The following is a 1114857-nucleotide window of genomic DNA, read 5'->3' on the forward strand; positions in this document are numbered from 1 at the left end:
TTTAGCAGAATATTTGCCAATTAATCTGTCAAACAATGGCACTAAATTTAATAAGAGCTTTATTTTCAAACTCTGTAAATTTGAGATTCTCAGTCTGTTCTGATGATCGTTTTTGTTTGGGTGAGGAGGGTGTGTCAATTTCCTCACTTTCTATTTCACTTTGTTCCACTTTGAAACGTTTTCAAGAAAAACTCAGAAAAGTCCAGTTGTTTTAGACTTAATTCTACTAGATACTTCCTCAGGAAGATAATCTTTGTCTGTAAGTTCAATATCAAAAAAATCTTCTCTGCTGTTAAAGTAGTGAGGCATCTCTTCCTCAATGTCATTGTGGTCTCTGCTCTTTTCTACTCTCTTCTTTCATTTTTTGCATTGTGTTTTAGTGTTCTGAGAGCATTCATGCCTCCATCTACTGTCACCTCTATCATGCCCAATCATGCCATGCCTACCTTGCTCATATTTCATTATTTAAATTTCATTACCGCCACTGTGACCCGAATCACTGTTGCCTCTCCTCTCCAGTCTTTGGCTAGCAAAGGGGTTCCGTTTTAGCGCTTGAGTTGGTAATTGCGCACCTGCATTATCTGCGTCCTCCATCTTAAGACTCAGAGCGGAAATGGTGGAAGTCATGTGATATGTGACATGTAATGGTGGGTAATAGGGTGCGATAATATCATGTGCTATGAAATAACATAAACATATTGCATGCTTTAAAATATGCAATAAAATATGTCATTGCACGAAAAATAACGACAATAAAATCGCTTCTTAAGTGAGACAAGTGGTCTTTTTGTGAATTGATCGTTAATTCTAAAAATACAAAAAGTGATACTATTTTTAAAGCATGCTAAAAATAACACTCGTTTTTTCGGCCTTTTGTGAATCAGCCCCATTGATTTCTACATGATCTTGACAAGTTTTAGATGGGTTATTCTCTGATTCAGAATTGTTGCAGTTTTGTCTCATAGTAAATCTCAGCTCTTAGAGCTAAAAAAATCAGATTTGTGAATAAAATTTGTTTTAGTAAATGCCCCATCAAGTTCTTTTGCACCAGGATAAAACCATCAAAGCCAATCAGGAGTTGCTACGCTCATCAGCCAACGGTCCCTGCCAGTGACTGGTGAGCCTGGGGTGTGTAGGCATGGGGCCTTCAAATGCATGATGCAGGGCAGCTGGGGCAAGGCCATCAGCCCAGATGCAATTCTCATATTAAAACTTAATCTTAATGAGATCAATGCAGGTATTTGGCCAGTGGATAGTTAGGAAATGGTTTAAACTGATTGGAATCCTTAATCAATAATAAAGCCGCACCATAATGTTTGCAGTGGCAACCTTTTTTTGTCTAACATTAACAACCACTGGTCTATTGGCATGGTGATTAGCCTGGGAGTGGCATCTTTTGCTAGGGACTATATGCAAAGAAAACATCTGTAGATTACTTTGGCATAAAAATTATTAGTATAATTACCTTTCCATTAACAGTGATAATAAGGAATATAAAGCAAAGGGCCATAATTGGTGGCAAACCGCAGGATTGTATACCCATGGCAGATTCTTATGAGCTAACCTGCATAAGCCTGGTTTTCCTGTGCTGAGGATGGTACATGGTTACCTTTAGTACTACCAAAGCAGCAGAGTATTAATATCTGTGGCACTCCTAAAACAGGAAAGTATGGACCTGTTGGCATCTGTAGTCCTCTCAGTCAGTAGGACATGCAATTTCCATATGTCAGCACAGGTCCAGATTAATTTTAATACAAAACCAAACTCCAGTATTATATAATGGCCAGTGGAAGTGGAAAAGTGATGACTTACTCAATCAAGGATATCTCTGACTAGTGGGTTTTTATTTATTGACAGTATTATCTGGATGCTTATGGAGCTCTTGAGCATCAAGTAAGCAAAGAAAAAGTATAAGATAATCTGGTGCACGCTGGTCTTTATCTTAATTTTCTTTTGAGGAAGGAATTTTCAAGCAAGGCAGAGGTAGTGGTATCTTCACAGTGGCTGGGGGGTACTATTTTGTGTGCTTATTTGCTCCCTTATACACACACCAAAAGGATTATTAGGAACACCATACTAATATGGTGTTTGACCCCCTTTCGCCTTCAGAACTGACTTAATTCTACGTGGCATTGATTCAACAAGATGCTGAAAGCATTCTTTAGAAATGTTGGCCCATATTGATAGGATAGCATCTTGCAGTTGATGGAGATTTGTGGGATGCACATCCAGGGCACGAAGCTCCCGTTCCACCACATCCCAAAGGTGCTCTATTGGGTTAAGACAGAGGTCGGCAACCCGCGGCTCCAGAGCCGCATGCGGCTCGTTTTGGCCTTAGGTGCGGCTCCGGTCAGGCTGGTGACTAACATCCTCCGCGGCGAGCAGCGCGCCTGAAACTAACAGGCTGGTGGCTGGTTGAATCAACTTGCTTTCATTTCAACTAAAAAGGGATAAGTATTCTTTACTAACTTTATCAAAACCATTGTGTTTTTTTAACTGTTGGGTTTTATTTATTTTTTTCATAAGTAATTGTTGTTTTGGGAGCTAATTTACAAAGTTTGTGGGATCCATAGGCTTACAGCAGGTTACATTCCCTTGTAATTACCCTCAGCTTGAGGAGGGTGGGGTTTGATTAGTTCACCTTTACAGACTGCATAAATAGAACCACAGGCACTCTAGTGGAGCTTGCTCTGGTGGTAGGTGCTCTGTAAGTGATTGCTCTTTAAGTGGGGGCTCTATAAGTGGAGTTAAACACTAAGGGAGTTAAAAACAAGGTAAAACAAGGTATTTACTACAAGTCCTTACACCTTTTTTTTTTGTTTAACTGTTCTTGTAACTGGGAGTATGAGTTGTAGCAACATTGAAGGTCTGACACAGTGCACAGCCTGCCACATGTATGCAGTTGTGGAACAACAGTTCCAAAGTGCATACCTCTGTTGTGGATGTGAGCGAATTGCCACTTTAGAGGCTCGCGTTAGAGTCCTAGAGGAACACGTTGCAACACTGCGTTCAATCAACAATCTTGACAGGGGTCTCTTGTTAACTGAACAAGAACTAGTGGGGTCAGATAGTAGGGGGGGAGGGGAGCAGCAAAAGGATGATAGGGCAGTAAGCTGGGTGACAGTTAGAAAATCTAGTGTGGGGAAAAGGAAAAGGGAGGCTGCTCCAGGGTTTGCGCATCCCAACAGATTTGCCAGATTGTGTGAAGAAGATGGGAGTGTGAACTCTGGATTGGCGGTTCTAGGTGAGGCTGATCTCTCTAACAGCCGGGAGACCAGTTTCACTAGTAGTGGTGGGGAGGAGAGCAGAGCTAGGCCTAAACAGATGGTGGTTATAGGGGATTCGATCATTAGGAAAGTGGACAGGGTAATCTGTCAAGCGGATCGCTTCAACCGGACAGTTTGCTGTCTTCCTGGTGCCAGGGTTCGGCATGTGGTTGATCGGGTTGACACATTATTGGGAGGGGCTGGGCATGACCCGGCTGTCTTGGTACATATCGGTACTAACGACAAAATGAACGGTAGGTGGGGGACTTTAAAGAGTGAGTTCAGGGATCTAGGCTCTAAGATTAGGCAAAGGTCCTCCAATGTCATTTTTTCGGAAATTTTGCCGGTGCCACGTGCAAGTTTAGGGAGACAGCGGGAGCTTAGGGAGCTAAATGCGTGGCTAAAGTCTTGGTGTAGGAAGGAAGGGTTTGGGTTCCTAGAGCACTGGGCTGACTTTTCCTTGGGGTACAATCTATACAGCCCTGACGGATTGCACCTCAATGGAAGGGGGTCTGCTGTGCTAGGGGAGAGAATGGTTAAGAGGTTGGAGGAGTGTTTAAACTAGACAAGGGGGGGGTGGGTGAGCTAGAATTCCATGGGAAAATTAGTGTAGACGGGGTAGGGGGACTAGCAAAGGGTTGTGGGGGAGGAGTGAGGGGGGCATATAGTTTATCAGATAAGGAGCTTCCGTTACAAGGAAAGCAGTCTCATAATTGCCTTAGCTCTAATTCTCCCTTAGCTAATGTAAACATCAGAGGGAGAAGTAAAAATCTCCGCTGCATGCTGGCTAATGCGCGTAGCTTGTCGGGTAAATTAGGGGAGCTGCAAGCTATTGCATGTATTGAAAATTATGATTTAATAGGTATCACTGAGACCTGGTGGGATGATAAATGCGACTGGGCTGCGAATTTAAATGGTTATACACTTTTTAGGAGGGACAGAGAGATTAAAAAGGGTGGAGGGGTTTGTCTTTACGTAAAGTCAGACTTAAAGCCATGTAATAAAGACATTACCAATGAAAACGTCGAATCTCTTTGGGTAGAAATTTCTGTAGGGCTGAAGGTCACAAAGAAAATGATCATTGGTGTATGCTATAAACCACCCCGTATAGATGAGGGGGATGAGGCCCCGCTATTGTTGCAAATGGAGGAGGCTTCAAAACTAGGTCAAGTTGTTGTTATGGGGGACTTTAATTATCCGGACATTGACTGGAGTAATGGGGTGGCTAAGTCAGAAAAAGCTAGTAGGTTTGTAAATATGCTAAATGACAACTTTTTATTTCAGGCAGTTCAAGAACCCACTAGGAATGACGCTATTTTGGACCTGGTGATTTCTAATAATAATGAACTCATCTCTAACATTTGTGTGGGTGAGCATTTGGGGAACAGTGATCACAACATGGTCTCCTTTGAGATAATGCTGCAGAGACAGCGCTATAAGGGAGTAACTAATACGCTCAATTTTAGACGTGCAGACTTTGCCAGTATAAGGGCATCTCTGCAATGTGTCAACTGGGAAAGGCTTTTCATGGGGTTAGACACAGAAGGAAAATGGAACATCTTTAAAACATTGCTTTGTAGGTATACACAACAGTATATCCCCCTTGTAAGCAAGGAGAGGCATCGCAAAGCAAAACCTTTATGGCTGAATAAAAGTGTTATTGTCGAGGTTGGTAAGAAAAAACCTGCTTTTAGGGCATTCAAGTTAGCTGGGACAGCAGAAACTTTCATCAGGTACAAGGAAGCAAATAAAGCATGCAAAAAAGCTATCAAGCAAGCTAAAATAGAAATGGAAAGGGATATTGCTGCTAGGAGTAAAAAGAATCCTAAATTATTTTTTAATTATGTGAATAGTAAAAAAATGAAGCAAGAAGGGATGGGAACTTTATTATCACGGGGGGGTAAGTTGGTTGATGAGAATGGGGAAAAAGCTGAAATTTTGAACTCTTATTTTTCATCTGTCTATACATCTGAGGAGCCAGATAATGAAGGCTTCCCTTGTAATATGCCCAGTTCTAGTAATTTAGCTATTGGCGCATGGGTCACTCGGGAGGAAATTCAAAAGAGACTTGAACATGTAAAGGTAAACAAAGGTCCAGGGCCGGATGGGATTCATCCCAGGGTATTAAATGAGCTGAGCGCTGTGATTGCCAAACCTCTTCACTTAATTTTTCAGGATTCATTGAGGTCTGGCATGGTGCCAAGAGACTGGCGGATTGCTAATGTGGTGCCGTTATTTAAAAAGGGATCCCGTTCTCAGCCTGAAAACTACAGGCCTGTTAGTCTGACATCAGTAGTAGGAAAACTTTTGGAAGGGGTAATAAGGGATAGGGTACTTGAATACATTGCAGTTCACAATACTATTAGTTTGTGCCAGCATGGTTTTATGCGTAACAGATCTTGCCAGACTAATTTAGTCGCCTTTTATGAGGAGGTGAGCAGGAACCTTGATGCTGGAATGGCAGTTGATGTCATCTACTTGGACTTTGCTAAAGCGTTTGATACAGTACCTCACAGAAGGTTAATGATCAAATTAAGGAATATTAGCCTAGAACATAATATTTGTAATTGGATAGAGAACTGGCTGAAGGATAGAGTACAAAGAGTGGTTGTAAATGGAACATTTTCTAATTGGGCCAGTGTGGTTAGTGGAGTACCGCAGGGGTCAGTCCTTTGGCCTTTGCTTTTTAACTTGTTTATTAATGACCTGGAGGGGGGCATAGAGAGTACTGTTTCTATTTTTGCTGATGACACTAAATTGTGCAAAACTATAAGTTTCATGCAGGATGCTGCCGCTTTGCAGAGCGATTTGACAAAATTAGATAACTGGGCAGCAAACTGGAAAATGAGGTTCAATGTTGATAAGTGCAAAGTTATGCACTTTGGTAGAAATAATATAAACGCAAACTATCTACTGAATGGTAGTGTGTTGGGGGTTTCCTTAATGGAGAAGGATCTAGGGGTTTTTGTTGATAACAAGTTATCTAATGCCAGGCAGTGTCATTCTGTGGCTACTAAAGCAAATAAAGTGCTGTCTTGTATAAAAAAGGGCATTGACTCAAGGGATGAGAACATAATTTTGCCCCTTTATAGGTCCCTGGTAAGGCCTCACCTTGAGTATGCAGTGCAGTTTTGGGCTCCAGTCCTTAAGAAGGATATTAATGAGCTGGAGAGAGTGCAGAGACGTGCAACTAAACTGGTTAAGGGGATGGAAGATTTAAACTATGAGGTGAGACTGTCAAGGTTGGGGTTGTTTTCTCTGGAAAAGAGGCGCTTGCGAGGGGACATGATTACTCTGTACAAGTACATTAGAGGGGATTATAGGCAGTTGGGGGATGTTCTTTTTTCCCATAAAAACAATCAGCGCACCAGAGGTCACCCCTTTAGATTAGAGGAAAGGAGCTTCCATTTGAAGCAGCGTAGGTGGTTTTTCACGGTGAGGGCAGTGAGGTTATGGAATGCCCTTCCTAGTGATGTGGTAATGGCAGATTCTGTTAATGCCTTTAAGAGGGGCCTGGATGAGTTCTTGATCAGAATATCCAAGGCTATTGTGATACTAATATCTACAGTTAGTACTAGTGGTTGTATATATAGTTTATGTATGTGAGTGTATAGATTGGTAGGTGTGGGTTAAGTGTGCTGGGTTTACTTGGATGGGTTGAACTTGATGGACACTGGTCTTTTTTCAACCCTATGTAACTATGAAAAGCCACTGAAAGACTACTGACTTTTAGTCTTTCAGTGGCTTTTCAGGCGCTGCTCTCCGTGGAGGATGATGTGTGTGCTGCCGCTGGCCGGCAGCCTATCAGAGAGGCCGCCGGACCGCGATGACGTCATCGCGCCGCCAGCGCTGAAGAGGACTGAAGCCAGACTGCAGGAGGACCGGGCTGAAGGAAGGCGCGTGATTCGCTCTCAGGAGGTAAGTCACACTTTTAAGGGGGCCTTGCACATTAGGGGGGACTCTGACACATTATAGGGGGGACTCTGGCACATTATAGGGGGGCCTGGCACATTAGGGGGGACTCTGGCACATTATAGGGGGGCCTGGCACATTAGGGGGGACTCTGGCACATTATAGGGGGGGCTATTGGACTCTGGCACATTTTGCGGCTCCAAGTTTTTTTTACTTTTCGAAAATGGGTCCAAGTGGCTCTTTATGTCTTAAAGGTTGCAGACCCCTGGGTTAAGATCTGGTGACTGTGGGGGCCATTTTAGTACTGTGAACTCATTGTCATGTTCAAGAAACCAATTTGAAATGATTCGAGCTTTGTGACATGACATTATCCTGCTGGAAGTAGCCATCAGAGGATGGGTACATGGTGGTCTGACTCTACCATTTGAATGTCTCAACAGAAATCGAGACTCGTCAGACCAGGCAACATTTTTTCAGTCTTCAACTGTCCAATTTTGGTGAGCTTATGCAAATTGTAGCCTCTTTTTCCTATTTGTAGTGGAGATGAGTGGGGTCTTCTGCTGTTGTAGCCCATCCGCCTCAAGGTTGTGCGTGTTGTGACTTCACAAATGCTTTGCTGCATACCTTGGTTGTAATGAGTGTTTATTTCAGTCAAAGTTGCTCTTCTATCAGCTTGAATCAGTCGGCCCATTCTCCTCTGACCTCTAGCATCAACAAGGCATTTTCACCCACAGGACTGCTGCATACTGGATGTTTTTCCCTTTTCACACCATTCTTTGTAAACCCTAGAAATGGTTGTGCATGAAAATCCCAGTAACTGAGCAGATTGTAAAATACTCAGACCGGCCCGTCTGGCACCAACAACCATGCCACGCTCAAAATTGCTTAAATCACCTTTCTTTCCCATTCTGACATTCAGTTTGGAGTTCAGGAGATTTTCTTGACCAGGACCACACCCCTAAATGCATTGAAGCAACTGCCATGTGATTGGTTGATTAGATAATTGCATTAATGAAAAATTGAACAGGTGTTCCTAATAATCCTTTTGGTGAGTGTATATTCTAGAGAGCTCAGACTGAAGGATGGTTATGGTAAGGTTTGGGATTAAGACTTGACTGTCCTACCTTGCTATGAGGTATGGTTTTAGAATGAACTGTACATACCAATTATTAAAACAAATAGAAGGCTTTCTGTAACAAGAAATATAATTAGTGCAAATAATATTTTTATAATTTTAGTTTCCTCTCTTTTGATACTGTGATATACAGACAGTAAGTGGACACTCCAATGTGCATTAATACAGTGCAGAAATGCTTTAGTCCTGGGCATGTAGGTAGGTGTAAGTTATCTGTTACAGCTAATTATTTTAATAGAGTTCCGTTCTGAAATGAAAGAAAAAGCATCGTTTCCATATTTATTTAGCTCAATTATTTTGGTTCGCATTTTTTTAACAGTACCGTTGTATACTTCCTAGACAATAATTCTAATTATGGACTTAATATTTTAAGCATGCTGAGAATTGATGCAGTGCAGTACTAGTGTAAGCAAAACAGGGTTTTAGGCATAAATACTGTACATTTGAGGAAGTTTGCTTTGAAGAACTAAGAGTGAGGTTAGGGAAAAAAATGCTGTCAGAATTGGCAGCTGGACACCATCTGCCTAGAGCATGCACATTCATTTTCTTTTATTAGTAATTATTTATACACACCAATATATTCTGCAGTGCGGTGAATTTAACAACAATAATTACAAACAAACCAGCAAAAATATTTGAGAGCCCCTTGCTTGTGTGTACTTTGGGTCTAGTAGGAGTATACATTAACATAAAACACAAGATAAACTATCTGAAACAATCCTAATGTTAATGCTGACTAGCTAAAGAATGGTTTGGGATTTATCATAAAGGCATGCACTTTAGAAAAGAAACAACTTTATTAGGAAGCAGCAAAATTGTACAAATATAAATGTAAAAAGTGCAATGTTGTGTTTCCAAGGAGTTGACAAGAAAAGCAGCAAAGCCTAAAATGCATGTCAGCAATCCTGACCCTTTGCTGGGATATGTTACCCTGTTGTGATATTTTAGTCCCTCTAGGGTAAATACACCATGCACATACTGTAATATATGCAGGTGTAAGAGCAAGTAGTGAAGGGGGGCAGGAAAATGACATGCACCTCTCTGCATATTTTTCCAGATTGTTAATATGCTTCCTCTGTATTGGGGCCTAAATTTGCTTGACATAATAAAGGTGAAGTCTTACCAAAGAGCTATAAGTAGAATTAAGTTTCATCCTTTGAGTCAGTGCCTTCATTTATGCAAAAAATAACAATATAAGCTTTAGAAGACACTAACTGATGCTGCTCAGAGTTGCACGGTCTGTTATCCTCAATACTTCCTAAATCTTTTTTAATTAAGTAGGTCCCCAATGGAATTCCATTTAGTAAACAACTTTTGAATTTGCTAACATTGCTAAGCATTTATCAATATTAAACTACTTTTTCCAGTTTTCTTCCCAGTCCCCCAAGGTATTAATTCAAATCACCTATTGTTTTGCATAATTTAGCATCATCAGCAAACAGCGAGACAGTCCTTACAATTCCAACACTTAGGTAATTTATAAATCACATGAAAACCAATAATAAATAACAAATAAAAGACCCCTGAGGTACTCCACTAACCTTCATCCATCCAGAAAATTTTGCAGTTATCGCTGCTTTTTAGTAATCAAATTTTCATTCAGATTACCAAGTACAAAATGTATGTTATTAGTTAATCAGTAATCATTTGTTCAATATTGTATCAAAATGCTTCAGTAAATCTGCAACTCTACGGTTTAAGGCATTTTTTCCAGTATCGTATGCCTTGATATTCACTGAAAGGATTCCTGCCATAGACATAAAACCAGTTTAGCCCTAGTATGATACTGCCTCTATCCGTCCTAAAAATGTATTTAGCTGTCTGCATTCATGGCCCAGTCATGTGTTTTAGCCTACCAGATCTAATACCAGTGAAATCACAATTCAATGAACATGCAATAAACTCTGTCTCCTAGGTTTGCCACCTGTCCAGTTTTGACCCGGACAGCAGTTTTCAAAAGGGCTGCCTACCCACTTTTGCAAATTGGGAAAACTGGGCAGAACTCTTCTAGATTTGTCACCACCCTGTGATGTCACTGTCACAGATCACTGCCCAGCTTTCAGGATAGGGGAAAGGTGGTAAACCTACTATCTCCCTCATTTTGCCAAACAAGCTCCATGCATTGGCAGGCAGACAGAAAGTAAGTACTGCCTGTGTAAGCCTGCATTCTTTATCTTTTCCACCACACATGTGCAGTTTGCAGATGTAAATGTCACTGGAGATGGGAAAATGGCTGCTGGGTTAAAGCTGCTATTTGTTTTAGGAAAATGTGCTGGCTAAAAAGAAGGGGATATATGCAGTACAAATGGTATGATTTGGGTGGGGGAGATGTGCCCAACGTTTATACAGTGGAGGAAATAATTATTTGACCCCTCACTGGTAGGTTTATTTTAACAGTGGCAGATAGCACATCAAAAGGAAAATCGAAAAAATAACTTTAAATAAAAGATAGCAACTGATTTGCATTTCATTGAGTGAAATAAGTTTTTGAACCCTCTAACAAAAAAAAGACTTAATACTTAGTGGAAAAACCCTTGTTTGCAAGCACAGAGGTCAAACGTTTCTTGTAATTGATGACCAAGTTTGCGCACATTTTAGGAGGAATGTTGGTCCACTCCTCTTTGCAGATCATCTCTAAATCCCTAAGGTTTCGAGGCTGTCTCTGTGCAACTCTGAGCTTGAGCTCCCTCCATAGGTTTTCTATTGGATTAAGGTCCGGAGACTGACTAGGCCACTCCATGACCTTCTTCTTGAGCCACTCCTTTGTTGCCTTTGCTGTATGTTTTGGGTCATTGTCGTGCTGGAACACCCATCCACGACCCATTTTCAGTTTCCTGGCAGAGGGAAGGAGGTTGTCGTTCAGGATTTCACGATACATGGCTCCGTCCATTTTCCCGTTAATGCGAATAAGTTGTCCTGTGCCCTTAGCTGAAAAACACCCCCAAAGCAAAATGTTTCCACCCCCATGCTTGACGGTGGGGACGGTGTTTTGGGGGTCATAGGCAGCATTTTTCTTCCTCCAAACACAGCGAGTTGAGTTAATGCCAAAGAGCTCTATTTTGGTCTCATCAGACCACAGCACCTTCTCCCAGTCACTCACAGAATCATTCAGGTGTTCATTGGCAAACTTCAGACGGGCCTGCACATGTGCCTTCTTGAGCAGGGGGACCTTGCGAGCCCTGCAGGATTTTAATCCATTGCGGTGTAATGTGTTTCCAATGGTTTTCTTGGTGACTGTGGTCCCTGCTAATTTGAGGTCATTAACTAACTCCTCCCGTGTAGTTCTAGGATGCTTTTTCACCTTTCTCAGAATCATTGACACCCCACGAGGTGAGATCTTGCGTGGAGCCCCAGAGCGAGGTCGATTGATGGTCATTTTGTGCTCCTTCCATTTTCGAACAATCGCACCAACAGTTGTCACCTTCTCTCCCAGCTTCTTGCTAATGGTTTTGTAGCCCATTCCAGCCTTGTGCAGGTCTACAATTTTGTCTCTGACATCCTTGGACAGCTCTTTGGTCTTTCCCATGTTGGAGAGTTTGGAGTCTGCTTGATTGATTGATTCTGTGGACAGGTGTCTTTTATACAGGTGACTAGTTAAGACAGGTGTCCTTAATGAGGTTGACTAATTGAGTAGAAGTGTCTAACCACTCTGTGGGAGCCAGAACTCTTAATGGTTGGTAGGGGTTCAAAAACTTATTTCACTCAATGAAATGCAAATCAGTTGCTATCTTTTATTTAAAGTTATTTTTTCGATTTTCCTTTTGATGTGCTATCTGCCACTGTTAAAATAAACCTACCATTGAAATGATACTGTTCTGAGACTTTTCATTTCTTTGTCATTGGACAAACTTACAAAATCAGTGAGGGGTCAAATAATTATTTCCTCCACTGTACATGGCAGGAACGTGTAGGGATGACATATGCTTCAAGGCATATGGTTTGCATAAAATGTAAATAATGTTAGGAGGAGTTTTTTCAAAGCTGGAACTACTCCAGATTACTTATATTTTGCGACTGTGCCAAATATAAATACGTTTATACTTCTATGCAGCAACCTATACATCAACCATTGGCTGATATTAAACTAACTGGAGTAGCTGGTCACAATGCACATAAAGCACCAAAAAAAACAAAAACACATTACATATCTTTTTTCTTTCATTTAATCATGTTAAATACACAGGAAATCATATAAAGGAGCCAGAGACATAAAGGCAACTAATGGAAACCATTAAGCATTTGAAGACAGATGTTTATCAGGAAACAATGGAAATGGTCTGTGGGAAGATAAACATAAGTCCTTGTTAGTGACACTTCCTTTCTGATATTAGGTATATATATATATATATATATATATTCAGACATATGGCCCCTTGTTAAATTAATAGATAAAAAGAAAGGCTATTAAGGCTATGAGAGTGAAAATTGGTCAAGCAAATGCACACTAGAATAACAAAATTAATGCACGTGCAATAGCTTTACATTACATAGAACTGTCTCTGCTAAAGCATGTGTGACAAATATCAGTATTGTCTATATTGTAGCTGAGACAAGTAGCTCTGTGTGTCATTGCCCTAACTGACAGTTCTTAGAACGTGAGAAGGAGCAGGCTTACTAAGATATTCCTAAGAAAATTTGAAGGAAACCTGTTTATACATTATTAGCTGGCTCACAGGAATTTCCTTAGTGGCCACTACTACCACTAGTGACCACTACTTTATCTGAACCACTACTTAATCTGAACCTTGAGTCTAATATACAGTAGTTTCCACTTCAAATTCTTCCTCACCATTGGCAATAACTGGAGGAGGAGAAAGATTCCTTCTTTTTCAGCACTGGCTTTAAAGATGTATAAAATATAGGATGAATATGCCATGAAACAGAATACATATTCCAGATAATTGGAAAAGGTCCTAATTTAAATTCTGGATCAAAACATCAATTCTTTTTTCCAACTTAGACTTTATTTGTTTTTTAGCATTTTAAACAGAATCACAATCCACGGTGCATTATTTATACAGTATGGTTAAAGTTTGCATTGTATAACAGTATGTGACAATACCTATTGGTTTCTCATAGCTTCCAAGAGCTATTTTTCTTTTGCATAATGTCACAGTTTTATATACTCACATTAAAGCATTGTTGGTACACATAGGTTGTTGTCTTTTGTGTGGAATGCTGTGGGATATGGAGGTATATCATGGGGTTCTCTGTTAGTTTAAGTTTTAGGTAAAACCAGGGGGTGAACTGGGAGTGGGGAGCGGGAAAAGATTAGATTAGGTTAGATTAGATTGGGTTACGGAGGGGTAATAGATTGGATGAGTGGTACATATCTTGATCGTATGCTATTTGGGAGAGGGATATGTTTCATCAAGTCGTAGAGGTGTACAAATCCCATCTGGACCAAGTGTTAGTAAACTTTGGTATTGTCCCTCTTAACCTGGCCGTCATGTTTTCCATTTCCCTCATAAATGCTATTCTGGAGAACACTTCTGCCGTTGAGGGTGGCAGTGGGTTTTTCCAATTTTGTGTGATTGTAAGTCGTGCTACTGTCAGGATGTAGTTCAACAGTCTCTGTTCATTAACCGTTACATAGTCTATGGGTTTTCCAGCTAGCGTAGAGAGAATGTCCAATTTGATTTCCTGGAAAAACACCTTATGCACTAATTCTTCTATGCTTCTCCAGAAAGCATTGATAATCGGGCAGTACCACATTATATGTTGCAATGTCCCAATTTCCCCACAATTTCTCCAACACATTTGTGAGGTATTTGGATATATTTTGTGCAGTTTTTCTGGTGTGTAGTACCAGAATAGTAGGGTTTTGTAGATACTTTCTAGCTGCTTAACACAAGATACATTTCGTCTAACATTATCCCATATTTCCTCCCACTCCTCCAATGATATTTCTATTGCACATATCCTTTCCCACTTAAGCATATAGCTGTGTTTTGGGAAGGGGTCTGTTGGTAAATCATTCAGCATACTATATAGGGTGGAGATTAGGCCTCTCTTGGAAGACCTTGTCTGCATAGAATTTCAAAGCGTGTGAGAGAGGGTCTTTGAATATGCTTGGATATGAAAGGTTGGATAAAGTGGGTTATTTGTATATGCTCATAAAAGAGGGTGTGGGGGGTTTGGTATTTCTGGCAGATTGTTTCAAATGTAAGCGGCTTGTTTGTAAGTGGGTTTAAAAAATCTTGTACTGTAAACAGTGCTTTCTGTTTCCAGTGCGTTTGGAACATAATTGACATCCCTGGGGGAAAAGAGGGGTTAGCCAATATTGGGGTTAAGAGTGGTTTTTGGCTGATTAAACGGTATTTGTTTTTACAGCATTGCCAGATATGCAATGTGAACTTAACTGCACTTAGAGCCTCAGGTTGTGCTTTATGTTGGTTGGATACATCCCAGATGTAAACACTAGGGTGGATTGGCTCCATCCATAGTGATTCAATTTGGGCCCACCTTGTACGTGTATGGAGGGTTGTCCAGCCTAGTATTTGGCGTAGGTGGGTCGCTTCATAGTACTTCAGAATGTTGGGGGCTGCCAGTCCTCCCTGCCTCTTACTTGCCATCATAACCGTCTTGGCAATTCTATGGCTGGACTTTCCCCATACAAATTGGAATATAGACCTTTGTATGTCCTGTAATACCGTCTTTGGGACAGAGATGGGGAGGGTCTCAAACAGAAATAATAATTTAGGGAGTATAGACATTTTTACCGTTGTAATTCTACCTAACCATGAGATTGATTGGGATTTCCATTTATTGAGCAGACTCTTGATACTTTGTATAAGGGGTGGGTAGTTGTGCTGGTATAACTTCTTATACGTATTTGTTAAGTGTATCCCCAGATATTTGAGGGAGCGCTCTTTCCATTTGTAGTGGAATTTTTCTGATAGCCAATTTTTCATTTCTTTGGGCATATTGAGGGGAAGAACTTCTGTTTTATCTATGTTTAATTTGTATCCCGAGATCCTGCTGTATGTCGCTAGTAGGTTATGAAGGTTAGGTAATGAGATTGCTGGGTTTGTAAGGGTTAAAAGTACATCGTCCGCGAATAGGGATATGACATATTCCTGTTCTTTGATTTTGGGGCCTGTGATGTCCGGATGGTTTCTTATTGCTGTGGCAAGTGGTTCAATGCTTAAGGCGTATAAGAGGGGTGACAGGGGGCAGCCTTGGCGTGTGCCATTTCGTATTGAGATAATGCTGGCAGTTGCTCCTGGTAATTTAAGTGTTGCTGTGGGAGTTGAGTATAGTTGTTGGATCGCTGTAAGGAAGGGTCCCTGTAGGCCTATGCCCTGGAGGAGTTTTAGCATATATTCCCAATTAAGCCGGTCAAACGCTTTCTCAGCATCTAGACTCATTATTAGTGCAGGGGCATGTTGCTTATTTATGACTTCTATCAGGTCTATTGCCCTCCTTGTATTATCTCGCGCCTGTCTACCTTGGATGAAGCCCACTTGATCTGGGTTGATAAGTTTTGGCATCATATTTCCTAGTCTATTAGCTAATATTTTGGTGAATAGTTTTAAATCTGAGTTCAGTAAAGCTATAGGGCGATAGCTGCCGCATTTACTAGGATCCTTTCCCTCTTTATGTATGAGAGTTATATAAGATGAGAGCATTTGGTGTGGGATTACCTGTCATGAAGGAGTTAAATAATTTTGTGAGATGGGGTGTTAGGATAGCTGTGAATTTTTTATAGAAGGAGTATGGGAAACCATCCGGACCTGGGGATTTTGCTGTAGGGAAGGATTGGATGGTTTGGTTTGTATTTCCTCAGCTGTTATGGCTCTATTCAATAGTTGCAGATCTTCCTGTGTGAGTTGTGTGTGTGTGTTCTCCCTAATGAAAGTTCTTCTTTGTGTGGCTAGGTCTGTGGGTGATTTCGTTTGTGGTTCTGGCAAATTATATAGGTCATTGTAGTAAATCTGAAATGCCTTTGCTATCTCAACCGGGTCATATACTAGTGCATTATCTGGAGTTTCTATGGCTAAAATAACAGATTGTGTTTGCTGATCCCTGAGTTTCCTAGCTAGAAGGGTATGTGGCTTATCCCCATATTCATAGAATTTTTGTCTGGTCCAGCGCAATGCCTTCTCTATAGCTTCGGAGGTTAATGTCCGGAGCTGTTTGCGTATATTGGAGATTTCTGTCAGGAGTTTTAGTGTGGGTTGCTGGTTAGCCCGTTTCTCTGCTATTTTGAGCCTAGATTTTGTATAGTATGGGATTTCACTTTTTTCCGTTGGGTTGAGATTGCTATGAGTTTACCCCTTAGTACTGCTTTGTGTGCCTCCCATAGTGTGGACTCATTGTTTACCGAGCCAAGATTTTCTCTAAAGTAGTCTTTCAGGTTTTGAGCAATATCTTTACATATTTGTGGGTCATTCAAGAGAGTCTCATTTAAACGCCAGTGAGGGTTCCTTTTGGGAGTATGGGAGAGGCTTATGTCTAGTACAACCGCCGAGTGGTCTGTCCATGGAATAGGAATAATATCGGATGTCGCTGGGTAGGCCAGTAAATCTCTAGAGATTAGAAAAAAGTCCAGGCGGGTGTATAGTTGGTGGCGGGTTGAGTAGAACGTGTATGCTTTTTCATTTGGGTGATGTATCCGCCAGGCGTCTCTGAGGTCTAATCTGCGGATTAATTGCCTAAATCTCCTGCATTGCAAATTATAGTCTTTACAGTTGGAAGGTTTTGAACGGTCTCTAATTTCACAGAACACTAGATTGTGGTCCCCGCCTACAATCAGGGGAACTTGGTAGTTAGCTCAGGCTTTAGTTAGTGCCATAGTAAGGAATCGAAGTTGGTTTTTGTTGGTTGCGTATATATTGGCAATTATGAGGGGTTTTCCCGCTATAGATCCTTCTACTATAAGGAAGCGGCCTTTAGGGTCCGATATAGTGTTGGTAACTGCAAATGGGCAGTTTTTATGGATCAGGGTTATGAGGCCTGCCTTTTTAGTAGAGTTACAGGCCTGGTAAATTTTTGGGTATTTATGGCTTTTAAGGGTTTGGTTCTCAGAGGCTTTGAAATGAGACTCTTGAATTAAGGCTATATCCAGATTAAGTTTACATAATTCTCTCATGAGCATCAACCTTTTCATAACACTGTTTAAACCATTAACATTGAGAGTTAAAATTTTTACCATTGTGCAGATATAATAAAAAAGCTAAGTAAATATACCCTGTGACTCCTGTAGGGTGTCGTTACATAGAGGTAGAAGTGTCCCCAGAGTATGCAACCCAATTGGGAGATCTGTTTCCTATCCTTGAACTTGTCATGTTCTTGGATATGAAGTGAGAGTCTCAACTGGCTTGTACCCCTCCGTAAGAGTATAAGAAAATAAAACATAGTATAACATATCGAACCATAATAAAAATGTATAAGAAAATAACAAGTAACTTTTCCGGATTCTCGTGTGGTGGCTGGCCCATAAAATAGGTAGCCCTCTGGAGATTTAACAGGATATCGATCTGGCGACCTCTGCCAGGTAGTGAAGCGGTGAGGTCTAGTCAGGCCAACCATGCCTGAGTGGGGAGCGTCCAGGCAGCAACGAGGTGGGTATGTGATATTCCGAGGTGTTGATATACGTGGGGTTCTTTTACTTTCCAAGGGGGAGGAAGAGGCCTTTAGCCAAAGGAGACGTCTAAGTAGTGAGCGTAGAAGAAAAACTCCAGGTTAGACTTTAGGCGGGTTGTCATCTTTCAGGTCGGCTTTTTCGGTGTAGTGTACGGAACCTTTTCCAAGGTGGGTACTAATGGTCCAGTTTGGGGTCTCTTGCGGTTTGGAGGCGGTGCTGGTGTTGCTGTAGTCTGGATGCCCAATTCTTTGAGGAATTGTTGGCCTTGTGTAGGATCTTGCAAAATGAATTGGCGATTGCCTTTGGTCGCTACAAGCCCCATCGGTATGCGATTTTATGCTCTCGCAGTGTCTGAGTTACTGGTCGTAAGTCCCGGCGTATGTTTAGCGTTATTGGTGAGAGGTCGTTGAAAATCTGTATTTTGTGGCCCTGGTGTTCCACATAGTTTGTGTTTCGTGTGTTGGCCATGATGCTTTCTTTGCTTTCAAAGTAGTGCATGCACACTAAAATGTCTCTTGGAGTTGTAACGTTGGCCGGTCTGGCTCCGAGCGCTCGGTGGGCTCTATCAAAATGCCATGCCTCTGCCGGTAATTCCGGGTTTATAGTAGAGAATAGGGAGCGAAGAAATGGTCGGATATTCTGGGGTCCTATCTCTTCAGAGATTCCCCGTATCCGTAGGTTTTGGCGTCGCGACCTATTTTCCAGGTCCTCCGCGTGTAATTTCAAAAGAGCCAGCTCATCTTTGAGTGCCTTATTTTCTCCCTCTAGCATATTGTGATTTTGGATAAGCTCATCTAGACTGTTTTCCAAGTGGTCTGTACGTTCTCCCAGATTAATCACATCTGCTTGTATGTCTTTAAGAGCAGTCTTAATGGCGTCTGCAATCGTATTACTGAGTCTCTCATGTAACGCAGTTAAGTGTTGAGAAAGTACCTCTACTGTCACCGGTACGCCGTGGGACAGTGTGTGGTTGTCCATCGTGTCTTGAGGCTGCGGTGCAGGGGAGTCTTGTTCCCTCTGTAGAGGAGAGCTTGGCGCCGATGAGTCTGGCGGCAAATCTGGGTCTGAGTCTCCCCCGCCATCTTGTGTGGGCCGGCGTGCTCCCGGAGTTTTATGCAAGTATGGGGACATCGTCCCCGTGGGTTCTTTCAGTCTTTTTTTGCCCATGTCTTATTCCCTGGCTTGTAGCGTTGCAGGTAGCTCTTTGGCAGGCAAATCTCCCCTCACAGAGCGGAGCTCTCAGAAGTCACGTCCGTCACCTTTCATTGCGCGCATGCGCCCCCAAAACATCAATTCTGATCAAGAAAAATTTAAAATTATGCTAAACTTTAGCCATAGGTACTTTCAAGGTCTCAGTTATTAGAGCAACAGGGACAGATATTTCTGGTGAAACTGTAGGTCATTTTGCTTAATGAAGACCATAGGTAGTGAAAAATGGAGACATTGTAGTAGCATGGTGAGCATTGTTTTGGGCAAATTTTGTTTGTGATTTGCAAAAGGCTTTCCAAAATTTTGAGGTAAACTAAACCTCTATCAGAAAATTACTTAATTAAGCAGGCCATAAAGGCAGGCAATATCTTTAATAACAATCTCAGGCATCAAGGCAGCAGAAGTTAATTTAGATAGATGTGCAAAGTGTGCCATCTTAGAAAGTCAAGAATGAAGCAATGCCACAGATTTAGTTGGGAATCTTTGTATTTGGCAGTGCAAGTCTCAAGTTAACACAAAAATTGCCATAGGCTGCGGCGCAAAGTTAGTGCAACAAGGAGTAGCCAATGCCCTCTAGGTAGAGGTAGGAAACATGGTTCACAGTGTGGAAAACAGTCCAATGATCAAAATAAAAGCAACCAGTGGAGCCAGGTACCAAGCTGGCTCAGAATAAGAGGGTCTGGCAGAATAATACAAGAGACACTGGTCTCTTAGAAAGAAAGCTAACATAACCTTAGCTAAGGTTACTTGTCATCTGAATAAAGACCCAGAGGCCCAATGTGCAGCCTTTTGATCTTTTGAATGGTGTTAATCATCATTATGTAGGCAAAATGGCATCAGTTAGTATTGTAGAAACTTGCTGAAAAACCAAATTCAACCCATGCACGCCATGAATAGGTTCACACAGAACTGGATCACTTCACAGCTGCAGACCTGGAGTTAGATGCATGGCTCAATCTAGCAGGGATTCTGAACCATCCCATGACCACTTACATAAATCAGTTTAGTTAAGGGACCAAGCAAATTTGTAATTTAAAACATAGCACTGCAACTATCTGAAAACAGATCAACACAGTGAGTCATCAGTATTTTTATTTATGTATTAACAAGAAGTACATTGCTGAATTCCTGGAAGGTATTACTATGCATATACAGGAAGTTTACTACAGGAACCACACACCCATTAATGAAACAGATTAATTGCAGCCCACAGTATTGACAAGTCAGTGTGTTTGGGAGATACTCCCTACCTTCTTCTGGATCGGCAGGCAGTCTTTGTTCTCCTTTTTCTATGCTCATGATAGGCCTGTGGGCATTTGTGCAGTATAGGAGGACATATGTGACACTGCCAAAGAAGCAGAATAGGTTAAACCAATCAGCAACAAAAATTTCAAATCCAAACATCTCCAAATCCAGCTAGAAATGCTGCCCTGATTTCAACTTAATTTACATGCAATCACTGCAGCCATGCAACTTGCATTTAGTAGATGTACCAGCACAGGGCAAATACAAACATGGGTAAGGGCTAGGGTTTTTTTCCTCTGCAGTGGACAAGCATTGGAGAATGCAGAAGGGCGCACTACTATACTATATATTCTTCAGCCAGGTGCCTCTGAACATTTCCCTAAAAGAGCTGTGCACTTATTATATTTAATTCAAATCCATTAAAAATTTCAGTAAAAGAGCTTAACACTTTGTCTGTGTTTGTCTATGTGTGTGTGTGTGTGTGTGTGTGTGTGAAAGTATAACTGTGCTTTTGTATCTGTATGTCATTGTGTGTGTCTTAAGGTCTGTAGCGTGTAATTGGTCTTCTGTCATTAAAGCAAAACCCCCAACAACCAACTTCTATCATATGACAATAATCATAATAATCACTCAGACAACATTATTAGTTTTTGGAAAAAACAGGGAGGTCATGTTTATTAAAAATTTTGACCGAATAAAAATGCGGGCCCCAAATCATTCCCATTTAAGGGAGAACACAATTTGCACCGTTGCAAATGGGCAGGCCCACCCCCAGTTGTCATAGTAGATATATAGGCTTCTCCTGTAAGGATAGCTCCTGCCTGGAAGCAGAACCAGTGCCAGTGAGCCCCTCAGTGGTTGCCCCTTCGTTAAAAATGGGCTTTGCTTGGTTTATCCCCAAGGCCAGAAAGCAGAATCCGTGCCAGGTGGATTCCCAGCGGTTGCCCCCACACAGTTCCAGGGCCTGCCAACCACCATATGGGGCCCGCATTGCCGCCACCAACAGAGAGGAGTTTGCCAAAAAACTCCATCTCTGAGCCCCAAAACAAACTAATGCCTATACATGACCTCCAAGTTTTTTTATCACATGCTCCATGATAGGATAAAGAAATCATTCTAATTCAAAAAGGTAGGTGGACACCATGTCATCAACCTCATACAATCCAGGAGCTCATGATATTCTTTTTTTTTTTTTGAGAAACCCCAACCAGAACAAATAAGCCCACTCACTGACTGGTTCCTTTCCCTTCTTGTGCTCTCTGTGGTTACTTGTCAGGTGTCACAGCACCACCCCATGTCAGAATTCCTTTTTTCTTTATTTAAAATTTATTTAAAATTTTCTTTAAAAAATTCTTAAAATACAAAACGAATGCTTGATGTAGGATATAAAAACTGCCTGAGCACTAATGCCCTAAACCTTTTATCTGTGACTCAGATGCCCCATTTTTGGCAGCTTTTTTTTTTTTTTTTTTTTGCTGCTCCTATCCTAAATGACTGTGTAGTTATTCTACTATTAGGGGTGATTCCTCCTGAAGTACTAACAAAAATGGGGCCTTGCACCTTTGGCCTGGTCCTTAAGTGGTCTTGTACTGCTTAAAAAACAGCTTTAAACAGTTGTTACCTAAAAGTGTCACTACAAAACATTTGTAAAACTAAAGTTGCCAGCCTGTCTCTAGTTAAGGGTTTCCTGACCTCTCTGGTTGCACCTAGCTGCCCGGCCCATCCCTTTAATCTGGCAGTCGCTCTGACATCTCTATTAAGTTTAACCACAAACATTTTTGAGGAAAACAAAAATATCTGCCTGCCATATGTGCAGTGACAGATGCCCCGGACATCTCTTTTCCTTTTAAAAAGACTATTTATAGTGCAGCAAATAACTACTGTCACCATTCTTCCCACCACTGCCCGGTTCCTGTGTGAAGGACAGTCAAGCTTCCCAGCTGCTTATATACCTGGTCCAGGTGTTAGTGATCAATGAATCCTTAATGAGATCCTTTACCTGGGAGAGATAATCTGCCAAAAGGGGGTTAGACCACATTTTGCTTTACTTATTAGCTGCTGGGCCCACTATGAAACATCACCATGTCCCTCCTAAATAGTGCCTCTGCCACAACATTTTTTTTTTTTTTATTAACCTCTGGGGCAAGTTTCACTCTAAAGTAAATGCTGTGTCTTGAAGCACCTGAGGACTAGATGCATTAACATCAGTATACTCAGCTAGAAGCTGGCTGACAAGTTGTTGCTGACACTTATCTGACAATAAATGCTACCCACTGTGTCCCAGCTCTGTGACCCATATCTCTACCACCACTACTACTAGGAAAAGCTCAATGCTAGTTTTTCTGATATGTTTTAAAAACACCATTGACCATTAAAATGGGCCCAAAAACCCATTTGTTCCAGCTATGTCTGTGAATAGGTGTGATTTTTGGTTAGAGAGTGAGCTCTCTTGCCAAGTCCCAACCCCATTAATTGAGCTCAGAAAAAAGCTCCCATACTCTGAGATCCTCCAACACTTGGTAATTAAGGTTAATTCCATGGTGTGGAGCAAATCCCCCAGCCAACAGTTTCTCAAACCAGCGATAAAAAAGCCCCCTCTATCACATTGTAGGGAAACTTTCAAAACCTAGTGCTGAACTTCCATAAGATTAGCCCTTTTTATTTATTTATTTTTTAAATTTAATCTCCCATTAACTTTACAGTTTTTCCCTCTGTTAACCTACACAGACCTACTTTGGAACTCTGTCTGTATTCCTACATGTTAACATGGAAGTGGGTTGTACTGACTTATCCTCTGCCATGGGCCCACCCTGACTCCTGTGACTCCTGCAGTAACTCATAGAGAATGCTGCTGAGCAGCTAAGGGCCAACTAACATGAAATAATCCAAATAATGGGCCCTGCATGCTCTTTTAGCTTTCTGCTCCAGACACTAATGTATAGGTGAACTGATTTTCTCAAAATATGAACACGAAATAGAACATCCCATCAGTAAACATTTGTCAATCTAGCAACCTCCATTGAATTTACAACCTATACGGTAGAAAAAATTATTGGATGTAGGAGCAAAAGGCAAAAGAGTGTTTGCCTTTGCTCCCTGTTTAGTTTTTTTTTTTTTTTAATTATTATTGTACAGCTGCCATGTCAAATGACACGCTACCCAATTCCTCCTATGTAAGATTCAGGTTATATTTTCCCACCTTTTCTTTGGGAACTACACCAAGAGGCAATTATAAGATTTCTGATTGGCAGGCTAGGGAAAGGTCTTTGCATTCTACCTAAGAGCAACTCTATTGTAGGTTTTACTTTTGAAGTAAAAGAACTAATGGGTTGATTGAAGATCCCTAATCTTTTTTCTTTTCTTTTAGTGATTTAAATGGTAAAATCAAACCAAGCCACTGTTCCCAGATCCTTATTACCAAATTCCAGGGCCAGATAGCATTTACACTAGGCATTTCTGTTCCCAGATCCTTATTACCAAACGCCAGGGCCAGATAGCATTTACACTAGGCATTTCTGTTCCCAGATCCTTATTACCAAACGCCAGGGCCAGATAGCATTTACACTAGGCATTTCTGTTCCCAGATCCTTATTACCAAACGCCAGGGCCAGATAGTATTTACACTAGGCATTTCTGTTCCCAGATCCTTATTACCAAACGCTAGGGCCAGATAGCATTTACACTAGGCATTTCTGTTCCCAGATCCTTATTACCAAACGCCAGGGCCAGATAGCATTTACACTAGGCATTTCTGTTCCCAGAAGGCTAGACATTAATCATTAAATCAGTATTTGAGTACACTTAAGGAAACTGTTCTAGTCTTTTTAGTAACTAGTATATACCAGAAAAAACTTTTCAGCCAGGGAATCTCCTTCTTTTGCTTATCCTTCTTCCTCTCATCCCCTGTTTATAACCCAATGGCCGCCTTTGAAATCTCAAAGACACAAAATAAATATTCACAACTGCCTTCTTGGACTTAGGGTCCAAGTGACCATGAAGAAAGATGATTACAAAACATGGGAGTACCCTACTATATCAGCTCTTTAGTGGCTCTACTCTCACTATGTAAGGAGTCTTGCCCTTTGGCCATTAACCCTCCTTTACACTGCCTAAATTCCCTCTCTTTGGCAGGACCACTCACTTGTCCTACTGTTTGCTGATGACTGAGGACTTGCTTGTAGCTGCAACTGTTGTCCTGTTAATGCTGCAACCTGCTGTTCTGAATGTTCCTGAGCAATATGTTTGTATGGATTGGACCTGTAATGAGAGTTAGGGAGGGGAAAAAGAGGCACCACTCCAGGACTTTAAAGCCTGACTGCATTCACTGACTGTGTATAAGGGTTCCATACCCAGTGGTGAGCTAAGGCCATTGTGTTCCTTAAGGACCCCAAGCAGCCCAACATGCTGGCAAATAACAAGAAGCCTGACATTTGGAGCAATGCATTTTCCTACTTGGGGGCTAACTAGCTTGATCATGAGGCCTACAAGGCTGGTATAACAAATAAAATGCATAATACATAAATACAAAACCACTGCTGACCTACAAATGTGTTTGTTGTATAAATTCGCCACATCCAGTCCAATATACAATCACTGTGGCCATACGCTTTTGATATCTAATAAACGGAAGTCACAAACTGCTGTACATAGGCCTAACTAGTCCTGTACTGTACACAATGGAGGCAATTATAAAAAATCCTAACTGTACAGCCAACGTAACCTGGCTACACATTTTCAGACATGAAAACCACAGTGACACACATTTTATACGTGTGTAAATAAAATAACTGACTGATTCCTATGTGCAGCCCTAACCAGCCCTCTACTACACACAACTGAGGCGGTTATGAAACCATCCTAACTATATAGCAATGTATAGCATGTAAGCCGACCACACCCATTCTGATATAGCAACTGCCATGGCAAACATTTTGATATGCCTATAAACATAATTTGCCAATTTCTATACAATGGCCTAATAAACCATTCACTACAGAACAATGTAGGCATATAAATCAGTCCAAACTATAGGAAAAAAGTAAGCTGGCACATAAAAACCACAGTTGCACACAAATTCTGATATGTCTAATAATACAAATCACCAACTACCATGCATAGGCTATAGTAATCATTATATTATTTACTGGCAACATCACGGAGTAGGAGATGAACCTAGGGGAAACATATCTCCCTTCAAACTGTTTTCCTGTTACCAGTTCTCATATCCCCCCCTCTGCGGGCTAAGCACAATGAGCCACCTGACAATGCACTCTTGAGAATGCATCTGCATTCCCTTGCAATGCCCCAGATCTGTGCTCCACTGTAAACTTAAAAACTTGTTAAAAAGGGGGTTAACATGATAACTATACTTACACATACACTTTGTACCATATCCTTCTATGCCTACCGGATGGTCTGGTATTCCAGGAGCTTCCTTGAAATGATGGGACTTTCCTGTGTTCTTTATAAGCCACTGTCTTGCTTTTTCCTAAGGAGAATTTACATTCAGCTTCTGTCCATACTGGATTTCTTGCTGTTGCTGCTCCATTCTTCAGGTAGTTTTCACATCTGTGTCGATGCATGTGTCTGCACAGAAAAAACACAAGTTAGTTATGATCCCCTTCTGTGTGCCCCCACTTTACGTACCCTTGATACACCAAATCCCTCCCCCAGATTTTTCCCCGCCTCCTAAACAGCCCATTGTTAAAAAACCTCCAAGACTAGTCTGATTGCTTTAGTGCCTTTCCAGAGGCCTATTGTTTCCTACTCAACAAAGTTAACCTCCCAGACTACTCTGATTGTTTCAGTGCTCCCCCAGGGGCCTATTGTTTTCTAATCAACAAAATTAACCCCCAGCCTAGTTTCCCTATTTTAGTGCCTTACCAGCACCCTATTCTTTTTTAATCAACAAAAAGCCCCCACAGAGCCCACTTCTGGTAGTCTGGTATCTTACCCACACAGCCCTTATGGGGCTTCTTTTGCAGACACTGGACTCAGCCTCTTATTTTCCATCACCCATTGTGCATCCGTTAATAACCCCCCCTCAGACTGATTTCATCCGGCCTATTACCCGCACAGCCCTTATGGGGCTTCTTTTGTATTCACTGCACTCAGCCTTTTCTGTGTGTGTGACTATGTCTCTGAGTTTGTGTCTGTAACTCTGTGTGTGTGTTTGTATGTGTTTGTGTGTGTATGTTTGTGTGTATTGTAAGCGAGATCAGACATACAGACAGTCCTTTAGGGGAATAAAGTCCATTTATTATGTACAGTGACCGACTCTGGTGCTTTTCCTCTTTGTTACCAGTCCCCTACTAGGATTACCGGCTAACCCAAAACATGCACGACTCCATAGAGTCACAGTACCTTGAGAAGGACCTTTTGTTTGGGAGAAATTACTCGCAGCACTCCAAGCTGCTCCAGGCAGGCACAGACCCTCTCACACCAATTTTAGTCCTCAGTCTGAGCCATCCATACTCTCTCACTGGTGGGTAGTCTCAGGCAGATCTAGCCTGCTAATTATTCCCCGGGTGAGACTCCCTTGGGGAATTAACCCACTCAGGACTGCTATACATCACGGAGTAGGAGATGAACCTAGGGGAAACATATCTCCCTTCAAACTGTTTTCCTGTTACCAGTTCTCATATCCCCCCCTCTGCTTAGCCCGTAGGGCTAAGCACAATGAGCCACCTGACAATGCACTCTTGAGAAGGCATCTGCATTCCCTTGCAATGCCCCAGATCTGTGCTCCACTGTAAACTTAAAGTTCTGTAGGGCCAGAAACCATCTGATGACTCGAGCATTCTTTTTCTTATTTTCTGACATCCACCTCAGGGGAGCATGGTCAGTGACCAGTCTAAACATACAACCAGCAGATAGTACTTCAGGGCCTAAAATGCCCACTTAATTGCCAGGCACTCCCTTTCTACAATGGAGTACCTACTTTCAGCCAGTATAAGCTTTCTGCTTAAATAGACTACCAGCTGTTCCTCACCATTTACCACTTGGGAAAGGACAGCCCCCAGTCCTACATCTGAGGCATCAGTCTGTACCAAAAATTCTTTCTTAAAATCTGTTATCAGTACGGGTTGTCTACATAGATAATTTTTAAGCTCTATAAAAGCTTTCTCAGCATCTGCAGACCACTTGATCATCACTGAGTTCTTCCCTTTTGTAAGGTCTGTTAGAGGAGCTGCAATGGAAGCAAATTAATGCAAAAATCTGTGATACTAGCCTACCCCAGGAAGGCACTAACCTGCTTCTTAGTCACTGGTTGGGCCACTTTAGTATTGCCTCTTCTTTATTTATTTAAGTCTGTACTACCCCCTCTTCCAATCTTAAAGCCTAAGTACTTAGCCTCTTCCATCCCTATTGCACACTTTTTAGGGTTGGCAGTAAGACCATCTTCTTGTATTGAGTCTAGCACCACCTGCACTTTTGCTAAGTGAGACTCCCAATCGGTCCTAAAGATGACTAATCATCTAAAAAAAACACAGCTGAAATATGCTCCTGCATGTGCACAATGTGTTCTACCACAGTATTATAGTGGGTAGCCTCCTGTTCCCAAGATTCCTTGGCTTTTTCTAGCAGCCTCCTTGGGTGTCTACCATATAGCAGCTCAAATGGCGAGAACCCCGTTGAGTCTTGAGGTCCCTCGCTGATGGAGAACAACAGAAATGGTAACAGACAGTCCCAGTTTTTCCCGTCTTTGTCTACAGCCTTTTTTAGCATGGCCTTCAGGGTTTTATGAAATCTTTCCACTAAGCCATCAGTTTGAGGGTGGTAAACTGATGTGCGTAAGTGTTTAATACCTAAGAGGTGACACAACTCTTTGGTTACCTTGGACATAAATGGGGTACCCTGATCTGTCAGGATATCTTTTGGTATCCCCATCCAGGAAAACAAATTAAATGTTGGTGCCCTCTTGTGGATTTTGGCAGGGGACCTACCAAATCCATGGCAACCCTCTCAAATTGGACCTCAATGATGGGAAGAGAACCCACGGGCCTCTGTAATGAGGCTTGGGTGCAGTTATCTGACAGTCAGGGCAGGAGTTACAGTACCGCTTAACATCCCCTGCTACCCCAGGCTAAAAGAACCTCTGGAGGACTGTCTGCAGTTTTATCAACTCCCAGGTGTCCCCCAAGCACATGTCGGTGTGCCATATGTAACACCACCCTCCTATATTGCTGAGGCACCACCAGTTGCTCTATAGTTTCACCCCTTATCTTGCTCATTTGATATAACAGATCCTGGTTCAGGACCATGCGTGAGAAAACTGTTTCTGCCCCAGGGAATTGGGGTTCCCCATTTATTACTTTTATACCCTTTCGGGCTTTGCACAGAGTTGGGTCCCTCATTTGGGCAGTTCCAAAATTGTCTCAGGACACCTCTCTAAGTCAGCTACCACATCACCGTCCTGTAGTTCCTCTTCCAGGCCAGCAAACACTTCTAGGGGTGAGGAAATATCAGGGGCTATCCCAACCTCTCCACCACTATCACCAGACGTAAAGGGTTCTGGGGACAAGTCAGGCTCTTCTGCCTCCCTTGGGGACCCCTTTCCCAAGTTACTCCCTCCACCCCACAGCTGCCTAAACAATGGAAAATCTCTTCCTAGTATCACAGCATGCATTAGGGTTTTAACCACTCCAACTTCATACTTAACAGTTCCACACTGGGTTTCAATCATAACCACAGCAGTTGGGTAGTCCTTTGTGTCCCCGTGTATGCACATAACCCCAACACGGGAGTTCAGAGAGTCAGTTGTGTCCACCAAACTGGCATGAACTAATGTTACCAAACTCCCCGAGTCCAGGAGAACTGATACCTGCTGTCCTTTTATGCCTACCAGGCCAAACTGTTTACCAGTCTCTTCCTGTTGGGAAGCAAGACATGCAGGGTTAGGGGGCAATTAGCTGCAAGATGACCAAATTCTCTACACCGCCAGCATTGTAGCCCCCTTCTCTCTCTATCAGAGGCCTCTTGCCCCTAATAGGGCACCACTCTAGGCTTGGCACCTTAATTAAGTCCAGTGGCCATACCGGAGTTTCTGTCCCTGTTACTTTGGGAAACCACCCCTTTAACAAGTGGAACAGTCTTACCAGGATTCTCCTGCAGCCTTTGAGCCCTGCCAGGATGCTGTGGTGAAGTTCCCTCTCCAAAGTAGCCCTCTGTATCCACAAAGTTCTCCACGAGCTCCACCATCTGGGTCATATCTTGGGGGTCCGCCTGGCTAACCCACTGCTGGCGATCTCGGGGTAGAGCTTTCTGGTAATGTTCTACGACGAGCCTCTCCACTATTTGATCTGCCATATTTAAGTCAGGCTGCAGCCACTTTCTTGTGAGATAATTATTCCCCAGGTGAGACTCCCTTGGGGAATTAACCCACTCAGGACCGCTATACATCAGGGAGTAGGAGTTGAACCTAGGGGAAACACATCTCCCTTCAAACTGTGTGTATGTTTGTGTGTGTGTATATGTTTTGTATGTTTTTATATGGTTATTTTGTATATGTACATGTGTATGTCTGAGCATGTTTGCGTATGTGTGTTTCTGCGTGTCTCTGTCTGTGAGTCTCCTTGTGTTATGAAGATTCAGTCAAAAGTTTCTTCAGAATTATTATATTAAAGAGCTGAATACATTAGATGTTTTATGTCGATGCCTCCAAAATCTTCTGGGAACGAATATAGCACATTATATTTTTCGATATAAATGGTAATGTTTCGAGAAACTGTAATAAAAAGGTTAAATACGTTTTATGTGTCTCTATATATGTCTCTTAATTCTTCAATAAAAGAGCTGAACACTTTGGGCCCGATTCACTAAAGTGCGAAATAACGTGCGCTAAAAATTTTACCGCTTCTTAATTTTGGCAACTTTTCGCACGATTTACTATTAGTACACTTGCGCTATTTTACGCGCGGTATTTCATGCGATATTCTTGTTGCGAAAAATAGTGTGCGCGGTATTTTCCGCATGCACGCTATTTATCGCATGCGCTAATTGTCGCAACATTACGAACGCGACAATCGCAAGCATAAAATTGGCGACATTTTGCCCTGGGAGAGCACAGAGTGCTAGAGAGGTGCTGTATAAAAGTTTATTTGCAAAAAAAACCCCAAAAAACAATAAAAATATAAGTAAGAAAAAAGTGTTAGAGATAATAAAATTGGGGGGGGGGGGGGCATCTTTATAAATAAATGTTAAATGTTAATGTAAAATCTAAGAATATTTAGCCAAATACTTAGGGGTCCGTTTGCTAAAGTGGCTTAAATTAAGTAGGAGATTTTAGACACAGAATAAATGGCAAATATGTTATGGGCACTTTATTAAACAGGGACAAATATAATATTGCAATTATTCTGGCAACAAAACATTGGATTGGCAGTTATCACACTCGCCAGAAAATACGCTACGTACTAATTAACGCAAGATTTACTATTCAGCAAAATGGGCTAAAGACAAAATTGTTGGCAGAATATTTGCAAACATTTAACCCATATAGCATATTGATGCTGTTACTGATAAATGTAAGAGTGTAGGGGAAACTACATGAAAGTATAGAATACCATATCAAGGAAGGATAAATAATGACACATTACTCAGTTCAAAAGTTGAAAAATCTGAAATTTTACTATAACAATAAAATATGAAAATAAAAATAAAAAAGGGGGAAGGAAAAAAAAACTTAGGGCTTGCTGCCCTTGAGTTCCTCAAAGTCCCTCCTCAGTTCAGCAACTTCCCCCCGGAGCTGGGCCAGTTCAGCCCTCATATTGTCCAGGTCCTCCTGCATGGACCAATGTGCTGGGCCAGGAGAACCTGGTGGCTGGCATCCGGGGGGCTGGGGGGGGGGAACTCAAGGGCCGGGGGAAATGGGGGCAAACTGGGGGAGGAGTAAAGGGGGGAGGTGTCCAGGGCCTCCATGGCCTCCTCGGCCTCGGCGGCCTCCTCCGCCTCCTCATCCTCGGGGGCCTGGATCAGTCCTGGGGCCTCAGGGGCCTTGCTGGGTCCTGGGGCCTGGCTGGGTCCTGGGGCCTCTGGGGCCTGGCTGGGTCCTGGGGCCGTTGGTGGGGCCACTTGAGGTCGGGCCGCTGGGGCCGGTAGAGCCTGCTGGGCCGGTAGAGCCTGGAGGGCCTGGGGTTGGGGAGGAGGCGCCAGCTGAAGTTCTGTGAAATAGTATTGCAAGATGTTATTTTGTGTAATATATTATATATATATATACATTCATACACCATCATAAATAACAGGGCCCCTCACAACAACATTTTTTGGGCCCCCCTCCTCCCATGCACCCAATGGCCCCTCCCCCTGTGAACCCTCACATCAATACAAAGGACACACAGACATTGTTAGCCAGGGCCCCCTAAAACATTCCTGGCCCTTCCCCAAATGACTCACACTATGGGCCGCTCCCTGCTGCTTTCCCCCTGCTTTAAACTTATTTATGCGTATGTATTTGAAAATAGATGTGTATATATATATATATACACAATAGGAAGTGCTGGGAAGCTGCACACCATAAGGAACAATAATACCCGGGTGCCTGTGGCAAAACAAAATCTAGACAGGCATGGGGTGACAGCACACACAGGATTTTCACAAGGAGTCACAAAGATGTGAAATAATATTCAGAGGTTTATTGTGACCAACGTTTCAGTTCCTCACTGGCATTATGGTTGAACGTGATGGACGTATGTCTTTTTTCAACCCAACTTACTATGTTACTATGTAACTTTCATCATCCCTGACATTTCTTACATTTGTACCTTTAGTTCAAATTACTTGCTAAATCTTTTACTGAACGTATACTTTAAAAGCATAATAAAGTACAATAATTACCTTCCGCAATTTCAGCGACCAGTTCTGGGCTCCTGCGCTTCAGGTCGGACCACAGCCGCTGGAGCTGGCGGGGGCCCACATCAAGGGCAAACTCGGCGAGCAAACCTTCTCTTAGCTCAGCCAGGATTGCCCTCTTCCTCTCGTGGACCCCTAAGTCCCCCAGCGGTGGGTGGTCATATCCTGCACGCAGGAGCACGCTGATTATGTAGCGCCTCTCCCCTGGTAGCAAGTCTGAAACCCCAGGCATGTCCTCTCAGTTTGGTGGCTGCAGGCTCAATGACACAAAATGGCCCCAAGTCGCATATGTCACCAGATTACAAAATCGCCACAAAATGTCCGCAAGTCGCGAGATTACAAAATTGCGATAAAAAAAAAATTGCCAAAATATACATAGTAATGTATTTTGCGCGACAAAATATTCACCGCTATAGTACTGTATATTTTGGCGACAACATATTCACCGCTATAGTACTGTATATTAGTAGCGAAATTCCATACATGCCAAGACTTTAGTAAAATTGAGTAAAAAGACACATACTTGAATAAATAACACTGTAAGTCCATATTTTATTGCCAAAAACTCATTTACTGTACTTTTCTATAATTTTTCGCCTGCCTGTAGTAGTTGTTAATTTTCGCATAGCCGAATGCGATATTTAGCGCGCCAAAGTTATAGTGAATCATGCGATCGTATTCTTTTCAGCGCAAAAATTAACGCATGCGGTAAAACTAGCGCAAAAAATACTGCATGCGAAAATGGCGACTTATCGCACGCGATAATACTATGTTGAATCGCGCGCTAATTATTGCGTCTTTTTTACCGCAAAAAAGCGTGCGATAATTTTTATCGCACTTTAGTGAATCAGGCCCTTTGTCTGTCAATGTATGTGCCTGTGACTTAAGGGCAGGGGTACATGGGGAGATTAGTCCCCCCACGACAAATCTTCATTGCCGCGGGCAACCAATTTCCCTGCAATGCCATCTCACCGGCAAAAACGTAAATTACCCGTGGCGCTACGATTTTCCAAAGTCTCACAAAGTTTCCTTGAGAGGCAACTTCGGGTGACCATAGCAACGCAACGAAGATTTGTCACGGGGCGACTTATCCCCTCACGTGCCACTGCCCAAATCAGAAAAAGCGCTGTACACGTTATGTGTCTATTTGGATTTGAATGTACTGTATGTGTGTGTTTGAGTGTGTGTGTGTTGTTAGACAACATTTGTCTAACAAATTTTCAATATTTTGATCACATATTTAAGCAACCACCATAGATGGTTTGTGATTGGCCCAATCTATTTTGCAATATCATTGCATTTTCTTTTCTTGCTAACAGCGGTGAGTTTTTTAATAAGGCAAGAGTCTTGGCAAATATGCCATACATCAAACTGATGGTTTATGGTTTTAGATTTTGTTTTCATGTACTTCCGTATGCTGCTGTGTCTGTCAGTTGCCAAGACTTTTCCTTCCACTCCTTTATTTTCAATTTTTTCTAGACATTTTTAAAAAGCTATTAGCTCCATGTTACCACCTTTGTTTTCATTACTAATTTGTTCAATTTGAAAGTCCTGACGTCCATCATGCTGTAGATACAATATTTAGAACAATAACCGGGACTATTGACCTCACCATCTCTTGCCAAAATAACAGACTTTTCAAGATTATTTTGTTCTTGGATGCAACTTAAATCTATTGAAGGGAAGATGTAACATATTTGATATGTGTTGTATGTAGTATGAGGAAAAAATAGAATTTTCATTAAATGTAACATTTCCTGCACCTTTGTGAAGGAAGATCAGTCAATAGAATTTTCTAGGCATATTTGTTCTGCCATTGGTTGGGAATGCCCTAATAGGAAGGAGTGTCTGGGAGGACAAGTCATTTTGATTGCTACTTGCATAGGCGGAGGGTGACTTTTTTGTTTGGGGAGGCTAAAGATGGGCCATACAGAGTGTGACCTATAGCTAATGTGAGACTTAGTGGATTTGCTGCTGGTGTAAAAAATGAACCTCCCAACTACCTCTTGTGGTTCCTACTGATTCCCAGGGATACTGCGCAAAAGTGCGGGTGGGAGGGTTTTTTTTACCCTAAAATGCTTAGGATGTAAAAGTATTCATACGTGCACTTCTGTGAGGGGTTCTCCATCCATTTGTGTTTAGGATCAGTTAGCTTAAAGGGGTAGGTCACCTTTAAATTAACTTTTAATATAATGTAGACATTGATATTCTGAGACAATTTGCAATTGGTCCTCTTTTATTTTTAATGGTTTTTCAGTTATTTAGATTTTTGTTCAGCAGCTCTCCGTTTGGTAGTGGTGGTTTAAACAAGAGATTGGAATATGAATAGTTAAGGGGCCTGCATGGAAAATAAGTAATAAAAAATTACAATAATAATAAAATTGTAGCCTCACAAAGCAATACTTTTTGGCTGCCGGAGTCAGTGACCCCCATTTGAAAGCTGGAAAGAGGCAGAAAAGAAAGGCAAATTTCTTAAGAACTATAAAAAAATTAATTAGGAAGACCAATTGCAAAGTTGCTAGGAATAGGCCATTCTATAACATACTAAACGTTAACTTAAAAGTGAACCTCCTCTTTATATGTGTTAAAGTTAGTTTTCTAGAGAGAGAGGCAGTGGGTACTGACATCCCAGGCACATTATATACAGTGAGACACAGTCTGTATTTACAAAACCAGCATATTACATGCCATGAGAAGCAGTGGGTACGGATGGCAGATATTCAAGCCCTGGCAATATAACACTGGCACCAACTGGAACTAGAAATGAACAAAACAATGACAAAAGTAAAAAAACAAAATAGTAATTGCAAAAAACAACAAATATATAAAAGTACAATGAGTTAACTTACCATTCATATGTTAGGGTAGGGGATAGGGATATAATAAATGTCAGATCAGGCAAAAAAAACCTATTTAATTTCAACTAGTGATTCAGCCTTTAGAACTTTATAGTACCTGTGTATAGTGCCTGTGTATAGTGCCTGCGTATAGTACCTGCGTATAGTACCTGCGTATAGCACCTGCATATAGCACCTGCGTATAGCACCTGTGTATAGTACCCGTGTATAGTACCTGTGTATAGCACCTGTGGGAGTAGGATGAAATCTGCAGCAAAAGTTGAGAGTTGGTTCTCAGGTAAAGGTCACAGTCTGTAGATTATTCCTTTCAGTCTTCATTTATGCACTGCCTTCAGTTTGCAAAATCTCCCAATCCCTGTGCACATCTGTGCTTTGATTGGTCAATTTTACTGTCTGTCAAGAAAGCTGTGCTCTGATTGGAGAATCCACAAGAAGACAGATCCAGTCGGAGCACAGCAGAATCGGCTTGCTGGAACAGATGATTTCCAGGACAGTGTAGAAACGGAGTGAGGTTTTTTTTTTATTTGTTTTGTTTTTTTAAGGTGCCAAGACGGTTTGGGGAGGCTTAGCCTCCCCTAGCCTTATTGAAAATCCGCCTATGGCTACTTGAATTTTTTTTCCTATCTCAATAATGGGTGCTTGACAAATTTGGTTCAACTTGGTACTGGCATTTTATTAGATAACACGGTTGATCAAACATCTCAAAAACAAGCTTTTGTTGAGGAATAACCTCTGTTTTGTCACTAATGGTAAAATCCTCCTCAGTTGCTGTTTTAAGCAACTTTCATCAGGTTCATATAGGGATGATAACATAGATCATTCTTTACTGATTTCACTTTCAGATATGCAGGAAAGAATGAATCATCAGCTAGTGAACTCTTGTGAATGTCTTTTGTGGATATTGTAGTAATTTTATAGGTGCAGAAAAGGCTACAGGATAAGGATGATCTTTTAATATTTGCCAAGGCTCTGCTTCAACAGAATCATCACCTTTTTGGATTACAATATTCAGTAGTTTTGATGGATGATCATTTCCACATGCTACTTGTGGTGCTTAAAAAGTGGGGTATCCCCCGAAAGCGTGTGCCACTTATTTTCTGCAATAAATGTGTTAAAAGGCATGGCCGGTATATTGGTGTGCTTCTTCCCTTAGTAAAGTACATGGACTGGCTTGAGAGCAGCCGAGGAATTGAAGCACCCTATGGAAGTATGTAAGTGGTGTGCCAAAGAATCTCTCTATTGTTGGGCTTTTTTACATGAGCCAGGGAGAGAAGGACAATCAGCATGTGAGCAGCAGGAAAGCTTGTGCAAGTGTATGTGGGTGAATGCTTTCAATCCGAGTATAATCAGGGTATAAAAAACAACATCAGACCTATAAAATAAATTTATATGCAGATGGTCTCACATTAACTAAACCTCTCACAAGCCTGCCCAATCTATTCAACCTTCCAGAAAAGTTTTATAAGATTTCAGGTCTGCAAGTCAGGATCTCCAAAGCCGAAGCCTTGCCTATTAATATACCCAAAGCTCAGCTCAAACTTACATAGTAAGTTGGGTTGAAAAAAGACATATGTCCATCAAGTTCAACCATAATGCCTATATATAACCTGCCTAAGTACTAGTTGATCCAGAGGAAGGCAAAAAAACCCCATCTGAAGCCTCTCTAATTTGCCGCAGAGGGGAAAAAATTCCTTCCTGACTCCAAGATGGCAATCGGACCAGTCCCTGGATCAACTAGTACTAAGAGCTATCTCCCATAACCCTGTATTCCCTCACTTGTACTGAGAGCTATCTCCCATACCCCTGTATTCCCTCACTTGCTAAGAATCCATCCAGCCCCTTCTTAACTCTTTTACTGCCAAGCACGTATGGCATACGTGCTGGCAGTAAAAGGGCTTAAACGCCAACGACGTGTCTCATACGTCGTTGGCGTTTAAGCGCTGCCCTCTGCAGCGGCGGCATGTGCCGCCGCTGCAGAGGGCTTCTAACAATGACAGCCCCCCTGGGCAATGTGCCAGGGGGGCTGTCATCAGGGTCCTGCGAACCGATCGCTCGCAGGACCCTCCAGGAAGCAGCAGATGCGATCGCATCGCATCTGCTGCTTCCTGCTTCCTCCCTCTCCCCCAGCGCCGGCCCAAATGACGAAGGAGGCGATCGGTCTTCAGGAACAGGTAAGGACTTTTTTTTTTTATTGCATTTACACACTTTTACACACTTATACACACATTTACATACATTTATACACACTTACATACATTTACACACACTTACAGCACACATTTTAGCATTTTTTTATTTTATTTTATTTTTTTTTTTTTTTCATTTTTCACACTTTTATACACTTATTTACACTCATATACACACTTACACACTATCACACAACTTTTACACATGTACACACATGTATACACAAACACTTTGGTTTTTTTTTGTTTTGCTTTTTTTTTTTTTTTTTTTCATATTACCACTTTGTTTTTATTTTCTTTTACCTAAAAACTGTTTATTTTGACAGCGTAACTATTGGATCAGATATTCTGGCCACTAATTACACTGTCATGTAACTTATTTTGTTGTTTCACTGATTTGCACAATTTTTGTGGTTTTATCACATTTTATCCCTATATAAGTGTTCCTGATCTGTTTTTAGCGTAGCTTTGCCAGGTGTAACTTTGGTGTACAAAAATAACTTTACCTATTTTGAATTCATCAGAATGTGTACTTTCCAAAAATATATGGTTTTCTGGGGGTCACTGTATAGTTAGGGGGGGGGTTACTGCACATAATACACTGACGGGGCTCTGTGTGCAAAAGCTGAGCTGGCAGGCGAGAAATCCTTATGCGCTATTTTCATTTAGGGTTCAGTACATACCGCAGACTTTGGTATATCTATGCATATTGGGCATCAAACTGTTCAGTAGGCCTCTGGTGTTCCTATTTGGGGTGACTTGCCTTTGTACGCAAGAAATTGTGTGAGATAAATGCGGCAAATTGCAACATTTTTAGGCGATTTTCTGAAATCTCATAAAAACCGATAACTTTAGGAAAGCTTTGCGGCTTGGTACTTTGGTGTAGAAAGGACTCTTTACCCTTGTTGGATTTGTCAGAATGTGTACTTTCCAAAAATATATGGTTTTGTGGGGGTCTCTGTATAGTTAGGGGAAGTTTTGGCACATAATACACTGACAGGGGGCTCTGTGTGCAAAAGCTGAGCTGGCAGGCGAGAAATCCTTATGCGCTATTTTCATTTAGGGTTCAGTACATACTGCAGACTTTGGTATATCTATGCATATTGGGCATCAAACTGTTCAGTAGACCTTAGGTGTTCCTATTTGGGGTGACTTGCCTTTGTACGCAAGAAATTGTGTGAGATAAATACGACAAATTGCAACATTTTTAGGCAATTTTCTGAAATGTCATAAAAACCAATAACTTTAGGAAAGCTCTGCAGATTGGTACTTTGGTGTAGAAAGGACTCTTTACCCTTGTTGGATTTGTCAGAATGTGTACTTTCCAAAAATATATGGTTTTGTGGGGGATCTGTATAGTTAGGGGAAGTTTTGGCACATAATACACTGACAGGGGGCTCTGTGTGCAAAAGCTGAGCTGGCAGGCGAGAAATCCTTATGCGCTATTTTCATTTAGGGTTCAGTACATACCGCAGACTTTGGTATATCTATGCATATTGGGCATCAAACTGTTCAGTAGGCCTCTGGTGTTCCTATTTGGGGTGACTTGCCTTTGTACGCAAGAAATTGTGTGAGATAAATGCGGCAAATTGCAACATTTTTAGGCGATTTTCTGAAATGTCATAAAAACCGATAACTTTAGGAAAGCTTTGCGGCTTGGTACTTTGGTGTAGAAAGGACTCTTTACCTTTGTTGGATTTGTCAGAATGTGTACTTTCCAAAAATATATGGTTTTGTGGGGGTCTCTGTATAGTTAGGGGAAGTTTTGGCACATAATACACTGACAGGGGGCTCTGTGTGCAAAAGCTGAGCTGGCAGGCGAGAAATCCTTATGCGCTATTTTCATTTAGGGTTCAGTACATACTGCAGACTTTGGTATATCTATGCATATTGGGCATCAAACTGTTCAGTAGACCTCCGGTGTTCCTTTTTGGGGTGATTTGTCTTTATCTGATCTTTATCAAGAAATTGTGAGAGATAAATGCGGCAAATTGCAACATTTTTATGCGATTTTCGAAAATGTCATATAAATCTGCAAACTTAGGAAAGCTTTACAGCTTGGTACTTTGTAGCAATAAGAAATATTTACCCATTATAGATTCGGGGGGATGTGTATTTTCCAAAAATATATGGCTTTCTGGGGTGAATGTACTTTTTTTGTAGCATTATCCCACATAAAGGATGTAAATGTGTTGATTTTGCAGGAGCTGAAATGATAGATCATATGGGGGTATGTTCCCATTGGGGCCCCTACATGCCACATACTTAGGTAAACCTATACATATTGGGCATCAAACTGTTCAGTGGACCCCTGGCGTTCAAATTTAGGGTGTTTTATCTTGGTACCTAACACTATGTGGGAGATAAGATGCTGCAAAGTGGAAGCTTTGAGGGGATTTTTGGAAATGTCATCAAAATTGCTAACTTTAGAAAAGCTGTGCGGCTTGGTACTTTGGAGTAGAAAGACATGGGTACCCATTTTAGATTCGGGGGAATGTGTACTTTCCAAAAATATATGACTTTCTGGGGTGAGCGTACTTTTTTGTAGCTTTATCCCACATATAATGATGTAAATGTGTTGATTTTGCATGAGCTGAAATGACAGAAATGACAGTATATATGGGGGTATGTTCACATTGGGGCCCCTACATGCCACATACTTAGGTAAACCTATACATATTGGGCATCAAACTGTTCAGTGGACCCCTGGCGTTCAAATTCAGGGTGTTTTATCTTGGTACCTAATGCTATGTGGGAGATAAGATGCTTCAAAGTGGAAGCTTTGAGGGGATTTTTGGAAATGTCATCAAAATTGCTAACTTTAGAAAAGCTGTGCGGCTTGGTACTTTGGAGTAGAAAGACATGGGTACCCATTTTAGATTCGGGGAAATGTGTACTTTCCAAAAATATATGGCTTTCTGGGGTGAGCGTACTTTTTTGTAGCTTTATCTCACATATAATGATGTAAATGTGTTGATTTTGCAGGAGCTGAAATGACAGAAATGACAGTATATATGGGGGTATGTTCACATTCGGGCCCCTACATGCCACATACTTGGGTAAACCTATACATATTGGGCATCAAACTGTTCAGTGGACCCCTGGTGTTCAAATTCAGGGTGTTTTATCTTGGTACCTAATGCTATGTGGGAGATAAGATGCTGCAAAGTGGAAGCTTTGAGGGGATTTTTGGAAATGTCATCAAAATTGCTAACTTTAGAAAAGCTGTGCGGCTTGGTACTTTGGAGTAGAAAGACATGGGTACCCATTTTAGATTCGGGGGAATGTGTACTTTCCAAAAATATATGACTTTCTGGGGTGAGCGTACTTTTTTGTAGCTTTATCCCACATATAATGATGTAAATGTGTTGATTTTGCAGGAGCTGAAATGACAGAAATGACAGTATATATGGGGGTATGTTCACATTGGGGCCCCTACATGCCACATACTTAGGTAAACCTATACATATTGGGCATCAAACTGTTCAGTGGACCCCTGGCGTTCAAATTCAGGGTGTTTTATCTTGGTACCTAATGCTATGTGGGAGATAAGATGCTTCAAAATGGAAGCTTTGAGGGGATTTTTGGAAATGTCATCAAAATTGCTAACTTTAGAAAAGCTGTGCGGCTTGGTACTTTGGAGTAGAAAGACATGGGTACCCATTTTAGATTCGGGGGAATGTGTACTTTCCAAAAATATATGGCTTTCTGGGGTGAGCGTACTTTTTTGTAGCTTTATCTCACATATAATGATGTAAATGTGTTGATTTTGCAGGAGCTGAAATGACAGAAATGACAGTATATATGGGGGTATGTTCACATTCGGGCCCCTACATGCCACATACTTGGGTAAACCTATACATATTGGGCATCAAACTGTTCAGTGGACCCCTGGTGTTCAAATTCAGGGTGTTTTATCTTGGTACCTAATGCTATGTGGGAGATAAGATGCTTCAAAGTGGAAGCTTTGAGGGGATTTTTGGAAATGTCATCAAAATTGCTAACTTTAGAAAAGCTGTGCGGCTTGGTACTTTGGAGTAGAAAGACATGGGTACCCATTTTAGATTCGGGGGAATGTGTACTTTCCAAAAATATATGACTTTCTGGGGTGAGCGTACTTTTTTGTAGCTTTATCCCACATATAATAATGTAAATGTGTTGATTTTGCAGGAGCTGAAATGACAGAAATGACAGTTCATATGGGGGTATGTTCACATTGGGGCCCCTACATGCCACATACTTAGGTAAACCTATACATATTGGGCATCAAACTGTTTAGTGGACCCCTGGCGTTCAAATTCAGGGTGTTTTATCTTGGTACCTAATGCTATGTGGGAGATAAGATGCTTCAAAGTGGAAGCTTTGAGGGGATTTTTGGAAATGTCATCAAAATTGCTAACTTTAGAAAAGCTGTGCGGCTTGGTACTTTGGAGTAGAAAGACATAGGTACCCATTTTAGATTCGGGGGAATGTGTACTTTCCAAAAATATATGACTTTCTGGGGTGAGCATACTTTTTACTAGCTTTATCCCACATATAATGATGTAAATGTGTTGATTTTGCAGAAGCTGAAATGACAGAAATGACAGTATATATGGGGGTATGTTCACATTCGGGCCCCTACATGCCACATACTTGGGTAAACCTATACATATTGGGCATCAAACTGTTCAGTGGACCCCTGGTGTTCAAATTCAGGGTGTTTTATCTTGGTACCTAATGCTATGTGGGAGATAAGATGCTTCAAATTGGAAGCTTTGAGGGGATTTTTGGAAATGTCATCAAAATTGCTAACTTTAGAAAAGCTGTGCGGCTTGGTACTTTGGAGTAGAAAGACATGGGTACCCATTTTAGATTCGGGGGAATGTGTACTTTCCAAAAATATATGACTTTCTGGGGTGAGCGTACTTTTTTGTAGCTTTATCCCACATATAATAATGTAAATGTGTTGATTTTGCAGGAGCTGAAATGACAGAAATGACAGTTCATATGGGGGTATGTTCACATTGGGGCCCCTACATGCCACATACTTAGGTAAACCTATACATATTGGGCATCAAACTGTTCAGTGGACCCCTGGCGTTCAAATTCAGGGTGTTTTATCTTGGTACCTAATGCTATGTGGGAGATAAGATGCTTCAAAGTGGAAGCTTTGAGGGGATTTTTGGAAATGTCATCAAAATTGCTAACTTTAGAAAAGCTGTGTGGCTTGGTACTTTGGAGTAGAAAGACATGGGTACCCATTTTAGATTCGGGGGAATGTGTACTTTCCAAAAATATATGACTTTCTGGGGTGAGCGTACTTTTTACTAGCTTCATCCCACATATAATGATGTAAATGTGTTGATTTTGCAGAAGCTGAAATGACAGAAATGACAGTTCATATGGGGTATGTTCACATTGGGGCCCCTACATGCCACATACTTAGGTAAACCTATACATATTGGGCATCAAACTGTTCAGTGGACCCCAGGCATTCATATTTAGGGTGTTTTATTTGGTTACTTTATGACCTGTAGGAGATAAGATACTATAGACTAGAAGCTTTGAAGCGATTTTTAAAAAAAATCACAAATTTTGATAAAAACCAATAACTTTAGGAAAGCATTGCGACTTGATAGTTTGGAGTAGACAGACAGTTGTGCCTATTCTGTATTCCCCAGAATCTGTTCTTTCCAAAAATGTACAATTTTCTGGGATAAACCTTCTGTTAGTGGAATTTTGGCCTTGAAATCCAAAGTATGCAGTTTTTTTGGAGCAGTGCTTTGGGAATTTGGTAGTGTACTGCTGGGAGTTTTTGACCTATACAAGTGAGAAATCTCCATAAAACTATATATATTTGGTATTGGCACGTTCAGGAGACATGGGACTTTCCAAATCAGTTGTATATTCGTGCATAAAATAATTTTTGTTTCTAGTATGTGTGATTATATTATGGAAAATTTGATTTTTTTTGCATTTTTAGACATTTAGAAGCCTATATCTTGTTACAGAATTGGAATTACACAAAAATTCTACCATATTTTGAAAGCTTAGGTTGTTCTGAAAAAAACGATATATTGTTTTCCTTGGTAAACTAAAAGTCCCCCCGAGGAAAGGCCCCTAAAGTGAAACAGTGCAAAATGTTCAAAAACTGTCTGGCAATACAAGTTCCGCTTTGACCAAAATGGCTGGCAGTAAAAGGGTTAAAGTTATATAATGTATCAGCCAGCACGACTGATTCGGGGAGGGAATTCCAGAACTTCACAGCTCTCACAGTAAAAAAACCTTTCCGAATATTTAAATGGAACCTCCCTTCTTCTAAACGAAGTGGGTGCCCTCGTGTCTGTTGGAAGGACCTACTGGTAAATAAAACATTAGAGAGGTTATTATATGATCCCTTTATATATTTATACATAGTTATCATGTCACCTCTTAAGCGTCTCTTCTCCAGTGTAAACAGACCCAACTTGGCCAGTCTTTCTTCATAACTGAGACTTTCCATACCCTTTACCAGCTTAGTTGCCCTTCTCTGGACCCTCTCTAACTCAATAATGTCCCGTTTGAGCACTGGAGACCAAAACTGAACAGCATATTCTAGATGGGGCCTTACCAGCGCTCTGTAAAGGGGAAGAATAACCCCCTCCTCCCGTGAATCTATACCCCTTTTAATACAGCTCAAAACCTTGTTTGCCCTTGCAGCTGCTGCCTGGCATTGCTTGCTACAGCCAAGTTTATTATCTACAAGGACTCCAAGGTCCTTCTCCATTATGGATTTGCCTAGTGCAGTCCCATTAAGGTTATACGGGGCTTGCATATTTTTACATCCCAGGTGCATGACCTTACATTTATCCACATTAAATCTCATCTGCCACTTAGCTGCCCAGATTGCCAGTTGGTCAAGATCCTGCTGCAGGGATGTCACATGCTGGATAGAATTGACTGGTCTGCAGAGTTTTGTATCATCTGCAAACACTGATACATTACTCATAATACCCTCCCCTAAGTCATTTATGAACAAATTAAACAAAAGTGGACCCAGTACAGAACCCTGAGGGACCCCACTGAGGACCTTATTCCAAGTAGAGAATGTACCATTAACAACCACCCTCTGTACCCGATCCTGTAGCCAGTTTTCTATCCATGTGCAAATGACTTCACTAAGACCAATAGACCTTAGCTTAGAAAGCAGTCGTTTGTGGGGAACGGTATCAAATGCTTTGGCAAAATCCAAATAGATTATATCTACTGCATCCCCACTATCCAGCTTCTTACTTACCTCATCATAAAAAGCAATTAAATTGGTCTGACATGACCTGTCCTTCATAAAGCCATGCTGATTACTGCTCATAATGGCATTCTCCACTACATAATTTTGAATGTGATCCCTTAACAAGCCTTCAAATAACTTGCCCACCACGGATGTCAAACTTACAGGCCTATAATTGCCAGGCTGAGATCTTACTCCCTTTTTAAATATGGGAATGACATTCGCCTTCTTCCAATCCCTAGGTACCATACCTGATGAAAGAGAGTCTGAGAATATCAGAAACAAGGGCCACTGCAATTCTGCCCCTAGCTCTCTCAGTACCCGAGGGTGTATTCCATCTGGCCCAGGTGCCTTGTTTACATTTATCGTGTGTAACCCTTTAAGCACCATATCCTGTGCCAGCCACTGTGTAGTTGGAGCTGAGGCAACAGTGAAGCTATTGGGTGGGACTTGGCCCACTGGCTCCTCTACTGTATACACAGAAGAAAAGAACTGGTTAAGCACATCTGCCTTTTCTGTATCCGCTGTAACCATATTGTTATTATAACTCAATGGGGCCACACCCTCAACCTGCATCTTTTTACTATTAATATACTTAAAAAACTTTTTGGGGTTAGTCTTGGCCTCGGCCGCGATGCGCTCCTCATTTTCTATCTTTGCGTTCCGGATTGCTGTTTTACAACACTTGTTATAGTGTTTATAATCATTAAACGCAGCTACTGTCCCCTCTGACTTATATTTCTTAAAAGCTTTCCTTTTTTTCCCTATTAACTTCTTTACCTCAGAGTTAAGCCACATAGGGTGATTCTTAACACTTCTACTTTTTCTTATTAATGGAATAAATTGAGAACAGTAATGATTTAATATCATTTTAAATGACAACCATTTCTGCTCTGTGTTTTTATCAGAAAACATAATGCCCCAATCTATGCCCTGAAGCGCTGCCCTTAAGGAGCTAAAATTTGCCTTCCTAAAATTCAGTGTCTTTGTTGCCCCCATGTAAATTTGTTTCCTGCACCAAACATCAAATGAAATAACATTATGGTCACTATTACCCAGGGGTTCAACCACTTGCACATTTGCTATACGTTCTGGGTCATTAGAGAACACTAGATCTAGTATAGCATGGTTCCTGGTTGGCTCCTCAACAACCTGTGACATAAAGTTGTCATGCAGCAAGTTTATAAACTTGTTCCCATTTACTGTCCTGGCAGTACTATTGCCCCAGTCAATATCAGGGTAATTAAAATCCCCCATTATTATCACTTGCCCCAAACTAGCAGCCTTTTCTATTTGCAACAGGAGCTGGGCCTCCTCCTCTTCGCTTACATTAGGGGGTCTATAACATACCCCTACAATTAGTTTGGTAGATTCTTTACTATCTGTGAGAAGCTCAACCCATAAGGATTCAGCTCCCTCTGTTAACCCCATCACTTCCTCCTTAATATTTGCTTTTAATTCCTGCTTAATGAACAGACACACTCCTCCTCCTTTTCTATTGCCCCTGTCCCTCCGAAACAATGTATACCCCCCAATATTAACTGCCCAGTCATGAGACTCATTCAACCAAGTTTCAGCAATGCCAATCACATCATATTTCCGCTCCAATGCCAACTTTTGGAACTAAACTTTTTATTTCACTGGAGAAAGCAATCAGTAGGGTACTGATTAGGGATCAAGATTACTAAATCGTACAATACTCTATAACAACTATAATATCTTACCTCTCTCTTTAAATCACTTAGAAAGATGTTAGAGAATTATTCCAAATACTCTATCTCTTGGCTAGGCTGTATTGCAGCTACTCAAATGGATTTCCTCCCTAAACTATTGTATACTTTTAGAGCTCTCCCTATTCACATTAACACCGCAGATATATCTCGATTACAAAGGATGGTCTGGAAATTCATTTGGCATAATATATTCCTTAGAATTAATAAAAACATCTTATATCGATCACATAAACAAGGCAGACTGAAAGTCCCAAACTTATACAGTGGCATCATACCTGCTGCTCTCTTAGATGGGTTGAATTTGAAAATGCAAGCATCCATCCCCTAAGAGTTTCTTCCCTTTTATGGGCAAATTCCACAAGTATATGAATGCATACTATCACAAAAAGTATGTCATTAAATTTCATCTCCGCTTATGGCAATCTGTGAAACATAAAATATTCCCCCACATCCAGGTAGCTATTTACAACCTCTAGTTGGAAATCTGAACTTTGTTCCGGGACTAAGCCACATAACTTAGTAATAATGGACAGACAACCTACTAACCCCTTGTGGGATAAAATCACTATCCCTACTACAGGATTTATATTCTCTCCCCAAATCTGAAATATTTTGCTAAACCCAAATTGTACATTTCTTTAAATCTCAATCCCCACAACAAGCTACACAGCATAGGACCTCGCAATCCTTCCCATTTAAGAAATTCTATTCATTTATTTTATGTTTTACCCCTTTTGTTTTATGTATGTATGTATAACTTTATAAAGCTTTATAATTTATAAAGCGCCACAAGGGTACGCAGCGCTGTACAGTCTTAGAGAATACAAAATTACGCACAGGTAGGACAAGTGATATAATAAATAAATACAATAAATACATATATGTATATATATATAAGTGCCATGTGGTATGAGACACAGTAGGAAGGAGGTCCCTGCCCCGTAGAGCTTACAATCTAAGTGGTTGGGTAACATACAGGCACAAACTGGAAGGTAAGAGTGCACCAGGTATGGGCATTTGCCCTTAAGCTCAGGACTGGGCAAAATAATGTTTTAGTGCTCCAGAAGGTAACAGCTGAGATTTTTCTTAAAGAGAGTGGGTGAGTTTTCCCTACGGAGGGATTCTTCCAGTTCTTATTAAAAACTTAGTATTCTGTATTGTACTAACATTGTACTTAGTTGTACTGATTCAAAACCAAAATAAATAGTTATAAAAAAAAAAAGTAAAGCCCCCCCCCCCTAGTTTTACATTATGTAAAATGTGAGTGAATTTATGGTATGCCTACATACTTGGCACCTAGTTATCTTGTACAACCTTAATTTTATTAAAACAGGTTGAGCTCAGAGCTTAGAAAAATATTAGCTGTTGCTACATTTTTAGTTCCACAAGGGCAAAAGGAACAAGTGTGGACCAAGACTACCCAAAGAAGAAGGCATGATGGTAACACACATCAAGTGCAGGTCAGGACAGGCTGCAGATTAGCATATCCAGTAGGGGGTGTAGGAGCAGGTCAAGACTAATTGTGACTAAGTTTGACTGTTCCGGCAATGTGCAAGACAGTGATTTTGTAAATAAGTAAAAAAAATACATGTAGGTAAACCATGCTTGTGAAAACTTATGGATAAATATTGCAGAAGAATATGCGAATTACATTTTTTTCCATTCATATTTTTGGACACTGATAAAATCTCAAATTGCTTGCTTGAATTGTGAAGATTATTAGGATATCCTTAAGGCACTGGGTCTGGGGAGATAAGGTAATAGTGGAATCAGTGTTGGACTGGCCCACCAGGATACCAAGAAATCTCCCACTGGGCCCAGGTGTCAGTGGGCCCTCCTGCTCACCAAACCATTTACTTTATATGCCTACACCACGGACATCACACAATTCTATATGAAAATAAACAGAAGAAATAGAGAAAAGGATAGATAATAGTATGTAAAAAGAAGTAATTAAGACATTAAAGAAAGTGAATAAACAAGAAAGGTAAGGTGGTCTGGAGAGTGGGTCTGAGGTCTAAGGTTTTCTGGTGGGCCCTTGACACCCCAGTCCGACACTGAGTGGAATTGATAAATGTGATAAATAGCTTTGGGAGGTTATGGGTGATGGGTGGGGGAAAGAGAATCAATTTTGTATTAAAGAGGGTTAATTTAAGGTAGCACTGGGACATCCAAGTAGACATAGCAGACAGGCAGAGAGACACAAGTTAAGCGCTCTGGGTCAAGTTAAAAGCAGATAGATAGATCTGAGTATTGTCAGCATAGAAGTGGTACTGAAAGCCAAATAAGTTGATTAATTTTCCAAGGGAGGAAGTATAGAGAGAAAATAATAAGGGGCCCAGGACAGCACCTTGAGGAACCCCAGCAAGGGGGACAAGGAAAGTCAAAATCAATTAAGCACACTATTCAATAGTACTACTATCGCTATGTAGAAACACTATATTTCTGGCTTGCCTAGAGAAAGATTTACTGAGATACACTTACTACATACTACAGACTCTTTTCAGTGAACAGCGCCGCCATCTTTAATAGGGATGCCCACTTCCTTTACCTCACTACTCTTTACTGCACATGCATCCCCAGCCAGGCTGTGTCTGTCAGCACCCCCCTTCCTCCTGAAGCACTTGCAGGCTGTGTCTTTGTGAGCCCCCGCTCCCCTCTCCTCGCTCCACGCTCCTGAACAGACACCAACCCCCCCGCTCCCCTCCCTTCCCCGCACCTGCTTGCTGCGCCCCCGCTACTGCACAGACTGAAGAAACTCTGTCTCCCCACGTGCGCTCCCCTTCAGTACAAACAGGCACACTTCGGTTGCCATGGCGACGTGCTGCCTGCTTGTGCTGAAGGGGAGCGCACGTGGGGAGACAGAGTTTCTTCAGTCTGTGCAGTAGCGGGGACGGGAGGCGAGCGGGGGGGTTGGTGTGACTGTGCCGGTTGGTGTCCGTGCAGAAACGGGGAGCAGGGGCTGAAGGGGGGCGCCTGCTTGTGCTGCATAAGGTCGTTTGCGCATGCGCCACCTACAGTCCTGGTCACCAAGTCAATGCAGGAGCGATGCATTATGGGAAGCCTCTTTACCCAGCTCAGCGGTTTTTTTTCCTGTTTGGCTTCTGATCAGTTGAACAATTGCAATTTGGGGAGACTTAAGGGCACTATTGAGACAACTGAAGGTAAGCCTGCAGAGATTAACTCTTTGGTAGCCTTTCCTTCTCCTTTAAAGTCCAATTCATAAGGTAAGATGAAAACCAGGACAAGGCAGTGTCACAAAGGTCAAGAGACTAGAGAGACTGGAGGAGGAGAGGGTGATCGACAGTCTCAAATGCCGGTGAGAGATTGCGGATTTGTAAACCTTGGATGGTGTGACGGAGCCTCTACTCTGTAAGAAGAACCCATACACAGCATAAAACAGGATAGGGCTATCTTAAAGTGACATTTGAAGATATACTTTCCATTGTCTGGTATGGTATTTGATTTTTGCAGATTGTGGCTTTTTGCAATTTTGCAGTTTAGCAATTTTGTGGTTATGACTGTGCTTTACGCAAATCACAGTGATCACAACTGATATCCATGGTGTCACTCACTTCCGATTCTGTGGAAAGGGAAATATGTAGTATTTTGCATGGGAAGTGCCTTTCAGCACAGTGAATTTTGACCATTATAGTTCTGCTTAAAGAGCAGCAATCAAAACACCCTGTCTGTTGGACTTCCTGTATGCAGGTTTGGTGAGTGCTAGCAGGCAAGTAGGAACTGTGACTTAATTAAATAAGTGGGCATTTTGGCAGAGAGCCCACATACTCTAAAGAGGTCTTTTGGGGGAACTGAGACTTGCAGCTTAAAGGGCAATTTCATCTGCATTAGCAAAACTGTAATAATATATAAAATGACCCCAAAACCCCCAGAAATGTGTTCAAACTTTAAATAACCTGCCAAATTTAGTAAAATGGGAGTGGTATTTAGGTGTGATCGCAAAAATGGGTGTGGTTAAAAAAAAATTTTCCCTATGCTACACGCATCACTTCATTTTGTCCCTCTTTCCATTTTTCAAATGTTGAGACTTATGTCATTGGATAGTGCTGAACTGGGCAGTTGCAACCTTTTCACCATGCTTCTGATTCTGGGACTGTGAGGCGATATAAATATTATGTGTTTCTGGGGCTCTGATATGGTATGAAAGAGTAATTAAGAAATTGAACCCAAAAAAGAACATGACTAGAATGCTGCATTTTATATTATGAACTTAAAAAGGAACTCCAGGTTCAAAATCAAAATTTGTTAAAGGAATACTGTGTGAGTTTGCGCTCCACAGTGAAACCCACATGAGAGGAAGTGAGTCAACGCATGCCTGCTTTGTGTTGGTAATTTTGACCGACCAGAACCTTATTACACAACAACACTCAGTATATCAAATTATTTATTAATCAAACACAGTCTTGTGGAAGCTTTCAGCAACACAGAACAGCAACTGAAATGTGTCACTAACAGCTTCAAGTGAGACCCTGAAAGTTTGTCTTTTATAGAAGATGATATACCTTATCTCAAAAGTATATAACACCCCTTTTACAACTTTCTGTGTGCTCTGTGGTTACAGCTGTGCAAATAATAAGTGCATGTGGGGTCTTAACTAGTCAGCACTATCATGTCTGGCCCTTGTGATTTTATAAGATGGTATACTAGACTTTTATATTCTATTTTATATTTTTCATATATAACATATTTATATACCTTTATCTCCTACCTCACCTGCCTTGGGTTGTTTTTATAGGGGACACTGGGGGATTTTATGTGTCCCTTTATACAGAACTTACCCATCATAACTGTGAAAACAGCTTACATTATCATATGGATTTGGAACCCCCAGAGACAAAGGAGCATATAGAAATTAGGTGTGGTATAGCTATAAAACATAAGCAATTTAAAGTTAGATGTCAGGGTAAGGACATTCTGACAATGGTGACTAGCTTTATCAAGATAGGGGCAGCAACACTAGGGTCTTAAGTCCCTTAAAAGAGGGAGAGAAAGTAAACAGGAAGATGTCCTTGCTCTGTTCTTTAAATTACTGCATGTGTCCCCAGAATGTGAAACATCTTTGTGCCTAGCTAGTCATGATCACTAGATCATGACTAGCTGGGCACAAAGATGTTTCCCATTCTGGTTTCCAATTCTCTAGTCATAGCTATTCCCAAAAAATGTAATCCTTTAGGTGTAATGTGTTATCATCCCCCCCCCCAACTTAATAAACAAGGCTGATAAAAAATAAGCCTTCTGTGTTTGTAGAAACTATTGAACTTATAGCCTGCAAAAATGTTTTCTTGAACCTAGCGCCAATGTATTTAGTTCACCTAGGAATTAGGTGTTAAGAGCAAGGCTTACAGTCCCAAGAGAGTCCTCTGCTTACCACATGCTTTTGGGACATTCAAATTTCATGGACAATATAATTTGCGTCCATTTATGGCATCCAGCTATATGGCTAATTCCTGATACAACCAACTGGGGGCTATGGATCTGCTTCATGTGTTCTATAGCCTGGTCTGTCTGATTTTAAGGTTGGCAGAATCACTGGTGTCTCTAGCATCTTTTCAGCCTAAATCTTGGTTCTAGATGCTTAATCCATTGGCACCAGTTGGGGTCAGTTGCTTGATGAAGACAGGGAAAAAGCAGAAATTCTGTACTCTTATTTTTTATCTGTCTACACAACTGAGGAGCAAGCTAACCAAGGCTTCCCTTTTAATAGACTCAGTTCTAGTAATACTGACAACTGATGCATGGGTGTAAGGAGGCCTGGGCGTCCAGCACGCGTTCTTACCTCTATGTGTGCCGGTCCCTGAGCTCCTCCATGTAGGTGCACTCCACGGTGTGTCCTTCATCGTGCCATGGCGCGTACTGTCCCTGGGCGTGCACACGCATGCACAGTAACGCGCGTTGCTGTGTCGTGATGTCGGCAGACGTGCTGACATCACTTTCGATGCCAAATTTGAATTTAAAAGTGGTTTCTTGTTTGTTTTGTATTGCCCAAGCTGGTTCTGTGTTTACTGATCCTTGCTAAAGCCTTATTTTGTTTGCCTTGCTGGGTTTTTTTTTTTGTAACTTCTTTTTTATTAAGCATACATAATAATGACAGTTTAAATACTTCCTTTTTAAAACAAAAAAAAAGAGCATGTGATATTGCTGTATTTAACATATATATTGTTAATAACAAAGGATATCTAGAAATAGACAGATAAAAGGGAGAGGTTATTAACTGAGGGGATAAATTAGGGTAAAGGGGGAACACCAGGAAAGTCCGTTGTCTATAAGCCTTAATGCCTTGTTGGGTTTTTTGGTTTTTTTTCCCCTTTTTGGTTAAATATTGTTGTTAGCCATCTTGCGGAGTGGATGCTGTAGTTTCACGGTATGTGTTCCATTGTGCCCATATTTTATTGTATTGCTCCTTTTTATTATTGTCATTCCAGGTTGCCATTTGTTCCATACTCTTACGTCCATGTTTTGTATTGTTTGTTTAATATCATAGGGGCCTCCTGTTTTCCATCCTTTCGCTATAAGTGTAGTAGTCGCGTTTAAAATGTGAAATAGAAATTTTCTCTGAGAGCTAGAAATGGTTTCAGGAAAATGCATTATTAGTGCTGTTTCTGGTGATTTTGGCAAATTAATTTGTAGATCTTCCGTTATTATTTTGAAAACTTGTTGCCATATGTTGTTTACTCTTGGGCAGTGCCACCACAAATGTATTAGAGTCCCTTGGTGGTCACATCCTCTCCAGCACGTGGTGGGGTATGTTTCTGAGATATGGTGTAGTCTATCTGGTGTTAAATGCCACCTATATAATAATTTTTTGGTGGAATCTAGATGGTAAGTGTATCTGGATGCTCCAGTTGTTACAGAAAAGATCTTGTCCCATTGTTCTGAGGTTATTTCCATTTGTAAGTCCAGTTCCCATTTTTGCATAAATGGATTTATAGTCCGGTGGAAGTTCTAATAGGAATCGGTAGCAGTCTGAAAGGATGCCTCTTATCCCTTTTCCAATCTTACTGCAGAGATGTTCTATTCTCGTTGGTTGTCTTTTAATTTTATAATTTGGTGTGTTTTGGTTTAAAAAGTGGGTAATTCTTAAGTATGTATATAGCTCCTTGTTATGGAGTTGAAATTTTTCTTGGAGTTGGTGGAAGGTGCGGTAGTTTGTGATGAAGTATAGATCTGAGATGTTGTTGATACCGTTATCCAACCAGCTCTGTAGCGAGAGGTCTGTGATGAAATATTGCAGATTGGTAATTGGGGTTAACGGTGATGGGAATTTGCCGAAGTCCCCTTTTTTGTTTAATTTATCCCATGTTGTGAAAATAAGTTTAGTTGTGGGCAACAATGGTAAATCCTTGGGTCTGTTTTTGGGTGGCAGCCAAAGAAGTTGAGGTAGTGTCATTGTTTGTATAAGGCTTGTTTCTATTAGGAGCCATTTTTTGTATGTTATAGGGCAATGCATCCTGATGGCTGTTTCTAATAATGAGGCTCTGTAGTAAAGCTGTATATTAGGAACGCCCAGGCCTCCTTTTAGTTTAGGTTGTTGTAACACTTTGAAGGCTATTCTGGGTTTCATGCCTTTCCATATGAAGTTATTCAGTTGTGTTTGTAATAATTTGATGGATCGTGGCGGGAGCTGTATTTGCACTGTTCGGAATAGGTATAATATTCTCGGTAGTGCGTTCATTTTGGCTGCTACTATTCTGCCTAACCAAGATATATTTTGTGTTTTCCATTTTTGGTAATCTGATTGGAGTGTTTTTTGTAGAGGGAGGTAGTTCAATTTGTAGAGGTTTTCTGGGTTTTTTGTTAGTTTAACTCCTAGGTAAGTGATGTAAGTCTCTCTTCAGTCATATATGTAATATGTTGTAATGATTGTAAGTCCCCTTGTGGTATATTTATGGGTAGAGCTTGGGTTTTGCTAGAGTTAATTTTATACCATGAAACTTGATAGAAGTACTTTAATTCTTTAGTTCGGTTAGGTAGTGAGATCTGGGGATTTGTGAGGGTAAGTACTATATCATCGGCATATAATCCTATTGTTTGTGGTCCGTCTGTTGTTGGTATTCCTTTTATGTTTGTGTTCTGTCTAATTTTTGTGGCTAGTGGTTCTACCATCAATGCGAATATGAGTGGGGAAAGTGGGCAGCCCTGTCTTGTTCCATTTGTGATGTTGAAAGCATTCGACAGGATCCCTGAAGCATTTACCTTAGCTGTGGGAAATTAGTATAATGCTTGTATTGCTTTAATATAAGTCTTTCCTAGTTGGAATTTCTTTAGTGTTTGTTCCATATATTCCCAGTGGACCCTGTCGAATGCCTTCTCTGCATCTAGTGAAAGAAGAAGAGATGGGTATTTTTGATTTTTAATTATATATAGAAGGTTGTGAAGTTTTCTTGTGTTCTCTGGTGCTTGGCGTTGTGTGACGAAGCCGACTTGATCGTTATTGATTAGTGAGGGCAAGACCCTATTTAACCTTTGTGCTAATATTTTGGAGTATAGTTTGAGGTCCGTGTTAAGTAGGGCTATTGGTCTGAAGTTTTGACAGCTATCTGTTGTTTTGCCTGGTTTGGGTATGGTTGTGATGTGGGCTTGGAGAAATTCTGGGTTAATTTTCCCTGTGTCCATTATGTTTTGGAGATGTGGTATAAGTAGTGTTTTATATGTTTTATAATAAATATTTGTAAAGCCATCTGGGCCTGGAGCTTTTCCTAATGTAAGTAGTTTTATTGCTTGTTCTACTTCTTCCTGAGTTATTGGAGCGTTAAGGAGTTCTTTTTGTGCAGAACTAGGATGGGGTAAGCATAGGGAATCAAGATATTGTTCTATTTGTGCTTTAGTGGGTTTGGGTTCTTTGTCTTGGTTCTTCAAGTTGTAAAGTGAGGTATAGTATGTTGCAAATTCGTTTTCTATTTGAACTGGGTCTGTAATTTAGGTATTGTTTTGTTTTAGGTATGGTATTCTTGCTTGGGCTTGCCTAGCCCTCAGTTTAGATGCTAAAATCCTATTTGCTTTATTACTTTGAGTATAATAGAATTGTTTTAATAATTTTAATCTATATTCCGTTTTGGCTAACGTTATTTGTGTTAGTTATTTTCTATCTTTTTGTAACTGCTGCTCAAGTTGTTTTGTGGGCTTATTCTGATATTCATGTTCTGCTTGCTTTATGTTTCGTTCTAGGCTGTTTTGCCTCTTTTCTCTTTGGTTTCGTATTCCTTTTGCTATGGCTATTAAGTGTCCTCGTAAGGTTGCTTTATGTGCTAGCCATACCATTTGGGGATCTGGTATTGTGTTTGTATTTTGTTGAAAGTAGTCTGTTATAGCTGTTTTAAGTTGTACTTGGGTGTCTGATCTTGATAATATGGAATCTTTGAGTCTCCAAGGTGTTGAGTGTTGTGTGGGTTTTGTTGTGGTTAATTCTATGCCTGTCGGTGCGTGGTCTGACCAATTCTGTACACCGATCCATGCTTTTTGTATTAATGTCATAGTTTGGCGGTCTGCAAATATGTAATTTATTCTTGAAGACATAGAGTGTCTGGGTGAATAAAAAGTATATTCTCTTTCTTGGGGGTGTCTAGCTCTCCATGTATCTACTAGGGCTAGATTGTGAAACAGATCTCTTATTCGTTTAGCAGTTTTCATTTGTTGTTTGGTAGTGTTTATTTTAATTGTTCTGTATATATCTAGCTGTGGATCCATTATACTGTTAAAATCTCCCGCCACAATACATCTCCCTTTTCTGTGCTCCATCAGATTCGTTGAACATATTAGCATTAAGTATCTACCCAAGGGGTCTGCAAACAACTGGTGCTTTTGAAATATTGTTTTGGCATTGATTAATATTGAGACGCCTTTAGATTTAGTTTTGGAGTAGGCATGAAAGTTATGTGGGTATCTTTTATTCATGAAGTTGGGATGGTTAGATCTTTTAAAATGTGTCTCTTAAAAATAAAATATCTGCTTTGGCTTTAAAGGCCTCGTGTAATGCTAAATTTCTTTTTTGTGGGGTGTTTAAGCCCCTAACGTTTAGGGAGTAGAAAGATACCATAATAGCATTTAGTTGTTTGCCTCCCCTTGAGTAGTAGCATGTACATTACGTTTAGTTTGTTATAGACATTGACCTGGTGTATAAAAATAAACCATATATATATAGCATATAAACTATAAACTTTGTTTAGTAACTTGGTAACATAATCAGCCATAGTAACAATAGCTCAAATATAAATCTGCAAGACAGCAGTTAACGACTGTAAGCAGAGGTTATATTGCTACCGTCTTGTGGCGCAGGGTCGTATTTGGCTTTTCTGCGCCTATGAGGGTGTCCAGGTGCTGAATTGCAGTAGGACTTGGGGGGAGGGGTGGGATTTTCTTTACCTTATCAGTAGTAGAAAGAAAGGAAATGTCAGATTGGTCATGCTTTGAGCCAGTTTTCGGTATTTTCGGCTGTTTGTTTTCTTTTTTGAGTGGATTGTGAGAAGGAATTAACGTGAATGATTTGTAATTGATATCGCTTGCCATTCTCTAGCAATTTTCCGTGGAGATGGAGCGTTGGGGGAGGTACGTCGTGGTGACGTTCTATTTGGTTCTAAGCCCCATTTATGTAGGGATTTTTCGGCCTCCTCTGGTGTGTTGAATATTTGTGGAGCTCCGTTTTTTATCACGATTAACTTGATCGGAAATCCCCATCTATTTGGGATTTTCTTCTCTCTTAGTTTGGCCGTTACTTCCGCGAATGCTCTCCTTTTGGCAAGAGTGGCCTGGGAGAGATCTGTGTAGATTTGTAAATCTGCATATTTAGACGGCCAGTTTTCCTTTTTATGGGCTGATTGTAGCAGCTTCTCCTTGATTCTGAAAAAGTGGATTTTTGCTAACACATCTCTTGGAGCTGTTTCGGGTGCTGCCCTGGGTTTTGGGACCAGGTGGATTCTGTCTATAGTGAGTTCAGTTTCTGTTGCTTCTGGTAGTGTTGCTTGCATTAGGCCTTTTAGATAGGCCTCCAGTTCTTGGGGTTGAACCGACTCTGGAACCCCTCTTAGTTTTAAGTTGTTCCTCCGGGATCGGTCCTCTAGGTCTGCAACTTTGTTGCTTAAGCGTTCTAATTCAGCTTCCATATGAGCCTGAGTGTCTGCTAGCTCATTATGTGCTTGAGCGTATTCACCCATTTTCGTTTCTATGTGAGCGGTGCGTTCTCCCAATTCTTGTACTTCTCTCCTTATGTCCCGAGAAAGTTGTTTAATGTCTGCTTGTAGCGTGTGTTTTAGGTCTAGGATCATCTGTTTGTTGTCCTCTGTTGGTGACAGCTCGTGAGAAGATGCTGTAGTTTTTTCTTGTCTTTCTCCTTGCGGTTCTGAGATAGCTTCCACTTGTGGTGGTGGATCAGTTTGTGTTTGTGGAGTGAAGTATGCCGTCACTTGTTGGGGAGATTTTTTGTTTTGATGTTTTGGTCCCATTTTGGCTTGGAGGTGGTTAGCAAATTATATTAGTTGTATGCTGCTTTGTCTTGGTATTTTTCCACTTTCCACAGGGTTAATATATCAGGTTTCCATACTAGTTAATGGATGTTTTTGCCCCTTCTAGAGTTCTCCAGCTTTAAAATGTGTTGATTTTGTTTTGGTTCTCTGTTAGCTAGAGTCTGAGTGAGTTTGAGTCCAGTGGCTCACTAGGGGTTAATCTTCCATGCCAGCCTGTAAGTAGTTGTAAGTGCTGTTAGGCACATTTCTGTGTGGGGGTTTGATGTATTGTTTGTTATAATACAGGTGAGGGGTAGATATAGTGTCTGTTTTACCTCCTCACGTACCTTTTCCCCTTGTTAGTAGTGTGTTATGGGGAACCGCGCATCTGGTGGGGCCTCCGGTGGGTGCCGCAATCACTCGAGTCCCCGGCTTCCGTCTCTTTTGTCAGCTGGTCAGCTGGAGAGTTCGCTGGGGAGTTCGTTTTGGCCCCAATCTGTGCCTACGAGTCCTCCCAACCCTCCGGACACTATTTTATGGCTTAGTTGCCCTCAGTTCGAGCGGATGGAGGGGAACTGTGTCGGGTTCCTGGGAGTGCTCTCAAATGTGCGTCTACTTCGCGCCCCCGCCTTGCTGGTTTTTGACTTTTGCCTGAATATTGACTCCTGAATCTCTGCTGCCTGCCACCAACTTGTGCCTGACTTGACTACGCCTCTGCCTGATCCCTTCTTGTACCGCGTTCACCAGAATACCTTGCCCATGTGTAGGATCCCTGTCTGCTCCGCAGCAGAAAGTCCGGGGCCCAAAAAAGGGCGCCGGTGAACACCTGGGTCAGCAGGGCTCTCGTGCTACACCTAAAAGGTACTCCTGGCAGTTTACGGGCTCCTCTACCCTACAGTCCATAACAGTTGGTCACTCAGGAGAAAGTTAAAAAGAGACTTGAACATGTAAAGGACCCAATGGTATTTAACCCAGGATATTAAACAAGCTTAGCTCTGTGACTGCTAAACCTCTTTATTCATTCTGCTAAACCTCTTCATTTTAGGATTCATTGAGGTCTGGCATGGTGCTGAGGAACTAGCGAATAGCTTATGTGGTTCCTTTATTCAAAAAGGGATCCCATTCTCAGCCTGAAAACTATAGGCCTGTTAATCTGACATCAGTGGTAGGAAAGCTTTTGAAAGGTGTAATAAGGGGTAGGATACTTTGCAAATCACAATACTAGAAGTTTGTGCAGCATGGTTTTATGTGTAACAAATATTGCCAGACTAATTTAATTGCCTGTTATGAAGAGGTGAACAGGAACCTCAACCCTGGAATGACAGTGGATGTCATCTGCTTGAATGTTTCTAAAGCATTTGATACAGTACCACACAGAAAATTAATGTTTGAGAAATATTGGCCTAGCACATAATATTTGTAATTGGATAGAGAACTGGCTGAAGGATAGATTACAAAGTGGTGGTAAATGGAACATTTTCTAATTGGGCCAGTGTTGTAAGTGGAGTACTGCAGGGGTCAGTCCTTGGTCCTTTGCTTTTTAACTTGTTTATTAATGACCAGGAGGTGGGCATAGAAAGTACTGTTTTATTTTTGCTGTTAATATTAAATTGTGGAAAACCATAAGTTTGATGCAGGATGCTGCACTTCGAAAAGTGATTTGACAAAATTGGAAAACTGGGCAGCAAAATGGAAAATGATGTTCACTGCTGAAAAATGCAAAGTTATGTATTTTGGTAGAAATAATGTAAATGTGAGTTATACACTAAATTTTAGTGTGCTAGAGGATCCTTAACTGATGAGGCTCTGGGGATTTTTGTAGATAACAAGTTGTCTAATTCCAGGCAGTGTCATTCTGTGGCTACTAAAGCAAATAAAAAGTTCTGCCTTGCATAAAAAAGAACAGTGGAATGAAAACATAATTTTAGGTAAGGCCTCACCTTGAGTATGCAGTGCAGTTTTGGGCTCCTGTCCTTAAGAAGGATATTAATGAGCTGGAGAGAGTGCAGTGACCTTGGATCATAAATATGGAATGCATTTATTGAACATCCATCAGTCTTCAGGAAGGCTGTAAGATCATGTAACCACAAATGCATGAAACCCTTATTAGATATTCAGCAGAATTTAAGGCTCTTGGTTACTGTGGACAAACAAATATGTATGTATGTATGTATAACTTTATTGTGCCATGTGGTATGAGACACAGTGGGAAGGAGGTCCCTGCCCCATAGAGCTTACAATCTAAGTGGTTGGGTAACATACAGGCACAAATTGGAAGGTAAGAGAGCATCAGGTATGGGCATTTGCCCTTAAGCGCAGGACTGGGCAAAATAATGTTTTAGTGCTCCAGAAGGTAACAGCTGAGCTTTTTCTTAAAGAGAGTGGGTGAGTGTTCCCTACGGAGGGATTCAGGGATAGAGTTCCAGAGGTAAGGAGCAGCGAGATAGAAAGGTTTAAGACGAGAGAGCGCAGTGGGTGTGGATGGTGTAAAAAGACGGAGGCTCTGAGAGGAGCGGAGGGGACGACCAGGAACATGCAGGGAGACCAGTGAAGAAATGTAGTGAGGAGCAGAATAGTGAAGGGCTTTGAATGTTAGCAGAAGGATTTTGTAAGCTATCCTTTGCTTAACAGGTAACCATGCAAGAGAGCTTAATTGAGACTGAACAGGTTCCCTCTTAGGAGAGAGCAGGAGGATCCTGGCAGCATAGTTTAAAATTGATTGCAGGGGAGAGAGGTGGGAGTCTAGGAGGCCGGTTAGTAGGAGATTGCAGTAATCTAAGCAGGAAAGGATAAGGGCATGGATTAGTGTTTTAGCTGTAAAAATAGGCAGTGCCAGCTAGAATAGGTTTAGAGCATAGGGTACATAGGACTCAGTCCCTCAGATGGGCTTTCGCTAAGTGGAAATATCCTGGGGTATAGTGCGACTACAACTCACTGATGCTGTGTGCAGAGTAAAATAGCGAATTATGGATGCCAGGAGGTTCTTGCTGATGAAACAATAGTAACTGGGTTTATTATCCAAGATAATTTAGTGCACAGGGTTAGCTCATACTCACATCGAAGGATTAGCAGTAACACACTCTGAGGACACTTTGGCACCCCCATGCCCACCGGTTTATCCCACCTCTTTCGAGACTGGGCATGGTAAAGACACCTGGTCAGCACGGCACCACTATGGAGGGCAGACTGGATAGATACCTCAGTCTTCAGGATGAGTACCTTAGCTGTATTAGGATCCCAGCAGCCGACAGGGGTTAGGTACTAGCCTGTTTCCTATGTCTTAACCATGGCCCTGAACTAAGGAATTGCTCTTGCTTCCTTTCCTATCTGCCTCACTTTCCTAGAAAGTGCTCTACGGAGTGTAACTATCTGTTCCTCATTGACGGGGTCTCTGTCCCCCGACTTCTCTAGAGTATAGATGGGTACTCTAGGCTAGGATTGGCTTTTCTGGGACCCTGTTTATCCCAGGCTCAGTGGACCTTCCACCTGAGACACCAGTGGTAGCCAAAGAGGAAAACCCACCCCTTTGCTAAACACTATATTGGAGTGCAAAGGGTGGAGTCAACCTGTAAACCAATAAGGCACATATGCAAAACTATAAACTGGATACATGTGTCTTTGCCCAGCAACAGCATAAACTAAGAAGTGGTAGGGTTTAAAGCCATAGGGGCATGTGAACCCTATGGGTCCCTACACATCTATGAAACACAGTCCAATTTCTGAAAAAGAACGTTAAAGGACAAGGAAAGGCTAAGTCACTTGGGGGTGCCAAAGTGTTAGGCACCCCCAAGTGACTTTAATCGCTTACATTGTACACCGGGCTGGTGCCCCTGTTAGGAGAAAACAGCACCAGCCTGGGGTACCTGTAGCGAGCGCTTCCTCCTTCGTTTTGCCGGCAAATTCCCGGGACCGGCGCATGCGCATTAGAGTGAAAAGCCCAGTTCAGACACATTTCCCACTTACTCCAGTTCAGACAGAAATATCTTAAAGGAGAAGTAAAGGCAAAGTCACTTGGGGGTACTTACATTTTGGCACCCCCAAGTGACTTTGCCTTTACTTCTCCTTTAAGATATTTCTGTCTGAACTGGAGTAAGTGGAAAATGTGTTTTTCCAAGACCTCAGCCTCTGTGTCACAGTCCCTAGCTCCATTTCATTGTACTGTCGCCCACCCACATCATCTGACCCCCTCATCTAACGAGAGGCCACCCCTATAGACTTAAGGAACTGACCTTTTATGTGAAGCAGGGTAGGTGGTTCTTCACCGTGAGGGCAGTGAGGATGTGGAATGCAATGAGATGTATAGATATGAGATGTATAGATAGGTCTGTTTATGTGTGATAAATGTACAATGCAGGTCTTTTGGGGTGATAGACTGTACTATTTTTTACCCAAATTAACTATGAAACTGAATAGCTGGATACAGGGGGTTTTCTGACAACCCTACATTATGCATAACCTTTTACTTTTCTCTTTATTAAAATGCATTGTGCAGGATAAGTTGAAACATATTCAGACCCTTTCATTGATCTGGTATAACATTACTAAAATTTAATGTGTTGTGTAGTTGTACTCTTTTTTTTTTACACAGCTTTTTACACAGCTTCTTTTAGTAGTAACCCCTTTACATTATTCAAAGGTTAATGTTATGTTAAACTTTTATCAGCATCTGTGTGCATTGGGAAAGCTAAACCAACAAATGTAAAGAAAAAAAAAATATGTGTCAATGACAATGACAGACACTTAAATTTTGTACTTATATACAGTATTTATTTCATGAATATGCAAGGGGTGAACTGGAGAAGCTATGCAGAGCAGGGGAAGCTATGCTGAGCAGTAGGGGGTGTAGGAGCAGGTAAAGGCTAATTGTGATTATGCTTGACTATTTTGTGCAAGACTTTACAGTTATTTTTTGAATATGTAAAAAAAAAGAATTACAGATAGGTAAACCATGATGGTTAAAACGTATGGATAAATAGTGCAGAAAAATATGCAAATCACATTTTTTACCATTCATATTTAAGAGAGCTGATAAAATTGCCAATTGCTTGAACTGTGAAGATTATTATGTATTTATAAAGCGCAGCACTGTACAGTAAGTCGGTTTATACACTGGACATACAAAATTACATTACACAAAGTACCCAACAACCATTACAAGAGGTAAAGGGGTTGAGACACAAGGTGTGGGAATTGGTAAGATTAGAATTAAGCAAAGTGAGAGTTTTAGCACAGGGTAATACTTTAAGGAGCGTAAGTTTCTATAAATAAATGTTTTTTAAGAGATCTTTTAAAGGAAGAAAGACTGGGAGAAAGTCGGACAGAACGTGGGACAGAATTTTAGGAAAGTGGTGCAGCCCTTGCAAAATCTTGAATGTAAGTGTGTGAGGAGGTAATGAGAATTGAGGAATAGGTCATTAGATGAGCGATTTGGTGAGTTTCTAGAGATTAGTTCTGAAATGTAGGGTAGGGCAGAGTTGTGAACTCCTTTGAATGTGAAGGTCATTATTTCGAGTTTTATTCTGAATGTTAGTGGAAGCCAGAGCAGGAACTGGCAGAGCATAGCAGAGGAGGAGCGGTTGCTGAGGTACATGAGCCCGGCAGCAGTATTTATTATGGACTGGAGAGGTGACAGTCTCTGAAGGAGAAGGACAACTAATAGAGTTAAGCTGGCCATACACGTGGCGATCTCACGATGTTTCGTACGACCGTCGGTCGCACGAAACATCGTCAGATCCGCCACACACCATTCAGGGCTGAATCGGCAGGTAAGGAGGTAGAAACAATAGGATTTCTACCTCCTTCTGCCGATTCAGCTCTGAAGGGAGAATTTTGGTCAGGCGCCTTCTATGGCGCCCGATCAAAATTTTCTAACTTGGCCGATCGGCGAGCCGACCGATTTCAGCAGCATCCTGCGATATCGGTCGGCTCGCTGACATGCCATACACGCACCGATTATCGTACGAAACGAGGTTTCGTACGATAATATCGGTGCGTGTATGGCCACCTTTACAGTAGTCCAGGCATGAGAGAGTGAATAAGTATTTTGGCAGCATCTTGGGTAATAAATGATTGAACTTTGGAAATATTTCTTAGGTGAAAGTGACACAATTAGATTAGTGACTGGATATGAGGTGTGAAGGACAGAACTAAGGATATCCCCAAGGCACCGGCCTGGGAAGATAAGGTGAATTGTGATAAATACCTCTGGGAGGTTATGGGTGTTTGGTGGGGGAAAGAGAACTAATTCTGTATTAGAGAGCGTAAATTTAAGGTAGCATTGGGACATCCAAGTAGAAATAGACAGGCAGGCAGAGAGACACAAGTTAAGAGCTGTGGGTTGAGATCAGGAGAGAAGAGATAGATCTGAGTATTTTCAGCATAAAGGTGGTACTGAAAGCCATATGCGTTGAAGGAAGGAAGTATTGATAGAAAATAATAAGGGGCTCAGGACAAAGCCTTGAGGAACCCCAGCAGAAAGTGGTGAGGGATAAGATGATGCTCCATTGTAAGAGACACTGATTTGTAAGGTAAGATGAAAACCAGGACAAGGCAGTGTCAAGAAGGCCAAGGGAATGGAGAGACTGGAGGAGGAGAGGGTGATCGACAGTCTCAAAAACAGCTGAGAGATCAAGTATTGAAAGATATACTTCCCATTGACTGGTATGGTATTTGATTTTTGCAGAATGTGGCTTTTTGTAGTTTTTTGTTTGTAGATGTGATTTACCTGTGATTCTTGACAAAATCGCAGTAATCACAACTGTTGTCCATGGTGTCACTCACTTCCCATTCTGTGGGAAAGGAAATATGCAGTCCTTAAAAGCCCTTAAAGTACATTTTGCATGGGAAGTGCCTTTTAGCAGGGAAGAGAATTTTGACCATTATAGTTCTGATTAAGAGGGTTGCATCAATCTAAACACACTGTCTGTTGGCCTTCCTGTATGCAGGTTTGGTGGGTCAACATTTCAGTGAATTCAATATGACCACCCATGTCTTTCTACTCTAAACTATGGAGTCGCAATGCTTTCCCAAAATTGGCGGTTTTGATAAAATACCTGAAAATTTCACCAAACCTTCCACTTGAAAGCATGTTATCTCCCACATAGCATTTGGTACCAAGAAAAAACATCCTAAATATGAAAGCCAAGGGTCCACTGAACAGTTTGATCCCCATTGTGCATAAAATCACCAAAGTAACTGGCATTTAGAGACCACAAAAGGAAGTTAGTTCATACATATTTCATGGCATATAAATTAGTCGGTGTATTTTTTGGTAGTAGAAATATATGTAATAAAAGTGAAAACCTCATATTTTCAGAAAATACATAATGGGTAAATATGTCTTTGTATGGCAAAGCACCAAGCAGCAAAGCTAAGAGTAGCAATTTGTAATTTCTGTAATTTCTGAAAATTGGTCTCAAAGCTTGCATTTTACCCTATTCTATATCGTAAATTTCGTAATGTACCAACATAAACCATTCTAAATATGAATGCCATGGGCCTACTGAACAGTTTGATGCCCAATATGCATAGATTTACCAAACTATGTGGCATATAGAGGCACCCAAAAAAAATAGTGCAAATGAATTTTCACGTCTGACGCTCTGGACGCTGCAATATAAGCTGGAATGGAAACCCATTATCCAGAAAGTTCCGAATTACGGAAAGGCCATCTCCTATAGACATTTTAATCAAATAATTTACATTTTTAAAAATGGTTTCCTTTTACTCTATAATAATAAAACAGTATCTTGTACTTTAGCCCAACTAAGATATAATTAAACCCGATGGGATTGTTTTGGCTCCAATAAGGATTAATTACTGTTTAAATAATTTCATTAGCAGACTTAAAGTAGGAGATCCGAATTACGGAAAGACCCCTTATCCGGAAAACCCCAGGTCCCGAGCATTCCAGATAACGGGTCCCATACCTGTATTATGTGCCATAAGACCCCTAACATGTAGAGATCCTATAAAACCATATATTTTACAAAAGTACACATTCTGACGAAACAAAAATGAGTAAATACATCTTTCTACTGGAAACTACCAAACTACAAAGCTATACTAAACATAGTGGTTTTTATGAAATTTCTGAAAATTGCATTTTACTCCATTATATAGGGAGTCTACTGAACAGTTTGATGCCCAGTATGCATAGGTTTACCAAACTATGTGCCATACAGAGGCACCCAAATCGAAATAAAGCCGACAAAATTTCCATGGGCAAAGACAAGTAACAAGGAACAATGCAAAATGCAATAAAATCACAATAAAATTGCTAAAATAACAAAAAAACACTAAAATCAATATTTTTTTTTTCACCTAGTGTAATCTCTAGTCAGAATCACAGTTTGCGTATTTTGGCTTGGGCAAATTAGTTTTATGGGCCAAATCAAGCAAACAACACCTATGCAGAATTGCATTAAATGGCTAAAAATGTATGTACAAAATGTGTGTTGTGTGCACGTGTAAGTGTGAGAATGAGTGAAACCCCCCACAAAATGTATGTGTGCGTGTGTGCAAGTATAAGTGTGTATTAGTGTAATAAGTGTGTGTTTCTGTATGTGACACCAACCTGGGGACAAGCAGGTTGGAGGTCTGCAGGAGGGACTCAGGAACTGGAGGAGCTGTCTCTTCTGCAGATCCTGTGAGTGGACAGCACCTGGGGGGAGGCAGGAGACTAGGAAACCACAGGCAGGAGCCACTGGTTCCCCACCTCTGCTCGTTGCCTAGGGGCTGGGGAACCAGTGGGGAGCAAAGGAGCAGCTATAAAAGCCGCTCCTCCGCCCTCAAACCTGGAAGTACTGCAGAATGTAGAATCTATGTACTGAGGCACTTCAGTTCTTTTATCCACACAACATAGATTCTATGTTCTGTGGCACTTAAAGGGTTAAAGAGCTCCACACAACCCCTAATATACCCATCACTGTAATCTTTTTCTTCAAAAAGTATAAATAAATAAATAATATTTTTATATGCTGAAATCCCGCTACACTATAGTTCTTCTCTTTCTGTATCATTTGAGATCCTGTCAAGGGAAGGGGGACTAAAACACTGATACTACCAATTGTAACAACTTCTCCACCATTTTCAGACAGCTTGCAGGAACTACATAACCCACAATACATTGCACTGTGGCGTTCCAATTCACCTGCAGGTAATTGTGGGATTTGGAGGATGCAGGCTGAGAACAGTCAACTACTGTTAGTTTTTTGAGTCTCAGACTAGTCAGATCAGCAGGAGAACAGGCAGCTAGACTTAAGACTAGAGAATATACTTTCAATCAGCAGAAAAGAAGCTTCCTTAAGGCTGATGCCAGACGAGGCGTTTTTACGCTGCGTATTTTCTAATTCTCTCGGTGGCTGAAAAACGCATGATATCATCATCCATAGAAATAACTTGAAAAGACTCGAAGGAAACCACACAATTTACATTACATTAACATTTATTTATAAAGCGCCAACATATTCCGCAGCGCTGTACAATAAGTGGGTTTCATACATTGGACATACAGAGTAACATATAAAGCAATCAATAACTAATACAAGAGGTGAAGAGGGCCCTGCCCAAAAGAGCTTACAATCTACAAGGAGAAAGGGTTGAGACACAAGGTGTGGGAATGGGCATGACCAGAGTTGTGAGAGGTGGGGCACAGGGTATTGCTAAACTAGATTAGGGTAAGCCTCTCTAAATAAATGTGTTTTTAGAGATTTCTTGAAGGCAGAGAGATTGGGAGAAAGTCTGACAGTTTGTGGGAGCGAATTCCAGAGAAGGGGATAAATACGCTAGAAAACGCCTTACCACGGATTTTTCAAGCATTTGCCGAAATACGCTGTTATTTGCACAGCAACCTATTCCTAGGCCGAGAAAATACGCAGCGTAAAAATGCCACGTCTGGCATCAGCCTTAAAGGACATGTAAACCCCACTAGTGATGAGCGATTTTTTTCGGCATGGATTCGCAGTGAATTTCCGCACATCACCATTGGTGAATTGTTTCGTGAACCTTCCGCCAAAAAAGACGCAGACAACAAAAAAGACACGGGCGACAAAAAAATTGTGTGATAAATGTGTTTAGCAAATTTTTCCTCATTTCTCAAATTCTCTTGCTGTTTCAAGAATTTTCTTGCCGTTTCGCGAATTTTATCATTATTATTATTATTATCATTATTATTATTTTATCATCATTGCTCATCACTAAACCCCACATGCAAAAATTTAATTAGTGAACAGCCTTTTTGAAATCTTTCAATACCTGCCACACCAGTTGTCCACAGGTTAATAGTAAGGCTGCAACATCTCCTTAATCACTTAGATTTCCTTCTCCTCCTGTAACCCACTCGCCCCCCCCCTTTGGGAATTTGCTTTGACATGCTCAGTTGTTCTAAGCTCAGATTACTAAACACCAGTCTCCAGCCAATGAAGAGATGGCATTGCTGGTTCCCATAGAAACTCAGCTGTAGCTGTCTGTTTAATTTTTTTCTCCTAACTTTCTCTCCTGAGCTCAGCTCAAACAAAGCAGAACTTTTATCAAAGACAGTTCTGCCTGTGTGAGCCTGAATTATTGATGAAATGTATGATGAATAAGGGATTATTTATCAGAGGAAAAATGGGCATCGGGTGAATGCTACTATTTGCTTTAGGAAAACGTGATGGTGCTAGCAAACGGAGGGGATATATGCAGTATAAATAATGCCATTTGGTTGGGAGACAAACAAAGTAAGTCCATACACTCACGGTTCCTTGTAAACTCAGTCCGTTAACCACTGGTGCAAATCCTCCTGATGCACCTGGCCAGGTGCCTATAATAATGAGCACAAAAAGAAAGGGGGAAAAAAGCACACAAAACGAATTGCTGGTGTAAAAAAATACCTCCAACCTGTTTATTGCGGAGTGCACATACAGACCAAACGTTTCAAGAGCTACATGCTCTCTTCATCAGTGTGTACTTTTTCCACTGATGAAGAGAGCATGTAGCTCTTGAAACGTTTGGTCTGTATGAGCACTCCGCAATAAACAGGTTGGAGGTATTATTTAACACCAGCAATTCGTTTTGTGTGCTTTTTTCTCCCTTTCTTTTTGTGCTCATTTGGTTGGGGGAGACATGCCCAACTGATATACATTGTAGGCAAATGTAGGCTTTACACATCCTTTAAGTCTCAGATCTGGGCTGAAACTCAAGACAGGTGTATAATGTAAATCCTAATTCTTAAACCTTTGTTGATCTTAAGTTCTCCTTTAAAGTTTTCAGAGGGACTAATATAACTGGCAGTTATTTGCTCTTTAGGGCTATGGAACACATTGATATTAGTCGCCCGCGACAAATCTCCCTTGTCGCGGACGAATAATCTCCCCGATATGACATCCCGACGAGAATGTAAATCGCCGGTGGGTTGGCATACACAGTGCCGGTGATTTGCCGAAATCATCGCATCGTGCATATGCCATCCCACCTGTGATTTACATTCTCGCCGGTGGGATGTCATATTGGGGAGATTAGTCGCCCGCGACAAGGGAAATTTGACGCGGGCGATTAATCTTTCCTTGTGCCACAGCCCTTAAAGTAAATCAGCAGACTACTGTATCACACTTTCATTCTGTGTTCCATGAGAGTCATTCTCAGCCCTAATAGATATGTGCCCACCTCCCAACAGGGGCTGAACACCTTTGAATAAAACTACAAATATGCAGACTAGTAGAATAAGAACAGAAAAGGCCTGTCTATGTACAGTGGGAAGTTTCCTACCAAATGTATTAACATGTACAGGGGTTGATAACAGGAAAGAAGGAGGGAGAAAACGTAAACATGAATATTCTTGCTCAGTACTTTGAATACCCCAGAACTGGAAACATCTTTGTGCCCAGCTGGTCACAGTCTTTGGATAACTACTCCCAAATGGTGTAATTGTGTTATCCATCTCCCCCCCCCCCCACCCCCAAGTTAACAAAAAAGGCAGGTAAAAATAAGAAACTGCAAAAAAAGATTTATTGTTCCTAGTGCCAATGTATTTAGTTCACCTAGGAATAAGGTGAATTAGGAGTGAGTTAAGAGCAAATCTTACAGTCCAAAGAGAGTCCTCAGCTTATCACATGCTATTGGTCCATTGTGCACTGTGCCTACTTGAGATATGTTTGCTCGTTTGGAATGTTATGGCTTTGTAAAATATGTGTAACACCTATTTGGCCTATTTAAGGACAAATCCAGGCTAGTAGTGTAATGGAGAGCATGGGTTACATGTGACACTTAATACAAAGGAGTGAGCCTCCGCTAATTGGGAGAATTAGGATGGAGCGAGGGTGTAGTTGAACTACAACTAGCTGAGGTGTGTGGTGCAAGTAGTAAAAGATGGACGCCAGAGGATTCTTTATAGTTAACTATAGTACAAGTTTATTGGACAAAGGCACAATGTAGTAGTGCAGCAGGGTATATACTCACAGACACAGCAGTGGATGGTCACAGAGGATAACAGCAGATGTGACCCTTAAGGAACAGTATAACCCACTTGAAAGGATATGCAGAGTATTAGCTGTATACCAGGAATGGATGCCCTTTACTGGAACGGATCCCCTCCAGCCAACTATGGTTCAGGGTAAGGCACTGCCTGAATCCTACGTCTTAACTGTGGTCCCTACAAAGTTACATAGTTACATAGGGTTGAAAAAAGACCATTGTCCATCAAGTTCAACCCATCCGAGTAAACCCAGCACACAACCTATACTAACCAATCTATACACTCACATACATAAACTATATATATACAACCAGTAATACTAACTGTAGATATTAGTATCACAATAGCCCTGGATATTCTGCTTGTTCAAAAACTCATCCAGGCCCCTCTTAAAGGCATTAACAGAGTCTGCCATTACCACATCACTAGGAAGGGCATTCCACAGCCTCACTGCCCTCACCGTGAAAAACCACCTACGCTGCTTCAAATGGAAGCTCTGTTCCTCTAATCTAAAGGGGTGACCTCTGGTGCGCTGATTGTTTTTATGGGAAAAAAGAACATCCCCCAACTGCCTATAATCCCCTCTAATGTACTTGTACAGAGTAATCATGTCCCCTCGCAAGCGCCTCTTTTCCAGAGAAAACAACCCCAACCTCGACAGTCTAACCTCATAGCTTAAATCTTCCATCCCCTTTACCAGTTTAGTTGCACGTCTCTGCACTCTCTCCAGCTCATTAATATCCTTCTTAAGGACTGGAGCCCAAAACTGCACTGCATACTCAAGGTGAGGCCTTACCAGGGACCTATAAAGCGGCAAAAATATGTTCTCATCCCTTGAGTCAATGCCCTTTTTTATACAAGACAGCACTTTATTTGCTGTAGTAGCCACAGAATGACACTGCCTGGAATTGGACTACTTGTGATCTACAAAAACCCCTAGATCCTTCTCCATTAAGGAAACCCCCAACACACTACCATTCAGTAGATAGTTTGCGTTTATATTATTCCTACCAAAGTGCAAGGCATACAAAGCCTGGGTTAGACTAAACCCTTACAGTCTCCTTTGATGGGGCTAATGCTGCCCTTACTAAATAAGCTATCTATGCTCACCACTCCTAGAGGGTGCTATTATATATAACTGACTGTGCTGGCTTGATCTCATTCACGGGGCCCTGTCCCCGACTTACAAATTGGCAGGTTCTCCTTACTGGGGCTGAATGCCTCAGGCTCAGTGACGTGCAGCCTTAGGACAACAGCAGCCAAAGAGGAAGACACTTCCTTGTGCAAGACACTATATAGTCTGCCAAGGGGAGTGGTCAACCTGGCTAAACCTATAGGGGGTAGCCTAAGAACGGTAATCTGAGTGTAGAGGGCTCTGCCCTATAACAGCACAGATAAGATAAAGATAGGGGATAACACCATAGGGAGCTTAAACCTATGGGTCCCTACATTCACCCGGGGGAAGAATCCATTCCGACCCGGCAATGGTAAATAACAATAAATACACTTTTCAAGCAATAAACAGTAGTGCATTGATTTAGTGCAAAAATACAGTACCCTTACATCCATTTTTGATACCCTCTCCTGAGGAGTATCCAGTACATTGGATAGCTGTAAATGAAAATTTTAAGGCACAGAAAATATTAACTGTTTCGTTACTAGTTACGTTTCTGTAAACCATATACATACATGAGTGTTACTATGGATCACTCAGGCACTTACAGAGGTATAACAGGCACAATACTTAGAATATCTTGAGTCACCTTCCTGACCACTAAACAGGGGTGCTCAGGCACACACTTACACATGGAAACGATCCTGCCTTCACTCAGGTGTCCCCAGGCACATGCTTGGCTGTAAAGAAATTGTTATTGAGCACAACTTAAACTGTGACACATCCCCACCCATAAACTTTATTAAGTCCAGGCCTTCCACCCTAACCCAGTGTTCATGAATCTCCCGACATGCACTCCGTAGGTGTGGATTAGGCAATGGGTCCTACCCTTGGTGAGGTAGATGAAAATAGAAGTTGTAGTGGGATGGGGCGCAGCAGTCTTTTGGTTGTTCACCCAACTTGTAACTTTACAGTCTCTCCTGGAGGATTTGGAGAGTCCCAAACTTTAAAAGAAACACAAATCCACCACTGTGGATAAAACTAAAGAACCTGGGTCACACCCTATAGCAGCAATACCGGCAGTCTTTTAGTGATGTGCCCAAAATGCGGTGGGTAATCCCTGTAACAGCTAGGGACCGCACCCACCTCCCACCCGGGGGAAAATCCCATCAGGGAGGGAGCATCCGGAACCGCATGGGGTTTTCTACCCACCTAATGGAGGTTGCGGTCAAACTTGGCCTTTGTAGCCTCATAAGAAATGTAGTAGCCCGGATGGGGCTTGTCGATCTTGCCTCCACTGGGGAGGTCGGATAGCAGTGAAAAATTTCGGTCTTCCTGGTACTTTCCGCAGGACCGGACCCGGTGCTTAAGGACGGTCCGACCAAACCACCACTCTCGGGCGATGTTTGACAGATAGCCCACATCCTGGTGGCGTCTCTGTGGATTTGTGGAAAGCAGGCCTCCGAATCCAATCTTCTCTCTACGGGTCAGTTCCCCGTAGATCCACTCGTCGAGGTGCTTATCCACCTCATCGTATACCCACTCTGGGGCATATGGCATATAAAATTGCCAAAGTTCATAAACTTTACTGTTTATTAGTCTTTGTACCCTGGAAACAGCTCGGTACTTTTCAGGGTCCGCACGGCCCGGAGCCACCCAGCAGGTCTCATCTTTGCTGAAGCTGTAAGGCGGTGGCGGGGTATCCGGCATCCCACTAGTAGCTTCAGGCTCCTGTGGAGGCAACTGTGGAGGGGTATTAGCTTCCTCTCCCTGAGGATTGCTCTCTATGGGGCGCCCGAACTCCATGGCACTCCAATTTGGCTTAGGGTACTTTCTGGTAGAACCCCTAGTTACTGGGATCCCTCCTGGTGACAGACCACCACTGGCTCCTTCTGAAGCCACAGAACGGCCTCTACCTAAACGGGCAGAGAGTCCAAGTAGCTGTAGCTGCTTTTGCACTGTGGAGACCTCAGCCCCCACAGAACTGGCAGTAGATTTGGCCTTCCGATTGTATGACCATATTGCCTCAGAAACACTGTCCAGTACCTCCCCTGAATGGTCAGAAGTGGACAGTAATATATCCCCAGATGATTCAGCCTGGGGTGGTGACACAATCCCTTCTGTCTTTGGTATGGGAATTGGAGTAGTGGGCCTCAAGGGACTCGCACCAGCCCCAGCTCTGAGGGGGGTCTCCACCCTCACTATAGGGTCAGTCCAGCACTTGTTTGTGCATACAGGGCAACTAGCCCTTATGTCCTGCATAGCCTCATAGACCTCCTGTCCGCAGCACCCACAGTGAGGCACCACAATCTCTTCCCCTTCATCTCCAAACTGGACCCCAAAACTTCCCAGCCACATATACCTCTTTTGTGGCTCTGGGCTATCAGCACGGGCCGCCATCTTGAAGCAAGCGAAGCTATGGCTGCAGCCGCAGCAATGTATGTCAAACCCTTTTTGCAATATATCCCACACGGCAATGGCCTCCTGTAGGCGTGCGCGGGGATCAATGATCAGTCTAACGTATGGAGTTTGATTTTGCAGAATGTTATGATAATCCGGATGCAGCCGCGATCCGGTTCAGCAGCAGGCACAGCCGCAGTAGTGTAGGCTGTGTCTCCGATAATTATAGGGTCTCTGCTTGTATAGTTCAGTCGCAGCCACGATCCGACTCGTTATGCAGACAGGGGGGTAAACCACAGCCGTGGGATACTCACTGGTCTTTGCGCAGCTCTGCGCGATGTCACCCAGGCCGCAGCCGCAGGTCCTGGGGTGCGTAGATATCCGTCCCAACTGCAGCCGCAGCGGTCGGTGAGTACTGGGAGGTAGCACAAATAAATCACTGATGGTGCTGGCAGCCGCACAACACTCGGTTTAACAGTTTGCAGGAGCTCACCCACACACGTTCTCCCATCTCAGAGTCTCGTAAAATGGCCACCAAATCTCACAAACAACCCGCCTCTCGTGGGATTTCGTAGGAAAGAGCGCCAAAATTTAGGGGCGGTGATTGACAGCTCCGCCGACCAATGGGATTACACGGGGGGAATCCTCAAGCCCGAACCCAAGGCCAATTAGTTATCTGAAATTACGATCAGGACTGCAGGCGCCTTTTGCCTATCGCGTCCGGCAGTGCCTGTCAGTAAAATTTAAAGCAACACACACACATTTACTCAGCCCCTCAGGTAATGGCTCCGAAAATTTCAAAATGGATTTAACCCTTCTGGCCCCACGTTGGGCGCCAAATGTAACACCTATTTGGCCTATTTAAGGACAAATCCAGGCTAGTAGTGTAATGGAGAGCATGGGTTACATGCGACACTTAATACAAAGGAGTGAGCCTCCGCTAATTGGGAGAATTAGGATGGAGCGAGGGTGTAGTTGAACTACAACTAGCTGAGGTGTGTGGTGCAAGTAGTAAAAGATGGACGCCAGAGGATTCTTTATAGTTAACTATAGTACAAGTTTATTGGACAAAGGCACAATGTAGTAGTGCAGCAGGGTATATACTCACAGACACAGCAGTGGATGGTCACAGAGGATAACAGCAGATGTGACGCTTAAGGAACAGTATAACCCACTTGAAAGGATATGCAGAGTATTAGCTGTATACCAGGAATGGATGCCCTTTACTGGAACAGATCCCCTCCAGCCAACTATGGTTCAGGGTAAGGCACTGCCTGAATCCTACGTCTTAACTGTGGTCCCTACAGCAAGGCATACAAAGCCTGGGTTAGACTAAACCCTTACAGTCTCCTTTGATGGGGCTAATGCTGCCCTTACTAAATAAGCTATCTATGCTCACCACTCCTAGAGGGTGCTATTACATATAACTGACTGTGCTGGCTTGATCTCATTCATGGGGCCCTGTCCCCGACTTACAAATTGGCAGGTTCTCCTTACTGGGGCCGAATGCCTCAGGCTCAGTGACGTGCAGCCTTAGGACAACAGCAGCCAAAGAGGAAGACACTTCCTTGTGCAAGACACTATATAGTCTGCCAAGGGGAGTGGTCAACCTGGCTAAACCTATAGGGGGTAGCCTAAGAACTGTAATCTGAGTGTAGAGGCTCTGCCCTATAACAGCACAGATAAGATAAAGATAGGGGATAACACCATAGGGAGCTTAACCCTATGGGTCCCTACATATGTAATCCAAATAAGGCTACATCCTTTATGGAATGGTACCTGGGGGTACTTGTGGATAATAGTCTTAGCTGTAGCAGTCACATTTACTTCACATTTTCTATCTGTTTTCTTGAACAGGCAGCCATCATTAAAAAAAAAGATATTCTCCCTTCCTTTCCCTCCTTGCTTCATACTGCACATGTGTTTCATCCCCCCCTGGCAGATCTGCTTCTGATTGGCTGGTGGGCATGTGTAGCTCAGAACAGGAGACAGGGTCAAGGTACGCACATGTGCATTGCTACTGAAGGCTGTCGCTGGCAGCCTACAGGAAGGGGGTACTGTAGTCTTCACACTGCTGTAGGTTGCCAGCACCATATCTTAGAGAAGCAAGCTGGGATCTGGGAATTTAGATATACAGTAAGTACTTAAAAAGAATGCCTTTAAACTTACTTTTAATTTATATTAACCTTTCCTTGTCCTTTAAAATGCAAAGAGTATGGGATGGATCATCACAAGGGGGCATAGTACCAGGAGTGAAGTCAGCAGATTTAGTTTGTAAGCATCTTCTCATAAGCTGATGGCATTTTAGAGATTAACTTTGAAGCAGCAACTGACCTAGTTAAGGTTAAAGAAAGATTTTGATGTAAGCAGCCAAGACCCAATGTGTGATTAGATTAAGTTGGGTTATGTTGAAGGAGCCAAGGAAGTCCTATAATGATAAAAATGATGATGACAAAGGACCATTATCTTTATGGAGGAGCTCCTTTGAAGAAAGGCAAATAAGTAATGATAGGAGAAGTTATCTCAGTAGACAGGGGCAGGGCCGCCATCAGGGGGGCACAGGGGGTACAGCCATCCCGGGCCCGGACGATTTTAACTTTAAAAGGGGGCCCGGCGCTGTTACAGTTTTCTTAGCTCGGGCCCCCTTTAATCTGTTCCGGGCCCTGTCATTGGTGGTCAGCGGGCGATCCTATTGGTCGCGCCCCGTGCGTACATGCACGTCAGTACGCACGGGGCGCAACCTTATAAAAGGGCCTGGCGTCGTTCGGCACTCAGAAGTGCAGTGCTGTTGGGAACGAAGAACCTCGCCGGAGGAGCCGTCGTCGAGGAGCCGTCACCGGAGGATTGTGCTGTGCAGTCTTCCAATGTACTAGGGGGGTTTGCTGGCTACCAATGTACTAGGGGGGTTTGCTGGCTACCAATGTACTAGGGGGGTTTGCTGGCTACCAATGTACTAGGGGGGTTTGCTGGCTACCAATGTACTAGGGGGGTTTGCTGGCTACCAATGTACTAGGGGGGTTTGCTGGCTACCAATGTACTAGGGGGGTTTGCTGGCTACTAATGTACTAGGGGGGTTTGCTGGCTACCAATGTATTAGGGGGGGCCCTGCTGGCTACCAATGTACTAGGGGGGGGTTTGCTGGCTACCAATGTACTGGGGGGGCACTGCTGGCTACCAATGTATTAGGGGGGGCACTGCTGGCTACCAATGTATTAGGGGGGGCACTGCTGGCTACCAATGTATTAGGGGGGGCCCTGCTGGCTACCAATGTACTGGGGGGGCCCTGCTGGCTACCAATGTACTGGGGGGGCCCTGCTGGCTACCAATGTACTGGGGGGGCCCTGCTGGCTACCAATGTACTAGGGGGGGTTTGCTGGCTACCAATGTATTAGGGGGGCCCTGCTGGCTACCAATGTATTAGGGGGGGGCACTGCTGGCTACCAATGTATTAGGGGGGGCCCTGCTGGCTACCAATGTACTGGGGGGGCCCTGCTGGCTACCAATGTACTGGGGGGTCCCTGCTGGCTACCAATATACTAGGGGGGCCCTGCTGGCTACCAATGTACTAGGGGGGGGTTGCTGGCTACCAATGTACTGGGGGGGCACTGCTGACTACCAATGTACTAGGGGGGGGCACTGCTGGCTACCAATGTACTAGGGGGGGGCACTGCTGGCTACCAATGTACTAGGGGGGGCACTGCTGGCTACCAATGTACTGGGGGGGCCCTGCTGGCTACCAATGTACTGGGGGGGCCCTGCTGGCTACCAATATACTGGGGGGGGGGCCCTGCTGGCTACCAATGTACTAGGGGGGCCCTGCTGCCTACCAATGTCTCATATCTGTGAGTCCTTTGTATTTGTGGGAGGGGGGCCCAGAATTTTTTTTTGTGAGGGGCCCCGTGATTTCTGATGGCGGCCCTGGACAGGGGTCTTCATCAATCAATGGTTTGGGACAGTTAAATCAGTCAACAAATGCAATAGACGCTCAGTGAAGCAAGTGCTTACAAAGTTGCCCTGTAGATAGTAATTTTGTTTCATTACAGACCACCAAGGCACAGGTGTTCCTTGTGTTCAGTGCACAGCTCTGCATATAATATATCATACCCCCACCTCAGAGATATGAGTGGCTTCAGTTTGCATTGGATTTTTGGGAGACTAAGGAGCCCTTAAAAACATAGCTCTTACATTGGCTGAGTGCCACTCACATTCTTTCTAAGCTTGAAATTCCAAGAGACAGGTGTTCAAACAATAAAAGCCTGCAGTTGAGTGAATAAATACATTTCAATTAAATGATCGTTCATATAACCTTAAAGCCCTGGCCAGAGCTTTGTGATTATAAAAAGGATTTCTGTAACCATCTGAATATTTAGGTTCTGCTTTCTTTAGACCAATGGGTAGATTTTTGCCATTAGTGGATGTTACATATAATAAATCTATTAACTTGGTCTTTCAAAAGATGCTTTTTTGGGTATTATGGGTGTCTCTATTGTTTCTGACTGTTATGCCTTTTCTTTTACTTACATCCTTTTATTTGGGGGTGGATATCAGCTCTCCAACAACTCCATCATAATTTGGTATACATCTTTGTCTTCAGCCTGCACTTCATGTATAGTATTACTTTATTACATATTCCTTTATTATTCTGGAAAATCTCACGCCTCACCCAGTTGTTTTTGATAAGGAGGAATATTTTGTTGTCTTAATCATTCTTGACTCCTACATTGGGGAACTTATAATATCTGATCCAGTGGGATATGCTTTTGGAAACTAGTAACCAATATGCTTATCCAATTGCATCAGCAAGTTCATATAGTCCTTGTCCGATGGGTTTTCATTGGTCTGTTGTGTTAACTGATCATTGGCCATCAGCCCTATTTGGTCCAGTGCACCTGGAGTTAAATCTTCTTCTTTTTGTTAAGTTCGGTGTCAGAGTGGGAACTGTCTCTTCCCACTCTGCCTACCATTGACTCACTCCCTATGTTTCTACTGCTATAAATCTAAGCAGCAGCTTACACTGACTCTTCCGCTCAGCTGTCTCCACTTCCTTATCTGCCTATGCTGGGAGCCAGTTTGCTTTTCAACTTGAATGCAAAAAGTCAGCTGTAATCAGAGCTTGGTCCCTCTCTGCAGTTAACCCCTTTTCTGCCAGTGCCTCTGGGATATAGGCTGTCACTTATTTGGGGGTAACACTTATCTACTACATTTTAGTAATCATCTCCCTCCATTTTGAGAGCTCTGGCATTTGGAATTCGATATGTGGCCTTTTTGCAGGTTTTAACATGCAGTAGAGCAGGGCTGTCCGAATGGCGGCCCACTGGCCCCCTCTGTGTGGCACCCCACCTATCTGGCTGCTGTGACTGCTTACTTTTGTGTAAGATTTAAATGGTATCAGTACTGAGATTAACTGGCCCCCTGCATGGATCACACATCATATTCAGGCTGTAACCCCCTGCATTGTTTAAACATTAAATCCCCTGTACTGTTCACACCTATTAGTGCCTGCATTGTACACCCCCTGCATTGTTCACACCTCAGGCTCAGACTGTAAATGCCCACATTGTTCACGTGTTCATACCTCAGACAGACTGTAGGACCAGTGCCAGCATTGTGTCACTGTATGTTGCCTGGGTGTGCCATACTCTGCCTGCCCTTTGCTATCTGTGTGCTATACTCTGCCTGCCCTATGCTGCCTGAGTGTGCCATACTCTGCCTGCCCTATGCTGCTTGTGTGTGCCATACTCTGCCTGCCCTATGCTGCCTGTGTGTGTCATACTCTGCCTGCCCTATGCTGCCTGTGTGTGCCATACTCTGCCTGCCATATGCTGCCTATGGGAGGTGAACCTGGCAGGGGTTTATCATTATATGGTCCCTAAGGTGTGTAATTATGTGCTGGGGGTTGCTGTGCTATCCACAGGGGAGGAGGAGGCACATGATGTGAGGGTGTGTCTTAATATGACATAATATAATTATTTACACACAAAAGAAAAAATACCTTGACTCGCACACCCTCGGCTCTCCTGACAATTTCACCACTCGGTGCACACTGCTGGAGGGATCGGCACCCTCCCAGAAATTCTGTATAGAAAAATTAGCACTGGCACTCTAGAGCTGTATACAGGACAAGCCCTTTGAATATCTTTATTACGGAAATGCAACGTTTCGAGGCACAAAGTTGTGCGCAACTTTGTGCCTCGAAACGTTGCATTTCCGTAATAAAGATATTCAAAGGGCTTGTCCCGTATACAGCTCTAGAGTGCCAGTGCTAATTTTTCTATACATAATATAATTATTTCACATATGAATGAAGGGTGATATCCCAACAGTGAGCACCAACCGTTTGGGTTTTTCCTGCGCTACCACCATTAATGTGGGTATTTTCTTAAAAGCTCTTGTGAAAACATGTGTGTGGTTTGAAGTGGATGCAGTTTAAACCTATATCTTGTGGGGGCCCTACTTGGCCATTGTGGAAAATGTAAGAAACCAAAAAGCCTCTAACCTATATCTAGTGGGGGGCCCTACTTGGCCAAGGGGAAGTGTGACCTATTCCTGTCTTTAGTTCATATATAAGGTGATCACATGCCTTAATCTATTTTGTCTCCACCTATATAGTGCAAGGGATGGATCTGCTGGGAGCCTGGAGCAAAAGGCCCCAGTACCAAGCTTTGAGAACCAAGGTGATTAACCATATTAGTTAATTCAGGGAGCAGGGACCACAAGCACGAAATATAGGTAATGCTAAAGCAGCTTTGTCAATGCACACTCCTAGGACATAGTGGATTTTGTGGGTATTGAGACAGACAGGCCAGCATAGAAAGATCAATGTGAAGTATTGAGGAGTTGGTACTCCCCAGGTAAGAGGTCCATTTCACTGAAGTGTGATGAGACTGTTTTTTCACAAATTCTTTCTTCTATGGGAAAATGGGTAATTGTAAAACAATTTGTTCTTTGCCATTCCACTAAAGATTTTTCATGCATATGTATAAAAAATTAGGTACCAGTGGTTCTTAACCAAAAAGGTGATTTGTATAACAGATGGAAGACTTTACAGTTTTTTCTCCAACACTTTGTGAAAGAGTTTGCTGTGTAACAGTGCTCTGCAGATAGCAGATCTCTTGCAGCCAGAGATGACCCCAGTTGTGTTCAAGTTGGGCACAGCCTTAACAAATACTTACATAACCATCATTTGTTCACAGTTTAATGAGTACAAATGCCATTTCTGCACCTAGCTTTGTGTGGACCTAATGAGCCCTAATGTTGAGTCCTGTGCAAAACCAATTTTCGAGACCTGTTATCCAAACCCGCAATGGACATTTTAACCTGCTTGGACCCGCGAAGTAACCCACAATTGCCTCATGCACAACCTGATCTGAAATTCCCTCACCACCATTAAACAGTAAGTTCTGTTGCTGCAAACCAGAAGTGACATTATTAGAAGTAGGCGCGGGTAGAAAATGCATTTAAAATAATGTGTAAAGGAGGAAAATATAGATAATATAGAAAATATAATATAAGATAAGGAAAATATATATATAAAGATCCACAATCCTGCCCACAGCCCACGCTTGTACCCACAACCTGAAGGGTACCCACTTTTATTGCAGTTACCCAACCCACTGCAGGACTCTACCCTAATTTCTTTAGAGGCAACTTTGGTCATTTTTAGCATAACGCACTATACTGCTAATATGTTGTGCTCTTTTTAGACATACTCACTTTCTTAATGGGTTAATATGTAATTCTTTGTCACCCACGTCCCATGCTTTTCTTTCTTTTAAGGAAGTGATTTTCCAAATCAGACCGGACACAGACTTGCACATATGACCGGGAATCAGGCATTTCCTCCACTTGAGAGCCATTAACAATTTTCCAACAAGGGATGGGCCCATTTACTAAATTAACTTTGGGTTTTTCTCAGGTCCCAGATCACCAAAGCTTGTGATATTACAGTGAGAGTGATAATAAGAGGGAAGGGAAATGTGTGTGGGGTCGCAGGGTTGACTAAACTCACAGTTTTATAACTTAAATGAAAGCATTTCTGTGTTATAGAGGTTTCTGCCCTTTTAAGCAATTTGCCTACTCAGTGGGATATACAGATTATTATCTTGCTGTACAATGGACAAAATGAGACAGCTGTCAGTCTCTTACTGTAAAAAGAGACACAAAAGGGAAATGTGTGTGGGGTCGCAGGGTTGACTAAACTCACAGTTTTATAACTTAAATGAAAGCATTTCTGTGTTATAGAGGTTTCTGCCCTTTTAAGCAATTTGCCTACTCAGTGGGATATACAGATTATTATCTTGCTGTACAATGGACAAAATGAGACAGCTGTCAGTCTCTTACTGTAAAAAGAGACACACAAACTACAGTATTTAAAGGACATGTAAACCCTACATTTAATATTAATGGTAGATTAAGAAAGAGAATCTGTAAGTTATATCTCACTGGTAGGTCCTGAATATATATATAATCAATCAACAAAGTATTCAGTGAAATAAACAACCATTTATTGGCTGAAAATTAAACAAACAATTAAAGAAATACAAACATACTATACCAAACAATGGATAGGTGCATTCCAGTGCCTCATGGTACCCACTCTCCTAATGCGTTTCGCACCATTAGGTGCTTCATCAGAGGAGGATGATGTAGCACCCAATGGTGCGAAATGCGTTAGGAGGGTGGGTACCATGAGGCACTGGGATTTTTTGTGTTTTTATCCCACAAAAATTGCTGTAAATGTGTTGAACTTTCAAAAGCTGAAGTGATCTCCAGTGCAATAGGCATCAAACTGTTCTGTGGTCCCTTGGCTTTCATATATAGGATATTTTGTCTTGGTACCTAATGTTATGTGGGAGATATGATGCTTGAAAGTGGAAGCTTTGAGTCAATTTTGAGGAGTTCTTAGCATTCTCGTGGGAGGCCGAGGAGGAGAGGGGAAAGAACTGCGCAGACTCTGGCCACGGGAATTAAGGATGTTTCTGAGAGAGGAAGTCAGACACTGGAACATCATGTTTACAAAAAAAGAGACAAGAAATCCCGTGTTTCTTTTGAAAGAGGACTCAATGCAGCTTTACTGTAAGTGCTTATGGCTGTATTTACACAGACCTTTCTGATAAAGCTTACTTAGTGTTTACCTTTCCCTAAAGCCCCAGCTCATTAACATACACCTGAAAGTAGTTCCTTGTTTTAAAAGCTACATAGCAGCTATAAGCAATATTTAGTTACAATTTGTACACAAAACACCTTTGTGCCAGCGCTCGGTCTAACCCACATTCTGGAGTTGACCAGCTGCTATAAACGATAAAAAGCCACCATTTGCACACAAAAAGAAAGAGAAAGATTGCCAGCGTTTAGTTTGCTTTTAAAAGTAATTTTTACAAAAAATGAGGCGTTAGTATCACACTTTGGCCAAAATATGTAAGCTCAGGTGCCACATCAAGGCCACTCATTTTATTTGAGTCATACACTGCCTATTAACCTATTAGTCCCCATTATAAGTCCCCCGGCAAACAATGTCACTGAGTAGTAAGACCCTGTTGCACTCTGACATGGTTAACCATTTCAGTTTTGAAAATATATGGTTTCCCGGGGTAAACCTAATGTTCCAGGATTTTTGACTTTGGAATCTAAAGTATGCCATATTCTGCTGTAATGCTTTGAACATTTGGTAATTTACTGCTAGGAGTTTTGATCTATAGAAGACAAAAATCTCCATAAAATCAGGTATTGGCATGTTAGGAAGGGCACAAAGCTTTCCGAATCAGTTGGATTTGTGTCCATAAAATAAAATATGTTTTTGGTATAAATCCCTATACAGGTATGGGATCCCTTATCTGGAAACCCATTATCCAGAAAGCTCTGAATCACAGAAAGCCTGTCTCCCATAGACTCCATTCTAATCAAATAATTCTGAATTTTAAAACTGATTTCCTTTTTCTCTGCAGTAATAAAACAGTACCATGTAATTGATCCCAACTAAGATATACATAATCCTTATTGGGTGCAAAACAATCCTATTGGGTTTAATTAATGGTCTATTGGCTATTGGTGATTTTTTAGTAGACTTAAGGTATGGAGATCCAAATTATGGAAAGACCCCTTATTCGGAATAACCTTGGTCCCAAGCATTCTGGATAATGGGTCCTATACCTGTATCATGAAAAATATAAATTTTTCTTTTTCTTTTGTATTTAAAGCTCTAAATCTTGTTCCAGAAGTATAAATACACAAAAACTCAGAAACCTTTTTTCCATGAGAACCTGAACTTTCCAAATCTGTCTATCTATAGTTTTTTTTTTTAATAGTTTTCCTACAGTAAACAACCCTAAAATGAGAGAGCACAGATTGTTTACAAAACATCTGGCACTGAGGGGAACTGGAATGTGAAATTTTGCTGGCACCTAAAGGGTTAAAAACTTCAAAGAATCTGTTTACTGATACACTATTTGTGTGGGGGTTTACATGTCCTTTAAGACTTTGAAACTGTTAAAGGAACTGGGTCACCAATCTCCAATTTTTGTCAGCATCCTTTTGATTGTAGGCTGTTTAAATTGTAAGAGCAGGTCCCTTTTATCCCCATTTTTTTATAACAAGGGTTTATGGAACCCTTGCTTGTTATAATATCATTGTATTGCCAAAATCCGGCCCTTTCTTTCTACTGTAACAGCTAGGCTGCTCATACATGCCCTCATCCTATCCCGACTTGACTACTGTAACCTGCTGCTAACCGGCCTCCCTAATTCCCATCTTTCCCCCCTACAGTCTATATTAAACACCGCTGCCAGAATTCTCCTCCTCTCATCCAGGAGAGTTCAGGCCCTTCCCCTGCTAAAGGCCTTATCATGGCTTCCTGTTAAACAAAGAATAGTTTACAAACTCCTTCTCTTAACCTTCAAAGCCCTCCATTCCTCTGCTCCTCACTACATCTCTTCCCTGGTGTCTCCGTACGTTCCTGGCCGACTCCTTCGTTCCTCGCAGAGCAACCGTTTGGTTGCGCCCCCCCACTACTACTGCTGTTTCCCGCCTTAAACCCTTCTGCCTTGCTGCCCCTTACATTTGGAATTCCCTCCCTGATGTCCTCCGGAGAGAATCCTCCCTCAGTCTTTTTAAAACTAAACTTAAAGACTACCTTATGGAGCACTCGCCCAGCACCTGATCTGGAAACTGGCACTTATACTGTAATGTCACCCACTGTGACCTATAGCACTTATATTTGCCTATTTGTGTCTGTTAGTTACCCCTCCCATATAGATTGTAAGCTCTACGGGGCAGGGACCTCCTTCATCTTGTGTTTCTGACTCTTATTGCAACTGCACTTTGTATTTATTGTATTTATTGTTGTACTTTGTATTTATCCATTATCTTTAACCCCCCTGTCTGTATTAATGAATTCTACTGTACAGCACTGCGTACATAAGTAGCGCTTTATAAATAAAGATATACATACATACATACATTGTACTGAGCTGCATAACTTGGCTTTGCTATATAAATAAATGACAATGATGATGATGGCTGCCTCTGTGGCAAAACTTTACAAAAAAGATGATGTATTGTCCATAGCACTTAAGACCAAGACAATTATGAAGAGCCTTGTAAAACAGATGATTAAATACTAGTTGGTGGGCAAGGATATTTAAAAGAGAAGGGACTTACTCCAATGGAAATGACAGACAGCATGCACAATACCAGAGCTAGGTAGATAGGTCCCAAGGAAGGGGGTACACGCTGGTTACCAAGAAAGTAGGGAATTTCTATCAATTTTTTTTCACCCCCATACTAAATACTGAGTGAAATAGAAAATACTTAGTGGGGGTCAGTGCTGACAACTACTCCTTTGCCAAGATTGCTGGACCCAAAAGCAGGGGGCTGTTAAATATTGATCCATGTCTCCCCACCTTCTAGCCAGAGGTGATGTTGATAGGTCTATGCCCCCACCTTCTTATACCAAGGGGTAGAGTTTTCTTGGACTGAAAACAAAAGCAATGGCTGTGTTCCCCTTTAAAAACCCCTTTTATATGATCAGCTGCCATTCATTGGAATTTTAGCCAATCCCAGAAGAGCACCAACATAAGACCACAATTTCTACATCTTCTCATAATAGCCAGAACATGGAATAAAGTCAATAAAGTATCATATTATACATATACTGTAATCAACCAAAAAATTAGGAATGGATGCAAACACATTCATTATACATGACAAATACAAATGTAAAAGTATGATAGAAATTAACAAAATTAAGTTATTCCTTGGTTATTGTTGTATCATTTTCTCATATAAACTATGCATTCTTTTTTTTTTTTTTAAAGGTAAGTTCTTTTTATTAACAACAGACAGACAATTATGCCAAACATTTCTCATTTACATTTCATATCAGCTTAGAATGAATGTATAGACCTGCAGTGCATTTTACATGGAGGGTATACTTATCACTCTGGTTGTAGGACTTATGATTTATGATGCTAGGTTAGTCCAGTAAACTATGCATTCTTGGATAGACTCTTTGTGAAGAACAAAAGAATATTAAGAATTACACTGGGTCTCAAATATTCCTTACCTCCTCACCCAGAGTCTCAGAGTACAACATTGGTGCCAAGCCTGAATCTTAATAATGCCTTTGTACACTGTCTGTGTTTTGTTAAGCCCATCCTTACAGTACTGGCTAACGTAGAGAAAGTGAATTGCAAAGGGTGGAGGTTAAGTGATTGCTATTCTTAAGGGTGGAGAGGAAGTTGGTAGAAGTTTTATTTACATTCTCCTACAAACCTCCTTCCTCACATATTATCACTACAGTTAGTACAAACCCACCCCCACCCTTTGCTGAGAATCTTAAAGGGGCAGTATACCCCCTTGTTCAACTTGAAATGAAAATGGTCTGTATTGAATATACTTTTTTTTTGTTAGAAGGAGTCTGTTATGAAAAGGGATTATCTGTGCACTGGTTATCTAATTATCCACCTCAAGGACCAATTGAGTAGCATCAATCTCTCTGTTTGCCCTGTTTAACTAAATAACCACTTCATTTAGCCCAGGACATTAACTATTGTTCTATTCCCCATATCCAAGATATATATTCCTGATATCCAAGATACATGACTGTATTTTATACAGCAGTTTTTTTTATTACATATACAGTGGCTTGCAAAAGTATTCGGCCCCCTTGAACGTTTCCACATTTTGTCACATTACAGCCACAAACATGAATCAATTTTATTGGAATTCCACGTGAAAGACCAATACAAAGTGGTGTACATGTGAGAAGTGGAACGAAAATCATACATGATTCCAAACATTTTTTACAAATAAATAACTGCAAAGTAGGGTGTGCGTAATTATTCAGCCCCCTGAGTCAATACTTTGTAGAACCACCTTTTGCTGCAATTACAGCTGCCAGTCATTTAGGGTATGTCTCTACCAGCTTTGCACATCTAGAGACTGAAATCCTTGCCCATTCTTCTTTGCAAAACAGCTCCAGCTCAGTCAGATTAGATGGACAGCGTTTGTGAACAGCAGTTTTCAGATCTTGCCACAGATTCTCGATTGGATTTAGATCTGGACTTTGACTGGGCCATTCTAACACATGGATATGTTTTGTTTTAAACCATTCCATTGTTGCCCTGGCTTTATGTTTAGGGTCGTTGTCCTGCTGGAAGGTGAACCTCCGCCCCAGTCTCAAGTCTTTTGCAGACTCCAAGAGGTTTTCTTCCAAGATTGCCCTGTATTTGGCTCCATCCATCTTTCCATCAACTCTGACCAGCTTCCCTGTCCCTGCTGAAGAGAAGCACCCCCAGAGCATGATGCTGCCACCACCATATTTGACAGTGGGGATGGTGTGTTCAGAGTGATGTGCAGTGTTAGTTTTCCGCCACACATAGCGTTTTGCATTTTGGCCAAAAAGTTCAATTTTGGTCTCATATGACCAGAGCACCTTCTTCCACATGTTTGCTGTATCCCCCACATGGCTTGTGGCAAACTGCAAATGGGACTTCTTATGGTTTTCTGTTAACAATGGCTTTCTTCTTGCCGCTCTTTCATAAAGGCCAACTTTGTGCAGTGCACGACTAATAGTTGTCCTATGGACAGATTCCCCCACCTGAGCTGTAGATCTCTGCAGCTCGTCCAGAGTCACCATGGGCCTCTTGGCTGCATTTCTGATCAGCGCTCTCCTTGTTCGGCCTGTGAGTTTAGGTGGACGGCCTTGTCTTGGTAGGGTTACAGTTGTGCCATAATCCTTCCATTTCTGAATGATCGCTTGAACAGTGCTCCGTGGGATGTTCAAGGCTTTGGAAATCTTTTTGTAGCCTAAGCCTGCTTTAAATTTATCAATAACTTTATTCCTGACCTGTCTGGTGTGTTCTTTGGACTTCATGGTGTTGTTGCTCCCAATATTCTCTTAGACAACCTCTGAGGCCGTCACAGAGCAGCTGTATTTGTACGACATTAGATTACACACAGGTGCACTCTATTTAGTCATTAGCACCCATCAGGCAATGTCTATGGGCAACTGACTGTACTCAGACCAAAGGGGGCTGAATAATTACGCACACCCCAGTTTGCAGTTATTTATTTGTAAAAAATGTTTGGAATCATGTATGATTTTCGTTCCACTTCTCACGTGTACACCACTTTGTATTGGTAAAATAAAATTGACTCATGTTTGTGGCTGTAATGTGACAAAATGTGGAAAAGTTCAAGGGGGCCGAATACTTTTGCAAGCCACTGTATATATATATATATATATATATATATATATATAGCAGGGCCTTGCTTTAGCATAGCTTAACAGGTGACCTAAGAGGTTAAAGTAGAAGCAATGCTTTTGTCTATCAAAAGAAAAATGCTTTATAAATTATTTGTTTGCATCTGGATCCACAAATGACACTAGGGGGCACATTTACTAACCCACGAACGGGCCGAATGCGTCCGATTGCGTTTTTTTCGTAATGATCGGTAATTTTGCGATTTTTTTCGTATGTTTTGTGATTTTTTCGGCGTCTTTACGATTTTTGCGTAAAAACGCGAGTTTTTCGTAGCCATTACGAAAGTTGCGCAAAGTCGCGATTTTTTCGTAGCGTTAACACTTAAAAGGCGCAAGTTTTAATGCTACAAAAAATCGCGACTTTGCCCAACTTTCGTAATGCCTACGAAAAACTCGCGTTTTTACGCAAAAATCGTAAAGACGCCGAAAAAAATCGCAAAAAATACGAAAATTACGATTTACCGAAATACGAATTACTGAAAAAGTCGCAAAATTTTCGTTTCCAATCGGAATTTTTCCAATTCGGATTCGAAATCGTGTCTTAGTAAATCAGCCCCTAGGCATGCGCAGTCCCTACAAATATTCTGTCCACTATTTCCACTAATTGGATATTCTGCTATGTTCTCAGTTATTTTTCTGAAGGTGTAATTTCCTCAAGTACCAAGATAAATGAAAATGCTCTGATTTCTTCTTTTCTGAGATTTATCGCTAACACCTTCAACCTTTCCTTGAAATCTGTTAATGTAGCCCAGCTTTGAATTTGCTATATTCAGGTTGTTACCCTTCAGAGGTAAGCTAAGGACATTTGGCACCAAAACCAAATGGTGAGAGGCAAACAGTTGTTATTGCTAGTTCATTGAAGAGGGCAATACATTACACAATAATGTCAACAGCCTCATAAAATGATTGTTGCCGATGGATTAAAAAAAAAGATTTACTAAGGAGTAGATGCCTACTAAGGTTTCTAAGAGTTTTGCTGGGCATTCAAAACAACTCTCCATCCAGTGTTCCCTTCTGTTTACTTTCAAATACTCACACTAAAAACCTGAAGTTTCACTTCATAATTTTGCTTATTTCCATTTGTGGCCCTTGTAAGTGGCACCCCAATGTTTCCACTTCATAACACCAAGTTGCTTAACCACATACCTTTTCTGATTTTTTTTACAGTTAGCTAGACTAAAGATTGAGTCAATATTACCTAAATTAACATTAAGGTAATATTAGGATGGGTAAACTTTAATTTTGAAAGTTCACATGGGGCTTGCCATATTCTTCATTTCCCAGGGTGCCACAACCATGTGACCTGTGATCTGATAAACTTCAGTCACACTTTACTGCTGAGCTGCAAGTTGGGGTGATATCAGCCCCCTCCGAGCAGCCAAACAGCAGAACAATTGGAAAGTAGCAAGTTACATGGTAGTAGGAGAAACAATAGGTTGCCTGAAAGCAGTTCTAATGTATAGCACTAGCTTTCTGAAAGCTCAGACTCAGGCAAAATTTTAAATGGTAGAGTGAATAATTTGCTATGGTAACAGTCTAGATTAGAATTAAAAAGTACACCATAAAAATCATGACAGTATCCCTTTAAGGAGGAGCCTACCTTGGGCGTTGAAGTATTGGAAGGGTTTATAGCAGGGTCGGACTGGGGGGTGCAGGGCCCACCGGGGCTCCCGCCCCAGGGGCCCTGCAGGTGCCCCAGCCGCGTCCCCTAACCCCCCCAAGGGCCCCCCTAACCCCCCCGAAGGGCCCCCGCCTGACGTCCTCCCCGAGCGCGTATAAATTGAACGCGTCGGGGAGGAACAGTCAGTAGCGGGGAGCGCCGGCAAAGGTCGGACTGTGCTGCTGGGGCCCACTAGGGCCGGGGCCCACCGGGATTTTTCCCGGTGTCCCGGCGGCCCAGTCCGACCCTGGTTTATAGCAGCCCCGGAACTGATATATGTCCTGCTGGGGGTGGCTTAGATTTATGTGAAAGGCAGGGACATGTGACACTACTCCTAGGGGGCACATTTACTAATCCACGAACGTCCGAAAAGCGTCCGAATGCGTTTTTTTCGTAATGATCAGTATTTTGTGATTTTTTCGTAAATTGTCGCAACTTTTTCGTAGCCGTCGCGCCGAGTACGAAAGTTTTGGATTTAGTCAAGCTTCAGTATCGTGACTTTCCTTGAGCCAGGTTGGAGCTGCAGAGTGCCATTGAGTCCTATGGGAGACTTCTTCAATGTTAACAGTGACTCTACAGCTACTATTACTGTGTTTTTTTTTTTTAAAGGTTGATTTTTATTGGTTTTTTAAACAATAAAATTAAAGTAAAGGAAGAAAGAAAAGGGAAGAGAGAGAGGGGTTGGAGAGTAACCAGTTATTGTGCCATGGTGGCTGGAGAGTCTATCCAAGGGGACCAGATTTGTTCAAATTTAGCCGGGCAGCCTCTGGCTAGGTAGACAAGCTTATAGAGTTCCAATTGCGAGTTGACCAGATTAATCCATTTACAAAGGGATGGAAGCGTTGGGCCCATCCAATGCAGGGCGATGGTTTTTTTGGCATAAAAAAATAGCAGTCTCAATAATAATTTTGTGTTTCTTCTGTGCATCAGTGTGTCAAGGGTACCTAGTATGCAAGTGGCTGGGTTGAGTATTTGCGGTAGTTCCAGTTCTGTTTCCATGAATTCTGTGACTTTACGCCAAAACTTTTGTATTTCAGGGCAGTCCCAGATTAAGTGTAGAAAGTTGGCCGTGTGAGCTTTGCATCTTATACAATTAGGAGAGTCTAGTTTTCCCATGTTGTGTAGTTTTTGTGGGGTAAGGTATGTCTGATGGATGATTTTAAATTGTATCAGTCTGTCTCTTGTGCTTATCAGGGGTTGGTATAGGTTATCTATGATTTCTTCCCAATCGTCTGGGTTCAGTTGTATCCCTGATGTTTCCCACTTGAGCTTTACCCTAGGCCGCGGGTCATATCTCTGACTAATTAAGAGCTTATAAGCATTTGAGAGCAATTTGGTTTTGGTTGGTTGCATTGTCAAGTGTTCTAGGTCTGAGTGTTGTATTTGCAGTTGTTGTTGGAACTGTGTTTCACATAAGTGTTTTATCTGCGCAAATCTGAGGTCTGACAGGCCGGGTCGGGAGGCAAGTTGTTGCATCTGGGGTAGCGTGTGTAGTTCTCCACTCGAGTAGAGATGGTCTATGCGTTTTATCCCTAATCTAGCCCACGATTCTGCTTCGGGGAAAGTTGAAAAGTGTATTAAATTGCTATTTCCCCATAGCGGGGTATCAGGGGAGATTGAATCTGTCCTATTAGTTAGATGTAGCATGGAGTCCCAGGCTTTCTTTGTGGCATCCATGACTGGTGGCAGCGGACTGATATCTTTTCTTGTCCTATATAGGGCATTGTGTAGGCTTTCTACAGATGTAAAATAGAGAGCCTCTAAAATTGATGCCGGATTCTCAGGGTCGAATACTTTCCAGTTTGCTATGTGTATGCATTGTGAAGCTAGGTAATAGAGCTCATAACTAGGAGATGCTAATCCCAATTGGTCCTGTGGGGCGTTTAGCGTTTTCCTAGAGAGGGTTGGTGATTTGTTTCCCCAGATAAATGTAGATTGAATGCGGTCGATTTCTAATAAGGTCTTTTTGGGTATATGACAGGGGGTATTGCTGAGTTGGTAGAGGAATTTAGGGAGAAAGATCATTTTACATATATTGATTCTGCCTATTAGCGTGAGCGGGAGCTTTGTCCAGAATTTGAGAGTATCCACGAATTTATTGTGGAGCGGGTGCAGGTTATGTGCAAGGAACTGTGCTGACTCTTTATGTATTGTTATCCCTAAGTATTTGAAAGTGTTAGCTATTTTGAGAGTACAATTTGGATCTGTCATTAGGGGGACCTGATTATCTAAAGGAAAAACTATAGATTTTTCCCAGTTAATTAGTAATCCGGAAAATGTGCCAAAAGACTTGATTACTTCTAGGGCTGATTTAAATGAATTGTCGGGGTCCGCAAGGTATAGCAGTGTGTCATCAGCGTACAAAGAGATTTTCTCTTCTACATTCTTGTATATAAGTCCTTTAATTTGTTGGGAGTGTCTAATTTGAATTGCCAAGGGCTCAATAGCTAGGGCAAACAGCAGCGGGGAGAGAGGGCATCCTTGGCGTGTGCCCCGAGTGAGATGGAATGGGGTGGACAGGATTCCATTGACCTTAACCGTTGCTCTGGGCGTGTTATACAGCAGTTTGAGCCATTTAACAAGAGAGGGACCAAATCCAATTCTGGTTATTACCTCCCAAAGGTACGGCCATTCAATGGAATCAAATGCTTTGGCCATGTCGAGAGACATTATTATTCTTGAGCCTTTGTTTTCGTGTGGTAATTGTAGATTACTATTACTGTGTTTAACTGTATTGCATTGTGTACCAGCATATCATAAAATATATTCTGTTTCTTTGTGAAGTAGTTAGGGACCTGAAGCAAGTATAATATGTACATAAAGAGAATGTAAGGAAGTTGTATCATAGGGGAGTTCAATAACTTAACCCACAGCTGTCCAACTGGTGGCCTGTGACCCCCCTCTGTGTGGCCCCCCACCTGTCTGGCTGCTTTGATGGTTTATCTTTGTTTAAACTTTAACCCTTTAAGTGCCATGGGACGTAGATTCTACGTCCAAGGCACTAAAGGACCAAAGTGCCATGGGACGTAGAATCTACGTCCAATGGCACTGTCGGGTTTACAAGCGCTGCGCTCGCTTTTAAAGCAGCGCAGCGCTTGTAAACCCCTCAGATCCCCCTAGGCAACGAGCAGAGAAACACATACTCACCGATCCGGTCCCCCAGCGCCGGCGATCGGGTCCTCCAGCCAATGACAGCAGTGGGCACGCGTTGATGACGTGTCCACTGCTGTCCCTTTAAATATCGCCGCCTACTGTCGGCTCCCTCACTCCTGCTGCGCACGTTGGACCGGATGGAGCTCCCCTGCTGCCTTCCTGCTGGATTTATCGCCCCTGATCGCCTCTGATCGCCTGCCTGCCTTGGGTAAGCTGAACTACAACTCTCTACCACTGTTTATTTTGCTTATTTCTATCTCAACTGTCTAAAAAAAATTTTTTTTTCCATTTTTTCTTCTATCTTTGTCATTATTACACTTTTGTACACATACACACTTATTTACAACTTTCCCAAGCACACACAGACACTTACACACACTTACACTTACACTTTTTTTTTTTTTTTCTTTCTTTCTTTTCTTTTCTTTTCTTTCTTTCTTTGCATTCTTTGGCAGTCTTTTTTTTTCACTAAAACTTTATTTCTGATCTTGCTCTATAATTATCTGATTTATTTGGTTGCATTTTAGTGTTTTTTTGGCATTTTCATAATTGATTTCTGTTTTTGAATTATTCTATTGCACTGTAACTTTTTTATTGCTATTGGGTGCTGAATTTGCAGTGACGTTGGTGGATCCAGGGCTCTGACCACCGATTTCATTGCAATTATTGTTCTTCTGTTGGTTTAGGTGGTTTTATTGGATTTTACTGATTTTTTGGTGTTTTATCTTTGCATTGTTCTTTGTGTGTTTAGTGCCCCCAAAAAGGTTGCTTTTGCAGTGACATTGGTGGATCCAGGGCTCTTACCGATTTCATTGCAACTATTGTTCTTTGATTGCTTTTAGTGGTTTTATTCCATTTTAACTTCATTTGATTTCAGTTGTTCTAGAAAGGTCCAGAGGTGCTAAGATTGTTCTGGTAGTTTCTATTGCCAAGGGTTAGGCTGATGCCACACATGGCGTAGGGCTGATTTTTTCAGCAAGTGGAAAAACGCTTGCCGAAAATTCAGCCCTACGCCTGCTACTTGTGCCTGCACCCGAATGAATGGGATACGCTCGGGTGCAGACACATGTAGCCGATATACGCATGAAAACGCGAGACTTTGCATTCTCACGCGTTTTCATGCGTATATCGGCTACATGTGCCTGCACCCGAGCGTATCCCATTCATTCGGGTGCAGGCAAAAAAAAAGGGGTGCATAGAGTGCAGCCCCAATATTATGCATTTTCAGGTTTGGTGGCCATGTACTTATGTGCAACCAGACATAGGTATCGTTTTATTCAGGGGAACTTGCAGATTGATGGTTAGTAAGTTTTTGGTAGTTGCCATGGAGATTTTGGGGAGAAATCTAGGTTTTTTTATCTGGTTTTTCCTTGATTTCTGACCAAAATCTAGGGTTGTATCTGGTTTTTCCTTGATTTCTGACCAAAGCGCTGACTTCTGCAAGGGACTGCGGCCACAATTTTCCACGTAGAAAGAGGAGAGTGGCGTCTCTGAATAGCTGAAGGTGTGCACTTTTCAGAAATATATAGTTTGTGGGGGTTATTTCACAGGTATGGGGGTGTTTAGACTAAATAACTGCAGGTAGAGCACATAGAGCACAGCCCCCCTTATGCATTGCCCCTGTTTGGGGGCATTTGGTGGCCACGTCTTTATGTGTACCCATACATATGGGGTATCGTTTTATTCAGGGGAACTTGCAGATTGAGGTTTAGTAAGTTTTTGGTAGTTGCCATGGAGATTTTGGGGAGAAATCTAGGTTTTTATCTGGTTTTTCCTTGATTTCTGACCAAAATCTAGGGTTGTATCTGGTTTTTCCTTGATTTCTGACCAAAGCGCTGACTTCTGCAAGGGACTGCGGCCACAATTTTCCATGTAGAAAGAGAAGAATGGTGTCTCTGAATAGCTGAAGGTGTGCACTTTTCGTAAATATATAGATTGTGGGGGTTATCTCACAGGTAGGGGGGTTAACACTGAAAAACTGCAGGTAGTGCACATAGAGCGCAGCCCCCAAAATTTCAACTGAAATTGCCCTTATGCATTGCCCCTGTTTTGGGGCATTTGGTGGCCACGTCTTTACGTGCACCCATACATATGGGGTATCGTTTTATTCAGGGGAACTTGCAAATTGAGGTTTAGTAAGTTTTTGGTAGTTGCCATGGAGATTTTGGGGAGAAATCTAGGTTTTTTATCTGGTTTTTCCTTGATTTCTGACCAAAGCGCTGACTTCTGCAAGGGACTGGGGCCACAATTTTTCATGTAGAAAGAGGAGAGTGGCGTCTCTGAATAGCTGAAGGTGTGCACTTTTCAGAAATATATAGTTTGCGGGGGTTATTTCACAGGTATGGGGGTGTTTAGACTAAATAACTGCAGGTAGAGCACATAGAGCACAGCCCCCCCCTTATGCATTGCCCCGGTTTGGGGGCATTTGGTGGCCACGTCTTTATGTGTACCCATACATATGGGGTATCGTTTTATTCAGGGGAACTTGCAGATTGAGGTTTAGTAAGTTTTTGGTAGTTGCCATGGAGATTTTGGGGAGAAATCTAGGTTTGTATCTGGTTTTTCCTTGATTTCTGACCAAAGCGCTGACTTCTGCAAGGGACTGCGGCCACAATTTTTCATGTAGAAAGAGGAGAGTGGTGTCTCTGAATAGCTGAAGGTGTGCACTTTTCAGAAATATATAGTTTGCGGGGGTTATTTCACAGGTATGGGGGTGTTTAGACTAAATAACTGCAGGTAGAGCACATAGAGCACAGCCCCCCCTTATGCATTGCCCCGGTTTGGGGGCATTTGGTGGCCACGTCTTTATGTGTACCCATACATATGGGGTATCGTTTTATTCAGGGGAACTTGCAGATTGAGGTTTAGTAAGTTTTTGGTAGTTGCCATGGAGATTTTGGGGAGAAATCTAGGTTTGTATCTGGTTTTTCCTTGATTTCTGACCAAAGCGCTGACTTCTGCAAGGGACTGCGGCCACAATTTTCCATGTAGAAAGAGGAGAGTGGCGTCTCTGAATAGCTGAAGGTGTGCACTTTTCAGAAATATATAGTTTGCGGGGGTTATTTCACAGGTATGGGGGTGTTTAGACTAAATAACTGCAGGTAGAGCACATAGAGCATAGCCCCTGTTTGGGGGCATTTGGTGGCCACGTCTTTATGTGTACCCATACATATGGGGTATCGTTTTATTCAGGGGAACTTGCAGATTGAGGTTTAGTAAGTTTTTGGTAGTTGCCATGGAGATTTTGGGGAGAAATCTAGGTTTTTATCTGGTTTTTCCTTGATTTCTGACCAAAATCTAGGGTTGTATCTGGTTTTTCCTTGATTTCTGACCAAAGCGCTGACTTCTGCAAGGGACTGCGGCCACAATTTTCCATGTAGAAAGAGAAGAATGGTGTCTCTGAATAGCTGAAGGTGTGCACTTTTCGTAAATATATAGATTGTGGGGGTTATCTCACAGGTAGGGGGGGTTATCACTGAAAAACTGCAGGTAGTGCACATAGAGCGCAGCCTCCAAAATTTCAACTGAAATTGCCCTTATGCATTGCCCCTGTTTTGGGGCATTTGGTGGCCACGTCTTTATGTGCACCCATACATATGGGGTATCGTTTTATTCAGGGGAACTTGCAGATTGATGGTTACTAAGTTTTTGGTAGTTGCCATGGAGATTTTGGGGAGAAATCTAGGTTTGTATCTAGTTTTTCCTTGATTTCTGACCAAAGCGCTGACTTCTGCAAGGGACTGCGGCCACAATTGTCCATGTAGAAAGAGAAGAGTGGTGTCTCTGAATAGCTGAAGGTGTGCACTTTTCGGAAATATATAGATTGTGGGGGTTATCTCACAGGTAGGGGGGTTATCAATGAAAAACTGCAGGTAGTGCACATAGAGCGCAGCCCCCAAAATTTCAACTGAAATTGCCCTTATGCATTGCCCCTGTTTTGGGGCATTTGGTGGCCAAGTCTTTATGTGCACCCATACATATGGGGTATCGTTTTATTCAGGGGAACTTGCAGATTGAGGTTTAGTAAGTTTTTGGTAGTTGCCATGGAGATTTTGGGGAGAAATCTAGGTTTTTATCTGGTTTTTCCTTGATTTCTGACCAAAGCGCTGACTTCTGCAAGGGACTGCGGCCACAATTTTCCATGTAGAAAGAGAAGAGTGGTGTCTCTGAATAGCTGAAGGTGTGCACTTTTCAGAAATATATAGTTTGTGGGGGTTATTTCACAGGTAGGGGGGGTTAACACTGAAAAACTGCAGGAAGTGCACATAGAGCGCAGCCCCCACATTTTTAGCTGTAATTGCCCTTGTGCATTGCCCCTGCTTTGGAGTGTTTGGTGCCCATGTCTTTATGTGCACCCATACATATGGGGCATCATTTTATTCAGGAGAAGTTTGTCTTTCAAATATGCCTTTGTTAGAAAATTTTTATGAGATTTTTTTTTGTCAAATCCACATTTGATCATGCGTCCAAGTTTACATTTTAGAAAAAAAAAAAAATGTCATAAAAAGTTCCAAATTTCACAATGCACTGACAAAAGGTATTTGGCTTTTGAGTGAAAACTACATTGCACCTAGAAACCTGAAGGTCTGTAGTTTCTAAAGATACCAAACATGAGGGGATATTTTAGATTTACATATAAGTTATGCTGCATTAACTGTTACAAGCGCTTTTCTGCTTTGTTCTGGTGTGATATTGTACTAAGTATTGCTTTAGTTTGGGGGTTACTTCTGGACAGGAACTGTGGGGTACCACCACATATTTGGTATCGTTGGAATTGGGAGTATCAGGGCTTTTATAAACAATAAAAAAAGTGAGTAAAATTAACTTTTCTAATGAAAAAAACCTCAAAATATACAGAAATTTTTCATAATTTTTTTTTTTTTTACATATTTCACCCAAAATACACATCATATCTCCAGAAAAGTTATAAAATTTGGTATGTATGTCGAAGCCCAATTAGTGACGAAAAAAACGATATATAATTTCCCTAGTTTCGTGGAGGTTTTCCTACCAAAAAACATTGTTAAAGTGAATGAGTACAAAATGCTTAAAAAACGTCTGGCACTGGGGGGAACCGAAATGACGAATTCGGCTGGCACTTAAAGGGTTAAGTGGTATCAGTACTGAGATTAACTGGCCCCCTGCATGGTTCACACCTCAGATTGTAAACTCTATTGAGCGTTAGTGGTCAGTATTTGTATGTATTCTGTATATTTGATGTCTACACCTACTGTATCTACTGTACAGTGCTATGGAATATGTTGCCAACTTATAAATATGTGTTGTTAATAATAATAATAGTGAAAGTGAGCACAGAGGTTTAAACAACAAGTTTTGGCCAATTGGGATTACAAATCTACTAAAATGGTGGTATAACATATTTTAGTCCATTTTACTGACTTCCCAAACTTTTTTACTCATCAGCCACACTCAAGTTCTTTGGGCATGCCGTGATGTGGACTTAAGAAGGCTTTGCTTGGACTGTCACTGTGTTTTCAAAACTTGCCTCTAAGCCAGAAGTAAAAATGGGCACCTACTTTGAGGCCACTGGGAGCAACATCAAAGGGGCTAGTGAGAAACATGTTGCTTACAAGCCACTGGCTGGAATTACTGATCTAAATGTATATAGATTCAGCCTTTATAAGTGTCAGTCTTTGAAAAAGTAAATGTCTGTATTTAGGTTCTGGAATAGATTTATGGAGGGTTTCATCCTGGGCAGATGTGCTAGTTTCAGATAAATATAAGCTAATAGGCAGCTGAAAGTCTGTGCCATTTTTTATGAGATCATAATTCAAGACTGACTGATTTTGTGATTTGTAGGCACTTATTTTAGTTTTCCAACATGACACTAAAAATTGTTGATACTATTCATTTTATGTGAATGTGCTTTTTTTCCATGGTGTTTTGTATGAAACTGACCAATAAATGCAGGCACAGCAAAAACGCCCCTACCATGAACTCATGCTTCAGATGGATAAAGCTTGGACTGGGGACAGGAAACTGAGGCCCACCGGTAAGGTCGGCGCTGGTGGATGTTGTGCTAGTTGCCTTGGGCAGGTCAAGCAGATGCTGAGCTGCAAGCTTCCTGTTTCCATGCATGAAGTTTCTGAACACTGGATAAGCTTTTATCACAGGCTCATATATAAACGCCCCTTGCTGACACACAAGGGAGGATAGAGAGGTGTCAGCTTCATGCTAACAATACACTCCTGACCCCATAGAGCCATGGGTTGCATGCTGAGAGCTGCCATATCTATTTTAGGGACGAGGCTTCTTCCTGAAAGAGTTTGGCTTATTTTATTTTTAATGTTGTTTTGTATCAGATGGAAACTGAGCAAACAGACCTGCTGTAAACTCTGACTTTATCTTTTCACAATAGCAGTGGCCTGCTTATAACTATAAGTTCCCTTTCTTTTATTTTCTAAACGTCTGGCACTGCACATGTGAGCCTCCTACTTTCCCTTTAATAAATGTAACTCTATAGGGGGTCATGTACAAGCAATAGCGCAGCTGCAGTCATGCTAAATTCCCTGCTGTCAGTTGCATCAAAAACTCTATTCATTAAAGGTACTTGCGTCAAAGGGCACTCTCTGAAACTAGCATATGGTTGCTGCTCAGTCCTTTCTGCCTCCTGTTTTGAATCAAGTGCGTTTTTACCTATTCACGCAGACCTATTGAGATGATTGACCTAGTCCTAGACCATTGCGGGAGCCCTGGAGCTTCCTCAATGGCCTATGTCAGTCATCACTTTGAAGTTGCTCCAAAACAATACAGGATACACGTCAACTCGCACACCAAATGCCAGAAATGACGCCAAACGGTTTTTGGATCCTGGTGCTACCACGCACCTCTGAACCAGGTTGTGGCTCCATATTTCCCACAATGCACTGCATCAATCTCTGCAGCACAGCTGCACCAAAAGAATAGGGCACACACCTCACTTGTTGGAAATGATGCCCGTTGGACCAACTCCATTGAGTTCAATTGGTTTTGGAGTTACATAGTCTCATAGTTATATAGCTGTGTAGTTACATAGTTAAGTTGGGTTAAATAAAGACCAAAGCCTATCAAGTTCAACCCCAAAAGAATTCTGCGGGGAAAAAGCTGCATTTTGGAAAAAAAAATGGTACTTGAAATTGCATTTTGCTCACTGAATTGTCTTTTCTAAATGAACCCTAATGGCTTGCACCCTGCAATACAATGTCACCTGATTACCTTGGTCTGCAGCATTTTGTACTCAGTGGTAAATGTTATCATTTTTTTCCCTAAGCTATTACTATGTTACAAAATATAACAGAAAAGAAGGTCTGTGCAGACTCCCAGTGCATCTCGTAAAACGTACATATCTTAATGATCTCAAGGCTATTAAATGGCAGAAATGAATGAAGGGTTCATAAGAGTTTTTTGTTTTTTTTGCTAAAGGTATTGTGGTACATGTGAAAATGATTAATAGATAAGGAAAATACAATTTATCAGCAGACAAAGGAGGGCTATAACGTGCGCTATTTACAGCGTGCGTTAAAAATGTTATCGCATCTAAAAAATCGCGACTTTTCGCACGATTCACTATAAGCATACTTGCGCTATTTTATGCGCGATATTGCATGCGTTATTTAACTCGCAAAGACTATTTTCATGCGGTATTTGACGGTACATGCGCTAAATAACGCTCGCGTATAGTTGCTGGATATATATAGTAGCTTATAAATAGTGTATATAAATTGTCGCCGCATATAAATAGTGTATATAAATATTAGCCACATATAAATGGTAGCATATAAATGGTAGCATATAAATAGTAGATGCTTATAAATAGTAGCCACTAGTGATGAGCAAATGTTTTCTGGTTATCTTTGGTGAAAAATTAGCAAATCTTTCGAAAGATCCACAAAACGGCAAAAATGTTGTGCGGGCAAAAAAATTTTTGCCCGCGACTATTATTTTTTTATGCCTGTCTCAATTTTTGGACGTGCGGTGAATTTTTGCGTGGCAAATTTTTTCATGCATTTTGCCATTGGCAGATTGTTTTGCGAAACGCATGAAAAAATTCGCCACGGAAAAATTCGCCGCACGTCCAAAAATTTGCTGCAAATCCATGCCTGGCGAAACATTTCATCAATTGTAGCCGCATATAAATAGTCGCGCGAATAAACGCACGCCATGTTAGCCATACACGCCAATACTTTAGTAAAATTACTGTATTAAAAATGACCATTTCGCTTCAAACTGGAGGTTGCGTCACTCTAGGGCCAACACATACTTGAATAAATAGCACTGCAAAGTCCATATTTTATTGCTAAAAGCTCATTTACTGTTCTTTTCTATAATTATCGCCTGACTCAAGTAGGTGTTATTTTTCGCATAGCCTAATGCGATATTTAGCGCGCCTAAGTGATTGTGAATCATGCGTTAGTCTTCTTTTCCGTGCGCTATTTAACGCATGCGGTTGCGCGAAAAATAACGCATGCGGTATGGTGACTTAACGCACGCGATAATACTATAGTGAATCGCGTGCTAATTATCGCGTCTAATTTAACGCAAAAGAGCGTGCGATAAAATGTATCGCACTTTAGTGAATCAGCCCTAGGGTATACTATCTACACTATACTTCTTGGGCAAATATTGCAGGTTTAATTACATATGGGCGCTTGGGTCCAAGGTTTTTGAAACTTGACTAAAAGCCATTTTTAGGGCTTCTTTTTATTACTTTTGTCATTTGTGTCTTGACACTGGATTCCTAAATAGCTCAGGTATACTCTGTGTGTCATATGTGCCTCCGGCCAACTGAAGGGAGTGGGGGGGAACGTGTGAAAAGCAGCTTGATTATATTACCTGATGTCTGTTTTCTTTCACTTTGCACCTTTTGTAACTGAACCCATATTCACCAAAGTTATTTTTCACCTTATATTATAAAGTGAATGACTGCAATTAGTTGAGCGGCTAGAATGTCAATTCACCATGTGAAAAATTGTTTTTTGGATCAGCAAGCAGTTTAATACGCACACATATATGTTATGTGATATTAAGATATAAAGTAGGTATGGGACATGTTATCGAGAATGCTTCGTTTTTCAAATAAGGGATCTTTCTGTAATTTAGATGTGTAATTTAGATATAACTGAAAAATCATTTAAACATTAATTAAACCCAACCGGATTGGTTTGCCTCCAATAAAGATTAATTATATCTTAGCTGGGATCAAGTACAAGCTACTGTTTTATTATAACAGAGAAAAAAAATCCTTTTTAAAAATTAGAATTAGTTGCTTATAATGGAGTCTATGGGAAATGGCCTTCTGTGGATAACGGGTCTATGGGTCTATAGATAACGGGTTTCCGGATAACAGATCCAATACCTGTGTATACATATATATATATATATGTGTATGGTTATGTATGATAGAAATAAACATAATGTGTGTGAAAGTGACAAGGGCAGTGTCCTACGGTGAGATTAGTCGCCCACGATAAATAATCACTGTTGCGGGCGACACTGGTGATTTACATTCACGCTGGTGGGATGGCATGTCGGGGCAACTAATTTCCCCGTGTGCCACTGCCCTAAGCTCCATTGATGCAGGGACTGATGGGAATCATTTATCAATTCTGTAAAGGGCTGCAGAGTAAGTTGGCACTATATGAATAAAGGATAATAGTGTATATGTGTTAAACTATGTGTTAAACTGTGTTAACTGCAAATTACAATGAACTTGTAAGTAATTAAATATGCAAGGGGAAGAGATTACAGGCACAATTGGCTCAAGAAGAGCCAGGTAGTAAGCCCTTTTGGGAGTGTGTTTGATATCATGAATAAAAGAGCTCTCTAAATATGCCCTTGAGTCCAGATGTGGACACCCCCTGCTCCAGATGTGTAGTTTTGTACAAACTGCAGGGCCATGCTGATGAAAGGTACAAAGGTCTGGTTTGCTTTGGCTTGCTTTCAAAGAGGTTTTCCTTTCAGTCCCTCTGCCTCCCATTTTCTCTGTATATTTCCTGTTTAGATAAAGTAATCAGCATTGTATGGGGGGTTACAAAAATATAATTTGATGTTTGAAAATAAAATAGCGAATTATGTAAAATCCCAGAAAACCTAGTAAACGCCTCAATTTTAGCAAACCAAGTCCTCATATTTCTTAGTGTTTTGCATCCTCTCGAGCATTCAAGGAAAAACAGCAGAGTAGCAATGGTATTAACCATTATTTGTCCCCTAAGGAATACAGTAGTAGCTAAAAGCAGATATGGAATATATGCAATTTTAAGAGCTATCTGGTTGCTAGGGTCCATTTTAACCCAGTAATCAGGCGAATTATTATAGAAAATAATTTCCCAATTGCTACAAAATTATTGTTGTTGTTATTTTTTATAACTATCTATTTAGGCCCTCTCCAATTCCTATTCCTGTCTTTCATTCGCACCACTGCCTGATTACTGGGTTAAAATGGACCCTAGCAAAAAAATTCCATATCTTCCATATCTAATTTTAGCTACTACTGTATTCCTTAGGGGACAAAGTACGAAGATGCACAGTAAGTGATAGCTGCCCCAATAACATAGAACCTTAGTCTTGGTTCTGGATCATCTATACCTTTCCTTGTCCTTTAAAGGAGTTGTTCAATTTTGCAAAATTTAGGGACTCATCTGTTAATGGGACAATATGCCGCCCTTTCACATTGGTGCAAGGGACAGGGCGTGTGGTGAACTTATTTTTTATTTGGAAAATATGTATGGTTTTTGCTATTTTTTGCTCAGGGCAAAATTAAAAAAATGAAACTGAAGTCAATAAAACAATTATTATTTCTGCTGCACTGTTTGAAAGAAATTGAAGGTAAACTATCCCTTTAACAGAGAATAATTTTCTTTTTGAAAACCTAATTTCTTTTTGCTGCACTCTTTCAAAATTAGGCTGAATTATTACAACATAGAAAGAGGTTCCAAAACAAATGACTATTTTAAGAAAATATTGTTGTATTTTTTAGACTTTTTTTTTACACATTTTAAGTCCTTTACAAATAGTGTGGATTTTAAGCAATGCAGATCTTACTTATAATCACAGTGTCTTTATCCACATATAGGAAGCAAGGACGACAAACAAAACAAAAAACATCTTAGGGGGTAAAATAAAATACACATAATCCCACTAAATTGTAACCAGAGCTGAGTTGGCGACAACAATTTTGTACAGCATAAGGTTCACTGACCCATATGCAAGAGCCAACACAAATTCAGTACTGGATATAAAATTGGAAAATATGTAATTTGCTAACATAAAGAAGAGTTCTTATATTAAATGTGCTGATTTGGGGACATGGATATAACAACATTGGGTTGGATTTAATATGTAACAAAAACTGTAGTGGATATTTAATAATAAATAGTCTTTCTTGATTATTTTGTTTTACCTTTTACGAGGAAATTTATTCTAATTATTTCCATTAGCACTTGGTTTCCATAACATACTAGTAAATTAGCATTAAAGTGACTTTGACACCTGAAATACATACGTGCCATTTAAAAGTGTATAAAAGCTTTTTTTTCTTTCTCCCCTTATCTTCTTCTTTCTTCCCTCTTAAAGGAGAAGGAAAGTCATTTTGGCATTTTGCTGCCAATAGATTGGCCACATTAGTGCCACCTAGAACAATATATTTATTCTGCAGAAAGCATTACCATACCATTACCATGAGTAAAAGCTCAGTTTGCTTAATACAGCAGCTGCCATTTTAAGTAGCGTCCTGCTGCAGCTCTATCCGTTATAGCTCAGATCACACATTCCTAAGGGAGGGCAAGGGCATTCTTGTTGGAGGTGGGTGCAGGAAAGAGGAGAGAACTGCACAGACTCTGGCCCCAGGAATGAAAGATTTTTCTGAGAAAGGAAGTCAGACACCCCCGAACAACATGTTTAAAAAAAAAAAGGAAACAAGAAATCCTGTGTTTCTTTTGTTGAGGACTCAGCTCCTCTATCAGCTTCTGTGAGTCCTTATGGCTGTATTTACATAGACCTTTCTGATAAAGCTTACTTAGTTTTTACCTTTCCTTCTCCTTTAAGTTAAACAAAAAGAATAAAACGGTATTTTAAAAGAAAAAGTGTATAAAAACTGCATCTGTAACAATTCTCTGGAATCTGTTACTGAAAGTACTTCTTAGGCAAATATAACACCTATTTGGCTGTGAAAACAGGCAATACCAGCTAGATAGGCTTTATAGCATGGGGTACATAGGACTCTAACACACAAGATGGGCTTTCGCTATGTGGAAATATAAAAGGGGTGTAGTGCAACTACAATTCACAGGCTGTGTGCATGTAATTGAAGAATGGAGGTTCTTTTGCGGTAAAACAGAACTTAACTTGTTTAAGACAAATGATTCACAGGGTTATGCAATACTCACCAAGAGGATTAAGCAGGTATAGGCACAGAAGGTAGAAAGGTATGGTGTCCAACGTTTTATCCCAACTCAGCAGAGTGTGTGCAGGGTAAAGACAGCCAAACAGCACGGCACCACTGTGGAGAGTCTGGATAAGTATCTTGTATCCTTAGGATGAGTACCTTAGCAGTCAAGGATCCCATTAAGCTGACTGTGGATAAGAAATAGGAACTAACCTGATACCTGTGTCTTAACTGCGGCCCTACACTAAGGCAACAGTGCATGTAGGGAAGAATACTTCCAGCTAATCTGTCCTGGTTGGAGCCAGAAACTGCTCTTTCTAACTAGACTAGCTATCTTACTTTCCTAAAAAGTGCTATGAAAGATTTTATCTGCTCTTGCTAATCCTAGTTCACAGGATCCCTGTTCCTCGACTTCGATAGAGTATAGATGGTTCTCTAGGGTAGATGGATTACTGGGGCCCTGTTGAACCCAGGCTCAGTGGAACTTCCACCTGAGTCAACAGATGCAGCCAAATAGGAAGATCCACCCCTCTGCTAAGCACTATATTAGAGTGCAAAGGGAGTGGTCTCCCTATAAACCAATAAGGCACAAAATGCTAATATCAAACTAGATACATGGGTCTTTACCCCAGTAACAAGGAGAAAGAAGGACATGGTAGGGTTTAAAGCCATAGGGGCATATTAACCCTATGGGTCCCTACACAAATATAAAATATACTGATACAGGAAAAGAGCAGCTGGTCTGGTCAATAGCTGGAGCCACCTAGTCAGGTGGCAGTGGAGTGGTTCCTGCAAGCCAAGCACTCCTTTAAAACAAACATTCATTGCATTATGCTACCAGAGCAATCTGCTTCCATTGAGTAAAATGGAAGCTGTTAGCTGAGCCTTTTGCGTCAGATTTATGACAGTGTTAGTTTACCGACATAAATCATGCAACACACAAGGCTTGATGAACAGCCTCCATTACAATTCATTAACAGCAACATTTCTGGAGCTGTTGCTGCCTGAAGCAGTAGTCTTGATTCCACCCTTGCTAATACCCAGATCCCTCAGAGAGGGACAGAAACGTAAAATAGGCTCATTAATTGAGCAGGGGTGGCTATTTAACATCACTAATAAAGAGCCACCTGGGGCCATTGCCTTATGACAAATTTACTGCTGTCCAATGAAGCAGCTGATTTAGTTAACACGGTGAAGGTAATGTTCGTTCTTTGAGAGAAGTACTGAGCTTGCTTTTACTCTTTTCTATCCTAGCATTCTTCTGTCATAGAATCAGTAACAGGGATCATAGCTGGCCCCATAAATATTTCTTTTAAAAGCCAGTTTGTCTTTGTAGCCGACTTTTGGGTTTATGAGTAACAGAAGCAACAGTCTGTAACCCACTGCAACCACAAAGGCATTACACTGACTGTTAGACCAATATAAACTGGATTAGTTGCTGTGAATTTCTGAAGTGAAAAGCCTTGATCTTATTACTATATACACTGAATGTGTCATATTTATGAAATATATTTCTACATGAAATACACATATCGAATCTGTTACTATACATCAGGTCTATACCAAAAAATATTTGTTTTTCATCTGGCAGATTTCACCACTGCATGCCTATGGGGAAGTCAATGCCATAAACTTCTTTTGTGATCGCAGTACCATTAATCATAGCTGGCTTAGACGAAACATAAACAGGATTTTCCTTTACTATAATGGCTCTTTTCTGCTAACTGGCCTACAGATTAACCCTAATGCTGCAGTATACCAGCAGTCTTTGGAAAGTACAGCCTAGAGCCATCATAGCAATCAGTTTAAATGATTAAATTATGCTTTGAACCAAAAAATATAAGGCTACTGTATGTTAAGGTTTGTGAGATGTCACGTGTCATTTATTAATGCTGGCCACAGACAAGATGTACTCAGTGCCCTTATGTTATCTGGGCTGTTAGCACTTTTCGTTTAAGGTGTGGTATTTGTTGGCTATACTCACCGACCGCCTGCCTGTGGTGTGATTGCTGCAAGTAGTCAGTGAGTACCATATGCCCATCTCACCCCTCCTGCCCCATTCAAATCAAACTCTCTGCACAAATAATCCTGGATCTATCATGGCAGTCCAGGTCCCTCCTGCCAACAGGGCCCCTGACTGCAGTCCTGCTTGTCGCAATGGATGCTTCATTGGCTTCATAGGGCTTCATCGGGGCTCATTTACATCTGCAAACATAGTTGTGGTACTACAAAAATGGACACAGTCATTGCAGAAATTGACGCCATTCAATAAAGGTACTTGTGTTCACTTCCCTACAGTGAAGCAGACTGTGTGTCTGTCCCACCTCCTGTTCAGAATCAGGTGCATGTGCGTTGAGAGTTGCCCTGGAGCTACTACCACTGTCAATAATTCCAGGGTCTCCTCTGTGAGCTGTACCAATAGAAAAAGCACACTTGTGCCTAAAGAATCATGTGCAGGTCATTTTGTACACCGTATGTCAGTGATCCCCAGCCAGTGGTTCGTTTGCTCACCAACCTCTTGGTTGCTCCCAGTGGCCTCTCTTGTGTAAATAGTGTAACATAGTAACATAGTAACATACATAGTAACATAGTAAGTTGGGTTGAAAAAAGACATACGTCCATCAAGTTCAACCATAATGCCTATATATAACCTGCCTAACTACTAGTTGATCCAGAGGAAGGCAAAAAACCCCATCTGAAGCCTCTCTAATTTGCCGCAGAGGGGAAAAAATTCCTTCCTGACTCCAAGATGGCAATCGGACCAGTCCCTGGATCAACTAGTACTAAGAGCTATCTCCCATAACCCTGTATTCCCTCACTTGCTAAGAATCCATCCAGCCCCTTCTTAAAGTTATATAATGTATCAGCCAGCACGACTGATTCGGGGAGGGAATTCCAGAACTTCACAGCTCTCACTGTAAAAAATCCTTTCCGAATGTTTAAATGGAACCTCCCTTCTTCTAAACGAAGTGGGTGCCCTCGTGTCCGTTGGAAGGACCTACTGGTAAATAAAACATTAGAAAGGTTATTATATGATCCCCTTATATATTTATACATAGTTATCATGTCTCCTCTTAAGCGCCTCTTCTCCAGTGTAAACAGACCCAACTTGGCCAGTCTTTCTTCATAACTGAGACTTTCCATACCCTTTACCAGCTTAGTTGCCCTTCTCTGGACCCTCTCTAACTCAATAATGTCCCGTTTGAGCACTGGAGACCAAAACTGAACAGCATATTCTAGATGGGGCCTTACCAGCGCTCTGTAAAGGGGAAGAATAACCCCCTCCTCCCGTGAATCTATACCCCTTTTAATACAGCTCAAAACCTTGTTTGCCCTTGCAGCTGCTGCCTGGCATTGATTGCTACAGCCAAGTTTATTATCTACAAGGACTCCAAGGTCCTTCTCCATTAGGGATTTGCCTAGTGCAGTTCCATTAAGGGTATACGGGGCTTGCATATTTTTACATCCCAGGTGCATGACCTTACATTTATCCACATTAAATCTCATCTGCCACTTAGCTGCCCAGATTGCCAGTTGGTCAAGATCCTGCTGCAGGGATGTCACATCCTGGATAGAATTGACTGGTCTGCAGAGTTTTGTGTCATCTGCAAACACTGATACATTACTCATAATACCCTCCCCTAAGTCATTTATGAACAAATTAAACAAAAGTGGACCCAGTACAGAACCCTGAGGGACCCCACTGAGAACCTTACTCCAAGTAGAGAATGTACCATTAACAACCACCCTCTGTACCCGATCCTGTAGCCAGTTTTCTATCCATGTGCAAACGACTTCACTAAGACCAATAGACCTTAGCTTAGAAAGCAGTCGTTTGTGGGGAACAGTATCAAATGCTTTGGCAAAATCCAAATAGATTATATCTACTGCATCCCCACTGTCCAGCTTCTTACTTACCTCATCATAAAAAGCAATTAAATTGGTCTGACATGACCTGTCCTTCATAAAGCCATGCTGATTACTGCTCATAATGGCATTCTCCACTACATAATTTTGAATGTGATCCCTTAACAAGCCTTCAAATAACTTGCCCACCATGGATGTCAAACTTACAGGCCTTTAATTGCCAGGCTGAGATCTTACTCCCTTTTTAAATATGGGAATGACATTCGTCTTCTTCCAATCCCTAGGTACCATACCTGATGAAAGAGAGTCTGAGAATATCAGAAACAAGGGCCACTGCAATTCTGCCCCTAGCTCTCTCAGTACCCGAGGGTGTATTCCATCTGGCCCAGGTGCCTTGTTTACATTTATCGTGTGTAACCCTTTAAGCACCATATCCTGTGCCAACCACTGTGTAGTTGGAGCTGAGGCAACAGTGCAGCTATTGGGTGGGACTTGGCCCACTGGCTCCTCTACTGTATACACAGAAGAAAAGAACTGGTTAAGCACATCTGCCTTTTCTGTATCCGCTGTAACCATATTGTTATTATAACTCAATGGGGCCACACCCTCAACCTGCATCTTTTTACTATTAATATACTTAAAAAACGTTTTGGGGTTAGTCTTGGCCTCGGCCGCGATGCGCTCCTCATTTTCTATCTTTGCCTTCCGGATTGCTGTTTTACAACACTTGTTATAGTGTTTATAATCATTAAACGCAGCTACTGTCCCCTCTGACTTATATTTCTTAAAAGCTTTCCTTTTTTTCCCTATTAACTTCTTTACCTCAGAGTTAAGCCACATAGGGTGATTCTTAACACTTCTACTTTTTCTTATTAATGGAATAAATTGAGAACAGTAATGATTTAATATCATTTTAAATGACAACCATTTCTGCTCTGTGTTTTTATCAGAAAACATAATGCCCCAATCTATGCCCTGAAGCGCTGCCCTTAAGGAGCTAAAATTTGCCTTCCTAAAATTCAGTGTCTTTGTTGCCCCCATGTAAATTTGTTTCCTGCACCAAACATCAAATGAAATAACATTATGGTCACTATTACCCAGGGGTTCAACCACTTGCACATTTGCTATACGTTCTGGGTCATTAGAGAACACTAGATCTAGTATAGCATGGTTCCTGGTTGGCTCCTCAACAACCTGTGACATAAAGTTGTCATGCAGCAAGTTTATAAACTTGTTCCCATTTACTGTCCTGGCAGTACTATTGCCCCAGTCAATATCAGGGTAATTAAAATCCCCCATTATTATCACTTGCCCCAAACTAGCAGCCTTTTCTATTTGCAACAGGAGCTGGGCCTCCTCCTCTTTGCTTACATTAGGGGGTCTATATCATACCCCTACAATTAGTTTGGTAGATTCTTTACTATCTGTGAGAAGCTCAACCCATAAGGATTCAGCTCCCTCTGTTAACCCCATCACTTCCTCCTTAATATTTGCTTTTAATTCCTGCTTAATGAACAGACACACTCCTCCTCCTTTTCTATTGCCCCTGTCCCTCCGAAACAATGTATACCCCCCAATATTAACTGCCCAGTCATGAGACTCATTCAACCAAGTTTCAGCAACTCCAATCAAGTTTCAGCAACTCCAATCACATCATATTTCCGCTCCAACGCCAGTACCTCCAGCTCTCCCATTTTACCAGTCAGACTCCTTGCATTGGTAAACATACATTTAATACTGGTTCCAGCGTGAGAATGACGTGTAAACAACTTATGGGCCTCCCTGCCATTATCAGTATCCCGAAGCAAGTCTCCTCCCCCATTTTCCCTTACTATGCCCACTACCTCATCTATCCTGTCTACCACAGAATTTCCCACTGCACCCTCCCCCCCCCACTCCTAGTTTAAAATCTCCTCCAACCCGCTAGCCATCTTTTCCCCCAAAGCAGCTGCCCCATCATCATTGAGGTGCAGCCCATCCCTGGCAAAGAGCTTGTAGCCGATTGAGAAATCAGCCCAGTTCTGGAGAAACCCAAAGCCCTCCTCCCCGCACCAATCTCTCAGCCACGCATTAATCTCCCTAAGCTCCCGCTGCCTTCTTAATGTTGCTCGTGGCACAGGTAATATCTCTGAGAAAATTACCTTGGAAGTCCTCGCCCTCAACTTCGCACCTAGCTTTTTAAAATCGTTCTTGAGGACTTCCCCCCCTCCTCTAACTTTGTCATTGGTACCTATGTGTACCAAGACCGCCGGGTCTTCACCAGCCCCTCCCAACAATCTGTCCACTCGTTCCACCACATGCCGAACCCTAGCACCAGGCAAGCAACACACAGTTCGGCATGTAGGGTCTTTGCGACAAATTACCCTATCCACCTTTCTAATAATTGAATCCCCTACAAGTACCCTCATTGTGTCATTGTGCCTGTTTGCACCTTGTACCTATTACAGCAAAGCTGATACAATTTAGCAGACAGATGTGTATATATCGATGTAAGCATACCCCCCAACTGTCCCGCTTTTCGTGGGACAGTCCCGCTTTTCATGGCGCATCCCGCTGTCCCAGATAGTTCCATGAATGTCCCGCATTGCGGGACATTCATTGAACTATCCAGCACGGCGGGATGCGCTGGCTGGAGCCGGACGTTCAGACTTCCCCGGCGGCTTTACTCGTTATGCGGCTCCTTATACAGCGCGACAGGCCCTTTCATAAGGTTGCGCCTGTGGGTACGTGTGACGTCATTACGCATGGGCGCAACCTTATAAAAGGGCCTGTCGCCGCCGCACAAGGAGCCGCATAAGGAGAGGAGCCACAGATAAAGGAGGAGCTCCTGTGGGGGGTAATGTGTATGGGGGGTAATGTGTATGGGGGGCTACTGTGTATAGGGGCACTGTGTATGGGGGGGCTACTTGTATGGGGGGGCACTGTGTATGGGGGGCTACTGTGTATAGGGGCACTGTGTATGGGGGGCTACTGTGTATGGGGGGCTACTGTGTATGGGGGCACTGTGTATAGGGGCACTGTGTATGGGGGTACTGTGTATGGGGGGGTACTGTGTATGGGGGGCTACTGTGCGTATGGGGGCACTGTGTATGGGGGGCTACTATGTATGGGGGGCTACTGTATATGGGGGACACTGTGTGTGGCGGGGCTACTGTGTATGGGGGGGCTCCTGTGTATGGGGGGCTCCTGTGTATGGGGGGCACCTGTGTATGGGGGTACTGTGTATGGGGGGCAAAACTGGTACATAGTTATAACTCACTTATAACTGACTGCCTTCTCTCTATATTTGTATTTTAATGTAGGAGTTGCTATATTGTTTTCCTTAGGTAGTACAGTATGAGGGTATAGCACATTTGCGTCTGATCCCGCCTATATAAAAGGAGTATTTAAAAAAAAAAATGGGGTGTGGTAATTGGGGCGTGGCCACAAAAGTGGGCGTGGACAAAAAATGTGCCCCTCTTTTCATTTTTCAAATGTTGGGAGGTATGTGTAAGTACCTTTGTGAATAGCAATTTGACACAGATTTGCGTCAATATTTACAGCACCTGAAATGTTCGCTTCTAAGGGATAACATCTTTTTGAGTAACTGCAATGCAAAATACACATGAAAATAGTTCTTTCAGTGCATCAATTTAGTAATAAAAAATGATCTTGTTAAAAAGTACATTGATTTGTAGACCTCCACTGTTGTTCCAATGCTACCATCTTGTGGAAAGTCAGAATAATGTGCTCCTTGTATTTCCATATGCAGTAGTTGCACGTGGTGCTGCTCAGTCCTTCCTGCCCTCTGCTGTAGCTACTGCTGTCTCTGGATCAGGCGTTAGCTCCAGGGTTCCCGTAGCATTCTGCGTCAGTTGGACACACACATCACTAGCACACACATCACTAATACTAATCACTAATAAGACTCAGCAAATGCCACAAATTATGCCAGGCAGACTTACTTAATATTTAGCGCAATTGTAATAGAAATGCAATTGTGTCAAGAGAATTGTCTGTTTATGTGGGCAATGACACCAGATTTCTGGAGAAAATGATGCATTGTGGGAAAAAAATATGCCAATTGTGGTTGAAGTGGCACTTTGCTCACTGGACTTGCGGACATAAATGAGCCCTAAATTACAAGGTGCAGATGTATAAGGAAGCCCCAGTCACCTTGATGAGGTGTTAGGTCGAAGGCACCATTTGCTTCTACACATAAAATTGACTGACATCTAATGGTAACGTCATTCCAGAGCTCCAATCATCACCGTATTGACAATTGCACAATGCACACCCATACTGATACTGGCAGAAAGTCAGTGCAACTTGACACCAAATCGGACACTAATCTGTATCTGCATTAGTAAACTGCATGCAGGTTGTGGAACATGACATTTTACAGCACCCTACAATTACACTGGAAATCTGGGGAAACAGGGAAATAAATAGGGATGCAGCAAATCCTTCATTTCTGAGTTTTCCATGAAAGATTTGGCAGAACACGGAACTGAATGTGACCCCTGATCTTTACATTCAGATAAGATAAAAAAATTGTATCAATTGTAAGCAAAAAATTAGTGGGGTTCCAGGGGAGCAGGAGGCACACAAAAAGAGGGAGTTGCTTGTGACCTACGACACACACAAAATCGCTGGTCTTTCTTAACCTTGGGGCCAGATAAAAATCTCTTTTGGGGGGAGAATCCCTGTATGTTCACCCCTGACAATTCCATTTAGCGCTGTCGCTGTAAATTATTCCTTCATTCGGTCATTGTGGTCATTCTGTAGTTCTGTATACTCATATTTCTTTTTATCTTCTAGTGTAAGAACTAAAACCATAGTATTCTTCACAGATCATCTGCTATGTGAACATATGCCATATTTCAGCTTAAATGGCCGCCCCCTTGCTTATTCATATAAACTCAAAATATTCTTATTATTATTATTAACATTTATTTATAAAGCGCCAACATATTCTGCAGCGCTGTACAATAAGTGGGTTTCATACATTGGACATACAGAGTAACATATAAAGCAATCAATAACCGATACAAGAGGTGAAGAGAGCCCTGCCCAAAAGAGCTTACAATCTACAAGGAGAAAGGGTTGAGACACAAGGTGTGGAAATGGGCATGATCAGAGTTGTGAGAGGTGTGGCACAGGGTATTGCTTTTAGCAGCACACTGAGGTTATGTTAAACTAGATTAGGTTAAGCTTCTCTAAATAAATGCGTTTTTAGTGATCTCTTGAAGGCAGAGAGATTGGGAGAAAGTCGGACAGATTGTGGGAGCGAATTCCAGACAAGGGGGGCAGCCCTTGGAAAGTCTTGAATGAGAGTGTGTGAGGAGGGAATGAGAGAGGAGTTGAGTAGCAGGTCAGTAGAGGAGCATAACAAGCGGGTTGGATGGTACCTAGAGATACAGTAAGTTCAGAGATGTAGGGTGGGGCAGAGTTATTAACTGCTTTGAATGTGAGAGTCATTAGTTTGAATTTTATCCCGGATGGTAGGGGAAGCCAGTGCAGGGATTGGCAGAGTGGTATGGCAGAGGAGGAGCGGTTGGAGAGGTGTATGAGCCTGGGATATGCTGTTATACCTGAACAGGGTATCGGTACATTATATTTAAATGCCTTTTTGGTGCTTTAAATAAGGATTCTTCCCCACATAGCTAACATAATAACCAGCAGTTTTACTAACAAAATAAACACATTGCTGGGAAATCTATCCCTCCCTCTTAAAGGACAAGGCAACTCAAAATATAATTTTTTGCCTAATAAAAGAAAACAAAATTCTAAGCAGCTTTGCAATATACATTTTTTACAAGTTTGTAATGGTTTTTGAGTTATTTGTATTTATAATTGCTATTAGAAGCAGTGCTTGCCTGTCCTTTTCTATTCTCTGCCCTGGTGGCTCAGACTGTTGAAACATTGTAACACAAGGCAGCAGACTGACAGACCTGTATTGCTGGAGAAGCAAGACCTTTGCAACATTGTTTAAAATGTAACAACCAGGAGTTCAGCAAATGCTGCTTTCAATAGCAATTACATTTACAAATAACGTTTAAAGCACTACAAGTTTTTAATTATTTAAAGTTGCTTAAAATTATGTTTTCTTTCATTATGCAAAACATTATTTTTGGGGTTGACATGCCCTTTAAATCTGTTACATGATGCAGAATTTCCTCAAATATCCTTTCCCCCACATACAATAAATGTATGGAAGATCGTTAGTTCAGGTTTTTGTTAGGTTCAATTTGAGGTGGTGTTGGTTCATCCAACTGGAGATTGCTAGGAGGCAGTTAGAGATTTGAGTCTCAGTGTCAGCTGTTAATGAAGGGGTTGAAAAATATAGGAACAGGATTCCTATATTTTTTTTTTTAGACCCGGGGGGGGGGGGGGGGGAAATGGTGGGATCACCAACGAACGGGCTTGAACCAGCGCCCTCTGGATATTGCTATCCTTTATAGTCCATTGCTCTACCAATGAGCTCCAAAGGGATCACTGGTTGCAACTATGACCTATTTGCATATTAACTAGCAGCTCCCTGCTTCTCGAGAAAAGATTTCAAGATGGCCATCTTGGATTTTTTACATGAGACAGGCAGAGAAAGGCAGCGACAAAGAGGTAAGCAGCATAGGAGAATCAGGAAAGAAGAACTTTGGTGTTGGGATTCTGCTTGTGCAAATGTAGGTGAGGGAATGATTTTAATCTATCCATTTCAGCATTCATCTTACTGGAATGTTAATGAAGTGCTTATTGGCCATTTCTACAGTCATTATATCTACAGTCATAATACTGGCATGTTATACATTTCCTGTAGTAATTAACTGGCATGTCTGGGGTTAAAATGCAGATTGATCATTTTCTGTAATAATTATACTGGCACATCTGGAGTTATCCATTTCATTTAGTGATTATATTGGCTTCCCTAGGGTTAATATGCTCATTATTCATTTTCTGTAGTAATTATACTGGTATGTCTGTGGTATATTTTGGTAAAATGGGTGTGGTATTTAGGGGTGTGTTCACAAATTGCATGTGGACAAAAAATATTCACAGTGCTGTAAGCAGCAGATTTTCATAGTTTATACTCTCTTCTCTTTAAACAGCCCCCCTAGTTATACTATTGTGTAAGTTGTAAGCTACTTTATGGGCTTTGCCAATAAATTGGTTTCCTACAAACTTGGCACCTAGTTATTGTATACAGACTTAGGAGATGTTTCACAAAAGGCAGAAAAAACGTGGGTTAAAAATATTATCAACGATATGGAAATCCGGAGCGCATAAAAAAGGGAACAAAACAAAAACAAAGAAAAAATAATAGTGTGGCAACGTTTATATAAAGTGATTCCTTAACCCCGTATAAAGTGTTACTTGTGCTCAATAGATTAACATTCACACCAGGGTGCAGTACCACTAACTGCTTACCAGATGGCAGTGTTGTTGAAGCAAAACAAACGTGATGTATTCATTTGCAGAATGTAGCCAAATGAACGGATATTGTATCCTTGAAGTGGAACGCAACTGTATCAACGTGCAGACCAAGAATGGTTATCCTCTTGCAGGCTGTGGCTGTAACCTCAATGAGGCACACAAAGAGAAGAACCGCCACTGGTGCAATATTATTTATTAAAAAACAACTGAATAAAGAATAAAACTTACAAAGGTAGTGTGATACAGGAGCTCAATGTCCACAAAATCCCAACGCGTTTCGTGTACTTGCCGGTACACTTCCTCAGGAGAAAAGATCAAATGGACAAAAATATTATCACTTCTTATATTTTAAGAATTAACGATATTAAGCAATATTTTAAAGCATGCAATATATTTATGCGTTATTTCATAGCACACGATATTAGCGCACGCTATTACGCACGTAACCATTACCTTCTGAAAACTACTGTTCTGAAAATGACAGGTTCCCTGAAAACTTGAGGATGCATCACTCTAGGGTGATCACATACCTGATTCTCTTATTCACAATCCAACAAAAATCTGACTGCAAACTCCATCTTGTCTTCACTCACGAACCACAATGTTTTTTTTGTAACGCCCACTCCTAGGAGGTGTTTCACAGTAATTATCGCAACATTTTATGCTTTTAACACTTAAAATACTGTATGTCTGTGAATTATGCATTAGTATTATTTCTATTAGATAATTATCGCAATGCGATGGAGATAGCGCTTTGCGATAATCGAGATTTTTGCTCATGTGATATGATTAGTAACACATGCGAAATGACTTTAATGAATCGTTACTTAATTAAAGAATACTTTTTAACTCAGAAAACTATGGGCCCAATTTACTAAAGGCCGGAAAAACTAGAGTTAGTTTTTGCATGCGCTAAAAATATTATCACTTCTTATATTTTGAGAATTAGTGATCGATTCACAAAAAGGACATTTGTCTGAATTAAGAACAATTTTATTGTTGTTAATTATCTTGCGATATTTGTAAGCGATATTTTAGAGCACGCAAAATATTTATGCGTTATTTCATATAGATATTAGAGCATGCTATTATGCAGTTACACATCACATGACTTCTGCCATTTTCCCCATTTCCGCTGTGAGTCGCAAGATGGAGGACACGGAAAATGCAGCTGCGCAATCACCACCTAAAGCGATTCAAAGAAACCCCTTGGCAAGGCAAACAATGGAGAGGAGGGGCAACAGCGATATTGCAGACAGTGGCGGTAATAAAAAGCTGAAAAAAATTAAGGATCACCAAAGTAGGCTGGGACATGATAGAAGTGACAGTAGATGGAGGCATGAGTGCTCACAGATGCCAAAAAGGAAAGAACACAGTACAAAACACCAGCAGAGGCCACAATCCAGAAAACTCACAATTGCAAACAGAAAGGAAGAAAACAACTTCTATATAAGAGATTTAGCCCAAACCACCAAAGATGGAAGTGTTTTATGTGAGTGTATAGATTAGGAAGTATAGGTTTGTGTGTGCTCTTACTATCACTTTCATACCCTGTCTTGGCTGTATCTACAAGAGTAGCCCGCTCTAAGAACCTTGGATAGGCCAGCCGTAAGTTGTTTTGTGTGTCTCTGTTTTAGTCTGTGTTTAGTTAGTGTGACAGCTGTTCATAACCCCTTACAAAGTGCTCTACCACTGAGCTCTGAAGGGATCAATGTTAGCAACTGTCTCTGACAGGCTTCTTACTATGACAAGTTAAGTAGCAGCTCCCTGCTTCTTGACAGAAAATATGAATGGACACCCATGTCCGTTCTTGATCAAATGTAGATGGGTATCCCAGCTAAAGGTTAGTTAATGTAAAATCTGGGGTGAGAGGTTTGCTGTCCAAGATATACATTTAAGCCAAAACATAATTACTGTTTATGGGACTCCTGGATGATCTATGCTACAATGTTTTCATATATCTGCTATTATGTTGTGGGAGGATTGCAGACCTAATATTAGGTCAATATGCACACCATACTTTTGGCTATAGATTCACACGCAGATGTCATTTTGATGGTGTGAGATGGAAATGATGCAATCCTGACTGCAAAAAATTAAATTGCACTTATGTTTGATTTGTGCTGAAGTGCAAGTAAAACTGCGTGCAATGGAATGCAGCAGATAGTTCCCATGAAACAGATTTAGCAATTTATTTCCTTTGGGGGTTCAGTATATTAGGCAGTGAATTAAGGTTTTCTTCTCCTTTAATTATACAAGTCAGGAATCTTCACAAATCCATACAAAGTGTCATTCACCTCTACAAACACTAAATCAACCATAACTTATAGTCAGTTTTAGACAAAAGGCACGGACTGCGTAAAAGGATTTTTCACTTTCTATGGCAACATAACACTCCAGCTGCGTTTGCTGAACCGACCAATCAGAAATAATGATGTGAACCAGAGAGAGGCTTGGAACACAAACTGCAGAGAATGAAATCCACTGATTCTACCATGCCCCCTTATAAACAAAGGTTTCAGTTTTCACTCTTTGTCCATTCCAATTGGTTGACTAAAGTGCTAAACATGCCATGAAGCCCGCCCATCATTAGTATCAGCAATTGTATTGGCTTGCTGAGAAAAGCAACATTTTTATTGGTTTTTGCCCCCTCCACAGCAAAAATGGTGATGACTGTCAGCATGAGCATATCCCTGACAATCACGCAGATAGAACTGAGAGGTAGCATGACCTTAAAGGGCCTGGCAGACTGGCAAAGCAGAGAACAAACAGAGCCCTGCTGGTGAGAAAGACAAGCTGCAGACTTTCATAGTCTCATAGCACTGCTGGGGCCCTCCCCTGTCACACAGCTATAAAACAGAGGTTTAGTTTTGTTCAGCGACATCTGCTGGGGGCCATCTTCTGATATGTGAAATTGAAGACTGTGATAGCTGGAGGGCAATGTCGTTATGTATTGTTACTTTCCCCAGCATACAATAAGAGCTGGGGCTTTAGCAGTGGACCATTTCCCACAGGAGGCTGTTACACGGTAGAAGAAAAGTGATGGGAATTAGTCCTAAAAACTAGAGCGGACTCCGAGCAGAGAGAGAGGCAGGGGGTGGGACATGGGCTGCTTATTGCACAGAACTGATTGTCACTCACAGATATGACCACTTCCTGTGGGAGAATGAAAAGACATGCCCAGCCCTCATTGCAGCCTAGAGAGAATCTCTCTGCAGCTCTGATATCATGACAGTTTTACAAGGTAAAAGATGATTTTAAGCACTTTTTTCATGGGGCACTATACATTTATAAGAAGGGGCATGTAATACTAGGAGATGAGGATGATGCAATATGTCCCTTCCAAGCTGTATTGAACAGGATTATTTTTGTATACTTGATGTACTGTATACACTTTTCTGCTGTATGGTGCAGCAGAATATGCCTGTGCTTAATAGATACATTCTGATAATATTAATTGTGTTTTCTCCCTCCTGCAGCATTTGTTGTCAGTAGTAATTTAAGATAGAACCAACCATCATTAGAGGGTACATACAGCCCACGATGCGATCTGTCACCCCCAAGGATTGCTCTACTGTCCTACACAGGTATAAATGATTACAAAAAAAAAGCCATTTTCAGTTTTATAATATACTTGTCCAGTTTTGGACCGTTACACCAGTAAATGATGTAAATAAAATTGGTACATGTATGGGACCCATTATCCAGAATGCTCGGGACCTGGGGTTTTTCTGGATAAGGGGTCTTTCTGTAATTTGGATCTCCTACCTAAAGTCTGCTGAAAACATTATTTAAACAGGTATTAAACCCAATAGGATTGTTTTGCCTCCAATAAGGATTCATTATATCTTAGTTGGGATCAAGTACAAGGTACTGTTTTATTATTACAGAGAAAAAAAGAATCATTTCTAAAAATGTGAATTATTTGATTAAAATAGAGTCTATGGGAGATGGCCTTTCCATAATTCGGAACTTTCTGGATAATGGTTTTCTAGATAAGGGGTCCGCTACCTGTACTGCTAAACAGTGGGCAGTTAAGTCCTTGGACTAGGTAAAGCTTGGTTTATTTCTATGGAACATGCTGTAGACACGTTTTCTCCATTGAAATGTTTTATCTTATCCATTTATACCTTAGGCCAGTGCTGTCCAACTTCTGTTGTACCGAGGGCCGGAATTTTTCCGACCTACGTGGTGGAGGGCCGATAATGGAAGCCAGTTTTGACCACTCCCCTTTTTGAAACCGCACCCACATGAAACCACACACATGTTATCACATGACCATACCCATATTAATTGTTGTAGTACAGCAAAAACCTGCCATACTCTGCCTGCCCTACCCTGCCTGTGTGCCATACTCTGCCTGCCCTACCCTGCCTTTGTGTGTGCCATACTCTGCCTGCCCTACCCTGCCTGTGTGTGCCATACTCTGCCTGCCCTACCCTGCCTGCGTGCCATACTTTCATTGTGTGTGCCATTCTTGGCTGGTTTGTGCCATACTTGGCCTGTGTGTGCCATACTCTTCCTGCCCTACCCTGCCTGTGTGTGCCATACTCTGCCTTCCCTACCCTGCATGTGTGTGCCATACTCTGCCTTCCCTACCCTGCCTGCGTGTGCCATACTTTCACTGTGTGTGCCATTCTTGGCTGGTTTGTGCCAAACTTGGCCTGTGTGTGCCATACTCTGCCTGTGTGTGCCATACTGTGCCTTCCCTACCCTGCCTGCATGTGCCATACTTTCATTGTGTGTGCCATTCTTGGCTGGTTTGTGCCAAACTTGGCCTGTGTGTGCCATACTCTGCCTGCCCTACTCTGCCTGTGTGTGCCATACTCTGCCTTCCCTACCCTGCCTGTGTGTGCCATACTCTGCTTGCCCTATGCTGCCTGTGTGTGCCATACTCTGCCTGCCCCACCCTGCCTGCGTGCCATACTTTCACTGTGTGTGCCATTCTTGGCTGGTTTGTGCCATACTTGGCCTGTGTGTGCCATACTCTTCCTGCCCTACCCTGCCTGTGTGTGCCATACAGTGACACAATGCTGGCACTGCTCCTACAGTCTGCACAATAATTATATATTAAAAAACTTTTTAATTGCAGTACCACCTCAGTATATGTTCTTTTTGTAGTATGCAGGGATTATTTGTGGGTTTCTACTGCTCCTGAGGTGTGAACAGGGGAACAGTGGGGGTGATTACAGCCTGAGCCTGAGGTGTGAACAGTACAGGGGATTACATATTTAAACAATACAACCTGATTACAGCCTGAATCTGAGGTGAGAACCATGCAGGGGGGGGCAGTTAATAACAGTACTGATACAATTTAAAGCTTTCACAAGAGTAAGCCATCAAAGCAGCCAGACAGGTGGGGGGCCACACAGAGGGGGGTCGCGGGCCGGCAGTTGGACAGCACTGCCTTAGGCAATGGCCACAACTGTTTCAATTGTAACTATGACCCCTTCTTAAAAGCAGACACACAGTTTGGCCAGGGCTAACCAGAAATGCCAGAATATTTACAGCTGCTGAGTTTCTGTGTAGGGGAGAAAGTCCTGGTTCTGTATAAGCTAATATCTGCAAAATTACTTTTTGCATGTTTCTTTACTTTATAAGCCCAATGGAGCCTCCAGACCCAACATACACAAGAACATTGATGTGCTGGAAGAAGAGAGTGCGTTCAGAATACATACGGCTGCAGCAACTAAAACGTTTTCAGGCCAATACAGCGGCTAGGGTAAGTTTAACTGGTGCCAGTGTACTACCACAATTCTACCAAAGTTGCTACAGTGTACTAGGTCAGTACATTCATTTTAAGTGAATATCATTTTGCTGAATGATTAAAGGACAAGGAAAGTCAAAATCTATTAAGCACACTATTAAATATGACTACTATTGCTATGTAAAATCGCTATATTTGTAGCTTGCCTAATGAAAGATTTACAGAGATACACATACTAGAACCTACATACTTGTTTCAGTGAACGGCGCCGCCATCTTGTCCAGCATGTCTGTATGGGCACCCCCCCCCCTTGCATCCTCACGTCCTATCCAACTCGCCGCTTGTCAGCACCACCCCCCCCCCCGTGCCCCGCTTGCCTTTCAGTGAATGGCGCCACCGTCGGTTTCTTTCATTGAAAGGTGCCTCCCCCCAGCACTTGCCTGTTGGCTGCACTCACCATCCGCTCCGCTCCCGTCACCCCCTTGCTGCTCGCCTCTCCCCCCACCAGCACCTGCCGCTGCTGCATACACTGTTTGTAAGAGTGGCGGTTGCCATGGCAACCAGACGCTAGGGGAAGCGCTCCTGTTTGTGCGCATGCGCCGCCTACAGTCCAAGTCCCCAAGTCTGTGCAGAAGCGTTGCATTATGGGAATCTTCTCTACCCAGCTCAGTGTTTTTTCTCCATGTTTGGCTTCAGATCTTCTGAACAGGTGAAATATGGGGAGACTTAAGGGCACTATTGAGACAACTGAAGGTATGCCTGCAGCTTGAGATTAACTCTTTACTAGCCTTTCCTTCTCCTTTAAGAGCCACAGGCATCTACATTTTATGATTTGCAGCAGGTTTGGTGTAGTTTATCAATGCCATTCTCTTTTAGCTACACACAACTGCAAGGGACCAGCTTAAAGAGTCTTAGTGTAACCAGAACAGCCAGATGTACAGTTACAAAAGGGGGTTTTCTTTGTTAATATGCAGCAGAGATTTATCTAATATCTGGTACCTGTATAGGGTAAAATATACAGGGGTAAGTCTGATTCTGTCTTTGTGTAGAGCATTTCCATTTGTTGTTTGTTTGTTTATTTTTTTGTAACATATTTTTATTTATTTTTTAGGCAAAAAAGTCAATGTATCAGTCACTTACATTTTCTCCCAGTAACATATCTGAAGGGCTCATTAAAGCATATACATTTCAGCAATAAATACTATAAATAAGTAAGAAAAGTAGATAGGGAAAGAAACAAAAACACTGATGAAATTATTTTTATATAGGAAAAATTGCAAGGGAAATTTGTAGCAGTTTCCTTTCCATTAATGTGTTTTATAATGTGTATCTTTCCTTAGGTATGCTGTTGTATGTTTTTTGTTTTATTCTTTTTTAATATGCAGATCAGCCTGGGGGCCAAATGATGGGGTCGCAACGGGCACCTATGCAGGATCACTGGAAGAGCCACATGAAGGAGCCCATGTGATCCCCGTTTGATGGGATTTTAAATCCTGCTTGATTGATATCTTACTGATTTTCAGACAGATATCATTGGGGATAGCCTAAAAGATAAGCTGATGGCTTGGTCTGGAAGGGCCAAATTAGCAGCTTGAATTGAATCTGCCCATGTATGGCCAGCTTTACTATCGACACTTCCTGTATTCAGTTAACCCTTGGGTTGCTGACTCTTAGTCAAACTTAAAGCCTGGTATTAGCATTAAAATTTCTATTTATGCTTTCTCAACTCATCTATTTATAAATAAAATAAATAATTGTCATAATAATCTTTAACTTGCAGTAGACTTGGGTATCTGCACTAGCACAGTCTAGGTGCCTGGCAAGGCCTCAATTTGAGTATGTAGTGCTGTTTTGGGTTCCAGGACTTTAAAATGATAATAATGAGCTGGAGAGAGCGCAGAGATGTGCAAATAAACTGGTAAAAGGGATGGAAGATCTAAAATATGAGGTTAGAATGTCAGGGTCGGGATTGTTTTTCTCTGGAAAAAAATGCTTGCAAGGGGACATGATTACTCTTTACAAGTAAATTAGAGGGCATTATAGACAGATAGGGTGTCTGTGTAAGTATCTGTATATATGTACACTGTGGTTTGTTTGGAGGAGTTGAACTTAATGGACTTTTTTTCAACCCAACTTAACTATGTTACAAGGTTAACTATCTGTCCTTCTCTTTCTAATCATGGCAGATGTTTTACGTAGAAAACCTGACAAAGGCACAAGAAAGGGCACACCTTTTAAATGAAGATTGGAAGAAATTAAGGGTGCAGCCCATTCAGATGATGAAACCTACAAGTGGCCACCCATTCTTGAAAAAGGTATTGGAGAAAGCATGTTTATGTGTGCATTATACAAAAGGACCTAGAAGTATTAGAACTAAGCCATAGCATACCAATACCAGCCAGCAGCAATATTTTCCTTTAATTAAATGGTATAGATCCAGGGTAATTCATACCCTTTAGAAAGCATTGGTAATACAGTATCTAGAATATGCATTCCAGTTTTAGGGTCTTCTGGTTATTAAATCTTTCCTTAAATTTAAACACTGTGTTCCTGCATATCCTTTACTCCTGGCAGGAGATGCTTTGTTAAATTAAGATTTTGCTGGGCAGGACAGCAAGGGACACACCATATAAATGGTATAAGCATTGTAAAAATTGCAATTGAAAATAAACTTGTACTGTGATCTTCATTATATATTTGGTCTATTTTGCTCATAAAGGGTGTGTTTTTATGCTTTTGTGCCAATTTTATTCAGGTAGAAAATGATTAAATAATTTGTTAAATACAGATGTTAAATTGGCCTATAAATAGGCCTATATAGTGGCCTCCTAATTTTTACATTCTTTTCCTGTGCAAGCCACAGAGTATTTTCTTAGGCTAAACCTTTTGTACTGCTACAGTGTATTACTATAGAGCAGGGCTGTCCGACTAGCGGCTCCCTTCTGTGTGGCCCCTCCTTTCTGGCTGCTGTGACTGCTTACCTTTGTGTAAACTTTAAATTGTATCAGTACTAAGATTAACTGGCCCTCTGCATGGTCCACACCTTAGATTTAGGCTGTAAACCCCTGTATTGTTTAAACATGTAATCCCCTGTACTGTTCACACCTTTTAATACCTGCATTGTTCACACCTCAGACTGTAGGAGCAGTGCCAACATTGTGTCACTGTATTACTGCCTGTGTGTGCCATGCTCTGCCTGTCCTATGCTACCTGTGAGGCTTGATAAAGGGCTGGAGTGAAGCCCGAAACGTTGCCTTTGGCACTTGAGTAAAGATTCACATTTTTCAAAACAACCGGAGTGCTGCTGTTTTCATTTTTGAATTTATCTGCCCGGGCAGTGGGTACAGCGTGCACCTGGGGCTGCAAGAAGCTATTTTCACTGTGTAAACTGATTCTAACATTGTGTCACTGTATTACTGCCTGTGTGCTATGCTCTGCCTGTCCTATGCTACCTGTGTGTGTCATACTCTGTCTGTCCTATGCTGTGTGCCATACACACAGGCAGCATAGGGCAGGCAGAGTATGATACAAGTATGTTTGTTGTAGTTCCCCTGTGATACTGGGACCTTTTTTTCGTACTTTTTGGCTTTTACTTTAGATGTGTGAATATCCCTGAGTAACCCTTTTATTTCTTCATAAAAATGGACACTTTAGGAGTGAAACATGGCTTCCTTCCAAGAACTTTAGATTTTTACCTGGATATACTCAATAGTATACTTCTCCAGGAAGCTATAGTAATAAACACCAGGAGCCATTAGTCTTTATATGAGAAAGACACTGCCTTCACCCTTAGTTTATCAGTATTATCTCAATACCAGTCTGTGGATATGGATTTTTAATAAATATGATACCATCCATTTTAACTTCCTTCCCCTGTCACAGACATGCACAAACCCCTATCAGACTTTAACAGCCTATATTTATTCTCTTTTTGATTATTCTCTTTTTGATTGACTCTGCTAATCTCCAGTGTAATTTCCTGATTATTTTTTTTTCACCCCATTTTTTCTTTGCTAGCTCTAAACATAAACTCTTAGCCCTTTTCTCCTGTTTGACATTAGAGAGTGACAAAAATAATACAATTGAACCAAGCTGTCTATTTACTCCTACAGTCCACAGTGGAAAGCAGCTTCCCAGGTTTTGCTGTCCAGACCATATTTATGAGATCCCTGAACACTGTGGCTTTAGTGCCCATCATGTATTCATGGTCACCTCTGCAACAGAATTTCATGGTATGTATGTTTATATATGGTATTTATATATGGTACATGTATCTGTTCTATTAGCTATGTATATTCTGAGTTACTGAATGGTTTCATGCTGTTGTCTACTTTCTTAGCCCTTAGTATTCTTTACTGTATTTTCCTTTGGTGTATTGTGTCCCAGGTGGAAGATGAGACTGTTTTGTGTAATATTCCTTACATGGGCGATGAGGTCAAGGAAGAGGATGAGACCTTTATTGAGGAACTGATCAATAATTATGATGGCAAAGTGCATGGAGAAGAAGGTGGGTTTGTCTCCCACAGTGTGTATCTGTTAGGGAAAAAATACATCTATTTATATTCTTTAAAAATCCAGTTTAACATTGATTGCTTGATGCATAATGCTGATGTTAAAAAGGCAGGCATTTTTACATGTGAACTAACTGTTAAAAGGGTTATTCATCTTCAAGTTAACTTTTCATGTTATAAAATTCCCTATTTTTAGCAACTTTTCAACTGCTCTTTATTTTTTATAATTTTTGAATTATTTCTCTTCTGCTTCTTTCCAGTTGTCAGATCAGGGTCACTCGCCTCGGCAACCAAAAAACTATTGGTCTGTGAAGCTACAATTTTATTGTTAATGTTACTTTTTATGGCTAATCTTTCTATTCAGGCCCTCTCCTATTTATATTTCTTATTCAACTGCTGCCTGGTTGCTAGGGTAAATTGTACCCTAGCTACCAGATTGCTGCTAAAATTCCATACTGGAGAGCTGCTAAATAAAAAGTGAAATTTTTCAAAAACTGCAAAAAAAAATAATTAAAAACCAGTTGCAATAGTCTTAGAATATGAATAGCTACATCATACTGAACCATTCCTTTAAATTCCTCTGAAGCATATTATTATTTGATAGGTGACTGTTTTAAAGGGACACCTTTAAATCCTGCTATATTGTATCACGCACTGGACTGTTACTAGGCTGTCAAGTCGTATTATTTCAGTATTAAGTATTGTGACCACTCAATACAATCTCTGCAGCATATGTTTTTCTTCTATCACTAGTAGTGGTATCCAGGGCAGTATTGAGCAATATGTTTCTAGGCAGAATCTACAGCCAGAAGATTTAATTGGCCATGTCACGGATAAGACTAAATGCTGACCAGACAGAAGAGGAGGCTTATTTTTTTTTATGACGGCACAAGAGTGGAAAAAAATGGCATCCACAGATGAAGGAAGTTTAATTGAGTACTGCCAGCTAGACAGGGGTTTCGTATAAACACAGCACTTAGAAAAATAAATGTGGCATGGCTGCGCAATAAAATATATTTGTGCATGCAACGTGGAAGGTCAAAGTATGGCTGCTGTTTCTCCCCACGACATGTGCCTTTTACTAAGAAACATGTATGTGTAGTTCTTTGTGTAATTTTACTGACAATTTAGTTTGATTTGGACAATTAGGATATGTATTGCAGTATATCAGTCTGACCATTTGTCCCTTTATAGACAATTTCTGTTTACATAACACATGGGTTTAATCTTTTCTAGATATGGAACTGCCTTCGGTAATTTGATTATTGATTTGTGGAGTTTTTAAGTTTGTTAGGCTGCTTTAAAAAAAAAGTTTTATTTTTTTCCAATTTCAGAATTAGACTTGAAATCAACCATGTTATCAAGTCCTCGATTACATGACCGTGAGCGGTTATTCAGGTTTGGGCAGTCCTTCTCCTCTGGACGAAACAGTACCATTAAAACAGGTAATCAACTTTTTTGTTTTACATGTTGGACCAAGGGGACAAAATGTACATTTAGAAACCGATATAATACTTGTTTTTGATTTTTAGCTAACCTATAAGCTTTCTCTAAAAAATCAAGTCAGCTTGAGTTCTTGTGTGCAGGTTCTGGTCTACTGGATGATGCTTCTTTCTTAGAGCTTATGGAAGCCCTTCTTCAATATACCGATGAAGAGGAGAAATGGCTTAGTTATTCTACTGAAGGAAAGGGGGAGGAGGTAAAGGAAGAGGGTCCCATGACCAGGAAGAGGAAACGCATTGCTGAGGAAGGTAAATGGCCAAGTGAAGGCAACTTATCCATTAAGGATATTTTGTTTTACTCAAATTGTTGTATTGGTAGTAGTGGCATCATGTTTTTTCCACAATCCAAGAAAATTGCATGAAACAAATGTGATCTCAATTTTTTTTAATTAACATTTTATTTACAGCCACTTGTCGCAGAGAGTCAGACTTAAGACTGAACTCTGGCTGCCAACAAAGGTGGACAAATAAAATAATGCATAATAACTGCAGATTCATTCTCTCTCACAATCTGCTTCTCACACAAGCATTTCTCACAGAAGCCTCCTGGACCCCTGTCCTATATGGATGCACAGGCAGGGTGCCATTAGCCATTCCAGGTGCTCCCTGCTCACTAGGGACTGTTACCCCTTCCTCTGTGGTGACCGTATTACCAGTGCCTAAGCTTCACCCAAAGGCCCTCCTATGACCTACACCTAAACGCTCAGTTCCCTCTCTGACGCACACTTCACCTCTAAGCACTCCTTGTCAGGACAACTGCTGCCTCTGATGTTAATAGGTGGACTTATCACAACCTGCTGGCTAACCTGCATATTGCTTTAACTAATTACATTACTAAAATAAACTTTTTATTTTAACTCTTTAACAAGCTCCTCCAATAGCCCAATAAATAGTAACTTTACAACAGCCCCTCTGGCATTTGCCAGAATTCATAGATTGCTAGTCCGGGCCTGATAGAAAAGTATATTATCTGTAAAAAGGTGCAAAGTCGCACACTGTAGTGTGAAAAATCCCATTAAAGGTACTTGCAAAAGCAGTTTGCAGTTCCAAATAGTGCTGCTCAGTATGCCCTGCTTCCTGTTCAGAGTCCATATACCCAGCCAACCACTGTAGTGTAGTGATGGGCGAAATGTTTCGCCAGGCATGGATTTGCGGCGAATTTCCGTGTTTCGCCATTGGTGGATTGTTTCGCGAAACGGATGAAAAAATTTGCCGCGGAAAAATTTGGCGCACGTACAAAAATTGGGTAAATAATAGCCGCGGGCGACGAAACAATAGCCGCGGGCGACGAAACAATAGCCGCGCGCGACGAAACAATAGCCGCGGGCGACGAAACAATAGCCGCGGGCGACGAAACAATAGCCGCGGGCGACGAAACAATAGCCGCGGGCGACGAAACAATAGCCGCGGGCGACGAAACAATAGCTGTGCAACAAAATAATAGCCGCGGGCGACGAAATAATAGCCGCGTGACAAACTAATAGCCGCGGGCGCCAATTTTTTTTCGCACGTCATTTTCGCCGTTTCGCGGATCTTTTGAAAGATTCGCGAATTTTTCGGCGAATCGAAACAGAACAGATTCGCTCATCACTACTGTAGTGCTCTTTTGTCTAAGGGTCAAGCACTGACATCATTTGGATGCTAAGAGCTGGAAAGGGCAAAATATGAATCTGAAGATTTTCCATACAGCTGCGTCCATTTGCTGTTGAAGTGCAGTGCATTCTAATGCAACAGCTGCAATTGCATCAGGTGCAATTAAGGTTCTGTTCTAACTGGTTCTAAAATATAATATTTAAGGTATCAGAATCATATAGTGAACTAATATTTAAACTTGCCCTCTAACATTTGTTCTTCCAAGTGCTGTCTTGTGTAAAAAAAGGGCATTGACTCAAGCGAAGAAAACATAATTTTGCCTCTTTATAGATCCCAGTAAGGCCTCACCTTGAGTATGCAGTACAGTTTTGAGCTCCAGTCCTTAAAAAGGATATTATTGAGCTAGAGAGAGTGCAGAGATGTGCAACTAAACTGGTAAAGGGGATGGAAGATTTAAGCTATGAGGTTAGACTGTCGAGGTTGGGTTTGTTTTCTCTGGAAAAAAGGCACTTGCAAGGGGACATGATTACTCTGTACAAGTACATTAGAGGGGATTAAAGGCAGATAGGGGATGGTTTTTTTTCCCCATAAAAACGATCAATGCACCAGAGGCCACCCCTTTAGATTAGAGGAACGGAGCTTCCATTTGAAGCAGCTTGGTGGTTTTTCACAGTGAGGGCAGTGAGGTTGTGGAATTGTGATGTTGTAATGGCAGATTCTTTTAATGCCTTTAAGAGGGGCCTGGTTGAGTTCTTGGACAAGCATAGTATCTATAATGATACTAATATCTACAGTTAGCATTAATATTTGTATATACAGTTTATGTATGTGAGTGTATGGATAGATAGAAGTATAAGTATAGCCATTTTTGTATTTCTAGCTTGGAGACAAGTTTTTGAAGCACAGAGACACATTTTTACCCTAAACAGAGCCTCCGCTGGCTATCAGTCCCCATGGGGCTACTCAATAGCCAATCATAGCCCTTATTTGGCATCCCCAGAGAACATTATTAAATGCTTATGTGACTCACCAACACTTTCTACATCTGAGCGTGGCTTAGAAGTGAAAAAATTTGGGAATCTCTATCCTAGGGTATATTGTAAGCTTAAGGACAATGGCAATTTCTTCAATGCCCATTTACAGTTATAAATATTTTAAGTAGGATCAGTGCTGCTTATACCAGCTGCGAAGTTCTTGTAATTGACGCTACGTAGGAAAAAAAAATGATCCTTCCTAATGTTTATATGTTTTTTATGTCAGTGTTTTTCAACCTTTTTTGGGCAAAGGCACACTTGTTTCATGAAAAAAATCACGAGTCACACCACCATTAGAAAATGTTAAAAAATGTAACTCTGTGCCCAGCAGCAGTGCCCCCCTAGTACATTGGTGCCAAGAGCAGTGCCCCCCTAGTACATTGGTGCCCAGCAGCAGTGCCCCCCTAGTACATTGGTGCCAAGAGCAGTGCCCCCCTAGTACATTGGTGCCCAGCAGCAGTGCCCCCCAGTACATTGGTGCCAAGAGCCAGCCCCCCTAGTACATTGCTGCCCAGCAGCAGTGCCCCCATAAGTCAGTGTGCCCCGTGGCCCCCCCTAATACATTGGTGCCCAGCAGCATTTTACTTCTGCTCTTCGGCGGCTTCTCCGGTGGCTTCAGCAGCATCTTCGTATCCCTCAGGCGCGCCGCCTCTGCACTTCTGCCTACACGCGACGTCACCCGTACACACGGGGCGCAACCAATGACAGGGCCCGGATTTTATTAAAGGGGGCCCGAGCTACTAAGAAAAACTGAAAGTAAAAATTGCGGCCCTGCCACGGCACACCAGTCAACGGTTGAAAAACGCTGTTTTATGTGATATCTGTTTCATTTCAGGTAGCAAGAGAGTCTGTAGGAGCCTTCTGCCAAATGACTTGATCTTCAGTGCAATATCAGCTGTGTTTCCAGAGAGAGGCTTTCCAGAAGAAGTGAAAAAACGGTACTGGTTCTTAAAATAATCATAATTTATGAAGCATACCTAATAGCCATTTATAGTTTAGCACATACTGTTAATGCTGCTGATGTGAATGTTTATTCAAGGCACAGACCATAAACCAGTGCTGATTTCATTTACATTTGCAAATAGCTTTAATAATATTGCAAATGTTTTTTGGGTTTTTTTTTTAAAGATTTTATTTTGCATATTTTGCACACAATTTATAATTAAAACAAATAAACAACAGATAAACAAGAGAGAGAAAGGCAAGAAAAAATAGGTGAGGTTAAGGTAACAGTTATGGATGTACAGGATTAATAGTTTTTCATATTCACAGACTTTATAGGTCCAGGCACGTGCCCCATATGACCTTGAATTTCTCCGGGCACCCCTTGCTAGTTAAGTCAGTTTCTGACTAGGTAGCAAATCATCAACCAATTTTCACCAAAATTGAAGGGGAGGAGGATCTAAAGACTTCCAATGCATTAGAATGGATCTCTTGGCATAGTAAAGCAACTGCAGATAGAACAGTCTAGAATGAGATTGTAGTTGCAGGTCTCCAGTCAGTCCTAGGAGACAAAGTTCTGGAGTACAAAGGCAAGCTTCTCATTAAGAAACTGTAACTAACACTTTGCCCCAGAATCTCTGTATCACTGGGCACTCTATTTAAAAATGTTTTCTGAATATACTGTATCTATTCCTCATGGAAACTGATATTTCTGTAACCAGTTTGAGGACATCAGACCATATCTTATCATTAAGCACTGGAATATCACTGCCATTTAATCTTAGTTAAAATAAATAAATGGGTACCCATGTCTTTCTACTACAAAGTACCAAGCCACAAAGCTTTTCTAAAGTTGGCAATTTTGATGACATTTCCAAAAATTCTCTTTAAAGCTTCCACTTTGCAGCATCTTATCTCCCACATAGCATTAGGTACCAAGATAAAACACCCTATATTTGAATATTTGAATGCCAAGGGGTCCACTGAACCGTTTGATATCCAATATGTATAGGGTTACCTAAGTATGTGGCATGTAGGGGCACCAATGTGAATATACCCCCATATGATCTTTCATTTCAGTTCCAGCAAAATCAACACATTTAGATCATTATACTGTATGTGTGATAAAGCTAGTAAATAGTACGCTCACCCCAGAAAGTGATATATTTTTGGAAAGTACACATTCCCCTAAATTCAAAATGGGTACCCATGTCTTTCTTTAAACTTTTTTAAGTTTGCTGTTTCTTATGACATTTCAGAAAATTGCATAAAAATGTTGCAATTTGCCGCATTTATCTCTCACAATTTCTTGCAGATAAAGGCAAATCTCCCTAAATAGGAACACCTAAGGTCTACTGAACAGTTTGATGCCCAATATGCATAGATATATCAAAGTCACAAAATAAGTCACACGACAGTGTAAACAGTGGTGACCAGACTCAAAAAAATGTCTGGCTAAAGCTGTTTCTTTTTTTCTCTTTCCCTTGCTTTTTAACCAGTTTTTATTTATTTATTCTTTTGGGGGGATTTATAATTCCGGATAGTAGATTTGTCCTCATTCAGTCGCACACAAACACTGCTCGACTTGTCTGGCCTATATAACCCAGTCTGCAAGGGCATTTAATGTAGTAGACAACTTTTTTTCTATAACAACCTGCAACCTGCCTCTGGGGGGAAATGGGTCAGCCCATACCTACCCAACCTGCTGGTTTAGATCGGCCTGCTTATCACTACTGTGCACCTTCGTGGGGTGGTTGTGTGCAGTGACTTGCAGAACATGGTGACAGGGGAGAGGGAATGGGACTTAAGCGCCTTGGGCAAAAATTCTACCTGGCCAAGCTCAGGGTCATTCTGGTTAAATTATTTCCCTGTAAAATTTCATAAAAGTGGATCTGGGCTAGATTGCAATGACTCATAGTAACATAGTAACATAGTAAGTTGGGTTGAAAAAAGACATACGTCCATCAAGTTCAACCATAATGCCTATACCTAACCTGCCTAACTACAAGTTGATCCAGAGGAAGGCAAAAAACCCCATCTGAAACCTCTCTAATTTGCCTCAGAGGGGAAAAAATTCCTTCCTGACTCCAAGATGGCAATCGGACCAGTCCCTGGATCAACTTGTACTAAGAGCTATCTCCCATAACCGTGTATTCCCTCACTTGCCAAGAATCCATCCAGCCCCTTCTTAAAGCTATATAATGTATCAGCCAGTACGACTGATTCGGGGAGGGAATTCCACAACTTCACAGCTCTCACTGTAAAAAATCCTTTCCGAATATTTAAATGGAACCTCCCTTCTTCTAAACGGAGTGGGTGCCCTCGTGTCCGTTGGAAGGACCTACTGGTAAATAAAACATTAGAGAGGTTATTATATGATCCCCTTATATATTTATAAATAGTTATCATGTCACCTCTTAAGGATCACATCCAGGATAGAATTGACTGGTCTGCAGAGTTTTGTGTCATCTGCAAACACTGATACATTACTCATAATACCCTCCCCTAAGTCATTTATGAACAAATTAAACAAAAGTGGACCCAGTACAGAACCCTGAGGGACCCCACTGAGAACCTTACTCCAAATAGAGAATGTGCCATTAACAACCACCCTCTGTACCCGATCCTGTAGCCAGTTTTCTATCCATGTGCAAACGACTTCACTAAGACCAATAGACCTTAGCTTAGAAAGCAGTCGTTTGTGGGGAACGGTATCAAATGCTTTGGCAAAATCCAAATAGATTATATCTACTGAATCCCCACTGTCCAGCTTCTTACTTACCTCATCATAAAAAGCAATGAAATTGGTCTGACATGACCTGTCCTTCATAAAGCCATGCTGATTACTGCTCATAATGCCATTCTCCACTACATAATTTTGAATGTGATCCCTTAACAAGCCTTCAAATAACTTGCCCACCACGGATGTCAAACTTACAGGCCTATAATTGCCAGGCTGAGATCTTACTCCCTTTTTAAATATGGGAGTGACATTCGCCTTCTTCCAATCCCTAGGTACCATACCTGATGAGAGCGAGTCTGAGAATATCAGAAACAAGGGCCACTGCAATTCTGCCCCTAGCTCTCTCAGTACCCGAGGGTGTATTCCATCTGGCCCCGGTGCCTTGTTTACATTTATCGTGTGTAACCCTTTAAGCACCATATCCTGTGCCAACCACTGTGTAGTTGGAGCTGAGGCAACAGTGAAGCTATTGGGTGGGACTTGGCCCACTGGCTCCTCTACTGTATACACAGAAGAAAAGAACTGGTTAAGCACATCTGCCTTTTCTGTATCCGCTGTAACCATATTGTTATTATAACTCAATGGGGCCACACCCTCAACCTGCATCTTTTTACTATTAATATACTTAAAAAACTTTTTGGGGTTAGTCTTGGCCTCGGCCGCGATGCGCTCCTCATTTTCTATCTTTGCCTTCCGGATTGCTGTTTTAAACACTTGTTATAGTGTTTATATTCATTAAGCGCAGCTACTGTCCCCTCTGACTTATATTTCTTAAAAGCTTTCCTTTTTTCCCCTATTAACTTCTTTACCTCAGAGTTAAGCCACATAGGGTGATTCTTAACACTTCTACTTTTTCTTATTAATGGAATGAATTGAGAACAGTAATGATTTAATATCATTTTAAATGACAACCATTTCTGCTCTGTATTTTTATCAGAAAATATAATGCCCCAATCTATGCCCTGAAGCGCTGCCCTTAAGGAGCTAAAATTTGCCTTCCTAAAATTCAGTGTCTTTGTTGCCCCCGTGTAAATTTGTTTCCTGCACCAAACATCAAATGAAATAACATTATGTTGTTTACATTTATCGTGTGTAACCCTTTAAGCACCATATCCTGTGCCAACCACTGTGTAGTTGGAGCTGAGGCAACAGTGAAGCTATTGGGTGGGACTTGGCCCACTGGCTCCTCTACTGTATACACAGAAGAAAAGAACTGGTTAAGCACATCTGCCTTTTCTGTATCCGCTGTAACCATATTGTTATTATAACTCAATGGGGCCACACCCTCAACCTGCATCTTTTTACTATTAATATACTTAAAAAACTTTTTGGGGTTAGTCTTGGCCTCGGCCGCGATGCGCTCCTCATTTTCTATCTTTGCCTTCCGGATTGCTGTTTTACAACACTTGTTATAGTGTTTATATTCATTAAGCGCAGCTACTGTCCCCTCTGACTTATATTTCTTAAAAGCTTTCCTTTTCCCTATTAACTTCTTTACCTCAGAGTTAAGCCACATAGGGTGATTCTTAACACTTCTACTTTTTCTTATTAATGGAATGAATTGAGAACAGTAATGATTTAATATCATTTTAAATGACAACCATTTCTGCTCTGTATTTTTATCAGAAAATATAATGCCCCAATCTATGCCCTGAAGCGCTGCCCTTAAGGAGCTAAAATTTGCCTTCCTAAAATTCAGTGTCTTTGTTGCCCCCGTGTAAATTTGTTTCCTGCACCAAACATCAAATGAAATAACATTATGGTCACTATTACCCAGGGGTTCAACCACTTGCACATTTGCTATACGTTCTGGGTCATTAGAGATCACTAGATCTAGTATAGCATGGTTCCTGGTTGGCTCCTCAACAACCTGTGACATAAAATTGTCGTGCAGCATGTTTATAAACTTGTTCCCATTTACTGTCCTGGCAGTACTATTGCCCCAGTCAATATCAGGGTAATTAAAATCCCCCATTATAATCACTTGCCCCAAACTAGCAGCCTTTTCTATTTGCAACAGGAGCTGGGCCTCCTCCTCTTCGCTTACATTAGGGGGTCTATAGCATACCCCTACAATTAGTTTGGTAGATTCTTTACTATCTGTGAGAAGCTCAACCCATAAGGATTCAGCTCCCTCTGTTCCCCCCATAACTTCCTCCTTAATATTTGCTTTTAAGTCGTGCTTAATGAACAGACACACTCCTCCTCCTTTTCTATTGCCCCTGTCCCTCCGAAACAATGTATACCCCCCAATATTAACTGCCCAGTCATGAGACTCATTCAACCAAGTTTCAGCAACACCAATCACATCATATTTCCGCTCCAACGCCAGTACCTCCAGCTCTCCCATTTTACCAGTCAGACTCCTTGCATTGGTAAACATACATTTAATACTGGTTCCGGCGTGTAAACGTGTAAACGTGTAAACAACTTATGGGCCTCCCTGCCATTATCAGTATCCTGAAGCAAGTCTCCTCCCCCAATTTCCCTTACTGTGCCCACTACCTCATCTATCCTGTCTACCACAGAATTTCCCGCTGCACCCTCCCCCCCCACTCCTAGTTTAAAATCTCCTCCAACCCTCTAGCCATCTTTTCCCCCAAAGCAGCTGCCCCATCATCATTGAGGTGCAGCCCATCCCTGGCAAAGAGCCTGTAGCCGATTGAGAAATCAGCCCAGTTCTGGAGAAACCCAAAGCCCTCCTCCCTGCACCAATCTCTCAGCCACGCATTAATCTCCCTGAGCTCCCGCTGCCTTCTTAATGTTGCTCGTGGCACAGGTAATATCTCTGAGAAAATTACCTTGGAAGTCCTCGCCCTCAACTTTGCACCTAGCTTTTTAAAATCGTTCTTGAGGACTTCCCCCCCTCCTCTAACTTTGTCATTGGTACCTATGTGTACCAAGACCGCCGGGTCTTCCCCAGCCCCTCCCAACAATTTGTCCACTCGTTCCACCACATGCCGAACCCTAGCACCAGGCAAGCAACACACAGTTCGGCATGTAGGGTCTTTGCGACAAATTACCCTATCCACCTTTCTAATAATTGAATCCCCTACAACTATAACCTGCCTTCCCTTCCTAGCACTACTCCCCCCACCTGTATTAGAGGTGCCGGCTCCCAGGGTGCTCTGAGAGTCAGCCTGCTCCATACATGCCAGCTCAGAGCTGCCTTCCCCAGCATCTTCACCTAACGCGGCAAATCTGTTGGTTTGTACAAGCTTTGAACCAGCCCCCCTACCCTTGTGTCCCCTACTTCCCCTCTTAACTGTTACAAATTTGTCTCCCTCATTAACCTCCACTGTCCCTTTCCCCCCCCCCACTACACCGGCCCCTGCCAGTGGTTGCTCAGTGAGCCTCCTGTTCTCCCCCATGCTTGCAGCTGCCCTCAGTGCTGCCAGTTCCCCCCTTAGACTCGAATATTTAAATATCCATAACTGTTCTGGTTATTGGAAACAGTGCCATGTTGGTTTTAGACTAACATTTGAATACCAACATGACCAGTCCAAATTATGTAGCTGGTGTTTCCTTGATTCTGTATTCTTTGGATGTAAAGAACATTACATGGTTTATAAGGCTTCTGTAACAAAGACAAACAATGACATGCTAAGAGAGGTGCTTTGCTCAAAACATAGTTCTTTGTACTTTGTTTCTCTAGAAAACTATGCACATGTTCCTTTTACTTTTTCTTACCAAGGTACAAAGAACTGACAGAAGCCTATGATCCCAATGCATTGCCTCCCCAGTGTACTCCTAACATTGATGGACCATGTGCCAAATCTGTGCAAAGGGAGCAGTCTCTTCACTCCTTCCACACCCTATTCTGTCGCCGCTGTTTTAAGTATGACTGCTTTCTACACCGTAAGTTGAACAAAAGTAACATTTGTGAATGTACAAGACCCTATGTAGCATCAACTAAGCTTGAGCAGAATGTAACATTGATAAAGGGGAACTTACCACTGCAGTCCTTGCTGTGTAGTAAAATGTGCTAAGGGCACTGCATAACTACTGCACAAGAGAGTGTGGATTTAAATGTATATGTGACTACTACAACCTCTTCTATTAAATGAATCTGTTTTATTGCCATTTTTGTGTTTAATAACTTCTTTCTACATTGTTTTTTTTTTTTTTGTTTGATTTCACTTACTGTATAGATATATTATAATATATATAATAATATATATATTTTGTTGCAGCATTCCACGCAAGTCCTAATGTATACAGGAGAAGGAATCGAGAAATAAAGATTGAAACTGAGCCCTGTGGAATTCATTGCTTCTTGTGGCTGGTAGGTTGACCATTCAAACAGTGATATCAATTTATAGGACTCTTTTATGTTTATTGGTAAAATAAATTATTTGTATAGATTTTGGTAAAATTGTTTAATGTATTGGTTAAAAATTATATCTGAATGGTGCAGTAGGTCAAAATATAGGCAATTCAGGGGGCCACCTGTGGCCCATGGCTCTGTAGGGTTGCTCTGTCTGCTCTTTCTGCTTCCTGGATCCCCTTTAGCCATTGGCTAGAAATGCTATAACTACTTAACATTTGTAAATATAAATCCCAGCACCTTTAGATATGCATGAGAAAGTTTTATAAAACACATGGCAGAAAGTTGGTTATTTGAAAACTTGTTTCCTTAACCCATACACGCATTGTCTGCTCATTCTGTAAATAATGTGTATACCAGTGGGTTCTACCAAAGGCTACAAACTGTTGCTTCATTTTTCCGTTCATCCTTATTATTCATGTCCAGGAAGGAGCAAAAGAATATGCTATGATGAACAATCCCAGATCCAAATGCTTGGGAAGGCGTCGCCGGAAAACCACAGCCCTTGCTGCCTCTGGCTCAAACTCTAATGTAATGGAGACTAAAGAGGGGGACAGTGATCGAGACACTGGCAATGACTGTGCTTCTAGCTCTTCAGGTGATGGAAGAGAACCACTCTCATGAGGTTTTCAGAAAGCTTAACCCAAAATAAAGACCAGTGTAACATGTACAGGACTTTAAGTAAAAAAATTATGAATGCAAAGTCTTGTTTGTGTCTAATTAGTAGAGTATATTGTGCCAATATCAAAATAGTAGATGTAGAATGTGGTAAAGAGAAAAGGAAACACAGGAAGAAAAGGGAAGTCACCTTTTAAAAATGGGTTTTCCTGATATTGCAGAAGCAAATTCACGGAGCCAAACCCCTACCAAACAAAGGCAGGGAAGCCTAAGTGGGGAGCTTCCAGATGTGTCTGAACCCAGTGAGCCAGTGGAATGGTCTGGAGCTGAGGAGTCACTCTTTAGGGTCTTCCATGGAACTTACTTCAACAATTTCTGTTCCATTGCTCGTCTAATGGGCACCAAGACATGCAAGCAGGTTGGTGGGAATTATTGCTCTGGGTGCAAATGATCTGCAACAACTTATTTAAAGTTAGTTATACTATACTCCTATGATATAGCTGAGTCTAGGAAATGAATAATAGTGAATATTCTGCCAATTATTCTGCAAACAATATTCTATGAATATTCTGCAAACAAAAGCTTTTGATCAAATATTTTAGCTATGGCTGAGGTTGTCAGTGCTGATTGGCTCTTGTTATTTGAATTGGTTAGATAAGAAGACACTCTAAGAATCTAGACACATTGCACAATAGGTTCTGTGCTTCTCTTGCCTAAAAATGCATAGTATATTGTATATTGTAATAGTTCAGAGAAAGGGCAATATAAGTGCAATTCTTAGATCATTTTCATTTATTGTATCCTTTTCATTTATTGTATCATTTACACAGGGATCTCCAACATCTTTTACTTGTGAACCACACTCAAATGAAAAAAGTGTTTGCAATAAGGGCTGTTATTGGCTATTTGGTCTATTTGATAGCTCTGTGTCCAATTGCTAGCTTGCAGGAGGCTCTGCTTCAAGTAAAACTGTGTCACTGTGCTTCCAAGCCACAAATTTAAAAATTGTGCTCCTACTTTGGGGCCACTGGGAGCAACATTGTTTGGGTTGGGGATCACTAATTTACAAAATTTCTGGGCATACCCCTTCATCAGGTAGGGCGATACGTCCCTTGAAATATTGTAATTGATACAATAAACGCAAAATCACTTCTCTTATTTAAACAAACTGCGTAAAATGAAATCTTCCGGATAACATACTAGAAGTATGTAGATAGCTTGATTTCTAATTCATTCTTATTGGGTTTTGTCAAAGGTTTTCCAGTTTGCTGTGACAGATTCCTTGCTCTTAAAAGTGCCAGCAAAGGAACTAATGAGCACTGCACAAAAAAAGAAACGGAAGCACAGGTACAGCTAAGGTGTTAAAATTGTAAAGTTTTGTAAAACTGAAAGGGGACCTGTCACCTTAAGAAATAATTCCATATTGTTTTCTATTGTGTTTGTCAAGCAAAATAAACTTTACTTACACTATATAAATTATTTTAATCATATTTTCTTCAGCCTTGGAATTCACAATTGCAGTAAGCAGGCAGGCTCCATTTTGTGGACACTGTTATCAATCACTGTTGCAATCCTGCCAAAATCTTGTTTCTGTGCCAGTATGGGGGACCTGATGCCCATATCCATGCACTGGTTACACAATTAAATGGTGCGGAGGGAGGGGGAATGTGAGGAGGGCAGCAACATCTAAGAAGTTCTGAATTGAAAGTGAAAGTATCTCTCTGCCCCACCTCTATGCCTAAGGCATAGAGGCGGGGCAGGCAATATATGATTGACAGCTGGGATTTTTAAATGCTTTTATAATGGGTTTGGATGTGTTAATAAAAAAATGATTTGGGGTTTCTTGTTTAATTTGAAAGGGCTTTTATTATACAGCTTTTTATGTCTGGGTGACAGGTCCACTTTAAGTCAGTGTCCTGTTTGTGATCATGAAAGAAATGCAGTTGTTACATTTGGTATTTAAAGAATTTTATAATCTATAGCAGTTTAATTAAATTGGGGCAATGCAACAATGTTAGATGACTAACTTTGCACCTTGTGTTGTACATAAAAAAAAATAAGAAAATAATGAACAAAAATATGTTTTGATCAACATTTTTCACTTTTTTTGCAATAATGCTATATATTTTATACATTTCTTCAGTTTCCTGTATTAGGCACTGTAAACTGTGGCACAGAAACACAGATCTGTTTCCAATTAGGTTGAAAGGAAGGGCAAGTTATAAATAAGGCAAAAAAAGGAAAATGTTGTTCATACAAAAAATATGTAAGATTCTATTGTAATATACTTTTCTTTCCCCTGTAGATTATGGGCAGCTCACTGCAGAAAGATACAGTTAAAAAAAGGTGAGATTTTTTTGACAATCAGTATTTATTACCTGCATCTTGTATGCATGAAAAGCTGTTAGTATGAAGAAGAGGGGAGACAGATGCGCAACTAGTTCAGCTGATAACTTGTTCCAGGGGACTATATGAAGATTTCTTTATATGAGATTCAGTTTTAATTCATTGCACAACTGTTCAGTTGGATAGAGGTCAGGGCTCTGTGCAGGCCAGTCAAGTTCTTCTACTCCTATTACAGCAAACCTATGATACCCTCTGCCCATGTAAATAAGAGCCTTTTTGTTCTGAAACAGCAAAAAGCCTTCCCAAAACAGTTAGTTGCCTGTGAGCCTTTCCCAAGCTCTAGCCTTAAGGTTTGCTTTTAGTAAAAACTTTAGTAAGGCCCAAACCATGGAAAACAACCCTGAATCATTAATAAGCCTCCACCAAACTTTACTGTTCTCCTGGCATCTGTGAAATCTGCACAGTTAAATGCCATTTATCACCCTTGAGAACACCAGGTTGAGGGTGTGGCCCCATTGAGTTATAATAACAATATGGTTACAGCGGATACAGAAAAGGCAGATGTGCTTAACCAGTTCTTTTCTTCTGTGTATACAGTAGAGGAGCCAGTGGGCCAAGTCCCACCCAATAGCTGCACTGTTGCCTCAGCTCCAACTATACAGTGGTTGGCACAGGATATGGTGCTTAAAGGGTTACACACGATAAATGTAAACAAGGCACCGGGGCCAGATGGAATACACCCTCGGGTACTGAGAGAGCTAGGGGCAGAATTGCAGTGGCCCTTGTTTCTGATATTCTCAGACTCGCTCTCATCAGGTATGGTACCTAGGGATTGGAAGAAGGCGAATGTCACTCCCATATTTAAAAAGGGAGTAAGATCTCAGCCTGGCAATTATAGGCCTGTAAGTTTGACATCCGTGGTGGGCAAGTTATTTGAAGGCTTGTTAAGGGATCACATTCAAAATTATGTAGTGGAGAATGGCATTATGAGCAGTAATCAGCATGGCTTTATGAAGGACAGGTCATGTCAGACCAATTTCATTGCTTTTTATGATGAGGTAAGTAAGAAGCTGGACAGTGGGGATTCAGTAGATATAATCTATTTGGATTTTGCCAAAGCATTTGATACCGTTCCCCACAAACGACTGCTTTCTAAGCTAAGGTCTATTGGTCTTAGTGAAGTCGTTTGCACATGGATAGAAAACTGGCTACAGGATCGGGTACAGAGGGTGGTTGTTAATGGCACATTCTCTACTTGGAATAAGGTTCTCAGTGGGGTCCCTCAGGGTTCTGTACTGGGTCCACTTTTGTTTAATTTGTTCATAAATGACTTAGGGGAGGGTATTATGAGTAATGTATCAGTGTTTGCAGATGACACAAAACTCTGCAGACCAGTCAATTCTACCCAGGATGTGACATCCCTGCAGCAGGATCTTGACCAACTGGCAATCTGGGCAGCTAAGTGGCAGATGAGATTTAATGTGGATAAATGTAAGGTCATGCACCTGGAATGTAAAAATATGCAAGCCCCGTATACCCTTAATGGGACTGCACTAGGCAAATCCATAATGGAGAAGGACCTTGGAGTCCTTGTAGATAATAAACTTGGCTGTAGCAAGCAATGCCAGGCAGCAGCTGCAAGGGCAAACAAGGTTTTGAGCTGTATTAAAAGGGGTATAGATTCACGGGAGGAGGGGGTTATTCTTCCCCTTTACAGAGCACTGGTAAGGCCCCATCTAGAATATGCTGTTCAGTTTTGGTCTCCAGTGCTCAAACGGGACATTATTGAGTTAGAGAGGGTCCAGAGAAGGGCAACTAAGCTGGTAAAGGGTATGGAAAGTCTCAGTTATGAAGAAAGACTGGCCAAGTTGGGTCTGTTTACACTGGAGAAGAGGCGCTTAAGAGGTGACATGATAACTATGTATAAATATATAAGGGGATCATATAATAACCTCTCTAATGTTTTATTTACCAGTAGGTCCTTCCAACGGACACGAGGGCACCCACTCCGTTTAGAAGAAGGGAGGTTCCATTTAAATATTCGGAAAGGATTTTTTACAGTGAGAGCTGTGAAGTTGTGGAATTCCCTCCCCGAATCAGTCGTACTGGCTGATACATTATATAGCTTTAAGAAGGGGCTGGATGGATTCTTAGCAAGTGAGGGAATACACGGTTATGGGAGATAGCTCTTAGTACAAGTTGATCCAGGGACTGGTCCGATTGCCATCTTGGAGTCAGGAAGGAATTTTTTCCCCTCTGAGGCAAATTAGAGAGGTTTCAGATGGGGTTTTTTGCCTTCCTCTGGATCAACTTGTAGTTAGGCAGGTTAGGTATAGGCATTATGGTTGAACTTGATGGACGTATGTCTTTTTTCAACCCAACTTACTATGTTACTTACTATGTTACCATTTTACTTTTTGCACATTGTGATGTTTGTTTGTCTCTGATCACCCATACAAACACCATGCTCTCTATAGTTCTTGTGCTGAAATTGCTTTTGGAGACCGTTTTGATGTGAATGTTTTTTAGCCAGTGTCTGGATACCTTTTGGCAATAAATGTGCCTGGATACTTTTTGTGGTGTATATCTCAAGTAGAGCTTTGGGAGCAATTACATGCATATAGCATGAAAATCATAGCAGGAAACACTTGGTATACCCACACATGCATGTACATACTCACACATAAATTGCCTGGGTGCAGAACCATATTAAGCATGAAGCCAGTAGTTCAAAGGAGCCGCACTCACAGGTCTTATGCAAACAAAGGATGTTTATTCAGAAGTGAAACTGACGTTTTGGCTACTCAAAAGTAAACAATATATATACTGTATATGTGTAGCAACCATCTGCCATCTTTATAAGAGAAATGTATGCACTATATATATTTGGGATATGTGTAGTTAAAATCGGTGATCTGTAAAGTCATTACATCTTACAAATACAGGTAAATAAGGTGACTGATCATCAGCCTGCGACAAAATTATTATTACACAGAACAGTTCAGTCCATCAGATCCAGATTGGCATTATACAGGCGATACTTAATCCATTTTTGAGAGAAGAGAATTTTATTGAACAAGAGCAGTTATTCCGATATACAGCATGGTTAAGTCCTGTGCCAAGATTTCAAATGATGCAAAAAGAGAAGAACTGCAGCTGGATTTTAGCATATAAAAATGGTATTTAATCATACTTTTGAAGAAACAGATTACAGTATATTAGAGGTTTATGTGTTGTGTGTCTCTAACAATTTTGGCTTGGAAGCCAGAGTTTCCCTTTAACTGAGGAATACAGTTGGTTTACAATGTTTAAAAGAGAGACTAGGGAAAATGTAGAGCTTATTGTATCTGTCAAACTGGTCTTTATGAAGTGCTGTAAACCAGGCATAATTTAAAGAATGGAATAGTAAACAGAAGATGGAAATGAATGTGAAGACATGAGGTACTAGGCAGTGTAATAGGAGCAGGTTCAAGTAGAGAAGACAACAACGCTTTGTAATTGGATAGAGAACTGGCTGAAGGATAGATTACAAAGAGTGGTGGTAAATGGAACATTTTCTAATGGGACCAGTGTTGTAAGTGGAGTACCGCAGGGGTCAGTCCTTGGTCCTTTGCTTTTTAACTTGTTTATTAATGACCTGGAGGTGGGCATAGAAAGTACTGTTTCTATTTTTGCTGACGGCACTAAATTGTGCAAAACTATAAGTTCCATGCAGGATGCTGCCACTTTGCAGAGCGATTTGAGAAAATTGGAAAGCTGGGCAGCAAACTGGAAAATGAGGTTCAATGTTGACAAGTGCAAAGTAGAAATAATATAAACGCAAGCTATCTACTAAATGGTAGTTTGTTGGGGGTATCCTTAATGGATTTTTTTTTAGGTAACAAGTTGTCTAATTCCTGGCAATGTCGGTGGCTACTTAAGCAAATAAAGTGCTGTCTTGTATAAAAAAGGGCATTGACTCAAGGGATGAAAACATAATTTTGCCTCTTTATAGGTCCCTGGTAAGGCCTTACCTTGAGTATGCAGTGCAGTTTTGGGCTCCAGTCCTTAAAGAGGATATTAATGAGCTGGAGAGAGAGCTGAGACGTGCAACTAAATTGGTAAAGGGGATGGAAGATTTAAGCTATGAGGTGAGACTGTCAAGGTTGGGGTTGTTTTCACTGTAAAAGAGGCGCTTACGAGGGGACATGATTACTCTGTACAAGTACATTAGAGGGGATTATAGGCAGATAGGGGTGTTCTTTTTTCCCATAAAAACCATCAAAGTACCAGAGGCCACCCCTTTAGATTACAGGAACAAAGTTTCCATTTGAAGCAGCGTAGGTGGTTTTTCACTGTGAGGGCAGTGAGGTTGTGGAATGCCCTCCCTATTGATGTTGTAAAGGCAGATTCATTTAATGCCTTTAAGAGGGGCCTGAATGAGTTCTTAAACAAGCATAGTATCCAAGGCTTTTGTTATACTAATATCTACAGTTAGTTTTAATGTTTGTATATATAGTTTATGTATGTGCTAGTATAGATTGGTAAGTATAGGTTGTGTATGCTGTGTTTACTTGTAAGGGTTAAACTTGATGGACTTTGGTCTTTTTTCAACCCTATATAACTATGTACTATTTGTCATTTATGAGAAAGGGAAAGGTCTCAAGGGTGGTAGAGAAGTGCCTGGGAAGAACTAAAGAAAAATGAGACATCAGTGCTTAGGCTTAGTTCAGGGGTGGAGGAGTTTAATATGGCCTTGGATTTTAGATATGTGGAAGCAATGGAGTAGACAAAAATATCCAAAGAGGAAAGAGGAAAACAGGTCTGTGTTATAATGGAAAACAAGAGAGGATTGAGGTCAAGATTGAGCTGTAATGGATGTGTGTCGTCTTTTCTAATTTCGCTGCTATGTTAAGGCGGTTGAGAACAGGAACCTGTTGTGGAAACTGAAGAACAGCATCACAGCAATATAGATTTCAAGAACATTGTCGCTTACGTTGGAACTGGGCAGACTTTTCTTTAACCCACTCCTCCATACATATTAACCATTATAAATGGTCTTTATATTAACTTAGGGATGTAGCATTCTGGGATACTTATACATTCATGGGCTTCTGTGCAGGATTAATCAGCAAAACTTGATGCCAAATCTGTAAGTACCATGCAGCAAATTTGAATAGCTCTTTGTGAAAATATTCCGTCTTTAAACTACATTCTACAGTTGCTTTCTTGTATAATTTAATTCTGTATTTGATGAACTGAACAGTTCTTTATACATTACATTGACATAGAATGCTGTTTTTTTGCACTGAATTTTTTTTTGTAAATACCATGACTTCGGCATTACTAACTGTTGAACTCATTCTGCCTCGTATCAGATAATTCTGCAAACCAAGTGTACAATTACCAGCCTTGTGACCACCCGGATCACCCATGTGACAGCACGTGTCCCTGCATTATGACTCAGAACTTCTGTGAAAAGTTCTGCCAGTGCAACCCAGATTGTAAGTAGTAGCCTGCTATGGAGGACAAGCTTTAAGTTCTAGAAAGGATCATCTTTTATCTTCCATGTTCCATCTAGATACACAATTGCTTTTAATTTTTTAATTTCAGTAAAACTTAAAAAAGCATCCTGAACAGATATTTTAGTAAAATTGCAGTGCATGTCATCTTATTCAAACTGCCTTTGTCTGTGTTAAGAAAAATCCCTTGTATTTATTTTTGGAAGTTCAGACAGAATTTATGCATTTTTTGCACCCAACTGAATGAGCTAATTTTTTACCCTTTCAAGGAATACCTCTTGCTCTGAAAATAACAATTTCACTGATAGGTCAGAACCGCTTTCCAGGATGCCGATGCAAAACCCAGTGTAACACCAAGCAGTGTCCATGTTACCTCGCTGTACGAGAATGTGATCCAGATCTGTGTCTGACATGTGGAGCATCCGAACACTGGGATTCTAAGGTGGTGTCCTGCAAAAACTGTAGCATCCAGAGAGGACTGAAAAAGGTATGTGATGGTTCCATTAGCTAAGCTGTAAGGGTGCTTTGCAAGCTTAGGATAAAAATGGGAAGTGAATAATCACACATCCGAGGGGAAGTATAATTCCTAGATCTGTTTTTGTTGTCTAGTTTTATTAGGCTGTTTATTCTTCATCTTTGCTCAAAAACCAGATTATTTACAGCAGTCTCCTTGCTCTCATGCACTTTTTCCTCTATGTACTTGCTGAGACTTATCAGAATTTGTGTACAGAACCAACCACATTCTTGATGTGATGAACTTTTAATTGTTCAAATACATTAAGAACAAAGTTTTCAGTATTCGGCATTATATATATATATATATATACTGTGTAGAGATCTATACACAAGACTTAGTGAAAGAGGATATACTTTGGACACTCTAAATACTGCTTTTACACGAGCAGCAGCTACTGATAGAGCTAATCTTTTCAATAGATATAAAAAACAGAATAATATGAATATATCATCAGATGATGCCTCTATAACCACAGAAACAACTTCAATTAAACCTAAAGAAATACCTATCTCCCTATCTTGTATACTTACTTATAGTCCACAGTTCAAAGCAATAACAAATATTATAGATCATAATTTGGTTATCTTGAAAACAGATCCCATATTGAGATCTATACTTAATAACGGCCTAAAGTTTATATCAAGGAGAACTGAAACAATAGGGAACAAACTATCCCCTAGTATGGTTAAATCGAACCGACTTGAAAAAACCTGGCTAAATACAAAAGGAAGCTTTAAATGTGGATCAAAAAGATGTATCACTTGTAACTTTATGGTAAAAACTGACACTTTCTTGTCAACATCTACTAAAAAAATGTACTCAATTAGGCATTTTATAAACTGTAATACAAAATCTGTTATATATCTTCTTACCTGTACAAAATGTGGGAAACAATATGTTGGCCAGACTAATAGAAAATTGAAAGAAAGGATCCGAGAACATGTCTTAAACATTACTGACATTAAGTCCAAAACATCTATAGCTAACCACTTTCAAGATTGTTCAAATAGATCTTTAAGTAACCTATAAGGTCATCCCTAGCCCAAGAGGGGGTAATATAGTTAACACTCTCATAAAGAGAGAAACTAAATGGATTTTCTATCTTAATACTAGACAACCTAATGGTCTTAACTTTGAATACGACGTATCATGCTATGTCTGATATATCCCTGAAAAGTATGATTATACCTATGATTATTTCACTTATATAGTGCGTTTTATCTTCCTACTATAGTTTTCTACTTATAAAGACATTTTATTTCCGTCCTACTATAGAAATCTACCTATAAATGCATTTTATTTACTTAACTATCTACTATAGACTTCAAAATGTGCAAATTTGTGTAAACAATATGTGACTTTGAAAGGTAAACACCACTGTATTCATTTTTACCCTTTTGAATCTGCCTATCTGAATTTTATACACTTGTATAAACTTTGAGTAAATAAGAAGGTAAATATAGTATTCTTTCTATATATACGACTCTATTTATGCATTGTGAACTATATATTATAGACTGCATAACTTTGATTATCCTTCTATTTACCCTTTAATATATATATATTTGTATTTATAGTAAAGACTTCTTTTGCTGAAACACATATGCATTTTCTTTTTGGCCTTTTCATGTGCCTGTTACCTAATTAGCCACCCAAACTTCTGGTTGGTTAATTACACTTACATCAGCTAATTACATTGGCAAAACTATTGGCTCCCTATGTCTTAAATACTGTGTGTATGTTATTTTTCATTTAGCCTATGATTAAGTAACGAAAGGTATGAAACGCGTTAGGCTTAGCTGTAATATGTGTTAAGCTTTAATAAACTTTGCGATTTTACTTCAAATCCTTTTTTTAACAATCGCTTTTTTCACTTGAATACCGGAGTGCCTGCCTTTTTCTACATTTGTGATTATCCATAAATAGGGGCAAGTCCAAAGGTCACTCCCCCAACAATTACTGCATCCAAGTAGGGACATTCCTACTTATAGAATACCCATCGACCAGGGGTTCCCCCTTCAGAAAATAAAAGTGCATAACATGTAACATTCCTAATACAAGCAAATTTGTAACAACAAGAAAAAAGAAATCTTCAATATAGGGTATCCATATTGGAAACAACATGCAAGATGACACATGTGCTTATAACCTCTTTATAAAACCATAGCCATCCCCTTTACGAAAAAATGGTTATATAGTACTGGAAATACTTTCTTTAAGCAATGCTTCCTTTTAGATAAATGCATACAGGTCATATTCTGTATTAAGCTCCCGTGGATGTAATGTCTGCAAATTATAAATCCAACACTTCTCTTGTTTCTGGAGTTGTAGATATAGAATACCCATTGTCCACGGTTCCCTCTTCAGAAAATATAAGTGCATAATATTCCTAATATAAGCAAATTTGTAACAACAAGAAAAACACACAATCTTCAATATAGGGTATCCATATTGGAAACAACATGCAAGATGACACATGTGCATTTATCTAAAAGGAAGCATTGCTTAAAGAAAGTATTTCCAGTACTATATAACAATTTTTTCTTAAAGGGGATGGCTATGGTTTTATAAAGAGGTTATAAGCACATGTGTCATCTTGCATGTTGTTTCCAATATGGATACCCTATATTGAAGATTTCTTTTTTCTTGTTGTTACAAATTTGCTTGTATTAGGAATGTTACAGGTTATGCACTTTTATTTTCTGAAGGGGGAACCCTGGTTGATGGGTATTCTATAAGTAGGATTGTGGAATGTCCCTACTTAGATCCAGTAATTGTTGGGGGAGTGACCTTTGAACTTACACACACCCATAAGGATGCCGGCACTCACATCTACCGAAAAAGTATAGGAGCCTAGGTGCAGGTCCAAGGGAACTAAAGATACAGCAAAAAGAGGATCCGCACTCACAGGACTTATGGAAAAAAAAGTGTTTATTGCAAGAAGACTGATGTTTCGGCCAACACACTAGCTTTTTTCAAAGTGACTAATAAAACAACACAGTGCCTTAAACAGTGGCGGGAAGGAGTGGGGGTGATGTCATCTTACGTCACTGTACGGGGATATCAAATACCAACAACAAAAACAGAAAGAAATATCAAAGTAAAGGTAAACATAAAAACAAAAATAAAAAAGTAAAGGAAATGCACAAGTCCTAATAATTATCAAAGCATACAGAGTTTTACATTGAGACAAAGTCTGTTAGAGGGAGAGCTGAGGTAACAATTAAACATCACAGGCAACATGTAGCAAAGAGTATCTAGGTTGTGCTAGTGGATGTTATGTTATGTTAAAAAAGAAAAATGTATGTATAGAGAGCCTTAGAAATGGGGGCAGTGGATTAACTGGTTGCACGTCAGCAATCGGATCTCATGAATGCATTTACTGTAGCAATACTACTGTTCAATTATGTGTCATTAGACGGTCCGTTCAGTACCTGGAGTTTTTGTCTCTTAAAGGCTTTGACTTAATTATGTTCACCTCATTCACTGGAGCTGCGCTGTATATTGTACATAATACAATGTAAATTTAAAACATCAAGGCCATGCAGTGGAGAGGGCCCTTTTTAATTTTTTTCCCATTACATTTTCTTTGATGGAAATTGATGAATCAAAATGGCTGCCTCTGGGGCCTACAAGGGGGTTATTTATAGGCTTTATTTCTACTTTAAAGGAACAGCATGCATCTAGAAAGACAGTTTATTGCACTGTATAGACAATCCTCTCCCTTCACCCATTTGTTTGACTGTTTTGTTTTACAGTGGTAACTAACTCATGTTATGTTTATTTAACAGGGAATACAACTGTTAAAAACTGTTTTATTCAATTTAATATACTTAATAAATAATTGTTTTTCCTGCCTCTTCTAGCATTTGCTGTTAGCACCGTCTGATGTTGCTGGGTGGGGGACCTTCATTAAAGAGTCTGTCCAGAAGAATGAATTCATCTCGGAATACTGCGGTGAGGTCAGTGCGCACAGAGAAATGCTTCATATTTTTCAATACACCCAAACCGTGTTACTTTTGTAGAGCAGATTATATCAGGAGCATGCTGTTTACCAGTGTGTCACTCTCAGTACACTTCTGCAGGTGCCTCCATGGGATGTGCACAATGGTACCCTTTAGACCAGGGATCCCCAGCCTTTTTTATTCATGAGCCACACTCAGATGTAAATGTTGGTGAGCCACACAAGCATGAAAAAAGTTCTTTGGAGTGCCAAATAAGGACTGTAATTGGCTATTTGGTAGCTGCATGTGGACTGCTGGCCTGCAGGCAGCTCTGCTTGGAGTAAAACGGTGTCTTTTGTGTTTCCAAAACTTGCCTCCAAGCCAGAAATTTAATAATAAGCACCTTTGAGGCCACTGGGAGCAACATAAGAGGGGATGGTGAGCAACATGTTGCTCCTGAGCCACTGGTTGGGGATCACTGATCTAGACAGGCATAATTCATGGGTGCCGAAAAGGTTATGAATGTGACTGGAAGATCAGAGCAGTCCACTATTATCCACAGCTTCACTGGATCACTCTTCTGCGTGTGTCTCTTCAGATTTGAGAAATGGGTGTTGTCCATTTACATACAACACTATCTAAAGTATTACACTATGATGCAATGATATCCTTACCCCCTTAGAATCACTATTCAGGGCTGAGCTTGTGCCACTCCTCCCATCAACTTTGTGCCCAAAACGCCCTGTTTCCTAATGGTCTGCAGAGTTCATGGGAAAGTGTAGGGAGTAAAATCTTTTGGTGCATAATTATCTGTTGATCATCTTATTTTATTACTCCTTTTTTTAATTCTTTCCAACCCTGACCATCCTGTATATTTCCTTTCGTCCATTTTGTTTCTCTACCCACATGCAAAAAATGTCTGCAGCTTCATATTACGGGGCATTTTTATTATAGTGTGTAAACTAACATCACCAATGTTGTTGCCCATAGCAACCAATCAGATATTTGCCTTGTTTTCTAACTTGTAGGTGACCATAATTTCTAATTACTGATTGGTTGCTATGGGCAACCTCACGGGTGATATCTAGTATAAATAAATTTAAAGCAACTGGACTTGTTTGGTAATCATTGAAGACGTTTCACTACTCATCCGAGCAGCTTCTTCAGTTCAACTGACTGGTATGGGAAGTCCTCAGCATATATACTCTTCCACTAATCCAATCACAATGGCACTATGTAACTCTCCAGAAAGGTGACATCTGAAACTCACAGAGGTGTGAATGCTGTGGAGTTACTTTGAAAGGATTACCAAAGTATCATGCAACTCTTCAAACAGCTGTTACTTGTTAGAGTTGCATGAATGGATGTGTGAAGAGTTCTGAAACTGCCGGGGTACAGATGTTAGAACAGCATTGTATGTAGCAGACAGATGGTGTTGAAGTCCCCCGCCTCTGTTAAGGGATGGTTTCTCCACTATGACATGAATGGCCTCTTTTACACCTCTTTCAAACCAGCGGTCTTCTTTGTCCAAAATTTGGACGTTGTTATTTTCAAAGGAGTGTGCCTTGTCTTTTAGGTGTAGAAATACTGAGTTAATGTGTTCCGAAAAGGTCGCCACTTTGTTGGATCTGATTTTAACTCACGGGTGATGTTGGCTTACACACTGTAATAAATATGCCCTTCAGTGTATCCCTTGCAACATTATTGGGGCTGTGGACAAATTAGTACATGAGATGCTAGTAAGATGTTCAGATGACAAAAAAATGTGGGTTTTTATAAAAATCTGGTAGTTTTCTTGCTCGGTATTTATGTATTATCTACTTATTATATTTTTAGCTGATCTCTCAAGACGAAGCAGATCGAAGAGGAAAAGTTTATGACAAATATATGTCCAGTTTTCTCTTTAACCTCAACAATGGTAAATCAGTTATTTTATGTTCCTTAGTCATTCAGCACTTAGTTAGGGTATTCTTAAATGAGCCCTTACATGGTACAGACCTAACCCTGTGGTGTATATATATTTTCAGTTAAAATTGGGTCAGTCTAAATGTTACAGCTGGCAATAAGCATCTAATAATGCAGCACCTGGAAAGTAATCTTGGTATCACACCTTGTGCTTCACTTCTTATATTTTCTTTTTAATGCTTTCTCTTTAGATTTTGTTGTTGATGCTACACGTAAAGGAAACAAAATCAGATTTGCAAATCACTCTGTTCATCCCAATTGTTATGCAAAAGGTAATGTAAAACTGAGGGCATCCCATGCTGGTTATTGAAAAATAGTGACACTTCTGTCTCAGCTTATTGTTTTGTAATCATGTATTTATATAGCAACAGCAATTTATGCAAAGCTTTACAATAATACAGAGATCTGACACATAGGGGCTGATTTATCCAAATGTAGGTTTAGAGCTGAATACATAGTATGCCCTGACGTATTAGGGAATTAGAGATTTGCAATGAAATAAGGCAGGGTCAGCATGTGAGCTAGAAGTTAGTAAGGATTCACTTGGTCAAATCTGACTGCCCTCTTTATAGTGAGTCCTGTTCATTTATAATTTACCTTTTTTAAACTGGAGACCTCCACCTCTATTGCTTTCAGAAAAGCTCAGTACTTATTTTGGTCATTGAGGCAACAAGTAGATAGCAATCTGTTATACAACTAAATACAAATTTTGTTACCATTTAAGTGGTAATGGTGAATGGAGACCATCGGATTGGAATCTTTGCTAAAAGAACCATACAAGCAGGAGAAGAATTGTTCTTTGATTACAGGTAAGATGGTGCTAGATTTAATGGAATGAAATGTACAGTTTATTGATGTTTGATATTTGATATTGTAGCTGCAGATTGGGTGGATTTGGTCTGGAAAATGGACCATGACTTTGAGTGGGGGTTATCACTGCTCAGCTAAAGCACACACAACTTTTTATTTGCATGCTGAGGCTGGGCTTCACCTAGCTAGTCTCTTTGATGTCACCTCTGACATTAGCTAAGAGGGTGGGTTAGGCTTTGGTCTTCAAGTCTCTTCTCAACAGCAGGCCAGGTTGGGCCTGATTGACAAGGGGCAAGTTAGGGTGGCACACATCACCAGTATACAGGTTTTCTAGTGGGTTTCTGTGTTATGGATAATACTGGTTCGTAACGTCTGTTTAAGCAGTGTTTTTTTTCTATCTGATTTGTTTTTCAGATACAGCCAAGCTGATGCCCTGAAATATGTTGGTATTGAACGAGAGACTGACATTATATAATGTCTTCGAAATTTGGTTGTTTCATGTACTTTGTCACTGCACCTTGTGATGATGCTGTTTGTTGTTGTCTCTTTCCATTTTCTTCTTTCCCATCCCCTTTGAATGCATTGGGAATGGATGCCAGAAAAACTCCTGATATTGCCAGGCATCTCTTGTTCGCTCAACCATTTGCTCTTTTATACTGCTACCAGTGAATTTCCCCCTTAATGTAGGAAAGAGAAAAAATGGAGCAAATGAGGAGGAAATTAACAAATGAGAAGAGGTTGAAGGAAAAGAGTAAAAGAAGGAGCATATGACAAAGACTAAAAAAGAACTGAGAACAAAGTAACAGAAGAGGGATAGAAAAGAGAAAACCCAAGCAAGAAAAAACAAGGCATCATTGAAGAAGGACTATTTATAAGAATAAATGAAGAAAGGAAGCAATTACAGAGAAAAGAATAACTTTTAAAGTGTGGACCCGTTGTCTAAAATGTCCTGGTGGGCACATGGGAACTGACACATCAGTCTGACACAGGACTCCATAAAACTGTACTGTTGTGAAAAGAACTCTTTGCTGGCCATTAATTCTGACTATTCTGTTGCTACAATTTTTTTCTGGGTTCAAATTTTATCACAAATGGTAGGCATGCACTTGTCAAAAACATTAGGCTCATTGTTCCTTAGTTACACTGATCATTATGTTTAGGCCACTTCTCTATATGGAAATCACTTGTTTCACCCTCACAGCCAATCCTACACACAAAAACTACACACAGACATGTCCTGGAATGCGTAACAGGGTTAAATGGGAATATACAGGCCCTGGTTTCATAGACCAGGAAGAACTAGTGAATTAGTAAAAAAGTTGGAGGGAGCAGGCTGCCATGTCACTGAATAGGAATGATGGAAGAAGCAGTCCGGTATGTGACCAAAGAGTTGGCTGTCATGGAGTAGCATTGAGCAGTAAGGGAATAGGCAGCCACGTGAGTAGGTAAGAAGGGCAGGAAGTTCAAGTGGGGGAATGGGAATGCCATGTCAACTAGCAGGGAGGGAGAATAAGCAAGCAGGCATATCTCAGAGAGGAATAAAGAACTGGTGGGCATGCCACCAAGCAGGAAGGGAGTAAGTAGCAGACAGAAAGCTGGTGGAAAATAGGGGGTAGACATTGATGGACTGAAGTGTGGGGGACAGGGAAATGTTGATGGTTTGGTGGTGTAGTGTACTGTAAGGAAATGCTGACTGACTAATGTGGATGGATTAATGTATTGGTTTTCATCATACATTCTATGAAAAAGTCAACATTAAAATAAGCTTATAGTTTAGTAAACATTGGTATTCTATGACATATGTAGATATCAGTCTCTGCAGTGTCTGCACTCCAATGCAAAAAACCTTGTATCTTGTGGGGTGTGCAGCCAAATTTAATTATTTAGCAATAAATATGAAAGGTCCTGTTGAGGACCGAAACGTCAGATTTTTTATATAAGATGGTCGCATTAACCTTGTGACAATTTTATAGGGTGTGCCAGTCATGGAATATTTTTTGCTATACAGGTATGGGACCTGTTATCCAGAATGCTCGGGAGCTTTCCGGATATGGGATCTTTCCGTAATTTGGATCTCTGTATCTTAAGTATACTAAAAATAATTTTAACATTAATTAAACCCAATAGGATTGTTTTGCCTCAAATAGGATTAATTATATCTTAGTTGGGATCAAGTACAAGGTACTGTTTTCATAGTACAGAGAAAGGGAAATAATTTTAAAAAATTAGAATAATTTGCTTATAATGGAGTCTATGGGACATGGGCTTTCCATAATTTGGAGCTTTCTAAATAATGGGTTTCCGGTTAACAGATCCCATACCTGTATATATGTATGTATACACCACTAACAATGATTATGGATGTACAAAGGTATGAAACATACCACGGTCCTCAGCGCTTTAGATAAAGTTCCAGTGAAGTGCTGTAATGGCTGTGATACTGCTGCTCCTCTTACGAATATAACCCCTTTGACCGGGTCTCAAGCGTGTCCAGAAAAGTGTGAAGGGAGCGCATGTATAAAGTGAAACAAAAGAACTGATAGTGTGAAAACATTTTGAAACTTTGTTCAAATAACTAAACCAATCACCTTATTGTGTGTGAAACAAATTTACTATATAAAATTTCTGCTAAAAATAAAACTACTTACAGACTGTAGAAAGTAATCAGGCAAATAAAACTCAACGCGTTTCGCGTACCGCGGTACGCGAAACGCGTTGAGTTTTATTTGCCTGATTACTTTCTACAGTCTGTAAGTAGTTTTATTTTTAGCAGAAATTTTATATTAAATGATTTTACACTATTTGGCGTTTTTTCCTCTTTCCGTTTGAACTGGGGATTTGCCTACATCTAACCTGGTCTCCCACTGTTGAGCTTGACTTCATCGCCCTCTGGTGAGCCTTTTCAGTCACTATACACAGTGGTGGATATAGTAATTTGTTTCACACACAATAAGGTGATTGGTTTAGTTATTTGAACAAAGTTTCAAAACGTTATCACACTATCAGTTGTTTTGTTTCACTTTATACATGCGCTCCCTTCACACTTTTCTGGACACAATAACAATGATTATACCTGGGTGCAAGAGCAAATATAGTACAATAAGACAAAAAAGTGTCAGCACTCACAGGATTTAAAATATTTGAAAAAAGATAAATTTTATTACAAAATATGAAAAAGGAACATTACAGACCACTTTTGTCTTATTATATATATATATATATATATATATATTCATGTGTATGGAAAATAAGACATGGGCCAATGATGTTGATGTCAACTGATGCATGTCTAATAATCAGTTTTCACCAAAATAGTTCATTGCAATACAGAAATGAACAAGATATTGCCAAGTTATATGAAAGTTTATCTTTAGTAAGCCTTTTTCAGTTCTTTAGAAAGAGGCCATTAGGTTTCATGCAGAAGATGAGTTGGAATAGAATAAAATAGTGGTTTAAATTTTGTAATTGGACCCTAGATCTTAATTTTGAGGTGAATATCACCTTTGCTGTGTACCTTTAAATGATCCTTAAATAGACAAATATGTGTAATAGCACTGCTCACTGTGAGCTGTGCACAATCTTCTTTCATGCTTACTCAATTAGGAAAAGAATGGTTCTGGAAGGAATAGCTTAATGATTGCCTGATGGGACTTTGGCTTAGGGAGAAGCCTTGTTTATATTCCCAATAATGACATCTGTATAAACTTGTGCACATTTGTTTATTTTCCTGAGCCTCAGGCACCAAAAACTTGTTAGCTGGGCATACATGAGCTCACCAAACAAGCAGGACCACATATGCGCTGGGCCATATTTGTTTGATTCAGTTGTTTGGCTTTGGGTGCATGTTTGACTTATAATTTGGAGTTACACCTGTCTGTTGAAGACCATATGTGATGGCCAATGGTCTTCAGTTATTGGTATTATCTATCAGTCAGATTTTGTCAGACAGGCATCAGAGAGGCCACATACATGGTCCAATAAGCTTGATCCAAGTTAATGCTCTGTTATTAAATAGGAAAATGTCTCAACCATGGCAAGCAAAGGCCTCAGCCATTCATATACTTTTGTGCAGAGAAGGAAGACATGGTCACAGATTAAGTTACACTCTCGTCCATCACTGTTTATTTTAGACAGAATGCATGTAACTCTATACAATAACCTCCATATGTAATAAAAGGCACTAAGTTTGCCCAGGTGCACAGAGGGTCCAAGTATGCCAATATCTCGGTAGCTTTTTGCTTCAAGCATCTCCACTCAGCTATTCTGTCTCTATTGCAAAGGCAAATTTGAATGTTATATAAGACAAAATATATGTATGTTTTAAACTGAAGTTGTCAATAAGAAATCTCTCTCTCTCTCTCTCTCTCTCTAAATAAATCTACAAATCTATACATTAATGTGCTTGTAATTATATGCATGGGTATAACTTTCTGTTTGATGTATTCAGAGCTGTTGTTGTTACGACATAATACACATTAACCATGCTTTCTATGTTCATATTGTCATCCATTTAAATTATAGAAATTAAGAGACTTGGTGCTGTTGTGTATCTTTTAGCATTTCCTCAATCACAGGTTCTTTTTGGCTTTGCATTTGGATAGCAAAATTAAAGGAACAGTAACACCAAAAAATGAAAGTGTATAAAAGTAACTAAAATATAATGTGCTGCTGCCCTGCACTGGTAAAAGTTGTGTGTTTACTTCAGAAAGTCTACTATAATTTATATAAATAAGCTGCTATGTAGTCATGGAGGCAGCCATTCAAAGGAGAAAAGGCACAGGCACATAGCAGATAACAGATAAAACACTATTGTACTCTACAGAACTTATCTGTTATCTGCTATGTAACCTGTGCCTTTTCTCCTTTTTTCCAACTTCAATGGCTGCCCCCGTGACTACACAGCAGGTTATTATATAAATTATAGTAGTGTTACTGTAGCAAACACACCAGTTTTACCAGTGCAGGGCAACAGTGCATTATATTTTTATTACTTTAAAGCTGTTTCATTTTTTGGTGTTACTGTTCCTTTAAGGGTCCTTGCACACTGGCCTGTGAATGTGCGTTTGCTGTGAAAAGTACGGTGTGAATGCAACTGTAATAAAAACCAAACCTGAAGGCTTGTGGGTACAACTGACAGAATAAAGTGCAATAAGTCAGTTGATGTGCTTAGGTGTAGCCAAATCTGCATCTCAAACACCCAACAATATCTCCCTTGGCCCCTACTTTGTTATTGATAGGGCCATAGCAGGGGTACTAGGTTAGTCGGTTTAATGGTTGGCTAGTGTTGCACCATTTTGGGCTGCTATTTGAAAACATGCAAACAAATGTTCTTATTGTAACTGTGCTTGAAATTGCTTAAAGCAGTTAAGATGTATGTGGTTCTTTTCGCTAAGCACTGTTTGGCAATATTGGTCATTTTATGCATAGGAATGGAATCTATTATCTGCGTTTTTGTGGACCCTGCATATTACGGAGACTTCATATATGATGTTACCCTTAATAGAATAAGGTGACATTCAGAGACTGCATCGAAAGTAAAGCTAATGCATAGCTGATAACTTCTATAAACTCTATCCCTAAGTCCTCGTTTGCCCCCCCCCCATGTATCCCAAGCATTCCAAGTAAACTAAGACCTAAAAATCTATCTAGGATTTCAATAGAGTAGCAATCTCTTTAAATAAAATAATGCCTTTGGTTAGGCTGGCATGGTCCTATTTATTTGAAAAAACATGAATAAATGCTGTGGCCATTTTACTCCACCTTTGTCTCCTGGTGTTTCATTAAGGTATGTAAGAAGGGGGTTCAGTGGGGTGCCTCAAGGCAAAGGGTCAATTGAGGAGTCCCCTTTTCATAGCCCTGGCCATGTCATAACAGCAGGCTACCTTGCATGGTTAGATGAAAATATACATAGAGCTTACTGTTCTCTATAGGTGATAGGTACTTTAGATATAACTCAGTTATATTTCAGTCTATTCTCTGACCACTTCAGTTCCTCCTTTACCCGCAATAACGTCTTCCTATCAGAGGTTACTCTTGTGAGTTTTTCCGGGCCTGCTGCAATTCTGTTTTCTATTTAAATTTCATTGATCAATTGCTCCTTTATTGATGGCTGGGGATCCAAAAATTCAGATATTTGATAAAGATCATTGTTTGTCTGTAGAATTAAAGTATTCAATATTAAGGGGCAGATATACTAAAACTCAAATTTATCTCAACTTTATTTTGAAACCATGTATAATGTAGTTTCCACGATTTATCAAAAAATCTAAAGTAAAGAGAACATGCGGGGAAAAAGTTACAAAAAATGCAACTTTTTCAACTTGACGCATGATAACCTTGACTTTTTCAAATTGTTGCACAAAAAATAGCATAAAAAATCTGAAAAACTCGAACTTGCTTTACCCTGTAAGCTCCAGTACTGCTAGTTAACCCTGTAAGCTCCAGTAGTGATAGAAAAGAGGATTTATGTTGGCACTTAATTAAATGGTAAAGTAAATGACAGGCTGCAGGGAATCTTCTCTACCTGGTGAAAAACATAAGCGGTGAATCCACCACATGAGCCATATACAGATATTGTTATTAGACAGGTCCAGACTGGCAATTTGTAGATTCTGACGAATGCCATTGCGGCTGCGCCCTGTAGGGGTTTGTTTGGGCCTCAGTCCAGACCTGTCATTAGATACATTATGTACCCTTGTACCATGTATAGTTTTTATTTAATTGCACTCGTAGTTCTATATAAAAACTGAAGGGCGTTATGCCTGTTTGTGAATTAGACAATAATATCTTTGCATGGCCACCTTTAGGTACACATAGAGATCTAAGCCAGCCTTTACTTGCTGTTGCATTTTGAGTTCTTGGAACTAAAGACTGAAGCGCGAGGGCTGCACTTCTGAAATCTAATTATCAGGAACTTTCCCTATGATGTCTCATGTATAGATTTTCTTCTATCAGTGTGCCAACTGGGCAGTGCATCAACAAAATATAATGTTTCCTAGTGCAACACGGAACAGCAGCAAGTATATAATAATATTAATCAATGCAGAGGGATAAGGAACATTCAGTTGTAGAATTAAGGACTACTTTTGGCAATGTATAGTTGCATGTTTAAGGCTTGAAATGGGAAGAATCACATCTACTATGCTGCCTAACCTCTATCAGCAGAGTCACAAAATGATTCTTACATTATATAATTATAATAGGGCTTTCACAATTACATAAGGATTTCAGTTGTGCAGTAGTTACTCTCTATAATGCTTCAAAAAACTTATACTGAATCCCTAGCTTTCTTGTAAGAAGCAAAGAAAGTTAATACAAGTAAAAGTGTTGCCATTTTAAATCTTTTTATTTCTTTATAGCTGAGCTTGGTCAAACACAATGTGTGTATTTTTCAATACAGAGGGTATTTTTGCCATTCATATAATATATAATACATACATTCTTTAAATACACAGTTAAATAGATCCTATATTTCTCACCCCAATGTGAGTGACCAATTTAAGGATTTATTTCACTCAAAATGCATTGTCTTTTCAGTTAGAAACTCCTGCCATACTGTATGTAGCAGAAATATAGATATTGTGTATATAAACTGCACATACAGACCCACACTATGGTCTTTTTATGTTAAATTCTACAGTTTGGACCCATTTTTTGCACCATTTATTGATGGACAGTCCATTAACTGTTGTCAATCCAGTTACTTGTTTGGTATGTATACCTTAAAACGAGGACCAAAACTACTGGTAGATAGAAGAGGCAGCTGCCTAGGGCATAACAGTGGTAATGGGTGCAATTCAGAAACAAAATGACTGCAAAACATGCTCCGCTTCAACTGCCCCCAATATAACAACGTTTCTAAAAGGGCAAGCAGGAATAGAAGTGGGTGAGCAAGAAACACCAAAAAACTGAAGGAAACCCCCTTCTGAGTTAGTTGAGTGAGCATCGGCCATGATGCTGGTTGACCTGAGCTATATGTTATGTTCACACGACTCATCTTTTGTAGCATTTTATATACTGCCACTCTGGTTGTGCTCCAGTATTCAGCCCACTTTGTGTGACTGCTACACCCCATATTTACAAACCTTTATATCGAAGTATGATTTGCAGTAGCATTTCATTCCAGGGCCGGAACTAGGGGTAGGCAGAAGAGGCAGCTGCCTAGGGCGCAACGATTGAGGGGCTACTTTGTCATTGCCTCCGCCGCTTGTCATTAGCGGCGGAGGCAATGACCGATCTAATCGCCCCGCCCCCCCTGCACCGCCTCCTGTGCTTTGGCACGCATGCGCCGTTCGGGGGGCGGGGAGGTGGGCGGAGTTGGCCAACCAGGTTGCCTAGGGCGCCCGGTCGGCTTGGCCCGCCCCTGTTTCATTCCAAGACTTCATAATCTTTAACAGAATGACCAGGGATGTGGTAGATAAATGTAAATTGTTTGCAGCAGTTCTGTAAATGTATTTTTGTAAAAAAAGAAACTGTTATATATGCATATAATCTTTAAAGGTATATAATAGTACTAATAGTACTACTGTACTATTGAGCAGCATTGTAAAAATCCTATTTCCTGGACTTGCGAGTCATAAATAGGGGACCTTGACAATATCTGGACACTGGGACCAAAGGTGCCCAAGTGGCACAGAATTAGGTCTTTTGCAGGGTTTAACCTGTTTCGAATGCACAGTACCATTTTGGGTGAGGAAGGGATAAGGATGTTTGGAGATAGAAAGGGTTGCTACTCAGACTATGATTTGCTCCATGCCTAAATTGCAGATATTAATACCCCTAGTAATATGAGATCATTGGTTTCATAGTGGTGTATTATGTATGTATAAATAATGTAACTAAAATGAAAATTTACCAGTGTAACAAATTAGTGATTCCCTAGTAGTCCCACCCCACCCCATTTGGGCACACAGTATAACAAACTCATGTTTTGTACCCACCCATTATCTTTTGGGACCCTGCATATTGTAGAAAACCTTACATTTTTCAGCTGCCATCAGTAAGTACCCATAATGCAGCTCATGCATCATATCAGTAAAGCCATAATGGGGTCTTTAGAACAGAGTGCGGGTAGTATATAGGATCTTGCATGAAAAGATTTTTTATAGCTTTTGGAATACAGAACGTATTCTTCACCAGAATCACTCACGTCTGCCTGAGGAGCTTGCTCTTAATTTTATTGGCAACCACCTTTCACCAGTGGTAGAAGCCAATTGTAGTCAGAAAATTAGTTTGAAAGTTTTTGGGCTCAAATTCCCTTGTAACTACTGGGGACAGGCAGTTTCCATTAAAACTAGTAACAGACTCCTTGGCAGGAGCTTCTCCACCGGCTGGAGAAAAGTGAGCCCTGTGTGCCTGAAATAATTGATATGGGTTGAATGTATTTTTTTGGCATACAAGTAAACACAAGGTTACTGGAAATACAATTTTCACCAAGGACATGAAACCAGATGTAAAAATAAAATGAAGTGCAAATTTTGCTCCCCTACTTATGAATACTGTAGACACCTTCAAATAGGTGTTGGCCTTCCTTGGGATAAACAAGAAGTTACACAGGAATGTTCTTAATGAAGTGTTTACCGTGTGCTTTAATAGGCTCGGTCTTTGACCTCAAAAGTATATACAGTATTAATATTTCATAGTGGGTGGAGGGCTATAAGTGACTTTTTTTAACTCTTTGTCCAGTTTTCATGATTTCAATATAAGGGTACTGAAAATAGTGGGGAAAATATTACATAAAGCCATGTATTTATTCTCTCCTTTGTTTGGGGAATGGGGCCATGTTGGTTTGCTGAGACAATACGCAGGCAATAGTAACTGCTGTGACATTTTCATCCTTTATCTTTAAAGATCACAACTCCATGCGTGTAAACATAGGCTTTCCTCAAATCTACCTTGACCGTAGGCTTCCCAGAACCTAAGTTTTTTTACTAAGAGATTAAACGTATCTATGTAGATAGAAAAGGCATTGGTTGAACCAGTTTCCACAACTGGCAGAAAAGACATTGGCAATTAACAGCACCACTAAATGATTTTTGCATTATATGTATGTGCTAATACCAGCACCAGTAACCCATGGATATTATTTTGACAATACACGTTCACAAGTAGCTTTTGGCAGTGTATTCTGACTTCTTGTAATGTCCCCTATGATCAGCAGCCACTAGAATCCACAGAAGCCTCAGGAAAGACCATTTATTGATACTAAATGGGTCAAGAAGTTTCAACCATTGTTTTTATTGTTTTGTGAATCACCTATGCATTTTCATTCTAAACACAAGTTATATAGCCATCCTAAATAGAATATATATTTGTGTGTGTGTGTGTATATATATATATATTTACACACACACACACACTCTGGGAGTCAATACCACTCTGACAACTTTAAGCCTTTTTTGTTCAATATAAAGGATTATGCTAAAAATGCACCATTCAAGCAAATACTGAGATCATATATATTCATACATCTTCTGTTTTCTCCCAAAATGCTAAAATGTCTCACAAAACTGAGACAGACAATGCCACCATTGGTTTTCTTGGCATACTGTAATTTTCTGATTCTTTCTCTTGTCAACCAACCAGATGCTGGAAACTGTATGTAAAAGGCAGTGACCATTATCCTCCTTTTAAATTACTTTTTACATCTTGTTTGTTAAAAATATATATCTTTTCGAAGTCAACTTTATATATTAATGATTTAGAGATTTTTAAGGGAACACCAATTAAAAATATCAATTTTAAAAGGTCAATGACCATATAAGGGTACAAGGCTGTCAGTGAAAGACTTTTATACTGGCCATGGTTACTTCTAATAGTCTTCCATTTTATAGTAGGGGCTACTGTTTGTCATGATACATCACAAAATAAGAAGCTGCACAGGAACAGGATTCTTTATGTCCATCGGTGCATAATGGATAATATCCCTCACTTATTTCTAGGCAGCTACTTGTCTCCCTGGGTGGCATATGGGTTTTAAATGGTAGCCAAGGTCAACATAAAGAGTCATTTGACCAAAATTGGGCGGTAAGTGGAATTTCTGACCTGGATACTTGGATCTATATTTTCTATCTTCTGGCATAGTTTATATATAGATATATAGCATAGATACTGCTCAAGATGCAAAGACAAAAACTGCAAAAAGGGGGGTAAAATTCTGGTCCTATTTCTAAAAATAGAAAATGTCATATTTTAAAAGAAAAGTGAGTGGCAGTAGATGAACGTGTTAGTCTCAGGTTATCCTAACTTTACTCCTTTTTGCCTTTTCTTTTTTTAATTGAAAACTGTTGATCCTTTTCAGTTTCTTGGGCTCACTGTGCAACCAGCAATATTTTCCAAACATTCCCATGACCTGATGGCTGCTGCTTCTTGGTCCTGCTAGTGTGACAGCTATTCTTTTGGCTCTTCCTCCTCAATTTGTGGCAGGGGTTGTTCTTTCCGTGTAGAACCAGGCTTTGACGCGCTTGGAGCGTCTATGGCTTTTGGCTCATTGGTCAGGTAGGAACCTTTGTAACGATGGAAGTAATGGTAAACCAGAAAAAGGGCAGCGATGGCAATGAGGAACAGGAAGATCACAGTAACTGAAAGGAATATGAAGAAGGAGACATGTCAGTTTCTTTGCTGCTGAAAAGAGATGCCAGCCAGACTTCATAGCAATTGCGGCAGATCTGCATAGAAGCACATGTGCAACTGCACTCATTTAAACACATTGGCTGCAACTATTGGTAAAAATATGGCTTTTGCATCTCAAATTGCATTTTGCACATATGTACGTAAATTACTATTTTGATATCAGTTGCTATTCAGGGTAAGTTTGGCTTGTAGGACACAATTTACATAGCAGATAAGCTGTACAAAATTCAATGGTTCTGATACTTATTTTTTCCTGGTATTTTTACAGAAAGATAACCAACTATGCCAACTATAAAATTAAATCATATAGAAGATGGCATTTGATGCAAACAAAAACGAAAAAAACTCACTTTATCTCATTTTTGGAACAAAGAATTTTGCATCAGATAGTAGTACAAACATCTGCCCTGGTTAAGAAATTGCATAAAAAGTGGTTTCAGAGCCACGTATCTTACTTACTGGCTAGTTCAGCAGGTACATAACTTCCTGGCACATGCCAAGAAGATGCTGGTATTGTGTGTATGGCATCTTAATGGCACAAATCTGCATGCAATTTTGCAATTAGCTTCATATAAACTAGCCCTTTCATCCCATAGTAAGTCTTGAAAGTAAGAAATCTACTTACATGCAATTATCCCTGCTAAACCATCATCGTGTACATGAGGGAAAACTGTGAAAAACAAAAGAACAAATTAGTGAGACTCTCAGGGTAGGCAAATGATCAGCAAAGCAAACCCTCATGTAGTACTAGGTCTGGCAGGGAATGACAATCATCTTAACCAGATTCAGAATGATAATATTACTTGGCTGTGGCAGGATATTTGGAAACATTTATGGCTGGGCTCTGGCACAAATGCCAGACAGTGCAGCACAGATTGGAATGAAGGGAATGAAGTTGTATGCAAATATTCATATTTTGAGGTAAGGTGCATTCAATCTCTCCAATTTCTGCTGTGATCTTTCAAATTTGTGGTTAATGTGCTCATTTTCTACTGTATGCACTGATTTTGTTGGCATACCTTATCTGGGTAACTATTACTAAAGGTACTGCCTACGTGAAAGTGGCCTAAAATATTCAGCACATATTTTGGTGGCCTAAGATTTACTTGGGACCACTTCACAGATTCATTGATAGCATACAGGCAGATTAATATCTACAATAAATATAGATAATGGAAAGCTTATGGTATAGATAATGTAGTTTCATGTAGATAACATGTGAATTAATGTATAGATGATGGTGAAGATAATGTACAAATTAATGTGTAGATACACTGACCCTGCATTTGTAATTGTGGCCTTGTTGACCACTAGTACCTTACAGATTAAACCCTATAACAGGTTGCCACTGCCTAGCCTTTGCAAGTCATGCCCTATTTAAAAATAATGTGATAAATGCTAAAGGGTTAATCTGCTTCATTTACTGTGAATTAGAACATTGTAAGCAAAAACATGTTGCATATATATTAGACCTTACTGTAGAACAGGGCAGTTAGATATTGCAGCTTACCTGTACCCATGTACCACGGGTCCATATCATAAGGGATGTGCACAATCTGCATGGGCATAGCTGCGCAGTTGGACTCCACAAGGGAACCTTTCACTGTGATGATGCCCGCTGAGTTAGATGGTCTGAAAATGTCCCTAACGGGGGTAATATTGTTAAAGCGCACATCTGCCAGACATCCTGTAAACCCTGGTGTGTTAAACTTCTGCACTTCGGAATCTATGATGCCAATCTCTAAAAGAGCGGGTAGGAAAGAGTTATTTAGACTTAAAAATATATTCCTGTAGAAGTGACATGCCTCGAATGTATGTATGTACGTACTAGGATCACATAACATGGCATTCCTACCCCACTCTAACTGCGATGTGATTGTATAATTTGACCAAAGGCAGATTTATTCTCATTAAATATTGCTTTATAGTACTATATGGGGTGTACCAGAGCAAAAGAGTTCTCCTTGCTTCTTTGGACTGGATTTGCCCACTACATAGTAAGTTGGGTTGAAAAAAGACATACGTCCATCACGTTCAACCATAATGTCTATATACAGTGGCTTGCAAAAGTATTCGGCCCCCTTGAACTTTTCCACATTTTGTCACATTACAGCCACAAACATGAATCAATTTTTTTGGAATTCCACGTGAAAGACCAATACAAAGTGGTGTACACGTGAGAAGTAGAACGAAAATCATACATGATTCCAAACATTTTTTACAAATAAATAACTGCAAAGTGGGGTGTACGTAATTATTCAGCCCCCTTTGGTCTGAGTGCAGTCAGTTGCCCATAGACATTGCCTGATGAGTGCTAATGACTAAATAGAGTGCACCTGTGTGTAATCTAATGTCAGTACAAATACAGCTGCTCTGTGACGGCCTCAGAGGTTGTCTAAGAGAATATTGGGAGCAACAACACCATGAAGTCCAAAGAACACACCAGACAGGTCAGGGATAAAGTTATTGAGAAATTTAAAGCAGGCTTCGGCTACAAAAAGATTTCCGAAGCCTTGAACATCCCACGGAGAACTGTTCAAGCGATCATTTAGAAATGGAAGGAGTATGGCACAACTGTAAACCTACCAAGACAAGGCCGTCCACCTAAACTCACAGGCCGAACAAGGAGAGCGCTGATCAGAAATGCAGCCAAGATGCCCATGGTGACTCTGGATGAGCTGCAGAGATCTACAGCTCAGGTGGGGGAATCTGTCCATAGGACAACTATTAGTCGTGCACTGCACAAAGTTGGCCTTTATGGAAGAGTGGCAAGAAGAAAGCCATTGTTAACAGAAAACCATAAGAAGTCCCATTTGCAGTTTGCCACAAGCCATGTGGGGGACACAGCAAACATGTGGAAGAATGGAACTTTTTGGCCAAAATGCAAAATGCTATGTGTGGCGGAAAACTAACACTGCACATCACTCTGAACACACCATCCCCACTGTCAAATATGGTGGTGGCAGCATCATGCTCTGGGGGTGCTTCTCTTCAGCAGGGACAGGGAAGCTGGTCAGAGTTGATGGGAAGATGGATGGAGCCAAATACAGGGCAATCTTGGAAGAAAACCTCTTGGAGTCTGCAAAAGACTTGAGACTGGGGCGGAGGTTCACCTTCCAGCAGGACAACGACCCTAAACATAAAGCCAGGGCAACAATGGAATGGTTTAAAACAAAACATATCCATGTTACAATGGCCCAGTCAAAGTCCAGATCTAAATCCAATCGAGAATCTGTGGCAAGATCTGAAAACTGCTGTTCACAAACGCTGTCCATCTAATCTGACTGAGCTGGAGCTGTTTTGCAAAGAAGAATGGGCAAGAATTTCAGTCTCTAGATGTGCAAAGCTGGTAGAGACATACCCTAAAAGACTGGCAGCTGTATTTGCAACAAAAGGTGGTTCAACAAAGTATTGACTCAGGGGGCTAAATAATTACGCACACCCCACTTTGCAGTTATTTATTTGTAAAAAATGTTTGGAATCATGTATGATTTTCCTTCCACTTCTCACATGTACACCACTTTGTATTGGTCTTTCACGTGGAATTCCAATAAAATTGATTCATGTTTGTGGCTGTAATGTGACAAAATGTGGAAAAGTTCAAGGGGGCCGAATACTTTTGCAAGCCACTGTATAACCTGCCTAACTACTAGTTGATCCAGAGGAAGGCAAAAAAACCCCATCTGAAGCCTCTCTAATTTGCCGCAGACGGGAAAACTACCTGCCTTTATATCAGGAAGATAGACAAATGAAATGTTATAGAATAATACATATTCCATAAAACTACACACACTGATGAACTACAGAATTGATGGTTCACTGGCTGACTGCACTGCAGTTATGGGCCCACACATTTATCAGCAGGCAGTTGTGCAAAAAAATCCCATTAAAGAGAGCTTCAGTCAACATGTGCTCCTTGCACTTCTGTATAATTGCACTTGGCACAACCGCCTGCCACCTGTTCTGAACTGAGTCCTGTTGCATCTATTGCAGGCCTTTGTGGGAACTTGGAGCTACTGTCTGATTCAGAGGTGGTGGTAGCTCCAGGGTCCCACAGAGGCCTGTATCAATAGCTGCAGTGGAGATGTGGCCAAAGAATTGGGCATAAGCCTTATTCTCTTGCCAAAAATTACATCTTCTGGACTTTCAGTGCCATTGCATTTAATTTGCAATGAACTACAAGCAATTACATCAATTTTGGCACATTAGCAGATGAAACTTCCCCTGGCGACCACAACAATGCTGAAATGCTGGGGAAAAAAATGCTGCAATTGGGTTAAAAAAACATGTTGATTGTGTTCAGAAATGTACTTTGCTCACAACATCAGTGGATTATGTCAGATTTTGGCTGCAATGTCACAACTACAATTGCACTTGATTTTCAAGAACCATCAGCATCAGGAAAGAGAGAACCAAAAAAGAGAGAACCACATAATATTTACTTTGCATTTTTTAATGGTTTTTCGAAAGCATATTTTTAGATTTTTTTCTGTTATGTATAACTACTATGCCCCAGCACTTACCTACTACCCTTCCTAGATAAAGAGCTTTTGGTGTATCGAACTTCCGATCCTCCCACAGGTAGAACTGATTCTTCTCTAATGGGTAAAAGTCCACCTGGAAGGATATAAATATGTTTTTTATCATATTATATTTTCACTATAATTAAGCATCTGATCAGATCATCCTTTTAACTGGAGGTGCAAGGATGCCTTCAAATTCTAGCTTTCCTAAAGATGGTTTAATCTAAGCTAAGGTTTAATTAAGGGGTCGTGGTGAACGGGTTGACCTGAACCAGGAGTAGAACAATTCATGGAGCAGGTCAAGCAGCTACTGGGGTATACTAGAGTATAGATGGCTTGGAAAAGTCTCAGCTGGCATACAATTTAATAAATGAAATGCCCTTCCCATTAAGAACTTGGTATTAATAACTGCTGGCTTGCTCCAGCCTCTAGAAATACTCTGACACTATCTTACCTGGGTATAAAGGGTGAGGTTTTCTCTGGTGATATTGACTCTGTGGGGTCTGCCATCTGTCATGTTCCTTTTGTTCAGCTGGTAGACATAAGGGGTAATACCAACCTTGTAATTTAGTTGCAACGTTCCTGAAACAGAAACGCATCAGTAGAGTGAGAAAAAATGTAGTTTAAGGTAAAAGAACAAAGAGGCAGAGACAAAGTAGTACAGGTAAGGTTTGGTTACACAACAGACTAGCACTAGTTTTGAAATGCACTGATGTTATAAATAAAGTAGGGGTTACCTACCATCAGGCCTGACGAGTACAGCTATGTAATCAGAGGAGAAAGAGCTGACATAGAGAAGAACAGCAGGGGAGGTTGTGGTTCTAAAACTAAAGGAAATCTCCTCACGGGTAAGGTTGCTCACAAACAGAGGCAGATATGCGACATTGGCAAACTCCTGTGCAGCCACCATGGCTGCTGACAAAATGCTGTGACGAACCCATGTGCCTGCTTCAAAATATGCCCCTATATCTGTAATGTATGTGCGGCAAAGAGAAAGAAAACATGGTAAATGATCATGTAGACCAACAAACCAGTACATTTGTTTCAGTTAAAAAACTTCAATGTACAATTTACCTCTAGTACAGAATGGTCCCTCAAAACCAGTCCCATTACAGTCACAAGTGTAATGACTGTATCGTTCTACACATCGGCCTCCATTCTGGCACTCCAACCGTGGTTTCTCGCAATACCCAGTGCAGTTGGTCCTCAAACCTAATGTTTCATTGGCTTTACCCTCTAAATCCAAAGTCACGCCATTCATTCGCAGTGCGCGCAGGCAACCAAGGAACGGTTTCAATTTGTGCTCTGCAGTGCCTGTATACCACATACAAATTGTAAGAGTACAACAATGTACCTGGATAGGGGATAGTCAGTTTATAACTTTTTTGTTTAATAGGCATTCTGGGTTTTTAAGAATGTAAATAAAGTTCGAGTTTTATCCATTCTCTGGCTGACCATGGTGCTTTGCGAGCCACTTTCTTCAGAGATTTGAGTTTGCTCCCTTGGGCTACGGGTTCGGGGCTCCAAGCACCCAAACCAAATTTCGGCATCGGTGAGTGTGTGTATATTTATGTGATCTTCACTGCATGTGTGCTAGCATTTGAAATATTTGGCAAGGGACCTGGGGTATATACACCCAGGTCAACACCTGTTTTAGGTAAAGATTTTTGTCTTTAACTTTGATCTCTTTTATAAATTGTCTAATTAGACTGTGTTAGTACACTATATATATATAAATTTTACTGAATTGGGTGTATTCTTTGAGGATTTAGGTAGATTTTAGCTATCCTTGACCTGCCCTTAAGTTCCAGCAGCTTATCCTTGTCTCGTCCTTAAGTTCCCACAGCCAATCTTTGTCCTGTCATAAAGACTGCCATGTGCTTCCTCCTGTCCATGTCCACCAAAATGAATAAATGCCCAAGGATTGAAATGAAAACAGCCTTAACCCATCATTTTAAGCAAGTATCTGACCTACCTACATAGAGAGGCTGATCATACGTCATGTTGAGGTAGGTCTGAAGAGGAAACTTGCGGATTGACCATGGAAGTAGGTCCACCTTGAGCCTGGCCAGCTTGACATTCATCTCAGCCTTTACCTGGTGCCATTCATTATCATTGAATTTAAAGGGTGACTTCACAGTAACATTTTCAAAACCATTGCCGATATCGTAGATGAACGCTAGTTCTGTTGTTGCTGGAAAACATTACAGATTACAAAAATCTATTAATTTGTTTTATTCTTCCCATTAAATCTATTATCTGTTGCCCGCCCACTCACAGTTCAACTCGATCCTAATAAAATTCCGGCATCTATACCACATATCCATCCAAAAAGTCTCATATCTCAAGTCCCATGTATGCCGCAAGGGAAAGCCACATCTGTTTCCTGATGTTTCTAGGAAGGTGCCAGAACGGGCGGTAGTCTTGAAGTAGAAGGAGATATCAATGCTGGTGTCTGGTTTGAAAGTTGGAAAAAGAAGGCTTGCTCCTTTCATAAATGTCACTGTGTTCCAGGTGTTTCCTAACAATGAGATAGATTTCCTTATTGGAAGTCAGGTGAACAGGTAACAGATCCCACTATACCGGATGTCCCAACAGATAATTTTCATGGCCTGGTAAGAACTAACCAAAGGTATTTTGAGTTGCAAAAGACCAAGGGCTGAGCATGTGGAACAGTACAGCATGCTGGCACTTTCTCTTTATATTATTATTATTATTGTTAACATTTATGTATAAAGCGCCAACATATTCCGCAGCGCTGTACAATAAGTGGGTTTCATACATTGGACATACAGAGTAACATATAAAGCAATCAATAACCAATACAAGAGAGCCCTGCCCAAAAGAGCTTTATACCTGTACCATATTCTCTCCATTTCTTATACTTCTCTTCCCTGCTTTCCATTTGAAGCCACTTTCCAATCAACTCCCATTCTATCAAGATCCCCCTTTAATTTATGTTCACCATTTTACTTTCTCCTTTGCTTGCCCCTTTTATTCTCTATTATACATTGCTATTCTCTCCTTCTTTTTCTGCTCTCATTCCACCATCACTGCCTTTTACGCTTTTTCCATAATTTTGTTTTGTACTTTTCTTCTTCTACTTCTATTACCTCCTCTCCTTTCTCTCATGCTTGTCTCCCCTTTCCTTTCTCTTTTTATTGCCTCTTGACCTTTTGGTCATAAGGTGTAAGGAACGTCTTGGTTACAAAGACAATCTCGTGAAGTTGGGAGAAACAAAGAAAGGAAGGCAGAAAGGAAGCTTTAAATTCATCTTTAAATTAAATTTTAGTATGATGTAGACAATGATATTCTAAGAATATTTGTTAAAGTTATTTAGCTTTTTATTTAGTAGCTTTCCACTTTGGGATTTCAGTAGCTATCTGGTTGCAATGTTCCAATGTACACCACTAAAGCTTTGCAAGAGAGTGGAATATGAATATAAGTAGGCCTGAATAAAAAAATAAGTTAGAAAAAGTAACAATATCAACAAAATTCTAGTCCCATAGAGCAAGCATTTTTTGACTGCTGAGGTCAGTGACCCCCATTTGACAGAAGAAAAAGGGAGACAGAGCAGTAAAAGAATTCAAAAACTGTAAGAACTAAAAAATGAGGACCAACTGCAGTTGCTCAGAACAGGACATTCTATAAAAGCTAATTTTACCTCATAGAACTACCTATTTAAGGTAGGGATAAGAAATACAAAAGGGTCATTGAGAAAACTCTGTAGTTCCGTATTCATCAGTAGTATATGTGATGCAAGGGAATTCCTAAAGTTTAGAATGCATCTAAAGAGTTTTTACAGTATAATGTACTGTATAATGTATTTTTAATAAAGGTGTTTGGTGCTGAGTGAGAAAATAAGAGAGTTATGTAATAAAAGGCACTAAGTTTGCCCAGGAGCAGTAACCCACAGCAACCAATCAGCGGGTAGAATTTACTGATCACCTGTTTATATAGTAACATAGTTAGGTTAAAAAAGTTCAACCATAATATTTTTAAACGCAAACATCTTATTGGTTGCTATCAGTTACTGCTCCTAGGCAAACTTAATGCCTTTTATTACATATGGGGGATAGTGGAGCTTTAAATCTAATTTCTCTTCACAAAATGACAAACATGTCCCAGTTGGACACAAACTCAAGACACCAGCCCTGCAAAGCAGCAGTCCATGCTCTTGTGCTATCCATATCTAACTACTCTATAGAATGGCAACCATAATAAAAATGACTTACTGTCTCCATAGCAGCGTAATGGCCCCACAGAAAACCAGGCTTCAGAGCCGGTCCTGTTTGTGTCCCCCACAACTACTCGTGTTACTGGTAGATGGTCACGAAACTTCAGCAGCCCTTTGTCATATTTCCTGGCATGAATAAGAACAGTGATATGTTGGTAATATTTTGTTACACAGATAAGCTACAAACTGCTTATTATGACCTCAGTGAACCAAAGGACTACACCAAGGTGGTTTCACTAAAGTAAAGGATTACTGTGAATCTTTTCTCCAGTATTTAGAATCAGTATTTAGAAAGTATCGCCAAAATGATACCAATTGGTGAGGGTACACCTATATATTCTAAACTAGATTTTGCCAATTGTTACCCAGGGGTAGATTCTCTAGGAAACACCTTCTTTCTTATATGTGTACCAAGATGGGCATCACTGGGACTGTCTTTTGACTTATCTTTTCTATTAGAGCCTGAATGGAGTTCCATTATTTGCGTTAATGTACAGCAGAAACCTATGTGGTTTATCAAATATTGTGAAAGAGATGTGGTAATCTGAGGCTTCCCAATATATAAATATATACAGTAGAACATATAGCACAAATGTATAACAGAATTGCAAGTATAATGCATATTGTAAAAAAAAAAAAACCTGCAAAATATGCACAAAATACAAAGCATTATATACAGTTAGCATAAGTCAGATAGTTTAACCCTGAAGAAACTCTATGGGGGGAAAAACTCAATTAGTAAATCTCAAAAAGTTGTAGCAAAAAAATCACAACAGAAAAATGAATCACTGTGAGTGATGGGTGCCTTCTACAGTTTTTAGGTGTAGGATTTAGAACTTGGAATCTTGGAACCAGCGCCATTCCCGGGTGCTTTTAAAAGTGTGCTTTCGGTGATTGTCCTTCTGGAAGAATGAGACCTATCTGACATTGGGTTTAATACTGCACTCCAAATAGTCTTGATAATCTCTTGATTTCATGATGCCAGACACAGACTCAAGGCACCAAGTTTCAGGAGCAGCAAAGAAACCCCAAAACATCAGCAATACTCCTCTTTGCTTGACCATAGGGATTGTGTTGTTTTGTTTGAAGGAGCTGGCTTGTTTAGGTGTGTTTAATAAACTCCTGCAGTACTTTGTCATGTTTCTCTGTCAGCTGTGGGTTGTATATAGTGATGAGTGAATCTGTACTGTATAAAAAAGAGGGATCCTCAATGGATTATTACTTAAAGAGAGACACCAAAACTTTTACAAATTCATTGACAGGGTTTTTTTTAAAAACATAGAAAAAAGTAGAAATACTACCTGTATATACAACCCACAGCTGTCCATTGGCTACATTTTAACAGAAGTAATCAAATAGTAAAATGGCAAAACCATTTAATCAAATACAAACATACATTCAGAATTTTTCAAGAAGACATAATTATACTATACCTTACAGCAGGGGTCCCCAACCTTTCTTACTCGTGAGCCACAGTCAAATGTAAAAAAGACTTGGAGAGCAAAAATAACATCATAAAAGTTCATGGAGGTTCCAAATAAGGGCTAAGATTGGCTATAGGAGGCTTTTTTGGTAGTATATCTTGTTTTTATTTAACCAAAACTTGCCACCTAGTCAAAAATTCAAAAGTAACTCCCTGGTTTGGGGGCACTGAGAGCAACATCTAAGGCATTGGTGAGCAACATGTTGCTCACGAGCCACTAATTGGGGATCACTACCTTACAGTATCATTGCAAATAGCTGTTAAAAATACATATAGCCCCATTATGCAAGTAGGATTCAAATTGTACATTATTCCAAACGTTTAGAATAGTTTCGATTTTTATTTTTAACAGTAGCGAGAAGACTAGGAGGCCAACTTTTACTGTCACGTAGAAGAAATTTTTAGAATTTTAGAATTAGAAGCAAGTAAAGCATGTAACATCGAACTCATAATTAAGACCCAAAGGTAAACAAATGTAAATAAAAAATTCAAAAGAACTCCTTCCTTGCTAATAGACTAAGTAAATCACCCCCAGTCTTACTTTCTCAATGCTTTGTTTCAGGAGCAGCAAAGAAACCCCGAAACATCAGCATAACTCCTCTTTGCTTGACCATAGGGATTGTGTTGTTTAGTTGGAAGGCATTATTTCTGGAAGGAGCCGGCTTGTTTAAGTGTGTTTAATAAACTCCTGCAGTACGTTGTGATGTTTGTCTGTCAGCTGTGGGTTGTATATAGTGATGAGCGAACCTTTTTGATGTGTGCAACTTTTTTGATGTGACCGCACATTTTTTGATCCACCTGCAACCTTTTTTGACCCGACAAAAATTCACCAATGGCGAAATGCAGAATTTCGTACCAAATCCATGCCTGGCAAAATTTGCTTATCACTAGTTGTATACAATTGAGCCACCATTTATTGAGATTTCAAGCTGTTGTCTGACATGATTGAGATCCTTTCACCATCATTAAAACAAACATTCAAAAATCATCCTCTGGAACCTGGATACAATCATCCACATCGTTGGAGAATGTCTACAGCAGTGATCCCGAACCACTGGGTTGTGCAAAAAATTGCTCAGGCCTCCTAGGTGGCCATTTTTACATTTCTGGCTCACCAACAATTTTTACATCTGAGTGTGGCTCACAATTAAAAAAAAGGTTAGGGATCCCTAACCTACAGTGCCACAAGCCTCTATGTTTTTGCTAAAGTTGCATACATTGGACACAAGAGATTTATGGTGTCTGGAGATGGACTTGTATCCTTAAGATTATCCATCCTTTCTTACAATTTTTTGTCCCGCCTCTTTTATTTCCCTCAGTGTAGTTCACACGGATAATTCAAAGGGACTGAATGTGTTCTCCTTACAGTGGATATAAAAAATCTACACACCCCTGGTAAAATGTCAGGTTCCTGTGCTATACAAAATGAGACAAAGATAAATCATTTCAGAACTTTTTCCACCTTTAATGTGACCTATAAACTGTACCACTCAGTTGAAAAACAAATTATAATATTTTAGGTGGAGGGAAGAAAACCAAAAAAACTATAATAATGTGGTTGCATAAGTGTGCACACCCTTAAACTAATACTTTGTTGAAGCACCTTTTGATTTTATTACAGCACAGCACAGTCTTTTTTGGTATAAGTCTATCAGCATGGCACATTTTGACTTTGCAAGATTTGCCCACTCTTCTTTGCAGAAACACTCCAAATCTGTCAGATTGCGAGGGCATCTCCTCTGCACAGCCCTCTTCAGATCACCCCACAGATTTTAAATCGGATTCAGGTCTGGGCTCTGGCTGGGCCATTCCAAAACTTTAATCTTCTTCCGGTGAAGCCATTCCTTTGTTGATTTGGATGTATGCTTTGGGCCGTTGTCATTCTGAAAGATGAAGTTCCTCCTCATGTTCAGCTTTCTAGTAGAAGCCTGAAGGTTTTGTGCTAATATTGACTGGTATTTGGAACTGTTCATAATTCCCTCTATCTTAACTAAGGCCCCAGTTCCAGCTGAAGAAACACAGCCCCAAAGCATGATGCTGCCACCACCATGCTTCACTGTGGGTATGGTGTTCTTTTGGTGATGAGCAGTATTGTTTTTGTGCCAAACATATTTTTTGGAATTATGGCCAATAAGTTCAACCTTGGTTTCCTCAGACCATAACACCTTTTCCCACATGCTTTTGGGAGACTTCAGATGTGTTTTTGCAAAATGTAGCCTGGCTTGATGTTTTTCTTTGTAAGAAAAGGCTTTCGTCTTGCCACTCTACCCCATAGCCCAGACATATGAAGAATACGGGAGATTGTTGTCACATGTACCACACAGCCAGTACTTGCCAGATATTCCTGCAGCTCCTTTAATGTTGCTGTAGGCCTCTTGGTAGCCTCCCTGGCCAGTTTTCTTCTCGTCTTTTCATCAATTTTGGAGGAACGTCCAGTTCTTGGTAATGTCACTGTTGTGCCATATTTTCTCCACTTGATGATGACTGTCTTCAACTGTGTTCCATGGTATATCTAATGCCTTGGAAATTCTTTTGTACCCTTCTTCTGACTGATATCTTTTAACAATGAGATCCCTCTGTTGCTTTGGAAGCTCTCTGTGGACCATGGCTTTTGCTGTGGGATGCGACTAAAATGATGTCAGGAAAGACCAACTAGAGCAACTGAACTTTATTTGGGGTTAATCAGAGGCACTTTAAATGATGGCAGGTGTATGCTGACTCCTATTTGACATTATTTTGAATGTGATTGCTTAATTCTGTGTATCTTTGCAAAGGGGAAGAAGCACTTCAGTGTAGAAGGGGTCACCCCCGAAAGCTTGTGCTTGTTTGTACATTTCTGCAAATAAATTATTTAAAGGCATTGCCGACACACTGGAGTGCTTCTTCCCCTTTGCAAAGATACATGGAAAAAAGGCTTGGGAGCGGCTGTGGAAGTTAAGCACCCTTTGAGAACATGTATGTAAGTGGTGTGCTGAAGATTTTTGTTTATGTTGATTGCTTAATTCTGAACACAGCTACATCTCCAATTAGAAGAGGGTGTGCACACTTATGCAACCACATTATTTTAGTTTTTTTGGTTTTCTTCCCTCCACCTAAAAGATTTCAGTTTGTTTTTCAATTGAGTGGTACAGTTTATAGGTCACATTAAAGGTGGAAAAAGTTCTGAAATGATTTATCTTTGTCTCATTTTTGTACAGCACAGGAACCTGACATTTTACCAGGGGTGTGTAGACTTTTTATATCCACTGTATATTGCTGGCACCTATCACAGGTAAGTTTATCTGTAATAGAATTTTCCAAATTCCACACATTTAAATAGCACAGCATTTTCAGTAATTTTCTGTCAAAACTGGTAGATTATTTACAATGAGAGTAAAGGTGCCAAACTTTTTGGCCATCACTTAAATATATATATATCTATATATATATACACACACACACACATGTGGGATACCCCAGACCTGAAATATCTTAGGCAAACATTTAAGGCAAGACAGCATATACCACTGCGTGTAATCCCCATCACAGTTGCAGAAAAGTTTTGGATCGGCACAGGACTTGTCAATACCGCAACCACATCTCTGGATTCCAGGGCTTGAACCTCCCCAGTAGAAGTGTCTTTCATTATTTCTCCCCATCCAGAAACTGTATGGCAGCCCATCTGTAACAGCCAAATGAAATAAAATGTGTTGCCTTAAATAAATTAAATAAAATATTTTGTTGCAAATTATATGTATATATAACAACAACTTTTATTGTACATTTACAACATGATATGCTGTATCTATAATTACAATGCCTAATTTATACATGCACTCCTAAAGGCATGGTGATTCAAAATATGAAAGATCCCCTTATTTACAGGACCAAAGCATTCCATATAATATATCCCAAATCTGTAAGCCTGGTGATACAGCATTTGCCTTTTCAATTATGCTTTATTGCACTCACTTGGAGTATTAAGGAGCCTAGATCTGTAGCAAGAAAACTCAATTCTCTGCTCGCAGTATTCAGATCCATTAGCGAGTGCGGACACTTCTCCCCAAGTTGCGTTCCAATAATTCACCTCTCCCAAGAACGGCTGGTCCGGGCTGGAGCCAGTGACTCTCGTAGCATAGTATCGATCATGATGCACAATCGTCCACGCTCGTTCCTCTATTGGGGTTTGAGGGCAAAAGGGCTTAAAAATTTATGTCAATAAAGGTTTCAGTGACTGCTTTAAGAAGCTGGTTGCATCTGTAGCCCAAAAAGCTGGTCATGCACATATCTGCTTACGTGGGCATCTCTGTGCCTGATTTGGGCAACCTATGGTGCTTACTTATTGGGAGAACAGCAGACAAGGCAGCCACAGAAATACTTAGTAAGCTGCTTACTTTGTTATATTTTATTGGCCCAATAAAAATTACATGCAAAGGAGAGTTATCGGAAGAAAGCTGACTTCCCAGGGGGCAATTAAATGGCGCATTTCAACTTTTTTAGCACATTGCCTCCCCCCGGTGTGAGAGATGAGACATCAATACCTGATATGTCGCAGTGAACATAGAACGGTTTCATTGGTCCACTGCCATCTGGATCTATAGTGTAATTGCCCGAATATTTACCACTAACCCTGTAGGCATCACAGTTTTCTTTGAAGAGGGCTGATAAAAATATATAAATAAACAAATATAGAATTAGGAAACCAGAGCAGCATGACATCCACATGGGAAGACATTAGTAAAAACAACGATTAATATGTAAAATAATACTTTGGGATATATATTAAATTAAACCTCTCTAAGACTGAATAGGTTCTCTTTCCCCCATCCAACACCCACATTGTTCCCGAGGTATCTATCACAATTAACAATTCTACCATCACCCCATCTTTCCAGGCCCGGTGCCTTGGGGTTATCCTCGATTCTGCCCTCTCCTTCACTCCTCATACCCAGTTACTTATCAAATTATGTCACTTTCACCCAAGAAATATTTTAAAAAATACAATCATTTATAACCCAAGATGCTGCCAAAATTTTTATTCACTCTCTTATCATATCTAGCCTGGACTACTGTAACTCTTTGCTAACTGGCCTTCCCCTTCAGAGACTGTCCCCTCTTCATATACCCCTACTCTGCCATGCCACTCTGCCAATCCCTCTACCAACCAACCCGCTTCTCTACTGACCTCCTCCTCAACTCCTCTCTCATTGCCTCCTCACACACTCAAGACTTTGCAAGGGCTGCCCCCCTTCTCTGGAATTCGCTCCCACAATCTGTCAGACTTTCTCCCAATCTCTCTGCCTTCTAAAAGATTTCTAAAAACATTTACTTAGAGAACTTACCCTAATCTAGTTTAACATAACCTCAGTGTGCTGCTAAAAGCAATAACCTGTGCCATGCCTCTCACCTTGCTTAACTCTTATCTTGCCCATTCCCACACCTTGAGTCTCAACCCCTTTTCCTAGTGGATTGTAAGCTCTTTTGGGCAGGGCTCTCTTCACCCTTTGTAATCAGTTATTGGTTGCTTTATATATTACTCTGTATGTGCAATGTATGAAACCCACTTAATGTACAGCGCTGCGGAATATGTTGGCTTTTCTGAATTTAGCCATTTCTACAATTTATGAAAATTCAGAAAAATCCCCTCAAAATTTTCACTTTGCAAGTTAGCACCTTCCATATAGTATTAGGTACCAAATAAAAACATCCTAAATATGAAAGCCAAGGGTCCACTGAACAGTTTGATGCCCATTGTGCATAGGATTACCAAAGTATCTGGCATTTAGAGACCCCAAAATGAAGTTAGTGCATACAAACTGGCCCAAAGATCACTTCAACTACTGAAAATTCAACACATTTACTGCATTTTTTCTGGAAAAAACATGAAAAAAGCTACATTGACCCCTAAAAAAACATATATTTTTGGAAAGTACACATTTGGGCAAAACTAAAATGGGTAACCACACATTTCTACTCCAATGCTTTTCCAAAATTGACAGTTTTGATAAAATACATAAAAATCACCTTAAAGCTTCCACTTTCTAGCACCTTATCTTTTACATAGCATTAGGCATCAAGAACGCCTATTATTATGTGCACTAATAGTCGCAGCGTATAAATAGTGCATATAAATAGTAGCCACATATAAATATTGCATATAAATAGTAGCATATAAATAGTAGCCACATATAAATAGTAGCATATAAATAGTAGCCGCATATAAATAGTAGCCGCATATAAATAGTAGCATATAAATAGTAGCCGCATATAAATAGTAGCCACATATAAATAGTAGCCACATATAAATAGTAGCCACATATAAATAGTAGCCACATATAAATAGTAGCTACATATAAATAGTAGCATATAAATAGTAGCATATAAATAGTAGCATATAAATAGTAGCCACATATAAATAGTGTATATAAATAGTAGCCGCATATAAATATTTATATGCTACTATTTATATGCTACTATTTATATGCACTATTTATATGTGGTTACTATTTATATGCTACTATTTATATGCACTATTTATATGTGGCTACTATTTATATGCTGCTACTATTTATATGCTACTATTTATATGCACTATTTATATGTGGCTACTATTTATATGTGTAATAAAAATGCCTTACCGGCGCGACGGGGACGCCTGGCGCGCCGCCATCGGCGGGGACGCCCGCCGCGCCGTCTTCTCCCTTCGCCGGCTTCCTCCTAGTGCGCGCGCGCGCACTTCCGCAAGTTAAAGGCGCAATGGCGTGAAATTTAAAGAGACATTGTTTACATTTTCTTTGTCCGTGATAGGATTGATTCCTGGTGCCTTTTCTGAGCTTTGTGCGTTAGTTCCTGTATCCTGCTAGTGTTTTCCTGTGGTTTTGACCCGGCCTGTTCCCAACTATTCTGCTATCCGTATCCTGATCCCAGCTTGTACGTTGACCCTGATTTCCGCCTGATCCTGCTGTTTGTTTATTCGGTTTGACCCTTGCCTGTCTGACGATCCTTGATTTCTGCCTGTCTCGACCCAGCCTGCTTGACTACGAACTTGCCTAATCATTTTGTACCGTGATCTTCGGCCTAACTGACTTTACTACTGTCGTGCCCCTTTGCTTGCCAGAACTCCTCGCCTTGTTCCTCTCGTTAAGTCCAGGTGGCATCTGAGTAGCTGAGGGCTCCTCCCGAAGCCAAAGGCAGTCACAATACTGGTGAAGCCGAGCCGAGTCCAGGGAACTTGGCATCAGTTCTGGTTTAGGGTGCCGACTGTGACAATATGCTACTATTTATATGCGGCTACTATTTATATGCACTATTTATATGCTACTATTTATATGCGGCAAACTGGAGGCTGCATCACTCTAGGGCCAACACAGACTTGAATAAATAACACTGCAAAGTCCATATTTTATTGCCAAAAGCTCATTAACTGTACTTTTCTATAATTACCGCCTGCCTCAAGTAGGTGTTAATTTTCGCATAGTCTAATGCGATATTTAGCGCGTCTAAGTGTTTGTGAATCATGCGTTAGTATTCTTTTCTGCGCGCTAATTAACGCATGCGTTAACATTACCGCATGTGGTTGCGCGCAAATTAACGCATGTGGTAATACTGTAGTGAATCGCGCGCTAATTGTCGCGATTTTCATGTCTTACTCTGGCTTCTGCAACATAAGAACCCCTAACAGTACAGAGACCCTAGAAAACCATATTTCTTTTCCTATATTTTAGGAAACTAAAATAGGTAAATACGTCTTTCTATTGCAAACTACCAAACTGCAAAGCCATGGTAAATGTTACGGTGATAAATCTGGCTATGGAGAGCTAAACCCCAAAATGTAATGAGTAAGTGCATATGATTACTTACACTTGTGGCAGGTCTCTCCCTTGTACCCAGTCATGTCACAGATGCAGAAGAAGTCATCCCAGGACTGGTAGCAACGGCCTCCATGCTCACATGGATTCGGTCTGCATCTGATTTTTTTTTAGAAGAAACAAAAATAATTTCACTGGAGAAAATGTTGTTTTGTACCCCATCGTTCAACATGAGCCATTGCAGAACCACCTAAGGGAGGGATTAGGGGTATATACTAGATGAGGGGTGCCCAGACTTTGTCCCCCAGCGATCTACCTTTGATTCCTCCTCCATACGTACACATCCCATTAAACGCGCTGCACTTCCGCACCCCCAGCTTAGACACGGTCTACTAGAAATCCACGGGGGATCGACTGTTGGGCTGCGATCAACATCTTGGTCACCCCTGTACTAGACCGTTAGCAAAGTTACAAACTTTCAAGCAGATGTTAAAGGGGTTGTTCAGCCCTTTAAATAAATAGGCTCTGACCTCTACCAGCAGGCCTTCAAGCTGATTTATATATTATTATATAATATATACTTCAATATAATGCACACTGTCAGAAAGGCAAATGTTCCTTCACAGAGTACCTTAGCTATGCATTGCACAGTTGCTGCAAGGTGAGGCATTTCCCAGGCATACCAAATAAAATGTATATCTACGGCAGGACAACAGAGTTGGAATTCATTCCACTGGTGCTAAGCTGGATTGAGGTTCAGGTCAGTCAAATTCTTTAACTCCCAACCTAATGTGTTTGAATCTTAATTTGTGCATGGAAAGGACCTCCCCTTATCTATTGCCATAAAGTCATATGCACAAAATTATCTAGGATGACACTGTATAATGTAGCAGTACCTGCATCTACAATGACTGTGGCCCAGATAGCCAATAATTATAATGGATGTCCACATACTTCTAGCCATACAATGTAGGTCTAAAGCAGTGAAACAAAATTCCTAGACACATTTGATAGATCACATCATCATTATCATATGTGATAACATAAGTGTGGTTTGGAGTGGGTGTGGTTTAAAAAGGGGAGTGGTCAAAATGGGCTTCCATTATCGGCCCTCTACCATGTAGTCCAGAAAAATTCTGGCCCTCTTTACCACAGAAGTTGGACAACACTGATTTAGAGAGTAATATTCTAAGACAATTTGCAGTTGGTCTTCGTTTTTTATTTGTACTTTTTTTTTTAAAAAAATATTTAACTTTTTGTTCAGCAATGCTCCAGTTTGGAATTTGAGCAGTGTAGTGTTTAAAAACAGCCCTGTTATGAGATGTTTGTTACGTTTTGTTAGGAATACGAATAGGAGAGGACCGGACTGGAAAAAGAAAAACTAAAAAGTAACGATAACAATAAAATTGTAGCCTTACAGAGCAATAGCTGGAAAAAGTCAGAAGAAGGAAAATACTTTAAATATATGAAGAAAAAATGGAGACCAGTTGAAAGGTTGTCTAGATTTAGTAATCCTATAACATACCAAGGGGCAGATTTATCACAGTGTGAGTTTAGAGCTTAATACATAAAAACTCACCTATGTTCTACTGATTCCTATGGGATTTTTAGAAGCGTATTTATCAAATGGTGAACTTTCATCCAGTGATAAATACACTTCTAAAAATCCCATAGGAATGAATAGGATGTGGGTGAGTTTTTATGTAAATGTACACTTTGATAAATTTGCCCCAAAACACAATTTAAAGGTGAATCACCCTTGTTTGGAGTTTTTTCTAAAAATGTCATTGTCCCCTGCCCAGCCTTTGCCAAATACATCCATTTAAAAGCCACTCTTACTTGAACTTGTGGCCTGTCGTTTGATTCTGTTAGTGTTAGGTTTTATGGGACATCTGACTGAATGTGATGCATACTGTACTTTTACAAATTACAACCTCTTACAACATCTGTGGTTTTATGTATTCACCCAGTTTAAAGTCTTAAAACAAGACAAATCCAATCTTCTAACAAATATCATGTTTTCATTATTTGCACAGCAAAAACTAATTACACATGGAGAATCCCTGTAGGAATAACAAATGACCCTTTTCTTGCTTCAGTATCAGTTAAGAGGTTAATGAGATTCGGCTGTAGAAAATCAAGTGGCTTGATAATTACCAGTAGGGGTAAACATTTCTGTATAGAAGGACTAGTGTTGCCACCTTTTTTGAGATGTAATACCGGAAATAGGATCTGTTATCCAGAAGTTCCAATACAGTAAGGCCATCTCCCATATACAGGTATGGGACCTCTTATCCGGAAACCCATTATCCAGAAAGTTCCCAATTACGGAAAGGCCATCTCCCATAGACTCCATTATAAGCAAATAATTCACATTTTTTAAAATTATTTCCTTAATCTCTGTAATAATAAAACAGTACCTTGTACTTGATCCCAACTAAGATATAATTAATCTTTTTTTTGGAGCCAAAACAATCCTATTGGGTTTATTTAATGTTTAAATTATTTTTTTTAATAGACTTAAGGTAGGCGATCCAAATTACAGAAAGACCCCTTATCTGAAAAGCCCCGGGTTCCCCCCCCTGGATAATGGGTCCCATATCTGTACTCCATTTTAAGCAAATAATTACATTTTTTTACAGCTAATTTCCTTTTTTCTGTAATAATAAAACAGTGCCTTGTACTTTATCACAACTAAGATATAATTAATAATTATAATTAATCGTTGATATTCATAATTATTGGAGGCAAAAAAATTCTGTTGGGTTTATTTTATGTTTAAATATTTTTTTAGACTTAAAGTATGCAGATCCAAGAAAAATCCCCTATCCAGAAAACCCCAGGTTCTGAGCATTCTGTATTGCAGGTCCAACGCCTCCTATGTCACTTTTAGAAAAATAAATTAGAAACAAAATACAAGCAGAGTCATAGTCAACTGCATTTTGATTGCTTGTGGCTGTTTAGGAGTTATAGTATAGGAAAAAGAAAACTCTGGCCATAACAGCCGGCAGTGAGGTAAAACTGCTGTAGCACAACCGCAATTGCCTTATTTTCAACAGCTTAGCTTTGCAGAGTTGCATTAAAATACATCACAAGACAAAACAGGACTACAAATTTTAGGAATGTTAGACAGGGATCTATTTTTTTCTTCTTTACCAGGGGACCCTTGGGTTTTAGGTCTTAAGTAGGCAAGACAATAGCTGGACCCAGTGACATTTAATAAGGGTCCTTAAGCTGGTTATTTTGAGGACAAAGCAATTTAGTTGAATGTGGCCCCAAGATTATAGATGTGGTCCTGTCGTTTCTAGTGCCCTCTGGAAAGAGAGAAACGTGTGGTTGTTTTTCATCTTCACACATAACACTTTTTGGTAAAAGTCTAGTATAGCAAACCACCAAGAGAAACTCATGCCTACTGTCAAGCAGGTTAGTAACTCTTCATTTTTGAATGGCGTGGTTGTTTAAATATTAGCCTTCAACTTTCTCTGCTGCTGGAAATATTGCATGGGTATTACTGACCTGTAAGGCTTTAATTGCATTATGATTATCCTACTGCGTGGTTGCTAGAATAATTACAAAGCATAAGAGTTGTGTAAGGCAGCTATGGGTATGGACTCTACACCAGCACACATGTTTACATATTTGCTCTTCATTAACTACCTATCAGCAATGGCGCAAACGTTGAACATGACCTCGGAGAATCTCCCGAATAACCCCAGCTGCATGCGATGTAAATCCACTGGCTGCCCATCAACATTGATCATCTGCATGCACCCATGGAACGCCGTCTGGTTTGAGTAGCAGCCAGATCCTGCAGCGGGTTTTGGGCAACCTGCAAATATATTGCAGACAAGTGATACAGATATTTAACTTAGGATAATATAATTAATATCACAGAGATGAACCAGTCCTCGATCTGACTGGAAAACCAAGCCTGCCAAATCAACATGGCCAGGTAATAGTCGGGGAGGTTCATCGTACACTGGCAGATAAGCTGCTGAATAGAGATAAGGATCTTAAATCTGTCCATGTATTGCTACCTTTAGGGGCAGATTTACCAAAGTGTGAAGTTAGAGTTTACCACAAAAAAAATGTACCTACTCTCAATGGGGTTAAAGAAAGCAAACTTATCAAATGGTAAACTCTAAATATGCTTCTAAAAATCCCTTAGGAATGAATAGAGTGGGTGAGCTGTTTTGTAGTGAACTATAATTTTACACTTTGAGCAATCTGCCCCTTAATGTTATATACATTATATGGCCAAAGACAGCTGCCTGGCCAACGGTCAGCTGGCTATCCAACATCTTATTCCAAAACCAATGGCATCACTGTAAAGTTGGTCTCGCCTTTGCTGCTTAATAGTTGATAGTGTTCTATGAAGGTTTCCGACTGGATGTTAGAACATTGCTGGTGTGATTTGCTCTCATTCAGCCACAAAAGTTTTAGTGATGTTAAAAAATCAGGCCTGGCTCACAGTTAATTTTTCAGTTTCTCCTACGTATTCAGTGGGGTTGAGGTCAGGGATCTGTACAGACCACTGAAGTTCTTTCATTCCCATTTTGCAAACCAGTTCTGTACAGACTTCGCTACATGTACAAAGGCATTTTCCTTCTAAAACAAAAAAAAAAAGCATTTCCCAAAATGTTGTCACAAAGTAGGAAGCACAAATTCTCAAGAAAATAATTTCTCCCAGTAGTATTAAGGTTCACTTTTACTGGAGCCAGGGGTCCTATTCCAAATCTTATACAATTATTTCACATCCATCAAACTTTAGAGTCAGCATTTCACAATTAGGCAGGCAATGTTTCCCCAGTGACTTTGACATCGCTAGCCATCACTTGGCATTTGCATGGTGACATTAAGGTTGTGTGAAGCTGCTTGCTAATGGAAAGACACCTTCTTAGGTTTCAGATGAATAGTCCTTGTGCTGTTGAGTATTCCTGATGCAGTTTAGAAGTCAGCAATTAGTTTGTCCTTTTTCGTGAGTCTTTGTGGTCTAACTATCTAAGTCTGAACTGTTGTTGCTCCCAAATGTTTCCACTTCACAATGACCAATATCTGTTAACCAGAACATCTCAAGCACAGCAGATATTTAAAGGGATACTGTTGTGATTTTTATGGTATATTTTTTTATTTCTAAATTACACTGTTTACAAAGCAAATAATTCACTCTATCATTTAAAATGTTATTCTTGAATCAACAAATGTATTTTTTTCTAGTTGTAATATTGGTGAGTAGGCAGCCATCTCAGTGCATTGTGCCTAAGTCCGAGCTTTCAGATAGAGTCAGCACTACAAATTAGAACTGCTTTCAGGTAACCTATTGTTTCTCCTACTCCCATGTATGTGGAGGAGTCACAAGCCAGATTTGGATTTCTTACTATTGATTGCTATTCTGATATCTAACGGGAGCTGCTACCTTCCCATTGTTCTGCTGATTGGCTGTTGGGAGTGGGGTGATATCTCTCCAACTTGCAGCTCAGCAGTAAAGTGTGACTGAAGTTTATCAGAGCACAGGTAACATGGCTGTAGCACCCTGGGAAATGAAGAATATGCCTAGCCCCATATGAAATTTGAAAATGAAATATAAAAAAATCTGTTTGTGTTTTTTAAAAAAGGATTTCAATGCAGGATTCTGCTGCAAAAGCTCTATTAAAGGAGAAGTAAAGGTAAAAACTAAGTAAGCTTTATCAGAAAGGTCTATGTAAATAAGCACTCACAGAAAAGCTGCACCGTGTCCTCTATTCAAAGAAACACAGGATTTCGTGTCTCCTTTTTTGTAACATGTTCTTTGGGTATCTGACTTACTCTCTCAGAAAAATCCTTCATTCCAGGGGCCAGAGTCTGCACAGTTCTCTTCTCTCTCCCCTTTTCTGCTCCCCCTCCCACAAGAATGCTAAGATCTCCCTCCCCCTACCTTAGGAATGTGTGCTCTGAGCTATCAACAGCTAGAGCTGTAGCGGGAATCTACTTAAAATGGCAACTGCTGTCTTAAACAAAGGGAGGAAGCTTCTCTACTCTCTACTCAGGTATGGTAATGCTTTCTGCAGAATAAATATAGTGTTCTAGGTGGGACTAATGTGCCAACTCTATTGGCAGCAAAATGCCAAAATGACTTTGCTTCTCATTTAGAGAAAAGGGCATTTTACTTCCAATAGATTAGCCACGTTAGTGCCACCTAGAACACTATATTTATTCTGCAGAAAGCTTTACCACAGCCCTAGAAGCTCCCTCTGTGTGTTTAAGATAGCATCTGCCCTTTTAACTTGGTCTCCTAGCTTCCTGCTGAAGCTCTAGCTGCTGGTAGCTTACAAATTCTGATGGGAGGGGGAGTGAATTCTTATGGGAGGGTGGAGCAGGAGAAGGAAATCATGTGTTTCTTTTGATAGAGGACTCATTGCAGATTTTCTGTGAGTGCTTATGGCTGTATTTACATCTCATTTAACTGATGCGTTTTGAAAAAAACATGTTTTCCCATTATAGCATTCCTTTAACAAACTGACTTGTAAAAGTGACATCCTATGAAAATCACTTAGCTCTTTATTAAGACCCCTTGTATTGCAAATTTATATTTAAAATTACTATAATGGTTGAGAAGTCCTAAAATATGATAGATAAGAGTGTACAAATAGCAGGCTTCTTCTTCTAGTGACAAACCACCAGTGTTTTGTGTTTTGCAGTCTATGCACTCTATAATGCTTTGTGATATTTAATTCATTCACTGTTGTGAGGTGCCTGGTTACTTTTGCCCATCTAGTAACCCATAAGTAACATTTCCAAAGATGTTATGTAAAATGCAATAAAAGTAGAAGACATTATTTAATGAGAATTTTATAAATAAAAGCATATAAATAAGGAATATACAGTAATTGAAATACCTGTACTTGGCTTTGTACCTACCCCCAAAGTAGTAGGTGTCTCCTGTTCCCACTTGAAAATCATAGTTAACCTTGAACTCTGCACCTTCATCTTCATCTATGATAACAACAGCAGAGTTCTCTCTGGCCACCAATGAGACTGAATGCCAGAAACCATCATTCAGTCGGTATCCTGGAGAAAGAGAAATAGTGAGTGGGGGGCTCTGTGCTTAAATAGTATTGCCTAGGCCTGATAGTGATCTTTACAATCCCGCTGGTCATATAGAAGGATTGGGATTTTTTGCAAATTAACAACTGCTGGGTGTACCTTTATGCTAGAAAATTGCCTATAATAGCATGGATCATCCAAAGTAAAAATCCTGTCAACACTAATCTCTCACAAACCCCACCAGGATAACCGAAGTGGAACCTGTATACAAAATAATAAAAAAGGTCACCTTGAGACTAAAACCTCTCTCCTTAGGAGGATTGGACTATTTTAGTGACTCTTTTTGAATTTTCAATTTTTAACTTCCTATTATATATAGAGCATATACAGACTAAAGCAAGGTAATAAATTAATTTGATTATATGTGATCGGGAATGTTGGTAGGCTGGCCAGCCAAGTCTTAATTTGTTTTTAATGTGGTAGATATAATCAATACTAATAAATTGTGCCGGTTAGTAGGAGATTGCAGTAATCTAAGCGGGAAAGGATAAGGCCATGGATAAGTGTTTTAGCAGGAACTTGTGAAAGAATGGGACATATCTTGGCAATATTGCGGAGGAAAATGCTGCAGGTTTTGGCAGTGTTATCAATACGGTTAGAGAAGGAGAGGGACTGGTCAAAAATAACCCCCAGGCAAAGTGCTGAGGGTTAATGGTCATGCCATCAATAGTAATGGTGAAAGGAGTAGGAGGGCCAGGTTTGGGCGATAATACTGAGCTATGTTTTAGCTAGGTTAAGTTTGAGGTGGCGTTGGTTAATCCAGGATTAGATAGCCAGGAGGCAGTTAGCAATCTGGGTTTGAACATCAGTGGTTAGTGCAGGGGTGTCAAAGATATATGGTCTCCTATAGAGAGAGTGTACAGGGAAAAGAGCAAAGGACCAAGTATAGAACCTTGCGGCACTCCCACACTAAGCTGAACTGGGGAAAAGGAATTGTTAGCAAAAGCAACAGAGAAGGAGTGGTTAGAAAGATAGGTAGAGAACCAGGATGCAGCTTGAGAACAGAGAATTTGCATAAGGACAGAATGGTCAACAGTATCAAAATCAGGGGAAAGGAGAACTGAGTAGTGTCCTTTGGCCTTAGCAGTCTGGAGATCGTTTGGTACTCTACATAAGGCTGTGTCAGTGGAGTGAGCAGGCTGAAAACCAGACTGCATAGGGTCCAGCAGATTGTGGGTGCAGAGGAATTAGTGACACAAGAAAAGACAAGACATTCCAGGAGTTTAGAGGCTAGGGGTAGGAGAGAGACTGGACAATAGTTAGATAGACAGGACGGGTCCAGTTTAGCCTTTTTAAGAATGGGTTTCACATATGCTTGTTTGAATAGAGTAGATAGAAAAGTACCAGAAGCCAGAGAGAAATTGAACATACTGTATAAGTCAGAGCTGGAGTTAGGGTAGGGGCACACTGTTTTAGTAGTGATAAGGGCATAGGATCAAAGGAGCTAAATACAGAAAGAGTAGATTTAGTAAGGAGGAGATTGTTGGTGTCTAGAGGTTTTGAAAATTGGTTGTGGATAAAAAAACTGACTTTGCTTTTAAAAAAATCAGCAAAGTCCTGGGGGGTATGTTCAGATGATTGATTCATTAGGAGAAGGAAGAAAAAGTGAGTTAAATATGGAAAATTAGCGTTGTGGGTTTGATTTATTATTATTTACAAGTGTATTATAGTATGCTTGCTTGGCCTGGGATTGGGAAGAATTAAGACATGCCATAAGAAATTTATAATGGAGGAAGTCTGCTTTTGCACGATTTTGCTCAGCAGATTGTGCACAGGAGCGCAGAAATCTTCTGTTAAGCCAAGGACAGGGATTGTGGGCACAACTGTGTTGAGACTGCAGAGGGGCATGGGTGTTTATTGAAGATGATAAAATAGAGTTATAGCATAGGATAAAGAGAGTTAGAGAGAGCCGTTATATCCACCATTCGAGTGCTGCGAATCAGGGTTTTAAGCTGAGAGTTAGTAGAAGGAGGAGACGTGTGAGATAAGATTATGATCTGAAGGAGGAAAATGTTCACTGTTAAGTGCAGATAGATCTAGATTTTTGGAAATGACCAGATCTAGGAAATTACCATCCTTATGGGTATGAACTTGATGGACATACAGTGGTGTGAAAAACTATTTGCCCCCTTCCTGATTTCTTATTCTTTTGCATGTTTGTCACACAAAATGTTTCTGATCATCAAACACATTTAACTATTAGTCAAAGATAACACAAGTAAACACAAAATGCAGTTTTTAAATGAGGGTTTTTATTATTTAGGGAGAAAAAAAATCCAAACCTACACGGCCCTGTGTGAAAAAGTAATTGCCCCCTGAACCTAATAACTGGTTGGGCCACCCTTAGCAGCAATAACTGCAATCAAGCGTTTGCGATAACTTGAAACGAGTCTTTTACAGCGCTCTGAAGGAATTTTGGCCCACTCATCTTTGCAGAATTGTTGTAATTCAGCTTTATTTGAGGGTTTTCTAGCATGAACCGCCTTTTTAAGGTCATGCCACAACATCTCAATAGGATTCAGGTCAGGACTTTGACTAGGCCACTCCAAAGTCTTCATTTTGTTTTTCTTCAGCCATTCAGAGGTGGATTTGCTGGTGTGTTTTGGGTCATTGTCCTGCTGCAGCACCCAAGATCGCTTCAGCTTGAGTTGACGAACAGATGGCCGGACATTCTCCTTCAGGATTTTTTGGTAGACAGTAGAATTCATGGTTCCATCTATCACAGCAAGCCTTCCAGGTCCTGAAGCAGCAAAACAACCCCAGACCATCACACTACCACCACCATATTTTACTGTTGGTATGATGTTCTTTTTCTGAAATGCTGTGTTACTTTTACGCCAGATGTAACGGGACACGCACCTTCCAAAAAGTTCAACTTTTGTCTCGTCGGTCCACAAGGTATTTTTCCAAAAGTCTTGGCAATCATTGAGATGTTTTTTAGCAAAATTGAGACGAGCCATAATGTTCTTTTTGCTTAAAAGGGGTTTGCGCCTTGGAAATCTGCCATGCAGGCCGTTTTTGCCCAGTCTCTTTCTTATGGTGGAGTCGTGAACACTGACCTTAATTGAGGCAAGTGAGGCCTGCAGTTCTTTAGATGTTGTCCTGGGGTCTTTTGTGGCCTCTCGGATGAGTTGTCTCTGCGCTCTTGGGGTAATTTTGGTCGGCCGGCCACTCCTGGGAAGGTTCACCACTGTTCCATTTTTTTGCCATTTGTGGATAATGGCTCTCACTGTGGTTCGCTGGAGTCCCAAAGCTTTAGAAATGGCTTTATAACCTTTACCAGACTGATAGATCTCAATTACTTTTGTTCTCATTTGTTCCTGAATTTCTTTGGATCTTGGCATGATGTCTAGCTTTTGAGGTGCTTTTGGTCTACTTCTCTGTGTCAGGTAGCTCCTATTTAAGTGATTTCTTGATTGAAACAGGTGTGGCAGTAATCAGGCCTGGGATTGACTACAGAAATTGATATTGAAATTGAAAATTGAAATTGATAAACCACAGTTAAGTTATTTTTTAACAATCACTTTTTCACACAGGGCCATGTAGATTTGGAGTTTTTTTTCTCCCTTAATAACGTAAACCTTCATTTAAAAACTGCATTTTGTGTTCAATTATGTTATCTTTGACTAATAGTTAAAGGTTTTTGATGAGCAGAAACATTTAAGTGTGACAAACATGCAAAAGAATAAGAAATCAGGAAGGGGGAAAATAGTTTTTCACACCACTGTATGTCTTTTTTCAACCCAACTTACTATGTATGGGTAGCTGTATTAGTCCACTGCTGGAGATCACAGGAGGTTAGATGGAGAAATCGAAAGGGCCAGGACTAAGAGGGGTCATCTATATGGCAATTGAAATTACCCAAAATAATTGCAGGGATGTCAGAACATAAAAAAAAGAGAGCCGGGATTCAAAGTCAGAGGGAAATGTAGCCAAGGATTTTGTAGAAGGAGGTCTGTAAACAACTGCCACCCGCACAGAAAGAGGGTGGAACAGCTGAACCGCATGCACCTCAAAAAAAGGAACCTGAAAGTGGGAGGTATAGAGATTAGTTTAAAACAGCAATGAGGGGAGAGCAGAACGCCTACCCCTCCCCCAAACCCAGTAATGCAGGGAGTATGAGAGAAGGAAAGACCGCCATAAGAGAGAGCTGCCTCAATAGCATTATCATTCTAAGAAAGCCAGGTCTCTGTTATGGCAAACAGGTGAAAAGACTTGGAGCAGAACAGATCATGAATTAAAGTAGCTAAAGTGAGGCATTGCGTGGACAATAGCAGATACTGTAGGTATGTGGCAGGGACCAGGATTTGGAGAGATATCGCCTTCAGCAAGTAGGAGCAGTAAGGAGAGGAAGAGGAGGTGGGAGAATGATTATTGTGTGTTTGTTAGTTACTATGGGTTAACGCTTAGAGGCATAATTATTAGTAAATAAAAATTTGTGAAGAATAATATACCGTAATCCTTTATAAATATCAGAAGTCGCTAACACTATACACAGAACCAATATAGTATATTTTGTATAATACACAAGTTTCCATGAGTCATGTGACACAATATATTTTACAAAGCCTTAATTAAAACCAATGACATCACAAACTACTGTTTAAAAGGATTCTTTATATTAATAAGGACATATTTTGCATGGTATTCACAGCTCGTTTGTATTATATTTATATATGCAATACTACTCACCAGCAGCAAATACTAGTTTCTTCATGCCCGGCTGGGAAATTGACACATTAATCTGACCTTCGCTCAATGCCATTTCAAGAGAACCCAAGGAACCAGTAAAACTAGAGTAAAGCAGAAGTCCAACTGTGTCCCATGTTCGAAATTTAAAGCTCACCATCATCTTCGGGCTTGCAGGGACACCCGGAACCAGAAGGTAGTTGTTGATACCAGAAAAAGTCACTGGGACGTAGGGCATCTCAATACAGGAGAATCTAACTTTCCCCTGTTTGAATGGCAAAGATGTACTTTTTATAGTGAAGTGGTGTTTTTTTTTATTAAGAAACTGAAATGCTTTTGGACAATCAAGATTATGACAACTGACCAACTGTCAGCAACATACCCAGCCAACCAAGTAAATGCATATGTACAATTGTTGACAAAAAATATCCAAAATACTATGGTAGAGTGGTATACTTCTACCATACTACTACTATTACACCACATTGCAAGTGGCTAAAAAGTTACTAAAGACAAAATAAATCCTTAAATTCTCCTCCAGACATCTACCTTTCTTATTCTGGATCTAGAAACTTTTGTGTGAATGGATTATAACACAACAGGAGAACTATGAGAAGTCATAATGAAGCTTGTGGCCAGCATGCCCCAGAAACAAAGAACACTGAAGGCATGGTGGCCTTTTAAGAGGAAATAGGCTTTAAGGTAGCAGATGCACTATTGGTATATGTGTATATATATATATATATATATATATATGGGTCTGTCATTAAGGTCAGTAGTAGATGGCATGTGTTTTTTTGGGAAAAAATGCTTGGTGTCACATAAGCCAACAGGATGTAATTAAAAGGTTAATACAACCCTACACAATAAGGCAGCCATGTAAGATGTCATTTTTGCTGAACTCTATTCAGGCACTAAGCTGCCTTATGGACAAAGCATGTGTCATAATGAATGATAAGTGTAGGAGTAAAGGACATGATTGGTGCTTTGGCATAAACTGAATTCAATTATGCAGTTGTCTCACCAACTTAAGGTGGCCATACACAGGCCGATTCTAGCTGCCGATAGACCGATTCTGCAGCTAATCGGCCCGTGTATGGGTACTACCGATGGGCCTGCCTGACTGATATCTGGCCTGAAATTGGGCAGATATCGATCAGGCAGGTTAAAAAATGTAGTTAGATTGGGCACCGCATTGGCTCGTTGATGCGGTCCCCGAACCGACTTTGCCTATATCTGTCGTTAAAATTTGATCGTTTGGCCCCAGGGGGGGATATCGGGAGAAGATCTAAAGGTGTATGGGTTCTTCTAACTCAAACATATCAGTGTAAAGTATATACCTTGGGGCACAAGTACTATTTGCATGCTCACCACAAAGGCTATTGAGGATTTTTTCCTTCGTGCCAGGTCAGCAATGTTAATGCCATTGAAGAGAATGTTTTCCAGGCATCCTCTAAAGTTCTGCTTATGGGAGAGGCTTTTTTCTTGATAAACGATTCCAGCAAAAAATATCTGAAACAGAAAATAAACATGAAAACTTCCAAAAGGAAATTGTTGTTATGAGAAGCTACAAGTGTCTGCTTTCTGTACAAGGGCTTGCAGTAGTTGGCCTCTTTTTGGTGGGATAAATCAAGTTATTTAAAAGTTTGTTAAGAGGTCACATTCAAGATTATGTGAATGGCACTATAAGTAGGAATTAGCATGGCTTTATGAGAGACAGTAATGTCAAACAAATTCAACTGCTCTTTATGAAAGTTAGCAGGAATGTTAAAAAGTTGGACAGTGGGTTTGCAGTATATTTTGCCATAGCATTTAATATAGTGCCCTGCATACAACTGCTTTCTAAGGTAAGGTCTGTTGGCCTTGGTAATGTAGTTTGTATATGGATAGGGAGTATAGAGTGTGGCTGTCAATAGAACATTCTCTACTTGAGAATAACCATTAGTGGGTTGCCTCAGAATTCTGTCTTGGGTCCACTTTTATTTAATTTGTTTATTAATGACTTGGGGCAGGGTATTATCAGTAATGTATATGTATGTATGTATCAGTTTGCAGAAGACAAACTATGCAGCAGAATTAATTTAATTCAGCATCAAGGCAATCTGGGTGGCTAAGAGACTGATGATGCACCTTTAAAATTTCAAATATGGATTTATCACTGCAACAAACTCTGCATATTTATAAAGCCGTGTAATGAATTGGGGGCATAAGACTACAGTAAGCTATTTGAATCTTCCAACCAGCATGTAACAGATGTCTTTGTATTTTCTGCAACAATATCCCAGCTATGATAAATCTGAATATAAGCATCCTGTAAATAGCATCCACCTATATGCATGGCAAGTTATTAAAATAAATAAGACACCAAAACAAAATGCTGATGTACATCATTGATAATACATAGACATTATCATTCGAAACACAGAAATTAATGCACAGTCCGCCACATGTATCACCACAACTTATGTAAGTTTTTTCTTGATAGGTAAAATAATGAAACAAACAGATCACAGTATAAACAGATCACAGTATTGCAGGGATCCATGGATATCATTTAATGGGTTGACCTGACAATGAAGAGTATGGCAGCTGTCACTTATATAGACATCCACACTTGGCAAGTAAAGCCACCCAAACTTAAACTTAAATTTGGAATTTAGAAAATCTAGTGTTTTAAAGAAAACCTTTTTCTTTTTGGCTGACATCACTATCAGGCATGTTTTTTTTCTGTAAAAAATAACAAAACCTCCCCCCCCCCCCCCCAAACCACCTAAATTGGCCGAGCTCCCTCCCTAAACCATGTTACAGTCAAAATTAACCCATCTCGATAACTAGTATAAAAAAATACAAAAATGAGTTCCACAGCAAAGCCTGCAAGAGTATTGGCAGTTGAAGTCAATTCAGGACCTTGCTTTAACTGTGTGTGCTCTTGCTGGCAGCTCCAAAAATGGGATTCAAAGCAGAGCAAGATGCTGCCCAAAATATTTTCATATCAGGGTACTTTTGACAGTAAATGGTAGTGGGGGCCTGGGGGTTAGGGTAAGGTTTGGTTATCATTTAAACTGTTCACATTCACTACCAGTTGCTGTTCTGAATTTATCAAATAAGCTATTACACAGAAGACCAGGGGCTGAATTTACTACTGCCAATGCCACAAGTGCCACTAAGGGATGCAAAATTACTTCTCACCTGCACTGGAGCCTTAGATCTTTTACTGCATAAGACATTATTACAGAACTAGTTTAGTAGTCCTACATACCTACAGTGACACATGCAAATTTAGATTTGTATAGCTATCATGGCAGGGCATGTCCAGTTCAGTCCAACAGAAATGTTAGACTTGAAAAGACTTTAAAAAGTGCATATTCATACATTCTGAAAAGAGATTACTGTCAGTGGGTACCTTAACTGAAATAGCAGCCATCATGCAAAAAGAATATAATTTGGTTTAATTGGAAACCACACAACATGAGGAGAAACTGCTTTTATTAGAAATAAGTTAATGGGTGAAAGTTATAAGAAGTATTTTATCAACCAAAAATAAAGATTAGAGATGCCCTTGTCTTGGTGGCAAGTTTTGGGTAAATAAAAACAAGATTTATTACCAAATAAAGCCTACTGTAGCTGCTAGCCAACCGTAACCCTTATTTGGCACCTCCGTGAACTTTTATGATGCTTGTGTTGCTCTCCAAGTCTTTTTACATTTGACTGTGCTTCACTAGTAAGAAAGTTTGGTGACCCCTGCACTAAGGCTTGTAACTCTATCAGGGTTGTCATCGGTCTATTGGTGGCCTTTCTCACTCGTTCTCTTCTTGCACAGTCACCCACTTTTGGAGGGTGGTCTGTTCCTGGAAGATTTTTAGCTCTCTAATACTTTTTATATTTCTTAATGATTGATTTAACTGTACTCCAAGGGATATACCATGGGATATACCAATTTTCGGTATCCATCTTCTGACTTCTTAGCAATCATTCACAGAGTTTCTTTTAGTCATCATTTTCTTTTTGTCATCATATTGACACACCAGAATTAGGACTTTCCAGATACACATTCATTTATCTACAATCACCTTCCTTACACACTGGTGATCTCCATTTCACTAAAGACATGACTTTAGAAAAGAATTTGCTGCACCAGTGAAGATTTAGGAGTATCATTTTAAAGGGCGTGTGTATTTATGTACACTTACTTCTTCCCTAGACACTACCATCCTAAGGTAAAGATGACCTCTTTAAGAAGGTTGATGGTGACATTTGTTTCCAGTAGCCTCACTGGATATTCTGATTAGCTGTGCTCTTGAAAAAAAACCCATCAACTTATATAATGTTTTAAATACATGTACATATTTATCATCATTTTAGCACTAGAAGTCAACCAACCTCAGTATCCAGGTCCAGTTGGTCAAAGTCTCCCTTGCATTTAACTCTTATAGTTTCTCCATCCAAAGTTATATTAAGGTCACGGCCCTGCCGTTCAATATACACAGAATGCCAGTGCTGATCATCTAGCAGGCTTCCTAGCTTTACGACTGTGTGGCTGTCTACTGGGTGTATAGGACTGTTGCCTGGTGTCAAAAGGGAAAAGCAAAAGAGGCAGATTTATAGTTGGTTGGCAGGGTTTCATATCAACACCTAAGATGCAAAGTCAAACTTTCTCGAATACCCAAATTTATCTTTATAAGTCTTTATATAACTGAGATTGTAGTATGTCTAGGTGTGTTGTGCACTTTAATATTTAAATATATTGTGTAGCAGATAAAATATCTAGGGAAATATATAGGGAAATCTTTGGGATTTGGTCAAGATTTGCCCTTTTTCAGCAGGATTCAAATCCATGCCTCTGGCCGAACCAAATCCTTAAAATCATGTCACTTTTTGTCACAAACACAGATGATGAAAAAATTTTGCTGCACGCTTCGCTTTAACCCTTCCTTGTCCTAATTATGGTTCAGATTCGGTTCGGTATTCGGCTGAATCTTTCACAGAGGATTTGGGATTCGGCCAGATCCTAAAATAGTGGATTTGGAGCATCCCTAAAAATCAACTGGCCTAAGCATAATCTGAAGAACAAATACCCAAAGTTTCATGTAGAGAGTGGTAATCTTTGCAACTGGACTCATTGCTTATCTTTTGCCGTTCTGCAATCTTTTGTAGGTATCTGATTAGTAGGGTGCATCTGGTCCTAAAAACCAAAAGGCTAGATATGATTATAACAATGGTGTCCAACTTTCTACAACTAGTTGGATGCATATCTATTATATCATGCTTGAGGACTAAATCATAAAAAAAAGATATCATGTTATACACAAAAGTCAGAGAAATCACTGGAACAGCTGGGGGTCAGAGAAATCGTATTGAGGGCCACAAATTGCTGTAGGCCACCATTAGGGCAGCCAGGCTAGACTAGAAGGTTTACAAAGGCTTGCAAAAGTATTCGGCCCCCTTGAACTTTTCCACATTTTGTCACATTACAGCCACAAACATGAATCAATTTTATTGGAATTCCACGTGAAAGACCAGTACAAAGTGGTGTACACGTGAGAAGTGGAACGAAAATCATACATGATTCCAAACATTTTTTACAAATAAATAACTGCAAAGTGGGGTGTGCGTAATTATTCAGCCCCCTTTGGTCTGAGTGCAGTCAGTTGCCCATAGACATTGCCTGATGAGTGCTAATGACTAAATAGAGTGCGCCTGTGTGTAATCTAATGTCAGTACAAATACAGCTGCTCTGTGACGGCCTCAGACGTTGTCTAAGAGAATATTGGGAGCAACAACACCATGAAGTCCAAAGAACACACCAGACAGGTCAGGGATAACGTTATTGAGAAATTTAAAGCAGGCTTAGGCTACAAAAAAATTTCCAAAGCCTTGAACATCCCACGGAGCACTGTTCCACCGATCATTCAGAAATGGAAGGAGTATGGCACAACTGTAACCCTACCAAGACAAGGCCCCCTAAACTCACAGGCCGAACAAGGAGAGCGCTGATCAGAAATGCAGCCAAGAGGCCCATGGTGACTCTGGGGGAGCTGCAAAGATCTACAGCTCAGGTGGGGGAATCTGTCCATAGGACAACTATTAGTCGTGCACTGCACAAAGTTGGCCTTTATGGAAGAGTGGCAAGAAGAAAGCCATTCTTAACAGAAAACCATAAGAAGTCCCGTTTGCAGTTTGCCACAAGCCATGTGGGGGACACAGCAAACATGTGGAAGAAGGTGCTCTGGTCAGATGAGACCAAAATGGAAGTTTTTGGCCAAAATGCAAAATGCTATGTGTGGCGGAAAACTAACACTGCACATCACTCTGAACACACCATCCCCACTGTCACATATGGTGGTGGCAGCATCATGCTCTGGGGGGGCTTCTCTTCAGCAGGGACAGGGAAGCTGGTCAGAGTTGATGGGAAGATGGATGGAGCCAAATACAGGGCAATCTTGGAAGAAAACCTCTTGGAGTCTGCAAAAGACTTGAGACTGGGGCGGAGGTTCACCTTCCAGCAGGACAACGACCCTAAACATAAAGCCAGAGCAACGATGGAATGGTTTAAAACAAAACATATCCATGTGTTAGAATGGCCCAGTCAAAGTCCAGATCTAAATCCAATCGAGAATCTGTGGCAAGATCTGAAAACTGCTGTTCCCAAACGCTGTCCATCTAATCTGACTGAGCTGGAGCTGTTTTGCAAAGAAGAATGGGCAAGGATTTCAGTTTCTAGATGTGCAAAGCTGGTAGAGACATACCCTAAAAGCCTGGCAGCTGTAATTGCAGCAAAAGGTGGTTCTACAAAATATTGACTCAGGGGGCTGAATAATTACGCACACCCCACTTTGCAGTTATTTATTTGTAAAAAATGTTTGGAATCATGTATGATTTTCCTTCCACTTCTCACGTGTACACCACTTTGTATTGGTCTTTCACGTGGAATTCCAATAAAATTGATTCATGTTAGTGGCTGTAATGTGACAAAATGTGGAAAAGTTCAAGGGGGCCGAATACTTTTGAAAGCCACTGTATATAAGAGGACTAAATAGACAAATGAGTAGTAAATCTAACCTCACAATAAATCTGCTTTCTGCTCATGACTTCTGGTTCACATATTTAACTAAAACACTTAAAAGACAATACAGTTTTATTTTTACCCACCCTTTTAATACAACCACTTTTATAAGTAACATAATAAAACTGTAAAACAGATTACAAAGTATGTGACTGGTATCCAGAACTTTGAAGATCTAAAGTTGAGCTACATCAAGGATTAAGTATATAAATACCCTTGTTTTGGGCCTTATACACCCTTTTTAGAAGGTTAATTCCGACCAAACCAGTTTTTTCTCATTCTCTGGGTCTTACTGCTAGATCCTATCATATGTACAGTATGTAGTAATCACGTATGGGAATTACCTTCCTACCTCTACATCTAGGCAGCTTTCGCATACATGCAAACATCACAGGGTATCCCCCAAATCTGCTTCTTAAATTCTTGCTCACAACTTTTTTTATAGATATTTATTTCATATATCATTTACAAAGCATGTTTTTTGGGGTGTTACTGACTGAAATGAGTCACATCATACCCAAACTCATTTGGAATATTAACCGGGCCTTTTGAAGCTCAAGCGTGATGTAATCTCCTTGCGATCCTTCTGCATGCATTAGCATCCCATTTTTCTCCAAAGTTTTGAAGTTAAAAGATATGCTGTCATTTAAGGTTCGACTAATCTTCCCTTTAAGCTTGTAGGAAAAGAGGTCATCTCCATCAAAGGATAAAACGTCATGCCCTGAGTGTACAGAAACATATTGTCAACATATTATACATAGTGATAAATAAATTCAGACAAAGATGGCCTTAGAGCAGGCTTTCATTTTGGTGTTCAGTGATTGTGCTAAAATCATAAACCACCAGGCTGCAGTTGCTATGGAGTGCCAGCAAATAGTCTACTGCCCCATTGAAATTTTGGGTGCCATAACCAGGATTTCAAACACTTTCAAACAAATTTTATTGAAAAAATAGCATCAGTATCCCAAGTTTAAGAGAATTACCAGAGGTCCACTAGTAGGTGTCCACAATTGTAGTACAAAGAGTGTATTACAAGTAAAGGGTAACCATATGGAAACAGATGGACAATCTACAGTGTTAGAAAAACAAGGGCCCATGCATTTTAAAGCAGCATCTCCTGAAGGAGTGGAAGTGGAATAGAGCTAGAAGTTGATATTAGAATTACCTTGGTATTCCACAGGGCAAAAAACATAGGCATGGATGGAGCGTGCTAAACTGTATTTTACTAGCAACATTTAGTCTTTTCTAAACCAGCCTGCAGTGCTCTACTCCCTTCATGTTCAGAACTATATGCAAGGAGTTTGTTTGTTTTCCCCATGCTTGCATGGGTTTCTTCTCGGTACTTGGTTTCCACCCAAACTCCAAACATACAGACAGGGACTGATATAATTAGTACTGAAGAATATGTTGCCTCTATACAAATAAAGCTTAATAATAGGTTTGATCCAGTGACATAACTAGAATAGACAAAAAAAAAACATTCGAAGGCCCGCAACCCAGAGGATGATGATCCCTTTCATATATATATAAGAAATGGCAGTAAGAATGAAATGGACCTTCTTTACTCCAAAAGCAACCACTGGGTTTGTAAATTTTTATTATTAGGTCACAGTGTTTTCTTTCATAGATACAAAGTTATATAACTTACGGTATGGGCAACCAAACAGACCTACACGAAGGCCAATCTTTCCCTTTGGGTTCCATGCCACTGGGACGAAGCGAACATATCGAGCTTTTACTGGGTAATAAAGGCGATGTTCTTTTACCCCTGATGAATTGACATTGCCAAAGAATGTCTGCACAGAAAGAAATAAAAAATTCTAAACAAGAGGAAACTACAGGAACAATATCCATAAATAAACTGCTCTAAAAGAATGGTTGTTAACACGGTTTAAGCATAAATGTCCTTTTACTAAAATATTTCATTTTATTTTGCAATAATCTTTTGGAAATATTAGGAACTGAACATGAAACAATTTTTGTATGGTTTCCATTCAAAAAAATAAAGGTTGATTCAGATTGCAGTTTTAGTCTTGGGCTGCAAAACTGTTTACAAAAGTTTTTTACCCAATGCCTAATGCAATTGTGGACAATGCAGTATTTGCAAGTGAGTTGAAGATTTTAAAGTGACATACGCACTATATTCACAAGGACTTAATGCAAATGAATGGGATTCTAAAACAGAACTGGATGCACTGCACTTGTGATCGTAAATGACCCCTACTGACTGATTGCTATGATCTAATTTACCCTTAAAAATGGAAACAGGTAACTATAAATACAGGACTGAGGCAACTACTGTCACCAAACCATCAGAGTACTGCTCACCTAAAGGCCAGATCTGCTTGCTCAGCAAAGTGGCCAAACAAGCAGATATGGGCCAATTCGGCCACCCATGTGCAGGTCAGATCATTAACTTAGGCCTATTGTGAGCAGTCATATGAGGACTATATTATGCGCCAATGCAGGCCTTGTTCAATTATATCACTAAGATGAGTCAGACAAGCCCATTGGAGGGTCCCACATGTATAGATCAATAAGCTGCCAACATCCTCTGTAAGGGACTGAGATTTTATTGCCCTAGGTAATGCCAGCTTTAGACCCTGCACACAGCAACTAATTTCTTTAGCTGCAAAACACATCTTTATTCAAAAAGATAAGGGAATAGGATAAAAATCATAGTCGCCCCAGCTCAATATGTACATATATATATATATATATATATATATACAGTCTTTCGAGTGTCTGTACTCTGATGCCTAATAAATGTTTTTGTAGCTGGGTGCTCAGTAAATTAATTACACAATAATAATAGCTTGAGAAAGGTCCTAATGAGGATCAAAATGTTGGATTTTTGTGCGATGTGCTTATAATAAAGGCATTGAATTTTAAGGGTGTGCCATTCTGAAAATATATTTTGTATATATATACAAAACAAAAGTCACCAGTATGCAAAAACCCATCTATATTGAAAAGATTAAAAGCAGTATTCAAAATACATGTGACTTTTCGGGACTCATGTCCCTTTCTCAACCATGAGATATACTCCCAAATCGATTAACACTCTTTATATCCATAAGTCCCTTTGTTCCCCGCTTACAATGCCACCTACCAGCTTCACCTTAAAGATACATGACCTGATTATGTATCAAGGTTCAACTACAACCCCAGTGAAGAGATAAAGTGGAGTGCTGTAGACACATTGGGGTATTGTGTGTGTATATATATATATATATATATATATATTCACACTATATTTTTTTATCTATTTAAAAAACATATAAAACAAGTACAGGTATAGGACCCATTATCCAGAATGCTCGGGACCAAGGGTCTTTCCATAATTTGGATCTCAAAAAAAAATCAATAAAACATTAATTAAACCCAATAGGATTGTTTTGCATCCAATAAGGATTATTTATATATTAATTGGGATCCATTACAAGGTACGGTTTTATTTCTACATAGAAAAAGGAAATCAGTTTTAAAATTCTGAATTATTTGCTTATAATGGAGTCTATGGGAGGCAGGCTTTCCGTAATTTGGAGCTTTCTGGATAATGGGTTTCCGGATAAGGGGTCCAATACCTGTACAATTAAATACAGCACAATGCCAATAGATAATTTTCCTGTATAGGCAAACTTCATGACTATATTTATGGATCCAGTATTCTATTAATCTATACCCATAATGGTGCATGTTACCTTGTGCCATGCTGATATATTTCAGACAAGATATCCTATATCAATAGCTATATCCTATAACAATAGCTATAGAGTATACATTAAAATTTTTAAATATTTTAGTATTAGTATTATTGGCCAGCTACCCTGCTGTTTTCTAGTATACATGTAACTGTTATAATATGAAGCAGTTGTAATACTAAACAGTCTCAGGATGGTCACACACATTACTCAACACTGCCTTCCTATTACATTTTAATTACCGTATATACTCGAGTATAAGCTGATCCGAATATAAGCCGAGGTACCTAATTTTTCCAGAAAACTGGAAAAACGTATTGACTTGAGTATAAGCCTAGGGTGGGAAATGCAGCCGCTACTGCTAAGTTTCAATAATCAAATTATTTAATAAAAGGACACTCACAAGTGTGTACATGACTACCATATTAATAAACACAAGGTGTGGGCTGGAAAATGAGGCGCATCCAACATAAGATAACCACATGCAAGGTTGTACAGGTTAATTGTCCGATCATGCACGCACTAAATATACAAGGAAAGTAGCACCAATTTAAATTGTGTTAAAGCATCGACCTGAGATAAGATCTTCAACTAACAGCATCCATTACCAACTGCGTTCCTGTGGTGTGGCCCAGATCCCCCTTCAGTGCAAGTCCATGGGCACCCTGAAGCCAGTTCTTTCTAATTCCTTTTTCAACAAGTTCAAGGAGTAAAGCCCATCTGCTATCGTATACACAATCTGCCAGACACACTCTTCCAGTCGTGCCGCGCGCACCCCCTCGTCCGTGCACAACGTGCATGCCCCGGTGGCTGCACGGGGGGGAGGAGGTGCGCGCGGATCGACTGGCGTGCACAAGTATTTACGTATACGTAAGTGTATGCGGCAAGTACTCCACCAGTGCCCCTACTTGACTCGAGTATAAGCCGAGGATTCCTTTTTTAGCACATTTTGAGTGCTGGAAAACTCGGCTTATACTCGAGTATATACGGTACCTTCCAAGAAACAAAACCAGAAGCAGAACAAGGTCTGTGGGACCTGAGGGAATTGTTGCCTGTTATGGAATATTCCAGGAACAATATTATATTTAATAAACTTGTGTGATGGCCTGCAGAACTTGTTAGAAGGATTTTACTGTCTAAAACTAAAGGAATCTTTCTTGCAGGTAATTTATTAATATTGTAATGTTATTTATTATTTGATTAATATTTAATGTATTAATATTTTACTTCCAGCAAATACAACAATTCTTCTGTATGGTTATGGATTTGTTTTCACTGTTGTTTAAATAGCTATGATAGAAGACTAATAATATCAAATGCATCATCTTACCCAGTTAGTTCCTTGCTGAAAAAACGGCTTCCAGCTGTCTGGTCTGTCCCCATACAGCAGAACATACTTTGTTACCCAGTCATAGTAAGAATTGTGGGTCCCTTGAGTAGCTACTCCCATGATCTTATATTTCTGCTTTAAATCTATTTGAAGCCAGGGCAGTTTATCCCCAGGGGCTGGAGACCACCCACTGCTGCCTAAAAAAACAGTAAAAAAGAGAAATTAATATTACTGTATGGAATACACATAAAAGTCAAAATTGGTTATCATTAAGCAACACAGTCCCCCACTCCTGCATACCATACTTGAAAGTCATGGGCTTGTGCATCACCACATCATTTAAATAAAAGGCACAAGCCTCTAGTAGATAAAACCAGTACAGGTATAGGACCCATTATCCAGAATGCTTGGGACCAAGGGTATTTCGGATAAGGGGTCTTTCTGTAATTTGGATCTCCATACCTTAAGTCTACTAAAAAATCAATAAACCATTAATCAAACCCAATAGGACTGTTTTGCCTCCAATAAGGATTCATTATATCTTAGTTGGGATCAAGTTCAAGGTACTGTTTTATTATTACAGAGAAAAAGGAAATCAATCTTAAAAATCTGAATTAAAATGGAGTCTATGGGAGACAGGCTTTCCATAATTTGGAGATTTCTGGATAATGGGTTTCCGGATAAGGGATCCCATACCTGTACAATACTTATGCCCGCACAGAGCTCTCAGTCCACTAACCTATGAATTTAAGCAGGATACTGCAGGGACCTATTGCTAATGAACAATAATCTTTGTGGGCACCAAAAATGAAATAGCACTGAAACTAACCATAGGGATGCTTATGAAACACAAAAGCTACATTACCCCTGGAAAAGGAGATCTACAAAATCAACTATGAAGCAATAACCTTTAACACTGTAATGAGTAGGGTGGTGGAGATAAGCACCCAAACAATATGGGTAAACTCCAACCATCCTCTCAAAAAAATCCATCATACCTCAATATTTGCAATAATGACCTATGCAACAACTATGGCGCCCGCACTAAATTAATGGCAACAAGACCTAGAGGTTCCACCAGAACATTCAAATCCTTTAAAGCAGAGGTGCTACAACTGTAGAATCCTCATTAAGTGAGGACTGTCACTACAGCGATGGCAACAGGAACAGCTATACAAGCTTGTCTTCCAAATGGAATTCATTAAAGATGACTTCCTCAAATGGGAGGCAATGCTGAAAATGAAACTGTGTGTAAATGGATGCAGATTCTTTGCTATTATCAAGAAAACCTAGTAAACAGAGAAAGGCAACAAATAAGTCACTAGAACTGGTATAAGGACCAAGTAGAGATCGTATGCAACATATTGCTTTATGACAGACCAATCACAGCTACACAAAGAAAGAGAGCGATAGACATACAGTATGCCTGAGCTAAGGGCGCTCTCTATTTACTGGATGTTATAAAAATTGAAACACAATAGGGCTGTGTAAGGTCCCTGACCGCCGATCTTAGATTTAGTAATCCGTGGGAGCCCTCCTACCAGGACAAAGGCGTATACGGGGACAAGAACAACACAATCCCAATGGAAGTTCAAACTTGTCCAGTTTATTCTTACGTGATCATAGAATTTATACCTCTTTTGTACGTACAGAGACAAAGGAATCATTATAAATTAAAGATGGAGTAGAACCTCATTATCTTCAAGGATGGCCTTCAAGGATGGCTAATGCGGGACAAAAATTTAAAGGAGGATACAAGGAGTAGAAAAGGCGTTAGTGCACAGATAAGATTAAGTTGTTTCTCAAGGTTTATATTTTGTCAGGTGCAAGTTGTGCAAGGTTACTTATTTGAAAAACGACTATTATGGGATGTTCAAACCTTGCTGTTTGCTGTTACAAAATGGAGATCCATTTCTAAAATGGAGTATGATATGCTAAGTATCAAAGTGTATCAAAGTATCAAAATACATGCATATGTGAATATATAATTACATGAATATATGATTGTATGATATTATATCAAACCTTACAGGCTGATTCACTAAAGTGTGATAAATTTTATCGCACGCTTTTTTGCGTTAAATTAGACGCGATAATTAGCGCGTGATTCACCATAGTATTATCGCATGCGTTAAGTCGCCATATCGCATGCGTTATTTTTCGCGCGATCGCATGCGGTAGTTTTAACGCATGCAATAATTAGCGCGCAGAAAAGAATACTAACGCATTATTGACAATCACTTAGGCGCGCTAAATATCGCATTAGGCTATGCGAAAATTAACACCTACTTCAGGCAGGCGATAATTATAGAAAAGTATAGTAAATGAGGTTTTGGTAATAAAATATGGACTTTGCAGTGTTATTTATTCAAGTATGTGTTTCCCCTAGAGTGATGCAGCCGCCAGTTTGCAGGGAAATGGTCATTTTTAATACAGTAATTTTCTGCAAGTATTGGCGTGTATGGCTAACATGGTGTGCGTTCATTCGCACAACTATTTATATGAGGCTACAAGTGATGAATTGTTTCACCAGGCATGGATTTGCAGAAAATTTTTTGACGTGGGGCGAATTTTTCCGTGGCAAATTTTTTCATGCGTTTCGCAAAACAATCTGGCAATGGCAAAATGCATGAAAAAATTTGCCACGCAAAAATTCACTGCATGTCCAAAAATTGACACAGGCGTCAAAAAATAATAGTCGCGGGCAACAATTTTTTTGCCCGCACAACATTTTTGCCGTTTTGTGGATCTTTCAAAAGATTTGCTAATTTTTCACCAAAGATAACCAGAAAACATTTGCTCATCACTAGTGGCTACTATTTATAAGCATCTACCATTTATATGCTACCATTTATATGTGGCTAATATTTATATACACTATTTATATGCGGCGACAATTTATATACACTATTTATAAGCTACTATTTATATCCGGTGACTAAACGCGGGCGTTATTTAGCGCATGTACCGGCAAATACCGCTTGAAAATAGTCTTCACGAGTTAAATAACGCATGCAATATCGCGCGTAAAATAGCGCAAGTATGCTTATAGTGAATCATGCGAAAAGTCACGAAAATTAAGACACGATAAAATTTTTAACGCACGCTATAAATAGCGCACGTTTTATCGCACTTTAGTGAATCGGCCCTAATATGATTTTAATGATCCATATGCAGGGACAAAACTACTGCTGAGGCCTCACAATTACTAATAAAGCATCACACTTATAACTTTTAAATCCAAGGTCAGCACCAGACTGAACTGTGACCTCCCAAAGAGGAAAGATAATTCAGTTAAGCAAACTGCATCACCTTAACCGGAAATATTGTACAGATTACTGTATATACTCGAGTATAAGCCAAGTTTTTCAGCACCAAAAATGTGCTGAAAAACTCCACCTCGGCTTATACTCGAGCCGATATATGCTACGCTGACAGTTGTCGTGCACCCCGCCCCCCATGCGTGTCCACGCCTGCGTCCGTATGTGTGCGCACGTGCGCTTGCGTGTTCGCATGCAGAAATAATCTGCTTGCTGGCTGCAGATTCAAAGCGCAATTTCAGCGTGTGTGTGATAATTTGTGGCTGGGTTATTACACAAGCATCCTGTATCATTCTATACCTCAACTGCTGCAAAACCACTGCTCCCAGCCATCTCTCTGCTGGAGAGCTAGGCATGCTGGGGGTTGTAGTTTTGTCCTGTGTGGTGTGGGTTGAAATGAATTCACCACCGTAGAACAAATTAAAATCCTTGTTGGACATCTGATTCCTGATTCTTGACAGCACTGCCTTGGGAATCCTTGAAATGGATCAGGCCACTTACTCACAGCCCAGGCCTCCTGCTAACTTGACCCTTTTCTTACTATTGCTCTAATCCATCCTATTCTTTCTGGCTGCAGTTTCAAAGCGCAGGGGCTCGGTAAGCACAATAATAACAAACAGTTTGCTCTCTGTTCTGGATGTGGGAAGAAAGGGGATATCAGTTATCAGAGCAAGAGTAGGGTAAATGGGAGCAGCCATACGTTCTATCATTGCCCAACTGGCTTTTTGTTGAAGTGCTCACACTGATGGTTGAAGGCCTCTTTGGGGTGCTGATATTTGTACTTCAACACCATTTGAAGGTCCATAGAGAACCCTACTAGCCCCATAAAGTTTGGTTTGTCCCACCCTAGGTTTATACTCGAGTCAATACATTTTCCCAGTTTTCTTAGGTAAAATTAGGTTTAATCGGCTTATACTCGAGTATATATAACTATGGTCATATAAATTGCATTATTTGAGAGACAGACAACATGCAGCATATTCATCCACAGCAATGGGCTCTCATAGAAACAGTTATAGCTTTAATACAGCCATTTGAGGAATTGACAAGAGAGGTAAGTGCTGCAAATGCTTGTATATCTATTATCTTACCAACAGTGACAATGCCAAAACGTTATACAGTATAATGCATATATAGCATATAAAAGCATATTAAGCATATGAAAAATCCTATGCAATAATCCATTCAGTCAAGGTTCCTGGGTCTAGAAGAGAATAGTCTCTTAGTTGTTGCCACATTATTAGACCCCAGATATAAAGTAAAACTTGGACAGCAGAAACACAAATGTGTAGAGCAAAATTAATGCTGAGCCAGCCTTGACAATTAAAGATGACGGTGATCATTATAATAATAATGATCAGTACTCCTCCTAAAAGCCATGATGATAATAACTCTAAGTAGGGTAAATCGCCAGGTAGAGATGGAGGTCCATCACCTTAAAAAAAAAGTGCAAAGGCATTTGGAAAAATGGGAATTGTTTGGAAACATAAATAATCAACCTATGCCCTCCAATACTGTTAAAATGGAAAAAATACTTTCTATCTAAATCCAAATATTGATCGCTTTCTTTCTGATGAGTGTTACTTAGTTAGTTTAAGTTACCACTACCGGGACGATTTCCACAGATTCAAGCTATGCAAAATTGGGGTTCAATTGCTTGTAACCCTTTTGACAGTTTTACTGTTTTCACTTCTGCATACTACTGCTCTCCAATGTACAATATATATACTTTTATATATATACTGCAACTGCTGTGTCTCAACTCACTGAATAAATGATGTTGATGTGCACATAAAAAATGGTAAAGCTCTGGGGAAAAGCAAAATAATTTTTGTAATAATGCCATTGGTGACTAGTACTATTAGAACTAGTAGTGTAGTGTGTGGTTTAGTTATTACATGATAAAAATGTATTGAAGTCATTAAACTATAATGTCTGGAGCCTAAACAAAGCACCAACTAGAGCAATCTCTCGTCACTACAAATGTCTCCTAAATTTAACCCCAAATCATTCAACTGAATTTAAAGAAAAATGGGAATCTGACTTAAACATCAATATAGAGCTAGATCAATGGAATAAAATAACACAGCTAAACCTTGCAGTAAAATACAAGAACTGAATTAAAAAATATATAAAAAAATGGTACAGGTATCCCTCAACATTAGCAAGAATTTACTGCACAGCATCACCCCTTTGTTGGAGATGTAAAACCGACCCAGGAACACTAACCCATATCTTTTGGAACTGTCCATTACTTAAACTGGGACACCATTAGAGATACCATCAAATTAATAACTAACATTATTACTCCATGACACGCCACTATCTTATTCGCTAATCCCAGTTATGTTGGATGCTGCCAAGATATTAATTCCAATTAAAGTGAGATCACTGAGATAAAGGACTGGCTGTACAAACTGTCGGAAATCTATAGATTTGAGGAGATGAAATCAACATCTGAAAAGGAGGCAAGAAAATTTATACAGAAGAGGTTTTATTGGAACCAATTTAGGTATTCTGAACAATATCAAAGATTGACAACAACTGGCATAGACCCCACCAATCTCCTAAACTGCATAAAAATTAAATATATTCTATGTTTTATCGGCCTCCGACGACTGCACCTCAAACGTAAGAGCACTTATCGTTATTCTTCCTCCAGCCATCTTCTCCCAGTCTGATATATGTAAATGGACCGGACAAGCGGCACAAACATTAGCTTAAATGCTCTCAGTTATATCAATGCAATAGGACCATGGAACCACACTGGAACAATCAACTAAATGAATGAGCAGTGTGCTTTCACAGTTTTTCCTACCTTTCAGTTCTTTTTTTTGTTTACACGCCTTGTTATTCTCCTCAAATCTGTTTGACATGGTAAAACTGGTCAGCACAACATATTTACTTATCTGCTTTTATAAAATGGTAAAGTGGACCTAAGAAGCACTACCAGCATTGAGGGTTACAGGGTTGGCCACACACTAGAAAAATTGTTACCATTAACATGCATCGTCATTCCATTATGATCAATGCTTCGACATATAAAGCAAAATTTGAACTACTTGTACTGTTAAATGTTAATGTATCATAAGTGTGCTGAACCAGATTGTTATTTTACAAATTTCAATAAAAATAAAAATAAAAAAAAAACAAACAAAAAAACCCCTAAAATGTACTGCTACCGTGCACTGGTAAAAGTTGTGTGTTTGCTTCAGAAAGACTACTATAGTTTGTATAAATAACCTGCTGTGTAGCCATGGGGACAGCCATTCAAAAGGAAAAAAGGCACAGGTTACATAGTATATAACATATAAAACACCATTGTATTCTACAGAGTGTATCTGTTATCTGCTATGTAACTTGTGCCTTTTCTCCAGCTTGAATGGCTGCCCCCATGGCTACACAGCAGGGTATTTATATAAACTATAGTAGTTTATATAGTAGCAAACACACCACTGCAGGGGAACAGTACATTTTGTAATTACTTTAAAAAACTTTAATGTTCCTTTAAACCAAACTTCCAATTCACATTAAATAATTACCCCTTGGCAATGCACATGGTAGCCTATCAGAAAAGCCTTTCCATTGATGCAGACAAGCAACAAGAAGTGAGTCCTCTCTTTTCTTATTATGTTCTTCGACTTTTTACAGTTTATTCTTCTCTTCTTCTTCTTAGCACCCCCCATTTTCTAAATGCTACTCCTCCTAGAGTTTTAGGGGTACAACACCCAAACTCTCCAAACTTCTTCGCCCTATAGCGGAGCAGGTTGCTTGTGCTTTTCTAAGTGATCCCGTCCCTTGTCTTTTTGTGGCACCGCTCCGAACCCCCCAATTTCCCCTTTGACTGGGAAGATTTTCAAACTGCTGCCACTTTTTCAGCTTTGAAGCTACACCACCCCCAAACTTGAATAACATAATCATGGGGTCACCCTGAATAAAACAGCAACATTTGTTGGATGATCCAAAGTGGAAGGGGCCAACAACAGCCAATCAAATTTCACACATTGACTTAAATGGGGAATTTTAAACTGCTGCCAATCGTACAGCTTTGAGGCTACACTCCCCAAACTTGAATCACATAGTCATGGGGTCAGCCTGAAAGAAAATATGAGGATTGTTGGATGCCCAAAAGTGGCATCTCCTGGAGATCTGGCTGTAACCTCAATGCTTTAGTCTTTTCTACCTTTCCAAGATTTCAAATGATGCATAAAGACAAAGTGTTTTGCAGCTGGATTTCAGCATAGAAAATTGTATTTATTCATATATTTGAAGGAACAAATTACAGTGATAGGTATATTAGGGGTTTCTGCGTTGTGTAGTTTGTAAGACAGAGTTCCCTTTAAGTAAATTTGCTGACTAGCTGACTGGCTGACTCCAGCATGAGCTGGCAATTTGCCTTACAATACTCGTACTTTATATCAAGTACGATTTCCCTTTAGCAACTGGTCATTCTTACAATCCTTATTTTTAATACAATGTATATAAAATTAATACCAATCTAATACCATTCAGGAATCCACTGGAGGGTTTTGGCATAATTACTTCCCAGTAATGACACTACCATATATGTGTGAGCCATAAACCATAAATTCAATACAACTGCCAAATGACAACCAAGGGGTTGACGACTGAAATGCAATGTTACCCATGCATTTTACCATAATGGTATAAAGATGATCTGGTGTCTGGTAACTGGGTCATTTCCTCATCCTTACCATATAACCGTGCAAAATTAGAGGTGTACATAATGGAATATCTTGAGGAAGCATCAAAAGATGTAAAATAAAGTGGGGAAATCAGATCGTTGTAGCACCATTCTGTAAGAAAAAAAACAAGGCATTTTTAAAACATAATATTAACAGGTAATCTAATAAAAATGTTTTTCTCAACACCCCACTTTCAGACACAAACCTTTAAGCCCCATTCCAGAGGTACAAAGGTTTGTACCTGACCATTTATCCCTTGCAACTGAAATCCTGTCCCTAATCATGGATTACAATTATTATTTATATATAGTGCTGGCATTCCACAGTGCTTTACAGTTCATTGATAAGGGTTTGTGCTAAAAATATTTTCTTAAATAAAGGGGCCGTATACCCCCTCTGTCCACAGTACCGGGCCAGGCCGAATGTGACGCCTTAGTCAACCCGGCCAGCCACCTCACTCCACCCCAACCTTGTTCCGCCCCCAGTGCAAGCACTATGTGCGCACATCATGATAATCCCAACAGGGGGTGGAGAGAGATTGGTGGAGAGCGGCGACATAGGTATTATGAGCTGGACTGCAGAGCCTGCCTACCTCTAGTTCTGGACCTGCTTGTCCAACAGTTCAAAAAACAGGGCTTGCATGTATGTTCTGCACAAGCCCTATTCATTCAAATATGCACAGCAAACCTGGAAAGTAGGCTTGCCACCCGGCCGTTATTTAACTAGCCTAGCTGGTAAAATACTAGGCTGGGGACAGTATTACATATTTACCAGCAATGTATGTGAGGCCCCATGAATACTTGCTGAAGAAGAACCTTGACATTTTTTGGATAATAAATTTGTTGTGTTGTATTCAAAAACAGCAAAGTTCTGCAAGATCTTGTCCTGCATTGTAAGGGCCATAGATTCATGGAAAGAGAGGGTAATTCTGCCCATTTACAGTGGTAATACCAATCTAAAATATGCAGTCCAATTTTGGTTTCCAGTATTTAAAAATGAAATAGAGTGATGAAGCAAATAAAGATAGGGTGGTCAAGCTGAAACTGCCTACATGGTGAGGATATAATTATTATTTGTAATTATATAAGGGGAAATGTGTATATATAAAAAAGATTTACTGATAAAGTAATTAAGGTATTGGAGGTATTGGAGAGTATATATATATATAATATTATTATTATTCGCTTCACATTTTACTGCAGTGGTCACTTTATGGCATGTGATGTTTTAATGACAATTTATGGCACGGATCACTTTGCAGCACTAGCTACATGCTTTACTGCAATAGTCACTTTATGGCATGTGTGCAATAGACACTTTATGTGAGCACTAATTATCTAATGATAATCTATGGCACGGATCACTTTGCAGCATTGGTTACATGCTTTACTGCAATAGTCACTTTATGGCATGTGTGCACTGATGTCACTTCCTATTTGCTGGTTCACTATGGATAAATAGAACATGGGGTTGGTTAGCATGGTTGCCTTGAGAAAGGTCCCGATGGGGACCGAAACGTAACGTTGGCTGTTCATGCGTTTTTAATACACAATTGATTGTTTTTGGAATATAACTCGGTGTTGCTGGTCTTTTTTGCATATATAATATATTATATATACCCCAGCCAATTAACCACCCAATGCCTTAATTAATTTACCAGTAAATAATTTTTACAATGTAGACAGCTTCATATCAAAGATCACCTATAAAACTGTTTCCCCCTCCGGAGGTTTGGGTTAACGGATCCCGAACTCCAGAATTGTGAAACAATTTTATTTTTTTCAGAAAGGCCCCATATCTAGTGCTCTGACTCCTGCACTGGGGAGGAGCTCCTGCTATGGGTGTCTGCGTTTGGAACACACATTTAGGCGACAGATACCTTTTAACATTTTTCAGTTGTTTGGAGGTATGGATTTCTTATCACATTCTGCACATTCTGTATGCCAAAATTGTGCCCATCCATATCTATAACCAGACACTGCTTTCAGTAATTACTGTCTCTTGCACCAATATAATGTTAGGAGCCATCGGTAAATCCCTAAATATTTCTGATATGATTAACTTGTATTTAAACTTTGAAGGTACCTTTTTATACTAATGATGCATGCAGTGATTTATACATATACATATGTATAAATAAATTCACTAGTGGTGAAGTGTGGGTGAAGATTGGACGAATATCAGATGGTTGAGTCAGCAATGACAGATGTTCACAGGCTGTGGAATCTCTTGTATAATCACAGGCATTATTTAATCCTGAATTCATCCTCCAGCAGAGGCTCCTGTTGTGTTTATACAAAGACACTGTTGTTTTTTTGCTCCTATTCTACATTGCCTGATGAAGCAGGAAAAGCCTGCGAAACGCGTTGCAATATTGTTGTGAATAAATTATTATTGAAAATTACCACTTTTGTTGGTATCTGCCTGGAGGAGGTAAGTTCCCTACTACCTCCTCTGAATTACCCATTGGGTTTTTAAGTGTTTTTAGCTAATTTTATCCTTTTGGCGCCTCTGTTTTGTCTTATCATTCCAGCAGCATCTGCATTGCTTTCTCCTTTTTCCCTTGTAGAGTCACACTGTCAAGCATTCAATATTTAAATACGTAAGCCACAGATTTAGGAGGCCGTTACACAAGCAGATGTGAATATACTAAATGCCAAAATCTATAAAATATATATTCCAAACAGGTATATATTCAATTTATCTCATGCAGTGTAATAAGTATGATTTAATTATTTCATGTCAGTGAACCAACAAACCTAAGATTTCCCCATAGCTGTAAACCAAACAGTGTGTGTTAAGGTTGCTAGGCATTACTTACCATAGTACTCATGCAGCCTATGGGAAGTCACAATGGAAGTTGAATAGTGGAGGGTGTGTATAAAATAAATATAAAACACGCCTCCCAACATTTGAAAAATGCAAAGAGGGACAAAAAGAAATAGCACAGTGAACATTTTTGACCACACCCACTTTTGTGACCACATCCCCTAAATACATAGTTACATAGGATACATAGGATACACACAAACCTATACTGACCTATTTATACACTACATACATAACTACTATATATATTCAAAAATGAAAAATTATTGGTGAACTTTGTATAAAGTACTTACGAAAAATGCTTTAGCTCCTAGTTGTTGCTCTGTGCTGCAACCAAATACAACTGCAAAAATCCAAAAATAGGAAAAAAAATAGGAAAAAAAAAAAAGCTCCAGCAGATTAACTGCAAAACATTTATTATGGGTAGTGGTAACACGACATGTTTCGGGTTAATACCCTTTATCAAGTGTCACACTTGATAAAGGGTATTAACCCGAAACATGTCGTGTTACCACTACCCATAATAAATGTTTTGCAGTTAATCTGCTGGAGCTTTTTTTTTCCTATTTTTGGATTTTTGCAACTACTATATATACTAACATCAATACTAACTGCAGATTTTATTAACACAATAGCCTTGGATACTATGCTTGTTCAAGAACACATCCAGGCAGGCACATTAACAGAATCTGCCATTACAACATCACTAGGAAGGGCATTCCATAACCTCACTGCCCTCACCGTGAAAAACCACCTACACTGCTTCAAATGGAAGCTCCTTTCCTCTAATCTAAAGGAGTGACCTCTGGTGCGCTGATTGTTATTATGGGGGAAAAAAGAACATCCCCTATCTGCCTATAATGCCCTCTAATGTACTTGTACAGAGTAATCATGTCCCCTCGCAAGCACCTTTTTTCAAGAGAAAACAACCCCAAGCATGACAGTCTAACCTCATAGTTTAAATCTTCCATCCCCTTTACCAGTTTAGTTGCATGTCTCTGCACTCTCTCCAGCTCATTAATATTCTTTTTAAGGACTGGAGCCCAAAACTGCACTGCATACTCAAGGTGAGGCCTTACCAGAGACCTATAAAGAGGCAAAATTATGTTTTCATCCCTTGAGTCAATGACCTTTTTTATACAAGACAGTACTTTATTTGCTTTAGTAGCCACAGAATGACACTGCCTGAAATTAGACAACTACTGAGATTAACTGGCCCTTTGCATTGCTCACACCTCAGATTTCAGGCTGTAATCTCCCTGTATTGTTTAAACATGTAATCCCCTGTACTGTTCACACTTTTTAATATCTGCATTGTTCACACCTCGGACTTAGACTGTAAGCACCACATTGTTCATTTCATCACACCTATGCTGCCTGTGTGTGCCATACTCTGCCTGTCCTATGCTGCCTGTGTCTGCCATACTCTGCCTGCCCTATGCTGCCTGTGTGTGCCATACTCTGCCTGCCTTATGCTACCTGTGGAAGGTGAAGCTGGCAGAGGTTTGTTCTGGGAGTTTGTTAACAGTTGGAAATAGCCATTGAATAGTCCCTAAGGTGTGTAAGTATGAGCTAGGGGTTGCTGTTCTATCCTCAGGGGAGGAGGCATATGGATTTAAGGGTGTGTCTTAATATGACATAATATAATTCTTTCACTCCTCCAGCATCTTAGCCATTCGCACCCCTAGCACAGCACCCTTTTCCATCGAGGTGCAATCCATCATGTCTATATAGATTGTACCCCAAAGAAAAGTCAGCCCAGTGTGCTAGGAACCCGAACCCAAACCCTTCCTTCCTACATCAAGAACTTTATGCCCAGCCCCACCCAATAATTTGCCAAACCGATCAACCACATGCTGAACCCTGGCACCAGGAAGACAGCAAACTGTTTGGTTGTAGGGGCTTTGGGGTCTTGTTCTATGTGATATTACAGTTTTGCTAATGAAGGTGAAATTGTCCTTTAGGGTAAAGACACACAGAGCTACTTAGTAGCAACTACTTGTGACAGCTACAGAAAATACCATGCCATAGAAAACACTGAGCATTGCCTCTACTAAAATACACATAGAGACAATTATCATTGTCAGTGCTCAACATTGTCTATTTTTGTAGTCTTGACAAGTACCATAGCTGCTACTAGAAGCTCTACCCCACTAAGCTCCTTACATCATGGGGTTGTAGATGAAAACACCATTCAGTGACACCATTGCATTTAAAGGAAAACTATCCTTACTTTTTGACATTGACTTGGCCTTATGTCTGTACAATGCATGAACACTACCTGAACTGCAATAAAGATATATATATTTTTTTTTTTAAAAAAAGGCATACATGACTCCTTATATTGAAATGAAGTCTGCTTCTGACTCGTAAAGACCATTACCCCACCCACCTTGGGCTGGCTCTCTCACCTTATTCCATGGAGAAGTGACCTGAAGACCCTTTACTTTCCTCAGAATGTGTGCACCACTAGTATTCTGGGTGTACTTGACATGCCCTGGCATTTTAAGTACACAGAGGCCACCAGTCCAATAAATAGTGACTGTATTTGGCATCTTACAGCAGGCCCTCTGGCATTTGCCAGAATGAACAGATTACCAGCATGGACCTGTGTATCACCCACCATGTTTTCTACAGTTTACAGCAAGCATGAGTGTTGTGAGCCAATTCAGCAAAAAATGTGTGGGGAGGTGGCAATGGGCAGAGTTCCTTGCTGCATTTCAGTCTATCGGTAAGGGGCAGCTGAAGAAAGGTTTAGTGTTGGGCAGAAATTTAGGCCCGGACTGGCGATCTGTATATTCGGGCAAATGCGGGGAGTTGCCTTAAGAAGTCATAGGGGCCGATTTACTTACCCACGAACGGGTCGAATGGAGTCCGATTGCGTTTTTTTCGTAATGATCGGTACTTTGCGATTTTTTCGTATGTTTTGCGATTTTTTCGGATTCTTTACGAATTTTTCGGATCCAATACGATTTTTGCGTAAAAACGCGAGTTTTCCTATCCATTACGAAAGTTGCGTAAAAAGTTGCGCATTTTGCGTAGCGTTAAAACTTACGCGAAAAGTTGCGCATTTTTCGCGTAAGTTTTAACGCTACGCAAAATGCGCAACTTTTTACGCAACTTTCGTAATGGATACGAAAAACCCGCGTTTTTACGCAAAAATCGTATTGGTAACGAAAAATTCGTACAGAATCCGAAAAAATCACAAAACATACGAAAAAGTCGCAAAATGTTCGTTTTCAAGTCGGAACTTTTCCAATTCGGGTCGGATTCGTGGGTTAGTAAATCAGCCCCATAGACTATATATTTAGCCCGGGAGGGCTATTTGGGCCTCTGTGTTCTTGTAATGCCAGGGCCTATTTTGAGTCTCTGTCCAGACATAGGCATAAGACATGGTCCCGACCAGCAGGAAGAAATGTAAGCTGGAGGAAACATGATGGCACAGATACAAGTCCCAGGATCAAACACCTCTGTATGAAAGTGAGGGAGGAGTGGAAACAGTCCATGTCAGAAGCTGACCATGATAGATTCCTCTCAATCTGAGAAAAAAATATATATATATTTTCGGGGCAGTTCAGATGTATGAAATTAAATGAGCAATGATTTTTTCCCTTTAAGCTCACTGCAGAAGTTACTAAAGGCCCCTAGAAATGGGCAATGTTCCTATAAAGTCTGTTTCTTGAAGAAAGTTATTGGGTATTACTGGATATTTTTACAGTGCATGACATTGAAGGATTCATGAGAGCACAAAGACAAATAATTGAGAGAGGAAAGCAATAAAAGAACATTGCAGCTGTAGTCCCAATAAGAGCATCCCAGAGCGGGCAAAGTGCTGAGTCAGCTCACAGTGCATTCTGCTAATGCAGTCAATACACATATATGCTTCCTGTTAGCTCTGCTTAAGCATATACCATGCCAGGTTGGGGCAAACGGATTAACCATTTTCGCTGGAAAAACAGTATTGTCTGGCAGAGAGAGAAATGTTGTGTTTAATAAATCTGACCTAATTCAAAGACAGCAAACCCAAATATTTAAAGGACAAGAAAACACCTATTAAATAGGGGTTTAATATGTTTGACATCCGCCAGTGAATAAAAATGCTTTTTCTTTAACCTCAGCCAATGCTCCTTTTAGGGTAATAAATACATTGGGATGGAAAAAAATGTAGAGCTTCTCCTCCATTTTCACAGACTTACTCTCCTGTGCATGTTGAAGAGGGATGCCTGAGAAAGGTGCAATAGTGCAATACAATGGTGCAGCACAATGGGCAATTTTTTTCCTGGGTTGCTGCATTTTTCTCATTAAAAGGGAGCACTGGCCCAATTTCATTCAAAGGGCCCAAAATCCATTTTAGGCATTTGCTTTCCACCACTTCTCTGCTGAGAACTATGTCTACTATGACAACAAATCTAAACATCCAATTGGTTGCCATGGGCTTTGCTATGGGCTAGCAGACTTGGTACAAACTTTGCAACTATTTTTTCATGACCTCATATTTGTGCCTTTGTCAATCAATAATATTTTAGCACTGCCAGCAAAGACATAAAAATGTCTTAGATTTGACATTTTGCTATACTGCACGTGCGTGAATCTGAATCTAAAAGAAGAACAAGATGGAAAGCAAGATGCTGACACAGCAAATCAAGCATCCCAGGATTGGTACAGCTTTTTCCTAACATGAGCACCAATCCAGGGAACAAACCAAGATATTCTATTCACTTGGAGGGGGCTAATATTTCAGCTCCCTTGAGTGAATAGGGGTTTCCTTGTCCTTGAAAACTTCACCAAGTTTCTAGAAATCCTTTCCCCAAACAGATGCTGCACCATCATCACCAAGATCCAATTTATTCCAGCTAAGGACACAAATTATACAATCCAGTCCTCTACAACCCAAAATCACATAGTCCTACACAGAAATATTTGCCGCACATTCATCCCCTGTGTCCATGCTATCCCTCCTCTCCCTTTCAACATGTAGCATCACGTCTGTCTCCAAGCAACAAACTCTTTCACTTTGCAGCATTAGTGCTAATGGCACAACAATTAGCACAATGCTCAGGAGCTTAAAGGAACAGTAACACCAAAAAATGAAAGTGTATAAAAATAATTAATATATTATCTACTATTGCCCTGCACTGGTAAAAGTTGTGTGTTTGCTTCATAAACCTTATTATAGTTTATATAAATACCCTGCTGTGTAGCCATGGGGGCAGCCATTTAAATTGAAAAAAGGAGAAAAGGCACAGGTTACTAAGCAGATAACAGATAAGTAGCATAGATTCCCATTGTATTCTACACAGTTATCTGTTATCTTCTTATGTAACCTGTGCCTTTTCTCCTTTTTTCAATTTAAATGGCTGCCCCCATGGCTACACAACAGCTATTTCTATTAACTACAGTAGTCTTTCTGAAGCAAACACACAACTTTTACCAGTGCAGGGCAACAGGACATTATATTTTAATTCTTTTAAAACATTTTTATTTTTTAGTGTTACTGTTCCTTTAAGGCTCTGATTAGTGAAGAAATACCATACCAACACCCAGGGAGCACCAGTATAACAGCAAAAATATAGTGTCAGCCTCTTCAGCTCCCTGATTGATTCATGTATGCACTTTAGGCCTCATCTTGGGATTTAAGTGGATGGATAGGAGTGGACAAAAGGTGGATACATGGGTATATGGATAAGGTGGTGCCAGTGGATGGAGGGAGTGGTACGTTAAAGAAGGGAGTGATTGTGGAAAAAATCAATGGATGGATAAGTAATAGATGGAGAGGTAGAAGAATGGACAGAAGTAGATACATGTGTGGATAATAGTGTGATGGACAGAGGGATTAAGGAACAATGGATGGGTTGTTGATTAGCTGGTGATATGTGGAACTTTAGAGAATGGATAGATAGACAGAAGGATTGATGATCTAATGGGAGTATGAACTAATGCACACATGGATAGAATGGATATATGCATAACAGAAGTATAATATTACAACTCACTCAAAGGAATAATACAGCAAATTAACCATCTTTGATTTGGTATGAGTGAGACCACAGTTAAAGGTCATTAAACCTTCAATATTTATTTTAACTTTGCATTTGTCAACTAGAAATATTAAATAGCAAACTAACCTAAATTCTCTGTGGGGGTGCTTTATAAAATGGTTAGCAAAGAAAAAATCTAACCTTTTGCTGGTGCATCTCTTTCATAAACAATGACTGGTGAGGCTCTGCCATTTAAGTCCCAGGTACTGGGTGCATGCAAACAATTATTATAAGCAAGAATGCGCTATGAATGTGCACCCAAGGCCAGGGACCTAAAGAAGAAATTGTGCTGTGCACTCTCCAGCCAGGCACCTTTGGTTGATTATTTTTACAGAACAACCTCACAAACATGGAGCAAAATGTCAGCATATTTGCATATGGTGCCTAACTTACAGTATCCTGGCACCTACCAGTAAATGTAGGCTTACACAGTAAATATAAGCAAACACCTTTGAAAATGGAATGGTCATTTACTTTTACTTTTCTCCCACCCTTCTTTATAATTGCTCCAGCTTGCAGTTTCAGCCCTCCTTATCATCTCCCATAGCTCTCCATGTGTGTTATAATCCCTAATCAAAAATCCACAAGGAGAGGTCACCTGGTGTCTGAAGGGTTATGCTATAATATCATAAAGAAATGGGGCTGAAAACTGGACTCTCTATAGCAGGGACAACTCTCTAAATGTATCCACAGCATTTACAAACAAATACCATAATACTGCGCATTCAAAGGTATTAAAGCATAATGCTACAGGATTACTATTTCCTTAAAATGAGTGTATTTATCATGATTACATAATTGTTAATCTGACATTTTATAATGTGACTCCATAATGCATTTACATTGAGCAATACAATAAAATGATGCTTAGATTTCAAGTTTGGGTGATTTTCCTTTAACCTTAGAGGTGTCTGACTTTGTGTAATGTCTGTTCTAGTTTTGCACATTCTCCTTATACCTGCGGGACCAGAGATCAATATGGAACCTTCACTATCTCCTAGAGTATTATCTGCATGACTCCCTCCATAAAGTATAGGTGAAATCAATCTGCAGAGAGACCCTGTGCTAAAAGGGCCCAAAATGTGCCACACCTATCATGTACAGCGTCAGCATGCTTAATGCCCATGGGTATAACAATGCAAATCTGGTTCAAGCACCCCTTTTCACTGCCAGTTACAGGGGAGGTTCAGACACTGTAAATTACTCCTTAGCCTTATGATTGCTGAAATAGTTCTTAGCAGGGATATTCCCAAGGACACAGGGTAATAACCTGGCACTGTCCCTTAAAATGAAGGACATGTGCAATAACGTATAAGAGATGAATCATATTTTTTATGCCCTGATGGTTATGGAGCATAAGGGGTTAGTACAGGGTGGGATAGGACTGCAGTAAGGTCATTTAGAAAAACTTCTGCAGTGTGTTTCTGCATGACATTGGCTATTTCCTTTTCCAGCTTCACCCCTTCAAGAAAAGTGGGTTAAACACAATACAAGTTAATTTGGGGCATACAGTTTTTAAGACAAGGTGACATATTCCAATTCCAAAATCCTATCCATCATATCCCTTGATATGAAGGGGACAAACTACTTCCATGGGATTTAGCATTCATTGTTGTTGCTTAGCAATGTTCTAAAAAGGCAGATTCAAATGCATATAAGGGTTCTGTACCAGCAAAAAGATTCTTGGACAAGACCCAAAGTCTCCCACGTTTAAAAGACAGATTGCACTGCAGAATGAGTGCCACCCCACCCCTGCCCACCCTATTTCCCCACATGCCCACAATAATAAAGCGCCAGCTGTGAGATTAGATCTAAATGATGGAATCTGACAGCAAGCGCTTTGTGTAGCGAATAAATTCGGCCGATGTGAAGGTGCAGAGAGTGCGGAGGGTTTGGGATGCTGAGGAGAGAGTTAAGGGCACGGCAGCCGCTAGGTGACTGGCTCAGTGCTGCAATGCAGAGTCAAGCACTTTAGTTTGGCAGCACATGCTCTTATCACTGCATTGCAGCTCCCAACTTTACACCTGGACCAACACCCCCTCCCCAGCCCCAGTACCTGCTGTCATTCAAATTTCTACTCCCTTACCTGAGCGGCACACATGTCGCAGCTGTAGGATCCCAGCCCAAGTAAGAAGCAGGGCGACAAAACGCGTTCCCCCTAAATTAAGCATCTTGGCCGGAAAGCAGACGTCGCCCGGCTCTGGCTAATGAGTACGTGCAGGTGGAAGCATCCGGGATGCTAGATCATGATGCCCCTAATCTGTGTCATATATGCGCCTGTCAGCCACTCAGCGCTGCGCTGTCACTAGCCTTCCCTCCCGGCCCAGCTCACTAGCCTCCTCAGGCTTCATTTGCATTTCTGACGAACACGCCTGACTTGTTCCACCGCCCACTCCGTTTTAGCCAATCAGTACTCGCAAGGGGCGTGTCTAGTTATGCAAGGAGGCGGGTAAATGAGTAGAAATTGCACGGATTAGTGCAACTTTCTTGTGTACTTACATTACATTCCTTCAGAAGTAACTAAAATGTTCTGAAAGCTTGCTATGATTATCTTAGTTAGCCAATGTTATTTTTTATTTCAAAGGGGTTACCCTGTAAACATTTTGACTGGCTAGTGCGTACATCACTTTTTCCTGCATCTACAATGCAGCGCTGTGATTCTGTTTGCCTCAAACTTTTAGGGAGCATATGTGGGGTAGAGTTGTTCTGCTATTGCCTGTTAGAAGTGTAGTAGGGAGTTTATATTGTAATGACATGTTTTCTTTAAAGTGCTGGAGAGGTCTTGTAAATGTGCCACTAGCGGGGTAATTGTGTTGTGAGGAGTTGAGAAGAAACTCTAGTGCGTTAATAGTGTTGGGTGCTGGTTAGTCTCTGTGCCCTGGGGATTTGTACTATGACATGATATGCTGGGAGTTTTGTACCACTGGTGGGGTTACTGTGTGACATGATATGTTGTGGGTACCTTGGCACTGTTGGGGTTACTGTTCCATAGCATGCTGGGGTCGATGGGGCACTGTGCCATTTCATGCTGGGAGTAGGGACACTTAGTTTTGACATGTTGGGGGAGGGGTACTATGCAACTGCAGGGCTCAGTGTGTGACATTATATGCTAGTCTAGGGTAATGTGAAACTACTGGGGTTACTGCTGTATGATATGCTGGGGGAGAGGGACCACTGTGTAATGAATTGTACTGCAGTGATCCCCAACAGTGTCGGACTGGGGTTCCAAGGTCCACTTTCCCTTTCTCTGTTCGCTCACTTTCTTTGGTCTCTTAATTACTTCTTTTTACATACTATTATCTATCCTTTCCTCCATTTCTTCTGTTTCTTCTTGTATAGAATTGAGTAATGGCCATGGTATAGGCATACCAAGGCAAATGGTTGGGTGAAAAGGAGAGCCCACTGACACGTGGGCCCATCTGGAGTTTTCCTGGTATCAGGGTGGGCCAGTCCGACACGGATCCCCAACCAGTGGCTTGGGGGCAACAGGTTGCTCACCAACCCCTTTGGATGTTGCTCTCAGTCCCCCCAAACCAGGTAGTTATTTTTGAATTCCTGACTTGGTGGCAAGTTTTATTTGAATAAAAACAAGATTTACTACCAAATAAAGCCTCTTGTAAGCTGATAGTGTGCATAGAGACAACTTAATAGTCAATCTTAGCCCTTATTTGGCTCCTCCATGAACTTTTATGATGCTTGTGTTGCTCTCCAAGTCTTTACATTTGACTGTGGCTCATGAGTAAGAAAGGTTGGGGACCCCTGCCGTACTGTAATCTGCTGGTGGTGGGACTGTCTGTACGGGAGGTGGTGGGACTGTTTGTATGGGAGGTAGCAGTCAGTGACATACGAAGTTGAAGTTGTCATGAATTTCGGGTCGGTCCCTGCACCACAGGGGTTGATTTTACTTTAACATGTTATGGGAGTCCCTGTGCTATGATATTCTGTGGGTTCTCTAAGCCATAGCATGCTGCTGGTAGTGGCACTTGAGGGTCAGTGCGGCGTACGTCGTTTGGCAGATAAAGGATACGCTCTGCAGAGGCGGCATGTGTTTTTTGTTTTTTTTTTCATTTCACCACTTTGTCTTTAGTTTCTTTTCCCTAAAAGCTTTATTTTAACAGCGTGACTATTGGATCATTCATTCTGACCACTAATTATGCTATTATGTGTCTTATTTTGATGTTTTAGTGATTTGCACAATTTTTGTGGTTTTATTGTATTTTTTTTATTCCTGTATTAGTGTTCCTGATCTGATTTTAGCATAACTTTGCCATGTGGTACTTTGGTGGTCTCTGTATAGTTAGGGGGTGTTACGGCACATAATATGCCGTCAGGGGGCTCTGTATACAAAAGCTGAGTTGGCAGGTGACAAATCCTTTTGCGCTATTTTCATTTTGGGGTCAGTACATATCACTAACTTTGGTATATCTTGGTATATATTGGTATATATTGGGCATCAAACTGTTCAGTAGACCTCTGGTGTTCCTATTTGGGGTGATTTGCCTTTGTATGCGAGAAATTGTGTGAGATAAATGCGTCAAATTGCAACATTTATAGACGATTTTCTGAAATGTCATAAAAACCACTAATTTAGGAAAGCTTTGCAGATTGGTACAGTGGTGTAGAAAGGACTCTTTACACATACTGAATTTGTCAGAATGTGTACTTTCCAAAAATATATGGTTTCTGTGTTTTTCTCTATAGTTAGGGGGTCTTATGGCACATAATACACTGTCAGGGGGCTCTGTGTGCAAAAGCTGAGTTGGCAGGTGAGAAATTCATTTGGGCTATATTCATTTTGGGGGTCAGTACACATTACAGACTTTTGCATAGGCATATTGAGAATCAAAATGTTCAGTAGACCTCAGGTGTTCATATTTTGGGTGATTTGCTTTTGTATGCAAGAAATTGTGTGAGATAAAAGCGGCAAATTGAACATTTTTATGTGATTTTCTGAAATGTCATAAAAACCACTAATTTTAGGAAAGCTTTGCAGATTGGTACTTTAGTGTAGAAAGGACTCTTTACCCATATTGGATTTGTCAGAATGTGTACTTTCCAAAAATATATGGTATTCTGGGTTTGTCTATATAGTTATGGGTTCGTACGGCACATAATACACTGTCAGGGGGCTCTGTGTGCAAAAGCTGAGTTGGCAGGTGATATGTGCTATTTTCATTTAGGGGTCAGTACACACCACAGGCTTTGGTATATCTATGCATATTGGGCATTTACCTATGTTGATTTTTTAGAATGTGTACTTTCCAAAAATATATGGTTTTCAGGGGTCACCCTACATTTCTGCAGCTTCTACCCCTCATAAAACTGCCATGGGTTTATGAATAAGGTAAAGGTAAGCCATGAAATTAGTGCGCACAAGGTATATTTTGGGGTGTACAACTGCCATGTGCTTTGATAAACCTATGCATAGTCGGCATAAAACTGTTCAGTAGACGTCTGGAGTTCATATTAGGGTGTTTATATAGCTACCTAATGTCCTGTAGAAAATAAGATGCTGCATAGTGGAAGTTTTGAGGTGATTTTTGGAAATGTCATAAAAATCTGCAAACTTAGGAAAGCTTTACAGCTTGGTACATTGGAGTAGAAAGACATGGGTACCCATTTTAGATTTGGGGGAACGTGTACTTTCCAAAAATATATTACTTTCTGGGGTGAGCATACTTTTTTGTAGCGTTATCCCACATAAAATGATGTTAATGTGTTACAGTATCTAGTAGAATTAAGTCTAAAACAACTGGACTTTTCTGAGTTTTTCCTTGAAAACCTTTCACCACTCATCCGAGTGGCTTCTTCAGTTTAAATGACTGGTAGGGAATTCCCCGGTATTTAAACTCTTGATGGTAGTACAGTCACAGACATCCAATCACAATGGTTCCATTGAACTTGTTCAGTTAGGTGTTAGCTGAAACTGACAGGTGTAAGATGGTATGATACAATCACAATGGTACCATGATTCTCATTGATGAAGGTGTTAATCCTTCAAAGTACATGACTGGAAGTGTGAACTGTTGTGAAACCGCCGGGGTAAGGATGTAGGTGACAAGCGGTGTCTCAGGCCCCCTCCTCTGTTCAGGGTTGGTTTTTCCAGGCTGGCAGCCTCGGATGAATGGTGAAACGTTTTCAAGGAAAAACTCAGAAAAGTCCAATTGTTTTAGACTTAATTCTACTAGATACTGTATATCATGACCTGAATGAATGAGAATCTTCATAGACATGTTAATGTGTTGATTTTGCAGGAGCAGAAATGATAGATCGTATGGGGGTATGTTCACATTGGGGCCCCTACATGCCACATACTTAGGTAAACCTATACATATTGGGCATCAAACTGTTCAGTGGACCCCTGATGTTCAAATTTAGGGTGTTTTATCTTGGTACCTAATGCTATGTGGGAGATAAGATGCTGCATAGTGGAAGCTTTGAGGGGATTTTTGGAAATGTCATCAAAATTGCCAAGTTTAGGAAAGCTTTGCGTCTTGGTACTTTGGAGTAGATAGACACGGGTACTAATTTTGAATTCAGGAGAATGTGTACTTTTCAAAAATGTATAGCTTTCTGGGGTAAGCCTACTTTTTTGTAGCGTTAGTCGCATAGGCGGAGGGTGACTTTTTTGTTTGGGGAGGCTAAAGATGGGCCATACATAGACTGACCTAAAGCTAATGTGAGACTTAGTGGATTCGCTGCTGGTGTAAAAAATTAACCTCCCAACTACCTCTTGCCATTCCCACTGACTTCCAAGGATTCTGTACAAAAGTGCGGGTGGGGGTGCTTTTTTTTACCCTAAAATGCTTAGGATGTAAAAGTATTCATATACGTGCACTTCTGTGAGGAGATCTGCAAACATTTGTGTTTGGGATCAGTTAGCTTAAAAGGGTAGTTCACCTTTAAATTCACTTTTAATATAATGTAGACTGATATTCTGAGACAATTTACAATTGGTCCTCTTTTATTTTTAATGGTTTTTCAGTTATTTACCTACTCGAGTATAAGCCGATCCGAATATAAGCCGAGGTACCTAATTTTACCTAAGAAAACTGGAAAAATGTATTGACTCGAGTATAAGCCTAGGGTGGTAGCGAGTTTTTTTTTTGTTCTATACCGTACTGTATGTGTATAACTTTGAATTATGGTAATTAATAATAATTAGCAGTATTCACGTGTATTAGCAATGCTGATCACATGATATGGATATACCTGATCAGCATTGCTAATACTGGTAAATACTGTACTTAGAAAACCAATAGAGGCATATTTCAAATAAATACTGTACTTAGTATTGTACTAATTATAGCTAATTATTGATTGAAGTTAAACACGCATTATATGTGTTTAACTTCAATCAATTATGATTAACTATAATTAGGATATATACATATTTATACATACCAGTATCTAGCACTAGGATCCTGGAAATCGATGCCGGGATTATCTGCAGGGGCGCGTGGCGTCACTTCCGCCCCAGGCACTACTGGTACGCGCAGAAGGGGCGCGAACAGGCTGTGGGGTTGGAGGGGGTTGGCGAGACTTGGCGGCGGGAGCAGGAACAGGAACCAGCGCCGGGACCCCCGTTCCCAGGAGAGTAGCGGGGTAGGGGATGGGTTTTGCACAGAGTGGCTGGCTTCTTCCAGAACCAACCGCTTTGTGTGTCCTAAAAACTTATACTTGTTTATAAGCCGAGGGGGCCTTTTTCAGCACATTTTGGGTGCTGAAAAACTCGGCTTTTACTCGAGTATATACAGTATTTTTATTGTTCAGCAGCTCTCCATTTGGTAATTTAGCAGCTATCTGGTTGCTAAGGTCTTATTTACCCTAGTAACCAGGTAGTAGTTTAAACAAGAGATGGGAATATGAATAGTTAAGGGCCCTGCATGGAAAAATAAGTAATAAAAAATGATAATAATTATAATAAAATTGTAGCCTCACAGAGCAATAATTTTGGCCCCATTTGAAATCTGGAAAGAGGCAGAAGAGAAAGGCAAATTATTCAACAACTATAAAAAAAAATTTAATTAGGAAAGACCAATTGCAAAGTTGCTAGGAATAGGCCATTTTATAACATACTAAAAGTTACCTTAAAAGTGAACCACCCCTTTAGATGTGTTTACGTTAGTTTTATAGCAAGAAAGGCAGAGGGTACTGACACCCCTGGCATATTATATACAGTGAGACACAGTCTGTATTTACAAAAAAAGCACACTATATGCAGTGAGATACAGTGGGTACAGATGGCAGATATTCAGGGCACTATAACACTGGCACGGATACACAACATTGGCTCCACTGTAACTAACTAAAAATGAACAAAGCAATGACAAAAAAGTAAAAAAAATAGTAAGTGCAAAAAACAACAAATATATAAAAGCACAATGAGCTTTTTCAGGGGGAAAGAGTTAACTTACCATCCATCTGTTAGGACAGGTGATAGATTATATATTATTATAGATGTTAGCTAGTGATTAAGCCTTTAGACCTGTATAGTACCTGTGGGAGTGGGATGAAATCTGCAGCAAAAGTTGAGAGTTGGTTCTTAGGTAAAGTTTACAGTCTGCAGATTCTTCTTTTCAGTCTTCATTTCTGCACTGCCTTCAGTTTGTAATATCTCCCAAGCCCTGTCTGCATCTGTGTTTTGATTGGTCAATTTTACTGTCTGTCAAGAAAGCTGTGCTTTGATTGGAGAATCCACAAGAAGAAAGATCCAATCAGAGCACAGCAAAACGGGCTTGCAGGAACTGAAGATTTCCAGGACAGTGCAGAAACGGAGTGAGGTTTTTTTTTTTTGTTTTATGTTTTTTTTAATGTGCCAAGCAGGTTTGGAAAGCATTGCAACTTGGTAGTTTGGAGTAGACAGACAGTGAGAAATCTCCATTAACCTATATATATTTGGTACTGGCACGTGCAGGAGACCTGGGACTTTCCAAATCAGTTGTATTTTCGTGCATAAAATAATTTTTGTTTCTGGTATGTGTGTTTATATTATGAAAAATATGTTTTGTTTTTAATTTTTTAGACATTTAGAAGCCTATATCTTGTTACAGAATTGGAATTACACAAACATTCAACCATATTTTGAAAGCTTAGGTTGTCCTGAAAAAAAAATATATTTATTTTCCTGGGTAAACTAAAAGTCCCCCTGAGGTAAGGCCCCTTAGTGAAAGTGAAACAGTGCAAAATGTTCAAAAACTGTCTGGCAATACAAGTTCCGCCAGGCATAGCCCGGGCAAGAAAAATTTTAGCCGTCATCGGAAGAAGCTGTGATCACTTCCGTACCACGACATGAACATTTCCAGGGATTCTATTCCAACCTGTTCGTGGTTCCCAAAAAGGACAGATCCCTTCAGCCCATCCTCGATCTCAAGCGTCTAAATACCTCAATTCGGCCAGCAATTCAAATGCCAAAGAACCCGGAGCTAGAGCTGATAACTCCAGTGAAAATCAGCAAAATGTTACCTTACCTAAGATTGTACCCAGACAAACAGACAGCAGAAATAATTGAATTTGGATTCTCTTTTGGTTTCCAAATTCCGGCTGATGATTTTAAATGGTCTCCTGTTTTGGTCAATAATTTGAAATCGGCTAATTTACATCCGGAAATAGTTGCAAATAAGTTAAAGAAAGAATTGTCAAATAATAGAATTGCAGGTCCATTTTCAGATATACCTCTAAGGAATATACAAATTTCACCTCTAGGGGTGGTGCCTAAAAGAGAATTGGGTGTGTATCGCCTAATTCATCATATATCAGATCCAAAGGGTCTTTCTGTTAATGACGGCATTTCTCCAGAGTTATGCTCAGTAGAGTATTCTTCTTTTGATAAGGTGATTGATTTAGTTTAACAATGTGGTCAAGGCGCATTATTGGCTAAAACAGATTTGCTAATAGTCATGTTAAAGAATGGATAATGGCTAAAGTACAGAATGAACACCAGAAACTAAACACGTTGACACCAAAATAAGCTGGTACATCAGTGCATGTGTTACTCTTACCAAATGGTTAGAGTAACACAAGCACTGATGTACCGGTTTATTTTGGTGTCAGCCAAAATGTCATTGCTTTCCTTTAAATCACCATTCTGCACAAAAATGTACCCCTTTAGTATAACTGTAACTGAATAAAGTAGGTTAATACAAAACTCTGACCATTATTAAAGGGCATGTATCATCAAAAATGCTTCCCCCACTGGAGGTATGCATTAATAGAACCCACTGTAGTTGGAGAAGCAATAGTTTTTTTTTCCAGAAAAATGACCCCAGTGAGCATCTAGCCTCCCACACCAGGAGGGTGCCATGTCAAGGCACAAGCATGCGCAGAATAAAGTGCCGCAGCTTTCTCATTATAAGCATTAGATGATGTAAGATTATGGGGGGGGGGGGGGTGTCCACTGTTTCTATATCACACATATACCCATAATGAGCGAGCTGGGAGACTCGGTGATTATATGAATGCATGTCACCTATCATGGCTGCTCGCATAAGAGGCTTCCTCCAGACGCGGGTGCCTTTGCACTCTGGGGGCAATTTTTTTGGAAAGAAGCAATTGTTTTTCCCAGCTGTTGCGCAGACTCTATTAGCCCACACCTCTCCGGTGGGGGAAACAGCTTTTTGATAAGTAATTTCAGATCAGATGGAGGACATGCTGTTAATAGGATAATTTTTTCCCTCTCTGGTTGTTCCTTTTGGGGAAACTGTGAAGCTGCTTCCATTCTCCATGTAATGTGTCTCCTGTTCTTTCAGGGGAGGCCAGATTCTTCACAGTATAAGGACAAGGGGCTACTTTAACTTCTTATTCTGTGTTTAGAATTTTATTTATCTCCTCTTATCAGAACTAAAGGGAGTCTCCCTAAAAGATGTATTAAATGTCAATCAAAATCTGCCGCTGACTTCTGCATGAAGAGAGAATGAAGACGGATTGCTGAGCAGGCAGCAGCAAAGAGTTACTTGATTATTTCAAAAACTGTACAACATTTTTAATTGATTACATTTACAAAGGTTATGATTTCCATGAGAAAATTTTTCATTTTTGTGTATAGTTCTTTTATTTCTTGAGCAGAGCAGCATCCCAAGACTTCTTCTTTTCGCTCATTATATACGTAGAACTGAAAACAACGTAGACAACTATGTCCAGCAGGTGGTGCTGTTGTTTCAAATCCATTTTAAAGGAACAGTAACAGTAATTACGATATTATGTACTGTTGCCCTGTGCTGGTACAGCTGGTGTGTTTGCCTCAGAAAGACTATAGTTTATATAAACAAAGCTGCTGTGTAGCCATGGGGGCAGCCATTTAAAGGAGAAAAGGCACAGGTTACATAGCAGATAACAGATAAAGCCCCATTATATTCTACAGAGCTTATCTGCTATGTAACCTGTGCCTTTTCTCCTTTTTTCCAGGTTGAAAGGCTGCCCCCATGGCTACACAGCAGCTCATTTATATAAGCTATAGTATTGTTACTTTAGCAAATACACAACTTTACCTGTGCAGGGTAACAGTACATTATATTTTAAATACTTAAATACACTTCCATTTTTGGCGTTACTGTTGCTTTAAGTAGCAGAATAAAAACAAGTATCTTGAAAATTTCTTAGAGCAGCACTGAGCAATTTTACATTAATTCATCTTGTCAATTTCAAGTTATATTTCCGTTAAAAGAGTAGTTTGAAAGTATGTTACATTGGTGATGTAATGTAACTAAAGCAGTTTTTGAGTGCCTTTAGGGTTGCATATACCCTACGTATCTGGATGTGTGTGCAAGGAATGTTTAAATCCATTCTTCCAGTCTCTTGACCATTTCCACCTATGCCCAGATGCAGTACCAAAACCCACTTTTAAGTAAGCCCTGACCTTATAGGGGAAGTTGCAAGGGCACATCGGTGGTCATAGGTGGTCCACTGTGGCAAGACATATGCCCCCCCCCAAAATGTTTCCCTCAAACAGGGCAAGACCTGTACTCACTGCCAACTAGTGCTAGAAGGATACTCCCAATGGTGTTTAACTCTAGAAATCACCTATTCCTGAACCTGACCACTTAACCAGGAGAGTTAGAACCCTTCTGTGTCACCTGCCACCGCAGGGTTTAACCCTCCTGGTCTTCTCATTGGAGCCTCTGACATCTCAACTAACTATCTATCTCTCACTCCTACATCAAACTATTACAGAACATTTTCACACTGTTTTCTTCTAATGAACTCCACCTCCTTCTGTCACCAACCAAACCCTCCAGGAAGTGTGGTCAAAAGAGACAGAACACATAATGCCTCCCCCTTATAAAGACTAGATAAACCTCACACCCCTGGCCAAATACAGACCTGCCATGAAACACCTTAAAGGAGAAGGAAAGGCAAAGTCACTTGGGGGTGCCTAACATTTTGGCACCCCCAAGTGACTTAGCCTTTCCTTGTCCTTTAAGGGGGTTGCTCACCTTTAAATTAACTTTAAGTATGTTGTAGACAGTGCTATTATGAAACAATTTGCAGCTGGTTTTATTTTCTTTACATTACTTGTGCTTGTTGCATTATTTAGCTTTTAATTCAGCTGCTAAGCTATATGGTTGCTAGTGTCCAAATTACCCTTGCAACCAGGAAGTGATTCAAAAGAGAAACTGGAATTTGAAAAGAAATGGGCCTGGGCTGAATAGAAAGAAAAGCTATAAAGAGTAACAATAACAATGAAGTTGTAGCCTCAAAGAGCACCAGTTTTTTTTCGCTGCCGGGGTAAGTGACCCCCTTTTTGAATGCTGAAAGTAGTCAAAAGAGGAAAGCAAATAATTTAAAAACGAAAGAAATATAAAATGAAGACCAGTTGAAAAGTTGCTATGAACTTGCCATTCTACAACATACAAAAGTTAACGTGTAGGTGAGCCACCCCTTGAACCTGAAGAGGGAAACATCACCCCCTCCCAACTGTGAAACATACAAAGCCTTGGCTGTCTTAAGGCACCAGAGCTTTACTGTAGGCCCTGGCATTTCAAGTACACAGAGGCCCAATAAATAGTGACTGTATAGCGGATAACTGCACCCCTCTGGCTTTTTCCAGAATCCACAGATTGCCAGTCTAAGCCTGCTGGGTATTCACTATACCATAAAAGGTTGGTTGTGGCCACTATTAGATAATTATAAATATGATATTGGTTTAATAGAGTCAAATAACAAACAGTCCCAAGGTTCTGGTAGTTTCCCCTTCTGCCAGATTAAAGCCTTTTCCCCTCTGATTAGATAAATCACCAAAGGAAGGCTTTCATTTTCTCTTTAATTACAACATGTTATAGAAAATGTAGTGAAAGTGCAGAAAAGCGAGAGATATATTTGTGGCAGATAATATCATTTAATGCCATAGATTAAACCGTTCACATACTGTACAGATCTTTCAATCATCAAATGCCTGAAGATGTGCAAATAGCAGAACATGCAGTTTCCTTCCACTGTCTGCAAGTCATAGTAATATTTAGGTTTATGCTTCAAAAAAAGTCTAAGCTTTAAATTAATACTGGCAGCAGATAAATACACAGTTTATACTTACCAAGCAAGGACTCTACAAGTAGCAGTATTGTGAATGATAGCATTTTGTTGGTACAAGGATGTCAAGGGTAACACACTGTACTGGAAACCATTGCAGGGATATTATAATAGCCTTTCCAGTGGTTTACAAGATTTCTTTATATGATTTAGACACTGGTATACACCTCTCTTTGTGTGTGCTATACCATTGTTAATGTTTGCACACCGACTGTTGTGCAGCTTAAAATACAATACAAAGTAAAGTACAGCATGGAAAAGGCGGGCTTAAAACAGGAGCACTGGATATGTTACTAAGTACTGAGCTGCTATTCTAGTTGATGCCAGCAACCTATACCAGGGTTCAGTGTGTTGCATACAGCCAGGAGTTGAGTATTATGTATATGCGGGGTTCCTGTAAAATGTATCTTTGCACTAGATTCTTATCTGAATGCATTCAAGATTATTCTAGTAACCAGCAAAAATGTGGGCACCCTACCTATCTTTGTACGGAGTTGCCATTAGGCAACTGTCACTGCTGAATATGCTGCAATTTAGGACCCGCGTCTATAAAATGTGGTAGATTGTGTTAGAAAACATAAAGAGTGGAAGGAACAGGTATAAGTATAGGCATTCTCAGCTCCAGGACTGGAGCATGAAGCTGATAAATATATCTTTAGAGCAGTGGTTTTCAGACGGGGTCCCTTTTAAGGCCAGCGTCCATTGCTGTTTCTAAGACAAGCCTCTTTCTGGCTATTATAAAGGACGCCAGGCATGGAAGTAAGCTTAGAAATTAGTTGCTGTCAGCTAGCTGGGATAACTATGTGAAAACCAGTGCTAGAGAGAGCTATACAATATAGATAAGTAATTTAAATACACATTCTAATGAGAGAATGCGGAAGAGAAAATCCTGCGTTAAGGGGGTTAGGAATGAAACGCCACTCTCCCCCCATACAAGGGATGAATAGCTTCAACAAATACAAACAGGCTAAATGGGGTGAGAGATTACAATGGAACCCATATCAGTAAGAGAGAAGGGCTGTAGACCAGCTACACAGATTAAGGGATATACTTACAAATAGGGCTTAACAGAAGCTAAATGAGAGAATTTTAAGCAGAGGGCTGGTTGGGGCAAGTCCGCAGCCATCTTTGAACGATTTAATCCTTTCAATGCTGCAAGTGGCCCAGCACTGAAGGGGTTAAACTCTTGTCCCACATGGGGCTTACAATGTCACTTTTCCTTCCAGCCACAACATTTGCAGGAAATGATGCCCAGACAGGACTATACAAACATGTTGGGTTCCTTTCCTCCTGGGCTGGCCCCTCAATAGTTATGTCTGGGATCAGGAAGCTTGGATTCTAGGGATCCTCAATGTCAAGGAACTCCTGCTTTGGAGGTGCAACCCCCCGATACCAGGAACAGGAGCCGTCAGTGCGTTTTATGCAAGCGTAGTGTTTTGCCTGTCGTCCGTTTATGTTCTTCTCAGTCACCCAGTCTGTCCAGAGGCACTCATCCTGAGAGGAGACAAGGCAGGGAATGGAGGGGCAACGGGATATCTGCAAGGAAACAGTTGAAGAAAGAGATACTTAAACATTCTTTGGTCTGTTTATAGATAGTATTTATCATACAATTACTTTTTCGTACAATTTAGGGCTCTGGCACATGGGGAGATTTGTCGCCGCAATTTTTTTAAAAATGATTTGGCGACAAGACGACAATGGATACCAAATGGAAATCGCCAGCGTCAAAACATACGAGGCAACTTGAACTCGCCTCCTGTTTCAAATCGCACACAGACCCTTTTCTGAGCGACGAGTAAAATAGCCTTGCCATTCACAAACATTGAAATCAAGTACAGCATAGTACACAAGGAGATTTGTAGCTACGATAGTGGTGACGTATTGACGCTACGCGCTCAGCGTGTTGTCGTTGCGTATTGACGCACGTAATTTGGGCGGGGATTTTGAACAGGTTTTGTCTCCGTGGCATGGCACAATGAGCCATTCGTGCGAAAACACGCTGCGGGCAACACGCGACAACTCGCTGCGGAAAGAGTCCTATTTCTACATTTATTAAATTGCATTTTTGTATTGAGCGCCTCATCAACCTCGTGGAGGAACGGCCAGCTTTATATCAAACGGACTTGGCGACGTATCATAACAAGCAAAATAGGCAGAAACTATGGGAAGAGGTGGCAGAAAAACTAGTTGAAGGCTGGGATTCACTTTCAGAGGAGGAGAAGAATAAAAAAGGTAAATGATTTGTTTATTCTTTTGTTTTTTTACCAAGTCATCGTGTATTGTGTGTAAAAATAATGGAAAAAAAATCTCAGTGCATAGCATATTGTAACAATTTCCCCATTTTATTACTGTTAAAGACATTCAGGTGCGGTGGAAGCACATAAGAGATTGTTACCGCAGGGAAGTAGCTGCCCAGAAAGCTGACTTCCGCAGTGGTGCTTCACCATCAAAAAGGAAGCGGTACTCTTACGCTGACCAGCTGACATTTCTACTACCGTTTTTTTCTAAAAGACGGTAAGTGTTCAATATTTTTCATTAGAAACTCAATGGAACTTCTATTCTTTTATACCATGTAGAGGCCTCCAGTTGGAGGGGGGGGGGGACAATAGACACTGCCACTAATAGGAAAGTAATCCTTTTTTCTTTTCAATTGAAACTCAATGGAACTTCTGTCTAGATTGTTTTTTATACCATGTAGAATGTTGATTCCAAATTGCATTCAAAGGCCTCCAGTGGGGGGGGAAAATAGACACTGCCACTAATAGGAAAGTAATCCTTTTTTCTTTTCAATTGAAACTCAATGGAACTTCTGTCTAGATTGTTTTTTATACCATGTAGAATGTTGATTCCAAATTGCATTCAAAGGCCTCCAGTGGTGGTGGGGGGGGGGTTGGGGGGGGCAATAGACACTGCCACTAATAGGAAAGTTATCCTTTTTTCTTTTCAATAGAACTTCTGGCAATCTTGAAACCATTGATGAGCAGGAGGGGAACCTTCATGATCCAGCAGCGGAAAGTGAGCTAGGTGAAACACCACCATTGGAGCATTCCCCCACAACTATACTGCACCTCCCAACTAACACTCCACCTCCAAGTGAGGACAGTAATGCATCAAGAAGGAAAAGAAAAGCAGACATTTCATCGACTGAAGTTAAAGACATGATTGCCATGCTGTGCAATTCAATGACTGCCAGAAAGGCACCAAACCTTTATGAGGGCACACTGGAGCATTCTTTCCTAATGGGGTTATTGCCTTCAGTCATGATGGTGCCACAGGCACAAAAACAGCTGATGCTGGTGGAAATTATGAAGTTTGTCTGCAAATTAATTCCACAAACAAACCCAGGCATGTCTGTCATGCCTGTGTCTCACCCATCCCACCCTTACCCCATGGCTCCACCGACACCAAATACATGGTACCCCTACTCCTACCCTTCTACTTCCCATGCATGGGATAATTCTCAAATCTCTGCATTCCCTTCTACTTCCCATGCATGGGATAATTCTCAAATCTCTGCATTACCTTCTACTTCCCATGCATGGGCTAATTCTCAAAACTCTGCATTCACAGACCATTAAAATACCTGTTTGCTGATGTTAGCTCTGTTTTGGGGGAAGTTTGCACTTTTAGCTTGTTGGGGATTGTATACACTGTTAAGTTATTTCGGGATGTTAGCACTGTTTTGGGGGAAGTTTGCACTTTTAGCTTGTTGGGGATTGTATATACTGTTTAGTTATTTCAGGATGTTTGCACTGTTAGAATTTTTGGGGAATGTTTGCATGTTAAATTATTGGGGAATGTTTGCACTGTTTTTTCATAATAAAGATTCTCTTTTTTTGTGAAGCAGTGTTTCTGTATCACTTCCTATGTACCTTACTTGTCAAAATTTTGTATAATAGAAATGACACAGATATGTTTTAAAGGGTTTCAACTTTTTTTATAGATATAAAATATAAAAAAATAAAACTTATGTACAAACAATATGTATGAACAAATAGACAACTAGGGTTGTCGTCTCTCTAGGGCCAGCACCCTTTTCTTTAGGGCCTTGACCTCAGCCACCAGCCGAGCATTGTCCCAGCCTTCCTCCTCCTCTTGCCCAGACTGCACATGGTAGCCTATATGGAATTAAGTGCATTATCAAAAAAAGGTATCACAAACAGGAGTGGACAATATACAATATATGCAATTTCATTTACCTTCCTCACTGGCCACTCCCAGTGACGAGCCTCCTCCGCTGCCTCTCCAATAGGCTCTATAGCCTCTTCCTCCTCCCCTTCAGCCTTGTCCTGCTCCTCCACAGGCTGTATGTCTGCCTCATGCTCCTGCCAATCTATATGGAATTAATTGCATTATCTATCAAAAACAGGAGTGGACAATATACAATATATGCAATTTAATTTACCTTCCTCACTGGCCACTCCCAGTGACGAGTCAGCCTCCTCCGCTGCCTCTCCAATAGGCTCTATAGCCTCGTCCCTTTCCTCCTCCCCTTCAGCCTCCTCCTGCTCCTCCTCTGCATGTTGTAAATGGACCCTGGTAGAATATTTAATGTGAAGTTTAGTTATTGTAGGGTGTTTTTTTTTTTAAAATATTTTATGCATGGATCACTTACAATTTTCATGCAGCTGAACTTGCATGATAAACTCTGGCTCCCTCCGCTTCAGGTCAGACCAGAGACGCTGTAATTGGCGGCGATTGTAACTGCTGCCAAACTTCCGCAGCATTCTGCGCCACAAATGCTGCAGAATTGCCTGCTTCCGGGCCCTTTTATTCACCATCCATATGGGAAGGTTATCATAGCTATGCTTTATAAGATAGCCAACTAACTCCCATGCCTCCTGATCTGAAAGTGCATTAATGCCCACCATGATGAAAGTTAGCTAACTAAATGATACTGGGCACGTGACGTGCTGTGCGCACGCAAACGTGTGACGTCAATGCGTGCAACGTCAATGCGTGCAACGTCGTGCAAAAACACGCCACGACAATACACGAGTGGCAATTACGTTGACGTAATTACGCCTGCCTGTCAGACATATGTGTGCATTGACAGTATATATATATGTCTATACTATGTATAGACAGTAAATACATATATAGATAGAGATATATACTATCTATACACATACATCTATGCATATAATGCATATATGGTTGTGTGATAATGTTAATATAAAAATAGATATATAGACCTATGCGTATACATGTATAAGATAGATGTATGTATATATATTTCCATAACCTGTGTTTACTCTCCTTTGTCACTCTCCTGGGCCTTTCTTGCCCTATGTTCTGTACAACAAATGACAGACATGGTATAAAAATCAATCTAGACAGAAGTTCCATTAAATCCCTAAACTCCCTAAAAGGAAAATAGTGACAGTATCTATTTGTACCCCCCTCCCCCCCCCACTGGAGGCCTTTGAATGCAATTTGGAAACAACATTCTACAAATGACAGACAATAGTTTTAATTATGTAATGAGACTTTATTGAACATTTTTATACAAGATGACATGAACTTCAATGGGACTAAATTCTGGACAACTGCCATGGTACTGCTCCATCAGGAGACATAAAGTAATTGGCAAATTGCTCCCTAACTCACATTCCTCCTGTAGGACCTCTAACAGGAGCCCAATTTACCCATCCCGAAGCCTGATAAAATTATGTAGGACACATCAAGCTTTTATTATATTATCCACAAATTCTGGTTCCAGTTGTAGTGCTGTATGGAATACACGCCATTTGTTCGAAAGAATGCCAAAAGCACATTCTACCATACAGCGTGCCCTTGACAATCTGTAATTGAACAGCCTTTTTGGAACACTCCGTTGTGACCCTGGGTACGGTCGCATAACATTTTCAGTAAGACCAAAGGCCTCATCTCCCACAAAAACATAAGGCATTGGAGGTGCTGCAGTTCCAGGCAAAGGTTTTGGCAATGGTAGGTGACGGGTCCCTTCTGATAACTGGCGTCCCAGTGCTGAATTACGGAAAGCACTAGCATCACCAGTGCTTCCATAAGCTCCCACATCAATAATGGTAAAGCAATAGTTTGCATCCACAACAGCCAGAAGAACAACGGAAAAATATTTTTTGTAGTTGAAGTACTTTGAACCACTTGTTAAAAGGCATTGTGACTCTACTATGCTTTCCTTCCACGGCACCCAAACAATTAGGAAAATTGGTTTTCTTGTAAAAATCCTCAGCTATCTCAAGCCATGTATTTTCATCAGGTGATGGCATCACAATCCTTTGTAGCTCAGACCAAATAAGCAGGCAAGTTTCATGCACAATTCTCCCAATAGTTGTCCACCCAATAAGGAATTGAAAGTACAGGGAAGAAAATGACTGCCCCGTTGCTAAAAACCTGAAAGAACAACAAAAACAAAAGGACTGATTAAATTTAAATACAGTGTCATGCACTGTACAATTGTAAAATACCCACATACATACATTCATTCTGACAAACATACATGTATATGCCCATGTATATACCAAACACATACATACAGTCATACATATATACATTAATTCATACATACATTCATTCATACATACATTCATATGCCCATATATGATACAAAAACGTGCATAGATATGAAAATACAGCATACTAACCTTAGCGTTAGGCACAGTCTTTCATCTGGTGAAATAGGATCCCTCATCAACGAGTGGGCACGAGACAGGCCTGGCTTTAAAATGGTCAGAAGCTCATCAAAGCTTGTTATTGACATTCTGAAATATGTCACAAATTTTTCAGGATAGCTGCGTAGTTCACAGTACAGTACATGAAACTGTCCTTTGCTTGGACGCTGATTCGTAATGGGATGTACCTAATATTTTCTAGCAGCAGCCCTCTGTTGTTTTTCCTTTTGTAGTACATAGAAATAGAGTAATATGAGACCCATCAATATGACCATATCATTATCATATGCCATATTACCAAGAATACACCGTTCGAAGACGCTGAGTGAAGACGTGAAACAAAGACGCCGAGTGAAGACGCGAAATGAGCACGCGGAGTAAAGACGCCAATTCTTAAATTGCTACGTTAAGCCGCAGCGTGATGACGCTACGACGTAAGACCGCTGTAAGTTACTCCTCCCATATGGGAGGGCTAACCATTACGTCAGGAAATCGCCTGTCTCTCAACTCGCCTCTCCAACTCGCGTGAAATCTCTTTGTGTGTTTTGTCGCGCGTCTTGTCGCCAAATCGTTTATAAAAAAATCGCGGGCAACAAATCTCCCCGTGTGCCAGAGCCCTTAGAGAGAGAGTCCAATTCAGACAGGAAGTTTTCTTTTTTGGAGGGAGGGGAATTAAATACAAATCCATAAAGCTGTCTAAGGTCCGTGACACACAGGGAGATTAGTCACGCCGCGACAAATCTGCATTGTCACAGGTGACTAATCTCCCCTCCATGCCATCCCACCGGCTAGAATGTAACCTCACCAACCTCGGCAAATCACAGCGCCACGAATGCCACCCCACCACCGATTTACATTCTAGTGGTGGGATGGCATTGCGGGGAGATTAGTCGCCCGCGGCAACTGAGATTTGTTGCGCGTGACTAATCTCCCCGTGTCACTGCCCTAAATTTGCCTTTTTCCCTTTGGTTAAAAAACCCTTTACAGGCAGAGTTAAAAAAAAACAAACAGCTATGTATTAAATCCATCTTTGCTTAAATAAAAAAGGAAACTGTGGGCATATTCATGGATTTCCAAAGGGTTGGTCAGCAGGGAAACATTGTTCGGTAGTGGCAATGTCTGACCCGCCACTATAAAGAGAGAAAGAAAAGATGAATAAGATGAATAAGAAAAGATGAATAGCCAAATACAGAATTTCTATCCACTAACAATGGCTGGAAGGTGCTAAATATTGTAGCTTTCAAGAAGAGAGCCACATTCAGTTCACTTGCCTTCTGCGCAACCTATTTTTCCATTGGTAAGAAATGGACAGTACTGCCTTTTGTATCAGAAAATGAAGCAGGGTGATTTTGGAAGGGTCAGCCAGTACTTAATGGTCTTCATTAGTTGCCACAAGCATTAAATATGCATTGGAGAGCTTAGACAGAAATCTGTATACTCAGCGTAAATGCAGTCATTAATAAAGTCACAACATGTAATTCCACAGGCCCAGCTGGTAAAAAGACAGAGCCAACTCAAGCCACAACTAGGTGCCACATGAGGTAGTTTTGTATGATTTTTGGACATGTGTTGGCTCTGACTTATTGTCTCAATAATTTTTGTGCCATGGCGATTGGTCATTTAGTTGATCAGACAGGTTCGAAAATTTCAGTCAGATAACAATAAAATCTGTGCATTTGTTGTGTATCTGCTGATATCCTTGGGGGACCTACAATGCATTTCTGGGAACTCACTTTCTTACAATTGTTGTCTGCCAATTATTTTATGTTCAGAATATCCTGTGATTTGTTATTTTTAGGACTTTATCCTACAATTTCAATCTGAATGTTAGTTTTAGATCATTGCATTTAAGCATATGATCGATATCCGAAAATTTGGATGTGTATGGACAGGATAGGTTGACTAAGGCAAAAAGTTAAGTTAAAGTTAAAGTTAAGTTAAAGTTAAGTAAGGCAAAATATAGAATGATGGGGAAAAACCATTGGAAAAAATATTGTAATTTGCATATGTTTCTTACCAATTTTCCCAGCACAGAAAATACGCCTGGTTGAGTTAAAGGTTTAGAAAGGCTGAAAATGTCTTGTATATAAATTCTGCAGTGTGCTTCAGAGCCTTACAACATGTATGTATGTATTGAACTGCATGTAAGATTTATGCCACTGATGACTGATGAGTTATTACTGTGCAAATCTGTTACTATACTGGAAATATTACATGCAGGAGGCTGAGATGGACAGAATTCCCAGTAAAAGTTGATCATCACCAAACAGGGCCCTAGTGCTGTACAAAGGACAGATTGTCCCAGAATATCCTTATAAATGAACAGTGGGACCGTATGAAGCCTTTGATTAATCTGCCCTTGTACTGAATTAGGTCACTGTTTGCTAACCACATTTTTAAAAAATGTGATCCCTTTCCCATCAATATGCCAGGGCTGATGCTGCATGTGAGGTGGCCGCTGTAACCCAGTTTCTATTCTTGGATCAGCCTAGGGGCACACTGGCCACACGTACTACTAACTTTTTTAGGGAATTTTTTTTAATGCACGTGCCCTCTCTAGGACTGGAGAGTAGAGTGTGTGAGTGGCAAATCAGATTTGTAATCACATACATTTTGTATGCATTAAAGCACTCAAAGGAAGGATTTGACATTCAACAATGAAAACTCCAGGATCAGGGTTTAGGCTCTTGGGATGAATCTCTCTATAACTATAACTCTGGGTTTCTATGCAGAGGGCAGGCCCGGACTGGCAATCTGTGGGTTCTGGCAAATGCCAGAGGGGCTGCTGTAAGATGCTATAGACAGTCACTATTTAGGGTCACTTTGTACTTGAAATGCCAGGGCCTCATTTTTGAATATCAGGCCTGGCAGAGCAGAGGGAGTCACTCTGCCGTATTTGCTGGACCAACAGTGCATTGAAATGCTAGATCCATGAAATAGAAATTGCAGTGGTCATTGTGTTATAAATTTCTGAAGCCACTTTGCAATAAATACTTGGGTTTCACTGTTATAAACAGCTGGAAACAAAATTTGTCAGGAAATGCTGTGGCCACTGTAAAATATATGTTTGAGCCACATTCTAATAAATTGTTGTGTTTAAACAGGCGTAGCATAGAAATCAGAAAAGCCAATGTTTGGATTGACATTCTCATAAAACTGCATCCTACTGAACCTTGAGCATCATAATACAGCAATGCTGTTAAGAAGCCATGCATATCCTCACCTTACACTCGCAGCCCATTTCATACCGCTGATTGAGACTCTTTTTCTGAGTTGGGCTAAGAGAATCCCATGGCACAATAAAGTCACAGAGGGTTACGTGCATCTTTCCATCACCATCTGCTTTACCTGAAGGGGCAGTAAATGGAAAGTGAAGGGTCAAGGCAGGAGATAAGATGGCATTATCAAACAGATATACAAACTTATCATACCTGCAATCAGATATTCCTTCTTTCCAGCAATTTCCAGTGTCACCCCGCACACTGCTGATGATGGAGCAGTGTAGATAAATTCTATATCCTTATCGGGTCCCTTAAACATCTGCAAGGATAGGCAGAGCAAATCATAATCAGATTTTAAGGACAAAAATGAGACATACAGGGAGGTTTTCAGATAAATAACTGATATATTGTGCAACATAACAACACTACTATTAAATTCAAAAGCAATTATGAGACCTATTTCTTCTTGTACTGCAATATTTTGAATACTTTTACAAAACTCCCATTAAGCCATCCCCATCCCAGTCTTTATAGTTATAGCAATATTTTGCTGGGAAATCTCAGTCACCACAGCCATGTTTTTATTTCTTTGCAGCCTGCCCTGTGGGTGGAAAGCCAAAGCCACAATCCAAATGACATGCAAGCTTGGGGGCAGCCTTCCTAAGCACACAGTGATGTATTTATAGGTGATGGGCAGCAGGTAGGACATCCCCTGTCTTGTAAGGTGCAAGCCAGCTAGAGTGTGCCATCAGCCCAAGGTGCAGCAGAGCCCTGTACTTAACCATGGAGCGATATCTGTCCAGATCATTTGCTCAACACATATGAACTGATTATCGTATGAAACCTTGTACATGTATGACGAACATTTTTGGTTCTTAAAGCTAACGTGGGTAGCCTTTTGGTTAAGTCCCACACTGCCATGTGTAGTTTTCACTTCCTAATGATGTATCCCACAAAATATGTATTCCACTGCAAAAGTCATGTTTGTGGCTAATTAAAATTGGTTACACGCCAAGTGAGTGTGGGCCTTTCCTATCTATTTTGCACTGGGATGATATAGTCACACCCTGTCCTGGGAACCTTCCTTGCTGTGTTTCACACCTTGCCTCATGGCAGGAGCAGGACTCAGGGTCGGTCTGGACCCTGCCAGGAACTGCAGCCACTCCCTCCACCCCCCATCCACATGGGCGAATGCAGTAAGATAGGCGGTACATACGTTCATCGCCATTGTTGGGCTCAGCCCAAAAAGGTGCAATTTATAGCCCCTAGTGCCCTAGTTCATGATTACATGGATTGCTGCTTGCATTGTATGGGTTCTGCTAGTTTGCAGCCTGCCAATGATCTCTGCCTGGTTATCAAATACCATTGTATAATGCCCTTTGGCCTGGACTCCGGTTCTGCTTTCCTTGTACCAGTCACACTGTCTTACTAGTCTGGTGTCTCAAGTGAGGTAGGCTCTCCATACAGTGTCAAAATAGGCAGGAGCTGGAGATTTATCAGCTGGGACGGTCAAATACTGGCTGGATGGCCCCACTGACCCAGGAACTTTGGCCGGTCCACATATATATATATATATTTTTTTATATATTTGTTGGGTTTTTTTTGACAATAATAAAAAAGGCACATTAAAAAAATCAAACCAGAACTTGCATTTTATTGAACTTTATTATTCTGTCATATGAACATTTCTGCATTCACACTCACACAGATAAATACACTTACATTACACAGTTACTCTGCACAGTACTCAGGCATAACACACTGCATCCACATATAAGTAACAGCTACATAAATACTTATAGAAACCTGTCAGCTTGGAGTAGACATTATTTTTCTTATATTTAGGGTTTATAAGGCTAAAAAACATTGATTACTGTATTTTGAGAGAATGTACCTCTGCTAATGTTGATTGGTACCTGAAAATAACTAGCAGATATGGAAAGGAAAATATATATATATATATATATATATATATATATATATATATATATATTATCTGAATTTTCAGATCATGGAACAACAGCCTCTGTATTAATGAACTCTCCCTACCTCCTCCAGCCAACTATACACGGTCATACAAATGTGACATTTCTGTAGTTGTACTTCATGGTACTTGACGCATAAGGAGGTTAGCCCTGTAACTTATGGGTGATGGTGCTGTGAGTGTGCTCTGCAGTAACACAAACAGCATTGGACAGTGGCCTCCTTCACAACTAGAAGTACATGGACCTCTTGCTTGAGTCTGAGAATCTCGGTACTCAGCAGCTTCAGCTTTTATTTATGGTTCCTTCTTCCGCGCAAGTGGGGGACAGTGAATCTACAAAAAGGAGTTTAAAAGGTTAATTTGCATTTATTATGAATTTATAGTGGTATCTCTCCCTGACCAAGGGCCAGAGACATTCCTCATGCACCAAGAAGATCACAAAAATGTCTGTCCTGTTGTTAGTTATGTTTTACAGCTTGAGCAAGAATGAGCAATTTCAACATGGAAAGCACTCCTGAGATAAAAAGCCATCATTAGCATCTTGGCCATAGAGCATACTACAGGATAGCAATGTTTCAAGGCAGACCCATTACCAGCTACTAAAAATTGCCAACATATTATAGCCTGTCTCACAGTGACCCCTTGTGGTTACATTGTAAAAAAAACACAATACTAATGTCACAACCATCAGATAAATATATAAAGTACAAGTATGGGACCCATTATCCGGAAACCTGTTATCCAGAAAGTTCAGACTTACAGAAAGGCAATCTACCATAGACTTCATTTTAATAAAATAATTTTTCTCTGTAATATTAAGACAGTACCTTGTACTTGATCCTAATTAAGATATAATCCATCATTTTTGGAGCCAAAACAACCTGAACATAAAGTTACTAGACCTGACTTTTACATTCTATGGTCATTTGTATCTGGGATCCCTCCTTTGAGCCATCACACTGGGGTTTATTAACAAACATGGCTCGTCTTTAGGACATTTTATCTGTGTAGCCATTAAGACAAGGGAAAATGCCCTGGCAGTTATCCTCCTACATAAACACAGATTACAGTTAAGTCAATAATTTTTACTAACAGTCTCTTAGGGCCGTGACACACGGGGAGATTAGTCGCGGGATTAATCTCCCCGCAATGCCATCCCACTGGCTATACTGTATACAGCTGGTGGGATGGCATACGCGGCGCCGCAATGTCCCGAAGTCGCCCGAAGTTTCCTCTCAAGACAGGATATCGCAGCGGCACGTATGCCATCCCACGGCCGATTTACATTCTAGCCGGTGGGATGGCATTGCAGGGAGATTAGTTGCCCGCGACAACAAAGATTTGTTGCGGGGCGACTTATCTCCCTATCTGCCACTGCCCTTAAGTATCAAATGTAAGAGATTATACCCAGCCAGGGGCGCTGATACCATGAGGAAAACCTTTTACCAGGGGTGGCAAAAAGCTACTTCTGCCAACTTTAAGAGTTGAAGTTCTGGTTATTTAACCAAAATCTTGGCTTTTCTAGTGCCTTCTGCATTAGTGAAGCAGCCCCCCCCCCCCCCCCCCCCCCCATGACCCGCTACAGGGCTGAATTTCTGAGCTGCCTCAGGATGTCCTAAGGCCCAGAAAGGCCCTTTACCTAGCTTTAAGCATGCGTTAAATAATGGGAGCAGTAAAAAAAGGCTTATGCAAAGGACTACCCAGTATGTTGCTTTGCGCAAGGTGCTACTTAGCTTAAGACAGGGCCTCTGTACAAAGATGCAGGAAAATGAAGTGGTATAAGGAAGGCTTGTGTTAAAAAAAGAACATTCCTCTTTTCCTCAGACTGTACCTGTACCTTATACAAAGGACTAAATCTGTATCAGTACCAGATTTGTGGTGGGTTTTAGTAAATAAGAACATGCCAAAAAATGACTTTGGAAACACCATTCCATTAAGGGCCACTATACGTTTAATATTTTTTTTTTTCGTGTTAATAGAATGAACACAAATACACATGAATATAGTTCCTTTGTACATTTGCTATTTTTAATGTGATGAAGACTAGGGAGCACATTTACTAACCCACGAACGGGTCGAAATGAGTCCGATTGCGTTTTTTTCGTAATGATCGGTATTTTGCGATTTTTTCGTATTTTTTGCGATTTTTTCGGCTTCTTTACGAATTTTTCGTTACCAATACGATTTTTGCGTAAAAACGCGAGTTTTTCGTAGCCATTACGAAAGTTGCGTAAAATCTGGCGATTTTTCGTAGCATTAAAACTTGCGCAAAGAGTTGCGCTTTTTTCGTAGCGTTAAAACTTACGCGAAACTTTGCGCCATTTAAGTTTTAGCGCTACGAAAAAGGCGCAACTTTTCGCGTAAGTTTTAACGCTACGCAAAAAGCGCAACTTTTTACGCAACTTTCGTAATGGCTACGAAAAACTCGCGTTTTTACGCAAAAATCGTATTGGTAACGAAAAATTCGTAAAGAAGCCGAAAAAATCGCAACAAATACGAAAAAGTCGCAAAATGTTCGTTTTCAAGTCGGGTCGGATTCGTGGGTTAGTAAATCAGCCCCTAGGTTTAGCTAAACAGCTTTGCGACTGGTCTTAATTTTGTTTTGTAAGGTTCTGAGTGGTTGCTATGGTTACTATTCTCCAGAAAGAAAATTCAAGCTCTGGCTAGAAATCTATTTTTTTGCCATTTTTCTGAGGTTATTTTATGGTATGCTGTACACAACTGTGGAATATGTTGGTGCTTCATAAATACACAGGTGTTAGCTGGCAAATGTTCCATACTTACAGCTAAAAAAAATGAAAACATCCTTATGTCCAAGTAATTTGTAGAGGATTTGAATTAGTTTTGGAAGAATTTTGCTTTCACTTTCTCCCGGAAATGCCTAGACCTAGGGGCTGATTTACTTACCCACGAACGGGTCGAATGGAGTCCGATTGCGTTTTTTTCGTAATGATCGGTATTTTGCGATTTTTTCGTATGTTTTGCGATTTTTTCGGATTCTTTACGAATTTTTCGTTACCAATACGATTTTTGCGTAAAAACGCGAGTTTTCCTATCCATTACGAAAGTTGCGTAAAAAGTTGCGCATTTTTCGTAGCGTTAAAACTTACGCGAAAAGTTGCGCATTTTTCGTAGCGTTAAGTTTTAACGCTACGAAAAATGCGCAACTTTTCGCGTAAGTTTTAACGCTACGAAAAATGCGCAACTTTTTACGCAACTTTCGTAATGGATACGAAAAACTCGCGTTTTTACGCAAAAATCGTATTGGTAACGAAAAATTCGTACAGAATCCGAAAAAATCGCAAAACATACGAAAAAGTCGCAAAATGTTCGTTTTCAAGTCGGAACTTTTCCAATTCGGGTCGGATTCGTGGGTTAGTAAATCAGCCCCCTAGAGTAATTTTAGAGTTTGGTGCAGGATTTAATTTTCCTCTTTTTCACCCTTTGATAAATATGCCTCAATGTCTTGTACCCTTTAAAGTTCTACTGGAGTATGGCGTATGTCTGCAAAACCTCTATGGTAATCAGCGGATTAGAGTTACGTACAGGATATGGTTATTTCCTCAAAAACCCCAGTCAAAAAAACCTTAGGGCACTAATGTTGGCAAGGTGGCTATGTGAATAAAATAACTAGACCTTTTCTGACAGAAGAAAAAATGTGTTCAGGTATATAGGTATCAGTGGGTACAATGGTACCTGAGGCCATAGGCAGGCAGGGGGGGGGGGGGGGTTAAGTCTGTGCCCCAGCTATAACTTGGTAATGTTCATTTAAAGGTATACTGAGAAAAAGCAGAGGACCCTGGTACCCTCCCATTCCCTCTGCCGCGGATTTAAGTATCTGCAGCAGCCTAGAGCATTGTTTTTCTTTGCTTTATTATTTACCATATAGCCAGCCAAGGGCCCACCAAAAGCTGCTGCCCTAGGCACAGGCCCTTGATTGCCCCCTTGGTAAATATGGCCCTGAACAACAGATGTCAGTTTTCCACCAGCCAATATAATGCCTTGCATGCTTTGTGATAAAAAGAATGTTAAAAACAGAAACTGAAGTATGCAAGTTATTATGGGTACCAGAGGGTAGATCAGTGTCGGTAGAAGTATTTACTAAGATACTAAAATTCTACTACTAAATCTCCGACAAATCTATACAGTCCATTCCTTCTATGAAGATAGAAATCAAAATATATTCATATCTATATTTCTATATCTTTTAATTTTCCTATGATCTCGTAATTTGTTTGTGTCGCGGATCTTAATGGTTTTGGGTTTTTTAAAAAAATTCTGGAAACTGGGTTTCCGTGTTCTCTTATGGTTTTTCATTTTATATATATATATAAATCAATAATTGGATTGTTAAAAAAGAAAATGCACTGACATTTTTTTTCATAAGTAATGATCTTTGGCTAACATTTAACCAATTATGGGCACCTAGGAGGCAGACTAAACTTCTGCACTGCAACAGCAATATTTATTAAGGGGGGGGGGGGGGGGAAAGACAATAGTTTTGAAAAAACTACTCTGTACAGGTGAACTGGATCTGGATGCACTTCTATTATTATTGTTTGTAGAATATTGGGTATAACTCTTTATTTCATGACTATGGACCCAGGCTGGACCCAGGCTGGAGGGCACACTTGGCTAATCTCTGAGAAAGAATAGCAATTATAAAATTTTCACCCTGGGGAAAATGTAAAGATAGTTAATAACTTACCTTTAAAACATAATGCTTCTGGAACATCCTCTTGTTCAGTATCTTTGCCTTCCTCGGCCCCCGTTTTTCCTCTGTATAAACTCTGAGATACAAATAAAGGTATAAACTGAACTGATGTTTCAATTTACACAATCTTTTCCTTAATTGTTTTCCTTAAATTGTTTGTTTAACTTACCAGTTTAATCTGTGCCACAGTGTTGGGTAGCAGAAACAATATCCAACACAAGGGTTCCTCTTCATATTCTGAGGGTTTAAGGTCAAGTGGTGGGACCCATACTTGCGATTGATATGGCTTCCTGCAGGTCACGCAAATGTAAGGCATCCTCCCTTTCTTATATCTGACTGTTTACTAGCTTGCCAGGTAGATTATGTTATCTGATTAGCCTTAGCTTCAGCCTTCCTTAGTAACTCAGGTTTCACATACAGTCTAGCATCTCTGGTTTCACTGTTCTAATTCATTGAGACCCAGGTTGTGGTTATAGCCCTGTCCTTATGTTTTCCAGTCCTGCCAGTACTATAGACCATACTGAAATGAATGGTAGAAGAAAAAGTAAGATAACCTGGCGGTATATAAAGGTTGACTGAATAAGTGCCATGATTGAGCATTAATGTTAGAAGACAATACCATTTTCAGTCAAGACAAGACAAATGAAAAAGAAGTGATGATTTGTTTATGTTTCAAATTTTGTTTCTCTTTTTTTAACACCTCCCCTATAGGTGGTGAAGAAAGTGGCAGTGTAGCATTCAAAGAAGCAAACAAAAAAAAGCTTCCAAACTGGGTTTTAAGCATGGATGCGCCATATAAAGTGTTGTGTTTTTGAAGGTATTTTCTGAGTGAACTGGCATAATAATGAATGTCCAGATAAGGTATAATCATTTGCAGTAACTGGATCTCATTTGGCATATATTTCTACAACGAATTTTAAGAGAACTAAAAAGTTTCAGTCATTTATTGATATTAAATAGGACAGTAAGTACAGGTATGAGACCTGTTATCCTGACCTATGCCTGCTCAGGACCTGGGATTTTCTAGTTATGGGGTCTTCCCTAATTTGGATCTTCATACTTTGTCTACTAAAAATCATTTAAACATTATTAAATGAACCCAACAGGACCGTTTTGCCTACAATAAGGATTAATTATATATTAGGTACATTTAAATTCAAGGCACTGTTTTATTATTACAAAGAAAAAGAAAATCATTTTTAAATACTAAAATTAATTTATTAAAATGGAGTCTATGGAAGATGACCTTCCTGTAATTTGGAGGTTTTTGGAAAATCGGTTTCTGGATAACAGATCCCATAACTGTACCAAATAAACTGTTGCTCCAGCTAGCGTTGCCTGCTCCACCACATCTCCATTTGATTGTCTCAACACATCTCATCTGGCCCTGCTGTAGGCGTTATCTATGCTACATCTGCTTGACTTCCTACAGCAGCTCTTTAAGGCTCTGGCACACAGGGAGATTAGTCGCCCGCGACAAATCTCCCTGTTCGCGGGCGACTAATCTCCCCGGATTGCCATCCCACCGGCGAAAATGTAAGTCGCCGGTGGGATGGCACACGCTTTGTTTTCCATGACAGGGGAGATTTGTCGCGGGCGACTAATCTCCCCGTGTGCCAGAGCCCTTAAAGTCTGTTGCTAAAATGCTAATTTTCAAAAAAGAAGGTTGTGGATTAACTTAAAGGAATACTGTTATGGGAAAACATGTTTTTTTTTTTCAAAACACATCAGTTAATAGAGCTTCTCCAGCAGAATCCTGCATTTTTTCAAAAACACAGATTTTTTTTATTTAATTTTGAAATTTCACATGGGGCTAGGCATATTCTTTATTTCCCAAGGTGCCACAACCATGTAACCTGTGCTCTGATAAACTTCAGTCACACTTTGCTGCCGAGCTGCAAGTTGGAGTTATATCTCCCCCCTCCCAGCAGAACAATGAGAAGGGAGCAAGATAGCAGCTCCCTGTACATATCAGAATCACACTCAATAGTAAGGCACAATGCACTGAGATGGCTTCCTACACACCAATATTACAACTAAAACAAAATACATTTGTTGGTTCAAGAATAAAATTTGGTATGTAAACAGTGTAATTTAGAAATAAAAAGTAAGGGACTTGAAAGATGATCACAATGGTACCATGATTCTCATTCATGCAGGTGTTAATCTTTCAAAGGACTTGACTGGAGTGTGAACTGTTGTGAAACCTCCGGGGTAAGGATGTCAAAGTGGCATTGTATGTTGTTGACAAGCGGTGTCACAGGCCCTCTCCTCTGCGCAGCGATGGTTTTTCCAGGCTGGCATAAATGGTCTCTTTCTACACATCTGTCCTCTTGGTAAAAAATATGAACGTTACTGTCCTCAAAAGAGTGTCCCTTTGCTTTGCGGAGTAGATAGACTGCTGAGTCTTGTGCTGAGGAGTTAGCCCTCTTATGTTGGGCCATTCTCTTACAGAGAGGTTGTTTTGTCTCCCCAATGTATAAGTCAGAGCACTCTTCACTACACTGGGTAGCATTAACCACATTACTTTTCATGTGCTTTGGTGCACCAACTTCTGTCTCAGAGTGTTGCTGATGTTCCAGCAACATATGGGATGGTACCACTGTGACTGGATCATACCTTCTTACACCTGTCAGTTTCAGCCAACACCTAACTGAATAAGTTCAATGGAAGCATTGTGATTGGATGTCTGTGACTGTTCTATGCTCAAGGGTTTAAATGCCGGGGAATTCCCTACCAGTCATTTGAACTGAAGAAGCCACTTGGATGAGTGGTGAAACTTTTTCAAGAAAAACTCAGAAAAGTCCAGTTGTTTTAGACATAATTCTACTACATACTGTAAATCATGACCTGGATGAATGAGAATCTTCATAGACATCAATGAGGTATAGTTGTTAGAACAGATTTACAGCAACATTTAAGACCAACAGCACCCATAGTGTTTCTCTGTCAATATATTTCAGCCAGCGAAAAAACACATGAATGGGATATGTAACTGCACAGAGCAGGTGTTTCTCATCCCCAAATGTTCATTTTTGGGGCCTATAACCACTTTTCACGTCAGGGGCCATGGGATGGGGTATTGGATGTTCCTCCTCTGGATGAAATGGACTCTTTATACAAGCTGCAAGTTTTGAATGAATGGGCTATTCTAGCTTAGCCCATAAATCCTTCTTTGTATCTCATTGGTAACTCAGCTCCTATTTAATTGTACCTTTGGCAGTATATGTGAATTATAATGATTGCACTAGACTAGTGAATCTCACCCAGTGGTACCCAAAAAAAAAACAGTTGCTGTAAGCACAGCCAGAATAAATCTTACTTGAAATACATAAGTGCTCTAAGTTGCATAAATGTACAGCCAACCACTGGATTTTGCAGACTAGAAGTTTATGTGGGGCTAACCAACGGCCAAATCAAAATCTTTTTCTGAGCTTGTAATAGTCATATGTATGCCATATATATATTACTGTATGTGGATACAAAAATGTGAGGACCTTAAATTCATTCATTCATTTACTTATTTATTAAAGACATAAATACAAATCAGTGGCGGCCAAGCCAAATGGGCAACCTGGCCAGCTACCTCACCTCCCCCTAAACGTGTCTAACTGCACTGCAGTGTGCAAAGTGCAATTTTGGATGCAACACGTTAATTTCATACAGTGCAGTGTTTTTTTCCCCTATAATTCCACCATCATTGCAGTTTCCAGGGGGATTTCGCCTGAGGCAAATGCAGCTGATGCATTAAAACTAACAAAACTGCACTTGTGTTTTGTCATGAATCACACAGTTGCACTGAAAATGTCTGGCTATTGTTGTTTTCAGATATTCAGTGTGACAGTGATGTGTGCCCACCACAGGCCATGGAGTAAAAAGTTTCACTGGATACCTATAATATTTGCTCTAGGTTAAAGGTACACAGGGTATTTTCTCTGGCATATATTTAATCTGCCTTAGATGCAAATAATTCTCTTCAGGGTCATAAATATAAAAAAACAGGGTTGTCTCAGGTGCCCACTATTTTGGCTAACAAGGCTATAGAACAAGACCTTATGTGAATAAAAACTGACAATATAATTGGATACCTGTGGTGGGAGCTGCAGTGCAAATATATTTATATGTAGCCATAGTGACCTGCGGAATATTTCAGAAGTTTTCTTATGCACCACATCTGCCATATCCCTAGGGGCTCTGGCACATGGGGAGATTAGTCGCCCGTGGCAAAACTCCCTGTTCGCGGGCGACTAATCTCCCCGAGTTGCCTTCCCCCTGCCATCCCACCGGCGAACATGTAAGTCGCCGGCGGGATGGCAGACGCGGCGGCGCGATTTCGCGCAAATCGCCGAAAAAGACTCGCGGGCGACTAATCTCCCCGTGTGCCAGAGCCCTAAGACTGGTACTAAGCTTACAAACCTCTCTCTCTCTCTAAAGGCACTTTTACACCATATTAAGAAGTTGTATACGTTTTTATGACTGTCAACACCCTTTCTGCCTTTTAGACTGTGTCCCAGGCTGATATGTTGAAGAAGGGATTTCAATTCTGCATAGGTCTGTTAAAATCATGTCAGAGGCACACCATTATCCATTTTACATTAGCAAGTGCATTATATTGTAACCAAACACTATGAAAACCAAGCCACGAATGCAGAAAACGGGTGGGGAAGTAGTAGAGGCATTTAATGCAAGGTAACAGATAAGTAGTGAAGGCATTCTATCCACCATAACAGATGAATATATGCAACAGAGGGAATTTATGTAATGGAGTAAAGAGAGTCTAAAATCATTAGAGTCTAAAATCATTAGTCAGACTGTTATTTAGGCAAGTTAAATAAATAAAGCCAACGATCTAAGAGGACAGCGTAAAAAAGTCATTTAAGGATAACATAGACTGTGTTACTCTGTGTACTTCTCCTTACCTTTATCTGTTTGATCTCATATTGGATCCTTTTTATGGGATTTCCATAGACATCATTTCCACTGTCCACCTCTTTTCCAGTAATGGCTTTGGCTCGAATAACTAAAGGAAAAGGCAAGAGAGATTATTATACAATATAGTACACTTATCCTATCTCTTATTTCACAAAAATAACCTCTTTTGTTACAATAAAGAGAAACTGAATTGAGAGCTTATTTTAATTAAAGGGACAGTATGCACCTAAAACCACCTTTGCTAAAAATTAGCACATTAAATAGGACTTGTATTTTCACTAACCGGGGGTTTTAGGAAGGGGGTTCCTTCCTTTATAAACAGGGCAGTTTGTTCAGAGCTCCCTATCTACCTTTGAAAAAACAAACCATTCCTTTCTATAAGCAGCAGCCTTGGAGCAGCACATTATCAGGGGCTTCTTGTGGACTTGTAATTAGTTTTGTCAGCTCTTTTGAAGTTCTTTGCTTCATATTCTTATTTAGTGCTTGAAATAACAGAAACCATAGATATTTCCTAAGTAAAAGAACAGGCGAAAAGTAAGTTGAACATAAGCCCTATTTACCTAGCTCATGTTGAAAGGAGGTGTATTCTATCCCTTTAGGCTAATGCCAGAGGGGGCTCATTTATATGTGTAAGGGGCCTGAGAAAGGCACTGAAAAAGGCCGATGCCAGCATAAGGACTGATTCACGTCCTGCAGACTAATTATGCATTTATGGTGGAAGTTCCGAGCCTAAATAGTAGGAAAGGAGTTTAAGGGGGGAATATTCTATATATCCCCTCATTCCCAATGAAAGGAGTAGAAGCTAAGCTAAAGCAGAAGGAATAAAAAACATTAAATGTGAGCTAATAAAGGAAGCATCCTATCTAACTAGCTCAGAGTGCTGCAGGGTATGCTGCCCTGGTACAGAGCTTCATTTGTTCACAGAGGCCTTTGCCTTCCAGCCTATTAAGGCATAAAGTCAAAGGAGCAGGAGTTCTGTAGACTCTGAGCTCCATTCAAAAGTAACATCGTTTTTTTTGTTTTCATGTACTAACTATTTGTATACATGTCACCAACATATTATTAAAGTATAGGGTCAACTGAGTTGTTGAGAGGGGAAGACAAGCCGTTCTATGTAGTCATGTGATAAGATATCTGTTGTACAGCTGTGCTGTGGTCAGTCAAGGGTGGTAGTTTCATTTACTGCGGTTCCATCATTGAATCAGCCAGTTCTTCTCGTGCTGCTGAATCACAAGAAAAAAATGCACCCAAACTCAGAGGATTTATGGAGAACTGAGCAGTTTTGAGGAGGAAACTGCTACATTGCATTTTCAAAGCCAAAACCAGAGAAGCCCGAGCCAAGATGGACATGTGATGCACGGAATAAAGAGAAAGGAGAGGATGACAGGATGTGAAATATTTGTATTGAAAGGCATAATTACATTCATAGAAGGACCATAAAAGGTTATAAAATCTAAAACAAACAGGCACTAAAAGGATCAAAGGATTTTATACGTATAAAATAAATATTTATTATATGGCTATATAAAGAAATGTGTTAGAGAAAGAGAAATTTTGCAATTATGGCAGGCAGTTCTACAATCTGCTACCCCTTGTCCTTTAATTCTTTGATTGCAAAGCACAAGAGATAGTTTTCTCACCAGAAATGTGCTTTTCCCTCAGAAATAAGAGGCAAGTACAACATGGGATAATGCTGTGTCAGTGCCCAATAAGGAGATCACAGTAGTAAGCAATCATAAGCAACCATAAGCAATCATAAAGCAACATGATCCTACCGTCAAAAAAAAAGTACCAAATCTTTGCCTAACTCTTATCGACACAGAGGTCGGTGCATAAGTAGCAGGGTTTAGCTGGCTATACACGTCAACAACAAGTGGATCTTTACCACATTTTGCCACCTACACTCCCAGCCAAATCATGATGATCCAATTGTTCAGCCCCAGTGGAGATGTCTAGGAGTGGAGGGGCCATGGTAGATGTGCACCCATTGTTGAATTTTGCAATTAAGTGATTGTTACCTGTTTGATTGTGGCCCCATTTTCCCACACATTGGAAAATAAACACATATAGTGTCAGACTGGAGTGCCAGGGCCCCAGAGAACCTTAGACCACAAGCCATTCTTTTCAAACTATTTTTCCTTCAATTACTTTATTCCTTACATATTGTCACCTATCATTTCCTCCATTTCTTCTTTTTATAAAAAAAAAAAAAATAATTGGGGAATGGCCATTGTCATGCCAGGCACCATATGGCCCTGGCATGGCAAAGGGTTAACCTCTAGCCCCATCTGATCTCCTGCAGAGACCCTTAATTAAATATGCACCCAGAGACTGCTGGAAGGTGACAACTTCAGCAGAGGGAGCAGACTATCCGGATCCAGCCATTTGGGGGGGGGTGCAGCAGGGGGGGTGCAGCTATCAGAAAATATGGATTATAGAAATGGATCCATATCTCCGCTGCTTTAAGGTCCACATCCTCATAAATCACATAGTATTTATGAGGAGGCCCCAGGCTTCCCAATGATACCAAACAGGGACTGCCTATACCCGTCAGTGAGGAGGGATGGGTTCTGGGGGACTGGGACATGAGACACCCCCCATGTTTGGTATCATTTTGATCGCCCTCATATGGGTTAAGACAAGCCCCTATTGTCATAATAATATTGGGTACTGGCAAGTACCAATATTATATGACCAGAAACTGGCAGGAGAAGTACAGCTCTCTACAGGGGAGGTCAGGTGACACAACCCTGGGCACTCCCTCCTCATGAATACAGTAATGAGGGAGGGTCCCAGCAGTAGGATAAAAAAGGGCACAGACCCAGGTGCCAGTTAACTCATATTTTGGGGCATCCATGTTCTTTTTGGATTGTGAGTTCACTGTTTCTAACTCCGGCCTCAGGAGGGCACAAGAATATTCGGTAACATACTTAGGATTTCTCCCCTAAGTATCCCCTTTTATTTGACTGTTTTGCATTTATATGTCTCTTTTGTAACATCTGTTTAATGCACTGTTTACCCTTGTAATATTAAATATAAAATGTAATAAGTTCTGTCCTTTGGCTCTATATCAATTCCTACGTAACTTGTATGACTGCTCAGGCCTAGAGGTGTACTAACTGCTTGGCTGTGTGCATGCTAATTAGCTAGTGGACTGTCAGCAGGACAGTGTATATGTAAATTACCCATGGTTGCTGGTGTTTGTGTGTGGAAGTAGTAGAACTATCCCTCACTGCAGTAGGAACGTTTGTGTATGATATATTTGGGTAACTAGGTTTCTATCGCCTGTTAATGATAGATGGTGGCAGCGAATAGTTGTATTTGGGGTGGTGGTTTGTTTGGGGGTGCTGGATGTTAGTCTAACCTGTGTGAAAGGTGACTGCGTGTAACCCCTTGTTCCCCGTCAGGCGTGTCAGGCGCGTCTGTAAGTGGCGTTTCCCTGACAGCCATGATATAGGCATACAATGTAAAAGGGTGGGTAAACAAGAGGGCCCACAAACACCTGGGCCCACTGGGAGTTTTCCTGGGATCCGGCCATATCAATAAGGTGATGCAATATTTTTCCCCAAATATTGATCAGGTTGGCCACTAGAAGGGCCAAATATAGCTAATTTGCTACACTTCTGTGCATTGTCTTGAGCTTTGTCTATATGTGGTACATTCAGATGGGTCTGATACAACTGAAGCTAAACATTGCTGAGACAACACATTACCCACACATTGTTCCATGGCGGGGACTATGAGGAAGCATCTTTGCTGGGATGCCATGCAATCAGAAATCACCTGTCCAGTTGGAAAATATAGCCTGCTGATGCCTTCCAACGTAGGCCACTGGACGATCCCAAATGTAATGGTGGTGTACCTCCTATCCATTTCCCATGTGGTCTATTTGAATGAAGTGTAAAATAGCCATCATACATGCAATTTATTTATTACTGGTACCTTGTCAGCTTTTGTTAGGAACCTGGGATCTGCTTTTCAGTAAACAGTTAAATTCATCCCCTTGTGTATCAGCCAATCATCTCTCAGGAGAAGCCTTTTATAGCTCCTGATCACAGAGGGTTGTTTGCTGTTAGAACTCTGCTGTTTGAATCAGTGATAATCTTGTTTAGTGTTTGAACCTCTAGATTTAATTTTTGGCAAGCTTTTGTTGTTGTTCCTAAGTCATTTCATTTGATACTTTGTTACTAGTTACCAGTGAGCAGTGTTACTTGTTAATTTTGGTTGGTGGGTGGATAGAAATAGTTTAAATAAAACTCCCTACCACTGTTTGTTTTGATTCTCAGCTTTACAGGGAGGTGCTGCATAGGAGGTCTTCTGTTACTGGGCAATTGTTACCCCACCAGTCAAACAGCTAGAGTCACTCTCCCTGTGGGGTGTAGCCCCACCTCTGCTAGCCCATCTGTGCTGTTTGCTCCCTGCCACTGGGTCCATCCTGCCCTGTAGTCGGACCTTTTGGTCCCTAACAGCTTTATGCCACAATCATAAAAACTGTCCTATAAAAAAAAAAATGGTATCTAGAATTCAAAACAAGTTAGTTCTCTTGGTCTGCTCAGCAACTTTAGTCCCCTGATTTACTACTTGTATTATATTATTTGGCTGACACTGAAAGGGTTAGAGAACAAAGAAAGGCAGCAATGTGGCAGGGTGGCATTTTGTAAAGCACTGACTTGTGAACACAGAAGCTAACTCTCTTTAGGAGGCTCTTCTTTGGTAAAAAAAAAAAATGTCTAGCCAAAAACCATCTGTTACCTAACAGTGGCATGCTGACAGAAAAGCTATGGAGTGACATGTAAACAACAGGGTCTGGGCACTGGGCTGTATATTACAATCTGTAATGCTTAATGCATAAGGGCTGTGAGTCAAAACAATAGTTGATGATAGTGAGTTGGAACAGTAGCAAAGTTGCCAAGATGGCAGCAACGTAAGTTAAAAGATGGCTGTATTTTTCCCCAAAGATAGGAGACTGAATTAGATCACTGGGGGTGGGGGTGGGGGGGGAAGCATGGCCATAAATAGAATAAATGTCAAAAAGCAGTAATTTTTAACTGCAACCCTTTATTGGGTAAGCACACAACATGTTTTGGGATGAGATTTCAGAAACATGTGCTTACCCAATAAATACTGTTGCTACATATAGACAAAGGAATAGTCTATAAAATATGGCTTAAATACACCTTGTGTAACTAGCTTTATTTCTAATGAGAGTTATGTCATTTTAGTTGTGAAAAAGGCTTCATTCATCCGAAATGAATTCACATTTCCTCACCAATGTCTATTGTACATGGATAGTAAACTGAGTAAATGATTGTGTACAGATGGTAATTGTTTATTAATGTTTCAAGGGTTGAGCATTGAAAGCAATATGTGTGTTTGCTAATGAAACAAAACTATGTAGGCCAATTAATTCCATTCAGGATGGGACACTGGCAATATATGTGTGGCAATATATACTTATCAAAACTTATCAATGGTTTTGGAAATGTAATTGATATTATATTTGCGTTTTCCATTCTATTCTCAGCACTGCTATTGGTGACTAATGAAACAGTGCAGCAGAAGAGAGCTGATTAACAGCCTTGTGAAGAAACATGCACAGCATTGTGGGAAGCAGAATTTTGGCTTGAGGAAAGCTGGCTTCTGTGGCAGCATTTAAAGACATTGCATTCCGTTGGCGGTAAATTTGTAATACCAGGCTCAGCCCTAGTTGGTCATTTAGGACAGGAGTTCTCTGCCTCTTCCCAACAGTTTCCTGTTTCCAAGCTTCCTAGTACTTACATGGTTAATCAGATGTCCTCCACAAGGCAAGTTGCAATAAGTCTGATTAATACAAATCAGTTTTTGGCTTGGCTTTCTCTTTCACTCTGTGTTTTCTCTGCAGACAGACAGAAGCCGATGTACTCCCCGTGTCTCAGCACTGACAAGTACAATGTTCACTTGTGTGCAGACCAGGGCCAGGTGCAGCATCAGTGGTGCCCAGGGCACACCCCTTTGCCCTTGATTGGCCCCCATTCTGCAGCCACAAGTGACGAGGGAGGGCTGCTGAAGGAGGGGTGGAGGGGAGTCAGAAAGCTTAACTAGGGGTAGAGGAAGAGGTACATGCCCAGAATTTTGCACCCTAGGCATGTGCCTCTTCTGCATACCCCTAGTTATGGCCCTGCTGCAGACATTCTAAGTGGTTATTGTCAAAAAATATAAGATTCACAAAATAATTTATCTGTTCTGTGAATATGGTGGTCGTATACATTTTGGAGTAAAACTGTTGTTTCTGAACCCTACATTCATTAATTTGTGGTGTCATTTGAAACCTCCGAGGCAGTGTGACGAAGTACAAAAAACAGAATTATTGAGCCTGTGTTTTGCACTTTGAACACTGTTTTTGCCTCTTGAAGAACTACATTTGTCAGAGCTATATTCATGAGGGGTAGGAGCAGGTCTGGAAAGGCTCAAACAGCCCCCCCACCAGCCGAATAAATTGTAACTGCCTATAGCATCTTACAGCAGCCCCTTTGGCATTTGCCAGAACCCACAGATTGACAGTCTGGGCCTGGGTGGGAGGGGAAGGACGTCACCCCTCCAGCCCCCTACCCCTCCCCAAACTTGTGTGTCATTTGGACAATCTGCATGTGGATAAAAATAAAAAATCAGATCAGCCCAATTTAGAATGAGGGGATCTCATAACTGATAGCCAGCTTAATGCTTCAGCCTTATGCATTTGATGTTTCTTTAACAATGTAATAATATAATAATGTACCACCTAATTTAAACCAAAATTTATCAGTTGACTTCTACTGAGATTTTCATAAGATAAGCCATAATATACATTTTCCCAGCCAAAATATTACCATCTTTGATAATTGCCTTAACATTAATTTGGCTTTATAGACAATTATAGACAAGAATTTTTGGTGCAATAATTTTTACTGTTTTACACTTGCAGAAATTGTGTGGAATTCAACATAGGATACCTATATTGGTCTTGGGACCTGGTGTTTTCCGGGGAAAGGGGATCTTTCCATAATATGGATCACAATACATTGTCTGCTTAAAAAATCCAAAAAACCTTAATAGGATTATTTTGCTACCAATATAGATTCATGAAGCTTAGTTACCATAAGTTCAATCTACTGTTTTTTTACTACAGGGAAAATATGTAAAAATTATAATTATTTGCTTGTAATGGACTCTATGAGAGATGGCTTTCTAGATAGGGGATCCCATACCTATTCCTTTCCCATCTTCCAAACAATACTTGTCATTGTCATTTCTTAAGTTTACACCACTTTTGCAAATAAATTCCTCCCTCCAAATTCACAAAGACCTGTATCAGAATATTTACACCACCCAAGCCAAAATGTTTTTTGTTACACCAATAACTTGGAGCCAAGGTGTTTTTGTCAATTTAGGCTAATGTGGATTTCGGCTACATGTGCCTTCACCCAAGCATATTCCATTCAATCGGGTGCAGGCACAGGTAGGAGCAAATGGGGTGTATGGCTCGTATTTTCAGCAATCGTTTTTCGTCTTGCCGAAAATATACGCTATACTCATGGTATGGCATAAGCCTTAACTCCATCTTTTTGAAGCTGATAAAAAAGCAAGTGAAATGACACTAATACTGTTTTTCTCCACAGTTGCAGGGTCCAATAGAACCCAATCAGCAATTACTTTTTTCTTGCCCACGGTTTAAAAATGAAAGCACAGGCATGTTTACTTGCTATGGGCAACTACACTTGTGCAGTATATTGTTCTACCAAGAATAGTCTAGAATTCTCAATTTACTTTACCATTTAAAGGGAAGTAAAGCAACTGTCCTTTCTAGAACAGTCCTGTAAAGGCAAAGCTGCATAGTAGGTTTGGCAATCAGCCAGAATGCCAGGGACCAGGAGTCAAGTTGGCACACATGGTATCCACCAAACCCATTGCACAGCTCTACCTTACGAGTTTTGGCAGTGGAAGCAGGGCCATTCTTAAAAGCCTGGTTGTTGAGAAGGGGAGCCATACAGTCTATACATTAAAGAAACAGTAACACCAAAAAATGAAAGAGTTTTAAAGTAATGAAAATATAATGCACCGTTGCCCTGCACTGGTAAAACTGGTGTGTTTGCTACAGTAACAATACTATAATTTATATAATAAGCTGCTGTGTAGCCACGAGGGCAGCCATTCAAGCTGGAAAAAAGGAGAAAAGGCACAGGTTACATAGCAGATAACAGATAAGTTCTGTAGAATACAATAGTGTTTAATCTTTTATCTGCTATGTGCCTGTGCCTTTTCTCCTTTGAATGGCTGCCTCCATGGCTACATAGCAGCTTATTTATATAAATTATAGTAGACTTTCTGAAGTAAACACACAACTTTTACCAGTGCAGGGCAGCAGCACATTATATTTTAGTTACTTTTATACACTTTCATTTTTTGGTGTTACTGTTCCTTTAATTTACTTCTCCTTTAAGGTCAAGGTAACCCTGACCCTGAGAAAGGGATAAAAAAAATTATCTTGGGTGCTCTCTTGCTAAAGAAACAATATGGCTAACATATTGGCACCCACTGTGTTTAAACCTGTGTTTTTATTAGCTCAAACTTCTAGGCCTGAATCATTTTTGAAATGCTTGTCATGTGGGTCATACCCATGGGTATGAATTCCAATGCAAACACGGCTTATTTACTAATCTTGGTAAATAAACACTGCACTATACAAATCTACACAATGACAGTAACCCATGGAAACCAAACTGTAAGTTTAATTTATTCATGGTTGTGTGCAATTTAGGCCAGCATTACTAACTGAGCCCAGCTTCCTGCATTTAATTGGCTAGAACACAGAAATAAATATGACAGCATTGGCACTTGGGGCCCTCTGTGTCAGCACCATAGGATCTACAGTCAAATGCAGAAAAGGGTTAATTGCTTATGTTTTACTATCAAAGCTTACAGATACAGTTTTAGAGCATTGAGCTTGAAATACAGGGTTCAGGCCACCCTTAGCTCACAACTTTAGCCATTCATCCACAGTTCTCAGTTCACAGTAACGCAAACAACCTTGGCTGGACCCAGGTGTAGGGTGTGCAATGGGGCCCTCCAGCAATGCATTTTCTCATTGGCAGAGGCCCTTGCGCAAAAAGCACTTTTAATTCTGCTGCTCTGGCAGGCCCAGAGGGAGAGCAGGTCCAGGTGCAGTCACCCCCACCCTCCACAAGACCGGGCCCCTCTAGCCATTGCTCTGAACTGTTACAGCACCACAGTTCGGTAACCAATGGTTACTGGTATTTTTAACATGAATAACTATATCTTTAAAGGGGTTATTCACCTTTAACCTTTTAGAATAACATAGACATTGATATTCTTAGACAGTTTATTTTCATTTTTTATGCTTTTTCAGTTATTTAGCTTTTGTTCGGCAGCTCTCCTGTTTGAAATTTTAGCAGCTACCTAGTTGCTAAGGTCTCCTTAGCAACCAGGCAGTAGGTTGAATGAGAGACTTGAATATGAATAGGAAGATAAGTAATACAAAGTAAAAATAATAATAAAATAAGATCACAGAGCAAAGTTTTTTTTAAAGCTGGAAAGATGTAGCAGAGGAAGACAAATAATTCAAATACTATAACAAATGAACATTGAAGACCAATTGCAAAGTTGCTAGGAATAGGACATTCTATAACATACTAAGGTTAATTTATAGGTGAATCACCCCATTAAGCCATAAGCTGTAGACAAGGCTAGATAACAAGCCATTTAGGCCTTTTTATTTAGCCATCAAACTGTCTTTATTTGGGGACATCCTGCATAAGTTAACTCTCAAAGTCCTAGTCAATTATATTGGAAAATATTATCAATATTAAAAATCTGCTATCAGAACACAATGGTGGTCATCAACCAACTGAAACAACAGCATTTTTTTTTCTATAAAAATATATGGCACTGACCATACATCCTATGGTACAAAGGTTGTTTTTTTTTTATATAAAAATAGGATTCCTGCAATACAGTACAATAAGGTTTCTTTTGTTTTTTTTACTTTCTAGGCAAATGTAATGACAGTCACATGCGAACCCGGAAATTTACTCACTACACTCAAGTACAGCATTGTATACTCTCTAGTGATCCGGCCAGTGACTCAGTGGCCCCAGCAATATATAACAATTACCATACATCCTTCTTGTTGCTCTTTTTATATATTTAATATATATTACCGTAACCAGGAAATTCACTTATTACACTCATGTACAACCCTGTCTCAGAGTTAGACCCAGTCCAGAACCCAACATTTTAGGTACAAATATAGCTTTTTTGTTATGTTAGTATCCCTTTAAGCATTTATTTTTTTTTAAATAAAAGAAATTATAAAAATGGTACATCATGTGATGATCACATCCCTAAAATTGATACTAAAAAAGTGACATCTAGTGGTAAGAAACTGGTGATAGTCACAGAAAATCATGGAGACTTAAAAATATCATTTGCCTCACATCTGAGAAAAACGAATGGCCAATGCTACAGGGTAAAGATATGCAGATAAAATGTAATAAAAGTCAATTATAATAATTCTCTAATAATCAATACAAAGCAACACATTACCGAGGTCTTACAGGGTCCAGATTTTATCAAGCATAGCACAACTGATCTGCCAGATGTTGCTGAATTACAACATCCAGCAGATGGACTGATCTATTCTATAGTGGTCTAAAGTAAACCCAGGCTGCTCATAACACTGCAAACCACATATCATTCCTGAGCACTGTCAGGTCTAACAGTGCTGCTAGACCATGCGACCCACCATTCACAACAATCCCAACGAGTGTCCTTACTACAATTCTAGCATGAACGTTTTGTCAGAGGGGTGTAAGGATTGCATCACTTTTGGCTAAAACAACCAGACACCAGGAGCAATGATAATGTTCAGGCACAAATGCTCAAAACATAGATCTGTGCCTGGAAAGTACAAAGTTAGCAGCTAGGACAAAAGTCTTTCATTCATGGCTGTGAAGTTGAAGGTCTTTGACTTGGCCTGGGAGGCCAGTACAGGTATCGGACCCCTTATCCAGAAACCCATTATCCAGAAAGTTCCTAAATACAGAAAGGCCATCTCCCATAGACTTCATTTAAGTCAGAAAATTCACATTTTTAAAAATGATTCTCCTTTTCTCTGTAATAATAAAACAGTGCCTGTACTTGATCCTAACTAAGATATAATTACCCCTTATTGGGGGCAGAACAGCCCTATTGGGTTTATTTAATGGTTAAATGATTCCATTTTCTCTGTAATAATAAATCAGTACCTGTACTTGATCCCAACTAAGATATAATTACCCCTTATTGGGGGCAGAACAGCCCTATTGGGTTTATTTAATGGTTAAATGATTCCCTTTTCTCTGTAATAATAAAACAGTGCCTTGTACTTGATCCCAACTAAGATATAATCAATCCTTATTGGGGGCAGAACAGCCCTATTGGGTTTATTCAATATTTAAATGATTTTTAGCAGACTTATGGTATGGAGATCCAAATTACGGAAAGATCCCTTATCCGGAAAACCCCAGGTCCCAAGCATTTTGGATAACAGGTCCCATACCTTTACAACCACTTATATGGGTTACTTTTCAAGTGATGCCTTTTGATATATTTTACATGTTATAATGACTGTAAATCCTATTGGGTTTAATTACTGTTTAAATAATTTTTTTAATAGACTTAAGGTAGGAGATCTGAATTATGGAAAGACCCCTTATCCGGATAAACCCAGGTCCCGAGCATTCTGGATTATGGGTCCCATACCTGTATTACAGCTGATGGCTGGAACATTGCTGCCCATGTCTGTATTCTCTAATGTATCTAATATACCTCCCTGCTGCAGGGCTGGTCCAAAAATGGAACAACTATACAGAGATTCCAATGACACCACCTCAGAAGAGCACAGCAGTAGAGGCTATACTCACTGGGCCTGGTACCAACCTGACTGGCAACAGTGACTATTAACTAACACAGCTATAAACCAAACAACATATAACATGCAGCTTTGAACACATCAACATTTTCTTCCATGTTCCAAGGCCTTACCTATATCTGCGTTACAAAAGGCCTGTTGAGGGTGCACTGGTGAGCAACTGCAGGCTTCAGAAAGCTTCTGTGATGGCCACATAAGAACAAGCATAGCAACAGGGAGCAGCAGGCTGGAAACCGGAGCTGCCAGCATTTTCCAAGGCGTTTGCACAGCCAGCGTTGGTATCGGAATGTCAATGTGCTGCAAACCGCTAGCTTGGATTAGCTAATGTTCCAAAGTACGTCTCTTGTCTGAGCTTTGCTGTGTGTGCACCCAGACTCCTCCTCCTGGGCTGTCAGCCACAGGATACAGAGAGGGCTGGGGGAGATGCTAGGGATGTGTTTCCAAGAGACATCAGGGTCTTTAGAAACACGTGTCATATAGATGAGGGCTAATTTGTGCCACCCAAAAAAAAGCAAAGTAATTGACTTGTGTAGGCCCTGCCTCTGTGAAGGCCAAGAGTTGCTCTGCAGGAGGGAAAAGTTGAAATAACATGCTCTGGGTGAACACATTTACTGTGAGCGTGGCCCCACTCCCACCCCCTCCCTTCCTCAGACTGCAGAACAATAGGTGAAGGGGCTGAGGGCTGCCAGAGGAGGGAAAATTAAGAGTGGGCTTTGGGGGGGGGTGCGACATAATCCAAGGAAATGCAATTTAGCATCAGGCTAAACTTTGGATACAGGGCTCAGCAGTGCTGGCTAAACACTAAAGACTTTTCTTTATTTCCGTTAGGCTTCTTTGAGAACTCGTAGGAAAGTTCTAGTCTATGCCGATACTACTTACATTTCACAGTACTTTTACAGTGATATTACAAACAGGAAACCTGAATTGATAAATACCTATTGCATAAGGAAAGATTGTTAGAGGGCCTTGCTCAACTGAGCAGCAACTGAATCTTTTACTACACACAGAAAGGTATACATTATGTACAGTGTATCATTTTATGTTTGCTGTACAGGTATGGGATCCCTTATCCAAAAATCCATTATCCAGAAAGCTCTGAATTACAGGAAGGCCCTCTACCATAAAGTCTATTTTAAGAAAATCATTTTAGTTTTAAAAACGATTTCCCTTTTCTCTGCAATAATAAAACAGTACCTTGTCCTTCATGGTTACTAAGCTGCGTGAGTCCCTGTTGGTGGCAAAACAATCCTATTGTGTTTATTTAATGTCTAATGATTTTAAGCAGACTTATCTGGAAAATCCCCATGTTCCAAGCATTCTGGAAAATAGATTCTATACCTGTGTATCTAGGGATTTTTCAATGCAATTTTAAATGTAATATATCTCTAATATAGTATAATATAATGTATTAGTTTTTATATATTGAAAAAAATACATATATAGTAAATAATGGTTACTAAGCTGCATGAGTCTCTGTTGGTGGCAAAACAATCCTATTGTGTTTATTTAATGTCTAATGATTTTAAGCAGACTTATCTGGAAAATCCCCATGTCCCAAGCATTCTGGAAAATAGATTCTATACCTGTGTATCTAGGGATTTTTCAATGCAATTTTAAATGTAATATATCTCTAATATAATATAATATAATGTATTAGTTTTTATATAATATTAAAAAAAATACATATATAGTGACTAATGTACCCCCAGTTGTAAAAAATATGGATATTATAAGACACAGAGGACTTCCAATATTCTCACATTTTACAACAGGGGGTACATTATTTATTATGATACACAATATTCAGTGAGTCATGTGACAGAAATTACATCACTAAGTTCTGTTTATAAGGATATCATTTACATACATGTAATTACATACATGTATTATATAAGAATAATGTATATATTGTATAATATATATATTTATATATATAGTATGTTGCAAGAAGACAGGCACTCACGTATAAGTAGGTCCAAGGGAGCCTGGGTGCAGTCCCAAAATAATAGATGGAGTAGCTGTAGAGAGAGTCCGCACTCACAGGTCTTACAGAAAATGTAGGTTTTATTCAAATCAACATCTAACGTTTCGGCTGCATCCACAGCCTTTGAGTCTTTGATAAAGGCTGTGGATGCAGCCGAAACGTTAGATGTTGATTTGAATAAAACCTCTACATTTTCTGTAAGACCTGTGAGTGCGGACTCTCTCTACAGCTACTCTATTTATATATATATATATATATATATAGTACACAGAGAGGAGCACACCCTATACAAGTCCAAATGCCTTCGGTGCAGGTCAAAAATGAAAATATAATAGAAAGAGTACCGCACACACAGGGACTTGATACAATAAGAAAAACTTTTTTATTAAAAAAAAAATGTAATGTAATATTATTAATATATCTGTATATATCTGATGGTGATATGCATTTTTAGATGGTATTTTAAGTGCAGCAGTGCTGAATAAACACTAAAGACTTTTCTTTATTTCTGTTAGTCTTAATTGAGAACTTGTAGAAAAGTTCCAGTCACGGTACTTTTACATTAATATTACAAACAGGAAACCTAAATTGATAAATACCTATTGCATAAGGAAAGAATGTTAGAGGGCCTTGCTCAACTGAGCAGCAACTGAACCTTTTACTACCCTCAGAAAGGTGTACATTATGTACAATGTGTATCATTTTATGTTTGTTGTACAGGTATGGGATCCCTTATCCGAAAACCCACTATCCAGAAAGCTCTGAATTACAGGAAGGAAGGCCCTCTACCATAGAGTCTATTTTAAGAAAATCCTTTTAGTTTTAAAATGATTTCCTTTTTCTCTTCAATAATAAAACAGTACCTTGTCCTTCATGGTCACTAAGCTGCATGAGTCCCTGTTGGTGGCAAAACAATCCTATTGGGTTTATTTAATGTCTAATGATTTTAAGCAGACTTGTCTGAAAAATCCCCATGTCCCAAGCACATATATGTAATATATCTGTAATATGATATCATGTAATGTAATTTTAATATATCTGATGGTGATATGCATTTTTAGGTGGAATTTTAAGTGGTTGGTAGTTCTTGCAAAAACTAGATTTCACATGTTTTATTGTGTATAATGTGTAACTTAAATACTACTTTAGTTTAACAATAGGGTAACACTCTTCTTACTATTTATATAGTAGTGGGAATTAAATATCACAACATGTATGTAAAAATGTATAAAAAGATTGAATGCAAAGGAACACAGTAGCATCGCATTTGAAACCAATTTGTGTTCATTGTCTTATATTCAAGTGCTCAATGCTAATTGTAAGTCTATAAATTATTTTCTCCTAAGAATGACCAAATTCCTCTACTACCCCTGCAGGAAGTCTATTCCGTGTACTTCGTCACTGTTCCCTTTTAATTTTCCTCCCTCCAGTTTTATGGGTATATTCAAATAAACTATGATAATGAAACACATATGTTCCCATAAGGTGGCAAGAAACTATGCTTCATATAGGAGAGGCCAAGAGTATATTCAGGAGCTACACCAGTGCAAACCTGGAGCATATAGGAATTACATTAGTTATTCTACAAGCAAAGCACGCAGGGAAGAAGTATGACCACCAGATGGGGATATGAGAAGTAACAAATGAATATCACATGGCTCAATAAAATAGGTTTGCAATGGGCTCAGCTAATAGGAATGCTTTTTAACTCCCTAACAAAAACTTAACAAGAGACTGCCCTATGTTGACCTTGTAGTTATTCATGCTCGGGTTAAAGAGGCCTGGACTGAGATTCAAAATAAGCCCTGGCTTTTTAATTGCACAATGGTTCCCGAAGGCCCAATAAATATTTACTGTCTATGGCATCCCATCTGGCATTTTCCCAAATCTACAGATTGCTAGTCTAAGCCAGGTACAGTTTTACTATATGGTAACCCCCTGTACTTATCAAAGTCATGTGACACGGCCTAAAAAGAATAATGTAGAAAAAAGTGCAATATGTAACATGGTGAACAATAATAAAGAGACAGAATTGGAGAGGCACTGCCATATCAACCCAAGGTATAGCAAAGGCCGTGGAAAGAATTAGTTGAGCCATGTAGAACTTCTATTTGTTCTTTTGTTTTCTGAAACATGACTAAGTTGAAAGCAAGGAAATGCAGCTTTACAGTGTGGACAAGTTTACTTGATAATAACAAATTATAAAAAATGATATACAGGTATGGGACCTGTTATCCAGAATGCTTGGGACCTGGGGTTTTCCAGATAAAGGATCTTTTCGCAAATAGGATTGGTATGCTCAGGCTCATAGCACACAAAACATATTCTCCAACTGTGCTTTTAGGCCAGTAGAGAAGCACCTGAGCATAGCTGTGCATTTGATTCCATAAATCAGGTTGAAAGAAGGCATTTCTACACCACCAGAGAAAAGTCAGACGAGAATATAATTGGTGCACCATGACCCTAAGACAGTGGCCTGCTTCTTTCCCAGAGTGGACTCTAATTTCATGGAGGTCCCTTTGGTCCCCCTTCTTAGGGAGCAAAACCACAGATAATGGATCTGCCAGAGGAGGGAAAATGAATTGGGGTGGCAGTTTATATAAGGAAAGTACCATTGTACATCAGACTTACCTAGGTTTTCTATTTTTCCCTTTCTCCTTCCCTAGACTCTAAAACAATTACAATTTGAAGGCTTATAAACAGTTGCCATCAGGAGCCAGGAAGGAATATTGCCTTGCTGTATAAAATTGACTTGGGCACATGAGACTGTTCACCTCCTTCTTGATGGTCATTATATATGCTGGAGCCTTAGATTACAAGAGGTGCTGTAGTTTACATGGGGGTTGCTGCTGTTACTTTTGGTGACAAATGGTTACTGTGTTAAGCTGGCCATACACTAAAAGCTCACGCTGAGGTGGGTAATATAGGGCTGATCCAAGCCACTGGGCAAGGACAACATAGCTATCACCCAGATAGGATTTTTTACATGCCTGATCGATATCTTGCCAATTTTTCCTTGACTGCAAATTTATTGGCAACTGGTTGAAGAGAGAATAGACAGATTGTAGGCCAAACTCACAAAGCCTCCTGTGGCTCAGCAAGTGAGTAAACTGGTTAGAAGCAAGGCTAAAGGCTTCCATACACGGGCAGATTTAAAGGGGGTTGTTCACCTTGAAGTTAACTTTTAGTACAGGTATGGAACCCATTATCCAGAATGCTTGGGACCTGGGGTTTTCCAGATAAGGGATCTTTCCGTAATTTGAATCTCCATACCTTAAAGCTGCCCATACACGGGCAGATCCGCTCGCTTGGCGATGTCGCCAAGCGAGCGGATCTTCACCCGATATCCCCACCTACGGGTGGGCGATATCGGGTAACATGTAGGCGAATTCGATCGTTTGGCCCCAGAATTCTAACGGCAGCAATGGGGCAGTCGGTTCGGGGACCACATCAACGAGCCAATGCGGTCCCCGATCCGACTGAATTTTCTAACCTGGCCGATCGATATCTGGCCAATTTCAGGCCAGATATCAGTCGGCCAGGCCCCTTGTTTCTGCCCCTACACGGGCCGATAAGCTGCCGACTTGGTCCAAGGGACCGATATTGGCAGCTACTATCGGCCCGTGTATGGGGACCTTAAGTATGCTAAAAGATTAAACATTAAATAAACGCAATTGGCTTGTTCAAATAAGGATTCATCTTTATCTTAGTTGAAATCAAGTACAGGTATGGGACCTGTTATCCAGAATGCTTGGGACCTGGGGTTTTCTGGATATGGGATCTTTCTGTAATTTGGATCTCCATAACTTAAGTCTGCTAAAAATCATTCAAATATTGAATAAACCCAATAGGCTTGTTTTCCCTCCAATAAGGATTTATTATATCTTAGTTGGGATCAAGTACAAGGTCCTGTTTTATTATTACAGAGGAAAAGCAAATCATTTTTAAAAATTTGAATTATTTTCTTATAATGGAGTCTTTCTGGATAACGGGTTTCCGGTTAAGGGATCCCATACCTGTACAAGTAACTGTTTTATTTGCTTATAATGGAGCTTTCTGGATAACGGGTTTCTGGATAAGGGATCCCATACCTGTACAAGTAACTGTTTTATTATTACAGAGAAAAAGGAAATCATTTTTAAAAATTAGAATTATTTGCTGGAGTCAATAGGAGATGGCCTTCCCGTAATACGGAACTTTCTGGGTAACGGGTTTCCGGATAACGGATCCCATACCTGTATGATGTAGACATTGATATTCTGAGACAATTTGTAATTGTTTTTTATTTTTTGTGGTTTTTCAGTTATTTAGCTTTTAGTTTAGCAGCTCTCCGTTTGGAATTTCAGCAGATATCTGGTTGCTAGGGTCTTGTTTACCTTAGCAACCAGGCAGTGATGTGAATGAGAGACTGAAATATGAATAGAAGAGGGACTAATTAAAAAGCTAAGGAATAAAAATAACAATAAACATTGTAGCCTCAAAGAGAAAAATTTTTTGGCTAGCGGGGTCAGTGACCCCCATGTGAAAGCTGGAAAGATGTAGACAAAGAAGGCAAAAAATTCAAAAACCTTAAAAAAAATAAATAAATAATAATAAAGATAAATTGCAAAGTTGCTAGGAATAGTACATTCTATGACATACTAAAAGTTATCTTAAAGGTGAACCATCCCTTTAAGCTGCTGACTCATTCGGGTGCAGGCACAAGTAGCAGGCGTAGGGCTGAATTTTCGCCAATCGTTTTTCCGCTTGCCGAAACAATCAGCCCTACGCCACGTGTGGCATCAGCCTTACCATACCAAACAGCCCTAGAAGTTCTCTGTTTATTTAAGATAGCAGCTTCCATTTTAGTTTGGTGTGACATACCTTTCCTGCCTGCACACTGCTACCTGGAACAGCTCTCAGATCAGATTACAGTGGGTATGGGAGGGTGGAGAATGAGAAGGAAGGAGGAGAGAGGAGCAAACTGAGCAGACTTGTGCAGTGCCCAGGAAGTCTGACACAGAAGATCATGTGTACAGAATAGAAGGAAAGAAATGTGGTGTTTCTTTTCACAAAGGAACACCAGTTCTGTAAGTGTTTATGACTGTATTTACATAGACCTTTCTGATAAGCCTTACTTAGTTTTTACCTTTCCTTCTCCTTTACACCCTTACATATTAATTTTTTTCCTCCCCCTGCAGTTGATCCTTAATGCAGGGAACACAGAAAAACATCTAGTCCATTCTTCCACGTGCCTGAATGCAGGTGGAATGCATTAAGTGTTCCACCTGCATTCAGAGATTGCATGCATTCAACAAATACAGACAGATCCAGAAAAATGGGCTGCAGTTCTTAATGTGTTCCCCTGCAGTGGAGCACATGAGGCATCAACACGGGGGACACAGGAGCTAAAGCCAATGTGTAAGCACTCTTTGCCTTTTTACTAACCAGTGTCCTCTCTTGCTAAGCCACAGGAGGCTCTGTGAGTTTGGCCTTAACCTGTCTCGTCTGTCTTTAATCAGCTGCCAATAATCTAACCAGGGGAATTCCTAAGCCAGCCTCTTGCTGCAGCTAGTGCAATGAGCTACTGTGTTTAACCATGTAATTATTTAAACTTAAGAAAATTATTATTTTAGTTATTATAGGTCGTGTCCTTGAAAGTCTCTACTGAATATTCTGTATCCCAAGTTTTTCCATAGTTAAATGTCCCAAATGTCTTTCTTTTGCATGGCAATGCATTGTGGGTCATGGAGGAGAGAAGACAAATATGTACGAGACTTGAGCATTTTGATAACTGGTAGCTTGGTATGACTCCAAGTCTGGGCCACAGTACATGTTGCTGATATGCAAGCTTTGTAATGATTGTTTGCTCAGTACTAAACACACTTACTGTACAGTGATAACTTTTCAGTAAACCTGCTTTACAAGCTACAGTATTATTTTATGGAGAATATGCAACCATGGATATGCTTTTATCACTTGTTTTATAAGGTTTATAAAGTTTGTGTGGGGTTTATGAACCAAAACTGTTAGCTTCGATTATAATACTGTATACTTGCAGGTAAAGTTTCCTATACAATTTATACTATAATCCCCTCCCAATATTCCTGTAGGGCCCCAGACTTCTGTACCACCTTACCAGGAATATATGTTATCTTTGAAACTACTGCCAATGCAGAGTACACTGAGGTAGGAAAAATAACATGAGGACATCCTACACCTGACCCACCAGCTATTGTTGAACTACAACTTCAAGATCCCCATCTGAGATCCTTCAAAGAAGACATTTGTGTCCAACACCCACCCCCATGAATAGCGCGATAAAATAGCTGAAAAAACATGCTTGTCCATCAAGTTCAACCCTTTATGTCTAAGTGAAAATAGCCAAACTGTTAGTTGCATCCGTAGCCTCAGAGGTGTAAAAATTCCTTCTTAACTCGTTGTTAAGCTAACATACATAGTAACACAGTAAGTTAGGTTGAAAAAAAAACCATACATCCATCAAGTTCAACCATATATAAGCTGCCTAACTGCTAGTTGATCCAGAGGGAGGCAACAAACCCCATCTGAAGTCTCTCTAATTTGCCGCAGAGGAGGAAAAAATCCTTCCTGACTCCAAGATGGCAATCAGACCAGTCCCTGGATCAACTTTGTACTAAGAGTTATTTTGAGTAACCCTGTATTTCCTCCCTTGCTAAAAAGCCACCCAACCCCTTCTAAAAGGGAGAGAATTCCACATCTCCACAGCTCTCACTGTAGGTAGGGTCTTTGTATGTAACAACTGCCGTTAAGGAATCAATATGGTGGGCTCCAAGCCAGAGCCAAAAGGAAAATACCAGGGACCCCTACTGCAGTCGCCTCCTGAGGCCAGCTCTAATAACCAGGCACAGCAGCTCTACAATTCTAATCTGCTTGCTAGCCTGTATAGTCTGCTTCCTAGTACTGCAGGTTGCGCATAAACCTATATGGTTACGTGCATGATATACATGGCAGTGTAGACACCAGAGAAGAAGGTACGTGTCTGAGAACGTTTTAGCGGTAAAAAAAGTAAAAGTTACTATGGCTGAAACAAAAGCAATTTCTCGGCTTCAACAGGTCATCTGTGCATACATGTGACATGACTTAGAGAAGTGCAGCCCTAATCCCACTTCTTAAAAGTTGACAGTTCTGATCATATAAATGTAGGGACCCATAGGGTTAATTTGCCCCTATGGCTTTAAACCCTACCCTATGGTGTTACTGGGCAAAATCCATGTATCAGTTTAGAGTTTGCCTTATGCCTTATTGGTTATTTGGGTTGACCACACCACTTGCACTCTCAAATAGTGTTTAGCAGGTGTGTCTTCCTCTTTGACTGCCTCTGTGTCTCAGGTGGAAGGTCCAATGAGCCTGGGATCAACAGGGCCCCAGTAAAACCATACTTTACCCTAGAGTCATCACCTACTCTAGAGAAATCGGGGACAGGGACCCTGTGAATGAGGACCAGTTAGATAGTTACTCTTGTAGAGCACTTTCTAGTAAAGTGAGATAGAGAGGGAAGGAAGCAAGAGCAGATTTTGGCTCCACCAAGGAAAGTAGCTGGAAGTACCCTTCCATACAGGCATTGTTGCCTCAGCATAGGGCCACGGTTAAGACATAGGAGACAGGCAGTACCTAAACCCTGATCCACAGTCGGCTGTAGGACTCTCAAGCTAGGGATTATCAACCTGAGGACTGAGGTATATATCCTGACTGCTTCCATGGGGGTGCCAAGCTGACCAGGTGCATTTACCCTGCCCAGACTCTAAAGGGGGTGGGATAAACCGGTGTCCATCCTTTCTTTGCTGTCCTCAGGGAGTACTATCATATAACCTCTATTTGTGAGTATATTGCAATAACCCTGCATATTGATTGTCTCTGACAATAAACTAGTTCTATTGTTCAACTGCAAGAACCTTCTGGCGTCCATTTCTGCTATTCTGCACTGCACACAGTTCAGTGAGTTGTAGTTAAACTACACCTCTGGTTCCGCTGGTTACTTCTGTAGGGACCCATAGGGTTAAGCTCCCCTATGGCTTTAAACCCTACCTCTTCACATATCCACTGTTACTGGCAAAGCCCTTTGTATCAGTTTTCAGTTATGTCACTATACCCTATTGGTTTAGTTTGGTTGTTCACACCCCTTGCAGACTGATATAGTGTCTGACAAGGAGGTGTGGCTTCCTCTTTGGCTGCCTCTGCTTCTCAGGTGAAGGTCCTGGCAGCAGAACTAGGCCCCAGAAAAGCCATTTGCCCCAGAGTGTCACCATCTACTCTGGAGAAATCGGGGACAGGGCCCCGTAAACGAGGATAAGTAAGCATAGCAGACTTTGTCATAGCACACTCTAGGAGAAGTGAGATAGTGAGCCTTAGCAAACAAGGGCAGTTTAATAACCCCACCAAGGAGAATTAGTTCTGGAAGTACCTTTACATCCGGCAATGTTGCATCAGTGTATGGCAACACAGTAGAGATAGGAGACAGGCTACAATAAACCCTGATCCCTACTCACCCGAAGGACTCTCATACTAGGAGTTATCAACCTGAGGAATAAGGTATCTATCCGGACTATCTCCAATGGGGTATCAAGCTGACAGTTGCATTTACCCTGCCCAGACTCTACCAAGAGGTGGGATAAAACGGCGTGTACCCTTCTTTGTTTGTCCTCAAGGAGTGTTATCATCTAACCTCTATATCTGCTTGTATGTGAGTATTTGATCTAACCCTGCATTCCAATTGTCTTGGACAATAAACTTGTAGTATAGTTCAACTGCAAGAACCTTCTGGCGTCCATCTTTAATAATTTGCACTACACAGCTACAGTGAGTTGTAGTTTCACTACACCCTTGCTCCGTCTGGTATGTTCCACTTAGCGAAGGCCCATCCTGTTTAAGAGAATCGAATGTAACCCATGCTCTAAACTTAACACTAGACTGGGTTTTGTCTAAATATAGCCAAACAAGCGTTACACTTCCATTTAGTGAAGGCCCATCCTGAAGGATTGAGTCGCACGTATCCCTGCTCTAAACCTATACTAGCCGTGCTTTGATTGTTTTACAGCCAAATAGGGGTTACATAAACATACAGCCACTGAAAGCTAAATCCAGGGCCAACTCTCCATTTCTATGTGCCCAAAGGAGCCTTTCTTTGTAAGATTCCTTTCACTTGTCCCTAGATTCTGCTCTAAACTGTGTGGTCTTCACAGAGAAACTTCTGCAGGGGAACTCTAATACTTTGTATGCCAGAAGATTAAAAAAGTACTTTTGGTTATCACAAAAAAAAAATTTCCTTCTTGGTCAAATTGGAAATAGGCTCTAATGGCAGCCAGGAAAAAAGTCTTTATCTCGCTTCCTGGTATAAGCAGATGCATATTAGAAGCGGACACACCGCCCCTTACTAGCAGCTTCCAATTGTGGAAAGCTGAGTTAGGCTGTCTGCTCATTTCAAGCAGGCGGCTACGTGCGAGTCACCGCGCTTACGTGGAGTCGTTTGGACAAACTCTCGCGAGATGAGACTTTGTGAAGTCGAAATTTTCTGAAAGGCAGAAGGCAGGGATCTTGCAATGAGCAGCTTTGCGGGACGTGTAAGTAGCGATCCGGAACTGCTGACTGTTGAAGGAAAAGCAGGACTGCCGGGCAGTGTATATGCCCAACATCATTTGTGCCACGTTGTTTTATTATAAGTGGGTATAAAGTATTAACTCAAGTATATCTATCTGGCTGTCATCGCTCAGAAGGAAGGCAAGTTTACAGCTGAACTAATACATGTAAAGTGCCGTATTATATATGTGCGTGTCTATGTACAAACTATTGCTTCCAATCACTCATCTTCTTGCTTTGCTTCTGCCAGGGTGCAAATCCGTAATTGAGTCTATATGAAATCTTCACATGTGGAATGTAAAGATTCTATGAGCCCACTGAGGATCAGTGTGGGTGGTCTTCCAGTTCTGGCTTCCATGACGAAGACAGCGGACCCCCGTTTCAGGCCACGCTGGGGTGCTATTCTTCTCTCGGGGGTCGGTGTTGCATTATTGCTGTTTCTTCTCTGTTACCATCGCTCCTCAGGGCCACGGACGGCAATCTCAAATGCCCACAACTGGAGGATGGGGCATCATGTGGCTGAGGGGCTCTATAATGACACTTACCCACTTACTCCTCCACTCAGAACTCCAGAGGGTCTTCGCTATCTTATTGCAATAATTGCCGATTTGGATACAGACTCTCGAAGTACCAAGGCTAATACTTGGATCAGCTATCTGAAAAGGGGTTATCTAACTCTGTCTAGTAGTGGAGATTTTGTGTCGGTCGAATGGGAGAAAGAGGACATTGTGTTGGAAACGCACCTTGCAGAAAAGGGACGCGGAATGGAGCTTTCAGAGCTGATTGTGTTTAATGGGAAGCTGTATTCTGTGGATGACCGCACAGGGGTGGTTTATAGAATTGAGGGAAGTAAAGCTATACCTTGGGTCATACTCCCAGATGGAGACGGGACTGTGGGCAAGGGTGAGTGTCAGAAGTATTGTAATTAATGTTCCTAAAAACTGGTATAAAATACAGTAGCTTGCTTAGTATCTCTTGTTTATTTCTCTACAATATAAGAAGGCAGTCGCCTACATTATGTGAGGTTTTCTGCTTCAAACCAAATTGCATAAAACATGGTCACAACAGTCACTTTCTTATAGTTACATTTTACTATAAGCCTTCACCCCAAAAACAGCCCTGTTGGCTTTAGATCAGGTTTTTCAGCTTCCTCTGCATCAGCTAGTATTCAGGCAATTTAAACTGGATGGACATGTTTTTTTTCTCTCTTTCTTTTCATGCTTAATTATGTAAACTGTGACTTTCATGCTAATCCCCTCTTCCTTTTCTTCCTTGAGCCACTGATGTATCAAGAATTGGTGGAATGCAGTGAGCAGCTGACACGCCTAATAACGCCTATGTAGATTCAGGTCTAAAGCAAATATGAGACTTTAAGTCACTAATTTGCAGCAATTCAATAACAAACCTTCAATGCACTGAAATTTTAGACTTAAAGTGGATTAGTGCTCAGTGAGGTTTACTGTTGATGGTTATATTTTATATAGTCACAAAGTATTTAACAACCCTAAGCATTTATTTGTCCAAAGCAAAGTGAAAAAACCCACATTTTATTAATTGAACTCAACACCAGGGATGAAAGCTCCTTCCAGACTTTTTAGATTAACTACCAACTTTTTAGATAAAAAAAAAGAAATCTAAAACTACCTTTTACTATGTACCTAAACCTAAAAAGATATAAAAGAGTAATAGTAAGCCCCTAACCTTCCGTTTAACTGTTAGCCCCTTAGCCAAATTATTCCTGTAATTAAACCAAAAAAAAAAAAATCAAAGTATTCACAGTCAATGGTATGATACAGACAACATTTAAAGCAGTGATTCTTAACCTGGGGTTTGACCCAAAAATCTGCATCCCTATGTTCCCTAATATTTAAAATTCATTTTAAACCAGTCTTCGGGTTGCAAACCGTATATGAGTCCCTTAAGGAAAAGGTTGGGAATAGTGATGAGCAAATTTTTTCACCAGGCATGGATTTGCAGCAAATTTCCACCACTGGAATTTTTTTTTTGCAAAAGATTTGTTGCTTATGTTGATTATGTTTAAAATAAATGTATTGAAGAAGCTCTAATATTTACAAATATGTGTAATGTGTTTTTCAGGGTTCAAGGCTGAGTGGCTGTCAGTTAAGGATGAGCAGCTGTATGTTGGTGGTTTGGGAAAGGAATGGACTACTACATCCGGGGTGGTGCTAAATGAAAATCCTGAATGGGTGAAAGTGATTGGACCACGGGGTGACATCCAGCATCACAACTGGGTTTCAAATTACAACTTGTTGCGATCAGCAGCTGGCATCGAACCACCAGGTGAGCATTTGCAGTAAAGGAAGATAAAGGTAAAAATACAGAAAATGCATGTTTTTTGGGTGCATTTGTCACAATAATTATTGGCCCTCACTCTATGCTGCATTCACCCCCATCTGGCTGCCTGTCACATTTTATGTACCTCCCTTATAATAAGTGGCTAGGAAAAATAGTGATTTAACTCTGACCATCTTTTCCACCTTGGTTGGTCAGATCATTGTTCCCTGCAGCTGCTTGTCTAGGAAGGAGTAGACAGTATGACATGCTGTCTAATGGTGGGAGAAAGTGCTCAAATTCTTCAAAATGCATTTACTTGGGTCTCGTGTTTGGTGCCTGGATAGCTCTATAGACCACTGCTGACATGTGGAAACTCTGGAATACTGTAGGCCTGAACAGCCTTGGCAGTTTCCTTGTAAGCAATAACAGCATTTTGTTGTGACTGCTGTAATATTTTAGGTCCTGTTGCTACAGACAAAATGGGAACATTTTTATCTGTAGCCTTCACAGACTGGGCATCTACAAACACCAGTATGTATTTAATGTTGTAGCTGTAGGCACTAACTGCACATTGTAGCCCCTGTAAATATCTAGGTCTGCCCTCACTAATGGAAGTCATTTAGAGTAAATTATTTGCCTAAATTAAGATAATATTATTTGGTACCAATTAATTTAATTATAGTGTGGACGCCTTAGTGCTAGTACCAAAAAATATACAATTTAGTATTAGCCATGCTCACTTGCATTTTTAAATGCTGTTCAATCACACCACACTAGTGTAACAAATAAGACTGCTGGCATCCCAACTCTGAATGTTATATTATGGGTGGGGACCCAACCCAACCCAACCCAACCCCCACCCAGAGCAAATATAAAACATTCCAGTTTCTAAGAAGTGCCGTGCCTTCTCTTGGAATATGGACATTGAACCGAAGGCTGATAGAGTGTAAATTAATTTATTAAATTACACACAGTTACACAAAGGCAGGTGCTGACATTAAACCAGTTGTTATAAGCATTATCAGTAAGTGCACAATCTACTGTTGAAATAAAACTTCAAATATCAGGAGCTCTTAGTGGGCTCTGGGCAGTTGTTGAGAAGCTAAGCTTAGGGGTCATGGCAAATCAACAAGCAGAAAGGAGGTTCGTCTGTCATAGAAGCTGATGCTACAGGCCTCATTAAGGTCCCTAAGCTCAGGTAAGTGACAGCATCACAGAGCCTGTGCAGAGAATTGTCAGAAAAGGAGATGGGGAGCTACTGGGGCTCTTCACTATTGAAGTGCAACATTTCTACACTAATTCTTTTTAAACTTTAGGGCAGGGGCACACATCCACTTTCTTCTGCATTTTGTACACCGGTAGAGGGAAGTGAATCCACTGTCATCTGCACCTTTGTGGGGAGCTGCTTAGAGTAGCTCCACACAGGCCAACGCCATGCTTGTCAGAATGGCTACACAAAAAAGTAGATGCCAGCGGATCCGCTCCTACATACAAGACAGAGGCAGAGGAAAACGAATGATCCACTCAGTATGCCCTTGCCCTTAGTCCTCCTTTAAAGGTGATATCAAAACAGATAAAAATCCATAGAAGTAAAGCAAGTAAAATAAATGCTTAATGCTTGCCATTGGCTTCTGCAGTATTTAACCGACTTATCTAAAATGTTTCACGCTTTCTAAGTGTGAGGAATATTTGACCCCCTCCCACCGACCTATGTGCAAGAAATTTGTTCCTGTGTTAAAAATGTTAGCACTGGAAGAAATTTCTCATAGTATTTCCCGCATAGTCTACCCATCAATATGTGTTTGAATCATTTTACTTATCATTCCATGCCCGATACATGCTTCTTAAATGGCTCCTGGTACTCTCCACTTTTTCGTCTAACCTACATAGGCAAACAGAGCACAGGGTGTGCCTGGAGTGCTGCAGTTAAGCTTAAATTAGGGGTCACCGTAAAATATTAGCAGAAATTAAGGTTTTATATATCAAATAAGCTTATAGCCCAAAGAATTAAAGGAGAAGGAAAGGCAAAATCTAAGTAAGCTTTATCAGAAAGTTCTCTATCAAAAGAAACAGGATTTCTTGTCTCCTTCCTTGTCTCTGTGATTCCTGTGCCAGAGTCTGCCCAGCTCTCTCCTGCTCCCCCCTCCCTCAAGAATGCTAAGAACTCCCTCCCCCCCCCTTAGGAATGTGTGATCTGAGCCATTCAGCATAAGGCTTCCTCATAGACTTACAAACTGCGCATGTACAGGGGTCTTCGTGCAGGAGCTTGGCATTATAGGAATTTTCTTTACAGAGCTCGGCGTTTTTTTATTTTTTTTCCTTTTAAGGCTTCTGATCATCTGAACAGGACAAATATGGGGAGACTTAAGGGCACTATTGAGAGAACTGAAGGTATGCCTGCAGTTTGAGATTAACTAGCCTTTCCTCCTCCTTTAATGTGCCAGTGTCTGTTCAGTTACTAATCTGGTTGCATCTCATGAATCAATGAGTGCATTTTTGAAACCTCCAGTTTTGCAGGGGTTGGTTTTCAGTAACCAGGGCATGAAATAAATACTTGTCTTGTAGGACAAGGATTTTATAGCTGAGTTTTAAAGAGACAGTGTTGCCAGATCTGCTTATTAAAATTTGACATTCCTATAAATGATATGCCAAAGACTCTGTGGGGCCTGTGCATGTAGTTTCCAGTTAACACTGCAAAGATCTGCCTTAAGCAGTTTTAAAGTTATTTGTAAAAATGGTTTGTTACTAAAAACGGTTATCTGCTGTGTTGGATTGGACCATTGAAAAAATTTTGAGAGGTATTTAATCAGCTAGCTTCTGCTACAAGTTTATATGTGAGTAATAGCGTCTTAATATGGCTTTTGTTACAGCATTTCAAGTGGAGTCAGAACCAGTAGTGCTGATAGGGACAGAAAAATACTATTTTTAATTGCAATTCTATTTACAAATAACTTTAAAAACATTGAAAATGTTTAGTGTGTTTGGAATTATTGCTTAGAATTATATTACTTTTCATTAGGCAAAATGTTTTGGGTATACATTAGTATTGTGTGGGTCACATAAACTATGACCCGCACCCAAACCTCACCCCCTTCAATCTATTGAGCTTTGCTTTCAACTGAATCAAACCCTAGGCTGCTCACTAACAGGAAGGATTTCAGTGCAGGGACTCAAAAGTGACCAGTCTGAAAATATCAAAAGCTGCACCCACAAACCTATACCAGGAACACCACTTTGTGATTCAGACCATAGGTAAACCGCAGGTATCATATATACTCTCACATCACTAGTCTACCTCCCTTTTAACCATTTTTCTGTTAATAACTTGATTCTGTGTGGTTGGCATGGAAACCACTTCCATAAAACCTATATGTCCAGGTTTATGTTTTTTGCTAAGGGTAAAAGTGTTGTCCAACAATGTACAATAGTGCAGTATGTTTAGCTCCTATTTCTGTTCTCGCTGAAGGATCTTGTTGCTATAGTAACACCCACAGTGTTGGTTTGAGGTTCAAAATATATATCTGCTACCTTTTATTCTTTAACAATAGCACATTCATCAAGTCATATTGATGAAGTTACTGCTTCAGACACTGCACTGTTGCAGGAAATACCATTGTTGATCTTTGAATGGTTATGTCATCAAATGGAAGCTGGTTTGCTCCTACCTGTAAAGGTATGAAACAGATGTAAAACCACAGACTGTTTTAAGTGTCACATCACATAGACAACTTTATAAAAGGAGCATGGGATAGCCATAGATTGTTTTGGAGATCCAGTGCCATAGCCCCTGCAACTGGTGGCCTGATGCGGCCCGCGACCCCCCTCTGTGTGACTCTCCACGTGTCTGGCTGCTGTGACTGCTTACCTTTATGTAAACTTTAAATCCTATCAGTACTGAGATTGATCACCCCCTGAGACCCCCTGCATTGCTCACATCTCAGATTCACGCTGTAAACCCCTGTGTTGTTTGAACATGTAATCCCCTGTACGCTCTTAAATCCCTGAACAGCCCATGGCACTGTAAAATAGGAACCAATCAGTAGCAAGGTGGGGACCTAATAGGGAACTTGTGTGACTGCATGACTATAAATTGTCTGTCCCCTTTCTACTGTGCTTCTGGCAGAGACAGTTAGGGCTCTGGTACACGGGGAGATTAGTCGCCCGCGGCAAAACTCCCTGCTCGCGGGCGACTAATCTCCCCGTGTACCAGAGCCCTTAGAGGTCCAATAAGTAGCCACTTTTTAAAGATAATGATAATTTTTTTTACCCAGAGTATAACCAGCACTATATAGTATTTATTATTGTCTACAAGATGAAGGGGTTTTCAATTATGCTATATGTGTAGTTTAAACAAAGAAGCTTCTAGATATGACTGTATTTGAGTATACTTTGCATTGTAGAAAAAGTAAATGCATTTAATACTGTAATTATTGTATACAATGAGTTCATTAAACATTAAAGAATGTTTTTTTTTCATAATATTTGCATTTTTTTTTTTGCAGGATACCTGATTCATGAATCTGCAGAATGGAGTGACTCTTTGCAGAGTTGGTTCTTCTTGCCCCGTCGTGCCAGTCAAGAACAATACAGTGAAAAGGAGGACGAGCAGCGCGGTTCCAACATTCTTCTTCGTGCTTCTCCTGACTTCTCAGACATCAAAATGTCCCACGTGGGAACACTGAATCCCACTCATGGCTTCTCCTCCTTTAAATTCATTCCAGGCACAGATGATCAGATCATTGTGGCTCTGAAATCAGAAGAGGATAATGGCAAAGTAGCCACATATATAACTGCATTTACATTGGATGGTAGAATTCTCTTACCCGAGACTAAAATAGGAACTGTTAAATATGAAGGAATTGAGTTCATCTGAAATCTCATCTAAGATTTAATCAATTTAATCAGACATTGGGATCTCCACTAAAGTCAATTATCAAACTCCAATTAAAAAAGGAACACATTATAGTGAATTGGGCGATTTATTTTCTGACAATGATATGAATGAATTCAAGTGGCTATCATGTCCTTCGTTATCAAAAGGAGCCTCGTCGATTTGTCAGGGTGCCTGATATGCTTTTATTAAACAATGTTTTTTTTATTACTTTTTTGTATGTTTGTTTTATTTTATTATGCCATGCTCTGTCATGCAGATTGAAATGTTTTCTTTTTTTTTTTTTTATATATCAAGTTTTTTTTGTTTTTTTTTGCAAAAGTCATTCTTGTTACTGCAGTTTCACTCATTTTAATTCTCAAATGCTGTTTGTCTAAAGGTGGACATACACAGGCAGATTAAAGCTGCTTATTCGAGTCCTTTAGACCAATTGTCTGTGTATGGGGCTCCCCGATCGATATCTGGCTGAAAATCAGCCAGGTGTCGGTCAGGCAGCTTTGGTTTTCCCGCCGGACCGGGAACCGCATTGGCTTATTGATACAGCCCTCGTTCCTCTACCCGTTGTTGTAATTGTTGGCCCTAGGACCAAATGATCAAATTAGCCCAGTATTGCCCACCTTAGGTTTTTGCGTACAGAAGAAATACATAGCAAGATCTAAAAGGCCAGCCCATATCCCAACACTAAGGGCCAGATTTATCAATGGTCCTATTTTTTTTCTGTGATTTGTATTTTTTTGCAGTAAATCAAATTTTTTTTTTACTTAAACAAATTTCCATTTTTTTTTTTGCAATTTATTATGCATCAAAAATGCAAATGTAAAAATATATTTACATAGCTATTTGAGCTATTTAAGTGATGTAAACTTCACAATTTTTTTTTTTTAACATGTTTTTGCATCTGCTTTTTTTTTTTTTATTGCATTTTTTAATAAATAAGGAAACAAACCTTTTAGAAATGTGAGTTGTGGTAGAAAAAACACACAAATTACACACATATGTATTTTGATAAATCTGCCTCCAAATGACAACATTAGAAAGATTGCAACCCCAGGTATACATCAATCCCTCAAGGAAAGACTTTTGGGAATGAAACCTATTAATTTTTAATAATGTCAGTTTTAAGGGAACAGCTATTAAATACACAAGAAGCTACAAAGGTGGAAAAATGATTGGTTATATGTTAACCCCATGTGGCCTGCCACTTTGCAGGCGGCTCTGTTTGGTAGTACAGGTGTGTTTTTATACTACCAAAACTTGCAGCCAGAAATTCGCTGCACAGAAATCGTCTGCAGAATGATGGCATGTGGTTGCAGAGCCTCAAAAATGTCAGGCAGTCCCCTGTTGCAAGGCTGATAACCTATTCTGGCCATTTTTTTTGTTTTATCTTGCCATGTGGAGAGAAGAAGTTACTATTACAAAGTCCAGGACTAGATCATTATCACTTTATTGACATGGGGTTAGATGACCTCTCTGTGATGATTAAAGGGGTGAGATGAAACCCTAAATTAGCTTGATACCAGATTCCTTGTACATGAATGCCTGAAACACCAGGGGTGGGGAGGGACCCAGAAACAGTCAGTTTTGCTTTATTAAATCCTGCATGAGATATTGGAGTCCATTTTTTTTAGATGTACCTATATCCACAGCACTGACTGGCTGCATTTTTCATTTAATCTGTGTTCAGCACTGTGTAGAATGTTGAGTAAATTCCTATACCCCCTGCTTTCACTGGTTATAGAATTTTGAACAGCAGGAGACGAGAAAAAATAAGCCACAGAACCTGTTTGATTGGGTATTTGCTGAAAAGCATTACAATCAGGAGGAGCAGGTTGTTCTAAAAAAGAAATAACATATGTGTAAGCTGCTATATATAGTAAGGTCCATCCCCCTCCCTGAATCAATATTAAAGCAGTTCTAAGAAAGTTTAATAGCCACAGATCACACCTCCATTGCTCATACCCACTACTGTGCAGCCCTGCAGCCCATTATTGCCACTGTGTATTCCTTCTTCGTGCAGGAAGATAAATTAGTCCAACAGAATATGGCCTCTGAATCCTGCAGGGGGTGCTGCTGATTGCCAACCAAAATCAGATGGAGGTACTAGGTTTTAGGGCTGTGTCACACATGGCATTTTTATGCCGATGTACTATTGAATTATAATGAGGTGTAAAACATCTTGTGTAAAATATAATCATTTTCACATTTCTAAATCTACAAACTTACACTAGTTAACATTTCCCGCAAATCAACACAATGTTTTGTCAATTTGAGCTACCATGAACCCCTACAATGAATATGACAACAACAACTAAATGTTAAAATTAATATTTATTACATCCACCAAATAGTTAAAAAACATCTGAGGGGCCCCTCATCATATAACCAAAGTATTGCATTGAGTGATGGCTAAGAAACAGCACAGTGATAGTTAAAGGGAAAATACATAGCCAGGCCAGAGAGGGAATGGCAAATATAATCATTTATACAAACTTACAGTAACTGTACTCCATATGCTGGCTCGCCATTGACACAGATGGTGCCATGACTATTTACACTCCATCATACTGGCCACCAATTAGCTATCAGGGCACACTGGGTTAAAACTAACAAAAACTAACAACTAACAAAAAGAGAACAGACCCAGTTCAAAAGAGTTACCTCGGGGCCTTTTGCAACTGGTGGATACACCACAAGCCCCTCCCCTAAAGTGCAAGTAGCAAAAAAATTAAAAAAAAAAACATTTACAAAATGTTGTTATATACTGTACCCTTAAACATACACATGAATAAACACAGACTGGTGGTACTGGCATAGGATATTGGTAATAGAATGTTTTCCATAGGCATTGAAGCTAATAATCAAAAACTGGCAGAAGCTTTTAGTTTGTACATGCCATGCAGAATGTGGGCAAGTTTATACATATCTCATACTGGCATGCTAAAACAGTTCACCTACTGTGTGGAAGGCTTGTATATCTAGGATATAAAGTACAGGCAAAACATTCTATTACCAATATCCTATGCCAGAATCAGTATTACAGTTTTTTCTAAGCTTCACCGACTAAGATTGCCAACTTTTTTTTAAATTGTTTTACTATTTTTTGTTACTATTATACTAGCCTTTGGGTCAGGGTAGCAGGCAGAGGTGTCACATGGCATGAGGAAATGGGTGGAGTACAGGTATGGGATCTGTTATCCAGAATGCTCTGGACCTGGGGGTTTCTGTATCAGGGATCTTTCCATAATTTGTGTTATATTTGTGCTTACTTCACTTTCAAACACAGAAAGTGCATACAAAACGCACAGTGCAATGCTTCTGCTTTTAGAGATTTTTGTGTCATGTCGCTTTAAAAGGTGTGCCATGACACACATGCAGTAGAAGGAAGACCTTTGTTCCAGAGGAAATACACTTTTTTTTGAGAGGGAGACGGAGTGAGAAAAGGAACCGGGAAGTAGTAAAGAAACACTGGGGGTTAATTATACATTCCCTAGAAGGTGTCAAAATACTGTTTAGAATTTTACAGAGGGTGTGCTGTGGTATTGCATTTTGTCAGACAGGGTAATAGAAATCAACTGTACATGTTTACATGTAAAATATGCAGAGCAAGAGCCTGTGAAGAGGACGAGAGGAGCTAGGCTGATATATAGTGCCATGTGACTACAGTAAGATCACATGACATTCAGTATGCCAGATGGTGATAAGATGTGAACGAGTGTAACGGTTATTATTATTATGATGATGATTATATTTTCTGTCAGCTTTTGTCAGCACAGCAAATTGTGTATGTACATTACAAGAATTAAAATGTAATATATTTTCTCATGGTTATTGCTATGTTCTGTGCTACACCTAACATTATTCCCCTTCTAAACTGGCTTTTTTATGTTTCCCTCTCTATTTTATATTCATTGCTTTCCCATACCTTCCCCTCCCACGCTGTCCCTTCTCCCCCTCCTTTTTCCTCCTCTCAACCCACGCTTACTCTGTTAGATGAAGAGAAAACGTTTGGTAGATGAAGAGAAAGCCCTCAGTGGAAGCTATAACAAGAAGCAGAGACCGCCAGAAAAGCTAGACGAGGACGAGTGTCGTGATGCAGAAAGGTCAGTGTTCGTCATTATCATCCTTTACTTACAGAGTGCCAGCTTTATAATGATTATATAATAAGCAAGAATGAATCTTACATAAAGATTTTCAGAATAAAAAAAAAAAAAATAACACTCGTGTATTAAATGTCCAGTTATATTACATATGCACATCACAGCAATCATCACAGTACTACTTGTGTAGGTAATTAAAACAATGTGCCTATGAATATTATTATCGTTGTTTTCTCTAGTTTAACAATAACACTGGTAATTTCTTTATCATCTAGGTCTGGAATACACAGTTATTTTGGTCAGATTTTGTCACTTTTGGGCCGTGACACACGGCCAAATCTCCCCGCAATGCCATCCCACCGGCTAGAATGTAAATCGCCAATGGGATGGCATATGCGGCACCGCGTATGCCATCCCAGCGGCGATTTACATTCTAGCCAGCAGGATAGCATTGCGGGGAGATTAGTCGACCGCGACAAATCTCCGTTGTTGCGGGCGACTAATCTCCCCGCAATGCTATCCCGCACGTCTAATCTCCCCATGTGTCACGGCCCTTTGGGGTTATGTAGTAATCTATGACAACCAATCAGCAGGTGGAATTCACTTGTCCCCGGTTTAAAGGTAAACATCTTATTGGTTACTGCTCCTGGGCAAACTTGGTGCCTTTTATTACATATGGGGGTTAGTGTCATGGGCAATGTGAATTAACAGCCAATTTAAAGACTTTTCCCGATGTACCCACCTTGAGCTTGGTGATATTGGGCTGATCCAATCATTTGGCTTTCAGGCCAATGATCAGATCATAATGAAGAGTGTTGATGTGTGATTCTGTCTCATATTGCTTCACCAAAAATTTGCAAAGCAACAAAAATTCGCAATGAAGTCAATGGGCTTTTGTTTGCACAACTTTTTATTCACTTTTGAAGTCTATGGGTGTTTTTTTCATGGCAAAACCTGGTGGAAAATTTTGCCCATCACATGAACATTAATTCAGGCCACTGGGAGAGGACCACATCAATGCAGTTCTCACCCCGACTGGAAAATCTGCCCAATTGATATTTGGACAATTTTTCAGTGGAGCAGGCCTGTTGGCAGGCCCCATACACTGGCCAATAAGCTGCCGACTTGGTCTGGAACACAGCTTTTATCGCCCATAGTTTGCAGTTTTCATTCATCTAAGCAGTCTTTTAGCAGTTTTTGGGATAGCAGTTTTAGACAACTAATAGGAAATTAAAGGGGAACAAAACCCCTATATAGTTATTAAAGTACTTTAAAGGGCATTATAGAACAGTATCAACTGTTCTTTCCCTAACTCTCAAATCTCACTGTGCACCCACTTCACATTCCTCTCCCTCCACAATCGCCAACACAGACTTGGTAACTTCTGCCTTTTAAATTTTAGTAGGGGGTATATTACCCTATATTACATAGTAACATAGTAAGTTGGGTTGAAAAAAGACATACGTCCATCAAGTTCAACCATAATGCCTATATATAACCTGTCTAACTACTAGTTGATCCAGAGGAAGGCAAAAAACCCCATCTGAAGCCTCTCTAATTTGCCGCAGAGGGGAAAAAATTCCTTCCTGACTCCAAGATGGCAATCGGACCAGTCCCTGGATCAACTAGTACTAAGAGCTATCTCCCATAACCCTGTATTCCCTCACTTGCTAAGAATCCATCCAGCCCCTCCTTAAAGTTATATAATGTATCAGCCAGCACGACTGATTCGGGGAGGGAATTCCACAACTTCACAGCTCTCACTGTAAAAAATCCTTTCCGAATGTTTAAATGGAACCTCCCTTCTTCTAAACGGAGTGGGTGCCCTCGTGTCCGTTGGAAGGACCTACTGGTAAATAAAACATTAGAAAGGTTATTATATGATCCCTTTATATATTTATACATAGTTATCATGTCACCTCTTAAGCGCCTCTTCTCCAGTGTAAACAGACCCAACTTGGCCAGTCTTTCTTCATAACTGAGACTTTCCATACCCTTTACCAGCTTAGTTGCCCTTCTCTGGACCCTCTCTAACTCTGAGGGACCCCACTGAGGACCTTATTCCAAGTAGAGAATGTACCATTAACAACCACCCTCTGTACCCGATCCTGTAGCCAGTTTTCTATCCATGTGCAAACGACTTCACTAAGACCAATAGACCTTAGCTTAGAAAGCAGTCGTTTGTGGGGAACGGTATCAAATGCTTTGGCAAAATCCAAATAGATTATATCTACTGCATCCCCACTGTCCAGCTTCTTACTTACCACATCATAAAAAGCAATTAAATTGGTCTGACATGACCTGTCCTTCATAAAGCCATGCTGATTACTGCTCATAATGGCATTCTCCACTACATAATTTTGAATGTGATCCCTTAACAAGCCTTCAAATAACTTGCCCACCACGGATGTCAAACTTACAGGCCTTTAATTGCCAGGCTGAGATCTTACTCCCTTTTTAAATATGGGAATGACATTCGCCTTCTTCCAATCCCTAGGTACCATACCTGATGAAAGAGAGTCTGAGAATATCAGAAACAAGGGCCACTGCAATTCTGCCCCTAGCTCTCTCAGTACCCGAGGGTGTATTCCATCTGGCCCAGGTGCCTTGTTTACATTTATCGTGTGTAACCCTTTAAGCACCATATTCTGTGCCAACCACTGTGTAGTTGGAGCTGAGGCAACAGTGCAGCTATTGGGTGGGACTTGGCCCTCTGGCTCCTCTACTGTATACACAGAAGAAAAGAACTGGTTAAGCACATCTGCCTTTTCTGTATCCGCTGTAACCATATTGTTATTATAACTCAATGGGGCCACGCCCTCAACCTGCATCTTTTTACTATTAATATACTTAAAAAACTTTTTGGGGTTAGTCTTGGCCTCGGCTGCAATGCGCTCCTCATTTTCTATCTTTGCCTTCCGGATTGTTGTTTTACAACACTTGTTATAGTGTTTATAATCATTAAACGCATCTACTGTCCCCTCTGACTTATATTTCTTAAAAGCTTTCCTTTTTTTCCCTATTAACTTCTTTACCTCAGAGTTAAGCCACATAGGGTGATTCTTAACACTTCTACTTTTTCTTATTAATGGAATGAATTGAGAACAGTAATGATTTAATATCATTTTAAATGACAACCATTTCTGCTCTGTGTTTTTATCAGAAAACATAATGCCCCAATCTATGCCCTGAAGCACTGCCCTTAAGGAGCTAAAATTTGCCTTCCTAAAATTCAGTGTCTTTGTTGCCCCCGTGTAAATTTGTTTCCTGCACCAAATATCAAATGAAATAACATTATGGTCACTATTACCCAGGGGTTCAACCACTTGCACATTTGCTATACGTTCTGGGTCATTAGAGATCACTAGATCTAGTATAGCATGGTTCCTGGTTGGCTCCTCAACAACTTGTGAAATAAAGTTGTCATGCAGCAAGTTTATAAACTTGCTCCCATTTACTGTCCTGGCAGTACTATTGCCCCAGTCAATATCAGGGTAATTAAAATCCCTCATTATTATCACTTGCCCCAACTGTAATGTATGTCAACAGCGATTTACAGTAAAACGAGAGACGCCAACCTGATTAAATGGGTGCTTCACCTTTAAGTTAACTTTTAGTATGTTATAGAATGGACAGTTTTTTTAGGAATTGGTTATTTTTTATGTTTTATCCAGTTTCTCATTCAAACCACTGCCTGGTTGCTAGGATAATTTGGACCCTAGCAACTATATAGCTGCTAAAATTCCAAACTGGAGAGTTGCTGAATATAAACTTAAATAATTCAAAAATCACAAATAACATACAATGAATACCAACTGCAAATTGTTTCAGAATAGCACTCTCTACCATACTAAAAGTTAACAACTATTGGGTGAAAAATCCATTTAAGTTCTGGGTGCATGCCTAGGGTTGCCACCTTTTTCTGTGACTAATACCGGCTTTCAGGTTGGGGGGCGAGATGTTGACATTTGGGTTGGGGATGGGACATAAGGATCGGAGAAATGGACAGGGAAAAGTTGGCAGGGAAAAGTTGGATGGGGCTGGTAAATGGGTGGGTAAATAATCAGACTGGGTGGGGTTATTGGAGGAGCAGAGGTGGGCCATAGTTTTAAAGGCAGATCGGCAGTGGAGAGATTCAGGGAAGGGTGAGTTTATAGGCAATTACAAATTTACTGCAAAAATATTGCTGGTAAATTTGTAATACCAGTGCAGGCCCTATCTGGTTATTTATCGGCTAGGCCAGTCAAGTAACAGCCAGGTGGCAACCCTAACCATGCCCCCTCTATGCGGTTATGCCCTGTTCTGATCACACCTAGAGCCACACAAGGTTGATGATTAGTCAATCTCTCCATCTGTTTTTCCTCGACAGTGGAAAAAATCTGATATGCTCCCATCTGCTCCTTTTTACAAGTGCACTAATAGTCACAACATGTGCTGGTGTGCAGACACCCAAGAGCGTACTTAGGTGTTAAAATATTTTTTGTTTTATGCTGAAATCCACTGAGTACATGGGAAAATCCTCATGAAAAATCAGGATGCAGGCTAGGTCAGAAACAGTTAATCAGTTAGAGGAAGTGAACTAAGAGGAGTTGAGTGAGCTAGACTGAAAGCTGAGCACACACAAGAGGCTGATATCTCTCAGAATCAGGGAGCTCTGCAGAAAGCAGACACGGATCTGGCAGTCATTATAACAGGACACAGAAACCGAGGCAAAAGAGGCAAGGAAGGAGCAGAGAAAGAGACTGAAAACAACAGAAGTGGGAGGATGTTATGCTGCCGCAAAGGGTGAAACCGGAACTGTAAGCTCAGGGATCAGCAAATTCTGCAAATTCAAGCAGAACCTTAGGTCAGAGCAACACAGACAACTACACTGCTAGCTATGTGTGCCTGTTCCTTTACCTTATAAATGGTGCATTTTAATATCAGAATATTGGTACAGTATGGTGCATTGAAAGATTACCATACTCTAGAATATATACTTGTATATTCCTCTGCCTACTGGCATTAGCTGAAAATGCACACATAGATATGTGCTATGGGCACCATTTTTGGAGAGAAGGCAGCTAAAATTCAGGGCCCGTTTGGAGGTCCTATGAGGACTGTATACACTTTTAGGGGTATATTTATCATGCTGTGTAAAAAGTGGAGTAAAACATTAGCAGTGATATTGCTCATTGTAGCCAATCAGATGCTTTGCTTTGGTTTTCTAACTGTTGAAATCTAATTGCTGATTGGTTGCCTTGGGCAACATCACTGGTAATGTTTCACTCCACTTTTTACACAGCATGATATATATACCTCTTAGTATAAAGGTGCATGTACGGTGGGAGACTAGGTGACCAATATTGGCAAATGGATATTGGTTGTTTTATTGATCGGGCAGAGATGTAAACTCAAAAATAAAAGTTTGCCTTAGTACATTCATTAAACTTTTGTGATGGTTTTAATATTATTTGTAATTGCAATGGAAGCAATATATTTCAGACGGACAAGGGAAGTGAATTAAAAAGGACAGATACTTTCAATATAACTTATACATTTCAAATAGCTTTATAGGCACTGGACATTTGTAATTAATCTATATTAAAAAGCTGTTTTTGCTTTTGTTAGACAAAACTTTTATTTTTGGGGTTACATCCCACCATTACACAAAAATGCAAGTTGCTTAATATGACACAGCTGTTAACACTCCCTTTAGGGCTCTGGTACACGGGGAGATTAGTCGCCCGCGGCAAAACTCCCTGCTCGCGGGCGACTAATCTCCCCGAGTTGCCTTCCCTCTGCCATCCCACCGGCGAACATGTAAGTCGCCGGCGGGATGGCAGACGCGGCGGCGCGATTTCGCGCAAATCGCCGAAAAAGACTCGCGAGGCTTTTTCGGCGATTTCCCGAAATCGCCCCGCCGCGTCTGCCATCCCGCCGGCGACTTACATGTTCGCCGGTGGGATGGCAGGGGTAGGCAACTCGGGGAGATTAGTCGCCCGCGAACAAGGAGATTTATCGCGGGCGACTAATCTCCCCCGTGTGCCAGAGCCCTAAAGGGAGTGTTAACAGCTGTGTCATATTAAGCAACTTGCATTTTTGTGTAATGGTGGGATGTAACCCCAAAAATAAAAGTTTTGTCTAACAAAAGCAAAAACAGCTTTTTAATATAGATTAATTACAAATGTCCAGTGCCTATAAAGCTATTTGAAATGTATAAGTTATATTGAAAGTATCTGTCCTTTTTAATTCACTTCCCTTGTCCGTCTGAAATATATTGCTTCCATTGCATTGCAGGGAGTTTTGCCGCGGGCGACTAATCTCCCCGTGTACCAGAGCCCTAAGTCCAACCATTTACTGAGGATTATTTTTTCAGGGTTATTTTCTTTTGCAAAGAGTTTCAGAATATGAATCACAGACAAATAATAAATTTAGCAATTAAAAAAAATGTCAAGCCATTGCCAATATTGAAAATTGCTGTAGGTAAATGATTCAGATCACATAATAGAGCAAAAATTACTTGATTTACGTTACTATGTGCTCTTTATAACATAAAGGAATTGAATTACAGCTATCAGTGCACTCATTTGAACAGCTCTCACTAGTTCCAGTGTTATGTTATGTGAATTGAATGGGGTGGGTGAGGGTAGTTCCTAAATAAATCAGTAAGGGCAATATAGAAATCTAAAGGGTTAAACTAATTAGGTAATTAAGATATTATGTGTTCAAGGTGATGAGAGATGAAGAGATTAGTTGCCCCGCAACTAATCTCATCTAGCAGTATCGACTAATCTCCGACTGATTTCCTACCTAATCGTGGGGCAAATAATTTCCTCGCCTGTCATCGCCCTTAAGAGCACTGTCCCCCACTTATAGATGTTATCTACGTGGGAGGTAAATACACAATATAGGGGAGGTGGGTACCTGCTAAGGGCAGTGACAGACAGGGAGATTAGTTGCCCCGCAACAAATGTTTGTTGCCGCGGGCGACTAATCTCCCTGCAATGTCATCTCACTGGCAAGAATGTATATCGCCAGTGGGATGGCATATGCATCGATATGATTTACGGAACTCGCCCAAAGTTTCCTCTCAAGGCAATTTACATTCTTGCCAGTGGGATGGCATTGCGGGGAGATCAATTGCCCGCGGCAATGAAGATTTGTCGCGGGGTGACTAATATCCCCGTTTGTCACTGCCCTAAAATTTATGTCCCACAGGGAGATTAGTCGTCCGTGATAAATCTTCGCTACTTCGGCCTAAAGTGGTAACCCACTGGCAAGCAGTGGGTAAGCATCACTAAGGAAAACAAAGTGGCGCGTATGCCTTCCCACTGGCGATTCACATTATTGCCAGTGGAACGGCACTTCGTGGAGATTAGTCACCTGCACTAGCAAAGATTTGTTGCTGGCTACTAATCTCCCGTGGGACGTAAGGATGAGGCTAGTTGCCTGCAATAAATTTTCGCTACCGTAGGTGACTAATCTTTGCAAAATGCCTTCCTACTGGCAAGAATGTGCATCGCCAATGGGAAGGCATACACGCCACTTCGGCTTTCCAGAGTTGCCTCATGAGGAAACTTCAGGCGACTTTGGGAAAACTGAAGCGATGCATATACAATCCCACGAGCGATTCACATTCTTGTCGGTGGGAAAACAGTTCGGGGAGATTAGTCACCGGTGGTATCGAAGATTTATAGTAGGCGACTAATCTCCCCATGCGCCATGTTTCACTGGTCTAACTATCTAATGTCTCTTGTCACAGCTCAGCACAGTTGGCAAATATGAAAGTATACAAGGAAGTGATTAGAGATGACATTGTTCCCCTCTCAGGTGAGAAACTGCAAATGTTAAATACAGCAGATATAAAATGTATAGAGATGTGTAGTGATTGAATGAAATATGTTTCCCTTACCTAACATCATATATTTTCCTTTAAGCATAAAAATACTGGCTTCTGCCAAGAGTGCAGGAATTTCTTTTTCTGTAACAGCTGGAAGGCCACTACCCCTTATGTGTTATTGGATATTGACAGGAAAGCATGTTCATCCATGTGAGCAGGTGACACTACAGCTGTCACAGTGCCCATGCACACCTGCAAATGTTATTTTCTGCCCCCCCCCCCACAGGTTGCCTAAAATTGCAGGTCACCCACAATCCAGTGGTGTAACAACAGCAAGTAGACTTGCCTCGCCTCCCAGCGGTCTGCTTCAACTACATCAATGTTGAAGACAGTTGTAATTCTCTGACAGCTGACCTACTAAAATAAAATTAAATAGCAAAAAAGTATGTTCCTGCCTGTGGCCCTCCAGTTGTCACAGAACTACTGACCACTTTTGAATAGAACCCCTCCAGCTGTAATTAGATCACAATTTGCTCAACCTAAGATTTAATGGAGTTGACAGCAGGAGGGTCCCAGTATACTACAGGGCTAATGTCCCACTAGGCAGTTTTTCTGCCTGTAGGGAAACAACCCAATATAGCAGGTCCACACCTGTTTGCTCCATGTGTTAAGTGCACTGATGTTTTGTCAACCATGCAAAATAGCACAAAAATGATGATGATCCCTTTTCTTCTTGTGTGTTTTCTACACAAGCGATGCCCTCCCATTCACTCCTTTTTACAAGTGCACTGACGGACATAGCGGCAGTCTGCGCGCAGACATACACAGTGAATTTCAGCATGACAATGCATAATTTTATGTTTTCACACTGGTACTGTGCCTTTCAGTGCACTTGTAAGAAGGAGCGGGTAGATAGGTTAGAATAATTGACCATGTATTGTAACTAAAAGCCATTTTTCTGGCCTTGCCTTCTATCTTTAAAATATGAATTGTGTACACTGGATTTACCCCTCTGTATATTTGTATTATTCGAAATGAATGAGAGTTGCCCTCTTTATTACTATGAATAGAGTACTCTAAATAGACTGCATAAAAAATTTAGCAAACAATTGCCATAAAGAGGCAAAAGAAGGAAAAGGAGAGAAGAAGTCTGACGCAGATTAAACCTACCTATAGGATTATTAATGTATAAAAATATGAAAAACAGAAATCATATATGACAGTATATATTATACAACAGAACTATTCTCGTGCAAGAGTAGGTAATTAGCTAGGATTTGATTATGTGATGGCTATCAATTAAACTGCACATACAAAATAAGGTAAATTGGTTTTAACATACATTGTTCCTTTAATGACTTAATTCATTTTAGCAAGACATCATGACAAAAATACATCTGAGCCAATAAGCTTCTTTCTCTCTAACCTGGAGGAGCTCTTTTCCTGGAAACCAACCAATCAGGATGCATTTAATGTTGCTGTTGTACCCATTGCCAAACGACATCCACCAATTGAAAGTCAGAGGCCTAAAACTCTAGTTTGCCATGATATGATGGGAGGTTACCAAGATGACAGGTAATGTTGTTTTTTTCTTTTGTTTTTCATTTTGTGTTTGTATGGCTGGTTATTTGCTGGGACAGATTAAAGTAATAAGTGTTTGCTTCCATGGATGAATTGTGGAAAGAAGCAAGGGCTAGAATTCCTTAGATCCCCATACACAATGCACTTAGGCCCATACAATATGCACCTTGTGGCATAAGGCCAGAGTTCAGCACTGACTTTCACAAAGGAACTCTATGTATAACACCTGCCATACAGAGGTGGTAAGTACCCACACCAGGCCCAAAGTGGCAACCTGTGGATTCTGGCCAGAAGGGCTGCTGTAAGTTGCTTTAGACAGTCACTGTTTAGTAGGCTGGTGGGGCACTGATAGGCCCTGGCATTTCAAGTACACAGAGGCCCAATTTTGAATCACAGCGGCATGTGCTGCTCATAATCAACCTCGCTTGTAGGCAGCCATGCCAAGTGCAAGCAGTGCCACATAAAGAGTGAAGCAATACTTTTTTGGTCACAAACTCCAAAGGAAAAGGTGCTTTTTTTGCACCTTTCCATTGCTCAACAACAAACATATGTTGCATTACCCTTTTAAATTGTGATAAACCACTGGAAACTGCTTTCTAGAAGAAAAAAAAAACTGCCATTCCTCTACTCTGGTTTATGAGTAAGGAAAGTACTATATTTATACAGTATTGGGATTGTACACTCATGGGCTTATTTATAAATTTGTGAATTCAAGTTTGTTTTTCTAAATCAAATAATGAAATGCTCTAAATCAAATGCTCGCTCATTTATTAATAGGGAAAGCTCAAATCTTGAAAATTTGAAAACACTAGACGTACAAATTTTTGAAACATTATTCAAATGAATGTTTTTTAGCACAAAAAAACTTGACCGTTAATAAATCTCCCCCTCAGTGTACATCAATCAAATTATTAATATGTATTAAAGTTTTACATTTTTTTTGTGTTGTGAGTAGGGATGCACAGAATCCACAATTTTAGGATCCAGCCGAAGTCCTTTGCAAACGATTTGGCTGACTATTGAACCAAACCCAAAGGGTTAAATAGAATGACGCATGGTGACAAATTTTCATCTTCCATGTTCACGTGACAAAAAGTCACATGATTTTAAGGATATAAATTAGGCTTTTGGTTCAGCCAAAGGCGTGGATTCGGCTGAATGTTGCTGAAAAGGGACAAATCTTGGCCAAACCCCGAACCAAATCCTGGATTTGGTACATCCCTAGTTTTGAGGAAGTTTTTGAAACAACTTATAGAGCATTTGTCTCATAGTATTGCTAATGTATTAACATAGTAAGTGCTATTTCAAAATCCATGTGCCTGTCTCTTTAACAGTGTCTCTATTGTTCCACAGATTTATTCAAGGTTCAGGTGCTCAGCAGCCATATATCTTTTACCACTGGCAGCATATTGATATCTTTGTGTACTTCAGTCATCGTATGTTTAGTCTTCCGCCTGTCTGTTGGACCAATGCAGCTCACAAAAATGGGGTGTGCGTCTTGGGTAAGCATTTTTATACCAAACTAATTATTCAGTCTTCATTGCTGGCATATTTCATATCCTCATAGATCCCCTTTCTCAAGGCACTCATACCATCACAACCATTCTAAGGAATGCAATGGAGCCATGCAAACTCAATAACACACTCCTATACTAATTCTCACACCAGCCTCATACTGCCTCTCCTTGCTAAGCCTTGTTCTTCCATTGCACACAATTGTACATATGATCACGGGGGGGGTAAGTTGGTTGATGAGAACGGGGAAAAAGCTGAAATTTTGAACTCTTATTTTTCATCTGTCTATACATCTGAGGAGCCAGATAATGAAGGCTTCCCTTGTAATATGCCCAGTTCTAGTAATTTAGCTACTGACGCATGGGTCACTCGGGAGGAAATTCAAAAGAGACTTGAACATGTAAAGGGAAACAAAGGTCCAGGGCCGGATGGGATTCATCCCAGGGTATTAAATGAGCTGAGCGCTGTGATTGCCAAACCTCTTCACTTAATTTTTCAGGATTCATTGAGGTCTGGCATGGTGCCGAGAGACTGGCGGATTGCTAATGTGGTGCCGTTATTTAAAAAGGGATCCCGTTCTCAGCCTGAAAACTATAGGCCTGTTAGTCTGACATCAGTAGTAGGAAAACTTTTGGAAGGGGTAATAAGGGATAGGGTACTTGAATACATTGCAGTTCACAATACTATTAGTTTGTGCCAGCATGGTTTTATGCGTAACAGATCTTGCCAGACTAATTTAGTCGCCTTTTATGAGGAGGTGAGTAGGAACCTTGATGCTGGAATGGCAGTTGATGTCATCTACTTGGACTTTGCTAAAGCGTTTGATACAGTACCTCACAGAAGGTTAATGATCAAATTAAGGAATATTGGCCTAGAACATAATATTTGTAATTGGAAAGAGAAATGGCTGAAGGATAGAGTACAAAGAGTGGTTGTAAATGGAACATTTTCTAATTGGACCAGTGTGGTTAGTGGAGTACCGCAGGGGTCAGTCCTTGGTCCTTTGCTTTTTAACTTGTTTATTAATGACCTGGAGGTGGGCATAGACAGTACTGTTTCTATTTTTGCTAATGACACAAAATTGTCCAAAACTATAAGTTCCATGCAGGATGCTGCCGCTTTGCAGAGCGATTTGACAACTGGGCAGCAAACTGGAAAATGAGGTTCAATGTTGATAAGTGCAAAGTTATGCACTTTGGTAGAAATAATATAAACGCAAACTATCTACTGAATGGTAGTGTGTTGGGGGTATCCTTAATGGAGAAGGATCTAGGGGTTTTTGTTGAGAACAAGTTGTCTAATGCCAGGCAGTGTCATTCTGTGGCTACTACAGCAAATAAAGTGCTGTCTTGTATAAAAAAGGGCATTGACTCAAGGGATGAGAACATAATTTTGCCCCTTTATAGGTCCCTGGTAAGGCCTCACCTTGAGTATGCAGTGCAGTTTTGGGCACCAGTCCTTAAGAGGGATATTAATGAGCTGGAGAAAGTGCAGAGACGTGCAACTAAACTGGTTAAGGGGATGGAAGATTTAAACTATGAGGTGAGACTGTCGAGGTTGAGGTTGTTTTCTCTGGAAAAGAGGCGCTTGCGAGGGGACATGATTACTCTGTACAAGTACATTAGAGGGGATTATAGGCAGTTGGGGGATGTTCTTTTTTCCCATAAAAACAATCAACGCACCAGAGGTCACCCCTTTAGAATAGAGGAACGGAGCTTCCATTTGAAGCAGCGTAGGTGGTTTTTCACGGTGAGGGCAGTGAGGTTGTGGAATGCACTTCCTAGTGATGTGGTAATGGCAGATTCTGTTAATGCCTTTAAGAGGGGCCTAGATGAGTTCTTGATCAATCAGAATATCCAAGGCTATTGTGATACTAATATCTACAGTTAGTACTAGTGGTTGTATTTATAGTTTATGTATGTGAGTGTATAGATTGGTAGGTGTGGGTTAGGTGTGCTGGGCTTACTTGGATGGGTTGAGCTTGATGGACACTGGTCTTTTTTCAACCCTATGTAACTATGTAACTATGATCAGGATGTACACTATCTAATGTGATTTTGCAAAGCTTCCACACAACAATACCTAACTGCTGCTCTGCGGCACAAGTATTCTGACCTGGCTATTTCTCATTGTCAAGACTCGATGGAAGCGATTATTAACGAAAAATTCCTTTATTCAAATTTTCCAATATAGGGTTGCATCAAATCCACAATTCGGTTATTATGAATCTTAATTTCCATATTAAATATTTTGAAAAAAAATTGCAATTGCATCTGTAAATGAAATTGTTGCTTGCAGTTGTATAGAGCTTTAAAGGAACAGTAACACCAAAAAATGAAACAGCTTTAAAGTAATAAAAATATAATGCACTGTTGCCCTGCACTGGTAAAACTGGTGTGTTTGCTACAGTAACACTACTATAATTTATTTAATAAGCTGCTGTGTAGTCACGGGGGCAGCCATTCAAGCTGGAAAAAAGGAGAAAAGGCACAGGTTACATAGCAGATAACAGATAAAACACTATTGTACTCTACAGAACTTATCTGTTATCTGCTATGTGCCTTTTCTCATTTGAATGGCTGCCTCCATGGCTACATAGCAGCTTATTTATATAAATTATAGTAGACTTTCTGAAGTAAACACACAACTTTTACCAGTGCAGGGCAGCAGCACATTATATTTTAGTTACCTTTATACACTTTCATTTTTTGGTTTTACTGTTCCTTTAAAGTCTCAAAACTTAACTAAGGGTCTGGATTCAGTTTAGCCAAATCTTGTTTTCGATAAATCCCTGCTCTAAAATTCACTCCATAAACAGTGCTAAGGCCATTGATTCATTGTCAGACTACGGCACCCAAGAGCCCACCAGACAACCAGATATCAAGGGACCACCACCGGATCTCTAAAACCTTTTGTATTGCTGAAAAAAAACAGTCAAACACCTGATCACAATAAAATAGGGAGGAAGTGGGAATTGGAAAAACATATTTGATGAAGCACCATGTTGCACATATTAGCAAACCATGGCCACTTTTTGAAAGCCATAAAGCCATGCATACCTTAACATCATCAACATAAAAGAGCAAAAAAAAAAAAGAAAAGAAAATCACATGCAAAATGTAGTGGGCACGCCAACCAAAAAGCGACTTCCCATGCAAACACTACAATGTTTCAGTTTGCTAAAAGTTTTGCTGAATGTCAGAAAAATATTGGGAATGTATCCATTTATATTTAAATATATATGTTTTAGAAGTTTTTGTCTACATATTTGTGCACCATATCAGGTCATTGCTATCCAGTACATGCTGTGCAGCCAATGGCACCAAACAATATTTTGATAGGCAAGTAGCTTTAGTAGTTACAGCCATATAGTCAGTTTACTGTTGATATCTGATGCATAAGCTCTTTTTATGCCTCAGGTACCTTTATCACAGAATGGGAGGATGGAGCGAAGACATGCGAGTCTTTTTTGGCAGGTGAAGAATCTACATATCATGCAGTTGCAGATCAGATGGTTCGACTAGCAGAGTACTATAAGTTTGATGGATGGTTTATTAACATTGAAAATGTGCTGAGTGTGAGTAGCAGTCTGACTTTTTTCTTTTTTACTTACTCCTAGTCTTTTTTTCAGGTTATTTATAGGGTAATAATGTGTTAACCGTTTGTTACATTTTCCCAGCCTGTTGCAGTGTCCAATCTGCCACTGTTCCTGAGCTACCTGAAAGAGCAACTGCATGAGCGTATCCCTGGGGGAATGGTCTTGTGGTATGATAGCGTAATCCATGAGGGTGAGCTGAAGTGGCAAAATGAACTCAATGACAAAAACAGGTGTGTGCCAAAGATTTGGACATCATTGATATAAACCTCTGCAGAGGTAGGGGAAACACAATGAAACGTCACCTGTTTCAAACAGTTTAGGAGACTGCTCTACAGAAAATAAAGTCTGCTAAAAAATAATTTGAACATTAATTAAACGCTATATGATTGTTTTACCAACAAGTGGATTGTTGCAGTGGATTTGAGCAGCTTACTTACCATTTATTATTACAGAGAAAAGGGAAATCATTTTTAAAAAATGAATTGCTTTAAAAAATTGTTTGCTTTAAATGGACTCTACTGAAGATGGCCTTCCTGTAATCTGATGCTTTCTGGGTTTTTGGATAAGGAATCCCATACCTGCATATTTATGTGTATTGTTGCTCTCATTTTAGTGTATTGTGAAAAGGAGTCTTTTAGGTTTGTTGTGTAAACAGTTGCTATCAGATGCTTATAGTTACTGTGTCTCAGTTTGTCAGTTTTTTACATAATATGTAATATTTCATAGAAGTTATGTAGTTATTTGAAATTAAAGCTGTATCTTGTAAAGCACTTCTGAGCTCAATGGCTCACTGAACAAGGAACATGCTTGCATTTCTCTAAAACGGAGAAATCAGATAGATAATACTTAGCTAGACCTAAATTTAGCCATCATCAATTGAGCAGATTAAATTTAAGTAGGGACAGCACAGTGTCTACAGAGCAACATGCACAGCCGCATTTACACCTGAAAACGATACATAACCAAATTTGATATTGTACATTGTACATTTTATAAAATGGGACCCATGAGGTTATATTCTCCTACTGGTTGAGAAAGTCCCTGTTACTATAACCTATGCCTCTGGGAGTACAGTTTCCTTAACCGGTCCAGGGATTTAATTGCAAGTTCCTGTCTGTAGTAGAAAGACTGATGGGAGAACATGGCTCTTTTTCTTTGGACTCCACTTGTTCTCATGGGTGGATGCTGCCGGTGAGACTGGAGCAGAATAACTTGTGCCCTGAGAAAAACGAACCCCTTAACGATGTTAGGAAACAGGGACCCCATGAAGGAGGTATTAGATAGTGACTTTTATTATAGTACCCCTCATGGATGTAATATAGTCAGAACGGCCTAGAAAGGACAGCACTGATAGGGACCAGGCCCAGATTTGTGAGTAAACACAGTAAAAGACAGAAAAATTTTGCACTTTCAAAGTGTTGTGTATGTTTTAATGCCAGGTTGTAAAGAATACTTATGCAAGGCACTCTATAATTTAACCCAAAGATAAGCAACTGAATAAGCCCTAAATTCTTTAAATTTTTCTTTTCAATAAAGTCTATTTCTCATAATTTACTCTATGCATTTCCCACCTCCACAGGAACTTTTTTGATTCCTGTGATGGAATATTTACAAACTACAACTGGATGGAGGATCATTTGCAACGTATGGAAGAGGACCCTCGACGGACAGACATATACGTTGGAGTGGATATATTTGCACGCGGGGAGGTTGTGGGAGGAAAGTTTGATACTGTTAAGGTAGGATGTTCCTTGCCCCTCAAAAGCCAATAAAAAATATTACACTTCAATATGTGTTGGGGTGGCTAACACATATCTGAATCCCATGGTGTAAACTCAGTATATGGCAGAGGCTAGTAAAACTAACGGGCTGCAAATCTAGGCAATCTCTGATGATCCCTTATATAAAAGATCCTGCCATGACAGGAACCTCAAATATTTAATGCTCTAAATACAGCAAACATAATTGATATTGGCTCAAAAATGTAACCCAAAAACAAAGAAAATATTGTCTTATGAAGAGCTTACCAAAGACCCCAAGACCCCATGCCTCTCAATGTTTGTACTTCCAACTCGGGCATTATGCCCTCAGGCTCTTCCCAAGTGGGACTATCCCAAATACCTATCCCCTAACAGAAGCTAGCAGTATGAGAATAACCCAGAGGTGCTTAATCAGTAGATTCTACTCAATACTAAATACAGTAGATGTACAAAATCCCCAAAATCCACATAAATACATGGTGAAATTGGCACAATTACTAGACACTCCATACATGGGAATGCATTTGTATGAATGTGTGGTTCTAAAAGAATCTATATATAAAGATACTTTTTACATGGTATACACCACTCATTTTGTCCCGGCTCTTCTAGGCCACTGCTTCGGCAGTCTGCTGGAGATACAGGACTGAAGTGGCCACTTTGCTTCATATGTTCTGGTTCTGTCCAAAATTGACTCAGTTCTGGGACACAGTTCAAAACTGGTTGAGAAGAGTAACCTTATAGATGTTCTTTGGGGCCCACTTATCCGCATACTGGGAGATGAAGTACTCAACGTGCAAAACGTAATGCAGTGTTTAATAAATAGTATCCCACAATCTGTCAGACTTTCTCCCAATCTCTCTGCCTTCAAGAGATCTCTAAAAACGCATTTATTTAGAGAAGCTTACCCTAATCTAGTTTAACATAACCTCAGTGTGCCACACCTCCCACAACTCTGGTCATGCCCATTCCCACACCTTGTGTCTCAACCCTTTCTCTTTGTAGATTGTAAGCTCTTTTGGGCAGGGCTCTCTTCACCTCTTGTATCGGTTATTGATTGCTTTATATGTTACTCTGTATGTCCAATGTATGAAGCAAACTTATTGTACAGCGCTGCGGAATATGTTGGCGCTTTATAAATAAATGTTAATAATAATAATAATAATAATAATAATAGCAAAAGCCTGGAAAGCCAATACACCACTTACAGAATTAGACTTTCTGGAGAGAATAAAATATATACATAGAATGGACTACCTTACTGCTCTTAAACATGATAACATAGGGAATTTCCATAAAATCTGGTCAAACTGTGACTATGTGGATAGTCTAAGATCACATTAAGGGGAAGTAAACCATACGAAATATGACTTGAGAATGATGTAACCTCTGATTTTCTTCATTATTTCATCATTTTTCATCATTAGTACTCATATTATCACCTTTGTTATTTCCTTGATGTTATAATTTTCTTTTCTCCTCTCTTGCACTATATTTTTCTTTATATATTTAAAACTCAATAAAAAGATGATAAAAAAAAAATATTATTCTTAGGGTGAAGACACGGCTACTTAAAAAGACCATGCTGATCATTTACTGATAATTGTCTCTACATGTGTTTTAGCAGAGGCATTTGTTTGGTATTGTCTATTGCAGGGTATTTTCAGGCGTTCAGTAGCTATGAAAAAGTAGCTGCTACTAGTAGCTCAGTGTGTCTTCACCCTTAAAGGTATTGCTCCTCTGGCATAAAAAGCTTTGTCTAATTTCTTCTGTTTATGTTCATGTCAAATTCTGTGACCCCAGCCTTGTCATTATGTTATTTTTATTAGTCACTGCAAATGATACGACAGTATGGCCTCTCAGCAGCCCTTTTTGCTCCTGGCTGGGTGTATGAGTGTTTGGAAAAGGAGCAATTTCTTCAGAACCAAGACAAGTAAGTAATGCACAGGATACCTTTTCCATAAAATTGTGTTATAGCCAACTCCACTCCTAAATAACACCTCCCTGTTTTCCAGGATGTAGAAATTAAGTTATGGTCAAAACTGAGCTTGACCATAAACCCTTTTATTAATTTGTAGCAGTAGCTTTAAAACTGCCACTAAGAAATACAATTGTAAAAACTGCAAAGGGGAAAATGTAGGAAACTTTTTTTTATAGTTTGTGGCGATATGACACTTTTTGAATATTAAATCATTTAACAACTAAAAGCATCTCAAATTTAGCTCACTTTATATTCACCAAACACCGTGTTTGGTATGGCTGTACAGTTCATTTACCTGTGTCTCCTTTATTCTTCAGGTTCTGGTCACTTCTGGATAGTCAGCTTCTCATTCATAGTCTCTGCACCCTGCCCATATGCTCCTCTTTTTGTCTTGGCTATGGAAAGAAAAGATATTCCTTTGGTGAGGTAAGAGTCACAGAGAACAGCATGGTTTAATCCTTCTGTGGGCATATAAACACAACAGGAACTTATTAGCAAATTGTGTGTTTGTGTTGTTTTTGGGATGCACAAAAGGCATAATTTTTGGATTGAGCTTAATGTTAAAGGATTTGGTTTAATAATAAGAAAAGAGTTTATATGTTATGACTTGACTAACCTGTAGTGAATGTGACTCCTAAAACCTCAAATCAGTTACTGTGTCTTTGAAACACTTTTGCAGTTTACATACATTTTTCTAATAAAAAACCGGAAACAACAAATGTTACACCATAAAATAGATAAATATGACGCAATCTGGTCCCCATGGACATCCTGGTGTGTAAATCAAGAAAACTTACCCCAATCAGGAATTAGTCATCAAGGAAACTATTATCAACCCAAATTCACTATACCAGATAACTAACTCTAACAGACAGCCACAATATATGCAACATGCATCTTAAATGTAAGAACAAATCATATAGCGAGAGCCCCCTCAACCCACTCTTCCCCCTTCTTTACTTATATAATATGTTTTTGTTATAAAACTGTTTAACTTTTAAATAAAAATTTTAAAAACTGAAAATTGAAACAGTGACACCTGCTGGTCAGTTCTGATGTCAGATAACGTTCCTCTGGTCTTTTCTAAGCAGGGCAAAATCAAGTTTCCTCTTCTTAAATGTCCTCCTGACTGTCAGCAGAGTTGGCAGAACTGAATTAGAGAAAAATCACAATTGCTGGCTTATTTATGAAAATTTCAAAAACTCAGTAATGTAAAATTATATAAAAGCAACTTGGTTACACTGAAATCACATTCCACTCTCCAGTTTTCAATGAGCATGCTAAAATCTGAAATGTTTCCTCAAAAACTCAAGTTTTTAAGTAATTAAAATTCTCAGCCAGAATTTTATCTGCATGCCCCAATGAACACTTTACTTCCTGTGTTTGATTCTTGAACTTGCACATACCCCCCAACTGTCGCGCTTTTCGTGAGAGTGTCTCGCTTTTAATAGCGCATCCCGCTGTCCCTGATAGTTCCATGAATGTCCCACATTTTGGGACAGCGGGATGTGCTGGCTGGAGCCGGGCGCTCCTGCTTCTTGGGGGGCATCTGCTCCTTATGTGGCTCATTGTGTGGCGGCGACAGGCCCTTTTATAAGGTTGCGCCCCGTGTGTGTTGACCGCACACGTATGCATGGGGTGCAACCTTATAAAGTGGTCTGTCGCCGCTGAAGAAGGAGCGGCTATGGGGGTACTGTCTATGGGGGTACTGTCTATGGGGGTACTGTCTATGGGGGTACTGTGTATGGGGGGGCGTACTGTCTATGGGGACACTGTGTTTGGAGGGGCAAAACTGGTACATAGTTATAACTCACTTATAACTGACTGCCTTCTCTCTATATTTGTATTTTATATGTAGGAGTTGCTATATTGTTTTCCTTAGGTAGTACAGTATGAGGGTATAGCACATTTTGCGTCTGATCCCACCATTTCAACTATATAAAAAGGAGTATTTAAAAAAAAAAAAAAAAAAATGTTGTGTGGTAATTGGGGTGTGGTCACAAAAGTGTGCATGGCCAATAATTTGCTGCACTGTGCACGACAAATCTTTTTGTCCCTCTTTTCATTTTTCAAATGTTGGGAGGTATGCCCTTATAATGGAAGAAGCAGTGTTACTCTTTGAGGCTTTAATATATTGATTTTCTCTTCGCTTCTGTAATAAAAAAAAAGCATTTATCTGGAGTACTGAATATGTGGCCATTCTGCGTTGTACACAAAGTAACCTCACACATTGCTTCCTTTCACTTTCACATGCTCGGGAATGTTCTGCCCCAAACCATTAGATACTCAGAACCTCCATGCTTTCATATGGCCACCTTAAACCCACCTTTTTATTCAAACATATAACCTAACACTTACCATGACTATTCTACCCAACAAGAATAATCACAGTGGTTATCCTCATCATATGTCTCACTTCCACGGACCCTTAAAATGTTATTTGTCGTAATCTAGGACCTCCTAACGATATCCAATTGTAACTGAAATTATTCTGGTCAAATGTTTGTCTGTATATATAAACTGTTTGGTCTTGTATTTGTATCTCTATACTCTGTAAATGCTACGGGAAATGATGCTACTAAATATAATAATATTAAATTGTTTTAGGGAGAAGATTCTGGTCCATGGTTTAATCTGAGTGCTCAAGAAGTACAGCCAATATTTTCAGAGATACAACCCAAAGCTGGGGAGGGTGGCAGGGTGAAATCTCTGATCTGCCAGGAGGATGCTTGGCATGGAGGTGGTTCCCTAGTTATTGAGGCATCCTTGCCATCTGGAATTGAGGGAGTCACAATAAGGTAAGTGTCTGGTAAGGCATAAATTGCTGAAAAACAGTTTAAAAAATAGACATAACGCCTGATGCAATAATTAAGTTTTGGTTACTTTTTGAGTACCTTGTAATTATTGTATTATCCTTTTATAGTATTGTACATTTTGATATGATGCTAGTTTATTTGTCCTATTGTGATAATGTCCTCCAGTGTTCCACTAGGATGCCAGGGGGCCACTCACCAAACTATTGTTTTGCTGAAGAGATATTGCTATTAATATAGGCTAAAGAGACTAATGCTAGCACACTACCAGAGCCACCCGTTTGGTGTGACCGGACAAGTAACTGGCCCATATTCGTATGGAAATCTGTCAGGATGGCAGTCAGGAAGGCCCATATATGGGCAATAAGCCCATATTTAATAAACATGCATAAAATAAGGTGATAATTGCTCAATTGCCTTCAGATGATTTCCACTTTAAAATCATCAATTGCCCCTCTTGTCTTATTAATTTAATTAGCAGTATTTTATGTACAGTAGTAAATAGATCACCTATATGCATTAACATTTTTTTGAAAATATAATGTTCCTTCCTTATCTTTATCGTTTGGAATTATTTCAGGTTGTTTTCTCTGCATGTACCTGCCCCACCTAAGCTCCTACTTGCCTTGGTTTATAAAATGGAGAACTCCTCAAATGTTGCAGTGTCACTGGAGCTCAGCACTCAAGATGCCAAGTCCTGTAATGTGAATAAAGTGGATAGTATCACTCCCCTGTCTGGTAAGAAAACTGAACTGGTTTATATAGTGAATAAAGTCCCCCTATTGTTAAATATAAGGATATTATTCATCACAGAGGAGTTCCATTATCATGTAAAAGAACAAGCCCAAGGGTTGAGTGCTTTTGTATGTATGCATGTATGTATAACTTTATTTATAAAGCGCCACAAGGGTACGCAGCGCTATACAATCTTACAGAATACAAAATTACACACAGGGAGGACAAGTGATATAATAAATAAATACAATAAATTATATGTATATATATATATTGTAAGCGAGATCAGACATACAGACAGTCCTTTAGGTGAATACAGTCCATTTTTATTATGTACAGTGACTGACTCTGGTATCCAGCAGGAGCATAAGCAAAACAAAAGTAAACAAAACCCTTGCCACACTTGGGCTCTAACTAATACACAGGGTGCTTCCCTCTCTATTACCGGTCCCCTACTGGGATTGCCGGCTAAACCAAAAACACAACTCCCCAGAGTCACAGTACCTTTTGAGAGTCCTTCTGTTTGGGAGAAAATGCTCCAAGCTGCTTCAGGCAGGCACAGACCCTCACACAGCAAATTCAGTCCTCAGTCTCAGCTCCAGACCCTCACTCTCTGACTGCAGGCATATCTAGCCTGCTAATTATTCCCCAGGTGTGACTCCCTTGGGGAATTAACCCACTCAGCACCGCTATACATGAGGGAGTAGGAGATGAACCTAGGGGAAATATATCTCCCTTCCACCTGTTTACCTGTTACCGGTTCACAATATATATATATATATATATATATATATATATATATATATATATGTAAGTGCCATGTAGTGTGAGACACAGTAGGAAAAAGGGCCCTGCCCCGTAGAGCTTACAATCTAAGTGGTTGGAAACATACAGGCACAAACTGGAAGGTAAGAGTGCATCAGGTATGGGCATTTGCCCTTAAGCGCAGGACTGAGCAAAATAAGGTTTTAGTGCTCCAGAAGGTAACAGCTGAGCTTTTTCTTAAAGAGAGTGGGTGAGTTTTCCCTACGGAGGGATTCAGGGATAGAGTTCCAGAGGTAAGGAGCAGCGAGATAGAAAGGTTTAAGATGAGAGAGCACAGTGGGTGTGGATGGTGTAAAAAGACGGAGGCTCTGAGAGGAGCGGAAGAGATGACCAGGAACATGCAGGGAAACCATTGAAGAAATGTAGTGAGGAGCAGAGGAGTGAAGGGCTTTGAATGTTAGCAGAAGGATTTTGTAAGCTATCCTTTGCTTAACAGGCAACCATGCAAGAGAGCTTAATTGAGGCTGAACAGGTTCCCTCTTAGGAGAGAGCAGGAGGATCCTGGCAGCAGAGTTTAAAACTGATTGCATGGGAGAGAGGTGGGAGTCTGGGAGGAGATTAGTTAGTAGGAGATTGCAGTAATCTAAGCGGGAAAGGATAAGGGCATGTATTAGTGTTTTAGCTGTTACTTGTAAAAGAAAGGGGCGTATCTTGGCAATATTGCGGAGGAAAAAACGGCAGGTTTTGGCGGTGTTATTAATATGGTTAGAGAAGGAGAGTGACTGGTCAAAGATAACCCCAACGCAGCATGCAGAATTTACAGGGTTGATGGTCATGCCATCAATAGTAATAGTGAAAGGAGGAGGAGGGCCAGGTTTGAGAGGGAAGACCATGAGCTCCGTTTTAGCTAGGTTAAGTTTGAGCTGGCGTCGGTTCATCCAGGAGGAGATAGCCAGGACGAAGTTACCAATCTGGGTTTGAACATCAACGGTTAGTGCAGGGGTCTCTAAATATATCTGGATGTCATCTGCATATAAGTGATATTTAAGACCAAAAGAAGAAATAAGGTCTCCTAAAGAGAGAGTGTACAGGGAGAACAGCAAAGGACCAAGCACAGAGCCCTGAGGCACCCCCACACTAAGCGGAACCGGGGTAGAGGATTTGTTAGCAAGAGCAACAGAGAAGGAGCGGTTAGAGAGATAGGAAGAGAACCAGGATGCTGCTTGATCCCGGATACCCAGAGAATAGAGAATTTGCATAAGGACAGAATGGTCGACAGTATTAAAAGCCTTGGCAGTCTGGAGACCATTTGCCACTCTACATAAGGCCGTCTCAGTGGAGTGTGCAGGCCGAAAACCAGACTGAATAGGGTCCAGCAGATTATGGGTGCAGAGGAAGTTAGTGACACGAGAAAAGACAAGACATTCCAGAAGTTTAGAGGCTAGGGGCAGGAGAGAGACGGGACGGTAGTTAGAAAGGCAGGACTGGTCCAGCGTAGCCTTTTTAAGAATGGGTTTGATACATGCTTGTTTGAAGTGAGAGGGAAAAGTACCAGAAGTCAGAGAGGAATTGAATAAGTGGGTAAGAGCTGGAGTAAGGGCAGGGGCACACTATTTAGTAGGGATGAGGGCATAGGATCCAGTGAGCAGGTAGTAGGCGGAGAGGATCGGAGAAGCTGAGAAACTTCAGACTCTGTTACGAGATTGAAGGAGCTGAATACAGAGAGAGGAGATTTAGGAAGGTTGAGATTACCGGTATCTGAAGGTTGGGAAAATTGATTGCGGATAGAATCGACTTTGCTTTTAAAGAAGTCAGCAAAGTCCTGGGGGGTGTGTTCAGATATGACTGATTCATTAGGTGATGGGTGAAGGATGAAGTAGCGCGTTAAATATGGAGAATAAGCCCCGCGGGTTTGATTTATTATTATTTACAAGTGTGTTATAGTATACTTGCTTGGCCTGTGATAGGGCAGTATTGAGACACACCATAAGAAATTTATAGTGGAGGAAGTCCGCTTTTGCATGAGATTTCCTCAAAATGCGTTCAGCAGATCGTGCACAGGAGCGCAGCTTCTGAGGGTTAAGCCAGGGATGGGGATTGTGGGCATGACTGCGTTGCGGCTGCAGGGGGGCATGGGTGTTAATTGCAAATGATAAAATAGAGTTGTAGGTATTTACCACAACAGGATCAGAGGAAGCACAGAAGGAGGAGAGGCTAGAACTAAGAGAGTTAGAGAGAGCAGTTATATCCACCCTTTGAGTGTTGCGAATCAGGGTTTTAGGCTGAGCGTTGGTAGAAGGAGAAGGAGACGCGTGCGAGATAGAAAAAGAGATAAGATGATGATCTGAAAGAGGAAAAGGCTCACTGTTAAATGTAGATAGATCTAGATTTTTGGAAAAGACCAGATCTAGGAAATGACCATCCTTTTGGGTAGCTGTATTAGTCCACTGCCGGAGATCAAAGGAGGAGGTTAGATGGAGAAATTGAGAGGGCCAGGGATAAGAGGGGTCATCTATGTGGCAATTGAAATCGCCTAAAATGATTGCAGGGGTGTCAGAGCATAGAAAAAAAGAGAGCCAGGATTCAAAGTCAGAGAGAAATGTAGCCAAGGATTTTGAAGAAGGAGGTCTGTAAACAACTGCCACCCGCACAGAAAGAGGGTGGAACAGCTGAACCGCATGTACCTCAAAAGAAGGAAACCTGAAAGTAGGGGGTATAGGGATTAGTTTAAACCGGCAACGAAGGGAGAGCAGAACCCCTACCCCTCCCCCACGGCCAGTAATGCGGGGAGTATGAGAGAAGGAAAGGCCGCCATAAGAGAGAGCTGCCTCAATAGCATTATCATTCTAAGAGAGCCAGGTCTCTTTTATGGCAAACAGGTGAAAAGACTTGGAGCAAAACAGATCATGAAGTAAAGCGGCTTTGTTAGTTACAGAGCGGGTATTAAGAAGAGCACAAGAGAAGAGGAGATAGGAAGAGGAGAGAGTGGGAATTTGAATAAGGTTAGACAGGTTAGCGGTTTGTGAGGGTTTTACCAGAAGAGAAGCATTGCGTGGGTGATAGGAAATGGGTATATGGCAAGGACCAGGATTATGAGAGATATCGCCTGCGCAAGTAGTAGCAGTAAGGAGAGGGAGAGGAGGTGGGAGAACGATTTAAAATTGTTATGCTTTTGCGAGGTATTGGTTGGAGGTGCTAGATTTTTCAAAAATGTATAAAGATTATAAGAGCAGCAGTGTGTAGAATGGAGCAGAAAGGAAGATATTGTTATGGAGTAGGGACAGTCAGCTGGAGGGCTAAAGGAAGACGTTACCTTTGGATGCACAAACATGAAAGATAAAACTAATAAGAGCAATGACATTATGCAGGAATATCCAGTGAGTTTCAGTGAGTTATGTGACAATTACATCACTAAGTAACAATTATAACTGATATATATTGTATAGCACTGGTTGAAAGTATTCTGGCAAATCCTCACCTTCCTAACCCAGCACAATGTCTTCAGCCAGAACCAAGAAGGGTTCATGCCAAACCACCGCACCACAGACCACATCTACACCCTGCACAGCCTCATCAGAGATCATGTCCACAATACAAAACATGGAAAAATATTTGCCTGTTTTGTGGACTTCAAAAAGGCCTTTGCCTCAGTATGGCACTCAGGCCTATTCCTGAGACTACTGGAGAGTGGGTTAGGGCAGAAGACATATGACATCATGAAGAGCTCATATACTGGGAACCAATGCAGCATCAAGGTGAATGGGAAGAGAAGCAAGTGGTTCCTGCAGGGCCGGGGGGTCAGACAGGGCTGCAGCCTGAGTCCAGCTCTCTTTAACATATACATTAATGAGCTGGCAGCAGCTTTAGATTACTCTCCAGCACCAGGACTAAGCCTACATGACACTGAGGTAAAGTTCCTGCTGTATGCCGATGATCTCCTACAGAGAGCGGCCTACAAGCCAACCTGGCAGTGCTGGAAAAGTACAGTGAAACATGGGCACTGCCCATCAACCCAAACAAAAGTCATGATTTTCCAGAAGAAGAACAGCAAACAAAGCCAAGCACCCTCCTTCCTACTAAACAACTGAGCACTAAGTCACACTGACAGGTATATTTACCCCAAGGCCAACCTAGAAATCAACCAGTCAGGAAGCTTTAAACCAGCAGTAGCTGCTCTAAAAAACAAGGCATGCAGAACCTTCTATCAGGAGACACCTGTACCACCTTAAACCCCCAGTAAGAGTCTGGCTTAAAATCTTTGACAGTGTCATTGCCCCAATCCTTCTCTACGGCAGCGGAGTGTTGTGTCCGATCACCTACCTGGACCAATCCAAATAGAACAGAAATATTCACTGCCCAAAATACTCAGCACTGAGAGATACTTACTACCAGAGACTCTCCCATCACATCCCAGACTTCACCTCTATAGAGAAGAGAGAAAACTCTGCATCCTACTGGGAGAAGAGGCACTGACAATAACAATGGCAGCACAACACATAAAAGACTGTCATAGACACAGAGACAGGACTTTGCACTATCCTCATATACTGACCCCATAACCCCACCCATTACACCCCCTATTTCCATACACTGACTCCGTAACCCCTCACATTATACCCTCTACCTGCTTTGGCAATGCTAAATGTATTTGGTCCTGCCAATAAAGAGAGAGAGAAAAAGAGACATATATATATATATATATATATATATATATATATATACTGTATATACAGTATATGCAAATAATATAGCAAAGTGTGAATGATAAAATTCATTTTAATGGCTGTGGTATTTTCTCTGCAGTTGAGAGCACTGTGCACCCTCTACAACCACTAGCAAAGCCTCCATTGCCTGTAACAGACACGCAGCTAAATCCTAAACATGGCTGGGAGCAAAGGTAAGCATGAATATACTTATTGGTATGTAACTTTGAAAGGATTCTCTTTGTACCAAAACAGTTAAAGGCTTAAGGGAGATGGAAAAGCATAATTACATTTAAAGTTTTATTCTTGAACCAACAAATGTATTTTTTTTTAGTTGTAATATTGGTGTGTAGCCACCTTAGTGCATTGTGCCTGAGTCTGAGCTTTCATAAAGAGCCAGCACTACACATTAGAACTGCTTTCAGGGTAACCTTTTGTTTCTCCTATTCTTATTTAAAGTGGAGGAGTCCCAAGCTGGACTTGGATTACCTACTGGGAGCTGCTATCTTGATACCTTCCCATTGTTCTGCTGATCAGTTGATCAGCTGCTGGGGGGGGAAGGGGGTGATATCACTCCAGCTCGCAGCTTAGCAGTGTGATGAAATTTATCAGAGCAGAGGTCACAAGGCTGTAGCACCCTGGGAAATTAAGAATTGGGCTAGCCTCATGTATCCTGTAACCCACTCTGCCCCCTCCCTCAGGAATTTGCTTTTACTTCTGGTTTGTTCAGTTGTTCTAAGCTCAGATTACTAAACACGCCCTCCAGTCTAGCAGCCAGTGAAGAGATGGCATTGCTGGTTCCCATAGAAACTCAGCTCTAGCTGCCTGCTTCAATTTTTTTCTCCTAACCCCCTCTCCTGAGCTCAGCTCAAACAAAGCAGAACTTTTATCAAAGACAGTTCTGCCTGTGTGAGCCTGTATTCTTGATGAAATACTGTATATGCTGAATAAGGGCCTGTGTGTGTATATGCTGTTTACAGATTTAGGGCTCTGGCACACGGGGAGATTAGTCGCCCACGACAAATCTCCCTGTTCGCGGGTGACTAATCTCCCCAAATGCCATCCCACCGGCGAAAATGTAAATCGCCGGTGGGATGGCATACACGGCGACGCGATTTCCCTGAAATCGCAGAGGTTTCCTCTTGAAGTGACTAATCTCCCCGTGTGCCAGAGCCCTTAAATGTAACTTATTATGTATCAGAGGACAAATGGCCACCGGGTGAAAGCTGCTATTTGTTTTAGAAAAATGTGATGGTGCTGGCAAATGGAGGGGATAAATGCAGTACAAATTATGCCATTTGGGTGGGGGAGACATGCCCAACTGATATACATAGTAGACAAATGTAGGCTTTACATGCCCTTTAAAAGATGGCACTACTGTTTTCTTCTTAGGTATTATGTTGTCCATCTGAGTGACTGCTACTTGAACAGCTTGTCTATGCGATTTTCCCAACTGACGCCCAAAGAGCAAGAGGAAACATTTACTTGTCGCATAGGAGAGATCAGGGTAATATACAAGTTCTTTTTTTATCCCTAATGCTAATGAATACTAACCTTCCAAAAGTCTAATCCTAGGCCTTAAAGGGTTGCTCCCCTTGTAGTATGATGTAGAGTGATATTCTGAGACATTTTTCAAGTGGTCTTCATTTTTTATTGTTTGTAGTTTTTTAGCTATTTCATTTTTAGTTCAGGAGCTCTACTATAGTTTGGAGTTTCAGCAACTATTTGGTCACTAGGGTCCAAGTTACCTTAGCAGCCAGGGAGTGGTTTGGATGACAGATTGGTATATGAATAGGAGAGGGTCTGAATAGAAAAGAAAGTTACAAAAAGTAAAAACAAAAATAAAACTGTAGCCTCACAGAGCAATAGTTTTTTTCGCTGATGGGATCAGTGACCCCCATTTAAAAACTGGGAGTTGGAAGAAGAAAGCAAAAACTATAACAAATGAAGACCATTTGAATAGTTGCTTAGAATTGGCCATTTAACAACATACTAAAAGTTAACTTAAAGACCATCCCTTTAATATTCCTTATCACTGGCCCATTGCTAATTTACAGACATATTATCCTATGTGTGCGTACATATTGCCTGTTATTGATACTGATTTATCTCAATGTATACAATGTGTACATATTTATAGAAGTACATATATATCAGACAGATGTACATACTGACAAAACTCTTTCATGTTTCAGATCTTGGATTTCTCTCATCCTCCTCTATTACCGGCTCAGCCCACTGACCTTTCACTTTCTCATGTACGCTGGCTCCATAATGAAGAGGCCAACCAGCTCTTTGTCAGCCTTACTTTGCACTGGTCTCACTCAATGGAAAATATTCGCCATTTCCGAGTATTCTGCCGTGGTGTGACATGCCGCCTTCCTCCACCTTCTCGTCCTCATTTACTTGGGTTGGCACACGCATGTATGTACCGAGTTGTGGACCTAGAAGTACCAGATCCTTGCCCCTCTTCTCATGGACAGATAGAATTTGCTATTCAGCCTGTCAGCAACAAAGGATATGAACCTGTGCCACCTTTGTGGGGACAACTAGTTCTGGACTATGTGAAAGAAACACAAACTGAGGTGTGATTGTATACTTACAATGGCACTGGGTAACATTTTGTTATAACTGGGTAACTATTTGTTATATCTGGGTAACTATTTGTTATATCTGGACAAGTAAGGTCATGCACCCTAATTTATTTTCTCAGTATAATACATTTAAAGGGCTCTGTCTTCTTTAAGCAGGCGTTGATCAGATCACTACTATAGGCCTACTTCACCCTTAATGGGACTCATTGGTTTAGTGTAGGGACTCTGATCAGCACATATAAAGCTGGTCACTTGGTTCCACATGAACAGTATATTAATTAATTGAAACATGACTTTCTCACTAAGCTGAATAAGTTTGCAGACCACTGCCTCTGCAGTATTTATATGTATCCTAAAAGGGGAACTACCATTTATATATATATATATATATATATATATATATATATATATATATATATATATATATATATATATATATATAGGCAGATAGACTGCAGAGGCATGTACCTAGGGTGCAACTGGTGAGGGGGGGGGTGCTTGGTCCCTAGGCACATGCCTATGCTGCACATTTAGATGCATTGCACATCTAAAACCATGGTGAGTGCTCAAAGAGTGATATGATTGTGAGCAAGTTGGTTGAATTAGTGAAGAGTTTGGGGGGGGCAGGCAGTACCTCTTGGTTGCAAACTAGTGGAAGAAATTATTTTACATATAGGTTCTTATTTTTGTTATAGTTTTTGAGCTATAAATTATTTATTCATCTCCACCTTATATTTTATTGTCGTTGATGGCACTGTGAGCCCAAAAGGTGCATTGCTTGTGATATTTCAGTTATCCTTTACCTGGGTATCAAAACTGCAGGAATATATAAACATGTAGCTGGTACCAACTTTTGATTGGCTTAGTGTTTTTAATGCACCCGGTTAGTCACAAAGTTGAACTGCTTCAGGTATTGTATAAGTAAAGATTTTGTTTGCTATTGGCTTTTTTACATTTGCATTGTGGGGTGGAAAAAGGTGTCATAGGTGGATATTTAATACAGAGTTTGCCAGAGGGAATAAACTGCCACTATAATACTATACAAATGAATACAGAGCTATAACATTTTCCTCTGACAACCTGTTGTCAATTGTATTTCCCCCTTTTGATTACGAAGCTCCATTTTGTTTTGGGGAAGAATATTGATGTAACGTTTTTTTTTCAAGCTGCAGCTGTTCCATGCCCTAACATGCAAATGCTGTACTCACAATACAATACACACTTTTATAACGTTTATGTAAAGCTTCCCAAAATAAATTCTATATATATATATAAGCAACATTTTGACTCTGCTATCTAAACTTGGCAATATAATGTGTACTATAATTACTGGGAATGGCCATGGAAGGTATATCCCTCCCAGAATCCTCAATGAAGCAGAAAAGAGGGCTATGAAAATGAGGGGCTGCTCAGGTGTGAGGGCTGATTAGCCTCACCAGAAGCTCTGCACAAAATTTGAGACATTTGAGCTGTGTTGAGGAACTTAGAGAAGCACTGTGTGTGTAACAGTGAGTTGATCGAAAAGTGACTGATTCCCAGGTAGCAAGGACTGGCTACATTCTGTTGCCCTAAAGACTTGGAAGAGATTCACTGGTTTGAAGGGCTGGCTACTGTCTGCTACCCTAAGGGCAGTGGCACACGGGGAGATTAGTCACCCGCGATAAATCTTCACTATTGCAGGTGACTAATCCGGGATGGCATATGCGTCGCTTTGGTTTTCCGAAGTTTCCTTGTGAGGCAACTTTGCTCAACTGAAGCGATGAGTATACCATTCCAACGGCAATAATGTAAATCGCTGGTGGGATGGCATACGTGTCGCTACGATTTCCTGAAGTTGTCTTGAAAGGAAACTTCAGTCGACTTCAGGAAATCATAGCGATGCGTATGCCATCCCACCGGCGATTTACATTCTTACCGGTGGAATGGCATTGCGACTAATCTCCCCATCTGCCACTGCCCTAAAGGCTTGGGAGTGAATCCCTGATAGCAAGGACTGGCTACTATCTGCTATCCTATAGACTTGGAAGTGATTCTCTAGTATGAGACTGGCTACTATCTGCTACCCTAAAGACCTGGGACTGGGAGTGAAATGCAACCTGCTGCTGAGAGAACACAGGGAATTTCCAAAGGATTGTGAGTATAATTTTTGCTTGTATTGGATTAACTTGCCCATGGGTGGCTGTTGCTATTCTGATTAAGAGACAGGATAACCGGTATGTGATATCTGAGCATTCAGCTTTCTTTTAGACAGAGGAGAAACTGCACACAGACACCATGCTTCTCTTCCTTCAGGAAGTCTCAACTTTATTAACACTTCTGCATTAACAAACAGACATTGTGTCACATGACACCAGATCAGTGTGAGATCTGTATGAGAGCACATATATTATTGCTTATCTTAACACCCCCACTTACTCTCATACTACAGAAAGACTTATTTATCATAACTTTATAATACACTGGTTCATTCACCAAATATGTAATTTGTAAACACTTCCAGTTTAAACTTTGTTACTGGTTTAGTCATAACATCTGCTACCATTTTGTTTGTGGAACAATACTCTAGGGTTATCTTACCCTCACTCAGTGCAGATCTAAGAAAATGATATTTGATATCAACATGTTTGCACCTTTGACGGCAAACTGGATTCTTTGTCAGTGCTATTGCACCTTGATTATCTTTGAAAATTTTTACTGGCTCATTTTGACATTCACTGTCCATTTCTTTGAGCAACTGTACAAGGTACAAACTCTCCTGTGTAGTAGCAGCTAGTGCTATATATTCAGCCTCACAGGAAGATAGTGCAACAGTGGGTTGTTTCTTTGACTTCCAAGAAATCAATGGGCCATTCTTGGTTAGACTAAAACAATATCCCGTTGTGCTTCTTCTATCATTTAGGTCTGAAGCCCAACTAGCATCACTATATGCCTCAAGTTTTAGGTTCTCGTTACATTTTCTGTAACACAACTCAAAATCAATAGTACCTTTTAAGTATCTCATCACATGTTTAGCAATAGTCCAATGCTGTTCATTTGGCTCTGAAAAATGTTGTGACAGTTTGCTTATCACCCAGCTCAAATCTGGTCTTGTACATGTTGTCACATAAATTAAACTGCCTACTACCTCCCGATACCTTTTAGCATCTGTGGGATCACTGTCATTAAACTCCAGTTTTTGCTCACAAGGAGTCGATCTTGGTTTACAATCTGACATACCAAATTTTTCAAGTATTTTTGATATACATTTTTTTTGATTCATCTTTATCACTTCACCAGTTTGTTCAAAATTTACACCTAGAAAATACTTAAGCTTGCCAAGATCTTTCATTTTGAATCTTGTAGCGAGCATTGCTTTCACATCAGTGAGTAGTGTTTCATTACTGGCAGCAATAATAAGATCATCAACCCATATCAATAGTATTACTCTCTCACTTCCAGACTGTTTAATGTATACACAATGGTCTACTGAATTCTGTACAAATCCACTTGTGCATAGGTAGTTATGTAACATTTTATTCCAATTTCTACCTGATTGTTTTAGACCATACAATGACTTATTTAGTTTGAGAACTAACCTATCATTAATTTCAGTTTTGACCTTAAATCCCTCTGGTTGGTCCATGTAAACCTCACAATCAATTGGGGCATGTAAATAAGCTGTTTTCACATCCATTTGATGTAGGACAAAGTCATATTGTACTGCCATTTGCATCAAAATGCGTATAGAAGTAAAGTTTACAGTTGGAGAAAATGTCTCCATGTAATCAATTCCGTTTACTTGATTGTACCTTTAGCAACATATCTAGCTTTGTATGTTTCCGATCCATCGGTATTGCTTTTTATTGCATATACCCATCTACCCCCCACTGAATTTTTACCTTCTGGTAGGGTAGTCAGTGTAAAAGTATCATTCTCCTTTAATGAATCCATTTCATCTTTCATTGCATTAAGCCATACCTTTGACTGGGGTGAATCTATGGCTTCTCTAAAAGTTTGTGGTACATCATGAACTCTGTAACAGTAGTCAATATTTGTCAGTATCTGATCATTACAGTCTGACTTGAGTACATAATCATCTAAATACTGAGGGGATTTTCTTTCTCTTTTTGGGTATCGTGTACAATAGCTATCCTGAATTTGGCCATTATTATTACCCTCTGTAATCTCAGTTTGAGAAACTAGGGCCTCCCCTGGATTTTGATTTGATATAGGGCATACACTATAAATAAAATCATCATCATTTGACAGATCCGTTTGGGTTTGTCTCTCAGTTACACACTTTGTGATAAACTTCACTAGCCTGTGTTTAAAAACCTTTCCAGTCTCTGGGTAATACACCAGGTATGAGGGACTATTTCTGTCATATTCTACAAAAATTCCCTTTTTACACTTTGAGTCTAGTTTCTTTCTATCATACTGGTATGCAAAGCATTCTGACCCAAAAATGTTCATCTTTGAAAGATTAGGCTTTCTCCCCATTAGCATGTAGTATGGGGTTTGCCTTAAACGATTGTTAAAACACCTATTGCGAATCATAGCAGCAGTCATTACTGCATATGTCCATAACTCTTTTGGTAATTTACTCTCAAGTAACATACATCTCGCCATCTCAAATAGCATTCTCCAATTTTTCTCAGCAGTCCCATTTTGATGGGGTGAGTATGGTGCTGAGGTCTCATATGCCTTATGCTCTTCTTACTGAGCAGTGATTGAAAATTCTTTGACATAAATTCTGTGCCATTATCAGACCGCATGCATTTAATTGTCCCATAGGGGTTAGTATCAGCAATAAACTTTTCTGTGGCTAACACTGTATCTTATTTTTCAGAAAGTATACAAATACTGTACCTGAATAATCATCAGTAAATGCTATGGCATATCTAAAACCATCTTTTGCTACTGGTTCTATAGGGCCTGATAAATCAGTGTGTACTAGTTCAAGTGAGTGTTTGGCACGAGTGTCAGGCTCTCTGTTCCTGTTCTGAACAAATTTTCCCTGGGTACAAATTTCACATTTTAGATTAGACTTATCAACCTTACCCTTAATGTTCATTCCTTCTACAACACCTTGCAGTTTTAAAATATCATCATAATTACAGTGACCAAGGATTTCATGCCATGTTTGGATATCATAACAGCCGTGACAGCTGTCGTTAGTCTCATCAAAAGTGTTCAGATAATAAAGCCTATTATATTTCTTTATGATGAACTTGGTACCGTTCTTATGGATCAATTCGCTCCCATCTTGATGGAATTTAACAGATGTGCCATTTCTTGTTACTGCTTCAACAGAGAAAATGTCCTGTGGATATGTGGGGATATACAGTGCATTAAGTAACGTCGTCTTCACTTGGTTTCCCTTGCTGTCAGTCAGGCACACTTCTGCGTCACCTCTCCTGAGTGCTACTCCAGAAGTCTTTTTCCCTTTTCCGGCTTGAATGTGTCATCAAATCTTTGAAACTTTTTAATGTCTGTAATAATATGTGATGTTGCTCCTGTATCAACCATTAGTCCTTTGGTTATTAAACTGTTTGACTGGTTTTCACTTATTTTAAAGGCAAATGTTTGCTCTGCGTCATCAGTCGCTTGCTTTACATTATCCCGCGCTTTGCGTCTGCAAAATGCCTCTTTATGTGTCGGGCTCTTGCAATAGTTACACCACTGTGACCTCCTTTTATTTAGTTTGCTTGGGCACGCATTAGCTTTATGTCCCTTTTGGTCGCAGTTGTAGCAAATAAAGTTAAGGTTTCCTCTCTTCCTTGCTGTTGTAACAGGGGTGCTGACCTTCATCACATTATCAGTGTTTGGGCTGACACGGTATTTTTCAGTGTCCTCAAAACTTCTTAATTGTGTTTTAAACTCAGTAAAAGTCATTTTTCCATCACCTTGTGTGATATGGATAGCAAAGGGTTTAAATGTTTCAGGTAAACCTTTGAGAATCATTGCAATTAACAGACCATCACTCAGTGTCTCTCCAGCATTTCTCAGTGCTGTAATAGCTGTTTCTGCACGTATGATATAGTCTGTAACACTTTCATTTGCAGTTTTCTGAAGAGATGTTAGCTCTGTGTATAAGCTAATTATTCGTGGCTTACCTTTGCCAGCATAGTGGTTTCTCAGGATTTGCAGTGCTTTCCTGCCATCATCAGCTGCTTCTCTCATAATCAGAGACAGACTTTTATTATCCAAGAATTGAACTAATTCAGCATAAGCCTCCTCTTTCTTACTTGTGTCCCCATCTGAGTCTGTATCATCTGAGGGTTCATGCAGGATGGTTTCTTTAAGTTTCATCAGGCGCAGATGGCCTAGAAACTTGGTCTCCCATAGTTCATAATTCTTTTCATCTCCGTCAAATAACAGCCTGCTCCATCGGTTTCCTCCATCTCTCCTGGGCCCATAACCTGTTGCCATTCTGATTAAGAGACAGGATAACCGGTATGTGATATCTGAGCATTCAGCTTTCTTTTAGACAGAGGAGAAACTGCACCCAGACAACATGCTTCTCTTCCTTCAGGAAGTCTCAACTTTATTAACACTTCTGCATTAACAAACAGACATTGTGTCACATGACACCAGATCAGTGTGAGATCTGTATGAGAGCACATATATTATTGCTTATCTTAACAGTGGCTGTTTCTTTAGCCACCAGAGATGTGGTAAGTATAGTGCCAACTAATTTTGGTATCCTTTCGTAGTCAATAGGAAATGCTGTCGGTATTTTATATGGTTATGATTGTGAATATGGGGTGCTGTTTGTCCAAAATACATTTTGTCTACAAAAATATATTCTATATAGAAAAAACAATCCACAGTACACAGACTTAATGCATGGACATATACACTGGTAAAAAATATACAAAAGATATATTTCTAGTAAAGAATGAGAACAAAAATCCATTTTGTGCACAAAAGGATATTATTATATTACAAACTTCATTCTGTAAATTTTTACAAGCATTCTATCTCACAAATGTATAACATGCATACAAAAAAAGTTATATGTAAAGTTACTTACAAAATGAATTATGTAAAACAAAACTTTGACAAAATATATAATGGTGTAACTGAATAGCATATTCCAGATAGATTTCCATGACAAAATAGATGCTTGTGACAGAAAGCAAGATTCTATAGCACATAAGTTATTCTATCAACAAAATGAATACTCTGTTTCACAAAACTGTTAAAATATCCATTATGTGAAACAAAACTGTCAATCAAATTCCTGAACAAGAATACTCATTATTCAATAATATGCTAGTTTTAACTGGACTCAATTTACTGGTCTTCCCATGGTTTTAAAGGACATGTACCCGCACACACAAAAATTTAATCAGTGAACAGCCTCTTTTAAATCTTTCAATACCTGCCACACTGGTTGTCCAGAGGTTAATAGTAAGGCTGCAACATCCCCATAATCACTTAGATTTCCTTCTCTTCCTCTAACCCACTCAGCCCCCACCCTCAGGAATTTGTTTTGGCTGTTGGATTGTGGGCATGCTCAGTTGTTCTAAACTGAGATTACCAAACACGCCCCCCAGTCTAGCAGCCAGTGAAGAGATGGCATTGCTGGTTCCCATAGAAACTCGGGAAGCTGTCTGCTTCAATTTTTTCTCCAGAGCTCAGCTTTACCTACAGTGCTCAAACAAAGCAGAACTTTTATCAAAGACAGTTTTGTCTGTGTCTGTGTATTCTTGATGAAATGTATGCTGAATAAGGGCCTGTGTGTGTGTATACTGTTTGCAGATTTAAATATATCCAATTATGTATCAGAGGAAAAATGGCCACCAGGTGAAAGCTGCTATTTGGTTTTGGAAAATGTGATGGTACTGGCAAATGGAGGGGATATATGCAGTACCAATGATGCCATTTGGGTGGGGGAGATGTGCCCAACTTATATTGTAGGCAAATGTAGTCTTGGTACAGAAGAACAGGAACAGCACCTCTTGTCTTTGTAGATTAAAATGCCTTTATTGCAAAGTTTTTTGGGGCAAACAACAACAGCAGCAACGTTTCAGGTCACATAAGACCTTTTATCAAGCTAATTGGCAATTACACACAGCACCTTTTATCCCCTGTGCACCCTCTAGTGGAGATGTTCCTATATTAAAACAATGTATCAAACAGCAGTGTAGCTAAGTAGACTGTTACAATTAAGTGATCAATGTGTATCTTCAAGTGTTAGTTGAACTGCAACAGAATACCCTTAAAAATTTTAAAAAACATAAAAAATGAAATTAAAAACAAAGGCCAGGACAAGAGGAGAATAAGGGAGAAAGAGAGAAAATATTTTTTTATCTAAAGATTGGTCTTAAGTCATATTCTTTATTCAGCCCTAAAGGGCTTAACGTTTCCAGTTTACGTATCCAGTAAACCTCTCTCTATATAGTAATTCTTTTAATCTATTTCCTCCTCTGCTTTTTGGCTCAACTATTTCAACAACTTGAAATTTAAGCTGATTCACTCTGTGTCTGCATTCAATAAAATGGCCTGCAACAGCCTGATCTATTTTTCACAACATGGTCTCCTTTGAGATAATGCTGCAGAGACACCTCTATAAGCGAGTAACTTAAACGCTCGATTTTAGACGTGCAGACTTTGCCAGTTTAAGGGCATCTCTGCAATGTGTCAACTGGGAAAGGCTTTTCATGGGGTTAGACACAGAAGGAAAATGGAACATCTTTAAAACATTGCTTTGCAGGTATACACAACAGTATATTCCCCTTGGAAGCAAGGCGAGGCATCGCAAAGCAAAACCTTTATGGCTGAATAAAAGTGTTAGTGTCGAGGTTGGTAAGAAAAAACGTGCTTTTAAAGCATTCAAGTTAGCTGGGACAGCAGAAACTTTCATCAGGTACAAGGAAGCAAATAAAGCATGCAAAAAAGCTATCAGGCAAGCTAAAATAGAAATGGAAAGGGATATTGCAGCTAGGAGTAAAAAGAATCCAAAATTATTTTTTAATTATGTGAATAGTAAAAAAATGAAGCAAGAAGGGGTGGGAACCTTATTATCACGGGGGGGTAATTTGGTTGATGAGAACGGGGAAAAATCAGAAATTTTGAACTCTTATTTTTCATCTGTCTATACATCTGAGGAGCCAGATAATGAGGGCTTCCCTTTTAATATGCCCAGTTCTAGTTGGCTACTGACACATGGGTCACTCGGGAGGAAATTCAAAAGAGACTTGAACATGTAAAGGTAAACAAAGGTCCAGGACCGGATGGGATTCATCCCAGGGTATTAAATGAGCTGAGCGCTGTGATTGCCAAACCTCTTCACTTAATATTTCAGGATTCGTTGGGGTCTGGCATGGTGCCGAGAGACTGGCGGATTGCTAATGTGGTGCCGTTATTTAAAAAGGGATCCCGTTCTCAGCCTGAAAACTATAGGCCTGTTAGTCTAACATCAGTAGTAGGAAAACTTTTGGAAGGGGTAATAAGGGATAGGGTACTTGAATACATTGCAGTTCACAATACTATAAGTTTGTGCCAGCATGGTTTTATGCGTAACAGATCTTGCCAGACTAATTTAGTCGCCTTTTATGAGGAGGTGAGTAGGAACCTCGATGCTGGAATGGCAGTTGATGTCATCTACTTGGACTTTGCTAAAGCGTTTGATACAGTACCTCACAGAAGGTTAATGATCAAATTAAGGAATATTGGCCTAGAACATAATATTTGTAATTGGGTAGAGAACTGGCTGAAGGATAGATTACAAAGAGTGGTGGTAAATGGAACATTTTCTAATTGGACCAGTGTGGTTAGTGGAGTACCGCAGGGGTCAGTCCTTGGTCCTTTGCTTTTTAACTTGTTTATTAATGACCTGGAGGTGGGCTGATGACACAAAATTGTGCAAAACTATAAGTTCCGTGCAGGATGCTGCCGCTTTGCAGAGAGATTTGACAAAATTGGAAAACTGGGCAGCAAACTGGAAAATGAGGTTCAATGTTGATAAGTGCAAAGTTATGCATTTTGGTAGAAATAATATAAACGCGAACTATCTACTGAATGGTAGTGTGTTGGAGGTATCCTTAATGGAGAAGGATCTAGGGGTTTTTGTAGATAACAAGTTGTCTAATTCCAGGCAGTGTCATTCTGTGGCTACTAAAGCAAATAAAGTGCTGTCTTGTATAAAAAAGGGCATTGACTCAAGGGATGAGAACATAATTTTGCCCCTTTATAGGTCCCTGGTAAGGCCTCACCTTGAGTATGCGGTGCAGTTTTGGGCTCCAGTCCTTAAGAAAGATATTAATGAGCTGGAGAGAGTGCAGAGACGTGCAACTAAACTGGTAAAGGTGATGGAAGATTTAAACTATGAGGTGAGACTGTCGAGGTTGAGGTTGTTTTCTCTGGAAAAGAGGCGCTTGCGAGGGGACATGATTACTCTGTACAAGTACATTAGAGGGGATTATAGGCAGATGGGGGATGTTCTTTTTCCCCATAAAAACAATCAACGCACCAGAGGTCACCCCTTTAGATTAGAGGAACGGAGCTTCCATTTGAAGCAGCGTAGGTGGTTTTTCACGGTGAGGGCAGTGAGGTTGTGGAATGCCCTTCCTAGAGATGTGGTAATGGCAGATTCTGTTAATGCCTTTAAGAGGGGCCTGGATGAGTTCTTGAACAATCAGAATATCCAAGGCTATTGTGATACTAATATCTACAGTTAGTACTAGTGGTTGTATTTATAGTTTATGTATGTGAGTGTATAGATTGATAGGTTTGGGTTAGGTGTGCTGGGTTTACTTGGATGGGTTAAACTTGATGGACACTGGTCTTTTTTCAACCCTATGTAACTATGTAACTATGTAAAAAAAAATTAATATGATAACTTAAGGTGAGACACTATTCCTACACCGCAGACACATAATACATCATATAAATAAATTATGGTCCCCCTGAAGTACCAATATGTAAATGATCACTTTTGTTTGCACATAGTACTCATTTATGTTGTAGTTGAACTACAGCTAACAAGGATACTGCTCATAAGGACTACACATCATACTATATAACCAGCCTGTCTGCAACAAGTTCTTAAGTGGCTGAATCACATGGCTACATGTAGTTCAGCACATTATTAAAGGAGAAGGAAAGTCTAGTAAAGAGTTAATCTCATAACGCAGGCATACCTTCAGTTCTCTCAATAGTGCCCTTAAGTCTCCCCATATTTCACCTGTTCAGAAGATCTGAAGCCAAACACAGAGAAAAAACGCTGGGTAGAGAAGATTCCCATAACACAACGCTCCTGCCCAGACTTGGGGACTTGGACTGTAGGCAGCGCATGCACACAAACAGGAGCGCTCCCCCTAGCGTCTGGCTCCCATGGAAACCGCCACCCTTACAAACAGTGTATGCAGCAGCAACAGGTGCTGGTGGGGGGAGAGGCAAGCAGCGACGGGGTGACGGGAGCGAAGTGGATGGCGGATGCAGCCGACAGGCAAGTGCTGGGGGGGGGGGGGGAGGCACCTTTCAATGAAAGAAACCAACGGTGGCGCCATTCACTGAAAGGCAAGTGGGGTGCGGGGGGGAAGTGCTGACAAGCAGTGAGGGGGGGGGTGGGTGCTGACAAGTGGCGAGTTGGATAGGACAGGAGCGGGGGTGCCGACGAGAGGATGCGAGGGGGGGGCCGTTTGGTTCTAGTATGTGTATCTCTGTAAATCTTTCATTAGGCAACCTACAAATATAGTGATTTTACATAGCAATAGTAGTACTATTTAATAGTGTGCTTAATAGATTTTGAATTTCCTTGTCCTTTAAGAGAGTGCTATCAGCTAAATGGTGCAATATTACGGCTAAGAAGAGGACAGACATTGGAGCCTAACATCATCTACAAAGCTTATTAGGGTCACTACTACAGTGGGGGAATTATGCAAACTTGTGCAACTTCATATTGCAGTATAAAGATGTAAATCAGTTGGTATCATTGGAAGGAGGAGTTTATGTTATACAGTATGGGTTTGTGCTCTACTCACTGGTGTATTTCTAAGTGCCTCACATATACTGAATTACATTGCTACCATAAATATCTGTTTGGTATTTTGTACAGGTATGGGACCTGTTATCCAGAATGCTCGGGACCTGGGGCTTTCCAGATAAGGGATATTTCGGTAATTTGGATCTCCATAACTAAAGTCTGCTAAAAATCATTGAAATATTCATTAAACCCAATAGGATTGTTTTGCCTCCAATAAGGATTAATTATATCTTAGTTGGGATCAAGTACAAGGTTCTGTTTTATTATTACAGAGAAAAAGGAAATCATTTTTAAAAATTAGAATTATTTGCTTATAATGGAGTCTATGGGAGATGGCCTTTCTGTAATTCGGAACTTTCTGGATAACGGGTTTCCGGATAAGGGATCCCATGCCTGTTCTATATTGAGGGACCCCCACATATTAGGGATTTTGTTAAATAATGCACTTAATATCTTGTGTTTTATTGACGTGTCAGGGGTAGGATTGCTGCCTGGCCAGTATTTTGCCAGCCTAGCTAGTAAAATACCAACCAAGGCCGGGGCCAGTATTGCGAATTTACCATTCTACCTCAACCTGGCCAAAATTCCTAATCAAGCCATGTTGTTATTGCCTATACACACAAAGTTTCTGTTGCTCAGCCTTCAGCCTGCCCACCTATATCACCACTCCTCCCCCTACATTGTCGTCTCACCCCCTCCATGTCACCAATTTGCCACTCAGAGTCCTACTCGCACTCCCTTAGCTTGAGCAAAAAATTTTCTAAAAAAAAAGGGGGGGGGGGGCAATCATAATGAGGGGATATTAGGCCTATTATAATGATAGGAATAGCTAGCTTACCTTAAGGTATCATATTTATGTTTTGAATGCTTTCATTTAAAATTCATTTGAGCTGCACAATTTATAGAAACATCATTAGATCAGTTTTGTGCCACAGAATCAGTACAGCATTATAGTTCTTATTCATCTGTAAGACATTCCATTTAAGAACCTGTAGAACAGATGCCCTTTTAAGAGTGTTTGTTTGTTCTTTGTTATTGGTAACTGCTTTGCAGCACAACAGACATTAGAGGGTGCCCTCTATATCAGGCCACACACTTTATAGAAGAAATTCAAACTTGCTTATTGGTTCAATAATTTGACCGACGGTGTTGTTTCACAGAATGGATATTTTATCATTTTTGTGGAACTGAGTATTCATTTTGTTGATAGAATGAATTCTGTTCTATAGAAGCTTCCTTTTTGTCACGAGAATGTATTTTGTAATGAAAATCTAGGTTGGAATATGCTAGTCAGTTACACCATTATATATTCTGTCAAAGTTTTGTTATACATAATTCATTCTGTAAAAAACTGGTTTTGCTGTATGGATGTTTTAAAATTTAAATTAACATTTACATAATATGATAATATCCTTTTGTGCATAAAATTGATTTTATTCTCAGAAATATGAATTTTGTATATTTGTTACCAGTGTACAGTATATGGCCACACATTCTGTGTACTGGGGATTGTCCTTTGTATACAGAATTAATTTTTTTAGACAAAATGTACTTCGGACAAATGGCAACCCATATGTGAACAGGTGCCTTTCTGTTAATAATTAACCATGTTCATTATACATACAACTGCAGTTTAAAATAGACATTTACCAATTTTGGATTGTGTTCTTTTCAAAAATATATTGTTTTCTAGGGTTTCTGTAAATGTGTTGATTTTGCAGTAATTGAATTGACAGCCATGACTACTGGTATGCATTATCCAATTGGGCATTGTAGCCCTCTCTCATTCATATTTAGGATGTTTTAAAAACTGGTCGCTTAGAAAGATATGTATCCATTTTCAGTTTGTAATTTTGGGTCAACTGACTTCTAGTTGCCTTTTGGCCTATAATCTTAATTATACTGATTTCTGGTGCCCTCTGAAGGACAAATTGAAGAGGCATTAGTTGGGTGTTTAACCTTCCTCTTGATTAACCATTTGGTTTAACTTAGACAAAAAGGTTGAGCATTTTGGACTAGAAGAAATAGAAAGTAATGTATCATGGGTTTACCAGCCACACTTAATGGCATCCCCCCAAGTACAAATAATGTCCCAAAAAGAAATAATATGTCATAATAATAATGTCATAATATGCTGTAGGACTAGGAAAAAATGACTACACTTTATGAGAATATCTGTACATTTTATCACCATATGCAACAGGGCCGGAACTAGGGGTAGGCAGAAGAGGCACCTACCTAGGGCGCAACGATTGGGGGGCGCCAGGCAGGAACCTCTCCTGCCTACCCCTAGCCTGTGCTCCCTTCTCTTGCACTCGCTATGGGGGCAATGACTTTCTCCCACCCACCCCTGCTCCCTCCTCCACGGAACTGCGCATGTGCGCACACGCGAGGGGGCGAAGGTGCAGGGGCGAGGTGGCCGACCAACCCTAGGGCGCCTGGTCAGCTTGGCCCGCCCCGGATATGCAATGTCAGGCATCTGCTGCAGTTGTGTAACGGTCACTATTATTGGTCTTTGGGCCAGAGGAACGAGTGTATATGTTCACCAACACTGTATTCAGGGGGGGATGTGTGGGGGAGGCACATAGGCATCCTCCTACACTCTACCTTGCAACATGGGTGTCCCCCCCCCATAGTAGTGTTTGTTTTGTGTGTAAGTGTGGTGCAAGGGCATTATTGTACAGTAAATTGGGGGGGGGGGGGCATGGCTACCTGTGGCTGCTGCACCATGAGCCCTTCTGTATTCTGTTAATAAAAGGTTAAACCCAGGCCAAGAACCAGCCATTGAGCTGGCATCAAGCCCTTCCCAATGCTTGCACCCAGATCCATTGCGTAGGCCTGGGTGCAGGCACAAAGAGTGGATTTTGGCCCCCAAAAGCACAAGTATGTATTTCATCACTGAAATCCACCCTGTGTGTCTGCAGGGTTTCTACCTCACCCCTTTAATACCAACCACATATGGAATCCACATCCTGCATGGCGAGTTAGCAATTAATTTAGATGCATACTTTATGGCTGTGCATAAGTTCAGTCTGCAGAATGCATCTAAGTTAATTGCTAGTTAGCCATGCAGGATATACATTCAATATGTGCCCTGTATTAAAGAGGTGAGGTGGTAATCCTAGCCTACCCCAAGCCCATCTCCTCAGTCAGCCTACTGATAAAATGGCCACCAATAGTAAAGTACCATCATGAACTTAAACCCTGCACAAGTGAACTTTTACTTACAGCATGATCACCTCATTCTTGAACATAACTGTTCTCCTGTTTGGCTTTTGTGGATATGATTGTTGTTGAGCATTTTGGTCCTTCTTTCATTTTGCTGCTCCAGGCTGCGTCCTCCTCTCACTGCTGGCAGCCCCCCACCAGCGCTCCTTTCTCTGCAGCTGATTTGCTGCTTGCCACAGATACTGTTTGGGAGGTCTCTACAGACTTTACCTAAGCACACACAGAACAGGCTGGAACACCAATGGGGTCTTCTTTTAAAACTATTTTATTATTAAAATAGTGGAGTAAAAATAATATAACAAAGGTCTAATGCATCTCTTGAAGTATTATTAAATGACCTGCAGGCTTCATAAATAGTTTGCAATTAATTAACTTCCCACGGCTTAATTAGGTCACTTCCTGCAAGCTTACCAACCATGTTGTAGTCAGGGTATTTCTTATGATGCAGTTGCTGAACTACAATTACCTGCTTTGACATTACTTAAAAAGAAAACACCAAGGTCCATATATTTACACTTTTATACACATTTCTGTTAGATTTGACCCTAAATGGGGCTCCAAATCCATATGCTGTATGAAAATATGAATTTATAAACTAAGCACTGAGGGGCTGATTCACAAAAGGTTGCATAGTTTTATGCGTTAAGAAATTATCTTTAATCAAGCAACGATTCATCAAAGTCATTTCACATGTGTTAATAGTCATGTCGCATATGCAAAGTCTAAATTTTAGCAAAGCGCTATCTCCATCACATTGCAATAATTATCAAATAGAAACAGTCCTAACACATAATTCACAGACATTTTTTAAAGGAGAAGGAAAAGCTAATAAAGAGTTAATCTCAAGCTGCAGGCATACCTTCAGTTCTCTTAATAGTGCCCTTTAGTCTCCCCATATTTCGCCTGTTCAGATGATCAGAAGCCTCAAATAAAAAAAGCTGAGCTCAAAATTCCCATAATGCCACGCTCCTGCACCAAGACCAAGACCCCTGTACATGTGCAGTTTGTAAGACTATGAGGAAGCTTCCTGCTGATTGGCTCAGATCCACATTCCTAAAGGAGGGGGATGGAGTTCTTAGTATTCTTGTGGGAGGGGGGAGCAGGAGAGAGGAGAGAGCTGTGCAGACTGTGGCACAGGAAAAAAAGGAGACAAGAATCCTGTTTCTGTGAGTGCTTATGGCTGTATTTACATAGACCTTTCTGATAAAGCTTACTTAGCTTTTACCTTTTGTTCTCCTTTAAAGGAGACATATTGGATAAATGGGAAAATACGCTAATTTTGTAGGCAATTATGAATAATATACGGTGCTGGTTTCACTTTGTGCTAAAAATTAATCCTCTCTGTAAAAATGGCCCCTTTATTAGAGCTCCCTATAGATCGTATCACTTCTCCGTCCAGTGTGAAATGAAGAGTGGGCGTGTCCTAACGGTCCCTGCCAGAAGCACAGTAGAAGGGGGAGAGCCAATCACAGCCCTGCACTCACACAAGCAAAGACCGGCTTCAGTTCCCTATCAGGTCAGCCTAGCTGCTCATTGGTTCCTATCCTACAGTGCAGTGTACGGAGGGCCGCCGGCTCCCCAGCTCATCCAGAGAATTCAGCCAGCAGGAAGTGGAACAGATGGGCGGGGCTAGTGGGGTTTTTGTGGAATGTCTCAATAAATCAGTCTGAAACACAACATTTTTAAGCACAATCGTTCTATATCTAGAGGAGTATAATTCACTGGTACATTCATAATTTTTATAGGATATGTCTCCTTTAAGCCTTAAAAGCATAAAATGTGTTGGTAACTACTGTGAAACAGGGTCGGACTGGGCCACCGGGAAAAATCCCGGTGGGTCCCGGCGGCCCAGACCCGACCCTTGCCGGCACTTCCCCTCCCGAACGCTCCTCCCCTGACGCGTAAAATTTATGCGCTTGGGAGAGGACGTTGGGTGGGGGCCCGGTGAGGGGGCCCCTACGGGGGGTGGATTTGAGGATGCGCCCGGCTGAGTGCACCTGCAGGGCCCCTGGGACAGTGGCCCCGGTGGGCCCTTCACAGCCCAGTCCGACCCTGCTGTAAAACTTAACAACTCCTAGGAGTGGGCATTACTAAACAACATTGCAGTTCATGATCGTCTGTAGTGACAAGATGGAGTTTGCAGTCAGATTTTTTCTTGAATCTAAAGAAAAGATTAAACAAGTCTGTGATCGTCCTAGAGTGACACATCCTCGAGTTTTCAGGAAAAGATCTACTCTAGAGGCATTATCAGTGGATGAAATAGTGAGGCGCTATAAGTTAAATAGAGCAGCAATCTCTGGCCTGTATGAGGTACTGGAGCCTTATCTGCAGCCACTAACACACAGAAGCCATGCTGTTCCTGGCAGGGGCGATTCTGGACATATCGCCGCCTGAGGCGGCTCCTGGATGCCGCCCCCCCCCCGCTCCCCAGCGCTTACCTTCTGAGCGCAGGAGCGGGTCCGGGGGCGGTGAGTCCGGGGGCGGTGAGATCGCTAGTGCAGAGAGCGCAATTGCCGGAAATTCGGCTCTTAAAGTTACCAGGAGCGGCTTTTTGCCGCCCCTGGTAACTGGGGCGCTTCTGCCGCCTGAGGCGAGTCTCTCAACTCGCCTAATGGCAGAAGCGCCCCTGGTTCCTGGCATTGTCAAACTTCTGTGCTCCCTTCATTTTTTCGCAAACGCCCCCTGGTAACTGGGGCGCTTCTGCCGCCTGAGGCGAGTTTCTCAACTCGCCTAATGGCAGAAGCGCCCCTGGTTCCTGGCATTGTCAAACTTCTGTGCTCCCTTCATTTTTTCGCAAACGGTAGTTTTCAGAAAGTTGGAAGGAAATATGGGGGAGTGTCACGGCCACATTTTCACGTTGCCTTGGGCAGGTCCTGGATGCAATACGTTCAGTGTCTGGGAATTATATCAAGTTTCCGATGAATTGAAATGACTGGAACACCATAAAAAGAGACTTTTATTGTGTCAGTGGCATCCCAAATGTCTTAGGTGCCATAGATTGCACCCATGTGGCATTTAATCCCCCACTAGACAAAAAGCATATTTTCAGGAATCAAAAAAGTTACCATTCTCTGAATATCCAAGTCGTATGTGACAGTAAGGTGAATATTATGAGTATTGTGTCAGGATTTCCAGGCTCGTCTCATGATTCTTACAACTTGAAGCAGCCCAGATTATATATTGATTTTGAATGTGGAAAATGCTATAAAACAACGCATATTACATGCTTTAAAATATGGCATATAAAAAATACTGCACATGGCTAACCAAAAAATAATGAAAATAAAATTGCTTCTTAAAGGAGAAGGAAAGGCTAAATCACTTGGGTGTGCTAAAATGTTAGGCACCCCCAAGTGACTTAAATTGCTTACCTTGTACCCCGGGTTGGTGCCCCTGTTATGATTTAATTGGTATCACTGAGACCTGGTGGGATGATAAATGCGACTGGGCTGTGAATTTAATTGGTTATACACTTTTTAGGAGGGACAGAGAGATTAAAAAGGGTGCAGGGGTTTGTCTTTATGTAAAGTCAGATTTAAAGCCATGTAATATAGACATAGTAACATAGTAAGTTGGGTTGAAAAAAGACATACGTCCATCACGTTCAACAATAATGCCTATATATAACCTGCCTAACTACTAGTTGATCCAGAGGAAGGCAAAAAAACCCATCTGAAGCCTCTCTAATTTGCCGCAGAGGGGAAAAAATTCCTTCCTGACTCCAAGATGGCAATCGGACCAGTCCCTGGATCAGCTTGTACTAAGAGCTATCTCCCATAACCCTGTATTCCCTCACTTGTACTAAGAGCTATCCCCCATACCCCTGTATTCCCTCACTTGCTAAGAATCCATCCAGCCCCTTCTTAAAGCTATATAATGTATCAGCCAGTACAACTGATTTGGGGAGGGAATTCCACAACTTCACAGCACTCACAGTAAAAAATCCTTTCCGAATATTTAAACGGAACCTCCCTTCTTCTAAACGGAGTGGGTGCCCTCGTGTCCGTTGGAAGGACCTACTGGTAAATAAAACATTAGAAAGGTTATTATATGATCCCCTTATATATTTATACATATTTATCATGTCACCCCTTAAGCTTCTCTTCTCCAGCGTAAACAGACCCAACTTGGCCAGTCTTTCTTCATAACTGAGACTTTCCATACCCTTAACCAGCTTAGTTGCCCTTCTCTGGACCCTCTCTAACTCAATCATGTCCCGTTTGAGCACTGGAGACCAGAACTGGACAACATATTCTAGATGGGGCCTTACCAGTGCTCTGTAAAGGGGAAGAATAACCCCCTTCTCCCGTGAATCTATACCCCTTTTAATACAGCTCAAAACCTTGTTTGCCCTTGCAGCTGCTGCCTGGCATTGCTTGCTACAGCCAAGTTTATTATCTACAAGGACTCCAAGGTCCTTCTCCATTATGGATTTGCCTAGTGCAGTCCAATTAAGGGTATAAGTGGCTTGCATATTTTTACATCCCAGGTGCATGACCTTACATTTATCCACATTAAATCTCATCTGCCACTTAGCTGCCCAGATTACCAGTTGGCCAAGATCCTGCTGCAAGGATGCCACATCCTGGATAGAATTGACTGGTCTGCAGAGTTTTGTGTCATCTGCAAACACTGATACATTACTTATTATACCCTCCCCTAAGTCATTTATGAACAAGTTAAACAAAAGTGGACCCAGTACAGAACCCTGAGGGACCCCACTGAGAACCTTACTCCAAGTAGAGAATGTACCATTAACAACCACCCTCTGTACCCGATCCTGTAGCCAGTTTTCTATCCATGTGCACTAAGACCAATAGACCTTAGTTTAGAAAGCAGTCGTTTGTGGGGAACGGTATCAAATGCTTTGGCAAAATCCAACTATATTATATCTACTGCATCCCCACTGTCCAGCTTCTTACTTACCTCATCATAAAAAGCAATTAAATTGGTCTGACATGCCCTGTCCTTCATAAAGCCATGCTGATTACTGCTCATAATGTCATTCTCCACTACATAATTTTGTATGTGATCCCTTAACAAGCTTTCAAATAACTTGCCCACCACGGATGTCAAACTTACAGGCCTATAATTGCCAGGCTGAGATCTTACTCCCTTTTTAAATATAGGAATGACATTCGCCTTCTTCCAATCCATAGGTACCATACCTGATGAAAGCGAGTCTGAAAATATCAGAAACAAGGGCCACTGTAATTCTGACCCTAGCTCTCTCAGTACCCGAGGGTGTATTCCATCTGGCCCGGGTGCCTTGGTTACATTTATCTTGCGTAACCCTTTAAGCACCATATCCTGTGTCAACCACTGTGTAGTTGGAGCTGAGGCAACAGTGCAGCTATTGGGTGGGACTTGGCCCTCTGGCTCCTCTACTGTATACACAGAAGAAAAGAACTGGTTAAGCACATCTGCCTTTTCTGTATCTGCTGTAACCATATTGTTACTATAACTCAATGGGGCCACACCCTCAACCTGCATCTTTTTACAATTAATATACTTAAAAAACTTTTTGGGGTTAGTCTTGGCCTCGGCCTCATTACCAATGAAAACGTTGAATGTCTTTGGGTAGAAATTTCATTAGGGCTGAAGGTCACAAAGAAAATGATCATTGGTGTATGCTATAAACCACCCCGTATAGATGAGGGGGATGAGGCCCAGCTATTGTTGCAAATGGAGGAGGCGTCAAAACTGAGTCAAGTTGTTATTATGGGGGACTTTAATTATCCGGACATTGACTGGAGTAATGGGGTGGCTAAGTCAGAAAAAGCTAGTAGGTTTGTAAATATGCTAAATGACAACTTTTTATTACAGGCGGTTCAAGAACCTACTAGGAATGACTCTATTTTGGACCTGGTGATATCTAATAATAATGATCTCATCTCTAACATTTGTGTGGGTGAGCATTTGGGGAACAGTGATCACAACATGGTCTCCTTTGAGATAATGCTGCAGAAACAGCGCTATAAGGGAGTAACTAAAACGCTCAATTTTAGACGTGCAGACTTTGCCAGTATAAGGGCATCTCTGCAATGTGTCAACTGGGAAAGGCTTTTCATGGGGTTAGACACAGAAGGAATCTTTAAAACATTGCTTTGCAGGTATACACAACAGTATATTCCCCTTGTAAGCAAGGAGAGGCATTGCAAAGCAAAACCTTTATGGCTGAATAAAAGTGTTAGTGTCGAGGTTGGTAAGAAAAAACGTGCTTTTAAAGCATTTAAGTTAGCTGGGACAGCAGAAACTTTCATCAGGTACAAGGAAGCAAATAAAGCATGCAAAAAAGCTATCAGGCAAGCTAAAATAGAGATGGAAAGGGATATTGCAGCTAGGAGTAAAAAGAATCCAAAAATATTTTTTAATTATGTGAATAGTAAAAAAATGAAGCAAGAAGGGGTTATTATCATGGGGGGGGGGGGGGGTAAGTTGGTTGATGAGAACGGGGAAAAAGCAGAAACTTTGAACTCTTATTTTTCATCTGTCTATACATCTGAGGAGCCAGCTAATGAAGGCTTCCCTTTTAATATGCCCAGTTCTAGTAATTTAGCTACTGACGCATGGGTCACTCGGGAGGAAATTCAAAAGAGACTTGAACATGTAAAGGTAAACAAAGGTCCAGGACCGGATGGGATTCATCCCAGGGTATTAAATGAGCTGAGCGCTGTGATTGCCAAACCTCTTCACTTAATTTTTCAGGATTCGTTGAGGTCTGGCATGGTGCCGAGAGACTGGCGGATTGCTAATGTGGTGCCGTTATTTAAAAAGGGATCCCATTCTCAGCCTGAAAACTATAGGCCTGTTAGTCTAACATCAGTAGTAGGAAAACTTTTGGAAGGGGTAATAAGGGATAGGGTAGTTGAATACATTGCAGTTCACAATACTATAAGTTTGTGCCAGCATGGTTTTATGCGTAACAGATCTTGCCAGACTAATTTAGTCGCCTTTTATGAGGAGGTGAGTAGGAACCTCGATGCTGGAATGGCAGTTGATGTCATCTACTTGGACTTTGCTAAAGCGTTTGATACAGTACCTCACAGAAGGTTAATGATCAAATTAAGGAATATTGGCCTAGAACATAATATTTGTAATTGGATAGAGAACTGGCGGAAGGATAGATTACAAAGAGTGGTGGTAAATGGAACATTTTCTAATTGGACTAGTGTGGTTAGTGGAGTACCGCAGGGGTCAGTCCTTGATCCTTTGCTTTTTAACTTGTTTATTAATGACCTGGAGGTGGGCATAGACAGTACTGTTTCTATTTTTGCTGATGACACAAAATTATGCAAAACTATAAGTTCCATGCAGGATGTTGCCGCTTTGCAGAGCGATTTGACAAAATTGAAAAACTGGGCAGCAAACTGGAAAATTAGGTTCAATGTTGATAAGTGCAAAGTTATGTATTTTGGTAGAAATAATATAAACGCGAACTATCTACTGAATGGTAGTGTGTTGGGGGTTTCCTTAATGAAGAAGGATCTAGGGGTTTTTGTTGATAACAAGTTGTCTAATTCCAGGAAGTGTCATTCTGTGGCTACTAAAGCAAATAAAGTGCTGTCTTGTATAAAAAAGGGCATTGACTCATGATGAAAACATAATTTTGCCTCTTTATAGGTCCCTGGTAAAGGCCTCACCTTGAGTATGCAGTGCAGTTTTGGGCTCCAGTCCTTAAGAAGGATATTAATGAGCTGGAGAGAGTGTAGAGACGTGCAACTAAACTGGTAAAGGGGATGGAAGATTTAAACTATGAGATGAGACTGTCGAGGTTGGGGTTGTTTTCTCTGGAAAAGAGGCGCTTGCGAGGGGACATGATTACTCTGTACAGGTACATTAGAGGGGATTATAGGCAGATGGGGGATGTTCTTTTTTCCCATAAAAACAATCAACGCACCAGAGGTCACCCCTTTAGATTAGAGGAACAGAGCTTCCATTTGAAGCAGCGTAGGTGGTTTTTCACGGTGAGGGCAGTGAGGTTGTGGAATGCCCTTCCTAGAGATGTGATAATGGCAGATTCTGTTAATGCCTTTAAGAGGGGCCTGGATGAGTTCTTGAACAATCAGAATATCCAAGGCTATTGTGATACTAATATCTACAGTTAGTATTAATGTTTGTATATATATAGTTTATGTATGTGAGTGTATAGATTGGTTGTGTGTGCTGGGTTTACTTGGATGGGTTGAACTTGATGGACTCTGGTCTTTTTTCAACCCTATGTAACTATGTATAGTTACATAGGGTTGAAAAAAGACCAGAGTCCATCTGTAACCAGAGTCCATATGTAACTATGTAACTATGTTAGGAGAAAACAGCACCAGCCCGGGGTACCTGTAGCCTAACATTTTGGCACCCCCATGTGACTTTGCCTTTCCTTCTCCTTTAAGTAAGACAAGTGAACGTTTGGTGAATCGATCATTAATTAGAAAAATATAAAAAGTGATACCATTTTTAAAGCATTCTAAAAATAACACTCACTATTATGACCTTTTGTGAATCATCCCCTTAGTATGATATAGAGCTTGATATTCTTAGAATTTTTAGCTTTTTTTGTTCAGCAGCTCTCCAGTTTGGAATTTCAGAAGCTATCTGGTTGCTAGTGTTCACTGGTTGCTAGTATCAACCAGGCAGTGATGTTAAGGAGACACTGGAATATGAATAGGAGAGGAACTGAACAAAAAGATAAGGAAAAAAAAATAGCAATAACTATACTATTGTATCCACACAGAGCAATAGCTTTTTGACTCTCAGGGTCAGTTACCCCCTTTTTTAATGCTGGAATGAGTCAGTAGACAAATCATTTAAAAACTAAATTAAGGGCAAATCATTAAAAAACTATAAAAAAAATAACAAAGATCAGTTAAAAAATTGCTAAGAATCAGTCATTCTATAACATACTATATTAACTTAACTTAAATCATCCCTTTAAAAACAAACAACATAAAGTTTGACATTGTGCCATTTAACATCAATTCTGTTGATAGTTCTCTACATTTCACAACATTTTTTTCCTTCATGGCATTGTTGGACTACAACACTTTGCACACCATCTGTTTAATTTAACTTCATGCCTTATATATTTTTTAATTTATGCGTAAAATACCCAATTATAATATATCCAACCATAGATCTAGAAATGTATTACAATAATTGCACCACTAATGTGGTATATATTAATCTTTCTTTGACTTGTGCCATTTAACATCACTTATGTTGCTTGTTCCCCCACCAGCACTGGGCTACCCCTGTGTGGGTGCCCATGTTGGTTTGTGCACTCTCTCATTAAGCACATGCGTGTGCCCCAACATGGCTGCCCACACCAGGGGTTCCCTCCCAGTGTGGATGGCCCAACGCTAGCAGAGACCGTTTTCTTTAAAAAAAAAAAAAAAACTATTGTTTCCCCTATCATAAGTGCAGGCTGTATTAGCCCTTTTTGGTGCCCTTTAAAGATTAACATTCCAAACATCTTACCTCTGTAGTGATGTGATTTGAACAAATTGCCACCTTAGAGGCTTGTGGTTTGCCAGATTATGCGAAGAAGCAGTTGTGCAAGAACCAAGGAAGCAGATCCTGCGGTGGCGTGGGGGCCCAGACTGCCCAGTCTGCTTCTTCCATTGCTGCATATAAATCTTTGCTCCATGCCAGGTAGGAGAGTGGGCAGGGACTGGGGATTTATATCAGAGTGGGCATGGGGGCCAGGGCCCGGGTGCGTCTATTCTCTACTGGGCTCCTCTGAAGATTTTTTTGCAACATATATATTACTGGTATTCTTGGAAATGTTATTTTTCAGGAAATCCCACTTTTGCTTATTTACAAAACCTTTCTGATACCCATTTTTAATTGTCTTTGATACTGTTATTGGGTCCCCTGTCAATTTACAGTACGTATATGAATCCTGTAATTATCTCTTGCTCTCTTTCCCATTATCGTTTCTATCAATAACTAATAGCCCACCTCCTTATGTGCTGGTTTAATAACTATAGTATTATTTTGTTTCAGATCCTTTGTTGCTCTTCTCTCTTCTTTATTACTACAGGCATGGGACCTGTTATCCAAAATGCAAAGGACTTGGGGTTTTCTGGATATGGGTTCTTCCGCCCTAAAACCAATAGGAATGTTCTGCCCCCAACAAGGATAAAATATATCTTAGCTGGGATCAAATACAGGTATAGGACCCTTTTTCCAGAATGCTCGGGACCAAGGGTATTTCGGATAAGGGGTCTTTCCGTAATTGGGATCTTCATACCTTAAGGGGCTGATTTACTAACCCACGAATCCGACCCGAATTGGAAAAGTTCCGACTTGAAAACGAATATTTTGCGACTTTTTCGTATGTTTTGCGATTTTTTCGGATTCTGTACGAATTTTTCGGATCCAATACGATTTTTGCGTAAAAACGCGAGTTTTTCGTATCCATTACGAAAGTTGCGTAAAAAGTTGCGCATTTTGCATAGCGTTAAAACTTACGCGAAAAATGCGCAACTTTTCGCGTAAGTTTTAACGCTACGCAAAATGCGCAACTTTTTACGCAACTTTCGTAATGGATAGGAAAACTCGCGTTTTTACGCAAAAATCGTATTGGATCCGAAAAATTCGTAAAGAATCCGAAAAAATCGCAAAACATACGAAAAAATCGCAAAGTACCGATCATTACGAAAAAAACGCAATCGGACTCCATTCGACCCGTTCGTGGGTAAGTAAATCAGCCCCTAAGTCTATTAAAAAATCAATAAAACATCAATTAAACTCAATAGGATTATTTTGAATCCAGTAAGGATTAATTATATCTTAGTTTGGATCAAATACAGAGCACTGTTTTATTTTTACAGAGAAAAAAGAAAATCAATTTTAAAAATCTGAATTATATCATTAAAATGGAGTCTATGGGAGACAGGCTTTCCGTAATTTGGAGCTTTCTGGATATCAAATGTTAAACCGATCTGTAATACTTTGCTTTAGATGTCAGATAATTAATGTGTGCTTATACTAAATATTGTGGTTTCACCAGTTCTCTTTTCCTTCCCTATACCTCTGTAGTCTCTCTCTTGGATGTTAACCTTTAATTTTTATCTGGGAAGTTCTGAATCTTGGACTTAATATATCTGGACCTAGAAAAGGAATAAAAGGAGGGACCAACCAGACTTTTGATTTGTAAGAGAGACTGAAGTTCTGGATCTTGGACTTAATACATCTGGACCTAGAAAAGGAATAAAAGGAGGGACCAACCAGACTTTTGATTTGTAAGAGAGACTGAAGTTCTGGATCTTGGAGTTAATATATCTGGACTTAAAAAAAGGAGTAAAATGAGGGACCAACCAGGCTTTTGATTTGTATGAGAGAATAAAATATGATAGGAGAGAGTCTGAATAGAAAGATACGTAATAAAAAGTAACAATAACAATAAAATTGTAGCCTCAAACAGCAATAGTCAGTGACCCCCATTTGAAAGATTGTCAGAAAAAAAGAGGCAAATAATTCAAACTCTATTTAAAAGAAAAAAAATGAGAGCAAAGTGAAAAGTTGCAGGGTCGCACTGGGCCGCCGGGACACCGGGAAAAATCCCGGTGAGCCCTGCTTCTAGTGGGCCCCGGTGGCCCAGACCCGACCCTTAACAGCACTCCCCATCCTGAACACTCCTCCCCTGACGCGCCAAATTTGCGCGCTCGGGGGAGGACATCGGGTGGGGGGCCCTGCGAGGGGGGTTAGGCGCAACTAGTAGTTAGGCAAGTTTCATTTAGACAAACGGTTGAACTTGACCTAAATAACTGTTACTATGTCACAGCATATAATGTGTTTGGGGCAAGTACTGTTTCTCGCTGTATATAATGCATACCTCCCAACTGTCCCGCTTTACGCGGGACAGTCCCGATTTTGCCACCCTGTCCTGCTGTCCCGGATAGCTGCGGATCTGTCCCGTTTTCTAAAGTGCTCTGCTCCCGTGACGTCACACGCACGTCTCCCCTTAGCGCCGCAGCTTCTGCGCCGCTCACTTCAGTTTTTACATAAAGGCATTCACAGTGCAGAAGCTGCGGCGCTCAAGAGACATGCGTGTGACGTCACGAGAGGAGAAGAAGAGCCCTGGGGCGCAGCCGGAGGAAGCTGGTGGTGGTAGGAGCAGGGGGAGCCACAGAAAGCAGGGGGACGCTAGGGAGGACACTGGAGGAAGGTAAGGGGCAGCTGAAGGATTCTGGGAGGCAGCTGGAGGAAGGTAAGGGGCAGCTGAAGGATGTTGGGGGGAGCTGGAGGATGTTGGGGGAGCTGAAGTATGTTGGGGAGGATGTTGGGGGAGCTGAAGGATGTTGGGGGGAACTGAAGGATGTTGGGGAGGATGTTGGGGGAGCTGAAGGATGTTGGGGGGGCTGAAGGATGTTGGGGGAGCTGAAGGATATTGAGGAGGATGTTGGGGGAGCTGGAGGATGTTGGGGGAGCTGAAGGATGTTGGGGGAGCTGAAGTATGTTGGGGGAGCTGAAGGATGTTGGGGGGAACTGAAGGATGTTGGGGAGGATGTTGGGGGAGCTGAAGGATGTTGGGGGGGCTGAAGGATGTTGGGGGAGCTGAAGGATGTTTGGGGGAGCTGAAGGATGTTGGGGAGGATGTTGGGGGGAGCTGAAGGATGTTGGGGGGAGCTGAAGGATGTTGGGGAGGACGCTGGGGTGAGCTGAAGAATGTTGGGGAGAATGTTGGGGGGAGCTGAAGGATGTTGGGGAGGACGCTGGGAGGAGCTGAAGGAAGGTAAGGGGCAGCTGAAGGATGTTGGGAAGGACGCTGGGGGGAGCTGGAGGATGTTGGGTGGATGCTGGGGGCAGCTGAAGGATGTTGGGGAGGACGCTGGGAGGAGCTGGAGGAAGGTAAGGGGCAGCTGAAGGATGTTGGGGAGGACGCTGGGGGGAGCTGGAGGATGTTGGGTGGATGCTGGGGGCAGCTGAAGGATGTTGGGGAGGATGCTGCAGTGGGGAGCAGCCCATAGTAGGGGGACACTGCGGGAGGACCAGCAATGTTTTAGGGGGTCCCTGCTCTAGCGCCAATGCAAAACATAACACCTGGTTACCAATGTCTGTCATGAGTCTGTCATTAAATACAGGTGCCACAGTGCATAATGAAATCCTTAGGGCCACAATATGTCATAAAATGATTGGGGCCACCGTGTTTGTCTTCTGGTGCACTTTGGGGGGGGGTGGCCATAAAGTGGGCGTGACCTAAAACATTTTGTCCCTCCTTCTGCTTTTCAAATGTTGGGAGGTATGTATAATGTGTTTGGGGTGTCAGTACCAAAAGCTTTTCATTTGATATAATGGGCTTGGGGTGCAAAACTAACTTCTCTTATTGTTGTACATGATAGTGATGCTATTGGCCATTCCTGGTATGGTATAAAGAGCAGGAATGCAGTAATTCCAGTGCTGGTATATCAGAAGGTATTTATGGAAAAAAACACTTTTGCATGGTTCCCACTAAATTAAATTGGGAATTGGGAAAGGTTGGGGGGTAAATGTTTGACCAGTGGTTCAACTTCTACATCTGGAATTAGCTTTTAGGCTGATGCCACATGATTCTTGGCCTGTGGATAAATGCAGGCCTAGAGAATTGGATCCTACGCTGGCATTAGCCTATGCCTGCAACCAAAACCAATACACAGGCCCAGGTGCTGTACCTGCTGCAGGGCTGACACAATGGCTCTGGGTGCAGACACAGGGAAAGGTGATGCCAGAGAAGGGGATGATTTGAATAGCACTCTCATCAATTTTGCATTAACTTATTTTAAAGGCTTACTTATCCTTTCAAAACACAATTAACAAATTTCAAGCCAAAAAACTGACCTACTATTTTTGCAAGCAGTTTATAAAATATAAAAAAAACCAGATCAAGGGGCATAATTACTAAAGTGTGAGAGGTTTAACTATGATTTTTTTTGGCAAAAGCTCCAAATTCTCCACAACTTGCTGAATTTACTAAATGTAGAGTATGACAAGTTTTGGGAAAATTAAGGTTGTGTTAACGATGTGAATCACACACAACTGTGCCACAAATTTTCTTAGTCCAGTTGGAATCATTCTGGGGTTCAGCCTGAGAATGATGTGTGGCCCCTATCCTTTTGGAGCAACCCTGGAGCTACTGCCTGGTTTAAAGCTGGTGGTAGCTCCATGGTTCCCCTGCATCAATAGGTGCAACTGCACAACATTCACAACAGGAGGAAGGCTGCGGGTAATGCAACAGAATTTGCACTTTGTGTTAGTGCTTTATCTGCATTAGTGAACATAAATGCAGGGAGAAAGGAACCACTCTGGCCATATAGTTTAAGCAGTGGGAATGCCATTCTTTACTATGATGTCATAGGTATGTGCTCTCCAGGGGGGTGGGCAGGAGCCCCTGGGGGTGTGGGGGAGCCCCAGGGGTGGCAGCCCTGGTGGGCCCTGCACACCCCAGTCTGACCAAGCTGGAACAAATTGTTAAATCTTATGATTACTGCTCATTAAAATTTAACAATGCTTGAGTCATCCCATTGTATAAGCAATTTCCCACAATATTCCAGAAGCAATTCTAGTTACCTTGTGTTGTTCTGTATACCTGGAAGGTGACAGTCTCCATCCTTGTTCTGCATTGGACCAAACACTCATCCTCATCAAACTGTAGAACCTGTTTGTTGTTGTGGATAAATGCAGGCCAAGAATCCACCCCTACGCTCAAAAAAGCTTTTAGTTGTGCCTGCACTCTGAGCCATTGTGTCAGTTGGTGCAGGCACACAGCATGCTTGCGTATGCAGTTTTTTGCAGAGCCTAATAGGAAGAAAGTTGTATGTTTTTGTACACGTTTAAAAGGGTGGTTCAACTTTATTTAACATTTAGTATGATGCAGACATTTCTATTCTAGGGCTATTAGGTTTTCATTTTGTACTTTTCGCAGGTTTAAATTTTTTTTATTAAGCTTTTTGTTTAGCGGCTCTTTTAGTTTAGTGGCTTCTGGGGTCAGTGACACCTGTTTAACAGCTGGAAAAAGTCAGAAAACAAATAATTCAAATGCTAAGAATAGGCTATTCTATAACATACTAAAGGCTAAAGGAAAACTATACCCTTGAACAATGTAGGGCCCTATACAATACAACAGTATAAAACAGGCCATGTGTAAAACACTGCTTCAACTAAAGAAGTAGTATGTGCTATTGGCTAATCCTAGAAAACTGCCATTTTAAGTACTAAGGGCCACCCCCCTAGGATCATAAGATTTACGGAGCACACAGACACACCAAGGGCACACATACATGTTAGGCTACATCAGCTAATTTAGTGCTGTCCAACTGGCGTCCCCCCACCTGTCTGGCTGCTTTAATGGCTTACCTTTGTGTAAACTTTAAATGGTATCAGTACTGATCTTAACTGGCCCCATGCATGGTTCTCACCTCAGATTCAGGCTGTAATCCCTCTGTATTGTTTAAAAATTTAATCCCCTGTACTGTTCACACCTTCTAATCTCTGCATTGTTTACCCCCTGCAGTGTTCACACCTCAGGCTCAGGCTGTAATCACCCATATTGTTCTGCTGTTCACACCTCAGACATTGTATGTACTGCCTGGCCTACGCTGCCTGTGTGTAGAGTATGGCACATACTGAAATGCTTTTCTATTGAGTATGGCACATAGGCAGCATAGGACAGGGAGGGTATGGCGCACACAGGCAGCATAGGTCAGGGAGGATATGGCACACACAGGCAGGGTAGGGCAGGCAGAGTATGGCACACACAGGCAGCATAGGGCAGGGAGGGTATGGCACACACAGGCAGGGTAGGGCAGGCAGAGCATGGCACACACAGGCAGCATAGGGCTGGCAGAGCATGGCACACACAGGCAAGGTAGGGCTGAGTATGGCACACACAGGCAGCATAGGGCAGAGTATGGCACACACAGGCATCATAGGGCAGGCAGAGTATGACACACACAGGCAGCATAGGGCAGGCAGAGTGCTGCCTGTATGTGCCATACTCTGCCTACCCTATGCTGCCTGTGGGAGGTGAACCTAGCACGGGTTTGTTTTGGGAGTTTGTTAGCAGTTGGAAATAGCAATGAAATGGTCCCTAAGGTGTGTAATTATATGCTGGGGGTTGCTTCCACAGGGGAGGCATTTGGATTTAAGGGTACATCTTAATATGACATAATATAATTCTTTCACGTATGAATGATGGTGTGAGTGAGGACGAAACATTTGGGTTTTTGCTGCACTACCACCATTGTGATAAAATGGGTGTGCTTTGAAGTGGGTGTAGTTTAAAGGGGGAGTGGTCAAAACTGGCTTCCATTAGCGGCCCTCCACCATGTATGCGAGAGAAATTCTGGCCCTCTGCACCGCAGAAGTTGGACAGCACTGAGCTAATTAATAGACAAAGTTCTGTCTTTTAATCCCACATTTCTTCCTGTTAAAGTTAGAGCTGCATTATTTCTGGTCAGGTGGTCTCTGAGGGAGCACACAGCCCATCACAAAATGGTGGCTCATGGGAAAAGATGTAAAAGGGCAATTTACTCATTTATATCCCAGTTTGGTAGGATTCTTTGATAGACCACTTAATATGATATAAAGTATTCCTTTCCTTCCTGGGGGTATAGTTTCCTTTAATTAAAGGTGAACAACACCTTTAATGCTAAGGGGTATGGTAAACAAACTACAATGAAAATACTGTGTATCACTACTGAAAGTAACCCTGAACCAATACTTATCCCCAGTGACAACCTCACGTGCTAGGCTACTCTTGGTGCAAAATCCATGCAATGGCGATCCACTTTTTGAGTGTGAAATTAGGACTCACAGACTACAATAGGATTCATAATTTGCATTATTTATATGAAAATACATAGTAATATCCAGGCCCAGACAGAGACCCAAAATAGTCCCTGGCATTTCAGTACACAGAGGCCCAAACATCCCCCCACCAGCCCACTAAATAGTCACTGTCTATGGCATCTTATAGCAACCCCTCTGGCAATTGCTAGAACCCACAGATTGCCATTCTGGGCCTGGTAATAACTAGATTTTAAATTTTAATGACAAATTAGAGAAATTCCTCGTACTGCTCTTTCAGAGCTAATACTAACATATTTAAGTAATAATGTAAATCAAAGTAAAAAAATAACCCCCTTTCCAAAGGGAGCAACATTTTCTTAAAGGTTGTAGCACACAATGTTGTTGAAGAAAGAACTCTTTATTAATCTGAATAGTAATAATAATAATAATATTAATAATAATATACTGTTAATCTGAATAACACCTTTAAAGCATACAGAGTGAGAGAGAAGAGTAGGCTGGTGAGATAGAGAACAGCAGGACCTCTGAGCAAAATAATTCAATGTACAGCTGCAAGGGATTATATATATATATATATATATTTATTTATAGATATATATATAGATGTTACGGTTAAAGCTTGGTTATCCATATATTCTCTGTTTCATGAACCAGTACTAGAATGAGAAATGTCCAGGTCATGTTAATGAATAAACACAATCAAAGGCAAACTGCATTCTAGTACTGAGTTGGGAAAGCAAGAATAGCTTTATAGACCTGGCATTAACCATAATAAATATATTTTATACACACACACCTGATGTAGAAAAGAGTTTTGTTTTGCTGTTTTCTTTGCTTCAGTTTTTTATGCATCTTATAGTTTTTCATAGCACACATAGTATAACGTGAGCATTAAATGGTTTATGGGACAAGCCATTTCGAGGAGATAGTAGTTGGCGTACAGATACTCTATGTTATACTATATATACAGGGATCTTCTCTGCTCCTCAAAGCCAAGACAATCGCCCTTTTTTTTTACCAGTCTCTTAAGAATTCCTCTTGTCATCCCAATTTTTTTTGGTGTGCAGAAAAAAAAGGGGCTTGAGAGAACTGAAATAACCTGCCTGAATGTGCACATTTTGACGGCCCAACGTGGGTTCTCCAAACAGAGGTTGGATGAATAATCTAATCCGACTGGGCTGGCGTACCCTTGTTCTCCACGAGTCCAGAAAGGGTGGATTGTATATTAAGGAAGCAACATTGGCGTCCTTCATAGGCATAGATTAGAACTTTCTAAGAAGGTCATTTGCGGGGGAAAAGTGCAGAATAATGACCACTTTCACCAACTACATCTATGGATAACACTCTTCTTCGATAGGGACTATCCTGTATCTCAGAATAAAAGTGTACAAACTTATATCCCTGTGACTGTTGCCAGAGTCATCATAATGTCCTCTTGCTCGTGACAAGGGATTGCATGTGACACGTAAGAGCAGCACAGCCCCTTGCCAGTCAGCAATTTTAGACAATCCTCCTTAAATTAGCAGAAACAGAGCATCTCTTAGGACAAAGGGCCAAGGAGAATTCCATTTTGTTTTTTTTGTTTGTTTTTTTATTATTAAAGTGCTGTGGAAATATTTGTTTTCTTGGTGTACGTATAAATATACAAAAGAGGAAGCCCTTTGGAAAAAAAACAAAAGCTGCACTAAGCAGTTAAACGCTTCCACTGGCGACTCCTCTTGAAGTAAAAGACATTGCACCTTCTCCTGAACTGAGACTTACCACGCGCCCCGGCAGCTGAAGCAGATAGCAGCTGCCACAAAACTATCAGGATCTGGAGAGTTCAGTCGCCTCCTTCCGAGAGTCGGGAACTTGGGGATAGACTTATAAAAGGTTGGGTGCATAGTGACAATTGTTACAGGCAGCAGAGCCGTGACCTGCAACGTGCATCCTTCATACCCTTCTCTACTGCCTGTGCCTGTAATGAGGATCACTCCGTACAGCAGGGAAGATGGAAGCTCATTTTTGCAGTGTTGGGAAGCAGGGTCGGTGGACTGTTAGGAGCTGTGTAGTCGATGCTGCAACAAAGCTGTCAACCCTTTTTTTATCAGCTTGTTCAGTGTCGTGCCCGGTTTCCCTCTCCTCGGGGAAAGGTTTAACATATCTGAGCAGGTGCGAAGGAAGGTGAAGTGTGAACAGGTTGATAAATGCCTCTTTTACTTGATCTTTGTTTTCTTTACTGATGTCCATTGTATAGTTGAGCACTGTATGATATGAGGATGGTTCGATGATTTTCTCACTACTAAAATAAAAATAAAAAAAAGAAGCAAACAAAAAATAGCCAGAACACACAAAAGACATAAAAACATATACATTTTTCATAACAAGCAAACTTAAAGACACTTTTGGGTAAGTTCTTCCTATAAGGTAAAATTTAATGGACCACTTTTCTATATACATTTAATGGATCATTTAAATGAATGATGAGCTGTTGACTCATTCCTTTTAAAGGAGTTGTTCACCTCTAAATTAACTTTAAGTATAATGCAGGCAGTGATATTTTAAAACAGGAATCAGAGAAGGGCAAAACCCTTGGGAATGCAGGCAGAATAGGTATGTGTGACTGTAGTGTAATACTTAGGGGTGCAGCCAATCACTTTCTTCCTTTGGCATCAGTATGACAGTACTTGAAGTGGGGTGGGATTCTTTCCCACTATATCTTCACTATTCTTTCCCACTATATACTTATACATATATATATATATATATATATATATATATATATATATATATATATACTGTATATATATAAAATAATATACAAATATTCATTTATATTGATAGGGGAAGATACCTTCTTACACCTGTCAGTTTCAGCTAACACCTAACTGAACAAGTTCAATGGAACCATTGTGATTGGATGTCTGTGACTCTACTACCATCAAGAGTTTAAATACCGGGGAATTCCCTACCAGTCATTTGAACTGAAGAAGCCACTCGGATGAGTGGTGAAACGTTTTCAAGAAAAACTCAGAAAAAGTCCAGTTGTTTTAGACTTAATTCTACTAGATACTGTATATCATGACCTGGATGAATGAGAATCTTCATAGACGAAGAGGCATCATGTGCACTAAAAATTACAATAAATCCACAGCAAGTCCGGTATGCAGCATTACATGTTTCTGTGCAATATTTTATATACAGGTGGCTTATTACTGTATGCAGCCCAATCTTTCTATAGTTTTATTTTAGATAATAAAGAGTTAAGAAACGTCAAAAATTAGCATTATATGTTGAAATGACTGAATTGTAGCATACTTATTTTAATGTAGGGATAGAGAACGTTAGTACAGGGGATCATAGAATAAATAAAGGAAAAACAGCCAGTAAAGACTCTTTTTATATTCCATGTGCTTCACTATTCATTGTTTGGATTTAAAGTAAGTATGCCATGGTGACCATATTTCTGTATGTTTGTTAGTCTGATCTATTAGTATAGTTCCCTTTTATGGGTACACTATAAAGGGGATCAATGGTAGGAATCACCTTCTGTCTCGGCTTTGGTATAGGAGGGTAATCAAGTATAGTAAGGGTGCCTGTATTGAACTATCATCCACTACCCTTTCTACTGGGCCTCTTTGAACTGGCGTACTATCAAGCCTTTTCCTCCTGGCATTCTAGGGCTTTCTGGGTCAACAAGATTTGAATCTGGAAAATGTTGTTTCTTTAGTGTTCAGTTTTATAAATAAAGGGTATTTAAATCCAAGCAGAAATTTAATGTTCTAGAAAAGGGCACTTCAACACTTCCATATTTATTTTACTGTGCACAATTTGTGTTTGGAGTGTGGTGTAACACACAATATTTTATTTTGTGGTTGGTAGATATGTATTGTTAATTTACTGGAGAACTCCTATGAGCATTTTTGCAAATTACATCATCTTATTTTGTTGTTGGCCAGTATAAGTAGCCTTTGGAGTTACCCGACTATACAGAGAGCCCCTGCTCACTGACACCCTGACTGATGAGTTTTTTGTGATGCAAATGAGCTGGTAAGGTGATGAGATACTTCCTGGGACTGTTTTTGGAGGTTTGAGTATGTGTTCCTGGAAATGTCAGTTTTTTTTCTTATTACTCTTTAAAGTATTTTTTTTTTTAACCATGTTTGTCCCCCGGATTTGATTTTTGTTTATTATCACTGTAAAACTGTTGTCCATATCCCAGGGGGCATAAGTAGATATGCTTGCCTCTGGATTTATCCAAAAGCCTCATTACCTGTCTATCTAATAAGCGGAATGTGAGCTCAGAAGTTGGGAGGGCACTGCACCAGGCAGCATGGATATATTATGCATAACACAGATCTGAAGATGATTAATGAATCTATGGACTTTACATTCACTAATTGCCTTGTAGTTGTATTATTATTATTTATTAATATTGCCCTGACATCTTACACAGCACTTTCATCAATCACATCGGTCCCTGCCCCCAGTGGAGCTTACAGCCATCAGGAGACAATTAAAGTGCCAGGCGTTCGGAGTGTGGGAAGAAATGAGCGTGCTGGGGGAAGCTCATATAAACATAGGACTTGGTGCAGAGGGGTCTCTGGTCTAAAATGAACTTGGGAATTCAGCACATTTGATATGGCTATTTCTGCTGCTTCATAATTATGTTGATTGTGCAGATAGTATTCATACATTGGGGTTGAGTAAATATATCTTCAGAGTAGTTACTCATAGCAACTTGACTTTTATTAACCTTACTGCTTTTGACTATTCTGGGCTATTTGCTGATTGGTGGCTATGGGTCCCAGTAAAAATGCAGTTTTCTAAAAGTCCTCACAATTTTTTTAAAACATATTTCACCTTGAACCTAATATTGCTAAGCTTTGGTTTATCTACAACAACTGTTGCCTGTAACTTATGTATTTGTTATTGTATATTTCCCTATTAAACTGCCCACATGTCCAGGTCTCTTATAAAAAAAAAAAACAACACACTCAGCATAGACTCTATTGTGCTGTAGGTTTCGACTAATGAGAAAAAAAAATCGCCCGCGTCTAAGGGGCAGGTTTATCAAAGTGTGAAATTAGAGCTAACCCCGCACCCTGGGTACTATAGACACCATATGTTCCATTACCTTATTGTGTTTTTAAACTTAAGTTTCAACTAATTCTTCTCTACCTAAGTCTATGTTTCTCTTGAAAACAGAGCAGGAAAGGTGAATGCATATGGGTCTGAAGGAGGGTTCTATGTTTCTTTATTTAGCTTTCCCTTTTCTTTAAAGGAGAAGGAAAGGTAAAAACTAAGTAAGCTTTATCAGAAAGGTCTCTGTAAATACAGCCATAAGCACTTACAGAAACACTGCACTGAGCCCTCTATCAAAAGAAACAGGATTTCTTGTCTCCTTTTTTCCTGTGCCAGAGTCTGCGCAGCTCTCTCCTCTCTCTTGCTCCCCCCTCCCATAAGAATGCTAATAACTCCCTCATAGTCTTACAAACTTGCATGTACAGGGGTCTTGGTCTTGCTGCAGGAGTGTGGCATTATGGGAATTTTGTTTACAGAGCTCAGTATTTTTTTTTCCGTATGAGGCTTCTGATCATCTGAACAGGTGAAATATGGGGAGACTTAAGGGCACTATTGAGAGAACTGAAGGTATGCCTGTAGCTTGAGATGAACTCTTTATTAGCCTTTCCTTCTCCTTTAATTTTTCTAGAAGCCAGGTAGGTTTTAGGCAAAATCACGTTGACAGTATACAAGCCAATAAGATGAGGACCGCATCAATACGCTAATGTACTCCTCCTCCTGACGGGATATTTATACCTGCCTGGTCGATATCTGCCAGGTATCAGTCGGGTAGGCCTGTCACATAGGCCGATAAACTGTAGCTTTTATTGGCCCGCATATAGCTGCCTTTTTTTTCATCTTGGAAACTACACAAAACCATGAAATTGGCTGTAACTGTTTTCAAAAAGGATCTATTTTTTCCAATGCTAATTCAACTTAATGTTGTGTTTAGCCCTCTAACCAATTTTCTGCACTGTAATTTTTATTTTGGTTTCTCATTTTTTTCATTTTCAATCTAGCAGCCTCAAGGCTGTTTTACCAAAACTGAAGCAGTCATTGTACCCGCACAATTAATTTTCTATTATTAATCTTACATGTTGTTTTACTTTGTATTGTTTTGATTAATTTTTAATAAGGTTTATCTTTTATTTCAACAAAAAACATTTACGTAACAGTAAATATTTTAATATCATCTGCTCTTGCTTATTGCTGCCATGTGGGAAGGTGTCATACTAATATATTTAACAGAGCAATATTCACGATGTGCTAAAATAAGCATGCTTGAAATGTTCAGTTTTTATTTCACTGAAAACGTGATAAAAAGTTCAACATAGTTACTCTTCTTTTTTGCCTACAACTGTTTTAGCAGAGAACTTTTCTGCTTTTTTTTTTTTTTAGGTAATAAAGCTTTTAGAGTTCTTGAGACCAAAACTTAACAGCATATTCTAGATAGGCCCTTATTGGTGTTGTGTAGAGGGAAATAATTCTTTCCTTCCACTAATATATGCCCCCTTTTTTTATAAATGTTTTTATTGAGTTTTACACAAAAAAAGTAGTTTACATATCTGGTTACAATATATTTTTTTTCCTTTGTAGTTGTTCGAAATGTATTTATAGTTACAGTAGTAAATTGCTTGCAGTGGTATACAATTTGAATATGATCATTAGGAGATCGCCAGATGTATTTAACTCAGTTAACAAGGTAACAGATAACAAAACAATAAAACAGAGTGACCCGCATTCAAGCCCAGCCTGTTCTCATGTGTAGGAGATATTCACTCGTGTTGATAGCATCCTGGCTATTCTGTGACTCCTGGGGGGCTCTGTCTCTTGTGATCTCTCATCGTGTGGGGATGTCTGTATATAATTTTGTGTTTCTAATAACAATTGGTTATTGTCATACCACGTGGTGTTCTGTAGAGAATGTATTGTTAGATATTTGATATAGTCAGGGAGGGATGTTATGTATTTGTCCCATTGTGTTTTGTTCCTTATGTTCCATTGTCTCCAGCCAGTCCATATAGAAAATATGATGTAATTTTGTTTGGCCAAATCTAGTGATGGTTGTTCTGGCCAAAGGTGTAAAATTGTCTTGCGTGCAGCTGCAGCAAGGTGTTCTGCACGGGCTCTTTCAGGCTTTGTAAGAGGTGTAGATTGGCGTAGTTTGCTAAGGAGCGCCCATTCAAAGGAGAGATGTAGTGATTTGCCTGTTAAGTGAGACCAATAAGTGCCGATTTGTGTCCAGAAGCATTGTACCCTTGGACTTATATATGCCCCTTTTACTAAAGGACAATAAGTTGCTGCCCCTTCCTGCTGCTGACTGGCATTGCTTCCAACAGCCACAAGAATACTTGGTTATTCACCAATTGCACATTTTATAGTCCCAAGTGTAAAAACTTACATTTATGAACATTGACCCTCATCTGCCACTTAGCTGTCCAGACTGCCAGTTTTTCCAGATCCCCTTGCAAGTCTATAGTCTATAGTTATATTAGCTTTTACTATAAGGGCTGTGACAGACGGGGAGATTAGTCGCCGCACAACGAATCTCCCTTGTCGCGGGCAACTAATCTCCCCGACATGCCATCCCACCGGCTAGCATGGTGTCTGCGGCAAGGGAGAATTGTCGCGCGGTGACTAATCTCCCCGTCTGTCACAGCCCTTATAGTAAAAAGCTAATATAACTTTAGACCATCGACTTTTCTTATACAATACTATAGGACTATGTGTTACTATGAAATACAGGCCATTTAATGTTGGTCTAGTTTTTTGTTGAGAAATGTTTTTTTCCTAAATTTTTCTACCAAATATAGTTTTGGTCCTTTTGTTAACAAACATATTACCCATTATCGGCTTATACAAGTATTAGGCTTATGAGAAAGACTATTTCAGTGTGTGTGTGCATTCCATTATGTTAAGATACAAAATGAAGGGTATTAAATAGATGAAGGTTTGAAGACTCACAGTCTGGCTCCACTACAGGGATTTAATGCTATAGCACAATAATATCAAGTAGGAGCGTGCTAGTGCATCTCGCCACATTTACTGAAAGCTTTCTCACAACAGATCGATTCAGGTTTTTACACCGCTAAGCTTCCATACCAATTACATTATGGGACATACAATGATAGAATATCTCACAAGAACTGGATTGTGACAAAGGCATAGTAAGTAACCTACAGGCTTCAGAATACTGCCTGCCATCCTATCAGACCTGTGCACTGCAACACGGATTGTTAGCCTATTGTGTATATGGGCTGTTCTCTACATTCCACATAATAATCTCCTGGAAATTGACCTGATTTGTTCTCCTACCAACAGCCTGTTTGGGGGTTCATTTTAACCCAGATTCACCTAATTCATGTTTATTATATCACATGTGTACAGATTGCTAAGTATACTTTGCACAAAATAGTCACTAAGTAGCGGTTGCCTTTAGACATTAATATGAATTGAAATATACATTTTTAGATTTTGAATATATTGTACTTCTTTTCATGGACACTATCACTTTAGATGGTTTTCATTAAACTTAATAGGAGGCAGTATGAGAAACCACCCCATGACATTAGCCTAAAGACTGACTTTTGGCCTGAAATCCACTTCAATGTATGGCAACAGGCAGGTTCTATACCAGGCATGGCTTTGTATAAATGACAGATAAAAGCAGGCTGAACCCAAAGTCAATAGCCCATGCATAGCAATAACAGTCGGGACTTCAATTTTTTTTTTTTTATAAAAATGATTACTGTACAGAATAGAATTAAATAAAATGTTCTGTCACATTAATAATTCCCTTTTTTGACATTTCTGGTCTTTTAAGAAGTCTATAGAGGCAATCTGCTCATAGGTCATCTAGTTTATCAAGAGGGGAATGATAAGAATGCTGAGCCGGCTGTTTCATTAGCTGGAACCTTTGCGGCAATGTCATTTGCCAATGATTTTAACAGAGATTCTTCTCCGTGGAATCCATGATCTGTTATTAACATTTGCAGTCATGGACTGGGTTAAAATATATAAGGGAATGTAAGTTATTATATAGTAGGAAATAAAAAAAAACACAGAGAAAGGCATAGATCTGATATTTACTATTATAGTTAAATACTAAACTACTACTGCATGTAGGTGTCCAATGATCTACCTTTTTCTCTGGATATAAATGCTGATTCAATTGTTTTTATAATTAGCATATCATTGAGTAGGCAGCTAAAAGCTTAAAAAATGTCATTACCTTCATGGCAACAAGCTAATTAGACATATATACATATATATATATCCAAAGTTAGGGGTGAAAATGCAATGGTTTTGTTCCCTTTCCATAATGCCACAAAAGCCCGGGCCCAGGGTGGCACAAATTAAGGGGCGGTATGTCCCTAGCTGCTCTAGAAATTTGCTCACACCAGAGCACTGTGGTCTAGGCACGTCTCGCTTGCACACAATCCACAATCCTAGGGGGACGGGTGAGTGGTGGAGGATGCCGGCCCCTGGATGGCCAGAAGTGAAATCTGATCTCTGCACTGTGAGGCGCAAGTGGTATGTAAGTGAGCACTAGGGGGCATTCTCTTGTGCCTCTTAGCGCTCTACACTTGCATGTCTGGGTAAGTAATTGACCCCTTATATTTATGTTATGAATACAGGTTGATAAATGCAAAGAACAGAAACCTGTACAGGCATATGTTGTATCTGCATTCCGTCCAACAGACAAACAGTGATATATTTGCATTAAAGTCATTTTATCTATAGCAAATAGCTCAATTTACTCATTAAGACACATTATGCTTCTACTGGTCTGCCAGATACTAGTGCCAAAAAATTAACATTAAATACTAAATCCTGATGTCTAAGGCCAGGAGACACATATATCAAAAGAATGAAGAGGACTACTCTACAGCCCTCTTTGCTTCTCCAGGTGCATGGCGTGCTTCCTGGAAAGCTTTATAGAGAACTGCCTCTTTAAAACTTGATGAATATGTGCCCTAACTGTAAGCTTAAGTTTCAATTTAGCAGTCTAATGGGTTTATGTAATAAAAGGCACTAAGTTTGCCCAGGAGCTGTAACCCATAGCAACCAATCAGCAGGTAGTATTTACTGATCACAATTTTAAAAGCAAACATCATATTGGTTGACATGGGTTACTGCACCTGAGCAAACTTAGTGCCTTTTATTACGTTCCCCCCTAGGTGCAGTTGTCATGTGGTTAATCCTTATCTGGCATAATATACAATGTTTATTCTATTTTCAAACCTTCTGAACCTTTACATGTGAAAATTGAATCCAAAAGCTTGTATCAGTATTGTGAGATCATGTTGATTAATATCTGCCTAAGTTGCTTTTATGTGTTAAATATATTATTTGGTTCGGCCTACTTGTAGCAACAACAAAGTTAGTCAACAGGGTTTCAATAAATGTGGTCTACTTAGATTATGCCAAGGCTTCTGATCCAGTACTATTTAAATGCCACTTTCTAAACTAAGGTCTAGTGGTCTTGGTGGTGGTCTCCAGTTCTTATATGGGCCATTATAAAGATATAAAGTCTAGAGGAGAGCAACCGGATTTGATAAAGGGTATGGAAGATCTCAGTTAAGAGAAAAGGCTGGCCAATATGGGGTTGTTTATGTTCATTACTATCCAAAATTTTATACAAGGTCCAACATTGCATCTCTCATGGCCAGACAGCTGGATTAAATATTAGGACCACACTGCTAGCAGACAGAAGTAAATTCTGCATGTTCTAACTGTGCTAATGAAAGAAGTTAGATATGATTTACTCAACCAATTGCCATCCCAGCTGGGACTGGGCCAAATTCAAAAATACAAAGTACAAATTTAGATAACTCTAAATTTAAGCAAAGGAAACTGCTAAGTCTATAAATATAGAACTATACGTGGCAGGATTTCTAAACCTTTCCCTAAAGTTGAAGACTGAGCTGTGTGACTGTGTGACGCTTATTCTGCCATTACTCTTGTATAATTATGGATTCCATAAGAGACATGGGAAGACATGAATACCTTTACTTGCTCACGTTTCTGTTAAATGTTCGTGATGTGTTACTGGTACTGTTGGAAGATACAGATGAGCAAACCACAACTTTAAAAAATATCCTATTTAACCCAATCTCTCTTCTATGTCTACCTGGATGGTGGAATGGCATAATGATACATTAAAAGAGACTTAAAGTCAGTGTAATTAACAGAAGCAATGCTTTATTCAAGTTTACAGGACTTTGTATCTTTCATCCTTTGTGTAGGATAAGGAATTGCAAATACAATATAATGAGGTTTAAATGCTATTAGTCCCATAAACTTCCATTCATAAAGCCAGGCTTCAAAATCTGTTGGTTATCCAAAAAAGCTCAGCTGAACCCAAAGGGATTGTAGTAAGGGATATGAATTAACAAAACACAATGGCAGAATTCCCTTCACTAAAAACACAATATCCCAGAAATGCCCCAAAGTTGAATGGAAGCTGGTAGTGGGTTGACATGGCAGTGCCATTACTCAAGAGCACTGACATTGTGCTATACTCATGAAGCAAATACTGGTTTTACAAAGGTAAAAAGGCAACCTTCCAAATAAAATTTTTCATAATAACCCTCAAAAAACATGAAACAAGAAAAAAAAAATCAACTAAATTCATGGTATTTTGGCAAAATATGAACTGATAAATGTTGCAGACGCAGGCAGTGGCAAATAGTATGAGTCAATACTGCAAAAAGAGGACTTAATGGCACAGTATTAGCTACAGATATCTTTCTTATATTCTAAATGCCAATAGCTTGTCACTGCCTAAACTGCATTTACAGCATTTATATACAATAGATCTTCCATACTATGAACTATAATATTGCACACAATGGGGGGTTTCCCAAGCTGTGAGGCCAACGTGCCTTCCAATTTTGCTGCTGATTTGTTTTACATGGAGCCTAAAGGGCTATGCATTCCAATTGGTTGGTAATGTCTGCACTGCTAATTTAATCTAAGAATTGATTTCAAGCATTTGAGGCATTGGTGAAAAAATTATGAGAACCCCTATTATAGAATATTATTTTTGTCCTTAATCTTTTCTATGCTGCCGGTCTCCACTCTATTGAATTGTGCTTGCTGGAATCAGTGGCTCTAGAAACCTGGATGTATATTGGATTATTATTTATACCAACATATTATGCAGCACTTTACAGAGAATGCTGAATCGCTCTTGTAAGACTAGAATTCTAATAGTTAAAGTATTTTCTTCTGCAGCTTTTCGCTCCTGCCCTTTTCTCTATCTCTTTTATATGAGCTTTTAAACCAATGCAAGTGTTACAGTGGCTGACTATGTTTGCTCTCATAATGCAATATTGGTCTGGATTGGACCGCCATACAAGTACCATTAATTGTATGAAGCTTGTGCTACCCATACAGAGGCAGATTTAAGATATTAAATTAGCCCCTTCAGACCGAATCAGCTTATCTGCTGATGTGGTTCTCTACCAATGGCCTGCATTGATGCCCATTTTGATCCAATTATCGGCACAAGGCCTCAATTATTGGATCAGTCCAGTGTCGGAGTGGTCTACTGGGATACCAGGGAAAACTCCCAATTGGCCCAAGTTTCAGAGTGCTGCCCATTTCATGTCAGTCCCTATTTCTGCATGGGAACAAAGTGGCTAAATAGATGAAAGGATCAATTATAGTAATTAAAGAAAAGACACTAGGAGAATAAAGTGGTAAAGTCGTTAAGTGAGGAGAGGAGAAAAATATTGTGGACGGTGGGCCTATGGTATAAGGATTTCTGGTGGGCCCATGGCATCCCAGTCTGATACTGGATCAGTTCAGTATGGGCCAGCATTGGGAAAAGATCTTCAGGTGTATGGGCCTGCTGTTTTATAGATTATTATTTATATGTGTATGGCCAAGTTTAGAGGCAGGTTTGCTAAATTTTGAATTAAAGCTTTTGTCTCACTTTCCAGCATTTTTATAATAAACCTTTAAACCTTTATTGTAAAATATACATTAGAAAAAATGTAAATTTTTGCCTTATATGAGTTCTTCATTTAACACCAATACCTGTTTATGTCAACAAGCCCTCACTGGTTTCTAATTATAATAAATGTAATTCAGCTAGAAAGGGAACACTGTGGCCAATAGGAAATGTGCGAGTGCTCTGCTATTCAGCCGGAACTTCCGAGAGTACTAGTTATACAAGAGCTTGAATAAAACCTTTCCGCTTGCTTGCCTCCTTTCTATTTAGTGTGCTTGATGTGCCCTTTCATTATACAGCAGGTAACTGCCAAATAATACAATCCAAATAATTAAGTAGAGTAATATTAGTTGGATTCATAACTCATATATATATATATTTTAAATGTAAATATACATTAGATGTACCTGACAGCAGTAAAAAAATCACTTGTCCATAAAATTATGGGCTAATACAAATGGCCAAAAATTAAATACAACCTGCGTCCATGGATTTATGGTGAGAGCAGAATTAGGCATAGTTCAAACAGTTACAAAAAGTCATTACAGAAGGTAAAGTTACAAAATGATCACAGGTGCATCCTGCACAGATATACACACACACAGGGGGGTCAGCAGGGTTGAGGTAAAGGTTTGTCCTTCCATGGATTAGGCCAGAGGGGGCAGCACTGGCTGTTCCTTTCATGTTCTGTGGACCCATCGCCCCAGATGTTTTTGTATTTGATTTATTGTTTTTTTTTTGTTTAGATCTCATTTTAAGGGTGACTGATCACTTGCTAGTAGGGGGTGAATCGACTGTAAGTCCCTCTGTACAGGCTAGCCTGCAACATCAAAGATGAAAAACAGCCAATCAGTAGTGGAAAAAAAAGACATTTCACTCTCTGCTCTTCTCTTGCTTGGAGATAATAGGTTTAATTGGCTCTTGGGGCCTCAGAATATGTATTGACCAGAGTATGATAAATTTGAGCTGTTTCCAGTTGTGCTTTGCTCGCTTTGTTTGAAAAATCACCCTCTTATTAGAAGGGCTTTTGTCTTGTCCTCTCCTGTTTTACTCCCGCATTAACCTTAATATTTCTGATTGGCCAAAATTATGATAATTACACTCTAGCCAGTTAAACACTTGTATGTTTTGCAAGAGAAGAGAATGGTGGAGAAGCAAAATAGAAGAAAAAGAACCAAAAAAAAGCACTCTGAAATATATATTTATATCTATAAATAAAAAATAAGAGCAAAACTGTGAGCATGAATTGGGGCAGGAACATAAGAAAGAAGGATGGTAGGAAGGAGCAGAGCGTTACACTATAGAAAGAGGGAATGTACGGTTAATGATGGCTTTTAGCTAGCAGCTGCACTGGAGAGCAAAATGAGGATTTAGTCATTGGGGTAACTGGGGAATCTCCCTCTTGCAGTTGCATTTTCCTTCTGGTTGTTTGTGTTTGTTTTGTGCATGAATTAAGAGATGAATTGGCAAGTGAAAAAAATATGTTTTACTTTGACAAAACTTCTCACAACAGTGAGAAAGGAAACAATGTGTGTTTTCATCTTTGATGCTGTTACCAGGCTAGCTAAAAACAAGCATTAAGGCAACTGGCTCTTTGGCTGCACCCAGCTGAAATTCCCAAGATGGCACAAAGATTCCTAAAAATTGTTAGGTGTTCTATGGCAAAATTTTCTGAGTTCCAATAACAATGTGTAACAATAGGAGTTGCAGAACACAAGACACATGGATATTAAAAAGGCTTAGTTCTAGAACTTCCACTTCGAACTTAGAAAAACACTGACAGTCAGTTGACTTCTAATGTAGGTCCAAGGGAAAGACTGTCAGTCAACTGGCTACTAATGTACATCCAATGGAAGGAAACAGTAGGATAAGTGAACACTATTGATAAAGAAAACATACTAAGCTAACATTACCAGGGAGTAATAATTACTACTTGATGTGGTTAATTGAAACTATATTGGCAGATATCATAGGCTGATATTGAACTGTCTACATTTCAGATTGCAATGAATTCAGTGGGCGACCAGCCTTCTTGAAAGACTGATTTACACTTTGGAAAGCATGTTATAAGTTAAAGTAGCAAGTATAAAAAGGGAAATTACAAGATGAACATTTTCTATAAATAAATAAATGGAGAATTCAAGATGGTTAGTTTTAAATTTCTAAATTATAAGGTACTGGAAGGTGCTGGAAAGAAACAAATTCAATGTAATATCTTCACTACATGGCAAAACATATGTGGACACCTGCACATCTAAAGTCTCATTCCAAAACCAAGGGAATTAATATGAAGATGGTCCTCTCTTTATTGCTAAAACAGTGTCTACCCTCTTCTCTTCTGTGAAGGCTTTCCACTAGATGTTAGAACATTGATGGTGGGATTTGCTTCCATGTATAAGGTGTTGGACATTGATTTTGGGGATCAGGCCTGATTCCAATTGGCATTCCAGTTCATCCCACAGGGGTTCAATTGGGTTAAGGTCAGGCCTCTGTGCAGGGCAGACAAGGTCTTTCAGTTCCATCTCTGCAAACCCATTCTGTATGTACCTTAATTTGTGCAAGGGTTATTATCCTGCTGAAATGAGAAAATGCCTTTCCTAAACTATTGCCTCAAAGTTCAAAGCACTAAATTGTTACAAATGTCATTGTATGATGCAGTGCCAACAATGATGGCTGTGGCTCAAATATATACAGACAGCAACAATAGGTCCCATTCACCCATCAATATATATAATACTAATACGTTCTGTGCAATAAGCTACCAAGAAAAACCTTTAAGCAAAACAATGATTGTTTGTCCATATATTGAAATATATCTCAAGATGGCCAACTGCGCCAAAGGGGATGACTTTGACATAGTTGGCCAGCTTAAAGTATATTGCAATATAGCGACAAACAATCTGTTTTGCTTATAGGGAAGGGTATTTCTTGGTAGCTTAATGTCCTATATTGATAATGGGTGAGTGCAGAGGACATTTTTTTGCCATCTGTATAAATTTTGTGGTCACATTGCACTCCCACCTAATGGTCAAAAATTTAGTATTGAGGACAACTTTCCCTTTTTTGGCTGTGGCTTAAATATCCAATTCCAATAATTACAAGGGGTGTCCACAAATTTCTGGCCACATAGTGTAGATTTCATGAAGCCCTGTAGATATGTATATTTACTGACTCCTATATGATAAGGTTATCCAATGACCAAAGTACAAAAACAGTGCAAGTGTTCTTTCAAAACGTACTTACCATCGTTCCAATGCTGTATGTAGCTGCAGGGCCAATGGTGTGGTGATAAGGATCTGCTGCTGCATACACTCTGCCATAACTGCCAAGAGATCCCCAAAAAATATTACCTATGACTTTTAATCATAATGCTGTTGGTTTTTTAATAACAGTTTTGCTAAATTGAGGATTAAAGAACAATTTTAGGGACGCATTAATTACTGGAGACAGCAAAGTAACTATAAACATACTAATATAATTTGCAAATAACCAACACATTCAGTCTCCCCCTCCAAAACCCAACCCGCAAAATCTGAGATCCGTTTCTTGTGAACAAGTAAAATGGGCTTATGGGTAAAGTGCTGATACAAGGCTTACAAGGTGTGTGGGAGAATACCCCAATGTTTCGGACACAAGTCCCCTTTGTCAAGAGGTTTTAATGATTTTGTAATTATACATTATTGAAATTATATGCCTTATTAAATCACATTTTTGCATACCTTAAGTATCTGTATTAATGATGTGGTGTGCAGAGTGAACTTTTCTAGTTTTCATTATTTTCTGACTCTATTTGAATAGGAGCCTTTACTAAATTTGCATAAAGGGAGTGCCCCCCATTGTTTTTCTTTTTTTTTTAAATGCTAAAGTGAACCACCTAGTGGTTCTTGTTAGCTGACACCAGTTCTATTAGTGTGGCACTTGCTATAGCAGACATTGAATACAGTATTATTGTACAGAAGTAGATTCACATTTGATGTGCAGCTATTACAATAGGAAATATCACAATCACATTGAAGCCACAAGGGTTTTATATAAACCAGTGACATAAAGAGGTCTGGGATATTTATAAGAAGAGCACTTTATTACCATTCATTACAGCACATGATTTCCTGATTTAGTGCCCCCGGATACAATAAACCGTACTGACTGGTTGCTATGGGTTACAAGGCTATGTGGAACCGTTGCAACTTTTTTTTATGTTTCCCCCTTATTGTTCAACCATGACTCATGAGTCTCTCTGTCTCACCTGTCACTATAGGCCGCAGCTGCTGCTGGTTGGGCATATCTGTAGGCTGCATATCCTCCCTGTGAAAAGAATAAAAAGAAAACCAGTTAACGTGTGTATTTAGTGGGGTGCCCTATTACAAAAGTTAATAGTAACTAAATAACAAGTAAGTAAATAGTTTTAAAGGGGACCTGTCACCTTAAGAAATAATTCCAAATTTAGTTCTACCATGTTAGTTGAGAAAAATAAACTTCACTTACACTATATAAATAATCTAAATCTTGTTTCCTTCAGTCTTGGAATTACACAATTCCAGCAAGCAGCCACCATTTTGTGGACACTGTTATTTAGAGAAGCTTTGCATCATGCCAAAATCTTGTTTATGTGACTGAATTGAGGGCCAGATGCTCAAACCCATGCAGTGGTTACACAATTAGATGGTAAGGAGGGAGGGGGAGAGTGAGGAGTGCAGTGACATCTAGGAAGTGCTCAATGGAATTTTAAAGCTATTGTCTGCCCCGCCTCTATGCCTAAGGCATAGAGGCGTGGCAAGTAATATATGATTGACAGACGGGATTTTTGAATGCCTTTATAATGGCTATGGATGCGTTAATAAAAAAAGGAATTTGGATTTCATGTTTAATTTGAACAGGACTTTTATTATACAGTTTTTTATGTCTGGGTGACAGGTCCGCTTTAAAGTGTTAAGTTCTTTTTGATGCAAAACAGTTATTATATTTAGAATACAAACCCCATTTTTTCAGTGGGACAATATTAAGGCTAAGTCTTCTATTAAAAATAGACCTTTGATCCTTTGCAAAATTCAATACTTGTGACAAAAAGTCATGTGTGCTTGGCTTTTTCTATATTTTCTCTATCCTACCTATTCTTGGAAGGGTCTGTAAACATTTAAAAAGTCCTACAGTCCTACTCCTTTTGTTAGCCAACCCTTTTTAGCATTAATAAGACAGCCCTCATCTTTTCCAAGGTTAGTGTCCATTCCAGATATGTATAATTAACATGCAAATGCTTTATCTCATACAGCAGAAGTATTGTCAAACCTGGACCTTATGTAATTTGCATTGCAGGGAATATGGGTGGTTGTAGATGGCCCAGAGCAAAATATTACCTTGCAAAGAACATAAAACAAGAACACATTTTAAAATGACACTTAAGACTTACATATATTTCTGCTCCGTAGAAGCCGTCTTGGTAAACAACTCTGTGAGAAGATATAGAAGTTAGAAGGCTATGGTTACATGCTAATGATATAAGCAGACATTTTTAGAGGTCTTTTAATTTACTTGGTTCTTAGTTGCTTCAGAACCTGTAGGGATCATTTATACAGGGATTACAGTGAAAAATGGACCCCTAACTGTGTTACTAAATATTCTTTGCATGTCAGTTACTAAAAGCACTTCCTTCATAGCTGTCAGGCTTGTCCACTAATTGTATGTATGTATATCCTTATTTATAAAGCGCTACTTATGTATGCAGCACTGTACAGTTGAATACATTAATACAATTATTAAGATAATAATAGATAAATACAAAGTATAACAATAAATACAAATAAATACAAGATACAGTTGCAATAAGTTAAGAGTCAAAAACACAAGAGGATGGATGTCCCTGCCCTGTAGAGCTTACAATCTATATGGATAACTGTTTTCTGAAACAAATGCTAATTAATTTACTTGGGGCCTAGTACTTAATACTATTAACATTGGTAAATACAGGTCACTGTACTTCCTTGGTTCCTGAGTTTGATTCCAGTCATGGCACTGTCTGCAAGGAGTATGAATTAGCTTGATCTGTGTGGGTGCATTCTGACTTCATCAACATGCCAAAGCCATACAGGCAGCTTAACTAGTTCCAGATAAAACTGTCCCTGCCCTGTGTGTTTTGTGTGCATGTGATAGGAGCCCTAGATTATAAGCTGCACTGAGGTTTAAGGCTCTGGCACATGGGGATATTAGTCGCCCGCGACAAATCTCCCTTGTCACGGGCGACTAATCTCCCCGAGTTGCCGAGTTACATGTTCGCCGGTGGGATGGCGGGTCATGACAACTCGGGGAGATTAGTCGCCCGCGAACATGGAGTTTTGTCGCGGGCGACTAATCTCCCCGTGTGCCAGAGCCCTTAAGGAAAACCCATCCCCGAAACTGCGGCAAAACTTGTCAGTATAAATACTTTGCTCTTACCCTCTGAATGATGGACAACCTAGAAGACACTGATCCAGCCATAGTTCCTGCACATGATGCTGGAACTTAAGGACAATTTTTTTTCCAGTAACCATGAACGTGTGACAAATGTTATGTGCCAAAAGGTGGCAGAATGCCATCAGGAAGAAAAATAGATATAGCAAAAATGTGTGCTTATTGTTGAACCCTTGCTTTAACTAAGTTTTTTATGAATCTGTACCATTAGGCTTTTTGGGGATGCAGTAGTTATTTTTTTGTACTATAATTTGGCTTCTGCTGGAAACATCACATTCTAAGCATCAGTTCTGCCAATGAGTGCTCTTAGGTTTAACCAGAATATCGTCTACCTGTTTCTGACTATTAAGGAATAACAACTGAAATGTGGAACACTTGAATGTAGTTTACATAAAGCATTGATGGTTGGATGCCAGTTTCTTCCATTGCATCTGTGAGATGCTGTCTATTTGTTGTTCATTTGTTTTGTATCATGCTGCACTGAGTGACCTTAGAAGGACACCTTGTCTTGCCAAGTTCCTCTATTTATCTTCTGCTTCCAACCCCTTTCTTTTCTGTGTTCCTGCCAAAGTCAGTCCTTCTGACTCACACTTCCAAGCCATGTTCCAGCATTTTAAAGGAACAGTAACACCAAAAAATTAAAATATAGCAAAGAAATTAAACTATAATATATTACTGCTTTCCACTGGCAAAAGTTGTGTGTTTGTTTCAGAAACACTACTAGAGTTTATATAAATACCCGGCTGTGTAACCATGGGGGCAGACATTCAAAAGGAAAAAAGGCTCAGGTTATATAGCAGCTAACAGATAATGCATTATAGAATGCAATGGTGTGTTATCTGCTATGTAACCTGTGCATTTTCTCCTTTTTTTCCAGTATGAATGGCTAACCCTGTGGCTACACAGCAGGGTATTAATATCACCTCTAGTAGTGTTTATGAAACAAACACACAACTTTTACAAGTGCAGAGCAGTAGTATATTATAATTTAATTTCTTTGATATATTTTCATTTGTTGGTGTAACTAGCCATACTGCCAGTGGATTCCTTGTAAATATAGTAAATCTGCATATCTGTATGTCTCGTCATGGCTGTACTGTTGACTACCCTAACATCCCAATTAGGCTTTCGCTGACACTTGTAATATGGCAGATGTGAGACTGAGGAATTACAATGTACACTACACAGTACACAGTGTGTCCAACACACTGCCCCATACACTGGCAGCTCATGGGCCAACATATGGGGCCCACCTACAGGCCTGCATAGCCAATATATAGCCAAAATCAGGCAGATTTGATTTCCCTGCCTGATGAGGACCACACTGGCATGTTCATGCAGTCCACATCCAACAGGCCTGTAGCTAGGCCCCTATGTATAATCTGATTGTAAAATTTGATTCAATCTGATTGTTAGCCCAGGGTATCAGCCAAGCCAGAATGATACAACGCCTGAGCAATCAATTATTAGTGCCCTACTGTAATGATAAAAGTCTGCTTAACGGTGCAGTACAGCTATTTCCAAAGGTTCAATAATATCTAGACCACATAAAAGATTCATTGGCTTATAAAAAAAAATAAGTTTGTTTTCAATAATTTTTAATGACTCAAAACAGCTACCCTCCCATTAATGAGATGTTGACTTATTAGAACATAACAAATCCACAACCACAAATCTATAGTTATAGAGTTGAAATTAAAAAAAAGTGTAACAGGAAAAATGTATATTGAGAGAACAGACAGTGCTCGTAACCCTATAGACAAGGTCCTCTAGCACTATGGTGATACTTACGCCCCATAAGTAGGAATAGGTGGGGGAGGAGGGGCGGCACGGAATGTGTTGTAAACCGCTCGTCCCCTTCCCCGTAATTGTGCCCCTCGGTATGCAATTGTTGCTCCTGCAGGAGGGTATGGGAAGCCGGTTACTGTTGAGACACAGAAAAACAACTTGTCAGTTTAGCTAGAATAATTACCCTAACTCTAGGATCTAATATTCATACCTCCCAACATTTGAAAAGCAGAAGGAGGGACAAAAATGTCTGCCGTGCGTAGCGCGGCAAATTTTTTTAGGTCACGCCCACTTTATGGCCACCCCCCCCCCAAGTGCACCAGAAGACAGACACGGTGGCCCCAATCATTTTATGACATATTGTGGCCCTAAGGATTTCATTATGCACTGTGGCACCTGTATTTAATGACAGACTCATGACACACATTGGTAGCCAGGTGTTATGTTTTGCATTGGCGCTAGAGCAGGGACCCCCTAAAACATTGCTGGTCCTCCCGCAGTGTCCCCCTACTATGGGCTGCTCCCCACTGCAGCATCCTCCCCAACATCCTTCAGCTGCCCCCAGCATCCACCCAACATCCTCCAGCTCCCCACAGCGTCCTCCCCAACATCCTTCAGCTGCCCCTTACCTTCCTCCAGCTCCTCCCAGCGTCCTCCCCAACATCCTTCAGCTGCCCCCAGCATCCACCCAACATCCTCCAGCTCCCCCCAGCGTCCTTCCCAACATCCTTCAGCTGCCCCTTACCTTCCTTCAGCTCCTCCCAGCGTCCTCCCCAACATCCTTCAGCTCCCCCCAACATTCTCCCCAATATTCTTCAGCTCACCCCAACATCCTCCCCAACATCCTTCAGCTCCCCCCAACATCCTCCCCAACATCCTTCAGCTCCCCCCAACATCCTCCCCAACATCCTTCAGCTCCCCCAACATCCTTCAGCCCCCCCAACATCCTTCAGCTCCCCCAACATCCTCCCCAACATCCTTCAGTTCCCCCCAACATACTTCAGCCCCCCCAACATCCTCCCCAACATCCTTCAGCTCCCCCAACATCCTCCAGCTCCCCCCAACATCCTCCCCAATATCCTTCAGCTCCCCCAACATCCTTCAGCTCCCCCAACATCCTCCCCAACATCCTTCAGTTCCCCCCAACATCCTTCAGCTCCCCCAACATCCTCCCCAACATACTTCAGCTCCCCCAACAACCTTCAGCTCCCCCAACATCCTCCAGCTCCCCCCAACATCCTCCCCAACATCCTTCAGCTGCCCCTTACCTTCCTCCAGCTGCCTCCCAGAATCCTTCTGCTGCCCCTTACCTTCCTCCAGTGTCCTCCCTAGCGTCCCCCTGCTTTCTGTGGCTCCCCCTGCTCCTACCACCAGCTTCCTCCGGCTGCGCCCCAGGGCTCTTCTTCTCCTCTCGTGATGTCACACGCATGTCTCTTGAGCGCCGCAGCTTCTGCACTGTGAATGCCTTTATGTTAAAACTGAAGTGAGCGGCGCAGAAGCTGCGGCGCTAAGGGGAGACGTGCGTGTGACGTCACGGGAGCAGAGCACTTTAGAAAATGGGACAGATCCGCGGCTATCCGGGACAGCAGGACAGGGTGGCAAAATCGGGACTGTCCCGCATGCGGGACAGTTGGGAGGTATGAATATTTGCTCTGCATTGTACATTTTCTTTCATATTGAAACCTAGATTAAAAAAAATAATATAATAATAAATATATATAATGGTAAATATACAAAACAAGTAATGACCAGCTCCAATTACACAGTGATCATAACACAAATACACTAGGGGGTTGATTTACTAAGACACGAATTCGAATCCGAATTGGAAAAATTCCGATTGGAAAACGAACATTTTGCGACTTTTTCGTATTTTTTGTGATTTTTTCGGCGCCTTTACGACTTTCCGGAAATTGTCGCAACTTTTTTGTTACCAATACGATTTTCGCAAAAAAAACGCGAGTTTTTCGTAGCCATTACGATTCGCTTGTATCTTGTCGCGACTTTTTCGTATTGAGCGCTCGTAAACGGCGGGCGAAACTTTCAGACTTAGCATGATTTTGGAAGCCTCCCATAGGACTCAATGGCACCCTGCAGCTCCAACCTGGCCCAAGAAAAGTCACCATACTGAAGCTTGAATGAATCACTACGAAAAAAAATCGCAAAATTTTGCGCAACTTTCGGAATGGCTACGAAAAAGGCGCGACTTTTCGCACAAGTTTTAACGCTACGAACATTCAAAATCTCAACGAAAAAGTCGCGATAATTTTCCGAAAAAATCGCCAAATACCGATCATTACGAAAAAAACGCAATCGAACGCGTTCGGCCGGTTCGTGAGTAAGTAAATGGGCCCCAAGGGGTCTTTTACTATTCCGTGGTGTGCAAGTGGTAGAGCGCTAAGGGGTGCAACCACACACTGAGCACTTGCACCCCAGGCAATGCTGCTCTCTGGGAGTCACTGCAGGAAGCAGTATCAGATGGTGCAGCAATAGCAGAAGTCCCCATTTCTCCGTATGGGAGCAAAATTTCAAAGTTTAGCTGCGGCGGGGGGCATGCTGCCCCTAAGATTGTGCTGCCCTAGGCCCAGGCCTACTGTGCCCTATGCTGCCTGTGTGTGCCATACTCTGCCTGCCCTATGCTGCCTGTGTGTGCCATACTCTGCCTGCCCTACCCTGCTTGTGTGTGCAATACTCTGCCTGCCCTATGCTGCCTGTGTGTGCTATACTCTGCCTGCCCTATGCTGCCTGTGTGTGCTATACTCTGCCTGCCCTATGCTGTCTGTGTGTGCCATACTTTGCCTGCCCTACCCTGCCTGTGTGTGCCCTACTCAGCCTGCCCTATGCTGCCTGTGGAAGGTTAACCTGGCAGGGGTTTCCTCTCGGAGTTTTGTTAACATTTGGAAATAGTCATTATATGGTTTCTAAGATGTGTAATTATATGCTGGGGGTTGCTGTACTATCCACAGGGGAGGGGGAGGAGGCACAGGGTTTAAGAGTATGTCTTAATATAACATATAATAATATATGTAATAATAATAATTCTTTTACATAAGAATGAAGGGTGATATCCATACAGTGTGCACCAACCATTTGGGTTTTTGCTGCGCTACCACAATTAATGTTGGTATGGCACAGATTATTTTTGCCCCTGGCAATGTACTTATTAAATTAAGGTTCTTGCCTTCCCTTACAGTACCTCTAGTCCCAAGAGCAACAGTGTTTTATGGGCACTGACCAAAGCACTATAGACTGCACAGTATCCTATTAGAGAATGAATACAAACACCTAAAGGGTCAGCAGATCCATTAAATGAATCACAAAGTTACTGCAGTGCAGGGGTCCTAGGTTTGACTGCAGCCAGGTTACCATCAGCAACTTGAATTTATTTTTTTCCTGTCTCAAAATGGGTTACCTCCTCCCAAACTCCAAGAAACATATAGTCAGGTAAATTGACTCCTGATAAAATTGACCCTAGTGTGTGTGACTGTGACAGAAACCTTAGACTGTTAGTGCTGCAGCATATGTCAACACTATTTATATAAAGAATAGATACTAATATTTAGTATAGATGCCAGCTAGAAAAAGTAATTGTCTGACCAGTAGGTGTCACTGAAGCATTTCTGTGTTAGCACTTGCCTTGGGTATAAATCTGATTATCTAAATGGCTGCAGACTCTTATAGAGCTGGGGAATTACTGCCAATGCATGGGCCCTGTTTATTAACATTCCAAATAATTTTCATATGAGAATTCCAGCACAAATCAAATTTAATTTATGAAAAAGTTCAATTTGGGAAAAATAAAATGCAGCATTTATTACTGTGTGGCAATTTTTAAGTACAGGCTTTCCTGCAATTTTTTTAAAAAAAAAAGGCTATATACTGTTTATATTACTAATGGGCACTAGCAAAGGTAGTGCCCATTGGACAATCATACATTTTCGTAAATCGTAAATTTTGTTTTTCAGGTTGTCGGGGATGGCAGCTTCAGTAGTGGGCCTATGTAAATATTTGCTGCGGCTATGTATATATACACACATGTATATATATATATATATATATATATATATATGTATATATCCCCTTTATATCATTAAAACACATATATAAAATAATATAATTCCCCACTTTGATATTTAGGTTACTGGAGTTGCACAACCTATTATAAAAGCATGGTCTGAAGCCTTATGCTTTAATATGGCCATGGAACTCCCTGATGGCTTCTGATTTCCTTATATTTTACATTAGGGGGTTCTGTATTTTTTTCTCTCTGTAAAGGAAAAATGACATCTGCTGAGTTGTTGCTATGGGTTACTAGAACTGCAATGACCTTTGCACCGGTGATAGCATTAACTCCTTTCTATACATAGCAATTTCCCAAATGCTGAACATGGCAATTAATTTCATTAGAAACAGCAGATACATTCCAATTATTATTCCCTATACTACTGGTTATGGTATTTTAATAAGTGTTATTTAATTAAATGTTAAGGCGTTAAGAAAATCACGTGCTACAAATTAGTGCATAAGGAAAACGGATTATACTTACAGTCAGATCTTAATTGTGGGGGGATTCCTTGCTAAATATTCAGGACATCAGTACATAATAAGTAATTTTATAGAGAGCTACTCAGTTAGAGAGTCATAGAGAGTTCTGTTACACCAATACTTCATTGTGTGTATTGTATATGTTTTTATTACAGAATACAGTGCCCACATTATAAAGAGTACCACTAGGTGTCCGTTTGAGAGCTAGCTTTTATATATTAGTGACCATCTTTCAAAAACTACATTCAAAAAGATACGTTGGCATGTTGACAAAAAAAATGACTGACTGACAAGGCCTGACCTAAAGCTACATGATAAAATCACTGTAGTAAGGATCTATTGTAGTGTAATTAATTTATGGCGATTGTTGTCCTATTATTTTGCATTTTTATTTGCTGGTTGCTTCTGTAATATGCTGCACACACTGAGCAACACCATGCTTTATAAAGAGAGGTGTACACACATTTAATCTATAGTGCGGCTATTCATTTGTTGCAATGTGGAGGTCAAAAAGATAACAAAATAAATTGCATGTGACACGTCTGACTAGTTTAACGACAGAAGAGTAGGAGTATGGAACGAATATAAATGCTGACTTTACAATTGTACTACACACCAAGGCCCCTATTTGTACAGGTGGTGGAGAAATACCATTTCCAGTGTTTTTTTTTTAATTTTACAGTCCTGTTCGCCTTGTAAAAAACGGTTATGTTATAAAGCCCTTAAGCCAAGAAGATTTGCACAAAAATCTGTCCTGTTAGTAAAATTGCACAGGAAAACTCATGCAAAGGGACTACTCTTGTTTCTATGCAAGTTTTATACATTCTTGTTCATTTGAATGGGCTTTGTGATGTTAGCGAAAGTCTAGCGAATACATTTTTATTAATAGGTACTCCAGACTTTATACATACTGAATTTACATGCAAAGGGGAACTCTGTGGCCTTTTAGTCACTAACACTAGGTATGGAAAGTTTTGTATGGTTGTTTTGGAATAAACTTTAAAGAAGAAGTCTTTCCCCCAAACATATGCCCTGATTTCCTAACCTGTGTTGGACAACTGCTCATGCTCATTGTTGGTCTTCCATTACAGGGCAAGATTCAGTGTTGAGAAATGCCAGCACTAACCATGCTTTATTATTCTGCTTGTTTTCAAGGGACAAGGATATGGGGACGATTTAGGGGGGCAAACTGGTTCTTGAAAAATACTACAATCTTTATCTAAGGCAAATGTTCTTCTTTAATTTCCATATTTATAGACAGGACCTCATCGCAAGTAACATCTGGAAATGGAATGTCCCCCTAAGCATTAACATTAACAAAATTCAGTATAATATCTATAAAGCATATTACTTGTTTAAACATAGAATCTATTACCTGGAAACCTGTTACCAATAATGTTCCAAAATACAGCAGTGCCATGCCATATAATAGATCTTATGTCTATATACTAGAAACATTATTTTCTCCTACCAGCTTTCTATATAATTATATAAACATACCAGCATAGAACTCAGGTCCATACACTGCTCCAACCACTGGGTTTAACTTCCAGCCTGAAAAAGACAGATTTGAAAGTAAATAAATCAAAATTTTCAACTCCCAAATCTCTATTTTACTTAATGGCTAATATAGTAAACATAACACAAATAGTCCCTGCTATTCTTCCTTATTACCATGAAGATAAAGGTGATATACTAACTACACAGCTAATAAGGCCATCTAATTGGACCAAAGTTATATACTAGTGCTTTGTATCCATAATATTAACTTAGTGTTAAGAAATAAGGTTTGTCTTAATGTTTGAAAAGTATCTGTAAGGACTACATATGAACACACAGTTCATCTAAGGGTTCTATAACAGCCAGCTGTAATAACAACAAGGTAACACAGTGTAGACCCTTTGTCCATAAAGATATGCAATTAAATGTAAATGCTTAAATCCTAAATTAGCATCTCCCATCCACTGGACAACATGATATACCATTTACTACTGGCAAAGGTCCATCAGGGAACCAGAGAAAGTCCCCATTTAGCTATTTCAGCCTAAGGTGCTATAGTACATTTCTGTCCAACTGTAATGAGGCACTTACCATTTGTGTAAGGGTTGACAGGTTTCTTGTTAGTCATAACCCGAGCAGTAGCATTATTTACCTGGCAATGCAATGAGAAAAAAAGCCTTTTACTACGAGGAAATAATGTCCAAGTAATTAAAAACATTTTGCTTATAGACTGAAATATATTTGTTTTGGGATGTCACCAAAATAGTTTCATTAATCCTAAATGTAGCTTCTTTTGTGAATATGAGCATGTCAGAGAGGAGTTCCTTGACCATCTAAAGGCACAAGATCACAGGCCAAGAGCTTCTACTCAGGTCATTTAACTTCAAGGTGTCTATATGCACAAGTCAATAGGGTTTATTTATGAACCAGAAGGCAGGGTGCAAAGTGCAAAAAATGGCCACAATCCACCAATTTTGCACTGTCTTTCTTCTTAAATGAACTGTGCCTGCTCCCATGAATACAGCACTGCCTGCATTTGGCAGCAATGTAATTATGAGTGCCACCTGCCCCATACTTGTCAGCTAACTTGCCCATAAAGGGAGTTAGGGAATGGACACCAGCCAAAACAGGGCCCCTGCATTCTACCTGCCTTATGGCAAGCAGTAAGGACAGGACTGACCTGCCCAAACCAAAGCTGCACCTTGCTCTGTAATTTTACAGAGCGCAGCCAGACCCAGGCAGAGGTGCTCTCTACATGAGTACTAAGGAGCATATCCTTGTGTTCCTTCATGCTCTTGGACTGCTTCTAGAGTCTGCTGACCCCAAATTAGTTATATGAGACAAGTAAGAAGCTGATTACATCACTATGTACCATTTATAAAAATATATCTTTTTTTCTACACCTTTTGCAATTCTCAGCCAAGCAGGACTGAAGCCAATGGCTCCCAGTACATTCCATATATCAAACACATATGTCAATAACTGTTAGCGTTAGAAATGCTGAGACTGAATATTATATCCTTCAATCCTATTTCAGGGCTTTGAATCCTTAAAAAAACAGAAATATAACCCTGGCTGCTGTGCGTTAGTCTATATTAAAGTCATATATCTGGCATACAGATATAACAGCGTCTGGTACGTGTATTGTGTTGGTAACACTTTGCATTTTCTGTAAACATTTCTGCACAAATATGAGGCAGAGAGCGTGTTCATCAACAAATCTGAATTTTTCAGCCTGCAACCCAGACATATTTATGTGATGCTGCTCAGCTTCCCCTTGTGTATTACCTGCGACTGTTCCAATTCAGTAGATATAAAAGCATCAGCTTTAAGAGGTGATACCTTTTCCAGAAAAGGCTTTGTTCCTCCTACAAACTTGACCAGTTAATATGTATAGTTGGGTGATATTGTGCTTTACAAGTAGTTAAACCACCTCTTTCCTGAATGGCTCAGTTTCACAGCATGTCAAGTCAGCAAAAAACGGCTGCTATATATTTTGTTATGATACACAGTGGGGCCGGCAGGATGTGGGACTGGAGAGGGAGCAGACCGCAGTGCAGGGTTGTGCCAAATATCACATTTTATAGTCTGGTCCAACACTGAAATGCTAGAGAGATATTTTGGCTAAAGAAAAATGCTTCATGTAACCATAAAGCGCTAATGTGAGCAATAAAACAGCATATCACAGGCAGCTCTGCAGAAATGGCAAAGGAGAGGGGTGTCTGAGTGCCTGAGCTTCTTGCAGAGGAAAGGTGAATGCAATCTAAGATTTCACAAGAAAAACAGCATTTTGAACCCAAAGAAAACTTTATATTTTGAAGCCTCCTAGAATAGAATTCTACATTTTTAGCAATACTATGTGTTTGAGATAAGACTATAGTAAACAAAGTTGCCATTTATCATTTTATAAAGCTGGATTGTGGAAAATGAGGCAAGATAAACTGAAAGTCAACCAGCTACAGGAATTTAGGGCCCATTTACAAACGGCACTACTAACGCTACAGAACCATGGAGCTAGTGGCATAGCTACCAAGCACAGATCCATGCACCGAATATTGTACGAAACGAGGTTTCGGGCCAGCTTAAGACAGTACATATATTGCATGAGACTGACTCATGAATTATGAGTACAAATGTATATAAACTGCACCTCTATTTTTCTTCCCTCAACGATTGTCCCGTTCAGTTTCTCCCGCGCACGATCTGCATCCATGCTAGTTTCAAAAGTTACAAACCCAAAGCCCTAAAGAGCAGGAGAGTGGATAGGGAAGAGGGGGATAGAAAGAGATATCCAACAGTAACAGTGTTAAAAGACAAAAAGAGATTTAAGTAGAAAAATGAAAGTTACAGTGTTTGTGATGGAAATGAGAGAAGGTATGAAGCTGAATTAAATTGTTATAAGAAGTTAAAGGGATGCAATGGCAGTTATTTAAGAGAGACGGGAATCCCAGTATAGCATAAAATAGTGGTTAAGCATTGCTACTTTCTGTATCCAGCCTTACTACTGATTAAATGATGGATTTTATTACATAATAAACAACCGAGAAAAGGGCACATATGTAGGATTCATTGGAATTTTCTCCCAACCCAAACACCCCTGGAACTATTGCTTAGAAGAGTGATGGGTGACACCGACAGCAGGCACAGGATATAGATATAATTACTGTAAGGCCATCCTACCCACCACTATTCCACGCTATACAGTGATAACACTGGAAGCGGGTCCATGTGACAGGTCAGAGCGACGCTCTCCTGCCCCCGTTATAATGCAGATGGGGACATGTGGAAAGCGCCACTGTGACAGGCAACGATTTGCTAATCCCTTATATCTTCAGGACATACTGCACTAATGAGATATCTCCACTCACCTTGGAGCCTCGCTCGTTAAAAATGATTTCCACGTCTAAAATCTTCCCGAATTGCTGCAAAAGGTACAAACGGAAAATGTTGAACAGAGATCATTGAGAGTGTGAGGAGCATTTGTCGGCGGAGGTGACGGGGACTGGTGTTCGCAAAGGGGCCCCCGAGATAGTTAGCACAGGTGCTGGGAGCATTAACACTAACGAGCAGGGCAAAAGAGACTTATATGCCGATCGAGATGACGCATTACTTAATTAATACTAATTGCCTGTCTGAAAGCAAGGAATTCTGGCTCGTTTACGAACAAAGAGTGATAAATTATACTATTATATTACAGTAATGAGTGAAGAATCAAGATGAAGGGGCACACCTCTCAACCTGCCATATCAAAGAATGTGTGGGAGGCTCCTAGCCAGAGAAGCGCTCTCTCAAGAAAATGAGATCGGTTACAGAAAAGACGACTACTGGCATTTACAGTGGCATGTGGCAATGTGAACAAGGGTTTATTTGTGACGTGTGACGTAAAAATAAAGCAGGTGGAAAAGACAGATCTCTCTGAAGCCTTCTGCACAGTTACGTTCAAATAATTGAAGCACTTGTCATAATATTGTGGAGAACAGACAACAGGCATTTTTACCCTATGCCAGTGATCCCCAACCAGTAGCTTGCGAGCAACATGTTGTTAACCACCCACTTTGATGTTGCTCCCAGTAACCTCAAAGTAGGTGCCCATTTTCAAATCTCTGGCTTGGAAACAAGTTTTGAAAGCACAGAGACACAGTTTTACTCCAAGCAGAGCCTCTGCAGGCCAGCAGGCCACATTTTTCATGCTTGTGTGGTTTGTCAACACTTTTTACATGTGAGTGTGGCTCGTAAGTAAAAACGGTTGGGGATCCCTGCCCTATGCCAACATGATATAAAAAAAGGTAACCAAAAAATCTTCCATGTTGAAGGCATTTATAGCAATGGGGACACTCACTAAACTAAGTCATACTTGGATGCTGCTTAGCTACAATCCAAAGAATACAGCAACAGGAAGCTCTGGAGATGATGAAGACTACCCATGATAAGTCTGTTTGGTCAATGTTGGTGATGTTTTAAAGGGGATTAGAGAAGCTCTATAAAAAAGAATTCATGATCATGCAGGGAAAGGGAGAAGTACCGCTTCCATATTTGGAAGGAAAGGAAAGTGATTGCCCCAAATATTAGAACCTAGAAGAACAAAGAGAAGAAAGCCTTACAGCACAAGGAGGCAGCATTCAGAAGACCTTTTCTCAAAGAATGAATGATCTAAAGTACAAAACAAAAAAAGACTTCATGACCTAAGGTCCATCTCCTTAGAGGAGATATGACCAGCATGCACAAATATAGAGTAGGTTAATATGAAATCTTTTTGCATAGTCTGGTCATTTGACAAAAGAACATCACTTGAGAAATGGAGGGTTTAAAATTGCCATGGGTAGGGCTTCTGCACTGCAAGGGAAATTGTGTTAATAATAATGGAATTAATAAGCAAAGATTGATTTATTAGTGGAGGGATTTGTAAGTATGAATTGCTCTCAATAACTAAACCAGGAGCAATCCAGTTGCTAGAAAGGAATATTTTTCAACTTAGTGCAGCTGCATAATTTCTTGGGGTACGGGGCTTGGATCAAATTATAGAATAATAAGCAATAAGAGACTTTAACTGAATACTGTGTCCTTCTTCAATCTAATTTACTACTTTGAAAGACTTTATGTTCTAGTAGAAATTAACAGTAACATAAGGCGTTGGTACTCCCTTTAGAGCTTCTCTGGTCCCCAGCCTAGCTGCTGATTGGTTCCTATCCAACAGTGCAGTGTGCTGAGTGCTACCAACTCCCCTGCACAGCCTAGGAATGGAGGCAGCAGGAAGAGGAATAGATGGGTGGGACTAGTGGGTTTTCTGGAAAAATTTCAATAAATCATCCCAAAACACTACTTTTAAAGCACATTCTTTCTATTTTTAAATGAGTATAATTAATTGGCACAATATATTTTTTTTTTCACACAATATGTTCCCTTTAAATGATATCAAGCAGTCAACCAAAAAGGAAAGGAATACTCTGCTTTCATTTATAAATGAATCTCTTTACACTGGGGTAGTACAGGCCAGGGATGCCAGAACACCAGAACACCTTACAGGCTTGTTCACCAAACTATATTCCTCCTCTTCTCACTCAACTTCTTTATTCACCTAGTCTCTTTTCTTTACATGTAATAATCTATTCTTCCATTTATTTAGCCACTATGTTCCATACAGAAAAAAGTACTGATTGTAAAATAGGCATAATCGTTAGCATCAGGAGGGCCCACTGACACCTGAGCCCACTGCAAGTTTTTCTAGTTTCCCAATGGGCCAGTTTGACACTGCAATGGAATTTTCTTTACTTTTGGACTTTGTACTTTTTAATAAAAGCAGATAAAATACCCATGCAAGTATGAAGCAAATAGCCATAATCAGGATAAACAAAGAAGAAAGAAAGCAAGAAGAGGGGAACCTGAGGAAAGCAAGGGGGGGGGGGGGAGAGACATCACACAGAAGATTATTAGTGCTGTAAATCTTAACAGCTCCTTAGAGAATAAACAGAAGCAGTTCACTGATCAGTCTCTGTGGACAGCGATTCATAATTACAATAAACTTCCCATTTGATTGAAGCTAAACAATTAATTTTTCTTTGGCTCTGCAGGTGGGGGTGTGATGATAAGATATGGATGAATTCCTCTTACAAGGAAAGATTCTTCCATGGCTGTAAAGGGAAAAGTATAGCAGCAGCAGCAGAAGTCTTTTTTCAGCACAGGCTGAAAAAAGTTTTTGCTCTCACCCGGGTACCAGTTCTGCTCTTTGCAACCAAAAATGTACTTACCCCAAACATCTGCCGTAGGTCAGGATCTCGAAAGCGGAAAGGGATATTTGACACATGTAATCTCTTGGGTTGTTGCTTCTCTGTGCTCTCTGGACACTGTAGCTGCTGACTGCTGTCTGTCTGTGATACTTCATCTGTCTGTGATGCAAAGGGCAAAAAAAAATGTATAAGCACCAGGCAACATGAGAATGTGAGTCCTTAGCCAATGCCCCAAATCTCCAGGGTCTCCTCCTCTCCTCGTTTCGTACGATAATCGGTGCGTGTATGGCATGTCGGCGAGTCGACCGATATCGCAGGAAGCTGCTGATATCGGACGACTCGCCGATCGGACAAGTTTGAAAATTTTGATCGGGCGCCATAGAAGGCGCCTGACCAAAATTCTCCCTTCAGAGCTGAATCGGCAGAAGGAGGTAGAAATCCTATTGTTTCTACCTCCTTACCTGCCGATTCAGCCCTGAATGGTGTGTGGCGGATCTTACGATGTTTCGTGCGACCGATGGTCGTACGAAACATCGTCAGATCGCCACGTGTATGGCCACCTAACACTAGGAGAATTTCTCACCGAGTCCACTGCAGACAAGAGGGTGCTTATGATATTTATATTTTAATCAAATTGAACTGAAACAACAAGAGTTTTTATGTTTTTGCTGGTGAACTATAGGCAGCCTAGCTTTGCTATTGCCCGAGGGACATTGTGTGCAGAACATTGCTATACATGTATTATATTACGTTGTGAGTTATTACACCGCTCTGCATGTTATTAAGGCTACACTAGCTTATACAATACTCCGACTCTTAGGTCAACTCTATTTTAATACATAAGTACAGGTGTAATTACAATAATATATGTCCTTATTTACTTCTAATAAGTCAGAATATTATTCACAAGGAATTAAATTCAATGGTTGACCAGTTTACAAAGAAATTGCTCAGCTATGACAAATGCGTTTTATTTTAAATAGCTAATAGGGAGGGGGAGCAAAAACCCTAAGGGGTCGATTTACCAATGGTCAGTAATTTTTACCAAGCGTAATGATGGTATTACCACTGTAAAATGCAATATTTAACTCCAGCAATGAAGAGATTTGGCTCCTTAATTCTCACTTGTAATTTGTAAGGAATTAAGGAATCAAAGATGTTTGGCTGCATCACACCGTGAGTCTTAGCCTCCACTCAGTATGTGCTCTGGTAGTGACTTTCTGTGTGCAAGCTCCTGAAACCTCAGATACAATACATGGCCAACAAGAAATTTGGGTGACCGCTACTGCACTAGCAGTCATAAATAACCCCTTATGTGTTGGTTTTCTGATTGCCAGCAGTCACTGCAAGATTACAGCCATCCCTGCACTGGTTTTATGGAGAGTCATACATAATTTATTTGTGCCAATATCAGGCAAGAGAGATTTAAGTCAAAGGGAGGCAAAACAAAGAGTACTCATGAGAGGGTTCATTCAGAAGGGGTCCCGGCGTATGATGGAATGCTTATTTGCAACCATTGTGACTAACTGTGAGGTCAGTTCATCTCTGTGCACTAGATATTTTCTGAGCAGTGTGAGTTTAAATTAAGTGGGGGCTGCAAGCTACAAATATCCACCCACACAAATTTCATATTGTCCTAGCGTCATTTATCACAAAGTACCACATATGTTCTTGCACAGTTGCTCAAAGTATTGCTAAACAAGGGAAAGCGTGTAAAGTAGATGAGAATTGGGGTCATTTATCAGCTTAAAGATACCATAAATCTGGTCCATTTATCAAACAAATCAGCTGCTATTCTTTTACTGCCAGAAATAACTATCCCTGGCCTCCGTGGTTTCTGAAGAACTGATTTTATCGCAGTTATTAGATTTGTAGACTCTTTTGCCCACTGTTTTGCCTCTGTACACAGGATTGCAGTGAAATTGCCCAATTAAATGAGCTCTGATCCCCCTATTGTATAACCTCCTGTCTGGCCACCCTTACCTGGTGTCAGCAGTTCCTTGCAGACCCATACTTTCAACAACACATGAGATCCATGCAATGTAGTCATCCATATTACCATAGAGTGCAGTGAGTGACTGTTTGGCCTGTGGACTTTCTCAAAAAGATCTATGTTACATTTTTTTTAAGGAAAGCCCTAAAATGTCTTAGAGATTGATTTTCTCCAACCACCTCTTCTGCTATTATACCAGTCCAGACATCAAGTATCCACTATCAATCCTGTTGAATTAGCAACATTGCTTATTGTTAGGTTATATTATACAAGTGGGGCAGCAATACATAACCTATCCAATTACACCAGGAGATCTCATATGGAGCCTCAGTGGAGATTTATAGACAGCATGTGAGATAATGCTGTGTAAAAATATGCTTCTTGGGCAAATTTGTGAATATTACATATTAATCAGTAGCCATGAACCCATCTGCACAAATGGTTCAATTTGTTGTGATACAAATGTGAACAATGAGGCTGCTACGTAAGAGAATGGAGAGCCTAAGGAATCTCTAGGTGAAGCCCTTGATAGGACAGACCAAATGAGTTGGACAACCTCTTTGTCATTGTAGCTGGTTTAAGTAGTCCAGCTGTGCCTCCCAAAAAAAGGGATGAGCCCTAAAAGTTGTCAGTGTTTATGGAGGGCACAGCAGTGTCAGTAAGTGTGTTGAACAGAGATGGAATGATCTCTTGCGAGGGAAAGAAAGCCCTGGCAGAAGTCACCAGGTGCAGCACTTCTTCACAGTGAAAAGACAACAAGCACAGCTGTCAGCCTGGAGGGTATTTGTCTATAGGAAGGGCTAATGCTCTGATTTAAGAGGAGAATTTAAGTGATTCCCTTGCAGTGAGATGTGAGAGCTCCAAAACAGAGTTAACTCCTTGCTTGCCAGTAAACGGCTGATACCTTGACTGCTAAATGAACAGGAAATGTCCATCATATAAGATATGAATAAGGGTTCTTAGAATCCCCATTCTCTTAGACAGACATGGAAGCTGATAGAGAGTTCCTACAGAGACTGATAAAATATCTGCAACTTAAAAATGTAAAGAAGCGGCCAAGTGTGTTTAAATGCCCCCCAGAAGGAACCTAGATGCTGTGGATCCCTGCAAATGCCACACGCTACAAGTTACTGGGCAACCTGGAAACATGTAGAATCTACAAAAAAGCGTTAAATGTATATTCATCGTAAACACCCCCTTGTTAGAAGAAGTTAGGGAGAGATGTTTATGTGCTTTTATGCTGGAGAATCGTTGATATTTGGTTGATCACCGATGTTAATTAGTGAGTGCAAGTCTATGCCTACCAAATTGTATTGTTGTCATGTGGGACTCATTCTAATTCCCAAGAACCATGCAAATGCAGAATATATCCAAACACTAAGGAACAAGATGTGTGTGATGTATTAATGCCATCCCTTTGGTTAATCTGTGTGTTTATTTGCTTAGGAATGGAATGCAGAGTCAATTGATCAATCGATACAGCCAGTTGAGTTTGGCATTTTTAAGGCAACAGCTACATTATACAGTGAGTCGTCAATTCAAAATCAACAGATCTGTTGGTGCAACAGAGACTGATATTGTTGTTAGCAATCCTCTGTATTAGTGCTTTATCTGATGTTTTTTGTAGATGGGGGGGTGATCACCCCTACATTTAACTCTGAGAGGTAAAATGTAAGTGGCAGTGTGCAGAAAGCAAGGCTGGCACCGAGCTCCGGCTTTGTTACTGTGCAATGACTATGCAGTGCTGGGCTCAGCACTTTTCCCCTCTGAGCTGCAGTACACACACATAATTGAAGCTATCTGTTTGGAGAGCGGCCAAGCAGGTCGATTACAAGCGATTAGAACAGATAGGCTTGCCTGCAACTGGAGACAGATAAGGAAACCTCCATGCATATAGCTCCAGTGTGCTTCTCCTGCCCGCAGAGAAAAAGTGCTGCTAATAGGGTGCCTTCTTTCCCCAGGATGCCATGGTTTCACATCACTCTCGCAAGTTAGTTCATTCCATTGCTGGAAATGCAGCTGGCGTATTACAGTGCAATGTTTTTTTGGCATTTCCATCAGGAAAAGAAACATAGGGCTTGGATAGTTTTCATAGATCTGATAAACAATTAAAAGGACTAGTTATACATTCACTTCTAATTATGGCTATAAATCATATACCTACAGCCCTTTAGCAGGGAATATCGGTGCCTCTGAAGATGCCCCCAGTAGCTCCCCATCTTTTTTTGCTGCTGACCGACAACATATGATCTGGATACTGTTATTTACCTGAGCTTAGGGACCAACTTACAATGGCTTCACAAGATCACAGATTGGGAGCTGCTGTGGACAACTAGTTCAGTACTGTAGTGCAAAAGTATCAGCGTTAACTGCAGTGATTAAAGACTTCTGGACAAATCTTGCAATCATTTTACATTGAAAACTGACCCCCATTTGTACTGCAGAGGAATAATATACATAGCTCATCAGTAGGTTCTCCATACCTTGGTCTTTAAGCTCTTGTTGTCCTAAATCTGGAGGACTTAATTCCCTACAAAGGTGAGTTGAGTTTAAAATGAGTTATGAAGCCAGACTGCAGAAACATCTCACATAGTGTTAAGTAGTGCACAGGCACCCTGTATCATATCATAAAAAAACATGGCCTGGAGATCGCTACTGTAAACTACTTGACTAAAATTCTTAAACATCTGCAAAAGAAAATAAATGATACATTAGGCGACGGGAACCCACTTCCCAACTCTATTTGTAAAACTTGCTAGGAATGATTAATCCTGCTGATACTCATCTGTATTAATTTATGAGGACATATAAAAACATTTATAAACACATTCGGAGACGATTAGAACATCTGAGCAGCTGCTTGATGGTGTATTTCCAAGCAGGCTTTAAGAAAAGACAGGAACGACAGTCACCGACCGTTCATGGAGCTGAAGGAGTGGGGAGATGTCTACAACATTAACACAGAAGTGCTTTATGTATGGTGTAAAAGATACAGATGGACAGCTGGCATATTACATAGCAAAAACCACGGTAGAGAATGTGGCATTTTTAGCTTTATAGCTCCATTAGCCCATCTCACCATTGCGTTGTTGTACCTGGAGCTGAACTACAAGCTTGCAAATGTTTGGGCTCCATTCCATCACTGTCACCGCTAAATTGGCAATTTCAAATTCATGGCCAAAGTCTTACCGTAAGTGTTTGTGTCCCTGTCACAGATTGTGTGCTGACTTCATTCCCTTGAGGTTCTCCGTGACTATGTCCTGCTGTATACAGGGTCAGTGCATGCTCCGATACTGTAGTCTGGCCAGAGTAATCCGGTGTAGGAAGAGGGTGCTGGGTGGCATATTCTGCTGGAAGCCCATTCTGTGGGGGTTGTGGATACTGTGTGGTGGAATATGGTTGTGCCATTGCTTCTGGAGGAGCGGAGGTGTCTTGGTTACCCTAGGTAAGAGAAGGCAGGTATTTAAATGCCATTCTTTCTGGTTGGAAAAATGACAAAAATGCACAAGTTTCAATTCCTCCATCATTTTTAGGTAATCAAAAGGGAAGGCAAAAAGGCAAAAAAAAAAAAAATATATATCTTTTGTGTTCTAAGTTGCTCCAGATCTTTCAACTGCACTTGGTTACAAAACACTACACAATTTTGGGGAGGAAAAAAAAAACCATCTTGACAATTTTCTGCTCAGTTTTTACCTTATGCCAGGGTGATGCAGCTTGGTGGTTGCACAGTTCCCTATGGCTGGTACCTTACAAAGTACATCTTTGCTGTGTGCAGAACATTAGATACACAGCTTACCTGGACATGGCATGGGATGGGCTCATCTGTGTGCCTGCCAGGCTACTGCTAGAGTATATGGCACAGCCCATCCAGGTTTTCAGCAAGGGGGTTATTTAATGTGTCTATGCCATTGCAATGCATTTAAATTTTTATTTAAAAACTGTGAACACTACTTATAACAGGCTTATGTGTCTTATTCATGTATATTTAATATATGTGTTTATATTTAAAGGAAAAAGAAAATGCATTACATTATGCACCAGAATTAATTTTTTTTTATAAATGCAGGCAACTCAGCATTATATCTGCCAGATTTATACAAGTATGACCTAGTGCAGGACTGTTACATTTTTTTTCTATGGGTTGATTTTTCTTTAATTCTTATGATGTCAAAGAAAGAAGTCTACGGAGCCCTTAAAAATCACTTTGGGGCCACAAGTAAAATGTGGGGTTCCAGGTGGCCAGTCTAGTAAATGTAACTAGCATGACTCTTTAATAGCAGAATTGCACCATCTTGAGCTACATGCATATAGCATGTAGTAGAGCGTGTTATGTCCATTGGCTGGCTGTGAATGCTGGGACATGTAGCCAACTGCAGAGAGACACGGCTGTTTTAATGATATTAAAGGAAAACTATACCCCCAAGTGCTATTTGTAGTTGTAAGTGCTATTTGTTACTCCAAAATAGAAAATTGCCATTTTAAGAATTAAGGGTCGCACATTCACAGTGCACACAAACAAGCCAAGGCACACATACTAGGTCACAGCAGCCAATGTATTTTTCAGTTTGGAATTCTTTAATAGGTCACTTAACATAGTATAAACTATCTGTGGGTTTAATATTCATTCTGGGGGTATAGCTTTCCTTTAAGTAAATATACTTATGTACTTACATACACAGGAGTCACATATTCCGAAGAATTAAATTTACAGCCATTTTAAATCACCCTTGTTTTCCTAGAAACCCTCACTAATGCTAAAAGTACCAGATCTGTCCAATTCTGAGCAGTGAAATAAGTATTACGAGCTGTCTTTCTCTACATCATCAGCTACCGGCATTTTTATTAAACAAAACCCATATGCACATCATCCCTTATATAACGTGCCTATATGCTGGAAATGGAGTTTATGAGAGACAAAAAAGATGCCAATTAAGTTTCTCATTTCTCTTTGGAATCCATTTTCTGCATTAAATGTTTATTGTTAAGCACGTGCCTTTTGAGGAAAGTGCTCAGAATATAAATTTCCCTGGAGATCGCATGCATTGGAACGCTGGTTCTATGAGTTATTTCTGGTTCTGTGCTGGTAGGTTCCCCCTGTATGCCAGAGAGGTGGGGGGGGGGGTTTAGATATACTAGTCATGACCCTGGGATGAAAGTACTAGAGCACTAAGGGACAGTGCTCCTTGGTGCTGGCTTAGCAAGCACTTGTGCCCCAGGCCCAGGGTAAGCAGCACTATGTTCCTCAATCTGGATTGAAAATCTGGCATAAGGAGCTAAATTGTCTGGAGGTGTAGCCAATCCCTGTGTGTACTGCCTGACGCTCCCTAACTTGCGTGTCTAAATGACAGGGGATGGGACAGCAGGGGGGATGCTTATGGGCTTCCCCTTGCCTTCCGGCTCTCATGAATGCAGGGCTGACTACAGAAGACTGTGCTGTATTTGTAGGGGAAGCCGGAGGTCATGGAGCCTATGCAGTGTGCAAAAAAATGGCCAGTTGCACCATTCTTTTTGCACTTTGCATGCTATGATACACTTGTAAATTATACTTACTGACTTGCCATTCATTTATACCGTAAATATTGTGATGCACCAGCCACCTTTGGCAAAGCCTGAAGGCATGGGGACCATGGTAGCACTTCTGCCTTGAAGTGTTGGGAGTCCTGAGTTTGATTCTGGCTTGGGCACTATTGCATAGAGTTTGTTCTACCTTTGTCTACATAAGTTTCCTCTGGGTGCCCTGGTTTCTTCCCATACCCCAAAAGAAGATGAAGGCAGGTTAACTGGCTTCTGATTAAAGCTTGTAGTACAAAATTTGATTTTCACAGGCAGCAATAAACCATTAGAACAATGTCATGACCAAGGGGCACATTTACTAACCCACGAACGGGTCGAAATGAGTCCGATTGCGTTTTTTTCGTAATGATCGGTATTTTGCGATTTTTTCGTATTTTTTGCGATTTTTTCGGCTTCTTTACGAATTTTTCGTTACCAATACGATTTTTGCGTAAAAACGCGAGTTTTTCGTAGCCATTACGAAAGTTGCGTAAAAAGTTGCGCTTTTTTCGTAGCGTTAAAACTTACGCGAAAAGTTGCGCCTTTTTCGTAGCGTTAAAACTTAAAAGGTGCAAAGTTTCACGTAAGTTTTAACGCTACGAAAAAAGCGCAACTTTTTGCGCAAGTTTTAACACTACGAAAAATCGCCAGATTTTACGCAACTTTCGTAATGGCTACGAAAAACTCGCGTTTTTACGCAAAAATCGTATTGGTAACGAAAAATTCGTAAAGAAGCCGAAAAAATCGCAACAAATACGAAAAAGTCGCAAAATGTTCGTTTTCAAGTCGGAACTTTTCCAATTCGGGTCGGATTCGTGGGTTAGTAAATCAGCCCCCAAGTGTAACCAGCACAGACAACAGTGAAAATTGTAATTCAAAAACATCCAAATGGAAGATCTCCCTAAGATGTTGTTATCACCAAGTAGAACTGTAAAACATCTCTGTTGTATATTCCACTTTAGAGGTGCAGACAGATGGGGTGATCAGTCTCTGTGATTTTTAAAATCCAGTTGCAGCGACTACAAACACAAACATTGCGGCAACTACTACTATTGGAACACAGCAACTTGTACACTTGTGCACGTGTCACCTCAATTAGCTGTTGTGACATTGTTTTCCATTGGTGCGACTGGGGTTTTAAAAAATCTCGGCGACTAAGGCTTCGCCCTAAAAAAATGACGCTCACAAATAAACACAAAGCTCATGCTTTGCCTATGCTAACATTAAATTTCATGAAGTCATGTTCGAAGTTGAAGAAACTTACCCTATAGAACAGGGGCAACAAAAACAATACAAATTCTTGCTCTCTCATAAATAGTCTACTATGCTCATCCAACATATAATCACCCCCTTTCCTGCATATCAGTACAAAATGCCTATGAAGGCATCCAAACGTGTTCATGTTCTGTTTAGCAGTGCAGAATTGCATTCGAATGGCTGCACAATTTCTTTTTATCTCTTCAAGCCTTAAAGGCGGTGCTGGACAAACAGATGCAGCAAGGAGATCAGGTGATCTCAGATGCCGCTGGTCTCTTGGGAGAGTGATAAATTGCCCACATGAATCAAAGAGATACATTTAAAAGGTTTAATACAATTAGCCCTGAAGTAATGAAGCACTATACCTTTAATAAGCAGAGCTGGCAAGTCCTAAATGAATAGCTGCATTTCTTCATTAGCATAAGAGTGATTTCAAGTAAATGGTTAATTAGGAATCTGCAAAAATGTTCTTTCCTTTTCTGCAATCAGGCCCAGGCCAGTAGCTTTACGACTTGGGTCAAATTAATCTCTCTGGTTCATATATCAGGACATCAGTAGCCCTGAAACAATCATTCTATACAGAAGAACTATAATCAGACCCCCATGCACCCAAAAGCCAACAGCTACTATGCACATCCATGGTAAGATCTGCAGAGCCAACACCCATTTAATGTAGCACCCAAGATACAGGGTGCTACAGTAACATAACATATAATAAAAAAAACCATATATATATATATATATTTGAAGGGTAGGGTTTATTGAGATTGACACAGGGGACCAAAATGTTGGCATGCTTTGCTGCATGTATATTTTATTATTTTACACTTACAACGTCAACCAAAATTGTGGTTGTACAAAAATGGATGCAGCTGTTACACTTACTGACTTCATTAATCAAAGGTAATTGTGCCAAAGCATGCTCCCCACACTTGCTCACATTTGCACCAAGTGCCACAGTATCTATTGATGAAGGGGGTCCATGGAGTTCTTCCCTGACACACACATGCTCAAGGTATATCAGTTACCCTTTAAAATATTCTTTCTGTAAAAGGTTTGGGATAGACTATATGATATCACGCTACAGCGATATCCTGTTATTAACAAAGCTTTCAGATAGGCAGTGCAATGGAAAATCTAATGAATGATTAGAGGGATTTTCAGGCTTTCCAGATATTCCTCTCTTGTAAAGGAAACATCCTTGAAGAAATACTTGTAAACTTTCCCTGACCCAAAAGTTCAGGTAATAAAAGTGGAACTGTAATATTAACAGGCACTAGGTTTTGCTAACTAGAGACCTTAAGTTCTCACCATAGAGCAATTGTTAAGTATAGGTTTAACAAGATAAAGTTTAGACCTTTCTGCTTAAAGATATACAGAAGGTGATACTAATACAATGATTATATTAGGAGGGACCAACCACGGAGCTTTGACCTTACTTAAGCAGAATTCCTGAGGAACGATTTGTGATTCTGGGACCAACGGTATATTGTGCAAAAAGGTTCTGAAAACAATTAGCCGTGGTTTCCAACCAAATTATCACAAAAAGTATCCCAGGAAAGTGTTTTATGAATTCCATGGATTAACATGATCAGTCCTTACTAGCACCTGAGGCCTGCCTTAGGGCTCTGGCACACGGGGAGATTAGTCGCCCGTGACAAATCTCCTGTGTCTGGGGTGACTAATCTCCCCAAATTGCCATCCCACCGGCGACAATGTAAGTCGCCAGTGGGATGGCACACGCTGCGCAGGCGATTTCGGCAAATCGCCGAAGTTGCCTTGCGAGGCATTTTCGCCGATTTGCCAAAATCGCGTCGCTGCGTGTGCCATCCCACCGGCGACTTACATTGTCGCCGGTGGGATGGCAATTCGGGTAGATTAGTTGCCCGAGACACAGGAGATTTGTCACGGGCGACTAATCTCCTCATGTGCCAGAGCCCTTACACATATAAACTATATCTTATATAGCTTAACTTATCTTGCCCAGAATTGTAAATATCTACAATCTCTGTCATTGTGTTATCAACGTCTTAGATATGTTGTTAAAACAGAAGCATTATATATACTGTTACCTGGACCCTGAAGTGTTACTAGTGTTCAATTATTTACAAGCAATGTCTACTTCTCCCTCTTTGTGCATAACTTTTTGTTGTTTATGTTGTGTTTTACCAGAAATGCCATTAAGCAACTTGGTTTTTCTTCTTCCGGATTGTTTCTAGCCATATTCCGCTATATAGGCTGTTGAGAAGGGAGCCATGCAGAAAAATGTCTTAAATACACCAAGCCCTAAAGCTCTATCTAAGGATAATTGTCTAACCCCCACTTCCTGGTAATTATACTTTCATCTGCATCTTGAAGGAGGGCATCCACAGCCTAGAGCAGTCTTTTGAAGAGTCTTGCTGAGTACCCTTTAACAATCACCATGACCAACAATGCCCAGGAGACTTTTTAATAATAAAGACATTACTAATATTTCCATGTTTCTGCAATAAATGCATGAAGTGACAGTTAACAGTCAGCAGAATTACCACTCTCCACAGGGGACCTGTCCAGAGCACCAAGTTGTTTATCATCCTTGAATGCAGCCCTGACAATATCTGTGATGTATTGCTTGAGGTTAGAGTCAAAGAGCAGAACTTACTGTAGCTCATCCTTTAGTCTTACATTGTGAGAAGTAAGAGAGTTACAGTTTTCCATTATTATCAAGCCTACAATTTCGGCTTGCAATATATGCTAAAAGACTAAAAGGCATAATTATTGTATGTGAAGGAGCTTTATGAGTATCATGAGGCCACCATCCAGGTCTTGAAAGAGACCCAACACTGAAATACATACTTATAGAGCAAAAAATATTTGGGCATTTTGTTGCTGTGACAAAACATTGGCAATCAGCTTTATACTCGCATGATAATGCAAAGTGGTCTGTTTTATTGTGGGTAAAATTTAAATTCAAATCTTCAGGAATATGCCCCTTAATATCCAAAAATCCTCCTTAAATGAATATTATTTTCACTAATTAATTCAAAGCTGAATAAGCCATACTGCATCTGGAGAGCCATATATTTGGCTGAAGTTTTGAAACACTATAATGATGCACTAGGGAATTTGTACACATAAATTAGTATTTACAAGGCTTTCCAAAACTTGCATTCCTTGCGTGCATTGGCTTTCAAATCAGTTTGTGCTCTGCAGCTTTGATAACATCACAAATCTTTTTATAGTAATTAAAAAAAATAATTTTTACTGGTTAACTAAAAGCACAGTTGGCCATTCAAATCAAAGTCAGATTCTAACTCTTTGGTTGGTTGGCTGGGGAATGTCAGACCCTCTTCGCCTACCTACAATGCAAACTTTAGCTTTGTATGCAGCTGCACCCATTTTCCACATTCAATTAGATGTAAAATAGGCCCCAAAGAACAAAATGGAGCAATAAAAAAAGAAAAATAGAACACAAACCAGTTTTATTCCTCACTATACTGAGTGTATGGGTTTAAATGCAACCCATACCCTACTGCCCCCTGTTCTTGATTAACATATTGCAAACAGTAAAGATTTTGGGGATATCTGAACAAATCTAAATGACAATGCCTGCAGGCCAAACTTACATGAAAAACCAATTGTACAATTTAATTATATGATGGTTACAGTTTTCCTAACGCCAAAAATAAATAATGTGTCCTTAACAGTTTCCATTGTTATTCTACCAGCAACGTTTAAGCATGAGTAGTTCGAATTGTAGCCACTTATCACCTGTGTAAACAAAGCAACGGTCACAAATGGATTTCCTTAATTAAAATTACAGCTCAATGCACAACTTCGCTATATTTACAGTACAGTATGCAACAGGAAACACAGAGCACATATCTTATAGGTGTGTATGAATAAGATAAGGTTCCACAGTGTGACAAAACTATTTAGCTAGTTATTAGCTACTAGATAGGTGAAACTGAACTGAAGTTTCCCCTGTGTTTAGCTCTATTTTAAGGATTTTTATAACAGTATCTAGCAGCCATATTCCTCTAGGCAAGATTTCAACCACATCCAATCCCACTCTTAGCAGTCCACCCAGCTGCACCGCAACACTACACTTTGTCCCCAGCAAAATGCTTCTACATGAATAGAACAGATGTTGTGCAAAAGTAAGTTTTATTGAATTTAATGGTGCTCTTTATTTGCAGGCATTCTGCTTAGAGAAAGTGAGTCAATATGAGCTATGTTATGCATTGCAAAAGGGTTCCTGACACCTTTGGACTTTGAATGTCCGCGTGCTAGGTGAGATTCTACGAAGAAGAGAACCTTTGATGGAGAGACATGTAAACATCAATATCTTGAAACTACTATGTACTAAGTCATCAATTTTTAACGGTGCCCAGTAACATTCCCTGCATTTCTGGGCAAAGGCTCAATGAGTAGGAAGTTTGCAGATTACGCAGACAGAAAATAAATTAAAGTTTGGCACTCTCTGGGCATTAATATAAAGCAAATCGGGCAGAGCTGCATCGCATCTAGGGATGACACAAGATGCTTTTGATAAACCGCACAGATGAGTGGAAAAATCAGCAGCACTACTTAAAGGGACTCTTTCCTCAGTATATAAACTATTACTTTCCTACAATTATACAGCACCTTTAAAATGTATGGCAGAATGGGAAAAGGATGTTGGAAAACCTATTCAGAAAGCACATGGAATAATATATGGCCAGCAGTCTACAAAAAGCCTTTAACAAACTGATACAAATAGCAATTCACACTGCTGGGGCTGTAGGCTATGTTGCACAGATCAGGTAAACAATAGGGGAACAAGGTACTGGACTACAGGGCTGTTTTAATAAATGTGCAAAAGGGCCCAAAATTTAGCCCACCTGGATAGACGACCCAATAGCACAGTTTTTTAATCTGGGATAACTTTTGGCAGGTCCCTCATTTTAATCAACTAGAAGAGCTCTGAAGTGGTTATTTGAATTTATTTGCCTTTTTTCTTCTCCCAGGATGGCACACTTGGGGATTATGTCTACTTCAGTAAGAGAAGACCATTTCTTTACTGCTAGCCTTACTATATTGAACTTCATTTGCTAAGGGTTATTCTAGCACAAGTTTCAAGGTGCAGCAGGGGCCCACCAATGAAATTTTGCCCAGGGCCCACTGGTACCTTAAAGGGGCCCTGGTGCCTTGGGAACATGCACCTTCTGCCTACCCTGGCCCTGGATATTCACTTAGCACTCTTTGCTGTCCAAAGTAAAGATTTTGAACCCCAAAACAAGCATTTAGCCCAAATACTGGTTGGGACAAGAGTTAATCTAGTCTAACATTGACTTGGAAACATCAATATTCACTATATCGTGGACGGGGTTAATACAATACAAAACCTAGTGTATCTCACAGCTTTGCTAGATGATTCCAAGACATATGGCAAACATATGGCAATATGGTAACCAAGGACCCTTTACTGCACTTCCTTCAAATGATTACTGGAAGAACCCTAACAATTTGTATCCCTTGTAAGTCTTTGCATTATGTTATTAAGTAATCCATATTCTGGACCTTTCCCTTCCCTTTAAATATTAATATACTTTACAATATTTGTTAATATATACAACATACTGTATAATGTCTTTTGCCTTTTTAGAGACCTCACTCCTAAAAGTGGTCAGGGAACATACATTGCTGGGGGCATCCACACTATATCAGGTATGTAAATCGCTTTTATTATTCCTGGCACAACCTCTGTCGGGAAAGGAAATTAATTCATAATAATCAATAAAAGATTATTTTAATTATGGATACATTAAGGCTACTGGTGGCAGAAGTAAACTGTCCCATCTATTTGCTTATTATTATATCACTTTATTCAATCCAGCAATGTATGTCAGAAATCTTTCACCTGGTTCTAATGTTATCACTCTTTTTAGCGCTCACAACACCAGCACAACTATGTGATTTAATAGCTAACCATATATATTTTCATTATATATTGTCACGTCTAAAATAAGGAAGGAAGAATTCATTACTAGAGAATGTTTTACATATTGAGAAAGTGCCAAGAAAAAAAGGCAAGATCTGTTCAGAGGACCATTTCTAGCTCTCAGCTTGGCTGTGTGCATCTGCAGTGCTAGGCAGGTAATCCATCAGTTGCATTCAGGAGTAACCAAATCCTCCTGTGCAGAGCAGCTGCAGATGATTACTAGCACGCTTTCCCAACACCGGGGATGATCTAGTACAGTGCTGTCCAACTGGCGGCCCACGGGCCGCATGCGGCCTGCGACACCCCTCTGTGTGGCCCCCCACCTGTCTGGCTGCTTTGATGGCTTACTCTTGTGTAAGTTTTAAATGGTATCAGTACTGAGATTAACTGCTCCCCTGCATGGTTCTCACCTCAGATTCAGGCTGTAATCCCCCTGTATTGTTTAAATATGTAATCCCCTGTGTTGTTCACACCTTTTAATCTCTGCATTGTTCACCCCCTGCAGTGTTCACACCTCAGGCTCAGGCGGTAATCACCCCCATTGTTCCCCTGTTCACACCTCAGGAGCAGTAGAAACCCACAAATAATCCCTGCACACTACAAAAAGAACATATACTGAGGTGGTACTGCAATTAAAAAGTTTTTTAATATATAGTTATTGTGCAGACAGTCGGAGCAGTGCCAGCATTGTGTCACTGTAGGCTGCCTGTGTGTGCCATACACACAGGCATCATAGGGCAAGCAGAGTATGGCACACACAAGCAGAGTATGGCACACACAGGCAGAGTATGGCACACACAGGCAGAGTATGGCACACACAGGCAGAGTATGGCACAAACCAGCCAAGAATGGCACAAACCAGCCAAGAATGGCACAAACCAGCCAAGAATGGCACAAACCAGCCAAGAATGGCAAACACAGTGAACGTATGGCACACGCAGGCAGGGTAGGGAAGGCAGAGTATGGCACACACAGGCAGGGTAGGGCAGGCAGAGTATGGCACACAGGCAGGGTAGGGAAGGCAGAGTATGGCACACACTGGCAGGGTAGGGAAGGCAGAGTATGGCACACACAGGCAGGGTAGGGAAGGCAGAGTATGGCACACACAGGCAGGGTAGGGAAGGCAGAGTATGGCACACACAGGCAGGGTAGGGAAGGCAGAGTATGGCAGGTTTTTGCTGTACTACAACCATTAATATGGGTATAGTCATGTGATAACATGGGTGTGGTTTCAAGTGGGTGCGGTTTCAAAAAGGGGAGTGGTCAAAACTGGCTTCCATTATCGGCCCTCCACCACGTAGGTCGGAAAAATTCCGGCCCTCGGTACAACAGAAGTTGGACAGCACTGATCTAGTAAGTTCACATAAATGGAAGCCGCAGGCTTCTGCAGAACGGTTTCAAACATACAACAAAAATATATTGTCTGGATGACAGTTACCCTTTAAGTTAGAGCCTCTTTACTCCACCTCAGAATCTCCTCCGAGCTTAAGCAACTGCCTTTTGATTGACTGATCTTATCCCTATCACAGCAGAGGGTTGGAAGCTATCCAACATGAGAATTGCTTTGGACCAAGTCTCCCATAACCTTGAGTCCTTCTACACAAAGAAGAATTATTTGCATTGCACATATTTTTTCTGTAAACAACTTTTATTACAATTCCCCACAAGTGTCTTGATGGGGTAGTGTGAAACCATGAGCCAATTGTACAGCTTCAATGAATCTTGGCAATCTTTTTATGCCTGTCTGAAACGATGTTGATGGTAGGTGAGATGATTCTTCAAAGATTGATCTTTTGTTGGTGATGTAGAACCTATCTTGAATGATCAACTAAGTTGAGATCAGTTGACATGGACAGTTATACCATATGGCACACAACAGAGTTGCCTGCTCCCACCCCCATAGTCAACAAGAATTCAAGCCTTTTGTGCAATGTTCCAAGTACAGTTGTGTGCCTAATGGGTGTAAAATGACTCATCTGATCATATGATTTAATTTTCTCAATTGTCTTTTACTCTCCATGAAATTCTCAACAAATTGTCCTTCATGATGCGGAATGCAGAGGCCGCAGGTTTATATTTTCATATTATTGATTTTGAATTGCTCATTTGTTATGCTTTGTGTGGCGAACCATTGCACAGTGGCTTATGTACTTTTCTCCCCCTACTTCCTTTTCAGTTGGACTCCATGGCAATATCTCCTTATACCCAGGGAAATATAAGCAGGCTGAGACACTTTCATAATTGCTGGCCTCCAAAATAAATTTAAAAACCTAACCTATATATGTCTCTTAGTGTTGGCGTCTTAGGTTCCTGTAGCCATGTTAGCCAGTGATTGGGTCTGTCTAGCCAACAGTACATTATTCCAAGCAGGACAGGATATTATCAGTACCTGGATCTCCAAAGTATTGGCTTGTTAAAGGCAACTTATGGAAAGAATTTACTTCCAAGCATAGCAGGTGAGAAGCGGTATTGCAAGGAACAAAGCTGCCGAAACTATTATTGTTATATGTGGTACAAAGGTGATTTTATGACTTCTTTTTTCCCTCTTAAGGCCTCCTTGTGCTTTATTTTCATGCCCCATTTGGCTTGTCACTCATGATGGAAATCGCAAAAGCCACTTCATACTCGGAATCACCAATGTGATGTGAAATGGAAGATTATATTTTATCTTAAAATGTTCTAATATAGACTGCAGGGCTCAGTTAGGTATGACAAAACATTCAGCAAGCGCTTCTAAGTATTATCCCAATCCATCCCCCTGCTATTTGTAATACGTGACAGATGGATGTAGATCTAGATGTCTGGACTATTATTTACCATCAGTCGACAGTTCTTCTAGGTTCTCTTCTATTTTTTTTCTTTGTATTTAACATGAAACAGCAGTTTTCTCGCTGTCCCTTTGCCTTCACATACCCAATCGGTTTTATTCTTGGTCAGGTTATTTTACCGACCGCAGCAAGATTGATCAAGCTGCAATGTAAAACATATCATTTATTCATACTATTACAAAGAAACTATGTGTATCTTATTTGAAAATTATGTCATAGGAGAGGGATCAATGATCTGAATTATAATGACTTAATAGAACATCAATGATGATGAACATCAATGATGAATACAACCTCTGCTTGTATTCTGAAGAGAATCAGTAAAGATTTTGTATAATAAGGACAGTTTGTACACAACGGTCTCAGATTTACTTTTGATTTCTTGTGTGCCTATAAAGCTGATCATTTTTTATTTTGGGGTTTATTATTTTCAACTCCATCTGTAAAACTTGCTCTTTATTTGAAGCATACTGGGCCTCATTTACAAATCCCATGGGCACATGATCTGGTGCAACTACCCATCCATAAAGAATAGGCAGGCAGTAAGTACAAGGATTTGTTGTGTCTTACACATGGCTGCTCCCTTGCTAGCATATCTAAATGATACACAATCTATGGGGTGTTCAAGAAGCTGTCAACCTAGCACCCTCATTGTATCCTTCATGAATACTGCATTTACAAACATAGTGTCTTGCACCCTTTCTGGCACACTCTTCTGCACTTAGTTGGCATAATGTGGCACCATGGTTCAGGTATACATTTCCCGCCTGTTATCAAAAATTAACAAAACACATTTCATATTTTCTTGTGTTGAAATGATTTCTGAATTTGAAAGGGGTCCTTTGTTACATGAAAGGGCAATCCATGCTGTTATATGACTGGAGGCAGAATTTCATGCTTCCCCATGATGGCCCCTTCAACATTTCCACTGCAGTTGCTCAATGGTCAGCTCTTCTAAGGCTCTGTCTCAGGGTATGTCCACATAGCACTTTAGCCTTTTGGCAATATGCTGATTTTTTTTCTATGCATCTACCTAACATGTCAGAGAGCAAGCTTTTTACAGGAAGCAGATGATAAACTGCAGGAAGGCAGAGTATTAATATAGCTATGACAGATTAAAATATGCTGCATGCACTACTCTTTTGTGTCTTTGTCCTCCAAGAATACATACCCAAGTATCACAATGTCAATGTCAGACCCATGTAGGAAAAACACAGTGCACCTTGGCTTCTGATTACCTAAGGATACATTGGATTTCCTTGGAAATTTAACCTGGTTCAATCCTTACAATCTTTACACATAACAAGTTAAAGCGGACCTTTCACCCAGACATTAAAAGCTGAATAATAAAAGTCCTTTTCAAGTTAAACATGAAACCCAAATTCCTTTTTTTAAATAACACATCCATACCCATTATAAAGGCATTTAAAAATCCCAGCTGTCAATCATATATTGCCTTAAATATCTTTATCTTTCCATTCAGCACTTCCTAGATGTCACTGCATTTCACACTTTTCCCCCTCCCTACCCATCACCTAATTATGTAGCCAGTGCATGGGTATGGGCATCTGGTCCTCCAACAAGATTTTTGTGTGATGCAAAGCTTGCCTTATTAACAGTGTCCACAAAATGGCAGCTGCCTGCTTGCTGTGATTGAATAGTTCCAAGACTGAAGGAAACAAGATTTATACTATCTGTATAGTGTAAATGAAGTTTCTTTTGCTCAACTAATATGATAGAAAAGAATTTGGAGTTTTTTCTTAGGGTGACAGGTCCCCTTTAAGGCCATATTATCAATACTTTTTGAATATGCCTGATATCACTCATATTTCCTCATATCACAACTATGTAAGTAGAGAATGACAAATGATGTTTGCTCAGAGGTTGACCTTATACATCTACCCTACTGATACTGATGAAAGCTGTTTCATTGGTCTTGTGAAAAGGATAACTAATGTTCTCTTTCTTTTTTGCAGAATTGCACAGCTGTGAAATGCACTGTAAGATATCTCAGTCACACTGCTCATTCCACTCTGTGGAGGTCAGGTCCACTGGGGGGCTTTTTGGTCTTCAGTGTGATACTCAGAGTTGGACAGGCCCACTGGAGAAATCCTGGTGGGCCCTACTGCTCTGGGTCCACATAGCAGGTATGTGCAAGGTGAGTGAGGGTGGAGGTCAGTGGCCCTGGAGGTCAGATCCACCATTGGGCCTTTGGGGCTCCAGCCTGACACTGCCTCCACTTCATTTTCCATTGTATATCCCAACTCACAGTACTGCACATAGTATTTGCACTATGCATCTTAGCTGCCCAGTGCCCATCATGATATTTGAGAAAGGCTGCAACCTATCAATATAGAACAATAGAAAAGGGGACTTGAGGAAACATTTTTAATGCATAAAGCTGCTGCCTGTGGATATTCATATACCAGCTTTATGCATTATAAGGCACAAATACAGGTATGAGATCTGTAATCCAGAAACCCATTATCCAGTCCTATTTAGGCAAACTTATTTTTTACTGTTTCACTTTATCTCTATAATGATAAAACAGTAGATTTTACTTTATCATAACTAAGCTATCATAACTATATGTTGTTTTTTTTAGTAGAATTAATGTATGGTGATCAAATTACAGTAAGACTCCTTATTTGGAAAATCCAAGGTCCCAGTCCTTGCCATAGATCCCATACCTGTAGTTAAGATTGTTTTCACCATTTAATTCTGTGCCCCCCTTAGATTTGATAACCTAACCTTTCCTGAGTTAGGTGCCGGCAGATTAAATGACTTGGCCAAGATCACGAGGAGCAGAATACAAGCAATGAACCGAAGACTTACTTGTGTAAATAGATAGCGGAATGAGCATACGTGGATCAATAAACAGATGATTAATTCTGACAGAACTAACTTTGTTCCTCTGGGAATACCCTGCAAACATGCCCTCTTGGGGGCAGAAGGTTACTGAGGAAATGTTTGGAAATAACCAGCATAAACCAATGTCATCATTTTATCAAACAACTACTTTCCACTATGGCCGCCAATTCAGTACATACAGATGCTCTATGAGACTACTGTAAGTAAACCTCAGCCAATGTATTTGCTAAAGTTTTGTAATTAAACAAGTACATTTGTATAACTGATGAAAATTAAAGGTGCTCTATGACTGGACTGGACTAATTTTCTCCTTCAGAATACTTTGATAAAAAGACCATTATCCCCTCATTAAATATACCTGAACACATCTCCCATTTTCAATATTTTTTTAAGTATATTTCATGGTAATTGAAATCAAACTTTAATTTGAGAAGGAAAAAAAACAGGCAGTTGCTTGCCGTAGATAGATATTATCCTGTGAACTCCACTCTTCTTTATGTTGAGACTAATTCAGCTATGGTGGGCACAGCAGGTAAAGATGAGGTTAAATTAAACTGCCTTCTCTCTGATTACTGAAAAGCAGAAAGGCTATTGTAGAAAAGTAAATCGGAGCATGTAGCGCAGAAGGCCATAAAATAATGGAAATATTAATAAGAAAATTGTGCGCTGCTAATGAAGGCGCATTGTTGCCAGCACAGCACTATTGGCTCAAGGGAAGTGAGGTTACTGGGGGAGTCTATCCTAGCAAAACCTTTAACTTTCATAATGAACATCTCACAAATTCAGGTGTAAACGATCCCCTAGATAGAGACTGAGAAGCAAATACTGAGTGAGTTAATATTAATTCTTTACATAATGACTAGTGCTGTCTTTCTAGGGGGTCTAGATCATTTTTTTCCAATCATGCCCAGACAGGAGAACAAATAGTCAGGTTTTCAGAAGAAAATAGCAAAGCTGATGCAGTCCAGCTGCTGTTTGTCTTTCAATACATTAAAGAACAGAAGCCACCAAATGGACAGCACCAATATAAACATACTTAAAGAATATAAAGTCAGTTATCATAATGTAATTAATACTGACTTTTTGATGTAGGTATATACTATCGTATTTCCTGGTCTTTAAATCTTGCTCAGTCCACCCAGGCTACAGAGTCCCCACCTGAGATGGTTTAATGCATGCATTAGGCCTACAAAATTCCTCTCTATACTGCATCTGCTTGAATCTGAAGACAGCCATTTTGAGAGCCTGTTTAGGGTACCCTGCTTTAAAAATGCTGCAGAGCTGTAAGCAGGGGCTTTGGGCCTTTTTATTCCAGGCCATAACGCTTTGTATCCAAACCCTGAGCTTTGCTTTTGTTTGCCTCTGGCACTATTTGTGGGTTCCATACACATCCTACAGAAACACAGATGGTTCAGTATGACGTGTACCATCTATAGTCCAGTGACTATAATAAAGAGTGTTTAAATATGTTAAATATGAATATATCTCACAGCTCAATTGGATATTTTAAGGAACAAGCTAAAATGATGCTTATCACATTATTTATACACATAAATAAATGTACATAGCTATAGCAGGCTTTGCCTGAAGTGAAATCTTCAATTCAGCAATTAAATAGCAAGCAATGTGGATACCTCTTTTAATTAGTAGACTTGGTTATTTAAGCCTCACCTATTATTCCTGACACATTACTGCATCATACAACAATATACTTTACAACTGCACACTTACCACTTTGGGGCAACAATTTGGTAAGGCCCTTTTCTATTTTAGCATGATTATGCCCCTTCGTAGTAAATCCCATATAGGGGTTTCAGAGATGGGAATGGAAAAACCTGATTGGCCTGCACAGATTCCTGCCCTTAAGCAAACTGAACACCTCTGGGATGAATTGGAATGCCAATGCAAGCCAGGTCTGATCTCCAACAAAAGTGCTGAACATCATAGGTATGAATAGAAGACCACCAACAATGTCTCAGCATCTAGTGGAAAGTCTTCCCTGAAGAGTAGAGGGCAAATTATGTTTTAGTAAAGAAAGGACCTACTTCATGTTAATACTCTTGGTTTTGGAATACGACTTTGGACAGGTAGGTGTCCACATAGTTTGGGGCACATAGTGTATTATACCGTATTGGTTTAGAGCACAGATGACAATGGCTCTACACATTGCAAATCATTTCCACTGTAGGATAGCAACTATAGGTGAACCGGTGCTCATGGGTATCATTTGAATATACCAGGAAATTCAATTGAGGAAAGAAACTGATGGAACGTTTATCTCAGCTGACCAATAATATGCAAAAAGTATCAAACTCCTAGCACACAAGGAACATAAGCTAAGGTATAACAAAGCTATAAAAATGTTTTACATGAAGGTGTATATTTTTGAAATGTGGTTTTGGTATCATGAAATCACATATTATTAAAATTAAAAAACAAACAGTTTTAGACAAAAAGGTCAAACTAAGCTGAAAATGCATTAAAAAGAAAGAGCCAAAAATCATTTTTTATTTATATCCGGAAGGGGCCTGGCAAACACATTTCAAGGAAGCCTGGAGGGAGTGGTATCTTCTGGTTCAGCCAATCCTCTCCACATTCACCAATGGAAGGCATTGGCAGACCGGATATTCTTTTGAGACACACTTTCTAGAGTCTGCTGGGTTTGTAGCACTTTCTGCCAAAGCTACTTCCCAAGGCATTTACAGTATGTAAGGCAGTCATTGTTTTCATTCTGAGATGCTCCTATTTATTGTACAATTGGCCTACCTGTTGCTTGGTTGGTTATAGTTCAGTTATAGCCCCCTATGCACACAGAACTTATCTTCCAGGCTTCACTGGCATGGTCCTTATTTTGCAAGTCCCAGGTGTGGAGCATGTGCAGAAGATTGGGAGATGGGCCACAGTGGAGGAACACAGAAGGGGAAATTCTGCTTGAATGGATACCATAAAATAACAGACGTGCCTGCAGGCTGTGGGAAGCTGCACAGCGGCCCTAGGCCCTAATACTAATCTAATTACCTTTATTTAATTTGGGCTTTACTTGTCATGTAAGGAAGGAAAACAGATGTGAGTTTTAATGTTAAGTGGCATAGATATGAAAACAGTGCGGTTGTAAATGCAGTCTGTTTAAAGATCTCACACAATGAAACTGTTTTGGAGACAGACTTGTAATAAACAGGAGCCAAGATTATGGTTTTGCTATGCACCCTTTGCATTGTTCAATTGAAACAGCTAAGTACAGTTGTTTAAAAGGGGGGTGCAACCCCCCCAAAATGTAATTTAAAATGTAATTCTAACAGAACATTTGTAAGCAATGTAATTTGGAAGGTATATATATTTTTGCCAGCTAAAATTATATTTTTGGGTTTAGAACCCATTTAAAATCTGTGCCAGTTCTTTGTTTATGCCCTGATAACTGAGAGCAGAAAGGTTCTAGTTCATCACTCTGCTTGAATCTCTGACATCTGATCTAACAAACAAGTTAATGGCATGTCACAGAAGTAATGATCGATGCTAATGGGTATCCAGCCATACCTTGTGAATACTTATTTAGATATGATCCTGGCCATAAGCGTGTTCATTTATAGGACTGCCTGAAGTGTGTGAGGCTCAAGTTGAGGACTAGGTTTCTTTAACAGTTAATGTTAGCCAATAACACTATGAATGTGCCTGTCTATTAAAGGTTCTGTTTCACGTGCTCCATTCAAACATGGGTTTTAGTTCTGCTCCCGCATCACAATAGGTTCTGTTTGGTTTTCTAGTTCCCTAAATTTCCATCTTCCCAAGACTGATTCTTTGAAGTTAAGTTGCAGTTGCTAAAACGTGTTTTTCTTCTCGCTATTGGCTTCTTTTCTACCTAATATACATTTCCATTTCCCTCTATTATTCATGTTGCCTTCCATTACTGCTTGATGACTAACCACACACTTGTATCTTATTACGTTTGGGACTGGAACATCCATTCAACCACTCCTCGTTCTACTGTACCTTTCTCGTCATGTATCATCTTCTGTGTCCTTTACCACCACAACAGCTTTTTTATCATAACCTTCAGGCCCTCCACTCGTTCATTAATCTGTCATCTTAGAACCAACGGTTGGCCATTTGAGGTCATACTTCACATAGGTAGACAGTGGCAGAAGCCCTGTATTTTAGATGGATTAAAGGTCAAGTTTTGTATCCACATATTACACTCACTTGACTTCTAATGCAGTTATTCAAGGTCATAGGTCAATTCACTAACATCTCTAAAGATTTTTGGTTTGTTTGCTTATTTCTTTGGAAGACTTTAAGGTTGTTACTCCATCAAAAAAATTTCATAGTGAGCTTCAAATAAAATGGTGAGAAGGTCCTGAAAGCAACTCAAAGGAACAAAGCTATCAATCAATAGCATCCTATCTTCAATGCATTTCAAATTCCTTTCTATCAGACCCCTCATGTCCAATCATTTGGTCATACAACTAGAATAGGAGGTGAAGAATAAAAGTGTCATATCTGAACGTCCTCAAAATGCAAGTAGTCTCTTAATTTCCCCTTTAGATTCCACACCCTCCACCTCCACAATCAAAAAGCCTAGACTCTTCCTTTAATTAGCAGTTCCAAATGTTCCTGACAGACAAGAGCAGTCAGTTTTGATAAATGTTGAAAATATTGAACTGCTGGGAATCCCCCACCCCCACCCACTCTGTGCTGCTGTCAGTTATCTGAGTTTAGGGACCTACTCACAATATACATGATAAATTCACAAACACAAAGCTGCTTCGTAATTAAGAGTCACCTGACAGCACAGAAACCAGTGTTTTCATAATTAGTTCTGCGACCCTTCTTTCTGCTAATGTGTTCATGACAACTTCTTATTGTCGCTTCTCAACAATAGCCTAGAACAGACTGAGCATGTGCAGTGCCACTTGCACTCAATAGATGCATCAGAAGATGGTGAGCTTGTATGTACAACTTTAAAGGCATGGATCATTACTAGTGATGTGCAGATTAGGAAAAACTCAACCCACACCTGACCCTAACCCAAAAAATTCTTAGAATTTACACCCAGGCAATGTTTTGATTCTGGAAAATGCCAGAGGGGTGCTGTAAGAAGCCTTAGATGGTCACAATGTAATTTACTGGGGGGGGATGTTTGAGCCTCTGTGTACTTGAAATGCCAGGGCCTTTATCGAATCCCAGTCCAGGTCTGCCTGCACCTAACCCATACCTGCCTTTTTCTGCTCTGTACGTTACTTCTGCATACGCCTTTGGTAAAACTTCAGGAGCAGAATAAGAATATACTTTCCCCAGCCTGAACCCGCAATAGTTGCCTAAAATTTCAACCCTAATTTGCCTGTCGTAAGGGTAAATATTTGGGTTTGTGCAGTAAGTTCAGTGGGTAAAATACTACAATTTTAGCTATTCTTTATTAGTCTTCACTTCTCCTTTAGTAAAAGATTTATTCTTTTTTTACACCATACTGTATCTTCCGTTCTCTGCCTAGCATCTCCTGATACTGTTAGCCAAGCACTTGCCAGCTTTATCCACAAGCATATTCTACATGAGGGAACATGTAGAAAGGAAACAGATCAACTCTACAATGGTTTAGGAATAGTTTACTTCTATGTCTGGAAAAGCAGGGAATGGTAATTACATGCCTGCAAGGTTGTTTAAAATTACATTATTCTTAGCACTGATAACTAAACACAGTAACCCTCATTTATCATAGAGAGAGCTGATGCCTTAGAGGGGTTACAACCTTTCAGCTTACTTCCAGTATGTTACAGCTACAGCCGAACCATGTCCCAAAATACCTTAAAATTTAGTCTCTAATGCCTGAGGCAGAGTCAAATAAGGTGACGTGGACACTATCCCAATAAGCTAAAACTGGAGTGAAACTAGAGCATCCGTCTAGTAATTCAGTTTAGTATCTACACATGCCAAGTCACATTTTATTTCTCCTTTATCATGGGTTGGTAACATTTATGCTGAAAATTTTCAAGTATATATAACATAGTGGCTAAATACATAGGTAACAAACTACAGAACAGCCAGATGGATTTTTTAGAGCCCTGGTTAGCCTGTTTGTTTAATTATATATTTATCATATAGAAATGTAAATTTTGTATCTGTAAAACATTCTCATTTAAATGTGGGAATAAAAGAAAACCTTATTCATTTTGGGCACACAGAAAGAACGTGTTCATGTCTGACCAACAAGCTTCAAAACGAGCTATAGCGAGAGAGAAATCCGTTTTGTGCAGTGCATGGCTGCAGATGGATATCAACTACTGCGGTACCCAAAGGAATAGCAATTTATTGTATTTCAGCCAATTTAAATATGTTCAGTGTTTTTTCAGCACTGCAGGCTTTATAAGCAAATGCCCCATCCCCCTTATACAAGATGTAGCTTTCTAACCTATGTAAGTACCGCAAGACACAGATTAGGTAGCTTAACTAGCTCTTAGACCTGGAAATGTGACCAAAAAGAGCTTTCACAGATAAGCATGCCAGAATATGTGTAGGGTATGTGTAGGGATATCTCCTTATTCTGCCGCTGTATTAAAAAAGCACTACATATTTATGGGAAATTCTGAAGATAAAAACAATGGAATTGCATGCATGAGAGAATCCAGAAATATCCTATCTCCATGCTCACCATGCTTTCATGTACATATGCTTCTTTTTTTTCTCATGCCATCCTGGAACATTCCATTTTTTTGCTGTTTGTTTATTTTACAGATTCATTATCTTAAACAGGTATGGAATGTATTACCCAGACACCCATCCTTATATTATACAGGTATGATGGACCATCATTATGTAGGGGTTCTATTATCCAGTCGGATCGGGGTCACATGGACCCATTAATGTGATCCATGCTCCGATGGCTTCTATAAAAATCGAATCAGCCCATTATTTTCTTAGGGAGAGATCTGCTCGTTTGGTGATTGAGCTTGTATGGTCACCCTTATCTACACAATTCTAAAAGCCAGCAGAGCATGTCTTCAGAGCTTTTAGGTGATCCTCACAAGGGTCAACTAAGTTTGATTGTGTTTTTAATAATTTTTTACATGAAAAATCTCAGGTTCCCACTATGCTGGTAAATAAATCCCATACCAGTATCTCCCATCTTTAAAATATAAAGCAGACAGCAATAACTGCATTACTTCATGTAAGTGTCCTCCCTTATCTTCCCAGGAGGAAAAAGCCAAGAGAGTTCGGTTCCAGCTACTGTATTTAGGACATGCATAAGCTCCTCGAGAGTCAGTCTGGTTACACCGCATACAAAAATGACACCGTCTCCACTTAAAATCAACCAATGTCCTTAATTCAGAATATGTACCACTGGAACAGGCCAAGCGTTCTCCCTGATGCTCTGCTTCTCAACATTAATCTCTGCGTATTTTGCATTGGAAATAGTTTCTCTCCCCTTTTGGTGGTAGCTATTTATCATGCGTGTTGCTCAGCAATTCATCTGTTTTGACAGGCACTGCCTAATAGTAGCAAAACTGCAGTTGGCTTCTGAATCAGCGCAAGACATTATTGTGCTTTAACACTCTTATGCGGCTGCCAGTGGCATCTGTGAAGCAGAGTAAGGCAGCTATCGCAAAGCTGTTTTTATACATATGAATGGGCACATAAGGATAAGGCGAGACTTGGTGATCATTCAATGTTCTTTCCGACTGAAATAAGTTACAAACCCACCCTTAGTTATTTTAACTCCTGCTGCTTTGTACAGGTCTGTGATGCAGTATATTATCTGGAAACCCTTTTATCTAGAAATTTCTGGCAATGCCATCGCCTACAGAGTATTTTTTTAAAACAACAACTCTTGATTTGCCTGATTTGCTGCAAAAGAGTTGTAGTTACATGTGTAAAAACCTTTTAGTAGGCTTCATGTAAGGTGCTTCATATTATATAAAACAACCCTTATCCATAAAACTTCAGGTCCCAAGCATTTGGGGTAACTGAGTTCCATCCATATACACTCATTTCTCCATTCATAGTTTTAAGGTGTTCCTTTTATCTAGATGGATTTTCCTGCAGTGGCTTTTCATTTGAACCATGTGGTACATGGGTATAGATAGAATAATCTGTATACAGCCAGTCTTTCAGCCATGAATATTCCTCTACTCCTTGCTGGTCTTCTGCCTACAGAGTTGTAGACTGATACAATGAGAGCACTGCCAGGCAAGGATAGCTGAAAATATAATTATATGGACATATATGCTTGCTGTAACCTTTCCAGAAATACTATATAAGTACAGGTATGATGCTGCAAAATGTGAGATTATATTGTGTGGTGCATTCAATGAGAATGATCTGTAAGTCTATTGATAAAATAACATTGAGAGAGAGACATTTGGAACAAACAGGACACACAAAGGAGGTGAGCACCATGAACAACAATTTGGTGTTAAGTTGCAAATTACTTAGCAAATGTTGCAGCCATTGCTTTGACAACAGATATGGGCAAAAACACTGACACAGTGTATTATCCATTTCAATGTAAGCCCAGGGCTGGAACTAGGGGCACGCAAGGCACGATGCTTGGGGAGGTGCTAGGCATGTACCTCTTCTACTTCCCACTGTTGGCCCATTATTGTCCTGGTGCATGACAACCCCCCTCTGATTGTCAGCGTGCATGCATGTGCATGGGAACAAAAGCGTGCAAGTGCATTGACAGAGGTGAAGAGAGAGGTGGCCAGCTAGGTCGCCTAGGGCACCGGTAAGCCCTGTGGGACAGGTATTTCCTCTAGGGCAGTGCTGTCCAACTGGTGGCCCCCTATCTGTCTGGCTGCTGTGACTGCTTACCTTTGTGTTGAATGTGGCTCATGGGTAGAAAAGGTTGAGGACCCCTGCACTAGACTATTTAAAAACTAGCAAAGAAAACCACAGGAACTCACCACAGAATTCACTAATGCTGAAGTGTAAGAAAACAGAGCTACACTCACTATTCATACTTCTATGGAATAGTTACATTTGGACACCAGGTAAAGGCAAACAGAAGACACAAAGTGAATAATCCAGCATCTAAACCTAATGTATTCAGATCTCTTAACACGGTAAAGGATTTTAAAGACTACAAGAACTAGATGAATAATGATTAGGATAAACAACAAATATACAATCATGCCAAAATGATACAAAAAATATAAACCAATGAGCAAGAAAAATAAAATAGAAATATAACTGGATTACTGGATTAATCTGACTGCTAGAGAGGTAGAGAAAAGGCAGCAGCCAAAAAGAGAGCAATAATAAGGCATCCTGGAAATCAAAACTGAAATGAGCCCAAATGTAACCTGAGGTTGGGTTCTATAGGCCAGGGTAGAACCACCTTTAGTACAAAAGGCGCACAGAGGCCCACTGAATTCTAAATAAGCATATAAAGTTTTAGTCATTTTCATAAAATGAGGAGTCCAAAAATGTTCCTGCATGGGGTCTTCTATGGTGTTGTTTTGCCACTGGCAATATGATGTAGTGTTTTGAATGTTATGAACCTGAGAATATTGCGGAAATTTAAATCCAGGTGTAGAAAAGAGGTCAAAACAGAAAGAAAAAGTCCAAAAGGAACAGGAATAGAAGGCCATAGAAAGATGTACAGTAAAATAATAAAAAACAGATGGAATATACAAGGGGTGCAGAGATTTTCTCATTTTGTGTGTGGGAGGGTTACTTTTCACTGGTCTTTCGCTGTTGTTTATTGATTTCTAGATGTAAATCTGCAACTAATCCTACAGAGATTGATTTATATCATGACAGTTCTCCCCCCAACCCACCCACACACCCATATGAATGGTCCCTAAATGGTTTGTTGAGTGTGAAAAACAATTTAAGCAGACAAATATGCCCCAAGGAGTTGGGGATTTGCAACTATACCTGTATTTTTCCATTACTGCTTATTATCAAGCTATAACCCTCATGGGTTCTTGATTCCAATGTGTTATGCATAGTCTCTGGATATAAACGTTACAAAACAAAGAGGCAAAGGGGGCCTTATTTCTGTGGAAAAAATCCCTATGCTAGAATAGGAAAGGAAAATGAGGAACCTCCAGGAACCAATCAGATATTTTCTTCGATACAGGTAGCAAGAAAATGTTTAATTGATTGCTATAGATTATTAGACCTCCTGTAACCTTAGCCAGACAAGGAGACGCCATTGATTTGGAGGGGAAGCCCTGTGCACACTCACATTACAAATAATAAAAATGTAGATATTGCCGAACTGCTTTAAAATGACAGCAAATATCTAATTGTGAATTAAAGATGAAAATATTAATTTCTTTTAAAATCACTGCTTTTGCAGCAGGAATCAGAAGATCTGGTAGATCATGACAAAGTTACTTCACTGGACAGGCCTTATTCATACCAGAAAAGGCATAGGCCATACCCAAATGGATGGCTTTAGGGTCGAGAGGGGGGGCGATACTTTGAATTGTCCAAGACCAGGGCAGTTTAGAGGAGTGTCCTAAAATGTCCTGATTTTCCAATCAGGACAAGGTACCAAACAAACAGTAACCTCACAAAAGCAACTCATGTAGATGTTGAGATATCCATTTGCTTGTTTGAGTCTAAGACAGCCATCTTCTATAATTTTTTCTGTAACAGAGTATACAATGTACACTGCTGATTCAGACTCCATATGTTAATGCTTACTCACAGCTGCAGTGCTGATGGGCACAATAACCACTGTGTGTCTGTGTACTGCATTTATATTTTCCCAATTGCTTCTAAAGGCCACAAGCACATTGCAGATTTTCCTATTCACATGGCTTTTCCATGGCGTCTGTTTAAGAATAAGGGCACCATGCAGCATTCCCTATGCATGGTTAAAAGGTATATGCAATGTATTAAAGTATGGTGGTGTCATTTGCAGTATAAATCTACTCAGCCACACTACAGGGATACTCAATCTCAATACATGGATAGGATAGAGATACTCATTATAAGTCTTAATGGGGCACGACGGTGATACTAATCCTCATTATAGAAGCAGCATAGAAGTCATCAGTCTCATTACATCATCCCATACCCAGCCTTATTTTAGAAGAAGTATAGACATGCTAACTCATTAAAAATCACTACAAACATAGTTGGATTCATGATACTAGCTCTGTAGAGATAGTTGGTCCCATTGTAGAAACACAATAGATACACTCAACCTCATTATAGAAGCACTGTTGATATACTTGAACTTATTGTAGAAACCCTATCAAAACACCTTATTATAAAAGTACTATAGATATATTTGGCCTCAATATAAAAGAAACATAGATACACACACCCTTATTATAGAAGCAGCACAGAGATACTTGGTCTCATTAGAAGCAGATTGCATCATAGATTCTTGTAAATATAAAAGTTTATGAACACCATATTGCTCATGCTAAAGGGCTCCGGCTTCTGAACCAAAGTTTGTTAAAGTGCCCCACCCAACACAGAAACCCCTAATATACCTATCACTGTAACCTGTTCCTTCAAAAATGATGAATAAATACCATTTTTATATGCTGAAATCCAGCTGCAAAACAGTTCTTCTCTTTCTGCATCATTTGAAATCCTGGCAAGAGAGGAGGGACTAAAACACTGATGTTACAAATTTTAACAACTTCTCCACAGCTTACAGACAGCATGCAGGAACTAGAAAACCTAACATGCATTGCACTGTGATGTTCGGTTCCGTTGACATCTCGTGTGCATGCCGCCCCGCCGCAACAGAATTTTAAAATTTTGCTCCCATACGGAGCAGTCGGGACCTCTCCCCACTGCTCTGTACGGGAGTTTAAATGTGCGATTGTGCATGCCATTGATCGCGCATGCGCACTCAGGGGGAGAGGGCGCCGCGCGATTGCGCATGCGCACTCGTGGGGGGGCGGGGGCAGCCTCGGGGCGCCGCGAAGTTAAATCCGGCCCTGCAAACAGGTCCAAAACAGTCTATTCCAATGCTTTATAAAGGAATCACAGCACTGCAAGTGTTGCAAGATATATGACCCTAACTAAAAATCTATTACTAAAAAAGATGATGATTCTAATATGTTCTGCTATTAAAACTGCCCATTTTTAATCAATCAGCTGCAATCACTTATTGAACCCAATCACAGGCTGATAAAGGCTAAATAGTTCTGTTGCTGATGTGGGTGAAGGCACAAGCCCATCCATAATAAAGAGATCAGGACTGCAAACCATTCTGCAAAATATTTTGTGAACTTAAGCTATTCCGATGGATGTAAACCTATTTAGCTGAGCTTAAATATATTATAATGGTAAAGTGCAACCATCTGCACTGCAGCCATAAAACATAATATACTGCGCAAATACCGCGCTGGTACTTCTGGTTATTCTGTGCACTGTCAGCAAGTGTGAGAAATGTTTATGAATTATGACCAGGGCAAGGGTTTAAACTTTTGCACTGACTTTTATGAGCAGCTTGCTCTGCCACTCACATTACGGGATTTTCTCAGCTCTGTGCCATCTTTTCTTTGGCAAAAATTGTTTTCATTTTTTTTCTCAGATATTTATTATGCAACCTGTGAAGCATTTAGAAAGAAAGTAATTGTGTCAATAAACCACAGAGAAAGCATAGAGGCAGGTCAGTTGGCTCCTGATGGACCCAATAAAAGTGTGTGCCCATGGTGGGTGGGTACCTTAGATTATAAATGCCACTGGGGCAGGAACTGATGTGATGAACTTGCTTGGTGCTGTGTAACATGTTTGTGGTAAACTAAAGGGTAATAATAATTTGGTGTGATTTCTGAAAAGTTAGACTATTTTTCACCATCAGGCCCAGACTGATCTGTGGATTCTGGCCAATGCCAATGGGGCTGCAATAAGATGCAATATACAGTCACTATATAGTGGTCCTGTGGGGGGGCTGTTTGGGCCTCTGTGTTGAAATGCCAGGCCCTATTTACTTGCAGAAGTAAATGAGCTCTTGAGTCTACTAGTTTGTCAACTAAAGCAGGAGTGGCAGACGATATTGGGCCATGTATGGCCAACATTGTATGTATGTATATCTTTATTTATAAAGTGCTACTTATGTATGCAGCGCTGTACAGTAGTATACATTAATACAGACAGGGGATTATTAAGATAATAATAGATAAATACAAAGTACAACAATAAATACAGATAGATACAAGATAAATACAGTTGCAATAAGTTAAGAGTCAAAGACACAAGAGGATGGAGGTCTCTGCCCCGTAGAGCTTACAATCTGCTGCTTATAATTTCAGTAATCAATAGCTGCCAATCAAAATGAATGGCTGATTGACTAGGTGTATTACTGCAATAAACAAATGTTGCCCAGCTTGAGCTTGAGCTCCTCTTTCTAACCAGCTTCTTCCTTCTGCAGTTTTTCATTCCATATTCTAACAAACGGAGAGCTGTAAAGTGACCACAATCAGCAGAGCGGCATCTGTACCTCTTTGAATAGCTACGGAGCAATTTAGCACTGAACCGCCTGTAAATCTGCAAAGCAGTGCGGACCTGTGACTAAATGCTCTCAAATTATCTAAAATTCACACAATAATTCAAAGTACCCAAACCTGCAAAATTTGCATGAATCTAAATCCGAATTCAACAGGAATTGATTCACTCATCTCTGCTAATGAGCTTGGGCATGAAGCAAAGTCAATGATGTGGAAGGAATGAATGGGAAGGAAAAATCTGATCTCTATCATTCCTCTGGCAGTCAATGACCTGTAAATATTTCATTAATCACATGGGCAAGGAAAGGAGACTAAAGCTGCCAGCCTCCCTCTCACCAGAAAACAAATAATTGTAGGTCTCTTGTTAATTTAGCAGAGATACAATTCTTTCAAGACCTTTCTGAGTGGCTCTATTGCATATCAAAATACTTACTTTTACTAAGTCAAAAGCTTGGGCTAATATTTACTGCAAATGTGTACAATTATATTATATAAACTGAAAATATACAGAGTGGTACTAAATAAGTCAGTCTAAAAAGCCAATATCATTTATTATGCAAAACACTATTCGGTTACATTAAAATATGGCTGTCTAGCCTATTCTATTGAGCACCTAAACAGTAGTATGGGCACCAATACATGCTGAATTATTAATTTCTGATGAAGGATTATATATTTGCATTTGTTTGTCCATTAAAAGCCCTGGGGGGCACAGTGTTTTATGAAATGCTGGGGCCACTGTATCATGTATTGTCTTTTTAAAATGATTACTGCATTTGTCCAGTTCTCTGCTTGAATGAAATTGGAGCTGATACATTAAGATTCCTTTTGGCTAGATATAATATAATATCTAAGGTGTTTCACATGCCACATCCATGCCTGGATGTGCATCAGATAAATGTAAAATATCATGCAGCGTTTGTTTAAATAGAGCACCCTGTATTCTAACACAGACTACTATAGGTTCTACTAAGGTTCCTTTTTATGCATTCATGCTGAGATTCAAATTCATCACCATTGGCACGCGTAGGTCTGGTATAATTAGCTTTATTATTTCTTTTAACATAATATCAAATAAATCTCCCACTCGCAATAGAACAGAGAAAAACCGCATTTACGAGCTCTGTTACTGATAACTCAGTCTTTAATATTGACATATGGCAAGACCAGAACATAGGAACTCAGAAGATTTCGTTTGGTTCACAGTATGGTATAGGGCTGCTGGCTATGGAAAGTATATGTCCCAATATGCTAATTAATTGTCCTTTAAATAGGAAATGTTTTAAATGGATATTGCAATTCTCCTTTTAATGCATTTGCCTAAATGGCTTATTAGTTATCCATATCTGTGTTGTATTTAATTCTGTGGCTTTTCATTCATAAATATGCATAATATATGCCATATACAAGTTCTCTGACTGAGGCATGCCCTTCTTTAGCATTGGAACTGACCCTGTTTGACACATGTTCTGCTGTGAGCTACCTTTTTAATAGACATCCCCAGGTGGACTGACTGCAATTAATTCCTGCCTGCTTGAGGCTTCTCCATATCAGGGAGAGAAGCAAGCTAATAAGAGTGAAGGCTGGGTGTGTTCTGTTGCAGTGGTATTGAACTATCATTTGTCAAACCCTACTGACTTAAAGAACGGCAGAAAATGCCATTGGCTGCCATCTTCTGGATTCAGATATCTATCTAAAGGGAAGACTGGAATGCAACTATGATTGGTTTTAAGTATCATTACTGTCCCAAAACAACAAAAGTCCTCATACAGATTTACTAAGATCCTTGCGGATTCTTTCCAAAGATTGCAAAGTTTGCAATCTGTGGTTATAGTCATTTTATAAGGCATCATTATCATTCAGATAACTCTATAAACATGTCAAAAGTAATTAGACTGGCTAAAATTTTTCCAAAATCCACTGCCATTTGTGATATTTGGGGCTTCTTTAATATACCATCAGAGCAGATAAAACATTGGTGTGATGTGATCACCAATTTCTTTGCCAATCCACACTCACCAGCACACCCTGGCCTTTCCACTCTGTTCCACCTGGTGCACAGTATTCGTCGGCACTCTCCACCACGATCCAAATAGCACAAAATACCGGCACAACAGGATTTGTTTAAGCGGGATAAACCCTGCTGATTTTAATAGTAGCAAACCATGTAACGTTTCGGGGGCACGCCCCTTCGTCAGACACGCCCCTGATGTCTGACGAAGGGGCGTGCCCCCTGAAATGTTACATGGTTTGCTACTATTAAAATCAGCAGGGTTTATCCCGCTTAAACAAATCCTGTTGTGCCGGTATTTTGTGCTATTTGGATCACCAATTTCTTGCAAGACCCTAAATAGACCAAGCTTAGCTTATTGGACAGATGAACATTTTTTAAGAATAGGTGGAGTTTATAGTTGACAATGATTGTGAAACATTCAGGTCCAGTGGCTGCAAAGCCACCCATTCCATCACCATTCCATGCCATGTGAGTTGGTTGGCATGAGGTCCATGTGGAGAAATGTGTGTTTGGATTAAGACCGCACAACTGCCTACTGGTCTCAGTTGTTCCAGGAGTGTTGTTGTTGGGCCACATTTTAACATTGCTTTCTTCAGTTGAACCATGTTGACAGAGGCCTCTATATTCCAGGACTTAGCTTTAATGTTCTTTAATGTTTTTCATCATTATATTCATTGCAGAGAGATTTTTGTCCTTCTTACCAAACCGCTATAGGTGCTGCTGATTAGGTAGCATTTTCTAATAACCAAATAATTAAGTGCACTTAATAATCAGAACATGGCTCTCTTTACTTCATTCACTTACTGTTTCACACATGGCTTCTTTATTTTAGCCTTTATCTTATTTTAAGACTTGGTGAGGACTAGTCTGTCTATATGATCATTACTGTATTTGTCAAACCAAAGCTAATCAGCCAAAACACAAAACCAGACAAACTAATGATTCCGACTGGCACTTATTGTATGATTCAAAGGTGCCCTCTTAGGGCTCTGGCACATGGGGAGATTAGTCGCCCGCGACAAATCTCGCTGTTCGCGGGTGACTAATCTCCCCGAGTTGCCATCACCTGCCATCCCACCGGCGAAAATGTAATTCGCCGGTGGGATGGCACACGCGGCGGTGCGATTTCGGGAAATTTGGCGCGGGCGACTAATCTCCCCGTGTGCCAAAGCCCTTAGCAGGTTATGATGTGAACCAACAGATTTGTCCCTGGGACAGTAAGATAACCCACAACTCAGCCAATGCATTGCTCGACTGATATTTTCTCTTAAAGGAACACTATAACCCCAGATTATACATAGTTTATATCATATTAAGTTGCCTATTAAAGAATCCTACCAATATATATTAGTAAATATTGCCCTTTTACATTTTTTATCTTAAGCCACCATTTTGTGATAGTCTGTGTGCTCCCTCAGAGATCACCTGACAGAAAATAAGTGTGGGAGTAAAAGGCAGAAATTTGACCATTAATTGACTGATGTGACCTAGCACTGTAAATCTTATGATCCCAGGGAGTGGCCCTTAGTATTTAAAGTGGTGATTTTCTATTTAGGATTACCCAATACCACATACTACTAAAAAAGTTTATTTTTTTGAAAATGGTTTATGTAGAGTAGGGTTATGTTAAGTAGGGTTTTACATATGGGCTATTTTTGGCAAAGACCTACACTGATCGACATAGTTTTCTTTAAAATCACTACTTTATTATAAATAAACCTACAGTAAATTGTATAGTGGATATTCAGTCCACTACGTGAAAAAGGTTAGACTGTATTGTTTCATATCATTGTTGATTACATTCCAAAAATGAGTTTTATAACTGTTTGGTGTGCTGGCGTGTGACACCTGTACAGAAGTAGGCTGCAACAAAGAGCTTCAATTAATCTAAAAGACAGTTAGCCTTTTGAAATCCCCTTTTGCTGTATTAATATATTGTAATAGGCAACCAAGGCAAGTATTATAAGAAATGATATATAATAAATAATATATGTATAATATATTATTATATAGTATATATATATTATAGTATATATATATAATAATAAATGATATATAATAAATCATATATAAATATGAGCAAGTCAAGTATTATAAGAAATGTTCCCGTAAAGGCAAAAAAAAAAAAATGAAATCAGAAAAGTGAGTGGATCACTTATAAATTATCCAAGCTATAGTATGGATTTTGAGAAAACAAAACAGTGATAGAGAGTGTAAATAATTTATATCTCAAGGTTAATGTAGATCAGATTTGTAGCTACTAGGATTCATTAAAGTGAGCATAGGAATCATGCAGTCGAGGGGGAAAAAATTGGTTCTATTGTTAATTTGATACATCAGATGCAAGACCTGGCCTGTGTTAGTATTTATCGACCGGTAATGGGATTGCCTGGAATTGATAGTACTAAATCTATATGGTTTGTAAGATTATGATCAAACAAGCACAAACAAAAGATCAACTCACACAGAATTTAACAGCAGATAAAAGCTGATTGACCTATATAATCTTTTCATTTTCCCACTGCCTCATGGAGCTCAAGTGTTTGGCACTGCTTTATGTTCAGCGTCACCTGACAGCTAGCCAAGGTGTGCTTTTATTCGGCTTTACAGGCATACAGGATTCTAGGGCCTACTGTTGTTTGTAGTTTGATTTTTTTGCCTGCATCTAATGGGATTTTTGCCTCAATAAAATCTAACAATCTTACTTTTAATGGCAAACTGTATTTTTATGTATGCTCAATTCAAGACAAACTATAGTAAGAAAAAGCAAAACAAAATCGTCAGAAAATAAATAACAAATTAGGGGGCTGATTTACTAATCCACGAATCCGAATCCAGAATGGAAAAAAATCAGATTGGAAACGAACATTTTGCGACTTTTTCGTATTTTTTGCGATTTTTTCGTCGCTGTCGTGACTTTTTCGTAGCCGTTACGATTTGCACGAATTGTCGCAACTTTTTCGTAGCCGTTACGACTTGATTTTTTTCCGCATTATTTTGGAAGCCTCCCGTAGGACTCAATGGCACTCTGCAGCTCCAACCTGGCCCAACGAAAGTCACGATACTGAAGCTTGAATGAATCCGAAACTTTCGTACTCGGCGCGACAGTACGATTTTTTCGCGACGGCGATGAAAAAGACGCGACAATTCCCGCAAGTCGCAACAGCTACAAAAAAGTTGCGACAATTTACGGAAAAGTCGCGACGGCAACTAAAAAATTGCAAAATACAAAAAAAAACGCACTCGGACGCTTTCGATCCCTTTGTGAATTAGTAAATCGGCCCCTAGGTCTTAAAGGGTAACTCCACCCAAACACAACTTAAGCTTTTTGAAATGTAAACATGATTTCAAGCAACTTTTCCGCATACATCAAGCCTTTACTTAAGCCTGGTCCCCTGTTCTCCTGCTGAACTGGCTGACTACTTTGAGACTCAAAAAAATATTGACTGTCCTTCTGTCTGCATCTTACAATCCCACAATACCCTGCACACGTGATGTCAGTAAAGAAAAGTAACATCACAGTGTAATGAATTGCGGATTATGTAGCTCCTGCATGCTATCTGCAAGCTGTGGAGAAGTTGTTATAATTTGTAACATCATTGTTTTAGTCCCTTCTCCCCTGCCAGGATTTCAAATTATGCAGAAAGAGAAGAACTGTTGGATTTCAGCATATACAAATGTATTTATTCATACTTTTTGAAGGAGCAGATTACAATGATAGTTATATTTGGGATTTCCATGCTGGCTTGGAAGCTGGAGTTCCCCCTTATGGTAGGTTGAGTAATGGCTGAAGATGGCAAAGGATGCTCCTACCACTTCCTGCCGCCTCTAGCCCTCATCGAAGCATCTGAAAATTGACCGGTACTAGTGATGGCCAGAGACAAACAGATTTTATCTGCGTCACAAAGCCAATATAGAGCAAGAAAGCATAGGAAAAACACTGCAAAAACCTTATTAGAAATTGCATTATTATTTTTTTATTAAGAACAAGACCTATGGTGCTTTTTAGACTCTTAGTAATAATTGTCTTAATTATCATTATTTTATAAATGTTCTAGCAGACATTTAAAAAGCAACCTGACTAGATGCCTTGCAGGGCATTCAGTTAGAGAGACCTTTCAAAAATAAACATGCATAATTATATCTGCTACCACCAAATGTTCCATGCATTGACTATCTTCTTAAAAATCTCCTAAATGAATAATGAAAGCTTAGGTTATATAACTGGAATATGAAACTGGGAATTGAGGACCCCATGTCATTAAATAAGGATGGTATAAAATCATAGTGCAAGAATAACTGCCTCTGCCATAACTAGTATCAAAGGCTGTAACTGCCTGACACACTATAAACTGTATTTCCAAGGGTTGTGGATTTCAGCAATTTATTCAACCCAGTGCACTTCCAGAACCCCCATCTCCTTGGCTTCACAAGTGAGCTAACAATGTATCTGTCCCTTCTTCCCTATCTTTTCAATGATCTGTCATCTTTGTTACTGATTTGTTTTATCAACAAGTATTTCTGGTCATCCTCAGTCTTTTCTAAAGCCTTAATACCTTTCGATGTCACCCTATCCCATGGCCTCTTGACAATTAAAAAGAATGCAGCAACCTGCAGATTCTTGGATTTTATCAAGGTTTGTGTTCATTTTGTTTTTTTCAGTTGATTAAATTTTGAAACCTTGCACCAAGTTTTTCATATCTTATGTTTCTCCCCTATTTGTTTTTCATTAAATTGTATTGCAGATACCCCTGCCATTCTTCCTACCTTATTTTCCAACTGTGTCTGTCATCTTGTTTCTGTTCTTTGCACCTTAGAACTTCTTCTTCATCTAAATTGGCTTTACCTTCCTAGTGTTTCTAACCATTTTAGTGTCTATCCACCTCTAATATTCATTGTAAATGTTCTTTCTATTCCTTATTTTCAGAACAACATAACTTCTAACTCCTTCTTCCATGACCCTTGTCTTTCCCCTTTCTTTTTTCCTTGTTCCTATTACTATATAGCATTTTTGCTCTCCATATACCATACCACTGTATGCAGAGATTTACACTAGCAATTATGTAGAAATATTAAATGGCACCAACTAGAAATGTTTTCTATACAAAAAAAACCTCAAAAAAGTGTGCCCCCATCTTATGCTCTCACCTGCGAAGTCTGCTCTTCTTCCCTAGCAAATTTCAGAGCTGAGCAATAATTAAATATTCATGCTGTAAACAGTGCATTTTCTGCATCCACTAAACTTCATGTATATTTCAAAGGATAACAAAACAATAATGTGCTGATGGAAGGAGACACACTGCGTACACGCAGTGCAGAGAGGCCGGGAAAGAGGAAAGAAACTGCATTCATCAAAGCTAGAAAATGCCAGCTGTCTCTCTGAGATGCCCTCGTCAAAGTCTAGAATAACAAAAACTCCCCAGAACAAGATGAAGGGGGTTTACCTCTAATGACTAACAGATTTCTAAGTAACATCTATAATTTTACTAATGCCATAAATGTATAGAAGTTATAAAAAATAGTAAAAATATCGGAGTACTGTGATCTCTACCATGAGAAGGAAAGGGGCTGAAAAGTACCAAATGGTTGCTGTATACTGAGGGAATTACGGGAACAGACGAGTGGTGCTGAAGGATTCTGACATATTGCATAGAGGTATATGATTCATTAACAAAACCTCTCATCATGTGTATTCAGCATAATGATCAAACAATAAGTAAATCCCCCATCCTCCTATGTAATTATAATTTACAGTTTATTATCCTTTTTAAAATGCAACCATTCGCAATCCCTTCCTTTTTAATTGTAACCTTTGCAGTGCAGTTCCTTTGTAGACTGAAAGCCCTGCCCTTGTGATTAGGATGTACAATAGGGTGATTACTGGTCCAACAGTTACGTTAACAGGTCCCAATTTGAGCTGTACCCACTGTCACTGGAGTGAATGCAGCATCTCTCTGTAGATTTAATTTTTGTTAACTTTTCATTAGATAGATAGATAGATAGATAGATAGATAGATAGATAGATATTACAGGTAAGGGACCTATTATCCAGAATGCTGAGGACCTACTAAAAAACTATTTAAACAATTAATAAACCCAATAGGATTATTTTGCCACCAATAAGGATTAATTATGTATTAGTTGGGGTCAAATATAAAGTACTGTTTTATTACCTAGAAAAAGGGAATCATTTTTTAAAATTTTAATTGCATGATTAAAATGGAGTCTATGGTAGATGGCTTTCCAGTAACTTAGAATTTTCTGGATAACGGGTTTCCAGATATCGGATCCCATACCTGTATTATAGATGAATGTTTGTATAGTGAATTGGTGTTAGTAGTCTTAAGGCAGGGGTCCCCAACCTTTCTTACTCGTGAGCCACAGTCAAATGTAAAAAGTCTTGGAGAGCAACACAAGCATCATAAAATTTAATGGAGGTGCCAAATAAGGGCTAAGATTGGCTATTAGGTAGCCTCTATGCACACTATCAGCTTACAGGAGGCTTTATTTGGTAGTAAATCTTGTTTTTATTCAACCAAAACTTGCCACCAAGCCAGAAATTCAAAAATAACTACCTGGTTTGGGGCACTGGGAGCAACATGTTGCTCAAGAGCCACTGGTTGGGGATCACTGTCTTAAGGCATAATGCTCCAAATCGCAGGTATACCTGTACTGGTAGGGTACGTGTGACCAAATAAAGACAAGATTAATATGTAAATGGATTTTCTGGCAGAAGAATCTTTTATTCTCTAAGCCATTTCTAAAAGACATACAGTTACTAATGTAAAGGAAGCACTGTAGAATCATGGGTGTTTTGCATATATCATGCATTTTGGACTGACAGCTCTGAGCCACCTACGTTGTAGTTGTAACGTCATGCATCATACAGATGATTGCCCACAAATAGAATACGGTAGGTGAGCTATTCCCTTTAAATGGCAGCCCAGCCCACACTGTCCTGCCTTTGTGATGTCACAACACCCCAAGTGACTCACAGGAAACAGCTGAGAAGGGTGCCGGGGGCAGCCCATAACTGAAATTGCAACAAAGGCTCCCAAGGAACTGTAGCGGCGCCTACAAGGTGTAGTGTGTTAATTCAACATTACAACTAATGCCATTTTGTAAGAAACACATCCCCCCAGATTCATATTATTTCTGCATTATATTTAATTAAATTAATATTTTAGCTGAATGTCAGTTTGGCTTTTCCATCTATGAGCAAATCCCCCCTCTATTTCTATTGTCACTTGAACACTCGGACATGAAGCATCCAGACTTCCGTTCTATAAAGTATATTTTGTCAACAAGGTAAAAATAGTCCTTAATAATACGGACGCTAAGTAACCTCTCTAGACAGAGGAAGATGATGGAATCTCAGGCTAAAATATCAACCAGAGCAAAAGCTATAATATACAAAGATCTGCCCATCACAGGAACAGTGATCAAATTATACAAAACTATTTAACTATGAATTGTAAACTGTAAAACTCTAGAAGGGGCCAAAGATAAAATAAATATCTTCCATTTCATGACACTGTATATTGCAAACAATAAACAGTGCATGTGCAGCAACAAATGGTCCGACGAATATATATATATATATATATATATATATATATATATAGTGTAAAAAAAGACCAGCAACACCGGGATTTCTTGTGAAGAGTGAGTACATATATTTAAAGTAGCATGAACAGTCAATTTAACCTTGCGGTCCCCATCGGGACCTTTCTCCAGGCCTTGAGAAAGGTTCCAATGGGGACCGAAACGTTATGTTGAGAGTGGAGCACACCCATCACCAAAATAACAGCCCTGGGTGCAGGTAAAAAAATAGACATATAGAAAAAGAGTACGCTCAGGGATTTGGTGCAAATAACCTTTTTTTCTTTTGCACCAAGTCCCTCAGCGTGCAGTACTCTCTCTCTCCCTCTCTATATATATATGGACCGGAGCTATGATTATGTGGGCTTCCATGACCAAAACAGCGGTCTCTGTAGCTAATTCTTGGTACTTTGCCCCAGCCATATTTGGATGGTCCTACCAGTGCCAGTATCCAGTGCCAGAGTGTCTGTAGCACTAATGCATACCTTGATACCCCATAGTTGGTCTTGATAGATTTAGACCTGGGGTTATAAATATTAACATTGTATTTTCCATGAATCTATGGCGCACATGATCAGGGTCGGACTGGGGGGTCCAGGGGCCCTGCACCCCCAAGGTGCCCCCACCGGGCACATTTCCCGCACCCCCTACAGGGGCCCCTGCCACGCCCCCCTAACCCCCCATCAGAGGAAGGACACCGGCGGCCGGGGAAGAGCTGGCAGGGATCAGGTATGGGCATGCCGGGGCCCTGCACATGATTTGAATTTATGATTTACAAGTATAACTGGGTGAATTAGCACGTTCATTGTGCTTAGTCGTAACTAATCTATTATACAGTGCAAGAGAGTTCTTAGGAGTTTCCAGCTCCACCTCCTTTTTGGGTCCGCTACAACGCATTACAGTGACGAATGACCGGTTCTGTTCCCATGGTAACCCGTGTTACAGTGAACAATCTTACACATAGGAAACCTTACCCGCTATTTGTGTTTGTATTTCTCCAAATTTCCAGTTAGCAATCTGATGTGCACACAAGAAAGTCCTATAATAAAATGTATACTCACACTGGCTTGACGCTTACTTTTTTAAGACAGACATTGGTTACTATGGCTGCAAGCACTTAGCAACGAAAACTGATTACCAGAATACAAGGACAAACTTATTTATTTGTCTGATTTTTTCATGGTTTCCATTTCTTCTCTCCTTTTCCTTTTGGTTTCTATGGCTGCAAACACTGACTAACGATATCTGCTTACTTTAATACTAGAACAAACGTATTTGTCTAATTTTATTTTGTGCAGTTCTTCTCTTTTTTTTCCTCCTGGATTAAGTCACATATATAGTGATATAAAGTGTGCTTTGTTACTTTTGGTCTTATTTTCTATTTTATTTTTTTACTTTTTGTTTATCCCTTTTGTTGTTGTATCTCACAGTGATGTCATGTGATGTCACAGCCTCATTCTTCCGCCCTCTCATGTATGTATAATGGGTTTACACTCTGACTTGATTCACTTTGACAAAGGCTGTTGCGTTGCTGAAACATTAGTGTGCTTCACAATAAAAAAAAATCCCTTTTTCTGCATTATAAGCCATGTGTGTGCGGATTCCTTTACATCATGGGAACTATAAATATATAAATATATTTTTTTCAATATATATAGACTTCAAGACCATACCGCTCTCATTGCAAAAAAATAAATTTTATTAATACGTGAGACTAAATAGTGCGAGTGCGGTATGTTCTTGAAGTCTGTATGATATACCTTACACTGCACCCAGGCATGTTTAACTACGATTAGACGTGGGTGCCTGTTCCCATTGATTCATATATATATATATATATATATATATATATATAAAGCCTCCAATGCTTATCTAAGTATCTTAGTGAACCATGTGTTTGTTATTTACACATGCAGTATAAGAATTTTCTTAATACTTGTTACATTCAGTCCAGATTTTATTTTGTATTCTCCACTTTACTATTAAAAAGGCAGCACTTTATTATTGCCAACCTTTAATTATATAGGACCAAGATGTTATGCAGCATTTTACAGAGACTGTTTATAATTAACCTCTGTTCCTGCGGAGTTTACAATCTAAGGTGCCTACTACAAACACAGGTCAATTTTAGCAGGAAACAATGATAAACTGCCAGTATATAATGCATGGGGAACATATTAAAATACTGGGAGAACATATGAAAAAAAACCCTCATACAGTTCTCGGTCTCTCTCAAGCTATACCATACTTTCCATATCTGATACAAATATATTCCACACTGTATATATGCATTTTGTATTGCTATTTCTTTACAAATCAACTGATTTGGAGAGAAAATAACTTGTACGTTTAACAATTTAACATTATAAAAAAAAGGGGGAAAAAACAAGCAGAGGGGAAGGAAGGAAGGAAGGACCTAAGCTGGTTTGAAGTAGGAGAAGAAGGGAGCAGTCCATATTTAATGGGGCAAGCATTTACAGCCTAAGTCTGTATCCAAACAGAGGAAAATATAAAATGAAAATGTGAATGAAATTAAAGGTGGGCATTTAAATGACTATGCATATGTTGCATTTGTTGCGATGTCAGCCTCTGATGCTGCATTCTCTTGACCTGCACTGGAGATTCAGAAGCACTTAAGTGATAAGTGAACATGTCTGTCTGCGTCCCCCGGGGCCCTCTCTCTATCAGAGAGCAAGCAGATAATTCTATGTATTACTGAAGCTTTGATACTCTATGTTCTGCAGAATCACAGTGGCAGCCATATCCACCATCCTATCATACTGTCAGCACCAGAACCTGCATGTCTTTCAATTTACAATGCCTAATCTTCAGGGCTTAATAGAAGGCCACTGTGTGACCACATTATTTCTATAGGTTCCCCTGTGTCATATAGCATGCTACTAGAGCAGGGAATAAATCCCTTCCCACTGGTTGCTACTTAATATCAATTTGCCCTGCCTTAAGTTTTGCTCCCTGTGAAAGAAATGACGCTAGTTCTATTACACAGCGTATAACACTCGGTTATATTGAAGTAAATGTACGAAGGAATAAATCATGTGAAAAAAAAGAAATGTGCCCCCTTTCTGCTTTTTATGTCACTTATAGTAGTCAGAACCCAATATCATGGCATCAAGCACACTTCCCATATTATACCTAACATTTCCAAATGTTCACTATTCTTTGCTGTTTTTTTTTTTTGATTTGCGCATTAGTGAAATGCATCAGACTCTGCATTGCTGAATTTGTGGCAGGGGAAAAAAATGGGAAAGAAACAAAGTGAGTTTGTGAGAGAATTAGCTTTTCAGGTGTAAGCAGTGTGTGCAGACACCGTGCACCTCCTCGGCTCTGCAGGAGATCACAGCAGACTAAAACCCCAAAACCAGAACAATAGAGACCCTGAAATCAGAGTTCAGCACCTGAGAGGTGGTTTGCCAGTATAAAGGTAAAACCCAAAAGAAATCTGCGGCTCCATCATACATGCAGCACTTGTCTATTTCTATGCATTCTCGGCACTCTGGTGCTCTCCTTGATCGTGACGACACTGATTTAATTTCAACAGAGAGGCCCAAATCTGACCTTAAGAATATCATATATTACTTAGAAGACAGTCAAATAGTACTGTGCCATATATGCTAATAAAAGAATCTGATTATATCAAATCAGATTTGAACCTTGATTTTAATTAACTTGTTTACCTGTTTTCTCTGGCCTCCATAAAGTCACTTTTTAATAGGAAAGTTTTGAAGAGTCACTGTGTATTGGATGTCTTGTGTTGTTGTAATGCTTCGAAAATGACTTTTTATACAACAAGGGTACCTGTTGTTGATAGTCTACACAATGCATTTTTAAGAGCTATTTAAGGAGGGTAAAATAAGACCCGGGTAAAATAAGTAAAGGTAAAACAGGTGGCCCGGGCCCTTGGGGTTCTGAGAACTCTGCATGTAAGCTTTACACTGTTGCCTTTATATTCGCCAGCAGTTTGTGCAGTTTACCCACCAGCAGTGCCAGGGAGATTGGTAGAATGCTTTCAGTAAGGCTTAAATCCTATATCAAATAAACCGTTTGACATCCAATTACATAAAATCCAAAGATGAAGCCCTATTTTGAGTTTTAAGGAGTGGCAGCAATGTAAGTTTGGTAATGGCGACTGCAGTCAAAGAGTTGGTGGATTACATTTGCTTCATTAATAACAAAAATGCAATGCATATAAGATATAGGAAACCCCTATTTTAAAAAATGCATTTTTTATTATACACAACATAAAAAAAGTGAAATGATAAATATTCAAGGCTCTACTAGCTGGATAGCCGTGTGTTGTTCTGCACTTCTCCAGCAATAAATATGCCCTTTTTGAACACAAACTTGGGTTTATGGAGCCCTTGGACAGGCAAGCAGCAACAAAAGGATTCCTAGTTGTATGGCCCTGACGTGGTGCAATATTTAATCAAGGTTCTATCTCTGCAACTGTAATGATTTATTTTGCTTATATCGCTCATACTTTGATCTAATATATTAGAAGGATGGAATAATGGGGGTTGTAGGGTTCCCTATATATTTATATGGCCACAAATGATTATTATTTTCTGTATATATATATATATAAATCTATATATCTATATATATTACTGCTTATGTGTCTACTTATATCTACTTATGTTTGATGTTGCCAAAGTCACCATGTCCCATGTCCTGAGCTATACAAACTGCTAAGACGCTGTAAAAGCCAGCTCTCTCTCTCTCTATATATATATATCCTATGCCGTTTGCTGCAGTTGGGAAACTGGGATTATTGGAAGCCTTTTCCAAAGACATGATGGATGCCTATGCTTTGTTTACAACTGCTCCATTAAAGTAATTGAGGATGCTCTCCAACCCAAGCCGACTTGTTTAATTGACAATATTTAAACCACGGCTGGTGTCAGAAGCAGAACATGCATGTAACGCATGTTTCCTCATTGTATCAGGAAGAATGAAAATTGCATTTTGGCAGAGCATTATCCTTGTGTATGGATGAGGCCGCTGGATAAGGCAATGGCGTCTGTTACATTGAAATCATTAACCACTTCTCGGTGGAATTATGAATCTCGGCACCAGATAAGGATATATATCAAACCAACACAATAACATGATTAAGAACAGTTGGGAGCAAATGCCGCGCTAATTATGTGCTTTGTTGTTGGCATTGTGGAATAACAGCCCACAGCATAAAGACCTATTAGAAATACACATGCTTCTTTCCCCTTCATGCTTAACATGATTAACCAATATTAATTACCGAACAACAAGTGTGTGGGGGACCATTAACTGATCAGTAATTCTATTGTAACCTGGCCTTTGTTCTGTCTCAATCGGATCTTGTGGAGTGACTCTTTGGGTTTATTTGTTTGGTGGTAGCTGTCATTCCGAGGGATGTTCTTTGCTGCGCTGTGCATATTACAAGCTGCTCGGGGCTAACCTGGCACAGAATTAGTGATTTCTAAATATCACACACACACACATATCTGGTGCAGCTTTTGGGCTCTAAACACACACACACCTTCTGAGCTCAGCAAGTAATGACTGATGGATGAGCTCAGGGTGAGAGAAAACTCTAGAGTGCTTTACTGCAGTAACATCCAGGAGCAACTAGATCAAAAGATACATCCCACACAGCACAAACTTTTAACCACTTCAGCTGTGATTGCTCACTGTACAGAGAGAAAGGAGTTGTATGAACAACCTACAGCTGGAAAAGCAATAAACTAAACTAAAGGGTGATCAAGGGTGAACAAAAAGGGTGATCATACGTATAAATAAATGGATAGGGTGTGATAGAGTGATAGAAAGAAAAAGTAAGAAACAAGAGCTAAAGAGAGAAAGAGATAGATAGATGATAGACATAGATAGATAGATAGATAGATAGATAGGATAGAAATATGATAGATGATATATAGATAGATAGATAGATAGATAGATAGATAGATAGATAGATAGATGGATAGATAGATAGATAGATAGATAGATAGATGGATAGATGGATAGATGGATAGATAGATAGATAGATAGATAGATAGATAGATCCTGACAAATAGATAGATGGTAAGTAGGTAGGTAGGTAGATATAGACAGACTGACAGATGATATATGGATTTATAGATAGATAGATAGATAGATAGATAGATAGATAGATGATAGACAGATATAGACAGACTGACAGATGATAGATATGCACCCCGCTATATACAAATTAGAGTTCAGACACTACAAGGACTGGTATATATATATATATATATATATATATATATATACACTGGCAGATAGATAAATAGATAGATAGATAGATAGATGATAAAGATTATAGACTGACGCATAGACAGATAAAGAGAGATGATGATAGATAGATAGATAGATAGATAGATAGATAGATAGATAGATAGATAAATGATAGATATACAGACAGAACTACACTTCCCATGCATGTAGAGACAGACATTCTGCCACTTCCAATCATGTAACTTAGACAATCACTGGCTTTCTGCTATTTCCATAGAGGCAAAAGGGCTTAAATGCAGTAAGTAGTATAAGTGACCTGAGAGTCACTGACAGAGGAACTATTAACGAGTTTGCTGGCATTAATCCTACCGTGCGGCTAATGTGATGCTACAGGCAGATCAGCAAGCAGATAGAGTCTAAGTGTTCTCCTCACACTTTGCTCTCCCCATCCTGTGGGACTGAGGCAACTCAACAGTTTGTAGAGTGGAATAATTGAAGAGATTATGAGACTTTTCCTGGAAATCCCTTTAATGGTTCTCAAGAAGAGGTTAGAACCACTAAATGCTGCATGTCTCCACGCTGGGGTGATGCTAGCTAATTGTGGGCTTTCATACAAAACCAAAGGTATTGCCTGAGTATTAACTCACTGCACTGCTTGATCTGTGGCCAAAGGTCTCCCTGCAGTATGGTCTTCACTAAACTGTGCTTTTATACTGACAAATGGTAAAAATGCCATAATTTAAGCTTCTTAGTCAAAAGCCAACCTGAGATAAAGCAGTACAGAGAAACAAATTCTGCTTTTTGTGGGTTGTGCCCCATACAGGATGTGTACATATACATTCTGGTTTACCAACTGTACAGGTGTGTATTCTGCCTACCAGTTTGGCAACAAATCAACAAAATATTATATTGGCCATGGCTAACAGGCTAATGGTCCCATACTGATTATCAGTGAGCATATTGACAGGCCGCTTGGGCTTTCCTATTAAAGTTCTGCAGGGAAATAGCATGGAAAAAACAGTTCCCAAGGTTCTGAGAGCAGAGCTCTGACTGCAGTCTGCAAAAATCCAAACTACACCAGAACCACAAAAACTGAAATGACCTAAATAAAACAATAAAAACTACATATTATTCCAGCAATAAATAAATACATTGTATTTCCATTTCTAGGCACATGCTAAAATACCTTCATATCGATGTATGAAAATCTAGAGTATAATGCAAATCCCCTTTAGCTCCGATTGAACGGAGAATGATTAGCATATAGTTTTCAGCCCATCTGCTCCTGAAAGTCAGCTTCATGGAATATTCCTGTCGGCTCAGCATTTAGAGACTACAGATCCATACTCACATATATTAGCCCAAAAATTCAATAGCTGTCAATATTACAATATGTACGGATTGTAATGTACGATAAATAATATTTTGCAGTATATGATATGATGCAGTGGAGCAGAATAAAGGCCAAGTTACCATTACAGGCTTCCTGGTGGCTCCTGAGGTACCACACTGTATAGAAACAAATTAAGGTTTATCAATAAAATCCGGTCTACAGCAGCTTGCACAGAGCAAGTGACAAAGGTTACTTTTCTGCTTTTTGCATCTATTTTTAATGACCTGACTGTAATTCTATTTTTTTTTAAATGATATATCCCCATAGTGTATCATTATAAATATATATATGATATTGCAGTTTGGGTTAATAGGATGCAGTGTGTAAGCCTACTGCAACAAGCATGCCAGCACCAAAAGACTTGCCTATACCACTGCCCACTGCAGAAAGTTCTCTGGCATGTTGCACTGCAACCATATTGCCTTGTATCCCAACATAAATGGGCTTACTCTAAGGTGGTGGTTATATCCTCAAGGTGAGTGCCAGCCTCTATGAATGAGGTGCTCTCACCTGCATTGGCAGTTAGGGTTGCAGTCTCCATCTGACAGTACATCAGGGATTCTTCCAACTACTTGCACTCTATGTGCTACTGCATTGGGCTGACACATTGCCTCACAGTATGACATAGGGCTGCTTTGCTGGTGCAGAGACTGGGATGGAAAACACAGATCTGGAAAACAAACTTAACCAGCTGAGCTTCCCATTCCAACAAGTTGCTCCAAGATATCACCAGTCAGAGAGTTAAAGGACCGTTTGCTGCTGGTGGAAAATCAGGGGCTAGCAGCTTGGTACCCACTCCCCAGCCTCCACTTAGGCAGCCGGGAAAAGGCACTAACTGCAGCAAAATAGAGCCGGCTAAGTTATCACATTAGAGAAATAATGATTACCCACCCCAGAGCGCAGACCCTAAAATGTGACCCCCCCCCCCCACTACTAGAGGGCGCACACCCAACACATCATTGCATGTGCCAGGTAAGTGGGCATAGACTACTAAGCAGCAAAAGATGCAGGGCGTCTTACCTGCTGGAGGTAGAGGAATGCCGGGGGGCCGGAGATAGAGTGGGGAATCATGGCAGTGCTGGAGAGCAGAAGGCAGCCAGAATTAGCCATAGAGCACAGCATGTACTGCTAGGTCACACGAGCTGCTCTTCACAAGTCAGATTTTCCTCTCGCAGACACACTGCTCTCTCCCTCGTGTCTCCCAGTCTGTCTTCCACCTCTGCGCCTCCCTCCAGCCGCCTCTCTCCCCCCTCCCGCCCCTTCTACGCTACGTTACTGAAGGTATTTTCCTCTCTCTCTCCTGCTCCCCCCTCTCTCTCCCTCTCTCTCTCTCCCCGCTGCTGCTGCTCTCTTCCCAGTCGCACTGTGGTGGCTGCTGCCGGAGTCCAGCGCGCACGGGGCTGCCAAAGCAAGGCGATCCTGCTGGCTACCAGCAGAGTGACCGGGGGAAGCAGCGTGTGTGTAAGGGAGTGCAATAAAAGGGGGAGGGAAGGGAGAAAGGAGAGGAAGAGAGAGTCGATACTGGAGAAAAAAAAGGTGGGGGAGGGAGGAGTCCCCGGAGTATTCAAACATTAAACACAGAACTGTATAAAATGAAAGGAATCGTGCAGGGAAAGCTGATCTAACACCTTAACCCCTTTCCCTAACTCTTAACCCTTTTCACCATTTAGTATTGGGTATCAGCAAGCCCTTTCGCTTTGCTTAATCAGCAGGGGGGCAGCAGACAGAGAACTCTCCAGTACGGGCAGCACATATTTAATGGAATTGGAAACTGATCTTCAGCTGGTTTAGGCGCTCCCCACTCATAGCAACGATGGGAGGTGCAGTTGAACAATATTTATGGAGGGGGTACGTAGACTGTCATTCTACAGGCAACCCCAAACGGGACGCACTACTGCGCACCATTGTGTTAAGCCATTTCCCTGCGCACTGGGACAGAAGGTGAATAAGTGACTATAAGGATCTGCTTTCTCTTTTCTGGGGCTAAACTCTGTTAGAAATGATCTGATATAAATGAAAACACAACAATAAATAAAGGATAACATGGCAATGATGGCCCTTGGTTATTAGGCCCTTGGTGTAGCCACACTTACACACTGTTCCTACCCCAATTTTCTAGATTTATTTTGATTTCATGTATCACGCTTGAAAAGTAACCATGTATCAGTTTGGTAACTTAGCTTACAGCCTAACTTCCACAGTGCACATTGCGCCTGGCAGCTGGAACGTTTTAGCCGGAGAATGTAAGGTAAGTGGCAAGAAAATGTACTGTAAGTGCCTTTCTGTGGCTGCACATTGGAGAATCGGCACATCAGGCGGTGAGCCGTCGGTTCAGACCATGAACAGCGCACCCACTGCAGCACCAGTTTGTCAGCACTTCCATGATACAACTATTATCTGCAGTATGTAAACAGTCGCACCCTTACATTCAGACACATGCCCAGAACCTGTCCAACACACGGAATTCCCTGTCCTTCTAACTCTGTACCAAAGAGGTGCCCGATATTAATATGGGTGAAGTGGTACCCTAACAAACGTTACCAAAGCTGCTGCTATGGAAGAGGCGCTGAGAACGCTTGACATTAAAAACAAAAACTACAGTTACAGGGTGGCTGCACAAAAGCAACAAGATAGGAGGCAAACTTATTCTAATATGCACCATAGTTGCACCAATAAAAGGTGTATAGTAAGTACATTGCGCAGAGCCGGCAGAAGGCTGGGAGGAATGTGCGCTGTCCAAATGCTGAATGGTAGAGGCATGGTGCTGAATGGGGGCGGACGGGACGCACAAAGCTAGGCAGCTACAGCTGCAGATTGTATCTACACAATGCAAAAATAAACAGGTATGCGTGTAGCTGCAATAATAACTTTTTTAAGCCGAGGGATGCCCTGTGCATTAGTTTTATACACAATTCTATTGGTCAGTGGATATTTGTAAAATATATAAGCTTTCCAGATTATATTAATAATGAGATCTCTTCTTGAGGCATAATATTCAGTGGAAACACATTCAGATCATTGATATCTGTGTAAAATTTGCTTGATGTTTCCTAAGAAGCAGGTCAAGAAAAAAAAAAACAGCATTGCATTAAGAGCCCACCCTAGGGCTTTGGGGAGAGCAGGATCCATGCCACAAATTAAACCTATTGAATATTATTTTTAGGGACAGAACATGGGTCCAATATAGCTAGAAAATAATTAAATCCTATGCAAACTATATGGTGCTAAATAGACGTGTACTGTATGTTTAGTTGTGGGTAGGAGCAGGTAGATTTAACAGTTGGTCAAAATCATTTTGATGGTTGGAAACAATAATGTGACCCATATAATTTAATTATGTATGTATTTAGCTTACTTATCTAGTATAAATAAATTTGAAGCAACTGGACTTGTTTAGTAATCATTGAAGACGTTTCACTACTCATCCTCAGTATATATGCTGAGGACTTCCCATACCAGTCAGTTGAACTGAAGAAGCTGCTCGGATAAGTAGTGAAACGTCTTCAATGATTACTAAACAAGTCCAGTTGCTTCAAATTTATTTATACTAGATATACCATGACCTGGATGAATGAAAATCTTCATAGACATATTTAGCTTACTTATTTGTAGTAACTGTGAGTTTTAGTAATTACTATATTTTGCAATGAGATTGTAGTAGCAGGTGTCTTTATAATGCACAGGTCGGGCTGACCATAGGGTAACTTGTACAGTGCATTTACTATAGGAGCTGTGTCCCAGGCCCATGCTGGCAATCTGTGGATTCTGGTAAATGCCAGAGGGACTGCTGTGAGATGCCATAGACAATAACTATTTATTTGGCTGATGGGGGACTGTTTGGCCCTCTGTGTACTTGAAATGCCAGGGCCTGTTTTGAATCCCAGTCAGAGCATGGTGTACCTGGTGTACTGGCAATCTGTGTAGCCTGGCAAATGCTAGAGAGGCTGCTGTAAGACTGTAAGATGCAATAGACACTCACTAAGATGCCATAGACAGTCACTATTTTTTAAGCTGGTGCAGCACGGCCTCAGGGGTCCTGTACGCCTGAGGCAGCCAAGTTGCTGCTGCCCCCCTCGCATTTAACTTTTTCACGTCAGAGGGGGGCAAGGGGAGGCTGCATCGCTGCTAAAAATAAGAATTTTGTCTCTTTAAGTTACCAGGAGTGTTTTTTTGCTGTCCCTGGTAACTTGCCGGCACTGCCCTGTTTCTGCCCTGTTTCTGCCCTGGGCTGGTGGGGGCTGTTTGGGCCTCTGTGTACTAATGCTAGGGCCAATTTTGAATCCCAGTCCAGACCTGCACACCCCACTGTACAAGTCAATCACCTCAAAGTGTGGTCCCCTGCCCAGGGAGTTGTGTGCATGTTCTCTTTTTCTATAAACACAAGTTATGGCAACAGAATATAAAATCTTGACAAATGTAATGAATTTGTTGTCTGGCATTGGCATCAGAAAGCAAGATAATGAACAACAGGTCTGGCCATGGATAGTTAGAGAGCATCCATAGGCTTCCTACATGTTTTATATGGATGTTAAGAAAGGAAGCAGTTTGGAAGAGTTACATTTTAAGGGAAACCACCTGCTTCTTCCCAGTCCACCACTTCCTTGAGCCACATTTAATTTCAGCCTGAGTGACATTTGGCTGCAGGCAGGCATCGGCGAGCTGCCGAGAGAGCAATAGGCGTAGATGGGAAATGAGTTGTGACGTCTTCTAACTGCAGCAGAAAAACTATAAACATTGCAGTGTAAACCACTGGCTCTAAATTCACACCTCCCACCGGCAGGGTCCAGCTGGCAACATGCGAACACCATTAAAACTGTAGGGGCCTCGGGGCAGAGACGGAGATATTCCCCCACAGCTTTTAACCAGCCAGTGCTTTAAAAATCCTCTCCCTTCTGCAGCGAAAGAAACCATTTTTCACCATTCGTCAGCCTATAGCTCAACATTACCAACGAGCTATTTTGTGGCCGGGGTGTAAAATCGATTCCCCAGTTTTCCAAATACTGGAACTGATACCCATAGCCTGCAACAGGCAATGAAAACAGAACAGACACCAAGATTTTTCATGTCATATCACACAAGGCTTCTCAGGCTATAGCTGAGCTTTGTAATACAGCACCTTAGTGGCTGGGAGACACGGCACTGCTAACAAGGTGTCATTTGTTCTGCAAGCCATATGCTTTTAGTATCACCTTGTCATCATAGTTCATCCTTAGCACATCTCCCTATGTATAGAAAGGGTGAGAATATGTTCAATAAATAGCCAGTGTGTTCAGTAGCATATTTTGCATAATTAATGCTTGCTTATACAATAAACCAAAACACAAGACACTGACATTTTTATGTTGAATTCAACATCTAATAAAAAGTTATAGATTTATATTAAAATGTACATGCAATGTAGGGCCTTTAGTGTGCTTTACCATAAGTGATAAATACCAGAATATCCATGGTGTACTGGTGTTTTAAAGGGGAGCTATCAAGAATAGGAAACTGCTTAACTTGGCCAAGTACTTACAGGCAGGGCCGCCATCAGAAATCATGGGGCCCCTCACAATAAAATTTTCTGGGCCCCCCTCCTCCCATGCCCCCAATGGCCACACCCCCAGTGACCCCTCCCATCAATTCAAATGACACACAGACATTGGTAGCCAGGGCCCCCCTAAAACATTGGTGGCCAGGGGTTACGTTTTGCATTGGTTCCAGTTCAGGGACTCCCTAAAATATTGCTAGCCAGCACAGGGCTCCCTAAAACATTGGTGGCCCTCCCCCAGTCTCCTCACCGCTCCCCACTGCTTCCTCCAGCTCCCCCCCTGTGTCCTCCGGCTCCCCCCCACCATCCTTCTGCTTCCTCCCGGGCCCCCCAAGCAAACTCCAGCCCCCCCCCCAGCATCCTCCAGGCCCCCCCCAAGCATCCTCCAGTTGCCCCCCCAGCATCCTCCAGGGCCCCCACAAGCTTCCTCCTGCTACCCCAGGGCCCCCCAAAAGCATCCTCCTGCTAACCCCCAAGCATACTCCAGCTGCCCCCCAGCATCCTCCAGGGCCCCCACAAGTTTCCTCCTGCTACCCCAGGGCCACCCAAAAGCATCCTCCTGCTGACCCCCAAGCATACTCCAGCTGCCCCCCAAGCATCCTCCAGGGCCCCCACAAGCTTCCTCCTGCTACCCCAGGGCCCCCCAAAAGCATCCTCCAGCTGCCCCTCAGCATCCTCCAAGCCCCCCCAATCATCCTGCTGCTTTCTCCTGCTACCTCTAGCTCCTTCTGTGGCCTCCGGCTCCTCCTGCTTCAGTTGCGTCTCCTCCCTGCGTCCTCAGCTATGTCCCACGGCACCCGCTACACCTGCGCTTTTACAAGGTTGTGCCCGTGCGTACGTGTGACGTCAGTACGCACGGGCCGCAACCTTATGAAAGCGCAGGTGTAGCGGGGGCCGTGGGACATAGCGCTGGAGGCCGCCAATGACAGTCGCAGGGCCCGTAGGTGTTTAAAGGGGGCCCGAGCTAAGAAAACTCTAGCACGGCCGGGCCCCCTTTGAAGTTAAAAATGCCCGGGCCCGGGACGACTGTGCCCCCTGTGCCCCCCTGATGGCGGCCCTGCTTACAGGCACCATGTGTTCTGAGCAAAGGGGACTGGGAGGGGTCCAACCATTCTTGACTGACATCTAAAGTTGAACCCCCATCTGACCATCTTTCCTATTTGATAGGAAACCTGGAAAATACTTTGAAAAAGGTCTAAAAATTCAACCCAATTCACCCTTAATTGTCCGACGCTTTCCATCTCACACAACTGAGTCACTAACAAACACATAGAACTTTATTTCTTGGTTATTTATAAGAAAAACATGAAAGGAGCCACATATCACTTGCTTTTTGTAGCAGCAGCAATCGAGTTATTTAGCACAAAGGTCCAGAAATTTGAAATTTACATGCCAAGTGAGATGGCAGGTGATGCGGGGAATTGTAGTTAAACAATAACTTTAGAGCATTCACTTCCACATTCCCATAAAACTACAATTTGCCTTTTGTTATAGGAACAATAATTTGCGCTACTGTTTGTGTAATAACATTGTAGTCACTCTTTATATGTATGCGAGCTAACCAATGGACTGGCTATAGCAGAGTAAATGCTACAGACTGACCAGTTGGGCCTGATTAGACTCAAGTGACTAATCAATAAGCCTAAAAGCCTGGCTAGTCAGTCTACAGGAGAGCTCTGACTGAAAGACATTGAGTAGTGTATGTGAATCCAACATACAGGAATCTATGTGCCTATACACACACAGTTGCCTGTGCAGAGGTCTGTAATATTGCTGAAATTAACTCTTGGGCAGGGCTCTCTTCACCTCTTGTATTGGTTATTGATTGCTTTATATGTTACTCTGTATGTCCAATGTATGAAGCCCACTTATTGTACAGAGCTGGGGAATAGGTTGTCGCTTTATAAATAAATGTTAATAAAAATAATAATTAATGCGCCACTGTGTCACTGGTAAAAGGTGGCCATACACACCAAGATCCACTTGCTTAGAATGACGGGCATAGGCGTCTGTCAATTCGGGAACTGCATTAACGAGGCAATGTGGTCTCTGATCTGACAAAAAAATTAAACCTGCCTGATCGAGATCTGGCTGATTTCAAGCCAGATGTTGGGCAGGCCCATTGTTAGTGCCCATACACAGGCCGATCAGCCGCTGAATCGGTCTAAGGGACCTTAAGGAGGAAGTTTCTTTTATACACTCTTTTGTTACACCTGTATCTGGCTATTGGAGTAAGATTTGTATCTGAGTGTGTAAATTGCAGGAGGGTGACTGGCAGCTGATCTAAGCCTGCTGATGAGCAGCACAAAACCCAAATGCAAAAGAGCCTGAAGTGCTGTGTATATGTGGATATAAAGGATATAAACAATAAGCTGCTTTACTGTTATATATACAAATGCAGCTTCATCCACTTCTAGACCAGCCTGGCTCCATTCTTTTACTTTCCCTTTGCACATGTTTGCTGTTCAGGGGTGAGGTCTCATGACCTGCCATAGAAAATCAGTTTTCACTCTTCTCTGCCATGCACACATTTCTGATGTCAGTGATGCAGATCAGGGAGACAGTAACTTTGGAAGGTGGGGATGGGAGGCTGCTTCAATAATTTTAAACAACTTTTATTGTTACATAGTTACATAGGTTTGAAAAAAGACCAGAGTCCATCAAGTTCAACCCTTCCAAGTAAACCCAGCACCCACAACCTATACCTACCCATCTATACACTCACATCCAAATTTCTAAAAGCTATGAACTGTCAAAATGTTTGTCTAGAGTTTATATTTTCAATATTGTAAAAACATTTTTCATGATTGTTCCCCTTAATTAATATTACATATTTTAAACCTCATTAGCTGCCTTATGGTAGTGCAGCAACATGGAAAGAGGGCAATAGGATCAAGGTTGGACTGGGGTGTGCAGGGCCCACCGGGCTGCCAGTTTGACCTTGTACCTCAGGGGCCTCCACCGCATTCACATCTCCCCACCCCTCCCTCCAAGTGTGCTTTTCAGGGGACCAGGAAGAAATATGAAAATTTTGGGAAAATGTAAAATCGGGGAAATGCACTATGCATTAAAATAAAATTGGTGGGACCAAAAAATGGTATAAAATGAGGGAAAACTTAAAATTAGGGTATGCAAAATTGAGGGTTCACTGTATTTGTTTTCATGGATACTTTTGCAACTGCACAGTTGAAACTAAAGCACCCCCCTTTGGTTCAGTTCATGTTCTATTCTACTGTATACCATTAATATTCATAATAAAATCCACACACACACATACACTTCGAGGTACTAGTGATATTTGGCTGATTTTAGCATGAATGACACAGTAACTGGCAATGGCACGCTGCATCAGAAAATCCTTCAGTGGAAGCAGAAGATTCTAATATATCACATATATCTCTGCAGTGCACGGATGGGAGCTCTGAGCATTATCTAATCTGCTCCTTACACAGCAGTAATCTCGCAAGCTGATGTGCTCTATTCAACAAAACACTGACACATTTTCTTTACATGGTGATATCCTTTCTTATACCAACATATACATGGAATTCAAGCTGGTTGTAATAGTAATCTCTCTGCTGCATCAGCCCATTTTGCTCCTGTGGAGATGTGTAATGTGGGTCTTAAGACTTCTGCCCACCTATAGGTCCCTGAAAGAAAGCTGCATAAGGTTCTTGCACAAGCAAGAAGAACATCAAGATGTAGGTGGAGAGAGAACCTGCTAAGAAGAGCCATGGAAGAGAAGCCCGCAGAGGAATGGCCTAGGATAGTGCTCAGATGTAGACCTGGTCGGGGTGAACCAAAATTAATGTGGTCTCTCTCAGAATGGCAGCAGCTAGAGGAGTGAAGAAAGCTATTAAGTTGGAGGACTAACCTACAGGTGGAGAAGTTGTAATGAACCAGTATTTGGCCTGACTAAAAGGAAATCATAGTAGACTCTCTCTGTTTCCAGGCACTGCCCCCCCCCCCAAGTTACACTGTAATAAGCTCCTCCCTCACCTTGTGAAGTGATGGATTCTGGGACAAAGTTTTTTGGCGGTGCCAAATAAGAACTGTGATTGGCTATTTGCCCATGTGGACTGCAGGCCTGCTCGCCTTGCCTCCGAGCAAAAAATTAAAAAAATGGGCACCTACTTTGAGGTCACTGGGAGCAACATCAAATGGGTGGTGAGCAACATGTTGCTCCTAAGCCACTGGTTGGGGATCACTGGCATAGTGGGTGCTGCACAGACTTGCAAAGCAAGAAGAGGGACTTGCATTTGCAGAATCCAACACTACACATTGGAACAAGATAAGAGCAGGGTTGTAATTCATTATATGTCTAAGGGATGTTGGGAAATTGCTTCTACAAGTATCATGGTTTCTTTTAATCTGGGGTATCAGGTATTTTGGGTAAAAAAAAGACATTTATATTTATCTCTGGGAGTCTTTATGCATCTTTTCTACAAAAAAAGGGGGTGCATTTTCCCTTTAATTTTGTGAAGAGACCACAATGTTGCGAGGGCATTGGATACTACTTAAGTGCTTCTTGTGTAAAAAAAATCGCAAGTGGTTTGTAAAAAGGCCTTTTTGCAAACCTTTAGCTCTGCTCGCAATGTAATACTGCTTACTAAACATTTCTTACATTGCAAAAGTTTAATACCTGCTTAAAGATGGTGTAAATCTAAACATGAAAATAAGTTAAGAAGTTTTATTACATGCACTGTGCACTCACGCAAACAAAAAAATTAGCAAAATTGTCGCAAAGCGCCACTTTGGTACCATGGCAACCATTTTTTCCTTTAGCAATACATATTACATTTTCCCATATGTGTGCAAGTTGTGAACATAAATATAGAAATAGCTAAGCTTAAGACAAAACTAAAAGGTAACTTACAGAACTTCTGGGCCAAGACCTGTCCTGAGCTGCAGTACTGACTACTGTAGGGATCATGTTGCTCAACATGTTGCTCACCACCCACTTTAAAGGAACAGTTCAGTGTAAAAATGAAACTAGGTAAAATGGATAGCCTGCGCAAAATAAACAATATTTGTAATATAGTTAGTTAAGTAAAAACGGAGGTACCTGCCTAGCGTCCCCTCGCTGTTGCGCCCTAGGCAGGTGCCTCTTCTGCCTACCCCTAGTTCTGGCCCTGCATCTGCCCGCTCCAGCCATTATAAATGACATTTTTGCCTAACTAACTACATTTGAAAAAACATTTATTATTTTGCACAGTCTATCTATTTTAACCAGTTTAATTTTTACACTGAACTGCTCCTTTAATGTTGCTCCCAGCGGCTTTAAAGTAGGTGCCCATTTTTAAATGTGTTTTGGAAGCACAGAGACACAGTTTTACTCCAAGCAGAGCCCCCTGCAGGCCAGCAGTCCACATGGGGCTACCAAATAATTATCACAGCCCTTATTTGGCATCCTCAAAGTACTGTTTTTATGCTTGTGTGGCTCACCAACACTTTTTACACCTGAGTGTGGCTCACAAGTAAAGGTTGGGGACCCTTGCTCTAGTGCACAGCACCACCCGACTTTGCTTACTATTGTCTCTACATTGTGCAATTTTCAAGTCACCAGGGCTCATCTGCAATGTGCAATTTCAGATGCAAATTGCAGCATATTTCCCCATAACTCCAGCATAGTTGTGACTGCATTTGCATCCGATGTGTCAAATTCCACATGCAATTCTGCTTTTGCTTCATTGTGAATTGTAGTTGGGACTGCGTTATTTGTGGCATCCAATGTCAAAATGAAGTGTGATGCATGATTCTCTAGGGCAGGCACATGTACGCTGTGTCAACTAACATAAGCCACTGTGGGGACCCTGAAGCTACCGCCACCCATGAGATGCCTGTAGGTAGAGGATTCCCCAGCATCAAGAGTTACACTTCTACACATTTCCAAAGAGGAGATAGGACACGATGCAGCAGCAGCACTGAGTGCAACAAGCATGTTTGAACATCACTTTTTGGACAACCACAACTGCAGTTGCAGCTATAAATGAGCCCTATAGTTTTGACAGTGCTACCAGTAAACAGGTGACCAGTAAATGCTTTCTGATGATTGGTTGCTATAGGTTACTACACCTATCTTTTATTACTTAAACCCATATATCATACATATTTCAGTCAATGATAAAAAATGCAGTCAAATTCCTCTAACATGTGAACTGTGAATAAAACCATTTTAAAAATATACATATATTTTAAAAAATGAATACAAAAAATGAAATTCTGACTTTACCAGTTTGGGTCCAGGAAAAAAATTCAAGGTGTCCCAAGTTGTGCTATAAATAGACAAAAAGAAATCTCAGTAAATAAATGCTGGAACATTCTTTCATTTCTACATCATGGCTCCTCTTTTCCGAAGCTTCCATATTCAGAAATACAAAAATTTCAGTCCAAAGAAAAGACAATGCAACACAAAATTCCGAAGGAAGTTAAACAATGAAACATTTTACAAATGTTTGTTCACTTTATCCTAGAAACCTTTCAAATCTATTGTTTCATGTAGTCCGTTTGGTGGGGGCTACTGGGGGCATCTTCAGAGAAACAGATCTCTGGTTGCCTTGGGCTGCTACAGAACCCCAAAACATAATGTGCACTCTCTTTTTAAGGTTGCCAACATTTTGACCTGTTGAGCCGAAAGCCTGCTACTAGTAGTTTAAAACTGTATAAAACTGAATTTCCTAGTATAAGTATATATAAATGACACCTATGGTGGTGCATTTGGTAAAATTCCTTAAATACTAACTGAATAACTCTTAATATGATGTGTAGTACAATACACATTGCACACAATGCAATTCAGACATGGAAACAAACCATTTTTTTTCTTGTCCCATATTCTGCCTTTATGTTTGCTTAAATCTGAACTTACTAAATTACCGTTCACACGTTTGTACATAATAATGGTTCAGTCTTACATAACCTGCCGTTGCAACATTTTCTTACCATTTAATACTATGGGACATATTTACTAAAGTGCAAAATTATCTCCTTATATAACTGTCAATTATGTCAATACAACAGGCATATTTTTTGCATCATTGCTTAAAGGAGAAGGAAAGGCTAATAAAGAGTTAAACTCAAGCTGCAGGCATACCTTCACTTCTCTCAATTGTGCCCTTAAGTCTCCCCATATTTCTCCCGTTCACATTATCAGAAGCCTCATAGGAAAAAAAAACACTGAGCTCTGTTAAGAATTCCCATAATGCCTTGTTCCTTCACCAAGACCAATGTACAGTACATGCGCAGTTTGTAAGACTATGAGAAACTTCCTGCTGATTGGCTCAGATCACACATTCCTAAGGTGGGGGGAGGGAGTTATTAGCATTCTTGGGGGAGGGGGGAGCAGGAGAGGGGAGAGAGAATAGAACTGTACTGACTTTTGCACAGGAAAACAAAGGGACAAGAAATCCTTTGGTTCTTTTGAAAGAGAACTCAGTGCAGCATTTTTGTGAGTGCTTATGGCTGTATTTACATAAACTTTTCTGATAAAGCTTACCTTTACTTCTCATTTAAAATCGTGTGTAATGTACCAAAATTTTGCTGGCTAAAATTTTAAATTAGTGGTTTTTCAATGTTTCGAATTGGAGGAATGTCACATAGTGATGTGAATGTTCACCAATGTATATTTAATCCCCAAACCCTGACACACTTTCTTTGTAGTACATTGCCAATGTCTTGGCAATTTTTCATTTTTGTTGAAACTATTCCAAATGTTGTCATTCAGTCCTGCCCATTTTCTCAAACATTAAATAAACCCAATAGTATTGTTTTGCCTCCAATAAGGATTCATTAACCGCTACTTTTACGTACCCCAATTTTATGTTTTACGGGTTTTTTTCCCTCGTCCACCAGAAAACATAGTTGACTGTAGTTGGGATGAAGGACTGTTTTTCATTACAGAGCAAAAGGAAATTTTAAAAAAATGTGAACTGAATTGATTAAAATGGAATCAACGGTAGATGGCCTTCCTGTAATTCGGAGCTTTCTGGATACAGGGATTTCCATGTAATGGATCCCATACCTGTATTACTAAACTCTGCCATATAAAGGGGTCCAATTTCTGTTCCATACCAAAGAAAATATTGTCTACAAAGTAATATAGATTTTTACTGAATTCACCATTATTCAAAATGATTCTTCTCTTCCATATTCACACCTTGGGGAGGCGGAGGGTTTGCATTTGGGGAAGCTAATTAAAGGCATTTTCTACACAGACAGTATGCCAGAGAGAGATTTTCCCCAAATGTTGGAGATGGGACCCTGTGACTGAAACAATAGCTTTACCTGATGGTTTAAATAACCATTTATGTGTGTTTGGGGAGAATGTAAGTGGATTATCATACAATAAAAAATCATAAATGAACTTGAAAATCACACCATTTATCAAAGACTTACATAGTTTACATAGTAAGTTGGGTTGAAAAAAGACATACGTCCATCACGTTCAACCATAATGCCTATATATAACCTGCCTAACTACTAGTCCCTGGATCAACTTGTACTAAGAGCTATCCCCGATACCCCTGTATTCCCTCACTTGCTAAGAATCCATCCAGCCCCTTCTTAAAGCTATATAATGTATCAGCCAGTACAACTGATTCGGGGAGGGAATTCCACAACTTCACAGCTCTCACTGTAAAAAATCCTTTCCGAATATTTAAACGGAACCTCCCTTCTTCTAAACGGAGTGGGTGCCCTTGTGTCCGTTGGAAGGACCTACTGGTAAATAAAACATTAGAAAGGTTATTATATGATCCCCTTATATACATAGTTATCATGTCACCCCTTAAGCGCCTCTTCTGCAGCGTAAACAGACCCAACTTGGCCAGTCTTTCTTCATAACTGAGACTTTCCATACCCTTAACCAGCTTAGTTGCCCTTCTCTGGACCCTCTCTAACTCAATCATGTCCCGTTTGAGCACTGGAGACCAGAAATGAACAGCATATTCTAGATGGGGCCTTACCAGCGCTCTGTAAAGGGGAAGAATAACCCCCTCCTCCCGTGAATCTATACCCCTTTTAATACAGCTCAAAACCTTGTTTGCCCTTGCAGCTGCTGCCTGGCATTGCTTGCTACAGCCAAGTTTATTATCTACAAGGACTCCAAGGTCCTTCTCCATTATGGATTTGCCTAGTGCAGTCCCATATAAGTGGCTTGCATATTTTTACATCCCAGGTGCATGACCTTACATTTATCCACATTAAATCTCATCTGCCACTTAGCCGCCCAGATTGAAAGTTGGCCAAGATCCTGCTGCAAGGATGCTACATCCTGGATAGAATTGACTGGTCTGCAGAGTTTTGTGTCATCTGCAAACACTGATATATTACTTATAATACCCTCCCCTAAGTCATTTTTGAACAAATTAAACAAAAGTGGACCCAGTACAGAACCCTGAGGGACCCCACTGAGAACCTTACTTCAAGTAGAGAATGTACCATTAACAACCACCCTCTGTACCCGATCCTGTAGCCAGTTTTCTATCCATGTGCAAATGACTTCACTAAGACCAATAGACCTTAGTTTAGAAAGCTGTCGTTTGTGGGGAACGGTATCAAATGCTTTGGCAAAATCCAAATATATCTACTGCATCCCCACTGTCCAGCTTCTTACTTACCTCATCATAAAAAGCAATTAAATTGGTCTGACATGACCTGTCCTTCATAAAGCCATGCTGATTACTGCTCATAATGCCATTCTCCAGTACATAATTTTGTATGTGATCCCTTAACAAGCTTTCAAATAACTTGCCCACCGCGGATGTCAAACTTACAGGCCTATAATTGCCAGGCTGAGATCTTACTCCCTTTTTAAATATAGGAATGACATTCGCTTTCTTCCAATCCGTAGGTACCATACCTGATGAAAGCGAGTCTGAAAATATCAGAAACAAGGGCCACTGTAATTCTGACCCTAGCTCTCTCAGTACCCGAGGGTGTATTCCATCTTTTAACTATCAACTTCACTATCTTAGTTGTGGGGTCATTATGGATAATGTTTATTGGTTATAGGCATGTTCAAGGTAATCAGTCTGTTGGTCTGTTTTTCCTATTGGTGCTGAAGTGGCAACGGGGTGATCCCTAAAAAATAAAGGAAATGAGTCATGCTGAAAAAATAAAAAATGAAAAAATAATCAAACCCAAAGTAATATATACTCTTAATGGTTTTTTTCTTAAAGAGGAACTGTCACCCTAATAAATACAAAAACTCCAAATTCTATTCTACCATGTTTTTTTTTTTTTTTTTTTTTACAAAACTTTACTTACTCTATATAAATGATTGAAATCTTGTTTCCTTCAGTCTTGCAATTCAATTCTCAGTTAGAGCACACACCATTTTGTAAACACTGTTATTAAGACAAGCGTTGCATTATACCACTGCGCCAGAATGGTGCAGTTACATCTGGAATTGCAGTATGGAAAGTGAAAGTAACTGCCTGCCTGCAGGCAATATATATTATATATTATATATATATATATATATATATATATATATATATATATATATATATTATATATATTAAATATACCATTTAAACTGGCCTGGATATTTTAATAACAAAAAAGACTTTGAGTTTCAGTTATAGACGCAGTTTTAATACACAGCTTTTTACGTTTGGCTAACAGGTCCCCTTTAAACTCATTTTTTCGGCTGGTGTCCTAATTTCAGTAATTTGTTACCATGTGTATCACTTTTCAGTTTGGGCTGCAGTAGCTAGCTCTGCAAATTCTCAGGTTTATTTTTTAAGTTAGGTTTCAGCGTATTAGATCCACAGTAGGTTAAAAATGCTTTCCATTCAGTGTAGGAATGTATAGTCTTCTATAGTCTTCTACAGTGGTGGCGACAGTGGTCAGAAGACTATTGCACTATATTTGGTGCATGGGTAAGATTTGCAGTGACGATAACAGGTGTGTCTTACAATATAATTAGGAATTGTGCTGCCTGAAATAAGTAGATATTTCCCTTTGATGTTAACTCTACTAGATGTGATGCTGAGATTTGACGGAAAGCAAATATTGTAAAATACTAGGGAGATACATTGTTTTAAATGGAAAAGGTATGGATATATGTAACCAATACAGGAATTTTACATAATACACATATTACTGTTGGCACGTGGACCTTCTGCATAGGTGGCTTGAGAAGTCAAAGAGAAGGCTACCCCATGTGGTTCTCTTTTAAAGCTTAAAGGAACAGGGGTGGTCCAGCAAGATTGTGGCCTGTTCAAGTATGGGAAAAAATATAATGTACGTTGTTGGTGTGGCAATCATGATCACTTTACTGCACAAGGTTTTCTTTAGTAAATGTCAATTTCTGGTCAAAAGCTACAGAAAGCACCACGAGAAGCAGGAGCCCTCCCAAGATGATGCTGGAATAGAGAACCTTCTAAAGAGGAGCAGAGAAAAAGACCTGAATGGAAAGGCAACCCAGAATAAAGAACTATAGCAATAGGAGAACTGCAATAACTGCAATAACTGACAATACTAAATGAGGTATGTTACTACAGATATAGTACTTATATGTTGCTGACAGTTATTTTCCTGGTGGGTCCCCTTGTTGATGCATTTCCCGGTCTTATGTGATAGAAAACACTATTTCAATGTGTCCAAGGTAGTCAGCCTCTCCCCCACTTATTTTCCCAAGATCTAATTTTAGATATCAGTATTCCTATAGAAGTGCCATTCCTTTGTTTGTTCTCCTCATTTCACAGAAAATGATGAAAATGATTTTCCTGTGATATTTTTGAATTTCATGGTTTGCATTTTTTGTATTAACAGAAACAAAGGACTTTCCAGTGTGGGGGACTGCGACTGTATCACATGATCTTATTATGGAACTAAAACTCATGTTTAGTTTGCAGCTAATCTGTACATAGTTACATAGTTACATAGGGTTGAAAAAATACCAGAGTCCATCAAGTTCAACCCTTCCAAGTAAAATCAGCACACACAACCCACACCTACCAATCTATACACTCACATACATAAACTATATATACAACCACTAATACTAACTGTAGATATTAGTATCACAATAGCCTTGGATACTATGCTTGTTCAAGAACTCATCCAGGCCCCTCTTAAAGGCATTAACAGAATCTGCCATTACAACATCACTAGGAAGGGCATTCCACAACCTCACTGCCCTCACCGTGAAAAACCACTTACGCTGCTTCAAATGGAAGCTCTATTCCTCTACTCTAAAGGGGTGGCCTCTGGTGCGTTGATCATTTTTATGGGAGAAAGAACACCCCCTATCTGCCTATAATCCCCTCTAATGTACTTGTACAGAGTAATCATGTCCCCTCGTAATAAGTATTTATTTGGCAATGAGTTAGTAAATATGGATGCATGCCAATGCCCTATAGCTAACCTTGCTCCTATGCCCTAGTTTATATTCTATCATCAACCTGGCTACCATTTTATTAGAAGAGTTTGCACACAGTGCCCAGTCCCATCTACAGCTGCCTGCTCCCACCTGGAACCATAATATCATTCTGGAGTCCGGACTTGTGTGACCGTGCCCAAATGGCAATAGAAAGGGAGCTGGGATGGATAGGGAAGAGCGAGTGTTTCAGCTGAACTACTTAATTCATTTGGTTTGGAGTTAGGTGGGCCCCCATAATTCTTCTGCTGATCGTCTCCCAAAAGTTATTACTATTCCTGTGTTGGGGGCATAGGTAACATTTATGAATCAGCTACATAGATAGTTTCCTATTTCATGTTTCCATAAATATTTGGATTTTCAGCCATAAGTCTATTTCAGAATAAGGCAATCTGTTTCAGCTTCTTGGTCAGTAAAGGTGGTCTTCTTCCGAAAAACATTACTGATAGTATGTTTAAATGCAACAATCTAAAACTAGCATTCAGATTGAAATTGTTGGATAAAGTCCTAAAATTAACAAATCAGAGGATGTTCTAAACATAAAATAATTGGCAGACAGCAATCGTACGAAAGTGACGTGATGGAAATGCATTGTAGGTGATGCAAGGATACATGCACAGATTTTATTGACCAGTTTTTACAAATCTACCAATTTTTAAGAACCCTACAATATGTAGTTTCATACAATTATCTTGGTGCATATACAGGTATGACCAGCTTAAATGTAAAGAAAATGTGTTTGATTTTTATACCAATGTTTTCAGTTGCATTTTCCACAAAACCAAAGGGCTAGCAAAATATTACCCATGTCACTAAATACATTTGTAGTACAGGTAGGGGATCCCTTATCTGGAAATCCATTATCCTGAAAGTTCAGAATTATAGGAAACCCATCTCCCATAGACTCCATTTTAATCAAACAATTACATTTTTTAAAATGATTCCTTTTTCTTTGTAATAATAAAACAGTGCCTTGCACTTGATCCTAATTAAAATATAATTAGCCCTTACTGGAGGCAAACCAATTTTAGGTTTAAATAATCTTTATTATTATTATTAACATTTATTTATAAAGCGCCAACATATTCTGCAGCGCTGTACAATAAGTGGGTTTCATACATTTGACATACAGAGTAACATATAAAGCAATCAATAACTGATACAAGAGGTGAAGAGGGCCCTGCCCAAAAGAGCTTACAATCTACAAGGAGAAAGGGTTGAGACACAAGGTGTGGGAATGGGCATGCCCAGAGTTGTGAGAGGTGTGGCACAGGGTGTTGCTAAACTAGATTAGGGTAAGCTTCACTAAATAAATGTGTTTTTAGAGATCTCTTGAAGGCAGAGAGATTGGGAGAAAGTCTGATAGTTTGTGGGAGCGAATTCCAGAGAAGGGGGGCAGCCCTTGCAAAGTCTTGAATTGGTAGGTGTGGGTTAAGTGTGCTGGGTTTACTTGGATGGGTTGAACTTGATGGACACTGGTCTTTTTTCAACCCTATGTAACTATGTAACTATGTAACTATGTAACTATGTAAGATAGATCTGAGTATCGTCAGCATAGAGGTGGTACTGAAAGCCAAAAGAATTGATTAATTTGCCAAGTGAGGAGGTATAGAGAGAAAATAGTAAGGGGCCCAGGACAGAGCCTTGGGGAACCCCCGAAAGAAAGAGGCAAGGGAGAAGATGATTCCCCATTGTAAGAGACACTGAAGGATCGATCTGAGAGATAAGATGAAAACCAGGATAAGGCAGTGTCACGAAGGCCAAGAGAGCGGAGAGTCTGGAGAAGAAGAGGGTGATTTGTTAGTCGAGTTAGAGCAGTTTCGGTGGAGTGTTGTTGTCTAAAACCAGATTGTAGGGGATCCAGGAGGTTATTGTCAGAGAGGAATAGCGTCAGTCGGTTGTAAACTAGGCGCTCAAGCAGTTTGGAGATGAATGGGAGCAGAGAGATAGGTCGGAGGTTAGTAGGATTGGAGGGATCAAGGGAGGGTTTTTTCAGAATAGGGGTTATAAGTGCATGCTTCAGTTGGGAGGGAAAGATTCCAGTAGAGAGCGAGAGATTGAATAGATGAATTAAGGCTTTGAAAGACAGGGGTTGGCATTACGTAGAAGTTTGGTAGGAATAGGATCAAGTGGGCAGGTAGTAAGGTGAGAGGAAGACAACAGTTTTGAGACTTCCTCTTCAGTCACTGGGGAGAAGGAGCCAAGAAGAGACTGGGCAGCATGTAGGGAGGGAGGGGAATGGTTATGGGGATTAAGTTGTGCAATGTCACTTCGAATGGTGTCAATTTTATTTTTAAAGTGCTCTGCGATAGCTTGAGCAGTGACTGAAGCACATGGAGGGGACGGAGGAGGGGACAGCAGAGAGTTAAAGGTAGAGAAAAGTTGTGCAGGTTTTTTTAGAGAGTGAGTTAATAAGTGCAGTGAAGTAGGTTTGTTTAGCTTGGCAGAGGGTGGTGTTGTAGGAGAGCAGATTTGTAGCTGCAGAAATCTGACTCTGACCTTGATTTGCGCCAGCGGCGCTCAAGTGTACGTGACTGTTTTTGGAGGGATTTGGTATGAGCAGTGTTCCAGGGTTGGAGTGGTTTGGGCCTCATGCATTTAGTCTTGGCAGGAGCAAGCTCATTAAGGGCAGTGGCGAGTGTGCTGTAGTAGACAGAGGTAGCCTGATTAGGACAAGAGACAGTTAGGATGATAGAATGAAGAGATTCAAAGGAAGAAGAAAGGTTTGACGTGTTTAGGGATTGCAGGTCTCGGTATGTGCATGTTTGAGGGACAGCAGAGGGTGTAGAGGGAGTTAGTGAGAGTTGAAATGTGAGCAGATTGTGATCAGAGAGGGGGAAAGGGGAGTTAGTGAAGTTTGAGATAGAACAACCTTTTGTAAATATAAGATCCAGGGAGTTTCCATTGGAGTGAGAGGGGGAGTCAGAGCACAGAGATAACCCAAAGGAGGATGTTAGTGAAAGGAGTTTAGAGGCAGCAGGGGCATTAGGATTGTTAACAGGTATGTTAAAGTCACCTAGTACAATGGATGGGGAGTCAGAGGAAAGGAAGTAAGGAAGCCAGGCAGAAAAGTTATCAAAGAATTGTGAGGTTGGTCCAGGAGGTCGGTATATGACCGCAATGCGAAGCGAAGCAGGGGAGAAGAACCTAATAGAGTGAACCTCAAATGAGGAAAATGAAAGAGAAGGAGGAGGTGGAAGGACTTTAAATCAATAGCGGGGGGAGAGAAGGAGTCCTACCCCACCCCCTGCCCTGTTTCCAGGTCTGGGAGTGTGAGTAAGGTGTAGCCCCGCAAAAGACAGAGCAGCAGGTGAGGCAGTGTCAGTAGGGGAAATAAGTTAAGTGGATGGAGGTGAGTTTGTTGGAGGTGGAGCGGGAATTCCAGAGGGCACAGGAAATTTGAATAGAGGCTTTGGGTATAAGGGTAAGGGTTCTGTACTTTAAAGGGGTACAGGGTGGGTTTGGTGAACGTATCCCTCACAGAACAGGGATGGGGTAAGGGCCAGGGTTGGGGGAAATGTCACCAGCAGTGAGTAACAGGAAGGAGAGGAATGCAAGGTGAGAGCGGGATTTGTATGTTCTTGTTTTATGTGAGGAGAAAGAGTTAACTGGGGTTATGGAGCAAAGCAGTTTAAAGACTTCATGTGCTGACAAGGAAGGAGAGGAGAGTAGAGAGGCATTGATTGTTATACCTTTCTGACTGGATGGAGGATGTGGCTGGAGATGTTTTAAGAAACATGAAAGTGCAAAGAGGAGGAGGGCAGGATAAAACATTTTGGGGTAGGAAATAACAAACTACCAGGAACAAGCAAAGTTGTTTTCTTGCGATTCCATGTTGTTCAGTGTTGATTAGAGATAGTTTGGAGCCTTGTCAATGCCTTGTCCAACTGCTTGTTTAACTGCCATTTCCTTCTTCCTAGCACTTGTGAAATGTTGGCACTTAGGAAATGGTAGCACCAGTGCCTGCCCCTGACACTAGTGATTTTTTAGTACGCACAAGGTAAAGACATCTAAATTACAGAAAGACCCCTTTATCCCTTTACCCTAACATTCTGAATAACAGGTATCATACCAACTGGTGAAATCAGGCTGCAAAAGGTTTTAGCTTTTTCAAACTCGAAAATAAAAAAGTTCTATGCAATTTTAGTGCAAATTCACCTACATTTACAGATTTACAGCAAGTCAATAATTATGTCTCTCTCTCTCTGTATATATATATACAAAAGATGAACTGGCTCTGCAGATGGGGTTCCTACCAGAGGAGAGTCGTCCTTGGTGCTAGATGAATATAGATTTTCCATTCATGAACTAAATGAGAATGTAACTGGTATTGCTGGAAATGACAATGGGGCTGGTATCTCAGAATAAATGAAAACATGTTTTTTTGCATAATGTCATTTAAAATTCCTTACTATTAGGTTTCCTCATGGAGGGTTTCACCTATAAGCCCCTACACGTGAATGGCAGTGACCACAGTTTGCTAGCACTACATTAACATCCTCAAATTAAGTGGCTATTTTGCTATGATAAGATGTTACCCTTTTATGGAGTTTCAATAAAGACTGCCATTGTGATTTATGAAGCACCATGTCTCTTACTGATTTGTGAACATGCCTTCTGTAAGATTGCTATTGCAATAAGAATAGAATTTAAACCACCAGGCACAACTATGCACTAGCAGCACTTCAGATCTTCTCTATTCAAATAAATATATACCTATAAATGATATTTGTGAACACACCCCTGAGCAAAAATATCGTAATATTTAAACTTATTTTGTAAAAAGCAAAATATATTCATAATTCTTATATATATATAATTCATATATAGGGGATCTAAGGGTTTTTGTAGATAACAAATTGTCTAATTCCAGGCAGTGTCATTCTGTGGCTACTAAAGCAAATAAAGTGCTGTCTTGTATAAAAAAGGGCATTGACTCAAGGGATGAGAACATAATTTTGCCCCTTTATAGGTCCCTGGTAAGGCCTCACCTTGAGTATGGGGCGCAGTTTTGGGCTTCAGTCCTTAAGAAGGATATTAATGAGCTGGAGAGAGTGCAGAGACGTGCAACTAAACTGGTTTAGACTGTCGAGGTTGGGGTTGTTTTCTCTGGAAAAGAGGCGCTTGCGAGGGGACATGATTACTCTGTACAAGTACATTAGAGGGTATTATAGGCAGATAGGGGATGTTCTTTTTGCCCATAAAAACAATCAACGCACCAGAGGTCACCCCTTTAGATTAGAGGAACGGAGCTTTCATTTGAAGCAGCGTAGGTGGTTTTTCATGGTGAGGGCAGTGAGGTTGTGAAATGCCCTTCTTAGAGATGTGGTAATGGCAGATTCTGTTAATGCCTTTAAGAGGGGCCTGGACTGCTCCAGCCTATAGTTTCAGAATCTCTGTAGTAGTAATGATTCAGGCCTTTAAAGTCATGCATTGGCACTTTCCATCTTAGATTCTGTTAGGGACACATGCTCAGTGGTTCTGGGCAGCTGTTTAGGGGTGGGTGCAAAAAGCAGAAAGTTCATCTCTTATAGAAGCTGATGCTACAGGGGTGACTGTTACATTCTGATGCAAGTGGTTGCTGAGCTGCATATAATAAGAAACTAATAAGAAGCTAATCAGCCTTATACTGTATGCTTTATATTCTCTCTCTCTCTCTCTCTCTCTCTCCCTCTCTCTCTCTCTCTCTCTCTATATATATATATATACACACACATATACAGTATATTGCACAAAGGACAGCAGCACAAAGGATGTGCAGTGAAGCAGCAGAGAAGAAGATGGGGAGCTACTGGGGGTATTTTTGTAGGCACAGATCTTCCTTGCTAAAGGGATGTGGTTGCCTTGGGCTGATACAGAACCCCAAAACACAATATGCAACATTTATGCCTTGCTTCTTTGTTACACTTTAGTTTTCCTTTAAGGTAAACAGGTAAATGGATTCCTCCACCCAGAGACGAGCCAAGCTGGCTGGGCACCCTAGGCCACCTTGCCCCCACCTCTGCTTCCCCCCCCACCTCTCGCACATGCATGCCATTGAGGGGGGAGGGACCAGGAACTCAGTGCAGGGGTAAGAGATCCAGGACTAGGGGTTGGCAACAGAGGTACCTGCCTAGCGCCCCCACACTGTTGTGCCCTAGGCAGGTGCCTCTTCTGCCTACCGCTAGTTCCGGCCCTGCCTCCACCCTACTAGGTCACCCACCCTGTGTCTCAGTTGAGGTCCTTGAAAAGCTAATTATAATATGCTGCAACAGTGAGCAGACATTTCTTTAAACCCTACTCATATTATTACTGCTCTGCCCCGCTGTGCATTACCATTGCCATGTGGCTAATAAAGGTTTAACAGCCACATTAAATCTCTGTGCTTGTCAAATTATGCATTTAAAGGGATACTATCATAATTTATTACTTTATTCTTTGAATCACATCTTATACGTAGACAAGTATAACATTTTGCATGTCAATTGTTTCTACACAAGATCAAATAAAAGTACAGCATCAGTTCATGATATGAACAAGCCATAAGGTTTAATCGTAACAATGTTACATATAACTGCCAAAATTAGATAGTAGAGTGCTTACAAATGGAAGCAGTGCAATGGAAGCAATTCATTTTGACCAGCTACAAGTTAGAGAATTAAAGCAAACACTGGTTACAATGGGTGCAGTAACCCATAGCAGCCAATCAGCTGGAAGCATTTACTGGTCACCAGTTAAAAACATCTTATTGGTTGCTATAGATTACTATTTCTGAGCAAACTTAGTGCCTTTTATTACATGTGGGGGTATGTACAGTAAGTAAATTAGCCCTACTGTATTATTGGGTGGCAGTCATTTAATGGCAGGCTATGTAACAATGTCAAGGCAGCAAAAGAAATGCGTTAGGTTATGCAGTCTGGTTGCATAATCATCAATAAATAATTGTTCATTACAGAAGCAGCTTTGGCAGCACTTGTGCAGTGCCTGCCAACCGTATGACATTAGCGCTTGTTTGCCTACTTTGCCTTTTGGTTTGGGTTGCTATTCTACACTCATATCTCATTGTGTAATGAGTAATTTGTTTGCTTGTGTTTCTGGGAGTCTGGGCCGGCTGTGCATATTTTCTGATCTGCCGTCTGAGTATGCAGAGTATCAGAGAACAAGCCCATGTCAGTTGCACTGTATTGCCACAATACAATCTGAGGCAGACACTTATTTTCTCAGTACAGTATAACTATGTATGTACACATGGCAGAGCTGGAGAAAGCACATGTAAATACAGTATTTACATGTCAGTGTACTTGCTTCAGGACTAAGCCCATAGCTATTTTGTGGGAATTGTGAACAAGCCATTGCAGAAAAATCATGTTGACGTCACAATGGGTAACATTGGGTACAATTTGCAGACTGTAAATGAAGGCATCTTAGAGAATATGCTGCTTATATTGTATTGGTCCAGCAAGACAATAAATTATATGGTTATACATGAGAACACCTGCATGGCTTAGCCCTGTGCTTATTATTCCATGTTGGAACACATTGTTGCCTCAGCTGATAAAAGGCAATAACCTTCCTGTGCTATGTGGCCCATGGAAACATATTTTCAGTGGAGGTATCTTCATGAACTATGTTCTTACTGCCTGGTGCCTCTTTAACTGCCAGTTCAGTTTAACTCTTATGATTGGTTAAGAGGGAAGCAGTAGATTATTGTTTACTACGATAGTAGCTTACTGTGCAGAATGTCTTTATGTCCTATATATATTGATGGGTGAGTGCAGAGGACCTCTTGTTTCTGTTACTACAATAAGTGAGAAATTCCATCTGTGCATTTAACCTTAAAAACTATATCATCATATGCTTGCCTTCACATTCTAACGTGGTGGACTAATCAAACCTAATTTCTGATTTGTTGCCACTGGCAACTGCACCAGTGCTGCTTAGTTAGTAAATTAGCCCATATGTCTTGCTGCCAAGAAGAATTATTTTTACAGCAAATTTGTCCCAAAAGGGAATGTTTTGCCTAGATCTGCATCAAAAGCCCCAGTTTCATCTAATCTCTCTGTATTGGTGTTATTAGGAAAACAATAACGCCTGAAGGGGGGCTGGACCTGTTTGCCCAGAGATTTGCTGTACTTTAGCTTGTTAATTAGGAGCTGGGTTTGATTCTGTCTGCGAGCAGAAGTATGAGAAAGGGGCAGTCTCCTGTGCCACGTGGATCAGTTGCAGAATCATACATCAGCACATTCCGACAGGGCTTGATGAAGATAGAAGTTCTTATTCGAACAAGATAAATGCCCGTGTGATACTAATCATAGGCAAGAACACACTCTGACTGTATTCCCTGATTTATATCATGACTGTGTGCCTCTGCCAGCACCCATTCCATAAACCGAGATGGAACAACTGCTGTTTGGCAACAGGCAATTTGACAAGAAAGAATTAACTAAGGATGTGTATATATATACACTTTGTAAATATTTCTCTGCTAATGACTTTTCCTACATTCCCTCCTGTGTATCCTTCCATGCAGAATGGACTGAACATGGCACAGGCTAGTGACAGGCTCACTTTTACCCTTTTTTAGCCGTTTTACACATCGTACCATAAGATGGGAAGGATGCTTAACCAGCCAAATGTGAAAGAGAATACGCAAGTTGTTATTGGCCTGAGAGACTATGATGGGAAGCAATAAAACAAAAACAAATGAAAACTACGCAAATGGGGAGAAGCTGTATCTCACATGAGGTGTGATAATTTTTTAACAGAACAGGGGCCGCTTATGTCTAACACAGAAAAGGTTTTTATGAACACAATGCAGGATGGCATTTGTCCGCATATGCTGAAATCTACTGGGCAAGTGATATAAGTAGCAACATAGGCAGAGTGCTTTTTGTGTTTGGGGGGCTACATTTTCTTTCACAGTATCCACAAATATAGTGTGAATACAATATACAATGCTACAATGCCTCCAGAATATGTGGTAGTAAATACTGTGCCAATTCCATATATAACATGCCCCCAGGACATATGGTAGTGAAAATATAGTGTCAATTCCATATATAGAATGGCGCTAGAACATATGGTAGTATGAATTTAGTGCCAATTCCCTATATAATACCCCCAGAACATATGGCTGTATAAATATATGCCAAGTCCATATATATATATTATATATATTGCCGCAGAACATACAGTTGTATAAATATATTGCAAATTCCATAAATATATTGTCTCCAGAATATACTGTACTATAAATATAGTGGCAATTATATATATATATATAAATTTATATTGCCTCTAGAACAGTGCTGTCCAACTGGCGGCCCCCCTCTCTGTGGCCCCCCACCTGTCTGGCTGCTTTGATGTAAGCATTTTGAGTAAGCATTAAATGGTATCAGTACTGAGATTAACTGCCCCCCCTGCATGGTTCTCACCTCAGATTCAGGCTGTAATCCCTCTGTATTGTTTAAAAATGTAATCCCCTGTGTTTTTCACACCTTTTAATACCTGCATTGTTCCCCCCCTGCAGTGTTCACACCTCAGGCTCAGACTGTAATCACTCCCATTGTTCACTTCTTCACACCTCAGACATAGGTACTGTAGGCAGAGTATGGCACATACAGCCAGCATAGGGCAGGTAGAGTATGGCACACACAGGCAGCATAGGTCAGGGAGGGTATGGCACACACAGGAAGGGTAGGGTAGGCAGAGTATGGCACACACAGGCAGGGTAGGGCAGGCAGAGTATGGCACACAGAGGCAGCATAGGGAAGGCAGAGTATGGCACACACAGGCAGGGTAGGACAGGCAGAGTATGGCACACACATACACACACATGTGTGTGCCTTACTCTGCCTGCCCTATGCTGCTTGTGGGAGGTGAACCTGGCAGGGGTTTGTTGTGGGAGTTTGTTAGCAGTTGGAAATAGCCATTAAATGGTCCCAAAGGTGTGTAATTATGTACAGGAGGTTGCTCTGCTATCCACAGGGGAGGAGGAGGCATATGGAATTTAAGGGTATATCTTAATATGACATAATTCTTTCACATATGAATGATGGTTGATATCCCCACAGTAACGACCAAGCATTTGCTGTGCTACCACCATTGTGATAAAATAGGTGTGGTTTGAAGTGGGTGTGGTTTCAAAAAGGGGAGTGGTCAAAACTGGCTTCCATTAGTGGCCCTCCACCATGTATGCTAGAGAAATTCTGGCCCTTGGCACCGTAGAAGTTGGACAGCACTGCTCTAGAACATATGATATATAGTTACATAGAAAAAAGACCAGAATCCATCAAGTTCAACCCTTCCAAGTAAACCCAGCACACACAACCTATATTGACCTATCTATACGCTAACATACATAAACTATATATACCAACAACAATACTAACTGTAGATTTTAGTATAACAATAGCCTTGGATACTATGCTTGTTCAAGAACTCCTCCAGGCCCCTATTAAAGGACAAGGAAAGGCTAAGTCACCTGGGGGTGCCAAAATGTTGGGCACCCCCAAGTGACTTAAATCGCTTACCTTGTACCCCGGGCTGGTGCCCCTGTTAGGAGAAAACAGCACCCAGCCCAGGGTACCTGCCGAGAATGCTTCCTCCTTCCTATTCGCGCTGCAGCCAATTGTCGCAGACAAACGCATGCGCAGTAGAGTGAAAAGCCGACTTCTCTGTTAAAGTTCAGCTTTTCACTCTACTGCGCATGCACGCGCGATCGTTCAGGAAGGAGGTAGCGATCGCTGCTACCCCGGGCTGGTGCTGTTCTCTCTGTACAGGGGCACCAGCCCGGGGTAGAAGGTAAGCGATTAAAGTCACTTGGGGGTGCCTAACATTTTGGCACCCCCCAAGTGACTTTGCCTTTCCTTCTCCTTTAAAGGCATTAACAGAATCTGCCATTACAACATCACTAGGAAGGGCATTCCCCAACCTCACTGCCCTCACTGTGAAAAACCACCTACGCTGCTTCAAATGGAAGCTCAATTTCTCTTATCTAAAGGGGTGGCCTCTGGTGTGCTGATCATTTTTATGGGAAAAAAAGAACATCCCCTATCTGCCTATAATCCCCTCTAATGTACTTGTACAGAGTAATTATGTCCCCTCGCAATCGCCTTTTTTCCAGACAAAACAACCCCAGTCTTGACAGTCTAACATCATAGTTTAAATCTTCCATCCCCTTTACCAGTTTAGAGGATGACATCCATTGCCATTCCAGCATCGAGGTTCCTGCTCACCTCTGCATAAAAGTCGACTAAATTAGTCTGGCAAGATCTATTACGCATAAAACCATGCTGGTACAAACTTACAATATTGTGATTTGCAATGTATTCAAATACCATATCCCTTATTACCCCTTCCAAAAGCTTTCCTACTCCTGATGTCAGACTAACAGGCCTATAGTTTTCACACTGAGAATGGGATCCCTTTTTAAATAAAGGCACCACATTAGCAATTCGCCAGTCTCTGGGCACCATGCCAGACCTCAATTTATCCTGAAAAATTAAGTGAAGAGGTTTGGCATTCAAAGTGCTAAGCTCGTTTAATACCATGGGATGAATACCATCCGGTCCCGGGCCCTTGTTTACCTTTACATGACCGTACATGTCTCTTTTGAATTTCCTTCCGAGTGACCCATGCATCAGTAGTTATTTTACTAGAATGCATATAGTGCCAATGTAATTTATTTTACTCAAGAACACATGATAAATCAAAAAATGTGCCAGTTCCATGTATAATACACACGGCCAACTGCATGTATGATACCTACATTCCACTTGGGGAAATTCATTGCTGTTGATTTGGAGAAGCTTAGCCAACCCCTAACATTCAGATCTGCCTATGGGTATCAAACTTGGGCACTTGGTGATAAGATCTCCCAAGGTCTGTTTGTGATTGATTGCTTGTATAGGATGCAGAAAAATGCCAAACGGCAGGTGATGATGGCTCAGTATAAAAAGCAGTGTCTGGTGGAAAATAACATATTTGACTGCTTATGACGAGGAACATAATGCCAAGTGTGAGACTGACAAGCCAAAGTATCGGCCAAAGTATGCAGCAACTCTAAAAAGGCAATAAGAAGTTAGGTTCTATTGTATGAAAAGCAATGAGCCATTTTGTTTGAAACACATGCCAGTGTGCAGGATCCAGCAGGGCATTATGGGGAACAGCCTCTGTTGCATTATAAGGAGCTGGATCAGGCAGTACAAAGATAATGGGGAGTGGATTTTTTGCAGTATGTGATGATGAATGGGGTAAAGAACGTTGCATGGCTGTGTGTAATCGGAAGCATGACAGGGCTGTGAATTTTCCAGCACATAATGGTATTCAAAGCTCAGCTGTTCTGTGCCAATAAAAAAAAACAACAACTCTTTCAATAATTCAGTAAAGGAAAAGGAGGCCATAAACAGGAGGAAAAGCCCAGTGCAAACATTGCAGGAGTTGGGAGGTGGGAGGAGGAGGATGAGCGGAGAGAAAATCAGGACAGACAAATCAAATGTAAAAAGGTTATAAAATAATAACGACAAAGGAATTAGAATAGGTCAAGTGTCGGCTAAAATGACTTGATTCCCATCGATATAACAAGCCCATTTCTGCACACGGTACCCACCGCTGGAACATGGGTTTGGAGACAACCGCACAAAGTGATTCTATAGCTCATGTTTTCATCCAACAACTACTAACACTGGTACGAAAGGCATAATCAATAAGGGCTGCCTACAGCCTGCAAAACGCGGTGCATGCCATGTGCATTTCAAGCTGCTTAACACACACACACAAAATAAAGGGATTGCAGATGTGGGCTGCTAAAACCAGAGCAACAAAGGCTAGGGCTTAAATGGATTGATAGGAGAGACAAAGTGGATATGTTCTCTGATGGAGCAGCTCAGTGTAGCTATGTATCTTTCTGAGCAGCACTGCAGTTCTGTGCATTGCTCTGCCACAAGAACTGTGCTGATAAATGAATGAATCCAGACCTGGATGAAGGGAAAAAAAGTGACATAAAATGAGTCTTTCACTGGAACTCGTTCATCAAGTCATGTTTCCTCAGCCTGTAGCGAGCCTGAAAGCACAAAATAAATCCTTAAGTGTCCTCATCGCAATAATCCCTGCACGCTTCTCATTCAGTAGGGTTCAGCTTCCTTCTATTTTGGAATAATGAGGTTGGCTTTTGGTGCAATTAAAGTAACACATATGGGGACTAGTATTTGGAAACCCTTTATACAGAAAGCTCCATAATACACTTAATTGTTCATCAAGTCATTAATTCATTCTAGGAACCTTGTACTTGATGTGATCTAAATCCACATAAATGGCAGAACAAACCAATTTTTTTGTTCCCTATTTTTAGAAGCCTTAATAAATAACAAAGCCTTATGCTAAAATTAAGTCTTCAAGCATTCTGGATAATAGAATGACCCCTGTATAAGCAAATTTAATTTTGCTTTTACAGTCTCAGGTCTGGGCCCTCTATCAAAATGAACATATGCTATTGTAGCCAATGGCACAATATCCTTATATCAAAATACCCAGTCCATATAACAAACCATATACATCATTAGGCTGCTATTTTTTTTAATTGCCCCAGTTCTGCATCCAAAACAGGCTTTGATAAATATCCAGCACTGCATCTCTGGTTGCTCCTGTTGGACCTTCTCTGCTCTTATTTTATTTCCAATCGTACAGCTCCCATGATCAACCCTTATTCCCAAGACTTACAAGCCCATGATAAATTACAATGTGTATTCTGAAGCACTGCAAGCTCTGGCTGCCTTTTAATTAATACACAAGGGGACACGTACACTCACTGACACACACTGACACTTTCAAGAGGCAAATCTGCACGGGGCAAGTTCCCACATACCTAAAAAATGGAACCTTATTCGGCAAACCGGTACTAGTGCCCCTGGTTGGCTCCAGAGATCAAGTTGTAGAGTTTTGTGCTTAAGTCAATATGAAGATATAGACCCAAGGAAGTGAGGGGGAGGAGGCTGAGTGCGTGGGCGATAAAGGTCCTGCACAACATTTAAACTCTGCAATTCCTCCAGGTACTGCTAGGCCATTGTTAGCTTCATCGACATGTTGATTAGGATATTACCCACAATACTCTGTAAATGTCATTACACACAATAAAAGTCAATGCCAATTGTTATGTATGTCCTGGGCCCTCGCATGCTACATCTACTTGATGTACGCTGTATGGGATTAAGAGCACAGTCATTTATATATATTTGTTGTACTGGAAGGAACAATACACAACTCCTTTGATGTAAATTCACTGTAAGGCATGATACACTTATTAATATTGATAGATTATGTTTCTTTGCTATGTCCTCTATCAGCCTCTGAACTCAATAACTCCATCTTGTTAGAACCAGGCAGTCAAAACCTTTTTCCTAGAGACACAAACTTGTAAATATTTGCATCGTAAATGCAGTTTATCTAAGAGTTCTTATATATGAACAAGAAATAAGCATTTGTTTGTGTGTATATATATATATATATATGCATAGATTGTTAGGCAATTTGACATGATTGTATGAGGGCTGCCAATGCAGGAAAAGCAAAAAAATACTGCTAAAATCTCTATACAGGTATAGGATCCTTCATCCGGAAACCCACTATCCCGGGAAGCCCTATCTCCCTAGACTCCATTATAATCATATAATTCTAATTTTTAAAAACAATTTCCTTTTTCTCTGTAATAATAAAAAAGAACCTTGTACTTGATCCCAACTAAGATATAATGAATCCCTTTTGGAGCCAAAACAATCCTATTGGGTTTAAATAATGTTTAATTTATTTAGTAGAAGATCCAAATTATGGAAAGATCCCTTATCCGGAAAGCCCCACATCCTGAGCATTCTGGATAACAGGTCATGTACCTGTATAAACATGGTTAAAAGCCTGTTATTCTTAGTGCAAACTGGCCTTTTGAATAAAACCAGGGATGGATTATAAAGGGAAACTGTCAGTTAAGAAGCATTTACAGACAGTGGCTCTTTGAATAGTCTGTAACAACAACTGCTGACTATAAAAAGACTGAACTAACTTAGCTAATGATTGAGGACCCTGGGTTCCCAATGGGATATTTGTTTAGGACAAGGTTCCCAATATCACTCACTGTTATGGGACCACAATGAGATGAGCTTTTGTCTTGACAGCTCTTTAAGCAGTGTCCCAAAGAGTTAGTGCAGGCCCCCACATTCATCCAATTTTTTTTTTTTTTTTTTTTTCAATGCTGATTTAAGAATTTAACCATTTGTGGCAGTTGTCCAAACTCATCTTGACATGTTAATCTGAACCTACTTTTTAATACCAGTAATTTATTCTCTCTCTGTTTTGTGAGCAAATTATATACTGTACTTAACCATGCAGTGTAATTCTACCTTTAACAGCCTTTCTATGCCATTCCAGTCAATGCAGGAAATTCACATTTTGGCAGGAGGCATCTAAAGGTGGCCACACACGTGGCAATTTTCGATCTTTCATACAACCAACGGTCGCACGAAAGATCGTTCCAATCCTCCACTGACGTTCAGGGCTGAATCTTCAGATATGGAGGTAGAAACAATAGGATTTCTACCTCCTTCAGCCCTGAAGGCAGCTTTTGCGCAGGTGCCTTCTATGGCGCCTGATCAAAATCTTTTAACCCGCCAGATCGGCGAGTCGACCAATATCAGCAGCCTCCTGCAATATCGGTAATCTCGCTGAGTTGCCATACATGCACCGGATATCATACGAAACAGGGTTTCGTACGATATTATCAGTGTGTGTATGGCCAGCTTAATTCTGCAGAATGTTTGCACAGTACTGTTTACTGCTTAAGATAGACAAACAGTATAACATTTTATGTTAGTCTGGCTACTTGTACCATTTATTTTTTATTCTGGGTTTCACCTATATATGCTTATTTTTTACAGCATCTTCTTTAGCAACATCTTTCTTTTGGCTAATAATGCAGATGTCAGAATAGAATACCAGGTAAGATATATTGTTCCTGAATGTCTTGCCTACAACATAGACATTGATTCATTACAACATCTGTTCCTGGCATGGTGCAGGCTGTCTTCTGCCAGGTCCAGGGCTTTGCCCTACTCAGTTAACCAACCAAAAGTGTGCACCGGGAACCCCCTGCACCTACATTTCCACATATACTCCTTAACCACCCCTTAATTATTTCTGGAACTTTCTTTTCTTAGCAGGGTCAGACTGGGGTGTCCAGGGCCTATCAGGGCTGTCCCCCCCAGTCCGGAACCTCCACCGTGGCCGTGATCGGGAGATGAGGGAGGAGCATCTGGGTCAGATAGAGAGTGGGGAGCAGGACTGGGTCAGTCAGCGGGGCCCACCGTGTTCTTTCTTGGTGTACCACCAGCCCAGTCCGACCCTGTTTCCCAGCCTTTTTCATTATATTCTCTCAAGCTCCTTATCTCTGGAAGTCCCTTCCTTACTTCCCAAGGCTCAGTGCCTCAAAGTTTTCAAATATTTCATTAAACCCCACCATTTCAAAGAAGTTTTCTCAATTCCCAAGGCTCTTCTCTTTTTTACCGATCTTCAAATGTTCCCCTAAAACCCACCTTTTCAGAAAAGCTTGTTCGGATCCTCCTCAAAAGCACTCTGCAACACTTGCCTTCTACAACATTCCTTATAAATCCGTTTAGTATAGTGTGGCTATACTCTTACTATAATTTCTGTGTCAATTTGTGTTTTTATAATTTGCAGTCATAAATATGTTGATGCTTTAAAAATAAATATGTTGATGCTTTAAAAGGTATGGGACCCATTATCCAGAATACTTGGGACCTAGAGTTTTCCATATAAGGGTTCTTTCTGTAATTTGGATCATCATAGTTATAGTCTACTAAAAATAATTTTAAAATATGAAATAGAACCAATAGGATTGTTTTGATTCCAGTAAGGATTAATTATATCTTAGCTGGGATCAAGTACAAGGTACTGTTTTATTATTACAGAGAAAACATTTAATTATTTGCTTAAAATTAAGTCTATAGGAGATCCTATACCAGTACCCCACAATGGCAATACAATTATTGCCTCAAATAAACCCAACATATGCATAAAAACTGAAGGGAGCATAGTACTAACCCACAGAAATGAAAATAATACCCCAAGGTACACTGGTAGACACATCAAAGTATCTATCATCAATCTCCCCTTTCCCTATATACATGCTATTTTGGTTCTACAAGACGTGCTCATGTGATTTCAGGTTGTTCCAATCTGCAATAATGGGGTCATAGCCTCCTTACACATGTAAAACCCTGTATAGCTTTATTGCAATCTCTTTGAGAGTAATCAGCCTACAGTATCCCAAATCAACTCCTATTTTTGTTGCAGATGCAGGAGTTAATGTCACAAAACAACACAGTTAACATAAAGAATGTGTATTTTAACACCCATTGAACCCTCGCGCTCCACATATCATCCCCATATGCACTGTTCTTCTACTCTAAGCTTATCTTTTAACAAAACTAATGGCTGCTAATGAAGATCATAAAAGTTATGTCATCATAGGCAATGGACTCATAAATGAATTTAAAATGACTTATCTTGCAGCTTGAAAAACAATTCTACACCACCACTCTCATACCCAAACACACGCCATGGCACTAACCTATAGGTACACAACTTTAAAAGCTCTCATTGTAAAACAAAGCCCCTTCTGCATTGTAAGATGGAACTTTCCTTCTTCTAATCTGAATGGATGCCCTCGTGTCTGGCAGAAGAGCACGCCTAGACCAGGATCCATTTACTCCCAGTGGGGTTAGGGTTGCCATTTGTGACATTACAATGGGCCATGGATGTTGAAGGTGCTTCAGCGCCTCCTGTTGCTGCAGAACAGTTGCTTGCAAATCTCCTGCATTGCTTGAATGAGCAATAAGGTAAACAGCACCAGATTGTCCAGTATTTGCAAAGTTTGTCTGCTTGTCTAGATGTCATGCAGCAAGCACCTCCAGCCTCACCAACAGTGCCTACCACCACACATGCAGGTCCTGCCTGTTTCCCTGCCATTAAAGCTCCAGAACCTAAGGTACCCCTTCCAGACAGATTTTCTGGGGACTGAAGATAATTTTTTGCTTTCCAAGAGAGTTATCTGTTCATTCCATTCCCCTCTCTTCTCCCTTCACAGAATCTTAGCCATTGATGAAAATCCTCTTGCCAGTGGCTTAGTTACATTGGCAACCCCTAAACAGGTAATATCTGTGGGTGAGAAACATTTTGAGGAGATTTCATTCATAGTAACATAGTAACATAGTAAGTTGGGTTGAAAAAAGACATACGTCCATCAAGTTCAACCATAATGCCTATATATAACCTGCCTAACTACTAGTTGATCCAGAGGAAGGCAAAAAACCCCATCTGAAGCCTCTCTAATTTGCCGCAGAGGGGAAAAAATTCCTTCCTGACTCCAAGATGGCAATCGGACCAGTCCCTGGATCAACTAGTACTAAGAGCCATCTCCCATAACCCTGTATTCCCTCACTTGCTAAGAATCCATCCAGCCCCTTCTTAAAGTTATATAATGTATCAGCCAGCACGACTGATTCGGGGAGGGAATTCCACAACTTCACAGCTCTCACAGTAAAAAATCCTTTCCGAATATTTAAATGGAACCTCCCTTCTTCTAAACGGAGTGGGTGCCCTCGTGTCCGTTGGAAGGACCTACTGGTAAATAAAACATTAGAAAGGTTATTATATGATCCCCTTATATATCCATCTTATCCAATGTGCATCTACTCCTGGTTTTAGGTTTACCATGGTTAGGGCTTCATAACCCTCATATTAGTTGGAGTTCTGGGGAAATATTTGGAATGGGGTCCTGATTGTAAGTCTGTCTGTATTAAATCCCCCTTATGTCTTGCTGCTACCACCCTTGAGGGCCTTTCGAAGTGCTATGAGAATTTTTCAGATGTGTTTTCTAAGTAAGGACCTTACTGCTCCATAGACCCTATTACTACTCTAGTGAGTTGTTGCCAGGGACCACACCACCTAAGGGTAGAACCTACCCTCTTTCTTTGCCTGAAACTGAGGCAATTGAAGAATATATCAAAGAGAGCCATTTTATCCAGGCAGCAGTCTTACATGCATGTTACAGTTATTAGAAGATCTGGGCCACCAGTCTGGTTTGAGTCACATCCCAGTAATGAGACTTTTTTTATAAGGAAAACCACTGTTTTCAGTGTCTGTCTATGATTTGTGTACCTTTAATGTGCAGCTTTGCATACGGGCATGGCATAGTTCTATATGGTCATGTGAAAAACAAAATGTTCAAGGTCCTATTTTGAAGAAATTGGAAAGCTGGAAAAAAATACAATATATGCTTATTTTGCCATAGAGTATTCCCTTTATTCTTAGCACTTATTCTTCTCTCTGCTTTACATAAATGTAAATCCATTATCTATCTCTATTTATAGGGCTGGTTGGGGGCTGTTTGTGCTTCTGTGTACTTGAAATGCCATCTTGTATCCCAGGCCAGACCTGGTTGCTTGCATCTCCTGTTGTATCTTAGAGGGATATTTTAAGGGCTACAGACACCATCTTAAAGCAAAGTGGAAGATTTTTGGCAATTTTTTTTTTTACTTTTTGATGGCATTTATCCATTCACTTTGATTTTTCCTTAATATTTGTTCTGTGTGCTACAGCTTTTATATTATATGAGTTTATTGGTACATAACCCTTATTCAGTCATTGGTGATCCAAGATTCTCAATCAAAAACTCTCCAGCACTGTGTAGCATGTAGCCATGTTGCATTTTGCTTTAAGGGGATATGAACCCCAACTCTCCAATATAAATTTCATTAAACATTTTAATTGGTTTTAAAGTGAATGTAATTGCTATTGAAAGTAGTATTTCTGTACTCTTTCTATTCTTTGTAGTGATGGTTCATTAGGCAAAATTTGATTTTTTGGGTTGATAATCTCTAATCTCAAAAGTAATTTAACACCTTCCTTCAACCACATTAGCATGATGATGCTGCACTTATACGGGGATAGTAATTATTCTGTCCACTTTGCTGAGATAACACATCCATGATCCAGATTCCATGTCCTACACATTCATAAAGTATTAAGTTACACAGTTAACATCCAGCAGGAAAGCAGAAACATCGCTCATTGGCTGCAGCCCCTAAACATGCTTGGTTGCAAAAGGCATCTTGTTAGCAGAAGAACGCACCACAAGTCATTGCTGATTTTCTAGAGGGGGCTCGACGTGAGTGTTTGCTAAGCCTTAATTATTATGTTTTATTAGAATGGTCTTGATGCTAGGTTATTGGCCTCTGAAGTGGAGCACCAGTGTACTTCCAATTGCAAGTCTAGTACCATTGACTGACAATGCCTACCCACAGCTCAGCACATCATTGATACTTGATCGTTTGGCTCTAGGATGACTATATAACTAAGGGATCTGTAGAGGTTCTGAGAAGTTAAATGCAATAAGAAATGGTGTGACACACTCTGATCTGCCCTAAACATGTCTAGAATTAGGCTTTCAGGCTTATGAATCTAGAAGGTTATATTAAGAAAACCAAGGAAGTTTACAGTAAAGGGAACTGGGAAAGCTGTGGCTTGCCATCCTCAGCTCAGTGATGGATCAAAAGATGAACGTGCCCAAGGCAGGATGCTCCTGCTCCATGCCACTACCCTTCCCTCAGCAATAAACTTTCTCTTCTGCCCTGATACCTGTGCTACAGAATGGAGGAGAAGCACGTGGGAAGCATTTATGAGTGGATTGGGGAGAAGCGGGAGGGAGTGGTGACAAGCAGGGGTTATGAGGAGCTACAGAAAGGCCAGAACTCAGTGTAGGAAGGCTAAAGATGCATGTGTCTAGCACTCCCCATCATTGTGCCATAGGCATGTTCCTCTTCAGCCTACCCCTCTAGAATAATTTTTGGGGCTTAACCCACCAGAACAGTGAGTTTCGGGCCACTCACCTATAAAGATGCTTGATTTCACTATTTTAACTGAGCTTGACCTGTAAAAGCTTATAGTTCATAGTTTGCAATGGGACACAGTCTCAGAGCAAAATATCTAAAAATTCATAATTCTGCAGTTGGGGTTTTTCTTTTTTGTGTTAAAACTCTTGTAAAGGCAAAGGCCTTTAAACTACCTTTATAGTACATTTTGCGTGTTGCAAGTCTCCATTTTTTATTTTCTTATGCTTGTTTGCTTTTCCATTTTGCCTCTCTCCAGTGTGAATTTTAATTTGAATCCTGCGGAAAGATGGTGAGGCTTGTTTTTTATTACCTCCTCTTTTTTTGTTCATTTATGTGTTGGAGTAGGAAAAAAACCCCATTAAATAATGTGTATCCAAAAGAGGAAGAAATTACAATTCTGTTAACAATGTGCATTTTAGAGAAGGGTTTCTAGGTAATATCTACTCTAAATCTACTCTAAATGAGTTGCAAAAGTTGAAAATTTTGAAAGCAAATTTCCACCCTTATTGGGGAGTTAATCAATAAGCTAATCGTTTGGGCAAATTGGACAATGGCATAAAATTTCTGATGAGGGTCATAGGTCAACCACCTATGTTTTTTGTAAGTGTACTCATTCTGCCTATAACTGTTATGTGCCCTGTATGTTACAGCAGCCATGTACATAGAATGACTGCAGTTGGAAAGCTTTTAAGTGGAGGCACATCTCAAACCTGTTTGATGGCCATACCATAATGACACAGACCATATGTGCAAATAAGCACACATTACCCACCTGTCTTCTATCATAGCTTGCATCTAGAGGCATGCATAAATGGAGGACTTTATCTCCATTAGAAAAATTAGAACCTACATTCTCCTTGTGTCCACCACTAACAATAAAAACCTTGATTTATGCCCTGTAGCATCTTCTGCCAGACAACCTGCCTTTAGTATGTGTCAACAGAGCAATGAGCTTTGGCTTCTTCTCCAAGTCATGCCTTATCAGCCCAAATCTAGTTGCAAGCACAGTTGTTGGCTAATGTGTCCATATATTTGGAATACATTTGACAGATTTATAGTAGGGTTTTTTTTCTCAGTGCGGCTGGATGATAACCCCTTAGACTTAACCATACCTTAAAGACTTTTGTTCAGTATTGAATAGAGCTTGATTGCCTATATATTTTTGTGGGCTGACATCACCAGTTTTTGACTAGCCAACTGGGATACTGGGAAAACTCCCGGTGGGCCCAGGTGTCAGTGGGCCCTCCTGCTTCTATCCATTTGGCCTATTTCATTGTCAGTCCCTATTTCTGTATGGGAACAAAGAGGCTAAATAGAAGGAATAATAGTTTATAGTATGTAAAGAAAAGAGAATAGGAGAATAAAAAGGTTGAGTGAAAAGAGGAGGAAAAATAGACTAGAGAATGGGCCCTGGCATCGCAGTCCAACATTCACACCAATGTGTGTTGCTCTAGTTTGTACAAGGGATAATAGTTTTAATGATGGCGATAAGAAGAGTAAGGTGTTCCAGTCAACTCTTGGATGCTCAGGTTTACAACCACCCTGTCCATCCATTTAATATTTCTACGTGACACAATGCAGTAGTGTAGGGCTACGGTTCTGTCAGATTAAAAATACTGACAAAAGTCCAAGTACTATTTCAGTCCATGCCTCATTATAAATGTAATTTGTCTGTGGTTCTATTTCAGTTTAAAGTCAGTTCAGGTCATCTGTTATGGTGGTAAATCCCTACTTTGAATAGCTACGCAATTTGGACTGCTCTGGCATTTAGTAGCTACATCAGATATAAAGAAAAAAGCGATCTAAGTGACAAACTGCTAGTTCTGCGCATATAGAAAATATGAAAGGAACAAGCTGCTTCTTTAAGGCAGAGTGGGAGCAATGATGGCATTCAGCCTCTTACTAAAAGCATGAGTGTCAGTAAATCAATAATTCATTTACTTTAATGAGATAAGTACTTTGAAAACTAATTGCAAACTGCTCCATTACTCCAACCAGTTATCCTTTAATGTAAATCGCAAAGGTAATATTATAAGGGAGAAAGTAGGACCCCTGACAGCTCATAGCCCTCCTAAAAATCCTCTAGTGAGTGGAATTAACCTACATACATATATATACCCTTTCCTAGGGTAGAGCGTGACATATACCCATAGTGCTTCCCTAAATGTCAGCCTACATGCCTCCACTCATTCGCTATTTGTTATTGCTCTTTGCATCACAGTGCATAGGGCTTTGTTTTATTAATGATTAATACATTTCAAGTCATTTTCATTGCAAATCGGACATGGCTATTCCTCTGTAGGCTAATGGTCACTCAAAGTTATGGCTACTGTATTTAAGGTTTATCAATCCCTGCATAAAGTGCCTCAGGCACACAACTGTATTGATGATGAAATATAATTCTTTCAGTTTTTGGGGTCCCTATGTCATTGTTTCTTATTCATGCTTATTGCATGGGGCTGAGAGCAGCTTGCAAATAGGATTTTGTATATATCATAAACTGAAAACTGTTGATAAGTACTGATGCCCTGCTACCTGGTTTATTCTTACCCAAGAATCCTGTGTGTTGAAATATAGCATTGTGTATCCTCTGTTTTTTAGGTCTGGTTGTGTTAATTTTTGACTTTGAAACCTTTGAAGTTAATATTTTAAAGCCATTTGAAAGGGAACATACTAATTCTTAGCTTGGGACAAGACCCTGCTGGTATTTGCCAGAACTAATTGCTGGTAAATATGTAATTCCTTATAAATCCCTCTCTGCTGCAGGATTCCCCCTTATAAGGATCCTCCAGACTATGCCCGCCTATTTCCTGGGTGTATTAATTCTTATAGGTTTGTAAGCTCTTTAGGCCAGGGCTCTCTTCGCCTCTTGTATAGGTAATTGGTTGTTTCTTCTGTAATTCTGTATGTTCAGTGCATAAACTATTATTGTACAACACTGCCAAATATGTTGGTGCTTCATAAATAAATGTTAATAATAATAGGTCTGGCCAAAATATAACTATAAGGCTATTTATAAGTTACAAGAGCACACAAATAAAGACCATGCATTTCAATGGACAGACTAGTAAATCTAATTCAATGTTAGCATACAAGAAGAGAGTGACATATTGAAAAGCTAAATGGTGTTGGATGGATTAACTGGGCATCATTAACCATGAAGCACTGTAATATTGTTTCAGGTATAAACTATTAAAACACTGGATGTTTGCTAACACATACAGATGAATTACTTATTCTGATTCACAATGGCCACAGTTCTCAGGGTGTCTCCACATGTATATTTTCCTGAATGGGGCTCTTGTGTAATACACAGTGATCACTTAATTCTTTTAAACAGTGACCGCTCCATCTGGATGTATTATTAAAGCACTTTAATGAGAGCACAACTATAGCCTGTGGATGGGTTTTAATTCATTACAAGCCCTGTTCATAATTAATGTCCTCATGAGTTGGCATTGAATTTAGAAGGTATACATGTAAACACACATATGTCATTATTCTATAAATGCAAAATGAGTGGGGTGGAACAATCCACACTGCAACATCACAAGGGCTCAGGACCCACTAAATTATGAAGGTATTAGGTAAATTATTGCGTTTTCCTGATGTTCTACACAGTGATACTGCAAGGCTTTGTTCTCACCCTGGTGATGGGATTTATTCTGGCACATGCCCTTCCTGTACTGGATAAGAACATTATTATATATTAATCATATGTCCAGAAAGGCAGGCTAGTGAGGACTCAATCAAAACAGGTAACAAATGAACCATAAGCAGCAAGTTGGCGGTGTTAACAGCTCCATATCATGGCATGAACCTTCAAAGTAGATACTGTATGAAACATAAGACAATATTCTTTGTTTTATATTTCAGTATAAGCAAAGGATGAAGTACCAACCCAGACTGACATCACATCAGTATTTCGCTTTTAAGGTCATATGTCCATGTATTCATGAATAATGGGTGTTACCATGAACACTTTGCAAGGGGTTTCAGGGGAACCCGAAGAAAATAAAGTCCAGCTGGAGACTAGTAATGGGACGTTCCAAAGAGAACTTTAACTGTAATCACTTACAGCAGAATATTATATAAATATGTTTAAATGATGAATAAAGAAAGAGAAAAGAGCACAAGTTACTAAGAACAAGCTCTCATCTACCTGTCTTAGTGGACCATGAACTGGGATCCATGTTATTCTCAGTGGACCTGCTGTTGATATTCTATTAGAGGTGCTCCCCTCCCTTTCCCGATAGGTCTGTGTTGTATGCTCTATCAGATCCCTGCACACTCAGGGATTTCAGCATTGATTGTGGGCGGTGAGAAATGGAAAAACTGTCTGGATATCTGGCCGTTTTTCACCACCCCCGCCAATGAAAATGTAATGAGGCTGCAAGAATCCTGAAAGCCGAAGTGGGGGGTGGAGAAAGGAAGAGAACTAAGGTTGCCCAGCGCAGGGACACAGAAAGGGAGGAAGAGCCATGCAGACCTATCTAATGCAGAGAATAGGAAAAATAATCACCCTGGCATGTTTGCAGTTGGTAGAGTTGCCATCATAAACAGTTAAATGCAGACTCACATGAGGAGGTTGTGCTTATATGTATTTGTGTCTGTTTGCAAGGGTAAAGATCTAAAAGAGTGTTGATGCCATTTTCCAACACAACTCACACACTCAGTTCCAATTAATACATCAATTGTTTCATGGTTTCTGTTTCTCAAACTGCCAACCCCAAGAAAATGGCATAAAGTGGTACACTGAAGCCCATTAAGACCTAGCCAGACTGTGTATCCATGTATGAGTAATGCAAGGAACACTGCAGAACCCATAAAAATACTGAGATGGAAATAATCAAAATCTACAGCAGGCAAATAATAAGTTATCAGGAAAAGCGGCTGCATGAACATTACAAAGCAGAGCGAAGAGGGACAATCACAACATGAAGAGCTCTGCAGCGTTTTTTTAAAGCACATAATATCCAAACAGGCAGAGTAGAAACGCTGAGAGCCGTGTAACATTAGGAAGCAATAAGTCATACTGTACATATCCCTGGCGCTGGGTAACTTGGAAGGAGGTGTTTGATCAACATGCAATCAGCATCTCCCCATATTTATGAAAACAGATACCATTTATTCCATCAAGGCAAAACATGTAAATTGCCGTGGCAGATGTGATTATCCAGGTGACAAGGTTACGCATCCCTAATGTTGGTTATCCATGGATGCAAGTACAACAGTAACATCTCAAATCATGAATTGATCCTCTTACATGAAAAGCATGAACAAAGGTTTGCGAATCTCAGTTGGTGTGTAAATCCCATTGTGATTCACAGGAACAATCGATTCAGATCAATGGGCAAGTCGATAAAAAATTTTTTTGAGCAGCGCGTTTAACCAAAATTGCTCCATTGTCTATAGCGATCAGGAAGTTAGATGCTTGGGTTCCAACCAAGTCTTGGTTGTCCTTTCCTTAAGGACAAAAGGCTAGGAATTTCTATAAAACTGCTTTAACGGTCAAATTCTAGTAATTTATAATCTAATTTATACATAGGCATTAACTTATTTCTCTCTAAAAGTGGGTACAGAGTCTATTGCAGAGAACCTTATTGCATATTTATATTACAAGGCATCTGGCAGGTACCCATGCCTCTCAGCATGGTGTCTCTAATTTATGCAGAACAGATGTACATGTCCAATTGTTTTCCACCTATAAGTAATGCCAATTTTAGACCTCCTTGTTTTTAAATCACACTGTCCAGGTCTTGGTATTCAGCACATTACAAAAAAGTCGAAAAGGGGTGATCCATCCCTGTAGGCCATATTAAGCTAGAAAAAAACAGCTTCCAACAGCTCTATTTTCTAGATTCGGGACATTCATGAAAGAACGAATGATGGGGACGCAAACCAAAGCCACAGCCATACAAAGCTTGTGTGCAGACATTGATGACTTGGGGGAGAAAACTTATAGAGTGGAAATGGTGCCTGACAATCTAACACAGCGTTACACAATGATCGAGGAAGACAACATTGCTCTGAGGGAAGAGATCCTACAGCTTAAATCACAATGTGAAGACCTCGAGAATAGATTGTGCAGGCAAAATTTAAGATTCAGAGGGATTCCAGAAGAAATAGGCCCTCAGCAAATACAACAATTCCTAACAGGCCTTATGCCCTAATCCAGTGATCCCCAACCAGTTGCTCCCTAACCCCTTGGATGTTGCTCCCAGTGGCCTCAAAGCAGGTGCTTATTTATGAATTTATGGTTAGGAGCCAAGTTTTTGTTGCATAAAAACCCAGTGTAATTACAAAACAGAGCCTTCTGTAGGCTACCAGTCAACAGAGGAGCTATCAAATAGACAATTATAGCTCTCATTGGCACCTCCAGGAACTTTTTTCATGCTTGTGTTGCTCTCCAAAACTTTTTCCATTTGACTGTGGCTCACGGGTATAAAAGGTTGGGGAACCCTGCCCTAATCTCTCAGAAGAAGCATGTAGGCTAGGCACAGCCCACCGCTCATTAACCTCGAAACCTCCACAATCCAGACCTCCAATAGATGTTGTGGTAACATCTATTCTAGCAAAAAGTCGACAAATCTGTATACCATTGTAAACCAAAATGTGAAAGTATCAATCTCTGCAGATCTCTCTCCCACAACTCTGCTGAAATTGAGAGAATTAAGACCAGGTAAGTTCAGGTACTCCCGATAGGAGCACTAGACCCAGGTTTAAGACAAATATATATACAGTAAAGCAATTGTATTCAGCCACTTTAGCTTTAATTAAACTCTATATCAATGGTTAAGCTAATGTCGATTAATGCAAAGGGACTGAATACATGCAACTGATATTGCATTTATCCAAGAAACACACCTTCCCATAGAGAAATCTTACCATCTCAACTCAAAGAAATATCCCCTAACTTTACTTGCATCAGGACCACACAGAAAGCCAGGGGTAGCAGTCCTGATCCACCCCCAAGGGGCATTATATCATAATTAAAGGCTCGCTAGCGGGTACAACCCTTAATCTACTTAACATTTACACCCCAAACAAAAATCAGGTGAAATTCTTAAACAGGTTTTGGAAAAACTTCAAGCTTTCCTATCCCATTACACAATCGTGGGAAACAATTTAAATTTAGCTTTCTCCCAAGAGAGCGATCGTTCCCACCCTTCCTTGGATAAAACTACCTGTAACCTTTCTAGGGAATTCAGGCAATTATTGAGACAGGACATCCTTCAGGATTCCTAGAGACAGACAATTTACATTTTATTCCAATCCACATCAAGTCTATTCAAGATTAGACTACTTTTGTCTCTCTCAATCTAGAATTTACAATTACAATTTTACCTATCTTATGGTCAGATCATGCCCCTACTTCAATGGATATTATGATAGGCCCACCAACAGAACTGAAAATGCACCCATACCATTTGGAAGCCATTCTATTGAACCCAGGGCCCACAAACCAAACCCCCAGAAACCATACTGAGATCAACTAAATGAATATCATCAGAATGGTGTAGACTAAAGGAAAATTGAGCCTGAGTTTACCATACTCATTATTAACTCCTATACTCAAAAAACCCATATTTACATCAATGATACAATACCCCTTTTATCGGACATTGGGGATAATAGGTCTCTTTAAGATATATGGTATCTTTGACCATAGAACACTCCAGTTTGAAGATTTGCAAGCAAGATATATAGAGACATCTATAAAGCTATATGAATACATACAAGTACGGCATTTTCTCATTCTATTTCTAACCTCTCAGGGAAGAGTGGCCCTTTGAAACACTAATGAAGACTGGTTGGCCCCAAACAGCAGAGGTCCACAAAAGACTCTCCCAGAACATGTCCTTCTAAAGTTCTATATCTTATATCTAAAACAAAGTTCACAAGTTTCTGGCTGTGTGGACTCCCTTCTGGCAAAACCCCCTGACAATTAATAAAAGTGGTACCTAGATTTCTAGAAACCTATATAAGTCTACCATGAAATTTCCTAGCACTATTAACATTGGACTTATGCTGGAAGGGACTTATCATTATCTATCGGTCAAGGCCATTAAAGTGGACATTACCCACCTCTCCTAATTAAATAGATTTCCTGGATGGCTAACTGGTAGAAACATCAAGTCCACATTTGTACATAGTTCCTCCTTATGTCTATCTTGTTTTGGTTTCTTACTTTTTTTTTTGTTTCTCCTAATTATGCTGATTTGGGCAAGAACTAAAGCAGAACTCTCTTCGCATCAGAAATCTACCTTTAATTGGTAAATAATGATATTCTATTTAATTGTGCTATACAAGTGATGTACATGACCACTCATTTTCCTTTCTGTAATTTCCTTTTTTTCTCAAAATTAATTTTATTATGCAAAAATTCAATAAAAATATATAAAAAAGAAAGGAAAAGTCACCTGCAAACCCCAACTCTATGCAGGTACAGGAAAAGGTACAGAAGGGAAAAAAAACCAACCAGGTCCCCTTTAATATTGGCGGGAACTGTCATACTGTAATGTGATGAAATCAGTAGGTTATGACATTTATAACATTACCCATAGTGTAAGGGGCCTTACTGGAGCTCTAGGAAGGATTGTTGGTGCTGCTAGCCATAGTGCTCATGCATCATCCTCAACGCTTAGTGATGAGCAAATGTGCAACAAATTTTTCGCGTCGGATTTTCACTGAACTTTTGGAATACAATTTGCCAATGCCGAAATGTGGAAATTCGCTGCAAATCCACGCCTTGCAAAAAAATTTGCTCATCACTATTGACACTTTCTAACCGGCGCCATGTGGAACACAAGCATCATCTGCATTCAAAGGTGTGTCAGAGTGTGGGGCCTTCTTCCCTAAAAGGCCCAAATGGGTTTCAGAGGAAACTTGGTTATTAAGTTCAAACCTTGTATCTGCCATTCCCTTGACCTTCCTCGTGTGACCCGTGCCTCATTAGTGTTTGAGAACCTTGTTCCCTGCCCTGACTTGAATCTGTCAACCAATATCTGTTACTTGACCCTCTGACCTCTTGGCACTGTTGTGCTTCCTGTTCCTTACCTCAGGCAAACCTCCCTCTAGGTGTTTTTGGGTCTTGACTCATCTGTATTTGTCCGGTCCACACATAGAATCGGGTGAAATATTCCACTACAGTGTCCAAAACAAGTCATGAAATTGGTAAGCTGCATATGTGGCTAAACCAAGCAACTTGAAAGAAGTGTATCTCAAATTTACCCTTGTCCTATGAAAAGCCATACAAAACATTTATTGATTGATGTCAGAGAGGTCTTTACAGAGATTGGAAATGCAGTAATATTAAATACGATCAAGAAATTCAAATTAATTTTAAGATGTGCACATGGACCTGATAAAGTTAAGACTCATATCGGCGGTATGGCCAGTTATTACAGCATAATGGGATTCAGTTGGAAATATCAATATGTATACCACCAGGACTAAATCTACAGCAGCTGGCCTAGCTCTTGATTTATATGCTCTGACAGCTTATGGAAACACATTTTACATTATGTAGATTCTCATTTATATAATACCAGCAATGTACGCAGCACTATGCATAGAGGGATACAGTTTAGGGCAATATACAGTAGGAGTAATAAATATAGAAACAACAGCAGAAGAGTTCCTTGTCCCTCAGGGCATACAATATAAATACAGAAATATCTATTTGCAGTTCATTGCAGTGCTATACAAATAGCTACATTGAAGGTAGCGTATTATTGGCGTGCTGCGTATGGAGGCTGCTCCTTCAGCATAGCTTAAAATTTGGAGAGTTAGCCAAGCATATGCTATTCAAAGGCAATTTTATATAGAAGAGAGAAATAAAAAACAAGAACAGATAATAACTGCATAAGGAACACTGATACCTCTAGAGTACACCTTGCTATTTACAGAGCACTAGTGTGAGATGCTTGGGTGGGTTTGTATGGAAAATGCTGGAGATTCTCTAAAGATGGGTTTGTTAGCTCCTAATGGTATGTAGGGTATGTACACCCTGTAAGGCATACAAATATACAAGAGGATATATGGCAGCGGTCCCCAACCAGTGGCTTAGAAGCAACACATTTCACACCCCACCTTGGATTTTGCTCTTATTTCCTTTAAAGAAGGTGCTTATTTTAGAATTTTTGGCTTAGAGGCAAGTTATGGTTGCATGGCAACCAGGTGTACTCCCAACACAGCCTTCTGTAGCTTGCCACTCCACATAGGGGCTACCAAATAACCAAACAGCTCTTATTTGGTACCCCCAGGTATATTTTGTCATGCTTGTGTTGCCCCCAACTCTTTTTACATTTGAATGTGGCTCGTGGGTAATAAAGGTTGGTGACCCCTGGTACAGGTATGGGATCCCTTATCCGGAAACACGTTATCCAGAAAGCTCTGAATTACGGAAAGCCCGTCTCCCATAGACTCCATTTTAATCAAATAATTCAGAATTTTAAAACTGATTTCCTTTTTCTCTGTAGTAATAAAACAGTACCTTGTAATTGATCCCAGCTAAGATATAAATAACCCTTATTGGATGCAAAACAATCCTATTGGGGTTAATTAACATTTTATTGATTTTTTAGTAGACTTTAAGTATGGAGATCCAAATTACGAAAAGACCCCTTATCCGGAATACCCCTGGTCCCAAGCATTCTGGATAATGGGTCCTATACCTGTAAAGGCGATACAAGAGGCAGCTCAAAGTGCAAGGTACTCATGTTCATCTCACACCCTGGATTATGTTGGATTGTAGTCTGGAGATAAAAAGTGGAAGGCAGCTTGACATGCTTAGGCTAGCAAGATAACCTATAAACTAGGGGATCTCATTGCGTCTATTACTCCCAGGCAGTGGTGACTGATGTGTTGTTACATTACTAAATAAGGATCCCCCAATGGTGTTGAAATTTACGTTTCTGTGAAAAGAAATTAGACAAGATGGGGTTGAAAACATTAGTAATGTAAAAAAGTTATTCTTTAGAAAGAAGTACTGAAGTAAAAAGTACAAGGTAACCATATGAAATGATAACAATATTAAATGGCATTATTGTTCATAAATTGATTTTTACTATGCCTTGTCTTTGTTGATGCACCAAGGGTTTGCAACATTGAGGATAGCTTGAAGAGTTCAAGAATGTGTCCAGCATGTTTTATCTGTGCTTAGAAGGCAATTCTACATATGCATCTAGTATATGTATTAAAGTGATACTGGCATGAAAAACTACTTTTCAAAATACTCTATTAGTGTTCATAAAACGTTATGTATACATCATGTTTTTCACTGATAAGTTTGCTTCTGTTAATGATTGTCACTTGAAGTTCTCAAACCTGACTGTTTTGCTGACCTGACTGTCTAATGCTTCTAATGCTAATGGCCTACTGCTGTACAAATATGGCAGACCCCTCATAGAGAAACATGGGGGATCAGATAGGTAATGTATAAGCACTGGAAAAATACTTTTATGGAAGAATTGCAATTTTGCAAAGATAATGTTATGATATATTTTAAAAAGTTTCATTTCAGGTGACAGTATCTCTTTAAGAAAGACTGAGGACATATGTGAGTATAGTGTCTTCACTGGGTAATGAGGAAATGAAGCCTAAAAGGACTACGGATACTGTTTCCACAAGAAATGCTCATGTTCTAGAACAAAGGGTTCAAATGAATGAGAGAATTATAACAAAACAGTAAGACGAAAGCTATTTATTCAAAATAGGCCATAAATGGTCCTAGATATTTATAGCAGTCATATAACTTTCATTTGGCCACAGTCAGTTGCACAACAAATGCCATTCACTAATAGCAGTTGTGTCAACAATATTTTTGCCGGAGATCGGTGTGAGAATGATGTGTGCCCCCAATTAAGAGGTGGCAGTAGCACCAGGGTTCCCGCAGCGGACTGCATCCCTGCAGCATGGTTGCGCCATAAAAATCAGGAGCAGATTATTGGAGCACATGTCAGACTTTTTCAAAAAATTTTCAGTGTGGCTGCAGGGACACTGTAATAATTGAGTAAGAAACATGGCAACTGCATGTGAAATTGAACTTTGCATGCCGTTGGTTCAATAAGTAAATGGTCCCTTATATATCTATATACAGTATATGCTCTGTTATTTTAAAAAAAAAAATCCCCCTTTTACCCCGGGGGTAGCCAGTGGTGCATTTATAGTTTACAATGGGTGAACAGCCTGTGCAAAAATATCCAGGAAAAAAAAATACTTTGAGTTTCAAAACTTTAGTTTTAGATTATTCATCAAAAACTGGTGTTGTCAGGGCCTAAAACTAGTAACTAGTATCTTAGGATGACTGACCCCTTTTTATCTAGGGCAGTTTTTGCTGATGAAAAGCACAAGAACCAGATTGCTGATAGTCAGTATTTTCTAGTAACTGAGGAAACAAGCATGTGTGGGAACACTATGCATTTAACAAGTCTGAATACGAAGGCAGGAGGAACATTAGACAGGATAGGTATAAGCCGTTGTGCTTAATTACATGCTTGGCTAAATGCAAATTGCTCATGTAAGTGAGTCATGCAGGGTGCAAGGAAGAACATTTGGGAGACTTCTAACTGCGATCAATGGAAACGGTTCAAGGGTGGGGGGGGCGAATAGACACAGGTTAGTTTAAGAACATGCTAAATAACTATGTCATCATTTCTATAAAGTACTCTGCAAAGTTTTGACGTACAAAGATAAATGAATAAAGATATAGAACATTATATTCAGAGACAAACAATAGTAATTTCTTTCTTCATAAGGGATAAAAGCCCTATTGTTTTGCTGATAAAAGTAAGGAGCTTAAACCAAAAAGATGAGCCTTGGAATGGAGAACGTCAGCAAGTGAGAATTATTCTCATCACATGGGCAACCAAGAAACCATGTAAGGGTGTTTGCTGAGAGATTGCAGAAGTGGTAGAAAAGAATTTAAACCTCTACATGGGTGTCAGGTCAAGGAAAATGATTGATAGATCAGAGCCTACAATGGAGCACAGTTGCCTAGGCAGAGAAATTAGCACAGTGAAGGTTATGATTATAATGTAAAAAAAGTAGTAGGAAAGTAATGAGGATTGAGACACATTGTGAACACATTAGGATGAGGACCAAAAGGTCACATGATGAATTGGAACAAACGATTACACGCAAAATCAAACAGATGAAACATAACTGTTTGTATATCTAGTATATTCCATATATATCATGCAGGCATTATAAACGGTCTCTTCTCTGGTGTTTCAAATGTTGGTTGCAAATATTGAACAGAAATGTGATGACTTCCTATGCAGCAAGGCTAAGACAAGGATAGGAAGCTGGTAGATTCTATATGATGCAACGGGCTTCTCTGTGGACCCCTTTATAACTAAATTTGTATGCACCAATACCTTGTAGGCTGGGGTATTGCAATAATTACCTTTGTTATGTAGCTGTTTTAAGTATAATTCTATATTATGTGATATATACTTATTATGTACGTGATAGACAGCTTTGCCTGGATAAATTTCACTTTGGCAAGGGGAGTCAGGATCGGTCTACACTGCTAACCTCAACCTCTTTATTCTCCTAGGGGCACATTTACTAACCCACGAACGGGCCGAATGCGTCCGATTGCGTTTTTTTCGTAATGATCGGTAATTTTGCGATTTTTTCGGCGTCTTTACGTTTTTTGCGTAAAAACGCGAGTTTTTCGGCGTCTTTACGATTTTTGCGTAAAAACGCGAGTTTTTCGTAGCCATTACGAAAGTTGCGCAAAGTCGCGATTTTTTCGTAGCGTTAAAACTTGCGCGAAACGTCGCGCCTTTTAAGTTTTAACGCTACGAAAAAGGCGCGACTTTGCGCGCAAGTGTTAACGCTACGAAAAAATCGCGACTTTGCGCAACTTTCGTAATGGCTACGAAAAACTCGCGTTTTTACGCAAAAAACGTAAAGACGCCGAAAAACTCGAGTTTTTACGCAAAAATCGTAAAGACGCCGAAAAATCGCAAAAAATACGAAAAAGTCGCAAAATGTTCATTTCCAATCGGAATTTTTCCAATTCGGATTCGAAATCGTGTCTTAGTAAATCAGCCCCCTAGTGTGTTTTCCTTACATACTATAACCAATTCTCCCATCTTGTAGATTGTAAGCTCTTTTGGGCAGGGCCCTCTTCACCTCTTGTATCGGTTACTGATTGCTTTATATGTTACTCTGTATGTCCAATGTATGTAACCCACATATTGTACAGCGCTGCGGAATATGTTGGCGCTTTATAAATAAATGTTAATGTAATGTAATGTAAAATCTATTTAGCCTCTTTGTTCACAAACAGAAATAGGAAATGACCATGAAATAGGTCAAATGGTCAAGCAGGAAAGCCCACTGACAGCAGAGCCCATTGGGAGTTTTCCTGGCATCCAGGTTGGCCAGTCCGACACTGATAAGACATAAGCCCACATAATTGGGCTGTGATCTACTGTCCTATTTGACATTGCAAAGCTTAATATAACCACATTGCTCTATTTGTGGTACTACAAGTATGGGATCCTTTATCTGGAAACCCATTATCTAGAAAGCTCTGAATTACTGGAATGCCATCTCCAATCTTATACAGTGAGCACTAGTCTTCCTCTTTTCTTTTGCTGTATATATCCTGGATTATAAATAGTTTTTGTGTAAGCCACAATTCATTGCCAGGTGTATCAGATACATATTGTTGGTCTGCTGAAACACCACTTCCAAAGGTGCCACCCTTTCTTCATTACTTACATTTTTAAGATTTAGTTCTGCTCCAGAACCCAGGATCTCTTTTCAGGCCAGAATACTTCCAAAGACTCTTAATTCAAGTTAACTTTAACACAAAATAAAAAAATCAAGAGATTTACTGCCGTGTCTATCTGTATATCAGATCGGAGACACAATATCCTTGCTGGGAGATGTGAAATCATACGATTGTCAAAGTATAAACTATTGTATATAAAACCTCATTGTTGCCAAGGGCAAGCGATGCACTGCCCTGAATTTATTATACAATGTAAGCAATGCAATTCACATTACCATTGTCAACATGCCATTTAGTTTAGGAGAACAGGTGGAAAACAGCAATTAAGAGCCCCAGAACAGAACAGTTTGTTAGGCCTTCCTTTAAAGAAAATGTGTGGTCTGTTTAGAATAGGTCGTCTTATTCTAATTTTAAGGACAAACCTTGCAGTCTACACCAAATATAACAGTATATACAACAGAAGCATACTGCAAACAATTCTGCAGCAACATTTATTTATGAACCCCAGAGATATCATTCTATAGACACCTTTGGTGCAAATAATATGGCAGCCCTTACTATACATATACAGTACATGCATATTTTATTGGGATCATTACATTAAATATAATATGTTATAGAATGGCCTATTCTTAGAAACTTTTCAATTGGTTTTCATTTATTTTATTTTTTAATTAGTTGCCTTCCCCTACTGACTCTTTCCAGTTTTTTAAATGAGGGTCACTGACCCTGGCAGCCTATTGTTCTTTGAGGCTACATTTTGTTGTTACTTTTTATTATTTATCTTACTATTTAGGCCCTCCTCTATTCATATTTCCACCCCTCTTTCAAACCACTGCCTGGTTGCTAGGTTAAATTGGACCCTAGCAACCAGATATCTGCTGAAATTCCAAACTGGAGAGCACCTAAAAAAAAAACAAAATTCAAAAACCAAAAATAATACAAAATTGCTAATTGTCTCCCAATAGCGCTACATACCTCATGCCATTCCTGATACCCATTTATATATTAATAATTTAGGCTAAACATGTTTGGGTACCTCTTGTAACAGCTGTCATTTTAGTTAAAATTTTATTTATTTTATATAATGTTTATATCATGGAAAGCAAGGGGGGTTAAATACAAGTTCAGGTATAAAGACATTGCAGAATAAGCAGGATAGGTGAAACTTGGTCCAATGCTGGGTTATTAGTAAAATATAGGCATGACAGCTCAGTGGTAAGCACTGCTCCCTTGCAAGAACTGAATTTAATTCTATCATAGATGTTCTTCATGGGTTTTGTCTGGGTACTCTAGATTCCTCCCAAAACATACAAGCAGGTTAACTGGCTTTTGAAGAAACTCACTAGAGTGTATGTGTAAATTATATAGGCACTTTAGATTGTAAGCTCCATTGAGACTGAGACTGATGTGAATGACTGAATACTACTGAGTACTACAGGAAAAAATAAGGTTGTCCATCAGCCCAATTTCTTATTTTTCCATTTGGTTTTGTTTCTCTAGGTCTATGAAGGCAAATGTTGAACTTTCCGCAGCCAGTCATATCTGCTTCTCCATAGTCACAAGCATACCTGCCCAGGCAGCAAAATGCACTGTATGGTTGGGTCTCAAGAGATTGCTCCAAAATCAATGCGTTTGATCCATTTATGTCATCCTTTCTGCAAGAACTGCTATGCTCAGTATTTTGTGTAAGCCGAACAATGAATGTGTTGAATGTATACATGCACCATACTTTGTAGGATGTGATCTTTTTAATGGATTGGGATAGCAGGGCAATTTGTTGCATGCTCTTGCAAGTATTCCTTGGGTATTTGCAATATTACAGGCTCAGTGAATATGTTTACTGGTGAGTAGGCATCAGCATCCAAGCATATAAACAATATAGGAGGACAGACCATACAAGTTTATTTATCGAAGATAGACCCCCCAATGCAAATACACTGTAGTTTGTTCTGTATGGTAACCAGTTGGCTTTGTGGACTTATTAACAGATGAAATTATGTGGTGCTAATGTGTTTTGAACGCCATGTAGAGCAAAGAGTTGCACCTACACACAGCTAGAATGCAAGTAAACAAACAAACAAAAAAAAAATAAAAGCAGATTAATTGGCTCCTGATAATGTTGACCATGATAAGTGTGTATGGTAGGGAACTTAGATTGATGTAGTTAATAAACAATCTCTGTAAAGCACTACATGATATGTCATATGTTATATAAAGGATAATTACAGAACGAAGAATAAATATACAATAATGATGTTATTATGGCAATCAATCTTCTGATAATGATATTATAAATGTTATATTATTGTAAATATGTATAACATGTACATGGTTATTAATTATTACAGATTTTTTTTTTACCTTGGAACTTGCATTAGGAATGGAAAAGAAGAGAGAAAGAGGAAAAAAGAATTGGTAAAAATTAGTCTTCTCAATAAATAGGACCTTTTTAACCTAATTCTCCAGTCAAAAAAAAGGCTATTCTAATCATTATCTCCAATTCTGGAGAAACCTGCAGTGACGCCCACCACCTACATTGCGAGATACAACATTTCTCCCAAATTTTTGTAAATGATGGTTCATGCAACTACTTTTTTTAAATGACTTTTTTCGGCAAATGAAGGAATGTGTCAGGAACATTTAGGATGGGAACGAACCGCACCCTTTCCATGACCGCTACCACAGTATCCAAAATATTACCTGCGCAATTTTCCCCCGGGCGTGACGTCCCTCAGACAGGGAGCGGTGCCATGTGTAACCATGCGCATGATGTCACTTTCATCTTCTTCACTTTCAGGTGGATCTTTGGTATAGATTCCACTTTTTTAATTTTAGTTATATACCCAAACTAGAATTTTGTCTAAAAGGACCGTGTTGGTCAAAACTACGCAGGCCCCAGGCACGAGTGCTATAGCACTAGAGCAGGGGTGCCCAAAATGTAGTTTGCGGTCTACCAGTAATCACTTTAAAGTTTCTGGTAGACCTCGAGGTGGAATGCAGTGGGATGACATCCCGCCACTTCATTTTCCCCCCAGCATACTGGAGCTTTTGAGTGTGGCTTGCTCAAGCCATCCGTCTTTGTAATTTCATCCCAGTATAGAAGATTGTTCCCACCGGGCCGCTGAATATATTTGTTCCTACTTTATATATATATATTTCTATGTGCAGAATACAAGAGTGGGCCATGAAGAAGGCAAGTAAAAACTACTACAATCCTTTTAAATTAAACTTGAAGTTGTCACTTGAATAATGTTACAGTATGTGGGCATTAAATGTGAATTTGGCACTACATTTATGTATTGATATGTGTATTTGTTAAACATCGAATGATACTTTTTCTTGTTTATTGTGCCAAATGATAGATGTTGCACTATTTTATCTGTGGTAGATCTCATGACGGAGGCCAGGGGGCAACAGTAGATCACAGGGTGACAAAATCTAGGCACCCCTGCACTAGAGGGTGCTTTTTTATTAATCATTATTTTTTCAACCACTAAGCATTTTTCATTATCCATTCTAGCTAGGTATCACAGTAGGACAAAGTAAGTATCAGATATAAATAGGAGGCGTTAGAATAGCAATGAGATGGGTAGTTCTTGTTATTATTCTTAATATAGTAACAGCATGTCCATGCTCCATAGCGATCCATATCAACCAATCAACAGGTAGCACTGGCTGATCTGTAGTGATGAGCAAATCTGTCCCATTTCGCTTTGCCAAAACATTTGCAAATCTTTGAAAAGATTTGCAAAATTTGTTGTTTTGACATGTGAACCAATTTTTTTGACACATATGGCAAATTGTTTTGATGCACGCAACAATATTTTGTTGCACACAAATTTTTTTCAACACGAATCCAGGCCTGCTGAAAAATCACTACTCATCACTACTGATCTGGTGTTTAAGAGATCTTCTAAACCCCACATTATCCATGGTAACATTATCCTTATGAAAAAAGTGCTGCACAGGACTATAGTGATATATATATGCAGCCCCACATTAGGCATATTCCATAAGGCTTTTTATTTTTGTATTGCTCTGCTATATATTTACTGATATGGAAGATGTGAACTGACCAGTGTGATGACACATGTTTAATGTGTAATATATATATATATATATATATATATATATATATATATATATACCTGTATATATATTTAATTCTCTAATGTACTAGCTTTGGACTAGCACACAAGATGTGTGAGAGCTGAAAACTATAAAGAAAAATGTAATAAATATCAATCTCAATAGGGGTCAGGAAAATGATTAGCTTTTTATTTAACAACTAAATGATTGCTCTCGCAGCAACTCACCAACCCAAAGAGCATCCAGATCAGAAGCAACTTGCAGTCTCTCATTCCAGATGTACAGTATGCAGGGCTCTGATTTGTCATACATTGCTAAAGCACATGCCAGAAATAAGAGGGGAGATGGATACAACTCTATGTGCCCCTTTATTACTGGGATCTGTTATTTGGAAACCCATTATCCAGAAAGCTCCAAAGGTCATCTTCCGTAGACTCCATTTTAATGAAATAATTTACATTTTTAAAAATTAATTCCTTTTTCTCTGTAATAATTAAACAGAACCTTGTGCTTGATCCCAACTAAGATATAATTAATCCTTATTAAGGGCAAAACATATTAGGGTTGATTCACTAAAGTGCGATAAATTTTATTGCGCGTTTTTTTGCGTTAAAATAGACGCGACAAACTTTAAATATCGCATTAGTCTATGCGAAAATTAACACCTACTTCAGGCAGGCGATAATTATAGAAAAGTACAGTTAATGAGTTTTTGCCAATAAAATATGGACTTAGCAGTGTTATTTATTTAAGTATGGGTTTTTTACGAAATTTTGCTAAAGTATTGGCATGTATGGCTAACATGTCGTTCATATTCGCTACTATAGCGGTGAATATTTAGTCTCCACAATATTCGCTACTATAGCGGTGAATATCTAGTTGCCACAATATTCACTACTATAGCGGTGAATATTTAGTCGCACAAATACAATACTATGTATATTTTGGCGACTCTTTTGTCGAGACTTTGTAATCTCACGACTTGCGGCCATTTTGTAGCGACTTTGTGCGTGACATGTGCGACTTGCGGCCATTTTCTGTCATTGAGCCTGCTGTATGAGACTGAGACATCATGCCTGGGGTTTCTGATCTGCTACCGGGGGAGAGGCGCTACATTGTGAGCTTTTTCCTGTGCTCAGGATATGATAGTCTGCCGCTGGGGGCCTAAGGGGTCCATGAGAGGAAGAGGGCAATCCTGCACGACCTCAAAGACGGGTTGTGCGACAGGTTTGCCCTTGATGTGGACCTCCGCATGCTCCAATACCTCTGCATGCTTGCAATACTATCTCACAGAACTTCAGCTGGATGTAGCACCTCATCCCGAGGCCCAACCCCAGGCTGCAGAGGCTCTCCAGGCCCCCGAGGCCCCACAGGCACCCAAGGCCCCCGAGGCACATGAGGCCCCTGAGCCAGCAGAGGCACCTGAGGCCCCTGAGCCAGCAGATGCACCCGAGGCCCCCGAGCCAGCAGAGACCGATTTTGCTCCCCTGGCCGAAGACTGGGAAGAGGCAAGTCCTCCAACTGAAGAAGTGGGGACCCAAACATCACCATCCCGGATTTACCTCACTCTTCGGTCCATACAAGAGGACATTGCCTCCATGAAGAGTGGAGCAGAAAGTTGATATGTTTATGGGCAGCAAGCCCTAAGTTTTTATATTTTTATAGTTTTAGAGTTTTTAACATTTTATTGTTGTAATAAAAGTTGTTTTATTTTTGTACTTTTGAACTGAGTTATTTAGCCTTCATTGATATGGTATTCTATACTTTCATGTAATTTCTCCTACACTCTTACATTTAGCAGTAACAGCATTAATATGCTATATGGTTTAAATTTTTGAAAATATTCTGCCAACAATTTTGTCTTTAGCCCATTTTGCTGAATAGTAAAGCTTGCGTTAATTAGTACGTAGCGTATTTTCTGGCAAGTGTGATAACTGCCAATCAAATGTTTTGTTGCCAGAATAATTGCAATATAATATTTTAAATAACACACTGCGCGTGCGTTATTTAACGCGCGTAGACTTTTCGCGACTACAATATCGCATGCAGCATCGCACGTAAATTAGCGCAAGTGTGCTTATTGTGAATCTATAAATAGCGCACGTTAAAACGCACTTTAGTGAATCAGCCCTATTATGTTATATGTTAGCTGTCACATGCACTTTACACGAAGTACACATGCACTTTAATTTTGGGATTGTTGATTGATTGAAGTGCAATTGGGTTTTCTGTAATATTTAGCTTTGGGTATATTATTGGTGGTTTGTAGTATTACTTGTTTATTTCTTATTTGGATGGTGTAATTTGCACATTAGCACTATGCACTTTTCGCTGCTTATTAACAGGGATTTTCTTACACATTTAATATTGTTTGCACAATGTTTTAGCTGCTTATTTTAGTAGGATTTTATTGGTAGGAATTTTAGCACATTTAATATTGTTAGCACAATGCACTTAGCGGCTTACTATAGTAAGCAGTTATGCTCTGTTAGAATGATAAAACAATAATAATATGAAAATAATATAATCACCATGTTAGTATGCACTGTTTAATTATGATGCATTATTAGCCGTAGTAGATAGAATTGTTAATCTTCCTTTATTTTTTTTCTGTATAGATTTTTCTTTTAATAGTCTTGGAACAATAAAAGGATCTATCTATCTATCTATCTATCTATCATCTATCTATCTATCTATCTACCTATCTAACAATCCTATTGGGTTTAATTAATGTTTAAATGATTTTAATAGAGATCCAAATTATTGAGATCCCTGATTCCTAAGCATTCTGGATAACAGGTCCCATACATGTATATATTTCTTTGAGAAATAACAGAAAGCCTTCCATGAAGGAAAACTAGCCCACTGATAAAGCTATGTGCTGTGAATCATGCAGGCCAGTAGGGCAAGGACAACCTGTATCTGAATGATGGTCGTGCAGCTCTACATATTGTTAGTACTGCTTTATAAGCAAGAATGCAATAAAAGAACAATGTGTAACCATTAAAGCAGGAGTATATTACATCAAACATTTTAGAACAAGGAGATGCAGAGGTAAACCAACCATTAATTGGTCTGTGAAAACAAGAAATAAGTACTATTTACTTCAGCACGAGCAGCTGGGAAGTCCAGTATGCAGCTATACACACCAGGTTTAACATCAGTCCTATAGCTCCAATAAATGTGTTGTGCAGTGAAAATATATTCTGCCTGTGGCAGTATTGGTATATTCCCTGTGCTCTATGGGGTCACCCGCACTCAGACTGCATTACTAAAGAGCTAATAAGCTGCTGCTGGAAAATAACAGTCACCTTGCTGAGTATTTCTTAAGGTTAGCTGGCTATTGAAAAGAGCATGCAGACATGTTGCTCCATCTGCCATCATTCAGCCTCACAGCCTTTTCACCCAGGGTAAAGAGGAAACAACCCATATGAACCCTGCCTCCTCCTTGCATAGGCAGTTTAGCTGCATAAATGACAGCACAGGCAATGGGAAGATCACAGTCACCTATTGACACCCACACAGGCCATTTGTGGAGCGCTAGACAGTAACTTGCCTTGTAGCATTGAATATTTAGCTTTTACTGAATTGATGAACTTGGATCATTGGAATTCAGACTACGAAGGGTCAGAGAAAAGTCCTCGAAGGGCTTTTGTTTTGCCAGGAAGCCATTTCTAGCACTGAGTGAAATAATATTGCTCCTAAGTAGTTTGACGGGTGACTACCATGTATGTACATTTGACTGACATGCTACTGCTACACACACCTCTCTAGTTTTGAGGACACTCAGTTTCACTTATTCTTATTTACTAAAATATCCAAAATGCTTTGCTGTGCTGGAAATATGATTAAAGGGGGACTCCAGCTTTCGAACCAGAATTTGTTAAAGAGCCCCACACAATACAGAAAACCCTTAATATACACATCACTGTAATCTGTTCCTTTAAAAATATGAATAAATACCATTTTTATATGCCAGATATATCCAGATGCAAAACAGTTTTATTTCTGAATTATTTGAAATCCTGTCGGGGAGGAGGGAATAAAACACAATGCACAAAACACAAGGCATTGCACTGCGATGTTCCTTTCCTTATTGACATCACATGTGTAGGGAATTATGGGATTAGGAGGTTGCAGACTGAAGGCAAACTATTCGACTATTGTTAAATTATTCTCAAAGTAGTCAGCCAGATCAGCAGGAAAATGGGGCCAGGGTTAGGGAACTGTTACAAACCATAACATTATGTTAAAAATCATAAAAAGGCTGCATATTTTTTAATAGATGAAAGAATCCCGACCCACAAACAAGAAAATGCGTTGAGAGGTCCAGCAGGCATCTAGGTATATAAATGACAGTAGATGTTCAGGGGGGGTTAAAGAAGGACTGATAGGAGTTTTGAATAATCTGCCAAAAAGATCATCCTCCTAACAACTTCTAGTTACACTGCTCAATATTATTAGCCTGTTGAACCAACTACTACATCTGCAATGAAAAATAGAATCTGATCTTGACTTTCAGTGGTAAGTCTTGGTAACTGCCTACCTAATACAAGAAAGTAATTCCCTTTCCAGACTAATTAATGGAAAATTAAATTGAAAATACATCATAGACAGAATGTTAAAATGGACCTTTCCATGACACCATTAGGTGTGCTTTACAAAGTACAGGGCAGGCAGGGTACAAGATGCACAAAATGGGCACCATGCCCTGATCTTTCCTGAATTGTCACAGCGTCTGCATGCCAAACCCATTTACTAATACTTGGCACAGCCCATAGGCCGTAAAAGCCAATACCAGAAAAACACAACTTCCAAAATGCACTTATGTATGATGTTCACTTACAGCAGAAAATATGATCTAGGGCCCCACTGACCATAACAGACAAGATGGGAATTTGCTTGGACAATAGGTAAATAATGGCTCAATAAGGCAGAGCCAATAACAAGCACTAACTAAACAATCAGCACTTCTGTTATAAATGCATCAAAATAACTGGTTATTTCAGTATTAAATTAAAACACTTCTTTTTTTTTGTATTACTGGTCCTTTATTTTCTTGTAAATCAGATGAATAGCTGATTGTGGACTTATTTACTAAAATATCTGTGCTGAATTTGCTGTAACCCAACACAGTTTAGAAATAAATGCCTCAATCCGCCTGACGCTCCCAAGCAGAGCTAGTTGACTCCCACACTCTTTAATATTGGCGCCAAATTAGAAAAAAAAAGTTTCCAAAAACAATAAAAGACCTGAAAAGCTGCCTTTCCCATGGATTTGGAAGATGCTTAGCCTTGCTGTAGGCTGCAGTTTAATCATTTCATCTCTGAGCAGCTTGCCAAGTATTGTCCTTTCCATAATGTAACTTGCGTCATACCCACAACCGCAGCTTCGTTATAAAGATACTTCCTAATACATTCATGACAATTAAAAATTTGCTAAATATTTAATATTGCCTGGTTAAATAAGGCTTACACATGCCATAAAGTCTAATTACTCTAGCTGGAGGTTATTAGAAAGCTGTGGTTACATTTGAGCTGCTCATGTCAAACCTACGATTGGGGAAGGAAAGAGAGAGCTCAAGCCAGAAACCTGTTCAAGCAACACTTGGCAAAGACACTAGGTATGAAGGAAGGGGGGGTCAGGTTTAGGTACTAGATACATATCTAATTTCTTCTAACTGTCACTGCTCTACAACAAAAAACATAGAAATAAATCAATTTTAACGTAGATGTTAATCCAAAAACAATTTAACCAAATGGTGCACCTATATTCACGTTACTGAAAATATAAATCAGATGGCACACAAGGCGGTTCCTCTGCCTGCATATTCCAGTCAAATGAGGACTGGGTGACCAGCCAGTCATTTGCTGCTGGTGACCAGGCAGGCTTCAGTACAGGTATTAGATCTATTATCCAGAATGCTTGGGACCTGAAGATTCCTGGACACATGAGGGCTCATCTATATTAGCAGTTGCAATTGTGATTGTACAAAAATGGATGCAGCTAGACACTGTTCATTCAAATTACTTGCACCTAAACACGCTCCCAGAATTTGGTCATGTTTGTGCTATGTGTGCAAAACAAGAACAGTGCACAAGAGATGCAAAATACACACCCAATGGTGCTTGGGTACAACCGTGTCAGTTGCAATGCCTTGTTGCTGATAGAATCGTGGTGTAAAAAGCTGAATTCTGGGTAAAAAAAATATATGCCGAATTGCATCAGAAATTGTTTAAATGTAAATTTTTTAAAAAAATACTGTTTTGGTATCCAAAATTTGTTAAAGACCTACACACAACACATAAACCCTTAACATACTCATCACTGCAATCTGTACCTTCAAATGTATGAATACGTACCATTTTTATATGCTGAAATCCAGCTGCAAAACAGCTCTTTCAAAGTAGTCAGCCAGATTAGAAGGACAGGGGGGCCAGGCTTAGGTAACTGTTCCAAACCATATTATTACATTAAAATCATGAAAAGACTGCATATTTTTTAATTGCTGTATATTGCAAAGCTGCTTGAAACTATGTTTACTTTTCAGAAAGCTTAGGTTGTGTTTGAGTGGAGTTCCCTTTTGAGGTTAGCACTTCCATAGGAGGTGATAGATAAAGTTGCATTCCAGTGCATTTGATCAGAAAGAGTAATTTTGACTTGTTCTGGTTCAAGAATCACGCATCGGGAGCATCTTCCCTTGGTGGCTGCAATGACTCTACAATTATGGGGGTAAAAACACTGCGACTTGCATCTGAAATTTAAACTTGTACAGTGCACCACTATAAGAAGGACCCGTCAAACACTTTTGGTAGGCCATGACTAGGTTACAGAAAATGTCACTCTGCAATGCATCTTCCAATATCAAAATGGCATATAAGCAGTTTCCTCTAAATCTCACTCTAATTGCTATTCAGGGTGACCCCCGCCCTTATCCTTAAGAAGCCCCCCAAGAGATCATCTTCTTTACAGTTCCCCATAGAGTGGAAAACCCTGCCCCCAGCAGGACCCTAGTGGCCATACATGTACATGCTGACAAGTGCTGTCACATTACAGTGTTCAGTACAAGAGAGAGATTTCCATTCTCTGTCTACATGAACAGGGTGTCAGGCATGCCCTTCACAGCAGAACTACATCTAAAGGAGTCAAATTTAAATCAGTTTAACTGTATCTGAACATTAATAATCCCACTGAAGACCAATGCTCAAGGCTGTCACATGACAGTATCTTCACACACACACAATGCATGTATAAGGTTTCTGCTGCCTTGTAATGCTGGTGTCAAAGGTTCGATTCCAGACAGAGCACCATCTGCAAGGAGTCTGTACTGTATGTTCTCTCTGTGTCTATGTGAGCTCCTGATAAAACTGACTATAGCACGTATATTTGATAGGGACCTTAGACTGTGAGCTTCACTAAGGCAGGGACTGATGTGAATGATGAACAATCTAAACATAAATAAAGCACTGAGGTCACCACTACATAAATAATAGCAACAATAAGTACAACAACTGTCGCATTATTACAGCGAAAAGCCAAACCCAGAAAAATGAAGAATTGCTAGGACAACATGAGAAATAGCAACACTATCTATCTGGATAACCAGTTCCGTATAATACATCCTAAACTTGGATTGGGTCCATGTGCTTCTCTGGCAGAGATAACTCCTTTTGTGCCTTGAGCCTAATATCTCTGTTTCTTTAAAGCCCTTGAGTAGTTACATAGCCCTAACCCAGCTCTGGGTCAATCTGCAGAAAGAGTTCACTAGGGGAAATGCACAGGGCACACCGATGCGCTGCCGCTATTTTTTCAAGTGATGTCACGAGGGGGCAAATGCTTTTGGAAGTAACGTCTTACACAAAAACCCAGGAGAAGCTGAAATTTTGTGTCTGTGCATGTGTGAATGCCTAAAATTATAGAATTAAAGGAACAGTAACACCAAAAATGAAAGTGTATAAAAGTAATTAAGATATAATGTACTATAGCCCTGCACTAGCACAACCAGTTTGTTTGCCTCAGAAACACTACTATAGTTTATATAAACAAAGCTGCTGTGTAGCCATGGGGGCAGCCATTCAAAGGAAAAACGGCACAGATTAGTCAGCAGATAACAGATAAGCTCTATAAAATATAATGGGGTTTTATTTTATCTGCTATGTAACCTTGGCCTTTTCACCTTTTTTCCAACATGAATGGCTGCCCCCATGGCTACACAGCAGCTTATTTATATAAACTATAGTAGCGGTTCTGTAGCAAACACCTGTTTTACCAGTGCAGGGCAACAGTACATTATATTTTAATTACTTTCATTTTTTTGGTGTTATTGTTTCTTTAAGCGCAGGGAGATTTAAATCTGGAGAAAGCTCTGGAAGACGGGAGTCCAGAGGAGAGCCAACAAAATCGAGTATTGAATGATTGCCTCACTGCACCCTCTCCTGATTGCACCCCTAACCTTTCTGCACCCTAGGCAGCCACCTCTGCTGCCTACCAACTAGGCCTGGCACTGCCTGGATAAGTCACATGCCTCACAGGTTCAGTGAAATTTAATCTGGCATTGGGGAGTTGCTTAAAGAATCGAAACAGCACATCAAATGCGCAAATGCTTACAGCTGATACAGATTAGAGGCAAAATCTGTGTTTTGCGAATCACATAAAGTCTCATGAATCTGCGCCATACGCTTTATTTCACCATTAAAAAGAGCCTATTTTCTGTGCATGCAAATTGTGTGAAAATCAGCCATTGACTTCAATGCTTTTGGCCCAAGGAAAAAACGTGAGAAAAAACATCTATTGACCCCAATGCATATAGCGTGAGAAAAAAAAAAACTTGCCGAAAAAAATTCCAATTGACTCCGGTGCATTTGGCAAAACTAAATAAAACCATTGATTCCAATGCAGTTGGAATGAGAAAACACGCCCACTGACCCCAATGCATTTGGCGTCAGGAAAAATGCAGCATCATTTTTCACAAATTTCTCAGAAAAATAAAATTAGCTTTTCCTTATTGCTAACATTGGACATCATTTATAATGTAAAGTCTCTCTCTGCCCCCACAATTCCACAGCAACATACTTTGTATACTAGGGCTTTTCATAATTACTATATATATTTTGTTGTTTTTTCAAACAAATTACTTTGATAAAATTCAGATTCCCATCAAAAGAAATGTAAGGGGGTAAGGGATCTTAGCAAAGGCTATAGCACTTATATCATCCTATGCAGGTAGCATGTAAAAGACGGGTATAGTGTAACATTTGTTTTAAGTGTACATTACAGTCTGTATAAGGTTTAAGGTCAAGGATAACAAGGGCTCCAGGGGGATTAGCCTTAGGCTGTCAAAACCATGCATTTAAAAAATAAATCTTATTTTTTAAACATTGTTATGGTTTAGCAGTGGCGTTCATAGACTGTGCCAGGCTCCACCATGAAAAATCTTCTGAGGGCAACACAAACTGAAACAACAGCAAAGTTAAAAAAAAAAGTACTTAAAAAAGTAATGTTTTCTTGGTTCCTACTTATTTTCTACTGAAAGATAAGTGGAGCAATATACTCACATGATCAATAAAATGTGTTTGGAAAAAATGCCCTACAAAGCATGATAATCGAGTGACAGACGACTTTTAGGGCAAACTGCCAAATCTTTGTTCCCCCAAATACTTAACCGCACACTGCCAAACACGGGCATTGATATTCTCTGCTTCGCTATCTCCACTCCACATACTTTTGAATGTCACTAACTGCCTGACTGCAGTTTCATCATAGATATTCTCAAATTAATCTCCAAGGCTAAACTAATTAGATTCCTCCCATCTCCTTATTCCACCATACCTGACATTTCCATTACCATTAATAACACCAGTGTTCATGCAAGTCCCTAAATTTCTTGCCTGGGAGTAATTCTGGATTCTGTCCTATGTCTTTATCCATTCTGCAAATATATCTCAGGGAATCACATAGATGTGAACTTTGCAATGAGAATTCTTCACGGTGTCGCCTAATCACCAGACATGAACTTTTCCCTGTACTAAATCTAAAAGTGAGGAAAAACTTTTTTAGAATCGATTTTAAAGTGATACCGACAAGTTTGCAATAAAGGGAGATTTGTTTTGGAGAAAATTTCCCTGTGAATGGAAACGCAACCCATTTTGCAACACTGCTAGGTACGAAGCAGGAATGATGGTGCTGTAGGGAGGGTTTAGACCTAGTTCATGCGATACGGCTCTGGTTTATCAGTGATCGAACTGGGAATTGTACAAGTTTTGTAGCAATTCTAAATGTACTGGGATGTATCAAATGTTGATTGCGTTGGCTTATCAAGTCGATTGGCATGGAATCATTATTTATCATACTTTTGTCTAACTGCTCAGATATGTATGTAGTAGTTGTGTCCATGCTAAAATGGATGCATTCGATCCACCAAGTAACACCATTCGTTAAAGCAGTGATCCCCAACTCAGGAGCCCACCAACCCCTTGGATGTTGCTGCAAGTGGCCTCAAATCAGGTGCCTATTTTTGATTCCTGGCTTAGAGGCAAGTTTTGGCTGCTTAAAAACCAGGTGTTTGGCCTGAAGACTAACAGTCCACATAGGGGCTACCAATAGCCACTCACAGGTAATATTTGGCACCCCGGAAGCCTTTATGTGCTTGTATTGCTCCCCAACTAATTTTACATGAATGTGGCTCATGAATCAGAAAGGTTGGGAGTCTCTGTGTTAAAGGTTCAAAGCCCCTCTTTGCACTTCCACATAATTCCAAGTGCTTCTATCACTCCTCCTGTTTTGAACTATTCACAAATGCGCCTATTGTGTCTGGGGAATCATGGAGCAACAACCATCTAGAAAGGTAACGGCACCAGGGCACCCATAGTGGGCAGTGTCAATAGGGGCAGCCGAAAGAATCACATACAGATGATGTTTTAAAAATGATGTGATCCTAACCATAAAAATATTCTGTGCAATTGCATCCGATTTGCTTAGAAGCGCAATTGAACACATTTTCTACAAATTGGCTGTAATTGCTCAGGTACTGCCCCCTTAATGGCCATAATGATGCTGGAATTATGGGGGGGAAAAGAGGCAAAAACCTGGCATCTTGAATAAATGGGCCATATGTCTGTAGAGAAGGGCTTATGAGAAGGAACCTTCTGATTATAAAAGCAGCCATATTGCCTTTTGTAGCCAGACTTTCCATAGCCTGCGACAAGGTACAGGTAATGTAAACCTGCACTGCTTCTGCCAATATTAAAACCACATATAAGCATTTTCCTCCAAATCTCACACTAATTGCCATTCCTGCTTCCCTCCCACCCCCATCCTTAAGAAGCCCCAAGGAGATCATTTGTTCAACAGCTCTCCATGGGGTGAAAAACCCCAGCCCCCAGCAGACCCTAGTGGCTGTACATGCTGACAGGTGCTGTCACATTACAGTGTTCAGTACATGAACACTATACTGTACTCTGTCTACATGAACAGGGTGTCAGACATGCCCTTCACAGCAGAACTACATCTAAAGGAGTCAAATTTAAATCAGTTTAACTGTATCTGAGCATTAATAATCCCACTGAAGACCAATGCTCTGGGCTGTCACATGACAGTATCTTCATTCACTGCATGGATAAGGTTTCTGGCCTTCAGATCAGATGAGTGTGTCTGTATATATAGATATATATTTCTATATTAACATATATAGTAGAGTGGTGCACAGCATGGAGTACTCATGTTATCTAAAGAAATCAGTCTGGGCAAAGGGCAGGATGAAAGAATACAAACATTAGTATCTGCACTCATGGTTATACTATCATTCCATTGACACATCACAGCAGGAAAGGCAGGAACTATATGTTTCAATTATATTTGGTCATCATCAGGCAATCGTTTCATATATATATCTCAGGTAAGAGAATTGCCACTTCATTTTATAAAATCAACACATTTATATAAGTAATTACCATTCCAGGCCATTATTAACCAAACCCTCCTTTTTCAGGCCTGAAAGGTTGAGCAATTACATATTTAAATAAATATGCTGCTGTTATGGAACAAAGTGGTGATTTGCAGCTGAATCGGGTATTCAGGGTTCATTGATGACATGTGTCATGGTTAATTGAAGAAGTGAAGCTCCATTTCTCTGCGATTATATTTATATTATATATATTGTACTGCCTTTATTGTGTGTATATATATATTTATATATATATATATATATATTACCTGCAGTGGTTTGCAGAAGAGATTGAATGCTTTATCAGAACAAGGGGAATGGGCCTAGCGAAATGGACATAATAATGAAGTCACTTTGTCACAGTTAATATCATTCACCAGTAAACGTATGTATAAATTAACATTTCAATGTACAGCAAATGGCTATCGCCCGAATTGTGTTTCTGACATATTAACCCACTCCCTGAAAAACTGGAAATGTTATTTGGAAATGATAGAATTAGTCTGAATCCACCCCGCACGCAATAACACGGTAAGTGATTCTAGAGAATGCCCTGACTAATTGTGTCCAATCGAGTTCCTTTTGATAGAAGTGCCAATGATCTCTCCAGAGAGGCGAAGCCTTCCCCTTTCATTTATTTTCTCATTTACCCTCTAGAGACCCTGCAATCAAGCCCCCTACTCCCACACTTCACATTGTTCTCTTCTTCCTCCTCAATAGAATTCCAAGATACAAAATTGATCACATAGGACAAAATCATTGCTCAACAACATTACCCTAATATGGTGTTTTATTGTTGTGTCAGAATTTGAAAATAGGCATGAGCAAACCTTTTTGCCTGGTAGAATTTTACATAAATTTTTTTTTTGTTTTGTGTTGGACCAGAAAAAAAATGCAATGTCACAATTCAATTAATGCATTTGATGACATTTCACAATTTCACCAATTTTTCTTTGGTTTCTGGAAGTGAAATGGGCCAGTTTCTCTAGCTCATTGCTTTTGGAGGCCTTTATTAATGCAAATGTATATATTTATGAGCCCTTTTTGAGACCTTTCTAGAACTGTACCGCTCCACTGTATTTCTCTTCTGTGATGGATCTGTGGAAAACACTGGAGAAATTGACTTGATTTATTTCTAATGAGAATAAGTATTGGTACCCCCAAAGGCTCCAACAATTCTGCACCAGCTTGGTAAGGAACAATAGGCAGAGTCATCAGGGGGAGATAATCCAGTTACCCAGGGTCCGTCTCCACACACACCTGCATAATAACAACAGGGACTTGCTGGGAGGCTGGGCTAACAGGCATAAGATAGCTTGGAAGTCATTCCAAGAGAGAGACAGAAGAAAGAACTCCTGCACATTGGATCTACTGCTTCACTACTCTTCAGCCATTTTTTACTTGGAGGTTTCTTTAGACTGTAGATATACTTCTGTGGGACTTTGGTACTACCTTTTTGTTATTCTACTTCCATAGAAGAATTTGTTGCTGTGTGATGTCATTGGACTTACAAAAATAAAGGGCTAAAACGCCACGTGATTACACTCCCATGTTTGGGCATTTTCATGATACCTTCCATGTTTTCTAAAGGGAAGACAATTTGCAATAGGTCTTCATTTTTTTGGTAGTTTTGTAATTTTTTCAATTTCTGTTGAGCAGCTTTCCAGTTTGGAATTTCAGCAGCTATCTGGTTGCAAGAGTCCAAATTACCTCAGCAAAAGACCTGAATAGTTAAAAAAGTAACAATAAAACTGTAGCCTCACAAAGCAATAGTTTTTAGCTGCTGGGGTCAGTGACCCCCATTTGAAAGTTGGAAGGAGTTAGAAGAATAAGGCAAATAATTCAAAAACAATAAAAAATGAATAATGAAGACCAACTGAAAAGTTGCTTAGAGTTGGACATTCTATAACATTCTAAAAGTTAACTTATCTCAGAACAGATTTATTAAAATGGGTCTTAAACTGCACCAGTGCAGTTACCCATAGCAATCTTTTTTCAAGCTGTAGTAGGCTGATCAAAACAAATCACTAGGGACAATTACGTTTTGTTAAGATGACACAGATTAGTGGCGAAATTCGCATTTTCACAAGTGACAAAAATTTTCATGAATCCAAAGTGCAGCATTTGTACACAACTCACCATGTTTTTTACCTGCAATGCAGAATTTCCCAGGATTTCAATTTATACTTTTAATGTGGCATAAATAAGTCCAGCATTATATATTATAGACATCTAGAGAAGAAGTGGTTCTTTGCCAATTATGCCAATGAGGCTGTAGAATGCCAGGTGATACTGTCATGGCAGACTCTCTAAATTCCTAAACCATTTGAGTGTCAGCTGTGCTGGTGTCAAACTAGAACCGACACTGCCTGACAATTTCTTTTTTCAACTCTTGTTTATTATATAACTATATCTCTAAATATCCCAACAAGAAAGCAAGCAGGCCTATAATTATTGCCCAAAATACCCTAATGTTTTCTAAGAAATAATCATGGGTCACAGCCTTTTTGCAGGGGGGTCCCATTGTAGTCAGCAGGAAGAGAACCTCAAGAACCTCAGAACCTCATTAAACCAAACACTGCAGGCTGATAAAACACTGGTAGTCTTACCAGTGTTTTATCAGCCTGCAGTGTTTGGTTTTAATATTAGTGAGTTACTAAATATTACTGAGCAGTGGTCAAAATGCCATAGATCTTGATCAGCAGTGATCAAAATGCCATAGATCTCCATGAGTGGCTACAGATCTCGCTGGCAGCAACGTGATACACTACAAGTAGCTGCCAACTAGCACATTTTCATTTGAGGACTATTCTAGCATTTCTTATGGCCTACAACCCAGAGCTACAAAGTAACAGCACCGGAAGTGCTCTGTGCCTAATTACCTTGATGTACAAACTAAATGTCAAATTTTAAAACCACAAGAATTTGATACAAACTGCTTATCTGATTATATTAAGCCCCCATTCAAAGGAAAACTATTGTCTAGAGAATGTGAAAAGAAATTACCCAGTGGGCACTCCACGCTCAGTGTATAAGGCCTCCTGTCCAACTTTTAATTTGCTTCGTGTCAAAAAAGAACAAAGTAATGAAAGTCTTATCAAAGGATTTAATCTAATTACCCCTCTGCTATTGCTGCAGGATTCCAGACCATCGCCACACTGGCCCCTGACTTTTTGTCAATAAATGCCTCCTATGACCTTTGGGATAGGAAAGCAGTCCAACACAATTAGATGCCTTTTGACAATTTCTCACAGGGAAAGCATCAGTAATTACACAGGACAAATGATATGAGTGTGGCTAGTACTGTCAGATGTGCTGTGTATTCCCTTCCTGTACTGGCTATTTGGGAAACACAAGAAAATCCAAGTGCCTCCCACTGGATCAATAGGCAAAGAATCTGTGCTGAACTTGATGGGCATGGAGCTTCCCATATATCTCATTATATAACAACAGAACAGAGAAATTCAGATGTTTAGAGATACTGTCATGTATATTTACAAATAATGGAGATAAATTACATCCCCCCATTCTCTAAGGAAAAATTAATTCTTAGAGAATGTACTCAAATGGTCAAGGAACCTCCTTTCACTACTTAATAATTTTTAAAGCTTTTATGACTAAACGGAAGACCCCTTTTTTACTTTTTTTGCCATGTAAAGTGGTAGATTTAATGTTGCCCTTTCCCACCATGCCTACCATTACTGCATTTGGAAGGGGTCAGAAGAGTGGGATCACTAGTACAGAGAGTGCTGTTGCACTCTTCTACAGGTCTGGACTGGCAATCTATATATTTTGGCAAGTGCCACAGGGGCTACTGTAAGATGCCGTAGACCGCAGATCTCCAACCTTTTATATGCGTGAACCATGAATGTAAAAAGTGTTGGCGAGCAACATTCGCCCCTATGATAGCCCCTATGTGGACTGGCAGCTAACAGAAGGCTCTGTTTGGCATTACGGTGGGATTTTATGCAATCAAAACTTGCCTTCTAACCAGAAATTCAAAAATTAGCACCTGCTCTTAAGCCAATGGGAGCAACATCCAAGGGGTTGGTGAGCAATATGTTGCTCAATGGCCTCTGGTATTGAATCACTGCCATAGTCACTATTTAGTGGGCTGATGGGGGGCTAATGAATTTAATAATTTTTTGACATTTTTTCGTTAGTTATGCAAGTTGGCAGTAAAGCGGCAAAGTCGCAACATGGTTATGTATCTACAGTGGATCCTCTATCCTAGAGATACCTTGTTGTATTTTAATAAGCTGTCTAAGCAGTCCTGCCATATTATTTGGAATTAAATCCTGTTTAATATAGGAGTCTGACCCTTTTACAGATCTCTGTCAGAAAGCCTCGCAAGTAACTCTAGGCAAAATCTTATTAATCGGAAAAAATCCACTAATAGGAACATCTGCCCACTCAGGAATTTCTGGATTTACAAAGCTCAAGTATAGATTGAAGGTCTACGAATAGGTCTTAGTGTAATGGGGAGGTCAAAGCATAGTGAGAAGGTCTCAATTTAGTTAGAAGGTGACAGCATTATGTATCATATCATCTTTATTCTTATACTAGCAAAATTGGCATGTTTGCTGAACAGGAAAAATCGAGAGAATATGAATGCCTAAGGCAGGCACAGTAAGCTTGCTGTGTTCAAGCATCAAGGAAAACTACAATACCAAGCAACCTTTTGAGTGTTACCTATCAAAAGTGGATGGAGAATGGCAGGTTGGATATTTTCAGGTTTCAAGAAGGGATACCAGTGTCCCCTGGCAGCTTTTAGGTGCTGGAAACCTGTTGGTACAGTTATCTCCAGTTTAGACACGAGGCCGCAGGTCAGTACCCTACTCCACCCAAGATCTCCCTTTCTGAATCTAAAGGAATTGTACGGGTATCAGACAAAAATGGCTAGTGTCTTGTATTCGTACTCAATACACAAAGGGGTAACCCCTTTGTGAACTGCCATACCAAATGGCCTGGAGACATACCACAGATAGATGATTGGGATGACCTCACCCACTCCTTACCTTTTGTAATTGGTTGCAATAATGTTCTTAAACAATACCGTATTATATACAGAACATATCCTACCAGCATGTCTTTATTCCATGGGCATGCCTACTGAGATTAGTTAAAGAAGATGGAAAGTCATTTTTCATTTTACTGCCAATAGATTTGCCACATTAGTGCCCCCTAGAACAATATATTTATTCTGCAGAAACCATTACCATATCTGTGTAAGCAGCTTTAGAAACTTTATCCTTTAAGATAGCAGCTGCCATTTTATGTAGCTTCCTGCCTGCAGTCTCTAGCCGTTATAGATGAGATCACACATTCCTAAGGGAGGGGGGAGGGAGTTCTTAGCATTCTCGTGGGAGGGGGAGCAGGAGAGGGGAGAGAACTGGGCAGACTCTGGCCATGGGAATTATGGATGTTTCTGAGAGAGGAAGTCAGACACTGGAACATCATGTTTACAAAAAAAGAGACAAGGAACCCTGTGTTTCTTTTAATAGAGGCCTCAGTGCAGCATTACTGTAAGTGCTTATGGCTGTATTTACATAGACCTTTCTGATAATCTTACTTTGTTTTTACCTTTCCTTCTCCTTTAAGAACATAGTTCTTGGCAGATATCAATGTATCCTGAGGTTTTTATGCTTTTATGCTAAGAAAGTAATCATTCTATCCTGGAAGCCATCCACAGCCCCAACTTTAAAACACGGGAAGATTTTAATAAAGGAGGCTCTCCCCCTCTATAATATGACAAATCTAAGCAAAGGGTGCCTGGACAAGTTTGAAAAAATCTGAGACCCACATCTCCAATTTAGGACTTTGCCTACCATGATACAACAAGCCTATGATCTGCTATCAAATGTTTGATATAATATTGTGCACCCCATGGCCTGTCTTATTTCCTTCCTCTCTTGCTCTTAACCTCTATTCTTTTCTATTCCTTAAAATGTTCAATCACTTATCAGTTGGTTCTGCTGCTGCTAACCTTGTACAGATTTCAGACACTGTCTACACATGGAAACCGTGGTGATCTGATTTCTTTCCTTTCTTATGTTAAAGTTGAAACAAATAAAACCTTCAACAAATTCAGTTGTATTAGATGTATCCAGAACAACAAAGCTGGATGCTCTTATGAAGACACAGAAATCCAAAGGCACCAATATAGTTGATATAAAAGTCATTATTAGTCATAAGCATATTAGAATAAAGCATTAATTCGTTTACATCAACACTTTGGTACCTTCCGAGTGCATGCTCCGACTTGCATCCCTCACTGGGTCTGCATTTTAACCAACAATACTGATTATTACTGGGTGATTGGAGTTTAGATGCCATTGAACTAGATTAGCTAGGCAGATGAACAGCAGGTAGCTGTGGTAGTAGTGAAGAGGAGTAAAGGTATGGTAGGGTAAAGAGGGTATAGACCAACTGGACGTTAGCCAAGAACACAGAACCGAGTCCAGTCAGGTTTTAGCCGGCAGAACTAGTTTGGATTCACAAAGAATTGGGATTTCTAAACCATGAATGGAGAGTAAACTTTGCTCTTGGCCTCTTATACAAGAGCTAATAATTTCATGTAGGCCCATAAGATTTTTACATCATGCAAGAGGCTCATTTATTAATGGGCTGCATCATGTAATACTGGAATATGACTGATAAATGATAAATATTTTTTTCAAGCAACTTACTTAATAGCTGACATCGAAAGCCCCCTTACCTGAGTTTTATAATCACCATCTGCTTCATCCAGAGGTGTAACTACAGAGAAAGAGAGAAAGGGGGGGGGCATGAATACTGGGGGCCCAGGAAAGCCCTAATTAATCAGCACTATCAATATCTTGGTAGAATAGGGCAACTTACCAATGTTTTGGGGCCCTAAATTAAATTTTCTTTAGTAACATCACTGGCTTCACCTACCCCTTTATTTCCCAAAAATAAACGACAAAGTGCAACATTACAACAATATCTTAATGACAGCTATTTCTTCAGGTTGCACAAATCAGTTATTTGCCTATTTTGTGTATTAAATGCAGTTTTTTTGTGCTAATGAAATTGCTAGGATACAATTCCACCTGTGTTGGGAAAAGCCCAAGTGACAAATTTCCCTGTATAACATAAGCCTAAGGACACTGGAAACACTGGGCAATATATCATACTTATTAGTTAAACACTAGTGCTGACATTGGTGCGTACAAATCTGTTAATAACTATGTCTGTTGCTGTTTGCTTGCAAAGGCTATGCGTAATGTGCATTCAAATAAAGCTATACAACAAATATCTTAATTATTTACGCTGATTTTCTGCAAGGGTGGATGCAGCAGAACTGAATGCTCTTATTACTAAACTTGCCTGGAGCAAAATACCCATTTTCTAGTAGACAAACTATGCCTTTTAATGGCTTGAGCAAGGTTACTTATTCCATTACAATCATTATTGCCATAAAGCCCTACTAATTCTTTATATCCTTCAGTGTCTGCCCCACAGAGCTTGCAATCTGTTTGGTGCCTAAGGCTTATGGATATTAAGTGCCCATGGCCAAGGCCAAGTAGTTACATTTAAATAAGCACCGGAACTCAAGCAGGATCAGTTGCCACCAAGGCCAAGGCCTGTCTATGTAAAACAAGATATAATAAAAAGAATATATCCATGTGTGTTTTCAGTCAGGTTTGAAGCTGTATTATTTTAGTCAGTATGCACCAACAATAAATTAAGTGTTCCTGTGTCAGGGCAACTGAAGTACTATAATACATGCATCAATGCAGTGCAAGCTATGCATAAACTAGGGAAAGGCCTCAAGACATGTTTATTGAAGGAGCAATATGAAAATTACATATGGAACAAGGATTTAGGAAATCTATACTGCAAAAACCTTTATAGGTCAAGAAAGCATGGAATTCAGATAACTACATACATTAACCGAATGATTACAGAAAGGATATTTAACCCCTTGTTGAAATGTACAGTATAGAAACAAGGCCAAGGGAATGCAATGGGATCTCTTTGCAGGACCCCAGGGACAAAATTATGGCCAGTCATGGTGGGATCGTGCACGGAATGACAATAGTTGAAATTCCCTAATAAACCACACTCTAATGTAATATATACTTTTGATTTATATTTATATGTAGCCTTACACATGCAATATATAGTACAACCTTATGCTTACATTTCAATCAAAGCAGAGTCAGCACACTCATTTCTCAGTGCAGGAAACTGTCCTACTTTACAAAATATATTACTTGCAGCAGGACTCATTTCTCAGAGCTGTAAGTGTTAGCCATACCTTGGAGGAGAGGCTATGCCTATATTTCACTTGTCAGCACACTCATCTTTTACAGCAGGAAACAGGCATACATTACAGAAGGAGATACCTACGTGTATATCTCACTTGCAGCAGGAGTCAGCACACTCACAGCAGGCAATATAAAAGTTCTACCCTACAGCTGGACACTTCATTCTCCAATGTTCATGCCTCCCCATACTGCATGGTACCACTCACCCAAAGAAATAGCTGTACTTCCTTGGAAGTGGAACCACATATAAACTGGTGGTGAGTATAAGTACAAATCAGGCTGATACCTGATACATATTTGCTAGCACACTAGGGGGGAGATTTATCAATCCACGAATGCTCCGTGCGTTTGTTCGATCGAGACTTTATCGTACCTTGCTTTTTTTTGCCGTTTTTTTCATACTGTGCGTTAAAAATTACGCAACAAAATCGTATTGTTGCAACAAGAACGAAAGTTTCGGATTCATTCAACCTTCGTTATCGTGACTTTCCTTGGGCCAGGTTGGAGCTGCAGAGTGCCATTGATTCCTATGGGAGGCTTCCAAAATTGTGGACAGAAGGATCAAAGTCAGAAAGGTTTTCCTGCATTTTACGATCGTTCGGTATGAAAATTTCGTGACTTTCGGATCGCCAATACGATATTATCGTGACTAATACGATTTTTTTGTAAGCATATTCGTGATATTTGCGATCCTAAGAAATTATCGTATACAATCCGAATTTTTCCCATTCGGGATTCAAAATCGTGTTTTAATGAATCGGCCCCTAGGTCTTATTCACTATGTGCAATTTCCTTCCCCTTCAAGCCTATACACAAAGGATTTGTGCTTGTACCCATAAAAACTGCTCCATGCCTTAAATTTTGCACCTCTTCCCCCAATTGTAAATAAGCCCTGTTGCATTATACCTAATGTTCAGCATAACTGTGTCTACACATAGGGATGATTCACACGGTCTTGCAGCAACACCGCACAATGGCCCTGTTCATAAACCTGTTGAATTTAAAGGCCTTTGTGATATAGGCTCATAAAGCTATTTGGATAAAACCTAACCAAATGCATATGATTTCTACAGTGTATAGTTAACATAATATTGTTGCCAGCACATATGCTATTGAATGAAAAGGCCAAGAAGGCTATGTTCTAAATCAGTGTTTTTCAACCTTTTTTGGGCAAAGGCACACTTGTTTCATGAAAAAAATCACGAGGCACACCACCATTAGAAAATGTTAAAAAATTTAACTCTGTGCCCAGCAGCAGTGCCCCCCTAGTACACTGGTGCCAAGAGCAGTGCCCCCCTAGTACATTGGTGCCAAGAGCAGTGCCCCCCTAGTACACTGGTGCCCAGCAGCAGTGCCCCCCCTAGTACATTGGTGCCAAGAGCAGTGCCCCCCTAGTACATTGGTGCCCAGCAGCAGTGCCCCCCTAGTACATTGGTGCCAAGAGCAGTGCCCCCCTAGTACATTGGTGCCCAGCAGCAGTGCCCCCCAGTACATTGGTGCCAAGAGCCAGCCCCCCTAGTACATTGGTGCCCAGCAGCAGTGCCCCCATAAGTCAGTGTGCCCCGTGGCCCCCCTAATACATTGGTGCCCAGCAGCATTTTACTCTTCGGCGGCTTCAGCAGCATCTTCCCCAATGACAGGGCCCGGATTTTTTTTTTAAAGTAAAAATTGCGGCCCTGCCTACGGCACACCAGGCAACATCTCGCGGCACACTAGTGTGCCGCGGAACAGCGGTTGAAAAACGCTGTTCGAAATACAAAATACTAAATACTCTATTTTGAATATTGTATAATAATATATTGACAAGTTAGCAATGAGATGGGTAAAACATGTCTCAATGTATAACCTTAACATAAGGGAAAAAATATAAATACTTGCTATTAATACATAGAAAAATAAAAATAGTATGATGCAGAGTCAGTACCAATACAGGTTACAGAACAGCAAGAATCATTTTGCACAACAATTACATTTTTTCTTGTAGTTTCTGCATATATAGTCAGTTCTGTTACAAAAAATGACTCTATCTTATCATTTCAATGTGCCAATAAAATATTTACACATGAAGTTTGGAATCCTGCAGATTATCCAGCACAGTCAAATCCCCTGCATTACGATGATTAGCCTAATTCTCAGAAAGTGCCATTCAAATGAATGAATGGAGCTCTTGAACAGCAAAATCGTAGTGGAATAGATTGAGTCTTCTGACACGCATTTATTTGTGATACCACTCAATTCATTTTTATTTATGGGTAAAATAAAGATATTTAAAGTATTTATTTTCTGTTGCAGTGGTCATCTTTACCAACTTAAGTTTAGGAAAAAAACTATTTTATACATATACCTACTTTCCTAAAATACCTATATTAAAAAACATGTAGTGGAGTACAGATTTAATCCTTTTCATACCTAATTCCAACCATGGCCTGGGTAAGAGAGTATAGAGGATGAAGGTGGTCCACATTTATTTGAGGAAGCTGTGAATTTCTTTTTAGCTAGGGGAGTCACATGGATTTTCTAGCCTATAACAGGGTAATAACGCTTGCGGTCTCTATGGACTCCTGTGTGTGAAGACTAGCTACAGTGAGGTCCAACTACAGTAACAATTGTACAAATCTTAGTGCAGCTAGTAGTGCATCCAGATGCTCCAGTAAAAACAACAGAAAAGTTATGTGCGGACTGGAAAACAGATGTCTATTGAAAATGTTCCAAAGTTAAAATGTTCTGAGAAAAATACAGTAATCCATTGCACCTAGGGGCATTCATAAGGGTCCACCACTCATCCTATGAGGTATTATGGTAAGCAATGTGTTTGCACAAGTCATAAATTGAAATAGCATATGTTAATGTTATACTGTTAGTTCACAACCCAGGTTTATGAGTTTAAAGTACCTTGTGATATGTTTTCTGGTAACTCATAGTACCCTGGCAGTCTGTAGGGAAGTTGTTGGAAGCACAATGTACAACATGAATGTTATAGTGTACTAAAGCAAAAGAGTTAAAACCTTGGGGTGTGTTTTTTAAGATTGGAGATACATTTCTCCAGTGATGTTGCCCATGCAACCAATCAACAATAAGATTTTAACAGTCACCTACAAGTTAGAAATCAAAAGCAAATACTTAATTGGTTGCTACAGGCAACATCACCGGTGATATTTATCGCCAGTCCTAGGGGCATATTTATTATGCTGTGTAAAAAACGGTGAGAAAATTCGCCACACATCACCAGACTTTGCTGTTTAAAACACGGTGTAAAATCGGCGTAATTTTTTTACACGTTTTTTCGTAAAATCTGGCATTTGGAAGGCTATGTTATTCATTTATTTTACACAGCTTTTTATACTGTTTTTTCAGTGAATTCGTTTACACAGCATAATAAATATGGTCCTTAGTAAACACACATCCTAAAGTCATGGTGAAGCCTATGGAGGGAGGGGCCAACAATCCATTAACACCATAAGGCATTAAGCATGCCTTGGGGAAAGCTGGGAATTTTCTATTGGTCAGACATCTCAGATGAATTTTATTCCTATATAGGAAGAGGATTTCATTCTTCTTCCACTTTGGACTCTTGCTAGAAGTTGGATGGTGCCAGAAGCACAAAGTAAGTGTCAGTAAAGAATAGATAAGGAGAATACTTTGGTGAGGTCAGGGGTAAACACGCCTTCAATAGCTTTCTCTAGGAGTGAGAATCAGCATAGCTACTAAAGAAGTCAGAAACACTAACAAGGAGATTAAAAGGGCTAGTACCCCATGTCTTACCCACTGTTGTCAAGATTTAAATGGATAGACACAGAGTTAGAGAAGTCCTTAGGAGGCCCAGCTGTGAAGCACTAGTGTTGCTACAATGCATGTGTTATTAAACTGGAAAAGCTTTACACTGTGTAACAGTTTGAGAGAAAATTTACTGTTACGATAAGCATGTAAACCCTTTGTGATCCTAAATGCCTTCCACCGAATTTCACAACTGTTTATGAACCAACTGCTAGAACCAAATGAGCTTGGCAACTGGCCTGAAAAAGGCAAGGCTATAAGCAGCCTCTTCTGACTACTGGCTTAACAATTGACAGGCTTAATTAACTCTCAGGAACCCAACGCATTTCTAAAGTATACATTATATTATCATGCTCCTTTCAGACACCTAATTCTTACACCCCAAATTAAAGTTAAAGGGCAAAACCTGGAATTACCCCTAATATATAACGGTCTTTATAAAGGTAAAAAAAACAAGCACTGAAGTTAATGATGATAATTAGTTTACCTTATATTAAGGATCCAGTGTACGTAAAAAAATTTCCTCAAATCCACTGTTCACCAGAAAACTTGGGGTCCACTAAAATAAGATAAAGTAAAAAATGTTATGCTTGTGTCAGGACATTAAGGGGCCCATTTACTAAACAATTTTCAGATAAATTTTAATTTTTTCTAAATTAAAGAAAATTTCATTAAAAAGTTTTTCGGTACATTTCCATGGAAAAAATTGTAATTTGAGCAAAGAATACGAACATTTCAGAATTCAATAATGCTTTGGTTACACTTTCATCTGGACTATCTTTTCTCCAGGTTTGATCTGTCGAGTGCCATTGAGTCCTATGGAAGGCTTCCAATGCCAGACATGGAAGGCATCAAAGCCAGAGAGGTTTTCATGCTGTTAAACAATCGTTTCGGCACGAACATTTAGTGACTTTCGGAACGCAATTGTGATATTTTCATATGGACAATAAAAGCATTGTCGCAATATTTTAGGACTTCAGAAATGATCGTGGTTTCTTTAAAATTATACCATATCGGCTTGACGCATTTCGTGGCCCTTTGTGAAGCTTCTGAGGAAGAGGCTAGGGGCCACAAAACGCATCAAGCCGAGCAGGGTATGTTGTGGGGTTGAGCCCATTATGTTTCTTTGATGCTTTTACTATAATAATAAAGACTAATAATAAAGATGTTTGTATTTTTAAATCGACTGGCTGTTGCTCCATGCTTGGGACTAGTATTGTGAGAGGCAGCACCCATCCGTGCTGGTGCATGTGTAGCACGCCTGCGAGTCTACCGGTGAGTGCTCCTGTGTATATTTTTGTTTGCTGAAGTTGTCCTATCTCTATGCCTGCCTCTTTCTGCTCCTGCATATCCTGTCTCTATGTCCCCTCCATCCCTCACCTGCCTTGTCCTTCCCGTACACCCACTCCATCCCCCTCCTGCCTGTCCTGTTCCAACGCTCACTTCATTCAGCTCCTGTATGTCCAGTTCCCGATTAGCCACAATAAACATTTGTTGTCTAAATTACTTAACACCCATCAGTATGGATATCCCCCAAATCCCTTACATATTGGTGCAATTATTGACCCTGCCCACTAAATAATGCTGGAATGCTGTATATAATACCAGATTAAAAATGAGATCTATAATTTTTATTCATGACAATGTATTTTATACTAGGAGCCTTGCGTTATTATATAATATGCATTCTTGTATTTAATGTAAATATCTATTAAAATTACTCAAGTTACTGTATTACCTTACAATATGGGTCATTTATCCATATTGTGCAAAAAATAAACATGAGCAGTAACCCATAGCAACCAATCATGGATTATTTTTTCTTAGCCAGCTATAGGTAGAAAAACAAGAGCAAATATATGACTGGATGACATGGGTTACTGCTTAGGTACAAATGCACAGTGTTAATAAATACGCCCAATATCTAATTTTGGGGGCATGTCTGCAACCAAACTATTTGCCCTGATCACTGGAGATTTCTACAACCATAAAATGCCTTGATGACACTTCAATCTTAATGATATCCCCAGTGTATTCAGAGTCCTGGTCTGCAAAGACAACATATCTATATAATAGCTATGGACCTCCTAACTCTGGTTAACATCACACACCATCTACCCCATTTCAACTACCCTCAGGCCAAGATATCAAGCGCTTCAGAAGTCAAACAAGCTTTCAGTGTCTGCAGCCATGTCAGACCTGGAAACCAAGTGGGAAACGTAATCTTAATAGTGGATGGAGCATCTTAAACTTCTGAAGATATATTCCACAATTTTCATTTCAATTTTTAGTGTAATTCAGGATTTTCCCAACTGAGAATGAATCTCTCTTATTCTTCTAAAATGCAAGGACACTGCTCCTCCTGGAAGAACCATGTATGTATGTATGTATGCTTTTATAAAATTACCATATCAACCACAGGTCCCTTATCACCAGTAAGAATAAATTCAACTTGAATAAGCTTCATTCATAACAGAAAGCTTCCAGTTTTCCATAACGTCTCATAAAACGGTGATGTGTTTTCGAGAGGAAATATATAACACTGGTCGAGCATTAGGGCAACAGCTATACGGTTATCCTTCCGACCATTTCATGGTCCTGTTTCAGTAGCCAAAATTTCAGCATTACATTACTGACAGAGAATTGCCATTTCACAGATCTCTCAGTTGTGTCTAGCCTCAGGGTCTTCTGCAAATATTTGTACTACTATCGGCTGCATATACTATTGTCCATGCATAATATATTACGGGAAGGGAGAGGAAGCAAATGTTGTGCACAGCTATCAGTCACCCTTTCTGCCTGCTATAATGCATATTTTGACAGTGAGCCCAATAAAAATGTATTTAAAATATGTTCTGCCTGATGTTTTAAATTTTGGGGGAAAAAAACATATGGTTTCCATGGTGTGTTGCTGTTAATGGTTCAGATGAATGTGTTTATTCTGCATGCACTCTTTCTTGCTCTATACTCTTTAAAATAACTGTGGGAAGAGAATTCTTATTTTTATGCATTAATTTTAAAGCAAACCAGCTCCTCCATAAGCAAAATTTTTGTCATAGCTTCCCACATTTTAGAAACCATTTACTGCATAAAGGTATTAGTAGGCTCAGGGAACAAATCACAATGGTGGGCCTCTAGTGCCTCAAGAACTTTGTAAAAGAACTGCCTTCAACCACTTGAATATAACAAGGCAGGAAATTATGGTTTGTGCTTACTGAAGTAGATATGATCCTCAGGTTCCTACCCTGAACCAACAGCCATGGGAGAAAGTAAACAATTTCCTGACACCTCAATAAATACCTGTCTCCACTAAATATACCAACAAATATGCCTTAAGGCATCTTTGTATTTTGAACAAATATGTTGTAGCACCCCTTATTCCAGCTGACTAAAATAACGGGTCAACTTTTTTTGGGATATTGATTGTAGTTTGTTCAAGTGCTCAGCCTTACAGACCAGATGCATCAATCCTCCAAATGGCATCTGCAAGCTAAAACAGCACAGAGTATACGAATGAGAAGGGCACCTCTCTCAGAATTCCTGCTTAAAAAGGCTTTATTTCTGACTACACACACAACATGTTTTGGACTCCCTCAAGCCCTTTTTCAAGTTTTCACTTTTTAAGCAGGAATTCTGCGAGGTGCTCTCCTCATTCGTATACTCTGTGTTTTTTTGGGATATGTCTATAAAAAGTCCAGGTCATGATATACAGTATCTAGTACAATTAAGTCTAAAGCAACTGGACTTGTCTGAGTTATCTTGAAAATGTTTCACCACTCATCCAAGTGGCTTCTTTAGTTCAACTGAGTGGTAGGGAATTCCCCGGTATTTAAACCCTTGAGGGTAGTACAGTCACAGACATCCAATCACAATGTTTCCATTGAACTTATTCAATTAGGTGTTGGATGAAACTCACAGGTGTGAGAAAGTATGATCCAGTAACTGGAAGTGTGAATTGTTGTGAAACCGCCAAGGTAAGCATGTCAAAGGGGCATTGTTTCTCACAAGCAGTGTCACAGGCCCCCTCCTCTGTTCATGGATGGTTTTGTCCAGTCTAGCATAAATGGCTCTTTTCACACATCTTTTTTTGGAGATGCTTCAAATGTCTGATTGTGGGCCCCTTAGCCAAGTGGGCCCTGAGCAAATACCCTTTTGCCCATTTATTAAAACGCTCCTGCTCATGTGTCTATGAGTTCTCCTCCTTTTCTCTGAGAGCTTCCGTCTTCTCACCACACACGTCCAGTACTATCCACTGCCTCAACTAATTTTCCCTTACCTTCGTAATCCAATCCCTAAATTCCTCATTAAGTAACTTTCCTTTCATCTCTGCAAATTTAAAGTCAGACTCTACCTCTTGGAGCACCAGCACAGCTAATTCAATTGTGAATATGAATTTATTATTCTTTGTGTTGGTAAGTTACCCTTTCTCTCAGATTGTAAGCTCTACAGAGCAGGAACTTCCCTTGTCTGTCAACAACAGTATCTTAATTAATTTTTATTGTCTCGTTATCTATTTACTCACTGTTGCCTCCACTCCCCCCTCCATACTACTTGAGTTAATGTAAGAAATCTACTGCTTTGTCTACAAAATTAGCAACTAATAATACAAATATATTTATATTCTATGCCTTAAAGTTAATTCTCCTCTGTACAGTTAATTGGTCATTATTTATTTTACACCAAAGACATCAGTAGCACTCATGGGGAAGAGCTCATTAAATAATGCTCATTATTATATCAAGTGCTGATTCCAGGGGGAGAAGGAAATGAGTAAAAAAACTTGATCCTGTTGCACAGTTTAGATGTAAAACACCCCCATATCATTAAAAAAATACAACATAGCCATATAATAAAATTAAACTGAAGATTTAACTCCATATTTGGTGGTAATGCCACCAAATATGAGGGACAACCTTTTAAGGAGTCCTGGTTTTTCACTCTCATAGACTCATCATTGAAGTCCACTCAATAAAGGACCCCTGCTTTATGTTAAAGGAGAAGGAAAGGCAAAGTCACTTGAAAATGTTAGGCACCCCCATGTGACTTTAATCGCCTACCTTTTACCCCGGGCTGGTGCCCCTGTACGGAGAGAACAGCACCTGGGGTAGCTGCAGCGCTTCCTTCTTCCTGGTTTGGGTGCTCGCACATGCGCAGTAGAGTGACAAGCTGAACAAGTCGGCATGTGTCGGCATGTGCGCGTCGTTTAGTCCTTAGAAAACGGAGGAAGCGCTCGCTACAGGTACCCCGGGCTGGTGCTGTTTTCTCCTAACAGGGGCACCAGCCCGGGGTACAAGGTAAGCGATTAAAGTCACTTGGGGGTGCCTAACATTTTGGCACCCCCAAGTGACTTTGCCTTTCCTTGTCCTTTAAGGGCAATGACATATGCAGACATATGTTTTGTTGTCCATTCCATAGCTAAATATTGGAATTGGCACAAGCGTGACACCGAATCTTGCCACCTGTTTGGTTTTGACCATAACAGTTCGGTTCTTCTAATGTCTGTTCAGGTCTCAAGTGTATGTTCGGTTTTCAGCCTTGTGAAACCTGAACAATAATCTTGCCAATAAATTAAAAAAACAAATAAATAATAAGATTCCCGTTATTTTTTCTATGAACATGGCTTATCAAGTACATTATTATTATAGAAAGAAACAACCAAAAATTAGGAATTGTTTTTCCAAATTAGCATTGCTGTATTGCAGAGCTTTCTGTATAACTGATTTCTATAATAATTGATCCCATACCTTTAATTAAAGGGTTGGACTTATTCCCCAGGCAGAATATAGATGGTGATAGTTTTGCCACCCCTGTGGTTATGAACAGGACATTCCAGTTTTTCAAAGAACTGACTGGTTTAAATCCAGCCATTTGCATCCAAATGATGCAATAACCCTGCCCCAGCATCATAACCCTGCCCAGCTTTATTTTGCCCACCTCTGATATCATCATACCCACCACCAGCATTACTGCCCACACCCGAGCCATCTGCCTTGCCCCCTTTGTTCTGGTTTAGCCACAAAGGTGGCATCCCTATTTGCAAGATAATGTGATTTTACTTACATGCTTGCACTAATTCCATTGCTTACCAACAGAAGGATATACGTGGGTGTTTTGTCACCAACATTGTGATGAAGGCAAACAATAGCCAAATTCTGTCAGTTCCATGTTCTTCAGAAAGCCCAGATAAAAGGTTATATAAATAATACAATAGTACAGAAAAAAACTGACTGGCCTATTATAAGATAGATTTCTGCATGTCTGGGCACTCTGTAAAGGACCATATGGACTTGTTGTATTCCTCCACTCCCCATCATCATTGTATTGATATATTTTATGCCTTTATTTAATTGATTAGCTATACAAAATAATCAACCTGTTATACTGTAATTCTGCTCTGAAGGGTTACAGGAAAACTAAGCTGTGTGTTATTACCTCTGATTATAATATTTAGAAGATAATGTGCAACAAATGATCTAGTCTTACAAGTATTTTTAAACTATTGATATAAGAATAAACTAAGCCATTGCAATTACTCCCTATTACTGCCAATTGCATTTGCAGCCGACATTTACTGCCGACAGACAAACAGTCAAAGAATGTAACTATTGTTGCCTGATATACCTGATAACGTATTCTGGCTAAAGTATCCCATACCTGGATTGAATCAACTGTTTTAAGCAAATACTAAGCCATCTGCAAGTTTAAACCCTTCCTAGTAATGGCTGAACTCAATATACAGCGTTTCACTTCAAGAGGAAATGAATACACAATATTATATTTGTGCCTTAAACCTTGCATAACATACATTTACAGTAATGCTGTTAATATTGTAAATATATATATATATTTTTTATTTCATAATAAGCTAGGCTTAATTAACTCTGCAACATTTTGGCCTGTCAGCATTCTTTTCTAGTGTGCAATTGGAATCTTCTGCATTTTGTAATTAAGGCTATTAATACAAAGGGCATGATTCAGGAAGGGAGGGGGAGAAATTCCAAATGCAAAAATACTTTTTAAGGCATTTAAAGTTATTAAGTGAGGGTTCAGCAGAGCTGCCTTGTTACAGTTGGAAATATTCCACTTAACTTTGTATCATGAAATACAAGACCCCTTCACAAACCTAAAAAAGGCACATCATTAAATCTATTTTGCTTTTGTTTGGAACCTGCTTATTGAATGTGGAACTTGGATGCCCAGAGAGGTCACGGGAGCCTTTTTCTGTGTAAAAAGGACATTTTTCTAACTGCTCTGGTAGCCTCAGCAACAGTTTGCTATATGGCTTGAGCTCATTTCTTTGTAGACACGAAGGTACTGTATATATGACTATTTACTCGCAATAGTATATGATACACACAATGCTAAGAACTTAGAACTGTTCTAGGCTGTTTATGTATACTATGTGCAGACTGCAGAGTATGTTTACACATGTCTTGGATTTGTAATTCAGCACTTCCTTTGATTCCATATGGCTAAATATTTCACTGATATTTTTATATAATATAGTTTATATAAATAAGCTGGTGTGTGGCCATGGGGGCAGCCATTCAAGCTGGAAAAATGGAGAAAAGGCACAGGTTACATAGCAGATAACAGTTAACCACTCTAGAATACAATAGTGTTTTATCTGTTATCTGCTATGTGCCTGTGCCTTTCCTCCTTTGAATGGCTGCCCCCATTGCTACAGAGCAACTTTATTTATATAAGTTTCTGGGGAAAACACCCCAGTTGTACCAGTGCAGGACAGCAGTACATTATATTCTAATTACTTTCATACACTTACATTTTTTGGCGTTACTGTTCCTTTAAAATGCCTTGGCCACTTCCCACCCCTACCATTTCCCAATTTGCCTTACAATCTCCTTACAAACTCTTGTAAGAACACTTTTTTCCAATTAAGACATCATTTGCATTCCCAATTCTCAACCCACTACATAGAAATTGTACATAGCCTTTAGGTCATGGTTCAAAACCTGGACCAGAGTGATGGACCTCATACAGCTTAAAGCCACTTTCTTCCTAGGTACTGGACAGCATTATAACATGAGTCCACACCATACTTAGATACTGCATAGTATTACTTTATGGCAAGAAAGGTACAGCTATGCATCAGATGTCAGTGTTGGACAAGAGTGTCAGGGGCCCACCGGGGCTGCCACCTCGGGGGCCCTCCACCTCGGTCGCAAAACTTCCCAAACTGTGCCACGTGCATCATGTTCTTTAACTTGTTAAAGATCATGTCAACCCCCAAAAATATAATAAAACACAATTCTAAGCAACTTTCCAATATGAAGTTGGGAAGTTTGCAACGGGGGTGGGGGGCCCCAGAGGTGGGTTAACTTGTTCTTTAAGGAGGTCTACGTTGCTGGCATAGTTTGGGACTGGGCCACAAGGTCTACAAGGGCCAGGGCCCACCAGGTTTTTCCAGGTGTTCCACTGGCCCCGTCTGGCCCTGTTGGATGGGCACTTCATCAGCATCTATTACAACCTGGCAGCAGATAGGTCTAAGCAGGAGGTCTAAGTTACTGGCATAGTTTGGGACTGGGCAGCAGACAGTCAATAATGCTATCCCCCATGTTCAAGCATTTAGGACATAACCCTCTCCTTACAGGCCCAAGACCATTCTATACTGTGGGGCAGTGGTGGACCTTTAGATCTCAGGATGATTTCTTTCATACAATATGGTCCTGCCCCCTTGTTCAGACATACTGGATCAGAGTGACGGACTTCTTGGTATGTGGCTTAAAGCCACTTGTCTCCCAGAGGGTCCTGGATGTCATTGTAACATGCGTTCATGCCAGACATAGATACTGCATATTATTGTTTTGTAGCCATGCATTGCATGGGTTACACCAGCGTCTATTTTGACACAGATGCCAATACTAAACAAAAGGAATTCTGGGAATGATTTCCAAACTCTTAAAAAAAATCCCATTTACATGGGTTTATCCTATAGGCTACAGCTCACCCACTGGGTTTGAAGCTGAAGCCAGGATAATAGCTGATCAGATTCCCAACTACAGACCGGTTTCGCCTTTCTTGAGGCTCATCATTGTAGTGCAGGGTTTTCTGATCAGCTTAGGTAGAGTCACCATGTGGTTCTACAAACAAATAAATAAGGTTGAGGAGACTGCCTCATACAGACAAAAGCAAACAAAAGGAATTCTGGGAATGAATTCCAAACTCTTAAAAAAAAAATCCCATTTACATGGGTTTATCCTATAGGCTACAGCTCACCCACTGGGTTTGAAGCTGAAGCCAGGATAATAGCTGATCAGATTCCCAACTACAGACCGGTTTCGCCTTTCTTGAGGCTCATCATTGTAGTGCAGGGTTTTCTGATCAGCTTAGGTAGAGTCAGAGGTGTGGTTCTACAAACAAATAAATAAGGTTGAGGAGACTGCCTCATACAGACAAAAGCAAACAAATATGATGCCAATACTGCAATCCCCTTGTTCAAGCTTACCTATGAGACCAAAGCTTCACTTATCAAATTTGACAAGGTCTGGGGACTGTGGTGTGATTGGGTATGTTAACTCATTTTATGTTAACTCATTAAGATGTTAACTCCCTTGATTCCACTTCCTCCATCCATATATGATGTATATTGCTAAGAATGAGCAGACACCAGTACAAAATGTTCCTAAACTTATTTCTCCTGGAACTTTCCAGCAATGTCTTCTCCTATTATGCCAATTGCCTCATCCTTGTGGATATCTATTGCATTATCACATATTTCTGTCACTGCTACTAAGTTATACATACTGACTTTTTTATATTTCTTATACTTTGATTTATTAGTAGACATGTGTATTAATTATTATTATTATTATAATTATAATTATTATTATTATTATTATTATTATTATTATTATTATTATTATTATTATTATTATTATTATTATTATTATTATTATTAATAAATATTAAGTCTCATTAACTTTGCCATTGTCTTTTAAGGTGCCCATGCAGGGTACCTGCAGCTGGTAATATGCTGCCTTTGGCAAGAATCAACACAGAAACAGCACTGGTCAAAATAAATTTTGATCACACACATGGATGGGCAGACTGCACTAACCTATTTGTTCACCCAGTGATCTGATTTGTGTGGGAGGTCATTGGCCAGAGTGCCCATTGAAATGCACTAATGAGTTCATTAATGGAGAAACACTAACCAGAGGAAGGAAACTACTAGATTTGTTTTAACCAAATTGAAAGATGGAATTGCTGAACAGTCTGTAGATACTACCCCTCCCAGAGCCTCCTACACAGTTATGTTCAGGCATTTTAACCAAAACTTGCCAAATTGCTCAACAATATTGTTCAGTGCACAGACAACCTTCAGAATGGATTGACTGTTTGAGCTAACCTGTGAAATTGGGCATCCATACCACCAACTATACATGTTTTATAAGTATATTTTTAACTGCCAACCAGTGCTGGGCTAAGCTGGCCAGGCACACTAGGCATGTGTCTGATTTTTTTCCAAGGGGAACTTGATCTTTCACTTAGTCTAATTATTATATATATGATAAAAAAGTAATTTTTTTATTGTAACTTCCAGATCCAGTTTTTCAGAAACCTCCAAAATCATCTCTAGCACCACATCTTTCCCTCACTGTCTCTCCTTGATCACAGAGAAAGGCAGGCAGAACAGATACATGCCCTGCACCCCCAGTGTTGCACCCTAGACATGTTCCTCTTCTGCCTACCCTCTAGTTCTGACCCTACTGCCTACAATTTTGCTAAAGTGCTTATGAAGGCCTTTTATATTCTCTAAACGGAATCATAACAATACTGCCATTAGCTGATTTTCTGCCTCTGTTATTCTTTTTCACTTTTGATTTAAGATTTATTTTTATATTTTTGTCATGTGCTGTGTTACTCAGCGATTTGACCTATTTTGCTGTTTTGATGTTGTTTCACTGTAGAAAACCAGTGGTTATGTATTTACAAACTATTTCAGTGACAATGAAATACAACAGAAGTGAAAAGCTGATTAGTCTTCTTTATCTCTTTACTAGTACTATTGTTGGTGTTTATTAATATTATTATCCTTTATGTATATAGTAGAGACATGTATGCAGAGACCATTCGTTATTAATTCCTATCATATTCACACAATATATACTAGGGTAAATTTAATTAGGCATCGTGTAACCTAACATTATCTGGGTAGATTAAAGAAGGTGGCATTGTGGAAGGCAGAAGTGGGGATAATATAAACAATGATAAATAGTAACTTTCAATTATTTCAAAAAGGACACACTTCACTAGAGATGTGCAGTACAATATAATTTAGAGCAGAACAGTATTTCCACACTCCTAGCCTGTAAAAAATACAGTAGCTTGAAAAAAAAAAAAGAATCCAGCTCTACATAACTATGGAAGGCAGCATGCCAAAATGCCAGAGCCATGCAGTTCTGCTTCAATGCAGAATGACCACAATTGCATACCACTACCTTAAATTAAATACAGGTATGGGAACCATTATCAGAATGCTCGGGGCCTGGGGTTTTCTGAATAAGGGGCCTTTCCATAATTCGGATCTCCTATCTTAAATCTGCTAAAAAAATGATTTAAACAGTAATTAAACCCTATAGGATTGTTTTGCCTTCAATAAGGATTAATTATATCTTAGTTGGGATCAAGTAAAGGTTCTGTTTTATTTTTACAGAGAAAAAGGAAATCATTTTTAAAAATGTGAATTATTTGATTAAAATGGAGTCTATGTCAGATGACATTTCCATAATTCTGGACTTTCTGGATAATGGGTTTCCAGATAAGGGGTCTGATACCTGTATCAAACTATCCCCACCAGACTGCAAGGCCATGTTCCATCAGGTTTCTTAATAGGGATTATAACAAAATGGAAAACTGATAGAAGTTATTGCTAACTGATCAGTGAAACAATGACAAGAACTGAAAGGTGAGGACCTCTCATTATTTTTGCTGTAAGTCCACTTATAGACTATATAGATATTTGCAGAGACACCATAATAAATGTAAAGCCATAACCCATGTAAAGCCTGCTTACATGTGATTTAATTTCTCTAGTAGAAGACAGATTGGTACATTTAATAGTTTTCACCATGTTTTAGACAACTGACTTGTATACAGATCCATAGAGATGGATGGTATGCCACTTGCAGGCCAGTAGCACAGTGTGTTTGGACTCACGTGGCCTCTATAGGAATGGATTGCAGTGAGATCATCCAGCTATTTGGACTGACCAACCACAACTGAATCACTTCAATATGTAAGTGTGCGTCAAGCATTAATCTCTTGCTTCCAGGAAAATGAATTTCCTTGATGTGAAAATGCCCATTTTTACACATTAACTATTCCTGCCAAGACAAACTTTTAAAACCCACAAATTGCCAAATTATGCACACTAGACTGAAAGGAATAGTAGACCTTAAAGTCTTAGTAAAAGTTCATATTTCTTTTAGGAATTATGCCAGTATACTTATCCTGTTTTGCTTTTGTAAATCTGAATATTTCCCCTCATTTCAGCATAGTACCAACAAAGACCACGGTCTACCTATTTGACAGGCATTGGCCATAAAAACTTTTATATCGAGCTGGTGAGGAGTGAGGTTGCAGTGAGCTGGAGAACTACTGTAAGCGGTACATTGAGCCTATGAGATCCTTGCACAGGGCTCTCAGGCTCGCGTGAAGAAGCTACTAAACACTGCAGCCTTCCAACCAGCATAAAGGCTAGTGTCCCTTGCCTGTAGGTAACAAAGAACTTAGGGTGGGCAAGGTGGATTCTTAAAATCCATTTTGACATAAGCCTCCCTCATTTAAAATGGCAAGTTATGGAATCACTACTAAATATGCAGAATGATCTGTGACTTCTTTGATAAAAATATATATCTGCATGTAAAGTGGCTTTCTGGGACTAGGTCAGTGTTTCAAGTGTACTCTCTACTCTGCACATTAAAAGCTACAGAGATGTGCATCCTGAGCCACCCATAGAATGATACCTTTTGCTGAGTATTGTAGGGCTACAATACTCTTTTTTTGTGGAAAAACTTCTTTCACTTATACATTCAAATGGAAAATAAACATACATTAAAACTCTATATTTGTCTTGGTTAGTGAGAAATAGGCTTGTCAAGGAAGTTATCTCTCTGAAAACACAACAGCTAGGTCTTTTTTATCTTCTTCACAGGGTCATGCTGTAACCTTAAAAAGTCTATAGAAGTAATCTGCTTCAAGATATTGTATTTCAGAGGGGAGTGATAAAATACTAAGAGGGTTAGTTTCACTGTTTTCTGAAGCTTTTACAATATGCCATTCTCCAATGATTTTACTTGGGATGCACCGAATCCAGGATTTGGTTTGGTATTAAGCTAGGATTCGGCCTTTTTTGACAGGGTTTCGATTTGGCTGAATCCACAGTGCTGGCCAAACCGAATCCTAATTATTGCATATGCCAATTAGGATTCGGAAGGGTTAAATGTCCACGTGAACACGGAAGTAAAAAAAATGTACATTTACTCTTTTTGGATTTAGGATTTGGATTCGGTTCAGCATTCGCCCGAATCCCTTCGGGGGGGGGGGGGGGGGGGGGGGCTGAACTGGAAAAACTGGGTTTGGTGCATTCCTAGATTTTATTTGGAACTTGCTTAATAGATAAGTTAATTAATATTAAATGAGTTCATTGATATATTGTTAATTGTTATAGGTTGGATAAAAAGGATAAAAGTGAATATAAATGGTGCAAAACTAAATATTCACTGAAAACGGTGATTGTCTCCCTTTAAGTCTCTCTTGGCTGACGTGCACTATATAATTATTTCTTCTTCTCTTTTTGCTCCAATACATCAGTTTATGGACCTTATGCTTAACCACCTAGAGCTGTGTAGTATATGAAACCACCCACACTTCTACCCCATCTAGATTTAGAATTTGTGTCCCATTGATGGTATGCATACCCACATTTGAGCAGCTTTAGATAGCAGTGTTTTTGTTTTATAATGTTAATACAGCTAGTTATATAGGCTGCAAATGCCTTTGCCTCCAGATTCATAAGACAATAAATCTTGAGAAACTACAAAGCATAAGGCACAGTACAACTTTAACAAGACTGAAAGTCAATTGCTTTGTGTTTTTGTCACTTTTTATAGCATAATTCATAAAAAGCAGGAACAGGTATGGGATCTGTTATTCGGAAAGTAATAATCCAGAGAGCTCCAAATAATGGAAAGGCCATCTCGCATAATTTCATTAAATCCTTTCAGTTTAAAAAAATGATTTCCTTTTTCTCTGGAATAATAAATCAGTTCCTTGTACTTGATCCCAACTAAAATATAATTAATCCTAACTGAAGGCAAAACAATCCTACTGGGTTTATTAAGTAGACTTAAAGTACAGAGATCCAAATTACAGAAAGATCCGAAAAACTCCAGGTCTCAAGCATTCTGGATAAAAGGTCCCATACCTCTACGTAAATAAAGAACATATTTCAGAATATAAAATAAAGTACTAAGGTTCATTAAATGTTTATAGTGTTATAATTTAGTGTTGTCACTTGATTACTTACCAATGTAGTACAAATTTGCTCATTTATAATTTCCCATAAGAAATTTGTATTTTACCTCTACCTGAAATATATTTAGGGTTCAAAACCCTAGTTACAGTAAGACAACAATGTATTTTTTTTAAAAAAAAAGCCCAGTAAGCCTTTATTCTTTCTAGAAAGCATGAGAATTTTAATTTTAAAATATTGAGTCTCATTTAGAAGTGCCGTCTCTAAAACATTATGATTATGCATTATCCAAAGCTCCACTGAGCACAATAGAGCAGGAGGGACTTTGATAACGAAACAATATGGCTGAACACACGTTTTTTATATAATTTATGAGTTAATTGCTTGTGAAGAGTTAGAAAGAGAAACTGAGAAATTGGCACTCGCAAGAAAGAATAACTAAGCAGTAGTAAAAAATGTGAATATATATATTTCACTGATATAGCTTAGACTGATATAGTTCTAGGCTAGATACTATTAACATGTACAACAGTATGGTTTTTACAGGTCCACTGCTAAGCCTACCCACTAGGACTGTTCTAAGTGAACTGATTAGAACACCTCCTTTTTACACTGGAGAAATAAGCAAATCTATTGGATACAGATTCTAAGCTAATAAGATCAGAAAGATGATAGCTTTCAGGTAGAAGAGAGAGCATCCACAATGTACTTGCTTATACTTGCCAATTTGTAGTTTAAATGTGTTATTTGCTGAAGCACACACACACAAATACAATTTTGCTTCAAAACAAAACAAATTCACGCAGATGATGGTCATTTTTTTCAAAACCAGTTCCTTCCTATGTTTTTGCAGTGAAAAGTAAAACACATGGGGAATGTACAAACTCCTTTGGATGAAAACGAACCCAGGACCCCAATGTGACAAGGCAAAACTGCTAACTACTGTGCCACCATGTTGTTCTTTGTTTTGTTTTTTTTGCTAAAAAGTTTTTTACTGTCTAAACTATAGTTGGTCCAGATGTTTGTGGGTGTTTTTATACATAATCAACAAATTACTTCTGTCTCTTTCTAACTGAAGCTGCCCAAAACCTTTTATGTTGCTCTTTGTGCCCAACATCTTACCACAGTACCCCTGCTCCTTTTATTTTAGTGTCTGTTCATAAGGAATTAAGGCTAAATTCAGAAAGAACACCATGAAATGTCGAATTAATTGGTACACTCTTGGTTCTGAAGAGTACCAATTGGAGATGGCTAAGATGTTTACTAAAGAGTATGTTGATCCAGTAGGAAATCCTGCCTGACACCTATTCAAACGGCAGGTATTGTAATTATCACTGTCATGCAGTTGACAAGTTACTGGTTAATATTTTTGTGAAAGCAACACAAAACCTTAGGCTTACACAAAGAATATTTTACCCTCCGTGGCACTTGATTTTGCAATTTAAAGCATAAACTCTTGAAGCCTCCAGTTTGGACCCTTATTAAAGTGCAATCTTTGAAGACTCTGTTGCTGGTGACTTTGATCATTGAATGGGTGAACTCCATCAGTCAGCCCTACTTTCAGATAAGACAAGACCAAGTCATTCTCAGTTTTCCTTCAGGCTTTCATCCAAAAGTCTCCTGTCATTTCCATAGATCACAGAACAATATTTTTACCTTAATTCGTCTCAGGTCCTTCAAATGAAAAGGAAATCAGATTGAATTTTTGACAAACGTTGCCTCAAATGTATCGACTTAAGAGGAAATGTTTTGTATACACTAAAAAAATAATGATACTGTGGCACAAAATTTAAGATGGTTTTACAGAGTTTGTGGTTGGTTCATCCTCAAATTAATAGAGGTCTGCAGCCTTGTAAGGCCATATTGCTCAATATTTAAAAGGTGATTCTTGTTTATCTGTTTAGCAGCCACCTGAAACAATGCTTATATATTCTTCAATGTCTCTATATGTTGGTTGGCCATTTTCCCTCTTACAAACCTTCAGCAACATTTACATTTGCAAACAGCACATGTGTGCTGTAAAGTTTATGCAGTGAGGAATGCAGGCTTCCATAGGCAATACCTGCTTTGATAAAAAGTCTTGCTTGGATTGTGCCCTGTAACTAAGCTCAGGACAAAACATTATGAGAAAAAAACATATTTCTCTAGCTGAGTGTACAGCTAGAGCAGAGTTTCTATGGAAACCAGAAATGCCATCTCTATATTGGCTGCTAGACTGGAGGGTGTCTTTGGTAACCTGGGTTAAAAAGAACTGAGTATGCTCAGTAAGCCAAGAGCCAATGCCAATTCCTAATGGAGGGGGTCACATAAGTTACAGGAAGAGAAGGAATCCTAAGTGATTAAGGGGATGCTGCAGCCTTACTATTAACTTTTGAACAACAGGAGTGGTAGGTATTTAAAGATTCCAAAAAGGCTGTTCACTGATTAAATTTTTTGTTGGGGGTTTACATGTCATTTAAATGTGCTGACTATCCCTAAAAAGATTCTTTGTAACCAAATCACCAACCCCCTTATGTAATAAAAGGCTTTCAGTTTGCACAGGAGCAGTAGCCCATAGTAACCAATAAGATGTTTTCATCTAAACAGGTGACCAGTAAATGCTACCTGCTGATTGGCTACTATGAGTTACTGCTTCTGGGCAAATTTAATGCATTTTATTGCATAACCCCATTAAATTGTAGGCTTTTTAAATAGCCTGGCTGTCATACACACATTGCCCAAGCTGGCACATAAGCCTTGCTAATATGTTATACTATGCCGTCTAGCTGCCTGCCCTGACCTTGACCACAATCTGATCTGTAGAGAGAGAAAGTCTCCTGGGTTCCTATTATACAGACTGTAACAGTTAGTCTGGGCCTTTCCTCTAAGATTGCCAGTCATTCTGGTATTAAGAAGCCATTCAAACTAATTTCCAAATATATTGGTGGCATTCACTATCACCATCCCAGTGGTAGTAGATTATTTATCCAAGATGGCCCATCTTATGGCTAGAATTTTTGTCAATAAATTTTTTGACTACATTGCCTTCCTTCTAATTGGGGTGTTTTGGTGTGCCTTCTACAAAGTCCTGTGGCTTGAATGCCTTTCTACCTTCATAGTAATGGTTAGATTGAGACAACCAACCAAGATTTAGAGCAGTTTCTTCTTCTGTCAGGCCCACTGGTGCATCTTTCTACGTCTAGATGCACTGGTTAACAGTTCTGCATATGCATTGGGTGGCATGCATCTTACTGCTATTATCCAGGTGTCATGAAGTCAGCAAGAATTTGGTATCTCTGTAGTGTTTGGGTTCCTTGTCAGTCTGCAGAAGAAAGTCCTGGGGGCCCAAAAAGTCATTGGCAAAAACCAATGCTAGCATGGGTCTCCGGTCTCAAAAAAGTGAGATTTGCACTACTGTAATTTAGTACCTGTGTTAGAAAACCAGCCACAAAAAAACTCATTATGCACTCAGTATAGTAGAGTTTCTACTCGCGGATTAAATATTTATTGCATTATCTCCAAGAGGAAAGCTAGCTTCCAAGTTTGCTGTTTTAAAAGACAAGTGAAAACAGAATCCAGAAGAAGAAAATTCTTTGTTTCCTATGCAAAGACAGTGTCCATTCCCACAAACTGATCGGCATGAAAATATAACATTTCTTGTCTAGATATGAACACAGTATAATGTTGTTTTTTAAACGTCCAAGCAACTAAATCCATAATTTTCAAAAAGCCTCACTGTAAAATTTGTAATGTTATAAAAATTTTTGTCATAGTGTTAATTTCTGTAGACAACCAATTCAACCAATTGATATACATTTATATATATATATACTGTGTATATATATATATATATATATATATATATAGTTATCCTAATCCATCCCAGTATATTCAAAATTAAATATTTAATTTGCACACTATTTTCCCATAAATTATTAAATCCCATTAGCCATTTAGGACAAGCTAAGGTCATTAATAACATATAAGGAATTAAGAGAGCCCCAAAAATGTGTCCCTAGCAACGGAAGTTTAGCACTTTCAGATGTGGATGATTGCAGCTTTATACAGCTAATCTGTAGGCTGAATTTCTAGAACCTCCTCTTTGACTTGTTCATTAAATATTTGTCACTTGAATGCCACCACTAGACCTGATGGTTTATTCATAGGCATGGCTGTTTTTCTTGTGTGCGGTGCTGGGCACCTAGAAAGGAATGTTAGGCAGGGGAAGGGGAGTAGGATCGAGACCTAAGGATGTCAGCGGAACTCAGTTTCTTGAGGATGCCTGCTGATGTTGCTGTGATCTGTACTTCACAAGAACTGGTGACTGCATGCTTGACATCCCACAAACCGACATGGCAAGCAGTCGTTTCTAATTTAGCTGATGGGCCTGCTTCACATTTGCTTACATATAAAATATTCAACATTTCATTGATCCATGTTTATTTTTTTATTGCATTTCTATTGATATAAGGAAAATGTGTCAAAGTAGCAATGTGAAGAAGGAGGATGGGGGGGGGGGGTAATAAGGCTGACAATGACCTTACATCGCTGAAGTGTCTGTACAGCTCTTTAATGAGGATACACAAAATGGTTATGATAGAAAGGAAAGTGAAGAACATTTGCTCTGTACCTGTATGTATATTCATGCTCCATACAGATCCCTAAAAATTATAAGGAAGAATATGTTCTTTTAATATAGTTCATTTTTATATCATGCCACAATTCAAATGATAGGAAAAACAATGATAATCTATATTTTACCTTAATGTAAGTCCTGGCCAAAGTCCATTAGGCTTCTGTAATTGTGGACTGATAAACACTGGGCATCACACCCGGTGGCAATGATCAAAGGAGGACAGATATTCGTTGTAGATTTTCACCCTCATCGATACTCCAAGTACCTAACAAAATGGAACAGAATTTGATTCATGGTGGGTTAACTAGTTTTATTGTGAAATTTCATCCATCTTTCTTAAAAAAACAGTAACACCAAAAAATTAAAGTGTATAAAAGTAATGACAATATAATGTACTGTTGCCCTGCATTGCTACAACTGGTGTGTTTGCCTCAGAAAGACTACTATAGCTTATATAAGTTAGCTGCTGTGTAGCCCCGGGGGCAGCCATTTAAAGGAGAAAAGGCACAGGTTACTTAGCAGATAACAGATAAACCCACATTATATGGGGCTTATCTACTAGTTATCTGCTATGTAACCTGTGCCTTTTCTCCTTTTTTCCAGCTTGAATGGCTGCCCCCATGGCTACATAGCAGCTTATTTATATAGTAGCTTTTCTGTAGCAAAAACACCAGTTTTTTACAGAGCAACAGCACATTATATTTTAATTACTTTAAAGCACTTTAATTTTTTGATGTTACTGTTCCTTTAAAGCTACAGAGGCTCCTGACTGAAACATACTAATGCAAGTGTCTCTGGTAGCTTTAATATACTCATATAATGCCTTTGGTATATTTCCTTCTTTTTTTCCTATGTATTTTTAATTTTGCAGGCTCTTGGGTTGGCATATGTATACTGCATCTCTTTATGAATGGAGCAGTTCCTTCACTCTGTGATAGTTGGATTTGCACAAGTATTAGAGGTCCCTTACCCAAGAGCATAATAAAATCTTTTCTCTCCTTTTTTTATCGTCCCTCTTTGGTTTTTTTTCTTGACACACAGGGCGGCCAGCTGCAGATATCCTCTCCTGTTGGGACAGCAGCTCATGAAAATACCTGCCCCTTCACATTTGTTGAAATTGCAACATTTAAAACACATTACATGCAGCTATTCTGGGTAATCACCCAAAAATGTGGAGAAAGGCATTTTTTACGTGAATACCCAGGATCAATGCATGTTATGTGTTTTACATGGGGCAATTCCAATGAATGGGTAGGGGCAGGTATTGTCAGCCACTTCATCTACCGCGGCAGAAGATATTTCCTGTCTGGAGACAGAGGACCCCATGTGTCAGCACCCTTACTGTTTCTGACTTATGACACCTTATACTTCAGGGATCCCCAACCTTTTATACCCGTGAGCCACATTTAAAGGGAAAAAGTGTTGGGGAGCAACATGAACATAAAAAAGGGTTTCTGGGGGTGTCAATAAGAGTTTTAATCGGCTACTTAATAGCCCCTATGTGGACTGGCAGCCTACAGGAGGGTCTGTTTGGCATTATACATGGTTTTTATGCAACCAAAACTTTCCTCCTTACCAGAAATTCAAAAATGAACACCTGCTTTGAGGCCACTGGGAGCAACATCCAAGGGGTCGGTGAACAACATATTCCTCGCGAGTCACTGGTTGGGGATCACTGTTATACTTTAATTGTCATTCTCACCATTCCAGCACAACTACCATAGGTGTGAAATGTCCCCAACCATTTTTACATGTGAGCCACACTCAGATGTAAGTTTTTGTGTTAGTGAAGCACACAAGCATTAATAAAATGTTTTTTGGGGATGCCAACTAAGGACTACGATTGGCTGTTTGTAGACCCATGTAGACTGCTGACCTGACCTGCTCATGAGCTGGTTGGGGGTCAGTGAACCCTGCTCACAAGAGCTTACAATCTAAAGAATAATTTTTCTCTGAATAATAACATATTAAGTTGTATTTTAACATGATTATACTAGTGTAAGTAAATTGTTGATGGCATATTTTTACATTCTGTAAAATTACAGGTCCCCATCACACTGGATAATAGATACCATACCTGCTCATTCTGCTTCAGTTCATTCACAGGATCTTGAAGGGCATTAGAAATAGAAATGGGAAACTATGGTCTATTTTCATAGACAGCATTACAACAATAGAATATGCCCCTTTTCTAAGTTTGTAAGGTTATATCTGACTCTCGTGTCAAATCTTACCCTTTAGGCACCAGTGCAGTTTAATAACCGCATCCAGCAGGAGCCACTGGGGGGAATACATTGCTTATTGCCCTGATTTGGTGCAGTTTGCACCCCCTTTAATAATATCTGACAGTATAAAACATTACATACAACAAGCACAATGGCAGTTACCATTCATACGCATCAATTCAAATGTGCAGAAAATGTTCAGGCACTTTATTTGTACTTTACAATAAATTAAATAAAAGTAAATAGAGGATAAATAATGTCCTAAATAAGGTATATGTTCCATTTAATATCTAAAGACCTGATTAGGCCAGATGATTAGAAAAAATAGCATGTGCTAGATAAAGCAAATCAGCAAGTCCCTTCTGTGTCCCCACCAGACGACAGGTCCATGTGCAGCAGTGGATTGGGCAGAGCTATTATTTGTAAATAATAATTAATTAATGAGATGGTAAATAATAGATGAGTTTGGGTAATGATGTTGGCAAATTGTCTATTCCTTGTTTTTTCAAGATATTCTTAAGGGAGGGAAATGGAGGAGGGTGTACAGTGAAATGGGAACACGCAAGTAATTTGCGCAGCAGAACAACAGAAGCAGAATTTTTCCTTTAATTGCTAACTTGTTTAGGATCGCCGAGACTGGATGAGGAGAGAGCGATCCTCCAACCATTTACTATGATTGTGATTTCAGATAATGCTATGCCACAAACACAGCAACATGCTGGTGACGTGAATCTGTGCCAAAAAATAACATTACAAAGATATAATTGGTTTTGTCTTAATTAATGTACCTGATGCTGACTGGTTGACTTTGCTACCTATGTTGCCATGCTGATTTGGCACAAGTGCCTCCTATCCTATAGGTCTCATTTCAGTTATAACCCAGAAAATGACTGTAATTATTCCATCACTGCCTATTATCACTAATCAGTACGATCCTGAAAAAAAAATTCTGTTTCCAAATAAAGAGAAAGTGTGGGGAAACAGATGAGTAAAAGAATAAGGATTATAGGAAGGAGATACAGGAAAAAAGGGAGAAGGTGAGGTAAATTAGAGGCTTGAGATGCATTTAATATCAATTCATTTTGCAGAATGCTGACGCGGCCAACTCTCACTGCTCTGAATTTATGGCTCATTGTAATGAGTGTCGTGCGAGGAGAGGGGGAAGGAAAAAAAGAAAAAGAGACTGTCAGCAGAAAAAAAAAAAACTGTGTAAGGAAAGAGAAGAGTGAAGTCCCCAGGGGATTCCCTTTGCACAGGGGTCCGAACCAGGTTGAGAAATGATTGGTGGAGTTAAATACCAAAACTGTTGCCCTAAAATCATTCTGAAATCAACAGGTGTCCCCCCCACCCCACACAAATCTTCGTGCCAAATCTGCATTAGGGCAAAATTGCAGTGACTGCATTGCAAGACATGTCTGCCCGAAGGAGCTGTTAATTTATTTAATAGCTTTCTTAACCCTTGATTGCTTAGGAAAAATCAATGGCAACTGTGGAATGCTGCCAGTGGTCGTTGGTCGTAATTGAACAGATACTACTTGTTTTGCTGGTGTGTTCCTCTTCCAGTCGATGAAGTATCCAGATATTTCAATCGCAATTCCTGCGTGGTCGTCATTCCTTTCCAGAGTAGCCACGCTTTGCAAGATGGGCTATGCGTTTTGTTTTGCTGGAAAAAATAGCTTTTTTAAGCGTGGGTGAAAAACACATGAGAACATGCCCATTGAATGCAATTGGTGTGAGAAATAATGTCCCTTGACTCTAATGCATTTGGCACCAAAAAATGCAGTGGAAAACACTCACTCCAAAGAATTTGCCAAATTTTCACCCTTTCATAATTTTTTTGGTAAAGAAAAGCAGAGCAGTTTTTCTCAATGCATTTGCAGCTATTTACAGTTACAAATCTCTGAGCCTTTTGCAACTGGTTAACATTTTGTGTGTAATTTTAGTTGGCAGCATTATTTTGCAATTCTGTTTAAGAAAGGTAAATGATGGCAAATAAAATATATTTAGAATTGTGTAGTTTTTTTTGTATATTGCACTCTTTTTTGCAGATAAAGCCTATTGCCTAAAATAATGAGATGCCATATGTAGAGAGTTTAGTGCCAGAATTCCTACTGTTCATGCCAAATGACCACCAGCAGGAGTTTACATACTGGGCAATTCTGTATATTCACTACAATACCTGGTAAGACAGTGTTACAATAATATAATGTCAGCAGGTTCAAGCTGTTATCCTTTTGACATGGCCTAGGTTCTTTATAGGTATGACGATATGTCGTACCAAAGATTCACTGCCATTGCTCATTTTATTATAATTTATCTAACATCCGGGTTTCTGCATTCTTGTTTTTGACAACTACTTAACCTGCCCAAAGCCCTAAAGACCTCCCCACACATAATTTTTAATTATCAAACATCATGATGTTTATTGTCTTGTATATTTACTATTCAAATCAGACATAAATAATACCCAACTAAATCAAGTCTTGATTTGGATCACAATGTTTGTTTTGTATATCCCCATTATTAAGGGGAATGCAATCATGTGAAATACTTTCACTTGTCATGATGGAAAGACAGGGTATTTGCCCTTGTCCCCCAGTCTTTGAGGGACCTATTGGTAAATAATCTTTGTAGTAATAATTTCAAATACATATTATGGAATTATGGAATCACTATATTTATCTTTTGTTGGACTCCAACTGCCAGCATCTTAATAATGGCCAAAGGCTATTGAGAGCTGCTGGAAGTTAAAGCTCAATACAAGCTTCATGGGGATAAAGTGGAATTCAAGTTATTCATTTTAGGGCACTGCTGTTTCAGCATGGGTCTGTGCCCCCCCTATTCTCTAATTTTACCCCCAATCTCACAGTCTTGTTTTGTTTCATCTTATTAAATTGCCTTCAATCATCTACACCTTCTATGCTTCAGATGCAGCCTTGTTGTGTGTAATGGTTGCCTTTTCTAGAGATATTGTCATCAGAATACAAAGTTAGGCTTGCCACCTTTGCCGTTGGCTAAACCCAAGCAAAGGGGGGGCAGAGATGCTAGGTTATGATGCCAGGGCAGGGTTATTGCATCACTTAGACCCAATTGGCTGGAATTTATTTTTTTTAATGTTTTGAACCAGACAGAATGTTTTAAACTGGATAGTCCTTTGAAAATATGTCCAGTTCAAAACCACAAAGGTGCCAACATTTTCTCTAACTATATTCTGCCTCAGGAGTAAGTCCAACCCTTTAATTAAAGGTATGGGATCTATTATACATAAATCAGTTGTCCAGAAAGCTCTGAATACAGCAATGCCAATTTATAAAAGCAATTTATCATTTTTGACTGATTTGTTTTTTCATTCTGCAATACTAATATACTTGTCGATTAATCCGTGCTTAAAAAATCACAGCTAGTATCTTAATAATACTGTAGATGCACTGAATCCAGGATTCCACTGGGGATTTTTCTCTTTAACCCTTCCATATTGGGCAATAAAACAGACAGTTGAGACCAGAACAGGCCTTAGAAAAACTTGTTTGGATCAAAACTTAACTGGTGACAAAGTATATCTACATAAATATATGGAAAGCATGTGCAATACCATCTTAAACTATAAAACCTTCATTATTTTCATTCTAAAAAAGTTATAGCTGTTTGTGGTGCCTGCATGGGGAAGGATATTTCCTGGTACTTACAGGGCTATTTTTAGTCCCTTTCTGGCGAAACGAGCAATTCTGTCTTGCTTTATGGTCGGGGCTCTAGATATATGCTTGGGACCAGAGCACTTCTCTCACAAGACATATGGCAGGATCAATTAGCCCTTTATCTGAAAGGCTAATTTATGGGTCTTTGTCTAATTTATCTGTGTGAGTGGAAGAGATAAGAGCTCTTGCTGAGGAAGAACCAACACAGGCATTGTATTTTTTTTTCAAAATACAGAAATACAAGAAATCTGAAATTTAAATATGATAGAAAATAACTATATTAATTACAATTAATTATAATAGACAAGCTGGGGGGGGGGTGATTGTGCCACAACAACAAAAATAATCTGAGAAGACAAGGCTACCATTCTTTGACCCTCATTAATTTTTAGATTTAATTTCCAAAAACACAAATCTGATTTGGATGCTCTCTTGACCCCTTGACCCTCCAGCAGAATTTAAGCATTGTTAATCTAAAATGAGAGGGACGCATCTGTGAGATGGCCCAGGGGAACAGTATCCTGTTAATGAAGGGTTAAAATATCATTGAACCATAAAGAACCATTCTAAATGGATTCAGTGCAGGTGAAACACCTGATCTTAAACTCTGTGTTTCCTTACACATCACAGAAACATACCAGGGCTGTGACCTAATAGGAAGCCACAATAAGGACCCACCAAATAAGCCCATAGATGAAGGTCTTCTACCCATCTTCTAAACTTTTTTAAACACTGTCCATACAGGGTCGGACTGGGCCGCCGGGACACCGGGAAAAATCCCGGTGGGCCCCGGCCCTAGTGGGCCCCAGCGGCCCAGTCCGACCTTTGCCGGCGCTCCCCGCTACTGACTGTTCCTCCCCGACGCGTTCAATTTATATGCGCTCGGGGAGGACGTCAGGCGGGGGCCCTTCGGGGGGGTTAGGGGGGCCCTTGGGGGGGTTAGGGGACGCGGCTGGGGCACCTGCATGGCCCCTGGGGCGGGAGCCCCGGTGGGCCCTGCACCCCCCAGTCCGACCCTGTGTCCATATGTTGGTATCATACTAACGATCAATGTGTTACTAGAATAGATATTTTAACATAGGGTTGTTTGCTTAAATCTGGCCATACACTCACTCATTTGGTGGGAACAACTGGATCTTTGCCTACCAACATGCTGGACCAATTTGGGTTGTTTTAATCTTTTAGCCCCTGGGTCAATAATCTGATCACAATGGGTGCTTATGAAGGCCCATCAGTAGAGGAGCATATCAACACACAGATTTGTTTCTCACCATGACTATTTACGGCCAGATATCTGTCGGGGAGGCAGTTGGGTACAACCTATACACATAAAGATGAGCTGCCGCCTTGGTCCTTCCTATTTCCAAGTCATACATACTGGGCAGAAAAATATAAAATACTACTGGCCCTTACTGTGGGCGTAAAATATTTTGATAAATAAAAGGATAAAAGGATGAATGTTTCTATTTAAATTTTTATGCTCAATGTATACACCCATTGATATATACAGCTGCAGAATATATTGATAATAATAGTAATGTATGGTTGGAAAAATAAATGGTTTAGAAGTCAGTTCATAGCAGAGCCACATAAAGTGGCATGTCTCATATGCAAGATATCTTATGTCTCATATACAAGGTATTTGTACCATATTTAATGACTTGCTGCCATATTTAATGACTTGCTGCACATTAGTCTTAAAAGAGAAAAGAGCCTCAAGGAACTGAACTTTCACTTGAACAAGCAAAAAATGGTCCTTCACAGTAAGGGCAGTGAGGTTGTGGAATGCCAAGTCAGGTGATGCGGCGGATTCTAATAATGTATGTATGTATGTATAACTTTATTTATAAAGCGCCACAAGGGTACGCAGCGCTGTACAGTCTTACAGAATACAAAATTACACACAGGGAGGACAAGTGATATAATAAATAAATACAATAAATACATATATATATATATATATATATATATATATAAGTGCCATGTGGTATGAGACACAGTAGGAAGGAGGTCCCTGCCCCGTAGAGCTTACAATCTGAGTGGTCGGGTGACATACAGGCACAAACTGGAAGGTAAGAGTGCATCAGGTATGGGCATTTGCCCTTAAGCGCAGGACTGGGCAAAATAATGTCTTAGTGCTCCAGAAGGTAACAGGTGATTTTTTTCTTAAAGAGAGTGGGTGAGTTTTCCCTACGGAGGGATTTAGGGATAGAGTTCCAGAGGTAAGGAGCAGCGAGATAGAAAGGTTTAAGACGAGAGAGCGCAGTGGGTGTGGATGGTGTAAAGAGACGGAGGCTCTGAGAGGAGCGGAGGAGACGACCAGGAACATGTAGGGAGACTAGTGAAGAAATGTAGTGAGGAGCAGAGGAGTGAAGGGCTTTGAATGTCAGCAGAAGGATTTTGTAAGCTATCCTTTGCTTGACAGGCAGCCATGCTAGTGAGCTTAATTGAGGCTGAGCTGGATCCCTCTTAGGAGAGAGCAGGAGGATCCTGGCAGCAGAGTTTAAGATTGATTGCAGGGGAGAGAGGTGGGAGTCTGGGAGGCCGGTTAGTAGGAGATTGCAGTAGTCTAAGCGGGAAAGGATAAGGGCATAGATTAGTGTTTTAGCTGTTGCTTGTGAAAGAAAGGGGCGTATCTTGGCAATATTACGGAGGAAAAAGCGGCAGGTTTTGGCAGTGTTATTAATATGGTTAGAGAAGGAGAGAGACTGGTCAAAGATAACCCCAAGGCAGCGTGCAGAATTTACAGGGTTGATGGTCATGCCATCAATAGTAATGGTGAAAGGAGGAGGAGGGCCAGGTTTGGGCGGGAAGACCATGAGCTCTGTTTTAGCTAGGTTAAGTTTGAGCTGGCGTCGGTCCATCCAGGAGGAGATAGCCAGGAGGCAGTTACCAATCTGGGATTGGACATCAGCAGTTAGTGCAGGGGTGTCTAAATATATCTGGATGTCATCTGCATATAGGTGGTATTTAAGGCCAAAAGAAGAAATAAGGTCTCCCAAAGAGAGAGTGTACAGGGAGAACAGCAGGGGACCAAGCACAGAGCCCTGAGGCACCCCCACACTGAGCGGAACCGGGGTAGAGGATTTGTTAGTAAGAGCGACAGAGAAGGAGCGGTTAGAGAGATAGGAAGAGAACCAGGATGCTGCTTGATCCCAGATACCCAGAGAATGGAGAATTTGCATTAGAATAGAATGGTGACAGTATCAAAAGCAGAGGAAAGGTCTAGGAGAATGAGAACCGAATAGCATCCTTTGGCCTTGGCAGTCTGGAGATCATTTGCCACTCTACATAAGGCCATCTCAGTGGAGTGCGCAGGCCGAAAACCAGACTGCATAGGGTCCAGCAGATTATGGGTGCAGAGGAAGTTAGTTACACGAGAAAAGACAAGACGTTCCAGGAGTTTAGAGGCTAGGGGCAGGAGAGAGACAGGACGGTAGTTAGAAAGGCAGGATGGGTCCAGTGTAGCCTTTTTAAGAATGGGTTTGACACATGCTTGTTTGAAGAGAGAGGGAAAAGTACCAGAAGCCAGAGAGGAATTGAATATGTGGGTAAGAGCTGGAGTAAGGGCAGGGGCACACTGTTTTAGTAGGGACGAGGGCATAGGATCCAGTGAGCAGGTTGTAGGCGGAGAGGATCGGAGAAGCTGAGAAACTTCAGACTCTGTTACGAGACTGAAGGAGCTGAATACGGAGAGAGGAGATTTAGGAAGGTTGAGATTACCGGTATCTGAGGGTTGGGAAAATTGATTGCGGATAGAATCGACTTTGCTTTTAAAGAAGTCGGCAAAGTCCTGGGGGGTGTGTTCAGATACGATTGATTCATTAGGTGAGGGATGAAGTAGCGCGTTAAATATGGAGAATAAGCGCCGCGGGTTTGATTTATTATTATTTATAAGTGTGTTATAGTATGCTTGCCTTTAAAAGGGGCTTGGATGACTTCTAGGACAAGTATAATATCCAACGTTATAGTGATCCCAAGATCTACATCTGTATAGGTCTGGTTATTTATGCTTAGCAATAATCAGCAGTTTCCACTTTGCTCTCCACATTCTAGCAAACTTTGGCCTCAACATACATCCCTTTAACCCTTAACTAAGAGTAAGAGTATGGGCACATTGTTTATATCTCTTAATTTTATCACCATCTAAACATTAATACTTCCTACACTGAAGCAGCTTAGGGGTGAATAGCAAAAAAGTCAATTTCATGGAGAAATATTTACCAGGACTTCTTATGTCTTGTGCCATAAAATTAACACCCAAAACAACTTCACATAAATTTGGTTTATAAAAAGATTTACCCTTAAAACATTTTTTTTCCATCACTAAGGTCGCACATGTAGTACTGTTGCAGTAGCTTTCCACACATGCACCATGCCAGCACTGCCCTGCATGCCCATGAGAATGCAGTCACTAAAGGAGGGATCTATTGTTTCTCCCAGTGCCTGAGACTGATGGACTGGCACCTCTTTTCACTTTCATTAACTGCACTTTGCAGATCACCTGTAGCGTAACCTCTAATTGTCTCTCTCCTAGTTCTGCCCATGGGGCATCACAAAAGCTATTACTATTCTCCAACAATACATCTCTAGCAGATCTGGAGGCTGCACTTGCATACATTATACTGTCCCTGTGCAGTACACCCCCAAACCACTTCTGATCCTTGTAATGAGAGCGGTGACAGTAAATATCTTTTCTCAGTCCGCACAGGCTAGGACATATAGTGACTGCAGCAGAGCTTTTGCTTTCATATTACCCCGTGCTCCTCCGCAGCACCCGGTTCTCTGCAGTCCCTTGAGTCTATCTTTATTACCTCTCACAGCTGTAATCAGCTTTTGTGGTATCAGAGCTCCCCCGGCCATCCACTGTGTGTATAAAGAGACGTCCCAAGTCTCATAGGCCGGGTACTTAACATTGTTTTATTAGCTTAATAAACACACTCACTGCTGCCATCAACGCAGCCTGGTTAGAAGCAGGTTTAACTACAGTAGCTCAGCCCTGCGCTTTGCGGACATACTGGATCTACAGTTACTGCAGCAGACACACAGCCAATGTACCTGCTACTGAGCAAATGCAGAGCACATTCAGGGTGCTGGGAATATGTTACATTTTACCTTTATAATCAGGGTCCCAGTATTCTTACAAAATAGGCTATCATTAAGATATTATCATTGAACCCTATGCCTCCAAACATACAAAACCAACCTCCCAACAGCACAGACGTATCCATATGTACCCACTTATGTATGTGGATTTATTCCATGCACCCAGACACTATCACACATCTTACTTGCCACTTCTTTCCACTCTTACACTTATCTAAAAAAAAAAAAGGCATTGCATATCTTTTCGAGTAATATCCAAGCACAGTTATCTCAGTCGTGCACCCTGCATCCCACCAAATGCTGCAGATAGAGGGGTCTTGGTGATGTACGATTATTGTCCATCTGCAGTGAGAAGCGCTGGAGGGGGGAGGAGGAGATTTATGGGAGGCTAAGACAGCTGCAAGAGTGACCATTACTATAACTCACAACCCCCTCTGGAGGGATTCTAATCTGAAGCAGTCTCTGCTCCAAGACCCCTCTCCAATGGATTGGCACATGAAGTGAGCAGGCAACAAATTAGCCCCAAGCAGATTACTCTATCTAGTCACTGAAATATTCCGAGCACTTCCCTGGAAATTCGCTGTGCAACTAACTGGTCCCATATCTCACATTCTACTAATGATCCAGAAGCATACTGCACCTTCTTATCTCATGTCAAATATCAAAATAGAATGCAACCTATTGCAACAAATGCAAAAGCGTATATCTGTGAGATAAAAGCATGTTTTGCAGGTTCTTTTATCATGGGACCTAGGTGCAAGCATACAGAATAATGCTTGTGTTTATACTGCCCGTGTGGATGTATGTGATCAACCTGAGTGCCAGTCCTATGCTCCACTGAAACTGTGTATTAATAGCATAACCACATGTCAAATAGGCGCCAGCACCAGCGGAAAGGTGTATCGCTAAGGGAATAGCATACACAGTATTGCACTTTATAATGAATTTCTCCATAACCCAGATTATTCACGCTGCTGCGCTCAGACAAGTACATGTTGTACATTTCTTACATGAACACTATGTTTACACTGACGCAGGATCCTTCGGCCACTAGGGCTGATTTGCACTTTTCTGCTGAAAAAATGAAGAAGGCAGGCAGCAGCAGATGTAACATCCAACTGGGATTATCCAGTGATACCAAAGGTCTGATACATAAATGCAGACAGTCATCTTTTCTGCTGAAACATACATTTTACTGTGCACAGGATTGATGCATGTGGGCACTTAATGTATGCACACTGCAAACCCACACAGACACAGGGATAACACAACTACTTGCAGAATTGCGCCCAGGTCAGAATCACACCCAGGTCCCCAGCATATTAAATCAGACGTTCTAATCTAATCGCCGCCATCCAGTTTGCTATACAGTTGCAACACTTCTGCATTAGAAAGGTTTAGAAAGGTAACTTTGGCAGAGCAGACCTTGCAGTGAAGATAATTATTAGTGGGGCTCAGAGACAGAAGGTGGTTAAGATACAGAAAGATATTATACTCCTTCAGTGCTTTGTACAGTATTGTAAGTGCATCTGCAGAATATGCTGCTTCGACATTATAACAAACCTGCCTCAAATGAAATTAATCTGCTGTTTTTTATCACGGTGCTGAGTATCTGTAAGAGCACAGATGTTGGGGGGGGGGGGGATAGGACACTAGACCTCCTTCGTTCTCATTTCTCATTATGTCTTGTGCAGCACCTTTTTCTAAATAAGACAGAATTATCTTTGTCTGTGCCTCTGCTGACAACATGTTAGTGGTGCCCCAGTTTTTTTTTTTTTTTGGTAAGGTAAGGTTATTATCCCAACCAATTAACATTGCAGCTTTACATGAGTGCACAGCCCAGACATGTTAACTGCAGATGATAATTCGGTTATGCCTACTCAAATACATTTCATAGCGGAGGGTGGTGCGGATAGTGTGTAGAGGAGATACAGAGAAGGAGGTAAGAGGGGATCCCAGCATGAAGCAGCAAATTGACAGTTTCACACAGTAAACAGATGGCAGAGAGAGGGAATGTGACACGGAGCAACGCAGCCAGACAAAAAGATGTTTATCGTTATTACACTCTGACAATGACAGCAGGGGACGGGCACATTTCTCAAGAGGGAAAACATATAAAAGTTTATGCAGCCCAGGGTGAGTCATTAATCAGGTTTATTGCACACCCGGGAGACACAGAATAAATACAACTTGGAATCCCAAAACAGGAGTCATGAGATCACTACACGCTGCAGATAATGGAAAGCGGGTACCAAAAAAAGAAAAACTAACTTGCAGTGAGTGCTATTCAAAAATAAACACAGCCACCATATTAATGACACCTATGATTTGGGTACTGTTATCCAGAAAGCTCTGGACCAGGAGCTTTCTCCATAAGGGCTTTTTCTGTAACTTGGATCTCCATACTTAAAGGAACAGTAACACCAAAAAATCAAAGTGTATAAAAGGAACTACAGTATAATGTACAGTTGCCCTGCACTGGTGCAACTGGTGTATTTGCTTTAGAAACATTACTATAGTTTAGTAAATTAAGCTGCTGTGTAGCCATGGGGGCAGCCATTTAAAAGAAAAAAGGCACAGGTTACATAGCAGATAAGTTATGTACAATACAATGGTGTTTTATCTGTTATCTGCTATGTAACCTGTGCCTTTTCTCCTTTTTCCAGCTTGAATGGCTGCCCCCATGGCTACACAGCAGCTTTTTATATAAACTATAGAAGTATTTCTAAAGCAAATGTGCACATTTTACAAGTGCAGGGCAACAGTGCATTGTATTATGATTACTTAAAAACATTTTTATTTTTTGGTGTTACTGTTCCTTTAAGACATAAGATGTAAGTCTACTTAAACCATTTAAACATTAAATAACCCCAATTGAATAGTTTTGCCTCCAGTGAGGATTGATTATATCTTATTTGGGATAAAGTACAAGGCACTGTTTTATTATTACAGAGAAAAATAATTTCAGTTCAAGTAATTCAACTGAATTGTTTGATTAAAATAGAGCTTATGGGAGATGGCCTTCCCGTAATCTGGAGTTTTCTGGATAACGGGTCTCCAGATGACGAATCCCATACCTGTAATATGTTTGGATATCTTTTTCATGTTTACCCCTTTACCAATCATCACTTGATAAGTGTAGACTGCTTACTCTAAGGATAATGTCATACCAAATGCTCTACAAAATATTACATGTCGGGGTAGGCCAAGCAGACAGGGCACTCTAGGCAACCTGGTCGACCACCTCGCCCCAGCACCTTCCCCCCCCCCCTTGCACGTTCTTCGGCGCACAACGTTCTTCGGCATGTAACGTCAATCTGAGGGGGCAATGACAAGCAAGTGCGGACTAGGGTTAGGTGGGAGAGGCTCCTGCTTGGCGCCCCCTAATCGTTGTGCCTTAGGCACATGTCCACCTAAAAATAGTTTGTTTTGCATAAGAAAATATTGTTTTTAATTTTAAGCAATTTTCCACTTTACACTGATCACAATTGTTTTAAAGTTATTTAAATATATGTATCAAAAGCAGGGTTTGGTCATCTCTCTGTACTCTTGAGTTTCGAATTTTGAAACAATGGAGCAGAAATCAGTTTTTCTCCAGGTCAGTAAAACATCTGGCTTCTGCAACACTGTGTCAGGAGCATAAAATGCCAGACAGATACTACATTCAGTTGCAAGTGCATTACAAATAATTAAAGACGGTGAATATTTCAAAGGGGAGAAAAGTGCAGATGGAGTGAACCTCAAGCAAATATTATCGCTGTCCCTGGGTTTTTCTTTTTACAGAGATTAGTCGATAACTGACAGAGACCCTCCAGGGGACCCTATTGCTTTGAGGTGAGCATTGTGTCTGTCCCATACATTGGCCAGTGGGCTGCAAACTCAAGTGGCAAAGTCAGCAACCAATATCTGGACACCTTAAGACTTTTAAGGAGTAAAATGCCACACTAGGCAATGGCTAGATCATTTTTGCAATATGTTAAAAAGGCGAGCCCCAAAAATAAATGCACAGAAAAACTTGTACACAAAAACTTCTAAAGCAAGAAGGAGCATCATGATGTTCTTACAGGTCATTGATAAGACATCACCATAAAAACTGCGCTCATTTTTGGACCATCAAGAGATACTATTAAAATATGACCTACTGTGATAATTGGTACTAAAATTGTGTATAACTGAAATTTAAAAAAAAAACAAAAACATATCTGTCTAAGCCTTGGACAAAACCAACTGTGGGGAAGCGCAGAAAATACTGCATGCACACACTGGCCAAACCTCCATGCTCCACACAGACAACTTGCCTCAGATATTAGAAGGAGCTTGGGTCCTTAGCAAGGGTGCCAAGGAATCACTCATGACTATTGGTAACCCATGGCATCCAATAAGATATTTGATTTTAAATAAGTGACAAGTAAATGCTACCTCTGAAGTACAAAAAACAGGCACACCCCATTTTTTTTTTGCACTCTGCCCCATCCTTACCTCACCTATCCAGTGGTAGACCAGCCAGTGGAGGGCCCCTGTGCAGCAATAGTATACAAAGTAAGACCTACCCCTCCCCCATGCCCATAACAATTTAAAAATAAAACAATTTTTTAAACAATTTATTGTAAAACCTTAATAATTTAAAAAAAAACAAAAAAAAAAACATGTATGGGCTGAGGAGGGCCCTTATGCCCATGAAGGACCCCTGTATAGCATGCTTGTATGTGTCTCTGTGGGAGAACAAAATCAGATTTGATTTTGTTCTCCCACAGAGAGGCATTCTACAAAAAAAGTTAAAAGAAAATGTATTTCATATGATCCATCTATCCTTTTTGTGCTTGTGAGTGATTTTCTAGGATCAGGAATATGTCTACCTGGCCTGGAGGCACTGTGTAATCAAGGGGAATAAGAAAAGGGCCCCAGCTCAGTTGGAGCTTTGTCTTTATAGTTTGTTCCTTGTGGTGCCTTTGTCCCTACAAAGATGGAGTGCCCAGTTATTAAAAGAATTGTAGCCTACTTCAAATAAATTATGTTGTAGAGGGGTCAAGTGTGCCACAAGCTTGAATGGCCACTTAATTCTCAAGCTCTTCACCCATGGAGATCACAAAATGCAACCCTGGACTCGGTGGTACAGCACCTCACACCCCAACTGTGTTGCATATGCAATACAGTCTCCCTGCATGTTCCTGGTCGTCTCCTCCGCTCCTCTCAGAGCCTCTGTCTTTTTACACCATCCACACCCACTGCGCTCTCTCGTCTTAAACCTTTCTATCTTGCTGCTCCTTACCTCTGGAACTCCATCCCTGAATCCGTCCGTAGGGAAAACTCACCCACTCTCTTTAAGAAAAAGCTCAGCTGTTACCTTCTGGAGCACTAAAACATTATTTTGCCCAGTCCTGCACTAAAGGGCAAATGCCCATACCTGGTGCACTCTTACCTTCCAGTTTGTGCCTGTATGTTACCCAACCACTTAGACTGTAAGCTCTACGGGGCAGGGACCTCCTTCCTACTGTGTCTCATACCACATGGCACTTATTCCCTGTGCATTTATATTTATTTACTGTATTTATTTATTTATTATAACACTTGTCCTCCCTTTGTGTAATTTTGTAAGATTGTACAGTGCTACGTACCCTTGTGGCGCTTTATAAAATGGTCCACACTAAAGATCACATTTTTTTGGGATCATGTTTTTACCAACATAAATTTAAGAAAATGGTTAGGGTTTTAGGACAGTTCCATTTAATTAAAACAATAGGTCAAGCATTTTGGTAGGTCAAAAGCTACTAATGTTGGTCTTCCTGAACCAGTAAGTAAGATGCCCATTTTGTCCTGTTATCAAAGTAGCCCTCTGCCAGGCTCCCCTCACATTTTATTACAGTACCAGATGGAGAACAGAAAAGAGATGCTGAAACTGTATTGTTAGTGAGCAGGCCCCCTTGGCCCTACTTTAATTCTACAACTCTTATGGTAACATGCTATGTAACTTGCTGGAGCTGTTTTAAATAATGGTGATGATACTGATGGGATCCTGGACTGTCCATTTGTATTGCCGAGACACTGGGATCTGCATTTGTACTGCTAGTAGTGGGGCATTGTTGGTTGTTCATTTATGATGCTGGGACACTACAGGCTTTGTACTGTTGGTCCTGTAGGTGTCCTGCCATGACACAGTGGGCACTGAATTGTACAGCGACATGACTGCTAAGTGTTTTGGGCTGGAAACAGGTATAGCTGCATAGCAGCTATTAGGCCATTTAACTTTCAGGTATGCAGAAAGGCCCACTATCAGGCAAGGGCACTAGGGCCTCTATTTATGTCCCTTAAATAGTGCATAGGCATTGACATGATCACATGTACCATTTCCCTAATATTCAGCTATGAAGAAGGGCTCAATGTTCTTGAATGGTAGTTATGTTGGACAGTGCAATTTCTTCTTAAATTGTAGCAACATCTTTATATTTCCTTGAAATCTACTTATGTAGTCAGTTCTAGGTCCCCTGGCTAATTTCTTCCTCTCACTTTCTCCTGACCCAGATAAATGCACAGGGTCACCGACAACAGTAACTTGATCTGCCTTCATTTACTCAGGATGAAGAAGAGAAGTGATAAGAATCATCAAGATAGAGGATCATCAAGATAACCAAGTGCTTAGCACTCTGATGTCTTGCAAGGCTGGAGTTCAACGACAACAAGGGAACGGCCGATAAGGGCTCTGGCACACGGGGAGATTAGTCGCCCGCGACAAAACTCCCTGTTCGAGGGCGACTAAACTCCCCGAGTTGCCATCACCTGCCATCCCATGTAAGTCGCCGGTGGGATGGCACACGCGGCGGCGCGATTTCGGGAAATCGACGAAAAAGCCTTGCGAGGAACCTCGGCGATTTGCCGAAATCGCCCCGCCGCGTGTGCCATCCCACCGGGATGCAGGTGATGGCAACTCGGGGAGATTAGTCGCCCGTGAACAGGGAGTTTTGTCGCGGGCAACTAATCTCCCCTTGTGCCAGAGCCCTAAAGGGGTTTGTGTGTTTTCCCCATCTTTGTGTACGTTTCCTTCCATCTTCTAAACAAGTACAGGTAGGTTAATTGGATTAAATTGGCCTTAATAATTGTATCAGGAAATTCGATTGTGAGCTCCAGCGAGGCAAACAGTGCTTTATAGGTTCTATATAAATAAATGATGACAGCATAATAAGGATAATAAGGATAACCCTTAGTACAAGATTATTAATACCTTGTATGTGAAGATTTATAGTGTGTGAAGGTGTAGATCCTCTCATTGCACTTCTGAAGGTTAATAACCAATAGCACACTGTACGGTACACTAAATGAAACCTTACAACCGCCTTCAACTATAGCTAAAGCCTAATGATTACATACCCATGATTGTAGTGTATATGAAAACAATGACTGGCACAGCCTGACACTGTGGGTAGCAAAATGCATTTGAAACTCAAACCCACAGCCCACAACCTGTGACCCACAACCTGCATTTCTAACCGATAAGACGCACTACCCAACCCGACCCGCAACTGCCTTGTCCACAACCTGATCCGCAACCCACTGACCACCATTAAACAGAAAGGGCTGTTGCTACAAACTGTTAGTGACATCATCAGTAGAAAAAATGTTTAAAAAAGTGTTTAAAGGAGTAAAATATAGATAATATAATATAAAATAAGAAATATAAATAAGACCTGCAACCCACAGACCTGCATCTATACTGACATCCAGAAATCCTACATGCAAACCCCAGAGTACCTGCTTTTCTTATGGGTAACCCGCAGGTAGCCGACCCGCTGCAGTACTCTAATTTGGGGAATCCTTTACAAGCAGTGATTCATTTTCCCTAGTGCAATAAACCATAGCAATCAAAAAATGATGTAGACTGATTGCTATGGGATTACCTGGCAGGGTCAGACTGGGGGGTGCAGGGCCCACTGGGGCTCCTGCCCCAGGGGACCTGCAGGTGCCCCAGCCAGCCTTGTCCCCTACCCCCCTGCAGGGCCCCCCTAACCCCCTGCAGGGCCCCCACCCAATGTCCTCCCCGAGTGCATATAAATTGAACGCGTCAGGGGAGGAACAGTCAGAAGGGAGAGCACTGGCAAAGGTCGGACTGGGCCGCCGGGGCCCACCGAGATTTTTCCCGGTGTCCCGGCGGCCCAGTCCGACCCTGTTACCTGGTACAGGTGTGAGCCCTATAATCCAGAATGTTTGGAGTTTTCTGGATAAGGGACCTTTCCATAATTTGGATGGATCTCCATACCTTAAGTCTACTAAAAAACATGTATTTAATGAGCATAGATTTAATAAACCCAATAAGCTTGTTCCAAAAAGGATTAATTATATCCTAGTTGGGATCAGTTACAAGGTACTGTTTTATTATTACAGAGAAAAAGGAATTTTTTTAATTATTTGATTAAAATGGAGTCTGTGGAAGACTGCCTTTCCATAATTCATAGCTTTCTGGATAAGGGGTTTCCTATATATGTATTAGCAAATGAGCCAGATCATAGACATTTGTGCTTACACTGATAACCCATTGAACAGCAATGTGCAGTACATGCAATAGCTACAGAGAAATGTGTACAGGCTTGTAACCCAGTACCCCAAAATATATACCAAACCTATTACTGCTTAGCCTTGCATATAAGCTATATGGGCAATGGCATACATCATTTGTTTTGCACCATACATGCAGCACATCAGGCGGAGAGTGCAGAAGATTATAGTTGCCGTGCAGTCATGCCCATTCGATCTCCTTAATCATATGCCAGCAGAATGTATTGTATGTATAGACTTATAACTCCTCTCCCCCCCCCCTCCCCAGCCCTTCTGAAATGTAACGTATATGCAGAAGGCGGAGGGTGCTATTTGTTTTTGCTGAGCTCAGGGTATCCTCGGCCACATGCAGAATCGATAAACACTGTGTGAGTGAGGCTGACAAGGAAAAGGGACACAGAGCAGAGACCCCGTGACAGCCGAGATGAAGCCCAGTAACGGTGTTAATATTTCTGCTACTGAGCAAATCAGTCTGTAGGAAGCAAAAGAAGGGGCACAGGTTGCGCATGTGAATAAACGCCACTTCCAACCATCAAGCATTAATTAGACCTGTCCATCAAAATGTACTGGGGCATGTAGAGCCAGGGACACAGGGCAAGTTACCTGCAGACCCTCTGGTGTCTGCTGAACACTGTAGGACTTTGGTCTTTCTGGATCAATATCACAGTGTCAAGAAAAAGCTATTCCCTTTATGGGGTTACTATATTCTCTTTTCTGACACACCTGTTTGAACTGACACCTCTTTGTTTTGATGCCACTACATATATAGAGTAAAATTCCCCCCAACACATAGCTGTGTATCAGATATATACCATTAGTGAGCATATTTATGCAGATCAAAACATGAATATGGAAAGAAGGGGGCTGGATATCTGCCAGCCATGTAATATCTATATCCTATCTGGGGAATGACGTACATTTATTGTTATGTAAAACAATATTATCTTTGCATCTGCACAGTATGCTGCAAACTAAAGCAGTGGAGATGCATAATATAAGGGGACGGGTTGCTGGTGATTCCATTTGTTTAACCCCTGAGAGCCATACGTATGGGTTGCCCTATGCAGAGACCAGGAGATGTTGTTTCTGTTTTACAGAATAGGAACTCCTGGTGGTGCTGCCGCATACTAATCATTAAAAAAGATTTTGAATATTAAAAAAAAAAGTGAGGGACACAGTGTAGACACTAGTATAGAGAGAGATGGAGCACTGCTCCGGAGTGCCATGGTTCCACTTTGGTGGATATAGATCTATCCTACATCATCGTGTGAAGAATGCAGCTCATTAACAGGCTTTATTTATTAAAAAGTTACACTCCATTTACATCGGATTTCTGTGGATTTTACTCATAAAGGAGGCAGCAAGCAGTGGCAAAAAAAGAGAGAGAATAATTCCAGGCTATGGATCTGTCAGAGCGTCTTTTCTAATGTGCTGAATTCATCTGAATCTGAATTTTTTTTTTCTTCTTCTCTTCTTCTTCTCGTTGCTCCAATTTTGCTAAACATTTGGCTGCTGGAAGACTCCGCACAGTGCAGCATAGGGAGTTTTTTAGTCCTTTTGGCAGATGACACTGAACACACTCTCTGCCAGAAAGAGTATAAATGAACCGGTTTCTGGAGGCTGCAATAGATTTATTTTAATCAAGAGCTTGCAATTTAGAAAATAAACAATACATCTTTGCTGAGAGGATGGCTTTTCCTTCTCAGAAAGGTATATCTGTGGCTGGTGGTAAATACACTAAATACCTAGTTTTAGGAGTATGGGGTTCTCTTCATTTGTACAAAAGCAAAGACTCCCAGGAGCATATATTTCACAAATACCTGCCACTAAAAAGCCCCCTCCTGTTCCCCAAACCCATTATCCTTAGTGCTGCCCAGTGCAGTTCTTAGAGTGTTGCACTGCGTTAAGAGCCTATTTCCTTAGTGCGCTATCCATCTCTTTCCACTCGTACAAAAGGCAATGACCTGGTATTTCTCAGAGCCTTTTGCATTCCATTGAATATCCTGCAACCTGAAGAAATTTTTAAAAGCAGCCTATGAATCTTCAGTTCCAATGGCTCTAATAAATCAGTTAATAGATCTAGAGTATTAGCAAGAAGAACCACACTGCGGTACCACTGTGCATCCATGTGGGAAGACTCATGCAAAGCTTACATGGGCCAAGCCTAAGCACAGGTGATTATGACTTTCTGGCATGTTGATACTTTAATGCTCTATATACATGTAATGGCTATTGCTGGGAGAGCACTATGTAATACTCAGTCGTACCTTGTTTGAGCATAGAATATTAGCAGTGCCTGATCTCTGGATGAATGGCAATGTCCTCTTCAGGGTTAGGGAAGCATACCCTCTTTATTGTGCCAGTAAAAAAACAGGATCAACATCCTTTGTACCCCCTGCCCCATAGAAATACCATAAGCATTCAAATGTTGTGCGGTCTCTTGACTGTTTTATATTTCGGGGGGATCACAATTGCTTGATGATTTTAAGCTCCATGTCCTGCTGCTGCCACGTGTCCCTTTGGCATTTGCCAGGGAGAGACAGGTGGGACAGTTCATATCCCTACAACTAGAGCACCACTTGGTTTCACCACGTTACAAAATGTAAAAAAAAAAAAGAAACTGGAGGGAGTCAAGACAGATTTGGAAACAAAAGACAATCCACAAGCTGACCAGAGCCAAGGATGTGTTGGAATCCAGTCCAGGGCTCCCATCTGACACAGCACAGTCTGTCTAGGAAAATGTTTCTTCAGATAAGACCAACAAGCACAAGGATATTGCATGGATGGCCATCCAAGGCAGACTAACTCTAAGAACCTTCATGCATATGACATTGACCATGGTGCATTGTTTATGAGGAAACATTGTTGCACCTGTATTGGGATAGCCCATTTGCCCAGGCACCCATACTAAAGGGGCAATTATGGAAGCCTAACGCTTCATGAACTCTTTTAAAGATGGTTTTCCAGGACTTGCCTTAATTTGAGGAGGGAGAAGATGACTATTCAGAACTGTCATGTGTCGATTCACAGCCTACAAAGACTATTCCATTGGAGACAGCACTTCCAGGGTTGCCATCTGGCTGGTATTTCACTAGCCAAACCAGTAAATCACCAGCTAGATCCAGGGTCACTATTGTAAATGTGTGGCAATGTAGTTGCCCATCTTCTACTCCCACCCCTAAAGCTTTTCGTTGCTTAACCCTTCCTACCGCCTCTGAAGGCTTTCATTTACCCAAACCACATATTTCCCCACCTCCGATGGCATAGACCCACCCATTACCCCACATCGCAGACCTGGCTCCCTGCCCCCCGATGTCATTGACCAGCACCTCCTCCTGCAATCCAAAAAAGTGTATCAGATAGGTGGCAACCCTAATTGAAACCCTCTCCTTTCCCTCTATCTGTCTTTGCCTTTAAAATAAGTTTCGGCCTGTGAACCCTACCCTTTCCAAACTTTCCTCTCCTCTATCCACTTCTTCTTCCTTCGGTAGCTTAATTTTTATCTAGCATTGCATTTAAAAAAAAAAAAAGTGTTGCAAAGAACAGGTTTTTTGTCAAATCTTGTTTGTTTTTTACATTGTTTATATACAAAAGCATATTGTTTTCAATAAAAAAGCATCTCTTACTACATCTCACTGACAAGATAAAAATAGTATTACAGATGAATGGAAAAAAGCAGCTATGCATTCAAGCGATCACCATGAAGACATAGTTTTCAAATCAGATTCTGCCTTGATGGAATACATTCATAAGTGTAAGAAATGTATCAGAACCAGAGCAATGGCTTACACACTCTGGGATCAAGATATTCTCCAAGCCCCGCAGCACAAATGGAGGTGCATTTGCAATTACATGTGACTAATTGCTCCACAGTCACCAGTAAAAAAGACACATGCACAGCCCTAGCTGCAAACACACACATGGGAGCTCACAGCTGTGGCAGCCCATTACCTGGCAGCTTAAGGCCTGACATTCCTCTAGTATTTATTTCATTTAATATCCATCACAATGTTTTATTTATGGGTACACATACTCCCCCTCTCCTCGGCTACTGTACCCAATGTGAATAAAACATCAGGGACCGGGTAGATCTGTCAGGGGACATTTTAGACTCTGCTGAGAGAGGCCTTTCTTTCCTCTGACGCCTGCACTTTTCTTGGAAATTCATTTGGATTTTTATTTCTTTCCAATGCTCGAAGAAGAAGAACATGTATCTGCTTCTCACAATTAAATTAGCGTCAAGAAAAAAGTTCCCATATCTGCAGGAAAGGGGGGATGAAAAAGCAGGGAGAAGAAATGCGATTTCAGGAACCGCTATACACTGTGTAATATAAAGCTGCCCTTTTTGGGAACCACTATATTTCAAGTTCCCCTAGGACATATAGTGTGCCATGAGAGTAACTAGAACTTGCAAGGCCATTTTTAAATAATAGAGATCCTGATAGTGATTGGTTGTAGAATAGGGGGGTGTAGTGTTTAAACCTATGCCAATTTACACACATCAGGCAGTGTGTAAAAAAAGAAAGCGAGGCCCTAAAAGCTGACCTATGTCACTGCATTACCCATTAAAAATCATCAAGTAAAAAAAACAGCCGGTAGTCTTAAAAGCCAATGCAATGCTCCATCAAAATATTCCACAGTCGGCAATTTGCAGCGTTATCACATTAAAGGATTGACACAGGTCACGTGGCTCTAAACAGCATCCAGCGTGAATAGGAGGAAATCTCTTACTGAGTAGTCATGAAATGTGCAAGAAGCATAGAGATGCTGATTTATGGTGTTACTTGAGGCAGCAGTTTATAGGGAAGTGAAATTCTGTCAGTCTGACACTAAAACCACAGTGCATTAGCCGTGTAATCACAAATTGTAATTGAGGAAAGCAAAAGCCTGAGCAGCCGAGCTCTCTCCTCTGGCGCTGTACGTTTGTAACTAGCCTGGGCTACCAAGAGAAGGCTGGGGTTCAGATGGAAGCAGCTAGGATGGGTCTGATGCCTTAGAACCTTTAGGAATTCTTTGCTTAGCATGCATATTAATATAATATAATAAAATGCAGATGCTGGAGCTCTGCATATTCATTTTAAGATGAAATGGTGCAAAAGGTTTATTTCAATGTCTTAGAATTTGTTAGGAAACTGGGGTTTTCCCAAATGATTTTTTTTACTCTTCAGATACATTTTAGCAGCTGTTTTATAGGTGGAATCCAGCTGTCATGTTCCTGGGCCCACACACTTTTCTGTACTGAATTATTAAAGGTGTTGTTTTGAGTTAACTTAGTATGAAGTACAGAGTAATATTCTTTGCTATTGGTCTTCTTTTTTTACTGTTTTTGGTTTTTTAACAATTTCACTTTTTGTTCAGAAACTCTCCAGTTTGGAATCTGAGCAGTTATCTGGTTGCTAGGGTTCAAATTACTTTAGCAACCAGGGACTTTCAAATAATTAGGAGAGGGCCTGAACAGAAAAATTACTAATAAAAAGTAACTGTAACAATAAAATTGTAGTTTCACAGAGTAATAGTTGCTTGGCTGCCGGGGTCAGTGACCCCCATTTCAAAGTTGGAAAGAGCGAGAAGAAGGCGGCAAATAATTAAAAAACTATAAAAAATAAACAATGAAACTCAGTTGAAAAGTTGCTTAGAATTGGCAATTCTATAACATACCAAAAGTTATCTTAAAGGTGAACAGCCCCTTTATATAATCTGTAAGTCTGTATAGTGGAATGTTGACACAGGTGGCAACTGGCTCAGTTTAAAGTAGGATCACCACACCATTAAAAGAGAAGTAAACCCTAAAAAAGAAATATGATTAGAAATGCTGTATATTATATACCAAACTTAATGCTCCAGCCTAAAATTTCAGCAGCCATACCAGAGTCTCAAACCAAGTCTTCAGAGTTGTGCACAGGAGCTCCCCATAAATGGAAGTTTTCACCCACAATGCAGCATTTTACTCATAAAAGTGCCCCAAAAATATAATGCACCTAAATCTGTATGGATTTACCATAAGGATGAACAAGTATTTTGGCTATTCCAGTTTCAGGAGGCTCACACAACTCTAGTTTCATGCTTGAAATGCCATCTTACTGCTAAACACATGCATGGAAAAGCTAACCTAAAAGCTTCCTTGTACATCAACATCTGCAGATCCATTATATTGTGCTAAGAAGCAAGCTTGCACAGAACCATGAACTGACAGCTTTACTTGGAGAACTATCGATCTAGCCCTAAACCTTTAAAGCACACCAGCAGCCTTAATTGCAAGCATGAGCTAATAGTTTTACTGGGAGAAGCAAAGAGAGCGAGGCACTGATGCAATAGTACAGGGTTAGCCAATGTGAATCAAAGAATACGGCTTAGGGGTTATGGAGTATGGCTAGCGGGGCCTACGGTTATGGAGGTGGAAGAGTACTGAGGGTGGAGGGATATAGGCTTGAGTTGTTATGGAGTATAGAATTGAGGGGTCATAGACTTAGGGTGGAATGAGATGTTATGAAGAGAGCTGAGATGCTGTATGGAGTAAGGGAAGGGGGCTGAAGATTTATGGAGGGCCTTGAGAGTTTATGAAGTGGAAAGGGGTTGGGTAATGTTGTCTCTCTTTGTAAAAAAAAATATACAGGTATATGGGGTGTGGTGGCTTGGTATGTCTCAAAGTTTGTACATGCAGGTGCTATAACATGAAGGAGTTCATACAACCAACCCGGATGGAACTTTGATGACGACCTTGAATTTCATCATGGGAAGTCTAATCTTTCTGTACATGAGATAATAGACTACATCTTCAGACTAATATGTGCAGCATTATAGGCTGTACAATGACAGCAACAAGAACTTACTTTAAGTACCTGTCACTGTTATTGAGAAAAGCCATCCTAGTGCATTATGGGACAAGCAGCTCATACCAGCCTGAACTGGACCATCTTAAAGGAAAACTATACACCTGAACATTGCAGGTCACTACTGAGTTGGGAATAGTAAATGCATAGAGCAGGGATGAGCTAGTACTGAATAATGTATGCAGCATAGCAGGAATCAAGAGCAATATCAATATTTATTGAATTATGGGAAAAATATTTAAAAATTGTTTATTTGGCTTCCCAGACAGCTAGAGAAAAATGTAAGCCTTGAGTAGAATGGGTTCTGAATGTCCTGAAAGAGAAAATGTGAAATCATAGAGAGTTTAGAAAATACCTTTTACAGCTAAAAAAAATGAATTTGATCCAGCAGGCCAAATCATTAGTAAATTCAGGCTATGTGTCACATTACAAAAACACTGCAATGAGGATTACGTAGTTTCATGATTGCTGATCTTCATAGCTTGTGCCCCATAGCAAGAGGGAGATTCATGAAACAACAGCATGTTATAGGTGTCTATTTAGAGGAGTGGGCAACCTAGGATGTGGTAAATCTATTTTGAGAATAACTTCCAGTTCATAAAAAAGTGCAAAAGGCATAGACAACTGATGATGAAAAGGTATCAACAGAAAACAAACACCCATCATTCATTCAACAATTGGCACCTTACTATTATTAAGTTGGGGTATAATATACACAAAGGTATATGATTGATCGTGATTGAAAACCAGTCTGGGTGATGATCTCCATCTGCAATAAGAGCCTGTGACCATGGCACAGTTATTTTATGTCCTGTTCCCTAGGCACACACACTTGTTGTCTTTCAAAGAGAAAGAAATGGTTATAATATCCATTGTTGGACTGGAGACCCATGGGTCCAACTGGTGAACCTAACCTTCAGGGTACTGCTGCCCAACTCTTCCAACCGTTGACAATAATAACCCACCGCTAACCAAACTTTCCCCCCAATACGATGCCTCCCGCCTGCTACATACACAACTGTTTGCTCATTGGGTACGGCCCACAAGGATTTCTGGTATCCCAGTGGGCCAGTCCAATGCTCTAATACAATTCTGAGATGGTTTGTACAAGGTTCAGATGTTGGACACAAGCTGCCCATGTACTACCAAACAGAGTGGCGCTGTGAACTGGGAAAACATAAACGCAGTACAAAACTTTAAGTAAGAAACTGATGGACAACTACACCTATCTTAGTACATTATCTGTCTTAACATATTATTGATAAATATCTATCCCCCACAAAAAAACTGACATAAGTAATATAAATATTGCTCTGTATATGCCATGATAAAACAGATCTAACTGCCTTTTAAACAGAACTATCATAGTATTTCAGTAATGGTTCTAGAATCTAAAAGTGGTTTGAATGTTTCAAAGAGGATGATCCATTATGGTCAGTTGATAATGCAGGGTTGTTGGATATACCCTGTAGCTCTTCATAAGGTATTATAATTAAGTTCTGCATTCCAAAATCTTCCTGTATGCATTCTCATTGAACTCTGTTCCCCCGTCCGCTGGTGACTTTACTTTGCAGACTCAGTTTGGGCTATCAGATGTCTGCTTGCTATTCTAAAGCTTCACGGTGGTTGTAGTTTTTCAGTCACAGGAAGAATAAAACTCTTGATGATAAATTAAATTGAAGTGCTTAGGGACAGCAATGTTGAAAGACAAAACTAATACATGCCTGATGCTGAGTGATAGTATCTAGTGATCTCCTTAACTTATAATCAGTGAGTTGGGCTGTCAGAGAGCGCAGCCTATTAGTTATACACCGAGTGCTGCCACTTTTGTTGGGAATTCCGCTGAATGCTAGGATTTGTTTGTGAGGTTTTGATGCAGATGAAGATGAAGAACCAAATCCTTTGTGTACATGTGACTGTGGTGGGAAACTGAAGGAAACACATTTTTGCTTACGTTGGATGAAATTCGGGGATAGCTGGTAAGGCTTGATTGTTCGAGACAACCACGCTCAAATGAAAATATGCATTAAAAAAATCACACTTTGCTTCTTGTTTTGATGCCCAAAGGTTTGAAAAGTATTTGGTATTCAGTTTAAAGTAACTTTGGAGGGTATCATGGGCTTACTAGGCCTATAGGCCTTACTCATGCTGTGCCATTGCTTAGTATTGCCTAAAGAAGTGAGCATTAATTCTGAGCTACAGTTATATCAGGGGTGTCAGGTTCTTGTGTTTCCCTGGCTTCAGCAGGTCATAATTAGCATTTAGTACATTTAATCCATTCCCTTAAAAGCCCAGTGTTACTTTAAAGGTAATCACTGGACTGTGATTCAAAACAGGTCCTGGCATTTCCAGTACAAAGGGGCCCAACAGATTCCCCACCAGCCCACTAAATAGTGACTGTCTATGGCATATTACAGCAGCCCCTCTGGCATTTGCCAGTCCGGGAGTTATGGTAATACTATGTTACCGGCATTTTAGTTGAATATTATTACAGAAATCATAGATCTTCCACAGTAAAGGTACACAAAAATTACATTTACACAAGTTCTAATCTATCTAAAAAGGTGCTCAAATGCACAAGTTTAGTTGCCATTTTCAATCAATTATCCGTATAATAAAATATAAAATGAAAGCAAAGAGGTATTTGGTTCTACAAGTAACTGCAATGGTAAACATATATGTTTGTATAACTTTATATAGTGCTGCTGAACAGAGTGCTTAGCATTTTTATACAGTGGTAAGTACGGGTTGAGTTACTGAGTTGCTTTCTGTCATAAATAGAAGGCCATTGTGAACAGCAGCACATTGACTTATACATAGCAACAGTGTTGGACTGGCCCACCAGGATACCAGGAAATCTCCCGAGGTGCCCTCCTGCCCTTTACCAAATGGCCTGCTATATGGTCATTTTCTAAATGGAAATGAAGAGGAGAAATAGATGGAAGAATAGATGCTAGCATGTACAGTAAATAAAAGAGACTAGGAGAATAAAGAGGTTGGGCGAGGAAAGGAGGAAAAATAGTTTGGAGAGGGGGCCTATGGTATAAGGTTTTCTGGTGGGCCCCTGGGGTCCCAGTCCAACACTGCATAGAAAGTAGGGCTGTCACCTATTTGTTGGCTTAGGGTTTCTGCGCAGGGGACAGGACTGATGATGCCAAGGAGCGAGCAGGTGACATTTCAGGGGAGGGTCTATGATGTCAGGGGGCAGGGTTATGATATATTGATCAGCGTTTGGCTGATTACCATGCCATTTAATGCAAAGTCCTGCCCAGATTTCATAATTTGGAAACCTAGATAGGCAAGTGGCAACTCTAGTGCTAAAACTGGACCGGATACCATGACAATGCTTTCTGAGATGAGAAGGTGAGGAAACTGAGGGAAAGCTCCTTATAGCAGAGTTCATGGAATTCCAGTGGTAAGGGGCCAGAGCAAAGATCTGAAGAAGTGGCTGCTGTATAAGGGCAAAACGAGGAGGTGACAGGAGTATCCAATTGCAAGTCATTAATGGAGGCTTGTTAGATAAAGTTCTGCCTTGTGCCCAAGGGTGCTCCACCTTATGTGCTAAGTGGTTGCCAGCTGCACTTCAGACAGCATGCTCTTAAATCATACCCAAGTAGCAAATGCTATAATGTACAATTTAATAAGCTGAATTGAGTACCAATTATTACACCTAGTGCTGTGCCTTCTTTTTGTTTAAAAATGATTAAGTTTCTGATATCAAAGCAGCTTTAGATAAATTAATTTTTTATTGTGAAAATAAGCTAGATTCATCAGGTTGGAAAGGAAGAGGGCCAATGTGTCTTGTGTAAGAAGAAAAGTGGCTATAGGTTTTTAAAAATCAAAGTAAATCAAATAATTCCAACATGATTAAACTGTGTACATTTACTGGAAGAAGCCATCATATTATGATCATATCCCTTAAATGTGTTACTAAACAGGAATAGGGTAAGTGCTTAATTAGGTGAGTAAATGAGGTTGGAGCAGGGCACTTGCTTTTTAAAAACACTTGGATAGAGGGAGAAAATGGCAAATGGGAGTCAACATACAGCTTAGTGTGTGTAATGATGAGCGTATATGCAAGAAGAAATATATAAGTAAACAGGAAGTGATAGCACTCACTTCATGTAACAGGATTGGTGCTTCAGTAAAGAGAGTTTTCTGGCAAAAGAATTCAGCAATACTCCCTCCTGTAACGCTGCAGCAGCAATGCCCTGTGATTTAAGCACAAAAATAGAATGTGAACTTTCTCCTATATATATATATATATATATATATATATAATAATAAAAGCATAAAATTTTAATAAGGGTGTGCCGGTCTGGAAACAAATCTTCTATATATAATTATACATACATACTGTGTGTATATATTACACAATTGGGAATTGGGATTATTTCACATTTTAAGACCTCTTATCTGAGAAACCCCAGGTTCCAAACATTCCGGAAAACAGATCTAATACCTGTAAAACCCTCAGTTGTCAAATTTAAGGATATTCAAAGTGGATACACCATGACTTCAATCAAAGCGCTTAGTCCTTAGCAACTTCTAATATTGTAATCATTACAATAATTACATTACACATAATATATTCCCAATATATAATTTATAGGGGACTACATATGGGACATATGGAAATGTGACGTTTGCACACGAGAAAGGCAGGGATGCCAGATGTGGTCAATACTTCAAGAAACATATAGACATCGTTCAGAAACACAAAGGTATACAGATTTACAACCATTAGGCTAATTACAGGAATGTTGATCCAGGAAGAAATCTGACTGCCAATTTTATGAAGTCAGGAAAGGCTCCTTCCCCCACTCATTAACCAGAGAGGTTTTTAGTGAGGTTTTTATTTGCCTCCCTCTGGATCTAGAATTGGTTGTTATGGAGGGAGTCTGGGCTTGATTGACATTTGCAGACCCTGATAACCGAGTAGTTATGGAACTATTATCGGTAACATTACGAACATGGGAAGCCTGAGGATGTGACTTGTGTGTGCACAGGATAGATATCCACAATATATGCCATGCAAACAACCTTATTACAAGAATAATGTGGTAGTGTTCTGTATTTGGGGCAATATTTGTAAAAAATTAGGATAAAATAGATGTGAATTTTACCCTTTTGATGAATATTCCCCTTTCGGTCATTATATAATAGCGCTGGGTGGAAAATGCAATTAGATCAATCACAAAAATATTTCCTTAGATGACCGCAAATACAAAGCTCTTGATTGCCTTTTATTGATCTATTATTTGTATGGGGACATGCAATAGTTATTCCAGGCCAACCTTGCCTCTTGGCAAAAGAGCCCCTGCTGGGTATCCAAGTTGTCTAAATAAATATGTGTATTAGCTTGGTCATCCTCTCCGGAGAGCTTACATTTTGTTTCCACGCCTATATGACCAAAAACATAGGGTCATATACACCAGTAAAGCATGTCGACTGGGTAGAAATACACTTGGTCCTATCAGCACCCAAGCGTAACCATGATATCCTATACATATTTATCCTTATGTACGATACAGAAATAGCAATTTAAAAAGAAAAAAAAGGCACATTTTCTATTTCCTGATGACTGCATGAGTGATTTTATCTCCACAGGCCTCGGGTCTAAGGCCTTAGGCACTAATAAATTAGGCTGTATGCTCTGCGTTGCAGTGAATTAGTGTGGCTGAAAATGTACGGCTCTAGCAACGAGGGCCATTTAAACTAAAGATACTATATTATTTGATTTTTCTCAGCTGGCACCTATTCCTTTTGGCTACAGGTCACGGCTTTTAGTTAATTAGACAGGCTAATTGCAGAACAGTGCTAGGGGGTGGCAAGGGTTACAGCGGTTGCGAAAAGGCCTCCATGAGAGCACAATAGGATCAGATTCCTGCAAGCTGGGGACAGAGCTGTAGACAGTTAACTCTTTCCTTGAGAGAAAGATTAGAAAAGAACCATTCTTCATCACTGAGGCACGCAGGACGGCCAAGGATGACGGTTGTGCCAAGTCCTTATATCCTAACAATTATGTATCAGAAAATGTATGCCCTGACAGAGTGGGAAGTAGGCTGAGGTCCACAGTGTTTTATTGATGCTCATTGAGAGCTGGCCACTGGCTGCAGCCTACAATGCACTTTCTCAATTAGAAGAGAAAGAGAGCCAGGCAGCCCGCCAAAGAGACAAACAGCCTGCAATGCATGCTTGGAGGCCAGAAATATGCAGGATCCTTTTTACAGCCCCTTACCTTATATTAGTAACAACAATAATTACACTAAGCATTAAGAAGCAGAGTCCATTAGAAGGCATGTATTCATTCTGAATGCAGTGACTTTTGCCTGGAGAAAACATCCATATGATATAATGTAATCCTGCACTGGGCGCGTTTCTTGTGTCCCATTAACGGTACATAAGTCAGGCCAAGTTGTTCTATTTTCTCCATTGTTCCCCTTTAACTGCCTGAAGGCCAGGCAAAAATAAAATCTATATGATGGGAAGAATATCATAAGCAGCTAAAATGAGCCCATCCCTTCTGCAGGGGAGGTCTCTGTTATAAAGATATAAGTGAACTGTCAGGTCCTCATTCTGTCTCATGTATGGGAGTAGGTGATGCACACAGACACACATACATAGGGGGGTACATCATGGTCACTTTTCACTACACATCAATGGCTTTCTCGCAACACTGCCTCAAATATAGGGAATTTCATTATCTTCATGATTCACATCCAATTTCCTGTACATGGATATTAATCCGGAGAATTTCCCTTCTTCGCATTCTTAGTCATCTTTTTTCTTACTTGAGCAATTACAATTTTGGTTGGACTGCGCCGGGGTAAATACATCCCTCAGTTACAGGTACAAATTGCCCAGAATTTCTGGCACGGTGTTTGTTTTGCTGTTGTACAGCTCTGTATATATTGGCATCTTCATTTCAATATCAGTACTCATTACACTAAAAGCATCTACACATGCAATAATTCCACCTGGCACCTTGTTTCTGCCGAGTGACACTGCAAGCACTACATTAATTCATTCAGCCAGCACACGTCCAAATGGAAGCACAAGGTAGAGCCCTTCTCTGCCAATCGCCCTGATTAACCCTTTGGATGATGGGCAAGGTTTAAATCCATTGGGAGAGACCCATTACAGGGTAGCAAAAGTTCCAGTAAAAGCTCTTAGATTCATTTGTTATTCTTTAATGACTTTTCAGTTTTTACATTAAAAAATTCTATATATTTTAACACCAGTATTGGCAAGAAAGTTGTTCTAGTTATAGCATCACTATATTTTACTCTGTCTGGGGGTTATGTAATAAATGAAGCAGTAACTCACACTAACCAAACAGGAGGCAAAACTTACTGGTCCCCTCTTTAAAAGCAAACATCGCATTGGTTGCTATGGGTTGTTACTCCTGGGCAAACTTAGTGCCTTTATTACACATGGGGGTTTATGCTTTATTCGTTTTGCACCACAAAGTCTCTGCTCCAGAGACATCTGTTTAGAGGAAGCAGACCCTGAAGCTGCTGGGGAACCCAGAAGGTACAGGGGGTTCAGTGGGGCAAGGACAGTTTCATAGAAAATGTATTATTCCCAAAGTGTAGGGGGCCCTAAAAAGGTTTTGCTTTGGGTGTGCCCCTAACCTGCCTACTGATCTGCACCTTGCCTTTCTATAAATTCAGGGATTTTTTTTCTTCCAACTATCTACTTCAGAGGTGGAATAGGGATGCCCACTGAAAAATTGGCTTGCTTGTGGAGGTCACTAAAGAAGTGGAACTTTCCCTGATATGCCCACCATGGCTGATTTGATCAAAACAACGCAAATGCAGGTTGTTGGGGTGAGAAACTCATCAATGAGCAAATGCAGTCTTGCCCAGACTTGATTTTTAAGCCTTCCCAATCCATATGTGGATGATTTTTGGTCATATATTAGACAGGCAGTTCTGTTTCCAATTCGGTCTGAAGGGGCCAAATCTGCAGCTTAAACCCATGTATGTCCACCTTAACACAAAGGTCTCCATTGTCTTATTACATTATTTCTCTGCCCACTCCATTCTTTACTTGAAACATTCTATTTTCTGCTACACCCATGCCTCTATATTATGCCCCACTGATTGTACTTTAATATTGCTCCCCACTGATCTTTCCACCTACAGTACAGATATTAAAATGCAGGTTCCCAGCAATGCATTTGTTAGTAGTTATATATAAGGGACTCAAATGTCAATACCCTTGTGGATCCATCCTGTATAATGCAGACAAATAGACAGCTGCATCTTAGAATATTGGAAAGGAACCGGAGAGCTTTCTTCCACTGCAGCCTTTTCTTACCATTTATAGCATCCATTTTGTTGAACTATGCATTAAGACCTTTCCATTCCCCAATGGGATTACACAGGCCTCTTTTCCATTTTCATTTGGCCTTAGTTTGTCATATATATGTATAACGCAGTGACTTTTCTGTGCGGCTCCTTGTCTAGGTTTGTTCGTATATGAACTAAGGGCAGATAAATGTAACTATACCATTATAAAAAAATAATGAATCTTTGGTTAGCGTGGAAAATTTCTAAAGACAAATTCAAAATGGATTAGCATTTTCCATAAACTGAAGTCCCTGGGCCATTACCACTTCTAGAATGTTGCTCTCATTGTTTTTATGGATATAACTTTTCATAAATAAAAATAAAACAAAAAAAGAAAAGGTTTTCCTATTGCTACACCAAGGTGGACAAAGAAGGAAGAGGAGCAGAATTTTTCTAGAAGTCATGTGACTTAAGGCCAAAAAAAGTAATTATACCATTATAAAGAAATAATGACTAGTTTGTGGTTTCCTGTAGAGATAAATGGAGGGATTAAGCATTTTCTACTAAACTCAAGATGGCTTGTTGCTTTCAAGCATGGAAAAGTTAAAAGGAGATGCAATCTGACATTCTATTCTATTCTTTTGAGTGTTAGGGCAGCAGCAGGGCTGAGCTCTAACACTCCACTGAACCGTTAGCCCTTGTATTAATACAAAAGAAAAAAAATAGTCTATGCTAGGAAGTTTATCACTAAGATGTGAATGGGGCCCCATCGTCCTAACTCACAAAGCTGGATACTACTGATACATTAAACCTTGCCCTTTGTTAAACTTATTATGATGGCCAGAGCAGGCTTGAACTGGCAATCTTTATATTCTGGAAAATGCCAGAGTGGCTGCTGTAAGATGCTATAGAGTATAGACAGTTACTATTTAGTGGGCAGGTGGTGGGCTGTTTGGGCCTCTGTGTACTAGGCCAGGGCCTATTTTGAATCCCAGTCCAGGCCTGCGCCAGAGGAACCCACACAAGTATATGATGGGTGGCTGGACTGCATGGTTATGGCAAGGAGGGAGTTCTAGAGCTTAGATGTAATTAATTAATGGTAAATTCTGTTTACAATAAAATGAACTTTGGGTACCATCAGTGGTAATCGAACACACTTGACTGCATGTTTCAATGTAGAATTTACCCTTTCACTAACACTTAATTTGTGATTTCTTCCCTCTCCCCTTCAATGGTACCTTTTTTGTTATTGTAGTTGTTTTAAATGCAAATACTATAAAAAAAAAAACCAGTAGAGGTCATTTATTAACACAAAGTGCAATTTTAGACACAACCCAACATAACTCATAACTGCAGTCACATTTGTGTCCATCACAATTGTGGCGGGGGCACTATTCATCAGGCTGGACCTACTAACAAACCTGGAACTACTAACAAATATGTGGAAGGGTAGAGCATTGTTACATGCAAGTACATTAATAAGTTGCATCAATATGTGCTCTCCATTGTGTCCATTGTGAAGCACTGCTGTGTTTGTTAATGATCCCTACAATCATTTACGTAATACATGTTTATAGCAAAACATTGGTATTTTGTAATGTAATGTAATGGTTCAAATAATTGTTACACAAATACAGTATGGTGATACCTTAATTATAAAACTATGATGATGATGTTTCTTTATTCAGGGTCATCAGAACCATTTGGCTATGAGGTTATTAGGGCATTTAAGACATTTTTTACCTGAAAATCTATTATATACATATATGTATCATTATATACGGGAAAAAACACGCTTCTATGTAAACATGTAAACACTCAGGAGAGTAGGACAAATAAATATACATCTGGCAGGAATACACAATTATTATTCTGTGGATTTCTGTAAGATGCCATGATCATTCTTCCCCTTGAATGGCCATGATTGAGGTTATGTAGTAATTGTTCTGTATGTTGTGTTTTTATTAGATGCGCATTAAGAAATATGTGCATGGAGTTGGGGTGCTAATGTATAGCAGAAGATTCAGATGGATAGGGGCTGCCAAAGATTAATGCCGTGAATAAATAAGCAGCTCTTCTTCCAAATGGCTATGGGAAATTTACTGTTCTTATGTGGAAGATGTTCACAGTTGGAAAGGCAGCATATGGTATATATGTAAACAGAACGACAGAAAAAAAAATGATTTAAAGCCTGAGCAGTAATAGGCTAACCTGGCAATCATTCTCTTGGAGATGTATTTGATACTGTTGTTGGCACTGCAAGGGAACAAGGAGAGAGGGTCATGAGGTGTCACTCCGATACCTGGGAGGAGACCAGGACAGTGAATTCTGCAACATCTAACAATGGGAAGGTGTTCCTGGTGGCCACCATATATTTCTAACATAATTTCCTTGCTGAAGTTATATCTCCTGGGGTTCAAGGGTGGATTTGTCAAGGTAAAATTGTAACCTGTTAAACAGTAGCAAATGAGTTTCTCATGCTGTTCTACTTCCCATTAAGGACTTCAGGTTTGACATCAGAAATAATTAATGCAGTGCTAGGTATCTTAACTTATTTTGACAGGTGCTCCTCCAAATCTGGACAGGAGAGGCTAAGCAATAATAATACTTCCCACAACACATGGCTGGGATTCATAGTAGGATGGATTAAAGCATTTTCAGCAATTTGCTAACTGCCTCATATGTGCTCACTGTCAGCATCTGGCAACCATTCTGTTCTGTGCTTCCACCTTGCATGAATCTTCTACTGATGTTACTTAGCTGGGCTGTGGGAAATGGCCTTTTTTCTCTGAAATATGAGCTTTTGCACCAAAATATGTCTATTGGCCACGAGTGCTGAAACAACCAGTTTAAAGAAGAATAATAGGTCTCAGATGAAAATACTCTGAAAGATTTACATTCCAAGAAAGTAAATGGATAATTTGCCACTGGTAATGATGTTTTAGCAAATCCGCTATTTGAAGGGACCAGGCCGAAATGAAGGCTTCAGCCTGTTCAGCCAACCAATAAAAGTATCACCTTTAAATCACTTTGCTATTTATTATAAAAGAGACGTGTTTATTCCCTTTTACAGGATGATGGTTTTGCATTAGATAATGCCCTAGTTTCTATAAGCAATACAGTGGTGCAATACTAGCCACTCCCTTCTTTATTCCCATATATTGAAGCCCAGGACCCTTGCAGCATCCCCCACCATCCTCACATATCCTGCAGTTCTCTAAAATATGCACAGAACAGTTATGATGGTACAGCCTGCACACACTTTACTGATTTGCAGCGATTCGGAAAAAGAGGAAAATAAATATACATTTAATTGGGCATCCACGTTTGTATAATCCTTCAGAATGTTTACCCTGCTAATTTTTTAATTTGATGTCCTCCATTATTACAAGTATTTATGCTAAGGAATCCCCAGATCAGATGATTCTAGGGGTGATAAACATGAGCCATGAGCAGTTTGTAATAACATTGGTATTTTATTGGTAAGGCTTTTTCTTGAAATTATCTGCCCCCAAACTATGGAGGACTGACTACTAAACCCACTCTATGTAACATTAGGATATGGGTAAAAATTTTAACTTAGAAACTTTTCAACATACCCCCATCACAGGCAAGATTTGATTAACTCCATTTGCCTTGCTGGGCATGTACTATCATGGAAGCAGATTGTATGAGCAATGGGTTGCATGAAAGGTAATTAATGTACATTTAAATGCACTACACCTATTGCAATATCAGCAGTGTGCTAGGGGTTTTGGATAGTGCTAGTAGGGTCACAATGGGTGACAAAAGTTTGATCACAGTCCAACAGAGCACACAGTATGGAATCTGGGATTAACGTTCCATCATTTGCAACATTTGACAAGTATCACTAAATAATGGAATTTAATAGCAAATTGGTGACACTACTGAGAACTATTGATCTCAGCTAATCAGTAATAAAACTATAATAATCTTGTTAGCCACACTAGTCACAGACCTATGGCAGGCAAATTTTTTTTTGCATTTTATAAGATCGTGTCTGCTCAAAGGAGGAGCCTCGTACAAACTATATCAATACCTCAAAAACTTTTCAGAGAACTTTTACAATATTGTCATATATCAAAACAAATTATATACAGTATTTTTACCAAATACCAAAAAAGGACGCCATGTAGAGCACTGACATATTTTCTGTCTATTGAGGTGAAAGTAACCACACAAGACTTTACCAGCAGGTTGAGTTGATGAGTAATGAGTTGTTAACATACATAACGACATTGAGGGCAAAGTCAAACAGTTGGTTTTGCCACATTATTGGTTTTGCCAAATAACCAGCATTCCAGTGCAAGGCCCAGCTAAAGTATAAAGGAGCATGCACTAACTGATTTATCTTGAATACAGTTTAGATGCTTACATTTTTGCACTTGCATTTGTATATGAGCCCTCTTTTATTTTAATAATGGATTGCTACGTTCAAGCTCTGTGGAGTCACTAGGATATTGGCTCTAGTTAATTGTGTCCCCTCTCAGTTATTGAATGTCTTCCTAAGATTGCCTTTGGCTTCACAGTAACATCCATAAGCAGCTTCTTCCTTGCCTGGATGTTCCATTTGGCAGCATGGATTGTCCTTCTGTGTTTTAATAGTTTTCTGTTTCCTACTCCTGGAATTGTGCCTTTCTACAGTTCTCTCACTGAGTTGTTTCAAAGCAGCCTGGTTCTCATTCTTCAAAATGTGCTGACGTTGGGAGTTTTATATATATCATGTGAACCACTATTACTGCACACAGGCAAGGTTTATTCAACCAACTGTGTGACCTGTCAAAGTAATGTTTTTGTACCTGAACTCATATTGGAAAGCCATGGAAACACGTATTGAATACTTATGCAAGCAAGAATTCTCTTTGTATATTATTAAAGAAAAATTCTACACTCTTTATGAAAAAGGGTTATCTTGCATGTATTTTCCTTTTTATAGACAGCACGGTATTAGGGCATTCAGCAACTGTGATATCTCTTGTCTTTAATAAGATACTTTGAAAAGCCAGCAAGAGATCACAAACACATAGGGCTGTAATACTGTCTGTAACAGAGAAAGCTTCTATTAAGGAAACAATATGGTACCTCCTTCTCATATCTGTCAAATCAAATATGCAGAGCAAGAATGTCCTGTGGATACAATACTGCTGTGCTCCCTTGATTCCAGGACTATAAATTTGTGTTCTGAGGATACAGTACCCTATGCCCTAATTCCTTATACACACAAAAATGTACAATGTTTTCCAAAAAAATAGACAATACAAAAATATTTACTCCTTAATTAACATTTTGATCTCCAATAAGCCTTTGTATTTTATAGGCATAAAATGTTTGCATTAATGGTTTAAACAAACCTATTGTGCCATTGGTGTATGTTTCAATATCTTTGTATCATGAAGAATGTATGCATCTAGCAACATTGTTTCTATGTTGTACAGGACCTGTAATGTTCTATGAACATCTCAAGTGGAGAAACCAAAAAGGTACAAAAAAAGGTGAAGAATTATGTTGGAACATTTAGAAGGTACACTGCATCACATGCAGGTCCCCAGTTGTCAAACCTTCATATTGATTGGTTGGTAATAGGGGACCAGAGCAGAGCAGTGTCAGACAAATATGATGATACTTGAGGCACTGATACTACACAATCAAAGATATAGGATAACCTCTACAAAACAATGACTACCTCATAGTGAATAAACTTCTGGTGCCCACACAATGCCACAGGGATTATGTCAGAAAATGAATCCAACCATGATCTTAACCTTTAGGGTCAACAGTTACTGAGAAAATCTTCATATTGCAATCTACATTAGGTAAACTGTTAAGCCCAATAGCATAGCCATTGTACTCTTCTTCTAAACTAGTAAAATAAAAAAAAAATTGTAATGCAGTGGTAGAAAATAAGTCTTTCCTTTGTAGAGGTCCTGCCAAGCACCAACAAAATAACTTCCATCGAACATGCCCTTTATAAAATGTATTATGGAAATGAGAAATGAACCTTCCTCTACTATTCCTTTACAGCCACTGTGCTAATTAACTTGTATGACATCTCCCTGTCAGGTGGTCATACTTTCCAGCAAGGCTAGACTGAAAAATAGAAAGCACGATACATCTGGCACACGTGGGAAATTAGCCCTAAGAGTGCTATGGGTATTCATATTGGTATATTATCTTAATTATAAAACCAAAGTGGAAATGTTGAAGTCCAAATGTTCACTTTGACCATGGATACTAAAGTTACACATGGTCTCCTTTGAGATAATGCTGCAGAGACAGCTCTATAAGGGAGTAACTAAAGCACAAAATTTTAGACATGCAGACTTTGCCTGTATAAGGGCATCTCTGCAATTTATCAACCATGCAAAAAAGCTACCTGACAAACTAAAATAGAGATGAAAATGGGTATTGCAGCTAGGAGTAAAAGGAATCCAAAATTATTTTTTTAAATATGTAAATAGTAAAAAAAATGAAGCAAGAAGGGGTGGAACCTTTATTATCACAGGGGGGTCAGTTGGTTGATGAGAACATGGAAAAAACAGAAATTTTGAACTCTTATTTTCTTCTGTCTATACAACTGAGGAGCCAGCTAATCAAGGCTTCCCTTTTAATAGACCCAGTTCTAGTAATATAACTACTGATGCATGGGTCACTCAGGAGAAAATTCAACCCTATGTAACTATGTAACTATACACCTTTACACAATATACCACTTTCACAGGCGGAACACTACGCAGATTAAACAAGGAAGAATAAATATCAAACCAAAGATGGAAAATGAACATAAGGGTAAAAAAATTGGAAGGGCATAATATCTAAAAGAATGCCAGAGGGTAGATCAGTAAACAGGCAAGAGAGCATGCAATAGAGTGGGAGAAGTATAGAAGAAGAGAGGACATAAAACAGTTACATTCTATGCCAGGAAAGCTTTTGGAAGGGGAAATAAGGGATAGGGTACATGAATACATTGCAAATCACAATACTATAAGTTTGTGCCAGCATGGTTTTATGCGTAACAGATCTTGCCAGACTAATTTAGTCGCCTTTTATGAGGAGGTGAGCAGGAACCTCGATGCTGGAATGGCAGGGGATGTCATCTACTTGGACTTGCTAAAGCGTTTGATACAGTACCTCACAGAAAATTAATGATCAAACTGAGGAATATTGGCTTAAACATAATATTTGTAATTGGATAGAGAACTGGCTGAAGGATAGATTACAAAGAGTGGTGGTAAATGGAACATTTTCTAATTGGGCCAGTGTTGTTAGTGGAGTACCGCAGGGGTCAGTCTTTGGACCTTTGCTTTTTAGCTTGTTTATTAATGACCTGGAGGTGGGCATAGAGAGTACTGTTTCTATTTTTGCTGGAAAAAAGGCGCTTGCGAGGGGACATGTTTACTCTGTACAAGTACATCAGAAGGGATTATAGGCAGATAGGGGATGTTCTTTTTTCCCATAAAAATGGTCAGTGCACCAGAGGCCACCCCTTTAGTTTAGAGGAACGGAGCTTCCATTTTAAGCAGCGTAGGTGGTTTTTCACCATGAGGGCAGTGAGATTGTGGAATGCCCTTCCTGATGTTGTAATGTCAGATTCTGTTAATGCCTTTAAAGGAGAAAGGTAAAAACTAAGTAAGCTTTATCAGAAAGGTCTATGTAAATACAGCCATAAGCACTCACAGAAACGCTGCACTGACTTCTCTGAAAAAAGAGAAAAAAGAAAACATACGAGAGCTAAAAAGAGGACAATGAAGAAGCAAGTGGAATAAAATAGTAAAAAAAGTAAAAAAATAGAACAGTACAGGGGAAAACTAGTGCAAGACAGGACATATGGTGATGGGTAAAGAAGGAAAAAAAAATTAACCATAGCAGAAGTAGCTAGGCAGATTAGAACATATAAAAATAAGAAATATAAAGGGTGGGAGAATGTACAAGAAGATTTCAAACCAAGAAACATCATAAAATGATTATATTGAAATAAAAGAGTTAATTATTGAAACTGAGAACTGGTTTCTTTGGAAACAAAAGGTTGTATGGACGTTTCACATCAGCCAGTGGTTTATTACCTACATCCAACACCTTTATAAATCTGAAGAAGCTAATATAATGGAATACTGACCCCAGAATCTGACCTGCACAGTGAAAAGAGTTTTTAGTGCTATCTTTTCTACCATATTTTCTTCGCACTGACAGAGGTAGTCCATATGCTTCTGCTTCTAATTCTCATCCACAGTCCAACAGTACTAAGAAGGGTCAGGTAGGAACCTGGAGGGTGGTTGCCCTGGGGCAGTGAATAGCATGTACCTGAACTATATGCTATTACTGAACCATTAGTAAGTGAATCTAATATGTTTTCTGAACGGACTACCAGTTGAAGGAAGTCTTCACTTGATCCTTAAGGTATAAGGTCAGTAATTCACTGTACCTTTTGTTGGGCTGAAATGTCTAACTATACAGGAATAAGCAGTCATATTTCACCTTGTACAGTTGACTATGACACCTGAAATAAAAAAGAAATTCCCATGTCTATCCTACAACCTCTTATATTCTATAGTTACCATAAACAGTCTCCAAATTAGATCTACTGACATTTATTTGCCTTTATTGGAACTCCCTATTGTGTCTAGAAGAAAACTAAGCATATTATATTAGAACCAATGCAATATATTTGGAGTATGGCACTATCCTTGTTAACAAACAAAACTGCACTCTAAGGATTCAAGTGGTCTTGATCCCATATTTTTGCAATTTTGCATTTTCTTTATGTGCTGTTGGTCATGTAGAGATTGAGTCTGAGAATTAGGCTACAATCCGTAACATGCAGAGTTTTAGTAAATAGAACTATGCACTCACATTGAAAACTTACTCTGGCTAATTCTACAGTATGAGCCTTCGAAGGTGGGAAGAAAATCTTGAGCCCTGCTCTTGCACTTTTTTGAATTGCCTCAGGTTTGCGTCTAGGTTTATAGTCAACGACCCCTAAAGTATATATCAATAAAATGACTTATTAAATACTAAATAAAATTGCAAGTGTACATGAAAAAATTTGCTTTTTGGGCTTTAATTTTGGTGGTATAATCACCAGATTAACTTCACTGGTCAAGGCCAATACAACTATGCACCGATATGAAACGATTCTTCTGTCATTCTCAATGCAAATATTGCACTGGTATAAAGAAACCAATGAAATAAGTTGGCATTGCAACCCATATTTTTAAGGGGCCGTTCTAGTGAATCTGGTATTTTATACCACCAAAACCGATGCCCTTTGATTTATGGACACCTTTTAAGTGCAATTTCATTTGATATTTAATAAACAGGTTTATCAGCATGCTCTGTACAGCCTACATCGTATTTTATCCAGCCCTCTGCTCCAAAATGATAAGTAGCATCACCTTCTTGTCTTTGGAGAGGGCAGCTGAAAACCTGTAATGAATAGAAAAGTACTTGCTTCTAGTGGTGCCCATATTTGGTTTTAAAAAAAATAACATTTGCATAATAAAGTAATACATAGCTCTAAGCAACCTTCCACTATATAATCATATATATATATATATATATATACAATATAACATTTTAGTACAGTGTAGTAGCATTAAAAGCTATTGAAAGCAGTATCCCTTGCAATTATTTCATTGTGCTTCAATAGATTGTATTTTTGGGTTTACTGTTTATCCTCTTTTTTCTCCACTTTGACATCCCTTGAAGGAGATAGCACCTTTATAGATTTATTAAGGCCATTTCCTGTTAAAGAAAGAGGCAGAGATAGCTCTAGAGTAGTTATCACTCATATTTTATATGCACTAGGTAGTTTTTGTAGCTCCGGTGTTGGCTTATGTAAGGCTTAAAAACTTTTGAGACTATTTGTTTACATCTTGGGTGCAACCAGACATGTCAGGGCATTTTTGCAGGGTCAGGGATTGGTGACCTGCTGTAATTTTTCAGAAAAGGACATTATTGACTTACAGTTTGTTTCATAGGCAATGTAATGGTGCCCCTGTTTCTTTTAATTCACAAAATCCGTCCAGAGAACTACAGAGATAAATTACTAGCCTGCATGTTCCCAGAAAAAAGCCCTGGTGTCAGTGAAAAGACAAGAAGTGGATGAACATAATACAAAAAATGGCTAATAGGGAGTAGAGGACAGTGAGGAACAATCCCATTTGTGATTGATCTAATCAATATAGTCACAAACCCATTGTCTCCCTTGCAGGGAGATCAACTCACTGGCCAAGTTCCAAGTCGAATTCAAGAAGGAAACCAACACTTAGGGAGTATCTGTGGGAGCATTTGATGTTTAAGCTTATTTGCTCTTTTCATTACAAATATACCATGTAACTGGAGGTGCCACCACAAAGACAATTGAGTGGAATTTAATACTGCTTTTGTGCTGAGCACAATTAAAGAGGAAGATTAAAGATTATTAGCACAGTGCTGAGAATCTGCTGTGAAAGGAAGACGGGAGGGAATGGAAGAGAAGGCTGGATAGAATGTTACAGTTGCTGATCAGTGCCCCACATAACACTTCTAATAAAAGAAATAAAGATGGAACACTAAGGCCTAACCACAAACACAGGCAGAAAAATTCAGATATATAGATGATGTGGCTTATTCTAGCTTTGCTCTGCAATTCCAGGTCATCGTATTTGTGCATATTTGCAGTTTGCATACACGTCAACCAGTACAGGATTCGACTGCGTGACTGAGAACAGAAAATGCGGAGGTCCTTTCTCTGTGCTTGAGTCAAAGAAATAAACATTTAAATGACAAGGTGCAGAATGCAGGAACATCAAAAATCAAATAAAGATCATGTACAGGTTCAGAGATATACATGAGAGCAGCATTAAATTGGTTTCATCTCTCCTGCCCTCCCATGTGTACTTAACACCACAGAGATAGGAAAGCGATAGACCACAGTTTGAACGGCTGCAAAGTGTGATAGGAAGCACTTCCAGTCTGTAATGAGAGTCCCAATGGGGAGTTCGCAGCAGAAAGGAATTTGTAGCCCTGTAATAAGTCTGTATGGAGATGTGGAACACCAGTGCCCTCTAGCAGCGAACACTTCCCATCCGCAAAGCTGGAATCACATTTTATTCTGCAACCCCATATACTGCAATGATTATGGAATCTTGAACGATAAACACACACTAAATCCCATTGTGTAGATGACCAATTAAAGTGCCCCTAACACTAACATCTATGCTGTTACATATATCTAAAAGACAAAAGGAATGAATGTAGGGTTTCCTGATTTATCTCAATATATGTTTTAGGTTTTTCTCCTCTTTTTTTGTTTTTAGCAGATTGACGTTTTCCTTGGTATTGCTCCTGTATTTGTCCAAATGCTGTTAACCAAGCATAGAATTATGCTGAACTGGTTAAAAGCCCCTGTTACTTTCAGAACAGAATATGTCACAAGTCATTTTTATATGATCTCAGTGACTATAAATTACAGTATGACAGTGGTTGTCTTTTTCAGATCAAGCCCCTCTTGGAGGTCCAGCACTTAGCTTATGAAGTTTATGGATGTAGGAAAACATTGGTGTATCAGTCAATCAGCCATAGTTCCAAGAATCGTACATGAGGTTTCACACCAAATATTACTCCAACTGGCCTTTGAGCTGGGCATTCAGATCTAGGGTATCTAGGATAGTTAATAGGCACTCCCCCAAATCTCACCCTAATTGGTCATGCTACTCTTCCGGGCCCCTCAAGAAAGGGAAGCCATGCTGTATGGCATATTTCCTTTATAAGGAATCCACTTAATCCAGTGAAGTCAGAATTGTAAAATACCACTTTGACAGGGCCACAAGTTAGTTGCAAACCACAAATTAAACCACAAATTAAAGAGGCATTGCCCCAGTCAGCAATATAATATAGATTGTCATGATTTACAATAAACTACCTGTCACTAATCTCTCACTAAACAGATGTTTGCATAAATCATTATTATACAGGTATAGGACCCATTATCCAGAATGCTCGGGACCAAGGGTATTCCGGATAAGGGGTCTTTCCGTAATTTGGATCTCCATACCTTAAGTCTACTAAAAAATCAATAAAACATTAATTAAACCCAATAGGATTCTTTTGCATCCAATAAGGATTATTTATATCTTAGTTGGAATCAATTACAAGGTTCTGTTTTATTTCTACATAGAAAAAGGAAATCAGTTTTAAATTTCTGAATTATTTGATTAAAATGGAGTCAATGGGAGACAGGTTTTCCGTAATTCGGAGCTTTCTGGATAACGGGTTTCCGGATAAGGGGTCCGATACCTGTACTTGTACATGGAAAGGATTTCACTTGTAAAGGGTATATTTCTTTTAATGTAAACAAATCTTGTTTTGCTGTGTCTTTCAAAAGCTCAAACAATGCATTATCTTAATTCATTTGCGTCTGTGTTTCTGTGGCTCAGTCAGTTCTGCACCTCCGGATCTACTCCCCTTCAAAGATAATAATAGACACAAGACTTCTCTGATGCCTTCTGAATCTGCTTGGAGGATGTCCCCTCTACTCCCATGGGTACTATCACATGCAGTTAAAAAAGGGATTAGCATCTCAATCAAGTTCTTTTCTCTCTTTTCCCTTTTCTTTCTCTCTCCCCTTTTTCCTTTTCATAACATGGTTGTAACTTTCAATAAAATAAAGAAATAAAGTAAGGCTTTATAACTTTGGTAATATAATAAAAATACGGAACCTAACTACATTTGGCACCTGACTCCCAGAAAAGGGCTCCCAATTTTAACAGCTTTAAAGGGGTGTTTTAAATACACCATGCCTTTTGAGCTTGAGTTCTTATAAAGGTTCATGTGTGTGTATCCCTACAGTTCTACCTACCACTTTATTGCTGCTGACAGGGCTATTACAAAAGATCCATATCTCCATGACTGCTGAGGAGGAGAGTGGGGTTAGCACAGTTCAGCACACAGGAATTTGCTTCTGCTTGTAATGAAAACAGACCCGAGACCTCTGTACTGTCTCTTAGGTGTCTGTAAGTACCATATTCACCTCTGTCATTATGTTTACCTACTGATCTTTTTCTGCACTGCTCCTAATTAATAGGCTGCTGCAAGCCCTATCTGTGACTGGTAAGATCTTTCCGATTTCCCCGCTAGATCTGCCCCTTCTTGTATTGCCTAAGACACAACAAACCATATTTCCATTTGTATTGCCTTGTTACATGACAAGCAGACGTGGTTGCATTTTTGGGTATGTAATGCATTGCTGTATACTTTTATCAGGTAAAAGTAAGATTCATTGTTGGGACAAGGTATGCTGGCAAATCTTATTATAGGGACATCACTCTCTGTTTCTGTACATTAAGCTCCAACCTATCCCATTATTTGGAGGCTCCACTTTACGGTTAGCAATGGAGTCAAGCCCTAAATGTAGCAATGATTGCTGTGTTAGTGATTATCTTGTAGTTCTTCTGGTTATGTGCATACTTCAAACATGTGAAAGTCTTATCCCCCTACACCAGTGGTTTTTAGTTTTGGCACCGCTTGGGGGCCAACACTTGGCCCCCATTGGTTCAGAACAAGGCTATAGATAAATGAAAACATTTTCATACAGATACCTTTTCATAAAGATACCTTTAAGATGTAATCCTTACTTCCATTTGTATGCAGATTCCTTGTCAGAACAATCACCGGACTGCCACTCCCACAAATTAAACACCCAAACATATAAATAAGGTTGTTTTTTTTTACCTAAATGAAACTGTCATATTAAAAATAAAAAAAACTTTTTTCTCACAGGACTCAATAATTAGAGTGAGACAAAATCTCACTGTCCTAAATTTCCATTTTTGACACACAATGGACTATTCTTTCCCAGCATTCAGTATACTTGCATCTGCTGCAATTCCACCCAAAGTCACAAGGATTTGCACCATATAGTTAATAGACACAAGTTACAAAGTCACCTAGTCTATCAAGTCCCACCACCCCAAATAAACCCCAGAGCATTTATATATACACACATACTGATATAAACTCACATATATAAACTATATACAGGTATCGGACCCCTTATCCGGAAACCCATTATCCAGACTATTTCGAATTACGGAAAGGCCATCTCCCATAGACTCCATTTTAATCAAATAATTCACATTTTTAATAATGATTTCCTTTTTCTCTGTAATAATAAAACAGTACCTTCTACTTAATCCCAACTAAGATATAATCAACCCTTACTGGAGCCAAATCAATCCTATCGGGTATAATTACTGTTTAAATAACTTTTTTAGTAGACTTAAGGTAGGAGATCAAAATTACAGAAAGATCCCTTAGCCGGAAAACCCCAGGCCCCAAGCATTCTGGATAATGGATCTCATACCTGTATACTAAAAGCTATACTAAACTAACTGTAGCTCTTAAGATTCCAATAGCCTTGGATATTATGCTGTCCAAGAAATCATCCAAGCCACTAGTACAGGGTCGGACTGGCCCACCGGGATACTGGGAAAAATCCCGGTGGGCCCCAGTCCTGCTGGGCCCTGTGCTGCGCACATCCTTCCCCCTCCAGCCCCATTAACCTGCTCCCGGGCCACCCACACAAATATCCTTCACACCTGCTGGCCCCCGGGCGCCCTCCCCAGAGGACTGCTGGGCCCCCCGCCTCCCTCCCCACCGGACTGATGGCCCCCCTGCCTCCCTCCCCACCGGACTGACGGGCCCCCCGCCTCCCTCCCCACCGGACTGCTGGGCCCCTCGTCTCCCTCCCCACCGGACTGCTGGATCCCCCGATGCCCTCTCTACCAGATTCCTGGGCACACGGCCAACCTCCCCCAACGACAGCAGGGCATATTGTCACTCTCCCTGCCAGAATGCTGCCCTCCTCCCTGACAGCCTTTCGAAGGTGATTAAGAAGTTTAAAGATGGCAGTGCATTCCACTGTGGAACGCACAGCCATCTTTAATTTGTTTTGCAGAGGCAGAGAAGGGCAAGGAGCTTGGGAGGCGCACTGAGAAATAAGAATAATGGAATTCTGCTTGTGTACAAGTGAGCAATGCTTTTAATCTTTTATTATTTATTTTAATCTTTATTATTATTTTCAGCACTTATCTTACTGGCATATCTGGGGTTAATTTATTTTTTGTCCATTTTCTGCACTGATGTTAGCCAGCATGTCTAGAGTTAATGTGTTTATTTTTGCCGCGACCTTACTGTCTGGGGTTAATATGAGCATTAATAACATGTCTAAGGTTAATATACTTGTTTATTTCTTACTGGCATATCTGGGGTTAATATGCTCATATTTTGTTGAGACAGCCCTGCTTGTGGATATACATAGCAGGGGGTGTGGAGTTGCATACACTTGGGGGTCGTGGGGACTGCAGCAGCTGGCAAGCCCATATATTTGGTGGGCCCCTGGGGTGAGATTCTCTGGTGGGCCCCAGGTACCCCAGTCTGAGACTGCACTAGTAAAATATGACCCGGCATGCCATTCAACCCTCCTTGTAGGAGGAAGATCAAGAGACAGACAGCAAGCAACTATAGGAACAATGAGCTAAGAAAACCCTATATATATTACAGATGTGATTTGGTGTAGGGTCTTTAGAGTGCACCAACTTCTGTCTCAGAGTGTTGCTGTGTTTAAAAAAACACAGGAATGCGATGTTTGTTGAATAGTTTTTTTCTGATGTTCCAGCAACATATGGGATGGTACCATTGTGACTGGATCATACCTTCTCACCATTCTAGCCAGTAGGTAGAGTAGGCATAACTGAAGGTTCAAGGCTACAGATACAGGAAAACATCAATGTTTCAGTCATTCAGTCACAGTTCTAGGGATATCTAGGACATCTAGATGCATGCTCTCATCCTATCCCAACTTGACTACTGTAACCTGCTACTAACTGGCCTCCCTAACTCCCATCTCCCCCCCCTACATTCTGTATTAAGTACTGCTGCCAGAATTCTCCTCCACTCATCCAGGAGAGTCCAGGTCCTTCCCACTGCTTAAATCCTTATTGTGGCTTCCCATTAAACAAAGAATATCTTACAAACTCCTTCTCTTAACCTTAAAGCTCTCCATTCCTCTGTCCTTCACTATATCTCTTTTCTTGTGTCTCCATATGTTCCTGGTCGACCCCTCCTCTCCTTACAGAGCAACCGCTTGCATTTTGTTTTGATTTGGTGCATCCCTACAGATAATGGATCCCATACCTGTGTGCATACATCTACAGTATATTTATCTATCATCTATCTATCTATCATCGGTCTACACACATCCAACCTGGCTTTTCTGTAAAAGCTAGGCTTTACCCAGTTGTCTTTCCCTTACCTAACATCCCTTACCTACCAACACAATGCCAGAGATGCCAACACAGATTCAATGTGATCTGGGGGTATCTTATACGCTCCCTGTACATGCATTTCTGTGAAGCAGGTAAGTTAGCTTTTGTGAAAAACTACTGACAGCAGGAGATGGACCTGCTACTGAGGAAGACCAAGGGAGAGAGGTATAAATCTGGGAGACTTCCAACAAATATGGAGGAGTTGACATGTCTGCAATGCTTGGGACTGGGATGAGTAGAAGCATGGCATTTCTATCTTCCATTTCTCATATTTCAGCATATACTATAGGGTAAAGATGTTCCTTTAATAAACAAAAGTAGCGATAATGCAAATGTGATTTGGTCACTAATCTGACCTATGCACTATAGGGAGAGATGTAATTGATGCAGACTTTACATATAACCACGGATATACTGTAAATGAATGTATTTATGGCTACTGAACAGAATGTCTAGCAAATGTTCCTGCTTTAAAGATACAGCTATAATATATATGTTAAGACCCAGCCCATTTTCATGGTGCAGAATATGAAGGCTACAAATAACTCCAGCTATGCATAACTTGGAAGAAATTTTCTGGCACTGAAAAGGAAGCCAATCCCTCCCTGTGATAAACAGTCTCAGACTGCAGCACTGAGCCACGAAGCGGAGAACGCAGCACTTTATGAAATGCAGTGAAGCTAAACACACTTCCTCCACTGAGAAATATTGGACAATAAGGCAGTATTTCCAGAGCTCAGTCTTCCAGAAATGATGCTGACGTTGGGTGCAGAGATTGGAATCAGGGGAGAAAAACAGCAAGTTCACACAAGGTCTTTCCAAAGAAGAGATATCAATATCCCCCGACTGGGGTTGTAAGTCACTCCTTCCCCTTATAAGGGTGAAAATGCTCGACAAAAGAGCAATGGTTCCCTTTTAGCCTCAAAAACAATAAAAACTAACAGCTTTTAAACCATTCATCATATTCTTTATATGTTTTCCAATTACGCTTTACAGTGATAGGTGGCCTATTTACAATAAAATGTCCTATACTTTGCAATATCATTTTCTTATTCCCCGTTTTATCTGGCTGACTGGTTATTGGTAATTTGAAAACTAAATGTAAGTAAAAACAATTTTTTCCCCTCTTTTCAGAGCTTATGAAGAGCCTGAATCTGGAAATGTGTTTTACCTAATGGCAAAGCCTAGCACACAGTAAACAGCTACAATTCCAGGTACATAAAGGTTTTAGATCTTGTTGAGTTAAATGGCTCTGAATTTATGGCTGTATGCATACAGTAATACAATCTTTGATGTTAGGACATATAAATTGCAATTTGCATGTCCCTGCCAGGGCCCGTCTGTTTTTCCCTCATTTCAGATTTATTACAATACCTTGCATATAGGTGTTAATATAAATTGCTTCTCAGGCCAAATCTCAAACCACAACATCAAAAACTTCCAGAAGCATATGGTGCTTGTGCATGGCCAAGAGAAACGCAAAGCTGGACAGCATTGTTAATGGCTGCCATATTGGGTCACATGACTTATGTTCTCTGTATATGACATATTGTTCACTATCGGTTTAGGATTGATAAAAGGACTTTCAATGTGCTAATGATAAAGACTATTATGAAACAAAGTATGGACTGCATTTAAGGTTTCCCACCTGACCTAACCTAACTTCTGCATATTTAATCAATCACAATTAGCATGACAGCTTTACTGTGGCCATAGAGGAGCACAGAGCAGGACTTGCCATACCATCATGGAAAGCTGTCAATAAAATACCTCTTGCAGCACCCCATCGCACATGCACATAAATAATAAAACAGCTGGCTCCCAGGCAATCTACAACAGATATGAAGCATGCTGGTAATGAATTTAGTACTGTTTGCATGTGGCCCATGTGTTTACTACAGAATATTTTTAATGGCAAGGGATATGGCAAGTGCCTTGAAAAATCTGGGCTTTACCAACTATTAAGGGACAGTAGTCTCCACACCCTATTTTTTGTTTATACAGCCAGCACCCTTGCCTGCCCTTGTTGGCATTTTGAGGACCTTATGCAGTACGACTCTATGAGCCGTGGTAAAAGTAGACCAGCTGCAAGAGCATGCCAAGCTTGGGCTCCTTGGGTGTTCTCTGCTTTTTGGGTTGCCACATGTGACAATATGCTGGAAATTTTAACTCAACAAGTAATCAGTTGCTCTGCATATCAGGGTCTCGAAAAATAAATTGCAGAACTGCTCAGGAGAACACTTGGAGCAACTGTACTTTAATTTTGCCTGAGGATTTCTGTCCCCTTTAAATAAATGAAAGCAATTAAACAATTTTAGTCTACACAGTGCTATATAAGATGAGCCGGAACAAATTCAATCATAGTTTCATTTTACCGAAACTAGGTCAGTCTCAACTGCAACTTTTCATCTTGCTGAGTCAACAAAGTGTTTTTGAGCAACAGCTACTGGATAGAGGGGACATTGCAACTTGGATTGCTTATGAAAAGAAAACATTGCCTGCCTCAGAATTAGACCAAGAAAATAGTGCTGTACTTGCATCAGAGGGAAGGAGAATAGAAATAACTTATTACATAGAGCAGATGTTACTGTAAGCAAGAAGGAAAATAAACAATAAACATAATAGAGAATAGATTAGAAAAGGGAAGTCTTTCAGGGCTAAAATGAGGTTTAAGGAATAGTCCAGCAGCAGGAACAGCAGGGGCATATTCTGTAGAGCAAACACCAAAAGGCCATGAAGTTAGCATCCAAAAGCACACCACTGAGAAGGGATAGTCTTGACAGAGGTCACAGTATAATGCTTTTGAGGCATAGACAGAAGACAGATATGCAGATGATGCTGAGAAAGACTGAAGAAACAGTTGTCAGGATTAGAAGAAACAGTTGTCAGGATTTGACAGCAAAGTCAAGTTTAAAACCAGATTCAACCTTAAGTGGAAGAAGAGGGCTGACTTGAACCAACAAATACCTGGTAGGGCTGGAGAAAGTAGCTGCACCAAAAACCAGGAAGGTGAGATGTAGAAAAACCTCCACAAAGAGCCTAAAACTTCCACCAACACACACTTCACCTAACAGTTGTGTACCAACTTGACCATGAGAACTTCCTTCAAAGTGTTCTCTGGGACTTCCCTCTACAAATTGGTGCTATAGTGAGGAGAAGTCAATAAGCAACATGTGTACAAAACGCAGCTGACTAATCATGAAAACACCCCACACAAATGTCTTTTCCAGATCTAGATGCCTGCTTGTCAACACAACAGCAGAAACAAGCAGATTTATGTGGCAATTCTACTGAGGCTACAGAAACACTTCCATAATCTGCATCATGGTTACAGTTGTTCTGCACTTAAACATTGTGGCATATGTATTCTCTCTGGGTTGGCATGAAAATCTGTCTTCAAAGGTATTTTGTAGTATGTCTCTTGTTCAAGTTGCATGTTTCCTTGAATTGATTTAACCTGTAATCATATCTGTAGTCTCCAGCCCTAACAGCAACTTGAAGAGCTGAATCTGCCCCTGTGTTGCAGCAGAAAGGCTGTAGCTCCAGAAAGACTTATCATCAACAAGATTTCAGTAGTGGTGATGTGCAGGCCAGCCTGAAACTATCGGGATCTGTGAGTTTACCCTTGGCTGGACAGATTTGGACCAATAAATGGACCACCAATTTGATTGCAGAATATAACTGCCTAGCCACAGCACACATACCTTTTCATTTATGAAAAGTATGTTTGGCAGGTTTGGGTTGTACTTAGGATTTTATGTCAACATTCAACCTAAAGCTCTGTCAGTCCTGGGTTAAGAAGGGACAGGTTAAGGTGGGTGCAGGTTGAAACTTTCCAACCTGCACATCTCTACTCGGTGGTCCTTAATGTCTTAAATGACTTTCATTTACATGGTTCTTTTACTAGGGAGTAATAGTATGGAACATATGGAAAGAGAGAAAAGGGCAAGACAATTCAGCTTTCCTTACCACAGCACCTTCAGATCTAATAGGCAGTTTAATGAAAGTGTGAGAAGATGCTTCCAGGATATACATATAGGTTGATACAGGGTTCTTTTTTATATATCTTTTGTACCCACTAGTGTTCAAACCCAGATTGCCAACTGCCTCTTAGCTACCTCCTCCTTGATTACCAATGCCACCTCAAACTCAGCCTAGCTAAAACAGAGCTCATAGCTTTCTTCTCCTTTCATTACTATTTATGGCATGACTTTTAAGCCTGCAGCACGCTGCCTGGGGGTTATCTTAGACTAGTCCCTCTTCTTCTCTAACCATATTAATAATACTGCCAAAACCTGCCGCTTTCTTCTCTGCAATATTGCCAAGATACCCCTCTTTCGTTAAAGGACACATTAACCCAAAAAATAATATAATATCAAACATAATTTTAAAAAACTTTCCAATATGAAGTAATTAAAACATTTGTGTGCTTTAAAAGTAATTGGTAAATGTAATTGCTTTTGAAAGCAGCATCTGCTGAACTCCTGGTTATGACTTTTTAAACAATACTGCAAAAGTCAGCAAGACTGGTCTGTTAATCTGTTGGTTTATGTTACATTGTTTCAAATGCCAGAGCCACCAGGGCAGAGAACAGAAAAGGACAGACAAACACTGCTTTTAATAGCAAAAATATCTACAAATAACAAAAAAACATTTCACTTTTGTAATGAATGTATATTGCATAGTTGCTTAGAATTATGTTTTCTTTCTTTAGGACAAAAATATTTTTTGGGTTGACATTTCCTCTCAGTAACTGCTAAAACACTAATCCATTTCTTTATCCTTTCCTGTTCAGATTACTTCAGTCTCCTACTAACCGGTCTCCCAGAAACCCACCTCTCTCCCCTTCAATCAATCTTAAATTCTGCTGCTAGGATCCTGAAAGCTTGTGCCACTTATTTTCTGCAATAAATGTGTTGAAAGGCATGGCCGACAAATTGTTGTGCTTCTTCCCTTTGTAAAGAACATTCAAAGCCCTTCACTCCTCTGCTCCTTACTACATTTTTTTCACTGGCCTTCCTGCACGTTCCTGGTCATCTCCTCTGCTCCTTTCAGAGCCTTTCTTTACACCATCCACACCCACTGCTCTCTCTTATCTTAGACCTTTCGATCTCACTGCTCCTTACCTCTGGAACTCTATCCCTGAATTCTTCCAGAAGGAACACTCACTCCCTCTCTAAGAAAGAACTTAGATTCTTCCTTCCGGAGCACTAAAACATTATTTTGCCTAGTCCTTCGCTTAAGGGCCATTGCCCATTCCTTGTGTACTCTTGCCTTCCAATTTGTGCCTGTATGTTACCCAACCACTTAGATTGTAATCTCAATGTGTCCTACTGTGTCTCATACCACATGGCACTTAATCTTTGGTAATTTATACTTATTGTATCTATTATATAATACATGTCTTCCCTGTGTGTAATCTTGTATATTATCCTTTAATGGACATATCAAAGGAGTATATTAACATGTCAACCTTCTGTTTATTAGCAATAACCTTAGTGTATAAGCATTCATAATTCATTAAAAAGCTTTTATTGCGGGCAGCAGCAACGTTTCAAGCCAAATTGGCTCTTTATTGCCCTGTGCTAACAAGCCTTTTCAGAGAGAATATTTAGCAGATACTGGAGCTACCGTAGTTTGAAACCACTGGAGAGCTTAATTCTTCCCAATCTTTTCCAGCACTCTTTTAACCAACATAGTATTGGCAGAAAGTAGCTCTTTGGTCCCTTGGCTAAAACTTGATTTCTACCAATCTACCCTTTGTTGCATTGTTATTCTCAGCCTCTCCTACTCTAGGCAACCACCTTATTATTGATCTATCTCTTACTGCCCCTGATGCATATCTGCGATTTATTGCATAATGGATGTATATGTTTTGGTAAGGGTGTATGTCTAAGATCATACCGCCCATTTCCCCATTTGCACATAACATGCCCAAAAATGTTAGTGGCCATATGACTTTTAAATGTCTCGAGGTGTCATGCTTTTTGCACATCTGCTACCTTGTGGACCCTTCTTTATTAACAGAGGGAGGAGATTCAAGAGGCATGGTCACAAACCGGTGAAAATGAATATTTCTCCTTCACATCAGCTGCTGCTAAGGGCATTGCATATAAACTCTGCTTATAGATGTTTTTTATCTACATTTCAAGGCATAATTTATGCTCGCCAGCCAAGTTTTTGCATTCTGTGGTTTTATTCTACAAAAATAAAATGTATACATATAAAGTTGTGCCTGAGGCAAAATGAAGGGTTTGTTCTGAAGCTTCCAGTCTGGCCTATTTTATGTCCAGCTTAGTTTTCTGAAGGTTAGTAGGGCACGTCAGGAAAAGCCACGGCAAGAAATACAGTTACTGTAGCTTTTCTTCAACATCTGTCTCGCCATCAGCCCTGACTGCAGTGTTCTGCAGGTAAATGTAATCCAATGCAGGGACGTGCACTGCAGAACATTGGAATCACGTGTACAACAGTGGGAAGCTTTATAATTCACATACCTTTGATTTGCATGGGAAATACATATAGAAACAGAAGGATTCAGTTATGTTATGTTACACACATCATGCAAACATAAGTCACACAAGAGAAATATAATCCCCAAAGGCTTCCAGTTATTTAGCACATAGTACATATTTAAGCATTGCATGCACTCCATGCAAATGAGCTTCAGGGCAGAAAAGTAATTTGCTCTGGTCTCTTTGGTCCACAGGGGCCACCTTATCTAGAAGCCGTCTCTTCACGTAGTCATGTCGTTTCACAGTTTTATTATACTTTTGTTCAGCTACAATTCCCAAAAGCCACGGAAGGCTTGTAGGTTGGGGATTTTTTGCAGGTTGGAAGACCCCTGCCTTGCTCAGGACCCCCTTCTCTGTACATGAATGGGGTCACCAGCCCTGGCTAAGGGGCAGGATAATTCAAGGGCATGGTTGGGATTTAAGCGGATATATGGGAGTAGGGTTTGAGACTTTGCTGTACATGCAAAACCTTATAGAAGCTCTATGCAGTGATAATATATACAGCAGACAATCCCATACAATGATGCTCTCAGTCCCATTTGATATAAATGTCACATAGTGCTTAAATTGCTGTAAAGTGCAGCAGTGCAATTTACACTAGGTATATTGGTACGGGTGTCTGTCCTACCTCCTATCCCTTAAATGTATTTATATGATATTTGTACATATGGAGAAAAAAGCAAAGTGTATGCAAAGCAGAATATTCCTATTCCTAACGATGCAATGCAGAATTACTGTACACTGATAAATTACAGCAAAGAACTCCCAGGACCAAACTGTAATTTATATGCATCTCATTTGACTGCATTAAGCCATCATTATTGTAATTATTGTACCCATACAGTTTGTTGTTGTTTTATTTTGGTGCAGTGGAATCACATTTACAGACATAACAGCATCGAGCACAAACCCAAACTGACTTTAAATACTGCAGCATTGTAATTACTGCTGCGCCCTCGCCTCGAATGAAGATTAAAAGAAAATGAGGTTGAACCGTATATTTGTTTGCCGTTGCTTTAACACTGCAGGAGTCGGCAAATTACACAGGCACCTAACATCATTTTGAGTGAAAAACCATGGAAATTCTGATTCCACTAGAGGTCTCTCTTTCACCTTCCAAAGAGCAGCAACGCTTTCCCTGTGTATATAATATGTACATAAAACAGACAAAAAAAAGCTCCATCAGATAATACATGAAGCGATAAGAACTCCTACGCTGGCGGTGGTGCTAGCTCTGGTAAAAACAAAGAACGACAAAAACCTACAAAATGTAACAGAGGTCCGACAGCAGATCTTATAATATTTTTACTCTGAAAATACCGAAGCTTGAAAATTCAGCAATTCCATCCTAACTCAGAATACAGCCCCACAGCAAAACAGCCATGTCTGAGCTCCAATTCATTCGCTTTCTATCTTGATGTTTCACTGTTTCCAGCTGCATGCTGCTATAATTATGGCACCCCTAAATCAGCCTTCTAGTACTTATAACCAAGCATACACTGGATATAAAGGAAAAAGAATAAAAATTTAATAAACGGATTACCGCAGGGGCTGCCCTTTCTGAAATGTACATTGCTAAAGGTTCAGTGCAGTAAATATCTGTTTGCACTGATCTTGCTGCTCTTATCAGATGCCCCAGATGAACCCAATATTGCCTGTGCCCAACAACAATCCTGGCTAGTAATCATGGTGGTATCCTAGAGTAAAACATATAAAGATTGTTTCTTACACAGCAAAGGGTCAAGAGGGGTGTGATGAACAATATCACAGTAACCAGCTGACAGGTTTATATTACAGGAAATTGTTTAAAGGCATATATCAATCTATCTATATCTATCTATCATCTATCTATCATCTATCTTTATATATTGTGACAAAAACAGTCTGAATTTTCTGTTTGATGGCAGATATATACCACCCAGGTGGAGGTACTGGCTCCTTTTTCTCTCCAGGGCAAAATAGGCTAGTACCCTGAAGCATGGCTAGAGAAGACTGAAGCCAATTAGGCAACACCTGAAGTACTTCAGTACAACATGTTGCTCACAATCCCCTTTTTTGTTGCTCCCAGTGGCCTCAAAGTAGGTGCCTATTTTTTTTATTTCTGTTTTAAAGGCAAGTTTTGGAAGCACAGAGACACAGTTATACTCCAAGCAGAGCCTCCTGCAGGCTAGCAGTCCACATGACTGGCACGGACAGACCCGATCCCCGCAGGGTGCTCCACTGATCCACCGGTCTCCCTCCCCAATGCGCTGCAGGTTAGTTTAATTTAGGTAGTCTTGGGGGAGGGGGTCAGATGGGTGTTGGGGGCCCCTGTGGGAGGGGGGTGTATGAATGTGGCTATTTAAAATGTTTGATTGTTTAACTTTAAGTTAACTTTTAGTATGTTGTAGAGTGCCATTCTGAAACAATTTGCAATTGGTCTTCATTTTCTATTTGTGATTCTTGAATTCTTTAGCTTTAGATTCAGCAACTCTCCAATATACAATTATAGCAGCTATATGGCTTCTAGGGTCTAAATTACCCTGGAAACCAGGCAGTTGTTCGAATGAGAAAAGAGAAATGAAAATAGTTTGTTGGCTGCCAGGGTCTGTGACCCCCTTTTGAAAGCTGGAAAGAGGAGACCAAAGCAAAAATGATACAATAAAAAAAATGAAGACCAATTAAAAAGTTGCCATTCTATAACATACTAAAAGTTAACTTAAAGGTGAACCACCCCTTTAACATTCTGATGGCTTTGTGACAATAACACCTAGGTTCCTGGGCAGGCCTTGAACTCTTGTAGTTATGTTTTTCGTATACATAATAGTTACAGTGGGGTGTTTGCTCCTCTATCTTTTCTTTTACTTGTATTTAATTAATTAATTAATAGTGTTTACGCAAGGCACTTAATCAGCTCTATAAACTATATTTAGTATGTTGATTGCAAATTTTCCAGACTCAGCAAGAAAAACCTCCAGAAAATAAGTCATATGTTTTCAGTTTTTTTTCTGCTGTATGATCACAAATGGACTCATTCTCTTTAAAAATCATCGAGCAACTTGCCCAAGGCCAAATGGAGCTGAATGAAGAAATGAACCCTGGCCTCCAGGTTCAATCACTTAAGCGCTGAGGGACTTAAATAAATGTATCTCCTGAAAGTACACAAGGTTTATTGAAATTAACCCTCTCCTGTTTCTTGCCCTGATGACTTCTTCCGACTTCAGAGAAGTGGCCTGATTATGAACACCAAATAAAATAGAAAGTCCTGAGATTTGTAGCAATATAGAATTGGATTTACTACATGGTGCTAGGGAAATAAAATATTAAAATCAAATATATTAGCCAGTCACAAGACAGGTGTGAAGCTGAAGCTCATGTCGTATGTGCCAAACAGAAGCAGAGACAAAATAATATGGTACATTAATGTTCTCATTTGTAGACCTAGCACTAATTTACACAGATGAAAACCACTGTGGGAACCAGCCAGATACAAGTGAAGCTTTGATATACAGCAATGTCATACAATCCCATGTTATTGTAACCCTTTCTTGTCACACCTTTACAACGCAGTGCCTCCACCTAGTGGACACAGAGGAACACCCCTCGGGGGATTCCACTAGGAAAATAATCACACACAGTTTTGCAGCAAAGATAAACTTTATATAACAATTTGAAATAATGCAATAACTGTAGGATGCAAATACTATAACACTGCAATGGGAAACTTGTGTGGTTTTAGCCAACTGCTGGCACAGTCCCACACTCCCCTCCTGGAGGAAAAACCCTTGTTCATTTCAATCCTGATCAAGTCCCTTCCCCAGAGCTCTTTAAGTTTCCCCAGGTAGCGCTACCTACCCCAAAGTACCTCTCCCTTTGGATAGGCAGTTACTCCCACATAGCAGGCACACAATCAACACACAGGAGATAAGAGTCACCAGCTTAGCAGACCTCCCTCCTTAAGGTCTGAAACTCAAATGCCAGGCAGACTACAGTTGCTGGGAAATCACTCACGGTTCTGGTGTCTCCATCTCTCTCTCAAGTGCTGGCAAAACAACAAGGGCTCCCTTTATAAACTGCTGGACCTGCCCTTGATTTTTGGCTCCAAAAACCGGCCTGGATGATGTCACAGACAGAAAAACAGGGGAAAGAGTTCTCTGATCCCCTACATTCTCCCCTTGGACAAACTGGCAATGTCCTGGCTTGCCGTAACCCCTGACACTCATAAACAGTACAACAGACAATAGGGGCATTACCTGGAGACCTGCGCTTACCCAGACCCAGTCCCTTAGATCTATCAAGGGTTCCAACGTCTGCCTGCATGCCAACAGGGTTCTCCACAGTTGTCTTCTTTTGACTCAACCCCTCTTCATCTTCTGGGGAGTCACTTTCATATACTGAAGGCTCATAGTAGGACTTCTGTACTGTTGAGCCTTTGTAAGTCTTACAGTTCCAGGCCTGATGACCCATCACTTGGCCCTTGTAACATTTCCTAGGGAATTTTCTACCCCGGCAGCATACTTAAAACAGTGCAGGCTGGGCCTCAACCTCATCAGGAACAGGACAGTTTGGCTGTATGTGGCCTATCTTACCCCAACACTTTGGAGGTTTCTTCATCTCAGTTGGGGTTTTGGCTCTCTCAGACATTTGAGCTTTTAACTCTTCCTACTCTTTGCGAAGTTTCTTATTCTCCTCCAGCAGCTTTGCCTCAGCAGCGGACTTCTCTGCATGCGCTTGGGTGGAACTCCTCTTTGCCCTCACATAGGCATCCACCTCCTCCCGCCGAAGTCTCTCCATCAGAACAACATAGCCAGGAGTCAGCTTATCCTGGTTGTGGGCTCTAATTGTCACGGCAACAGGGTCACTATTCAAATTCCCTCTTCTCATTTGGCGAATTCTCAGAAAATCCATTTCAAAACATTGGATTACACCACGACTCACCAGCAGTCTCAGGCCTTGCTCCAACCCCACCAGATACACAGACAGGTCTTCTCTTTCTGGAAGGTAATGGAGTGGAAGTGATGGAGAATCTCTGTAGTACTTGCTACACGGCCAAACGTCACTTCTAGGACTTCAATCAGGTCACCTGGGAAGGATTTCACAACGTCCACAGAAGGACTGTGAAGACTTCACCATGGGTAGCTAACTCATCTGTGTCATTAGACATATCAGACAGAACAGCCTTCCATGGCTCTTCACCTCCAGCAACAATATCAGGGGGAACCTTCTCACAGTCTATCTCTCTGGGGTGCTCTCTATGAGAACATTCAGCAGGACCCCAGCAGAATCTCTCCCAACAGTGCACTGGGGCATCCAGCCAATCGGAGTTCTCTGATCCCCGATATTATATTACTGCAGGTCAGGATTAAAATACCAAAAATTATATAAAAACCCCTAGGAAATACCTATGTAAATGAACTCTTACTAATAGTTATGCCAATTACACAAGTCTGTGATAGACGTTTCTGGGGCACAGGTCACTACCCTCTATATCTGCAATGCTGGTGCTTTTTCTTAGAGCTGGCCATACTTGTGTAAGGGGTAGATATACATTAACAAGTATATTTTATTAGTATAATTGTTATTGTTCTGGCAGGGAATCCCATTGAGGAGGTTCTAAAGCAGGTTCTCTGTGGAACTCTAGATACAATTTTCCTGGCTATTCTGTAGAGGGAGAGCAGTGGGACACTTCTTCTTTAACTAATGTAAAGATAAGAGTTGGTGATGCCAGGGGGCCTAAGGTCAGGGAGTCAAGTAGTTATTTAGCTAGTGGTAGGCCAGATTTGTGGAGCTCACCATAGGCAGTGAGAAATAGGGTCACACACAGGTATCAGTTGGATTTTAATTACTAAAATAATATACATGTAAATCTGGGATGTTAACTCTAAAAATAGTGGAGAATTAGAGGGATGAGAGAAAAAGAGAAGCTGAGAAAACACATGCCACACAGTATTTTTCAATTAAATTACCAGTTATATTCATTAATCAAGTAAAATGTTGGACATCATACTTCTTACTGCATATGATTTTTTTGTCTCTTTTCTCTGGCGGTTTTTCTGATTTCCTGAGAGGAAATCTAATGGAGAGCGGGAGAGACTGGAGGATATTTACGATATATCATAAAATGTATTGTAATAATCCATCTATGAATAATGTCCCTACTCAAAACACAAGACATTTATTAATGTGCTCAGCATGCAAAGCCAGTGCATGACTGTTCCCCCTCAGATTATTTGTGTGCAAGTTGATCAAGGACTGCTGATATTTTAGCACAACTTCTAAATGTGCTGCTACTGCTGCAGGATAATGCCTATGTATTGCTTGCACTGAACCCAGAGAACATTACAGGGACCACCTGCCTGAGCCTGATTTTGCACTTTCTTATTGTGTAGATGCCATCAAAAGTGCACTTTTGCTACTCCTCTGTGTGTCCAACCTTGTATCCAAAGTTTCAATATGGAAGGTGCAGCAGAGGCTACCCATTTATGTCTCAACTTTAATTATATGGTTTCTAACAATATTAGACTTTTATTTATGTATATAGTATTGTAGGAATTGCTCAAAAAGCAGAAACTGTAAAAGGAAGAATCAGTGACCCACCCCCTCTCAGGAATTTATATAGAAATATAATCAAAGTAAAGTTTATTCTTCTAACCCCCAACATATTGGTCAGCTGTCTGCTTAAATATCTCAAAAACCTGTATTTTACCCCAAGCTCATTCCTCACTTCCTGGTTCCTACTTCCTGGACAGAGAGATCACTCATATTCCATCTCCTTTATCATAGGTGATAGACTTATTTAGAACACAGCTCCTGAAAGACATTCCTACCCTCTATGGTTTTTTTCAGTCACTGTGCCTCAGTATATATTAGCAAACCAAGGGCACAGTACCTTACTAGAGTGTGTGACACTTGTGAGTAGTTTATGAGGAAAAATGAAGACAAGGCCCTTTAATCACCACATACAGTATCAATATTATGGGGTGTAATAAATGATCTTGTTTTGGAACAACATGAACCAAAACTAAACTGGGTTTTCATTGTGCACACAGAACTGCTTTTTTGGACATATCATATTTTGAGGTTAAGGTCTGCATTTTTATAGATGCAACTGGGGGTCATTTATAAACACTGGGCAGTAACCCATGAAAACCAACAAAATTGTTGCATTCATTGTTCTACCTCAAAAAAGCCAATCACTGATTGGTTGCTATGGGTACCGTATATACTCGAGTATAAGCCGACCCGAATATAAGCCGAGGTACCTAATTTTACCTAAGAAAACTGGAAAAACTTATTGACTCGAGTATAAGCCTAGGGTGGGAAATACAGCAGCTACTGCTAAGTTTTATCAAAATAAATACCAATAAAATTACATTAAATGAGGCATCAGTGGGGTATATGTTTTTAAATATTTATTTCAAATAAAAACTGTAAACTAGCTCTGTAAGTTGAGGGTCAACAAAAACAATTGTTTTATCAACAATGATACCTTAAGAGTACTCAGCAACCAAGCTAAAACACAAAGAGTTAAAATCCTTCAAAACTGTATATAGTTTATATAGAATATAAAGTGCAATGTCTAGTGCAGAATGGGACAGGTGAGGATGGTAGATGAAGATAAATTTGGGAGTGGGCCAGGGCACTGGAGGGTCTGGTTGCGGGTGGCCTAATTTGCACACAAAGGACAGAGGGTGCTAGTTTGGAGGGACCCATGGCACCCGACTCGAGTGTAAGCCGAGGGTGACTTTTTGAGCACATTTTGGGTGCTGAAAAACTAGGCTTATACTCGAGTATATACAGTAACTGCCATGTTCAAATTTGTCCAGTGTTAATAAATGAGCCCCAATTGAGAGCTAATTGAAAGTCAGAACCAAGATGAAGACAGCACATTTGTTCTCAGCAGATCTCAACATATAAGGTCTCTGTTTAAAGACCCTTAGGGGCTTTCTTTGACTTGGAATTCAAGTGTTGCAAGGTTTCTCTTGTGGAAGCTGTATCTGCTGTACAGTGTGGCTGATGAAGTCTTTGACGTTTATTAGCATTACATTTGGAAATTTCTTAGAAGCTGGCGATGTGTTTGAACACAGTCTGTTCTTGAGATTTATAACCAGCATATCTGAAACTGACAGAACATGGTTTTTTTTTTGCAGAAATCCTCCTTGCTCTGATGAACTCAGTAAAGGCACTGATGAACTCAAAGGCAAATCCAGAGCCCGTAGATTAGCTCTTACTCAGCATCAGCATCTTGCCGGGTCATGCTTTCAGCCCATTTCGATTGGGCGCTGTTCAGAATTTCTCATGAAATCTCAGAAAGGAAACATCAAAAAGAGAATGTGACATTTGGGCAGTGTTGATGTTGGATGATTGTTACCATTTATCTATGATTAAAAGAAGCTCAGACACCTTTTCTGACAGATGCTGTTATAGATGGCACTATTATTTATTGTCTTCGACAGTATTTGATGGTTAAACAAGCAATTAGGCTTGTGCAGGGTCAGACTGGCCAGAGAGTGAACCAAGGAATCTCCCAGTGGGCCTTGGTCGGCTCTCACTGTAAGACAACTCCCATCCTTTCTTTACTTCTGCTGTAGATCCATGTCTCACCAACTTATTGAGCCACCTGGCACAGATGTATTGGTCTGGCATTGAGTTTTGTCCACTTGCCATGCTTATTTGCAAGTTCCTGGTAAACTGTCCTTGTGCACTAGTTCTAAAAATACAGTATAATTAGGGTTGCTGCCTTGCCAGTATTCTTCAGGCCTGGCTGGCAAAAATAATGCTTCATGACAATTTTATTAATATGAAAAAAAAAATATATATATATATATATATAGCAAGTGAAGATGTCCCGCACTCACAGGTCTTAGGTGAAATAAAGGTGTTTATTCAATCCACATCTAACGTTTCGGCTGCCTCCGCAGCCTTTCTCAAAGACTTTGAGAAAGGCTGCGGAGGCAGCCGAAACGTTAGATGTGGATTGAATAAACACCTTTATTTCACCTAAGACCTGTGAGTGCGGGACATCTTCACTTGCTATTATTCCTAAATCCATTGGGACTGCACCCAGGCATCGCTATTCTATGTTTGACGTGAGTGCCTGTTTACAAGCAAATATATATATATATATATATATATAAGAAGGCTGGTATTTTTTTCCAGAAAAGATGGCAACCCTAAATACAATACAGAGGGGAAGTGCACAATTTCATAGAGAGATAAATATAGATACATAGTTCCATAGGATTGAAAAAAGACCAAAGTCCATCAAGTTTGACCCTTCCAAGTAAACCCAGCACACACATACCTATACTGACCAATCTATACACTCACATACATAAACCATATATACCAACATCAATACCAACTGTAGATTTTAGTACCGCAATAGCCTTGGATACTATGCTTGTTCAAGAACCCATTCAAGCCCCTCTTAAAGGCATTGACAGAATCTGCCATAACATCATAACTAGGGAGGGCATTCCACAACCTCACTGCCCTCACCATGAAAAACCACCTACGCTGCTTCAAATTAAAAGTTCTGGTCCTCAAATCTATAAGGGTGGCCTCTAGTGCGCTGATGGTCAAGACTGGCCAAGTTGGGTCTGTTTACACTGGAGAAGAGGCGCTTAAGAGGTGACATGATAACTATGTATAAATATATAAGGGGATCATATAATAACCTTTCTAATGTTTTATTTACCAGTAGGTCCTTCCAACGGACACGAGGGCACCCACTCCGTTTAGAAGAAGGGAGGTTCCATTTAAATATTCGGAAAGGATTTTTTACTGTGAGAGCTGTGAAGTTGTGGAATTCCCTCCCCGAATCAGTTGTGCTGGCTGAAACATTACATAACTTTAAGAAGGGGCTGGATGGATTCTTAGAAAGTGAGGGAATACAGGGTTATGGGAGATAGCTCTTAGTACAAGTTGATCCAGGGACTGGTCCGATTGCCATCTTGGAGTCAGGAAGGATTTTTTTCCCCTCTGCGGCAAATTAGAGAGGCTTCAGATGGGTTTTTTTTGCCTTCCTCTGGATCAACTAGAAGTTAGGCAGGTTATATATAGTCATTATGGTTGGACCAAGGACTGACCCCTTCGGTACTCCACTAACAACACTGGTCCAATTAGAAAATATTCTACCTCCACTCTTTGTAATCTATCCTTCAGCCAGTTCTCTATCCAATTACAAATATTATGTTTTAGGACAATATTCTTCAATTTTATCATTAACTATCTGTGTGATACTGTATCAAATGTATATATATCAAAAAGTAGATGACATCCACTGCCATTCCAGCATTGAGGTTCCTACTCACCTCCTCATAAAATGCAACTAAATCAGTCTGGCAAGGTCTGTTATTTGCAATGTATTCAAGTATTCTATGCCTTATAACCCCTTTCAAAAGCATTCCTACTACTGATGTCAGACTAACAGGCCTATAGTTTTCAGGCTGAAAACAGAATCCCTTTTTGAGTAACAGAACCACATTAGCAATTCACCAGTGAAAAGATTTGGCAATCACAGTGCTAAGTTCGTTTAATGCCCTGGGATGAATACCATCTGGTCCTGGACTTTACCTTTGACATGTTCAAAGGTACCTTGACATGTTCATGTCTCTTTAGAATTTCCTCCTGAGTGACTCATGCATCAGTAGTTATATTACTAGAATTGGGTCTATCCAAAAGGGAAGCCTTGATTTTTCCCTGTTGTCATCAAAAGCTGACCCCCTGTGATAAATAGGGTCCCATCCCTAGATAGATAGATAGATAGATGATAGATAGATAAATAGATAGATAGATAAAAAGACTGGCACTCAGGGGGCGTCATTGTATAATAACATCTATATTCAGTGCATGTACAATAAACAAACACAAATGCACATGAACAAAATAATGTAAGAAATAAAATGTTTATATTGTAATTGCATTTTTCTTCAGCATTTTCTCCTTTTGTCCTTTAGAAAGGCCCTAATATATTGTTGAAAGTAACATGCATTTTCAGTGCATGTGGGACTGTGGCATATACATATCCAGATGCACGCTTATAGTAGAATTTGAACCTAAAACCTTCCCATTGTATTAATTATTCTCTCCGTTATGTGTTTCCTCTAAAAACGAATCTCACCACAACAGTCACCTTGCAATGATTGTTTCTTTTCTCTTGTTTCTGTTGTCCTCTATTACAACCTTTCTTTCCTGTTCCGTGAATGTTTTGAGGGCTATTACCCATACATGATTCAAGATGTTAGTAGGCAATTATTGTTGAGTATAATAAAGGTTATCATCGTATGGCCATGGAAGTGCCAGGATTTTAGGAGGATTGAGGACATCATTAGAGAGAGACACAAATTCTCAGTTGCCTAATTCCAGCTACCCAAGAGTGCAGAGAGCACATATCACCTTGATCGGATCAGATGAACAGCAAATATCTGTGCAGAAGAGTAAAAAAAAAAACTAAAACAAAATAAGCTGGTATATAATACATAGTACCGTATATACTCGAGTATAAGCCGATCCGAATATAAGCCGAGGTACCTAATTTTACCTAAGAAAACTGGAAAAACGTATTGACTCAAGTATAAGCCTAGGGTGGGAAATGCAACTGCTACTGCTAAGTTTCAATAATCAAATAAATAACAGATAAATAAATAGATAACTTTAGGGAAAGAAAAATGCTACAGCAGCAGACAAAAGCAAGTTTAGGAAGGCTAAGGAAGCTGCCATACTAATTATCAAGTACTTGGACCCCAGTGTACAAGTCCCACCACAGTACTACAATAGTAGTTACAAGGGCAAAATAATTCTTGATGCTGGACTTATTTTTGCTATTTTCTCACCCCCAGGTACAAGGTGCAAGGCTGAGTGGCTCTGTACTTAAAGGAAAACTATACCCCTGAACATTGCAGGTCTTATATCTTATATCATATATCACATAAAACAGCCCATATATAAAATGTTGTTACATATAAATAAATAATTTTCATGAAGAATATACTATAGGTTTTCCTATAATTTGGAGCATTGCGGTTAATGGGTTTCTGGAATAGGTTTCTCAGTAGTATACACCATTGGATAATCCCATATAGAAATGCTGTCATAAGGTACTAAAGTTTACCCTTTTATTCACATAAGGCACTGTGCTCAAATTAATGTCTAGGCATCCCTAGGCTATAGCCTAGGGGCTCAGTGTGATCATAGGCCCATTGTACTCTTTCCGAATCTTTATTAACACTTACTAATGCACCTGCATGGGAGAAGGCAAATTAGGCAAGGAAGGAGCGCTTGTACCACTGCGCACAGAAACATAGTAATAATATTTATTTACATTACTTGTGTAACGTGCTCGTCGCACCCATCTCCCCCTGTGAACGGACGTGCGTCCTTAGCTGAATGTAAGCCCAGTCTGCAATATACGATCGGAAGGGCCTGTGTGTCCTTAAGCATGCGCATGCTTGTAAGTCCGTGCACGGTGTCTGAATGGCAGCCGAGTCTGCGGTGTAGGATCGTAAGGGCCGGTGTGCGCCCGTGTTCATGCGTGTGCATCCGTAGGTGCGCGCGTAAGCTCCCGGACGCACGGACGCACGTCCGCCCCAGGACGAGGGTGCGGTCGAGTTGCATCTTCGGAGGGAGGTAGGTAGTGGGGAGGTATACTCGAGTATAAGTCGAGGGTTACTTTTTGAGCACATTTTTTGTGCTAAAAAACTCGGCTTATACTCGAGTATATACGGTATATAGAAAAGGAGGAAATATATAGGCAGCAGTGATACAGCTTAAGACGAAGATAAAGACAGATGCTGTGCTGGGCATAATTAAATTAAGACAAAAGTATTAAAAATGGTAAATAATTCTAAAATGTATTTTTACAAGACTGCCTATTTCTGTGAAGTTATTTGAAAATGCAGTTGCACTTGCACTGCTTCTCCCAAGTGTTGAAACAATGCAGCAAAAGTCAGCCCTTCTCTGGCCAAGACTCCTGTTTTCACTGCATTTTTAACGAAGTTGTTTAGAATAATTTTCATCTCTTTCATTATGCAATATTTTATTTTTTACTATTTCAGTATAGGTTTTAAGACTAAAGTTCCTTTCTATTCAAATTGTACCTTGCACATGACCTTTATTATGGTGTCAAAGAATTCACTTATTTTAAAGCACAACTAAAGTTTAATAAAGAATTAGGGTAGAAATGCTGCACCAGCTCAACGATACCACAGCCCTCTAGCAGGGACTATCTGTGCCCCTGAAGATGCCCCAGTAGCTCCCCATCTTCTTCTCCACTGACTCTGCTGTCACTTACCTGAGCTTAGGGACTGATGCACAATATACTAAATATATAGAATATAAATGTCACCATACTAGGCTGATTAGTAAATCATTAAATTTTCATTATATGGCAGCATCAGCATCTAATAATCAGCCCTGTAGAATCAGTTTCTATGGCGCATATGCATCTCCCATCCCCATACTCCTCCCTCTACTTTTACTACAGTTTTTTCTGATAGCTTAAACCCTAACTGTGATTCTTATAGCACAATTTATAAAACTATTAATACTTATAGCAAAACCACTCACTGAGTTTGCAAAACTAAAAGCACAAACACTGCTTTGCACTCAGTTTGCAATTTTGTAACACACACTTTGCAAAACTGTAGGCACAATTCACTGCACAACACTCTTTTTTGCAGAACTTTAAACATAACTCACTGCTTACACTCAATTACCAAATTTCCAACACACTCCTAGCAAAATTATACACATGTATGGCTATCATTAAGACTATTTTGCCAACTGTCTGGCACACTTTCACATGTGAAAACTGTATTAGATAATTAGTTCACTTTGCAATCAGCCTAAGCGCTATAAATAAGCCACAGGTAAGCTGTCTATGTGGAGTACAATGGAAGGAGCAGTAAGAGTGAGAAGAGTGAGAATCAGAGGAGGCCGAGGAGGCCGAGGGAGAGGACGTGAAGGTGAAGAAGCAAGAGGGTTGGAGGAAGTTAGAGGAAGAGAACAAGGAGGAGCAAGAAGAGGTCGAGGAGGGGAAAGAGGAAGGGTAAGAAGAGTAAGAAATAGAATAACTGATGACATCAGAGCTACAATAGTGGACCATGTCATCAACCATGGGATGACCCTGAGGGAAGCTGGCCAACGGGTTCAGCCTAATTTGAGCCGCTACACTGTGGCAAGCATCATTAGGACATTTCGAAATGAGAATCGGTAAGTACTTTGTAGCACTGCCATACTCTAATGAGAAACACAACAGTACCATACATGCAAAAATACTGAAATTGTTACTTTACAGAATTGCTAGACGTCCAGATGTTGGGGGCAGAGGAAGAATGTTCACTCCAGAGCAAGAGACCCATATAGTGAACATGGTGATTGCCAATAATGAAATAAGACTGCGTGAAATACAGCAGCGCATAATTGATAATGACACCATCTTTCAAAATATACACAGTGTAAGCATTTCTGCACTAAGTCGTGTACTTGCGCGCCACAGAATAAGATTGAAGGAAATTTACAGAGTTCCTTTCGAGAGAAACACAGAATGTGTAAAGCAACTGCGATATGACTATGTGCAGGTAAGCTATAGTGTCATTGGTTCTGAATTTGGAAGTGCATACTGTAGTGCTGTGCATGGGCCTGATGTGTTGCATTTGTTTTGTCTTGTCCAGAGAGTGATGGAACTAGAAGCAGATGCCATGGGACATGAGCTACTTTTTGTAGATGAGGCCGGTTTTAACCTCAGTAAAACCAGGAGACGTGGCAGGAACATTATTGGACACCGTGCCATCATCAATGTCCCAGGACAACGTGGTGGTAACATAACCATGTGTGCAGCTATAAGCCAAAATGGTGTTGTTCACCATCATGCAACCATAGGCCCATACAACACTGCACACATTATTGCATTCCTGGACACCTTACATGACATGCTCACTGTTCAGAGACCAGAGCATACCCGATATGTCATCATATGGGACAATGTTAGTTTCCATAGGGCTGCTTTGGTCCGCAACTGGTTTACAGACCACCCATCCTTCATGGCACTCAACCTCCCTCCATACTCTCCATTCTTAAATCCCATTGAGGAGTTCTTCTCTGCTTGGCGCTGGAAAGTGTACGACCGTCATCCTCATCAACAGGTAGGCCTTTTACAGGCAATGGAGGAGGCATGTGGAGATATTGACCAGGCATCATGTCAGGCCTGGATACGGCATTCAAGGAGATATTTTCCCCGGTGCCTTGGACTGGAGGATATCGCATGCGATGTGGACGAAATTTTGTGGCCAAACCCAGAAAGACGACATGATGTAGGCTGATTGTCTTTTTTTTCCCTTTTTTTTTGTGAAATTACTATTTTGTGTTCTGACTTTGTCTTGGTTTTGATGAGTGTGAATAAACACCAATACTTGAAGTTTGGATCCTTGTATGTTTACATGACACTATGACAAAAGTATGACCTCAAATTGACATCTGTACACAGAGAAAGCAAAAGCCAGATGTGTTTTGTATTCATACCATCAGTGTGCAGTTGGCGCATTGTGTGCTTAGTAGATGATGGCTTGTGTGTACTGTTTGATACCAAAACACCATTTTTACAAAGGTGGGAAGAGTTAATCTCGCTGTGTTCGCTTTTGCAAGAGAAATACAATGTTTTGATAATTGGGTGAAAGGTTTTCTTATCTGTGTGTAGAGTTTTGCAAAAATAGCCAATAGTTACAAAAAATGTGCTTAAGCAATCAGAAAAAACTGTAATAGCTTGCCAGTTAAATATCATCATTTGGACCTTTTACCAGTATCATTATAAATTTCTCTTAGTGTACTTAGGCAATATTCTTGCATTTTTTTCTGTAACGGTAGTGGTGTCTTTTCAATGTAGAACTAATTGGCCTTTTTTTAATTGCAGTTCTGTGGCAATACTCTATTAAATCTTCTATTTAAGCTGCAATAGATTCATGCTCCTCTTGTGCACTCTCTTGTTTCCTTATTATTCAGTAGATTTTCTGAAACCCTGACATGGTAATGGTGCTTGCAAAATGGTAAAAATTCTGCTCTGAAGAAGGAAATGTCCATCCTAGTTATCTTACCCTGCAGTATTTTCCACTTGAAAATAATGCTTTTTCTATTTGTCACAGGCAAGGGATGTGATTGACTGGACCAGTAACGCTCTTCTGCTAACCAGAGAATCCCAATTACCATATAGGTTTCAAACTGTTTGCTTGTAGATCACTGTGGGAACATTTCACACTTGCTGGAATAGAAAATCTGGAATGGACTGTCATGGCGCAAAAGCGAATAAAACAACAGTAATTAAGAACCCTGGGAACCTGCATTGTAAAACAAAACCATGTTCTATTTAATTCAATAGTTTTAACGAGGTTGGTAATCCTTTATGGGGATCAATTTCTTCATCATTCTTCATCATTTAGAATTTTAATGATCCATAATAGCGATGGGGGGGGGGGTTGTGGGACCCATTCGTTGGGCTGGTTCAGTCCAACCTATTGCCACTGCAGTGGGTTACATGCCTGACTCACAAACAGCCCCCCTCTTACCTTTCCCACCCTATCCTAACCCACTTTTCTGACTGCCAAAACTCTATGCTGCCTTAATGTATATGTGTGCCTGCCTCCAGTTGGATGCATGTATATAATTCATTATGTGCTGGTAGGTTGTGTCGGTCTCAGGTATAGTTGCCATCTTTCTGATGGACTTTTACTGGGCAGCAGGGGGTGGTGCAGATAGGTGACGTCATGGGGGCAAGGAATGGATGAACAAGTGATGTCACAGGGCAAGGAATGAATCAAGTGTAAGCAGCTGGAAGGGGGGGTACTTTTTGTTTGCTCAAAAGTAACATTTTTAGTAAGTTTTATTACATACACTACACACTGGTGCAAACTATAATAATCCATTGTGGCTGGCACAGGCTAACCCTGTACTAAGCAATGGCCGTGAATTGGGAGAGGATATAACCTACAGCAAAACATATGATGAAACAATACAATGAAATCTTCACTACACCACCAGTTCCTATAGAAATGATGAGGAAAACTTAGCTATATACCCTGTTCCTAATGGAGATATGTTGCAAAACTCATCTACACCCCAATCATACATGGCATATATTATTTCATTTCCCTCTCACCTTTAAGTCAACTGAGTGGGTAAAAGAAGAGATAAGAGCTTTTTCCCGCTCACCTCTAAGACAATTGCTCCTTCCCCGCTGGTACCTGCTAAACACATATGACCTTAGAAGACAACTGTAAAGTGGTGATTCATTTGCTTTAGGCAGTAATGATGGCATCATTATGAGTTAATGGGAGACAGGGAGTAGCAGGTGCAAATTAATTCAATACTGTTTTAAAGCATAATTGCCTCCAAAATTACTGTGGAGGGGGACATTTGAAGAAGGGCCTAATTAATGTTTGTTTGAGTTGAAGGAACCTTGAAATAATCACCAGGACTTCCAAGCAATCAGTGAGGTACAGGTGTCCAAAGCATATTTTTTTCTCATTATCTAGGAGAATGTCTGCGGCTGAATTATGATACATAAATTGCATTATTATTCTCTGTCTTCGCTCATATGTACACATTTACATACATTTACGTCCCATCTCGCTATATTAGTTATGTATTTTTTCTAAATTGTTAGAATGAAAAAACCCCTATGATTAAAACAAAAAGTTCATTAGAAAACCTTCAGCTAATAACAGCTTACTGTGCAATATATAGCTCATTCAATGTAAATGACTACTCAACACCAGTTGGGGGCTCTGAAACTGAGCAAAAGTTGCCAAGGATGAATCCTCCACAGTGATGTTTAAATACAACTTGCTCTATTAGGAAATGGGGGCTCCATGAAAGTAAATATGTACATTTTTCATCAGAGGAACAAAAGGTCTGTGGCATTATCATTTTTAGATGAATTGGAATGTTTTACTACTACATTGATGGCATTTTAGAAACATTTTATGTGATTTGGTGGGTTTATTGAAAAAGCAACTTTTTTGAGAGTTCACCTTTGCCTCATTATATATTTTTTGCCTCTAGAGAAGCAAAATGCATGTCTTTAATGCCATAGCCATGGAGGAGTTATGGTGCATTGTAGTGAGTTTTGCAGCATCAAAAAATTAGTGGTCGTGTAAATTGTTCTTACGACTATAGGTATTTTTAAAGCATTACATAAATAGGCAGCTCTCTACAATTTTACAAAGTAGGAAAGTACACACAGGGAGGACAAGCATAAATAGTAAATAAGTAAAAAGCATTGCAATAAGTATAACTATACAGATATTAAATGCTGTGTGCTAAAGACACAGTAGGAAGGAGGTCCCTGCCCTGTAGAACTAATAGTCTAAGAGGGTGGGTAACATAAGACACAAATTAAAGGGGAAAGTGTACAAAGGTTTAGGTATTGGCTCTTAACGACTGCACCAGACAGGATATGTTCAAGCACTCCAAAAGGTAGGGTCTGATTTTTTTTACAAGTGATTTAGAGAGTGTTCCCTAAGGAGGAATTTAGGGATATAATTCCAGAAGTAAGGATCCAGAAAGTTGTAAGATGAGAGATGGCAGCAGGTGTGGATGGTGACTAAAGTCAAACTTTAGTTAAGCAATAAAACAGGAATATTTACAGTTAGATAGCATACACTTCACACAAAACAAGTCACATCAAAAGCAAAATTCAACCCCAAAGGTATACGTGTATGCAGGTAAAAAAATTCAGAACAATTCACGTTACTCTGCTACATAAACTCAAAGTATTCTGGATTTTTTACCTGCATACATGTATACCTTTGGGGTTGAATTTTACTTTTGATGTGACTTGTTTTGTGTGAAGTGTGTGCTATCTAACTGTAAATATTCCTGTTTTATTGCTTAACTAAAGTTTGACTTTAGGTTTAACCTTGTGATCTGTATGTTTCAAGTTAAGAATCTAAACCTCACAAGACAGGGTTAATTTAGTAACCTGTCTGATTTGGAAGGGGACTAATGACGTGTCATCTAGTGATTGGTTTTAGTTTGGGGTGTGTTTTGAACTATGTATATAAATATATGTGTGTGTAATACAGCATTCTTTCCATTATTCCAGCAGCTGCAAGTTGGTGATGCACCCAATGCAACTGTGGGAGATGCATTAAAACAACAATCTATAGGAGCAATGTTCTATTAAAGTTCTATTAAAGTTCTATTAAAATATTAGCTTTACTAATATTTTAATAGTAAAGGTAATATTTTAGCTACCAGTACAGTAGAATATCAAAAGAATATGGGTATTCATTTGTTTATTGGTGGGTGATCACAACCAAACACAAGACGTATCTGATAATCCAGTCCCCCAGAAACCACCCTTCCAGACCCGTGAGCATAGGATGGTTTCACCAGAAAGCATGTGATCTCCCCATACCAAATATATGATTTATGAGGGTGAGAAACCTAAGTACCTGAGGATATATAGACCCATCTCCATAATCCATATATTATCCCATAACTGCCCCCTGCATTTCTTGGGTCATCAGCCCTCTCCTTTTAGTTTAAAAAGGAACAAATAAGTATCAGCTTCCTAGACAAATAGCCCCAGCCAGTCTTATAGGAAGACAAATGCACCACCCACCTACTTAGCTCCTATTGCTATGTTGAGATCTCTCTGGGTCTTGGGAGCAAATGAGCACAGGTTAAACCTTATAATTTGCACCATGACATGCAGTTTGTGCCCAGTGATGCCATGGTATGCACTCCTAGAATGGAGAAGCTCACTCTGCATTAATCATTACCTGCAATGGATAGCTCTGAGGGTCATTAATGGGCAGCATTTAGACAGCAGTACTGCATTTTTCAGATGAGCAAGCCAGGCATTTATGGGTCCATGCACTTATTACTTGCACTTGTCATAAATGTATCCCAAGGAACCTGAACTGGAACCCAGTGAAATGTGCCAAGAAAAGTGTTCAGTGAGGGGACACACACTGTTGTTAATTTTGTGTTAGATTCTGTAGGGACACCAGCCTTTGTAGGTCACCATGCAACACCTTTAACTTCAATCAGTAATATGTATGTTACCCTAGAAAGTTTTTTCTTCATTTGACTGTCACTGTTTTCTAAGCAGCCAGAAGTCTCAGTGAATACAGAATTTAGATGACATATTTTGCAAGCACAAACTGTTAATGTCATTATGACACATAGCAGGTTAAACTGTTTCAGACTTTAAGGCAGCCTATATGGAAATGGGTTAAGAAAGGACATCCTTTGTGTCATTTACCAAAACAGCAGGAACTCAAGCAAAGAAGACTTAAATACCTGCACAGGGAACATGAAATCCCTAATTACAGATTTTTTCTTCCTTCTCATTACAAAGAATGGCTGATTCCTCTGAGAGAAATGTAAGGATGCTGCACAAGTAAAGCTAATTAACAAAAGGTAGACTCCATTCACAATAATGTCTCTAAGAGGAACTTGATCAGGTCCATTCTCTGAATGTTAAAGGTTTTACCATAAGGCAGGTAGGAAATGGGATGTTTGTGTTTCAGGTTACTGATAGCAGTGCATTATGGGTAGAATGCTTATCCCATTAACCCAGGAAAGCCTTCCAGACAACACAAGAGGCTGACAACACAAGAGGCTGATTTATGACAATTGGAACTAGGGAATTCTGATGGATTACACGCAGTTAGAATATTATTACTTTTATTGCATTACATTATTACATTTAATACGTTATGTTGTTACATGTATTAACACTTTCCTAAAACGTTCCTAATATTTTTTTTATCAAACCTATTGGTCTGCTTTGTGCAGTTTAATCCAATTATTTTATATTGGGTGTTAGAGTTCAGTGGCTGTGTTGACTTGTAACACCTCAAAATGACCAAGATTGTGTTAATTTAATACACTGCCATTTAACCTGCCATGCCAAATCAATGCTAATAATTTTGTATATTACTGTGAACTGGCAGTTAAGTGGGAAATGATTCTAATTCTATTTTTATAATGAATGGTAACTATTGTTACTGCTTGTAAAAATGAGTAGTTAAAAATTGACCTCTGAAACATGCAGGTGTTTCTGCAGTGATTTCTGGCATGCTTAAGGCTGATGCCACACCAGGCGTATGGCGTATACTTTTGGCACGCTGAAAAACGCTTGCCAAAAATATGCACCATATGCTCCTACCTGTGTATGCACCAGAATGAATGGAATACACTCAGGTGCAGGCACATGTAGCCAATATCCGCATAAAAATGCGAGAGAATGCAAAGTCTCATGTTTTTATGCATATTTCGGCTACATGTGCCTGCACCCAAGCGTATTCCATTAATTTGGGTGCAGGTACAGGTTGGAGCATATGGCGGTATTTTCCGTTTGCCGAAAATATACGCCATATGCTACGTGTGGCATCAGCCTTAGAACTTCATTACACAGGTACATACAATGAGCTACATTCATCTCAACAGAGTGCACTCCATGAACCCAATTTCCAATTGTAGTGAATGGTGGTGTGATATATATTGATCTATTAAAGGCTTTAGGCATGAGAGATAAGAGTTATAATGTGAGGTTATTAACTTATATGCAACTGAAAAGACAGATAAACACTTTGTTTTGATACATTCTTTTCTCTAGCATTATAGTGAATATATAGTGAAAAAAGTACCCCTATGGTAAAAGATAAGGTTAATATAAGTCACTGAGGTGTTCAATGACCATTTAAAATCAGAAGGCTGAGTGCTTTAATACAGGTCATAAAAATCGGAGATGACTTCTGATCTTCATATTTTTCAACAGGGGGTACATTACTTATTAGAAAGTTTCAGTGAATCATGTGACAGAAATGACAGAACTAAGTACTAATTAAAACTGATGACATCACTAAGCACCATTTATAAGGATATCAACTATAGCATATTCTGAGCTCTTGTGTATTACAATACTATATAATATACAGGAATCTTAAACAACCAGTACATGTATCTTTATTAATGGCGCTTAGTGATGTCATCAATTATAATTGGTGGTTAGCGATCTCATCAGTTATAATTGGTGCTTAGTGATATCGTTTGTCAGGACTTAATATGAGGATATTTTTCAATAGGGAGTATATTATTCCCTATATACTTTACAGGCCTTACATTTTACTGCCGATCGGTGCTTATGACAGAGAGCTAGATGGTATATTTTTATTGCGTAATCTCAAAATAGGTGGTACATTTAGTTATTAGAGTAACTCTCCATAAAAGAGTATGCATAAAAGAACAGAGTTTTTGCTTCCAATCAGTCTAAAAGGGAGCAAACAAATTCAATTAAACCATACATACTTTGGATCAACTGACATATTCAAGAAATGACTTGGATTAAGTATGAAGAGGCATATATCTAAGAATAAAATACAATGAATGTAAGGTCTCACGTTTTTATGCGGATTTCAGCTACATGTGCCTGCACCAGAGCGTACGCCATTCATTCAGGTGCAGGCACAGGTAGGAATGTATGGCATGTATTTTCGGCAAGCGTTTTTCGGCTTGCCGAAAATATACGCTAAACTCATAGTGTGGCATTAGCCTTAGATCTTGCAAATGATCAGGATCATAGCTGGCAACATATTAGACAAACTTTCAGGAAGACTTAGTTAATACATACCAAGAAGATGAGGCAATATACCCACCATGAATAACTGACATGAATATTAGAAACTGATTGCATTTTAAGTATCATATAAAATAACTAAATCTTAAAGCAGTCGCTTCAAGTCATTTGGTGTTCAATTTCCCTTTTGACATGCAAGATCTGGCTAGTATAAGGGTTGAGATATATTAACAAAAGTATTAATCATTGGGCCATAGCTCCAAGAATACCAATGACAGCAAATAAGCCCCATATTTCACTGTAAATGTCTTATCTTCTATCTAGAACAGCAAATAAGCATTCACCCATGCCATCAATATAACTCTCCTTAGGGCTAAAGTCATCAATCTGCTGCTTTGGGTCTCCTTATGGGAACAGCCCCACAGTTTGAAAACCTTTGCCTTAGCATGTGAGACCAGAATCTACAAAACAATTATTTTTGCAGGTAATAACTTGCTATATTTTACAACCTTAGCCCAGGCAAGCTAGTTCGTCAATTTGAGGAAAAACAAGAATAGATCATACTAGGGTTGATCGACCAGAATCTGTACATATAATTGAGTAAAGAAGACATTTATGGGCCTACTTATGCAGCACTGAAGTTGGAAAATGATTAAAATTTAAAACCACTAACTACTCTGCCTTAATTTAGATATAAATGTCTCATTCCAATACAATTTTAGTACAACTCTGACTTGCTACTTTTCACCTGCACTATTTATAAAGAATTTCCCCTTTCCCCAAAATCAAATATCAATCAAAATCAAAATATTATTAAAGTACATTTCCCTGCTAGAGCTTAGTCAAATCCCATTACTTCTTATGATGATGGACTTCTTTCGTGCAAAATAAGAGAACATCAATATTTTGTGATCCATCAATAATTTTGTCAAAGTTGTTAAAATAATGAGATTTCTGTAATAACTTAGAATAAATTTACTTTACAACATCAAAAAAACTACTTTGCCATCCCTCTGATTTTTCAGTAAACTTTTTGAAGCTTTATAAAAAGGCATTTCCGACATCCATAGAAGCCACAGTAAACATTCATTTTTTATGATTTATAATAAGGACCCCTAATACTAACATTGAGGGCAATGGGCAGAAAAGCAAAACACCAAGGGACCTATTTATCTTGAAGTTGAAAACTGGTCAGAGCTGGTAAAATAATTTAATTCTGCATATTTATATAATTTCAGCTTTGATGGAAAGTTCATACTTACTGAACATCATTTTCTTTCACCAAAATGTAACTAAACTTTATTTGCCAGCTTAGACCCAGCAGAATCCTATTATTTCTTAATAATGAAAAGATTCTTTTGGGGGGGATAAAGCAGATTTTTATCGTCAATTGATATTTTTTTTGACACAGGATTGTTTCAGTTTTGCTATTTCAGCTATACTTTCATTACAGCACTTAGAGCTACTTTGACATCTTTCTTGATGATATATATATAATAAACGTTTTATAAACGGGTTCTAAATCTAGGTTAAAGGAGGAGATCTGGGATTAATTTTGGCAAGCCACATGCTTGATCAAATAAAGATGATCCAATCATTGGCCTGAGGTCCAATGTTCGCATCATACAATGGGGCATACAACCCTGTTTGGACTGCATTAACATGCCAATGTGGTTCTCGACAGATGGAAAAAATCAAACCTGCCCTTTTGATATCTGCCCATCTTTCAAATACAAGCCTAATGTGTACTATGTTTTCAGCATCCTACAATATTCCAGCATTCGCATTCCAGCACAGTTGGACATTATGCTCCCAAACACTTATAATGACTGTCCTTTATTGCACATGGGTTCATTACAGTCCCAATACCCCCCTCACCTACTCTGTTCTTAATCTTTGGCATCAGAGTGGGTCAAGTGGGGGGGCACATTGCAATAGCGCTCTCTGTAATATAGTGCAAAGCTATTTTGTTACAAAATGGAAATTCAGCTCTTAAAGTTACCAAATTTGGATTTTTGCAACCCCTGGTAACTGTCTGTTCTCTCCTTGCCTCATGGCAGGAACAGCCAATAGAGCATTGACCATTAGTTCATGTTTGTCAATGCCCCCAGCTATCTTCTTGTAGGGTTTGAACACAACAGAAAAACTAGGAACAGTGATAAGAAGGACAGTGGAAACCAACTTGAAGTAACGGCAGCTTAGGGAAGACTACAAATAATGACAGTATTACAGTCACAGGTGCTGGGCAAACATTAAGAAAACTAGTAATTGTGGTATGTCCATAAGTTCAGACACACTAATAAGTCAGTACTAAGTAATACTTCCTTTGGCACAGATCATAGCTTGTAAACATGTTTTGCATTCGGCCAACAGTCTTCCAATTCTTGTAGGGATTTTAGCTCACTCTTCCTTGAAGATCACTACTAATTCCAACATCTTCTTGGGCCAATGTCCTGAATGCCTAAGATCTACCCACATATTTTCAATGATGTTTACATAGTAACATAGTAAGTAAGTTGGGTTGAAAAAAGACATACGTCCATCAAGTTCAACCATAATGCCTATATATAACCTGCCTAACTGCTAGTTGATCCAGAGGAAGGCAAAAAACCCCTCTGAAGCCTCTCTAATTTGCCGCAGAGGGGAAAAAATTCCTTCCTGACTCCAAGATGGCAATCGGACTAGTCCCTGGATCAACTAGTACTAAGAGCTATCTCCCATAACCCTGTATTCCCTCACTTGCTAAGAATCCATCCAGCCCCTTATTAAAGTTATATAATGTATCAGCCAGTACGACTGATTCGGGGAGGGAATTCCAGAACTTCACAGCTCTCACAGTAAAAAATCCTTTCCGAATGTTTAAATGGAACCTCCCTTCTTCTAAACGAAGTGGGTGCCCTCGTGTCCGTTGGAAGGACCTACTGGTAAATAAAACATTAGAAAGGTTATTATATGATCCCTTTATATATTTATACATAGTTATCATGTCACCTCTTAAGCGCCTCTTCTCCAGTGTAAACAGACCCAACTTGGCCAGTCTTTCTTCATAACTGAGACTTTCCATACCCTTTACCAGCTTAGTTGCCCTTCTCTGGACCCTCTCTAACTCAATAATGTCCCGTTTGAGCACTGGAGACCAAAACTGAACAGCATATTCTAGATGGGGCCTTACCAGCGCTCTGTAAAGGGGAAGAATAACCCCCTCCTCCCGTGAATCTATACCCCTTTTAATACAGCTCAAAACCTTGTTTTCCCTTGCAGCTGCTGCCTGGCATTGCTTGCTACAGCCAAGTTTATTATCTACAAGGACTCCAAGGTCCTTCTCCATTATGGATTTGCCTAGTGCAGTCCCATTAAGGGTATACGGGGCTTGCATATTTTTACATCCCAGGTGCATGACCTTACATTTATCCACATTAAACCTCATCTGCCACTTAGCTGCCCAGATTGCCAGTTGGTCAAGATCCTGCTGCAGGGATGTCACATCCTGGATAGAATTGACTGGTCTGCAGAGTTTTGTGTCATCTGCAAACACTGATACATTACTCATAATACCCTCCCCTAAGTCATTTATGAACAAATTAAACAAAAGTGGACCCAGTACAGAACCCTGAGGGACCCCACTGAGAACCTTACTCCAAGTAGAGAATGTGCCATTAACAACCACCCTCTGTACCCGATCCTGTAGCCAGTTTTCTATCCATGTGCAAACGACTTCACTAAGACCAATAGACCTTAGCTTAGAAAGCAGTCGTTTGTGGGGAACGGTATCAAATGCTTTGGCAAAATCCAAATAGATTATATCTACTGCATCCCCACTGTCCAGCTTCTTACTTACCACATCATAAAAAGCAATTAAATTGGTCTGACATGACCTGTCCTTCATAAAGCCATGCTGATTACTGCTCATAATGGCATTCTCCACTACATAATTTTGAATGTGATCCCTTAACAAGCCTTCAAATAACTTGCCCACCACGGATGTCAAACTTACAGGCCTATAATTGCCAGGCTGAGATCTTACTCCCTTTTTAAATATGGGAATGACATTCGCCTTCTTCCAATCCCTAGGTACCATACCTGATGAAAGAGAGTCTGAGAATATCAGAAACAAGGGCCACTGCAATTCTGCCCCTAGCTCTCTCAGTACCCGAGGGTGTATTCCATCTGGCCCAGGTGCCTTGTTTACATTTATCGTGTGTAACCTTTTAAGCACCATATCCTGTGCCAACCACTGTGTAGTTAGAGCTGAGGCAACAGTGCAGCTATTGGGTGGGACTTGGCCCACTGACTCCTACTGTATACACAGAAGAAAAGAACTGGTTAAGCACATCTGCCTTTTCTGTATCCACTGTAACCATATTGTTATTATAACTCAATGGGGCCACACCCTCAACCTGCATCTTTTTACTATTAATATACTTAAAAAACTTTTTCATAGCTGAAACCGATGTTTGCGATGGGTTTGCAGGTAATTCTTTCTCTTTATGGCTCCTCCATGCAGATCATATTTGTGCAAGCAATGCTGCACCATGTAACACCCTTCCTGTGTCAGACAATCCATCCTGCAGGTCCTTTGCAATCATATAAATTTTGCTGTTCTGGTTATCATACAAGCAGTTGAAAGGTCTTCCAGATTTTGCCTTGACATCAATAGTTGTCACGACTAAGCAGGAAACGTCACTGGAAGAAGTCGTTGAGGAAGGACCTCTCCTACACCTCCCACTAAGGAACACAGCCGCTGGGGATGAAACAGGACTGGAGCCAAGTGAAGGAGTGGCAGGAGTGCCGAACCAGGCGTCTAGGCAAAAACGGAAGGCAATCGGATGGTCAGGCAGGCAATAGGTCGGTACAGGCAGCAGGATTCAGAATCGGAAGTCAGGCCGGGTCAAAATAACAAATATCAATCAGGAAACAATGCTTGGCGTCTTTCACAAGGAAAATGATCACTTCGCAGTGATCCTAGGCCTCTGGCGTCTTTTTAAGCGCAAGGCGCATGCACGGGCGTCAAGACGCACGCCGGCGTCAGAGCGTGCGCGTGCGTCAAGGCGCGCGCCGGCATCAGAGCGTGCGCGTGCGTCAAGGCGCGCGCCGGCGTCAAGGCGCGCGCTGGCGTCTAGACGCACGCCGGCGTCATAGCGTGCGCCAGCGTCAGAGCGCGCCCCCTTGCGACCAGGTGGACGGCCACGACGAGCAGGTACCTTACATTGCCCCCTCCCAAGGCACGGCCTCCGGACGTGCACCGGAGCGGGCTTTCCAGGACATCTCCTATGGAAAGATCGAATCAGCCGAGGAGCATGGACATTTCTTACGGACTCCCAGGAATTATTCTCCGGCGAGTAACCCTTCCATTGGACCAAGTACTGCAAATGCCCTCTATGGAATCTGGAATCAAGGATAGCCTGGACCTCGAATTCCTCCACACCCTGCACAGTTACCGGCTCCGGAGGCATCTCCACACGACCAGGGAATGGATTTCCTACCACCTTCTTTAGTAGCGAGACGTGAAAGACAGGGTGAACCCGAAGATTAGCAGGTAATCTTAATTTGAAGGTAACAGGATTGATCTGTTCAACAATCGAGAAGGGTCCCATGAACTTTTGGCCCAACTTCTTGGTAGGACACGAGAGCTTAAGGTTGCGAGTGGATAACCAGACAAGGTCACCAACCTTAAATTCGGGATTTGGCTTCCGTCTTTTATCAGCATGTCTCTTATAGCTAAGTTGTGCTTCTCGTACAGCTTGTTGAAGAAAGTCAAAATTGTGATTTAAAAATAAAAGTCTGTCTTGAGCTGCAGGAACCGACACTTCAGATACACCTGGCAGAGAAGTGAGGTGAAAGCCATAATTGGAGAAAAAGGGAGTCTGTTTGGACGAGGTATGTATAGCATTATTATACGAAAACTCCGCTAGGGGCAAGAGCGTAGACCAATCTTCTTGAGAATAAGAGGAAAAACACCTTAAGTATTGCTCCAAGGTTTGGTTGGTGCGTTCAGTCTGCCCATTCGTTTGAGGGTGGAATGCGGAAGACAGAGCGAGGCGAATATGAAGCCCTTGGCACAAAGATCTCCAAAACCGAGAGGTGAACTGTGATCCCCTGTCCGAAACTACCACCTTGGGTAGGCCGTGGAGCCGGAAGATCTCTCTAATGAACACCTCCGCCGTTGTAGCAGCCGATGGTAAGCCAGACAAGGGTATAAAATGAGCCATCTTAGTCAGCCCGTCAACCACTACCATAATCGTGTTAAACCCAGCAGACTTGGGAAGATCCACAATAAAGTCCATAGAGATCCTTTCCCAAGGTCTTTCAGGAACAGGGAGGGGCTGAAGTAGACCCATTGGGCGTGAATGTGAATTCTTGAACCGGGCACACGTTTGACAGGAAGTAACATACTTAGCACAGTCTCTCATCATCCCAGGCCAAAAAAATTGTCTCTTGGCAAGTTCCTGTGTCTTGTAAACACCCAGATGACCAGACACCGGGTGGTCATGAATAAACTTAAGTACCTCAAGGCGTAAGTCTTCAGGGACAAAAATCTTATTATTTGCTATGAGGTACTTCTCTTGGCGGACAACATCCCCCGGGGGGTTGACGACAGACTCAGAAGCATACTGGATCTTTTGTAGTAGTTCCGCCTGAAGTAGGAGAAAGTTGGAGGCGTGTAGAATCGTGCTGGAAGACGAATTGTTTTCAGGAGCAGGGAACAGGCGAGATAAAGCGTCCGCTTTCCCATTCTTGGAACCAGGTCTGAAGGTTACATGGAAATTAAATCTGGAAAAGAAGAGCGCCCATCTGGCCTGACGAGGCCGAAGTCTCTTTGCAGATCGTAGGTATTCTAAATTCTTATGGTCAGAGAATACTAGGATGGGGTGAGCAGCCCCCTCCAACAGATGGCGCCATTCTTGGAACGCCGATTTAATGGCGAGTAACTCTCTGTCTCCCACATCATAGTTCTGCTCAGAAGAGGATAGTTTCTTGGAGAAAAATGCAATAGGGTGAAGCGGCCTCTGTACGTCATTTCTTTGTGACAACACTGCTCCAATGGCATACTCCGAGGCGTCTACCTCTAGAACAAATGGACGAGTGGGGTCAGGATGCTTCAGAATGGGTGCCGAAGTAAAGCGACTCTTGAGATCAGAGAAGGCTTGCTGGGCCTCAGGCGTCCAACAGAATTTCTTTAGCGAGCTGGTAAGGGCGGTAATAGGAGAAATAATCTTAGAAAAGTTCTTGATGAATTTTCGATAAAAATTGGCAAAACCAACAAACCTCTGCACAGCCTTGCGGCTATTTGGTGTGGGCCAATCTAGAACCGCTGAGACCTTACGAGAGTCCATCGACATTCCCTCAGGGGAGATGATAAAACCCAGGAATTCTATAGTTAATCTCTCGAATTCACATTTCTCCAGTTTCGCGAACAGTTTATGGGCTCGCAAACAAGAGAAAACTTGTTTGACATGGCGTCGATGTTCTTCCAAGGAGGACGAAAAGATCAAAATGTCATCTAAGTAGACGATAACAAAAAGATCCAAGAAGTCCCTAAAAATATCATTCACGAAGTGTTGGAACGTTGCTGGAGCGTTACATAGGCCAAAAGGCATAACCAGATATTCAAAGTGTCCGTAACGTGTGCGAAAGGCCGTCTTCCATTCGTCCCCCTGTCGAATACGGACCAGATTATACGCCCCTCGAAGGTCCAGTTTAGTAAATACTCGGGCAGAGCATAGTCTCAGGAACAATTCCGGTATGAGCGGCAAAGGGTATCGATTCTTAATGGTAATTTTGTTCAAATCTCGATAATCAATACAGGGGCGTAAGGAGTGATCCTTCTTTTCAACAAAGAATATACCTGCTCCGGCAGGTGAGGTGGATGGACGAATGAACCCCTTTTTGAGATTTTCCTCAATATAGTCCTTAAGAACGGTAAGTTCAGGTTCTGATAAAGGGTAGATTCGCCCAAAAGGAATAGCTGCGCCAGGAAGAAGGTCCACAGGGCAGTCGTAAATCCGGTGCGGTGGTAGTACATCCACTTCTCTCTCATCAAAGACGTCTAGGAACTCGTGATAGGATTCCGGAATGAGCTTAAGCCGAGGATCGGAAGACAGGACCGACAACTCCTTTGAGGCCCAGTCATGACGGGAGCATTGGCCGGAAGGAAATGTTATTTGATTAGAGTCCCAATTGATGAGAGGATTATGTGCCTTCAGCCACGGGAACCCCAAGATGAGGGGATACAATGGGGAGGAAACTACATCAAACGAAAGAGTCTCACTGTGCTTCTGAATCTTTATTAACAAAGGAAAAGTCTCAATCAAAACTGGACCAGAAGAAATATCAGATCCATCTGCCAATTTCACCATCAATGGGCTGGATCTGGGTTTCAAAGGAATACAATGCAATCGGGCGAACTCCCGATCAATAAAGCAACCGCAGGCCCCGGAGTCAATCAGTGCTGGAACCTGGAGCGTCTTTCCGGACCACTGTAAAACAGCAACAACAGACATAAGTGAAAGTCCATTGACCCCTTCTGCACTTAGAAGAACTGGTGCTGAATTCTTACTATTAGGTCGCACAGGACAACTGCGAAGGAGGTGGCCCGAAGCACCACAATAGAGGCATAAGTTCATACGTCGTCTGCGTAGTCTCTCCTCAGGTGTTAATGGAGAGCGGATGAGGCCGATCTGCATGGGTTCAGGCTCCTCAGACAACGAAGAAGCGGCCATGGGAGGTGTTGAGGTAGATTTGGGGAACAGGGGTGCTTTGGGGAGCAACCAGCTTGGTTGCGAGACCCCGGATTTCTCCAGTCTCCTCTCCCTCAAACGCCGATCAATTTGGATTACTGTCCCAACAAGCGATTCTAGTTCGTCAGGAACTCCAACACGAGCTAGCTCATCCTTCAGAACTTCCGACAAGCCAATTCTAAACTGGTGTTTCAGAGCCGCTTGGTTCCATTGGGTGTCCGCAGCGTAGTTGCGGAAATCTGTGATATACTCCTCAACCGGGCGTCTACCCTGGAAGAGGGATCTGAGCGCAGCTTCAGCTGAAGCCTCTCTTTGGGGGTCGTCATACAGTACAGCCATCGCCTGAAAGAAAGCAGTAGAGTCACTGAACAACGGGCTGTCTTGTTCCAGAAGACGGTGGGCCCATGTCTGAGGCTCCCCGGATAGAAGCGAAATGGCAAACCCCACCTTAGACTGTTCAGTCGTATAAGTATAGGGGTTCAAAGTAAATTCCAGCTTGCAGCTATTCATAAAGGCCCGAAACTTCTTGCGGTTCCCAGAAAAGCTCTCTGGCAGAGAAAGCTTGAGCTTGGGCGTCGCTGGCTGAATAGCCCCGGGTGAGGGAGCAGCGGGGACATCAGCGGGATCTCCAGGCAAAGGCCGTAATTGAGCCTGGACAGAATGCAGCCCGGCTTGGAGTTCTTGTACCGCTTGAGTGAGGGCGGTCATTTGCTGAGTCAGCAGTTGCATGGCCGGGATTTCCTCAGCTCCTTCCATACTGGCGAAGTGATACTGTCACGACTAAGCAGGAAACTTCACTGGAAGAAGTCATTGAGGAAGGACCTCTCCTACACCTCCCACTAAGGAACACAGCCGCTGGGGATGAAACAGGACTGGAGCCAAGTGAAGGAGTGGCAGGAGTGCCGAACCAGGCGTCTAGGCAAAAACGGAAGGCAATCGGATGGTCAGGCAGGCAATAGGTCGGTACAGGCAGCAGGATTCAGAATCGGAAGTCAGGCCGGGTCAAAATAACAAATATCAATCAGGAAACAATGCTTGGCGTCTTTCACAAGGAAAATGATCACTTCGCAGTGATCCTAGGCCTCTGGCGTCTTTTTAAGCGCAAGGCGCATGCGCGGGCGTCAAGACGCGCGCCGGCGTCAAGACGCACGCCAGCGTCATAGCGTGCGCCAGCGTCAGAGCGCGCCCCCTTGCGACCAGGTGGATGGCCACGACGAGCAGGTACCTTACAAAAGTTAACCTAAATTGCAATTTCATGATGGCATTATGGACAGTGGGAATTGTGAGCTAGAAGCATCTTTTTATAGCCTTCCCCTGCTTTGTAGGCATCACTTAGCTTCATTATCGGCTCACTAAGTTGCTAAAAGGAGTCCATGGTTGTTGAGTGACAGCCTAAAGTTATTAAGCTCTGCAGTTGTCAACTAGTGAAAACTCCTAATGGCTATTAAGGCTTAATGAGATAATTAGGGCCAGGTACCTTGCGAAAACAGCATTCATAAATGAACAAGTGGAAGGGTGTCCAAACTTTTGTACACGCCACAATGACTATTCTTTTTATTTCTATGTTTTAATGTTTGTAAACTAAAATGTAAAACTGTTTATTAACATTCAAAATACATTGTTTTTATAACAGACTGAATCCTGAAGTAGCTGTTTATTTATACACACGCAAAAAAACACAAGATTTCTGTAAAAATGACCTAATTTCAACCGATTCATTGATTTGAGTGGTCAGCTCTTGATTATATTTGGCAGTTCTAAACTCTAATCATATATTATCAGAATGTTCTCCATTTTTTAAATTGGCTTATTTGCTAACTTGGCTAATTAATGCTCTAGGGATTAGCACTCGCTAGATTTGCCTGTTAGCTAATTGTCAAAACTGACAAGTTATAATGGCCCAATATGTTAGGCACCAGTATATAATTGTAAACTGCCCTGAGCAGAGACCCTTTGGCTGAAACGAGACTGGGCAGTAAGTATAATATAAAAACTCATCAGCCCGTGTACCAGAATGTTATGTCTATGAGAATCTCCAACAATCTGTGGAATGTCTAAAAGGCAGTGTAAAGCCTTTGTAATGAATAGGGACACAAGAGAAAAAGATGTTTCATAATGACAGTGTCTCATTAAAGGATGTGTCAACCCCAAAAATAAGTTTTGTGTAAAAAAAAAAAAAGAAAACATTTTAAAGCAACTTTCCAATATGAATTTATTACAACTTTTCAGTTCTTTGAAAGTTATTTGTCAATGTAATTGCTTTTGCTATTGCTTATTAAATAATGTTGCCAATGTCAGTCTCCTCCAGCAAGACAGGTCTGTCAGTCTGCTGCCTTGTGTTAAGTTGTTTCAGGAGTAGGAACAACCAGGGCAGAGAATAGAAAAGGACAGAAAAACACTGCAGTTATATATATTCATTACAAGAAAAAAATAGGTGAATTGAAATTTTCACCTTGTAAATTTAAAACTCACCGAATGTAAAAAGCTACATGCTTAAAATCTGATAAGAAATCAATGCAAATGCAAGTTGTATAGGCAACTAAAAGCCGCTGTCAACAGCATATATGGTAAGTTTTATATACACTGCTCACAGTAAGTTAATAGAGCTCTGCCTTTAGCAAGTGTTACGTATATGTTCCATTGCACCTTGCATGCCCTGGCACTCATGTCATGATGTGCTGTAGTAAACACAGCTCCAGCACTGCATATATAAATGGGGCAACATAAATGAAAACTATACCACCAAACAAGGTAAGTCTCTATACAAATATATTTACAGGTCATATGTAAAACCCTGTTTCATCTAAATAAACCATTTTCATAAAATATACTTTTTAGGCGTATGTGCCATTGGCAACATTAGGCAATTAATGGACAAAGTTCTGTCTTTTACTCCCATACTTCTTCCTGTTACAGTTAGAGCTGCATTATTTCCTGTCAGGCGATCTCTGAGGGAGCACACAGTCCATCACAAATGGTGGATCAAGGAAAAGATGTAAAAGGGCAATATTTACTAATATATATATTTATTCCAGTTTGGTAAGATTCTTTAACAGGCCACTTAATAAACTGTCAGTTAAGTATTTATTCTGAGTGTATAGGTTTGTTTAAACAGGACTTTGGGGTGTGTTTACAAATAATTGAGATAAATTGAGATGTTGCCTGTAAACCTTCCAATATCTCCTGGTGGCCAAACCAGCCACAATACATGAATGGCGATGGAGCTGCCTTAACATTGCTGATGCAGCTGCTGAGTTGCCACACAAGAGCTTTTAAGGAGCAGGTTTTACAGCAATGACAACTGTAATGGTACCTAAAATATAAGAGTCTAATTAACAGAATATATCTGTAACTTGGTCTCATTTCTGTCTGAAAGTTACCACTGGATTATTGCCTTTACACTGTGCTAGGTTCTGCCGAAGATGCTCCAGATCAGGCGCAGATTATCTAAATATAGTCTGTGTCGGCCGAGTGAAAATTCTTATACTATCGCCATGGAATCCTGTGTAAACTATCCTTTAGTATCCAAGGAAACTGTCAAAAATAGATTCCCCTCCATGTAATCCCACTTCAGTGCAGGCCTTCCTTCAAAGCGTTGTAAGATTATTATTTCTTGTTAATTATGAATAATTTCATCCTGCCACATGAAGATTTATTAAAAATACAGAACTCTATGGAGGGATGAAATATCTTTCAGAAGCGCGTTACATACTCAGATCCAAAGGGAGACAGATTATCATGATGTTTATGCCACAGGGCGTGGAAGGATCTCCAGCTCTTCTCTTCACCCATCTGCCAAGAATTTCCTCTCCTCATGCTTCTTTAAGCTTGCAAGAAACTAGTTTGAATCTTTACAAGAGCAATCAGAAATAAGGTAATAATAAAAGTTCAATTTAAATAAAAAAATACAGATATGGGATCTATTGTCTAGAATACCTGGGACCTGGGAGTTTTTACAAATAAGGGATCTGCAAAAAAACACCAAAATATATTGTAAGATTTCATATAATGTAGCCCACTTAAAACCCTTGGAAAGGGAAAGCTCTCTAACGACTAATAGCAATTATTCTTAACAATGGCATTATGTCCCAGTGTCAGTACTTTCTAGAGTAAAATGGCAAATATTCCAGAGGATTCTTCTCATGTTAGGAAGATGTCTTCCAATATGAAATTTTTAGGAATACAGTAACTATGGCAATTTAGAAAATACAGAGGTAGAGCATGACAGTGCAAGAAGAGCATGTGGAGGACTTAATTAAATATATTCAGTCATTTGACCCCCACGTCAACGACTGAATCAGAGTGGGCCCTTTCCAGACCTGTAGGAAGAGAACTGTTTCAGTAGGTTGACTGATGTGTAGCCAGTTTTTAGCCAGATATCAGTCAGCCAGGCCCTATGCTCAGGCCAATATGCTACCAAGACAACATGAAGGGGCTAAGTCAGCAGCTTATGCTGGGCTGCATATAGCAGCTTTAACAACAGAGCATGGTTCTTGGTCTAAGATGCTTAAATCTACATTAATCCAGTGGGAAGGGATGGTTCCAAGAACCTTTGTATAATTCCGCTAATGAAAACAAATTCCCTTGAAACTTCAAATGTGCTTTTAGAAACAAAACTAATGTGGAAAATTTATGCTCACCAACTGTTGTGCATCTTGTATTATATATATATATTGTGGGGTAGTCAAACCTTGTATTCCATGTGTTCTATGTAATGAAAGATTTGTAAAGAAGCAAAACAATATTTTGACCATTAGTGTCTACATAGGCTGATACATGGCACAAGAGTTGTTTAGATACTTTTTAAGAAGAGATACTGCGTAGTAATTCTACATTTACATTTAAATAGCCTTCTTATTTTTTAAAAATATACATTCCAAAAGGGTGCAACATACATTGGCACTTTTCAGTAATTGTTTGATCTATAATGTGATCTCACCACTGAATATTAAGCCATGTGTTTACCTGGTGCACAAAGGATACAATATTATTCTGGACTTGTTATTTTTATTCAGGCATGGATATTTAAATTTACTTGATCATTTGCTAAAGTATTAAGGAAATCCAGCCAGGACTCTCTGATCGCTTAATCATAATCCTGCCCCGGATATCAGGGCCATGCCCCCTTAATGCCACCCCCTGCCTGGAGTCCCCCCTGAAAAGTGATAACCCTACATTGCATTATTGATACTTTACTTTTCCTTGATATAGAATGAGGGCAGGCACTCCGGTATAGTCAAAATGAATAGCGATTGTTCATGAGAGGTAAAAGTAAAATCAAAAACCTTTTATTTAACACATGATACAGAGAGCCTTACGCGTTTCGTACCTCCTGGTACTTAATCATAGGCTGAGATGTTTAAAGCAGATTAACTTACATATTGACTATATCTTACACTGTGAATTGTATCTTCACCCTTTACATAGTATATAAATGTATATTAGAATGAAGTCAACGGATCCTGCAGCAGTTCCTTAGGTTTTGTTCACGTATCTCTTACCGTATATGTAAAGAATAGCAGCAGTATTACATTATAGTATCACAAGTGATTTTGTATTTTCCTGAATGGCACCTGGCAATGTCACACTGTAGGCACTCATTTAAACACTGTTTTGTTTTCTTCAAGTTTTCAAAATAGTCTTAACCTGATGTTCTATAATAAATACAAATACATGTTTACAGTATGTTAGAATTGATGACCTGGATTTGTGGAAGAGTCACATAGGGCCAGACATAGAATGGCAAGTTGTTACAGGGGGCAGGCCCTGATACTGATAATTCTTTCTGCCAGTGCCTTCAATGTCTATGAGCAGCAGTGAGGAACTGACCATTGGTAAGGAGGCAGTATGGCTACTAATTGATCCTACTTACATTCTAGAAGACAATAAATGATAGAGAGAGAAGCCATCTAGTGCTTACACTTTACCGCTAAGGTCCTGAATATAAATGCATACACTACACAACAAGTTAGCAGTGAAATATGCAAACATTTAATGATTTTAGTTAATTACAAAAATCAGAAAATTAAACGTACTATACCAAATGACATAAGGGTGCATCCTAGTGCCACATACTCCACCCTCTTTACACATTTCACATCATCAGATCATGGGCATGGAGGTGTGCTCACTGGCATTTTTAGATTGATTGGGACCCCATTCTACTTGTTAGGAGGGCATTATGCCACACAAGGCTAATCATTTGGGCCCCATGTGGGGCATGGAACCTGCTCTCTTAGTGGCATTGTTTCCTATGATTCCTGATGGTGGCCTGGTAAATCAGAACAAGATGTTTTTGCATCTCAGAAGCCTCTGCAATGAGCATTTAATATAGGAACCATCTAACACATGTCCAGCATGACCCCATCGACAGAAGTTTAACACACACACATACATATATATTTGTTTATATAAAGGGCACAGACTATATAATAAATATAATAAATAAAGCCAAAAATATCCAGATGCAGTTAAATAGGACATTTCCTGCTGTATTTTTTACCAACATTTATGGTGAAGACACAAAGGGAGCAACTAGTAGTAGCTACTTTTTCACGGCTACTAAACATCAGAAACTACTGAGAATTGTCTTTTCTAAAACACACGAAAAGACAGTTATCAGTAAATAATCAGCATTGTCTATTCCTGTGGCCATGATAAGTAGCTGCTACTAGTAGCTCTGTGTGTCTTCACCCTTACAGCTTTTTTGTTTGTCTACTTCTCTAACCAGATGTTTCTCCTAGATCAGTGCTGTCCAACCTCTGCAGGGCCGAGGGACGGAATTTCTCTCGCATACATGGTGGAGGGCCGCTAATGGAAGCCAGTTTTGGCCACTCCCCCATGTTAAACCACACCCACTTCAAACCACACCCGTTTTATCACAATGGTCGCTGCAGGGATATCAACCATCATTCATATGTTAAAGAATTATATTATGTCCTATTAAGACACACCCTTAAATCCATATTACCACCTCCCCTGTGGACAGTACAGCAACCCCCCAGCATATAATTACACACCTTAGGGACCATTTAATGGCTATTTCCAACTGCTAACAAACTCCTAGAACAAACCCCTGCCAGGTTCACCTCCCACAGGCAGCATAGGGTAGGCAGAGTATGGCACACACAGACAGCACTCTGCCTGTCCTATGCTGCCTGTGTGTGCCATACTCTCCCTGCCCTATGCTGCCTGTGTGTGCCATACTCTGCCTGTCCTATGCTGCCTGTGGGTGCCATACCCTCCCTGCCCTATGCTGCCTATGTGCCATACTCTGCCTATCCTATGCTGCCTGTGTATAGGCCAGGCAGTACATACAATGTCTGAGGTGTGAAGAGGTGAACAATGTGGGTGATTATAGCCTGAGCCTGAGGTGTGAACACTGCAGGGGGTGAATGCAGAGATTAAAAAGTGTGAACAACACAGGGGATTACATTTTTAAACAATACAGGGGGATTACAGCCTGAATCTGAGGTGAGAACCATGCAGGGGGCCAGTTAATCTCAGTACTAATACCATTTAAAGCTAACACAAAGTTAAGCCATCAAAGCAGCCAGACAGGTGGGGGGCCCGCGGGCCGCCTGTTGGACAGCACTGCATGATAGGCTATTATATAATACTGCACAGGGGTATACTTCCAGCGGCTAAATAATGTTAGATAATATAGGGGGGGGCTCATAAATCTAAATGCAAAAACACTAATTTATTTGTACAGTTACAAGATTATTACCTGCAAGGCCAATAAAAAGCCCATATTTTAATACCGGGGGTTAATTTTAATACCGGGGGTATGTGTATATATATATATATATATATTATAATAAATACACAGACTACACTGCATTGAACCTGCACTGACCACCGCTGAGCCTTGTCACCTGTAACCCCCTGGGTGAACCCCTTTAGCCATAAATTGCTTTAAATTTAAATAAATTACTATTAAGAATTGAAAAGAAGTTAAAGACTAATTAACTAATGTTATAAATGTACTTTTTAATAACCATCCACCATTTTGCATCTGATATTAGCCAGGGGAAATTTCAGTAGTTAGCGCCATAACCCATAGAATCCAATTAACGGCTCAAATTGAGTGGTCTGACGCAAGTAGATTAATGAAAAGAACTGGCTGATTGGTTGCACCTGTTGTTGCTAATTTGATCCGAGGTCTGAGGAATTGAGGGAAACATTTCCCAGGTACAGTTTAGCAATCCCTTCCTTCTCAGACTTTCCCCGTGACTAAAGAAAAGCCAAATTATGGCCAAGGATCCCTTGGCTACAATCTAGGGCACCATTTATTTAGGGGGAAATATTAGAGCTAGGGGAAGCAGCCAAAAGAATAGGACCATCTTTAGTGGTAGCAAGTAAAGCTCTGGCCACATCTGGTCTCACCTGCGGCCTTTCAGATCTTAACTTACCACTCTTAGCAGCTATGTACAGACTTAGGCTGGGAGTTGCTTAGCACAAAAGACTGAAGGGCTACAGGTAAGTCACATTGGTATAAAGACAAGGTGTGAACCCTTTTGTCCTACTATTATCATATTTCTATACTCTTTCTACCTACCACAGCTGCTCTTCAATGGAATCAGTAAGGGTTGTAACAGCTAGAACAAAAGAGGCAAATGGCTCCAGCCATTAGTGTAGCAGGCAGGTGAGTGAGCAGGGGGGTGGTGAATTGTTGTGAATTGCATGTTGCTGAGTGGGAATGGGAAGGTTGATTGGGGGTAGGAGCTTGCCTTGCGTGCCCTTATATTTTTGGCCAGTTGGCCTCTATACCCCCAATACAATTCTGCATGTCTCTGGGATTGTTTGGTGGCTGAATAAAGAAGTAGCAAATAGCTACTCTGCCTAAGACCCCATGTAAGCGAAACTTAAATCAAATGTTTTCATATTAAATTGCGATCTTTGGAGTTCTGTTATTAGTCACTATTCCTGCAATGCAAATCAATAAGGAAGATTTATTATTGTGTTTCTTCAAATGCAAGGAAACGGCTTCCACCACTGTTCCCAATAACAATCCAACAACACACACTGAACTAAATGAAAAGGTTGGCAAGAGGTATAGGAGATAAGAGTTCTCATTACAAATAACTTATTTTTGGGTGCACTGCGTGTGTGTGTGTGTGTGTATACTTCTCTTTTGAGACAGCCAAGAGATGTGCAGACTGGTGTGCAACCAATTTTCCCTGTAAGATCCATGTGCACACAATTTGCGCAGACTCCCTTGCAGACTGATATAGTGTCTAGCAAGGAGGAGTGGCTTCCTCTTTTGGCTGCATGCTGTTTCCCAAGCAGAGCTCCATCTGAGCCTGGGAGCAGACTGTAGGCCCCAGAAGCCATTTGTACCCTAGGGGATAAGCAAGCACAGCAGAATATTTAATAGCACTCTCTAGGAGAAGTGAGCATAGTCAGCTTTATCTAGAAAGGGCAGCCATTAGCCCCACCAAAGGAGACACTAAGGGTTTAGCCTACCCCAGGCTCTGTATGCCTTGCTGTAGGGACCCCAGTTAAGACAAAGGATTCAGGCTAGTATTTACCCCTGAACCACCGTTGGCTGGAGGGATCCGTTCCAGTAAAGGGCATCCATCTTGGGACACCCGGCTACCACCTCTGCATATCTCCTTTGTGGGCTACACTGTCCCTACAGGTCACAACTGCTACTAACGACTGTGACATTCTATACCAACTGCTTGTGAGTATATGATAACCCTGCTTAACACCTGTGGTGTATAACAATAAATCTGTATTATAGTTCATCATAAGAATCCTCTGGCGTCCATTTATGTCATCTGCACCACACAACCTCAACTAGTCAAAATAGTGTTACAAAATTATTACGTGCCTTTTTTTGTGGCAGTATATGACAGGCACCTAGCTCTATACCATGTAACCCATAACCTTATGGTTGCCAGCGTCGCACATTTTATTACAGTGGGGCAGGCAGCAGGTTCTAAGCATGAAAAGTTTTCAGGATCCTGGGAAAAGTAAGTGGTGCATGTGACCTGGTATGTGCATGTAAGTAAGTGGTGCATGTGACATACAAAATGTGTTAGTAACATTAGAAATATTCTGATTCACTTATTTTCCACTAACCTGTATACAATTAATTGTTCTGCTTCTCACTAAAGAGCCTTCACTAGTGCTAAACTGCAGAACCTTCCCCCCTAATACATGTTAGACTTCTGCATCACAGTCTGTTAATGAACCAATGGCATGGCTGAACCACCTTAATTCCTAGCCAGTGAATTGTAACTGATTAATTGTTTCACCTATCTCATGGAATAGCAAATGGCATAATTGAACTGCTGTGCTGGTTTTCACACAAGTGCAATACTAAACTATGTAAATTTAATCTTAAGTCATTGAAAAGCAGCTGTTTACTTTCTTACAAAATAGCTGCTGGCACAATTGAGCTGCTTTGTTTTCCTGTATAAATGCTGTGCTCCTACATTGCTGAACTATGCTCAAGTTCCCATTAGCGAGCAAATTTTAAACCATTTTGAAAACATAGATGCAGGCTTAAATACTGATAATAATAGACAAGGAAATTATAAATTTGCCCAATTGTGGAAAGCAATACCTCCATTGTGAACTGCTATTTTTTTTTCTAAAAACAAAAAATGCTTACATCTATGTTACTTCTTCCTCTGAAAAGAGTGCACCATAATCAGCTCTTGGCAGCCATATTGTTTCCTCAAATATCATTGTGGAAGGCTGTCAATGTGATGCCTTTGTCATCCTTCAAGCTTGCTGCGCCGAAGGAGGTACACAAATTTAAACCATTGCCACTGTGAATGTGTTTGGCCTTGGTCTAAGTCTTTAGAATGTAGCACAAGCTGCAGGAATTAAATTGTCCCCTAGTGAGCTGCTGGGGAACATGACGACACAATTGAAGATTTGGAAAAATTTGGAACAGTTTTTATTTTTAAGGTTTCCTTGTCTTTTAATGTTGTGTTTTCCCTCTGCCTGTTTATATCTATTTGACATTTTGCACCTTGTTTGCATTAAAACATATGTTAGAACTAAGAACTGTAAAATGAGGCCACAAGACACCATATACCAAACCAGACCTGTTGAGTAGCTATTACTTATTTACCAGCATCCGACCAGCGATATCTTATACATCACCAGGGGGGACGGAACAGGCAAGAGTCTATAAATGAGTGATGGCAGTCAGGCTGAGAAGGATTAGGTGCTATAATTGTAATTGGTCAGACTGGATCTGCCCGACCCAAGGGTCCCATGGGTTTTAGGCTAGCCTGCCCATCACTATACTGTATCATTCCTGCTAATTCCCTTTTTTTTATGCCTTTTTATATCTTGTTGTAGAACTTAAGGTACTTCCCCAGTCTGCCCACCTCAAGCAGGGCCGCCATCAGGGGGGCACAGGGGGTAAAGTCGTCCCGGGCCCAGACGATTTTAACTTTAAAAGGGGGCCCGGCTGTGCTACTTAGTGTGCTTCTTAGTAGCTCGGGCCCCCTTTAATCAATTCCGGGCCCTGTCATTGGTGGTCAGCGGGTGATCCTATTGGTTGCGCCGCGTGTGTACATGCACGTCAGTACACACGGGGCACAACCTTATAAAAGGGCCTGGCGTAGTTCGGCACTCAGAAGTGCAGTGCTGTTGAACGAAGTACTTCGCCGGAGGAGCTGCCGGAGGAGCCACCGGAGGAGCCGAACAAGACAAGGGGGGCTGTGCTGTGCTGGCTACCAATGTACTAGGGGGGCCCTGCTGGCTACCAATGTACTAGGGTTGGGGCACTGCTGGCTACCAATGTACTAGGGTTGTGGCACTGCTGGCTACCAATGTACTAGGGTTGGGGCACTGCTGGCTACCAATGTACTAGGGTTGGGGCACTGCTGGCTACCAATGTACTAGGGGGGGCACTGCTGGCTACCAATGTGCTAGGGTTGGGGCATAGCTGGCTACCAATGTACTAGGGGGGGCACTGCTGGCTACCAATGCATTGGGGGGGGCACTGCTGGCTACCAATGCACTAGGGGGGGCACTGCTGGCTACCAATGTACTAGAGGGGCACTGCTGGCTACCAATGTACTAGGGTTGGGGCACTGCTGGCTACCAATGTACTAGGGTTGGGGCACTGCTGGCTACCAATGTACTAGGGTGGGGGCACTGCTGGCTACCAATGTACTAGGGTTGGGGCACTGCTGGCTACCAATGTACTAGGGTTGGGGCACTGCTGGCTACCAATGTACTAGGGGGGGCACTGCTGGCTACCAATGTCTCATGTCTGTGAGTCCTTTGTACTGGTGGGAGGGGGGCCCAGAAAATTTTGTTGTGAGGGGCCCCCATGATTTCTGATGGCGACCCTGACCTCAAGCATCAGTGTCAGGGTGCTTAATTTATGTGCACTTTCAAATTGGTGTGTGTAAACGGAATAGTATTTCTACTTCTCCATAGACACTGTCCACAGACACCGCCACCCATATAGTCCCTCATTCAAAGGCCTTTGACAAAGCCCAATATGGGCAAAACGCGCGTCAGACACAATAGCTTGATTTTAACCTTTATTGAATTAGGGTCTATACGGGTGTGAGGCGGTTGTGGTGCAACTGCGGGCAACTGGGGAAGTACCTAATCAGCATTAGGGTGAGGCGCCGAGTAGGCAGGGGAAGTGCAATTTAATTTGGAAGGCTGGGGAGGAACCTGGAATTCTGGGGTGGGACGTGGAGAAGTAGAAATACTTCTGTTTACGCACACCAGTTTGGGAGTGCAATTGACATAAGTACCTTGACACTGATGCTTGAGGTGGGCGGACCGGGGAAGAACCTGGAATCCCAGGGTAGGACACGGAGAAGTAGAAATACTAATCTGTTTGTGCACACCAATTTGAGAGTGCAAGTACAGTAAGTAACACTGATGCTTGAGGTTGGCGGACTGGGGAAAGACCTTACATACTACAACAAGATATAGTTAAGCAGGAAAATATCAGATAAGAAACCCTACACAGTCATGTCTCACATGAATAGCAAGCGTCTGTGGAATACATATGAAATATACATCGCAGTTTCACATTAGTGGTAAATGTGATATTCCTGAACAGATCACACAATTTAATGACCTGAGTAAATCAATCCAGTGCCAATTAACTGTTAATGGAGCCGTTACTATATGGGAGAGACTATGGAAGGTGTCTATGGAAGATGGGCTTTCCGTAATTTGGAACTATCTGGATAATGGGTTTCCGGATAAGGGATCCCATACCTATATATTTATCAAAGGGTGAACTTTTACTTTCACTCACTGATAAATACTCTGGAGAGTGGCAGAATTTCACTCTTCTGGGCTGTAGTGAGCTCTAACTTCTCTCTTTGATAAATATACCCCAATCTCCCTCTAAACCCAAGGACCACATGAGGGATAAAGAAAGTCACTGTCCTATAATGATGTCAACAGTACCCATGGAAAGCTACATATTTACAGTTTTTAATTGATGGGTAGGACATGGGCATGCACCCACACACCCTTCAACAGTATGCAGTCTTAATGGTCCTAAAAGAGCAAACCTGGGCACAATGAGCAAAGAGAGTCCTGGCCAAGACAGGTGTTAGGTACAGGTTTACTTTGCTGATCTACAGAAATAAGTGATTTGGAGCTAGACACGTGGATATGGGGTAATGTAATAAAAGGAGTAATGTTTGCTACGGGTCTGGTCTTACCCAGAACAGGTATTATCAACTGGTCAGCTGTTTAAAAACAAAAATCTGATTGGTTGCTATGGGTGCTGGACCTGGACAAATTCTGTGGCTTTTATTAAAGGAGAAGAAAAGGTGCCTAACATTTGGCACCCCGCAGTGATTTTAATTGCTTATCTTATACCCCGGGCTGTTGCTTCTGTTAGCAGAAAGCTGGACTAGCCCAGGGTTAATGCGAGCCATACTCTTCCTTCCATCTTTTTTCTTCGCAATCCTGGGCCAACACATGTGCAGTAGAGAGAAAAAAGCAGCTTTTTTGTTAAAGTTCTGCTTTTCACTCTACTGCACATATGCCCCTGGCACGAAGAAAGAATCAGGAAGAGCATCACTCACTCACATGTACCCCGGGCTGGTGCAGTTTTCTACAAACAGGAGCACCGGTATCAGGGGTAAGAAATTACAATGATTGAACCTTTATTTCTCCTTTAAATGGCACTGATACAAATGGGCAAGTGCTTTATGTAGAGCATATCAATGGGGTAGTTCTGCACCTATTTTATTGTAAATAATCTTTTTTGTCCAGAGCCATACTTATTTTATAGATTATCCATATTCTGTGAAGGCACTGGGGAAGTGTATTAAATCATTGTTGACCAAGCAGATTACATCTTGTAATTACATTGTGTACGTAATTCTGTTCCTATAGTGCATATACTGTTCCGTATCAGTCATATTGTCACTGTTTGACATGAGCTCTTTTCCATTTCTAATAGGGGTTATATTCAAGGTTTACCTTTATAACCAAAACTGAGCTTCCCACTAATCAGATGGATGACCCCTTTGCTAAACTCATCAGTATGTTGTGTATGTTGGGCAAGCAACACAATGGTTACTGTAAAGAATAAGAACTTACGCATATGTATTCCAGTGGCAGCTAAAATATGTTTTTCTTTAGTGCAGGCAGAGCACAATGAATTCTCTCTGAGATATGACTCCAAGCTAATTTAGATTTTATACAAGATCATAACACAAGTCTCAGCTGCATCACACCGTTTATAGGTGAAATATTAAACAGCCCCTATTCTGAAATGCAGGGAAAAGAGAGAGTAGCCACAGGCACAGCAGAGAGTGGAATAAAAATATACATACCCACAGATGTACTTGGACAGCAGAGAGGCTCTGATCAAGTCCCGAGGCTTTGCAAGCTGCAAACAAACAAGAAAAGAGATTTGTTGGAGCCAACGCCAGTAAAAATAACCTTAAATCACAACACGGGAAAATGGAAAGGAGAAGATGCAATTTAAAGACAAGAGGGGGGGGGGGAGGCATCATCCTTCCGCATGGAAAAAAAATTATCAGGTCAAATAGCTTTCCATATGCATGGAATTCATTTGGAGAAATTGCACTAACATTCTGTCAGAAAAAAAGAACAGAATTAATATGCGTATAGTTTAATGTGGTTAATTATGCCAGGTTTTTTTCTGTTTTTATAACGTGAAAATAGAGGGGGTAGCCACCCTTGTGCAGTCCACCCCATCCTGTAAATTAACGAGGTATATCCCGGTGGCATGCAAGCAATTAGCATTCTCTTCTCCCCGCTATCGGTGGGTTGGTTCTCGCTCAAGTGCTGAGTTTCCCTGACATATGTTGATGTTAATGGGACTTCTGTCACTTCAGCTGTTTCCAAAGATTATTTTATCCCTGGAACCCTCTCTCTCTCTGTCACTGTGAAACCTTCAAGCTCTAAATCATTGGACGGGACAATCTGTTGCATGAACACTCAGGGGCGGCAAGCAAGATGAGACACAACTCGCTTGTTTAACCTGTTTCGACAGATTCAAATGAATATGTCCATTCTGCAGTCCCAGACCTCACCAGGGATGCTCAAGGAATGCTCTGCAGGGAGCCTACTAAATGAGCAAAGCTGTAGCTGAGGATTTTCAGCAGATTTGTTAAATAACTGGTGAAATCATTTTCCTCTCTGATATGAGAGGCACTTACCCTGATGTACAAACACAATCAAGTATTTAATAGAAAATATGGGTATGGGATCCCTAATCCAGAAACAGCTTATCCAGAAAGCTCCAAATTACAGAAAGGACATCTCCTATAAACTCCATTCCTACTGGATTTATTTAATGATTTTATAGTAGCCTTAAAGGGAACCTATAGCCCTATACTGTTTACCCCACCAGAGGTGCAGGCCCTAGATCCTGAGCATTCTGCATAATAGGTCCATTTTACCTGTACAGATTTTAGGTCTAACAGGTCAATTATATTTTTTTTTGTCTTTTTTTTGAGCCTTTAAGGAAGGATGTCCTCACTCATTATTGATGACATGCTAGCAAACAATTAGGTTACCTCCCCATGGAGCTTACAGGCCAAATCGAAGATGTTTCCCAATATACTCAAATCAGCATGGCCTTGGACCCCATCAGAAGACCAGTAAAGCAGGCAAACACTTTTATACTTTTACATAATATAAGAACCCCTATGTCCATGTACTCAAATTGAAGGGCCCCACTGTACCAAGAGACTGCACATTTAGATAAGTATAGACACCATAACTTTCATCATAAAACAAACAACACATATTTTTCATAAATTCTAGTGTGCTGGAATTTAAGAATTTATTTCTGGCTTTACCAGACAAGCAAAATTTGGCTGAGCATGATCTCAGAGTGGATATAAGCAGTCTCGGCTTGGAGACTCCCTAAAATATGGGAAACTTAACATGGGCAAATTGAAATAGAAAGGCCTACAGGGATTTAAGACCAAAAAAAACTGATAGAAGAATAGTTACATAGTTACATAGGGTTTAAAAAAGACCAGAGTCCATCAAGTTCAACCCATCCAAGTAAACCCAGCACACACAACCCACACCTACCAATCTATATACTCACATACATAAACTATATATACAACCACTAATACTAACTGTAGATATTAGTATCACAATAGCCTTGGATATTCTGATTGTTCAAGAACTCATCCGGGCCCCTCTTAAAGGCATTAACAGAATCTGCCATTACCACATCTCTAGGAAGGGCATTCCACAACTTCACTGCCCTCACCATGAAAAACCACCTACGCCGCTCCAAATGGAAGCTTCGTTCCTCTAATCTAAAGGGGTGACCTCTGGTGCGTTGATTGTTTTTATGGGAAAAAAGAACATTCCCCATCTGCCTATAATCCCCTCTAATGTACTTGTACAGAGTAATCATGTCCCCTCGCAAGCGCCTCTTTTCCAGAGAAAACAACCCCAACCTCGACAGTCTAACCTCGTAGTTTAAATCTTCCATCCCCTTAACCAGTTTAGTTGCACGTCTCTGCACTCTCTCCAGCTCATTAATATCCTTCTTAAGGACTGGAGCCCAAAACTGCACTGAATACTCAAGGTGAGGCCTTACCAGGGACCTATAAAGGGGCAAAATTATGTTCTCATCCCTTGAGTCAATGCCTTTTTTTATAGAAGACAGCACTTTATTTGCTTTAGTTGCCACAGAATGACACTGCCTGGAATTATACAACTTGTTATCTACAAAAACCCCTAGATCCTTCTCCATTAACCCTTTTACTGCCAGCCGTTTTGAACAAAGTGGAACTTCTACTGCCAGACAGTTTTTGAACATTTTGCACTGTTTCACTTTAGGGGCTTTTCCTCGGGGGGACTTTTAGTTTACCCAGGAAAACTATATATTGTTTTTTTCAGGACAACCTAAGCTTTCAAAATATGGTGGAATTTTTGTGTAATTCCAATTCTGTTACCAGATATAGGCTTCTAAATGTATAAAAAATGAAAAAAAAAATATTTTCCAGAATATAAACACATACACCAGAAACAAAAATTATTTTATGCATGAAAATACAACTGATTTGGAAAGTCCCATGTCTCCTGAACGTGCCAATACCAAATATATATAGTTTTATGGAGATTTTTCACTTGTATAGGTCAAAAACTCCCAGCAGTACACTACCAAATTTCCAAAGCATTGCTCCAGAAAGCTGCATACTTTAGATTTCAAGGCCAAAAATTCCACTAACAGAAGGTTTATCCCAGAAAATTATACATTTTTAGAAAGAACAGATTCTGGGGAATCCAGGATAGGTAGAATTGCCTCTCTACTCCAAACTACCAAGTCGCAATGCTTTCCTAAAGTTACTGGTTTTTATCAAAATTTGTGACATTTCTTAAAAATCGCTTCAAAGCTTCCTGTCTATAGTATCTTATCTCCTACAGGCCATAAAGTAACCAGATAAAACACCCTAAATATGAACGCCAGGGGTCCATTGAATAGTTTGATGCCCAATATGTAGAGGTTTACCTACGTATGTGGCATGTAGGGGCCCCAATGTGAACATACCCCCATATGATCTGTTATTTCTGTCATTTCAGCTTCTGCAAAATCAACACATTTACATAATTTTGTGTGGGATAACACTACAAAAAAAGTACGCTCACCCCAGAAAGCCATATATTTTTGGAAAGTACACATTCCCCCGAATCTAAAATGGGTACCCATGTCTTTCTACTCCAAAGTACCAAGCCGCAAAGCAATTTTGATGACAATTCCAAAAATCCCCTCAAAGCTTCCACTTTGCAGCATCTTACCTCCCATTAGGTACCAAGATAAAACACCCTAAATAAATTTGACCGCCAGGGGTCCACTGAACAGTTTGATGCCCAATATGTATAGGTTTACCTAAGTATGTGGCATGTAGGGGCTCCAATGTGAACATACCCCATGTGATCTATCATTTCCGTCATTTCAGCTTCTGCAAAATCAACACATTTATATCATTTTATGTGGGATAAAGGTAGTAAAAAGTACGCTCACCCCAGAAAGTCATATAGTTTTGGAAAGTACACATTCCCTGAAATCTAAAATGGGTACCCATGTCTTTCTACTGCAAAGTACCAAGCCGCAAAAGTTTCCTAAGTTTGCCGACTTTTATGACATTTCCAAAAATCACCTCAAAACTTCCAATATGCAGCATCTTATTTTCTATAGGTCATTAGGTACCAAGATAAAACACCCTAAATATGAACCCCAGAGGTCTACTGAACAGTTTAATGCCCACTGTACATAGGTTTATGAAAGCCCGTGGCACTTAGAGACCCCAAAATATACCTTGTGCGCACTAATTTCATGGCTTACCTTTACCTAATTCATAAACACATGGCAGTTTTATTTGGAATAGAAACTGCAGAAATGTAGGGTAACCGCTGAAAATCATATATTTTTGGAAAGTACACGTTCTGACAAATCCAACATGGGTAAAGAGTCCTTTCTACACCAAAGTACCAATCTGCAAAGCTTTCCTAAAGCTAGTGGTTTCTATGACATTTTAGAAAATCGCCTAAAAATGTTGCAATTTGCTGCATTTATCTCACACAATTTCTTGCATACAAAGGAAAATCACCTCAAATAGTAACACCAGGGGTCTACTGAACAGTTTGATGCCCTATATGCATAGATTTACCAAACTATGCGGAGTACAGGGGCACCCAAATAAATATAGTGCATATGAATGTTCACATATGACGCTCCGGCTCATGCAGTTTTTGCACCCGGTAATGTGTATTATGTGCCATAAGACCCCCTAACACTACGGGGAAACTAGAAAACCATACATTTTCCGAAAGTACACATTCTGAAAAAACAAAAATGGGTAAATACATCTTTCTACTGCAAACTACCAAACTACAAAGCTACAGTTGTGTTCAAAATTATTCAACCCCCACTGAAATTGAGTGTTTTGGCCAGTTTGACATTGATTTTGATCATTTCAGTCATCTTGTTTACAATTAAATCAAAGAGGCACTTGTAAGTCAGACAAATATAACATAACATTTATAATGAAATAACCACAAATGTCTTTTCTGTGCTCACATCATTATCAGTTTTATTCAACCCCCAAGTGACAATCATTCTTAGTACTTAGTACATCATCCTTTTCCAGTTATAACAGCTTTTAAACATGAAGCATAGCTTGACACAAGTGTCTTGCAGTGATCTACGGGTATCTTAGCCCATTCTTCATGGGCAAAAGCCTCCAGTTCAGTCACATTCTTAGGCTTGCACGCTGCAACTGCTTTCTTAAAGTCCCACCAAAGGTTCTCAATCGGATTTAAGTCTGGTGACTGCGATGGCCACTCCAAAATGTTCCAGCCTTTAATCTGCAACCATGCTCTAGTGGACTTGGAGGTATACTTGGGATCATTGTCCTGTTGAAAGGTCCAACGTCTCCCAAGCCTCAGGTTTGTGACGGACTGCATCACATTTTCTTCCAATATCTCCTGGTACTGAAGAGAATTCATGGTACCTTGTAAACGCTGAAGCTTCCCTGTACCTGCAGAAGCAAAACAGCCCCAAAGCATGATTGACCCCCCGCCATGCTTCACAGTAGGCAAGGTGTTCTTTTCTTCATAGGCCTTGTTCTTCCTCCTCCAAACATAGCGTTGATCCATGGGCCCAAACAGTTCTAATTTTCATCATTGCACAGAACACTATCCCAAAACTTTTGTGGTTTGTCCACATGACTTTTGGCATACTGCAGTCGACTCTTTTTATTCTTTGGAGACAGCAAGGGGGAGTTCTGGCATGGAGGCCTTAATTACGCAGTGTCTGAGCTGAAACTTCAGTACCCGCATCTGACAAATCTTTTTTCAGTTCCTCAGCAGTCACACAGGGACTTTTCTCCACTTTGCGCTTCAGGTAGCGCACAGCAGTCGAAGTCAGCATCTTCTTTCTGCCACGACCAGGTAGCGTTTCAACAGTGCCCTTTGCCTTGAATTTGCGAATGATGCTTCTTATGGTGTCTCTTGGTATGTTTAACATCTTTGCAATCTTCTTATAGCCATTGCCCTTCTGTGAAGAGTAATCACCTCTTCTCTTGTCTTCCTGGACCATTCTCTTGACTTCACCATGTTTGTAAACACACCAGTAAATGTCTAGAAGGAGCTGAGTATCACAGTCATTTTAAATTTGCCTAATTGGTGCTTATTATGCTTGATTGCTGCTCGTTGACATCCACAGGTGTTTTCAATACCTCGATCGAAAACACTTGAATGAACCTCTGTTCTTAAGAGTGGTGGTCTTTAAGGGGTTGAATAATTGTGTCAATGAAGAAATCACACAAAAAACATTTAATACTGTATTACAAAAACAATTGATGTCATTTTAGTTGCATTTGGTTCTTTAAAAAGTCCTTGTAAGATTTCATTCTGAACACAATTACAAATGTACACTGAATTCCCTAAAACCCTTTACAGCATTGGGGGTTAAATAATTTTGAAAACAACTGTATGCTAAACAGAACGGTTTTTATGACATTTCTGAAAATCGCCACAAAGCTTCCATTTTATCTCATTATGTACCCCCACAATTTGTAACGTATTAACATAAAACACTCTAAATATGAATGCCAGGGGTCTACTGAACAGTTTGATGCCCTATATGCATAGATTTACCAAACTATGCGTAGTACAAGGGCACCAAAATGAAAATAGTGCATATGAATGTTCACAAATGACGCTCCGGCTCGTGCAGTTTTTGCACCCGGTATGTGTATTATGTGCCATAAGACCCCCTAACACTACGGAGACCCTAGAAAACCATACATTTTCCGAAAGTACACATTCTGACAAAACAAAAATGGGTAAATACATCTTTCTACTGCAAACTACCAAGCTACAAAGCTATGCTAAACAGAACAGTTTTTATTACATTTCTGGAAATCGTCACAAAGCTTGCATTTTGCCCCATTATGTAGCCCACATTTCATAACGTACCAACATAAATAAATATGAACGCCAGGGGTCTACTGAACAGTTTGATTCCCTATATGCATAGATTTACCAAACTATGTGGGTACAGAGGAAGCCAAAATTAAATACAGCAGACAAAATGTCCATGTGCAAAGACAAGTAACAAAGAACAATGTGAAATGCAGTAAAATTGCTAAAATCCCCCCAAAAAACCTAAAATCAATGTTTTTTTTTTCCTAGTGATATCTGCAGTCAGAATCACAATTTGAGTATTCTGGCTTGGGCAAATTAGTTTTACAGACAAAGTCAAGCGAAACAACAACTATGCATAACTGAAAATGCAATAAAATGGCTAAAAATGCAATAAAATGACTAAAAATGCACCAAAATCACAGAAAATGTACAACGTAATAAAAACACAAAAATAATACACAAAAGGTATTGCACAGTGCGGTTAGCAAATATGCTATCCGCAATGGCAATAAAACATTTTTTTCAGGCAAGAAAAAAAACGATGCGATAAAAAAATTTTACATAAGTGTGTAAGTGTGTGTACACATGGCAAAATGTGTTTTGTGTGCATGTGTGTGTGCAAGTAAGTGTGAATGCTGTAAGTGTGAAACCCCCCAACCCCAGCCCAAAATGTATGTATGTGTGTGTATAAGTGTAAGAATAAGTGTGTATTAGTGTAATAAGTGTGTGATTGTGTGTGTATCTGCCACTAACCTGGGCACAAACAGCTAAAGATCACAGAAGGAGACAGGAGATCGGAGGGACAGCAGCATCAGCAGCCGGCTTCAGTGTGTGGGCGGCACAGGAAGTGGGGGGGAGCAGAGGGGGGAGCACAGGAAGGGAGAGAAAAAGCAGAAGAAAACGAGAGGTAGGAAGTACATACTGGCTTTTCCCATGGGGCCCCTGGGCAATCGCACCCCAGGGGCCACTATTTACCCCCCTCTGCTCGTTCCCTAGGGGGTTCTTTACCCTGCGCTCACTCTCTGAGCTCGGATTAAGCAGGGAGTGCAGAGAACTAGCGCAAGGTAAAGATAAGGATACCCCCAACACACTACCACTCAGTAGATAGTTTGCGTTTATATTATTTCTACCAAAATAGACCCAGAGAAACACCCTAAGCGAAGGTCTTTTTCCAGGGCCTACTCTTTCACAAAGTTATCGTACAAGAGTAGGCCCTCCCAAGTTATATCTTGGTTCCTGAGAGTCAACACAATTAAATAGAATATTTTTCCCAAGGTATTGTATTACATTTCAGCAATCCAACCATGCTTCCCATCACCTTGATTAATCAGAAATCAGGATATCCACTCTCTGAATCCATCAATCACAATACTCTCTATTTTGCTGAGTCTCCTATAACCATCTAAAAGGGGGTTCCTGAAATTTCTAACCAATGCAGCTAAAACATTGACCCCCTGTCTCTATGAGAAAAGCACTGAAGTGTGTAGAATACTAAGAATGGAGAACATAACAAGTATTCTCACAAACCTGGGTCCAATGGATACAGTTCTTAAGAGTCCAATTATTACTTTAATAATGTTAGTGGTAAATTCACATGACTGACTCTCCTACCTTACCCTGGGTGTACCTTCCTTGGTTGTGTATTGCCTTGGATATAATTAGCAACCAATGGTTGGCACACATATAATACAACTGTAAAAAGTGAAGCCTACACCTACCGCATTTCCCTTTCTTGTCTCATTATTCTTCCGCTCTATCTTCTCAAGCCTCCTGGTCCCTTTCACTTTCCTTATAGGAGAAACTATAGAAATGCATCACATCATACGAAGCTGTATTTTTAATTGACGTGACTTACACTCAATTTCTTCTAAAAAAATATTTACAAAATGTTCATAAAGAATATACAGAAACTGACTGTTTTCCATTGACTTTTTCTATTACTGGCAGGGTATTCAATGATTGGAAAAGAAATATCTGTTTCTACTAAATTAACCTGGTAGATTGTGCAACCCATCTTCTTCTACAGACGGCAAAAGCAAAGATACGGTAAACTAAAATTCAAGAATAATCAGCTTGCACGAAACTCCCTGCTCTTCCCAACTCCACCAACCTAGCAATCCACCCACACGCTAGAAGAAGCCTAATTAAATCAATAACATTACATTGGAGGCATAACACAGCCTGAGGCTGTTTAAAAATTTCTATCAGTCAATGCCAAAGTACGTTAACAGGAAATAGGAACCTGCTGATAGCAGCATAGCCCCCAAACAAGCGGAGAAAAACTTAAGCAGCCAGAATAGGTACCCCAACTGTGACCTGAAAGAAGATACAGAGCTCATGAAATTCTATTCTAGGTAGCTCTAAATAGGCAAACAATGCAGAGGGAAAACATATCGTATATAAGCTGCAATTTTAAAAGAGCAGCACAAGTCTGTTCAACATGAGCCTAATTAATAGGGATTGTGCAGCATATTAGCTGTTCCTACAGTTATAATAATAGCACAAATCTAAAATGTATTATTTGTGATATTTAACAGGGTAAATGAAGTGTTGTTTCCTGTTAAATCCCCTCTGCTTCTGAGCTGGGAAGCAGAAGGAGGAAGAAATAAGTATTTGCTACTTCATCCAGATAGCCTCCTGAGCCCTGGCTGGCATTGGTGGGGAGGTGGTATTATGTGGCACAATGTAGATTTGGAAATTAGTGTCCATAGCTGACCCCCAAGATCTGCACATTTTCACATTATTATTCAGATCATAGCTAAACTGTTAGAATGCAATATTTAATCTAAGGACCATTCACACTTCAGCAGACTGGACAAGGAATGCCTCACAAAAAAAAACCAATACTGTATAATGATCAAGCCTGATAGTGGAGTGAGGAAACATTAATAAAAGCTGGCCACTCATCATTATTCTCCTAATTCTGGGGGTTGTGTTTTATGCAAAACAAACTAAGAATGTTAAAGGGCTGATTATTAAATTCTGATGCTAATTGCACTGGTTTCAGAGCTGAATGAATCATCTGAATGAATAACTACTTTGCCATATATTGTAAAATGTATATTTTGTATATACAGTATATTGTGTGTTGGTCCCTAAGCTCAGGTAAGCGACAGTAGCACAGAGCATGTGCAGTGAATCAGCAGAAAAGGAGATGGAGAGCTATTGGGGCATATTTGGAGGCACAGATTTTCCCTGATAAAGGGCTGTGGTTGCCTAGGGCTGATACAGAAGCCCAAAACATAACGTACAACATTTGTAGCCTACCTCATTAGTTAAGCTTTGGTTCTTCTTTTATTTCTGTTTTTTTCCCAGTCCACTTCTGGTTTTCTGGTTTGAAGAAACATCCTGTTCAATGGTGGTCAGTCTGTTTGAGTCAGGTTTTGGGTAAGGCAATACAGGCTCTACATTAGAGCTTTTTTAAGGCACAAGCAAACATCCCCCACAGACATTTTCCCCCCAAGCCACACTCACTTTTCTTATTACACACTATTTCCAGTGCTACACATTTCCAGTGCTAATGCTGGAGAGGGTTGCAGCGAGGTGTGATAGAAAATAACATAACTAAATACAACATCCATCCTTAAATCATTCTTTAATACAGTTTTAGTGTCTTCATTTCCATTATTACAATTAACCTTTAATAGTTTCATCTTAACCCCATCTTTTTACTTTGATGGATAGAAAAGTTATAAAGATCTAAAGTTAAATTCAAAGAAATAGTCTTAAAGTCAATTTTGAAGAGCAAATCTACTTTGGGGGCTGGCTTCAGTCAAATGCATGTCCTACAAGAACTTGGACACTGGTAAGAAGTTATAGCAGATAGAAGGGCCAATTGTAAACTCCCCCTGTCCTGGAGGGCCCTGGGCAAATGCTCCTTTTGCTCATTTAAGAACTTTACACAAGGTCCACAATGAATCTAAGGAATAGAATGGATAACATAACATATGGATAACATAAAAACAATGTTGCACTTTCTTCAAACAAATAGGTTTATCTTCTAAGACTGTTCTAGCCTTATAGTTATGACTCTAGTGAGCACTCCCTAATACCAGCTAAAAGATGTTTATGTGCTACATGTGAATAAACTGCACCGATATTTATTTTCCTCCTGTCTAATGTATCATGCATTATTTCTCAATTGTATTTACAAAAATATAAAATGGCAAATATTAAAATATATGCAGTCTCTAAAGGCCTGCCATTTTAAAATGGCCAGTTATTTAAAGGGTAAAGCAGATAAAAGTTTATAGAAAATGTGCAGTTTGGTATACTTGTGGTACATTAATTCCTAGATGGAAAAAAATGTGGGGTACATTTATAATGGTCTTGAAAGAAGAATTCTTTCATTTAGGTTGGACTAGTCTTTAATCTTTACATCCAGTGGATCCATAAGGACCTTAGCACTTACTGGTTTCTTTCCGTCACTGCCCTTTCCACCTACATCTTGGTTGTGCCTGCATCAACTGGTCTCTTTGACCTACCCTGAAGCTCCCACACTCCCCTATATTCACATATTAGTAGGATAGATACCACAGTTTCTTTCCAGAGAAATTGTTTTTGAGTCACTTCAGGTAGCTAAAGTCTCTTTATGGACTTTACCCTTAAAGGGAACTATGATAACTGTAATTTTCCCGTCATCCTAATAAATAATTCAGTGTGCACTTATATTCCATAAATGTTTAAGTTTTTATGCAGTTTTGCTTTTAACATTTTTTTTATATCTTATTAGTGGTTTTACACTGCTTTATATGACTAATCTGACAGTGTTCATTAATGGAACAGTAGGACAAGAACACAAGTATTGAAAGTAACTCTTTAATCAAGAGGTAACAGATGAGTCATGTTCTTGCTCATGACACGATATTTTAGCAGGCAAAGGATCATGTTATTTTGTTCAAATATCAAAGGGAATCTAAAGTTAAAAAAATACAAAAATTAATTTTTAGGTTCTCCACATAAAAGTAACTTAATATGATCTGGTGGCCACCGGCTGTGCTGTTTAGAAGGAATTTTTGGCTCTGTGCCTCACTGCCCAAGAGTATAAAAATTGCTTCTCTCTGCTACTCATCAAAGCTTCTGTCTGTGCAAGGCCAAACAAAAGTAGGTGTTGGACTTCCAGGCATTGGAGCAGGAGCCAAAAATTCCTCCTAAGCAGCACGGAACCAATCAGAACATAATCATGAATGGTGTCAGGGCATAGGGGAGAAATGACAAACTTTGGCCTGAAGTGGTGCAAAATTTTTAAAAGACGTAAATTGGGAATATGTTCATTTTTGTGCTGGAGACCCAAAAATTAAATAAATTTTTTTCCTTAGACCCCCTTTAAGTAACAGTGGTATCATTTAAAAGGCACACAACTTTTTTATTTCTTGAATTGAAAAACAGGTTTTTTGCCTTACAGCAAATGAAAAATATTTTCTGTGAAAAATATGCCTTCATCTTCTCAAATTCCTTCTGCTCCATTAAAGTGCCAATGTACTGGAGGAAAGCTGGTAATTTTAATATTCAAGCTGGGCATAAAGTCACAGTCTGGTATTTATAGGCCTGTCCGTTTACCAACTAAATATTTGTTAAGATATGACATTCAAGATTAAATCTCAAAAAATGTAGTTGCCAATGTTACATCCTCTAAATAGACTACAGCACTAAGTGGGTTTGTACAGGTTTGCTTTTACTGAATCTAAATAATGGAGGGCAGTCCAAGCAACAATTTTGTGGTTGCCAGCAGTGTCAAACTGGGATGCCAGGGGCCCACCAGAAAATCTTAGACCTTGGCCTAAATCTCCAAACTATTTCTTCCTCTCCTCACAGCCTCTTTAATTCTCCTAGTCGCTTTTCTTTGCATACTGTAATCTACTCTTCCATCCCTTTGCCCTCTTTGTTGACATACAGAAAAATGGACTGACGATGAAAAAGACCAAATTGTTATAATCAGGAAGACCCATTGACACCTGCGCCTACCAGGAGATTTCCTGGTATCCTGGTGAGCCAGTTCAACACTGGTTGCCAGTGACATAAAACTATCTAGAATGTATCAGCCTTGCACGGGGATCTATACAAACAGGTGATCTGGCTGTAAAACTGGCAGAAAAGTATTTGAGTTTATTGTGGATAACAGAATATGAAAATCAAGACAGTGTAAGTAACAGCTAGTAAATTTTTACTTAAGGGGCGAGGTCATAAATTTGCTTCTTTATAGATCTCTAGCAAAGCCTTACGTTGAGTATACAGTGCTGATTTGGGCCCCATGCTTTAGGAAAAATACTCATAAAAAATATTGGACATGAAACTAAACTGGCATAAATAATGGAACAATTAAAATATGAGAAAAGACTGTCAAAGGTGGGTTTGTTATTGCTGGAGAACAGTGCCCCGAGCACCGAAATAAAACTGGGAACACCCCTCTGCAACATAAGTATTTTTGTTTTCATTTTCTTTTCTATGGTTATGTATACTTGTGGTAGAGGAGGCCAACTTTAATACTGGCCCCTAAGCAGAGAACAGGAAATCAATTTGTTAAAGGACGCTATAGACAGATAAATGGGAACAAAGGAAAAGAGGACATCTCTTTATCCTTGTCAACCTAAAACACTGAATTATTTCTTGACTGAATTAATAAATGAGATCCACCAGTTACTGCACACAGTGAGTAGATTTTGGACAAAAAATGCAAATTCAAATATTCTAGTCCAAATCAGCCTAGTCTGTGCAGGGAAATTCATCAATTTCAATCAATCAAGAAAGTGCAAATTGATTAGGTCAACATATCAGACCTTCCCGGGATCTTTCTGAAGACCAACAAACTAGTTCTTTGTTGCACACGAATATGGTTTCAGGGAAGATTAAAACATCAACCTATTAAATCTGCACTTCTTTTTCATTAAGACCCCAGAGTGGTCCTTGTATCCTAATTTATAGGAAACAAATAATGCTACTTGCTACATAGCACATTGCTGCGCTGATTGAGGATCCATGAATGTTTTTCTTTCTGTTCTGTCATAAATTGGAGGCAGCTTCAGTCAGATTATTTTTGCCTACCTCTGGACCAGCAGGAACTAAGTTATGATTGACAAGACTAAAAATTGTCACATACAACATTTTTTTTTTCTAAAGATTCAGTGCTTTGAAATGAAGATATAACAGAGAAGTACATTTCAGAATATCATTTGTTATTCAGTAAGAGAACTGGTCAAGGGTCTGAACAAGTCTGCAAGGCACAGTCTATCTTTATATACCCATATAAACACAATAAAAAAAAGTTTTTCTGAATTGCATAGAAAAACAGATAGAAACCTGAAGGTAATAAAGAAGAGCACTGACAGGTTATTGAAAGTAGGAAGCAGAAGACAAAAAGTGAATATAATGACGGTGGATTGTCTAGCGGGTTACACAGTCTTTTCTTTCACAAGCACAGGGAGTCGGCAGATGAAAGATGGCTGAGGCAGAGCAATGGAGAGACAATAAAAACAAAGTTGAATATATTTTAATAAAGCAATAATGGATCTGATGTACCCGCTCTGCACAGTGGGGCTGCAAAGAATTTGCCCTCTGTTGCTAGACTGTGCTGCTCTGCAGTATGACACAGGGGCTTAGCTTTGCAGCTGGTAAATTATTGCTCTCTGTGACCTTTCCAGAACTCGTTCTTTTTTTTACCTTTAAATGAAATCCTGTTTCTATCTTTTTCTGCTTTAGTACCTTAAGTTGCCAGAAATACTCTTAGAGCAATTGGCCTTTCACTGATAATCAGTATATTTGCCAATATTATGTGTGTCATTAAGTTAAATTTACAGACACAGAAGGGGTTAATATTTGTGCTGCTTGCTCGTGCGTCACCCCTGTAGCTCTGGAGTTTTTTCAACAAGGGCAGCAAGTGATATATACTGTATGGAATGGTAATGGAAAGAGGGACAAAAATGCCTTCAAAAGAGGGACTGTCCCACGAAAATCGGGACAGTTGGGAGCTATGAATATATAGAAATATATCTATATAAAGGATAAGTATGAATATATGGAGCAGATGGAGCATAAGGAGGATGCACCAAAAGGCAACTCTATAGGAGTCATAGGCAGGTGGTAGAGCTTAACTGCTCTCCCTTACACTACTTTCTGCACTATGGATTGATCCAGCAACCATGGCTATATTGTGACATCACATTGACCCCGTCCTTCCCATCACCTTGGACGAATGCCAATTTAGCCAGCTACAGTTAGGTTCTCGACTCATCCAACAGGTTCTCTCTTACTGTATACATTCACTGGGCAAATATGCACCATGTCAGTAGCCCATGACAACCAATTACATTTGTGCTTTAATTGTTTTAACCACTAGTGGCTGAAAAAATAAGATAATCTCTGATTGATTGTGTCACTGCCCAGTGACAAATTTGTCCAGTATATTTAAACTAGCCCCACTAACCTTTTGCTGGGGTATTTGTTGCCTTTACAAGAATATGGTTTCTGAAGTCAAAGGTGGGGATTCAAGAACCAATGACTTTTTCTGTCTGTCCACATCATAATTAAAGAGGATACAAACTCACAAACAAATTTTTCCTATTAAAAGAAAGTTAATTTGAAGCATGATACACATTTGTTACATTATTTGTAAAGTAAAAAAAAAAAAAAAAAAAAAGCTTTCCCGCATCCAAACCAAATTTCCTTTTTCTTTAATCGGGATACATTTTAAGCTTGGGTTTACAACCCCATTATGATTTTAAATTACTGTGACTTCACATAACACATATCAGTCCATAGCTGAATGAACAGCATTTACAGAATAGAGAAAAAAAACCTGTCTGTCTAGTAAATCACCTGCTGTACTTATGCTGGTTCTTCAGTATCTTCCAGGACTGAGAAAGTTGGCACACTTACACCTTGTTCTGATTGCCGTGTGTGTTTAACAATATCACAATCAAGAAGTATTATACTCTCACCCCGTGCTGTCAGTTCCTGGAATAAGTGAGGGTAGGAAAAGCAATTTTATCTACCACGAGTGAATCTCTGGATAACACTGGAGAAACACAGAGAGAGACAGTTTTCCATTGCTGCACTTGGATTTCAAAAACACTTTGTTGCTGGGTGGAATATTTTGCTCATTGTAACAATTTTCCTCATCCTGGGTGAGATTTTTGTCATTTGTAAAAAAAAAAAATGTTCAGGTTGTTAACAGATGTGAAACATTAAGGCACAGCAGAGACAGTGCTGGGAAAATCTAATAGTGTCTGACTAGTTAGGGGTGAATAGCTGAAATATATAGAGAACTCAGCATTCATGTTTTTTTTACTCTTTTATATACAATGTAAATCCCCCATTAAAACTCTTGTTGCACATGAAAAAGTGAAAAAATAGGGCTCATTTACAATTGGAGATGCAGCACAAAAAAAATAGATGCAATTGTTGCACATATTGACATCATTCATTAAAGGTACTTGCTGCTAAATAAGCTCCTTGCACTTGCGGATATTTGGGCCAAGCAGTGTTGCACACGTCCAGTGTGATGAAACAAGCATGAGTGAACCTATTGACAAAGGGGTACCTTGTAGCTACCACCACCCTGAAAGTTTTGCATTCGACATTTATTAATATAGCACCACAAATTTACCCAGTCCTATAAAATTCTTGAAGTGAAATTAGACAGTAAGTGCTAGGAGTATGCAGTTGTAATGAAGTCCCTGTCCTGGAGAGCTTACAATCTATTAGGATTAGACAATATGGTGCCAATATTTTATGCACTCCCTGGCTTTCCCTTGTCTTATGACAAGCACCGTAGATGATGCACATGGAGTGTTGACAGAAGACCCTCCATGCCTATACCATTAAGAGCACTGACAGGCAGACAGGGGCGTTTTGTCAATCGCTATACTCCCCTGGGTGACACAGGAAGACAAAAAATGTTTTTATGTGTAATTGTCGTGAACTGTATGATCAAGTGAAGATGAGCGCAGTGACCAGCTTGACATGTAGCAGGAAGCAAGAGTAGATACATACAAGAGTAGCAGACATATGCAGGGCTTTTAAAGACATGGTAAGAATTTACTACTTACTGTACCACTACTTGGGGGTCAGGAGAGAGACATAAGTAGTCAAGACGTAGAGAGAGAGGTTTAAATGCATTCGGTACAGGTGATAGGTGCAGCAGCAGAGAGGCTGTATTGCAGTAAGTGGAAATGAGATTTTAGGAGACCAGGTAGTAATATGTTGCAGTAGTCTACTGTGGAAAGGGCCTGGATCAGTGTTTTAGCAGTAGAGGGACAGAGCAAGATGTGTATTTTTGCAATATTCTTTAAAAGTAACCGGAATGTACTGGTCAGAGATCCAATGTAAATGTCCTGGTCAGAGATCCAATGTGGATTGAAAAAGTTAGGGTAGGGTTTACCAGCTTACTACCTAATTTTGTTGTCAGAATAAAATGAAATGGTAATCAGAGAGTGGGAAGGAGGATATTGTGAACTGTCAGGGGTGAAAAACATTAAGTCAAGGCAGTAGCCATCATTGTGGTCCACTGAAGGCCATGGAAGATGGAAGGTAGTTACAGAGAAGAAATGAGAGGCCAAGAAATTAGCGTGGTCATAATAATGACATTTGAAAAATGAAAAAATGAAACGCTGTGCGTAGTGCAGCAAACATTTTTTGACCAAGCTCATTTTTTGTGACTACACCCCCAATATACCACTCCCATTTTACCTAATTTGGCAAGTTATGTAACATTTGAACACATTTCTAGGGGTTTGGGGGTCTTGTTTTATGTGTTATTACAGTTTTGCTAATAAAGGTGAAATTGCCCTAAGATGCAAACCACAGATCCCCCAAGAGACTGGTTTATCTTTAAAATTGTATCTAAGTGCAGGTGTTGAGTCTGGGCTCTTTGCCAAAAGCCTACTTATCTAATTAAGTTTGAGAAACTTTGTATCTTTTTGGCGTTTTATACAGGAGATCAAAGGGAAATGAGGGACTTTTCAATAAAAATCTGGGACTGCAAGTTGAGCTGTTAAATTCGGGACTGTCCCAAGAGTATCAGGACAGTTGGGGGGTATGCAAGGCCCTGGAGATACAATGTGGCCAGTCTCACTTGAAAAATGACAACATCACACTACTTCATCCCTGCCTCCATGCATAGTAGCTTTACAAGATGGTGGCTAGGTTTTATGCCCAGCAAATCATAGTTATAAATTAGGTACATGTTCCCATTAAAAACCACTTAAATGCTTCCTATAGAAAGATTTTTAAGCTTTCTGGAATATTGAGATGTAAAAATATTGACCTATAAGAGTGGGGGAACCAATCCAAGCAGATAAAAAAATGGAATATCAATCCTAGGATATGATAAGGTGGAATATATTCAAGAGCTGTGCCGCTGGTCGGTCTTAGTTGGGAATAGGCTCTTGTGGAATGCTGGCTGGTTAGAAGGAAGCTCTGAGCAAAGTGCAGGAGGTGACCGGGAATGTAGTTAGAGAGCCTGCAAAGCTAAGAAGAAATTGCAGAGCTACTGGCCTTGAAGGCACGAAGAAGGATTTGGTAGCTTATCTGCAACTCTACGGGGAATCAGAGGAGTGATTATAGAAGCTTAAAGGGTGAGAGAAATTTAGAGATATCCTGGTTGGAGCTTTGAATAATCCTCAAAAATCCTGACAACCAAAATAAACAAAAACAGAATTTGTCTTTGTATGCCCTGATAGGCCACATAACTATTATATATAGTATCCGAAAAAAGGAGAAATACATATATACAGTAAATGGTTAAAGAATAATATACTGCTTTGTAGAAGAACAGAAACATGCAATGCAGCAGACACACAAGCAAGGTGCAAAACATCTCCTACAATTCTGAGCTAATGCCGCTCCCTGTATTCTTTCTTGTGTACACAGAATGGGAAGAAATGCATAAATAAAGCTTTCATTTAGCCACAACTGAGCCTAGCTGTTTTGGTGATCTTGGCAAATTAAGCTCAGGATGCCCCACCCAACCCCCCAGTGTGGGAACCACACATTCATTTCTTGTAAAATAAGTTTTACCTTTGAAGCTCATTTTTTCTATACATTTTTTTTTACCTTGCATTTATCCAGGTCATGATATGCAGTACCGATAATTCTAAGGCCATTGTCACATACAACAGTCTCCCCCAGCTAAGAAAACAATGTGTCTGATGGAAAGGGAACATCTGGGTCAGATAAAAAATTCCCAAGCAATTGAAAAAAGTAACATAACAAGATATTTTGCATTATGTAAAAGGAGTGACTCTAATTTCTTTTAAGTTCAGGGTATTGAAAAAGTGAGACTAGGGGGGAGATTTACTAATCCACGAATCCGAATCCCAAAAGGGAAACATTTGGATTGGAAATGAAAATTTCGCCATCTTTTCGTCGCCGTCGCGACTTTTTCGTATTTGTTGTGACTTTTTCGTCGCCGCTGCGACTTTATCGTATTTTGTGCAACTATTTCATCACCGGCATGATTATTTCGTATTGAGCGATTGTAAACGCCGGAAAAAACAATCGCCTTTTTTCGCGACAGCGACGAAAAAGTCGTAACGGTGGCGCAAAAAGTAGCAGAACATACGAAAAAGTCGCGTCGTCAATGAAAAAGTCGCAAAAATACCAATCATTACAAAAAAAAACGCATTCGGACGACTTCGGACCGTTCATGGTAAACGAACCCCTAGGAGTGAGAGGTAGGGACATGTAAAGTCTTCTAGACAGAAGTGTTTTGGATTTTTCATCTATATACATGTTTACCTCAATTATGAGTTTGGAATAATCTCATTGTATTTTACTATGTATTTATTTTTATATTTATTTTGATATTGATTGGTTGTTGTAACTTAATGTGGCCACGTTAAGTAATGTATCCCAATGATGTTACAATCAACAGTGCAATTATCTATGAAAGTGTTTTGGATGGAGTTTTATAAAAAAAAAAAATCATTTAATGGTTCAATTGTATAGATGTAATGTGAAGTTGGGTTTACAAGCAGTAAATGTATTAATCTGTTCAGTCATTTGTAGTTGATATTAATATATTTTTAAATGATACAGAACCCTGTTTATGTATATGTATATAGCTTTAAATGACACAGAACCCTGTTAATGTGTTTGTATAATACTATGTTTCAAATTGAGAGGAGTGGTGTCTCCCTTTGATTAATTGTTTTCTTATTGATGGGTGGGGAAACCATGTGTTAAAAGAGTGTTTTGGAACCTGTGGGGATACAACTGCCTCTGACTAAGTACGAAATGTGCAAGGCGCCATTCTGTGGGGTTTGTTTATTTTTTAATATGGATATTTTGAATAAAAATTTAAATACTGTGTATTGAGTTTGGGGTACTATTTGAATATGGATTGCAGTTGTGCCCTTTAATCTGGGGGGGGGGGGGTGTATCCCATTAACTTTGGCCCTTTTTGGACTGGCTATGCAGGATCTTTATTACCAGCAAATAAAACCTGGGCTTTGGTTTAGCTTGTTCCGATGTCTACATTTTTACACCAAAGGCCTACACAATCCCATTTGCAATGAGTCTACCTGTTAGGGGTACCCCCTTTACATGTTGCTCATAGGCAGTGTTGCGGGACCCCTCATTTGTTTAGGTACCCCCTCCTTTGTTCAGACTGACATAAAAAATAAAAGAAAATATAATTCTAAAAAACTTTCCAATACACAGGAAACATTTTTAATGGTTTTATAATTATTTTAAATTGTGACTGCAATTGAAAGCAGTTTAGCTTTTGTTCACTGTATCCTTTTGTGTTTCCTAGTTGTGACTCCTGAAACACTTCAGGCAAGCCAGTTTTCCTCCACAACAGGAGGCTGCATTGAAATGACAAAAATATCCAACAACATATTGCAACAAGGTGCCAAAAAAAGTATTTCTGAAATACATGTGTGGATTTGGAAGTCTTCTAAGCTGTAAATATTTTTTAGGTGTTATCCTTGTAGATAAAACAAATTTCAGCAACTCACAGCACGGGGTGGGTGTATTATAATACTTCCTGATTGTGAAAGTGTTTAAAGGAACAGTAACATCAAAAAATAAAGTGTTTTAAAGTAATTAAAATATTATGTGCTGTTGCTCTGCAAAAAACTGGTGTTTTTGCTACAGAAAAGCTACTATATAAAGAAGCTGCTATGTAGCAATGGGGGCAGCCATTCAAGCTGGAAAAAAGGAGAAAAGGCACAGGTTACATAGCAGATAACTAGTAGAAAAGCCCCATATAATGGGGGGATTATCTGTTATCTGCTAAGTGCCTGTGCCTTTTCTCCTTTGAATGGCTGCCCCCAGGGCTACACAGCAGCTTATTTATATAAATTATAGTAGGGTTTCTGTAGCAAACACACCAGTTGTAGCAATGCAGGGCAACAGTACATTATATTGTAATTACTTTTATACACTTTCATTTTTTGGTGTTACTGTTCCTTTAACACACACTGCAATCAGAACTAGGTGCCAGTGAGCCAATATTATCAGTCCTGTAAAATAAACAGGTCTAGATAACCAGGACAAATGGGGGATAAGTACATAAGGGAATCTACATGCTAGGTATTCTAATAGTATGACTTAAAAACCTGAACTGAGAGGTCAATTTAATAATTTTTTAACAAAAAAATGTTTTCTCAATCATTCTATTATGAAAAAACCCAATCTCGCCAAATACAAAATTTTGAATTTTAAACATCTTCTAAAGTTTTTAGTGTTAAAATGAACAGGTGAAATTGGGGGCATTACACTTTTTTCCAATAAACCACAAATGTTTATTTAGTATGGTATAAGCAAGCAAGGAGGGCCTTGAATACTCCATAACATTACAAAGCATTCATATATAATGCTTATAGCGACAACAAAAGCAACAATCATAATAAAAGTTAATGAACCATTAGGGAAAATAATTCTCATCCCCTACAGACCATGGCAGTACATGCCTGCCATGAAAACATATGCAAACCCTAGTAAATGCTAAATCATACACCGAGGGGCTGATTTACAAAAACTTTTATGCAAATAAACTCATTTCCACAAATGTCTTACTAAAAGGTCTGAACTAAAAAAATCTGCATGGGAAAAAGTTTTTAATTTTTACACCTCTACTTTTTCTAATTTTCACACAAAAAAAACAGTGTCAAAAATCAGAAACCATTAGAAGCAACAGAAGGATCCTCCAGGGAACGGAAGGCACATCTGCCATTGAGTTCTACATGATCTTGGCAAGATTTAGCTGGCAAATTGTCAGATTGGCATTTTTAGCATAGTAAATCTAAAAAAATTTGCGTTGCAACTTCTAGCACAAAAAAATCAGAATCGGAAACAAAAAAAATCTGAACATTAGTAAATGGCCCCCTGAGAGGTCCATTTATCAACATTATCATTTTTGTAGTTTTAGAGGTTTTTGAAATCACAAATAAACCAATTTTCTCTAAAGCCACAAATGCCAAGTGATCAATTAAAACAGTCTTTTTAAAAAACTACAAACGAAAAAACGTGAAAACCACAATTGTTTTGTTTTGCTGCACAAAAGAAAGAGAAAAAACCCTCTGAAAACCTCTAAAACCACAAAACAAAGAAAGATATGCCAGTTAAAAAAGGACAACTACCAGTGACTTTTACATGACCTCGACAGCTTTTAGATGGTATATTTCAGATTTGTCACCATTTTGGGCCATAATAAATGACAAACTAATTGAGTTTTTTACAAATTGCAACAAAAAAAAATAAACTTTAGCAAATGGGCCCCTTAAGGCACACAAATGCAGGGCTTTGTTTTCCAAAATCGTCTGACATTGCCTTGCAAAGACACTTCGGAAAACAAACCACTTCATATGTGATACAGATTATCAACTCTATAGCAGGTAGTCTATGGTAAGGTGAAGAAAGGTGGGATTGGGGCTCAACTGCTGTCACGCTAATGCTCCAAATTAGCCAAGCATTCAGTTTCTCTCTCCTTTCCACTCTTTACAGTGTCAGAGCAACTTGCAGCTCTAACTGTAACAGGGAGTAAAAGACAGAACTTTGGCTATTAATTGGCTGATGTGACCCAACATATGTGTGCCTTGGTTTGTTTGTGTGCATAGTGAACCATATGATCTTAGTAATTAGAACTTTAGTACTTAATATGGCAATTTTCTATTTGGGATTACCCAATGGCACATACTACTAAAAAAGTAAAATTTTATTAAAATGGCTTATTTAGAAGAAGAAGTTCACATATACGCTGTTGTAAGCTGTTATGCAATATACCTTTATAGAGACCTACATTGTTGTGGGGTATAGTTTTCCTTTAAATGTATAAGCACTGAAGGGACCATTCCTTGCTACAAAGAGAATCTTCTACTTCCTGGATTTTTTTTACCAAAAGAAGCTTAGCCTCAGACAATGTGTTATGGGAGATCTATTTTACTTCTGTTCTAAAATTTCTGTATCATCTATTCCAATTAAAGGTCCAGTGACATTTAATAGTCAAACAACGACATCAATGTGTTTAGGTGTATATAGATCACAGTTAATAAATAACCTATGCACAACCTTTACCTGGGGTTCATGCCCTCTCATCTCTTTGAATCTCAAATGAGTTTGGTTGCTTCAGGTGTGGTATCAGGCTGGTACATACTGCATTAATACTAAAGGAAATGTTCAGTATTACAAAGGCTACCAGTTTGGTCTTTAGCCAAAAGAAGCTTTTAGGGAAAATGCCTATAACTTCAGGCAAAGTGTTTAGGGACATCTATTCTAGTCTCTGTTCTAAAATGTAAATGCCCTCTATTCTAATTAAAGATCAAGTCACTCTGCATTAGAATGCAACCAATGACTGCATTTATAGTCAACAAAGAAATCAATTTGAGTAGGTGTATACAGATCACTGTTAATAAATAACCTGCTCACAACCTCTATCCCTGGTTCACGTCCTGTCATTTCCACAATATAAAGATGTTACAGACCAAGAAGTATCCATAGGAGCATGGTTCCTGTTTAATTAGCAGTCATTTAAAATAAATATACATGACATACATTCTAAACCACAGAAAGTTTTTTTTCTAAAAAATCCCACACCTGCCACTCTGAATAACAGAAAACCAACACTTGAGTACAGGGTTATCACTTAAGAAATAAACAATAGTGAGTTCAAAAATCCTTCAGTGATACCACCTGCCTATTCTACATCCCTGTTTAGGTATATGCCCATTTACATGCTAAAGAGAACTATCAAGTAAATCACAGTATAAATATTACCTGTGAACTGTGGTATATAAGTTTATTTGAAGTGATCACATTAAAGGAGAAGGAAAGGCTAAGTCACTTGGGGGTGCCAAAATGTTAGGCACCCCCAAGTGACTTAGATCGCTGACCTTTTACCCCGGGCTGGTGCCCCTGTACGGAGAGAACAGCACCAGCCCGGGGTACCTGCAGCGATCGCTTCCTCCTTCCTTTTCGCTTGCGCGCGCATGCGCAGTAGAGTGAAAAGCTGAACTTAAACAAGAAAGTCGGCTTTTCACTCTACTGCGCATGCGCCGGCCGACGGATTTCGCCAGCAGAAGAAAAAGGAAGGAGGAAGCGCTTCCTACAGGTACCCTGGGCTGGTGCTTTTTTCTCCTAACAGGGGCACCAGCCCAGGGTACAAGGTAAGCGATCTAAGTCACTTGGGGGTGCCTAACATTTTGGCACCCCCAAGTGACTTAGCCTTTCCTTCCCCTTTAATGTACATGTAAACCCCCCAAAAATGTATCAGTGCTACTCCTGTGAGAGTTAATAGGCTGTATCCTCTTAGTCACTTAGGATTTCTTCTCCTCTTATAACCAACTACCTTAGAAATTGACTTAGACTCTTGGCTTACTGGGCATGCACAGTTCTTTTCAACTCAGGTTACCAAACACACCCTACAGTCTAGCAGCCAATAAGGAGAAGGCACTGCTGCTTTCCATAGAAACCATTCTCTAGCTGCGCACTCTGCTGGAGAAACATGTTTTTTCTCCTTACCACCTCCCCTGAGTTCAGTTTAACCATGACAGTGCTTAAACCAAGCAGAACTTTTTATCAAAGTGGGTTCTGCCTGTGTAAGCTTGCATTCTTCATTACAGCACACATGCAGTATGCTGTTTGCAGATGTAACTGTCACTGAAGATGTTTGAGAGGGGAAATGACTGCCGGGTGAAAGCTAGAAAAATGTGGCGCTGGCGAAAGGAGGGGATGCATACATATGCAATACAAATAGTGTGGTTTGGGTGGGGAGATGTGCCCAACTTATATACATGATGGGAAAATGTAGCGTTTATATGTCCTTTATACAATATGAAATATACACAATGTTGTTATATTTTAATGATCCAAGAAGCTAGCAGTCAGTCCTTAATCATTAAGCAGAACAGGCCAACATCATTTTTGCTAATCAACCCTAATATAGTGCGTACAGCTTTAAATTTTAATTAATAGAATATAACTAGCAAGTAGAAAGCGCTACCATGTCACTGCTAATGTACTACAAAGGTTGTCGTTACAATTTCTCTCATAAATTGGGGCTAAAGAAACAGAATTGTTTTTCCCCTAAAATGTCACTATACATCTCATTATGGTTTCGTACGGTATTTAAATGCCTCCTTAGCAGATTTGCACTGGAATGAACAAAAAGTAAAGGGAACAAGCAGGAAGCCTTCTAGATAGCCTGGCGATCAGTGCCTCCTCTCTCCTCTGGTGACTTGTCACAATGATGGAACACAGGAAGCACCAAGGCTATTAGCATCATCAACCCTGTTACTTTCATATGAGAAATGTGCTGCCATTCTGACACTGCTTTTAAATTAACAGCTGAATCCCCTGTATATAAGAAAATGCAAATGTATAATAAAGCCACAGAGCAGGAACGGAGGTTCCATAGCCAAAACTAAAGTGGATCTCACGTAAAACTTCCCTTTTTAAACATCTCTGCTTTAGATTTGTTTAGTTCAAGTGAGGATATGCAGCACCAATTAGTAAATGATTGAGCAATTCTTTTGCCTACAATGCAACTTTAAGCTTGGTAATAATGTGCTTTGCTTTGCCTAGGTAATACTCTATGGTGTGGAAGGGTTCATGCACCTGATAAAACCGCAGGGTGAACACAAGGAACTCCAAATTAAATGCTGTGGCCTATTTTATTCCGCTCGTAGAATATCTATGAAGCTTGAGGCCGAACCAAAGAGTAAATGCTGGCACTTTATACACATTAAGCTTAACAGCTCAGCAGCAGGGGCTTCTAACTAGTATCCTCCCAAAACCAAACTATCCTGTGAGGCTGCTGGTCTCAGAGTCATTAATAACTGCATTTATAAAATGGAAGATGATATGTACATAGTCACCAGTAATTGCAGTAATAAAAAAAAAAACACTGATCAGCTTAAACCCTGTAGAATATATAAAAGACTAACTAGCTTTATACAGTCTGCTGAAAGGTGAAAAACATGGTTGGGAGCAGTCATTAAATTCCCATGGATGGGGAAAAATATCTATCCTGACTCCAAAATAGCAATGAAACCACTGTCTGGATCAACAATCAGGGGCAGCAAAAAGCAGTAACTTTAAGAAACAAATTTCTAATGCAGAGAGGGGGCTGGATCAGGAAAGCTGCCTTAGGTTGCGGCTAGAAATGCCGCTGTCAACAATGTACTACTGGAATTTGGTAAACTTGTACTTTATTATCTTAAAAGATATGCAACCCTTTCTTTTCAACTATATATTGTATCAGTCAGTACAAATGCTTTAGGGCACAAACTCCCAAGGACATCTGCCACCAAGTCATTGGAGCTGTCCGTATAATATTCAGGCAAAGGTTCCCCTAATGCTCAGTGGTTGACACTGTATTTATGGAATTTATTTTCTGCTCTCCATATTGCATCACCCTAATCTGATTCAATTTTGAACAGAATTTATAGAATGTGACAATATTGCCAGCTAATATATAAACATTAAAATTAAAATGTCATAAAAGGCATAAAAATCATAGTAACCTATAACAATCAATAAAATGTGCAAATCTTTGCATTTTTTATTACTACCATAAGAACCTTTTTTCACAGCAGTATTAAAGCTTTTATCTATGGTGTCAATGAAAGGAGAGGTAAATCAATAAAGTCCTAGTGGTAGATAAGGTGTTAACATTACCTTCGCATTAATGATAAATGTAATCATTGTTCTTCAGAATGGTCTTAATCAGGAAAAAGTCAATAACTGTTTAAAAGATGTCCGGTATATGACTTAACCTTTGTCCAGAAAGGTTAAGTAATTCATTATGACATTGGAACTTCAGGAAAGCATGTGTGGGGATACAATAAAAAACTATCTTGTTTTTGCTCAGTGGGTAACTAGCACAATCACATACTGTAAAAATAAGGATTCTATAGTTTGATATTAGAGGCTTGCTAATATCCAGCCGATATGCCTCTCCAAATATCCCCACATGTTAATGTGTTAGTATATAGCCACATCTTTGAATATAATAGGGATATTCAATAATTTCCACAAGAACAAGAGTTCAGCAATTGATAAGTATGCTTCTTAAAATCCCATAGAAATGGACAGAATGCGGGTGAGTTTTTATGTAAATTTACATTTTAATAAATCTGCCCCTTTTTTAGTTTCAGTTTTTGGGCATGGGGGTACCTAAGATTTCAATTACTTTAGCTAGGATACCTAAGACCCAGTCAAGTTGGTCCCAACTCTTGGCAACTCCTGATAGGACAAGTGTTAGGGCTTTGGCACACGGGGAGATTAGTCGCCCGCGACAAATCTCCCTTGTCACGGGCGACTAATCTCCCCAAACTACCATCCCACCTGCGAAAATGTAAGTTGCCGGTGGGATGGCACACGCTGTGCAGGCGATTTCAGCAAATTGCCGAAGTTGCCTCGCGAGGCGACCCTTTTCCTTTATTGCTGTTCTGTTGGAGGAAGGGTTAACCACACCAAATTTCGAAATAAAATTCCTTCAAATAACTTGGGTGACAGTGGTTCTTTAAAATCAGATGAAACTCTTTATTGGGCAAATTATACACAATTTAGGTTGGTGGGTGCCCATTTAGATGGTAAACAAATCATTAGGGTTGAGGAGCCTCATAGAGATACAATTAAAAAAAAGAAATTCTGGGAATGAATTCCAAACAAGCTCCAAAAAATCCCATTTACATGGGTTTATCCTGTAGGCTAAAGCTCACCCACTGAGTTTTTAAAGCAGAATCCAGGATAATAGCTGATCAGATTCCCAACTACAGACCGGTTTTGCCTTGAATTAATTCATTCCCAGAATTCCTTTTGTTTATTTATATCTGTATGAGGCAGTCTCCTGAACCCTAATGATTTGTTTATGAAACCACACAGTTACTCGATCTAAGCTGATCAGAAAACCCTGCACTATGCTGATGAGCCTCAACAAAGGCGAAACCGGTCTGTACTTACATGAGCTGGAAAGGTTTTAGCTGTAGAATTTCTATTCACACACACACTTGCACTCTAATTCACTCTTTTTCTATTGCTCTGCAAACAATATTGACCTGCATCTTCAAGAAGACCTTATACCTGAATGCAGCAATGCAGGTTTCTGACTTTAGTCTAGTTTAAACAGGTCAGTATTTTATAATCTTTATATAAAACAGATTGATATTGTTGGCTTGACTCCCAGTCCGTTCTCCATTAAGGATTTAGTTAAAGGGATCAGTTATCTTAGTCAATCCCAGGCTTTGGTAGGATTCCCTGAACAGTTGTGCTGGCTGCTGTGATCCATATGCAATATATGTGTCTTTTCCCTATACAAATATATACAGTCACCCACAATTACAAGCTTTGTTGGTCCAACTGCTGTTGTGCTGGAAGCTGTGAACAAAATGACAATATCTGGGCCTGTACTACCTTACATTTCTTTTTTTATCAACGATTTTAAAATATATGCTCAAGGAAACAATAGGTGTGGTTTAAATACAAAACATAAATTTAATGTTCTAAGCCATTGGAGCAAAACAGTGACATAAGCAAAATAGCAATTATTTCCACCAAGGGTATTTAATAAATACATGTCCTATGTATATACTATATTAATTATAATGGCAAGCAAGTTGTTGCTATATTTTTACTGAGAAGTTATTTATTATTATAATAATAAAGAAGAGCATCTGGTGCTTACCATATTTTGTACAGTACAAATGCATCTGATCAATAAATAATGCTTCTCCCCTCCAAAGTGTGTGGGGGAGGGGGGGATTTGTAAAGCAACACATGTTCTGCCAAGAGTAGCCAAGGGGTATACAATGTGTTAAAAGTGTCCACCAAATATTTATTTTGTATAGGGATGAAATCGGGCGAGTAATTGCTTAGTGCATTTTTGGTATTTTTAGGTATAGGTGCCCCCCTCATCACTTCCCCCTGTGCTCAGGAGCATTTCAGGAGTCATGGCCACCCCAAGGCAGCCAAGTTGGTGGTTCCCCCCACACACTTAGCTTTTCTTGCCGGAGAGGGTCAAGGGGGCCGGGTCGTTGGTGCAGAGAGCACAATAGACCCACAAGCACATGCCTTTTCTGCCACCCCATAATTCTGGGCCTGGTTTGACTACAGGAAGGTTGGCCTGTTTACCCAGGTCAGATCACTTCCTTATCTACCAATCTCACACTGTCAGCTGTATTTTCAGTTTAAACTTTAAAGAAGAAGGAAAGGTAAAATCACTCTGGAGTGCCAAAATGTTAGGCACCCCCAGTGATTGTAATCACTTTCCTTATACCCTGGGCTGGCGCTCCTGTTAGGAGGAAACCACACCAGTCAGGGGTAGCTGGGAACAAGCAATCCTCTTCCTTCTGTCTTCTTTCTTCACAATCCCAGCCAACACATGCGCAGTAGAGTGAAGAAGCAGTTTTTTTTTTGTTAAAGTTCGGCTTTTTACTCTACTGCACAAGCACCGGGAAGACAGAAGGAAGAGGATCGCTCTCGCAGCTACCCCGGCTAGTGCAGTTTTCGCCTAACGGGAGCACCAGCCCGGGGTATAAGGTAAGCGATTACAATCACTAGGGTATGCCTAACATTTTGGCACCCCAGTGATTGTAACGTTCCTTCTCCTTTAAAGCTTACATTTGCAAGTGCACATGTTGTTTTTGGGCACAGAAGGTGGTTTAATGTGCAGTTTGTTTATGTCAACAAAGGTTTATTTATGATAATATTGTCATTTAGGAGAGAGAGAGAGAAAGAAAGAGAGGGATTCATTAGCTGAGCCGCAGTTGAGGAACAAAAACATTCTTTCTGTGAAATAAGGATGAGTATAAAGGAACCAGAGGGTACCAAAGGTGCAGTAAAGGATATTAGAAAACGAAGAAAACATTAATATTAAAAAGTCCCTTCCAGGACCCAAGGTGCTGACACCAGTTCTTCCTCAGCAGCTGCTTTTGGCACTACCCCTGCAAGATCATTTGAGCAGCTGGTGCCTGCTGGAAGAAGTACCAGTCTCATAATGAGCAGAAAGTTAACCCTGACTTGCTGAAGGGATTCTATGTAAATACATCACTGAAGCTTCCCAATGAAGCCTGTAAGGTCAGCAAACGCTATATCCACCTTAATAAAAAGACAGCTGCGAAGAACAGTATTGTGCAGAGTTGCAATGTACAAAACATCTAACAGCTATTTCTTGTTCTTTATGCATGGATACTCAGATTTCACTACAGCTCTGCTCACCATTTGTTTTAATAGACCTCTATAACTGGTAATCCTCTAAAAAAAAAAAAACTTTAGGGCAAGCAGCATGAATGTAAGAATGGGCACAAGGTCAAAGCAGAATATTTAGGCCATGGAAGTGAATAGTAAGGGCTAATTATCATGATTACAGGACCCATGTTTGTATAGCACTGCTGAATATGCGGATGCTTTAGAAAGATGTGATAGTAATAATAATAACAGTAAAGTTGGCAGTGACTTTAGGGTTTCCACAGCAGCTTGTGCTTATAGGTGCAGCATACTTGTGCCTAAAAAATCAGAGAGATGTTATTTTGACTGCGGATGCCATAAAACTACATAATTCTGCTATAATTTTACATGCGACTGTATCTAATTTGCATCAAAGCACAAAAGTTATTGCATGCTTTTTATGCATAGGATGCTAGAAATGAGTGAGTTGACCCACAACTCGCAGGACCAGGACCAGGTTTACCGTTAGGACTGGTGGGTTAGGGTTAAAATTTGGGTGACCAATGCAGCTTTGGTGTGGTTAGATTTCCCTCTCTTGGAACCTAAGGTGCACACAGAAGTAGGAAGTAGCCCTACAATAGCAACATTTTGCAGGTTAGGGCTGGGTGCAGCTTAAGGTTTTGCGTGTTAGGGTTGGGAGCTAGTTGAGTTTTTCCTGACCCACACATCGGATGCAACACCCTTCATGCCTGCATTTAACCTGGAATTTTGAAGAAAATGCTGCATTCTGGGTAAAAAAATAAAAAGGCAATTTCCATCCATAATTACACTTGCAGTCATAAATAGTAACATAGTAACATAGTAAGTTGGGTTGAAAAAAGACATACGTCCATCAAGTTCAACCATAATGCCTATATTTAACCTGCCTAACTACTAGTTGATCCAGAGGAAGGCAAAAAACCCCAGACTTCTGTAAGATGCCATAGACAGTCACTATTTATTGGGCTGGTGGGGGGCTGTTTGGAATTCTGTGTACTTGAAATGCCAAGGCTTTTTTGAATCTCAGTCTGGGCCTGCTCTTAACATAGTAACATAGTAAGTTGGGTTGAAAAAAGACGTACGTCCATCACGTTCAACCATAATACCCCTCCCATATAGATTGTAAGCTCTACAGGGCAGGGACCTCCTTCCTCTTGTGTCCTCGACTCTTAACTTATTGCTGCTGTATTTATCTGTATTTATTATTATAATTTGTATTTATCTATTATCTTAACACCCTGTTTGTATAAACGTATTCTACTGTACAGCGCTGCGTACATAAGTAGCGCTTTATAAATAAAGATATAAATACATACATACATAATGCCTATATATAACCTGCCTAACTACAAGTTGATCCAGAGGAAGGCAAAAAACCCCATCTGAAGCCTCTCTAATTTGCTGCAGAGGGGAAAAAATTCCTTCCTGACTCCAAGATGGCAATCGGACCAGTCCCTGGATCAACTTGTACTAAGAGCTATCTCCCATAACCCTGTATTCCCTCACTTGCTAAGAATCCATCCAGCCCCTTCTTAAACCTATATAATGTATCAGCCAGCACGACTGATTCGGGGAGGGAATTCCACAACTTCACAGCTCTCACAGTAAAAAATCCTTTCCGAATATTTAAATGGAACCTCCCTTCTTCTAAACGGAGTGGGTGCCCTCGTGTCCGTTGGAAGGACCTACTGGTAAATAAAACATTAGAAAGGTTATTATATGATCCCCTTATATATTTATACATAGTTCTCATGTCACCTCTTAAGCGCCTCTCCAGTGTAAACAGACCCAACTTGGCCAGTCTTTCTTCATAACTGAGACTTTCCATACCCTTTACCAGCTTAGTTGCCCTTCTCTGGACCCTCTCTAACTCAATAATGTCCCGTTTGAGCACTGGAGACCAAAACTGAACAGCATATTCTAGATGGGGCCTTACCAGCGCTCTGTAAAGGGGAAGAATAACCCCCTCCTCCCGTGAATCTATACCCCTTTTAATACAGCTCAAAACCTTGTTTGCCCTTGCAGCTGCTGCCTGGCATTGCTTGCTACAGCCAAGTTTATTATCTACAAGGACTCCAAGGTCCTTCTCCATTATGGATTTGCCTAGTGCAGTCCCATTAAGGGTATACGGGGCTTGCATATTTTTACATCCCAGGTGCATGACCTTACATTTATCCACATTAAATTTCATCTGCCAATTAGCTGCCCAGATTGCCAGTTGGTCAAGATCCTGCTGCAGGGATGTCACATCCTGGATAGAATTGACTGGTCTGCAGAGTTTTGTGTCATCTGCAAACATTGATACATTACTCATAATACCCTCCCCTAAGTCATTTATGAACAGATTAAACAAAAGTGGACCCAGTACAGAACCCTGAGGGACCCCACTGAGAACCTTATTCCAAGTAGAGAATGTGCCATTAACAACCACCCTCTGTAGCCGATCCTGTAGCCAGTTTTCTATCCATGTGCAAACGACTTCACTAAGACCAATAGACCTTAGCTTAGAAAGCAGTCGTTTGTGGGGAACGGTATCAAATGCTTTGGCAAAATCCAAATAGATTATATCTACTGCATCCCCACTGTCCAGCTTCTTACTTACCTCATCATAAAAAGCAATTAAATTGGTCTGACATGACCTGTCCTTCATAAAGCCATGCTAATTACTGCTCATAATGGCATTCTCCACTACATAATTTTGAATGTGATCCCTTAACAAGCCTTCAAATAACTTGCCCACCACGGATGTCAAACTTACAGGCCTATAATTGCCAGGCTGAGATCTTACTCCCTTTTTAAATATGGGAATGACATTCGCCTTCTTCCAATCCCTAGGTACCATACCTGATGAAAGCGAGTCTGAGAATATCAGAAACAAGGTCCACTGCAATTCTGCCCCTAGCTCTCTCAGTACCCGAGGGTGTATTCCATCTGGCCCAGGTGCCTTGTTTACATTTATTGTGTGTAACCCTTTAAGCACCATATCCTGTGTCACCCACTGTGTAGTTGGAGCTGAGGCAACAGTGAAGCTATTGGGTGGGACTTGGCCCTCTGGCTCCTCTACTGTATACACAGAAGAAAAGAACTGGTTAAGCACATCTGCCTTTTCTGTATCCGCTGTAACCATATTGTTACTATAACTCAATGGGGGCACACCCTCAACCAAATACAGCCATAAGCACTCACAGAAATGCTGCACTGATTTCTCTGTCAAAAGATTTGTTGTGTCTGTAATTCCTGTGCCAGAGACACGCAGCTCTCTGCTCTTTCCCCTCTCCTGCTCCCTCTCCCTCAAGAATGCTAAGAACTCACCCCCCCCCCTTAGGAATGTGGATCTGAGCCAATCAGCAGGAAGCTGACTCATAGTCTTACAAACTGAGCATGTTCACTTGGTCTGAGTCTCGGTGCAGGAGCGAGGCATTATGGGAACTTTCTTTACACAGTGTTTTTACCTCTTGTTTGGCTTCTGATCATCTGAACAGGTGAAATATTGGGAGACTTAAGGGCACTATTGAGACAACTGAAGGTATGCCTGCAGCTTGAGATTAACTCTTTCTTAGCCTTTCCTTCTCCTTTAATGGTGGCCAGCGGGTCGCAGACACGTCAGTTGCAAGTCAGTTTTGGCAGTGGATCCAAGCGGGTCCAAGACGCCTGCTGCATGTCAGGTTCGGGTTTCAAAAATTGGTTCCACACAGGACTCTAGCCAGGCCCAGATTTGTGGCGAGGCCACAAAGGCCCGGGCCTAGGGTGGCACAAACTTAGGGGCAGCATGCCGCCCCGCCACAGCAAAATTTTGCTCCCATACGGAGCAATGGGGACCTCTCCCCACTGCTCTGTATGGGAGATTAAACGTTTACGCATGCGCAGTCGCACGCAGGGGGGTAGGGGGGGGGGGCGCAGAATGGGGACGGGCCTCGGGTAATTATTTAACATGAAAAAAGTTAAACAGCACTGTACCCCTTCCACTCACTCTAAATTTTATATGAGAAGCAAGTCAACCAATGTTTTAAAAAATGGCAAGAAAGAAATAAAGTTGATATTTAAAGGGGAACTCTGGGTGAACCCATAATTTGTTAAAGAGTCCCACACAACACAGAAACCCATTATATATCTATTACTTTACTCTGTTCCTTTAAAAAGTATAAATACATACCATTTTAATAAGCTGAAATCCAGCTGCAAAACAGTTCTTCTCTTTCTTCATCATTTGAAATCCGGGCAGGGGAGAAGGGACTAAAACATTGCTGTTACAAATTGTAACAACTACATAAACCACAATGCATTGCATTGTAATGTTCCTTTCCTTATTGACATCATGCGTGCAGGGAATTGAGAATTTGGAGGATGCAGTCTGAAGGCAGGTGTTACATTTTATTTGAGTCTCAAAGTAGTCAGATCAGAAGAACAGGGGGAAAAGCTTAGGTAACTGTTCCAAACCATATTATTACATTACAAATCACAAGGCTGCATATTGTTTAATTGATGTATATATATTTCAAAAAGCTAAAGATGTGTTTGGGTGAAGTACCCCTTTAAGACCTAATTTCCTTTGATTTTAAAATGAATGTTATATTAATAAAAGTGAGAAAGATTCTAAGCTGCACCTGTTAATTATACGTACAATACCTTCCCTGTGCAACACGCCATATATCAAACTCTCTGATGGCTCATTGTCCAGAAAAGGTTGCGGCTCCCAGATACGTAGAATGTTCCCCCTTTCTCTTACGGTGATATGCAGCTGCAGGTAGGTGCTGCCCTGACTCAAGACAATTAGCATTTTCTAACACTGAGCAGATGTTGTTGGCGCCATGAGAATGGTAACTGACTCCTACTCAGCCATCTGTCTGAAAGAGCAGCGACTAAGCAAGGAGAAATGCAGCCCATTAAATAGATGCAAAATCAGCATAAAGAGCCCTTTCTACACACGCCACTTTTGTGCACTTTTTTGTTGCCTCCATAGAGGGTTATGACATAGCTTCAGCTATTCTAGCAGCATATGCATGAAATAGTAGTGTTAGCACAGTGTGGCCATCAGTGGGGTAGGTGCCACCACTGCTATATTTGCATTATTTTTTTTAATCTATTATTGGCAATGGTTCAATCTATGAAACAGCATATTGCACCACTGCATATTCAGTGATACTCCCCCACTTACCATTCACTAACCCCCCCCGCTCATTCCCAGTCAGGGTCGGACTGGGGGGGCCCTGCAGGTGCCCCACCGCCACAAACCCCCCCCCCCTGCAGGGCAAGGGTTCGAGTCCGGCCCGCCGGGGCCCACCGGGATTTTTCCCGGTGTCCTGGCGGCCCAGTCCAACCCTGTTTCCAGTACATAGTTATGTATTGTACCACAGACTTATCCTAGAAATGTCTTGGGCAAGGCACCTACCCCAACCACTCTGTTTCCCCTCATACACTTTTTGTTGGATAATATGAGTACCCTGTAGCAAGCTACTGGCCATTTTGTGTGGTGGGGGGAAATATACAACCTGTGGTCTTCGATGTCTACTAGCAGCTCTAGTGCACTAGAGTTGAACAACAGCTACAAGATTAAACCTATAGTGTACAGCAGGCAATAATAATTTAACAAGCATCACTGGGGTGCAGTGCTGTGAAAACTGTGATGTCCATCTAGCACTTGTTAAACTACAACTTCCAGCAAATCCGCTAAATGATATTCTTGGGTTTTATAGTTTAAAGGGATGCTGTCATGATTTTTATGGTTTAGGTTGTACACTGTGTACATTGCAAATAATGAATTCTACCATTGAAAATGTTCTTGGATGATGATGATGAGCGAATCTGTTTTGCTATGCCAAAAAGTTTGCGAAACATTCTCGAAACGGTGGAAAATTAGTGAAATATGGCTGTTTTTTCCACTCCCATTTTGATGTGACCACACCCATTTTTACGCGACTGTGTCTATTTTTTTGACGTGACCAAGACATTTTTTAGACATGCAACAAATATTTTTGCGACAACGTTTTGCGAAACAATTCACCAATGACGAAATGCAGAAATTAGCTGCAAATCCATGCCTGCTGATAAAAATTCGCTCATCACTATTGTTGAACCAAAAAATTTATTTTTTTTAGTTGTAATATTGGTGTGTAGGCAGCCATATCAGTGCATTTGTGCCTGATTCTGAGCTTTCAAAAGGAGCCACCACTACGTATTAAAACTGCTTTCAGCTATTGTTTCTCCTACTAGTGTAAAAGGAGGGTGAGCTGGACTTGGATTTTTACTATTGAGTGCTATTCTGATATCTATCATTGGTGGGGCATGAGAGCATTTTTAGCAATATAGGTGTCAGGGAGATGTTTATCTTGCTACTTTATCATTTTTCTGCTGATCAGGGAAAAAGAACGGGGGTTATATCACTCCAACTTGCAGTACAGCAGTAAAGTGTGACTGAAGTTTATCAAAGCACAAGTCACATGACTGAGGGCACCTGAAAACTAAGAATATGGCTTGCCCCATGTCACATTTCAAAATTAAATATAAAAAATATATTACGTCTTGAAAGATGTAGTTCACTGCAATATTCTGCAGGAGGAGTGCTATTAACTGACGCGTTTTGTAAAAAACATATTTTCCCATGACAAAATCGCCTTAAAGAGAAGCCTGAGAGAAGTGCATTGTATTTATACTGCCTTTGGGGCCCTCTGGATGTGTAGTGTAATTTGTTGAGCTTACGGGTATAAATGGGCTGCAGAAATGTGATTTATTCTGCTTTCTGTGGATCTGTAATGTCCCATCTGGACCAACGACTAGGAGCCCACAGTACACTGCAACTTGCTTACATACTGTAACCTTCCCCGCTGTTCAGTCATATCTCCTTATCTCTAGACAGGTTGTCTGGCGGGTATGGGAAAGGTGTCTCCAGTGCACATGTACCCCGTCATTTAGATATTGCTCTCTCCCCTTGCCCAAGTTGGCTTCTGTTAAATCAGTTCCAGCTCAAGTCAGCAATCAGAAATTAGATTTGGATGGTCACCTTCAAGTTAGAAAACAAAAATCTAAATATTACCAGTTATGTTAATAAATACACCGCATAGTCTTTATTCATTTACTCACAAGTGAGGATATTATTGTATATGAGTGTCTGGCTTTATCTCCACCACTACCTCAGCAGTCATAAATAGATGTGGTACATTCATCTTAATTCTGTATAATTTACTATTCTTGTTTTGCACTTTATGGGGTAATAATAGTTCATTGTTAAGGTTTTTCTGTAATCGCAATGATTTTTGGGGTGATTATCATTTATTCCATTACATTATTTATCAAGTTAATAATATTATTTTCAGATTGGTTGGCATTGTGAATGTAAACTGCAAGTTTCTGGAAAAAACACAATTTCTCTAGAAATCTTAGATATTTCTATATTTTCTTCAGAATGAAATGCTGGAAGTCTCCTTCTCTGTCTCATACTTGCTGACATGTTACATAACACACCTTGTCAACAAGCTGCCATGGCAATTTAGAAACTGATTAATGTGTGTAGCACAATCAATTGCCACAAGTACCTGCACCTCCATTCATAGAATCAGTCTCTCTAAGAGATTCTGAATACGGGTCCATTAAAGATTAGGAGGAAACTATTGCAGGCAAAACTACATTATGAATATAACCCAAGCCCAATACTGAAGTCCATGTAATATACAGCATTCAATGCATGACATCATTCTTTAGTTTGTTAGCTTGTTCTGTCTTTTGTCTAAGGGAAACACATCTATACCCATACTTATACTGGCCCCTAAGTTGGGTAATTCAGATTTGCAAACCACATCCAAAGTGATCCAGGGTTATCGTGGCTGAGGCTTGTCACGCCATGACTCCCACCACCATCGCTATGCCCATTCTCATTCTCCACTAATCACAGGGAGAGAGAGGTTTAAATCAGGGGCTCCCAACAAATACAGGGGAGTTGACATGTCTGGTAATTTGATTTGTTGTTTATTTTACACCAGAATTGGCAATTCTTTTTACTGACCATAGGCCTGACTCCATTTTTATAGATGGTAGCTTCTCAGGCATTTTGAAAGTAATGACACTCACCATAGGCAGGGCACAAAAAAAAGCCCCACTGGCATTCTACAATACCCTACAATGTTACTGATTCACACTGGGCAATGTGTTCTGTGATGCTGATACAGGCTCATATAATACTATTAATTCTAGCTCCAGTAAGAAATTCAGCATTATAATGAACCCGGTTTCGGCCGAGTGCCAAATCTTAAATATAAAATCCTGCTGGATACAAAACTGAGCTTCATACTGGAACACAACAGAAAAAATAGCATCTGAATTGATAATTTTATTTGGACAAAAGTCACTTGACTTTGATTATTGATTATCAGTCAATATTTTACCTGATGACAACATGGGAAAAAAGGTTAAGAATTGGATACAAATGTTGCTTAATCTGCCCTTAGGGTTCAGATTTGACTCCCAATCATGCTTTTATGCCATCCACCTAATTGACAGATCTATACATCAAAAATGCTAAAGCAAGTTTTTTGGGTGTAGGCATTCCCTTGTCACAGCTCCATGTTGGTCAATCAAGGCTCTTTAAATTCAATACCATCAAGAGGTGTCAGTCCGCCACTCATTGCTGCTGTTTTTATCCAAATAAAAGTTTGGCCAAGTGTCCCATGTGCCATTGGTAAGGCTCATATGAATCTTGGAAAGATATCTGGGATTTAGCTGGGATTTGGGGCATCTCTAATACATATCTATAAAATCCGTCCTTGCTCACACAAACCTACATCTATCAGGCGCTTCTTTAACTGTTGCTTAGGGTCCATGTTTAGCAGATTTTTAGAAACTGGTCTCTGAAGTAATTCAAACAAGATCTTTAGGCTAATGCCAAAGTCCCTATCTCAGAGCCTTTAATACAGACGTAAAACCTATGAATAAAAAAAAAAAGGAATCCTCTTGTGGTAAGAAACGTTGCCATAGCGACTTCACATGGGTTACAATACAAATCTTTTTCATTTTTAAGTCTGGAGCTGCAACCAATTTATTATACCCCTCATTACCGACACAGACACACAGAGAATTACGGCCCCAGCGGTGGTGATTATCCCTTGGTAAAATAAAGCCTGCTATGCTCTCTGTTCTAATGATCATGTAAAAATCAAATGTGTTGGTAATTGTGCTACTGGGATCAGAAATATACAGAAACATGTCAGTTAAAATATACAGAGTACATAAAACTGCAGTCTTTGTGTTTGGGCTATATATTTTGTTGGGTATTAGGAAGGGGGACAATTTCAAACAAGAACGATGTATCGCTGAGAAAATCATCAGTGCAACATGCTGTATATGTAGCTATATGGAACATATAGTTGGGGTAAGTAAGCCCAAGCATAAGCACAAACAGGGGTAGAGTTAATTTACATTAAACAGTGGAAATAGATAAGGAAGTAGCTGGAGTTTTGATGCATAGATGGAAGTATAGTTGCAGCAGAGCAACATTATTGAAAAGGTTATCTTCTAAAAAATGGATTTCCAAAATGTGGGGGCTGGTCCACCTTTGGGAGCCTGGAACAGTGGTTAGGGGTTTTATGATTAAGACTGGTTAGGGAGAGATTTGAGAAAAATGGCAATTTGCTTTTTGAGGTTCTCCTTGTCATGAAGGTCAGATAGAGTGAGCTGTAGGGATAAACACTTATTTAAAGTTCTATATGTATTTGGGAACTATGGCTGAATGCCAGCAATGTTATTATTACATATATTAATATATAATATAATAAAGTTAGGATTGCCTACTGTCCAATACGGAACAAAATATTTAAGTTCAAAATTGTCTGTCCAGCTTTCATGCATTGTGAAAATGAAACAAAAATCTTTCCAATTCCTGCCTCCAATGTCACAGCCCTACCCTCATACTCATACCCCCTATATGCCATGACCCAACCCCCCCTTACATCACTAATCTGTCCCCAATGTCACTGCTTCCTCATCTGATGTTATTGGCCTCCCCTAGACATAATTAATCCACCCCTGTTTTTTTGGTTTTTTTTTGCTGAGGCCCAAGGTAGCAAGCTTTAATAACTCGCTAGGGATAAGTTTTGAATCTGTATCTGAATTTGCCCCCCAACCAAAAAAAAATTGCAGTTGTGTGTGAATAAAATGCAAGTGAAAGCACATATTGACTCCAATGATTCAACACAAGAAAAAAACAGTTACAAATGCCCAAAGATTCAAATTAATTTGTCAAAATATTGCCATTTTGAGAATTTTACCATGATTTTACACATTTTTCAGTAGCTTATATAACTGCTTTTTATGAAACATTAATATGAAGCTACTGAAATGGTTTATATGGTTAGTTAATCTACCTCCAGTCAGAAGCCTAGACTGAATAACATTGCTATGGAAAAGAACATAGCTATGGAAAAGCATATACTGAGATATTTTAAATGCAGATTCCTTCAGATACATCTTATTTCCATATTATTGGGGGTTTTTAAAGCAATCTCAATAATAACAGCCTTTCCATACTGTACATGTATTGCCTAAAATAATATATAATACAAGCTCTTAATTCCTGCTCACTATGAACACACAAACCAGATTTAAGGGATGTTCCTGCTCAGGCATGAAAGAGTTAATTGTCAGCTGACAATCTTGCTTCACATTATCCCCCCATGATTATAAAAAAGTGAGATTTTCAGCTATTAATCAAAGCAATTATTTCATGAAGTAGAGTTATTAAGTAATGGGCCAGACCTTTCAATAAATTAGCAATGTATAATACAATAGAACGATCACTAAAATAAAAGAGTTGCACTACTCCTGGCCTCGAGGAACATAAATGGCATGATTTAGCTTTAGCCATAGTTCTTTTTGTAACATAACCCAGAAAATTTCATTGGAAAGAAATGGTGGTATTATATTAATTCTGCACAGATACTTACAACAACCCTTAGTCCATCTGGAACACTTCCAGGATTGACAGGTTCTAAACCAGAAATTGTGGGAAAATATTAAAATGCTTAGATCATAACCAGGGCAGCAAAAACCTCTTAGTGCCTAGTAGCGATGTGTGGATTGACTTTAAACACAAGGGACCAGGTTGAAATTTGGGCAGCCATTGAGAGTTCAAGTTAGGAGTAGGTCAGACTGAGAAGTTCACTCCTTCTTTGCTTTAAAAACTGGCTGTCTTAGAACCAGAGGCTAACACAGAAGTTATGTAGAGAGGGGGGAAGGCCCATGCTGGGCCAAACCATGGGGGCCCTAGGCAACACAAACAGCCGCCTATGTTACTAGCGGGTGATGGGGGACGAGGGCCCAGACTTGGGTAAGGCAGAGAGAAGTACGTACCTAGTGCTCCCCCGCCGTTACACCCTAACCATGTGCCTCTTCTGCCTACCCCTAGTTCCGGCCTTGGGGAAGATGCAGGTATTGGTTGGGTGCATGTCCTACAATGGCACTATTTTGTGGGTTAGTTGTGGTGTGGGTTAGGGTCATCTTGACTCACTTCTAGTGTAGGTGCAGGTCCTACAATGGCAACTAGGCTACAATTTGAGGGGGTAATTTGCACAGTTCTTACCCCCATGTCCTCTCACATGGAGCTTGGGATGGGGGGGCTGGCACAAGCAGTGTCAAACAGTAGCGAGCAGTGAGTGTCAGCAAACAAGCAGGATAGCAGTTTGATAGGGGGTCAGGGGCCTCAAACTTTCATGTTTGTTGGTGTGTACTAATAGGGGTGCACATTTCTAGAGTGCAATGTGTGCCAAGAGGTCATACAAATATGTTTGCAGAGAAAGTCTAGCTTACATCCACACGTTCCTATCAATGGTAGCAGGAGCACCTTACTTAGAGATGCACCACATCCAGAATTCGATTTTGTATTCACACATTTGCCCAAATCAGATTTTGCCAAGTATGGCTCAATAAAAACAAGTGATCCTTGAGACTGGATAAAACAGTAAGAAAACTTTTTTGGGGCACTGATTGCTCTTTTTTTATGGATTTTACCTTATAAAAAACCACACATTTTCTGATCCTCAGGATCAATTGTTTTTAAAGGGAAATTTCCCTCATCAGATATACAGGCTAATAGAGCCTTAGTTTGTCTGGTTAGTCTGAACCTAAATCTAATTCCGGCCAGCTAGGGGCAGGGTTTTGATGTGAAATGGGTGGGGTTATGACACATAAGGGCACAAAGTGATGACTTAGAAGTGGCGGTGCAGGACAGATGCAGAAGAAGGCCAATGCAGAAGAAATATGCATAAGAAATTTGGTGAGTTGGTCAGGGGAGAGTTATTGGAGAAGACAGTGCTGACCTGGGAAAAGGATAAGGCGTAAAACAGGTGATCACAAATTTATCAGGAAATACATTGCCTGTAAATTTGTTATATTGGCACAGGCCTTGGCTGGCATTTTACAGGTTAGGCCAGTGAAATACTGGCCAGATGGCAATGCTAGTTGTAGCGACGTTTCTTGTCATTAATACCAAAGTCAAAGGGCCATTGTACCTTGATTTTTTAAAAATTCCCCTTGTCTTTTTATTCTTATGAATAAATTAGGAGTTGAATGTGTGATTATTTCCACCAAACCAAAGCTACCACTAACCCACCTTCCCCGGTTTACTAGCCATTACCTTCCTTTAATCCTACAAGAGGGCCTCCTTCAACCCTACCAAAGATGATGTAAGACACAGCCCAAATTTGTAACCATACTGACACATGAGCCAGTCCCATTGAAAAAAACCTTTTTAAGAGGCAATACAGGCTGCTAACTCCTGGACAGATACCTTTCTTTGTTAGTAGATATGTAAAGCTGTTCAGTTAAAACCTTTACTTATTAGCAGTGTTCCCTTAGATGCAATTGAAAGTCTATGTATTAAGGTATCTGGATGGCCAAGTACCAGTTTTCATTGCTAAAGATGTATAGAAACTTTTATAGGCACAATGAGAAGTGTATTGCTGGTATAAGTAGGAGCAGCTCCTGCCCTGCTGAGTCAAAAATGTAAAATTATAGTAAGGTAAGCAGTATCAGACTGGGCCTCTAAGGACCCACCAGATATTGAGGACCCAGCCTCACAACAGTTATATGTAGACTGTGCTATGTGTCATAGATTTAATAGAGGTGTATAGTAAAAATAAGAAAGGAGTGATGGGAAATGTTTGAGGCTGAGCCAGTCCAACCCTTAAAGTAAACAGACTCCATAGCATAGGCATCTAGCTTTCTACTCTAAACGTTTAATACAGGAAATTCACCTACTGCCCAAAATACAACAGAATTTTTTTCAGCCCAATATATATTAGTCACGGAGTATTACCTTTTCTGATTCATTTTTATGAAGTGGCATTAAATAGGGGTATTTTTGAGAAGACGTGCCACGTTTGGGTGTATGTTTAAGCACATTTTCATAGCATGAGAATAATTACCTTGTAGCATGCCCTTTATTAATTTTTATTTAACTCAATTACATTGAAGACATCTGTTGTGATGTGCTCTGGTCTCTGGAACAGGTTGCTTAATAGGAAAGTAATTCACTCTGTTTAACGGTCCCGCATTCTATTCCATGCACTACACATGACATTTGTGTACGTTCTGTAATGGCTTTCCTTACATTGGCAGGGACACTTTTATTCCGTGCCGAAAGCTGTCAGTGAATTTCAATAAGAGCGAGATGGGGTCTTGCGTTAGGTTTCAAGGTCATTTGCAAACACCATCTGTCCAAACACGGCTGGAGAGCCAAGCGAGCCACTTTCTGAAAAGGCACGTCTCTGGTCCCTTGTCTGTCTGTACATCTGATGTATGACTTCTGCTGGAACACATGCTCATAAGGGGCATAAGCTGGCCCATGCTTAATGTCTTTTCTGTAGCAACATTGAACAGGAAAAACAGTTTAGTCATTATGTTGCCTTTTGCCTTCAAAAAACATATAGTCTGCCACTGCTTATCATATTCCAGAACAAATGGTGTACGGCAGACAGCCAACTTCTTTCCACATTTTATTAAGTAGATAAATTAATACAAGCAGGCACCTTTTCATTACAGGTAAGTGCATTTTATGTATCACTAAAGTGAATTAACATACAGTAAATGCTTAAGGAATGGTGACACAAGCACAAGGTTTCACCCAATTCCCAACAACCAAGACAAAGATCAATAGATGAAGTTGAGTTTCTTTCTGATGGGCACTTATCAAGGGAACAACTAGACTCCTATTCTGCTTGCACCATTAGGCAATTTGGTTTCCTGTAAGTCACCATGAGCCACATTAAGTTACACACTACTTCCTTACTCACATGCGCAAAATCAAATCAGCAGTCTACTGAGAAACCCCCTGTATTAATAACTTCCTCCATTCCCTTGGCTGCAGCCTATTAGGATGTGAGATAAGGAGCAGCTCATTATACAGAGACTGCCCCTTTTCACTTTACCAAAACATTCACAAAAACATAGAAATATTAGCAAAATGCATTGAAGTTGGTATATGGTTTTTTCAGTGTGATTTTTCATGCATAAAAAGCCCCTTTTCTCTGCATTTTTTTTTTTTTTTTGGATCAAATGCATTGGAGTCAATAAGTGTTTTTGCAGGTTTTCCCACATGGAAAAACACAATTATTTTTTTAATGGTAAACAAAATGCTGAAATTCTAGCATAGATTAGCAACATTTTTCACCAGTCATGAAACCATAAATTACATTGCAAAAAAAATTGCTCATCCCTAGATTTAAATGTGCAAAGACACTACTGCACCAGTCGTGTACAAGAGGGGCAGGCTAAGGGTTCACCAGAAGCTTGAAATTTTTGGAAATTATTAACACTTATGTCAAAAAAGTTTTTAACAAATTGGCACATAAATAGAGATCAATTGAATTGACTTAGGATGTACCGGATTCGGATCTGTCCAAACCAAACTCTTGATGACAAAATGTGCCAATTTTTGGCTCATAGATGATGCATTTTATTTATTTAGGTTCAGTATTTGGCCAAATTGATTTGACAATAAACCTTATGCGAAAATTATGGATTTGGTGCATCGTATATCTGGAAGCTTTGAGCAGTCTAATTTAGTCGCCTTTTATGGTTGTTAAAGTTCAGCACTGTGGGAAGCCTAACAGTTTAGAAAATGCATGTAAAATAATGAACATTGCATTAAATGTAATGCACTGCTCTTGTATGGGCACTTGCCATATTGATCCCAATAGGATTAGGATTTGTGAACAGGAACTGCTTGTTATTTTATTTTTACAAGGGGTAACTAACGTAACTGCTCATAAAAAAAAAATATGAGCATTGGTAAATCTGCCCCATAATGCTCACTGACCATGAACTGATTTAGTTGGTATATGCGGTAACAGCAAGGCCAATAAAATCCAGGGTATAAAATATCTGAACATATTCATTATTGCAAGACTATTAAAACCACAACAAACACTGTTAAATACTAAATGACCAAATGGCTCAGTGGGGCAGATGCTAAATAGGTAGTAACAAGTTACTGCTGTACAGTGTTATGAAGGTTGTCTTTAATGTAATCAGGGGCACAGCACATAAAGTTTGGAGAATCTGTATACATGAACTTCTACAGCAATCTGTAAAGAATTATAACTTGAAAGTGAACCGCTTACCTGCTGTAGGTTGCAAAATCTACAACTTTGAAGTGACTGCAACACCAGTAGATTTTACAATTCTAGGCGTCTATTTGAACTGTGTTGTGTATGGTTTCCACCTTTTTCAAATATTAATACAAGTTGTGGTGGTCCCATGATGCAAAGTGGGTAGTCCAATGATGAAGAGTAGGCAGTCTGATGATGCTAAGCAGGCAGACCGATGATTGAAGGGGCAGGATTGTGTAGGAAGGGCCAGAGAAGGTATATTTAAGCAGGAATTGAGGCAGTCCAGAGGCGGAAAAAAGAGGGTTTTACAAATTTACTGGCAAGAGCATTGATGATTGGCCCTGGCCTTCGCTAGTATTTACTGACTAGACCAGTGAAATACCGGCCGAGTGGCAATGTGTGTGCCATGTGTTGTCTGTTAACACAAAGTGTGGACTAGACTGGAGCAACAGAACTTTCTTTGCAAGCAGCGTAGATGATTCTGTAAAGTGAGGGCTGTAAAGTTGTGGAATGCTCTGCCGGTTGATGTTGTGATGGCAGATTCTTTTAATACTTTTAAGAGTGGCCTGGATAATTTCTTGAACAAGGATAAAATACAAGGCTAAAATCTAAAGTTAGTTAGTATAGATATTAGTATATAAGTTTTTATATGTAAGTGTATAAATAGGTCTGTATAAGAGTGTGTATATATATATATATGTATAGTTTGATGAAAAATATAAATTATTTCTGTTGTGATATGTAACTATAATGTAGGCTTTTCAGATGTGTAGGCCTACATAGAATACCATTTAACAAAGTAGCCAACAGGCTTTCATTTGAAAAACAATAGACAGCAGACATTATAGCATTTATTTATTTACAGTAAAAACTAAACAGTGGGCTGTGGGCTAGGCATTGGTTCACACCCCAGAATAAACAACAGACACTGTACCACCAAGAACCTGCTTTAATCTTACTCCCATTACATAAGTGGGGGAGTTTACGCTAGATCATTATAGAGAAATATGGGAGGGATCATCAGTGTGTTCTGATAGGCCCCCTGTTACAGGTGGAGTTAGCTTGCTTAGGTTGTGATGTTTGATTGGTTCAGAGTACCCAAGATATCAACTTGTAGAAGGACTGTTCAAGAGGATCTCTTCTAGGACTCTGAACGTGCACAGACACATTATCTCCCATTGAAGTTGGGATATATTACTGCAATTTCTGAACTTAATAGTGCCATAGCACCAGGGCTGCCATCAGAAATCACGGGGCCCATCACAAGAAAATTTTCTGGGCCCCCCTCCACCCACGTCCTGCCCCTCAATGGCCCCTCCCATTAGTAAAAAGGACACACAGACATTGGTAGCCAGGGCCCCCTAAAACAGTGGTAGCCCGGGGCCCCCTAAAACATTAGTAGCCAGCATCTCCCCAGCATCCTCCAGTTAACCCCCCTCCCTTGTCCTCCAGTTCCTCCCCCTCAGCATCCTCCAGCTCCCACCTGCCCAAGCATCCTCCGGCTCCCCCCCTGCTCCCACCAGTATCCTCCAGCTCCCCCCCAGTGGCTTCCTGCGGTTCCCCCCTCTTGATATGTGCCCAAGCTCCCCCCAACATCTGCACAGCTCCCCCAGCATCCTCCAGCCCCCCCCACCAGCGACTTCCTTCAGCTCCCTCCCCACCAGCGACTGCCTCCAGCCCCCCCCCCCCAGCAACTTCCTCGAGCTCCCCCCCAACAGCGGCTTCCTCCAGCCCCCCCAGCAACTTCCTCGAGCCCCCCCCAACAGCTACTTCCTCCAGCTCCCCAACAGCAGCGGCTTCCTCCAGCCCCCCCAGCAACTTCCTCGACCCCCCCAACAGCTACTTCCTCCAGCTCCCCCCCAACAGCTACTTCCTCCAGCTCCCCCCCAACAGCGGCTTCCTCCAGCCCCCCCCAACAGCTACTTCCTCCAGCCCCCCCAGCAACTTCCTCGAGCCCCCCCCAACAGCTACTTCCTCCAGCTCCCCCCCCAACAGCGGCTTCCTCCAGCCCCCCCACAACATCAGCTTCCTCCAGCCCCCCCAGCAACTTCCTCGACCCCCCCAACAGCTACTTCCTCCAGCTCCCCCCCCAACAGCTACTTCCTCCAGCTCCCCCCCAACAGCGGCTTCCTCCAGCCCCCCCAGCAACTTCCTCAACCCCCCCAACAGCTACTTCCTCCAGCTCCCCCCCCCAACAGGTACTTCCTCCAGCTCCCCCCCCACACCCAGCGACTCTCTCCAGCTCCCTTCCCAGAGGCTTCCTCCAGCTCCCCCACAGCGACTTCGTCCAGTCCCCCGCCCCACACCCAGCGACTCCCTCCAGCTCCCATGCGGCTTCCTCCAGCTCACCTTCCTCTTCGGCGTCCTCGCAATCTGTGCCCAGCCCTCCGCTGATCTGCACCTTTCATATGGTTGCAACCAATCAAATTTCCCATTGGCCACCAATGACAGCCAGGGCCCGGAGTTCTTTAAAGGGGGCCCGAGCTAAAAAAAAAACTGTCACGGCCGGGCCCCCTTTAAAGTGAGGATATCGTCCGGGCCCGGCACAACATTACCCCCTGTGCCCCCCTGATGGCGGCCCTGCATAGCACTACATAGTGCACTGGGGTTTGTTTGCAGGGGTTGAATTTGATGGACTTTGGTCTTTTTTTAACCCAACTTAACTATGTAGCTATGTTAGGAAAGAAAGAATTACTTCTCAAATATCCCCAAATTCCATCCCATGACAAGTTCTATATAATTAACTATTTAAAATTTTAAACTTGGCCCCTGCTAAAATTGGGATGGAAAACTGTGTGAAAATTGTATCTAATCTGCCCAGCAACCAGCCATCAGCAAAAGGCTTGCTATTGGCTGCTATCTCCTTGGAGTTTTGTGTCAGCACACTCCAATGTGCCTATGTTACTCTTCGAACATATGCATACATATATATTTTTTTTTTTATTGTCACAGCTAAAGTGATTACTGTTGTTTATAATTTGCTTTTGGCTATTAGCTATGGCGGAACAGTCTGGAAAAACATGGTGGCCTCGGATAAGTTCACAGGGGCTGCCAAGGACACATGAATTGTTCAGCTGTTACTGGAATTTTAAATAAAATATAGCTGCAACCTTTCTCTCTCAATTCCTGACTCCCATGTCTATTATTTTTAAGCATAATATGTGGTGATGGCTTCTATGGAGCTTGGTTTTCCAATGAAAGGTTACCTGCTGTATGACCATTTTGGGACTAATACTGGGCTGAGCGTAATCATGTGCAGACTATGCCACAGAACGTGTAGCTTGTTGTTTAGGAAATTACATGTACATAACCCATGTACATACAGAGAAAGTCAACATTTTCATATAATTTATAAATTGAAACCCTAATGTAGTAAGGGATTTTGTGATTGCAGCAAATGCAAAATATTATACAAATTAACCTTGTGCTAGCATTTACATACACATATATGGAGGCTGCAATGAGAGCTGTGCATAAATTGTACCTGTAATACAGTGACAAAATAAAGGCTAGGGATGCAAGAACAGAGAAGCAGCACATTTTAGGCCGAAGAAATGAACTTTTTACAATACTGCACACTTGACAATTCAATTACAGGTGAAATATACTGCATTAAATCTTCTATGTAGGCACAAATAGCAGCCATTCTTTTCCTAGTCTCTCCAGCCAGTCTCTTATGAGGGGACAGGGAGACAATTTTTTTTTTGCCCATGCCTCTCCAAATGAACTAATTTACTCCTTACCCCCTGTAAGTGTTGTCTGGGTTATTAGTTTCATGTAAAAATACTAGGGAGAGCTTGTAGATATATATGCAAGCGTGTGGGGGAACTAGGTTACTTTCCTTCACTTGCCCTGCCTTCTGCCTATTATAGGAGGATAAAGGGAACTAATTTGAAATCTATGTAATACATTTCCTAAGAGACCCGAGGAGCCCACAAAGTGAGAGAAAAAGAAAACTAAAGAAAATGCAAAGGTAATATCCTCTTCACTCGTGTTCCCTGTTTTACCAAATGCAACAGGAAATATGAGGGATATAAATGTGGGATGTAATGTAAAAGATGAAGGAAAATGAGTCTCAATAGATTATCAGAAACAGAACAAGCTTAAATTGAGCCCAGCAGATCATTTTCTCACTCATTCTAAAAACTCCAGCAGAATGTCTCTGGGACAAAAAACATATCATATAAATATCCCCCAAGTGAAAGCGTCACAAAGCTCTGGCAGAGACAATGCTGTTTGATTTCTTTTCCTGACATACCCTACAGCTCATTGTTATCTACTGATATTGCCCCTTTTGTGTTTGCCACTATATAGGGCCAGGGTTCCCAACCTTTGTTACCTGTGAGCCACAATCAAATGTAAAATGCATTGGGTAGCAACATAAGCATTAAAAAAAGATTCTGGGGGTGCCAAATAGGACAGTTTAGTAGCCCCTATGTGGAATGGCAGCCTGTAGTAGCAAGGTCAGGGCCGGTGGGGCACCAGGAAAAACTCCGGTGGGCCCTGTCAGCCCCGATCCTGGGAGCTCCTGATGGCTGAACCAAAAAGTAACTATATTATACAAGAGTTTGGGGTAGGGTTTAGTTGGCAGTACATCTGGTTTGTACGCAGTTAAAACTTGCCTCCAAGCCAGGAATTCAAAAATAGGCACCTGTTTAGGAGCAAGTTCCAAGGAGTTGGTGAGCAACATGTTGCTTCATGGATATAAGGAATCCCATAGCTCTTAAGGATTAATTGGCACCTTAATCAGCGATCAAGTTATATATTTTCTCTTTTTCTGACCAAAGAGACTACAATAGGACATTAGAACAGTGGGGTACCAGTTCATGGACAATACAGTATAAAACACTTAAGCACCAGCACAAAAAGTTGGGGACAAGGAAAAAATTTGAAAAACTGGTTTCTAGTAGACCAATGACTGTTTTACTGTATGGCCAAGCTAATGAGTTCTAAGATTGTCCACTAGGAATAAATGAGATGAACATATGATTTATCAACTCTTTTTTGTGCATGGCCTATAAATTAATGTATTTTTCTTTTAACCTGGTTATGCTATATATACTTTGTATATATGTATACAGTTTAACTAATACAGCGTACCATCGTTTTTAAGAACTTGATCATCATGAGGAATGATGATTTTACAAAAATGAGAGATTACTTGGTAAGATTCAATATCTGTATTATTGACACAGTTTCAACCTATAGATATTTTGTGGGTGTTTCCCCCTTCCAAAGCAGCCTGCATAGTAGCCTTAAAACATGCATCAAAACATTTATATTGCCTTTATCCACAATTTTCACTGAAGACATCCCCTCTGCTCTGCCACTGTTCTGCCCCACTCCCAGTCCCATACCCATTCAGCACAGAGACACCCCTTGCATGTATCACTAGGTCATGTCTTATTCTATGTTTGTAGTCTGCTTTGGGATTCCTTTACATCACAGGAAATGTTGAAGCAGACATATTCCTTTGATGGCATTTGAGTGGTATATTCAAATCTAGTACTTCTGTTGTAAATCATGGCAAGGATAGGTATAACAAGTTTAAATGCAGAGTTAAAATTGTTACTCCAGACAGGTCTCATCTCCTTTTTCCAAGGTATCCAAAATAATCTGTCCATGTCATAGTAGTTGGCCGATCTAGCACTCTTGGTTTTTCCTGCCTGGTTGTTGTCACTTTTTGATTTTAATGTTACATAGTCAGAGAGGTGTGCTATGCTTATGATTTGACTCTTTAACGGCAATGGAGTCCTTTGGTTAATTTAAAACACACAAACTACCTGCCCCATGGATGTGTTTTTGCTGTTTTATGCAATTAAAGAGAAGAAACTCTAAACGCTCCATAGGATTAATCCAATAAATGTGGTAAAGTTATAAATACTGGAAAATGTATCTACCTAAAATATTTAAAATATAGTAGATAACAGACACAAAATAGATAAAAACAATAGCTTCAAAAAATAGTAAATACAGGTATGGGATCCCTTATCCGGAAACCCATAATCCAGAAAGTTCCGAATTACGGAAAGACCACCTACCTCCCATAGATTCCATTATAAGCAAATAATTCTAATTTTTAAAAATGATTCCCCTTTTTCTCTGTAATAATAAAACAGTACCTTGTACTTGATCCCAACTAAGATATAATTAATCCTTATTGGAGGCAAAACAGTCCATTGGAGTTATTCAATATTTAAATGATTTTTAGCAGACTTAAACTATTGAGATCCAAATTACGGAAAGATCCCTTATCTGGAAAACCCCAGGTCCCGAGTATTCCGGATAACAGGTCCCATACATGTACTAAGTGAATGCTAACAGAAAAATGACAGTCACTCACTTATATGCTCAAGTAACTTTTTACTTGTGAGGATCACCGGCTTCTGTTGTTTTTGGTTTCTTTGACCAGGGATTGTCTTTGATCTAAGGAAACTCGTTTTTTTTTCTGGTTCTGGTGTTCTTGGATCTGGTTCTCCTGCTCTCCTTCCTACTTGTCTCTCTTGCACCTACTGTACCAATATCTTTGTACAGTATTTAAGCCTTTTCCTAAATATTGCTAGAAATTCAGCAAAGTCACTGTTTAGCAATTTCTAATTTGTAGCCTAGATAAAGTCTCCTGCTTTTAAACCAAGCAATAACTGAAACTTCAGGACAATCATTAATTAATTAATTAAGTAATTCAAGAAACCTCATTGTTTTGCATACCTTTTATCACTAACCACTACTAAGGCAGCCTAATGACACTGACATTTATTGCAGGCATATAAAAAAGACTGAATATTTATTACACACTATTAAAATCAGTGTTGTGGAAGCATAGCTCCAAGGATCCCCCTGCTGGCTGGCAGGGGCTGTAGTTCTACAACAGGTAGAATATTAAATGTTGCCTTTAACTTGTAGAACACAAATCACTTTTAGTGATGAGTGGCACAGTAAAATTTGCTTGTGTTACTGCATTTCTGTCTTGCTATTTAAAATCCTTCCTGCGGCATTTAATGCTAACTTTACTTTTGTGTACTGACCTGCATCCTTGAAACCATGGACACAATTTTCCATTGCTTTGGGGAAACAATTCAGATAAATTACAGAAATTAAACTGCCTTAAAAAGAAAATGCTACAGAAAATGTTTGGGTGAGTGGCTCTCCTTACAATAGACAAAAGGCTATATATAATAGATAGTTTTATCTGCCATTATGTCTTATGTTCTATATAATCTGGTAAAGCGATCTCTGTTCCACTACATCATCTTCACACAATTGAATCTACTGAAGGTAAATAGTGATGAGTGAATCTGTCCAATTTTGCGTTTTTTGCAGCTACTTTTTCCAATTCTCTGTACATTTTTTGTGGGTGTCAACGAGCATTTCATTTGCGGCAAAACTTGCGGCAAAAAATTTCACTCATCACTAAAGGTAAACTTTCCACGGTTCCACTCCATGCAGACTGCCAGAAACAATTCGCTCTTCATGCACAAGCAGATCTTTCCCCTATATGGCCTCCTTGAGGTGGGTGATAATGGATTAATTTGATCATTCAGCACTTGGGTCGAGCAGTTAGATCGTATTGAAGGGATGCAGGCTGTCGGTCGAGGAAAGCATAAGAGCAGGATTTTTAAACCTGCCCAATCGACATCTGGCCAGTTTTTGGTCAGATATTGGTCGTGCAAGCCCGTCTGAGGGCTCCATACACAGGCCAATAAGCTGCTGACTCAAACCGTCGCCAGGTTTTATCAGCCTCCGTATGGCCACCTTAACACTATAATGGGGTAGTATCACTTAGCAATGGGGTTTGATTCTGGAACTTACCTGGGTCTATACATGAATTCATAGCAAAATAACCCAACATGGAAAATACACACACACATGCATATTAGAACAATTAGGCACCAAGATTTTAAAGAGGACTTTACGCCCATGTGGTTTCCTTAAAGGAAAACTATACCCCCAAAATGAATTCTTAACCAACAGATAGTTTATATTATGTTAAGTGACCTTTTAAAAAATCTCACTAAACTGGAATATATATATCAGTAACTATTGCCCTTTTACATCCTTTCCCTTGATCCAGCATTTTGTGATGATCTGTGTGCCCCCTCAGAGATCACATGACCGGAAATAATGCAGCTCTAACTGTAACAGGAAGAAGTTTGGGAGTAAAAGAACTTTGTCCATTAATTGGTTGCTGTGACCTAGCATTTATGTGTGCCTTGGCTTGTTTGTGTGCACTGTGAATTCTATGATCACAGGAGGAGGCCTTTAATTCTTAAAATGGCAATTCTCTATTTAGGAGTACCCAATAGCACATGCTACTAAAAAGTATATTTTTCTGAAAATGGTTTATTTAGTTAAAGCAGGGTTTTACATATAAACTTGTTTATGCAATATATTTTTATAGAGACCTACATGGTTTGGGGGTATAATTTTCCTTAAAGATTTTAAAGAGGCTGTTTACCTTTAAAAAAATTTTTAGTAACATGTAGAGAGTGCTATTTCAAGACCATTTTTTAACTGTATTTATTGTTTTTTATTTGTGGTTTTTTAATTACTTGGCTTTTTGTTCAGCAGCTCTCCAATTTGGAATTTCAGCAGCTATCTGGTTGCTAGGGTCCAATTTAACCTAGCAACCAGGCAGTGATTTAAAAGAGAAACTGAAATATCAATAGAGAAGGCCATACATAGATAAGTAATAAAAAAGCACCAATGACAATAAAATTGTAGCCTCACAGAGCAATAGCTTTTTTTCTGCTGGGGTCAGTGACCCCCATTTGAAAGCTGGAAACAGTCATAGGAAGAAGGTCAATAATGCAAAAAGTATCAAAAATAAAGACCAATTAAAAAGTTGCTATGCATATGCCATTCTATAACATGCCAAGGGAGTAGCCTATTTTGGAATATTTTAAAGCAGTCATCAAATGAATTTTTAAATCAGGTCCCAAAAAACAAATTCAGAAATAGCCAGATGATCGTTAAGGTGTAGGAACCTTCATAGGAAAGAAAATGTTTAGAGTCTCTGATGACTTGAACATAAGACAATGCCCAGGAAACCAGTTGAGATTAAATCAAATGTCGATAGTCACTATAGGTAGGGGGTGTTCAATAAACGTTTTATAGACATATTCAAAAATACTCTATTTAAACCCCCCAGAAAGTGTATTTAACGATGTATTCACTATAGACTGCTGTCAGTATGCTCTTAACCTGAGTGTAATCTTGATTTTAGTGCCTGTTTCCAATAACAACAGTTATAGAAACACACACTTTAGAGGGTATGACATTTTTAAATCTAAATGCTTTCCTGCTTGTACGTTAAGTAGTTTCTAACAGTTACCAAAACGCATTATATCGTTCTGATCCATATGGTAACAAAGTTTCATCAGCATTTATATAAGTTAAAATCTTATGTAAATAGCGAGAAAAAAAAACACTTCTCAGATAATGGATTTCACCATTATATATTCAAACATGGAAATGCCGTTTTCAGAATCAATAATCTCTAATAATAAAATAATTTCTTAAAAGAAATGGCTGACCAGGTTTGCAGTATGGCACCTAAAGAGTAAATGTTGTCATCGCTAAGAAACCATCCAGTACAAATGTTTGCATGCCTTCAATAAATGGACATTGTTTAATGACTTCCTAAACCCAAAGTGGTATCTTACCTTTGAGCTGTGTGGGATCCTGGGTTTGCTAGCCGGATTTTGGATGTTGTTCAATATGTCCTTCAAAAGTCCAGCACTGCGTACATTCCAAACCTTGATCTGTAATGCGGAGCTGCAATAGAAGAGTAGGAGATTCTCAGTTGTGTTCACTGGCTTCATCTACTGTATATTAAGATCCCTGTAGCTTATATTGTGTTGGTGGTGATGTACAACAGGAGAATTTTCTCACACAAGCTATAAATATCCATTGTACACATGCAATATGCTACCATATGTTGCAAGTAAGATGGTTCTCTGCATCTGGCATTTCTTGGTTTTCCAGCAATGAGTCTCCTCTTTTTTTTTCTTTTTTTAATTCTTGATTAAAAATGCAAATCTGAATGTTATGGAATAAAGTGCTGAAGTATTGGATGAGCAATTGAATATAATGGCTTTTTTCCTTCTACTCCTAATTTTCACCTTGGCCTTGTCTGTATTTATTTACTCTGGCCATTGCAAAATATGACATGCCTGAATCGGTAATTTAAATAATATATATATTTGTATATTTGTACAATAATAAAATATTTATTAAAGGTGCTGATCAAATTAGCCCTAGCCTTAATTGTACAGTAATCACAATACATTATATGCCGATTGCCATCAGAGGGACCAAATATACTGTATGTATGTTTGTGTGCAGGCCCGGATTTGTGGCGAGGCAACAAATTGCATACAGAGCATGGTGACTGGACCCGGGGAAAGCGCATTCTTTCCCCACTGCTCCGTAAGTGAGTTAAGATGCGCACACACACGGGGGTCGACTTGGGCGGGCAGCAAAAGGGGGCAGCCTTGGGGCACCCTATTCTGAAACCCGGCCCTGTGTGTATGACTTTATTTATAAAATGCGACTAGGATGCACTGTGCTGTACGATTTTATAGTACAGGTATCGGACCCCTTATCCGGAAACCCATTATCCAGAAAGTTCCAAATTACAGAAGGGCCATCTCCCATAGACTCCATTTTAATCAAATAATTCACATTTTTAAAAATGATTTCCTTTTTCTCTGTAATAATAAAACAGTACCTTGTACTTGATCCCAACTAAGATATAATCAATCTCTATTGGAGGCAAAACAATCCTATTGGGTTTAATTACTGTTGAAATAATGTTTTTAGCAGACTTTAGGCAGGAGATCTGAATTACGGAAAGACCCCTTATCCAGAAAACCCCAGCATCTGTATAATGGGTCCCATACCTGTATAGATAACTATACACAGTAAGGGCAACATTATAATAAATAAATCAGTATAAATATAAAGACATTAAATGCCATATGGTTAGAGACACGATAGGAAGGAATTCCTGTAGAACGTAAAGTTAAAGCGGGTGGATAACATACTGGTACAATAAGGAGGGCAAATTGAACAAAGGTTTGGGCATTGACCATAATTTCCGAGACTGGGCAGGTAGTTTTGCTTGTCCCTTTTCAAGATGTTGAGAAAGTGTTATCTACAGAGAAATGCAGGAAAAGAACTTAAGAGGTAAGAAGAAAAGCTTTAAGATGAGAGATGGCAGAGACGGTGGCTATAATAGGAGTGGAGGAGACTGGCAGGAATGTATGCAAATAAATATTAATAAAACTATTGTCAGTGCCGCTGAGAAGGGCAGAAGCCCACCTGAAGTAACATGGTATCTGAGATACAGACAGGGCAATAATAAGAATTCTAAAACAATGTAAAAACTGACAGAAAAAAATGAACCAGAAGTGTGTGTGTGAGCACCCTAGACTTTATTAAATGAATATATAGGGAACTGAAAACCTTTTATATTTCATGCCTTAAGGCACACTTCAAGCTGTTTCTTATATGTTCCTGTAATAAAACCTATGGTGATTTTACATGCCTTGCAATGGGTTGCTGTGAGTTCCTACCTTATTTTGGAATTTGTAATACATGTTCCACTCCAATAGGCAGTAAAATGGCAGAACAGAAACACACCAAGGCTCATTTCTAAACACTGGGCAAATTTGCATCTAGGCAGTAACCCATGGCAACTAATCAAATGTGTACTTTCATTGTTCAACTTGCAGTTACCTAAAAAAATCACTGATTGGTTGCTATGGCTTTATGCCCTTGGGCAAATTTGCACAGTGTTCATAAATGAGCCCCATTGCCTTTTTAACTGCCCACAGTTGAGAACCTGCCCAAATTACATAGTTGGCATTGCTTGATTATACTTGACCACTGGATCTTCTGTACTACCTGAGCTAAAAAAAATATTATTTTGTCTGTGAACTTTGCCTTATAGCAATACTGAAAGCACCTTAGATTTCAAAGAGGGTAGTTTCTAATTAGAGTGATATGGAACACTGTGCTAAGGAAAGAAAAACCCCAGAACACTGAATTCGGCTGTGGGAAATTCTACCTTTTGCTGTCTGGACTTCAGTCTTGTCGCTTAGCCCTAAAAAAATGTCACCATGCTTGTGGATATTCATACTTGCAACCAAGGTCATCATGACTTCCAAATTCAGCGATCAAACACTTTTGTTCCAATTCTACATTAATGCCCTTATATGGTTATAGAAGACACTTTCTACTAATAGTCAAATGTCTAAGTGACCACACCTTTTTGGGAATCCAGCATCAACAGATGTGCTCCTGGGATTTCAGTTACTCAGTATACCTCTCAAACTCTTGTAAGAGTTGTAAGACACTGCATGCATAGTACTGTAGACTATGATCTAGTCATATGATCCAGCAATGCAACAATACTGTTTTACACCATATTTGCCTAAATTGAGTAGTGGGCAAACACAGGATAAGGAGGACAACAGAGGATTGAGAGGACAACAGAGGATGAAAAGGACAACAGAGGATGAAGATGACATTAATGGGTTAAAGGAGAAGGAAAGTCATTTTGGCATTTTACTGCCAATAGACTTGCCGCATTAGTGCCACCTAGAAAGCTACATTTATTCTGCAGAAAGCATTATCATACCTAAGTAAAGAGCCCTAGAAGCTCCCTCCATTTGTTTCAAATTGCAGCTGCCATTTTAGCTTGTTCTTTGTACCTTCCTGCTGCAGCTCTAGCCATTGGTAGCTCAGATCACACATTCCTAAGGGGGGGGAGGGAATTCTCATGGGAGGGGGGAGCAGGAGAAGGGGGAGAGTAGAGAACTGCACAAACTCTGGCCCCGGGAATGAAGGATTTTCTAAGTCTAATACCGAAGAACATGTTTACAAAAAATGAGACAAGAAATCCTGTATTTCTTTTCTGTGAGTGCTTATGGCTGTATTTACATAGATCTTTCTGGTAAAGCTTACTTAGTTTTTACCTTTCCTTCTCCTTTAAGGATGACAACAGAGGAAGAAGAGGACAACAGATGAATAGGGCAACAGTGGGACGAAGATGACAACACAGTACAAAAAGGACAACAGAGGACAAAGAGGACATCAGGGAAACAAAGAGAGGAGAGATCCAACAAGCTGAAACAAGTGGAAACACAGGAGCAATGAAATGAATAGAATTTAAATGTAGAAAAGTAGAAAGTAAATTAAAACCTTATTAGAATAAGCAGAGCATAGGACAGGAGATGAACAGAGATAACAAGTAAATAAGTAACAATGATGTACCAAAAGGGATGGTTTAACCAACTTTTATGTTGGTTGGAGTATATTAAAATGTCTGAAAATTCAGTGATTCCAAATTTAGTGGTAAGGTATATAGGGTATCCATCTAGGGTAGGAGCCCCCTCATCATCAACCACAGAAATCACGTCTGTCAAACATGCCCATAAAAATTAGCTGTTTTTGGGGTTTTTTTAAAGCTATAATACTGTACATTTCCTTATGCGTTAACACAAGTGTGTGTATTTGTGAATTTAGTGTAACATTTCTAATACTGCAGAGACTTGAGATCAGAATTACTCTGTATTAAACAATTTGTACTTGCTATGATATTTTTTACTAACTGTGTTAACTTGTATCTCCCCCTGAGAGACTACAAGTGTAAACTGCTTAATGCCATTTGATTCATGGCTTTCTAATCCAGGTTGACAGGGTGTCTGTATAATTTTGTGATGGCCATATGGAGGTATTGTTAAGCTACATGCAGACTGTAAAAATGTCACCTTTGACTTGCTCCCCACGTGCAGCGAAAGAATGGAAAGAAACGGACAGAATTTATGTGTGGGAAGCATTTAAAATATATACAAAACATTTTTCTGAGAGCTGTTATTGAACCATATTATATATATATATATATGCCATATTATATCCATTCATTAAGAGTTATGATATAGCAGCAAACTCAATAATAGGTTTCTACCTTAACATCTTAGCTCAAGCTGTAACCATTACTAACCAATACATAAGATATACTGGGGCTCCTGGAAGGTCTACGAGTATTCAGCACACACACAAAACAAAAATATATATGTAGTCCACTTTAGGTGGTGCTGCTACTTTTACCACACATTTAAATGCGTGTGGCGCTAACAGGAGCCCTGTGTCCCCCCTTACTATGGAGGGCAGGTATAATGTTGCTGTTACTTGGCGTGCCTCCACCCAGGGTAGGGACAGGTTATACTGTAACACCCCTCCCTCGGAAACTCTGAACTGTCCTCCTTGGACAGGGACTCCCTACAACTCCCAGTACCTTGCCCTCCTTGGGGTAGCTGCTTACCAGGCAATTAAGGATAGACCAGGAGACAGGATGTGCTGATGAACCAAATAACGTGTTTATTAGTTGCACACAGGACATCCAAGAGTGTAACATGCAGTTCAGGTATTCTCCTTTACTTCTCTCTGGAGACCCTCTCACTTGGGCTTACCCCCAGTACTCCCGCTAGAAGACCCTCTTTGGGAGCTCCCCCCGGTACTCACGCCAGAAGACCCTCTCTTGCCGCCAGAGCGACACTCCCTGAGGCCTCTCCCTGGTACTCACGCCGGGATACCCCTTGCTTAGGAAATCTCCACTGTGTGGTCCCTTGCTTCCACCTGAGCTGGCCACTTAATAACCCTGAACTCCGGCGATGAATGCCAGGAGGTCTTAACCTCGCTACCTCCTGGTGGGGCTTCCGTCTGCCCTTTCTAAATATTCCTCCTGTCTTTCAATCCTAGAGCGAACTATAATATAAACGCCTAAGCTAGAACTAGAGCCTGTAGATAACATCTTCACAAGGTGGGGTTCCAGGACTAACCCTTGCACAAAATGGGTGTCATCCCTTTTTATATTGCAGCACATTGCCACCTAGTGGTTGCTGCTGAATAACAGGGAAACTCCCTTTTCACACACAAACAACTAGGACCACCTTTAGGTTTCCATAACCCATAAGGCCACCCTCTGGTGCCTGTCTAAAGGGGAACCCACCTAAGGGGCCCAAATCTTTGGGATCCCTACAAATATATAGTCTTGAGAAAGGTCCCCTGGCTGCAATGTTGATTACCACCAATAAATAATTTGACTTATTTTTACTATATGGATATACTTTTCACTGGATGCAACTGGGAGAGTGTTACTGCAACACTTGTGATAGATAGACAAACAGATAGATAGATAGATAGATAGATAGATAGATAGATAGATAGATACAGACTTTTTCTAAAAACATCCAGGTCCTTCACACCTCCGCATCCTTGGCAGTAAACAGATATATATTGTTTTACATAACACCACTCTCTAGGTGGTTTGACTGATATTCATAGTATAAGCATTTGTATTTTTTCACATAATGACACTTTCCATGCAGTGATAGAATGAGTCAACTTTTGCATTTTTTGGTGATTACTAGTCTTTGGCAGGGCCAGAACTAGGGGTAGGCAGAAGAGGTGCCTATCATGCAACGCTGGGGGGCACCAGACAGGTACCTCTCCTGCCTACCCCTGGCCTGTGCTTCCTTGCCCTGCTTGCACGACATCCCACCCTAACGTTACTGTGCATGTGCGCATTTAGTAAATGTTGAAAATGCAATATAAGGCAATAATATATATATATATATATATATATATAGACAAGAAAATATCTAACAGATATGCTTGCAAATAATAGTAAATAGGCTCTTGTGTTTCCTTGTACTTTAGTGAAAGGATGCCTATGTAACCTGCGGGTGCTACTGCTACTGGTTACATACAGTAGGCACACAGGACTGATTCTGCCTCTGTTGTCCTATTCTTTTTCCTGCTAACAGAAGATCTGATAGCTTGGACTTCAGACACCCTTTCCAGTAGTCTTCCCGTGCTACAACCAAAATCCATTTGGTTAAGATTAAGGTTCCCTAACTGAAGTCTATGGGGTACATGAGAACCTAAAAGACATTATGGGCCATTTACATGTTCAGGAGGCTCAAGTGGTACAGGAGTATACTCCTTAGTGCTCATTTAACAGAACGTGTGCCCTCTGGGGTTGTTGTATTCCTTTGGGCATGCAACAACCATCCAGTCAGATTAAAAGCACCACTAAAAAAAGAGTCATCTATTATATAAACTGATTCCTTTAATAGATCTAAAGTGTGAATGCGCAGAACAGAATGTTGCTTCCATGGATATTTGCAATCAAAACGCCATACTTGCAAACATTCTCGCCTTAAAACTATCACTTGGGATCTCACACATATGCATTCATGCAAGAAATTCTGGACAAATATACCATGCCATGTTGCTTTACACCAGTCATACAAAAATAGATAGAATACAAATACCACAAGAGCTGGCATAATATGGGGTCATTTGTTAGCCTTACAGATATGAAATGGAATATAATAAAGTGAAATAAAGGGATAGTTCATCTTTAAGTTAAATTTTAGTATGTTATAGAATGGTCAGTAATTAGCAACTGGTCTCAATTTTTTTATTTGCTGCCCTCTTCTGACTCTTTCCAGGGTCACTCTCCCCAGCTGCAAAAAATATTGCTCTGTGTGGCTACAATTTGTCATTGTAACTTTTTATTACTTATCTTTTTACTCAGTCCCCCTCCTATTTATATTGCAGTTTCATATTTGAACCACTGCCTGATAGCTAGGGTCATTTGGACTTTAACAGCCATATAGCTTCTAAAATTCCAAAGTAAGAGTTGCTAAATATAAAGCTCCAGTAAACAATTCAAAAAACACAAATAAAAAATGAACAAATGCAAATTATTACAGAATAGCACTCTCTACAAAATCCTAAAAGTTAGTTTCATTGTGAACGACCCCTTTAAGTTATAATGTGTCTAGATAATTCCTCAATACATGGAGAAATACAGAAGCCATATTAAATATATATATATATGGCACATATATAGAGAGCACTCATGGCATTATAGTGTAGAAAAAGTCAGTTTATTTAGTCACCGCATCAACGCGTTTCGATCCCCACAGAATCGTCATCCTGATGACGATCCTGTGGGGATCGAAACGCGTGGATGTGGTGACTAAACAAACAGACTTTTTCTACACTATAATGCCGTGAGTGCTCTCTATATATGTGCTTTGTATCTCTTGGTCAGCACCCGGTGAGTGCCTTGATGTGGTGAATGCCGATTCTCTGCAGAATATATATATATGACGATCCTACATGGATTGAAACGCGTAGACTTTTTTGTTTAATAAATTATTTTATTTTTATATTTATCCGTGAGTGCTTTCTTGGAGAAGGTATATATATATATATATATATATATATATATATATATATATATATAAAATACAAAAAAGCCTTCAATATTCTGTAAATTATATCCTTATAAATTGTGCTTAGTGATGTCATAACTGGTGCTTAGAGATTTAATTTCTGTCACATGACTCATTGAAACTTGTCTATTATAATAAATAATGTACCCGCTGTTGTAAAATTTGAGGATATTAGAAGTCACATTGAATGCCTTGTGCTTTTAAAGGGTCAAGGAACTTCTCCAAGACTTATAATATATAATATCCTTATATTTTACAATAGGGGATACCTATCTATCTCAAGCTATCTATCTATCTCAAATGCCAGGGAGACTTCTGTAAGATGCCATAGACAGTCTCTATTTATTGGGCTGGTGGGGGGCTGTTTGGAATTCTGTGTACTTGAAATGCCAAGGCTTTTTTGAATCTCAGTCTGGGCCTGCTCTTAACATAGTAACATAGTAAGTTGGGTTGAAAAAAGACCATCACGTTCAACCATAATGCCTATATATAACCTGCCTAACTACAAGTTGATCCAGAGGAAGGCAAAAACCCCATCTGAAGCCTCTCTAATTTGCAGCAGAGGGGAAAAAATTCCTTCCTGACTCCAAGATGGCAATCGGACTAGTCCCTGGATCAACTTGTACTAAGAGCTATCTCCCATAACCCTGTATTCCCTCACTTGCTAAGAATCCATTCAGCCCCTTCTTAAAGCTATATAATGTATCAGCCAGTACAACTGATTCGGGGAGGGAATTCAACAACTTCACAGCTCTCACTGTAAAAAATCCTTTCCGAATATTTAAATGGAACCTCCCTTCTTCTAAACGGAGTGGGTGCCCTCGTGTCCGTTGGAAGGATCTACTGGTAAATAAAACATTAGAAAGGTTATTATATGATCCCCTTATATATTTATACATAGTTATCATGTCACCTCTTAAGCGCCTCTTCTCCAGTGTAAACAGACCCAACTTGGCCAGTCTTTCTTCATAACTGAGACTTTCCATACCCTTTACCAGCTTAGTTGCCCTTCTCTGGATCCTCTCTAACTCAATAATGTCCCGTTTGAGCACTGGAGACCAAAACTGAACAGCATATTCTAGATGGGGCCTTACCAGCGCTCTGTAAAGGGGAAGAATAACCCCCTCCTCCCGTGAATCTATACCCCTTTTAATACAGCTCAAAACCTTGTTTGCCCTTGCAGCTGCTGCCTGGCATTGCTTGCTACAGCCAAGTTTATTATCTACAAGGACTCCAAGGTCCTTCTCCATTATGGATTTGCCTAGTGCAGTCCCATTAAGGGTATACGGGGCTTGCATATTTTTACATCCTAGGTGCATGACCTTAAATTTATCCACATTAAATCTCATCTGCCACTTAGCTGCCCAGATTGCCAGTTGGTCAAGATCCTGCTGCAGGGATGTCACATCCTGGATAGAATTGACTGGCCTGCAGAGTTTTGTGTCATCTGCAAACACTGATACATTGCTTATAATACCCTCCCCCAAGTCATTTGTGAACAAGTTAAACAAAAGTGGACCCAGTACAGAACCCTGAGGGACCCCACTGAGAACCTTATTCCAAGTAGAGAACGTACCATTAACAACCACCCTCTGTATCCGATCCTGTAGCCAGTTTTCAATCCATGTGCAAACGACTTCACTAAGACCAATAGACCTTAGTTTAGAAAGCAGTCGTTTGTGAGGAACGGTATCAAATGCTTTGGCAAAATCTAAATAGATTATATCTACTGCATCCCCACTGTCCAGCTTCTTACTTACCTCATCATAAAAAGCAATTAAATTGGTCTGACATGACCTGTCCTTCATAAAGCCATGCTGATGAAGCTACTGCTCATAATGGCATTCTCCACTACATAATTTTGTATGTGATCCCTTAACAAGCTTTCAAATAACTTGCCCACCACGGATGTCAAACTTACAGGCCTATAATTGCCAGGCTGAGATCTTACTCCCTTTTTAAATATAGGAATGACATTCGCCTTCTTCCAATCCCTAGGTACCATACCTGATGAAAGAGAGTCTGAGAATATCAGAAACAAGGGCCACTGTAATACTGCCCCTAGCTCTCTCAGTACCCGAGGGTGTATTCCATCTGACCCAGGTGCCTTGTTTACATTTATCGTGTGTAACCCTTTAAGCACCATATCCTGTGCCAACCACTGTGAAGTTGGAGCTGAGGCAACAGTTGCCTTTTCTGTATCCGCTGTAACCATATTGCTACTATAACTCAATGGGGCCACACCCTCAACCTGCATCTTTTTACTATTAATATACTTAAAAACCTTTTTGGGGTTAGTCTTGGCCTCGGCCGCGATGCGCTCCTCATTTTCTATCTTTGCGTTCCGGATTAAGACATTGTTATATTAATGTTGTGCATTAGAGTATGTTTTGGACTACTGAACTTGGAGGGGAGAGCTGAGATTCCCCATCTGATTTGTACCTAGTGTAGTTTGGCAAAGGAGTGCAGGTCTGTTCCCCAAAAGAGTTTTTTTTTGTTGTTGTTGTTTTAATGAGATAATAATTTCACATTGCTAATATCATGTATTTGTAACAGAAGTACTCCCTTGTGGTAGGCCAAACAGAATGCTGTAAGTTTAAGTTAATGATGAAGCATGTCTTGAAGCTTCTCTGCTCAGTTCTAAATGTGACAACAGGAACAACAGAACTGAGCAGAGTGTCAGGCGATGCACCCTGTATCAGCAACTTAAGCTTTTGCCGTAGTTTGTAGCCCACCATAGTACCACTATTATCATGAAAACTCAACAAAACCTCTTTAAAAAATCCTGAAACCTCTATGTACCTGTAAACCCCTTTTGATGCCGAGGAATTAAACGTTTGAATTTTTAAGCAATCATTTAACTACAGATGAGAGAATTATCCGTGATTGGATTAGGATATCTATTGCCATGTTTCAAATTACTGCAAATAATATGCAACTTGGAGCTTAATTAGATGCAACTCAATGAATCACTTTGATCTCCTGGGAATTTCTCATTGGTTTCCAGAAAAAAAACAACTGCTTGCTGATTTCAGACTGACCCAATGTGTTCAAGGTGTTAATTTTACTGTTCACTTTTAAGGGGTGCACTCTAGCCCCACTATGAACAACAAATACATATATGCAGCATATGTGCTTCTAATCTGAGTCATGGGAGACCCACCCACCCCAAGGAGCGTACTGAGAAGTATACATCAGACTAGGTATAGCAATACATATATATACTGTATATATATATCCTAGACCAGTGCTGTCAAACTTCTGTGGTAATGAGGGCCAGAATTTTTCTGGCCTACATGGAGGAGGGCCGATTACGGGGGCCAGTTAATCTTAGTACTGATACCATTTAAAGCTTACACAAAGGTAAGCAGTCACAGCAGCCAGACAGGTGGGGGGCCACACAGAGGGGGGCTGCGGGCAACCAGTTGGACAGCCCTATCCTAGACATTTGTAAGGTAATAGGGCCCATGTACTTATTTGACATATTTAACAATAGACTCAAATGGATTGAAAAAGGCTGTGCTTTCTTTTGCAGATTCTTTCTTAGAATTTAGCAAGTGTGGATTTGATGTAGAACTGCTCCTTGACCAAAAGCCCAAGTTATGCCTCCAAGTATTTGTTGCACTGTGTGCTTCTAATGAGACTTTTAAAGGAACAATCTTTTTCTATTGACCATTTTCTTGCTTGCCTCATGCCCCTAGTTTGCTCCGTTCCTATGTGATCTTGCATTTTGTTTTTCTCCCTCCATGCATAGCCTGCTGGTGTGCTGTAGTGTACGTGTTAGCAGGAGTGCTCCAGGCAGATAACAGGAGGGGAATGATGACACAGTTTAGCAGGTGAAGCAAAACCTCGCTGTTCTCTTCTCCCCCAGTGGAGCTGTGCTTATCTGCTTAGCCAGGGGCTCTGCTCTTTTATCCCCCTATCTGATAATGCTGCCTAGAGACTTGCACAGGGCCAGATGTGTGTGCTCTATATTCATGCACACGGCTTCTCCAAACATTGAATTATGTCCCAACTGATTTACCAGTAACAAAAATATCAGTATATTTGAAGTGTTTATTTTTGCCATCAGTTGTAATTACAGACTTTTTTGGTGAAAAACTGTAAGCATTCTGTGCTTTTTCTTACAAATCATAATACAACCACAGTCTATATATTCTAGCTTTCTGTGTCAAATTATATAGTGTGAGAATATACATATATCTGATGTTTCCTAAATATGATTGGTTCCTTTACATGTTAGCAAATGAGTTCCAAGAGTGTCATGTTGAATATAAAATAAAAAAACAACTTAAACACTGGCCAAGCCTAAGCATTTATAAACAGAACAGGAATTGAGTATATCCAATTTCCAGAAGTTGGGTATGGACAATGGTTGGGTATGAAACATACATATTAATCATGCTGTGTAAAAAGTGGAAGGAAACATCACCTGTGATATTGCCCGGGGCAACCAATCAGCAATAAGATTTCAACAGTTAGAAAACCAAAGCAAAGCATCTGATTGGCTGCTATGGGCAACACAATGTAATGTTTAACTCCACTTTTTACACACCATGATAAATATACCCCTAGGACTGCAAAACATCCTGCAGGTAGATAATCAGCAGTATATAACAGATATATAATATCTAATATAATAATATATAAGAGATTTTAAAGGGGCAATTGAATCTTTTAGTTCAAAAAATACCATGAGGGATATACAAATATACATTTTACAGTTTACATGTTTTGCCTATTCATCATTCATTGATGTTCTTACTGGCCAAAAAATGTTCCAATTGCCATTTTGTTTTTTACCATCTCTTTGAAGGCTTTAGTACAATGTCCCAATTAGTTGCTGAAGCAATGTAGCGCCACTCAATACTGTGGTTATTAAATAACTCAAAAAGCCACAGTTCTAAAAAATGTTGCTCTTACAATATGCATGGAAAAATTTCCATGGAAATTGTGGCCACTGTATCCATGGCATGGCCTCCATGACAACAGATTCCATGGCAAGTTAACTTGAAGATAGCACCATGGTCGCCATGGCACTATGTTCTCAAAAACAACATCTCTTAACGCAACTCTCACCATGGTTTCTATGGAAATGTTTGTAATAATTTCCATTGCAATTTTTTGCGCTAATCACCCTTTGTTAAGTCCCTGCATAATGTTTGTCTCTGGTAGCATTCTAGGGCTCAACCTCTTCTTGCCAAGCATGATTTAATATAGTGACTGCCTAAATCAAGTCCTGGAGTATTTGTTTTTAGTTGCAAGCAAAAGTTCATTTTCAAACAGCAATCGACTTCCATTTGCCCCATCCTAGGGATTCTAGGATTCTAGATCTTTTTCTCAGGCAGAACACAGAGCATGTTCTATTATCTTTTATGTTAATCACTAATTATTGCTTTAAAGCTTGAGAAGTACTGCATATACAGTAATCATGTACATGTTTTATAAAAGACCAACTACATATAGAGAGGAATGTTAAACTTATTGTTGATCTTAAGATAACTGTAGCCTTGGATATTATGTTTGTTTAAGTCACCCAACCCCCAATTAAAGTGATTAATTGAATCTGCCATCACAAAATCACTGTGCAGGGCATCACACAACCTCACAACCTTCACTGTGAAGAAACAGCTTCACTACTAAAAACTGATTTCATCAAATGTAAATGGCCTCTTTTATGGGAAAAAAGATCCCCTGTTATCTCTCTATAATGTCCTTTAATGTACTTGTACTTCACCTTATCTCCAGAGACCCTAGCCTTCATTGTCTTCCCTCATAGTTTAAATCTTCCATTCATTACAGGAAAAGCCTTTGTTTTATATAGCCTCCCATTTTCTTGGAAAAAAGTTCAGTGGGTCATGCACAAAGTGATTCCATTCTTAAAGGGGTGGTTCACCTTTAAATTAAAGGAAAACTATGCCCCCCAAACAATGTAGGTCTCTGTAAAAATATATTGCGTAAACAAGCTCATGTGTAAAACCCTTATTTATCTAAATTAAACATTTTTATAAAAATATACTTTTTTATTTGTATGTGTTATTGGGTTCTCGTAATAGAAATTTGCCATTTAAAAAATTAAGGGCTGCCTCCTGGGATCATAGGATTCACAGTGCACACAAACAAGCCAAGCCACACATACATGCTAGGTCACATCAGCTAATTGATAGAAAGAGTTCTGCCTTTTGCTTCTATAGTCAGGAGCACACAGCCCATCACTAAATAGTGGATCAAGGGAAAGGATGTAAAAGGGCAATATTTACTGATATATATATTCCTGTTTGGCGAGATTCTTTAATAGTTCACTTAACATAATATAAACTATCTGTTGGTTAAGTATTCATTCTGGGGGTATAGTTTTCTTTTAACGTTTATATTTTTTAATTATTTACCTTTCCCTTCTGACTCTTATTTGGTTCTCCTTATTAGCACATTATTCCAACTTCCTAAACTCCTTTGGATACAAATAACCCCAGTTCCTTATTTTTTTATCTGCTTTCTTACTATTTATAGTTTTTAATTTTACCTATAAGGGGACCTGTCATCGTTAGAAATAATTTCAAATCCTCTTCTATCATGTTAGTTGAGCAAAATAAACCTTACTTACACCATATCAACTATTTAAATTGTGTACCATTCAGTCTTGGAATTCCCAATCACAGCCACCATTTTGTGGACACTGTTATTTAATGTTTAATTTACAACAGGCTTTCATTATACAGCATTTTATGTGTAGATGCCAGGTCCCCTTTAAGATCTTATTTAAAACCATATTATTACTATTTTAATAACTAATAATACTATTAATTATAATTAATTAATATTAACTAATACTATATTAGTATTATTTAATAACTATTTTAATACATATTTTTACTATTATATTACTATTACTATTACGTAAAAGATTTTCTCATTTTCACAGTAACACCTGGTTCATATCCAGCTACTTTCAATAATCTAGATCCACCAAGTGCTACCAGGTAGGGTGAAGACGATTATTTTCTTTGTTTTCCCAAGTAAGGCAGGGAAAGTGAACAGATGAAGAAGGTGGTTATTTGTCACAGTTTCACTTACAATCTACCTATAAATCAACTTGCTCTGCAGCATAACCCATGACTTTAGCTATTAATCTTTTTCCATTGTTAAATGATTGTGTTTGCTATCAGCACAGACATGTACTAAATAAGAAAACACAATCATTTACAAGTTTTAGAACATACATGATCCTAAATGAATACTGGATTTTCTTATTGATCTTTAATACATGGAGGGATGCACTAGAGTGATGTTCTTCAGGCTGGTCTAACAGGCCAGATAGTATGCTAAAGATATTCAATCTGCTCTTTCTGGATCTGGTCTGATTTTAGCAAATTCTGTCCAGGATTATGGCAAAAAAGCTTTGGGTGATAAACCTTCACTGCAAGTAACTCGGACACAGTAAAGATGTTGAATATCAGAAGTATACACTTAAAAACAAAGCAATACCCCAGTTTAGCACTGGATGCCATGGGACACTAATAAGACATGGGCAAAAAGTAAAAATGAATACAAAGATCTCTAGGAAAGCTGAGTTCCTACATGAGTCATACACAGGCTGGTCATACAGAGCTCGACATCAGATTTTGGATCCGTTTGGATCTGTTCTTCTTATGACAGACTTGTACAGGGTCAAAAATGGAATCAGACTAGTCTGGGGCCAAATACCTGGGAACTCACACTTTGCATATTTACTGACAACAGAATTTAGCTGATATGCCCATCTTAAATATGTTTCATTATAATAATCAGATATAATTAGTGCAATAGGTTACATGCATACTATCCATAGTCATATCTATAATATCGATAATATTTGCAAAAGCAAAATTTGGGCTGTTATTTGGTTTTCCATTATTTTATCATTCACTTTGGAAACTAAAACAAGGGCCAGGCATAAAGGAACAACAAAGGAGCCTTCCATGTTCCCCCTTGATCTTGATGATAAACCACAACACTCTTTATCACTGTACTACAAGTTGGAGTGATGTCCAATCCCTTACCCCTCAGTATTATGCTGCATGACAAAGTTAAAAGGCTAACATGAGGGAACAAATGGAGCAACTGCCAGCCAAAGCTCTTGACATGTGTTTTAAAGGGGACCTAAGAAATAATTCCAAATTTTTATCTATTGTGTTTGTCAAGCAAAATAACGTTCACTTACACTATATAAATAAAATAAACCTTGTTTCCTTCAGTCTTCAGGAATTCACAATCACAGCGAGCAGACAGCTGCCATTTTGTAGGCACTGTTTTTAAACAAACTTTGTATAACCTCAAAATCTTATTTCTGTGCCAGAATGGGTGACCTGATACCCATGCCATACACAGGCTACACTATTAGATGCTGAGGAGAGAGGGGGGAAAGTGAGCGCTGAATGAAAAGTTTAAGTAATGGTCTGCCCCGCCTCTATGTCTAAGGCATAGAGGCGGGGCAAGCAATATATGATTGACAGCTGAGATTTTTAATTGCCTTTATAATTGGTATAGATGTGTTAATAAAAAAAGGAATTTGTGTTTCATGTTTATTTGAAAAGGACTTTTATTATACAGCTTTTTATGTCTGGGTGACAGGTCCCCTTTAACTTGCTGTTCTCTGCCCTGCCTGTTTTCTATTGAAGATGGATGGCTAAGTCATTGAAAGCACGGGGTTACTTTTTCAGGTGGGGGGATTGGAGCTGCTGCCAGCCAAAGCTATTGACATGTGTTTGAACTGCGCTCTCATATTGAAGATGGATGGCAAAGTTAATGGGTTACTTTCATCTAAGGGGGTATGGAGACCTGCCATCCAAAGCTCTTGACATCTATTTAAATCTTCTGCTCTCTGCCCTGCCCTAAGCTCCCCAGTTAAATCTGAATTGCTGTGTAGTAAAAGTGCTGCAATATATTTAACAGGGGAAGCACAGGGTTCAGACAGAGAGCAGGGGATTCAAACAGATGTCAAATGGCTTAAGGTGGCAGTGGCTGCCCCAGAAAAGCTATACACATATAAATGGCAGACTAGTTCACTAACAAGCTCTCAGAACCCACCACACAAAATATTTGCTTACAATTTGGGTGAACAGATAAGGATTAAATTGGCAGAGGAGCACAGTACTACTTTATCAATTATCTGTCTGGTTGCCCCCTTATAAAAACTATGCTATTTTAAGTAATGGACAAGACACTGGCTGAACCTTGGTCACCTACATAGTCAGCTGTCTCTGGTTTGCCAAAGGGTAGGATGTAACTGTTCTTTATAAAAAGCAGTTTGGCACAAGCTCAGTATCTTTGAGAGACCTACTCTTGTTTGCGCTGAATCTGACTGAAACTAGCTAAAACTACCTTTAACAATAGCAAGTTATTCTTAGGGGCCTATTCATGAAACCAACATTTTTTTTTTCAGAATTTTTTTTTTCGAATTTTTAGAACTTTTCGTACTGACCACAATAATATCATTAAAATAGCCAACTTCTTTGTGGTTTTCGTTAACTTCCACAAAAAAATCGTATTTTTCACAAAGACTACAACCATTTCGGATTTCATTCAAGCTTTGGTATTGTGACTATTTTTTGGCCAGGTTGGAGCTGCAGAGTGCATTGAGTCCAGGTTAAAATACAAACCTGGGGGTCCTATTAAAGAAACGGTGGAGATTATCAGAGTATTATCGAACCTACCCTTGTATTCATTCAAAACAACGGCCAATCCAATAAATAAAACAGCTTATTGTGTTAAGTGTCCTGAATGCCTCCTGTAGGCAGTCCCAGTTTAAGAGCTTTTTGCACAACTAGGCTACCAATTCCACACTGCAAAAGTGGGTGTTAAATACATGCTTGCCAATGTGCAACCCGTAATATGCAACTCTATGCCTACAAACTGGAGAAGCAAAGAGTTGTACCTGATGTGACTCCTGAAGGGGTCATGGGGAAAAACATCTGTTAATTAACAATGCAATTTTACTAATTTCCCTTCAAATATTATTTCAATAATAAAAATACAACAAATAATACCTGCATTTACCCTATGCTCTAACCTTTATGTATGGTATATACTACAAGACTCCTAGCAGAACCAGTTTTCAAAGTAAAGTGACTAACAACAAATAACAAGGCCAAGAGAATAATTGGGATTGTCACACAAATGTAGTTTAAAATGATACTGTTTCACCTCAGAGGCCAGTGACCTAGCATCAAGGCCCTTTTTGATTTTCTGTACATGGTTCATTTGGGTTGAAAAAAGACTGTCGATCAAGGACAACATTTTAAAGTATCTTCAAGAATCACCGACCCACATTAAGCAAACTACACTCATCAACTGTGCCTCTCTCTCTTGCTTTGCTCAACCCTGTCTCTCCTTCTCTGTCTCCCCCACCTCTCTCTCTCTGCACAGACATACATAATATATGACCATACATAAATCTCAATTCTCAATTGCCTGGTAAGGGCATTTGTTCCATTGCCCTTACCAGTATAGTATCATGTCTCTGCACTTTTACTAGTTAAATCTCAATTCTCAATTGCCTGGTAAGGGCATTTGTTCCATTGCCCTTACCAGTTTAGTATCATGTCTCTGCACTTTTACTAGTTAATACTCTTTCTAAGGACTGGCATCCAAAACTGCACATGCTCTATGTGAGGTCTTACCCAAGAGTCATAAAGAAGTGTTACACTACAGTGTTACAGTGCTAACCTTGAGGTTATTTATCAATGAGTTACAAAGCAATAAACCAAGAACAGACCTCTCAACACTGGTCGAAATAGAAAATGTTCCATTTATCACAATTGTATTGTCAGTTGTCTCTCCAAGTAGAAATAACATGTTAGAGGACAAAATCCCTTAATTTAATCAGTAACATTATGTGTGGGATCATATGAAATGCAATCACTATAATAAATCATAGCCACTTCAAGTCTGCTCACCTCCTACTAGAAGGAAATTTGTATTGCAGGATCTATAATGCATAAAACCACACTGACACAATTCTTATAGTGTTGAGATTTCACATGTATTCTTTCCAAAATGTTCCCAACTACACTGGCCAATTCTTTAAGGTATTCGCCCAATCAGCTCATGGGCTGAAGGAATGGGTGTAACTGGCCATACATGTGGAAGTCTGCATTCTACTGTTCTGTTTGTTCTGGCCAACAGCTACTCTTCATCTCCAAAGATGCCAATGCATTGTGCAAAGTCAGACATCAAAATTCATTAAATTCATTAATGGTTAAGTAAAGCTCTATAAGTACCCTGGGGTAAAGAACATTAGGTTATGGACCTTTCTTATATCATCAAATTATCTAGTCTCTCTTGAGCTTGCTCTTGAGTCACCGAGTCAGCTAAAGTTCAATGTGCTGGACCTTTGGTCTATTAAAAAGTTAACAACAGTTAACTTACCTTAATAGTGTAAACAGAAAAGAAAACTCTTTAACCAGTATACCTAACATTGTCCAAGAGTCCCACACAATCCTGTTTTCACAGCAATAACCTTTTCAGTTTCAATTTCAGTTTGCTTATTTTTAGCATACTTAATTGACCTGATCAAAGTAGTAAAGACTAATGTAATGTTAAGTGTGTTACTTTATGTTTTGTTTGTATGAAAAGCAATAAAATATACCTTTCAAAAAAAAAGTAGTAAAGACTGAGTGCCTCTCAACATTCGTGTTCTTTAATTTATAAAAATATTAGTCCATATATTTGTACATCTCTATTTCCAGATATTAACCCCCCTATTTTAATTTGCTTCTCTGCAAATTAAAATAAATGCAAATCGTTTATGAAGAACATTCTAATATTTGGCACATACAGTGGCTTGCAAAAGTATTCGGCCCCCTTGAACTTTACAGTCACAAACATGAATCAATTTTATTGGAATTCCACGTGAAAGACCAATACAAAGTGGTGTACACGTGAGAAGTGGAACGAAAATCATACATGATTCCAAACATTTTTTACAAATAAATAACTGCAGAGTGGGGTGTGCGTAATTATTCAGCCCCCTTTGGTCTGAGTGTAGTCAGTTGCCCATAGACATTGCCTGATGAGTGCTAATGACTAAATAGAGTGCACCTGTGTGTAATCTAATATCAGTACAAATACAGCTGCTCTGTGACGGCCTTCCAGCAGGACAACGACCCTAAACATAAAGCCAGGGCAACAACGGAATGGTTTAAAACAAAACATATCCTTGTGTTAGAATGGCCCAGTCAAAGTCCAGATCTAAATCCAATCGAGAATCTGTGGCAAGATCTGAAAACTGCTGTCCATCTAATCTGACTGAGCTGGAGCTGTTTTGCAAAGAAGAATGGGCAAGGATTTCAGTCTCTAGATGTGCAAAGCTGGTAGAGACATACCCTTAATGACTGGCAGCTCTAACTCTACTGCAATTAAGAGTCAGACCTGGGCTCCTAGTGGATAGTCATGGCCTGGGCCCAGAAAGCAAATCAGAGCCAGGAAAAATACTTTGCAAGTAAAGGTGGCCATACATGGGCAGATTTCAGCTGCTGATTATGGTCCTTCAGACCAATCAAGCAGGTTTGATTTTCGTTGGATCAGGGACTGCATTGGCTCGCGGATGTGGCCCCAATCCAACGGCTCATATGGCCATGTTGAATTACGTTGTAATTCAATTGCTTGGCTCTAGGGCCAAATGATCAAATTAGCCCAGTGTCACCTACCTTTAGCAGGGAATATCAGGAGTGAATCTTCCTGTGTATGGCCCCCTTAAGGAACTCCCAAAAGTAAGAAGCAATTGTAACCTTAAATTGCTAAAAAATTAAGTTTTCCATATTTTACACTTTGACTGGGTTGTTATTGCTAATATTTTGCATCACTTTAAGTCTAAGCAAACCAGGACTTCCTATACATTGTACCTTTTTACTGTACCTGTGGGTAACCAAAAGATATGGCAAAGACCAGTCAAAGATGACACCTGTTGGGCTTTCTCTGATCCTGCACTAAAAGATACAGATATAACAAAACCTGTTACTGAAACACAACAAAGCACACTTAGCAATATAACAATATATTAGAGTTCCTCAGTCTATTACTAGAAGATGGAACAAGGTAGTGAAAAGGCAGGGTAAGACGTATAACAATCAGTCCATATTTTTCTGGCAAATAATTGCCTGCCTAACCCTAGTTGATCCAGGGGAAGGCAGAAAACGCCACCTGAATCCATAATTTGCCGAAAAGGGGGAAAAATTCCTTCCTGACTCCAAGATGGCAGTCGGACCTGTCCCAGGATTAACTTGTTCTAAGAGCTATCTCCCATAACCCTGTATTCCCTCACTTGCTAAAAAGCCATCCAACCCCTTCTTGAAGCTATCTAATGGATCAGCCAGAATGACTGGTTTAGGGAGGGAATTCCACAACTTCACAGCTCTCACAGTAATATTTAATTTACGGAACCTCCTTTCTTCTAAACAGAGTGGGTGCCCTCTTGTCAGTTTGAAGAACCTACTGGTAAATAAAGCATTAGAGAGGTTAAGGGTTCAAAACCTTGCTTGCTACAGCCATGCTCCATTATGGATTTGCCTAGTGCAGTCCCATTAAGGGTATAAGTGGCTTGCATATTTTTACATCCCAGTTGCATGACCTTACATTTATCCACATTAAATCTCATCTGCCACTTAGCCACCCAGATTGCCAGTTGGTAAAGATCTTGCTGCAAGGATGCCACATCCTGGATAGAATTGACTGGGCTGCAGAGTTTTGTGTTATCTGCAAACACTGCTCAATTTTATGCCTGATACTGGTTGGGCAGGCAATTTGGGGGTCCCCATACACAGGCAGATAAGCTTCCAAATCGAAAACCCGAATCAGCAACTTAAATCTGCCCGTGTATAGCCACTTTTACATGTTAAAGGCAACTAAAGAGGCATTTGGGGAGAACATTCTCCCTTAGATACTTTTGAAAGCCTATCTTGATGGTGAATTGGGGTGAGATTTGGGGATGAACACTTGCTATTCTTGTAAATAGGACTAAATGACTGATGCAACAATGCTTACATACATCTCTAACTTTTTTATGAACTAAGGGGGTGACCAGACAAATAATTAGTCTAAAATGGGGGCTTGACCATAAAAGTCTGAAAACCATTGTAAAAGAGGAAACACACTTCAAGCACCATGAGGTGTCTTTTTCCTCAGGAAGGTTCTTTCTTCCATTGATATTTGTGAAACAACTAGCAAAAAATCAGAAATTTCTAATTCTATCATACCAAACTGCAGTAGCTTCATGAAATCCTGGTTACTCATAATATATACATTCATCATTAACTCACACAAATACCTGATTCCTATAATACATGGTTTGTACATGGCTTTTATAGACTAAACTTTATAATTATATCTATTCCAGGTCCCTAAAATCTGTCTGTGTCAGTCATGCTCTGAACTTGGTCACCCCTGATAGATTTGTGTCATTAATCCAAAAACAATGGTCGCCTTTTTGGGCATTCCTTGAAGCGTATGAGAAATGGCTTTCTTCAGGGGAGAGGCTGTAAAACAAGATCTTGTTCCTACAGCATAATGTAACTCTGTGATAGCTAAGAGATCAATACATTACTCAGGAGTCAGGAGTTACAGTAATTCAATCAGAGGCACCAAGAGGAACGACTCGACTGAAATAAAAGCCCAGACTGCGCCTATCTGTACATCAGCTCCTTCCTTTTATTCAGATAATGACCATCAGAAAGGTCTGACAGATGACTGTGGGGAATACTTTTCCAAGTCTGCCTTTTATACAAACTTCTGTACCTCACTTCAGTTCTCTAATTCCAGGTGTTTTGTTTCCAAATTAAAAAATAAAGTCATAATGTACATTTAACATGAAAATGTAATACTACTGCAAAGAGAAGCTGGAAAAAAATGCAACACAACATTGTGTTCCCTCTAAACTCATGAGGTTCTCCTGTTGCTTCAACACTACTGATGATACAGCATGAACACCCTCTGGTTTTCCTAGGCACTGGGGGTAGGCCAAAATATATAACATATGGAACGCAATCCTACCTCCCAGAACAGCATTTTATAATCATATATCATCCTTTCACATAACCTTCCTTCCAAAACCATCTGGATTTTCATATTTGAGCCTCAGATATAGAGCTGTAGAGACCTATAGGGTTAATATGCCCCTATGGCTTTAAACCCTACCATTTCCTTTTTATCCTTGTTACTGGGCAAAGACTGGGCAACATTGTGTTCCCTCTAAACTCATAAGGTTCTCTTGTCGCTTCAACACTACTGATGATACAGCATGAACACCCTCTGGTTTTCCTAGGCACTGGGGGTAGGCCAAAATATATAACATATGGAACGCAATCCTACCTCACAGAACAGCATTTTATAATCATATATCATCCTTTCACATAACCTTCCTTCCAAAACCATCTGGCTTTTTATATTTGAACCTCAGATATAGAGCTGTGGAGACCTATAGGGTTAATATGTCCCTATGGCTTTAAACCCTACCATTTCCTCTTTATCCTTGTTACTGGGCAAAGACCCATGTATGTAGTTTGCTATTAGCATTTTATGCCTTATTAGTCTATAGGTAGACCACCCCCTTTGCACTCTAATATAGTGCTTAGCAGAGGGGTGGATCTTTCTCTTTGGGTGTATCTGTTGACTCAGGTGGAAGTTCCACTGAGCCTGGGATCAACAGGGCCCCAGTAATCCATCTACTCTAGATCACATCTAACTCTAGTGAAATCAGGGAACCAGGAGCCCAGGAATGAGGATTAGCAAGGATAACATCTATCACAGCACTTTCCAGGAAAGTGTTATAGTTAGTCTAGTTAGAAAGAGCAGTTTATGGTTCCACCCAGCAAAGATTAGCTGGAAATATTCTTCCCTACAGGCACTGTTGCCTTAGTGTAGGGTCTCAGTTAAGGTATCAGGTTAGTTCCTATCCCTGATCCACAGTTGGCCTAATGGGATTTTTGACCGCTAAGGTACTCATTCTAAGGATACAAGATAGTTATCCAGACTACTCTTCACAGTGGTGCCGTGCTGTTTGGCTGACTTTACCCTGCCCGCACTCCTGTTTTTTTTTTATAGTCAAATAGGGGTTACAGAGCCTTATTCATTTATTATTAACTACCCTTTAGATGGGGATCCTTCTTGACTCTGCAATGAAAAGAAAAGTCTGAATGAGGCAAATGGCATCTTAAATCTGTCTGTGTATTGGGCACCTTTATACAAGGGAATGAAGGGCAAATATTTGTGCTTCTACTATAAATACAAAGCTTTACTCATGGCGCATGGAGTGGAGGTTGTAAAATGGCATTTACTATCTCACCCCCTAACTTGCTTGCCATTCATTTGTGCAAACTTGGAAGTGCAAGGTGCAGCGGAGTCCTGTACTTACCACTTACTTATAGCAGCCATTTAGTGTAGGGATGCCTTGCCCCAAATAGTACTATGCTCTCTGCACCTTAAATGAGAAGGAAAGGCAAAGTCACTTGGGGGTGCCAAAATGTTAGGCACCCCCAAGTGACTTAAATCGCTTACCCTGTTCAGAGAGAACAGCACCAGCCTGGGGTAGCTGCAGCGCTTTCTCCTTCCGTCTTCGCGTGCGCAGTAGAGTGAAAAGCCTTTAACAGAGAAGTCGGCTTTTCACTCTAATGCGCATGCGCCAATCCTGGGAAACAAAGCCGGGAGCGCTCGCTACATGTACCTCGGGGTACAAGGTAAGCGATTAAATTCACTTGGGGGTGCCTAACATTTTGGCACCCCCAAGTGACTTAGCCTTTCCTTGTCCTTTAAGCTGGACTTTTAACATTGTGTAAATGAGAACTTGCACTTAGTTTCAAGGATATAAAAATGGTCCCCACCATAGAAAATCCAGAACCTTAGAAGGTTTCTTTTTACTTCCTGTGGATGTTTATTGTGTCCTTAATATGATGTTGTAGTTCTGTTAGTTTAACTAAGTATTTTTTTTTACCCCCTCAAGCCAATGCCTCTTATAGATAATAAGTAACTTTAAACTATAGCAATTGTATAGACCCTGCCTGCTTCCCAACTAGTTACGGGTATCAGACTCCTTATCCAGAAACCGATTATATAGAAAGTTCCAAATTATGGAAAGACCATCTCCCATAGACTCCATTTTAATCAAATAATTCACATTTTTAAAAATGGTTTCCTTTTTCTCTGTAATAATAAAACAGAACCTTGTACTTGATCCCAACAAAGACATAATGAATCCTTATTGGAGGTTTAATTACTCTCTAAAAAATGTATTTCTTTTTAGACATAAGGTAGGGGATCTGAATCACAGAAAGACCCCTTATCTGGAAAACCCCAGGTCCCGAGCATTCTGGATAATGGGTCTCATACCTGTACCTATTAATTCAGGATGGTCAAATTTCATGTGATATGATCATGGTGCTTAGCCATGCTCACTCACCCATGCTTATGAAAAACCCACTGCTTAGTTATGCCCACTCACCAATGCAAACTAAAGGGCAGATTTATCAAAATGTGAGTTTAGAGCTTAATACATAAAAATTCACCGGCATTCTGTTTATTCCTGTGGGATTCTAAAAAGCTTATTTTTCAATTGGTGAACTCATTGGTAAATACACTTCTTAAAATCTCATAGGAATAAATAGAACATGGGTGAGTTCTTTGATAAATCTGCCCCTTACTGTTGGATGTGATAATGTCATATAGGCAAATCACAGAAAAACGGCAATGAATGTGCTTGCTTGGACAACTGGCAGAGCCTGAGCTGACTCCTAATCAAGCCCGTTTCCCAGTCCCATTATCCCATTAGTCTACCCTTGGAAGTCACCTTTTGTCTAGTCACATTTTTATCCCTGATTTTAATTTCAATGGGGTTTTAACCCAGGGGAGATGACTAGGTGAACTGCAAGGAAGGAAGATAAGGGTACAATTACATTTTCCCTAATAAAATCCTGATAATCTTACATGCAACACTAGCAGAGCAAAACTTGAATCGGTGTCCACAGTAATGAACAAGGGGGCTGGGGAATATAGTATAAACTTCTAACCAGAAAGCTACCAAAGTGCCTGCTTTTAATATTTTGCACAGTAGTATGCCAAGTCTATATGACTTGCTGGCAATTTACCTTTACCATCTACAAAAAAATTGTTTTGTAAATCATCACAAACTTTGACATAATTTTCAATGTGCATTAAACAGTTGGTTGCACCTAACTCCAATGTGTCCATGGCATGTATTTATGTTATAAGGCACAAAAGACCTCTGCATTGTATACCTGACATTGACGAGGCTAAAGGTGGCCATACACGAGCAGATCCGCTCGCTTGGCGATGTCGCCAAGCGAGCGGATCTTCCCCCGATATCCCCACCTACGGGTGGGCGATATCGGGGAGCATTTAGGTAAAAAAAAAATAATCCGATCGTTTGGCCCTAGGGCCAAACGATCGGATTATGTGGGCGGCAATGGGGCAGTCGGATCGGGGACCGCATCAACGAGCCGATGCGGTCCCCGATCCGACCACATTTTCTAACCTGGCCGATCGAGATCTGCCCAATTTCAGACCAGATATCGGTCGGCCAGGCCGCTCTGCTCTCCCCATACACGGGCCGATTAGCTGCCGAATCGGTCCAAGGCAGCTATAGTCGGCCCGTGTATGGGGACCTTTATAGTACAGGGCTCCCTTTCTCCAATGTTAAGGCTTTTAAACCCAGGATCACATGATAACTGAGCAGCTGTCAGGGTACTCACCCGTGTGGCCCGGTCTCGCGCGTTCCCCGGCGTGTGTGCGCGCGTCCCGTTGTCCGCAGGACGTTGCGCGCGTGCGTCAAGACGCGCGGGCACCAAGTCGCGTATACGCGCTCAAAGACGCGCATGCCTCAAAACGCACCCATACGTCAAAGCGTGCGCGCGCGTCTATGCGCACGCACGTCTGCGACGCACTGATGGCGCGAATTCGGTGTACGCTGGGCGGGTATTTCAAGCCGCCAAACGCTCCCTCCAGTGCTGTGTTGTCTGCGGCCTTGCCTGGAGAACTAGCCTGCTTCTTGCTGATTTGGATTTCCTGTTGCTGACCTTTCGCTTACTGATTTTGGTTCCGTGCTCCTGTCTGCTGCCAGCCCAAGACCCTTCTCGCCTGATCCTGACTCTGCCTTGTCTGCTGCCTGCCTAAGACCCTTTTGCCTGACTACTGACTTCGATTCTGCCTGCCGCCTGCCCATGACCTCTGCCTGTTTTTGACCTTGAGCCTGCCTTACGTTTACGGCCTCCCTGCCTTTTCTCCTAACCCTCCCCTGTGTCCATTTTCAGGGGTAGTGGAAGCTGTAGGGGAGAGTCAATTGTCTCCACGAGAAATTCTCCACTTCGAGTTCCTGACAGTACAACACAGCCATTATGGAGAATTCCGGAGATGAGTCTCCCCTAGACCTTATTTCACAACAACTGTCTGCTTTGACTCAAGCTGTCCAGGAATTACAGACGGGGTACCAACAACTTCAAACCCAAGTTCTAGCAAATCCGATTGCTCCTCCTCCAGAACTACCTCCAGGTAGTGCTCCATCGGTTCGGGAAGGGGCAGCTGCTGCTGATGCTGCTAACATCCATACCTTAAGGACCCCTGAACCCAAGGTTCCTATGCCTGACTTTTTCTCTGGAGACAGAAGTCAATATCGCTCCTTTATGAACAGTTGTCGTTTGTTGTTCTCCCTTAAGCCTCAAACATACGCCAATGAACAAGTTAAAGTGGGAGTAGTTATTTCCCTTCTTAGGGGTGAACCCCAAGCTTGGGCCCACCGTCATCTGGAACAGCAAAGTGCCATTCTCAATGACTGTAATACCTTTTTTCATACTATGTCCACTCTCTATGACGACCTTAAACGCCAATCCACAGCTGAATCTGCTCTTTGTTCCCTGCGCCAAGGTAAACGTCCTGTGGAAGATTATATTGCAGAATTTAGACGTTGGGCTATTGACACACAATGGAATGATTTTGCCTTAAAACATCAGCTACGTTTGGGTCTGTCTGAATCCTTAAAAGATGAATTGGCCCGTGTCGGTATCCCTGAAGCCCTGGATGATCTCGTATCTCTGGTCATTCAGATTGACAGGCGTTTAAGAGAACGACGGCAAGAGAAAGCGGGACTTTCACCTCCTGTTTGGTTTATGCCTAAGGCCTCTTCTCCTTCTTCGACTGGTCCTGAAGAGGCTGAACCTATGCAAGTTGGTCTTCTACGTCCTTCCCTGTCTGCTGAGGAACGGGTTAGGAGACGTCGCTTAAACCTCTGTCTCTATTGTGGTGAGGCTGGTCACCTTCTACGTTCTTGTCCCACTCGTCTTGAGGGTAAGAGATCCTCGTCTGCACTCCGTAATACAAGTCTTTCTAGTATGGACACGTATTTAACTTTGTCTCTGTCTCTACAGTTCCAAGAAAGAAGGATTAACGTATCTGCTATTGTTGATTCCGGAGCATGCAGTTGTTTTGTGGACAAAGATTTTATTAAAGTCCATCAGATTCCTCTCCGATCTAAGTCTCAACCTTGGACAGTCAAACTTGCAGATGGATCTACTTCCACCTCTGGTCCAGTTACTTACGAGACTGTCCCTGTAAGGGTTACTTCCGACCAAGGCCATACGGAAGATATTATCTTTGATGTTATAAGTTCTCCTCTGTTTCCTGTTATTTTGGGTCTCTCATGGTTGTCTAAACACAATCCAGAAATAAATTGGTCCTCTGGAAAGATCCTGTACAAGTCCAGGTTTTGTGTTAGCAATTGTTTTTTGTCTCTTAATAAGACGATTTTCTCTTTATCTTCACACTCACCTAGTATCGTATCCAGTCTTCCCTCCATCTATCAAGAGTTCCATGATGTCTTCGATGAAAAAGGGATTGATTTTTTGCCTCCTCATCGGGTTTATGACTGCCCTATAGACTTGCTCTCTGGTGCTTCCATTCCTTTTGGCAGGATTTATCCCTTATCGGAACCTGAGTTAAAAGTTTTAAAAGATTACATTGAAGAAAACCTCAGGAAAGGCTTCATTAGACCTTCCACGTCTCCAGTGGGAGCTGGAATTTTCTTCGTTGAAAAAAAGGATGGCTCCCTCAGACCTTGCATTGATTACAGAGAGTTAAACAAGAACACAATTAAGAACCGCTATCCTCTACCTCTCATCCCAGAACTTTTTCAAAACTTACGCACTGCCAAGATTTTTTCCAAGCTTGACCTTAGAGGAGCTTATAATTTGGTAAGGATCAGAGAGGGAGACGAATGGAAGACAGCTTTCCGAACACGTTATGGACATTTTGAATATTTAGTTATGCCTTTCGGTTTATGCAACGCACCAGCAACTTTTCAGCATTTTGTTAATGACATTTTCAGGGACTTTCTCGATATTTTTGTTATTGTTTACCTGGACGACATTTTAATTTTTTCAAATTCCTTGGAAGAACATCGATCACATATGCGTAAAGTGCTCTCTAGATTGCGCACTCACCAGCTTTTCGCTAAGATTGAGAAATGTGAATTTGAAAAGGAAAAGATTGACTTTCTAGGTTTTAAGATCTCGAATAAAGGTATTCTTATGGATCCAAAGAAGGTCGAAACTATTATCAATTGGCCAGTTCCTGTTGATCGAAAAGCAGTTCAAAGATTTATTGGGTTTTCTAATTTTTATCGAAAATTTATTAAAAAATTTTCTCGGATCATCCGGCCTCTTACTGATCTAACTAGTTCCAAAAACAAATTTGTTTGGTCTGTTGAAGCTCAAAGATCCTTTGATGAACTTAAATCTCATTTTACTTCGGCTCCTATTTTACTTCATCCAGACCCATCTCTGCCTTTTTTCCTAGAAGTCGATGCCTCAGATTCTGCGGTGGGAGCAATTTTGTCTCAAAGAAAAGACCCAAAAAATTCCCTCCATCCTGTGGCTTTTTTTTCTAGGAAGATGAATTCCGCTGAAGTCAACTATGATGTGGGCGATAGAGAGTTGTTAGCCATTAAACTAGCTTTGGAGGAATGGAGACATTTTTTGGAAGGCGCTAATCATCCTTTTATTATTTTCTCTGACCATAAAAACCTTGAATACCTCAGCTCTGCGAAAAGACTGAATCCTAGGCAAGCACGTTGGGCCTTGTTTTTCTCCAGGTTTAATTTCCACATTACTTACCGTCCCGGGTCTAAGAATGGAAAAGCTGATGCTCTCTCAAGAATTTTCTCAAGCTACACTCCTAAAAAATTTTCCGATGATACTATTCTTCAGTCCAATAATTTTTTGCTCATTCAAAGCGATTTTATTGCTCAGCTAAAAATCATGTTTCAATTCGGCTGTTTCTGAATATCCTGCTCAGTTTGTGCCCACTGTAAAGGAAAGTTTAGTTTTTAAGAACAAACAAATTTTTATTCCTTCATCTCTTCGTCTGTTGGCCCTAAAACTGGTACACGATCAACCTTTAGCTGGCCATAATGGGATTCATAAGACTGTTGATTTGGCGCAGAGATTTTTTTGGTGGCCAGGTATTGTTCGTGACTGTAAACTTTTTGTTTCCTCCTGCGAAACCTGTGCCCGCTCCAAGGTTTCCCATGCTCTTCCGGTTGGACTTTTGCATCCTCTTCAAATCCCTGAACGTCCATGGAGTTCAATTTCCCTTGACTTTATTGTGGAATTACCAAAGTCTTCAGGATTTAATACAATTTTGGTTGTGGTGGATAGACTCACAAAGATGACACATTTTATTCCATTGACTAAATTACCCTCGGCTGCACAAACTGCTGATATTTTCCTAAAAGAAATTGTTAGATTGCATGGGTTACCCCAAGAGATTGTTTCTGACCGAGGCCCACAATTTACTTCTAGGTTGTGGAGATCCCTCTGTTCTACCCTTGGGATAAAATTAGCCCTCTCTACGGCTTTTCATCCACAAACGAATGGTCAAACGGAACGAACCAATCAAGCTTTAGAACAATATTTGCGATGTTTTTCCTCTTTTCTTCAGGACAATTGGGCTTCCCTTCTACCTATGGCTGAATTTTCTTTTAATAACTCTAAACATTCTTCCACAAATCAGTCCCCGTTTTTTGCCAATTCAGGATTCCATCCGCCCTGCTCCCGGATTTTCCCACTGATAATCCTTTTCCAGCACTTGAACAAAGACTTAAATTTCTGGCCAACAACATTCCCATTCTCCAGGAATCCATTAAGAAAGCTCAACAAAATTTCAAATTCTATGCAGATAAACATCGTAAGAAGGATCCAGAATTCAAGATCGGGGATAAGGTATGGCTCTCTACTCTCAATCTCAAATTACCTGTACCTACTAAGAAATTAGGCATGAAGTTTGTGGGTCCTTTTTCTATTTTACAAAAGATTAATGAAGTAACGTTTAAACTAAAACTTCCATCTACATATAGGATTCACCCCGTTTTTCACGCAGCTCTTCTTAGACCAGTTATACCCAATCCTTTTCCCGAACGAAAGGGGGAACCTCCTTTGCCTATTTCGGTGGATGGGAATGAGGAATTCGAGGTTGAAGATATTTTGAATTCTCACTATCGCAGAGGTCATGTTCAATATCTGATACGATGGAAAGGTTTTGGTCCAGAAGAGGATTCTTGGGAACCAGCTGATAATGTTCACGCTTCAAGACTATTATACAAGTTTCACAGGCAACATCCAGAGAAGCCTTTTTACGTCCAGAGGACGTTCCTTGGGAGGGGGCACTGTCAGGGTACTCACCCGTGTGGCCCGGTCTCGCGCGTTCCCCGGCGTGTGCGCGCGCGTCCCGTTGTCCGCAGGACGTTGCGCGCGTGCGTCAAGACGCGCGGGCACCAAGTCGCGTATACGCGCTCAAAGACGCGCATGCCTCAAAACGCACCCATACGTCAAAGCGTGCGCGCGCGTCAATGCGCGCGCGCGTCTGCGACGCACTGATGGCGCGAATTCGGCGTACGCTGGGCGGGTATTTCAAGCCGCCAAACGCTCCCTCCAGTGCTGTGTTGTCTGCGGCCTTGCCTGGAGAACTAGCCTGCTTCTTGCTGATTTGGATTTCCTGTTGCTGACCTTTCGCTTACTGATTTTGGTTCCGTGCTCCTGTCTGCTGCCAGCCCAAGACCCTTCTCGCCTGATCCTGACTCTGCCTTGTCTGCTGCCTGCCTAAGACCCTTTTGCCTGCCTACTGACTTCGATTCTGCCTGCCGCCTGCCCATGACCTCTGCCTGTTTTTGACCTTGAGCCTGCCTTACGTTTACGGCCTCCCTGCCTTTTCTCCTAACCCTCCCCTGTGTCCATTTTCAGGGGTACGGGTAGTGGAAGCTGTAGGGGAGAGTCAATTGTCTCCACGAGAAATTCTCCACTTCGAGTTCCTGACAGCAGCTCTCTTCCTGGCTGAGCCGCAAGAGGCTCTCAAGTTTTGCAAAATATACTGATTAAAGAACAAGTCAACCCAAAATATAATATTTTGCCCCACATGATTTTTTTGGTGGCTCTGGCATTTGAAACAATGTAACACAAGCCAGCAGAGTGACAGACCTGACTTGCTGGAGAAAACTGACCTTTGCAACATTGTTTAAAAAGTAAGAAATGTAAGAAATTACATTTACAAACAAATAAACTTTCAATTTTCACATTGGAAAGTTACTCTGAATTATGTTTACTTTTATTAGGCAAAAAAATATTTTTGGGGTTGACATGTCATTTAATTTCCTGCTAAACTAGTGGGACTCATTTCTCAACACTGGGCATGGGCAGTAACCCATTACAACCAATCAGTGATTGGCTTTTTTCAAGTAGCTGCAGGTATAACAATGAATGCAACAATTTGACTGGTTGCCATGGGTAATTGCCCACGGACAAATGTCTTTTCCTCAACCAACCTAAACACTAGAACAAGCCAAGATTTTGGCTTGTTTTGCAGGTGAGGTGTGACGTGACAGAAATTGGGTGTGGTTTACTGCAGATCAGGGTGTAGCTGGGCATAATTAGGTGCTACTTAAATTGGCCAAGGAATGTATAAAAAGGCATTTTGTTCTCACCTCTGTATCTAGTCTGCTTTCCAGAGTATAGGGATATTTCCAAAGGGGCACAAAGTGAGTCTAGTGTCCCACCAATCTGAACTTCCCAATAGCATCAGTCAGTTCCATCTATCCATGTGTCTATCACTGCTTTCAGTGCTTTACAGTATAGCATCCACTCTACACTAGCATACTTGGCAAAAGATGGTTAAACCTATAATAACCATTTCAACCCTTAATCAATTGCAAATACAGTATGTGTGGGTGCCAATAATAGTGTTATAAAAAAAAATATATGTCCCCCTGCACATAACTTGCTTTAAGTTTACTGGCTTCAGTAATTCTCAGGAGGGTTTTTGGTATGTTTATTACTTCAGTCATTTATACCTCTGGACTCATTCCTCTCTTTCTTCTCATGTTGCTACAGAATTACAGACCAAACCTCAGGAGCCAAATTAAAACAACTACAATGGGCCCAGTGTCCTGGCTCCTTTGCTTGCTGCTTCTCTGTAATGTTTTTATTCTAGAAGGCTGGAGATTCAGCAGCGAGTGAGATGCTGGTTACATGCGGAAGAAATGGGTCCTTAGGGAGGATATGTGATTGCTGCCCAACTCCTGTGATCTCTCACACAGAGATAATGGGGAGCAAATATAAATGCTCCATTCAACTTCAGATGAAACAGAACCCAGGGGGAGAGATGAGAAAAAAAAAACAAATGAGAGAAGGAAAAGGAATGATCAAGAGAGTGGGAGCAGGAAAGAAACAAAGAAAATAGGCAAAGACAGCAGGTGGATGGATGTGTAAAGCAAAATTAAATGCATTGTTTGGTATTCTCTATAAGGGAGACATATCTTTATTGATCTGTGGTTACTTGGTTCAGAAACAGAAAAGATTAAACAAGAAATTAATTCCAAAGTAATTCCGATGATGTCAAGCAAAACTGTTCTTCTTGAAACTTTGCTCCTGTTTTTAGCAGAAAACCCTGAACTGAGAAAAACAATATCAGGTTCATAGACACCAGAGTTTAACCTTGAATCCAGTAGAAAATGTAATTACATGGCAAGGTCAAACAAATGTTATCCTGCAACACAATAAGGAACAGACTGCACGGTATCAAATCCTGTCCCTATGCAATATACCAGGGAAGAGCAGGAAAGTCAAGGCAGCAAAGTTCCACATGGAGCTAGATGTCAAAACACCAGGATAAAATGTTCTGTAATTACTCAAATACAGTATTTATTAACAGACATAAGGAGGAAGAGTTATTTTGTTATTTAGTGTGTCTTGATAACTTCAACTTACTGATCTGATTATAAAATCATGGGCAAATCAAACCTATTCAGTTCTTTTTCTAACTGAAAGAACTTCCCCAGTGTTATCTTAGTTTCAGATACAACATTTTTAATCGGTAAAGTAATGTAAATAATGAATCACAAAGGGTTCTTTATGGTATCTGTTTGTGTGGTTGCTTCTCAATTTGCTGTCCTTGGTCTCTACCATTAATAGTACTATTCATCAGATACCCACTGACCCTTGCATTTAACTCAGCAAAGCAATGTTAGGGATTTATGGAGAAATCGCCAATGCACGGATGGGAGGGTGAGTCCTTCAGGCAAGGAACTGTTTGGCAGCAAGCAGGACAGAGTGCAGCAGGTGTTGAAGCAAAACAAAGCCAGGAAAGGAACAGGACCAACGTAGGACATGAATAGGACACAGGCAGGACAGGAACAGGACAAAGCCAGAAAAGGAACAGGACTGAATCAGGAGAGGAAAAGGACCAAGGCAGGAAAGAAACAGGACAAAGTCAGGAAAGGAACAGGACCAAGGACCAAGGTAGGACAGAAACAGGACTAAACCAAGAAAGAAATAGGACCAAGGAAGGACAGGAACAGGACTAAAACGAGAAAAAACAGGACCAAGGCAGTACAGAAACAGGACCAAGGACCAAGGCAGGACAGGAACAGGATTAAATAAAGCAACAGGACTAAGGCAGGACAGGAACAGGGCTAAATCAGGAAAGCAACAGAACCAAGGACCAAGGCAGGACAGAAACAGGACCAGGGCAAGACAGGAATAGAACTCTGAGGTAAAGAAGTTAATAGGGAAAAAAGGAAAGCTTTTAAAAAATATAAGTCAGAGGGGGCAGTATCTGCATTTAAAGAATATAAACACTATGACAAGTGTTGTAAAACAGCAATCCGTAAGGCTAAGATAGAAAATGAGGAGAGCATTGTGGCAGAGGCCAAAACTAACCCCAAAAAGAAAGTAAAGAGATGCAGGTTGAGGGTGTGGCCCCATTGAGTTATAGTAACAATATGGTTACAGCGGATTCAGAAAAGGCAGATGTGCTTAACCAGTTCTTTTCTTCTGTCCCACCCAATAGCTGCACTGTTGCCTCAGCTCCAATTACACAGTGGCTGACACAGGATATGGTACTTAAAGGGTTACACAAGATAAATGTGAACAAAGCACCTGGGCCAGATGGAATACACCCTCGGGTACTGAGAGAGCTAGGGTCAGATTTACAGTGGCCTTTGTTTCTGATATTCTCAGACTCACTTTCATCAGGTATGGTACTTAGGGATTGGAAGAAGGCGAATGTCATTCCTATATTTGTAACAGAACCAAGGACCAAGCAGGACAGGAACAGGACTAAGTCAGGAAAGGAACAGGATCGAGGCAAGACAGGAACAGGACTATGTCAGAAAAGGAACAAGACTAAGGCAGGACAGAACCAGGACTAAATCAGGAAAGGAACAGAACCAAGGACCAAGATTCAAGCCAGGACAGGGACAGAACCAAGGCATGACAGCAACAGGACTAAATCAGGAAAGGAACAGAACAAGGACCAAGGAAGGACAGGAACAGGACCAAGGAAGAGTAGAAACAGGACCAAGGCAAGGCAGGAACACAGCCAAGGTAGGACAGGGAACAGGACTAAGTCAGGAAAGGAACATGACCAAGGCAGAACAGGAACAGAACCAGAAACAAGGGAGAGCAAAAGCAAGGAAAAATGAGAGCTAGGGGAAAGCTGCAGTGCTTAAAGGGGTTGTTCATCTTTGATTTAAATTTTAGTATAATGAAGAGAGTAGCCTCACAGAGCAATAGTGACACCCATTTAAAAACTGCAAAGAGTTGGAAGAACAAGGCAAATAATTAAAAAAAATACTTGAAAAGTTGCTTAGAATTGGCCATTCTATAACATGTTAAAGTTAACAAGGAAATGAGGTAAAGAAAGATTGTAAATTGCGTACAGTTGGCTCTAATTGGCTGGCGTCAAATACTAATTAGGCTGCAGGGATGTCATAAGGTGGAGGATGCAAGGCTTTCCCCAGGCTCCAGGCTGTGCCGAATAAAAAATGGCGGAATTTTATTATGTGTTTTATTCTGCTGGAACTTACTTATACTTTAAACAGCTTTCTACACCAATTTTTTCAGCAAATTTTGTTTTACACAGCCTAATAAATAGGCCCCTTAGTGTTTGGCACTCGTTCTTCCAGGGTGAGGGATGCAGAATGACATCACTGCTGCCATTTTAAGGAAGCGCTCAATACGAAAAAGTCGCGACAATTCGCGAAAGTTGTAATGGCTATGAAAAAGTCGCGACAAATCACGAAAGTCATAATGGCTATGCAAAAGTTGCGACAATTCACAAAATTTGTAATGGCTATGAAAAAGTCGCGACAATTCACGAAAGTCATAATGGCTATGAAAAAGTCGCGACAATTCACGAAATTTGTAATGGCTATGAAAAAGTCGCAACAATTCACGAAAGTCATAATGGCTATGAAAAATTCACGACAATTCACGAAATTTGTAATGGTTTTGAAAAAGTCACCACAATTCGCGCAAGTCGTAACCGCTACGAAAAAGTCGCGACAATTCACGCAAGTCGTAACCGCTACGAAAAAGTCGCAAAAAATACGAAAAAGTCGCAAAATGTTCGTTTTCCAATCCGAATTTTTCCCATTCGGATTCGGATTCGTGGATTAGTAAATCAGCCCCCTAGTGTTTGCAAGTAGTAATCTGTCCCTTTTCACTTTGGGATGAAAGTGATTATGATGTGATTTCTTTCAGTGACCATTGTACCTGAGATGTTCCCTGGTAAGACTACCAGAAGAGTGATGTCTTTGATGTTCTTTTGGTGTCTTTGTAATACCATTGTCGGGACAAAATTTTTTAATGGGGAAACAGTGTAGGGGCCTTTAGGATTACTCCCCTCTGGTTAGGGAAATCACTTATTAGGTTATCCCCCTATTTTGGTTAGGAAGTTGGTTTGGTTTGCACTGGATTTGTTCCCTATTGGCCTGGGTGGCTGTTAGTATAGGAATCATAGTGAACAGACAATCATGTTAGAGGATTACCTTGGAAGTTCCACTGAGGTGATTCAGGTCCACTAAAGGGTGTAACAGAGGTGAAGTGGGATCTTACCCAATCCGTCCTCAGAGTGGAGTGTAAGTGAGTGATGTAATCTGCAATATTATAATTCTGTGAACAATTTACTCATCTCCCTCAGTGGTACTATGTGAGCACTTTATTTTGTGTGTTAAATAAATGTCTTCTATTGGTTCAAGAGCTCCTGCTGTTCAGAAATTCTGTTTGTGCATCTAAGAGGTACAGTTCTGCAACATCTCTACCTTCCTCTACACTTGTATGAGAGGGCCCTAACTACTAATGATGCTGCTCCCCACCCCTCGACCCACTACAAGCGCAGGAGTGGAAAGCACAGGTAGACAAGTGCTTGGTGACATTTTATACTTCGCAACTGTCCCGATTTTGACAGATAAGCCCACTAAAAAAGACAATAGGGTTGATTCACTAAGGTGCGTTAAAACGAGCGTTATTTATAGCATTCGTTAAAAATTTTATCGCGTCTTAATGCATGATTCACTAAAAGGATACTTTAGACACAATGTTAATTTAGACACAATGCTGTTTACGTTAATTCGCGAAGACTATTTGCGTGCGGTATTTGATGCAATGCGCGCTAATTAACGCACAAACTGTCACCATGTGCGAAAAACGCCATATTAGCCATATAAGCCATTATTTTCAGAAAACTACTTTTCTGAAAATGACCATTTCCCTGCAAACTGGAGGCTGCATCACTCTAGGGCCAACACATACTTTAATAAATGCCACTGCAAATTCCATATTGTGTTGCCAAAAGCTCGTGAACTGTACTTTTCTATAATTACCGCCTGATTCAAGTAGGTGTTAATTTTCGCACAGACTAATGCGATATTTAGCGCTTCTAAGTGTTTGTGAATCATGCGTTAGTATTATTTCTGCGCGAGAATTAACGCAATGCATTAAAATTAATGCATTCGGTTGCACTCTATTTAACGCACGCGATATGCGACTTAACGCATGCAATAATACTATAGCAAACCGCGCGTTTTTTTCACTTCAATTTTAACACAAAAAAGCATGCTATAACGCTTATCAACCTTTAGTGAATCAACCCTAATGTGTCTCAAACTTAATTTAAAAAGTAGTTTTCGGCAGCGAGCAAAGAAAAGTTAACAAGCTACACCTGAACTTAGATACAATTGTAACTTAAAAGGAAAACAGGTCTCTTGGGGGAACTAAGACTTGCACCTTAAAGGGCAACTTCACCTTCACTAGCATAACTGTAATAACACATAAAAAGACTCCAAAACCCCCAGAAATGTGTTAAATAAACTGCCAAATTTTTTAGCCCCAAAAGTGGGCGTGGTAGTGTTTGTTGCGCTACCCGCAGCATTTCTTTTTGTCCCATTTTTCAAATGTTGGGAGGTATGACACTGGACTGCTGTTTCAGGCAGCAGCAGACCCAAGATCTCCCCTGCAGTTGCATCAGTATTTGTAACGAACATACACTGTTGGAGACTAGAGCAAAAGAAACCCATCAGTAAATTGTTTAAAAATGTCATACAGTTACATTAAGGGACACATTTATTATGCTGTGTAAAAAACACAGAGAAAATTTGCCACACATCGGCAGGCTTCGGCGTGTAAAAATTGGCGTAATTTTTTTACGTGTTTTTTCTTCCACTGGAAATTATGTAAATGTAAAATCTGGTGTTCAGACAGCGATCTTCTTCATTTATTTTACACAGCATTTTATGTTGTTTTTTCGTCAAATTCATTTTATTTAATAAGTATGCCCCTAGGTCTACATTTCTTATGTGCAAACTTGTGGTGTAAAGACTCTTTTTAGAGAAGCACATCTCCACTATTAACATTACATTAACATTTATTTATAAAGCGCCAACATATTCCGCAGCGCTGTACAATAAGTGGGTTACATACATTGGACATACAGAGTAACATATAAAGCAATCAATAACCGATACAAGAAGTGAAGAGGGCCCTGCCCAAAAGAGCTTACAATCTACAAGGAGAAAGGGTTGAGACACAAGGTGTGGGAATGGGCATGACCAGAGTTGTGAGAGGTGGGGCACAGGGTACCGCAACTGGTCTTCATAGACAAAAAAGCCACCCATGGTTCCAATTTGGGGGGCTCCAGTCATTCACTCATCCCTAGCATATACTGATGTGAAAAAATCTACTTGGAAACATGGTCTATATCATGTAGAGGAGCAATTCATACTATCCTCTTAGTTGATTGCTACTCATGTTGTTGTGGTGCCTGAATAACTACTTTTTAAATTAATTCAATGACAACCATAACTATGATTCAAGAAAAATATAGAAAGCCTAGTCATTATATATTATATATACAGTGGTGTGAAAAACTATTTGCCCCCTTCCTGATTTCTTATTCTTTTGCATGTTTGTCACACTTAAATGTTTCTGCTCATCAAAAACCGTTAACTATTAGTCAAAGATAACATAATTGAACACAAAATGCAGTTTTTAAATGAAGGTTCACGTTATTAAGGGAGAAAAAAAACTCCAAAAAATAACTTAACTGTGGTTTATCAATTTCAATTTTCAATTTCAATATCAATTTCTGTAGTCACCCCCAGGCCTGATTACTGCCACACCTGTTTCAATCAAGAAATCACTTAAATAGGAGCTACCTGACACAGAGAAGTAGACCAAAAGCACCTCAAAAGCTAGACATCATGCCAAGATCCAAAGAAATTCAGGAACAAATGAGAACAAAAGTAATTGAGATCTATCAGTCTGGTAAAGGTTATAAAGCCATTTCTAAAGCTTTGGGACTCCAGCGAACTACAGTGAGAGCCATTATCCACAAATGGCAAAAACATGGAACAGTGGTGAACCTTCCCAGGAGTGGCCGGCCGACCAAAATTACCCCAAGAGCGCAGAGACAACTCATCCGAGAGGCCACAAAAGACCCCAGGACAACATCTAAAGAACTGCAGGCCTCACTTGCCTCAATTAAGGTCAGTGTTCACGACTCCACCATAAGAAAGAGACTGGGCAAAAACGGCCTGCATGGCAGATTTCCAAGGCGCAAACCACTTTTAAGCAAAAAGAACATTATGGCTCGTATCAATTTTGCTAAAAAACATCTCAATGATTGCCAAGACTTTTGGGAAAATACCTTGTGGATCGACGAGACAAAAGTTGAACTTTTTGGAAGGTGCGTGTCCCGTTACATCTGGCTGAAGCTGAAGCGATCTTGGGTGCTGCAGCAGGACAATGACCCAAAACACACCAGCAAATCCACCTCTGAATGGCTGAAGAAAAACAAAATGAAGACTTTGGAGTGGCCTAGTCAAAGTCCTGACCTGAATCCTATTGAGATGTTGTGGCATGACCTTAAAAAGGCGGTTCATGCTAGAAAACCCTCAAAAAAAGCTGAATTACAACAATTCTGCAAAGATGAGTGGGCCAAAATTCCTCCAGAGCGCTGTAAAGGACTCGTTGCAAGTTATCGCAAACGCTTGATTGCAGTTATTGCTGCTAAGGGTGGCCCAACCAGTTATTAGGTTCAGGGGGCAATTACTTTTTCACACAGGGCCATGTAGGTTTGGATTTTTTTTCTCCCTAAATAATAAAAACCCTCATTTAAAAACTACATTTTGTGTTTACTTGTGTTATCTTTGACTAATAGTTAAATGTGTTTGATGATCAGAAACATTTTGTGTGACAAACATGCAAAAGAATAAGAAATCAGGAAGGGGGCAAATAGTTTTTCACACCACTGTATATATACCAAATCAAACACAACCAGCAAAAGGGACCGAAACGTCGGTTGTACATGCAATTATAATACACTAATATTTGTTTGAACCACAAGACCCTTGGTGCTGGTTGTGTTTGATTTGGTATCTATTTGGTATTCCGTGCACAGGGGCAGCTACATTGCAGCAACTTTCGGAGTGTGGTGCTGTCGTGTGGACTTTTATATATATATATATATATATATATATATATAAATATATCTTACTTTAAACCTGGAAAACCACTAAGAAAGGATAAGGAATTAAATATATAACTTGGTCTAAACCCCAGTGCTAACAAACTATAAAACCTGATAAAAACCAAAGGACACTGAAGGCATGAACAAAGGAACATAACAAAGCAATACTACACTGCAAGTTGTGCAAGCACATAAATACATTTCCCACTGTCAGTCACACCACAGGAATATGAAACATAGCAGGTTACAGAGCAGCCCATTACAGAAAGCACACACTGGACCTAAGTGAATTACATTTGATAACTTTTATAAAGATTTACTTTATTAAAGGTTCTCTGCTTTTCATAGTAGTTTTTAACCTTAGGAATTAATGACGATGTGAGCCAACTTTTAAAGACCATGTCATGAAGGGCTAAACATCCATATTTGAACTGGACATTTTATATCTTTGAGCCTATATAAGTCAATGGTTTATCAAAATATATAATTTCCTCCAGAGAAAAATGAGAAGCTTGTCAGCTTTGATAAGTTAGAACCAAAGACAAAATTCACAGAGTTTTAAATTCCGAAAAAATATTTATTGTTAAATCTTCTTTAAAAACATGGATCAGATAACATTTGAAAACACATTACCATTTCCATGACGTATGCAATTACCTGATGTGTTTCATGCCTCTTAGTCTGGAGGACTACTTGAATGTGGGTATCCAAAGAACAGCACGACCATCAGTGGGGAGAGCTAAGGATAGCGAAACCCAGAGTAACTTCCAGGGAACTGCAGGCCTGTCTTATCTCACCTCAAATATGAAACTTTAATGTTTTTTAAGACAGTTATCAGTAATACCTATGGATGGGTTCCTGCCTTCTTTCTAACGCTTCTCCCTCCTAGTATCTTCCCATGGTCTGTTTAAAATATTTATGACCTTGTTTATTTAACTTTTCTCTGCTTCTCAAGCTCATTATCTTCTCCTGTAAATCTCAGAGTTTCTAGCTGGCTGATTCATTTGCGATTCAGTGCCAGCTGACCTGAAAAAAAAATGAGCAATTTGTGTTAGCTCTTTCTAAAATATAAGCAAAAAGCCTCAGTACTGTGTAATCTTGCCCAAATCTGTTCCTTCCTGCACTTAAAAGGCACCTATTACCTAAAAATTGCTTCCCCCGCCAGAGGTGCGGACTAATAGAGCTTGCAAATTGGGGGGTTGGGGGGAACAATAAAAAAACAGCCCCCTACAGTGCTACAGAGAGAGCTCCAAGTCTACCTGCTTGAGGATAGTACTACAACAAATTTCTTGGGGCTAACCAATGAGATCATTGCCCTGGGCCTACTGGTACCCTAACATGTCCCTAACAACAGCAGAAATATAGCCTGCCATCGTTTCTGCTGCCTGCTATTAAAGTGAATGGCAGCTGCTAGCCACAGGTGGTTGCCATTTTTCTACTTATGGAAGTATGCCAGGCTTGATTGTCATTTAATTTGATTGTCAATTTATGTAAATCATTTTTCAAACTCAGAAATATGTTTGGGGAAATGTGACCAATTTTGGGGTTTGTTACTGCTATCTCTATGTTTGGAATATCCCATTACTTTTTGTCTTGGTTGCTGCACTACCGAATATATCACCAAGACCAGACAGTGAATTCCTGCAAGTGCATGTGTTCATCTTTTGATAGAATGAAAGACATTAGAAAATCACAAGATAAGTAAGAATACAGAGCAAGCATAAAATCCTATATCACTTCTGGACAGAACAGATAAGCTCAGTTGCAGCTGGCACAAATAGAAGGTATTTAAATAACAAGGACTTTACTTTTCAGAGCCTCTTTGTAATTTGAGGATGAATTGATGAGAATCAAAGATTCAGACTAGAGGGTGCTAAGGTTGTCTCCGCTCCCCCAAAACCCACTGCTATGTTACACTTTAACATAATGGGTGAGGACCCCACCTACAGATGGAGCAGATTGTACCTGCTTCAAGAAAGGGTCATAAGGCAAGGGACAGTATCTTTCCTCTTATGAGATATTATTTTATATCCTCCATAGATTTATTGCTTTTGTGATATTAGGGCTCATTTATGGCTGTCCCTGCCACAAGTTCAGTTCATATCTAACTTGCTGCAGGAGCAGAGCTGTACTCTAAACCTTGTGCCAGATGCACAATCATCCTTAGTGCACGCCACAGGGCAAGTGGTAAGTACAGGGGACTGTGGCTACCACCTTCTCTTTTCCTAAGACAGCTCAAAGGTAGCGATGGATAGCATTATATGTTCCACCAATATTTTTATGTTAGCAGAGAGAAAACATGAAGAGTATATTAGGTTTATCAACAATGTTTTACAGAGAACATTAAATTCATGGAATTGTCTTCCTCAAAATGAGACATATTTGGCCAACAGAACCTTGTTGTATTCTGGCCACTAAATTCCTCAGGTGACTACAATGTCACTTGTATTAACAAGAAAAAAAAATCTAAATTCCTATTAGGTCTTCTCTTAAACCACACAGGTGACTACTACAACATACCTCCCAACATTTGAAAAATGAAAAGAGGGACAATAGGATTTAACAGGATTGTGGCCACGCCACAAATACCACACCCCATGAAATGGTGGGATCAGGCGCAAAATGTGCTATACCCTCATACTGTACTACCTAAGGAAAACAATATAGCAACTCCTACAAATAAAATACAAATATAGAGAGAAGGCAGTCAGTTATAAGTGAGTTATAACTATGTACCAGTTTTGCCCCCCCATACAACCTCAATGGCCCAATAGACAGTACCCCCAATACACAGTGCCCCCCATAGAAAGTGCCCCCATAGACAGTACCCCCCATAGAAAGTACCCCCATACACAATGCACCCATAGAAAGTGCCCCCAATTGCCCCCATAAACAGTACCCCCATACATAGTGCCCCCATAGACAGTACCCCCCCATACAGTGCCCCCATAGAAAGTGCCCCCAATTTCCCCCATAGACAGTACCCCCATACATAGTGCCCCCAGATGCCCCCACACACAGTGTCCCCATAGACAGTGCCCCCAATTGCCCCATAGACAGCGCCCCCCCCCGAAGTTGTTGTCGTCTTCTTCTTATTATTATTCGCCGTCTTCTTCTTTTTTGGCTCCTTCTTCTTCTGCGGCTCCTGCTCCTTATGCGGCTCCTTGTGCAGGGGTGACAGACCCTTTTATAAGGTTGCGCCAAGTGCGTACGTGTGACGTCAATACGCACGGGTCATAACCTTATAAAAGGGCCTGTCGCTCCCGCACAAGGAGCCGCATAAGGAGCAGAGCCACACAAGGAGCAGGAGCGCCTGGCTCCAGCCAGCGCATCCCACTGTCCCGGATAGTTCAATGAATGTCCCGCATTTCCGTAATCTATTACGGAAATGCGGGACATTCGTTGAACTTCCTGGGACAGCGGGAGTGCTATTAAAACCGGGACAGTCCTGCGGACAGTTGGGGGGTATGCTACAAGGGCCTGTGCATAGAAGTCTTTACCACTCAAATTCCTGTTGACTTTCAAATCCCTAGTAACCAAACATCACACATCAACTACACTCTCCAAACATCTGACAGTCAAGGTAGGTTGCAGCATGTTGCTTTCATGAACCCCTAGTAGATCAAGTTGGAGCTTACAGATGGGGGCCTAGGGAAAAAGTTACATTTATACTTTAAATCGATTATTGCTGCCTGTTTATCTTCACATTTACAGTGTTAGCCAAGAATTCATAATGGGTTCTACCTTAATCCCAGAAAAGGTAAGTCTTTCCTGTATGTACATAGTTACATAGTTACATAGGGTTGAAAAAAGACCAGTGTCCATCAAGTTCAACCCATCCAACTAAACCCAGCACACCTAACCCACACCTACCAATCTATACACTCACATATATAAACTATAAATACAACCACTAGTACTAACTGTAGATATTAGTAGCACAATAGCCTTGGATATTCTGATTGTTCAAGAACTCATCTAGGCCCCTCTTAAAGGCATTAACAGAATCTGCCATTACCACATCTCTAGGAAGGGCATTCCACAACCTCACTGCCCTCACCGTGAAAAACCACCTACGCTGCTTCAAATGGAAGCTCCGTTCCTCTAATCTAAAGGGGTGACCTCTGGTGCGTTGATTGTTTTTATGGGAAAAAAGAACACTCCCCATCTGCCTATAATCCCCTCTAATGTACTTGTACAGAGTAATCATGTCCCCTCGCAAGCGCCTCTTTTCCAGAGAAAACAACCTCAACCTCGACAGTCTCACCTCATAGTTTAAATCTTCCATCCCCTTAACCAGTTTAGTTGCATGTCTCTGCACTCTCTCCAGCTCATTAATATCCCTCTTAAGGACTGGAGCCCAAAACTGCACTGCATACTCAAGGTGAGGCCTTACCAGGGACCTATAAAGGGGCAAAATTATGTTCTCATCCCTTGAGTCAATGCCCTTTTTTATACAAGACAGCACTTTATTTGCTTTAGTAGCCACAGAATGACACTGCCTGGAATTAGACAACTTGTTATCAACAAAAACCCCTAGATCCTTCTCCATTAAGGATACCCCCAACACACTACCATTCAGTAGATAGGTTGCGTTTATATTATTTCTACCAAAATGCATAACTTTGCACTTACATCTCTATTTAGTGGATATGTACAGTATACTTTGAATGCTGTAACACTTTTTTGTATTTCCTTACAATGAACTACAATACTATTTATCAAGCGAAAGAAGCCCCCGCTTCTTTAAATAAAGGCCAAGAAAGTTGTGACTTGAGTTCTATGAAATGACAGTGATAAATTGAGCTCTTCCAGGTGCAAACGAAGTAGAAGAAACATGGATGAAACTCAGGAATAAAATAGAGAGAGAGTGAGGAATCAACAGAAAGAAGTTAGAATTACTGGAGTGTACACTCTCCTAAATATACAGATAATAAGTCAGTTTCTTGTAATTAAACACAGACTTGCTCAAACCTCTCCCTCTTCTTTCAACCGTACAATAAATTATATGCAGGAGTCAGCAGAGAATTCACTGGAGGAACAATTAGGCAGAAATGACTTCCAAATCACTGGTATACAGAACACTGAGAATGAAACACATAACTTCCACTTCCTTCCCTCCATGATGAGAATTATTACAGGAAATTAATCACATGGCAAAATTGGAAATCTGACATATCACTCATTTAAAGAGCTGCACCAGCATCTATACATCAATCCACTGCAACCCATAGTGAGCGAAGCATAGGCTAGGAATATTTAACTCTTACATTGCAAAGCTTGCCACCAGCCTCTGTTACATTTCACTCAATTCATGTAACTCCACTACGTGCTCAATGGAATTTATCATTTAGATCAAATTATTGCAAGCACTGTTTTTAGGACTGACTTGGATTTTCACAAATTAAGAGAACACTGACACAAAACTAACCTGAGGTATCCCTGAACATGTATGTGTAAATGAATTAGAGCATCTTGTAGAAATAAAATACAAGTTGATATATGCAATAAAAGGTGAAAAGCTTGCCTCTGGTCTAGTAACCCATAGCAACCAGCCACAAAATGCCAGTTACCGGTGACCTATTTAAAAGGAACCATCTTATTGGCTGCTAAGGGTTACTAGACATGGACAAAGTGTAGTTTTTATTAAATTAGTTTTGTTTTTTGCTAATCAATGAAAGCAATATAATTACACACAAACTCTTTGCATTCTCAGTTTAAAAAGTGAACTATGTTATATGGGCATTCTGCCCAGGCATGCAGGGCCAGACAGCAGAGGCATGTGTCTAGAGTGTAATGGGGGGTAGGAGCTATGCGCGTACCTCTTCTGTCTGCTTACCCCTAGTTTGTGCCCTGGGTAAGGGAAATCTAGCTCCTAAAGGTTCTTTGTGGCTCTTGTCCACATGCTTGATATCCCCCCACTCACCATGGGAGAGGGCATGCATGTGTGCAGGGGGGGGGTAGATAGGTGTGATCAGGAGTGTCTTTCCTTTGCCGCCTCTGTGACTTGGCCAATGACATGTTACAAATCCATTTAAATTTTTGGTAGGCCTCTGCCATTTTTGGATCCACAATTTAAAACTGGCCCTTGTATTTCATTGTAAAATACCTAGCAACATTAATGTTCATATTTTAGATGCATTGAGTTGTATTCAACATAACTTCCATTATAACCAAACTGTAAACTCTGCAAGTAAGCACCAACACTAGGGGGCTGATTTACTAATCCACGAATTTGAATCCGAATGGGAAAAATTTGGATTGGAAATGATCATTTTGCGATTTTTTTCGTAGCCGTTACGACTTTATCGTAAATTGTTGCAACTTTTTCGTAGCCGTTACGATTTGCTTGTATATTGTCGCGACTTTTTCGTATTGAGCGCTCATAAACGGCGGGCAAAACTTTCAGACTTTGCATGATTTTGGAAGCCTCCCATAGGACTCAATGGCACTCTGCAGCTCCAACCTGGCCAAGAAAAGTCCCGATACTGAAGCTTGAATGAATCCGAAACTTTCGTACTCGGCGCGAAGGCTACGAAAAAGTCGCAACAATTCGCACAAGTCATAACGCTACGAAAAAGTCGCGACAATTTGTAAAACAGTCTTAACGGCTACGAAAATGTCGCGACAATTTACGAAAAAAACACAAAATACCGATCATTACGAAAAAAACGCATTTGGACGCCTTCGGACAGTTCGTGGATTAGTATATCAGCCCCTTGGTATTTCAATGTCCCATTCACAAATGCTTACTGAAATATTAATAAGGGGGAATGATGGAGCATATCAATTACTACCTTATATATCTTAAGACAAAATGCATTTTATTTACATTTTTTTGGCCAGACTCCTGTGTTATGCTGGGGAGAAACTGGAAAAAAATGCCATAGAAACATTTGTGCCTATCTCTGCATATATCTAAGTGTTCTACTGTAGGGGGTCAGTATATATACCCATAATAACAATATAAGCATGCAGTGCATGGATTATACATAACTGTATATATCAATATACAATATAGAATTATATACCAATATACCAATATTTTATATTGGTGTCTACAGTGCAATGTAGAGTGTTAAAATATTGTGTTTAGAAAAGCAATGTCCAGCCAGTTTTCTTGAGGTTTTACAAAATAAAAGCAAAAGCCCAGGTTAGTAAAAGAGCGCACATTAGGAACATGTGGCCTCCTTCCCCCAACAGCACATATTACCTTGTTGTAAGGTCTTGGATGTATCATGCCTCACTGACAATGATGATACTCCAGAGCAAGAGGCAAGGGAAGCAGTCAAGCTGCACCTCCAAACTGTGCCCACACACACTTCCAGCTGACCTCACGTACCACCTGCTATCCCTCAAGAAAGACCAGGAATGCAAATGAGAAAACAAGAGCACAAGACTGGGATATTGCTTTCCCATGACAAAGTGTTATTTTAAAATGCATATGCATGACCCAAAATACATGGCAAAGATGATTTGCTAAAAATCCCACATACAGTTAAGGATATGTTTGAGACCAAATAGTTTAGGAAGGCTGATAAGATATATTCTTGCATTAAGGATACTTGACGGTGGTTTCAAAGTGTGTGCCCTGGTAAAGGGTCACTGTGACCAACCTAATTTAACTCATTAGAATAACCTCTTCACTGAAATAAACATACAGATCAATATATAGCAAAATAACAAATTACAGTATATGTTGGTGTCATTTATAGACAAGAAAAAAATTAATGCCATCCTACATATAAATGAGGTATATTTACCAATCCTATGGATGTAAGAGGTATAGTGCTATGGGTACAAAGTTACACCACTTAGAGCCCATGCAATTATCAGTTATATCATGCACTGGTAACATAGAATATGATTAATTTATAAAATAGATATTAAGACTACATCTAGGCCTCAGCCCTTTCATTCAATTGTGCCCTGTGGCACAATTTTGACAAAGGGCACATCGAGATCATTAGTCCATGGCCAACTCTTAATTGCAAAGCATAACTAATCTAGAGATATACATTATCAATATCAAAAGGAGATATTACATATTAACATATTTAAGGAGGAGAGAGAGATCATCATCACTGGCTGGAATAGAGTGAGAAAATCACCCCTGGTTACAACTTAGCAGCATGTGCCAAGTGGTACTTGGGCATACTAAAAGTTCTTTTTAGAAAACTAGCTTTCTCCATTGGATATCTCACATCCTAACGGAACATAGGATCCTACTTTACATAAAGTTAAAAATTGCATTTAATTTAGAAGGCACAAGGTTAATCAAATGCAACTTTTTTTTTTTTTTTAACTTTTTTAAGAGCACTTGTGTTCTTGTGTCTACACCTGCTCCTACTGTCTGGAAAAGACCATTGATTCCCCAGTCCAGCAAGCTCAGATGAACTGTGTGCAAAATACAGGACATAGAGGCATAAGAGTGCCCTGGAATTAATCCCTGCCTTGAGAGGGATTTCACTTTGTTAGGACTGAAATGGGTGGGAATTTATGGATTGACACACTAACTAGTTTGACTTTTTGATAAACATCAAACATTTTGAGCCATATTAATTTTGATGAGAAAGACTTATCTCCTAATTCAAGATTTTCCCATCGTGCAGTAAACCATGAAATAAAGTGTTTTCATCAACCTGAATCTGGCTCTTTGTTACATATGGTTAGATGAAAGTCTATTCTCTTTAACGTTCCAGTCGGAGTGAGGAGGTCACTCAAAATGCTGGATTTCTAGATTATAGGGCAGAGGTACTAAACATATAACTTTAAAACTGAAAGGTCCTAATTTGGGATATTTACAGTGATTTTGCTTAATAATGGAGTAAAATGTATTGAAACAAAATAGAAAATTATGTTTATTAATGTGTTTATTTTCCACACAAAAAACTAATAAATCATCTCTTAAACATGGCATTACCCCGACACATAAGGAGCTCCACAACTTATACTGTGTTTAGAGACCATTAATGGTCAGTTCCTACCAAACGTGGCTTTTATCCAGAGGCACTGCAACCATGAGGCGAGTTGGCGGCAGCGTCCCTGAAGTTTCCAGGGGAGGCAACAAGCCGCTCCTGGTAACTTTAAGAGCTGAATTTCCAGTTCGGAAATTCGGCTTTACTAGTGTAAAGAGCACTGTAAAGGTAAGCAAGGGGGGACGGAATCAGGGGGGTCGCCTCGGGCGGCTCAGGGGCCGAAAACGAATAATGTTGGAGGCAAGGAAGGAAGGCTGGATTTAATTGTAGATGTATCTGTAAATTAATAACCTGCTAAACTGACCAAGTTATACTCAAATTAGCCATTTAGCCATGCAGTTTGGGATTAGAAAGTGTGATGTTGTGAAAATATTAAAACTGCATATAAAAACACATGTGAATATGTTTACTATATAGGATAAAAAAAAAAAAATAGCAATCAATCAATATTGTTTATGTGTTACTAGCTATATCTAATACAGGTATGGGACCTGTTATTCAGAATGCTCAGGACCTGAAGTTTTCCGGATATGGAGTGTTTCCATGTTTTTTATCTTTTTCTAGCACATTTAAACATTAATTAAACCCAATAGGAATGTTTTGCGTTCCAATAAGGATTAATTATAACTTATTTGGAATCAACTACAAGGTACTGTTTAACTATTACAGAGGAAAAGAAAATAATTTTTATAAATTAGACTTATTTGCATATAATATAATCTATGGGAGATGGCCTTTCCATAATTCAGAACTTTCTGGATAATGGGTTTCTGGATAATGGATTCCATACTAATAATAATACACACGTTAAAGGCTTTGTTTATATGTGTTTATTGCCTTGAGCTTGAGAAACATAATGATATCACAAATATGTGAAGGTACAGACGGATGGATCATCTTTGTAGCCGAGAAGTAACGGTTTGGTGAACATGGAAAAATGGAAACAGGGAGGGATTTTAGGGATAAACTTTAAGGGATTCATTGTCTGTTGGACTGGTGTATTTTTTAAACAGGTATGGTAAAGGGCCTTGTACTTGATGGTAGCTAAGCTTCACTAAACCATATTGATGACAAAATAATCTTATTGGGTATATATGTGTATATTTTAAGTTTAAATTATTTTTTAGCAGACTTGTGGTTTGGATATCCAAATTACAGAAAGATCTCTTATCTAGAAAAGCTCAGGTCCCAAGCATTCCAGATAACAGATCCTATACCTTTATAGTCAAAAATAATGATGTATACATGTAGGGCAGGATGGATTTAACTATATAGATTTATGCAGAAATGGACTGCTGCTAACAACCCGGTAACCTCTTACTAAACGTTATCAATTCTTATTAAAACTGTATACAAAATACATATAGAAATAGAGATTGAATGTATGTGTGGAAGCATGAACTTATTTACTAACATAACTGCAAAACTTCCCATTTATAGTGATCAGTACAACTCAGTTAATATGCTAATATGATACATGAGTCAAATGTTTTGCGTAATTAATTGTGATGGATATTGAACAATGAGCTCTAAGAAGCGAAGGTACCGGCTCTGTCAGGTCCCTGGCTCAGTAGCTGGGGGGTCACTGCTTGGTGCACATCTCTTGCTCTTGTAAGTCAAAATATGGGTAAAAGGAGGGATTTTATGGATAGATTGTCAGTTGGATTTAACAGTATATCATAAAAATATATTAAGGAAAGGCGGGAAAGATGGAATTAACTGGATGGATGCAGATAGGCATTGCTGCTAATAGTTGACACTGAAATTGTTTGCATATAAAACACATATTGAGGGATGGGGTTTAACAGATGAGTGGAAGCATGCATTTATTTACTAACATAACTGCGATACGCCCCAATTACAGTAACCAATATAAATCAGTAAATGTCTGCTGGATAATTTATGTAGCACTGCAGAAATTACAATGGGCCAGACCAAACACACAACTGCAAAAGACATTATGACATTTAAATCATGACAACATGACTAAAAAGCATAGCGCAACTTGAATTGTTCTTAGTGCCCCCTTTATGCCGAAAACTTGCACTACTGATTTTATAATATGCCCAAATATATATACAAGTCTTTTTTATTTCTAATGTAGAAGTAAGCAAGATGGGCCCCAAGTTACCTAAACAATCATGTCAAAAACATCAGACTCAGGTAAGCATGCAAAATATAAGTTTTTATTTTGAAGGACAGCCCATAATAACTATAGGTTGGGGCAGGCGCTAATTATAGAAAATTGTGGTTTGTGAGCTTTTGGCAACACAACATGGACTTGGCAGTGGAATTTTTTCAAGTATGGGGGATAATTATTAATATATGAACGCTCCTACCGTATTTTCTGCGATTTTTCGTACTTTTCGCGACAATTTCGTACTTTGCGACAAAATTTGTGTGGAAAAAAACGTATTGTTGCGCCGAGTATGAAAGTTTCGGATTCATTCAAGCCGGGTTGGAGCTGCAGAGTTCCATTGAGTCCAATGGAAGGCTTCCAATATCATGCACAGAAGAATCAGAATCGGAATCCAGGATCCAGCCGTTTACGATCGTTAAATACGAAAATTTTGTGATTTTCAGATCGCCAATAAGATATTATCGTGACTAAACCACTCATCACGTCTAAATTAACGCAAGTATCCTTTAAGTGAATCGTGCATTAAGTCGCGAAAAATAAGAAGTGATTAAAATTTTAATGCATGCTATAAATAGCGCTCGTTTTATCGCACTTTAGTGAATCAACCCTACTGTCTTTTCTAGCTATGTGTTTAGTTGGCAAGATCCATGTTATTATTTTAAAGGTTTAATATTGGATCTTCCCTTTACTTTACAGAAAAAAAGCTATACCTGCTTAAATAAAGCAGCAATTAATCAGCAATATACAAAGAGGAAATAGGTGACAGATAGGAAGACCCTATGGGAGGAGCTGAAGTCTTCAGAGAATAGACTGAAACATCTCTATTCCACCCTTCAAGAGCTGAATGTGTCCCTCACACTGTGGCAGAGTCTGGAAGAGACTGAGACACAGCCATGTGAGCTATTTAAAAAATACCCGTCCCCTTTTATTCAGAACATTAAACTTTTTGTATATTTTCATCTATAAACATGTGAGCTTCCACATAGTTAATATTAGCAGAACACACCATAAGAATTAACACAATCTAAGTCATAACATGGCTAGGGTTGCCACCTTTTTTTCTGGCCTTTACTGGCCAATAATGTGCAGGGTGGGAGTGGGTCCAAGAATGGGCAGGGTCACGACATCAATGGGGCGGGATGGTGATGCAAAATTTTCTTGCAATATTGCAGATTTTATCAAAATATCAGGCCCTTTTACAATTGGCCCTGAAACTATTGAGCTAGTAACGCGCATGCGCAGCATGCCTTTAAGAACGCCCACAGGCCATCTTTACCTTTTCTGAGTAATCTAAGCTGATTTATCATTTATTACCAAGCATATATTTAATTCTTTGCCTGTTGCTGACCCTTTTGCCTGCCTCTGACTTCTGATTGATCGCTGCCTGCCCTTGACCTTGCATCCGGACCTGACCACAATTCTGCCTTCTGATTCTGCATCTACGTTGAACTGTAAATCTCTGAAGGACGCACTCCTGCCACTCCTCCTCTGAGCCAGCCCTGTTCCACTCTCGGGCGCTGTACCTCATGTGGGAGGTTTAGGAGAGGCTACTCTACTTCGTTGACTCCCATAGTCACCCTGACATTGAGAGTCCTATGAATCAACCTACTTTACAAGAGGGCACAGCATCCAAAGCTGAAGAGAACTCTGAAATATCTAGTGGCCATTTAGATGTGAGTAACATCTATTTATTGAATAATATTTTTTTTATCTCCATATCAGAGATAATTAATGCAAACAATACTTCTGTTTCATCTTACCTCCTTGTTGCGCAAAGCTCATTATAAACTCAATGAACATTTCCCCTTTGATTATATGCAGATTGAATCACCTTTGTCTGGATCAGAGCCCGAGGTCATTGTTGAGAAAGAACTTCTTCATTCTATCCCTAGTGACCCCATTGCTGCCTGTGAGCATGTGGTAAAAGGAGAGTCACTGGATGAGACATAGGACAGAAGGTAACATGTAACTTCATGTATAAGGGCTAAGTTGCAGGGAAATTGGGTGAAAGATGTTCAGTGTTAGGCTAATGTCAGACCAGGCATATGGCGTATATTTTCGGCAAGCTGAAAAACGCTTGCCGAAAATACCCCCATACGCCTCCTACCTGTGCCTGCACCTGAATTAATGGAATGCGCTCAGGTGCAGGAACATGTAGCCGAAATACGCATAAAGTTTTTATGCGGATATCGGCTACATGTGCTTGCACCGAGCGCATTCCATTCATTCTGGTGAGGCACAGGTAGGAGGCGTATGGGGGTATTTTCGGCAAGCATTTTGGTCTGACATTAGCATTACACCACTCCAGTTGTTCTGCACCTGAAGGAATAAATCCATAAAAATCCTAATAACCATAAATATCTTATATAATATATAAAAAGAGCTCCCTGAAGATGAGATGAGATATTCAAGTTTTTTTATTCAAATGAGTTCCTTATTCGAATAAAGTAAGATCTAACTGAATATAAAGGCAACATTTAATGTGTGCACAAAACATTCACATCTGCATTAAACATATTGTATGAAGGTGCCTCAGTTGGTACCTTGAACCCCCTCCTTCCGTGGAGGGAAAACAAAATTAGTAACTTGTTTAAAAATAGTCAATTAAGAGGTATTATATACACTGCTAACGATTTTTCATTAACAATGCACTTATTTAAATAAATAAATAAATTGGTGCAAGAGGTTTGATGCCCAATTCCAATCACACTACCTCTTTATTCTGAATATGGCAAAATAAATCATTCAGATCAATCATGATGTTCATAATTAGCCTTACATAATTACAGTGACATGCTTGAAGATCAAAAGGATCTTCCAGATGAGCTTCCTCATTCTACCTCTGTTAACCCCATTACCAATGTATCTTAACATCTTGTTTGGGGGGACTCACTTCCTGAAGATGATGTGGATTGTGAGGAAGAAGCAACTGCAACTGAACATGGGGAGGTTTAGTGGACAATGATGACAAAATAAAGATACTAAACTGAATAATAATTACCTTCCTTGAATATAATCCTATAGTGTGGAAGGCAATCCTCTCTGTGAGACCCCTGGTGATCAATGTCTATCTACATCTGACGATCTGGCACCAGCAGAGCCACTGGCACAGATGGAAAATGAACAGTAGGATATTTCCTCACAAATATAAAATGTTTTGACAACTATTTTATTGTGTTGGATAAACATTCAATTGCATTCAGCAGCTGTCTGATATTAGGCCAGAGTTACTGATCCGCTGTGCTGTAGTGGGCAAGGGGAGTTATGGAAAGGTGAGTTATTTAGTCCTGAAGTAGAATTGGGCCAATTTTTGCTACATTCATGGGAACTAACACCTCTCTTTTATTCCACATTATATACACATTATATTACACATTATATAATACATATTTTGCTCTAAAAATCCAGAGGAAAGGAGACATTACCTCCACTGACCAAATTCAAAGGTGAATTTATGGGGAATTACCAATATTCCTTATTGGAGACCTAATAAACCATAGCAAACAGTTCTAATTTATATATCATAGTTTTGGTTTCCAGCATTCTTACAGAAGGAAACATTGGCAGGACCCTCCCACAATACCCATTCATAGTGGATCTATATGCCATGTTCCAGTCAAAACGTTTTCTGATTTTTCTGAATTTACAGTTCCCTAGTTCTTGCAGGAGATTGAGGGAATATTGTTTTATTATAAGGCCTCCCATAATAGTTTGGTTCATATACTGTTACTATGTGTTGGACTCACAGATAAAAGCCTGTGTTTTTTATATACTGTTATTTTGTTATACGTGCAGATTCTATGCTGCCTGTATTGTGCTGGGAGTGGAGGTCTTGCATAGACACAACATCATACACAGGTAAGTGTCACTGACAGATTAAAGGGGTTGTCCAGCTAAAAATTTACTTTTAGTATAATGTAGAGCTTTTATATTTTGAGAAAATTTGCAATTGCTCTTCACTTTTTATTTTCTGTGTTTTTTTAATTATTTAGCTTTTTGTTCAGCAGCCCTCTAGTTTTGAATTTTAGCAGATATCTGGTTGCTAGGGGTTAAAATACCCTAGCTACCAGGCAGTGGTTTAAATAAGACACTGGAATATGATAGGAGACGGGCTGAATAGAAAAATATGTAATAAAAAGTAGCAGTAACAATAAAATTGTAGCCTCACAGAGCAATAGCTTTTGGCTGCTGGGGTCAGTGACCACCAGAAGAAACAGGTAAATAATTAAAACACTATAAGAAATAAAAAATGAAAACCTGTTGGAAAGTTGCTAAGAATTGGCCATATTATAACATGATAAAAGTTAACTAAAAGATGAACCACCCTTTAAGGATATGCACATTAGCGAAAGTGTACATTGTATATATGTCATTGATCAAAGACTGAGCAAAGAAGATAATGTTTTTCTTATATTAGTTTGCAAAGTTCTTCTCATGTTACTCTCTACTGAGCATTATAAAAATACTGCTTAGAAATCCTGGCTCCTTAACAAACTAATATTCAACCTTTCAGAGACCATTTATTGGCCCCTATGCAGATTACATTGAAGACTTTATTGTAGCGGTTGATACACATTATCCCCTGTGCCTGATAGGCTTTGAGTTTAATATCAGGGCTAAGTTTGCACTAAAACTTCAGTATCTTTAATATGATGTTTATAATGTATTATCCTTGGGGGACACAATTACCTCTGTTACCTAAATCTTTAGTGTTATGAGTGTGCTGACAAGTACAGACTGGGCATATGAAGGTTTAAGTGCTATCACTACAGAAACCAGGCTAACTGGGTTGAGAACCAGAATAGGGGCCACCTAAATTTTTATGGCAGGTCTCAATAATCTTTTTTATCCGTGATGACAGAGATGATTATTTCCTATTTTGTAGCTCTTAAAGAAGGACCCAGATAAGTAGCTTGGGTCTAATGAGCCAGAGGCACAGGATCTGATGGCACCTTGCTCCACTTTATTTGTAGACTTTCTTGACTGCATCAAGAGCAATAACACAGACTCATCCTATATGTTGGGACATAAAATGGAGCCCCATATTATTTTATGTGGGTCTACCCTTGTAACTTATTAACTTGGCACTATCTTTATAGTGTCACATTTTACTATGTTTAGTTTTTGCTTGTTTTTACAAGTACCAGAGTGACTTCTAGTACTTCTTGTATTGGTAACTCCTATTGGCATATGTTTTCTGTTCTCGAAATTGTAAAGTTTTTACAATTAAAGTACAATAAATTAACAAAATACCAGCTGCATTACCATTTTTTTTTATCTTTAGTACAGTTTATTTCTAGTTCTTGCAGTGAGAGCAGCTTTTTATTGTCATTCATGTTTATTCACAAGAAAATCTCATGTATCAAGGAACCATAGTGCCTGGGAGTACAGCATAAACAATCCAGACTCTGAATAAAACTCCATAGCAGGGTTTATACTGTACATAGTTATAAACCGTTAGTTTGCCCAGTTGCTTTTCCCTTAATATTTGCACTTTGCACCTTGGCTGACCGTTATACCAATTTCTTCTTATATAGGACCCCTTAAGAAGCATGAACTGTACAGCTGCTGCCAGAGTTTCTGTTTGCAGAAATATCATGACGGAAATTTACCTTATGAGGGCAGCTGTAGAGGTTTCAATCATATATAAAAAGAATGGCTGCCCCCTCACCCCTATAAAAATTGTAACTTTCTGAATGCATATCATGTGTGGCTAATTAGAAATTCAATTAGATACTGCTGCATGGCTACACAGAAAAGGGGGCAGTTTGCACTATGCATTTAAATTAATTGCTAATTAGTAATACTCATGGGGGCTTTACTATGTGCCTTATTTTCAGCCATTAAGGTTTCAACCCTAAGTAAGAATACCTGAGCAATATTATATTATGTATCATTAGCTCATACAGGGGAATGTAATAACATTACATTTTTTATGTAATTACATAAAAAATATACCACCTTTAAGCAGGTCTTAAACTGGATTTGTTTCCCTTAGCAATAGATGCCTTTGTAATGTCAAGGGCAATGACAAACAAGGAGATTAGTCGCCTGCAACAAATTTCCTCTATTGCAGGTGAATAATCTTTATAAAGTTGCTCTTAGTTTTCTCGCTAGGCAACTTTAGGTGACTTCGGAAAGTTTTCCACCAATGATTTACATTATTGCTGGTAGGAATGCAGTTTGTCACAGCCCTAAAGGAGAATTCAACGCTCCCCTAAACCTCTCCCCCCACATCTAAGATGATAACCCTCCTCCACTAGTAAGAAATGCTCAGCCTTTAGCCTGCTACAATAAATTCAATATATCAAACATGACATTTCTAGTCACACTTATTTTTACAAATCTTGTGCATCTGCCCCATGTGACAGAAATTACACTGGAGTTATGGGTGGAAATGCTGCTTGTGTGTCAACAAGAAACACTGCAATTTCTTTAAAATTTGCACTTTGCAGAGAGTAAACAAACCCCTATATATAAGGTTTAACTGTCAATCAAAAAGCCAACTCCAACACAAAGACTACTTGTATGGAGAAAGATTGTTGAGAAGGAGGTAATGAAGATTAACCGAAATGTTTCAAAAATGGAGGATGTTTAACTAGCATTTAGATGGGTTCTATTTCCTATTTTTTTAATAGTACCCTTTAAGTACAGTTGTAAAAGATATGTAGTTCATGTTAATTCTAACTTTTCTAACCAATTTGCTAGCTCAAGTATCAATTCCATACAAAACAGTCTTTGCCCACAGTGAAGGGCCTAAAGAAGACCACAGAAGTTCCTTCTTTAGGCCAGTACTTCTGTTGTGCAAGGGTTTCTCTGAAGGATGACACTGGGTGGGAGAAATTATCAAGGGTCTCTGAAATGGGAAGCTAGAACTAAAAAGCATGGACCACATTAATCCTCAGCTTTATGAGTGTTCAGTCATATACAAAAATAAAATCCATAACTTGGTAAGACTCTCCTGAATTGCTACTAATGCCTTATTTCAGCCATTCTCCGCAACAAGATTCAAGAATTTGATAGCATGTTGACTGGTAGAAAGTTTAGAGTGGTCAAGTGAAAAAAGGCAGGTGCTACAGTACCAGGAGGAACCTCTCAGAACATAGTGAGCAATGGAATGTTGTTGCTGACTGTGGATCATTTTCCAAAGAGATTGGGCATCAGCCAGTAGAGATATTATTTAACCCACATAAGCATATTCAGGAGTTAAGCACTCCTGAATAAAGCACTGATTTAGGAACCAGGTTTAGAATTCCCCCACCCCAAGTAGCATGGTGGTGGAAGATTCCTTTGTCCTTCACTTGGATGGGGTAGGAGAAGATCCATGGCCATCCTTACAGGACCTGGCCAAACCCCGCAGTACCATCAGACCGGACTAGGCGAGTTTACTATTTCATTTTCAAACTGTAAGTAGACAGAAAATGAACCTATGTTCTTAAATAAGCCCCTGGATTGAAGGGCTGGTGCTAAAATTGCATTGTTTCGCTTAACATACCACTTGACCCATAGTACATGTGGAGTGATAGGTAAGAGCTCCTAGACTAGTAGTTTTTTGGCTTTTGGGGTTGAAGTCTACTTACAGTTCAACACTGCAATCTACACTATAGTAGCACTCACACTGCTATCATCCAAAGAGTATCAAAGACAAAAATGCAATTCAAGCATATTTCATTTATTGTCAAGAGTAATCAGCCAAGGCCCTCCTTCTTTAAAGCTATTCCTAGAATGCAAAGTACTCCCAAAAGCATTGCCAGGTATTTATACTCTATTATTAAATAACTAGCCAGATATTGGTGAAGGAGTGCAACAAATCTTCTGATCTGGTTTAAATGTTTTTTTCTTACTTTGATTCCATACCAAGAGAGTTTGTGATTAGTGATTAATTGGCTGGAATGAAAATGGATTGGATGCCATTCTAAGCAAGAAATGGCATATGTAATTAAGATAATTAAAATAAATCCATAGAGACTGATGCTGGGATTTGTCCCATTGGCAATTTAATATCAGGAATAAACTATTTCCCTGTAAAACTTAACTGCCACCTGTCATATGGCAGGGTTCTGGCAGCATCATCTGTATGAACATGGGGCGTGTTCTGTAAAGGCTGCATTTGATGGATTTGTATTTTTTTACCATTTAATAAATGTTCCTAATTTACTGGCCATGATAAGGTAAAGAAATATTTCTGGAGAATATAATTTATAATATCTTGACATAGCAGGTGATTTAAATCTATTTAGAATAAAATTCATAATGATGTAGGCCATCTACCAGACTTTTTCATGAAAGTTGGAATAATCTGAACACATTCCTCTTCCATTGATTTAATAGTACAAAGAAATAGCATCTCTGTAAAGATGTGTTATTATCCTTACACCATCCATCGCCATCACTGAAGTCAAGTATTAGATAGTGTGTTTATATTATGCCAGATTTACACCACAGTGTATTGAGATTGGTTCTTTTGGGTTCTGTAGAGTGATTGAGAATAACCACACATTTAGATAAACCAGAAAAGAGGTTTATTGATACAAAAGCTGAAGGACTCCACCCACAGTTGCTCATAAGTGACTCCAAGCTAACCATGGATATTCAAGTCCAGGCCGATGTCACCTGTCCCACCCCTAAGAAAGAGATATATTCTCAATAAAACAGGATACATAATTCAACTTTATAGAGAATTTACGCCAAGAGACAATTCCCCACACTGTTATAAGTATGACAAACCTTACTTTACATTTTAGTAAATAGGACGTGTATTGTGAAAATACACCTGACGAATTGAGGTGAACTTTGGAGATGTCAGACATGGAGAAAATTTAAACGTCAGTATGTGCCCCATTATGTGGCTTAAACATAGGCTGATTTTCAATAAGGCTAAGGGAGAATAAGCCTCCCAAAACCTCACTCCGTTTCTGCACTGGTCTGGAACCTTTAACATCACAAAATCGTTCCTCTTTCCTGCAAGCTCCGGTTCAGCTGTAATCACCTATGCTCTGATTGGATCTTTCTTCTTGTGGATTCAATAATCAGAGCACAGCTCTCTTGACAGGCAGTAAAATTGACCAGTCAGAGTACAGATGTAGGCAGGGATGGGGAGATATTACAAACTGAACAGTGCAGAAATCAAGACTGATAAGAAGGATCTGCAGGCTGTAACCTTTACCTAAGAACCTCACCAACACTTCTGCTGCAGATTTCATCCCACTCCAACAGATACTGTACTGTATATGTTCTAAAGTCTGAGCCACTAGCTGAAATTAAATCTATCCCCTGAAAAAGCTAATTGTGCTTTTCTATATTTGTTGTTGTTTTTACACTTACTTTTTTTTTACTTTTGTCACTGTTTTGTTCATTTCTAGTTAGTTACACTGGAGCCCTCATGAGACTGCATAGCTGGGAAACAAAATAATGGTATGTATCAGTGCCAGTGTCATAGTGCCAGGGCCTGAATGTCTGCCATCAGTACCCACTGCTTCTCACAACATATAATGTGCTGGTTTTGTAAATATAGACAGCATTTGACTGTATATAATGTGCCTGGGATATCAGTACCCACTGCCTCTCTCTCTATAAAACTAACTAAAACTCATTTAAGCTAACTGATCACAAATACAAATGGACTGAGAAAGCCTCACAGAAGTGCATGTTTAAATACTTAATTACTACATTTTAGGGTGAGAAAAACCACTTCCACCCGTACTTTTGCACAGTATCCCTGGAAGTCAGTGGGAACCACAAGAGGTAGTTGGGGGTTATTTTTATACCAACAGCGAATCTCACATTAGATTTTGGTCAGTCTATTTTAGTATGGCCGATCTTTAGCCTCCCCAAACAAAATATACTTACTCATTCTCTAATAGTAAAGCTTAAGGGCCATCTTTAAGGTGTTTTCTGTAATCAGTAAATACCCTATTTTTCTTATGGGCCCATTTACACACCCAGCACCATTATTTTATACCACTATAACATAAGCCAGTACACAATCAAGTAAATGGGACAAATTCAGATACCATTGTTTTACCCTTCACTTCTGCATTAAAATCTGGTGTAAATTGCTGTATAAAAATGGCATTTTTTAAGTGCAGCTTTTTTCCCATTTTTAAAACTTTCTTTTTTTTTTACTTTCTGGCTAGTGATGAACAAATCTGTCCCATTTTGCTTCTCTGTAAAATTTGTGAAACTGCTGAAAAATTTGCAAGACGGCAAAAAACAGCTACCTTGTGACTTTACTGACGTGGGCAACATTTTTTGACACAACTGTGACTTTTTTTGGTGGGAAAGTGACTGTTTTTGACGTAACCACTATTTATTTGCACGCCCACAACTTTATCCTCACTCAGAGAATTTTTATCACGCCAACTTTTTGCGCCTGGTTCGCAAAAAAAAATTGGCTATGGCAAACTGTGGATTTTCGCAGCAAATCTACAGCAAATTTCTTGGCTACATACTTGCCAGTAACATAAATACATGTGATTTTACATACTGTGGTGTTAAAGTGGCAATGAAACTGTTGAAACTGTTTTTTAAAAGCTACATGCTGCATGTACTATAGGGCACTGATTCCAGTTCTGCTCTCTAATGAATGCTTCTTCAGTAAAGAGTCCAAACTGATATCTGTTACCCTACTGGAAAGAATGTAATGTCCACTAATTCATCAGCTTTCTGGCCTTCCTCCTAAGTTTTCAGGATTTTTGCTATGCTGTTAAATGGCACTGTTCCATACCTCCCATCTGAGCCTAATATTCCAACAAATCTAAGCGGTGCAGACAAGGCAAGCTGTTATAGGGAAATACAGTAGTAAAAGCAATTTTCCTTCATGCCCGTTTTATATTCCTGTTTATCTATATAGACAATTACTTGCTCTTACAACACCCTCTTCTTAGTGTCTGCGACAAACAAAGCAGGGAGAGAACATAACAATTATTGTTAAGGGAGCACCACCATTAATCAGCAAGCCATAGGAAGGTGTGCATGGTCAAAATTATAGAAATAATCCAGATCCAAATCCAGATCCCTGATTAAAATATAACTTTTATTGTAATACCAGATAAAACTAAAAAACAGAACAAAATAAAAAATGGTTAAAACTACTGGTAAAGGCAGGACTACCTCACTGGTGTTACCTATAACATAAGAGGGTAACCGAACCTGCTTATCAGGATTCTATATGTTGACAATCAGGCAAAATTGATCCACCTAATTGTATAAAATTCCCCCTAATTTCCACCCGATTCCAGCCAGTCTCAGCAATGTACCCCCTCTCCAGGTTAGCATCAAACAGTCCTGCCTAACCACTCCTGAAATTTGATTCAATTAGGTGGATCAATTTTGCCTGATTGTCAACATATAGAATCCTAACGAGCGTGCTGCTGGGTCTATTACCCTCAATGTACACCTCATACCCATTATTTATACCACCCCACACCTCACCTTAATCTGACCAGATTTACTTATTCAGGTGGTTAATAGCGAACAACTGGTGGAGTTGGAATACCAGATTTGGCACGGTATATTTAATCTCTTATGTTATAAGTAACATCAGTGAGTAAGTTTGATTCCATAAACCAAATCAGGGAATTCTTGTTTAATATAAAGTCTCTCTTACTCTCTTGTAACTTTGGTTTAGCTAAGGTTACTGTGCATATGTTCTACCTATATGGATACAAACTCACAAAATACTGTATGACATATCCATCTCTGACTCCCTTAGCCTGCGGGGGTATACGACAGAGTGCACAATTTATTAGTTTATGGGAAAAATAAAGTAAGGTATGGGTTTCCCAATCTGTCTACAGTGTTATATTGGAAGAATTGTGAATGTTTCATTGTGCCCGAGGCATACACAAATACTAGAAAGTTGCACAAGAGGATGTCCCTTTAGGCCTGACTGATGGACACTTTTGCTTACTGCTGACATTTTAGGGACTCAGACTCACATTTTGGCATACATTATACATTGAATTAAAATCTCTAAATAAGGGAAAATTTAAATCAATACTTACCGAAATTTTCCTTTCCTGGTTGCTATGGGCAGCCTTCACACCTACAGGTTTCCCCGCCCTCTAACCATTGATAGGACAGAAACCTTCAATTAACCCACTACCCCCTGCATATAACCTTCCCCCTCCATTTAGACCACGTCTTTACGTCCGAGCCCAAACCTTGGGAGGGAGTCGGTGTGAAGGCTGCCCATAGCAACCAGGAAAGGAAAATTTCGGTAAGTATTGATTTACATTTTCCCTTTTCCCTGGTCACTATGGCAGCCTCCACACCTATGGGTTAATACCCAAGCAATCAGAACGGGTGGGTTAAACAAGAAAAAAATACTTTATATGCAAGAAACTAAAAAATAACATTTATTTAGCTACTGCTGCTGCAGCACACTGCTTTTAACACTCTGTTCCCAAACTCCTCCTGGGATCTGGTTCGCACATCAACATGATAGTGCTTCAGGAATGTTCTTGCTGAACTCCATGCTGCCGTCTTACAGATCTGGTCTGCTGACACTTCTGCCTGAAATGCCCATGACGCACTTAGAGCTCTTGTAGAGTGTGCCCTTACCCCCTTAGGAAACTGTCTTTCCTTCTTCTGGTATGCCAACCTTATACAGTTGACTATCCATCTACTAATGGTGGAAACTGAGGCTGCTTGACCTCTTCTGTTACCATTAGGTATGACAAAAAGTCTATCGGACTTTCTCCAAGTCTTTGTTCTGTTTAGATAGATTGTTATGCCCCGGACCATGTCCAGCATATGCCACCTCTCCTCTTGCTCTGAAGTATATTCAGGAAAAAAGGATGTTAGAATTGTCTCTTGATTGAGATGAAAAGTTTTGACTACCTTAGGTAGATATTCTGGTACTGCTCTCATAATTACTTTATCCTGCTGGATAATTGTGAATGGAGGCTCTGCTGATAATGCTTGTAGATGGCTTACTCTTCTAGCAGATACTACTGCTGTTAAAAAGACGATCTTCAGTGTAAGCAACATGTCAGATACCTCTTGAAGAGGTTCAAAGGGTTGTAAAGATAGAACTTCCAGCACTAGCTGCAGGTCTCATGCTGCTGACAAAACTCTGTTTGGAGGTCTTAAGTGCATAACTCCAGTCAAGAATTTAATTATCTTTGGGTCTTTTGCCCATTGCATTTCTGTTAAAGCCGAAATCGCTGAAACTTGTAATTTCAATGTTCTTAAGCCTAAACTCTTTTCATATCCAGCCTGGAGAAAATCTAGGACATGTATCACCGACAACTCCGTCAGTGTTATCTTTTTGTGCTGTAGCCATGGCAAAAATACTTTCCAAACTCTATCATACGTCTTGTTTGTAGATGTTTTCCTGGCTGCCAGCATGGTATTTATCACTGAAGCAGAAACTCCTTCCGTGACTAACCTTCGCCTCTCAATCTCCAAGCCTTCAGGGCTAGCATTTGCGGTGCTGGATGTAATATTGGCCCCTGACTCAATAAGTCCTGTCTGGATTGTAGCTTCAGAGGTTCTGCCACCATCATAGATCTTAGAAGTGGATACCACTGCCTTCTCGGCCAATCCGGAAGTATTGCGATGACATTTGCTTTGTCTGCTCTTATCTTTCTCAGAACTTTCGCAATTAAGGGTGGGAATATGTATAAGAGCCCTGTGTTCCAGTCCTGTATCAAGGCATCTCTGGTTCTCGAATAAAATTTCTTCACCTTGCAATTGGTTGGGGATGCCATTAGATCTCTCTCCGGCCAACCCCATTTCTCCACTATCTGAAGGAATATGTGGTGATTCAATTCCCACTCGTGGTGGTTCACTGTTACTCTGCTTAGGAAGTCTGCTGCTGCATTCTGTATTCCTGGAACATGCATTGCCGATATGTTTTGCAGGTAAGTCTCTGCCCATTGCATGATTGGCTGAAGTTCCCTCATTAGACTTTGACTGCGCGTACCCCCTTGTTTCTTTAGGTACGCTACTGCTGCCAAATTGTCCAGCTTTACCAACAATGACGTTCCCCTCAGATGATTGCTCAGCACCTGAATTGCCTTCCATACTGCTCTTAGTTCCAAGATGTTTGCTGGAAGAAATTGTTCTTCTGTGGACCATCTTCCCTGTATGCCTCTCTCCTCCAGATGAGCCCCCCAACCTCTGGGGCTGGAGTCGGTCGTCAGAATTTTCCACCGAACATCCTTCAGTGTTTGGCCTCTGGCTAAATTGGAATCTCTCAACCACCATCTCATGTCTGCTTTTACTTGTTGGTCTATGTAAATAGTCTGATTCCAATTCTGCTTCTCTTTCCTCCTCTGCTTCAGAAAGGCTGCTTGTAGTGGCCTGGTATGCCACCTTGCCCACCTTACCATAGGAGCCGTCGAATTCAGCAAACCTAAGACACTGCTGACCTCTCTTGCTGACATTGAGTGCTTTCTCAGCATTCTGGATATCACAATCTTTATCTTGTCTTTCTTCTCTTGTGGCAATGTAACTACTGCCTGAACTGTTTGGAACCTTGCTCCTAGGTATACCAGATCCTGGGTTGGTTCTAGTTGGCTCTTTTGTAAATTTAATACCCAACCGTGGCGTTGTAACATCCTTATAACCACCTCTCTGTGGTATAACAGGACCTCCACATTCTTGGCTCTTAGCAAGATGTTGTCTAAGTAATGGTAAATTAGAATGCCTTGCCTTCTTAATAGTGCTACTTATGGTTGTAGAACCTTCGTGAACACCCTCGGGGAAGTTGCTATCCCGAAAGGTAGACAAGTAAATTGGTAATGTAGATCGGGAGCTATGGCAAACCTCAGGAACCTCTGATGTGTGGTTGCTATGGGCACGTGGAGATAAGCGTCCTTTAGATCTATTGATAACAGCCAATCCTCTGGTCGAATCTCCTTTACTATTGAAAAGATAGATTCCATCTTGAAAGTCTTTATTTGCAAAAATGAATTTATTGGTCTCAGATCCAATACTGGCCGAAAATCTCCCGTCTTCTTTTTCAGCATGAATAAAGTTGAGTATATGCCTTTTCTCCAAAACTTCTGGGGTACTGGATGTATTGCTCCATCTATCAGAAGCTGTTGTATATATGAAATCATAATCTCTTCCTTTTCTGCTTGAAGAGGAATCTTTGAGACCACAAACAAATCCTCTTTTGGAGTTTTCTTGAACTCTAGATAATAACCTTTCTTTATCGTCTGCAGAACCCAGTGATCGGAAATGGACATCGCCCAAACTTCTACAAACTGTTGTAGTCTTCTGGGTATCCCTGAAGTTTGAGCTGTCAGTTTCTCAGACTGATTTTCTTGAAAATCTTGCATTTTGCATTTTGCCCCGAAAGGACCGACGATCTTCTGTCGTATCCGAGAATCTTGCAGTCCTTCTTTCCTGGGGGAGAAAAACACTTTTACCCCCTGTAACTTTCTTGATGATGTCATCTAACTTCGGTCTGAACAGCATCTGACCTTCAAACGGCAGGTTACACAAATTAATCTTGGATGCTTTATCTGCGTTCCATGCCCGAAACCACAACACCCTCCTTGCTGCTACCGACAAAGCCATAGCTCTTGAAGAGGACCTGACTAAATCTACCGAGGATTCTAAATTATAATTTAAGCACTCTTTTCCTGCCTGCAAACACTACAACACCTCTGTGACTCACCTCCTATCATCATTGGCAGCATTGTCTGGGCTACTAGGCACCTGGTCTTCCATCCCTGTCTAAAACATAACCATATGACTGTCTGTCTGATAAAATAAATCAACACAAAAAACATTCTATATATGCCTTTTTACTTACCAGCACTGAAAATAACAACCCGCACTGAAAAGCAAAGTTTTGGACTCGCTGCCGCGTCAGGAAGCACCGCCGCTACGTGTGGAACGCATATATGCGTTCCACCGACGTCACTTCCCCCCCCCCTAATTCGCGCCAAAGCCGGCGCTATCAGGAAGGAAGGAGGCAATGCCGGCGCCTGCGCACAAAGTAACTATGCGCCCCAGCCTGGAACGCATCAGGAAGAGCCAGGTGCCGCCCACCATACTCGTCTATGACGAATAAACAAACCTAATGCCCAAAACTGGATACTCCAGACAAGCAGGGCTAGGCAACCACAGATCCCCCGGGCTGCTTAATAACGGGGGTCTGATCCGCTGACCTCCTCTATGAGGAAGTGCTCTGCAGGACCCTTCTAGGGAGAGAGGCTGAACTCCCCAGGTATGGGATCTGAACACGGTTCCAGGTGAGTCACAAAAAAAAAAAAAAAAATTAGATTCACTAACACCTCTTGTCCCATCATTTTGGCGAGGACAGAAAAAAGACGTGGTCTAAATGGAGGGGGAAGGTTATATGCAGGGGGTAGTGGGTTAATTGAAGGTTTCTGTCCTATCAATGGTTAGAGGGCGGGGAAAACCCATAGGTGTGGAGGCTGCCATAGTGACCAGGGAAATGACAATTTATAAAAAAGCATAGGCAAAGTAACAATGCAGCCAGGACACTATCAACAGGAAATTTGTAGGTTTGCGTCTGTGGGTTTACGTCAGTCCCTCCACATTCAGCTATTTTTTGGCACTTAGCACACTACCTTGTGCTCTCTCTTGCCACAGGAATATGCTCCATTTCGAACCACAAAGACCTGACACCTGCCCAGGAATACAGGACTGCCTGCGTTAGTCAGCTATATATTGCAGAGTCATCCTCTGTGCCCTGTCCTTACTGTCTGCCATAGGACAGTCAGCAAGGACAGGGCTTAGCTGTGCTCTGGGACTCGCAACTGATTATTAATCCAGTGAGAGAAGCAGAGCACAGCTTACGCTGGGCACAAGTGCTTGCTATTTAAGCACTAAGAGGCACACTCTTGTGTCCCTAAGCGCTCTAGCACTTGGGTCCCAGAGTAAGGTAAATGACCCAGCCAGACCAAGCTCACATCTCCACCCGTTTGCAAGCTAGGGTATGCACGTCTGTAATGATTTGTGATGGGGACTGGAGAGCGCAGAGAATTAGAAACTGCCAGTATCTGAGATCCTACAGAACCCTGAACTAGGGGTAGGCAGACAGAAGGGATATGTGCTTAGTGCCCAATCACCACATCCATAGTTACATAGTTACATAGTTACATAGGGTTGAAAAAAGACCTGTGTCCATCAAGTTCAACCCATCCAAGTAAACCCAGCACACCTAACCCACACCTACCAATCTATACTCACATACATAAACTATAAATACAACCACTAGTACTAACTGTATATATTAGTATCACAATAGCCTTGGATATTCTGATTGATCAAGAACTCATCCAGGCCCCTCTTAAAGGCATTAACAGAATCTGCCATTACCACATCACTAGGAAGGGCATTCCATAACCTCACTGCCCTCACCGTGAAAAACCACCTACGCTGCTTCAAATGGAAGCTCCGTTCCTCTAATCTAAAGGGGTGACCTCTGGTGCGTTGATTGTTTTTATGGGAAAAAAGAACATCCCCCAACTGCCTATAATCCCCTCTAATGTACTTGTACAGAGTAATCATGTCCCCTCGCAAGCGCCTCTTTTCCAGAGAAAACAACCCCAACCTCGACAGTCTAACCTCATAGTTTAAATCTTCCATCCCCTTAACCAGTTTAGTTGCACGTCTCTGCACTCTCTCCAGCTCATTAATATCCTTCTTAAGGACTGGAGCCCAAAACTGCACTGCATACTCAAGGTGAGGCCTTACCAGGGACCTATAAAGGGGCAAAATTATGTTCTCATCCCTTGAGTCAATGCCCTTTTTTATACAAGACAGCACTTTATTTGCTTTAGTAGCCACAGAATGACACTGCCTGGAATTAGACAACTTGTTATCAACAAAAACCCCTAGATCCTTCTCCATTAAGGAAACCCCCAACACACTACCATTCAGTAGATAGTTTGCGTTTATATTATTTCTACCAAAGTGCATAACTTTGCACTTATCAACATTGAACCTCATTTTCCAGTTTGCTGCCCAGTTATCTAATTTTGTCAAATCGCTCTGCAAAGCGGCAGCATCCTGCATGGAACTTATAGTTTTGCACAATTTAGTGTCATCAGCAAAAATAGAAACAATACTGTCTATGCCCACCTCCAGGTCATTAATAAACAAGTTAAACAGCAAAGGCCCAAGGACTGACCCCTGCGGTACTCCACTAACCACACTGGTCCAATTAGAAAATGTTCCATTTACAACCACTCTTTGTACTCTATCCTTCAGCCAGTTCTCTATCCAATTACAAATATTATGTTCTAGGCCAATATTCCTTAATTTGATCATTAACCTTCTGTGAGGTACTGTATCAAACGCTTTAGCAAAGTCCAAGTAGATGACATCAACTGCCATTCCAGCATCAAGGTTCCTACTCACCTCCTCATAAAAGGCAACTAAATTAGTCTGGCAAGATCTGTTACGCATAAAACCATGCTGGCACAAACTAATAGTATTGTGAACTGCAATGTATTCAAGTACCCTATCCCTTATTACCCCTTCCAAAAGTTTTCCTACTACTGATGTCAGACTAACAGGCCTATAGTTTTCAGGCTGAGAACGGGATCCCTTTTTAAATAACGGCACCACATTAGCAATCCGCCAGTCTCTTGGCACCATGCCAGACCTCAATGAATCCTGAAAAATTAAGTGAAGAGGTTTGGCAATCACAGCGCTCAGCTCATTTAATACCCTGGGATGAATCCCATCCGGCCCTGGACCTTTGTTTACCTTTACATGTTCAAGTCTCTTTTGAATTTCCTCCCGAGTGACCCATGCGTCAGTAGCTAAATTACTAGAACTGGGCATATTACAAGGGAAGCCTTCATTATCTGGCACCTCAGATGTATAGACAGATGAAAAATAAGAGTTCAAAATTTCAGCTTTTTCCCCGTTTTCATCAACCAACGTACCCCCCCGTGATAATAAAGTTCCCACCCCTTCTTGCTTCATTTTTTTACTATTCACATAATTAAAAAATAATTTAGGATTCTTTTTACTCCTAGCAGCAATATCCCTTTCCATCTCTATTTTAGCTTGCCTGATAGCTTTTTTGCATGCTTTATTTGCTTCCTTGTACCTGATGAAAGTTTCTGCTGTCCCAGCTAACTTGAATGCCCTAAAAGCACGTTTTTTCTTACCAACCTCGACAATAACACTTTTATTCAGCCATAAAGGTTTTGCTTTGCGATGCCTCTCCTTGCTTACTAGGGGGATATACTGTTGCGTATACCTACAAAGCAATGTTTTAAAGATGTTCCATTTTCCTTCTGTGTCTAACCCCATGAAAAGCCTTTCCCAGTTGACACATTGCAGAGATGCCCTTATACTGGCAAAGTCTGCACGTCTAAAATTGAGTGTTTTAGTTACTCCCTTATAGCGCTGTCTCTGCAGCATTATCTCAAAGGAGACCATGTTGTGATCACTGTTCCCCAAATGCTCACCCACACAAATGTTAGAGATAAGTTCATTATTATTAGAAATCACCAGGTCCAAAATAGCGTCATTCCTAGTGGGTTCTTGAACTGCCTGAAATAAAAAGTTGTCATTTAGCATATTTACAAACCTACTAGCTTTTTCTGACTTAGCCACCCCATTACTCCAGTCAATGTCCGGATAATTAAAGTCCCCCATAACAACAACTTGACCCAGTTTTGAAGCCTCCTCCATTTGCAACAATAGCTGGGCCTCATCCCCCTCATCTATACGGGGTGGTTTATAACATACACCAATGATCATTTTCTTTGTGACCTTCAGCCCTACTGAAATTTCTACCCAAAGAGATTCGACGTTTTCATTGGTAATGTCTTTATTACATGGCTTTAAGTCTGACTTTACGTAAAGACAAACCCCTCCACCCTTTTTAATCTCTCTGTCCCTCCTAAAAAGTGTATACCCATTTAAATTCACAGCCCAGTCGCATTTATCATCCCACCAGGTCTCAGTGATACCTATTAAATCATAATTTTCAATACATGCAATAGCTTGCAGCTCCCCTAATTTACCCGACAAGCTACGCGCATTAGCCAGCATGCAGCGGAGATTATTACTTCTCCCTCTGATGTTTACATTAGCTAAGGGAGAATTAGAGCTAAGGCAATTATGAGACTGCTTTCCTTGTAACGGAAGCTCCTTATCTGATAAACTATATGCCCCCCTCACTCCTCCCCCACAACCCTTTGCTAGTCCCCCTACCCCGTCTACACTAATTTTCCCATGGAATTCTAGCTCACCCACCCCCCCCTTGTCTAGTTTAAACACTCCTCCAACCTCTTAACCATTCTCTCCCCTAGCACAGCAGACCCCCTTCCATTGAGGTGCAATCCGTCAGGGCTGTATAGATTGTACCCCAAGGAAAAGTCAGCCCAGTGCTCTAGGAACCCAAACCCTTCCTTCCTACACCAAGACTTTAGCCACGCATTTAGCTCCCTAAGCTCCCGCTGTCTCCCTAAACTTGCACGCGGCACCGGCAAAATTTCCGAAAAAATGACATTGGAGGACCTTTGCCTAATCTTAGAGCCTAGATCCCTGAACTCACTCTTTAAAGTCCCCCACCTACCGTTCATTTTGTCGTTAGTACCGATATGTACCAAGACAGCCGGGTCTTGCCCAGCCCCTCCCAATAATGTGTCAACCCGATCAACCACATGCCGAACCCTGGCACCAGGAAGACAGCAAACTGTCCGGTTGAAGCGATCCGCTTGACAGATTACCCCTGTCCACTTTCCTAATGATCGAATCCCCTATAACCACCATCTGTTTAGGCCTAGCTCTGCTCTCCTCCCCACCACTACTAGTGAAACTGGTCTCCCGGCTGTTAGAGAGATCAGCCTCACCTAGAACCGCCAATCCAGAGTTCACACTCCCATCTTCTTCACACAATCTGGCAAATCTGTTGGGATGCGCAAACCCTGGAGCAGCCTCCCTTTTCCTTTTCCCCACACTAGATTTTCTAACTGTCACCCAGCTTACTGCCCTATCATCCTTTTGCTGCTCCCCTCCCCCCCTACTATCTGACCCCACTAGTTCTTGTTCAGTTAACAAGAGACCCCTCTCAAGATTGTTGATTGAACGCAGTGTTGCGACGTGTTCCTCTAGGACTCTAACGCGAGCCTCTAAAGTGGCAATTCGCTCACATCCACAACAGAGGTATGCACTTTGGAACTGTTGTTCCACAACTGCATACATGTGGCAGGCTGTGCACTGTGTCAGACCTTCAATGTTGCTACCACTCATTCTCCCAGTTACAAGAACAGTTAAACAAAAATAGGTGTAAGGACTTGTAGTAAATACCTTGTTTTACCTTATTTTTAACTCCCTTAGTGTTTAACTCCCTGAGTTTATAACTCCACTTACAGAGTCCCCACTTAACTCCCTGAGTTTATAACTCCACTTACAGAGTCCCCACTTAACTCCCTGAGTTTATAACTCCACTTACAGAGTCCCACTTAAAGAGCAATCACTTACAGAGCACCTACCACCAGAGCAAGCTCCACTGGAGTGCCTGTGGTTCTATTTATGCAGTCTGTAAAGGTGAACTAATCAAACCCCACCCTCCTCAAGCTGAGGGTAATTACAAGGGAATGTAACCTGCTGTAAGCCTATGGATCCCACAAACTTTGTAAATTAGCTCCAAAAACAACAATTACTTATGAAAAAAATAAATAAAACCCAACAGTAAAAAAACACAATGGTTTTGATAAAGTTAGTAAAGAATACTTATCCCTTTTTAGTTGAAATGAAAGCAAGTTGATTCAACCAGCCACCAGCCACCAGCACGTGCTTTCTTTGCCAACCCCTAGTTCAGGCCCTGGGTTAATTGGCTCCTGATAAAATGAAACTACTATGTGTGATAGGGGTTTAGATTGTAACCTCTGATGGGGCAGGGAATGATGAGAACAATGTGATATTTCTGTAAAACGCTACAGAATATTTCTATACAATATAAATAAAGCATAATAATAAGGTTAAAGGGTGAAGTATAATTTAATCCTAGAGAAACAATAATAGCTGTACCAGTGCTAGAGGTTATACAAGGCTGCGCTCACTTGCCGACTGATACAATGCATCATTGCCCCCTATAGCTAACAATCTGTCTTTGTTTTTAAGGAATGGGGAGATAAAGCAACCTGCCCAAGATCACAAGACGCTGAAGCTGAGCTTCCCTCGCTCACAGGTCACTGTCAGACTGCTGAGCCACGGCCTCCCTAAGGTTAACCAACCTGTCACACAGAAAAAGAGAAATCTCTCCATCCTGGGCAAAGTCAGAAAGTTGGAATTCATTTTTATTTGGCAGTAGATTATAAAAGAAGCCGCTGTGGAACATACAGACGGTACCTAGAGAAGGGAAACAGACTGCTTTGCCATTCCCTCTTCTCTACGGCTCGACTGGGAAATCACGCAGCATATTTGGCATTTCCAGTCTCTCACACAACGGTGGCTCCTAATGCATTCAGAAATGACATGTTGACAAAAGGTTGATCAGTCACGATGGAGAGGAAGTGAGGCTCAGGCATCCCAGTGTGAGGGCCAAATAGGAAGTGGAGCACTGTTAGTTAGAGGAATTCGGCTTCTGCCCACGGGCGGGGTGAAAAACTGAAAGGGATTAGTGTCAGTAGTGAATTGAATGAGAAAGGACAGAAACCCCAGATAGCGCGAGCCCTGAGGGATGTGCTGTGCTCTGCACTAAGCTAAAACAATTCTTAGTCATTTTTATGAGGTATTATAGGCCATGGTTGGATCTGACACCTGGATTACAATGGCCTGGAATATATACAAATACTCAGGGATAAGATGAAAATCATAAATGTCTTCTAGATTTAGAAGGAGAAACCAGCCTGAAGATTAAAGGCGGCAGCAAATTATTTTCTCAGTCAAATAGGGGCTTTAAAGGAGAGCCAAATCCTAAAAATGAATATAGCTAGAAAATGCTGTATTTTATATACTGAATTTATTGCACAGATGAAAGGTTCAGTATTTCTCTAGCAGTAATGATTTAGGCCTTTAAAGCTGTCACAGGCACTTCCCGTGTTGGATTCTGCTAGGAGTGTCAGTGACACTGCACATGCTCAGAGTGCTCTGTTGAGCAGCTGTTGAGAAACTAAGCTAAATTATCAAGAAATGAGGGCTCATTATTACATTCTGATACTAACTGCACTGGTTTCTGAGCTGACATTTACTAATAATCTGAATGCCTGAATCAGCCTTGTATTGTGACATTTATATTCTATACAGTATTAGTCAGTCCCTAAGCTCAGTAACTGACAGTAGCCCAGAGCATGTGCAGTGAATCAGCAGAAAAGATGTGAAACTACTGGGGGCATCATTTGGGGGCACAGATCTCTATTAATAAAGGGCTGTGGTTGCATTGGGCTTATACAAAAGCCCAAAACAAAATGTATAACATTTGTGCCCTACTTATTAACAATGTATGCATGGGTCACCAATCCTCTCAGTACCTAAAATATGGCATTTTTAGTAATATTCATTTTTAGGCTTTGGTTATCCTTTAAGTCATCCACTGTAATGTTCTATCTTGGAAATCTGTATACCCATTTTGGTAAAGTCACCACTATTAGATCTTAATAGATCAGCAGGTGAGACCCTTAAATGTGGTCGACTGTGTGGTTTGGCATAATATGCTCTAGTCTAGATGATGGTATAGGCAGCTTTAAGAAGGCAATTCCATAAGCCTTTAGTATGATGTAGGGGCTGATTTATGAATATAGGTGATAAACTGCACAAATTTATTTGAAAGGGTCGATTAAAAGTTATGAAAGTTTGGTTGCCATTGGCAAGTGTAATTGAGCAGATATGTTTGTATATTTATTTGTAGTTGGTCCTAATTTTGCGTTCTTTGTGGCATTGGACATATTTAACTTTTTGTTACGTTTGGAATAAAGGTTGAAATCCTAAGCAGTATCAAGGTGTTGGAAAGAAGTGATTTTATGAATAAAAAAACTGAAGAAGGCCTGAAGAGAATGATTAGTAATAAACATAATAATAACAAAAGAAAATCAGTCAGCATTACTTCCCTGGCAACCGGAGAGCGTTTCAAATTTCAAATGCAGAATAGAATTTGAAATAGTCCAAAAATAACAATAAATAAATACATCAATCTACAATGCAAAGTGCTCTCAACATTCCCAACTACATAGTACATGGACCAATCCTATAAAATGCTTGGGACCTAGGGTTTTAGGATAAAGGGTCTTTCTGTAATTTGGATCACCATACCTTACCTTAAGCCTACTAAAAAAATTATTTAAACATTAAGTAAACCCAATAGGATTGTTTTGCCTCCAATTAAGATTAATTATATCTTAGTTGGGATTAAGTACAAGGTACTGTTGAACTGAAACAGGAACAGGAATGAACAGGAAATCATTTTTAAAATTTTCAATGATTTGGTTAAAATGGAGTTTTTGGGAAATGACACTCCTATAATTCATAACTTTCTGGATAAAGGGTTTCTGTATAACAGATCCCATACTTGATACTTGACATAATGTTGAAGGGCAAGGTCCCTTAGAATGGAACAGTTTATACAGTCATTCTGTTTATAATTGCAGCCTACATCTGCTTCTGATCAATCACAATATATAGCAAAGTGAATATAGGGAGTTTTATATGTCCCGTTAAACATATACGTCAGGGGCCCTCAAACTAAGGTCTGCGGGCTGGATATGGCCCCCCAAGGTCACTTACCCGGCTCTCTGCCCTGCTGCATCCTCACCCCTGGCTATTACCTGTCTGCCTCAGCGTGGTCCTCGGCCCCAGTGTGCCGCCTCCAGCGTCATTAGGGTCGCCCGGTGTGACGAAGTGACTTGACAGGCAGACAGGTAGTAGCCAGGGGTAAGGAAACAACGGGGGCAGTGGCCGGGGCCGTAGTTTGAGGACTAAATATAGTCTGGCCCCCCAGCAGCCTGAGAGACCATGAACTGGCCCCCTATTTAAAAAGTTTGAGGACCCCTGATATATGTTATGCTTCTATTATTGCTGGTTAAAAAAACAAGCACAATGTTTTGAGGCACTTGAACTGTACATCATCTGGTTGCCACACTGATGTGTCTTACAAGGGATACAGCAATATGCAGCTCTTGTCTATGAGACTGTAGCATTACACAAGCTATGGGCTATGGCCCCTATGTAAGGGTCACTTACAATTGCAAAAGCAAAAACTCCATTTTGACACAATTTGCCAGCATTTTCCCCTCAAATCCAGGGTGAATGCATCTGTGTGAAGAGTTGTGAGTTCACTGCTATTGAGCCTAGGGTTGCCACCTTTCTAGTGAGTTAGTACCCGCCGTGGTGGGGGGTGGGCAGGCAAAAAAAAGGGGAAGACATGATGTCAAGGGGGGGAAGACATAAATGGGTGAAGAGATGACAAACGTGGGAGAGACAATGATGCAAGCACAGAGGAGTTATTGAACAGATCTTGGGGAAAAAAATGTAAGATTGGGGCAGATTGGGCACAAGCCAGGGGCTCAGCTTAAGTATATTACAAATTTATCAGCATCTATATTGCAGGTCAATTTGTTAAACCGGCCCCTGCCGGTGGCAACCCTAATTTGGCCCAATGAGTTAAACCAAATGCAATTGTGTGTGTGTGTGTAGTGGCATTAAAACACTGTCATTATGGGATTCTTTTGCATCTATTAGCACAGCCCACTATGGGAACCCTGCAATTACCTCCAAGGTGGCATTGACTTCAAGGTTTGACAGTGTCAACAGGCACAATTTTCTTTTTGCATAATAAAAGTAAATGTTATTTACTGGCGGTTCCGATTCTTAAAACGATATAGCAGAAGCCAGTAGTCTACAAATTATATTAATCTGCTTTTGCTATATTGTTTCAAGAGTCAGATCTAGATCAGATCCAGCAAACAGATATTGCTTTCTATAGCAAGGTTCAGATTCCACCCCCCCCCCCTCAGAAATACCACCCCCCTCTGTGGGGGTCACTACCATCTTTGGCACTAACAAATGGGTTAAATAAAGCTGCATGTACTTTTGCATGTGTGCAGATCCTTCTCTCTGCAGACTGCAATCTATGCAATCTACAGTACATTAAGTACATTTCATAAGTCTTTCTCTTTAAAGGACACGGTTAAAATTGTAAGTACTGAGGAGAGAAAGAATGCCGCTGCATAAATGTTTAATTAAACAAAAATCCCATAGCTCCTTTGTGCCCTTCTGCAAGGTTCATGGTCACTTATGAGTGAAAAAAATTGAATTTTTCAGCGCTTTGGAATAATCATTGTAATTTGTTGGCGCTGAAGTTATGAGCAGCTGTCGAAGACATGACAGTGAGAGATGGCGAGGCAGATTATTACCAAATAAAGGTGATTCCACAGAGAATAAGATTTTGAGGCAGTTTAAATTCAGGACCGGATGCAGCTACATTTTGCTAGGTTGCAGCTCTCCTCTTCTACAGGTGGAATAGAAAGCAGCAAAAGACTCTGCACTATTAGCAGCAATAAGAGTCTCTTAATTGCAACCTACAATGTACTCATTATTTTGCAATAGTTTACCATGCAGAGTCATACAAACACCTTGTTTCTACTAACAATATGAGCCAAATTTACCAATATGTGCCCAGACCCAGTAAGTAAAGGGACAAAATCAAGGAGGAGATGGCTGTATCTGATGCTCACAGGGCCACATTATCATTAGGGCGATTAAGAAAGTAATGAGAAAAAAGGTGGCACAGGAAAACAAGCTAAAGAGGCAAGAATCCATTGGTGTGGTATCAGAAGGGTTAATCAGAATAATAATGAATGTTCAGGCGCAAGGCAGGACAGGCATTAATCAGGAGAGTCAGGAGCAGTCTCAGGTTCAAGAACTGGAGAAGCCAGATAAATATGAAGCACAATAGCCAACCAAAAAAAGCCCTGGCATTTCAAGTACACAGAGACCTAAAACAGCCCCCATCTGCCCACTAAATAGTGACTATCTGTGCCATCTTATAGCAGCCGCTCTGGCATTTACCCACAGAGAACCCACAGATTTGCAGTCCAGGTCTGAGCCCACCCAGAATCTGACCCCAGCGTTGGAAGGCAGAAGCATTAACCACTGAGCTCCGAGTCCCAAGTAAATGTCTGTACGGTCATTTTGTCCCACAATACCTTGCAGCTGTTCTAAAGTTTCCTATTGCCTGTATTAGTGCTGAATAAAATTATGAGAACAATATTTAAGCTGGTCTAATATGTTCTGGGCCCCTTAGCACCCTGGATATCTGTTCCTATTAGTGCTCTGTAGCCCTCCAGCTGTTGATAAACTAAAAATCTCAGAATTCCCTTAACGCACAGAGAAAAGCTTGGATTCAAAATTCAACAGCTGGAGATCACAAAATAAGTATCCCCACTCTAGGACCATAGTGAGCTGCCCCAGGATTAACAATGGACTCATGCTTTAAAAAAATAAGAAGTCAGTCCATAAGACCTAGTGCAGAGGTGCCCAGACTTTGTCACCCTGTGATCTACTCTTGCCACCTGGCCTCCGTCATGAGATCTACCACAGTTAAAATAGTGCGACGTCTATCATTTGGCGCAATAAGCAAGAAAAAGTATCAATCGATGTTTAACAAATACACATAGCAATATATAAATGCAGTGCCAAATTCATATTTAATGCCACATAACATTATTCAAGTGTCAACTTCAAGTTTAATGTGAAAGGATTGTAGTAGTTTTTACTTCCCTTCTTCATGGCCCACTTTGTATTCTGCACACAGGAACATATATAAAGCAGGAACAAATATATACAGCGGCCCATTGGGGACAATCTTCTATACTGGGATGACAGATGGCTTGAACAGCCGCACTCAAAAGCTCCAGTATGCTGGGGGGGAAATGAAGTGGCGGGATGTCATCCCACTGCATTCCACCTCGAGGGCTACCAGAAACTTTAAAGTGATCTACTGGTAAACCGCAATCTACCTTTTGCGCACCCCTGACCTAGAGTATGGTGACAGTAGGACCACAGACCTTGTTGAAATGGTTAAATATTTTTTTTTTCTTTTAAGCACAAGTCCTGTTTTTTACTGTTTAACTGTTTATCTGTTGTCTGAACGAAGCCTCCCAGATCTGTTCTGTTCAGTGGAGTCTTAGGTAATGCATATTCATAAATTGTCTTTTAAAGTACTACCAGAAACTAACACTTTTATTTTCTGGGTTTTGAATAAACTGGGCAAATACTACACTACACTAGAATTCAGCATAAGGCTGAAGCCTCACAGGCATCTAGGTCCACCTCATTGGCTTAGGAGATAGAGAAAGTGAGCTCCTGGACAGCTGCACAGCAAGGTAAGGTATTAAGCACTGGGGAAATATTACATAGTCTAGACCAGTGCTGTCCAACTGGCGGCCCCTTTGTGTGGCAAACAGTAGTTCCATGGAACAGTAGATCTACATCACATATTTATTAACATGGTGGATTAATTTAGCAGGGCACATGGAAGGGATAGCCTTCCACATACTGCTTGGCCTATAGATGTAATCATACACTATCTCTACCAATATACATCTAAAGCTTTTATGAATCATACAGTAAAAAAATACATGGTCTAGTCAAACGGCCAATGGGCAGAACCTAAAGGAGTGCTAATGATGCAAAACAGTCAAAGAAAGGGTACAAAGATTTCCTTCTGTTTCTTATAGCCTGTCCTTAAAGAGAATATAAAACTTTGTCAGGAAGAGTATGTTTTCCCTGCACAAGATTTAAAATGAAATATATGATGTTAGAATGGTTGTAATACATTTTTTCCTCTTTTTTTCTGAGCAGCTTTTAGTTCCAAATGCCCTATTTTATTCACCTTTCTCATCTATTGATTCTCTAGTTTGCTCCTGCCTCTATCCAGAGAACATGATTCTTACTTTGATCTATTCTGCTTTACCAATGCAGCCCTTACACATAGCTATCCCACTCTCGTCCCATGAAACTACCAACCAAATATTCCTATTATTAAATATAAGAAAGTATTGCAAGGGATATGAACATAAACCAAACACACCATACACAATAAGCCAAAAATACCATCAAAATATGTCGCAAGGATTTACTGCAATTGGATATACATTACCTGGTTAGGAAATTTTCCTAATTGGACCAGTATCCCTGGATGCCAAGCCCCCCTCTTTGAATAGGGTATTAGAACAATGTTTAAATGAATGTTAAAAGGCTTTGCTTGCTCCTTCACCCACAGAAATCTGTTTTTAGCTCTGGCGTTTCATTCCAAGTAAGAATAACACAGAACAGAGGACATGAAAGCACAGGAAAAAGAATAAAACAAAGGATATTCCCCAGGTCAGCCACTTTGAAATCCAACTAATTTATTTCATTATTAACTGTTCTAGCAAAATTCTCAGAGAGACTTATCAGGTAAAAGGCGGCTAAGGCTGTAAATCTAGGCTTCTTTGAAAGCTCACCAGGGAGGCTTGCTGGTTAAAGGAAGCAGCTGACAAATGTAGCAAAAGGTTAACTCTAACGGCACAATTGGAAATTTAATGTTGGCACTTTAACCGTGTAATCTGCTTGCCCTGCCTTGGGCAACCTCACCATCAGCTCAGAAGATATGTTTGTCTTTTTTCCTCGATTATTCTCTTTCAAGCTCTGGAGAGAACCATGTTAATATTCATGCACATGATTGAGAAGCTCTATTTGAGTGGAGGTGAAAGAGCATGAGGGTAACAAGAGGAAAGGAAAACTGCTGAGAGTAAGCTAAAAACTCAGACTTGTGTCTAACGGTGATGTGCAGGTAGTGGCCCATGAAACCCTACTATTATTGCACACTGACAAAGCACACTCTTGAATTCTATAACTATATCAGCATATAAAGCAAGGGACCCCAGAGGTATCAGGAGTTTCTGATCCTTCCATTGAAGTTCTTTGTTAAGTTGATATCTGGTCAACCTAAAGATAAAGAGGTTGGGTAAAACTTCAGTTGACAGTATTAATGTTCAAAAATATTGTAGATACTTATAAACAATATATATATATAGTTGAGTGTAGTTTAGGGTATTTCTCATATAAGTTTAGCTCAGGGTAAGGTACAAACAGAGGTTAGATTAGTCTAACCTTTATATATAAACAGGGTGATGCTCATACACAGGGTGGCCTTAGGTCAGGGATGGCCAAGATGTGGACCGTCTAAGGATTTTTAAAGCCACCAGTCTGCTCAAGGGCTCCATATCCTTCACTGAATAACATCATCCTTTTAATATGATCAGGCTGCAGAGCATGTGGTATAACAAATCATTGGCCCTAAAAAAAGCCAACGGCAGTGGCTTAAGCTAATGCTTACATAGGGACTAATTTAGGCTAATTCTAATATAAAGAATAATCCAGGGCAATACATATGTAGGGGTTAGCACAGTATAATGGTCAATTAATAGGAGTGATAATAGAAGGAGATATTGTCTATACAAATGGGCTATACATGGCAAGGAACATGGAGAGGCACGGGACTGTACTTATATAACGTTTTAGGGATATACTGATAGCCTCTGTATATGTATAGCCAGCACAAAACAGCATGCACTCATCGGACTCCAGGACAGCGGATAAAATTTCAAAAAAGCTTTATTAAAGATAAAAACCTAACATGTTTCATGTGACTGCACACGTATTCATAGGTATATATATATACAGTATATATATATATATATATATGCAATGCCAGATGGAGAGCACACCAAACTATATAGACGATACCTGGGTGCCAGAGCAATATTATTGGAATACAGGTAAAAAGTGTCGGCACTCACAGGATTTGCATAAAATACTCACAGACAGCAAGTCATAGTCAGATGCAATAAGGTGAGGTTTATTAATCCAACGTTTCGGTTCCTTACTAGAACCTTCGTCCCTGACGAAGGTTCTAGTAAGGAACCGAAACGTTGGATTAATAAACCTCACCTTATTGCATCTGACTATGACTTGCTGTCTGTGAGTATTTTATGCAAATCCTGTGAGTGCCGACACTTTTTACCTGTATATATATATATATATATATTGACCTTTTGATGTAATAAATTGTTCTATTTTTATATTTTTTCCGTGAGTGCTTTCTATGAGATTATTTTTATATATATATATATATATATGTATATATATATATATAAAGAAGCAGAGAGCCGCACACACAGGGAAAAAGATCCCAGTTTGGTTTGTCCCTGAAGAAGAGCACTGTTGGTGCTCGAAACGTCGGATCTTTTTCGATAAATGCCCTGTGTGTGTCTCTCTGCTTCTTTATTATTGTTTTTTGCCAGCACCCAGGGCCTCTGATCTTTTGGATGGTGTGCTCCTGTTTGGATTATTTTTTTTTTTTGTAAGGATTATTTTTATATATATTGACCTGAGTACCATAGGTTGGACTTTACTTTTTTCTTTTTGGATTGCTTTAAAAAACCATGTTATACTTATAAGTGGTCTGGGTCATGCCGGCCTAGGCACTGGACCTAAATGCCCCTCTACTGTATGTCGCGTGCATGACGCCAACTGCACCAATGTCGCGGCATGCATGTGACGTCACTTCCACAGAGCGCCTGATCTCCTGATTTCCACCGGATTTCCTATGGCACAGGCCCTCAGATTCCTTATTATGAATACGCCCCTGAGTATGATGGGACCATGCTGTACATGGCACTAACCTTTCAAATAGCGAAAATCCTAAGAAAAAATTCTTTAAAGGGGAACTTCCCCAAAGACAACTTAAGCTTTTTGAAAAGGAAACATAATTTTAAGCAACTTTGCAATATACATCAATTAAAAATTTGCAGCCTTTTAAAGAAGAAGGAAAGGTAAGTAACTTAGTAAGCTTTATCAGAAAGGTCTATGTAAATACAGCCATAAGAATGCACAGAAAAGCTGCACTGAGTCCTCTATCAAAACAAATTCAGGATTTTTTGTCTCCTTTTTTATCAACATGTTTTTAGGGTATCTGACTCTCTCAGAAAAATCTTTAATTCCTGGGGCCAGAGTCTGCTTAGTTCTCTCCTCTCTCCTGCACCCCCTCCCATAAACATTCATAAAACTCACTCTCCCCACCCTTAATCTGAGCTATAATGACTAAAACTATATAGCAGGAAGCTATGAAGACCAAGCTAAAATGGCACCTGCAATCTTAAACAAACAGAAAAAGCTTCTAGGGCTCTGCTTTCTGCAGAATAAATATAGTGTTTTAGGTGGCAATTATGTGGCGAATCTATTGGCAGTAAAATGCCAACATGACTTTCCTTCTTAATTAATATGGTTTGGAACAGTTACCTAAGCCTGGCCCCTGTTCTTCTTCAGATCTGGCTTGCCACTTTGAGAAAGTATTAAACTATTGAAAAAATGTTACAGTAGTCAACTGTCCTCAGTCTACCTTCAGCCTGCATCCTCTAAATCCCACATTTCCCTGCACGTGTGATGTCAATAAAGAAAGGAACGTCACAGTACAATGCATTTATTGTATCTAAAATATTTTTTCCATTCTACAGGGATATCCAGGGTAAATAAATGCAATGCTTTCCCCCCCCCCCCCCCCCACCCTAGGGAAACATATCCTGTTATCTGGCTGGAATACTTCAATAGTTGATAAGGGAAAATAAAGAAATACGCCCAACCCTTTTCTTGCATAATAATCATATATCTTCTGATTAATTCAGAGGAAGGTGTTTAAGAAATACTCCAAAGAACTGGAATCTGAAGGGCAGCTTGAATTACTGGCCAAGACACATAGCTTGTACTGGGTTGTGCAATAAAGGTCAGTGCAATGTATAGCCCATTTTGTAGACATATCTCCTCCTATTATCCCCATCTTGCACATAATTTAAAGCTGCTGTTGGGCAATTAAAGTTATTTTCATATTTGAACTTTATAGAGTAAGACCCTCACATACTACATGCATATACACAGTGTATAGAAGCTAGAGATGTAATTACTGTCACTGCTATCAGCTCCACTGTCCCTTTGATGTGCTGGATATATACACAGATTAGGATGCACTGCCAAGCAGTGGGATTAGGGAGAAGTGATTGCTCTGCATTGGGAGCTGCAGCCAAGCGTTACTTATCCAGCCTTGCGGGCAAAAGTGCGGAGCATGCGGAAGGGGTTGCTGTGGATTTGGAATGAGGTTCTCCAGAACTAGATTAGCATTCACTAGCATTCATGCCCTTGAAACATTAAACTAAAGCTACAGACCCTGTGATCTCTCCTGAATTAAAAAGTGTGTTTTTTTTTTCTTTTTGTTTGTATTTGATTTATTTGAAAAGTCTAATCAAGGTGAGAGGATTCTGAGAATGCGTTTCACTCTCTCTCTCTTTCTCAAGTCTCCTAGAATAAAGTCCTGCCTGACTCTATTTAGCATACATTAACCCTGCTTTTGGCACCTAACAACACTGACAAAAAGGAATGACCCTTACAGTGCTGACAAGTCCTATAGGGGTTATACTACAAACACACAAACAGTACTGTATGCAATGATGCTTATGCTATTTATTTTATGCAGTGACTCAAAGGTGGTTCACATATACTTCCTATTGTACACCTATTCTTATGTAGGGAACCCTGTTCCCTAAACATTATTTCAGGGCAATTCCATTTCCCTTGTACTGCCCAACCTGGAAAAAAAAGCTTAGTGTAAACCTACAGCTCATTATAATTTTCACATCATACATAGCCTGACATTGGCTGCTGACTAAAATCTGATGGGGGGCATGGTCAGACATTGAACAGGAAGATTCTGAAAGACAATCCCATTCTTTCATATAACAGCATTAGGCCATGGAAGCAGTTCCCTTCCAATAGGTCTACAGAGGACCTCTATTTGATCTGACCATTGGCCTAAAGACATACGACCAATATGTTGTATAGGTCAATACGTCCCACAACCTGGGTGAATACATCTTGAGAAGATCCCTTATTTGGTATAAATTGTAGTACTCAGTGTCCCCTAGAAAGTTCCAGGCCCCAAAAAGGCATTGTAAAGGCAGAGGTCTCCTGCTTCATCTAAGGGTAACGGTAGCCGTAAAAGGACTGATAAAACCTGGGGGCAGAGTGGGCAACCTGGTGATTTTTATGAGGCCCTTGGTGGGCCTGCCTGACCAATATCTGCCTGCAAGTTGTCCAGATACCAATTGGGTAAGTTTGAAAATCCTATTGGATGAGGACCACATTGTCAGGACCAAATATCCAAATATCCATAAAACTAAATGGAATTTTCTGTGGAGCCAGTAACACCTTGGGGCACATTTACTAATCCACGAACGTCCGTAAAGCTTCCGAATGCGTTTTTTTCGTAATGATCGGTATTTTGCGATTTTTTCGTAAATTGTCTCGACTTTTTCGTAGCCGTTACGACCTTTTCGTAAATTAACGCGGCTTTTTCGTACCGTTACAACTTGCGCGAATTGTAGCAACTTTTTCGTAGCCGCCGCGCCGAGTACGACAGTTTCGGATTCATTCAAGCTTCAGTATCGTGACTTTCCTTGGGCCAGGTTGGAGCTGCAGAGTGCCATTGAGTCCTATGGGAGGCTTCCAAAATCATGCAAAGTCTGAAAGGTTTGCCCGCCGTTTACGAGCGCTCAATACTAAAAAGTCGCGACAATATACAAGCAAATCGTAACGGCTACGAAAAAGTCGTAACGGCGACGAAAAAAATGCAAAAAATACGAAAAAGTCGCAAAATGTTCGTTTCCAATCCGAATTTTTCCCATTCGGATTCGTGGATTAGTAAATGTGCCCCCTAGTTATTTTGTGGCATTATAAATCTTGAAAACTTTGCATATTTTTTTTCTGCAACTTTTAGCGCTAAAAAAAATCTGAATTGGGGAAAAAAACTGAGCGTTAGTAAATGACCCCCCCCCCAATGTGCTACCCCAGTTAATTGGTAGTGATTTATATTTTTTCCAGTTCATATACCACCAAACCACAATTAAAATGCCATCCACCCAGTTCACATTTTAGTGTCTGGTGCCCAACATGTCCTAATAAATGAATCATTGTACATTTTCTACCTCCCCATCCAACAATTCCTAATTTATGTTCCACAGATTTTCCTCTCTCCAATAAAGACTGCTCCTGCTTAAGCAGCACTATTGTGGCTCTGTACTGTATGTGTGTGCATCAATGCCAATCCTGGAACAGACATCAGAAAACCCTGCAGTTTCAGGCAGGGCCACTATTATAAATTACAGGTCCCCAAACTATTAACTGAGCAAGGCCAATTGCACAGCTGAGCACAAACAGCCCCACAACATTTTTTCATTTGAATTCAGTATCAGTGTTTTTTTTAAGTTTAGGGCAACTAATGAAAAAGGTTTTGCTTAATTAAGGATTTGTATACTATGGGGCACAGTTACTTACTCACGAATGGGCCGAATGCGTCCGATTGCGTTTTTTTGGTAATGATCGGTATTTGGCGATCTTTCGGAAAATTGTCGCGACTTTTTCGAAGCCATTCCAAATGTTGCGCAAAATGTTGCGATTTTTTCGTAGCGTTACTACTTGCGTGAAAAGTCGCGACTTTTTCGCAGCTTTCGTGCCGAGTACGAAAGATTCGGATTCATTCAAGCTTCAGTATGGTGACTTTTCTTGGCCCAGTTTGGAGCTGCAGGGTGCCATTGAGTCCTATGGGAGGCTTCCAAAATCATGCTAAGTCTGAAAGTTTCGCCCGCCACTTACGAGCGCTCAATATGAAAAAGTCGCGACAAGATACGAGCGAATCAGAATGGCTACGAAAACTCGCGTTTTTTCGCGCAAATCGTATTGGTAACGAAAAAGTCGCGTCAATTTCCGAAAAGTCGTAAAGGCGACGAAAAAAAATCGCAAAAAATACGAAAAAGTTGCAAAATGTTCGTTTTCCAATCTGAATTTTTCGGATTCGGATTCATGGGTTAGTAAATGTGCCCCTATATATATATATACTATATAACCTTACTTTTGTCTGCGTTTAATTTCATCTGTCCTTGAGTTTTCTTTACCCCAAGTAACAAATAGAATTATATAAATAAATCTGAGCAGCAATGCTTGGGCAGATAAGGATAATGTATTTAAGAGCAGCTTTAAGAGAATAATATGCAAAGCTATTATGATCTAAAGACTTATGCAGAATAGATAGCAGCATTATCCCACAGACTCTATTTTAAGCAAATACCGTATATACTTGAGTATAAGCCGATCCGAATATAAGCAGAGGTACCTAATTTTACCTAAGAAAACTGGAAATATGTATTGACTCGAGTATAAGCCTAGGGTGGGAAATGCAGCAGCTACAATATGTCACAGGGCCCCAACATGTTTCACATGCATTGGACCCCAAGTGAAAAATGTGAATTTCTGATGAGATATTGATTTGTGGCTTAGTGCATGGCAGGAAATGGAGTACAGTAAGTGGGGCCTAGCAGCCACTAAGTGTAACATCCAGATCAGGATAGACGCAATATACAACACACAGGCATTTTATTAGTAGCCACTTAGCTCTTGCTGGGAAAACTAACTGAATTGGAAATGGCAACGCTTCAGGGAGAATTATGTGTCCATTATACATTACCCCCTGAGTTGCCTGGATTTGTGCAAACATTGTGCTTTCACAACTCCTGCCCTCCTTAAAATAACCCCCCTCTAATGTTTTCTACTGCTAAACATACCATTTTCCACAGTAGGTGGTTATGGGTTAATACACTACAGCTCCATGCATGCCTTCATGTATATCTTGTGTTACACCTCACCTCTTTATTTTCAGATGTCACAGTACTCCCAAAACTTTTGTATCAACCCACTGATATCATATCACCCAACAATAAATAAAAGACAAAAGAGCACCATTTAGACCAAATGAGCATTGCACAGTAAAGTTTAATATGGTACTTTCAATACCCTTTTTATACAATTGTTATTTTTAGCAAAGTTTGTCATCTATAATAAAGACTGCCAGGAGACACTTATCACAAGAAGCAGCAGGGATTGCCTGTCCCTATGGCTGCAGTTAAGTTAGAGCTGTAGGCCTGCAGCACTATGCTTTGATTCAACCTGCAAATTACCCTGTAACTAACAAATAAAGGTTACAAATTCACTCCTTCGTGCTCTATTCCTAAAAGTGTTGGATGTAGGCTAGGTACAGTGGTACAATATCTACAACCCACTGATATGAAGAATAACTTCCAAAAAAAACTTCCAGCGCACATACCTTTGTGGGGGGAGGTTTGAGAGGTGCGAGCAATGAACATATGTCCAGGAGAGGTTGGAGAGGTGGGATCGCACAACAGACGTCCAGGGGGGAGGGCTTGTGCAAGCGCGTGCGCAGGGGGGAGCACAGAACATACGGGGGGGTCGTGCAAGAGCGCAGAAGGTACGAACACGGGGGGTGCGGGTGCGAGCGGGAGAGCGCACTGAAGCGCAAAAGGTACGAACACGGGGGGGTGCGAGCGGGAGCGCACGGGGGAGTGCAGAAGGTACTAACATGGGGGGGGTGCAAGCGGGAGCGCGCACAGGAGCGCAGAAAGTACAAACACGGGGGGGGTTCGAGTGCGAGCGCAGAAGGTACGAACACGGGGGTGTGTGTGCAAATGAAGATATGCCTGAGGGGGGGGGATAAGAGCCGGAGCGAACGAAGGTACGTCCACGAGTATATATACTCGAGTATAAGCCGAGGGTGACTTTTTCAGCATATTTTTGGTGCTGAAAAACTCGGCTTATACTCAAGTATATACGGTAATTCACATTCCTATTAAGCTTATTTCATGTTCAAAATTATTTTTAAGTAGACAAACTATGGCAATTCGAATAACAGAAAGATCCCTTACCCGGAAAATCCATGGTTCCATGCCTATACGTGAGTATATAGATAGATATGTATGTGTATATATATGCGTGTGGGGTCACTTGGAGGAGTTGAAATTGATAGGCTTTTGAATTTTCTTCAAACCAAAATGTAAATATATATAACATGAAACCAGCCTGCTGTAAGGCAAAAAAAGAAGTATGGGCATGTGCAGTTTCGGAACCACTGATGGCCCCACATGTGCACCATATAAGTTCACTGACAATTGTGCACAGATGATGTAGGATGATTTAGGTTTTAGGAAACTGACTGAACAGTATGAAAAGAAGGTGATTGTGTGGCTGGCTTGATAGATAAATGCAGTGCCAGATAGAGAAATGCTCAGATATGGGAGCTTGCTGTGGAACCAGCAGGCCTGGCAAAAGGCTTACCACTATGCCAGGTAGACTTATAATTCATAGTAAGGGTAAGCCACAGACAGAACTCTCTTGAAAGATATAGATTTGGGTCCCTCTGGTGATTCCTTTACCCAAGGAAATCATGAAACCACAATACAAGAAAAACTGTACTAGCCCTTGGAACTAAAAGGCCACACTGGTGAGCTGTCGTATCAACTGCTTCAGTGATCTCTGACCCTCACTTGAGATGATTGAAACCAACAATGGTGACAAGTAAATGAATAGCTATCTCTGGGATCCACAATTATCTACTCAGTTCTATTACTCTCATGTGTGGTTGGGAATAATAGAGATAGCTGAGAGGAGAGCTGTATGTGAATTATTATTATATTATCATACAGAAGGGCATGGGTTCCCTTACACAAGGTCAGAAGGGGCCTAACACTGTAACCACAGCCATCAGTTCATATTTATTCTTAAACACTGTGTTCATTGATGTTTTAGCTGTGGACGTGAAGCACAGAAAGGTTGTCTTATTAGTGAGCTATCCGCAAGGAGAAAACAGGGACAGATGGAAGGAGAATTGTGCATAAGGTAGCTGTAGGACATATACAGACTCCTTACTAATTTAGGTGTGGGTACTGAACCATACCATTTGCATGGAACTCTGTGATGCAAGAGATAACGTTATTTATAATTAGTGTTATTTTATTAAAATTTGTTACATATAAAGGCACAGACCAAACCATCTGCACTTTTCATTGATAAGTGGCTCTGGCTGTTTGGCACTTGCTTTGGTAAAAATCATTTTACAGACAAAAATAAACTATTTTTATATTATATAGAAAGGATTTCCCCCCATTAAAACATCATAGGGTTCAATTAAATCCACAAATGTAATGCGTGAAGTGCAATTTCAAGTGCAATCATCATGTTTTTTCCCCACAAAGCAGTGTTTTTTCCTAGAATTCCATTGTCATTGGAGTCGCAAGTGGGCATAGCGCCAGAGGGAGTCTATAACTAACACAATTTGGAAGCAACTGGAAGTCCAGCTGGCCGTATTTCCGGTGTTCACCATGCAAATAGCATCTCAGCCTGAATCTTTAGGTACAAGTGTGCTGCACCTATTCATGCTGGGGGATAAGGGAACCTTGAAGCTACCACCTGTTCAGAAGGCAGGGTTCCTTTTCGTTAATAAGTGCAGCAGCGCTCGATTCAGAGAGAAAGCCAGGAAGGACCAGAGTGCCGCTGAGTGCAACTATACGGAACTGCAAGGGGTGCATTTTGAAGCAAGTACCTTTAATGAACGGGTTTTGAGAAGATTGGGTTAAACAAGCAACTCTCTGCAGGTAGCGCAACTAATGTGCATTCGTAAATGGCACTTGTTAAAGGAGACAATCAATATGGCAATCCCAAACCAAATTACCGTAGAAAACCATGTAGTCAAACCACTCCTTGGTTGCTAGTGTCATATGGATGTTAGCAACTAGATAGCTTCTAAAATTAGATGTCTTCAGTAGACCTGTTGAACAAAAAGTAAATTCATTCATAACATGATTCTCAATCATCTAAGTTATGATATAGAGTATGGAGTAGTGAAACATTCACATCTGCCCCTGTGAGATTTATAGTACCATTGTGATTGGATAACTCTTTTACACCTCAGGGAGTTTCAGCTAACACCCACAAATGGAGTTCAATGAAACCCCTGTGATTGGATGTTGGTGACTACCAACTAGTCCCCAGGCAGGGTACCTGTGGACCACCAGTGCAATTGACAGACTAAGTGGTTTCCCAACTAAGTCCTGACCATTTTATGGGTATTCTTTGGTACCCAACCCGATACAGGACTTTACGCTGACCAGCCAACTCATGGTAGGGCTATTTCTGACAGTAAGGGTAACTTATCAACACAGGAAAAATGTGTACTTGTTCAGTACATTTTTGCTTTCATTGTTCTTAGAAATTCAATGGTCTAGAACCAGGGACCTGAGACATACTGCCCACTGCTCCTCGATACTAAGCAACAGGAGGCAGTGCGGTTGTAGCCTGCCAGGTTAATTATTTTCTCCTCTCTGTATTCCCTGGCTTAAGATATTTAGATAACTTGACAAGTGACAACCACAGTGCCAGTCCCTGACAGTTCTCTCTGCAGCTGTTTTTAAAAAAAGATAATCACTTACTGGTTGCTAATAGTTACTGCCTAGGTGCTAATTTGCCCAGTGTCAATAAATTAGCCCTATTGTTTGCTTTGTGAGTAGTGGGTATTGCTTCTCTCTGGCACCCTCTTTAGCAACTGTAAAGTACTGTAGCTGCTTGTATGGTTTCCATTCAATGTGTATATTTTCTTTCAAAAACTTTAAACAACATACATAAATTTTCTTTCAAAAACTTTAAACAACATACATGAAGGTTCATATTTTACAAAAATGCCTTTATTTTGATAGTCCCACAATAACTTACAGAAGTATGGACAGACAGGAAAATACCAATAATTCTTTGCTGCCAAATAGAAATTCTTTATCCTCCAAGTGGGAAGAGTGGAATTTTCCCAGGTCAGAACAGGCAATCACATTTCAATGATTTATTGGTTCAATGCCGACGTTCTTTATAAATAGGGCAACACCAGGAAATAAACAGCTGAAGCCCCAGATGTGTCAAAGCTGTATTATAATTAAACATGTCCATTGAATCTTTATGAACAGGTTATGCTAGAAGGATTGGTGAAGTCAGTGAACACTGGCCAAATACTTTGATGTTTTATAAATAGGCCAAGAATGCATTATTTAATGTTTTCTGCATGTATCTTGCATTTCTAAACAAGCTGCATTTCATACTTTGGGATGCAAGGTACATCTACAGTTACTTATACATAGACAGATCCACAGAGTCTGTGATGCCAGGGGCCCACCAGAAAACCATAGCCCCACTCACCCAACTATATTCCTCCTCTCCTCACTCAATCCCTCTATTCTCCTAGTCTCTTTTCTTTAGGCATTAGTTAGCCATCATTCTTTTAACCCTTCATGGATTTCATGGTCAGTCCCTATTTTTTTTGGGGGGGGTGGTTGTAACAGATAGGAGAATGGAAGAATCTATTCTTGCACCTGTTACAAAACAAATTCAAAAATAGGCACTCACCATGGATTAGGCCTAATGTTATAATCATGATGGCCCACCAGGAGTTTCCCTTGTGTAACTATAAAGGAAGCAGACCTTGTCCATTGTGTTAGGGGCAGTCAGTCATGGGTGGGCCAGGGGACAGAGGGGCCTGGCCTGCGGGGTCTGCTTCCTCTATAGCTGTAAGAAATACCCTCTACCCAGCTGCTTTCTTACCTATCCAGCATGATAGGCTGGGGAGCAGGGGACACAAGCAGGCAGACAGGTGGAACGAATAGGTGGGGCTCCTTCAAAGATTTTATTTTGGGGGGGGGGGGGGAAATTGTTACACCGCTGCATGGTATCCCAGTTGGCCAGTCTGACACTGCAGATCTATAACAAGCTACAAGAGGCAGCAAACGCACAAACAGACAAGAAAAAAAAAGAATACTTATAAAGACACACATACAGATAACATTGCTAAAAAATATATTTAAAGTGACCTTTTTTGATCTTCCTTTCAAAATCACCTTGACCTTGTAAGAGTTGGACAATGATATTTGCCATTTAAATGGTTTCTAAAACTGGCAAAAAAATGAATCACGGGCATCATTTTTTGTGAAAAAGACCTGAGAAAGCTATTCAGTCCTAACCCTGGAAGCAGAAAAAAAGCTTCAATGTTTCATAATGGCCTTCTCTAGTAATGAACAAGAAAAATAAATTAGATTCCAGGCGAAGGGGATATTTATGCAATTTCATTATCTGTCTATGAACCAGCCTGGTTTTCAGCGAGATAAAAATGAGCTCTCAGCAACACTCACACTAAATAAATGGAGTGATTTAATAGCTTAACGAGTAGCATAAAAGAGAGACAAGGAGCAATGTCAATACAAGAAAGCGAGAGTAGGGTCAGGGAATATACATATAAATAAAATATCACTTAGCCATTTAAACCTGGCTGCCTCCTGACTGTTACAAAGCCAACTGAGGGTTCCTATTTGCTTTTTCGTTTCTGTCACGGCACCGAGGGATTGCTGGGAACATTTAGAGCAAAACAACGAAGTGACATGTTTCAATGCCATGGCTAAAATTCCATGTGAAGCACCAAGAATAGACATATGCTAAGTCTGGTATTGATAGATCAGAATAGTTGTTTTTAAACCGCAAGCATAGATAGGACAGGGTCAGAGACTGGTGGTCCCCAACCTTTTTTGCACCACAGACCGATTTCCAGCAAGACAGTTTTTCCGAGGACCGGGGTTGGAGGTACAACTTGTGCGTAGTATATAGTTTATTACATACATAATGTAAATGTAATTATTACATTTTATATTATGCACTTTATTTTTATTGTTATTAGTATTATTACATTATAAAATATAATACAGCTCACCATAATACAAAATCAGTGGGAGACCTGAGCTTGTTTCCCTGCAACTAGATGCATTCAGGTTCAGCACAGGTGGCCCGGTTCAGCACAGCCCGCGGCCCGGTGGTTGGGGAACCCTGACATACAGTATGTACCTTGCAGACCAGTAGTTACAGTTGTGGAATAGTTGTCAAATACACTACACCCTTAATTTTTTAAATATAATTGAAAAAGTAGATGTGAACAATATGCCTTTAACCTAAAGTAGAACTAGTTCTTTAACTATAAACCTGTCTACCCTATGTTTGGGCATAGGGCTACTATATTTCCAACTTTAATGAACATCATACCATGTAAAACAGCAACCCTCTATATCCATTTTGTACCTTCTTAATGTTGTTTGGATGGGTTCTGCCTCTGTGGTACTAGTCCAACACCCTTTCAGTAAAGTTTATGACCTGAAAGGCACATGTAAGAGCTATACCTGGCACATACAATTACATTAATCAAGAGTATGGCACATAAAAGTCAACAAGGGCTAATCAATAAGGCTAAATTTGTATTGCATGGAAACCCATAAAGACTGACAGACATATGGACAGATGTTTAGAGGATGAAGGATTTTATGGTGCTTAACTAACTCTTTAAAGTGCATTTAAGCCATGTTTTTTTCTTATACAATGGCCCTTTTACTATAATTACTCTATGTACCTATAGACTATGGTTAAACTCAATAAAAATGTAATTATTTTGTTGCCTTGGAGATCCTTCCCTATAAAAGCTGCAGCAGTAGGGTATCAGCCTGAGGGACCAATGCCTTGGGCAGGAGACAATTTTCAGTCAAGAGGTGCCAGCCATAGAAAATTTACACACGTACATGTTATGACATATGGGGTTCACCTAGAAGTTGTATAGTGGCTTAGCCAGTGTCGGACTGGGATGGCAGGGGCCCACCAGATTACCATGGGCCCACTCTCCAAACTATTCTTCATCCACTTCTTACTTAGCCTCTATATTCTCCTTTTTTATCTTTATATACTATAGTGATGGACGTCTTTTTTCAACCCAACTTACTATGTTACTATGTATACTATAATCTATTCTTCTATATTCTTCTATATATTTAGTTGTTTTATTCCCTTAGAAAAATAAGTAATGACCATGAATTAGGCCAAATGGCTAGAAGCAGGAGGGCACACTGACACCTGGGCCCACTGGGAATTTTCCTGGTATCCCTGTGGGCCAGTCCGACACTGGGCTTAGCAAATTTATGTTCAGAAACCCCAGTTTTAAATAAATTGTAAATATTTATTTAGGTAAATTATAAGTTAATCACAATAATCTTAAGGTTCACTATAAAACAAGATAGTCTGTTTCTGCATAATAACTCACCAGTGTTTACAATCTATTTCTATATATAAAAATAGTAGAACTGAGAGTTGGATAGCTGCATAGAACCCTAGCTTAGGTTTATTTTAAATAGTTGAAGAACCCTATTAAGGCAAGGTGTCTTTATATGAATAGGATGTTGGTAGATTACTAAAGATGTAATTCAACCCAAATGCATGGGCAAATGAGCGAAGAGACTTGTGTATATGCAAAATATGACCAGAAGTATTGCTTGCTTGTCCAATGTTTCATTTATGTGTATTAATAGAAATGTGGGAAGAAATATTGGGGCATTGTTTGTGAGACTTTGCTTCCATGGGCCATAGGCTGATGCCACACCAGGCGTATGGCGTATATTTTTGGCAAGCTGAAAAACACTTGCCGAAAATATGCGCCATACACTCCTACCTGTGCCTGCACCGGAATGAATGGAATATGCTCGGGTGCAGGCACATGTAGGCGATACATAAAACACATAAAAACACAAGACTTTGCATTCTCTCGCGTTTTTATGCGGATATCGGCTACATGTGCCTGCACCGGAGCGTATTCCATTCATTCTGGTGCAGGCACAGTTGGGGACATATAGTGCTTATGGCACATATTTTCGGCAGTCGTTTTTCAGCTTGCTGAAAATATATGCTGTACCCCTGGTGTGGGCATCAGCCTTAAGGGCAATATTGAAACTGGGCACTAAGGTTGGGAATCAGGCCTGAGTCCAATGTCAATGGCCTTTTCTTCACTCCAGTTCATGCACTGGTGATTTTAGGCATGTCTGGTTGGTCCCAAGAAAGAAATGTTTTTCCTAAATCTGCTTCCAGAGAAAGAAGAGAGATCAACTAGAAAGGGAAGTTTGAGAACAAACTTCATGTTGGGTTAAAAGTCACTGAATGGGCTCTGCCCACTTTCTCTGACCATGGACCACAGTTATAAAGTAAAAACCACTGTGCAAAGTTTAGGGACCCTGGTTTTAATAGTGTCTGAATGGCAGCAACTTAAATTTCCCCACCAAAAGTCAACGAGTGACAACAGTGATTGGCAGTTGGTGGCTCCACCCCCTTTTTCTAACCTGGAACTGCAGTTACCCAGTGACTAACTCTGCAAAGTTTAGGGACGCTGGGATTAATAGTTAAAGGACAGCAGCAGTTTAAATTTAAACTGTCAAATAAAAGTCAATAGGTGAATTGTGATTGGTGGTTGGTGGCTCCGTCCACTTTTTCTAACCTTGAATTGAAGTCACACAGTGACAAACAGTGGGCACCCTGGCATAAATAGTGTGAGAATGGCAGCATTTTAAATTTAAACCAATAAAATTCAATGGATGAAATCTGATTGGCTGTTAGTGGCCCAACCCACTTTTCCTATTTTTGAACTGCAGTCCCCCAGTGAACAACTTTGCAAATTTTGGGGACTCAGGCATAAAAATTGTGAGACTGACAGCATTTTACACTTCCCCATTGTACCATTACCATAGTAAATAGGTGAAATGGTATTGGCTGTTTATTGGCTCCGCCCACTTTTTTCTAACTTGAAACGGCAAATACCCAGTGACTAACTCTGGAAACTTTAACAACCCTGGAATTAATATTTAAATAATGGCAACAGTTTAAATATAAACCAATGAAATCTAATGGGCGGAAATGGATTTGCTGTTGGTGGCTCCTCCCACTTATTCTAACCCTGAATAGTAGTCATCCAGTCACTGACTGTGCAAAGTTTGGGAACCCTGACATAAATAGTGTGAGCAAAAGCAGAATTTTAAATTTAAAATAAATTCAATAGGTAAAGTCTGATTGGCTGTTGGTGGCTCCACCCACTTTTTAAAACCTAAATATGCAGTCCCCTAGTGACCCTGGTGTTAATACTGTAAGAATGGCAGCAGGTTAAATTTCCCCTTTGAAAATCAATAGTTAAAATCTGATTGGCTGTTGGTGGCTCCACCCACCTTTTCTAACTCTGAACCGCAGTTACCAGGTGACTAGCTCTGCAAAGTTTGGAGACCTTAGTATTAATATTTAAAGAATGGCAGCAGTTTAAATTTAAACATATGAAGTCTATAGGTGAAATCTGATTGGTTATTGTTGGCCCCGCCCACTTTTCTAAACTTGGAACATAGTCACCCAGTGACAAACTGTGCAAAGTTTGGGGACCCTGACATTAAACTTCTGAGAATGGCAGCAGTTAAAATTTCCCCACTGAAAACAATGAAAGAAATGTGATTGGCTTCTGGCGGCCCCGCCCACTTTTTCTAACCTTGAGTACAAAGTCACGCAGTGACTGACTGTGCAAAGTTTGCGAACCCTGACATCAAACCAATAAATTTCAATAGGTAAAATCTGATTGGCTGTTGGTGGCCCCGCCCACTTTTCCAAAACTAAAACTGCAGTCCTCTAGTGACCAACTGTAAAAAGTTTGGGGACCCTGGGGTTAATACTGTGAGAATGGCAGCAGGTTGAATTTCCCCATGTAAAATCAATAGGTAAAATCTGATTGGCTGTTGGTGGCTCCACCCACTTAAAAAAAAACAAAAAAACTTAAATGCGTAGTCACCCAATGACTGACTATGAAAAGTTTGGGAACCCAGGCAACAAACCAATAAAAATCAATAGGTGAAATCTGAATGGTTGTTGGTGGCTCCACCCACTTTTCAAAACTAAAACTGCAGTCCTCTAGTGACCAACTGTGAAAAGTTTGGGGACCCTGGTGTTAATTCTGTGAGAATGGCAGAAGATTGAATTTCCCCATTGAAAGTCAATAGGTAAACTCTGATTGGCTGTTGGTGGCTCCGCCCACTTTTTCTTACCTTGAACCACAGTTACCTGGTGCCTAACAATGCAAAGTTTGGGGACCCCGGTGTTATTACTGTGAGAATGGCAGCAGGTTGGATTTCTGCCAAGTCAATAGGTAAAATCTGATTGGCCCACTTTTGGGCATCCAACAATCATCATATTTTCATTCAGGCTGACCCCATGACTGTGTGATTAAAGTTTGGGGAGTGTAGTCTCAAAGCTGTAAGATTTGCAACAGTTTCAATTTTCCCATTAAAGTCAATGGGTAAAATTTGATTGCTGGCCCCTCCCAATTTGTGGTTTAAAAACAAACAAACAAAAAAAAAACTTGAATGCGTAGTAACCCAATGACTGACTGTGCAAAGTTTGGGAACTCTGGCATCAAACCAATAAAAATCAATAGGCGAAATTTGATTGGCTGTTGGTGACTCCGCCCACTTTTCAAATCTATAACTGCAGTCCCCTAGTGACCAAGTGAGAATGGCAGCAGGTTCAATTTCCACCAAATCAATAGGTAAAATCTGATTGGCTGTTCATAGCTCCGCCCACTTTTGGGCATCCAGCAATCATATTTTCATTCAGGCTGACCCCATGACTGTGTGATTCAAGTTTGGGGAGCGTAGCCTCAAAGCTGTAAGATTGGCAGCAGTTTCAATTTCCCCATTAAAGTCAACAGGTGAAATTTGATTGGCTGTTGTTGGCCCCTCCCATTTTGGGTCATCCAACAAATGTCGCTGTTTCATTCGGGGTGACCCCATTATTATGTTATTCAAGTTTGGGGGATGTAGCTTCAAAGCTGTAAGTGCGGCAGCAGTTTGAAAATCTTCCCTGTCAAAGTCAATGGGAAAATTGGGGGGTTCGGAGCGGCGCCACAAAAAGACGGGGGGCCGGATCGCTTAGAAAAGCACAAGCAACCTGCTCCGCTATAGGGCGAAGAAGTGTGGGGAGTTTGGGTGTTGTACCCCTAAAACTGTAGGAGGAGTAGCGTTTAGAAAATGGGGGGCTCTAAGAATAAGAAGAAGAAGCGGAAGAATAAGCCAAAGTCGAAGAACAGTATGTTGGGGTTTTCAACCCAACATAATTATATATATAGGAAGAAAGGTAATAATAGAATCAATTTAGGGGCTACATACAAGATGTGTGCAGATACTGTATGAAGCATTATAGAAGACAGCAGGTCAAAGAGCTTTACAAGTTTTATAAATTTTATAGCAATTCACATGTTCTAATTATGGAAGAGTTGTTGGTTAAAATTTTCCATCTACATTCATTCGAAATTCTGTGATAAATGGGACAGCGTGTCTGTTGATGCTCCAGCTAGGAGCCACCATGGCTTATTGTAAATTACATCTCAACTAGGGCATGGTAGTGGACTGGTATGCATATTTGAGGTGTGCCTGCTGATGCTTCAGAGACGCAATGGCATGAAGTACAAAGAAAAGAAAGATTAACAAGCATTAGTGACTGAAAACCAAACAACATGTGTTAAGACAGCATTTGCTCTAGTTTTATGTTTTTTAAATAGCAGACAGTAGCCTTATTAAGGAATGGAGGGGAAGTTTGCATCAGTAAGGTCATATAAGATTTTAGTATATTCAAAGCACAAAGAGCTACAGTAATTCCTAAATTTCTGATGTAGTCTTATGTACAGTTCTAAAGACGGGGTTAGACTGGGCCACCGTGGCACTGGGAGAAATCCTGGTGGTCCCCAGTGCAGGATCTGCAGGGCAAGGGGTGCATTTCCTTTATGTGCGGATGCCAGCACACATGAAGGAGGCATTTGTATGGGGAAGGAAGGTAAGTGTCTGGGGGGGGGGGGGGGGCAGGCATTGGTTTGCAATGGGGGCCTCGGAAGAGGGGTGGCAGGAGTAGGGGCCTTTCTGACGGGGTTACCGGTGGGCTCTGCTTTGTCATTTTTGTATTATTATTAAACAGACCTGTAGATTATGATTCATAAAAATGTTAGAAAAAGCTACAGCTTTAGACTCCATATTGTTTTGGAATGTTGTTGTGTCATTTTAAGTACTGTAAGTGGATTTGTGTTGCGTTGAGTGTGTATTATTATAACTGAAAACAGCAACGAGGACAAAAAAGTCATAAAGTAGATATAAATCTTTTTAGATCCCATAATAACTTTAGACGTAGTTATGCCTTAAATTGCATCAGTAAACAGCCATATTGAGGTTTCTAGTTCTCAAACACAAGATGAAACATTGTTTTGCGTGTTTCTGTTTCTCCTATATACAATAACACCTTCCTTATATTCACCTTTTGAATAAGTGAGGGTAGATGCAAAGGCTCAATAGAAATTGATGTGAGCCAGAGTGCTTATCTAGCCAAATCTCACATTACAGAGGGAAGTTGCAATGATCTAATCACAGGGTGAGTTCAGATATCAAAGCAGAAATGGGTTTTGCAAAGAGGTAGGATGCGCAAGTGAAAAGGGAGAGGAGACAAGGAGACGCATCTTTACTAAGGAAGAGAATTTAGTTGCACAGTTACAGTTTACTACACTGCATTAGGTCAGAGATTTTACTAGGGATGGGAATATGTAAAAAAGTGCCAAAACACCTAAGCAGAACACTTGTTTAGTTTAGTGCTAGTGATTAATAGTATACATCTATTAAAAAAAAAAATAACACTTTCTAATTGAATTGATAACCAAGCAGCCCTGGATCAGCAGAAATTTTGCACAGATGAGTGCTTTATTGTAAGACTTATCAGCATAACATTAAGGGGGAGATTTATAAACACCCGAACGCTCGGAGCGTTCATGCAAACGCTCCGAGTGTATTCTCGACTATTTTTTCGCGCTCGCGCAATTTTTTCAAGCACCTGCACGAAAAATTCGGAAAGCCTCTGCCGCTGTTTGCAATGGATCGGTACGAAAATTCCGTGACTTTCGGATCGCCAATACGATATTATCGTGACTAATACGTTTTTTTCGTAAACATTTTCGAGATATTTGCGATCTTCAGAAATTTTTGTTTCCAATCCAAATTGTATATTTTAGGACACCTGATATAGGGAATGGGGGGAGACTGCTAAAATGCTGCACTGGAAGATGTCATATTGAAGCTACAAATTCAAGAGGAATGATAAGGTACACACAGTCCAAATGCTTTGCTAAAGATATACTTTATTCATAATTCATAAGATAAAGGATGTTACATTTTAAAAAGCATAATTGCCGGTGCCCATTATTATTATTATTATTTCTATAGAGTAAACATATTCACAAGTCAAAACTGTGTGGGTAATAAGTGAATAAAATAGACAGATATGTTAAATAACTGCAGGGAGAGCAACAAGTATAACTCCCCAATTAGAGGGGTAATTTACGACAAAAAGTGCAAAGCGAAAACCATGGTTTATTCCCCCCCACAATGCCATATTTTCCAGTATTGTTGCAGCCATCATCAGGGGGAGTTGCGCCTTGGGCAGTTGTGGCTGTTAAAGGAACAGTAACACCAAAAATTGAAAGTGTATAAAAGTAATAACAATATAATGTACTGTTGCCCTGCATTGCTACAACTGGTGTGTTTGCCTCAGAAAGACTACTATAGTTTATATAAGTTAGCTGCTGTGTAGCCATGGGGGCAGCCATTCAAAGGAGAAAAGGCACAGGTTACTTAGCAGATAACAGACAAACCCCCGTGCCTTTTCTCCTTTTTTCCATCTTGAATGGCTGCTCCCATGGCTACACAGCAGTTTATTTATACAGTAGCTTTTCTGAAGCAAAAACACAATTTTTTTTTGCAGAGCAACAGCACATTATATTTTAATTACTTTAAAACACTTTCATTTTTTGACGTTACTGTTCCTTTAAGTCTGGTTGGCATAACTTTCAACATTCGATGATTGTGTGACATGCACACCCAACATTTTAGACAAAACTCCAAAACTGCCACAATAAACTTAGGGCGCTGTGGGGACCCTACCTCTTGGTTTGGAGGTGACAGTAACTCCAGAGTTCCCTGCATTTGATTCAGGACAGGAAGAAGTACTGAGCAGTACCAATTGCAACTATATGAAAGTGCAAAGAGTACCCTTTGACGCAAGTGCCTTTGACGAATTAGATTTTAGGTGCAACTCACTAGGGGGAAATTCGCAGGACCACAACTGCACTACTGGTAAACAACCCCTAAGATGTTGCCAGGGCCCTTGTAGTTACTGCAATTAAATATAGGGGTTTTGTATTGTGGTGCACTGAACATTAATGCTTTATGTATTGAAAGCAACTACTGTACTCTGTCCATGGTGCTGAAGTGCTTTCCCATTCACACTGCCCTCTAGAGGTCTGTTTGGCACACACTGTGCACCTTATGCATTAATGGCATCAGAAAGAGTATAACAAGGAACTCAACAGAGTATTTTTACATTTCCCTGAATACCAGATACAACCAGGGCTGTGGAGTAGGTAGATAAATTCTCCGACTCCGACTCCTCAGTTTCTGATACTTCCGACTCCTCTGTTTTTAATATGCTAATGCAGTGCTGTCCAACTGGCGTCCCGCGGGCCGACCCCCCTCTGTATGGCCCCCCACCTGTCTGGCTGCTTTGATGGTTTACCCTTGTGTAAGCTTTAAATGGTATCAGTACTGAGATAAACTGCATGGTTCTCACCTCAGATTCAGGCTGTAATCCGTCTGTATTGTTTAAACATCTAATCCCCTGTACTGTTCACACCTTTTAATCTATGCATTGTTCACCCCCTGAATTGTTCACACCTCAAGCTCAGGCTGTAATCACCCACATTGTTCGTCTGTTCACACCTCAGACATTGTATGTACTGCCTGGCCTATGCTGCCTGTGTGTAGGCAGCATAGGGTAGGCAGATTATGGCACATAGGCAGCATAGGGCAGGGAGGGTATGGCACAAACAGGCAGCATAGGACAGGGAGGGTATTGAACACACAGGCAGCATAGGGCAGGGAGAGTATATGGCACACACAGGCAGAGTATGGCACACACAGGCAGGGTAGGGCAGAGTATGGCACACAGGCAGCATATGGCAGGGAGAGTATGGCACACACAGGCAGGGTAGGGCAGCGTATGGCACACACAGGCATCATAGGGCAGGCAGAGTATGGCACACACAGGCAGCATATGGCAGACACAGGCAGCATATGGCAGACACAGGCATCATAGTGCAGGCAGAGTATGGCACAGACATGCAGCATATGGCAGACACAGGCATCATAGGGCAGGCAGAGTGCTGCCTGTGTGTGCCATATACTCTTTCTACCCTATGCTGCCTGTGGGAGGTGAACCTGGCAGGGGTTTGTTCTGGGAGTTTGTTAGCAGTTGGAAATAGCCATTAAATGGTCCCTAAGGTGTGTAATTATATGCTGGGGGTTGCTGTGCTATCCACAGGGGAGGAGGAGTCATATGGATTTTAGGGTGTGTCTTAATATGATATAATATAATCTTTTCACATATGAATGTTGGTTGATATCCCTGCAGTGAGGACCAAGCCTTTGAGTTTTTGCTGCATTACCAGCATTGTGATAAAATGGGTGTGGTTTGAAGTGGGTGTGGTTTAAAAGGGGGGAGTGGTCAAAACTGTCTTCCATTAGCGGCCCTCCACCATGTATGCGCGAGAAATTCCAGCCGTTGGCACCGCAGAAGTTGGACAGCACTGAGCTAATGTATTTTATACATCCAGGAAGGGGCAGGGGGGAAGGGGCACTTAAAACACAACTGAACTGATAATAAACTGATAGACAATTTTATCTATACTTCTACATCTAACGATTTCCCTAGAATCCCATAGTCATGTTTAAAGTTTAAGCTAACATTACAGCTGAATTACAGCAGTTTTTCAAATGTTTTAAAGCTTCAGTCTTAAACTATTGACTATCCATTCCCTTCACGTATACAAGTATTTCTAGTCCTGCAAATTTTTTTTACTTAATTAGTTATCAGTGAGAGTTAGGCTAGGTTCTCAGTGGGCATTGTGTTCCCTGTAACAGAAGAACACAACGCAGTGGAGCTGCCGCACCTTAACTGTGCGTTACGTCCCATTTAGTGAAGCATACAGTCAATGAAAAGCATGCTTCATGGTCACTCAACGTGTTCGTTTATGCACTGCGTGCATTGGGCTTTATTCTTATAGCAGAGAAGTAATTAATTATGACTGTTTGTGAATTGGGACATTTAAACTTGCTTTATTTTTTTTTTTTTTATTCCCATTTAAATTTAGTAGGAGTTGGAGTCGGTTCATTTTTTGCCGACTCCAGGTACCCAACATTGCCTCCGACTCCTCGACTCCGACTCCACAGCCCTGGATACAACCACCCAAAGTGATGGTGGATTTATAGGAATATCCTTATAATAGGGGTTAACAGGCTAACCCCTATATGTGACAAAAGGCACAGAGTTTTCCCGAGAGCAGTAATCCATAGTAACCAATAAGATTCTTGCTATTAAACAGGTGACCAAGTGCAGAAAATGTAAGGTTAGGTGATACCTTTTATTGGCTAACTGAATAAGTAAAAATTGCAAGCTTTCGGAGCACCCCCTTCGTCAGGCAAGCGGCCTGTTACTCAGTTAGCCAATAAAAGGTATCACCTAACCTTACATTTTCTGCATTTTTTCAATGGCTAACATGGTACAACATCTTAAAACATGTGACCAAGAAATACTACCTGCTAATTGGTTGCTATAGGTGATAAGAAGTGTAGCAAATTTGTATCTTATATTACATAACATTTTAACTGCGTTTTTTCATTGCAGCCAGTTAGCTGGTATCCCATCCTTAGCATACAGTAGATCCAAAAACTGCCAACATCCTCTGAATACAGCTTTATGTAGATGGGCAGCACTCAAGTGGTTAAGGAAAATGTGCTACTTTTTCTTCCCTGACAATGCATTATTTTGCATGGTAAGAAAAAGAATAGAAAATCACTTTAGTAGAGCCAGTATCACTTGGGAAATGGCACACTGTATAGCATTAATAAAATCCTGAGCTATTTGTGGGTATACATTCCCAAAACACATGAATTTTGTTTATTGAAATACTGATTGCATCAAAGTTCTCCCTCAAAGGACTTGGTTTAATGCCAGCGGCATTGGCTAATATTCTCACTATATAAGTTATTATTAGTAGCAAGTTCTGAAGCACTGCACACCACATGGTGCCTCATTGAGTCCATTAAAGAGTCAGGGACTCCCAACAACCACTGGTCTGATCCTATTGTTACACACTTGCTTCTACTGAGTTCTCCCTATTCCATTCTATTATTGTGTCTCCTTAGAGACATTTTAATGTATTATTTATGCCTGTTAAGTACCAGCCACAATACCCTTGGGCTTTATGTCAAGATTTCTTGTATAAAAAGGACAGTTATAGGAAAATTCTTACAACCAAGGTGTAGAACTCTACAGCAAGGCAAGGTTGAACATCATAGTAGTCTATGTGGTTTTTTTTTTTGTTTTAAAAACAATAGAAGGTCAGACATTAAGAAGTCATATGAGAGTGAGAGGAATGATCACTTTGCTTAGAGATTAAGATCTGTATATATTCAGGCCCTTGGAGCATTAATATGGTCTATGGGGGGATCCTTGTATAGCCAGACCCTTACAGAAGGTATTAGGACAGCCAGCAATGACAGTAAAACAATGACAATTTATCCAAAGCTTTTATCTGCAACAAATCAGTTAGCTGCACACTAACAAACTGGCCATCTTTATAGCTGAAAGTTTGCTGTGCCTGTTGTTTCTGGTATTCAGTAACATGCAGTGGGATCTAAATCTGGACAGCAATGAACTAAATTGAAATACATACGTTTAAATGGTGCAGCTTGATCTCTTCATGTTGAAAGATGAATGAAAGAGATACTGAACCGTACACCCTTCAACAATCAGGTCCTAGAACAAAAAAAGAAAAGCAACTTTTTACATTCCACCAAGAAAGACTGTATAGTTTGCACACTTAAAGGGGTTGTTCACCTTTGAGTTTACTTTTAGTATGATGTTGCGAATGCTATTGCAATTTGCAATTCGTCTTCATGTTTTTATTATAAATAACAATAACATTGTAATTAGATTGCTGTGTGTGCAGACAGTTTTACATTTACACTGATATCCAGTTGGGGTTCTCCATGCAAGGACACGGACACTAGATGTAACATATCTTGGTTTTTGCACTATTAAACAAGTGCCAGATATAAAAGCCTCTTAAAATCCCTAAACATTATTGTTCTCATTGAAATAGATGCCTACAGGAGAAACTACTTTTGCTCTTCAACAAAGCATTCCACCTCATGTTCCCATTGCTTTAAGGCTTCCAAAAGTAAGTCAGCACTAGTTTTTCTATGATGTTGGCTACATGTGAGATAATAGCTAAGTGATCTGAGAACCCAATATTGGAAGCTCATCCAGGCGAGCAGAAGACCAACCCCTGCCCCTGTAGAACTGAACTCCTGGTGGAACACATTGTTCGAAAAAAACAAACAAAGTGGCTGATTAGACTGCTATGTGGGCAGACAAGCTTACATAAAAATACTGTTGGGGTTCTCCAAGGATGGAGTTGCTAATCTTCTGCTCAGCTTTAAACATGAAGTAACATATCCTGCACTATTCTTGTACTAATAAACAAGTATAAAAGCTTCTTGAAATCAATAAACATTAAGTTATTATTCTCCTTTAAGGGACAAAGTGTCACCATTTTCTGTAATTGGTATTCCAAAATATTTTTCCTGTTTTGCAATTAGAGGTAATAATACCGCTTTCAGTGTGGGATTAGGGGATAATTACTGCCTCCTGGTGTGTGTAAAACTCATCAGAAAGGAAGTTCATTTGAGAATCTCTGATCAAGATAATTGTTTCTCAGAACAGGGAACTGTCTGCCACCTTTCTAAAGCTGACAGGAGACCATGTTTATGGCCATCCCAGAGCAACCTGGCAGAGGCTGACAGAGACACTTGGCACAGGTTGAAGGACAGTGGGTTGTAATACAAAATAAAGTACAAAGTTTAAGTTATGTATTTATTTTTAGTTTTTTTTTTTGCATGCCGCATTATAGGACATTGCCTGAAAACAGCACAGGCTCACTGATTACTGATTTACCCTGTTATATGTCACTAAAATACCACCAAGTCCGTATGGATATAAATGAAATGGAAAGAGTGCAGAGACGTGCAGTCAAGTTGGATGGAGGATTTAAACTATGAGGTTAGATTAGGAGATTGTAGATAGATAGTGGCGGGATCTTTTTTCATATGGAAAGGAACAAGGAACTGAAAGCAATCCCTTTTATTTTGAGAAACTTAAGTTTTACTTGAAGCAGCACAGGTGGTTCTTTAGGGTGAGGCCTTTAAAGGGGTGGTTTACGTTTAAGTTAACATTTAGTATGTTATAGAATGGCCAGTTCTTAACAATTTTTCAACTGATCTTTAATTTGAACAACTCTTTTAAGAGTGGCTTCATAATACACAAATACATACACTCACCAAAAGGATTATTAGGAACACCTGTTCAATTTCTCATTAATGCAATTATCTAATCAACCAATCACATGGCAGTTGCTTCAATGCATTTAGGGGTGTGGTCCTGGTCAAGACAATCTCCTGGACTCCAAACTGAATGTCAGAATGGGAAAGAAAGGTGATTTAAGCAATTTTGAGTGTGGCATGGTTGTTGGTGCCAGACGGGCCGGTCTGAGTATTTCACAATCTGCTCAGTTACTGGGATTTTCACGCACAGCCATTTCTAGGGTTTACAAAGAATGGGGTGAAAAGGGAAAAACATCCAGTATGGGCAGTCCTGTGGGTGAAAATGCCTTGTTGATGCTAAAGGTCAGAGGAGAATGGGCCGACTGATTCAAGCTGATAGAAGAGCAACTTTGACTGAAATAACCACTCGTTACAACCGAGGTATGCAGCAAAGCATTTGTGAAGCCACAACACAGACAACCTTGAAGCGGATGGGCTACAACAGCAGAAGACCCCACCGGGTACCACTCATCTCCACTACAAATAGGAAAAAGAGGCTACAATTTGCACAAGCTCACCAAAATTGGACAGTTGAAGACTGGAAAAATGTTGCCTGGTCTGATGAGTCTCGATTTCTGTTGAGACATTCAAATGGTAGAGTCAGAATTTGGCGTAAACAGAATGAGAACATGGATCCATCATGCCTTGTTACCACTGTGCAGGCTGGTGGTAGTGGTGTAATGGTGTGGGGGCTGTTTTCTTGGCACACTTTAGGCCAATTGGGCATTGTTTAAATGCCACGGCCTACCTGAGCATTGTTTCTGACCATGTCCATCCCTTTATGACCACCATGTACCCATCCTCTGATGGCTACTTCCAGCAGGATAATGCACCATGTCACAAAGCTCGAATCATTTCAAATTGGTTTCTTGAACATGACAGTGAGTTCACTGTACTAAAATGGCCCCCACAGTCACCAGATCTCAACCCAATAGAGCATCTTTGGGATGTGGTGGAACGGGAGCTTCGTGCCCTGGATGTGCATTCCACAAATCTCCATCAACTGCAAGATGCTATCCTATCAATATGAGCCAACATTTCTAAAGAATGCTTTCAGCACCTTGTTGAATCAATGCCACGTAGAATTAAGGCAGTTCTGAAGGCGAAAGGGGGTCAAACACCGTATTAGTATGGTGTTCCTAATAATCCTTTTGGTGTGTGTATAGGGGTGATATAAAAATGGCTCAAAAGTTTGCCCAAGTGCTGTTACCTATAGTAACCAATCAGCAGGTAACATTTGCTGGTCACCAGTTTAAAAGCAAACATCTTATTGGTTGCTATGGGTTACTGCACCTAGGCCACTTAGTGGCTTTTTATTATATATGATAGATAGAGTACAGTTAGTTTAGTATAGGTATGAGTGTAGATAGATAGATAGTCAATTAAGTTCAACCCAAGAACCCCAAGTATATATATATATATACTGTATATAATGTATGTTGAACTTAATGGACTATAGTCTTTTTATTTTTTCAACCCAGATGTACCTATGTCAAAACAGCAGAATGTACCGTTGTGGTTTCTCTTTTGATCTATGCCATGCTGCATGATGGCAGCAACAAAGAAGCATGCTGGCACAAAAAGGATAATATACCTTGTCAGGGAGACGCCACTCACAGACGCGCCTGACACCGGGACGGGGAACAAGGGGTTACACGCAGTCACCTTTCACATAGGTTAGACTAACATCAAGCACCCTCAAACAAACCACCGCCCCAAAACAACTATTCACTGCCACCATCTATCATTAACAGGCGATAGAAACCTAGTTACTGAAATATATCGCACACAAACTTTCTTACTGCAGTTAGGGTTAGTTCTCACTAATTTAACAGCACACTAGCAGCCACAGGGTTAAAATTACAGTCAAACCTACCCCCCTGCTAGCAGCCCACTAGTTAATACACAGAATCTGCCCTCTACCCAATACACATACACACACCAAACAGTTAATACACCTAGGCCTGTTCTGAGCCCATCCCCCAACATAAGTTGCGGCCTCCAGAATGAGCTAAAGAATTCCTGGGCATGCGTGCTTTTATTCCCCGCTGGGCCCTCCCTCATTACCGTATGCATGAGGAGGGAGTGCCCAGGAACTGGTCACATGACCCCTCCCCTGTAGAGAGCTATACTTATAGAGCCAGTTTCTTTTCATATAATATTGGTACTTGCCAGTACTCAATATTATTATGAAAGTAGGGAATTGTTTTAACCTATATGTGGGCGATCAAAATGATACCAAACATGAGGGGTGTCTCATGTCCGAGTCCCCCAGAACCCATTTCTCCTAACTGGCGGGTATAGGCCGCCCCTGTTTGGTATCATTGGGAAGCCTGGGGCCTCCTCATAAATCCTATGTGATTTATGAGGATGTGGACCTTAAAGCAGCGGAGATATGGATCCATTTCTATAATCCATATTTTCTGTATGCTGTCCCCCCCTGCTGTTCCTAGGCCCACACTTTGCCTCTCTTTGATCAGCAGATCAAAGACCCCAGCTTCCTGCCCCAACGGGCTGGTCCCGCATTGTCTGATGAAGTTGACACTTTCCTGCAGTCCTGGGCTGCATATTTAATTAAGGGTCTCTGCGGGAGCCCGAAACCAGATGTTGATAGTGTGTATTGGGTTAATTAGGGGTGTCTGGTGGACACAACGCAAACGCTGCCATTTTACCTTGTTACAATGCCCAGGCAATATGGCCTGGCATGACATACCTGATTAGATTTAATTAAACATTCTAAAACCTTTGTTCCATTTAGCAAACATTTGTATTCTCCTCTCAATACTTGCAGGTTCCACTGCTTACCTTACAAACACTTTGAGGGCTGTTGTTGCAGGTTTTTGTTTTATTTCTATTAAACGAAGCACTGTCTAGATGTTCCAATCAAGAAATCATTCTGCGTGGCTTCATAGCAACTAATGGAGCTTTGAAATTTGCATCTCTCTCCCCTAAAAAGCTGAAATAAATGAAAATACTTCATGGTTTCTCATTGCATGTGATGTCAAGTGCACTAGCAGTTTAGAAAATACATTCACCCCCATCCCCGTTCTGTACTTCTACTGAACTGTACTTGGAAAAATGTATACTTAAACAATATGAATCAGGTCTTTTTGTCAAACTATTAACTCATAAATACATTTTTCTCATGGGCCTGCATTCTCCGGAAATAAATGAAAATACTTAATTTCTTTTATTGCCTGTCATGTCAGTAGAACTGGCTGTTTATTAAATCTACTCTGTGTCTCTACTTGTAAGGTTTACAACTTTAAGAAAAAACAGAATGAGCTCTTTTTGACAAATATTTCCTCACTGGTATCATTTTTCTCAAGGACCTGCATGTCAATACTGTTCTGAGGAATGCATCAGGGTTTGTGGCTTTTCTACAACCATACAGTCCCATTTGACATGTTCCATACACACATATATATTGTGAGAGATGCACTGGGCAAGGTTACTGTTTGGTGTGTTTTCCACCATTGTTAAGGTGAGATACAAGTAGCACCAGGTAAAATGCCTGGTTGTGCTGATTTCATGTTAGCAGCTTAGGAAAAGCCAGATAAATGAGTCTTTGGAGTAAATGGGGTGAATAGGACAGGTTCCCCATTCTAGTGTTTTCAGCTGCTTAGCTGTTGGTAGCTGACTGATTAGGCTGCAGGTGGACAGCCAATAAAAGAACTGTGGAATTACACAGCAAGGTTGCTGTTGGTTTCTTGGATCAAAAAGGGTTCATTCTTAGAGCCGGGCACAGGGCAGGAAGGCTGTCTGTCTGTGTTTGGAATTCCCAGAGGGGCTGGGGGTGCTACCTGCCACTGCGAGGAGCGTGTGACCAGGTGTATGAGAGCTGAAAAGAGACAGCAAGGCTTAGTAAGAAGCCAAAGAAAGCCAGAAGCTGGTGAGCTGGTCTCCCAGGAGGGGAGAGACAGCAGGGCTGAGTGAGTGGCTGAGTGATCAAGAGTGTAAGATGTGTGATTTGTGTGAGAAAAGGTTGTGTGTAAAAGTTACCCTGGAAAGTGAGAGTCCAAAGAAGGGACATAAAGTCATGAATAAGTTTGATAAACTGTTTGCTGTGAACTGTGATGGTTATGTTGGGAGGAGTATGCCCCAAATAAACCTGTGTTTTTGCCTGAAGAAGTGGTGCCCCTGTCTCTACGCTCCTGATCCTCTGCTTTCCCCCCATAATTATGTATACAAGCAGACGGCATGTCACAAAATATTTACATATATATATAATCATAATAGATGGAGGGCACAAACCAAAAAAGTATGTATATTGCCTGGGTGCAGGGTAACCTAGTGTAAGATACAAGAAACTCAACACTTACAGGACTTAAAATAGCACAAATTTTCTTTAATGTTTAAAATCAACATTTCGGTTACATACTTTGGACCTTTCTGTGGATGCATCTATATATATATATATATATATATATATAGTTAATTTATTGTTCAAACATCAAACTGACATTTCCGAAACGTCAGTTTGATGTTTCAACAATAAATGAACTTTTTTCTTCACCATAAGCCCTGTGAGTGCGGTATTTATATTGCTGCAAATTTTCCGTTTTTTAACACTGCACCCAGGCATCCAGTGATTACTTTATACGTGAGTGCCGGCTTCACACAATCTACTCTATATATATATATATATATATATATATACACATACAATAATAATTGTTAGTAAATTTCATACTGTGTTTGTTTATGACAACATTTATGCGGTAAAGGTAAAATACAGAAAGGTTACAGTAGAAGGAGGCAAGGGTAGGGTGGGGGTAAGTATGGTACTCAAACTATTTATCTTTTTTGCCCCTCTAAATCCAGCAGGTGTCGTTTAGGTTTGACTGGAAGCGACAGATTAGATTGCATCTGTCTGCAGGGAGAAGAAAACGGTGCTGCTTGATGGCCACTGGAAATTTAATTAGTTCTTGTTCTCCTGATAGTATCGGCTTTCTGCTGCTAAAGCAATGCAGTTGCACCAATATCAGAAGGACGACAAGGTAATAGACATTTTATATACACAGCGATGTGTTAACCCCTCTATCACTCCCTGATTACTACTTTTCTCTGCATTCATCGGTTCAGCCAATACCTGGCAGAGCTTGGTTCTTGGGGGGAGATAATGTTATGGTGTTCTAAGGGTTTCTAGCACATTGGGAAGCAGCACCTGGCTTCATTGCAGTCAAAGACAAAAGAAAAAATAAAAAGGAAACAACCAAGTAAAACTGATGCCAGACGTGGCGTAAGGCTGATATTTTCGGCAAGCGGAAAAACGCTTGGCGAAAATACAGCCCTACGCCAGCTACTTGTGCCTGCACCCGAATGAATGAGATACGCTCGGGTGCAGGCACAAGTAGCAGGCATAGGTCTGTATTTTGCCAAGCGTTTTTCCGCTTGCCGAAAATATCAGCCCTACGCCACATCTGGCATCAGCCTTATATAACTCAGGTCTCTAATAATAATGTATGGGATTTTTTTCCATTTCTCTAGGACACAAAGAGGTCGACATTTTTGGAGATAATTTGGGTACAGTTGCTCATTTCAGATTCATTTCAGATTACTTTAAAGGAACAGTAACACCAAAAAATGAACAAAGTATAATGTACTGTTGCCCTGCGCTGGTAAAAGTTGTGTGTTTGCTTCAGAAACTCTACTATAGTTAATATAAATACCCTGCTGTGTAGCCATGGGGGCAGCTGTTCCAGCTGAAAAACGGATTAAAGGCACAGGTTACAAAGCAGATAACAAATAAATCACCATTGTAGTCTACAGAGCGTATCTGTTATCTGCTAGGTAACCTGTGCCTTTTCTCCTTTTTCCCAACATGAATGGCTGCCCCTGTGGCTACACAGCAGGGTATTTATATAAATTATAGTAGTGTTTCTGAAGCAAACTCACCAGTGTTACCAGTGAAGTGCAACAATATATTATATTTTCATTACTTTGAAACATTTTTATTTTTTTTGTATTACCGTTCCTTTAAAAACACAGGCCTGTACAGAAACATGAACAATAATAAATCCCCATAACCTATCATTATCAGAATTAGAATATTAAAGCCACACCCACTGCTGACACTGGCATATTATTCAACATGTGAACATGAGTGAAATGAATAGGGCATGTACTAAACATATTTTTTTTTTTGCTCATGATTTCTCATTTATGTCTGCATTTTTGAGCACAATTACCATAGCTTTTTTTTTTTTTTGCCATAATGCAGGTTTGCAATGCAGTGCAGTTGCGATGCCCCTGATGCAAGTCTACGGTGTCTGACATAATTGTATCTAACTCACCAAAATTAATGCAACTGTGCATGCAAATCTTTGCAGACCGGGCGCATTGTGCAGAAATCTATGCTCAATTAGTCAGGGGTGTAACTACAAAAGAAGCTGTAGCAGGACCCAGGAGGTATAGGGGCCCCATGAGGCCCTAATTAATAAATAATTTTAATAACCATTGGTAAAATAGGTCAATCACTGGACATATTTGGGGACTAAAAATGAATTTACTGTTGGGTCCAGTAATATCTAATTACCCCACCACTGTTTTTTTCTCTTCAGGGTTCAGCGTACAAGTGACGTTTGTGCCTGATTATATTGACACTGGGCACAAAGGAAACCCTGAGGCTACACCTAGTTAGGAGGTGATGGCAGCTTCAGGGTCCCCCTGCGTCAACAGGTGCAGCAGCTGACTCAGAACAAAAGGCATGAGCTGAGCAGCTCTTAGCGCAACTATATTGAAGTGCAATGAACGCATTGTTATGCAAGTACCCTTTATACGCGCAACTGACTACAGGGAAATTTGTGGGACCCCAACTATACAAGCGGTCATAAATGACCCCATTTGTTTTCAGTTATTCCTTATGTTGAACAAGGAAATTAAAGACTTGCAAGGTAGATAGATTTCCAGTCCTTGCAAGGTAAATAGATTTGCAGTATACAACCTCCTATACCTGCTACCTCTGTCGTGACTTTTTTGTTAGCAGGAGTCCACTATGCAGATCTAATAATCTACTTTTTTATATAACTTTAAGAAGGGGCTGGATGGATTCTTAGCAAGTGAGGGAATACAGGGTTATGGGAGATAGCTCTTAGTACTAGTTGATCCAGGGACTGGTCCGATTGCCATCTTGGAGTCAGGAAGGAATTTTTTCCCCTCTGTGGCAAATTAGAGAGGCTTCAGATGGGGTTTTTTGCCTTCCTCTGGATCAACTAGTAGTTAGGCAGGTTATATATAGGCATTATGGTTGAACTTGATGGACGTATGTCTTTTTTCAACCCAACTTACTATGTTACTATGTTACTATGTTACTTCTACATTATGCAGGAGGATCACCAGTGCACTGGGAATCTGATTATCTACACTGCAAGGACCAATCATGGAGTAGCTTCAATTCCCCTAAATACAATAAACAAAAAATATGGTCGACACAAGCCCTATTCATCTACCTCATGTTAAACAAGTAGGTATGTTGCCGCCAATGGCAAAAAGACCCTTCTCAATCTTGTGACAGACAATTTGATTCAAGGGGGGAAATGCTACAAGGCACCTTGTGCCCCCGGCACTCTCCAACTTACACTCTCTTTTCTATTCTCTTTTTTTTCTTTTAATTAGGCCTACTGTGTCACCTGTTTTGTGTCATTTTTATTACACTTATAATATTTCCCGGGACAACAGCACACAGAAACTGCCCTGTAAAAGACAACAAAGCTCTCTGCACAGACCATTAGTCAACATGTCCTTGTTCAAACTATTCATTCTCTTGATGAATGTGACACTGTCCTGGGCACATCCTACAATGGATTATCAAATCAAACCTACTTCTGCCATTCAGGGTAACTGTCCCCAGTTCACCCCTACAGTAAATCTGCAACCTCTTCTGAAACTAGTCACGTCAACAAAACATTCAACTTAAAATTAACTGCTAATGCCCCCTCAAAAAAAAAAAATTCTGTGGACACCCAAGGTATCAAGATTACTTGAACATTCAAGCACACATCTAGAAAATCCAGCTAGAAATGCTGCCCTGAGTGCAATTTAATTTACATGCAATTAGTGCAGTCTTGCAACATGCATTTAGTAGATGTACCAGAACAGGGCAAATGCGGATACAACACACATGTAAGGGCTAGGGTTGCCAACATTTCTGGATAAAAAAACAGCCTTTCTATATTTTTCTCTTTCCTCCCTATTAATAACATTAGCATCAAGTATTATTTTTTTTTGTCAGGGAGGCATTATGTTTGCATCCAGGGGAAGAAAAAGGAAGGGATCACTAACGAGCTGGGCTTGAAACAGCTCCTTCTGGATAGTTGTTATCCTTTATAGTCCGTTGCTCTACCACTAAGCTCCAAAGGGGTCACTGGTTGCGCTGGTTACTATGACCTATTTTCTTATTAACTATCCCTACTCCTCGAGAAAAAATTCCAAGATGGACGTGCATTCCACAGTGGAATGCTTAACCATGGCAGGCATAAGCCAGGCAGAGGGAGACACAGAGAGAGAGAAACAAGCAGCATGGGAGCAGCAGGAAAGAAGAACTTTGGTGTTGGGATTCTGCTTGTGCAAGTGTAGGGAATGCTTTTAATCTATACATTTCTGCATTCATATTACTGGAATGTCTGGAGTTAATGGAGTGCTTATTGGCCATTTCTACAGTCTTTATACTTGCACGTCTGTGGATAATATTCCCATTATCAATTTTATTTAGTGATCATACTGGCTCTTCTGTAGTAAATATGCTTGTTATTCATTTTCTGTAGTAGTTATACCGACACATCTGGGGTATGTTTTTGTAAAATGGGTGAGGTATTTAGGGGTGTGTTCGTAAAGTGGACATAGCCAAAAAAAATTTGCAGGGCTGTGTGCGGCAGATTTTCATGGTTTATACACTCTACTTAATTAACCGCCCTAGTTATACAATTATGTAAGTTGTAAGCAACTTTATGGGCTTTGCACAAACTTGGCGCCTAGTATTTATATACAGCATTACTCTTAGAAAAACTAGTTGTTTTCACTTGATGACTTTGACCCCACAAAATATTTTCAGCTGGCTCCCATACAGGCAGGTTTGATTACCCTGTCAGATCGAGGACCCCATCGGCTCATTGATGCGCCCCTCGGTCTGACGCCTCCTATGTGCATTGTTTACTTTGACCATTGGGTCCTAATTGAATTAGCCCAATATTGCCCACCTTAGGTCTGCACATTGGGAGAAGATCTGCTCGTTTGGCAACCCTGTATCACAGTTCATTCATTTTTAAACAATGACTGTTGGAGAAAAAAATAAGTATGCTGTAAAGGTATATCAATGTGTTGATGCAGGTCCATTCATTCCAAAAATCCTAACAAAAGAACAAAAAAATGATGACCGCTGGCATAGAAAAATGTATGGATGTGTATATTATACTTTAGTTGCAGCTTATCTATTTGTTTTGTGCTGGAATTTTATGCTCATTATCCTGCCCCTTGTTTAACAAGTCACACTTACAATTTATGGCCTAGAATTTTCCCAATCATCATGTCATATATCATATCTATGGCTCTTTAATGTTTATTTGGCCTGTATGTTTGCATAGCAGTTAGCACACAAGCTATTGAAATGCAAAACTCTCTACAAAGTTCAGTTTTTACACAAATAATACATACCAGGTAAGCTGGTTAGAAAAAAATATGTTAGTACCCAAAGGACCAGTAACACAAAAAAAACAAAAACAAATAAAAAGCATATGCATGTAAATATGATGTAGTGTAGTGTTACAGACTGTCATCCATGGCTTGATTAATTTATCAGTTTCATCAGCTGCAGATCTGGATGGGTGGGGGGGTTAAACATGTTTTCTAGAACCTCACACATGCATGGTTTCCAGTAGGACACACTGTCACTTTGCATTCAAGCTTTTCCTTATAAGAGGCAAATAATGTTCCACACTTACCACAATTTACAAGTTTAATAAGCAACAATTACTGCAGTTAAATTGCCGTCCTTTTTAAAAAAAAAAAAACACACACTTTACAGGCAACTGTATAAATTTGCTTTTGCATATCATTTTGTGATGAAATAGTTCTGTATTTTTCAGACATATTTTTGTAAGTAAGACTGGTTACAAAGGTACGCATTGTTAAGCAGATTATTCCCTTAAGGTGGTCATACATGGGCAGAATTAAGATGGCAATTCAAGTCCTTTAGACCGATTCGGTAGCTTATCTACCTGTGTATGGGGCTCTTCGACAGTCCTCCCTGATCGATATCTGGCCAAAAATTGTGCAGATTTGATTTTTCCATCGGATCAGACTGCATCAGCATGTTGGCTGCTTTTTATGCATGGTGTAATGTAAAATGTTCTTTTACCTGTGTCACAATTTTTCTGCATGGGCATGTTCCACACAAGTTACAAGCTTTTTATATTTTGGGTAGGGGTACTAATACAAATAATGTTATATAAATAAAATTTTGTCAGTGTTTTTTATACAGCATAATAAATAGCCCTCCACATGTAAGCAGGAACTGCACCAGGGCAGCAGAAACTTTGCCAACCAAAAGGCCAAACAAGTCAGAGCTCAGCAGAGGTTGAGGTCTTACCCCAGGAAGATGTCCCTACTGTGACTGAATTACCATCTAGTCTAGAGGAAGAGGATGAAGAGCCTTCTTCTCTTGTATTAGATCATTGTATTAGAAATTGAGCAGAAAGCATAATTACTTTGCAATATGCATCAATTGAAAAAATATGCATACTTTTTATGATTTTTAATGTAATAATATGGTTTGGCCCCTGTAATTGTCTGTTCTTAGCCTACCTTCAGCCTGCATCCTCCAAACCCTACAATTCCCTGCACGCGTGATGTCAATAAGGAAAGAAACATCATGGTGAAATGCATTGTGGGTTATGTAGTTCATGCATGCCCCCTGTAAGCTGTGGGGAATTTGTTAGAATTTTTATCATCAATGTTTTAAATACAAAAGGTTTACTTGTTTATTTGCACATAAAATATTACATATGCTTTTGTAGTTATAGGACTAATATTTTAATTTAATATTGTTACAGTGATTCCAGTTTTTTTTAATAAAAATTTTAATTTTGATATATATTTGTGGGTGCTATTTTGTACTGGGGGGGTGGGGTTGTAGGCCCGTGAGATGAAGTTTCCCTGTGGGCTCCAGGCACCCCAGTCTGACACTGAAAAAGATCAATTTTAAATGCCAAACGCTGAATGGATCATTTTTTCTGCCTTCCTTTGTTCTCCTTAGCTTCTGTGGTTTCTATCTGCACAGACCCTTTTGAAACAAACTTCCTTATTAGTTCCTATGCCCCCCCATACTCTCATATCCTATATAAAAGCCAACAAATAGGTTATCCTAGCAGCCCGGCTTTCTGTTATTGGGGACACGGGCAGCAAGAAAACAGTAGGCAATAGGATTATATAGAAATAGCTACAGCAGGGACATCCACATTACACTGTCTATAGCCTGTATATTCATACCATAAAACTGTGCTATTCCCTCCTGTATCTCAGCATAATTTAGCATTTTAATGTATAGTGGAAATTGAATTCTATTATAAAGCGCCCAAAACCATTTTACACCCCAGTATTTACTGTAGCTTCATACCTCCTTTCTCTTGCACCAAAACAACTTCCTCCACTTAATTACAATCAAGGTATTCGATTTTGCAAGTCGGCTTTTAAACAAAGACATGAAGAGAATGAAAACTGTGCACACAGAGTGCCATTTAGACATATACTACGCTTTATTTAAAAGGAAGCTAAAGCTTACAAAGAAAAAAGATTTAATTGTGTAATCATTCCACTGCAGAACATATGTTTCACTGGCCCAAGCAAGTGTCAGTATTATCTATTATTTATAAAGAATCAACATGTTCTGCAGGGCAAATCCCATAAAGGAACACAGCACGGCAAACCGCGCTCATGGTGGGAAGTTAAAAAGGACAAAGAAGTTGTTGATCTTTCGCACTGTGGGACATTTATGACAATGGAAGGTGGTAGGAAAGTCCTCTAACTCAGTAGCAATTCTGCACATATTTAAACTCAAAGCAAAAATAATAGCAAAGTGATAAATACAGACTAAACTTCTGGCAATTTTTTTCTCTGTTGATGAATCATGAAAAGAGTGGAATTTTATTTTGACCTTTGATAAATATCTCACTTAAAGGCTTATTGATGCATTAATTTATTCAGTTGAAGGTGAAAATTTTATTTCTTCTCAAAAAAAAATTACCCTCCTGCAGGGCAGATTTTCCTATCTACCTCTTTTTCTCGTGTCTTCTCAGAAAGCATGCTTTAGACCAGGGGTGGCCAAAACGTTGATCGCGGTCCACCAGTCCATCTCCTTTAGATTTCTGGTGGACAGCGTCTAAGCCGGGAAATGCAGAAGTGTGGCGTACATATGCGGGTGGAGTCAAAAGTAGATCGCCGGGGGAAAAAGTTTGGGCACCCCTGCTTTAGACTATAAATTCAGGCACCACTCAGCACAGTAACATCATTGTTAGTTTAAATGCAAATCTCCCTTTAACGCCATTTTCCTGGAGTCATTCAATGGGAAGGTGATCTTCCCAGGAAAGGAGGTGACTAATGTGGAAATGCAGTTGTTCACGGATGCTGCGGGAAGCTTTGGCTTCGGCGCCTATCTAGGAGGAAGTTGGTGCACAGATAGGTGGCCCGATGAATGGTTCAAGTTGGGTTTGGACAGGTGGTCTTTGTGTCAGACAACATGGGAGTTGTAAAGGTAATTAACAGGCAGACTGCAACTTTGGTTGAAGTTGTGCGTCTTTTGATAGTGTTGGTGCTCCGCTCTCTAAAAATTAATTTGGGGTATAGAGCAAGGCATCTACCAGGCGCGAAGAATGAGATTGCTGACGCCTTATCTCGTTTTCAGTGGGAACGTTTCAGGCAGCTGGCCCAGAGAGCGGACGTGGTAGGCCATCCATGCCTGCCAATCTTGTGGCAGGCATGGAGTCAAAGGATTGGTGGCTTGGTAAGAGCTTCAGTGTCAGAGTCAACCTGGGCTGCATACTGTAAGGTCTGGCGTGAGTGGGACCAATTGGTGGAGTGGGCAGGGGGACTTCGGTCACCGGAGGATGGAAAGGATGTGATGTTATGGTGGGTCTACTGGTCGGCGGAGCAGGGGAAGTTGGTGGCGCAGATTGAAAAAGGCATGCTCTTGCATTTCAGTTTAAATTGCAAGGGGGGTGGATTGGACAAAAGTGTTTGTAGTGCGCCAGGCAGTGAGGGGTTTAAAAAAGGGACATCGGGGGGTTGACCAACGGAGGCCGGTCTCCGTACAGTTACTGGGGGACTTGGTAGTGACCTTGGAACAGGTATGTTTTAACCAATATGAGGTGAGGCTGCTTCACGTAGCATTTGTGTTAGCTTTTTTTGGGGCGTTCCGGAAGAGCAAATTAGTGAGTCGGAGCAAGCGTGTCCCTGGGGGATTGCATAAAGAAGGTGTGGAGCTGGGTGAGGGCCAACTCAGGTTATGGCTACGCAGATCTAAAACAGACAAGCTGGGAAAAGGCACAGCCATAGTTTTATTAGCACTTTGGGAAGGAAGTTTGTGCCCATGGATTTCATTCCAGCGTTTCTTGGAAATGCGTCCCGTGGTAGGGGGGCCGTGGCTAGCGCACAGCGATGGGTCCCCGCTTACACGGTACCAATTCATAAGGATATTCAAGGTGGGCTTGGGTATGTTAGGCTACCCCCCCCCCCCCAGGCTTTTGGTTCCCACTCGTTCAGGATCGGAGCAGCAACGGAAGCGGCCAGGTTGGGCCTTAGTGAGACAGCGGTAAAGCGGATAGGAAGATGGGAGTTAGTGAGACTCAAGAGCTACGTACGACCCAACTTGCTGTGACAGAGTAGGGATTGAAGAGTGGGGTGGGGGTTACCAGTATGTATGTTTCTTTCCTTTGTTCTCTTGTTCTTCCTTAAGGTGGCGTGGCAGTAGTCTGGTTCGTGGGTCATTCATACATTCATTGGGCTGAAAGGAGAGCTGCAGTTAGAGAGAATGGCATGCAAATGGGCTGTCCAATCAGCAAGGTTTCAGTTCACTGGTTTGGAGTTTGTGATCTGGTTTGGCCACAGCTGTTTGAAAAAGTAATGGAGTTGGCGACGGTGGAGGTGCATCCTAATATATTGGTGCTGCATGCCGGCGGCAACGATATGGGAATTATGGGGCAGAGAGACTTGAGGGAGATGAAGCAGGACATAGATAAATTGAGATCTAGGTTTCCAGGATTGATCATAGTATGGTCAGAAATGGTACCCAGGATGTCATGGAGGTGGGCCAAAAGCACGGTAGCAATGGAGCGCAGCAGAAAAAACTTTGTGCGTCAGACGAAAGAAGTCGTGGTGAGGCACAAGGAGTTGGAAGCACGAATTCCCGGTTATTACAGGGATGATGGTGAGCATTTGTCTGCGGTGGGGCTGGATTTATTCAATTTAGGTTTGGCAGATTGGGTGGAAAGGGCCTTGGGGTTTTTGAGTGGGGTTGCGCAGCCGGCATAAGTAGTCATGCCCACAGCGTAGGTGGCGTGGTGGGGCTAACCTAGGGGGAGCCGAAAAGGGGCTAAATAGATTAAGGGACAGGTGCTTTTCTAGAGGGGCATGCCTGGGGGCTAGGCTTTGGGGGGAAAGTTTGGTTGTGGAGGCTTAGTCACAGGCTTGAAAGGGTTCTTCAATTGTCTAAGGTTAATTTAAGGTTAAGTTGTTATAATGGTAAGAATTGTAATGCAGCCTTCAGAGGCTAAATGTTATGTAACTATGTTTATGTAATTGGTGTAAAAGTGTATTGAATGAAACATTGATTACAATTTTGTTGTGTTATCAATAAAATAAGCTTCAGCCTTTCCACCCAGAAAAATGCAGGTCTGTGTTTGGTTTTTGTGGGGGGCTAGAACGGGGTGTGGGTTAGGAGAAAAGGGGACCGTGATTTCAACCTCCCCATGTCATGCCATTGATAAGGTGTGTCACTCTCAGTTTTAATAGAGTTATGTTTAATGTTATATCTATAATATAGTGACAATAGTGTACACAGGTATGAAATCCCTCATCCACATCCATTATCCCAAAAGCTCAGAATTAAGGGAAGGCCATTTACATGCAGTCCATTTTAATCAAATAAGTCACTTTTTAAAAAATTATTTATTTTTTCTGTAATATTAGAATTCCCTTGTACAGGTATCGGACCCCTTATCTGGAAACCCATTATCCAGAAAGTTCTGAATTATGGAAAGGCCATCTCCCATAGACTGCATTTTAATCAAATAATTCACATTTTTAACAATTATTTCCCTTTTCTCTGTAATAATAAAACAGTACCTTGTACTTGATCCCAACTAAGATATAATTAATCCTTATTGGAGCCAAAACAATCCTATTGGGTTTAATTACTGTTTAAATAATTTTTTCAGTAGCCTTAAGGTAGGACATCCGATTTACAGAAAGACCCCTTATCCAGAAAACCCCAGGTCCCGAGCATTCTGGATAACAGGCCCCATACCTGTACCTAATTTCAACCAATCTGCATGAATCCAAAATCCTGGGGTTTTTTTTCAGTTATTTTTAGTAAACTTTAGGTATGATGATCCAAATGATGGCAAGGTCCTGAAAACGCCAGGTCCCAAACATTCTGTATCAGAGATCCTATAATTGTACTTTGTACTACAATTCCTTCACAGAACCCTAGAATGAGTAAAGTTGAAGTCTATGTAATAAAGTCAAAGGTTATATAATAGACAATATATCAATGCTTTAATCTAGGTTGCTAATAGCCAATGGTTTAGTGATTCCTTTTTGCTGTAACCTCTTCTGTCTGCAAACTCCATTATGGTTTCTATTAACAAGACACACCTCCGCCTATCTGTTCCTTTTTCTGCAATTTCTGTAGCTACCAGCAATCTTCTACACTCTGATCCAATGCAAAGGCTTGCATGTTTCCACTGCATTCCAAAAAAAAAAAAAAAATGGTTCTGCTGAAATTGTACAGAAACTTTCAGTGTTTGTCACCCTGAACTTTTGCAAATAAATATTTCACAAGCCTGATTTGTCCAAATAACTACAGGAATACAATTTATAAAGCATACCTTTACATTTAGTCCCTTTGTACTGGGCATGTTTGGACATCAGCATATTAATACTAAAGGGTAATAAAACAGGCGCTATTTATAGCATGCGTTAAAAATGTTATTGCTTCATATTTTTGCGACTTAACGCTTGATTTACTAAAAGGACAGGCGTCATAATTAAGATGCAATGTTCTTTGCGTTATTTAACTCGCGATGAGAGTTTTTTATGCGTTAATTCCGCGTTTATTATTTTCCGCTGTGCGCAATATATTTCTCTGCTTGCTATATTAGTGCACGATTTTATGCACTTAACCATTACTTTTGGAAAACTACTTTTCTGAAAATTACCATAGTATCGGAAAACTACTTTTCTGAAAATTACCATTTCCCTGAAAACTGGAGTGTAACAATACCTGGTGGTCTAGTGGGGCGACGGGGACGCCCGCCGCCTCCTCCGGTGCGGGGACGCCCGCCGATACCTTCTAGGCGCGCGCGCGCCTCGCTCTGCTGTTTATGCGCATGCGCGCTCCTGATGCGCGTGCATGCGCACTGGCGTCCGTCGCCGGCGCGCGCATGACGTCATTTCGGCGCCAAAATTCAAATATTTAAAGCGCTCACTGAATGGAAACCATTGCCCAACGTAGGTTTACCTCTGGTTACTTCCTGGGTGCGATTATCCTGCTGTTTTGCTGTGTTCTTGACCTTGCCTGTTCCTGACCTCTCTTGCCTGCTGCCTGTATTGACCTTTTTGCCTGTTTTTGACCCTCCTTGTCTGCTGCCTGAACCGACCTCTGCCTGTCTGACTATTCTCTTGGATTCTGATTTTGTACTGCGCTGCTTGATCGTTGCTGACTCTGGCCTCCCCTGACCACTCTGAAGTGTTCCCCATCTACCTGTCATACGATTGGTTCCCGTGCTTGCTCAGAACTCTCTCCTTGGGTCTCTCACAATAAGACCTGGCGGCATCCGAGTAGCGAAGGGCTCCTCCCGACGTGAAAGGCGGCGGTTATAGGCAGAAGCGTGAGCCGAGACCGGACCCTTGGAGCCTGTTCTGAGTTTTGGGATACTGACCGTGACATTGAGGCTGCATCACTTTAGGGCCAACACATATTTGAAAAAATCCCACTGCAAAGTTCATGTTGTGTTGCCAAAAGCTCACGAACCACAATTTTCTTTAAGTACCGCCTACCCCAAGTAGGTGTTAATATTCGCACAGACTAATGTGATATTTAGCGCATTTAAACGTTTCATATGTGTTTGTGAATCATGTGTTAGTATTATTTCTACGCGAGAATTAACGCAATGCAGTAAATAACACATTGCGTTGTTTTGCACATGCGATATGCATCTTAACGCATGCGAAATGACTTTGATGAATCGGGACTTAATTATCGCATGCTTTTTAACACAAAAAACATGCGATAAGCATTATCGAACTTTAGTGAATGGGCCCCACGAAGCGATGGGTATCCCAAAACATATCTTGCGTTATCTCGTGCCATCTCCCTGCTGTGTCAGGAGAAAAAAGGCCTTCTTAGGCTGTTATTCTGTACGGGTGTTGGGAAGGAACTGTAGTTTGCTGGTCTTTCTGTTCCACCATTCAATTGTAAATTTGCTTATCACCCTGTTTCCCAAACTGACTACCCTGGCAAGCTGATTCAGCTGGAACTAAAAGTCCCAGCATTCTCAGCAGCCAAAATGGTGAAAAATTAGGGAAACAATAGCATAAAAATTAAAAAAAAGTTGTTTGGAACATGGAAAACCATTTTACTAGGACTTAATGCTCAGGGTAAGCAGAATGGCATTGTGGTTGTTGTCTTAAACAGCAGCAACCCCTGTAGCATCCCTGACAATATAGTATAGTAAGTAGGGTTGCTACCTTTTCTGGAAAAAATACCGGCCTTCGTATAGTTTCTTCCCTATTAATAACATGGGGAGCAAGCATCAGTTTTACCAGCCACATGGTATGTATGTATGTATAACTTTATTTATAAAGCGCCACAACGGTACGCAGCGCTGTACAATCTTACAATATATAAAATTACACACACAGGGAGGACAAGTGTTATAATAAATACAATAAATAAGTATAAATACACAGGGAGTAAAGCTGGCCATACACGTGGCGATCTAACGATGTTTCGTGCGACCATCGGTCGCACAAAACATTGTCAGATCCGCCACATTGTCAGATCCGCCTGACAGCAGATTTTGGTCAGGCGCCTTCTATGGCGCCCGATCAAAATTTTCTAACCTGGCCGATCGGCGAGTCGACCGATATCAGCAGCTTCCTGCGATATTGGTCGACTCGCCAACATGCCACACACGCACCGAATATCGTACGAAACGAGGTTTTGTACGATAGTATCGGTGCGTGTATGGCCAGCTTAAGTGTCATGTGGTATGAAACACAGTAGGAAGGAGGTCCCTGCCCCGTAGAGCTTACAATCTAAGTGGTAACCCTAATATCAAGATATAACTGCCTGGCCCAAATAACCCACCCACAGGCCCAATAAATCACAACTGTCTACTACGGCATCTTATAGCAGCCCCTCTGTCATTTGCCAGAATCCACAGATTGCCAGTCCGGGCCTTCTAAGGGTTATAACACACATACTGAATACACAAAGAAAGTGAAATGAGAAATAATGTTCAGAAATCCTCACTGGGCATTACTGATCATCAAGTTTCTGAGAGTTGTAGTCCAGAGCAAGACTGTCAAACAAGTTAAGGAACTGATACACATACAAGGTTTAGCCACAAATATTGTGCCTGACAATAGCATTTATTAAGGTGCAAGGAGCTGCAGTGTCAGTTTACTCTTGCACAGGAAATATTATATATACAGATCTAGCAGTAGAGTAATAAACAATATTGTGATCTAAGAAATAAAACAATTACAAAGGTTTGAACTTGCAACCTCTCTACTTATTATAACAAAACTTATTATAACTATACCCGTTTGTGTTCACACCTTGTAAAGCACTGCATACAATTTTGGTACAGGTATGGGATCCCTTATCCGGAAACCCGATATCCAGAAAGCTCCGAATTACGGAAAGCATGTCTCCCATAGACTCCATTATAAGCAAATAATTCATATTTTAAAAATTGATTTCCTTTTTCTCTGTAATAATAAAACAGTGCCTTGTACTTGATCCCAATTAAGATATAATTAATCCTTACTATATGCAAAATAATCTTATGGAGTTTAATTAATGTTTTATTGATTTTTTAATAGACTTAAGGTATGGAGATCCAAATTACGGAAAGACCCCTTATCCGGAATACCCCTGGTCCCAAGCATTCTGGATAATGGGTCCTATACCTGTACTATATAAACAAATAAATACATTCATACACCCCATTGTACCTCTTCTCTGAGCTACAAGAGCACATGTATGGTATGGGTTTTATTTTAATATATAACGCTGCATACTGATATTTATATATCCACAACATGAGGAACCAGAGAACACATATTAGTGTTTCTCCTATAGCTTTTAACTTTCACCAGTAATTCAAAGGCTGCATCCATAGCAATAGATCATTACACTTCTGCACATTTAAATAATCTGTGACTAGTCTCCAGAGCTAACACTTCATTAGTATAGAAGCCAAATGTGACACTGGAGGCAATGCAGCAAGCACGTTCACAAATGTGCCTGTCTTGGGTTTTACAATGTGTACTGAGTGACTAAGCTCATTAGGAGCATCTAGTGGTGACCTTTTCATTGCAAATAGTTATCTTGTGATATCACAACTGGTTGTAACCAGACACATTTTAGGATTCCCAACGCTTCATCTGTATGTCTTCGTCCTAAGGGTCTCGGTAGGCCCCCATTTATAATTTGAAAATTGGCTCAAGGGCCAGAGATCGGTTCAGCCCAATCTGACTCAACATGTGGTTGGCCAAATCAGTATCTGGTTGTATATGGCCACCTTAAGATGCCAAGCTGCTGTTGTCTGCCAGACCACAAGCTTTCTTATTACTGCCATAGACCTCCTATTAGGTATGATCTGATATAGTTTGGGACATGCTTAGTTAGAAAAAACTAACCACAGTGTCCAATACTGTATATTTATAATACCATATAACCTATGCCAGCAAAGGTATTCCCTCATACTAAGACAAACTCAGCAGGGACATTTTAATGTATATAATGGGGCAGATTTATTTTATTGTGAAATTAGAAGTCACCACAGTTAGATTCACCCACTTTCTATTCATTCCTATGGAAATTTTAGAAGTGTATTTATGGAATAATAACTCTTTCACCCACTGATAAACATGCTGAATGAATAAAAAATGGGTGAGATTTTCTGTAGTGAGCTCTAATTTCACACTGATAAATCTGCCCCATTGACTCTTTAAATGAATACCCAAAATGTGGCGTTTCCTATGTTACAATAGAATGTTATTTTCTCGTACACACTAGTTACCATTCTATTGCAACTACCCCCTATTTCTGTAGGTTAAGTAACAGCAGAGCAGAGTAACACCTCCCCCTGTCTTGGTCTCTTGCTCCAAGTCAGTAATGAATCCCTGCATCCTGACTGCAATCACTTCCACTACCGGGGAGTTATTAAAGCGTCAACAAGGCAATGAAAATTGCATGTATTGTGCATAGAAATTTATTGCAAATAGGAAAGTTTTTTGACATGATATCAACATGTGGAGGCTTGGCATGGATCATCCATGTTTTTAATGATCCTCCAATTTCCCTAGAGCTTAACAACATAATCTTTATTTAGGAGGGCAGGATGCAAATGTTATACGTATTGATGCCATTTATCAAGTTCAAACATGTTTCTTGTACCTCTTTATAGTTGTGTGAAGCGCTGCCCAACTGCATCTGCTCTGGTGTAGAGTCATGCGCAGACCTGTGCCCAACCCAGACCCACTGATTTGCAACCTGACTCAGGCTGCTGACCCACTATACCTCTCTGGCCTGTCCACATTACCTGACTATACACGTGCTACCTGCACCTTTAACCCAACCCAAAGACCCCCAAACTCAACCCCGCCCCCCCCAGTGATTAGACCTTTCCTTCTCCTTTAACTCTTTTCCTGCCAAGCATGTATGACATACGTGCTTCACAAATTAAGCATCTCTCTCTGCATTGGCGGCTTTTGCCACTGGTGCAAACGAGCCAAGGGGGCTGGCAAGTCGGTCCTGCGACTCGATTGTCGCAGGACTGACTTTTAACAACAGGCACGATCACATCGTGTCTGCTGTTAAGAGCTTCCTTCCCCAGCCCTGCTGATCCCACCCACGCACTTCCTGCTGCAGTCAAGAGCGATCACATAGCTCCCAACTGTCCCGATTTTCACTGGACAGTCCCTCTTTTGACAGCTCAACCCGCAGTCCTTACTGAAAAGTCCCTCATTTCCCTTTTATCTCCTGCACTGAGCTAAAAAAAGATACAAACTTAATTAAAAGTAGCTTTTAGCAGAGAGCCCAGAAATCTTAACGAGCATCTTCTGCACTCATATTTAATTAAATAAGTGGGCTTTTGGCAGAGAGCCAAGAAAGTTAAAAAGCCCCCCCTGCACTGAGATACAATTGTAACTAATAAGCTAAACAGGTCTCTTGGGGAAACTGAGACTGTGCAGCTTAAAGGGCAATTTCACCTTCATTAGCAAAACTGTAATAACACATAAAACAAGACCCCAAAACCCCCAGAAATGTGTTCTAACTTTAAATAACCTGCCAATGTAGTCAAATGGGAGTGGTATTTGGGGGGTGAGGTTGCAAAAATGGGCCATGGTTAAAAAAAATTTTGCCGTAATTCGCACGCCATTTCCTTTTGTCCCTCTTTCCATTTTCAAAATGTTGGGAGGTATGCGATCACGGGACATTGTTTGCTGCCAAGGACCCTCCAGCTTACAAAAAAAGGTAAGTGCCCTTTTTTTTTACATACACACATTTACATACATACATACATACATTCATTTACACACACAACTCACCTTTTACGAAATGTTCTGCTTTTCTGACTTTTTTGCTTTTGTACATATTTACATGCACATATACACAGGGGGCTTTCTTTGCAGAAGCTAAGTTGACAGGTGAAAAAATTCATATGCACTACTTTTATTTAGGCTCCGTACATAACCACTTAGTTTGGTAAATCTATGTATATTGTACATCAAACTGTTTAGTAGACCTCTGGCGTTGATATTTGGGGTGATTTGCCATTGTATGTAAAAACTTGAGTGAGATAAATGCGGCAAATTGCAACATTTTTAGGTGATTTTTAGAAATGTTAGCAAAACTGCAAAGTTTAGGAAAGCTTTGTTGTTTGGTAGTTTGGTGTAGAAACTTACCCATGTTTGATTTGTCAGAATGTGTACTTTCCAAAAATATATGGTTTTCTGGAGTCAATGTACTTTTTAATTGCTTTACCCCACATAAAATGCAATAAATGTGTTGATTTCACAATAGCTAAAATGACAGAAATGATAGATCCTATGGGGTATCTCCACTTTGGGGCCCCTACATGCCACATACTTAGATAAACCTATGCACATTGGGCATTAAACTGTTCAGTGGACCCCTGGGTACATAATGAAGATGTTTATCTTGGTGCCTAATAGTTTGTGAGATAAAAGATGCTGCAAAGTAAAAGCTTTGAGGTGAAATCTCTTCAAAATCACCAATTTTAGAAAAGCTTTGCAGCTTGGTACTTTGGAGTAGAAAGATAGGGGGGTACATATTTTAGATTCGGAGGAATCTGTACTTTCCAAAAATATATGGTTTTCTGGAGTAAACTTAGTTTTTTTTAGCTTTACCCCCATAAAATGCAGTAAATGTGTTGATTTTGCAGTAAGTGAAATTACAGAAATATGGGGGTATTTTCATTTTGGAGCCCCTACATGCCACATACTTAGGTAAACCTATGCACATTGGGTATCATACTGTTTTGTGAACCCCTGGCGTTCATATTTAGGGTGTTTTATCTTGGTACCTATTAATATGTGAGAGATAAGAAGCTGTAGAATGGAAGCTTTAAAATGATTTTCACAAATTTAACAAATTTTTATAAAAACTGGTACATTTAGGAAAGCATTGCAACTTGGTAATTTGGAGTTGAAAGACAGTTTTACCTATTCTGGATTCATCATAATCTGTTCTTTTCAAAAATGTAGTTTTCTAGGGCAAACCTACTCTAAGTGAAATATTTGACCTTGACATCTAAAGTATGCAGATTTCTGGAGCAGTGCTTTGGAAAGTTAGTAGGGTACTGCTGGGAGTTTTTGACCTATACAAGTGAGAAATCTCCATAAAACTATATATATTTGGTATTGACATGTGAACTTTCCAAAATTTTCGTGCATAAAATAATTTATGTATCTGATATATGTGTTTATATTATGGTAAATTTTATTTTTCTTCATTTTTTAGACATTTAGAAGCCTATATCTTGTAACAGAAGTGGAATTACACAAAAAATTCTAACATATTTCGAAAGCTTAGGTTGTCCTGAAAAAAACAATATATTATTTCCCAGGTAAACTAATAGTACCCTCTAGGAAAGGCCCCTAAAATGAAAGAGCGCAAAATGTTCAAAAACGGTCTGGCAAGTTCCGTTATGATCAAATCGGCTGGCAGTTAAAGGGTTAAAATCTGGTTTATTATGGTTTGTAATCTTTTTTACCTCTTGTAATAACAAAAGAAAGAGATGCTCTGATTTACTAATCATTTTCTATGTTACCACTGATCAGTCTGTACTTCCGAAAAGTATCCATAATTGATCACTGAAATGTAAAATTGTAATTTCACTTTGTTCACTTTGTAGGGCTTTGTGGCTAAAGTCATGAAAAGAATTTATCCACAGCTCTGGTAAAAACAAAGCACCTTCCACTTACAGACATCAGGGCACATAAACCAACACAGTTCAGTAAGTACAAGAATTTCTGCTTCAAAGAAAGCATTTCTAGATGCGCTGGGCAGAAATAACATGCATGTCAACTATAATATGTGTCTATGTGCATTATTGGCAAATAAGCATGTGTTTCCTAGGCCCAGTGCAGCTGTAAAAATTAAGTTTACAAGGTAATATCATAGGAGTAGAATTTGATCTAGTAACCTATAGCAACCAGTCAGCAGGTAGCATTTTATGGTCACCTGTTTGAAAGCAAATATCTCATTGGTTGTTTTGGTTTAAGGTGGTCACACATTGACATATCAGCCTGCATAGCAGAAATTATGATCCACTGTGAGGTGGATCATAATTACCACTATGCAGGCCGTTGGATCTAGGACCGCATAAAAGTGCAGAACTGGCCCTCTAACAAACAGGAAAATCAGACCTGCCCGATTGACATCTGGCCAGTTTTTGGACAGCTATTGGTCAATAAGTGGCCTTCTACCGTACTGTTTATGGCCACCCTTATCAGACTTAGTACAAGTGTAAAAAATTTTATTCACTGAAGTTTGACGAAAATTTGCCAAATGCATTGCAGTCAAAGGGAAAGTGAAAATTGCAGGTGATTTTAGCTCTGCACTAGTTTATACACTACCCTACCCAGTTAGAGAAGCTCCTTTCTTTTATAGGAAGAAAAGCCTTCCTCGTTGTCAAAACATGGTCCAAACACGGTGCCTGGACAGCTCCTTCAATAGACTTTGGGAGGGCTGGGTAGGACTCAAATCTGATTAATTCAGGGGAAAAGCTCCTAATAATGATTTCTGTGTTCTTCTGGAGCTAAAAATAATAGTTTTTGCAGTAGCAAAATGCAAACAAAAACATTTTCACTGCTCCCATTTGGCAGCAAAACTGTACCAGGCAGAAAAAAAAATACACTCTTCCCAACTTGCCATGTGTTCATGCTCTGCTACAAACTGGCAAGTTTACTTGTAAATGATCCCTAATAATCTCTAAAATAAAGTACTGATTGGATGCTGGAAAATGCAATACAGGTATGGGACCCATTATCCAGAATGCTCAGGACCTGGGGTTTTCCAGATAAGGGGTCTTTTTCTAATTTGGATCTCCATACCTTAAGTCTACTAAAAAATAATTAAAAAATTAAATAAACCCAATAGCAGTGTTCTGCATCCAATAAAGATTACTTGTAACTTAGTTGGCATAAAGTAGAAGGTATTATTTTATTATTACAGAAAAAAAAAATTAGAATTATTTGCTAATAAGATGGCCTTTCCGTAATTCAGAACTATCTGGATAACGGGTTTCTGGATAAGGGATCCCATACCTGTACACAATTCTAAGAAGAGAATAACAATGTACCATGTAGCTGATTATTTTATATTTTACAACACAAAATAATTTCTATATTTGGTAGTGACAAAGCAGTTTCCAGTTCCTACTTACTCCAACATACAATAAAAAAGATCCCTGCCTCAACACAATATAATCTGTATTATTCCCAGTAACCTTAACTTTTTTGGATTTACTAAAACGCACTCAACTCTTTCTTGAAACTAGCTACTATATCTGCCATTGTGACCCCTTCTTGGAGCGCATTCTGAAACTTTAACATTCTTTGTGTATGGTAAGAAAAAAAATACACAACTATAGAGCTGCTTCTTCTTCATTACACTGATAGGGCATTGCTGGAAGTTTCAGCAAGAGCAGTTGCTGCTGGATGTACTGTAATTGGCAAAATCAACAGTGAATAGATCTAGCAGGTTATTGCTAGAGCAGAACTGGAAGCATTGTGTCTGAACTGTGTTCTAGGGGCTTGGAGCAAATCCCCAGAGGGAAGAGCTGGCGTTAGTTATCAAGCTGTGTGTTTTCAATACTTGGGTCTCAGGAAGAAATATACTGAGAAAATTCCAAACACAAACTATGAATTAAAAATAAAAGAATTACAATTAAATCAGTTTAATAAATACAAGGCTATTCCAATGCAAAGGGCAGCAAATTGTTATCATTTTCAGGTGGCTACAATCATCTTATTTTAGCAGTTTTCTTTGCGGAATCGGAATCATCATTGTCATGAATTTTATATCAGTAGGTAGGTAACAAACCTGAGCTTAGGGTTAGGAAAGATTCATTTCTGGCAAAGTAAGTCTGGGGCCTGATTCTTTAGGTGCAAGTCTGCTGCACATATTGATGGAGGGTGCAGTGGGAACCCTGTTATTTCCACCAGCTTTACCAGAAGCCCCAGGGTATCCTTTTGTTAATAAGTGCCACTGCTCACAGTTGAGAACAGGAAATGAATTGGCCGCACCAGCCCCAAGGTATATGTAGGGAAGTGCAAGGAGCATCTTTAGCACAAGTACCTCTAATCAATGGGGCCTTATTTACTACTAGTGGGTGAAAAATTGAGTTAAAATTAAAAAGAGATAAGTTAACTTTTTCCAGTTTTACATTTGAGATGATTAGTGTTACGTCCATTCATCTGGTATAGGGAAATATCAATATGTTTATGGTCAGCTTTATTCAGACAAGCATTTGTTAAGCTTAAATACATTATGGGGTGGGAGAGAAAGCTGCAATTAAAGCTCTCTGAAGACCAATTAACTAATATTTCTCATGAAGTTTACCGCAGCTCTATCTGTGGGAAAATAAAAAGAGAAGATGCTCTTAGATGTCAGTTTGCTGGTACAGAACCTAAGGGTAGCTCAACCAATTCAACAAGGACATAAACACAGGAACCTTCTATATGCTGAAAGAGGGATGTGGGCTGCGTATTTCCTGTGTATTCTGTAGCAGATTTACATGTTATTACTATTCCAAACTACACAAGAAAGCACAAGTACGAATAAGTCTTTGTTACTTTCCTATGCAGTAAATTATTAGCAATGGCGCTCCTAAACTCATCCATCATTTTGACCCCAATATTATAGATAGGCAGAGGTAGACAGCTTTGTAAATCAATGACACTGACAATGGAATTGCTGACAACGGCACCTTTCATACATGTGTCAAGGTGCCACAATGTACAATCTAAACAACAATGATATTACTTTCAATTAAGAAGATGCTTTAATATTAAGGGGTAACGGCAACTTACTGTTCATCACAAATAACAATGGAAAGAATAAACCTGGGCTGGTGGCAGCAAACTAATTGGGTCAACATAAAGAAAGAGGTCTGTATAGTCCCTTCCCTTTCTTATTGCTACAAATGCAGTTCTTCTCATTAACTTTGGTTTTATTAGAAATGGGATATTGATTACAAGACGTAACAAAAGCGCTTACACTAAAATAGCAAATTAGAAATGGAAGTCGAAGACAGATGAACATATAAGGACCCATATCAGCCAAGTAGTGGTCCTGGTGTCATTCTTTGGTTTAATATAAGTAAAAGCTAATCCTTCTGACCAATGTTATATCTGGAATTTAACAACTGTTTACGGTCATAGAGAGGTATCACATGCACCCCTCCTTCCATTGAGGCAACAGTTACATTTATATATTAGGAATACTAATAGGTTCATTACAACAAGCACTTGAAATGTCAATTCCAATAAACCCACTTACAAGGACTAACCCAATGGAAGGTGGCAGATTAACCTTTTTGTATTTTAGATATGTTTGATTGGAGTTACAATTGACTACATGTCTATCACAATTTGCTGTGCATAAGTATACTGCATTGATGCAGAATGGCAAAAAAAAGCAACTTGTGGGATAGAAGTGGAATGCATGGACTTTGATTCATTTTTGCTGGAGCCATAATGTTTTTCAGCTTGGGTCTGTTGTCATCAAAGAATCTTGTAATTATAATCTAGGCCAAGTTGTTGGAAAACAATTATACTAGTACAGGTATAGGACCCATTATCCAGAATGCTTGGGACCAAGGGTATTCCGGATAAGGGGTCTTTCCGTAATTTGGATTTCAATACCTTAAGTCTACTAAAAAATCAATAAAACATTAATTAAACCCAATAGGATTGTTTTGCATCCATTAAGGATTAATTATATCTTAGTTGGGAAAAAGGAAATCAGTTTTAAAATTTTGAATTATTTGATTAAAATGGATTCTATGGGAGACGGGCTTTCCGTAATTCGGAGCTTTCTGGATAATGGGTTTCCGGATAAGGGGTCCGATACCTGTATATACAACGGTAGAAAAAGCGCCTAGAGGATAAAATCTAAAGGAGAAGTAAACCCTTCTAATAAGCACAAACCAGACCTGAATGAATGTCTCTGATCCCCTGTACCTGACCAGAAAGAGTAGAGCTGCTCAGCAGGGTTGGTGGCTGGCATGCAATTGTCAGCTGGCATTCCGCAGTCACTAACTGCATTAGACAGGGCTCTGCGTCCCCCCTGCAGCCCCTTATCATTCAGCCGTGCAGGTTAGGTAGTGGTAGGAGCGCAAGCTGCAATGGGGCCCTGTCCTTAAGGCCTAACTGATGGCAGGCTGTGAGGACAGGGAACACTTTTGCCTGATGCTGCCCCTTGCTCCTTGTTCCAGCAGATTTCCCGGGGGTCTAAGTCCTTGTTAAATGTGCACTAAGAGGTGTGCCCTTGTGTTCCTTCAAGCTTTACCAGTTGTGTCCCAGGGAAATGTAAATGAACCCTAATATATTTCTTGATTCAAATGTGCATGCTCCTGCTATCGTTGCCAGAGAGTCAGGCACGGGAAGTGGCATGGCCAGACATGCTGCCAGGGACGAACTGGGAGAAAAAAAACAGGTGAGCCTTGGCCTTCATGGGCCCCACCAACCCACTTGGGGCAGTGCAGACCCTCCTCCCAGTTAATAGTCACATGTTAAGGAGGATGGAGGATGTAAAGAGTACGTGGTGTGGCACAGCACAGGCAGGGTTGGTTGCTGGGAGGGGGACCCTTGAAGTTTGTAGCCCGTGAGCCCCGAACACCACAGTCCTATGCTGCATGCTACCCACCAACCCTGCAGGGGAGCAGAGACATTTTTAAACAGTCTGATTGATGCATATGTGGAACGGGGCCTAATGTTTAAAAGAACAATTAGAGTAAACCTTGCTTATTCCAATAGAACTCTAATTCTCACTAAATCTGTTAACTCTGTGAACGTAGGCACAAGCACTGAATAATTTAAAGCTATTACAGCTCAGTGACATCTAGGGACAATAAACGTTTTCTCTTACATTCAACATCAACTGTCTATCTGCAGAAAGAAAGGGAAAAGAGAATGTGGATTGAGGCATAAACCCACTTATAGTATGAGCACCAAAAAACATTTGTCACAGAAACGTATTAAAGACAATATGGACAATTATTGCAGGCAATAATAAAAATATGCTGGTTTTCATAAAAAAGCTGGTGCGTCCTCTGCTTAATTCATACCTGGCACAAAGAGAGTTACTTCAGTTGCAACATATTGGACATTTTGGAAATATGGCTGGGAGTGCAAGAGGGAATTAACATGCAATTAACGCTCATTGACACAAGTATTATTTTGCAACTCTGAATCCCTGGGGCACTAAAAAAATCAAAGTGAGTGTCAATGAGTCTTAATTACACTTAAAATTTCCCCTGACTCACAGCCGTGAACGTGGAGGATTGCAGAGTTTCATTCCTTGCTTCTTCTATGTGTTCTTTCTTTTGTTCTAGTCCCCCCTATACAGGCTTCATATTCAGGGACATCTAAATAACTGCCTTATTTTATGTCCCCTGCTTCCTCCTTTACTTTCCTTGGGCTGCATTCACTGATTCTCCCTCCTGTAGGTGGGGCCACTTCAAGGTAGCAGTGGGCCCTGGGCAAAATATCATTGTAGGCTCCAAATGCCCCTCTTGTGATAGAATAACCCTCAAGCACGTAATGTACAGTAAGACGGGCAGTGAAGAAATGGTCTTTGCTTACTGGGGATGTAGCTCTCTAGGTAGAAGCGGCAGCTCTTTTCACACAGATAAGAGACAGGTACACAGGGTTCCAAACTGAAATCTGGTGTGTGAATTTATTTAACACAACAACTTTGGCAGAAACTGAAAGTCCAAACAGCTGATATCCCAATATAACAAATAAGTAGCCAGAAAATAAACCATCTTTCTCAGAGGACACACACAGCCTCACTTGAGCAGATTAAACCAACATAAGTAAATGCAGTCTACAATCACAGTCATTTGTAGAATCCCTGAGTTCTCTTATAAACAGCAACAAGTCTCAAGTCCTTAGGGCATCAGACATTAGCTGGTCCTTGCTACTAGGAAATCCACCTCTTGTAAATATGGATTCCTCAGGCTAAAATTTAACTGTGCAGCCAAGAGTTCTTGTCCCAAACACACTTTTCCCAAAAAGGATAAACTCTACACTGCAGTTACGGTTGCTCACCTCTCTCACAGAACAGAGCATTACTCTTGGATCACACCTTTTAACTATAGGAGAGGCTAATCGGCCCTAACAGCTGCACAGACCCTCAATTTCAGCTCTCTGTGCTGCTTCACAAAGGATTCTGGGAGGGATATACTTTCCTTCTATTATTTTTCCAACCATGCTACTGTTTACTAAATTAGTCATGATGCCAAGTTTACCACCCTAGACCAACAGTCCAGAGCACAAAAATGACAAAATGTTGATGCCACAATAAAATTATAAGAACCATACAATAGAGCTCTTCCAGTTGATTAAAATTAGGGGTCTGCCATCTTTGCAGGATCATTCTGACAAAAGTTATCCCACATGAAAAAATGTGCAAGTGCCCCCCCCCCATGGCCCATTCTGGTGGGCTCTAGGCAAATGCCCCTTTTGTCCATTTATTAAAATGGCCCTGCCTGTAGGCTCCACATTATGTTAGCGGCCTTGCATTACTTCTAACTGCAGGCACCCATATACAAAGTGACAAACCTAATGGAGAAGTGCAGCAGTTGCTCTGGGCAAAGACCTCAAAGTTCCTAAAGTCAATGGCAAGACATATAAATGATAAATATGAATTCACAAAAAAGCACAAAGACACTGAGCAGCGCTTTACCAACAATTTGCATGTATGCTTGCACTTTTTATGACGGTATTGAGTTCACATAAGATGGATAAACTACCCTGGTGTATACATGTCAGTTCCAGGCACAGGTCTATGATGGATTAAACTGCATAGCTTCACAACGTGCCACTTGTTCCTGCCTTGCAGAAGCAGTTAAATGCCTCACTAAATCGGCACCCACCCTGTGATGCATTCACTTTGTCTTTCTGCAGTGCCAAAGCTCCTCATCAGGAGAGAAGCGCAGGACAAAGGAGGGGGGGAGCCTTATTAATATTACAGAAGAGTTGCCTCTAATTTGGTTATGGACATGTATTTTCATGCCAGCTTCCATCAGGGAACCACAGATTGAAACTGAAGTGTATTAGGACAATTTTATCAAGTTTTATTAAGCCCGGGGTCCTACATTTTTGATATATAGTTTTAATTAAGTTTTAAGTCAAGGAACGTGGTATCTCATATTTTATCATGCCGTGCCAGGCCTGATGAAAGCAGTTAATCACAATCTGTAAAAACTTCCCCTCTCCTGGGTGATAAATGCCCTGATCTTTGCCTGAGACAAATGTGTTTGTGTGATAAGATGCAGAAATACCTCCCGCAATCGTTAACAGTAGTGGCCCCTTTTCTAACTGGGTTGCACTTTTCTTTTATACATGCAGTTGTTTCCCCCTTTTCTATAGAACTTCCTGTACTTACTCCTTATCTGTCTTCATTGCAGCCCCTGTGCACTGTCATCCAGGATGACAGTATCTCCAATGGGCCCATGTACAACACTGGTCATATGGATAATACACTCAAGGATCACTACACTATGGGAAATCCACTGCTACCACTGCTATATTTTTCTATACAGTATGGTAGGTGAAAACAGACACATCCCTTGTAACATACTAATTCCAGAAAAAAAACCAAAATATGTTAAATACCCAGAATGCTTAGTGGGATTTCTGTCTATTGGTGTTTCCAAAGTTAAGCCATGGTTCCTGAAGATATGCAAATATTTAGCCTCTACTTATTCCCCTTGATACCCTTTACATAACCCCACGTGTTGCCATAAAATATATCTGTATTAATTACAGTACATACAATTTATCATTATTTATAAGTGAACATTTGCAGAACAAAAAGAAACCTGATTATAGTGCTATGAAGCCAAGAAGCTCATTGTACAATTTACATATGCATGTGCACACACCTCTTAAGGAGATAAAAAAGGAGACAAAACTTATAGAATAACTAATAAATAGGTAAATCAAATTTACAGCATAGCTGTTTTTCCTTCAGACTATGGATCTGGTTGCTTGGAAAGTAGGTTAGCATAGGAGCATAGGTCAAGTCCTTTCATACAGAACCCAAGACTTTGACGTGATTTTCTTACATTTCTAAAAATAATACAAATGATGTAAGCTCATTTTAATGTTGCAACTGTTTAAAGGAGAAGGAAAGGTAAAAACTAAGTAAGCTTTATCAGAAAGGTCTATGTAAATACAACCATAAGCACTCACAGAAACGATGAGTCCTCTTTGCAAACAAACATAGGATTTCTTGTCTCCTATTTTTGTAAACATGTTCTTCTGTATCTGATTTCCTCTCTCAGAAAAATCCTTCATTCCTGGGCCAGAGTCTGCAGCTTTCTCCCCTCTTCTGCTCCCCCCTCCCATAAGAATTCATAGAACTCACTCCCCCCTCCCTTAGGTAATCTGAGCTATAATGGCTATGTTGCAAGCAGGAAGCTATAAAGACCAAGCTAAAATGGCAGCTGCAATCTTAAACAAACAAAGAAAGTTCCTAGGGATCTTTACTCAGGTATGATTAAGATTTCTGCAGAATAAATATAGCATTCTAGGTGGCACTAAAATGCCAAAATGACTTTTATTCTACTTTAAGTATGTAGGTTTGTAAAGCTTGATTCTTTACTTCTATTGATGCACAGGGCCTCACATATAAAGGTTAAATTTAACATGATAGGTGATGATCTAAACCAGGGGTCCGCAAACTTTTTAAGCAGGGGGCCAGTTCATGGTCCCTTAGACTGTTGGGGGGCCGGATTAAAGTCCTCCCAGTGTCCTTATACTATGGCCCGCTCCCTGCTGCTTCCTCCTGCTCCCTGCTCCCCCCCTGCATCATCCCGCTCCCCCATGTCCTCCTGCTCCCTGCTGCATCCTCCCATTCCCCTCTGCGTCCTCCCATCCTCCTGCTTCCTCTGGCTCCCCCCTGCATTTACCCGCTCCCCGCTGCTTCCTCCGACTCTCCCGCTGCTTCCTTCGGCTCTCCCGTGCTTTCTCTGGCTCCCCCATGCTTCCTCTGGCTCTCCCCTGCTTCCTCTGGCTTCACCCTGCTTCCTCTGGCTCCCCCGTGTCCTTGCATCAGATCACAGTGGGGGCCAGGTAAATTAACTTGGGGAGCCGTATCCAGCCCATGGGCTGTAGTTTGAGGATGCCTGATCTAAACAATAAATTATGAGCTAAATACAAATATGCACTAGAAGGCCTTCATGACCATAACAGCCATAACAGACATAACAGCTAGAAGGAAAGGTAGCTTTTGCAGGTTCTAATATGTCCAAGTAGTTTAATTTACACATGCTTGGGGGAGGGCGGGGGGCCCTGAAATACCCAGTATAACTGGGGGCAAAACTATGGTTTTGATAGCTTGACAGTGGATGAAGACAAAGGCATGCTGGCACGAAACATGTAGTGTGGTGCAAAACCAATAGTAAAACCAAAAAGTAAATTGCAGCAAAGTTCTGCTCCTCTGCTTCCTCCATCATTTTTATTTTACTTTTATGATGAAGATAGAAGTTTGCTATATTTAAAGTGAAAACATGTCCCTAAACTTTCTAAATGGCACACTTCAGTTTCAGAAATAATAAGGTTCACAATTAGATTAAGTTATAGCATTGCATCCAACTGCTGGGCCCTGGCACATGTAGAACAGATGCTAGAAAAGTAAGTTGGTGTTTGTTGGTGTTAATGCATCACTAAAAACGCTCTAGTACCTACTTGATGCTTTACATCAGTGGCATGTTCAGCAAAACTAGAAATACCGCTGTCAACTCCCATGTCTATCAATGTGCCACTCATAAAGCTGTTTCCAGTTTATAAGCCTTATCATGTTCATAAAAGTTACAATTCCCATGAGACAATGTGAGCTTACTGATAGGAGGGAATCAGTGGCAGTTAGAAGAGGTTACAAAGAGAGAACTTATGTAGGTCACCCTCTGGCATGAGAAACAGCTGTTTATGAGGTTATAAACTGTAGGAAATTATAATAAAATAAACTGCTTGTCTATTATAATAGGTTACATGAAAACAACATTGTAAACCCATAAAGTATCTATACAATAGATTCTGGCTTAGGATGGTCTGGGGAGAATTCTTGCATAATTTCTGCATGAACTCCTTGTGGCCCTGGCTTTACTCTGTCTAATCCTCAGGCAAACAAATGCAGCCATAGACTCGGTACACCACAACAGGTAAAAGAATAGCGTTGCATATAAATAGTAGTAAAATACTGCATCATATAGTGTTGTATGGTATATGCATTCACTGCAGTGGTAGTTGGGTGGGGGGGGAGGCCAAATGTTAGGCACCCCCAGTGATTGTAATCATTTGCCTGATACCCTGGGCTGGTGCCCAGAGTTCATTTGACCGAGCGATCCTCTTCCTTGATTCTTCTATCTTTGGAATCCAGCACATGCACAGTAGAGTGAAAAAGCCAAGTTCAGCTGTTTAATCTACTGTCCGCGTGCAAGCAACACGAAGAAAGAAGAAGGAATAGAAATGCTTGCTCACAGGTACCCGGGGACAGTGCAGTTTTCTGCTATTAGGAGCACTGGACCAGAGTACCAGATAAGTGAACTAACATTTTGGCACTCCCAGTGATTAGACCTTTCCTTCTCCTTTAAATGAACTTTTAGGACATCAAATAAGCTTTCACCAAAAATCAAACCCTGGCTGATCAAGCTGGGCTTTCAGATATATCTAGGAAAGATACATTCTCCCAAAACCTTATCCCAACTACCATACGTTGGACTTTTAGGTTTATCTAGGAGAATAAATAGGCATTCTTCCTAAATCTTACCCTAAATGACCCTTGAGATGAGCTTTCACGAGTATCTAGGAGAACAAATAGGTATTCCTCCCAAATCTTACTCTAAATGACCTGACAAGTTTTCAGGCATTTTTCGCAATTGTCACCCAGACTGACCTTGAAGCTGGGCTTCAGGTGTATCTAGGAGAACAAATAGGCATGCTTCCTTAATCTTACTCTAGCTGGCTTTAATGAGGGTCTTTTTACGTTTATCTAGAAGTACAAATAGGCATTCGTCCCAAATCTCACCATAACTGGTGAGACGAGCTATAAGGGACATTATTCCCACATCTCAAACTAACTGACCTCCAAGATGAGTTTTCAGGAGTATCTAGGAAAACAAATAGGCATTCCAACTAAATCTCACCCTACCTTCAAGCTGGTCTTTTAGGTGTTCTGTATCTAGATTACATATAACCGGCATCACTCCCACATCTTACCCTAAATTACCAATTGGACTTTCATGTGTATCAAGAAGAATATATAGGCATTCGTCCTTAATCTTACCCTAACTGGCCTTCAGACTGAGCCCCCATGCCAATTCCCCCAATGGGGTCAACTACACAGTTTGGAAACTTCTGCTTTAAAGAGTTACCTGGAAAATAACATTATTACAATACTGTTAGGGGCTCATAGCAACTAATCAGATTTTTGCTTTTGTTTTCTAACTTGTTGGTGACCATTCAAATCTAATTGCTGTTTGGTTGCTATTTGCAACATCACCGGTAATGTTGGCTTACACACTATAATAAATATGCCCCTTAGAGTACTGTTCAAGAACAGAAATATGAGGAGCTTACAGTCTAACTGGTAATAAAGTAAGTTACAGTTAGATGTAACTCTGTGGCTCCAGTGTTTTATTTTAACTTTCTTCAGCAGCATAGCATTCGGCTCCCCAAGTCTTATTTTGGAAGTCCCTATCCGAAATCTTCTATATTTACTTGACCAAAATCACAATATTGTGTAAGAGTTGCTTGTGGGGATGGAAACTTATTGGTAGGAAGCTACTGCAATCATATTGTTTTTCTTCCAGGACTAAACTGCAATCAATATTTCATATTACATTTTTTGTTTTAGGTAATCTTTTTGACATGTCCAAATATCACAGCGTTTAGCTCGTTTATTGTTTTCAAATGCCTCGGCTGCTAAAGGAACAAATTAGAGCAAAAGCTGGAAGGAAAAAACTCCAGACAGAGACAAAGCAGACTGACACAATTTTATAGAAGTTTTCCTGCGTAAGAGTCTTAATGCAAATAAGTCATTTTGATACTGCTCTTTCCCTTCTTTCTGCATCTCGATTTTTTTTTGTCCTTCCTCTTTCTCCTTCTATTTTTTACCACTAGAGCAGACAGGTGATATTAAGATTGTTCACAATTCCCACAGACTTCATTGCAATAGGATGGAACCTCTGGGAATAGCCCAGCAGACCTGTAATTCAATTTGATGTGAGCTGTTACAGAATTAAGATGCTTGGATTCCTTCTCCCATTCTGCTGCTCCCTCCTCCCTGCTGTGCCGCTGAGGGAAAAATGAATGTTCTCAAAAAAAAAATGCTTAAAGTATTCTATGCTTGAAAGCTACTGCTTATTCTCATGCTCAGTTGGGGATTTACAGAGAAAAATAAAGAATGGCAAAAAAGGTGAAGGAAAAACCATTAAAGGACAATGCAAAAGGAAATCAACAGTTAAGTTGCTTACTGCCTTTATATATGTGTGTGTGTGTGTGTGTGTGTATAACTACAAGGATATGCAGCACTGTACAATCTTACAATATACATAATTACACACAGGGATGACAAGTGTTATAATAAATACAATAAATAAGTATAAATAAACGGTGATGCCACGTGGTATGAGACACAGTAGGAAGGAGGTCCCTGCCCAGCAGAGCTTACAATTTGAAAAAAGCAAAAAAGGAGCCCATTTAACTACAATGTGCCCTTGAAAATTAAAAAACAAGATTCTTGAACTAATTCAAAATAAAAATGTGAAACAATGAATACAGCACAATGGCATTTGGCTCATCATTTTTTTTTTTAAAGTTCTTTATATTTTTTGTGATTTTAACAAATAAAGCTAGATACGATAGCATGAACAGTAAAGAAAGGATAGAGAAAAGAAAAGTAAGAAGAAAGGAGAGATGTAAACAATCTGATATTTAAGCTTAACTTGTAACCATGGCAAGCTGTTTAACTAAAACCAGAGAATTTAATTTATGCCTTTGTAAATCAAGAAGTCATCCCACAATTTCCAGATTTTGTATGTTAAACATCTTTTCAAATGATCCATTTTTATTTACTTCTTCGATAACATCCTTAATGTTGGAAAGATGTTCTTATTTCCAATATCTTGCCAATAATATTTGACTTGCTAGAAGAATATGCATAAGATTAGTTTTTTGTTCCAAAGGCAGGTGTTGGGGTAATAATCCAAATGACGCTAGTTCAGGTGTTTTTTGTATTGGAGATTTTAGGATATCTTCAATTAGATTGAATATTTGTAACCAATAAGTTTTAGCAGTTTGGCATTCCCACCAGTATGAGTCCGGAATGTTTTAGATGGTGAACTTTTACATTTGAGGTTTATTTTTTTTAAGCAAATCTCAAATTTTGTGTTTCAGAAACCCTTGTTGCAAGTTTTAGCACAAAAATCTTGATTTGTGGTAAAAACTAGATTTGAACATTGATAAATCTGCATTCATGAGGACCCAAACATTACACTACTGTGCATACGCAAATCTATGTCTGACATAATGATGACTGGGTAAGATAGCATTGCAGGGTTGCAATTCAGACTCCCCAGTGGTTCTATTCAATAGGGGGTACCTAACATTCTGACACACCCCAGTAAATAGCACTTTTCTTTGTCCATCATTAATTAAAAGCAGGCAGACAAAGAGGGTAGAAAAAAGATAAAACCCTTTAACAGATATGAAGTCAGCTTTTGCTTTAGTGGCGCTCATATTCCTGGAGAGTTAGCGACACAGTGAATGTCTAGTTTCAACAGTAAAAAATGTAATTTTATTTACTGCCGCTGAGGCTGGTTGTGCCACACAATGGAAAATTACCGCAGCAATGAAAAGCATTCACACCACTATTATGTAGGACCCAGCACAACGGTATGTTCATCTAAATAAAGGTATGAATCATTTTATAACAAAAGTGTGAAAGCACTGTAGGCATAACAAAAGCTTTTATAAATATTGTGGCTTGTGTGTTAAAGATACATGGAAAATATGCTTGGAAACCAACAAAAATGTGTTAGACAGGTATTCCAAAGCTTGTTAAAAATACAGGCCCCCACTTGACATTTGGAATATTATGTGAATTACCAAATGTTACTAGCTGAAATGTATTTAGTAAAACTTCTTGGTGAGGAACCAGGGCGATTAGTCACCATGGCTTGTAAGAAACTCAGTCACAGCAACTAACTGCAAGGACTTACTGTGACGTGACTAACCATGAAGTTGCCGTGACGATTAGCTAATTTTAAAAATTGTGGCGACTAATTGCCCTGTCTGTCTTTGCCCTAAAACTGGCCAAACATGAGCTGGCAAAATCTGCCAACTCTAGCCCCTCCAGACCAAGTCAGTACCTTATAGGCCCATATATGGTTCATTGAACCACTCCAAATGATGTGATCATTCCAATCTGGCTCAGCATGTTGTTGGCAACTCATGTATACCTCACCAAATGAGTGTGTTCCAAGCATTATCTGTGGTTCTCAGTTTGTACCAAATGCCATGAGGTTGGGCTATCTGTTGGGCTATCTGCTTGACAACAAAGAAACAATTCATTGCTGCTTCTCAGTTCCCATATACAGAAGATGGAAGTCTGCTTTGGGTTTAATAGCTACTTCTCATAAAATGGTGCCTACTTTCTTATGAGACTCAACATGGATAACGTAGCCTGGTAACAAAATCCTCTATTTGCTTTATGACCAGATTTTTAACTTTAATGAAGTCAATTTTAGCTCGATAAAACCAAAGGAAGAACTTAATCCCTTCAGTACTGGAGGTCAGTGCCCTTCACTCATAGCAAAGCCATAAATATAGTTAGAGCTGAATAAATCCTCTGCTTGTTATATCCCAGCTCATGCTCTCTCATTGGCTAACAATGAATAGATACTTTGCAGAGCTAGGAATAAGGTAGCCCCCGCTGAGTTCCGTTTGTGACAGAAATCTCTCTATACTCGGAGGTTGTCATTTTTTTTTAATCCCGTTTTTTTTTTTATAGTCTGTATCCCAGTTGTCTTTATTTTTAGGCTTCATGTGAAGTGTCCTCGGCAGCGGCTTTCTTCAGAAGTTTGTATCCTGTCTGCATCCGCTGTGGATAGAAGCTTCTACAAGCAGAAGATAATGAGCTTCTTTCAGATAACGCCGCCCGCAACAGACTCATCAGTGCGCTCTCTCCTGCAGCTGGGAGCACTCCGAGCAGCATTGTTAGTTTTGTTCTCCGTCCATGCACCTTTTATTCATCTTTTCAAGTGCTCCATATTTAAACGAAAATCTCCCAGACACAGTAACCAAGCCCAATGAAAAGATTTGCTCTCCTCTCTTTTTAATACAAGTCCCCCATTACAATATCCTTCAGTATCTATTAACAAGCTAAATATAAACAAAACAATAACTAGTCTGCTAATTAATGATAATGATGACTTTGAGAAATTCTACTGAAAGTGCATTCATTCAATAGAAAAAAGTAAGAGTGTACCATATGCACCAAATAAATATGGTAGTGCCTGATTTACATGAGTAATCATAGAGGTCACCAGTAATGGCTACATGTATGATGGTCTTAAAATTCCATTTTGTGAGACAGCATGCTAATCACCCACCAGTGCACCCACCAGGTAAAAGGCTACCTAAAAGTAGGTGTACCATATACACCAAATAAATATAGTAGAGTGCCTGATTTACATGAGTAATAATAGAGGTCACCAGTAATGGCTACATGTATGATGGCCTTAAAATTCCATTCTGTGAGGCAGCATGCTAATCACCCACCAGTGCACCCACCAGGTAAAAGGCTATCTAAACGTAGTTCAAATATGGTGCCCCAAAAGTTCATCAAAGGCAGGGGTCCCCATCCTTTTTTACTTGTGAGTCTTATTCAAATGTAAAAAGTTGAAGAGCAACACAAGCATGCAGAAAGTTCTGAGGGTGCGAAATATGGACCGCCATTGGTTTTTGTTAGAATCTAGGTGGACTGGCAGGAGGCTCTGTTTAGCAGAAAACATGGTTTTGAACTGAAACAGGAGTTCAAAAATAATTAGAAAATAAGCACCTGCATTGAGGCTACTGGGAGCAACATCCAATGGGTGGGTAAGCAATATGTTGCTTGCGAGCCACTGGTTGTGATCAAAGGGCTTACACAATGTTCACAAATATGCATCACAGTGTCACAAAATGTGCACCAAATCCCAAGGAGTGTCCAAAAATTCCAGCATGCGCATTGTGTCTCAGCAACCATCTTGGATATTAAACTATATGCGTCAGCATATAAAATAAAATCAGCATGTATGCTGCGATGAAAATAAAAAATAAAAAAGTATCTTGTTAAATTGGTTAAAACCTGCACCAAATCCATTGTTTTGGATTTGGCCAAATATAAATTCTTCAAAACCCCACAAAAACCGTGCACACCAGAAAAAACTTCCCCAGGGAGGTATTTATAATTAAAAAAACATTTTATTCATTTAAACATGATACAGAAAAAAGTATCAAACTTTAAACATTGTATATCCATCAAAAAGCAAATAAATACATACCCCCAGTGTAATAACTGAAAAACAAGATATGAAGGCAGATACTCTGGATGAGAGAATACCCCCAACGTTTCGGCTCAAACGCCTTTGTCAAGGGAGCTCTCAAATATATAAATAAATTCTTCCACAGTTTTTTGCCAGTCCAAATATGATTTTAAAAAAAGTGAGCAAATTAAAAAATATATCAACTGCGAGCAAACATTTGACCTTAATTTTTCCTGAGAAAATGGTTAGATCCTGAACTGAATTTTGGATTTGGTTCAGGAGTTTCTCAAATTTCAAGCCAGGATTTTGAATATGCTTAAAAATCAAAAGCAAAACCAAAATCAACTTAGCAAAGTGTACATTGACAATACAAATGTACCCTCACATTTATTTTCACTATCAGCAATCTTTGCTAAGTCAAATGTAAGTCTTGTGATTAGAAGTCTTTATAAACCTGCTCCTGGCAACTCCCAGTGCTCAATCATTGTTCCTGCTGAGCCTGATCTAGCCACATCCTGATTCTTGACATCCTATGATTCCTTGATTCTTGTGTTCCCTGCCTGGTTCCTTGCATCGGTTCTCCTGTCCCCACCTGGTACCCTGTCTTTTGTGGATTCCCTGGTTTGACCTTCGGCCTGTTTACTTGACCTTGTTTGCCTGCTACCTGCCACTGACCTCAGCATGCCTTTCGGACCTTGCCAGTCTTCTGCCAGCCCTAACCAACTTATTTTGAAACCACGGGAGCACTTACCGGTAGTCAGTCAGTGTGTGCTCAATGCACAAGCCGGAACCCAGACAGCAAAATTATTGCACGGAGCAATTCCACACTGCTGTTTAAAAAATCAATGTCTTTATTTTCTTATCTCTTTAAAAGCATATTGTACATACCGTATATACTCGATCGGTATAAGCTGATCCAAATATAAGCCGAGGTACCTAATTTTACCTAAGAAAACTGAAAAAAATTATTGACTCGAGTATAAGCCTAGGGTGGGGAATACAGCCGCTACTGCTAAGTTTCAATGATCAAATTATTTAATAAAAGGACATTTACAAGTGCTTACATCACTACCATATTAATAAACACAAGGTATGGGCTGGATAATGAGGCGCATCCAACATAAGATAACCACATGCAAGCTTGTACAGGTTCCGATCATGCACGCACTAAATATACAAGGAAAGTAGCACCAATTTAAATTGTATTAAAGCATAAGATCTTCAATAAAAAACATCCATTACCATCTGCATTCCTGTGGTGTGGCCCAGATCCCCCTTCAGTGCAAGTCCATGGGCACCCTGAAGCCAGTTCTTTCTAATTCCTTTTTAAACAAGTAGACAAGTATTTGCATTATGTTTTGTCCACTTTAATAAATTAATAGTATTAAATGAATAAGCAGAGTGTGTATAAAATTTGCCTATACTGCTATACCACACCACGTCTCGTTGGATGCACACCCCCAGAAAAGTTTTAGCACAAAAAAATCTGAATCTACCTAGAAATGCATCAAAATATTTTCCACAACCCCAAAATAAGTTGAGATTTTAGGTTAAAGTGTCCACACCCCCACACTGTATTTACAAGATTTAGCAATTACTCTCTGCAGGAATTTAAATACATAGAGCAGGAAATTAGTAGCCATGGGTGTCAGAAATGGCACGACCCCTCTCAAATTTTGTTTGTTGTTTAATTTGAAAAACTTACGTTGTGTTTTTGCTGGTTGAACAAGCACAAGTTAACTTTGTTGAATACCTTGTGGGACACCAGTCGTGGCGCGCAAACCCCCAAACCCCCCTGTACGTCGCCTGAGCACACCAGTCGCGCCGTGCAATTGCGAATATACTAGTGCACCCGCCTGCACCCCCCCGTGCGCGCGAGCCAAGCCCAGTTGCTCGCTCGTGCACGGCATCACTGCACCATTAAGGGACCTGGCATCATGCAAACGCACACGTCTCCACCAACATAAGGTCGTCCACGGGGGGGGGGGGGCAACGAGCGCATTACCGTATATACTCGCGTAGAAGCCGTGGGTTACTTTTCCAGCACATTGTTTGTGCTGAAAAACTCAGCTTATACTCGAGTATATACGGTATACAAAAAGAACCACACGCTTGATGCGTTTCGTGGTATCACACCACTTTCTCATACAGCTTTTGAGAAAGTGGTGTGATACCACGAAACGCGTCAAGCCCTAACTAACTTGCCTGTTACCGGACTCTGTTTATCTTGCCTCATCACAAGCCTGTATATTAACTCTTATTTTTGTTCTGTTTTGTTCTGTTTAGTTTTCATTAAATATCTTTGCTTCACCTAACTTGGCCTTGCTAACTATTCAGCCATTAAAGAGAGTTTCTGAGGGTTACTCTGCACATAGGCTCCTACCTGCTGGTCACTCACCTGAGGCCAGTCCTGACATTACTAAACTTGAATGTTTGCTTTATCTTAAACCGTGAAAAAAATTTAAATGCACCGAATTTTCTTTGGTCTACAAACGGATAAAAATTTAAACATTTTTGTTGGCCATGTGCACTTTGTGAAAACACCCATAAATACCACACACATTTTACCAAAACATACCCAATATGTGTATAATTACTACAGAAAACGGTTAACAAATATATTAAGAGTCTGTATGATCTCTAAATAATATAGATAATGGACATTTTAACCCCAAATGTGTCAGTTTAACTACTAGTGGAAATGGATAATTAGCATATTAACTATAGGCATGCCAGTATAAAGACAGTAAAAAATGGCCAATGAACAAACCATTAACTCCATACATTCAGGTAAGATGAATGCAGAAATGTATAGATTGAAAGCATTCCCTCACCTACACTTGCACAAGCAGAATCCCAACAAAAGTTTTTTCTTTCCTGCTGTGCTTGTCTCTCTCAATGGGCATATTATAATAAGGCACCCGAGGGCCTTTGCCTATGGCGGAACTAGCACTAGGACTGCACTGGATCTAAAACCCCTGTTTCTTTCTTTGTCTTCCTTTGCCTGCCTCATGTAAAAAATCCATGATGGCCATGCCTCATGTAAAAAATCCAATGCATTCCACAGTGGAACTGAACAAAGATGTTCCATGGGTAGAATACCTGCCATTTGTGTCTTAGGCTTAAATAATTGACCCAATCTTGAGCCAGTAGGGCTCTGTGTTTCCCAGTTACCAACCAGATAATTACAAGTATTCCTGCATCGCTGGTGATCTGTTAAGGTAAATGACCAAGTCAAACGCATTCTGACACAGTTACGTTTTTTGATGAATGTTTCAATTCATTAAAAATTACTTTGACAGCCAGGAAAGCTTTAATAGATCCTAAATCAGCTCTAGCATCAGTAATCTTTCTGAGTTCCCCAGTTTGATAAGCCCCTTATACCTAAACTAGCAAAGGGGACAGAATATCCATTTTTAAGCATAATCTTAATCCCCCTTTCCTCCTATTTGTGTTCCCCACTCACCACACAATACTATCTCAATCAAAAGACTCACAGGTGCTGATTCGTCTGTATTCTCCTGGTGGCTCTTGGTTGTGTTTTTGTTTCCAAACTCTGCTGTACATTTTTCTTCTCACCTTAAGTCACAGGAGACCAGCAACCTTTTATTTCCCACGTCATTCTCAATGTGCTTTTCAAATCCTAACCCGCTCACCTGGCACCACAGGCCTCTTCCTTGCAAGACTCAATTTCTATATAGTGGGTGCCATTCTATCTCCTTAAATGGGTACCTTTCTTTAGGTGCCTATTTGAAAAATGTGTGGTGTGACAAGCTGTACATAAGGTGATAGGCAACTACTAATAAAGCAGCCATTATTCAATGATTATTTGGTTTGGCTGTCACTAGCAACCATGCACTTACTATTTCTAGACTAGTAAAGAGTAAAGGACCCTGCTCCTATCTATAATACATTATTTGCAACTAAATGCCAAATAGTCACCTTTACATAGGAGGTTTATTTTGAGTTTTGTAGTTGTGATGTGCAGTGTATAGATTGGTAGGTGTGGGTTGTGTGTGCTGGGTTTACTTGGATGGGTTGAATTTGATGGACACTGGTCTTTTTTCAACCCATACACAGAAAGAGAGATTTTTGTGCTTATGCCTATTATTAAAAATTACCTTTTATTTCATATATTTAAAAAACCCCAGTTACTATGGGGGCAATAATTAACACTCACGAATTCATTAAATCATTAAAAAGCCACTTGTCCAACAAGGATCATAGTGGGAAAGTTCATTACCAATCATTAATACCAAAAAGAATAATCAGGTGGTGATATGGAGAAAATGGGGGAGAGAGAGAGAACAGGTCGGGGGAAGGGGACCAAACCGAAGCAATCTATACTATATAAAGTGTGATTGCCCATTCCTTTATTATCTAGATAAAGGCAATGCGAGTAGTTGCTCTCAGAGCTCCATACAGATATATATAATGGGTGATGCAGCATGTACTTCAGAGATATATATATGTGGCAGCGTATAAAAATTATTATACATCTAGCAGGTGCCTGAGTTCAGGGGCCGGACGTATCTCATCTGTTGATACTCTTATGCAAGCGGCCGCTACCGGTCCTTACTCAGAGCACCTGCAACATCATATTTATTGCCACTAGCCATGCAACATACAGTCCCACCGAGCAACCCAATGTAACTATGTAACTATGTGTAGAGGTAAATTCAGTCGAGATTATAAATGACCAGAAAATGAAACTGGCCCCTCTAGTATTTGAGATTCCGATGTTTTAACACTATTTATTGACAAAGTAGCTAGATAAAAATGATGCATATGCTCAATGTCACTTAGATTGCATCTAAGTTAAACATCATTATAGTGGACACCCACCAGCTGCTCATCTTTCATTAAGAAGGCTCATATTCTCAGTAGTTTTACATGGTGCTCTTGGTAATACTGCTCAACATTCTACAGCAAATTTAACAAACCAAGGCCACCTTTAATTAAAATGAGAGATTAAGAAATTGTGATAGTGAACCATTATTTAAAAAATAAAATCTGGTCTAAATTCTCTAAACCAGAGACACCTATTTTTATTTTTTTTATGACCACAATTTACTCTTACTCTCAACTTTTGCACAATTACATAACTGCCAACTGCATGGCCTTTTGAAAGTCACCTAATGAAAACTAGCAGATCCAAGGCTAATACAGAAAAAACAAGGGAGAAGCAAAAGACAAAATAGATAAATAGGAGAAGCAAAATGGAAATGTAGTCTTGTGATGTGAAAAGAAGTAGACCTGACTGCATACTGCAAAGAAAAATATTCTGAAAGTAAAGCTCTTAAAATAATTGGAGCATGGATTTGGAAAAGTGCATAAAAACATTTTATATGAATGATTCATTAGTTTATGTCTCAAAGATATATAGTAAGTAAGTAGGGTAAGCGCTTCTCACTCAGAGGTTCTTTTTAATGAAGGTTTTACCAAGACCAGCACTTGCCCATAAAAAAACTGCCCTCACACTGTCCACCATCCCATTTTTTTCCTAGCAACATGACAAGTAGCGGTCTGCCACCCACTGGGATGTATCCACTGGGATATATCTCTTATAATGTTTCTGTATGTACTTGCTCATCCATCAGTCATCATACACACTAGGGGACAAATTAATTAAAGTACGATTGAATCTGAATACAAAAAAAGTTTTCACACTGTGCGTATATTCTTCGTTTTTTTCCACTAATTTGCGCAACTTTTTCGCGGTGTGTCAACATTTATGCGACAAAATCATATTTGTCGCGCCGAGTATGAAAGTTTTGGATTCATTCAAGCTTAATTATCGTGACTTTCCTATGGCCAGGTTGGAGCTGCAGAGTGCCACTGAGTGCTGTGGAAGGCTTCCAAAAACATGCACAGAAGGATCAAAAAGGTTTTACCGCCATTTACGATCATTCAGATACGAAAATTTAGAGACTTTCGGATCGCCAATACGATATTATCGTGACTATTACGATTTTTTCGTAAGCATTTTCGTGACATTTCCAATAATCAGAAATTATTGTATTTAATCCGAATTTTACCCATTTCGGGATTTGAACTCGTACTTTGATGAATCTGCCCCTAGGGCTCATTCATGTCTGCAATGCCAGTGAGCAAAGTGCAATTTTTTAGCACAATGACCATGTTTTTGCCCCAAAATGCAGTGTTTTCCCCCCAGAAATCAAACATTGTTGTGTTGCAGGGGGGCAATGCACAGGTATTAATGCAATTTGCAGTTGTGCGAGTCCAGTTGATTTCTTGAATTCTTTAAATGCAAGTCATTTGTGCCTATTGACACATGCCGCTACCACCAGGAGCAACCACCAGATTCCTCTGTGTCTGTAGGTGCAACTGCACCTATTTGAAACAGGAGACAGGAAGGACTGAGTGGTGGCAAGCACAACTATATAGAAGAGGGCATTTTGATGCATGTGGTTTAAAGGAAAACTGTACCCCCAGAATGAATACTTAACCAACATATATTTTATATTATGTTAAGTGACCTATTAAAGAATCTCACCAAACTGGAATATATATATATATATCAGTAAATATTGCACTTCTACATCCTTTCCCTTAATCCACCATTTAGTGATGGGCTGTGTGCTCCCTCAGAGATCACATGACCAGAAATAATGAAGTTCTAATTGTAACAGGAAGAAGTGTGAAAGCAAAAGGCAAAACTCTGTCCATTCGTTGGCTGATGTGGCCTAGCATGTATGTGTGCCTTGGCTTATTTGTATGCACTTTGAAACCTATAAACCCAGGGGGCGGCCCTTAATTCTTAAAAATGTTTTTCTATTTAGGAGTACCCAATGGCACATACTACTAAAAAAGTATATTTTTATGAAAATTGTTTATTTAGATGAAGCAGGGTTTTACATATTGCTTGTTTATGCAATACATTTTATAGAGACCTACACTGTTTGGGGGCATAGTTTTCCTTTAACATGCAACAGACTGATTGAAAATATCTGTGAACCCAACAGTGGTAGTTGACAAAAATGACCCCTATTAAGCATGATCTATCCTAGCTGAGGGATTCTGGTGAACCTCTACCTGTTGCCTATAAATAAACTTGAAAATGAACATCAGTGTGTGGGTCATCTACAGTATGCTATCCAGCTCTGAACAAATAATTCTGCAATCTCACCAAACATCTCCGCCCCATGTCATGCCCTCTGATGAGGTACCAAGTGTATCTTGTTCTTGACACCCCAGTAAAATGACTCACATAAAGAAAGAAACTGCAGGACTGAATACTGACCCACTGGTCATATATTAGAGAAATCAGCTTGTTCCAGCAGCACACTGGGATGGAATTCAATAGAAACATTCTCACTTTTATAAAATTCTAGTCATACTCTTAAAAAAGGCATGTTTATTTCTTTTGAAAGAGCTTGTGGTTTCTTAACAGTAAACTATCATTTTAAAAAATGTCAATTTTGATATTCATTCTTTTTCAGTTTTACATATACTTATTGCTGCTGACAGTTTTATTTATTTCATTGCTGTGGAGTTGTTTCCTTTTCACTTGATAAGTTTGCTATTTTAATTACTCTGATTGAGGGACAAGGAAATCTAATTAACCCCCCCTATAAATGACTGGTCTCAGTGCATTGTCCCATAACTCACTGCAAAGAACAGGTTCAGTTTTCTTTGCACAGATTGCCACTTTTATTAATCTATTGGCTTTGGAGTAGGGCAACATCACTCCAATTCCTCCTTTTATCTCACTCACTGTCCCTGGGTAACAAACATGCACCATGTTTGTCGCCCATACATATATACAGCATATATATACCCTGTGCCTAGCTAAGAGGCCAAGGCCACAAGAAGGGAGTAAGAGTGAATGTGTAGTTAGGGCCTAGTTCCAGCATCTTTACAGTCACTATCTTGATATTAAATTGTGTCATTAATCTAGGCCCTAGAATAATGATGCAATTTAATATCAAGATGGTGGCTGTAAAGATACTGGAACTCCCTAAACTCACATACTTGGTGCACTGAGGTTTTGCAAATACATTTTGTGGAAACATTATAGAATCTCACCCAAATGAGGGATATCATTAGGTGAAATGTAATTTACGTGGCTTTCCTTCCCTTAAAGTAGATAAAGGCTCAAGATTCTGTATAAAAGTAAACAGTGGGTTTCAGGTAGGGACTGTGTTTGCTGTAGCAGAATTGTTACATAAAGGTAGGTAGAGTATGAGCCATGAAGTGAGGCAGAACTACCATATTATATATAACAATCTATTTAATATCCCATGCGTGTTAAGAATTAGTGAGCAGGATTACCAATCATTTACTAACTTTTTTTTAATTTCCCTTAGGGTACTTCCGAGCGGGTCAAGTGGGTTAGACTACAACTTTACTCTGGGCAACAATAGATCCAAGGATGATGACCATATCCAAGCTGAAAGCACCTTGCATATGCATCATTTATATGCACAAGCTAGCGTGCATAAGGGACCAGTGGCATAACAAGAAAGGAAGCAGGCCCTTTGTTAGCAGGGGGGACTGGGCTGCGGAGTCCGCTTCCTCTATTGTTGCATAGGCCAGGGACTGGTTGGCACAATGTCAGGCTTAGTATACAGTGCCTTGCAGCCTACAGCTCTGTGCTTTGCACCTTGTGCTGGATTATAAATCAGTGCTATGCTAAAGAAGCCAGCTGAATTATGGTTTGTGGCCTAAACTATAGCAACATTATTTCTGAAGTTATATGATTTACATGTTAACTATAAATCAGATCTGACACACAGTACATGGTATTTTTTTTAAGTTGGATTCAAGTTTAGACAGATGCATAGGCATGCAACTGTCAGACCATCTTCTCTAATCGGCAAATGCTGTGATATGCCAAAACTTCTTCTGATACTCGCAGACAGATCAGGTAGCTTCCATGCGGGCAGGTGACTACACTGGAATAATAGCAGAGACTGCACTATGAATGAGGCCTAAAAGGAAACATCTGTCCATCGCGTTTAATCATTTACTTATTAATAATAATAATCCCGGTTCTTGTTTGAAGGGTGGAATCACAAGTATGGCTACAATCTAATAGGTGCTTCCTGAAAAGATCAGACATATAAAAAAATAGAAGGGTGTGGGGGAGAAACGGAGCATCATTTTAATGGGTCTATTTCCATCTGTCGTGTGGGCAGCATTCAGCTGTCAGAGCCCTCCGAATAACACATGTTTGATCTGGTGATTTTGGCAGAGGAGATGGATGAATCTTTCCAAGGGATATATGTAAAGTGACAGCTTTTGTATAACAAAGAGCTCAGCAAAAATGTGAAGGGAAGGCACGAAGAAGTGTCATTTATGGCAGATTTTTTTTTCTTATTTTTATAAATAGATCACAATGTTGATGATAAAGCATTTCCTTAAACTTCTGCTCAGATTAAGGAAAAAATTGAGCAATTCAACATTGTGAATTTGCCCATGATTTAGGAGCTGCATATGTGGAACAGGGATGTCAAACCAGAGATCCTCATGCTCTTATTGAATGACAACACCCATCATCGTCATGTAACCAAGCGCAAGTTTGTTAAGTTGGCATCTCCGATTGTTGGACTACCAGTATATATTTAACCGATGCTCCCAATGGTGCACTGATTGCATTTGGATTTGAATATACTGTATGTATATATATATATATATATATATATATATATATATATATATATCTCAATCCAAATAGTGTCAGCACTCCAAGGCTCAATATCCTGCAGGGTGCACAGCCAAAATGTGAGTATGCAAAAAGTAATAATCATCCTTGAGAAAGGTCCTAATGAGGCACCGAAATGTAGGTTTTAAACAATATGTTTTCAATACATTTTTGACAAAGTATTGAAGGGTGTGCCGGCCACGGATGATTATTACTATATATATATATATATATATATATATATATATATATATATATATATATATATATATCAGTAATTAATTAAATGCTTAATAGTAAATAATTTGCATTCTTGCTGTTTTGGCTGGAACCCTATAAAAGCTGCTTATTCACAGAATCCAACTGTCATTTTCAGTTAAACCTGCCTTTCCTCAGCACTTAATCCTTTGCTCCCCAGGACCAACTACTCGCTATGGGCAAGTAATAAGGGAACATGTTTTCTTTTTCTTCTAATAGCAGACAGTTGTTGCGCTCCGTCACCACTTTTACTGTCACAGCTATGAATCAAACCCAATTAATACAATTCTCTTTGCTGAAAAGCAGTTTAGCAGGAAGCAAAAAGGTATGAGAATTGTACAAGGCTTTGCAGAGTAACCAAGGGCATCCAAGCATGAAGGCAATAAACCTTAGAGCAGGCAAAAAGGGCTCATTACAAAGTGCATTTTATGCTGGATGGCATTTATCACAAACTGCTAAAGTTAAGCATAACCCACTTACACAGAAGAATCACGTTATACCAAACTATTAAATGTACTTGTGTTAATACTGTATATATGTTACAAAATACATAAAATGGATAAAAATGGCACAAGTATAAGGAACATGTCTGTAAGTCTGCATAATCTACAAGTGATTTTAGGTCTCTATATAGGGGTGCAGGCAGTAGCACAAAATTCCAAATTGTGACTGCCTCCTATTCCCAAGTTAAAAACAGTTGTGCCTACTTGATGCAAGCTGCTGTGGGAACCCCGGAACCGTCACCTCCAAATCAGGGGGGAGCTCCAGGGTTCCAGGGAGAGCAGCTACACCAAAAGAATATGGCACATAGGTCACTCTTGTGTTAAACGGTGAAAATTATGTCAATTGCTCATCGAATCTTCCCCTGCTGACCGAAATAAAGTCGGAATCATGGGAATAACGCCGCACTGCTGGTGAGATAAAAATTCTGTTCCTGGACCATTGTTTCATTGATGTCCAACCACTCAACTCACGTTAAACATGCAGCAGGTTCTCACTTTTAAATTCCATGCCTGGTTTGCATGGAGCTAGCCAATCACAGAATTTAACACCAAGGAATGTTTTCCATGCTTATGTGGCTCCCTTACACTTTTTACATTTGAGTGTCATTGGTGGGTATAATGATCAGATGGAGTTCAGCCAGCTTAAAGTAATGCTAGGCGTCTAGACTTCAATAACAATACATATTATTTTATTTTTTTGCAACCTTGATACTACAGAAATGTCAGGCGGTTGCCAGCTCCAAGATGTTTCTACCCTCTGGCTTCAATGCATAATGGATATAAAAGATGGTACAATAGCACAATTTACTGCAGTCTTTCCCAATCACTATTACATAGGTAGAGGTGCTGAAACAGTGAAACAACAAAGAAAAAAAGAAAACTAGGGACACTTAATGGGCCCATATTACAGACATGATCTGGTTAGTATGCAAATTGCTACCTAACCATGAGAGATTCAGTTCAAGGTTTAGTTTTCACACACCTTTTTACATTTCATATGAACTGAGCTAAGCAAGAAATGTGTAAGGCTTTGTTTAAGATGCTTTGCAAAATAATAAGGTCTTTTTTATGATTTGGCCTGAGTGTGGATTCCAGGAGAGACTTTCTTTTTGGGGCCTTTATTTATTTATTTACTTGCCATAATAACGTTGTTGTAAAAAAGCTTATATTTACAAACAAATATATTGTTGGGACAGTACCTTTAGCTAGGCTGTAGTCCCAATAAAAGGTATATATATATATACACAGTTATCTGATATCCAGACTGCTTGGGACCTAGGGCTTTAGAGTCAGGGGTGTTTCCATAAGTACTCCAGTTATTCCATAATTATGCCTTAGGGCTACTAAAACATTTTAACATTAAAAACCCAATAGGATTATGTTGCCATCAACATATAATTTAGTTAGCCCTGCTGAGCTCAAGTACAATGCACTGTTTTATAATTATAGAGAAAAAGCAACAATTGCCACATTTCAGAGCTTTCTGGATAATAGACACCAGCCACCAAGGGGCTATTTATTATGCTGTGTAAAATGAAATTGGGCAGAAAAATTATGTGAAAAGCTATGCAAAATAAATGGTGTACTTTGTGTTAGAACGACAGATTTTACGTTATTATGCGTAAGTTCTGGCAGAAGAAAAAACATGTAAAAAAAATTACACTACTAAATAGGCCTCAAAGTTTTTTTTAAAAATGGAGCACAGATTTCTCTATATAACCTATAACAGTATCTGCTCCAAATTCCTTTAACCTCTGTTGCATGTTTCATTAGCAATGGCCGTTGTTTCATTTTTCTCTCATCCTTTCCCCACTCCAGACATCTGCGCTGTTTTGCTGATCTCTGCCCCAATCTTTTCCAAAATGCGCATGCGTTTTTAAGGCTTCCTCATGCCTACAAATTTCTTGGAATTATGGGGGAAATCACTGCATTCTGGCTAAAGAACATGGAGAATTGCATCTGAAAGTGTACTTTGCACACTTGCAACTTGCTGTTGTAAATGTTATCAAGAAGCTAAAAATAATTATTAGTCTACTGTAGTATTCCAAGACAATATGCAGATGGTCGGCAGATAGCTTGCTAACAGTAGTGAATATATGGCATGCTAGCAGGACTGGTAGGAAAAAATGGGGGCCCAGACATAAAAAGCTGTATAATAAAAGTCCTTTGAAAATTAAACATGAAAACAAAATTATTTTTTTTATTAGCATAGCCATATCTGTTATATATGTATGTAAATAACTGAGCTGTCAATAAAATATGCCTGCCCCACATCTATGCATCAGGCATAGAGGCAGGGCAAGCATTTACTTTCACTTTGCATTCAACATTTCCTAAATGTCACTGCACTCCTCACATTCCTCCTCCCTCTTCATGGTCTATAATTGTGTATCCTCAGCATGGGCATCAGATACTCCATTCTAGCACATACACAAAATGTTTGAGCGATACAAAACTTGCCTTAATAACAGAGCCCTCAAAATGGCCATGTCTGTGTGCTCTAATTGGGAATTCCAATTCTAATTGGGAAACAAAATAATAATGATTCATATAGTGTAAGTAAAGTTTATTTTCCTCAATTAACATACCATATATACTCGAGTATAAGCTGAGTTTTTCAGCCCCAAAAATGTGCTGAAAAAGGCTTATACTCGAGTATATGGATTTGAAGTTGTCTGGCACAACCCCCCCGCCCCGTGGGCGGACGGACGAGTGACGCATTGGGCGCGCACCCCCCCATCCCCCCCAGTCCCCGGTGACGGATGGAAGGCCAGACGACTGTCTAGTTTAAGGCTGACATGGAACATGGAAGGTACTAGTGCCTAAGATGTGGGTTTATGAGTATGGTACCGTATATACTCTGAACGGATGCCAGACACAGAACTAGCTGCAACCCACGTTGGCGCCTGCAGAGCAACTGCTGATCAGTAAGCGGCGCTAAAGGAAGTGACGTCAGTCAACAGTAACGTTGTGCTGCTTCAGAGTATTCCAGACCAAATCGAAACAGGTATTAAACGGGGTAAGCTATTATAAGGTGTTGGGTAGCATACATATTAGAGTTTGTTACATGGTCATCATGGTGATTGCCTTAGTGTATCAGCAGCTCTATATTACTGTCTATCATTCTGTTATACACTATACAAAGTTTACCCAACATTCATTAATTTTGGTAGTTGACTGTATTTTGTATTTTTTAGTTTGTATTTCAGTGTGTGAAACATATTAATTCTGCACTTCAGTCTGTGTGCAGTCTGTGAGTTCAGCTAACCTAGGACCCTGTGTCATGTGGCTGTCAGGGCCACTGAAAGCCACTAAAATCTCACCAATTTGGCACACGATGCAAATGGATAAACTTGCCACAGATCAACTTTCTTATGTAATGTGTCATATACCAATTTTCTAAATTCCTTTGTGAGTTCATTAACTAGGACTTGCCTTATACTCGAGTATATGGATTTGAAGATGTAAGTGTCTGGCATTCGTTGCGCGCGAAACCCCAGGCTTATACTCGAGTCAATACGTTTTTCCAGTTTTCTTAGGTAAAATTAGGTACCTCGGCTTATATTCGGATCGGCTTATACTCGAGTATATATGGTACTTAGGGTTACCAGGTCCCCTTTAAGCTGTGCACAAGGTGTTTGAAGTGCTAACTAACTAGAATTCACTTTTTACAGACTAAACCAGGGCAATTAGAAAGTTGGACAGTTGGGTTGCAGTAGACATGATCTAACTGTACATGTGTTTTGTCAAAACTTTTGATACAGTGCCATACAGAAGTTTGCTTCTAAGCTAATAGCTGTTGGTCTTAGTAATGTTGTTTGTACATGGATAGGGAACTGGCTACAGGATCAGGTCCAAGGGTGGCTGTCAATGGTACATTCTTTACTTCAATAGGGTTCTGTATTGAGCTAATTTCAAATGAATTTGTTGGTTATTGACTATTGGGAAGTTCAGGTTAGCAAAGTATCTGTGATGACACAAAACAATGCAGGTCAATTAATTTCATTCATAATATGACATCCTTACAAGGGTATTTAGACAAACTAGAAATCTGTGCAGCAAAGTGGCAGATAAAATTCAGTGTTGATAAATGTAAGGTTTGGCATTGATATACAAATGTTTGTTAAGAGTTGTATAACTTGCTGAAGCTAAATAAACAAATGATGATGCAAGTCTGATGCACATGGTCAGTACATGTCTCTGTCTAACCACTCTTAGACTCCCTACAACTCATCATTAAGTAGGAACTTGTGACCCTCCCTCACTTAGGCTGGATGAAAGTGACCGCAGCATCCTAGTCTCTTCCCAGCTGGTTGTTTCAGTTTTTATATAACATTCACCCCTCATATGAGAACAGATGAAGATGTCATGGGTCTGTCCTCCTCATCTTCACATGCTCCATTGACACTTGAGAGACCAATCACTCGGCTTTGCTCCTTTGCAGCAGATATCTTAGTTTCCCATTATAATATATTGCTTCCAGAATATTTAAAAGAATGAGCCAAATCCCAGACTGCGACTTTAATAATTAGGCAATATGCCCTTTCACCTGCTTCCCGAGTAGGGCACCAACCCCCTCTAGACACTTCATATCAACGTGCTCTATAGATAATTGGCAATTAACTTGGGTGCATATTGTATGGCTACAGAGAAAGTGGTGGTTAGTAGCAAGCATCTAAATAAAGTGCTAATCTGACATGCAGAATATTGATTTGGTACGTGCCTTGTTTTAAATGGTTAGGAGGCAACTCTGTTCCTGGATATTATTCTGCTCTATAACCACTGGGGAAGTGGAATGCTGAACAATACAATACTTGTATTGAGCATAGTGTTAATGGGATGTTTAGCTGCATTTAAAGTGTTATTTCCACAGCAAGCACTAACAGGCAGAATCGTACATTCTTTTTTTACCCCAATTTACAGAAACACCAAGCTATGTATCTTTAGATGACTTGCCGGGTTTCAAAAAGGCATTTAAAGTAAAAAAGTGGCGTGTACACTCTCGCATTTTCCTCCAAATACCATACTGACAATCAAATTCCCGTGTAAAAGAGAGAGGCGAATTGAGGGTGTGAAGTTGCCATACCCTAACCTCAAACTGTTTATGGCACCAGGCTGATTGGAAACGTGTGTTTGTCAATCTGAGCAAAGAGATTAGGGATCTCCCACACCTCCGACTTCTAATCGACTGTTCTCAGGGTCTGCGAGGAATAAATTATTAACATTGGGTTTCTGACATCTTACCTCGGGGGGCTGGATGTTAAACAGCTGTGGTAGCATGTCACTCCAGCAGCACATATTAGTTTGCATGAAGCAATGGCACAAAATATGAGGAGCTACTGTAAGTCTGATAGTGTATTTAGCCTGGGTCACAAAATGCCACAAATGACACATTAGTATTGTGTGCTATCTTCACCACTTTTTTTCTAAAATATATCTGCTAATACTGCTCCAACCCCCATATGTAATAAAAACACCAAGTTTGCCCAGGTTCAGTAACCCATCGCAAAAAGATGTTTGCATTTTAACAGTCAACCAGAAAATGTTACCTGCTTATTGGCTGTTATTGGTTGCTGCTCCTGGGCAAACTTAGTGCCTTTTATATCATAACCCTATAAAAAAAATTCTGAGAGCCCTGTTGGACCCTATTAATAAACCCCCATACATCATAGGACTAAAAAGCATTGCCATAGAAATATCTATGAAGGTTTTCATTCATCCAGTTCATAATATACCTCTGTGGTATCTATTGTAAGGAAACCCATAAACCAGAAAGTTCCAAATAAGAGAATGTCATCTTCCATAAAGTCTATTTTAAGCAACATTTTTTATGATTTCCTTTATGTAATGAAAAGGAAATTGTATTAATGATAACCAAGTCACATAACTTCATGTCAGTGGCATGACATTTTAGTAAACTCTGGTTTAAAGATCTAAATTATAGAATGACCCCCTTTCCTGGAAAACCTTGGGTTCCAAACATTCTGAATAACAGTTTTAATGCATGTACAGTATCTAGCAATGGTCTCAAATCTGGTAAACACCCTAAAAGGCTTTAGGGTAAAGGCATTACGGGTACTAAATACAATTTTGGGCCCAAGTCGTCAAGGTTTTTAACCCACAACGAAGCAATTTTAATCTTTTAACAATATTCAAGCATGACTGCGCCAGTGAGGTGGCACTGTGCCTCATGCGACAGCATGCAAGTAGTCAGAACAAGCACAATTGCACTAGCGTAACACACCTCTGGTATGCAACACTGCCAGGCAACGCTGCACAATGTGTATACCCTGTTCTAGAAAGAGATGTGGGGGGTGGGCAAGGTGCACAGTGCATGTGACCTGTGTTTCAAGATACAAAGAGAGGAACTCATTTTACCAAGTTTTTGCATGTAGTGGGCCAATTATTCCTTATGTTCATGGGCTGGATTCTATTACAATGAAGTTTATGAATCCCGTGAGCAAACGGGGGGGGGGATCATAAAAAATCAATGGAGGGCCTCCAATTGAACAGCCCCAATTTGGAGTCTTTGTTAATGGAGCTGTTAGTAAATGCAGCCCTGAATAACATGTGTTCAGGACATTAAAATGTAGGGCTGTAGTCATAAGGTGGTAACTTTAATCTGTCTGCTACACATGACCTAATCCACTGATGTCGGTACCATTTATTTATAAAACTTTAACAATGGGAGAAGTAAAGCAAATGTTATTAAAACCCCTATATTTCAATGGCATTTCAAGGACTTAGATCATCGCATGGTCATAAAATGTAAACGACTTCTATCCCTTTGTGTAATAGTGAAGTTAGCAAAAATGGGCAAACCAGAGTCAGGGTGAAATGTTTACCGCAAAGTCAAAGTTTTATAAAGAGCTGCAAAATAAGTAAATCTCCAAACTTTGTCTATATTTTCATACTTCGCTACTTGTGTTGCTGCATACAGTAAGCAAGGTATTTTGGACATTATAGAAAGTGCAGACATACTGTATAATGCTTTGAGAAGATGTTGCTCAGTGGGAGACCAGGCTTATAATATCCCTAACTACAAAGGAGAAAGGGACTTTAAATCCGTCCAATTGTACTGTAATAGGGATCCTGGAGTGCGACTTATAAAATGCATGCCATCCGGTGAACAAGATGATACTGTTTAAACTCTTGCCATTGAATTTTTTTTAAAGATGGAAGGGGTTGGAGACAAAGGTGTAATTGGGAATGATTAAGAGGGCATGAGGAGTAGATCTACCTTTGCCATGTTTAAATTGAGAACTGTACTGCAGTCCAAGATGACATTGCCACAAGCCCATTTGCACCTTGAGACTGAACTGAGGGTGAGAGATGACACGTAGAGGTAGATTGGGTTGTTCGGTGGCACCTGCATTAGGATTACAGTCTCATGTTGCAATAAAAAATAGGGATAAGCGAACCAAGGGTCGCTGCTGAACAACAGCATCGATGACATTGCTGGAATTAGAGGGGACCTGTCACCCTAAGAAATAATTCCAGATCCTTTTGCATCATGTTAGTAGAGCAAAAAAAAACTTTACTTACACTATATAAATGATTGAATTTCTTTTTCCTTCAGTCTTTGAATTTACAATCACAGCAAGCAGGCAGGCAACATTTTGTGGGCACTATTATTTAGACAAACTTTGTTTCACCCCAAAATCTTATGCATTTACCATCTAGGTGATATCTTGGAAGTACTGAATGGAAAGTTAAAGTCTGCGGCATAGAGGCGAGGCAGGCAATATATGATTGACAGCTCAGATTTTTATATACATTTATAACAGGTATGGATGATTTAATTAAAAAAAAGAATTTGGGTTTCATGTTTAATTTTGAAAGGACTTTTATTATACAGCTTTTTATGTGTGGGTGACAGGTCTCCTTTAAGGGAACATTCATAAACCTAAGGATGGGTGTACAACTAGCAAGGGGTACACAGGATGGGAGAAGCAGCAGAGGGTGAATTGTGTGCTTGGGAGAGCTGTGTATTTTTTGCACAGATTCCTTCATAGTAACCCAGTGCCAGTTCCATATACAATAACCCAGAACACATAATAAATGCAGTGGTAATTGAATTTAAAATGCCTCCCAGCATAGCTTGCAATTGTATAATGTATAATATTTCCAGAACAAATCACAGGATAAATGCAGTGCCAATTAAATATAATACCCCAGAACATATGGTAATATAAATAAAACGTCAATTTTATGTATAATAGCCCACAACACACGGTAGGATGGCTAAAGTGCAAACTGCATGTATTAAACATATAATACCTCCTTCCTGCTACTTGTAGGAAATTAATTTGCGTTAGTTTGTGGAGGCTTAGGCAACCCAAGCCTATATTTAAACCCACCATTGGATGAGAGTGTGCCATATGCATTATAGGTAAGGGTTTTCTCAGTTCTTTAATGTATTTTTTTGTTTTATTATTACATGACCACAGAAAATCAGTGAGTCATTTGGGGAATAATGATACTTATGAGATGTACTATTAGTGATTTTAGTTATAACTAATACCAATATACCAATATCAATGGGTCATGGTTATCTAACTATGCGTGCTTATATAATGCTGGTTATTCAAAGAAAAATGTATGGCATTGCGCTTTAGTAAACATAGGAATATTTACAGTGGACACCTGTGGCTTCAAAGTGTACAAAATATGTACACTATAGCTTTAAAAAAATTAAGGATTGAAAGAATGAAAGTCTTACATGAAAGGTAGTGTCCCTTGACACTCACTAACCACACAAGCTTGCCCCCCCCCCCCCCCCCCCCCAGTACTGCCCATTCTTGGTTTTCCATACACTTTGAAAAGAAGAAGAGTAATGCAGAAGGGATGATGGAAGCTATCTTTCATATAAGTGATAACTGACACTGAGCATGTGCAGCTGAAGCTGATCTGAACTGTATGCAACTTTGCAAGCTCCGTTTCTGTAAACACTTGTTGCAACTGTATTTTACTGATATTTTATCTGTGTATGCATCAAATTCTAAAGCAGACAATCAGAAACAGCTATTTTAACTGCAACAGCATTTTAGACAAATTAATATTACAGTAACAGCATCAAAAAATATAGTAGCATACAGGGTGATTAGTGGCTTCCCATAAGGACCTATATAGACAGACGTGTCAGATTAGATCCTCCACTATGTGCAATTTAATCTGAACTTCCGAGCAACATTTTGGAGGCTTCGCCACAAGGGTAATGGTTGGCAAATCTGGCAGCTTTCCAGGGGGGAAGAAATTAGGCTTCTACTTGTTCCCTAACTTGAATGTCATTCAGACACAAACACAAGGGAGAGCCATTGAGTGCAGCCTGCCAAGGAGCCCTGTAATTACCCCCTGCCCTATGGCATAAGGTGCAGAGTGCAGCAAAGACTCATACACAAGACCCAAATCTCTCTTACTACTGCTCTAACACTTGCGTTCAAGTTCAAATTATTCGCATGGGTAGCTGTTTCTCTACTGCAGTGATCCCTCAACCAGTGGCTCATGAGCAACATGATGGTCACCAACTCTTGGATGTTGCTCCCATAAGCCTCAAAGTAGGTGCCTATTTTTGAATTTCTGCCTTGGAGAAGTTTTGGAAGCACCGACACACAATTTTACTCCAAGCAGAGCCTCCAGGAGGCTAGTAGTCCACATGAGACTGCCAAATAGGCCATCACAGTCCTTAGCAAACTGCACAGAGTAACAGTTGTCTCAGCCCTCTGAGGTCTCCAAATACTTGTCCTTTGTTTTTACTTGGATTCAGACACAATAAATAGCACTACATCCTCAAGTCTGTTTCTTATTTATTTTCATTAGCACAATTCTAGGGTATGATTTATACAGGGATGTATTTAACATATAGGCACTTGTGAGCCTGTGCCTAAAGAGGCAGCTCTACAGGGGAAGCCTACAAGTTCCTATATGTATAAAGAAAAAATGCAGCAGCAACCGCCCCCCCCCCCCCCCCCCCAGCCTGCTGTTTTCCCAGTCATCAGAAAAGGGGAGTAGGCAGATGTCTGGAGCCTAGGGCAGCACCACACCTAAACAGGTCCAGAGATCCTTACCTTATCTACACTTTGGTGGTCAGCTTCAGAATTATGAAACAGGAACTGGGGACAAATCCCATTTGCAGTAATTTGCTGATACAAAATCTAAAGTTTAGCAATCTGAACTCATTAAAGCACAATCTAAAACCTGAATTGGCTGAGGATCTCAGAAGAAGGAGACAATGTTATGCTGCAGAGAGCACAGGAGACAAATACAGGGAAAAGCCATTGCAAATTAACCTATTTCCCAGCCCACTTGGTTTACCCGCTCCATTTCTTGTCAACATAGCTGACACGATTGTCTCTCTCTGCTCTTTGGGGATAATTACTGCAATGTAGGGAAGAGGCCGTACAGCAACGATACCTTCTTGTCAAATCCTCCACATTGTTGAGGAACTGCTTAAAATACACTTTTGTAGTAACAGCGACGCCAAACAATCCAAACTTTGTGGCAACAGATATTTAAAATGTCATTTTTGTTTATTTAGAAACTCCCTTTTTTTCTGATTCTTCAAGCTAGCAGCACCATTAAATGTAAAGTGGGGGGGGGGGAACCTTGAAAGGCCTAATTGCTAGTAACTATGGCGACAGTTCATCGAAAATAAAGTTTATTTAAAAATAAATACAGACAAACCCATAAAATCTTTGAGTGTTAGTAAATATTTTATGATATGTGAGTGCTGGGTCACTGGGAACATTTCACAGAGGCATAAGATTCAGACACTGCAATTATATATTATCATATGGAAAAAACAATCCTAATCATACAAAGATAAATTGTTTAATAAGCCCTAAAAAAATGTTTTTCTTTAAATTTATCCAGTTTCTATTGAGAATATAGAGTAATCTCTCTAATGCTTTATTTACCAGTAGGTCCTTCTAGCAGACGCCAGGGCATCCATTCTTATTCAAAAGAGGAACATTTACTGTAAATATACGGAAAATGTTTGCTACAATGAGAGCTGTGAAGTTGTGCAATTCTCTCCCTGAACCAGTCATACAGGCAGATACATTAGTTAGCTTCAAATTAGGGGTTGGATGGCTTTTTAGCAAGTGAGGGAATACAGGGAAATACTGAAAACAGCTCTTAGTACAAAGTTTATCCAGGAACTGGGCCAATAGCACTCTTGAACTCAAGCAATATTTCCCCCCTATGAGTTAAATTGGATAGATTTCTCATGGGTTGTTCTCCTTTCTCTGGATCAACTAGCAGTTAGGCAGGTTTTATTTAGATGAAACTCCATATAAATAATATAGCTGAAAAGGTTGAACTCAATGGACATGTCTTTTTTCAAACTAACTTACTATGTTACCCATGGGTGCCCTGACAAATAAAGCACTGCCAGTGTTTAGCTGCATTGATGAGAAGCAGACGGTGGGCAGAGAAGGCACATAGGGGGTCCACTCTCCTGCTCCCTTACTTGTGAATCATTCAGAAATAAGGAAATCATGGTGCAGGCAGGCTTCAATGGGGCCCTGTGCTTAAATCCTGACCTAAGCACAGGGCTGGCCTTCAACTTCCAATGCTGCCCTTGCTGCCTGCATGAAGTGCATAAAACTACCAGACCTTGGGAAGCAGTGCCCTCTGAACAGGCACTAAGGGACAAGCCACTTAATATGCTTGCACATCTTCCTCAGGTCTTAATAAATGACCCCCATAAACTTATGGTATTTCCAAACAGGGTATAAAAACCTATGGAATAATCCTTGGTAAGATGAGTGCCATTTACAGCTGTGATCACCCCCTCCAGTTGTGCCATACCTCTGTATTATGGTTGTGTTAATAAGCCCATAATCAAAGTCATGGATGTTTTTTGCAACTATCAGATTTCATAGTACATTTCTTTTGCATTTTCTTCTATTCCCAGGCAGATGCTGACCTGTATATTACAGGAAACTATCTTTCTGTAGAAATTAAATAGAAACAGTGAGTTAAACAAGCAAAGCACAAGATCAGTTTTATTGCGTTACAATTACTGCTCAAAAATCGAATTTTCCTTGTGTTGCCTTGAATGCTGAAGCTGCGGTATATGTACAGATAAAGCAGAATGAAAGTCAGTAAGCAAGAATAACCTTATCTCTGTGTGTATGTACAGCATCCTCCATCTCTCCCTCCCTTTCCAGTCAATGTTCTCTCCACCCAAGGCCAGTCACGTCTTTTATGTAATTCTTACTTGCTGCCTTAATAAACCAGCAAAAATACAGAAATGTGGCTCAGATTGTGTCCCATCACTCACAACTCAACACAAAAGAGATCACATTCCCGTAGAACTAGCCAGCATGTTGGATTTATTACAAAGACCCCATAAATGTTGGGTTAATTACAACATTCCCAGAAATGTAATAGAGCAAAAAAAGAGATTACCATTGAATGGAGGGAAAATTGCACTGGGCAGTGGGAAAAGTGGTACATATGCCAAAGATACTGTACATCAGAGTTCTGCCACTCCTGCAAATGGGTATATTAACTCTAATGCCCTTAAAGCAATACTGACATGAAAAATCCACGTAAAAAGTTACCTATAAGTCATGTTAATAATTTTTCGCTGAAAGGCTACTTTTGTAAGTAATTGTTACTTAAAATTCCTAAACCTGACTGTTTTGCCAACCTGTCCCTTATCAACCTGTCAGTTACAGCTTCTAATGCTTCTGCTGCACAAATATGGCAGCCCCCTCATAGAGGAACATTGGGGATCAGACAGGTAATCTAAAAGCATCTGGCAAATACTTTTACGGCAAAATTATAAATAGCAAGCAAAGACAATGTTTTGAAAGTTGTAAAAAAGGTTTCTGGTGTCAGTATCGCTTTAATACATTTAATTGTTTTTCTTTCTTCTAACCTGTAAATATGGTTTTGGAGCATTCCCTGATATTCTTTGTTATTAAGACCATGTTTCATTCCAGTTGCCCTCCTCTGGGCACTTTCTCTTAAAAACTTTCTTTGGACGAGTATAAGGAAACCTGTTCTTCACTAAACTCACACTTTTGCACCTCGATCTCTTTTATGCTGGTAATATTATGCATGACATTAATCTTATTGCCAATTTAACCCTCTTCAGGCCTTCTTCATACCTAAGCTTAGCTTTTTTCCTCGATCTTGCTGGAGCATGTTTCCTGAGTTTACGATCCCCCTGATATTAATGGTTTGCATAATCCCGCCACTCATTGCCGCCCTGTACACTGGGGAGAGATGGCCCACACGTTTGTGGCCTTCCAACACAAGATAAACTCTTCCTGACCAAATTTACTTCTTCACTGTCTGGCCACAACCTTTGGGCAGTACTGGGCCACTTGCATGCAAAAGTAACAGACTAGCAACTGTTATATAAGAAACACTGAGTCTTACATAACATCAATAGAGTAGAAGTAGTGTATTTAGGTCCAGTCCCTCTGGTGGCACCGGATCCTAATACAGCACTGCCTCTACTATACCAATCCAGTGCTGCTTATTCTAGTGCTGTGCCCCCCCCCCCCACCTTGTGATTTGTGCATCTGCACAGGTGGGAGTGACATTACTTTCAGTTACAGCTGACATCACTTTCACCCACAACGGGCTGCAGTGTGCCTAATACTCCTCACCACCCAAGCTCTGCCATGGGATTTAAAAGAGACATATTAGATACATGGAAAAAAAACATAATTTTGTAGGCAATTATGAATAATATATGGTGCTGGTTTCACTTTGGACTGAACATTAATCCTATCTGTAAAAATGGCCTCTTTATAGTTGCTTCCTATAGATCTTATCAGATCTCTGTCCGTGTTTCAAATGAAGGGTGGGCGTGTCCTAAAAGTCCCGGCCAGAAGCAAAGCAGGAGGGGGATAGCCAATCACAGCCTTGCACTCACACACTCAAAAACAGGCTTCAGTTTCCTTTCAGGTCAGCCTAGCTGCTGATTGGCCGCCGGCTCCCCTGCACATCCAGAGAATTCAGCCAGCAGGAAGTAGAACAGATGGGCAGGACAACTGAGGGTTTTGGTGGAATTTCTCAATAAATCAGTCCGAAACACAACTTTTTTAAACACAATCCTTCTATATTAGAGGAGTATAATTCACTGGTACATTCTTAATTTTTATATATGTCTCCTTTTAAAAGCAAATAACCAGCTGGGGAGATCATAGGCACAAGCCCTTTGGTGCCTATATATAAATACAGTCCCGAGTAGAGATAGCTCTCCCAAAAGATACTGTCCCTGAAAGTGAAGGGATAACTGTTTGGAAGGGGACCTAGGTCAGAAGCTTTCCCAAGGTATCTATTGGAGTGATCCTAACCACTAAAGGGTATATCAGAAACTTGCCAAGTCCTTCTCCACAGTGGTGTCAGTGTGTTTGCGCTCTGTGAATGATTACTGCTGCAACAAATATACCTTCACCATAACACTGTACTGCATGGGTGCAGTAACACCTCTCCCTTCCTCCACACACCAATGCCAGGGCCCATCTGAGAGAGAGGGTCACAGTGGGACTGTGCTCTGCTTCACCACAGCTAGAAACCTTGTTTTGAGCTAAATGGGATATATTTACAAAGGAGAGCCCATAAATACCAAGGCGTATACAAATAGGTGTTTTAATGTTTATAATGAACAGCAACAAAAAGAAAGTATAAATATTCAAAAAACAGAAAAAAACTGTAACGGAAACAGGATTATCAGTTTGTTTCATATCAAACTGAATGCTCATATCTACAGCTTTAGTCTTGCATTTATTTGAAGGCCCCACAACTATGAAGTTGTTTGGTTCCACTGGTAACAGCGACCTCTATAGTTTATTTAGGCAAGGGCTGTAAGCCTTTCACTGTAAAATATGCACAATCATACACTAAAATAAGAAACTTTTAGTTAATGTAAACAAAAATATAAATGGTAATTAAAGATTTCCCGTATTATTTGTAAACATCATTGCTACTGAAAGCAGTATGTGGCATTATTTGCCCTTTGCTGCACTCCAGGCTCTAACTCCTGAAACAAGGTGGAAGAAGTCAGCTGATAAATAGACCTAAATAATTGACCTAGCTGTCAGAACCCAGGAAACAGAATGGGACAAACAGAGCATTCAGCGCCAATGACATTTATAGAGATGTACTGTATAATGGTATGGTATATTGTCTTACAATTCCGTTTGGCAAATCAACAGTTTTTGGGAAGAGATCACCTATTAATCTGTGTTGTTAGATTTATATTATATTTTTAGTAAGTCTGTGAAAAGCTTTTCCCACTTACATTTACTAGAAAGGGACTACTTTTCCTGTTATGTATATAATTCCAAATGAGGCACAAAAAATATCAAAGGTTTATATTTAAATTAAATTACTTTCAAGCCTATTTCCTTTCATAAAGAAAGGTATTTCGAGGAAATATTATACCGATCTGTTGACTGTGTTGTGGTTCTGTTGTATTCTCTTACAAACGCCAAGATCTGTTCAAGCTTCTCAAATCCTGTAGCGAAAACCTTGCAATATTTAACACGCCAATTATAAAACTGGGGCATGACATACTTTACAGCTGCAGCGCTCAAATGAGAACTTTGCATGCCTCACAAGTTCACGGCACACATTGGGGCGTTATGGGGTTGCTCTAAAGCTCACCTGCTCTTGTCCACTGGTTTTATTAGCCCACAACCTCTGGGACACTATTAGCCCCACACTAAATTCCCGTGGGGCTTATCTCTTTAACTACTGTATTCCCACACTTTCGTTGGGCTAATACCCTCCATTGCAATGGAATAATGACCCGTTTGACTTTAGAATTATAGTAATTGTATGGCACCTCCAGCAAATATCATATGTTATAAATACCAAACAATAATTCGGCCTTTACAGATATCACTAGAAGTCTGTAGTTCTGAAGCTTTTACTCTGACCTTGCCGGCAAGATTGCTGCTTGTTTATCACGCCGAGAATCAATGATTGTCCCATTCTGATTGGCCTTTGAGTCTGCGGCGCTGTATAGAAAATGTTTTTTCTAACGGTGCAATTTACTCCCGAAACGACTTCTCTTCCAGGAAAATAATGAGATGGCCGTGCGACTTAACTCTGTGTGCTGCAAGCAATACATGCAGCTTCTGCTCAAACACTGAGCACAAACATGAAAGAACTGCAACTCTCCACCAGATAGGAAGTGCTACAACTGTTGTGGGGGCACAGGATAACTATGGCTCATTTAGCACCAGAATTATGAAGACAGAAAGAAACTACCAAAAATAATCCTCATCACTGGTTATAGTACCCACGAGGGTGCCACAAACATCTGTAACATATAGGCAGCAGTATATAAACCCTTTATCAAAACAGCTTTTTCTTGAGCAGCCCCCAATTTGGAATTTTAACAGCTATATGGTTGCTAGGGACCAAATCACCCAAGAAACTAGGCAGAGGATTGAATGAGAAACTGTAATATGAATGTCTCAGCAGAAAGATAAGTAATAACAAAAAAAAAAAATAATAATAAAGAGCAATAGGTTTTTGACTGCAGGAGTCAGTGACCCCCATTTAAAAGCTGGAAAATTTCAGAAGAGGAAGGCAAATAACTGAAAAAAAAAAAAAATAAGGAGGGCCAACTGAAAGGTTGCTAAGAAATGGCCATTCTATAACATACTAAAAGTTAACTTTAAGGTGAATCGCCCCTTTAAGAGGTATCTATATTTTATATGTATTTCGCTAAACAAGAAATTAAAACCACTTCCACTTTTCAACATCCTGGATCTTCCAAGTTACTAATTGCAGGCAGTAAAACAAATGACCAGTTGACAGATAAACCCTCTGTATAACAAGCTGCTCTATATGTCAAAGCCAAAGAAAAGGCATTTTTTTTGTTTATACAGAGGTCATTAACTCCATTTAAACAAATTACCCTGTTTACAAGGGCAGAGGGGGACCTAATAAAGACTGCACTTAATTTGTTTATACAAGTTCATTCCAATGAAGCAGGTAGGATGGTTAAAGTGCATCTACCAACATGAAATTGCACTCCAGTTGGGGGAAAAAAATTTTTTTTTTCCTTTTTAAGAAACAGCTCCCGCCTGTGCTAGGCCGTCCGCACCAGGAGGAGGCCATGTTATTTAGTGCATATGCATAATGAGTGAGACTCCCTGCTTGCTCATTATGCGCATGCGTGTGATGTAAGAGCAGCGGATACAACTCACCCACCTATGTCATACACATGTGCATTATGAGCGAGTTGTGGCACATACTCGTTATGCGCATGTGGCTGCACACACCTGGAGCTCCCTCCTGATGTGGGCAGCCTAGTGCTGTAGAAGTTTTTTTTTTTTTTTTTTTTTAAACTATTGTTTCCACCAACCGGAGTTTGGGCTCTATTAGCCCAAACCTCTGGTGGGGAAAGAAATTTGAGGGTGATAGGTGTCTTTAAAGCAGGATATTGGTCACAATTAAAGGACAATGAAAGGTTAATATAAATTAAAAGTAAGTTAAAGGGAAACGAAAGGCAAAATCACTTGGGGGTGCCAAAATGTTAGGCACCCCCAAGTGACTTTAACCGCTTACCTCGTACCCTGGGCTGGTGCCCCTGTTAGGAGAAAACAGCACCAGCCTGGGGAACCTGTAGCGGATCCCTTCTTCCGGCTTCCGTTGCTGGAATGCCAGCGGTGGGCGCATGCGCAGTAGAGTGAAAAGCCGACTTTAATGTTTAAGTTCGGCTTTTCACTCTACTGCGCATGCGCGCGCAGCGAATCAGGAAGAAGCAAGTGCCGGCAGCTACCCCGGGCTGGTGCTGTTCCCTCCTCACAGGGGCACCAGCCCAGGGTAAAAGGTAGGTGGTCAAAGTCACTTGGGGGTGCCTAACATTTTGGCACCCCCAAGTGACTTTGGCTTTCTTTTTCCTTTAAAAGGCATTATTTTTAAGTACTTATTGCATATCTAAATTCCCAGATCCCTGCTTGCTTCTCTGAGATATGATGCTGGCAGCCTACAGCAGTGTGAAGACTCCAGTGACATCACTGAAATCTGAGGGTGATAGGTGTCCTTTAAAGCAGGATATTGGTTACCATTAAAAGTATATTCCAATGTTCAACAACCACTTCGTAGGCAATGATATGCATTTTATCTGTGGGTAAATTAAGCCTTTTGTTCTGTTCTGGCTCTCTACTAGGTATCTTGTATACTGACCTCACTGTGGCCCGGTTGCTAAGGTATTTAAGCCTTAGTAACTAAACAGAATTCCAAGCTTGAAAGCTGCATAATAAAAAAAAGTATATAATTTAAAACATATCAATAAACTGGAAATTGTAATATATACAAAAATCTGATTTTAAAATTACCATCCTTTTTTTGATAAAATTGTATGAATTCTTTAACCTGTAAAATATTTCATTTACTTCAGTATGGTATATTTATATTGCTATTACAACCATAATACATATTTTTGGTTTTTAAAAAGCCCAAAATTGCCAACCAATGGTCCTTGCCCAGCATTTACAGGTCAGGATTATTTGGGTAGAACAGCGATGCAGTGAAACAGTGCCCCTAAATCTAATTTTTGCAAGGCTGCGTATGATGGATGGACAGTCCAAGGAAACTTTGGAACTTTCATTTTGCTGGTTCACTGAGGCAGGGCTGCAGGAAAAATAAATTAAGTAACTTAGTTTATTTTATTATCTCATGTAACCTCCAAGCACATTAATCTGTCAGCGGCCTAGGTGTATAAAAAATTGGCATGTCAACAATCTAATTTGCTAAATGCAAGCAGTTAAAAACATTGACAATTTATATATACTGTTTATGGAGGAGTAACCAAGTCCCTTAACAGTAAGGTTAGCCCATAAATATATGCGCTCAACCGGCAATTTGTTAAGTTTTTGCAGGAAACGTTTCTGGCAATGGCTTTGCAACAACCATAGAACAAAACCTAGCACAGAGGCAAAGGTGTGTGTTGCATGTTCTTAGAAGCGAAGAAAATCAGTGTCCAACTGGTGTACGAGGGGTCCACCAAAAATCCATTTGACCGCAGGCCCAGTCTCCAAACCAATTTTCATTCTTTCTTCAGTCACTTTTTTTTATTCTTTTAAAGAAGTAGTTAATTTATAGTATGCTGTAGAATTAGGGTTGCCACCTGTCCGGTTTTCACCCAGACAGTCCGGTTTTTTGGAAGGGCTGTCTGGGCCAAAACCTCCTTTATTTACTCTTTAAGAATAAATCAGAATTCTGATATCTAAATCATACAAATGGTGACCCACCCCTTTATTCACTTGTCCTTAACATAGTATCATCCATTCTACAGCCTATTTTTTTGTTCTCATATAGAAAAGGGTGAATGGCCATGCCATGGTATAGGTATAAAAGGCATATGGTTACAAGCTCACTGACACCTGGGCCCACCGAGAGTTTTCCTGGTATCCTCGTGGGCCAGTCTGATACTGCACATTATTGGAAACTCATTTTTCTTATATTTTTCTTTGGTGTTATTATTGAAAATGACACTGTATTTATCTTCTTGTGTGTTCTGGAGCAGACTTAGCCCGGCATAATATAAAGCAAGCTGTGTAGAAAATAGGGTGCTCTAAAATGTACACAATGGATGCACATATTGGAGAAATTCATTAAGGTACTTGCGTATAAACATGTCACTGTACTTCCTCATGGCTGCCAATGTGTTCATTCTGCCTCTTCTGATGAATGGTGCACAACTGCACCTATGGACCATGGAGAACCCTATGGTCAGCCATCACACAGCAGTCTGGGTCAATAAGCGCATAGGATTTTTCAAACAGTAAATCTAATCCAATATGAGCTCTGGAAACTCCCAATGTTAGATGCAACTTGCACCTTATTTGTGTCAAAGTGTAACTGCATCTGATGCATCAGGTGCAAATGCAGTGGATGCAACTCATATCACATCCAAAAAACATTGCATTATCTGTAAAAAAAACAAAACTTGATGATTTGTGTGCAAAATTGCACAAAAATCGGCTAATACAATAGCACATGTTCTGTAAAAGAATAAGGATGCACAAGTTCACAGTATATGCACTCAGTGGTACACTATGTTGTAGACTGTGGTAGTCCATCACCATTTCAGAAATTGTACAGATTTGGCAATTCGCCTAATGTCTGCAGAAGTAATAAAAGTTTTAAAGAATAGGTAGAAATGATGCTTGATTGAAGAACCATGTAGCAAGACATAGAGGAGAAAAATGTACTTCCAGCATTTCCTGACCCAGGCTAACTCAATTGTCAGTTCCAATATATTTATATTGTATGTATCTGAAGATGACAAGTAAGCCGGCCTGGGTCAGGAATTGCCAGGATTCAAACCCTGAACCCCTGTCCTCCAGAAGTCAGCAAGAACAGTACCTTGCAAAGAGCTGCTACATTTACCACTGACAAGAAAGAATGAATTACATTTACTTTAAGGTAGGAGGCATTATATTTTGGCCTGGAGGTTTTGATTAGGCATTGAAGGCCTATCAGTGGTGACAGACTTGCTATTTGGAAGAGAAGATAGGAGAGCACCTGTCAGTTAGCTGCTACATTTAACATTGAGCCAATGACTTCCATTTGCATGTAGAAGAGAAGGTGCATAACAATCAATTAAGTAGTACCTTTCAAGTATCCTAGACAACAAAATACTTGACAGAATAGCATGTTCTGGAAATATTCTGTAAGTTACATTGTTTGAATATCTATTTAAGACATCTATGTATGAGGGGAAATGTGCAAATGCTTTATAGCAAATCAGTTTAAAGACACTAGATGTCACAGCAAATGCACATACAGCAGTAATGTGCAAGAGGGTTCATTATGTTTACATATGGTGGGCCCTCACAGCAACTGTCTATGAAAGAGGGTCTTTGAGTCCCAGAATGGAGCGCTTTCCCCATGAACACAGTGCAGCCTGCATTTGGCAGCTCTGTATTCATGTGTTAGTGCTTAGTAAATGCTGACCCTCCCATTAAACAGAATGGTCTTTAACTGCTCACTTTAAAATTACCCTTAAAGGTAAGAAACACAAGATTTCTTGTCTTCTTTTGTGTACATGGTACTTTGGTATCAGACTTACTATTTTACAAAAATCCTTAATTCCTGGGCCCAAGTTTACCCAGCTCTCTCCTCACCTCTCCCTTCTCCTTCTTCCCCCTACCATAAGAATTCATAAGAATTCACTCCCCCTTCCATCAGAATGTGTGATCTAAGCTGCATGGAAACTACAGGAGACCAAGCTAAAATGGCAGCTGCTATCTTAAATAAACTGAGGGAGCTTCTAGGGTTGTTTAACTAGGTTTGGTATAGCTTTCTGCAGAATAAATATAGTGTCCTAGCTTGCACTAATGTGGCTAATCTATTGGCAGTAAAATGCCAAAATGACATTCCTTCTCCTTTAAGTAAGATTTAGAAAATTGTAAGTTGGTATTTTATTGGATTTCTTTTTTTTTTTTGCAGCTGTCAAGCTTGGAATTTTACGTCAATATGGAGGATGAATATAGGAGGGCCCAAATACAATAATAAGCAATAAAAAATAAGAATAACTAAAAATGTGGTTGCTGGATGTGGTTGTGGTTGCCAGGAAGGTAATATTTAAAAAAACATAAAAGATGATTAACTAAATCCTATTATCTTAGCCAAACCAAATCAAAGCTTATCACAATATAATACTCATGCATTTGATCAGAGAAGTGTCAGATTGTACAAATGTCCACTGATGTAAGTATACAATGTAAGGGGTCAATAAAACTCAGCAGGATGATTTGTCCCTAGATATAGATAAAGCAACCCATTTGCCATTATTTTTTAATAATCCCAATAGCACAGAGCCATTTTCTGAATCACTGTATGAGAGGAACCCAAACTCTAGACTTATTTAGCCATGGTCTTAAGCAGAATCAACCGTTTCTCTGCATAGCATGGATGCAGAGGAAGGCAAAGATAATAAAAAGTTACATCCACATTTCTTCTGTAGAAAGAAACTGGAGAAAAGAAAAGCTGTATTTTAATAATTAACTGACTTGGACGAGTTTTTCTGAAGAAATAAAGGATTATGAAGATTATTATCTTCTCACACTTTATGTATCACACTGGGGGTTAATGATATGTTGAGTACATTCACTCCAACTGCATCAAGTGATACGTTCTTTATCACTATGGTTTCTGTTAAGGACCTGCCAGTACTAAATGCATACAAAGCTGCCTTGATCCTACAGGTTTACTTCCACAAACCATATGAAATCCATACAGAGGGTATCTGAGATTGATATCAATTTCTACTCCTTACTTTCAGCTTTTAAGGATTTTGTGATGTACAATATATTTAATGTTTACATCAGGTGATAACAAAATGAGCTGCGTTGGGCTTCTGAAAGAATTAAAAACCACACCCAGATCTCAAGCATTGGGGTCTTCCTTTTAAAGTGAGTGCACGGAGGGCATGAGCTGCTGCATACCTCCCAACATTTGAAAGATGTAGAGGGACAAAAAGAAATGGTGCACGTAGGGTGCCTAAATTTTTTTGACCATGCCTATTTTTGTCACCACCTAAATACCACTCCATTTTACAAAATTTGGCAGGTAAAAGTTTGAACACATTTGGGGTCCTGTTTTATGTGTTATTACAGTTTTGCTAAAAAAAAGGTGAAATTGCCTTTTAAGCTGCAAGTATCAGTTCCCCCAAGAGACCTGTTTAGCTTATTAGTTACAATTGTATCTAAGTGCAGGTATATCTTGTTAACTTTCTGGGCTCTCTGCCAAAAGCTACTTTTCTAATTCAATGTATGCAGGCTGAGCTGTTTGGAAATATGGTTGCTGGTTGAGGTTCGGGACCTGACAAACTGGCATCTAACAGGTAAGTGGGTCAAAACTATACGTCTAATACCACACATGCGTTTTTAAAAGTCCCTCAGCGTTGTAATTACACCATTGCAAAAACACGAGCAGATCCAAGCTGATTTTGGTCAGGTGTTTTTTTTTACCTTTGAATACCCTGTTGGGTATTCCTTGTGATGCCTTGCGTAATTGTGTAAACTGCTAGGTGCATCACTAATAACTCACTAATATGATCTATGCCAGGGCTGTCCAACTGGCGGAACGCCGGCCGCATGTGGCCCTCGGCCCCCCTCTGTGTGGCCCCCCCACCTGTCTGGCTGCTGTGACTGCTTACCTTTGTGTAAGATTTAAATTGTATTAGTACTGAGATTAACTGGTCCCCTGCATTGCTCACACCTCAGATTCAGGCTGTAAACCCCTGTATTATTTAAACATGTAATGCCCTGTACTGTTCACACTTTGTAATCCCTGTATTGTTCACCCACTGCATTGTTCACACCTCAGACTCAGATTGTAGGGGCACATTGTTCTCCTGTTCACACCTCAGACTCTGTCACTGTATGTAGTGACTGTATGTACAGTCACTGTATGTACAGCCTGTCCTATGCTGCCTTTGTGTATTGCACACACAGGCAGCATAGGGCAGGAAAAGTATGGCACACATGGGCAGCATAGGGCAGGCAGAGTATGGCACACACAGGCAGCAGAGGGCAGGCAAAGTATGGCACACACAGGCAGCATAGGACAGGCAGAGTATGGCACACACAGACAGGGTAGGTCAGGCAGAGTATGGCACACACAGGCAGCATAGGACAGGCAGATATACTCTGTCTGCCCTATGCTGCCTGTGTGTGTCATACTCTGCCTGCCCTATGTTGCCTGTGTGTGCCATACTCTGCCTGCCCTATGCTGCCTGTGTGTGCCATACTCTGCCTGCCATGTGCTGCCTGTGTGAGGTGAAACTGGCAGGGGTGTGTGGGAGTTTGTTAGCATTTGGATACAGTCATTATATGGTCCCTAAGGTGTGTAATTATATGATGAGGGTTGCTGTGCTATCCACAATGGAAAAGGAGGCATATGGTTTTATATGGTGTCTTAAAGTGATACTGACACGAAAAAAACAACTTTTCAAATTATGAATCTACATAAAAAGTTACCTATAGCTCATGTTGATCTTTCTTCACTGTTAGGGCTGGTTCTGTATGTAATTGTTGCTTGAAGTTCCTAAACCTGACTGTTTTGCCAACCTGACTTTCCCTTCTCAGCCTGACAGTTATAGTTTCTAATGCTAACAGACTACTGCTGCACAAATATTGCTGCCCCCTCATAGAGCAACCTGGGGGATCAGATAAGGAATGGAAAAGCATCAGGCAAATACTTTTATGGCAAAATTATAAAGCTCATGCAAAGACAATGTTATGATAGATGTAAAAAAGGTTTCATTTCTAGTGTCAGTATCTCTTTAATATGACATAATTTAATTCTTTCCCATATGAATGAAGGATGATATCCCTACAGTGAGCACCAACAGTTTGGGTTTTTGCTGTGATACCAGCATTAATGTGGGGATGGTCTTAAAAGCTTTTGTAATAACATAAGTGTGGTTTGAAGTGGGTGTGGTTTAAAAAACAGGAGTAGTCAAAACAGGCTTCCATTATCGGCCCTCCACCATGTAGGCCAGAAAAATTCTGGCCCTCGGTACCAGAGAAGTTGGACAGCACTGCTCTATGCAATGACTAGAAGACAGAATCTCATTAAAATTGCTGGTGTCATCTTAAACTGCAGCATATTTCAGCCACGTTTGTTAGCTACCATTGAGTGTGCATTGCAATCAATACCCATGGGAGTCATAGGCCTTATTAAGCCACTGCAAAAAACCTGCACTATCCTGTGTTGTTTGCCATATTTTTGTTTTTTTTATCAGAAATGCATGTGTTTTCTATTGGGCTGATGCAGTTCATTTCAATGTGAATGTATAACTGACAACAAAAAATCTCTGCTACCACAGATGACTAATCTCCCCAAATATTCTTTCCACTGGCAATAAAGGGACTCACCAGTGGAAAGGCCTATGCATCACATTTCCTCCTGCAGGCAACTTCACAAAACTGAAGCGATGCATAAGTCTTTCCACCGGCGTTTCCTTTTATTACTGGTAGAAAGGCTTTTCGGGGAGATAAGTTGCCCGCATCAGCAGAAATTTATCAAGGGCAACTAATCTCCCAGTGGGACATTACCCATAGGTTTTTACCTATAAAAAATGCACAATAGATCTGTGCTTTAGTGCAAGCCTAATGCATAATGTGTCCTGGCTTTAGTTGCCCTTTAGGGATCCTAATGATTAAAAAATGTCTTCCCAAAATAAACCATCAAGAGGTCCCTATAGCACTTTTAGTCTAAATGAGCCTTTTTATAATAAGAGAAAGTGTGTGTTCAAGTAGATGTGCACCTGAATCCTGAGTGACTTGGTACAAAGTTGTAGCAAATGACAGGGATGACTCTAATTAGAGAGCTTTAACTCCTTCTCATTTCACAGCATCGTCTGTGGCTTATCTTGCAAATATATAGTCCCACATATAAAACCAACAATGTCCTTAAAATGAAATTGTATTAAATTCAGTTAAACCTGTTATGTTTAGCCAAGGTATTGTTGGGTTTGCTCTCCTCCTACCGATCTGCCAAATGTCCACTCTTCACGGGTAAGATGTCAGTAAAGTCTATAGATAAATTGCTCAGAAGTGAAGGAGATGGATTTATATTAGATACTCAGAAAATTATAAATTTAGTACACAGATGCGTCAATATGAAGATTTCAAAGAAAAGTGTTATTGGCGATGAAAGTGTTGGCCTTCCTATTTATTAGCACCCACAGGCCCAGTGCCCACTAAGGGCCCTTCAGAGACAAATGGTATAGACGTTAAACCAGGGTCTGGGTCCACCAGGAGAAGCACTGATAGGACTCTGTAACACAAGTAGACATGCATATTCCACCAGTTTTTATGCAGGGACTGCACTCGGAATAAGGGATGAGTGCAGAGCTGCAATTTCTCTATTCACTATAAACAAAGACTGATCTATTTTCAAGGTCTGGTTATTTAACAGTGCAATAAATTTATGTGGGATCAAGCAATAGTAAAATAAATTACTTATGAAAAAAATCCTTCAGTCCCATTACTCTGACCTAGAGCAGTTCCCATAAAAGTCCTTATAACGTAAATTAATTGTATACCAGTGGAGTTATTATGCCAAAGCCAGGGGCTCTAAATAGCCTGAAAGTCTTCTATCTCATTTTCTTTCAGTCTTATGATCATCATTCTCTTTAGTTTGCTGTATATCACACAGACCTCTGATGAGCAGAAAATCAAAGGACGGCCAAATCCACTTTTCTTTATTGTTGAACCCAACTGCCATGTGGGATGTAGGCAGACCAATATGGGATTTAATTTGGGTCAGGTTTGTTTTAGTTTAACATGGTTCCTTGCAATTCCTGCTTTTTTTCCTCGCTGGATCTATACACTGTTCCTGCTCTACAACTTACACTCTAGCTAAGAAACAGAGACCGACCATATTTTTTTTTTTTAAAACATTTTTTCTGCTAGAAAATTTTAATTTAAAAATATGGCTTTAACTGGATGTAAAAAAGTAAATATTTCATGGAGAACGGTTACTGTGGATAATTAACTTGGAAGCAAGTCATGCCAGTGAGCAGTAAGAAGGGCCAGCAAAAATCACATGTACAGTATGCTGGAAGATAAGATTGATAAATATGACCAAAAATGGATACAAAGAAATGGATACAAAGACAGAAAAATTGAAAATGGGCAGTAAAATTAAACACCTATTTACAGAAAACGAAACAGTGATGAAACAATATTACTATTATTATCGCAGTTATGGTTACTGTTTATATATCTACTCTCTTCACTTCTAACTACTTATCCCCCCCACTCCTTTTTGTATTCCCTCTCAACCCTACCCCCTCCCCTCCCACCTACTCTCAAAATAATTTCCTGCATAGATTTATGGGTAGGGGGTCACTATTTCCCCATCTAAATGGAAGTAGCATGAATAAAAATAGTTCACGGAAAAGCAAGAAGGCTGATTAATCAGATATTCCATACAGTTTATGAAGAAAGGCTGGCCAAGTTGGTATTGAATTACATTATAATACATAGTTGCAATGGATATGCTTTAAAATATTTCATTATAAACAGTATTTGGTGATGTAATGTCACATGACTCACTGAAACATGTGTTTTATAATAAATAATGTGCCCCCTCTTGTAAAATATGAGGATATTGGAAGTCAGCTTAGAGTTCCATGACCATATAAAGGCACATGGCCGAAGGTGACCCAGTGCTACATTATTCACTGTCTATTGAACCATTTTGGAAGATACACTGTATTCATAAAAACTAGAAATGTATTTATGAATACTGGTGCAAGTATGAAAAGAGCATTGCTACAAGCCCTTAGGACCATACCTTTCCAGACAGAAACTGCTCCCAAATCTCATTGCCCTTCATTAATTTTGCCCTGCGCCCCCTGGCTGGTGACTGAGGTGTGGCTTCATGAATATTCATTACTAAAATATTCCAAAGCATTTTGAATACTTTTAGCAACTGATTTTGTATTGTGCCCTTTTCCTTCAATCCCACCTTATTAAGGCAATGAATTAATGTTACACACCCTTGTAGTAATTCCTTGTGTCTTGAGGTTTGGGCAATGTTAAATAAGGCTTGGTTAAACAGTACAGAACCAGACACAGAGTAGAAGGGCCATGGTCAATCAAGGATGGCTAGAACCAGAAATGTCCAACCTTCAACTCTTATGGAAATGCTGAGATTTATATTTCATAACAGACGGAAGACCACAGGTTGGAAATAGTTGGCATACATATCTCAATACCAATATAAAAATATCTATAATCACAAGCAACTATTACAAAGCATAATATTACATTTTTGTTTTCATGGATGAAATCTAACCCTGAAGTGGGGTGGTGCCCCAGGAAAAAAGTCCTCTCTGCCCACCCCTAAATCAATATCAAACATTATTTCCCTCTTTTATTAAAGGTTATGTTCCCTTTATACTGTATGTCTGGTGTACATCCTGCATTTGCTTTCACATACCATCCATCTGCTGTAAAGATGACAAACTTGGCATTTACATGCCTTTTATGTATTCCTTATATTCTTTCATCTAACACATTCTGTAACACAAATGTTAGATCACTGACATTCCTTATATGCTAATTAGTAAACAACATTAACAGACTCTCTATTCCTTATTAGCAAGCACACTGCGAAGACCTTGATGCAATGCTTACAATGTGCAGTAATGCTACAGTAATAAAAAATAGGGCAAAATAAGAGCATAAATAAAAAATCAGATGAGAGCCTATGCAGGCTGAGCTTACAATAGCTGCTAATGCAACACTCAGCCAGGCTGAAAATGTTATGAACTGGTGAAAGGAATTTGATGTTTGTTAAAAGGTAAAAGACCTTGTAGTTGCAAGAGCAAGATGTGTATCCTCAGGCAGCTTCCCATGTCTGTGCTGAGTTAGAGGTTTTTTTCAGAAACGAAAATAAAATGAGGATACTTGGCTGCCCCAGATGAAACCCACTTACTTCATTCAATTAATGCAAATTCATTTTGGTAGGGGCAGTGATGACTGCAAGGCTTTGTTTGAAATCTGTCCATAAAAATTTAAAAGGGAAGCCTTACAGAATAACAAGGGGTAACTGCTCCTAGTCTGCTTCTAAGAATGGGATTACCAAATTATGAAAAGTTAAAAGTAATTACACTATGCACTGCCCAAGTGGCATATTTTTGGATACCAATTGTAGATCTAGTCAATAGAAGCAACCTACAGCTACACAGCATTTTAATTGTGAATTCTTTGATAAAGCTAAATACATTTAAAGCTATCCACAGATTCTGTCCCCTCTATGTGTGCGCATTGACATAGGTTACAGGAGCTAGGGGATAGGCATCTTTCTGGTGGTGGAGAAAACAACCCATATTCCATTAGCCTAAAAGTTTATTCCTCTGCTCCCTTAAAGAATTAATGCCTAAAGGGCATACATGACTAAACTCACAGTAAGTTGTTTCTATGCAGATGTCCTTAAAAAGCTTACGTAGTGATGGATTCTGTTTCTTGGAATTTAACTAGACAAGCAGAGGATTGGATTTGTACAAAGGCCACACAGGCCTAAAAGCAGGGGTGCACAAATGTGTCTTAGGGTGGCATTAAGGTTAAATATTCCCAGTGTTGTGTAGGACATTTTATAGAAGAAGAACTAAAGTGATTTTTAAAGCAGAAAGAAGCCCCTTTTCTCAACAAAACCATTTGAACTCCCAAATTCAAACCTGCTCCCTCATACATGAAGGCAGAGCTGCACAGTGGTGCTAGTGACCACCCAAAGCTCTTCTGGTCCCTGGAGCTGAATGCCAACTTGAGCATAATCCTGTTCAGTGGTCAGTGTTAGGGAGACAGAGACTGGAAAGGACATTGCAAGACATGGTGAATGACAACCACACTGTGCAGCTCTTTTTCTGATTAGGGACAGGGATATCTTTGGCGACTTCGGCAAATTGCATGCCGCGTATGCCATCCCACGGGCGATTTACATTCTAGCCGGTGAGATGGCATTGCAGGGAGATTAGACACAAATCGCTGCTGGAGAAACATATTCAGCACAGCTACTTAGCCCAAAGTTTGCTTTCCACCACATTTGGTTCCCCAGCTAAGAACGGAGAAATGAGGTTGAACTTCAAAACAGAAAATGATCATAAAGAAATAGCTATTTATGCAATCAAAATAACATAAAAACCAGAATAATGCTTGAAGGCATTATTCACTACTAATTCCATATCAGTAATGACCTGGCTTAGATGCAATATATTTTTTACAATGCATCCCTATATATGCACTCCTGCCAGCCCAAAAATCCTCATGCCTGAAAGGCAAAGCATCAACAGTTCTACTAAGTATCAGATATTACCTTCCAAACATAATATGGGTCCACAGAACCTCTATTCCTATGGGCATCTCTGAAACAAAAAAGAAAAATGATTGTAAAACACCTGATTTCTTTAATGGTTCATTAGAATGTCACACATACTGTGACACAACAGCAGGAAACAGCAGGCACCTAGGTGCATAAAATATTAGTTTACTTCTAGGAATGATTAATGTGCCGTTCTGTTACCAAAACATATGATACTTAAAAGGCATTTTCACACTGCAAATTAGCACTCGGCAGAAATCTCCAGCTTCTGTTAATCTGTAGTGGCTCATTTGTATAACAAGAAAGCATAGCTAAAATGCACACACTTGCGGGTACCCACACGCACACAGGTGCTCATTTCTACACATACAGAGACAAGGGGTCCTTTGTACTAACCCATTATCAATATATATAGGACATTAAGAGGGGGCCTTTTACCTAGACATAAAAAGCTGTATAATAAAAGTCCTTTTCAAATTAAACATGAAACCCAAATTCCTTTTTTATTAACACATCCATACCCATTATAATGACATTTAAAAATACCAGCTGTCAATCATATACAGGTATAGAAACCCATTATCCAGAAAGTTCCGAATTACAGAAAGGCCATCACCCTTAGACTCCATTATAAGCAAATCATTCTAATTTTAAAAAATGATTTCCTTTTTCTCTGTAATTATAAAACAGAACCTTGTACTTGATCCCAACTAGTAAGTTAGAAATGTTCCTTTTTGGAGGCAAAACAAGCCTATTGGGTTTATTCAGTATTTAAATGATTTTTAGCAGACTTGAATTGTGGAGGTCCAAGTTACGGAAAGATCCCTGATTCAGAAAACCCCAGGTCCTGAGCATTCTGGATAACAGGTCCCATACCTGTATTGCCTGCCCTGCCTCTATGCCTTAGGCAGACACTGCCTCACCATCTACCCAGTGCATGTGCATCAGGTCCCCCTTTCTAGCACATAAACACGATTTTGGGGTGATACATAGCTTGCCTTAATAACAGTGTCCACAAAAGAGAGCCTGCCAACTTACTGCGATTGTGTAATTCCAAGCCTGAAGGAAACCAGATTTATATTACTTATGTAGTACAAGTGAAGTTTATTTTGCTTGACAAACACAATAGAAAACAATTTGGATTTTTTTCTTAGGGTGACAGGTCCACTTTAATTACCTCCCTTTTAAACAAAACAGCAATTGTTTGTCATGTAACTTTTGGCTTGCAGCAGGTATGGGTAAGGCAGGTGCGGGTTGCAGGCCCATATTGTAGAACTGGGTTGGGTTTCAAAAGCTGGGCCTGTGCAGGACTCTAACTGAAGGTGTATAAGTGACATCCGGGGTTAATGGACAGTGTGAAATATGTTTGGCAAGAGCAACAAGAATTAAAAAGTCTGTCGAATATCAAGCAGTGAAATTCATTTCAGTGTTGTTCGTAGATTTCCCCCACTAACTAAGGGGCACATTTACAAAAGCACGAACGCTCCGAGCGTATTTTCGCCGATTTTTTCGGGCGTCTGCACGACTTTTTCGTACAGCGCACGACTTTTTCGGACGTTTGCACGAAAAAATCGGAAAGGTTTTACCATTGTTTACAATTGTTTGGTACGAAAATTTCGTGACTTTCAGATCGCCAATACGATATTATCGTGACTAATACGATTTTTTCGTAAGCATTTTCGTGATATGCGATCTTCTGAAATTTTCGTTTCCAATACGATTTATTCCCATTCGTGATTCGGATTTGTGGATTGGTAAATGTGCCCCTAAGTGTGACTTTATAAGTAACTTGGTAATTCTCCCTGATAGACTAACCTTTAAATAAAGATAACCCCTTTCTAAGGCCCCCGAGGCCTGAAGTGGATCGACCCGATTTATATATGCTGCTCAGTGTCTTTCTGACACGGTTATTTAAATTAGATAACAGCTTCAGGGATTCAGGTTCCCCAACAATGGATTATACAGGCTATGATGGGAAATTATATTAGCATGTCAACGGCATTTGTGTCAGTATATACCGCAATTCTAAACATCTAAGAGGTGATGAGTAAAATACAATGGGATCCAGAAACAGACAGGTAATTGTAGTGACAGCTCATCCGGGCCTGCCGAAATACTGTCATAGTGAATACGAGAAATACATTTCTGCCCCATTTTGGCAGTCAGTAGCTTTCTAGAAATCTTGTGGAACTCATATCCCCACGTAAATGTATCAATGCTAAAAACATGATTATTCCATTTTTTTGCATCTCTTCTTGCAGAAGGATTAAACCAGCAAAAAAAGCATTAAATATGACCAGAGAGGTAATTTAGTATGCCGAGATATTTAAAAGTGCTCCCTAGCATCTTCAAGCGGGAGCGGATGAAGAGCGAGGAACAAAAGCCAAGAATGCTGGGTGCAGGAGGACGCCAAACTGGGCACTCAGCACTAGAGCCCAGGGCTGCTTTTATCACAAAGGCAATAAGACTATTTCAAACCCACATAAAAAGAGTATTGAGAAATTGTTAAAGTCAGCAATGTCATGCCAAAGAAAGCGCAGAATAGCAGAGCTGTCCAAATCTATATTTAGCTCACTGCAATTACGGGGTCTTTCCCCCGGCTTTATTAGCTAGAAAATGAAATTTACAGCAACAACTCTTGTTATTTAAAAGGTGAAGCTCCAGTGAATGCGCCACTCTTCTGGAGCAGACAGCAGCCCACCCACCGTATCAGGGCCAGCGGCGTAATCAATGTGTATGGCACTCAGTGACAGCTTTATACAATGTGTGAGTGAAAGGTGGTAGTTTTTATATAATGTTATGAACAAGTACTGTGTCAACAGAATTGGGTCTTGTACTAATAGCAATGGGATTAAAAGAAAATGCTGTCAATTAAAGAAAAGCCTTGGTAAATGTGATGCCTTGGCAATATGGTGTGAGTGTCTGCTCTAGGGAAAGCAATTGCAGAGAAATCACATTTAAACTGTGTTCTGTACATAAGGCTGGGACCATGAGGGCGACAGAACCTAATGTAGCTTGTTCTAAAGAAGAGCATCTACAGAAGCCAGAGCATGAGAAGCATTATGATGGCTGCTTTTGAATGCACCGTAGTATCATGGTGCCACCTACAGCTTTGTCTGTACAACCTGCAGCACTGGCGGCTCTGCAATGTCAACCAACTCTGTACTCTACTCTTTGAAGGGTGCATGCCATGCATTTTGGTAACTTTGGGTTGTTTAAACCCCACAAGAATGCAACACAATGGACCCCAAGGGGTAACTCTAATTTAATTTATTTTTTTTTCATATTTTATTCTCTTTTGCAAATGGTTCCTTTGGGATCAAGATTATGACCCACGTTGTAGACGATTTCACACATTTTTATATCATCATAGGAATATAGCCTCATAATAAGCAATTGTGATGACCGGCTTGCTTATTTTCCCATGTAGTAATTAAATGCTGATCCTTGGGCATTTACTAAACTAATCTGGGTTGTGGCAGATTTCTCACACTAGTTTAGTGTCATGTGTTACAAACACACACTGCCTGGACCATGTATTTATTTATTGTTTCCATAACAGAGGGGAACCATGTTTTCCAAGCTTCTAAGCTTCAATGACATCTGCTGGACACATATGTTAATGGAAGAGGAAGAAAAGATCTTAAAAATGCTATGTCCAATCTTAATTTCGCTATACAAGGGCAGATTACCCACATTAGTGCCACCTAGAACGCTATATTTATTCTGCAGGAAGCTTTACCATACCTGAGTAAACAACCCTAGAAGCATCAACCCTAGAAGCTCCCTCCCTTTGTTTAAGATAGCAGTTGCCATTTTAGCTCAGTCTCCTTAGCTTCCTGCTGCAGCTCTAGCAGTTAGTAGCTCAGATCACACATTCTTATGGGAGGGGGAGTGTATTCTTATGGAAAGGGGAGCAAAAAATCTAAAGGCGCCCTAAAGGAAAGGAAGTCTGATACCAAAGAACATGTTTACATAAAGAAGACAAGAATTCCTGTGTTTCTTTTCTACGATGGCCTGCAGAGGTACGATTGTTTGCCCCAAGGGCCACTTTGGGCTAAGATCCACTTAGGGGAATTTTAAGGTGCATGGCCATCTTTACTCCCCAAGGTTAATACTCTGATCAGACAAACTTGAGGCCAGGGGTTACCATAATACAATAAAGTTTATCAAGCCAGGAACAAAGACCTCCCCATTTGTCTCAACTCTTAGCACTTGATCTTAAATGTAAATATATTTTGTATTTATTTCTATTTTATAATTGTATTGACCCGTACTATTCTAATACTGTATTGGTCTACTGTACAGTACTATAAGGATTATATAAGTAAACATATACATACATATCACTGAATGACAAAAGCGGTATATTTAAATCCACAAGGAGCCGTAGATCAGATAAACTTCACAATTTATATTCTGATTCAAAAAGGTGGCTCATAATAGCTTCATCGGGTCATTTATTTTTTCTTTTGTGGAAAATGAAACTTGTTTTCTGGATCGGCAAGTTATAAACAGCTTGAAAAATGACACTGAGCTAGAGGAAACCAAAATGCTGTTTCTACAAAATAAAGAATGTCTTTTCATCCTTAAGGCACAAAAGAAAATTTACTTAGAAATCAAGATTTACAGACTGAGCTGAACATTAAGGTCCTTTGCTCGAGAAATTGCAGGGGAAGTATGGTAATGCAATTCTTGCAAACATGAGCCTTCTTTAAGGGGCTGCAAAGAGGGACTAATGGCCTCAGCACAAAACAGCAGCAGGTACAGGTAGGAGGATTGGAGGATAACTGGTACAGTCAATAAAGACCACAACAGTATGCTGGCCAATTTCTGGCCATTCATTTTGTAATGAAGTACAGTGTCTACAGAAACAAAAGTCTGGCAGTCAAATAGATAGACAGATAGATGATAGATAGATAGATATAGATTTAATTGGGGCCCATAAAATGTCTGTTTACCCTGAGCCCAACCATACCTAAAGCTGGCTTTGTTCACTGGCATTCCTGTAAGATGGGTATAATGGAAAATGCATTTCAGCAGCCACTGGATGGCAAAATAATAGGACACCAGGTGGGACCCGAAATAGCATAAAACCTTCAATACATCTGTAGATATTAGTCCATAACATAGCTTTCATATATTGGAAAGTGCCAAATGCACATTTCACCCAATGGTTTCCTCAAAGACATTAACAGAGAATTCTGCCTCTACAAATTTTCATTTATGCATTGCCTTGGCATACATCCCAGAAAGAAGCAGCCTTTACATATGGTGTCTGGCTCCCAAAATGGGACCAAATCAAACTGGTTCTGGCTTCCAGCTTGCATGATCATGCTCGACAATTGCCCCCTGGGAGCTAGCCACTAGATGTAACATGGCCAAACAAAGCTGATCACCAACCCCGCTGTATAACTCTGCATTCAGAGAGCATGAACATGGGAAAAGGGAAAAACACTGGTGGGAGGTGCCAAATATTTGTGCAGATGAGTGCTTGGCCTACAGGCAAAATACCGATTTCTAATGGAAGAGGTCACCTTTTGACACCTTTAGTCACTGCCAGTTTATTATGCAACTGTGGTGTCTGGTGAATTGAACGTGCAGTACATGTGAACTCCCCCTGAATGATGCTCAGACACAGGCAAATATCTGATCACATCTTTCAGTTTGTTAACAATTTTAGGCTAATATAATTCTTCATACATCTGGTAACCTCAACTAACAGACATAACTTGAGGCATTCTAGGACTTACAGTTCAGTATTTGGGCCATTTCTGATGAAATAATATGCAGAATATCTCATTAAGTCTCTTACAAAGTAGAATTTTTTTAAAAGTGATTTTAAATAGTGAATCATCTATTGCATAACCCACTCATCCTTCAGAAATAATAATCTCCAACACAATCCAAATAATGTTGCACATGGGAAAAGATGAACAATTTGCCATTAAATGGATTATTTCACAAACTTCCTCCTTAGATGTAAATCCAGAGATACAGGACTACCTACTCAGATAGCAATAAGGAAAGTTGGCACTATTTCAAATATTCAAATAAAAGGGTCTGAAGATGACTCTTGTAACAGAGAAGAATAAAGCACTCTGCCACATATTCAGTAACTCTACAGAGATGCTACCCCATCTTTAAGTCTAGCATGGCTGCTTCATTTACCAAACAACTCTCTTTACCCATAAATGGAATGTCTCAGATAGTCCAGTGTTTTCTACCCCAGCATGACGACAATGCAGGAAGACAATAGCTTTGATAGCAACCACTTTTCACTGCACACAAAGTAGATGCATATTTTTAAGCAGAAATACATATTTTTGGGCACAATTACAGGTGTTTTGTAACAGTCTTAAGTGAAATAAAACCTAAATAATAGACTGCCAAATATAGTGTGTATATTGTCAGGGTTTAGGTAGCTGTGGCCAGATTCTTTGGGTAAAGCAGCCCATGGCACAATCACAACTCATGAGAGTGTAGTATCTTTTAGGCAGTTTATTTTCACTTGGCATGAATATAACAAAATTAAAAGTTCACACAGGCAGATTTCCTATGTCATTCCCCCCCCTCCTCCTCCGAGTAGCAAGCTGCCTTTTAATTAGCCAGCTGAGATGACTCAGGTAGACACGAAACACCTGGGCTGGACTAGCAGTCCTGGAATATAGTCCTGAGACATATATAAGCTCCATCCTGGACTTTCCAAGGTATCCTTATAGTGACCTTACCACATAAACCCCCTCTGTTTAAACCTAGTAGTTGGAACAACTGAAGCCCAGGGAAAGGGCATCTCTGCCCCAGGCCTCTGTCTATCTGTGAAAAAGTAGTCCTGCAGTGTGAGGAACCAACAATTCCCCTGTCTATTGGTCTCCTTCTTTTGGGCCATCCTCTTTAGGGGTGCATGAAAAGTAACAAGTTCAAAGCCTCTTCCCAAGAGGTAATACCTTAAAGCCTCTAGTCCCCACTTTATGGCCAAACACTCCTTCTCAATTGTGGCATACTCTCTTTCACAATCATTCAGCTTTCTACTTAAGTACACGACTGGATGTTCTTCCCCATTATGAAGCTGCGACAATACCGCTTCTAAACCCACATCTGATGCGTCTGTTTGGACCTCAAAGTCCTTACACAAATCTGGGGAATACAGACTTGGCTGTGCACATAATCTTTAAGAACCTGAAAGGTCCCTCTTTTAAGGGAGCTGACAAGGTGGCAAAAAGTACCCAAAAAAGCTAGAACCTGCTTCTTAATAGGGGGAGTGGCCACTGTTGAATGGCTGCTGTTTTGTTTACCTGTGGTTTTATCACACCTCTGCCAATAGTGTAACCCAAATATTTAGCTTCCTCTAAACCAATACCACATTTCTTGGGGTTGGCAGAAAGGCCTGCTTTACGGAGGTCATTCAACACAGCCTGAATTCTAGGGAGGTGAGATTCCCAATCTGTGCTATGTATCTCTACATCATCTAGGTATGCAGCCGCATACAGTTGGTGAGGTCTTAAAGGAACAGTAACACCAAAAAATGAAAGTGTATAAAAGTAACTAAAATATAATGTGCTGCTGCCCTGCACTGTAGCCATGGAGGCAGCCATTCAAAGGAGAAAAGGCACCGGCACATAGCAGATAACAGATAAAACACCATTGTATTCTACAGAACTTATCTGTTATCTGCTATGTAACCTGTGCCTTTTCTCCTTTTTTCCAGATTGAATGGATGCCCCCGGGGCTACACAGCAGCTTATTATATAAATTATAGTAGTGTTACTGTAGCAAACACACCAGTTTTACCAGTGCAGGGCAACAGTGCATTATATTTTTATTACTTTAAAGCTCTTTCATTTTTTGGTGTTACTGTTCCTTTAAGATTCTATCCATAGCCCTTTGAAATGTTTCTGAGGCATTCTGTAAACCAAAACGCATTACTTTACACTGAAAAGAACCACTAGTAGTGACAAAAGCAGTTTTTTCCTTGGTCTGTTCAGTTAATGGTATCTGCCAATACCCCTTAGTCAAATCCAATGTCGTCAGATATTGAGCAGTGCCTAGCCTGTTGATGAGCTTGTCTGCCCTAGGCATTGGGTAAGTGTCAAACTTCGACACAGAGTTAAGCTTGCGAAAGTCATTACAAAACTACCAGCTACCATCTGTTTTGGGTACAAGGACAATCGGGTTACAATTACCCCTAACTAAAGCATTTTTTCCACTTCATCAGCAACAGCTTTCCATCTCACTTCAGGAAATCTATAGGGTTTGAGTTTAAATCTATTTCCTTGGCTCAGTGAGAATATGTTCGACAATAGGGGTCTTTCCTGGGAGGTCAGAGAAAATATCCCTATTTCTCATAAGGAATTCTTTCACCTCTTGATTTTGGGAGGTGGAGAAAGTTTCTGCAACAGTCTTCTGGGACCAGTGGGATCTTATGTGTTATTTTAGAAACAGTGAAGGCTGGATTTGCAGCCAATTATATCCTGTCTTTCAAGGGTTTAAGTAAATGTACATGATAAATTTGTTTTGGCAGGTTGGTGTACCTTGTAATTTACCTCCTCCTCTGAGTAGCAAGTAGCATAGTCCATGATCATTAAAATATATTGATGGCCCTGTGCAGACTTTAAGAAAGGGTCCATGAGATCCATGGCTATCCTCTCAAAGGGCACTTCAATAATGGGTAATAGGACTAGTGGACTACGAAAATATGACCATGTTGCAAAAATTTGACAGACTGGACAGGACCCACAGTAATTTTTTACCTCCAGATACACTCCAGGCCAAATTCTTTCAGTAGTTTTTTCAACATACAGATGTCCCCCTATTACATGACTATGAGCAAGATCCAACACCATTTTTCTGTACAGTTTAGGGACAACTAATTGTTCACTCACCTCATTTGATTTTTTTTGACACATAATACTGTAGATCCCTTTTAAAGCCATGTGAGGATAGGTCACCCTGAGTCCTGGCTCAACAGGTTCTCCATCAATTACTTTTAGGTGTTCTCTGACTTTGATGAGGGTATTGTCTTTTAACTGTTCTGTACCAAAATTTTCTTTGTGTACCTGCAAGTCAGAGAATTCCACCACATTTTCACTATGAGCTGACTCGTTGTTTTCCCCACTAGGGGGAGGAACATCTTCAGGCTCCTCCAGCTCTCCTGCCAACACAGAGAAAGGGAAAGCTGGACTTTCCTTGGGAGGAACCTCTGAACCTGGTACCTCAGAATTTTCTATAGGTGCATGAGCTTCTACCATTGCATTAGAGTGGGGAGAAACTTATTAACTCCAGAGATCCCAACACTGGTGAAAATCCCTTCCAGTTATAGCATCATGCAGTAGGTGTTCCACCTGCAGAGTGTGAAAGTGTACCAAGGCCCGTTCTAAACTTCAGGGTTGCCGCCGGATACTCCCGCATATCACTATGAATATAAACCACAGCAACCCTTTTTGACTGGAACTTTACAGAGCCTACTGAGTCTTATTTCAAAGTGACTAGACTAGCTGAGTCTAGCAATGCAAGAACTTGCTTCCCATTCACACTCACATTACACATTTGCATGCAATGGTAGCAAAGACTTGCATCTATTCCTGAAAGAGAAATCACATTGCATGGGCTCATCAAGTAAAGGGCAATTTGCAGCAATATGACCTACATTATGGCAACAGAACCATAGTCTCTGAGTTAAGCTTGAGTGTCAGCCTTTCCAGTCTTAGGTTGCCAGCCTCCCGTTTTGGGCCAAAGGTCTCTCCCTTTAAAGGACATGGAAAGGCAAAGTCACTTGGGGGTGCCAAAATGTTAGGCACCCCCAAGTGACGTAAATTGCCTACGTTTTACCCAAGGCTGGTGCCCTTGTACGAAGAGAACAGCACCAGCCCGGGGTACCTGCAGTGTTTCGTTCTTCCTGGTTCGCGAGCGCACGCATGCGCAGTAGAGTGAAAAGCCGAACTTTAACAGAGAAGTTGGCTTTTCACTCTACTGCGCATGCGCCTATCATATAGTCACCATCTCAACAAGCTGGTCAGCTGTTTTGGGGTCCGCATGGGTCACCCACTTCCGAATGGCAACAGGGGGGGACCTTAGGTAACAATCCAGCGCTACCCTCTCAATGATCTCAGGTCCACTTTCTCACCAGATGGATCAGGTCAAAAATTTGAGAGCATGGAGGCTTGTCTAAGTAATAAGCACAGTTATACACCCGCAGGGCACAAAGCGCCATAGTTCCACCAAGTCGAGCCAGAATCTCTTTTTTCAGATTCTCATAATGCTTGCCTGCCACAGGGTCAAGGTTAAAATATGCTTTTTGCACTTCACCTATTAACAAAGGTGCCACAAGTCCTGCCCACTGCTCTTTAGGCCATCCTTCTCTCTCAGCTTTCCGCTCAAAAGTAGTGAGATATGCCTCCTGGTAATCATCTGATGTCATCTTTTGGAGGAAACAGCTCACATTGATTTTGGTCCAGTTGCTATGGGTGACTGCAGGTGGCTCCTGGAGTCTCTGTGCCAACTGTTGGACCAAACCCATAAGTACCAACCGGTCTGCCTCTGCAGCTTCAGCCAGCTTCTGAAACATGCCACTGTCTGCTGCTGTAATTATTGCTGGGTGGCACTTGTTGCTTTCTGTACAGAATAAGCTTGTTGAAGTGCAGCATTAGCAAGTATTACCTGTTTCACAACTGATCCATGCTACAAAGTTCTTTAAGGATCACCACCCCTCCAGTCTCTCAAAACAAAATCTATACTGCCTTTTGTTGCCTTTTTTGTGCCAGAGCATCCTCCACTATATGTCAGGGTTTAGGTAGCTGGGACCAGCTTTCTGGGAGTAAAGCAGCCCATGGCACAATCACAACTCGTAAGAGTGTAGTATCTTTTAGGCAGTTTATTTTCACTTGGCACAAATATAACAAAATAAACAGTTCAAAATAAAATCCTTACTACTTAATGGGCTCTAACTAACACAGGTCAGTTATCCTAACTAACACAGAGAAAAGAAAAAGTTCCAACCTTGTAGTGATTTCAAGTCTCTCAGTAAGCTCACACAGGCAGCTTCCCTATGTCTCTCCCCAAGACTGGAGCTCTCTACTTTGGCCCAAGCTGCCTTTAAATTAGCCACCTGAGATGCCTCAGGTAGACACAAAACATCCAGGGTGGACTAGCAGTCCCAGAACCACTCTGTTAGGAATACATGGTTCAATCAAAACTATTCGGGTGCATGCAGGCAAGTGGCTTGTATTATATACAATACATATAATACAAGCCACTTGCATGCAGGCAAGTGGCTTGTATTATATACAATACATATTACCCGAGCACTCCATTATATAAGCTTTAAGAGAAAAATAAAACCTAATCTTATACACACTTAAGGAAAAATTACTGCATTTGGTATTTTTAACAAATGCAGACATTTTTCCTTCAGTGTGTGCTTGGGTAATATGTATAGTATATAATATAATTCCCTGAGATCAAGAGGGAAACCATGATGGTCTGCCTGTTACTCTCAGGGACTATTTCTCACCACACTTTGGCTTGTTGAGTCTTTCAACCCTAACCCACACCTTGTTCCATGCTGAAGTAATGGATTGTGCTATTGAACTCCCTCTGCTTTCCAGAGAATCTGTGCGCCACCCACTTTGGAAAGCAGAGGGACCTAAAGTTCTGGGATCCATTATTTCAACTTGGAACAAGAGTAAGTAGGGCTTGAATGACCAGCCTAAATCAGGTGGAAAACAGTCCCTGGGAGTCAGAGGCACACCACTGAATCTGAAGAATCATGTATGTCTGTAAGAGAAAAATAAATATGTATTTATTTAAGACAGCCCAACTCGAAATTTTACCTTTAAGATATTTGAATCCTTATGGGGTATGGTCCTCCATTATTTTTATGGCCTTCAGGATGCCCACAGACCTCTTTGTATGAATTAGGAGAAAAGTTTTTTTCTTTAAAAATTGAATCTCATCCATCAGTTGTCATACAATAAACCATAAAATAATTTTTTTTCTCATTGACTTGATCTAGTCCACTACAATAAAAAAAATCTTGAACAGCAGTGCTTTAGGGCTGTGACAGACGAGATTAGTCGCTGCGCGATAAATCTCCCTTGTCGCGGCGACTAATCTCCCCGATATGCTATCCCACCGGCTAGAATATAAATCACTGCTGGGATGGCATACACAGCCTCTCAAGGCAACTTTGGCAATTTCGGCAAATCGCCGCGCCACGTATGCCATCCCACCGGAAATTTACATTCTAGCCGGTGGGATGGCATATCGGGGAGATTAGTTACCCGCGACAAGGGAGATTTGTCGCGCGGCAACTTATCTCCCCGTCTGTCACAGCCCTTATACTGTATTATCCTCAATCTTCAGATCTCTTCAGCAAGGAAGAGTTTAAAGAGATAGAACTGTTTTTTTTAAATATATCATAACATTGTCTTTGCATGAGCTTTATAATATTTCCTTAAACATATTTGCCCAATGCTTTTACATTACCTATCTGATTCCCAAGTTCCTCTATGAGGGGGCTGCCATATTTGTGCAGCAGTAGGCGGTTAGCATTAGAAGCTATAACTGACAGGCTGAGAAGGGACAGTCAGGTTGGCAAAACAGTCAGGTTTAGGAACTTCAAGTAACAATTACTTACAAAAGCAAACCTGTCAGTAAAAAATTATCAACACACCCTATAAGTAACTTTTTATGTACATTAATATTTTGAAAAGTAGTTCTTTGTGTCAGTATCACTTTAAGCCCTGCCACCTACCTGATAACACCTAATATTGCTGAGTGAGAGCTGTTTCAATGGTTGAGTGCTTTTCACTACTAATTCTTCATTTAATAACAGGGCTCAGCATTAAGTATGTGTTCAACAGGAATCTATTTAGAAAACGCTATAATGTCTGCACGCCGTATCAGGAAGGGAACTGTGCTAATAAATAGGTGATGAATAAATGAACAATTTCAATGCAAAGCTTTAAGCTTGCAAATTATTGTGCACAGTTTGAAACGGATCACTGCTGAAAAATATAAACAAATAACAGTAATGAGAAATTTCACCCGGAGTCTTTATCAGCACAACAAGAAAAACCTTCACAATGATGGTTCCTTGTCTCTCCAGTGAATTAATTCTGCTTATTTAGTACTGAACGTACTATTGTTATTTACTGTTTTCTAAAGAACAGCAAAGTAAGAAAAGTAGCTTCAACGTTATTCTTAAAGGTACCCACACCAATTTACATTAAAATGGTTTCCTTGCACGGCTCAATATTTCTGGTTGAGGTACAGGGGTGGTTTACCTTTAGGTTAGCTTTTAATATGTTATAAAATGGCCTACTCTTAGCAACTTTTTAATTGGTCTTTATTTTTTAATTATTTGCCTTCCTCTTCTGACTCTTTCCAGATTTCAAATGGGGGTCACTGCCCCAAGCAGCCAGAAAACGATTGCTCTGTGAGACTAAATTTCATTGTTACTTTATATTATGTAAATTTCTATTTAGGCCATCCCCTTATCGTATTGCAGTTTCTATTTCGAGCCACTTCCTGGTTGCTATGTTAATTTGGACCCTAGCAACCAGAAATTCCAAACTGGAGAGCTGCTGAACAAAAAGCAGCATATTTAAAATAAAAAAAATTAAAACCACTTATAATAAATGAGGCCAATTGCAAACTGTCTCAGAATAGCACTCTCTATACTATACTAAAAGTTAATTTAAAGGTGAACAGCCTTGTTACTTAATTGTCAATCATTAGGACTCAGCACCCACTAAAAGAAACACAACCTTAGCATCCTTTGCTATGAGCTTGCATCTTGTGATTCTAAAAGCAACAATGTGGCTGGCCCCATAAAAGACAATCTAAATTATTGGCCCATTTACTAAAGTTGGTATTTCTTTGTTTCCACGATTTGAGTTTTTTGTGAAAAAAATGTAAATATTTTGCAGTGTAAAAAAATCCCAAAAAATGCAAATGTAAAAACATGCCATCTAAAATCTGCCAAGGTGATGTAGAAGCCAATGGGAGCTGTAGGCATACCGTAACAATCTTTATTTAATTTGTGGTTTTAGAGATTTTCGTTATTGTTTTCTTTATTTGTAAGTCCACGAAGATTCGTACAAAAGGGTAAAAACCAGACAAAAATTGTGTTTTTGTGTCCTTTTTGTTCAGCATTTTAATCTATATGTGCTTTCTCAATTCAGATGTTTTAATAAATAACTAGGCACTTGTAGTTTTAGTAAAAATAATTTTATTTGTGGTTTCGAAAAACTCTAAAACCACTAAAATCTCAATTTTGATTTATCTCTCCGCGTAGAGACTTTGTGGGGGTCATTTATAAAACTGGGTAAATTGTCAACCATGCAGTAACCCATGGCAACCAATCAGATAATTGCTTTCAATGCTCAACCTGCAGCCTGCTTAAAAAAAAAAATTGGTTGCTAGGGGTTACTGCCCAGGTGCAAATTTGCCCAGTGTTCATAAATGGGCCCTTTGTGTGCCATGCAATACAATCGACAATCTGTGGCCACAGCAGTTCATGGCTTTAGCAGCCCTGGTTATATGAGCTTATAATATATAAACACATAAAACACTTTCTAGCAGGGATGCACCAAACCCACTTTTTTGGGTTCGGCCGAACCCCCGAACCCACCCCGACGGATTCTGCCGAATCCCAAACCTAATCTGAATCCTAATTAGCATAGCATAAAATTTTTCCCCCGACCATTTAACCCTTTCTGAATGCTAATTTACATATGCTCATTTATGCTAATTAGGATTCGGATTCAGTCCGCCCGGGACCGTGGATTCAGCCCGAATCCCATACCGAATCCGGGATTCAGTGCATCCCTACTTTCTACACTAAATAAGCCCCATGTAAAGATGTCCCTGTAGCTAATCATATACTGGTTCCAAAACTGCTAGTTATTAGGGGTAAAGAAATACAGTAACACTACTTTTCTGATATACATTACACAGGGTGTATCAAATGAGCCGTGAAGGTAAGTATTAGAGAACACTGAAATTTTATCTCTAGAAAAGTTGCCTGTAGTCCAGGCCATTGTGAATATCTGAAGGTACAGGCTACTGTTTATATATATATATATATATGAGAAGGCAGGCACATGCTGAGATATATTTAAAGTAACATTTTTTTAAGGGTTTGGATTTGGTTTAGCAAGCACCATGGTCAAATCCGAATCCTGCCAAAAAAAGCAGAAACTTGGCTGAATCCTGAACTGAAATCCTGGATTCGGTACATCCCTAGAAAATATGGATAGGGTATATTTAAATTTTTGTTTTCAGCAGCACATATTGAAAAGAGCAGTGATCAACCACTGTCAATGTAGCAACAACATGTCTGTAGATTACACAGCCTGAGCAATAGCATGGTCGTCTGTCTATCAATGTTCTATCAAGTGGAAAAATGCACTGAACCACACCAGTGCTAATTACAGGTATGGGATCCATTATCTGGAAACCCTTTATGCAGAAACATAAGAATTACAGGAAGACAGACTCCATTTTTAGTCTGTTGGCAACTTTTATCAGCCCATGTATGCCCACCTTTATACAGCAACAGCTAGAGATTTCAGCTGTCTTCTTTTGTCTCCATGTATATAAAGTATGTATTCTAAAAAGTATTTGTCCCATCATAATCCAGAATCTAATGATGTTCAATGAACAAGGTTCTAAGTAAAAAATTGTGTCCCAAATATTTTTCAATTTCTTCAATATTAAAAACACTGGCAACAAGCATCTTTATTATTAGCCAGTAAAAAACCTAATTATGACAATGTTAGCCATCAAATACATTTTTACCATTAAATTTAGAGTTAAGTGCCATTAATTGTTTTTTCCCTTAATTTGAAGTTTTTATGAGTTACATTGTTCTCAACTTGCTGCCCTTATCATGCCCTCGTAATAAAAGTCTCTCTGGAGTTCTGAATACTGCATTGCTGCAAAAGTTAACAGTGGGAAGTGACATCACTAATTAGCCTAATTATGCTCTCTGCAGAAGTTTGTGGTAAACATCATTAAGTGTCTGGGTCCTCGGAGCTAAAGGATACACTGGATGAATCAGAAATCCACTAGGACAATTTTAGCTAGCGATGCTTAACAACAGTGTTTTTCAGCAGACACATAACTGTCAAACAAATCTATACTCTGTTTAGAAGAATGGTGTCTTGTATTTATATTTGTGGGTTTATTCTGGCTAATGTGGTTCCCCTCCCAACACACAAGCAGGTTAATTGGCTTCTGATGAAATTGACCCTAGTCAATATGTGTACGTAAGTGTATATGGTAGAGACCTAAGACTGATAGACTGATATAAATTATAACTTCTATAATGCACTGAATATCATGTCCATGCTATATAATACAGGATTATAAACAGAAAGCATGGCCAAATGATCAAGAGATGGGTTATGCTTAGAATGGGGCCATGCCAACCAGAAAGGACCTTTAATAGCTTTCTTCACACAGGAACAACTCCTTGGACTTTCTTAGCCTGTGAAGAGTGATACAATGGGCCTGATTCACTAAAGGGCAATAAAAATTATCGCATGCTTTTTCGCGTTAAAAACGCAAAATAACTTGCACGCGATTCACCATAGTATTATCGCGTGCGAAAAATCGCCATTTTCGCATGGGGTATTTCTCGCACTAGTTTTACCGTTTTGCGTTAATTTCCGCGCTGAAAAGAATACGATCGCATGATTCACTATAACTTTTGCGCGCTAAATATCGCATTCGGCTATACGAAAATTAACACCTACTACAGGCAGGCGAAAAATTATACAAAAGTACAGTAAATGATTTTTTGCAATAAAATATGGACTTACAGTGTTATTTATTCAAGTCTGTGTTTCCCCCAGAGTGACGCAGCCGCCAGTTTGCAGCGAAATGTTCATTTTTAATACAGTAATTTTCCGCAAGTATTGGCGTGTATGGTTAAAATGGCGTGCGTTCATATGCGCAACTATTTCTATTTGGCTACAAGTGATGAAATGTTTCGCCAGGCATGGATTCGCAGCGAATTTTTGGACGTGCGTTGAATTTTTTCGCGGCGGATTTTTTCATGCATTTCGCAAAACAATCCGCCAATGGCAAAACGCATAAAAAAATTCGCCACGCAAAAATTCACCGCACATCCAAAAATTGTTACAAGTGTCAAAAAATAATAGTCACGGGCAACAATTTTTTTGCCCGCACAACATTTTTGCCGTTTTGGGGATCTTTCGAAAGATTTGCTAATTTTTCACTAAAGAAACCAGAACACATTTGCTCATCACTAGTGGCTACTATTTATAAGCATCTACTATTTATATGTGGCTAATATTTATATACACCATTTATATGCTTCGACAATTTTTATACACTATTTCTATGCTACCATTCATATTCGGCGATTATTCGCGTAATTTAGCGCATGTACAGGCAAATACCGCATTGAAATAGTCTTCCGCGAGTTAAATAACGCTTGCAATATCGCGCGTAAAAAAGCGCGAGTATGCTTATAGTGAATCGTGCGAAAAATCGCCAAAATTAAGCGGCGGTAAAAATTTTAGCGCACAATAAGAATAGCGCACGTTTTATCGCCCTTTAGTGAATCAGACCCAATAAGTCTATGCCGATATATATTTATATATATGTATATATATATATACAAGGAAGAGTGGAGCACACCCTACAAAGGCTCAAATGCCTTGGGTGCTGGCAAAATGAGGAAATATAAGGACAGAGAGCCGCACACACAAGGACTTTGAAAAAATCCAACGTTTCGAGTACTGACTGTACTCTTCTTCAGGGGCAAACTACTAAGTCCTTACTAAGTCCTTGTGTGTGCGGCTCTCTGTCCTTATATATATATATATATATATAAGCATGGTTCTACTGGAAAACAGGTGGGCATAGGCACCAACTAATCTGACCACAAATGCACAATAGTTAGAAAATATTGGCTATGAAAATCTGACTGGATGAAAGATTCTATGATAAAACTTCCATCACGCTACTGGAGACGGGCACGAATAGGTAAACCAAAGGTAGATGGTTCATACTAGGGTTCACTTATGTCAGCTAACTGGCGCAGAATAGGGCTGGCTTAGGGGTACATAGAGAGAAGCACACAGAAGCCTTGGTACAACAATAGAGGGGCAAGGAAAAGAGGAAGAGAAAAAGAAAGAAGGGGAAATACTGAAATATACATGTGGCATGAGGGAAAGGTATGAATAATGCATACATGGGTGGGAAAGGCTGGGGGTACAAATCATATTACAGAGCACCTATGTGTGTGCCACCTATACCCATACTCATACTATTTGCCAACTCCATATGCAGCAGTCACAGCCAGAAAGCGTGGGCTAATTTTTTTATAACAAAAAATACCAGTGGTTATGTAATGGGGGCAGGGTGGTGGCATACTGGGGAAATGGATCTGTGTAGACCAGGGATGTGGCTGGGACAGGCACTCGGTTGGAGTGGGGCCTTACCAGTCTTATATTGCAAACTGATTTGGCCTATACCCACAAATTAAATTCTAGGGAAAAAAACATGGCTATTTGCATCCATATTTTTCACACAGCACTTAAAATTCATAAATGAGCCTAATTATACATGTATTTTAACAATTAGAGCAGGGTTGTTCCAACTGAAAGGTCACGTGTGGCCCTACAAAGAGTTTTTTTGGCCCTAGTCTACTCTTTGGCTCCACAGATTTCATTGTACAACATCATCATTTGAATATAATCCGGCATGAGAAATAATCAGCCCACTACATGTAATAAGTTGGGCAGCACTGACTTGGAGGAAAGAGAAAGGCAGCTGAATCCACTGACAGATACATGTAGGGTTGTGGCATTAAATAAAAGCCCCACCACTAGATAACAATTTATTTCCATACCGTACAAACCAAGCTGCTTGTGTTTCTTATAAGCGTGATAAATATACTTATCACACTCTCGGGTGGCAAAATCTTGATTAACTTTTTAAAACTCCCATTATTTTTTTTCATTAAAACATTGAAGTATCTGAATGGTTCCAAAGTTTATTTTCTAATCAATTGTGTTGAAATATGCCTTAAAACTGCCATGCTACAGAGGAAGTGGTAAAAAGATGTTAATTACTTTCTTAGAGTACTTATCAAGTTAGCGGTGCTATGGCAAGCTGACAACTCAGCAGCAATTTGCTTGTGCCGGCACACGGTTTGTGAAGCTTTTAGCACTTTGATGTTAAAAGGGATAGATTTCCATAAACTTCTGGGGAAACGTGCAAACACGGCAAGTGGCTATGGAATCAGCCACTGTTATGAATTAAAGTCATTTTAACATTCATATCCCGGCTGTGCCAAAAGGACCAAAATAGCACTTAATATCTTCCACCAAGAGCATAACCAATGTGTGACTGGGATAAAGCCAGGGCTGCTAAAAGCAAAACAAGAACATTTATCGGCACATATTAGTGCTCACATAAACAAGGCCATTATTCTGACGGCGCTTTAAAGAGACATTATATTGATCAATTAGGGATTCTGAACACAATAAAAGTTTTATTCAGCCTTATTTGAAGAATACAAAGAGGGTACTGGCACTGATACTGCCTTCTCTGAGAAATCCTACAAAAAGATAGATGGACAGGCAGACAGACAGTATTGGAAACCTGGAGATACCATTGCTTCTGCCACGCAAGACTGAAATAGCAAGTAAGTTTTTTGGTATTTCATGCCAGTCAAGTTCTTTGAAACCTTAACCCCACACACTGATTTGAGCTTTCAATGATTGGATCACACAAGGGGGGCTAAGTATTATGGTCTATACATGAGGATGAAGCTGACTAGAATTTCCAATGTTGAGTTTGGATTAGGAATAACCCCTAGTGGGCACATTTACGATGGTTTGGTGCCAAAATAGATGCCATACACAAATAATTTTTGCCTACTTGCTTACATCATGAGGCAGAGGGTGCAACATCTTTGGGCACCTAAGGGTTGATTCACTAAAGGGCGATAAGCGTTATCACATGCTTTTTTGCATTAAAATTGACACAAAAAAAACGTGCGATTTGCTAAATTATTATCGCATGCGTTAAGTCGCATATCGCATGCGTTAATTCGTGCGCAACTGAATGCGTTAATTTTAACGCAATGCGTTAATTCTCGAACAGCAATAATACTAACGCATGATTCACAAACACATAGACGCGCTAAGGAGGTAATTATAGTAAAGTACAGTTCATGAGCTTTTGGCAACAAAATATGGACTTTGCAGTGTGCTTTATGCAAGTATTTGTTGGCCCTAGAGTGATGCATCCTCCAGTTTGCAGGGAAATGGTCATTTTCAGAGCAGTTGTCTTACGAAAGTAATGGCGTGTACGGCTAATATGGCGTTCGTTTTTTCGCACGCAACAACAATTTCTGTGCGCTGTGTTAATTAGTGTGCGTTGCGTCAAATACCGCACGAAAAATAGTCTTCACGGCTTAAATAACGCAAACAGCATTGTGTCTAAATTAACGCAAGTATCAATAAGACGCAATAAATTTTTTAACGCATGTTATAAATAAGCTCTCGTTTTAACGCACTTTAGTGAATTAACCCTCTAATGTATTATTTGACCAGGCAATAAGTACAGGGCATCCTTTTCACATTGCACCCCATTTTGCATGCATTTGAATGGAGGAATTGCAGGCCCAATTATACTGAAGTTCTGTGAATGCTGCATTTTGGGTAAAACCATGGTAAACTTTACCAAATTTTTCCTATTTGCAATTCTTTAAAAACATGAGTCATTTGTCTCTGTGTGCCTTTGTTATGCATTTGTATTATCTCATAATAAGGAATAAAATAACTATGTAAAAAGCATCTTCTCCCAGACCACAGGGGTTCGCTTGTGTTGGCAGGCTGATATTAATGCTGTGCTCAGAATAGGAAATCCCTGTAGAGATACTAGTATCAAATTATTTTGCCTTTGTAATAATCCATATAATGATGTTTACATATTAAAATGGTGTTATTTGACATCAGGGGATTCAGTTTTTATCAAACGATATCTTTTAAAAAGGAGTGTTAATTTGGTTCTGCCCCTTGACCACAATTTCCTCTCATTCTGCTGCTTTATTTTATTAAGGGTCCATCAAGCTGCATGGTTGCAAGTAACTCGTTTTCTGTGACTCTTCCGTGACTCATGCAGTCACCTGCAATTATACTCATAAAGCATGACAGCTTTTTATAGAAAGCAAGTAGGTTTAGTAATATTGTAAAAATAACCCCATGCAAGGAGCAAAAGCAACTTTAATTGTCTGAACTTTCACACAAATAAATTCTTTATCATTTAGTGAGTGTGTCCCTTTAGGGCTACCGTCACACTGGGGGACGAAGACACATGAGCAGTCAGTCACATATCCTACTTCTTATTGTATCACTTGCTGGCTTATGTTCTAAAAAAGTCAAGGTCAGAGTAATTTACTCACCAAGAGCAAAGAATCATATATCTTTAACTGGTCATAAAATAAGAAAAAACGCAACAATGCAAAGGTTGACTCATATAGCTGCCAATATTAGAAGGTGTATGCTCTGTCTGTTACAGTTAAAGAAACATTTTTCTGCCATTCCAATATGTGTAAAATGAATAAGGCTTGTGCAAAACATACTTTTCTTGCCTAATGTTTTTATCATGAAAAATCTATGGTTTTTGTTAAGCTAAACAGGTAAACTGAGGCTACTCCATGTTTGGTCCTTGCGAGGTAGAAAAATAGATTCCCACTGCACAGATAATCCTGAGTAAAGGGGCAGGATTGCATACAGGTAATCTGATTAACTACCTTGCAACGATCAAACATGAAGTAACTCTAGTTACCCTATTAAGTTTCTACAGTTATTACATCATCTCCAATAAATCAAGATTATCCTGAACTTTTCGAGAAGGCACAGCAAATTGTTGGCCACAAGTGTTAATGAACCCGGCAAACCATTTTTCCTTCTTTAGCTAAAAAATAATAACCCAAGCCAATCGTTTGCTGATATCTTATTATTAAGTGTTCATTAGTAAACCATGCTCCCTCCGCTCTCAGTAGAAATGATTGCCTTTACTTCTCATGCAATTTCTCCCACCTCTGCATTCCCCTCTCACTGCAGCCCCCACAAGTTCTATCTTCCACAGAGATTCCCAAAGCCTTTCTGTGCCTACTGATAACCTACAAAAGAAGTTTCCAGGGCAACAAGGTCCATTAAAGCATTGTCATTATCATCAAACCCTCACCTTTATCTCCTAGTTGGCAAAAGAATATAATTAAAGGGTAGTAATCAGTGATCATTCATGGACAAACAGATAAATACAGTAATGATGCCACGTTATCAGAAAATGATATGTACTGAACTCAAAGTAATAAGGGAAGGAAAAGTATAACTGGCCATGCAGGATAGATGACCACATTGGCAACAAATCCAAATGAGCAGATCTTTGACCATTTCATCCACCTTCTTGGCTGGACAAATGTGGCTGATTCAACTACAGTGTTGGACTCACATACTGGGATACCACAAAAGAAAAGAGACTAGGATAATAAAGAGGTTGAGTGAGGAGAGGAGCCAAGTAAAAATAATTTCGAGTGGGCCTATGAGCTAAGGTTTTCTGACACTGTCAAAGTTTATGATGCATGGGCTTATTACTGATCCCAGGCCTGTTTATCTTGTACCATACGGGCTAAGGCATAATATAATTCTTTCACATATGAATAAAGAGTGATATCCCTACACCAACCATTTGGGTTTTTGCTGTGCTACCACAATTAATGTGGGTATACCCTTAAAAGCACATAACATGGGTGTTGTTTGTGGGTGAGGTTTAAAAAAGTGGAGTGGTCAAAACTGACTTCCATTATTATTATTAGTGGTCAAAACTGACTTCCATGTAGGCCAGAAAAATTCCTGCCCTCTGTACCAAAGAAGTTGGAAGAACTGCTTTAGACCATAAATATGACACATTATGCTGGTCAATGGCCAGCACCACAGTTTGGGAATCACTGATTTACAGAATATGCTTTTTTTCTTTGCAGTGAAATCATGAAGTAAATATGGAGATAGAGGGGGCATAATCAACCAATAATCAGCAACCCTGGAACCCACTGTATGTATGCAATCTGATCTTTTTGTTCTGAAAACCAATATTATTGCTATTTCCATATAAATGGATACATTGCGACATTGTTTCTTCTCAGTGCCAGACCAAGCCTGCTGGGTGCCCTAGTCAACTCCAACAGCCACCTCACACCCCTGCTGCAATCATTCATAGATGAACAAGCACACAATCAAGCGCTGTCACAAAGGCCGAGCCTAGGGTTAGGTGACAAAAAAGGTCCTTGCCTAGTGCACCCACCATTTGCCCTAGGCAGTGTGCCTACCAGTAGGTCCAGGCCCTGCTGCTTCTCTGCATAACTCCATTTACCTGGTTGTGCCATTGAGTTCTACAATAACATCAAGTAGCACCCAGCTTTTACCTGCAGCAGACTGCCCTTCCCCCATGTATATAAGTAGAAATTGGGGGGGGGGGAATACATGGCTATCAAGTATAAGGGATGCACTAAAACCAGAAAATTCAGCTGAACCAAACCTGACCCTATCTATTGACTTTAAGGCTGATGTCCCACAGGGATGTTAGTCGTCCACTGTTAAACATCCAGTACCACGGGCGACTAATCTTCCCAAAATGCCTTTCCAGCAGCAATAAAGTGAATTGCTGGTGCAAAGGCATTTTGCTTCCCTTTTTGAAGTCGCGCAAAGTTGCCTGCAGGGGGAAACTTCACATGACTTTGGAAAAACAAAACAGCGCGTATGCTTTTCCACCGACGATTCATTTTATTGCCGGTGGAAAGGCATTTCAGGTACATGAGTCTCCCCATGGGTCATTGTTTTTCTAAAATCTGTACATGAAAATCAGGTCTTGGATCTGGTTGTCTGAATCTTCTGTGGAAGGTATGGTATTTGCCCAAATTCACAAATTATGGGTTTGGTGCATCCCTATCAGGTACATTATACATTCCTAAAGAAGCTGATGATGTGCCTACATGAGTAGAGCTACTGTACCTTGAGAGAAAGTTAATAATATAATAACCAAACAAGCAAAAAGGAAATGCATTACATTTACTACAGTGCTCCAGGCACATGCAATGATGCTTGAGTACTTAGATGCATTATTGCTGGTCACTGACTCTTTTATCAAGAAAACCTTTCATTGTCATGTCCAAAGCATAGCCCTTCGACAACTGGCTGAGGCAGATGGGTGTTGTCGCTTAGCAAAAGAAGCAGGCCATAATGTGAACATGCACAGACCATATTACATTGCTACTTGCAGGGGGAGTTTCAGTTGTCTACTGGATTTCCTGTACAGCAGGGACCCCCCTCTGTGTGGCCCCCCACCTGTCTAGCTGCTTTGAAGATTTACCTTTGTGGAAGCTTTAAATGGTATCAGTACTGAGATTAAATGGCCCCCTGCATGGTTCACACCTCATATTCAGGCTGTAATCCCCCTGCATTGTTTAAATATGTAATCTCCTGTACTGTTCACACCTTTTAATCCTTGCATTGTTCACCCCTGCATTGTTCACACCTCAGGCTCAGGGTCTAAACACCCACATTGTTCCCCTGTTCTCACCTCAGACAGACTGTAGGAGCAGTGCCAGCATTATGTCAGTGTATGCAGCATAGGGCAGAGAGAGTATGGCACACATAGGCAGGGTAGGGCAGGCAGAGTATGGCACACACAGGCAGGGTAGGGCAGGCAGAGTATGTGCCATACTCTGCCTGCTCTATGCTGTCTGTGTGTACCATACTCTGTCTGCCCTATGTTGCCTGTGTGTGCCATACTCTGCCTGCCCTACCCTGCCTGTGTGTGCCATACTCTACCTGCCCTATGCTGCCTGTGTGTGCCATACTCTGCCTGCCCTATGCTGCCTGTGGGAGGTGAACCTGGTAGGGGTTTGTTCTGGGAGTTTGATAGCATTTGAAAAGTCATTATATGGTCCCTAAGATGTGTAATTATGTGCTGGGGGTTGCTGTGCTACCCACAGGGTAAAAGGAGGCATAGGGATTTAAGGTTGTGTCTTAATATGGCATAATATAATTCTTTCACATATGAATGAAGGGTGATATCCCTACAGTGAGCACCAACCATTTGGGGTTTTGCTGTGCTATCACCATTAATGTGAGTATAGTCTTAATAGCTCTTGTGATAACATGGGTGGTGTTTTAAGTGTGTGTAGTTTAAAAAGAGGGAGTGGTCAAACTGGCTTCCATTATCGGCCCTCTACCGCATTGGTCAGAAAAATTCCGGCCCTCGGTACCACAGAAGTTGGACAGCGCTGCTGTACAGTATTCATCATAGAAGGCATTTTCATTCCCATGTGATTGACTTTACACTATTAATAGTATATATATATATATATATATATATATATATATATATATATAATTGCTCTGCACCCCCACCCCATCAGTTCTCTCCAACATGCAGCTTCACAGACCTTCTCCATCACCTCTTAACCCACAAAAGAAGTTTCCAGGGAAACAAGGTCCAATAAAGCACTGACATTATCACTTAATCTTTCAGAAATCACAACTGCATAATTTACAATTTACCTAATGAGGAAGAGGAGAACGCATATAAGCAACATTTCTATGTATCTCTCACCCCCATGAGATCCAAGTGCACCATTACCCAGCATAAGGGTGAAGACACACTGAGCTACTAGTAGTAGCTACTTTTTCCACTGCTACTAAACTCCAGAAAATACTCTGCCATACACAATACTGAGAATTGCCTCTGCTAAAACACACGTAGAGACAATTATCAGTAAATGATCAACATTGTCTATTTTTGTAGCAGCAACAATAGCAGTCGCTGGTGGAAAGGTCTATGGTTAATCTTTCCAAAGTCGCGCAAAGTTCTCTCCTGCAGGCAAATTTGAGAAAAAAGCGACGCATAGGCCTTTCCACCGACGATTCCTATTGTTGCTGGTGGAAAGGCATTTTTAGTGGTTTGGCCACAGTAGCAGAGATCTATCACCCGTGACTAACTCGTTTCTATGCCATCAGCCTAAATGAGCATGTAATCAAAGAACAATCCATGTACCCTGGGACAGTAAATAGTTTGCATAATGGTTCCTGTTGTTAGTACCAATATACGTGTCTTGCTTAAAGTTTAGAAAAACCCTACAGGAGCAACATTTTCCCAATATTCTACCAAAATGCCTCTTTATCTGTTCGCTGTACTTAGACACAGCACACTGTGCATAGAGCATTCCATCTCAGTATGACTAGAAGCTGCCATATTGTCTTACCTCTTTAATTCTATAAGGATAGTCATAACAAAACAAGTTATTTGTCACAATAAGTGCTTTATTTGTAATACAATGTAAGGAAAATACATATGGGTCAGTTCCTCTAACATACTTCACAGGGTCCTCCGTCCAAAACCAAAAAAATTGTAATACAGATTATTCCAATCTGCAGTTCTGGAGTTACAACAGAGAGATGTTTCGGTTACAACGGAGAGATGTTTCTGGGCCAAGAAGTGCTAGTGCCAAAATCTTGGGAGAGGGATGGCTGGTCCCTGCATGTACCGCTATTGCACAGGCTTCACTTTGTGCCCGACTGCCAATGTAACCAACCTTGAGAGACAGAGTTTAGGATGGGACAGCAGCTTCAATTACATGGTAACTGGGAAGGTTGGAAAGCTTTTTGGTTATGAATTGCCTGTTATTCTACAACTGTTTGTTTTTGAGCAGAGGAGACATTTAAATGCACATAGAGAATAAATATTTAGTAAGCTGCATGTGGGAACATGGGAGACTTTCTTTGATCTGACACGCAGGCAGTGGCTGTTGGATGTGCTAAGTTTCAACAGGCAGGAGGCATTGCTTTTTGGCTGTGGGAGGTGCTAGCTTTCAACAGGCAGGAAGCATTGCTTTTTGGCTGTGGAAGGTGCTAGCTTTCAACAGGCAGGAAGCATTGCCATCTGCATAAATCCTTGTTTGAAAGCAGAAATGAGAGAGATTGATGAACTTAGAATGTGACTGGTCCCTGGTGAGGTAAATATTTTTTAAGCAAAATCAACAGAACAGCTTAATGTTATTTTTACAAACCTCCTCTGCATTTAACTGATTGCTTATATTAAATGTACTCAGTATGTTACACCTTTTAAAATCAGAACAGTTAAGGTGTTTAAAAATGTGCATGCCAGTACAATAATTCTTATCATTTATATAGAAATCACTTATATTGCACCTGCAGGTTCCCAGATTAAATGGTGCCCTCCAAATCATTTGTATGCTCACAGCCTGCCCAATTTTTTGGTTCTTCAGACACAAGGAGTTCAACAACAGAAAGCCTTAAGACAGGAACTAAAGCAAGGCTTCTCCAAGTTCACAGAGACTCAGGCTCTTTGAGCAAGTATAGGACTGGCCAAGACATGGGGAAATCTTACAATGGGGGCCCTACTGTAGGACAATTCCCATGGAGCCACGTCATACCCTATAGTGAATTATATCTAATGACTCTTGAAGTGGACATACACCGGTCACCAAGCTAACAGATTTATACCCAATATGCTCACCTTTAGGTGGGTGATATTAAATTGATCCGTGAATTTGAGGGAAAACAATCGAATCACATTCACAGAATGTAGGCCATTGGGGCAAGAACTGTGCTCCTTGTCTGGGATTATTAAATCTGCCCAACTGACATTTAGACAATTTTTAGCTAGATATCATCATGAAGACCCATCTGAGGGCTCCAGATGGATTTGTTCCGTCTGCAGATTTAATTGTCCCATGTATAGCTATCTTTATAGTGGGCCCTGGATGTCATTTTCTCATTTGCACCCTAGGAGACCAAGTCTGCTGCTGTTGATACAATTGCCCTTGTACTAGTATACCAGAATTATCCACTCAGACACATCCTGCATAGGGAGTAATGTCTCCAAAAACTCAACAGCATTCACTTAATTGCTTCCTATGCCTTGGAGCTGTCACTGGAAACATTTTTTTTCTATGTATACATTGTATATGCAGAGAAATATTAATTTTTACCCAACAATAGCTGAGATGCCTAATGGTTTCCACTGACACATTAGTCTCAGTTACTTTTAGTCTCAGTTACTTTTATGCCGCTACAAGATGTGTACAGAGCTCTTTATGGTCTTCTGTGCTTTGGGCTTTCTTTGACTTTCCCTATGTTGCGATTAGAACTGTCACCAGGGCATTGTCACTCTAGAAGCATTTGCAGCAGTAGAGCCACGTTTTAATCTTTTTTTTTTTTCAGTGCCGGAACATTAAATTTTACCCAGTTCTTCACACACTAACAGACTGTGTTTTATCATTTGACTGCCTTTAAAGAAAAGTTGAAAGAATCTGTAAGGATGAGCTGCACAGTATTCACACATTGTTACTCTAAACTGATCTTTAGCAGTGACTGACTGCAACCATGTACAGTTATACCCTTATTCTTCTAAAATTCACAGCTGACAATAATTCCCTTTGTTCTTAAAACATTTATGATTGCAAGGAAAACTGTAGTCTTGTAGCAAGCAGAACCCTAAAAAATTCCATTTTAAAAGAGAAGGCATAAGGTATCAATTGTTATAATCAGCATGCTGGACATGGGCACTAAGATATTACCCAATATTTCAGGCAACAATACAGATCTGGAATCATAGTCGTTGTACCCATAAGCAGCTTTCTAACTTATACTCAACAGATTCCTCCTTCCCCCCCCCCCCCCCTTCCACTACCACTACAATGGGATGATTTCAAAGCATCTGCTGCTAATTTCTTCAGCAACTTTTTATTGAGAAATATATTTTTAAACTTACCCCCTTGAAGAAGTTCTGGGCTAGAAGAGATGGAATAATCTGTTTATCTGACTTCAGCTGAGAAACAGGAGTGCTTAGAAGACAATGATCAGCCCCGGAGCAGGAAATTCCCACCAATTATTGTGTGCTCTCAGTTGTGGCGGAGGCAGCAAATTGATAGACTTAAAAGGGACACAATAAAATAACAAAAACAATAGATATAAGGTTGGAAGATGCACCAGTTAAACACACACATCAGCGCCGTCACACTACAAGCCAGATCTTGTAAACATTGCTTGGTTATTTCATTTTATCTCATTCTGCATATGGCTCGGCAAGCAAATAAGTATTATGAAATCATTTTAGCAGAGCTGTCTCTTGTGAAGATATATTGACAATGTGTTCTTAGTCATGGTTCTGCCACTCATACCTAACTCTCCCTCTCCCCCCTCTACCTTTAGTACAGGGACTGCAGAACAGCTACGATGAGAATCCAGTACAGGGGGCGTTTATATATCCTATATTGTTATTCACAACGGCAACCCTACTTCCCTATGAGGGCTGCAGAAGAAACAATAAAAAGAGGTCTCTGCAGCAAGGAGAGCCTGATAAAGGAGACCCTGCAGCCCAAATGCAGCTGGCACTCTCCCAAAGTCATTAGGTGACAGGACTGGACCATCTAAATGGGGAAGGGGTGATGGAATCACACACCTGGAAACCCTATCCCAGACAATGACATACATCATTGGAATTAGGAAATGCACTTGCATTTTCCTCAAGAATTAATCCCACAGAAATCAGCTTTGCCCTATATGACAAACTGTGCAAAAATGCAAAGCAGGAAGGTAGTCTACTGGGGGTCTTTTACCATAAAAGTAAAACCAATAAATAATAATGAATAATAATAATAATATTGATCATGCACTGTACAACAATAGGACACAGTTTCAAACAGTAACTGCAGAAAACAAGTTGAATATCTGTGCTTTTATATCTATATGTGTGTGTGTGCCATTATCACTGCATAAGTAACTCTCTTATTTGGGCATGAAACTGTACTTTCCCTGTGGTGGGCACAAATAAAGGAGCAGCCCTGCATTTAAACCACATTCCCAAGTTGCCCGTCACTGAGCCACATTGCTGCATTGTCCTGCCAGGGAGAAGCCACTTAATTGCAAGTCACCTGGCATAACCTGCCCTGGCTGCCCTGCCAGACTCCCAGCCGGCTGTGCCATGTCCGTGCCACAATGATAGCGCTGCGAGTCCTGCAGAGAAGCGCAGGTAGAAGCTGCTGACTGGCGCTGTGTGTTTAGCGGGGCACGAAGCCAGACACAGATGCACACGGCAGACGCTCGCCGTTCCCTATAGACCGGACTGTGTGTCTGCACTAAGCGCACCAGCCGACACTCACTCGCCGCACACATGTCACTGGAGACACCGGAGCCAGACGCGCTAAGGAGGCTTCCCTTCTCCCGGTACTCACATTTACAGGCCGGGATGGGGCCGCTCTCCGCTCCGCTCCATACTGGGGATGCTCGGGTAGTCCGCCGGGTGCCGGGGCAGGAGGCAGAGTGGCTGAGAGCTGCTGGGAGCGGGGGAGGGACCGGAACGGTGTTTGGGGAATCGGAGGGAGGGACCGGAGCGGCGAGAAACCGAGGGGGGGGGGGGCTGGGTCGGGGGTGGCGAAGGTGAGAGAAACCGTGGGGGGAGCCGCGGTTGAGAGGTATTATCGGTAAAAGGCAGTGCAATGGTTCTGCTCACCGCTTATCCAATAGGACAGCCCCCAGCAGTACGGGAACCCACCGAAAGGACAGGCTAATGATTCAGGGAAACGACTTCTTGGCAAGTTTGTTTTCCGGTCTGTTTCCTGATTTCCTAAACTGAAAGTTATAGCTACCTAAAAAAGCCGTAAGGCATAAATACTATCCTTGATGGACACATTCTGTCCTTACTGAGCATACACACAGGACAGCGACCCTACTGGGTACACACGCTCTTTGGGCATACACACTATCTGTACTGGGCATACACACTATTTTTAATTACTGGGCATACACACTTACTGGGGTCACACACTTACTGAGTATACACACTTACTGGGGTCACACACTTACTGAGTATACATACTTACTGGGCTCACACATTTACTGAGCATACATACTTACTAGGCTCACACACTTACTGAGTATACATACTTACTGGGCTCACACACTTACTGAGTATACATACTTACTGGGCTCACACATTTACTGGGCATACATACTTTCTGGGTATACATACTTACTGGGCTCACACATTTACTGAGTATACATACTTACTGGGCTCACACATTTACTGGGCATACATACTTTCTGGGTATACATACTAACTGGGCTCACACATTTACTGAGTATACATACTTACTGGGCATGCATACTTACTGGGCATGCATACTGGGTATACACATTTACTGGGCTCACACATTTACTGGGCATGCATACTTAGGGGCATACATACTTACTGGGCATGCACACTTACTGGGTATACACACTTACTGGGCTCACACATTTACTGGCCATACATACTTACTGGGCATGCACACTTACTGGGTATACACACTTACTGGGCTCACACATTTACTGGGCATACATACTTACTGGGTATACACACTTACTGGGCTCACACATTTACTGAGTATACATACTTACTGGGCTCACACATTTACTGAGTATACATACTTACTGGGCATGCATACTTACTGGGTATACACATTTACTGGGCTCACACATTTACTGGGCATACATACTTACTGGGTATACATACTTACTGGGCTCACACATTTACTGAGTATACATACCTACTGGGCATGCATACTTACTGGGTATATACACTTACTGGGTATACACATTTACTGGGCTCACACATTAGGGACTTAGGGACATACATACTTACTGGGCATGCACACTTACTGGGTATACACACTTACTGGGCTCACACATTTACTGGGCATACATACTTACTGGGCTCACACACTTACTGAGTATACATACTTACTGGGCTCACACACTTACTGAGTATACATACTTACTGGGCTCACACATTTACTGAGTATACACACTTACTGGGCATGCATACTTACTGGGTATACACACTTACTGGGTATACACATTTACTGGGCTCACACATTTACTGGGCATACATACTTAGGGGCATACATACTTACTGGGCATGCACTCTTACTGGGTATACACACTTACTGGGCTCACACATTTACTGGGCATACATACTTAGGGGCATACATACTTACTGGGCATGCACACTTACTGGGCTCACACATTTACTGAGTATACATACTTACTGGGCATGTACACTTACTGGGTGTACATACTTACTGGGCTCACACACTTACTAAGTATACATACTTACTGGGCATGCACACTTACTGGGTGTACACACTTACTGGGCTCACACATTTACTGGGCATACATACTTTCTGGGTATACATACTTACTGGGCTCACACATTTACTGAGTATACATACTTACTGGGCATGCATACTTACTGGGCATGCATACTTACTGGGTATACATACTGGGTATACACATTTACTGGGCTCACACATTTACTGGGCATGCATACTTAGGGGCATACATACTTACTGGCCATACATACTTACTGGGTATACACACTTACTGGGCTCACACATTTACTGGGCATACATACTTACTGGGTATACACACTTACTGGGCTCACACATTTACTGAGTATACATACTTACTGGGCTCACACATTTACTGAGTATACATACTTACTGGGCATGCATACTTACTGGGTATACACATTTACTGGGCTCACACATTTACTGGGCATACATACTTACTGGGCTCACACATTTACTGAGTATACATACCTACTGGGCATGCATACTTACTGGGTATATACACTTACTGGGTATACACATTTACTGGGCTCACACATTTACTGGGCATACATACTTAGGGACATACATACTTACTGGGCATGCACACTTACTGGGTATACACACTTACTGGGCTCACACATTTACTGGGCATACATACTTACTGGGCATGCACACTTACTGGGCTCACACATTTACTGGGCATACATACTTACTGGGCATGCACACTTATTGGGTATACACACTTACTGGGCTCACACATTTACTGGGCATACACACTTACTGGGCTTACACATTTACTGAGTATGCACACTTACTGAGAATGGATACTTACTAGCAAATCACACGTACTGGGTTTACACATTTGGGCATACACCAACTAGGCACTACTACTGCTTCACTAGAAACTTGGACTTTATTTCCTGGAGACTTCACCTGCCCTGGTTTTCTGCATGTACAGTACCTAGTAGCCTAAATGTCATATTAACCCTTTGTACCTGTGCCTAACTATTGATAAGTAGTAGCCCAGACTGTCTATCACCTCCTGTACCTGAGCCAGGGTACTAATACCTAGCAACCCAGAATGTAAGCTATCCTCTCTGTACCTTGCCCAGGATGTATAGCCACCCAGTGTGTACCTGTGCCTGACTACTAGTGATGTGCTGTCTGCAAAAAGCTGACCCACTCCTAACCCTACCTGACCTGCTGCGCCATCATTATTTATATACCTGCATCTGACGCATCCATCTTTGACGTCACCAGTGGGGGCAGGGCAGACGTGAGTATATAAATAAGCCAGAGCATTTTAGCACACATTTACATTGTGGGCATCGTGCATGAGATGTGCTGAGCAAACCCATGGGTCTCAGCCTGGCCCACACATCACTAATGACTACTGATATCTAGTAGATACAGCCATCCTCGGTACCTGTGCCTAACTGCTAGTAACTAGTAGTACAGAATGTAAGCCACCCAGTCTGTACCTGTGCCTAATACCTAGTACCCCAAAATGCATGGCAAGTGACAAGGCACCTACTGTACTTCTGTTGGGGTGAGCACTTTGCAATGAGTCTGTACCCACCATTTGTACTCGGCTGCCTTACAATCTCTCTCCAGGCCTTCCACCTTGTGTACCTATGCCTTGGTGCTTGTTATTCAATTTCCATTTAATTTGCCATGTTTTTACCCAGAATGCATTGTTTCCACATTTCTGGTATATCTAGGAAAGCAAATATGCAGTCTCCCCAAACCTTATCCCAGCTGGTCTTAAGGCTGAGCTTCACCCCCAACCCCCCCCCCCCTTCCCACTGCTCCTAGCTGCCCTCTGGTTTACTTTATAAAGTTGCATACCATTAAGAAGATGGACACTGTTCTCTGCCTGTTGGGAAGTGCTCACCTATCGGCTATGTTCCCTATATATTCAAATTTACTGTAGTTTAAATTTAGCCCATGACTAAGTGCCACCTGGGCACGAAACATGGAGGGCCATTGGAGATGTTCATTTTTAAATTTTACTGTAAAAAAGAGGTTTTTAATTTTACTTTTGTGGCCCTGTGGATTTCCTTGAGTGCCTGAAAGCCCCCAGGATTTTTATGGCCTCAGTGGCATAACTGCAGAGGAAGCAGACCCCACGGGGGATCACCACCTCCCTATCGCTCTCCTAGCTTAGAGCAAGCACTCCAAGAGGGGGGGGGGGGCGCTAGCGGGTGGGTGGGGAACGTGAGGGGTGGGCTGGTAGCACATGAGTTATGTGATGGGCCCCTTCAAAGATTTTTTGGAACACCACTGCATGGCCTATTTTAATATGGATTTCGATACAAGCCCCTCCCCCCCATTTGCCTTTAATTGTTATAAGTTGGTCCCTCTATTTCTATTTTGATATCAATGCTACCCATGCATAATGTTTACAGACTGTATCATATATAAGGTATCTAAGCCACATATGTGACACTTAAGGGATGATATTCTTCAAAAGACAAGAATTATGGGATGCACTACACATACATCATATATCACAATAAAACAGGGCCAGAATTTGCACCTTTCACTGTTATTATATGCTGTCTATTAATCTCTTGCTAGCATCTTCTGATAATATACATCACATAGTTTAACTCTCAGGCTCGATGTCACCTTTGGTTATCTTTTAGCCACTTACATGGTTCCTGGGCTGTAGAAATCTGCTGTGTATGTGTGCACAGGAATCTGTCCCGGAATGGGACAACACATCAATGTGACTACCTGCAAAGCCATTACTGGGGTAAGAATACATTGAACGAATGCATGAAAAGGTAGTGAGAGTGGGCAACCTTACTTGGCAGTGACGGCTGATGGGTTTATGCTGATAGAGGCAAACATTACCCAAGTGCATGTATGATTTATTTCATTATCAATTCATGATAAGCCAATGGGTTTCAATTATTAATTGCTAATTAGACATGCACGGTTTGGATCTTTCAAGAGAGACGTTGAATAAAGCACCGCACTAACCAATCTACTTTTAGTTGTAAATTTAAATAGTTATGTGTTTCAACAAGGATCACCATACAACAACTAGGAACAACATAAATGGGGTGGTTTTGGGTATTGAGTAACTTCAGTAACCTTATAGCATACACTACTCTAGGTTCCTGCACCCATTTAATATCAGAGCACACACAAATTATGCATCTCTTTACAAAATGTCTGTCACTTTTATCTGATTTTGCCACCATGGAAAATACAAACTCTGCTCAGACCTTACATGTCCAGTTTACAATCAAAACCAACCCAGCGATACCACCCCTGATGTTATCTTGCCAATCTGTCTATAGTGCTTCTTAACTTTGTCCATTGTTGATCAGTTACCTTTAATACTGATATGATGATGTTATACTTGAAAGTCTAGAGTTCTCAGAAAGGTTGTAGATCATTCAAATATTTTGGAGGTCCTCAGCTGAACCATAACAACTTTGCCAGTCTACCTTAAGTGCTTTCTAACTTCACCCATGTAAACTATGTAATACTTGGAAGTCTGTAGAGTCCTTTAGAGAGGCTGTAAACCATATGAGCTACCTTGACACTCTACATATATGGCTTTATAGTTTTATGGCTATATGGTTTATCCATATAGTTGGTTAGTTATCTTTCCTCCTCATATTTCATGATGATGTTATGCATGGAAATCTGTAGACTTCTTAAACATCCTATGGGTCATAAAAAATCTCTTTCAGGGCCTCAGACCTTGGCAGCTTTGCCTCCACTAAGCCACCTTGCCAGTCTGCCTTTATTGCTGTAGGCTGTAAACCATACAAATCTCTTTGTGCCTTTATAGCTATTAACAGCAATCCCACCACTGAGCTACCTTGTCACTCTACTTATATGGCTTTCTAAGTTTGTCCATATAGTTGGTCAGTTATCTTTCATACTCTTTTGGTGGGCCTCAGTTGGACCTTAGCAGTTTTGCCACCACATTGCCAATCTACCTTTAGTTCTTCTTAACTTTATAGAGTTCTTAGAGTGGCTGTAGGCCATACAAACCTCATACAGCATTGTTTAAGAGTCAAAAGGAATTTAAAATGTTATGTTTTTTTAAAATACATTTTTAATATTGAAAATTGAAGAAAATACAGCACTGGTTATCAGTTCTGCAATGCCCATATGGTACGAGTGGCATGTAAGGAAGCTGAATAGTCTACTGTATTGAACTTCTGTGAACTTTATGCATGTGTTTGAATTAATTAATTGCCTTTCTTGCTTAACTACATCAGTGCTGTCCAACATTTTTCCATATAGAGGGCAATTTGCAACTGTACTATGTTTGGGGGCCATATTATTAAAAAAATGAGGATGTCATACACAATAAGTCACTGGAGTCCTTGGAAAGAGTGACTGTACTTGTTTTTATCATGATACAAGCTTTTTTGTATGTCCAATTGTATCAGCGTGTCAAGCTTACTGGGTACTGCAACCCGGATGTTGGGGAAGAATGCCCTTACAGCTACCCACCCTTGATAGGCACCCGAAGGGCATGGCTAGTGAAAAAAGAGGCATGGTAGCCCAAAACAATCTTAGCGCTCACAATCTTGTGAGCAGGGTCACAGGCTTCTTAGGCAGTATACAAAGCAGTAAGTCAGAAACAGTGATCTGTGGGTTAGGCCTGGCAGCTGGTAGAAAATTCAGGAGTTAGGCCAAAGGTCAGTAACAATGAGGCAAGGGAACTAAGAACCAAAAGAGATCCAAAGAGAATAATCAGACAGGCAAGGTCCAAACAAAGATCACAAGTTGAACAGCACAATCTCAGAAAGAGGATGCCAGGAAACAGTGTTTAAGTGTCCAATAGGAGAGCAAGATTAAAAGGAGTTAGAATATGCTCCCCTGCGCCTTGGCACATGTATCCCTGCATATTGGAACTAGTGTAATGTAGAGCCACTACACACTTACGTTAGTATGGCACAGATGCACATGGAGACTTGCAAGAAGATCCCCGACACAGTGGTTTTGTGTAGTAGATTGGGGTATAGCCGGCCATAAGCATAACAATAAAGTCATATGAAATTTTCAGTGCATATATATTTGCCTTACGATTATGACTGATACCTATGTACCATACATACTGGATGGTTTGGACAGATTTTAAAATTTCATCTACCAATGCACAATGGTGGTCAGTGTATAGGGCATCAACAGATAACGAGTGAAGAAGAGATGTTGGCCTGAATGAATTGAAGAATAGAAAGATACTGGGTATGGGCCCTCATATAGCATTGGTCCATAAGATGATTGGTTGGAAACCACTTTGGATCAGTCCATGGATGTCCCCTTTATGTTAAACAAGACATATAGAATAAAAAATCTGGTAGGTAATAATGAATAATATATGGTGCGGCAAAAATTATAATTATCTTTAAAAATGGCCCCTTTATTGAAGCTTCCCATAGATCTGCCATGGTCCCTGTCACAGTAGGACAGGGATAGCCAATCACAGCCTTGCAGTGGCACATGCAAAGACAGGCTTCAGATCAGCCTTGCTGCTGATTGGTTCCTACAGTGCAGCATGCTGAGTGCCTCTTGCTCCCTTGCACACCAGATAGGTGGGGCTAGTAGGCTTTTTGAAGGAATTTTCAATTAATCAGCCTGAAACGCATCTTTTCTCAGCACATTCCTTTCATATTTAATATAGTAATATAGCATATAATGCACAGACACACTCTTGTTTTTTACACAATATGTCTCCTTTAATCTGGAGAACAAATGGCAGATCATGCTTGGATATATGAACAAACGCTTGCCATAATAAAGGAAGGCCTTGAATTACACATGGCTTGCAAATTCCTTGGTTTGCATTGACCCCCCTAAATCTGAAAAAATAAAATCAGTATTGCACAGCCTGAAATTGAAGCATACAGTTTAAATATGTTGTGACTTCTAAGCCCTGCAGTGTCTCTGGCTGAGTGCATACATTTGTTTGTCAAGTGTTAGGCTGGGATAGGCGCTGCGAGCAGCCATATGTTATTGCAGAAAATATTTATCTATAGGTGTTTATTTTGCTACCTCTGTTTAAGTCATGCAGATAAAATAAGAAAGCTTTGCATATCCAAGGAAGATCAAGTTCTGCCATAAATAAATGAAAAAAGGAATATGAGTGCAGTTCCCTGGCAGTTGGAGAGGGGGAGAGCCTGGCTGGGTAGCAGAGAGATAGTACCATGTTGCTAGGAAACCCAACGCTATCTTGTACTGAACAGCATCTGTGGAAGCCCGACAGCATCTTCCCTACGCACATCCCTAATTTACATCCCTAAGCACAGCCACTCACTGCAAATCCTACAGGGCACATTTAGATGTAGAGTGTAGGATTGCACCACCCGTGTTTTATTGTAATATTCCTCATTGTGTCTGTTTATATTTTACATCAAAATCACCTTTTTTAAAATAAGAAGAATCTGCCGATCCCTGTATGTACCAATATTATTAATGCCAGCTAGGGTGCACCCACAATATCTACACTGTGCATATATGTCTTGTGCACTAATTGCAAGGTGAATGTAATGTGCCCAAGGCATTCTGACCAGAATCCATATTGTTTGTGCATGTTAAGTTTTTCGGAATGCCCTAACTCTATTTACTGGATTACAGGGGCAAGGTGGAGAGAAGACTGATTCAGATGTTTTTTTTCTACTTTCTCTAAATTAGCTAGGAGTTTGGAAACACTTGGGCAAGTGGTTGAGTTTGATGGAAAGGTGGATTTTTAGAACTGGAAGTAGGGATAGATGAAGAGGCCAGGACTGGAAACTAGGGATAGGCAACTGCCCAGGGTGCCACTGTGGGGTGGGGCGCAATTTTCGAAAACATCACTGCATAATACATACCTTCCTGGCCTGGCTTACACTAAAATGGAAAACAGGGAGCAGAGTGGCAGTGAGCATGTGGAGGAGCATGGGGGAGAGGAGGTGCAAATACTGGGAACAGGGCCAATGGCCAGATGTTGTGGCTGCCAGCAAGCATGGTGCGAGGATTGGGGACAAGAGGTACTTGCCTTGGGTGCAGGTACATCTTAGTTCAGCACTGGTAGAGGCCTTGGGTACTGTATCTGGTGGTGTTGGTCTTGTCACTTGTTTCTACTCTTAGCCAGGCATGAACCCCATAAACCAACTTAAACACTACAGGGGTCATTAACTTACAACTGCGTGCCACTCTCATATGTGTAGGGTGACTTTTTTGTTTGGGAAGGCTAAAGATGGGCCATACTTAGAAAGACATAAAGCTAATGTGAGATTTAGTGGATTCGCTGCTGCTGTAAAAATTAACCTCCCAACTACCTTTTGCAAGTCCCACTGACTTTCATGGATACTGTGCAAAATTGAGGTTGGAATGCTTTTTTCACTCTAAAATGTTTAGGATGTAAAATTATTCATACATGCACTTCTGTGAGGGGTTCTCCATTTGTGTTTGTGATCAGCTAGCTTCAATGTGTTTTAGTTAGTTTTATAGCAAGAAAGGCAGTTGGAACTGACATTCCAGACACACTATATACAGTTAAATGCAGTGTATATTTACAAAACCAGCACATTATGTGTAATGAGATGCAGTGGGTACTGATACACTATTACAATGGCACAAAAACACAATATTGGTTTGTTTCCCAGATATGCAGTGACACTTGAAGTGGCATCACTTTCCGCTTAAACTCTCTACACCTTTACCACCCCAGCACTGCTACTGGATTTCCATAGGTTTCATCTGGCAGCAGCTGGGAAGGGTGCCTATATACAGTATAAATACTCCATGAAGACATGAAGCAGTGACCAGCAGAGCTTCACTTTTGGAGAGTCATATCAATGTTTCACAGAATTGTAATGAATATATATTGCATATATATTAAGTTGCTTAGAATTATGTTTATTATTAGGCAAAAAGTTTGATGTCCTTTAATAGCATTCACATCTAGCCAGAATAGTAAAACCGGCAACTCTATGGGGCCCATTCATGAAAGCACAATTTTTTTTTCAGAATTTTTTTCGAATTTATAGAATTTTTCGTAACTTTCGGATCACAACCACAATATTTTCATACAACCAGGAAAAATATATTTACCCCTATGTAACCAGCTGGCATAAAGTGTTCTCATTTTAAAAATTCATTTTGTTTTCTCCTGAGCCATAAATCTGAAATTTCTGAAATAAACTATGCGGCTTCTATGTGGCCTTGCAGATATGCTATTAGGACCCTGGTATATGGGACACTTAAGGGGGTATTCACTTACCCAGACACAGTGAGCAAAGTGCAATCTCGGATGCAATCACCACTTTTTTCCCCAAAATGTACTGTTTTTTCAAGAATATATGCGTTATTGCAGGTGCAATGTGGGTGTTGAATCGAATTCAATTGCACTGTGTCTGAATCAATTTCGCTCCAGTGACAGGCAGGACACTGGATCAGTCACCATTATATCCAAGAAGTTTGTGTTTTCTCCTAGTGTTTTTAGGTTTTTATCCTGTCAGGTCAGACAGACCCATCCCTAGGCACGGGAATACCTTCAATTCACTGTACTTTTAGTGAGTTTTGTGGCTGCCTCCCTTATACAGATTATTTCATGTATACACCCCTATTTTTTTTAGTAAGTGAAATAAACCTTTTTTTAATATTAATGGCTTCACTTTTATTACTATAGATGCTTACATAGTCACCCTTCAAGAGATGTTTTTTCTTGAGTGATCCCTTCTTTCAGCCTTTTGGACATTTAGCCACAATATAGAGCTCTTTGGATGGATCAGACATTGATACCCCTAAATCTTTCCTTTGGGCAACCTACATGGAATGATTGTACAGGTATGGAACCTGTTATCCAAAAACCCGTTACCCAAAAACCCGTTACCCAGAAAGTTCTGAATTACAGGAAGGCCATCTCCCATAGATTCTATTATAGGAAAATAATTCTAATTTGTAAAAATGATTTCCATTTTCTCTGTAATAATAAAACAGTACCTCATACTCAATGCCAATTGATTAATCCTTATTGGATTAATCCAATAATTAATCATTTTGGATTAGATTAATGTTTAAAATGATTTTTCAGTAGACTAAAGGTATATGGATCCTAATTACGGAAAGACACCTTATCTGGAAAAGACCCAGGTCCCAAGCAATCTGGATATCAGGTCCCATACTTGTAACTGGCTTGGTTTCCCAACCTGGCACTACTAAATCTACCCATATAGGACATTGTTTAGTTTATCTATGCTCTTATGATTGTTAAGGAGGTAAAATGATTACATTTATCTTTTGAATATAAGATTTATTGCATACATTAGGGGTAATTTACATTCATAAGCAGATTTCTTCATAGTAATTTTAACCAGATCTGTGTGTTCTGGCAAATGCCAGAGGGGCTGCTGTAAGAAGCCATAGACAGTCACTATTTATTGACCAGGGATCTTTCTTCTAAAAACATTTAAACATTTAATAAACACAATAGGATTGGAAAAAAGAAAATGATTTCTAAAAAAATTAATTATTTGATTAAAATGGAGTCTATGGGAGATGGCCTTTGCAATAAAGAGTTTTCTGGATAATGGGATTCTGGATAATGGATCCCATACGTGTCTGATTTATGGCAAAGTGCGAGCGCAATTTTCTTTATTTTGATGCATTTACAACAACTGCATCAGGTGCAACCTTCCAACCACAATGATGCTGGAATTCTGGGGGAAATGGTGCATTATGGGGGAAAAAAGCAAGGGATTTGCTTACTGCACTTGCAGTTGTAAATGACTGCTATAATAATAATGGCATCCCATGCTGCTGTAGGATCTTTTAGCTGTTATATCAATATTTTTGTATTTATTGTGTTATACAGAGCTGTATTGTATAGTAAAAGTTCTTAAAGGAACAGTAACACCAAAAAATGAAAGTGTATAAAAATAATTACGATATTATGTACTATTGCCCTGTGCTGGTACACCTGGTGTGTTTGCCTCAGAAAGACTACTATAGTTTATATAAACAAAGCTGCTGTGTAGCCATGGGGGCTACACAGCGCACAGCAGATAACAGATAAAGCCCCATTATATTCTACAGAGCTTATCTGTTATCTGCTATGTAACCTGTGCCTTTTCTCCTTTTTTCCAGGTTGAATGGCTGCCCACATGGCTACACAGCAGCGTATTTATATAAGCTATAGTACCGTTACTTTAGCAAATACACAACTTTACCTGTGCAGGGTAACAGTACATTATAGTTTAAATACTTTAATACATTTTCATTTTTGGCGTTACTGTTCCTTTAAGCAGTTGAAAAGACAGAAGCCCATTAAAACAATGGGTTATTTGACCCAGTACCTAACATAAAACCTACAAGGCTATTAGTAGTGTATTTGACATGACTTTTCCTGCACTTCTATGGGATGTTCTAAATGTGTTTTCATTTGGGAGTTGTATATACTGAAATGATTGCCTCTGGGTAACCTGTAAAAGATTGTGGGCATAAAACAAAAGGACCACAGTTCTTTTGTGCAGGAGGGGGGGGGGGCGGGTTATCCGGAGCAATATTTTTTATTTTTTAAACAAGTCGTCTAGCGAGGACAGCCAGTGCAGCCAGGCAAACTATCTCCTAGCAGTGTTGAGTTACTTTAGATGCAGCTTGTTACTTGGGTGCCTTTCACAGCACACTGTGATTGCATCTATCTATCTACATGATATACAAACAAACTTTTGTTTTACTTTTATATGCTGTGAGTGCTTTCTACAATTCCATTGTTTACTTTTCGGTCAGCACCCGGCGAGTGCTCGTGAAATGGTGAGTGCCGATTTGCCAGTAGGCAAATACATGTCCACAACAATGTGGCAATATGGATAGAAACACTGATATTATAGAAATAATTGTTGTGGACTTCCAATCTTGCCCACTGGCAATTATTTCTATAATATCAGTGTTTCTATCCATATTGCCACATTGTTGTGGACATGTATTTGCCTACTGGCAACTGTTTCACTATTTCCGTTACTTTGTCTTATTTGTCTCCCTGTTTCCTCTCATACTTTGACTCCACTTAACCCCTGCTTATAACCTATTATGTACTATGGATATATTTTTTCAGCATCTCCTCTCGCTTGTTTTTATTTCACATAACCTTTATTTCACATTATTTACTTTTTTCGCTTGTACCCTTTTGTACTGTTCATTGCACCTGTACATTTCCCCTATTTGGCTCTTTCGACACAGGCTTAGCTGCTCGATATGGATTTGTGTATAATGTGTGGCGGTTCACCCTTTGCCGGGTATGAACACCAGCATCTTACTAATCCTTGCCCGTTCAAACAATTGTCACCGCATATTTCTTTTAACTCCTTTAGCTTAGTCCGCTCCTATCCCCACACCTTGGATGGTACATATTTGTGCACGGTATTGACACATTGGGTCCCCTTAATGGTAGCGACTCCAGGTTCATACGTGCTACTAGCCATCCTTGGCTCTACTACTATATGCCATTGTGCACCATTCTGACATGCGCTGCTAAGCGCTACTTGAACGGAGCCACTACATGCTACCCGGCACTATCTTGATACGCGCTGTTATGTGCCCCTTGGACTGAGCCGGTATACGCTCCCGTGCACAACCCCAATACGCGCTGTTTTGTGCTTCCTGAATGGAGCCATAGCGCTTATATACTCAACCGCCGGCTGTAACGGCGGACACTGTCATCCTGATTACCACGGCACAACCTGGCTCCTGGTATTCCCCGTCGGTTCTGCACCATTTTGACAAGTTCCGCTGATGTATATGTAAGTGCCACATAGTGCCGCTATGTTCCTGAGGCCGTTCTTTTTGCTCGGCACACCATTCCCCGTGTACATTAGGTGTTAGTTACAGTTCAACATAAGTGTGTACAAGTGCTTTTTACCTTAATTTCTGTATATTCTTTCTCACACTGGGTGTTTCTATACCTTCTCACTCTCCACCTTCTTTAGTTTTATTATATATTCCATTTTGTAATATTTTGTATTTTTTCTACCCATTTATCTTAACCACACCCCCAGTGTGTGACGTCACACTGGTTTTGGCGCCACTGTTGGGTTTAATTGGGGAATTTGTTTGTCTTGCATTTACTTTGAGAAAGGCTGCTGTGTCAGCCGAAACGTTAGTCACTTGCCAATAAATAATATTTTTTGTTTTCATAAGCCCTGTGAGTGCGGGATATTTATTTACAGTATCTATGCTCTTGGACATTCTGCACCCAGGCATTCATTGCTTTTTGATACGTGAGTGCCTGATTTTTTGAGTCTTTATCTATTTTTTCTATCAGTGCACCCGAGCTTTTTCGTCTACTATTTGTGCCTTTTGTATTGCGTTCTTTTGATTATACTCAGCTATGGCCACATCAGACGGACGGGAAGTGGTCAAAATCCCTCTGTCCGGATTCCAGTTTTCTGACGCTGAGGCTGCTGACATCTTATTCCATGAAACAGCTGATGACATCATTCCACTTTCATCTTGCACTGATCTCTATCATCAATATCTGAGACTTAAACAACGGGAAACAGACTTGAAACTCCATGGTATATACCTATCAGATTTCTACAAGAAACAGCATATTCCCAGGGGCTTCAGGATTCGCAACACTCCAACGATTGGTCGCAACAACGTTGATTTCTGTAAACGGTGGTGCCAGATACTCAACAAGTGTTCCATGGACTTGATTCTACTTGTTATTGAAGAGGTCAGTAGAAACTTAAAGATTATAAACATAGAAATCTCTGCCTTTGAAACAGCACACCTAAGCACCCTTACAAACGACAAAGACCACAAGTGGCTTGACAAACTACAGAATCAGATCACCCAATACTCCACAGATCTACACAAGTTTAAGAAGCAGAAAGTTACAACTGTGTCTGCCGATTATCAAAATAGACGGGTGTACCGCTGGCTGACTGGGGGTGAAACCCTGACCCGGGGTAGGAGGTTCCACTCTGCCCTGAACCCACACACTGAAAGAATTGACTCCTCTCCCTATACCACTACATCCTCTGACTCTGACACACCCAATAGGGAACGGGGTCACCGCAGGGGGAGACAATCTCGGGCCCCTGTTCATCCAGCACCCCGGACAGATTCAGCCCAATCCCATTTTTTAGGACCAAACTCTCGCCCCCGAATAGGGGGCGCCCCCACAAGAGACGAGGCGGGCACCAACATCCGTTCCGCAAGAAATCTGCGCCCACGGAACAAGTAGTCTTTAACTTAAGCACCCATACCCATGAACCAGAATTGTCGCTCCTTTCGAAAGGTTTGTCCTTTCTTCCCACTTCTAGAACAAACACTCTAGATACAATGATTGACATCCATAGGTTCCAACGTACCATGAAACTGCGGGACCATTTTCGTGCAGCCTCCCCCTCCTCCTACCCTGTACAGTTCAAAGCCCCTAGTCAGTATGAACCCCCTAACACCCCCAAATCAATAGCGGCCTTTACTAGGCTACTTATTGATGAGTCTGAGAAACATACACATTCCAGACCTACATATCCCAACCTCACTAGTAGTGAAAGGGATGCAATTACTTCTCTGTCCCGAAACCCCAATATCACCATCCGCCCCGCTGACAAAGGGGGCTCCGTGGTAATCCAAGACTATTCGGATTACAGGCATGAAATCTTACAACAACTAGCAGACACAACTGTGTACCAGAGATTGGATAGGGATCCGGGTTCCACCTTTAAGAAAACTATCGACAATTCACTACGACTGGGTCTGAATGGAGGCTTCATCACTACTGACACATTCAACTTTCTGACCAAGGAATTCCCCAAATGTCCCATCTTCTATACTCTGCCAAAAATACACAAAAACTTAATCACACCACCAGGTTGACCCATTGTTAGTGCATGTGATTCACTCCTGCAACCGCTTTCCATCTATGTCGACTTCTACTTACAGCCTATTGTACAGAAAATGAATACATACATCCGCGACACAGGGGACCTACTAGCGAAATTACAGGATCTTTACCCTCTACCCAGCACACTTCTTTTGGCTACAAATTGTACTCATTGTACACAGTTATCCCAATTATTGAGGGTATGGCTGTCATTCAAAACTTCCTCCAAGATCACCCCGCGAAAGACAGACCTCCTACTGAATTTTTGATGACTCTCCTTAACCACTGTTTAACATTGAACTATTTCAAATTTGAACTTTCTTATTATTTGCAAACCAGCGGCACCAGTATGGGCTCCAATGTCGCCCCTTCATTTGCAAATCTGTTCATGTCCAATTTTGAAAATTCTCATATCTTTCCCATATATGGCACACATATCTTCAGATTGTATCGCTATATTGATGATCTACTGATCCTCTGGTCTGGCTCACAGGAACAGTTTTTGACTATGGTCCAGGAACTGAATAATCTCCCTACCACCATCAAGTTCACAGCACATATAGACCCAGTGTCGGTTGCCTTTCTGGATTTAACAATTACCATTTCTGGCTCAACGTTTACCACCACCACCTATAGGAAGGCTACGGACCGCAACACATTATTGCATCATTCTTCCTGCCATCCCCTGCACCTACTTAGAAGTATTCCCTACTCACAAATGGTTAGAATGGTACGTAACAACTCTGACCAACAACTGCTGCACCAACAACTTGATGACCTTGTCCTACGTTTCCTACAGAGGGGCTATGTTCTACAGGATCTTCTCCAGAGTAAAGAAAGAGCACTTCTTCTGCCCCGCACACAGACCTTGGACACAAACAAACACTCTAAACCCAGCAACAAGAACGACAGACTGACTTTTATCACTACATTTGCTCTGGACAAGAAACCACTCACAGACTCTATACTGTATCACTGGTCAGTAGTCGAAAAAGACCGCTCACTCCCCCCTATTTTCAGGACCCCTCCACGCATCGCGTATCGTAGAGGGAAAAGCCTGCGTGACTTATTAGTCAAAACGGACCCCCTTCATAGCTACTCCTCCGAGAATCCTACCACCTGGTTACCAACAGCCCGGCTTGGGTGCTATAAATGCCCCAATTGCACCACCTGCAGTTCACTTATTACGGGCCCGGTCTTTAATCACCCTCATACTGGCAAGGCAATACAAATCAAACACAGATTGACGTGCACCTCGAAGTATGTTATATACTTCATCAAGTGTCCCTGTGGCCTCATGTATATTGGGAAAACCATCACCTCATTTAGAGACCGTATGGCCAACCATAGATCAGCAATACGTACAGCTCTCGCAACAGGGGTGGCAGATACCCCGGTGGCCGCACATTTCCTGGCAAATAAGCATTCACTAGACAGTCTACGCAGTATGCTTATTGACTTTATCCCCCCCCCCAGTTAGGGGTGGGGACCGTGAAAAACTTCTCCTACGTACAGAGTTGAAATGGATGCATAGACTGAACACCATCAACCCACACGGCCTGAATGAAATGGTCTCATATTCTCCGTTTTATTTGCATTAATACTTGTTCCTATATGCAACTCACCCAACATTGGTTATTGATTGTAAGGGTCCTATTCAGGTTGTTATATTGTTGTGGACTTCCAATCTTGCCCACTGGCAATTATTTCTATAATATCAGTGTTTCTATCCATATTGCCACATTGTTGTGGACATGTATTTGCCTACTGGCAACTGTTTCATTATTTCCGTTACTTTGTCTTATTTGTCTCCCTGTTTCCTCTCATACTTTGACTCCACTTAACCCCTGCTTATAACCTATTATGTACTATGGATATATTTTTTCAGCATCTCCTCTCACTTGTTTTTATTTCACATAACCTTTATTTCACATTATTTACTTTTTTCGCTTGTACCCTTTTGTACTGTTCATTGCACCTGTACATTTCCCCTATTTGGCTCTTTCGACACAGGCTTAGCTGCTCGATATGGATTTGTGTATAATGTGTGGCGGTTCACCCTTTGCCGGGTATGAACACCAGCATCTTACTAATCCTTGCCCGTTCAAACAATTGTCACCGCATATTTCTTTTAACTCCTTTAGCTTAGTCCGCTCCTATCCCCACACCTTGGATGGTACATATTTGTGCACGGTATTGACGCATTGGGTCCCCTTAATGGTAGCGACTCCAGGTTCATACGTGCTACTAGCCATCCTTGGCTCTACTACTATATGCCATTGTGCACCATTCTGACATGCGCTGCTAAGCGCTACTTGAACGGAGCCGCTACATGCTACCCGGCACTATCTTGATACGCGCTGTTATGTGCCCCTTGGACTGAGCCGGTATACGCTCCCGTGCACAACCCCAATACGCGCTCTTTTGTGCTTCCTGAACGGAGCCATAGCGCTTATATACTCAACCGCCGGCTGTAACGGCGGACACTGTCATCCTGATTACCACGGCACAACCTGGCTCCTGGTATTCCCCGTCGGTTCTGCACCATTTTGACAAGTTCCGCTGATGTATATGTAAGTGCCACATAGTGCCGCTATGTCCCTGAGGCCGTTCTTTTTGCTCGGCACACCATTCCCCGTGTACATTAGGTGTTAGTTACAGTTCAACATAAGTGTGTGCAAGTGCTTTTTACCTTAATTTCTGTATATTCTTTCTCACACTGGGTGTTTCTATACCTTCTCACTCTCCACCTTCTTTAGTTTTATTATATATTCCATTTTGTAATATTTTGTATTTTTTCTACCCATTTATCTTAACCACACCCCCAGTGTGTGACGTCACACTGGTTTTGGCGCCACTGTTGGGTTTAATTGGGGAATTTGTTTGTCTTGCATTTACTTTGAGAAAGGCTGCTGTGTCAGCCGAAACGTTAGTCACTTGCCAATAAATAATATTTTTTGTTTTCATAAGCCCTGTGAGTGCGGGATATTTATTTACAGTATCTATGCTCTTGGACATTCTGCACCCAGGCATTCGTTGCTTTTTGATACGTGAGTGCCTGATTTTTTGAGTCTTTATATATATATATATATATATATATACACCAATACTAATCATACATACTTTTTTTCTTTTGACATATTTTAAACAGAGGTCACTGCTATGTAACATTGATTAGAAGAGCCTCCGAGGCATAAATTGCACTCTATGAAGGATGCCTAATTGTGTTAATTTCTCCCTTCACAAGGGATTGCCTTGCTTGGCGCTGACAGAGGGCACATTGCCATTGCTCCTGTAATTAAGTGTCTAACTTGCACGTTCATCTTTGAACAATGTATAGCAAGAGAATGCAAATAGTAAAATAGAGCTTGTATTTGATTTAATGAGTGTTTCGGAGTGACACAGGAGTGACACAGATAGCAGGTGTGCAGAACACAAGGATCCTGTTGAGGACCGAAACGTCTGATTCTTTATACAATATGTTCGCAATAAACTTGTGATAATTTTACAGGGTGTGCTGGTCGTGGAATATTTATTGCTAAATAATTAAATTTGGCTGTGCACCCCGCAAGATATAAAGCTTTTTGCATTGGAGTGCAGACACTGCAGAGACTGAGATATATATATCATATCTTCTAGCTTTAAGGACAAGGGGGAAACACAGATAGATGTGTAAGCGACTTTTGAAAGCAGTAAAGCAGTCTCCAATAGCTTCAGCTTGATGGGCTAGTGACACTAGTGACATTCACTCAGGAATGCTGCAGACTTCAGTCCCCAAGTGATTATAGCGTTAACAACAGGGTTTGATGTAATAACCTCGGGCTGTGGATTGTAGAGCTGAAGAGGCTGCTCAGGCAGCCGCCAGGTAATAAGGAAGTGTGGGTCTTAACTTCCTGCATAGAGAGAATTGCCAGGCCAGCCTCGAGCCTCTGCGCTAATGGCCTGCACTGTCTATGATTTTTCTCATTTTCAGACCATTATTCGGGGGGGGTCACCAATCACCAATAAGGGCAAAGCGACACAGTGGGCCCTGGGCAGATACCCCTTTTGCCCTTTTATTAAAGGGGGTGCAAAGTCAAAAAACAATATTGCATGTACTGCTCCTAAACCTAGAAGCATCTTTGCAAATTAGAAATTTGTACTGTTTGTACCATGTTCAGAGCAGGAAAATGGAGCGTATTTTGGCACCAAATGCATATTTGCATTTCGGCATGAAAATCCGCTCTCTGTGCCAGCATCCATGCCAATGTTATGTCTCCGAATGCTGGCAAAGGAACAGGGCTGTATTTAGGTCCAGTGCTGCCCTTGGAAGTGACTTCCATACAAGTGAAGTCACAAGCGCTACATCAAAGGGCCGATTCCCCCTTACCCGCAGTTCTGGCGCCAGATTTCTACAGAAACTTTCTGGCTGGGGCTGGGGTTTTTTTTTTTTTTTTTAAATAAAAAAATCTATTATATAGGCACTTGAGGGCCGCCCCCAAAAGCTTCCATCCTAGCCACAGGTCCTTGCATGCCGCATAGGAACAGGCTGATGCCAATAGATAAACGCACTTCGAGAATGATCCCCATCTGGCATTAGCCTTTCGTAGCAGAGACCTATGGTATGCCCCTTGAATCTAGAGCTGTCTGCTTTAGGCAGAGCACAAGCCAAGAAGTGTGGGCTGGGGACGCACAGGAGCCATGCCCTGCTTTCCCCCTAACTTGCACAACATTCAGTTCGGAAGTGTCTTGAGGCACAGCCTCTACCCAACTGTGCAAAATGCTTCTTATGTGAACACAAAAGGGGGCACACTTGTGTGGTCTAGCACTTGAACTTTCATGCTTTATGGTCTCATTTAGCAGTTATACAAAATTAGAGTTAAAAATAAAAATGATACATTCATACAGTATATAAAAGACTCATGGATATTTAATAAACAAGATATAGATTACCAAGCAAATACAAATTATTTCAGGTAAAAAATATTAAAATGGATGGTGTCAAAAGTCTCTCAACCTCATTCCACAAACATGTCAAATAAGAATAATAATTTGCAGCAAATGCAACCAATCGTTCCCCCACGCTAAGAGATAGGCAAATAGCATTTTCATACATTCATCTGGGTCAATGTAATAATGAGTTTGGACAGACCTACTGTGATTCAATAGGATCACAGGATGCTCAGCAAAACTGCCGCCCTATAGTGCCAAACATGACAAGATTTTGTGAAAATAATAGATAGGACAGAGAGCCTTTCAGGCTTCTTTTTTGTGATATGATTATGATGATTGGGCTTAGTAATCAGACTTAGTATTTGAATAACCCATGCCTCCCGCAGCCAGGAAAATTGGATTTAGCCATACATGAAAAAGAATACATTTAAATGCATGCTCAAGGCACTTATGTACTTTAAATATACCCTACAGCATGAATGCCTGCATCCCAAGCCGGAGAGTTCATATTACACTTTAATTTAACAGCAGGAGATTACAATATAATATGCAACTTTTCTTATAATTATTGATATCAACAAACCCTAGTCTTAAAACCAAGGGGGACTAGTTCCTCTTCTTGGACAATCCACCAATACTGAAATATTTTACCATCTAAAGGCTTCATTAGTAACATAAGTGTGCAGGGGAACTACACCCACCCCCCGATAAAAATATTAATAGGCATTGAGTTATGGGGGTGAATATATTGCAATTGTAACAGGAATGATTAGGAACAAGGACAAGCTACAGGGAGAAGGTCTAGTGTTCACCAATAGGTTGCTATAATAGGTTCTAATTAAACTATACAAAGTTGTTTAATTAGAACCTGCCATTACAACATCACTAGGAAGGGCATTCCACAACCTCACTGCCCTCACTGTGTAAAAACCACCTACACTGCTTCAAATGGAAGCTCCGTTCCTCTAATCTAAAGGGGCGGCCTCTGGTGCGTTGATTGTTTTAAGGGCTCTGGCACACGGGGGAGATTAGTCGCCCGCGATAAAACTCCCTGTTCGCGGGCGACTAATCTCCCCAAGTTGCCTACCCCTGCCATCCCACCGGCGAACATGTAAGTTGCCGGCGGGATGGCAGACGCGGCGGGGCAATTTCAGGGAATCTCCGAAAAAGACTCGCGAGTCTTTTTCGGCGATTTGCGCGAAATCGCGCCGCCGCATCTGCCATCCCGCCAGGCGACTTACATGTTCGCCGGTGGGATGGCAGGGGTAGGCAACTCGGGGAGATTAGTTGCCCGCGAACAGGGAGTTTTATCGCGGGCGACTAATCTCCCCCGTGTGCCAGAGCCCTTATGGGAAAAAAGAACATGCCCTATCTGCCTATAATCCCCTCTAATGTACTTGTACAGAGTAATCAAAAAGCGCCTCTTTTCCAGAGAAAACAACCCCAACCTCGACAGTCTAACCTCTCTAACAGCTTAAATGTTCCATCCCCTTTAGCAGTTTAGTTGCACGTCTTTGCACTCTCTCCAGCTCATTAATATCCTTTTTAAGGACTGGAGCCCAAAACTGCACTGCATACTCAAGGTGAGGCCTTACCAGGGACCTATAAAGAGGCAAAATTATGTTTTCATCCCTTGAGTCAATGACCTTTTTTTATACAAGACAGTACTTTATTTGCTTTAGTAGCCACAGAATGACACTGCCTGGAATTAGACAACTTATCTACAAAACCCCCAGATCCATCTCCATTAAGGATCCCCCCAACAAACTACCATTTAGTAGATAGTTCGCATTTATTTTTTTTCTACCAAAGTGCATAACATTGAACCTCATTTTCCAGTTTGCTGCCCAGTTTTCCAATTTTGTCAAATCGCTCTGCAAAGTGGCAGCATCCTGCATGGAACTTATAGTTTTGCACAATTTAGTGTCGTCAGCAAAAATTGAAACAGTACTTTATATGCCCACCTCCAGGTCATTAATAAACAAGTTAAAAAGCAAAGGACCAAGGACTGACCCCTGTGGTACTCCACTAACAACACTGGTCCAATTAGAAAATGTTCCATTTACCACCAGCTCTTTGTAATCTATCCTTCAGCCAGTTCTCTATCCAATTACAAATAGTATGTTCTAGGCCAATATTCCTTAATTTTATCATTAACCTTCTGTGAGGTACTGTATGAAACGCTTTAGCAAAGTCCAAGTAGATGACATCCACTGCCATTCCAGCATCGAGGTTCCTGCTCACCTCAACATAAAAAGCGACTAAATTAGTCTGGCAAGATCTGTTACGCATAAAACCATGCTGGCACAAACTTATAGTATTGTGAACTGCAATGTATTTAGTTAGTGCATTAATTAATGGAAATCTTTATATAAACTGCTTATTATAGACATTGAATATGCTCGGGTGCAGGCACATGTAGCCGATATGCACATAAAAACGCAAGACTTTGCATTTTCTCGCATTTTTATGTGGATTTTGGCTACATGTGCCTGCACCCGAGCGTATTCAATTCATTGGGGTGCAGGCACAGGTAGGGGGAGTTTTGAGCATATGGAGTGTATATATAGTGTTCAGACTGCAATCTACCCCTGATTGTCTCAAATGGAAAGCTAAAGGAATGGGTAGTAACGTTATTGTGCAAGGGCTTTTGCCTCTTCATTAATAAAGTCAGTAGTGCAATTCCCTAAATTACATTTTATAAGGTATGGATGCTCATTACAATGAGTACACAGCCGGAGGGGTTTTTCATTTAATTATCATTAATTTTGCATGCCATTTTATTCTTACACCATTTTCATTTTAACAAATCGTGGTATTGAAAGGGTTGGTAATTTTCAAACTGGGTGTCACAGGCTCTTACTACACCTGTGTTTAATGGTTTGAATTATATCAAATTGTAATTCCACTAATGGGCAAGATGTTTTAAATTATTCACCTTTGAGGAACCTGACTGGTGGCTCCATGTTTAAGGGCCCTATCTTTTAAGTATGCAAAGAAATGCTTTTAATATAGATTAATGGATTAAGTGGAATATACAGTAAATGGCAATAATGTGAAAATGCTTCCCTTATACATGCCATCATAATGCCCATAAAAACCATCAAGTACAGTTCTGACAGTCAGGTAATTGATAGCCAATGTGAGCCCTGTCAGATAAGAAGAAAAAGTTATAGAAAAATTATTTTTACAATAAAACATATTTGGTGGGAAGAAGCAATGCCAATAGGAGGCCCTATTTATACTGTATATACCTGTGATATCAATGTAGATATGAACAAGCAAGTAGGAAAACATCAAGGAACCAAAATGTCAAGAAACCAATGTTCTTCAAAGCAATGTCAAAAAGAGGCAAAAAATTGGAAGCCCAGTGTGATCCAGTCATATCTAACTCATTATTGTCATAGGACAGGTTGCATGTATTAGCGTACATACACAATATGAATAATTTATATTGCCCAATCATTGTAGAGGTCCTGACTTGCTAGGTCTCAGTTAGTAGCCAGTAGCAAACAATCAGTAATTAGATTTGGCCAGTCCGCTGCAAATTAGAAACAATCTGATTAGTTACTATGGAAACATAGCACCTACTCTTTAATCAGCTGCATACTCTTTAAAGAAGACATATCCTATAAGAATTATGAATGTACCAGTGAATTATACTCCTCTAAATATAGAAGGATTGTGCTTAAAGAAGTTGTGTTTCGGACTGATTTATTGAGAAATTCCATCAAAAACCCAGAAGTCCTGCCCATCTGTTCCACTTCCTGCTGGCTGAATTCTCTGGATGTGCAGGGGAGCCGGCGGCTCTCAGTACACTGCACTGTAGGATAGGAACCAATCAGCAGCTAGGCTGACCTGATAGGGAACTGAAGCCTGTCTTTGTTTGTGTGAGTGCAAGGCTGTGATTGGCTATCCCCCTCCTGCTGTGCTTCTGGCAGGGACCGTAAGGGCACGCCTACCCTTCATTTGAAACACAGATGGAGAACTAATAGGAGATATAGGGAGCTCCAATATAGGGGCCATTTTTACAGATAGGATTAATTTTTTGCCCAAAGTGAAACCAGTACCATATATTATTCATAATTGCCTACAAACTTATGTTTTTTCCATTTATCCAATACTGTATGTGTCCTTTAATCAGCCAGTGCATTGAGCAATGCCACATGGTATAATAGCAAGATTTCTGCCACCAGTGCCATATACAACTGGGTAATCACAGACAAAATCATACTGACCCTCATGGTTACCAGGAGAAATTCTGGTGGGCCCCCAGGGTCCCAACAAAGTTGGTAAGGGTGTGTTTGTTGGGAAGGTTTGCATGCATGCATAGGTTGGGTGTCCTCTACATGGGGGGTGAGGTGGCTGATGATATGATGATATAATTTGGGCTAGTCGGTGGCAGAGGGGGCTCTTAAACTCAGGTCCTCTGGAAAGACCAAGCGTCACCAGTCTGGCACTAATCACAGATGTGTCATTGCACTATGAAAGTCTAGTGCTTTGCTGCCCAGTGAGCCAGGGAATAACCCACATACCCATCTCCCACCTGTGCAGTGCTAGAGCTTCATACAGAAACTGACGTTAATCTTTGTTCTTAGTCTAACAAATGGCAATATTTTGTTGTACTTTGGACATGGTCCCCTCCATTATAAATGAGCCCTGCGTATGACCAGCAAGATGGAAAATCGCCAATAGAACATTTCCATATCAGTCAAGACATGGAAGATGCCAAGAATATATAGCAAAGAATCTCACACTGACCTTACAATTTGTCTTCAATGAAGATTAGAAAGCAAATTCTATCCCAAATCTCAAACACAAACACACTTGCACACACATATACACAGAAGCACACATATAAGTAAATATCAATATTTCATATATATTCATATATATATATATATATATATAACAGTTTCATACAATAAACTGAACACCTGCATGTACTGCTGATTCATTGTTAATGGCATTGCAAAACTAATTGGCAATCTATTGGTCATACATAATTTACTAGAGGGTACTCAATAAATATCAATTTTACTCCATTTTTGTACATGTACATGTACATGAAGGCACCATGCTGGAATAAAGGGCTCAGTACTATAAATAGTACAGCCTTCATGCATAAATAGTCAACTACAGCTCTGTACTGACATACAGTAATAACACTGACACATATATTCTAATTTTTGTATGCCAAAACTACAGCCAGATGCTAATAAACAGAAACAAAATGATTAAGCATATATAGTACATACCTTTGCACAAGATATTCACAAGCAGGTAATAGCAGCATGAATATTACCCTGACTACAGGGCTCATTTACTAAGGGAGTGCCAGATATAGGTTTAGTTCATATTTATTTGTTATATGTGCAACTTTCACTTCCTGGGTCCTACCTGCGGATCTCCAGCCTGCTTGTCCCCAGGTTAGGGTCACATACACACACAAACAGACACTTATTACACTAATACACACTTGTACTTACACACACACATACATTTTGGGGGGGGGTTCACACATTCACAGTTCTCACATTTACTTGCACATGCACACACACATGCACACAACACGCATGTTGCCAAGTGTATACACACACACAAAATTTTGCTAAATTTTTTTTTAGCCTGAAAAACACATTTTATTGCCATTTCGGGTAGTGTATTCGCCAACCGCACTGTGCAATACCTTTTGTATGTTATTTTGGTGCATTTGTATTCATTTTATTGCATTTTTAGCCATTTCATTGCATTTTCAGTTATGCATAGGTGTTGTTCGCTTGAATTTGGCTGTAAAACTAATTTGCCCAAGCCAAAATACTCAGACTGTGTTTCTGACTGCAGATTTCACTAGGTGAAAAAAAACCCTTGATTTTAGTGACTTTTGGGTATTTTAGCGATTTTATTGCATTTTGCATTGTTCTTTGTTACTTGTCTTTGCCCATGGACATTTTGTCTGCTATATATCAATTTGGGTGCCTCTGTATGCCACATAGTTTGGTAAATCTATGCATATTGGGCATCAAACTGTTCAGTAGACACCTGACGTTCATATTTACAGTGTTTTGTGTTGATACATTATGAAATGTGGGGTACATAATGGGGCAAAATGCAAGCTGTGTGACGATTTTCAGAAATTTCCATTATGTTTAGTAAAGCTTTGTATTTTGGTAGTTTGGAGATGAAAGATGTATTTACCCATTTTTGTTTTGTCAGAATGTGTACTTTTGAAAAATATATGGTTTTCTAGGGTCTCCATACTGTTTTTTAAAAAAAGAGGTTCATCCATCATGTTCAACCATAATGCCTATATATAACCTGCCTAACTGCTTTTTGATCCAGTGGAAGGCAAAAAACCCCATCTGAAGCCTCTTTAATTTTCCGCAGAGAGGGAAAAAATTCCTTGCTGACTCCAAGATGGCAATCGGACCAGTCCCTGGATCAACTTGTACTACGAACTATCTCCCATAACCCTGTAAATCTTTGTATATTGGGCATTAAACTTTTCAGTAGACCCCTGGCATTCATATTTAGAATGTTTTACATTGCACTTTGTATGCACAAACTTCCTGTTTTTTCTTGGTACCTAATGTTATGTGGGAGATAAGGTGCTTGAAAATGGAAAGTTTGGTGCAACTGTCAGGTATTTCAATAAAACCGCCAATTTTGGGAAAGCATTGCGACTCTGTAGTTTGGAGTAGAAAGACATGGGTGCCCATTTTGAATTCATGAGAATGTGTACTTTCCAAAAATATATGGTTTTGGGGGTCAATGTATTTTTTGTGTTTTTACCCAACAAAAATTCAGTAAATGTATTGAATTTTCAGTAGCTAAAGAGATCTCCTGGGCAATATGTATGCACTAACTTCTTTTTGGGGTCCCTAAACGCCAGATACTTTGGTGATCCTATGCACAATGGGCATCAAACTGTTCTGTGGACCCTTGGCTTTCATATTTAGGATGTGTTTTCTTGGTACCTAATGTTATGTGGGATATAAGGTGCTTGAAAGTGGAAGGTTTGATACCATCTTCAAGTATTTCTTCACAAACGCCAATTTTGGGAAAGCATTGGAACTCTGTAGTTTGGAGTAGAAAGACATGGGTGTCCATTTTGCTGGCACTTACAGGATTAAGCAAAACTGGCCAACTACATCAAAGTCATCCCCATTTCCCCAGTCTGGCAGGTCCAACATTCACTGAGTTTTACCTGCAACTTGTTTGCTTTCAAGGGGAGGGCATATCTTAGTAGCTTAAAGGACAAGGAAAGGCATAGTCACTTGGGGATGCCAAAATGTTAGGCACCCCCAAGTGACTTTAAGAGCTTACCCCGTACCCCGGGCTGGTGCCCCTGTACGAAAACAGCACCAGCCCGGGGTACCTGGAGCGCAGCACTTCCTCCTTCCTGCTTCCTTTCTGAAAATGCCAGCGGTCGGCGCATGCGCAGTAGAGTTAAAAGCCGACTTTTCTGTTAAAGTTCGGCTTTTCACTCTACTGCGCATGCACGCGCAGGGAACCCGGAAGGAGGAAGCGATCGCTGCTACCCTGGGCTGGTGCAGTTTTCTTTGTACAGGGACACCAGCCCGGGGTATGGGGTAAGCAATTAAAGTCACTTGGGGGTGCCTAACATTTTGGCACCCCCAAGTGACTTTGCCTTATTTTCTCCTTTAAAGGAGAAGGAAAGGTAAAATCACTTGGGTGTGCCAAAATGTTGTATTAGTTTTAGAAACCTGGTACAAATTTTAGTAGTACCACTTAAAGGTCCATGGGATACACCAGTATGTTCATGCCTGACTCCCAGTTGCTTACTAGACAAAGTATTATCATTACTCTCTGCACCATGCAGTTATTTAAAGAATCCAGCTACAATGCTGGAGGAGACATGGGAACTCTTCAGGCAACTACTTTGCCCCATAAAGGAGGTAAGCATTTAATTCTAAATATCTCCCTTTAAAAGACATAGCTGAAACTTCTTGTTCCAGAAATACATGGAGTTGGCTTAGTGGGGTAGTGGCTTTTGGTAAAAGCCCAGCCCATGTACAGTATGTGTGCTATACAACTATTTTTATGTACAAGCTTGGACTGGACCAATGGGACACCATGGAATATCCTGGTAGAGCCTGGCCCTCATGGGTGCTTCATGCCCCAGAGTCTGTGGGGCAGGGGAATTGATTTGTAGTGGCCTCAAGAGGAGGTACATCATGGTTGGTGGCAACAGTTGATTTTACAGTCAATGTGTCTCAGTGGCCAGGGTGGTGGACCTTTGGGTGATGGCACACACCCCAGTTTGTGTGTGCTGCTACAGGAATTCTTTTTCAACCTCTGTATATATTCAATATGGGTGGGATCTGTGCACTCACAAGATACATAGGACTAAAGCTGTCCTTTGCTCTCTTTTGTAACATGTTAGCACCTAGACTGAGCTATGCTTTAGTTTCTGGTTTTCAGGTGTACTGCCTCCAGTAAATAAATTTGTTCACTAAAACATTAGCTGATCCAAATGAAAAAAATATTTGGCTAAATTTCCAAATATAAATGAAATAGTTCCTATACTCTGACAGACTGAAAGTTCCATATGCTGATTTTTTTTTCAGCAGCTGCCGCACCATGTTTTCCCTTGGCTTGCTTAATTTTTTTTAAAATTTATGAACATTCTGCTTCTGAAATATTGCTCTGAATGGGATACACAGAAAAAAATGCTTCCCTGTATATAAAAAAAAAAAACCTCTGACACATGCAATTTCAAATATTTTGAGTTTTGTCAATGTAAATGATAGAAAATGTGCATTAACAGACACAAATATTGATCCTTCGTGTATAGACATTTGTGCAGGGGGTGGAAAAAAAGACAGAAACTACAAGAAAAAGGTTGCTGGATTTTATGACAAATAAATATGATTCTAAACATTTCAGGATTATTATTAAAAATGTTTTTCGGCTATAAAAGAAGTCTAGGAAAGTCACCCTTTTGTGAACATATATATATTTTCCCATTAGCACTATAAAGTGTCTGATTGTTTTAAGAATTTGAGTGGTTAGTATCCAAAATACATATCATTAAAGGGGAACAAATCTCTTTTTTTGACATATGAGGGCTGATTCACTAAAGTGCGTTAATTTTTATCGCGCGCTTTTTTGCGTTAAAATAGAGGCAAAAATTAATTTTAACGCATGCGTTAATTTGCGTGCCAAAATAACACTAATGCATGATTCACAAACACTTAGGGGCTGATTTACTAATCCACGAATCTGAATCCAAATGTACCGTCAAATACCGCGACTAAAATAACGCATGCAGTATCGTGCGTAAATTAAAAGCAAGTAAGCTTTTAGTGAATCGTTAAGTCGCGAAAAATTAGACGCGCTAAAAATTTTACTGAATGCTATAAATAGTGCACGTTTTAACGCACTTTAGTGAATCAGCCCTATGGTCCTTTATTTGGGCTTATGCAAAGCCCAACAGACGTACATGATTCCTTAATTTGAGAGAAAATCATGATAATATGTATCTGACTTGCAGGAACCATTTCCCCACCCACCTTTAGGCTGGTAGGTGCACAGTTTCTCTGAGAAGCAGAAGAACTTTAACCAAACGCAGTGCGGAAAAGTGCAAAAACGGCTGCAATTTACCATTGTTTCACACTTTGCACACTGCAAATAGTTAGAGGCCTCTGCACTCCATTTCAGACCACAGAGACATGCAGTTCCCCTCACTAATACAGCGCGAACTGCGTTAGTCAGCAATGTATTGGTGAGGGATGAGGCAAGGAGGCATGTCAGCATGTAGGCATCCCACCTCTGGCCCCCTACTGTGTGCATGATTCAGAGGTTCAGGGTGGGCGGTAACAGTAGGCAAATCCCACATCAGGACATATCCCACAGCAGGTGAGAAGAACAGGGCTTGGCTACACCTTCTCACGTTGTTCTACAGCGAGGCTGGATTTTTTACTCCAGGGTTCAAGTGCTCTATGGATGGAAAGTAAGCAGTGTACTCTTGCATCTCAGGGTTGACCCATTTCAAGTACCAGAGTCTGTCACCTAAACATGGAACAAGTTGGAAAGGGATTCCATAAAAGCCTAAGACCCTGCAAATCAGGGGCAAAGACTATCAGGGCTCAATCTAAGGAATCATGTATGTCTGTGGGGGAAAAAAATACATTTATAAATATTTGTCAGTTCAGGACAGCATCCAGAGATGTGTGAAATCCTGGCAAACCTAAAACTTGTACAAATTCATTTTTCTCTAATACAGTGTTAATTCTCCCATTTCAGTGAAAGTAAATACATTTTTCTATTGAGTCAGGGATATTTGAATTTTTTAATTTCACCAGTTCCCCTGCTGAGCCACAGTTTATCATTTGTTTCCATCTAACCGCAGATTGCCTTTCCTTTCATGTAATAGTATTTTATGTTCATATACTAAAATATTTGAAGTTTATAATTTCAGTTATTATCCTGTCCTAACTTAGCTCACTACCATTAACTTTATGTGGTATTTTAATCTATTATAGCACAGACTTAAAGGGGAACTCCATCTAAGTCAGAACCAGAAGTACATAGAATAAAAAAAAGTAATAAATACTGCTTCAATAATAATAGCTATTACAAATAACTGTAAAAGTCTTTGTGTAGCAAACTGTAAAAGTGTTTGTATTCCGAACACCTATAATTGTATATGTGTTTATAAGGTGAACTAAATAATATTTAAAGAATAAAAAGTTGGAGTGAAAGGCTATAAAATTAATCAATGGACATATATACAGAGAGAATGCAAATGTGGAGGTTACATAGTTACATAGTTACATAGTTACATAGGGTTGAAAAAAGACCATTGTCCATCAAGTTCAACCCATCCGAGTAAACCCAGCACACAACCTATACTAACCAATCTATACACTCACATACATAAACTATATATATACAACCAGTAATACTAACTGTAGATATTAGTATCACAATAGCCTTGGATATTCTGCTTGTTCAAAAACTCATCCAGGCCCCTCTTAAAGGCATTAACAGAGTCTGCCATTACCACATCACTAGGAAGGGCATTCCACAGCCTCACTGCCCTCACCGTGAAAAACCACCTACGCTGCTTCAAATGGAAGCTCTGTTCCTCTAATCTATAGGGGTGACCTCTGGTGCGCTGATTGTTTTTATGGGAAAAAAGAACATCCCCCAACTGCCTATAATCCCCTCTAATGTACTTGTACAGAGTAATCATGTCCCCTCGCAAGCGCCTCTTTTCCAGAGAAAACAACCCCAACCTCGACAGTCTAACCTCATAGCTTAAATCTTCCATCCCCTTTACCAGTTTAGTTGCACGTCTCTGCACTCTCTCCAGCTCATTAATATCCTTCTTAAGGACTGGAGCCCAAAACTGCACTGCATACTCAAGGTGAGGCCTTACCAGGGACCTATAAAGCGGCAAAAATATGTTCTCATCCCTTGAGTCAATGCCCTTTTTTATACAAGACAGCACTTTATTTGCTGTAGTAGCCACAGAATGACACTGCCTGGAATTAGACAACTTGTGATCTACAAAAACCCCTAGATCCTTCTCCATTAAGGATGCCCCCAACACACTACCATTCAGTAGATAGTTTGCGTTTATATTATTCCTACCAAAGTGCATAACTTTGCACTTGTCAACATTGAACCTCATTTTCCAGTTTGCTGCCCAGTTTTCCAATTTTGTCAAATCGCTCTGCAAAGCGGCAGCATCCTGCATGGAACTTATAGTTTTGCACAATTTAGTGTCATCAGCAAAAATAGAAACAGTACTCTCTATGCCCACCTCCAGGTCATTAATAAACAAGTTAAAAAGCAAAGGACCAAGGACTGACCCCTGCGGTACTCCACTAACCACACTGGCCCAATTAGAAAATGTTCCATTTACCACCACTCTTTGTACTCTATCCTTCAGCCAGTTTTCTATCCAATTACAAATATTATGTTCTAGGCCAATATTCCTCAATTTGATCATTAACCTTCTGTGCGGTACTGTATCAAACGCTTTAGCAAAATCTAAGTAGATGACATCAACTGCCATTCCAGCATCAAGGTTCCTGCTCACCTCCTCATAAAAGGCAACTAAATTAGTCTGGCAAGATCTGTTACGCATAAAACCATGCTGGCACAAACTAATAGTATTGTGAACTGCAATGTATTCAACTATCCTATCCCTTATTACCCCTTCCAGAAGCTTTCCTACTACTGATGTCAGACTAACAGGCCTATAGTTTTCAGGCTGAGAACGAGATCCCTTTTTAAATAACGGCACCACATTAGCAATCCGCCAGTCTCTCGGCACCATGCCAAACCTCAATGAATCCTGAAAAATTATGTGAAGAGGCTTGGCAATCACAGCGCTCAGCTCATTTAATACCCTGGGATGAATCCCATCCGGTCCTGGACCTTTGTTTACCTTTACATGTTCAAGTCTCTTTTGAATTTCCTCCTGAGTGACCCATGCGCCAGTAGCTAAATTACTAGCACTGGGTATATTAAAAGGGAAGCCTTCATTATCTGGCTCCTCAGATGTATAGACAGATGAAAAATAAGAGTTCAAAATTTCAGCTTTTTCCCCGTTCTCATCAACCAACGTACCTCCCCGTGATAATAAAGTTCCCACCCCTTCTTGCTTCATTTTTTACTATTCACATAATTAAAAAATAATTTTGGATTCTTTTTACTCCTAGCTGCAATATCCCTTTCCATCTCTATTTTAGCTTGCCTGATAGCTTTTTTGCATGCTTTATTTGCTTCCTTGTACCTGATGAAAGTTTCCGCTGTCCCAGCTAACTTGAATGCTTTAAAAGCACGTTTTTTATTACCAACCTCGACCTTAACTCTTTTATTCAGCCATAAGGGTTTTGCTTTGCGATGCCTCTCCTTGCTTACAAGGGGAATATACTGTTGTGTATACCTGCAAAGCAATGTTTTAAAGATGTTCCATTTTCCTTCTGTGTCTAACCCCATGAAAAGCCTTTCCCAGTTGACACATTGCAGAGATGCCCTTAAACTGGCAAAGTCTGCACGTCTAAAATTGAGCGTTTTAGTTACTCCCTTATAGAGCTGTCTCTGTAGCATTATCTCAAAGGAGACCATGTTGTGATCACTGTTCCCCAAATGCTCACCCACACAAATGTTAGAGATAAGTTCAGTATTATTAGATATTACCAGGTCCAAAATAGACTCATTCCGAGTAGGTTCTTGAACCACCTGAAATAAAAAGTTGTCATTTAGCATATTTACAAACCTACTAGCTTTTTCTGACTTAGCCACCCCATTACTCCAGTCAATGTCCGGATAATTAAAGTCCCCCATAATAACAACTTGACCCAATTTTGAAGCCTCCTCCATTTGCAAAAGTAGCTGGGCCTCATCCCCCTCATCTATACGGGGTGGTTTATAGCATACACCAATGATCATTTTCTTTGTGACCTTCAGCCCTACTGAAATTTCTACCCAAAGAGATTCAACGTTTTCATTGGTAATGTCTTTATTACATGGCTTTAAATCTGACTTTACATAAAGACAAACCCCTCCACCCTTTTTAATCCCTCTGTCCCTCCTAAAAAGCGTATACCCATTTAAATTCACTGCCCAGTCGCATTTTTCATTTCTGGTAGTGGGTGTGAATGCTAAACAGAAAAAAGGGGAACTTTACCAAGTTTTTCCAATAAAATAAAGCATATTTCTAAGCAACTTACAATATGCAGTATCAGCATTTTAATGGTTTTAGAAGGTAGAATATTGGATGCCACATCCAGACACCCAAGCTAAAATATGCGTATTTTTGTTGCAGTACTTTAAAAATTTGATATTGTTGTTCTGTCAGGTTTTGCTCTGTACAAGTAAGAAAACTTCATAAGACCATACATAATTGTCATTGGGACAGGTGGGCTTTCCAGATCAGTTATTTAATACAATATGTTTCTGATGCATTTTTCTATATGGAGAGAAATATATCAGTTTTGTAAAGTATTTATAGGGTGGCACAAATTTAAATGAACTTTCATTATGATGTAAATATTCATATTTTATTTTGTTGTTATTTTAAATTATTTTGCCTTTTGTTTAGCAACTCCCCAGCGAGGAATCGCCAGGGGTGCTGCTGCAATTGCAATCTCTACACAAGTGATGCGGCCTCACCTGGACCCGCTCTGGCGCTGTAAGGCTAATGTCAGACCAGGTGTATGGTATATATTTTCGGCAAGCTGAAAAACGCCTACCTGTGCCTGCACCCAAATGAATGAGATACTCTCGGGTGCAGGCACATGTAGCCAAAATACACATAAAAATGCGAGACTCTGCATTCTCTCGCGTTTTTAATGCGGGTATCGGCTACATGTGCCTGAACCCAAGCGTATTTCATTCATTCAGGCGGAGGCACAGGTAGGAGGCATATAGCGGTATATTCGGCAAGCGTTTTTCCACCTGCCAAAAATATACGCCCTACCCTGGTGTGACATTAGCCTAAAAGTAAGGGCAGGGGGCTGAGGAAGGCGGCATCTAAGGAGCAGCTTCAGGCGGCTCAGGGGCCAGAAGTAGGAGAGGGACTGAACAGAAAGAGAAGCTGTGGCTATGATTCTTATTTGAAAGCTGGAAGAGGAAGAAAAAGACGAAGACAAATAATTCAAAATCTATAAAAAATTAAAACTAATTAAAATGTTGCTTAGAACAGGACACACCAAAAGTTACCTTAAGGCAGATGTCAGACAAGGCATAGGGCGGATATTTTCGGCAAGCGGAAAAACGCTTGCCGAAAATTCCTCCTTACGCCTCCTACTTGTGCCTGCACCCGAATGAATAGAATACGCTCGGGTGCAGGCACATGTAGCGGAAATATGCTTAAACAGCGAGAGTTTGAAAGTCTTGTGTTTTTATGTGTATGTCGGCTACATGTGCCTGCACCCGAGCGTATTCCATTAATTCAGGTGCATGCACATTTTGGAGGTGTAAGGCGGTATTTTCGGCAAGCACTTTTCCCCTTGCCGAAAATATCTGCCCTACGCTTCGTCTGGAATTAGCATTAAGGTGAACAACCCTTTTGAAGTCAAATATTGTGTTATAAAAGACTAATCCCCTTATATAATAAAAGGCACAGCTTTTACTCATAGCAACCAATAAGAATATGAATATTAATAGGTAACCAGTAAATGCTTTCCGGGGACCTAAGCAAATGCCGTAAACTGAAACAGCACAGCATATTGAAAAATTGCATAATACAGTAAGTATGCTGTGCTGTATATTTAATTGTCAGCAGCTATAATACAGATAGATTCAATGCTAGCACAAAAGAGAGTCGGTGTACAATATCCATCATTCTTAGCTTACACACAGCACACACAGGCAGGTCAGCCCAAACATATATAGTTACATAGTTACATAGGGTTGAAAAAAGACCAGTGTCCATCAAGTTCAACCCATCCAAGTAAACCCAGCACACCTAACCCACACCTACCAATTTATACACTCACATACATAAACTATAAATACAACCACTAGTACTAACTGTAGGTATTAGTATCACAATAGCCTTGGATATTCTGATTGTTCAAGAACTCATCTAGGCCCCTCTTAAAAGCATTAACAGAATCTGCCATTACCACATCTCTAGGAAGTGCATTCCACAACCTCACTGCCCTCACCGTGAAAAACCACCTACGCTGCTTCAAATGGAAGCTCCGTTCCTCTAATCTAAAGGGGTGACCTCTGGTGCGTTGATTGTTTTTATGGGAAAAAAGAACATCCCCCATCTGCCTATAATCCCCTCTAATGTACTTGTACAGAGTAATCATGTCCCCTCGCAAGTGCCTCTTTTCCAGAGAAAACAACCTCAACCTCGACAGTCTCACCTCATAATTTAAATCTTCCATCCCCTTTACCAGTTTAGTTGCACGTCTCTGCACTCTCTCCAGCTCATTAATATCCTTCTTAAGGACTGGAGCCCAAAACTGCACTGCATACTCAAGGTGAGGCCTTACCAGGGACCTATAAAGGGGCAAAATTATGTTCTCATCCCTTGAGTCAATGCCCTTTTTTATACAAGACAGCACTTGATTTGCTTTTGTAGCCACAGAATGACACTGCCTGGAATTAGACAATTTGTTATCAACAAAAACCCCTAGATCCTTCTCCATTAAGGATACCCCCAACACACTACCATTCAGTAGATAGTTTGCGTTTAATTTATTCCTACCAAAATGCATAACTTTGCACTTATCAACATTGAACCTCATTTTCCAGTTTGCTGCCCAGTTTTCCAATTTTGTCAAATCGCTCTGCAAAGCGGCAGCATCCTGCAGGTACTCGGTCAGCCCACGCTGGAGCTTTGACCATTTGGTCTGGTATCTTACTGGACAGGGCACTATGGCCTTATAAAATGAGTAATAAGCATGCACATACAAGGTGGATAAGAACAAATGGTATAATTTACAAGTCACTATGACACTTTTGTCATAGTGGTGCAACTCAAAAAGATGGTGGGGGTTATTTACTAACGTAGTCACTAGATTGCACCAGCTAAAGCAATCAGTAAGCAATGAGCTCTAATGAGTCGTGTTTCAGCTTAACAATAAAAGCTAATTGCTGGTGGTTACAGGGGTTTAACCTACTACTGTAATTTAACACCTGTGCTAGTAAATAAGACCCCGACACATTATTCACAATTGTAGCTAGCTATCTTATTCAGATATAGAAGGATCAAAGCAGTAATTTATTTATACATTTTTGCACCTATCTATACATTTCTGGTGTATACGAAGTGACAAATATAGTCATGCCAAGACAAAAGGTATCAAGATTCTGCCAACTAGGACTCAAATACGCAGAACAAACAATGGTTAACATTTACTGTTCAAATGCATTCTTTAATTACGCACGAAAAAGTAACCAAAAATCCTTGAAAGTGGTTTAAACATGGCTGATTGCTTTTACAAACACTTCAGTTATGGTACATCCATTGATATTTCACAGTGCACAGATCTCCGCAGCGCAATAGGATTTCAAGGGGTTCCTTTATGAATGAGGATCAGTGGCAAACAGAGCTTTAATTGTGGAGTCTTTCTGTCAAAATTCCCATCCATATACACACTTACACATATGCAATTATTGCTTTGGTACTCTGCATACACACTCACACATATGAACTGATCTAGACACTGTTGCAGCAGCAAAAAGATGAAGAACCAAAATATTACATACAAATTAGTTCCAATTGCCTGAACATAAAAAAAATCATTCTAGTGTAGGTTGACATCTAGTGGTGGGCATATAAAATACATGATTTAAAAGATAAAAAAAAAAAAAGCCACGTTACACCATGATAGGATGTCAAATTCCTTAAACACACTCCAACCTGTAATGCTCTTTATCCTGGGGAACTTTGCACATGGTAAGTGATTCACTGGGGTTGCAAAAGCAAAAGTGCACCCCTTAGAGCTCATTTAACAAGCACTTGTGCCCAGGGAATGCTGTGAAAATCCAGGTCAAGGCGCAGGTCAGCCCTGTCCTTATTTCTTGGCATAGGCCATGGCTTCTTCCTACCTACTAAAGGTAGGAAGAAGAGGTGCAACAGTGGGGGGCCACTATTCTGCCACTGACTGCATGTCATTTACCTCCCCGACACCATTCCCCGTCATGGAAAGGAGGCCTAGGGCACCCAGCCAGGTTTGGCCTAACACTGCATAGAGCAGATGCAAGGACAGGGTACCATTGAGGCCTGCATCCCCTGCCACTCCCTAATGTGTGTGTCAGGGGAAAGGTAGTAAGGGTGGAGGCATAAAGGCATCCCCAATCGTGTCCCTCATGAATATAGTGCTGACTAAGGCAGTCAGCACTATATTTTATGGGGCATATGCGGTTCTTTGTGCTCTGCAAAGTCCTGTGGCAATTTGCAAATACAAGGAGGCAGTGTGTAAAGTGCAAAAAAAAGGTGAACATACTATGTTGTGTCAGACAAGTTCCAGAATCAAGTGGAAATAGCAGCCCACTACAGCCTTGCACCGGGGTCGGACTGGGGGGTGCAGGGCCCACCGGGGCTCCACCCCAGGGGCCCTGCAGGTGCCCCCGCTGGCCGTGTCCCCTGCACCCCCTAACATCCCCCCCACTGAGCCTCCCTAACCCCTCTGCAGGGGCCCCCCTAACACCCCGCAGGGTCCCCCACCCAACATCCTCCCCTAAGAGCGCATAAGTTTAACAATCGGCCGGGGAAGCACCGGCAAGGGTAGGGTCTGGGCCGCCGGGGGCCCACCGGCAGCCCAGTCCGACCCTGCCTTGCACTGTTTCAAATATAGTCCAGGGATAAAACAGGCAGTGCAAACCGTGGAGAGATTTGCATACTGTATGTTATCAATCTACACAAGCATGATGATAAACATGCACATGTGTACCATGCATACAGGCATATATATGGAGGCGCCCCCCAAAGAGCATGCTAGCAGTCTGCTGCGTATGGTAATGAGAACAGACTTTTTGCTTTGGTGGCCTGCTATGCTCTTTATCTATGTGATATGTTCAATCAGTGCTGAACATGCTTCCTGCATGTCCCTACATAATGATAAAACAATGAGAGGTGCACTGAAAGAACAGCTACCCCTCGGCCAACAGTTCTAAAAAAAAAAGAAAAGAAAAAGCTGTAAAATCCTAAATATCTGGCTAAGGAGGCCTGTGGCGGAGAGGTTAAAACACTTATACCAGACCTAATTTCTATACACCAATGAGGCCCACCAATGAGCCCAGAAACAAATTCTTGCAAGTTGCTGAGCCAAAGATACCAAGTAAGGTGTACAGTGTAGGCAATTTGATAATCTGTTAGAACTTGCTTAGTTTTTTACAGTACATAAGCTCTGCCATATTTTCCTTCATTTCTAGCACCCCTACTCCCAGCCTTTTGCAATACTCTGTCTTCTTTCTTAACGCATATTTAACTTATATTTAATTTCTCTAGAGCCTCTAATACAATTCTCTTGTAATTTTTTTTTCCAACCTTCCTATTATTTTTGACATTGGTCATTCCAGGAGGTAAGACCAGGAGTATAGATACTGACATTTCCAGAGCAACCTAAACACTTTCCTTTGCAGTAGAGTTCTTAAGAGTTCTTTTGAAACTTTTAAAATTATTTGTCTATATCTAATAGCAGTTTACATTGTTTTGGACTCTCTGTACAGTCTTTGCGTGTGACCCATTAATGGGAAGGTCAGATCCACAGAGTGTACTGCTTTACTGGTGTGGCACCATGGCAAAGAAAGGCCAGATGGGTAATTAGATAGCATGAACGTAGCATACACAGGGGCGTCCCATATCTCTAGTGAGCAGGATCACTACAGAGCCATCATGATAGCAGAAGCTGGAATTTCCAATACCTCTGGTGAGTAGGATCACTACAGAGCAATCATGATTGATGGTGCCCTAATAATTAAACTGAGGAAGCAGTAGATGTAATAATCACTTCCATACCACATACATTGGCAGGTTTATTGGATGAATACAAAAAGAATCATTATCCATGTGACAAAAAGATGTCCTGCTTAGATGTTGACTGCCATGAGTGTAGTCAGGCCATGGTGGTGGGTTTCATGAGGTAGCACTGAAGCCCTGGCAGCTGTGCTATTCAGAGTCACATTCATATGTAGGACACCTTGAGATTTAGAGCAGAGGCGTTCAGCTGAGCGCTTTGTTGGTGCAGCATTTTTTATTTGATCCTACACACAGGAGGGGGGTTGCAGTGAAGATTTCTTCATTAGAGACATAAAAGAGATTTCACGGGGCTGCGATATCTCTCAGCAGCAGGGAAAGAATGTGCTCATTGAGAATGAATTTGCATCATGCTGAGCAGCCCCTGGCTCATAGGTTTTTTCTTTCCATCCTCAGATGTTTAAAACAGAATGCATTCCAAAGGATATCCCAGTGACATCATGTGACATTGCGTAACGTGGTCCGAACTTCTGGCAGCAGCCAGCCTATATTTGCACAAAAGTCTGCACTTTGCTGTCTCGCTGTGTACAGAATCCAGAGTAAACAGGTCACTTAAGCACATGCATTTTTAAAGGAAACAATCTCGGGTTAAGAGATATTTATTATTTATCGCTTGCAATCTAAATTTGGGGTCTAACATGAAAGAAGATTAAATGACTTGCTCAAAGCCACTAGGGATTCCCACAGGAAGCAGTGGTGGAATCCAACCCCCTAAACCAGGTTCTTGTGACTCCTCAGCTTAGCTACCGCTTCTCCCATATATTTATAGGTATAATTTATGTACACAAAGTAACCCATAAACACATGCGCAGTTGATACATTTGCACCTACGTAAGGACCTAAGTAGTCCCAAAAGCTTGTGTTTTATAATCTTCTCATTTAGCTAATAAAAGCTATCACCTACCTTTTCTGGATTTGATTTATGGCTAACACAGTACAAAATTCTGCTACTGTTGTTTAACTAACTCAACCAGCTAACTGCATACTCCATTTTGCTCACTCAGACCCACACTGCCCCAACATACCCACCACATTTTCTATACAGTCCTGTCACTGGGGGGGGGGGGTATGATGAAGGACAAAGTCTTCCCTTTTAATTGACCCAATTCTAGTAATATAACTACTGATGCATGGGTCACTCAGGAGGAGTGAATTCAAAAGAGACTTGAACATGTAAAGGTAAACAAAAGTCCAGGACCGGATGGTATTCATTCCAGGGTATTGAACATACTTAGCTCTGTGATTGCCAGTCCTCTTCAGTTAATTCTTTGAGGTCTGGCATGGTGCCAAGAGACTGGTGAATTGCTAATGTGGTGCTGTTAAAAAAAGGATCCTGTTCTCAGCCTGAAAACTATAGGCCTCTTAGTCTGAAATCAGTGTAAGGAAAGCTTTTGAAAGGGGTAGTAATAATAATAATAGTAATACATAGTTATAATAATAATAGGATACTTGAATACATTGCAAATCACAATACTATAAGTTTGTGTCAGCATGGTTTTATGCGTAACAGATCTTGCCAGACTAATTTAATTGCCATTTATAAGGAGGTGAGCTGGAACCTCGATGCTGGAATGGCAGGGGATGTCATCTACTTGGACTTTGCTAAAGCATTTGATACAGTATGGCACAGAAAGTTAATGATAAAATTGAGAAAACTGGCTGAAGGATAGATTACAAAGAGTGGCGGTAAATAGAAAATGTTTTAATTGGGCCAGTTAATTTAGTGGAGTACCGCAGGGGTCAGTCCTTGGTCTTTTTAAGTTTATTAACCCAGAGGTTGGCAAGGTACTGTTTCTATTTTTGCAGACGATACTAAATTGTGCAAAACTACAAGTTCAATGCAGAACCCTGCCACTTTGCAAAGCGATTTGACAAAACTGGAAAACTGGACAGCAAAATGAAAAATGAGGTTCAGTGTTGAAAAGTGCAAAGTGATCGCGAAGAGAAGGATCTGGGGATTTTTGTTGATAACACGTTGTCTAATTCCAGGCAGTGCCATTTGGTGACTACTAAGGCAAATAAAATTCTCTCTTGCATAAAAAAGGGCATTGACTCAAGGGATGAAAACATAATTTTCCATCTAGTAAGGCCTTGTCTTAAGTATTCAGTGCAGTTTTGGGCTCCAGTCCTTAAGAAAGATATTAATGAGTTGGAGAGAGTGCAGAGACATGCAGCTAAACTGGAAAATGGGGATGGAAGATTTAAACTATTAGACTGTCAAAGTTGGGGTTGTTTTCCCTGGGGTTGTTGAACTTGATGGCCAATTTCTAAGGGTTTTAGCATCATTCACTGCTCCCATTGTGGTTTCTAACCAAGGTCAAAAACACACATTATATATACTATGGATTTCTTCTGCTTTACAGAGAATCTGTGCAACACCTACTATGGAAAACAGCCAGACTTCAAGTCCCATAATCCATCACTTCAAAATGGAACAAGATTTGGGAGGAGTTGCATTACACTGTGAGCCTAAAGGGGTGGGGGCATTGGTCTCTATAGCACAGTACGACTAAGATGGTTTCCTTTCTGAGAAATCAGGCATGTCTGTGTAAATAGCTATAGTGTGTGTATATTCCAGATTGCATTTATGAACATTTTTTACATAGAAACAAATGAAGGAGCTCATGTTAAAAAAGCAGGCATATTTTCCCCTTAAACAGGGTTTTACATTTTGCTTCATAAAAAAAACAAATTCTAAGCAACTTTCCAACATATATTAATTACACTTTAAAAAGAAATAATTTAAAATGGAATTCGTAATGAAAGCAGTGTCTGTGTGTCCCTCAGGGAACAGAAGCCTTCTCTCTGTGGTTTGAATGTAATAAAGACTGGTTGAGAACTCCTCTGTGAAAATAGGCATTGCAAATGATGGCAAGCAGAATGCGATGGTTCTGAATAATAGGAACACCAAAAATAAAAAAAGTGTTGTAAAGTAATCAAAAAAAGTAGAAAAACTACCATAATTTTTATAAATAAGCTGCTCTGTAGCCACAGGGGCAGGCATTAAAGCAGAAAAAGCACAGGTTGCTTAGCAGACATGCCCTATAGAATACAATGGTGTTTTACAGGGCTTATTTGTTATTGTATAATTTAAAATGGAATTCGTAATGAAAGCAGTGTCTGTGTGTCCCTCAGGGAACAGAAGCCTTCTCTCTGTGGTTTGAATGTAATAAAGACTGGTTGAGAACTCCTCTGTAGGAATAGGCATTACAAATGATGGCAAGCAGAATGTGATGGTTTTGAATAATAGGAACATAAACTATAGCAGTGTTTTTCAACCAAACACACATCCTTTACCAAAAAAGGGCAACAGTACATTATATTTTAATTGCTTTGAGACACTTTCATTTTTTGGTGGTACTTTTCCTTTAAATTAGCAAAATGGAAAACAGGGACATAAAGCAATTCGGAAAAACCAAAAGGCAGTGTGCAAAGTGCAAAAATAAAATTGCACACTGCATTCTGTAACAGACAATACTTTTATTTCAAAGCATGTCAACAGTGGTAAAACATCTTTATTTTACTCTCAGTAGAAACAATACAGGAAAAAGACAAGCAAACTTAACATTTTTCAGTTATGAATACCTCAAGAAATAGCCTTAAAGTTGGGAAATCCTTCAGAACTCTTGCTATACATAATGCAATCGACGTATGCCTTGCTGTTCTCCCGCACCACCTCTAGAAGAAAAGAAGGTCAGAGCAGTGGTGGAGTGATGCTTCGGATATTCATTTATAATTGGCACAAAAGCACAGTTCCTAAAAAAACATTAAATGCATTTTGTGCCTACAGCATGACCTGTAGACAGGGTAATAATGTATTTGCACATTTAGAGGAAGAACAAACACTTGTATACCTATTCACCAATGTTACCCAGCATATAACACATTATAGCCAAACCTTTATAACTCAATATTATCAGATATTTTGTATTATGGATCCTAATAGGACAAAGAGTACTGACTGAAATATAATACAGTTTCATTACCTGCAATTTACAGATTCCAGATATAGCAAAATAAGTCCATTTGGAGCCTGAAGGAATATGTTATTTCCTAACACATTTTGACTGAAAAAAACAGATATCAATAAATTCTTAATGAAATATTAATAAACTTGTTTGTCAACAAGAAGAGGGAAAAAGGAAAGAATAATGTGCAAACAAACCAACAACGATGTTACATTAGTGCAATGAAACAACAGACTGATTGCCCTATATCAAAAAAGCCTGCAGGCAGAATGCCAAGGTGTGCATTAAGCCCAGTCTGTGTCCATACTAAAACTAAGCTCCGAGGATATAAACCTGATAGCCTCCAAGTACAAGTGAGAGTAGCGAGTAACTGCACCACTGGATATTACACATTAAGAGCGTTGGGCACAGGCACCCAAAGCACGGAACACAGTGGGGGTAATTTATAAAGCTCTCACTGCTGTGTCTGTGTTTTTTTTTGCGAATCACATTGAAATGTGAATTGCGCACAAAAATTTGGAAATCAGATTATAGTTTGCGTGAGCAGGCCCTCATTGCATGTTTTTTTATTTGCGAGTATAGAGACCATTTTTACTTTGCAAATGTAATTTCACAATTTGCAAAATCATGGGATAATTTTTCCACCACCAAAGTTGTATCATAATTCAGACGCAGAGTGTGCGCATAAATATTCACAATTTGTGAATATACCATATTTAAAAGACTTTCGCACTGTAAATAAAAAAGTCGCAATTATGTTTGCAAATTAAATGCACCGGTCTTGTCCAGATTTATAAATATAAACACAGGCAGGGCAAATATGTACACTGTGTGAAAGTGACCCCCAGTGACAGCAGTGGCACTGGACACTGGCATCTCTAAAATACAGTATACTATGTACAGTATACAGTATATTAGAAGCCCATTGAGCATTCAGTACATAGAGTTAGGGGTGAACTAGGTCCCTCTGCCTCCTGTTTTAAAACTGCCAAGCTGCCTGGACTTCAACGTTTACCTGTGTGGGCGGTTCATAGGGTATGTGTATTGGGCACAGGGCATCCTTTGACACTGCTGGGAGAGTAAGAACCACCCCTGAATGCCTTTCAGCTGAAGCATGGTGCTTACCTCATCTCATAGCAGAAGCTGGCACTTCCTGTTGACCTGGAAAATCAATGCACATTTTTAGATAATGCCCAGGGACTATATTTTTCTTACACTATAATATTAGTCCCCTTCCTGCTAGCAATAATATCCCTCCCGACTGTGAAGGGGTTAATACTTTCCCTACTATATATAACTTCCCTGGCCTCAACAAACCATTAATTGATTTGTTGCTAGAAGGGAGTGTAAATCATTTTTTCTTTATAAAAGGCAGAGAACATTTAAATGAATCTGCTGGGAACATTCCAGGGAAAGGAAGATATTTATGTAACTGCTGTATATACATGAAAAAATAATTACATCCCGCCCCACACAATACATTACACCTATATATAAAAATACAGTATCCATACTCAGTGCCACATTCACAAATTTTAAAATGACACAATATATTATGTGAGAAATTAGTAAACAGCCAAGGTTATATGGGTGTTTAATCATAGTTCAGGCTACTGGATGCCAATTCTTAGACCTCGAAGCAGAAAAAAAACAGTGTCTCGGAAAGTAATTAAGTGCTGTAGATTTGGGTCTAACATTATGGCCCCAGGCCAGGACGGACTGGCAATGTGTGGACTCTGGCAAAAGCCAAAGGGGCTGCTGTAAGATGCCACAGACAGTAACTATTTATTGGCCTGTGTACTTGAAATGCCAAACATTTTTAGGCATTAAAATCCCAAAACAACACACAAAACTATATAAACTGACAAAATTGATTCCCTGCAACTCCAGAGTTGGGAAAAACTTAAACTAACGTTCTTTGGCCATATACAGCGGCTTGCAAAAGTATTCGGCCCCCTTGAACTTTTCCACATTTTGTCACATTACAGCCACAAACATTAATCAATTTTATTGGAATTCCACGTGAAAGACCAATACAAAGTGGTGTACACGTGAGAAGTGGAACGAAAATCATACATGATTCCAAACATTTTTTACAAATAAATAACTGCAAAGTGGGGTGTGCGTAATTATTCAGCCCCCTGAGTCAATACTTTGTAGAACCACCTTTTGCTGCAATTACAGCTGCCAGTCTTTTAGGGTATGTCTCTACCAGCTTTGCACATCTAGAGACTGAAATCCTTGCCCATTCTTCTTTGCAAAACAGCTCCAGCTCAGTCAGATTAGATGGACAGCGTTTGTGAACAGCAGTTTTCAGATTTTGCCACAGATTTTCAATTGGATTTAGATCTGGACTTTGACTGGGCCATTCTAACACATGGATATGTTTTGTTTTAAACCATTCCATTGTTGCCCTGGCTTTATGTTTAGGGTCGTTGTCCTGCTGGAAGGTGAACCTCCGCCCCAGTCTCAAGTCTTTTGCAGACTCCAAGAGGTTTTCTTCCAAGATTGCCCTGTATTTGGCTCTATCCATCTTCCCATCAACTCTGACCAGCTTCCCTGTCCCTGCTGAAGAGAAGCACCCCCAGAGCATGATGCTGCCACCACCATATTTGACAGTGGAGATGGTGTGTTCAGAGTGATGTGCAGTGTTAGTTTTCAGCCACAAATAGCGTTTTGCATTTTGGCCAAAAAGTTCCATTTTGGTCTCATCTGACCAGAGCACCTTCTTCCACATGTTTGCTGTGTCCCCCACATGCCTTGTGGCAAACTGCAAACGGGACTTCTTATGGTTTTCTGTTAACAATGGCTTTCTTCTTGCCACTCTTCCATAAAGGCCAACTTTGTGCAGTGCAAGACTAATAGTTATCCTATGGACAGATTCCCCCACCTGAGCTGTAGATCTCTGCAGCTCGTCCAGAGTCACCATGGGCCTCTTGGCTGCATTTCTGATCAGCAATCTCCTTGTTCGGCCTGTGAATTTAGGTGGACGGCCTTGTCTTGGTAGGTTTACAGTTGTGTCATACTCCTTCCATTTCTGAATGATCGCTTGAACAGTGCTCCGTGGGATGTTCAAGGCTTTGGAAATCTTTTTGTAGCCTAAGCCTGCTTTAAATTTCTCAATAACTTTATCCCTGACCTGTCTGGTGTGTTCTTTGGACTTCATGGTGTTGTTGCTCCAAATATTCTCTTAGACAACCTCTGAGGCCGTCACAGAGCAGCTGTATTTGTACTGACATTAGATTACACACAGGTGCACTCTAAAATGTTTGATCATGTATGATTTTCGCTCTACTTCTCACGTGTACACCACTTTGTATTGGTCTTTCACGTGGAATTCCAATAAAATTGATTCATGTTTGTGGCTGTAATGTGACAAAATGTGGAAAAGTTCAAGGGGGCCGAATACTTTTGCAAGCCACTGTACATCTCTTAAAATGGTCTTCTTCCTCAAATTACTATATGTCCTTTATATGCTACCATACCTGATCAGACCCAAAGATCTTAAACAGATAAATCAAATATTCCACTCCTTTATATGGAACAGACAACTCCCTAGAAGTAGCACTATTCCCCCCTTACGGAGATCAAATTAACAATGCGAGAACACCCACTATTCACCCTATAGTCATATAGGGCATGGCACTCAATCCAACACAAACTCAAACCATCACATTTCCACTCAGTATTCCATTGGCAATACTACCTTCCCAACTGGTCTATGCAACCCTACTCTTCACTTTGGTCTAAAAAATGAATACTATCTGTAAAAATTCCCCCTTTATTGGAGCTCCCTATAGATCCTCTCAGGTCCCTGTCTGTGTTTCAAATGAAGGGTGGTCCCTGCCAGAAGCATAGTAGGATGGGGAGAGCCAATCACAGCCCTGCAGTCCCACAAGCAAAGAAAGGCTTCAGTTCCCTATCAGGTCAGCCTAGCTGCTGATTAGTTCCTATCCTACAGTGCAGTGTGCTGAGTGCCACCAACCCCTCTGCACAGCATGGGAAAGAAGGCAGCAGGAAGTGGAACACATGGGTGGGACTAGTAGGGTTTTTGGAAAAGTTTTCAATAAATCAGCCTGAAACACTTCTTTTTAAAGCACATTCCTTCTAAATTTAGATGAGTACAATTCATTGGCACAATATTGTCCCTTTTACAGGCTGATATTAAATGCAAAAAATGTGGCAGCCCTAGTCCCATGTTGCCCTGCTTGTTCTCATTTCTTCTCAGCTCCCTGCTTCTTAAACGAAAAAAAATCCAAGATGGCCCAGGCAGAGGGAGACAAAGAGAGAGCATCAAAAAAGAAGGACTTTGGTGCTGGGATTATGCAAATTTAGGTGAGGGAATACTTTCAATCTATCCATTTCTGCATTCATCTTACTGGAATGTCTGGAGTGCTCATTGGCCATTTCTACAGTCATTATACTGACACGTCCATATTTAATATGTCCATTTCTGTAATAATTATGCTGGCATGTCTGGGGTTAAAATGCCCTTTATTTTATTTAGTGATTATATTGGTTTTGTACAAACTTGGCACCTAGTTATTATATGCAGGTTTAGTCTTAAAAAACAGGTTGTTTTTGCTTAATGACTTTGCCCCCCACGAAAAATCTTCTACGGACACCCATGCTGTTGGCCTGTTCCCTAGTGAACTATGCATGCTCACTGGTTTGTAATAATAGAAAAGAAGGCATTAAAGCACAATTACTATTACAATGGATATGCAATTAATATCAGTTATTTAAAAAAAAAAAGTGATTCCTATTGACATATTAATGCAGCCAATTTGTTTTCATTTTAAATATCAAAAACAGCCTGTATTTGTGTATATGCCTGGTTCCCCTTCTACCCACATTTTCACATGCATTGTATAATTCCCTTATGCTTACATAACCAGGCTTGGACTGGCAATCTGCCAAAGGGACTGCTGTAAGATGCCATAGACAGTCACTATTTATTGGGCTGGAGGGGGCTGTTTGGGCCTCTGTGTACCTGACATGCCAGGAGCCATTTTAAATCCTAGTCCAGGCCTTTATATAACCTGAGAAGGTCTCTGAGCTTCAGTCAACATAAAGAAAAATCTTCAGCACACCACTTACATACATGTTCTCAGAGGGTGCTTAACTTCCACGGCCGCTCCCAAGCCTTTTCTCCATGTAGCTTTGCAAAGGGAAAGAAGCACACCAGTTGTGTCGGCAATGCCTTTAAATCATTTATTTGCAGAAATGAGCAAAACAGCACTGCAAATAAATGATTTAAAGGCATTGCCGACACAACTGGTGTGCTTCTTTCCCTTTGCAAAGCTACAAGGTCTCTGAGCTCCCATGCATATATCAGTGTGGCATAATCATATTTATGACTCTTTAACTCCTTCCATGGCAGATGGGCCTGAAATAATTACTCTTCAAACAAAGCTGTTTGTGTGAGCTGCTGGTGACACAACCATATGTGCCTAGAAGTATATGCAAAGATGTGCGTTTATACATGTACACCATATGCGATACATAAGGGGTATATATTTATCCATGCAAACATTATTTGGTACATTATTTTGAAACTGGAATGGAGAGTGCACATAGAAATAATTCAGCAACTATCACACAAATCACAAATACACAAATGTAATAAAATAAATAGGAAATCATTCAACAGTTACAAAATAAATGGAAATGCTGTTTTATGGCTGGAGCTCTGTCAGCGGAGTAGCAGTTGGTTTTAATCAGAGCCCAGTATCATTGTGCATGCAGGTGGAGTATGGATGTTGGAAGGAAGGATCTTAAAGGGCCCATTCCCTATGCATTTTCATAGAAGCACAGAAGCACTGAAATAACATTAACCTGAACCAATTCATAGTCTTGGCACCTTCAGCTTCCGCTGTGTTTAAAACATGACATAGTCCATATGCAGAATGTAGTAGTGAAGCCTCTTCCATGTATCATACATCAATGGTCTTAGTAACCATAAGCCCAGCTGAAATCTCTTTCCGAAGCATGTCACAATGCCACTCCAAGGCCATTTTGAATTTAAGGAACAGCTCTCCAACCACAAAGCAAGCTTCTTTGTTGAATTTACCATTACTGCTTTAAGGGCTATTAATTTCCCCATGTTTAAATATCCCTTTATGATTTCACAAGAAATATGCAGAAATAGGAAATTTCAGATCTTTACATTTTAATCCAGCCGATTAAGACATTGGCTGGGAACAGCTGGATTGTAACGACAAAAATTTACCTTGATGAGGCAGGTTATCTCCTAGGTAGCTTGTGGCCCCTCATTTTTGGCAAATGTAGGAGAAAGTCCAATCTTTAAAGCACCGACCTAAACAACCTCAAATACATTTGAGCATAGGCTTCCTGCAGCTTTATCAAATTATCTTGTTTCTGATAAAACTGGCCATATATGGAAACCACATCCTATTTTTAGCTGGTTAGCATTCAATTTACATGTTTAATACATACCATACAGAAACCAGTGCAAATCATTGTCTCTTAGCCATGCAGGCTGTGGATTTCATATGTACAGTATATCATTTTAAATGGGTGAAGTGACACCTTGAGATTTGGGATATTTTTGTTTTCTGTGGTTGACAAGGAAGCATACCTGCTAAAGGGTCATGCAGGGATCAGGGGTAGATGTTGCTTCAAAAACAAATACAGGCTTTTTCCAGCTAAACACACAATAATATGAACAGCATTTATAAGATTTCAGCCAGTCTAAATAAGCTATCTGTAGGGTTGAGGGGGGTGGCGAAACTGACGTAAAGAATGTTGATTGAACTTCAGCATATATAGGTATAGGGCATTCTATGCAGAATGCTTGGGACCTGGGGTTTTCAGGATAAGTGATCTTTCTTTAATTTGAATCTCCGTACCTTAAGCCTACTAAAAATTATTTAAACATTAATTAAACCCAGTATGAAGGAACTGCTTTATTATTAGAGAGAAAAATGAAATCATTTATAAAGTTTGAATTATTTGATTAAAGGAAATTGAGGCACCCCAGAACAATCACTGGGAAGTGCCTAACTTTTGATACCTCCTCCCCCCTTGATTTCAACCTTTCTTCTCCTTTAAAATGGAGTCTATAGGAGATAGCCTTCCTGTAATTCAAAGCTTTCTGGATAACAGGTTTCCAGATAACAGATCTGATACCTATACTGCATACAGCTTCAGAAGCCGGCAACCATAAGTGCTGTGCCTCTAGATTGGTACAGTGTATCAAGTATATAAGGTGCAAGTATACATGGTCTATACAAGCTGCTGACTAGGCCTATCTAGACTAAGTAGGCTGCTTACTGATACTGAACAAATATCTGCACTAAAATCACTTAGATATCTATATGGCAGGTTAAAAATACTAGTCAGCCGTGGGCCGCATAGGCTCACTAATACAGTTCCATGGCAATGGATTTACATAGCACTGTGTTATGATCCCATGATAGCCCAAGGGCCAAATAATTCTGATTAATTTGGTTGGATACAAATATCAGAAAATCAAAAACATGTAAATCCCTACAGATGTCTGGTATATAAATAAATATAAACCATTTGCTATCACTGTAGAAAAATCCAAACACAAGGGGAATACTGCCTCTAATTAGGATTACTTATATCTTAGTTGGGATCAACTATTATTGTTACAGAGAAATAGGAAATCTTTTTTTGAAGGATTTTGTGAATTAGTTGATTAAAATTGAGTCTATGGGAGATAGCCTTCCTGTAAATAAAAACTTTCTGGATAACATAATTGCAGATAATGAATCCTATACCTGTATATATCAGCTTACTTGTCTATATGCTTTTTTTTATAAGCAAAAGCATAGGAAAATTCTGGGTTTTAACCTCTCAGTTGCTGGATATATAGTTACATAGTTATATAGTTACATAGGGTTGAAAAAAGACCAGTGTCCATCAAGTTCAACCCATCCAAGTAAACCCAGCACACCTAACCCACACCTACCAATCTATACACTCACATACATAAACTATAAATACAACCACTGTAGATATTAGTATCACAATAGCCTTGGATATTCTGATTGTTCAAGAACTCATCTAGGCCCCTCTTAAAGGCATTAACAGAATCTGCCATTACCACATCTCTAGGAAGGGCATTCCACAACCTCACTGCCCTCACCGTGAAAAACCCACCTACGCTGCTTCAAATGGAAGCTCCGTTCCTCTAATCTAAAGGGGTGACCTCTGGTGCGTTGATTGTTTTTATGGGAAAAAAGAACACCCCCTATCTGCCTATAATCCCCTCTAATGTACTTGTACAGAGTAATCATGTACCCTCGCAAGCGCCTCTTTTCCAGAGAAAACAACCTCAACCTCGACATATATATACTGTATATTTGTGTGTGTGAGTGTGTTGTCTCTTCAATTGCGTTGGCTCTGTTACAACATATACATCTGAATGCCTCCTTTGAAAAGGCCAGGAAACAAAAATTATTACAAAGAAATTTATCAGAAAATGAACTTTCAATGCGTTATTAATTCACCTTTCCTTAGCAACTTTAATTGGTCTCTATTTTTCATTTTACTTTCTTATTTTAATGATTTGCCTATTCTGCCTCTAGTCAGCTTGTTGTTTAAACTGCTTTCTGGTTGTCAGGTTCACTAACCACAGCAACCAAAAAAAACCCCAAACTGATTCTCTGTGTTGTTACTGTTATCACTTATTGCTTACCTTTCCACAGAGACCTTCTCTTATTCATCTTCTTCCATTCTGACTTCCAGTGCTGCCTCGTTGCTAGGGTCATTGGGATCTGGACAACCAGTTTGTGAACTAATGACATAGCTTTACAGTTCTGTTAACTTTTATGAGGATGTTTTCGTGATCTTATGCCTAATTATACAAGCCTTTAACCTTTCATGCTTTCAAAGATGATTAGCTGATCACACTTTAGCCAAGAATTCATGAATCTTATTGTAAAGCTGCGACTGGCCAGCAATTTTAACTGTAATGTGATCATTGTTGCCCTTCACTTAGGCAACTCCCTCTGTGTTTGGTTTGGAGGATTCCTCTGTGGCAGGAAGATACCTAGTCCTTTCTTCTGGATGGGGCTATACTCATTCAGGGGCATGGCAGTGCCAAATGCTGGTGAAACACATCAAGTTGTGCTCAGCCTGTGTTTGGCACTTGCATATGCCCGAACGAATATGGTCCTATACTCATACCTATACTTGGAAGAAATGGCTGCATTTTCTCTGCCTACCCCTGCAGTGTAATGCATAACAAATTCACGGCAGGGGAACTCAGGGGAAAACACCCCTGAGTAAGGCCCCTTTTATGGCCACTTAGTTAGGCAACTGCCTGTAACTAGAGTCCTGCAGTGGGTCGCTTACCCATAGGTTGCCTGCAAAAAAAGCGGGTAGGATTTTCTGATGCAGCTTGATGGGTCACGGGTCTGCCGGTAGGGTTGTGGACCTTACCCATATTTCTTATATTAGCTATTTTTTCGATATACCCCTTTAAACATTTAAATATGTTTTCTTCCCCTGCCCAGTTCTGATGTCACTTCCAGTTTGCAACAACAGCACTTCCTATTTAATGGTGATCAACGGGTCACAGATAAGGCAGTTGTTGGTCAGGTATTGGGTCACAGCAAGTAAAAATGCAGGTTGCGGGTCTGGGTCACAGGCCAGGGTCTTTAAAATTGGTACATGCAGCTGCAGCTAATACAGTTGCAGCTGAGTGCAAAGGCACAGACACAGGGAAGGAAAAATAACAAAACAGGTTACAATATAGGGCCTTCTGAGGGCAGACCCAATAGTACAAGGTCCTGGGCTCTAGTCCAGACAGGTCAAATAATTGTACAGAAGAATATACATTTGACCATTACATTGATGTGAATGAGTGTAGGGTTCTACAAATTACTATACTTTCTTTTTAATATTCATGTGTTAATTCTATACACACTGATTACTAGTAAGTGTGTATACAAGTGTGAAACTAAAATCCAAAGAAACATTTTGCCAGTGCAATAACGCATAAGTGCGATAACGCATATCGCATGCTTTTTTGCATTAAAATTGACGCGAAAAAAACTCGCGATTCGCTAAAGTATTATCACGTGTTAAGTCGCATATAGCATGCGTTAAATAGCGCGCAACTGCACGTGTTAATTTTAGCACACTGCGTTAATTCTTGCGCAGAAATAATACTAACGCATGATTCACAAACACTTAGGGGCACATTTACTAATCCACGAATCCGAACCCTGAATGGGAAAAAATCGAATCGGAAACGAAAAATTTTCGACTTTTCCGTCGGCGTTGCGTTTTTTTCGTATTTTGCGGAATTTTTGTTGTCACAGTCACGTCTTTATCGTATTTTGCGTGACTTTTTCGGCGGCGGCGCGATTTCTTTGTATTGAGCAATTGTAAATGGTGGAAAAACCAATCCAATTTTTTCGCGACGGCGACGAAAAAGTCGTGGAAAATATACGATAAAGTCGTAACGGCGACGAACAAATCGTGGGACATATGGAAAAGTCGTGACTGCGACGAAAAAGTCGCAAAAATACCGATCATTGCGAAAAAAACGAGTTCGGACGATTTCGGTCCGGTCGTGGATTAGTAAATCTGCCCCTTAGACTAAATATCGCATTAGTCTGTGCAAAAATTAACAACTACTTGGGGCAGCCGGTAATTATAGAAAAGTACAGTTCATGAGCTTTTGGCAACACAATATGGACTTTGCAGTGTGATTTATTCAAGTATGCGTTGGCCCTAGAGCATATGTGTCAAGCTGGCGGCCCGCGGGCCACATCCGGCCCGACATGTAATTGTATCCAGCCCACTGTGACACATGCGCGTAGGGTTGGCGCACGCATTCGCTGTCGCCTTCACGGACAGAGAGAGACACAGAGAGAGCTGGCGGGAGAAACCGGCGCGGAGTTCTGGCGCTTGCTTGATATTTTGGCTGACACAGGTACACGGGCAATATGGCTGCTGGCCCAGGTACATGGGGGCAATATGATGGCTGCTGGCACAGGTACATGGGGGCAATATGATGGCTGCTGGCACAGGTACATGGGGGCAATATGATGGCTGCTGGCACAGGTACATGGGGCAATATGATGGCTGCTGGCACAGGTACATGGGGGCAATATGATGGCTGCTGACACAGGTACATGGGGGCAATATGATGGCTGCTGGCACAGGTACATGGGGACAATATGATGGCTGCTGGCACAGGTACATGGGGGCAATATGATGGCTGCTGGCACAGGTACATGGGGGCAATATGATGGCTGCTGGCACAGGTACACGGGGCAATATGGCTGCTGGCACAGGTACACGGGGCAATATGGCTGCTGGCACAGGTACACGGGGCAATAATATGGCTGCTGGCACAGGTACACTGGGCAATAATATGGCTTCTGGCACAGGTACACGGGGCAATAATATGGCTGCTGGCACAGGTACACGGGGCAATAATATGGCTGCTGGCACAGGTACACCGGGCAATAATATGGCTGCTGGCACAGGTACACGGGGCAATAATATGGCTGCTGGCACAGGTACACCGGGCAATAATATGGCTGCTGGCACAGGTACACCGGGCAATAATATGGCTGCAGGTACACGGGGCAATAATATGGCTGCAGGTACACGAGGCAATAATATGGCTGCTGGCACAGGTACATGGGGCAATAATATGGCTGCTGGCACAGGTACATGGGGCAATAATATGGCTGCTGGCACAGGTACATGGGGCAATAATATGGCTGCTGGCACAGGTACATGGGGAAATAATATGGCTGCTGGTACAGGTACATGTTCGGCCCGCGACCTAAAGTGTGTTTTGAATTTTGGCCCCCTGTGCAACTGAGTTTGACACCCCTGCCCTAGAGTAATGTAGCCTCCAGTTTGCAGGGAAATGGTCATTTTCAAAAAAAGTAGTCTTACAAACGTAATGGTGTGTATGGCTAATATGGCGTGCGTGCGATAAGTAGCGCACGTGTGTTAATTAGCACGCGTGACAAATAGTCTTCACGACTTAAATAACACAAACAGCATCGCGTCTAAATTAACGCAAATATACTTTTAGTGAATAGTGACGTGATAAAATATTTAACACATGCTATAAATAGCGCTCGTTTTAACGCACCTTACTGAATCAACCCTTTTGGGTCTTATGAGACCCCTTACTCCTGCCCTTAGCCGAGGGTGGGAGACGACAGCCCTTTAATAAATGTATCCCTAATGCTAATGCATATAATGATTGATTAAAGGCTTGGGCACATGGGCATTTATACAGTATATCCATATGAGCATGTTTGGCACAGGCACGTGCTTCTCTAGTTGGAAGAAAAGCCTGGTAGAAATCTAAGCATAAACAATGTACTTACTACTCTTGTCTGCAGACCCCAAGATGTCATTCAAATTCACAGCATATACTGACAACAGAAGGGACCTCACCTTTGCATTGCTTCTTCATCTTGTGCTGTGAATAACCATAAGCATTCTCCATCTGCTGATTAAGAAACAAAAGATTACCAAGACTCCCCAAGCAGAAAGGTTGTACACATGACATATATCTCTTTTATTATCCTATTAAAATACATACTGTATTTACAACATTCATTTATGTATTATTACAGTATTGGATCACTGTAGATACTTGCATACAGTACTGTAGATGTTATAACAGATTTTTTCTAATGCACATTCTAAAGCTGAATACAACTGGTGTGCAGAAATAGCATTCCTCTTTTTCCATGAGATTGTAAGCTCTTGTGATCAAGAGTTAATTTGTCCACAGAGTCCTTTTATGGAGAGAGAGTTAATGGCTTCCAGACTGGCCACAAAATAATAACCAATGAAAATGAAATGATTGGGGGACACAAGTTGAAGCAGATGTCACTTGCTACAGTTATTATGATATAGTGATGTGTTCTGAATATTCACTTTATAGGGCTTTGTACTACTGTAAAAATGTGGCATATCAGCTCAAGTGCAGCATCTGCTGGTCACAGTTATTAACGCATTTTCCTGTAACAAAAAGGGGAAACTGCAATCAGAACAAGATATACTTAAAGTATTAGTTTTTTTTTCAAAATCTTTCTTTTATTGATTTTTCATTCAAGGAGGGGGGGGGGGTACAGAAGAGAAAAAAGGGGGGGGGGGAGGGGTACAGAAGATAAAAAGGGGGGGGGGGGGGGTTCGGCAAAAGTTACAGTATTCATTGTCCATTATGTTTTGACAGGGTTAACAGCGAGTTTTGTTATACAAAGATAGTAAAATACATTGCATATTCAATACATCTTAGGTCACCTGTTGATATGTAGGTTCTTGTTCCTAGGATTTTGTCCTATTATAGTAGTATTATCTTACTTTAGCAAATTTATCCAGGGGTTCCAAGTACTATGATACTGTTGGATCTTATTATGCAGCAAGGCTGTGATTTCTTCTAGTTTCCTAGTTTCTTCTACTAGAGTGATCCATTCCTTTACTGTAGGGGGGTTTATTGATTTCCACTTTTTGGGGATTAATGCTTTTGCTGCATGCAGTAAGTGGAGTGTCAATTTATCTTTTACAATTACCTTGCTATTGCCGTCATAGTATAATAGAAGCAGGGGGAGGTTGGAGGGGTGTATATTGCTATTAGTGATATTGCTGGTTGTTTCACACACTTTACTCCAGAACTGTGTCAAAGCTGTACATGAGAACCATATATGTTTGAAGGACCCCACCTCAGAGTCGCATCTCCAGCATTTGTTGCTAGCATTTGGGAAAATCTTATTTAGCTTCTCGGGCACATAGTACCATCTGGTGGTTATTTTGAAGAGCATCTCCCGTATTCTTGATGCTCTGGAGGATTTGTGGATATTTGTTATTATTTTTTCTCTATGTTTTGGGGGGATGTTTATGTTTAGTTCTTTTTCCCAGGCATCAAAATAGCCCTGCTGGGGGGTATTATAGTTTATCAGCAGAAATTGGTATGTATAAGACAACGGTCTTGTAGGTAGTTTCTGGGTTTCTATCAAACTTTCCCATGTAGTTGTTTGGTTACTAGGTGGTGTTCCTTTAAATTTGTTTAGGTAATGATGTAGTTGGTTGTAGCACCATGCGTCTCTGGGGTGGGGTCCCCAAATTTTTTGAATGCTTGCCAGATTTATGATTTTCCCTTTTTTATAAAAATCAGTTAACCTGGTTTCTCTTTCCTTATAAGTTCCCCATCTTGCAAAGGCCCTAGTGTCTAAGCTGGGGGGGGAATTCTGGGTTTGCTATCAGTGTTTGGAATTTGGGGAAGGGTGTTGTTGTGATAAGTTGTTGTCTGTGTTTGTTCCAAATTTCTAGTGTTGCCGCTATAGCAGGGTGTGATAACGTTTCCTTGGGTATATTTGTGGGTTGGGCCCATAGTAGGTTGCTTAGTGGGATTTTGTACAGTGCTTGTTCGGTTTTCACCCATATTTTCTCCTTACTTTGCAGGTACCAGTGGAGGGTTCGCACCAGGTGGATCGATGCGTAGTACCGGTAAGTGTCTGGGACTGATAGTCCTCCTTTGCTTTTGGGGAGAATTAGGGTTTCGTATTTGAGTCTGGGGGTTTTGTCTCCCCAAATGAAATTGGATATTGTTCTCTTAATTGATTGGAAAAATATTTTAGGGATCTTAATAGGTATGGTTTGGAGATAGTAGAGGATTTGTGGCATTATAGACATTTTAATTGCCTGTATTTTCCCAAACCATGATAGGCCTAGCGTTTTCCACCTTTTCAGTTGTTTGTCCACCTTGTCTATTAATGGGACAAAATTAGCTTGGTATAGCTTGGAGAGGTCGGGTGTTAGCAATATTCCTAAATATTTAATCTTGTTGGGGGACCACTGGAATGGGAAATTCTGTTCTAGTCTAGTTTTTGTTGAGGTTGGGAGATTGATATTTATGGCTTCTGACTTGCTTACATTTACCTTGAAGTTTGATACTTTGCCAAATTGTAGGAGCAGCTGCATTACATTCGGTAGCGTTATGTTGGGTTTTGTAATGACTAATAATAGGTCGTCTGCGAATGCTGCTATCTTATGTTCCCTTTTGCCTGTTATAATGCCTGAGATGTCAGGGTTTCCCCTTATGTGTGCTAGTAAGGTTTCCATCACTAACACAAAAAGGAGCGGGGAGAGGGGGCACCCCTGTCTGGTTCCATTGTGTATATGAATCTGTGGTGAGAGTGAGCCATTTACTCTAACGCGGGCTGTAGGTTCTTGGTATAGTGCCATGATTCTGTTGATGGTTATTTCCCCCAATCCAATTCCAGCCAGTGTCTGTCTTAGGAAGGGCCAGGAGACCCTGTCAAAAGCTTTTTCCGCGTCTGTCGTTAAAATCATTGCAGGTATTTGTCTCTTTTTGGCAAAGTGAATGAGAGATATAATTTTGTAAGTATTGTCCTTCCCCTCCCTACCCGGTACAAAGCCAGCCTGGTCTGGGTGTACTATTTGGGCTAACACTGTTTTTATCCTATTTGCTATAATTTTTGCATATATTTTGATATCGACATTAATTAATGATATGGGCCTGTAGCTTGCACATAATTGGGGGTCTTTTCCTGGTTTGGGTATTACGGTGATGTGGGCTTCTTTGGCTTCTTTTCCTGTGCCGGGAAATTGTTTTCTTTATTGATATCATTAAAATATTGTGACATGTAGGGAATAAGTTCATTGGAATAAACTTTGTAGTAAAGGGAGTTATATCCATCTGGGCCTGGGCTCTTGTTTGTCGGGATGGAATGTATAGTATCTAGTATTTCTTTGGTAGTGAAAGGTTCGTCTATCCATTGCTGTTGCTCTTTGGAGATTGTAGGTAGGTTAGCTTCTTGGATGAATTTTGCAATGGCTATTTGATAGGGGACAGGGTCTTTTGGTTTTTGGAGGTTGTATAATTCTTGATAGAATTGTTGGAAACATTGTGCTATTTGGGGAGTGGTGTGACAGAGGGTTTGGTTTTTATTTTTGATGTTGGGTATATATGATTTCGGTTGTATTCTTTTTAGGATACTGGCAAAGTGTTTGGTGCTTTTGTCACCTAGTTCGTATGTTTTTTGTTTGCAGCATAGGTAAGCCTTATAGGAGTATTGATCCAGTAAGGCTTTCAATTGAGTTCTTGTTTTTTCTAGTTGATTGAGCGTGTTGATTGCTATTGTTTGTTTATGGGTTTGTTCTAGTTTCCCTATTTCTGCTAGTAATGTTTTGATTTGGGTCTCTCTTTCTTTTTTAAGTTTGGTGCATAGGGCAATTAGTTGGCCCCTTAGTACACATTTGTGTGCTTCCCATAGCATCGTTGACTTTGTACCGGGTAAGTTGTTTTCTATAAAAAATTCTTTTATCATAGTTTTTATTTGGTCTTTTGTTTTGTTATTCAGCAGTACCATGTTGTTCAGTTTCCAGTTAAATTCTGGTTTAGTGGAGTTGGGGATTTTGAAACCAACCACAACTGGTGAGTGATCTGAGAGGGTACATTGTGTGATTTTTGCTGCATAGCATAGATGGAGCCATTTTTGAGAGGTGAATATGTAGTCAATCCTAGAATAGCCTGAGTGAGTTTTTGAGTAATGTGAGTAGTCAATACTGTTTGCGTTTATGCCCCTCCAAGTATCCACCAGTTGTAGGTTGGTTAGAGATTTTTTAATTTTCTTTAGTCCCTTGTAAGGTATGTTACTTTTTTTGTTGGAAGTATCAACCAAAGGGTTTAGTGGTACATTAAGGTCTCCTCCTAAGTATATGATACCTTCTGCAAATGTTTCTAGAATAGCTAAGAACTTGCATATATATTGAACTTGGTTCGTGTTGGGGGCATAGACATTGGCTATTGTAACTGTAGTGTTTACCAATTTACCCTTAATAATTATGAATCTCCCTTCATCATCCTTTTTTTGATCTTGTATGACCAAAGGTAGGTCTTTGTGGACTAATGTCATTACCCCACAGCTTTTTTTGTGTGGGTTGTTACTGGCAAAAACTGTTGGGAAGTATTTGTTTTTAAAATGGGGTATTTTGTTTTCCTGGAAGTGAGTCTCTTGGAGCAAGACCAGCTGTGCTCCAAGTCTTTTACATTCTCCTAGGATTTGTGACCTTTTGACCGGCTCGTTAAGGCCGTTTACATTATAACTTATTATTTTACACTCCATAAAGTTTTTGTATTTAGTTTTTTTCTCTTTATATTTAAACCTTTACACCTGGTATCTTTTGGTGTCGGTTTAGATATTGTACTACTCGTTGTTGCCCTTTTAGGGGATGGGGTATGGGGAGAGAGGGAATTGAACTGGGAGTTAAACTGTGTAACTGTATATTCCCTTATAGCCATTCCAAAAGGTGTTATAGTAGCTTTCCACCTTTGGGATATTATACGTATGGCCATTTTTCTTGGGGGGTTGTGATTGTCAACCTGGGGGAACATTGCCATGTTTTACTTAACTGTGTGTCCTGGGTCTCAGGCCCGCCCTGTAACACTTAAGCACTATAAAAAGTGGGGTGTTACCTGGGCTAATAATAAAGTGTGTCAACATTTTTAAACATTTTTAACATAACTGAGTAAACCGAGTTTCAACAGTTCGTCATAACACTTTTGTAGTTTTAATCAAAATATACTACCCGGTCAGTAGTCCTGGGTATTTTGTAGAAAGTCGTGGTGGCAGAGGGGGGGGGGTTCAGATGAGCCCCTCTTTTGGTGAGCGGAGTCTTTCTCTGGAGCTCATAGGTCGCGGGGTTCTTGGTATTCTTCTTGGGGTGCGCGTCGGTGTCCAGGCGCCTTGTAATTCAAAGTCCATCTGCTGGTTCTGGTTAGTCTCATGTGCCCATCCCGGTAGGTGCATTGTTGGGAGTTGCAGCTTTTGTAGAAAAATCTTGGTGTCGTCTGGCGTTCGTATCGCTGCTTGATTTCCGTCTATAGAGGCCAGCAGCCAGCAAAGGGGAATCCCCATCTGTATGGGATATTTTTTTCCCTGAGTGCATCTGTTACTGGTTTTAGAGCTTTTCTTTTCATTAAGGTAGATCTTGATACGTCTTGAAATAGTTTTATGGTATTTTCTTCAAAGGTTATATTGCTCAGGTCCTTAGCTTTAAGAAGGATTTCTTCCTTAAGTCTGAAGCTGTTAAGACAGCACAGCACATCCCTAGGGGCATTTAGGGGTGCTGCTTTGGGCTTTTGGACTCTGTGAGCCCTTTCAATTTCAATTTCTGTCTCTGGGGCCCTGGATAAGAGTTTGTTAAATATTTGTAGCAGAGAGGGGAGGATTTCCTCCGTTTTGATAGATTCCGGTAGGCCTCTTACCCTGATATTGTTCCGTCTGCCTCGGTTCTCCAGGTCCTCCAGTTGCCTTTGCATTTCTGCCATCACCTGTGATTGTGTGCTTAGTTTAGTATGTAGCACTTTTTCATTTTGTAGAAGTTTATTTTGGTTAGTTTCAATGTCATCGGTGCGGGTTGCAATGGTGAGCATATCTTTTTTGATGTCTTGCAGTTCCTCTTTTAGCGACGCAGCCATATCCTGGAGCATCGTTTTCAGTTCTGTTCGAGAAGGGAGGTTCGCCAGGTAAGTTTGTATATTTGGTTCTTCCTCACCTTCGCTATCTTGGTCTGAGGTGTCGCGTGCTTCCTCTGCGCAGCTCTCCCTGTCCGCGCCTGTTGGCGCCATCTTGGGGAGCGCGCACTTGGTTCGTGTTGGGGGCATAGACATTGGCTATTGTAACTGTAGTGTTTACCAATTTACCCTTAATAATTATGAATCTCCCTTCATCATCCTTTTTTTGATCTTGTATGACCAAAGGTAGGTCTTTGTGGACTAATGTCATTACCCCACAGCTTTTTTTGTGTGGGTTGTTACTGGCAAAAACTGTTGGGAAGTATTTGTTTTTAAAATGGGGTATTTTGTTTTCCTGGAAGTGAGTCTCTTGGAGCAAGACCAGCTGTGCTCCAAGTCTTTTACATTCTCCTAGGATTTGTGACCTTTTGACCGGCTCGTTAAGGCCGTTTACATTATAACTTATTATTTTACACTCCATAAAGTTTTTGTATTTAGTTTTTTTCTCTTTATATTTAAACCTTTACACCTGGTATCTTTTGGTGTCGGTTTAGATATTGTACTACTCGTTGTTGCCCTTTTAGGGGATGGGGTATGGGGAGAGAGGGAATTGAACTGGGAGTTAAACTGTGTAACTGTATATTCCCTTATAGCCATTCCAAAAGGTGTTATAGTAGCTTTCCACCTTTGGGATATTATACGTATGGCCATTTTTCTTGGGGGGTTGTGATTGTCAACCTGGGGGAACATTGCCATGTTTTACTTAACTGTGTGTCCTGGGTCTCAGGCCCGCCCTGTAACACTTAAGCACTATAAAAAGTGGGGTGTTACCTGGGCTAATAATAAAGTGTGTCAACATTTTTAAACATTTTTAACATAACTGAGTAAACCGAGTTTCAACAGTTCGTCATAACACTTTTGTAGTTTTAATCAAAATATACTACCCGGTCAGTAGTCCTGGGTATTTTGTAGAAAGTCGTGGTGGCAGAGGGGGGGGGGTTCAGATGAGCCCCTCTTTTGGTGAGCGGAGTCTTTCTCTGGAGCTCATAGGTCGCGGGGTTCTTGGTATTCTTCTTGGGGTGCGCGTCGGTGTCCAGGCGCCTTGTAATTCAAAGTCCATCTGCTGGTTCTGGTTAGTCTCATGTGCCCATCCCGGTAGGTGCATTGTTGGGAGTTGCAGCTTTTGTAGAAAAATCTTGGTGTCGTCTGGCGTTCGTATCGCTGCTTGATTTCCGTCTATAGAGGCCAGCAGCCAGCAAAGGGGAATCCCCATCTGTATGGGATATTTTTTTCCCTGAGTGCATCTGTTACTGGTTTTAGAGCTTTTCTTTTCATTAAGGTAGATCTTGATACGTCTTGAAATAGTTTTATGGTATTTTCTTCAAAGGTTATATTGCTCAGGTCCTTAGCTTTAAGAAGGATTTCTTCCTTAAGTCTGAAGCTGTTAAGACAGCACAGCACATCCCTAGGGGCATTTAGGGGTGCTGCTTTGGGCTTTTGGACTCTGTGAGCCCTTTCAATTTCAATTTCTGTCTCTGGGGCCCTGGATAAGAGTTTGTTAAATATTTGTAGCAGAGAGGGGAGGATTTCCTCCGTTTTGATAGATTCCGGTAGGCCTCTTACCCTGATATTGTTCCGTCTGCCTCGGTTCTCCAGGTCCTCCAGTTGCCTTTGCATTTCTGCCATCACCTGTGATTGTGTGCTTAGTTTAGTATGTAGCACTTTTTCATTTTGTAGAAGTTTATTTTGGTTAGTTTCAATGTCATCGGTGCGGGTTGCAATGGTGAGCATATCTTTTTTGATGTCTTGCAGTTCCTCTTTTAGCGACGCAGCCATATCCTGGAGCATCGTTTTCAGTTCTGTTCGAGAAGGGAGGTTCGCCAGGTAAGTTTGTATATTTGGTTCTTCCTCACCTTCGCTATCTTGGTCTGAGGTGTCGCGTGCTTCCTCTGCGCAGCTCTCCCTGTCCGCGCCTGTTGGCGCCATCTTGGGGAGCGCGCGGTCAGCTTTTTTACGGACAAATAGTGGTGCTAGTTCTTGTTGTGTCGGCAGTTGCTTTCTTGCCGAAGTTCTCTCCGTGTCGCCTCTGCTTTTATTTGCTTTCCCCATGGTTTACTCTTTGTTACAGGGCTTTGCCTTTCTCTGACCTGCGGAGCTCTCGAGTCAAGCGGCCATTTCCCTCGGTGGCAAGCCACGCCCCCTAAAGTATTAGTTTTACCATTTGTAGAAATGCTTAAATGGAAACAATTATTACTGGAAGCTCATGTATAAGAGAACAATGCGCATGGAGAGGTTGTTTATTTTAATTTTTTTTTCATACAAACCAAGGTCGCTCCCTAACCAATGGCCATACTGCTGCGGACATAAATTAGGGTCAGAATTATCATGCCCTGTGTACTTGATATGGGGAAGAGGCAATTTCTGCTATAAATCATACTTGTGCCCAGCAGTGTAACTTGAAAACACATTTAAAAGTGTGTATACAAGCCATGTGAGAGGCAGGTGGCCCAATGTGCTGTTCTCTTCTGTGCTCATGCCCACCTTATTCCTGTTGAGAACAGGTGCATAGAATAATCCGAGACTCTGTCATGCATGTGCCGTGACATTTCCTAAGTGCATTGTGTGCCTTTTTCATTCTGTTGAACCCTTAGTTTTTTATACCCCCTCCCATGGATTCAGCTGATTGCAATCTGCCCTGAACCTTGCTTGGACCTAAGACTGTCTGTCCTGCCTGAACTTTAACTATGCTTCTTGCCTGCCATAATACCTGTTATGGGCATCTGGTGTCCAAAGTGAGGTAGAATCTCCTCAGATGCCCATTATGCCCTGACTTTTATTGATATTACCTCCAACTACTTTTCTTAACAGGTTTGTGGTTCCACCAAAATGACCCTGGAGAAGCTACAATCAGGCATGGAATTCTGTTTGTCCACCCCCCACTTCATATCCATATCTTGCAGTATCCTGGTCCTGCCAGTGGTATAGCCACGCTACTGTATGGAAACTTTTATTATCAGATTGAGATTCTCAACGTATCCCCTCTCCCCATCTATTTCTGCCACTGGGAAAGGCTGTGTGTGTTGTTTTGGGTTATATTTCTTGCTTTCATGTCACATTTTCTCCTAACTTTTTCTAGGAAAAGTCATGGTGATAGACATGGTGACACATTGCTATTTGACATTACCCTTAAAGCAATGAAACCCTGTTTACAAATTGGGTTTATTGTATACACAGTATTCACTTTACCCAAAATTTTGACCATATCTTAAATGGTTTCTCTGTTTCCACGGTAATCGTACAGACTGATGTGACCAGATCAAACATTAAACAAATGGCAAAAGGTAGTTAGGTGCAAACAAGGCCAAGGACCTTTACATCCTATCAGCACAGATAACATAGAAACACATACATTTTTCCAATTTCATAATTCACATAAGGAGTGTAGGGCTATGGGTTCTGGCACCCTCTGCTTTCTGGCGGAATCCTGCCATTTCACCTGATCCAGCAAATACCCAGTGGCTGGTGTCAGCATCAAGGTACAAAATTAGCTGGGAAACGCTGATTTGCTGAAGCGGCCTGATTGACTGTGGAGCAATGTCACAACTAAAGGGTGCTTGACCAGAGAGTAACCTGGCACCCCATGTTTTCCTGAATTACAAGAACTTTATAGGGTACTAAAGTGTGCAAAACTGTTTTTTCTGTTCTTCAGAAATAGCGGCAGGTCTCTGCATCCATTCCAGAGCTCCAAAACCTACCAATTACCAAATGATTATAGCACTATGTCCTCCACCGCCCCTAGCTTGCACATTATTTAGACAAGTTAAAGAGCAGTAGGGGACACAGGTCAAAACAGGGCCCTGTCCATACTGCACTAAAGGCTGACCTGTGCCCTCTGATGTTGCTTTCTGCACCGAGAGCCAGATTTTCAATCAGGGGCAGAGTACAGCATTCCTAGGGGCACTAGTGCTTGTTAAATAGCCACTAGAGGGGTGTGCTTTTGTGTCCCAGGAAATATTAAATGGCCCACAAAATTTTTTGCAGCGAGCCATTCCATATAGCAATGGCATCAAAGGTATTTCTCTATGCAATGTCGGTAAGTTTCTTTGGGCAGGGTCCTCAGTACATTTTGTATTGGTTATTAGTTTTCTGTATGTCATCTGTATGTTCAATGTAGATGGCATTTAATATACAGCACTACTGAATATGTTGGCCGATTTTAGAGTATTGTAGGCCTTTAAGCTCAGTAAATTCTTTAATGTTGTTTCCCTTGTGATAGGGTGATGGTCAGCTTTTCTGCTGCAAATTTTCTATTTCAGTACAGCTATTGTTGAATAAACTTTCCGGCTATTTGTGTTAATGCAAGCTGTGCCGAATATTCGTTGCAAGGTTTGGTAATTGCCATCTGTGTAGATCAGTTTTTCTGTTGACTGACTAGTCTGCAGGTCAATGTACTTTGGGCTTTTTTAAGTTTGTGTTCATTAAGAGGAATTTGGGTCTATTTACCTGGTTATGAGAATTTTTATTTGGAGGATGGTAAACTGTTGGATCTTTCTTCTTGACACTGATGTCGGTGCTTTTGGTTCCTCATCATAGGCAGTACAAACTAGAAAAAATTGAAATTTTGAAAATATTTCATACTTGGGTCATAAATATGTTCCTAAAAGTAAATGCATGCACATATATACATAAATAGCCAACATTCTGTTTAAACAAGCAGATGGTTTGTCTATAAAAATCTCTAAAGCGGTTATGTAATATCAGGAGCAAAGTTTGCTACATTTCTTATCAGCTACAGCAACCAAACAAGTAGTATTTACTAGTTATGTGTTTAAAAGCAAGCATCCCATTGGTTCCTATGGGTTACTGCTTTTTGGTAAACTTTGTGCTTTTTATTACATATGGGGGTTTGGCTTCACCGGGCAATTCTTGGAGTAGTTCATTGGTAGTAATACAAGCTCACAGCAGGGCTGTCCACCTTTTTACAGCGCTCAGCATACACAGGTCCTCTCTTTGTGTTATAATAATTTGACCCTCAAATGTCAAAGAAGAAGTTAACTGGAACATGGCATGGATAATATTGGAAAGCACTGCCACAGTAAGGAACTACCAGTTTAACAAGCTGTAACATACTCACAAATCTGTAAGATTGCATTCATGTGGTGAACATGCTTTAAGTTACTTTTTCAAGAATCCTGTGAATTCAAAGACTTATCCCCTTACATGTCGAGTAAAGGATCTGGTAAGGAGTTGCAGTAAGTTTCCTTGTTTTCTGGGTACCTACAGGTACTGGCACATAACCTGAAGACCTTTGCTCTGGGAATCCCATGGATACATTCAGCTTCTTCTAATCACATGTCAAGTGGAGGTCGAGATTTGCCATAGGTTTCATTGTTTTACAGGTTCTTACAAGTATTGGCACATGACCAGAAGACCTTGCACTGGGAATCCTGTGGATACAGTAAGCTTACAGTTATACAGTCATATTCGGTGCAATTGTGCCAGATTTGTGATGAAGCACACATGTAGTTGCATCTATTTTGCAGTTGCAGCACAATTGCTTCAAGAGAATTTCCCATTTGCATCCTTAATGATGCCGGAATTCTAGGGAAAGTGCTGCATTGTGGGAAAAAATCATGACTCACTTGATCACTGCACTTGCAGAATAAATAAGCCCTGTAACCTTTTCCAGCTTGGCAAGGTGTAAAAGAAGCTTGATAAGTTCCACCTTTATATGAATATCCCCTGATTTCACATTCTCTAGCTGGAGCCACTATAGGAGGAGAAAGAACTATAAGCTAGATCAGTGCTGTCCAACTTCTGCGGTGCCGAGGGCCGGAATTTCTCTAGCATACATGGTGGAGGGCCGCTAATGGAAGCCAGTTTTGACTACTCCCCTTTTTTGAACCACACCCATTTTATCACAATGGTTGTAGTGCAGCAAAAACCCAAGTGCTTGGTCCTCACTACGGGCATATCAACAGTTATTCATACATGAAAGAATTATATTATGTCATATAAAGACACACCCTTAAATCCATATGCCTTCTCCTCCCCTGTGGATAGCACAGCAACCCCCAGCACATAATTACACACCTTAGGGACCATTTAATGGCTATTTCCAACTGCTAACAAACTCCCAGAACAAACCCCTGCCAGGTTCACCTCTCACTGCCTCCCTTATGCTGCCTGTGTGTGCCATACTCTGCCTGCCCTATGCTGCCTGTGTGTGCCATACTCTGCCTGTCCTATGCTGCCTGTGTTTGCCATACTCTGCCTGCCCTTAGCTGCCTATGTGTGCCATACTCTGCCTGCCCTATGCTGCCTGTGTGTGCCATACTCTACCTGCCCTACCTGTGTGTGCCATATTCTGCCTGCCCTTAGCTGCCTGTGTGTGCCATACTCTGCCTGCCCTATGCTGCCTGTGTGTGCCATACTCTGCCTGCCCTTAGCTGCCTGTGTGTGCCATACTCTGCCTGCCCTATGCTGCCTGTGTGTGCCATACTCTACCTGCCCTATGCTGCCTGTGTGTTCCATACCCTCCCTGCCCTATGCTGCCTGTGTGTGCCATACTCTGCCTGCCCTTAGCTGCCTGTGTCTGAAATACTCTACCTACCCTATGCTGCCTGTGTGTTCCATACCCTCCCTGCCCTATGCTGCCAATGTGCCATACTATGCATACCCTATGCTGTCTGTGTGTGCCATATACTGATACCATTTAAAGCTTACACAAAGGTAAACCATCAAAGCAGCCAGACAGGTGGGGGGCCACACAGAGGGGGGTCGATGGCCGCCAGTTGGACAGCAATGAGCTAGATTAAAAGACACTCACAAAGCAATGAATCATGGAGGGAAATACTATCCCTTTCCATATCCAAGCATTTCTTGCCGATGACTTGGCCAACACTAGTTTTACAGATAGACATAGGGGAGGCAAAAATGTACGATTATTAAAACTGAAACATTTATTTTAATGCAAAATTGGCTGTATAATTTTACAGCTTTTACCAAATCAATATGTATTAACAGACTCAATGAAGATTGATTATACCCAGCCAGGACAGTGGGACACTGAGCTATTATAAAATGGATTCTATTCAGTGTCAAGGTTCCGGCAGTTTATAAACAAATTCGATTAAGATCAGGACTCACAGAACACAAACATCAGAATATAAAATAAAACCAGCACCTTTCAAGAAATGTACATCATTATTGCAGTCCACATAGCCAAACAGTGCGCAAATTATGTAGATATAATCATGCCTGCCTGATGGACAGTCTTGCTCCATGTCTTTGTCAAAAAGTTCAATTTACTCCTGCTCTTATAAGAATATAATAGCTGAAATTACAATATCCAAGGAGTCGTGCTGCATCTGACACAAATACTTGCAGCAGTTACCTCTAACCTCTGCTTCTACAGGTTTTTCCTTCAAATAAATTGGCATTATAGGGACAAAACTTACAGTATTAATCCCAATTTCTATCTCTACTTACAACAATACCAATTTCTGTTAACTCAAGAAAGCAGTTTTGCTGTTGAAGTCTTGGAGCAACTTGTGGCCCCAACAGTTGTCATAGAAAATAAAAGGAACTAACTAGGGGTCAGTTAGCAAATCAAGTGTAGTGTGCAAAGTGCAATTTTGAATGCAGGTTGTTATGTTTTTACCCATCATGCAGGGTTTATTCCCCATAATTCCAACATGATTGTGGCTACATTCATGAAAACATATACAACTGCACAAATGATTCCTTTTGAATATAGATATGAGGCTAAATCACTGGTTATTGCAAGAGGTACAATGCTTAGTACCATACTGCAGTGCAGTGTTTGGGGCTGGCAGGGCCACCATCAGAAAGTTTGGGGCCCTGCACAAGTTATTTATATGGGGCCCCCCATGAACACAAGTGCGTAGTACCAAAAAATATAATAAGCAGTTCATATAAAGAGTTCCATTAATTAATGTGCTAATAACTCAGTCAGTTCATTGGGGGTAAGTAGAAGTTGCCCTAAGCTAAGTAAGTAGAGGTTGCCCTTCCCACTATCTGCTCCTGCTCTGTGCTGTTGTTGCTTGGTGTGGAAGTTATGCTCGTTTTTGCATAAGTTATGTTAACTGTGTAAGTTTATGGGCCCAGTTGCTGTGTTGCATAAATTGCATAAATGTAGGGGGCCAATAATGTTGCTGTAGGGCCCAATAACCAGGCATTCTCCTGTTGGAAATTTTATGCAGAAGACACTGATATAATTCAGTAAATGGATCTTTATATAAACAGTTGATGTTACTCTATAATAAGCAGTACATATAAATAGTTACAAGGAATAATTAATGTGCTAATAAGTCAGTAAATTTATTACCTTAAGTTTTTTAATTCATTGATGGTCAGTGGAGTTTGTCCATGCTAAGCTTCTCTGCATTGTCTTGCTTCATACATAAGTTACTTAAGTTCTAGGCAAGTTACGTAGCTTTCTAAGCAGTTTTTGTGAAAGTTACATAAATTGCATAAGTTTTGGCGTAACAATACGTGTAACTTAAATAATTTGTGTACCTTTCGCGACGCGACCAGGCCCCCTTTAGAAAGAGAATTTCACGGGGCCCAGCACAAATGTATCCCCTCTCCCCCCTGATGACGGCCCTGGGTGCCGGTGTTCTATTCTAGACAGGGCCGGATTTAACTTCGCGGCGCCCCAAGGCCGCCCCCGCACGAGTGCACATGCGCAATCGCGCGGCGCCCTCTCCCCCTGAGTGCGCATGCGCGATCAATGCGCATGCGCAATCGCACATTTAAACTCCCATACGGAGCAGTGGGGAGAGGTCCCTACTGCTCCGTATGGGAGCCAAATTTAAAAATTCTGTTGCGGCGGGGCGGCATGCCGCCCCTAAACTTGTGCCGCCCTAGGCCCGGGCCTTTGTGGCCTTTCCACAAAGCCGGGCCTGATTCTAGACATGGCACTTTCTCCAAGGAGTTTATGTTCCATGTTTGCATGCCTTTCCTACAGGTACTCCATATACAGGCAGCTTAATTGTCTCCTGATAAAAATGACTCTACTGTGTGTAAATGCAAGAGGGACTTTATTTAAAGTGCTGCAAAATATGGCAAAGATAGTTGAATAAAAAAAAAAACATAAATATGTTAAACAATATGTTTCTTAGAATTACAATTACTTTCATAAGGCTTATTTCTATTTTGGGTTTACAGCCCAGTGTTTTTAATTTTTGCTGATTTTTGAATGATTTGATGACTTTAGACCCAGCCAGAATAAAGAAAAACAGATTACAGATAAGATAAAGAATATGAGTTAACAGTAAATGTAGAAATTTTGTTTCACAATTCATCTGCTTTCTATGTGCCTGCCTGGGTCCTTAGCTCCAGCTGCCATAAAGCATGTTACCTTTCACTTGCAGAAAGGCAGAGCAGAAAGATAAATAATTTAAGAAAAAGCAAAAAACCAAGAATTGTTTATATTACTTAACTAAAAGGTTTACCTTTCTTTAGAAAGCAAAGGAGTCATTTATGAAGATACCGGATGCATTTGCTAGACTGTCAGGTGCAAAATCTTACCCCTTAGTGCTCATTCAGGGGGTAGGACAGAGGGTGCCTACATGCCCCTCATGAAACTACTCCCAAACATAGGTAGTGTTACATTTAGAATACTGAGCTTCTTCAGTTAATCAAGGGATGGAACAGAAGAAGGCATGAAGGGTTCTTGTAAATGTTGGGCTACAAGTCAGATACATTAGATAGCGGATTGTTGCCCGTGAGAGCAGAGATCTATCGCAGGTGACTGAACTGCTCCGTGGGTTCTAACCCAAAGGGTGAAGACACGCAGAACTACTTAGTAGCAGTAACTTGTCACTGCTACTAAACACCAGAAAATACCCTGCCATATAGAATACTGAGAACTGTCTCTGCTAAAACACACATAGGGACAGTCAATAAATGATCAGCATTGTTCATTTTTGTAGCCATGAAAAGTGCTGCTACGTATTTTTTCAACCTAATCTAGTTACTTGTTTGAGTAGCTTGGGGTCTAGCACAGAAATTGCTGGTATTGGTTAGTTGCCACTGATCTAAATTAATATTAAATTACTGTAATTTAGCATCTTGTAGGGGTTGGCATGAACAACTGGTGTATTTATTTGAAACACTCTATGTTCTGGTTTATGATACATTTGAGTATTCATAAATTAAAACATGTAGTAGTATAATACATTGTAATACCAATGAAAGGACTTGTTTAGGAACCCTTACCAAATATCTATGTGAACACCACATGACATTTGAGTATTCATAAATTAAGACATGTAGTAGTATAATACATTGTAATACCAATGAAAGGACTTGTTTATGAACCCTTACCAAATATCTATGTGAACACCGCATGACAAAGGGACTCATTAGTTGTTGTTGATTTTGAATGATAAGATATCAGGGTAAATTTTGTTCCTGGCTAATCTCTACCTATGAACCTTAATGTATTACCTTAAAGCCCTTACTTTCTTACACTGCCTTTACGGCCATGAAGATGTTGGTTATATGTCTGATCCTCTCAGCCCTCTTCAGCCTTGGATCCTCTATTCCACTAGAGGGGCACAACAAGGCTCCTCACAAACTCTTGCTTATCTCCTTTGATGGCTTTCGTTGGGATTATGATCAAGATGTTGATGCCCCTAATATGAACATAATGGCCCGAGATGGCGTCAAAGTCAAGTATACAACCCCTGCTTTTATGATTATTACCAGTCCATGTCACTTTACACTACTCACAGGTGAGTATACTACATGCTATTTCAGCAAAACACAGAATGCTCTCAAGAAGGAACTGCAAATTCACATTTTTAAAGGGAAATGTATTTTCAAATATATTCTGAAGTAGTCTCTGCTATTAGTTTAAGAGATTAAAATAATGTCATGGCACAGAATACAATACAATACATGTGCCTGTTTGTTATTGCTAAAACAATAAGAGGTTTTGTTTTTGTGATTGTAAGCAAATTTTTGCTGCTTTAATATGTAATGGGTAATGTAATGTGCTGTGCAGGGTTGAAATGAGAATAAGGTCTAACATGAACAACAACAATCTAGAATGTATAAACAGACCAGAAAACTGAGAGGAATAATGGATATACTGAACAATTTTCCTTACCTTTCTATGTACCACTGAACCACAGAAGGTGCAATTAGTAAAGCAAATAGTCAACAGAATATTGTTGTGATAAGATGCAATAAAGAAAAACAATATTCTGATTGTAAACCATTAAGTCCAAAATCAGCATTTAATAAGAACAAAGAAAGTACAGCAATAAAATCGGTAAGAGGGCAATCAAGTTCAATAATATGGTATGTTAAAGGGAAAACCCATAGAGCAGGCAGTAAGGACAGGCCCCTGGGCATCTGCATTGCTCCTGTTTTCGCACTTATAGTCTGCAGAACATAATTCTAAATGAGATTTCAACCTTCCCCCTTAAACCTGAGCTACAATGCTTTTTGTTTTTAAAACTGGGTTGTCAATTTTCCTCCATTTTCTGTACCTGGGTTTGGGGGCATTTCAAAGAACACTGAACACACAGCAGATGCAGGTGGTTACAGTTAACATTGCCATAGAATGGGGGGCAACATGTAGATGCAGGTCATTAACAATAACTGAGGCAGATGTAGAAATCACAGATTGCCCTGTTATTTCCTTTCCATTTAAAGAATGTACTGGCACTTATCTTTACTGGGCTTATGAATGCCCATATATCCTTGACCTAAAGATGAAAATATTCTAAAAATCTTAATGAAATCCTGGAATTACTCCTAGTTGTCTGATACCAAAAGTTATCCATTTGCATCCACAGAACAATCAGCACTGCCCTTGGCACTGTTGCCATCCATACTTGCTTCTATGTATGTGATGTAGATGTATAAAAACATACAAAACAATACATTCTCAACTTAACTTTGCAGTGTTCTAGGAAGCCACTTCCACTGGTGTAGGTCTGCATGAACAAATGTGTTAGCATTGGTAAATGCTGCATGGGAACATTGAGAAGCTTCAGTCTAATAACACACATACCTAGAAGTATTTAATTACCTTTTTAAAGAAAAGCTTCCAATTCAATCATATCTGGATCACCCACTTTCTATTATTATTCCATGTTTTATAACTGGAAGAACAGTTAGAATTATTTGCCCATTCGAAAACTGTTGATATACATTGCAAAGTAATAATAATATGGCTTGAGACAATTTGCACTGTGACACCTAAATGCTATATGCCATACTCTGTTGTGCACCAATAACTTACCCTAAACAGACACAGTGCTCTGCTTTTTCAACCCTACTTGGATGTAAATTAATTAATTATGAGGGACTACCAAACTACAGGGCTGTGTGCATAGAGGTATGATAAATGGCAATAGGGCTTAATTTGTGGTTCATTTGCTGTCCTTTAAACTATATATATGGGCAATGATTGGTCAATATGAGGGGACTTGGGGGGGGAACTGGAAATCCCCACTAGGGATGTAGCGAACCTAAAAAAAAATGTTCGCGAACCCGTTCGCGAACTTTCGTCGGAAAGTGCGAACGTTCGCGAACTTTGCGAACCCCATAGACTTCAATGGGAAGGCGAACTTTAAAACCTAGAAAAGCCATCTCTGGCCAGAAAACTGGTTTTAAAGTTGTTTAAAGGGTGCCATGACCTGGACAGTGGCATGCAGGAGGGGCATCAAGGGCAAAAATTTCTCTGAAAAATACGTTGTTGACACAGCGTTGCGTTTTGTGCTGTTAAGGGGAGAAAACACACTACATTCCTAAACTTATGTAATAAACTGCTTTAAAAAGTCCGGCATCTACATTCCAATCAAGTCGTGTAAAGGTTACGGCCGGTTCACACGCAAAGACAAAACGCTGCGTTTACTGCAACGAAAAAAAAAACGCAAAAAGCTTTAATGATACTGTCAAGTGTGCGAATATTAGTTTTTACTAGTTGCTTGTCACCTCCAGGACGTTCGTCCCGTCGGTGGGAATATTTCTGTAGTGGTGTGTTTAGCAGTCACCGTGCTTGTGCGCACGTGCATGGTCAGGCAGAGGTAATTCAATGTACAGTAACGTGAACCAAAAAACACTGATTCTGCAGTGTGGGCCCAGGTTTGTCTTACCTTTTCGATCACCTGTGGTGACCATAAAAGATACGATTTTGCCGCAGTTGCAGAACCCTGAAAAATCAGGAATGTGTACATTCCTAAAAAATTATGGTTTTTTTGTTGCAGCCACTGAAGCACAGAGGACAGAAAAAATATCTTAGATAGATGGTATCATAACCATGCCCCAGGCAAACCCTTTCAAAGAACTAAGATAGGGTGACAACAAGCACAGAAGACATTAAAAACATCAAAGCTAGATGGTATAATAACCATGCCCCAGCCAAACCCTTTCAAAGAACTCAGATAGGGTGACAAGCACAGAAGACATTAAAAACATCAAAGCTAGATGGTATCATAACCATGCCCCAGCCAAACCCTTTCAAAGAACTCAGATAGGGTGACAACAAGCACAGAAGACATTAAAAACATCAAAGCTAGATGGTATAATAACCATGCCCCAGCCAAACCCTTTCAAAGAACTCAGATAGGGTGACAACAAGCACAGAAGACATTAAAAACATCAAAGCTAGATGGTATCATAACCATGCCCCAGCCAAACCCTTTCAAAGAACTCAGATAGGGTGACAAGCACAGAAGACATTAAAAACATCAAAGCTAGATGGTATCATAACCATGCCCCAGCCAAACCCTTTCAAAGAACTCAGATAGGGTGACAACAAGCACAGAAGACATTAAAAACATCAAAGCTAGATGGTATCATAACCATGCCCCAGCCAAACCCTTTCAAAGAACTCAGATAGGGTGACAAGCACAGAAGACATTAAAAACATCAAAGCTAGATGGTATCATAACCATGCCCCAGCCAAACCCTTTCAAAGAACTCAGATAGGGTGACAAGCACAGAAGAGTAGAAGAGAGAAAAATTCAGGATTTACCTGTCCAAAAAGTTTGGCTTACAATTAAGCCAGTAGGATTTGCACCCTAGTTTGTACGGTGGTGGAGGAGGACGCTAAAGGACAGCTGTGTGTGGTGTCAAGCGGCGTGCAGAGAAGGACAGCTGCATGGGCAGTCAGAACAAGTCTTCCGGCGTGCAGTAACCCTCCGAGATCCATGCCTCATTCATTTTAATAAAGGTCAGGTAATCAACACTTTTGTGACCTAGGCGAGTTCTCTTCTCAGTTACAATCCCTCCTGCTGCACTAAAGGTCCTTTCTGAGAGGACACTTGAGGCAGGGCAAGACAACAGATTTATGGCAAATTGTGACAGCTCTGGCCACAGATCAAGCCTGCGCACCCAGTAGTCCAGGGGTTCATCGCTCCTCAGAGTGTCAATATCTGCAGTTAATGCCAGGTAGTCCGCTACCTGCCGGTCGAGGCGTTCTCTGAGGGTGGATCCAGAAGGGTCCTGGCGCTGCCTTGGACTGAAAAAACTTTGCATGTCTGACGTTACAGAGTGGCCAAAGTGCATTGTCCTTGCAGGTGTGCTCGTGAGAGGATTACCGGCACCTCTGCCCCTGGAATGTGGAGTGACATCACCCTTAAAAGAATTGTACAACATGTTTTGCAGGCTGGTTTGGAAATGCAGCATCCTTTCGGACTTGTGGTACGTTGGTAACATTTCTGCCACTTTTATGCTTGTAACGAGGGTCTAGTAGCGTTGCCACCCAGTACAGGTCCTTCTCCTTAAGCCTCTTGATACGGGGGTCCTTCAACAGGCATGACAGCATGAAAGACCCCATTCTCACAAGGTTGGATGCAGAGGTATCCATCTCCCCTTCCTCGTTATCAAGGACTACGTCCTCATCCACCACCGTCTCCTCCCCCCAGCCACGTACAAGACCAGGGCTCCACAAAAGGTGACCACAAGCCCCCTGGGAAGCCTGCTCCTGTTGGTCTTCTGCCTCCACAAAGCCACCTTCCTCCTCTGACTCCGCTTCTGACACCTCTCCCTGCGTTGCAGCAGGTGCCTGGGAACGTTCTGGTGATTCCGCCCAGAAATCAGGCTCTTGGTCACGCTGGTCTACAGCGTCATCTGTCACTCGTCGCACGGCACGCTCAAGAAAAAAAGCAAAGGGTATTAGGTCGCTGATGGTGCCTTCAGTGCGACTAACCATATTTGTGACCTCGTCAAAAGGGCGCATCAGCCTGCAGGCATCGCGCATAAGCACCCAGTAACGGGGGAAAAAAATCCCCAGCTCTGCAGATCCAGTCCTACCACCCAGTTCAAATAGGTATTCATTGATGGCTCTTTGTTGTTGCAGCAGACGTTCAAACATCATTAGCGTGGAATTCCAGCGAGTCTGGCTGTCGCAAAATAAACGCCTGACTGGCAAGTTGTGCCGCCGCTGAATATCAGCAAGGCGTGCCATGGCTGTGTAGGAACGTCTGAAATGGCCAGACACCTTCCTGGACTGCCTGAGAATGTCCTGCAATCCTGGGTACTTCGAGACAAACCGTTGGACTATCAAATTTAAAACATGTGCCATGCAGGGCACATGTGTTAAATTGCCCAGTCTCAGTGCTGCCAACAGATTGCTTCCGTTGTCACACACCACTTTTCCAATTTTCAGTTGGTGTGGGGTCAGCCACCGATCGGCCTGTGAGTGCAGAGATGACAGGAGTACAGATCCGGTATGGTTTCTACTTTCCAGGCACGTCATGCCCAAGACAGCATGACAATGGCGTACCTGGCACGTCGAATAGCCTATGTGGAGCTGGGGGTGCACAGGTGTGGAGGAGGACACAGCAGCAGAGGAGGAAGAAGCCGAGGAAGAAGCCAAGTTAGAAGACGAGTTAGAAGACGACTTAGAAGACGAGTTAGACAGCAAAGGAGGAGTAGAGGTGGTGGCAGACCCGCATGCAACCCGTGGCGGTGACACCAACTCCACTGTTGTTGAACCACGCATTCCCTGCTTCCCAGCCATCACCAGGTTCACCCAGTGGGCAGTGTAGGTGACATACCTGCCCTGACCATGCTTGGAGGACCATGTGTCAGTAGTCATATGGACCTTTGCCCCAACACTAAATGACAGAGATGCGGTGATTTGGCTCTGCACATGCTGGTACAGGTGTGGTATTCCCTTCTGTGAAAAAAAATTGCGGCTGGGTACCTTCCACTGCGGTGTCCCAATTGCTACAAATTGGTGGAAAGCCTCAGAGTCCACCAGCTGGTATGGTAAAAGCTGGCGGGCTAAGAGTGCAGACAATCCAGCTGTCAGACGCCGGGCAAGGGGATGACTCGGAGGCATTGGTTTCTTACGCTCAAACATGGCCCTCACAGAAACTTGGCTGGGGGCAGATGAGCAGGAACTGGAAGGCGGAGTGGAGGGTGGTTGAGACGGGTCAAGGACAGCAGTAAGGTAGAGCAGTAAGATGCTGGAGCAGAAGGAGGGTGGCTTAGCGTTTGGCTGCTGCCTTTGAGGTGTTGCTCCCATAGTGCTTTGTGTTTGGCGTTCATGTGCCTTCGCATAGCAGTTGTACCTAAGTGGGTGTTGGGCTTCCCAAGACTCAGTTTCTGACTGCACTCATTGCAAATTACAGCGCTTTTGTCAGAGGCACACACATTAAAAAAATGCCACACTGCTGAGCCTTTTGATGTGGGCTTTCTAGCAGTAACAGTAGAAGTTGGCGGGTGCGTTGGCTGGCTGACCACAGGTGCCGATTCATGTTGTTGCCCTACTGTTCCCTGGGAGCTGTCCCTGCTTCTTCTAAGTCTTAATCTCCTCCTGCCTCTCTGACTCTCCGTCTCTCCATCTGAACTATCCTCCTCTTGCGCTCTTCTTGTGGGCACCCACAAGATCACACAGCTAGGTGGCACTTGGTTGCAGACACCAGGCAACAAGGCCTGCAAGGGCAACGTATACAGTAGTGGATACGGAATATTTTATTGCTGGTGGAAAACCGTCACTCAGGTGATGTTTCTGGACACGGAATTATTATTGTTATTTAGACAAATTGTGAAAAAGATCACACAGCTAGGTGGCACTTGGTTGCAGACACCGGGCAACAAGGCCTGCAAGGGCAACGTATACAGTAGTGGATACGGAATATATTATTGCTGGTGGAAAACCGTCACTCAAGTGATGTTTCTGGACACGGAATTATTATTGTTATTTAGACAAATTGTGAAAAAGCTCACACAGCTAGGTGGCACTTGGTTGCAGACACCGGGCAACAAGGCCTGCAAGGGCAACGTATACAGTAGTGGATACGGAATATATTATTGCTGGTGGAAAACCGTCACTCAAGTGATGTTTCTGGACACGGAATTATTATTGTTATTTAGACAAATTGTGAAAAAGATCACACAGCTAGGTGGCACTTGGTTGCAGACACCGGGCAACAAGGCCTGCAAGGGCAACGTATACAGTAGTGGATACGGAATATATTATTGCTGGTGGAAAACCGTCACTCAAGTGATGTTTCTGGACACGGAATTATTATTGTTATTTAGACAAATTGTGAAAAAGATCACACAGCTAGGTGGCACTTGGTTGCAGACACCGGGCAACAAGGCCTGCAAGGGCAACGTATACAGTAGTGGATACGGAATATTTTATTGCTGGTGGAAAACCGTCACTCAGGTGATGTTTCTGGACACGGAATTATTATTGTTATTTAGACAAATTGTGAAAAAGATCACACAGCTAGGTGGCACTTGGTTGCAGACACCGGGCAACAAGGCCTGCAAGGGCAACGTATACAGTAGTGGATACGGAATATATTATTGCTGGTGGAAAACCGTCACTCAAGTGATGTTTCTGGACACGGAATTATTATTGTTATTTAGACAAATTGTGAAAAAGCTCACACAGCTAGGTGGCACTTGGTTGCAGACACCGGGCAACAAGGACTGCAAGGGCAACGTATACAGTAGTGGATACGGAATATATTATTGCTGGTGGAAAACCGTCACTCAAGTGATGTTTCTGGACACGGAATTATTATTGTTATTTAGACAAATTGTGAAAAAGATCACACAGCTAGGTGGCACTTGGTTGCAGACACCGGGCAACAAGGCCTGCAAGGGCAACGTATACAGTAGTGGATACGGAATATATTATTGCTGGTGGAAAACCGTCACTCAAGTGATGTTTCTGGACACGGAATTATTATTGTTATTTAGACAAATTGTTATTTAGACAAAAAATACAGAGCAGTAGAAAGTAGATTACTAGCCAGAAAACCTACTTAAACTCTCCCTCAAATCAATACATACAGCTCCTATCCCCACACAAATACAGAGCAGTAGTAGATTACTAGCCAGAAATCCTACTTAAACTCTCCCTCAAATGAATGCACAGCTCCTATCCCCACACAAATACAGAGCAGTAGAAAGTAGATTACTAGCCAGAAATCCTACTTAAACTCTCCCTCAAATGAATGCACAGCTCCTATCCCCACACAAATACAGAGCAGTAGAAAGTAGATTACTAGCCAGAAATCCTACTTAAACTCTCCCTCAAATGAATGCACAGCTCCTATCCCCACACAAATACAGAGCAGTAGTAGATTACTAGCCAGAAATCCTACTTAAACTCTCCCTCAAATGAATGCACAGCTCCTATCCCCACACAAATACAGAGCAGTAGAAAGTAGATTACTAGCCAGAAATCCTACTTAAACTCTCCCTCAAATGAATGCACAGCTCCTATCCCCACACAAATACAGAGCAGTAGTAGATTACTATCCAGAAATCCTACTTAAACTCTCCCTCAAATGAATGCACAGCTCCTATCCCCACACAAATACAGAGCAGTAGAAAGTAGATTACTAGCCAGAAATCCTACTTAAACTCTCCCTCAAATGAATGCACAGCTCCTATCCCCACACAAATACAGAGCAGTAGTAGATTACTAGCCAGAAATCCTACTTAAACTCTCCCTCAAATGAATGCACAGCTCCTATCCCCACACAAATACAGAGCAGTAGAAAGTAGATTACTAGCCAGAAATCCTACTTAAACTCTCCCTCAAATGAATGCACAGCTCCTATCCCCACACAAATACAGAGCAGTAGAAAGTAGATTACTTGCCAGAAATCCTACTTAAACTCTCCCTCAAATGAATGCACAGCTCCTATCCCCACACAAATACAGAGCAGTAGTAGATTACTAGCCAGAAATCCTACTTAAACTCTCCCTCAAATCAATCACAGCTTCTCTCCCTACACTATCTCTTCAAGCACACACAGGCAGAATGTAAAATGGCTGCTGGGCTTCGGTTTATATATGGAAGGGAGTGGTCCAAGGGGGGGGGTGGCCCAGGAGGGAGAGCTGCCTGATTGGCTGACATGTATCTGCTGGTCTGGGGTGAGAGGTCAAAATTTGGCGCCAGCTAAGGCGAACCCAAATGGCGAACATCGCCAAAAGTTCGCGAATTTGCGGACTTGCGAACACCCGATGTTCGCGCGAATTAGTTCGCCGGCGAACAGTTCGCTACATCCCTAATCCCCACAAGGGTTTATAAAAATGGGCATGATATGATTTTGGAAAACTGATGCACAATCTGCATGTTTGTGCTCCCCACTGGTGTTTTAAAGCTCATCTGACTTCTGAACTCTGAGTCCAGGTGGTTTGCTTGAAAGAGCCTTTCTTCCACCTATATCACCTATAATCACCCTATGTTATCCTGACACCTCACATGTCATCTTATGATATGATATGTAGTTTATTGCCAGATGCCATGTGAACCTTGAATGTTCCAAAATATGCATCACAGAAGATAAACTGATATCAACAAAAACATTGGACACTGAATTCTGTGTCCAGGTGGTATTCTTAAAAGAGAGGGGGCATGATAAGATTTTGGAAAACTGATGCACAATCTGCATGTTTGTGCTCCCCATTGGTGTTTTAAAGCTCATCTGACTTCTGAACTCTGAGTCCAGGTGGTTTGCTTGAAAGAGCCTTTCTTCCCTGGTAAACTGACACACAGTATTAATCAGATTTGTTTGGAGTTAGTTTACAAGCAGAAGCATCTAGAAGCACTTGTTCTGCCCTTGTTTTGCAGACATCACCCATAATCACCCTATGTTATCCTGACACCCCACATGTCATTTTATGATATGATAAGTAGTTTATTGCCAGATGCCATGTGAACCTTGAATGTTCCAAAATATGCATCACAGAAGATAAACTGATATCAACAACAACACTGGACACTGATTTGTCAATATGAGGGGATTTGGGGGGGGGGGTGAATTTATAAAAATCAGCATAAGATGGGAGTTTTGAAAAAATGATGTACAATCTGTTTTTGTTCCCCCACTGGTGTATTAAAGCTTATCTGATTCCTGAATTCTGTGTCCAGGTGGTATTCTTAAAAGAGAGGGGGTTTTCTCCCCCAGTAAATTGCTGCACAGTTCAAACATTTTTGCATTTCTTTCCTAATTATCTAAAGAGAGATTCAGTTAAATGTTGAGCCTCAAAAGGGGTAATAAAAAGTAAAGCCTGTAAACTTTCTTACAGGAAAATACATAGAAAACCATGGAGTTATCCACAACATGTATTTTGACGTCACCACTGGTCCGACGATACCGTACCACAGCACAAGGGGAGTGTCCATGTGGTGGGATAATGGTAGCCTTCCTAATTGTATCACAGCTCAGAGACAGGTATTTCAAATCCAAAAGGTCTGGTGAATAAAGAAATAAAAACCAAAAAGTCAGTCTAATTGGAATTTTATACTACTCAGCACAAAAGCACTCCATTCAAGTTACTTTCCATGTTTAGTTTGTTACTTTCACTGACTGATTTATACCACTGTGATATATCAAACAAATGCACAATTAATGTAAGCTGGTTTGAAGAACATAAGAAAACACAGCAAATTCATTTCTGAAACTTCTGCAAACTGAAGGTTTCTAGAAATGATTTAAAGGAGTAGTTCAACTTCAACTTAAGTTGGGAAGGACCATTTATCAACATTTTTATGGTTTTAGAGTCTTTTTAAACCACTGCTAAACTCATTTCCACTAAAACCACGAACGCCAAGTGATTTATTGAAACAACCTTTTAAAAAAACAGAAAAAAACTCAAATCTTTCGCATTTTTCAACGTATGGAGCATCCAAAAAATTTGAAAACCTCTAATATCACAAAGCAAAATCCAAATGGAAACAGAACAGCTGCCTACTGACCATGACAGCTTTTAGATGGCAAAGTTGAACATTGGTAAATGTCCCCCTTAGTATGTATAGAATGTCCTATTCTTTGCAACCTTAATTGGTCTTCTTTTTTTTTTCAATAGTTTTTAAATGTTAAGCCTTTTTTTTTTATTGCTACTTTTTCTAACTTATCTTTCTGTCCTTTGCACTACTATTTACATTCCAGTCTCTCTATCACACCACTGCCTGGCTGCTAGGGTAAATCAGACCCAAGCAACCAGGAAGCTGCTGAAACAAGTCTTCTTAGACATAACTTGGTGGTTATGAGCTTTACTGGAGGACAATGCTGGGCAGGGGGGTGATGAAGCTAAATATATACAGTGGTGTGAAAAACTATTTGCCCCCTTCCTGATTTCTTATTCTTTTGCATGTTTGTCACACAAAATGTTTCTGATCATCAAAAACCGTTAACTATTAGTCAAAGATAACATAATTGAACACAAAATGCAGTTTTTAAATGAAGGTTTACGTTATTAAGGGAGAAAAAAAACTCCAAATCTACATGGCCCTGTGTGAAAAAGTGATTGCCCCCCTTGTTAAAAATAACTTAACTGTGGTTTATCAATTTCAATTTTCAATTTCAATATCAATTTCTGTAGTCACCCCCAGGCCTGATTACTGCCACACCTGTTTCAATCAAGAAATCAATTAAATAGGAGCTACCTGACACAGAGAAGTAGACCAAAAGCACCTCAAAAGCTAGACATCATGCCAAGATCCAAAGAAATTCAGGAACAAATGAGAACAAAAGTAATTGAGATCTATCAGTCTGGTAAAGGTTATAAAGCCATTTCTAAAGCTTTGGGACTCCAGCGAACCACAGTGAGAGCCATTATCCACAAATGGCAAAAACATGGAACAGTGGTGAACCTTCCCAGGAGTGGCCGGCCGACCAAAATTACCCCAAGAGCGCAGAGACAACTCATCCGAGAGGCCACAAAAGACCCCAGGACAACATCTAAAGAACTGCAGGCCTCACTTGCCTCAATTAAGGTCAGTGTTCACGACTCCACCATAAGAAAGAGACTGGGCAAAAACGGCCTGCATGGCAGATTTCCAAGGCGCAAACCACTTTTAAGCAAAAAGAACATTAAGGCTCGTCTCAATTTTGCTAAAAAACATCTCAATGATTGCCAAGACTTTTGAGAAAATACCTTGTGGACCGACGAGACAAAAGTTGAACTTTTTGGAAGGTGCGTGTCCCGTTACATCTGGCGTAAAAGTAACACAGCATTTCAGAAAAAGAACATCATACCAACAGTAAAATATGGTGGTGGTAGTGTGATGGTCTGGGGTTGTTTTGCTGCTTCAGGACCTGGAAGGCTTGCTGTGATAGATGGAACCATGAATTCTACTGTCTACCAAAAAATCCTGAAGGAGAATGTCTGGCCATCTGTTCGTCAACTCAAGCTGAAGCGATCTTGGGTGCTGCAGCAGGACAATGACCCAAAACACACCAGCAAATCCACCTCTGAATGGCTGAAGAAAAACAAAATGAAGACTTTGGAGTGGCCTAGTCAAAGTCCTGACCTGAATCCTATTGAGATGTTGTGGCATGACCTTAAAAAGGCGGTTCATGCTAGAAAACCCTCAAATAAAGCTGAATTACAACAATTCTGCAAAGATGAGTGGGCCAAAATTCCTCCAGAGCGCTGTAATAGACTCGTTGCAAGTTATCGCAAACGCTTGATTGCAGTTATTGCTGCTAAGGGTGGCCCAACCAGTTATTAGGTTCAGGGGGCAATTACTTTTTCACACAGGGCCATGTAGGTTTGGATTTTTTTTCTCCCTAAATAATAAAAACCCTCATTTAAAAACTGCATTTTGTGTTCACTTGTGTTATCTTTGACTAATAGTTAAATGTGTTTGATGAGCAGAAACATTTAAGTGTGACAAACATGCAAAAGAATAAGAAATCAGGAAGGGGGCAAATAGTTTTTCACACCACTGTATGTAACACTATTTTGACTTAGATAAGGCAATTCCTGGCTAGTAGCGTAGTGTAGAGCATGTGTTACATGTGACCCTTAATACTTAGGCATGGGCCTCCGCTAAGTGGGAGATTTACTATGGAGCGAGGTTGTAGTTGAACTACAACTAGCTGAGGTTGTGTGGTGCAAAGGATATAAATGGACGCCAGAGGATTCTTTTGGTAAACTATAATCCAGATTTATTGTCCAAGACACAGATGTTATGCAGGGTTGTCATATACTCACAAGCAGTTGATATAGAATGTCACAGTGGTAAATAGCAGTTGTGACCTTTAGGAACAATATAGCCCAACATGGAGATATGCAGAAGTATTAGCTGAGAGCCCAAGATGGATGCCCTTTACTGGAACAGATCCCTTCCAGCATAACGGTGGTTCAGGGGTAATTAGTGCCTGAGCCTTTGTCTTAACTATGGTCCCTACAGCAAGGCATACAGAGCCTGGGGTAGGCTAAACCCTTAACAATTCCTTTGGTGGGGCTAATGGCTGCCCTTTCTAGCTAGACTGACTGTGCTCACCTCTCCTAGAGAGTGCTATTAAATAGAGCTGCTGTGCTGACTTGTTCTCATTCATTTTAAAGAACATCAAAGTTTTGTCAAGATACAAATGCCAGTTTTTCACTTTAAATCTGTGTCTGTTCTTTGTGTTCTTTATACTTCCATCAAAGGCTTGTATTTTGATTTTGGAAAGGCATTATTCCTTAGAGGGAAATACTGTGCATGTGTGAAGCTGTCCTTTTTGAGAAGTAGGTTAATTCAGTGCTGTTATAGTAACCTGTGGAAGTTATTCTTACTTGATCTTCCTGTGGTTGAATGAGGAGCCCCCTCTAACTTGAGCACTCCCTTATCAAGTCTAAAATTATGAAATCAAAATGTTAAAAATTATTTTTTTGGTTGCTTTTTTATGCAGGGCCTGAACACTGGTTCAATGGCAGTAATTCTGGTTTGTTTCCCAGTAGGCACCGTGCCCATGTATCCCTGCCTTGATGAAGCTGTGGAACATACAGGAGGCAGCAGAATTCTGTAGGGGTAAGTGCACTTCTGTAGGGTACATTTAAGTGCACTTCTGTAGGGTACATTTGGTGTTTAACCCCCTGCCTGACATGGGAAGAAATCCAATAGAGGTTTTGCCCTGCCCTGGATCCACACACTCTGTCCTTTTTAAAAGAGACAAATAGCAGAACTACACCTCAATCTTGTAGGTAATAATGAATAATATCTGGTGCTGAGTCAATTCGTAATTGACCGCCCAACATTGAATGGCACTGAGTACCCAACATTAATTGGCAGTTACATCCAGCATTACAGGCACTGAATGCTCAACACTAAATGGCACTGAGTGCCCAACATTCAAGGGCACAGATACAGTGGCTTGCATAAGTATTCGGCCCCCTTGAACTTTTCCACATTTTGTCACATTACAGCCACAAACATTAATCAATTTTATTGGAATTCCACGTGAAAGACCAATACAAAGTTACAAAGTGGTGTACACGTGAGAAGTGGAACAAAAATTATACATGATTCCAAACATTTTTTACAAATAAATAACTGCAAAGTGGGGTGTGCGTAATTATTCAGCCCCCTTTGGTCTGAGTGCAGTCAGTTGCCCATAGACATTGCCTGATGAGTGCTAATGACTAAATAGAGTGCACCTGTGTGTAATCTAATGTCAGTACAAATACAGCTGCTCTGTGACGGCCTCAGAGGTTGTCTAAGAGAATATTGGGAGCAACAACACCATGAAGTCCAAAGAACACACCAGACAGGTCACGGATAAAGTTATTGAGAAATTTAAAGCAGGCTTAGGCTACAAAAAGATTTCCAAAGCCTTGAACATCCCACGGAGCACTGTTCAAGCGATCATTCAGAAATGGAAGGAGTATGGCACAACTGTAAACCTACCAAGACAAGGCCGCCCACCTAAACTCACAGGCCAAACAAGGAGATCGCTGATCAGAAATGCAGCCAAGAGGCCCATGGTGACTCTGGACGAGCTGCAGAGATCTACAGCTCAGGTGGGGGAATCTGTCCATAGGACAACTATTAGTCGTGCACTGCACAAAGTTGGCCTTTATGGAAGAGGCAAAAAGAAAGCCATTGTTAACGGAAAACCATAAGAAGTCCTGTTTGCAGTTTGCCACAAGCCATGTGGGGGACAAAGCAAACATGTGGAAGAAGGTGCTCTGGTCAGATGAGACCAAAATGGAACTTTCTGGCCAAAATGCAAAACGCTATGTGTGGCGGAAAACTAACATTGCACATCACTCTGAACACACCATCCCTACTGTCAAATATGGTGGTGGCAGCATCATGCTCTGGGGGTGCTTCTCTTCAGCAGGGACAGGGAAGCTGGTCAGAGTTGATGGGAAGATGAATGGAGCCAAATACAGGGCAATGTTGGAAGAAAACCTCTTGGAGTCTGCAAAAGACTTGAGACTGGGGCGGAGGTTCACCTTCCAGCAGGACAACGACCCTAAACATAAAGCCAGGGCAACAATGGAATGGTTTAAAACAAAACATATCCATGTGTTAGAATGGCCCAGTCAAAGTCCAGATCTAAATCCAATCGAGAATCTGTGGCAAGATCTGAAAACTGCTGTTCACAAACGCTGTCCATCTAATCTGACTGAGCTGGAGCTGTTTTGCAAGGAAGAATGGGCAAGGATTTCAGTCTCTAGATGTGCAAAGCTGGTAGAGACATACCCTAAAAGACTGGCAGCTGTAATTGTAGCAAAAGGTGGTTCTACAAAGTATTGACTCAGGGGGCTGAATAATTACGCACACCCCACTAGACAACCTCTGAGGCCGTCACAGAGCAGCTGTATTTGTACTGACATTAGATTACACACAGGTGCACTCTATTTAGTCATTAGCACTCATCAGGCAATGTCTATGGGCAACTGACTGCACTCAGACCAAAGGGGGCTGAATAGTTACGCACACCCCACTTTGCAGTTATTTATTTGTAAAAAATGTTTGGAATCATGTATGATTTTTGTTCTACTTCTCACGTGTACACCACTTTGTATTGATCTTTCACGTGGAATTCCAATAAAATTGATTCATGTTTGTGGCTGTAATGTGGCAAAATGTGGAAAAGTTCAAGGGGGCCGAATACTTTTGCAAGCCACTGTACGTGCAGTATCACAGGCACTGAAAGGACATCAACATATGGCCCTCCGAACATTAAATGGCACAATTATATCCAGCATCACAGGCACTGACTGCCCAACATCAAATGGCACAGTTATATCCAGCATCAAAAACACTGACCGTCCAACATTGAATGGCACCGAGTGCCCAAAATTAATTGGCAGTTATGTCCAGCATCACAGGCACTGAATGCTCAACACTAAATGGCACTGAGTGCCCAACATTCAAGGGCACAGATATGTGCAGTATCACAGGCACTGACCGGACATCAATATATGGAACTGACCACCGAACATTAAATGACACAATTATATCCAGCATCACAGGCACTGCCCACCCAAAACTGAATGGCAATGAGTGCCCAACAATAAAGGGCACTGACTACCCAACATTAAAGGGCACAGTTACATCCAGCATCAAAGACACTGATCGCTCAACATTGAATGGCACTGAGTGCCCAACATTAAATGGCACAGTTACGTCCAGCATCACAGACACTGTGCCCCCACTGCTGCTTCCCCTACTCAACCCACATACGTGTTGTTGGTGGGGGAAGCGTTATGTCCAGCATCACAGACACTGACCGCCCAACATTAAATGCCACAGTTACATCCAGCATCACAGGCACTGACCACCCAACATTACAATAGATGGTAAAGTTACTTCCATCATCACACGTACTGATACATCTACATCTGATACATCTAGCATCGTGGGCACTGACTGCCCAACATTAAATAAACTTCCACCTCCCATTTTTGAATCCATAATTGTCTGAAAGACTCTAATAGAATTAGTCAGTGACTGGTCATGGTAAAACACTTCCTTCTACAATAAAATAAAGGTGAAGATGAAGTTTCCAAACTTCTAGCCTGCTCAAACCCCACAACCTGCTCCCTTGACCATATACCTTCCCACCTTCTTTGCGCAATTTATAATACACTCAGCCCAGCGCTTACCCATCTTTTTAACCTTTCACTTTCTACTGGTACTTTTCCTTTGTCATATAAACAAGCATTAATCACTCCCATCCTCAAAAAACGTTCCTTTGATCCCAGTTCCTCCACCAACTATCATACAATCTCCCTTCTTCCATTTGCATCTAAAAGGCTTGTTTACAACTGCCATTCTCAACCCCCTGCAATCTGGCTTCTGTCCAACACACTCAACAGAAACTGCTCTTACCAAAGTAACCAATGACCTTTTCCTGGTTAAGTCTAAAGGCCACTATTCCATACTAATCCTTCTAGATCTCTCTGCAGCCTATGACACGGTTGACCACCCACTCCTCCTAGACATTCTGTATTCAGTTAGTGTTCGTGACATGGCTTTTTCTTGGTTTACATCTTATATTTCTGTCCATTACTTTAAAGTTGCCTTTTCAAACTCTACCTCCACCTCACTCCCTCTTTCTGTTGGTGTTCCTCAAGACTCTGTCTTAGGCCCCCTGCTGTTCTCAATCTATACAACTTCTCTAGGGAAATACCACCTTTATGCTGATGACACCCAACTCTACCTGTCTACTTCTGACCTCTCTCCTTCTGTCCTTTCCCAAGTTACAAACTGCCTGTCCACCATCTCCTCCTGGATTTCACAGCACCATCTGAAAGGAATCTTTATAAAACAGAATTTGTAATATTTTCTCCAACATCCTTCCCTGTCCCTCAGGTTTCCCTCACAGTCAGTAACATCACCTTTCAATCAAGCACACAGGCACGCTGCCTAGGAACTATGTCCCACCTGTCTTTTACACCACACATCCAATCACTTGCCAAATCTTGTTGTTTTCACCTGCACAACATTGCCCGAATACACCCTTACCTCAGTTTAGACACAGCTAAAACTCTCATCCAGTCTTTCATCATTTCCCACCTTGATTACTGTAACCTGCTCCTTACAGGCATCCCAACACATCGCCTTTCCCAACTCCAATCTGTTCTTAACACTGCTGTCAGACTCATTCATCTCATCCTTCCACATCTGTTGCTCCCCTATGCATATGTTTTCACTATCTCCTCTCGAATCAAATTCAAATTACTAACACTTACATATAAGGCCCTTATTAATGTCTAATGGCGGTGAGTGCTTTAAATATTCCATTTTCCCGCCAAAATGATGGCACACGCACTGGATGAAAGAACACATGCGCACACATATCAAAAAGGAGACAGACATGCGAGCATTGCAGAGGAAGATGAAGGCTTCCCCGCCGCCCCACTAGACCACCAGGTATCGTTAAGCCTTGTTTCAAAAAATCAGAGTACTGCTGGGGGCTTGTCGATGACTATGCTGCAGGAACATGCATAGTTGAAGCTGATCCAAACCTTATTTCAACTGAGCATGTTCCATTTAATTATTATAATATCAAAATTTTTCCTCACTGCATTTGTCCTAAATGCTGGCCAATTTTAGGCTAATGTTATTTTAAAAGCATTTAATGGGACTTTTAGTTTAAAAAGACTATATTCATGATAAAAGAAATATTTTAAGTCTATAGGAGGCACAATAGGGCATTTTTTTTGCATATTGCTTACTGGGTTCGGTATTGTGCAAATAGTTGCAGCTCTCTGAACTCTGTTTTGGACTACAGTGACCTGCAGTCTGTTCCTAGGACTGAGTGTGGCCTGTGGTAAAATTCCCATTTCCACTACTAAGCAGTATGGGACCAAAACTGCATTGAAATCACGATAAATATAATGAATACTGGGAAATACAATACAAAAAAATTATGTATGTATGTATTAATTTATATAGCACCACAAATTTATGCAGTGCTTTACAAGGCATAAACACAAACAGTGGTATAGTTGATAATAGTTCCTCCCTGTGCAGCTGGATCCTGGACTTCCTGACAAACAGACCTCAGGTGGTTCGGATCGGCAACATCACCTCATCCACACGGACACTTAGCATCGGTGCCCCCCAGGGATGTGTGCTCAGCCCCCTGCTGTACACCCTGTTCCCCCACAACTGTACAGCAACACACAGCTCCAATACTATCATCAAATTTGCAGACGACACCACCATCATCGGCTGCATTTCTAATGGAGATGAGTCGGCATACAGGGCAGAGGTGAGAGCCCTGTCATCATGGTGCCGTGACAACAACCTGCTGCTCAACGTCAGCAAAACTAAGGAGCTTCATTGTGGATTACATGAGACTGCAGGGAGGAGGCCATACCCCCATTCACATTGAGGGAGCAGAGATGGAGAGAGTCAGCTGCTTCAGATTCCTGGGCATCAATGTCAGTGAGGATCTGAGTTGGTCTCACCACGTTGGTGTAATCACAAAAGCTGCAAGACAGCGGCTCTTCTTTCTGCGGCACCTGAAGAGGTTCGGCATGGACCCCAGAATACTCACTAACTTACTAACTTCTATCGATGCACCATTGAGAGTATTCTGTCCGGCTGTATCACCACCTGGTATGGCAGCTGTAATGCTTTGGACCGCAAAGCTCTGCAGAGGGTGGTGAGATCAGCACAGCGCATCACCAGGACTGAACTGCCGGCCATGCAGGACCTGTACAGACAGCGCTGTAGGAGGAAGATGCAGCGGATCATCTCTGACCTCAGCCACCCCAGCCACAGTCTTTTCACGCTCCTACCATCAGGCAGACGGTACAGGAGCATCCAGTCCCGCACCAGCAGATACAGAGACAGTTTCTACCCACAAGCCATCAGGCTTCTGAACTGCTGACATTCTGCACAAACCAAAACACACTCACCATAACTACTGGACTCTTCGCAGTGTCACTTTAAGCAAAGCCACTTTAAATCCTCACTGTACAATTCCAAATATTTAATTGCATTTTTTTTATTGTAAATACTTTATAGCACACTTTTATTATATTTAATATTTGTTTGGTTTTTTTTTGTCTATGTAAAGTTGGAAGGAACACAGGTCAAAAAAAAAATTTCATTACGGTAATGATGCTTCATTGTTATTTGTATATGACAATAAAACTTGAAACTTAATACAGTGAAAAATAAATAAATAAACTCATCCTTAGTGCTTAGTACATTGCTGGGATGAAGCTCCTCTCCTGAATATTGCTTTCTATTTAATATTTTAGACATTTACTAATGGAACACCTGTGGGTGTTCGCACATGCGCAAGCAAACGTGCGTATGCACGCACACATGGGGGGGCTGGGGGAGGGAGGTGTGTGGTGGGGCTAAAGGGCATGGAAAAAGGGGTAAGTGAAAGAGGTACCTGCTTGGCGCCCACCCACTGTTGCGCCCCAGGCAGGTGCCTCTTCTATCTACCCCTAGTTCTGGCCGTGCACTTATATCACTGTACCTGCGGAAATCCGTTTCCAAAAAGTTGAACATCTTATATTTCATTTTTTCCCTGTTCCTCTGTGCCATTTTCCTGTCCACAATATCCTCTACCTGTTTGCTCCTGCCATTCTCTCTCCTCTATATATCCTTGCTGCTTTTGTGCCATACTGCTTCCCATCTGTACCCACAGTGCTCCAGTGTGCCATTCTGCCTCCCATCTGTACCCTCAGATCTCTTGCGTGCCATTGTTTCCCATCTGTACCCTCAGAGCTATTGTGTGCCATACTGCTTCCCACCTGTACCGTTAGTGCTCCAGTGAACCATACTGCTTCCCATCTATACCCTCAGAGTTCCAATGTGCCATTCTGAAACCCATCTGTACCCTCAGTGTTCCGGTGTGCTATTTTGCCTCCCATCTGTACCCTCAGTGTCCCGGTGTGCCATTCTGCCTCCCATCGGTACCCTCAGAGTTCCAGTGTGCCATTTTGTCTCCTATCTGTAACCTTAGTGCTCTTGTGTGCCATTTTTTCTCTTGCCTGTACTTTAAGTGTTCCAGTATGCCATTTTCCCCTCAGGTCTCCAGTCTGCCACCGCAGATTTTCAAAAACTGGCAAAAAACATGCAGTGCCAGATTTCACACTGATTTTGATAGTATATATAATTTTAATATAGGGTATATGCTAATTATTATTATTAAAAATTGAGTTTACGCTACTGTTCATGTATTGTGTTGTTCACAAACAAGTTTTGCAGCTGAATGTGGCTCACGGGGTAAAAAAGGCTGGGGATGCCTGTGCTACATAATCATATGCAATTTCTTTAGTTAAAGCCTAGCATTAACACAACTTAAAACGAGTCCTGTAAATTTCCACTTTTAGGGAAAAAAATTATCTTGGGTGCTTTGCTGCCTTTTCAATTATCAACAACAAAAAGTCTGCATTTGCCATGTTTGCCAGTGCAGGTAGCCCAGTGCTGTCAGGTGCAGTTTTTTTTTTTCAATTTGTTTTCCCCTATCTGGAGTGTGGGTGGAAATATAGTGGTGATATGTGCCTTTTAAGCATTACAGAATACAAGAGATTCAATTATGGTTACTTGACTTCCCTACTTTCTTATTTAGTTTTTCACCTTATATACAGTGGAGGAAATAATTATTTGACCCCTCACTGATTTTGTAAGTTTGTCCAATGACAAAGAAATGAAAAGTCTCAGAACAGTATCATTTCAATGGTAGGTTTATTTTAACAGTGGCAGATAGCACATCAAAAGGAAAATCGAAAAATAACTTTAAATAAAAGATAGCAACTCATTTGCATTTCATTGAGTGAAATAAGTTTTTGAACCCCTACCAACCATTAAGAGTTCTGGCTCCCACAGAGTGGTTAGACACTTCTACTCAATTAGTCAACCTCATTAAGGACACCTGTCTTAACTAGTCACCTGTATAAAAGACACCTGTCCACAGAATCAATCAATCAAGCAGACTCCAAACTCTCCAACATGGGAAAGACCAAAGAGCTGTCCAAGGATGTCAGAGACAAAATTGTAGACCTGCACAAGGCTGGAATGGGCTACAAAACCATTAGCAAGAAGCTGGGAGAGAAGGTGACAACTGTTGGTGCGATTGTTCGAAAATGGAAGGAGCACAAAATGACCATCAATCGACCTCGCTCTGGGGCTCCACGCAAGATCTCACCTCGTGGGGTGTCAATGATTCTGAGAAAGGTGAAAAAGCATCCTAGAACTACACGGGAGGAGTTAGTTAATGACCTCAAATTAGCAGGGACCACAGTCACCAACAAAACCATTGGAAACACATTACACCGCAATGGATTAAAATCCTGCAGGGCTCGCAAGGTCCCCCTGCTCAAGAAGGCGCATGTGCAGGCCCGTCTGAAGTTTGCCAATGAACACCTGAATGATTCTGTGAGTGACTGGGAGAAGGTGCTGTGGTCTGATGAGACCAAAATAGAGCTCTTTGGCATTAACTCAACTCGCTGTGTTTGGAGGAAGAAAAATGCTGCCTATGACCCCCAAAACACCGTCCCCACCGTCAAGCATGGGGGTGGAAACATTTTGCTTTGGGGGTGTTTTTCTGCTAAGGGCACAGGACAACTTATTCGCATTAACGGGAAAATGGACGGAGCCATGTATCGTGAAATCCTGAACGACAACCTCCTTCCCTCTGCCAGGAAACTGAAAATGGGTCATGGATGGGTGTTCCAGCACGACAATGACCCAAAACATACAGCAAAGGCAACAAAGGAGTGGCTCAAGAAGAAGCACATTAAGGTCATGGAGTGGCCTAGTCAGTCTCCGGACCTTAATCCAATAGAAAACCTATGGAGGGAGCTCAAGCTCAGAGTTGCACAGAGACAGCCTCGAAACCTTAGGGATTTAGAGATGATCTGCAAAGAGGAGTGGACCAACATTCCTCCTAAAATGTGCGCAAACTTGGTCATCAATTACAAGAAACGTTTGACCTCTGTGCTTGCAAACAAGGGTTTTTCCACTAAGTATTAAGTCTTTTTTTGTTAGAGGGTTCAAAAACTTATTTCACTCAATGAAATGCAAATCAGTTGCTATCTTTTATTTAAAGTTATTTTTTCGATTTTCCTTTTGATGTGCTATCTGCCACTGTTAAAATAAACCTACCATTGAAATGATACTGTTCTGAGACTTTTCATTCCTTTGTCATTGGACAAACTTACAAAATCAGTGAGGGGTCAAATAATTATTTCCTCCACTGTAACTTTTTCCTGCTATTTTTTTCTCTATACGCTTTCTTTCTAGTTTAGCTACAGTTTCCGTCTGCCACTTGTATTTTAATCTACCCTTTTCATTGCTACTCGTCATCACCTCCTCTTTTGTTTACTTAAACCCTTTACTACAGTGCTGTCCAACTGGCGGCCCGCGACCCCCCTCTGTGTGGCCCCCCACCTGTCTGGCTGCTTTGATGGCTTACTCTATTGTAAGCTTTAAATGGTATCAGTACTGTGATTAACTGCCCCCTGCATGGTTATCACCTCAGATTCAGGCTGTAATCAGGCTGTATTGTTTAAATACAGTATGTAATCCCCTGTACTGTTCACACCTTTTAATCTCTGTATTGTTCACCCCCTGCAATGTTCACACCTCAGGCTCAGGCTGTAATCACCCCCATTGTTCCCCTGTTCACACCTCAGGAGCAGTAGAAACCCACAAATAATCCCTGCATACTACAAAAAGAACATATACTGAGGTGGTACTGCAATTAAAAAGTTTTTTAATATATAGTTCTTGTGCATACTGTAGGAGCAGTACCAGCATTGTGTCACTGTAGGCTGCCCGTGTGTGCCATACACACAGGCAGCATAGGGCAAGCAGAGTATGGCACACACAGGCAGGGTAGGGAAGGTAGAGTATGGCACACACAGGCAGAGTAGGGCAGGCAGAGTATGGCACACACAGGCAAAGTTTGGCACAAACCAGCTAAGAATGGCACACACAGTGAAAGTATGGCACACGCAGGCAGGGTAGGGAAGGCAGAGTATGGCACACACAGGCAGGGTAGGGAAGGCAGAGTATGACACACACAAAGGCAGGGTAGAGCAGGCAGAGTATGGCACACAGGCAGGGTAGGGCACGCAGAGTATGGCACACAGGCAGGGTAGGGCAGGCAGAGTATGGCAGGTTTTTGCTGTACTACAACCATTAATATGGGTATGATCATGTGATAACATGGGTGTGGTTTCAAGTGGGTGTGGTTTCAAAAAGGGGAGTGGTCAAAACTGGCTTCCATTATTGGCCCTCCACCACGTAGGTCGGAAAAATTCCGGCCCTCGGTACAACAGAAGTTGGACAGCACTGCTTTACTATATGATCTGCAATTTTTTCCAATTATCTCATTATCCTGTCTCCCATTCAGCAACATTGTGTATCTACCATCATGCTCACCACCTTTGTTTCTGCATTTCATTTTGGTGTCCTTTTAATCCACTAAGAATATTTCCTACCACTCAGTCTGCTCTCTATTTAGTTTTTCAGATTTATACATACCTTTACTACTTGCTCCTCGTTTTATTCTGAACAGTTGTTCCATGGGGTGATGACCCCACATGGGTGAAGCAGGGAACAGGGGCCCAGCACAGAGAGGCAAGAGGGTAATCTCCCTACCTTGGCTGACCCAGGAATTGTGATGCCCGCTGGTGCCCTGTAAATGAACCCGAGTGGCCTACAGTTTTACAGTGGGGGCAACAGAAAAAAAGAGCATATAAAAGCCTACAGGGAAAATTCCATACCAACTGTACAGAGACAGAATAAGTAGTAGAGTAGAAATCAGTAAAATAATGTTTGAAAATCCACCTATTATTGTACAGCTAATAATGACCCTGTTGAAAATATTTCATATTTTTAACAAATAATTCCCCTTTAGGACCTTTGCGCACTTCTGTGCTGGGATTGTGCATCTCTGAAAGGTTTGTTCCCGCAAGGCATCTGTAGATAGAGCATGTGACTAGAAAACCAGGAAACCAGGCTGCCTGTTTAGACGAGTATAGCAGGGACAGACGGGTGAGGTGAACAGCCTGAATTGCAAGCTGTGCCTAATGTCTATGGATGTCTTGTTAATAGTTACAAAGTGTAATGTTTTGCTGACTGTTGGTAACCACATTACTCCTGCACAGAGACCCTAGGGAACTTTATTGTTTGTTTGTGTGCACTCGTTTATTTTACCACTTAGTCTGCATTTATGTAGTTGCACTCAATTGAGAAAGAAAGTGGGTATACTTGCATTGTAAAAAGCGCCCCCATGTTTTATCTGTCTTGTCCATAATTATTGTGTTGGCTTGCACTTTAATAAGAGGGAAGCACACAGTTTTATTATCTCTTTGTTTGTACTAGTTTGCAAAGAGATATATATAATGCAGAGCATCTGTGCTTGCATATGTATACTTTGAAATATGTGGCTGAAAGTTATTTAACCCTTTAAAACATTATTTACTTGTTCATCTGACCAAATAGGAAACTAATGCTACTTTAAGGCACTAATAAAAAAAAAATGAATGAACAAGAAACCTTCTTCATTTCTGCATACGTCAGAAAAGTATGCAGGATTCTATTATTATTAAAGACTTTAGAATAGGCCCTGGCATTTCAAGTAGCCCCAAAAAGCCCCACCACCAGCCCAGTAAATAGTGACTCGCTATGGAACTTTCCAGTAGCCCCTTTGGCATTTGCTAGAACCCACAGATTGCCCAGTCCGGGTCTGGTTTTTATAGGCCCACATTCACATTGCTGGATTTAATAATTAACATAAATTAAGCATGAACGTTTCATTTTGTTTTAAAATAAAGAAATATATATTTTGTGCTTATTTAGCAACATTGGGTGGTGATTTGGTTTTTCAGCCAGCTGCAGGTAGAACAATGATAACAGAAATTTGACTGGCTACCATAGGTTACTGTCCAGTCTAAGCAAGGGAAAATGTGGATGTCCTCTCAAAGACATTTTTTTTTTTTTAAAGCAATGTCATTCTAGGAAATGTCTTCAAAATAATTTAATAGATTATATTAGCTAGTGTATGTTATTGAAAGCAGGTTATTTTCATTACAGTTCCTTACTCTCCTTTCCCTGATTACTACATTAGTTAATATTTACATAATAGGTAAGGTTGAAAAAATACACGCATCCATCAAATGTAACCTATTTGACTAAGCAAAACCTGTCTAACTGCTGGTTGATTTTATTTATATTTAATTTTGAAATTTCAAATCGTATTAGCCATATTCTTTATTTCCCAGGGTGCCACAACCATGTGACCTGTGCTCTGATACACTTCAGTCACACTTTACTGCTGAGCTGCAAGTTGGAGTGATATCACCCCCCTCCCAGCAGCTGATCAGCAGAACAATGGGAAGGTTAGCAATATAGCAGCTCCCAGTAGACATCAGAATAGCACTCAATAGTAAGAAATCCAAGTCCGGCTTGTGACTCCTCCAGTTACATGGGAGTAAGAAAAACATTAGGTTGCCTGAATGCAAGGCATTGTGTGAACTGAAGTCTTGGCTGCAAAAAAGTTGAAGTGACTCTAACCTGTCTTTTCTCAACTTGACTCACCATGCTGCTATCATTAATATACATGTGCCTAACCCTCCCATCTCTCATGTCACAATAGTTGGCAGGGTGAGTGACAGTCTATGAATGGTAGTGCCAGATAAGCTGGCAAAACACACCCAAAAAAGCTCGGTGGGGGGTCAGTCCTGTGGACAATTTAGCCCACCACACACCAAAAAGTTAAATAACCAAGTCAAACACACAGTTTTGGACTGGCCTGGCAGCAATAGAGAGTTGATTTCTGTAGTTGCTTTTGTAGTCTGGCAAACTGAGAAAGGACTAGCAAAGTGCATACAGAATATTCTTTCAATTGCAATTTATACAAAGAAAAGAAACCAGTTGTAACCCAATCATATTTGACTGCACAGTGTGAACATACCCTAATGAATCATATAGTGAACAACTGAGCAGACTGGTACCAATTTGCTTTATGACACTGACAAAGATGAAATTCTGTGTAAATAAAATCCAAGCATTAAGACTAAACTACACAGGAGTCACTGTTACATTATAGAAGCTCTACCCTATCTGACACACAGTGACTACATTCAAAGCTCCAAGGTACGAGAGTCAGGATATTACTTTTATTTTAAGACTACTGTAAATAGTGTGTCAGGCTCTCGTTTTACCTTTTAATAAGGCAGGGTTAGATTTTTGTTTCTGTTTTTTGTAAAGAAAAAAAACTAGTGACTACAGCTATTGACGAGCCTTAGTTTATGAGTATAAACTAATAAGCATAAATAATAAATACAATAAGCAATAAAGACATTTAGATATATTAACACCAGGGGTCAGTTAAGTTTTTTTATTTAATGACAAAATTGTTATGATGGGGAGAGGAAAAAATGGCAGTGAGCAGTAATCAGTTTGGCTATATCAGGGATAGGTTATATCAGACATATTTGATTGCTTTTGATGATGAGGTTAGTAAGAAGTTGGGACAGTGGTTGTAGAAGATGTGTTGCTCTGTTGGTCAGTTGTTTGCACATGGATCGAAAACTGGCTACAGGATCGGGTACAGAGGGTCGTTATCAGTGGTACATTCTCTACTTGTAGTGGGGTTTCACAGGATTCTGTATTGGGTCCGCTTTTATTTTACTTATTCGTAAAGTTAAAGGGAAGGGTATTGTAAGTAATGTATCATTATTGCAGATGACACAAAACTATTCAGCTAGATTAATTCCATTCAGGATGTGGCATCCTTGAAGTAGGATTGGCAAGTGACAAATCTAATTTCAGTGTTAATACATGTTTGGTTATGTACCTGGGATGTAAAAGTATGCTTATACCCCTGCACTAGGCAAATCCATATATAAAAAAGACATTGGAGTCCTTGTAGATAATAAGCTTGGCTGTTGCAAGCCTTAATGGGATATTATTGAATTATAGAGATTTCTTAGAAGGGTATCTAAGCTAAGTCACAGTTTTGAAGAAAGACTGGCCAATTGGGGCTGTTTATGCTGGAGACGTAATTGTAAGATATATAATTATGTATAACCACCATTAGAAAGACCAGCACATTCTAATGGTATGTCAGTATTTTTACCGTGCACCTGGGTTACTTTTTTGAAGTAGAGTGCCACCTGAGTAAGAGACTATGTATAAATATATAAAGGGACCATATAATAATATTTCTAATGCTTTGTTTACCAGTAGGTCAAACAGACACGAGGGCATCCATTCTGATTAGAAGAAAGGAGATTCCATCTAAATATTTAGAAGAGTTTTTTTAACAGAGCTGTTAAGTAGAATTCTCTCCCTGATTCTGTATTACTGGCAGATACGTTAGTTAGCTACAAGAAGGGGTTAGAAGGCTTTTTAGGGAGTCGAAAAGTACAGGGTTACTGGAAATAGCTATTAGTACAAGTTGAAAATTAATGTTTTGTTACACTGCCTTTTTAACTAATCAAAAGCCTTTATACATGCTCTGTAGGATCCCTTATTTATTTTCTTTAAAATGCAGCAGCCTAGGCCTATCTCCTGTTTGTCTCATGCAGTTTATCTATACAGATGTCTCCCAAATCCCCCAGTGCTGTAAATGAGTTTGATTTACCATGATCCTGTCTCTTTATTTTATTATATTCTATTGCAACACAGCAGTGTCCAAATTAAGCAGAACTACAATCTATACATGTTGACCTGCCTGTTGCACCACCTAAAACTGTTGACAGAAAATGTGATTCTTAACTTCCATAGACCTTCATTAGTATTTTTTAGTGCTTAAAAATTATTTGTAATTGTTGTTGAACTCAGTATCTGTTTGGTTAATATTCTATGCACTGCTTCTTCTGACTCCTGTATCAGGATAACATTCAGGGTTTGTCGTAAATTGCTGTTTTAGCTAACCTGAGGTTGCTACAGCACGGGTAACTGTTATGGCATTTAGCAAAAGAAACATCACATCACATGAAAGGGCTATGAGGAAAGACATGCAGTGTAAACCCTTCTTAAATAAATGCCTCATGCTACACACATGGCACTGTCTTAAAAACAAAAATGAAACACCTATTTTGACGAAGCCAGAATAGGTAAAACTATCTGTCTACTCCAGCTACCAAGTTGCAATACTTTACTAAAATTATTGTTTTTAATAAAAATTTGTGAAATTTTTGAAAAATTGCTTCAAAGCTTCCAGTCTATAGCATCTTAACTCCTACAGGTCACGAGGTAACCATAAAACATCCTAAATATAAATGCCAGGAGTTCCTTAAATAGTTTGATGCCCAATGTGTCGAGGATTACCTAAGTATATGGAATGTAGGGGCCCCTAAGTGAAATTACCCCCATATGATCTGTCATTTCTGTAATTTTAGCTCCTGCAAGTTCAACATACTCATATTCATATATATCAGCTACAGAAAAGTATACTCACCCCAGAAAGCCAAGTATATTTGGAAAATACACATTCTCCTGAATCCAAACTGGGTACATATATCTTTCTGCTCTTATATACCAAGCCACAAATCTTTCCTAGATTTGGTGATTTTTATTAAATTTCAAAAAACACCCCCCGGAACTTCCATTTTAAAGCATCTTATCTCCTACAGGTCATTAGGAAACCAAATTAAATGCCCTAAATATGAACACCAGAGGCCTGCTAAACAGTTTGATGCCCACTGTACATAGGTTTATCAAAGTACATGGAACCCAAAATATATTTAGTGCATAATAATTTCATGGTTACATTTACAGTGGCTTGCAAAAGTATTCGGCCCCCTTGAACTTTTCCACATTTTGTCACATTACAGCCACAAACATGAATCAATTTTATTGGAATTCCATGTGAAAGACCAATATAAAGTGGTGTACACGTGAGAAGTGGAATGAAAATCATACATGATTCCAAAAATTTTTTACAAATAAATAACTGCAAAGTGGGGTGTGCATAATTATTCAGCCCCCTTTGGTCTGAGTGCAGTCAGTTGCCCATAGACATTACCTGATGAGTGCTAATGACTAAATAGAGTGCACCTGTGTGTAATCTAATGTCAGTACAAATACAGCTGCTCTGTGATGGACTCAGAGGTTGTCTAAGAGAATATTGGGAGCAACAACACCATGAAGTCCAAAGAACACACCAGACAGGTCAGGGATAAAGTTATTGAGAAATTTAAAGCAGGCTTAGGCTACAAAAAGATTTCCAAAGCCTTGAACATCCCACGGAGCACTGTTCAAGCGATCATTCAGAAATGGAAGGAGTATGGCACAACTGTAAACCTACCAAGACAAGGCCGTCCACCTAAACTCACAGGCCGAACAAGGAGAGCGCTGATCAGAAATGCAGCCAAGAGGCCCATGGTGACTCTGGGGGAGCTGCAGAGATCTACAGCTCAGGTGGGGGAATCTGTCCATAGGACAACTATTAGTCGTGCACTGCACAAAGTTGGCCTTTATGGAAGAGCGGCAAGAAGAAAGCCATTGTTAACAGAAAACCATAAGAAGTCCTGTTTGCAGTTTGCCACAAGCCATGTGGGGGACACAGCAAACATGTGGAAGAAGGTGCTCTGGTCAGATGAGACCAAAATGGAATTTTTTGGCCAAAATGCAAAACGCTATGTGTGGCGGAAAACTAACACTGCACATCACTCTGAACACACCATCCCCACTGTCAAATATGGTGGTGGCAGCATCATGCTCTGGGGGTGCTTCTCTTCAGCAGGGACAGGGAAGCTGGTCAGAGTTAATGGGAAGATGGATGGAGCCAAATACAGGGCAATCTTGGAAGAAAACCTCTTGGAGTCTGCAAAAGACTTGAGACTGGGGCGGAGGTTCACCTTCCAGCAGGACAACGACCCTAAACATAAAGCCAAGGCAACAATGGAATGGTTTAAAACAAAACATATCCATGTGTTAGAATGGCCCAGTCAAAGTCCAGATCTAACTCCAATCGAGAATCTGTGGCAAGATCTGAAAACTGCTGTTCACAAACGCTGTCCATCTAATCTGACTGAGCTGGAGCTGTTTTGCAAAGAAGAATGGGCAAGGATTTCAGTCTCTAGATGTGCAAAGCTGGTAGAGACATACCCTAAAAGACTGGCAGCTGTAATTGCAGCAAAAGGTGGTTCTACAAAGTACTGACTCAGGGGGCTGAATAATTACGCACACCCCACTTTGCAGTTATTTATTTGTAAAAAATGTTTGGAATCATATATGATTTTTGTTCCACTTCTCACGTGTACACCACTTTGTATTGGTCTTTCACGTGGAATTCCAATAAAATTGATTCATGTTTGTGGCTGTAATGTGACAAAATGTGGAAAAGTTCAAGGGGGCCGAAAACTTTTGCAAGCCACTGTACCTAAATTATAAACACATGGCCAGTTTTATGTGTGGTAAAAGCTGCATAAAAATGGGGTGACCAATAAAAATAATATATTTTTGGAAAGTACACATTCAGACAAATGCAAATGGGTAAAAATCAGATCAGGAACAATAATGCAGAGGTAAAAATGCAATAAAGCCACAAAAATTGTGCAAATCAATGAAATAACAAGTCATACATAATTATTGGTCAAAATACCTGCTCAATAGTCATGCTGCCAAAAAAAACAAAAGAAAAAAGGTAATGTTTATGCATACATCTAAAACTTGTGTATAGATCTAAAAGTGTGTTTATGAGTGTATACAAGTGTGCAAAAAAACTATGATAAAATGTGTGCTGTATGTGTGTGTAAATGCCACTTACCGGTTCTGAAGCAGGAGAGATACAGGGGGAAGTAAGTGGGCAGTGCTAGGGGTAAGAAGAAGCAGCAGATGCGGTCGCATCTGCTGCTTTGAGGTCAGTCCTTCAACAATCGCATTGCAGGACCAACATGACAACCTCCCTGGGTACCCCAGGGGGCTGTCATCACTCCTGACTGCCTCTTTTGCAAGCATCGTACATGCTTGGTAGATAGAGTATTTTTCTGCCAGCAAGTGCAGTGTATGTGCTTGGCATTTAAAGGGTTATGGCCCTGTCCCAGCAATTCTTAAATCAAGGATCATTAACACCTATATGTGAGAAAAGCACTAAGTAGTAGTAACCCATAGCAGCCAATAAGATGTTCTTTTAAACAGGTCACCTTTACCACCAGTTTTTGTACTTTGTCCACTGTAAGTAAATTAGTGACTATTTTGTGCTTGCAGGGATAGTTAATTTCATGATACATATGGTGTCCCAAACTTTCAGCATACGGAGTGTCCTTTGTATAAGCTTTAGATCATTCCAGAACAAGGATTAGGCTGTCATGTATTAGGAAAGGAATGAATCTTTACATTTCAGTCTTCTATAATCATGAAAATGATTACAGTGAATCACTGTACACAGGAAAAAGTATATGGCAACATGTCCCTTGACTTTCCTGTTTTGGGTATTTTGTATTTGGGATATGCAAGTTTCACGTTTTATATTTATTTATGAAAATATGAGGCAGCTAATGTGTATCTCATTTTTTTGTAGAGGCGTATTCCACCTGGCTCAAGATGTCTATGCAGGGCTCCATGGGCAGAAGGAGTTCTGCAGATTCAGTATGCAGTCTGTTGATGCTCATTTTGATTTCTGCTGTATGTCCTGTAGCCCCATCACAAGAAACAGGGCCTAGCCCTTTGCAGTGTAGCGTGTCCCCCAACAGGCGATTCGACTGTGTTCCAGAAAAGTGTGTAAGTAAGGAGGAGTGTGAGGCGCGTGGCTGCTGCTACTCTCCAGCAGGAGATAAAGGGAACATTGGACAGCCTTGGTGCTTTTTTCCTCCAAGCTATCCGAGTTACAAGATGTTTAATTTAACCCAGACAGATAGAGGATACAATGCCACCCTCAAGCGCTCAGTGGGGACATTCATGCCTCATGATATAATGACATTACAGCTGGAAGTTTTGTTTGAGACAGAGAGTAGACTTCACTTTACCGTAAGTATTGCACAGGGTTTATTTTACTAATGAAAATTATGATCAGCTGGTTTAATCGTATGTTCTGGAAGAACAGCCCGCCAAGGTAAAAGAATTATAGTAAAACATAAAACATTTCTTTCCCTCACATCCCTTTTCAGCACTTACTTAGTGAGTTGTCATCCTCCTGGTAGGAAAAACCCCGCCCCCCAGCTAATTACTCCACCCCTCCCTCTCCTATAAGACCCCCTTCCCCTCTAGTCCTCTGTTTTTTTCCTACCCAAAGGAATTACACCATGTAAGTTTCATGGCAGCCTGTCAGACGACTGTGCCCCCAGATGCTGTGTAAGACCAGGGCACTATTTAGATGATTGTGTAGTGCGCTCAGTAGGAAGTCCTTATCTGCTTGCCGCATGTCCATGGAAACAATGTGGGCGCATAATTATGACGTCATAACTCGGCACCAGTGGAACACATGCAGATGGCGCTTGGAACACGGACGCAGCATCATTTCTGGAAAGTTGTTTTTTTAACCCCGCAGATGTATCAGCGCATTGCCGCTCCCGGGCGTACTCTCGCTGGTGGTCCGTGCAGGTAGCGCCCTTGTTTTTTGTTGTTGCAGTGATGGCTGACATTGCCTTAGAGACAGTGGGGAAAGGGAAGAGCAAAAGAGTGGGGAAAGAGAAGGCAAGAAATAAGGAAAACTTATCTGAAGAACGATATTAAGAAGCCAGCATTTATATCTTGCTTTGGCTGTGAAATTTACTCCCTAAGAAGGGGAAAAGTTATGCAGTGCCTGTAAAGGGAAGCTGAAAAATCCTGTAAATCCCCCAGAAGGAGCTGAAGATCTATCTTCTGATACATCTTTTGGGGAAGGCACCACAAAATTTAAATATGAGTCTGAAGATTTTTTCCCTTTTGATGACATAGGGGCCCTAGCTGATGGGGTACGATGAGGTTAGAGGAATCTTCAGAGCCCCCGAAAAAAAAGTTATTTTCTAACATAAGCAAACTTAAAGCCATGTTTCCTGTGGATGAGGCAATTAAGAACAAGATTAAAAGCCAGTGGTCTGTATTGGATAGGAAATGGGCTCCACAGAAGTAAATTTAATTCACTTTTTCACTTTGATGTCAAAACTGTCAAAAGGACAACTCTACTGTTGGAAGACAGTACTGGTCTCAAGAACCCGATTGATAGAAAGGCAGGAGCGGCCATAGGAAAAACTTATCTTGTGGCCCCTGCAAGGCTTAAGCCAGCCAGCGGCTGCTTTGGTAGACATGTCCCTTGAAGTTTGGATCATGCAGCTCGAGAAAGCTTTAAAAAATGGAGTTTCAAGAGAAAATCTTTTTGCCGGATCTGCCCATGACCTCTGCCTCTGATTTTTTGACAGAAGCTGCTTTAGCCTCAGTTGATATCCTAGACAAGACTACAGCTTTTGCCACCTCAGCTAGAAGGGCTTACCTCAAGATCATATAAACAACCTTCCTTTTGGGGTTTCAGAACTTCCTACAAATACAGACGACTGGAAGAGTGGCAGAGCATGAAAAGATAGAGTTTATGGCAAATCTAGAGGAAGGCCTTCAAGGGGAAGAGGCCACCAAAGCTTCAGTCAGAAACCTATCTCAGCATGCCGCCTTACCAGTTGGAGGAAGATTAAGGTGATTTGTTCAGAAATGGGAAAAGATCACCTCAGACAAGTGGGTAATACAATTAATAAACCTAAGTTATTCAATAGAGTTCAATTTGCTTCCTCCGACGAGATTTATAGAGAATAGTTTACCAAAAGAAGACTCTGCAAAACATTCTATGGAATTAGCAGTTCAATAATTCAAGGATATGAAAGTACTATTTCCTGTACCTCAAGAAGAAAGGTTCATAGGGGTTTATTCCCCCCTCTTCCTTGTTCCAAAACCAGCCTGCTAATTCCTATGCTGGCGAGGGTAATTAAGAAAATTGCTCTTTGTTCAACAGAAGAGAAGTAATTTAAAATGTAGATCTGCAAAATGCTTACCTTCACATTCCCATAAGAAAATGTAACCAAAAATTCTTAGAGATACTGTCACCAGAAATTAAATTTCTTTTTAACATCATATATAACATTATCAGGGTCGGACTGGGCCGCCGGGATACCGGGAAAAATCCCGGCGGGCCCTGTCGGCCCAGACCCGACCCTACCTGCGCTCTCCCTGCCCGACCGCTCCTGCCCCGACGTGTTACATTTACGCACTCGGGGGAGGACGTCGGGTAGGGGGCCCCTGCAGGGGGTGGGCGGGGCAGCGCGGGCACCTGCATGGCCCCGGTGGGCCCTTCACCCCCCAGTCTGACCCTGAACATTATCTTTGCATGCTATTTATAATTGTGCCTTCAAGTATTTGCCCAATGCTTGTACATTACTGATCTGATCCCCTATATTCCTCTATGAGGGGGCGGCCATATTTGTGCAACAGAAGGCCGTTCGCATTAGAAGTTATAACTGACAGGCTGAGAAGGGACAGTCAGGTTGGCAAAACAGTTAGGTTTAGGGACTTCAAGTAACAATTACTTACAAAAGCAGCCCTATCAGCAAAAAATGATCAACATGACGGTGACATCAGTAGTAGGAAAACTTCTGGAAGGGAATAAGGGATAGGGTACTTGAATACATTGCAGTTCACAATACTATTAGTGTGTGCCAGCATGGTTTTATGCATAACAGATCTTGCCAGACTAATTTAATCGCCTTTTATGAGGAGGTGAGTAGGAACCTCGATGCTGGAATGGCAGTTGATGTCATCTACTTGGACTTTGCTAAAGCGTTTGATACAGTACCTTAGTGCTGGGCGGTATGACCAAAAATTTATATCACGGTATTTTTCAAAATTATATCGGTGTCACGGTATTTGACGGTATTTTTTTTCCAATTAAAGGGGAAGGAAAGGCAAAGTCACTTGGGGGTGCCAAAATGTTAAGCACCCCCAAGTGACTTTAACCGCTTACCTTGTACCCCGGGCTGGTGCCCCTGTTAGGAGAAAATAGCACCAGCCCGGGGCACCTGGAGCGCAGCACTTCCTCCTTCCGCCTTCCACTTCCTAAACTGCCGGTGGCCGGGCATGCACAGTAGAGCGAAAAAGCCGACTTAAATGTTTAAGTTCGGCTTTTCACTCTACTGCGCATGCGCGCGCAGCGAAGCCGGAAGGAGGAAGCGCCGGCAGCTACCCCGGGCTGGTGCTGTTTTCTCCTGACAGCGGCACCAGCCCGGGGTAAAAGGTAGGCGGTTAAAGTCACTTGGGGGTGCCTAACATTTTGGCACCCCCAAGTAACTTTACCTTTCTTTTTCCTTTAACATTGGTGGCCAGGGCCCCTAAATATTGCTATTGAGACAATTAGTATTTAATCCAGAGGAAACAAAGTTGAAAATATATGGAAAGGCTCGTGTTGGTACAATTCCTCAGAGGTTCTAAATCGGTATATGAAGCACTGCTTCATGCAGTTCTGTACTTGGAATGTGCAATTTTGGGAGGTTTGTCCCAGTGAGGCGCCAGTAGAGGGAGCATGTGACCAGCTAAGCAGGAAGCTTCCCCCCCCTTTCCCCTTATAATTAGGATTATTATTTATAAGCACCACCCCCCATACAGCAAGTTGGCCAGCGATGTGGCCCGTGTCACTTCTGTTGCCGCTTCGGGTTGCGCCCCGTGCGTACTGACGTCATGTACGCACGGGGCGCAACCCGATCTTCACCGGTATGGGGGTATTTAAAAAATGAATATCGTTTTTTTTTTTAAAAAACGGTATTCAGTATATGGCGGTATACCGCCCAGCACTACAGTACCTCACAAAAGGTTAATGATCAAATTAAGGAATATTGGCTTAGAACATAATATTTGTAATTGGATAGAGAACTGGCTGAAGGATAGATTACAAAGAGTGGTGGTAAATGGAACATTTTCTAATTGGACCAGTGTGGTTAGTGGAGTACCACAGGGGTCAGTCCTTGGTCCCTTGCTTTTTAACTTGTTTATTAATGACCTGGAGGTGGGCATAGACAGTACTGTTTCTATTTTTGCTAATGACACAAAATTATGCAAAACTATAAGTTCCATGCAGGATGTTGCCGCTTTGCAGAGCGATTTGACAAAATTGGAAAACTGGGCAGCAAACTGGAAAATGAGGTTCAGTGTTGATAAGTGCAAAATTATGCATTATGGTAGAAATAATATAAACGCGAACTATCTACTGAATGGTAGTGTTTTGGGGGTTTCCTTAATGGAGTGGGATCTAGGGGTTTTTGTTGATAACAAGTTGTTTAATTCCAGGCAGTGTCATTCTGTGGCTACTAAAGCAAATAAAGTGCTGTCTTGTATAAAAAAGGGCATTGACTCAAGGGATGAAAACATAATTTTGCCTCTTTATAGGTCCCTGGTAAGGCCTCACCTTGAGTATGCAGTGCAGTTTTGGGCTCCAGTCCTTAAGAAGGATATTAATGAGCTGGAGAGAGTGCAGAGACGTGCAACTAAACTGGTTAAGGGGATGGAAGATTTAAACTATGAGGTTAGACTGTCGAGGTTGGGGTTATTTTCTCTGGAAAAGAGGCGCTTGCGACATGATTACTCTGTACAAGTACATTAGAGGGGATTATAGGCAAATGGGGGATGTTCTTTTTTCCCATAAAAACAATCAACGCACCAGAGGTCACCCCTTTAGATTAGAGGAACGGAGCTTCCATTTGAAGCAGCATAGGTGGTTTTTCACAGTGAGGGCAGTGAGGTTGTGGAATGCCCTTCCTAGAGATGTGGTAATGGCAGATTCTGTTAATGCCTTTAAGAGGGGCCCGGATGAGTTCTTGAACAATCAGATTATCCAAGGCTATTGTGATACTAAAATCTACAGTTAGTGTTGGTGGTTGTATGTGTGGTTTGTGTATGTGAGTGTATAGATTGGTGGGTTGTGTGTGCTGGGTTTACTTGGATGGGTTGAACTTGATGGACTCTGGTCTTTTTTGAACCCTATGTAACTATGTATAGGTAACTTTTAATGACATTAATATTTTAAACAGTAGTTTTTTAGTGTCAGTATCACTCAAAAACTCAAGGAATGCTATCATTCCTTATTTGGACGATTGTCTGCTAAAGGCAGAGATAGATGATTTTGCAGGAACATTTATCCCAGACTTTAAAGGTGTTTCAGTTGCTGGGCTGATTAATAAATTGGAAGAAATCCAATCCGTATCCTTCAATGAAAGTAAAATTTTTGTGCATGCTGTGGGACACAGTAAAGGAAAAAAATTTCCTTCCTCGAGAAAAAAGACAGAAATTCAGGGAGAAGCTTCAAGGATTTCAGGAAAGAAATATTTCCTCTCCAAAACAAGGCCTGCAAATTCTGGGTCTTTATGCAGTAATAGAAGCAGTTCTATGGGGCATCCTCACATAAAAGATCTACAGGAAAACATAAACTCAGTTTAAAACCATCAGAAGGCATCACTGGGGCAGAAACTCTGTGTCCCACTAAAAATACGGAAATCCCTCACTTGGTGGCTACAACCAAGAAATCGCTCAAAAGGTTCTTCCTTGTTTCCAGATCCTCCCTTAGTCATCACAACAGATGCAAGTGGCAAAGGTTGGGGGCCCACCTAGGAAATATAGTAAAGCAAGTGATCTGGGAAGAAGAATTTTTCCATCTAGCAGCAAATTCCTTAGCGTTGGAGGCAGTGTGGAGAGCCCTGCTTGCCCTTAAAACAAAGATTAAAGGTCAAAATATTTTAATACACACAGACAGTGTGACAGTGGCCTATTATATAAATCACCAGGGAGGCTCCAGAAGCAAGGACCTGGGGAAAAGAATCAAAAAGAACATATTTTGATCAGAAAAAAATCTAAAAAGTCTACTAGCACACCACATTTCTGTGCTGGTCGTGGCAATATTCGAGCAGATTTTTTAAGCCGCAGGTCGATGCTTTCAGGAGAACGGAGCCTAGACCAATAGACTTTTTTACAGATCTGCAGTCTTTGGGGGTTTCCGGTGATAGACCTCATGGCCTCAAAATACAATACAAAGCATCAAAAGTTTTTTTCCCTGACAGCAGGTCAGGGCGAAGAAGCAGTGGATGCCCAGTCCTGGGATTACAGCCTAGCATATGTCTTCCTGCCAATTCCTATGCTGGCGAGGGTAATTAAGAAAATTGCTCTTTGTTCAACAAAAGTAATTCTAATTGCTCCTGCCTGGGCCAGAAGGAGTTGGTACTCCAACCTCCCCCAACTCAGTCCTCCCTGGCATCTTCCAGTGAAGGAAAATCTTTTGTCCCAGGGACCAATTTTCCATTCAAACCCTGCAGCTCTGCGATTCACAACTTGGATAATGAGAGTGATTTTATGAGAGCACAAGGAATATCTTCACCTGTCATTGAAATCCTTTTGCAGAGCAGGAAGAAAGTTACTAATATAGTTTATCAGAGAATTTGACTATCGTTCCAGAAGTGGTGCTTAGACAAAAACTGACCCCGGAGGATGCTTCTGTGTCAATCATCTTAGATGTTTTACATGAGGGGTTCCAGAAAAAGTAGGTTTACATCTCAGCCTTATCAGCTTTCAAGAATATGTCTATAGTGGAGCATTCACTAATCAAAAATTTGTTAAGGTAATTCAGAATATTATGCCAAAGACAAATAACTTTATCTCCTAAAGGGATTTAGATGTGGTGCTAAAGGCCTTACAAGATGTGCCCTTTGAACCCTTAAAAGAAGCTTCTCTGTATCACCTTTCCATCAAAACAGTATTTCTAGTTGCAGTTTGTTCAGCACGACACGTAGGAGAACTTCAAGCTTTGTCTTGCAGAGATTCATGCCTGCAGGTATTTCCAGATAGGATCATTCTCAAGGCAGATCCCTGGTTTAGGTCTAAAGTCTCATCCAATTTTCATAGGAATTTTGAAGTTATTAGTTGGGGGCGGTGTTTTTCCTACCAGGATGACGACACCTCTCTAAGCAAGTGCTGCCTTCGGGACTGAGGGAAAAGGGATTTAAGTAAGAATAAATTTGTTATTTTATTAATGGTGTATGGATTCTTGGCCTGTGGATTAACACATCTTGAAAAATCGCCCCTATGCTCCAAAAAGCTCATTGATATGCCTGTCATTGCATCAGCTTGAGTGCAGGCACACAGGGCAGATTTTGGTGCAATACTGCTCGAGCATGCAATCGCTCATGGTGCAGGCACAAATATAAGCTTTTTGGAGCGTAGGGACAGATTTTCTGCCTGCATTTATTCACAGGTCAGAGAATCCACCCCGTGTGGCAGTGCACTTAACCTTCAGAATTATCATGTTACATCTCGTTAAAATATTTTCATGTGTTTACCTTGACCTCTTTTATAGTTATATATTATCTTTTATATTTATGATACATTATTCATTATATTTTTTTGATACGCTTATATTATTGATTATATTTTTAATGCAGGTGCATTTTTTAGGTATGTAAGCTATATATAAATAACTAAGGGTTTAACACAAAGTTACTGGCTTCCACAATAAAAAAAATGAAGGCTAAAAAACTTTGAGAGATTAAGGCTGATTAAATAATATATGAGCTAAATTGTATCAGTGCAATTAGTTATTAAGTCTACTAACAGTTAAAAATAAAAAAACTCAAAGTTCTGTTGCTATTTTCAACTGGACTTGTGTTTTGCTTTGTTTTGCATTGAAACTGCCTAACAGTCTGAACCCTTCCAGGCTTCCTACAATTCTTGACCCCTCAGAAGCTGTGAGGTATACTTTCTATATCTTTATACTTCCTGCGTATAATCTTTTTACCATGTTGTTAACTTCCCTCATAGATAAAAGATCCTGCTAAAAAACGCTATGAGGTTCCAATACCAACTCCACAGGTCAGTGGCAAGGCATCCAGCACACTCTTCGATGTCCAATTTTCCTGTGACCCTTTTGGTTTGATCATTCGCAGAAAGTCCAGCGGGCTGATTTTGTAAGTAAATACTGTTCTCTGTCTTTTTTCATGATAACTGTGAAATAGATCTCTTTAAGGGCTCTTACACACAAGTGTTCTTACCTGCATTCCCATGCAATAGATCTTTTAATTAGGTTGTATTCTTTGTGATACAGGAAATTCAGGCCTGTGTTTTTTCTGTATTCCCCAAAGAGGCCCAAAGAAACCTTTTGCAATTCAACAAAACTGCATTTTCAGTGATGGAATATTTGCATGATGCATGTTTTCAGAAGTGTGTGTTTTTAGAAGGCATTGTTATAAACAAAACATAGCCTAGCAAACATAGATTAGCACCTGCTTATCTCGTAAACTTACCATCCAAAGCAGATATAAAAGAAATGCTGCAAGAGGTAACAGTGATGCTTAAAGAAGAAATACTTGATATAAAAAGAGAGATAATTTCTCTGGCCTCACGCACAGGCAAAGTAAAATAACAGCCAACCAAAAAACTATTTACACGCATATTCAGCAACAAGACTATCATAGTAGAACTCCAGAGGCAAATAGAAGACAAAGACAACTGGAGCAGGAGAATAATATTAGAGTAAGAGGGATACCTAAAATTATACAAAATGAAGAAATATGCCCTTCAAATATTTAATAGTATTTTCAATAGAGACCCAAGCACTGAAATCAAAATTGAGAGAACTCACAGGGTACAGAAGCAAAAAGCAGCTCCCTCAATGCTCCATCTTACAGCCAAGAAAAATGGAACTTTGGCAATTATCTGTACGCCTTTAGATACGGTCAACTTTATCAAAAAACGAAATCTCCCGGAAATGGATCTTCCAGGCTTGAATCCAGAACTGGAAAAAATACCAAATTTATCATTTAAGATACAAGGAGAATGGACCCAAGCAACAACCCCTAAATGTACTCCTCACATGCCTAAAACTCCAAGAAACAAGATGAGACCGCTCCACAACTAAATCAGGATGGTAACTGGCTAGATGTATATAGAGACAATTTGCAGGAACAGATAAGAAGGAAAGCTTTAGATATCATAATGATTCCTTTCCAGGGCCAACTGAAAATGCCTTTATCCAAAAGTGCCAATTCGCCAGCACTCAGGGGAATGGGGGAGATACTTACCACTAGTGTTTTTTGTGGTCTGGTGCACTTCTTTTGCCGTCTAGCTCCTCTCCTTTTCTTCGGGTGTACTTAGTCCGAACCTAAAAAAGAAGAGAAGGAGGAGGAAGAAGGGGAGTGTGTACTGCATCCGATTGCCGGCTCTCCATGGAAGCCTCTAGTCACGTGGTTTCTCCTGGTCTAATGATACTTGCCTCTCTGCAGGGAATGCGACTGACCTGGAGTTCCCCATCGGGCTTGCACGTTATGACATTTTGAACAAAATACCAGGCAGACAATGTCAATCCAAATACAAATTGGTAATGCTCACCTATAACGAGACCATGGTCTAGAGAAGTTTCTGCGTGTCCTGCCTGTTGTGGTGTGCCAGTGGGTCCAAAGACACCAAGCTACTGCTAGCTGTGCAAGTAGTGGAAAATTACCTGGTGAGAGAAACTTGGTCCCGCCAAAACACTGTGACAGTCGTCCACAGGGTCAACATTATTTTTACTCTTTATGCCACTACAATGGATTTGTATGAACTTCAAGATTTAATTAAAAGGGTTTACCAAAAATATACTATAAGCCAAGTAGGAATTAAATACATTTTCCTTTTCACTGTTATACTGTTGTACATAATCATAACTATAAAGGTAATTTATAATACTTTTTAAAAAATAATTTGCAGTCAGTAACTACCTGAAATCCAAAACTCAACTGATGGTTTGCCAGGCCTTCCCTGCACATGTCTTTTATTTCCTTGTTAGTTTCTATTTTATGTTAGTTATGTTATATATAGAATACTACAGTTCCCAGAATTCCTCTTCTACATATTAGAATGCAATTTCCTTTGTGTGATGTGTGCAATTGCTTATTGGTTCTGGAGGCTTTCTGAATTATAGTTTTTGTTCCTGTGAGAGTGGGTCTGATGTAAGCTGTCCTTTCTTTTTTTAACTGTTTTGCTAAAGAAAAACTGCTTTTATTTTTGGTATACTGCCGCCAGCAGAATTAAAGCCATTTTTCTTAAAGAAACATTTTGCTGTCCAGACATTTACTCTGCTTGACTCTGCCAGTCAGCATTGAAGATGGAGGAAAAAAAATGCAAGAAATTTACTGAAAGCATTAAACATAAATGAATGTATGTTGTCTTGGTTATGTCTTGGACATACCTCTATATTGAGGCCTAGAAGTGAACAATATGTGAAAATGAAGTAGTTGGGTACTAGGGTGTGGCCTTCCTCAAGGAAAATAGTACAGACATACAAAATATTGTATGTATGTATAACTTTATTTATAAAGCGCCACAAGGGTACGCAGCGATGTACAGTCTTACAGAATACAAAATTACACACAGGGAGGACAAGTGATATGATAAATAAATACAATAAATATATATATACTGTATATAAGTGCCATGTGGTATGAGACACAGTAGGAAGGAGGTCCCTGCCCCATAGAGCTTACAATCTAAGTGGTTGGGTAACATACAGGCACAAACTGGAAGGTAAGAGTGCACCAGGTATGGGCATTTGCCCTTAAGTGCAGGACTGGGCAAAATAATGTTTTAGTGCTCCAGAAGGTAACAGCTGAGCTTTTTCTTAAAGACAGTGGGTGAGTGTTCCCTACGGAGGGATTCCATATAAATACCTCCCTTTTTCCAAAATAGGTTTTTTTGTGTACTTAAATTAAGGTAAATTTTAGTTTTTCTGTTTTGTGTGACAGGTTGAACACCACTGTGGCGCCGCTAATATTTGCAGATCAGTTCTTGCAGATCTCAACATCCCTTCCCTCTGGGTATCTGTATGGTCTGGGGGAACACCTTACTGCTCTTAACCTCAGCCTTCAATGGAATCGCCTCACTTTCTGGAACAGAGATTTACGACCTTCAGTAAGTAAAATGATGGGATTATGTGTTATCCTGTAAGGATACAAACCTGAATGCCGCCTATATACCTTGATACAGTCAGAGCCAAACTTGTAGTCTGTATTTTACATCTACATTGAATGTATGCAATTTACATGAAATAGACTTTCAGCCAGTGTATGAAAGATTAGTACTGAGTACAGAATCACCATTAGCAACCCTCTTGGATTTAATTTTGCTTTTTGGGCTCCCCAGTACAGTTCTATTCCTGTACCACTGATGTTGGGGAATTTTATTTTTAATACAATAGATACAAAGCAATTTATGGGCTTACACAAAAATAACCTTTTAACTATTAATGCCACACTCCTATGTTCCTGTTTTAGCCCAAGACACAATCTAACAGCAGGGTTCAAGTTGCTGTGGTGGGGGCGGAAAGAAGTGAAGTGTTGCAATGCTGTGGCTAGCTGCTTTGTTCACTGTGTGTGTGTGTGTGTGTGTGTGTGTGTGTGTGTGTGTGTGTGTAGAGGATATGGCTGAGCAGCTGCTGTCATTTCCCTGAGCTTGGGGCACAACTCACAATATAGAGTTTACACGCAAACAGTTCATTTTGGTTGATTAATATTTGGACAGTAACATAATTTTGATAATTTTGTCTCTTTCAGATTTAATTAAAGGGGTTTAACAAAAATATACTATAAGCCAAGTAGGAATTACATCCATTTTCCTTTCACTGTCCTCAGTCTAACATAATCATAAATATAATGGTATTTTTTTAATACGTTGTAATAATTTGCAGTCATTAACTACCTGAAATCCAGAACTCTACTGATGGTTTGCCAGGCCTTCCCTGCATATGTCTTTTATCTCCTTGTTAGTTGGTCTTTATGTCTTTAGTTTTTAATTCAGCAGGTTTAATGCATGTTTAATGGTTGAGATCAGGTGACTTAGCCTGTTGAATCTTTACAGGTTACAGATTTCTATTTTATGTTAGTTATGATATATATATAGAATACTTCAGTTCCCAGAATTCCTCTATATACATGTTAGAATGCATGATCTCCCTCTTTCTGAAGCTGCATGTTCCCGGATTAAAGTCAATAATAGTTCTTATATGCATCTCCTTAAATAAAGAAGTGTGTGTAACTATACCCTTCTGTGCCAGAATCTGATACATAGAAACTCTGGTAGGTCACCTCTCTCTTGAGCTTTAGAGAGTCGTACTGTGCAGTGGCAACACAATTTTTGACCTCTGCAGAGGAAATGGAATCAGAGTATGAAACAGTCCAGTCCTATCAGGATCGCAGTGTTAGATGGAAAAGCAGAATTACACAAGCAGCAATACAAAGGCACATGGAAAAAGTGAATAGTAGAGCTAGATTTTCCATCTTCAACCCAGATTGCATGTATTGCAGGTACAACATTTAGGATTACCTCCAAGAGGATATTGTTGAGGATGTGAACATTGATGAAAATCCATCTGTATCAAATGATAAAAATAAAACAGAAAAGAACAGGCAAATAACAAAGCTGAAAATAGTGTTTCATGTTTCTTCTCATGACTTCATAACTGCCTGCTGACTTGACCAAATCTTAATTGTTACCTTTTTAAAATCTTGATTAATTTGGGGCATTACCCAGCTCTTTTGTACTGACACCTTCCATTAAACACCACTTTAAACAACATGAAAGATCTCATACAGGAACTTTCAATGTTCTTAATTAGTTTCTTTATGTGTCTGACTTAATAAAGGACACTGTTGAAAACTATTTTCATAGTTGCATAGGGTTGAAAAAAGGCCAAAGTCTATCAAGTTTAACCCTTCCAAGTAAACCCAGCACATACAAACTTATACTGACCTATCTATACACTCACATACATAAACCATATATACCACAATAGCCTTGGATACTGTTCTTGTTCAAGAACTCATCCAAGCCCTTAGTGGCATTAACAGAATCTGCCATCACAACATCATTAGGAAGGGCATTCAACAACCTCACTGCCCTCACTGTGAAAAACCACCTATGCTGCTTCAAATGGAAGCTCCGTTCCTCTAATCTAAAGGGGTGGCCTCTGGTTCTCTGATCATTTTTATGGGAAAAAAGAACAGCCCCTATCTGTTATGCACTTTGATATAAATAATATAAACACAAGTTATATACTAAATGGTAGTGTGTTGGGGGTATCCTTAATTCACAAGAATGTGGGGATTTTTGTAGATAACAAGTTGTCTAATTCCAGGCAGTGTCATTCTGTGGCTACTAAAGCAAATAAAGTACTGTCTTGTATAAAAAAGAGCATTGACTCAAGGGATGAAAACATAAGTTTGCCTTGTTATAGATCTCTGGTAAGGAATCACCTTGAGTATGCAGTGCAGTTTTGCAATTTAATGAGCTGGAAAGACTGCAGAGACGTGCAACTTAACTGGTAAAGGAGATGGAAAATTTAAACTATGAGGTTAGAGTGTCAAGGTTGGGGTTGTTTTCTCTGGAAAAGGCGCTTGTGAAAGGACACATTAGAGGGGATTCCCTGCATTGTTTCATTCCCTCCCCCCCCCTCCCCTCCCCTCTGCCAGATCCACTTCTGATTGGTTGGTGGGCATGTGTAGCTCAGAACAGGAGACAGGATCAAGTTACACACATGCTCAGAGAATAGGAAGGCTGCCTACAGGAAGGACAGAGAGATTTCAGTGATGTCACTGTAGTCTTCACACTGCTGTAGGCTGCCAGCACCATATCTCAGAGAAGCAAGCAGGGATATGGGAATTTAGATATGCAGTAAGTACTTAAAAAGAATGCCTGTAGACTTACTTTTAATTTATATTAACCTTTCATTGTCCTTTAAAGCTTTGCACATTTTAGTATCCTCAGCAAAAATTGAAGCTGTACTTTCTATTCCCACCTCCAGCTCATTAATAAACAGGTTAAAAAGCAAAGACCAAGGTTCCTGACCACAGACTCTAGGGGGCAGATTTATTAAGACACGCATTCGAATCCCGAATGGGAAAAATTCAGATTGGATACGATAATTTCTGAAGATCTCGACGATTGAAAGATCGTAAACGACGGGAAAACCTTTCCAACTTTGATCCTTCTGTGCACGATTTTGGAAGCCTCCCACAGGAATAAATGGCACTCTGCAGCTCCAACCTGGCCCAAGGAAAGTCACGATATCGAAGCTTGAATGAACCCGAAACTTTCGTACTTGCAAAGTATTAAAAAGTCGCGACGGCGATGAAAAATTTGCGCAAGATACAAAAAAGTTGCAATGGCGACGAAATTGGCTAAAAAAACCCGCACATTACGAAAAACGCATTTGGACGCATTCAAAGCATTTGTGCCTTAGTAACTCTCCCCCTAAGGGGCTGATTTACTAATCCACGAATCCGAATCCCGAATGGAAAAAAATTGGATTGGAAACGAACATTTTGCGACTTTTTCGTATTTTTTTCGTCACCGTCGCGACTTTTTCGTAGCCGTTACGACTTTAGCGAATTGTCGCGACTTTTTCATAGCCATTATGACTTTCGTGAATTGTCACGACTTTTGCATAGCCATTATGACAAATATACCGATCATTACGAAAAAAACGCATTCGGCCGCTTTTCAGACATTTGTGGATTAGTAAATGTGCCCCTAAGTGTAGGGACATGAGGGAGCTTTCCTACCAGGACCAAGACGTAATTACGGGAACAAGGAGGACACAACCACAATGGAAGTTCAAACTTGTTTAGTTTATTCTTACGTGCTCATAGCTTTTATACCTTTTGGTGTATGTGCAGATACAAAGGAATTTATTGTAAAAAAATAGAATAGGATCTCATTAGCATCAAGGATGGTGCAGGACAGAAAATTAAGGAGGACAAAAGGATGCGTCACTACACAGATAAGATTAAGTTATTTTTCAAACCGTATATTTCGTAAGGTGCCAGCCGTGCAAGGGTACTATTTGGGAAGAACAACTATTATTGGATGTTCAAGCCTTGCTATTTGCAGTTACAAAATGGAAATACATTTCTAAAATGGAACCTAATATGCTAAGCATCGAAGTATACCAAAGTTACCAAAGTACACGCATATATGAATATATGATTATATCGATACGAGAATATAAGATATTATATCAAACCTCACACAAGGACTGACCCCTGCGGTACTCCACATACAACACTGGCCCAATTAGAAAATGTTCCATTTACCACCACTCTTTTTAATCCTTCAGCCAGTTCTCTATCCAATTACAAATATTATGCTCAAGACCAATATTCCTCAATTTTATCATTAACTTTCTGTGAGGTACTGTTTCAAATGCTTTAGCAAGGTCTAAATAGATGACATCTACTGCCATTCCAACATCAAGGTTCCTGCTCACCTCATAAAAGGCAACTAAATTAGTCTGGCAAGATCTGTTGTGCATAAAATCATGCTGGCACAAACTTACAGTATTGTGATTTGCAATGTTTTCAAGTATCCTATCCCTTATTACCCCTTCCAAAAGCTTCCCTACTACAGATGTAAAACTAACAGGCCTATAGTTTTCAGGCTGAGAATGGGATCCCTTTTTAAATAATGGCACCATATTAGCAATTCGCCAGTCTCTCGGCACAATGCCAGATCTCAATGAATCCTAAAAAAATAAGTGAAGAGGTTTGGCAATCTGAGCTCATTTAATACCCTGGGATGAATGCCATCTGGTCATGGACCTTTGTTTACCTTTACATGTTTACCTTTACATGTTCATGTCTCTTTTGAATTTCCTCCAGAGTGACCCATGCATCAGTAGCTATATTACTAGAATTGGGTCTATTAAAAAGGAAGCCTTGATTAGTTGGCTCCTCAGTTGTATAAGGGTCCCATCCCTTCTTGCTTAATTTTTTTTTACATCTTTAGAATTAATAAAATAATATAATTTAATACAAAAATAAATAATAAAATAGTTTTGGATTCCTTTTGCTCCTTGCTGCATTGCCCCTTTTCATCTCTATTTTAGCTTGCCTGATAGCTTTTTTGCATGCTTTATTTGCTTCCTTGTACCTGATGAAAGTTTCTGCTGTCCCAGCTAACTTGAATGCTTTACAAGTACATTTTTTTCTTACAAACCTCGACACCAACTCTTTTATTCAGCCATAAAGGTTTTGCTTTGTGATGCCTTTCCTTGCCTACAAGGGGAATATACTGACCTGTATACTTGCTAAGCAATGTTTTAAAGAGATTCCATTTTCCTTCCGTGTTTAACCCTGTGAAAAGCCTTTCCCAGTTACATTGCAGAGATGCCCTTATACTGGCAAAGTCTGCACGTCTAAAATTTTGTGTTTTAGTTACTCTCTTATAGAGCTGTCTCTGCAACATTATCTCAAAGGAGACCATGTTATTATCACTGTTCCCCAAATGCTCACCCACACAAATGTTAGAGATGAGTTCAGTGTTATTAGATATCGCCAGGTCCAAAAGAGAATCATTCCTAGTAGGTTCTTGAACTGCCTGAAATAAAAAGTTGTCATTTAGCATATTTACAAACCTACTCGCTTTTTCTGACTTAGCCACCCCATTACTCCAGTCAATGTCCAGATAATTAAAGTCCCCCATAATAACAACTGGACCTAGTTGTGAAGCCTCTTCCATTTGCAAAAGTGTCTGGGCCTCATCCTCCTCACTTATATGGGGTGGTTTATAGCATACACCAATGATAATGTTCTTTGTAACCTTTAGCCCTGCTAAAATCTCTACCCAAAGGGATTCCACCCTGTCTCTGGTAATGTCTTTAGCACATGGCTTTAAATCTGACTTAACATAAAGACAAACCCCTCCACCCTTTTTAATCCCTGTGTCCCTACTAAAAAGGGTGTAACCATTTAAATTCACAACCCATATTCACAAAGGCAAAGTAGATTATGATTGCTGCAGGTATGGTTCTATGTAAATAGGTTACTAATTCAAGTTGATTAGAGTTCAAATGGAAAGCTACATGTGCTTAAATGCAGTCTGTGGGAGGCTGACTTCCTGTAATTCTGAGCTTTCTGGATAACTGATTTCCAGACAAGGGATCCAATTCCTGTATATACCAGTTGACCATTGCTAATGACTGGAAGAAGCATATTTGTTGAGCTAGAATTGCATCCAATATCGGCTCAGCCTCAACAGAGAGTTGTTCCATACTGAGGAATATGATGAACACCTGCTAATAAGTGCAGAATTAGTAACATAGTAACATAGTAAGTTGGGTTGAAAAAAGACATACGTCCATCAAGTTCAACCATAATGCCTATACCTAACCTGCCTAACTACAAGTTGATCCAGAGGAAGGCAAAAAACCCCATCTGAAACCTCTCTAATTTGCCTCAGAGGGGAAATAATTCCTTCCTGACTCCAAGATGGCAATCGGACCAGTCCCTGGATCAACTTGTACTAAGAGCTATCTCCCATAACCGTGTATTCCCTCACTTGCTAAGAATCCATCCAGCCCCTTCTTAAAGCTATATAATGTATCAGCCAGTACGACTGATTCGGGGAGGGAATTCCACAACTTCACAGCTCTCACTGTAAAAAATCCTTTCCGAATATTTAAATGGAACCTCCCTTCTTCTAAACGGAGTGGGTGCCCTCGTGTCCGTTGGAAGGACCTACTGGTAAATAAAACATTAGAGAGGTTATTATATGATCCCCTTATATATTTATACATAGTTATCATGTCACCTCTTAAGCGCCTCTTCTCCAGTGTAAACAGACCCAACTTGGCCAGTCTTTCTTCATAACTGAGACTTTCCATACCCTTTACCAGCTTAGTTGCCCTTCTCTGGACCCTCTCTAACTCAATAATGTCCCGTTTGAGCACTGGAGACCAAAACTGAACATCATATTCTAGATGGGGCCTTACCAGTGCTCTGTAAAGGGGAAGAATAACCCCCTCCTCCCGTGAATCTATACCCCTTTTAATACAGCTCAGAACCTTGTTTGCCCTTGCAGCTGCTGCCTGGCATTGCTTGCTACAGCCAAGTTTATTATCTACAAGGACTCCAAGGTCCTTCTCCATTATGGATTTGCCTAGTGCAGTCCCATTAAGGGTATACGGGGCTTGCATATTTTTACATCCCAGGTGCATGACCTTACATTTATCCACATTAAATCTCATCTGCCACTTAGCTGCCCAGATTGCCAGTTGGTCAAGATCCTGCTGCAGGGATGTCACATCCTGGGTAGAATTGACTGGTCTGCAGAGTTTTGTGTCATCTGCAAACACTGATACATTACTCATAATACCCTCCCCTAAGTCATTTATGAACAAATTAAACAAAAGTGGACCCAGTACAGAACCCTGAGGGACCCCACTGAGAACCTTATTCCAAGTAGAGAATGTGCCATTAACAACCACCCTCTGTACCCGATCCTGTAGCCAGTTTTCTATCCATGTGCAAACGACTTCACTAAGACCAATAGACCTTAGCTTAGAAAGCAGTCGTTTGTGGGGAACGGTATCAAATGCTTTGGCAAAATCCAAATAGATTATATCTACTGAATCCCCACTGTCCAGCTTCTTACTTACCTCATCATAAAAAGCAATTAAATTGGTCTGACATGACCTGTCCTTCATAAAGCCATGCTGATTACTGCTCATAATGCCATTCTCCACTACATAATTTTGAATGTGATCCCTTAACAAGCCTTCAAATAACTTGCCCACCACGGATGTCAAACTTACAGGCCTATAATTGCCAGGCTGAGATCTTACTCCCTTTTTAAATATGGGAGTGACATTCGCCTTCTTCCAATCCCTAGGTACCATACCTGATGAGAGCGAGTCTGAGAATATCAGAAACAAGGGCCACTGCAATTCTGCCCCTAGCTCTCTCAGTACCCGAGGGTGTATTCCATCTGGCCCCGGTGCCTTGTTTACATTTATCGTGTGTAACCCTTTAAGCACCATATCCTGTGCCAACCACTGTATAGTTGGAGCTGAGGCAACAGTGCAGCTATTGGGTGGGACTTGGCCCACTGGCTCCTCTACTGTATACACAGAAGAAAAGAACTGGTTAAGCACATCTGCCTTTTCTGTATCCGCTGTAACCATATTGTTATTATAACTCAATGGGGCCACACCCTCAACCTGCATCTTTTTACTATTAATATACTTAAAAAACTTTTTGGGGTTAGTCTTGGCCTCGGCCGCGATGCGCTCCTTATTTTCTATCTTTGCCTTCTGGATTGCTGTTTTACAACACTTGTTATAGTGTTTATATTCATTAAACGCAGCTACTGTCCCCTCTGACTTATATTTCTTAAAAGCTTTCCTTTTTCTCCCTATTAACTTCTTTACCTCAGAGTTAAGCCACATAGGGTGATTCTTAACACTTCTACTTTTTCTTATTAATGGAATGAATTGAGAACAGTAATGATTTAATATCATTTTAAATGACAACCATTTCTGCTCTGTATTTTTATCAGAAAACATAATGCCCCAATCTATGCCCTGAAGCACAGCCCTTAAGGAGCTAAAATTTGCCTTCCTAAAATTCAGTGTCTTTGTTGCCCCCGTGTAAATTTGTTTCCTGCACCAAACATCAAATGAAATAACATTATGGTCACTATTACCCAGGGGTTCAACCACTTGCACATTTGCTATACGTTCTGGGTCATTAGAGATCACTAGATCTAGTATAGCATGGTTCCTGGTTGGCTCCTCAACAACCTGTGACATAAAGTTGTCGTGCAGCAAGTTTATAAACTTGTTCCCATTTACTGTCCTGGCAGTACTATTGCCCCAGTCAATATCAGGGTAATTAAAATCCCCCATTATTATCACTTGCCCCAAACTAGCAGCCTTTTCTATTTGCAACAGGAGCTGGGCCTCCTCCTCTTCGCTTACATTAGGGGGTCTATAGCATACCCCTACAATTAGTTTGGTAGATTCTTTACTATCTGTGAGAAGCTCAACCCATAAGGATTCAGCTCCCTCTGTTCCCCCCATAACTTCCTCCTTAATATTTGCTTTTAAGTCGTGCTTAATGAACAGACACACTCCTCCTCCTTTTCTATTGCCCCTGTCCCTCCGAAACAATGTATACCCCCCAATATTAACTGCCCAGTCATGAGACTCATTCAACCAAGTTTCAGCAACGCCAATCACATCATATTTCCGCTCCAACGCCAGTACCTCCAGCTCTCCCATTTTACCAGTCAGACTCCTTGCATTGGTAAACATACATTTAATACTGGTTCCGGCGTGAGAATGACGTGTAAACAACTTATGGGCCTCCCTGCCATTATCAGTATCCCGAAGCAAGTCTCCTCCCCCAATTTCCCTTACTATGCCCACTACCTCATCTATCCTGTCTACCACAGAATTTCCCGCTGCACCCTCCCCCCCACTCCTAGTTTAAAATCTCCTCCAACCCTCTAGCCATCTTTTCCCCCAAAGCAGCTGCCCCATCATCATTGAGGTGCAGCCCATCCCTGGCAACGAGCTTGTAGCCGATTGAGAAATCAGCCCAGTTCTGGAGAAACCCAAAGCCCTCCTCCCTCCTCTCAGCCACGCATTAATCTCCCTGAGCTCCCGCTGCCTTCTTAATGTTGCTCGTGGCACAGGTAATATCTCTGAGAAAATTACCTTGGAAGTCCTCGCCCTCAACTTTGCACCTAGCTTTTTAAAATCGTTCTTGAGGACTTCCCCCCCTCCTCTAACTTTGTCATTGGTACCTATGTGTACCAAGACCGCCGGGTCTTCCCCAGCCCCTCCCAACAATTTGTCCACTCGTTCCACCACATGCCGAACCCTAGCACCAGGCAAGCAACACACAGTTCGGCATGTAGGGTCTTTGCGACAAATTACCCTATCCACCTTTCTAATAATTGAATCCCCTACAACTATAACCTGCCTTCCCTTCCTAGCACTACTCCCCCCACCTGTATTAGAGGTGCCGGCTCCCAGGGTGCTCTGAGAGTCAGCCTGCTCCATACATGCCAGCTCAGAGCTGCCTTCCCCAGCATCTTCACCTAACGCGGCAAATCTGTTGGTTTGTACAAGCTTTGAACCAGCCCCCCTACCCTTGTGTCCCCTACTTCCCCTCTTAACTGTTACAAATTTGTCTCCCTCATTAACCTCCACTGTCCCTTTCCCCCCCCCCCCACTACACCGGCCCCTGCCCCTATGGAGCCAAGGTACCATAACATAGGTTTTTCAGTAGATTACATTGATTTGCCCTGTGAGGCACGGCTCCTCACACTGATTTTGTGTTTTTCCCTTAATTCAGCTGAATGTTTTGGGGTAGTAATCTACCCTGTTTCCTTAGCTCAAGGCAGTGACAGCTTCATCTGTAATTATTTCATTTATGCTGTATATTTCATATAAAAAAGTTATTAGAGCTTCCGATGCAAAAATCAGGGGCTAATTGTTTTATGTGTCACATTTTTTCATTTATCACTGCAGGACCAGGACCAGAAAGGTCTATGTTTAAGCAGCTTGCGCCTCTCTCCCTCTCCCTTCTCTGTCCTCCTCTCTCTGCTCTCTCCCCTCCCCTTTCTGCTGTAATCTGTGCTACCACCAGCGGGAGGGTTACTAAGACCACGCTAAAATGGCAGCTGCTATTTTAAACAACCAGGGAGCTTCTAAAGCTTTCTACAGAATAAATATAGCGTTCTAGCTTGCACTTCTGGGGCTAATCTATTGGCAATAAAATGCCAAAATACCTTTTCTTCTCTTTTAAGATGAGATCTCTTGGAAGTAGAGAGGGCTGGCTGAAACTACTCTTTTTCTATTATGTGACTACAATTTTAAATTATGTAATTTAACAAGGTTGCTCTGCACCAACTGGTCATACTTATGTAGACCAGCGTTTTTCAACCGCTGTTCCGCGAGATGTTGCCTGGTGTGCCGTAGGCAGGGCCGCAATTTTTACTTTAAAAAAAAAATCCGGGCCCTGTCATTGGTTGCGCCCCGTGTGTACGGGTGACGTCAGTACGCACGGGGCGCAACGTTATAAAAGGGCCTGTGTGCGGTCGCGTGTAGGCAGAAGTGCAGAGGCGGCGCGCGTGAGGAGAAGATGCTGCTGAAGCCGCCGAAGAGTAAAATGCTGCTGGGCACCAATGTATTAGGGGGGGCCACGGGGCACACTGACTTATGGGGGCACTGCTGCTGGGCACCAATGTACTAGGGGGGCTGGCTCTTGGCACCAATGTACTGGGGGGCACTGCTCTTGGCACCAATGTACTAGGGGGGCACTGCTGCTGGGCACCAATGTACTAGGGGGGCACTGCTCTTGGCACCAATGTACTAGGGGGGCACTGCTGCTGGGCACCAGTGTACTAGGGGGGCACTGCTCTTGGCACCAATGTACTAGGGGGGCACTGCTGCTGGGCACCAATGTACTAGGGGGGCACTGCTCTTGGCACCAATGTACTAGGGGGGCACTGCTGCTGGGCACCAATGTACTAGGGGGGCACTGCTGCTGGGCACCAGTGTACTAGGGGGGCACTGCTGCTGGGCACAGAGTTAAATTTTTTAACATTTTCTAATGGTGGTGTGCCTCGTGATTTTTTTCATGAAACAAGTGTGCCTTTGCCCAAAAAAGGTTGAAAAACACTGATGTAGACTAATTTGGATTTCTTAGTTAATAAAATCTGAAATAGTTTTGGTCACACCCCTGATCTGCTCATACCATGCTTGAAGCTCCAGTCACACTGCAACCTTTTCTGGTTAAACTTTTTGACCAAAATATGGAAATATTTCATCCCATTGGCTGCATTTCCTGCATGCATTTTACAGTTTTCATGTCAGTCTCTTTTTAATGACTACCAGATATTATATCTGATATTGTATTCACCTTTAGTTTTTCAGTGTCCCTTTGTTGTATGTGTGTCAGTGATACAGATAGGTGTGGATACCAGGCATCCCCGCATTACAAACAAAGCACAATTAGCACAGAACAGGAAACCTAAGTCTTGTGCAGCCTATGCAGTTTTTTGTCCCTTAGATGTCAGAGGAGTTCCAGTTAGATTGAAACCTGCCTTTTTTCATCTTTAAGTTAACTTTTCATGTTCATGTCCTATTCTTAACATTTCATTTTTTATTTTGCTTTTTGAGTTTTTAGTTATTTGCCTTAAAAGTCTGCCTCTTTACAGTTTAAAATGGGGGGGGCAGCTTACAGAAGTCGAACTAATGGTAGGAGATGGGGCACGAGACACCTACTGAGAATCCATGAATTCAGAGCATATAATAGGAAGTCACACCCCAGAAAATGTCTACGCAGCTGAACTCTGTGGTTGTACACACTAAAAATACACACAGCATTCTCCAGCCAAAGCCAAAACTTTGATATGACTATTGAACATATGTAAAGTTTAGCCAACATGTTAGAATAATTCACAAACTAAAGTGGCTCTGTGATTTGCTCCTTTAGAAAGATTCTAATTTGTATGGGTCTCATCCATTCTACCTGTCTATGGAGGAAGGTGGCCAAAGTCATGGGGTATTTCTGCTAAACAGCAATGCTATGGGTAAGTTTACTTTCTACATAGAACCTGTGCTAATAGTGGCATTAGAAAGAAAAGCAAATTGTTCAGGGCCTCATTATCATGTATCTTACTGGGAATTTCCTTGGATGAAATATTTTCCTGTGCACATAAAAAAGAAGAAATAGAAATCTCTCCAAGATGCTTAACTATCTATGATATTTTTTCTTTCCAGATGTATTGCTGCAGGAAGCCCCTGCTCTGACCTGGAGAACTACAGGAGGAATCCTGGATTTTTATGTATTTCTTGGGCCTGAGCCAAAATCAGTGATCCGTCAGTATCAGGATATTATTGGTGAGTTACATATCCAGGTAGATTGTAGAAAAAAAATGGAATCTGCAAAGCCAAAATGATTTCTAATTTACACCTCCAGCAGTGATATGAAACAAGTTAGTTAATTCCTCTAGTGCTGCAATTTTAATCAAGGCACAACTATAAGAAAATCTAATTGCTCAGCTCATAAGAGGGTGAAGATGTTCCTCTTCCTCAGCAATGCTAGGAAGTTAGTTTAACTGCCCTGGTGATAACCAACCTTACTTTCCAGGGTATCCATTCATGCCTCCCTACTGGAGTCTTGGTTTCCACCTTTGCCGCTGGGGGTATTCAACTTCAAACTGCACTCGACAGGTGGTGAAAAATATGAGGGATGCAAAGATTCCACTGGTGAGTGAGCAGATATCCCTATAGAAACTTTAAATTAAAAGCCATCTCTGCCCCTGTGATTTAGTGACTTAGCCACAATAATTAACCTTAGCAATGTGGTACCATAAAGCATCTTTCCTTTGCCCCAAATCTTAACTTCTTCCTTTTAAAGGAGAAGTAAAGGTAAAAACTAAGTAAGCTTTATCAGAAAGGTGTATGTAAATACAGCCATAAGCACTTACAGTAATGCTGCACTATGAAAAGAAACACAGGATTTCTTGTCTCTTTTTTTGTAAACATGATGTTCCAGTGTCTGAATTCCTCACTCAGAAACATCCTTAATTCCTGAGGCCAGAGTCTGCACAGTTCTCTCCTCTCTCCCCTCTCCTGCACCCCCCTCCCCTCTCCTGCACCCCCTTCCCATCTCCTGCTCCCCCCTCCCACCAGAATGCTAAGAACTTCCTCCCCCCTCCTTTAGGAATGTGTGATCTCCGCTATAACGGCTAGAGCTGGAGCAGGAAGGAAGCTACTTAAAATGGCAGCTGCTATTTTAAGCAAATCGAGAAAGCTTCGAAAACTGTTTACTCGGGTGGTAATGGTTTCTGCAGAATAAATATTTTGTTCTAGGTGGCACTAATGTGGCAAATCTATTGGCAGTAAAATGCCAAAATGACTTTCCTTCTCCTTTAAGATATACAATGATACCCTAGAATGGTTAAGTTATAGTCCAAAAAGCTCTTCTCTCTACAGGATGTGCAGTGGAATGATATTGATTACATGGATGCCATGAGAGATTTTACATATGATCAGAACAGGTTTGGGGATTTTCCAGAGATGGTGAAGGAGTTCCACCAACAGGGAGTCAAATACATCATGATCTTGGTAAGACAACTGTGGCTGTATACTTGAAGCCTAAAGAAGTGTACTTAAACTTTAATTAAATATAATCTCAAAAAGTATGACATTCCTGCTTTTCTTTCACTAAAAATTACTATTGATTTAAATAAAGATTGGCATTATTCACTATTGTAAGTGCAACAGCTAGAGCAGAACTGACTATTGTATAATGACTTACATATTTCTTTTCTTTTTTTTTTTGTTATGCTTGTCAAAGCAAGCATTTCATAGTCATTCCTATAAACTTGGGGAAGAGGCTTAGAAAATCTTGCTGCATAAACAAAAGTAGATTTGTCATAAATGAAGCATATCCTAGCCTGGCCAAGTTGGAATATACCACATGAATGACCACAGTTTTAATTGAGGACATGTGATAGGTGTCTGGTTTTCCTATGAGTTTAATTTTGGCCATACAGTGTGTATTGTAGCTGCTTGGAAAACTACTAGGACTTTTACACAATTATACAGTATCACAGTAATACTTTTTTTTTTATACTTCTCTTTAGACCTTGTTTTTTCTAATCTGTTAGTAGTTTAGGCACAAGTATTGCTTATGTATTTTTATGCACAGTTATCATATTCGTTTGTTAGTACTTCTACATTAATAACAGTCTCTGCTCAGCTAGCCTATCTTTATAAATAAAATCCTTTATTAATTTTTTTATATTTGTACTTTTTCTTTTTTAGAAATGTCCTATTCATTTATTTGAGGCCAAAATTGAATTTCATACTCACTCTATGTAACATGCTTGGCCCAGACTGGCGTTGCTTGCTACATCTACATTTATTATCCAACATACTTTTAGGCCCTTTTCCACCAGAGAATAATTTGAATGGAAGTTTGAATAAAATTTTATCCAAGGGACAAACACCTAATTCTAAATTGCACCCTGAGTATCATGCTTAGTTTTGGGACCTTTTTGCATTTAAAAAAGGGCAGGAAATTATCTTAAAAGATTTCTGTTCCATGGATGGTGTTATGAGTTTGTAGTAGGAGTTGGCCTTAAATGATTAGCTCTTAATCATACATGATGTATACTGGAGACACTGACTCAATTCGCTATGGCAACTCCTACTGACCCTGGACAAGTCACTTAATCTAGTAACATCCCAGCATACATAATGCGCCTATAAGGGCTGCCTTGATTGTTATAAAAATAAAAAATGTTAAGTGTTTTGAGTCTCATGAGAGAAAAGTGCTCTATAAATAATTCCCCTTCCCCTTGTGCTTGTGGACTCCATTTTCGATGACTATATTACTATTACAACTTATGCAGCAACTAGCTATTAAGTCACATATCCCAGTGGTTGAAGGCAACAATTGTAGAAAACCAACAGTGTTGCTAAACTTGTGGCAACTCTTAAGGATAATCACTTAGTCCTACCAGTTCACTTGTAGTGGAACACCAGGAAACCCAAACTGTGCAGGGTAAGCACCTAGTGGTGCCGACTAGGGAACAAGCAGTGGGAGATTTAATCTATGCAGGAAAGAGTGCAGTTCAGGGGCAACACTAAGCAAAACACAAGAGTAGGTTGCAGGGATTCACTCTAACTAGCATTTAAGAACACTTGGACAGTCTGTACTTGATCACACTAAAGCCAAATTGAACTGATGATGTGTGCATTTCCAGAGCTTAAAAAACCTGTGTTCCCTGTGATAGGTGTCCACACCTCATACTGCTGATAGTGCTTGTTAACCCCTGGCGTGCATGCAAGCTTATTAACCCATGCTTTGCCAGTAACCTCACATCACAGTCCTAACATTACCCTCATCTCTCAAGGGCAGCCTCTGGCCTTCTTAGGCCTGGGTTTATTAGGATATCTCTGATTAAAATGTATATTCTCCACTGGCTCCCATGATATTTCTAAAGGGCCAAAACCTTTCCAATGAACTGAGTATTGAAAGTAACCCCTAAAGATATGGGAATCAAGGATTTCCAAAATGATGAATTCCACCATTTACCAAAACTGGAGCAGGAGGTACTGAATTAGGATGAGAAAACTTTCCTTCAATATAGGGTTTCAGGAGACTGGCATGGAAGACTGGTAAGTCAAGATGGTAAGTCACTTTTTTGACTTTGTTTGCAATCCGAAATGATCCTACAAACTTTGGACCCAATTTAGCAGAAGGAATGTGTAATTTCTTGTGGATAGCCATACCTTGTCCCCACCGCATATGACACTTCCTTCCTTCTGCTCATGTCGGCATACATTTTGGAACGCACATTAGCCTCCTTAAGTGTGGTAACAAAGGTAGCATGTATGTCACAAAGAGATGCTACCTGAACTGCTGGAACCAAAGAAATTTTTGGTGTTCCTGCAAAAATAGATGCCCGTATTTGCAAAAAAGAGAGTAATTTGAGTTGTGGCAGTAATGCGAATTCTATATGTGAATCAAAGAAGGAAGGTTGAATGCCAAGGGATTTACAAAATTCATGCCAAGATTTAGAAACCAGATACCAGAATATCTATGATGAAATCTAAAGACTGAGCTCCATGGTTTCTCTGGAACTGGTAAGGATAAAAGTAACCCCATAGATACTCTCTTCGATACCTTGCGTCGAGCACAAACATGACAGGAGCAAAGCCAATTACATCTTGTCACATATTTGGCCACCAAAAATTTCTTAAAGGACAAGGAAAGTCTAATAAGCGTTTTAACTCCTTTAAAAGGCACATCTCCAGTGTGTTCTGCTGTGCTATTTAATCCCCGACATTGCCAGCCCTTTATCTGTTCAAACACCACTGTTTAGAAAAAAAACTTGAATAAAAAAAAATCCCATGATGCAGCTCTCCTTCAGCAAGAGCAAAACCCAAGCATGCGTACAATATAGTATTCGTAATCAGTACATGCGCATAAATGACCTTTGGGAACATGCTTTGTGCTGTGTTCACAAACACTGACACCCATAATGCCCACCCTGTATTCAGCGTGCACCAATAGCAACCAAGTAACAGGGTTGCTATGGTGACACGCAACTAAAGCAGGAACTTATACACCGATCGGCAAGCAATTACAAGCTATTCCTGCTCTGTGCTGATCAGTGTTTGTGTTGCCGCTATTCCTGCCTCTGTCCAAGCGTGCAAGCGCAGATAAAGCATAGCGGCCATCTTAATTATGTTTGCAAAAAAAATGGTGGCTGCGACGGAGACTGCTTATGTTAACCTGCAAGTCTGAACCATAGTAAAAATATAAGGTATTTAGGAAAATATATGTAGCGATCAGGTACATTAGAGAGTTCCCAACAATATACCAGAGACTTCTAGAAAAGGGAGAAAAGTAATTTTTTTTTTTTTTTTAGTAAATATTCCAATCTACAATTGGAATATCAGTCTTGGGAACTGCAGGACCTAATGATGGAGGCCTTGACAGGCATCTGCTTTTCCATTCCGATTAGCTGGACGGTAGGAAATCCAAAAGTCAAACCATGAGAAAAACAAGGACCATCTGGCTTGATGAGCATTATGTCGCCTAAGAGTCTTTAAAAACTCTAAATTTTTGTGATCTTCAATACCATAATAGAATGCCTAGCTCCTTCCAGGAAATGCCTCCATTCCTCTAATTCAATTTTAATTTTTAGGAGTTCTTTATTAATTTTTCTCTGACTTTTCTGACATAAAAAGTGCAAGGATAGAGGATAAATTTAAGGCCATGGCATAAACTGCACCTATTGCATAATCTAAGTAGTCATTTTCAACAATAAACTATTTTTCAGGGTGTTTCAAGATGGCAGCGAATATAAACAATAATTTTAGCTTATCAAAAGCTTAGTGAACTGAAAAGGAAGCCCTTTATAAGATGTGTAATAGGGGCAACAATGGATGAAAAGCCCCTAATAAAGGATCTGTATAAATTTGCAAACCCTATGAATTACTGCCTTCAATTACTCTGTTGGGACGGGCCATTGCAAGACTGCCTGAGCTTTGTCCAGGTCCATCTGCAACCCCCAAACTCAAATTTGGAATTCTCTAGCTTGTCTTGTCAGCACTTCTGCAAAATGTTGTCAGTGGTGTTCCAGATCTTCTGAAAAAATGAATTTAACATCCAAACAGATGATTACGAACCAGTCTAAGAGATCATTGAGCATTGCGTAGCCCAAAGGGCATAACTAAATACTCATATTTCCCATATTGGGTTCGGAATTCAGTTTTCCACTCGTCCTCCTCTTGGATGTAAATTAGATTATAGGCACCTCTGAGGTCAAGTTTGGTAAAGATCTGAGCCAACTTCAATTGATTGAGTAGTTTGCAGAAGAGTGATAAAGGGTACATGTTCTAGTAGTTCTATGTACAAGTTATTTTATTTAACTCTCTATAATTTATGCAGGGCTGTAGAGTTTTATCTATCTCCTGAACAAAGAAAATAGGAGCCCCAGCTGGTGAGGATGAGGAGTGTATAAACCACTTCTCAACATTCTTTTCAATATATTTCTAAAGTTCTCTCAACTCTGGTAGATAAGTTGAATATTCTTCCATAGGGAATCTTGGGCTGTGGAAACAAATCAATTGGGCTAATCATAAAGCTGGTGTGGTGGAAGCTTATCTGCCTCTTTTTTTTTTATCAGAAATTGAAGGGGCAGGGTTAAGTTAATTTGTGTCCTCCTTGTATTTATGTTGTCTGAAATCTCAGTTAAATGAGAGTTTAACATGTTAAGGAACCGAAAAGTTATCTCTTCTGTCACCCAATGAGGTTAGCCTTGGTTTACAAACTTAGACAAACAAAATTCCTCCGGGTCTTGCTTCAGTCTGTCTGTCTGTAAGGTAATACACACTGTCCGATAACTGGCATTATTAACCACTGAAGGAGAGACATTTAAAATAAGTTCAACAACTTTTTAGGACACTTTGCTGAGAAATGGCCCTTGCCTCCGCAATACAATACTCTGGGTTCTGCGCCGCTTCTTTTTCTTAGACAAAATAGGTGATGAACCCTATCTGCATAGCTCCCTCTCCTAAACCTGGATTCCATGAGACCTCATTACTGGTTAACCAAGAAATAGGTGAAGACGCTAATGAGTTCTTTCCTGTCTTCTCAATGAGCCTTTCCGTGAAATGTCTCCATTTTGTCACACAATTGGATGAAGGAGCTAAGGTCTTTGGGTTCATCTACCCTAGCCAATTCATCCTTTATCCTATCAGCCAGACCTCTCCTGAAATGGAATCTCTGGGCATTTTCATTCTGCTACCCACCTCCTGAAACTAGTGGCATACTCTGCTACTGACTTTTGCCCCTGAGACAGATGAAGCAAGATGGTTTCTGCTGTGACCAGTCTATTGGGGTTATCAAAGATGGTTGACACGGCTGCCAAAAAAACATTAAAATCTGATTTTTTTTGCTCAATCAAGGGAGAAGCCCAATTTAATGCTTCTCCTCAAAATAAGTCCCACCTTGCAGGAATCACTGGAATTCTGTTGGGGCTGTAGTTGAAAACTTAACCTGCATTGGTTAATAAAAGAAAGGAAAAGATTGCCAGCGCTCGGTCTAACCCACGCTGTGGGTAATGTTGACCAGCTGCTAGAAACGATAAAAAGCTATTATTTGTACACACAAAGAAAGATTAGTTAATAAAACCCCTAAAGGTCTTCCTGTCACCTGAATATTTGTTGGGAAGGGGCACCTTTTCACATGGCTATGAAGCTGCTGCACCTGCGCCATAGATGCAAATCTGCAATGGCTTGGCTGGCCTAGGCGGGATCCATTTTGTAGGCCAGTTCAATATGTTACAACATGCAGCAACTTGATATTAAGTCACAGATTCCAGTGGCTGAAGGCAACAATTGTAGAAAACTAACAGTGTTGTCAAACTTATCGCTGTAAGTAATTAGTGTGGCAACTCTTAGGCTAATGTCAGACCAGGCGTATGGCGTATATTTCGGCAAGCTGAAAAACACTTGCCGAAAATACCGCCATACACCTCCTACCTGTGCCTGCACAGGAATTAATGGAATACGCTCAGGTGCAGGCACATGTAGCCAATATCTGCATAAAAACGTGAGAGAATGCAAAGTCTCGCATTTTCATGCGTATTTTGGCTACATGTGCCTGCACCCGAGCATATTCCATTCATTCCGGTGCAGGCACAGGTAGGAGACATATGGTGGTATTTTCGGCAAGCGGTTTTCAGCTTGCTGAATATATACACCATGTCTGACATTAACCTTAACTCTTTTACTGCCAACGACGAATGGGATACGTCGTGGCAGTAAAACGGCTTAAACGCCAACGACGTGTCCCATACGTCGTTGGCATTTAAGCGCTGCTCTCTGCAGCGGCGGCATGTGCTGCCGCTGCAGAGAGCTTCTAACAATGACAGCCCCCCTGGGCAATGTGCCAGGGGGGCTGTCATGAGGGTCCTGCGATCGATCGGGTCACAGGACCCTCCAGGAAGCAGCAGATGCTCATCCTACTTCCCCCCCAGCGCCGGCGCCACTGAAGTGGAGGCGATCGGGTCTTCAGGACAGGTAAGGACTTAACTTTTTTTTTGCATTTACACACTTACACACACACATACATTTATACACACTTACATACATTTACACACAGCACACATTTTAGCATTTTTTTTTTTCATTTTTCACACTTTTATACACTTATTTACACTCATATACACACTTACACACTATAACACAACTTTTACACATGTATACACAAACACTTTGTTTTTTTTTTTTTGTTTTTTTTTTTAATCTTACCACTTTGTTTTTAGTTTCTTTTACCTAAAAACTGTTTATTTTGACAGCGTGACTATTGGATCAGATATTCTGACCACTAATTACACTGTCAGGTGACTTATTTTGTTGTTGCACTGATTTGCACAATTTTTGTGGTTTTATCGCATTTTATCCCTGTATAAGTGTTCCTAATCTGTTTTTAGCGTAGCTTTGCCAGGTGTAACTTTGGTGTACAAAAATAACTTTGCCTATTTTGAATTCATCAGAATGTGTACTTTCCAAAAATATATGGTTTTGTGGGGGTCTCTGTATAGTTAGGGGGGGTTACTGCACATAATACACTGACAGGGGGCTCTGTGTGCAAAAGCTGAGTTGGCAGGCGAGAAATCCATATGCGCTATTTTCATTTTGGGTTCAGTACATACCGCAGACTTTGGTATATCTATGCATATTGGGCATCAAACTGTTCAGTAGACCTTAGGTGTTCCTATTTGGGGTGACTTGCCTTTGTACGCAAGAAATTGTGTAAGATAAATGTGGCAAATTGCAACATTTTTAGGCGATTTTCTGAAAAGATCATAAAAACCAATAACTTTAGGAAAGCTTTTCAGATTGGTACTTTGGTGTAGAAAGGACTCTTTACCCTTGTTGGATTTGTCAGAATGTGTACTTTCCAAAAATATGTGGTTTTGTGGGGGTCTCTGTATAGTTAGTGGGGGGGTTACTGCACATAATACACTGACAGGGGGCTCTGTGTGCAAAAGCTGAGTTGGCAGGCGAGAAATCCATATGCGCTATTTTCATTTTGGGGTCAGTACATACCGCAGACTTTGGTATATCTATGCATATTGGGCATCAAACTGTTCAGTAGACCTTAGGTGTTCCTATTTGGGGTGATTTGCCTTTGTACACAAGAAATTGTGTGAGATAAATGCGGCAAATTGCAACATTTTTATGCGATTTTCTAAATGTCATATAAATCTGCAAACTTAGGAAAGCTTTACAGCTTGTTACTTTGGAGCAAAAAGAAATGTTTACCCATTATAGATTCGGGGGGATGTGTACTTTCCAAAAATATATGGCTTTCTGGGGTGAGTGTACTTTTTTTGTAGCGTTATCCCACATAAAGGATGTAAATGTGTTGATTTTGCAGGAGCTGAAATGATACATCATATGAGGGTATGTTCACATTGGGGCCCCTACATGCCACATACTTAGGTAAACCTATACATATTGGTCATCAAACTGTTCAGTGGACCCCTGGCATTCATATTTAGGGTGTTTTATCTTGGTACCTAACACTATGTGGGAGATAAGATGCTGCGAAGTGGAAGCTTTGAGGGGATTTTTGGAAATGTCATCAACATTGCTAACTTTAGAAAAGCTGTGTGGCTTGGTACTTTGGAGTAGAAAGACATGGGTACCTATTTTAGATTTGGGGGAATGTGTACTTTCCAAAAATATATGACTTTCTGGGGTGAGCATACTTTTTACTAATTTTATCCCACATAAATGATGTAAATGTGTTGATTTTGCTGGAGCTGAAATAACAGAAATGATTGATCATATGGGGGTATGTTCACATTGGGGCCTCTACATGCCACATACTTAGGTAAACCTATACATATTGGGCATCAAACTGTTCAGTGGACCCCTGGCGTTCAAATTCAGGGTGTTTTATCTTGGTACCTAACACTATGTGGGAGATAAGATGCTGCGAAGTGGAAGCTTTGAGGGGATTTTTGGAAATGTCATCAAAATTGCTAACTTTAGAAAAGCTGTGTGGCTTGGTACTTTGGAGTAGAAAGACATGGGTACCCATTTTAGATTCGGGGGAATGGGTACTTTCCAAAAATATATGACTTTGTGGGGTGAGCATATTTTTAACTAGTTTTATCCCACATAAATGATTTAAATGTGTTGATTTTGCTGGAGCTGAAATAACAGAAATTATTGATCATATGGGGGTATGTTCACACTGGGGCCTCTACATGCCACATACTTAGGTAAACCTATATATATTGGGCATCAAACTGTTCAGTGGACCCCTGGCGTTCATATTTAGGGTGTTTTATTTGGTTATTTTATGACCTGTAGGAGATAAGATACTTTAGACTGGAAGCTTTGAAGCAATTTTTTAAAAAAAATCAAAAATTTTGATAAAAACCAATAACTTTAGGAAAGCATTGCGACTTGATAGTTTGGAGTAGACAGACAGTTGTGCCTATTCTGTATTCCCCAGAATCTGTTCTTTCCAAAAATGTACAATTTTCTGGGATAAACCTTCTGTTAGTGAAAATTTTGTCCTTGAAATCTAAAGTATGCAGCTTTCTGTAGCAGTGCTTTGGAAATTTGGTAATGTACTGCTGGGAGTTTTTGACCTATACAAGTGGCAAATCTCCATAAAACTATATATATTTGGTATTGGCAAGTTCAGGAGACATGGGACTTTCCAAATCAGTTGTATATTTGTGCATAAAATAATTTTTGTTTCTAGTATGTGTGTTTATATTAAGGAAAATTTTTGCATTTTTAGACATTTAGAAGCCTATATCTTGTTACAGAATTGGAATTACACAAAAATTCTACCATATTTTGAAAGCTTAGGTTGTTCTGAAAAAAACGATATATTGTTTTCCTGGGTAAACTAAAAGTCCCCCCGAGGAAAGGCCCCTAAAGTGAAACAGTGCAAAATGTTCAAAAACTGTCTGGCAATACAAGTTCCGCTTTGACCAAAACAGCTGGCAGTTAAAGGGAAAAACTCAGTACTACCAGTTTGCTTGTAGCGGAACACCAGGAGACCCAAGCTGCGCAGGGTAAATAATTTGGTTCAGAGTGGTGCCGACTGGGGAACAAGCAGTGGGTATATTCAGAGTGGGAGGTTAAATCTATGCAGAAATGAGTGCAATTCAGGTGCAATGCTAAGCAGAACAGACAAGACTAAGTTGCAGGGATTCACTCTAACTAGCACTCATGAACACTTGGAGAGCTCTGTACTTGATCACACTAAAGCCAAATTGAACTGGCAGTGATGTGTTCATTTTCAGAGCTTAAAAGGCCTATGTTCACTGCTGATAGGTTACTTCCCCCAATGCTTGTTAACTCCTGCCCTGCATGCAGTGCCATTAACTCATGCCTTGCCAGTAACCTCACATCACATTCCTAACAGTATACTTTTATCTCTAACAAGGTTTATGTGAGAGATCAGTTTTCCATTATTTTATACTCTTGACATGCCTGTTATATTGCACTATATCCAGTTAAATCTGTCATTCCTTTAGGACCCAGCGATCAGCAGCTCCAACACACCTGGGAGTTACCCACCATATGATGATGGCCTGAAGAGAGGAGTGTTTATCACTGATGATGAAGGAAAACCCCTTGTAGGGAAGGTAATGGGCATAATTGTGCACCAAATTCAGAATTTGGTTTGGGATTCGGCTTTAAAGCAGTATTCTGATTAGGATGAATCCGAGTGCCTGGCCGAACTGATTCCTTTTTAGTCACATGAACATGTTTCTCTTTGACCCTTATGTGGACCTAATTTGTATATGTAAATTAGGGCTCGGATTCAGCCGAATCTGATACAGTGAGTTCAGTGCATCACACATTTGTGTGACAGTGTCCTCTACTCCTACCAGAATTAGCACTTTTCAGGCTTGGATCTTTTACTGTTTCTTTCCATCTTCTTAGGTCTGGCCTGGCCTCACTGTATTTCCTGATTTTACAATGCCAGAGACATTTAGCTGGTGGTATGATATGGTGAAGCTTTTCCATGACCAAGTACCCTTTGATGGGATTTGGATTGTAAGTTACTAATTAAATTATGTTTATTTTACAAGATATTATGATATTAACCTACTACATTTAAAAAATCTGCTTAATGAGATGCATAATATATTTAATTTTTACTATTGCAAGAGAATGTTTTCTTTATAGAATCCTAACAATGTGTAACACTGCATTTTATCTTTAATTTTGAAGGAAATCATTGTAGTTCTGCAGATTTTTATGATGCTTTTTATCCCTTTCTCCTCACCCTGTAGTTTTATTTTTACAGGATATGAATGAGCCCTCAAATTTTGTCCAGGGCTCAGTGGATGGATGCCCCAACAATGAGCTGGAGAACCCTCCCTACGTTCCTGGTAAGTCATTTCTACCTACTATAGGTGCCAAGGTCAAACTTACTCAACAGATCAAGGTCAATTAATCTTTACCACCCCTCATCTATTGTCATTGTTTTTATTTATAAATAAAAGGCTACATCATAATCGAGAATGAAAGAGTCCTCAAGCAAAAGGGAAAGGGTAATTATTTATATAGCACTTTTCTATAATGAGGGTTACAGGGTTTTTATAGCAATCAAGGCACTCATTAAAGACGTATTAAGCTGTTTCGCAATAGGTTAAGTGACTTGGCCAGGGTCAATAGGAGTTGCGATAGGGAATTGAACTAGTGTCTCCAGTATATGATTGATACTGCAAGCTCATAGTTGAATGGGCCAGCTACACCATCCATGGAACATAAAGCTTTTTAGATAATTTCTTGTTTAAAAAAGTTCCCAAAACCAAGCCTGATACTCAAGGTGCAGTGTAGAATTATGTGTTTGTCCCTTGGACAAAATTGTGTTCAAGCTTTCATTTAAGTGATTCTTTGATGCAAAAAAACCTACAAGTATGTTGGATAATACATGTAGATTGTAACAAGGTGAGCCAGTCTGGGCCAGGCATATTAGACAGGATAAGTATGAGGTACAATTTTGGCAGAGGAGTGCAGTGTGGTTATTAGACACCATTTCTGGCAGCATCACTTTCATTCCCTGGCTAAAATTGCAAAATATAAGCTTATACATTGAAAGCCAGTCAGGTCCTGGCATCCATACATGACAGCTACCAACAAAGTTTTATCCACATATTTGGCAGTTGAGGTGGGGCTGTGAAAGTAGTTGATGCTTGTAAAATTTCTCATTTAATTTGTAATTGGGTCTGATGAGGTTGAGTAAAAGTTATCTTAAACAATCATATCAAATGAAATGTTCATCTTAAATGCTATTTTATGCACAGATAGTGATGATGAAATTTTTTTGCCAGGTTTTGCTGCAAAAAGATGTCCATAGACTCCAATAGAAAAAATAACAAAAGTCTAGCTTTTCATTACCTATACTTTAAGGTTCCCGTGTACTGGATTGGACAGGTTTAAAAATCTTAAATTTACAGTGGGGAAAGGTCTGCTAGTTTGATAACTTCGCCAAACCAGTGGATCTTTCATTGTATCACAAGCTTTAGGTTATTAGGGGATTTTGGAGGGATTAGATAAACTAATGCTAAAAGGCCAAAGGTTGCCTGCGTCTATTCTAAATCAAAATGCCTACAAACCAACCTGACAACATTTCTACAAGTAACTTCTGTCTCCCTTTTTATCTTGTCCCCAGGGGTAGTTGGAGGCTCACTTCGTTCCACCACCATCTGTGCTTCCAGTCAGCAGCATTTATCCTCACACTACAACCTTCACAATCTGTATGGACTCTCTGAGGCAGTGGCCACCCACTAGTAAGTGAATATAGTAATGTAGTAAGTTAGGTTGAAAAAAGACGTACGTCCATCATGTTCAACCATAATGGCTATATATAAACTGCCTAACTGTTAGTTGATCCAGAGGAAGGCAAAAAACTCTGAAGCCTCTCTAATTTGCCGCAGAGGGGAAAAAATTCCTTCCTGACTCCAAGATGGGAATCAGACCAGTCCCTGGATCAACTTGTACTAAGAGCTATCTCCCATAACCCTGTATTCCCTCACTTGCTAAAAAGCCATCCAGCCCCTTCTTAAACCTATATAATGTATCAGCCAGTACGACTGATTCGGGGAGGGAATTCCACAACTTCACAGCTCTCACAGTAAGAAGTGTGTGCCCTCGTGTCAGTTTGAAGGACCTACTGGTAAATAAAGCATTAGAGAGGTTATTAAATTATCCCTTTATATATTATACATAGTTATCATGTCACCTCTTAAGCGCCTCTTCTCCAGTGTAAACAAACCCATCTTGGCAAATCTTTCTTCATAACTGAGACATTCCATACCCTTTACTAACTTAGTTGCCCTTCTCTGGACCCTCTGTAATTCAATAATGTCCCGTTTGAGCACTGGAGACCAGAACTGGACAGCATATTCTAGATGGAGCCTTACCAGCACTCTGTAAAGGGGAAGAATAACACCCTCCACCCTTTACCTCTTGTACTGTTTATTGGTTGTTTTTGTATATTTTCTTGTATGTTGAATGTATTTACCTATTTATTGTGAAATGCTGCACAATATGTTGTTAATAATGATGATAATAATAATGTTATGGGGTTGATTTATAAATACAGGTGCTGAATTGCATCAGTGTACCATAAGGATATTACAGTTCAAATTGGTTGTATTTTTACTAGGGCTGGTGAGACCTAATTGAAATCTCCTTCTTTAAATTTGAGCACAGACCGAATACAATACCAGAGCATTTAGGGAATGAGCTGCATTTAAATTAAAACCTCCTGGTGTCCTTACATACATACATAGTAACATAGTAAGTTGGGTTGAAAAAAGACATACGTCCATCAAGTTCAACCATAATGCCTATACCTAACCTGCCTAACTACAAGTTGATCCAGAGGAAGGCAAAAAACCCCATCTGAAGCCTCTCTAATTTGCCTCAGAGGGGAAAAAATTCCTTCCTGACTCCAAGATGGCAATCGGACCAGTCCCTGTATCAACTTGTACTAAGAGCTATCTCCCATAACCGTGTATTCCCTCACTTGCTAAGAATCCATCCAGCCCCTTCTTAAAGCTATATAATGTATCAGCCAGTACGACTGATTCGGGGAGGGAATTCCACAACTTCACAGCTCTCACTGTAAAAAATCCTTTCCGAATATTTAAATGGAACCTCCCTTCTTCTAAACGGAGTGGGTGCCCTCGTGTCCGTTGGAAGGACCTACTGGTAAATAAAACATTAGAGAGGTTATTATATGATCCCCTTATATATTTATACATAGTTATCATGTCACCTCTTAAGCGCCTCTTCTCCAGTGTAAACAGACCCAACTTGGCCAGTCTTTCTTCATAACTGAGACTTTCCATACCCTTTACCAGCTTAGTTGCCCTTCTCTGGACCCTCTCTAGCTCAATAATGTCCCGTTTGAGCACTGGAGACCAAAACTGAACAGCATATTCTAGATGGGGCCTTACCAGTGCTCTGTAAAGGGGAAGAATAACCCCCTCCTCCCGTGAATCTATACCCCTTTTAATACAGCTCAGAACCTTGTTTGCCCTTGCAGCTGCTGCCTGGCATTGCTTGCTACAGCCAAGTTTATTATCTACAAGGACTCCAAGATCCTTCTCCATTATGGATTTGCCTAGTGCAGTCCCATTAAGGGTATACGGGGCTTGCATGTTTTTACATCCCAGGTGCATGACCTTACATTTATCCACATTAAATCTCATCTGCCACTTAGCTGCCCAGATTGCCAGTTGGTCAAGATCCTGCTGCAGGGATGTCACATCCTGGATAGAATTGACTGGTCTGCAGAGTTTTGTGTCATCTGCAAACACTGATACATTACTCATAATACCCTCCCCTAAGTCATTTATGAACAAATTAAACAAAAGTGGACCCAGTACAGAACCCTGAGGGACCCCACTGAGAACCTTACTCCAAGTAGAGAATGTGCCATTAACAACCACCCTCTGTACCCGATCCTGTAGCCAGTTTTCTATCCATGTGCAAACGACTTCACTAAGACCAATAGACCTTAGCTTAGAAAGCAGTCGTTTGTGGGGAACGGTATCAAATGCTTTGGCAAAATCCAAATAGATTATATCTACTGCATCCCCACTGTCCAGCTTCTTACTTACCTCATCATAAAAAGCAATTAAATTGGTCTGACATGACCTGTCCTTCATAAAGCCATGCTGATTACTGCTCATAATGCCATTCTCCACTACATAATTTTGAATGTGATCCCTTAACAAGCCTTCAAATAACTTGCCCACCACGGATGTCAAACTTACAGGCCTATAATTGCCAGGCTGAGATCTTATTCCTTTTTAAATATGGGAGTGACATTCGCCTTCTTCCAATCACTAGGTACCATACCTGATGAAAGAGAGTCTGAGAATATCAGAAACAAGGGCCACTGCAATTCTGCCCCTAGCTCTCTCAGTACCCGAGGGTGTATTCCATCTGGCCCAGGTGCCTTGTTTACATTTATCGTGTGTAACCCTTTAAGCACCATATCCTGTGCCAACCACTGTGTAGTTGGAGCTGAGGCAACAGTGCAGCTATTGGGTGGGACTTGGCCCACTGGCTCCTCTACTGTATACACAGAAGAAAAGAACTGGTTAAGCACATCTGCCTTTTCTGTATCCGCTGTAACCATATTGTTATTATAACTCAATGGGGCCACACCCTCAACCTGCATCTTTTTACTATTAATATACTTAAAAAACTTTTTGGGGTTAGTCTTGGCCTCGGCCGCGATGCGCTCCTCATTTTCTATCTTTGCCTTCCGGATTGCTGTTTTACAACACTTGTTATAGTGTTTATAATCATTAAACGCAGCTACTGTCCCCTCTGACTTATATTTCTTAAAAGCTTTCCTTTTTTTCCCTATTAACTTCTTTACCTCAGAGTTAAGCCACATGGGGTGATTCTTAACACTTCTACTTTTTCTTATTAATGGAATGAATTGAGAACAGTAATGATTTAATATCATTTTAAATGACAACCATTTCTGCTCTGTGTTTTTATCAGAAAACATAATGCCCCAATCTATGCCCTGAAGCGCTGCCCTTAAGGAGCTAAAATTTGCCTTCCTAAAATTCAGTGTCTTTGTTGCCCCCGTGTAAATTTGTTTCCTGCACCAAACATCAAATGAAATAACATTATGGTCACTATTACCCAGGGGTTCAACCACTTGCACATTTGCTATACGTTCTGGGTCATTAGAGATCACTAGATCTAGTATAGCATTGTTCCTGGTTGGCTCCTCAACAACCTGTGACATAAAGTTGTCATGCAGCAAGTTTATAAACTTGTTCCCATTTACTGTCCTGGCAGTACTATTGCCCCAGTCAATATCAGGGTAATTAAAATCCCCCATTATTATCACTTGTCCCAAACTAGCAGCCTTTTCTATTTGCAACAGGAGCTGGGCCTCCTCCTCTTCGCTTACATTAGGGGGTCTATAGCATACCCCTACAATTAGCTTGGTAGATTCTTTACTATCTGTGAGAAGCTCAACCCATAAGGATTCAGCTCCCTCTGTTACCCCCATCACTTCCTCCTTAATATTTGCTTTTAAGTCGTGCTTAATGAACAGACACACTCCTCCTCCTTTCCTATTGCCCCTGTCCCTCCGAAACAATGTATACCCCCCAATATTAACAGCCCAGTCATGAGACTCATTCAACCAAGTTTCAGCAACACCAATCACATCATATTTCCGCTCCAACGCCAGTACCTCCAGCTCTCCCATTTTACCAGTCAGACTCCTTGCATTGGTAAACATACATTTAATACTGGTTCCGGCGTGAGAATGACTTTTAAACAACTTATGGGCCTCCCTGCCATTATCAGTATCCCGAAGCAAGTCTCCTCCCCCAATTTTCCTTACTATGCCCACTACCTCATCTATCCTGTCTACCACAGAATTTCCCGCTGCACCCTCCCCCCCCACTCCTAGTTTAAAATCTCCTCCAACCCTCTAGCCATCTTTTCCCCCAAAGCAGCTGCCCCATCATCATTGAGGTGCAGCCCATCCCTGGCAAAGAGCCTGTAGCCGATTGAGAAATCAGCCCAGTTCTGGAGAAACCCAAAGCCCTCCTCCCTGCACCAATCTCTCAGCCACGCATTAATCTCCCTGAGCTCCCGCTGCCTTCTTAATGTTGCTCGTGGCACAGGTAATATCTCTGAGAAAATTACCTTGGAAGTCCTCGCCCTCAACTTTGCACCTAGCTTTTTAAAATCGTTCTTGAGGACTTCCCCCCCTCCTCTAACTTTGTCATTGGTACCTATGCGTACCAAGACCGCCGGGTCTTCCCCAGCCCCTCCCAACAATCTGTCCACTCGTTCCACCACATGCCGAACCCTAGCACCAGGCAAGCAACACACAGTTCGGCATGTAGGGTCTTTGCGACAAATTACCCTATCCACCTTTCTAATAATTGAATCCCCTACAACTATAACCTGCCTTCCCTTCCTAGCACTACTCCCCCCACCTGTATTAGAGGTGCCGGCTCCCAGGGTGCTCTGAGAGTCAGCCTGCTCCATACACGCCAGCTCAGAGCTGCCTTCCCCAGCATCTTCACCTAACGCGGCAAATCTGTTGGTTTGTACAAGCTTTGAACCAGCCCCCCTACCCTTGTGTCCCCTACTGCCCCTCTTAACTGTTACAAATTTGTCTCCCTCATTAACCTCCACTGTCCCTTCTCCCCCCCCCCACTACACCGGCCCCTGCCAGTGGTTGCTCAGTGAGCCTCCTGTTCTCCCCCATGTTTGCAGCTGCCCTCAGTGCTGCCAGTTCCCCCCTTAGATTCTGCACCTCAGATTCCAAGAGGAAAACCCACCTGCATCTCTCACAAGTAAATGCTGGTTTGTTGCTGTTTTTGGCGCTTAGGCTGATGCCACACGTGGCGTTTTTACGCTGCGTATTTTCTAATTCTCTCAGCGGCTGAAAAACGCCCGATATCATCATCCATAGAAATAACTTGAAAAGACTCGAAGCAAACCACACAATGCGGAAATACGCTAGAAAACGCCTTAGCACGGATTTTTCAGGCGTTGGCTGAAATACGCCAGTATTTGCAAAGCAAGCTATTCCTATGTATACACAAAGGCAGCCTAGCTGAAATACGCAGCGTTTTTTACTATTTTGCACTATTAGCACCATGGAAACAGGATTTGCTACGTCACCAGTACTAGGCTGAAAAACGCCATAGTCAGGGGCTGTGTGGCTTGTGCGGCGTTTTTAGGCTGAGAAAAAACGCCACGTGTGGCATCAGCCTTACTAAGAAATTAATTGTATACTCTGGATAAGATTCAGAGATGCTGTGTGTCTCCACAGTTCTGGAATAAAATTTAGAGCTCTAAATACCAAAAAAAGAAAAAATGATATTTTTCATGATATAGATATTTATACCAGAGAAATTTTTAATTTTATGCAGGAAAATCTAGCTGACTTAGAAAGCCTCCGGTCTCTTGAATGTGCCAATACCAGATATGTATAGTTTAATGGGATTTATTACAACTGTAGATCAAAAACATTACAGATAACAGCATACTTCCAAAGCCAAAGAATCCTGAAACAGTAGGTTTACCCCAGGAATCCATATAGTTTGACAAAGTACAGATATTTCCGAATCCAAAATGGCTAACTATGTCTTTCTACTTCTAATTACCAAACATCAAAGCTTTTCTGAACTAAGCGGTTTCTATAAAAAAATTGGAAAGTACACATTCTGTTAAATCTAAATACGTCTTTCTACTGCAAACTACAAAATAGCAAAGCTGTGCTGAAGGTATAAGTTTTTATGAAATTTCTGAAAATAGTTTCAGAGCTTGCATTTTACCTTGTTATATGCACCACATTTCATAACATACCAGCAGAAAACATTCTAAATATGAATGCCAGGGGTATACTGAACCCAACATGCATAGATTTATCAAACTATGTGATGTGCCAAATAAGTTTTATGAACAGAAACAAGCAATGAAACCTATGCAGAACGGAAAATGCAATAAAATGGCAAGCATGCAACAAAATCACCAAAACAGAATATAATCACCAAAACATACTAAAGGTATTGCACAGTGCATTTAGCAAATATGCTATTTACAATGGCTATAAATTATTTTTTTGAGGCAAAAAAAAAATGTCATGATACAGAAAAAAGCCACAAAACTGTGTGTATGAGTGTGTGTACACTTGACAAATTGTATGTTGTATGTGTATGCAAGAATGTGTAAGCACCATGCGTGTGCAAACCCCCTAAAAATATATGTTCCTGTAATCTTGGTAATTTGTGTTTCTTCTTGTATATTACTGGAAATGTATAGATGTGGCATTAGGCGGAGTTCTGAATTTTGGCTGAAAAAAAATGAGCTATGAGACTTTTTTTTTAAAATGTATTTGTTAACAGCACAGCAAGGTTTACACCGTTTTTAGTCTCAAGGGATTGCCTATTCATTGGAGCTTTGAAAACTTGCTTTATATTTATATGAAAGTGTGCAGCCATTAGCATGGCAACTGTGGTTACTTTTATTGATATGAATACAAATATATCCAGATTAATATGGATCATTGAGCTTCAGCCATAAAACTTTGAATGTGATGGTGACATGGAAAATGGAAGATAAATAAGAATTAAAGGAAAACGCCTTCTTTAGGCCTTCTGCACAAGCACCCAGGTATTGTCTTGTTCTTATGGTGTGCAGCTTTCCAGCAACTCGTTTCTATATATATATATATATATATATATATATATATATATATATATATATATATATATATATATTGTCCTTTTACATGTTTCCCCTTGAGCCACCATTTTGTGATGGTCTCAGCGCTCCTTCAAAGATCACCTGACCAGTAATAATGTAGCACTATCTGTAACAGGTAGAAGTGTGGGAGTGAAAAGGAGAACTTTGTCCATTATATGGCTCATGTGACCTAACACATATGTGTGCCTTGATGATTTGTCTTTGTGCACTGTGAACCATATAATCCCAGGAGACGGCCCTTAATTTTTAAAATGACAATTTTCTATTTAGGATCTATGGCACATACTAAAAGTATATTTAGCATATTAAAAAAGGTTTATTTAGATAAAGCAGGGTTTTGTGCAATATATTTTTATAGAGACCTATTCTGTCCAGGGGTATAGTTTTCCTTTAATGTTATTTTTCTGTGTATTTTATCTCAGTGCTCTGGTAAAAATTCTGAAAAAGCGTCCCTTCATCATTTCTCGCTCAACATTTGCCAGTCATGGTCACTATGCTGGTCACTGGACCGGAGATGTGGTAAGCAGCTGGGAACAGATTTATTACTCTGTACCAGGTATGTGTATGTTGTATGTTATGTATGTAGGTATGTGTATGTTAAAGGAGAAGGAAAGGCTTTAGAAGATTATCACACCTTTAGATAAAGCCCCATGGTGCCTCCCAAAACGCTACTGTAATTTCCTTTGGTGAGATCTCCTACTGATGTAATCCTTCTTGAAAGATTTGCGCCGTTTGTAAGGCTGGCGTCGCCATTTCAAAAGCGCCTCCGTCACTTCCCCTTCCCACTGCGCATGCGCACACAGGTTTTTTTTTCTCTTCCTCAAACACTGACCTCGGCGTGTCACGCTGCTCTGCAAGATGTAAACACAGGGACGGTTCTGCAGAGCAATGCGCATGCGCTGGCCCCGGGAATTTTATGCTGGAGAGCAAAAGGATGAGACCAGGTACTTGGTTTTGTACAGAACTTTGCACATTTCAAGGTTAACAAAGCAAGGCACAGCTCAGCTAGCGCAATGTCTTACTAATAATATCATGACTGTAATTTGGAGCTAATGTTGTTTTCAAACTTTCCTTCTCCTTTAATTGACTGTTTCAGAATTACAGAATCTCAGTAAAAACATTTTATGATTGCATCTTTTTGTGTTTTGCCCCCTGCTGCAGCCATTCTTTTGTTTAACATGTTTGGTGTCCCCATGGTGGGAGCAGATATTTGTGGATTTGGGGGTAACACCACAGAGGAGCTTTGTGTGCGCTGGAGCCAACTAGGAGCCTTTTATCCTTTTATGAGAAACCATAACGATCATGATTCAGTGGTGAGTAATGTATCCAAACAAAGCTGCTAGCTCACAGTTATAAAAATAAATAACCCCTTCGGTTAATTCAGTAGTGTATTTTTTTAGTAATTGTTAGTAATAGTTGAAGGCGGCAAATTTGTTTAGACAGATTATATTGATTATGTGAAACAACAGATGCTGCATTTTTCTACAATGTTTATACAGATATGGGATTAATTATTAAAAAAAACAATTATCCAGAAAGCTCTGAAAGCACATACACATTGTGGTGCACACATTTTGTGTGAAACTACTTCATTTAGTCCTTATTCAGAACCACCACCTCTCTGCAAAATTCATTTTTTAGATATACTGGTATTGGAACCCTATTCTGGAAACCTGTTATCCAGAAAGCTCTGAATTACGGTGTGGCCATCTCCCATCTCTATTTTCAGCAAATAATTCTAATTTGAAACGCTTTCCAAAATGCTATCCAAATATGAATACAATGTGCTACAACAGTGCTGTCCAACTTCTGTTGTACCGAGGGCCGGATTTTTTTGACCACTCCCCTTTTTGAAACCGCACCCACTTGAAACCACACCCATGTTATCACATGACCATACCCATATTAATGGTTGTAGTACAGCAAAAACCTGCCATACTCTGCCTGCCCTACCCTGCCTGTGTGTGCCATACTCTGCCTTCCCTACCCTGCCTGTGTGTGCCATACTCTGCCTTCCCTGCCCTGCCTGTTTGTGCCATACTCTGCCTTCCCTACCCTGCCTGTGTGTGCCATACTCTGCTTCCCTACCCTGCCTGTGTGTGCCATACTCTGCCTTCCCTACCCTGCCTGTGTGCCATACTTGGCTAGTTTGTGCCATACTTGGCCTGTGTGTGCCATACTCTGCCTTCCCTACCATGCCTGCATGTGCCATACTTTCGCTGTGTTTGCCATTCTTGGCTGGTTTGTGCCATACTTGGCCTGTGTGTGCCATACTCTGCCTGCGTGTGCCATACTCTGCCTTCCCTACCCTGCCTGTGTGTGCCATACTCTGCCTTCCCTACCCTGCCTGTGTGTGCCATACTCTGCTTGCCCTATGATGCCTGTGTGTATGGCACACACAGGCAGCCTACAGTGACACAATGCTGGCACTGCTGCACAATAACTATATATTAAAAAACGTTTTAATTGCAGTACCACCTCAGTATATGTTCTTTTTGTAGTGTGCGGGGATTATTTGTAGGTTTCTGCTGCTCCTGAGGTGTGAACAGGGGAACAAAATGGGTAATTACAGCCTGAGCCTGAGGTGTGAACACTGCAGGGGGTGAACAATGCAGAGATTAAAAGGTGTGAACAACACAGGGGATTACATATTTAAACAATACAGCCTGATTACAGCCTGAATCTGAGGTGAGAACCATGCAGGGGGGGCAGTTAATCACAGTACTGATACCATTTAAAGCTTACACAAGAGTAAGCCATCAAAGCAGCCAGACAGGTGGGGGGGCCACACAGAGGGGGGTCTGCGGCCCGCGGCCCGCCAGTTGGACGGCACTGTGCTACAACATACACTATATGGCCAAAATTGCATCTCCTCAGTTTTAAATCTGTCGAAATTGACTTTGGAAGCACAATAACTAGGCTAAGCATTTGCATACAAGCCTAAATTAGTTGTGTGCAATGCCATTTGGGATTACGGCACTTCAGACCCACGGGACTTTAGGTGTGGCTGTCTAGAGGGTCACTTGCTCAGTCTCGCACACAGGATAGACTAGCATCACAGCACCAACCAACACCCACTAAACTCATACAAAACTTGCAGCCACCACTCTTATACTTCTCACAGTGGCAATGAGAGATGCCAAGCACTTCTGTGTTAAAAGGGTTAATGTGCCTGAACTGACACACACTATTCCTACAAGCAGTCATATGGTTAAACAGCATGCAGAGGGCTAAGGCACCCAGTTACACACTCTGAGGCTAGGTTCATTTTGAGCATCAGGGACAAAAACTTATTAAATTTTGTATTTAATATTATAAAAGGTATAGCAGTGTATATACAAAAGATGTTACAAAAAGGACATATCAAATAATAATTGCAAACAGTATTTTTAAAATAAAAGGGAAAAAACACAGAAGTCCTATACTGTACCAAACAGAATACTTCTAGTCCAGACGGCAGGTGGAAACTAATGGGATGAACTTCCAATCAAAATTGGTCCTCCAAAGTAAATCCAATGTTTAGTCAGAAGAAAGAGCTGACTATTTATCAGGTTCGTCAGGTAACTGGACACTCCCCTCCTCCCTCAGAAATGCAAGGAGATAGATATAGATAGAGAGATATTATATTTATTGGTTATGAATTATCCTCCTTATTATATAAGACCAAAAATCACTGCTGTGTGACCTGCCCAGATATTCCTTACTGTTAAACCAAGTACCCAATACCAGTCCTGTTGAAATCGTTTGACAGGCCATATTAAATTACAAAAATTATAAAATAACCTGTGCCCAGATTTTTTATACCACTGGTATAATTGGTATGGGTTCTAGGGGGATAAATGTGTGTGAGTTTGTTTTAGTGTGACCTCCACATCACCTATGATGGGTCCTTTTGTAAACTCTTCCCACCCTTATGTGGGCTTTCACTCCCCCCATGGCATTGCTCTTATCAGCCAGGGCTTAGAGCAGGGCATGCCAGGTTGTGAGACCTTTACACATGGATGGTTCCAGACCCTAGTGAACAGAGGCCTGTTAAATATCTTCCTGGTACATGAGGGAAGATACCTTGGATACCTTGGCCTGTTTATTAACTCTTTCAGGCCTGTATCATGACAAACCCCGGTTGGATTATTTTGGCTCCAATAACTATTCAATCTTAGTTACCCATAGTTAATTACTCATAGGAGTTGCGGGTGGAAAGGCCTACAGCATCACTTCAGCTTTCCAAAGTTACCTGCAGGAGGAAAATTTGTGCAACTTCGAAAAGTTGAAGCAATGCGTACGCCTTTCCACCGGCGTGGGTTAGTCACCCATGGTAACAGAGATCTATCATGGGTGACTAACTTGCTCCATGGGCCATAAGCCTTATTATTACAGAGAAAAAGGAAACAATTTCTGCATATAAAGAAGTTTATGGGAGATGACCTTCCCATAATTCAGAACTTTCTGGATAACTGGTTTCCTGATAAGGGATCCCATACCTGTATTTTGTTTTTCACCAAGATATAAGACACACTGGTAACCTATGTGTTTTTTGCACTCTTTAAAATGTCCAATTTTTCACCCCAGTCACAGGAACCATATGTATTCAGTAGTGAGGCACAGAAAGCTATAAAGTCAGCCTTGCTCATCCGCTACACGCTGCTTCCGTATCTCTACACCCTTTTCCATAAGGCTCACAGTTCTGGGGAGACGGTGGCCAGAGCTCTTTTTATTGAGTGAGTTTTTTGTTGTTCTAAGGATTTTGTTGCACTTTAATGAAAAACTTTTAGAGTAAAATTTCTCCTTCTTTTTCCCTAATAAGGTTTCCCACTGATCCAAACACATGGACAATTGACCGGCAGTATCTTTGGGGAGAGGCTTTATTAATCACCCCTGTTTTGGAGCAGGGAAAAACTACAGTTAATGCATACTTCCCTACTGGAACGTGGTATGCCCCTGAATCGGTGCGTTGCTTTTTATACTGTGACAAAACATTCTAAAGATCTTATTTTTTGTCCCCTTTAAAATAGGTCTGTAATATCTGGTGTTTATCGTAAGAAGTACCCCAAATCCACCAAAGAAATCAGAAAAAAAACAGCACCAAAAGGCTTACTTGCAAATGATGGAGTTAAATCAATATATAAATACAGTAATGTAGTTTTTAGTGTAAAACTTTTTCAATTTAATAGAAAATGGAAAAGCACAAGTTGTCCACTGTGCTTGCAGATAAATAAGGGTAAATGAGCCCTTATATATCCTTTTAAAATGTACATTTCATGAAGGTAGGTTGTACAACTCTAAAGCATTCATATTTTCTGAAAACACATGTCTATCAAGTGTATTACAAAATATCATCAACTCCACTATGTTTCTAAAAAGTAAGAAATATGACTATTATAAACACACATTTGTATTTGAATTCCTAACAATAGGAATATCCTTCAAGGGATATTTCCTTCACGTTGTGCTAACATTATACTGACAATCCTGTTCAACGTTAATAAGCTTATATCCTAGTACAGGTATGGGATCCCTTATCCGGAAAACCCGTTATCCAGAAAGCTCCGAATTACAGAAAGCCTGTCTCCCGTAGACTCCATTTTAATCAAATAATTCAGAATTTTAAAACTGATTACCTTTTTCTCTGTAGTAATAAAACAGTACCTTGTACTTGATCCCAACTAAGATATAAATAATCCTTATTGGATGCAAAACAATCCTATTGGGTTTAATTAATGTTTTATTGATTTTTTAGTAGACTTAAGGTATGGAGATCCAAATTACAGAAAGACCCCTTATCCGGAATACCCTTGGTCCCGAGCATTCTGGATAATGGGTTCTATACCTGTATATCAATTCCCTAGCAATCAGTTATCTGCTCTACTTAATGCAAGGGAATAAAAGTCAATAGTGACATTTTAGAAATTATATAATATAACATAAAAAAGCACCTTTATAAACATTCTGCACATACAGATCCCCACTAAATACTACAGATTTATGTATATTTTTCTTTTTTTCACTGGATAACTCCAATCCATCACTTATAGTGAGGCTTTGAGTGCTGTTTTTTTATGCTGTTTTTTTGTGTTGATTAAATGGAATGTTTCCTGAAAGGCTTTAGAGCAGTATTTCTTATTTAAGATACTAATCAGTATGCTACCTAAGTGTGCCAGTTCCCTAGCTTTGCCATGACAGTGTCAAAAGGGAAGGTGAGCCAGTACCACAAAGTAAGCAGTGAAAGCCGTGTTAGTCGGTAGCAAAAATATTAAATAAAGAAACACAAATACAAAAGTATTGTAGAAATTATACCTATATGGGGTGAGGTTTCATGTCACACTATGTGACCTGACTGAATCCAGACCTCTGGACTTTTTACAGCCCATCCTAATAAATATTAAATCTATTTGTAACTTCCTAATTTATTGCTCATGAACACTTCTCTCTGATCTGACAGCATATATGTTGTGCCATTCTAGCTTTCATTTGTATTTTGCCTGACGAAGGGACCTTAGAGCTCCAAAAGCTTGCAATGTATCTTTATTGTTGGCCAATTTAGGTATCATTACTCCAATACTTTTGTATTTTTTATTTATTAAAGTAAGCAGTGGAAATTCAGGAAGAGCAGCAAGTCATAACAACTATATCAAGGCCAGTACCTTGTAATTGTTCAGTTGCTTATTAAATGGTTTATTAATGCTATTTGGCTTATTTAGTTTTATTTCATTACATATTGAGTTTTAACAACATCTTGTTAATGTGTTTTTTGTTTCTTTTAATAAACAAGGTTCAGGGACTGCAAGTACTGGACATTTCTCAGCTCACAGAAATGTGATGTTAATGTTAAAATACATTAATGTGTTAATGTATTTTTTTAAAAATACCTTCATTATTTGTCTGTTTAATGCCAAGGCCATGTGTATTGTGATTTTTCAGTCATGGGGGGGTTCAGAAAATGTTGTTAGTTAATCTTTTGTCCTGTAGTCATCAGACTGTTATCCTGGGTCAGGTCAGCTGTTTTTAGAAGCTCTTCTAGCAAACTGTGCACACTCGTTGCCTCAATATTATGAATATGTTCTAGATTCTAAAGGCTCAGAAAATATTACAATTAAGGATATCTGTCATTATGCGCATCATTGTTCCCATTTTCATTTTAATATTTGTAAATACAACCATAACTACAAGTGAAAACAATGGTGGCACAGTTTTTCAAAGAAGTTCAACACATGCAGGATGACATAAGGGGGGCGATTCCATTCATCTGGATGCCCTGAGGCAGCCTTTACGATGCCATGCAATCGCACTCTCTGCACTAGAAGAGCTGAAATTATTCATGGTTTAAAAAACTGAATTTCGGTTCTTAAAGTTACAAGAAGTGACTTTTTGCCTTCCCTGGTAACCTGCGGGGGGTGCTGCTGCTAAGGCAAGATCTTGCCTTATGGTAGCTGTGCCCTTGCAGGCATAACTTTAGCAGAGTAGTAATTGGTTTTTATTTATTTTTATTATATGTTTGCAATAGTACTGAAACTCTTTTCTATCTTGAATTACTATAAGGTCACTGACCTTAGTGACCAGGTATCAGAGTAAACCTTAAACTTTCTTGCCCTTTCCTATTCATCTTCAAGTCTACCAGTGTATCTTATATATGGGTACATAATGACACTGTGGTGTTGGTAGCTCCAGTGTTACCACAGTGGGTTGTATTACTATGCGTGACAGGCTTGCACCCAATGAATTAAATTACACTTTAAAAATGCAGTCTGGAAGTGACACAACCCATTTTAAAAATGCTAGACACACCTTGCACACCTTTCACCTTGCAAACTTGTGTCTGTTTCAATGCCTCTGTCGAAATTGCTGTGGATGCAGCTTGGATCGTGGCTGCAGTTACTCTGGAATTATTGGAAAACATGGCATTATGGGTAAAAAATAGGGATTTTCTTTATGTCTAAAATTGCACTTTGCACACTGGACTAGCATTTGTAAATGACCCCTAAACTATTGAAGGCCAAACAGATAAAATAAGTGGTCAGTTTTTGCATGTTATTCATATTATTGATGTATACACCCTTCTGTTGTACAGCACTGCAGAATGTTACTTTATAGATACATGTTGTCAATAATAATGTATTATAGACATATATCCTTTCAATGATTTTTATAAGTTGTCTGGTTTCACTGCAGGCAAAAAGAGGTAGAGCTCTGCAGGTGCAGCTTTTTGTGATTTAAATGTTTGTATGTTCTTTCTCCTACATAACCAATAACACCATGTATGTTTACATGTGTAGGGCACAGGAATTCAAAGTAAAGGCCAATGGCTTATGCTTCCCGCCCCACTAGACAAAATCAATGTTCACATAAGAGGAGGTTATATTTTGCCTGCACAGGTATGAAAATGAAGCAAAGGTATGACTATTTTATCTATGTATTTATGTCAGAAGGAGATTTAATTGCAGTGTAATTATGTACAGTGTATTATGTACAGTAAGTTGGAATAAATACACATAGGGTTTTCTAGATAACAAATGACAGGATCTTATTCTCTATTTCCTTTCATTGTCATATTTCCAAATAAAGGCAATTTCCCAGAGGCAGTGAGTTAAAAAAGAAGTCTTAAGCATATTGCCAAGAATTGAATTAACACTACAGAAAATACACTGAGCTGGAAATTATGCCCAGTTCTTCCAGGTTGTCTGTTTATCAGTTTTGTGCCTTCTAGCTAAGATGTGGGCGATGTAATGGCAGATAAAGGCAAAGCTAGTTGGACAACTTTTGTCAATGCTGAAGGCTTTGTTGCAATTTCTGTTGGATAGTCCTTTAATTCTGATCATTACATGAATTTTGCTGTGATGATTTGCAAATCTTTTAAAACCCTGCAGTATATTTAATTGAACATAGTACAGCTTATCAGATGTTGAAACTGACAAATATTGTTTTCTGAAAAAATTTATATAAATATACTTCTCTATAAATGTTTGGAAATTAGTAAAAATACACAGTAAAACAGTAACAAGAATTGTGCATAGTCCATCTGCAATAGTTTTTCGGCAGATACATTACATTAAAAGAGTTGTAAGGTATCATTCTGTGGAGCAGGAAAGAGTGATATTTCATTTTGTATGTATGAGGCTATACAGAAAGAGCTGTATGATTTTTTTATAGGTATCCCAAGGTAGCCAAATATCAGTATAAGAATCAATGGAGTCATCCAGGAGAGCTGTCAAATAATACATCAGTTGGACATGGTCAATCTTTTGAAAAAGTTGATATTGAGATTATTATGGGGTGAGCCAGTGGAACAATAACCCATCTCGCTGCTGCCAGCATTTGAGATAACTTTCTGTGGTTTAAAGTAACAGTAACATCCAAAAAACAAAGTGTTTTAAAAAAATTATAATACAATGCACTGTTTACCCGGAATTAGTAAAATTGGTGTGTTTGCTACAGACACACTTCTATAGGTTATATAATAAAGCTGCTGTGTAGCTGTGGAGAAAAGGCACAGGTTACATAGCAGATAACAGATAAGTTCTGCACAATACAATGGTGTTTTATCTGTTATCTGCTAAGTAACCTGTGCCTTTTCTCCTTTGAATGGCTGCCCCCATAGCTACCCAGCAGCTTAGTTTACTAAATTATAGTAATGTTTCTAAAGCAAATACACCAGTTGTACCAGTGCAGGGCAACAGTACATTATACTGTAATTACTTTTATACACTTTCATTTTTAAATGTTACTGTTCTTTTAAGTAAGCCTTGACGGGGTGCACATAGTAGGTCAACTTCAGGAGTAGGAGAAACTGTCCAGAGTTCCTGAAGTCCATTACTATAGGGCATGGCCACCAGGCATGTGAATAGGTGCCCTGTTCCTGGCAGCCTCAAAAACAGAAAGGGGAACATTCAAGGGAAACAACATGTTTTTGCTGAGGAGTTATGTACCAGCATAACACCTTGTATGCCTTTGGTTTTTTTCTAACATTTGGCAAGAGCTCTTGTATTGTGTTCAATATTTTTGAAAGTAAAATGTTCTTGCATTTTCGCCAGATCTGGGGTCTCCTTTGTGATATTTTTCCTTTCATTAGGTGCCAAATGTTTTAAATGGGTGGTTTGGACAGGTCTGAACTGCAGGCAGGCATTTTTTTAAATGTGCAATATAAAAAAGTAAATAAAAATATTGCAAATAATTTAGAAAAATGACATTAAAATTACAAAAAAAGGAGGCTAACATGAGTAAATAAAAGGTAAAATTATCCTAGCTGAACAAGAGATTATTGTAAAAGGCATTATAATTCAAATACAGACTAAGAGGATATCTCATTGGAAAGGTAGGTAAAACCCATGGTAGCCAAATGCTGCTATGTAAATCCAATTTATAATCCAGAAGAGCTGAAAATGCATTGATACATCTGAGTGTTTCTTTTACCATTGAGAGGGAAGGAGATAGCCAATGAAGGGCTATTACCCAGCATGTATCTGCGAGCATTTGGACAACGTTGTTCTGGAAGAAGGCTAGAATGAGGAAGTAGCAATAATGATAGCTGTAAGATGAGCTGGGATACTTCAGATCAAAGAGTGGAAGCAATAGAGCAATGCCACCATGTAAATAATCGCCTCTGTCTGGAACCCCTGAAGTTGGTGAGACACTTGGATTTATAGTATGTTTGCGGATAGCAGTTCATTACTTTGTAAGCAGATTCTTCAACTCCTACAATAAGAAAAACTTTTGTATAGATGACCAAATTTTCTCCCAGAATTTTAAATGAAGTGGAGATCCAAGATCTGTATCCCATGCTTTCATATAGCGATGGGAAATGTTTGGGGTTTCTGTTAGCTGGGAATAAATCTCAGATAAGATGTTCTTGGAATGGAAGGGATTATGGCAACAAAGTTCTTATGCTGAACCTTCTAATGTGGAGGCTGATGTGCGTGGGCTGAAAGTTAAAGAAATGTTCAATTTGTCTATATCTGAATATTTCGGAGTTAGGAATGGCATAGGATTCCTGTTGTAAGGCTAAGAACTTCAATCTGCAAGAAATCAGTAAATCATATAAAAATATAATCACCTTGTCGGGTTGTAGAGGTTTGAGGTATGTGGGACTTAGTTATGTTTCACAGATGCCCATGAGCTGGAGAGAGTGCAGACAACATGCAACTTATCTAAGATCCTTTCAAGTGATGTTGTGATGGCATATTCTGTTAATGCCTTTAAGGGCAGTGGCACACGTGGAGATTAGTTGCCCTGAGATAAATCTTCGTTACTGCGGGTGACTAATCTCCCCGCAGTGCAATTCCACCGGCAATTCCGCCGGTGGGATGGCATACGCGTTGCTTCGGTTTCCTGAAGTTGCCTGAAGTTTCCTTGAGAGGCAGCTTCAGACGAATTCGAGAAAACAAAGGGACGAGTATGCCATCCCACCAGTGATTTAAATTCTTGCCGGTGGGATGGCATGTCAAGGAGATTAGTCGTCCGCAATATCCAGGATATTAAATAAATAGGTAATGCTAGTGAGGGGATTGGTTAGAGTTAGGCTGATATCATCAGCCTACATGTTTTTGTTATGAACATGTCATTTAATCTTGTAGCCCAAAATAATGGTGTCCTGGCGAATTAACTGAACTAGAAGTTCTATGGCTAGGTGAAAAAGTGGCGATAGCTGACATCTTTGGCAGGTGCTTCTGGAGATAGGAATGTCGGATGTTTGGCACCCTAAGAACTTTATTCGGGTTATAGGATTTTTATACAGAACCTGTAGAGCATCTAAAAAGGGGCCTGTAATATATTTGGGAAGTATGTAAAACAGTTAAGGCCAGGACAGGGAATCAAATGCTTTTTGAATATCTAACGTGAGAATCAATAGAGAATTATTGGAGATATTAGCATCTGCAATAATGTTAATTAGCCTATGGACAGCATCTTAAGTTTACCTGCCCGGAACAAAGCCCAAATGATCTGGGTGGATCAGGCGATAAAGATATGTATTTAAGTGAGCAGCAAGAATTTTAGAAAATATACAAATATCAACATTAAGATCTAAAATGGGCCAGTAGTTCTGAACACACATTAAATCCTTATTAGGTTTAGGGTGAAGTGAAAGGTCTGCAGATAGCATATCTTGTGGTACAGCGGAACCTTAAAGCATTTCGTTACATAATTCATGCATATGAGAAAGTAGTAAATCCTTATTCTTCTAGAAAAACAGAGGAAACCTGTCAAGGCAGGACTATAAGTGCTTTTCAGCTGTCTGATAGCTATCTCTATTTCTTCAGTGGTTTCATCTTCATGGCTAGAGAAGGTCAGGTTTGTCTTTAAGAATTTATGCAGAGTTCGCTGTAAAGATTTGTTAGCTTTTCTCTATAAGATGGAAGTCAGGTCTTGATGGGCATTGTTTAAGGTGGCTAGGGTACTTGTATTAGGGGTGCGTTTATGTATTTGCTATAGGTTTGAAAACTGTTTTTCTAAATTGAAAATCTGTTTTAGGTATCCTTTTTATGTGAAGCAATGCTAATAAGGATGCCTCGTAAGGTAGCCTTTTGTGCTGCCCACAGTGTTGCCATTGATAAAGATTATCTTAGTTATCAACCCAAACATTTACATTTGGTAGGGGAATTAAGGCCCTTAACATTGTAGGAGACCATAATAATTTTCGTCCTCATGATATAACTAGTGGAAAATAGTGAAATTCTTGTCCTATATCAGCAACATATAAATAAAAGATATAACTATATTAAATATTTCTGAGTGAACTGCATAATTAAAGTAAAGATTGCCTCTCGGTTTAATCATATTTCTGAGGTTATTGGTGGATTAAGAAAGTCTTTGAACTGCAGGCTTTTTTCAGCAAGGACTTTAGCCAAGAAATTTCTAAAAATAAAAAGGTAAAGAAATAAAAATGTAAAAATAGGTTAATGTTGCAGCTTGCCTGGAGAAATTCCAGGAGAATCATGTGTTGAAGTCAATGGTACAACAAAGAAAGCAATGATTCGTAATAAGGTTGGAGAATGCCATTTTGAAAACATACCGAGATAAGAAGCCTTCTAGGTGAGGTGTGAAGAAAAAATGTGTAAAAAACATACCTAAATTTAAAAAAGCCTTGTGTGTGGAGAAAAAACGTTTGAAATAGAAAACGTGTATGGTCTTGGAGTCAACATGTAAACATGCAGAGGAATTTTTGAGATTGCAAAAAATCATCATGGCAATGTCTGTGAGTCAGGTTAATTTAGTTGTCTTAGGACAGTGATCTCCAAACAGTGGCTCGTGAGCAACATGTTGCTCTCCAACCCCTTGAATGTTGCTCCCATTGGCCTTAAAGGAAGTGCTTATTTTTGAATTCTTGACTTGGAGGTAAGTTTTTGTTGCATAAAAACCAGATTTACTGCCAAACAGACCCTCCTGTAGGCTGCCAGTCCACATAGGGGTTATCAAATAGCCCATAACAGTGCTTATTTGGTATCCCCAGGTACATGTTTTATGCTTGTTTTGCTCCCCAAGTCTTTTTATATTTGAATGTGGCTCAAGGGTAAAAAAAAAGGTTGGGGACTCCCTTTCTTAGGATGTTCTCCAAGCTTATGTATCCCCAAGATACATAAAGATGGAGCACCACTCAGGCCTATTGTCAGCAGCATCAATTCAGTGACTTACAGCATTGCAAAATACTTGGCCTACATCTTAGCCCCATTGGTAGGTAAAACAGTGCATCATATCCAAAATGCCAAAGAGTTTGTCACCAAGATTCAAGGAGTTAACCCTTTAAGTGCCACGTAGATTCTAGGTCCTGGGTACCAAAGTACCTAAGTGCCACAGGACGTAGAATCTACGAGGTTTACAAGTGCTGTGCTCGCTTTTAAAGCAGCACGGCGCTTGTAAACCCCCCACATCCCCCTAGGCAACGAGCATTGAAGGACATACTCACAGATCGGCTCCCTGATCCGCGCCGATCCGGTCCCCCAGCCAATGACAGCAGTGGGCACGCAATGATGATGTGTCCACTGCTGTCCCTTTAAATAGCGCCCCCCTTCCGTCGCCGCCTCCTCTCCTGCCTGAATGTGGACTGCTGGACCCCCCTGCTGCCTTCCTGCTGGATGGGGTCGCCCTGATCGCCTGCCTGCCATGGGTGAGCTGAGCTACAACTCTACACCACTGTTTATTTTGCTTATTTCTATCTAAACTGTCTACATTTTTTTTTTTAATATTTCTGCCTCTGTCTTTCTCATTATCACACTTTTGCACACATACACACTTACAGACAACTTTGCCAAGCACACACTTACACACACTTACACTTTTTTTTTTCTTTATTTCTTTTCTTTCTTTTTTTGCTTTCTTTGGCAGTCTTTTTTTTTTTAATTAAAACTTTATTTCTGATCTTGTTCTGTAATTATTTGATTTATTTGGTTGCATTTTTTTTGGCGTTTTCATAATTGATTCCTGTTTTTTAATAATTTTATTGCATTTTAACTTATCTATTGCTATTGGGAGCTGAATTTGCAGTGACGCTGGTGGATCCAGGGCTCTGACCACTGATTTCATTGCAATTATTGTTCTTTCATTGCTTTTAGTGGTTTTATTGCATTTTCGTGATTTGACTTTATTACATTTGCATTGTTCTTTATTGCGTGTTTAGTGCCCCAAAAAAGGTTACTTCTGCAGTGTCGTTGGTAGATCTTCTGTTGGTTTAGGTGATTTTATTGGATTTTACTGATTTTATTGTGTTTTCTTTGCATTGTTCTTTATTGCATGTTTAGTGCCCCAAAAAAGGTTGGTTTTTCAGTGACATTGGTGGATCCAGGGCTCTGACCACTGATTTCATTATTATTTCATTATTATTAACAATTATTGTTCTTTCATTGCTTTTAGTGGTTTTATTGCATTTTCCTTATTTGATTTGGCCACATCTTTATATGCACCCATACATATGGGGTATCGTTTTATTCAGGGGAACTTGCAGATTAATGTTTAATAAGATTTTGGTAGTTGCCATGGAGATTTTGGGGAGAAATCTGGGTTTGTATCTGGTTTTTCCTTGGTTTCTAACCAAAGCGCCGACTTCTGCAAGGGACTGCGGCCACAATTTTCTATTTAGAAAGAGAAGAGTGGTGTCTCTGAATAGCTGACGGTGTGCACGTTTTGGAAATATTTAGTTTGCGGGGGTTATTTCACAGGTATGGGGGTGTTTAGACTAAAAAACTGCAGGTAGAGCACATAGAGCGCAGCCCCCAAATGTTCAACTGAAATTGCCCTTATGCATTTCCCCTGTTTGGGGGCTTTGGTGGCCATGTCTTTATGTGCACCCATACATATGGGGTATCGTTTTTCAGGGGAACTTGCAGATTGATGTTTAATAAGATTTTGGTAGTTGCCATGGAGATTTTGGGGAGAAATCTAGGTTTGTATCTGGTTTTTCCTTGATTTCTGACCAAAGTGCTGGCAAGGGACTGCGGCCACAATTTTCCATGTAGAAAGAGAAGAATGGTGCCTCTGAATAGCTGAAGGTGTGCACTTTTTGGAAATATATAGTTTGTGGGGGTTATTTCACAGGTAGGGGGGTTAACACTGAAAAACTGCAGGTAGTGCACATAGAACACAGCCCCCAATTTTGTAATTGCTCTTATGCATTGTCCCTGCTTTGGGGTGTTTGGTGGCCACCTCTTTATGTGCACCCATACGTATGGGGCATCATTTTATTCGGGAGAAGTTTGTCTTTCAAATTTGCCTTGGTTCGAAAATCTTTCTGAATTTTTTTTTGCCAAATCCACATTTGATCTTGCGTCCAAGTTTACGTTTTAGAAAAAAAACAAAAATGCAAAAAAAAGCTCCAAATTTCACGATGCACTGACAAAAAGTATTTGGCTTTTGAGTGAAAACTAGATTGCACCTAGAAACCTGAAGGTCTGCAGTTTCTAAAAATACCAAACATGAGGGGATATTTTAGATGTACATATAAGTTATGCAACAGGAACACCAAAAGGAATAACCATCCTGAGACAGAGAGAAGGCGCAATATAGTCATCCCATATGTAGCAGGAGCAGGAGTTTTTGTAAAAATTATTTTTAAAGGCAAACTAAGCGCTGGCAAACTTTCTTTCTCTTTGTGTATAATTAATGGCTTTTTATCGTTTATAGCAGCTGGTCAACTCCAGATTGTGGGTTAGACCGAGTGCTGGCACAATAGTGTGTTTCTAGCAGCTGGTCAACACTACAGCGTGGGTTAGACCGAGCGCTGGCGATTTCTTTCTGTGTCATATGTAGCAGGAGTGTCTGAGAATCTTCAACAAACACCACATCCCTTTGTTTTTCAAACCTAGCAACACACTGAGACAAAAACTTGTACACCCAAAGGATCCAACACCAAAGGAAAAACAAAGCAATGTTGTATACGCAGTCCAGTGTAGCGAGGAGTGCACAGACCTTTACATTGGTGAGACAAAGCAACTGCTCTCCAAGCGAATGGCTCAGCTGTATTTCTACACCTAAAAGCCAAGGGACACTCCTTTGAAAATAGCAACGTCCAAATTTTGGACAAAGAAGACCGCTTGTTTGAAAGAGGTGTAAAAGAGGCCATTCCTGTTAAAGTGGAGAAACCATCCCTAAACAGAGGCGGGGGACTTCCACACCATCTGCTACATACAATGCTGTTCTAACATCTGTACCCCAGCAGTTTCAGAACTCTTACCACATCCATTCATGCAACTCTAACAAGTAACACCTATTTTGAAGAATTACATGATACTTTGGTAATCCTTTTAACTCCACAGAATTCACACCTCTGTGAGTTTCAGATGTCACCTCTCTGAAGAGTTACAAAGTGCCATTGTGATTGGATTAGTGGAAGAGTAAATATGCTGAGGACTTCCCTTACCAGTCAGTTACACTGAAGAAGCTGCTCGGATGAGTAGTGAAACGTCTTCAATGATTACCTAACAAGTCTAGTTGCTTTAGATTTATTTATACTAGATATGTGTCTGGTGTACACCAGAAGGCTGTGGATGTCCCTGTGATGGCGGCAGTGGGCATCTCTGCTGCTGCCCCACTAGACCACCAGGTAATCTTACAAGATGTAACTGCATACTGCAGGGATTCCATTGGAAGTTGCAAAGCTGCGTGAGCTGAGAGCAAGTCATTGTGTTTTTGTTTCTAATGTATCTAAATTCTGATTGGAAGGAAACCGTAATTTTATGTAGAAAAGTTTTCAGGCTGGCATCTAAGTCTGCTTTTTTTAAGTTTGGCAGTTGCGATCTGTCTGAGGTGACTGCATGACTCTTAGTAGGCAAATTGTCACCATCTTGAGGTTTGTTGGATTTGGGTGGGTGCCGCTTGAAATAGCTACCAATCTCTGCGATGGTTGCTGTTTGGAGCTTGCCATTTCTGCGGTTCTCTGGGATTAGCCAAGGGAGCATTCGTTTGCAGTGTCATATGAAAGTTCAGATTTGGACCCAAAGCAGATAAAAACACCAAGACGACCCTGGAGCTCCTAAACTTTGCTCCTGCTTCGCATGGCACCAAATTCCACCCCCTGGCAGGCAATTTTTTCTCCTGGACTCTCTTACTATGAAGCTGTCTTGTAACACAGGCAGACTGTGTTTTGGCATTGTCTTGGTGAAATAAGCAAGGCCTTCTCTGAAAAGGACATCATCTGGATGGCAGCATATGTTTCTCTAAAACCTATGTCATTCAGCATTAATGGTGACTTCTAAAAATGTGTAAGTTACCCATACCCTGTGCACTGATGCAGTATTTTCCACTAAAGTATCATGCTGGTTTTTAATGCAGTGCTCTCAGATGGCCTAATATTAACATTGCCATCCAATATTGGCTTTCAGCCTTGTATCCTGCATACAGAGATTTCTCTGATTTCTAAATCTTTTAATGATACTATGTTATCTAAATCAATGCAATATTTGTCGATGCAGTGCTTGACATGGTGGTGTACCCCTCCCCATTTTTACTTATAAAAGACCCAGCCTCTCTGGGTCGTTACTGACCTGTTGTTAGTTTTTTTTAGCATTACACAACTTTTCCAGTATTTTGTTGCCTGTTCCAACTTTTTGGAAAGATACTGCTGGCATCAAATTAAAAATGAACATTTATTTGTCAGTTACAACATTTAATATGTTGTCTATGTACTATTTGTAATTAAATATAGGGCTTAAATGATTCTTTTTTTTTTTATATTTTACACAATGTCCCACATTTTTGCAAACAGGCTTGAACTATAGCTGTGACATGTACCCTAGGTACAAATCTAGGGCAGTCTTACTGGATCTTAGAACAATCAGACAAACCGAAGATGTGCTTATATGATAAATACCCACTCCAACAAATTGATAAACTAGATTCTTTGTAGGATTAGAGCACCCCTTCTGATTAGATAATCAGACTGGCAGGACCCCAGAAGAGGGCACTCCAATCCTACAAAGAATCAAGTTACTGAACCTTACCAAGGGCCAAAACCTAATGCTTTGTTTTATATACTATTCTGGTGCTTGCCCATGTAACATGAAGATGAGCAGGGCCAGGTTAGAAATCTCATGACAATTTACAGAGAGAGGGACAGGAAGGTTTTTAAGTCCACAGCTGTATTAGAGTTTTAGGCAAAATAAAGTTCACACATAAGGGCAATTACACATGTTGCTACTTGTTGCCAGCATTTTGTCACTGCTACAAAACACCAGCAAATACCATTGCGTAATTAAGAGATTTGATTGTTGTAGCAGAGATAATTCTCAGTTTTGTTTGTGGCATGGTATTATCTGCTGTTCTGTAGCTGCAGCAAAACACTGGCGACAAGTACCGCCGTGTGTCATTGCCCTAAATCTGCACCAGGTAAAGACCAGTTACATTTTAATGCACACTTCTTCCTTAGAAGACTGAAACTTATTTTTCATTAATAAAGTATAGTATTAATATAGTATAGTAATGTAGTATTTTTCATTAATATAATAATTCAAATGTTGTTCTCACCAGGTGCCTGGTATGAACACAGAGGAGTCTCGCAAGAACAAACTGCTGCTAGTGGTGGCACTAACCCCTGATGGGGTTGCCCGTGGTGACTTGTTCTGGGATGACGGTGTTAGCTTGGGAACATTTGAGAGGCAGGACTACACTCATGTTGTCTTCCTAGCTGCAAATGTAAATTTGATGTCCATTACAATTCAGACTGTCCTAACCAATTAATATAAAGGACTGTTCTGTTTGTTTTATTATCTGACACTTGTTTTTGTGTCTCAGAATATCCTTCTTAACGAGCTAATCCGTGTGAACAGTCAGGCAGATGGTTTAAAGCTGGGAATGGTGAATGTTTATGGTGTACCCAGTCCCCCTAAAAAGGTTCTGATAAACGGCATTGCAAGTGAAGATTACTCTTACACCTTGGATACTAAGGTACTTCCAGAATTCTTTTATAATTGTTTTACTTTGCATGTTACTGTACATTTATTTTATGAGCATTGACAATTACTCCATAGCTGTGCTTTCAACTCCTGTTGCTTTATGTACTTGTCTGCTATGATGCAATATACTGTACCACGACTTGAGACACTAAATAACTGCTGTCTAATTGTCATCAGATAACCATGTTGTGTGCTTAAAGTTACTACAATGTGGCTGATTCTCAGCCTGCTTATAAATGGCCCAGAATCAGCTGAACTGCTGGCCTCCACTGACTCCTGTGTCTGCAACGAGAGGCACTGCGTCAAGCTTGGGTGCCGACACACACAGTTAATTTTTGGCATGGAAGTGTATACACGCCCAGCCTTGTAACATAATAGCATAGTTGCTACTAGTAAATAAAGCATTAGAGATTATGTGATCCCCTTATATACTGTATTTATACATAGTTAGCATATCACCCCTTAAACTCCTCTTCTCCAGTGTAAACATCCCTAACTTGGCCAGTCTTTCTTCAACTAAGACTTTCCATGCCCTTTACCAGCTTATCCAGAAAAGTGTGAAGGGAGCGCATATATAAAATGAAACAAAACAACTGATAGTGTAATAACGTTTTAAACCTTTGTTCAGCTAACAAAGCCAATCACCTTATTGTGAATAATAAATATTAATATATCCACCAGTGTGCAATAACTCTAAAGGCTCACCGGAAGGCGATGAAATCAAGCTCTACAGCGGGAGATCAAGGTTAGATGTAGGCGAATCCACAGTTCAAACAGAAAGAGGAAAAAACGCCAAATAGTGTAACATCGTTTAATGTAAAATTTCTGCTAAAAATAAAACTACTTACAAAATGTAGAAGTAAGCAGGCGAAATAAAACTCAACGCGTTTCGCGCACCGCGGTGCGCTTCTACTCCTGATGAAGCGCACCGCCTGATGAAGCATCACAGCCATTACAGCACTTCACTGGAACTTTATTTTGAGCGCTGAGGATTTGGGTATTGTATATACCTTTGTGCACCTTTACCAGCTTAGTTGCCCTTCTCTGGACCCTCTCTAACTCAGTAATATCCTGTTTGAGCACTGGAGACCAAAACTGCACTGCATATTCTAGATAGGGCCTTACCAGTGCACTGTAAAGGGGTAAAAATAACCCCCTCCTCCCACGAATCTATGCCCCTTTTAATACAGCTCAAAACCTTGTTTGCCCTTGCAGCTGCTGGGTGGCATTGCTTGCTACAGACACATTTATTATCCACAGGGACTCCATAGTCCTTCCCCATTATGGATTTGCCAAGTGCAGTACCATTTAGGGTATAAGTGACTTGTGGAACCCTTTCTTAGCACACCCTTGTATAAGTGGATTACACATTAAGTCTTTTCTTGCTAACAGCAGACCCCAAGAACTTTTTGCATATGAAAGATACTGGGAACTGGGATTTACAGCACAGTGCCTCCACGTAGTGGACATGGACGAGCACACCTCATGGCAATTCCACTAGGAAAATAATCACAAGGCTTGTGTAACAATTTAGAAAAATACAATAACTGTAAAATACAAACGATATAACCCTGTTTTGGGAAACCCATAGTTTTAACCAACTTCCCAGTTCGGTCCCTTCCCCAAGAGCTTTTTAGTTTCCCCAGGTAGTGTTACCTGCCCCAAAGTACCACCACTCCCTTTGGATAGACAGTTGCTCCCACATAGCAGGCACTCGATCAACACCTGACCTCACACAGGAGACTCACCCAGAGGTAAAGGCATCCAACAGCAGCTATGCAGATTTCTCTTTATAGGCTGGAGCTCGAAATGCTAAGCAGAGCACCCCCAGCTATTTACACTCTCACTGCTCTCCAGGTCTCTCTCTCTCTCTCTCTCTGTGGCTGGCGCTGCAGCACGGGCCCTTTTACAGCCTGCTGGCCCCACCCATGATTTTGGCTCCAAAGCCAGGTACTCCCTGGATCCTCCCTTTCACCCAGAAGAAAAAGTTTGCTGATCCCCTACATTTGCATATTTTTACAGATGCATGACCACATAAAATCGCAAATGCCACCAGATTGCTAGTTTCCACAAAAAGAATAGCCGGGACAACTCAAAACGCCACCAAAACAAAGTTAAGAATATTTAGTTTATATAAATAGCAATCCAACATTTTTTATTTATACACAATCATACCTCACAGGGCACTTAATCATAGGCTAAATTCAAATACAAAACACACACTATTTTCAAAGGGTAAGAGCCAATCACATTCTTTAAAGACTAAACCAATCAGAACTAGAATAAATTCAACTGATTGGTGAGTTTGAAACAAAGGTTCCTATTGGTTACAATAGATAATTGTGTAAGTGTATTCCAATATGTATCATAGCTGCAAACACTATTAGTGTTTGTGATTGGTTTCCCATTTTTATTCCTTGAAATTCTTTCTCTAGTAATATAATTTTAATGGTTACAGGTACGTAAGTAGAAAAACTAAAACCCTAGGTAATAGATTGTCTCTGAGCTTCATTTAATCCCAAAAGGCAAATAAAACCTGGTTATTAACCTGTAATTATGTCAATAAAACAAAATCATTTACTTCTACTATCACAAGCAAGATATGTGAAATAAGACATTATATCAACTGTAACACTAAATATGTTATTTATTTGTTAATATGTGGGATCCCTTATCTGGAAACGCATTATCCAGAAAGTTCAAGACTCCATTACAAGCAAATAATTCTAATTTTTAAAAATTTAAAAATGATTTCCTTTTTCTCTAATAATAAAACAGAACAGTACATTAACAGTACATGATCCCAACTAACATATAATTAATCCTTATGGGAGGCAAAACAAGCCTATTGGGTTTATTTAATATTTAAGTGAATTTCAGCAGACTTAGGTTATGGAGATCCAAATTATGGAAAGATCCCTTATCTGGAAAACCCTAGGTCCCGAGCATTCTGGATAACAGGTCCCATACCTGTACATAGGGCAAACTAGCCGAAAATTAAAAGAGAGAGAATTAGACAACACATTTTTAATATTGTGGATACCGAGTGTAATACAACCAGACATTTCCGTGAATGTACAAATGGGTCCTTATCCTATCTTAACAGTTATGGGAATAGATAGGGTAATCCCAAGCCAGAGAGGAGGTGATATTATTAATAAATTTATTGAAAGAGAAACCAGATTTTTTTATTTGGGTACAAGGCAACCTGATGGATTAGATTTTTGAGTATGATGTTATGTATAATATGTATCACAACTGATTACCAAATGTTTTTATAGCAGTTTCGAGATAACTGTATATGGATATATTTGGAATACGCTTACACAGTTATCTATTGTAACCAATAGGAGCCAATCAGTTGAACTTATTCTAGTTCTGATTGGTTTAGTGTTTCAAGAATATGATTGGCTGTTACCCTTTTAAAATAGTGTGTATTTTGTGTTTGAATTTAGCCTATGATTAAGTGCCCTGTCCGGCACAAAATGTGTAAGGTTATTTATGTATAATTGTGTATAAATAATACATTTTGGAATGCTAAACTTTGTTTTGGTGGTGATCTGTAGTTGTGCCAGCCGTCATTTTGGTGAAATTTGCCCTAAGTTGGCTCCTAATGCTGAAGGTCTGGGGCTTGAGCACCTGGACCCACCATATTAAGGGGTAAGCTGTTAACAGATGTTAATATAACTGTTTTTTATGAAATTCAGATTGCTAGTTTGTCAAGATCCTGCTGCAATGATGCCACATCCTGGATGAAATTAATTGGGCTGCAAAGTTTTGTGTCTCATTTGCAAACACTGATACATTACCTATAATACCCTTCTCATAGTCATTAATTTATAAGTTAAAAGCAGACCCAGTACAGAACCCTGAGGGACCCCACTGAGAACCTTACTCTAAGTAGAGAATGTACCATTAACAACCATCCTTTGTACCTGATCTTGTTGACCGTTTCCTATCCATGTGCAAACGACTTCACTAGGACAAACAGACCTTCATTTAGAATGCTTTAGCAAAATCCAAATAGAGTGCATCTACTGCACCCCCACTGTATAATTTTTTATTAACCTCATCAGAAAAAGCAATCAAATTGGTCTAACATGATCTGTTGTTCATAAAGCCATGCTGATTACTGCTCATAATGCCATTCTCCAGAACATAATTGTGTATGAGATCCCTTAATAAGCCTTCAAATAACTTGAGCACCATGGATGTCAAATTTACTGGCCTATAATTGCCAGGCTGAGATCGTAATCCCTTTTTAAATATAGAAATGACATTTGCTTTCCTCTAATCCATAGATACCATACCTGATGAAAGCGAGTCTGAGAATATCAGAAACAGAGGCCATTGTAATACTGAACCTAGCTCTCTCAGTCAGCTCTCTCCATCTGGCCCTGGTGCCTTGTTCACATTAATTCTGAGTAAACCTTTACACACCACTGATTAGAACGAGCTAAGCCAACATTGCAACTTTTGGCTCTGGCTCCTCTTCTATATAAACTGAAGAAAAGAACTGGTTTAGCACATTTGCCTTTTCTCTATTCATTGTAACCGTATTGTTACCATAATTCAATGTGGCCATACCCTCCAACTGCATGTTTTTACTATTACTATACTTTAAAAACTTTTGGGGGTTAGTTTTAGTCTCTGCTGCAATGCGCTCCTCATTTTCTATATTTGTATGACAGTCGCCTCATAACTATTAATTTACTGACTTCCAAAATCCAAACTAATGTACCCATTGTCTAAACATCCCCCCACTCTCGCTATAATTATATTTATCAATTTTATTTTTTTTTCTGGGGCTTTTTATTTTGCCCAAAATTACTATTTAGATTATTGTGTTGTGCCATGTAGAAAAATACTTTTAACATGCTCTTTATAAATTATGTTTTCTTACAGGTGCTGATTATAAAGAGTCTTTCTTTGCCTATAGGACAACAGTTTGTGATCACTTGGACTTTATAGGTGAATCTGCAATTTACATAGTTGGATGGCTAGAGTTTTATTATAAGGGATAATTAGGACACCATATAATTTTGTTTGCATTTGTTTCTTGTAGGACTGGATTGCTGCTTGTATGCCTACTTTGGAATATTCTGCACTGTGTCATTTGGTTAATTTACTAAAGATTAAATTTAAAAAGTCCAACTACATGTATATTTGCTTTGCCATGAATCATTATTTTGTCATCATCATTTTGCACATGTGGTTAGGTGTTTACTATTTAAAAAATGAATTCTGATTTTCCTTTAAGGCTTCTGTACTGTTTTCTTAGTATAATTATTGCACATGTTACATGAAAACATTAAGGTAATTTATTATTTGTATTAATATGGAGACAAGAGGGCATGCATCATTTTACAAAACATAAAAACATACATGGGTACTGTTAACCCAAATATGAAATAAAGAAATAGATAAAGTAAGTGTTAAGAAATTCAACACACTGTAAGAAAAAGGTTCCTTCACTAAAAAGCCTTCACTTAATGATAAAGAGGAGACTTTTGGGGCACTTGACTTGACCCCTCTAAATATTGATTCTATATAAATCAAGGTCTGGGCTGCAAGGGCCCGCCCAGGCCCACTGGGTTTTTTTGCCCAGTCCGACCCTGATGGCTACTCAGTGGCATCTATAACCCACTGACCTTTAAATCCCAACCCACACCTTACATTAACTGTGGAGTAGACATTAGTTTTAGTAGCAGCTACTTGTCATGGCTACTAAAATAGACAATGCTGATCATTTACTGATAATTGTCTCTACATGTGTTTTAGCAGAAGCAATTCTCAGTATTGTATTCTCAGCAGGGTATTTTCTGGCATTTAGTAGCTGCTACTCTGCTGCTCTGTGTGTCTTCACTCTAACTATTTACATGTGGGAGGTGTAGAGATATTCTGTTCTACTAAGAGATTTTTAAAAAGGCTTGTCAACAGGCCATTGATGAAGTCCATCAAGTCCCCTTCAAATTAACCCCAGTGCATACATATACACACACTCATACCCACCTATCTATATACTCGTATACATGAACTGTATATACCAATATCTATGCTAACTGTAGATTTTAGTATCACAGTAGCCTTTGATGTTATGCTTGTTCAAGAAATCACCAAGAAACTCTTAAAGGCATTAACAGAATCTGCCATCAACACATAACTTGGAAGGGAATTCCACAACCTGTTGGTCTCACTGTGAAAAACCACCCACCCTGCTTTACATTAAAGATCTTTTCCATTAATCTAAAAAGGTAACCTCTGGTGCATTGAACCTTCTGTCTATCTATATATCTGCCTATAATCCCCTCTAATGTACTTGTACAGAGTAATCATGTCCCCTTACAAGCATCTTTTTTCCAAAGAAAACAACCCCAACATTGACCTCATAGTTTAAATCTTCCATAGTTGAACGTCTCTCCTCCTTAAGGACTGGAGCCCAAAACTGCACTGCAGTTACCAGAGACCTATAAGGAGGCATAATAATGTTTTCATCCCTTGAGTTAATGCCCTTTTTATGCAAAACAGCACTTTATTTCCTTTAGTAGCCACGGAATGACACTGCCTGGAATTAGACAATTTATCTAAAGAAAAATCCCAAGATGCTTCTCTATTAAGGATACCCCCAACACACTACTATTTAGCCTATAACTTACATTTATATTATTTTTACCAAAGTGCATAACTAGTGCATAACTTTGCACTTTTCAACATTGAACCTCATTTTCAATTTGCTGCCCAGTTTTCCAATTGCTCTGCAAAGTGGCAGAGTCCTTCATGGAACTTATAGTTTTGCACAATTTAGTATCAGCAAAAATAGATACAGTACTCTCTATGCCCTCCTCCAGGTCATTAATAAACATGTTAAAAAGCAAAGGAGCATAGACAGACTCCTGCGGTACTCCACTAACAACACTGGTCCAAACAGAAAACCTTCTATTTATTACAATTCTTTGTAATCTATTCTTTATGTAAAAACATATTTTTTCCAGCAGAATACTGCATTGAAATAACAATAAAACTGTAGCCACACAAAGTAATAGTTTTTTTGGCTGCCGGGGTCAGTTTCCCCCATTTGAAAGCTGCAAAGAGTTGGAAGAAGAAGGCAAATGATTAGAAAACTATAACAAATAAATAATGAAGACCAACTGAAAAGTTGCTGGGAATAGGCTATTCTATAACATTACTAAAAGTTAACTTAAAAGTGAACCACCCCTTTAATATAGTTATGCATTATACATGCAGTACTATTCCAAATAGTTTGAGGAAGGGTGCTTCATAATTTTAAGCACACAATTGTTCATTTTCATAGTTGGCTCTAATTATTTTGGGTTGTGTATACAGAAATTAGCCTTAATATATACTGACTATATATATATATATATATATATATATATATACAGTGGTGTGAAAAACTATTTGCCCCCTTCCTGATTTCTTATTCTTTTGCATGTTTGTCACACAAAATGTTTCTGATCATCAAACACATTTAACTATTAGTCAAAGATAACACAAGTAAACACAAAATGCAGTTTTTAAATGAGGGTTTTTATTATTTAGGGAGAAAAAAAATCCAAACCTACATGGCCCTGTGTGAAAAAGTAATTGCCCCCTGAACCTAATAACTGGTTGGGCCACCCTTAGCAGCAATAACTGCAATCAAGCGTTTGCGATAACTTGCAACGAGTCTTTTACAGCGCTCTGGAGGAATTTTGGCCCACTCATCTTTGCAGAATTGTTGTAATTCAGCTTTATTTGAGGGTTTTCTAGCATGAACTGCCTTTTTAAGGTCATGCCACAACATCTCAATAGGATTCAGGTCAGGACTTTGACTAGGCCACTCCAAAGTCTTCATTTTGTTTTTCTTCAGCCATTCAGAGGTGGATTTGCTGGTGTGTTTTAGGTCATTGTCCTGCTGCAGCACCCAAGATCGCTTCAGCTTGAGTTGACGAACAGATGGCCGGACATTCTCCTTCAGGATTTTTTGGTAGACAGTAGAATTCATGGTTCCATCTATCACAGCAAGCCTTCCAGGTCCTGAAGCAGCAAAACAACCCCAGACCATCACACTACCACCACCATATTTTACTGTTGGTATGATGTTCTTTTTCTGAAATGCTGTGTTACTTTTACGCCAGATGTAACGGGACATGCACCTTCCAAAAAGTTCAACTTTTGTCTCGTCGGTCCACAAGGTATTTTCTCAAAAGTCTTGGCAATCATTGAGATGTTTTTTTAGCAAAATTGAGACGAGCCATAATGTTCTTTTTGCTTAAAAGTGGTTTGCGCCTTGGAAATCTGCCATGCCGTTTTTGCCCAGTCTCTTTCTTATGGTGGAGTCGTGAACACTGACCTTAATTGAGGCAAGTGAGGCCTGCAGTTCTTTAGATGTTGTCCTGGGGTCTTTTGTGGCCTCTCGGATGAGTTGTCTCTGCGCTCTTGGGGTAATTTTGGTCGGCCAGCCACTCCTGGGAAGGTTCACCACTGTTCCATGTTTTTGCCATTTGTGGATAATGGCTCTCACTGTGGTTCGCTGGAGTCCCAAAGCTTTAGAAATGGCTTTATAACCTTTACCAGACTGATAGATCTCAATTACTTTTGTTCTCATTTGTTCCTCAATTTCTTTGGATCTTGGCATGATGTCTAGCTTTTGAGGTGCTTTTGGTCTACTTCTCTGTGTCAGGTAGCTCCTATTTAAGTGATTTCTTGATTGAAACAGGTGTGGCAGTAATCAGGCCTGGGGGTGACTACAGAAATTGATATTGAAATTGAAAATTGAAATTGATAAACCACAGTTAAGTTATTTTTTAACAAGGGGGGGCAATCACTTTTTCACACAGGGCCATGTAGATTTGGAGTTTTTTTTCTCCCTTAATAACGTAAACCTTCATTTAAAAACTGCATTTTGTGTTCAATTATGTTATCTTTGACTAATAGTTAACGGTTTTTGATGAGCAGAAACATTTAAGTGTGACAAACATGCAAAAGAATAAGAAATCAGGAAGGGGGCAAATAGTTTTTCACACCACTGTATATATATAATCACAAAAGGTTTACATAAGAAAATTTGAGGCTTTATTCAGTCCGACGTTTCAGTTCCTGTCTGGAACTTTCATCAGGGACAGTCCCTGATGAAAGTTCCAGACAGGAACTGAAACGTCGGACTGAATAAAGCCTCACATTTTCTTATGTAAACCTTTTGTGATTCTTCATGAATAACTGCCTGCGAGTGCTGTCACTCTAACCTTGTGTATCTACGTTTTCTGCACGGGCACCCAGGTATCATCTGTTTTTTATGCTGTGCAGCTTTCCAGCAACTCGTTTATATATATATATATCACAAAACAAAAACTGTAGTACCGTGTTAGCCAGTGTCAAAAATAATAATAAAAAAACAACAAAACACAAATACAAGAGTATTGTAAATGATACCTGTATTGGCTAACAATAAAAATACATTGCAAGCTTTCGGAGCTCTAAGGCCCCTTCATCAGGCAAAATACAAATGAGAACTGAAATGGCACAACATTTATACTGATAGATCAGAGAGAAGTGTTTACAAGCAATAAATTAGGAAGTTACAGATAGATAGAGATAACTTGTGAAGATAGTGAAAGTAATTAAGGTTTATTACGGTGGGTTGTAAATTGTAGTCACCTACAACCCACAGCTGAACATTATAAGAAAAATAGCCAGGGACCTGCAGCCCATGCTCCATACAGATACCAGACTAAAGGAGATATTCCCTGAACTACCCCTTCTGTCCTATAGACAACCACCCAGTCTGAGGAAAATGATTGTTAGAAGTGCTCTTCCCCAAACAACTAAAGCAGGTACATTTCCCTGCAACAGCAAAAGATGTGAGACTTGCAAATACATCCTGTGCAAAGATCAAATTGCAATACCGAATACACAAAAAGTCTACACCATTCGGGACTGCTATTCATGTGCTTCCTCCAATGTGGTGTACTTGATCATATGCACTAAGTGCCCTACAGGAGGAATGTACATTGGAGAAACAGGGCAAAAACTGCGCACAAGGATGAACCATCACAGACATAAGATCAAGACCAAAGCGTGTGATACACCAGTGGGACAACACTTCTGCAATCAGAACCACAGGCTTCAGGACATGAAGGTGTTAATTCTAAAAGGGAACTTTGGATCTGAACGAGAAAGGAAGATCTATGAATTCAAATGTATGGAGTTATTCAACACATTAACACAGGGCCTTAATTTGGGGTCAGGTTTCATGTCACACTATCTGATCTGACTGAATCCAGACCCCTGGACTATTTACAACCCACCGTAATAAACCTTTATTACTTTCACTATCTTCACAAGTTATCTCTATCTATCTGTAACTTCCTAATTTATTGCTTGTAAACACTTCTCTCTGATCTATCAGTATAAATGTTGTGCCATTTCAGTTCTCATTTGTATTTTGCCTGATGAAGGGGCCTTAGAGCTCCGAAAGCTTGCAATGTATTTTTATTGTTAGCCAATATAGGTATCATTTCTACAATACTCTTGTATTTGTGTTTTGTTGTTTTTTTATTATTATATATATATATATATACAGGTATGGGGTCCCTTATCTGGAAACCCGTTATCCAGAAAGCTCCGAATTACGGAATGCCCGTCTCCCATAGACTCCATTTTAATCAAATAATTCAGAATTTTAAAACTGATTTCCCTTTTCTCTGTAGTAATAAAACAGTACCTTGTAATTGATCCCAACTAAGATACAAATAATCCTTATTGGATGCCAAACAATCCTATTGGATTTAATTGCAGTTTTATTGATTCTTTGGTAGACTTAAGGTATGGAGATCCAAATTACGGAAAGACCCCTTATCCGGAATACCCTTGGTCCCGAGCATTCTGGATAATGGGTCCTATACCTGTATGTATATATATGAGCACTTTTTAAAACCATGTGCACCTTTTTAAAAACTGTGTTTACAGAAGTTGTTGGGTCCAAATAAATACAAAATTATAGTGTTGGGACTTCCGGCGGACGTGCCCAAAATGGCCGCATCTGAAACTTCCACAGTGCGGAACACCAGAGGGCAAATAGGGACCAACAAACTCCCGGGTCTCCCTCCTTCTGCAACCCCGGAGGCCAGCACACAGGCCTAACACCGTGGACGTGGACCGCGCCCTATACTCACTAATACCCTAATATAACGCAAAAAGAACTTAGCCAAGTGAAATAGAACAGAAACGGCCACGGGGCGGTCGCTTCAAATACCTAAATAATCAAAAGGACTCCAAGCATAGGAATCCAGGCCAAAGGTACATGACATAAACACCTTAAGGGAAAGTGTGCTTATTGACAACCCAAATGAAAAACTAACTTGAAATAACAATAAATTGAGATCGTTCATATAAATAATTAAAAACTGCTGAAACAAATTTAAGTGAAAACGGACTATAAAATACAGCACCCTACAACCACTAGAGGGCAGCACAACACAACCTTTTGCCAATTACACTCAAATAACAAGCTGGAACCCGCAAAATAGAAACGGCATTAAGAAAACCATAAACGCTGTTACTGCCACTCAAGGAAACAATTCTTTCTTTGAAAACTACACAATCAAACAAAAGAGACAATGTAAACTACATCCTAAACAACGCAATCCTGCAAACTAAAACCAAACAGCCAGATGAAATTGTAGCCACTACAAATTGAAAAATAAAATGTAGAAAGGAACAAAACATAAGGAATAAACCTCTTCTAACATAATCAAATACACTACAAAAGGGATGAAAAAATTCATTGGGACAAACCACCCCAATGCCACAGAGGGGCTGCAAAATCGAAAAAAAAATACAAGATTACACACAATCAGAAATGGAACCAGAGACACAAATACCCATAAAAGAGCAAATCACTCCACAAATGGAAAGCCTGGTCCAGACACTAGGACCCCTATTAGACCAAAATTTGGCTAGCATCAAGATAACAGAAATCCTGCAACAGATCACTAACCAATCAAAGAGATTAACCCATGCTGAAGAAATGATCTCAACCTTGGAAGATGAACAGTGCACAATCCACCATAGACTTACATTACATTACCATTTATTTATAAAGCGCCAACATATTCCGCAGCGCTGTACAATAAGTGGGTTACATACAGAGTAACATATAAAGCAATCAGTAACCGATACAAGAGGTGAAGAGGGCCCTGCCCAAAAGAGCTTACAATCTACAAGACTTACAACAAAAAAATAATCATACTAACAGACAAGGTGGGGGATGTAGAGAATCGTAGTAGAAGAGATAACCTAAGACTCGTTGGTGTTCTGGAAACTGTTAAAGGCAAAGAACTGGAGAAACTTTTAATCGACTGGTTACCAAAAGCTCTTAATATGGAACAAACCCACTACCCTTTTCTGATTAAGAGATTTCAGAGAAGTAATTTTCAAGTCATTTTCAAGCTTATTAATTTTGCTGACAAAACAAGGCTACTAGAAAGCTTACAGAAAGACAAAAGCACTCGCCTACAAAGATCATCCAATCCTGCTCTTCCAAGACTATTCTGCTTCACTCACTCCAGAAAGCTCTGAATTATGGAAAGCCTCTCTCCCATAGACTCCATTTTAATCAAATAATTCAGAATTTAAAACTGCTTTCCTTTTTCTCTGTAATAATATAACAGTACCTTGTAAAGTAAAGAAATAACAGAACTAAAACCATCAAAAATTTATCCTATCAGGAATATATAATTTGCCTTTTTTCTTTCTGTTCTATTAACGTTAAACAATAACGTTTACTCTAAATGTTTAATGTTATATAACATAGCATTTTCTTTTTCTAGCTAAACAAATGACCAGCAAGGTTGTGATTCATACAGGGTTAGACTGGGCTGGGAAAAATCCCGGTGGGCCGGTGGGTGACGCATTAAACTTATGTCGGGTGGGGGACCCTGCAGGGGGTTGGGGGGGGGGGTTAGGGGACGCGGCCAATGGTGGGCCCTGCACATGGATGACAACATACAACATTGGGATAATGAAAACCTGCTCTGGGCCACAGGGCCATATTATCTCTTATCAAATCAAGCAAAAATTACATTTCACTGACAAATATAACCTGCTACAAAGAGAACTAACAAAAAATTATAAAACATTCAAGTTAACAAACTCAGAGGAAGATAATAAGAAATACATGGAAACAAATAATATTTTTAACACTTTATTACATGACAATGCAAGATACAAAATACACCACATGACAAATTTATTATATTATAGATGGGGAAATAAATCAGGCCACTTACTAGCCAAAATCATCAAATAAAAAATGACAAATTATTTTATTAAAAAAATAAAGAAAACGGAAGGATGGGCAAACATGACAAAAAATATAGTCAAAGAACTGGAAACACACTTTTATAAGCAACACAAGATTATCCATCAGAAGGTCTCCAGTTCCTTAAAAATGCACAATTTTCAAAATTATCAGTACAGGATAGGGATATCTTAGATTCACCTGTAACAGAAACAGAAATAATGAAAACCATACAAAAACTAAAAAATCCCCACATGGCCTAAGTGCTAAATTTTATAAAATCCTTCTCCCCGAACTTACACCCATACTAACCACCCTTTTTAACCAAATACTACAGGGCATATCCCTTATGGCATACGGCCAACAAAGCCCCAATTATTCTCATCCCAAAAGAAGGAAAGGACCCCACAATGCCCTCATCTTACAGACCCATCTTCTTACTTAACCAAGATTTAAAAATACAGACAAAGATAATGGCAGACAGACTACAAAACATCTTACCTCATATACTTAACACACAACAAGTAGGCTTCCTGAAACGAAGACACCCAGTCCAGGCTATTTGGAAAACTATAGCAGCCATATATCAGTATAACCTACAAAAGAGAAAAGGCATATTAATAAATTTAGACGCAGATAAAGTGTTCTATAGTATATCCCACACACATCTTTATAGACTTATAAAACACCAGCACTTCGGTATACAAATGTTGAACCTTTTCCAAGCCCTATACACAGAACCACACCTATATCACGGCTAATGGTCTAAACTCAGAAAAATTTGTAATAAAACTGAGAACTAGACAAGGTTGCCCACTTTCACCCTTACTTTTTAATGTGGCATTAGACTCATTATTAAGACAATTACTACTAGAGAAAGAATTTCAAGGAATAAAATTGGGAACCACTCACAAAAATTATTAGTGTTTGCAGACGACATTCTCCTCTTTGTAAATAATCCAAAAACAGAATTACCAATAATTTTAAAAGCAATATCGGATTTTGGCACCATAACAGGTTTTCAAATAAATCCAGGAAGCTCTTCGACTCACACACACTAGTCCTTCAGAATGGAATATCCCTTTCCCATTCAAAAAAGCAAAAACACACATCAAATATTTAGGAATAACATTATCCCAACATTATAAAGACCTATACAAGCTGAACATCAGACATTCAATGGACTAAATAGAACAAGAAATGCAGAAATGGCTTAAAACCAACTTAACATTTTGGGAAGGATCCATCTGACAAAAATGGTATTCTTCCCAACACTATTATATAATATTCCAATGATGCCATATCGAATTTTACCAAAAGACTGTAAAAGACTAACAAAATCAATGTAAACCTTCATATGGAATAAAAAACGGCCAAGAATAAGTATTTTCAACTTACAGCGAACTAAAACACTAGATGGCGTCAATCTCCTGAACATAACAGAATATAATAAAGCAGCACTTTTACGCTACGCAGGAGATTGGCTACAATCAAAGAAATATCTACACACTTGAAATAGATGAAATCCTAATGGAAGGACTCTCTATGAACTACCTTTAACCCTTCAAAATATCTCACAAAAAAATGCAAAACAATCCTCTTTTCAAACACATGTAAAAAACCTGACACGCATACAGGAAAAAATACAACTTGTCTCTCCCTGTAACTCGATACACTTAACATGGATAGGAAATAGGGATTACAAACCAGTTCTCAACAACGTACTATTTCAAACCTGGCATTCGTTAGGATTGCTAAACCTTAAAGAGCTAGCTACAGAAAATCATACAATAACACCCACTACAAATCTAATACAAAAAAATATTCATTTATAAGAGGCCAACACTTACCGATATCACAATTACTACACTTTGCCAGGCAGAAGCTAATACGACTATCAGATAAAGACAAAAACAACCCCTTAGACATACACTGGACAAGACATGAAACTGTGAAATCAACCTCAAAAATTTACAAACAACTTAAGTCAACAATAAACACACAAAACCCAGGAAAAAAAATCAAAAACTGGACTGAATTAATTACACAAACAGATATGCAAGACATACTCCAATACCATATCCACGCTATGAAATATCTACCATCCAGCAAATACCAAGAAATGTCTCTACAAATTTTACACCAATCATATCTCACACTTAATGATATTGGTCTTTCAACACACTACCTGGTATAGCACTGAAATACTCAGAAACAACCCACTAATCCATGAGGCAGAGCAGACAGTGTTATGCTCAAATCCCCAGACGTTACCCTCAACATATAGAACCCCCAGGAGCCACTACGTTGACAAACTACTGACCAATGGGAACCAAGAAAAACTGTCATAACCTCCAAACCAGGGATCCCCAACCCGTAGCTCGCGAGCAACATGTTGCTCGCAGCCACTCTTCATGTTGCTCGCGCAGGTCTCCCTGCAGGTGTCAATTAACCTGGTACATTATTGTCTGGAGCGCAGAAGAGATTAGCCCATTGTTACTGAACATGCTGCAGTCTGGTCTAGGTCAGGATTGATAAGACAATCAGGCAGCTGGGGGCTGTACATTATGTGTTAGCCAATCATAAGTCCACCTGGGTCCACCTGCAGGAATTTAAACAGTTGGAAAACCGCTCTGGCCATATTAAGTGGGGACAGCCAGGAAGAACTTCACCTCCTTACCGCAACTGTAAGTATGTCTGCCATCCCTTTTTCACCCCCATAATCTCTAGATGTGTTCCCTCTCTAGCGATCCTGCCTTCTGTCCTATCTCTCTCTTCGTTCCCAGCTCGCCTGCTCCCTCACTTGCCATCAATCGATCCTGCCTCCTGTCAAATTCAGCAGTCAGCAGTCGGGGCTGGAAAGAGTCACAGAGAGATCTTGCGGCTATAACTCACTGCTGGATTTGACAGGAGGCACAGTCGACGGCAAGTGAGGGAGCAGGCGAGCTGGGAACGAGATAGGGAGAGACATAGGACAGGAGGCAGGATCGCTAGTGACGGAACAGAAAGGGCTCGGACAGAGGGAGAGCTATGACAGGCAGGGTCGCAAGAGAGGGAGCTGGAGGAGTTAGGAGGGGGGGGGGCGGGGGAGAAAAAAGTTTGTGCTGCTATAACTCACTGCTGGACTGGAGGCACAATCGCAAATCAGGGAGCAGGGGGGCTAGGAAGGAGGGTAAAAAAGATCCCGATCAGTCCTGTGAGCCTCCTGTCAAATCCAGCTGTTAATTATACCAGCACAGCACTCTGTTAACCATTACCTTTTTACCAATCTTGCTGTACCAGAAATATGTTTCCAAAATGTTCCACATCTTACATTTCTTTTATTCCTTGTTCCTCTGTGCCATTATCCTGTCCACAATCTCCTCTACCTGTTTGCTCCTGCCATTCTCTCCTCTATTTATCCTTGCTGCTCCAGTGTGCCATACTGCCTCCCATCTGTACCCTCATTGCTCCAGTGTGCCATACTGCCTCCCATCTGTACCCTCATTGCTCCAGTGTGCCATACTGCCTCCCATCTGTACCCTCATTGCTCCAGTGTGCCATACTGCCTCCCATCTGTACCCTCATTGCTCCAGTGTGCCATACTGCCTCCCATCTGTACCCTCATTGCTCCAGTGTGCCATACTGCCTCCCATCTGTACCCTCATTGCTCCAGTGTGCCATACTGCCTCCCATCTGTACCCTCATTGCTCCAGTGTGCCATACTGCCTCCCATCTGTACCCTCATTGCTCCAGTGTGCCATACTGCCTCCCATCTGTACCCTCATTGCTCCAGTGTGCCATACTGCTTCCCATCTGTACCCTCATTGCTCCAGTGTGCCATACTGCTTCCCATCTGTACCCTCATTGCTCCAGTGTGCCATTTTTTCTCCTGTTTGTACTTTAAGTGCTCCAGCGTTCCATTCTCTCTCCCATCAGGTCTCTAGTTTGCCCTCAGTTTCATTCCTAAAATTAATTTTCTATACAGGGGCTTTGATGACACATGGTATTAGGCAGCATGTTGTGTTTGCAGGGGATGAAGTGTGTGGATACAGTGTTCTACTGCTAGGTATACTTCGGCTAGTAACTGCTGTATATGTTTTGTTGGTCCATGTTAGGTACAATACACTACTAGGCATTTTAGTCATTGTGAGGTTTGCTATACTGGTAATTGCTGGTTTTGTTATAAGTCACACTGGTGTCACCGACAGGAATATTTCTATTACCAGCTATAGCAGTAAAACGGAAAATGGAACATTTTTACTTTATTAAAACTTTTTGTTTTAAACATTTTATGCAATTTTTTAAGGTTTTAGACCTGTTTAAAAAATGGCTGATCCTCCTCTACACAAGAAAAGGCGTACCTACACCTATGGTTTCAATGAAGAGTGGGAAGAAAAATATTTTTTTACTAATTTTAGAGAGAAATGCATATGCATAATATGCCATGCACCAGTTGCCATTGGTAAAAAATGCAATGTAGAACGTCATTTCACAACAATGCATAGAAAGTATGATGTGGAATTTCCAGTGGGCACTAATTTACTAATTTACGGAAAGTAAAAGTGAAAGAACTGAAATCTGTTTTAAGTGCGCAACAAGCAATCTTCAAGAAACCTGCAAACAAATCAAAAGCAGCAACAATTGCATCATTTAAGGTGGCACATGTCCTTGCAAAAAAGAAGAAGCCATATGAGGATGGAGAAATTGTCAAGGATGCCATGGTTGCAGTTGCAGAAACGTTATTTCAGGATTTTAAAAATAAATCGGACATAATGACTGCTATTCAAGATCTGCAGCTCTCTGGAAACACTCGCAGAATTGAAGCTATGTCAGATGATGTTTGTCACCAGATGAAGAGGGATGTACATCAATGTGAGTTCTTCAGCTTGCAGTTTGATGAATCAACAGATGTGGTGGACACTGCTCATCTGAACATCTTTATACGAATGATTTTTAAAGATACAAGTATAAAGGAAGACCTGTTTGCCGTTTTACCATTAAAAGGAAAAACAAGAGGAGAAGATATTTACCAAGCTTTCAAGGATTATATTCAGCAGCTGAATGTTCCTCTCCATAAATTGGTATCTATAACAACTGATGGTGCCCCTGCAATGGTTGGGTCAAAACTTGGCTTTATTTCTTTATGTAGAAATGATCCAGCATTTCCACCTTTTCTGAACTATCATTGTGTTATTCACCAGGAGTCACTTTGTTCCAAGGTGATTGATTTTCATCATGTCATGAAAGTTGTAGTGAAGATTGTAAACTCAATTCGTGCCAGACCACTTCAGCACAGGCTGTTCAAAGCCTTCCTGGATGAATTTGATGCTCAGTACAAGGACCTCCCATTTTACACAGAAGTACGGTGGCTAAGCAGAGGAAAATTGTTGCAGCGTTTCCAAGACCTCTTGCCAGAAATATCCCAATTTTTAGAAGAAAAAGATGAATTGTACAGTGAATTATATGACTCTCAGTGGCTGGCAGATTTGGCATTTTTAACAGACATGACTTCAAAATTAAATAACCTGAACCTTGAACTTCAGGGACAGGACAAAACTATTACACAAATGATTGGGACAATAAATGCTTTTAAAGAAAAGTTAAAAATGTGGTTGTGTCACCTGAAGAGAAATGTTTTCCATCACTTTTCCAGCTTACAAAAAAGGCAGGAGGAGCTTTTGACTTTTAAGATAGATGCTTATATTGGCACCTGTGAAAAGCTGATTAGAGACTTTGATAAACGCTTTGCTGATTTTCAGATTATTGAGCCAGTTGTGACATTCCTGTCCAATCCATTCATGGACACTGATGTATGTTACACTGCAGAACAAATTGCTAACATATTTAAAGTGAGTGTTTTAGAAGTGGAAAATGAAATAATAACATTAAGGACAGATGTGCAGCTGAAATCCAGATCACTGCAAAATGACTTCTGGAAATTAGTAGAAATCTGCAAGTTTCCCATCCTAAAAGGAACCTCACAAAGACTGAATTCCTGTTTTGGGTCAACCTACCTTTGTGAATCTGGGTTTTCAGCTATGAAAATTTTAAAATCTAAATACAGAACACGTTTAAATGATGATCATCTGGGAGAATGCATGAGGGTGGCTATTACAAACTACACCCCAGATTTTCAAAAACTGGCAGAAAACATGCAGTGTCAGATTTCACACTGATATTTTGTTGTTATATATCATTTTAATATAGTGTATATGCTTATTATTAATAAAAATTGTGTTTGAGCTACTGTTCACGTATTGTGTTGCTCGCGAATAAGTTTTGAAGCTGAATGTTGCTCACGGGGTAAAAAAGGTTGGGGATCCCTGCTCCAAACCCTTAGTAAGAAATATTACATTCTCAAAAACATAAAAAAAATAAATCACTGAATATTACTTATTAATTAAACGGTCACAAATTTGTTTAAAATTTGTTCCAACCATATATTTTCCAAATAACATGTTTCAATATATGAATATACTGATACTATTACTTTAAAAATATATATCACTTCAATTGCTATTTCTAATAAAGGCATTAAATAAAAAAAATTATAGGGGTTTACATAGGCAGTAGAGAGAGTTGCAAGTGCATACATTCAGTGGCCAATAAAAGCTGGCAAAGGACAGAGTCACCAGCTTATTGGTCTGTGTATGGGGGCCCTTGAGATTTTTAAACCTGCCAGATGGACATCTGCCCAAAAATCAGGCAGATGTTGATTGTCTTGTTGATGCAGTCCTCACCCCAAAAGCTTATATCCTGTCATTGTGCTTCAATGTGTATTGGATCAAGGCATATTGGCAAAAGATCCACATTTGGCTAAATGATCAGATCTTTCATTGTATGGCCACCCTAAGACCCGAGGCCAGCTCTCCTCTATCCTGAAAATTGTACCAGCCCAGGGTTCTGTGCCTGCCACCATCTTTCTCTATGTCCAAGAGATCTCCTAATCTTTACTGCACATGTGTTCAGGACAATGAAGAGGATCACAGGAGCAGTGGTGTGCAGCAGGAGGGGTACCCTGGCTAGTCAGAGGTTAGCGACTATATTCATGGCTATATTCAATGGCTAAGGCATTGGCGCCACAAGGCTCAATTTCCCTTCTTGTCCTTAAACCAAAAGGCTAATGTCACAATAGACTGCTTCTCCACCTGTGTAGAAATGCAGGTGAGAAAAGAGTTGATTCAAGTGGATCTACTCCCACCAGTTCCTTGCATTAAGTGCACTGACAGGCATTAGTACTGTCGGCATCAATAGGTGTCGGTGTGTGTGGACTTGGAGCTGATTTTAGCATAGAAATTCAAAAGTATGCATGCATGTGTGTGCACACAGTCTGACTCCCTACCTGTCTGCACTTCACTTACAGCAAAAAAGCAGGTCAACTTGAATCAGTGTTTTTGCTTGTGTTAGCTATACAGGTACACAGCCTGGTCTACCATTAGCCTAAGGCAGTGCTGTCCAACTTCTGTTGTACCGAGGGCCGGAATTTTTCCGACCTTCGTGGTGGAGGGCCGATAATGGAAGCCAGTTTTGACCACTCCCCTTTTTGAAACCGCACCCACTTGAAACCACACCCATGTTATCACATGACCATACCCATATTAATGGTTGTAGTACAGCAAAAACCTTCCATACTCTGCCTGCCCTACCCTGCCTGTGTGCCATACTCTGCCTGCCCTACCCTGCCTTTGTGTGTGCCATACTCTGCCTTCCCTACCCTGCCTGTGTGTGCCATACTCTGCCTGCCCTACCCTGCCTGCGTGCCATACTTTCACTGTGTGTGCCATTCTTGGCTGGTTTGTGCCATACTTGGCCTGTGTGTGCCATACTCTGCCTGCCCTACCCTGCCTGCGTGTGCCATACTTTCACTGTGTGTGCCATTCTTGGCTGGTTTGTGCCAAACTTGGCCTGTGTGTGCCATACTCTGCCTGCCCTACTCTACCTGTGTGTGCCATACTCTGCCTTCCCTACCCTGCCTGTATGTGCCATACTCTGCTTGCCCTATGATGACTGTGTGTATGGCACACACAGGCAGCCTACAGTGACACAATGCTGGCACTACTCCTACAGTCTGCACAATAACTATATATTTAAAAACTTTTTAATTGCAGTACCACCTCAGTATATGTTCTTTTTGTAGTATGCAGGGATTATTTGTGGGTTTCTACTGCTCCTGAGGTGTGAACAGGGGAACAATGGGGGGTGATTACAGCCTGAGCCTGAGGTGTGAACACTGCAGGGGGGAACAATGCAGAGATTAAAAGGTGTGAACAACACAGGGGATTACATATTTAAACAATACAGCCTGATTACAGCCTGAATCTGAGGTGAGAACCATGCAGGGGGGCAGTTAATCACAGTACTGATACCATTTAAAGCTTACACAAGAGTAAGCCATCAAAGCAGCCAGACAGGTGGGGGGCCACACAGAGGGGGGTCGCGGGCCGCATGCGGCCCGCGGGCCGCCAGTTGGACAGCACTGGCCTAAGGCATTGGAAAAAAAACAGAAAAACAAGAGAAAGTCAATTGATGCAAATTATAATTTTAATGAAAAACACTGTTATGATAACATCCACCTTGTATTGCTTGATAAATTATGAGGGGAGGCCCAAGAGACTGCTCAACCTATACTGTAAGGTTCCTGACCGCCGACTGTAAATTTAGTAATCCAAAGGGAGACCTCCTGGCAGGACCAAGACGTATACGGGGAGAAGAACTACACAACTCCAATGGAAGTTCAAACTTGTCCAGTTTATTCTTACGTAATCAGGGCTTTTATACCCCTTTGTGTAACAAAGCGATCATTATAATAAAATGGAGTAGAACCTCATTAGCTTCAAGGATGGCCTTCAAAAATGGCTAATGCGGGACAAGAATTTTAAGGAGGACACAAGGAGTATAACATGCGTCAGTGCATAGATAAGATTAAGTTGTTTCTCAAGGCTTATATTCATAAGGTGCAAGCTGTGCAAGGGTACTATTTGGGAAAAACAACTATTATGGGATGTTCAAACCTTGCCTTATACATTTATAAAATGGAGTATGATATGCTAAGCATCAAAGTTATCAAAATACATGCATATATGAATATATGATTATATGAATATGAGAATATAGGATATATCAAACCTTACATATACCATCTCCTATAATGGGGTAGTCCATTTTGCAGCTATTTTTGAGTTGTGACATGTGCTGGCATAATTTCTTTTATAAATTAATTAATTTTCTTTTCATTATTAAAGGGCACGTATTGGAGCCTATATTTCTTTAAAAAAAATCACCCTTTTATTATTACTTACTTATTATACAAAATGTGTTTATTGCTCGGAGGGGGATGCAGTGGCTGGCTGGGTTGCCTAGTGCTTGGCCCACCTCTGTGGTGAGGGGAGAAGTGAACAGCCTAGCAGAAGTGGAGTGGGTAGGGAAGAGAGGAAGATATAGTGAGAACATAAAGCTCATAGGGATGGCACCATTCTACCAGGCAGCTCATAGGAACACCATCCTACCAGGCAGCCCATAGGGATGATACCATCCTACCAGGCAGCTCATGGGAATACCATCCAACCAGGTAGCTCATATAGATAACACTATCCTACAAGGCAGCTTATAGGAACATCATCCTACCAGGCAGCTTATAGGGATGAAACTATCCCACCAGGCAGCTCCTAGGAATAACATCATCCTACAAGGCAGCTCATAGGGATGACACCATCCTACCAAGCAGCTCATAGAAGCACCATCCTACCAGGCAGCTCATAGAAGCACCATCCTACCAGGCAGCTCCTAGGAATAACACCATCCTACAAGGCACAACATAGGGACAATCCAAATCCTAACAAACAAACATAGGAACAACATTATACCTGGAAACTCTTAAGGACAATCCCATCCTTTCAGGTATCACATAAGCACATGGCATTTCAGCACTTACACAATACAATTGCTTGTACAGCACACTCACTATGAGTCACTATTACACAGAGCCTACACACAGATTCACTGCCCGCACCCAGATTACCACCTGTAACTGCCTTTTTCCAGAGTTCTGTGCAGTCTTGCTGTGTGAAGCTTCTCATTGAAATTCTGCTTCTCTGCAGGAATTCTTTCACTTTTCAAATCACTTTCCCTCCAGCCTTCAGCAGCCATGATAAGGGAGGAGCAGATAATGCTTGGTAGATAGAGCTGCTTGGAAGACAACTCCCTAGTCCCTTAAGGCCTGGTGGTAAGTCTCTGGAGAAATTGCATAATTCTCAAGAAGAACACTTTTAACCTCTTCATAGTCAGTCCACTAAGGGTAAGGCAATTCTGTAGATCTCATCGGCCTTGCCAGTTAACTTGCCTGCCAGGATTTTTGGCAGGTAGGAATCAATGCCCTCCTGTCTGTTATCGAATGTGGGGAAGGTTTGTAGACCTCAGGACAGATCCTAAAGAATCCAATGCAGGCGACTGGGGATTCTGCCTTGTACCCAGGATCTCTTAGAACCAGTTAAAAGACCTGCAGGCGATCTGCAGCAGAGAGGCCAGACCCCAAAACAGTGATCCTCTGCTTATATTGATCCATCACAGGATCTCTCACCCTGACCTGCTTGAAAGCAGAACCCAGCAGAGAAGCTGTTTTCCCTTCACCAGATACCAAGTCGTCAATAGCAATACGGGAAGTCCATTGTAATCCAGCTCTCTGGGTATTAGATGCAGCACTCTCACTCTTATTCTGCTCCTCTAAATGTAACTCCTGGTAGTAGCATAATCTCTGCAGGGTAGGTAATTCCCGGTTATGTAGCTGTCCCTCCATTTTTGTTCACACAAAGTCCAAATTGCTCTGGGTCCTGTGGATGTATGTCCAGAACGAACCCACTGCTGCCACCAACAGAAGCATAGAAGAACACT

The 1114857-nt window shown here is 40.3% G+C and overlaps 7 protein-coding genes and 2 long non-coding RNA genes across 27 annotated transcripts; 4 read left to right on the top strand and 5 right to left on the bottom strand.

Moving 5' to 3' along the window:
- The first annotated feature begins 119525 nt into the window (after nucleotides 1–119525).
- ezh1 (enhancer of zeste 1 polycomb repressive complex 2 subunit) lies at nucleotides 119526–156892 on the top strand. Of its 2 annotated transcripts, none has more exons than XM_031894474.1 (22): nucleotides 119526–119668; nucleotides 120366–120473; nucleotides 122488–122608; nucleotides 124780–124908; nucleotides 126706–126825; nucleotides 126980–127100; nucleotides 128439–128549; nucleotides 128691–128855; nucleotides 132069–132171; nucleotides 138613–138776; nucleotides 139112–139203; nucleotides 139672–139843; nucleotides 140085–140281; nucleotides 141119–141210; nucleotides 142169–142209; nucleotides 147567–147692; nucleotides 148019–148197; nucleotides 152094–152189; nucleotides 154008–154089; nucleotides 154328–154408; nucleotides 154861–154945; nucleotides 155361–156892. In XM_031894474.1, exons 2-22 carry the CDS (start codon nucleotides 120430–120432, stop codon nucleotides 155419–155421), a joined length of 2382 nt encoding a protein of 793 aa, XP_031750334.1. In that variant the 5' UTR covers nucleotides 119526–119668; nucleotides 120366–120429; the 3' UTR covers nucleotides 155422–156892. The 2 variants fall into 2 exon arrangements, with proteins under 2 accessions (XP_031750334.1, XP_031750333.1); XM_031894473.1 differs by lacking the exon at nucleotides 119526–119668 and adding an exon at nucleotides 119675–120130.
- Nucleotides 156893–165158: 8266 nt separating this feature from the next.
- Nucleotides 165159–227685, bottom strand: cntnap1 (contactin associated protein 1). Its single transcript, NM_001097290.1, is given in 24 exon segments — nucleotides 165159–166525; nucleotides 167203–167247; nucleotides 168088–168318; nucleotides 171101–171194; nucleotides 171555–171682; nucleotides 171842–172069; nucleotides 172175–172414; nucleotides 173076–173294; nucleotides 173379–173621; nucleotides 175336–175463; nucleotides 180325–180481; nucleotides 180772–180975; nucleotides 181341–181460; nucleotides 184660–184766; nucleotides 188265–188436; nucleotides 191505–191654; nucleotides 196383–196644; nucleotides 197751–197891; nucleotides 200760–200944; nucleotides 203960–204163; nucleotides 205091–205238; nucleotides 208477–208673; nucleotides 216512–216613; nucleotides 227456–227685. Coding segments are annotated over 24 exon segments (3981 nt in total). The 5' UTR covers nucleotides 227541–227685; the 3' UTR covers nucleotides 165159–166334.
- A 10997-nt stretch (nucleotides 227686–238682) lies between these two features.
- On the bottom strand, nucleotides 238683–272652 carry timp2 (TIMP metallopeptidase inhibitor 2). Its single transcript, NM_001015760.1, is given in 5 exon segments — nucleotides 238683–240429; nucleotides 248770–248894; nucleotides 248978–249086; nucleotides 260385–260485; nucleotides 272455–272652. Coding segments are annotated over 5 exon segments (669 nt in total). The 5' UTR covers nucleotides 272591–272652; the 3' UTR covers nucleotides 238683–240231.
- Nucleotides 243483–247243, bottom strand: LOC105945287. Its single transcript, XR_004220644.1, has 2 exons — nucleotides 245520–247243; nucleotides 243483–245268 (listed from the first exon to the last, which is right to left on the bottom strand). It is a non-coding gene; the product is annotated as an uncharacterized LOC105945287 (long non-coding RNA).
- An 11111-nt stretch (nucleotides 272653–283763) lies between the features above and the next one.
- cant1 (calcium activated nucleotidase 1) lies at nucleotides 283764–291315 on the top strand. Of its 4 annotated transcripts, none has more exons than XM_012971583.3 (4): nucleotides 283764–284086; nucleotides 284170–284822; nucleotides 286017–286220; nucleotides 290717–291315. In XM_012971583.3, exons 2-4 carry the CDS (start codon nucleotides 284195–284197, stop codon nucleotides 291085–291087), a joined length of 1203 nt encoding a protein of 400 aa, XP_012827037.1. In that variant the 5' UTR covers nucleotides 283764–284086; nucleotides 284170–284194; the 3' UTR covers nucleotides 291088–291315. The 4 variants fall into 4 exon arrangements, with proteins under 4 accessions (XP_012827037.1, XP_012827039.1, XP_012827038.1 ...); XM_012971585.3 differs by having other exon boundaries at nucleotides 283764–284002; XM_012971584.3 differs by having other exon boundaries at nucleotides 283764–283903.
- Nucleotides 291316–294491: 3176 nt separating this feature from the next.
- On the top strand, nucleotides 294492–325459 carry engase (endo-beta-N-acetylglucosaminidase). Of its 6 annotated transcripts, none has more exons than XM_004918570.2 (15): nucleotides 294492–294599; nucleotides 295096–295205; nucleotides 302947–303014; nucleotides 304398–304599; nucleotides 305959–306107; nucleotides 309540–309697; nucleotides 309800–309948; nucleotides 311298–311457; nucleotides 313308–313411; nucleotides 313777–313885; nucleotides 316067–316257; nucleotides 316853–317010; nucleotides 322576–322669; nucleotides 323868–323982; nucleotides 324671–325459. In XM_004918570.2, exons 2-15 carry the CDS (start codon nucleotides 295096–295098, stop codon nucleotides 325064–325066), a joined length of 2163 nt encoding a protein of 720 aa, XP_004918627.2. In that variant the 5' UTR covers nucleotides 294492–294599; the 3' UTR covers nucleotides 325067–325459. The 6 variants fall into 6 exon arrangements, with proteins under 6 accessions (XP_004918627.2, XP_031750331.1, XP_002932564.3 ...); XM_031894471.1 differs by having other exon boundaries at nucleotides 294500–294886; XM_002932518.3 differs by having other exon boundaries at nucleotides 294500–294767.
- Nucleotides 325460–357072: 31613 nt separating this feature from the next.
- rbfox3 (RNA binding fox-1 homolog 3) lies at nucleotides 357073–921631 on the bottom strand. 9 transcript variants are annotated; one of them, XM_031894297.1, is made up of 21 exons: nucleotides 921372–921486; nucleotides 919910–920070; nucleotides 812823–812973; nucleotides 808310–808392; nucleotides 701644–701755; nucleotides 646154–646209; nucleotides 573042–573133; nucleotides 542648–542787; nucleotides 523898–523969; nucleotides 453466–453508; nucleotides 395746–395997; nucleotides 390585–390722; nucleotides 387708–387761; nucleotides 386990–387082; nucleotides 384931–384991; nucleotides 384340–384393; nucleotides 378298–378430; nucleotides 375470–375509; nucleotides 374309–374367; nucleotides 373306–373384; nucleotides 368285–370882 (listed from the first exon to the last, which is right to left on the bottom strand). In XM_031894297.1, the coding sequence occupies exons 11-21, from the start codon at nucleotides 395962–395964 to the stop codon at nucleotides 370838–370840; spliced, it is 975 nt and encodes a 324-aa protein (XP_031750157.1). In that variant the 5' UTR covers nucleotides 395965–395997; nucleotides 453466–453508; nucleotides 523898–523969; nucleotides 542648–542787; nucleotides 573042–573133; nucleotides 646154–646209; nucleotides 701644–701755; nucleotides 808310–808392; nucleotides 812823–812973; nucleotides 919910–920070; nucleotides 921372–921486; the 3' UTR covers nucleotides 368285–370837. The 9 variants fall into 9 exon arrangements, with proteins under 9 accessions (XP_012808294.1, XP_031750157.1, XP_031750159.1 ...); XM_031894299.1 differs by lacking the exon at nucleotides 812823–812973; XM_031894298.1 differs by lacking the exon at nucleotides 573042–573133.
- Nucleotides 921632–965046: 43415 nt separating this feature from the next.
- LOC116408075 lies at nucleotides 965047–989569 on the bottom strand. The gene is made up of 5 exons (XR_004220720.1): nucleotides 989258–989569; nucleotides 988541–988640; nucleotides 977947–978001; nucleotides 966643–966678; nucleotides 965047–965227 (listed from the first exon to the last, which is right to left on the bottom strand). It is a non-coding gene; the product is annotated as an uncharacterized LOC116408075 (long non-coding RNA).
- Nucleotides 989570–1019182: 29613 nt separating this feature from the next.
- gaa (glucosidase, alpha; acid) lies at nucleotides 1019183–1095947 on the top strand. Of its 2 annotated transcripts, none has more exons than XM_031894381.1 (21): nucleotides 1019183–1019261; nucleotides 1026742–1027187; nucleotides 1034973–1035118; nucleotides 1037930–1038095; nucleotides 1050464–1050560; nucleotides 1050751–1050870; nucleotides 1051121–1051239; nucleotides 1051954–1052100; nucleotides 1062069–1062179; nucleotides 1062481–1062594; nucleotides 1062848–1062932; nucleotides 1064219–1064336; nucleotides 1071744–1071877; nucleotides 1072483–1072634; nucleotides 1075891–1076039; nucleotides 1076126–1076267; nucleotides 1079592–1079690; nucleotides 1090264–1090428; nucleotides 1090528–1090680; nucleotides 1095594–1095659; nucleotides 1095754–1095947. In XM_031894381.1, the coding sequence occupies exons 2-20, from the start codon at nucleotides 1026765–1026767 to the stop codon at nucleotides 1095657–1095659; spliced, it is 2706 nt and encodes a 901-aa protein (XP_031750241.1). In that variant the 5' UTR covers nucleotides 1019183–1019261; nucleotides 1026742–1026764; the 3' UTR covers nucleotides 1095754–1095947. The 2 variants fall into 2 exon arrangements, with proteins under 2 accessions (XP_031750241.1, XP_002932561.2); XM_002932515.5 differs by having other exon boundaries at nucleotides 1051969–1052100.
- The last annotated feature ends 18910 nt before the right edge of the window (nucleotides 1095948–1114857 follow it).

The sequence above is a fragment of the Xenopus tropicalis genome, chromosome 10, assembly GCF_000004195.4.
Source record: "Xenopus tropicalis strain Nigerian chromosome 10, UCB_Xtro_10.0, whole genome shotgun sequence".
NCBI lineage: Eukaryota > Metazoa > Chordata > Amphibia > Anura > Pipidae > Xenopus > Xenopus tropicalis.

Bases quoted from the DNA above. Each gene is read 5' to 3' on its own strand.
- ezh1 (XM_031894474.1), top strand. From the start codon at position 120,430: ATGCGATCTGTCACCCCCAAGGATTGCTCTACTGTCCTACACAG. The intron at 139,844-140,084 runs GTGATGGAAGAG...CTGATATTGCAG, and splicing joins CTGTGCTTCTAGCTCTTCAG to AAGCAAATTCACGGAGCCAA. The intron at 154,409-154,860 runs GTAATGTAAAAC...TTACCATTTAAG, and splicing joins TCCCAATTGTTATGCAAAAG to TGGTAATGGTGAATGGAGAC.
- cant1 (XM_012971583.3), top strand. From the start codon at position 284,195: ATGAAATCTTCACATGTGGAATGTAAAGATTCTATGAGCCCACTGAGG. The intron at 284,823-286,016 runs GTGAGTGTCAGA...TGTGTTTTTCAG, and splicing joins AGACGGGACTGTGGGCAAGG to GGTTCAAGGCTGAGTGGCTG. The intron at 286,221-290,716 runs GTGAGCATTTGC...TTTTTTTTGCAG, and splicing joins AGCTGGCATCGAACCACCAG to GATACCTGATTCATGAATCT.
- engase (XM_004918570.2), top strand. From the start codon at position 295,096: ATGAAGAGAAAACGTTTGGTAGATGAAGAGAAAGCCCTCAGTGGAAGC. The intron at 311,458-313,307 runs GTAGGATGTTCC...TATTTTTATTAG, and splicing joins GAAAGTTTGATACTGTTAAG to TCACTGCAAATGATACGACA. The intron at 316,258-316,852 runs GTAAGTGTCTGG...GAATTATTTCAG, and splicing joins ATTGAGGGAGTCACAATAAG to GTTGTTTTCTCTGCATGTAC.
- rbfox3 (XM_002932517.5), bottom strand. From the start codon at position 442,825: ATGCTGTGCTCTATGGCTAATTCTGGCTGCCTTCTGCTCTCCAGCACT. The intron at 390,723-395,745 runs GTAAGACTTTGG...TTTGCATCACAG, and splicing joins CAGGGACACAAACACTTACG to ACAGATGAAGTATCACAGAC. The intron at 370,883-373,305 runs GTAAGTACGTTT...TTGATGTTGCAG, and splicing joins CATACAGCATTGGAACGATG to GCTAGCCTGTACAGAGGGAC.
- gaa (XM_031894381.1), top strand. From the start codon at position 1,026,765: ATGTCTATGCAGGGCTCCATGGGCAGAAGGAGTTCTGCAGATTCAGTA. The intron at 1,038,096-1,050,463 runs GTAAGTAAAATG...TTGCTCCTTTAG, and splicing joins ACAGAGATTTACGACCTTCA to AAAGATTCTAATTTGTATGG. The intron at 1,062,933-1,064,218 runs GTAAGTCATTTC...TCTTGTCCCCAG, and splicing joins GAACCCTCCCTACGTTCCTG to GGGTAGTTGGAGGCTCACTT.